Source organism: Struthio camelus, chromosome 6, assembly GCF_040807025.1.
Source record: "Struthio camelus isolate bStrCam1 chromosome 6, bStrCam1.hap1, whole genome shotgun sequence".
Classification (NCBI taxonomy): domain Eukaryota; kingdom Metazoa; phylum Chordata; class Aves; order Struthioniformes; family Struthionidae; genus Struthio; species Struthio camelus.
The window spans coordinates 11476653-12630085 of NC_090947.1; the positions used below are offsets into that span (position 1 = coordinate 11476653).

At 40.1% G+C, this 1153433-nt stretch overlaps 17 protein-coding genes and 3 long non-coding RNA genes across 63 annotated transcripts; 12 read left to right on the forward strand and 8 right to left on the reverse strand.

Moving 5' to 3' along the window:
- Positions 1–413: 413 nt before the first annotated feature.
- Positions 414–207699, reverse strand: PLCL1 (phospholipase C like 1 (inactive)). Of its 4 annotated transcripts, none has more exons than XM_068948227.1 (6): positions 207607–207699; positions 42603–45074; positions 39868–40071; positions 29608–29683; positions 25761–25870; positions 414–2347 (listed from the first exon to the last, which is right to left on the reverse strand). In XM_068948227.1, exons 2-6 carry the CDS (start codon positions 45021–45023, stop codon positions 2165–2167), a joined length of 2994 nt encoding a protein of 997 aa, XP_068804328.1. In that variant the 5' UTR covers positions 45024–45074; positions 207607–207699; the 3' UTR covers positions 414–2164. The 4 variants fall into 4 exon arrangements, with proteins under 4 accessions (XP_068804328.1, XP_068804330.1, XP_068804327.1 ...); XM_068948229.1 differs by lacking the exon at positions 207607–207699 and adding an exon at positions 206356–206470; XM_068948226.1 differs by lacking the exon at positions 207607–207699 and adding an exon at positions 205282–205410.
- Positions 207700–220515: 12816 nt separating this feature from the next.
- Positions 220516–258579, forward strand: BOLL (boule homolog, RNA binding protein). 3 transcript variants are annotated; one of them, XR_011141848.1, is made up of 12 exons: positions 220516–220645; positions 226443–226583; positions 230582–230673; positions 233074–233128; positions 236175–236250; positions 240560–240687; positions 242696–242767; positions 243412–243459; positions 244897–245025; positions 246478–246576; positions 251789–251925; positions 254260–254336. XR_011141848.1 is itself a non-coding variant. In XM_068948230.1 (11 exons), the coding sequence occupies exons 1-11, from the start codon at positions 220628–220630 to the stop codon at positions 254416–254418; spliced, it is 1017 nt and encodes a 338-aa protein (XP_068804331.1). In that variant the 5' UTR covers positions 220516–220627; the 3' UTR covers positions 254419–258579. The 3 variants fall into 3 exon arrangements, 2 of the variants coding, with proteins under 2 accessions (XP_068804331.1, XP_068804332.1); XM_068948230.1 differs by lacking the exon at positions 251789–251925 and having other exon boundaries at positions 254260–258579; XM_068948231.1 differs by lacking the exons at positions 220516–220645; positions 251789–251925 and adding an exon at positions 221092–221449 and having other exon boundaries at positions 226440–226583; positions 254260–258579.
- A 4287-nt stretch (positions 258580–262866) lies between these two features.
- On the forward strand, positions 262867–303948 carry RFTN2 (raftlin family member 2). 5 transcript variants are annotated; one of them, XM_068948232.1, is made up of 11 exons: positions 262867–262993; positions 263465–263611; positions 268486–268669; positions 270881–270992; positions 273147–273459; positions 276807–277007; positions 282473–282594; positions 284062–284165; positions 291903–291981; positions 298013–298286; positions 299796–303948. In XM_068948232.1, the coding sequence occupies exons 2-10, from the start codon at positions 263473–263475 to the stop codon at positions 298280–298282; spliced, it is 1524 nt and encodes a 507-aa protein (XP_068804333.1). In that variant the 5' UTR covers positions 262867–262993; positions 263465–263472; the 3' UTR covers positions 298283–298286; positions 299796–303948. The 5 variants fall into 5 exon arrangements, with proteins under 5 accessions (XP_068804333.1, XP_009679726.1, XP_009679720.1 ...); XM_009681431.2 differs by having other exon boundaries at positions 303699–303948; XM_009681425.2 differs by lacking the exon at positions 299796–303948 and adding an exon at positions 299386–299513.
- On the reverse strand, positions 303923–315227 carry MOB4 (MOB family member 4, phocein). The gene is made up of 8 exons (XM_068948233.1): positions 315024–315227; positions 312781–312843; positions 312112–312212; positions 310479–310521; positions 310127–310213; positions 308317–308396; positions 307333–307444; positions 303923–306353 (listed from the first exon to the last, which is right to left on the reverse strand). Exons 1-8 carry the CDS (start codon positions 315081–315083, stop codon positions 306222–306224), a joined length of 678 nt encoding a protein of 225 aa, XP_068804334.1. The 5' UTR covers positions 315084–315227; the 3' UTR covers positions 303923–306221.
- Positions 315228–315290: 63 nt separating this feature from the next.
- LOC138067622 (uncharacterized) lies at positions 315291–318477 on the forward strand. Its single transcript, XR_011141849.1, has 3 exons — positions 315291–315422; positions 318064–318131; positions 318343–318477. It is a non-coding gene; the product is annotated as an uncharacterized lncRNA (long non-coding RNA).
- A 1223-nt stretch (positions 318478–319700) lies between these two features.
- Positions 319701–324335, reverse strand: HSPE1 (heat shock protein family E (Hsp10) member 1). The gene is made up of 4 exons (XM_068948234.1): positions 324105–324335; positions 322126–322290; positions 320615–320704; positions 319701–320061 (listed from the first exon to the last, which is right to left on the reverse strand). Exons 1-4 carry the CDS (start codon positions 324105–324107, stop codon positions 320011–320013), a joined length of 309 nt encoding a protein of 102 aa, XP_068804335.1. The 5' UTR covers positions 324108–324335; the 3' UTR covers positions 319701–320010.
- A 168-nt stretch (positions 324336–324503) lies between these two features.
- HSPD1 (heat shock protein family D (Hsp60) member 1) lies at positions 324504–336324 on the forward strand. The gene is made up of 12 exons (XM_068948235.1): positions 324504–324734; positions 325772–325947; positions 329368–329620; positions 330185–330267; positions 331007–331102; positions 331426–331519; positions 331915–332083; positions 332437–332536; positions 333467–333712; positions 334388–334562; positions 335205–335383; positions 335479–336324. The coding sequence occupies exons 2-12, from the start codon at positions 325774–325776 to the stop codon at positions 335629–335631; spliced, it is 1722 nt and encodes a 573-aa protein (XP_068804336.1). The 5' UTR covers positions 324504–324734; positions 325772–325773; the 3' UTR covers positions 335632–336324.
- On the reverse strand, positions 334624–350532 carry COQ10B (coenzyme Q10B). 6 transcript variants are annotated; one of them, XM_068948237.1, is made up of 6 exons: positions 346594–346832; positions 345206–345352; positions 343989–344181; positions 341219–341320; positions 338088–338288; positions 334624–334758 (listed from the first exon to the last, which is right to left on the reverse strand). In XM_068948237.1, the coding sequence occupies exons 1-5, from the start codon at positions 346710–346712 to the stop codon at positions 338121–338123; spliced, it is 729 nt and encodes a 242-aa protein (XP_068804338.1). In that variant the 5' UTR covers positions 346713–346832; the 3' UTR covers positions 334624–334758; positions 338088–338120. The 6 variants fall into 6 exon arrangements, 5 of the variants coding, with proteins under 5 accessions (XP_068804338.1, XP_068804340.1, XP_068804339.1 ...); XR_011141850.1 differs by lacking the exon at positions 334624–334758 and adding an exon at positions 339877–339982 and having other exon boundaries at positions 335935–338288; positions 346594–346838; XM_068948239.1 differs by lacking the exons at positions 334624–334758; positions 346594–346832 and adding an exon at positions 350425–350532 and having other exon boundaries at positions 338056–338288.
- A 4909-nt stretch (positions 350533–355441) lies between these two features.
- On the forward strand, positions 355442–379089 carry SF3B1 (splicing factor 3b subunit 1). Of its 3 annotated transcripts, XM_068948241.1 has the most exons (25): positions 355442–355578; positions 361600–361766; positions 363019–363120; positions 363840–363954; positions 365812–365891; positions 367134–367301; positions 367463–367697; positions 368531–368743; positions 369084–369205; positions 369895–370092; positions 370184–370285; positions 371013–371192; positions 371644–371730; positions 371858–372128; positions 372384–372529; positions 372625–372771; positions 372935–373060; positions 373672–373893; positions 374144–374326; positions 374419–374530; positions 374618–374738; positions 375138–375269; positions 376209–376481; positions 377055–377271; positions 378609–379089. In XM_068948241.1, exons 1-25 carry the CDS (start codon positions 355551–355553, stop codon positions 378765–378767), a joined length of 3906 nt encoding a protein of 1301 aa, XP_068804342.1. In that variant the 5' UTR covers positions 355442–355550; the 3' UTR covers positions 378768–379089. The 3 variants fall into 3 exon arrangements, with proteins under 3 accessions (XP_068804342.1, XP_068804344.1, XP_068804343.1); XM_068948243.1 differs by lacking the exons at positions 355442–355578; positions 361600–361766; positions 363019–363120 and adding an exon at positions 365439–365494 and having other exon boundaries at positions 363936–363954; XM_068948242.1 differs by lacking the exons at positions 355442–355578; positions 361600–361766; positions 363019–363120; positions 363840–363954 and adding an exon at positions 364711–365494.
- A 2423-nt stretch (positions 379090–381512) lies between these two features.
- Positions 381513–398652, forward strand: LOC104148329 (uncharacterized). Its single transcript, XR_011141851.1, has 4 exons — positions 381513–381639; positions 381887–382082; positions 382265–382954; positions 385353–398652. It is a non-coding gene; the product is annotated as an uncharacterized lncRNA (long non-coding RNA).
- A 309-nt stretch (positions 398653–398961) lies between these two features.
- On the forward strand, positions 398962–541491 carry ANKRD44 (ankyrin repeat domain 44). Of its 9 annotated transcripts, XM_068948256.1 has the most exons (29): positions 399726–399919; positions 461616–461699; positions 471366–471444; positions 477592–477662; positions 481171–481371; positions 482990–483077; positions 485155–485297; positions 487435–487647; positions 488589–488667; positions 492151–492265; positions 496085–496167; positions 497450–497567; positions 499973–500041; positions 503110–503250; positions 506045–506128; positions 507143–507254; positions 522657–522728; positions 524609–524810; positions 528678–528756; positions 529810–529927; positions 530973–531189; positions 531930–532017; positions 533850–533933; positions 534723–534868; positions 535763–535845; positions 537040–537122; positions 537557–537648; positions 537964–538034; positions 539834–539913. In XM_068948256.1, the coding sequence occupies exons 1-28, from the start codon at positions 399821–399823 to the stop codon at positions 537999–538001; spliced, it is 3081 nt and encodes a 1026-aa protein (XP_068804357.1). In that variant the 5' UTR covers positions 399726–399820; the 3' UTR covers positions 538002–538034; positions 539834–539913. The 9 variants fall into 9 exon arrangements, with proteins under 9 accessions (XP_068804359.1, XP_068804352.1, XP_068804353.1 ...); XM_068948258.1 differs by lacking the exons at positions 399726–399919; positions 537964–538034; positions 539834–539913 and adding exons at positions 398962–399065; positions 541237–541491 and having other exon boundaries at positions 497504–497567; XM_068948251.1 differs by lacking the exons at positions 399726–399919; positions 537964–538034 and adding an exon at positions 398963–399065 and having other exon boundaries at positions 539834–541491.
- Positions 541492–545316: 3825 nt separating this feature from the next.
- Positions 545317–581083, forward strand: PGAP1 (post-GPI attachment to proteins inositol deacylase 1). Of its 6 annotated transcripts, none has more exons than XM_068948270.1 (27): positions 545317–545518; positions 550295–550448; positions 553846–554021; positions 554497–554668; positions 555683–555843; positions 557388–557440; positions 557627–557693; positions 558997–559102; positions 560527–560582; positions 560656–560739; positions 562555–562604; positions 563872–563923; positions 564141–564218; positions 565697–565772; positions 566045–566118; positions 566215–566266; positions 567125–567191; positions 568634–568742; positions 569132–569170; positions 570260–570353; positions 571001–571091; positions 571352–571549; positions 573323–573458; positions 574653–574703; positions 575951–576174; positions 576569–576673; positions 577568–581083. In XM_068948270.1, the coding sequence occupies exons 1-27, from the start codon at positions 545366–545368 to the stop codon at positions 577704–577706; spliced, it is 2817 nt and encodes a 938-aa protein (XP_068804371.1). In that variant the 5' UTR covers positions 545317–545365; the 3' UTR covers positions 577707–581083. The 6 variants fall into 6 exon arrangements, with proteins under 6 accessions (XP_068804371.1, XP_068804368.1, XP_068804367.1 ...); XM_068948269.1 differs by lacking the exon at positions 545317–545518 and adding an exon at positions 545674–546167 and having other exon boundaries at positions 577568–578890; XM_009681567.2 differs by lacking the exon at positions 545317–545518 and adding an exon at positions 545698–545820 and having other exon boundaries at positions 577568–578890.
- A 13940-nt stretch (positions 581084–595023) lies between these two features.
- Positions 595024–623342, forward strand: GTF3C3 (general transcription factor IIIC subunit 3). 2 transcript variants are annotated; one of them, XM_068948265.1, is made up of 19 exons: positions 595024–595554; positions 597127–597229; positions 599560–599777; positions 600204–600327; positions 600850–601041; positions 601530–601695; positions 602767–602914; positions 604722–604794; positions 605842–605928; positions 607028–607131; positions 607827–607998; positions 608468–608670; positions 609277–609378; positions 610297–610432; positions 611069–611306; positions 611680–611870; positions 613056–613180; positions 614994–615146; positions 623288–623342. In XM_068948265.1, the coding sequence occupies exons 1-19, from the start codon at positions 595456–595458 to the stop codon at positions 623306–623308; spliced, it is 2655 nt and encodes an 884-aa protein (XP_068804366.1). In that variant the 5' UTR covers positions 595024–595455; the 3' UTR covers positions 623309–623342. The 2 variants fall into 2 exon arrangements, with proteins under 2 accessions (XP_068804366.1, XP_068804364.1); XM_068948263.1 differs by lacking the exon at positions 623288–623342 and adding an exon at positions 616066–616630.
- Positions 622546–643567, reverse strand: CCDC150 (coiled-coil domain containing 150). 4 transcript variants are annotated; one of them, XM_068948260.1, is made up of 22 exons: positions 643190–643567; positions 642689–642906; positions 642410–642588; positions 641343–641459; positions 638904–639033; positions 637204–637247; positions 636186–636278; positions 635326–635433; positions 634604–634728; positions 634231–634408; positions 633159–633218; positions 632543–632626; positions 629267–629436; positions 628761–628854; positions 627874–628043; positions 627050–627176; positions 626283–626477; positions 625627–625695; positions 625383–625544; positions 624942–625028; positions 623763–623882; positions 622546–623173 (listed from the first exon to the last, which is right to left on the reverse strand). In XM_068948260.1, exons 1-22 carry the CDS (start codon positions 643333–643335, stop codon positions 623054–623056), a joined length of 2796 nt encoding a protein of 931 aa, XP_068804361.1. In that variant the 5' UTR covers positions 643336–643567; the 3' UTR covers positions 622546–623053. The 4 variants fall into 4 exon arrangements, with proteins under 4 accessions (XP_068804361.1, XP_068804360.1, XP_068804363.1 ...); XM_068948259.1 differs by having other exon boundaries at positions 633159–633251; XM_068948262.1 differs by having other exon boundaries at positions 643463–643546.
- HECW2 (HECT, C2 and WW domain containing E3 ubiquitin protein ligase 2) lies at positions 623288–845469 on the forward strand. Of its 4 annotated transcripts, none has more exons than XM_068948246.1 (30): positions 623288–623352; positions 644610–644804; positions 723408–723748; positions 759518–759625; positions 772087–772181; positions 776328–776403; positions 778884–779053; positions 781518–781660; positions 785228–785328; positions 786414–787739; positions 789505–789600; positions 794329–794479; positions 794869–794972; positions 798655–798779; positions 800732–800917; positions 805651–805785; positions 808639–808741; positions 811132–811228; positions 815398–815481; positions 818615–818724; positions 822791–822911; positions 824941–825054; positions 829485–829637; positions 831545–831643; positions 832939–833068; positions 833633–833779; positions 834477–834591; positions 835430–835515; positions 836885–836997; positions 842783–845469. In XM_068948246.1, the coding sequence occupies exons 3-30, from the start codon at positions 723457–723459 to the stop codon at positions 842892–842894; spliced, it is 4692 nt and encodes a 1563-aa protein (XP_068804347.1). In that variant the 5' UTR covers positions 623288–623352; positions 644610–644804; positions 723408–723456; the 3' UTR covers positions 842895–845469. The 4 variants fall into 4 exon arrangements, with proteins under 4 accessions (XP_068804347.1, XP_068804346.1, XP_068804348.1 ...); XM_068948245.1 differs by lacking the exon at positions 623288–623352 and adding an exon at positions 643695–643807 and having other exon boundaries at positions 644610–644730; XM_068948247.1 differs by lacking the exons at positions 623288–623352; positions 644610–644804 and adding an exon at positions 665620–665701.
- Positions 845470–855882: 10413 nt separating this feature from the next.
- STK17B (serine/threonine kinase 17b) lies at positions 855883–876217 on the forward strand. Its single transcript, XM_068948271.1, has 8 exons — positions 855883–856028; positions 858195–858350; positions 862729–862941; positions 868025–868169; positions 868532–868658; positions 869611–869659; positions 871121–871300; positions 873391–876217. Exons 2-8 carry the CDS (start codon positions 858229–858231, stop codon positions 873671–873673), a joined length of 1119 nt encoding a protein of 372 aa, XP_068804372.1. The 5' UTR covers positions 855883–856028; positions 858195–858228; the 3' UTR covers positions 873674–876217.
- A 4073-nt stretch (positions 876218–880290) lies between these two features.
- LOC138067706 (uncharacterized) lies at positions 880291–882099 on the reverse strand. Its single transcript, XR_011142085.1, has 3 exons — positions 881834–882099; positions 881589–881738; positions 880291–880513 (listed from the first exon to the last, which is right to left on the reverse strand). It is a non-coding gene; the product is annotated as an uncharacterized lncRNA (long non-coding RNA).
- A 164-nt stretch (positions 882100–882263) lies between these two features.
- Positions 882264–1003903, forward strand: DNAH7 (dynein axonemal heavy chain 7). Of its 2 annotated transcripts, XM_068948272.1 has the most exons (64): positions 882264–882423; positions 886595–886660; positions 887200–887293; positions 887405–887558; positions 887896–887989; positions 888855–889035; positions 889416–889491; positions 893126–893251; positions 894845–894964; positions 896690–896873; positions 898490–898669; positions 899944–900219; positions 901095–901222; positions 901408–901486; positions 903751–903975; positions 905423–905569; positions 906181–906866; positions 909591–909777; positions 914813–915006; positions 916057–916255; positions 919018–919158; positions 923913–924125; positions 925018–925127; positions 925611–925779; positions 927138–927240; positions 927342–927469; positions 929025–929237; positions 930292–930390; positions 933871–934119; positions 938563–938712; positions 939793–939975; positions 940824–941000; positions 941335–941466; positions 942132–942356; positions 944133–944330; positions 945309–945464; positions 948027–948195; positions 950847–950973; positions 951901–952120; positions 953402–954274; positions 955152–955381; positions 956397–956727; positions 960563–960909; positions 962175–962355; positions 963731–963916; positions 966033–966196; positions 971280–971434; positions 972366–972556; positions 975713–975846; positions 976583–976918; positions 980864–980990; positions 981979–982173; positions 984723–984812; positions 990136–990312; positions 991334–991495; positions 992275–992475; positions 993490–993651; positions 995679–995864; positions 996582–996719; positions 997717–997947; positions 998951–999103; positions 1001030–1001207; positions 1003212–1003315; positions 1003697–1003903. In XM_068948272.1, the coding sequence occupies exons 1-64, from the start codon at positions 882409–882411 to the stop codon at positions 1003901–1003903; spliced, it is 12012 nt and encodes a 4003-aa protein (XP_068804373.1). In that variant the 5' UTR covers positions 882264–882408. The 2 variants fall into 2 exon arrangements, with proteins under 2 accessions (XP_068804373.1, XP_068804374.1); XM_068948273.1 differs by lacking the exons at positions 882264–882423; positions 886595–886660; positions 887200–887293; ... (10 more) ...; positions 901408–901486; positions 903751–903975 and having other exon boundaries at positions 905441–905514.
- LOC138067689 (baculoviral IAP repeat-containing protein 5.1-like) lies at positions 985719–989333 on the reverse strand. Its single transcript, XM_068949548.1, has 4 exons — positions 989196–989333; positions 987974–988083; positions 987388–987502; positions 985719–985916 (listed from the first exon to the last, which is right to left on the reverse strand). Exons 1-4 carry the CDS (start codon positions 989331–989333, stop codon positions 985719–985721), a joined length of 561 nt encoding a protein of 186 aa, XP_068805649.1.
- On the reverse strand, positions 1003901–1059559 carry SLC39A10 (solute carrier family 39 member 10). Of its 7 annotated transcripts, none has more exons than XM_068948276.1 (10): positions 1059443–1059559; positions 1029712–1030797; positions 1028495–1028696; positions 1021621–1021790; positions 1020395–1020613; positions 1018888–1019008; positions 1016560–1016928; positions 1014685–1014765; positions 1012629–1012819; positions 1003901–1007273 (listed from the first exon to the last, which is right to left on the reverse strand). In XM_068948276.1, the coding sequence occupies exons 2-10, from the start codon at positions 1030786–1030788 to the stop codon at positions 1007115–1007117; spliced, it is 2589 nt and encodes an 862-aa protein (XP_068804377.1). In that variant the 5' UTR covers positions 1030789–1030797; positions 1059443–1059559; the 3' UTR covers positions 1003901–1007114. The 7 variants fall into 7 exon arrangements, with proteins under 7 accessions (XP_068804377.1, XP_068804378.1, XP_068804380.1 ...); XM_068948277.1 differs by having other exon boundaries at positions 1059508–1059536; XM_068948279.1 differs by lacking the exon at positions 1059443–1059559 and adding an exon at positions 1048992–1049221 and having other exon boundaries at positions 1021621–1021673.
- Positions 1059560–1153433: the final 93874 nt, after the last annotated feature.

Here is a 1153433-nt window from a genome sequence, read left to right on the forward strand (position 1 = left end):
CTGACAGGCACTCTGCCTAGCAGTTTCTGGGCAGACATAAGGATAACCTTTTAAAATGAGTAAAATCAAGCTATTTCTATGCTTAAATGCAACTGTAAGAGGCAAGCCACTCACCCTTTCTGATGCAACCTCTCCCTTCCGAGAGGGACGGTTTCTGAAGGCTGTGTGATTCACAGCTGGTGGTGTTAGGTTAACAATTTCCATCCTCACTAGCTGTTTTCATTTAAACATAACCCATGATGAACTAAAGAAGGTAACCTAGGAGGGCAAAATGTGACCATGCACACTCAAAACATCGCTCTGGGCTTTACGTCTTGCCTGTAACACAAAGGTCACTCTCCTCCACCTCAACAAAGAATAAATATGCACCGATAACCTAACGGAGAGATAAACAGAGGATTTAGGACCGGATCTTAACAAGTATGGCAAGTTTACTGAAATTGCATTTAAGGCATCTGACCTTTTCAATAATACAGTTCCTTTTAGAGCAGAACCTTCTCACAAGCAACTTACCGAAACTCTAACACACTTTTGCCCAAGTCTCACTGGTTATCTTTTGGGTTAAATCACTTTAAAAACATGGCTCAAATTTGTTTCATAGCTTTACTCTCTCAGTAATGTGCAACACGAACATAATAGTGTTATTAAGAAATCAAAAATAACTTAACACAGCAGCTATATAAGATTCTCCAATGGTCAAACTTTCAGCAATTACTTTTTGTTAAGTTCAGAAAATTAGCATATTTGTTAATCAAATTAATTTAAAAAGTAGCTTTTCAAAATAAAAGCAATGCTTTAAATAAATATAGTCTTTTTATAACCATAAAACACTCAGTCCTGTTAAAGGTAACACAAATACTACACTCGAGCACAGTACTTAAAAGATTGAAATGAACACTGTGAGCACACATGAGCCGGACGCTGGGATGGACAAGGATGCATTGCTTTGAGACGTTCTCAGTCTCCTTCCTTCAGCAGCACAAAAAAGGCATCCAATTCTCAAAATTACCCTAAACATTTGATGTATGTCAAGACAATTATAACTGCTGCATGAAAATGCTGGTACCCTGTTTTTTTTCCAAACTATTTCTCTACGCTACACCTTTAGCAGTTCTGCAGCCTTGCTTTGAATTTCTAGCCCAGCACGGTTCTCAGCTACAACAAAAGGTGGCCAGATCCTGCTTGCTTTATCCAATTGACTTCACCAGGATCACTAATTTGTGCAAGGCAAGCAAAATCTGAGCTCTCGCCAACCTTCCCGCTTTGTGAAATCTATGAAAACTTCCTTCAAATACCGGCACCGCTGGGTGTTCCAGGTCCACCTGAAGCTCATCCTCTGAGCTGATGATCACTGAAGAACATTCACAACTCTCATCATAGCTAAAGGGCTGACTAGCTACGCTCATTACTACACAAGTTAAACGCATATCAGCAAAGACTGTAGCTGTCCTGCAGATCTACAATGTAGCAATGATTTTCTGGAATGAAATAAATTAGCTAGTTCTTAGATTAGTATATATTATCTGGATGTATTCCAAAGAGTAGTTTGCTAAAATTCAGTGAAATGTACATCTGAAATCTAGTCACAACCTATCCAAAAATTCTGACCACTTAATATCTCATTTACTTAGTTTTAATTGTTCATTAAAAATCATGCTCAGGATCTGCAGCAAACCACTGTTTTTGCCCTCATAAAAACAGTCATTGGTGACATTTGTTGTTAGATTTTGTTTTTTTTTTGTTTAAACAGCATAACAGTAACGTAACCTATAAGTTAAATGATAAAAGCTGGAGAGTAAAATAAAGCACAAAACTGATACAAGTACTCTCTATTTGTTTTGATCTTCAGAATGAACAGGCCTCTTCAAAGATGACAAAGGAATAAATTAGCAAATAGCTAATGTAATGCATGAAAGGGCTTCTACGGGATCTGCACGTGCGTACACACACACGCACTCACATACAGACAGCTTGGCTTCATTAGAAATCTCACTAACAGAGAGTTTAACTTAGATAAATTAACTGAATTAAAATACTGACATTGTGAGGATTTTAATACTACCAACACCCTGCAGAGGGCATTCCTGTGTGAATTTTTAAATGCTTTAAAAAAATAGTTTAGAGTTATTGAAATCTATGACAAATATGACAGCTCTGTCTTCTCTCACAGCCTCCCGTTCTCATCCCCAGTGTCCTTCTCCTGTATCGCCTCCAGGCTCCGCTTTGCCTTTGCATCCACGTGCCCGCTTCCAGCTCGGCTGAGTCCACATGACAAGCACGCCAGCTGAATCTGCTTCATGTTCTCCAGAGCCTCGTTCTTGGCGTTCTTCAAGAGGTCTCCTTGTCCCTGCAAACACAAAGACAGGAGGAGAAAGTTAGGGCTCATACACACCGCCCCAGACCACAGGTAAGACCACTGCTCTCGTGGCCCTTCTGCACGGTGGGAGAAGACCTGCAGCCAGCCCGCAGGGAGGCGATGCAGGGAGCCTGAGGGAGCCCACAGCCAGGGGAAGGCCAGGCTACCAGCCACGGGGGCCTCAGGGCATGACTGCAGGCTGCAAGCTGCCTGTAGGAGAAAGGCCTTCCTGCAGGTAGCCTGGAGCATCTCAGTCAGGGCTAAGGTGAGGTGACTAAGAGGACATCAGTGCAATTTGTAACTATCAGGAAAAATGTCTTACGCAAAATTTGTATTAATGAGTTCAGAAATGCCAAAATGAATATTTATGGAATATTGATATCTCAAATGCTGTAAAGGAAACAGACTGTGACAAATAAATAAAAGCCAGGAGATGCTTCTCATTATTAAAATTCAGTGCTGCTAAGAACTTGAGCTGTTTGTCTCCTCGTGCCACCTGAAGTACAGCTTCAAGTACATCACTGTGTACAGCTGTTTATATGCATATTCAGAAGGAATAGCTATGCTGACTGAAAATGTCACATCCGCATCCATGCAACCTACTGCAACCTCCTGCCTACCACAGAGGCTTTGCAAGGTCTCAGAGGAGGCCACAGATGTTACGGCAAGACCCCAGGCACACCGAAAGGGTGACAGATCACAGACGCTCCTGCCATTTACAGAACGAACTAGCTCTGCTGGGGGAGTCAGCACGGCACCTTCCGGCAATGGGAGCATCTCTCAGTTCTGCCATTCTCCAAAGATAAGAGGAAGGATTTATCCCACACTGATGACCACAACTCCCTTTTTGCCAGTGCCTGGCACCGGACTTAGCACACAGCACTGCCGGAGTCCCTGTAAACAATGTTCTCAATGAAGAAACAATGGCAGCTTGCAAGTCCCTCAGCACTGATAAACACCACGTGGGGAACAAGGGCAGCCAGAGATAGCATCCGCGCCCGAGAACGTGATTGCATCATCTCCTAATGACATGAGTTTGTCCCTGCTGAACAATGTACATCACCACAGATGCGAGGAATGCAAGTTAATGCTAGAATAACAAAAAGCATTGGGAGTCAGCGTGGAGCTGTGCTATTTGGTATGAAGCACTTTCGAAGAGATTTGTATCTCAACAGCATGACAGTTATGGGAATACATAAATAGCTTGGAATCCAGGGAGCAGACATGGTTTAGAAAAACAAAATAAGAATAAAATTTATGCAGCACATATTTCACATAGCTGTGATTTTGCTTTTAGGACAAAGGTTGAGTTTATGGTTAAAGGAATAGGCTGGAATCAAGAGCTCCATCTTTGTTTGCGGCACCCCAGACGCCTTGTCTGTAGATTGCATGGGAAGCATGCCAGTACTGGAGCAGCAGGGACAATACACCCCAGCATAGCTAAAGAGACTAAACAGCAGTATCATTAATGACACAGTCACATTATCAGAGAAGGTGGTAGCTTCTTCATCACGCTGGGCTGGTTGTTCTTTCCTCGCCCACACAGGACTGGAGACATCAAAGGCTGCACCAACAAGCACACAAAATCAGTGTGATGATGCTTTACAGCCTTAACTTCTCGGAGTCAAAAACTGGCACTATGTAATCACACACAAGAAAGGAAAAATCCCCTTAGCACAAGTAACTCAAAATAGATGTTCCTCCAGCACTAGGAACAACTAAGCCCAAAAGCTGGTAGAGCTAGTGCAATAAAGATGAAATGCTGCTGCTGACTGTGAGGATGAGGGCCGAGTCCCCAGAAGTACCTGGCTTCCCCTTAGCTGGGGTGTCTATAGAAACACATCATGCTGCTCGTGTGTGGCACACGGAGGAGCATTCCCTGTCATGCAGCAGCAGCAGCAGATGGATACTGCTTCGTAGTTGACACAAGAAAAGCCTCAGTTGAGTCTATGTCACCTTCCTCATTTCTTCTCAGGTGAGGGCAAAGCATGGGAATCTTTCTCACGGTGGCCCATAAACTGGAGGGTCTCTCCAAGGGATTTGATACACCCCCATTTGGAGGATGAAAGGCTGAGTACGCCCTGCCAAGACTTGTACCCAAGAAGCCGAGGTACTTCACACCTACTGTGACAGTGCCGAGCCATCAGCTCATTCCCTTATGCATATTCTAATTTCACATTCAAATAACCAAGCAATTCAAGCAGCTCATAGGGAGCAGGTTTAGTCTGTGGCAATGCATGACACGTCTTCCGATTCCAAGAGCAAAAACACACTTCCTTAGCATACTTCCAGTATTTTGAAGACATTCTTATTTTACAGTGATTCTAAAAATGGAAATGGACTTACCAAAATAGAGTGTAATTCCATTCATGTGCAGACCAATTGATCTATGTCTTAGTTCCCTTGTATTTTTTTATTTTTAAACAGCTGGTTCATTTGAGCAAGCTGAAGGAGCAAAAATGATTTTGAATCATCTGTCACAAGAAAATTAATGACAAATCGACCCTCAGTGACAGAGCTGTCATAACTCTAGAGACACCATAAAAAATATCTGTGGGCATGCTCTGTTTGAAAAGCCATCTGTTTGCTTTGAAAAACTGGCTGCGAGCATAATCCACTTCAGAAAAATGTCAGCAAAATTGTGTCAACACCTTAGCAAACTAAATACTGGATAGAATCTGGAGTAAATTTTAGAAGTATGATTACACCAAAGCAATAAATCAGTCACTGTGAAAATCACCATGCAGAGAACAATTCGCTTGCTCTCAAAAGCAAAGCATCTCTTTCAGACAAAGAGCCGTCACATCGGTCCATTCCGACACCTGTCCATCTATCTTCCTTCTACTATAGATATTATTAGCCTTTTTGAAAGTAAGTACTTGTGAAAAAGTTTAAACTCAACATTTGGCAGGAAACTAAATTAAGCCAAGAGATTAATCAAGTGTTGTACTTGAAAAACTAATCAAGACGCATATTTAAAGTTAGGGAATATTAAATGTCAGGTTTCATACACCCGACTACTACTAACCATGCAACTTCCACATGAATTAACATTACTGTACAAATAATACAGCTTGTCAAGTAAGGATAAGATTATGATTTAAACCTTTACCTTGACAGGCTAATACTACTTAGAATACAGGAATTATTTGACACGGCTTTAAATATTGCTCAGTTTCAGTGACATTCCACGAAGGTTTTAAGAAGGATAAGAATAGTTCTAGATAGACATTGGCAATGACCACAGATGGGAAGAATTCTGTATGTTGTTTTTTATTATTTACAATTTTTGCAAAATCAAACCAGAACTTACGAGTTAAATCCAGAGCTCATTATTATCCAATAACCCAGACCCTGAGGTCATGGAAATAAGAGATGGTTGGTTTGGGTAAGCAGCTCCATTTTGTGCTGGTTTCCACTATACATTTTTATATATGGTGCACATATATTTCTACATAAATATATAGGTAAGTGTATGTATATTAATAATCACTATTTCTATTCCTGTGTTTTCTAGGAAATAACCCTTGACATTTATTTAATGATGCTTTGCTTTTTCTGAGCACCCACCACTACTGGTGACTCAGGCCATCACCAGTGGAGCTACAAAGCCCCAGACTCAGCAGCTGCCTCCATCAGCGTTAGGCAGACGGCAGCAGGATCTTCAACGCCCACAGCTCAGCCTGTTCAGGCTTGAACTGCACTGAAAGGCAATAAAATTGCCCAATACAAAAGCCCTCCTTTGCTACCAGTGAAGGGAATAATCCCTTGTTGAGCAATAGGGTCTTTCCCTATTGCACAGGTAAAACAACAGCATGGATAATCAGTGCTGAACGACTCTGGAAAGCAAAATGCTGGGGAAACATTGTGATATTCAGATAATCTCCGTGGAAACTGCATTTACAGCAAAGGGTGTATTTTCAAAGTGTCATAGTGGGAATTTAATTCTATTTAAGATTAATAGGGGAGGCACACAATTAAACGGTCACACATTGCTTTGAAAACGTAATCCTCAGGAGGAAATCATTAATAAAGTGATACAACTGCTATGTTAAATTTATCACAAAAAGCAGACACTTTTCTATGCCTTCTTCAAAGTTAAATGTGACAAAGATTTGAAATGAGTTTGATTATGATGTATACAAGTCTCAGAACAAAGTACTCCAAAAACATACCAAGTGTTCCTTTATCAATGCAGACTTTAAAAAATCCTTTCATTATTACTGTATATCATCCGTCAAGAGATTTACTTTATTCTCTGTGAAACAGACCATAACGCACATTAGCGCAAAAAAATTACTACAAACAAAAACTATACCCAAAGTATATGATCACTTTGCACACAGTAAAAAATAAGGGAGTGTGAAAATGAGTTACTCCACAGCAGAAAGAGGGGGCGAACGCTACTTGCCAAGTTTGTTATAGCTGTATAGGAGAAAATCACTTCCTGGCAAAAGAAACAAAAGAAAGGACACAAACATGAAAGATTGCTTTTAAAGGACACTTGTTATATCATTTAAGGTCTGGGGTTTTGCGGGTATTTTCCCCCAATACGCAATTATGATCCAAACGCAATAGCTTGTTTCTACCTTGCTGAAACCAGCAAGAGTTTCACTGATGAGTAATTTAGGAGATCCAAGCGAATCCTCGCTTGGGCTTGAGTCACCATGGTTGCTCACTATGTGCTTATAATTTCAGACATCAAACTGAGCACCTCATTTTGACACCAGTGTGTTACTGACAGCTAGAGACCATCTCTCTCACCTCCCAAAGGGGGGCCTGGCAAACATTTGCAAAAGAAAATGGAGCTGAGAAACAATTAAATCGCACAAAAGAACGGATTTGAAACATATGAAAAAGAAAACATCCATCCAGTGAAAGGCCGCTCCCGTTATACAAAGCGTTACATCTCTGTAAGCAAGAACAGGAAAGGGAGACTTTTATGAGATTGCTTTGCGCAGTTTTGTTTGACACAAGGTTAGATTATAAAAATAAGGTGAACACAGGTTTTCAGATGAGCTTTAAAGTTGAAAGAAAGGTCATTTCAAGCAATGAGGTGAACCGCTCTAGAGCTGGTCTGCTGAAACCATACAGCCAGCAGCTAGGACACCCAGGACAGTGAAAGCAATTTAAAAAAGCTGCTGGGGCCTCTCCTACCCCTGGAGAAACGTGACAGCAGAGAGCAGCAGATGAAGCCACAACTTCAGCCTTGTCACACTGCTGTCGCATCCCCAGAGGTGGCTCTTTACGCCAACACGATGGAGCATCACAGGATGTCTTCCAGTAGAGAGTGGGGGATAGCGAGGGGGGCAAATTATGGTGATTAGAATAGAGACAGGGTTTTAATAGCTCATGCTTTATCTGGAACAGTTGGTTTGAGGAATTTCTGGGAGTTATAAAAAACGCTCCCATGGTGGATATAGATGCCAGAGAGAAAAAAGGGCAGGAGAAAGAAGAGCTGACAGTGGTAATTTCAGGTAACTACACAGGCTAGTTGTAGATAAGAGTGCATGCTACAGGATTATTTAATATCTTTTAATTATGCATGCAAATAGCACCAGCATTCCCTTGAATGAGGGATTAGTAATTAGCTGCTTTCTGAAAGGCACCACAGTGTAACTGGATCTTGAGATGGCTCTGATGGCAACCTGGCAGAAGGAAGCTCTGGCAAAAGGCAGATTTACACTTCAGGAGTGAGAGTGAGAACAGTCACAGCAAAGAGAGGTGTCTCCTCGCTCCCAGTGACAAGACATCAAGCTGAGGCCCCGTTTTCCCATTTGATGATTATTTACATGCATGCTTGCTCGTAGGACAGAGGTGATGCTCGAGATTCCAGGACAATGCTTCTCTTGGGAGAATGTCTGTACCTAAAGCAGATTATTCCTCACTTCATCTTTTCACTGTTTATTTCATGAACCTGCAGGATGGATGTTAATCCATGCTTTCTTATCGGTCTCCCAGCACACAGGGGCTGAGGGGGTCAGAGAGTGAAAACAAACCCAAGCTCGTTTCCCCAGGAAAAACACCCAGATCACGGCACTAGCCTTAGCTGCGCTGTATTTCCCAACTGTTTCACTACTTACACAGGGGAAAAAAAGTCCTATTCACACATGCTATTCACACATGAGTCTTTGAAACGAAACCACGCTTGCAAGCAACACTAGCGCTCTCACGGGCACTAATTTGCCAGGAAGCACAGCAGTGAGACTGACATGTCTCAATCAGCATCCTTCTACCAACAAGCACTTAACCTAGGGACAAATCCTAGGTGAAGAGCTAAACAAGTAACTATCTTTGACAACACTCTGTTTACAAAGCAGTCTCTTTTCTAGTGCATTCAGCTGTAAGAACCAGAGAACAACCCCAGCACTATTCCACGTGGTCGGTAAAACTCACATGGAAACTCCCGAGCAACCTGAATGGGAGTTCCCTGTTCAAAATCAGAAAAGACTCTCAACGGTTTAAGGGAAACCAAGCAGGAATCTGGATGATGACCCCTCCGCAGAGCCCATTCAGGCCCCGGCTCAACCCATGCACTCAGCAGGTTCCAGTGTCAAGTCAAGTCCGCTTCAGGCTGGGATGGATTTCTGCAATCATAGTAGGTTTTCAGTTACCACAGCAAGGTGCACAGGAGATGTCATAAAAATAAAGTAAAAAAATAAACAAATAATAGAATAAAGGCATGAATATTGGGTTGAACATTGGGACAGGTTGCCTAGAGAGTGTCCATTCTTGGACAGAGTCTCCATTCTTGGAGATACTCAAAACCCCATGGGACATGGTCCTGGGCAACCTGCTCTAGGTGAACTTGCTTCAGCAGCGGGGGTTGGACCAAATGATTTCCAGAGGTCCCTTCCAACCCAAACTACTCTGGGATTCTGTGAATAAACAGATCAACAAATACATAAATAATGAATAAAAATGGCCCCTTTCTTGTAACACAGATTAAATCTAGACCTTATTCACAGCTCTAGTCTGATGTCTGATCATGGCCACAAGCTGGACTATTATGTTAACACACAAAACTGTTCCGTGAACGTGGACTCATACTCTGACCCAGGGATGGAGCCTGATGCTAAAATTGCAAATGTGCAAGTATTAACAACAAGATACAACCTGAAAATCAGTTTTGTCTAGTTTTAACTACTTACATTTCATCTCCCAAATTAGACCCCTTTGCCAGTTATTGGGCAGTTCTCATGTGAACCCCAAAGTTTTAACTGATTCCGTTTGCAATTACAGTCTCACTCTAAAGGTCTAGATTGGAGATAATGATTAAAGATTACTAAAGCATTCGGAATTATGGCCGTTCATTGTACAGCTAACTAGTCATCCCAGAGCACATGGCAGCAAAGTGAGCAGTTGAAAAGAGAGAACGCCAGCTGTCCATGCTTGTGTGGGACTCTCTGAAATCACCCATGGCAATTTTTGCCTCCTTTTCCAGCTGTTGGGAAGGTGCAATTAAAATATAACCTGTGCTGGATACTGAGACACATGGTTTACTCCAAATCTGTCGACCCCCCCGTTTATATCTTCCAGAACCACGTGACACAGCCAAAAACAGACTTTGAAGGTGTCCTGAGAAGTGGAAATTGGCAGAACATCTCTGTGATATAAGGAGAACTTCAAAAATAGTCATGCAATTAGCAAAAGAGCAAACGCTAGGAAAACTCTGATTCCGGCTGCTGGCCTTCCCAGGGTGAGTATATCACTACCTTGTGCAGCCATGGCAACTTAGGAAAGACTGTCCGTATTTGCAATTCCCTTATATGACTTGCCTAATGAAATAAAGGAGAAGGACATATGGGGCCAGATCTCTCTGTGGAACAGTCAAGTGCCCTCCCAAACCCTACTGGCCCTGGACCAATGTTTGAGAAGAAATTAAGATCAAGCATTTCCTGAGAATAACTAAGTGGTAAAAGCAATCATGCTGTAGCATTCCCTATTGATCTTTAAACAGAGCTCTCTACTGAAATCTATGGGCTCTTACAAATCAATGGCACTACACAGTTACTAATCTATTCCCTCAAGCAGGCACTTTACGGATAAAAAGAGTGGGTTTTTATTTTCATTTTTTAAAATGCCTCTTGTTTCTCTCTCATCTGGGCATTTAAGTGAAATTACCTTATATCAGGCTGTCAAGAGCAATGAAAGTGAACACTGACTGTCTGTAACTGTGCTGCAGTAGGAATTTGCTTTCAGAAATAATGGTATTAATTTGATGCTAGCAATGTGCTGAGCAGTTCAGCTCTTTGTGCGTCTCGGAGGCATTGCATCTAGCAAATAGTTTGCAAGCACAGACACAAATGTATGGACTCTCACTGCCAACCCCTCTATGCCAGGAGGCTGCCTCTTTTCTGGTGATAAGTTTGAGATCAAAGGGTTGGCTAGGAGCCCAGAAGTGCATCAGTCAATACTAAGAGAACCCCATATTGTTGAAGAAATTGTGCCATTTTTTATTTTCAGTACACAGCCATGGGATGGAAATCAAAGCTGTGCGCGCAGGGATTTGTTAGTCCTTCTCTGGTCAAAAACCCAGTTCTCCCATATAAACCAGCACCAGCTGGTAACTCCAGTAAAGGCTGGAGAGTCCCAGGAAAAACAAAACAAGGGGAAGAAAATGAGACAGAAAGAGCAGACTTTTCTTGCATTTCTTTTTTCTGAGCAGAAGGATCAGCTGCAGGAAAAGGTATGCCTTGCAGCTCGCAAAACACCCATGTAAAGCGACCCCTGAGCAAAGGAACTGGCCGGGGATGGCCAGCACTTTCCCACTCCCTGCTCCCCTCCACACCAACACGTTGGTTCTCCGTTTACAGCCCCTCAGGCTGTGCACCACACAGCTAACAGTAAAAACTCTGTCTTTAATCACAAATGTTGACAGCAACACGTCTACCAAGTTCATCAGAAACTGAGAAAACTTTACTGACCGTCAGACCTTTTTTTTTTTTTTCCAGTAGCACAAACACTCACTAGGGAAAAAGTGGGTGCTCCAAGTAGCAACAGAGTGCTGTGCAATTAAAGCCAGGAAGTGGTGGATGCGTTGAAGAGATTATGCAAAGCACAGAGCACACTCATAAAGTGGTGGTTCCTATAGAAAACTCCAAAATCTCTGATTGTCTCCGAGTATCTGCTTGGCACAAACACTAATTTCTTAGCAATTATATAGTATGCAAATCCTCATACTGTGGTGGCTGGCACTCATCACCAGCTAACTGGAGTGGCAGGAATTTGCAGAACCCGTCTGAGTTGCACATTTCTACATAGTGGACATGTCAATCCCTCTAGTTTGGTTGCTCTCCTCGCTCCATCTCAGTTACTTTGGGCAGTCACTTTCTAACCTGTTTGCAAGCAACAGAGACCAGAAACAGCTATACGCCAAAAGAGAAAGCTTTAAGATGAGATTAAAATTGCCAAATCATGTGAAAGGAGAGTGAAAAGAAGAAAAAGTTGTCAAACTGTTCAGAGGGAAGAGGTTTTTAAAAGATATCTAAGTAAATGCCCTGATCCACCTCATCTGTGTCAGCAAAAATTCTGGTCCTGCTGAAGGCAAAGGCAGGTTTGCCAGGGACCGTGGTGAAAGCGGAACTGAGCCATTTTCTCTGCTCATGTTCCCTCAACCAGAGGTCAAAAAGGATCTTGTCTGCACAACAACCGCGAGACCTGTGTGCTAACAGGCTTGTTTCCCTTGGGAGGATCCCAGCTTCTCCCTCCCCATGCAGATGTGAAATCAAATACAAACAAGAATGGATAAGGTTATTTTTATCAGAAGCATGCTGACCCAGGAGGGCAGAGAGCTACTGAAATGAGGCAACTGTGAAAGAGAAGAACGAGGAGGGGTCAGAAATAAGCATAATTGAATGTGAGAACTTTCCATGAAACAAAAATGGAGAGACAAAGCAAATCAAGTGAACTAAGCACAAAAATAAATAGTCAGGGAGCAGCACCATAGTATTCATTTACATATTCATTCCCCCCAAAACATCAGTGCAGAAAAATGAACAAGCATAATTTCCAACTTGCTACAGTGCCATGCCACAGACATTGAGAAGCTTTTTAGCAAAATTCAGCTCAGTTTTTAATCCTGGTAATCCTAATAGTGTCTCCACTTCTCTCTCAACTTGTGAGGGTTGGAGAGAAGGTTATACTGGGGGAACTATACACTACCCAACTTCAGACCAGAGTCACCTTTTGAAGTAAAGGGTCCCTCTCCTGATACTACTGGGAGCCTCTGGACACAAGCCGTGTATCTCTGCCTGCTCAGTTGAGCCCCTCAGGCTGAGCTGTGCAACTCCCACCACCTTTTTCACCATCCTAAAAATGCAAACCCAGGCTGGTGGACATGAATTAATGGCCCCAAGGACACATTATTCAAGCATCTCTTATCCAAATTTTATTTGATAAAGTAAAGCATATGATTATAGACTATGGACCTTTGTTGAATACTACACTGCACTTATTATTGCAGGTTCCTAAACGGAAGCGCACGGCCTCTATCTAATAAATGAAGGTAACAAGGGCATCCAGGGTATGTTCAGGCAGCTAGCTTTGGGAATGCTCTTTGGAGTCACCTACCTCCCTGAGCTACCCATTAAGACAGCCTGGAGAAGACAGAATCAAGACAAAGTTCAGGTGCCTGAAGTCAGGGATCTGAATCCAACTTCCAGTTTGCTTTAGATAAAACACTGCAAAATTTAGAGAACCTTCTCCTCCTCTATTTAAATAATTCTGTAAGGACTCCTTAGTGATCTAGCTCTTGTATGGTCAGTCAGAGGAGCTTTTCTGGATTTACACTAATGTGCCTTCCAGGTGAAGAGATCCCCAGGCTGCAGGGCCTCCAAAACATCCCAAAGGAGACTGCAGAAATATATGCATTTTTCATATGCTTTTCATTGCTTTCATCCAGCTCATCTCCTCTCCATTGCTCTCATTGCTAAAGAGCAGGTGACACCAAGTGAGAACGCGCAGAGCACTTAACTGTAATTATTGTCACTCCCTGTTCCGTCAAACTGGAGCACATCACAGCATTTCAGTAAGGTTCTGCCTGTCGATATGGGATCTGTTTCAGACCTGTAACACGGAGAATCCTGGAGGAAAAACTTCTATACAAGCCTTTTTAATTTACTCCTGTAAGTACATTTAAAGCTACGTCTTTTAAATCTGTTCTCTCTCACATACACAGCATATCTGATGTAAGCAATACCATCTTTTATTTTTCATGATCTAAACAGAAGCTGCCACAGCAACAGAATCTCCTTTTCTGTCTCAGCTTCTTTTCTCCCTAAACAGATCCAAGCTATACCCAGGGGAAGTGACCCATAAGGAGGAGGAATCACCTTTTGTTCCTATAGGGTTCATCATCTTGCACCTTATTTCATGTGACCCAGTTAGAAGACAATTGTAGTTATCAAGGATATGACACACAAGATTGCAATTTCCTGTTCAGTTGTTTATACAGTAAAGCTGAGTTCAGACTGCGAGCACTTCATCCTTTGATGCCTCCAGCTACTGTCCCACAGCTCCCGTGCAAATTCCTGTGAACACCTGCCACAGATAGGGCTTATGGGATCCACCAGGGTAGCTGGGGAAGCTCAACTGCAAAGCAAATGCTTGGCCTTGCTGTCCTGTTTAATGCAGTTTGTGGCTTTCAACTAACTGCCCAAGTCATCCCTGGAGATCCATTCTGCCAATAATCATATACGTTAACACAGAAGTCTTTACTTGGCAGATTGCTATAGCTGGTGACTCCAGACTACAGAAATGAATCAGTATCACCACTGAACTAAAACAAATTTCATTTCTTTAACCACAGACCTCAGAATGTGTTAGGAGTGTGGATGAACATTTTCTCATTTCTGTGTGAAGAGGCAGGAAATGAAAGTTTGGCTGGTACAATGAAATGGGAAAATCACAGCCTGCTGGATTCTGAATTCTCCTCTCCTGACTCCTATATTCACACAGATGTAGAAAAAGTCAGAAAGGTTCTTGGTAGCAATTGTATTTTACACATCCCTATCAAGGCAGAGGGAATTTTTCTGTATGACTAGGGGGAGGGGAAGGAAGGGCAGGACTTGTCACTCATAAAGTGATGTCAGACAGGCTAAGAGTTTCATTTGAACAGAAACAGACATCACTTTTGGGGCGGTGAAGCAGATCCACAGGTTACAACTTAACAGTAGTTACATTTGTCAGCAATCACCCAGAGACCCCCACAGGCACATCACAGTGATAAATAAGAATGGGATTGAGAACACAAGCCCGGGTCCTCCAGGAGACACAGGAGGGAGGCAGAAGGTCTCCTCTGAAGGACACACCGATGGGGCCATCTGGACAGGGGAGAACAAAGAGAAGATGGTCACAGAAGCTTAAGGAGGACAAGATGAAAAGGAGTAACATGGTAGTAAGGTTGACTGTGTCCAAAGTGACAAACAGGGTCACAGAGAATACGGGTATAGAGAGATGCTAGCTTCTAGTTTCACTAAAATACAAGAGCCACATATTACTTGGCTATAAAGCACATTATCAGATTTGACTGAGACCACTGACAACGCTTGGGAAAACCCAACCATCATCACAGCAGTGAGACAACAGTAAGTTTCCATGGAGCAAACGTCAGCTTTCATCACCTCCCGAGCTGCAGGGCTCACTCCCACATGGAATTAACTTCAGTTAGACACTGGTCCCCCCCTCAGGGAGCAGGCTTTTGTAACGTTGGCACAGAAATCGCATAACTACAGGAGCAGTCCACTTCACATCACTTATAAGCACTCACAGACTGCAACTGAGCTGCTGACAGTAGCTGTAATGAGCCCAAGATATACCACAGAGGTAATTTTTAAAAGACGTTAAACCTCTTGGCAAACGTTTACATTCAAATATAACACTTTCAGAGTTGCAACAGTTTAAAGCTGCTTTAAAGCTTTCCTTTTTCCTATAAGCAAACACAGGAGAAAAAACGAAGTATGAGTCATCCTCTCCCAAGGGCCTTCCTCCTGAACAGAGCCGTACCCCAGCCCCTCGATGATACTTAACAGCACTACGCAATTCCAGAAAACATGTGTGGGCAGAGGGTTGCTGCAGTAACTCCCGTTACCTCTGCCTGCGATGACCCACCTCGAAGCGCAGCCTCTCTCTCGGACACCTGCTCCCCTGCAGGACGGCCACGCACAGCGGCTGCGGACAGGAGCAGTTCCCCCAGGACGCAAAGGCTAGCGTCTAAAGGAACCAGTGAATTTAACGGTTGAGGAACACAATACGTAGTGTAAAAATCCTCGCCGAGCCTTGCAGGTTGCCCTCCCTCAGGCAGGGCACCGAACTGACACACTATGACACTAGCTCCGGTTTGAGAGGAAAACGGCGGGAATTTTCCCTACCTGCATTTCATTAGGTCTGAAGCAGTCACAGCTCCACCAGATCTTTATCGAGAGACACAGGATGCTGATTCACAATGACATCTAGCAACTTAAAACATAAGGAATCCAAAATCCCCTGGCAGGCACCGTTAGCTTCATCTCCAGGCAGGCCAGAGGAAAGCAACAATTTGTGTTAGAAGGGGAGGGATGAGATCAGCACAGCAGAGGCAACTCAGTCATGAAGCAGATTTGCTAAATAATGGAGATTAAAATACAACTGAAAGCGTTTAAAAATGTAACATGTCTTTTCAATAATAAATTACCATGCAACTGAATCCCTCTTCTCATATATTATTTAAGGGACATTAGGAATCCTCCAAGTTGTATAGAGATAACTGGAGTTTTCTGAACAATAGTCAGGCCTCGAGTTGATACAGACAAATCTAACCAACAAGCGCGTCCAAGAAAACACACCCATGTTAATGTGTCTCAGTACATGAAAAACGCCACGCGCTTAACTGACAACCCAAAACAAAATCGAGTTCCTCGGTGCCGTGACCGGTAAGCCAGGCGAGGTACGAGGGCACCTGCAGCCGGGGAAGGAAAGCATCTCTCGAGGCGCCTGGCAGGGGCAGGAGCGCGGCCGGGCCGGGCGCCCCGGGAAGGCTGCCTTCCCTCCAGCGCGCGCGCCTCGCCGCAGGAGCGCCGGGGACGGCTCGGCAGGGTTCCTAGTGCAATCTTCAGTACTTCATAAAGGCAGCTAGCTGCTCACTTTCTTTGTGTTAACGCATGTATTGACAGATAAAAGCAAGAAACGTGTGAATTTCTGCTGAAACTTATACTTTCATTACAGCCCTTTTAATTCATCTGAATGAGGTCATGTTGTCAGTTTGGCACAAGTAAAATTCCTGACTTCCACCTCTTCCAGGTTCTGTTAATTAACTCCAGCGCCGGGTGCGGCAGGCTTTGATATCTGCGTCTCAGGCAAAAACGTCCCCGTTCCAGGGAAGGGGACTGCGGCAGAAGTTGCTGAAGCTCCTGCGACACTCTCAGTTCCTGCATTCATCACCTCCTCCTTCTTCAAGGCATGGGAGAAGATACTGACCCAGTTTCTACAGCGTGTGAAATCCTCCTTCAGTGGGGAACCAGCTACACACGTTATTCCATTCAGTCTTTTTTTTTTTTTTTTTTTCCTTCTCCTTACTACTACCCATTTTTTGAGCTCAGTTCTACTCAGGCACACGTATGTGCAGAAATAGCTCCTTTTCCTCAAAAGATCAGTTCCCTCAAGGAACTTGTAGTCATATCTGCTAATTTTTCGAATGACTTCTTCACAGGTGATAATCTTGTTACTGCTCAGAGCAGCACGTGGAGAATAAACTCTCTTGGCCTTCACATACCCTCACCTGAACTTTGCTAATTATGTTACGGTTGAACAGCCTTTGTGGACATGACAATCCAGAGACCTGGTAGAAGTTAGCCTTCACACCCAGGTGCTAAGAAGAAACACGGCAGGTTGGTACAAAACCCAGATCACACTCGCAGCAGCCCGGGCTCCAGCTGTGACAGGGTCCAGGGCACCCACTGGCATATAGCAGTGCCAAAGCCCACACGCCGTTACCCCGGGGTAAAGTCAGCATAAACGTGCAGTAATAAACAGAAGTCATCTGGATCACAGATAACGAGAGCTCCTGCCCTGAGAAGTTAGGTCTGGACAGAAGACAGGAGAAAATCTGAACCACAGGTAAAATGAACAGCGTGATAGTGAGCAACATCTTGTGTATTCTTTTTTTTTTTTATATACATTTATACACATATGAATATATTTTAAATGGCATTCTTTTATTGTTTTATTATAGTTTAGATTTTCCACATGACTTCACTGACCAGGACTGCAGTAAACAGAGTAGAAATGAAGGAAGTCGCTGCATGAAAAACAGCAGGGGACAGGCTTGGAGTTGCACAGGGGGAAGAGGGGATTTGGGAGTTAGGGAAAAGAGACAGGGAAGATGGAGAGGACCATGAGGCCTAAGCGGGGGGTAGCTGAGGCAGAACAGCCAGCAAAGCAGAGGTTTCAGTCAACAGCTAGCTACACAAGAAGAGACTTAGATATCAGTTTTGGCAGATTGGTGCTCTTCAAAAATCTCAGCAAGCCTCCATTTGTGCAGTGACACTATGATTGGTGTCTACACCCAGCACCTTCACATGCCAAGCTTCGGCGTGCAGAGCCCACGGGGCTCCCAGGGTGGCCTGGGCACCCTTGTCCCGGCTGTGTCTCCTCACCACCGCTGTAGTACGAGGCACCTCACGCAGGGCACGCAGCCAACAGCTCCGCATTAGATCCACAGCTTTCGCAATGTCGTATCACTCAAAATAACAGGCACAATACAGGATTGCTTGTCATCTCTGGCATACTTTACTCAAACACAAGAAAAATGGGCCAAGATAAGGTATCACTGAAGGCACTTCATATCATCTTTCACTTTGCTAACATTGGTTCTTTTTCTCCCAAAGTACTGTTGTTCAATATATATTTGATGCCTTCGTCTTTCACCTCCTATACACATGCATGTTTGTGCATTCGCACAGATACACACAAACATACATCTCATTTGAATTGTAGGAATAGAATTTATATAAAAAATATACAAACTTGGATTTGAGTCCAAGCAAGTACTTTACATCAAGGGAAGGTGGATCACAGCACTTGTTTCCTGTATGAACTTTGGCGACCCTCCATTCCTGATCTGTCCTATGCTGAACATGAAGGCATCTCGTCCCCAAGCCCACTGCCATGCATCACCCCCAGAGCAGAGCTCTGGCACTGAAGGAGGAGGAAGGAAGTGGGAGGAAGGGCAGGGGCCCGGTGTCTCTGCTCAGATGACCCTGGCCATCACCTGCTTCCCCAGGGCCGAGCAACTCCAGCTCCCCCAGGTGTTGGCTGTTGACGTGAAGGATGCTGCAGCCTGACGCGGAGTACCTTTTCATGCCTAGTATTTGAGCATGGGACAAATAAATATTCAATTTGATTGTGCTCTGAGGTAGGAGGAACCACACAGCCTCTCTAGGCACCTTCCAGCCCTATTTCCTATGTATCTGAGACAGTTCTCAAAGATTGGAGAAAAGTGGGAAAATGGTACACACCACCTGAATGAAACTATTATTTGGGTTTGGTCCTGCAGTCCCTAGCTGGGACGTGAGAGCCAGCAGCAGCCACCCAGGCTGCACGCGGAGGAGTGACCTCGAACAGAGATTCTTGTGCCTGGACACTTACACACTGACTCGCACTCCATTTCACACACATGTCCGTACAATCGCTTCTTGCCAGTCAACGAGACAGACTCCTTCTACACCAGTATCAGACAAAACCACCGGAATTATGGACTAAGGCAGGATGAAGTCTCTCCTCTAGCCGCTCTGGGGGCCTGTGCCCTAACACGTGCACTGGGAAACTCGGAGCACCGGGCTGCAGCTGCAAGCGCCGGCAGTGGCTGCTCTCCCTGCCCCAGCAGCAGCTGCTTTGCCGGCCCTGGCTACTCGCAGACTTCACGTCGCCTGGGAGGCCTTCATGCGTACTTCAAACAGATGTGAATATTTAATTTGCTTTAAACTTGATTCATGTCTTGAAATTTTCCTTGGCCAAGAAAACAGAGAGCTTGTCAGAAGCACTGGTAGGGCTTCAAATGCTCGCAGGGAGCAGGGTACCGGCGAGACGACACAGCACTGCTCGAGGCTGCCGGCTGCACCCTCCCTGGAGCAGCGCTCCGGCAGCGTGGCAGGCGGCCAAGAGGCACAGGATATTCCTGCTGATTAACCGGTACCTCCGAGAGACTGGGAGGTCGCTGCACCCTGATATACATTGTTCAAGTGACTTGAGGACTTTCCATCACCAGATACAACTGCCTCAAGCCCACCAAGACTAAGTGTCTCTGAACGAGACACCTACCTTTAGGCTTGGGCAACAAATGCAACACTCAGTGCTGTGAGCAGTATAAAAGAGAGAGCTCACGGAGACACTCACCAACCTAACCGGCAGGGAAGAGCACACTTTGCTAAACACAGGAAGTATCTGCCTGCTTAATAACTACAGGGTTTGGTGCCTCTGGTTCACAAAACACGCTCATCCAAGCTGCTCTGCATGTGGATTACACGTTTCCACTTCCCTACTCTATCTGGCAAACTCAGTTCTGCCAAACTCATCACAGTCCCAACAAAAAACAACCCACCCTGTTACTTTTGAATAAACTGAACCAAACTAAGCAGGTGAGTATTCACAAGAACAACCGGACGTTCACTTTGCTGGACCTTTTCACCTTCTCTTTAGCACTCACTTGGAAAGCCCTTTTTTGTGTTATTTTTACTTTTTTGTCCTTTAGTTAACGTGTAAGAGATCGACCTGAAGGAGGTGAATCACCAGAATAGCTCTGCATCTCCTCACAGGTTTCTGAAATCTGTCACCCCACAGAACCATTAGCTGAGCCAATCTCAGCCATAGCGGAGCCAATCTCAGAGTAAAGCACCAGATACTCCCAAGTAGCCAAGTCACAAAGTATAGCAAGCTTCAGAGGCTAGAAGCAATCCCCTGAACTACATCGACAAATGAAAGGCAAAGAGCATGGGGACTAGAGAGCAAAAAAGGCACTGAACTCTGGGAAAAGGCATTTTCTCTGGGAAAAAAATCCTTCAAGGTAACAACATTCAAAATACATTTGTCTAGAGAGACCTGGAGACAAGTACCCACGGAATAACTACAATAAGCCCTGCAGTTAAAGGCAAACGTGAACTCTCCAAGCTGCGCAAACCGTTTTTGCCTGCTGCTTTTGCTGGACTATCCAGCCACTGTCACAAGATGACAGCAAATCACAAGAATTTGTTGCTAGGCCACTACAGTCTGTTTTTCGTCTCTTTTGCAGTTTCAAAGATGGAATGCCTATATACTCAGGTTCACAGAGATATGCTGTGAAAAGGAGGGACATAAGGTACAAGGATACTTTCAGGAGGAAAGAACAACCTAATTGCCATGCATAAGGACTGAAATACGCAGTACAACACAACGCAGCGGCTTTATGGGTGCTCATGAATTCACTGTATTCTTATTTAAGACCTACGTAGTGTATAGTGTAAAGTGCCATGTAAATCCTTTGGCAGCAATGATATGACATGGAGTAGCACACGTTGTTAGTTGTGCTGCATTACATAAAATGACCCCGATAATGCCAGGCTGCTCTGTGTCCACTCTGCGCACGCCAAGCGGCAAAGCCACAGTCCTCACCTAACAGCAGGAAAAAGGATTGATGTGAGAATCTTACTTTTAAGTGTTAATCTTACTTTTAAGATGATTTCATGGTACTGCAGAGTATCCATGAAAAACACTCCCATCACAGTATAGTATTATAGCCCTTAAATTAAGGCTGTGAATGGACCTAGTTCTCACAAGGATCAGCAGCATCTCTCTGTGCGATACCACTGTTCACAAGGATGCTTTTGAATTATTTACTAATCATTAGTCAGATGTGCTGCTTTTCTTCCTAAAGAAAAATTACACCTTGTAGCAATGCTAGATTCAGCTCCGTTTAAGTGACATCAGATAAGTATAGGGCTGGCTGGCTGCGTACATCTTTCAGAAACCCGGCTTTTATCTCTCCCAGTAGCCTCCTTGAGGCATGCATTTGGGGCTCTGCTACCCAGGTTAAGATGCCGCAGGTCTCCCCAGCGACAGAAGGGTGGTTATACCACTGCCACAAATGACTGTGATGAAGAAACAGGTCATTTGCGGACATTATCCTCCAGAATTGCTATTTGTGCACAGTTTCATTGCATAAAAACACTTCTACCAGAGCTAATATCGATCATAACCACATCCTAAAAGCTTCCTCCTTCACCCCTTAGCCACCAACAAAAGATACTCACATCGCAGAAATGCAAGTCAAATTAAAAATGAAGGAAGCAAGGAAGGCTTCAGCTCGCATGTCTGCATGCACAGCTGAAGAGATGGCATTGTCGATTACTCTCTCACAGAGGGAATTGCATTAGCAATTCAATAATTGCATCCTTCCTGCATTCAGCAACCTCTCTCCGTATACAGCTAATCAGCATTAACTTAAGTGTAGGATAATTAGTGGATGCACTGATGGACAGGTGATGAAATGATCCCTGAAAATTTAACCACTCAATGTCTTGTGGCCTGGTGGTGCGAAGAAGAGCAGCACACACCAGTATTGGGAACCGCGGTGAGACAAAACACCCTTTTGGCAGCAGCAGTGAAATCTTATCACGAGCGGCAGCATAGGCTTAAAAATACATAAATACATTTTAGTGCAGAGACCCGATTCCAACGTTTGGGTCTTTTTCCTTCTTGAGTAGGAGACCAAAACAGTAAGTGCCTCTTTATCTTTGTCCTCCCATGTTTTGTCTATAACCTACGTCAGTATGTAGGTACAGTAACTATTTAAACATTAACCATCAATATGCAGGCAAGTATTTGGTAGTATTGTTCCTAGATTGTGGATGTGCCGAGCCACCAAAGCACAGAGAGCCTAGGGAAACCCATTCACTGCAGACAGACAAAGCATCTCCACGTGAAAGCAGTAAATATGAATCACAGCCAAAAAACGCAAGCTTTGCTTGGCTTACTAGGTTTGTGGCACATTGGCTCATCCTAACTTCTTTGCCCAAGTAGACATCTCCTGGCAGTCCACGGGAGTTTTACCTCAGCCAGGAGAGCGGTTTTGTATGCTACAATTTTTTATTTTTTTTTTAAATTCCCAAACATTTTCATAAATTCACATAGCAGCCAGGGTCAGACCCTGCCAGGGACCAGCTCCTCAAGGAGCACCAGGACCAGGGCCTGCCACTGCCCGTAGCCCCAGGCATCTTCATGAGATTTTAAACACAGAATCTCTTGCTGCCTTTGCACTTTACTGGCCCTCGAATAAATACCGAAAGGGAAACAGAGCCACAGAGACTGTGGTGCAAGGAATCAAATGTGAAAGTGAGATTAACATTTAGGATTATAACCATTCCTCAACTTGTGCAGTGAGAACATTCCTCTGTCTATTGTAGTTACATTGTGCATCTCAATATTGCTGACTGTGTGCCTGACATTATTTTGCATGATATAGGGCCAAATAAGATGATGTGACATTTTAATAACATGCCTCAATGTCAAAGTCAACTTGTTAGACTGTGGCTGAGTTATAAAGCCCTTGGTTTTACTAACATTTTTATGTTCTGGCAAATAGTTTGTTCTTCTCCTGGGTATTACTAATATGTAATTAATTTTATATACAGTAAGGAAAAATATAACATTATTTTGATTCATTCCCATTAAGTACCTCATAGAAGTACCCCAGGGCATTTTTAAACATGAAGAATGCCCCCAGCTATAATTTTTATAAAATATACTTTAATCTTCAGCTCTATAACTATTTAATGATTTTGCTAGGAGCAATTTCTTATTGTAGCCCCTCTTTGTATTCAAAACTTTACCTACTGCAATGAATATTTATACATAAATAATTAATTAAATATGCCTTTGCTTCATGAGCCTAGGAAAAGACTATTAATCATCTGACAAGCACAAGCCCAAGCCCAAAATAATACTTGCTATTGCTCGTGGGCACCTTGCACAAAATTGCCAACAAAGCTGCCTATTGCAGCAGGATGCAATTGCTTCCCCCAGCCCCAAGCACGCCAAGCCGCACTCTCCTGTAGGTGTTTTGCCATTCTCTCTCTCTCACCTCACCTAGTTTAAAGCAGCTGATGTATTTGCTGGACGTTACAGGCTATTTTTTCTATTCTTACACCAGCCTATCAACATGTAGTGAAATATGTTTGTAGGGACCCTCCAGCCGGGCACACAGAGGACACCAGAAGCTGGAGCAGAGGAGTGTCGCTGGTCTCCCCTTCTCATCAGAGCCTGCCACAAGAGCAGAGAGGTAGGGTCCGTGCCAAGCACAAGAGGCATCTGTAACCAGCAAACCAGTTTATTATTTCCAGCATCACTGAAATACAGTCTTCTTTAAGAAAAAAAAAAAAAAGGGGGGAAGTTAAAAGATAAGAACAACAACGGACCATCCCATATCAGACATCTGATGCACAACCATGTTCCCCGTTGCCTAATGTCATAGCTGAACTGGACTCAAGTCAGAATGAAATGGTGTTTTACGTGCATTTGTACCAATGGGTAGTCACCACAGGCACTGTTAGTATTTTAACATGTTTCCGATCTATCCTCCTTGTTGACAGAAGAAAAAAGGAATTGTGGCTTAATAACGAAACATGTCAGTTATTCCCTGACCTGGATTAAATGTTGATAACATTCTTTAAAATTTATAGTATGTGCTAGGCAGCAATTATGTTTCATGGGAAATGTTTCTGATAGCCTACTCGTATCTTCAGTAATCACAGGTCACCCTCGGAAGACTGAACTTTTCATTTGACAAGGATCTAAATATTTACAAGATTAGAGCAACTGTGGCCACATTTAGAGTGACTCTGAGCATGAGGCAATTATTTTGCCTAACACAAATAAAGCTATTCACATTAAGGTACATAACCGCCTCGTGCATTTTTTTGTCCTCTTTAGCTACTCATCTCAATTATGCAGCGTGGAAAAGGTCACTTCCTTCCATCATGTTTGAATCAGCTGCCTTTTCTTTTCATTAGGGGTGCTGTTAACTGAGCCTGTGCCGACTCTATTGCTCACTCTCCCTCTCTTTCACAGCAGATCAAGGCACACAACAACCCACACATCTTCCCCAGGCCTCCTCTAGCCCTTCCCCAGGCCTCCTCTAGCCCTTCCCCAGTGCTCACGGCCTCTCACACCCCTTTTCACGCCACAGACCACCCTCTCCCACCTCCTTTTTGCCTCCCCTGCTCAGAGGTGTTCGTGCTCTTTCCATCTCCACGAGCCTGAAGTGTGCCCTCTCCTGCTATTTTTGTTACCACTGTCGAGCTCTATGTTTATGCATATATTTGATGAGGAATCTCATAAAAATTAACCTCTCCTCAGCTGGCTTGCTCAGGAACGACGAGAAGGGAAAGGCTCAGGAGGGTCACAGAGACACGGTCAGACGGGGCAGCCTATTCAAGCAGGGTAGAGGGAGGGAGCAGCAGTGCAAGAGCGAGGGGAAAGCAGGGAGCAGAGTGTGATCTGTCAGAGCAGGATGGGAAATGATACGCTGTGAAACCAGGCGTGAGCTGAATGCCAACAACCTGAACGCTTGGCTTCAGGGCAGGAAAATGCAGGTCCCCTCCTTCCTGCCTGCCATGGCAGCACCAGGCTTTCTCCTCTGTGCATCTTCTGCTGCCCCTGGGCAACTTCGCCAGGCGCAGACATCCAGCCACCGCAGCAATCTGTGCCTTGTCAGGGCAGAACTGCTAGCTAAAGCCTTGCAGGTGATGGGCTTATCCACAGTCTGAGCAGCCTGGCCACAGGGACTTTCATCCCTCTCTCTTTTAGTTTTTTAGATAGCGTTCAGCTTTTGAAACTTACCCCTGATATTTCAACAGCATCTACAATCTCTTGTGTTTTTTCTGACAGCCCACCTGCTCTCAGAGATGCTGTGTCCTCATTTTGCAAACGGGGAACGGTAAACACTGAGTCACTCTCAGACGGCCTCCGTTTCTCCTACATCAACATTTCTATTTGGTAGGCTCCTTCGAAGGCCCAGAGCCAGCCAAAAGCAACTACTTGGCACTGGACGTGTAGAATTTAAGTCACTTCAATCTGAGACTTTGTGACTTGGGACAGGTCCCATTCAGGGTGCGTGGGGCAGAGCAGCTGACCAAAATCAGGTCTCAGTGCATACAAACCAATGAACTGTCTTCACTCTCATGTTCAGGCCTGGGTAAGTTCCCCTCCATAGCTTCCAAACCAGAGATGTCAGTTAGAAAGATCTGATAAATCTCAGTAACTGGGAGTAATTTATAGGTCCAATTAAAACAAAATGTTGCTGCAATATTAGTAAGACAGTACCAACAAAGGAACTAAAAGAGCAAAAGTTTGCTTATGAAGTTAATAGGAGACATGAGATGGTGCTTTCTCTGCTTACCTTCAGCACTGTGATATTCCATGCAAAACTTTCAATCGCTTTGCTTAATTTTCTTCCTTTCAAGCCTTCCTTTGTCCCGAGGTTATGAAGCTCTTCGTGGAACTCCATTCCTAAAGAAACAGATCAGTGCATCACGCAGTGCATGAGCGATTTCCCCTGTAACACGTTCACTGAACACTTCCAGCCTCGCAGCTGGTACTTCCCACAGCACCCCTTTGCGCTCCCTCCATCCTTCCCGGCACCACCCTGCCCTGGAGAGCAGCTTTAGGCTACAAGGGCAAAGCGCAACCTCAGGACTGTTACTCCCCTTCACATTTAACTCTCCTCTGCACTGCTGGGGCCCCACACAGACACGCACCCAATCCCAGAGCAAACAACGCTCCTCCAAAAGTCTGCATCGCCGGCGACGTGCAAGAAAAGGCACTTGTTTGTCGCTCCCCTTCAACAGTGGCTTTTGTGCCTTGGAAGCCAGTCTGACAGACATGAGAGAGATCTGCTCGGCACTGCAAATACAGACTCAGGGGTACTGCTCATCATTAATCTTCATCCCAGTCATACAGAAAAACCCTTGCGCTTCACAATGATGAATTATTTCATAAACGTATACTGCTAATCACAGGACTGCTATTGCTGCAGTTTGCTGAAGTGGGATTGCTAACCAGAGCCCTGGCAATCGCTACATTTCATTGCTAGGTTCAGCGGCAAATGTCTGCAAATCCTTTGCTGGATATGTGAATCTAGAAAATCTGGGATCAAATAAAAACCTGAATGCGTCCCATTAGCTCACCAATTCTGGAAGACTTGCACAGCGCATGCAAACGTTTCCGAGAGGCTGGTGTGGACAAAGAGAGGGCTGCTTACGTTCTCTTCCTTTGTGCTTTACAACGGCCAAATTGGCACCAAATTGCTCCGAAGCGTCTGAAGCCCATCCAGGTCAAACAAGCCAAGGTCAAGCCCCAGTTGTTTCGTAGCTCTCCCTCTTCACAGGGAGGGCTTAAAGCTCCCTCTCCCTTAAAGCTAATTCTTTAAGGCAAACGTCCCTCACAGATCTGAGCTCCATGGAAACGCCATCAGAGAGACCCCGGCGAGGACTGACGCAGAGCGCCCGCACCGGGCGCGTGGGGGCTGCTGAAGCGGCAAGTCCTCTGGCGTCCCAGGAAAGGCTTGAACCAGCTAAAGCTTGCAGGACGCTGTCCGGGAAGACCAGCACGAGGCTTCCCACCTCGCGGGGATCCCCCAGAGCCCTCGGGCCCAGCCTGGGACACACTGAGGCACTGCAACCCCACACAAGGCAAGACTTGCTACTTGCTCACTTGCAAGTTTTGCATATCTAAGGCAACAGGGCTCCCACAGCATTTCCTTTGGAGAAGGGTCTAAATAATTTCACTTCAATCAAGCTGTCCCTGCTAGCACGCTTCATGCCTCTAGACTTACAAATCATTGCACTTGAGCAAGTGGGGAAAAAAAAAAAACACCCTTCAAATGCCTTGTTTTGTCCTCCGAAAAAATATGAAGGCTGATGGTCCTGAGCATCTCTTCAGTTCCTGCCTTTATGTAGCACATGTGTATTTTTCCCTCCGGATCTTCCTTTCCCCCCTGTAAATTGCAGAAAAAACACCACACCGGGGAGAGGGAGTCGCTCCCGCCTGCAAAGCGCCCCAAGACCACGGCAAGAGACACCAACAAAAACACCAAAGAGGCCGGGCTCACTCAGCACACTGCAAAACAAGCAGCAGCGAGAGAAAACCAAAGCGCGACGAGCTGCTGCGGGGAGCAGGAGCGCAGCAGGCCGGGGCTCGCGCAGGAGGCCCGCGGGAACGTGCGGGCAGCGGGACCAGGGCGAGGCGAATGACATTTCACAGGCAACACTACCTCTGACATTTCTTAACTTTTAAGTCCTGGGTTTTGCTACACTGAAAATATCATTTGAACAATTTGCCTGAGTAACATGTGTAATGAACTAATGAGCAACGAGGCATGGGGAGGGATCCTCTCTCCCTCACTCCTTTCCTCCTTCTTTGTCTTTATCCTCCTCCTCAATCAGAAAGGATATTATAAGGATAACAAAGCAAAAGAAAAAAAATACAAGCAGACACAGCAGCTAAAAAGAGAACAAACTTGAGAAGTTAATCTTTTTGGCGGGGGGAAGGGAGGAGAGGGGACTTTTTGACATCGGTATGGCGATGGGAGCCCTGTGCCATGTTCCCTGCAGGTACTGGCAACACTCTGCTTGCAAATACCCCGGCACTCGGGGACGTGGCAGGGTTTATTCTGCCTACACGCAGAGCGGGGCCTGCAGCTGGGGTGGGCATAAAGCTGCCCGACATTGCCCAGGTCTGCATAGCTCTCTGCCAACTCCTCTGCGCCCGACAGAGGCTCGGGCCGAGGCCGTGCTCGCGGCTCGTGCAGGCCTGCGGGAGCAGCGTGGGCAGAAGGACGAGGCTCAGGAGCCGCAGCCAGACGCACCCGCTGCCCCCGCGAGCGCAGCCCAGGGCTGCCTCCAGAGAGCCGAGCCTAGGGCCCACCCTGCTCCCATACCACTTTAAAACACAATTAAATGCTATTGCTGAAATAGTTTTCAAATTTTCTCTACTAAGATGAAATAAAGGCTCTACTACCAAGCATCAGTTTCATTCATTATTTACATTTAATAGAAGCAAACTGGTGTGGCCTGTGTCGCTTGCCAAATCTGAAAATGCTTATGAGAAATAGTAGTATTTATGATTGTTGTGGTCTCACAAGAGCATGCCCACAAACGAGCATTACATGCAGGAGCAGGTGTTTGCATTACGGATCTTCATGGCTTGCTGCAGGTTATGGAAAGTGCAGCTGCACAAGTGTATCAATTAAAAATAGATTTAATTCAGCAGTGCAAGCCCCTAATAGAAATACACTGCATGCATTTATTCAATATGGCTTCTGATACACAAAAGCTACTGGATTTAGCTATAGAGGTTTAATATCCTACCATCTCCAAATGGGGAGCCCTCCTCTAACAGCGCTCATCCCCCTGTATCAGAGGAAACTCTAGACCACATGTCCCAGTTCAGAGTCTGGTTTCCTGCCCTAAGCAGCTGGCGAAGATGGGTTTGCAAGAACAAGCTCAAGAGTGAATCGCAGATGCTTACATGATTTCTGCCATCCTGAGAAAGGAGTGGGAATCGCCAGCGGAGGGACAGAGCAGACAGCACCAGGGAGGCCACTTCCCAAACCACTTCCTCCCTTTCTACCGGCACATGCAAGTCAGAGCCCTAATTCACGCAGAGACATCAAGGATAACTACCAGCACCACACAATCTACTTCAAGCATACTTACATTAGTTTGGGCCCACCTAAGTGACATACATAATGCATACCCACATAGATTTACTGAGATGCAACGGAATTACCTAGGCATCCGTTTCCAAAGTCTAAAACAAACCTCAACAGTGAAGTAAGCAAAGGCAAAGGGAAAGAAGGCAGTCTTGGGGGTTTCAGGGCCTTTGCTTGTTTTGTATTTGAGGGAACGATGGTGGTAGCAAATGGAGCTCAGTAAAGGCAGCATATCTTCTCACTCCCTCTTTTTAATTAATTGACTTTCTAGTCCATTTGATTAATTTAAACATTGTTATGCATTTTGGGGCTGGTAGAGCAGATGGAAAAATAGTTTTCGAAGTGGATTTGAGGTTTCTTCCATAATCCTGAGCTTCTTTTGCTACTTGAGGAGGGTGGAGTTTGCCAGGGCAAGACCAGGATGCTCACACTCAAACACTCGGCGGAAGACGCTGCTGCACCAGTCACAAACCGCGAGAAAATTCCCGCACGTTTCCCCCCTTCCGCCAAGAACAGCACAGTATAGACGGGTTACCTGCTTTCTGACACTGAACAATCTTGTCGTGAGTGATGTCTGCTGTTTCAATAAGAAACCTGCTCTCTTGGATCATCTGTCAGAAAATAAATGGAAAACAAGGGCATTACTAGGATTTCCTGCAACATGGAGTCCACAGAAAAGCACGACAAATGTAAAGCTTAAGAAGAGCTCTGCAAGCAGCACGGCAAAGCCCAGATCTTTCTTCCGTATCAGATCTCCCAGGTCTGTATGAAGTGAAGTGACAGTTGCTCAGGAAATGTTTTGCTTCAGAAGTCGCAGAACAGCTGTTTTACACCAGCGAGACACTGCTGTAAATAACACGAAGGAAATAGAAGTGGTTTCAGGAGAAAATAGAGTTAGCAAACAAAATTTAAAAAAAATCATTCTCTATGAAACCAAACCCTTTCTAATTAGTCCTTTTCTTCAAATGAAATGAGTCCTGATAACCACATAAGTGGTTATCAAAAGCGCTACCAAGTCATGAATAGCACTGATTTCAAGAAGCACCTAAGCCTATGCTTAACTTTAAGCGTTACAGTGGTTAAAACAGCTATAATATTTCTTGAGTTTCTCTCTGGAGAAATTCAGACCCAAATCCAATAGCTCGGAGCAACATTTTCACTGCAGTAAACTTAAAAAAGGCATCTAATTTCAATAAGACTACTCACAAGTTTCAAGTGATATCCATATTTATGCATCTTCCTAGATTAGGCCATTAAGAGGGAACCAGATGAACTGCTGCCCATTATGCAGCAAGTTTCCTGCACCGCTCTTCTTGCTGCTGCTTTTCAGCTTTGATGTGAACAACTCTCCCCAAACCCTTGAGAAGCCCAGGCAATTGTCTCAATGTCATGTTCTGCAAAATTGCAAAAGGTGGCACATACATCTGTTGCAGGCAGGGAGAACATGCTGTTTAATAAACTGTGCCCAAGCGTAAGCTCACTCTCCAGGGACTCACACCACAAAAAACCCAATCAAACTCAAGCAGCATAAAAGCAGTGCCAATTGAAAGTGAAACAAACTGAACACTTCCTAACGTTATGTCCTGAAATTGCAGAAGCCACCACTTGAAAGCTTTGCCAAAACGCTATGACTGGTAAAAGCAGGCCTGCTTTCAAAAGCACCAAACACGAGAGCAGGGGCAGGAGGAGCCGAGCCCGCAGCCCGAGCAGCGCGGAGGAGGCACCTTGGCCCAGGCAGCACCATCACGGCAGCATCACCTTCGGGAGGGCAACAGGCGTTAATTCACACTACCCAACGTGCCCTGGGGCCCCGCACAAATACGTGGCGTGACAAAATCTCCCAAGTGGGTACAGTGATCAGCAGGGAGGGCTGAGGAAAGGAGACGAAAAGCAGGAGCACGGATACGTGTTACCACGATCACACACATCGGGCACAGCAGGATTTTGCCAGGAGGCAGGGCTGAGCCAATCCCAATTCGCTTCCTTGAGTGTCAGGATAACGTCGCGCCCTCTCTCCCCCCTTGGGTTAAAACATAATGCACATGATTTTAGTGGAAGACGGTAGAAAAGCACCAAGCTAATACTGGTAAATTAGCACATATTATTATTTTAATTAGATACAGTGGAGGAGAGATGCTTCCACGTGTCACACCCAAATCTCCAAATTTTGGAGAAATTCAGATCCAAACTTTACTGCTCATATCATCTCCATTTATAATTATAGTTTTTAAAACAAGCTTCATTTAATAAAAATACCTTTGCCTCGACTTTGACATAAACAAGAGCATAATAGAAACTAAATCCATTATCAGCTCCCCATGCAGAAAGAAAAAGGCTCGATACACCTACAGAGTGCAAAATTATTTTTTAAGAAAACATGCCCAGTGGATCAGTCCAAGATCAAAATTAGTTTAGACAGTGCCCGTTGCATTTCATTCACTATTACTGGCTTGTTCGTGCATCATGTTGATTTCTTCTCTTTGATATTTTCTCTCTTTTCATCTAGGAAGAAATTACAATTCCCACCCACCTGCTGGCTCTTCTGAACCACTGCACATCGTCATTTTGTATTGAAGGAGCCTTTCTGCTGCCAGCCACAAATGCCACCATTGGTCTGACCAGTGAAGAGAGTAAGAATCCCCCCAAAACCACAGGTGACTCCCAACACGGCGAGGCGAAGGAGCTCGGGCGCCCCGCGCCTGCTGGCACGGCTGCACCCGCACCGCCAACCCGGCACGCGGCCTCGTCCTACTGCCCCGGAGCAGGAGAGACTGCCTACTGCCTTTGGTAGCTCGAAGGGGCAAAGGAGAGACAAAAAGGCTGCGTGTTTTGCCCAACAAGGCCAACGTAGCTAAGTTAGGACAAGAAGTCCAAAGTACCTGACTCTCACGTGCCCACATCTCTAGACTACAACTTAGGAAAGTTGCAATTTTCAGTAAGTATAAAACTGTGTTATCGGCAGGTTCTCTGGAAAACCTTGGCAATCATGAGTTTTCACCTCCAATCTGGTAAACTGAGTTTGACCACATCTTCCTCCAACTACTGGACCCCTTGCTAGGAGCCTCTGGTATGGCTGTGTTAGGACTTCCAAACATGAAGGTTTCTAACCCCAATTATAACCATTATTAAGAGAAACGTGGCAATAGGATGTCAATTTTGCTTTGCTGCAGAGGAAGTAGAGCAGCCCTCCACCCCTTTGATGCTGACTTCAAAGTCTCATTGCTCTCACCTCTGCAAAAACAAAACAATTAAAAACAGATCATACAGCAGAATTTAACCTGTTACTGTCTTCTCACACAGCAGTAAAATAATATGCAGTCTTTGTCCCAGGCCAAGTCCTGAGAGGTAATTCAGAGTTCCTCAACTAGGTGACTGAAATGAGAAGATCCCTTTGGTACCCCAAGGGATATTCCCGCTCAAAGGCTCCTCTAGGGAATAATGCATTAGGTAGAGGTAATACACCCTAGGCCGACCACGACATACGATTTCAGCAGGCCTAAGAAAATAGGCCACCTGTGAAAATACTGCGCATAGGACCTGGTATCTCTACTTTATAAGCCACGCTCTGGTCTCAACGTGAATTTTAGCTACAGTTTCAGCTGGCAGAAGATGAGCCTTCCTAAACGTGCAGGTAAAATCTAGGTAACGGCAGGCTAGTGTATGGATGAAGCATGGCCAGTCGCTTCAAAGAACCAGGGAAGGATTCATACAGATGTGACAGGCAAGTCACTGCTATCCAGGGATAAAACATGGGGTTTAGTCTGTTTGTTTTAGTAAAGCATGTCATAACGCATGCTCAAATCACTCTGGGCAAAGCCTGGCAGTAGAAGGGACACAGTCCCCAAAACATAATCAGACAGCAATCTGAAAAGCCACTTTTTCTTTTCCTGCTCTCATGATTTTCCCACTTGCGTACAAGGCAGCACTTTGAGGGTATTTCGTAAGTAACCTTTGTGAGGGTCACCTAAAATGCTAAATTACTAGTAACTGCTAACAGGAATTAGCGCTAAAGATGTCTCATGTGTGACTAAAAGGAGGGCGAGCAGGCACCGAGGCGCCCCGCAGAGCCCACACAACGGTGCAGGTTCCCTGGGCGCCGGGGCGCCCTGCTCAGCCCCGGGAAGGCCCACTGCGGGCGGCTCGACCCACACGCCAACCCTCCAGCTCACCGCCCTGCCTTACGAGCCTACATGCACCCTTTGGGGGTTTTTGGCACTGTTTCTGAAGCAAGGCCACCACCGGCCAGCCTGCACGCTCCCCTGCTTTTCCAGGCGGCGCCAAGCACAAGGTGCTGCTTGCGGAGGTAACCTACGGCTGCTCGCAGGCTGCCGCGGCCAGAGCCCAAAGCTTAAACGCAACGTGGAGGGCTGCGAGATTTCCTGCTGGAAATAAATCGCATCACGCGCTAAGACTCTCTAGCCCAACTTTGCCAGTCTCAACTTGAGACTTTACAGCATGCACTTCCATACACCTTTACTCTGCTCAGACTCTGGGACCCAGCAATCTGCTGGGGACTAATCAGGCTGTTAATTAACAGCAGCTCCGTTTGGTGAGCGCCTCTCGGGAAGTGAGAGGCCTCCCCGGCACTGAGGAAAACCATGAGCGCAGCGTTACCTTCCAGACACTGAGCTGTGAGGGGTTAATCTCACAGAAACAGATACTAAAAAGCAACCTTCAGTGGACAGATGCTGATATCGCCGGACCTCAGCGAGGAAACTTTCATCAGCTGCTGAAGCTGCCCGGCCTGCCCAGGGCTGCTCGCGTTTCCCATGTCAGAACGATGAACGTTAGCCAGCCATAGGCGTTGACTCGAACTACAGGAAGCAAACAGATAAGAGTAGCAGTGAAACCAAAAAAAAAAAAAAAAAAAAAAAAAAACCTGACTCCATTGTAGAGACTTTAAAAGCTACTTTGCCGATCGACAGCACACACCTATTAAAGAAAGCAGAAGGGAAGGGGAGCGAGCGGGAGACACCACCTTCAGCAGAGCTTGTAAAACAGACACAAAAGGAAAAGAGGGAGAGGAAGAAGCATTAGCTTTATCAAAAGTTACTCCACAAAAGCATCAGAAGAGAATTTAGGGAGACTACTCTACTGAATGTTGTGTCCGTGTTGCAGCAAAACTTTGGAACTAAGTTACAAGTCTTGGGTGCCTATCTATCATGCCCGCCTACCCGGACAGCTCAATGCCACGTGGAGCGGAGGAACGGCCCCCGCTATTCCCACCGGAGTCAGAGTCGCCCTGCCGTGTTTCTACAGCAACCGGCCTACAAGGAGTTTTTTAAGTCTGGGAGGCGCTAACCTCCTGGTGGAGGGTACGGCGCAGGAAAGGCTCCCACTAGAAGAGCTGACCAAGAGGTTGTTCAGACTGCCGAAGGAGTCGCGTGGCTCGAGCCCCGGAAGCCGATGACGAGGAACGCAAGGCTTCATCTGCATACGTTAATTCTTCCCCCAAAACAGCTCACTTGATCTAAATATTCCTATGAAATGCTGAAAAGAAGAAGCCCAAACTTAGTTCATCTTATCCACCTGAAGCAGCCCATTAAAATCACTTGGGCGTCTCACAAAAGCCTGGCCAGGAAGGGCTGGCCCAAACCCAGCGGCGCTCTGCTCGGCGCTAACCGAGACCGCCAAGCGCAGCCCACCGGCGGCTGGCAGTAACACTGACCTGTCTTATTCAAGGGCTAAACTTAGCAGGCAATATCAACTGTAAAATCGCATCGCTTTGCAGAAAGCATGGTGTTAAGCTTTTTCACTTCTTTTAAGTGTCAGTTACAAAGATAAATAAATTTGACTGAAATAGAAAATACCTTAACACAAAATACCTTAATACCTTAACTTAACACTCTATGTTTTTACTCCCAAGAAATTAACAGGCTTGTTTCTTGCACATACGAAATGTCGTTTGGTCACAGATTCAGTACAAAATGACCAAAAAATGTTATTTCTTTTTACTTTAGTGAACTCCTGTGCGAGAAACCAATTTCCTTCTTTTATTACAAACTACGCTGCAAACTGAAAAGGGGAGAAGGAATTAACACAGCAGTCTCTCACCAAAAAAGACAAAAAAGGCAGGAAAAACTCCTGGTGGCAAATTAAAGCACAGCTCCTGCTGGGAAGATAAATGATACAGAAGGGATAGTTCAAAGAGTCTGCTCATAAATATTCCAGGGTTTAGAACAGGAACTGACTGAGCAGCAAATTAAAAAAAAAAAAAAACCTTGCTCTCAGGTGTCTGCCCGTTGCCGCTGTGCCTGCACCTCCTGTGCCCTCCCCAGGCAGCCAAGAGCTTTGCCTGGGTCAGGAGCACAGTACTGTGCCTCTTGCTACAGAAACAGCGCCAACTGGAAAAGCATCTGAAGTGCAAATTGAGCTCATGAAAATTTAAATAGGAGTCCCTCTTTAGCATCAAGCGTTTCTTGCAGACATTTGGGATGTGGAACAGCCAAGCAATTAATCATGTGCCAGTACGTCTTGTGAAAAGCAGGGCTGTGCACAGGCTGGCAGGGCTAGGGAAGGACTGCTGGTCAGGTACGCTACCTTGTATTTTCTCCCAAAATACTCCAGGTTAGGTTTCTGTATGTGAGCATTTTCCTGGGACAGCCCCGTAGGAGGAATAGTTATCAAGAATGGTAACATCATTTGGAAACCTTTGAAATACCTTACCTACACAAACTGCAGAAGAAAATGAATAAAATTAACCTTAAATTTTCAATTTGTATTTTTGCATACAAGTATTTCTGGGGAAACATGGTGCCAAAACCTTATGAGATATGATCAGGTACATGAAGAGCAGCCCTCTAAATCTACAGAAACACGACAGGTACTGGGGAAGGGTCAGCTTTGAACACGCTTACACTCAAACGCACAAACTCAGGCAGCCAACTAGATTTTCATTCTGTTAAGAAAAATTCTGATCTAATCTTTTTTAGGTCCTATTTTAGGAGGGACTAATGGATGTGGAAACAAAAGAGAAAGCAATTGGAGGAGTGGTGATTAAAGACAGAGAGAATTACAAGAAGGAGAGAAAGAAAATGAAAAATTGCTTTCCCAGTCTATGTCCAATTTTGGATGCAAAACTCTTGAAAACAGATATTAATTCAACGTGAACGTCCATGCACTGGACTGCGTTTGACGTCAGCATATTATAACACTTGCTTGGCAGCGAATATCACGCTTTGCAATACCCCTTGTCTTCAGTTACTCAGAGCACGGTGAAAAATGTTCCTCTGGGGATGACACTGTCCCAGCTGAAATATGAATTTCACTGGAAAAGTTTACCAAAATCTGTTCAGTTATTTTGCATATACGTAAAATGGGAAAATGAACTTTCTCCTTGGGAATAAGTCGCTGTCCTGCCTGCATGAAGACATGGAAACCCAAAAGGACTGAGCGTGAAGGTCGGCGGCAGGCAGAGTGGCACAGTGCCTCTCCGAAACCTCCGCGCACCTCTGCTCACCCACCTCCACCAGCCTCTGTGCCAGCAACGGCTCTCCCAAACGCACTAAAAAACTTCTCTGTCCAGTCTTTTTGCACTTTTCATTACTGGAGATTCAAAAACCATATAAAGAGTTAGACAGATACTTGTGGAGCTTCTTTTATTTTTATAGGAATATTTCTGCATGCACAAGAGCCAGGAGATTTGGGCAGAAACGAAAAAGTTTATCATCAGTTGTTCATTGCTTTTGATTTTCAAATGATTCAGTCATCCAGTCTTGGAGGAAAAATAATGATGAACCAATAACCGAAAAGCAAAGTGCACAAGCACCACTAAGCTAACATGTGCTTGCATCAGCAAATTATATACCGTGCAGAGAGAGAAACCACAATTTGTTTCTGAGCAATTTGCGACCAAAAAACTCTAACTTTACAGTATAACTGTTTGCAATGAATAAGTCAGCCATCTGTCGTTTCCAGCTGGGCCTCATCCCTTTTGTTCTTACCCAACGTCTCCTCTCCTAGGGGTGGTCAGCGAACGCTGATGTCCATCTGACGGGTTACAAAGCAAGCCACGCGCGCTGCCCACCTGAGCGAGCGGCTCCTGGCGGCCGGCCGGCCGGCACAGCCCGAGGGGAGCCGCCGGGGAGGGGGACAGGGACAGCCCTTCCCTGCCGGAAAGCAAAGCCAGGAGGAACAGCCTGTAGAAGGCGTGCTGCACCACCCAAGGAAGTACGTGCATCAGTTCTCCAAATCTATTCATCATACGCTACATACAATAATCAAAACTATATGCAAGTTGAAAGAAACAGTTCTAAAGCATGTTTCTGATAGTTCATATATTTTTCAAAAACATTTTTACTGTACCACCAGCGTTGCACCCTATTTTCTTGTTTTCTAACACAATCCTGTTCCCTTTTTGACTTTGCAGGAACTTCCATACAACCCAGTATCTTCCTTAAAGCCTCTTCCTCCACAAGGCACAGCAGCTTTTGTGAGCTCCACAAAGCCGCCGCAACGCAATCATTTAAATAAAAAAAAAAAAAAAAGTCCTGGAAAATCATTACGGCTCCTTAAACAAAGCACATTAAATTTTATTCTGATATGGCCTCTCTCAAAAAAAAAAAAAGGCAAAGCACAATGGTAAAATTAATTGCCCAAGACAAAACAAACAAACTGCACAAAATGGTCTTTGTCTCGCATGGCTACTGGCAAAGGCTGAGCGCAGGAGAGCAGACACTTAATTGTTTTCAAGATCATGGTGACAGGTCTCGGAGCATTTGCACCTCCGTTTGCCTGGACTGTCAGCGCTCTCCACGCCCCATTAAACACACTGGCAGAGTTTACACTTTTCTTGAGAGAAAGAGATGTTCCAATGACAATTTCCAGTAGTGGGGAAAAATCCAACACATTCTGGCTGTTTTTATCAGAGATTTTCAAAGTATGCTTTTTAAAAACTGTGAAACATATGCTGTTTCCCCAGGCAGATGGGAACGGCTTGCCTAGCGCTCGAGCTACCTGCGCTTTGCACCTCAGATGACAAGGCAGACCCACACTTGGCCATTCTCCACTATGAGATTTAGCACCAAACTTTTTTCACTTCTGCTGTAGAAGGAATAAAGAAATACAGCCATTACTACAAGAGAGAGGCTCAATGAGGTGCTTTAATAAATAACTCAAAGCAAAAAAAAATCCAACAGTTCTATTTTTAAAATTGCTTGCAGGCCTGCTCACCCAAAAAGTGCTTTAAGGTGAAGAGATATTTCTGGGAAATTAAAGACTTGCAGCAAGTACGTCAATCCAGTTCCTTCAAGTCATATTTATCAACAACTTAACAGGCTGAACCGCGGCATATCGTATCTTTAAAAAACATACCCAAAACATTTTATATTGCAGTCCACCAGCATCTGCATTGCTATCAAGCCTCTCTTCCCAGACAATAAAAGCACAAAAAAATCATCCCGTTCTGTTGAACTTGCTTCTCTTTCTATCCCCACATGCTCTTGCAGGCTCTCTAAAGTCCAGCTCGTGCTCCCAGAGCCAGCTGAGCTGCACACGGGCTGCCGGCTTTAACCTGTCACACACGCTAACGGGGAGAAAGCCCAGTACACAGAATCGTTTCCTTATTAAAAAGGACTAGGCCCTGGATCACTACAAACACCACAGCAAAAAGAGTCCTTTCTCAAAGCGAAAACAGCAAGCCCCTCCGCTCGGCACAAACGTTATATTCTCACATGTCAAGTTGATAAAGACGATTCATTTTTTTAATAGAGAAAAGACAAAATAGATTTCAATAACTGGCTACTAACATTGCCTAAAACTGTAACTATCCAAAATAAAGCAAAAACTTTGTTAAATCTCATTTCTGTTTTTTCAGGACCAAATAAAAGTTTTAGCAATGTAAGATGCAGCCCCAAGCCCAACCGGTAAGGGTACTTTAAAGTAACATGTTCCCATTCATCGGAATCGCAGCTCAATCAACGCTAACCCAGGTACAAAAGAATTCCCTCCTCTCCCTAACCGCTCCATTTCTAAACCTTCGTGCTGTCTCTTGGCATCAGAGCTACATCTTCCTCCATTCGAGACAAATATGAGCATAAACATTACTTTAAAACAGTTATACAAATGTTCTTGTGCGCATCTGAAACAGGCCTTTCACCTATTTAAATCGAAAGACTATTTCCAAAGCACAAGAAGGCCTTGAAATGTCCCATGTGTACTCCTCAGTATGTAATTACAAAGATAACTGGGGACACGTTCATTTCGGTACATCTACATAAGTAGGCATCCGAAGACAAAAGGTTTCTTATGTGGTATCTGCTCCTTCAGACAAACATAACGCCATGTAACAAACCTAAAACATGGCACACAATGGCATTTCCCAATCCTCATCCTTATATTGTCACAGCTTTTTTTTTTTTTTTTTAAAAACAAAACTTAATTACCTTCCAGCAGTATGGAACTACCTTAGAAGAAACCCTCAGGTTATTCTGGAGTATTTTTAGTGTTTTTAATCTTAAAATCCTACCAGTGCCTCCCCATTCCCCTCACCTGATTTTCTCCTGGAAAGTGCATTATAACAGCAGAAAACGACATGGAAAGGAGGAGAGCATTTGGCAGACTGAACAGTTAGTCAAGAATTTGATCATCCTTCCCCGTGCTTTAAGGTCTCTGGAAGCAATCTGATGCCCCCAAAGTTATTCCCCATTTTATTCATTATAAACATAAGCTACTGCAATAATTGTAGTACACTGTATGTGCATATTGAGACCTATGTAATGTTCAGGTGTTTGACAGCTAGCCAGCAACCGGTGCAGGACGGCAGGGCAAGGCGCAGGGCACAGCAAGGGGCACCTACCAGCTCATACGCCGCCAGGACCTTTTTCTGTACGTCGGGCACGGCACCCAGAGGCTCCAGGTAGGGAAAAGCATCCTTCATGCAGAGGGTTACCGAGGGTGAGTTGTCGGCATTCACGAGCCGCGAGGACAGGGTAAGGATGCACTGCTTCAGGCTGGCGATGGGAGGGAGCCCACACAGCTCCTTCACTGACACCATTGCGTTCTGCGGGAAGGAAGAGAAACACTTCAGCACGTCCCCCTCACGTCCCCATCTGCCACAAAGTCACTCGTGCCTCCCTGCCTCTCCTCTCCACCACCCGCTTACACACGCAAGCGCAGGCTGGCTTTTAAGTTGGAAGGGTCTCGTTTGCATTTAGGGGATTTTAAGAGTAAGTTTTGCTTTTTGTGTTCAAGACATTCATAATATTGCATTGCTGGGCATAAGAAATTAAGGTGTGACCTGCAAGAAGCAAAGGAGAGAAAATGGGACTGTTTTGCTTCCTTACGATTGACAAAGGAGGTCTGAACAATGTGATTTCTATCTTTCTTTCAATGTAAGAAAAATGAACTCTTCCTGATTTTGGCTTTACTAAAGGACTGGTCCTTGAGCAAGCGGCCCAAAGTGTTTCTTTTCCAGAGAGATGTTCAGCTTGGATCTGCAGAGGTTTCTGAGGAAGGAGGAGCCAGCCCTTAACACCAGGCTGCAGGAGGGCTACTGGCAGCCCCCGTGCGCCCCAGGGGCAGGCACACATTGCAGCGCACGGTCCTGTTCTCCAGTCCCATTCTCCTTCCCCAGCCTCCTGCCACCTGGGTCTTCCCCTTGGACACAGGTGTCCCAACCACTGGCTTCACAGTCACTCTGCATCATAAACCCAGCCCCAACAGGGACAAGGTCTAATCTCCAGCATATTAAACAATCTGCCTAAAATGCTGTTTCTCTAGTGTTCATATCCCAATTGCTTTTGAAGCAATAATCACCTAGTTTGCCAGCCATTATCATCCTCCAGCAAGAATGAGTTTGACAGACTTCGTATTTCCCATGGGAAAGACAAGCAGGAAAAAACACCGTTTCCAGCCTTGCATTACCACGTCATACAGCAACACAAATGCTCTTTCCCCTTCAGAGGTCACATGTAAGAAAATCAATACTGGATACACAGGTCAAACCAAACTAACATGCCAGAATTTACTTATTTATTACCCACATCAGTGGACTCGTGGCTGACTTTCCCTTGTAATTTAGCTTCTCGAGTCATACAATGACCAAGATGCACAAAATACAGGCAAGAGAATATTGTAACAACCCCTAGCTTGTAAATACTGCCCCACAACTTCTTCCTGAAAAAGCCGTTCTCAACAAATGAATAGAGGCTTTCCCCATTAATCAAATACGTTAGTATGCAGTTAAACCTAATGACTGTGTCTTCTACAAAGCATTCCCAAGAACAACATCATGTACTGAAGTTTAGCTTAGGAGACACATGAATGTGATTTTTGAGTCCAATTCAATGAGTACTTTCTTTTATATAGCTCTTGTATCTAACCCTGACCTAGACAGAAGGTGGAGTCAGAGGTCCAGACTAGTTACTTCCAAGGCCTGTGGGGAAGGAAAGGCTGGGAAGAGTTTCCCATTCTTAAAAATATGCTAAGGATATTCCTTTGGGAGTCATTTAAAACTTATGTCATTTTGTAAACTTTTCCAGCTGCCAGCATTTAATTTGCTTTAGACTCTGTCCAGAAGAGTGGGGTCAGTGAAGTTTTACGCGTTTTTCTCCTATTTTCAAGGAAAAAAAAAAAAAGAGCATTGTTTCTGAAGTTTTACTGGAGACAGCTATGGTTGATTTCAGCTATTTATTAAGGAAAATTCATTGTTTAATGCTGCTTAGTTTTGTTTCTAGGCAGCCCTCTAAATTGAATTGACCATTACTGAACCTGCCAAATCACTGCCAGCAGCCACAGACGGGAGCTCAAGGCGGACGGGTCGATGCCAGGCCGCGGTGCGGCGTAACCTCCGCACGGCTCCCAGCGTGCCCTGGCGCTCCCTAGGCAGCGCCCCAGGACCAAGGCAGCGCCAGCAGACCCTCTGGACCAAGACATGATACCGGTGGCTGTGCTGGCCCTCCACTGGCTGGGACCACACAGCTGCTTAGTGGAGAGGAAATCATAATCTGAGCGGTGTCCAGGGCCTATGTTACACATTTGCAGCCCTTTTGTGCGTAGTGGCAACATGAGTGCAGTAAAACGTGCTATTCTTAGCAGAGTGCATTTCTCTGGTGTAGACAAGACCTTAATAACGCATCCACTAACTGCTTCTTATACTCACCCAGGCAAAGCAAATTAATAGCATAATTTTCACTGAGTTAGCAGAACAAAAGCTAGCTGACGTTTTTCAGGACCGACGAGGAAGTGAAGGTTATAAGGCCAGAGGCCTGGGGACACAAACGTACCCTCAGCTCTGCTCTCTCAAACAAATACAAGCAGTAAAGCGCTGTGTTCAGAGATGGAGGGTACACTGATTTTTCAAACATTTCTGCCTAACCTCCCATCTGCTTGTTAGTTAACAGCCGTAAGCATCAGCCTTCTGATGCCCAGTATGTTTAAAGGTTTCCACAGGTGCTTGTGCTCCACAGGCTTCCACAGGTGGGTGTGAAGCACATCCACCAGCTGCAGCAAGTTGGCCCTACCAGCAGCTCTCATCAGGATCTCCCCTCCCGCTCTCAGTGCACAGCAATGCAAGGGACAGGAGTGTCGTACCTGCATGTTTTCTCTCATGTCAGTGGCCTCTCGTAGCGGATGCACTGCCAGCTTGAAGATGTCGTCAATGGTCTTGAGGCCGGTGTTCCTCAGCATAGTGTACTCCCTTGCTTTCTTTCCTATCCTCACCGAAAGGCTGCGCTTTTGGGCCTTCCCTCCGCCACTTCGATTGGTTATTGCAATGTGAACAAACAGGGTAACGTGCTCCATGATATCTCCAACAAAAGACCGCAGCGGTATATGCCTGTATCCAGGCTGTAAGCACTCCAGCGGGATGGTATACTGGCCTATGAACTCATCCCCAATGTAGTCATCATCCAAAACAACAAAACGGATCATGGCTAGCTCCGGTAGGTTGATCTGGAACTCAAAGCTTTCATCAAAAATGGGGTTATCACTGTTTTGCTGAACAGTTTTAGTTCTTTGTTCTGTGCAATCAGCGGGAATCCCATGTATTTCTATGCAAACGTAGGGGTCTATAACATCCCCTTTTGCACATGCACCCTTGGGCTTTGGGAAGTTCTGCCCGCTAATTATTTTGACATGCAGGACTTGTGGGGAGACGCCCGGGACGATGCCCTTCGTATTGGCGCTGAAGTAGGAGACTTCCTCACGCATCACGGAAGGCCTCAGGACATACCCACATCCCCCGTTCTGCAGAAACCAGCCAGTGTGCAGGTCCATCATGGGCCCAGGGGTCTGATAGTTCATTGCCACTATCTGGCAACCGCAATTCCAAAAATCTTGAGGATTTAAGTTACTGGAGTCTATTCTCATAGCGCTTGGGTACACCCTGGACAAAAATTTTTTGTTGTAGTTGACAAAATCTTCAGGGTATTCGTTTGCAATCCGGTTGGCTTCCGCCTCACTGAAGGAACAGATTTCCCAGTAATTTTGACTTTTCATAGATGTCTCAAAGTCTTTGTACTGGACAGATTTGCATAGGGACACCAAGTCAGACAATTCTCTGCAGAGCCAGATCAGCTTCGGCTCCCTTGAAAAGTCCTCCGATAGTCTCCGGGATATTTCAGCCTCTTCATCTTCATCTGTGACTTCTCCTTCTAATATATCCTGATCACAGGGTAGCTTCTTCCCCTTCACAATGATCTTCATTTTCAGTTTCTCGGGTGATGGGAGGTAGGCTTCCGATGGTAACGGTGCTTCTGTGTAAAGTTTGTTTCCAAAGATCCTCCTCATGTGTTGAGCCATTACTTTCTGCTGTTGTACCGAGCAGTGGTTCCCCAGGCAGAGAATAAGGGGGTATTCTGAAGCAAAGAAGGCTAATTTGTTTATTACCTCAATAACATTTCGAAAGGCAAGTGGGGACGTCATGTTGTTACGGTTACAAATAACGGGCTCGTTATCTGGGCCATCACAGACATCTAGTTCAATACTCCGGCAGTTCATCTTTAAAGCTCTGACATAACCATTGATATCAGCTGGTCCTCTGAGCTGGTCTTCTATTAGATATGTATTGTGGGATGCATTGATGTAGTAATGAGATAAAGGCTGTGTCATGTCTTGGACAATTTTTTTGTGTTCTGGGTCGAAAATATCACATTCTGGGGACAACAAATACTGAGTAAATCCATCAATTGCAAGAAATCCTTTCAACCGCCCTTCTTGAGAAAGCTCATACCTGCGTATAATATCTAGGCACATTTCTTCTGTTATATGGGTCACTCCTTGCTCAGCCTCCAAAAACAGCATGAGGTCATTGGCATCTAGATATTCTTTGTTTTTAGATATCTGCACAAGTAAGAAATAAACTTCAGGTCTTGTGCAAAGTTCGCTGAATGCTTCACAAAATTCCTCTTTTGTTACTCGTGTTGTCAGTTTCTCTTTGCTCTTCTGAATTTCCTTAAATTTTAATCTAATCTTTGATTCTTTTAGGGTGGGGTTAAGCTTTTTTATTAGTTCCACAGACGTATCTTCTAACATTATGCCATTACCGTCAACATCTGCTGCTTCAAATACAGTTTTTAGCCATGCGAACCGCGGGGTATTATGGCTGCCTTCCATCAAATCCAGAGGCTGTTTGCTACGAGAAACCAAGTACCTTAATCCCGATACCCAAATATTGGCCACATCAGCTGAATTGGCAACCAGATCAAGGGACTCGTAGTTCTCACCATGAATTACCGAGAGTGCGCAGTCCTCAGAAATCTGATCCGCAAGCCCATTATTCCTGAATGTTTCTGTGTTCTTCCCTAGTCTGATTTCTTTTATAGCAGAAATATCAAGCTTAGCTTTGTCAAGGTCCTTCTTGGAAGGCTCCCAGCGAAGAGCCTGCAGGTCAGGATCCAGAGTGAAAAAACGGTTGTAAATCCGGGAATTTGGACGAACTTTCTTCAGTTCACACCCAGCCTGCATAAAGCTGATACAGTCACTAGCACTGCTTATTTTCTTCTCTGATGGCATGCTGCTGAAGGACACTGTTTTCTTTCTTCCACATTTTTGGTTTGAAGGATCCTGTGGAATAAATACATGAAAAAAGAAAAAAGAAGAAAAAGAATTAGTAAGTTTTCTTTGGCCATTCCACAAGTACATAAATAACAGAGAAGATATGTTTATGTAAAATAATTCATGTTTTTCTGAACCGCAAAACACAACGTGCTATCCCTTTCCACAATTCAGTTCTCTTCTGAGCTATAAAATACAACTATACAGTGACTTGGCTGATGGCAGCATTACAAACACCAGGCCTTCATGAGTGGCATTTGTACTGGTTAAAGTCCCTTCCAGATCTCCCTTCAGCAATTAGCTACAGGCATGAGGAGGTGGTATCTGGTTATATCATTTATATCTTCGAGGCGAATGTGGGAAGAGAGGTTTTGTGGAAAGCTCCAGTACCCAGTTAAGTCTTGCTTAACCTAAGTTTGTCCTGCTTTTACTCTGCCTATTTTCCGCAATTTGGACACCTCGAGCAAAATTAAAACAAAACCAAACGGTAGTCATGAGTCAGACCCCTGAGATGCGCACCCAGGGTTTCTTATTTGTATTTTTTAATGTCCTCTGCCACAGACCATTCTCACTAGGCTGAGAAGCCCACCTTTGCTGCACACGCAATGGCGTTGCTCTCACGTAGCTCCCACGGCTGCTGTCGTGAGGACCTTACCTCCTGCTCAGCCCGAACCTACTTCATACTCTCTTGTCTCTCCATCTGCTTCGCCAAGTACCTATTTTGGCACTTTCTGTGTACCAGGATGACGAAATGCAGTGGGAAAACGTACGACGACCCATCAAGAAACCCAAAGCCCTTGTCTTTGCGCCATATTTTCCAACTCTTTCGGAGAAAATACTTAGCCATCCCCATGCGACTCTTTCCAACATCAACTGCCCAGCTTGCTGCTGGATATAAACCCAGCTGCCTACAAAGCTTTTGGTAATTTCAGTGCAGCAACGTTTAAATCTTTCCCCACGTATTATCATTTCAAAACATTTCACAACGATTGTAAATCATTCTTATTGCTCTGCATGATTTCCTTCCACTCCATTAGTATATAAATTATCGAACAACTAAAAAAATATATTTTTTTAAAACACCATTCAAGGCTGTAATTAATAGTGAAACACTTCTTAAAATTGCTTTCTCTCCTATTTCCCTGGCCACCAGCAACGTTGCCCTGGTTCTCTGTCTCCCTCACCTCCTGCTTGAAGGGACTTTTCCTGCCTGCCTGCATTTCGGGTAGGAGACGTTGCAGGGTGAAGCAATTTTGATGCTAGGTGTAGGCACAGAGTCTTCGCCAGTCTCTGCCCTCAGCCGCAGCTGCAAAAGGTGCACCAGGACCAGCTTCCCGAAGGCCCCAAGGGACCTGCTCAGAGACACCGAAACCAGCCTACCCCAATTCATATTCCCCTGCAAATGCTAGATACCACCTGCGCTCTCGCAGTGCCCTCCACCACGCCGCCGCTGCATTTCTGCTGCTCCTTAGCATCCGTGCCCTGGCGGAGCCCCGTCCAGCTCACCAAGCCACTGAGCCCTGCGCCTCGCAGGAACGGCTTCACTCCTTTGCGTTTTTGTAGAGAGACTTTCAGCAATTAGTCAATACAAATATTTCTATTTTCTAAGTACCTGAGCAATTGCTATTGTCACTCACTCAATCCATACAATAACATCTGAAATACTTCCAAAACCCCAGCCCCTCAACACAAGATTTGAAGGCATAGGATCTGCTGGGAACAAACTACAAACCTCTATACTCCTTATGTTAAGATTTCTCGTTAAACTGACACAGCAACTTCTACTGACAAGAGGAATTACTTTAGCCATTTATCGTAGTACTTATTGTGAGAATTAGAGCTGGGAAAAAAAAGGGGGGGAGAAAGTCAATGAAGCCAGTGGCTTGGGTCAGCTAATTTTTTAATTACAATTTTCTGCTAAAACATTCTGTTCCTGCATTAGCATACTGCATTTTAATACAGCCATGGCCATGAAAATCTTCAGGCAATAGATACTAATGAATACAAATGAATGCAGCTGATTACCCTGTGGGCTCTACAAGGGCCTTCTCTTTCTCGTTTCTTTAGGTTTAAGGAAATGATTTTTAAAACAATGTGTGTGTATTTTCATGGTGATTTCCACTTGAAATACCATACTTAGACTACTGCAGAGCACCTGAAGCTCAAAAAAAACAGAGACTCTGAATTCACCCTACTGACAGCTAGAGCATCCAGAGCCTTTGGTATTATGGCAGTACTGTTATTTTTGGTGTCTGTCTCCAGAGTCCCACCTGACTGAATCAAGAGGTTCTACAGAAAGCTAGGTTTTCAATTTATCCCTCACACTATGAAAAAATCCTGGAAAACACTGGATGCATGCTGCAGGAATATAATACAATTTTTGTTTTGCATCTCAACTTTTAAGAGAGTCTCCTATCCTTTAAGAGGTGAGACACAAAATTTACATTCTTAGGGTTATTGGTACTGATTACAGTAATTTCAGATGTCCTGTACAAATGTTTCTCATATAGAAAAGTGTCATATAGAATGGTCTTTGAATCCACAGTGGTTCATTCCTTGGAGTAGTTCCTCAGGGCTAGATCTGGAAAAATCATCATAGCATCGCAGCTGATTTAGCTCCAGGTCTGCCATTTTGTCTTTGCTAGAGAGGCAAGATTTGTTATATGACTCACTGATTTGTTTCTGTAGAAAAAATAAAAGCCATTTATTTTTAGTTCCGAGATGGCTGTACTTTTTGATGAAAATAAGCCATGGAATCAATCAGCTATTTTTCAGATAGTAAGGTGATAAAAATAATTGGCCTTGTAGGGAATCACCAAAAGTTTAATATTCACTCTTAACCTCTCAGGGATTTGGAGGAAATTAGATTATCCCCTGCGTTCTCCTTTCTTGATTTTATCTTTGATGGGTACTTCTAGTTTTGTACTTGGTGCTAGATAAGGAACATCGTAATTCTACAACTGCAGTTCTTCCTCTCTGGGTAGGACTTCCCCATATCTTTTTTATCAGTTGAATAAAATTCAAGTCTAATCTACAGGACTAATCACCTTAAATGAACAAGATTTCAGTGCTACCAATAAGATTATTTTTCGTTAACAAAAAAAAAATCTCCAATCTACTATATAACGTACACAAGGCCTACAAAATTGCAACGGCTAACTGAGCTTATTACTGCATCAGGCATTTCCCTCTTAGTCTCTACAGTGTAGGAACATTGCAAGTCTTTCACAATGAGAACTGCTAAATTTGCACATGATACAGATTTAATGAGACAGTTTTCATTCACAGTTACCAAAAAAAGAATTTATTCTAGTTTTGCAACCACTCAAAATGTCTGCAGTCTTTTTTCAACTACTACTTTATTAAATCTAAATCAGAGGACCTCCTTCACTCACACGCATCAACACCTCATTATGGAACTAACTGCAGCCACAGCCTCCACCGCCATCGCTCCACAAAAAGGCTCCAGTGACCCCCCCCCCCCCCCCAGCTCTCCTCTTCCATTATCCACTTATTCCCAGATAGTGAGCAAGGTTTCTCAGTGCATCAGCTTGCTACCATCCTTAAGCAAGCATCACATTCAAAGGTGATTTTCAAAATTAGATTCTTCCCTTCCCTGCAGCTGATTAGGGGCCATTTAAACTAAAATTTAAAGCAAGCTCAAACACTGTCCTTCTCAGCCTGCGAAGCCAGACACCTCCCTCTGCTCTGTCACCTTCCCGCTGCTTGAACGAGCATCTCCAGCTCCTGGTGAGCCTGGCCATGCAGCTCTGGCTCCAAGGGATCACCATCAGAGCAGAGCAGACAAGGGCTTTCTGTAAAACGTGCCCTCTGCCCGTTGGCTCCATTCAAACCAGGGCCCGGAGAAGGCAATTTAAATGTTCTTTGCTGCCGCTCTGATTTTATGCTGAACTTAGTTTCACTAAGCCTACAGACTTAGGCTCCTAATACTAGCTTAATTATTTTCTTTAAGTCTCTACTTAATCCAATTTCTACATACTGCTCTTCTAAGAAAATCATTCAACTAAAAATATTGCTGTGCTGCAGCGCATCTAGTGGCTAAATGCCTGCCCCATATCACCTTTCACTGGAAACTAGTAATGTGAGTGATTGCAGTCATCCAGCAAACTAAAAGCTGCCAAGATCTTATGTGAATAAATAGCAAACCTACTTTCTGGTGTACTAACTGCCAAAACACATTCACACCGCAATTATCAAAAACCTCGCTACGGCATTTACCCACACCAGAGCAACTGATCCCCTTCATTAATCCAAAGCACATACACAATTAGAAAGCATGAGACATCCCCCTGAACCTTGGAGGTAACAAGTGTACCTTTCTCCAAGAGCTCAGTACAACAAAATTGATAGTACCACACAGTACCACCTGGTGTAGGACTGCTATTCATTATTTTTTATTACGGTAGCTTGAGGTAGTTAGGCTTCAAAACTGACACCAACAAGGAAACCTACTTCCATTCAAATACTCCTCCCAGTTATCATTTCACAGGCTTTTCATTCCTCAGTTCTGGGGTCTCCTTAATATCTCCATGGCGAGTTGGATTCCCGGAAACATGTGCGAGGTTCACAGCTTTCCCTGAGCACAGAAAAGCAACTGCAGTGACAGATTTCCCCTCACTCAGTCCTGCTGCAAGGGGCGGGGGGGGGAGGGGGGGTGTCAGTGCTGCCGAAGCCCGAAACAGACAGCAGAGCTGCTCTGGCACCCCACAGCACCCAGCACGCGCAGGGAGGTACCGCCGAGCAGACATCAAAGGGCCAGAACAAGAGCCATACAGGAAGACCGGGTGTCCGCTCCTGCTCACACAGCCTCGGTAGCTCAGATTTTCCTATCGACCTCTCTGTGGTCCCACGCACATAGGGTGCCCCCCTGCCCTTTCCCTAACTGTATCCCAGAGCTACAGGGGACTGAGGAGCATCTCTTCTGCCTCCTCTGCACTCTCCTGGCTCTCCTCCCTGCGTGCTTCCCCAGACCTCAGACGTGTGTTTTGGGAAGGGCAAACACGCACCTCCCTCTGAGGCATCCCACACTGGCTACTGACAGAGCAAAAACATGGGATCTGATGATAAGAAGGACGGTCAGCTCTTAGAGTACCATCCCCAAACAATGTATCCTCCATACAGCCCTGTGAGAAATGTTGAATTATGCTCAAATGAATTAGTTCCTTCTTAATATGATGCTGCTCTTTTTTTTGTGTCTTAATAGCAGAGTGGTCTCCATAGCACTTCCAAGCTTCACTTTGGCTCTACAGGGCACCCTCTCCAGGAACATATTTAGAATAGTTGCCAAGGATCCCAAAAGCAATTAAATTCAGTAATACCAACTGTTTTTGACTGTATGTCTACAAAATAGGCCCAGACATTAGGTGCACGGTCTTAGGCATCTTCTTCTTTCCTGGTACATTTTGGAAAGAAAAAGAATAAAAGGGGAAAAAAAGAAAAAAGGGAAAAAAAAAGGAAAAGATTTCAAAAATTCTTCCTATTTAAAACACAGAGGCTTAGTTAAATTGACCAAGAACACAAAACATCAGCCGTAAAATGGTATTTAAGAGTAGCTGATTGCCTGTGGTTAAAAATATATAAATAAAACTCTGTTGTCAACATACTTATATCAACAAAACTAGTTTAGCTTCAGGTTACACTTTTCAAAAAGAAGCAACAGAGATTTCCCACCTTAAAGATCTTCTCCACGAGATAACATAACTCTGTATAAAACACTGTTATTGGAAAAACTACAAGAGATAACTAGTTTGCATGCAGTGTACACATACAAAGAAATTCTACTTGTATAGGAAACCTTATGTTTTGAAAGAAGACACCTCTTTCAGAAGTTACTCAGACGCTGAGGTTTCCTTTGATTCTTAGGTCACCTTATAGAGGGTATCCCACCCATCACCACTGCATCCTTTCCCCTGCTCCTGAGCCTGCATGACGCCCATTAAGCCGAAAAACCCCAAGAGCTTGCCCAGAGGAACACTTCGCATGTGCTCAGCTTTCAGGGTGTGCACAGCTGCACTGGACTCGGCAGGCATCAAGGACAGAGCAGAGTGCTGGCCTGACAGCATCCTAACATTGCAGACAACTTACTTTTCCAAAGAAAAGGCCCTATTCACAACTCCAGTCTAAGCACAATCTCAAAATAGCAGAAGCTTTCCCACTGAACACGCCGCCCCCGTCAGAAGGGCTGGATATGTAAACAGTGGGATCAGTCAGCCACCAGCAGTTGTGGGAAAACTCCTCCCTGTCCACCATAACCTTCAACCACTCAATCTTCTGCTGTTTAAATCAAAGGGCTAGCAGAAATAAACATGCAAGATTAAAAAATATATATATGAATAAACACGGTCTCCACCTCATTCTGCCCCCTTTACCAAAACTTACAGGACACAAATCATTGAGAATAAAATAAAAAAACAGAGCAGCAGTAACAGCCGTACAGCAACCGTGAACACAGGAGTCAAGCTCAGGCATTATGTAGCCTGAAATTAGATTACCTGAAGGGCCTCTAAAACACCAGCAGCATTGCGGGATTCTGCACAGAGCAAGAGCAGAAAGCACCACTAACCGAAGGCACCAAAAGCCCTTAAAGAGCTGCAGAGTTCGGTGAAAGGAGGTGAAATTCATTATCAATGCTGAGAACTAAACTTGTTAAGTATAATTAATATCCATTTCCCCAAAAACGATTTACATTTTCATCTCTGAGTATCACTGTTGCTAAAAGAGAAGCCTTATTCTGATCTTTGCTGCCATTTTTCATGAACCTAGCATTGAAAGAAAATCATTCATCAGCAGCTCAGTCTGTCCTCACAAATGGGTTGTGATAAATGTTGCATCCAAAAAGTTATCTGTTCCAGAAACACCAGATGATCTACTTAATTGGCCAACTGATTACACCTTTTTTTCCCCCCAGGGGAGTCTAATTAGCTCTGCAAGTTTTAAAGCAAAGTAGTGCCACAAGATAAGGACACTCATTTTTGATCTTTTGGGACACTTGGAGATACTTCAGTGATGCACAGAGAGAATCCCAGTCCCTGAAACTCTGGAAGGTTTACAGTATTTGTGGTGATGGGAAAATGTTCCTTCAACCATTAAATAAATAAAATTGTGTCACTAATGGCATGCAAAGCACATCGTAACAGGTTGACAAACGATGATGTAATTTTTCTATAATAAGCTAAATCAGAACAGGGAAGGTTTATATAAGCCATCCAAGAAAACACAAAAAGTCAGTGTTGAGGCCAGGGTTGCCATCACATCTCATGCACGTGTGATGTTTGGCCCATCTGATCACAGATGGGACTAAAAGCCTAAACCTACCCTATTGGGACATTGTTACTAGAGGTAGCAATGATCACTAGAAACTGACATTCAGCACACAAAGATTTCTTCTTTGAATCTCAACCATTTGGTTTAACAACGCACAACGTTCACCCGTTCTGGCCAGCCTCCGAGAACATCCCAAAATAGTCCATGTTATCAATTTTACTGATTCTCATTACAGACTCCATTATCACAATAAGTTAATGACAAGACCTCCCTATAACCTTTCTTGGCAAGGCCTGTAGGGTGTAAGTATCAGATGTTCACTATGACAACTCATAGGTCAACAAAAAAAAGGCTACAGACTCAGAATTCATCCATGCTGCTAACTCATGGCACCAAACAGCTACCTTTGCATACAGTAGCCTCCTCCCTCAGGCAGCCTTGGGGATGCTGCCCATCACACTGGGGCTGACGGCACAACTCAACAGATTGTGAGAGCAGATGTTAATGACGAGGGACCAACCCAGGTGGCCTTTTCAAGGCAAAATTTCTGCTTATTCAAGGGTGTGAGTACATGCAGAATAAAGACCACATCCAAAGTTTAACACATCTGCTCTTAAACACTGAAGCACACGCTTATTGGAATGAACAGAAAATTTAAGGCAGATCAAAAGTATGACACAAATACATGAGAAATAGCTTCACCATATAGCTTTGACACCACAGTATCAAACAATTTTTCAAGTACCAACAAAGTCACACAGGCATATCTGAAAATTCAGCTAGTTGTCATTAATAAGCAATTTAGCCTGAGCTCAGGCTCCACACAGGGGAGCTGAAGCCCAATTGTCATTCATGAGAAAGTAATGACTAAGGGATCTCAGACACAAGAGAAAGAAAAGTATCACTGGGAACAGTAATATCAGCATTTACAGTGGGCTTTTCTGAAGTCCCCAGGATCATCCAGACACAGGCAGGAAAGACTCATCAGGTCATATAATAACGACTTTACAGCGACCATCTCATCAAATGAGGGAGGAAATGTCACCCCTCAAAATGGGCACCCTGAGGGAACAGGAAAACACAGCCACAACAAAGACAATAGCTTAACGTTTCTGAGATGCTGAATGGTCCCCTCTGGAGAAGTTCAACAGGAGGTAGTATTATAATGGCTGTCTGCTTTCCTCTTTCCCTCCACTACTAAAAAGCTCTTTCAAGTACAGGAACATAGGCTGGAGAAAGATGATTTGAAGAGAGAGAGAGAGAATGGTTGGAGATCTTTGAGAAATCTATATGAACTAAAATGATTTGCTCTTGAAGAAATGCCTGGGTTTTTTTGTTTTTTTGTTTTTTTTTTTTTTAGTCACTAGCATTGCCAAACTTGCTCAATTTTACCTTGAAGAAAATTCGGCCTTGCTATATAAATGACAAACGAGAGCAAAGGAAAAAAGCAGCAGCGCGTAAAGATTCCATCTGGAAACACTTCCTGACAATGAAGTCTGCGTAATGCAAGAACAGTTTACTTTCTAGCATACAATGCTGAAGTTTCTCTTTCAACTTAGTTTTATAATTAGGGCCCTGAAGCCAAAGTCAAGAAGCTTCAAAGAGCACCCATGCCATGCCTGTAACAGCCCTACTGCTCCACAGCTCCTTTTGCCATCATTGCTCCTGATGTTTTTTCTTTACGCTTCTTATCCCAACTGATCTCCACAACAGCATCCCTTAAGGGATAGATTCTTGTACCTTCATTTATTTATTAAGCAACCCAGCAATCTACAGAGAGAAATAAATTCTTGTATGATACTCCAATACCTACATGCACATAGCACTTCTGTATAAGCCTACGTAAGATCCTATCTGATGCAGATGATCTGTCATGGATCCTCGTTGTTCTCTCTGTGGAATAAACACTTATGCCAGATCTACTCCTCATTGTGTTCAACCACGTGGCTTTTAGTTTGGAAAGGGTTCAACAGAGCCCACTGGACATATCATCTCTGGTCACTGCCCCTCCTAACATTTTTGTTATTTTTCAGTACTCTCGTTGCTCCCATGCTGTTCCAGGGCACCTTGGACATGGATTGAATTTATCCCCATGCTCTAACAGAATATAAACCTGAGAAAGACAGAAGGACACTTTCTGTCTTCACAAAAGCAGCTACAGCAAACCCTGGGAAAATGAGATTTCAGCTGCAGCATTCCCAGGAGATCTCCACAGCATAAAGCCTCTAATTGCATTCAGAAGAGAATCTGTAAAAGAGAGGCAAACATTAAAAGTGGTACCTGCTTAAAGCAGCTAACCCCGCAGCAGTCACAGATCTGCTCTACCGAACTCCCTCCAGGCAAAGGAAACCAAAGCTCCCACGAACTCCCTAGCCACTTTACAACCAAGCTATACCAAACAGCGCGCACCACAGTCCACCAGACCAGTGAGGAGACAAAACTGAGGGTGCTTATTAAGTACCCAGGTCAGGTATTTGAGATGATCACCACTCTCACTATATAGCATAGCAAAACAGAGTCCCTCAAGCCGGAAGGTCCCAAATTATTCAGATTTAAAAGATCAAATTAGTGCCTTAAATCCAGCCTGTAGACAAGCCAGCACCAATAATAACTGGTGGAGTTCAGGCAATATGAGGTCCCCCCCTCAAACCTATTTAGATTTCTGCATTAATTTAAGGTTTACAGAGGTGGCCGCAATGATGGGGACTTGTACTGGCAAAAGCATAGACTGTGGTAGAAGGATCTACATCTGAATAAAACGGCCAGACCTTCCACAGAAGGCACAGATAGAAAACCCTATTCCTGGCCACTGCTGCCATAACATCAGCTAACAACACGCATTGAAGAGGGAGCCCTCATCTGAGGTGTGCTTGTAAAGCTGAGTAAGGAAATATTCCCCAAAGCTTAGTGACCTTAATTCTGGTGCTAGATTTGCAGGGCAGCAATGCAAGGAACACAACTTCAATTCATTAATGTACCAAGTTCACCAGTGTAATCTAAATGAGCAGCTGGGTCTTCCTTCCTCCGGCCATAATAAACAGTGCCTGCTTTGAAATGCACAGCCCCTTTATTGAAAAAAAACATATGCATATCTATTGTTCACAGAGACAAGAAACAGAGGCATTACAAGTGCACAGGGCGTGTAACCAGCCTGAACCTGCAGCAGATAAAAAACGGTGAGGATCCAAGATCAGAGCTAGGAATCACAGAAGGACCGATGCCTCAGCACCTGCCTGAGAGCACAGAGCACCACGACCAGGAGGATCGCTAGCAAACGCTGTGCACGCACGCTTAAGAGTTACAGTATGACCCTGACGTACAGGCTACACTGAGCCTGGGGAATAGGAAACGAGCACTGCAGTATCTGCACATTTCAGCATAGCATTAACGTTTATCTGCTTTGCTAGTCAAAGACTGAACGTTTCCACAGTGAGTGCAAAGGACACAACCACAACGTCCTTTCAAAACACAGAGACTGGAGCAACTCACTAGCTGAAAAAAGATCCAGAAGTAGTTCAGCACGTTCACATGGGGGTAAAGGCAGTCACAGCTACGCCTGCGAGCTGACATGGAGATCCCCGGCCCGGCTTCAGAGCCCTCACCCACAGCCCTGCGAGCCAAGGAGCCAGAGAGCGGGGCAAGCGCTGCCTCCCCAGGCGCTCCCCGGCCTCGCGGCAGCTCGCCTGCACTCAGCTCTGCCGGGGCTACACCGGCAGCGTCCAAGCCTGGGGGGCAACTGCACTGCCAGCGGGTTGGAGAACAAGCCATGGCAATAACCCCAGCGACTCATATGACTGAGAGGACTAGCATCAAAACTCAAAAGACATTAGAGGGCTCGAGTCCTTCAATGCTCTCCCATGTGCCCCACATCCCACAACACAAAAACCTAAATGCGAACAGCACACATTATGCACACATCTTCCCACAGACTTCTACCTGCAATAATTTTGTTTCTTTCTGCAACTCTTTGAAACAGTACGTCAGTTAAGTGTTCTGAGAAAATCAGTTACGCAGGCATGGACATTAAATCAGAGCAAGATCTTCTCCGCATCCGCTGCTCAGAAGAAAACCAAAACTAAAAAGATTCTTACTCAGAGAGAACTGCAAGAATCTGACCTAGCTGAACTTGGAAGATTTTTTTATTTTAAAGAGACCTCCACTGCATCTGTAGGAAGGCCTCCTTAAAATCTAACAGAAAAGGATGACTGAAAGAATGTAGCTAAATCATCTAAACCTTCTCTGATCTCCAATCCATCCATCAAAAATACTACCCGAGCCAGAGAGGCCAGAAAGAAGGTTATGATGGGTAAAAACAGTTTCTTACATGGGAAAGAAAATCAGCTATTAGAAAGCAAAACATTACAAACTTAAAATAAGAGAAGTTGTTGGTGAGGGTTATAAAGTGAGGAAGAGGAGGCAATTAGTAAAGGAAGATAAGAAACAAGGAGAAACAGCAACAAGAAGAGTTGACGCAAGTAGGAGAAGGGTTGCTGCCAGCTGGTAATTATAATGGAGAGGGCCCGGGGGTTCAGTTTTGACCATATTAGAAACAAGCAGAATCCCACCAGTGGTCCATCAGTGAGTAGCAGCACTGGAATTATTAACAGTGCAAATGAGCATTCATTCACTAAAGGACAATAGTGATATTCCAATAGCAGGACAGGCAAATGTTACATATAATTAAACCAAAAAGCCAAACAAGTTTACAGACACCTGGCTAATGACCAACTTGTACCGTTGCTACTCATCTTCATTGCATCTCTGAATGCTGGAGCTGCAGCAGATCTGTGGGTGGATATGTTTCACAGTCAAAATAAGAGAATAGCTGAAAAAAGATTTGATTAATAAAGAATAAAAAGATGATTAGCATTAACTATTTCCAACATTATGGAAAATAGAGTTTGTCAGACTAACTTGATATCCCTTCCTTTATAAGATTACATATTTAGCTGATAAATGAAATAAAACTGTTGTAATAGATTCTGTAAGACATTATGGTTTCTGTAACATATTTGACTTGGTACTGAATGACATTTTGATTAAGAAGACATAGCAATACAAAATCAGCTCAGAAGACATTAAACAGATCAAACACTGGATAAACGCTGTGTCCCAAATGCAACAGTAAATGTGAAACCCTCATCAGGTAGAAACGCTTCAAGCAGGGTCCTGCAGGGACCAGTTCCTGGCTTGATGATCTTTAACATTTTTAGAGTGACCTGGAAGAAAGCATAAAATCAATATACACTGAGCCTGGATAGGATACAAAGCCAAGATTTGGACAGCAGTGAATAACAAAGAGCACGGGCAAGTAATAAAAAGTCATCTACACTGCTTGACAAGCAACACAAAAACAAAAAATGCAAAATGTGAAGTCATAAATGTAGATACATGAAGGGCAGGCCAGGCCATATTTACAGGACTCTGATCCAGGGAACAATAATTTGGAAAAATACTTGGTCAGAGCAGATAATCAGCAAAGAATGTAACAAAAGATCGTAATGGGATACTTGGTTGTAAAAAAATAATACCTACTAGGAACAGGGAAGCTATGATACCTTTGTATTTGTCCATGATGTGATATCCTCAGTTTAGGGATTACGTTGAAATTTGGAGAGAGTTCAGAGAAGAACCACAAGAATCAGGAAGACTTTGGAAAACGCATGTAAGGGAGAGATTCCAGGTTTAGTGCAATACATACATTGTGTAATCCTGGGCAACTGCAGAAGCCTAAACTAATTTATGAGATGACTTTAAAGGACACCTCTTATGCCAAAATAAAGCCATATGTAGGCACTCTTATTCAGGATGCAACAGTTGTAACTATGACAAGGTCATAGTTTATAGATGATCATATAAAGATCAGTACTGTCATCTGATACATCTTTTCCATACATAGCTCAAAGCTGACACATCCAGAGTAAAACTAAGACTTTAGAGTAAAATTAAGACAAACAAACAAACAAACAAACAAAAAACCCAGTGAAGATAGATGACCCTGGGCAGCCTTCCAAGGACGGTGGCAGATTGTCAATCACTAAAAGTCATTCGCCAGCACCAGACTCCTCCCAATATGCTGCTCCAGGGGAGCAAATGTGATTTCATTTACGTCCTATATAATAAGAGCAGACCAGATTTCAGTAGTGTCTTCTAGACTGATTATTTAGGAATTAGCTCAAAAATTCAGTGTAGTATTCCCCCCCTTCCCCAAAAAGGAAAAAAGAAGAAAAAAGAAAAGAAAGCCATTGTTGAATATAACTATGCCTTGTGGTCTGGTATTATAGCATAGTACGTTACTAGCACTGAAGCCCAAAATAGGATGACCAATTGAAATTTATTCTGAATCTTACAACAATCCTCCAGAAATAAATGTGTAATCTAATAAGCCATTCAAATCTCCACAGTTTAATCACATTATTTTAAGCCCTTTTTAATCAACTTACATTTTTTTTTATTAATCACATTTCTGCCGATTTAGATCATCCCCAATCTTAAATTTAGCAAAGAAGTTCCACAAATCCACAGAATAAGGCAATCAAAATACTGTAATGGAAATATTTTCCTAATTCTGATGCCATAAGTGAATTATTAAATAGGTTAAGATAGCATATATAAAGCCAAATATGAACAATTTCTGCAAGCTAACAGTGTTGTTTTAGCTGGTCTGTAATGTACTTGGGGTCAAACTGTGCCCCAAACATGATGTTTAACAGTCCCACCATGAGAGAGCAATAAAAATTAGCTACCCCAAGAAAGCTTTGTGCGTTCAGTGGCTGCAGGAGCTGCAGCCAGGCACAGCCGCCCCACGGCCCCAGCATCAGCTCCCCAGGCCAGGTATCTCCACACCTCTGACTGTGTGCATACGCTGCATACACACATTCAGGTATTTCCAAGTATTTTACTTCCATTCAGGTATTTCCAAGTATTTTACTTCCATATACAGTTTTTTGTCCTTTCCAATTCTGCGGCATTCAGGGCATACGGTCTGTTCACCTTGCTCATCCCAAGGCTGCAAAGCCAGGCTGCGGATACAAATTGCACCTGCTGTTATAGTCACCATCCAAGGAGCTGCCTGTGTCAAGCCAGGAGACGGTCTGCTGAGACATACTGACTTCTCCGACAGAGAAATCAGGAGCTGACAGGGCTAAAAAACCAACAGACAAGTGAAACAACGATTGCAGTGGTTTGCCTAGTGACAGTGTAATGCATTGTGTCTCCCTTAAAGGCAAACATGGAATTCCCTGATAATACTTGGCAGATGAGTACTCAAGACACAGTTGTGGTATCCTCATTAAATCATAGTATGGGAATCTAGGAAGTAAACATATACCAAACTTTTACCAATATAGTTTCTGAAGGACTCTGTATTACTCATCAAAATCAGGAGTGAATGAGGCAGGTAAATGAGTGCTTTGATAAGCTTTGACAGAAAACTGCAGCATCATAACCACTCTATTTATTTAAATAACAACTAATTTGCTTGCGTAAGGTATTACATTTTTTATCACATTTCTTTTTAACCATCTACCTCGAAGACTGGAGCTCTCCTAGCTTCATGTATTTTAGTAAGTGATTATCATTCCTTTTTTCTCACAAGTAAATTAGCTACATGCCTGAATATTACAGTCCCTTGGCTTTCACGTAACACATGCATTTTTACAGCCTAGGTACATCAGCTACCTGGCGTACTTGCTTCCACCCAGCTGATATTTGAACGTTACGAATTAGCGACAGTAGGGGTATTAAAAAACATAACCACCGTACAGTTATGCTGTAATTACAACAGGGTGCTTAGTATTTGATGAAAAAAATAACTCCTAAAATGACCCCAAGATGTTTTGTACACTGGAAAAGTTCAGAAGAAAGTTAAGAAAGAAAAAAATATCGGGCCTCCTATCAGAAAGCTGGGAATTGCTCTAGCCCCTGGCTCTGCCTTCCTGCCCCAGCAGGACACCTAGCAAACGCCATGGGCTCCCGGCTGCAGCACGGCAGCGCCGGCGCTTGCTCCCGGCGCCCCGGGCACCATGCGCACGGGCCCACCCGCCGCCAGCGCTACCAAACGCAATGAGAACCGTACCAGAAAGACATCTGTTAAGCACTAGCAATGCTTAATTTCGCAAGCGTGCACAAATGCTGGCTGGAGCACGGTGTAAGTGAACTGCACCTCAAAAACAGGGATAAAATGAGTGACTGATAATTATACTGCAGAGAATTAAGCAAAAGCCATGCATGCCAGGCAAATATTACACTTTCTGTGTTACTGCACCGTCATGACAAGGATGGAAGCTATTTACAGGAAGCGTGAAGAACTGAAGGAAAGGTGTTCTCAGGAAATTGCCATTAAACATTATAAACCACTTTTTCATGAACAAAAACCAACTCAAATGTCCAAGTCCATTCAATAGGTCCTTTAAAACAGATTATGATTTGCAGCAACTGTATAATCTGGCAATTGCTCACTTTAAGCTTTAATCTTGCAAACTCTTAGGCACGCAAGAGTGCCCCATGGCCACGCAGCTCACTTGTTAACATCCCTTGCGGCATAAACCATGCGTGTCCGTGCACGTGTTCATCCCACAAGTCCTCCAATCCTTCTCAAACGTCAACGCTCTGGCTTTTCAAGACTTCTGGAGCCTCCCCCAGAGGAACTGTTCAGAAACTCTGAGTTTGTCATTGTGGTTTTTATATAAACAGATACGGTAAAAAGATAAATTTTATGGAAAAGCCTTTTTCTTGCTCTAAAAGAATTAGCTCCCTCTTTTCTTCTTGTTTGTTATGTTGTGATGGCTCTGCCTGCCTCATAAGTTATGCTATCTTTAAATAATTTAGGCAAAGTAGTATTTTGCCCTTAGCACAGTCTTGTGATCAAGCTGCAGAAAGCAGTGCACACGGAAGTGCCGGGAGCAGCCCGCCATGTCCCTGCCGTAGCTGTACATGACTAGCTGCATGCATGAACAGAGACGGACGGGCACGTGCAACTCTCTACCCAACCGTACACACGCACTGAAGGACAGAACCACCACGTCAGGGGGGTTTTCTCTCCTGCCAGTCACCAGTGTCTTTATACACTTCTAACTGCTCTGCCATTTGGCACTCTGTCAGTAAACCCCTGGCTTTCTCCCACACCGGGGTGAGCGAATACTAAGACATCCCCTCTCCACGGACACAGCGACCCTCCAGACAGGCATACTAGGAATGAACGCCTGTATCAGCCTTGGCTGTAACTCAACACATTGTTCCATGGTATGCAAAGGGTTAAAAAAAACTAAAAACCAAAAAACAAAACCTGTACTTAACTGCAGGGGTTCGTCAACTCTTTGGCAAATGAGACCAGAGGTACCAAGGAAGCGCCGTGGCGGGGCGCCAGGCAGCCGAGAGGGGCCCCCATCCAGGGGGAGCGGGGACACTCGGGCGTTCGCAGCCTGGACTGTCCCGAAGCCAGGGAACACACTCAGCACACTTGGGGAAAAAAGTTCACTTTTCAGCTCCATTCTCCCAGATGATGATAGGTTTTTTTCTAGCTGGTAGCCACAGGAAAATCTGTAAGTACGTCATTTGGCTATATTTTGTTGATGTCTTTTTTTAATGGAAGACGAAAAAAAGACGATAATTAAAATCAGTAATTTTCAGAAAATTATAGCATTGCTTTGCAGGGCAGCTTTCAGTTTCAAAACGCTTCATGGCGTTTCCAGTCTTAACCCTAAACGACAGCTTTGTGCAATTAAGGGCAGATGTGTTTTATATCTGTTTAACTGTAATAACGAAGACTTTGGTAATGCATTTAAAAGAACTACAGTATAATCGGGCCTGTATCAAGAAAACTGCTTTGTCGCACCCAAGAGAATTTGTCTGTCTTAATTAAGCCTCCTCTCTGAAATGCAACACTTATCTGAACTCCCTTATATAAAAGCACGACAGCTCTGCTTATTGCATATGGCACAGATTATTTTTCAGTGCAGTTTTTGAAACTTTCATCATGCTTCTTAAAGCAGAAACAAAGAAAACATCTAAGGCCGGCAAACCGAATTGGGACAACGTGTTAGTATACACGGGATGGCGTCCATGCGCCACAGTCCGGTAGTTCAGCAAGTGAACTAACAGTAAATGTAAATGTCCTAATGCTTTTATTAGTCTAAATCAGAATAAATTGTTAGTTCACACAAAATGATTGTTCTTTCCTTACCTGAATGTTAATGAAAGCAGAATGTAGCCTGCAGGAGCAACGTATGAGTTTCATGAAAATTATGCTGTACTGTCTGAAGAATCAGAGTCAGAAGAATAGTACAAAACACTGCGGTAAAACCAGGTAACTTACGGCTAGAGGGAAAAAAATATATTAGAACTATCCGAGAGAGTAAACTCCATAGCTCATTAATTGGAGAGGGTTTTATCTCTGCTGTTCTCCAATTTTGAATCAATATTGAGACTTATGGAAAATATTTTCCGTATTACCTCTTGCCTATACGTCGACAGAATGACTTAAATCTCTTTTCTGACAATGTATTCACAGCTAGGATTGATCACAGCTGATCATATTGATCAAGGGAAGGAAAATCATCAAATGACTCAAACTGTATTTGCATACAGTTAAGAGGCAAATAGTTTTAAAATATGTACTTTGGAAAATAATACATTTAAACTCATTTTTCCAAAGCCAATTAAATTATCTGCCAACGAGTCTTTTTTAGCTACTAGGTAAATCAAGGCATGTCAGATACTCCATAATTGCTGAATATGTTCTGTTGATCAAAGCACACTGTTTTATCTCAGCAAATTTAAATAGCATTATCGCCCTAATGAAAAATGAATACTTCATCCAGCAACCATTTAAAGTTTTTTCAACATGCCTGTATCCTAAAATGCAAACGCTAGTGTAAGGGTTTAAAGCCAATGGTGGCCGCTCAGCGAGCGCTGTACATCCCCCCACAGACCTTGAGAGATTTCAGCTGAGCTGTCTCTGCATTAACAGGTGGGCACAACACAACCTCAACCACCTGCTCCTTCCCAAGCCCTGATAGAAAACATAATTTTCTCCTATCGATAATCGCATGCCACAGAATAAACCTGCAGGCCACACAGAAAACCCTATGAATCTACGATCACACCATCCAGAAATTTACTACAGTGCTAATGGACGAAGGATAAATTTGGATGCGGTCAAAGTATACCCTCTGATTTCAGGGCCAATGTGGATATCTCTAAGTGGCAGAAGAAAAACAGCTAAAACTTTGTAGGGCTGAAGAGTGGAGCCTTTATCAGAGTGTTACCTTAACTGGCTCTTATTTTCCAGGGCTTACAGTGTTCTTTTGGTGGCATACTCATGCTGGATACCTTAATGCTAAACTCTTGCTCTGCCTTGAAACACAGGGTTTGAAATGTCCTTTTGAAGTCCAAATAGCAAACCACACAGGACAGGGCAGGAATCACACTTCCCTTGCATCCCCTTTCAGAACAGTGCAAGGGTGGATGCCATATACCTCCGTGGATAAGGTAGAGGTACCTGCATATTAACCTTGAGGCAGCAGATGTGACTCCAGAGTTAATATTCAGTCAAGGGGGCATTAGCTTCTTTGCTTTGTGCGGATTATAAGGCACAGAATGCTTCCCCAGCACTTGCTGAGTCAATGAAGTGTTTGAACACGGCTTTACTGTACGCAGAGAGACTTAAAAGCTACTTGAGCGTTTCGCTGAATTCTAAGCGACTTATCCAGGCACACAGGAAGCGCAGGGCAGCGCAGCTGACACACTATACTAAACCACAAAACCACCCTTCTGTTTTCATAATTTGCTCTAACTCTGTACCAAGCCTACATGTTTGGTGAATAAAATCTTAACAGTAGGATTATATCAGCATGCAGTAAAAATAAGCCAGACAGCTGAGTCTTAGTAAAGCTAGGTGTTTCTTTGCAAGTGCAGAAATGACACTTGGTCAACCAGACTGCTTGAGGTATCCTCAGGAAAACAGACTACACAGCCGAAGATTACAGAAGTTTTCATTTTAGATCGTAAACATGATTTGAGGGTAGGGAGGAGGAACTGACTCAAGACTTGTTAGCCTAAATTGTATCTTTCGACCCTGAGCGCCACAGAGTAATTAAGCAGGGTATAAAAATGGTTCCGCATGGACAATATTGCATGTTGGTTTCAAACCTGAAGTTTCAGTGTAATTGGTTTCTCATTTGCTTTTTAGTCTCCTTGTTCACGCAGTACCAGAAAAGATACCCATTCAAGTGCCCAGTTACCTCTGCCATATCCTTTGTACATGCTTCAACAGTGATGATATGAAAAATGTTTATTGCAGCAGAGTTTTCTGCAGGCCTGGCACAACACAAAACATAAAATCAGTTTCCCAAGCAGCCTGTATGCACAGACTCGCTAAGAAAATTACATACTGCCCATAACATGCCCAGAATTTCCACAGACAGAAAACGTCTCGTAGTCTACAAGAAACATGTGTTTATGCTACAGTGAAGAATGGGACTAAATGGCCTGGAAAATCTGTCCACTTGTCTTCCTAGTTAAACCTGTGCACTGTTTCCTAACCAGGGAGACAGACAATGTCTGGCAAATAAATGTATTTTAAATACACATCCTGGAGATGTTTACACCCCATTTGTGAATAATACAGGGAATAGAGAATAAAGCTAAGTCCTGTGATTTGAAGCAGAAGATGAAGGTATCAGCATACAGACGCAAGCACGTGCACGCAGCTGCGCACATGTGTCGCACACCAACTCACACTGAAGACGGAGCCTTTAAGGGACTCGGCCGTCTCCTTCCCAAGTGCATTTTGTAAAACCATAAAAGACTTAGCACGTTCTTGGACATCCCAGGAGCAAGTGTTTTCTTCTACACAGGCGTCCTCTTGAAGCCCAGAGAGCAGTCACACCTTGCAGGGGTGACTGAGCAGCACCCAGACGAGGAAAGAGAGATAGAGGAAGAGAAGAAGATTTCCAGTGGAGAGAAACGGGGCAAATCAGCACAGAGCTTCTCCCCTTGCAGCTACCTCGGTTGGACCATTCTTGGCAGAACTCTACAAAAGGAGCCACCGGGAGGAGTCCCTTCCAAAATACACCACTACTGGTTGGATTAATCAGACAGAGCTCTTCTGGCAGCTGATACATACACTGACATTAGGTCAATCTGCATATGCAATTTCAATTCACATTTTTCCCACCAAATGATGTCAGATTTTAATTAAAATCTTTAGCTGAAAATTAAAATGTCAATAGTGATGCACAGATGCTGCTAAACAGATTTATCTTGTCTCTAACGTAAATAAAAAAGGGGAGGGGGAGGGAATCTAAGAGCAAAAGCTTCAAGTGACGCCCTACTCTGTCAGGATCAGGGGACTGGCCACCTCTCGTTCAAGTCCTAGCGTTACATGTTCTTTCTAAGCGTACCTCTTGCTCTCAGTTACATGCCTACAGGATCGGGGTCTACCCAGCTAAACTATCATTCAAAGAGTAAGGGAACGTAAAAAGAGAACAGCTCCCAATTAGTACCGTGCCATGTCTAACGTATGACTTAGGATACTCCAAATAGCTTTTTCACTCATCTGCCAAAAGCTGCCCTGTTAGCAAGACCAAGGCCTTGAACTCCTTTGTTTTGACACACTGACCTAGGTCTCCCTCTTAGGACGAGAGGTCTTCAGCAGCACCGTGTACCCTGTTCTCACTGAATCTTGCCAGGATCCTGAAACGGATGAAACGCTAAGGCAGTCCCCCAGGTTCCTGAAATCAGAGCTCATGGTGTGAATGATATTTTGTCACCTTTTTGCAGCAGAATGTTTTCCTTTCCCTCTCGGAGGGAGAGAAGTGAAGAGAGGGCTGCCCAAAAGCTAGCACTAACTATTATTTGACCTTTCCCTGTGTGTCTGGGTTACTGAGATCATTTTCCAGGACTGACCCCACAGGGACTTTTAAGTTTTACTTAAACGTCCAGATATGCCCATTATTAAAATATGAAAGTTCATATCTTCTGGAAAGTTTCTCTGTGGGCTCAGGAAGTTATACGTTAAAGATAAAGGGTTAGGTATCTCCATGCCATCGTTATGCCGCCACCCACGTGGGTTACTGCACAGCCGCTCTGGTTCTCCTGTGTCCTCAGAGCCCATCAGTGACATTGCCCTGTGCATGCTCAAACCGGCGCACGCTTCTCTGCCTCCGCTCCCTTTCTGCTAAGGCAGCGCTGCTCTGCATTTGCGAGGGAATCCCATGATAATTAAATTTAACCTCTCCAAAAATACTCCTCAGCAAGTGTCATTGCAAGAAGTGATAAGAGAAGAACTATGTAGTGGGATGTGCGTTTCCCAGAGGCTAGCACCTGCCCGACACCAAAACCTACCTGCACATCTTCCACTTGCAAAGTGCTCTAAATGGCCAAGAAGTCCTGAAGCACTGGAACCTGTTTATTTATCAACAGCTTTCAAGGGACATTCCCCAAGATCAATTTTGGCCTTGCCACGGTCATCAAACTCGCAATTATTTTACTCAACAGAGGTGCAGAGCATCTATGTATCCAAGGTCAGCAGGGTCCCCAGCATGATGTGAGACCTGCAGCTCTTTGCCCTCCAGCTGTTGCCTCTGGCGCTTCCAGGGGCTCTTCTGCTCGGCTCAAAGGTGTCTGAACTATAATCTCTGTTCACTTGCCCCAAACTACCCAGCAGTTTCAGCCTGAATTTTTAAGTTCAGGCATGGTTTGGTAGGGTCCATCATCACATACAGGCAGGCCTGATCTGTGTTGCTGGCAATTTGAGAAAATGCCTTTTCTGATTCCACAAATAAAGCCATGGAATGGGCTTTACTTGGTTTTTCAGCTACAAATTAAATAAACGAGATAATAACATGTCATATTTTGCAATGCACTCTTACTGTGAAGTGGGAGCTCTTGAGCAGAGAGGACTAACTAACAAAAATTAAGCCATGAGTCATAGAGTATAAGCCAAAGAGAAAAGGGAAAAGAACATTGATACTTGAAGGAGCTAATGGAATTATAAACACAAAGGAAAAGTCATTAAAATAAGGACTGTGCAGAAGTGGTTCTCAGCAACAGGCATCACACTTCAGAAGTGGACAAGCTGAAGGGTTTTTGACACACTGTTCATTTGAACTTTTCCTCATCATTAAGACAGTACCTGAAAAAGGAAACAACCATTCTCCAGGGCGCACATTTATTTCTTGACAAATGGTACTGAGAACTGCGCTATTACAGTCGATGAAAGGAGGGCAGCTAGTTTGGGGTTGCTTACTGACTTGATGAGGACCTGCTGCTCAAGTCGTTAATGGCTGGAGCCCAAATTCCTGCCATTTGTTTCAGCGTTCTCTGTGACTATATTTATCACCTTCTCCTTATTCCCCAGGTAGCTAACGTTACTGTACCTCTCAGGTGCTGGGATCAGAAATGTTTTCTCTGCAGTATTAAGAAAGCTGGGCAGGGGGAGACAGACAGACAGACAGGTAGACAGAGAAAATATGAACGTTACTAATAGGCAGCTCTGGTGCTGCTGTTCCTGCAGGATACGGCAATTCCACAGAGCTGAATGCATTATAAATGGCACACAGCAGTTTGCTCTCTACAGGAAACACTCTTCCTCCTTAACTGAGTCTTGCTGTTAAAACAGATCAGCTGGGAAAAAAAAGGAGTGGGGGGGGGAGGGGGAAGAAAAAGAAAAAAAGAAACCACCTTATCCTAACCTTTTGAGCTGCCTGCAGAGCGCAGGCCTGTCTCCGGGGGCCCGTTTCAGGGGGTGCCCTGCACAGCAAACGCTGCGAAAGCAGACAGCGACTGGCACCACCTCATCGCTGGGCACCACCGGCAGTGGCAGAGGAGCGCGGCCAGGGCTGGGAACAGGGCCGACACCAGCACTGCTGGACAGTGCAGGCAGCCGGTGTGCCAGCGCTGCGCCACGCCGGCTCTGCCCCACGAGGTGCAGACGCCGGGTTGGCCACGCGAGCTTGTGTTTGCTTGTGGCTGTCTGCCGGAGTCGGCTCTTGTAGCGCCAGTCCTCGACAGCCCCGACGCAGGCACGCGGCGGGCGGGAGCATCTGCCGCGAGGGCCGGGGAGCGGGCACCGCCGCGGGCCAGCGCAGGAGGGGGCACGGCTGACACATCCCTTACAGCATCCAAACGCCACTCTGCACTCGGGCATATGCAGTGATTCACAACAGCTACTGCGGCTGCCAAAACTCTTTAATAAACCGCTAGCAGACTCGAGGCTTGAAATTTCACAGGGATGTTTAGACTGAGAGCTCACACAGTGACAAACTTCTGGCTTTGAGAAAGACTGTTAAAACCTGTCTTTGGTCGTTTTCACTTCCTCCCTGTCAGTGTGAGACCCGCCATCTGCCTGCTGTAATTTGCCAGTTTGCCTGCCGCACCACCAGCCACGATGCTGCTGTTGCAATCCTACTAGAAAACACAAAAAACCCCCTCCTTGGGGTGTTCAGCCGCGTGCTGCTTTGGGACCATGTCTGTGGCGAAGCAAAGGGCCTCAGGGTCAGCGGCGGGGGAAAGGAGGCCTCGCGCATTTTCGCTCCAGGCATCGCCATGCACGTAAGCTCTCCCTGTCCGGCGGCAGCAGCGAGGAGCCCAAACACACCTCAAAGGCCAAGCGGAGAGCCCTGGAGAGCCACCAGCCCTTCTCGCCCACGCCAGCACTGCCTGCCGGAACGACGGCACCGCAACAGCCCCTCCGTCACACAGCAGCACCTACCCTGCTTCTCCTCTGTCCTGCTAAGGCACCAGCCAAGGCCCCTGAGGTTTGATAAACCCGCCAGCCTCTCACGGACTCCCCATCTGACCTGAGACTCCGTCGGATGATCCTTCCTTGCATCCGTTCTCCTTCTGCAAGACGGAAAGCGTGGTCCGCTCTCCCTCAGCAGCGGAGGGATGAGTTCAGCTCCAGCACGAAAGGATGATGTTCAGAAAGACCAACGCATTTCAGAGGTGCTGAGCTCTTTACAGTGACTTTGTTGTAATTTGGGGTTTTCAGCAGCTTTTAACACTCAGCCCCCGTGGTGTGTGCATATTAACCCTCCTGCCCAAGGGAGTCCGCCTGGGGCCAGGGCCGTGGGGCGGCTCGTTTGGTTTCCACCGCTGCTCTCCCGCTCCTGGCCGCTGAGCCGCGGGAACGGCACACCACATGCAAGCGCCCGCGCATTCAAACAGGGTGCTAACCCACCTCGCATGTAAGTTAACGTCTCTTGTTCCTTCTTCACCTGCCTCAGTCCAAACACATACAGCAGATTCAGGTTAAAAACACAGGTAATTTGAAACAAACAGTAGCCCTAACACATTTCAGGATCATCCCTGAAAACAGAAGCATTTGGGTTAAGTTTACTCAAAAGCCTCTGCACAAACACCCAGCTCTGCTGTCCCCCCACTGTTCTTGCCTCACTTCAGTAATTCAGATCCCATGGTGGGGTACTTTATCTCATTCTCCTTGTAACATAAAGGCTGTTTCTCCAGTCAAATTGTATGTTATAGATGCTTTTTTTGTGCACAGATGAACTTGAAAAAGATGGGAGAGAACTGATCCTGCTCAGGCAAGGGATCTCTCTTCTAAGCTGCTTACAAAGGCCTGATTCCACTGCCCCGCGATTATGCTGCCGAGGCTATCCTGCTTCACTGGAGTGAGGGACAGAGACAGGAAATTGGCCCAGTGCTGCTGTACTAATGCACGCTCCTCTCCAGAAGTGCATCTAAATATGAAAATGTTAAAGCCATGTTTTTGATAAGCATGACAAATCATGTAAAATCATTACAATTTTATTAGAGGAAACATTTTCAAATGCATTGATTAAATTAGGAATAATGACTCGGACCAAAAGATATCAATCTCTAATCTCATCATCACTAATGACCTCCTGAAATAGAAAGGCGGAAGTCAGCATCTTCAGGGACAAGACAAAGAGCGCATAGCGCGTGGCACAGCCTGTTTTACTGGCTGTGCTGCAACAGGTAAGACCGATCAAGGAAGCAGAAAGATTACAGCAAACCAAATGATGGGCCACACTGAAAACTACTTCAACTATCTGTGATTTTAACCACTGCTTCGTGACTGAGTTTCTGAGCTTCTATAAACGTTCAGACAATAATTTTTAATCAAAAAGCATCCTATACTAAACCATCAACTGATACTCTGTGCAGTGACACATATGGAAAGTTGAAGGTATTCGACCTGCAATTGTCTCCCCAATGCAAGCTGCCTCCAGTGCGCACCCTCCAATTCATAAGTTGCATACAAACATCCCACAAACCAAACTCCTGACATACAACTGAAGAGCACACAACAAGGGATTGCAACAGGTTGCATTCAGCACCCCACACTGCCGTTACAGCAACACTCTTCTCTCACAAAAGCCTCAGCTCCTCCCTGATACAGGCGCTGTTCTCCCTTCAAAGGCTCCTGAGAGGAGCAAGTAAAGGAAGGTGCAGACCTTTCATCGCAGCTAGAGCTCGAGGATCTGATCTCTGCTTACGCCCGTGATGCTGACTGCCCAAGAGAAAACATCAACGCTCCAACAGGCCTAACCTATAACCTGTATTTCGAGATGCCATTGTCATGAATAGGGAGACCTAAGCTTGGTAAAAAGCAAGGAAAGGAGCAAAGATGACTGTACATCTTCGATGTTCTCCTGGGTCCTGGAGGTGGCCAGGGATTGCTGTGGGCCCTGGCACAGTCAAGACACTCAGGGGCACTGGCAACCTAAACTCTGCTCCAGAAGCCTGTGCACGCTCAGCAGAATAGCTGGAAGGCAGAGTATGCTCATCGCGTCCTGCATCCCACAAGGCCCAGAGCACTGACCCTGGGTCACCTTGCAGGGATGGCCCTGCAAAACCAGAGAGGCCTCCTCACACTGCAGGTACTTGCTACTGGAAGCAATCACTAAATCAGTTGTGCAACAGCACGTACCTAATAAGGGCCTTTTATATTGTACCCATAGGGTGACACCAGCTGCAGGCACTGAAAAGCAGGGGGGCTGGCAATAGCCAGCGGAGGGAGAGGCAACAGTTTTCCCTAGAGCTCCCCCCAGAGCCGAGAGAGGTTCACACCCCCAGACTGGCATGGCTGAGATTCACCCAGCGCTTGTTTTGTCTGTCATCATCACTCCACTTTCAGAGCACTATTTTTAAAGACGATCCTGATCCTCTTCAAAAGCAAATATTACAAGTGGTGTTTTTTATCATTCTTCTTTTTCCATGTTTATCCCTTCTCTCTTGCTCTGTGAAAATCCCAAACAAGGAGGAAAGGTGAAATGAACGTATGCTACGTCTGTCAAAACACAGAAACTAAACTGGGGGAAAAGTAAATAGTTTTTTCCTCTAAACTCCACAATCACCATCATATTAGATATTTTCTGAAACATCAGTTGATATAAAAAAAATCTGCTGATGGAAGAGGCATTCCTTTTTCTTTAACCAGGGTTGTACCTTTAAATTAAGTATTACTACGGAAAAATACAGTAACAAATAGCACATCAGCACGGAGAAACAGCAGAACCATCTTTCTGAGTGCTTTCCCCCATCTTTCTGAGTGCTTTCCCCCAGCCTCCTCCTTTTATGCAGCTTGCAGATCTAGGTACTTCCCTTTCTCGCAAGGGCTGCATCACAAGGTAGTGGATCGTTCATTCGTTAAAACTTTGCCATGTAGCTTCATCTGTCAGGTAAATGGGAAACCCCTACTGACAGGGCAATGCTGTGCATTAACCCTATTTCCGCCTGCCTCGCAGTGACAGAGCTGAAATCCAAGAAACAAGCCCCACTTCATAGTGCAGTATGCAGCTTAGCCCCCTCTCAAGGTCCAAAACTCTTGCAACACCCTTGGCCCCACATCAGAGTACCTGGTTTGCTGAAAACCTGAGGTTGAGCGCTTCACCCCTGAGCCCCTGGGAAGGCGGCCTGCCCCTCGCCTTCCCCACCCGGCCTGCAGGCACAGGCACCCCCAGGGCTCCAGGAGCAGCTCCCAGCCACCCCATGGCGAGGGTGTCAGCCCCAGAGGCTGCAAAACAACTCCTCCACCAACTCCTCCTTCCCCACCCGCCTTGCCCAGGCCTCATCAGCGACCGGACACCTCGCGTCCCTGCCAGGGGGATTGCCGACGGTTCCCACTTTGCTTCGCATCTACTAACAGTTATCCCCCCCACCGCCCCATAACATACTCAAAGCACCCACTAGAAGTGAAAAAGTGGTCTGTTTTCAAAGCTAGCCTTCAACAGAGAGACCAAAAAAGTCTCCAACAATGAGCAAGCAACTCACTGCTCATTGCCGTTACACTGCATGGAAATTTGCTGCGGGCCAGAGAAAGCAGGAACTTGCTGACTGCCCGTGTGCCAGCTGGAGCTGCAAGCATGCTGCCCCCCAAACATCCCCATACCTTCCAGGAATGCAGTACAGAAATAATCTCATGCATGTATCCAGGAACAAGAGAGAACAATTCACCTTATACATCTTACATAAATGTATCTAAAAGTCCAGACAACTAATTACTTGAAGTGGATCGCTCTTGTGAGAGTTTTTCCTAAACTGGTATTCCAGCTCCAATGTGCAATTTTGTTTGCTTTTTCTTCCCTTTCCTTTAAGCTAGGAATAAACTTTCTATTATTAGCCTGTATCTGTCATTAAATTTGCAAACACTGGTGTGTGTTTTCTTGCTATTTTGTTGTAGCAACTACCAATTACAACTTATAAATATATTGCATTATACAGATGAAATACTTGGAACAAACAAAAAAATTGCTAGTTACAAACATACACTAAAAATCTGATAGTAAAGTGAAGATAATAGATGTGGTAGTGCAGCTGCAGAGCATTATGATAATCCAGTCTGACCTCCACCTCTCAGGCCACTGAGTTTCAGGCATTTTCAGAATTCTTCAGTTATCTTTTTTTTTCCCCATTGTAAATAAAGGGATTTCATTTCCAAGCTCTTCCTATCTTTATTTTTCCCTAGAACTCACCTCTGAGTGACTTAATGAGGACAGAAAATTGATAAGCAAATGTATTTTATGCTTCATTTGAAAGCACATAATGTTTCTCACAATCCTATTTGTAGGGAAGATGCTTCCAGCAAGCCCTTTTCTTCTGTAAAGATATTAGAAAGAAACAATATGGAAAAGACAGACATGGCAGCCCAGGACTTGGGCACCGGCTCATGCCGTTCAACTGTGTGACCTTCCTAGAAAGATGTAGTCCAAGTCTAGCGGGGTAACGGGACAGACGAGCTGCCGTGACATTGCTGCTTCAGTGCCACTGCCAGAAAGTGTGCCCAAACTGCCATCCTCTGCAATCACAGTCAAAGACAAATCCCATTTTATGCTCCTGTGGTTTGTTGGGGGCAAAGGGTATTCAGTTTGTAATGAGTCATTGGCTCCTACAAAAGGTAGGAGAAACAAAAGTTAACTACTAAATCTTCAGCTGATTTCAATGTCAGAATTAATCACAAGGCAACTCTGTAAGTAGAGAGCGGAGGGGGGTCAGGGAAGAGACTGGATTTGCACCTAGCGCACACTCCTGCGTCTGCGTGCTCACCTGCAGGAAAAGCACCACCACCACCAGCCTGTGGCGCGGTGCAAAACCTGCCACAGCGGTACTCGCCATGGACATCCCACCCAACACCCCACCACCACGCTGCCTGTCAAGCCGTTCAAATGGCACAATGCAACACAATGGCTAACGCAGATCCGCTGGCCAGATGCCTAGACCATGTCTCCGCAGGCAGGCACAGCCTGTCTTCTGCAGCAGCAGTCAGACGGGGTTTAAGACTGATCTCAGATTTGCTCACTCAGCTCCTGACCCTGCAGCAAGAGCCCCATGCCACCAACTTGTGCAGAAGCATGGCTCCCTTGGGGAAGTGTGAGGCTCAGCACTGGACTGTTTTTAGCAAATTAGAAACAAAAACAAGTAAGACTGCAAAGAAATAGAGCTCTGGCTAGTGAACGCCAACCCTGGTCCTCACCGTGCCTACTCAACTCTTCCAAATTCAGTGTCGCAGAATCACAGAATGGTTTAGGTTGGAAGGGACCTCTGGAGATCATCGAGTCCAACCCCTCTGCTCTAGCAGGGTTATCTAGAACACATTGCCCAGGATTGTGTCCAGACGGGTTTTGAATATCTCCAGGGAAGGAGACTCCACCACCTCTCTGGGCAACCTGTTCCAATGCTCAGTCACCCTCACAGTGAAGAAGTTTTTTCTCAGGTTCAGATGGAACTTCCTGTGGTTCAGCTTCTGCCTCTTGTCCTGTCACTGGGCACCACGGAGAAGAGACTGGCCCCATCCTCTCAACACCCTCCCTTCGGATACTTGTACACACTGATGAGATTCCCCCCTCAGTCTTCTCTTCTCCAGACTGAACAGGCCCAGCTCTTGCAGCCTTTCTTCATAGGAGAGATGCTCCAGTACCCTAATCATCTTTGTAGCCCTTTGCTGGACTCTCTCCAGGAGTGCCATGTCTCTCTTGTACTGGGGAGCCCAGAATTGGACACAGTACTCCAGGTGAGTCATTGCACAGGATTTGGCCTCATAGGGCTAATATACACTTTGCATCTCAGCCTCCTTTTGCAGCTCCTGGATCGCATGTCTGGCTGGGGCTAGGGGCTCCGTATCTGTGCTTCCCCCAAGAATGGTCAATGCCCAGACCCATATCTTCATCCCTTTATGGGCCACTATTTATATATTTTTGTCTCATAGAGCTATCCAATTCAAAACAAATTCATAGCCCTTTCTTCACAAAAATAACATAAGCCACCAAGTAACAGAGACCAGCCTGAGAGAAACGCGCACGCTCTGCGCGTCAAGATTTTGCAGATGCTAGGCATCAATTCTAGAGCTAACCTGCCTGCACAGGAGGAGCAGGAAACTACAGAAATTTAGCTTGTCCCCTTTTCCCCTCAAAGAATATTTTTAGCATTTGGAAAATTAATTTATACATAGTCTACCAAATGTAACACCAGCTAAGCACGACCACCGCAACTGATCAGTGTAGAGCGCAGTTGATGGCAGAACCTATAGATATATAAAAAAAAGTCTATATTATCTCTCCCACCTAATGTTGTTCTTAGCAACCTGTGCTGCAAATGCACATGAAATCCTGGAGAAGGATATTTGTCAAGGCAGCTGCCATCACGTGAAGGCAGGCAGGCTAGCAGCATTTGCTGTTAATCCTGCAAACAGATTCCAGCCGAACTGGATCCCCCAGATTGGGGAAAGCCCACCCAGAAAGAAGGTAGTCAGTTGAATTCATAGCATTTAGCTGGCATTTAGGTACCTAGGCAAACTTATTATTTGCTGGTTGCATGAAACAACTAGTTACCCTAACAAATACAACAATGCTCTTAAAACATTTCTTTTCCATTGTTTACTACTATAAGTAGTGGTTAGCAAACATGTGTGTGATGGCAGAGCCTGGATGGGGACAACGGACAGCACTGGGCGGGTGCTGCATAGCAAAAGGAGGCAACAGTTTCTCAAAATATCTTACTCAGAAGAAATGTTTAAGGGCACTTAGAGTATACATTTGTTCATCAGTTACTCTACTATGCTGGACGTAATAACTGTCCAGCTAAATATAAAGTACTCAGAGCAGGAACATTAAACGATATAGTTTGATATAAGCCTAAAAATAGCAGTGGTTTTCTCATTCCTACTACTAAAGGGATTGTTTGTTGAATGGGAGGTTGGGGGTGGGGGGCGTTTTAAGACATTTCCTGTCTTAGCCAGGAGTCATTTCTAAATTGAACTGTAAAAGAGTTTGTGAAAAACGAAGGTATATCTAACTGCAAAATGGAGTCAAGATATGCACTAAATCGACTAATCTTATCAGACTCCATTCACCCATAATTCGCACTAGGAACAAAAATGGAAAGCGGGAGGGAAACTGTTTAAAGTGCCTTTAAACCTCCCACTCCTGTACTCTAAACAAAAGGTTCAGCATTTCCGTGGGAAGAGTAACAAAGCCATCAGGACTCCAGAAAGGGGAGATCGGCCCGAACTCTCCCATGGACCTCCCTGCGCTCCTGTGACCACAGCTGCGGGAGGGAGATGTCCTGCCTCACCGCCACCACGCCTCGGTGGGGATGTGCCCACGAGACTGTCTCGCTGCAAGCTGCTAATTCGAGTAGGAGGGTGTTTAACATTACCATTCGCAGCAGTCTCTCTACACAGTGCAGCGTTTGTGCTAAATTTAACATCGGTAGTAGCAGATTCAAGACCTCCTTGTCAACTGATTGCTACGTGCAACTTTTTATATCAATTTGCAAGATACAAAAAATGAGAATAAAAAAAAAACTGAAGGAACTTGGCTGTGATCATTAACCTATAATTGATTTTCCATGGTGTCATTCTAATCCTTTTAATTTAATACCAGGTGTGTTTTAGACAGCTTCTTCAGCAAGCCTAGCGTGCACACAGCACAGCCCGGCTCTGAGCAGCACAGATACCCCTCACCCAGGCACACGTCTCCCCAGCTGAGCTCGCCCTCCCCGCACCGCCACTCCTCGCAGGAGGAGCACACTCCACCCAGCAGCCGTTGCCAGACAGAGATACATACACTGCAATGCAAATGTAAACGAGCAGTTACCCAAAAACAAGCCCTGTATTTCGTTTTCATACAGCTACATAGTCATTTCTGTGGAGTTTAGAGAGCCCACCTAGCCTGACTGTAGAGGTCCATCAGAAAGAGTTTCTCTGCTCCTTGCAGACATGGCTGTGGCTGAAGAGAGAGCAGGGGATGAGCATTAGTCACGGGCCTCGTTAAACCTTGTCAGGAACGCAGCAAGGAGACCAGATGAGGCAACTGAGATGTGAGAACAGCAGGTGGAGATGCTACCAAGATAACACTGCTTTGCTCTGAGGAAAGCCACGACCTCCCCAAGCACAGAGGACAGCCATCTGTCAACATCAGTGTTCCCACCCTTGCACACAAGGGTAGGCAACCTCCCAAGGCTCAGTATCCCTTAAACCTCTCCAGTAGAAGGGCTGAAAGAGAAAAAAGAAATGATAAAGCAACACCGTATATCAGCCAAGCAATTACTGACTGTACATGGAGTCCGTATTGGCTGTTCTCCCCTAAAATTTCAGAGCATCTCTCTCAGCATCAATAGAAAGCATTTGGCCACCTTGCAAAGGGAGTCCATTGACCATTTCTCAAGTATGTAGCCATGTAAACACTTTGAGCCGCATTTTGGAGATGGATGTCTGCTAAGGAATATATATATCTGTTCTCACATCCATGTGCCTAACATCTGTGTTGCTCTTTGTACCAGGTAATTACAGCAAGAGAGAGATACCAATATCGCAGTTATCCAGCTACTCCATGAATCAAGATTTTGCAGATGCTAGGCATCAATTCTAGAGAAATGCACGTTTATCATGAAAAAGCGTGCGTTAGTGGATTCTTTTCAAAAGCATCTAGTTTGCTTTCCAAGCCTAACAACTAACAGGTTGATACCACCAATGCGCTGAAAGCATTTGTTGTTCAGTCCCAACAAAGAATGAGTCAGACTCCCATCAGCACAATCTGAGGTTTCTGTCACTGCCCCAACAGTCTCACGAGATCAGCAAGACAGAGCTCCTATATTCTCCTTTTTAAAACATCTCTATTACAACTGCTGTTTCCTTGCAAGGAGCCTCACAATATTTATACCTGGTTTTGCATTTACTGTGAATTCTTTACAGATCATAATTCTCAACTTTCTTTCCTGTAGAGAAACTTTCATCTTTTAATCTGATTCTAGCTTCTACCACCTGACAGTTAAATAAAACATCTGAGCCCTGAGGTCAGATTATTAAAATGTATTTCCAGCTCCTGCATAACAGAAAGAACCAGCTCACAGCAGGAACCCATGAGAACAATTAACACTACACAACAGAGGAGTCTTTCTCTGTTGTCAAACGGCCCTTCACATCTTATTTACTCAGGTAAGCATACTGCTGCTGGTTTTCCACTTGAAATGAAGATAAACACAGTTTGCCGATGAACGTATTTTTACAGGGTTTACATAAAGTAACTTCGGTTGAACCGCACAGCTGTGACACAATAGATTTTGGCTCGCTAAGGTTTAAACTGTAGAAAGGCCCTACAATAATAAAGTGCCGTTTTATACTAAACTCTACTAACACTGTCAACTTCTGCCAAGTACTTTACCTTCAACTGCCCCTCCTGGGAGGAGCTATAGTATTAGTAATTGCTTCTAAAGGTGGTCAGATCCGCTGAAAGCATCCAGGTGCTTTCTCAGGTTTTGAACAGCCATAGCAAGTCCTGCATCAGGTGTCTTCCAGTGCTCAGTTCCTACACGAGGCAAATGCAGATACCTTCCCTGAAGCTGCCCCTGCCCATGCTGATCCAGAGCTGCTGCTCCCACAGGCCGGAGAATAACCAGGGTGCAAGAGAGGCCGCTTTAACCCTTGCTTAGCGGACAATGCTGTGCCAGCTTTAGAAATGGAGAAGCTTTCCTCTCTTCCTATTTTCTGTTTCAGAGCCTGTCCCCAAGTCTCTAATTATTTCTATTTACACCTCCACACGGGATTCAACAGGAGTGAAAACAGACTGGTCATCTGCAGGCAACAGACTGTGCTTCTCTAAAATGTGGAATGTCTTTAGGGAAAACGTCACTAGGAAAAGGAATTCCAGGTGATTTTAGAATATTTTACTTGACCACTGAAAATCTTTGTACACCTTGAAATGAAAGGTTCCTTTACATTAAAAAAGCATCTATAATTTTAAAAGCGTTTCCATTAAAAATATATTGAGAAAACACACTGACTCTGTTTTTGAGCTGGTGCAAATCTACATAGCTCTGCTGATGTCAACAAAACAACATATAACAAAATACTCCTAAGAGAAAAAAGACTTTTAAAGATATTTCTTAAGATGCTTTGTTTCAAAGTTTGGGGGAGAATTACTCAGCTCACACCTAGCTCTCACAAGTTTCTCGTTTTTAATATAACAACCAAGATGCAGGGGCAGCAGCAGCACACCCACACCAGCAGAAACTCTGCTGAATTACTTGTTTTTGCTTCTAGTAAAATAAAATTCACCACTTGCACTTTCTAAGAATTAATTCTTGTCAGGTGTACACTAATATTTTTTAAGCTTTGTAAGAACGTAAGTGTCTCTACATGAAAAAATATAAAGGAAGGGGCACTGAATAAATATTGCAACCAACTACACGGCCGTTTCTTAACGCTGCTAGAGGCAATTCGTACCGGTTGCAGCAATCTGAAGCCCACTCCTTGAACACTCTCCCAGTCAGCTGTTTCTTGCACCTCTGAACCGTACACAGCAGGAACAGGAAAATCTTCAGGATCATCAAACAAAACAGGAAGAGATTTCTCTACCGCAGACTACTTTCTGACACTGACTGTTTAAAAAGAAAAAGCTATGAACTAGGACTTCACTGAGGGATTTCACTAAAAGAAGAGGAAAACCAAGAAGAGTTAAAAACCACGGGCATGCTAAACCAAACACCACCCTGTGCGCCAGGGAGGGGATGGGTGAGGCACCCTGTGAAGCTCAGGGTGCAGCCGGAGTCCTGGGACAGCCCGTTTCTCAGAGCGCTGTCTGCAGTGCTCACCAGCACACAGAGTGGCACTGGTGCCGTCACATGTCACCCTGTGATTGTCCATGGACCAGTCCCCTCCCTGCAAATAGGTCCCCCTTGGTTAGTAGCCCCAAGGCAGCCCCCCCAGGAGCCTCCTCTCCTCCTTCTCGGTGTACAGCTAAGAACCGTAGGTCCAGGCCACCTGCACATGGGCTAACAGGGGGATGCAAGACTGACATCTGCCCCCACCACTTAAATGTTTGGACACTCATGTTTGAGGCTTGAACCTTGCAAGTAGCAGGATTATTTTTGTGATAGTAGGTTCTGGAGGTCCATCTTCCTTCAGAAACCCTTCTGAAAAGAACATACTTAGCACAAACTGAAAAACAACAACTACTGCTACCACCACTAGGCTACTCAAGTGACTACGAGTTATAGATGGCCTCATCCTGAAGTGTGCAAGCCAAAACACATTTCCAGTGCTTTTAGGTTATTCAGACAAGGTGGCCTGCCGTTCTGTAAACACAGCTTACCTTCAGTGACGGTCTGAAGTCATGAAGTGAGCTGGAATACGCATCTCCTAATGGTAAATCCCTTAGTAATCTCAAAAACAGGAAACAAAACAAAAGCACACAAATAAATTGCATCTCAGTCACTGGTCGAAACACTGGACACCATCTTCCCAGAACCTCTGGCCTCTACTCAAAACCTCAGGGGAGAGGAGGAAAAAAAAAAAAAAAAAAAAAAAGACTTGAGGGATTTCTGCTTAGGATCATGTTTTCCTTTCCTCTCCAATGCATAGCTCCAACCCCCATGTCAAAGAAACCAGTTGCTCTGAACCAGTTTACAGAATTATTATTTCATTTTAGTTTAAGTATCATTTGATTTTCAACGTACGCAAAAAAAATTTTCTAGTTGCAACATGAACCTGACATTTCTGAAATGCCAAAGGACTGGTTTCTACTTTTTGCCTGAGGAAAAGTTGCCAATACTTCTTTGCTTCTTTCAGCATCCCTCAACTTTCCCTGTCACCATTCTGAAATAGTGGGAGTCATCCTTCACAGCACAGCAACTCCAAAACCTCGGGGATACCACAGCTGATTGCTATGTAGCAGAAGCCACAAAAGTTATTTCAGTCTGTTAGGTCAAAAGCAGAGAGCATGGATATCTTAAAATATCTACATATCAAAATCTAGAGAGATTTAGAAGTGTTTTGAGGCTCTAGGAAAACACATGAACCAAATCTTTGAGCAAACCAGGACACATTTACTCTACTTCAGTTATGTTAAGTATATAAACGACTTAAAAATTGAACTAAACCTAGAAATCGACTGAAAATGAATGGCTGCTCTGGGAGTGGGCTGCTCGTCGTTGCATTCATTCACAGAGAGCAGCAGCAATATCCCGCGATGCAAACGCCGGTGCAGGGAGCGCGGGGAGAGGGTCAGTGTGCAGGGACAAGCCACGCTGACCCCTCTTGCTCCCTACGTGCTCTTCTCCTAGTTCACTGCAAGGTTTGAACTCATCATGTAACATCTCTATTCCTTCACATACCACCCACCTTTTCATACCTGACAGAGGCTTTCTCTATAGGAGTTTCGATACCTTTGGCTAAAAAAGTGAAAAGGAAATAGGGGAAAAGAAGGGGTTTGAGTTTGGGGTGTGGTTTTTTTTCCCCCCCAAACATCCTTCACCAGTTACACACATCTCTTGCTCTTGCTCTCTGTTTTCTCTCTTTTTGCCTCCGTGGGAGTCTTTCAAACCATTCTTCACTGCCCAACCACACACCTGCCTACAACCCAGGGCACAACCTCACCCGCTATTATAATGTAACGAGGCTTTTTCTGGTATCACTGTCACAGCAGCAACCTGCAAGGCCAACTCTTACTTGCGTGGCATGAAGATAACTGAAATTTTCAGTCCTTACCAGCCACCAAACCTGAGCATCCTACCTCCTGCTAGGGCTCCTGCTCAAAGACCACAAAAGCCAGTGTCAATAGAGGGGAGTGATTAAAAATATGTTTGCTTTTTATAGCAATGCACTCTACAGCACTTGGTAAACAAAAACGTGCCCTTAAATAGCTACCACTAAGTCATTTGACAATTGATAGATAACTGATTCTTCCTCTGGCCTCCAAGACGACTTTCACTACGTCAACAAGGTGACTAAGCTGGAAACATAATAATTACCTGAATCTATAGAGCTCAGGGGTGCCCCAGTCACTCTCTGCAACCGCAGCAAAGGCAGAAAGGGTGACAGAAAGCAAAGGCTGGACGTTAGGTGTTCAAAGATGACTCATGAATCACAAGCCTGATTATCTGAGAAATTTCCATTAGCATCGAGGTAAAACTCTGACCTTACTGAAATCAGTGGAAGGTTGACGATGGATTTCAGCGTGCCCGAGATGCCTCTCTTCAACAAGGACTGCGAGGCAGAAGTGGTGACACTAATTTTATTCCTATTGTGGCCCTCTGAACAGGTGAAACATCTGTTTCTCTTCTAAAAGCCTGTTTTCACTTACTGAGTACCACTGAAGCCTTTATTGCCAGGGGTATAATGAGGCTCTTATTCACTACCGATCCCCCCCCAAAGAAATACAAAAATAGATAACAAACAACGTTTGTACAAGGCTGCAAGGCCCATTACGCTGTCAGGAGCCAGAGCAATCACAGCTAAATGAGCCTCTGGCTGCAGCGAGTGAGTGACGACGGGAGGGACAGCCACACTTTGTCACACTGCTCAGTTCTCTGTGCCTCAAAATTCAGTGGCAGACCTTTTCAAAATATATTTAAAAAACGTATCCAGTTAAAACCAACATGGAATCAATATACATTACTAATTCTGTTTGTGCTGTACTACCTTGAAATTGCTACAGGAAAACGCTTATAGACGTGAGAGTGCCAAGGTTGCATCAGAGGTGTGAGCGCTGCGTCTAGCAGCCAGCGCCAGCAGTGTCCCTGCAAAGCTTCAGCAGGGCTAGGGCTGTGCAGCCTCCTGTCCTCCACCGCCCTGCAGCCCTGCACGCGTGCGTCCTGGGAAATACCAGTAAAGCCACTGTTGTCTTCTTTGCTGGTCCATCTCCCCTCATTGTTGGCAACGCTAATTTTCACTGAAATGCATCTATATATGAAAATCAGAGATGTCAAGCACAGAAGGGGCCAAAACTCTGCCCTCTGCAACCCGCAACCCCTGGGCCTCCGCGGCTCTGTGCCGCAAGCAAGCCCTGCCAGGCACAGAAACAGCGCTGTTTCAGCGACCGTCATCTAGGTTCAAACCTCACTGTAACCAAACTGCTGCTGAGTGGGGTTTCGGCTGCGAGGCACGCACAGGGACAAACCCACTCCCAGCCCGTGCCACCAGGCGCCTGCACGCGACCCTGCAACGGAGCAGGGGAGCCGTCGCCAGCAAGTTGCGCAGGCAGCAGGGACCGCACCTCTGCTCTCACTGCTGTTCCTGGAGCACGTGACGGTTAAACACCTCGGCAGAGGCAACACAGTTTGCAGTCATGTTCTCTGCGACGCAGAAGTCCCCTTCCTGAGGGTGGAGGGGGACGGAGACAGCCCTCACACCTGCAGAGGGCAGGACTGCAGGGACAGCAGCCCCGCGGGGCCGGGGATGAGCCGGGCACCGTGGACGCAGACAGAACAAACTCACGCACAACCTCGCAAACCGGGGCAACTGCGACGCAGCACCGACAGGCAGGGGCCGCCTCGGAGGAGCACGGCTATCCAGGCAACCTGCTCTTTGCAGCTTGCCCAGCTGGAAAACAGTGAGGGGAATCTCTTCATCTCCTGTGGAGATTAAGTGAAACTGCTGTGTTCAAAAGCATTTGAGTCGGATTAGGAGTTACAAAATGAAGCTTGCTGATTAAGAGCGAATTGCACTAGGCGCTGAGGTGTTTAAAAGATTAAGAAAGAGCATGTGCTTTTTTAGTCAGGAGAACCAAAATGATTAAACATTACTCGTCTCATGGTATAGTGCAGCCCAGAACCACAATACTGCAACGTCAGGCCACAGACGGAGACAGCGCTAAGATTAACGTATACAAAACACTGCAGAGTTACTTTCTCTGATCAGCACAATGTAGCTTAGCTTTTCCTGGAAAAAAAAAAAAAACAAAAAAAACACACAACTAATTCAGGCCACTCATTAATGCGGCCTGAATTCAAAACTAAAATCTGCTTTAGAAGCCGTTTCCTGAATATTTAGGAGCCGTGTTCACCAAGAGAATGCGGAGGATAAGAATAAATTTAAACCTATTTGTGTTTATTAAAACACCTAATAAGAAAATTGCTGCCTAGAGCAGTAAATGGTAACTTGTTATTGCTGATAAAGACAGCAGAGCTCATTCGTAAATACAATATAACTGCTATTTCAGCAACTCTGGCCCTGATTCAAAGAACCAGCATGTTGGTCATTCACAAGGAACAGTGATGGGATATATAGGGTCTGCAAATGCATAAATGCTGTGTTTATCCCACTTGCAGAAATGCGAAGCTGTAGAGAACAGAGTCCTCTTCTCACTGAGGTCAGGGCAGCTTTTGAGTGAAATGGAAGCAAATTAAGCTCAGCTACCTCGTAGCTGGTGGTCCAGCCAATTAGACCTTCAGGAGCACAAACAAAGCAACCTGGATTGAAAAAATACAAGTGAAGCACTACATTGTATAATAGCTGCATGTCTCTTCAAAAAGGAGACATGTGCAACCGTGTTTGGAAAATGCAGCTACTCACAGTCAGTCAGGCTTACACCTGGGCACCAGTTCATTCCTCTCAACTACTGAAGCCAACCAAGCCTCAGAGAGGCCCTGAAAGTCACGCAGATTCCAACCATGGTTATCTCTGGAACTGCCAAAAATGGAAAAAAAAATATCCTCTCCCCCATGTTCTTAATCAGTTTAGAAAGATAACATGGAAGCGTTTTCTCACTCTGTAGCATCACTGGACACATAGTAACGTTTTCATCCTGCAATAAAGAATGCTACAGGAAACTATTCAGTCACCAAGGTAATGGATGGAAACTATCACCAAGCTGCTCATTAGTCTATTAATAAAGTGCTGCACCTTCATGTTTGGCTTCCACCACACCAATGCCCCAGGCACAGACAGAGCGGACTCTACACCAGTGCCCATTATAAGACAAACCATTCGTTATTACATGCTATCTTCTGTAATTTCTGGGTGCTGATATATCTATTGCCATCCTTGCCATTCAGAGCAAGGGCACTACAGACAGCAGCTAGAGGCAGCAAGCCCTAACCAGGGCTTTGACCTTCCGTTCTTCTTCAAGAGAAGCACTTCTGCAGCAAAATTCATTATAACCACTCCGGTACAAACTGACAAATGACAGCAGAGAGAGCTCTGAGTTACATTAATATGAATCTGAACCAGAATTGAGGCAAACTCTTTTATTTCACCACGCCGAGTTTAACATGTTGCCTTTCACCTATTAGATTAAGCAAGGGCAAGGCACTTTCCCATGCTCATAGGAATGGTATTAAATTATGCATTCTGAACTACTTATCTGATATGCTGCTTAAACCCTGTCATTATACATGTCAAATAAGGAAAATGCAAAATGTAGCTCCCAGGCAAACAAGATAGACAGAGGGTGAGCATGAAACAGAAACTCCTCCTAAAAGGCTACAATGCTGGAGACACCAGTCATCCCCCTGCAACATCTGGACAAACTCCAGCATACAGCCAAGATGGCAAATTCGGAGCATTTTGGGCTCAGCCAGGGTCACAGCCGGGGGCAGATGCAGATGCGGGCTGTTCCCTCTCGTGCCAGGCTGTCTCTCAATACGAGCATGACTGATGAACCACCTTGCACAGCTATTTTCCCTCCTGTTTTTTCTCCTTATGCACAGTGTTCATTTTCTGTAATACAGAGGAACTGGGATGTTTTGAAAGCAGGAAGACCAGGCAGCACCCCTCGAACTTGCTAAGGAGCTTACTGAGGCAGGTACCAGGAATGAACCATGACCTCAATTTCGCTCCCAGCCTCTCTCCCTCGGGGAACGGCGAGGGCTGCGGAAGCCTGCAGGACTCGGCAGCAGCCTCCAGCCAGCGGCTGCGCGGGAGCACGCTGATGGCCTGCCAACAGGTGCACATCTCATTTTCCACAAAACACTGGCAGAGCTGCACACAGCTTTGCTGGAGGGAGCAGGCAAGGAGGAAAAACGTTAGCTCCTAGCACAAGTACAGCTGTTTCCACAGGCCCACGCCTGCAAAACCGCTGCTTTTGTTCGACGCAGGAGCTCCAAATCGTATTGGTCCTCTACATCCTGTCACTGCTTTTCATAATCAAGGTCAGAAATCTTGAGAAAAGAGCGATTCTTTTATAACCTGGAAAAGCCTTTCAAGAGAAACAATAGTGAAAGCAGGCTTCGTCTGTATACAGCAGTCACAACTGGCAAGGGCTAAATGAAAACAAAGCAGCACAGGAAGGCTGCGGCGGCCAGCGGGGAGGTGGGAGCGTGTGACCACCCGGCTGCGACTGCGGGGAATTCCCGCTCCCCAGAAGGCCACGTTTCTGCCCGATGACGTCACCGCAGCTCCCGCGACGGCTAGTCCCATACAGCTTCTGAGCACTGCTGGCCCCAAGCCTTCCCCCACGGCTGCTGCTCCCCGCGCTGCTCCTGCCCCGCCTAAAGCACACCGGCACCGGCCTGGCTACGCACCAAGTCTATATGCTCTTGACAGCCCAGTCAAGCTCTCAGGCCAGCGCAATCCCCTGGGCATCTTCTCCCTGCACCCAGGCGCACCCTTGCCCGCAGCTAAAGCGCTGCCCAGCGCTCCAGGCTCGTATGCCCGGTGGTGGCCTTCCTCCAAAGGCTTCCCTTCAAGTTCATGACATTCAACTATAGCCATCGCAGTTTCCTTTATTTCCACAAACATCTGGGACTGACACCAAGCTAAAAACACAGACACGTTTCAGGACAGAAATAAATAAGGGGTGTCCCTCAGGAGGATGAAGTTGAACTCCAAAGCTCATTTCACCCAAGGTAATATGGTAATGATTAATAATAGTCTTAGAGGGTGTTGCACATCCAAGAAGGTGCCTTTTTAAGTCATAAACAAATGAAAAAGGCTATTTCTTTGTCACAACGAATATGCACTTGATTAGTAAGCTGACCAAATAGTGGGACACCAGAATTGTTCGTTCTGTCCTCAATTTCTGTTGTGGATCCAAATGGCTACAGACAGTACGACTGTAGCCAGCCTACACAATAAGAGGCATAGCGCAGAGGTAAAACTGCCAAGCAGCTCAAGGAGCCAAGTCCCATTAATCACTGACAAAGTATCCTGATGCTAAATGCTTCACATTCATCTTTTTCTGGGCTTTTTACTTTGCAGTTTATTATAATCAGAGCTTGGCTCCAGAATCTCAATAAACCCCCATACACAGCTGCATTTTTCAAACTGCCATCCTTACTAGTCCTGGGCTCTCCTCCTCATCCACAAACCTTCCTCCATAGTTACAGTACGTATGTTAAAAACATTTCAAAATATTCTTCCAGCCCAGCAAAACGAGCTCACAAGGATTTGGACACTGTCCTTGCATATCTGCGCAGCAGGCAAGATGCTACTGCGACTTTACGTGCTAAGTAGAAGAGGGAGCTATTTTTATTTTTCGCATTACGAGTGGCAAAGCTTTTCAGAGCAAGGATCACAGAATCACAGAATGGTTTAGGTTGGAAGGGACCTCTGGAGATCATCTAGTCCAACCTCCCTGCTCAAGCAGGGTCACCTAGAGCATATTGCCCAGGATCGCATCCAGACGGGTTTTGAATATCTCCAGCGAAGGAGACTCCACCACCTCTCTGGGCAACCTGTTCCAATGCTCTGTCACCCTCACAGTGAAGAAGTTTTTCCTCAGGTTGAGGTGGAACTTCCTGTGGTTCAGTTTCTGCCCATTGCCTCTTGTCCTGTTGCTGGGCACCACGGAGAAGAGGCTGGCCTCATCCTCTTGACACTCCCCCTTCAGATACTTGTACACGTTGATGAGATCCCCTCTCAATCTTCTCTTCTCCAGGCTGAACAGGCCCAGCTCTTGCAGTCTTGAGGAGTCGCTCAAAAACTTTTTGCTCCTCGCTTTTTGCTGCCACCTGCTCCGTGGGGGACGGCATTGCCTCTGGCTGCATCCCGGAGCCCACCTGCAAAGGGTAGTGTGAAAGGACAGGCCCCTTCCAGCAGGCCTCTGTCCCATAGCACACCTCGCAAGCCAGTAAGATCATTCGTTTCAGTGTATTGGAGAAGCAGTATCTCTAAGGGATGGCAGGATCCTTTGCTTATATCAAAATGTTAGTTATCCTGTGGATCAGCTGCAATTATCTGATGACTCACCTTCCAGTGGCAATATGAATTTTGAACAATTGCATATTTTAACCAGAAGACAAGAAACCTTTGGTTTGCTGCAGAGCACTCCCATCTCAACAAAGACTTGCGAGGTTTTTATTGCATCTTCCCTTGCTTCCCCATCACATTGTTTGTACCGCCCTTTCCTTTAGATCTTACACACGTTAGGAAGTACTCTCCAGCAAGCTCTTAATTCTCTTTGTTCCTCTATTCACCTCACTCGATACTCCTCTGCCTTTCCCACATTCGCTGGCCCACAGTTACACAGCTAGGCTCTCCCAGGTTTCCAGGAAAGCAACTCTAACTTCATATAGCCCATTCTCCTTCTCTATTTGAGCTTTTCATGTCTGCAAAGAAACGTCGGCAATCGCCTATGTGCAAAAGCAAGGCACAGGAAAGCATTTCACAGAGTTTTAGTCAGCCTGGACTGTGAGGAGGCAGCTGGGAAGACCAGGAGGTGGAGCAGAAACCCCTCGCAGGCACCTGGATCCTTGGGGCAGTCATAGCAGGATACATTCAGCAGCCGCTCCTTGTGACGGAGGCAACCCAACTGCTTTACACAACAAGACAGTGCAACTACAGCACTGATCTACCAGCTGAGCCAAGCGATGACCAGAAACAACTCGTCAGAATTTCACCTCCCACCACCATCCCATCTGCCAAGCCCCACATACAAGATTTTCTGTATTATTGTTATTGATTAAATGTGGATATAGATGTGGTGGAGCCCAACAGCAGCCCAAGACAGAAAATATTTGAGTCCTGAGGTAAACGTGAAACTGCACCCCAGATCTGCTTCTATTCACTGGAGGTGCCTGCACCGTTCATGACAAATACCCAAGGCAGAAATGATCCCTGACAGGAAAAGCTCCCTATTGATATTAGATATATTAGACAAAATTCTTCCTCAGGGTAACTCAGATCTGCAAAATAAAAACAAACTAAGATAGGTTTACTGTTATCATCATTTTTAGCTAGACTGTTGCTCATCCTCTGCCTCCTGGGACTTACGCTTGCTGATGGAGGTGAACGCCATGGGAGTGGGGGAACGCGAAGTGATCTATGGCATATCTGTTTAAGTTTTCCTCATGAGAAAGGCTTACATGGTGGTAGTAACATCACAGAAAGTAATAGAGACTTAAGATAGTGCAGTTCAAAAGAAAAAAAATATTTCTGTGCTGGTGTTCGGAGGCTGATAAACTGATTTTTGCCATTCAAATGCAAGCCGCTACTATGTAAAATCAAAATCAGCAGACTGCAACAGCTGTGGATAAGAGAACTAATGCACCTCAGTTTCCACATCACAGCTATTTAAGCCCTAACCCAATAAAGGACTTGTGCACTCAAGTATCTCTTGATTCAGTGTGCTGCTTGCTCTCATAAAGGCTAGTGCTTCCCCAGAAACAGCCTCCAACTTTAGGAGCAAAGAGTGGGAGCAGATCTTCTGTTTGCTCAGCTCCATCCAGAGACCTAAAACTTACTGGTTTTGCCAGAGGAAGATTCTCCAATAAAGATATTAAAACAGACAATGAAGAACCTCCCTCTTGAAGACTTCTCATCCCCTGGTGCAGAAGACACAACTCTGGCAGAACAGCTCACTGCAATGCATGCACAGGTCCACAGGCACAAAAGCCTCTTAAAATAAGCACTGTATCTCGATCAATCTTCTCTCAGGCTAAAATCCAATACAAGGCCTTTTAATTGCTCCCTGAACAAACACCGTGGAGCATAGTCCAAGAGGTCTCTGCTAAAACTCCAGCTGCAGACCATGGGCAATCTGCATTAGTGACAACTGAATCATTTTGTTGGCCTCTAAAGGGATACTTCATGTACTAAACACCTACAAAGATCAATCTGTGCATTCAAGATGCTAAATATTTATCAAGGCTCGAACTTCAACACATGTAGTAACAAGCTGTAAAAACATGTCAGCAAAATTTGAGCTGAAGTTGCCAAGTGTCAAAATAGGACAGTATTTAAATATTTGCAAATCTTGCTTATGATACAGCAGCACAAGGCAAATGTACTACCATTAGCATTTCAAAAATAGGTTCTGAATGAAAGGGAGCTTTAAAAATAACTTTGTTTTCTCCTGGCATCCCTATGCTAATAGATTCTGCTTTTAATTAAAAAAGAGCCTTGCATGCAGGCACATGGCATCACCCTCTCCTTATATAATTTAAGCTCTTCCTGAAAAGCAGACCAGACCATGGTCCATCCCTCACTTCTCCCCCTAACAAAGCTGAGAGGTTTTGTGCACAGGTAGGTGTCTTGCACTACTCCAGATGTGCACAATCAGAACTGGAGCTACTCACAGGTGACAGTAAGCTCCTCGTGATCCTTCTGAGAGAGCTTTTTTGAGTAAACTGCATCACATCACTGAGAAATATGATTTAACTACTGTTACAGACAAACCAATTGAACCAGAAAAAAATGAAGCTGCGTATCCAAAATCACCAGGAATTTCACTAGTACCATCAAATTACTGCCTGTCCTATCATTACTACTATAACAGACACTAAAGTACTAAAGTGACAGACGTCAACATAAAACTATAAGGTAAGAAAAGAAAAAGCAAGATGCCTACTGAAAAAGAGTGCAATTACATAATGGACCATAGTACCATAACGTATAACTACAAAGAAGGTGACTTCTAATTACATAGGCCCTTCTTATCTGTAGAATGCTTAGTCATGTGACCTCAACATTTTTCTATATCATTTTATATATTTGTGGCACAAGTGTACTGAACAGTTCAACCTATCTTTCATCATATGATTTTTTTTTCTTTTCCTCTCATTATCTTTTCAGGTATCCAGCCCAGGTCTGTGGTTTGTAAACACTGCCAACTAATTCAAGATCTGCCAGAAAATCTCATTAGCTAAGATAGAGAAAGCATTGCTAAAACAGATAAAGATGATTCATTTTATTTCTGTTAGCCAGAGCAATGCAACAAACAGTTGTGGAGATCTAAAATTACAGGCTTAATACGAAGTAACACTAAATCGGAATACAGCACCGAAACATAAAGCTTGGACGAGCAAGAATTCAACAAGTAAAGCCCTCTGGAAAGCAAGTTTCTGACTTTAATCTGCTTAGTCCAGCTTCAGTGGTGTATACACTGCATCACTATTTTCATTTAGGATTTCTATAGACCTCATCACTCAAATTCCCTAGCATCTCCTTAATATCATTTAAAAGAGTCCTCCTTCTTAAATAGCCTTTCACATCTCAACTTTAAAAAAAAAAAAAAGAAAAAGAAAAAGGGGGGGGTGTGGAAGAGAAAGAGAAAGAGAGCTATAAGCACTAAGCATTGACAGGGAAGACACTGCAAAGGATCAGAGTATTTTGAGGATGGTGATTTTACAGGATTTCTATGCAAGAGAGGCCATTCAGCACGGTGCTGCTAAAAACAGTGCCACAGGGAACCAGTTAAAAGACCTTCACTATTTCTACCCTTGTTCAAATCTTAACAAGCCAAGTGCTCTAAGAGCGCTGAGCACCTCCATGGCACTCTGCAAGCTCAGAGCAGCTCCATGACCTAATTCAAGGCCAAAGGAGACATACCCTGGCTTGATCTCAAGTCTGTTAGACTATGGCCTCAGATGGCAGAAGGAAGGATTTTCCCCCTCCATCTAAGGACAATAGAGTGACCAGTGGAAAAGGAAGATGACCCTGCTGTAAAGCCAGAATTAAGACGTGCCCAGATGACAAGCCACCCCCCTTCCATGTTAACGTTCACCAATTAGCACTATAAAATATTGGACCTAGTTTTAGCTTTAAGGTTTCTCATGACAATGGATTTATGCACATGCTTATACATTTTCAGAAGCAGGGCCAAATCAATATAAACTGCTTAATTTGCTTAACTTCAAAAGCAAAGGGCAAGTTTGGGCTTTTTATTTTAAGACACCTATGCTGACACACCCTGGAGGGGCCTGACTTTCATGCGGTACTGCTCATCCTCTCTCCAGAGGTTGCCTTCCTGTGCTGTGTCTCAAAATAGCCAGCCAGAATTACAGGTCATGCTGGAGAGTGCTGGCTATGCGATGCCAAGAGTCACACATCCAGCGCTCATTTTCAAATCTCAATTGACTCATTTCCTTCTCTGTTGGGTGTATCCAACAACAGAACTTGGCTCACTGTACAAAACAAGCCTACCTTGTGCTCTACGGTGTGATCCCCCTCTTTTTGCTGGAACACATGTTAGATCGCCAGAGCAGACAGCAGAGGAGAGTCGGTCTCCAGGCTGCAGCTGTCTGCGAGAGGCGCTGGGTAAGAAAACCGTGCTTCAACACACAGCACTTCCAGGCATCAGAGCCCAGGGGCACTCTTGCCATGCCAAGAGTTGAGCTGTAATTCTCACCAGTGTTGAAAGAATTAGCTATGTGGATTTGAACCTCAGAGGGAAAAAAAGAGAAATGCAAGGAGGAAGATATGAATTTCAGTCAAGTCACCTTGGCAGAACGGCACAAACACAGACAAATTGGGAAAACTTATGCTTTGTCTACACTAGGAAAAATACCACTGCGCAGGGCTACCATTAGAGCAGTGCCTGCTGCAGACATGGTATACATCTGCAAACAAGGGCACTGTTTACTATAGCTTACATTGGTTCAGGCAATGAAACAAGTTCTGCCAGGAACAAGATAACTTCTTTTTTCTTTGAAATTTTAACTCCATTCACACCAGGCTTTTTACCAGTCCAAAAACATCAAAAGATAACAACCATATATCCAAACAACAGTGGAAGAGTTCAATACACCAATAGTTTGTACATCTTCATCTGACATAACTGGATTTATATAGTCAAAAACTTGCAAGAAATCCAGCAACATATACTACCAGTGTTCTATTTCAGTCATAACCAAATAGATTTGGCAATTAATTTCAGAGGCCTGCAGTGCTCTCAGTTACAGAGCTTCCCCACGTTTCCAAGGCACTGAAGCGTTTGACAAAAGAATTTATTCTCCTCCAGCTCTTAAAACTTGGTGATACCCTACAGGTGGGGTCACCCTGTAAAGGCAAAGGTGCAACTCTATGAGTAGTTCACATTGGATCTAAGTCCGAACTCCTCCTGAACAGGCCATTCCCAAGCTCTTGTCTCCCCAACTTCAAATTAACCGTTTCCACACTCTCTTGTGCCAGCAACTGCAGTCCAACAGCCACATGGTAAATCAGGGAACTGATCCAGGTGAAAGCTCATCATCTTTGTTAATGTGCACTAAAATATATGCAATTATTAATGGTGTGAACCCGTACGCAAGTGTCAGTGACACCACTGAAGTTAATGAAGGAATACCAGGCAATGCCCTACCCAGTAGATCTTGCTTCAGAATTTCAAAAACTGTCCGTCCACATTAAATTTATCTTTTTATTTATTACTTATAAAACATGACAGATGTATATTAATAGGGGACAGGGCCTTTCCCCATCACATCACCACAGCCTCTGCCCTGAGCGGCTGCCTCGCACCGCTCTGTGCGGCGAAGGCCCCTCTGCGAAGGCACGCAGACTGTGGCGCAGCAGAGAGCGCGATGCGCCGACCTAAGCCTTGCCATGCAGCACCGGAGATGCAGCCTGAGCGTGACCTGTTGCTTTCACGTCTGGCCTTTCCAGGCAACCAGACAGTGCCCATACCAGTTCTGAACTGAGCCTCATAAATGTAACCACTGAACGCCTTTATAGGCATAATTCCCAGGGTCTTTGCAAACAATGCCTTCTGTCAAAACAGCATCTGAGCGAAACAGTCTCTTCAGCCACCCCACAAAGCTCTGTTTGATGTGCCACATTCCAGGAAGCACAGCTCAGTATGATTTTTATCTGTGCATTGTCAGGCCCCTTATGCCTTTTGTTAAAAAACTAATATAGCTCCACAACAGGGGAGAAAATATTCCTCCCTAATAAAGTATGCAGCCAGAAAAAAAGTCAGTAGTCAAAAAAGAACCGTCATACCAGCTTTCTCTGGTGTCAGGCTTTCTGCTTTCCTCCTTCACCGATCTACATAAAACAAGGTTTCTGTTCATCCCCTCAAGTTACAGTCCTTTTTCAGGCCACCTGTAGACATCAAAACATCTGTACTAATCCAGCTGGGAAAGCAAAAAACAGAACATGTTTTGTTCTAATGTGTCCTCTCCAACCTCCAATATCTGTGCATTGCCTAGTTTGCTTTTAAGCCGTTAGTCTTGATGATCATCTCACTGAAGTCAGTGGGACCCTTCACAAGGGAGAAGGGCACTTCCTTTCTCCTGTGGGCAGGATGCTTAAGCCTAAGGTTAAGTTTCATTTTTCTTGTCTGTGTAGGCCCACACAAACAAACAGAAGGGAACATTCTTCTCTAATAACAGTACACATCCAGAAAGGAAAATAAATATTAAAGAAAAGTGGTACCAAGCCTCTCAGGTGCTCAGAAACCTCTATGCGATACAAACATAACGGCCAAAGTCAGTCAAACAAAAGGTCCATCTACCTGCTGTTCTCTCCCTGACAGTGGCCAACACAGGAGACTTAAGGTAGAATACGAGGCAGCGGCCAGTGACAATTTCTTAGCATGGTATCTCTGGATAGCTTCTAGATATCTCTGACCGAGGGACTAGCTGGGCCAGTGATGGTATTACGTTTAATAGCTCCTGATTGATTTTTATTTCATGATCTCATTGGTTTGGAACCAGCTCTGCTTTGGGCATCCTTATCAAAACATATTCAACAATCTGTTTCACAGCTTAATCACTTCTTGTATGAAAAAATGCACATCCTTTGGTTCTGAACCTACCTACCACCTGGTACTTTCATTTGATGTACCTTAGTTTTATTATGAGCCAAAATGGACAGTTGGTTCCAATTCACTTCATTCATGGTTCTGTAGAGCTCTGCATCTCCTTTCAGTCATCTTTTCCCAGGATGAAGAGTCTTCGCTTTGGAAATCTGTACTTGTTTAGAAATCTTCCCGTACCTGAGACCGTTCTGGTAACCCCACGCTGTGCCTTCTCAGTACTACTAAGACTAGTCCACCCTCTCTGAGACAGATGGCCTGCTATGGTCACAAGAATGAGCCACTGCTTAAGGAAGGTGTTAAAGGATGGAGGCTTTTCTCCTTTCCGGCCCAAAAAAAGACCACCACAAAACAACCAAGTCTTACAAATATTAAATAATACAAGGAAAAAAGTCTTTTTTGCAAAACAAGCTATTTTACTTGAACTCAAAATCATTCATGTTTTCTGTTTAAAGATACATTCCCAACCAGGCTGTCCATCTCCACCTTTAGTCTCAAGACCTGTGCAGTCATGTGCAATTTTCCGAGGCAACAACAACAAAAAAAGTCTTTGCATCTTACTAGGAAAGCTTTTAAGTACTTCAGCAATTTGTTTCTCTAAGACGTTAACAGATTTAGGATTGAGGAGGTCTCATGTTTCAAGATTTGTAGCTGGCCTTGAAAAAAAATGAGTCAAGGCTTATATCTGTTGTTAATATAATGACTACATCATTCCTTTTGAGATTTCTCAACAACTAGCAGTTTCTGAATTAAATCTATCACCTACTCAAAGCAATCCACTAGAATTCTTCATTAGTCTCCTAATCCCAGAGGACAGCGAGAGCCAACAATTCACTTCACATCCTGCAAAGCAACATCTATCAAATGCCTTGTAGCCATTGCTAATAGCTGGAGGCAATTCGCTTCCACCAACATCCGAGGGCTACGTTCATCCTCAATGTAAAGTTTCAGCTCAATTAATAAAGTGACATCAGGGACAACTTGACTTGTCCTGTTTAATGATTTCTTAGAAGAGTACTGACTAAACCTTTATTCCTGCAGAAAAAGTGGAGAATCACAGCATTTGCATGTCTCTGATCAGTACTTTGGTGCCCAACATGGCTGTCATAACTAGGTAGAATTGCCACGTTTTTCTTGTCATTTTTTTCTTTTGATGTCAACACTGAATCCAGCGATGAAAGATTTCATTTGTCAGCCCAGCACCTGCTGAGCTGTGACTGCGCTCAGGGCTCCCCCACCAGCGCACTCAGCTCTCCACTCCATTACACTCGTTTCATGCTACTAAACCCCATTGCTGTCAATGGCATTACACAGCCATAAAACCAGGCACACGCCATGGCAAAAGCAGGCCCAGCATCTCCCCACTTCCCAGTCAACTGGCACACATAGTAGTACTGGAGCTGATGCCAGCATACGCTCGTCACACTTGTCTCCAGTCAGCAAGGCCAGCAGATTTACAAAAGTAACAAGAAAATTGTGACCATTTTGTTCCAGGGCAGCAGGCTGGCATTCCCTAACTCGAGAAGTGAGAGAGGAGATGGAGAGAGGGGGGAAGCATTTAATTAAAGCTGGCACAAAAGATGCTGCCTTTCAAAAAAAGTGAGTACTGCTTGCAGGGGCTCAGAAGCAGTCATTTAAATGCCAAACTATTTTCTAAACACCTTCCCCAGAGTTTGGGTGCACAGAGGTGTCTCAATCCATGGAAGCTGAGTCTGTTGAGCTAAATAATGTGGTTTTTTGCGCTCCCTTGCAGCTACTTTATTCATAGAGCACTCAAGAGTTCATCAGCATGTCTTCGGAGCCGCAGTGGGGAGGTAAAGCAACATTTACCTAGTCAACCACTCTTGCACTGCCAACTGCCGTTAGCTCGTACACATGGGGAGCTCCGGCCAGCAGCACTGCTGTGACCCTTGCAATTCAGTTGCTAATCTAAGGGGGAGTAAAATTCAATCACCTTGCACATTAGGAAGAGGCCTTTCCCTCTCAGGGCACCGTGCATGGTGCGCACGTTTCTCTGTACTCCCGTACTCCTGTTACACATGTGATTCCTCTTCCAGCTCAGCACCTCTCTCCTTGCGTTTCAGCTTGCACTTCTGGCTTCTCTTGCCGAATTGCTTGGATCAGACTTTTTTTTTTAGTAGCTCAAGCTAGAACTAAAACCTGTTTGATGAATATTAACGTATAACAATTACAGTACTATTTTACCTTATATATGTAAACGATGCTCTTAGTTCCTTGATGTATTACCTTACTTTTGGCTGAATGAAAGCTAAAGAGATTTAGATCATTCTGTAACCTGACTTGCTCATTACTTACCGCACTGCAGTATGCAAACACTACCAACAAAACCTTGTGCTGGGTCAACAACAGATATAGGAAGACAGAAATGGATCTCATTGTTCATATGCACATGTTAAAGAATACATTTCATCTGCTTGTAATCCACTCTGAAGCTTAATTAATATGATGCAAGTTTTCTGGATTTTGTTTTTAATCAAAAGAACACACGTCACTAGTTCAAGCGTTTTAGAGGAATCCAAGTGTATTATATAATCACTGTTGCTTTAATCATGACGGCACATAGCCTTAGCAAAAACAAGTTGACAAATCTATCAGCAGTTAAATCAGTGGTAAGTAGCATTGTATTTTTAGCCTTTAATAGTTTGTTGAGAGAGCCCCAAATAAACTGTTCTTTCTTTTTTAACCTGCAACCAGCATCAGATCAACCTGACCTCTTAACTATGGTCACTCCTTTTGGCCCGTTTTCAATAGGGAACCAAAGTAAGAGTTCCCCAGGACTTAGGGATGTGCCCAGTTTTCCACGATGTGTTAAAAACTGACACGACTGTTTCAAGGGGGCCTGCAGTTAACCTCCAGAGGGCTCCTGGGTATTAGCTCCCAGCACCTGTGGATTTCCAAGTATTTTACCGACGCTGCCCCACAACCTCTTCTGTTGCAGAAGATAACCTTTCTGTTCCACGCATCTCATCAAAGGAAGGGAGGCCTCATGCCATTTGGCTTGGGTACTGAAAAGAAATAACCCCTGAACATCTCTGCTTCTTCTACATCATTATTTACAATTATACTATGCACCTAACTGACTAGCATACAGCAGGCCTAGAGTTTCACATGAATCTTCGCCTTTTAAATGACTTTACTTAAAAATCAGCAGTCAGGGGAATTAAAAACAGTTGCTTCTAAAACTACTTCTTCACCTCCAATTTTAACTGAAGAAGCGTTGTTAGTAACTGCACGAGAAGCCCAGCAAAATGTCTGTCCAATCAGGTATTTCTCCCCTCCACGTTAAATAGCCCTCTAAAGAGCCCTGCAGCCTTCCCTCCCGAGACCGAGCGGCCTGTAACAAACGGCCATCTCCATCTTGTGTTTACTTACATATACACAACAGGCAAAATTGTTTTTCCTACAAAATATTTATGAATAATACTTCACAGATACAGCTACTTGTGCACAGGCACATAATCTTCTTGCATGAGCACATAACTCTGTAAGTATATATACATTCCTGGGCAAACATGAACAGGCAATTATGGCTCCTCACATACAGATATGGAAGACAGACAAGTTGAATACTTGTTAAACAAACAACTGCTCTGAAGTACTTCATAAACACACTTAGCATAATGCACTTTGCATCCTGACTGGGATTTCCAGAAACTACCAGAAGATAAACAAACAGTGAAGACAGTGTTTCTAGAAACAAATGTAAGACTGTTACCTTCTATTTTACACAGCATCAGTATTTTAATTCCATGACCTGTCATTTAATTTTTCTAAAACGTGACATTTGATTAGCATGATTTCCATGCATCACTTCCTCATGCCACCACATCAGAAAGCAGCTTTCTGTAGAGGATAGCTTTAATCTCCAAGGGGAGGGAGCATATGAGTGTGAGTACCAGCACCCTACAGAATAATTTGCACACGTTACCAGGTAACTTCAAAACAGACCGAATCACTGTACTGCACCGTGTTCACTACAATGACTGTACCTTTGCCAGGTCTATTTTTCAGACCAAATATTGTGTTTGTTGCTTAATAGCGACCAATTCCTAGCCAAGTTATCCAAACAGAAAAAAGCTCCTTAAACAGTATGGAGAAGCAATAGGTTGTCAGCAGCACAACTGCCAGAGGATCTATAAAACAGCGAGAAATAATCTTTCTAAGGGATCAGATGCCTTGATAGTGCAGCTTCCAGCGTATGCCATGAGCTATGCTCTTAGAAAGCACAGCACCAGATTCAGTGACCTTAAAGAGCTCTCTAGTTTGAAGGCAAAATTCATTAAACTTGTGCATGTCTCGGATCAAACTGGACTAGATAGAGGAACTAAGCTTTGCCCCAAGGGGAGGGCAAGCCAGGCCAGGTCAGGCTGGCGGGTTGGTGCGGACACGAGTCTGGCAGCCAACCCCAGCAATGGGTGCTCATGGGCGCAGGGCTGGGCAGCACGAGTGCTCAGCACCGCACGCACCCCAGGGCGCACCCCTGGCCTTGCCAAGCTTCACTGAGCACAGCTGGACCCGTGGACGGGCGACAGCCTTCCCCAGGGGCACAGGCCAGGCTTTGCTTGCACTACCTCAGGCTCAAACAAGGGAGTAAGAGGAAAGAAAGGGTGAAACCCGGCCCCGAATGAGCTGCCCGGCCAGCGGGGCCCAGCTCTTGCAGCCCACCCCGCGGGGAAGGTAGACTGCCTTGTAGGTGCTACCATGAGTCGGCTGCGTCTCCTCCCCTGGGGTAAGGCTGCACCAGCAATTGCTATATGCTGTCACAAATGCTGCTGCCTGTTTCCTCTACGGTCATCTGTGGTTTTAATAATTTTTAAAGGCAGCTAGAAGGGGCGACAGACTCCTTTGCAAAGGAGCCTGTGACATGCTGGAGTACAGCTGAAAAAAAACTACTAAATGAGCCAAGTCATACCCATTTTATTCATTTAGGCAATCTCTCTGAACTCACTAATCAGATTTGTAATAGTGCTCTTTGTCTGTACTAGCCAGATGCTACAGAAAAAGCCCTTATAAATAATAGATATTTCAGGAAAAAAATACACTTTGGGAGCTATTCTGTTCCTAGAGATCTTTCCCCTGTTTCTCTTCTCTTTCCTTTATTGCTAAGGACATTTGCAGACAAGAGGATCATTGCTTCTTCAGTGAACCTCTGCTATTAAAAGTCGTCTCCCAACTGAGCCAAATCTTGCTTGCCTCAGTCGCGCAGATAGTTTTATTGACTTCAATAGAAGTATTTGTGCAAAGCACACAGGACTCGACCTCTGCTGATCATTTTGAGTGCCATATCCCTGTAGGCTGCTTTTGATACTCCTGTGATCCCACGCGCTGATGTTTAAACGCAGTCGTCATTTAAACAGACAAACACTAAAGAAACTAGGTTCCTGCCTTTATATGCAACTCCAGAGAAACCAGGAATAGGGAACAGTAACAGAAGATAAAGGGTAAGACCTTTTCCTTGCCATAACGTTTGTATCGGATTTCAGTCCTGTTTTGCATTAAGTTTCTGCCAATATTGTTTTTCTTCCCAATGCATAAAATAGGCATAGTTGTATCTCAGCAGGAGAATGCTCAAAACGCGACTCCCTTGCTCGGTGTTCCCACCTCCAGCTCAGCGCTAGCGGGCAGCACCCACTGCTCTGCCGCGGTGCCGAGCTGGCCCATTTGAGGGACACGCAGCAGCAAGTTTCAGCAAAAGCGGCCAGGTGGCAAATCTGCAGTCTCTTAAGGGACGTTATAAAGAAGAGGTTTTACACTGAAGCCTAATGCCATTACGTTGGAACTGTCTCAGAGATGCGTGACTTCACATGTAAAAGTAAAACCTGACAGTTTTTCAAATAGCTGAGTTCAAAATGCTGCCTATATGCAATATCTGCTGTCTACTGCTAGCTCAGACTGCAGTAATGGACATGCTTGGGTAAGATCCGGAACCGCTTCCATTGTATTTGTACAACTCACACATGATAGATCACGTGCTTACAAACAAAGAAGCTAACCACACAAAATCAGTGCCGGACTCCTCTCCTTAGCCATAAGTCAGTGCAGTTTCACACTTTCAGCTCCGTTGTAACACTGCATCCTGTCTGAGCTGGACTCTCCACCTATGCAAAACTTCAGTCCGGGCCTACTTTTTCTTTTAAGCAAATACTGGAAACCAGTCCATTGCTGCACAGATGGGTACATGCAACACGGGGTGCACTCCAGCTCATATAGCACTACCCCGGCACGGCTGATTCATTCAGAAATGCTCTGAAGAGCCCAATGTTTTCCTGTCGCAACTACAGCTGGCTAATTCCTCCAAAAATGACAGCAAATCCACTAAGCAGTGCAGTCTCCCCGCTCAGTCTTTCCGGGAAGAAGTGAATTTGCTGCAAATCCTTTTAATGCTGTCCACTACACGTTGGCTCAGTAAGTACCAGTGCCATTGCAATGGAAAACATTGCCATTGTCAAAATATTCACTGCTTTACTTCTGATAATAGTTGTTTTCATGCACAGGACACACAAAACACTTTAATCTAGCTAGGCTTTAAAACAGTTTGAGGTTTTATTTTGACTGCAGAATTTAACATTTACTCTAGAGGCTTTTTATGGTAGTAAAAACACTTGCCATTTTAATCATCTTAATTTATGAATTATGCCAGATACAGCTATTTAGGACACACACTTTATCTTAGAGCCTTCACTCTGCTGCACTTGGAGGACTACTGCACCGGCCCAGCCTAGATGAAACCCCAGCATGGATTTTACCTGCTCCCATATGTTTACAGCAATTTGCCCATGATCACTCCTGGAGCACGGATGGTTCCTGCATCCCAAGGAGCAGATCCCATAGGTCTAAAAAACATGCAGACAGGGCTTTAGTGGGCTGCCCAGTAGCACCCGCCACCATTCCCGGGCTCGGCAGGGTGGAAGCGAGCTCCTGGGGAGGGGGCAGCCGCAGCACCCAGCTCTCAGCAGAGAGGGTGCCCTGGGCTGAGCCAGGGGCTGATGGGGGCCCGAAGGCCGGGGCAACGACAGAGGCATCTAATGAGGGAAGGATAACGAGGCCGGGAACAGGAGACTGGCTCAGAGACTGAGACAATGTGTATTTGCTGGAGTCCCAGTTATCTCATATGGTGTTGACTGTATTTCTTTGAGCATTCTACAGCCTAACTGGTACCAAAACCAGACAATGAAATGGAAACCGCTGGAAAACGAGGTATGATGTTACTAATGGGAAATTACCAACTCCCTGATGTGAATTCCCTACGCATCTTTAAGAAAATCACTGATATTTCTTCTGAAGTCTGCAAGAACTGACAGACATTCCTGCTTAAAAACATACACACTTGCTTGGAAAAAACATATTTATCACTTTCTCATTATCCATCCACCTCCTCTTTTCCATGTTAATAACACAGGGAGAAAACAAGCTCCCTGAGAATTCATTTGCTCGTGTTTATTGATTTCCCGAACGAAGCCATGTTCCCCAGACCGTGATGTCATTTGTTTCCATAGCAACTGTATCACATCAGAGGACTATACCTAAGGAGGTGGAGGAAAGCCTTTGGGGAACCAGCCCATCTTGTGTTCCTCTAAGTCTCTCCACACCAGAAAAGAGCTTTCAGAAGTCTGAAAGCTGGCTCTGAACAGGTTTGTAAAAGACGGCGCTGTGACAGCATTTATAATCGTTTTTCATAGGCAGCGGTCAAATCATGAATTCAGACGTCCTCTCGGCAGGAGCACTCTGCGAAGCCCTCTTGGCGCAGCCCGCTCAGAGAGGGGCAACATTTCAGCCAGTCCCCTCCAGCCGCTGCGGGAAGTTGTCTTCCCGCTCTCCCCCCCCCACAGAAAGTGGTGCACACCAACGTCCCGCCGACTCCAGGGGAGGCGAGGGTGACAGCCAGCTTTGCAGAAGCACCCAGACTTTACCCTTCCAGATCAGCAGTTGAAACCTGAAGCCACCCTGTCCGTGCCACCACCCCTAGCTGGGGCAGGACACAATCCACTGAAACTCCACTTCCACCACACTAGCCTATTCTTAATTTGTGCTGGTTAAATATTCCAGGCTGATTGTTGCTTTGCATAAAAAGAGAAAAGCTGAAGTAACCTACTTTACATGACAAATAAAAGAAAAAGTAAAAACAATTATTGTTGCTTCTTTTTTCTTCTGTGAACAGGTTCAAAAGATAAACACCGTCAATGAGGTTCACCTAATGAATCTCTCATACAACAAAAGCACAAGATGATGAACAGCTTCCTATTTAGCAGGTTGCTAAATCTCTATTGCCATCAATTCCTGCTCTAGCTCTAGTCCATATTAGCAAGGCATATACTGGGGCTTTTGCTTAGCAAAGCTTCAAATTCCTACAAGAAACTGGATAACTCTTTTCCTGTTAGCAGAGTATATAAACCAAAAAGAGATGCTTCGGGTAAATTAAGGACTTCAATTATTCATTAGCCTAATTAATCTGCAGTTCAGTATAAGTAATATTATTTTCTTCTTTAAAATAGCCTCAGAACTCATGCAGATATACACCAAAAATTGATGGTGCAAATATTTTTTCCTATTACTGCATTAGGCTGTGCATAAAACTTTCTTTTGACATGTAAGTACTTTCCCATTGAGGTAACACAGTATGAGTTCAGCTCATCTTTGCCAATAAACAATATTTTCCATTTTTATGATCTCTGTAGCCTTCAGAGACTTCTCTCTGCTTCTCTCTGCTTTTCCATTGTCTAACCATTCGCAGTTCTCGTCAGCGTCTGCAACCTGTTGTCAACCATGATTTGATTTACTTTGCTACTAATGCCACTTCTTGTGCCCTTCAGTCTACGCTTAAACATAAACTATATTGACAGGTAAAGGGACTTGACTGACAGCTCCCCATGTCTCCTTTGCTGAGTTCAGCCTGTAAACATTGAGTACAGTCTGAGGAAGACACACAGCCAACATCACTAAAGATGTCTCAGTGACAGGCAGCCTCCCTGAAATACTCTACATACGTATTCTCAAACCTCCAGATGCTCCCCAAAGACAACATGAATTGTTTCGCCAGTGGTCCCTATCCAAAGCACTGGAGAACACACAACAAATTTAAATTATAGCACATAACTAGATATACCATAAAACCTTGTTCTTCCTGAAGGAGAATACATAACTCTCCAGCTAACCCCCTAGATCTGTTTAGTGCATACACTAATTTCTACAGCATTCAGCCTGTGCTGTGCTGCCTTATTGCTGTTACGATGTAAGCTGCAGGAATTAAACATGCTGCCCTTATAGGAGCCGGGCAGCGGGGGCCGGAAGGTCGCTCCATCCCCGCCTGGGAAAAACACAAGGGGTGCGAATGTGGGGCAGCGACACAGAGACGCGGCCCATCGCAGGGCCACACTTGCAAAAGGCCTTGGCCTGGCCCGGGGGTAGGAAACCCTCCATGATGGACACCTCTGCAGGAGGGTCACTGACAGTTTCTCCAATAATGATACTCTGATGCACCGAAGCCTATGATTTTGCAAAAGAGAAACCCAGAGCTAGACATGGAGTTATTTATCTTGCCAGATTTTCAGATTCAGTTCCCATTAGCCCTTATTGACTTGAAGCTTAATCATGCAAAATCCTCGCTCTGGCTGCCACCCAGCAATGGATCTGACCTATGGGCTTAAATACTTAAAATTACTCCCCGATCGCAGCAGAACTCTGCTTGTGCCTGCCTAATGCAAGCCCAAGTGTCCTGCTGAACTGGTGTTAGTTACTGAGACCCTGTGAGGGGAAAAAAAAAAAATCTTGTTCCACATTAACAAATCATTACTTAACAAGCTATTCCATGTGAAAAATGAGAAGTTAACTTCAACTAATTCTTACTTGTAATTTAAATTTAATTACATTTGGAATTTAAGAATGTGTTACCTTTTCCTAGCTGTTTACCCTTTCTTTTAATCACGTATACGTTAAAAAAAATCTCAATTCGAACCCAAAGTGACGTTGGTATGTACCTCTATTACCTCTACCACTGTAAGACAGTTTGTCCAGATGTTCCAAGAACGCCATGAAATTCGCAGTCTATAAGATACTGCAGATATTACCTAGAATAGGAAAGTGGAGAGTTCCAAAAGTATGCTCAATTCTCCACTTAAATTTGACATGTGGAAAATTATTTTCGTTTTGTGTAATTAGCTACAACCCGAGGAATATTTTCCTACTGTGTTCACCAGGCAACAGCGAGAGCTGAGCCAATACAGCAGCAGAAACAAAGCAAGCTGAAACAAACCTATTTATGTCTAGTTCTGCTCCTTTGTCTTTTGATGGAAGGATCGCATATGATGGACAGCTACCAGCCTCTTGAAATCAAATCAGCTTCTTTCAAAAAACATTTGTATTTTGTAAACCAATTAAATTGCATGAATAGTACAGGCATGAATAGGCCTTTGTTTTATTCAAATTAAGATATTTTGGATTTGGGAAGATGCAAATAGATATAACAAAAAAGGTAACAAGGGTACAATGGAAAATTATGGAGTCGGCAGGAATTTAATTGCACGCCTATTTGACAAAGTTTGAGGTCTTTTTTTATATTGCTCTCAATTCAAAAATTTACGCATCTCTTGCTTCCCAAATATGTTCTGGCAAATAAGTTGGCTGAATTGGTCCTCACATAGCTTTTAATTGCAGTTGCAGGCTATTTGGATTCTTTTATTTTTAAGGAAATGCAAGAACAGTTACACATAACCATTCATGAACTAACAGGTTTTAACCAAGACTGAATCCATAATCCGCAGTCTTCCTGCAACAGAAAAATCCTGCAGAATTTAACAGTGCACCATAACCCTTGTAAAAAATGTTTAAAGAAAGTCTAAGCTGGCCAGCGGAGTTCTACAACACTGCACTCAATGGCTGAAAAAGTAGAGCTCTCCATCACATTCTTTAACGTTTTTAAAGTACATTTTCAGTACTCTACTTCATTCCCATAAGCCAAATCCTTCCATTAGTTTTAAAACAGAACCTACTACTGACAACAAGCAAGGGATGCTGCTGATAGCACCGTGGCAGGCTGGCGCTGGGGAGCCTCCCGCCCTCACCCTTATCCTTCATCCTCCCCACGGCCATGCCCAGGCTTCGTTCCCCACCACCAATCCTCACTCTCTTTAACGCAATCAAGTTCATTGGGATTTTGGCTGAAATTAAAGATAAGAGAGATACTCAGAGGCCAACTTGCAAAAATGCATGCATGTTAACAGCCTTTCTAAGTTCAGAAATCACATTAATTAATGAATCTGTTCACATGAGGCGAGCGCTCCAGATATGTAGAGTTTTGCTTTATGAGCCTTGAACAGGGCCCTCAGTCTGCTGCGCCTCATCTGATTCCCACGGAAATCAGGAGGAGTCTGCCAGTGCCAGTGTTTACCGGGAGCTGCCAGATGTGTATGATCTGCTGTGGTGACAAGACACCTGTTAATAAGGCATCTTTAATCATCATCTAGGTGGGAACTCACTAAAATGAAACGAATACAGTCAGAGTGGAGCCTTACAGGAGAACAAAGAGTAAGAACATGAATCAAAGTAATAACCTAGTGTGACAAAAAACAGAAAACTGCCCCTTTCTCTCAGCAAAGAAAACCATAAAGGACCTTAGATACCAAGCATGCCTAATGATTTTCACTCTGCCATCCTTTTGAATGCAACCCACAGGCCCTGGGCTCTCAGCTGCTTACCTAAACGGACCCTCTAGCCCTGCACATCAACAGCCAAAAGAGGCAGTGCTCATACCGTCTGCGCTGTGCAAAAGGTAAAGAAACGTGGGTCCCCTCCAGCTGGGGTCCCCTGTTCCTGCAGCTCTGGGAGGCGCCAAGTCTCTCTTGGGAATTAACTCCCCGTGCTGGCAAATCCTCAGCTCTCAGTAACGCGTCCTAAACGGGGACGCAGCAGCACAGACTGCTGTCTCCAGAAGGACAAAAGCATAGGATAACCACGTAGGTCTTTACGCACGTTTTTCCCTTCACAGAGCACAGAAAGAAACTGCCTGCACAAACAAGGGCTTATGGCAAAAATAGAGATCCAGTCACAAAAATCATGCCAACTGTAGCAACAGGAATTTGAAGCGTAGTTCACGTCACTCGTCAGACCTGCTCCATGGCCTTGTCTGCTTGTGGCCTGATGAGCAGTGTAGGGCTGAAGTGCTCGGGGAGTGAGCTGAAAGCTGCCCCTCAGGGCGCAAAAAAAACCCCACAAACACAAACAAACAAACAATTCCCATTGGTCCGATTTACAGACTTCTGCAGAGGATGCAGGTCACCTGTTTGTAAACTAAATGTATTTGAATCCGGCTGGCACTGAAGACAACCACCCTGCTACAGCACCTTGTCATTTCTGCAGAGCAAGTTCCCAGGGAAGAACCACACTTGACAAACTCAGCCGGAGCAAAAGCGAGAGCACCGGGAAACTATCGAGCCAGTTGGCCTCCATAATGCAGTAGCTTTATGATAGCTCTTGCAGGGTAATAAACATGCTGCAATTAATACCTATGAACCTTGGAGTACATTAAAGCGCATTTGGAGTAAATTAAAGCTGGCAGCACCCGCACACAAGGAAAGGTTGTGGTTTTAGATAGCCTTCTTTAATATTTAAACAGCAGCTGAGGATTTGGCCTAGTAAGTTTACAGAAAGCTCAACTGACTCCATCGTCATGGGCTTCACAGATGTTTGTGGGATGGAGCAATTGCAATTTAGAATTTTCCTTTTAAACTTCCACTGGATAAAACAGATTTAACTATTACAATGGGATAAATTCAAGCTTATGAGGTGTTACACCAGAAAAACCGCAGCTGGCTGAGGAAACTATTCAGAAACTGTTCAGCCCACAGCTCTCCATTGCAGGGCCTGGGATGGAAGCTCACTCTGCATGCTCTACATTTAAGCATGAGATACCAACAGTTCTTGAATCAGCTCCTCGTATCCCCCAATCCAGCTGAGCTAGATCTGTGTTACTCCTACATCTGCCAGCAGAAAACATCCACGTGGGAATGTGAAGGGAATGGGGCTACCAAGAATATGCCAATTCTTGGATCTGCAGTAAAAATCCTCAGCCTAGTTACACCCCACAGGGCACTGACATATAAAAATAGCCATTTAAAATACAAAATTAAGTCATCCCCTCCATAGCAAAGAAGAACCATTCAAAAACGTAGGTTTCTCTAATTTTTTTCATTAATCATTGCTTTTAAAGAAAAATATGCACCAGAAAGACAGGTCACTGCTTAACAGGTTCACACACTGTGAATACAACCTTGTCACCAGTCTATTTCCCTTTTTCTATCAAGACTGCGCAAGCCTACTACCCATCTCTCACAATAAGGTTTTCCTATTCAAATTAAAGATTTGGAGTGGCTTAAAAAGCAGTTTGTTACATGTCAGTCACCTGGTGGCATGCCAACACTGCAGAGCCCTAGATACTTGGAGTACATGCACCACCAATTCAGGCAATTATGGAAGCAGCTGCCCTTCCTGCTTGCACAGATTAAGGCAAAATCGCATTTAAGAATAGCAGAGGGGCAACTTATAATTGTGTCTTAGAAGGAGTAATGCTAACATATTATTTGCCCTGCCTTCGTTCAACTCCAGCGTTGGTGGGCTTCAAACTATTACAAGTCTGACAACCAGTTTCAGGGAGGTGCTGGGCTCGCGAGGGAGCAGCTGGGGAAACTCCGTATCCCTTTGTACGCATGCTCTGCAAACCTCAGCGGATGACTAAGTAACTAAGAAAAGCAAACTCTTTGTAGGAACCTTGCAATCATTATCCGCATCGGCCTGTCCACTGGAAAACTGTTACAGGTCTGCGAATGAAAAAGGACTGAAAACCCCTTTCATCTTTTACTGTGTCTGCATGAAGTCACATCCAGAGCCGCAGCAGCATGATATTGTCAACCACAGAGGTACTGACAGTACCTAGGGAAAGGTAGGTCCTGCAGCTTTGGAAGAGACAGCAGTAAGAAAACCCCTCCATTACAGTTACATCTATTAGTAATACAGGCTTTCTGCACAGAGCAAAAGTAGGGATTATGATCTTTCATGCAGGACAACTCCCTATTTCCAAGCACAGCTCCTTCCTTCCTTCCTTCCCTCCTACGTTTCCCCACAGCCAGCTTCCAGGTCCTGCTCCAACAACCCTAAGGCAAAACCACAGCTCCACTGACATCAGTGGGAAATCTGCCATTGACTCTGCTGGGATCAGTATTTCTTCCTGTTTTGGGAGGGAGTTTTGCCCAAGTACTACAGCACTTGGTCCAGAAAGAGCTAGCTTCTTTTGTCAACTGCAGAACTCTTCCCTTTGCCCAATTTCCATAATAATTTGGAGACAGTAAGATTTTTTTTTTTTTGCTATCAACTTTAGCCACAATAGATGTTCTGTGGAAGTTGAACTTTATAGCTGCAAAAAGGTCTCTGGAATAACTTCAGAATTCAACAGCCCTATGTTTTCCAAACGGCCTGGACATAGAGGTGGCACTGCCTGCCCAGAATGTGACAATATTTCCTTTAAGTCACTAGTATTGTACTTCTGTGGATATGAATTCCAGCTCTCCTCACTCTTCCCAATTAAAACTTTCTCTTTGGATAAGGGAGTAGATTACCAGAAAGGGCAGTTCTAGTCAGTCATATTAATAACGGCAACATTAATAACACGGTCACTCACCTCAGGTTTCCACCTCTGACTTCACACATATTCACTCATTAAACCATCTTATACCTGGCTGGTCAGCTAGATATGAATCATGCCCCCTACTTCACTTTGTGTTTTGTAAGCTAGGAAGCACCAGTGAAATTAAGGGACTTGCTTGCAACAAAGCAGAGTCCAGAACTCAAGTTTTCCAAACTTCAAATCAGTGTTTTACCTTCCAAATTTGCTTCCTCCAATTCTCCCCTCCCCTCCCCTTTTTTTTTTTTTTTTGGGCTCAGGCCCTACTCCAACAGTAATCACACAAATGCCTTCCTTGTTAAGGTCCATTGTTGAGGGGCAGAGGGGCTACAATTTAGGTTAAAAATATTTTATGAACACCTACAATAAGATTTTTCATCAACACTGATACTAGCTGAATGGATTTTATGAAGCATTGGCAGACTAATATTTGCAACACTGTAAGGGAACTCCAGTCCTTCAGATGGTGTACTTACTTATGCTTTATCTGCTAAATTTATGAGAAAAATGTTAATCACTGTTGGTCATCAAATTCAAACGGACAATTGATGTCAGATCTTCTACAGCAGTTCTCACAGACAGCCCAAACTTACCATTTGCACGGAAGGATGGAAACTTAAATTATTACAACAAAGACCTTTCCCAGCCAAACATAAGTCATTGGGATACCTCTGGTATTTTATAGCCGTTCCCATTTTTAAGCAGATGCGACTGTCTTTTTACAGCCTCCAATATGCTTCTCTTGTAAGCAGCTAGATGTAATAGCCAGATACTCCAATACCCTTACCTCTGCTAAACAGAAATGACTCTGGCACCATAAATTTCAAAACACACAAGCCTCATTAAAAATGAAAACCAAATATGCAAACACAGTAGGAGAGCTGAACGTCTCCAGGAGGACGTCACGCTCTACAAGCTTTAGAAGACATTTGTCACAAGTGTAACGTTTTAGCCACACCACGGGGACTCACAATAGAGACCTAATATACAGAGAGAAGCGTCAACTCACACACTGGATTTCAAAATGATCCCAAAATCCCAGGCCGGTTTAATAGGACAATAAAAGCTATTGCATGCTTCCTAGAACAAAAGCACCTTCCAGAGCTTCCTTTTCAAAAGCACTTTCTGCAAATTACTGCTTTGGAGAAAACAAAAAAAAACAAACAAACAAACAAACAAACCTGTTTCTGCTTTTCTGGAATTAGGCAGGTTTTGCTGAAGGTGTTTCAGAAGCTGTGAGCAACGCATGCACAGAAGCCTCTCTGAGAAAGCTTCTGCTTATAACCATCTCCACTCCTACTCGCTCACACCAACAGGCTGAGCGAATGGCACATTTACAATGGCCATCAATATGTCAGTACGTCGCAGAGACGTGTGAAGGGTCCTAGCACAGCTCATTCTGTCAGGCAGAATTTTAAACAGTGAAATTCAGCATCACCTTGGAGGAGAACAGCCCATCTTCTGCCTCACATGGGATCAGAGCAAGCATTCTTTCATTCATCTCCCACAAGACAAAACTTCAGAGCTGTTGACCAAAATACCAGGAAAGAGAATTTGCATTCAGGAGAAATAAATTCAATTGCTTCCATGGTGGAAGAGACAAAAGCAATCTTTCTTCTCTTCAGTCATGAGACAACTTACTTTACCAACACACAGGCACACAGCCTCCCTCCTCTGCTCTTGTTCCACCAACCCAAACTGGAAACACCAAAGAGCCCTCGCGCCCAGACACATACCCTCACAGGGATCGCTTTTGTGCGTTTTGCAATAGGTTCAACCACAAAATCTAAGACTTCACACATTTGGTGTGGAACATGAATTGTGATGATTTTTCTGCATTTTCAGCCAGCACTTGCATGTCCTGAACAATACAGGTGCCAAAAGGCTTGGCTCAAAGCCAGAGGAAAACTGCTATCATCTTTAGCAGTTTTAAGGTTCAGCCCATAGCGCTACTGCATTCCAAAATAAGAGCCAAGGGGTCTATTAAGATAAAGTCTCTCTTCTTGCATACCGTGCTGTATATCATGCTGTAAGACAGGAACGCTGAAAGGCAAACATTTTACGTGTTTACATCATAGGGCAAACCAAGGTCTCGAATCCTTCAAAATCGTGTTGTTTGAGAAAACAAAAACTTTCTAGCAACCTCAGGGTGCTCGTATGTTATCCCTCCTCGCAGAACGACAGGAGAGTTCAGAGGAATGCGCAGGCAGAGCTCATTACAGCTCAGCTCAACTTTGGTTGCTGATCATCAGTGGGTTCAGGAACACTTTATTGAGCAACCTGAGGAAGAGCGCTTGTTGCAGCACTGATTAACCCTGGAGCAGAGACTTCCCCAAAACTGGAGTAGAAGACCAGAGCTCCAGCTCATCAGGCTGATAAGGAATTTGCAAAACACTTGCCAGAAGTTTATGTATTTCTGCACAGTACTTTAAGGTTAGTCCATGAGTAGCAAATCAACTCAAAAGTTTTGGAAAAAACTGGAAAGGAAGACTAGTGGAACTCAAGGAGGGTTTCTTAGGTCTGTAAAAGCATCGAGGAAAAACCTGCTTTTTCTCCTGCTGAAACCCTCCAGTACAAGGGGGATTTTCTCTAATTAAAACGTTTTCATTGCAAATGTAATACAAAGTCAGGGCCTTCAAGCTAGATGCCGTTCACATGTTACCTGCTGGAAATGACATACTGCATACACATACACATATCATAAGTATATAAAAACACAACTGTGCAATAATGCTGCAAAAATCTGTTACATTGAAGAACTGAGATCAATAATACTTTCAGTACTGGGCTAAAAGCAGTCCGCAGTATTTCTCTTCAACACATTCATTAAAGGTACAAGCTTATTTTATGTTTTTATAAAAGTAAAATTAACAGATACCGATGGAACTCTTTACAATAATAATTTAAAAGTCTTGTAAGACACAAAAGCGAGCAGCACTGACGCTGGAAAATGGCAAAGCATCAGGCTTCCTATTATACTCAATTAAATTGCTAATCATGTCATGTACTCAGTATTTAATCTTTTTAAACCAACATTCTAGTATAAGTAATAAATTCACTTTTATGAGAAAGCTTCTCATGTCTCCTTGGCTGGCAGGAATGAAAACTGTGTTCACAAAAAAGTAATTTACAGCATAAGTTCATATGAAGCATAGAGCTTCATGGATATCAAGCCATATGAACAACAACACAGGACAGACAGACAGACACATAAATATGCTAAAATTTAATATGAATTCCCCATATTTCTGGGTCTTTTACTCTATAGTTCATAAAAATTAAATTTATAGTTCAGTTTCTACTGTTTCACCATAGTTTATATCTTTTCAATTTTTACAGGATTGGCAGAATCCTGTCCATGAAGTGCAACGAACACTGCATTGCAGCTGGTATGTTTTAAAGTTCAGGACTTCGCTACAGAAGCTGCTGCCTTTGACAACAAAACGAGTTTGTCTTAGTCCTGCAGCCCAACACGAGTCAGGAGGAACACAAGCTCTTGTCTCTCCTCCTAGACTTAATCCCCACCCCAGTGATACCTGCACCAGACCTAACCTTAATTTCTTCGCCTTCTCTGGGCAACTCATGCCCAGCACTAACCCTGAGCACAGGCAGTTCACCCCTCCCAAACCTAGCCCTGCAGACCATGAAAGTTTCAGGGGGAGGAGGGGAGCTTCATCTCCCTTCTTTTATGACACCTGTTCTCTTAGTAGAGCGTGAATCCTGCTTCTAACTATATCTGAGTCACCAGTACCTTCGCAAAACGATACATAAGGCATTCGCCCTTGACTTCACCAGTCCCTACAGGATCCAAAATTATATTGAGTGCAGTGCAGTCCCTACAGGATCCAAAATTATATTGAGTTGCTTATCCCTTTTATACCCCACAAACCCTCATCATCCCAACCACAACTCTAAATTTAGACTGGAATAAGAAAATAAATGTAAACCATTCATATATAAATGTGACGTTCATGGCTGCCAACCATCTCTTCACCCACCCTAGCATACGCTATAAGATTCAAACAGAAATCAAACAGTTTACAGTTCTCTTTCCCAAAAAATAATTCTAATATTAAACACAATCAAGTGATTATTACTTGCAGCAAAATGAAAAAAGCTCATTCACACATGCCAAAGCCAGCCCACACCACAGCTCCAGGACCCAGCTATTTTTATAATTGTTCATTGTCTTTTAGCAAGTCCTAACCCTAACAATAATGCTACCTCAATAAATGCCCAGATCGCTGCTAACACCACTAATGAAATTTAACACAATTCTCCCTCTGAATTCAGTCCTTATCCTAAAACCTGAGGACCATGAAAGATGTAGCAAGAAAGCTTCACCCTTGTGTTTTCAAAACTTAATGATACCAAACCCTAACTCCAACCTTAGAAGTACCCAGATCACCAGCACCTACGTTAAAAATAAGTATGACATATTTACACAGCACTAGCTCTCATCCCAGCTTGGTGCTTCCTTTAAAACATAGGAAGGAAGAAGACTCCAGCCTTTTCTTGCCCTTACCTCACTAGCGCTGCCTCAAAGCCAGCACCCACAGGAAAACTCAACACCCCAAAGCCCCCCTGCCAAAACCAGCTCTCATTCCCCCCAGCTGCCTGGGAAGGATTCAGCAATAAACTGCTTTTCCTCCGCTCAAGAAAGAGAAAAGTTGGCAGCTGTGAAACCAGCCTACAAGGAAAAAGGGGGCCAGAGAAAGAAAACACAGGAACTTTGATGAATTTGTCATTATTTCAGACCTGAAGCACAGAACAAATGTCAGAGCCTGCCGTGCTGACTGTTTTGAAGCTATGGTAATCTCTGTGCATATCCACATGCGCTAGGCCCTAGGCAGTGTGATTAATAGCCCATTCTTGCATCTGTATATGAATGGGAAGATAATGACAGTGACAGATCGCTGTGGCTGAGACTCTCTCAGTTGCCGCTGGGCTCCAAAAGGTTATAAACGCTGTGATTTCTTTAACCCACAGGTGAGGTGCGTCAGCATCCCAGGAAGAATCCACAATTACAGCTTCATGCAAGAATCCCTCTGCTGAGCAGAGAATCCGTAACAGTCTGCTAAAGTCCTGAATGGGTGAGAAAGCTAAAGGAAGGTTAATCACCAACTAAATTTTTTTTTTTTTTGTTTTGAACTCACAGGGTGTTTCAGACAGATCTGCACGTTCGGAAAAAGACTAAGAGCCTGTCACCTTCTTCCTGGTGCATCCCCTCCTGATCCTGAAAAGCTCTGCACTCTGTTAAATTTAAAATCCTAGAGGCATCCTGATAACTGATAAAGGCAAGACATTCATATACTGAGGAAAATCAAGGCTTGCTTTCAGATATCTTCCCTACTCTGAAATCCTTGGAAATTCAATCTGCATGCCTAATTAGTACATCTGCCCTCACGCTGTGCAGTTTACAAGCAGCAGTCCTCATTATACCATTATGCATTTGTATTTCCTCCACTTCTAAGTGCACAGTGTTCATTTAGATTCTTGAAAAGGCCAGAATCTGTTTCGCTTGGTGGTTTGGGGTAGGAGACAGGCATATCACAGCACTCTGAAGAGCCAGCCTACCACCTTCATACCCTTTTTGCCTAATTGTGTTCAGGATCCCATTCTTTAAACCCTTCTCCATAACACTTTTCTGAAATACCTGAAATGTGCTATAGCTTCAACCGTGCAACTCTGAAAAGCCATTTGATCTTAGAAGTAGAAATAACCTTGGAAGCTGAGGGAAACTTGAAAGACAGCAGGGGTGGGGGGCCTGAAATTGAGCACTGTATCAAAAGAATGATTTTTAATGAGCATTTTTACCTGTTTTCTACTGGTTCTTTGGGTGCAGATTTATAGTTGTGCTTCATCTCTGAAGATGCAGCCCAGAGAGCTGGCCACAGATAGCGGGGTGGCAGAACAGCCCGCCCCATGTGCTCCTCCTCCCGCCAGCACCACTCAGCCTCCAGCCCCTTCTCTCGCTCCTGCACGCATCACCGAAGGGCAACATTGGGGGGGGGGGGGGGGGGGGGGGAAACAAACGAGCAATTCGGTCCCCGCTACAGCACTGCAAGAACTGGAGACATCATGCAAGTAATGCAACAATGTACTGCAAGAGACAATTACCATTAATGTATTCTCCCAGGTATATATTACTTGGTTATTTGTGTCAGCAATGGATCAGCACAGTTGTTTGGGAAACAAGTCCCAGCACCATCTGCGAGTAGCTCAGATGCTGTGCAATGCTGCTGATAAAACAGCACTGGAAAAGCCTCTATGACAAAGTCACCTGAGCAGACTGTCAAACTAAGAAGTAATCCGGTCCCTTAAATATTGAAAGCTTCATACCTAACAAGCTGATTTGCCTGTCCTCCACTTGCTTACTCCTTGTATCTTCCTCAAATGACAGATACTTGACTTGGACACGTCAGTATGCCCGTTTAGGAATTCCACATATATCTAGGTAACTGAGAAACACACTTCTGCAGAGGCTGCAAACACTCCCAGGCATTTTCCTCAGAGCTCTGCTCATAAGCCAACAAGTCATGGAGCAGGTTCAATACACAGGACATGCGCTGAGCAGTATGTCACCATGGAAAGAGCGATGCTGCTCAGAGGAAGTTTTCCCAGTGTTTTCCTCGAGCAGGAGGGGCACAAACCCCCATGGGACTGTTCTGACTACGTGCTATAGCCCAAGCGCAAAGGATCAGGTCAGACCCAACACGCACCTCACCCAGTCTCCTGGTGGCCAGTAGCACACAGTTAGGGAAGGGTTTAACAGCCGAGGTCAGAGAGAACCTTCCTCTGGTATACACACTTGGTTTTTAGAAATCCAGGGTTACAGGTTCCCATGCAGATGGGGGGAAAAAGGTGGCTTTGCAGAGATAATTGCGCGTGCAGTCTTATTATTTATGCTCTTGTTGCTCCAGCACTCAACAAAACATGATCTTCAGATAGAGAAGTACTTTCTAGACAGGTAAAAGGCATACCCCCTGCCCCAAGCAGTTTAAAGTAGAAAGGGAAAACATGGTAAGAGGCAGGGAATTGGAACAAGAGAGCTGACGTGGCATAATGCCTGCTGTTTAAAAGGCTGGCACGAGCTCTCAGGACCGTGCCTATCCTGTTATCGCTAATGTGCGAGTTGGGTGAGCCCAGCTCTCACATGAATGATTTCCTTCTCTAAATCCCTTTTCCTTCTTTTGCAAAGCTATTGTTTTAGTAAGGTCTCATAACATATCAATAACTATTCATTCCAACTCCAGATAGGAAATACCAGCTATATAGGGCTGACAGAATGAGTTTTTATTTACAGCCTTAACATTTCACTCATGCTTCCAATTTCACCATGGTTTTAGAAGCAAAGAGGAAAGAAAGAGCGTGGCACTCAGCCATACTAACAATCTACTTGACTTATTCCAGGACTACAGTCTAATTCGCGTGTGCTTAGATTAACCAAGAGTTTGACTCTTTGCTTGTCACCTCATCACTCTGCCAGCTACGTTTTTCAGCCAGGTATCCTTTCGTTTCTTTTTGTTTGGTTGGTTTTTTGGGTCTTTTGGTTTTTGTTTTTAAAGGCAGGAGAATTCTTTACAAGTGCAGTGGGCTTTATCATGATGCAGCCTTCTGCAATTAACAGTCATGAAGCTCAAATGAGGATACAGATAAACATATTAACCGCCATGTGAGAATGCTAATCCATTTATAGTCTTTACATTGAAACTTAACTTGGCACCTCTCAGTAAAACATAACGCCCACATACACTATAGCCATACAGCCCTGTTGGCTTTAGCTGCATATAGCAAAGATGAATATACAGCACTAATTCTACACAGTGTCTTATTCTTTCTTCCTCTTTCCCTGTTACCATCCTGCATCATGACCCTGGTAGTCACTCAGTGAAAACAAACAATATTCAGACTTCAAACTCTCTTGCCAGGGCCTATCCTTTATTAACAGGTTGACCAGCCCCCAAAACTGGAGGTGACTATAAAGAACGAGGCCCTCCTCATAACTAGTTAAGCACAAAAGGGAAGCTAATGAGGCATTACTACTATTAACAGTAATGTAAAAATGACTTAATAGTCTGGTGTCCTTAGCAAAAGCAGCGACCTACAGAACCCTCTTTTGTGCCCACCCTGTCAGGATCAACTGAACCATTGCTCAGCTTGCACTCAGGCCCTGTATCGAATATTATCGATCTGCATTTTGCTGCGTTGTGCACATTCTCTTCAGAAGGATTTGTCCCCTGAATTTGCTTCAAATCCTCATTGTGAACAAGCAGCTCTCCCATTTTTCTGATGCTTTGTCCTCTGCCCATTCCTCCACTGGCCCCATGTCCAAAGCCAGCAAGGTGCGTCGCTGAGGACCCACAGCGCTCCCCAAGCCCCATCCTCTCCCTTCAGCATACAGGGAGCTGCCTGGGAGAACTCCTGCTGGGCTGCTGGTCACTGCACTCGGCCCAAATCACACGTGAAACAGTTTTGTGTGTCCATGTTGTCAAATTTCTCTTTCCAATAACATTTTTTCATTACCATGCAAAAGTATGTTTGTGCAAAAACAAACATCCTTCTCCCTGTCACAATAGAAACATGGCAATTTAGTGACTCCAGTCTCTGAGCACGTTTCCTATTTGATAATACAAAAGCTAATTACTAGCCAAGGTTTGAGCATATTTATACCTTAGCTATGCAAAATGACAGTTGTGAATTGAGATGATGTATGAAAACAACCAACCTTTTCAAACTTGGAAAAAAAGTAGTTACTGGGCCATAAGGGTTATTTATGTAGCGAGTCACATGTTCAAAAATTTTAAAAATATGTGGCTGTGATTTTAAACACCATAAGGCAAACATGTGAACAGACCATACTTCTCAGCATGTAAGATGCATGCATATGCAAACACACATACGTAAAAGACTCAGTCACAAATGAAAATATTTCCATTGGTATTTGTATTTTCATTAGCATTTCTTAAAATTAAAGCTTTTAAAGCTTGAAGAAAATGTACTTTCTTGCATATATTTGTAAGACAAGATTAGCACTTCCTTTACAACTGTTTGTTTACCAACCTACAGTGCTCTGTAGTCTTTATGAAGGTGACCACAAAAGTCATCCTCTTTCTCACAGCCACAGACTCTACTAAATTCCTCTTTTCCAGAGCTGCCGTTGTTCGTTCACTCCTTACCCGCTCCACTTTCAGGTTCCCCGGGTGTACTCTTCATGCCACATTTCTTACATGACTGAACAACTTCTCATTTGACTTGATTCTCAAAGGTTTTGATCTGCTCACACACTTGTGGGACAATTCCTTTCTGTCTGGGACTTATCAGACAATATAAAACTTCCCCTCCTGTGTTCAAAGCACTTCACTAGCTTCCCACACACAGCATACTAGCTGTGCAGCTGATTTTTCAGGAAGTCTTTTCATCCCTCCCACTAAGACTGATTTTCTGCAGCCCGAAGGCCAAAATCTCTCTCTACTGTTTTGTTTCTCAGTTTCCTCTGTGTATACCACTTTCTTTAAGCTAAAATCCTCTGTAAAAGAATACCAGAGAATACTGTAGACACTGCACAGGAACAGAGTTGCCTACGTGCTCACACACGTGTAGAACAACTTGACAATAACCAAACATCTTTCAAGAAGATAGCAGCACTTGAAGTTCCAAAGGAATTATTTTCTATATTTAGACACCACTAAATCATGCTCTTTCATGCTTCTGTTCATGAAGATGCCCAGAATGACAAGACTGCAATGTCTTCTTCAAGTTATTGACACATGATTTCAATGACAGTAACTTTCATTGTCTAGCATCAGTTTGTAATTAAGCTGTAAGTGCATCTCACACTGAAGAATACAGAAAGCGGGCTGCAAAGAAGGGACATGTGTTCAAGAAAGCTCCCCTTGAACACAGGCATTCCTTAAGCATGAAAAAAAACACTTTCTCAATTAACTATGCCTCGTATGCTTCCTTTAGTCAAGCCTTTTTTTTTTTTTTGGGGGGGGGGGGCTATTTCTGCAGAAATTTAAACGCGCTCTACAAAAATATGAATTAATAATCTTGGGGGGAGGGGGTACAAGACAGGCAATTCCTAAATGTTAATTAAGGCTGGGATACTTCCAGAGATTGCAGGTATCTCTGGTACCTCTAGTACTGCATGTTACCGTGTCAATAGAAGAAAACTAAGATGGTTATAATTTAGATCCTGCAGGCTCCAGCAACACTGTGGGGGGGGGAGTACCTCAATTTCAACCCGCGGCTTGTGAGAACGCTGAGCAGCAGGTAAGGGCAGACACAGGAAACACTGCAAAAGAGAAGGAGGAAAAGCAGGAAGAGCAACACCTTTTGCCAAAATCTAAGGCTGTAAACCAACTCTCATTTAAGTTGGCGCTACTGCCATGAAGGGTCAAGAAAAAGGACCTCTGCCTTGTCCCCAGCCCTCTAGCAACATATTCTTACCCCACGCATTCCTCCAGCACAAGCATTTGGGTATCTGTGCAATGAGCTAGGAATAATCCAAGTACACAAAGAACAATGCCAAAGACTTCAAGGTTAATGAATGAGAGAAGAAAAACGGGGATGATTTACTACTTCTTTCCAACAGCTGAAGGAAGAAGTTAAAACGCCCAAATTATAACACTAGGCAGGCCACACTTTCCAGATGCATGCCATTCCTTACTGTAGTCGCAACTACACAGCATCTCAGCCACGATCACTAACTAATGGAGGTAATTTATCTACTGTAAGAGTGCCAAAAACATTGATCAGTCCTTTATATTTAAAGGGTTCAGAGCATATCTGCAGTGTTTATCACACAAGCATACTGTTTTCCGTTTTAAGGCACAAGATCTTTGCATTAGCAAGTAGGTAAGTAGTGACCATATCTCCAGTGTTTATCACACAAGCATACTGTTTTCCGTTTTAAGGCACAAGATCTTTGCATTAGCAAGTAGGTAAGTAGTGACCGCATTTTAAAAACAGCTGTAACTGAAGATGAAGATACTCCTCTCTCTATGCAGTAGCTGAGCAGCTGCCATCAACGTAGACAAAAAAAGAGGTGAAAAAAAAATCAAAGCGTAATAGCCTCTGCTGATAGCTCTCTAACCTCTGACCAGCCCATTCTTCTTATCATGTATTGGACAGCCAAAGCTTACAACGGAGAATTAGTAGAAAACCACTTTTCAGCAGGTATTGAACACCAGGGCTCTAGGACATCGACTTTTACCGTTTGCTCACAAGAAAGGGACAGGCAGGTTCAACAGCCAACAGTACTCCATATTGTCCATTCAAACACTTGTCTGTCATGGGTATCCACTATTCTGAAGAGCAGCTTTTTTTTCCGTTTTTTAATATTACTTCCTACTCCTTTTAATATTACTTCCTTCTCAATCATCATTTGCTATTTTCCCCTCAGTATATTATGCTTTTCAGAAACTCAAGTTCAGTCATTTGCAAGTTTCTACTAAAAAAATCCAAGCATACTCCTAGGCAGAAAATCAGAAAGAGCACTTTTTATTGAGTTACCTGGGTTTGGGTGACAGTTCAAATATGAAGGGAGGATATTTTACAACTTGCAAAGCATTTGTAAATATCACTTTCTAGTAAAAAGCTAAGGAGCAAAGACTAATGATATTAGCTATAAAAGCCCAAATTTTGGAGAAAGCTTGTTTCAAGCTTGAACAATGCGTATCCAGTCTTCTGTATGTTCATGACAACTTAAAAAACTTGAAGCTATTTAGTACTTGGGTCCACTGGGACTTGCACACGAATAAAACCATCAGAGACCATCATTCTAATTTACCTTCTTCCTTATGCTAGGCCATCTGTGCAACCCACTGCACAGCTAGAAAAAAACAGAAAGGAGATGGACCAACACTGAAGGAAAATAGCTGTTTGGGAGAGGAGAAGAGCAGTTGCATTTTAATGGGGGTAGCATATTCAACAGATAACACTTCTGAACTGGAGGAGACAGCAAGTCTCATTTCAAGGGAGATGTGTCTCTTTCAATGTACTGATAGTAATCTCCAGCATCCAGTCATATCTCCAAAACGTTTCCACCATATTCAGCTTGTAACCAGATTAACAGATTTTCAGACAAGTACACGGTACAGAGAGGTTACAGCATGGCCTTGCATGTTCCTCAGAACAGACGGTAAAATCTTAGCATCAGTCTCATCTTTGTTTTTCCCAATTGTTATCCTACTATCAGGGGAAAAATAGACTGTTTTTTAATTAAGGCCTTTAATTTGTTTCATGGTTTTAGTAGCAAAACTTAGGCACCTACTGTTCACTTAAAACATGTGCAAAAAAAAATTTCATTCCTATTCCAAATGCAAGTTTTTGAATCTGAAATTTAGCCAAATGCTGAATGCCTTCTTGAATGCTGGCTAGGTTGTGCAATGAGGGCAGGTATCCCCAGTCCCCACGTACCCAATGTAAGCAGCAGCAACTAGAGAGAAATCCAACCTCAGCACTAGTAAGATTGCCACATTTGGAAAGATGTATTTGTTCTAATCAAAGACTGAAATAGTAAGGTTTTATTCAGCCCGGTTAAGTCGGCTATACCTTTTGTGCCATCTGTACTGCAAGACTGATGAATTTATTTGCACTGTTAATTTATTACTCTTTCTTCCACCTTACAACTTTTCATTTCTCTTACTTGAAAGACATATCACTTTACCAAAATGCCAGCATGCTTAAGATATGTTTTCCTAGTTGACCCCCCAATCTTACTGAATTACGCATTGAGGAAGCTTATTTCTCCATAGGAGATTGACAAAGGTTTAAATGATTAAATTTTTCCACTATAATATGATTTTCTACCAAAACAATGTTTACTATAGCTCAAAGGATTTTTTTCCCCCCTAAAAGAGTATTTTAAATCATTATTTTAATCAGCCATTTATTCCTCCATTTTCACTAGTTTCATTTGATACAACAGTTCATTTTTAGCATACATATAAGTTGCCCTGAGGACAGTGTCAGAGCAGGGACAAACACAGCAGACCTCCCCCCCCCCCCACTTACAAGTGCTCCCTCAAAGAGGCACTAGTCACCTAGTGCCTTCTCTGGGCACAGAGGGTTTTCACTTAGCACAAGATTTCTCTGCACAACTCACCAACGTAAATCAGCTCCCCTTTCCTCCTTTGTCTCATCTGGAAACAAAGTAAGTTAGAGACCATCCCTTCTCTCTCCATAAATACTAAATCCAGTCAGTAAGAGATGGCACAGAGCTTTAGGCTTTAAAATGTTTAGTGGGTCATTTCCAGAAAGGCAGTTTGGGTCTCTCTTCCTTAGACAGTTTTTTCTGGATAATTCTATTCTAAATGGAAAACAATATCCTTTAAAGTTTTAGTGAATGCAATATGGGAGATAGTAAGGTTGTACCATCTCAGCAACAATGCAAAGCAGACTTTTGCTCCTAGATCCACATCTGCTCCCTTCAGGGGTGCTGGTGTTGCTCTGTCCCTCGCCCTTTCTGGAGTAAGGGAACCAGCTGTCAGGACCCTTCTCCCTTCTCCTCCCCAGCCCAGCGGCGGCAGGCAAGGGAGAGGCACGCAAGAAGCCCAGCTTGCTTCGAGATCTGCCTGTTTTCCAGGGAAGGACAGGGCAGAGGAAGAGCAAGGCCAGTTTCCCCGATGCCTCCAGTCTCTACTGACAAAGGCACTCCAAAGACACAACTGCCCTGCCCGGGCCCCCGCAAAACACTGACCCACCAAAATGCTCACCTTTACTTGCTTATCCTCTGTAACAAGCATGAGGAATATACGGAAACACAGTAAATACCATGGAAGCCGTATATGAACACTGGTAAGCTCTTACAGGACAATGAGTGTCTTGGCTCACACCTGGGGACAGGTAGCTCTCAGCAAGGGGAGACTGAGGCAGGTTTCCCCACCCCAGGGAGCGAGACCAGTGCCAGGAGCTGCAACCATGCACATCCTTGGTCAGTGAGGGCTCCCAGCAGCAGAGATAAGCAGAGCCTCAAAGTTTCCAGCAGTTCATTATCCCAGGGCAGCCGCCTCAGATCTACAGTGATCACAGCACTGTGAAACACAATCTCAACCAGTCTAGTATTTCAGCATCCCACAGATTAACCTCAAAATATACCAGCCACATAAATCATCAAGATAAGAAATCTGCATGTATTCCCACGAGGAGATGGCCATCCCAACAAAAATGCAACTCCCACAGGTCTCAATTCAGAAAGGTTCTTAACACACACGCCTATTTTCCAGTGCACAGAGATATTCTTGAAGTTGGATCTGTACTTACATACTATGCTGAGACCAGGCAAGCATCCCAGGACATCACGTACCACCGCTTCCCACCAACATCAATTCCCATTGGTAGACCCAGGCTCTAGGGAAAAAACTTTGCAATTTAATTTAAAAACATTCAAATAAAATGAAAATCATGGCAAGAAGTAGGCAACTATACAAAAGCTATTAAGATAAAGACTGATCATTTTGCCAGCAAGATGAGTGGCAGCGTTCCCATGGCTTGCTGGGGTGAGGAGGAGCCACCCAAGCACAGGTGCTGCTCTCCTTGCCTCCTGGAAACCCCTCGCCTACAGTGATGGCACTTCATCAGGACCCAATACCCTACCAGCTTCACTCAAATTCTGCAACGTTAATCAAGGTAGGTCAAGAAAACTAACACTGAGAAGGGCAGAGCCAAAGGAGTAAAGCCAAGAACATCCTTTAAAGACATACAGAAGCACTGCCAAGCACTGCACTGCCCACCCAGGCATTGCTCCGCAGCTTCCCAGGCCGCTCCTCCACCGGTCCCTCTGAGCTCTGTCCAACAGATCAGGGCTGTGCCCCCTCTACGCTAACCTGCCCAAATGTACCCTGGAGGGAAACTGAGCTCTCTGGTTTCACTTGGGTGGACCAGTACACCCGGGGGGGGGGGGGGGGGGGGGGGGGGACACACAACACGGCTTTGGGTTTGTTTTAGGGGGTTTATTTTATTTTTACTTTAGATTAACTCAAACAAGCCTGTTACCAAATGATAAATGCAACCTCAACAACAAGAAGATGAGCCATTATGCTCTGAATTCCTAATGAAGTACTTTTAAGATCTGCATTGTGTCTAGATCACCACATGTGGTATTACAAATGAATTACATATAAGAGTAATACAAAGAACACGCTCCAGCAGTTTACTCCACTGCTTCCACTTGCAAACAAAACAGAGAATTCTCATAGACACACCAGGTTTGTAGGAACATAAAGTGCCACTGCCGAAACAGTGAGTATTTTTTCCACATAAAAGAAACCAACCTACCGTAGGCATAAAATATTCCAAGTTTCCACATTATGTCACATTTGTGAAAACTTCCACTAAATAATCTTCACTTCAGTATTTGAAGCCACAAAATATTTTGAATTTATTTTACATTGTTCAAAAACAGAAAAGGGTTGGTGGCGGTTTTTTTTTTTTTTTTAAACTCTGATTAATACAGAATTGTTTTCCATTACTGTCATCAGATTAAGCTGAAGGTTTTATTGGGGTTGGGTTCTACCTTTTGGGCATATTAAATAGAGATTTAATTTCCCTATTGCCCAATCTAACAGAACTTGGATCTTGTCCTACCACTGGGGAGGCGAGTGGATGGGTGAGCTAAAGCATGTAAGAAACAAGACATAAGATGACTAAAAACCTGCTCGTTTATCTTTCTAACAATTTCATTATGATTATAAGATCACTGCTCTTTCAGTAGCGTCTCTTTTTTCACAGAAGACTCCTACAGTAGGAGATATACAGCACAAAAATCTAAACTCCCACAAATTCTTCACCCCCTGCTGTGGATCCAACCCAATTCGCATGCAGCCCAACAGGGGAGTCACCTACACAGATCTGCAGGACTGTGCCTGGTGACTCTTTTCCACCTTCACTTGCGACTGCTTTGTTTTCACCCTCATAGTTCTTTATCTCAGAAAAGCCACCTTGAGTTTCACATCACATGCAGATTATGAGCAATTACTACGGCACCTGTAATCCAGGAACATTTGGTATGGCTTGCACTATCTGCAGTGAGATGAATGTCTAAAGCATCCTACAAGGTGACCTGAATCCAAACCTCCCACTAATGTGATAAACGAATCCTGTAAACGAAGGTCAGAATGGCACAAGCTTTGCCTACAGGAAGCTCTAGCACTGCTCTATTCTTCCCACCTCCTTTATCTTTAGGGATAACTGAAAACAAAGACAAAACACTGCTTTGAAGGGGTACGTGCCATGTTGCAGTACGAACATGCCAGATCCCTCACACCTACAGCAAACAGCAAAACTAAGCTGCTGGTGCGTTCAGACCCTTATTCTGTGTGACGCTGTGCCCAGGGCGCAGCCCTCAATGTGGCCTCCCCAGGCCAGCAGAGCTCGCATCCCAGGGCCAGCAGCTCCTCGGAGGCTGCTGCCGCCCCCTCAGCTGAGCGGTCTTCTCCCCGGGACGCATACCACGCGCATCCTGCAAGCCACACACGGTGCTCCACGCTCAGGCTTACACATCATTGGGAGTCAACTCTGCCTACTGTTTATCTACTGCTGAGTAGCAAATTTCAAAAAAATCTGACAGCGAACATTTTTTGTTGATCTCTTGTTTGGAAGAATTGCCTAGGTTTTCACAGAAAAATATTTTCAGTCCTTGATGCAGAACAGTGAACATACTTGTTCTGAGGGTTACTGAAAGTTTAATATTCAAATCTTCATCTCTCATAAACCAACTTTTTTTTCTTAATGTGCCCTTTATTTGGCACAGATGTGAGCTTTCTCTCAAGAATGTCTATTTAGGGAAAAGTTATTATTCTTCCAAAGAAGTTCACCCAAAAACACCAACCACCTCTCCTGCTGTGCCCCAGAGAGCTTTGGAGCACCTCAGTTTCAAATTATTATGCTTCACTGAGCCACAACCAGCTGTCTGTTGAGTTTTAAAAGCTTATTAGAAAGTTTTGTTTGTTTTTTCATCCTGATTTTCTGTAGTTTCATTATGTTCCATCTAATTTTTTCTCTTTTACCATGCTCTACTATCCCAGACTATTTCAATAAATATCCACCTGCCAGTTCTACCAGGACTTCATGTGGGAGGACTTTTAACACTGACTACCCCATAGTCATTCTCTACAAGTTGAATTAGTTGAACCTTAATGTAGGTTCACCAGATACCATCAACCTTCTCTACAGAGATAGCTTGCTTCCAATACTTCTCAGTACCACTCAAAAGATAGAAGAAAATTGCAACTCTCTCTCTTCCTTCATACTTTTGGTTCCAAATAAAAATTAAGTCATTCTGAAAACAAGCAACCTACCCCTTCCTCTGTATAATCAGAGAGGGAAAAAGAGCAATAAACACTACACTATGGCCTATATTATTTCCAAATTGCTTTTCTAAACAAGTCAACCATATGGATATAATTTATAGAAGTCTAAGTCATACTGTAATATGCTATTCATCATCACCTACCATTACAAATGAAAATCATTTTTAAACTATTGTGAACTAGCATAAACTAATACTATTGTTTAAACTATTATGAACTATGAACTAATTGCAAGCCAATTATGAAGCTGTTTAAATACATATCTAAATGCTACAATACCAGTAAATAGTAATAAAATACATCTGAATATACAAAATACATAGGTCATGCAATTATTTCAGTAATTGCAGACTAAATACTGAACAAGTGTCTGCACTTCCACATAGTCTGTCAACCCAAGAGGACCCAGAAGTTTAAATAGGGCTAAAGAATATCAACCTTGGAATCTGAAAATATGAGTTTAAAACAGCTTCATAAGAACCCAACTGAAGCTTGACTTTCAAGAATGCCGTTCTTTCCCTGAGTTAGCCCTACAATCTTTTCCTTGGTCTGTGCAAATACCTCAGCTAGATGCTCAAGAGAGGCTGCAATCCCATTTTCGTAAAATAACTGCCTGCAAATCCACCACAGCTGCTCCCCAACAGCAGTCCTGCATCCCCCAGCCACTATCCTACAAATAACCAATTCAAAATTTCAGTAGTTTAAAAGCAGAGCAACTAACCAGGAGGAAACCATCAGTGGGATTAACACACAGCTAAAATGTTTATAACAATTAACCAGCTTCTGCAACCCTTCAGTAGAATTTTATTGTGTATGCTTTAGTACACTAATATCACATTATTCTGTCTGAACACTTATTTTCACATAATTCTAGTGGTGAGCCTGACACATAGCGACTAGGAGGAAGAGGTTCATGTCAAACCCCACACAAAATGGGTCTCAAATACCTGCTAATGGAAAATGAGCCCCCCACGCCCTCTCATTCACTGTACAACTAGCTAGAATATCTCAGTCCTGAGGTATTTGGAAGGTAAAAATACAGAGTGAAATTCTCTCCCTTTATATTAATACTATCAGTTGAATAAGATCCAAGAGATTGACATACAGCACTAAAACATTAGCTTTTATCAGGAGATACCTGATGCACTGCAGTATTTTTGTACACTATGAGCAAAATAATTACGATATCCAAGACTCTGCAGTGTACTCTCTGCTAACATGGGAAACGTGGCCTTTGCAAAAAGTATGAGGTTATTCAGACCATTTTACTACTAGTACTGGATTGTCCTAGACAATATTTTTTTTTTTTTTTTGAGAACTTTATCCAATTTAGTTTTAGATGACCCTCGACGGAATGTGATTATTTTGCTTGGGAGATAATCCCCAAAGTGAAGGGTTCTCAGTGTCCAAGAAATTAAGTTTCATGAAACCTAAGAGAAATTCAACCTGCTTTCTGCTTTTTTTTTTTTTTTAATTTCACCTAATCTTAGTCAGAGCTCCTCATAAGTATAAACTGATTGCAACCGATGCTTTTGTGATAAACCTTGTAATCTATTAGAAAGTCATCTGTGACCACCAAACTCAATTTATGTCTGACCTTTGAAGTCATCCGATCAAAATTATTCTGAGTCATTTTGCTTAATGTCAGGTCTGACCTGCAGACTAAGAAAGCTCATTAAGTGACATGCTTAGCTGTACATGTTGATGTTTCTCCCAGTGAGTATACTCTCTGAGGTTCCTCCTCCATTCCCACATGAATCGGGCATTATGGCATACACTTCACCTGCAGCTGTCATCTCCTCCAGGATCACAGCATCAGAAGCAACAGTCAAGGATATAACCATGGCTGCATTAAAACATTCCCCCAAGTCAATTTGGGGGGGGGGGGTGGGAGGGAGAAAGAAAATCTAACTCTTCTGTGATAACTAATACTTTGAAGCTTACTGTGAGGAATGAGAAAATAACTAAGGGCAGGGTACTGCAAAACAAGCGCAGCATTCAAACACAAAAGAATTCACTGGACTAGTTTATTGCCATCATTGTAAAAATCACACTATCATACTTTATTTACAAAACTTCATATTTACATCAAACATAGATGGATCAGTTATCCAACAATGTTTTTAAATTAATCTTCCTGAAAGACTTAACTGATTTTCTAACAATCTAAAAGCTATGGCTTACAGCACACTTCCTTTCACTGTCTTTTTTTCCTCAGATAAGAGCCCAAAGCAAGCTGCCTGTGTTCAGCCCAGTTACATAACTGGCTAAAATGTCATCAGCAAGCTATGTGATTATAGGGACCACAGGATTCGTAATGCAAAAAGGATGTGCTCTGAGAGTTGGTCACCATAAAGCCAGGAAAGAAAGCTGAGTTGTTGTCCTTCTGCTTCATTTGTTAGGAACTACTCATCTGCTTAGCTAAGCCCTACACAGACTCAATTAAATCATCTGGGCAGTACCTTATCTCATCCAGTTACGTCCAAGGGACTTCATAATTCCCCAAAGCAAAGCAAATGCAGCCAATTATCTGTTGTCGGGGGTCACAGAAACATCTTCCCAACCAAAGTAGGGATTATGAGATCCTGGAGGGAAGGTTTCACATCTGAAGAAACCTCACAGCTGGGTTTGGAGCACAGAAAGGAGCCGAGACTGCCCCCAATGCAGGCTGTTTTCTATATGCACAATGCCAAGATGGAAGTAAAGAATGAAAATCTCCCCCAGGAAGCCCTGTAACTTGCTGCAAGGAGATGAGAACCTGTGGACCTAACCCAAATAGACAGTAAATAAGGTAAACAGGTAAATAAGATATTGCATGTAGTTTTTAATTTCTGTTTATCCTTATCTTTGTAGCAATGTAAACTTTTTTAAACTTCATAAATAAGTATTTGTATCTCTTTCTAACTGCTTTTGGGTATGGGCAATTTCTACTTAACACCAAAGCCTTCTAGGCAAAGCAGCCATTAAAATGTGGACTACAAGAGTCTTACAGCACCCCAAATTGCTATGCTTTTCCTCCAAGGCATTGCATGCCCCCCTCACACACACCCACACTAATCTGTCCATGCCAGCAGGGGACAGAGCAATCAATACCTGGTCTGTACTCAGAACACCTCAGGTGAGCTGTGGTAGCTGGGCAAGCTCTTTGGCAACAGCACAGAAGCAAGGAGAGCGCTTGAACTCCGAGTACCCAGGCAGTTTGTAACACGCAAACAGCTATAGGATATCAGTCACCTAGATGAGGAACTTCCAACCAGTAAAGCAAGAGCACACAAAAGGAAAAGCCTAGACTAAACACTATGTAAAAACACACAGCAGGAGAGCTTGACACAGCTTGAATAAAATACTGCAATCGCACAGCTGCTAATAAAGTGCATTTGACAGTTAAGAACATTGCAGAGTAATAGCAAAATACAAAGCCAATAGGCTGGCATGGCGTTTGCATGCTCCGGTTAAACATAAAGGAATTTGCATCATATTCACAGTTTTCAAAGAACTGAGAGTGTTAATACACAACAGAGCACTGGTAAACAACAGCATCTTAAATGCAGACTATACACGTCATCCAGAGATAGAAATATAGCGGGGGAAAGCCTGTCCCAATAGGGACAGGTTGGGTGTCAACTCAGGCAAAAGCAGAAGAGGATGTTTGTGAGGCTCCCCTCATGTCTGTGGCACCCCCCTTCCAGCAGCCCTGCCATAACAGGCTTCCTGCTGTTTGTAATTACCTCTGCCTACTTTCAGGCTCCCAGGCTGGTCAAAGCACTGGCTTAAAACACGTCTCCCTGTTGTTCCCTTTCTCAGGTCCCTTTGTCCTCACCTTCCACATCCAAGGATGACTTTCCTGTGCTGCATGAGGGAGGCTGAGGACATGAAGAGGAGATATCCAGGCCCACTGCCTTCGCTGGGCACAGCACGCTACCAGCATTGGGCAGCTCGGCCTTCACAGCCTTAACAGCTTCTGTGCTCCATCCGTCCATCACGCATTGCTCTACGCAGCGATTCCCACCTCCTCTAGCCGCTCTAGAAGACGCATGCGTGACCCTGCCTCGAAAGCCAGAGCCAGCCCCCGAGCTCCCCACAGAACCACCTTGGAACACAGCTGTCAGCAGCCCAAGCAGCAAGGAAGGGCACTTACTTCCCTGTGTTCCCGGGCAGCTGAGGCCATGTGTTAGGAAAGAAAAGCCAGAAAGAAACTGGTATTTCTAGGAGAGTACCACTACACTGGCTGCAGATTAGCAATGCCTCAAACAACCTAATAGACCCATATGAAGTGAAAACAGTAAGAGAGGAGTATGAGGGACATGTGCCCTAGAAGGGCAGCAGATAAGGGGCACATCTCCTTAACTGCTGAAACAGGCAGAAAAGCAGGGCTATGGGAAGTCTAATATTAGCCTTCTGAAGTGGGAATGATCTCTCCCCAGCCTGTCCGGGAAGCACCTCCTGTCACTATTGCCGTCAAAGTACTCGTGTCTTCCCGCTAACTACACTGGCAGGTCCCTACTGCTGATCGCGCTCCCATGCAGGCGAACAAAAGCGACGACCAGCTCTGGCGGGAGCTGGGGCAGAGAGGCATGGCCGAAAGGATTTTCAGGCTGCACCGCTGAAAATCCCTCAAAGAGCCTAATGCTGAGGGAGAGACAGAGATGCCCGGGGAGCAAGGAAGGAGGCGCATCCAAGAGACTGAAGTAACAGGAGAGCGCCCAAAGAAAGCCAACAAGGAGAAAGTGCAACAGCTATGGGTCCATCTGAGACTATATTCTAACTTTCCCCGCTCTGTTAGGAGGGTGCTGTTGAAGGTGAGGAAAAGCAACTGCTGCCTTTTTGCCTACCAGATGCAGGCAGAGTGACTGGCAGGGTAAATTCAGGCACGACAGAGTCTGAAGTTGTCAGAAATCCGGTATGCTAAATGGGAGCTATATCCTGTTTCTGGATGCAAACATAGGACATAGTGATCCAATTAGAGGTGTCTCTAGCCCATAAAATACCTTATGTATGACATTTCTGGTTTATCAGTTTTAATGCGGCCAGTTTAAAAAAGCTTCACAACGCATGAGATGCTCTGTGAATTATCCATCTCTGATACTGCAGGAAAAAAAAAGAAAGACGCACTCAGATCCACACAGTCAAAACAAAAGAAAATCATTTTTCAAATTTTTCTAAAGAGAACTAGAAAAATGTAAACATTTAAACCTCTTTCAAGCAATATAGCAAGGACTCCATAATTTTGCTGAAAATGCACATTAGCAAATGTATTAATGTCATCTACCTCACAGGGAAAGCAAAGCCCTCTAACAAATAAATGACTAGGAAAAGCTATTATGGACCCTGCCAAAAAGGCACAGATGGTAAATTCAGTTCCAACGAGTCCAATAAAATGCTACAAAGAGTCAATAGATGGAATTATTCTTTTTCCATTTCATGTCATTTAGACCTTCAACCCCAGATGACAGATGTAAAACATTTGCCTCAAAAGACAATCTCTCGTAATACACGTCAGTAGAAGAACACAGATGGAGGTTTTAGGATTAAAGAGAAGTATGGGATTTTCTCCTTTTTCTTTTTATTAGGCCTACAAACCATTATAACCTGAGGTTTTTCCTGCGTATTTTTAAAGGCTCCTACAGGCCTCGCCTTAGCAGGAGTTTAATTTGAGTCATTCAATTACCTTGGTAGGATTATTCCCACGCTTACTACAGCATGGGAATCAAAGCTTTACTCCATGTGGCCTATAGAGCAGAACAATTATTTTACCCGTATTTTACTAGCCTTCCCCCCTTCCCCTTTTTTGACATCAACATACCTGACGAGAAAATTATCCATTTAATTTAGTGTTCACTTTTAATATTAACCCGAGAAATCAATACTTCCACAGAAAGACCATCAATCCCCATCTCATTATTACAAACATTTTTCAGGTAGCACTTACTAAATCCATCATCACTAATTTCTTTGCACAAGAGCTTTGCAATACTAAGCATGAGCACCAGTACCAATCTGTACTGATCCTCTTCTTCTAGTCATATAAATGCAGTGGCACCAGGGTCCACTGACTGCAGCACGGTGAAGCTTTTAGCACCCAGACACCAGAGATCTTCATTACGTGTGTATAAAATAGGAGGAGCTGCAGGGCTCTAACAATACTGAAACAAAGCCTGCAAAAACTGCATGGACCAAACACACAGAAAATACCAAAGGAGAGCACTGAACGCTGGGTATTGTGATTTTCAAATACCCTTTTCCATAATAACGTTTTGGACAGTTAGCAAATACACTGTAGAAGCACATGCACTGGGCTTACACTCCTGTCCCATAAACATGTGTCCATGACTTTACTACTGCGAGTAAAGTAGCACTATATTTCCAGCATCAGCACACCAGCCAGCAAAACAACCCTTCATCAACAGTTTAAGGTAACTTCCAGAACTCTTCTCAGCAATAAATACAAAGCAAAAACAGCTGAAAAGCCTCCTTCAGAGCTCAGCAACCCCAGCCTGCTATATCACAGAGTTGCTGTTTTACTTTAAGATGGCAGGTCACATGGTCATACTGACATTATTAGACTTTCCTGTCCTGTCTCCTCAAGTCATATATACCCAAAACACTTCTGTTTATTGCCTTTTCTAAAAATCTAGCTTGAAGATGTTTTCCATCTTGAGTGTTTGCATAATATTCTTCTAAAAATGCTCTCAAACCTCATGCACGCTCATAAAAGCTGTTGGAACACGATAAAAACGTCCTAGGTGACAATCTGAAAAATGCAGAGATTATGCTGCTCGAGTTGAATTACTTAATTTCCAAAAGCAGACCACTGGCAGGAGACCAATTCTTTCCTGTGAGACAGCAACAGGAAAAAGGCAAACAAAGGTGTGGATTATCTACCTCTCGCTATACCCAAATGACCGTGCTTGACAAGAGATATCTCTGCACATCCTATTTACCTGATTTGCACTTGCAGGACCTCCATGCTGCTGGCACAAAGAACAGCAGGTGCACGTACTTGGCTTTGGGAGGCTGAACAGGAGCCCTTATAAACAGTAACTTCAAACTTGAAGCAATCAAACAAGTAGATTGAAGAGGAAATGCATTACAATGTGAATCCCCCCAAATGCTATATCAAAATTATGAATGAAGTACAGATGTTTGCTGTTTTCATATGATAGCATGACCAGATTCACAAACTTAAACCAAGTTTGGAGGACCGGTGTAGCGCAATGCTTTGTTTTTGTCCCAGTGGAACTTGGAGAAGGTCTGCACCACCCTCTTCATCCTGCTACGGGTGCCTAATCAGGGAAACGCACATGTACTGGTTGCTTTACTCTCAGTAGTAAAATTACTCCCATACACAAGAGGGCTGGGGTCACCTCAAAAACCCTTCAGTGAATGGTGAGTGCATTCGCTGGTTCTCAATTGCAACAGTTGTGACTGATGAATGTAAGCCGCATTGCAATTACAGCTGGATTGCAGCCATGCCCTTTGGATATATTCTTCTCTGTGAAGGACAAGTCTACTAATTAGAATTGCTACAGCTCTAAAATAACAAAAGTCTTTCAAGTAGAAGCTTCTGATGTTTTTAACTATTTCATGCTTTTATTTTAATAGTCATTTCACAATAACTACATTGTACCTAATTTGGATGCAAACACGCTACTATTTGCTTTGTTTGTTGTATTTAATGCAGCTGAGAACCTTTCCCCAAGGACAGGCATACACTCTAGACCAGACATTTCTCCAAAACAAATATGACCTATTATAGAAAATAAGAAGTGCTGAACTTCGAAAGTATTCTTTTCTATTTAATTTGCACACGGATCAGTATCAGGATGTGAACTTTAAAGACCTTACCCATGAAAAGACCTAACCCTCAGACATGCTGACTTACTTACGCATATTAAGGTTTTGACTTGCATACACCAACCACGGTGCTAAAGGGTTGCCTTAAGACCTATATATTTTCAGTTACCTCACCCACTTAGCTTTAGTGCAAGAGCTGACACTTCTACTTCTGAAGTTTTGATTCTGCAACCTAGGAAGTGTCACTTTTTTTTTTCCTTACAGTTCTTTTAAGAGAGTTGTTTAAAATTTTTCTAATCACACACTTACCCATCAAAAAAGATGATGGAAAGACTTCCCTTCTTGGAAAAATGCAAAATCACATAAGAATTTTCTCTTGTTTTCAGGAGTTTATCACTTTTTAATTAAAAAAAAGAATGGCATCTCAAGAACCGTCTCAAAAGTATCTGTAACTTAAAACAGCACAAAACAAAGAAATGGCTTTCCTTCCCAACCCTATCAAGCTTTTTTTTTTTTTTTTTTTTTGCTAATTCACAGTTATCCCTAGTATTATCTCTAGTATTTAAATGCAACACATTTAAGCGCAAGAGGAATGTATATCAACCAAAGACAATGCTTGAAGTCAGGTGTGTTGTTACATACGTTGCTGCAGCAAAGCCTAGAACATTTTCTCTGGCATTAACCCAAAGTTTTCCCTGCTTTAGTTTCACATTATTCACATTAGGCTATTTCCCCCCTGCTCTTAGCTTTTGGTGCCATCGCCGCAGCTACCCGACATCCCTTAGCCCGCAGCCCCTCAGCTGACACTGGGGTGGGCAGCTCTTTACAGCTGTGCTACGGCCGGGGCACAGCCGCCACCAGGACAAAACCTCGGCATTGGCCCCATATGTTGAGGCAGTCATTTCAGTTACTACCTTCAGGTCCTCAGCCTGTTTTGGAGTAGTCCTAGGAGACTCATCATACTCGTGCACAGGAAGGGCAGGTATTGCTGGCTGGTCCACCTAATTGTAGGATCATCCTTCCTTGCTAATCTGGGCGAAAGTAGCTGGCTCACAGCAGGCTTGCCCAGACTCCTGTAGATGTTTGGCCCGCTCTGCTGGCTTGTCCTTCCTGTCACTTGCATTAATTTGCTATCTGTGACCAACTTGAGGTCCTTTCCAGCACTACTGCTTTTCAAGATCTTCCCCTCTCATGGAATATCTGTTTTGAATCGTTTCCCAGCAGATGTGCCAGCCTGTGTTTTTCCACTTTGAATCTCATTTTATTTCCTGAGTACATTTCTAAGCTCTCTAGAAACTCTCTCCCATTTATACTATTTCTCTGACTTCAACTAGTGTCAGCAAGTTAGTTCCACTGCTGAATTTAACCAGCTCTGCAGTTCACCTCTATTTTATGAAATAGCTGTAAGTCCAGGTGAAGACTTTGTACGCAACACAGGCTATTCAGTTTGGGAAGGACCCTGAGGCTAAGGGTGCTATAGCCTCAGTTAATAAATAAATAAATAAATAAAAATCAGTTTTTGTTTTCCTCAACTGAGCCCTTGTGCAAGCCCTGATCCCCCCAGCACTTCACAGGATCCTTCTCCCAGGTGTACACATTGCTCTTCCCTGCTTCAGCTGCTCAGTTCTGTCTGTCCCACGGCTCGGGGATTACACACACCCCAGCCAACCTGAAGGCTACTGCAAGGAAATTCTGCAGGATATCCCTTTACTACAATGCAGCTTCATTCTTTCCTAGTGCAGACGCTTCATCCTCTACCTTTGTAATTTGATCTAAATGTGATCAAATCTGCCTGGCACAGTTTGTCCCTTATAAACTGATGCTGTTTATTGCTCCTTGATCTTCTCCAGACTTCCTCTCTCCCAAGCTCTGTGCCAAGAAAATGCCTTACCACTGCAGAGGTGCAAGTACTGCACAATCCTGAGGCTCATGGAATTTTTCCATGCTCCTCCCTTCTGGGCACCTCCTCTTTCTTTTCTTGGTGTATTGTATACAGTTTAATGCATGTTTCTGAGAAGCAGCTGCATACAGTGATTTTTGGACAATGGGGTTCTCCAGTCTGTCAGGATTACTGGGTTACAGATCATTCACAGACCTGTTTAGAGCAAACATGAAGCGCTTACATTTTGAAGGACAAAGCTGCCCCTCGGCCAGTGTGAAGGAGCGAGCAAATACAGGTTACCCCCAAGTCTTCTCATTGGAGCTAACTCAAGCCCCTGCAGAGCAGCACCGTTCCCAGGGCCCTGCAACCCCACGCATGGCTGCAGGAGACAGACACCCATTCCCTGCATTCAACTATTTTTCTATGGATAGGACAAATCCTAGTACAGCTGCCACTGAAGTAGCCCCAAGTCTTCCTCCCAAAGAGTTTGCTTCGTTTAACAACTGGTCTATATAACATTGGCAGAAGCCATTTTTCACCAGGGGATTTTCTGGCACAGCAAGACTGAGATCGCTTCATAGTATAGCTACATTCTAGTAGTTAGTATAGACAGTCATGATAGTTTTCACTCATTTTCATTGCATTTTTTTAAGTTGGATAAAAGGTACTTTTTTGGGGGGGAAGAGCTCAAAAATGTAAACTTCTAAGCCATACAAAGTGCACATAAATCCTTTTGATGACAATGGTGTTATTCTTCATGTATTTAAAGGGAAAATGGCCTTACTTAGAGAGTTAAAAGTGCTCTTTTAAAAAAAAGTAAACTACACTATTAGAGAAATTACAAACCCTGCAAAGGACAATTGCAGCAGTAATGTCAGCATGTACACAGACAGACTTCAGTACTAATTAAGTGTCTTTCTGCCCAAGTCTCAGGTTATAGTATGATATTTATGTCAGGTTTTTATTTTTCCTGATTCATGGGGTCATGAAAGACCGACTGTTCAATGCCAACAATGGTTTGTGTTAACCACAGGGAGCCCCACTCGATTCTTCTCTTCATGGTCACGGCTCTGCTAAAAAACAAGAACCAGAATGTGTCTTCGTGCCAAGACTCATTTATCAGTTTAAGCAAATGATAATGTAATTTCAAACAAAATACTTTTTCAAACTAGTAGCTGGACTATTTCAATTAATAGCCAGACTATTTTCCATGATAATCTGGCAGCACCTTTTGAGAACAAAACTAGTACAGAATAAGTATATTCTCCGCCAAATAGAAACAGAATAGTTATAGCTGCTTGAGCACAACTAACAGGATTACTGGCCAAATGCTCAAGTGCAGGAAATTGGCATATCTCCAGTGAAAACCAATGGAGCTATGCAGATTTACCCCAGCTAAAATTCTCTCACATGTAACTTATAACTGTGCTCTATATTTTAATGTTTAGCGTGTACTTTTTGCATTAATCACACCAAAACAGGATGAAGAAATGTTATCGCTGTTGAAAAGACTCACATGTTCTATACATACTCCTCAGTGTTCTCGCTCTCACACAGTTCTATTTATTATATAGCTTTCTCAGTGTTAACTCCCAACATCTGTTACGGTCATTTTCTTCTAAAAGCAAATGAAAACTACTACATTTGTTGGCATGCACTATACAGTGGAGTGGATCACATGAAATGTTGTAATTTCCATAAAAATACAGTCATTTTATCTTTCCCTGGAAGTAATATTAGCTTCTCATCCACCCTTATCTGAATCATAAGACTCAATCCACTAATTTATGCCTTCTCGTAGCTGTTATTTGGAAGGAAATTATTTCAGCAAAGCCAGCATAATTACTAATGATCTTATGACTAGTTATTCTCCTCAGATACTCAGTACACCTGCCAAATATTCATTCCACCTACTATCTGTTTATCTTGCCAGGTAAACTTGCTGAGAGGGAATAGGAACAGCTTAGAAAGGAAGAGACCAAACCCAGACTCTGCACCTTTGCTGCTGAGCTACGGAGGCAAGCCACAAAACTTTTTGAATTCAACAGCGTTAAGCACCAACGTTATTTATGATATATGCCAGCGTTAAACATCAGTCCAAATAAACGTGCAAGCTACATGCAACGTCCAGATACAAAGTAGTGTAATCAGAAGTCAGTGGCTTATTTCCCCCTCAATTTTTTGCCAGTGTGACTCCCTCTCCCCACTCTTCCGCGTCTGAGCATCCCCTTGCTCTAGGGGCACCTGCTCTTCCCTGACCCATTGAAACACTTTGCAAACTCCTTTAAACTTTCTCACAGCTGTGCGTTGTGGGGATTCACCCGCTGTGACAAATACAGGCCTGAGGCAGTACCAGCAGATGCAGCCTCAGAAAGCAAGCCGAAACACATAGTGCTGTAAGGCAGCAGGGCAAGACCCACTCTTCTCCAGCTCTTACTTTGTGCTTCCTTAAAACTTCTGCCCTTTGCTGCTACAAAAGCACTCACTGCCCAGTGCTTTTCCAAACACAGCCTGACTTACAATCTAAATCCATCTTCATGGAAAGACCAGGGCTCTGGTAGGAAACAGAAGCTCTAACAAATTATGTGCTCTGTTTTCAATTGAGTTCATTGAAGATGAGGAAGATGCAATCTGTTTGGCACCTCAAAGCCCATCACATTTGTTTATAAGAACAGTGGAGCTACAATTACCGCTTTCCCAGTTAGACTGTATTCCTGCAGGTTGCTTGAGCTTCACAATTATAAGAGCCCCCTGAAGTCTTATAATTGTTTGGATTCCAGGGGTTTTTTATTATTATTTCTTCTTTAATGATTCAAAGGCAAGTTTTTATTTATTTATTTTTAAGAAAAACAACCAGTGTCTCTTGCTCCAAGAGTTAGTCACAATGGACTGCTCATTTCTGGCATGGTTTCCGCATGTCTTACAGCACATTCTCAATGGCATTATGCAATGCTTTCATTAGTCTCAACTGTTTCACTTGGCAGCAAGATGCATTATGAAGCGATGTCAGCTCTTGGAAAAAACCACGAAAGCAGGACGAAGTGAGAGTTTCAAGGGTACCTAAACCCTAAAATTACAGCCATTTGGAGTTCAGAAATCTCCATCTGGATACCTGTTACCTCTGTTTCTCATCAACATGCCACATCATAATGCCACAGTTACCAAACATGTGCATAGCTGCTCCCCACTCCCAAAAAAATAGAGAAATCGAGGTTCTATAAAGAACCTCCTGGACTTGCAAAGGCAAGTTCACATCCAACGTAGCTGCGGACAACACAACACAAAGCAACGACATACGGCATGCCCCCCAGGGCTTTTCACCATTGCAGCACGATGTGGTGTCACATGAGACACCACAAGGTAACAAAGGATAATTTGTCATTACCTTGCCACCTGACAACTCTTCTAAACATTTTTCACTCTAGAAATAAAAAACTTTGATTTTTACAGACACCTGAGAACAAGCAGTCTTTTGCAAAGGGCACACATGGTGCTCTTGACTTAAGTCTCCCAGTGGCTCCTACAAAGCTAAATGTCTTGGTATCAAACACTAGCAGTATGGATTTCTTGCAGACAGGAAGAGAGCCATTATTTGAGAAAGGGCCTCCTTCTCCTCACCTCCTACCACACTGTATGCCAGCTGGAATCCTTTCTTCAGGGGCTGAGAAGTGGCAAACCTTTTCAGTTATGACATTTGGAGTTCTCGTTTCCCAGACTGCCTGTGCCATCCTGGTAAGCCTCCCTTCTAAGAGGTCCGTAGCCAAAACGGCCAGGACACGGAGCTGTAGCTTACGAGGAAACTCAGCTTCTCACTCTGGCTACAGTTTCAGTACGGCCTCAAAAAAGTCAGGGATCCGTACTCAGCTTAACTTCCCTTCTCTGTAAAACACACAGCGACATCCACAACCGTGAAGTGCTTTGAAGGAAGTCACAGAGATAATGTTTCTTAATAAAGGCAGCAGGATACAGACTGAACCATGCACTCAAATAATAAATAGCCAGTCAATATGTTGACAATATGCAAATCAAACCAAATTCTGCCAATAAGTAATTACAGTAGAAGACAGTTACGTGTAATGTTCCTCTGTTTCTCAACCAAGGGAGTCACTTGCCTGTCAGCCTGTGAAAAGAAATTATACAAACCAGAATCCAACTCGTACGACTCTTTAGGAAAATTTAGTTTATGCAAACAATCTCAATGAACACAGTCCCACATTCCTCAGCTAATTCTTGGGTAACTTTTGATTAAGTTATCAACCCCTCACCACAGTCATCTTCCACATATAAGCACTGCATGTCAGCACACAAGCCCGACGTCCTCTAACTTTGGATGCTGCTGTTTCATGCCTTCAGATGCGAGCTCCATGTGTATATAGGCAGGATTAGAGAGCAAGAATCTGAATCCTACAGAAGGCTGCATTTTGAACACACAAACTGTAGTTCTAGGGTGCCCAGAATCATAATCTCAAATGGGGAAATTGTTAATTTTACCATGTCTGGTGATTCTAAAACCACCTGGCACATTTGAGCAACTACTGCCACGGAAGGGAAATAATGAGAATCAAAGCACTGGGCCTCTTATCTCTGGACATCTAAAGCAAAATCATTAATAAAGCAGAGCCTCCATCACACGCAGACATTTGAAATGATCCCATCCTACTGCTGCTGTTGCAAAACAGGCTGCTGTGAGCAATTGGATCTTCTCCCACTAAAAGCAGCTGGCACTGCTGGCTGGGGATCACATTTCCTCTGTCCACACCAGAGCTTGTCATTAGCTGTTAACACCCCAGAGGGGCTCACATAATCTTCATGGGAGGCAAGGAGAAAAGAAAGGGCCACATGGTGGGGGTAAACCTCTCACCCCTCAGCTCAGCCTTTTTTGACCCAGTCTGACAGATTATGGCAAAAAGAGGATGAGAAAAAAATCCTACTGCCAGGAAAAGAGCCACAAACCAACAGACTCCAGAAATGCATCATGCTTTCTGACACAACAGAACATGCAATTTTCTGTGCAATGAGCAATTAGAAGCAGAACAACCCATAATTGCAGAGAATTGCTGACTAAAGGTATTTCACCTATATATGATAATATTTTCCTCTACTGACAAATATCTAGAGAAGTCTCCTGAAATCCCTTTGTCAGAATGAAATACGCCATAAACAAGAATTCACTTTTTTAAACAATGTCACTGAAATGAAATACATGCATCAAGTGGATGAATAATTATTCAGGGAGATCGCAAATAAAATTTGCAGGGTAAAAGCAAAACAACCAAAATCAATGCCTCATTTTTGTGGACAGAAGGAACTATAGTTCTTTTCTCAATGGCTGGCATTCCATTTTTAACATGTTAGATTTGAAAGAGCTTTGAAAATAAAACTGAGCTAATATTTGTACCCTTCCTTGAAGCCAAGCTTTGCAAGCACTAATGTTAGTCTTTAATTGCAGTTTATGCATAAATCATCAAAATTACTGGGAATACACAGGGAAGAGTTCAACAAGCAAGTATCTGCAGGACTGGAAATCAGAAAGTAACAAAATGTGAATAGTTAGGCTTAGTTTCAAATCTGCCTTTAAATATTGTCAATATGAACATAAAATATGACATACATATAAAGCCAAGAGAAAATGTGGAAGTTACAAATGCTTTCTTTTTTTTTTTTTAATACAGAAAAATTTTGAATGACAGGTCTAACTTATGACTGCTTATAGCGCAGGTCTACTGCGCCATACAGGCCACTGCCAAAATTGCTAGAGCAATGCATTCGGTGTACATATGCTGGCTTGGATTTTCCTCTCCAGTTTTTTTTCTTTATCATTTTACCTTCAGGATATCTCAGCTCAAACATTGTTCAGAAAAGCAATGCTCAGGTAAGCATCTTTTCCTTGTGTTTTATATAAAGAAATGCTTAAAGGAAAGCAAAGTAAGACCTTGAGAAGGAGCAGCCAAGTACTTACTTTTAAGAGCTTGGGGAACCTCAGCAAGAATCATCACTTCTTGCTGATGGGAAGAATTCCTCTGATCTCCATTGCATTAAGCCAAGTTTTGCTAGTCCAGAGGCACAGATGGAGTACGTCTGCAGGGAACACAGCTGCCTCTCCCAAACTAAGAGAGATTCAAGTCAGAAAGTCCACATGGTGCAGTGCTAAATTCATGCTACCACTTTAGGCTGGTTATCCTGGTACCCAGGTCTCTGTGCTGCACGTCCCAGAAAGGCGCTGGAGTGCTGGAAGAGCCCTGTCTCTGGGGGAGGAGGAAGAGGAAGAAGAGGCAAGTATCAGAAATGGGAGAGCGGGAGATGATTTGGTATGAAGCAGGAACGGGGGAAGCAGAAGGCCCAAAGATACTTCTCAGAGACCTCGCTCTCCATGGCTTCCTGCTCTAGAATTGATCCAGATAGAGCTGGCAGACACTTCCCTGCACCCCTAGTTGAGATACACCCTCACAGTCTGGTGGTTTCAATAGTGCAGAGAAACAAGAGCAAGCTTTGCCTTTATTACAGCACTACACAGTATGTCACAAATAACTACTTAGGAAAAATAGTTATATAAACGCTTCAAACTGTATTTATCAAATAAACTGGGTAGAGTACATTATGTGTTCTCATCAGCCTTGCTGTTATATTTATTAATTTGCTTTTTAACCCAGCAAGTAGCTCTGACAGCAGGTCTCAGTCATTAACAAACTCTGATTGCTCTTTTTACTCCTCATCCTCCCAGAGAGTAAAAAGGAAAGAACAAGGCATTTAAGGGCGAAAGGCTTGCTCAGCCTACACCAAAACCAGAGGAGTACAAGACACTGAGTGCCACTGGGAGGGGAAGGTCCCCTGAGCGCTCGGCAACTCCTCCCTCCGCTGTCTCCACAAGGCAACGCTGGTGGGCCACGGGGGACGCGCCACACAGCCCTCCTCAGCCGCGGGGACGGTGACCAGCGGGGAGGGCTTGAATCTGCACAGAATTGAAGCTCTGGGCAGGATTCAGAATGTAATAACAGCAACAGCTTAGCTTTTAAGAATTTCCAGTAACATGAATACTTAGATACAGTTTGTTCAGCTGTTTAAGATTCTCTGAAAATACACAGAAAAACACTTCAATAATTAGAAAGTGCACGTAGCTTGGAGCTTACGGGGAGGAATCCCAAGAATAAGACAGTTTATGTATTTATATATTTCTTTGTAAATGCAGCTAAAGCTTTCTTAAGCTGAATGAGCCACTTGCACTACAAGCAGCACCGCATTAACTCTGCACTTCTGCATGAAGTTCACCCCATGGTTTTAAATATTCTTTAACTTTCTGAAAACCACATTTATGAATTACATTCTTCTAGAACAAGCTCAGGTAATCTAAAATTAAGCACACAAAGACTTCTAGATAGTGGTTGTATGTATTATACTACCTCTGCAGAGCTGCCCTGTTGTTTTGAATAAGGTTATCTCCTACAATCTGATCCAGGAACCTCCCTTTCAAAGGGCTCTCTGAAGCAACACACCCCGGGAAGCGTGAAGGCCAATTATTAGTAAGACAACGTTGCAACTTTTGCCCAAATGGCCTAGCAACTTTCTCCTTTCCAAAGCAGAAACATTAACCTAGTTCACTCGTTACCAGGTATTTCTGAGATACTACCTTGGACAGATAAGTTCATGGAAGAAGAACCTAATTGGACACGATGGGGCAGACAATGTTTAGCTTAAAGCTGAACAAAAAGCTGCACAGAAAACAGGAGCTTGTTCTAGCTTATGCTTTTTAACCGACAGCAGTTGTTCAGGAGCCACCAGAGACAGGACACCAGTGGAGGTGGGCCGCAGTCCAGCCCGGTGCAGCTGTTCTTAAGCAACAACTCAAGCTGCAAGTTGTCGCTCCTCCCCACTTGATTTTCCCATAACCCCAGAAGTCCTCTGGATAGCTCAAGCTTTTGTTTTCACATTGGCTGAGCTGTCATGTAGGAGAACTGTGCCATCAGCAAAATATCCATCTTCTAATAGCATTCGTAAGCTATGTGACAACTGCACCATGCCTGTCTAGGGTTTTCCACAACAGAGTCAAAGATAGTACCTCAGAAACGTAGGGTAATAGGTGAATTGGGTCCATACAGGAAGGTGAAAGGAGGCATCTTTTTCTGACACCAGTGTTTATGTTAAAATAAACACAGATTTGAGTGAGTGATTTAAATGTGGAAGTTGCAACCTGATTTAAGCCTCAGTGTTGTCAGTGATTTTTATTGGCATACCCTAACACTTTGAAATGTGTGAGAGCAAATGCAATGGAAGCTGTCAAATGCTTTCTCAAACCTGTACAGATGAAAAAAATGGTTTCCTTGCCATGCTTTACTCACTGTGATGCTAATTTTGGGGGTGGAAAAACTGGCTAACACGTTACCTTCTAGGCTGAAACCAAATCAGACCCTCCCTCAGCTTTGCCTCAGCTGCTTTTTCTCTGCCTAAGATGGTACTGCAAAACACCTCTTCTCACACAGAGAAAAGCAACACTGTACTAGCTTCTGTAAATCCTTGCCACCTTTGTTTAATATTTTAACAACACTACCACCTTTTCTTAGCCTCACTACCCTTCTTTGCTCTCTGTCCTCTCCAAAAATTCTGTTTGTGCTCTTCAAGCATCAGTTTGGGAATTTTGCATTCAGCTTTCCCAAGTTTTTACTGCTTCATTTTACTGACCATGATACTTGCTATCTACATTGCTGATAAGCTGATCCATAGACACATCCTTAGTACAGGAAAGGGTCTCTCTCTAAGGAGGACATTATTAAAGGTCCCATCCCCTAGTTATTTTCCATCCTACCACGTTTCATACACATGAAGCTTAGATCCCCTCAAACAAAGCAGCCAACACTTCCAAAAGTTGCTGTTTCAGAGAGCCTGATTTTTTTTAGCCTGTTTATTTGCTGCAACAGGAAGAACACGGATTCCTGTACTACCACATGGGACTGGATATTACCTCCCGACTCCAGCGATCGTTCCCTCGGCCAGCAGGGCAGGCTAGGGCACTGGAGAAGGCATGCTGAGCAGCAGTGCCAGCCTGCTCAGCGCTCCTCGGGCGCAGTGCCATAGGTCCTCCAGACTGCACAGCTTCACCACGAAGCAGCAGCTCTCATGGGTTCAGCAGGACCTTTCTGCTTTGAAGCACTTACCCCATGGCCGTGTGATCTCAATGAGCTTGGAGCTGCATGCTAGGCCACCAAATCTGTTACTAGAAAAACTATTATGCCTCTTGCTACAAAGGTGAGATTTCTCCAAGACGGATTAATTTTAGCACTAGCAGAATAACATCTACTCAGAGCATTGCCTCAGATGAGGAGAGACTTTGTTTGCAGAGTGCTATTCAGCTCAGGGTTGTGGCTGCAATCCTGAGCAAAGACACCTATTGCATACAGTGGCACCAGTGCTATTTTCAGTAAGCGCCACATGTCTCTGGTAAGGAGACACTGGCTGTAGGAGGCACGTGTGTACCCATCAGTGTGCCAGCACTGTGGCTAGCCAGCCAGGTTAGGCTATTAACGATAACTAGTTACTCATTTCCTCTTAGCGTCAATCCTGTACAGAGATTAAGTCGTTCACATTTCATTTTGAAACAATTTTGTAGTTCAGACCAATCCTACGGAAGGAGCTGCCTTACCACGCTCTACCCCTCAATGCTTGGAGCTGCTCCACTCCCTGCTCATCGCACAGCCTTTCCAAAGGCTCAACCAGAGCAGCCTGGCATGGTAAACCATCCGAGACATGCATTTCAGACACTCAGATCTTTTTAAAGGCTCACATAGTAACGAACAACTTTATTACGTTTTCCTACAGTAAGTGAATGAAGCAATGAATTGCAGTTAACCAATCAGACGTTCACCAAGAAAAGTAACATTTAGCTTCTTTTCATAATGCATCATTGTGCGTTTCCCAGCAGACTGATAACAATAACTTGAATATTGCGTAAAAATAACATGCACCTGTAAGGGGAAGACTGCCTCTATAACATACCATAACAACTTCCCTCTTTTAAAACTACTCAAAGGAATCATACGCACTCCAATAAATTCTTACAAAAACTAGAAAATTGGAGGGGGGAAGGGGTGGAATCACTTGCAGTTAAAGAGCTATGACTTCTGCTTGACGTTTTTCAAACAATAACAAATAAACGAGGTAACCGTTCCTGCCTTCAAGGCTCCTGCGCTCTGACCTGCTACTGCTAATTAAAACAAATCTAGCTCATAAGAAACATCAACAAGCGAATGTAGTGTAATTATTCAAATTCAAAACGTGAACAAATTCCATTTAATAAATAATAATGGCTAACAAATTATCTTTTCCAGCCTCACGCTGCAAGCAAGAGATTTGTTGTGGTTTTTAATGCTGCTAGCCTAAGCTAAAGGAAGGCAAGGATTCAAGCAAGCCTGGAGATGTCCTAGTTGCCTCCAGGAGCTCTAGTGCTTAGCAGCTGCAGCTCCAGCCACAGGGAACAGCCCTGATACTGCAATAAGCTTTACTGGCACAACGTTGGCTTAGATCCAGCAAGTGCCAGGGCAAACTTGCTCCTATTAGAGACTCTTGTTCTTCAGACTTTTGGGGGAGTTGTACCCCTCATATGAAAGGATTTGGATTGTGGCTCTGCCTATACAAGGGCAGAGCGTGGTCTGGGCTGAACACCATGCAGCCTCATGAAAAACTCCGTGTGTTTGCACGAGTCCTCAATCTAGCAGATTCCTTCAGCATACCAACTTTTAAAACACTCCACAACTGTTTTCAAACTATGTAAATACTTAGTTTTTTTGGATCAGGATACAAAACTGCTATGCATATGCCTCTACATAGACCAAATACTTTTAGTGGGACTTGCTTTGAGCAAAATTCCTAAGCTTTTACATTGAAATTACTTTTTTTTTTTTTTTTTTTAAAAACGCTCAGTTACCTTGCACATCCATAACAGGATCGAACACAGCCTGTTCCAAAAGGCAAAAGCTTTTCTCGTGGCAAGTATTCGTTCAGGCAGCCAATCCAGATTCAGTACCATTCTGATGTGATACAGTCCTGTTCACTTCTGGTCTCTGCCAACACTATCTTCCTTTGATATTTCATTTCCACAGAAGAAAGTATTTAAATAGAAAAGCACACTAATCATCTTCGGCTCTGAAATACACAAATCTGTTACACGTTCCTAACCTTTCCAGAATACGCGCTCTCCAAATTCACATTTCACACTCAACATCCTTAGATTTCTCCTTGGCAAAACACATAAAACCAAGTTAAACAAAACTGATCCAAACATGGGAAGTTACAGTAAGCAAATAAAAACGTTCAAGATCTTGAATTCATTTTCAGTGGTTTCATCAGTTTGAACTTTTTACACCCACTAAACAAGTTGCAGCTTGCCAAACAGCAACATATATTTGGAAGTCTCAGCAAAGTCTTCCAGGGTGAAGCGCAACATCCTGAGGTCACATAACAGTTTCAGTTGTTCATATATTTTCTTCACATGCCTCAAAAACCAGCAGGAGTACCTCACGTATAGCATATATGTGCTACTTCTCTAAGAAAGAAAGGCGAGAAAAAAAAATAGGAAAAGCCAATAGTAACTAGCAACTTGCGACTTAACCCTAACTGTTAACGATAGCTCATTTATCAATGTAAGCAGCATGCAGTTCTGCAAGGTCCCTGTTGCTGAATCTATGTACATAATCATTACGGTGATTGTTATTTCAAAACAGACAAAACTGAAGAAGCGTTAGCTCTGGAGATGAGAAAAGCTAAAAACTTTCAGAAAAGTCAACTGAATATTCCATATTATATAAAGGAAAAACAGTACTCCAGGGAAGTTTGTGGACTGATGGATCCTCATGTTATAGCTGAGAGTTACGTTGGTTTATATCCTATGAGGACCTGACCCGATCTAACTTAGAACTATTGCCTTGTGAATCACCAGATGGCAATGGCAAATACCCCACTCTTAAGATTTTACAAATCTTTACACAAATACCCTAAGGTGAGATTACCTTAGGGTAAACTTGAGATTTACTGCAGCCACTTCCCAACATCCTCAAGTTGTCCTTCTCCTCACTCTCCCCTGTCGCTTGCTGTACTCGTCATGTAACAAACAGATGAGGAAGAAATTCATGGGTTACCTAGAGGTGGGATCCTCATCGCACTTAACCGTCCCCAGTGGCTGATGGCATTTTAATCAGTGCAGCACTCCCAGGGCAGCCTCATTTTTACGCTCTGAAGAGGAGGCATTTGGGGTTTTCATGTTCACTGGGGAAGCCTTTCAAGAAGAGTGGTTGGTGAGTGACCATCAGTTTTAAAGAACCCGCTCATACTGTGTACAGGGACATATTTTCAGTGGAAACACTACTTGCATATACCATGGTAACAGCACTTGTATATACGTTGTCTATCCAGTGGTAAGAGTACTTGTTTGTTTAGGTTCGGTGTCCACAAGACTAGAATAACCAGAACCTCTTTCCTGGCCTCAGCAAAAGGACAGCTGATTGACCAGAGTCAGTAACTTAGCTCCTTCCTCCTCCCACACCTGAGCACCCAGGAAAGACAGGTAATGGTGGATTGCCTAACTTTTATTTGAATTGGTAAATAGATTAGTCTTACTTCTGGATACATCTGACAGCAGATAGGTACAGAATCTGATGCTCTGCAGCTTGTGCTAAATGTGGGTGTTTAGATTCATACAGTGCTTCTCCCTGTTTTTCCAAAATGCTTGTTTTTCTTCTGTTTCCCTTTATTCTTTATTGATGCCAACAGTGCAGGGGCTGCAGCAGACAGATGGGTGTTGCAGCTTGCTCTAGAACTGCTTTGACTCAGTCTTATCTCTTATGGTAGCCCACTCTAGGGTCAATGCCTGTGGTAGGGGAAAAAAACACTTCAAGCCCTGTTTTCACCAGCTCCGTTCTAGCCTTGGAGAGCAGCTATCCCAAAAGTTGTTTTTCGAGCTGTGCAATGCTTTGGCCTTGACTGGAGACAACAAACTAATTCTCTAAGGTTAACATTCCCTTTTGGGTTATGATCTGTATGCAGAGGGATCATAGGAGCCTACAGGTGAAGCAGCATTGCTCAAGACCTATACAGTATTACTAGACCAGATTATCGCACTGGTTTTGCTTCTCTTTTCAATCAGATGATAAATAAAGGCAGGGTGGCATTAACTGCACCTACAGTAAAACAACCCAGGTTATACGATGATCATGAAGAAAGCTTGCCCTTTTTCCCAGTGAAGCCATGGGTGCCTCTGCCGTGGAGGCACAACATTTGAGATGATGGCAGGCACTGCTGTGCTTGACACAAAGAAGGGCACCAAGCAGCACTGCCCAGGGGGTTGAAAGGCAGGCACCCGTGGCCTGGCTGCAACTCTCAGGAGGTCGCAGGCAGCAGCCTGCTCGCTTTCCCACATGCACAGCAGGGAGCCACTGACACATATCAAGGGTGAAGCCAACACAAGCTGTATACAGTGCTGGAGCTGGCAGAAAAGGTTGTTTGCTCTGGTGTTGGGGAGTTTTCTTTGTTTTGTTAGGAAAGAAGCAAAAAACCTTACTAGAGGCAAACTTTACACAAAACAGAGCAAACCTCTTGGACAGCCTCAAGTCTTCCAGTCTCCACAGCAGAGCAGAGTTTTAACATCAAGATGCCTTACACTGCTGATTTTAGTCAAGATTCACTGCAAAGTAATAGTTTTAAAAAAGCAAATTTAAATCACCAGGCTCTTTTATCAAGCCAGCTTCTTTCCTAATTACTTTCCTCAAGAAAAGCCCATTCACACTCCGTGGGAGCACAGCTCACTTCAGTAATGAAACTGCAGTGCCATACATTCAATCTAGTCTTCTCCATTTTCCAGTTTGGGGGGAAGAGAAGGAAAGGAGTATCTCTGATACTACCAGGTGCCATGTTTACAAATGGCTCCATGCAGAAGAATAAAAAGGGTGGAGTGCATCTCCCCTACTTCCCGGCTGCTAATGGGCCTTTTACCCTGCTCTCCCCCTCCATATGATTCTTCTCAATATCTGGTATTTTACCATGCCTCCTCTAAGCTAATTCATTTTTGAACAAAGAATTAGTGCCACTTCACTCTCGAGCAGCGGTTCTTCCCCTGAGCTTTGCATCTTGTTAGCCTTTATAGTGGTCTGTGCTGCTGCTTTGAGGAAAGCCTGCTCCCACAGCCCATCCTGTTCAGGCAGACCTCTGCAGACCCAGGCCCACACTGCTTCATTGCACTGAATGGCCAGAAGAATCAGCTTACACATACCCAGTGCAATGCTGCACTCCCTCCCTTTTCCTCGCTATTACTCTCCCCAAGGGATGCAGATTTATATCTTTCCATAGTCCACACTTAGCCAAACTTAATCTGTATTTGCTTCTTTCTTCAGCATTCCCCTCTGGCATTTTATTTATTTATTGCTGTTTTATCTAAACTCCTTCCAGTTAGTCTACATCTTTCTCATACTGAAAGAACACAGGAATAAAACAGCATTTTAAGTGCAGGCACCACAGCTTTATAAACCAGGGCTATAATCTACAGGCAGACTGCTGTTTAATTTTCACCTGTCTCCTTTGCCATTATTGCTTGCCAAGTGTCTTTCCCAATTAAATGTCTGCTTTGGTTTACTACTCCCTGATATGTTTGTTTGCCTACCACGAGGCTGAATTTCATTTGTTTCCTATTCATGTTTCTCATGTTTTAAGCTGCCGTATTTTGCTGTTTCTCCATCTTTAGATGTATTTGCAATTCCTGTCAGTATGCTACAGTCTACAAGTCTGCTTCCTTCTGATGCACAAGCCTGGAAGACGGGCCTCCACACTTGCTTGAGACTTTCTGGGAACTTGAGATTTTTCTGGGAGCAGTCCTCACCCTCAGTCAGCCAGACTGAGGACCCAGCAAAAGCACACCACAGCATCTTCCCAGTTCAGGTGTCGGAATTTCCTTCCGACAGAGACCAAGCAGGAGGCTGGGAGTCGCTCTCAACCTAAAACACTGCCCTGGCTGTCCCCACTGGCAGGTCACCTCCATTCCAGAGTGGGCAGCTTCTGCCAAAGTGCTGTGCAGCAATTACTCCCATGACAATGATGTCTGTATGATATAACCCAATAGAGTGTAATATTCAAGCATTTATATTTTCCCTCCTCCTCCCCCCAGGGTGCTTGTATTACTAGCATTTCTTTTTGGGAACAGAGCAATTACTTACCAATACAGGATGCAAAGCATGGATGCTTTAATAATAACAGTTTCTTATGTTTTGGCTACATTTTATGTATTCATTTTTTGCTTACCTCCTTAACTTACTTTCTTAATAACATTAATAGCAATACCATGATTTTAATTTCAACTGGAATATATACAAGCCACTAAGTCTTCTCTGGAGACCTACTGATTTATGGTTGTCTTTTAATAACTATTAGTTTTATTAAAGCACTTCTGGGTGCTATTGCAGCGCAGCAATTTGCAGTTGAGCAATGAGCTAGATTATTTCCTAAGGGGGGGGGGGGGGGAGGAATCCAGAGGGCCATGAAAAATGTACAAAAGAAACACCTTCGCTTACATGACTACCTGCAATTCAGTGAAATGCCAAATTGCTACATGCTGTGTTTAAACTAGACTATAACAGCTCTTAAGGAGAAATGCGTTTCTTTAATTGCTTCCATAGACAAATCTGGGCAACCCTGCGTCAAAGATGCATTATTCAGAAGACATTACAATATAGGAATATTTTAAGCCCTTAAGATATTTTTGATCAAAAAAGGCTTAATACAGCCTTTGAAATGAAATTAGCAATGCCAAGAAAAGCAGCAGGCCTCTAAAAACCAAGGGTTAGCACACAAGCTAAAGAGACGGTTTCTACTGAGCATGCATAGAACGTACAGCAAGCGCTGGCCACACCGTATTTACAACTTCCTTGGCAACAAGTCATATGAGGCCATTAAACAGCCCTCTGTCAAAATTAGTTCCTTCCCATCCTACCCTCTTCTGTCAAACCACAGAGAGAAAATAAAGGAAAGAGGAAAATAAACCTAGAAAAATAAGGGAATAAAAACCACACCATGGATTGATTAGGCCTATTGCGTACTTCAGGGCTTTTGGTTTTGCCTCCTTTGTCATGATTAATTCCCTCTGCAGACACTCAGTTGCATATTATAGTACAATGGGGATTTTAGAATGAAAGAGAAATTGTTGTTATAACCAAGAAAAAGTGGAATGGGATCATTCTAGTTTATTGTAATTTGAAACTGCAAGCTAAGGCAATGAAAGATTAAGCAGGCATGAAGATGAGGAGGCTAGACAAATAGGTAGTGAGTAAAAGCCTCAAGCTGTACTATAGAGTAACCATAGAAATTAGTTTTGCTCTTTTTTGTGCTTCTCTTGAAAAAAAGGACAACACTGCTGATGACTTACAGATGCCTTTGACTCTCCTGATACAATGCAGAAAAGGTACAGAAGAAAATGCGACATCAGCCCAGGATTCAGCAAAATTTAAGTCAAAGGGAGGGTATTTCAAAAATCTAAGGTAGGATCCCAGACAACTAACCTGTTTCTCAGGAATACTGCACACTTAAGAGCTCCCCAGTGATTTTGACTTGCCAACTCAAGGAGCTGGGCACCACCTCTGGTGTGAGGAGCTGAGCCAGAATCCGACTCCAGAAGATCATGGCGGAGCTCAACACAGCCACATTTTGATTTTAGTCTACCTGCTGCTTCCCACTGTGAATAAAAGGTAGCCTACAAATAATTATGATTTCTGGGAAAACTGGAATTTCAAAGACACAGAATGTGATGGGGGGGGGGGGAATCTATCAGGAATTAGAGTTCAGGTGTCTTAGCATTTGAATAACATGCATTTTGCAGGGAAGCAAAAATACAGCACATGCCAGCAACCACAGCCACGGGTACAATTCTGTCATTTGTAGTCTGTGGAGCAAGTTAGTGTTTTGACATAGGTGTTCAAAAACATTTTAAATGCTAAATTAAGTAGCACAGAATTTAATCCTAAGTATTAGCTATCACGCTCCTCAGAGCATAAACCAAATGTCTTGGGCGGAGGGAATGGAGAAAGCAAGTACACCATTAAAAACCAAAGTGCTGAGTCAGATTGATCTTTCATTCCAGTGAAGCAAAAACTGATTGCATCTTGGCATCTGCCACACTCAGCCCCTTGGCAAGAGGAATAGATTTATTCCGACGATAAGTAGCAGCGAGCACATAAAAACGGAATATCCACTCCTCTCCTCCACAGAGGCATGGCTCATTGAAGCACACAAAGGGAACTTTCTGGATGCAGATAGGAAAAAGTACCAGGGAAAACAGCCTTGTATAAGCAGCAGTGATTTTCAAACTTATTTCCTCTTCTAGACATTTTCCTGTGGCAGTGCAAATAGCTCTGCATTGAATTTAAGTCTTCTGATTTGCTTTCCCTTTCACAGATTCCTTGGACTGTAGCCTGTGCTCCACAGGCTACCCTGGTTGAAATCTGGTCTTCAGATGCATAGTTTAGAAAGATCAGAAATGACTGCTATTATCTCAATCCTAAGCTCTAAAACACAGGTTGTAAGACCTGTGCCAAGAGCATGGACCTTCTCTGAAGGGATTCCTCTTGGGGCCACTAAAGAGACACTCCTCTGAAACACAAGCAAATGCTCTGCAACTGGGACAGTGCAGAGCCAAAGCTGCAGAAGCACCAAGAGCTGCAAATCACAGCTCCGATTCTGCTGGCCTGTCCTATTTGGCAGTGTCTTCAAAGCCATAACAGGTAGAGCGGCCCGTGCACACCTCTGAAGGGCGTGGTGAAGGGAAGCACACGTTTGCTCCCAGCATGAGTGACCAGTGGAAACAGAAGAGAGGCACAGAGGAGCTCCATGCACCAGATTTGGCCCTTGCAATAGCCTGAACCAGCCTCAAGCCCTCAAGTGCTATGGAGGGGTGAAGGGGCAGGCAGGAGCTGACCAAGGCAGTGGGGTGGCCCAGGTGACAACTGCTGGCCGCAGGCTCAGGTGCACTGAAATAGCTTCTCCCCTTCCCCAAAGGCCATGGGGCAGCACCACCAACACAAGAGCTGTGCCTCCAAGGGCAGAGACTGCCTCTGCAAGCATCATCTTGCCCTGTGAGAAAGGAGGGGAAGGAGGCTGATCACCCTCAATCTGAGCAACAGTAGCACAGTAAGATGCTCTGAGTTTTTCTTTATTTGAATAAGTTTGAGGTTTTCAAATGGTAATGAGCTGAACAAGGACTTATTCCCCCCCAGCAGTTTCCTTTCTCCCCAGCTCTAGCCCTTCCTGCCACAACCAGCTCCCCATTGCCAGCCTGTGCGGCGCTACCTGCCACAGCACACAAAACCCGCCAGTGGAAGACCGTGAAGTGTAAACACTCCAGCTGCTGGTCTTAGCAGGGTGTTAATGCTAAAGTTTATCTACAACCACTTACAGTGTTGAGTGAGGTGCCAAAACTGCTTGCTTTGGGCAGCTAGGTATACCTGGGAAATTCAGTGGTCCTTCCTCTGACTGAAGCCAAAGTCCCCCAAAATGCAAAATCTGGGGCCATTTTAAGTCTTACCCTGACAGTCTTTGCTTAGAGGGAAATACAATATCAGAGCTCGGTAATAAAAAGCAAAGTTTGAAAGGCCCATTTCCATCTCCACATAATTAACAGGTACTCCACTTGCACTGGGATGCCATTTAGTGACTTGTACTATATAGCTTTTGTGAGTTACATAGTACCGGGAGCACTGTATCACAGACTTCACCCGTTTGAACTCCTCAGATCCTCCTGCATCTCAACATTCAAGACAAATGCTGACAGTAATACTCCATTTTCTTATTTAAGGAAACAAATTGCAGAGCGTTACATAAGAGACTGATTGTTTTTATGAGAGCCATAAGATTGAAAAGGCTTTATATAACTGTTACCTACTAGGCTCCCTAATCTTCAATTACCATTTCATACAAGACTGACTGTTTCATGGTTACTGGCAGGGGTGGAAGGAGGAGGGATAGGAACAGGGAGTAACTCAAAAAAAAAAAAATCACACTGGAAAAAGGGATGCACATCCCAATTCCACAGCTCTTTCATGAGTTCTTTCCTAGCAGCATCATAATAGCACTTAAACAGCTGCAGAGTTTCCCTTGCAGGGAGGGCAAACAATTTGGTAAGTTTACATGAAAATAAAGCCAGAGAAACTAATAAGATTGTTAACTTCAGAAACCCTTTTAAGGAGGAGGCCAGTTGTGTTTCCTTCTCAAGTTCACTGCTCTGAACTAAAGCCTGAGGAAGCCAAGGGCAGCCTTCCTTGAATGCAGATCAGATCAAACACACTTCCTTTCTTGCAGATCAAGGGATATTAACACTATATACTCATTTAGTGCTAGACATAGTCTTCATCATACACAGGAGGATGGGTGTGTGAGGAGCTCCACAGGAGTATGATTTATATATAGGACTCCCTTTCTATCTTATCATAGGCAGTATTTCTTAGAAGTCAAACTGCTGGCTGGTCACTGTCACAAAAGTCACCCAGCATCACATCAGGACACTCGCTAGGCCTCAGGTCCATTTCTGTTGCAGATGCATACATACAAGATGTGGTTTTTGTATCAACATCTATTTCATGTTCCAGTATAAACTAAATGATAAATATTTAAGTGATCATACAAGTATTTTATAGACAACAAAATTTTATTACCTGCAAATGTTTAGAAGATCACATAATCCAAGCAGAAGTCATGTGTTCAGTGATAATACTTAGAATACATAATGTTCATCTGACATTACCATCAAGTCTGTGCAGCATCACATAATCCTACCGATCATTTCCTAGCTGGAAAAAAAATGTTTTGCAATACAACACTAAACATCTCATTAACTCTTCAGCTTGTGATGTTGGGAGTACATAAAACCCTAGAGAGAAGAAGGTACAACAAGAGAATAACAGGAGAAAGTATAGTCTTTAGCACAAAGTCACTTTAAAACATACTTGGAAAACACATACTTTGGGGGCTTTTTTCCTGCTCTCAGGTAGTCCAGGTTCCGCTTACAATAAGAAGCTATATTTAGGGGCCATATTCTTCTGTCTAGTAAGAGTATTTTACCTTTAGATGCATGAGTTTGCACGTGCACTTTTTTAAACAAGATAATTGACTCAACCCTAACTAAAAAGATGCAGTGTAATCTGGATACACAAGATGTCCACAAGATGGAAAGCCTGTGCAAGATGTGTAAATTCCTTCTCCTTTCAACTAGATGGATACTAGGTTAAGGTTCAACATTTATAATCAAGTCCTTCACACATACCCCACAACCTGACAAATACTCAAGATATATAGGACTCCAAAGCCTGAGCATGATTCCAATTACAAAAGAGGAAATTACATCCTCATGCCTCGATTTATGACCAACAAGAGTTAAGTCTCCCTTACTTTACCTAATTTTATACCGAGTCTAAGTAGCAACTTCTCTAATTAACATTTGTTTAATGAAATACAAAAGCTGTGTTCACTTCAAAGTATTCCACTGCATGCCTATTTGTTTTCATAACATTATCTTAATTTTATGAGCTAACTGACATTTCTAAAATACAGGTATAGCAGCAATGCTCCAGCAGGGTGTTCCAGAAAACAGACATTTTCTCTATTGCTTATACAAGCAGAGCCCAAACAGGCCCTGGTACCCAGTGGGAAATCTGGTCTGACAAGCAGGGATAAGTATAAAAATCATGCAGTGCCTGAGGTTATAAACTGTGTACAACTGCTGCACACCCAGCTTCAGATACACTGACAATGACCATTATCACTGCACTTTCCATTTTCCCCATACGCCATCTGCAAGGCAAGATAAAATAGTACCAAGCAAAAGAAGGTGCAGTGTCTTCAAGGACAGGTTAAAAAAAAATCAAATAGTGCCATGAAAACACTGGTTCTCACAAATGTCTTTTTGGTGTAATCCCAAGGATATAATTTTATCTTGCTCCTACACAGTGCCTTCTTATCAACTCCTGCAGTCTGTACCATAATTCAGGGCAAACAGCCTCAACTGCTACATTCTGCTGTCTCAAAGAAAAGCCAGTGCTAGTTACTGGCTTTTAAGTGCACAAAGTGAACCATATTGCTCAAAAAATTGTTACTCAAAACATTCATAGAACAGACAGAACTTTGAAGAATTAAAAACTGAGTGCAGGAAGGACCAAATCTAAGCACGGCTTGTAAAGGAATGCTATGACTTCTTAAAAAAAAAAAAAAAGACACATCCACACTCAGTTTTTAGTTACAAAAATGATGTAGCCCTCAAACTGGCAAATTCAAAAGCATGACCCAGAGGTACTCACTACAGCAGAGTTTGCTAGAGCCTGCAGACAGTGCAAACCAATTCCAAGCAGAGCGAAGAGCACTACCTATTTGTAAGTGCCATTAATTCTCAGATGCAGCAGTCTGGGTGATGGCGGCAGAGTCTTGCCAACACTAAGCCTCTCGAGAATTTTACTGAGTCGGATGGCAACTCAGTTTCCTTCTCTCAGAGGACACACTATGTTTGGATTGAAACAATAATTAGATTTCACTTTGGTGGTCTAGTTTCTAAAAGTGTTTATAAAATTGGGTCTTGGTGCTAAACTGTTTGTACAGATCCTTTCACATCGCAAATATGTAAGAATTATGCTGTAACTGTGGCCTGTGGCAGATCCAGAAAACAAGGCACTTTAACGGGGAGCACGTTAACAATTTTTTTTTTTTTTTTTAAACAATACATAGTGATCAGATATTTCCACAGCTCTCCCCTCTTACTGTGCAAGAGGAAACAGGCTGTGGAAAGCCCCCATTCATGGTCAACATATATTACAGTACCTAATTTCAAAATGTTTCAATTTATGATTGTAGCATTGAAGTCTTGGAGAAGGAACAGGATGTTAGCAGAGAACTCATTGCTGCAAAGAGTAGCCACAGGACCACAGTTCTCTAGGAAAACTAACGCTCATTATCTTATACCCAAGTAAGTTCTGTTGCTCCAGAGTGAACTGATGGTATCACACCATTTTTATTGCTAATTACAACTAAAACAGCGTCCCCCCCTCCTTAAAGCATTAAAATATAAAAGCAATTAATTGTTGCATGCATGGGAATAAGAAATGACCAGTACATCTGGAGATCAAAGAAAAAGAGAACCAGCAACATAACTTCAAAGTGTTTTCTAAATGCTCAAGTGTTCAAGGACATTTCCTTTCTCTTCCTATCCCTGATTAAACATGTGCCAAATGGTTTGGCAGAAGCTCTATGACCAAATGGGGGAGGGGGGGAAATCATTTGCTGTAAATCTCTGCATCAACAAGTGCGTGCACACATAATTTGGAGAAATTTCTCAGTTTCATCTTATCCCAGAGCCACCAGGGTTAGTCCCACATGTTTACAAATACTGCACAGTAGTAGGATTACTTGAAACATTTCTGTCTAATGTCTAAAGTATTCTAGATATGGTTTTTACCAGCTTCAAAGGGCTGAGACCATGTTAGGATGCCAGGCATCTTCACCAAGACAGGTAGCAGGTGCGACTAGACTGCTATAGCTGCAGAAATAAGTCTGTCATGCTGCAAAGTAGGCTCAACGGTCCCAGTCTCCACTTATTTCCTTTCAAATGGATAAAGAGAATCTTAGAAACGATACCCTCCTAAAATTATTTTTGCTAAAAAAGGACTTTAAGGGATGCTAATGATTTGTTATCTTCCGACACTTAAAAAAAAAGTATTAGTAAAGAAATCATGAGTACTGAGAAACGCAAAAATATTAAAAGTAAAGGCCTCCAACAGCTTGCTAACCTTGGAACAGTTCTCTTTCTTCACAACACAGCTGGCTCCTACCTTGAGTGCTCAAGTCTCAAGAAGGCCAACGCAGTGCCCTCGTCTTCTCCAGCACATACGTACAACTCTGCAAAGCTGGCACTCCCAGCTTCCTTCCACAGCCCATGCATTTTGGTTAGAACAAAACACCAGAGCCTTTGCTGAGCCCGGAGTTTCACCAACAGCCGGGGTCCTGCCTCAGAGTTAATCACCCTTCCTGGAGCTCTCCATATATTTCTACAACCTAGACTCGCTGCTATTTTTCGACTAATCAGAATTGTTATCAGTCTGCATGGGGTTGCTGACTGAGGGCACAACTTCCAGGCACTGGACAGCTCCAGCAGGCCGTGCACTCCGAGATATGCCCCTTCAGCTCATCAGTGTAACGAGGAATTAAAAAGCAGACAAACACTTATGTGGTATCTGTGAAAAGTCAATAAACCTTCCACTGTGAAACCAAAAGAAGTTGGGTTTTTGTTTGTTTTGTGTGTGTGTGTGTGTGTGTGTGTGTGTGTTTTTTGTTTTTGTTTTTTTTTTTTTTAAACCCTCAACACCACCGTTTTTCTTCGGCTCTAGAATAAAAAACACCATAGAGCTTTTCTACTTAGCAGGTCTTTTGATCTGTGTAAATCCATACCTTCGTTTTCTCAGTTATTTTAACAGGTACCTACAACTTTGGGTCAGTCAAGCCTACAAATCACATGGCTCAAGCCTCTTTTTTTGCTTTTAATTTTAATTGTTTCTAATCAGATTTGTAAAACAGAACAATGTCAAGACTAGCTTTTTCATTCCATGTTCAAGATGTGGATCATCTTATATGCATTCCCAGCTGCCGCCTTCTACTGTGGTCTCCCCCTCCACAAACAGCAGGAGTCTCCAGAGTCTTGAAAATGAGTAGGTTTTGTCTGCAAATATTCTAGTCGTTCTTGTTTACTTTCAACATATAGTTACAATACATTTGCTTCATTTTTTAAAAAATATATTCTTGATTTTTGGTTTTAGTCTTCAATGGAGTATCCTTCTAACATTGCAAACTCCTCAAGCATACTTTTTTTTCAATATGTAGAATGATGTGAAATCATTAATATATATATAGCACCACATGCATAAAGAACTTATGAATGAAAACCAGTGTGCACTGTACTGACTATAAAACCCAAAGAAGTGAATTAATCCTATTTCAGGCTGATTAGTGAAATGGCACAAGATATTATTTGACCAACACCCCAGCATTATTTTAACTAAAGGCTTTGTTTTGAATGAGCTAAATTTGTAACCAAAAGGAAGAGAAGTGAGGGGAGGGATTTGCGATTACCTAAGACTAATCACAAGTTTTTTACAGCTTTCTTAGTTTTTAATCTCTACGTGTTCATTTAACAGATACTGAATCATTCTGAGTAATAAGAAAGCCCTTCCCTCATGAGTGGTTAAGGTCTGAATGCTGTAGCCTTCTGTATTGTTTGATACTACTGAAAGTTTTACCTAGCTATAACTGGAAGAGAAAAAAATTTTATTTCAGTTGAGTTTAAAGAGCTCTCCTTGTTATTTTAATTATTCAGCAGAAGCTGAATATTGAACATCAGCCTTCTCCCACCCCTCTATATACTCTTTCCCTCCACAAACATAAACCTAAAACAGTTGAAATAATAAAAATACAAATTGCAACCACCACACACACACACAGAGAAAGAAAAAGAAAAAAAAAAGAAGCCTTGGGGGAGGGGAGGGGAAGGGGATAAAAAGTACCACCTTTGACTCTGTACTTAAGGATCTCCCTCTTCAGAAAAGTCAGCTTAAAGAAAGTTTAACATTCAGAATTCCCTTTAAAAATACTTAGTTATAGTTAACATACCATTTCGCCACTTTGCCAAAACAAAGATTAGGTGAACATGATTACAGTGGAGCATGTTGCTCTCCTCCAGCTCCTAGACTCTATGATTGGCCTGATAACAAGACATACTGCTACAACAGTGGGAGTTGTTCAGAATACTGCCCCGTTCATTTCCAAGGAAATATATCTAAGGAAAAAAAAAAAAAAAACCAGCAGACAGATTGACAAAGTGTTCAGGGCCCAAACTATCTTCAACTCTCTCATGGATTGTGTGGGAACCCTGCTGAAAGTCTAAGCATTAGCAGTTTGACAGCATTAACTATCCAGTTTACCATATGTTAAAACAGCCTTCCAAACTGGGTTGGATTTGAACTTTCAGTCTAGAGACAAAAGGCCCACCTCCAATCCACAGTTTCCCTAGGGTTTCTCTCTTGTAAATAATTTAGTCATGCTCATCCTAAGTGGATCGTGAAGAGGACAATAAATAAGTGTCATTTAACAGTGAATTTAAATCAGAAAAAAAAAGTCATGGATATTTTTTATATCTTGCTAAGTAATCTCAAAAAAGGAATTATGCACCTGTTGCCACTTCTTGTGGATGACCAGGTAGAATGAAATAAAGCTATCAATTACATTTATTGCTTTTAGAAAATCTGACAGGGATATGAATATTCTTTCTCTCACTCAAATTCATAATAGTACATTAACATTTGAATTGTGATGTTATAAAAAGACTAACTAGTTGACAATTTACTTTCAAAGGCATATGATCAAACTTAACACTACAGTTTATCCACATTTACCTCTAAATAGCTTCTACTTCTATTTTCAAACTAAGATGATGTTCCCAGAAGTAGTAGTTACCTAAAGTCAAATACATCTGAACCAAGACGGCGGGGCGGGGGGGAAGGGATGGTGTTCCCAAAAAAACCCCAGTGTGCTGAAAACAAAATATACTTGTGTGGCTCATGCATTCAAAGTACATTGGTAAAGACCCAGTGGTCAATGCTGGCTCCAGTATTGTTCAACGTATTCATCAGTGACCTAGATGAAGGGACAGAGCGCACCCTCAGCAAGTTTGCTGATGACACAAAACTGAGAGGAGGGGCTGATACACCAGAGGGCTCTGCTGCCATTCAGAGGGACCTGGACAGGCTGGAGAGATGGGCAGAGAAGAACCTCATGACATTCAAAGGCAAGTGCAGGGTCCTGCCACCTGGGGAGGGATAACCCCATGCACCAGGACAGGTTGGGGATTGACCTGCTGAAAAGCAGCTCTGCAGAAAGGGACCTGGGAGTCCTGGGGGACAAGCTGACCGTGAGTCAGCAACATGCCCTTGCGGCCAAGAAGGCCAAAGGTATCCTGGGGTGCATTAGGCAGAGTGTTGCCAGCAGGTCGAGGGAGGTGATCCTGCCCCTCTACTCAGCCCTGGTGAGGCCTCACCTGGAGTAGTGTCCAGTGCTACAAGAGAGACATGGCACCACTGGAGAGAGTCCAGCAAAGGGCTATGAGGATGATGAGGGGACTGGAGCATCTCTCCTATGAAGAAAGGCTGCGAGAGCTGGGCCTAGTCAGCCTGGAGAAGAGAAGACTGGGGGGGGAATCCAATCAACATGTACAAACATCTGAAGGGAGAGTGTCAAGAGGATGCAGCCAGACTCTTCTCCATGGTGCCCAGCAACAGGACAAGAGGCAACGGGCACAAACTGAACCACAGGAAGTTCCATCTGAATCCGAGGGAAAAAATTCTTTCCTGGGAGGATGACAGAGCCCTGGACCAGGTTGCCCAGAGAGGTTGTGGAGTCTCCTTCCCTGGAGATATTCAAAACCCACCTGGACACAATCCTGGGCAATGTGTTCTAGATAACCCTGCTAGAGCAGGGGGGTTGGACTCGATGATCTCCAGAGGTCCCTTCCAACCTAAACCATTCTGTGATTCTGAAACTGGGCAAACAGGCATTCTCAAGTCTGGCCTGTTTACATTCCTACAAAGCTTCCTTTTCATAAAGGTTAGTTAAAAGACCAAACTATGCATCACAGATTTCTGATCCTGCAGTAAGTGTCACTCTACACTGTTTTCAAAAGTAATCAGCACTAACAATTAAGATAAGCACACAGTACCAGCCTACCACATTGCACAACTGGAAGGAGTGTGTGTGAGACTCGTTATTTTTCTCAAAATGCAACCTGGCTGTTTCTAGAACTCTTTTTTCCCAAATGAAAAAAGATATTAGACCTAGCAATGAAATGGAAGGTGTGCAACCCCTTTTCTCACATTAGTGAACTAGATATTTTCCATAGGGGAGGGGAGAGACACCAAATACACCAACTGGGGCTCACTGGTTCAATGCTTTCAGGGAGAAGCCATTGCAAAGACCTGGGTATTGCAGTACAGAACTCCCTGGCTCCACAACAGAAAAGGAGCTGACCACTGTTCTCTACTGACAGCAGAGATGTTTTCCTGTAAGGAGACATTTGTGGAGTCAAGGCACATTAGTTTTACTTCCAGGTAAACTCAGTAAGGAGAGCAAGCGTACAGGTCCAACTCTCTAGCCACCTTGAAAGACAGTATAAGCGGCTTGCCTGGAAATGCAAATTCACAGCAAGGTTCCTATCAGTACATTTCTTACCTCATTAGAGGAGCCTTCCTGTCCAAGGAAATTCAACCAGTAGATTTTCAGGCAACCTTATCTCCTCGGAGAGTCACCATTGCCTGCTTTGTACAGTGAACAGTCTACTCACATAAAAATAATTATTTTAAGCCACTGCATCTGTAACAATGGGACCTTTGCACTAATAGGAAGTTATGCTTACAGGCCAATACTGGCAGTTTGCAGTGTCTGCATTTAGTTAACATCCGTGCACACACACCCTTCACCACCTCAGAAGCAGACTGTATATGCCATTTTGGTAAGCTGGCCTCTCTCTGAAACCACCCTCACGTTCTCCAGGACCCTCAGAGAGGGCGAGAAAAGAAAGGGAAAAAAAAAAAAAACCACACACACACACTACCAACACACAAAAACAAATTAAAAAAACAGGCTTCTAGTTGTCAGAGCCCCAAAAAACTTCAGGAGCGCAAGCCAGGGGTTAGCCCCATGGCAAACGGCGCTCCCAGCACTACAGCCAGGGGCATGATGGGCTCCTGGGGAGCTCAGAGGCACCTATATTCACAATCCGACTGCCACTGCTTTCTCCCGCGAGTCGCATGGGAATCTCCACTGCACCGTGACCAGCTCCTCCTCTACCCCAGCAACATTCAAAAGGCAAATCTACAGACGGACTTTCTTTGCTGTTAGAAAACAGCTAACCTAAGGCTGCAGGGATGAATAACAGTACATGCCCTCCCTTCCTTCTCAATTCCCGATCCATCCGTTTGCTTCAAACATCACCTGGTCTTTTCTCTTTGACTGTGAGCTCTTGGGAGTACAGACAACTCCGTTGTATGTACGTACCAGTGACAGCTTGAAAATGATGTTGAGGCCTTTGGGCTACAGTTAAAACAAAATAGTTACCAAGGAACATCTCCAGAACACTTATTTGGTGAGGTTTCCCCCCCCCCGTTTGTTTTAAGGAAATGTAGTATCACTATGTCCCTTAAAATGGGGGCATGGCTTTAGAATAGACCACTTCAAACAGCAGTTCTAAAAAGTCTTAATCTTGACTAATCTAAAACTTGATTAAAGACTCCACATGAAGATAAGAGTCTGTCTTTGTTAGGAGACCTTCCGTCTGTAGAAGTTTCCTGCCAAAAAGATCTACATATGATACTGCATATCAACAACTCGATCTTTTTCTCTGTTCCTGCTGTCAAAAAATTAAATGATTTTATTACTTTAGGAAGATTAGAATCATCACTATGACAACAAGCCTATGACCTGCAGAGTACAATAAAATAATGTGGCAAGAAAAAGCAACACCAGGAAACAAAGAGCAATTCTAGAAGTATTCTTATCCCTTGGAATATTCCTTTTCCAGGACTCACTTTAGGAAGCCAGTACATAACAAGGAACCAAAAGATGAAATGTCGACTTTAAAGTTTATAGAGAGACTCCAAACAGGGAGCCAGATTTCACCCCAGACTAGGTTTGCACTTCTCAACAGTGAAAACAAATCACTCAAAGGGCATCTCTGATTCTGCTAGAACAGAGAAATCTTTTCAGGGTTGGAAGCTATATATGCAAATACACCTCCAAATGAAGCTCCTAATAGCAACAGATAGTGTCAGTAAATAGTACTGTACCTAAAGAATTTGCCCAATACAGCTTGTCTTGCAAAGAGACATTAAAAAAAAAAATCCAACCCATGAAGAGTGGTGGCACATTATAGGACTATTATGAGACAACGTACTTGGGGCAACAACAGCTTCTAACCAGCAGCAAGAGGAGAAAAAGGAAGAAATTAGGGTTTGCTGTTGCTTCAGCCACTGCCGAACTGCCACGTGCTCTCAGGGCATAGCCACAGGGAGAAAGTGATCCACCACCTCCTCCGCTGCTCTCCAGGGCCAGGAAGCATGAGGCCAATATAAGCCAAGATCACAATGAAACAGGAAAGCTCATATTCAGTTGGACCTTCTAGGCACTGACATCACACATCAGTGTGTCCCCTGGGAAATGTCATCCCATGCTCAACTGAAGGCATGATGCTATCAACACAAGGCTTTTAGTGGTGCCGAGCACTGACCAACATGTGACAAAAATCTTTCTTTGAAGAATCCATTCCAACTGAATAGATATTTCCAATAGGAACTACATCGCCCCTCGAAGGAGAGGGAGAGCTGTGGGAGGCATCCCACAGAGCAACAACAGTTGCTACCACTGCAAGACAAACTCTACTAATCAGAGACAGGAGACTTGATGAAGGCCATCAGGAATGTCACCAATCCTCAGTAACGTACTCATAGTGCTCTGTGATAGGAACTTTAGTCCGAGAGAATTATCAAAAGTAGAGAGGAAGCAACAGTGCAGTTCTACTACAGTCAAGAGCAGAAAGATAACTGCAGCACAAGGTGACTAGGAAAATTATATTTAAAGCCAGACTTTAGAAGCTGACAACAGCAGATGAGCTTCCGATGAAGGCACATAGAAGGCCATGCCAGTTTCAGAAGGGAAAGAGTTTAGCAAGCCAACAGCTGAACGTAGCATCTCCCACTGTCATCTATCCTTTCAAGCAGGAAAGTCAGCACAAGCTGTACATGATACTCTATTCTTTAGAAAGTTTCTTTTTTGTGCAGTTCATTTCCCACAAGAATATTCATTAGCTAACATGGAAATATTTTCCTCCCCCCCCCCCGCCCCTCTTTTTATTTTCCTGCCCTACAAGGGAGTCCTCTCCAAGTGTATGAGTTTGGAAAGGACACCAAAGGCAGCTGCCTATTACTGTTTTTGTTGTTCAGATCCAGGCAACAAGAAGGCAGGACAGAACAGCAGTCAGCAACTCCCGAGATCTTTGGAGAAGTCAGTCCATGCCTCAGCTAAAATATTGCTCTCCGTTTTGGAAGAACGTTTTCCTATTTCCCTGCAAGATTAATGTTCCTGGAATGCTCTGAGTATAGAAAACACAGTAAGAACATTAAATACTACTACTCCTCCTCTGCCTTTAATGTTCTTTCTTGTTTTGATCCTTTCCTAGGGTCTCCTAAGGCATTCATGTTTACACAATTCAGATATAGGGATTATTTTGCACAACAGAGCGATTAAAGACACAGTAGTAGTTCAAATGAACGTTGCCTTAATACTTAGTACCTCTTTCAGCTGCCTATTACTGCTAGCAATCATCTGATTTGTCCTCCAGTAGACAACAACATAGTATCATTTACCATATAACCTGCCATATTATGAGAAATGTTAACAGCAACACAAAGCAGTTTTGCCTGTGTACTATGAAATCCAGCACAGCCCAAAAGAAACAGGTTAAAAAATAACTCACCTTTAAACCAGTTAAGGAATCCAAAGGTCACCTCTCAGTCATGCTGGTCCTTCAGTTAAGACATTTGTAATACAACGTGCGTTACAGTAAAACAAAGCCTGCACTTTGCATGCTGGCATTTTCAAACTTGGGGGAACAATACCTTGAAGGCACCAAATAAAACAGTACACAGATTTAGAAAGGATTCAAGCTGCATTCCTGTTTCATCTAGAACAGGCATCAACCCCATTTATGTAAATGTAGAAGAATTTGGCCTTACTTTATATATTCTAACTTGCAGTTAACTTCATGTTCAACCCTTTTTTACTTTTCATGTTTTTTAAACCTTTTCTTACCTTTTCTTTCATACTTTTTTAAAAAGCTGCTCACAGAAGTACTTCCTAAAGTTATCCATGTGTAATCAGGCCAATACAAGGAGGAGAACTACTTCATGTATGAAACATGTATGTCAACTTAGTTACCTCCCTGCAAAATATTCATTTCCAATCTAAATAAAGCTCTGATTTGCAAGCAGATGTAAACAAGCTCCACCCACCTTTGAAAGACGGTAACTAAAACCTGCCATTGAGCTACATAATTCGAAATCTTTTACAACACCAGTATCAAAAAAAACACACACCCACACCTGAGGCCACCAAATACCATGAAACCATTACACAGGCCAAAGCAGCTCATCTCTGTCAAATACACCATAGATTAAGTGCATCTCAAAATGTTTTCCTCCAACTCCCTTTCAAATCTGAGTTTTCACACACACCACTCATTCATCCCATCACTAAACTCAAAGAAGGTGGCCCAACATGACTTCGGAACCAGCAGCCACTGAAACCAGCGGGAAGGTTTCAAGTATCATTTATTAACCTGTATTGCTCTGGTGCCTAACCATCCAACACATCAGCCAGGAGTTTGTGTTCAGCAGATTGCAAACACTCAAAAAAATGACTGTCCCTGCCCTGACAAGGTCGCAAGCAAAGAATAAGATGACAAATCAGTTGGGATGCAAGAAGGGCACAAAACTGACTTCGGACAGTCACTCTGCTGCTGTCAGACCAGCCTCCCAACAGGCTTATGGTAGCCCTGCTACAAGGAAGAGTTACACTCAGGAGTTTGGAGAAGAAACTTCACAAATGTATCAGAAAGGAAAGAAGTTTGGGAAAACAAAAAACCCAGCGGCATTTGTTTGGACATCTAGTGTGTAGGAGATGGAGTCTGGGAGCAGAAGATGCGGGACGTGGGACTTGATTTCCTGTAATTTTTAACCTGTCAAACTCTCGGGAAGATGACTCAAAACTAAGCAAAAGTCTTTCTCAAGCCACGAAACTTGATTTCAAAGCAAAAACATCCATAAGCTATTAGCACTGAGATTCACATTATAATCTTTACTTCAGATAACTGATTTAAAACATCATAAATGTCATTCCCACCCCATACTTCTAATTCTTCAGTCTCAAACACTTTATGAATGCTAATCAATTCACTATGTTGCTGTTCAATGACTACTGAACCACGTTTACTACAATCAAGGAAGTGAAGAAAAGTATTTTATACTATTGAAGTTATACATTAATAAGTAGTCTTACTTTTAACATATGTATCCACTGAATTAATTTATATCTGGCAGTAGAAAAGGTTGCTAGGCATTTATCTATGAGACAAGAACTAGACTTGAGATTTTTCAGATTTTGTTTTTGCCAATTCATTTTGTCGGGACTGGTACTTCAGGGTGACCAAAACAGTAGTTGTATTCTGAATTTTTTCCCAACACTGGCTGCAACAAAAGAGATAAAGTGTTTTCAGACTGTCAGACTCATTCGTTTCAGGTTCAGCAAAACAATTAAAAAAAAGTCTAACAGCTTATTCTGACATTTCTACATTATATTTTCAAACTCTTGCAATAACCTTCCTCCCTCCCCTCACCCAGTCCCAAATTAACGCTAGATTTACAAACCACTGTCCCTCTTTTACTCAACGACTCGAAGCCCCTGCCTGGCTGTAGAAGACCTACATGACCCTGATTTTAACCCTTGCTCCAAACCAGACAAAGAATGGAGCACATTTCGGGCACCCATTTCTCAAGCACATACCCTACCTTAACTGTTAAAACTAAAAGGCTGCCCCTGCCTAAAGAAAGAGTAAGGCCACCAATACTTCCAGGGCACCAGCAGGACATAACCCCTCCAGTCTCGTGCTCGTGGGACATGCTTTTGGGTGCTAAGGGGAACAAGGCAGTCTAAACAAGTGCGTGATCTGCACTGTGCCAGAAACAGTCTGTGAGGACCAGGTCCAGCTGAAGGGCGCCTGCCCGTGGCCTGCCCTTTGCGCACGGGGAGCTGCATTCACAGCCCGTGACAGGGACTCGCCTTGGCTCCCTCATGTTGGGCAACTTGGCCCTCAGAGGGGAGCTTGGTTTCTGGTCCCATTTTGTAAACCTCACTTTCCCTGTCTAAGTCCTCAGAGCCAAAACATTTCGCAAGTGTCAGCACAAACAGCTTTGAAAACATCAGAAAAAACTGTTTTGACATTTTGGAAACTCTGTACTTGACCCAAAAATGACAGACCTCAGTCTTGCTTCATTTCAGTGAGAAAACATTTTTAAATACTATTCAGGTCAGCCCACTCCTATTTTTTTCCTCCCCAGTTTAACAACTGGAAGAATTAGGTATGTGCACAAAGCGGATGCTTTCTTATCCGAGAGAAACAGAAAAGCCTAAAGAGAGAAGGGCTAGATATTAAAAAAGTGACATGGAAAATGAGGAAAAAACCACTAGCCTGTTTCATGGCTGATGTTCTATAACAAAAGAGAAAAACCTTTATCATTTGTGTTAAGATAATACTTTGGTGAGCAATCCAAGATGAGCTTTCCACTGTGCTCAGTAGAAGATACCATTCCAACTAAACAAACAATACAGAAAGAGAGCAGGAGAGGAAACAAAGGCATGAAAACATTCAGCAACTTACCCAAGGTCACATATGAGCTCATCAGAAGAGCCTGAGATAAAGCCTGTATGTCCTGACTCCCATCAACCAGCCCATGCTAAACCTAAACGCCTTCCCTGAGCAGCGGTTCAGTAGGAAATAAGCAGAAGACTACCTTTGAGAAATTAAGGGAGAACAAGTCAGCAGTCGCATTCCACCAGCATGCTCCCATGCCACCCACAGCCCCGTGTCAGGGCAGCCATGCAGAGAAGCGGTGGCTGGCTGCCCTACAAAGCGCATAGGAATAATTCCAAGCGACTAAGGGCAGCCACTGTACCAAAGACAGCTTTCAGCCTCAAACCCAATATAACACTCGAGCCCTAGAGATTGCTAAATTTTGGTTAAGCCCTTGAAAATAACAAAGAGGTGATCTATACTTCTAATTTTCGGAGTGCCTGTAATATGAACCCTGTCCTTCCCAAGCTAAACTGAACAGACATGTCTGGAGACATTACTTTTGTCTGGTATAAGAGTACATACCAAATAGCCAAAGAAATATGCAAACAGTATCATCTTCATCATGGTGCCTCCTTCTCTTGCATAGCGCTTTGCTTCTTAGGTACTTTAAATTAAATAAAATTCTAGGTTCCTTGAACAGCAATCCAGTTTTGACTACAGAAAAGACTGCTTTGGAAATTTGGTTCAAAATATGTACAATTTCATTCGGTGTTGCACAATCAAAATCTTGTCCTGTGTAAAATAAGAGGTATTTTTTCATGTAGATAAAGTAAAGAACCTGAAAACTGTAGCCTGAAATATTTGCAGCACTTTGAATAATCAGTGTGCAAGAAAATATGACGTGTGATCACATGGGCAAAGAAAACACAGATCAGAGTGTTTGTCTTTCCTCATTACAGATGAGCAAAGCACTTGGGAGTGTTTTGACTGTTCAGAATAAACATTTCCTCTTACTGAGCTTCTTAATGCTCATTTTCATAAAGATCTTATATGGACGAAAAACACATTAATACAAAAGTGAAAATTCACTTCTGGGATTTAAGAAAAACAATAAAAATTTCAGGTTCTCTTTCAGCTCTGTTTATCCAGCTTTAATTTTGCAGAATACATTTATGGCAGTTTCTCAAAGTTATGTTGATTTTACAAGTAAACAATGCTGCCTACTTACAAATACAGCTCTGACAAAAGCAGTATTAACTTGATATTTCCCAGGAAGGAACCAATTTTCTCCACAGCCAGTAAGTTGTTCTACAGCCATTAACTTTTTATAAATATACACTGATGTTGCTATTAATCATTAAATACAGGTTCTAACACAATCAAACATTAATCACTAATGACATTAATTGCCAGTTTGTCACAGTCTTAGCAGTCTCTTAAGTGAGCAAAAGCCTCATTTGTTGTAGTCTGTAGGCACCGATTCCCTGGATGATGAATACATAATTTTCTTGTTACATAGTGAGAACATTATCAAGCGCTTCATTGATAACTGTCTTCTCTGTAGATTATATACCAAATGCATCTAATTTTTCTGCCTCAAAAGAAAATTGTTTAGCAAGTGTGATGTGCATTCATTCATGCTTTCTCTTAAGAGGAAAACTTGCCTCTGCAAGGCAAGGCCTCTCGCCTTTTGTGAGGTTTGTAGAACTTAAAAGGGGCAGTAAGATTTGAAGCAAAAATTAGTGAATCAGTAAATCAACGTTTTTGTAGTGTCTTCTTTCTTCCCTCATATATCAAATCTCTAAGAGCCCTCACTCCTGCAGATCTCCCTTGTTAGCGCCATCTCCCCTGGCCATCCTCACATCTTTCCACATGTCATGTTAATGTCTCTCAAAGAAGAGACTAACAGGTGACATTGCTTTTCTAGGATATTTATCTTCCTCTTACTACTCAGATCTCTCTTGAGTATTGAAATGCTTTCCTTAACTGAGCCTGTGATAGAACTGCAAACCCTGGAGTTGTGTGGGGGAAGAGGGCTTTAAGAAAAAGCAGAAATTACTCTTAAGATCAGTGGCTACAGAAATGTGTTTTGTTCCATTTTGGTACCTGTATTTGTGATTTATATATTTTCATGATAACCAAGAGGAGACACATGCATGCGGCTGACTGGTTTTACTAAGTGAAGAGGTCCCCTCCTGCCTGCTCAGGGACAACGCACTGTGCGGTGAAACAGCAGCAAGCAGCATCTTGAAAGGCACAAAACTGGCTCTCCCACATACTTCCCAGCAAGATACCTATGACTTCAGAAAAACTACTCCTACCAGAGGTTCAGCATCCTTAAAAGAAAAAAAAAAAAAATGAAAGAAAGCAAATTAGTGATTCAGTGAAACGTCCCAAGCGCAAAGGCAGAGAAGCGCTTCAACTTCTCAGGCATTTCCTAAGCAGCAACTCAGCCAGCAGTACTAGTGGTGGAGCCTCTCATAGCATCCTCAAAGGCCAGGGAAACACAGCTCCAGCTCCCACATCACCATATGCCACAGTCAGACTCAGGACAGAGGCAACTAAACAGACCTAGCTCTTTGTCTTCTCAGATTCTGTTTTCTAGTACTCTCAATAATATTTTCTTAAACTATCCAATCAGTCTCTTCCATTCTTAAACTGTAGTGCACAAAACCAGAAGACAGTTCTCTAGCGATGTTTCATCAGTGCAAACCATAGAGTAACACTTAAGCCTTACATACAGAACTCCTGTAAATACCCCAGGACAAGTTTTCTTTTTTTAGGCCCCACCGACACTGCACTTCTGACTCACACGTGACTTAAAAACCCCAGACCATGTTATTCAATATCCCTGGCAGGCTAGAAGGTCTCCACTTTGCATTCATACATTTTGTTTTTCTTTCCTTGGTTTTCATTGTCAAAGTCAACGTGGCTTTTACAACACAGAATGGAAATGACAAAGCACAAAACGCTTAGGAGTCACGAGACAAAGTCATACTTTATACACCCATATCTCACCCCATCACAGCACTTTAACAAAGAAAGTTATTTCCAAATCATCATGTGTTTGCACCAAAAGTGTTGATGTTTCACTGACTTAAAAATATACAGGCAGGCAATTCACAGCTTCCCTGCTTTCTGTCATGTCAAATAGTTATTGACAGCACCCCAGTCTTTAGCATCCTCTATTCTAAGCTGCTGCAAAGGTACCTATGGAGGAAGGAGCACAATGACAGAACAACAAATCTAAATTCACAGCGTCAGAAGAGTATCTAATTGAAATACATTCTCTGACAGGTTAAATAGTAAATTGAACATCTGATTAGCCGGCTGAAAGACCATTTAAATTGTTTTGGAAAAAACATTTAAAAAGCACCTGACAGAAGCCTTATTCCAATCTTACATGAGACTGACTGCAAAGTCATGAGCTGGTCTAGTTGGTACTAGAATGGCAAAGTCTGTTCTCAGCCACAGCAGTGAGAGCTACTTCATGGCCACTTCTCACCCTACAGGCCCAGACAGTACTGGCTGATGCAGAAACGCCCTACTGTCTGAGCAACACTAAGCTAGCATAGAAGGAGAACCAAAGGAAACCCATGAGATAGTCAATAATCCTACCTTCATCACTTCAACAGCATCAGTGAATAAATCTTGGGTCACACACGGAGCAACGACAAGAAAACAAAACGCTGAAGAGCTGATTGTCAGCTAAACAGAGTCTCCTCCCGTGGGCTACATAAATCAGGACTCCAACAGAATACACTGGATATGACCATGAAACAGAAGAGTATTAAGATATGCACATACTCAGTAAGCCATAACACGGCTGTTTGGACAATCCTAAACCCATTGTTTTGTCCCTTCTGAGAGCAAGCTTCACCACTTCAGTGTTACTGTAACGTAGGGAGAGCTGTACATGTAACGTGACTGCGATAAAAGATACCTTCCTCAATTCCTTAAGAGAGTTTTAAAGTAAAGGGAAGACTTTTTACTTTAAAAGGAAGAACACAGCAAAGCACCCCAAATCTGAGTCCACCAGAGGGCTGAGAACTGCCTCCCAAAACAAACGGGAATGACGCTCTGCAGCCACAGGCCACCCCAGCGTGCCCTGGCTTTTGCTGAGCAGCCAGAAAATAGATGGAACCAGTAAAGGGAGAAGCATTCAGCACACTTCCAACTCAAGAGGGAGAAGAGGCAGAGAGTGTGCACAGGGTGAGGAAGGGTAAAGATGGCTGCAAAACAGCTCTACACAGGCCTCCAGCACTGCGTGACAGTGCTCCCAGCACAGCTTGAGGTAAATATAAAAATGCCTTGATACTGTGATATGATATTGGGGCACAGCACCAACCAGTTCCACTGCATACTTCAAATACTACCTTTCTATAATTAGTGCAGCAGAAGTGATAGAACATAATCAACAACCCAAACCTGTTCTGTAAGATGTAATTGTGTACAACACAAAACAGAGCAATTTTTTAGTGGATTAACCCTCACCTCTAAAGACAGGTCAGACACAACACAGGCAATAAATGCAATTAATCTGAGCAACTGGTAGTCCCGACCAGGCAAATCCTCTTGCCTGGTCAGGCTAGAAGGTCTCCACTTTGCATTCATACATTTTGTTTTTCTTTCCTTGGTTTTCATTGTCAAAGTCAACGTATTGCTGCCCTAAGCAGCAATACTAACTTTACTTATAGCTTTCCCAAAACATTATTTTTAATCTTTCCTTTTAAAAGCTTCAAAGAAAATGATTTCAAATGAGTCTAAATACCAAGAAAATAATCTATATTTACTTGTTGCTTCCTGAAGGTCAAGTTTACTTAATTATAACTTCCCATAGTTTATATTAATCAGTGGTTAAGATACCTATCTGAGTTTGATTTGCCTCAGCCATAAAAAACCACTATACAAACATGTTTGTGAAATACCTGAGGAAAGCTGATCCACACCTTATAATAGAAATTTAAACAACAGTACCCTGGAAGAAGGGATTCAAAGTCTGACCTAAATTAATTACAATAGGATTCTACTAATTTACTTAAATGGACTTTGGATCCAGTTTTGACTGGCTGTGTTCTGAGAAACCAGGAGAGAATATCAAACAACAAATGCATATTAGTTTACAGTGCTCTTGTTTTCAGTGTGCTGTTCAGCTCCACTGCACTGTGACCCCATGGGTAATTACAACCAATTTTACCCTTGAACTTGCCAACAATCAGTGCTTTCCTGCCCACAGAATTTCAAACCAGTGTCTTTTGGCAAGTTAAATATTTTAAGTCATAGAGGGGGGGAAAAAAAATAGATATATATATATATATGTTAAAAAGCAAGAGTCATTAGGAAGCATGCCGTATTCCAACCACCTCTCCAATCTCAAGCAACTGCTGGTAAAGCCAGCCCAGAGAGTTTAAGTCTCACATTCATTCTCCTCACCACGAAGAGCTGTCCAGCTCAGCTCCTGTTGACAGCCTCCACAGTAATTCACAAAGCGCTACAGGTTTGAATGTTGCCCTCTGTCTGTATGGGAGAAAGACAAGGATTTGCAGAGGCGACAGTGCCATGCTATTTCTTTCTTATCAGGGGCTTGTAATGGAACAGAAATGTTTACAAACACTATTGCCTTCACTCAAGACAAAAAACAAGCTAAAAGCTTTTTCTCTTTCACAATCCAAGTTAAACTGGAGAAAGAAACAGATCCTGGTAAGGTATAGCAATTACTCTGTGCCTTAGGACTACATGCGCGTGATAGCAGCGGAGACTTCTTCTAAAGAAGAGAATTTATCTCATGAGTTTCTTTAAAAGATATTTTCAGTAAACAATTTGACTGTGACCATCTAGGTTTGCATAGTAGATATTTCAGCATCATGCCTTGCATCTTCATTTGGCAGTGCTTCAGCACATCTGAATGCCTTCATATTTTCACTGACAGCCCAGATAGGCACAAAAAAAACCTTTGAATGGAATTTGCCTGTAAGTGGCCTCATATATGTTGCCAGTCAGGTAAGCAGAAGCAAAAAAGAAAGTGGTATCTCAAATGTCTAGCTTGGTGTGGTGGCTGTGGTGGATCTAGGGTACTTCCAAAAATATTAACCATTTGGTCAATGCTTGCTTCCTGCCAAATGAGCTAAGGAAGAAAAGAGAGAAGTCTCAGGGAAGGACCATTCATCGCTCGCTCACTTTTGTTATGGCTGTTGCCCTGAACAAAGGGAGAAAAAATGGGAACTGAACAGGAGCAAAATTGATTTGACAGATGGAGAGCTGGAAGTGCTTTCTATGGCCCTTTGATTGGGTGTGGCCACAGTCATACCTCAAATATTTTAGAGAGCCACAAAAAAAAAAAAGAGTAATGACAGTTATTTCACTTAAGTTTGGAGCCAGTCCTAAACCATCATGTCTTAATACACATGCTTCATCTGGAAGGCAGCAAATGAGCTAAACACCAACACTTCAGTCCCTGCAGCAGGAAGTGTCCAAAATAAAACCACAGCAGGCACGCTGCTCCACTAGGAGGTTCCTGCCTGGTCCAGAAAGCCAGCAGAGGTGGTGTCCAGCAGAGGAACACACTCGCACAGAGCTCTGGTAGTCAGGCTGCAGCTCTGTGCGGCTGCAAGGAGGCAGCAAAGGTCCCTCCCTTCAGCAGGATTAACAATTCTCTTGCACTCTGGAAAGAGAAAACACCAAGATATTTCTTCCCTGAAGTCTGACTGTGTAACATTTCAGATCCTTGGTCTACGTCCAACCTCCTGAACACAGCTGAACCCTTAGTGAGGCAGGGGAACACTTCCTAGAGCACAGATTGTAAGTTGGGTAGCAAAACACTCCACTGTTCGCATTAGCAAATAGCCCCACTTCACAACTAAATTCTCCCAGGCCACACTGCATCCTATCAGCTTCATGAATAGCCAAGGCAGGGGCAGTAAGAAAAATAAGCAATAGGACATTAGAGCATTGTCTCCTGGTAGTGCCATACTATCAGGTTCAAACTCATGCTGCTTTTGGTAAAGCTCTGATTTCTATTATCGCAAGCTTTCTTCCAAGATGACTGCCAAAGCAAAATTAAACAGGTGGAAATCTTAAACTTTCAGTTTGTTTACATTCTGCATTTAACAACAGTTTGTTTATAGCCAGAACTATTTCCCTGAGGAGCACTAATCAATTTCCTTTGCTGTTTACAGATTTTTCACACAGCTTTCAGGCAGAAACAGTATTTTAAAATGAGATAATGCAATTAAAAAAAAAAAAAAAACCACACAAAAATCAAGGAGAAAGGCTTAAATGTTTTACTGCTTTTTGCCTAGTATGAGAAGAAATAAACCCCCTACAACACATTTCTATTTACCAATTTTCATCTATCAAAGCACTTCTAAAGGATAAGCTATTAGTGAGAAAAGCTAGTAAGAGTTAACAGGATTCTTAACGGCTGCTCTTCCATCATAGATATTCAGAAAGAACTTGACCAAAACTGCTTTCTTGCCCTGTGTCTACAATACAAATAACTTAGCAGAATTAATGTTACCAAAAACAGGCTTTATGCCATGCTAGCACTTAATCCACTATAATAAATTTTGCAATAATAAATCATGATGCATTTCAGACCTATTGAAAATAGGTCATATATCAGCCAATATCTGCTCTAAAGCAATTGGCTATCTTTCCCACAAACAAGAAAAATCAGATTTTCTTCACTGAGATTTTTTCGGACAGCTTTGCCCATTTCTTCACGACACAACTGTTTGTTCCTGCTTTGACAGCTGCATTCAAGGAACATGCAGGAATTAGAGTTCCCTGCTATTGAGAATGTATTCTTTATACCCATGTGAACCTCCCCTGCAGGCTAGCCAGTCCTTATCCAAGGAGCACTTCCAAGAAGTGAGGGGCATGGGAATATAACTGTTTTTTAAAAAGAGCAAGCAGCAGAAGCTTGGTGGGAGGGAGGTACATAGGCAAGGCAATAGGGTCAGTACCCTACCAATTGCTCAAATTCAGGCCTTAGTGACTGCCCAGGATACAGGGAGTAAGTCCCAAACCAGAAAATATCAACATTTGATCATCCTTTCCCTCCCGGCCTTAAATAAGTACCAGCGCTCTCTGCATTCAGATTTGTAGGTGTTGCTTTCTTTCAAAGCTCTACAGTGCAACAACCATATCATGCACTGAAGTCCCCAAGCCCCCCTCAACTTCGTGTGCATGACCTGTCTCGTATCTCCTAAAGCAATATTGCACTGCAGGATAGTTCTGCCCTCTACATTAGCAGTCAAACAACAACCTAATTAGTTGCATTAAGACAGAGAGCAAGTCTATAATAACAGTTTTTAAACAGAACTCTGCATAACTCTGGCTCATTAATAAAACTTTTACATAACTAAAGAAGAAATAGCTGCACTACTCTTAAATGATTAAATTTGAAAAAGTGATCCATTCAGCAACACTGGTGGGATTTCCTCCAACTCCCAGCCCACCCCACAGCATGAGCCAAAGCCCGCTGCAGGGGAACAGTCAGGAGGCTTGCTTCAATAGTGCACCCTTACTCTGAAACAAAATGCTAAGACAGATGCACGCTCAGAAAGCTGTTAACAATTCTCTCCTTAAAGAGCAACAAGCTAGACGTTATGTTCACCTCTTCCCTAATGGAAATATTGACCATTACCAAATCATTAAGACTTCAAGAAGGGGAAAAATGAATGCCACACACTATCTGAGGAGACACACCATGCCATGTTCAAATTTATCTTTGTACTGGATGCTGAAAATTCTGTAAGAATTCTCAAATTCTATCCTATGTTACCTAAGTGATGCACACTTATGAAAATACATTAGCCTTAGAGGAGCGTGCACAGAATAGGTGGTGAGGTAGCGTTGTGGAACAGAAGCCTTATTTTCACTGCCACCCCCTTAAAGAAGAAACAGCCCTAGCTCTAAGAGAAAAATGGCTCAATTTATAAGGTAGAATTCTTCAGTGTGAACAATGAACTAAGCTGTGCCTATGTATCATCTTAATTCTTTTAAGTCCTCAATATACTGCTGTCAGAGCCACCCAGCTTACCTTGGCAACGTTAGCTTTGATAAACCGCATTCGTATAACCCACTAAAACTACTGCTCAATGGTGACAGAGCCACGGCCAGAGACAAGGTCTGGAAGTGAAAGAAGCTTGACAAGCTCAACAGTAAATACTCTTTGCATTCTTCACGCTGAACAATTTTGTCCAGTTTGCTGCCTGCAGAACAGTGAGCAAACAGCAGTGTCATATGTTCATGTGAGCAAAGTTACTGCCTTGTTCATCCCTAAATCTTCAGCAACAGACAGAATTTTTCAAAGATAATAGGATCAAGCAGAGCCACAAATACCCTCCTAATGCTGAGATGACAGTGGCCCTTTACAGTTGGGTTTAGATGCCTTTTATCTCATATTCTTTTCATCATGTAAAAGCTTTATAATGTCAATGCAAATACACTACTCATGAAAGCGAGAATCCAAGGGTATCAGCCTGACCTACACAGGCTGTGAGCAAACTGAAAGAGAAAACAAACAGATGCATATTTTCTGGAGACTGTCATCAACATTTTGGGTTTTTTCCTCAATGTATTGGACTGCTGATAGGTAAACACTGACTAGTTTTAGAGTGTTAAGGAAATCTTTTTAGCTCTTTTTGAAATATATGTTTAGAAGTCGTGAACGTTAAAGGCCAAGCTGGTGAAACTCTCTGTTGCTACTTTTACTCGTTAGCAAGATCTTGCCTTTTTTTCAGTTGCTTTTACACTTGCCAGCTTTCAAGTCATTGAGCCGAAAATTTTCTACATCAGGTGCCTGCTTTTAAAGCAAAAAGTTGTTTTGCCAATGCTAAAACATCGATCGCCCTGACCTCTCTTTAAGAGGCATATATTGCACCTACATTTTGAGTGCTTGACTTCGCAGCCTTAACCAAGACCATCTGAAAGAGCTGTGTGTGTAATATTAAGCATACAGTCACGTACCACTTAAGCTAATCGCAACTTGTAGTTTAGGTAACAACATGTAAGAACAGCCATCAGGAGCAATCACTTACAAAAGCTTAAAATTATCAGGCCCTAGAGCATTTGCCTTTTCTTTCTGGAATTTCTTTCCATAGAAAAAAAATTACATATATTGTCAAGAGGTAAAGAACCTCTTGCTTATTCAAGCTGCACAGCTGACGCCTGCCCATAGGCAGAAAATCCAAAGCAGAGGGCCCATCTCTGATGCCCTTCTGTCCATGCAGACTTGCACAACCAGAGGAGAGAAGCAGTACTTTGCCAAGTGTGAACAGCAACACAAGGGACAAGGCAGCAAAGAATCACCTCCCTAATCTTTGTACTCGAGCAATCCCAGCAGAAGCCGAGTGTGTCGAGAAACAGAATGAGTAAGCAGTAAGTGGGTGGTTCAATATGTTCATTTTCCTCCACTATTTCCATTTCAAGTGTCAGCTTCCCAAAGTGTATTTAATTTGTACTATAAATTTTGATTCCAAAACTCTTGCCATGCTGTTCAACAAAACAGTCTGCACATACACACATACGCAGAAATACTGTGCAAAACCCTAATGAAAGCAAGGGCCCTTGTATGAAATCTGTTACATCCACATTTACTTCCAAACCTGAAATAAAATTATAAAGTTTTTGTCTGGCTGGGTCTAATGACAAATGAGGAGCAATCCCACTACCATTTAACCTCCACTACCCAGTCCATGCCAAGCTTTCATCCAGCACAATGCTGACAGCGTTATCAAAAAGGTTTCTGTGGGCTCTTAGTCACTATTATAAAAATATTATAAAGTTTATTATAAAAATAATCCTTTATTATAAAAATAATCCCAACTCCTCATTAAAACCCAGTGTTACATCAGAATAACCCCATTCTGCCACTCCTTTTATCTATCTTTGATCTCTCCTGTAAATACCAGAGAATTAATGAAAATATTTTTCTGGAGTCAGCCTTTGTTGTAACATGCAGAACTCAGAGGGGCTCCTCGTTATGAATGTCAGATAGAAACTATCCCCCACAACCACAAGGGATGAGACAACCTGCGAAAGCTTTCTCCTCTGCCACTGCCTTGGGAGCGCCTCACCAGCCCCACTGTTGGTGACACGGACAAGGAGCTAGTTCGACCAAGGAAAGAGGGGTCAAGCATGGGCAAGGCTCTGCACCCAGGTGCAGAGGTGCATAAAGGCAAGGAGGAGGGTGTACTGCATCCAGGAAAAAAACAGAGCAGGAGACTTTGCCAACCAGTGCCCCGCACACGTTGTGCCTAAGACAGCACACTTCCCACCAGGCCAGACAGCACCACACTCAGTCCCTCTGCAGTCACAGGTACCTGCTACAAGCTGGTCCTAGATGTACAAACCACAAACGCCTACACCCACCGCAATAGGCTCTCAGTAAAAAACCCAGTATGTTAGCATTTTCTTCAACCAAAGCTTCAAAAGGTTCAGGCTGGTGTGTTAGTTACCAAGCTCTTCCCTTCATTCTGGGGTGTTAGGAAACAAATGTATTTATCTTTTAAAACTTAGATGAAGCATTGTGCACATTCCCCATGGCTTTACACAACCTGCACTGACCCAGAAGAGCAAAGTGCCTATCAAAGGCTAAGAATTCGAACCAGTCGCTATGCGCATGATACTGAAGAGTAGCATCTCTAAAAACCAGACAAGAAAGCTTTTCAATAGCAAATTCACAACAACACACAAAAGGGCTAAGACTGCTGGAATTAATGCGATGAAGACCTGGGTCATCAATAATAACTAACATTAAAATAAACTTTAATGAAAGGCAGGAAAACTTACCAATCCAGGCTCAGAATGTGCCTCTACCGTGATAATAAAGAAAAATTGAAAAATCTCTTATGATATATTACCCCCTCATCTGAGGCCATTACTCACTCCAGTTGAGTGGGAGAGCAGAATTTTGCAAGCTTGTTACAGAGCAGGATTTACTGCAGTAGTTCTAATTCTAATCACTCTGCTCTAAAAAATGTGATAAAAATGGCAAATAAATATTAAATAATTGATTGTAGACTTAAATGTGTTATAGTTACAAGAACTGTTAAACATCTATGTGCTTTTAACAGCATAAAAAAAATACAAGTCTCTGAGCCCACCCAAACACTGAAGCAAAGTTACTTGAAAATTGTCTTTATTCAGAGAACATGTGCACAGAGCAGATAAATAGCAATTCCAGGCTTTACTCTGTGTATTACTAATACTGTGGTCACTCCTTCAGGCCTTATTCAAGAGCAGGTATACATTGCGCTCAAAGCTGTGCAAGCCAAAGCCCCTGCACGTTACAAGAGCTGCAGGCTTGCTGCCTGAACAGGGAAGCCAGGCAGAAGGGGAGGGAAGAGCTCAGTCCAGCAGGCCTCATGCAGGCTTTTCTCAGCTGATTCAGAGACAGCTCTGTTTGAGCAGGTCTTCACCTCCCTTACCTTCTCTCTTTGGAGCATTACAGACCAAGCGGGAGGACAACAGGAAGTAAAGCCACCAGTTTTCCTACAGAGGACACGACAGTATGTTCTCCTCACTGCCTGTCAGAAGATGAGAATTTGTCTCAGCTGACAATGCAGAAACATGGCTTGAGGAACAGAAACTATTAGGATTAACTATGTTCCATATGTTTTTATGGCACACCCCCCCGCCTTCAGTTTTGTAACATACATAAAACCTTGAGATCTCCTGAGAGGTACTGAAGATTTCCAATAAGATCTTCCCTGCTAGCCTTACAGTAAATTTTCTGCTGAGCTATTCGAGTCTTGCATAAGAACCAGTTTTTTTTACAATGCCCACAAGAGGGGAAAAGCCTAGAAATCCTGTTTGGTGGCAGCTGCTGCTAAACTCTAGTCAGTAATTAATGATTAGAAGTATAGCAAGGGGATAATGTTGGTGAAAATTATTTTCTCCAGATATTTACAGCAACAGATGCATTGCTAGTAAGGAGAACATGGGTTACAGTTTGACATTTGTAGTAGTGAGTGACCTCAAGACTTCTGAGGATCAGGTTTCACCTAAAGCAGGTACTCGCATTCACCTTGCTCAGATGAGCCCCCTGATTTCAGAAGGAAAAATTACTTTGTAAGAAGATTAGCATCTGTTCAGTACTCCATTTCCTGATGGGCCCCAAAACAGCTCCTCTTGAAGCACTCTGCCCTCTTTATCCCGTTTGTATGAAAACTTGGAGAAAGATGGGTATAAGACATAACAGCAATTGGTAAGGAGATGAGACAAATAATTTAAAGTCCTCAAATAGATTTTGCTTTAATTTTAGCATTTAGCAAAGGGAAGATTACTTATTCTTTCCAATTTACTTGACCATTCCTAGTAAAGATGTTACTTCTTCACAGAATCAAGTTGTTGCCCACATAGCCATAAAAATAATACTCCTTAACCAAGGCTAACCCTGAATTCTTCCAAATGCAATACTAAGTTGTGAGCTTAAAAGCTCTCTGCAAGTGCCAAAACGCACAATGAGTCAGATCTCCCCCCAACCAAAGAAACCAAAAACACACCACACACACAACAGGTTTTTGATAAACCTGCATTTCCTTTCCAAACTAAGAAGAACCAACATGCAATAAAAAAAAAAATAACTAAAATGGATGTAAGCATTCAAATTTGTTATGCATAGCAAAAAAAGAAAAAAAAAAGTCTTTCATCCAGTTTAAAGACTCCTGGAACATTTAAGGATAATATACTCCCTGACAGAGGTCCCATACTAAGTGTCTCATGTTTTCATTCAGTGGAAGAGTGAGAGGACCAAGCACATCTTAGAAGTAGGGCCACAGTTACTTATACAGTCCACATGTCCATATACACATTAGTTTCCGTAGCGCTGATCAAATTACACTCTTCATGTTCATTTGATTTGTTTACCGTCTCACACTGAACTATTTAACTTAATCTGCTAAACACAGGCTCCAAGTAAAGTTCAGGCCCAACTGATGTCAAAGTCACCTTTCTGTTGTACAAGATTTCACATTTCTATTTTCAGTTAAATTACTTGTTGTATTGATACTAGAGAAGGGCGAAACAAGTGCAGCTGCCTGTTTTTAGATCTAAATACACAAACATAAAAACTTAAAAACCAAAGTACGTCAGATCTTCTTACATCCTTTCTTCATTTACTGCACAGCTCAGTCATCTCCACACATACAGAACACCTTCACTAGCTACATATAGCACATATTCAGTAAATCCACACAGTGGTTGCCCCCCGCCCCCCAAAAGCATTAACTCATTCAAATCAAACTAGTTTGACTGGAGCATATAATGTACTTTTTACTTCCAGAGGAACAAATTCCTTGACAAATATATGCATTCTACCTTGAACTTTTTTCTTTTTAGAAAAATCAAGATTATAAAGTTGTATGCAAGAGTGTATATCTTCATACTTTAAATGACAGAAAAATATTTTTATTTTATTTCTCCACACACTCTAAGAAAAGTGCAAAAGTACTTTCTGGACCAATCAAGGAAGATGCCAGCTGAGAAAGTGAGAGTTTGATAAAGGTAGATCTAAATGATATTAGAATTATAATATAAACATTTCTGCAATATTTATGTAGATATTTTATAAAACCATCGTTCCCACTACAATAAATAGGAAAGGAGCTATCCCATCTCCGTTATTGCCCCTTTCTGAAAGAAAAGGCATGCAAGTATCAAGTAAAAGGTCCTACCCTGTTGCATATACACAAAGACTTTAGGTCACAGGCAACCTTCTTATGGGTCACCAATACAATCAACTTCACTGAATCTACACAGTATTTGCTGCTGACGGCCTACATCAGAGCTGACATCACTTAGCACAGAGCAGTGGTAGATGACAAGAGATTCTAAAAAGGTGACATACCTAAAATGTGAACTTTGTACACATTGTCATAAAAATACACAAGGCTACAAGGCCACAAGGCTAGGTTCTGCATTCCAACAATGCTGAACATGCAGACTGTGAACCAAAGAAATATCTGGTTTTCTCTTTTAAGATTCAGCAAGGAACAGAGAAGAATCTATTCTAGTGATATAAACCATCACTGAATTAGAGGCACAGGCTTACCAAGTTACCCTAACATTAGAACTGGGCAGATTTTGGCTCAGTTAACTGTCTAAAGATTAAGATTTAGGCAATCTAGAAGTGGCATTAAGTGTCAGTGAGGACAAATTGTTTCAAGGTCCTGTCTCACTCTCACTTGAACTGCCTTTGTTAACGCTGAAGCAGCCCCATAAGTCTGCACTGAATAAGTGAGGGCAGTAGCTGGTTCAGTTGATCTAATTATGTTTCGATTTACATTATAAATTCAGTGGGAGGTTGTCTGGTTGACACTGAGGGCAAAGAAGAGACCCACGGGCACAGTGGTGCTTTAAGAGTCCATTCCCATGATTAGAATGAATAATCCGAGAGAAAAGCTTTTCATTTCCTCAGAGTGCTCTAGTCCACCTTGCATCACTGTAACAGAACATACTAAGCTTCTGTTTACATTACATAAATTGTCTGGCTAGGAACAAAAAGCAGCATTAAAAAAATGTTCAAGAGCTATTTTTGTGTTGTATTTACAGAAAGCATCTCTCAATTTCAATAAAAAGTTTTTTTTTTTAAATATATCCCTGATACCCAGCCATGACAAACTCTGAATCTATACAGTACCAACTTTTTTCAACAGGAAAGCTTCATTTAAGAGAAATGTACCGTGGTTTTTTTTGGTTTTTTTTGGTTTTTTTTGTTTTTTTTTATAATGAAGCTGCCCTCCCCCCAAAAAAGCTTTTGTAGGCCAAATTCAGAGGATAAGTTTTGCCTTTCATACAAATTCATACAACAGCCACCACCTGATTTAATATCACAGGCTTAGCTTTCTCCCCAAAGCTAGACATTGCTACTAGAGTAGGGCCTATGGTCATCTTCCAACACAGCTGGGCCTTCATGTTAGGCACAATTTGAATCCCACAGTACAAAACTGTACTCTGCCAGAAGAGCAAGGCAGCCAAGCCGTCTTAGCCAAGAAGCAGGCCATGAGAAGTCCCAGTCAGCCACATACCAAACAGATGGCAGTGGGAATCACTGTAGAAGCTGTGTCCACAGCTGTGGGTCCTATAAACACCCACAGCCACCCTTTCGCCTACCCTATCTCAGCACCCACAGCCACCAACACCCTCTCCTGCATCAGGTCCTCACATCTGCTCACAAGCCTCTAGTGCTTCCCCTGTCTTTCAAGCTCACTCCTCTACCCCAGTCTTTCTATCAGGTTTGGGCAGGTTCCCCAATGCAACCAACTGATGCTGGTGACAAAGACATGCAGAAACATACACTGCATGACTGCACAGGTCTGTCTTACTGCAGTAACCAAGTTAAATCCAACACCACTGTTTGGCACTTCCATACAAGCAAACATCTCCAGTACAAAGCTGGCTCCAGCACTTATGTAATAAGTTTTTCAGCTTTTCAACCAAAAGTGATGTTGGCAACTTCACCACCTTCTTCCACTTTTTAAAAAAAAAAAAAAAAAAAAAACTTTTAGCGTTATTACTATTGAGCAAGCAATGAGAAAGAAACTAAAAGTCAACCCAGAGCTTATTACAGTGAGTGGATCCAGCAGTTTCTCCTGTAGTTAGTTATCTGGAGGTTGCTTTGGTACAGCAACAGTTATTCTTCACTGATGCCAAAAAACCTAATCCTTTGGTTTTAAAGGTTTTAAATCTAATCTCTATAGTTCATCTTCATCAAAATATATAAACATGATGTTAAAGCACTCTCAGAAGGCCTAGCTAATCACTTAAACACCTTTCTTAGGTTAACTACCCCAAAAGCAAGATCTTGCTAAATTTACTTCAGTATAAACAACATCCACAAAAAGCCTGAAGGACTTAGTTTATAATCAAGCCTGCAGTTACCTCTGCTTCCTACTTGCATGACAAAATTGACAATGTGAAGACAGGGAAAGGAAGCAACTCATTCATCAGCTTTGAGAAGCCTCTAGCCCTCAAGAGAATCATTGGGACAGTGTTTCAAGAAAGGTCACCACTCAGTACAATGAAAGCTAGGCTGTGCAATCCCTTAAAAATAGACCTAAACCCAAACAATCAGTTTCTGTGGATGTTTACAAGATAAGATGAGAAAAACACTAAAATATTTTGTTTCAGTTTTCAGTTGGTTAATTTATATTAAAAATGGTCACAAATCCAATGCACTAAACCAATGTTTTATCCAAAGTGTATCTGTATACACAAAATGCATGTGTGTCTAGGCTGAATTTGACCCAGTAGTTTCTAGCAGACAGGAGAGGAATCATCACTAAACTAACCCAAGAGTGAGCAGTTGTTCTGAACCATCATACATTATCAGATTAATGTTAAGGCTAATCAGAAAAGCTGTATATTTGTTTATAATCAGAAGCAATATTTACAATAGAAAGTACATTTTACAACCAAAATCTATTGCTGCCAGAAAAAAAGGGAGAAATTTTTAACCTTCTTTATTGGGAATCAGAAGGCTATCATAAGAGTTCTGCAGTAACACATTGCCTAGCAAAAAATACAATAAAAATATTTACAGATTCAACTATAACAAGCCTAGGATAGCAGAAAACGCATATCATAAAGCATCTGGAGGGACAGCAAGTAAAAGGATACTTTTGTATATAAACTGCAGAGAAGCCTGATATAGCAGCTCTGTAGTGGAGGGTCATTACAAACCAGTGACAATAAATTAGCATGAGAAAGAAAATAAATGACATCTGAAAAAACACTCTCTGGAAATTAGAGGCAAAAGTCACACAAGTTGTTTTAGAGAACAAGTAGTTTTGAGGATTGAACACAACTGAAGGTTCCTATATCTTGCCCCATCTCCCTACTCCATACTGCCTAGAATCACTCCTCAAATGTATAACTCTGATATGCATATCATCTCACACAGCTCTCCTTCATATGATCCAAGCACGTTAACTAGAAGTGAGAAAACAGAGTTTCAAAAAGCTAAGCCTCCAGAAAATACGCACCCTTGATTACCTGGATGGTTCTAATGGCCATTCCAAAAGTCAACTGTTAACTAGGAACTGCAGATAGGACTTTAGAATTTATTCTTAGACTTACAGAATGTGCTGTTCTTGGGCAAAAATGAGTAACAGGAAGTTATGAATAACTCATCTTCATAAGAATTGCCACAGGTATGCCTCTGTCACTCAGAAATTAAGTAAAATACACAATTTTAACTGCTACTTTATGTTCTATGCTGGTAACAGTTATTTGTTTACTCAAAAAAATGGATACACCTACTTTTATTAATACTAGTTATATGTGATCATTGGAATAGACTTGAGGAGGTGGGGTTTTTTTGTTTTTTTTTTGGGGGGGGGGGAAAGGGGTGTATTGCCAGATACTTCTTCACATTTTAAGATGGAAGCAAGAGAGCTCTTACCTACAAGAACACTCTAAGGGAAGGGGGAAGTGTTATAAGGGAATTAAACCAGGCTAAATTGCAGACTTTTCATTTTTCACTACTACGTTGAACTGTAACTTCCAGGCCTTGGTTTTGATATGTTACAGAAAAGAACTCAGGTGTTACACGTGGTTTAAATGTCTCTGCCTGCTGGCATACTGTTTATGTACAGAGGATGGCTTGCTACTAAAGGCAATCTATATCTGAGATAAACCTGCAAAGTAATGAGGTGAATACGGGAAGTTAACTTATTACAGTCAAGTGTTTCAGTGGTTGGTTTTACCAGCCCTGAACAACACTTCTGTCAAGCTCTGCTCCAGACAAGTTGAGGTGAGAAAATAAAACGAGAGCATTACATGCGTCTCTTCAATCCCCCTTCCATGTGTCCCAGCAGCTGCAGAGAAACCAGACTAAATGCTTCTTCCTGTCCTGTGGGAAGAGATGATATAAGGAAAAAGATTATTGCAGTTCTACTGGAAGAGCCTCCTCTGGCTAGGAGGCTCAAGCAGAATCTGGCACGCAGCAATGTTTGACTGCAGTCCTGCAATTAACTAACTACACATGTGCTTAGCTTCATCATTACTGAGGGTCTTCCTGGGACATGGCAGAAAAACTTTGCTTTTGTATGATCAGAGCATTACGTGTCTGAAGTTAACTATAATCATCATCTTCCACAGTTTTAAGTTATTTTGTTTAATCAAACGGTTCATGGAATCAAAGTGTCACTCCAACACTTACCCACGCCCCACTGGGACCTGGACTGTGCTCATTCAGGGTCCCTCCAGTGCTTTTCACACACCCTTTAATTACAGCTTTTAATGAGATTATTTTTCAATGAAATCTTATTTAGATGTGACAGCCCAGTAAAATAAAGGCTTTTGAGGATATCAGACGCTCATATAGACGAAAGAATCTTTGAACAGTAAAGTCAGTTACCAATCCAGACGCAGACAAATCTGACTATACCCAGCAAGCTGATGGCTGTTTGGTGGCCTATACCAAGCATATTTGTCTTGGTGGTCTCTCCTGCAGGAGCAGGAGGAAGTTTCACCATCCTGAAAGTCCCAGAAGAGTTTCACGGGACTGGAAAGTAATCCACCTTTTCTATAAAAACACATATGTCAGAGTATTTTGCAAAGGCAGCAGGAAAAGCCATTTCATAGACAGATTTCCGTTCCCAGGACTATAACTGTATAAAGACAATATATATATGAAAAATAAAACAGAATTACAAAGCTCTTGAGTAATAATTTTCAGAATTTTGGTAACAGTAGCCACTAAGAAATATTTTTGTTTGGCTGCAGACCTGATCAGGCCAAAATCCCTTTCAATTTGTATCCAAAGTAAGCCTCTTTGGAAAGTTTATTTCCCCCATAAAAATTGCAGGTTGAGATTTTTCATCACTTCTCAAATACATTACTCAAATAACTCATTACATCATTCAATCACTGCATCTCTTGCCATTGGTTATCACATTACTCTCATCTTTCAGCTAGTTTCCTTATTTAAGTAGGGCTAATAAAATTCTGAAAACACGTTTGGCTTGACTAAGCAGGAGTAGTATTTTTCCTTATAGTAGGAAATCATAATTCATAGGGCCCATAAAATGTAACCTGATTTGGAGACTTCTCTCCAAAATAAGTGAAATATTAGCAGTGCTGGCAAATCCAAAAGGCAATGCAGGAAGACAACTAAATTCACCCTCAACACAACTGTACAGGGCACGGCAGGAAAGAATGAAACTATAAGCAATTCTGATTCACCACACAGCAGCAGGAGCTCTTGATTTCAGGAGCTGACATCAAGAGCATACCTATGAAATCTTTCCCTCCCCTTGCCCAAGTGCCATCCTTTCCTTGGGCGGTTTTCAACATCTCTGCAGAAGCCCTCTTCCTCACGGAAGGGGGGTGGGGGGGTGGTTATAAGCAACAAACTGAGCAGTTAAGGATAGAGAAACAGAATCAGAAGAGGCTCAGTTCTCTGAATGGAGTGTTCCTCAAAGACCAAGAAATTAAATTTCTAGCAAGGCCTTTGTCAGCGGCTTTTTATGACCTGTCTGGATTGTCACGCTGCCCAACTGCAATATAGCAACCCCAGAAGGGGAGCAGAGTCCAAAGGGAACATATCCAACCCGGGAAGAACATACAGATTCCAGCAAAGCTGATCAAATCCCAAGGTAAAATTGTTTCAGCCTTGCCAGTGCAAAAGTTATTTCCAGTAACTAACTTCAGTGAAACTGTAGAGAACAATGAAGCTAGGAAATGTTTTTCCATTGAAAAAGGAAAATCTAGGGAGAAAGTTTCCATCAACCTGGAAAAATAAGAAACCTAAATAGCTTCAGGACACAGTCCAGTAAAATGTGAATACTGCATACTAACCAGGATCAGCATCCAAGACTCTTTAGCTTTCTGTATTAGTTAAGAGTAATGTATACATAATCTCCATCCTGACATACAAAAAGGAAGAACCATTTAGAGAAAAATAACAAGACCGATACGTACAAAGATTTAAAGTCAGCTGTTGCTATAAAACTAACCTAGTAGTTTGTCACACAAGCAATATTTGTCAGTTATGACTAATGTGGTAACATTACATTTGTTTCAGGAAATGCAATTCCAGAGGGAGAGATACTTCCCGCCCCTGTCATGCAGGCAGGATAGCCATGGCCAGCTGAGACACACTTATCCCAGCTGAGGAGCCAACACAGCAGACTTTGGGTGCTCTTTTACCTCACTGTGAGCAGACAAGAGAAAACCTGACATCCTCAAAGCTGGAGAGAGAAGGAAAGAACTATTTCCTTTCTAACACACTAGTTTAAAAGCCTTGTCCTTCTGTAGAGTCTGGTGTTCTGTTCAACTCAAAGACTCCTTTCTCATTCAGTAAAATAAAATCCCTTTGGTGTATTTTCTGTGCCTTCTCATTTCTTCCTCCAACCTTCTATTTTTAATCAGTGTTGCAACTATACAGCCTTTTGGAAAACAGCTTGTACAAAAGACACTGAACTTTCATTGTGTTGCACAGTGTCCTTGTAAGTGTTATAATTAAAGTGTTTGCCTGCCTTCCTATCTTACTATCAATCTCAAAGTTAAATGCGCGCCAAGTCCTATCTTCTGTGTCCAACCCCTTGTATTTCTTTCCCCAAAAGGGCAAGGGTTCACTTATCTCTGAAGTTATTGTTATACACAAACTAAAATCTCAAAATTCCGTTGTTATGACAACAAAAATACAGTAGCTTTAAACAATAATATGGGGGTAAATCATAAATACAATAACTCCTATATAATCTAGTCGGTTTTCATGCAAAAACTAATCACTCCACGTTTTGATTTCTTGGGACACTGGCACAGTCTGTTAGGGAAATAGTCCTCACAGCTCTCTACTGTTTTAAACTTGTATTATATTTGACAAACCGTAATTCAAGGATAACTTTAATATTTCAAAAACAAAGCCTGCTGTCAAAATGGTATTGTCACTCTTACTAGCTCAGCGACAAAGTAGGGAAGTCTGGAGCATACACCTTCATGCCACAGTAGATTGCTCCCGTGTGTTTGCAAACCCCAATACTGCAACTGTGGCACAAGGTAGCCTTGGGCCTTGCACCAAGGCAATCTCACAACCTTGGCAGCACTGAAATAATCGATGTGTAACCTAGCCCTGGTCTATACAGGGATAGCACAGAAATAAGACTTATCAGCTAAATTCAAACTGGACTTCATGACATGCTCCCTCCTTTGCCATTCCTCCAGCCTAAGGGAAGGGTTTTGTAGGTCCATAAAAACATTTAGAGTCTATCTTAACAGATATTTCAATATCAAAAAAGGCTCCATCTGCCTCAGGATTTCCATCAAGCACCTTCCACTCTACCACCACAGCTGTTTGTCATGAAGGTAAAACAAACTTCCCCAGAGAATTACACTACCACCCAGTAACTCCCTGTATACTTTGGCAATATCATGTTCAAGAACTTCCCACTTTAGCTCCAAGTGGATGCTACAGTAATTAATACAAGAAGCATCTTCTCCAGCAGAATATTTACACAGTATTATGCGGGGAAGGTCCTTAGAGTTAACAACTTAACCTGTTTTCTCTTCTGGCCAATTTGTCCTTCCCCTGCAATCATTTTGGTTACATATAAGCAGTTTTAAAAAGCAGGAGATGGGATGGGAATGATGCCACAGGCTCTTCTCCTCCAACCCCGGATGCTTCTAGGTAAAGTCCTTTGGCAGTTAAATTTTTCTTACTTTTCACACCTGCCAGCATAAGTACAGCCGTGTTTGGGGAGAAAAAGGCACCCAGACAGGTCTATAAAACTAAATATGAATCCATCATCATAACTAGTCATTTAGCTAAGCACTACTACATGGCTGGAAATGGCCTGCTGGGAGAGACAGTGGTAAACTTCTTACATAGTCCACAGCACAAACCCTGAAACAGAAGAAAGCTTACTGTAGAGCAGTCAACAGCAACAGAAGCATTAATCATTATCATCACTGGAAACATCATGAAGCTTATCTTTAAGGTTAAACAACCACTTGAAAAGAGCAACAATCCTCCCTAATGCATTTTCTGGATTATTTTACTGCTACTGATCACTAAATCATCACACAAAGAGAGCAAGGCTTGGCATTCTTCCTTTGTTACTGGCTCATCTGACATCATCAGAACCCTATTTAGAAGCTCTGTAATGTCTCCAGCCATCTCAGGTCATTTCAGAAGGATGTTTAATACATTCCCAATGTCAGGAGTCTTAAACGCTAGTGACATTAGTTTCTGCAGCCTTTTCTAAAAGAGGAAAAAAAATAATAATTGCAGTGGAGGCAAATTAGATTGAGAACTGCCACTATGAGTATAACTGCCTGCGACAGATTCCCTGAGTACTCTCCCTACATAATAAAGCCTTAGACAGCAACCAACATGCAATGGCAAAATACTAAAAGCAAACAATATTCTCACAAGCTTGGAAGGAGGGGGAAATCATTAACTTTGCTATAATCCAGAAACAGAGTAAAACCTGGTATACAGAAAAATTGACGTGAGCGGCCAAGATTTCTGACTAAATGAGAAGCAATTGGCAATATCACACTGTGGTGATATCACACAAGGCATTTACATCTTTTCTATGATATTATCTTCTCGTATCATTTATCCCCATATTTGCATTCACCCATTAATTACTTTACTGAAGCATAACAAACCCAAAGGGTATGCAATGTTACATCTGGACATAACCCACATGTTCAGATTTTACAACCTGCAACTGCAAATAAAGTTCCTGAAGATAAAAATGCACTATGAACAGCTACTAAAAATACAGATAGGCACTACAAACAACCACAGAAAAAAATACAGATTCATGTAATGTTGTATTAACTCAGTAGTACAGCTGACATTTTACACATAGCCAGGAAAATTGAACAAAAATGTTCACTGTCCAAACTGCAGATAAGTAGTATTTTCTATACAGGGCATTCATCAGTCCTATCCTGAAAAGTGTCATTAATTTACAATTGCCAGTGAAGGAACTGCAAGTACTCAGCATTGATGAAGATAAACATTTGTTTCAGATACTAAGAATTTTGTCAAAGGCTCTTAAGTAGTCTTTCCTGCCTAAATAAAGTATGGATCAAATCTTACTCTGATGCAACAGGCCTAAGTAGTGACAAACAGATCTAGGCCTGCAGCATCTCCACGCAAGCATCCCTACTGGCCTGGAGAGGGCTCTGTACTGCACTTTGCCACAGGAGCACAATGCAGCCTGCACCTTTCTTACCCCTCTGGGGGCAAGCCAAGTGCATGGGAGCTTTTTGCTAGAACTACCAATTCAGATCAACGGTAAAACACACCTATTTTCCAGCAAACTCGCTGCCCTACAGATGTAGGGCGAAGATGCCCTTCGCTCTTTTTTGCATTCTCTGGACATTCTTTCTGACCTTCTCTTTTTCAGCACAGGCACTTCCCCACAAAAAACTGGAGACCAGAGAAGGGCTCTAGATGTCTCCAGTCCTCTTGGGCTTCGTCCATACACAAACACGTTTTAATTTAACCTAAAACAAATCACTCTATAGACAGCCTAGTACCAGCTTTAACTTTAGCTTGCTCCTGATGAGTAAAACCTTTTTTTAAAAAAAGGCTTTTAAATAAGCCATTGTAACTTGTATTTAAAGTAGGCAGAAAAGAGTAGGAGATACATCCAAAAAGTACTTGCAACACAGGCAACATATCTGGCAGTGAAAACCATGTTTTGCCTTTCTATTCACACATACTATCTCTGTTGCAATGCTGAATTAAATGCTGAGGGTTTTTTTTTTTTTGGGGGGGGGGGTGAAGCGGGGGGAAGAGTTGTACTTGCAATAGTTATTCTCTTGGGTACACTAAAGGAAACAACATTACCAGGCCACAGCCTTACAACTGTGTAATACTGCAACATTGGGCCTAAAAAGTCAATTTAACATGTTGCAGGAATTTCTAGAGGCATGCAAAGTATGTGAGATTAGGTTATGTAGATAGATGGGAAGATAATCATCTGAGCAAATGAAATCATGTTCTTTAGAACATATAGGCAGTCAGATACATAAACACTTATCTGTTTTCCTTGAATGATATTTGGAGGACTGTACAACATGTGTTCCTGGCTGCAATATGCCACAACACAAGTTAGAGACATTCTATAATCCCCGAGTAGGTGTACAGATAAGTAAACAAAGTAAAAGGCACTTCAAATGAAAAAAATCTGGATTGTACTACATCTAAACCACATAAGTGGTGCATCTCAGTCGGGTCATGTCTTTTGCCTCACAATTACTCCAGCAACAGAGTAAATGCTGCAACCATTTCACACTAGAAAAACAGATCTTTCTTCTCCCGTTCCGGCAAACAGAACGCTGTGCCCACACTGTTCCTTTCAAATTCTCAAATTTCTAAGAACGATGCCAAATGCATTTGCAGTAGGAGTATCTTTGGAGAAGTCAGAAGCTGGTCTGAAGGAAGTAGACCGTTCCTCCTTTATGGAGAGGGACACGTGGAAGCCAGACATCAACTACATGCAAAGTTTCATATGAAAGCTGAGAAAGACGTATGGTATCTTCATAATCCTTTTCTATTCGGAAGGAGAGCTACTGCTACAGGGTCAGAGGATATCCTGCCCTCTTAAAGCTAGTTTCTTTTTCACTCCATAGAACACAAAAAAAAGTCCCCTTTCCTTGAAAAGCTGCAGCCAAGTGGCTCCTTTCTCTGGACGCCTTAGGCATTGCCCACAGTGCTGCCACCAAGGTGCAGCTCTCCAGCACTTCATTTCCTTTGTGCTGCTCTGCAGCCTCACTGCTTACTGCACCGGCCTTGCTTCCTCCTTCAGGCTCTTCTTGCTAAGCAGGGCTGATCATCCAGCATCAAATCACATCCAAACGCGAGTCTGGGCACTAGCCCTCAGAAAGATGAGCTCTTCAGGAAAAGGAACAATCCTTTCAATCAACTTCCAACTGTGGTAAGATTTCATCCACAAGTGCTTGTACATCAGCATTTCACAACATATAGGACATTGTTACAGTGAAAGACAGTAAATGAAGGTATTAACCCGATTTTATTAATTTTTTCCCTATCACTTAAGTTCACCCACCACCATCCTTCCAGCAAGGCTGCCAATCCCAGGCAAAACATCATACTTGCACAGGTGTATTTCTTCTCTTTCCAAGCAGACAACTCGCAGTTATCCTCATCCTCTATTTGCATCCACTGCTGCAAATTAGTTCCTCTTACAGAAAGGCAACACAGTCCAAGGGCTGGTCTACACAATCTATGCTCAGGACCAGAATCTAGTATAATTTAAATAACATAACAGCAAAAAGTAAGCCTTCAAAGTAAATACAAATTCCTGTAGTGAACACTCCTCCTTGGCAACCAAGGATACTGGGATTACCTTCTGAAGTCAATGAACAGCCTCCAAATTGATCTCAAGATCTGGACCAGTCCCTTGCAATGAATTACTTCTAGGCATAAACAAGTACAATAGACAAGAATAATCTCACCACTGGGTGTGAGAGTGCCTCTCCCACCCATAAATAAAGTTAGTAAAAAGCAACTGTATTGAAACGTTAACAAAACTGTTAATAGGCATTCTGCACACACACCCAACAGCAGCACTGCCAAGCAAATAACACACAGCGAGTACATTTATTAAAAGATGCTGTTTATTACATTGTCTCTTTTTTCTCAGCTCTAACTTATTCTGTTTGTGCTTCTAATAGCAAGAACTGCTAACTGAAAACAATCCCCCAAAATTTATTCATCAGTAATGTTGTTTAGGTTTAAATAAATAGAATTTTGCCAAACAGACCTCATCTAGCTCAAAGTAGGATTGGCAAAGAAAAAGTAATTACATTAAAAAAAAAAAATTAAGGAGCCTGAAGAAGAAAGTTTCAAAGTAAAATATTTGGGTTTGGTGATTGGATATTTGTGTTGCAAAATATGAATCCAGTCTCCCATCCAGTGATGACTATGGGAAAATTGCCACTGTTTTCAGAGAGCGCATAAGCTGGGTTTATACTCTATCTGCATTGCTTCAGGGAACAACTGCCACTGCAAATCATAATACCTATAAAAATTTCACATGCTGTATATACTATGACTTTCATTTTCCAGTCACACTTCTCAAAGTACAAACAACTTTATATAACATTAGAGGATAGGACTTTCTTCAGGAAGTATTCATAAGTATTTCTCAAAACAAATCTAGATTTACCTACATTTACAAGAGTTACCTATGCCATATTTTAGAACTGCGTTAAGAGAAAACCTAACGCTAGGTATTGCAAAACATTATGCGCCTTACATGCAAACAGTGGCAGCAGGCTAAAACTGCCAGAATCCAGCAAGAACGTTCTCTTTTCTCAAAAAGAGATACTGACACAGAAAAACCAAACTAAGCTGTCCCTGTCCTGCCTGTGCACTGCCTGCTGCCTCCTGCCTTCTCTACCCAACTCCTAGCCAGGCTCTCCAATTTTTCCTTCAGTTGAATCTGCTTCATGTGACAGCCTCCCCTTCCGGCAGGGCTTGTATTACAAATATTCCAATTTTCTACCCTCACTTCAGCTTCTAAATATGCTCTCAGCCCGAACTTCAGCCTGCTGTGCCCCATGGCTTTCCTGTTACCTCACCACTATTATCCAAGTCCTGTTTGAGCAGTTCTCCTTCCCAGCCCAGTCCTATTGTTTTCTGGCACAGCCACATGTGTTGTAGCCAAGACCCTCAGGCAGTCACCACAGCACACACGCACAACAAGTATTGACTTTGCAGTAGGATCCAGTGTTATAGAGTTTCTTGAATTCACGGGGTCTTTTTTTCACCGAGACTCTCAGTAGAATTTTTTTTTTTTAAATAGATGCACTAAGAGATGCATCAATACAAATACAAAGAAGGGTACAGAGTGCACAGAAATAAAATGTGAATCCTCATGTCTACATAAGCAGCAGGGCTCTCAAACCATAAATGGGTCCCACATTCCACGTAAGCAATTCCCTTTGTTTTTTCTCCCTCTTCCCTGCAAAAATAGAAGAAAAAACCCACAAACTATCTGAAAGAGCTGTTTAAAGACTGTTTGTAACTTTCAATCAAAACAGCTTAGTAATCTATCAGAACTGCCTAAGGAATTGAGAACATGCTATGCCTATCTAAAAATATACGAGACAGATAATTAAATCCAAATTATGCTGGAAGAATCACTGCTCAACATGGCTTGACAGACTTCAGGCCCATAAATCATGACTACTTTATCCAATTCATGAGGTGGTTGAAAGGTATGTAATTAAGTAGGCAGCCTTGCACTGAACAGGTATCAGACTGCTATTCTTACTTCCCATTCAGAAGTTGCACGCAAGTTACCAAAACAAACTTCCAGTTAAGAAAAAGGAGTTTGAAGTCCTAATTATCCACTGCCCTGCATCTTCTGCAGAGGCATTTACACCCATGCAAATCAGTATGTAAGAACTTTGCACTACTCTAGAACTAGTTTTCACTTTGTATGAAACCTTTAACAAGGTCCTGGGCAGCAAAGATTTGCTCCCACTGCCCCCAGAAGCAGTGCTGAAGTAGCATGACATAGGTCAATCAGGGGAGATAAGACATCAGCAGGATGGAGCCTCCTGGGAATAAGCAATATGAATATAATGAATTTTTTCCAAGTGACAAATTCAGGATCCTCTATATTTTCTCTGTCTGTAGCTGTTTTTGCCAGGATTATCACAGACACGGAATAAGTATTAGAAGTAGTCCCCTAAGCACGCAACTCTGAGGAGAATCAAACCTTCACAGTGCACATTTACAGCTAAAATAGTTGTTTTTGGTTTTTTGTTTTTTTTTTTTTTTTAAACTCTCAACACCGTGACAGTGTGCTCTTCCTCCCCCAGCCTGACCTCTTCATAAACAGCATCTGGACAGAGGCTAACTAAGCATGCACCAACTAAAATCTGCCTAGTAGGCAAATACAACTGAGTCAATCGCCTTATCCCATAAATAGGGGCAGCCCAGAGCCCATTGAGCTCTCCTGCACAGCCGTGGGCTGCACAGGAGAACCTCCTCTTAAGCAGGGACACCTCTCAAGGTTACTCGAGGTCGAGAGATTCCTTACCTGCAACAGATCCTTGGTAAGTGACACTGACAGCATGTTAAAACTTGGTTAACTTTGTCAAGTTACCTCTCTGACTGATTGCGCACATAACCCTTAGACATTAAAACCATTGACCAAGTCTGGGACTAGGACTGAATCCAGCCAGAGGGTCCATTCTGAACCTTATGACTCAACAGGAAGGTCTCCCTGACACTTTCATCTGACCTTGTCCTCCACGTAGTAAATAACCAGTGAACCTTACCATTTGACCCTTGTTAAATCATTGTCTTATTTACAATTGTACTCTGTGTAAATCTGTATGTAAATCTGTGTAAATCTATATGTAAACCTCAATAAAACATATTGCTGCTTCTCTTTGACGAGTGAAGCGCATCACTCATCCGTGACAAGTACACTTTCCTAGCTGGTGTCAGTTGCCTTTTAGACTTTGAGGCACCCTTAAATAGCAATAACGTTACCTGATGCATATTGCTGAAAGTAATCCAAAGACCAACTTTGCAGGTCTACACAACCTCTATAACTGGAATATTCTAGTTCAATTTACCTCCAGTTAATTTTTTAAATTACAGCCTGTACACAGCCCTCAGGATCAGAAACTTTCACCTTAATAAATCCAAAGGTTAACAGTGGACCAGGACTAAGTAAAGTCATTACAGTAATCTCAGTAATTTAAACACATTTCAGGAAGAAGATCGGTAACTGGCAAAACTGCAAGCTCCTGACTTGCAGTCAGAAAGTTACCCAAGAGATACCATTCTACATAGACTTCAACAACAAGAAAATGTTTGCAATATAGAAAGATGTGAGAACAAGGCTTTGACTGTAAATCCTCTTGCATAGGTACACACAAAGGAATCAGATAATCTTCAGAGTTTTTTAGTATTTAGTAGAAGTACTCAGCCTTTTGCAGAACCTTATCTCAACTTTTTAATCAAGTCTGAGTAGTTCCTAAACTGCAATTCATGTCAAAACTTCTAGGTTACATTGGCTAAGAGAAAAAATAAACTAGAACATATGTGTAGTAAATATTCATATTAATCATTCTCTACTTCTTAGCAAAGCCATCGAGGCATTGCCAAAAACTACACCTACCAGGTGCATCCTAGAAATAAAAGTTATGCTAATTAATTTTGCAAATACGATCAGCTAAGTATTTTACCACTAAGGAGGTATGATTGGGTCTACAGTAATTGCCTGCATCATTTTCATATTTGCAAAGGACAAAACATATAGAGATACATACATACACACATACCATTAACTCAAATAAAACATTTTTGCTGCAGATGGAGCTGATCTTCGTGGAACTACAAAATGAATAAGATATTATAGGAAATAGTCTTAAGAATCTGCAATCTCTGCACAGATATGAGAATTTACAATTTTATTAACTGCTGCTTAACATATCTGCTAAACGGTAGAAAGCATTCCTCTGCTGCTGCCCTACACACCAGTGCCAATACTTCAACAGAACATTGTTTTCGCAGTTACTTACGCACTCTGCAGAACAGTTTTTGCGCACATAAGATACTTTTAAAAACAAATCGGCCAACCTCATCTCCTAGTCCTGGCAATAACGGCTGCTATCTCTTACCTGGAAAACTACTAAAAGATTTGTTGAAAAGACCTACCAGAACTTGTGCACGCAGATAAATCAGACTGGCAGAGTTACAGTTGCTGCTATCCTGCAGAAAGGACACTGTCCCACCAGTTTGAAGAAGGTCACCTCTTTAGGGAATTTCATTGGAAGACATTCAAATAATACTGAATATTATGATACTGTATGGAAAAATACTACAAAGAATAGCACTATTCTTCATTCCTATCCACATGACATGTTTAATGAGACCACCAATCAAGGATTACATTATGAACTACATGGAACCAACAAACAGGACAACTACTCCATTTAGCAATCAATATAATATAGAAATATCCAGTATAAATTTTGATACAAGTAGTTTGTCCTAGATGTTTTTCTTGAGTCCTGAAGTCCACTCAAGTCAGTAGAAAGGATCCCTTGACTTTCAAAGATTTAACCAGGCCCCAAGTCCTCCCAAGTTAAGGAGGAATTTAGGGTATGGCCCAGTGAACAGAACTTAGTTTAGAGGATGTATTACTTCAATTTCCAGCCATCTCTGCACTGAATTCTTATATCTTATAGCAAATCTAGGTATCAGAAACAAAACATCTAAATGAAACATGAGAAAAATCCCAAGAAAGAGACCCTCACAATCACTCATGCAGAAAAACCTTCACCTATTAACCACAGGTTGACTCAGGCATGAGGCACATATATCAGTGTGCTACCAGAGGTGCACGAGGAGCTAGGTGAGCCTTCATGACAGTTCTCTGGGACTCCCATGCCTAAATCCTGCCCAAATCCCATTTTATACACTTGGGTTTTGTGGATCAGGGCTTGCATTCCTACAGAAAATCATCATCAGTAAACAGTTTGACAAAAAAAATTCCACAGGATCTAAAATCCTTCATACTACAACGTATCATCTTAGACATAACAATGCTATATCTACCAATATCACCTAGCTGGGGACAGGGATCAGCCCTGGTCTGAAATGCCTACTGTCCTACACGAGGAAATATCATCAGGCACTAAACGTAATAGCATTCCATAGAAAAACTGTCCATCTCCAGAGATTATAGTTATTGGATATAGTTCAACAAACAATTTGACAAAAGCAAGTCTCTAGCCAATATGGGTCCTATTCAGGTCTGCCATAAGCAGATAGTTATGAAAAACACACCTGTATTTCATACAGCACTGTAATATTATGAAAAATTTAAAGAGACTATTAACAGCTACCCCGAGCAATCCAAATACAATCTCCCAAAGGCTTCTCTTTCATAAAGCTGACAAAAATATAAATAATCCTGAACTACCAACTAATAGAGAAGACTCTTTTCATTCTAAGAAATTATTACATTAGCAACATCAGAAAACTGTCTCAAGTCTCTTAACAGCATATTCAACTTTCTGTTATCAAATCGATATGAGGTTAGACAAAGGTCAATTCGGGCTGGTATTCCAGCTGCAGGAGAATGTGCATGGGGAGATATAAGAACAAAAAAGAAAAGTATAACGTGATCAATCCTTTGCTGTAGCGTCCCAGTATTCAACAGCTTATAGGTTAGGGACTTTCTCAGCCAGATGCTTTTGGCGCACTCCGAAGCTCTTCTCCATCAATTTGTTATTTTGAACCTGTTTGAAAACATTTACATTGCTGACTGCCATAGCCTTCCATGGCAGTTAAGTGCATGATTTAATTACATGTTGTGTCAGAGAGTACTTTGGTTTCTTTTAAACCTGCTGCTACACAACTGTTACTAGGTTTCCTCTACTTTGCCTTCTGTAGAATCTACAATGTTTGGAAATTCACATACGTCTAAAACATCAGCCATCAGCTGCCTTTTTCCAGACTAATCTGCTCAACTTCATTTTGTGGGAGCCTTTCCATGGCTAGGCACATCATCCCTGCCCTTCTCTGAACCTCTTAACCTCTGCTGTATTCTTTATGAAATGGGGTTGCCAGATTGAACGTGGAAGATTTTTGTAACAATTTTATTCAGTTTTATTCTCAACTCTTCAACCAAGACTTCCTAACAAAGTATTTTCCTTTCAGTTACTGTTAAATACTGAGCTAGTATTTTCACAGAAATATCTGCAATTACTACAAGCTCTTCTTCAGTAGAAAAAGATTAAGGTAGAGCCAAACATGCACACTAAGAATAGATTTGTGTTTTGCAGCGTGCATCATTTTGCTCTTTTGTCACTCTGTATCACGAAATCCTGCTGCAGCTCTTCAGGAGCAGACTGAAGCTTTGCTTACTCTTAATTTTTTAAACATCTGCAAATTTTGTCATCTCACTATTTTCCTCTTTTTTCCAGGGCATTTATGAATAAGCTGAAGAACACACCTGTGGTAAGAAAAAAATCACCTATCAAATAATTAATCAATTTACAATTAAACTTATATAATCAGTTTTAATTATTAAGCAGATAGCATCTAAATGTATGCTTAGAGATTAAAAAAATCCTAGAATAAGAGTTGCTACAGAATCATTACTGTCCTGAAAAATTCCACTGTCTTTTGAAAAGAATTCCTATGTAGTCATCATGTTGCACAGGCAGATGTATCATGTACTTGAAATATGTAAATTGTGTCACTATGCTTCAGAACACAAGCTGAAAGAAACTAAGCCTCGCATTCTTTTTTAATCATTTTTTAAAGCTAAAAGTGTCACTAGGATAAATACAGTTTCCTGAAACAAAACACATAACTGTAAGATTATTAACCAGCCACTTCAGCTTGCTGGAACTCAAAAAACATGCCATTAGAACAGATTTCCTTGATATACTTACACTGTTTAAATAGCAAAATCCCAATCCCGGGATATCCAAGTACATGAGGTGCAAGGACAACAAAACTGGCTTTTAAAGAAAAATTTGTATGTGAAACATATGAAAACTTTTGAAATGAATTCATTAGAGATAAAAGATCTTATAGTTCTACTCTGAATAAAAAAATTTTGATTCTACTGTTCCTACTTAACCCTACCTCACAGGCATAGTCGGCTGCTACTAGCAGCATACAGTATGCTGTGTTATCTGCTGCAGTATCCATAGACAAAGATCCAAGAAGAAATAAGTGGTCCCAAAAGCGTGTATTGCAAAACATATGCAAACAAACCATAGAGAGAAGTCTGATAAGCACTGACCAAGGAGTACCTTGGTAAAAAAAAGTTACAAAACACTTCAGTAGTCCTTACATAACAAATTAGTCTCTTCCTACCCATCTATTAACACGCTTGAACATCACAATGTCAATAGAAGGAAAATAACAGCAATAAACTTTTAGAACCCCATCACAGGAAGGCTTGCAAAGCATTACATTCTAAGAAAGAAGAAAATCTATTCTCTTGAATATATGCATGCATAGCAATAGGGGTGAGTGGGTGGGTAAGTAAAAAAAAAAAAAGCAAAGCTTATTTAACTAAGACAACTAATGCACATCTTGTATGGAAATTTTCCAAAGAACAGGTATGACTATTTCTCATTAATGCTATTTCAAATTTCCCTCAATCCACAAAGCTGTGAATGTCAGCAAAGCAAAACTTTTTTCTTTATACAAAGCATTTTTCTGTATATAAATTAGTTATCTTGTTTCTGTGGCCGAACAGAGCACTTGAACACACTGAAGATTACCTGGAAGGGTTCATATTTTACTTACAGCATATGCTAAATGTAACTTGCTGCAGGAAAAGTTTTTAAAGTAAATCTCTGTTCAGTCCTTTATACTTTCACCGTCATCCAGCAGAGGCCAAAACACCCCACCAATGTAAACAACTCTCGGGCCTCCACAGGAGTTGCGCTCTCGGATGCTAACCCCAAAACTCAGAGAGTTCTAAAACACAATTGGTTTAAAAAAAAAAAAGAAAAGAAAAGAAAACTCTCCAAACAACAAAAAACATACACTGCAAGAAGTAAACTATGGAAGTAAATCTATGGAAGTCAAACTCTTCATTTACTTCAGTGAGACTGTTCACATGCTTAAAGTCTATTTTTAAGTGATAGAGAGAGAAATATGGGAGAACAGAGTAAAACTGCTCAGCTCTTGCAAAATAAGAGCTTGCCCTTACTGCACAACTTCCTTTGCTTTCTCAATTCCCCTTCTCACCTGATAAGATCACTATTCTGACTGAATTTTATGAACATCTAGGCTTACTTAATTAAAATAAGTTTTATTTAAATAATTCAGTGTAGCATTCATTCTGTCACATGATGTACAATGTTTAAACAGAACTGCTGCATATTAGAGTACTTTAGCAGAAAACCCTGAAAAGGTAAAATATGAAAAGTACTCCCCTAGATAGTCACCGGTATAACGTCAAAGGGAAAGTGCACTTCTAAACACTTTTACACACTACTGAGACAACCTTGAGGGAAAATAAACTTCATGCTGCATATGTGGTCCCAACAGGATAATGCCCTGGAGACGCACAGGCTGCAAATTCTCAGGTTCCAATCCTTGCTATCAGAGACAACAATGTCATTTAATTTAATTCATCAGCTTACCTCAGTTAGTCTTGAAAGCCAATTATGACTGTTTGCTCTTACTATTCCTATGATAAGACCCTTCCCAGACTCTCTGCGACGACCAGAAATCATTTTGCAGTTTCACCTTAACAGCCCATCCTAGCTGCCCTCCTTTGCACCTTTTCCAGTTTGAATGCACAATCCCCAAACACAGGGGACAGATTTTACCCAGTATTTCTGATGAGGCCTTACCAGTTCCTTGTATATCAGTATTACTACTTGATCTCTGTCAGAAATATCTCTGCTGATTGATACCACCAAGATGTATCTCAAGAAATTCCTTCCAGCTGCAAGACAGATCGCTATCATTCTCAGCAATACTGTAAAATATCATCCTATAGTTAAAGTGACACACAATTATTTAAAACACATCTATCAAGTGTTCTTTGCTTCATGCCTTCAGCAAGAGTTTTGCCCAGTGCTTTCACACATTTTTAAAAGTGAAGTCTCATTTCCCAGCATCCCCACAGATGCCTTCCCAAGTGGTGATTAACACTTACAAGAGGATCAGGTGTGACCATATGCTAAATGAAGTTCACCCAGAAGACTGAACTCACCATCTCCCTAGGAATTAGGGATTAACTTACATGCTTGCAAGGAGATATGATTTCACCTCAGACTAAAAGCTTATTCTTAAAAAGCTAAAGTGAAGAGGAAAAACAAAATCCCCCACACATATAAAGCAGAGGAGCATAATCAGAAAGCCATTTTCCTTACCAGGTTAGAACAAAGACAAAGGCTTCAGGCCAGCGCTTGACCTGTTAGCTTCACACTAAGGGTGTAAAGCACATGGTGCTGCACAACCTGCACTGCACTCGCTTTCCAAGCGAGCCGTCTGTTAATTCACGGCACGGCATGTGTTTTCTATTCAGAAGTGAAGAGAGCCACCGCAGAGAGAAGCTGCTGGCTCTGCCTCCAAGCACCCCGTGCAGGCTGAGCGCGGGCAGGCGCAAGCGCCGACATAGAAACTTTACAGCCGCCTCGGGAGCCGCCCGGGGCGGCGTGGCGCAGCCCGGCCCGGCCCGCCGAGCCGAGCGGGCTGCCGCCCCTTACCTTGATGATGCTGCTCCTGCGCGGGGCGGCGCGGGCAGCCTCCAGGAGACCGGCCTCGGCGTCGGCCGCTGCCCCCGGGCCGCCGCCGGGAAAGCGCTCGGCGGCTCCGACGGCCGCGACGCCGCTGCGGCGCTCCCGCCGCCTGCCCGCCGCCGCGGGGGCTTCCAGCGACGTCGCCTCGGGCTCCTCGTCGCCGCGGCCGCCGTCTGCCATCGCCTCGCCGGGCGCGTCAACTTCTGCCAGGGCAGGGGGAGCCGGGGCGCGCCTGGTGGCTGCCCCCTCACCGCACCGCGGCACCGGCGCCAACTTTCTCGGCAGGAGCCATCCCCGACCGCCGCGCAGCACTCCACGCCCCGGGCGGCGCCAGAGGCTCGGGCAGGTGGTGCGAGGGCGGGAGCGGCTCCACGGGGCGCGGGCGCTGCGCGGGCAGCACCGTGCGAGCGGCGCGCGCAGGAAGTGCCGCCGCAACACCGCTCCGTTGTGCCCGAGCCGGGCTTGTTTTGACAGGCGGCGCTGACGGACAGGGCGCTGGGCCACTGAGCGCCGCAGCGGCTGCCCGCGGGCCCCGCGGCGGCCAATAGGCGTCGCGGGGGGGCGTGTCCCCGGGCCGCCTGGAAGGCGTTGTCGGCGGCGCGCGGCAGGTAGGGCGCGCGGGGCGTTTGGGGTGTGAGGAAACCTGCACGCACCGCACCGGGCCAGCCGACACCGCCCCCCGGGAGCCCGCAGCGTTTCTCTCGAAGGGAAGCGTGCGGCTGTGCTGTATCAGCCGCGTTACATACTTCCCGGCGTGTATTTTAGGAAGCTGCGTTTGTGTCAGAGTAAAAATAGAGCGTGTGAAGAAAGAGGTTTTAGGTTAACTCCCCTCCAAACTAGCAATCCATGTAATTGCAGCGTTTATGTCGGAGGCGTTTGTGTCGGGACCGTGGCCGTGGAAACGAAAATGGTTAGAGGCAGAGATACTTCAGGGATGCCTTTAAGTCAGGCGACGTGCGGTAGAAATGCGAGAGCAAGGGCACGTGAGAGCGTGTTGCCGTGTCAAACGGGAGCACTGTTATTTTAACGGGGAACACCGCATTTCAGTGCCTGTAACTGTGGACGGGCGATCCAAGGGGGTGCCCGACGTGAAAGCGCGCTCTCCCAAGACCGAACAGGACAGCGCTGCCTTGGAGACCCTCCGCCGCCTTTAGACGAGCCCCCAAGGCACAAAACGATACGCGGCGGCAGCTCGGCCGGCCCTTCCCCTCAACTCACCTGAGAAGCGCTCGCGGAGAGCCGAGCAGACCGCTCCGGCCCCACAGGCTGCTCCCGGCGCCGCTCCCCGCGTGTCGCCGCTGCGCCGCGGGGCCACACGGCCGGGCCCCCGCCCGCCGCCGCCGCCGCCCCCCTCACAGCGGCGCCCCTCGCAGCGGCGGCGGCGGCCGCCGGCCCGGAGCGGAGCCGCCGAGCCCGCTGTTGCGGGCCGACGCCGCCCCCTGGCGGCGCAGCGAGGCGCGCGGCGGCGGTTACTGAGGGGCGACCGTTACTGGGGGGCGACCGTTACTGGGGGGAGGGGCGGCCGTTAGCGGTGGCGCCGACGCCCCGCTCCTTCCCGCCGGGTCCCTTCGGCGTGTGGCCGCGGCGCCCCGCCCCAGAAACCGGCATTTGTTTAGAAAGAGAGCGGAGACTAGAAGTTAGGCAGACAAAGAGGAGCAGCTCGGGAAAAGCTCGTCGGCAGCTGAGCGTTGTTACGTGCTGCTGCTGTCTTCCGTAACTGTTCAGATGGTGTTTAGTTATAATGAGGTTATCCACATGGCAACGTCAGGAAAGGGGAGTGCAGCAAGGATAAAAGACAGCATAGGAAAGGTGACATCGTGTGCAAGGCAGACCGAGAAAGGATCTGGTGAAGAGTCTGTGTAGAAAGAATAAAATTGAGGGGGGGATTTGGACAAGCTGCCAATCACTAGAGATGTAAAACTATCCAGAGTTAAAGTTACAGCCATAACCTTACAGGCAGTAAGACCCAACAGAAAACTTCATTCCTCTCTGATTTTCTAAAGTAGCATCATAATTAATGTGCTGGGCACCTGTTGGCAGTTAAGGATGAAGCAGGAAAGGGTAAGAGGCAACCTCCTGCAGCAGCCAGTCATTAGCTACTAATAAATGCCTACTCATAGGACGAAATTGCCACTTAAAGGATGTGAGTTTCCATATAGCTAGACAGACGTATATAAAATATGTAGGAGTGTGTGTATAGATATACATACCTATGTGCCCCTTAAAGCACAGCTTTCACCAAGCTTACCAACGCAGTAACCTGTTTTCTAAGGACACCAAGTCATTGCAATAAAGAGAAAAAAACAGAACTAACAAAAGTTTGTGGTTATACATCCAGATACTGTCACATAGCGTCACCCAAGATGACTAGAAGACAATTAAAAAGTAACCATATCCCATACATTACCAGAGGGAATTATTACTTCAAATAGAAGTATGTTGCACCTTTTTTGTATATTCTATGAAACTGTATGAGGTTTAATCACCAGTGTAATTATTTGTGACCAGCAAAGTACTGTCATGGCTGGCACGCGCTGCATCCAGCAGAACTGTCTGCAGCACGACGCACACAAAGACCGGTACTTTATCCTTTCTAGGATATTTCTTATACATTTCAAATGAGATAGTTCTTCTCAAATCCATTTGTCTTCTGGGATCACAAGTGTAAAGTCATTCAACTTTCATTTTAAAATTTAACCTTTTACATCTGTAGCCTTTAATTAAAAACGGTCTGCGGGGAATCTAAAGGTTTTAAGGTTCGTGTACATCAGGCCTACTGGGAACACAAAGCAAATTGTATCTGTTTTGTCCACAGGGTGCAGAGGTTTTATAATTACGTATGAAACAGCTAAGATCTACAGCTTTCATTGCGGACTACATGAATATAGTATATTTTATTCATTTGTATGATTTCAAATAACAATTAACTGTATTAATATTCAATAATTTGTCCAAAGATAAATGTGTGAAGTGTTGAGACTACCAAGTCCAGGATCCTGCTGTCGCAGGAGCTATGTTACATGAGCTTCTGCATCCCCTTGGCCTTCCTGGGCCTGCTGGTGTCCCCCATGCCGTCACTGGCCGCGGAGCAGGAACGTCCCCTGGACTGCAGAGCCTCGCTGCTGTCGGCAGGTCACCCGTAACGGGCCAGACAAGTGATTGCTTCACTCATTTTTTAACAGGAGATCACAATTAGTTAGAAATTGGAAGCCACTTTAGGCAAGCAATCTGTGATCTGGCATGTGAGTACTAAAAGGAGTAAAAAGAAGATAAATTTGAGATATTTGGAGATGGCTCAATGTGACAGAGTCTAGATAAACCTTTCCGCAGAAGAGAATGGTGAATATTTTTAATACTGTAGCATCTCTGAGTAAGCATCTCCGGACACTCTTGAATTATCTCTCTCTATCTGCTTCTGTCCGTAAATATGGAGAACCATGAACCATGAAGGAAAAGAGCAGCCGGTATTTATACTTTTAATACCTAGTCAAAAAGCGAGTTAACAAAAGGAAGCTTTAGGCTGAAAGCCTTGTATAGAAAGCTAACAAGAAAAAAAAAGCTTACTTTGTGCAAAATGTATTTAATAAGTAAGTATCTATATTTGGTTTAAAAACGGTCCGTTGCCCCCCGCTGTACATACCCCCAGACTCCGTCCACAGTCTGTTGCACTGAAAGGCAGCCAGCGGGCCGGCTGCTCCCTGAGGAGGGGAGCGGGGGGCACCACCGCGGGGATGGGGACAGGCCCGGGGGGGGTAACCGGGGCCAGACGAGGCCCAGCAGTGGCCCAGCCGGGACGTGGGGACAGGCCAAGATGGCGGGTGGGGGTCCGTCACCGCTGCGGCATCGCAGGGCAGGGAGTGACGGCCCCGGGCTGGGCTGAAACGGGGGCCTGGGCGGAGGGGGGAGACCTGTTCGTGCCCCGGGGCCCCGGCAAGATGGAGGATCAGACTTCACCTGAAAGAGCAGGTTGACGGTACCGTTACAGGAATACTTTCTGTAGTCGTGCTTAGAAGTGCTGGAGTTCTTGTCTGATATATTATATTTTATTCTTTTTTATGTTGAGTCTTTCTGTATGTGGGCCTAATTATTCAGGGTAACATTTTGAAGGCTCACTTTTTTTGCAGAGCAACGGAAATGACAAAACAGAGACATCTTCTCTTTGCCGTTGTGTTGGACACCCAGGAATGCTTGCTTTCCGTTGTAGGTAAGTAGTTTAAGTAATGGAAGTAGGGAAGAGCTTAATGTGGACACTTCCACAGCATTTCCTGTAGCCTGCATGGAACTAATTGCGCTGCTGCAGACATTGTGTTTCTGCTATCAAAGCAGCTCATCTAAATCTAGCTCTCTGTATCTCTGGACTGCATGAAATCTGCAGCACAGATATATCCTAAAATAAGTAGAAAGGAGGAGACAGGGACACATTTTCAAAAACAGTCCAGGAATGCACTCAAGCTAAGAAAGGCTGGATGATAGATTAAAAATCTATTTGTGCTTATCTGAACACAACATGAGTTAGCAAGTGCCTGCAGTGTTTCTAATACTTTTTTTATACACTCAACTTATTTCATCCTAGAGGAACACAATTGTTCCTTAGTGGGCGTATTTTCTGTCATAAAACAGCTGAAAATACAGTCTTTTTAGAGCTTTGCTGGAATATAGCTTACATAAGCCACTAGTTTTGACCTAGATAGTGCTTTTTGGGAAGCTCATAAAGTTAAGTATTCTTTTAGGAGCATGAAAGTGGTGCTCCTGTACCAATTGACCATGACTGATGAAGGGTGAAAACTGCCATCTTTTCCTGTGACAGGAACATCTAATTTGCAAGGCCGGGAAAAAGCAATAGGGAACAAGTTGTAATTTCTTCAAGTATGTATTCACAATGATAGCAAATCATACTTCACTTTAGAATTAATTAGACTTACGCAAAACTATTGATGAGAAAACGTATTGCTAGATAATTCTTAAAGTGGTGGTTTCTTAAGTCTCAGTAGTTACTGTGTGTGTTTGTCTGTGTTGCTGTATCTTGCACATCTTAATTATGAAATTATTAAATAAAAACACACATTAGTGACATAACTTATTTATATAAACATGTACTTGTTAGTAAACTTCACTCATTTGTTTGGCAAGGCATCCCCACGTCATATTTTGTTAGAAAATATAATTTTCTAAACTGGAAAAAAGCCAACTTGAGTCAGTATAAATATAGACAAAATGTCATAACGTTTAATACGTTTAAATAGTGTATATACGTTCAGTTTTTATTATATTTAAAAATAAAATATTTACACTATTTGATTCAATGCCTCTTAAGCTATTTGGTGATTCTTGTTTTGTCTTGCCTCCTACTTTGTAGAAAAAGCACAATTATTAGGCATTTTCTTATTTTCTAGGTAGCATAAATGTTGGGTCTTCTCTAACTTAGCAATAAGTTATTTTGTGATATGCCTCCGTCTTAATGATTTTCTTGTTCCAGCTGAAGTCACTGCTGAATTCTTTTTACTATCTGACAGTTCCTTCAGGCTCTCCTAATCCAGCAATTAGAATACTTCAGCTATGGATGATGCCTGGCAATTCTTAACTCCTAAGAGTAATCCTTTATTGGAGTGGTGTTATTTGCCCGGGTGGATCCTCCAGTTACGTATGAGAAAGGGTAAAATCAGGACCTCAGCTAGGTGCTGTTTAATCCTATCTTACAGTCACTGCTTGCTATCTAGTGACATCGTCACATTTTTTGCCCAAGCGATTGAACTTCAGCAAGTTAACAAGCATTTGAAAGCAAGGTCTTTGAATAGACAGCATCTGATAACCCCAGAAACAGTGCTACAAGCTTGGCAAAACATCTCTATACATACATAGACTCGACTCATTAGTGTAATTAGTGAATCTCTCTCAGGTTCCCTATGTTTAGTTGCTAGTTGCTTAAGCTTGGGGGAGGGAAGGAATGTTGTAGAGTTTATAACAGAAATTTCCTTGAAAATTTAGAGAGGCCTTAAAGCTCAGTTCAGATTTAAGCCTAACAATACTTAATAATAATGGCTCTTGTTTAAGGTAGGTGGTAATTCCACTTAATGAGAACGCTTACCAGTGACTGTCTTTTTCACAGAGCTTTTTTTGACTCCTCTGATCACTCCTTTTAGTATTTCTTTGGCTGAGGCACATGCATAGAAATCTAATCGTAGTTGCTGCTACCTTTCAGGCTGTGTGTTGCTTGTTAACTAGTATGAATAATATGCTCCAATAGATGTGTGCCATTTCCCCTTTTGTTTGGTAGATACCTACCAACAGGGATAATTTCATGCCAACATACGCTGTCACAGCCTTTCACATCCTTCCCAACTCAATGAGTATTTTCAGCGTTAGGAACATACGTGGCAGCATGGTTCCCGTCTGCTTACATGCAATTTTTTGGAGCATTTGGATTATTATGAACTGTGCAGCTGCTGGGGAAGCAGCATTAGTATTAAATGATACCTGTTAGCTAGGAATTCTTCTTACTGAGGATAGAAAGTCTTTTGGTTATACCCAATTAAAAGGCTACCATCATGGTCCTTTAGTCTGTAATCTTGCCACTTCAGAAAAAAATTGCCAGCAATGTTAGCAATAGCCACATTCACATTTACTTTGCAGTTAAAGACTTCGGAGGCAATTTGATGAGTGTACCAATCATGGAATCTAAGCTGTCCTTCTGCTTGTTTATTAGAAGCACAACCTTCCTCTTAATGAGGAAAAATTGTGCATTGCCTAGCTAGGTTTGGTCACAAGCAAGTTGATCATGTGCAGCCTGGACCACTATGGGAATATGCAGTAGCCCAAACCCAAGGAAGAAAGACTCATCTGGAATTCTTTCTGGGAGCTCTTGAGGATGATGTGAGGAAAAGTAACTAATACTATGAGTGGATCTGTACAGAGAAAACATTGGTGCTAAGGACCGGATATCCATATCATAGGCATTTTGGGAGGAGGTTAGTTGGGAAGAGCTCTGGTGCAGCCCCATGGATGGAATACCTGCACACTGGAGCGCAGCAGCTGCGCTCCTGGGGCACGACCTCTGCTTTAGGTTAACTGAGTTGCACGCTTTGAAACTGCTCTGTGATGAGATCCAAGTAGGTGAGTTAGGATATTTAGGAGATTTGCTTCTAAATCACACTCTTGAGCCAAAAGAAAATACTAATGTAGATGCACCCAAAGTACATCAGTGTTAGAAGTACTTGCTATATTTAGAAGAGCGCAGCACACGCTCTCTCCCACGCATGACTGGTTACCCAGAGTGTTAAGGGCTACCCCCTCATTTGCCGCCTTTTAAAGATAGCTGGTTTCCTAAGAAAAGAAGGCCAGGCAGTGTTTCCAAGCCATATTTGTAACAGCTTCTACACTGGCTTAAAAGGGTGGTAGATGCGAGGGGAGACAGAAACAAGAACCCTGTAAAGTCTGTCCTTTCTATACTGGAACGGAAGTTAAGCAGGCTTTGGCCCAGTCCTTCATACCATGTTGCTAGATAGATGGGCTTTGAAGACTTGTTAAAAGCATTTATGTCCGGTTATTCTTCATGCATGCAAATTTAGCCCATCTCTCTTAATTCATCAGAGGAAGGCATCTCAAAGAGAGAATAAAAGATTTGTTATATAATTGTGATCAAAATATAATCCCCAAAATAACTTAAATTCCCCTGGTGTTCATTGAACAGGATTTTAAGAAGATTTAAAATACTTTCCATCAGGGATGAAGTATATTTAATCTTTTATTGCAAAATCTCTTGTTACTTAATGGCAGGTTAGGAGATATTCTAAGGATAGGGAGAAGAAAGGCTAATGACTAATCTATGTAAGCTTATTTTCTTGAAATCTGCCACTGTGGGAGAGTTGGCATATAAAAGCCAAAAGTATTGTTAACCATTGTTTATCTTTTCTGAGTGAGGTTAAATGGGCTGGTAGTTAAAATCCTAATAGTCTGCTAACTCCCACTAGAGTTTTCAGCAGGATTATCAAAAGTGAAGCATTTGGTAAACAAAAGGCTAGGAGAGTTTTACTATCCAATGTAGAATTTTACAGCCAAATCCACAGTTCAGGTGAAACTTACACCTGTCTTGAGGAAACTTCATTTAAGATACCTGTTTAGGTTGTGGCAAGGAAGATTCCTTTAATTACCACAGTCTACTCTAATGCTACCCACTTATCCTGTCTTCTAAACTCACCTAATCTTGGATGTACATTCAGACTCAAAGGCAAGATTTAGACAGATTAAAAAGGTAAAGACTATTGACTCTTCAGGCTATGCCGCTGTCAGTTCAAAAGCCAGCAAGACTTTTCCCATAAATATTCTGCAAGCTTGATGCCCAGAGATGCCAAGAAATGTTTTTAAGAGCAGATATTATACACAACGAGGGTCAGTGAACCATATTTGAACAGAGCACTTTTCAAAAGTTTGTGATTTGGTGGAGAAGAAGAAAGGGGAAAGGAACAAATGGTGGCTCTTGTCTTTTAAACCCCCAGGTCCATAACGTGGGCCAAAGTTTACACTGGATTATTTCCTGTCAGCCACTACAGAAAAGTCAAATTCAATTTAAATTCCAAGTATTTTGAAGGCCCTGATTTGAGTGGAAGGCAAAAGGGAAAACTATTAGAGAGCTCTCAGAAGCCAGAGTAAGAGAGAGTTTTCGACAAAAGGCAGAAAAAGAGTGAAGATTGAGCTGAATTACAAAGGTAGCAAAAAACATTTTAAAGAGGAAGGAAAAATATTCCCTAATCACTCACACAGGCACCATAAGTGATCTTATAAAGCTTGATGCTAAATGAAACATTAATATGGAAAAATCTTTTTGTGTTACAAAAAACAACTCAAATTTACTGTTAAGTCAAGTGGGAAAAGATAAGTGATCCTTTTTACAGATCAATGCTTTGAGTTCTTGTCCTTCTTACTTATCTAATAACAATTAAGAAATAATCAGAAACGGACCTCTGTAGAGTTATTTGAGATCGAATAAAGTATTCTAGGTAATTGTAGAATGAGATTATGATCAAGTATTGCCCATAAAAGTTTGCTGGGCTTATTTCTCTAAAATTGAATAATAATGATGAGAAACCAAGTATCTAAAATAGGACATCAAAGTCTCAGGTTGCAAAATGTACTATTCTGCTCTCTGTAATTGGTACTTTGTATTTGCAATTCTCATTTTCACCATTAAATTCCATATTAATTTCCATCAGCTAACATGGAAAGTAATTTAAATCATAATGTACATAAAAGGACCAAGCACACTCTTTTCTGCTTTATACCCAGCTACCTTCATCTTGTTTCAGTTCTCTTTTGACTCCTATCAGGTACTTAACTCATTTAAATAAGGATAAGACTGGAAATGACACTTGTTTCTTGATGTGTTTGATCAAACTATCCTGAATTGTTTCAAGCTGGGACTGCAACTACAGAAGCTCTTCATTCACAGGACAAAGGTAGAGAGTGGGATGGTATACGTCCCATCATATTGAGTGTATACAATATATATTCCATATACAGTTCTATACAGTATCGAACTTCTTGCGGGAAAGACAAAAGACAAGAGGAAGTAAAGGGCATTTATTGTACTTCTGCGTTCAACTATTCCGAATAGCGTTTCCAAACCATAGCAATTATGTTATGTTATGCTTTTCACTTTTACATGCAGAAATTTTGAGTAGCAGATAGTAGAACAAAAGCAGCAGAAGTATGCAGTAATTCAGGCAAGAATTCCCCCATAAATGTAATATACCTGCTAAAAGAGAAGCAGCTTTCTTATCCAAGTGTGGGAAAAATGCATATCAGGAGTAAACTACCAATTGCACAAAAAAGGAAAAAAAAAAAGAAAATATATAATGGACAACCATAAAGCGGTTTGGCTCTTTTAATATATTCATGTGTGGCATTTTACTTCAAATCATTGAAGTCAGTAGAGAGGAAAGCTCCTGACCTTTTGAAAGACTGGACCCAAAACACAATAAAGCAAATTACAACATGACCCTTAAAAATTTTCCCTGTACGTGGAAACGTGCTGTACGTGGAACATACAGCAACATCCTATTTACAGTGAGATCATTTTTTACTTCATTTTCTTCATCTGGCATTGTGTAAGTACCTGGAAATATAATGACATTCAGAGAATCACATTGTAAAACCTGGAATCAAAGCCATTTTGTCTGATGACCATCAGATGATTTAGGAAATGAAGTAACTCTTTACCTTGTAAGAAGAGCTCTGTAATATGATGGCAGCATAAGCTGATATTAAGTCACGCTTATATCCATTTACCTTTACACTTCCAAAGCAATCAAGGTCTGATTTATACTTTTTTTCTTGCAAGTAATTTTTTTCCCCACTTTTGTTTCATAGTACATATCAATTGTTTACAGTCTTTTCTACTCATTTATTTGTCTGCAGAATTTTACATTCAGTTCAATGAACTATGTAAAATATAATACTATGACAACTGCAAAAGAATATTGAAAAAATATAATTTATCAACGTCAAGTTCAGCATTGATTTTTTGTTTGAATAAAGGAAACATAGTAGAGCAAAACGAGAGGAAAAACCAATCAAGTCTGTCACACTAAGTTAATGTAAATCAGGAGTCTGATGATTTTCTCTTCACCCACCTAATTGGAGACCTATTAAAATTTCCGTGTGACACGCGTCTATGGTGTCTTGTTGAAGGACTATGCTTGTATAATACATAAAGGAATCAGATTTCTCAGTAGACCTATTTAGGTGTTCATATTAATAATCTCATTATCAGATTAAACAAAGGACTCCGTAGTTCAAGAGCAGGAGTATCTGTTGCTACTCAGATAAGAGATGTATCAACATGTACAAACCTGCACTAATTATTTGTAGTATAATTCTTCCATTTGCTAGGGACATTTAGGAAAGGATTGATAATCTTTACAATTTGACTCCTAACAGGCAAATACAGATGCCACCACACTTGGAAGTACTTTTCTGGTTTTGGCTCTTTTAGCAATACCATGTTTTAGCTGTGACAAGAAGTTTGATCAGCAATAGAACTTGTAAGCAGCAGTTTCAAGTAAGTTTCTTCCTCCTTGAGGACATGTAAAATAAAACACATACAGACTCCTTTACAAGTAAAGCATATATTCTGAGCTCTGAAGTGAGACAGAAGGATGCCAGTCTTAAGTACTGCCTCCAATAACCTATGTCATGCTGAGCATTACTTTTGGAAAATAAAACATTTTTAAACGAAGGTATAACATCTAAATAAGTCTTAAAATTTCAAAGAAATCTGGAGATGTCCTGATACATTTTGAGCTAGAAACAATCTATGATGGTGTTAATGTTAATGAATGAGGATGCTTGGGTTACGCAGTCACAATCTACCACCTTGGGGAAACAGTAGGGGGAGAGTAGTCCAGCCTACTGATCGCCAAGTCTTCCGCTCCTCTGAGTCATCCATCACTGAGGGTGGGGAAAATGTGAGACGTGACAGAAATGAGGAAATCAATTCTCAGCAGAGCAGCTGGTCAGTTTGACAGAGCCTTAGGAAACAGGCTGAAGCAGAGCTCGACAGAGATGGCTGCAGAGGCTTTAATAAAGGGGTGGAAAACATCAGTGAAGCAGTCGGATGAGGAAAGGGGGGCACAGACAAGAGGATGAAGGCGAGAGTTTTATTAGGGGATTCAGGCACAAAGTGGGAGGCACAGACAAAGCGCAGAGAGAATGGTAAAAACTGAGGCGAGGACAGAAGGAGTTACTGCTCCTTTAGAAGGGAGATGTGCAGAACTAGAGTGAGAATGGGGATGGTGTGGGAAAAGAGCCTCTAGGATGAGAAAGTCCTATCCGAGAAATACACACACACCCATTTGAATGAATAGAAAACTTCCCGGAAATGAGTCATTTCCTTCAGCATTTTTCACATGGCACTGCCCACAACTTTTTTGTTCAATTGTGCTATCTAGATGACCACCGTAATAGGCTTCTAAAGACTATAGCTACTCTCTTAGAAGGTTTCCTCAACCTCCTTGAGCATCTAGAGCTCTCCTTTTTTTGGTTGTTCTGGATAAGGCTCACAGTGTAGAGAATCTATTCACAAGCTTGTAAGAGAAATTGCTGCATACATCTTTATAAATTACAGATTTTTTTCATACAATTGTATCCTATGCAACAGAGACAAAAGTCAATCTTTTAGTAACATCCTATGAGACGTTTTTATGAAATTGAGAGCAGGAAGGAACTAATCTTTCATCAGGTGCAGCCTGGCTCCCCCTGTCTAATAAAAATGTATTAATGCTCATATTCCCATGAAAGGATGTTAAGATGCTGGTAAGTAAGCTAGCATTATTATCTGCATTTTACGGATAAGCAATAGAAGCAAAGGAGGTGGCGTGTCTTCTCCAAGGTCAAGCCATCCATCAGTGAAACAGTAGTCTGTTACCAGGCCCATGTATTACTCATAAAATCATCCTTGACTTTTTGTGCTTTTTCCTCCTTTCCCCTCCCAAATCGTTTCCCCCCCCTCTTTTGCTCTCTCCTTTATCTTTCCATGCTTAACCTCCGACTTTCTCTCGTCTCTCTGATCCTATAAAGAAAGGACAAAAGGTGAGAGCCTACAGGAACCAGCACAGCGGGACTCTTGTCTTTGTCCAGCGCTGGCTTTTAATTTGTGGGAGAGAGCCAGGGGGAGAGAGCACTTCATGCTGCTTGTGTTGCTGACATGCAGAGTCAGGAAAAGCTGGCACACGCCTATCTGCCTTTGAGAATGGCTTCCTAAGTCGGGACGCTCGGCCCTTAACCAGGCAGCCGCGTCGCGCCACAGCAGCCTCGCCACTTTTGTGGTCATATTTCAGTCCCGTGTGCGTGGCAACATATTTTGCCAGCTCTGCTTGTAATATTATTAAATTTGTGGATTTTCGGGTTTTCAGATTTAAAAGTATCAGAATAAAAAATAGATCAATCATCTTCCTCATTTACTTGCGAAACTCCTATTTTTGTCACAATTGCCTCATTTTAAATGCAAGATGTCCAAGATTTAGGCTTTTAACCCGAGGAGGAGGTGTAAGGTGGAAGCTCCAGCAATTAAAACCGTGCAAAAGACACTTTCATGCCTCCGAATGTTTCTGTGTTCTTTCAGCTGTTCTGACTTTGAATTCCCCAACTCCCAATATGAAGCACATGAAAGACGTGGCCCGTTCTGCCACGCAGATCATTAAAACGTGGTGCTGTTCTTCGGATAAGCTTTGCTGCTGTGTGATGCATGTTCATGAAAGTAGGTCAGTGAATACAACTCAGCAGAACTCTGTATTTTAAAAACAACCATTATTTCTTTCTAAGAACCTCACCAGCTGGGCTGAAGTTGCCTTTATTTTTATATGGGTTTCTCAGAGAGCTAAAAAGATCACTACTAAGAGTTAAGCGGTAACCTGTTACCGACGCAGATTTAGTAGTTTTTAAGTAATTCGCCGTGATAACGATAACGCTGCGGGAAGCGGCAGAAGCCGCAGCAGCACCAGAGAGGCAAGACACCGCGCAGGACCGCAGCAGCACCGACCGCCCGGCAGCTCTTTAAGCTCAAGAGGGAGGTCCCTGCTGTAAAGCTACCCGGGAAGCACTGCCAGTCTTAGGCTGATGCGGAGCTGCTCCGGCCCAAGGGCGGTTTAGCAGCGGAGCTATTTTCAGGGCACCTGGCATGTGCGAGCGGGACGAAGCGCGCAGGCGGCAGTTGGGGACGCGGCGGCAGGGGCACCGCGGCCCCCCCGGCCCCGGGAGGCGCCGAGGCGGCCGCCCGGCCGCTGACTGACAGCGCCAGCAGGTGCCGGCCATGGCGGGGGGCGCCCGGCCGCGGCGGGGCAGCGGCTGCCCGGTCGCCGCGATAGGGCCGGGGCGCGGGGGCGGGGGGGGGCGCGGGGCGGTGCCGGGCGCGGGGCCCGGCGGGGGCAGCCGGCGGCTGCGGCGGGGCGGGGAGGGGGGGAACCCCGCGGGGGCGGCTGGGTCCCTCCCGGGTCACTTTGCGCCGGGCTTCGTCCCTCAACCCTGGTATCAACGCGCGCCTGGGCCCGCTCGCCCCTCAGGGCCGCCCCCTAGTAGCCGGGGCGCCGGCGGTTGGGCTGCTCGCTGGCCCCCGCCCCCCGCCCGCTTCCCGGGCCCGCCCGATCGCCTCCCGCCGCCCTTCCCCCGCGCTGCGCCGCCGCCGCCCGCCGAGGAGCGAGACGCGTGCCGGCAACGTGCGGCGGGGCCGCGGGGCCGCGCCCGGACGCAGATGGAGCCCGACGGCACGGTGACGAGCGGGCCGAGGCGGGCGCGGGGTAGCGAGGGCGGCCGGGCCGGGCCGGGGGGAGCCGCTCCTGCGGGAGGGGAGGGGAGCGCGGCGCGGCGCGGCGGGGCTGGGCAGGGCGGCGCCGCGGCCCGTCCCTCGCCCTGAGGGGCCGGGGCGAGGGCGGCCCTGGGCACGGCCCGGCCGGGCACGGCTTTCCCGCCAAAAGCGCGCGCGGGGGGAGGGGCAGCGCGCGCCGCCCCCGCGCCTGAGGGCGGTTGGTGCCGCCTCAGAGGAGCCGGGCGCGGGCGGCCTCGGCCCCCCTCGGGGCTGCCCGTCCGCCCGCCCGTCCGCCCCCCCGTGCCCTAAACGTGCGCCCGACGGCGGCTGTGCTGCGGTGGCGCCCGGCACAGCCCTTGGGAAGGCCGTTTTGTGGGAGAGGGCGGCGGCTGTCGCCTGTAACGGCTTGGGGAGCGCAGCCGGCCTGTGCCGCAGGGAGCTGAGCGCTCCCGCGCGTTTCCTGCAGCCCGAGAGCCGCCGCCGCCGGCGCCTCGCGTTGAGATGCGGCTAGCTGGGGTGTCCCAGCGGAGCCGCTGTCCTTTCGGCACGTACATAGCTGCAGGAGCAACACAGTAAATACCTGGGAGACGCCGATGACTTAACTTTCGACGTTGTAAGACGGAGGCGGTAAAGAGAAGGAGGAGTTTTATCGGAAGGTGGAAGCAGTCCCCTGGTTTTGCGTGGTTTCGTGTAGCGGCTTTCTGACCGTGGATGTATTCAGCATGAAAATAAAAACTTGTCAGTGCTGGCAAAGAACAGTTGCCAAACGTACTAAGTCAGGCATAGCAGATCTGTTGGATTTGTGTATATACAGTGTTTTAAAAGTCAGATGATGAAAACTTAAGTGAATTTTAAAAAAAGCATAAATGCACGAATGATTAGGCAAGTGATAGGACCTTAGCATAAAGATCTCTTTTATCCTGTTTTCTTACTGCTACAATGGCATTAAGGCAAGGAAACACCGCTTAAGCGAATTGTCAAAATGCAAGTTTCAGTGTTTTTTAAAAAGTCTTTCTTATACTGTATAAGAGAGTTCATAATTGATGTGTTTAATTACTCATTTCTTTTTTTTTTATGTGAGGCACTTAAAATTCTTAAGACTTGTGTAGGAAAGTGAAATGGGAGATCTTTGAGATAAGGAACACGTTTTTTGTTGTGGTGTCAAGTATTACTTTCGTAGTTAGATTTTAATAATGTATTTCTAAGCACAGTCTCCAGATAATTACAGAAATAAAATGGTGTGTCCATTTTAACAGATGAAGAAAGTAACCTGCTTCATCGTCCTTCTAAGGTTGCTCTCTACAGAAGACTTTCTTTCTTCTAAAGCTTTCAGGACTGTGGGTCTAAGATTGTGTCACATGCATGTGCCAAGAGCATCCAGTGCAGCCAAAACAAGGTCCAGAAAGGGCTGAGGAGAGCTCTCCCTGTTTCTCATTACTAAAGCAGTTTATGAACAGAGAGAGTTGGTGGCAAGCAGAGGCCAGGACGCTGTATTTTCCACATTACCACTATCTACTTGAGACTGGTGAATGTAATATTAGTATATAACAGATGACAACTTCAATTTCGATAATTTTTTTGGGTTTTCTTTCCTTTCTGAACTTTGCAGGAGATGGAAAAGTCATAGGAAAGACTAATCTCAGTACGGATAGTGTGAGGCACACAGTGCTCCCATAACAAGGGGCTGAGGATAATAATAGTGAAGTTGTGTCTGCACACCACAGGTGATGGAAATGACTTTCTGAGGAGTATTGCCCTTTTGATACGAGTAGACCGCCAGGATTTCAGTTCAAGAGAGGAAGTTCATGCAGCTTTAAAGTATTTATAATTTTATGTTATGATGACGGTTATCTTACTGAATTTGGACCTGGTTGTACGAGATCCCTCTCTTGCAAGGTACCGTTGTGACGACCAAGATTACGTGTAGAAAGGAATAGTCTACATTAAAATGTAAAATGCTTTTTTCTTCGGGTTAGACGCTTACTACTGACGTTACTGAGTTTTGTTCATACTAGTGCAAAAAATGCAAAATCACTTGACCCTCAGTGAACGGTACATGTTTATCACGTAAGTAATACGTGATAATTGCTAATAATTGTGAGTTATTTACACAGATGTACCAGAGCCACAGGCACTTGGAAGTTGGAAGAATACTTCAGAGGGAGGTATTCTGTGTGTGCCCTGTTCTTCTTTTTTTCTGTAGCCATTTCATTTTTCACAAGTGTCAAAATCCAGTGGACTGCGTGGGCATGGGGCTTTGGTTTGACCCAGTATGGTTGCTCTAATGTAGGATTTACGTTATCTGGAAGGATTATGTTTAAAAGGATTATGTTACGTCCCTTATTATGGGATTCAGATTGAATGTAATTTTTGCGCAGAGAAAGATGATCACTCCTGAACAGAACACTGTGTGCTGTTTAACATGTTAAACAGATTTCAGAACGTAAGCCAAATTTTGTTTAAAAATATTAGAATTTTTGGATGAGGCCTTTCAGTTATCCTTTCTTGAATCTGTAGATGCTGGGAATAATTTACAGTAGTAGGTCAGCTTTGCCTAGTTTGTGTCAGGTTATTTTGTGAATGATTGGCCCTACCTGTGAAGATTGATAAGCTGTAGTATCAGAGCCTTTGCTGGTACGCAGCAACAGATTTGGAGCCGCTGTAGTCCACGGTTCGTGGTATCTCCTTCTATCTAGGTGTATATATATATTGCTGTTTACGTTATTTCTTCTTAACGCTCGTTAACTGCTGAATATCCATCAAATTTAGTCGTACCACAGTGTATTTAATTAGCTGAGTGTTGGGACAAGATTTGTGTCATCTAAAAACATCACAGCTAGTCACAGATGGGAGAGGGAATAGTATAAGTCATTATCGTTGCCTAAGAATCCAAAGAGCAGTGCAATTTAGGGAAGTACAAGATTTTTAAATCCTTGGATAGATGAAATAGGCCTTCAAAATACAACACCCACCAGTTCGAAGCTGCTTACTACATCAGCTGTGTTTTTCACATTGAATCGGTCATCTTGTCACCAGAGCCTCAGCTAGACTGGTAGAAGAGGCTAAAACATTTGTTGTATTAGCATATTGGTATACTTTAGCCTCTGTACGTGTTGCAGACTCCTTTATTTAAATGAGTATTAAACCAGAGGGTAGATGAGAAGCACCCTTCTGCATCCTCTCAAAAAGCAATTTAGAGTTATCAGAGGAGTTTTCTCCGTTCTTGGTTATTTAGAGGGATATATTTAAGTTGTGGTTACCTGTAGGTTTAACTGTTAAATTGAGAACCAGCCAGCTGTTATTCAAAACCCAGGCACGGCAGAAAGACTAGATTGCTAGGGTGCCTGAGAATCGGGGGTTCAGATGTTGTATTGATGTCAACTCCCCAAGAACTTTACCAAAACAATGAAGTTTAATTTTAGAAAGAATTAGTGAGCTCACTCAAGTAAGTGTTCCTTCAGCACAAGGGCCTAGCTATTCTTTTCTTGTTGTGGTTAATAACCGTTCCTCTAGATGGCGAAGCTGAGCATTTCATGTCGTAGCAGGTACAGGACCAGCCTGCTGCTAGCTTAGAGGATTTAGTTATTTATAAAATAATTATCTGTTTATGTTGAAGCGTGGTGTTTCTTTTACGTTAAGAAGTTTAATATTCTTGGCTTTATGCTTTCAATCGCTCTGGGATAATATTCCCTGCAGGAGGAAGACATACTTTATATTGAATAGGTCGGGTTAAAGATTTGGATTTTTCCTCTGCCACAAATGTATATGTTATAGTAAATTTGGAAAGGGTTTTATCTTCCCCAAAACTAAACTGGCATGGAGTAAGCTAGATTTATTGTCTTTTAGGTATCCGAAACAATGACATTAAAAATTAGCCATAGTTAATAACACTAATTCTCAGGTAGCTATGGAAATATCAAATAATTCTAGAGGGCTTGCAAGGCAAACAAAATACAACTTTTTTCCTAACATTCCTTCTCATAATTGATCTTTCCCTTTCTCCCTTCACTATAACTGTCTGCCTTAAGCCTTCATTTTTATGTGTGTTCTCCCAAAGACAAGGGATTTGGTTTTGTGCAGGAATGCTTAAAAGCAGAGATCAGAAAGTGCTGCTCACAAGGGCAAGGTGCTATCTTGTGAATAGATGAGACCAATAAAATTGGGAAGTAGAATAGTGTAAATGAATGGGAGATTCTGTGAGAAGACCCATTTAAGAGGACTTCAATTTCTGCTCTAGTTTCCTGTGGAAACTAGAAGATAGGATACTGCATGAAGTGGAAAGAAGTTTGTATTAGATGCAGTAGCTTTCTAATTTTAAAAAGTGCTTTCCTGTCTCTTGTCTTTTGCTTCGCAGCTACAAATTTTAGCAGTAGTGCTATGATAGGAAAAAATATGGAATCCTTTCAAATGCAGTAAAGGAGCCCAAGAGCCCCAGATTCTTAATTCTGGTTTTTACTATTCTGCTTACTATTATATCATACTATTACTCATATCTGTACCTTATGCCAGCTTGTTGTGGTTCACTTTGAGCTCCTTCTTTAGTTGTACTGTCTGGGGTGCTACTGTCCAGATTTGGTGTGGGGAGGGGAAGGAGGAGAAGGGATTGGCAGGTTTCATACACATGGTGGAAAGTATATTTTTATTTTTCATGGAAAATATTATTTCAGGTCATCAAGCAGATAGCAGAGTTTTGCAGAGTAAAATCACAGCTGAGAATAAATTGATTCTTTCTCTTCCAGTACAGAACACAAGTAAACTTACAAGTTTACTTGAATGCAGCAAAAATAGTTTTGAAGCCTCTACTGCAATTCTTGTTAGAGAAGTTAGTGTTCAGTGCTAGGTGGCTGCTTTGCAGCTGTCATCTCAAAGTTAGGTTTGACTGCCTAAGGGCAGCTTAAGTAATGTGTCCTGAAAAGATTTTTCCAATGACATGAAAGTCTGTATTGTTTCACTATTCATAGATGTAAGCATGATGAAAGTTAAAACGTCAAGCAGACTTCACTAACGATGGTTTCACGAAGTTCCAAACATGCTGCGTTCCTCTCCCCTACTGGGGCAAGAGCATTTGGTTCCTCTTTTGCAGAGAGAATTTCCTTTAGGGTCACTTTGCGCTGTGTGTATGGACCAAGTGAGTCTACTGAACTGGAGTCCTCAACTGCCTTTCTGGTCAGACGTAAGGAGCGCCTGCCCCCATGTTGGTTTTACGTGATGGGATTATGGGTGCTCAGTGTGCAGAAAATCAAGCCCTAGCTATTGCAGCAAACAACTTTATAGATCTATGTTTGGAGATGCACGTTGGAATTATGTGAACTGCCTGATGGTGTCTGACTTAGAGCCTTTCCATATAGGCTTAAAGTAAGTGGCCTGTAATAGCTATAAATTAATCTGAAACAGAAATCATAATTTAGGTTTCATACAGCTGGGTGCTGTGCAAGCATAAGAAAAAAAGAAGAATTAGGGTTTAGTCTCTATGTAATTCAGAATGATATTAAAAAATAAGTCAAATTTCAGCTGTGCAAACAGTGAGTATTTTTATTCAAAAAGTTACTGAAATGTTTAAAACTAAGCTTATACATTTAAAGGTTTTGCTGAAGTGGATACTGAATAAAAATAAATGTGGTTAATGTTCACCGCTATACAGCATTCGCTTGGTCCCCCAAAAACTCCAAATGTGTCTTCTGTTTAAAATTTTTTGATTTAAGGGCTTATATAATATAAGGTATTGAAAATTTCTTTGAAAATATTTTCTTTCAATCAGCAGACCACAAATCAGATGCAAACAGAATCTCTATCTCCGTCTCCCAACGCTGTGTCCCCAGTGCTTTTGAATAATTCAACCAGTGCCCCGAGGTTTGGAACAGTTATTCCTAATCGCATCTTTGTTGGAGGAATTGATTTTAAGGTATTTTTTTTTTGTTCTTTTGTTTTTTTTTACTAACTTTGCTTCTAACTGATATTTTATAACTCTATAAAATTCAGTAGGAAAAATGTGAGAGAGAAGTGATCATATGTGTGTGTGTTCAGGTGGTAAGAGGCTTTCACTGTAATGTTTCAATTGATAATAGAGACTGAAGCTTTAAATCTTGACTTGCCTAATGTTGTCGCTAAGTTGACTATTTGTACCCTGAGCTGCTATAAATTACTGATATGCTGGTTCTTCAGAAATGTTTATTCTTTTCAAAGAAGTCCTTTGTAATAAGCAGGTCTAGTAGAAATGTATGTAGAATTTCTTTATTGCATATAGCATTGAGTGTAATTTAATACACCATAAACACACTATTATAGATTGCAAACATAAAAAATATCAATAGCTTCAGTTTGTCCAGCCCTTTTTCTTTCAGTTCATACAAAGAAGAAACTAAAAAGTGTGTATTCTTCATTTTTCATAGTCATTTTCTTAAAGTAAATGTTTGTTTTAAATATTAAAGTTCCTTTGGGCAATTTGCTAGTACTGATCTTAACTCTTAGACTGCATGTGCCTTTGCATATGCTCTAAAAGCTTTAGATGTCAGCAAAAAGTGGGCCATTCTTATATTCTTCAGTCATTTTGAGCATTTGTGGTGGGATATGCACCGGACCTTTACACCAGCTGCGCTCGCTTTTCTTTCTTCCAGCTTTAGATAACGAGTTTAAAGTCACTGACTTTTGCAAAACATTCTTGGTCTGCTTAGCTGTTCCTTTGTGCCCACCAACAATATCTTCTCTGCCTTAATCCTCCTAGGCTGAGGACCTTTCGAGCACTGACTCAGATGAAGAGGAGAAAGGATGACAGTTTACTCAGACTATCTTGCATAATAAATACAAGAACTTCCAGGATCTTCTGGCTCATTTGGCTGAGGCAATTCAAATGGAGGTTTTCGTAGTTCAAGAGATGTTCTACAAGGTCTTCAGTGTATTTGGGCTTTAGTAAAGATGCACAGTATCTCTTTGTGTTGATAGTAAGCAAGTTCCTAGTGCTATAAAAAGACCTGTCTCACTGTTTTGTCTTCACTGAAGTTTAAAAGGTTGAAACGTTATTTTGTGCAACGTATTAGTATTCTTATTAATCGTTATATTTACTGTGCATTCTGAGGGATCTCTTAACTTTCTGGTTCAGTTGCTGAAAGGTCAAAATCCATTTAAGAGTCTTCAACATGTTTTCAGAGACACAGGTATAAAGCATGTGTGCTTGTATCTGTAAACGTTAACAAGATAGATTTCGTTGGGAAAGGAAGTGGAAGGGATGAAACCTCTGTAGTCATTTTAGCAACCTTTCCATTTATTACAACTCAGATGCCTTAAGTTTTTGTTGAAATGCAGGATATGTATCTGTCGGTCTTGGATTGTTTTTTTATCAGAAATCTGATGGCCAAAGAGCATTGTTGGGTTTTTCCTTTATTTTTCTTCAAAGGCTCCTGTTCAAGTTAGCTGAAAAAGATTCAAAACTAGATGACAATTTGTGTGTGAGTGTGTTTGAAAAATGGACGCTTCTTCCCAAAAAGCGATCTGGTTTTCAGTCTTTTATCTCTTACCATTTTGCCAGACACTTCGATTTGGTTCAGCACCTTTAGCAATGATTCCTATTTGTGAGAGAAAGCATCTCGCGTCTTATTTCAGTGAGAGAAATGGACTGTTAAAGCTGTAGGAAAAACTTAAATTTACAGTTGGGTAACTTTTCACATAGATCTGAAGCAATCTTTCTTTAGTGTTGGATGCTGTGCATCTTTGACCTGAATGAAGGCTCAACATTAGCCTTTCTTAAGAATCTAGTAAGCGCCTTTGTGTCCTGTCATGAGAAGGAAAGGTCTCAAATCCTGAATTTTTTTCTGGCAAATCTCTAGATACCACGCTTGTGGACGTGCCTATGAATCTTTGATAACAGTGTTTTCTTCTTATTTTCCTTCAGCAATATACTGTTCTGCAGATAAACCTTTGAGTTCTGAAGTTTATGGTCTTGTGTATATACATTCTCCACATCCTGTAGGTGTTGAATGGAACTTTCTGCATTGATCACAGACTTCAGGGCTCTTTGGCTGTGCCTCCGAGTATTGTAGGTTTTAACAATTTTTATCATAGATTCTTTTTCTCATCCTGGTGAAGCTGCACGTAATATTTGCAGCTTACAAGATTGTGGTTGAAATAATCTCCCAGAAATGAGGAATCTTGCCTATAGGGCTTTCATTTCTAAGCAGATAAGTTCCGGTATTTAAAGGAGAAAATGTTAAGGGAAGGATAAGTCTTACTCTGAGTCTTTTGTACGCTATAAATGCTTTTAATTGCTCAATGATGTGAGAGTGCTTTACCTTATATAAAACAGTTTTACAGTGTATGCTATCAATTGTTTGGCTGAATTTGTGTTCCTATATATACAGACCTTTATGCTTCTGTTCAGGTGTCAAGTGTGATCATCCATCCAGGAGAGTGGTTCTGGACTCCTTTCACTTTTTTTATTTTATTTTATTTGTTTTTTAACTTTTCCATGGTTGATAGTTGCTTGGGGATTGGTGCAGGAAGTTTTCAAGGAGAAGAGATGATTACTGAGGTTTAATGAAACATTGAGGTGCATTTTGCCTGTTCAGATCAGCTCAGGTTTGTCATTACTCCCCATACTTTAAGAGCGGGTGTGTATTTTCTAATGGTATCATGAAAACTTGAATCAGTGAGGGAGATTACGCAGTCTTCTACCATCAGTGCTTTCTTCTGGACTTAGAGCTTTAGCAAGCCTTTTTTACTTTTTTTTGTAAAAATGTCTTGAGAGTAGAGTTATTCAGAAAATGTGTTAACATAATGCTCTTTCCAGTTATAAAAGTTACTTTAACTTGAGGGAGGGAGGGTTATTTGTTTTATTTTTTTGTTGTTGGTGAGATTTTTTTTTTTTTTTTAACCCTTCTCCCTGCCTCCCGAAGTCAGATAAGGCTGATAAGCTTTGGATGTGCAAGAGAAGATTTTGCTAAATTGTATGTATACATTTAAAACCAATAAGAAATGAGCTACTTAAAAGTACAATAGTACTTCTGGTATACTTCCTTAAAATAAGGAAATATGTAGATGAATATAGAAGTTGCTTGAGGTGTATAGAGATCCATACACTTCAGCACACTTCCTTCCAGCACTAGGTATAGTATTAACAAAGGACGATCCAGAACAAAACACTAAAATCCATAGTGTGGATTTCAAGAATACAGTGCCCTAAACACCACACTAAGCATTGTTAAGGAAAACTAATTCACGGAGGGCAGAGAAAAGTATTCACGTAGTCCAACTGTGCATTTTCTTCAGGTGCTTACATCAGGAACAGTTTCCTCCAAAAGTATTCAGCTCGTTCTCCATTAAAAGCACCTTTTCTTGCCTGATTTGTGATGGGGAGTTCCATATGGGGGGGTCTCGTTCTGTGTGTCCAGGGTCTTATATTTAATATACTTTAGAAAGAAGGATCACAGTGTTTTTACAGACTTGATCATTAAGTCTTTGTGACTTAATGATGGTTTCTTTTGTGTGACCTGTGCGTGTTCTTCGTAGAAGCCTACGTAACTCTGATGTTTTGAAGCTCGAGAACATCACAATGATGTGTTTCATATTGTAAACTGTTCTAATACATAATTTATATAAACCAAAATTCAGATGTAGTTAACTTGCTTCACTAATCTTACCTATAAAGGAATAGTTGTTATCTAAATCCACTAGCATACAAATGTTATTATTTTAGTGGGTTTCTAGCATTACTGCTGAATATGAAAATGGAGGAATTAAAAGATGAGGCTGTTCTCTTGCTCTCTTACTGTAACATGTGTACGCGCTCGTTCTTTTCTTCCCCACAAATTGCATCAAGGATTATAATCCGTTTGTGGTTAACTTTATTCAAAGGATATTCATTGATTGTCTTTGCAAACCAATTTTTCTTCTCTTGATTTACTTTACTAGACTAATGAAAATGACCTAAGGAAGTTTTTTGCCCAGTATGGCTGTGTGAAGGAGGTGAAGATAGTAAATGACAGAGCTGGAGTTTCAAAGGGGTTGGTATAGTAGAGTAAGCATATTGTAGAAGTTGCAAATGTAACAGAAAATGGACCGTAGTAAACTTGATTCTGACTTTCATAGCTCAGAATATTATTATGTCATTGATAGTCCCAATTATTCTGTACCTGCAAAAATCTGCTCTTAAACATCTACATAGAAATGCCTTCTTAATTTGCCTAACTGTAAAACTGTGTAGTTATATCATTATTATGTAAGATAAAGCAGTGTATAATTAGGAAAAAATGTTAATAGTCCTTCCTGATTTTTTTTTTTTTTAATAGCGATACTAGTTTAAATAGATAATCCTAGAAGGGTAATTTGAATACTTAAACTATATATTTCTTCTTCTGAGAGCCAGTGAGGAAGGATGTCTGAAAATGAAGGAAGAGGTGAGAGACATCCGATTATGCTGCTACTTTGTGTGAAGATTCTGGGGACAAGAACACAGGGGACAAATCTGGGAATAAATCATGACTGCAGAGAGGGGACTAAGACTGTAAATAAATGATGAGAAGAGCGAAAAGCCAAAGAGTAAATTTGGAGAAAGATTAAGGCTCGTTGGGGAGTAAGGTCACTGTTAGAACCCAGAAAATGCTGAAGGCAAGCGAGTAATACAGGGAACAGTACTGCGACAGAAATCTAATGGAAAGAGAATTGAAACAGAAGGGAATGTGCATGAGCCTTTTCACGTATAAGGTACATTCTCTTAGTTCAGAAGAGCTCTTGAGAGCAGAAGGCCCATGATGTCTGTATCTCATAATTTTAGTACCGTCAGTCGTTAATGTATGTCAGTAAATTGCACCCTGAGCTGCAGGTCTTAACTGCATAGAGTATTCCTACATGGCATGTTGGGCTTGGTCCTGGTCCCAGTTGTGTGCCCATGCCTCCTACTCTTCTGCTAAATTCAAAACAGTATTTGAGACTTACAGTATACACGTCCATATAATAAAATAATCCAAGAATATCCAGTTATTACACAGTTACAATTACTGACATACACTTTGCAATAAAGATATCAGAAAAGAACTGCTTTCAGTGATTTTTTTTTTTTTTTTAACTGAAATCCAAGCACAAGCCTGATAGGAATGAGTTTTGTCACTTGTCCAACATAACCTAAATTTCTGTATAATTAAGTCTATTAGTTTATTGTCCAGATAGCATATAGAATGGAAAGTCTTTGTAGGTAAGATCCCAAGTCAGGAAACTAACTTCTGTGGTCTTTGGATGTGGAAACGTTTCCAGACTTGGTTAGAGAAGGGAATATAGCAAAGGCCCAGAGATTTAGTGGTATAGCTGGTCCGAGTGTTACTGAACCTGTATACTAAAATGGGCATGAAAATGCTCACAAGGAGTGATGATATATGTATTGCGAAATCTGATCTGCAGGCTGGAATGACAGAGGACTTTTTGGTAGCTCCTGTAGTCTGACCCTAAGAAATGAGCACACAGACCTAAGAAATTACGCACACAAAATCATTAAAAGGCTTCATGAAAGATTTATTGAAATTTCAAGAAGTTAAAGCCCATTTTGAAGACATTTCAAATTTTTCTGTATGTATGTGTTAACAGCACACACTCTTAGTGGAATAATGAGATACTTATTAAAAATATAATTTTTCAATTTACTACCGCATTCATTGGCCTAGATTTCTCCAGGGATGATTTGAGGGGTTTGGGTATAGCAGAAGTTCAATGTAGAAATAGCCTGTTGAATTTGTTGCAGCAGTTAGAAGGGGTATGGTAAAAGAGGAGTACTGTGTCATAAAATATGAGACTGTTTTGTCCTTGAGTGCGCCATAGTACTCAAGTGATACAGTACACAGTTTAATGCTAGTCATGTCCTATAAAAGAATAATTCACAGATGAGCACTGTCTCAGCACTGCTACTTTTTCCGAGAACCCAATTTAATATTCTGGGTAGTACTTGTAGAACTGTAGAGCAGTCACAGGTGTCACTGACGTGGATGGGAGCTATGCTGTGAAGATACGAAGTGCAGTATAATAAAAAAAAATCGTATTCCAAGTGTCTCATCTTGGACACCCATAACTAATGAGAGCCTCTGATCAAAATCTATCTGATAGAAATGAAGGAATTAAAGACATATAGACATACACTGAGTAATGAAGATAATACAGAACGTTTTGAGTAGCTGTTTAACTGAGCTACTCGTTCACTGCATGGAAACAATAGCATACGATCATGTATTTAAACTTATCAGAAGGCAGATTATAACAGGGATTGCCGTTGTTTCTACAGTCGTTATTTCTAAATAACTGATTTTGTTCCATCAGTTTACTTTTTTAATGTCATTTGTACTATATATATAAGCATTAATAGGCAATATAAATATGAAAATACGAAGTCCAGAGACTTAGCTCCTATGATTTTTATTTAGGTATGGCTTCATCACTTTTGAAACCCAAGAAGATGCACAAAAGATTTTACAAGAGGTAAGCAATATTCCCCATTATGATTATCTCTTAAATGAAATACTTAATTTCACAGTAGTCACCCCATTATGGTTATCTCTTAAATAAAATATTTCATTTCACGTAAGTCACTCAGTAACTTGGTCCTGTATTTGCCAGGTAGGTTTGGTCAGGTTTGCCAGGTAAGGTTGGTCATTATGCCTTTTTCATCCCACATAGTTAAGACAATGGCTCAGACAGATCAAAGGGAGGATTTATGCTGCGATCTTCTGGAACTGGAGAAGGGACTTGTCACCTCATAGTTGAGCTCTAGACTTTGACAAACATTCTTTACTTTCTCATCCTTTACGTACTCCATAAAGTAGTAGTTCTGGTGCATGCTAATTACTCGTTATCCTTCACAATTGCTTTAATATGCTTCAGTAGAAAATTTGTCATTGCGAAGATTTTGTGGGGAGTTGGGAAGGATAACTGCTGTCTTTTATTCTGACATGCTCGATTGTGAGAGCTGACATCACTCTTCTTAGGAATAATTAGATTCACTTGAGAAATCTTGAAGCTCATTTTATGTCACGTAATTGTTGCTTCTGCACTTAGCTAGGTTACCATTTTAATGTTCTTAACAGAACCTTTCTTGAGATAGGGGTCATAGTTTGGCTCCTCACGTCTTAATGTTTGAAAATTTATGTTCCATGGTCTGATTGGAATTGGTTGGATAGGTCTATCAGTCAGGACCTGTTTATATACATGAAGGTATCTGAAAGAAAGAAGACCAGAAAATAGTACCCGAGGCTTGTAAATTGTCCTTTCCAAGTGTAAAGCTGTTGAAAATGTTGAGAAACTGAACGGGTGTTGAAATTTTGCATATGAAAATTAAAAATAACGGGACATTTTAAATGAAATCCTCATGAGTGCTTTTAAAAAATATAGGTGTGTGGAGCTTAGAAGAACAGAGAGAGGAAAATAGGAAGGAACTTCCCAAGTCACCTATTTTTCTTTACCAGTTTTTGTTGTCTGTGTCCTCTATAAACTATGAGAGTACCAATGATTCTGAGGACCATTTTGAAAAAGGTTTAGCGCTTTTCCTCTGTTGTGACCGGAAGGCTGTTGACTGTAAAGCCTTCCTGGTGCCTCATTCAATGATAGTAATGCTTTTTTTTTGTCTACTGAAAATATCTTGACTTGGACATCCTACCATTGTATCACCTTTTTCACCAATGCGCATCATACTGCTGTCTCATATTCATTCTACAGTCAATTAGTATCTAGGTCTTTCTTTCTCAGATGCTTTCAGTTGATGAGTTCCCAAGCTTTAATAACTTATTTTGCTTTAAATGAATGATGTTTCATTTTGTACTATTGAATTTTATCTCATTTACATTACTGGTGTCTTCAGGGTCATCCTGTACTTTTTGTATGATATTCTGATCATCATCAGCGTTGATTTTTGCCTCCTACTTTTGTATCATCAGTAACTTCTTCAGCTTTTTTTTTTTTTTAATGTTCTAATCTATGATGAAAGTGTTAAATTGGATAAATCTCAAGAACAGACCTTGAGGAGTTTCACCAGCATCTTCTTTCCAGCCAGATACTATCACTTCTAACGCTACCTCTTCCCGGCACAGCTTTTCATATTCATCCCTGTTTTCGCTAGAATCACTTGTAATTTCTCATGCAGTGCTGTATTAAATGTTTCAAAGAAGTGCATAGACATTAGATATTTTTCTTAACTGAGAGTCATATCTATATATATATGTATGTATATATATGAAAGCAATCTAAATTCTGATGGATCGTATCAGTGAAAAAGATTGTGTTGGGAAGGATCTTCTTCTTATAGCCTGTGTTGGGAAGCAGTTTGACCGAAATGTTCATCTGTTTTTCAGGGGTTGCTCTATGTTTATTAGGTAGGTATGTTTGCCCTCGTTAATACTTTTTTTTATGAAGACCCAAATTCAACACAATAGTTTAGCCTCTTCCTAGTTTTTGATTCCAAGGGTGGGACTTTGTTTTACATACAGGTGTTCAACCATTTTGCTAAACTGGGCCCAGATGAAGAAAGTATTTTGATTATCTAACTATTGTCCTTTTGTTGGATGAGATTTCTAACTATATTTCTGTCTATATTCCTCTTTAAGTTAAGTCATAAATTGTCTACCTACTACAGAAATTACAGCTCTAACAGTGAAAACTTAACTGTAATATGGTAGTGTTTTGCATACATACTCTTATGTAACTATTCATGGTAGCAGACCTTCTTATTCTTTTAGGTTTGACAAAGCAGTATTAAAGAGAGTCTGATAGCTTAAAAAAAAAAAAACTGGTTATTTGCCCTCTTTGTTCTCATTATATTAACAGTACTGTGCTTATTTTGAGTTCCAAAGAAAGGCAAAATTTTTGTTTTATTTACATGGCGTATATGACATCTACTTTCTATTATATGCAAAAGAATTAGAAGACAGTGTAGTTCTACTCTTCTGTAGCTAGCGCTTTTTGAGTTCTTCTGCTACAGTTCAACTTTACTGGTATATTTGTTCTAGCCTGCTTTTATATTTTGTTAGCCTGGATGCAAGTAAGCTTTAAGGCAGTCCTAAGTGAATATGAGAACTTCTGTATTCAGTCCTTATAATCTGGTCCTTTCCATATAATTATTTGTTGCTGTCATCTTTTACAAAATATGTCGCAATCATGAGAAATGAAATTTCATCTTTATACTTGAAATTGTCTGTTTTTGTACACATATGCTTTTATAAAAGCACTAAATGCATGACTGCATGAGGACAAACGTAAAACTAAAAACTAACAATGATAGTTATCCATTGTTAGTCAGGAGGCTCCGTTTGGAGTAAAGAATATTTGAAATTACTTTTGATTACATGAAGTCTAAGGTTAGGATAGAAGAGGAGCTATTACGGTTTTGTGGTTTTGAGGTACACTGCAAGTAAAAGGCAGGGGAGGGGTGGAACGTACTATGTGGCTTGTCTACTTTTGATTTTAATTTCTTGGATGCCTAGATATATGTAGAAAATACAAATACTGAATGCCGTTTTTTTTTTTTTTTTTCTAGGCTGAAAAACTTAATTATAAGGATAAGAAATTGAATATTGGTCCAGCAATAAGAAAACAGCAAATAGGGATTCCTCGTATGTATTTTCACTTATGTTTGTATGTTATGTATGTAAGTGTGATTATGAATATAAATTTTTAACCAGAATGTGCCTAGTCTTGCACTGCTTTAATGCTGTGCATGGCATACACGTAGAATAGTCAGTAGGGGAGGTAAATACATACCAGTGGAAGTGTTCTAAGAAATAGATAGATGATCTTTGGTTCTTTTATCTCTTTTAATGTGTTCTTTATATCATTTCTTGGAAAAAATTATATATCTAGGGTACAAGCTGAATGGAAATTTCTCTCTTGAATGATGGTATGCCACTTACAGTTGCCAGGCAGAGCCTCAAATCTAAACGCTTAGGTAGACTGTCCTCACAGATTCTACAAGATAGAGAGGGTTTTGCTGATTGGTTGATTGGGTTGATACTGATTTTGGATGAGCAAAATCTCTCAGGACTGTTGCACCTTTCTTTCTATAGTAAAAACTGTAAGGAGTGGATGGTTGTAGTCACTGCTTAGTTCTTACAAGTCTTTGTTGTAAGGTAATGGCTCTGGGTTCCTTCTCTAGCAAAGTACTTAGGCTGAACGTTTATATTAGAGGAGTATTGAAAGTTTTCTTTGCCGCATGGCTGTTCTTTATTTTGGGTAAGTATAGTGGCAAGATGTTCTTCTGGGGGAGACCTTTGTATTATACAGATTTGCTTCTAGAGAAGATACCCTCCCCATCTGCCAGGGGCTATTTTATTTCTGTAATACACTGCTGAAAATTCAGAACGTAGATCACCGCTTGCTAAGATCTAGCAATTTTTTGACTGAGCTGTGCATGCTGTTTTGTTATTCTTCAGTAAGGGCTGTATATCCGAGACGTAACTTGTACTTGCCTTCAGTATTAGTTTTTGGTATAGCTTGGAAGAGTTGAAACAAACCTTTGCTCATCTTCCAATTGAGGACTATACTGAAGAATTTTAGTTGAATTTTTAAATTTTCTTTAGCTGTTGATACTCTCACTTTATTGATGAGAAACAGTCCATGTGTACGTTAACGGTGTTGCTGTAGATGCATTTTTCACTCAAGACAGAACATATTTCCCACTCCTTTCTCCTCCTCATATGTATGGGTACGTCCTTCTCCCTTCTAAGCCAATGAGGTAGCATTTGCCCAGGGGAAACGGAGCGCTTGGTTCCAGCTGTACAGTTTCTTTCCTTTAGAAATTATTCAGCATGATCTCTGCTCTGTCATCATCAAGGAGCTGTGCATGTCTTCTGCTGTGCTTTGTTTCCCTGTCCATCTCTGACTTGGACTTTCCCATTGCATTGCCAGATTTTTAGTGGTGTTTCCTTCCTCTGACTCATGCTGAACATGTGTATTGATTAGAAGAGGGGGGCATATCACTGACTGTGCATTTTAAGTCTGGGACCTAAGGAAATGGGGGGGGGGGGGAAAACCTTCAAAACCATATTCTGAAGGCAGCTACTCAGTCCTTTTGAGATATCTGTTCTTGTAGTCAGTACCAACTGGTCCTGTTTGACTCTGCCACCTCCAGTTCAAGCCTACGGTAGATCTGTGGTACGTGATGAGACTGACGTGTAGGAGTATATCCCAGGATCTGATTTCAGTATATTTGTTCTCATGCTCAGCCTACTAATGTAATCACTAGGATGAGTAACACTGTCTTATTGCAGCTCCTTTTGAGACTTGTGAAGCCAGAAAACCTAGACTCGCAAGTACCACTGTAGGGCTTGTGCTCTGTTGTATTTAGTAGAGTTGAAGGAATAGTCCCCTTAGTCTCATTTATTGCTGTCTTCTCCAGTGCAGCTGAAATCTAGCACCTTTCTTCCTCTAAGTTTTACAATTTTCAGCTCTGCTGTCATCATACTACCTTTTGTGCTAAGATTTGAGCATGTTGGGAGGATCACTATTTTCACAATTAACACCGTGCAAGTCTGACATACGAATAGAGTACGCTATGCCCAGTGGAGTGTTTTTTTTTTTATCAGCTCACTCACCAGCAGTTACCTAGATTCATTGTGAGGAGCTCCTATCCTTTGCTGACTCTGTGAGTGTATGAGTTTTTCCTTTTCTTGTATTGTCCGGGGTGGTCACAAATGCAGGTGTCAGAATCAAGACAGTGACAGATTGTTTATCCAGGCTGTGACTGGTAGGGGCAGGCAATGTTTCTGTGTTACGTATCTCAGTGGGAGCAAGCAGCTGCCCTAAGGTTGTGATCAGATATCCTAAGCTTCAGTTTAGGGGAGCAGAAATAAAGAAAAAAAAAAATCTTCAGCCTTAGGTATCTAATATCCCATGTCTTTTCCAGAAGTGGGTTGAAAATCAACGTTCAGGTACTGCTGTTCCTCACAGGCTTTTGAATAGGGCCTTTTTAAACAGTTCAACCATGTTCAGTCCATGAGTTTTAAGGGTTCCAAGACTACTACCCAGCCCTTTGGGAAATTCTCCCCATTGTGGAAAAGAGGTCTCCAGTCAGCACACCTGTGGTGGTTGTGCTGTTTCAGGTTGCCCAGGTAAGAGAAGACAGCAACTGAGAAGGAGAGGTTTTATGCTACTCTTCCTGTTCGGTGCAAGTAGGGGCAAAAATAATGAAAGTCTGTCTTGACTTGGAAAAAACAAACTTTTTCACCCACAAATTAAGGTTGAAACTTTTGGCTCATACCATGGCACCCAGAGTTGAAGAGAAAGCCATAAGAGCATCTGCTTTTCCCTTACTATGGGCCAGGAGCATCATCAGGGAGATTCTGCTTGCTTTTCTCCAGCACCAAGGACTATGAAAATGAACATTCTGAAAACTGCGAAGCACAAATCAAACTTGAACAACTGGAAGAAGAATAACTAGTTGTTGTGAGCTGGGAGAATTTTAGATAGCTCTACCTCTCCCAGATTGTTTTGTTTTTCTGTCGTGGTGGGCTTGTTGGGTTTGATGGAGCATGTTGCCTTTCCATTTGCCAGGGAGATCTTCAACAGAAGCAGAACATTCTGTGCAACGTACTTGGCATAGTGGACTGGATTTTTGGCCAGGGTATCCTGTTGGCGTCTCCTCATTTCAAATGCCAGTAACTACTATTCTAGTTTTCTTGCTGGAACTGAAGTATTCCAATTATTCTCAGGTCCATTTTAAAGTTAACCTGACACGGGCCATTTTGGCCTATGACCTTCCATTGTATAGTGCTTTTGCTTTATTGTATTCAGGAGTCCTCAAACTTTTGTAGGAGTCGGCCAGGCTGTTACCATCCATAAACAGCCTTCTTGGTCATTCACTTAGCATTCTAGTCATCTCTTCAGTCTTGGGCCAGTACATAAAATGGCATTTCCGGGTGGCAGTTACCTTTGGAAGGAAGATGAGAAAACTAAAGCCTGTTCAGTGATCTTTACATTGTGTTCTTGCTGTTTGAATTTTTCCATGGTATGTTACTTTTTAATGTGATTTCAAGATTCCTGTTTCAGTGAGAGATTTGAATTTATTTTTACTGTTGATTTTTTTTTTTTTTCCAAGAAGTCTCATATATTTGAAACTGAAACCTGTCCTCATGTTTGATATGAAGCTTCTAGAGAAACATGACAGTTGTTGGGGGGGGAGGGGGAGGTGAATTCTTGTTTTTTAATCCAGACAGAAATGAAATCTAGGTGATCCCCAAGGCAATATCTGAGAAAGTTAAATGACCTCTGCATTGGGATGGAAATCCTTTTATTTGAATAATGATTACTGTCAGTATCTGTTGGAGGGCTGTGGAGACGGAACTCTGCTTTGGGATCAAACCACACTCGGTTATAGCCCATGCAGAGATGGCTCCATGGCTGAAAGGTGTCCCTCTTGCTGATATCTGAATATTATTTCTTATTTCTACCAGACAGTGTGCCATCACAGAAACACACAATCTTTGTGCATTGAGAAACCAGGCTGCATTTTTGTAATGAAATCCTTCTGTTGTTTCTAGTGTTTGGATCCTGTTTCAGCTAAATATTCATATATGGAGGTTACCAATGAAAAATCTCCCACAATTTGAAGGTACCTGTGGACATTTGAAGATTCAAAAAAAACATATATTTGCTGGTAATTGGAGTTGTCTGTGTTTAGTAGCTGACATGCATGTCATCTTCTGCACTCCTTCCCATCTACCTGTGTTATCCTGTGACCATCTGCTTTCAAGATTCTGTGTTTGAGAGGGAACTGAGATAGCACTAGGCACACTCTGCCCCATGCTCTTTCCTTTGAGTGTCAGTTTCGGTTCTCTGAAGATTAGATTTCTTTTTTAATGTGATTTACATATTTAAAAAATAATATTTTATTGGTAAGCAAACCATTTTAAAAAAATTTAATTTCAGGATCTAGCGTAATGCCAGCAGCTGGAACAATGTACTTAACTACTTCAACTGGATATCCTTATACTTATCACAATGGAGTGGCTTATTTTCATACTCCTGAAGTTGCTTCTGTTACACAGCCGTGGCCTGTAAGTAATTTATTTTTGTATATTTGCTTTTCTGTGGACCAGGATCAGTCCAAGATATACAAGTCTCCCCTGTTTGGGGTTTGTCTAGCTATGCCCTTTTTCTTGATGGTTAAATGACTGCCTTCTCTCAGTCCATTCTTTTTTGTGTGTTTTTTGAAGTTGCTTAAGTTTGTTGTTCTTCTGCAGGGGCCTTTGCTTTGATGCCATTTTCTGAATAGAAACCACTTCAGAATCAATTGAGTCCCTACTCCAGAAGATTTTTTTTTTTTTTTTAACTAATACAGAGGAGTTGATCCTTGTGACCTTTAATTGACTCCATTATTATTCCTTTCTGAGTATGGAATTCTTGGCTGCAGTAACTGTTATGTTGAGGATGGGAGGAAAATTAAATGGTAGATCAACAAAGCAAAAGTGAAATTGAGGCATCTTACATGTACTCTTCAAGAGTACTCTTATTTTAGGAGGAAGATAATGCCATAGATGAACTATATCGTGTAACTGGGCTTGGGGAAATCGGACAGAATTATTTGTCAGGTACAGGAAGGTTGTCAGTGACTTTAGTTTTTTGAGAGAGGGAGGGATTAAAACACTGCATAATATACAGGACCAATGCAGAATATGCATCCCTATTAATTTCTGTAAAAGCAGCATTTGCTGAGGCTGTATGTATGAATGCAAAATCTCTTCACGTATTAGGAAAAATTCAATGGAATCTATTACTGCCCTCATCTCTCTTTTGGGAAAGTTTTTTTTTTTTTTATTTATTAGTCCATACTTGTTCCAGTAATGGTAGGTGTTTATTTTGGCACTGTAGAATCTTGTTCTCAGGATTTATTAACCTCTGTTTTAATCACTTCTATTGTAATTTTTAAGCTGTTTGCTCTTCCCAGGGGGAATGACATTTGTGATTGACAACCTCATAGTGCCCCGTCAGCTTTAGAGGAAAGGCATGAATACCTGTTTGTGTTTTAGAAAGCCTTTTTGTTAATGCTCAGTAGTTTTAGAGAACTTCCTCAAATCCTGCCTGTTGGAAAAGGCCACGAATATTTTTACTGTGTTCTTGTACTGAACTTTGGCACGGATGCCTTGGCCCAGGTCCATTACATTTCAAACATATACTGCTCGATGTTTCCAATTACAAATGGTACTGCCTATTTTGGTCTCAGTTCTTTACATACTCTTCACTTTCATTGTTAGGAAAGTATCTATATCAAGAATTTAAAAAACAGCGGCATTGAGGTTTTAGAAAGTGTGATCTATACTGAAGGTATTAATACCTTTTTGATTGTAGTTTTGAAATGGGTAACTTTTTAATGGTCTGAAATGAATCTTTTTTTTTTTTCCGTGTTGCATCCTGTGTTTTCATATGATGGAATGAATTAGAGTAGCATTGAGGCTGTTCTTTCTTAAATATTTGCAAGAATGAGGGAGTTTCGTGACATGGGGAATTACACAAAGTAGCTTTAACTGATCAAAACTAGAGGTCCATGGTCCTGTGTTGTCGTCTACCCCGGCCGTTTGTTTCTGCCCCTTTTCTTTCAGTGGTGTTTTCTGACCCTAAACTGGCCCCCCCCAAAAAACAGGTAAGTTTTGAGCTGGTTTAGCTCTCTAAACTGGCTTATTGCCAGATCAGATGAATGTTGGGGCTGGTGAGAAGAAGGGAATGGGAAAGGGAACATAAGGCTGGGGCTGCAGAGAGGGTGAGAACACACCAGTGACAATTTAAATTGCCCTGAGTTGTAAAATGTACCTATGGTCAGGACATGTGAACGGTTTTAGAGAGAGGTGCTTTTTGGAAAGGAGTAAGTACACGTGCTAAAAGACTTTTGCTTCATCAATAACGAACCCTTGGAAGCAGTGGTCTTGAAGAATCAGCGCAAGTAAATCCCCTGGCAGAAGGGAGGGGACTATTCAGCATGTAGTACTTCAGGTCTGTTGCTAATAAGAGAGACAGTTTATGAAATTGCTACATTAAGGCTTATAACTTACTGTTTTGTTTTGTTTTAAGTCACGCTCTGTTTCCAGTTCGCCAGTGATGGTAGCTCAACCGGTTTATCAGCCTCCTACGTATCATTATCAGGTATCTGTTTGAGATGGGTTTCAGGACTCCTTCCAACCATGCAATTTTATTTGCAGCACTGTCTCGGTGCTGTTTATTCTTAACAAATAGAAAATCCAAAATAGAGCCACATAAAGCAAATTTTAATTTCATTGAAGGTTTTCTTTTCACTAGAATTGAATTTCTTCCTGCCTAACTAACTACCTGGAAACTGAATAAATTTAAACTTCATTTTGTGTTGCTGGACAGCTGGCTTAGTACCACCCTTAATTTTTGTAATCTGTCATCATTTTATTATCTAATCCAGCTTCCTGCTCAAAGCAGGGCCGTTAGATCAGGTTGCTCAGGAACTTGTACCGTTGAATTTTAAGTATCTCCAGCAGTGGAGATTCCACAGCCCTTCTGGACAGCCACTTCCACTATTTGAACATTTCTTAAGTGTTTCATTACTTCAGTAGCTAAGAAATGCCCAAGGCAGAGGCTTGAGTGGAAATTGACAAGATAGCTGTTCCTAAATCTTTTGAGGCTTATGAAAATTAATTTTTGATCTTTTAAATTAAGATTTGAATAAAGATTTGGGGGGGTTGACTGCAGTATATTGGAAAGGTGTATGAATGCGTATATTCTTAATTATATAAGTAATAATTTTTTTTGTTTCAATGTAGGCACCAACACAGTGTCTTCCAAGTCAGTGGCAGTGGAGTGTTCCACAGGTAAAATACAGTTCACAGCTGCAGCATTTTACCGTTAGTTTGCATTTAGTTTAAAGGTACAGTGTGTTCTTCCAGTTTTTGTTATAGTTTGTCTTCAAATCAAATGATAAAATTAAATTTCCCACTAGTTACAACACTGTTGAAATAAATACTAGTTGCCGTATTTTAACCACGCACTTGCAACACTTAAATATAGTAGAGGGCGTAAGATAGCATTTACTGACGTATCAAATCTAAATTCTTTACAAAGAAAGGCTCTTTCTCCCTGTCCTCACTGAAATATCTGGGTACAGAAGAGCAAACATTAGTTCTGAGAAGCCAGGTTAAACTGCCACTTTTTGCCTGATAGGAGAAATGAGTGTTAACTAGCTTCCTGATACCCCCGTGATGTATTTCCGCTAATACTCTGAAAACCAGACACGCAAGTATGGTGAAATTAGACTCAGACCCTTGCAATAGGAGGAAGACCATGAAATTGCTGACGTCCTAACTTTTTGTGGGTTTGGTTGGTTTCGTGATCCTTATAGCAAAGGAGCTAATATGGAAATCTTGCCATTCAAGGGATTTGAAGAGTTTGAAGTTAGAAGGAGCATTAAGGCCCTTAACCTTGAAGTGTTATGATATGTCCTCATTACCTTAGTAGCAGGCGGCCAGGTCCTATTTGGGTCAGTTCCACTCTGTTAATCAGTCTGTTACTTTGAAAACTGGGTGCTGAAATGTGTTAGGTGTGTTGTACGTAGGCAATGACATAATAGTCTTCTAAACTTTGGATGCCTTGTTCATAGCTCCTGCTGCAGGGTACGTTTTTTTTAAGAGCAGGACTACAGGGTCCTGCTGTTCAACTTCTGTCTTAGCCCTTCCAGTGAAACAAACTGATCTTCTTCCAGGGAACTCTTACCTCTGGGTATAAGGAGAAAAAACACAAGATCTGTTCAGGTAGCTCGTTGGCTAAACCAAAAATGCCTTGAAAAGTAGATCTGTAATTTAATATTTTTAATACATGAACAAGTAGAGATGTATGGGTAAGCCTAAGCATTACAAAAGATACTGTGTTTTTTTTTCTTTAAACAAAATGCTCTATTATTTGTAATGTAACTTTTTTACGAGAGAAAAAAACTTTACTGTTTCTGCAGTTTTCAGAGTAAATGTCAGTTTTATAAAGTTTTAGGATTTCTTTCACAATTTTCTTTAAAAGGTAAATATTAAAAAAAAAACATGTTTTTAATTGATCAGAGGACATTTTTATGTTTTGTCTTGCTGTCTGACTTTTTCTGCCCACTTCCCCCTCAGTTAGTTTCTTTAGGTTATCAGAGTTGAATTTGACACTTTCTTTAAGGCTTTACCTTCACTTATATGTAGCAAGAAGACTGTAAAATAAGCTTTGCTGACTTATAGCATGTAAATCATAATTTATAGAAGTGATGTGTTTTATTTCAGTCTCCTGCCTCTTCACCTTCATTCTTCTATCTGCATCCATCTGAAGTCATTTATCAGCCAATAGAGATTACCCAGGAAGGCGGATGTATACCTGCTCCTCTCTCTGTAGTGGAAGCTGCAGTTCCTGAGGTATTTTTATGACAAATTTTACTTGCAATTCAAATGTTTATCTGCTAGTGAAAAACATAGACTTTTAGTTTAAGCGCAAGTAGTTCAGAGCACTTATGTCAACTGTTCCCTCTACTTTTTCCCCCCACATCCATACTGCTGCTGTTAAGTAATTTCAGTTGTCTTGAAGCTAGAGCATCTCTTCCACAGTTTCCTAGGAGGATGCTTTGGTTCTGATATATTTTAGAAAGTCTAATAATGTATGACAGACAGCAATATGAAGACTAGTCAAAGTATTTCATTTATAAGAAACAAGTTTAAACAAAGTGGGGCTTAAACAGAACTGAGTGTTCCGAGTTCCGAATTAATCTAGCCAAACCACATCAGCTTCTTGAAAGGCTTTTTCTTTGTGTGTAGAAACTAGTTTGTAAATATTCTGAAGGTGAGAATGAATTAAGAATAGTTGGATGACTAAATCAATTCTACTCTTCTTTGCCTATTAGTTTTTTGTTTCTCCATCAACAGCAGTTCTGATCTTTAAGAGATTATAACGTACAATAAGGCTGATTACAAAATTGAAAATATATTACGATTAATTGATACTTTGCTGAAGTCATTCTTCATTAAAAGAAATTTTTTTTACAAAAATTAAATACTTTATTGCCACAAGAGTAAAGTTCCAAAACTGGTTTTCCAAGCTTCTTTGATGAAAAATGCTGACACACCTAAACAATTTAGTTTCCCTACCAAGTTGTTCTTGCTGCTCTTCAGTAATAAAAGACTTTGGTTGGTGGATTTTTTTTTTCTTTTTGAAAATGTGTAAACATCAGTGTTTATTTTGCAACCATAGATTCTATTGTCCATTTTACTGTTTTAACTCTTGTATTTCATAAATCAAATATTGATCAGCTTATATACAGAGACATTTGAAACGTGTGAACGATAAGAAAACCCATGAAATTAGTTAAGGCAAATATTTGGATGTATCATGCTCTCAGTTCACAGGTACATATTTTGCTGATGTTAAAGGAAGCTGTATGTGGAAATTCAGAAGACTGTAAAATTCAAAGAAAGGCACTTGCAATATATTTACATAGAAATAATACAAGTGTGATAAATGCTGGGTATGATGTTTCAATATGCTAATCTACTCATTTAAACACTGTGCTATTGTAGCTGAGTGAGATGGATTTGTGATACAGAAGTGTGCTGCTTCTGTCAAGGAAAGTGCTTTGTGGCACTGATTTAAATAAATTATGTATACACCAAAACTGTGGTACAGATTTCAATTTTGAAATCTCAATTTTTAAAGTCATTGATTAACCAGTCAGTAGTTTAGACTAATTTAGCCCACAATTTGAAATTTTCAGGAGTCTAAATGTATCTGAAAGGCTTGCGAAACCGTAACAATGTGAAACAAGCTTTGCTGCTCTTCTTGTAAATAAATAAAATTCTTGTTTGCTTTTATACCAGCCATATTCTGATCATGGAGTTCAAGCAACTTATCACCAGCTTTATGCCCAGAGTGCCATAGCCATGCCAGCACCTGTGATTCAAACTGAGCCAGTTAAAGTAAGCACTGTAGTCTTACTGTCTTCTTTTTTGAAGGGGGACAGGAAGAGAAGAGGGGCAAGGATGAAAAAACCTTTTATTATGAATTAGTAAATCAGGAAAACAGAAATGTTGCAAACAAACCAGTTTTTTCTTTACTTGAGGCTTTGTTACAGAGGACAGAGGGATTCCTTGTTCTGGAACTGTTTTCCACCTTGTGGAAAATTAAAAAAAAAAGAAAGAAAAAAGAAAAAAAAAGAAAAAAAAAGACTAGTTACTTTAAAACTTGTGAGATAAGTAAACTGCAAATGAAAAATGTATTTTGAGAGAAAACAGTGAACCTTGTTCATTTCTTTGATACGATAGTTATAAGTTCTTGTCTTTACGTCTCTGGATCTTGAGCGGTTTAGTTCATTGCTTGCAGCCTTAGGCAAGCAACTCATTCTATGGCAAGGTGGAGGTTTTGGACAGCGAGCATGAAAATTGTCCCTGTTGGCCACCTTCAAGTATTTTTCTGCGCGCTTCTGATTTTGAATGGCCATTCTAAAATATCTGGTTCTTCCAAACCGAGGCAAGCTTTTTAGAGTCCCAGTTTGAGGTCCTGTGGCCTAAATTACTAAAACATTGTTTTAACAGGATGTGTAAACATCCTAAATTAGATTTACTCTCTGGTGCCTGTTACCACATGATAACAAAGGGCTGAAGGTATTCAGTAGTTTTACTTGATATTTTAGTGCTTGTTCTGTGAAGAGAAGATGCTTACTCAACTACAAATGACAGAATAAATATGAATGAATCGAAGCTATGTTATAGGCTGTGTCTGTCTTTTATAACTTTTTATTTTATTTTACATTTCTTTTAAGAGAGAAGAATTTTTTTTCCTAGAGTACTTACGTAACAATGTCTACTAGGTATTTCCAGTAGAGGGTGCTGTAACATTATGTTGTCTTGTATTAAACTGCAAATAGTCCAATAAAAGAAGAAAATAGAAGCTGAACATGAACTTCAGAAGAATACTCATCCTGAGTGATTCATACACTCAAGATATACCTGAAAGGGGTTTGGTAGAGTGCAGTGATCATTCTCAGTTTACATTCCACTTTCAGTGGTGTGTGAAAACACTGAAAACATTGGCAATTGTAGTCTCAGAATCAAAAATAAGTGCATGCTTATTGTATCAGAAAGAAGCATAACTTTTTCCTCATACTCAGCATGTATATTCAAGAAAGTTCTATAAACTTCAGAATAAATTTCATCTGGATTAAGTTCTCAATAAAAGGAATGTTAATCGTATAGGCATATACACCTATGAAGAAAACCAACGACTAGTGTGGTCAGACATCATTTGTGGGCTTCATTTTGTTTTTTCTTCTGCTAACGGTGAAACTTTTTTAGTGTATGTAGCATGTACTCCTTTCACAGAAAGCAAGTTTTTGTACCTTGAAACTTGACTTGTATCTTTCCTAGGACCAAGGCTATATGAACAAGATAGTGTCAAGTAAGTTACAAGATAGATTTAGAGCATGATAGCTCTTCCTCTTCCACAGTAATTGTCGCAGTACCATGCCTTTTCTCATAGCAAAGGCAAAGTAGTTTACTCCAGGATAAATGATACAGGCTGTGTTGATTTACAGTAGAATAAGGACATGCGTGTTAAGGCCATATTTGAATGGTTACTGTGGCATAGGAAGTGAGCTGCAAATCCATACTCTTACTTATCTCATTACATTATGTCTTTTATGTTTATTCCTAGCTTTAGAAGTAGTTTCACACACAGCCAAAGCTGGCATAAACCATTTCCATTTTCCACGCTGCCCGTTTCCTGTGTTAACGCAGGTTTTCATGCAACTATATGGCAAGGCAGGTCAGGGAACTGATGGCGTTTAAGATGGAGCCTCATTGCCACCCGCACCACCTAAAAGAGCTAACTTAAACTTGAATCGGTTCCCCAGACCAGTTTATCAAGCAGCTGCACACGGCCTCGTACTTGAACAAGGTTTGGAATAGGATAGAGGAAGGAAGGCTCGTGTTTGCGGTGCAGGTCTAAGCCTGATTAAACTAAGCACAGAACTGCTAACCCTGTTCATTCCTGCATTGTGTTTGTGGCTCCTTCTTTCTTGTCTTCTCAAAAGTCTTCTAATTGGAGTCCGTCACGGGAAATTATGGACTTGAAAGTTATGAAAGCTCTGATCAGTTCTCCAGTAGATTCATAAATATGGTTAAACCCTTATAAAGACTTGGAGAATTCTGATAAATTTATTCATTGCAAGATAACGATGGCTACTAGTTTTGATATTTTTTAGCAGTTTAGTAGTAGTTAGTAGGTCTGAAATATAATTCTCCATCTACCTTTTTCACCTAATCCTAACGAATTTGGATATATTTCATGCATAATGAATTTGATCAGCTCATATTGTGTCTGTCACTATGGCTGGACATTCAGCAACGATTGAAAAAGGAGCAAGTGTTGAGAGCAGACTGGTGTGCATTGAGCAAGCGGTCACATCCTTACCACCTGCTCCTCAGCTGTGTAAAGACACTACCTGCTGGCGACAGTCTTAAAATATCCCAGCAAATGTATCTTTGCTGCTTGAGAAATGCCAAATAGTGGCCGTGTAAGAGAGAACGCATTCTAAAATAAGGACCTTACCTTGAAGGTAATTTGTTAATTGTCTCCTGTACAGACTTGCATTAGGAATAAACTTTATAGATACCTTATAGTAGGATATATAAGTCATATGGCAAGAGTAGTATGGGTCTAGCCAATATCCAGATATTTTTGGCTTGTGTGGACTTTCACAGCTTTCAAATGTAGCTCAAAACAGAGTATGCGTTGCAGTTATATTGTGATAAAGTCACAAAGGTGAACAAGAAAAAGGGTCAAAATGTTCATTAAAGAAGAAACTCTCACGTTTCTGAGCCAGCGTTTCCAATGCTGGTGCGGATACGTAAAAAGGGAGCTCAGTTCATCGCTCTTGTGAACCATTCAGCAGATAACAAAAGAAGCTTCAGTTCTGGCATTTTTATGCCATTCATTTTTCATTTTCTCTGTTTTACCACTTAAATAGTTTTGTGTTGCTAGTCTTTAAGATGAAAATTAGAAGAAAATGCTCTGTAATTTCTGACTGTATTTCATTTTTTAGATCCAAATTTGGTTTTTAAAATAAGGCTTGAATCCAGAATGCTAAATCCTTTGCACTTTATGCACGTATTTGTTAACGATACATTGTGTTTGCAGAAGTTGGAGGATTATAGCAGATTTTGTTCATGAGTATGTGGAAGTGGTTCCATCTTAAGCACACCTATGCAAATTGTTGACGTTTACTCATACAGTTGACATTCTCAACGACTGCGTGGATTGCTAGGTAGCGTTTGGGTTTTTTAGGAAACTTGAATTCTTTGCCATCTCCACCAGATCTTGTGCAGTGTTTTGGATCTAAAATTGTACTCTGATATGGGGATTGATGTTTTGAGTGCTTCTAGAGGAGAGTTATGAGACTGTGTTTGATAGTAAGATCTGTGTAGTCCACAGTTACAGCAGCCACTTGAGGGGAGATTGTAATTCACGTTTTCTGGCTCCAGATCTGGGAGAAATACTTTTGATTTAAATTTTATTTTGGTGGATGGTTATGTTGGGTTCTGAACTATTGGCCTGCTAAATGTTTGTTGGATACTGTGTACGTATGAGGGGGACTTTGTGAGGCCTGGGGAACTGAGCACCATAGCTGCAGTTTACCAAACCCGAGCAAAGGTGTGACAAGTATCCATCCCGCCCATGGAGGTGGATAGGTGGGTGGTTTGGGGGTTATTATTTGCTTGGCTTCAGGCTTTTGTGCCTCTTCTCAGTCATCTTTTCTGACTGCAGAGTACTTGTTAGGGGTGGCATGCTTCTAGTCTCAAAGAGCTTTTGCTGTTCCTACAGTCTGTATCCAACTGAATGGTGTGGCCAACATTAACAGTATGGGATCTTATGGTGTTGTCTTTGCCTGTTGGAAACTTTTCAGGTCTGCGGGGGGAAATATCCTCTCTTCTTTTAGCTTGGTCATTTAGCTTTAGGGAAACAAATCAACCTTACTTTGTCCAAGTTCTTCACCCCTGTCCTCACAATAGACTAGTTTTAGATGACAAAGTCTGGCGATTTTCCTTAATCCAGTTCTTGAACGTGAACTGTGAGTGCTATATACTAATTTGGAGTACAGAGCTATGGTACTTCTTTTAAGCTTAGCATTTTCTTCTGAAGATGTTCAGGAAAAGCACAGAGAGTGCAAGGGTAGTGAGCAGGCGTATGGTCTTTCTGAAAACCTTGTTGACTAACTTCTCAAAACACAGGCACCTGTCAATAATAGAAATGTATCTTTCTTAGATTGTTTTGGTCACCACTTCAGGGTCTGCTCCCCACAATCTTTTCAATAGCTTTAAAATTGATTTTTCTACTTCCTAGGATACTCCTGTGTCAGAACAGAATTTAGAGGAGTCAATTTGTAATATCAGCGTTCGTGTATATGTGCGTTCTGTGTGCTGATGCCTGAGGCTAGTACCTTGGTGTTTTGGTAGTGAATGTTCTTTAAGTCTGACTGAATTCAGAGCTCTCCAGTCTCCTCTGCCGTTAAGACTAATAAGCTAAAATTTGTGCTCTGTGTGTGTGTATGTGTACATAATACATGTAAATGCATATATGTGTGTATGTACACGTGCATGGCTATATACACAACTTTCTGTGATATTTTAAAGGGAAGTCTTGCTGTAATTATTTTTGAAAAGCATAGAAATTGTATACTAGTACAGTACTATTTGATGGCATTCTATTTGCAACAAACAATTAAAACTTTCAACATTTTTATATAGGTAAGTATTTTTTTCGTTTATACAGGGAATGAAATTAAGATGGAGACAGCACATGTTTTGCTTAAAGTTACCTAAGTCTCAGAAACATAAATACAAAACTTCTAGTTGTCCTCAAATGTGATTACTAAGAGGCTTGCCACCATCTCTAATGTGAATTAGTGCCTGTAAAAGGGGTATTTTAAACTCTGATAAATACATATTCATTAACTTTATATTAACACAGAAAGGTGCAGATGGCATGCCTTTTCTCACATTGTTTCCTTCTATGTTCTCTTTACCAGCTCCTCTTTTTCTGTTCTAAAGTTTGTTCTCATTCCAGTTTAGTCTTTTTTTTTTTTTTTCCCCTTTGCTTTCTCTGATCTGTATGTTCTCTCTCTTTACTTGACAGACATTGTGGAGCATTCACTATTAAGCCATTTGGGCAGCCCTAGTCTACCTGTACTGATTTTCTTGTCCAGTCCTTCCCATGTGGCCGAGATTCATCATCAACATACCAGCTAGCAGCTGCCTGTTGTGAAACTTAGGGTCAGTTGTTTCATTGCAATGCTTGCTATTTACAAATTGGTAAATGATAAAACATGCTAAAATAAAATTCAGCATAGTCTGCAATATTATGTACTTGCTGCATGTTTGTAAATTTCCTCATATTCTCTTAATGTAAAACAAATTTTGTAATTCATGTCATTCATTCCTGAGATAGTCATGTATGTATTCATTCCATCATTATTTTCTTTCTAGTTTGACTTCCCAAGTTCTGTGAGCCTTTGATTTATTTTTCCCTCGATTATGAGGGGAATTTTCAGCACTTTAATGTATGATTTTTTTGTTTCTGAAACTGTTTTAGCTTCCTTTATTAACAACTCACTTTCTCCCCTTTTCTCCCTATTTTGTATGATTTACAATGATTTGGGTTCATGGAGTTATATTGTGCGGTGAGTGCTCACCCCTGATTTTTATTATGCAAAAGAAGGTGCTGCTTTTAGTTTCTTGTTTACTTTTAAAATCTAGTATCTTAATAAGATGAAGTTGGGGAAGAATACATGCTTTGTACATGTTAGAATGTATGTCCCCTTCTTATTGGAAAACCTTTTAACAACCCTGTGATTTGTAGCAGAGGCTTGTTATTTGATCAGATTGTGATCTCTGTGTCATTTATCCCCAAATTTGGATTTTGCAAAATATTAAAAGTTTTCCTGTTGTCCCTTAGAGACGTTGGTAAGATTTCTGAGATTCTGTTTGCGCTTTCAGCATCAGGTTTATTGCAGGTTGTTCCGTGTCTGGGTTCTGTCAGTTACACTAAGAGCAGTTTTTACCCTCCTGTTGGAACTAGGCCGTAGAGAGGGAAAAAATATGGGTTTGTAGGAGTCAAAACTAAAGAAAGGGTAAGAGAAACAGATTGGGACTGAAGTCGTGTAAGGTTGATATAATGGAAACTAAAGTGGGCAGGGAGACTGGCACTAGATGGCTTTGGAAGCTGAGAGGTGGGAAAGGAAATGCACAAGATTTGGAGCTAGTAGATGATGGAAAGAGGCTAAAATCTTGAGATTAAGATGGGCTGAAAATCCTGAGAGGGATGTAGGAACTACAGCTAGTAATATTAGGAAACTTCTTGCAGAGCTGAAAGGGAGGGGAAAAGATGTACTGAGTAAGTTTGGAGGGGAAAAAAAAAAAAACACACAGGCAAACTGGAAGTGCCTGGCTAAGAATATAGGATTAGAAAATAGAAATGTTATTTTGAGGCAGCTCTGTGCCGTACTAAGAAGTGGAAAGGGATGAAGGAACTCGCGTTGGTTAAGTAAACAAAATGAAACAGATTGGTGTTCCACAAATGGGATATAGAGCAACTGAGATAAAAGGGGAAAGCATAAGAGAAAGGGGAGAGAACTTGATCGTAGGAAGAAGGAACGGAATAATACAAACTTTCTAGAGACAGGTCTTGCCGGCACCTAAAAAGTTGCCCATGTTTTCTGAATCGTACCATCCTTTTGTTGTCAGCAGCTACTGGCATCCACTGGCAAGTTACCTAATCACAGTCTGTCGCCTGTTTGTTAGTTTACAGGTAGGACAGCTGTCAGTTACCCAACTGAAGTGTTATAAATCTATGAATTTTACCTACTGAAGGATAGCGTAGGCCTCATTATAAATTCTCATAGAAATTTACTAACTCTGTTCATTTTGTTATTAAAATTACTGGAAACTGTGTACGTATTAAAAGAAGTTTAAGGCAGCAAAATCATAGCTTAAGTTAGAATTAAAGTGGTTTGTACAGTGTGGAGATACCTATGGTCTCAAAGCTATCTTGGATACTCTTCCAACTTCATGGAAATGGTCGGGTAGCAATGATATACTTAGGAATTGCACGAAATAAACTAAACAGTTCTTGGAAATGCTTGATGCTAAGCTGAGCTTGAGATTTATTTAATGTATTGCTCTAATCTACGTTACAGGGAATATAAAAATGGGAAAGAAAAGGTTTGGTTACATAATTTTGCACTGTAACATATAAAAATAATTTTCCCCGCTCCTTCTGAAAGAGGGTAACAGTTGCTTTACTGATTTGGCACACTTTAGAAAAGCTGCATGAACAGTGAACAAAACTTTTTTTTTTTCTCTAAATAAACTAAATCTGAACCCATTTTAAAATTTCATACTTGCAAACAAATTAAGATGTTTCCTACCACTGTCACCTTCATGTATATGTATGTATAATGGAAATATGATTTTCCTTTTTGAACCAACTCTGTCTAGGTGACACAGCATCAAAATGGACTGTAACACTCCGCTAAAGCATTGTTAATGTAGTAAATGTGATGCAGCTCTAAGTAGAGGAAACAAAACTGCATTTTTTCCTCTCTTTAGGAACCAAGGTTGCATTCTGTGAGAAGAAATTTTTCTCATCCTTCATCTGTGAGTCTGAAACCTCGAAATACACGAAGTCCCCATTTTCATCCTAGGAAAGATTATAGAGTGGAAGATAAAATTCTTACACCACCTTCTTCTACAGATTCAGTAAAATAGATTTTTAGCTATCTGCCTTGCTAACGTATTTGTCACACGGAGGGTATGCAGTTCTTCAGCTTCTAACATTTGCCTGGATGTACCTAAACTGAAACGTTACCTAGAGGAATGAAGTGAAATCTTGCAGTTTGGATGGGCAAACACATGAAATGCAGGATAAAATCATGGTTTCCTTTCTTAATAAAAATACCTTTACAGGACAGAATTGTAGTTTGTGATATACAGACCACTGTATATACCTTACTTGCTAACATGGACTGAAAAACAGCATACTTTTATTAAAGGGAAAACTTAACATTTCACTTCTGGACGACATAAATTAAAAGATACATTAGTTGCAAAGTAAAAGCCACTTTCCCGCATATGGTCAGCGTTTACTTGTTGTGGATTCAAATCTGCTTATATAAATCTATGTGCGTTGTGTTTCAATTCCAGTATAGTTTGTATACTTTTAATTTTGCTGCAATCAGAATTTTCTGCTTTTGTAGGATGTTTTTCTTATGTGTCATTTTAGCATTTAGGAATAATAATTTTTTGAAATAAAATTTGGGCCACTAGATTAATAATTACATGTCTTCATAGGAGGCTGACATTTTTCTTAAATATGGCAAACAATACATTTTTGTTTATGGTGTGTTTTTAGCTATAGAGAAAGGCAAGAGTTGACTTATATATTATAAGACCACTGGAAACTTCACCTTGCTTCTTTGAATTTCTGTTGTCTATGCAAAACTGAAGAACTCCTTGACAGTATCATGTCTTGAGATGGAATACTACTTTCTCCTCAACTACAGGAAGATACTTTTCCTCTTCTTTCCTTGCCTCCTTCCCTTCCCCCTGAAATCCTGCTATATTTCGTAAAAGTGAATCCTAAAAGGTTAAAACTCAGCCTCTGTAGTTAATAGGAGTACAACCTGTGGCTTATTGCTTATGTAGCACTGAGGTCTTTATTTTATGTATGTAAAATACCCTTGAGCTTTTAATTTTTCATCTGCTCTGTAGTAATTTCCTAACTGCATTCTGAGGTTTTCGTTTTTTGTCACATGGGATCTTGCAGAGTGGGCATTATAGTCAGTATTTAATCCATGAGTGATATGTAAATATCGTATTTAAAGATGATTCTAGCAGTCAATGGCATTCTTTCTTATTGTGCTGGGGAAGAGGTGGCGTCCGCTTCTGCTCCTGCACCGGTGATTGACAGTGTTGTCAGGGGAGACTCCCTATAGCACGTTACTTTATTTACAGTCTTGGTTGCAGGTTTGCTCAGATGGATTTATTTGCCCCTTTGGCTGGGCAGAAAAAGAAATCTACACAAACGTGACTTAAACCTTTTTTGCTTTTAAAAAGGTGTTGCCCTAACAGTTGTGGGAATTGTTTTAACAATAAGTATCAAAAAGAGATGCAGTTTGTTTGATTCATGGGAATCTCAACCCACTCTTGGGGGCGGGGGGGGAAGCTGTTGTAGATTGTCATCTCTCTGGGCCGGTCTGCACAACCAAGAACCCTTGTCCAGCTGTTCTTCTGTTTGATTTAGATTTTAGAATTCATCAATATAAATATTTTAAAGAAGCCCTGGCACATCCTAACAATAATTCATCTCCATGGGAGTATTTTTAAATAGTAAATGTTTCTGTAAGCTATATGCTGTCTTTAAAGCTAGCAGGGAAAGGTTATGTGTTCTGTTAGAGTCTTATTTCTCATATCATGAAATACTTGTGTGACACAGGCTTCGTCAGATTAGACCTAAGTCCTTATTTTTGGGATTTGGAGTTTTGGTTTACCAAACGTGACTTCCCAGTTTTTAAAACACTCTCAAGGTCCAAGAAGTTAATTTTATACTGAGTACTATATTAAAAAATGTGTTTACAGGGAAGTCTTTGGAACTAATCGCTTGAAAGCGTACAAATACGGTGCAGTCATTTGCGTGTCTGTCAGATTAAGTGGCATTTAATCTAAATACTCACAAATGGTGATTTATTTCCATTTATCAGGGCGGATGTTAGATTGTTGATACTCACTTGATCCTGCGGCCTTTGCTTCAGAGGGGGTTTACTTTGTTTTGGCTTACATACGAACTTGATCGTTTGGAAGGATATGCAGTGTTGGGCACGGAAGGATACCTGTAACGTTCTGCTGTGGGGACTGTGACTTCGGTCTCGAGGGCGCTTGTGGTTGGGATTCTGTCGTCAGGGCTTTACTCGCAGTGCTTTGTTTTGATCTGAGAGGCCTGGAAAAGACCAAGATGAAGCACTGACTGTTGGCTTTCCTCTAAGAACCACAGATCACTGGTCAAGTATTGAGGGGTCCCCACTGATATTTGTGTATGTCGTAGGTTTATCTTTCTTTAAAATGTTTGCCAAGAATGATGACATTGTATGAATTAGTACTAACCTAACCTTTAAGCTTCCAGTAGTTGGATCCTTCATAAGAAGCAATAGAAGCACAATAAATGACTTCTGTAATTATATTAGTAGTGTGTTCCTGTAATGTGTAATGAGAAAGAACTGCATCGTTTCCTCTTGAGTGGTGCCTGAAATTGCATTATCTTGATGTTTTAGTGTTCATGGATTTGTTTTTTTTTTTTTTTCTCATTTCTTATACTACACTGTATTACTTTTCTGCCCTTTAAAATTTTCATAATATGGCGATTTCTGTGCTTTTATACAGATGTCACCTAGTTGACATCCCTCACTTTGATTTTCGGGATTTGGAGGAGGTGAATGTTCTTTTGGGGCCTGTGCAGTTTCCCATTGATAGCTGTAAGGCTTTACGTATGTGTGCTAGGAGGGATCAGATCGCGTTTGGGGCTGTGGCCTGTGGACATGCAGTTAGCCAACAGAAGAGGCCATGTGGCAAATAATTCCCTTTTCTTCTTATGTACTGTTTGTCACATATTAGTGAACCAAATTAATTTTCTGATTTCCCTGCTGGTATTTTGGTTTTCTGCTTAGCTAGCTGTTGCAGTACTTCCAATTGATATTTATTTAATGTTATCTTTATATGGCAAAATGCTGCTTTTAACATTCTCCGTTAGGTAACGCTGGATGTAAACCTATAGATTTAGACAGACAGAAAAGTTATGGAAGTTATCACTCTCCTATAGTTTTACATATTTGATCAAGGAATATTTTCTTGCAATAAACAGAATTATCTTGTTCACTAATGCCTCTGGTACATGCTACTTCCGATCCTGAGCACCAGCAACATATTCATCATCCCTGTAGGGTAGCTTACATTTTTCATATTAATTGGGTATTTTTATGTATTCTGAAATTCATTTTCCAAAATACTTAACATTAAGTCAATGATTGTCTATTTCAACTGCATTCCAGTAGTAACTGAGGAAAAAGTAACAGAACACATGGCTTTTTCAAAATGTTTTTTCTCTGTTTTAACATAGTTCTAGAGTGTGAGAAGTTGTAGGGTGCACTGTTGTACTAAAATACGTTAGTAGCTTTGTAATGTTGAAGTACTGCGGTAGTTTCAGTTCACCTGGAATAAAACTTTCTTCATTTCTGTTTCCTATTTTAGTAAAAAAAAAAAAACAAAAACAAAAACAAAACAAAAAAAATGTAAATCATTTTTTTAAAGATCCAAAATATAATGCCAACATATTGATACACTTGCATGATCTTGCAAGCAGTAGGCAAATCCTTATAACCTGTTATGCAGAAAATCCAAATAGAAATACAGAGAGCAGAACTGCAATATGTAACCCTTATTTTAACAATGCTTAATGGTGAGAATATTGTTCATGTTTCTAATTGTTTTCTAATTTGATAGTTGAACTAGAGCATCCAATTTTATTCCAGAACACATGATTTTGGTTGATCAGATGGCTGTTTTATTTGATACTGTATTCCAGGTGCATATAATCTAGTTACTGTAGCCTTGTTAGATGAGGTACTGTGGATGTGCATAGAGGAAAGAATAATAAATTGTAGATCTCATTTTAGTGAGCTGTTTGTCGTTTTATAGATCAAAAGCTCTTTGTATTGAAACTACTTGTAGAATACAGTAATAGAAAACAAGTTTCTGTAGTTTGTAACTTCTAGTAACACTCTGGTTTTGTAACTAAAAGTTCAATTCAAATAAATTGGTCCCTCTCTACTGTTTGAGTTGTAACTTGTTTATTTAATGGTGGCATAGATAAGTAGGATAACTTTGCACTAGAAAAATAAGGAAAATTGAATTGGTAAACTTTCATCATTAAACTACCCTTCTACAAAACAAACTGATGTTTTGTCATCTTTATGGTAATTATACTTTTTAAAATGCTTAGTAGTATTGCAGGAAAGGTGGCTCTTCCACTCAAGTTAACATGCTTAACAACATTTTGTTTCTGTTACGTTCCTGTAGTTACTCCTTCAAAGGAAGAAAGAAGAATTTGGGCCAAATTTTAAAAAAGAAAAAAAAAAAGTCAAACTGAGGGGCTTTCAGAATGGAATATTGAGCAGAATACTGTTGGTTATAAAAGACTTTAAACCCTATTTTTAAATAATGGATGAAACGGCTTTCATTAAATCATACTACAGAAAAATAAAGAAATGTCAGTGTTTTGTTTTAGTTAAGGTAATAAGGATGGGGATGTGAGAAGTTTCTGACTATTGAATCTCAGAATTTTTGAGAAATTATTTTTTACTTTGTCTCTCGCGGACCTATCCCAAGCAAAAACTTATCCTTTTCCTTGAGTCAGGAACAAAGGAAGTCAGCCACCTAAAAAGGAATACAGAGAGGAACTGTGAAGTGCAAAAGTGTTGCAATTTGAGATGATTAATATTCTAGGTTTTTTGAGTTTTTTAATGCGTTGTTGTTAAGGCCTGTAACTGCTCGGTTGGCCTCAGTTTCTGAAGAAATCTGACTAATTTAGCTCTTGCTTGTAAATTGTTCTCTGGATTATTACTAATGTGTCTGTCTGCTGTTAAAATGTTGAGTGTCAGTTGTCATTAATATATATCAAATAATAATGCTGATTTTTTTTTTTTTAACTGTTGCTATTATATGCCTTTTTAAGCTGCGATTATGGATGTTACGACCACAACTGGAAAAAATCTTTAGTCAAAAAATTATTTTACGTTTTGATTTTTCTTTCAGGCGTACTACAAATTACCCCTTTTTTTTTCCTGTTAGTTGAGTCAGTTCTGGTCGTAGTGACATTTTTATAAATAGCAGTGATTTCCTTTTCAAGTAATTGATACAGTTTTAAGTGTATTTTTGATGCTTGCTACTCTTTAACCTCAGATAGAAATATATCTTCAAAGGCTATTCAACTTGTAGTAATGAATTTATTCCAGGTAAGCTCATTAACTGGTTAAAATATCTGAGTGACTAGTTGTCACACGGAGACACAGACTGTGGTGTGTTTGTCCCAGTGCTGGTCTGAACAGGATGGAAAGTTTGAGATGTTCTCCTCTCAGAAGCTTCAACCAGTTCTGCATCAGAGGGTTGAGTCGTTTATCATGACCGTGATAACTGCCTAAAGCAGTTTGTAGGCCATCTTATGTAATCCTTGATATACGTTTTAAATTTTAAAATAAATAAAATACAGTTTGTTTTGAAGCGCTTTGCACTTGCATAGCATTAAAGCAGTATTATTTCTTTTGCTTTGAACGTTTAATTAGAAAAAGAAAGAGGTCTTTAAAGAAACGTTTCGTGTATGGATCCTGCTGGAGTTGTATGACGCGCACGCAGGTACAAGATTGTAGTGTTTCCTGAGAAAGTGTCATGAAGGACCGTGCAGTGTATTTTTTATTTCTATGTAAAGATATTAATGAGGGAGTCGCTTTTGCGGTCTCAGATTCCTCTTACTGACTCTCTGAATTGTAAATTCAATAGTGTATGATCTTTCTTGAGTGTCAGTATGCGTTCAAAATTGGATGTTCATAAACCAATCCATCTGAATTGGTCTTTATTATTTTTAGCTTTTTATTGGGACATTGCACATACACAGACAGACAAGGAAAACCTTCTGTGTACTTGCACCGTTTAAAGCATTTTCCTTATGTCTTGGGTTCATGTTTTTAATCAACAGGAAGCTCAGATGACTTGAAAAAAAGAATATACAACTATCAGTAATTAATCCCCCATATCTTGGTCTTTTAAGAAACTGGAAGAGGCAAAGTTTAAACCGGATGATTTTATTAAATGGTTTATGCAGGTCATGGTTGGTTTTGGAGAGAAGGCATTCTTGTGTGTAGGCTTTGGATTCAAGTCAATTTATAACAGTTTTTCCCAGAAGCGAAGTGCTGCATTCTTATTTCCAGCAGGAGAGAAATCCTCCAAAAGACCTCTTGTATTTGGTACCAGGGCTTTGGACAAGGGCTGCCTTGGTTTCAGTGCCTTTGACGTTGATTGCATTAGTAGTGAGCAGAGCGGCATGGAGTCAAGAACAGAGGGACGTATATTTCAAGACCTCAGTTTCAAGCGTCAGGTGATGTTCTTGCCTTCAGCAAGTGTAACAAGGTAATAAAGACAAAAAGCACTTTCCACAAAAACGTTCTCAAATTCTCCATTACACGGAGAGCAGGGAGCAAAGTACTTCATGAACAATGTACAGGACCAATCTGGAGGCCTGGGTAGACGATGAGGCTTGTCAAAAGCCCTCTCTAGTCAAAACTCTGCTGGTGCAAAACTGCTGCCGCCTCTCATGCTGCGCTGCTGAAAGAGGATCGATAGTCCAGTCCAGCAGCAGACGTGTGCCTCTGTTGGCGTACTTCTCTGTGCCATCTCTGTCACTTTTCCGCTTGATCAGAATGAAATTTTTGGGGGGTCGTGCAAGCCTTCTGCAGAAGCATGGTTTCAGTGGATTAATTGGTCCGTTGGTCAGGTTGCGGCCTTTCAAAAGTCTAAAAACTGTAAGCTTCCAGGTGAGAGTTGTGCTCTTTCCGTGGGAGTTGCTGTGGCTACCGCACCCCGTGAATCACAGCGCGGTGCAGGGATCTGTTCTTCTCAAGCCATTGCATTGGAAATGGGCAGTTCTGTTGTTGATATTCAGGCACCTTTTGAATCCAGAAATCTTAGATCTCATTTCTCTTCTCACTTGTTTAAATGCCTTGATCCAGTTGTGAGCTCCTGTGAAGATGCTGCTAATCTTTCCTTCCTTCAATCTGAATTTTGGGGTCTTTGGTTTCACTGATTCAGTTTCATTTTTGACTCAAGTCTTTAAATGGTAACCGTTCATTGCCGAACTTCCAGCTTAGGAGCTTATACTTGCTTCCCTACCCTGGGGTTCTCCAAACTAGGGATCATCATGTCTACCCATGGCGGTGTTTCTGGTGTTGGTGCCAAGAGAGTTTATGCTATGAGCAATTCTGTCTTGGAGGTGAAAGCCTTGTTAGAGCTCAGAATGCACCCTTCCGGCCTCGTTTAAAACAAAGCTCGTTCAGTTAAATAAAAACACAAAAGCAACCAGCTGGCAAGTTGACTGATGCTGCAAAAAGTTGTTTTATTTGCCGCTGTTGTAGCCATTGCCGTGGCTTTATACAAGAGGTTGCAGGGGATCTGAAGATCCTTGTGGAGTGGAGCAGGGGGATGCTCGGGGTCGAGCGGGCGGTTACACGTGTAACCAGGGAGGCCCTTCACTGCAAAATGGGCTTTGGGAGTCAGCTGTGGGTAAGCAGCCTTGCAGGGAGCTGAGGGACTGCTCATTTGGTATGTTTGCCTAGGTCGAGAAGACAACACTGAGGTATACCCTCTTGGTTAAGGCACCTGAATTTATTTTCAAGAATATAAGATTGAACCTACAATTATTGCATAGGTTCTGCACTGACTGATTTTTAAATTGTTCTGAAGTTAAATAACTTTATAATGTGGATTCAAAGGCAGTGCAGTCTGCAGGTGCATCTTTCCTGGTAAGCTGCTTAAATGAAAGTGAGATTACTTTGCCCCCTCCGTGCATTATCCTGATCTGCATCAGGTGTAATGCAGTTACAAATGACTTGCAGTAGTTCATGAGAATTATGAGTTTGTGAGTAATGAGAGCTTTTATAAAATATAATCAGAAAAATATAATCAGGAAAAAAGCGCTGAATGCCTGTGGCTGTCCTACCTGAAGTCAGCCTGGTAGAAGAGGAGAGGGCTCCAGCTGCTCAGCACCCATGGAGAATGAGGGAGAAAATCTTGGGACTGTATTCATGTTAGCTTGAAAGAGAAGTCTTTCCTACTTAAAATGAGGGCTCATTCAGTATAACTGTCTAGGGTTTATCAACAACGATTTTAAGTTGGTTTTATTAATGTAGATTTTTATTGTAATCATATATAATTTTCTTGACAAACTTTACTACAATATTTTTACATTATTACAAAACAAAACACTATGCTTTTTTTCTTCTGGAAGAAAGTTCCTGTGGAAAGGAAATAGGACTAAACTGTGAAAGCTGAAATAGAGACTAAACTGCTTTTCATTTACTTTTCTACCCTTTGAGATGCCAGAAGCAATTTCCTCTCGAAGCTGACTTCCTTTCTGGAAATGATTTTCGTCTCCAACCATGCTGAGGCTCTTTGCTCATTCTTTCATTCTGACTAACTTGCTTTTTTTCCTCTGACTTGTTACTGCATTTGAGTGGATCTGCTGGAGGTAAGTAATTGCATACGAGTTTCTCTCTTAACTTGCAGTTGCAGTTCCCCCCCCCCCAAAGCCGGTCAGTCCAGAAGGACAAACAAAGCGCTGTTGGTGTCCTCTGCAAGAGAGCACTGATAGGGGGCTGGCTGTGAATTGACGTGGCGTGGAAAATCTCTGCTAGTTTGTAGCAGCTCTGACATTGCTGGGAAATCAGGCTGATTTTTGCCGAGTTTGTCGCTTGGAGTCATTACGGGCTTAGTGTTTGTATATAGAAATGAATAGAAAGTACCTTCACTTTTTAACTTGGGAACCAGATTTTTTCTGTGTTTGGATTTATGGCTAATAGAGAACAAAATCAGAAGTTTTTTTGTGTGTTTGTTTGGGGCTGTTTGGTTTGGTTTGGGTTTTTTGGTGAGAGCAACAGAGCCTGCTGCTGCCCCCCCCCCCCACCCCCCCATCCTTTTCCTGCAACTTAATCATTTGCAGATCTTACCATGGGGTGCGGACTGCGAAAGCTGGAAGACCCAGATGATAGCAGCCCTGGAAAAATTTTTTCTACGCTGAAGAGACCACAAGTTGAAACAAAGACGGATTCTGCTTATGAATATGTGTTGCTGGATTTTACTTTAGAAGGTATTTTTTTTCTGTTTTATCTGTAATACCTTGAGAAAAGAAGGGGTAGTATTTCACTTAGTTCTGTCTTGTTTGACTTACAGTAAAACTTGGATACTTTTCCCAAAGCTAGCAAAACGTAAGACTTTTATTTTGAAATACAAATCTTGACAAAGGTCTTCAGTTAGATAAAACTACAATGGAAACTGCTGGAGTATTTTTAACAACAGAACTCTCCAAATCGCACAACTGTCCCTGTTAAGGAAGCTGGCTAAAAAGTGCTTGAGAGTTTTTCCTGTGAGTCAGATACTGCCATCCTTACTCGCTTTGAATAATGGTTGTCTGAATTGAGTGTGACTGTTCACAAAATTTGCTGTGCCTGGGCAAGGGTAGCAAAATGCCGTAACTGGGTAACTGTTTTTTAAAATGTGTTCAACTTCTGAAAACAGGCTGCCATTGTCCTTGTTAGTTTATGCAGAAATAAGTCTATGTCTTGGTTGTGTACCAGGAACAGTTTCCCCTCTTGCCCCTACCACAGCCCTTTGATAGATGTTTCAGTAAGAGTCTTCTAGTTTCGTCTTAGGGTATTTCCCAAATGCTTTATTTGTAATTGTTGAAGAGTCTTTTGAAACTGTGAGCGAAGTGCGATACAATTTGTATGCGTAGCTGGAGGCAGACGGTGCTCTGTGGGATACTTCCTTGCAGAGGGTGTCCCGTCTGGTCTCTAGCAGAGCTGCTCCCTGTTCCAGAAAGTTGAAAGCATAAACAAGCCCAGATGGCTGCCCTCCCAGCACAGAGAGCTCAGCTTCGCAGTCACTTTGTAGTAACTCACGTTTTATAACAAACAAATCTCCTGGGAATTCTTAAGAGCAAGGATTTGAAGTAAATGCAACAGCTGGAAGAAGGATTTGATAAAGGGAGAAAGTGCCAGTGTATGTGGTGTTACTTATTCAGGAACTTTTTCGAAAATAAAACTTGACCTCTGTTTAGTTTTCGTTTTGAATTACAGGACTAGTAATATTTTTACTTTACGTATAGCAGTCTGTTTATTGAAAAACTGCAAGAGTATTAATAGAAGGAAAACATGCTAGTAAGTTACAGTACTTGACATCCCACCGTATTTGTAGCTCTGTTTATTTGCACGTATGAAGATGAGTTGCTCATTTGTTTCTACAAACAGAACAGATCAAACTTTCTTTGTGTTGAGTAGTAGCAGTAACATACTGGAAGTAAAGCTGGGCTGCCTCGCCCATGCATTAAATACCTACTAATGTATTGATAACAAAACTTAATTTTCTTGAAGCTGAAGTGCATTTAATGTTCTTAGATGGTCTGTGTTCCAGACAGTTTTGCTTTATTTTAAAGTAACAAGATTCTGGAAGTATCATGAAAAGGGTTTGTTATAAAGAAGATTGTCACTTTTAAGCAAAGTGCACATCAAACAAGTGCAAATAAAGATGCATCACTGCATTGTTTTAATAACATAGCATATTACTGCAATAAAAAAAGGTTAACTCTTTTTTGTGTTCAGTCTCAGATTCCAAAGTGCTCAGCTTCAGTGACGTACTATGGAATTTTGAATGCTAAATAACATTGACAGAGTGTTCAGCTTTAGATAGTAGCCTAATTTTTTAGGTTTGTAATTGTAGGGAATTAGGTTTGTAAACATAGGTATCTCTCTGTAGAATAGTTGTAGCTGTGTATATATATATATATATTTATTTATTTATTTATTTATTTCACTTTACAATATTTTTTTTTCCTTTGAAGTCTCTACTTTTTAGAGCTCAGACTGTGAACACAGACATAATGGTGCGCGCTGTCTTTCTGGAGGCATTTCTGAATTTTATTTGCGTCTGAAAAGTGAGGTTTGGCTTAAGTACTGTAGGGAAAATAGTCGACTGTTTTTCCCATTCCCATCTCTTAACCCATTCAAGTCATATCCCACATATTTGTTGCCGCTCCTGTATCCTTGGGCTAAATGAAGTTTTTTATCGCTTTGGAACAAAGTTAATTTTTGCTCTGCTGGGAGGTTGTGTTAGGTCTTCGGGCCAGTCTTTGCTGGTTTCTAGAGCAAAATCTTCCCTAACGTCTGGGATTCCTGTTTGTCAGAGTGACTTGTTACCCCTAAATCTTGGGTTTGGTGCTGAGTAAAACATAGAAAACCCTAACTTAGTATCCTCTATATACCCTACATTAAGATAGAAGTACAGCAAGCATAAATGCCTTATGTTTTAATTTAATATGCCTTACTCTCGCTTCATGAGACTTTTGCTATGTGAAGCCAAAAAAAGGGGCTGTTGGGGAGACTTTCAGGAGTCCACGGTCATCTTCCAAGCCATGATACAGATTAGGTCAACCATGCTGTAATCTAAACCTGCTGGCTGGAGTCCTTGAGCAACTTTACTAGTTATCAGCAGTGTATTGTTGTACTTTGGCTTCTCCCCTCCTTGTCCCCAAAACACTCCCAGGTTTGAGTCCTGTGGAGGTTCCTCTGCACCAGGAGAACGCCCAAGAAGAAAAGCACAGCCAGTCTTTCAGTTTGCAGGAGTTGAATGGTACAAAGGAAATGGAGCAGAGGAATCTCCAAAGTGTGATTGTAAGCGCTTGTCAAAGACTAAGTTCTACAGTCTGAATGGTGAGGTGTATCTCAGTTACACAAGCAGCTGCTATTTTTGAAGCTCAATTTAACACAAAGTAGGAATAGCTAAAATTTTCCTACTCAATCAGGATGCTTCTCTCTTTTCCAGATTCTCCTGCTAGGGAAAAGAAGGAATATCGATGCGAGCGTGTTTCATTTTAGCCCACTAAAATGACGTGCTGTGAAGCTCTTGTTAATCTGACTAAGCATATGAATATGCATTAAAATACCTGTTCTATCGTCTTGTTCAATGTTATGCCTCTAAATTTAGCTATACAACTGACTTGTTAGTTGTATAGCTATAGTTCTGTTGGTTGTAGTCCTATTTCAGTTACCTGTTGCAAGGATGGAAATTAATACTGTTTTATACTCTTGCAAAGTCAGTGAAGTGATGATCATGTTGCACACACACCTACTTTTTTGGCTTCTATGTTATTGAGTGGTTATCTCTTCAATATATATTTGAATATTTCAATATATATTTAGTGTCTTTTGGATTTACTATGAGAGGACTTATAGGATAGAGGCATTATTACCTAGGACAAATACCATCAATCGCTCTGTGAACGGGAGGTCCGTAATGTCCTTTCCCCTATAAAAGTATGCGTAAGTGTTTATTTTGCAGTACAATTCCAAAAGTGACTGGTAAGGTAGTGCAAGAAAGTGGAGCAGCCCAGTCCTGTGTCTGAGAACGGCAGAGTTTACATTAATTGGATGAGTTTGCTAGTTACCAGCAGTAAACCTTTTTATAGTGGGGAAAGAGTCTCGAGAGACTGAAGCTGTACAGAACATGATTCATCAACCAGCAGAATTTTGCTCAGTTCGGTTTATTAGATTAAAAAAATTTGACAAAGAAAATAGATAATAGATTTATGATATTTTAAACCATAAGGAGGCTAGATCTGTGACTTGGACTTGCCGTGTCTTTGATCAACTCCTTAAAGGCCTTGCTAGTGCACATCACTTTTCTAAACATTAGTGGGCAGGTAGGTAAAAGAGGAAATTGGAACATGGAATGAACTCAAAATCAACGCTTTTTTTATTGTAAAATCAAGGGAGAGCAAACGTATTTACTCTTTTAGGATTTGTTGTTTGGTTTGAAAGAGAATGTTTAAAGTAGCGTGTTAAAGGGTTTGCATCTCCTAAAACAAGCAGTGTGGGTCAAGAACTTAGTTCCAGTTCAGGCATCCTTTAATGCAGTTTGAACATCAGTAATGTCTTTCCTTATCTTAATGCACTGAAAGCCTTCTAAAGTGTGGGAACTGTCAGAATACAGAAAAGTACTACATCACTTATAGCAAGGGTCACCGACAGAGACCACCATATTCCAAGCCAAGCTTTCTTGGCGCAGGAGTCCACATCTGTGATGGATGGAAAAGTCGATGTCGGCAGATGGCAACACGCTGGCAAAACTAATCTTCAGTTACTGTCCGTGTGTAAGTGTTGGTCGTGTGTTTTGCAGAGGTTCTGAGAGCATCTAAAATTCCAGTTGGAGTTGAGGGGAACAGGAAATACTGAGTCAGATTTACTGTGGTACGGTATAAACTATTAGCAGTTCAGAATCTTTTTTTCTCTGTGCAGAAGCTCTGGATTCAAAAAGGATCCTCTAAAAAGCTGTAGTACCTAGCTGGTATCTGTTGATCAGAAATCCTTGCTGATACTCGGGGGGATTCTCTTTAGAAGTTAGTAACACAACGTAGCTTATTGCAAAATGTGCTTAGATCTACTCTAAAAAGGAATTAGGACTATATTAAAACTAAGTTTTTCAACATAGGAGCCACAGACCACTTTTAAGGGTTCCCAAAAAAGTATTTAAGAAAAACAAACCAGTTGTTTCTCGGCTTAACTTTGTTCTGAAGGCGTTTACATCTCAACTAGGAAAAGGGTAAAAAATGCTGCTTCAGTATGTCTAAGGCTTTGGCTAGACAAAAATGTTGCTCTGTTAAATTGAAAGCTGTTTTGTGTTTAGATGTTAATACGGTTCTTATATTAGCTTGGCAAAGCTTTATCCAGCAAGAAAGTATTGCCAAATGAATTACAAGTTAATATGATCTCTCTGTTTGTAAAAACATGTACTTCAACTAGTTGAATACTTACCTGTGAATCTGCTCTCCTGTGTACGAAGAGGACTGTAGCTTTTCAGTAAATGCCTTGGGATAGATTTTGTGTGCTCGTATAAAAGGAACTCACTGAAAGGTGTGTGTACCTCCATAACGCCTAATGTGCATCTCTTCTGTGCTTTCAATGCTTTTAGCTTCCTCAAATCCAGAAGTTATCAAGATCAGTTCTGTGTTGGATATAGCATCAAAGGTGGAAGACTATTACAACATAGGCTATGTCGTAGGAGCCGTTCATCCTATTATGCTACCGATTGGACGTAGAAGGCATTTCCCTGCAAGTCATATGTATCGAGTGGTGCTTTCACGATTAAAATTAAGGTAACAGAAAAATAATGTAAATGCATTAGTTCACTACTTCTTGAAGCCATTTCTAAGTCTATTGCGCACATGCATAATTTTATTAACTTGAAATAAGCACCTCAAAGAATCAATTAAGTAACTGTTCCTTGTCTAGAATGGTGAGCAACTCGGGAGCATTATTTATGTTATTAACCCTGAACATTTAATAGGGTAACGCTTACTTTGCCTTAGTAAATGTCCAAACAAATACAAAGTCATCATACTTGCTATAGAATTTTAAAACATGTTTGTGGGAAGACAAATTGTTACAATTTACCTTTTCATTTTTTATAAATTTTTATAATAAAGTATCATGTGTCTTAGAACCTCCAGCAAACATAAGACTAAACAAAAAACCTGAAGAGTAATAAGCTTCTTTTAATTTCCTCACGCCTATTCTCTTGTTCTTTGTTTTCAAAACTTTTGTCTTTTCCAAACTTTTCCCATAAGAGGATCACTGCCTGAAAATCACCTAAAAAGTGTGAAGTACTTTCAGCTTGACTGAGATAAAGTTTCTGCATCACTCTTATCAAGAAACAAATAATCATTCTGTGATTTTGGAGGAGAGTGTGTATATATATATATTGGATAGATAGATAGATAAAATTGTTATCGCTGAGGGAAAGCCAGGAGCTTTTATGTTCGCGCTCCAAAATCTTGTTTATGCCGCTGCTGTCACAGCGTTAAAATCGCCATGTGATCATACAGAAAAACTACAAAGAAAAGTTACTATTAGTTCCTTTGAACGCGGAGAAAAGAACCTTTTGTTCTTAATAGGAACAGCTAGAAATGTGGATTTCTTACTTTATTCCGATCTCTGATACTTCCCCTTCCTTTCTCGGCCCTTGTGCCATACACAAAGGGCTCTTGCAGTTTCTTTTGGAAGACTGGAAGGACATGAATCCAGTGGCGCCCCGTGCAGCTCTGCTAATACTTCTATAAAACATGAGAGAGTTTCTCAATCAGATGCCTTGCTTAAACAGGCATTGTCCATAGCATTTGATATCATTTGTTCATGCGGGCTCATACAACTCACTTTCATAAAATTCATCTGCAGACCAGGTGAATGGTGTCCATGTGGGCAGATGCTCGAAGGAGCAAGGCAGAATGTTGCTTTCTAGAGCTGAAGCTGTTGAGCTGACGTTGCAACACACAACTTCCACAGCTCAGTTTATTCCCGTAGCTGTGGTATCCTTACGAAGTTGTGGTTTGAACTTTTCAGCCCTTGAGTAAGTGAAGGACAAGAACCTGCAGCCTGCAAATGAACCTGCTGGGTACGAGGTCCCAGTTTCCTGGGCAGGTGCCATATGTGCCTATCTTGGTTTTACTGTAGGCAAAGGTACCTCGGAGTTCTCCAGCTGCTACCAGAAAGTAACCTTTAACATCTTTCACTCACGTTTCCTTCTGAGGCAACAGCTTGTGTGAAAAAACACTGAAGAAAATACCATTCTATTGTAGATGCGCACCAAATGGTGATGTCCAGGTAACAATGTTACTGGTTTTAGTTTAAAAAAGATTCATAATGTTCTCCAATGCTAACTGGGAGTTAAAGCTGTTAGGATTTTGAAACCTATGAGTGATTGCAACATTACCTCACCAAAAGTGATTGTTATCGTGTTGTTATTTCTAGTATTTGCCTACACTGTTATTTCATGCGATAGCTGTGACTCTGTTCAAATTTCACAACTAAACAGCAGCCTTTTAACACTTGTGAAAGCACCATTTCTTTTCTTAGTGTTTTTTCCTACAAGATTGGTTCTATGTTTTGGGCTTGCTGCGTTTATAGTTCACATCTCTATTTTTTTCCATTATTAGAGATAGGCTTTTTGGGCTTATTTGCTATGAAAGCAGGGTTCTTTTTTTAAACAGTTTTTGTTGTTGTTGGCTTTTTTCCAGTTAAGTTCAGTTTCCAGAACATGGCCATAAGCAGCCTTCAAGTGAAATTTCTGTTAAACGTTTATATTCTTACCCTAGCACTGTAAGACACAACACTGCTACTTTGTGTAAGAAGTGAAACAAAACAAAACATCAAAAAATGCTCACTGAGTTATAAGCAGAAGTATGAAAAAGCGTTGCCTGATTTCGTTCATAATCTTTATTCCAAAAGAAAAGAAAAGAATTCCGTGTGCAAGCATTTGCACAAGTTAGCAGCAAACTACTCACAAAGACTGCTTTCTTTCTGTGTTCTAGCCAGAAGCATGCAGCACCCAGAGGACAAAGGCACCCCAGGCTGGTGATTGAGGAATGTCCTTTAATGTATGAAACACTGACAAATGAGGCAGTGAAAGAACTGTTAGAAAAGGTATTGGAGGTGGTTTGTTTGGTTTTTTTTTTTCCCCAAACTTCTTGCAGGATTTTTATTTCTAACATAGATGTAATTTATATTTAATGGTTGGGGGGGCTTGATCGGGGGTGGGGTTTTTTTTCCAGTTTTGAGTTTTAACCTTGTTTTTGCTTTATATGATCTAGGAAGTCTTTTGTTAATGTAAAAAGAGTTTTTTTTTTTCCTTTAGTTGCTTTTCCTAATTTAGGACTTAGTCCCGAGCGCTGTAAAGTTTTAGCGAGACTGGCCATTTATGCTACCGGAAGTAGAATCAGGCCTAAACTTTGAATCAGTCTTCAAAAAAATACTTGTACAATAGCTTTTTCTGGAATTAGTTTTTTTATAAAAAATCTGAAGTTTTATGTTGTTCTGTGTTAAGCAAGGTATTCATAATGAATATAATTTCCAAGAAAGCAGGGTTTCTTCATCTTTTAAATTGTAACAAAAATGCAAAACACAGTTATTGTAGTACTTTGCACTGCTTTTGAAAATATTGTATAACCCAAGAAAAGTAAACCTACACTACAATGCAAGCCGTAGTTCTGGTTCTTTTTGTGTTTCACTTCCTCTGCAAAATTGAAGACTTGCTGAAACAGGAAATTATTGTTGTTACAAGAGTTAGTGATAACTTTTACATTAGTTACTAAGGAAAGAAGGTGAGGAAAAAGTTTATTGGAAATAAGTAATGATCTTTGGAAATATCAAAGAGATGCTTAAAGTTTTTAAATGGCTTGTTTTGAAATTATTCAGGTGTTTCAGGTGTTTCAAATTTAAAATTGGACTCCAATACACATTTATACCATATGTGTACTGCCAGGTTGTCTATATAGTGGGACCGGACAAACTTAAAGGAAAAATGTGGTGGAAATTAGCAGTGATTTGGTCTTCCAAGGAAATCTGGAGTGTAAGAACCACATGAAAATAATTTGAGTTTAAAATGTTCCCAATGTTTTACAAAGACTGAGACGGTAATCCAGTGTAAACTTACATTTTTCGAAAGGCCTCCTGAGCCCACAAGATTTTGAGGCACTTGGAAAAAAAAAAAAATCATCCTATTGCCTCTTTTTCTACATGTTGCTTGTCACATTTAAAATCTTCTTGGTTGTCCTAGAAAAACAGCTGCTCTGCATAATCACAATGGTGGCTGAATTTTGGCCAGTTGTAAAATCGTTCCTGTGCCTAGCTAATGGTGATAAACAATAAGGCTTCAGTCGTTCATGATACTCAGAAAGCATAATAGTACCGTCAGTTACTTGAGCGTTATCAAATCTGTCAACTAAGTAGTTGCTAGGGGTTAAGAGGAGTAGAGATCCTTCCCTCTCTCCCCTGGCTAATTCAATACTTCTCTTTTCTGGGTTGAGATTTCTGTATCTTGCTGAGAAGACTTCCTTGCTCAGTGGATGTGGTAGCGCAAGATGTCAGTGGGGGTCACCTTCCTAGGTTACAGCGCTCCTTATTCCAGCAAAAGAAACCCTCCCTGCAAGAACAACCGTATCCCACAGCTGGCACATGCTCTGCAGTTGCATTTCAACCCTTCAGCGGGGAGGCAGAGAAACGCTATTGGCTGGAAAAGAGTAAAGGAGATTTTAATCTGCTTCTAGCTCGCTCCTTTCCTCACGCGCCTTACAGTGGCAGGGAGCAGCAGGCCGTTAGACAGCACTGGTGAAGCCGAGTAGCCCCTGAGGGAACCCAGGAGATGATAAATCTTAACGCAAGACAAACCAACAGCTATTTCTGTAGTATTAGTAATTTTAGTACAATTATCATCACATACGTTTAGAGGAACAATACTATTTATTGCATCAGTATATAGCTTATCACTGAGACAGAGCAAGTAAAATACTTTGATTTTGTTCTAAATGAAGGAGTTTGTGTACACCTAAGTCAGTATCAGTATTTGTGGCCTGCCTTGGCCTGAGCGCGAAGATACTCCAGAAGGCTTCTCTTTGCTTTAAAACATGGGCAGCCTACAAAGACAAACTATCTTACTCTAGCACAAAATACTGCATCCTTATGTGTCCTTGAAAGTCAGCGAATTAATTAAACAAAACATGTATATAGATGTTAAAAAAAAAAAAAAATTATCCACTATCTTAAAATCATTTTCCAGTTAACTTTCTGTTGTAAATGCAGGTTAATGAAGCTGCTAAAAGAGGAAAGAAGTTTGTGGGATTTGTAACACAACATTTTCCTCAGCCTAAAGCCTGTAATGGAACAAACAAAGATGGAAATGCAGAGCTGGACTCAACGCTAGGCAGAAGAAGCAGGGAACACAGAAGAAAAAATTCTGATGAGAACTATAAAAACTGGAACGAGGGGACACTGAGTGGTCAGTCTTCTGAGAGTGGGATAGAGGAGGAAACGCAAGCAGAAAGCGGACTGTCACAGGATGCAGATTTCCAGTTTGGAAAAGAAGGCAGCCCTGTTAAACCACGAAAAGGAGATGGTAATAAATGCTATTTATTTATTGCAGAAATAGGGTATTTTATTGAGTGATCTTTTTTTTGTTTAAAAAAAGATATTGGGAAAAATAATAGACTAGCGTATTTTATCTTATCAACTATTGGCTTTGGAAGACGCTACTTATTCTTAAAAACATTTCCAGCAAGGAGCCAGAAGAAATATTTACATTCTGCAGTATGCATATCTGCACTGTGGTAATAAGTAAAAATGATATTTCAGTTTTCATACAGACTTTTAAGGGTACTGTTAAAATTGTAGCTTGCGTGTTAAAAAAAAATAATTTTGATTTTAAATACGGTGTAAACAGGAAGCTTTTTTGCTTGGTATGTGAACGACAGATATGTGGCAGGAAAAAGGTTTCATCGTGGAAGGATGTGATTGTTTTAAAACTTCTTTCCCGTATATGTTAGTTCTCACCTACTCTTAGTATATAACCATAAACTTGTAATGGCTTTCCAAGATTATGCAGTAATAATTGCAGTTCTCTTGCCTATTCTAAAACTCACAAGAGGTGGATCCCCTTAGGTTTAGAGCTGCTTCATGCTTCTCCCCAACTCATATAAGGTTCAGCAAACAAACCTGTTGGTAGTGGCTTCCTTCTGGAAAAGGTGCCCTCAAGAAGTGTCCTGAAAGAGATCACTTAAACTCATGTGTTGATCGTGGAACATTAAGCATTAAAAAGTTGTGTAAGAAGGAAAAATGTCTTTTAAAAATGTTAGTTTGCTGGTAGAAAACTTGTAGTAGAAGAATCTATAAACTGCATAGTGTAATCAGGACAAGGTGTTGCCTGAAACAATGACTTGTGACGCTAAAGCGCTAAGGCCTTCCCTTTTGCTAGGAAAAAAGCTGAAAACTTCAGTAATCTAATGCATGAGAACTAATGCAAAATAGCATTGTATTGAAAACGAGGCAGCATGAAATTTCCACAGAAGCGGAGGAAAAGATTAGGGGAAGGACTAGAGTTTTACCTTGATCTCATAACTCACATTAAATCAACAAACTGTCTGGTCTGTACTAGGATTTTACTCCCATGTTTGTTAGGGTTCCCTCATGAAGATAAGCCCTTTCCTGGGAAAGAGAGCAAGCCCTTGGATTATTTTATTTAAATCTTAAATTTCCTCTTTGCTTTCTCCCCCCCCCCCCCCCAGCTGATTGTCCTCCCTGATTGTGGGGGGGGGAGGGTGGGGAGAGGGGGGGGAGATTACATTTTTGACAAGATAGGTTCTGCCCTGATTTGCCATGCGTGTTTCAATTGCTCTCAACAGCAACCTTTTCACTTTCCTGTTAAGAGTTAAGCCCCCTCTCCAGTTTGTAGACTGCAGGGTAATGACTCTGAGCACTGAGATAATCAATGTCCCTCTTATTTTTAACACTTGAATTAAAGCACTTCCCCTACAACCTGCTGAGCCTTTATAGCATGCTCTGTTAAAGCTTAACCCTTTCCTTACAGCCTGAGCTAGCAGGTTTGCTATATACACCAGAATATAAATCTTGCAGTGTAAAAGCAGAAAACTTTTAATTCTGTTACAGAGCTTTCTTCAGGCATATTGGTGTAACCAGGTAGATTAGCAAGGAGTGTGTTTCCTAAGTGCAGAGAAATTCTTGAAAATTTTTGGCAGGAATACGCCTGTCTTCTCTGCTACTAGTCAAGTACTTAGTAAAGTAACTGGAGTTTATAAGACAGCTTCTGAAAATTTACCCTCTTTGCTTTGTAAACGTTTTATGCAACCGTCATTTGAAAAAACGCTGGTGTGAATTTTTGAACAGTGTCATATGCACGCAGATACGTACTGCCACTTCAGTACGCCGTATTTGCCTCAGTCTGCACTCAAGAGATAGGAAAATGGTGTGTCTCAGTGCCAGGTCTTAGCGGTGACAATGTGTGAGTTTTGATTATTTAGTTATACATTTAAAAAAAAAAAAAAAATACTGCTAGTGCAGGCAAATTTCTGATAAATACGACCAATCGCATAGTTATACTGAGAAGCTTAAAACATTTTCTGAAGAGGAAACGTAAAAATATTATCTGAGAACATAGCAGTGTTTGCACAGGTGATGCTGGCCTTTTCTACAAACTTAGTGATGGTGCCGCTTTCGCTGTACTCGCGGTGGGGTGCTGGGGTTGGATCTTCTCACCGCTTTGGAAACATGCTTCTGGAAACAGGCTCCCTTTAGTATATGGGGAGGGAAATCAAGTGTATCAGGATAAAGACGTTTAGGCTAGCATAACCGTCCGTGGAGGTGACACAATAAAACTGTATCAAGAAAGGAGAGGCGTCTCTTGCTGATAGAGCTCACAATTTTGTCCTGAATTTCATCTGCCTCGTTCCAGGCACCTGATGTCACTTGCAGAAGTGCCGTCGCCCTAGGCCAGTGGGAACAAGTAGAGGTACTTCAGAGATGAGTTCAGACGCCTTCCGATCCAAATCACCCTTTGGAAATCTCCTAGCCTCCCAACCAGGGACATCTAAACCCAGTTCCTCTATTTTGGCCATGTGAAATACTTCTGCTTTGTAGAGCTTTGTTTGTGCTGATTTAGGCTGCTCAGAACTGAAATGTTAAGACGTAATCTCAGGGCCTTTTTATTATCCTACTTCCCCGCAACAGCAACATACATATATATGAGTGTATTTGTATAATGTTCTTCTGTTTTAGAACACACATATTTAGCTAAAACTTTATAACTAATCAGGATTTTCCTAAAATACTGTGAATTTGTGAAATTTAATTCTTTTGATGAAAGTTTGTTTCTGACTCTGTTTTCATAACAGAACGGTATTAATCCCCACGCGCGTACACGCTCATCAGCTCCTGCGTGGAAAACCCCGGTAGGCAACTAGTTATACTGGTAGTTAGGGCATCTTCAGAAGAAGATGGGTAAAAATTACTGCTATACAAAGTATTCCTAGTGCTTAAAAAATTCAGAAAATTGTCTTTAAAATCTTCAGTTACAGTTTTGTATGTTTGTAGTCAGAAGTTCCATAAGTAGCAGAACTGAAGTCTGTTTTCCCTAGGTTTTCTCTCACATCTGCTGTACTTCCACTACACAAACCCCACCTCCCTAAAGGTCCAGTGACAGCCCAACAGCCGTACGTCGTACGTTCAAAGTGTTCTTACACCCCAAGCATGCCCCCTCTTCCTGAGTGGGTTAAGGACTCAAACTAACAGTAAAGTTATATCAGGAAATAATTCTTGCAACTGTTACTTAGAATTAGGACACGAGGTTGAAGTAGAGAATAATAAAAAGACAACGTATTTTCATTTTTGAGCACTGTCTTCTGGAGCTTCTTTTTTTTTTTCTTGACTTTTTTTTTTCTTTTTTTCTCTTAGATAAGCTATATACAGTCTTCAATGTTTTTGATGATGATTCGACCTGCTGGACCTATCATGAGGGTGTTTTGTCTATGAAAGTAACGAGAAAGGGGCCAGTCGTCAGTACGCTGGAGGCAGACTGGCTAGAACTAACCACGTTTTATTATAAACAAGGATTGTCCTTAATTGAATCTTTTGTACACTGGGAAGCTTCTAAAGGTAAGTATTATTCCCGATTATCTTGAGGCTTTTACCTATTTATATAGATCTACTTATTTTGCAGTAGTAGGTTATGTTTTGCTTCTTACCATGAAGAGCAAAATGTAAATGTGTTCAGGTAGTCATTGTAAATTTGCTGAATCTTATATCTGATAAGGAAATAAAGTGTTTTCTGGACAGCTATAGCTCTGAATAATTGAAATTTCTGCTGCGTTCTATCAAATTCAGGATTTCTGAAACAGAAAAGCAGCATAGCATTATAATGCAGTAAACTGCATTATTTATTAAATTGGCCAAGAAGGCCAATGGTATCCTGGGGTGCATTAGGCAGAGTGTTGCCAGCAGGTCGAGGGAGGTGATCCTGCCCCTCTCCTCAGCCCTGGTGAGGCCTCACCTGGAGTAGTGTGTCCAGTTCTGGGCTCCCCAGTACAAGAGAGACATGGCACTCCTGGAGAGAGTCCAGCGGAGGGCTACCAAGATGATTAGAGGGCTGGAGCACCTCTCCTAGGAAGAAAGACTGCAAGAGCTGGGCCTGTTCAGCCTGGAGAAGAGAAGATTGAGAGGGGATCTCATCAACGTGTACAAGTATCTGAAGGGGGAGTGTCAAGAGGATGAGGCCAGTCTCTTCTCCGTGGTGCCCAGCAACAGGACAAGAGGCAACGGGCAGAAACTGAAACACAGCACGTTCCATCTGAACCTGAGGAAAAAAGCTTCTTCACTGTGAGGGTGACCGAGCACTGGAACAGGTTGCCCAGAGAGGTGGTGGAGTCTCCTTCGCTGGAGATATTCAAAAGCCGTCTGGATGTGATCCTGGGCAATGTGCTCTAGGTGACCCTGCTTGAACAGGGAGGTTGGACTAGATGATCTCCAGAGGTCCCTTCCAACCTAAACGATTCTGTGATTCTGTGAAAGCTTTTGCCCTGGTGGTCTTCTGCTTTTTTCCTTATTTAAAAGGAAAAGATACTGGAACAAAAATGGTTAGGTACACGTTTCCCTGATGTTTGTATTATGCTGCCACTCATTCAAGAGACAGCCCTGCACTTCACTGAATATTTTCTAATGAGACAAAGCACCTTCGGATCTTGGTGTGCTTTCTTAAGTCGAGTAAGCCTTTCCACGCTTCCTACTTTCTTCAGCTCTTTGTTGGGCTTAAGAGTTCTTTCCAAAACCCCAAATGGCTTCAAAAATCTACTAATGATCCTAAAGTTTCGGATCCAGCATCCTTCTATAGGTCATTCTGGCCAGATTTGAACATGTATGTTGAGTAGAGAAATCGGCTTCTGTTCTTGCCCTCAACTGCAGGTAGATCCTCCAAGATCTTTTCGCGTAGCTGGGAGAAAGATCTCCCCCGCTCCCTCCTGTTTCTTGGGCTCTTCTGCAGGAATCTACCTGCTCTTTTAACGCTTGCTCGAATTGCTATGATGACAGAGCTTCAGGCCACAGGATTTTCTTTGGGCTTTTCGGGTTTCCTAGTGCGTTCTGACAACGTCAACTCGGTCTCTCTTTTCCTTTGGAGAGACTCTGCTTGCTCTGTCACCGTTGCTAACCTTCACCATCCTGATGAACAGACGTAAGCCCCGCGTCCGTACTGCCGTTGCTGTCCCAAAGCCATCCCTGCGCGCCCTGCTGAGTGCAAAATCCGGTGCTTTGGGCAGAGCTGCCAGGCGCTGCTGTACTAGGTATTCAGCATGTTCTCTGACAGGAGACACTGTTCATCAGCTGCAGCATTTTGGACTCTAAAATACCGTTGTTGCTAAAAATCTATAACTAAGAAACGTATCTACGTTTGAACTGAATTTGTCTGAAAGGCAGAAATTAGAAGGGTTGCAGAAAACGGTTGTCCAATGATTTGCAACTAATGAAAATACTGTGAAGTTAGGTGAACAGACTTAAGAGAGTCTGACATAATCTTTCTGGAATTTACAATTACTATAATAAATGTTTCCTACCAAATTTAGAATTTATATTTTACTATGTGAAATGTCGTATTTTATCTTTGGCTAAATTTGTTTTTGCTCGCCCGCACTAGGTTCGCGGTCGTTGATGTTCCTTTAGAACTGTTTACAGCAGGTCATTGTAAGTGAATAAAACGTAGGGGTGCAGTGGAAACCAGTCTTGTTGAAAGTTTGTTGCGGAAGTTTCACAGCCCTTAGCAAACAATTGATGTAAGACTCGGACTGATTAACAAGTACGTTCATTTACTTAATAAAAATGTGTTGAAGTGGCTCTCACGAGTCATTTTACATCTGCTTGCTGTTGTGGTGGTGTTATAACATGAATTATACAATGAAGCTACAAATAGTGTTGTTTGGTTTTTTTGCATATTTTTATATTTACTAACAAAATGTATTTAGTTACTGAACGTAGCTTGCCTCGCAGTTTACGCGCAAGAGAAAGGCAAAGGACTCTTGTGGTGCTTTTGCAGTATGTCTCCCTTTGTGATCCTAGTCGGTTCAGGACAGACTCTTCCAGTAGATGCATGTGCTTGAGGGAGAGCTGTGGCTTTCTGATTTGGAAACAGAAGGATGCTAGAGTTACTAGTGAATCTGACACGCTGCTTTAAAAGTAGTAAAAACCAGTATTTGTGATGTACTTTAGACAGCATAATTGTGACGGCTCCTTTCCTTCTTTGTAGAGTGTTATCTTTATGCGCTGCATTCCTTTATATACGTTAATCAACTTCCAATTAAGATGAGCTTTATTTAATATGGTTTTTCTTCCATATTCTGATTAAAAATAATAATTTGTATTTTGTATGCTTTTTGAAAGGCTTAGCTTAATGAAGGATTTACATTTGAAAGAAGTTTTAAACACAACTATTTGAAAGTCAGATATTATGGCTTCTCTAAAAATCGGATCTGAAAAATAATGAGAGCTCTTGAGGTTTTATTATTTTCAGTAATTTAGCTTTGAGTGTGAATCGTTACATTTCTGTAACTCTAGAGCAAAGTAGATGTAGTAACTGTCAGAATCCGTGGAGGAACTCCTAAGTGCATCAGCATCGCTATTTACATCAGACTGAAGTTGTCAGCTGTTTCCTCTGAAACTGCACATTTTGTGCATGTGAACAAGCTAATGGCACAGTTAGTGTTGGCCATCTCTTCTGCTCTTAAATTTTAACTCCTATCTATTAGAGTCAGTAGGAGAAGAGAGATTCCTTTGGGGGAGGCGAGGTGAGAAATCGGGCCCTTAGTTTTCAATACGTTTTTTTTTAGAGCTAGAAAATAACTCTCTGGAGATAGGTTACAACTCACTGAGGAGTGTTTTCAGCAGCTGTTGAAATTCATCTCTGCAGCTGTTGTCCAGCGACAGTCTCGCAGTCTTCCCGTTCCCTGGGGCTGTCTGGTCTGTTCTGTATGAAGAACTGGCTCATCTCTAATACCCAGGGTATGACTTATTAGGGGGTTTGTGCTGCCTTCTTCCAGCAGTTGGTGCTTCTGGTTCTGCCCCGCTTGACTGGCATATGTTTCTGTCGGAGCCAGGGGTGTGACGTTGCTGAATTAAAATAGGCGCATTTGAAGGCGCAGCCCCGGATGCGGACGGCGTTCTGCAGCTGATCAAGTCGGCAGTGCATTTAGCTACCGAGTTCCTCGGCTAGCGTTTGTTCATGGAGATCAGCGTCGAAGAGTTTCGCGGCCAGCTAAAGATTTGGCATCCAACAGAGGGAAACGCTTTTTGGGGAGAGAGAGCGTTTAAAGCTTTGCGGTCATCACCTTAATTCTGCTTCTGCTGTGGGTGCATGCGTTCGCAGTCGTCACCTCCGTTTTGCTCGTTTCCTTTTACACTGTGAACTGTGAACTATAGCAGTAATTGTCCTTCTGTACATTTTAGTGAAACCAGCAAGTTCTAGCCATTGCTTTAATGTAAATAAAGATAATACATTCAGGTCAAGCAGCTGCAGAAGTGCATCACGATTGTCTTAGTTATTAACAAGGGTAAAGCATTGTCCGCAACAGAATGGGCAGGTGAAGAAGTTAATTCCACATGTAATTACAGTGATTTTTTTTTCAAGAGAAGTGATTTTGATGTGATATACTTTACGAACAATTTTTCTCAAAATACCACTGAGTGGCCCCATTTCAATAACTGTTTAAAATTTAGAGTTATTCAGTTATGTTTGAATGGTAGAAAATAAATATTCTAACATTTTGTAGGTTGACTGCCCATTTTAAGCGTGTGCCTGCACACTGAAGAAAGCTTGAGGTCCATGAATTTGGAACATTAAGTAGTCGTGAACTTTTAGGGAGTGTGTACAGATGTTCATGTGTTTGTACCTGAAGCAGTATATTCAGCTCCATATACAAATAGGTTATATTTGTGTATGAATAAAATAACATGTGCAATATCTCTATAAATATGCAGAAGAGGCATATACACATGTAAGTGAATAATCATAACTCAAAGCACATACATTTGCTGTATGTAATGTAGTAAAAATAATATGAATATGAAAACCGAATAAATGCTCGGTATTTCATGTTAGCAAACAGATGTTCAGCAAAGTGGAACTCCTGGTTTGTTTGGGGAACTTCTCTGCCCGTCTGGTCAATTCTTACAGCAGGCCGGTGGTGCTCCAGAGGTGTGGGGCGCGTTTGTTTGTTTGTTTTTTAACTTCATCCGCTTCACCGGAAGCTGTGGCAAAAACCGTCTTCTCTTTACATTTATGGCACGTTGGAAAGGGTTTAAATCTGATATTCTGAGGATTACTTAGTTTTTCCAATTGAATTTAGTTTAATTTTTTCTTTTTAGTTGTTAAGATAGTCAGTTATTGAGGTACAACGGCACAAAAGGCTTCCAGATGGCACGTAGGAGACGCAAAAGCAGAAAAGGAAGCAGCATGCGATGGGCAGCTTTAGTTTGGGCCAACTGGATGTTGTCAAACTTTCACAAGAAGTCAGTCGGGGAGGTGTGCTCTGAAGCTTCCTTCCCATCAGGAGTCGTCCTACAATTACTTCTGTTTCAGGCTCTTCCTGTTGTCATTTAGGTATTTATTTAAGTAACTGCAGCTTGGCTTTGCACTTCATTTGTCTTTCAGGTGTCTCCTACCACGCTAAAAGCCACATTTATCGTCAGGTGTATGACACTGAAGCTGAGTAAAGAGTTGTTGCGTGTGTGCTGCAGGGCACGTGTTTGCTGAGTATAGGAAACCTAAATGCAGACCCAAGCGTGGAAGCGGCGAATACTTTTGAGAAAATGAAACCTGTGTTGGGCTCATAGCTCAAATCCTGTAGAGGGGGGGGAAAAAGGGGGGGAGGGGATTTTGAATAATAAACTGACCTACACAGCTCATGAAGTTGTAACTAGGTGCAGAAATAAAGGCACTATGAATTTGAGTGATTTGATGCCTCAGGTCATTTTAGTTTAGAGGACTTTTTAAGGAGAAAGTGTAAGTCCCTGCATGCATCCCTGTAAGACAGAGACCTAAAACTTTATATTTCAGCTTACGTTCATCCTTATTTTCACAGGGGACTACCTGCCCAAATCTTTGGAAGGATTATTTATCTACGAAGAAGAAGGTTCTGGAGTTCCAGGTTCCAACAGGAAAGGAAATGATGCAATAGTTGTTGAACAATGGACAGTCATTGAGGTAAATTGGTGATTATTTAGCAGTGTAATTTCCGACTTCTAGTTTTCTTTGGGCTTTTCTGTTAGGATATCTGTACGAGTGCTGATAAACATTAAGGATGGTTTCTTGAAGCCACCTGGATAAGCTGAACTAGTGCGGAAGTGTTTTTAAATAGAAGGAGGAAGAAAATAGCAACAACTGGAAGTTAAACAAGTAGAAATTGATAGTGAATGAATTACATAGAGTTTTCAGATGTGTATTGTTAGTAACGTTTCAGTGTGAAATAGACAATTTTTATTCTGATGAAGTTACACTGTGCAACATAGTGCCATAATATACAATTATTTTAATGTTATTTAATATTTTAATTCTAAAAGATTGTTGGTGTGAGTGAGTGACATGTACAAGTAATCACTGTTGGAGTATATGAAGGGCTTTTTAAAGAAATATATTCAATGATGAATACTTTTACTATGGGAATAGAAACTGCACAAAACTTAGACGTGCCATAAAAAGGTAAACTCCACTTAGGTCAATGGATTTGCTTTGCTAAAGCACAGATCTAAATTTAACTAAAAATATACAGTCTTTAAAAATATTTTCTTTGAGGTCATTGTTGATAATGTGCGTTAAGGACTGGTTCTGTCTAAAGTCATCTCGTTTTCTTGATCTATTGTTGTACAGAATTTGATCTTGAACAATTGAGGTAGGATGTGGTTGCACGTTACTGGTGTACAATTTTAGAGAAATACACACAGAGAAAAATGTCATCCCCTTCCTTTTAGTCTTCGTAATTTAAAGATCTTTGTTGCCTGTCTCGAAAGCCATTTGTCTGCCTTCAGGGCTTGTGCGTGTATGATAATGCCTACATCTGGGAAAAGTAGGAATTATGTGAGAAAACGGATCATGAAGAACTGAAGTTTTTATGCATTGGTGTTTTTGTTTTTAATCTGTTGTGGCTTTTCAGATTGTAAGAATTCCTAAATAATATATTTTTAGATGCATGTATACTTGCTCATTTTTTTGATTTTATATTCCTTCAGAACAAAGTTTTGAGATTTCAGTCAGTAGCTAGGTGAGATGTTTGTTGTTCAGTTGTGAAGTTAAAAAAACACCAAAAACTAAATGCACAGTTAAGAAATCTGTTCTGCAATTAAATTGAAACAATTTTGTTTTAGGCGTTAATTCAGCAACATGACCAAAGTCAAGAGAGATATGTGCTCTGAAAGTCTTGCTCTATCAAGGCTCATATCTGAAGTTAACGTGCCCTATCTGTTTCCCTAATCTTCTATAATCTTGAACTCTTCAATCTGAAAACAGTTTGAACTAGGACCTCTATACCAACAACACAATGGGACATATTCTCAAAGGATTGTTATATTGTTTGTAAAGAAGAAATAAGAAGAGTGATTGTAATTTGTTATGTGTAGAAATGTAAGTAAAGCCTATACAGAGTGTCTTTACTACTTTTTATAATTATTAATGTAGGGATGTGAAATTAAAACAGATTATGGACCTTTATTGCACACGCTGGCTGAGTTTGGATGGCTTCTGACCTGTGTCCTGCCTACACCTATCGTACGACATGACAGGTACCCAAACAGCGGAATACAGCATTTTTGTGTATGCTCCAAGTTATACATCTCGGAGAATTACCAAGTGATTATTTTTGTACCGAAATGTAAAAGGAAAAATGTTAATGTTAACTGCGTGTAAAACTTGAGATGTAAGTAGCATTATGCTGGAGGGTTTTTTTTTTTTTAACACGTTGATTTAGGACAATTGACCTCACTGAGTTCCAAGTTAGACCAGTAATCCTCAATTTAAAATACATTGTTTATATGCAAACACAACAATTATTTTATTTAGGAAACTTTTTATCACGTTTACGGTCCCCAGTAATGGGCCAGCAATGGGATTACTCATATGCTTCAAGTTCAAGCAAGTGTTGAAATGTTTCACTAAAGTAGGACCTTGGTGAATGACTGTTTTGGACTATGGGAGAAGAAGTAATTTTGTCACAAGACAGTCATGCACTACTTACTGCAAACGAGGGAGGGGAATGTGCTAATCCAGCAAGTTATTGAGCTGTTTCTCTTCTTCTTTAATGTAGACGTTATGTTTCATCTTAACTATAGTAGCAAACTACTGAATTTCAGTTCTGTTATTTTCTCGTTGTGATATTTCTGGAGAGGTCTGTGGGAGATCCATGTTATATATAGGAAGAGCTAATTTTAATAGGCCTAAATCCCATGTAGTGTTCCAAACTTTCACTTTATTTACTGAAAGAGAGAAAAAGTACTGTGCTTTTCTTTATAGTGCCAATCTAAGGAAGCGCAAATGCATCACTGGATTAAGCTTACACAGGTTTTCAAGTTCTGCTCCCATCAGATTAAGATTGCCCAGGTTTAAAAGCAAACAAGTGCGTGGAGGCATGACTTGGGTCTCATTAAAGCTAATGAGAAGACACTGAGTGACTTTAGTAGTCTTTGGATCCAGACCTCACTGTGTTAAATCAAGATAGCATAAAAAGGATGTGAATGGAGGGTTCCCAGAGAACTGCTCCAGGAAAATGGAATTTTGTTCAAGTGAGTTGGCATGATTAAATCAACTCATCCGTGCGAGAAAGAGGTATTTCTGGTCAGGAAATAGACTTCAGGGTTTGATTCTGTTGGGTTTTTTTTGGGGGGGTGGGGTGGGAGGGAATGTTATAGTTGATTTTAACCAGTTGGTTAAAAAAGAGAGGAGAAATTGTGATAAAGCATATGGCATATTCTGCTGTTTGAAGGGTCTCTGTATGTTTTGATCTGAAATTTATAAAATTCTGAACTTACACTTGTAAAGCTCCCACTCCGGAGAAGCAATTTTTACAACGTGAAACAAAGCATTTATCCTTTAATGCATTTCTTCAAGCAAAATGTCTTTAGCTAAGTGTGCTAGCTTTGACATGGTGACTTGTAAGGCGGTGTGAACTGGTGAGCCTAGCAGTTTCCATAAACTGAGTTTTTTGGACAAACGCTAGAGCTTGAGAACAGGTCTTCAGGATCCAGATCTGCTTCTTGGGAGGATGTGAGGGGGCAGTGGGAGAAAAAGCTTTTAGTAGTCTGCATGCGCCGCAGGTCACAGGATGGGGGAGAGGTGTTGACCCCGAAACTCTTCCGTGCCCGTAAACAGTGTAGCGGTATCCATCCCCGTAGGGTTTGGCGAGCCGGGGTGAGGTTGTCCTGAGCAGCTGCTGGGCAGCCCCTTTGGGAGTGTCAGGCTCTGCATGCAACAGGCAGTCTCCTGCTCTCTGGTACCTCACAGACTGGCAGGGCAAAAGCAGGGCCATTTAGGAGTGAAGTGCTGTAGTAGGGAATTAAAAAAGAAAAAAAAAAAAAAAGGTGTGGGGGGAAAGAAGTGCTGTAGGAAGTGCAAACAATAATTCGTTAGACAGGACCTGTTCCTTGAGCCACTGAGAAGGCTTAAGGCATGACTTAAGTTGCACTTGCTGCCTGAGGTAGAGTTGCTTCCAAAACAGAACGTGAAACAAGCAACCCGTTACTAGCTGTGGTCGTGTAAAAGGGGGGGGGATTGTATCCCAGCCAGATCTGAAGCTGGATTCATTTTGTAGCAATGCTAGAATAATTCAGATGAGTATAAAGCATTTGTTTTCTGGCCTAAGTGTTTGTGTGCATTGTCTAATACCTGTTATCTTAGAATGGCGTACAAGATACCTTTAGAAGAAACACTATAAATCACACTTTGTGTATGTGTCTGGGGTATATCTAACATATATATCTAATCAGATTTGTTTAAAAAAAAGAAAAAAGTCCATGAACAAGGGAATATTAAGAAGTGCTAAAAGACTTGGAAGAAGAACAGCTTGCTTCTATACTGGCAGCCTGAGTAATGATTGAGAAATACTATTTTAGGCATTGATGTTGGTATTTAAAGAGGAGAAGAAATTCTTGGATGGTTACTCTGTGTCTGATATGACGGATACTATTACTGTGGCCGTAGATGATGCTAAGAATGCAAGTTAAATGTCTGAATAAAGGAGGGCATTTTATGCTGCCTAACAGCTGTTCTTTCCTAGACTTTGAACTGTGACCTCAAAACCCAGACTGAATATTAACAGGCTTCAGAAACACTACCCAATAGACCATGCTACCAAAATCACTCACAATTAACATTTTCTTCTGTCAGGAGCAAACAGCATTTTGGGAAGTTCTGGCAAATTCTTTTTTTTTTGTATTTATTAAAAAAATTAGTACTATATAGAGAGACAAATATAATGAAAATTCTGTTTAAGAACAAGAGAAATTTTAGCAGGACAGCCTGCTTGCCTTTTCTATTCTCTTTTATATTTTCTCCTTTTTTCTCTCTTACTGTTCTCCTAATCTATTGCAAACTTTCCCTAGTCTGAAATTTTCTAGGATCTGTTCTTAGCCATTATGCTCACTGCTTGTCTGCAGACAAAAAATGTGCCTCTCAAATGTCATTACGGTTATTTAAACCATCGTATGACCTGGAGTAGCAAACAGGTTCTGGAGTGTGACAGAATTGCTATGCATTCTGTGTTCCTTTTTTGGTTTTGTTTTATTTGAGGTTTTTTACATGGTTAGAATTTGAAACAGAGTTGAAAACCACTATGCTGTAAAGCCTGTTCCTGTATGGTTTTGTTGTTGCTGTTTAAAGTTTTTCTTCTTTTTTGCAGCTGTTCATCTCCACAGAATAAAATGTCCTGTTGCATGCAGTGTCATGCCACAAGATAGCTGAGTATCGTAGAGCGGTGACTGATTTCAGGTATAGGCAGCAGTCTCTAGGCCTGTTTGTCCTTTAACTCCTATCTTACAGACTAAATCAGGTTGGATACAGGAACAGTTCCTTAAGAAGTCTTATCTTTGCTGTTACAAATAGAGCAGTTGTGGATATCATACCCTTCAAACATTCAGAGTTGCTTTTTTGTGCAATCGTGTTTGAAAAATAAGTATCTGTGGATTTTTGTTTTTTTGGTAAGCGCATTGCAAAACCCACTTAAGTTCCCTTCACTTAACTTCCTTGTCTTCTTCTGTCAGTGACTGTATTTTTCCAAGGGTACAAAAAACAGAGCATTGAAAAATGTGCATGTGGATGCAACAAGTTTGTGCTGTATCCATCCATATCTTGGATACTTAAATCTTGTCAACAGTCATTGAAGAATCTATTTTAAGAGCATTTGAGACCAAAAAAGAATGCAAGACTGACCCACCATAGTTTTGAATATGTAGTAAATGACCTAGGGAGCCTCATGCATTATATACAGCTCTTACTAGGTAAATGTTTTCAAGGCAAGAATTTATTTGACAGACGTATCTGACAAGGATTAGGCCGAGTTCAGAAGGTGTATAGCTAGGATAACAGTGATGGTCATTGTAGGAGTTAAACCTGGTAATGGAAAAATAGCACATTAGGAAATACTGTGCTAGTAAGTTAGTGCCCCTGTAGTTACTGACATGACTGTATCATAAGCTCCTAGAGTTTAAGACACGTTTGTGGTTTAAAATTAGAATTCTTCCTAAGTTTTAATTTTTCATGGAGCAGATGACTTACTATCCAAAGCTCGTTACTGACAGTCTAAATACTGTGCAGTTGCAAAGCACTGCAAAACGCTATTCTGAGAAACACAAACTGAGCTGGTTAAAAGAATTTGCTATCGTATTCCTTTTCTTCATTTTTCAGGAATCTTTGCCTGACCTTGATTTTTAAGTGCTTCAAATGCAAAATGTTTGTGCATAAAAATCAGGCCTATAAAAATCAGAGCCATTGGCAGCCCTAGTTAGCTGAAGCTGGATGACTGTTTTTAAGGACGTACTTAACGTGCACAAACAATAAGGGGAGGACTTTAATCCCCATATATGTAAGCAGACAAACAAGTCGCTGGTGCTTTTAACAAAAGAATCTCTGTTGCCCTTCATCCGTCTTAAAAGAAGAGACAGGAAAAAGGCTTCAGCGGCCTTACTTTGCAGTGACCTTTATTTCCCCTCACTGGTCGCTGTAGTCACTGAAAGCGGGCAGGACAGGGCTGTCCGTAAGCACCGGAAAGCAAACAAATACCATGCAAAAATACTGGCTTTGTGGTTATTAGTTTATCGTCACAAACTACTTAATCTGAGTTTTGAAAATGCCCTGAACTCAAGAGGCCGAGAGTGAACGTGGAAACACGAGGGAAGCTACCGAGTGGCTTGTTCTAAGCGTTTTTCTAACTTACCTTCTGTGGGAAATCCCACTGTCATTCAGCTCTTTGTGAATTAAGCTCATAGCAGTTTTGTCGTGTGCAGCATTTTAATAAGGTCAGACTCGGAAAATTGTTAATTTACTTATTGTCTACTCGCCACCGAGTCCTTTCTCTGTTCTGGAGGAATTGGTACAAGCTGAAGCTTACTGTTTGTTTTTTTCCTTCTCTCTGGTGGGACGCAGCCTCCGTTACAAAGCAAGGCGAAGGCCTTTCCCCCTGCCGGAGACTCTGCTCAGCCCTCTGGCTCGAAAGAGAGGTTTCTCAACTGATATTGTGGTGTGAGTGGAGGGTGGTGGTGGACTAGGGCTTAACCAAGAGGAATAAATTTGCAAGGCTGCTGATTTCCTTGTCATACAATAAATTTGTAACCCATTTATTTTCTTTTAATGAATGGAGGGAGCCATAGCCAAATGACTTCATTCCCCTGCCTCCCTGTGTTTCCTGCAGACTGCAGTTTGAGATGGTTCTCTCTCCTTGTCCGAGGAAGATGTGCAGCCCTGACCCGAGCTCAACTGGAGTGAAAGGGAGATTGTGAGGGGCCAAACACCATCACAGAATGGTTATGAGTTGCTGTTGATCCGATACAGCTGAGTACACTGGGAATAGTGCCACTTTGTGTGTTTTCTCAGAGAGCTTGCTCGCAGGCGCTGCAGTGGGGCAGGCCGTCAACGCCTTCTTCCCAGTCTCGTAGGAGCAGTTTGGATCCCTGGTTTTTCTTGGAGCAAGTTCCTACCATTTAGTTTAAACTCATTCCGTCAGTCCTGACCCTAGCATGAAATATGAATTAGTTACCTCAGCTTTATATGCGTGGTTGTTAAGACTGCCATACCCCTACTAAAGGGCAATCATTTTGGTAATTCTTTCTGTAATGTTAATAATACTGGCTTATCACTGGTACCTATGTGGAATCATAGATACTTGAAATGAGCTCACACATACTAATCTTTACAAATTTAAGTAGCTGTAAGTGTTGTGTTTCTGTTTTGCTGCTTTTCTTTAGCTTATTCTTAAATCTATAATCATTTTCCTGCCCAAGTATTTCAGTGTCTTTTCTTTACGTGCATAAAGATCTCATTGAATAGTGCCCAGAAATAGACTGGGGGGAGCAGAAGAGTTTATCAGAACTCACAGTCTGATATTTAGAAGAACAGAGGAATTTTTTATATCCTCACCTCCTAGGGCTCTGGTTTTGCATTCCTGCGCTCATTTAAATGGCACGGTCTTGCTTTGTAGTACGTATGCGGTCAGTGTGCTGACCTCTATTCCTGATGGAAAGTTGATGATAATGGAGACATAAAATCTTCAGGTGGATCCACCACCAGCAGTACAAGAGTGTAACGCTTTTGAGACATCATAGCAGTAACACTTTGTTTGTTTTTGAGGAACTTTTCCACCTTTTCACATTTATGTTTTAGAGGAGTATTTCCTTTTGAACAAAGTAAATGTTGTTTCTTAACGTCATTTCTACCACAGTAGCATCAATATTGCTGAAAGTTCCAGGACTGAAAACTGAAGTTCCTCATTTTTCTTCTCCTTTATTTGTCTTTTTCTTTCTTCTTTTCTTTTGTCCTTAACTATGCGTGTACTTCCCATGTATAAAGCAGTCAGTGTCATATATCTCATTGTGGATGTGGAGCTTATAAAAACTGAGCTGAGGCCTTGTATTCACAGGGGGTGATTCAGCAAGCGTATGACATTGTCTCAGTTAGCTGTCTTGTTACAACCAGAAAACACGTTTTAGTTAGCAGTGAAGAATGTTGTTTCCCAAGTTGCATGTCACAAAGAGTTGAGATATTTGAAGCTGCGGGTCTGTTGAGATTGGGTCTACTTGTTGTGTGGTACCAATAGCTAGTTATATGTTGCTCTCTGTTTGTCAGGGAGGATTAGATGAAGGAAAGACTCCTTGAGGTTTAATTTCAGACTTTGTAAAAGTGTGAACTTGGACTAAAAGTAGGAGCTTAAAGTTTCAAGAGCGGTCATGTTAATTAGCTCCAATCGCAGTCGTAAAAATTCTTGTTGTGTACCTGTTTTCATGTGCAACACCTTCATCTAGCTCTTCGCTTCTGCTTTCTTCAAAGTGATTATAGAGCTATTTAGGAATGAACGTACCAGTAAATGATTGGTTTCTGTACTAGACCGTTTTCTTTATTTTTAGACAGTGGCTATGATGGAGTGCAAAAATTTGTGTTAAGAGAATCTTGAGGCTGCCTAGTCAGGAACGCAAAAGTTAGGAAAAAACCTGAATTCAGCTGCCTGTTGGTGTCAATACCTTCCGTTCCTTTTTCCTCCTGTGAGGAACGGAGATTATCAGACCCCTGGTCTCTTCTCCACGGCTTAGCCTGCGGAGGTGGTGAGCTGGGTGATACATGACACTGGATCACAGAGCTGTTAGCTGGGCAGCCGCCAGGTAGGACGCTGTGGTCAGCTCCAGGGCCTGGGAGCGCGGCTCAGTGGTTTAGGGACCCTCCAGCTAACAGGACTTCTGTCTCTTTCCAAACTGCTGTGGCTCTTTAATGTGCTCCCTTCGCCTGGCCGTTTCTTCAGGGCAGGTGGTTTTAGCCTTGTCTGAGTCCACAGTGGGAGTGTTAAAAGTACAGGTATCCCCGTATCGTCAGCTCCTGTGCCACAGGGATTGCCACCAGCAGAGCAGAGGAATTGCACGGGAAGTCCAGCTTCTCTCTTGCAGCCTGGCTCAGGGGCATGGCCGGTCCTTTTGTGGAAATAAAACGAGATCTTTGTAATGACTTTGGTCACACGGGTCCAAAACTTTCTCTGAGAGAGCCCTAGCATTAAAAGTGTCGAATCTTGCAAAGTAAATGTTAAACCCAAGTCTTGTTAAAATTGGCACTGTTAAAAGTTACTGTAAGAAAAGCCTAGGGTGAAAAGGGTTAGTTAACCTTAGCTGCAGTACTGCGGAAATAGACAGTGCTGGTGGTAATCTGTACTCGTCTGACATACAGTGTATGTCTACTTATGGACACACAATTTACTATTGACTGTGAAAGGTATAAACGTGTTACAGTGAATGCTACTGCTTTTCAGATATTCAGAAATATTCTTTAAATTGCAGTGAAGGAAATCTGGCCACAAAGCAAGTTGTTTTTCTTCAGAGACCTGTAATGTGGAATTCAGCTATCCAGACACCAGAGGTGAGTAATGTGTTGATGGTATCAGTATAAGCACATAAATACTGCACCTGATGGATACATACAGAAACAAAATAGGCTTCAAAATTAATGGAAAAAGGTCAGTAAAAGGTTTCACTTGCGAAAAATCAAGTCAAGTTTGTGGTGGGTTTTTGCAGTTGAACTCAAGTTTCTTTTCTTGACAGATTTGCAACTTTTCTTAATTTTTTTTCTCAGCTGGATAGCTTTTAAGTGAAGCCATACTTACTTGAGAGCAAAAGCACAAGCTTGATAAAGCCTATTAGTAAAAGTATTTTGTTCTAAGAAATGACTGGTTCCCTAGTGGATGTGATTGGTTATGCTGTAAGTATTTCTTTATAAGTCTTCAGTAAGTCTTAAATGTATTGATTTAAATCCGGCATCTGTTTCCCTGTGGAAAAGAAAACACTTTATTTTGACCTCCAAAATGTTTATTTTCATCTTTATACTAGAATAAAAGTTCAAGCTGCACCAGTAATACTGTGGAGTAATACTCCAGTAATCTGGAGGTTAGCAGGTGAATAAATGTTAGTTGTTGCTACATGGAAACGTGCATGACCAAAATACAGAACTTAAAATAATACCTGCAGCTGTTGGACCTCAACAGCTCCTTGTTCCTTTTGAGTAAATCTCCCATAATAGTGTTTGTGTAAAGGTACTTTGAGGATTAAGCAACTGTTAATCACCACATCCTGCCCAGAGTCAAGGTCACAGTAGCACCTGTGTACGTGCTACGGTAAATAGCTTGGCTGCTGTGACCAGAGGAGGATGGTGGGCTTTTCTTCACCAAAGTCTTTCCACATCCCATGATGGTTTTTCCCTTTTATTATTCCTGTTTTTCAGTGGCAGTTCAACCTCTCTCTGATCAAGATTCTTCTTCTGTGATAGTCTTTTAAGAAGCTATGAAAACCATGGACGCTTTCACTCATGTCCAGCACCAGATTAATAGCTTCACAAATTGTGTCATTCGTGACATTATAATGTTATAAAGCAATGATCCTTCTTCTCTTCCCTTTCTCTAGCTGTATAAATAGTTCCATTAGTCTCTAAATCTCTTAAAAGTAGTATTTGATCTTTCTCTCTCCTTTTCTCCCCTTGTCCAGACTGTTACCGTTATCTGTATTTTCCTGTGCTTAGCGTTCTTGAAATGTAGTCTCCGTTTTTTTGTTCTTGCTCTATGCATTTGCTCATCTCCAGCCTAGCTTCCTTCTCGCTGACTCGCCTGATGGTTACTTCTTCCATGCCTGGCCATTTGACGTGCACGATTAAAATTCTGCTGTATGTCCTATCTCTACTGCAATCTCAGTTCCCTGCTAGTGTTTGTACACTGTGTATAATTTCTCATTTCCTCTTTTACAAAGTTTGAGCTCCTTGTTTTTTCTCTTCAGGGCTCTGTGCAGTCTTCCTTGCCGGTGTCTCAATCTTCTCTTCCATATTTACCCTCTTAAAAGTTCTGCCAGTTCCTCATTTAATTTTTCCTTCAGTTTCCCCTTTATGTACCAAGCATCTTCAGCTTTTAGCTTTCAAAGAAAGCTGCTGACCCCTGCTTTCGTGCCTGGCTGTGTTGTCTGCACGATTTTTTCCTAATATATTTCCGAAAGTATGTTTTGGAACGTTGTTTTGGTATCAGTGCTGTAAGTATATAAAACCATATGGTTTTGTGTCAGTCATTATCAAGTAGCCTCATCCTTTTCCAGATGTTTCCCCACTTTTTTAGTATTATGTATAATAAGGGCATGGACTCCACTATAAACACTCTTTTCTTGGGAGCTGTAAGGCATGTTATTTCTAATTATAAGCATCTCTTAAAAAGCGGCATAACTGCATGATCCAAAACATAGGGAGAGTTAAGACTGGACTCTGCCAAGAGAGGTTGCTATACACACCACAATTTTGCAAAAACGGTCAGTCTGAGGAGCTGATAAATCTTTGAGAAGCGCTTTAAGTTAAAAATAGGAAACATTATGCTGTTTAAATTCTTTTGCCTGATCCTGAGGTGCTCAACAGATGGGTGACGTTTACATTATTTGAGTTGCGGAAACATAAGGGAAAGTGCGTTTTGTGGTCGTTCTTTTCCTTTGTTGTACTGGGAAACCCTTGACTTAAGCGTTGCTATACTGGAAGTCTGTAAACAAGAAATAGCTACTTTGAAGCTGCTTGCATCAGAATTACTGTGTTTAAAATCTGAACAAACTTGGTATATAAATGTGCCCCTTCAAGTACCAGTGAATGTTTTACTTCTCTAGCAGGAAATCTTAGTGCACTGAGGTCATTTTATCATGGGATAAATGAGTAGTTCAGGCTGGAGCTGAAACGTTTACAGAGTAACGTTTTCCTTCTGTTTTTCCAATTATGTCAGTTTTTCCCTAAATTTTAATCTTTTTACTTCATTGCTTTTTTAACAAGATTAAATTAATCTCTGAATTGGCAAACAGCATATGCCTTCCTTAAAATTTAAATTCATAGATTTCTTAATAATAGCTAAGTGGTATAGCATGTCATGCTGTAGAATAGCTAGATTTCATAGAAGAGCTAGATTTCAGGTATAAAATAAGCTACTGGATTCCGAAAGCATTCTCTATTACTAAGTTTTGCCCTAGGAATGTTAATAAACCAGTTTATTTAAAGTGATCCCTGGGCAGTCCGACAACAGAGCTGTGCAATTTTAACAAACCGTTACAAGCATTTTCTTTTAGAAAAAACATTTAATTCTTATGATTCTATAGTGTGGAGCCTGACATTTAATTTATACTGCATTTCTTGTAATTGAAGCTTAAATTACGTTAACGCTGCTCAAGAAATCTTCATGTCCACAATTTTCTCTGTTTCAGGAACGTCCTAATACTTAAATATCTGAAATATTCCAAATGAAATAAAACTTCCAAATAAAAAACTGCATCCCATTTTATGTCTTTTTAAGCATATCCTTAGCATGTTTGCAACTCAGATATCTCAAGAAGAGTGATACCTGCAAAAGAGAGTCAGAGACGAAACCAACGTGGCTCTTTCAGTAAGGTGAATCTTACCGAGTAAACAAACAGCCGCATGTAGTCATCCTCAGACTTAACTATCAAACCCTCTGAGCCTGTTACTGACCCTCAAAAACAACTTTTTGTATTTTGGGAATCTCTCAAGCATTGTCAAGCATATTTTGAATCTTTTAACCAAAACATTAAGAAACGCATTTTTACTTCTTTTTAGAAAAGCAGCCAAGATTATGAGGTAACAACAAAATTTAATAGCATGTGCTAGAAAATAATGAGAAATAGTAACTTTGCAGTCTATGTTGAAATATATTAGATTTCAAATATTTTAAAATTAACAAAATGCGAAACCGGAAGCACAGAGAAGATTGGCGTTTCAAAACGTGTGCTATTTACTTTTGTCTCCTCTTGTGAGGAAACCGGAACGTGGAGACTCGGTTCCAGATCTGCCAGGGGGCTTATGGAGCTGTAGCCTTCTCGTAACTGCCGCCTGGTGAAGTTCAGGGCATGAAACACCTGGTGGTACCGGCCCCAGCGGCAGGCTGCCTTCGCTCTCCAGCCCCAGCCGCGGGACAGCTGGCTCTGGCCCTGGCAGCAGCTTTTGCCCTGCAGGTGCTTCCAGCGGTTGGACCGCTGTGATTTCTGTTCTGAAAAATGGCAATAGTAGATACTGGCTGCTTTGTGTCATGGGGGTGTGCGCGCCGCGGGGAGAGGGGGGTTCTGCTTCCTACGTGGAATTACACTTCCCGGTTCTTAAGGGACTTTTGCTTCAGTGAGGATCAAGGGAAATGCCCTGTTATTTGTTCTCTTGTTTCCCCCAGGATCTGTTTTCTGAGGAGAGCCTATTTTATGCCCTCACAGCTCTTCCCTGCCTTCCTGTGTTTCCATGGGACGGTACGCTGTCGTCTGGCCTAGGGTTATGTATTGGTTCAAAGGCCTCTTGGATTAGATAGAAGGGCTACGTTGTCTTAGTGGGTTTTCCGTCTGTCACGTTTGTACCATTTGCTTTCCTAAGAAGGGAGGATGGAGTTCCGAGACTGAGCCACGCACGTGCTTGAGGTTTTTTCCATTATATTTTATTTTAATTATTTCCTTTCCTTTGAGCAGGCTTTTCTGTCCTCTTACTGTGGCATCCAGGCAGAGCTTGTTTCCTTCTGTTTCTCCTGAGGCAACGCTATTTCCCCTTAGTCCCATTTCCCAATGTCTCTTGTAACAGCTTCCCTTAAACCCATTTCCTTTAGCGAAAAGGGCCATTGTTTTTACCGCTTCAGAAGGGCTTGGGAAAAACCTTGCAGAGGCGTAGAAAGGAGGCAGATCTTGCCAAAGCATGGTACAAAGGGTTGCGGTGGTTTTTGTTAGTTTGTTTTTTCTTTTAAGTGTTTGCCTGTGCACAAATCCTTCTTGGGCAGGGGCACGTCTTTAGCCCCCTCCAAGCGCAGCTCTGCTTTGAGGCTGGATTCCTCGTTAGGTAGACGAGCCCGCTCCGTGGAGAGGGTCGCGCCTGCTGGCCTTTCCCCTGGCGTTGCAGGGCTGTGCTGACAGCGCGCTGAGCCCCTAGCCCGGGCGCTTCTGCGTTCCCCATCCGAGTACCTCGAGTAACTCGCGATGCTGGCATCAACCGAACGACGCGCTCAGCGATAGCAGGGAGAGCTCCACCAGACAGAGCTGTTTGGCTTGGTGTATATGATGAGGTCTCTCTTGTCCACCCCGCCTCCATCAGGCTCAGCTCTAGCTGTGCCGGCCCGCTCCGCTGGCGCCCCTCACCGTTCCCGCAGTTGGGGACGTACCTGCAAAAGGCCCGCCAGCCTTCGTTATCCAGCAGCACTGGGGTTCCTCAGGGGCTCCCACTGAGGTCAGGTGCCTCAGAGGAGCCTTAGCCTAGTCTGATAGGTCTGTTGTTTGCGCACATCACAACCTGCTCGCCTGGCTCTTCGGCCTCCGGTAGCCGTCGCTTCAGCCAGAAGCGTGTCAGGCGGTCCCAGCGCTAACATCAGGTTGTCTTTATGCCGAGTTCTTCCTGCGCAAGGTCTCTTTAGACCCCTCTAAAATCTCTGCACAGGAGAGGCACTGACTTCCAGCTGCACAGATCCAGCACGTGGATGGGTCTTCCCGACATTCGCATTTCTGAAGAAACTTGCAGGTCGTCTGCAGCACTCTCTAAATACAGAGAGCGTGTTACCAGAGGCTGCCTCTGAAGGCCTTTCTGGCCACAGTTGGAAAGATGTGAGAGCGTAGCTGTCTCACCATGAGACAGATGACTGGGAAATCAGCAGACCTCTGAAGCGGCCAGATGACACCCTTACCAGAGCTCAGGCAATGTCAATTTTATTCGTTTTATTCGTGGGATTTAATTCATGTCTTAATCAAACCTCGCACTCCTGCTGAAGCTCCTAGGCAGGACTGTGTTTGGGGAGGTGATTCGCATCCGCTGATCGTTTAGACTTTCGCAGCAGGTTGCAGAAGAGCGAGGCGCGTCATGTCTTGTGGCACGCACATGTGATAGCGCCTCGGAGGAGAGGGAGCGTACGCGTACAGTCGTAGCTGGAGGTGGGGGGGCTGCATCGCCCACGCGCGCACCCCCGGGGGCACGAGGGGCCTCTGCTGCGGAGAGGAAGCCAACCGCAGGAGCTGTGCCGCCGTATGGCAGAGAGGGTTGGAATCGGGGTGTGTTAGACACGTTTACTCCACAGAAATAAGGCTTTCTTCAAACAGCTGATTTAGCATAGTTTAATACTTGTAAATCATTCTGGATCTGCCAAGTTAATATACAAGTATCAAGTGTTGCTGAAGTAATGACATTTTCTTAGCATTTATTTGTGCTTTCTGGAATTTTGACTACGTCTCGTATCTTTCTTGTCGCTCTCTAAATTTATTTATAGAGAACAAAGGTGTAGCTGTTGGGTTTTTTTTTTCTCCAGAGGAGTTCATAGCTTAAACTAGAGAGTGAAGTGCTGCTTTATGTTAAAACGCAGCTCACCTTTGACTTTTTTTGTCTAAGTAAGCTAACAGTTAAACATTCTCTTGTATTTCAGAAGAAATCCTTAAGGCACGTTATCGGGGAGGAAAAAGGCAAAATCTCTAGCAGAAGTGTTGGATTAGACACAGCTACTTCTCACCCTGTGGAACTTGGTCCACCACCTGATGAGTTTCATCTTTCTCCTTCGAAACAATGTTGGCTCAAGGAGGGATCGTCCCAGTATGGGGGCTTTCCGGGATTCAGCAGCAGTGATGGAGTGTTAAGGGAACTAGATGATGGACAATTTGACCAGGAAGATGGAGTCACTCAGGTCACATGTATGTGATAAAGTAAGTAACTGAATCAGATGGACCTGTACATAATTCATACGAGTGTTTAAAAAAAAAAAAAAAAAAAGTTTATCATATTACTTTAATGCAGTGATATAATCCCTATGATTTTTCCCAGACTCATTTTATATTTGTTTTCTTTGTTGTGTTAATCCTGTTATAGTAATAATACTACTGCAAAATACTTTGGTTTTCTAAAGTCTCTCTTTAATAGAATAATTACATGACTGGGTGCTCTGCTAACTTCTTTGTTAATGCTTTGGACGAGCGAGGAAGCAAATGCTGCAGATCAGTGACAGGTTGTATTCTGTAAGAGAGAATGGAAATGGGCGTGTTGAGTATTTTCCACAAGTTGGAGGAGTGGTATTTTTTTTTTTTTTAAGAGTGTTGTAAATATTGCTGAAAAAAATACAAATGAACTATCTGGCTGTCCTTAAGTTTTAATGTAACTTTTAATGTACTTGCCCTGTCTAAGTTCAAAAGCCTGGGGAAAAGAAATGTCAGTCTTGTGCTAGAAAGTTAATAATTTATGTTTGGACTTGGTACATACAGAAAAACCTCTGGGAGGCTGTGGGCAGACACATCTCCTGTAATTTAATTTCACCGTGCAGGATGTTTCTTGTACACCTAAGCCAGAAGCTATTCCAGCATATAGCTTGTATAATGATGTATTCATAATGTACTCATGAGTGGAAATTAAGAACCACTCACCTTCTGAAAGATAACTTGCATTCCACGACAAAAGACATTTGAGAAGCTGCGTAAGAAGCACTGACAGCAAGGTGCGCAATACATGTGTGGGGAAGAAGTAGGCAAAACTTAATGGAATCATATACACGTATGCTGATGTATAGATAAAAATTGTATCTTAGCTGAACGTATATCACACTGGATAAAGTGTGTTCAACTGCATTCAATTCTAGAAAGAACGTCTAGAGGAAATGATGAAACTACTGTGCATCAGTCATCAGCAGGGAGGAGCTGTTTGCGTTAAGGGAGGTTAACGCTGACGCAGGTCTATGGGGAGAGGCATGAATAGGAATTATTTTTATGCTGCTGTCTTGAAATTACGTTTTGCAATAACTGAATTTCTGTCTAGGCTGATCTGCTACTGTAGCTGGGGAAAAAAGCAGAAGCCATAGAGAAAGAAATTCCACCTTATCTTTCAGATCAGTGTTGGCGTCTTCACACAAAGTACTGTAACTTAGTTACTGACTGTAAGAAGTTGCTATTAACTAATGAAAATTTCAAATTTTAATAAAAAAAAAAGTCAAAGGAAGAAGAAGTTGAAGACAAACGCGTGTGCAGAAGATAAAGGTGATTACAAATGAAAGTTGTATTTTTCAAGACGCGTTAGAAGCACAGGCTACAGATGGGCCACTGTCAGTCACTAATCATGTTAATTAAATGCTTATCACTGTCAAGCTAATTGAATTTAAGTTGGTCAAAATAAGAACGCAGGAAAGAACTGAACGAATGTGTTCACAGCATTTCTCTCTACGTTTGCAGTAGCGGGTGCACATCAGACAGGTATCAAAACGCCCCTCCCCTGGGGTGATAGTCCACCGACTGCTGTGGGAGTCTCTCTGCCGCCGTGGAGAGATGCTGGCCGTAAACGCAGTGGGCACATTAAGGCAGTGACAGGAGTAGCAATAACAAACTCCGAAAGAGCACCCTTGCGCGGTGAGCAGGAAGGCAGAATTCAGCGTGCGACGGCAGTGACGGGAAGAACGTGCGAGAATAACTCTGGCAGAAGCTGCTTATTAGAGTAAGCAAAAGTTCTTTGCTATAGTAAGCAAACACAAGTAGTACACAGCTGCAGTACTATTTCAGTTCACTTTTGGAGGGAAAAAAAAGAAACCCTTTCCATTTGCTTGAAATCGGTTGTTACAGTGGGAGCCTGAAGTAAATTCAGTTTTGGGGTTGCTTCCCAATTTCATTATAAAACTCTTGTAGGTTTGCGGTTTGTTTTTCACTGTGGAAGAGCACCTTTAACCCCTCTGTTTGTAGCAGGCCTTTTTCCAAAATTGCAAAGGTGGCCCTGGAGCTGGAGACATCCGCTCAGCTTCTCCTGTTCACCTCGTCCACCTCTGGCTGCTTTACACAAGGCTGCAAAGCGCGGCTTCCCATTGCTCACTTGAACGGAGGAAAAACTGCTGGCGGCCTGTGCCAGCCTCTGTAGGTGACTGCTGCAGGAGCCACAGAGGTGCCACGGGGCAGCAGGAGCCGCCGTGCGGGGGCTGAGGGTGATGGGGGCGGCTGGCGGAGCCGCAGCAGCGGGCGCGTTGTGAGTAGGACGTGGTCTGTCTCTGGCAGAAAACCAAGTACCTCTGGCATATTTGACATGAGGTAACAGCTGCTCTTGCTGTGCAAGCTGCAATGTGTTGCTCCACTTCCAAAAGTATTTTCCCCGAGTTACCAGAAAGCTATTGTCACGTTTTGTGTGTACGCGCATGCGTGTGTGTAGGGGCTTCAGTATTGGTTTCTGCTTTCACAAGTTTTTACTTGTATGAAAAAATATATTGGTCAAAAAACTAGGAACTCTGAATGTTCAAAGTTAGAGCTTTTGAAGTATATCAGAAATATGACTGACCTTTTATAAAAAGATGCAGTATCCCTGCTTAACGTAGTGAGCACTAGTGAATCCTAAAATAAAAAATACAACCAAAGTTCAGCTATATATATATAACAGGTTATAATGCCGTGTTCTAAGTTAAGTGCAGTTAATCTTTCTAGAATACATGTATTGCATGACAAGAATCATTTAACTGCTAACAGATTTATTTTTTTGGCAACACAACAGCTGGTGAGAATGCAGAAAATTCAAGTAAAATAGTATCCACGTGCTTTTAAAAAGGGCTTTTTCCCATACATTTAATGGGATGTCCACAACGGAGATTCCCTTTTGGGACAACAGACTGTTTAGAAATCGAGTATGCTACGAATGTCCATCGGTACCTTTTAGGATATCTCCATCTTTAAAGACAGGCTTTCCTTCTTAAACTGAAATAAAGCCAAATTCCGTTTCAGTATACAGAGGTTTAATGGTACTTCAGGCCTTGCCTCTTGACTCTCGTGATAATAAGGCTTTGAATGGAACTGCTGTGAATTTTTTTCCAATCTTACTCGGTCTACAAATGCTAAATTGCATCCTCTAAACCCAGTCAGCAGTTCCTCTGTAGTTAAGGGTATCCGACTTTTTAATGCCGTTTATCTTACATGCAGTACATAAAGTTATCCCTGCTGTAGAAACGTTAATCCAGATTTTTCTCCTAGCTGTCTATTGTCTTTCACCTTACAGAGCTACTACATTTAGGCTCTGTATGGGCAACAAATGAAATACAGGTCTCCCACCCAGAAAAAATGGCAACCTGACAGGTGATAAGCATGAGAGAGAGTAGCAACAGAATAAATTCTTCAGCATGGTTTTGATATAACTCAAGGGAATGGTGACAGTGGTGAATAGCAGGCTTAAAAGATACTTCTGTATCCAGCTGACTGTGGAGCTCATTGCCGCAGGACACCGTGTATAAAACGACGTGGATTTAAAAAGTGACCAAATTCCTGAAAGGAAAAAAATCCATCTTATTCCCTCTGCAAGTCACTGAATTAGAACCTGTTGGAGGCTGCAAAAGTTGGTATGAGTGACTGCATATTTATCCTATTCTTTTTGCTTCTTGTAAGCACCGGTTCTTTGGCGCTAGGTTGACTGGCTTGAGCATAACCACTGTGAGTTTACAGCTGAGAGAGAGTATTTTCCTGCTGCAGAGCTCTTTCTTTCAAAAATCAAAGGGAAGCCCCTCCTGCAAAAATCAGGGAAACAAAGTCACTTGCTCACATCTCCTAGTGTGTACTGCACGTGAATTATCTGACGTCATGCAGTAATTTAAGAACACAGAATAAACCCCATTTTCTTAGGGCAGAGATGTTAAAACAGAAAAAAAATGAAAAAGCTTGTGAGTTAAATGATGGATAATCTTCTCTTCCTTCCTGTGTAGTTAAAGTTCTGAAAATCAACTATATCTTTCCAAAAGTGAAAAGGGGAGGGTGTATGTTGAGTACAGGGGATTCTAATTTAATCTACTTGTTCTAATTTGTGTAAGAACAGTAAATGAAATGTTAAGGTATGCCTTCATTTGTACTGTGATCAGCACCTTCTATTAATGAAGTTTGTAAAGCAGAACAGCTCTCAATTAGGGAGAGTAACCCTTTTGGCAAGTTATTGTTATTTCATATGTTTCTATTGTATATATTGTTCTTACTCAGTTTTCATTTAAGCAGCATGTATTTCACATACTCAGTTATCCTGTGTCTTTTTATACAATTACTGGAAGAAATAATTGCAAGTCAAACCTAAAGCATGGATGCATTCTCTGACAAAAAATGTAAATAAACTAATTTATTGAATAACAGCTTCAGCTAGGAACCTGTGTGTCTGAACTGTAATAGGAGAGTCCCTTACCTGTATGTGACACCGGAAATGCCCTAGAACTGTTACAAACAGTAGAGATGGGCGGCAGTTAAGCCTGTTCCTGAACCTCTGCCTAAGACTGTTTCTCTACTTCCTGGTTCTTAAATTGATTGGGCAGAAAATACTTTAATAAGATTTACAGGCAGGGAGCAATTATCCAGTGTAAAAATTCTTTTTGTGCCTAGTTCGTAGTTGTCGCAGCAGTTTATTACATACCTGAGCAACTACAATAAAGGCCCTTAATTTCTGATAAGAAACTTTGGATCATCAGACAAAATCTCATTTCGCAATCTCAATTTCCCACTGATCAAACGAGCCATCGCTTTCTTCATTATATTCATCTCAAACACTAAACTGGTTAGATCTCAACGAACACCTTTCCTCAGGCTAGAATTGTATTTTCTAAGCCTTGTTTGTATGTGTGACACACTAGGCAAAGCTTATTAGATTTATAACCATCTATTAAAAGCGCATCAGGTTTTAAAACTTTAAGTCATTGTCTCAACAATTTGCTATGGCTTAATTTACAGGACGAAAGTGTTGGGAGTTAGGTTTTCAGAAACCAGAGTTTAGACAATTAGTATCGATTAAACAAGTAAGTGAACACCCTTAACTACAGGTAAGCATAACTTGAAAGAGAAGTTTAGAGAAACTGGTCCGATGACATATTCTCGTCTGTTTAAACAGATGAAGAAAGTCTGACAACAACCAAGAGAATTAAAATTTTGGAAGTAGCAAAATTACTGTGGCTAACCGCTGCAAGGTATGGCAAGCCAAGCATCAGGAAAAGCAGTGATAGCTAAGGGAAAAGTGCCTTGAAAGTTATCCTTTTCTTACAATAGGCGCTTGCATACATGACATACTGACAATAATGTGCTTAATTGGGGTATTGGAATGTTCCTTTTCTGGATCTCACTAACTAACGAACTTTTAAATTCTAGAAGCAGCATTTTCTGAATCCTGAGCAAAGTACAAATTTGAGGTCTGGCTTGAAATTTCAAGATGCTGAGTATGATATTTCTCTACTTTTGAAAGAAAAAAAACGAAGTCTACATGCCTCATACCAAAGATGGGAGAGCACGAAATTTTCTCTCAGAAGTATTCAGTTGCCTGCATTCTTTGGTGAGATGATGAAAAATGAGAATCACTTATGAAAATATACTGGTATGGATAAAGAAAGTTTAATTTTAACCTCATTTTGTCTTTCTTACAATATCATTCAAAGACAGCCTCCGTTTCCCTATTATGCAGAGTGTAAATTCAACCTGTTAACGTAGTTACTAGACAAATCAATGGTTTACTTAGGCTAACTGAAGTTTCATGGTACCATTCAGGCACATGTGTGTACGCAGTACTCGTGTAAACAACAGCAAGGGAAAATACAAGCAGTGTTTCACTTAGGCCTTATATATTCAGCTTAGACAGTATAGTAAGTCATTTTTACAATACACATCTGAACAAGAACGAACAGGATTAAAAGTTCCAGGGTTTTGTTTTGAAGTGAAATTCTTAAAGCATGAGAAGAAGAGGTTTAAAGTTTCAATGCAGTCCTGAGCACCACATCCTTTTCTTCAGTTTCTTAGAGTAGTTAGTTAGCAATACCAGTTACACCTTTTTGCCTGTTTTGGTCACCGTGGCCAATATAAGCGTGCAGAGTGACTGTACAAACAAATGACGCCATGGATGGTCCTACAGTAGACTGTAACAGAACTGAATATATTTTACTTCCTCCAAAAATACAGTCTTCCTACCTGCAATACAAACTTCAAAATATATATGAAAATCAAGTAACCTGGTCTCTACAAGGCAAATTATAACTAAGGGTATAGACAATAACTAAAGCTACTTTCACTCAGACAACATCTCATGCAATTATCTTGTTGACAATTATATACAATGATAAATATGAGACAAAAAGAGCTGCTGAAGAGTACAGCTGTTTAAGTACTTTGTAAGCCTCGTCTCTCTATTTTCTCATTGTTTAGATTCCCTTTACATCCAGGTGGTACAGTTGCTTGAGGTGTGCTTGATTTGTTTTAAAAAAAAAAAAAAATTAAGGCATGTTCAGTATAGTATGAAAAAAGACTTCTTAAAAATAGGTGGATTCCCTTGTTTCCACATAAGCATAAGACAAAGTGTAAATTACAGAAACTTGCTTAGTTAGGCAATTTTGACCTGCTCAAACAAATAAAAGAGGGCCCCTGGCAACCTCTAAGAGGAGGACTCAGCTAAATTTAAAACTTTCTAAACAGCTAAGCAAACTTCATCTAACATAAGAACACTGCTAGTGCTTTTAGACCCTGCATTCATGTACACTTAGCAGTATGTCCGCTATATTCATCTTTAAAACATTTAATTTTATCATTTTAGACATGACATAGTTAAGCAGCACTCATGGAAATTTTCAGTTATTGCAAATCTGCAAACACAACTTGAAATAAACATCTGAAGGGGAACAGAAGTGTGAATCCAACTGTTTTTCGTATCTCACAGAGTATAATTCAGGTGAGTGGATGAAAGCAAAGTAACATAGGTTGAAAATATGATTAACTATTGCAAAGAGTCAGGTTCAATTTTTCAAGTATTTGGAATGCTTTTGCTAGGAATACAAGCAAAGACTACGCTAGTGTGTTATGTAGTGTAATGTGATTTTTTTATTTGAGGTATAATCTGTAAGCAGTTGCCATACATATGCACAGGTATAAGCCATTGTCTTTTCTGCCACAGTTACTCTTTTAGAGAAGTTGTGGACAGGAGAACAACAGAATTCTGGCATAACAGGACAGAAACCGTCCCCTTTCTGATGTACACAAACCTCTACTGTTAAAACAAAGTCCAGAAAGTATGTCAGACATATATCCATATATGTTCAATAGCATAGTGAAGTTATCCTTTTGGTATTACTAATACTATAGTTCCTATTAGTGTTTAAGATATACATATACAGGAATATGTACATCCAAAAGTAAGTCTTCAAAATAAAAGCACTCTTTTTAAAAAATAAAAGCTAAAGTAGGAATAAGCTACATTGTAAGGAGCTTCCTGCAGAATTATATATGTTGATAAACTCTGAACTAAGGCTAATACAGCTACTGCATTAGGAAATGGCTTGCTGTGAAATCTTAATCTCACTTTTCCCCCACCCAATCAGACACATCTTCAGGATTGTGATTCAATGATTGTTTAGCAGCAATTTTAGAGAACTGTAAATTCTTTTATTAACAGGCTTTATAAACAGATACTACTACTTTTATTTAAAAACCATGAGTGCCACATTGATGAATATACAGCTCATGAATAACTTAAAAGTATTTCCCGTATTAAAAGGCAATGCACACAGCATACAAAAAAGTATACTAAACAAAGCTAGGAGGATACGTGATTGAAGTGTCTAAAATGATATATACAGTACATAATTAATGTGTTGCATGTGTTCAGTACAGGCTTCTGTGCCACCATTCCCATCATGCCTCGCTCTCTCCTGCCACCGAATTTTGCACTTCCTCTTCCAAAATTGGTACAATCAAGTTATCCTTGGACATCAAATTATACTTCATCACAAATTTTGTGAACCGGTGACACAAGAAGGTTTCGTTCTGGAGATGAAAAAAAAGGGGGGGCGGGGGGGAGACACAATACACACAGAAGGAGTATTTTAAACAACGGAGAACACACTAAAAAACAACTGCTCTTATGTAAATTGCCTTATTACAAGTCTTAGAAAGAAGTAGCAATACTTAAATGGTAAAGTCATGTTACTTTACATGTTCCCCTTTACTGCTTGCTTGTATTTACTGCAATAAGCAAAAAAATCCTACTGAAGTTAAAGCATACAGCTTAAGTCACAGCTCAATTCAACAGTGCTTAGACAAGAATATATTCAAGTATCAATGCAGTGCTGATTCCCTATCCAAAAGAGGAGTTTAAATTATAAAAGAACTCTTTCCATATCTGTTCCAACAGTCTAAACTGAATATGCCAAGGGGTTTCCTTTTACTTCCAACTATACCCCTAATCTTCTATCTATGGATTTCTATTTTTCAGTCAAAAAAGTTGGAAGTTACTAGAGGTGCACAGGGTGCCATTAGTTTCTCTGTTGCTTCATGGTTTTAAAAGTACAGTGTTTATATACTTTTTTTAATATATGTATGTGTATGTATGTGTGTGTGCGTATGTGTGTATATGTGTATACACACACACACACACAAATATATATATACACTGTTGTGTAACGTGTATACAAACAGGAAACACATAAGCAGTACAAACTATACCAACTGCTGAATGCATCCAGGAATCTTTAGAACAAGATGAATTCGAGTTGCTTGTATAAAAACTCGTAAATTCTGCCCTTTTATTCAAACGAGAGAAACCATAAGCAACTGAGTGATGTAAATAAACTATAATACATATTTAAAAAAAATCTTAAATTTGAAGGCCAAAGTAATTTACGCCATGGAATTTTTGTTCTTATAAAAATGTAATTTATGATAATCAGTACCTCATTTGGTGGCAGATATTTTGGTAACATTAAAAGAAAATACACGTTGCTTGAGAAGTAAAAAGGAAACTTACTTCATATTCATCAAATATCTGCCGATGATGAAAATAAGCATGTGAAAATATTCTATAAATCCTTCGGCACACTGATCCTAGTTTGGCTACAGAGGATTCCTTTATGCTAACCCTGTAAGCATCAGAAGAAAGGTTACAAAACATTCAGTTTTATAGATCTAGTTAAATTCATGTCAGTATGTATTTCAGTAGTCATTGCAATTCTGGTTATTAAGCTATACTATGTAATTTCACATAAAATTTAGATTTAAGTGGTGGAGGTATCTGTGTCTGCAATTGCTGATTGTTGCAATAGTAAAAATGTTGGTGCATCCTGCACATTTAAAAATTGTATTCTGACTACAAAAAGGCTTTGCCTCTAGTTGAGAAACATCATCAGTTACTCACGTTATCGCTGGATTTCTGGTTTCCAGCAACGATGGGCAAAGGGAAAAAGATTTCCAGTTGTACCTCCTTGCCAAGGCAGGATTCCCAGAGAAGCACAATTCTGACATTTCCAGTTATGTTTCCATGGTCTGACATGCGGGCTACCCACTGAATGCACTCTGTCTTCTGTGGTCACTAGTGCCCCACGTTAGATCAACACTGGCTTCTGGAGGCTTTTCAGTGGAGTAATGTGTAAGTTCTTTGAGTCACTGCATCTCTCTAAAGGCTTTCCTGTTATTTAGACTGGTGCGCCACCAGTGGAAACCCCTTAGTAACACTGATGTTAGAAAAACAAGCAAACAAACCAACCCTGTTTCCACCTAAAAAACATCCTTGTCTGCTCCAGTAAATAGCAAACTAATTCAACAGGCAGAAATTCTTCCTAGGCTTAAAAATGACGGCAGCTGTAGAAACAACAGTGACGCGTACTGCAGGATTTTAGCAGGATTCTATGGAAAACGTGTTATGCATTTCTTTGTATTTTTTGTAAGTGTTTAGGTGACACCAATTCCCTCTCTTCCCTCCCTCCCTCCCTCCCTCCGAAAAAGTATTTTTTACCTGCTGGGGAAGTATTTATTGCTATTCAGAAGACATGCAGCTCCATCAAGTGTGTGTCTAGTGTAGTCTATAGCAGGACACTACGAAAGTAGAGAGAGTGAACACACACGAGTGCATGCATGACATAGTCATATAGCTTGTTTAAAGAAAAACAGTTTGAGTTATGTTCCCTGATGCACAAAGACTGCAAAGGAGAATCCTTTTAACTTCCCTACCCATTTTTATGCCCAGAAGTTTCACATAGCTTCCCATGAAGGTCTGACTACGTTTCCCTGCAAGTGAGCCATTTCTCCTCTCTGTTTTATAAGCCACGTCAGTTATTTCAGAAAAAAACGTTACTATGGAAATGCGATCAGGCACACAAGTAGTGCCTTTCACGCATCTCCTTAGTAAAGCCACATAGTAAGAATACTGTACTGGAAGTATATTGGAAATCCTTACTTTACAGTTCATTTGTTTTCCACACAGTCAAGCTGCTAAACTGTTTCTTGAATAGCCTAAATTAACACCCGATCAAAAAAGATTACTTAAAAAAATTCTTGCCTCTAAATACATCAATGTTTTCTACCTTAACAAAGACAAATTAAAACATTAACCTGACTAAGGATATAATAAGCCAACCCCTGGCTCTGAAATCGGGTACGCAGAGGAGGAAAAAAAAAAAAAAAAAAAAGTAAAGATGAACTGGGACTGGCAGAGAGAGCAGGAACATCTGTATATTTTGTCATTCCCCAGCTTAAAGAAGACTTAATAGTTGCATATTTTCAGCAGCAGTCGCTCAAGGGTGCATAATACACTATCTGACCATCAGTTGATGGCCATTACCAAAATGCAAAACAGCAAATTAATGATACGTGTTCAGGGATAAGCAGCATTACCTCCTCTTCTCTCCGGATGGGAACACTGTGCAGGTAGAATGTGGTCAATCTATTTGCTTATAGCTCTAAGATATAAAGCCACTGACTAGAACACAGAAAAGCAGCCTCAAGGTTTCCAATCTGCCGAAGTAAAATGCACGCATTGCATGCCAATATATTTGGGGAAAGGAGGGTTGAAGTATGGATTGGAAAGGAAGTTGGCCTTCAGAGCTAAATGAAGGCATCTTAGCAAATCCTTTAAGGGAAAGGTTACAGAACAATAGGAAGTTTAAGGAGGACTGATACCTTATTCTGGAAGGTGAAGTACAAAAGATACGATAGACTGCACTATCACCATAATCAGCAGCAACAGAGGAAAAAAGCCCTTCTGAAGGCAAGGAAAATGATTATCAAGTAGTTCGAATAGGAGATCTGAGCAAAGTTTAAGGTCACTGGACACTCCGGTAAACTACTGTTGCCATGCTTGATAACCCGCTTGAGAAAAGCATTTTTATGAGTACGCTACCTTTTAGGACTAATTTCCCTACGAATGTGCACGTGCAGTCACTTTCAGAGTGAGGCTTCTGTGCCTAGTGCTATGGATCAAGGGCAATGGTTGAAGAGGACAGCATATTCTCAGCATGTATGCCTTCTCCCAGTAAAGCAAAGACCTTCCATCGAGTTTCAGGCTGTCTCAGCACCAATTAAGAGAGGAGAAAGGATGTGCAAAGTCTCTTTGATACTGCTGTAAAAAGCAGCTCCTTCCCACTTCATCCTCCTCTTCTGTAAACCAACTACAGAATGGGAAAGAAGGAAGCCTGAAGTGATGTTCTTAAGCCACGTTAAGTTCTGTTTGACGGAAAGGCTGTCCATAATGTTCTCCCTGTGAAATACCAAGCTGTACAAGAAAATTCTATCACTCGTGAGGTCAATTTTACAAAATACATCCATACCTCTTTGGGAGTTTTATGAGCTGCGCAAAGAAAAATCCATTGTTCAGTTGCTGTCATCTGAGTACATGTGTCTGGGTGACATTCGCTCTGTTAAAAAAACAATTGTTCAGTTAAGAAAATCACCCAACAGCAAAAAGCAAGCTGATCTTCTCAAATCACCTTCTTGCTCCCTTCCCCCATCAAAAAAGATTATTTGCCAGAAGTCTTCTAAAACTCTAAAAAACTCTTTTCTGAAACCACTGCTAAGTCTTGTTCTTAGAACAAGAAAGCTCTGCAAACTGATACTGCATCTTACAATACAGGGACAGTCCCTTCTCTGATACCAATATAAAAATATCAAGAAAAGAATTACCTGAAGCTTGACAGCTAGTCCATTGAGCTCAAGGCAGAATTGCCTAAAGAAACGTGAACACAGCAGCATCAAAATCAAGCAATTTGTTTCCCCACAGGAAATACTTAATACAAAACAAGATTACCCATTCCAATCCTCTTCACAGATCTCTAACATTTTCAGAAACAATTTTTGTAAAGAGGAAAAAATACATCAGAATAAGAAAAAATATATATTTAAAGGACACCATCAACATAATTTCACTTGATGTGACGCGTGAAGAGACATACATGCAATATGCTAGGAATTAACACAATATAAAAACTACAAATTGACAGAAATAGAAGTTGCATCAGCATTTTTTTTAATCATTTAGTGGGAGTGCTTAATAGAAACTTTCTTAAGGAAGAAAGCGTTTTTTGTAATAAATATGAATAAAAAACATTTATAAAACATGTAAAGAACACTTCAAGAAAATTAGTTTCTTAAAAACGGAATCCTGCAATCATTCCATCCTTTTAAAATATATCCCCCACATCAATTAAGCAGCTGAAGTCCCACCACCAAATCATCAACAGATTGGGTCTTCTAGAGATACCATTCTTTAATCAAGTTGGAACTGAGATAAAATGTAATGAAGACAATAGGACAATGCTGCTGACTTTCATTAGAATGTACCTGAAAGTGCATTCTTTAACTTAGACAACTCGCCCCTCCATCCTCCAAGGAAAATCTGAATACATTTTCTAAAAGTGACAAATACTTAGTGAGAAGTCTATGAATCTAGGATGATTTCCAGTGGGTGAAAAGGACAGAGGAAGTTCTTAAAACATACTTCTGTTGCAATTTTATAAACGTTTTTGTTCCTCTTTTGAGGAGACCCAGTATCTATTGGAACTATTCTAGACCAGAGGAGAGAAAAACACAGCAGAATGCAAATTCGGGATGTATAAATCTAGGAGCAAGTTAAAACTCTTCTTTATCCTATATACTTTCAAGAATAAGTTAAAAGACAAGCTCCGAAGAAGAAAGATGAGGACACAAGGATAGTAAAGTAACGCCAGGAAAATAAGGATTAAAACAGAAACGTAGGGGTGAATTAACCGGCTATAAACCTTTCAGGCACAGTCTACCCCTAGACTGGACCCATTTATTATACTGCATAAAACAAACTGAGAGAAGAAGAAAAGGTTCCGCGTTTCCTTACAATGAGAAAAAGAACTGTAAGACATAGCTACGCTAGCTTTCCCAGCTAAAAGCTATTTTCTTGTAAGTTACAGAAAGATCACCAGGGAGCACCGGGAGGGAGGGAACTGACATTCCCAGTAGCAGAGGTGAAGAACTGATGAAATTAGGAGAAAATGCTATGGAAATTCATGGCTGTCTTTTCATGCCCAAAACATGCTAGTACAATTTTTGAAGTACAAATATTTTCAAAAAAAACCCAAGAACACTAGATCAGAGGGCATCATAAACCTTTAGAAGATCCAGGGACTTCAGAAAATAATCTAATACAAAATTCTAAAATCTTGAATAGTGGAAAATATTGAATTATGTTTAAGTTTTAATCTGTCATTTCAAAAAGATTCATAATCACTATCAATTAACAAAACTTAGAACCAGTAAACTATGTTGACAGAAGATGAATTTTTACCTTAAATGTTCATACTTCCATACACCTTCATCCTGGCCTTCAGGAGGTTCAAGGATCTTATCAATGTTGGAACAGTCTGCCCTTATATTTTGCTGGATATACTAAGAGGAGGAAAAAAAATAAAATAGAAACACATTTTCTAGATCCGTTTGTAATTATAGTAAGAAAATATACCTAGGACATTACATTTTTCAGAATTACTTTCCCAAAGATGAAAGAAGTAATTTTTCTTTACTTTAGAGAAGGAGAGATTGATGTACTTAAAAAGAGGCAGAGTAAGAAATACTGGATATTGTAAAGAACACTGGATCTGAAAAATGCCTTTCCTGAATTAGAAAAGGTAAAAAAAAAAAAAAAAAAAAAAAAAGTAAGTTTTATAGCTTTTTTGTAAATATTCCTCTCACAACGAAAAAGTCAGACAATCCCTTTTCCTTAAATCTGATTGGCTGAAACCAGACATGGGAATTCCAGTTATTTCTACATATAAAATTAAAAATTATGTTGTTGTTTTTTTGTTTCTAATTTATCGATATAGGGCATTTAGGAAATTCCTTCTTGTGCAGCTATATTGCAAGAAGGAAAACAGCACACCCTGCTTCCTGTATTTTACCAACACACAAAACTCGGGAGACTATACTTATAAACAACATTTCTTATAAATACAGATACCTGCTGAACAGCTAGTGTGCTATCCATTTCTTCAAAGGATTCATCAGGCCAATTGTAAAAATCCTGTTAAAAAGAGTTTAAACCAATTTAACAAAGAGAAGGCAGGGAGGAGTGAGCACGCTGCTTAGAATAAGCTTACAAGCGCAGGAAAATAGATGCAGATGTAGTTTTTACAATTCCAGGAAACTACATCTTAACCAAAGAAGCACATAAACTTGGCAATAGCAGGCTGAAATGGCACTTGCACTCCTAATGTCATAGCATTATCTTGAAATGAAAGTTAAAGTTCTATTTGACTTGGCGTACTATAAATATCACCGTTCCCACGCATCTTCCTATATCGCCAATGTAACCTGCATTTTTAAAATTAAATATTTGCATACAGTGCCCGTTTTACATGTTACACCATTGTAAGACTGGAAAAGACAAAAGGTTTGCAGAGACTGGGATCACAGAAATGGTATTAAACTACAAAAACCTCACTATATTCCAGTAGTACACCACTGAAGACACCTTCTCTAAACTGAGATAAAATAATGGAACGTTGGCCTAGCGCGGTGCTACACTCTTTGGTATGGTCGGTATCCTGCTTAACTGCACGGTTATCAGCTCTGCTAACCCACAGTGTTTACTGTAGTTAATGATAAAAACCTCACCAGGTTTCGCCTCAAAGCCAGCTCTACTTCAGTAGGCCACAGCAATTCCCATGGGGGAAAAAAAGGCTATTCCTAGGCATGTGCGTTTTCTTACTTTGCGTTTTACACATCTAAAATTTAGTGCTACTCCCTCTTAGTGTCCAGAGACATGGTACATCAGCTTCCCACAGCCATCCCAGCAGACACAATGAATAATTCAATAAAAATCTTCCAACTCTGAAGCCTGGCAATCTGTTCTGGAGAGAATACACGCATCTCTCTAGGAAGGAGTGGATATCTAGTATTTAAGTATGCTTAATTGTACTTACATACGGAATAGCTGTACTACAGTATCTTGAATATAGACACAGAAAGTAGTACTTCATCAGTATATACAAAATTCTTCAACCTACAGGAGCTTCATAACATATACATAATTTTACCAACTCCAGTTTTATGTGCAACTTACTCTATTTTTCAGAATACCCAAAATTTATCAAGCAGAAGGCATACATTATTCCATTTCCTTCATAAATTAATCACGTATAGAGCAAACTTATTTACAACGTAGTTTTGCCTCTGTACAGCGTGACAAAAATTAACGGAGAAAAGACTTGTTATGATGGCATTTTTCTGCAACATTCACATGCTCCTCTGTTTCTGACCAGGATCTCTCCACACAAAAGTAAAGTAAGTAAATCTTGTATAAAAGTCTCACAGATAATTTCATATCTGAAATGATCTGCAAAACGTATCTTACACATCTGAGATGTACCATTACAAGATGACCTTGAAAACCCAGGCATAAAGTGATTCCACTTTGATTAAGAGAAGCAATTTGAAAACAGTCCAGATTCACTTTTGTGAAACGCGCCAAAGTTACGTAAGAGAAGGGTGACTTATATCTCCAGAAGAACAGGCCAAGTTGTATTTTGGAGAAGACGATACAGAGCTTCTACCAAAGCCTAGCGGTACGATCACACAGTGGTCCCACAGACGCCGATCATGCATTTCGTATTTTAATATCAAAAGCAGTAAACCCAGCTGCATGTATTAAAAAAAAAAACAACAACAACAACAACCCCGTGCGTTAAGAAAGCCTAAGACCTAGAAGAGCACGCTTTGCCTCAGTTAATAGCACGTTATTTGCGCCCGTGCTCCACAGTGTCACCGACGCTACAGGCATTGGGGCCGCGCAGCAGATGACAGTGACCGCACGAGAGGCTACGGCTCTCTGGCAGAAGCCAACTGCAAGCGACGCGACTTGCAGGGCCCTGCAAACCCCGGGCCAGCCAGACGCTTACCCCGCCGCCAACCGCCCCACAGGCCCCGAAACGCTCTTCGGGCCCGGGGAACAGCGGCGCGGGGCAAGGCCGGCCGCGGGGGCGGCGGGAACAAAGCCGCCCTGCGGAGCGGGGCCGCCGCCGCCGCCCCCCCGCCACGGGCCCCGCACGGAGCCGCCCGCCGACGGGGCGCCCGGCCCGACCCGGCCCGACCCGACCCGACCCGGCCCCAACGGCCACCCGGGCCGCGCGCCTCCCGCCTCGGCGCTGCCCTGGCCCCGGCCCCGCGCGCGGGGCGGTCGGCCGGGCGGCAGCGGCGCCTCACCTGGGCCTTGGTGCCCGGCCTGTTCCGCCTCAGCACTGCCGTCCCCTCCGCCATGACCATAGTGACAGCGGCGCCAGGACCCGGATGCGGCAGCGCCGGGCGGGGCGGCGGGCGAGGGGGAGGAACGGGCGCGGCGGCGGCGGCGGCGGCGGCGGCTGCAGCAGCCGGCGGGCGGGGGAGGGGGCGGGGCCACAACGGGCGGGCAACGGCTGCGGCGCGCGGCGGGGAGCGGCCGTTGGGCGGGGGCGAGTCTCGCGAGAGCGGCGGCGCTGAGGCGGCCGGCCGCTCCCTGCGCGCCGCCCTGGGCCCGGCGCTGCCCGCTGCCGTCGCCTGGCCTCCCCGGGGGGCTGTTAAGCTTATCGTAGGCTGAAAATAGGTCCCTGCTACCAGCAGAGAGAGGTTTTGTAAGGCTGGGGTGGCCTGCGGGGGTAAGGGGTGGGGGGGGGGTGGGCTCTGTCTGCGGGGAAGGGAAGGCGGGAGGGAGAGGTGGGCGAGGGTGCCCTGCTTCTGGCGGGGAGCGGGGAGAGCGGAGCAGCAGGGGGCAGCAGGCCAGCCTGCCTGCCCCTGAGAAAAATCAGTATATACGTGGCCTCTGCTGCAGGCTGCGTCCTGAAAAAGGGAGAATACCGGTACCTGTCTCTGTCCTTAGTTCCACGACATGACAGAGTGAATGCTAGGGGGTTTTGGGTTTTGTTTGTTTTTTTCCCTTGCAGCAAATCTGTTCTAAATAACGTGTTTCGCCATCGTAATTCCTTTTCCTTCTACCCTGTGAGAGTGATAGTATGTGAAACTCTTCTGGGTTGAAAAATCTCTGGTTGTGATTTCCCATGGGAAAGCGAAGTGCATTTTGAGTACTCTCTTTGCTTGATCCACTGGGAAGCCTGCCTTGTTCTGGAGGCCAGATTACAGCTGAAAACTGGGATTGTGTTACCTCCTGCCTGGATGCAGGCACGGGCTAACCAGGGGAACGGGCTAACCAGGGTGTTTATATTGACAGGAGCAGCCATTCCATTCATGTTACACAGTAACACAGAGGTGGTGGTTTTAACTTCCAGCATGTGAATTCAGTTTGCGTTGGTTACTGTTTTATTCCCAAACTACAGGTCAGCATTTCTGCCCAAGAGATGTTAGTTATTTGAGTCACATGGTGACAACTCAGCACTTTCGAGCAGTGTGTGTAAGACACCATGAAAAGGTTAACAGCATGAGGAGAAATTGGTGCGTTAGGATGAAGGGTACAAATGTCATACTACCTCATTAGATCAGCTGTAATCCAGTATTAATTTCTGAAGCGATTGATGCTATAATTAGCCAGTCACAAAACCAAAGCGCTGCTAGCTGGTTAAGTCCCCTACAATTCAGCGTTGTTCTTTTTTTTTCTTTCTGTTAATGTTTCCAAGGTTTAGCTGATATCTAAAGCACAGGAAAATGGGGGAGTTGATATTTCCATTTGTCCCTGACTTTTAATTCATGGACACTGGGGCTTCAAAAATGCAGATAAATCTGGCTAAGAACAAACACCTGTCAGTGAGGAATAGACTTCAGTTGGTTCAGTCTGGAACTGGCCCATGGTTTTGCAGAAAAGAAATCTGTAGTATTTCTTAATAAAGGTTTTCAGGTCTGTAAGTCTCTCCAGTTGCCCTTATTACTGGAAGCTGCTCTCTCTTTTTTTTTTTTTTTCGATTGCAAGTTGTTTATAACAAAACTAAATCAATAATAATTTCACTTTTTTTTTTTTAACTTGGCCCCCCTTGTTCATGAATGAAAAGTGGAATGTTTGCCCAAGGTGTTATTGAATATTTGTGTGCAGTGAGGCACCTTGCCTTCTTTTCTTCTCCCTCTACTAGGACGTAACAGTTTCATCCTCTTCTTATTATGGCAGGGTAACATAGGCAAGATGATAAAAGATTTTCTGAAAACAGTACAGCTACTTCTAGTGGAAGACCTTCTGAAATGTTAGGAAAGGGAATTAGGAAAAGTAGGTGCAGTCCACTTTGTTTCCTCCAAAATCAGACTGCCTGAGGAAAGGCTGGGAAGAATTGCATCACCCCAAAGAATCATGTGGGGCAGGTCTGCATAACATTTTTGACCTGAATTAAAGCTTTGGAATAGTCTAGAAAACAATGGAAGAAAGGATTCTAAACTCCTACAGGAATGAACAGCCAAGAAGGAACATTTGTGGCTGATACTGCCCTCCCCTGTAAAAGCTGGAGGATATAGAAGTTGGCAGGCAGCCATGGACTAAAAAACAGTAATGGCAGATGGATCACCTTGGCTGTGTAATAGTTATCTTGTCCTTGCTTACAGCGATAGCCTTACAGTGCAAGAATAAAATGTTCTCTATGTCTGTTGATTCAGTAGACACTTAAGCTTATGTCCTCCATTTGATTAGGCCTAGGAGTGCATTTTCTTTTACATCCCCAAATTTCTCATTCCCAAGAAGTTCTCATGAAAATGTGACTTCTTCTTTTGTCAGTTATGTAAAGGCTAGCAGGTACACCCATGCAAAATATTTTATTAAAGAAGCCCGATTTGAAGGTGCTGAAAACGTCCAAGGCCTGAAAGCGCAGGCTGGAGGTAGGATCGGCGGAAGAGAGAGAGAGAGAGAGACGTAACTGTGGCGTGTGAGTTTGGCAGCGCTGCAGTGCCGTTTCGGTGCAGTCCTGCTGGGGAACAGGTTAGTACAGCAGTGCAGCCTTGGTTGAAGAGTGAAAAAAGTACTTACAGATAAAAGTAGGTAGTGCAAGTAGTAAGTGGGATATGCACTACCGCTGTTCCTCTGTGTCTCCTGGCCCCAGTGCACCCCCGTGGATCACCATGTCTCCTAATGCACAAAAACCTCATGAAATTATCTGCCCTGAAAAGGGATCCTATGTAAGTTGTCTCTCTAGAGGACGTAATTAAAAGAAATTCTGAAGTGTTAGGCCTAAACATTTACCTGTTGAGAGTTGCTTCATACTGCATCTTTTTCTCATTGAAAGGCTATTTGGTTTCCATAAGGTAAGTAGGTGGTAAACGTTAAATACTTTCCCATCTCCAGCAGCCCGCTATGTGACTACTCCAAAATACCTATGTTATCATGGAGGATAAAGGAACACTTGCTTCTCAGTAAGTTTGGATGTCATTGCACAATAACTTGCCTTTTAAGATTCCTGTAGTGTGATAATCTTACATTTCAAACATAAAGTACAGTACCTCACTGGGATTATTACTGTAAAACTGCCGTAGGGCAGTTTTGCATTTATTTAGACTCTTCCTGTTGGCATGCATTCTAATTCAGTAAGAATTTAACTACTTGAACGCTGCAAGTTTTGTCCAGTTTGCCTACAGCTCCGGAATAGGTGGTAGCCAGCTGGAAAGCAGCACGCTACAAAACCAGAGGTGGAAGGGGGCAAAAGACATTACAGCCAAGATCATCCAGTGTTAACTCCTCTTCTGAGGGAGCTGCTAGGTGGTAAGTGACATCTCTGTATGTAAAAGTGGTTCCAGCTCACCTGTATGCTGACATTTATCTGAGGGAGGTACCCTGAACCACCATGTCAGAAAATACATCATTTTACAGAGCGTGTCAAAGCTTAAGTCCTCCACACTGCAAATACTGAAGCTAAAAAAAACCTCTGTCATTACAGTCCTTATTGTTTTCTTCAGAAGAAAACAGTAAGACTTACGGTTTATCTAGTAATGTTGATTTCATAACAGCTTGAACATGAGAGCACTACCCTTTAAATACTACTACTAAAGTTTCAATAGCACCACTCTCATACTGATTTATTTCAGGTAAGAAAGACTACATCAAACCCTTTTACTTAAGGTAGTAGTATCGTCCCAGACTGCACTAGATCAGATAGACGCGTACTAACTATGAGGGTACCTTTAGGAACATCCTGTGTAAAGTACATATTTCACAGTCACACTTGAACAACCCTGAAGCATTTTCCAAGGCAAGATAGGGGTCACAGGGTGGCTAAAAAATTTGCAAAGTTGACTGCTTTAGCATTACTTGAGTAAAAATTAAGTTAGGCCCATACAATGTTTCACCAATTCAGAATGCTACATTTAAGGATAAAGTATAATTACTTTGCCAAATACTGTAGGTGAAGAAAGATCAGCCCTCTACTAAGTCACAAAAAAGCTGGAAAGATCTGGCCTGGGGTAAAGCAAGTTTGTTTATTACTACATTAAGGTCTGCAAAAGCTCCAGTTCTGCCTGATTAATGTCTACTGTAAGTTATTTGTTACCTATTAGCAAACTTTAGTAAGAGACATGTAAGAGAAGCATTACAACTCTACTTTGTATCTGTAAACATCCAGTTTACAGATCTAGCAAACAGTATAATAAACTGTTTTAGCACCAGTTATTAGTATCGAGCTTCATGCCAACTGCTGAATGGCAGGCTGGTTGTGGTAGGGTGTGCACAGTAGCAGTTACACTATCTCGGTGGTTTGTGTACATTAATCTTCCAGTGTACCAAGCAGCTTGTAATCAACTTATAGCTACTGCAAAAAGTGAAGGACACAAATTGAAGGCATCTGTCACTTAAGATTTAAACTGATCTCCCACTTACTGAACATGTAATACTACAGCTGAACTGTGTTTTCCAGAGAGATTAATTGAAGGCACCACACAGTTGAGGCTCAGTTTCACTGAGCAGTAGCAGAAACCGAGACAGAAGCAGAAGAGTTTTAGAAGTTTATTGTACAGGCCTTTACAATCTCAGTACAAGAGATAAGAATATAAAAATGATGTTGCCTGGAATAATTAAGGCTGGTTGGTGGTCATCTGAATTTCACTGTTCAGTGGAACTCAAACAAGAGCAACTGATTTTTTACTGTACATACTTTTATTTGTTCCATCATTACAGTGGGATCACAAGTTGTTTCAGAGACTCAATGCCTGTTTATTACAAAATAACGGACATTATTTACATGATGAACAGAAAGATTTCAGCATTTGAGTGGAATGGATGACTGATACTGCAACAAGAAGTTTAGTCCAGGTATTTTCCAAGAATGTCACCATCTCTAAACAAGTAGTAGTCCTGCAAAGAAAGAAACACATTAGTAGCTATCCTATCGATTATTTTGCAGGTACTGCATGTTTCTAAAGTAAGGGCTGCCCATAGTCCTCAAGTACAAAGCTAGAAGTGAGCTAACCAAAACTTGCTCGGCCTGTTGACCTTTAGGAAAGATTTTTCCTTTTTAAGATACTCTTTGGGAAGATACCAGATTACTGGTTTTAGGGGCAAGAACAGCAAAACAGTTAAAAGGCAATTCTGTAAACTTTTCTTGTCAAAAATAAGGATACTCCCAGTAACTTCAAAGCCCTTTAGTTTTCTTTAACTGCATGGTTGGCATACAGAGCCACTTCTTCCACCCATCAAAGATCAGGCCAGACATTTCTTTAAGCAGGAATGGAAATAGCAAGTAGTAGAGATACCAGAAGCTAGCTTGATTCAGCTGCTCCCACTTGAATACCAACAGTTGCATTTTTTGAATGCTGCGAACCCCATGAAAAAATTGCAGTGTTTATCACTGACAGTGCCACCTTTTGGGAACCAGCTTAGTTTCCATTCACAAAGTCAGGAAACCTACCTTATCATCTAGTACAATCTTAGTACCACCGTATTCTGGCAGCAAGACCTTTTCACCAACTTTTACACTTACTGGCTGAATCTCACCATTCTGAAAGAAAAGAAGAAAAACTTTTTTTTTTTAAAAAACAGGTAAACAGGTTGATTTAATGGCAAGAATTCCTTCAAACCATAGTGATCCTCCCCCACATAAAACACTCAAGCAATCACAGTAACTACATTTTAGTTACGCAGTGAAAACTAGAATGCGCAAGTTACCTAGGAATAAAAGCACCCCAGTCAATTCTCAAGCATCAGAACCCTGCAATATTTCAACAGCAGAACTGCAGTGGATTTTCCTGAATGCAAAGTACTTCCGTTAGTTTGAGTGTAAACGCAAACTGAACTCTTCACTTGGCATTTTGAGGATGACTTCGCTTTAAGAAGTCTGAAAAGTTAAGTGACAGACCATGAAATCCCCCTCTAAAGCAATCAGGAAAGTCCATTTCCCTATTCTGTGACCAAGGCTAATTTCTTGAAGTGACAGTTAAGAGCGCCTTCTCATCTTTGTTACTTTGATTAACTTGTCAGTATTGCTGGCAGATCTATTAAACTCTACCACAGATTTCCAAGCATAAGTCTATACTTATGTTTTCGTATTATAAATTATTAGCTAGTTAGTCAATTATTAGCACCATTTCACAATATAAAGCTTTGAGATATCATGCTTTTTGTCTCAGTATCTATGGAAGGACTCAAGGTAAAGAAAGAGTCTGAGTCAACATGCACAAGTTAAATTTTAAACACATTTCGCACTATTACTACTAAATGGATACTTTCTTTGGTGGGGAAAAAAACTTGAAACGTTGAAGCCCACAGGCCGATTAAGACTATGAAACGAAGTCAAGACTGTCACTATCCTTTTTATGATCCTAGACCTGTTTTTTTAACACGTAAAATTCAAGAAAACTGACCTAACAGTTATTTTTGATTCCCAATTTTCTTTTTGTCCAGTAAGCCTAACTGATGCTTACGGGCAACGATATTTTGCACCGCGTTAAGACACAGAATACCACATTCTGGGATTCCACCCTGCTCACAAATTACAGGAATTCAGGCATGCGATCAGCAGCAGTTGAAGAAATAAAGCTGCCAATCCCATACGTTTCACCTGAAAGGTGATCAGACAAGGCATCCCAGAAAATCATAGTTTAAGTATTCAAAACTGAAAAAGCCTCCCACTGTTTAATGCTGCTTGTAAATATCAATAAATAACATTCATTTTTGAAAAGCCATTATTTCCCATTTTAGAAGCAAGAGGAAGGCTGGAATTCAAGGTCAGAGCCAATGAGGAAAGGGTGGACACTTGAGTGAAGTTTGAAGTGCAGACTCAAGAGAGGCGGTAGGAATCTCATCATCCTCATTTGTTGTCATGAAGTGTAACCAAATTTATACAGCAACCGATCCCTTTATGTTAAGCTTCCAGCTACCACCACACCATTACCAACTCTACCCAAAGTTGGATCCATTTACCTTTCCTTTGGCTCCCGATCCAACTGCCACTACTGTTGCTTGTAGCACTTTCCCTTGAGCTTTTTCTGGAATCATGATGCCTCCTTTGGTTACAGTCTCAGCTGCACATCGTTCAACCAGAACACGATCAAAGAGGGGAAGAAATTTCCTAAATGCCTTTCCTGCCTGTGAAAGGAATTGTATATTGTAACAGGAAGATCACTACAAAAAAAAAATGGCAATAAAAAAGTTCAAACCCTCACAGTGGTTTATCTTCCAAGAGAAGTCAAGAATTTAAGAAAGATGCTGGGTAGTTGTTCTTAATAGTGGCAAGTATATGCAACCTTTAATGGCAGCAAAAAAAAAAAAGTTAAAGAAACAAGCAAAGTTGAACCGCAGGTGTTCTGTATCTCAAGCCTAGAAACAATTCTCTCTTGAGCAGAATTAACAGGCACACCCTGGGCAGTCCTAAGATTTCAGCCATACAAAGATGTACTCCAGCTAACATCATAAATCACCACCAGATGGAGCTGCCTTCTCATTTGGCTGGAAAATTCCATCAGCTTTTAAGCTGCTCGATTCTAAACCGTTAGTGCTCCTGTAATTTAGTTAGCATCACTATTGATGAGTATATGAAATGTATTTATTGAGTCACAACCAGATTTAATGAAGGACCTCTCGGGCTAGTTTTCTGGGGGCATTTTTATCGGCTGTACTGGAACGTTTAATAGTAAAAAAGCAAAATCTAGCATGTACTGTGTGTATTTTTCAGGTATTTTCAAAGCTTAGCATTTCATATAACAATTTACAGCTTCTAAAGTTTGAAGTCTGAAGTGAGAGTGTAGTTTTTTTCTACTGAGTTCTACAAATAGACTACAACTTTGCAAAAAAGTGAAGGTTTTTGTAAACCCCCAAGAATAAGCAGCTAGGCACATTTGTGTGTTGGCTGCTTTTCCTTCATGTAGGAAACTAGTCAACAGCTACCTCTGCTTAAGAGTTAACTTTTTTGCTACTACCTACTGCTGCTACTGGCTGCATTTCAGCAACAGTAGCTGCATTCTCACAGACTAAATGCAAGTGCAGAGTCAGGGATAAGGAACATGCTTTGATGAAGAGCAAAGGTCTGGAGACTTGCCAAGTCACGTGGAGATAGCGCTCCACTAGACAGGTATCCAGAGCCCACTCAGAGAAGGTTCTAGCATCCAAGGTCCCTTCCCCGAGACCCATCGTTATACACTCTCATGCTTTAAAAAAAATCAGGAATGCCTCAAAAGTTACAGGCAGGACAAACACAAAGCCCAGTAAACAAAAGATGCTGTCCCCATTTCCCCCCTCCCCCCAAAAAAACTTGCTACTACTACAACGTGGAAGAAAAAAAAACCCGCACAAATGGAAAAGGCTGCCAGTTATGAAAACAACAGCTCTGAGCTTCATTTATTTTTCAAGTGACCTGTGCTTAAGGGAAATAAGCAATTAGACTTATGAACACGGATATTTTACACCGAATTAGAAAATGCGAACACAGGAAAAAAATTCCAGCTCCACGGTAAGGGCGCCCCTGCCCCTGCCCCGCTGCTCTTCGCGGCGAGCTCCACCCGCACAAGCTCGCCAAGCACAGGCGCTGAACCCCCAAGCGCCTTTCTGGCTTCTGTGCCACCAGGCTCGGGGGCCAGGCCGCCGCGCCGCACCCCGCCCGCCCGCCCGCCCGCGGGGCTCCCGAGCGGCCCGTCTCGCCCCAAGGGCGCGCTGCCCTTGCCGCGCTCCCAACGGGCTCCCAAAACGGCCCCGCGCCCGCCGAGCCGAGCCGCCGCGCCGCGCACCCCCCCCGCCGCCGCCGCCGCCGCCGGCCCGGGGAGGCGCCCGCAGCAGTGGCGGGCGCTGCAGGGCCCCCGGGCGGCGCAGAGCCGCGGCCCCCCGCCCGCTGCTAGGCAGCGGCGGCAGCAGCACAGGCCCCTCGCAGCCCCCGCGGCGGGCGGGCGGCCGGGCGGGCACTCACTCACCATGGCGGCCGCCGCGCTCCCCGCCACCGAGTGACCCGGGCCTGCGCCGCGCACACGTGAAAAAGGTCACCACCTGCGCATGCGCGCGGCAACCCTCCCCCCCACCCCGCGCGGCCCGCCCCGAGGCGGAGCCCTTCCGCCCCCCCGAGCCGCGATTCCGCCGTTTATTTTTCCCCGCCGGGCCCGCGGCCCCCGCGCAGGGCGGCCGCCGCTGCAACGGCACCGCGCCCCGCGCCGCACGGGGCCCGCCGGGCCCCGGGGCCCCGCGCCGGCCCGGAAGTGAGGTCACGTCACCTTTGACCCGCGGCGAGCATGAGCGTTCCAGAAGGTTCTGGAACTGGCGGGCCCCGGAACCTGAGTGGCTCATGCCGGGCCGCCAGGGCGCATGCGCGGAGGGCGGGCGGCGCCGCAGCGCTGCGGCCGTGCGCCCGCGCCAGGGGCGGGGCCGCGGCGGCTATGCTGGTTCCCGGGCTGGGCCGCGCGGAGCCCCACATGGGTGGCTGCCTGGCCGGGGGAGGGGCCGAGCTAGTGAGTGCTGAGCGCCTTCCCGGGCTCGCGCGCAGATCTGCCCGCTCCGCTTCGAGTCCGGACGGCGGAGCCGCCTGCCGCTCTCCCCCGCCTTGCACAGAGGTGAGCGTGTGGGGCTGCCCCTGCTCGGGGCCCGGCCGGGCTCGGCCTGGCGCGGAGCGGCCTTGCCCGGGGACGGGGGGGATGCCAGTGGGTCGGGTGCGCAGCCCCCTCGCCCCTTGCCCTCTGCCTTTTGGGCGTTGCGGCGGTTGCGGCCGTTAGGGGCGCGCGCCGCCTGCAACGGCTCTCGCGATTCGAACGCGGGGCGCTGCGGCCGCCTTCAGAGCGGCGCGCGCTGCGGACGGGGGCCGCGCGCCTGCGCCCAGCGCGTGCGCGCGCCCAGCCCGGGGCCCTGCGGCGGCTCGTGCGCTTCCCCCCGCGGCGGCGGGGGGGGGGGGCGGGGGGAGGGGCGCTCCGCGCCCGTGCTCGTGCTCGGCCGGGGGTCGCGGCGGACCAGGCGGCCCCGCGGCGCTGCAGCGCGGCCCGCCCGGCGGCAGGGGGCGAGCGGCTGTTGACCTTGCTGCGCGTGTCCTGATGGAAGGAGACACGTGGCCGGCGGCCCTCTCCTGCCCGCCGCGGCCGCGCCCGGCTGCTTCTCCTCCTCTCGCCCCGGAGCAAGGGCTGCCCGTGGGAGGCAGGGTCGGGCGCTGGGGCCTCGCCGGGCCGCGCCGTCAGGGCGCTACCCTGAAGCGCCCCGCTCGCCCGGGTGCGCGCGGCCGCCCCCGTTTGCCGGTGAAGTGGTGCTGCCTGAGGGGATGGATCCGTCTGGCAAACGGAACGGCTTGTGTGCTACAGCGCCCTGGCCATCTCCCGCCCGACAGCCGGGAGAAGCGAGGCGGGAGGAGCTCAGAGGTGCTGGAGGCTGCTCCATGAGGAGCTGCTGGAGCTGAGGTCTCCTCTTGAGGAGCTGGGCGCCCGAGCTCTCTTACCCTCAGGTAATTGTATGTCTGCGTTCGAAACAATCGGAAAATGAAAGGTCATGGTCACTTGCTTTACTACCTCAATTTTGGGAGGTTTTTTTTTCCCCTTTTTATTCTAAAAGTCGCCGTGCAAAGGACACGGTATTCATATCTTTCTGTGGTGGTGTTTTAATCTTTTAGACATGCTTCGTTTATCTACACTACTCCGTCGGACAAGGCCAGTGTCCAGAGCACTGGCCCCCCATCTAACGCGAGCATATGCAAAAGATGTTAAGTTTGGAGCAGATGCCCGAGCTCTTATGCTTCAAGGAGTAGATCTTCTAGCAGATGCTGTAGCTGTCACCATGGGGCCAAAGGTAATGGAAGGTTTTGCATTTGTACTATGTTAACGCTTTGATGTGGACGAAAATATAACAGTGGAAAACAGTTGTCACTTTTCCTAGATAGAGTTGCATGTTTTCCATCTCCATATCTGCAAGACAAGGATAGGAGAAGGAGTGTGGACAGACCACTGCAAGCAGCCATATTCTCATCTTGTCAGCTGAGCCATGATAATAGTGGACGTGTCCTTCATAGTCGTGAAGGAAAGTACGTTTGACTCCTATGAAAAGTGCAGCATAGTTGCTTAAACAGTATAAAGCAAAACAGAATAAGAGCGCGTGCGCAGTTGATTACTATAGCTGAGTTGGTAGCCTATGACAGTACCCTTGATAATTTGACTGCTTATAATTTTCTTTGCATCCTGAGGTAGTTTAGCTAATATGTGATTTTTTTTTCTTTTGAAAGAAATTATTTTCTGTTATCGTCGCATCGTGTAGTAGTATTAACAAGGTGAGAGAAACATTAAAAGCATAACAGCAAGTTTTTCATTGCAGGTAAATGTTACCAGTTTTTAAAAGGTATTGAAACATCCATGTCAGTGGCATTAATTTGTACCATGTATAGAAAAGATTTGTAGTGTATGATCCCCCTTTCAAGTTCAGGTTTTTGGAAAAGTAGCTGCTGTGTTCTGCATAGTCATACAACATGCCGTAGGTCTTGAAATGAAACTGCTCTGAAAGGAGGAGATGCAGATTTTCTTCAGGCTCTCAGGAATATCTGTTTCAAGTTAGCTCTCAGTAAGGATTTCTTAGGGATTTCTGACTTGTCATGAGGTAGCATTGATCAGGTGTTAGTGGTGTATGTGGAACAATGGTGAAAGTGGTTGCAAACTGCAGTTCTTCAGTTACTTCGCCTTACTGAGTAGCTACAGTGAATTATTTTAGCTCCCTGGTAGGAGTAAATTATATAGTTACAGTTTTGCCTCACTTTTAAAGTGAACACGTTCTGTCATTCACTGCTTGTGAATGTTTTTAATACAGGCAGTTTGCTTGTTTTTTAGTTTTTACTAAAGTTACTTAGTTTTTTTTTTTTTACTTAGTTGTTAAGTACAACTTTCACGTGGAAAGACCTTTTTATTGTTATTATTATACACAGTAGTTAATAAAATCCACGTTCAAAGTAGATAGGTCAAAGCATATCCTAACAGTATATGCATGGTAGTTCTTCTCAAGGCTGCTTGGCCCCTGTGAGATTACTTAACTTTTTACTTACACATTTCTGCACCTTTTTTTAGCTTTATTCAAAGGCAAAAATGCAATGAACTGAGCAGGTGAAGATAAAGGAACAGTGAACTCAGCAAGCTGTGGCTGTTTTCCCTAGGTACAGTTCTCCTAAAAGGAACACGTTTTCAGTGGCTCAGTTGATGAAACTGTTGTTTTGCATCAGCTGACGTTACAACTGTTTAAGGGTGGTTTTAATGCACTGGTTAAAGGACAGTTTCTGATGCAACCTATTGTAACCTTGTGGGTTTTTATATTCCAGTGCTTTCACTTTGATTTATGTGTTATTCTCCATATGTTCATAGAGCAGTTAGGGTTTATACTGTTAATGCCTATTTCAGTTTTCGGCATTTTTAAGAAATATTAAACTGCTGAGAAAACTTCCCTTTTGTCCTATTCTGTGCTTAAAGAATTGTAATTTGCGATCTTGCACAATGCTGCTGCTGCTGCTTCCTTTTTTTTTTTTTTTTTAAATCATTGCCAACAGATCGATTACTTTGTCAGAGCAGATCTATCTATGTAAGTGCTCGAGTTCTTGATATGCAGAATCACTCACAGTACTGGTATGTTTACTGCCACTGTTCTTTTATCCAAGAATACTTGCAGATAAAGGAGGGCCTGTTCAGCTCGTTTACTGTGGTTGGATATAAAAATTTCATTCTGCTGCTCTCCTCATGGCTACCAAACAAACGTTTTGAGTAAGAGCAGGTGGAAATAGAGAATGAAGCTAAGGAAGATAAGGAAGTACTACATGAAGAGTTGTATCAGTAGCAGGATCCTCCGGAAGTAGTTTTCTAGGTTTCGAACCACTTTTGGATTTAACAGTAGTGCAGGTTGAATGAAGTAGCAGGAAGAAATTGCATTAAGCTTTGCTTTGCTGTGATTCTTTCATAACACAGACTTACAAATATGTAAGCTCTCTCGTAAATTCAAAGCTATTAACTGAAGCTTAACGTTTCCTTTGCTGCTTCTAGGGTTAGTTGTACTTCAGAAGCAGTACCGCCTCTTGCAGAGCGGGCATCCAAAATTAGTTAAGTCATTGAGTAAGATGGGGATAGGCCGCGTGCAAGTGCGACGTTCCTCTAACTGAGGAGCAACGCAGTGCGCTGCAGCGCTAACGTACCGTATCAAGTCCTTAGCCCGTTTGGCTTGAGATGGAAGCTCTGCTGGAGCTGACGCCACACTGGCACGTGATCAGCTACCGCGGTGCTCGGCAGCAGCCAGCGTGGTCAGCTCTAGGTTGGAACCAATGGGCCAGAAGAGGGGACTTCCACGGAGCAGCAGTGGTGAGGAGGGGCCTCTGCTTTCCCTTCTGTTCTCTGCACTGCTCCAGCTGTCAGAATAGCTGAGGGGTTTTCAGTCAGCCCCATGCCAAAGCTAGTTCCCTACTGCCTTCAGCTAACACTCTGGAACATGATTGACTGGGCAGGTATTCAGGCTGTTGAATTCATATGGAGACAAGCAACCGTCTTGCGGAGGTGTATCTGCTCTACGTTCCCCTGTACAATCCACAGTTCTACTGTTAACTGTGTCTATATATTGTTTAGGAGAGTTGGGCTTAATTGAAAGGAAACGGAGGCTAGGAGAAGGAAGGCTTGTTAACTTGTAATTCTTGAAAAGTTAAAATTGACGCAACACATTAACGCTCAGATTTGTTACTTATTTTCAGTTGTTTGCTAACTATTAATGAGGTTTGCAAGTGCTCTGCTTTTGACTTCTTCAGAGAATATGAGGAATCAACTTTTGTGATATTATTGCTTCTCAATCAAATACACTTGTATTGTGCTTTTATGGAAACTTTATAAAGTCTGTTCAGTGTGTTGCTGCTTAATTTTTTGTTAGTTTTAGGGGAAAATATCAGTGTTAGAGGGTATGTCTTTAAATATTTTTCTTTGTAAGGCCAGTCTTACTTTCGTTGCAGACTTTTGAGTTGGCGGTATTAAGCGTCATGGCTTGGGAATTATTTTTAAAGCCTTTTTCTGGTAAAATATAAAAAGCCCAGAACTTTGGAAACGTATATGCTTGAAAAAAGTCCCAGCTGAAAGCTGAGCTCGGGGTGATGTTTCTGTTCAGCTATGGCTGTTTAAGAGAGTTTTCATCTCGCATGGAACTTCTGCGGTAGCATGCTGTTGGGTCTCGTGGCTTTGATTTAATATTTGTTCTTGGTCGCTCTAGGGAAGAACCGTTATTATTGAACAAAGTTGGGGAAGCCCCAAAGTGACAAAAGATGGTGTGACAGTAGCCAAGGCAATTGACTTGAAAGACAAATACAAAAATATCGGAGCCAAGTTAGTTCAAGATGTTGCCAACAACACAAATGAAGAAGCAGGAGATGGTACCACTACTGCAACGGTACTTGCACGCGCTATTGCCAGGGAAGGTTTTGAGAAGATCAGCAAAGGAGCTAATCCCGTGGAAATCAGGAGGGGTAAAATTTGTCCTGTGTTCATAACGTTTCATTGCTAGTTTTTTGCTTTTTATTCCCCAAATTTGACTGGCTTAAGTTACCCTCTTGTTGAAGAGCCACGTGAAACTTTGTGAGCCACGCGAAGGAGCAATGCATAAGAAGAATACACTTTTTTACTGTCAAGTGGGTAGATTTGTGCAATCCTGAACAATTCTTCCCCCCCTCCCCCTTAATCTTTTTACTATATTGGATGTAGCTGAATTGTCTGATGCGGCATAGTCGGTCTGCATTTAGGTGCGTTTCTGCACTTTGTATTTTTAAAAGTATATCTATTTACTGATGCCAAATAAACAAACTTACCATAAATTCAAATCCTGACTGAAGGTTATGTCCCATCAACTCCAAAAAATAATTACTAGGTATTCAAGTGACAATGTAGAATTAGAAGTGCCAGTCATTTGTGGTTTTGAGCTTGCAAGTAATGCATTCTTGTGACATGGGCTTCTTTTGGTTTTGCAACTTTTCTTTTCTTTGTGTGCTGTATGCGTTATTTTTTTGACTTGCGCGTGTTCCATATATTCATAGGTGTGATGCTTGCAGTTGATGCTGTCATAACTGAACTGAAGAAGCTCTCTAAACCTGTCACAACTCCAGAAGAAATTGCACAGGTGAGGTTTGTTTATTTAGTGTTCCACTCGTCCCCTCCCCTGACTTTTACTTAGCTACACTTCAGAAAGGGTTTTGTGAAGTGAGACTTAGTGGAGCTAAGTTGTGGGTATAGGGTACTGGAGTATCTCTCTTGTTACATAAGGATTTGTAATGTGTCTCATTGCACGTTCTTCACGGCAGCACCTTTGTTTTCTCGAATTATTTAAAATTTTCCGGTATTCTATTTTCAGTTGTACTGGTAGCTATTAATTCAAAGGTAGACAGTTCTTGTGATCTTCCAGTTTGATTCCAAAATGTGCTCTTAAAACATACAGTGTGCGTACCTCAGAAGAACTGAAGAGAGGGAAGATATAGTGGAAGTTCAGGGCTGAGAGGTGATGGCAGGCTTCCAGGGATCGTGGGGATCCACTGTGGGTTAGGGCTGAAGTGGGGGCGTAGCTGGGTCTCGGGCACCGGACGCGTCCTTCCTGGCTGATTTCCGCTCGTGCCTGCGGATTCGGGTGGCCTAGCTGTACGGCATGAGCCTGGGGCAAGGGATGAAACCCTATGCTTGGGCTGCCTAAGAGTCAAAAGCTATTCTAAGTAGTTTTTGGTCCTGATGTGAATGTGCTGCAATCAGCTGCCCTGTCTCCTCGAGAAATGTTAGAATTGAGTAAGTCTCTCTTGATTGTCTTTGTTCATAGTAAGGAAATAAATCATTTGCATTGTGAAATGAGTTTAAACGGTCTACTGTTTCAGGTAGCCACGATATCAGCAAATGGAGATCAGGAAATTGGCAATATAATTTCTGATGCAATGAAAAAAGTTGGACGAAAGGGTGTAATCACTGTCAAGGTGAGAGTTAGCCGGCATATGGAGTAAGTGCAAAGTGACTGTTTGTTTCCCAGTTAGTGCTGGCTTTTGTGGCGTGTGATGTTGCTGCTGCTGCTGCTGCTCACGTACAGTACCTTCCATAATTTCTCCCTCCCCTGTTCCTTTAGATCAGAGGTTCATAACTGTTATTTCTCATAATCCTTTTCCATTGTGAGGAACCACGTAAAACATACGTATGTGGTACAGAGGCTTTCATTTTCTTGTGCACAGTCTGCTAAAAATATCCTTGGGCTTTAGGTAGCAAATAAGGAGTTTCTAACGTGGACTTGCTTGCATTCAAACAGGATGGAAAAACTCTAAATGATGAATTGGAAATCATTGAAGGTATGAAATTTGACAGAGGCTACATCTCTCCGTATTTTATTAATACAGCCAAAGGTGAGTTAACAGAAATGAACGTCAGGTACCTTATCATGGCTCTTGTAGGCTAGAAATAACAGTACCTATCATAAAGATTTTTGCAATTTGTTACACCGCTTAACCAGGGCAATAGGACAGTGGGGTCCGAGCCCACTGTAACTTTACAACCCTTGGTTAAATCTTGGAGCTTCATTTTTCCCTTTGCTTAGTGCGCGCATCGCCCACGCTAACATCAAGCGGGCCCTGCAGCGCTTTAGTACAATGTAGAATTGCTAGTAAGTGGTGGAGAAGATATCTTGTATCTTTTTTAATGCAGTTGTAACAGTCACTCCAAAGTAGCTCTTGAAGGTTTAAAGAATACTTTATATGTTTTTATAAATAGATGGTTCAAATGACACCTCCTGTTTCTGCAGGACAGAAATGTGAATTCCAGGATGCTTATGTTTTAATCAGCGAGAAGAAAATCTCTAGTGTGCAGTCCATAGTTCCAGCTCTTGAAATTGCCAATGCTCACCGCAAACCTTTGGTTATTATTGCTGAAGATGTGGATGGAGAAGCCCTCAGCACTCTAGTCTTGAACAGGTGAGGTTTGAAATTTAGACTTTTTTAGTCTTTAAAAGCAAATACTGCTTTCTTTTGCATTTTCATCCTTTAAAGTAGTACATTCAAAAGCACGTGTCAGAATTTGAGTGTAGTCTTGCTTTTAATAGTAAGAGAACAGGAAGAGGAAACTAACTATTGCAGATACTGTGTTTCATCTCGGGACAGAATTTTAGTGGTTTTATAACTAACCTTTTGATCAAAAGTAGCAGCCTGGGTCACGAAGGTTTGTTTGGTTTTTTTGTTAGAGCTATGTTAAAATAATTGGTTTTAGTGAACGGATTTTTTTTCTCTGAACACGTCTGGAATGTTGCGGTTTGAATTCTTATCCTCAGGCTGAAGGTGGGTCTTCAGGTTGTTGCTGTAAAAGCACCAGGTTTTGGTGACAACAGGAAGAACCAGCTTAAGGATATGGCAATCGCTACTGGTGGTGCTGTAAGTAACGCTGTTCCAACTTGCTTTTTCTCTAAGAAATGCTAAGGGTGTTGAAGGAGGTAAATAACTTCACGTTTTAGGTATTTATTGCTCTGCAGGCTGTTTCTTGTTCTTTCAAAGGTAATGTTTGAAGTTCCTCTTTGTTTGTTTTTTTTTTTTTTAAGGATGTCGATAATTACTGTATGACACATTTCTGACCAGCCACGAGCAACACGTGTCCTTTCGATAGACTTAAGTTACACATGGAATTTCTTTGTAGTATTTGGGTTAGTAAGGGGCGGGGACATGAAAGAAATTCCTTAGACTGAAATAGCAAAGGTTATTTGCCTTCTTATAAAGCTGATTTTTCTCTGATAGTTGCCCTAATGATAAATGCAATTCTTTGTGTGGAATATACTGGATAATTTCCTTCATGCTTGATGCAAAGGTTTCATAGTTGTAACTCGATTTTGGCTTATGCTAGTGTAGTTAAAGTGCTCTTTAGTGTCCCTCTCTACTGTTTTGTACACACTTGAAAATCACAGCGTTATACTGGGATCCAAAACTGGTTACTGAAATAGATCTTACCGCTTAAGCGAAGTGAAGCACAAAGTAATAAAAACAGTAAACTCTAAAGTCAGTTTATTGCCAACATATGTAACTCGAAATACAAGAACGATCCTGTTAAACAACTTTTTCTTTTCAGGCACGTTAAATCAGTAACTTACAGTAGTCAGTCATGGATTAAAAGCTTGCAGTTCCCTATTCAGTAAGGGCCATTTTGTGAGGCACCTGTGTGCCTAGACTGTGTTAGGGGAAGAGGAGAGTTTCTGTCAAGGTAGCTGCAATGGTATGATTCTTTTTCTGTGTTAGCCTGTCACGTATCTATAAATAAAAATATACGTATGTGGGGAAGCTCTGTAGTCTAACCTGTCATGTAATTTGTTTCAGGTGTTTGGAGAAGAGGGTTTGACCCTAAACGTAGAAGATATTCAGCCTCACGACTTTGGTAAAGTTGGAGAGGTCATTGTGACAAAAGATGACACCATGCTTCTAAAGGGAAAAGGTGAAAAGGCTCAAATTGAAAAGCGCATTCAAGAAATTATTGAACAGCTGGAAGTTACTACCAGTGACTACGAAAAAGAGAAACTGAATGAACGATTGGCCAAACTCTCTGATGGAGTAGCAGTATTGAAGGTGAGAAATTCAGAGTAAAACGTTAATACCAATACCAATAAATAATTGAAATTCCGTCTTTCACTAATACCTTCTTTAGTCGCTCAGACTTTTCCATTACAGGAAGTGGCTCGTAGGTGATAGTGGTCTTTCTTTTAGAACAAGCAGTGTGTATATTGAAGCTGTACCTTCTCTGACTTTTGCTCTATCAGTAATCAGGAAAGTAGTCTGTTTCTCCTTTAGATTTGAGGGTAAATGGGAGGAAAAACCTGCTTTGCCATGTGCTTAGGAAGTGGATATGTGCCCAATACCCCAAGAAGGCAGTTTGCCCCTGGACTACTGTTAGAGTCAGCTATGAAAAGGGTGATTATCAGTCCTTTATTGTTTATCTCAGCTACTACTATTTGCCTCTCTCATAATCTTACCAGTTGATTTGGATAAGGAACTTGGCTGCTTACAGTGCTATGTTTAAGCAGTAAGAGCTTGGTGAAATAATTAACTGAAACTAATGTGTAGGCTTCTCGAGCGCCGAGGTGCAAAAGATCATTTTCAGCATGGAAAAGTACCAGTTTGCCTTGGCAAATAATTTCATGACTCAGCTTTCCTATTTAATTTTGCTGCAGCAGTTTTGTAGTCTACACTGCTCTTCTACACAGGCCCACACGTGCATCCTGAGATGTGGCTTGCTTACTCTAGGTTGGTGGCACAAGTGATGTTGAAGTGAACGAGAAGAAAGACAGAGTTACTGATGCCCTGAACGCTACCCGTGCTGCTGTAGAGGAGGGCATAGTTCCAGGCGGTGGTTGTGCGTTGCTTCGCTGCATTCCGGCATTAGATGCTTTAACTCCAGCCAATGAAGATCAGAAAATTGGTAAGTAAATTACCTGAACGTTTGTGTTGAAGAACGTCAGGGATCGACTTCCTTCTGTCGTGAGGCTTTAAGGCTAAGTACAGATCGCTTCCAATGAGTTCTTAGTTATGTGATGTTAACAAAATCTCTCATCCCTTTGATATGGCAATCTCCGCCTTTCTGTGGGAAGGAGCTTTCATTGTGGCCTTAGCTTGGACTGGAAAGAACCGATAAAAAATAAAGCAGCAGTAGCTTTACGGGGAGAGAAAAAAAAAAAAAAAAAGCAAACTTTTGAAGGAAAGAACTGAGTTACTAATAGAAACTTTGCAGACAGACCTATCTTTGCAGACAGAATCTTTTAAGAGATTGCATAGCAAAGCAAATGGAAAAGGCTTTGTGCCATGCTCCAAACAACCTGTCGCAATAACGTTCCTTATTATCACTTGCTAAAGTAAAACTAAAACATGGCATCTTTCAGCAATTTGATTTGTTGACAAACGTGACATAGTCACAAACTTTTTCTTTTTTCTGGAGCTATTAAAAAAAGTTCATGTTCTCGCTTAGGTGACTCTTCCTGTATTAATCTCTAGCCCGTGAATGCATGCCTTGGCAATAGAAAAAAATGTATGTAACACACAATTCTGAACGTACTCTTTCTTATAGGCATAGAAATAATTAGGAGAACACTGAAAATTCCTGCAGTGACTATCGCAAAGAATGCAGGAGTTGAAGGATCATTAATAGTTGAAAAAATCATGCAGAGTCCGTCAGAAGTTGGCTATGATGCAATGCTTGGGGACTTTGTGAATATGGTGGAAAAAGGAATCATAGACCCAACAAAGGTAACTTAAAGCAGTCTTAATTCTTTCTTTTCCCTCTTCCCACCTCACGTGATGGGAAATAAGTATTAAGGGTTTTCTTTATTTCCCATTTTTAGGTTGTGAGAACTGCTCTCATGGATGCTGCAGGCGTTGCTTCTCTCTTATCGACAGCAGAAGCAGTAGTGACTGAAGTTCCTAAAGAGGAAAAGGAGCCGGCAATGGGAGGGATGGGTGGGATGGGTGGAGGAATGGGAGGTGGCATGTTCTAATTCCTGGGATCTTGATGCATCATGAACTGTGCTGGTTAAGACTGACAGTTCTGATTTAAAAACTTCAGATGTCAGTGCAGGAGGATGGATAGTGACTGAAGTAAGGCTGGTGTTTAAAAGAATCACTGTAACCATCAGTTACTGGATTTCATTTAACACACGTGTAATTGTTTACAGTCATTGTCCATGCCTACAGATAATTTATTTTGTATTTTTGAATAAAGACATTTGTACATTCCTGATAACTGGGTGCAAGATCCATCTACCAAGGTTCTGATTGAAACTTAATTAAGGCACTTGACATTCTGTTTCAGAATTTATTGGTGCTTGCCATCGCTAGGAAGATCTTGGAAGCCACTGTGCGTGAGACTAGACAATTGTGTACAAAGTAGACAAATATACAATTATGTGACCTTTATGTAATAAAACAAACTGCTCAAAAGTTATGAAATGTATCACCTTATTCATCTGTACACAAAGCCATAGTTACGGGAGAGACCTGATAGAATACTCTGAAGATGTGCTAGAAATCTGCCGTTTGTGCTTGGAAAGTATGGGGCATTTCTCTCCAGGAAACATTCCTTGGTCTAGAATGTTTCTCCAAAATGGAAATGATTTTAATTTTGGTAAGAAATATCTAAGCTAAGCTGACACCACACTTCTTTGAAATATTAAACAATGCTATCAAAATAAGGCATGTGCACTGACTTTATTTTGCCCTTTCCATGCCGCTTGTTTGAAATGCTAAAACAGGCTGGGTGAATCCCTTACAGAGGTGTGGGAGGGGAAAGTGCCTTGACGGTGTGAAAGAAGGTAAGTGTTCTTCAGTTTATTAAAAAGGGGGGGGAAGGGCCCCCCCCCCCCCATACCCAGTCTTTCTTTTGCTCAGTTGTGTAGAATGTAGTTACCTCCTTGCCTGGAGACTTCAGTCTTCCAATTTTCTGGTAATAGACGCTAGGTTGAGAGGGATTTTGTACAATTTGTTTTGCACTAGGTGTCGCTTAGCCCTCAAAAATGAGGTTTGTATGCTCTCTGCTGTTTTCTTTGACCTGACCTCTTAATCCAGCTGTCACTTTCCCCCAATTTCCTACCTATAATAAGAACTGTCCTTCAGAGATAACACGTCTGAAATTTTACTCGCTCTTTCTGGAAAACAGTCTAAACTGTCTTAAGACTGTTTCAGGGCCGTCTTTGTCCTGAAACCTACCCTCCTCTGTTACTTAACACAGTAAATGAACTTTACCAGGTACTCTGCAGTAACCATGCAGATCACAGACGCCCTAGAGAGAAGGAACAACTTTAACCATGAAACATACCTGACTTCAAAACTCACCACCTTCCAGTAAAGAAGTTGGGTAACTCAAGGCAGCGTATAGAAAGGATTTTACCATCGAGTGAAATCTATTCACTTAGCCCACTACTTTAAGTAACGTAAGGAATAAACTACTGAAAATCCATTCAATCAAGACAGCTGGCACCATCTCAATGCACTGACAATGAAACTACGTTTAGATCCACGCTGTAGCAAGCTACTTAAGGGTAACTGCCCTTGGCTTTACTGCAGACTAAGTAAGAGCAGCATAGCTTGTTCTTTCCTTCACAGGAGGCAGAGAGGATAGCAATTTGGTACAGACTATTGTGTATCCATGACCTAGTTTTCACTGAAGTAACATATTTGTTAATTGAGTTTAAAGTTATGTTTAACTAGAACTGGGAACTGTGATATTAGAGAACATCTAGCATACCCAAATTACTATGTGCAACAGTGAAACAACGCCAGTAGGCGAGTTCGTCTTGCCAAACACTATGAATTCAAGTGCCTGGTGCCCAGGCAGATAAGAACAACTGGATATAGCTGAAGTGCTGCTCTCAAAAGTTATATCCCTATATTTAACTTAGGCCTTAGGCTGCCTCTTTTTTTTTTTCCCCCCTCCCTATAGCAATTACTGATGAGAATTCAAGAGCACGTGGAGACTTCTGAACTGACCTCTGTCACCTCTCGTTCATTTGGATCAAAAACATCTGCTACTTGGTTCTTTAACAAAGTGTTTAGCGCTCCAGAGCTAGAATGTCAGAATTTCCCCTAACTTGGCCCAAATGGCTAAGTTGGTGCTGGTAAGTTACATTCAAACTACTAATAACTTAAACTTGAGTTAATATATTACAAACACTGTAAAAATACAAGCTTAGATAAGGCAGAACATCTGATGTGATTACACAAACTGTTGGGCAGGTTAATAAACAGCAGTTTGCGTTATCTTGTGTTACAGTAGCTGTCAATCAGTCTGTTACTGCTAACACTTTAAATTGCACTTGATAGTAACTTGAATATTCCTCTATGTACAATCTGGCTGAATATGTGCGTGTTTTGTACAGTAGTAAATTACAAAGTTCAGATACCAAAGCGATGCCCCAAAAGGAGCATTGTACCTCTTATATAAATAAAGTGTACATACAAATTCATAGTAGAGGCTGTTAGAATTTCCCTTTTATGTGTGATGAACTTCATGAAGCATTAGCTCCCGCGGTACGCTAGTTTCTGGGCCATGGAGTTTGGATGCTCTTCGTTCAAAGGCAGCTACCATCTGCTTTACCACTTCATCAAAAAATAGCGTAGCAAGTTTCGAGTGCAGGAGTGAACGAAACTCAAAAGAAATCTGTTCAAGAAAATTGAGAAGAAATGTTTTTCATGTGTCTACTGTGGTAGCAAAATGCTGTTACAAACCGACAACTTCATTAAGGAATCTCCACTTAAGTCTGCAAGTAAGCTGTGGGAGAACAGATAGCTATATACTCATCTATAGTTCAGTTTTATGTGAAGAAAAGCCTCAAAGGTCAGAGGAACGCCTCTCAGCTTTTCACTTAAAAGAATGGGTTTACTCAGTCCTCTGAAGTAATCCGGCCCATTTATCTAAACGAAATATATTTTATTTCATAAATGATGTATCGTAAGACCTAAGTACAAAAGTTTGGGATGTTTAAAGCTACTGGTCAGTGATGATAATTTAGATATTTTGCTCACAGAATTCACTTAGAGACAGAAATTGTTCAGAGATGACCTTGCGTGGATAAAACAGCAGACGAATGAAGACTTACAGGTAAGCTGAACCTAGCCCAAAAGGCATTTAATTTAAAAGCAGCCCTGACTAAAGTCTAAAATACAGCGTGACCTATTAGATACCAACATTAGCATTCACGTTATTTTGGTATGTTCCAACAAGAGCAATTACAAATTAGGGATGAAGGTTACTACTCTTCCATCTTTTTAATAACTAAAGGTAAAAGTTTGTTGCAGGCTTGCGTGCGTCACATCTACCTGAACGCCTCCCGCTCGCTCCTCACCGTCCCAGGGACGGGCGGTTTTGGAGTACAGATGTACCCGTAAGCCCTCTGTAGTAAGCCTGTGCGCCTCCTACTGCTGTGCTCAGACTTTACTTCCACGTTTTCTTCTAGCTACTGAACCTTGGGATTAAACTGAAGCTACTGTTGTGGTCAAAAGTTATGGCAGGGGAGCAGAAGGGAGTTTGCTTTCTCCCTCCGCCCACAAAAGAAAGTATGATGACAGCAGCGAGGTCACTTTTGTATCAAACAGCCTTTCGTTATACTTTGTGCTTTGCCGGCCTTTGGTCTAGTTACAGAACATTCCCCTAGAGCTATGGTATTGAAAGGGGCTTTGCCATACATAGCTTCCAGAAATCATTACAAAATTGCCAGCAAAGAAAATACAGGTGGTTGTTCTGCAGTTTTAACATACCTGCTACAGCATGTGTTTTGGATGGCGATTTAAACGTTTTGCCATTCTTGAAAATTCAGCACATCAAATGCTAAAGGAAGCAAATACGGTTTCTCTTGAATTGTTCAGGCAAGTAATGTATATTGACTACTGAAGTGATTTAACTGCTTGGATGTGCGCCTGTCTGTCTGTCTGTCGTGTCTGTCTCTTGGCATCAGGCTGGCAAAATAGCAATACAGTAGCCTGTGGGACCCCATGTAACCCAAAACTTAAATAACATTTTCTAAAGGAAACTAGTGTTCCTGAAATGAAAGTTGTCGCCTGTATGAGTATTAATAACTGTATAATACGTTTTCAAGAAGTGTGTTGTGAAATGCTGATCATCTCTGTCTGCAGAGACCAAGAAGCCATGTAATAACAGCAAGTCAGTAACTGAGCAAGGGTTAGCATCCTTAAGTACCTGCCTTTGCGAGGCAACCCCCTGCTCAGCTGGCCATATTTGCTTCTGTTACCTCAAAATGGGGTGAGCAGTAAGAAGTATTGACAGTGTTTCCCCAAGAAGGTGCAAATGTCCATTTTTAAGTCCATTTTTGACTGCCTTTAACTGAAGTTCTCAACCTGAAATGTCAAAAGGTGGCTTCGGTAAAATAAATTTTAAAAATGTTTTCCCCCCAAACTCAGTATTTAGGTTACAGGGTTTAAACAGTTGCCTAATTCTGTTTTCCTCGGCTGATTTACGGTTTAGGTTAAAAGTTATGTTACATACTAGTCAGTAGCAGGAACTTGCCTGGGAAAATTTAACTGCTATGAGTAAATAACATCCAAACATAGCTGGCAAATCCCATGAGAAAAATGCATTCTCAAGTATGTATCAATTTGTTTTTATTGTTGAAGTGTATGAAGTGTGATACAGCAATAAGTTGAAAAATACTAACCCAAGGAGGACAATATCCTGGCTTACAAAGTACTCCAAAAGCTGTTTTTCCTATTTACAGGAGATAATCTTTTAAAGCAGAGTATCCCAGTAGATGGCAGCAGGATCAACCCGTTTCTGTGTACTTTTTTGTCTAGGCTGTTCTGAACCCCAGCTTAGATACGTGCGGAATGCAACATCCGTTCTCAAAGTTACAAAAGGTAAGAAAAGGTATGTGACGGAAGACTAACTAAAGAAAATAGAAAAGCAGTAACTTCAGTGGAAAACAACTGTTGTAGGAGTAACAGACAGTAAATCAGGTACTGGATTAAAAAAGGAGTAGTTTTGAGCTACAGTGAGATCACGCTAAATCTCTAAAAGTCATTTATACCTATGTATAAAGTACATAGGTAAAATACTTCCTTGGCAGGAAGTAGGAGAACTATAGCGATACATGAAACAGTAAAATTAGAAGTCAGGTAATTAAGCTGGCAAAACTGCAGACCAAACGGGTTAAGGGGGAAAGATGGGAGAACACCTATTTTCTGACAGCAAGATCACTTAGGTTGTAAAGTTGTTACAGGAAACAGCAAAGCCCACAAGTATGTTTAGTATTTCTCCTTCTAGATGTGCTTATCTAAGAACTTTGGCATGGAATTGCACTGGGGAGATACCAGTCCCTGGAACGTTTCATTATATGTGGATACCTCGTAGAAGACTGCTGTCTCTGAAAGATTCTGTAGCAGTTTTCACATGGTCAAGTATATGAAGATTATGTCGGATATTAGTGGCTAAAATGTAATTTGTTTCAGAGAGTATATGCTTAGGACAAAATTCATTAGGACCAGGCACGAAAAACAAACGCAAAATGCTATAGTTGAAGGTACTCTTTCTACGCCCTTTCTATAGCATGTGGTGGTTTAGTTATATATAATACTTACTGAAAAATCCAATGTGCACGTCCTTGGATAACCGGGGATGCCGGGGCTGAAACGCCACACTGTTTCCAAGTGATTAAATAGCCTTCCATCTGTGCAGGATGCCTACAAAAGTTTAAAAAGCCAAGCTACAATTAGGCTCCTATAGAAGTGACAAACTGGTACTACTAAAGTTTGCCTTCACATTTTGTTGGACAGTGAAGGTCATGGCATAATTAAAAATTACCCTTATAGTGCAGCCAGCCTGAGATCCACTTTATACAGTGTCATTTAAGGTGAAGTAACTGAATCCCTTTTAAGGGAGAGAGAGGGAAGACTGTGCTGAGAATCATAAAGCGGATCTCAAGCCTGACGCATACAACACCAAAATTATGTTAGTGCTACACTCAGCAGAATTTTGAACAGCCCTGTTTTTAACAAAGCATGTGGATATTTACTGCTTTTGTAAATGGTTCTCATTCCATGTATAGAGTGTTTTATATCCTGATATATAGACTGGTAGTATTGAGCTGTAGAAGTGTTTAGTATCAAAACAAACCTGACTGAGGTCAAACTCTAGACATCTTTTGTCACAAGACACTAATGTCATCAAGAGCTACCATGAAGTAAGAAAAACTACGTATTAAAGTTCAGCATCAACTTGCACCTTGGCTTTAGTAACTAGCAAGCTGTATTTAATTAGTGTTTCAGAGCGTTTGGGCACAGTCCTAGCTTAACAAGTTAGAGTGTACACAGTAACTGGCTTCATAGTTTTCATTCATTACAGGGTCCTTATTTTCACTCATTTTTACTTTTGGCATATATAACTATTTTTGTGCGGCTATATTTTTAAACAGGAAAAGACTGGAAAACATACTTTTCAAGAGTCAAATACTACATCTCAATTGACATGGTGGTTGTAAAGAGAAGTGGCCTTCTTACAAAACCAAAAAACAAAAAAAAAACAACCAGCTCTCCTCTTATCAAGACTACCCACAATGAACAGGTGTTGCTTGTGGTTTGAACACAGTGATAAGCCGAGCCATCTCAAAGACTAAATATAGCAGCACCAAAATAATAATTTTTTTTCTGCCCAGGAATGACAATGCAGTGCCTAGCTATTTCTACAACAGGAAAGCGGAGCAATAGAGGGAAGGGCAGACCAAGCCTGAGGTGCTGGGCTTGCTTCCATCGCTGCTGCCAGAGGAGCGGGGCGAAAGGGAACGATGCCACTGTGTCCCCGCAGGTAGCGGTACTCACGCCGCACTTGAGGATCCTCAGCAGCAACAGCTGCTGCTACCAGTCTGACTTTCCAGGGCGCTAGCACTGGTGCTGTAAGCAACAAATCCATGCCCGATTTGTAGCCACCAGTAGCCTGCTACCCTGGCCCACCTGCAATCTGCTTATGCCCAGAGTAATTCCTGAGGGCAGTGAAACAGCCCAAGCGCGCAGTCCCTTCTCTATGCTCATGTTTGTACAGTTATGTGACTATAATGTGAACAGCAGGAAACTTGTATGGAAGATAACCCCACCAGAGAAAAAGCTAGTAGGTCTAGGAGGCAGACATTTAAAGAAAAATAGTTCCCCTCACCATTTTTTGGTCTTTTTTGAGAGCAGAACTCCCCTGTTGAGTTAATTAGAGAGAAAAGAATTGGAAAGCCAATCTGATGGCTACGTGAAGGAAAAAAAAAAAGAAGCCAGTCTTGTCACAGGGAAAAGTAGAAAGGGAAAGCAGTCAGCATGTGAAAGGCAGATTTTCCACTGCAACTGTTCAACTTAATTAAGAAAGGAAGAAAATTTCTTTTTCCTTCCAGAAAGGATAAGTACCTTGAGTAAAAGCACTTTGCAAATTCCCTTTCCAATTCATGTCTCCCCTGTACTTAAGAGAACCATTTTCTGTTTTGTGCTGTGTCTCCTAAGAGGAAGCCTAGAAAACAACAGTGAAATCGGATATCTAAGCAATTATCTTGAATAGAAATTAGTTGTTGTAGTTTGACTTGATGCGCGCAAAAAATAGTCAAGATCTGCCAGAAGGAGGGAGAGGCAGTTCTGATAGGAACAGCTCAGAATGGATTCCTCACTGAAACAGTTTTAAACCTATAAAGCAAACAAGTAATTGAAGTTCCAGACCTCGTTTAAAATTTCGCCCTTGAATTTTTTAATTATTGCCCCGGTAAGGCTGAAAGAAGATGAAGTACAACTGCTTCTCTTTTGAACAAATTAATTCTAAAAAACGGACTTTCAATCTACCGTTCTATATTCTCATCAATCTACTGATGAAGAGGTTCCTTAGCAGATACTCCGCTGAAGACTTCTTGTACAGAGCAGTTCGAAATGTCCAAAGAAACGTAATGACAGATTATCATCAATTTTACTAAAGCATCTGAAGCTACAGTATTCCAAAGAGGCTTGGATAAAATACATTGAGAAGTAAATCTTGTAACTAAAGTATAACTTCATTGTAAAAGTAAAACTTGTAACTAAGTATATCTTTATTAATAGCTGCTTGCTTCTCCAGCAAAAGCAAATTAAGAAGGAAATTCTTCCACCTATTTAGCGGCCCATGTTTTAAAAGCATGTTCAGTCTCTCCCCAGTTAACCTGCAGTCTTTAAACAAAAGCTACACAAGTTTTGAGCCACACAAAGCAATTTCAGAATCAATCTTGTTTTGAAGTGACAGTGTCCTGTAGTCGTCTACATTTCTACAGAACACTACAAAAATGTAGTATTCTACAATTTCTACAAACAGAAGTTATGGAAAGTTACAGCTACGAAAATGAAAAAAATAAGTTACCTTAACTAAATGTGGCCTCACTAGGGTAACAACCGATGTATACCTCTCTACTACAGGAGGGAATCCTATTTCTAACTGTGCTTTGCAGTATCCAGAACGCTTCGATAATATATCTGACTTTTTACACCAAGGAACAAATAGTTTGTAATTCTCCACGACAGCAACAACTTCATACATTTCCTGCATAGAATATCTGGAAACAGAAACATGGACATTACAGTTACAAGATGTTTTAACTTTAAGCTTAAAAAACAAAAAAAGTTGAAAGATGGTATAAATTCTATAGGCAACATCAATTTTGAGGCTGAATATACAGTCACCTGAAAAGACTGCCAATATTTTTGGAAGTTAAAAATGTAGATCTGCTAATTAACAGGAAAAAAAAAATAAACTAGTAAAAGCTTCTGCACAAAAAAAGCAAAACACTGGACAACATCCAGCAGTGACATTAGCAAACAGTGAACCCGATGTCTCCTCCTTTCTTCCGTATCAGGTAGGTATGTGTAGATTTCAAATGGAAAAAAATAGTTCTTCTCCCAGTACAGCTGCGTCTTCATTTAGGTAGATCTTAGACATTCCACAAAAGCAAATAATCCACGCTTCATGGGTACCAGTAAAAGGTGTATCAAAACTAAAGGACTGCATTTTCTAAGATTTAAATAGAGCAATAGTACTTTGGTTATTTTAACCCAAATAAAAACCTTAATACAAAAATAGAGTAAATGGAAAAGTGGTGAATGCTATTGGATAAAGGCTCCTTTTAAGTGACCATGCAAGATTTGTTGTACTTCAGGGAGGGACTACCATATAAAGCATTGTTACGTATGTCAAAAAACACTGTGTCTAATGAACAAACACTACTGTGGACCAGAGACATGCGGGAGATTCTGGTCTCATTAATTTAATCAGAACTTTTTCACTGGCTGTAAGGCAAACAGGATTTCAACATGTTTTCCTGTGGGCACATGTTTTTTCATCACAGAAATAATTCTTCTTTTTTTAAAAAATAAATTTTTGCTGCTCAATTTCAGACTTTAAAAAAGCCTGATCTCTACAATTTCTGAAATTCACACTCCTTTTAAGTCTCCACTTGGGGGCACAGTCACGGGGGCCCGTGTCTTCAGAGATGCCTAATCTTTGAACTGCTGTTGTTTCTCATCACAGCAAACATGAAACCCAAAAGCATATCAAGTCTCTTTCCGCGCGTCTATACAAACCCTATAATTCTTCTTTCAGAATATTCTTTTCTTTTGTTTACTAGTGGTGCAGTAATGTTGAAGAAAGTTCTTGAAAAGGTATGGTTCATTTCAGGTACTTGCAGTGGAGAAATTCTGGTCATCAGAATACCACAGGAAGCCAAGTGCCTGCAACAGTGAAAATGCTTTTAGATGTGTTTCGTATCAGCCAAAATAAAAGACAAAGCATTCAGGTGAGACACACATCAGTTTTAGAGCAATCCAGAAAATGTCACATTTAGAGTGATAAACAACAGCTCAGTAAGGGCTTACCAACTGTTCAAAACGCAAGGAAGGTTTTGTTTTTTGGGGAGGAGTTTTGCCTTAGGACAAGCTAAGAATAGCTCCTAGTCACCAGAAAAGTAACTAGCAGAGAAAAGTACAAAGGCCTCCCATTAAATGTTAGCTTCATGGCAGCTCGATATCATGTATGACACATATGCATTTAATCTGCAGAACAGGGTTTCTTACTAGTAAAACCAGGCATGGTCTACAACGCATCACCCTTTCAGAACACGCAAACAGGAAGAGAGGGTTCCCCTTTGAGACACACAGTTGAACTTTACTATAATCCCCCTGGCTACCTTCCATCTCTTAAAAGACAGTTTCATTTTGAAAGTCCTTTCAGAAACTGCATTGCTTCTCCAGCTTTTGACATTTGCTTCTCCTGAAAATATCTTCATACAAAACCTTGTACACAGCGTATTCATAACTAAAGCTTCTTAAGTTACCTTTAAGAAATGCTTGTAATTCTAAGAGTCCATCTCAATTTCCTCTAACTACAAACACCTATACTAAAAATTGAACACATATGCTTTGGGGTTAATAGATCTGTTCTGCTAAATTACTGGTTTTGCCTAGATTAAGTCAGGTAAGATGTAAAATACAAACGCAATGTCAAAAGTTCTGATTGGTGGCATCAGGAAGTTAAAAATGCCACTATTTGCTATCAGTAGTTCTATGTATATAAGTTAAATAGCAACCTGGGTCATCTTCTGTCATCTCTCTAATTTAACAATCAGGAACATGCTTCTAGACACAAACAGTCAAGAATGAGGGGCTAAGAATGGAACCTTCCCCAGTTAGCATCAAGTTCTTGTATTGTAATATAGCAAACAGATCCATTTTTTCCTAACCACCGAAGCAGTCTAGCAAATTGCAGTCGCTACCAACTTTAAACCCTCAAAATTATCAACGTGTAATCTTTTAAATTAACAAAACTTTCGATTCTAAGGAATTGCAATAATAATCCTTGACCGACCAAGTTAGCTTGTGCGGTCACTATATTAGGAGACAGGCAATTAATAAATTGCCGTTGAGTTTAGAGGAAAATAAGTATCACCAGCTGATTAGAGATAAGCTATACTGACCTTGATAAGAAATAAACTGTCAGGCACAAAGCAAGATGACTGACAATACAGAGTCTAAACTGTAATCGCTGCAGTGGAAAAGGAATTCCTAAGATGGAAAACAAGTATAGTATTGACATTAAGAAATAATAAGTCTACTTGAAAAATATTTTGACCACAAGCCCTGTGAGCTTTTGCAATTGGGGATGTGGTCATAGTCTGTTTTTTCCATGTAGATGGGAACAAACCTGTTAACAGAAAAGCATTGCTTTGAGGGAAACACTGGAAGCCTGCCGTAGTTACATTGTACCTGCCTTGAGCAGATTCACAGGCAGTTTTCAAAAGTTCGGAACAGAGTCCATTCTGGAGAGCTATCTTCTCCATCTGAGACCACATATAGTACACGGCCCGAGTTAGTTGTCCGGTTTCTTTTGTTTTGTGTTTGTTTGTTGCCGTATGCAAGTATCCTGTTTCATACAACTGTATCCATATTTCAAGGAAAGCTATTTTATCTAGACTTGTTAGTATAGATATAATTTTATCTACGCTTGTTTCAGCTACAAGGCTGAAAAAACCACCTCTGTTTAACTGCTGAAAGACACTGTCCATTTCACAGTTATACTGCCATTCAAGGAAGACAAGGTTAAGAGAGGTTATAATGTTAGCAAATCTGGTGAGACTTCTATTTTATCTGAAGAAAAACAGATGCAACAAGAATGTGCTGGGCTTGGTCCCAGTTCAGGAAAGCCTACCTCTTCAAGAAATCACTGAAGCATGCACTTCAATAAACTGTCACACGCGCTTCTGTGCACCTGATCAAAGCCCCAGGAGAAAAGCCAAGCCCATACCAGAATTCAAACACACCTAGCACTCCTGTGTTTATCCTCTGACAGTAATGCAAATATTTCTACTCATACTGCACTTACTGGTATCATTCAATTCCTGTCACTTGCTGCTTTATCTCTAAACAGTTGGGCACTGATCACAGTATCATCTGGCTTCCATGAACCGAAAAGGAAGCATTTACTGTAGTATGGTATATATACATAAGTGATAGATATCCAGTGATTATTTTTAATTGCAACAAAGTTTTCTAAGATTAAAGGTTCAAGTATTTTGAAACAATCAGTCTCCAACTTCTGACTATAAAACGTCAGAGATCAGTAGTGAGAGTGTGCCAGTATAAGCGTGTTCACTGTTATCTCACATGTCACTTTCGTAAAGTCAGTGTCATGTGATGGCCATTTTATGGTCTACAAGACTTGAGTTGATCTCATTGACATTGTTTGTGGACAGCTGCTCGCGTCCCCAAAAAATTACCATTGCCAACCAGTGTCCTTATTATCACCTCAGCCTGAAAAAGCACAAGAGACTAAACTAACCCCCTAAGCCCTGACACTAAGCCTAGTAAGGAGTCCACTGAGTTGACAACACGTACACGAGCGACAACTGCAAGGTAGGGGAGCGTACCCAGCTTCAAGCCTATCAATAACGCAGTAGCATTTTTAATGGAAGCGGCACACGGTTAAAAACCAGCAGCCAGAATTCTTTCGGATTACACTAGAAACATTTTCAACCAGTTCAGGTTTCAACTTCCAGCATCAGGAAGGTTCTTCATCCTGGACATGCTTCCCAATAACTGATTTTTACCTTCAGTGAAGGACTGTATCAGATCTAATACATTAAAATAGCTATTTTATTCAGCATGGTTGAACTACTTTAATATTACAAATACATCTTAAAGGTTTAATTACAAAGATGAATGAGATACAATAAGAAAGGCAGGCCACATAAGATGACAGATCACACTGCTGCACAGTAACAATTGTGTCAAAAAGCCTGTTTGAACTTTGACACCATGAACCACCTTCTATTCCACTTTTCCACTGGCTAGACGAGGACGACAGCAAGACCTCGAGTTTAACAAAGAGCCACAGCAACACTGACACGCTCACAGGGCTCTCTCCTCTGGGGCTTTCAAGCGGCATGCCCTGCCGGCCTGCTCTTCCCGAGCCCCAGCAGGAGCGCCGCTCCTCCCGAGGCGCGCTGCGCCCCCCGCGTTGATGCGGGCAGCCCGCGTCCAAGCGGGGCGCGGGGAGCTCGCTGCCGCGGTGGACGGGCGCCGGGCTCAGCTCTGCCCTGCCCTCGCCGTCGCTCAGGCGAGGCGGAGGCGCGTCTGGGAGCGGCACGCCTTCTGCTCCTCCATGCCGCGCCGAGGGGCCCGAGCGGCCACCCGTCCCCTCCGGGCGGCGGCGGGGCGGGTCCGGGCGGGGGCTCGCCCCAGCCGCCCCGGGCTCCTGCTGTGCCGCCCGCTCGCTCGGCCCCGTTCACCCTGGAGCCTACTGAGGGCCGCTCGGCAGGCGGAGGGCGGCGCGGCTGCGGGGCCCCGCGGCGGCTCCTCCCACCGCTGGCAGTCACCCCGCGGGCCCCGCGTACCTGGCAGCGCCCGGGCGCGGCGGCGGCGGCGAGGCGGCGAGCCCGCCGGCCAGCGCCTTGCCAAGCGCCCGGCCGCTCCGCGCCATCTCCGGCCCCGCTCCCTCGCCGGCTAGCCCCGCCGCCCCCGGGCGCAGCCTAACGGCAGCCTAACGGCCGCCCGCGCCCAGCCGCGCCCCCGCCCCACCAAAGCCCAATCACCGCGCGGCCCCCTGGCGCTCCCCACCTATCAGCGTGCCGGGGGCGCGGGCGTCACGGCCGCGCGGCCCGCCCCCTCCCCGCCCCCCGGCCGCATGACTGCCTTGGCAGCGCGAGGGGCCGCGCGCAGTCACGAGACAGCTGCGGTTCGCGGCGGGGCGGGGGCGAGGCCCTGCGCCTGATTGGCCCGGCCGGGCGCGCGAGGGCTATAATAGGGCTTGTGCGCGCCGGGCCCCCCCGCGCGCCGGGCCGCGTGACTCGGGAGCGTGGGGGAGGGGGAGAGGGCGTAACCGAGGGGGCGGCAACGGCCGCCAACGGCGTCCGCTGCGCGCAGCGGCTGCTGTCCCGTCCCGTCCCGTCCCCCTCTCGCAACTCGCCTTTCGGCTGCAGCCGCTGTATCCAGGCTTTTACAGCCGTCCTGCGAGTACCTAAATAGCTGTCCTTTCAATACCCTTTGTCTCATCGTGCTTTTCGTATCGTGTGTAAATAATCACGTATGACAGGGAGACTATTTAAAAGTAAGCCTGCCAAATCTATTTCCATAATTATTTATTTAATGCCTGTTCGGCTATTCAGCTCTTGGCTGGGAGTCTCGAGCTGAGACATAATATTTAGACATCGTATTTATCCTTGGCTGGAACATGTCATGACTGTGTTACAGCAGCAGGTAAACAGCTTGAATATGTCCACCCCAGAGTTGAAGAGACTTTGAGGACAACGCGTTCAGACCGCTCACCTTCTGAGTAGCTGAAGAGATGCCCCCGCGTTGTAATTTAAATAGTACCAGAATTTTACATTCCATGTAATATAACTCAACGTTTATGTTAGTTAAAGCGGCTGAGTGTCGAATGCGTGGGCATGAAAAAACCGTTCCAGACAGAACAAAAGTTCAGCCACTTAAGTCAGGATGTCCTCTTCAGCAAAGTCCCCGTCATCATCACTACAGTCCTCCTGAAGCGTCTTTGCCACTAGATAAAACATTCTTTACTGCACAAGAACACGACCCGTTTGGGTAACTGAAACCAACTGGAGCAGATCTTACTTTAGCACACCCGGCTATGGTGTTTTTCAGGTGGGCTGTCCTCTAGCATGTTGTTTATAATTAACTTTATGAAAGAGAGGAACATGCAAAAACGTGTGCTCCAGGGCACGGGAGATAAACGGCAAGGGCAGAAAGGCAAAGGAAACAAACCTTAGCCCAACCAAACCCTTGTTACTAACCTCATCTGCATGTCTTCCACCTTCCACAGGGGCTGCTCAAATTTGCTGTCTTCTCTGTTTGCCATGGGAGCGTGCTCTGACACCCGTTGTTGCTGTTTCAGCTTGCTTCTGTTGAGCAGAGATCACCTGTTTGAGAGTTTGGTATCTTTTAGGGTTTAGAATAGCTGAAGGATAAAGTGTCGAGAGGTTCATTATGATGGATGTCTGAGGGCAGGCAGAGGTTTTTTGTCTTGGCAGGCTCAGAAATGCAGTCCTTATACCTTGCTTGATATCAGCCGTTTGTGAAGAGAGATTTGCATTTATTAACTTTCACAGGAACACTGGCCCAAATTAATACCGGTGAGATAGAAGACATATCCGGTAACTGAAAGGGCCATGATTTATGACCCATACTAGGAAGAAATTTCATGATTCTGGTTGATTTTCTTTAGTGCTTGGTGTTTTTTGTAAAATCAGCAGTATATATGACCAGTCATTTACATATAGATAGATATAGCTAGAGATATAAAATATAGAGCATACATTTGCATTAGAAAAGAAATGGTTCCGTTTAAACTCAGATTATAAACTTTAAACGATTTGTAAAACATTTCATTGTTAGGATCTCATCTCGAGGATGACCATTTAAAAAATAGACAGAGAGACAGAGTCGATCCTAAATGAGGCAAATAGATCTGAATTATCATTGTTAAAAAAACGTGCTATTTTTAACTTGCTACGTTCAGCTCTGCTTCTACAGATGTGTGAGCAAGGCAACTAGTTTAATGTGTCCCTTTGGCAGCCAAAGATATGCAGGGTGAAGCAATAATAAAACCATTGTCTTCTTACTTACAAAAAGATTTTGAATAGTATCTGCAATTGAAGTATCTCAAAATACCCTATAAACTTCTGTAAAGTCTCACAACCACATCATTAGGCAGAGAAAGACGAACTACAAGCAGGAGAAATGGGTAAATTACTGGTTACATGATCTGCAAACAACAGAAGTTGATGCCACAGCTAAGAATTAAGGGCAGATTTACTATTTCACACTCTGGTACATTATCAGGAGCCATAATATAAAATTAGGAGAGCTTTCTTGTATTTCATATATCACAAGTGAACTAGTTTCTGGCATAGCAAGAATTAGGCATACCCTCAATCTACAAAAGGATCCTCAGACGCCCACTTAATCCTACCAGCTATCACAGAGAGCTCTGTGTCTTTATACTGGATAGCCTGAATCCTGTTATGGGGCTGGTGAATCTCTGCCCAGCTTTCCTGAATTCCTGGTGTGCCCAGTTCATGCCCCGAGATGTTTTGCTGCAGAGCAGTGCGTGGATTATGGCTCCTCACCCCTTTTAGGGATGCCCGTTTACTCTCTGCCTTGGTTTTCCACATGTGCAAAGGGAGAAAAATAGCAGTAGTCCCATTGCCAAGCGGGATCAACGACATTTATAACTGAGCTGTTTGGGTGCAGCAATACTGGAAAAGGCACAAATAGATAAAGCAGGTAGAAGGTGACATGCCCTCCCAGGGCCTGACAGCCCAGGGCCACCCGCACCCCTGGCCTGACCCTGCTGTAAGGACACTGCCACTGCTGCCAAGCCCCGGCACCCAGGTCCAAATTTTCCGGCCAACAGCTGAGAGGACTGACCTCAGGTCAGAAGGGGGCTCTGGCCCAGCCTCAACCCCCCCCCCCCCCCCCGGCACTGCAGTTGCTATTTGCATAGTGTTAGCTTGTGGTGCATTATTTTATACCATTAGGTGTGCGGAAAAATTGAATATAAATAAAAAGTTATTTTGGGGTAAATCAACAGGAGAGTGTAGCCAGGAGCATGGCTTCATTAAGTGAATCAGTGCCAGAAACTTCTGCTGGCCCCTCGGAAGGGGTAAATCAAGGACAGGCTAATGTGGCTGGATACTTCTTTCAGCCACAGTGCCAGCTAATGATGGCTTCAGCTGGCCAAAGAAACTGGACCTGAATCTATTCCATAAAGCAAGACATGGCAGGTCTGTAATTTAGGTCTGATTTACTCTAAATCTGCGAAGCTTTGGGGTTCTTAAATCCAGTCTATTCCCAATCCATAGAGGAGTCTCCCTGCAGTGTATGTGCATGTGCGTGCAGGGGAAGGGAACTTTGATAGGCAAAACAGGACTGGTAAACCACTAAGTACCATCCTGTCCATACCCTGTGGAAGCTGCGTGTTAGGGATGTTGTTCAGGAGGCAAGAAATTTGTGTATGCCTATCGAAGCCCTGAATCCTGACACAAATTAAAGAGCCTCGACAGCGTACAGAATTTGTGAGAAAAGATAAAAGACACAAAGAAGCAGAAAGCAGTTTTGTCACTGCACTTCACAGTATATCCTGCTTCAGCACAACACAATTCCTGTCGGCTCTCACAGCACCTTGAGAGAACTCCATCTTTTGTGGGGGAAATAGCATATCCTCAAATTACTACGTAAAAGAGTTCCTTGGGTTGACCACTGCTGAGCTTAGTGATGCATAACAGCAGAAGGAGCACAGCATTGCTGTCCATAACCGTTCAGCCTCACAGGAGCTGGAAGTCAGGCTGAGGAAACAAGAGAAAGTTACTGCAAATTGATATTCATAGTGAACCCGAGCATGTGACGCAGTTACTTAAAATAGTTACATGCATTAAATTCCTGCAGTAGGGAATTACTGTCTGCCTCAATCTTACCCTCATCTATCTCTAGGCAGTTCAGTACATATCTCCTTTTGTGGCCGCTAAGTATGTGCAAGTACATCTTTCTAGAAATGCAGAATGTGAGCTTAATAATACTAAGAGAAGAGAGAGAAGACTCTCAGTATCTTCAAATGACAGTCTCGTTCACTTAAGAACATTTGAATACATTTAATTATGTGAAAAAATAAAAGCAAGGAACTGTTCAGCAAACTTACGTGAGCTAAGCAACACAAAGCAAAAAGAGGTAGATGACAGATGGACAGATCAAACACAGATATTCCCACAAACATACAACCTTGGCTTTATCTTCTTTAAGACTATCCTCCAGGAGTCCTAATGTGAACAATCAGCCTTCATAATGGGAATGATTTATAGGCAGAGAGTGTGATGGTTTTGCCATCATGTACTTATCTCCCTTTTTGCAAATAATTTCTACATTTTACCTTATCAGAAATTCGTTCAACTCACTCAACAGAAATTGTTTCACATTGCTTGTTGCAAAGGCTTGACTATCTTAGTAATTTAGCAGTTGTACAATAAAACCATAAATACAAGTAAATATACTACATAAGATTACATATTACACTGAGTGCTATGAAACGTCATTAATGTGTTGCAAGATTAAGCAATCCTGTATCTGAACTTTGAACTTAGGTTGTGTGGTTAGCCTTGCTGTTTTGCTTAGATTTTTGCCTACTACTGCTAAAAAATAAGACAATGACGAGTTAGCTCATTTGCAACACTTGATATAAGGGAGAGTTCCAAGGGCTTTGGATGTGGACAGAATCAATCCTATTCAGATATGAAGTGCAGTAGCGATAGTATTGAAATATGGATATATCACATTAAAAGAAAAACTGCTAGAAAAGGTAAGAGTTTCCAAAATGAAATGCTGAAGCTGCACAAGAGCAGTTATTGCAGAACAGCCAAACAATTAGTTTCTGTCACCATTCCTACCCAGGGCACGTTTCATAACCCTCTGATCATTCCTCTGCCCTGGTCTGGACTATGTCCAGCTTGTCCACGTCTTTGTTAAATTGCAGAGTCCTAGAATGAACTGCACCACGATGTACTCCATCAGTGGCTTTGACTGTGCCAAGTGAAGTGAAATGATTGCTTTCCAGGTTTTATATACAATACCACTGTTACTCTATCCCAGAATTGGATTTTCTTCTGCAGCAGCATGATGTTGCTGATACATATTTAGCTTTGATTTGCTATCCACATCAGATCATTTTCTCATTATTTTGGCTATTTTGAAAGTGTATACTTGTTTTCAACTTCCAATATGTACTACGTTATGCTCGTCTTCATTAAAGTCCACCTTCTTGATCTCAAATGATTTCTTTTAGGGATCAAGATAATTTTGAATCTCATCTTGCAGCTACTAGTAACTTTGGCCAGTTTGGTGTCATCTGCCAATTCTAGAAACGTATCTTCAATTCCCTTTTCAAAGGTCTTACTAAAATATTCAGTAGAATTGATCTGCCTAGAGTGCTTTTGTCCCCATTAGACAGAGAAAAACATCGGTAACTATTCTAAGGGCGATTTTTCACCCGTCTTGTGGCAAATATACAAATTTATGCCCTGTTTTTGTATCTGTTGCTTTGTCCTTTGTTATCGGCCCAGTTTGCCTGGTAAGAGCAAAGAAAGGTCACGCAATTTGGCAAAACGTAGCAAAGTTGCCAATCTCCACACCAGAACCAACCCTCAGCAGGGAGCAGCATCAGTGAGAAGCGATTTTTCAGGAAGCAGAGACTTATTTGATTGTATTTTGACTATCCGTGCAGTGCAGTGGAAGCGTCATCGTCTTTCGGTGTCTCAAACGAGAAGAAGGCATCTCGCAGGCAGATACTGAAAGAGCGCCACTCATTTGTCTTTGGCTGAAGACAAACGAGAAACACTGGAGCCCTTGTACTTCAGGATAACACAGCAGCTACTTACTGCCGTGCCAAGGCCAGCAGAAGACACTGTCCCCTATCAACTGGCCTGGAAAGCACCGCTCCCTGCCCTCGCCCTGCGTTTGGGCCCTGCCCGCAGCCCTGCTGCGCCACACGCCTCAGCCCGCCTCAGCGCCCCCCTCCGCGCGCGCCCCTCCCAACGGCCGCCCCCGCGCGCGCCCCTCCCAACGGTCTCCTCCACGGCGCGCCCCTCCCAACGGCCGCCTCCGCACCGCTCAGCCGCCCTGCCATTCGCTGACCGCGCCGTCCATCACGGCGTGGGCGGGGCTCCGGCGCTGGCTCGCGGGGCTGCCCGGCCGGCAGAATGGCACCGCCTCTCGGCCTTCACTGCGCTTGCGCGGGGCCCCGCGCCGCGCTCAACCCGTGCCCCGCCCCCCAGCTGGCGCTTGCGCGTTGAGGCCCCGCTCCCCCTCCCCTCTGTAGCGGAAGTGGCTGGGCCGAGCCAGTTCCGCCTCGGCGTTGTTCGCTCTGGACAAAATGGCGAAGATCGCCAAGACCCACGAAGGTAAAAAGCCCCTATAGAGCCGCGGCGGCGCTGCTGGTACCCGCGTGTCCTGCCCCGGCCCTCCGATTCCGCTTCTCCCCGACTCCTGGGCCGCGTCAGGCCCGGCTGCGCGGCCGGGGGCCGGGGCCGGGCGGGCTCGCCCCGGGCGGGCTGGGCCTTGTGTAATGGCGTCTCCGGCGGTGTCACCGCCATGCCCGGGCCGCCGGCTGGCGCGGGGCCGGGGCGCCGCTCAGTTCCGGCTTTGTTGACCCCGAGAGGCCGCCGCGGCGCGGCGGCGACGTGAGCGCGGCCCCGGTCGCCCGTGGGCCGCGCCGGGCCCGGCCCTGGCCCCGCTCCGCCGCCGCGGCCTTGCCCCCTGCGTGGCGCCCGCTCGGAATGGCGCTTTCCGCCCGCCTCGGTTTGACGTGACGCGCGTCAATAACGCACGCTTATTTTGTTTAAGTGAGCCCTTGGGCCTGTGTCCGCTAGAAAGCGGAGGCCGCGGGCGCAGGGTGAGCTGTGATGCTGATGGCCTGAGTTGTTGCTAGGCGTCGTGTCGGCACGGCGCTGTTGAGAAAAATGCCCCGAAGGAGGGGAAAAAGCAGCGTGAGGTCTCAGGCTTTTAAAATGCCGTTTCAGCACGGAGGCTTCCTGTCGACTGGGGGTTTACATGGGAAAACTGATCTCTGAGCAGTTTGTGAGTGAGGGTCTTTACAGGCAGTATGTTGTTGCTCTCTGAGGTGTTACATGGCTCTGTACAGCATGAATAAAAGCTATCTCTTTTGTCAATGTCAGGGGTTTGTTTAGCTCTTAAGTATCTTAAAGCAAATGGTGTTGTTTTTAGAATTGTACTGCTTAATGCTTTCCTGCAAATGTTTTCTGTTTTTGTGTTTTTACTCATGTTTCTGCGTGTGATAGATGAACTGCTGTGCTTTGTATTAATTTACATACTGGATTCACTAATCAAAAAGTACTTCTGGACAATGGTTGTACCAAGTGAGGTAGGCAGGCTGTCTCTCAGGGAAGTAAGTTTTGCACTGAAAAAAATTCCTAATTTAGAGGCAGCTCCAGGTTGACGTGGACTGCAGGATCTGGTCTGAGCTTATGTAAGAAGGGGAAGCTTAAATAATTTTCTTCACTTCTCCCCCCCCCCCCCCCAAATAATTTGAGATTATATTTTAGCATTCTATAATGTTTTTTATAGAGTTACTGAATTTATTTATCTTCTGGTTATATGCTATGGCATGTATAAGGTTTGTATTGGATATTACCCAATTGGGTGTTACACATCACAGTGCTCTGTCTCTCTCACTAGTCAAAGATATTTTAATAATAAAATAGCAATATGATGTTTTTTCTTATTTTTCTTATACACTAAAGCAAGTCATGGTCCATTGAATTTAACGGAAGTGTTGTCATGCTTCCAGTTATGAGTATTAACAGATTAGCTTTGAAGCAGGCTTTAAAGGGTTTTTTGGTATGTAAATAAATTGTTATGTACAATTGGCAGTCATCATGTAATGTTATCTTGCCCTACATAGACATACTGGCTGAATGACTTGATTTTTTTTTTCTTTTGAGTTGTATGTTTTTTTTTTTTTTTTATTCCTGACTTATCTCCTAAATTGAATGAGTTATCTGTTACTAAATTCTCTTAAGATGTTTCACATCTTTGTACTGCTTTTAAATACTTGCTGATTTGATGTGTTCAAGACACAACTTGGAAAAGATCTCACACAGTTTGGGATTATTTCACTTGCATGATCTACAGGGAAATACTCAGTTAAATTAAAGTTTCAAAGTTATAAAAAGGTTATAAAATAGGAACTTATAAAGTATCTTAAGTGCTTGAGTTTTGAAATGCTACTGAAAATAGGTTTTTAATTGACAGTGCCTTGTTAAATAAGAAAAAAGGTTAAAAGAAGCAAACCTCCAAACATAATAAAGATTTAGTCCTAACACGGAGGAGAATCCTAAAGTGATTAGGATTGCACAGGGCAAGCTAAGAATGCAAAAATATAATTAGTAAATTGGAAAACATAGAAACTACTTCCACTCTAAAATACTTAAAATACTACTTCAATACAGGGAATGATTCTTCTTTCTTTTTTTAATGACGAGTAACGTTTTCCTTTCCAAACGTTGTAGATGGAACTAATCTTATAATAGTGGAGTATGTATTTTGAGAAGGGCTATCATGATCTGACTGTGAACTAGGTTTTCAGTGACTTTCAATTCATATGTGTTCACTTTCATGTTATGTATTCACTGTATTTTCCAAATCAATTGTGCATGTTAAAAGTACTCTTTCAAAAATACCAAAATATGTTAAAGTTACTGAATGGGGTAAAATACAGAAAGGGGATGATCAGTGGGATGTTGTGCTGTGTTTTGTGGTCTCTACTGCTGTTTGATCGAAGTAACTTTCTGTGTTTAGGCCCTGGTTCAGTAAATCATCAGACAAGTACTTCGCTTTACAAAATCACATTCCTAAGCTATCGAGATTACTCTCATTCTTCATCTGTTTTATGTTTAAATGCTTTCTTAAATAGAGTGTTAGATTTTTCTAGAAAATGCTGGCTAGATCAAGGAAGGTAAACATCTCTTTAATCTCAAACTAAAGTCTTTTCCTGCCAAGTATGTGGTACTTTGGAAACTTGCAATCGAGTTGTGTCTGGCTGCAGACCTTTTAAACCTGCTGGTTAAGGGAGGGTGCAGCTCATCAAATGGATGTTCTCTTTAAGAAGTGCTTCATTTAGACTGTAAGTCTAGCACTTACGGACTTCATTGCCTTGGTTGAAAATGATCATGGCCATAAGTGGGGGTTTGCTAACCCTACTGATTCCATGCCGACTCTTTTTGTGGTTTAGAATAAGCTGGCAGGTTTTGCTCTGAGGAAGATGAGAATGCTGTTTTATCTGCAAACAGTTGTACTCATTGTAATTTAAAGGAGAAGGCCTATGACAAACAATTGACACCTGCACCCTATTCAGTAGATATAGCTATTTACAGAATAAAATAAGAGCACAAGGGCTTAGTCTGTGAGGTGTTGCTAAGAACTATTAATAGGGGAAGGTTTTTCCTTTAAGGCCTTTTGCTGCAGAACTCCCACAATTGCTTTAACAAACTCAGCTTTGTTGATAGTAATAGTGGTGGGAGCCCAAGCATAGGCAAAGCTCTTTGACACGTTCTGCACAACACGGTACTTGCTGGTACTTTAGCTGGTTGAGCTGTGTGGTCTAGTTGATTCAGTGGACAAATGATGGAAAGCTTTCTGCATCCTAGGAGAGAACTGTAAGCTTTTTAGTGCTGAACTCATACAGCAATTAGGGCTTTATATACAGCTAAAGAGGCAGCATCTAGTCCTAGTTACTGCTTTTTAGAAATGAGAAACAGCGTGAAAGCACTGCGGAAGCCCGCGGTGCTAGTGTTGTCCTTGGCAGCAATGCTAGCGTCAGGTATTCCCTTTCGCCCCAGTGCTGCAGTGCACCAGGCTGTAAATGGAGTCAGGAAATTGATCTGTTCTTTGAAAAATAAAACAAAAAAACTCCATCAAAACCAGAAAAAAGTAATAAGCCTGTGAGAAAAGTACCTCTGAGTTATCACTTCAGCAATCCTGTAGGATAACTTCACAAAACCGGAATGCCTGAAGACGACATCAGTTAATGGGATACCATATGCTAACATGCCTCTGAAGACGGGAGACGATTGTGGGCAAGACAGAGCTACTTAATTCAGCAGCAGTAGGTTTCGTTACTTAACGTCTTGTCTACGTCTGAGCAACTGGCCTGAAGTTTTCACCTTACTGGAATTGCCCGTGAGGGATTTTAGGGGGAGCTGGCTGTTCCTAGAGGCAGGATTCAGCAGATGATCATGGCCAGCCTTTGTTAAGACTTCTCATGGATTCAGGGCTGGGCAGATGCTACAGAGGTGACTGTCCAACTGAGCTGCTTCTTGAGATCTGCGAAGGTTTAAGGGAAGCCCTTCTTTGGCACAGAGCAAGATAATTCTTGTCAGCCAGTCTGATACATCTCTGTGCATTTAACTCTAGATAGTTTAGAAACATACCCCTGCTATTTCTTTTGTTACCTGTCAGAAGCACTGCAGGAGTTCTCTGTCAGCTCTCCTGTGCTTATAGCAAAGTTGGTGTTTCTAGCTGCCAGTCCTGCGGGCTGCATATGAACATGTAACCCTTGTATTCTCCCTCATAGCTGTACACCACAAAGATTTGTCAGGGAAAACTGTGCGTTCAGTTAAATCTACGCAAAACGTGCCTTTGTGCTGGAGGCGTAATATGGTATATAGTGGGTTTTTTTGTATTTTTAGTGGCAGTATGTGAGAAGAAAATAACGCCGTCTTGACATTTACAGAAGTATCAATTTACTTCTTAACTAAGCAATTTTAATTTACAGTCTTGCAACCACAAAATAAATCCCTCAAAATCATGTTTAGTGGTCTCAAGTCCAATAGTCTTGATTAGTAATAGTCTTAAAACATTTAAGATACATATATTCTAATTTAAATCTTTGCCAGATTTGTGAGCACATGCTGTAGTATGGTGCCTTTTGCAAGATACCTGGGTGGGAAAGCCTTGTGAAATCCATCCATTCATTCTGAAAAAGAGAAATGAGCAACAGAAGTAAATAACTCAAATAGTGAGAAGGAGTCAAGATAGATAGGATTATTTTTTAGAAGTACTTCTCTGCAATTTTTGTGAATTGGCAAGTTTCCTTGAAGGAAACACAGCAATCAGTACTACTTCAGATGGGGAAAGCTAAAAACCTGGTCTGCTGTATTCCTTCAACCATAAAGTGCAATTCTTTTCAGACAAGAAAATAATTGCTTGGTCTGTTGAAATTCAGATTGTATGGATAATTGTCTTTACATATCTACTGAATCAAATAAAATACAAAAAGAAACAGTTAACAGTTTTTATGGGCATAGCTGTGCCTTAGTATACCCAATTGCATTTGTTAACAACCATTGAATTATTGTGACTTCCTTTCTTACCTGTTACAAAACAGTAGGAGGACAGTGTAGTTTTACTTGGTTCCTTGTTTTCTGGATTAACCAGTTAATGTTCTTTCTAAAAGTGCCAAATTTCCAGGGCCAAAGATGGCTACTAGAGTGGGTAAGAGTCAGATCTGACACGTTTAAGAGTGACAAAGCTCCCATTTTTTCCTGTTTAGATAGGGTTGCATTAGTAGGGAGTAGGGTAAGTGTTTTGTCATCCAGAATAACAGCAGAACCTTCAAAGGTGGTGGTGAAGGCAGGATTACTCGTGAGTAAATTATATTTTAGCTTCCAAAGTGAAGAGAAACTGATGCTAATTAATTTTCTAACTTGGCATACAGCAACAGATTTGTTTGATTTGTTCAAAGATGATACAGTTTTGATATTTTAGGTATTTTGTCCTTGAATAAAGTTCAATTTTATTCAATGTCTTCAGATTTTATTGTAAGACAACTCCTACAGTAACTACTTACAAAATCTATTTTAAACAGACTGTGTTAATTTAGTAAAATTAGTTGATTAATTAGTAATAACTTCTTAAAAGGCCTTTTAATGAGCGAATTACATTGATTGAGAAATAGTGTTATGTTGGTGTGGTGTTGAAAAACAGTATTGTGGAGCGAATATAAATAACGTTGTAAAATGATTATAGAAAATATCTTCCCTTCTATCTCAAAATGAAAGGTGAGATGTATTAATATTAGTGGGTTTGAATGGCTTGCTTTAGGCCCTGCAGTTGAACTAGTCTGTGCTGTATACTATCCCAGCTTAAGGAAAAACTGCTTTTATACATTGTGATTTTATAATTTTATATGTGATAGCTCATGCCTAGGGAAGCTCTTTGAAACTGGATGAAAAACTCAAGTTTGCTGAACACAGTAGTATGAATATTACATTGTAACATAATTTGAAGATGATCAAGAGTTGTTACTGATCTCAAAGCGAGATTTATTTTTATATATGTATTTATAAATGTGTGTGTATGAGTATATGTAAAAAGACCTGAGTTTGTTCGTGTCTTTTTCCTAGATATCGAAGCACAAATTCGAGAAATTCAAGGAAAAAAGCCTGCTCTTGATGAAGCACAAGGAGTAGGCCTTGATTCCACAGGATATTATGATCAAGAAATTTATGGTGGCAGCGATAGCAGATTTGCTGGATATGTAACTTCTATTGCAGCAACTGAATTAGAAGATGTAAGTGGTTTCATTTATTCATTCATTCAGGGAAAGCATTCTAAGCATTTCAGCTTTAGTTTTGAGTAGATTTGAACGGCAGTTACTGAAGTAAAAGCAGTTTATTTTAGTTAAAGCTGTACTGGATGAAACATGTCTTATCCTGGAAGCTCCTCAGTTCTAAGTCTGGCTTGTACTTCCTGAAATGTGCTTTGAAAGTCATGTAGCCGTAGGCAGAAGCCAAAAAGTTGTGGTTTGGTATTTAAGTCGTGTTAGCCTCGATTAAAATAATTATTAACTTTATTCCGTCATTGCTGCCGAGATGAAAAATGATGATGAAAAAGTCTAATAAAACATGGGGAAGAATAATTTGAGTGAATATTTTAAGATTTCTGTTTCTACTTCATTTCAAGTTTTAGAGCAAATGTTTTGAGAATTGTCTCAATTGAGAATTGATTATGTTCTCTTTATGTGTCCTGATTATAAGATTAGTTTATGTTAATTTCTAATGTTAAACATTTGACCACATTTTCATTTGCAGAACCAATCATGAAACTACAGTTCTGATCATGAGTAGGCATAGACAGCTATGTGTTATACTAAGTGAATAATATTTTTGAGAAGAAGAAAGAACGCTATTTACAATTTAGTATTAAACTGGTTCATAGTTTTAAGAGCATTTTGGGGGGTTCTCGTAATTATTATACTAAAGCTGGCTACTAATATGAGGAAATACATAGCAAAAGCATCACAGAGCATTCTAAATGCTTGTTAGTACTGTTGTGACTGAGTACATGTAGCTAAATAAACAGTACTTTAATATACCTCTGAAACGTCTTTTATTTTAAAAGTGTGTTTTAGGATTATTTCCTGAAATGTTGTTTTACAACCAGCAGGTTTTTTAAATAAATTCAAATAACTTTTTTTATGTGCACTTCTTTTTATTATGTATAATGATCTCCTATATCAATTTCGGAAAATGTCGGATAGCAGTAGGATGAAATACAGACTTACATAATTAGTATAAATAGCATGCTTGATGAAGTGCAATGTATTGCAGAATATTGAGCCTTGTAGAGAAAAAGACGTTAAGTGACGTGGGTATGTTTATCTGATTCAGCAGGTGATTTTTGGTAGTAATAAAACAAGATATATGAAAAAGTTTGCTAAAATTTGGAATAGCCATTCTAGTCATTCTAGGCTATCGTATGTTAATTTTGCATCATTTTATGCACTATCCCTTGATAAATTTGCCTTGTCTTTTTATTGGCAGGATGATGATGACTATTCTTCTACAAGTTTGCTTGGCCAGAAGAAGCCAGGGTACCATGCTCCAGTGGCATTGCTTAATGACATACCACAGTCAACTGAACAGGTACATCTTAATTTAAAACATGCTGAAATACTATTGTAGGTATTCGGAGGAAGAAGGCTTAACGTTTTCCAAGACCGGGAAACTATAAGATATTTCCAAAGGGTAACAGCGTTTTAATTTAGCTTCTTGCTGCTTTATTTTAGCATTGCACAGAGTGCTTAAAATTGGCATTTCCCCATGTTAAGTGATGTGTGCATATACAGTAAGCTATTTTAAAATATTTTTTTATAGATAGGGTACTTAAAAATAACAGGAACAGCTTAATGTCTTTTATGCTTATATTTTTGTAAAGAAATTTTAATTGTGTAGGTTCTATATTCCTAAAGTACTTTTCTGTGAAACTTAAAAGCATATAAAATAGGTCCTAAGTCTCCTGTAAAAAGCAGGAAAAGGCTAACAGCATGAAATGCTTTAGAAGAGAATAAATAAACTTCTTAACTTTTGACAAAAATTGATTTTTTTTTTTAAATTTGGTCAGAAATTCTGCGTTGAAAAAAAAATCATTTTCCTGTTACAGAAGTGAGATTTCTCTTATCATAGTGTTTTGACTTTCCTACTTGGATGCCATTTAAAAAAAAAAAAAAAAAAGCTTTTTAGTGATACTGAAAGTAAATACGGTCACCAGTCGTTTTTCAAATAATTGTTCAAAATAGTCACTTGACATTTTTTCATACCGTTCTTTTTACATCTGTGGCTAACAGGCATTTTTCTGTTTTTAGTATGATCCCTTTGCAGAACACCGTCCTCAGAAGATTGCAGATCGGGAAGATGAATACAAAAAGCACAGGCGGATGATGATAATTTCCCCTGAGCGTCTTGATCCTTTTGCAGATGGTAATTTATTTTGACTTTTCTATACCCGTTATGAAGTTTGTTGTCTTAAATTGTCTTTAGCCCTTTGATTTCTGTTGGCATGCTTATAAACTTAGTTTCATTTTAAACATCCCCCTTTTATATAGATTTGGTTGAAATCCTAGATGCCATATTCTTCATCTTTATAATACAAGTTTTCTTTCCAGGTAGAAGGACAAGAAAATAATGAGCCATTGCCATAGAAACACAAAGGGTTAAAGGTTTCTCTTTTCATTTTGTTTTGGGTTGTGTATTATACTTTGAACAACTTGTGTATTGAGTGCTCAAATTCTTTCAGTACCTTGAAAGTTTTCATTCCAAGTAGTAGAGTTAAAGCATTACTGCTTTTGAAATGCTAGTTCTCAAAATAGAGCACCTAATTCTTACCACCTTATGTAAACTTAGGTGGTATAGCTAAAAGAAACAAAAGCATATATAAGACTTTGATACTTTTAATAGTTCAAGTCTGTTCTGATAATTTTAGAATGCAAGTCAGGAAAATGGGTGTAGTGGGTCTGATAGAAACTTTCTTCAGGTGAGTTGAGTTTCACGTGTGGAAATAAGGTGCCTGTTGGCTTAAAATTAGCAGCTGTTTTGCAGGTTTTATGAATTAGAATTTCAGCCTGCATGAATTAATAGGGATAGTAATTATTTTACTTGCTTAATTGTAATTGATATAAACATGTATTGTCAGAATTCACAGGCCCATACTAACTGTCCTTAATTTCTTTCCTACAGCAGTACTGCTATATGCCAGTCCTGTCTGCATTCTTAAGGGTGCAGTTCAACACATCCTGTGTAGATTATGGTGAAAAAGTATTCCAAAGGAAAGTCCTATCAAAGCTAGTGTCAGAATGACACAGCCAATTGGGCAATGATCTTCAGCATAGAAATGTTTAAGAATTTACTTAATTTATTTTTTCCTAAATTGTTATGCTATACCACTTGCATAGCAAATCTGCACATTTTTCTTAAAGAATAGTGCTTTTCTTGACAAGTCTCATTTTTATAAAGTTGGGCTTCTTGTAAAGTATTTAAAGGTTAAACTCACTCAAGATACACAGCATAAAACAGCATATGGTATACAAAACCCATTACCTGTGAGTATCGTTGTGGTGGTATATGTACTGTAATGCATTCAGATCCCAATTGCAATTGTACCTTGAGAAGAAAAGAGGGGGAAAGAGTCATCAAACAGTATTTTGGGTTGCTTTTTTGTTTTTTTGTTTTTTGTATTTTGAATGAAGCCCTTTTACAATATGACACTCAAAGATATGGGAGATTTGTCCAGATTTGTCAAACATATAAATAGATCTTTATGATAAAGCATTTTAAATCATTACTCACGTATGCAATAGTTATTTATAGTCAGATAACAACTAGGATTTAGCAGCTTACACAAGGTAATGTTTTGAATATAAATATCTTTCCAAAGTGTTACTAATGGTAAAGAGATAATTTTCTAGGCTTCTATTCTGCTGCTTGAAGTCAGAACTGCTGATGGAGACAAAGGCACGAAAGTGTACGTATTCCGGATTAGCAACCCAGGAACCCATCACTACTGGAGACTCTTAACTGTGTTGTCATTTTATCATTTATATCTGCTTTAAAATATTTGTTTGAAACTGCAGTAGCTATGTTTGTGTTCAAACAGGTTAAATTGATCAGCAAACTGAATAAACGTAAGATACATGTAATTTTTAAAATTTTCAATCAAAAAGTAAAATTTAAATGATCATGGAATAGTATAATATTAGAGCAGGACAATAGAAGAAGTCAGTACATTCTGCTTATCCTGTACTCATTGTGCTCCATTCCTGTTGCTGTTCTCTTCTGCAGGAGGGAAGACACCAGATCCTAAAATGAATGCCAGAACATATATGGATGTTATGCGTGAACAGCATTTAACAAAAGAAGAGGTGTGTGTGTGTTGGGGGGGGGAGGGGTCATTTGAACATAATTTCATTGTTCAGCTTTTGAAAGCGCGATAAGTAAAGTGGGAGCTGAAGTTCTGTTCAATTTTTTCCTCACTTGAGCGTCTATCTTTGGAAAATCCTGTTGTTCATATGTTGAAAGTCAGTAGAATTTAAAGATCAAAGTTTCTGAAACATCTGTTCTGTATAATACCTAAACAATGGAAGGAGAAGCAATCTTTGAATATATTTTAATTAAGACTTTTTATAGCACCTCAGAAATTTTGTTGTTTACTATCTTTCAGAGAATGACAGACAAAAAAACTAGCAATCGCTGAGGGGGACTCAGTGTCAGAAATGTTTGTTTTTGCAAGCTCTATTAAAGGAGCATCCAGGAAAATTTTAAAAGGCTTTTATTGCGGGATTTAACACAGATGTTGCAGTACCATGAATAGGTGTAAGGTTAACATATGGTTTTAAAAGAAGATTAAAAAGAAGATTAAAAAATACGTACTTTATTCGTGGGTATTAAATATTCCTTTTAATAGTTAAAAAGGTGATGGTAATATAATCAAATATCTTGTGTAATACCTACAGTGCCAGATTGTTAGTTGGATCAAGATCTTGTAGTTCGAGTGAGCTCTATAATTTTATGTTAATTTATACTTATTGATTTAACCTTTATTGAGGAATTAATTAAATTTTTGATAATCTACTATTTATAGACCCACTGATAAAGAGAAAATCTTTGTTAGTGTGATATGCTTTACAATTTCATCTTGGAGAATTAATTATTAAATGAGAGTTTCTTTTTTTTTGCCATGGGAGGCAACTCATACGTATTTTCAACATACTTTTTTTAAACTCATCCTTTCTTTTTAAATAATTTACCTAAAGAAAACCATTATGAAACAGATGTGTAATGATTTTTTTTTTAAAGCCCACGTATAGGTAAAAGAAACTGGTATCACTCCAAAAAATGCATTTGCGTTTCTGCTGTAATATGAGCTTTTATAAGAGACCAGTTTAAAGGCAGTGCCCTCCAAACACATAGCTGCTCTGTGGGTATAAAAGGGTTTGAAAAGATAATGAACTGGAATGGCCAATTTCATGTTACTTGAGCTAAACCTCAAAAAATAGCTCAAAAACGTGTAATATAATGGCAGAATTTTTTTCTTAATGTATGTTCTGAGTAGACTGTCTTAAGAATGTGTTTCTTCTGTCTGTCTTTTTTGTGCCCTTGAATAGAGGGAAATTAGGCAACAGCTAGCAGAAAAAGCTAAAGCTGGAGAGCTTAAAGTCGTCAATGGAGCCTCATCTCAGCCACCTTCAAAACGCAAGCGGCGTTGGGATCAGACAGCTGATCAGACTCCTGGTGCTACACCTAAAAAACTATCCAGTTGGGATCAAGCAGAGGTAATAATCCCTGTGTTCATCAGTGTATATGCAAAGACGTTTTTAATGCTAATCCTCCTGAATTCCAGAAGTTTCTTACCTATTTACTTAACAAAGATAAGGAACCGTCTTTCACCGTATAATATGAGAGATATTGATACTTTTGCTTTTGTCTTATATAGACTCCTGGGCATACTCCATCTCTGCGATGGGATGAAACTCCAGGCCGTGCCAAGGGCAGTGAAACTCCTGGTGCCACCCCAGGCTCAAAAATATGGGATCCTACTCCCAGTCATACACCAGCAGGAGCTGCAACACCTGGACGGGACACACCTGGTCATGCCACACCAGGCCATGGAGGTGCCACATCCAGTGCTCGCAAAAATCGATGGGATGAAACACCTAAAACAGAAAGAGGTATGTATTTATGGCGAACTGCAGAGTGCTAGCAAGTCAGGAATGGCTAATGGCATAGGAATTTTCCCCCTTATGTAAACAGCAGGAGCGAAAGCGAGACAAGAAATAATTACATTCTGACATCTAGTGGCTGATATGAAGTGAAGTTTTAGCCTGAGTTTGTAGCATTGAATTCCACCTGTTAGCCTAACACATATCCATAAAAGAAACTCAGAGCAGAAATCAAATCATAATTTTGTAGTATGTCTAGTGACTGCTGCAGATTGAGACTCTAATGTGCATTTAGGACATCATAAATGAGCTTACATTGAGTTGCCTTTTGTGATATGTTTGTGTGGGTGTTGTTTTTGAACTCCTGAATCTTTTTGACAAGGTTAGCGTTAAAACAAGTTTTGAAAGAGTTTTCTCACGTGCCTGATTTGAATGAAGTTCACATAGCAGAGAACAGGAACACCTTTATTCTTTAAAATAATGCTTTTATCAAGGGAGTGCATGGAGTATTTTGTCCAGTGCAGAGACTATTTGAGTTCTTTCTCATTGTTTATAATTTTATCCAGTTATGCCAAGGTTCAAAAAGATGGTAACATGCTTTTTCATAAAATGAAATTCTCCATTAAATGTTTTTAGTGTAATGACTGTTTTAAAAAAAAATCACAGAAGTAGTCTTTGCTTCTTGTTCAACATATTTGCTTTCTCTATCTGTATTGCTATGTAATACTAGATGATTGGCATCGACGTGAGGGTGAAATACTGTAAAGGGGACTAGATATTCATGCTGTCGTTGGAGTAGATGCTGTTCAGCTTTTTGCAAAAGTTGTATTGTTTTTCTTCAGATACTCCGGGACATGGCAGCGGATGGGCTGAGACTCCTCGTACAGATCGTGGTGGTGATTCAATTGGTGAGACACCAACCCCAGGAGCAAGTAAAAGAAAGTCACGATGGGATGAAACGCCTGCAAGCCAGATGGGTGGCAGCACTCCTGTTCTGACACCTGGGAAAACACCCATTGGTACCCCGGCTATGAACATGGCAACTCCTACGCCAGGTAAGTTCTAAGAGTTCGCTTTTTTTTTTTTTTGTTCAAATGAAACGTTTATCTTTACGCTGTATTCTGAAATGAACTTCTACATGACATGTTCTCCTGCCTGTATGAAAGCTATCTGTATATGCACAGTATACTATTTTGAACGTCCACAGAGACTCAGTTCTGGCAGGGAACCTAGACTAAGGTTATAGCTCTGGGTTTTCAAACTAGTTGCCAAAAATAAATGAAAGCTCTCTAAGAATCTGATAACATTAGCTGTAGATTTCAAGTACTGTGTCGACTTTGTCTCCTTTTGCATAGAGAAGATTTTTCTTTAATCCTTTTTTTAATTTGAATGTAGGTCATATAATGAGCATGACTCCTGAACAGCTGCAGGCTTGGCGTTGGGAGAGGGAAATAGATGAGAGAAACAGACCACTTTCTGATGAAGAATTGGATGCCATGTTCCCAGAAGGATATAAGGTAATTAATCTGAATTCAAATGCAGCAGGCTTAGGACTATGATGCTTTTTTCCACCTGGGGATATTGACCTTTTTAACCAAGTTGTCCAAGAAGTAGAACATTTCATACTAGTTAAGTATTGAGTAATTCATGTTGACCTTTGTTTGGTTCAGTTACTGATTTATTGCAAAGGTGATTTTGAAGACTAGTTTTTATTCTGCTTCTCAAGGTGGGAAAGCCTGGAATGGACTAATTGAAACATTAAGCCCTGCTATTTAAAAAAAAAAAAAAGAAAAAAGAAAAAAAAGAAAAAAGGTAAAATGGAGTCACAAATTCTGAGAAAGAACACTACACTGCCACAAATATTGAAGTATGTGTTCTTTAAAACTTAGTAAGGAGACTTTTAAAGTTTATTATCTATCCAAGCTCCCAGCAATGGAAGTGAACTTTCTTTTGAAGTATTGTCAGGACAGGCTAAGCACAGATCAAACTGTCATACTGAATTTGTTTGTGTCAGAGTAAGCATGAGATGTAATGTATGCAGTAACACTGGCGCAGGCCCATGGGAGATGCAGATTTAGTCACGTTTTTTACTTAATAACGTTTTATGTCTGTTGTCGTGAGGTAAGTTTTCTGGCTCGCAGGGTGCGGAAGTTCTCTTTAAGTTAGGAGTCAAGTGTTTTTACCATTTTTGTTTGTTTTTCTGTAGGTTCTTCCCCCACCAGCTGGTTATGTACCTATTCGCACTCCAGCTCGCAAACTTACAGCAACTCCAACACCTTTGGGTGGCATGACTGGATTCCACATGCAGACAGAAGACAGGACTATGAAGAGTGTCAATGATCAGCCCTCTGGAAACCTTCCATTCCTAAAACCAGATGACATCCAGTATTTTGATAAACTGCTGGTAAATGAGATTTCACTCATGCTAACTAATGTTTCCTGCTTTCTTTTGAAAATGTAGCAATGCCCATTGATATGTCTGGAATTATTTACAGGTTGATGTTGATGAATCAACGCTGAGTCCCGAAGAACAGAAGGAGAGAAAAATAATGAAGTTACTTTTGAAAATAAAGAATGGCACACCTCCCATGAGAAAGGTAAGATACTTCTTCTGGTGTATTTAGATCGCTTTAATTTTCAAAAATCTGCATTTGTTTTCAGGTTTAGTTCCAAACTAACCTTGTTTCTTCTGCACCTGTCCATGGTGGTGTTCTGAGATGATCTTGATATCTGTTCAGGGCTTGGTTTGTCTTTCAGTATAGTTTATTCTTGTTGCGTTTTATGCAGTATTATCAGTCACTAAATACAATATAGTTTATAAAATATTTTTAACTGTTACGAAAAACTGGAGTTAAAGCACTTCGTGCTTACAGTGCTTCATAATTTTCTAGATTTTGCTTTTTGAATTGGCAGTGTAGCTCTTACTCAAATTCCTGTCATGTGCATGGTGCAATGGATTAGCAGTCATCTTTGCAGTTTTTCTGTAAGCTGACCTAAGCACCAAACTGTCTGGATGCAAGTAAGTGCTGTATAAACTACTGTTCAGATGGAGCCATTCTTACTTCATGTTAGACCAGGAGCTTGCTTTTCTTGAAAACTGAATAAGTGGGAGCTAGCATCAGGGTGTTTCTCATGCTACATTCATTTTTAAACAAACGCAGCATGAGATTGTGATCACAGACCTCAAAATACTTGTTCCTACTACTGCAGAATTTTATTTCGAACAATGAATTACATTTTTTGACTTGATTTACATCTGCTCATTCTGTATTTGTTAAGTATCGTTACCTTAGTTTAACTCACAGGATGTTTGTTTTTGTTTAGGCTGCGTTGCGACAAATTACCGATAAAGCTCGGGAATTTGGAGCAGGGCCATTGTTTAATCAGATTCTACCTCTGCTGATGTCACCGACGCTTGAAGATCAAGAACGTCACTTGCTTGTCAAAGTCATTGACAGAATTCTCTACAAATTGGATGACTTGGTCCGACCATATGTACACAAGGTCTGCACTTTACTATTTAATCTTTGATTTGCTTTTTCTGATCATTCCCAAGAGCAGCGTACAGTTGCATATTGGAAGAGAGTGGGTTTCTTTCACTTTTTATTTATTTTATTTAAAGATAATTGACTTTCAGATTTCTTCTTAGACAAACTTTAAATTCTCCTGGTGTGACCAGACTGTGGGCTTTATAGTATTAAAGCGTGATGTAAAAATGATATACGCACGCTTGGGAGAGGGAGGAGGGCTTACCTGATCTAGAGAGTATCTCTAGCCCAGATTCTTCAAAGACAAAAAGCCATGACAAGAGCAAAAAGTGTTTCTGGTGATCAGAGAGCTTTAATTGTGGGTCCGTGGAATCGTCACGTATTTATGGAATCTTGATTGTCGTCTTATGGCCACAAATAATACTAACAGTATTCATGAATAGAAATGTTAATTTGTTCTCCTTCAGATCCTCGTCGTCATTGAACCACTGCTGATTGATGAAGACTACTATGCCAGAGTGGAAGGCAGAGAAATTATTTCAAACTTGGCAAAGGTAATAAAGTTACGTTCTTCCTTAAGGCACTAAGTGAGCTTATATATAGCAGTATGTTTTTAGACATGGCAGAATAACTAAGTACGATGTTTGTAAATGTAACTTGGGTGTGTTCCACGTCTTTCAGGCTGCTGGTTTGGCAACAATGATCTCCACGATGCGACCTGATATTGATAATATGGATGAATATGTCCGAAATACCACAGCTCGAGCCTTTGCTGTTGTTGCCTCTGCTTTGGGCATTCCTTCTCTGTTACCCTTCTTGAAAGCTGTCTGTAAAAGCAAAAAATCCTGGCAGGCTAGGCATACCGGCATCAAGATTGTACAGCAAATTGCTATTCTTATGGGTTGTGCTATCTTGCCTCATCTCAGGAGCCTGGTTGAGATTATTGAACATGGTAAGTCCTGCCTTCCTCAGCTAAGGTGTTTTGTTTTTGTTTTGGTTTGGTGTTTTTTCAAATCTGCAAGGAGGTAAAGTGTGATTGCAAGGTCCTTATTTTGTGTGTCCTTTTGACACTGAGAAATAATTCAGCTTCCTCTTAAAGAAATATTTTTTTTCCACTTCGAGTCAATTCCTTTTATACTATCCCTACATTTTTGCTATTTTGAGCCTGAGACACAAGAAGCGGTACTAAACAGTATTCTCTTTGCAGGTCTGGTGGATGAGCAGCAGAAAGTTCGTACCATCAGTGCTTTGGCTATTGCTGCTTTGGCTGAAGCAGCTACACCCTATGGTATTGAGTCATTTGATTCTGTTCTAAAGCCTTTATGGAAGGGTATACGTCAACACAGAGGAAAGGTATATATAAGTATAAAATACTTCCTTTTATTTTGAAGTGATGTGAATGTATAACTTCTGGAACTCATTAGAGATGTATTTTTGCATTTAAATAGGGTTTGGCTGCCTTTTTGAAGGCTATTGGTTATCTGATTCCATTGATGGATGCTGAGTATGCAAACTATTACACCAGAGAAGTCATGCTAATCCTTATCAGAGAGTTCCAGTCTCCTGATGAAGAGATGAAAAAAATTGTATTGAAGGTATGTCGGAATTATTTATTTGAACATTGACAGTGTAATATATTAAAGCAGACCGATTAACTGTTGTTCTGCGTTTATGTTGAAACATCTGTGAATATGACTGTTTGCACTTCAAAAAAAAAAAGGACACAATTGTAATTGTTGGGTTTTTATTTCCCACTAGGTGGTAAAGCAGTGTTGTGGTACAGATGGTGTTGAAGCAAACTACATTAAAACAGAGATCTTGCCACCGTTTTTCAAACACTTTTGGCAGCACAGAATGGCATTGGACAGAAGAAACTACAGACAGGTATTTTTTGTTTGTTTTTTTGGAGGAAAATTATTTACAAGAAAACAAGATTCACGTTAGAACGTTTCATTCAAGCTAAATCCTTTATTTTCATATTTTGTCTGTCCTGAAACTGAATTCTGTTTGGAATAGTGGCTTAGAAGCTGTATAACTAGAAGGTTCACAAGCTCATGTGAGGATACCAGACATTTTTAATTCCTGTGTGAATGAATCTTCACTGATGATGACATAGTTTGCCTCTGATATGTGGCATTTAAAACATTGGATGATTTCATAATGTAAAAATAGTTCATAGTTGACTCAAAATGCCATCAGTGTTGCAGAGAACTTAAATGTAATCTTTATTCGTTAATGGTAGTGTGGCTACAGTGGCTATCCTGTTGCCTCTTTTTCTGCGATAGCAGGACATTTTTACTGTTTTCCTAGTTAGAATCTATTCTGAAATGACCATTGGTAACCTGTTTTTCCCCCTTGCAAAAACATTTCCACTGACGTGAAATGGGAAACCAGCATGATGCCGTTTCTCCTCTTCGGACTAGGGAATCGTGTTTTCAATACTTACAGTAGATTTTACCTATGTTTGCTGACGACTTAATATTTCTGTATTTCAGTTGGTTGATACAACGGTGGAGCTGGCAAATAAAGTTGGAGCAGCAGAAATTATTTCTAGAATTGTGGATGATCTGAAGGATGAGGCTGAGCAGTACAGAAAAATGGTCATGGAAACAATTGAGAAGATAATGGGAAATCTGGGGGCAGCAGACATTGATCATAAACTGGAAGAACAGCTTATTGATGGTATCTTGTATGCCTTCCAGGAACAGACCACAGAGGTATGACCAGAGGGTGTTTAGTATCTGATGGACTTAACTAATAGTAAGCTAGATTACAGTTATGGAGCAATTTACACTTGTAAGTTAAATTTTTATAACCCTTGTGTAGATTGTAATGCTCTAGTCATTGAAATCCAGAAACTAATTCCAGAACGTTAGCATTTTAATAATGATTTTAGATGACCCCAGGATTAACAAACCATGTGGTGTTGCTTTTGCTGTAATTTTTCTTTGTTGTTTTCACACTCAGGATTCTGTGATGCTGAATGGCTTTGGCACAGTGGTCAATGCTCTAGGCAAAAGAGTTAAACCCTATTTGCCACAAATCTGTGGTACAGTTCTGTGGCGTTTGAACAACAAGTCAGCTAAAGTTAGGCAGCAGGCCGCTGACCTGATCTCCCGTACTGCCGTTGTCATGAAGACTTGTCAAGAGGTATTGACTTCTCCCACCAAATTTTCTGTAGCCTGTCGTAGTAACGAGAGGCAAGAAAATGTTGAAGTCTAAATCTTTTTACTTGGTTGTAGGAAAAACTGATGGGACACTTGGGTGTTGTGTTGTATGAGTACCTGGGTGAAGAATATCCTGAAGTACTGGGCAGCATACTTGGAGCACTTAAGGCTATTGTGAACGTGATAGGTACGTCTGTGTGGCTGACTACATACTTGCTCAAGAGCCAAATGAAGAGCCAGTATAAAACTTAATATGCCTTTTTGAATTCCATAGGTATGCACAAGATGACACCACCAATCAAAGACCTGCTGCCACGGCTTACACCTATTTTGAAGAACAGACATGAGAAAGTACAGGAGAATTGTATTGATCTTGTTGGGCGTATTGCCGACAGGTGAGCTGACTAATAACATCTTTGACTGCCTGTATAAGCAAGTATTGTAGCAATGTTGTTAAATTTTCTTGCAATTGGAAATTACACATAACGCTTAAAATGGCATATTTAGCAGATGGTCTATTGAATGTATTCTAATGATATTATTTACAAACGTTTTTGTAAGTAGTACACTGTCCATTTATGCAGTCTTAAAACGTGTTGTACTATCTGCATACAAAAACCTATGTGAATTGATAACCAGTGCAGGTCTAATGTTAACGAGATGCCTGATTAACTAAATTGCTTAAAACAGGCAGTGTCCCTGCGTTGATAGCAAATAAGTAGGTTCTGCAATTTGTACGTTTTTATTTTAAAAGTTCTGTCACTGAAGAAGTGACTCATTCGCGTCTCTTTCAGGGGTGCAGAATATGTTTCTGCTAGAGAATGGATGAGGATCTGCTTTGAACTGCTTGAATTATTAAAAGCTCATAAGAAAGCTATCCGAAGAGCCACAGTAAACACTTTTGGTTATATTGCAAAAGCTATTGGGTAAGTTGGCCTGATGTTTATCCGCTCTTACGCTCAGTTACTTAATGTAGTGATGACTGTAGGTTTTACTAGTGAGACATCTTTGAACTTCCATACATTTAAAACATGGTTAAAGGTGTGCACTTGATTTTTATTTGCCCTGCGGGAGGAGAACATAGTCAACTGTTCTTCACTGGCGAAGGGTGCTGCACTTGTGAGCTAGATTTGTAGGCTAGCAAGTGACAGTATGATTTGGTAGAAGGAACTGTTTGTCTCCTCCGGTTTTGAGAATGCAATACGTATTCACATCCTTTCTGTATTATTTCATAAATTCTCCTTTAAGTACTAACTCTCCTCTGTTTTCACTAAATTAATACTTGTATTCATATGCAAATGATTCCTTGCTATTAAGACAACAGCACAACTCAGCAAACTGTAGAGTGAAGTGTTAATTTCTGTTCTTGTGCCTATTCTTAAGTGGCCAAGTACTGAGTCAAAACAGACAGAGCAAGCTACTGAGGAATGCCATAATTGGACTTCTCTGTACAGGATATTGCCTGTGTCTGTCAAAGTCTTAACAGGATTCATGTGTTTAATTTTTCTTAATAGGATTAATGTATTTAATTTCATACTGGTATATAATTACCTGTGGGATCAGAGTTATAGTTGGGGGGTGGGGGGGTACTGTTCCTGTCCGCCAGAACTTGTAAGCTAACTAGAGGCAGAGCAAAAATCAAGTCTAGAGAAAGGAAGAAATGGTGGTTGTAAAAGAAATACAATGGTACAGTTACTGAAGCTGTTATACAGCTTCACTGGTTTATGTTGTTTCGTGGTTATCTTAACTTTTTTAAGGGCTAAGCTACGCCCTCCTGCGCCACCACTTGCTTTTTCAAACTCAGACTAATATATCCGCATCCTCGTTGAAGCTATTGACATGGACGTGTGTGTTATCTCTTCCAGACCTCATGATGTGCTGGCTACACTGCTAAATAACTTGAAAGTACAGGAAAGACAGAACAGAGTATGTACTACAGTGGCAATTGCTATTGTAGCTGAAACATGCTCACCTTTCACAGTGCTGCCTGCACTCATGAATGAATACAGAGTTCCAGAGCTGAATGTCCAGAATGGTGTGTTAAAATCTCTTTCTTTCTTGTTTGAATACATTGGAGAGATGGGAAAAGATTACATTTATGCTGTTACACCATTGCTTGAGGATGCTTTAATGGACAGGTGAGTGCACTTCTTTTTATCTGTGGTATGATTAGAGTGTGTATATATATATATATGTGTGTGTGTGTGTGTATATAATATATATTATATATATATATATATATATAATGGTATGGTACATATACCATTGGGTCTCAACAGCAGCAAATGTGCATATTGTCCATGTTTTTTAAAATATTGAGTGACCAGCATAATTTAGAAGCCATTTTCTGTTTGTAAATAATTCAGATTATATGTTCCTATATTACAAGTACTTTTAAAGATTAAAAGATCACCAGATGATACATGCATCTTGAGCAAATCAGGACTTAGTATATTCAGACCACTTTTGATACTTTCTTTTGTTAGTACTTCTGCTGCTGAGTTAGAGCACAATAATTTGTCAGAAAACCCGCTCTTTTTAAAGTTTATTAACTGATTTTAGTTGGTCTGCCCCTTACTGTCAATAAATAGGGTTAAAAAGGTATATTAGCGCTCTTGGAAAAAAGCAAAGAAATAATATTCTTGTTAAGTCATGTTAAATCACGTTGCTTCTAAGTATCATTTATTAACTGCCCGTTATTTTCTTTGCAGAGATCTTGTACACAGACAAACAGCAAGTGCTGTGGTGCAGCATATGTCTCTTGGTGTTTATGGATTTGGCTGTGAAGATTCTCTTAATCACTTGTTAAATTATGTATGGCCTAACGTGTTTGAAACCTCTCCTCACGTCATTCAGGCAGTTATGGGGGCTCTGGAGGGCCTCCGAGTTGCTATCGGTCCCTGCAGAATGTTGCAGTATTGTTTACAGGTATGTCCTAATGTATGCTGGGACAGCAGAGAGAGCAATTATCAAACCAGGGGGTTCTCTACAGGAGACAAGAAACCAGCTGAAGGAGGTTACCAGCAAAGGAACACAGTCTGGCTTTTTGTCTCTCTCAAGTATACTTTAAATATGGTGTTCTATTTCAGGCATTTGGTAATGGAAATATGCAATGAACACAGAGATTTTGGTGTAGTGAAATAATTGATTACATTGAGGATCTTGCATAGCAATGGTAGGCAACTTAAAATAAAAATTGGCTAAAATTGCCTGGCACTCTGATGTGTAAAATGGAAGTACCGAACAAATCTGAGAACGCTAAATAAGGATTGGAGAATAAATTCATAGCACAAGGAGATAAGCGAACAAGTAACAAACCAAATTAATAGAGAGAGTTTAGGCTTTAATAATCAACATTATCTGTTTGTTAGCCAAGGAAATCGGTAAGACATCTAAAACTGGCGCAGAGCACAAAGGAACAGTGGTAGAAGATCAGAGTTTACATCACTGCATCAACACTAGTCAGTTCAGCTTCTGTAAACATGTATGTAGTAGTATAGTCTAAAGGCTCCTGCTCTATATAATTGTGCGTAATAAGTTCTTGCTGTGTTGAATATAGAAGCTAAACACACAAAACAGGTGGGAAGCAAGGATGAACATAATGCAGATCAATGTAGAGAAGACTTGACTGTGTTTTACTAGTTACGTGCAGGTATGGAATTTGCGTGTATGTATTTTAAGTGGGGGGCCTCAGCACAAAAATGTTGGTAGTTAGAAGTAGGAAGGTGAAAGGTATATAAGCAATCTCGTGCACAGTGCATTTTTTGCAGTTTTTATTTGCGTTTTTTAAATTAAAAGAGTGAATAAAACTGTGTTCTTCTAGAGCTTTCCTATTCTGTTGGTGGTTTTTTTTTTTTTTTTTAGGTATAATCATTCATCCCCTGTATTTCTATCTAGTGCTCGCTACAGAATTAAATCAGAATTAGCAGAGTCAAAGATAGGACTCATTCCCTACCAAATATACTGCATCAGGTTTCAAATTTTATTTTAAAAAGACAGTACAGAACTAGAAGTATATTCAGTGGAATTTCACCCAGCAGAAAAAATAAGGAAATTGTCTTTAAACAACAATTTGTTATTACTTGCTAGTTTAGATGGTCACAAAATTGGGAATGACCCATTCAGCGTATCTTCTTTGTTAACAGTGATGCTAATTTTTGTAATTACTTTTTTCTTTAATGTGTGTTGTGCAAAACTAGGTTAAACTCTATAACAGGCATTTGGAACTTAAGTTTTTAATAAAATTGTTTTGTTTTGTTTTCTAGGGTTTGTTTCACCCTGCCCGCAAAGTCAGAGATGTTTATTGGAAGATTTATAATTCAATCTATATTGGCTCCCAGGACGCTCTGATAGCACATTATCCGAGAATCTATAATGATGAAAAGAACACCTACATTCGTTACGAACTTGACTACATCTTATAATCTTCTCGTTCAGTTGTTTGTGTTTAATGCACAGCTGTTCTACAATTAAACTTGCTTCAGATTTGATGTAAAATTTTAAAGTATTGGAGAATGGTATAGAGCTGGGCAGAGGCAGCGCTAGAAATCCAGTAGCATGATTTTTTAAATATGTCCTTGTTTTTTGATGTTAAACAGTTAAAGCCAGTAGTGACCAAGAACACAGTGATTACAATGTACTGGAGGGATTTCATTTTGGATTCATCTTTATGAAGATTTAGATTTCATTCCTTGTGTTTAAAGGGGCTGTTTATTTGAGAAATAAACATTTGTGTATAAAAACTAATTTGAGTGTGGTTTTTGGACAGGGGGACTTGTAAAATGAGTCTCTTTCATAGATTAAGTATTTGTTCATGTAAAAAAAAAAAATAGGTGGCATAAAACATTTTAACCCTTTTTTGTCATCCCCTAGCTTTTGAATAAATAAGAAAAACATACAAACTGTAGTTAATGTGTGCATCTTTGTCATGCTATAATGCAGCAGTACTCTGCCTGATAGGTGCAGTAGTGGTAGTTTATTTGTGTGGAAAGTAGTCTTAAGTTGCTTGTTGTTACTGTTGCTTCGTCTGCGCTATCCTGGTTGTGGGGATGGATTAGCTTTCAACAACTTTCACAAATTAAGCTATTTGTTTTAATTGTTGTGTGTAGAGTCACTTGTGCAAATTATGCATATTGATGGCATTTATTTCATAAGTCTTTTAGTATGTATAGCTGTATAAGGTGCCTAGTAACATTTATAGGCTATGCTTTAATTCCCTTAAAGAGTTAGCAGAGTAATGTCCCCGGCATCTGAGGTGAGGCCGTTTCTATGTGTGTAACATAGGAAATGCTGATCTTTTTTATCTTGAGATACATAAGGTTAAGAAGAAAAGCACTGTATTTCCTTATTTGTTTTTTCCCTTCTCCCCCATGTGTATATGCGGAGAAAAAGATGAAAGGGGCATTTTGATATCAGAATAAATGACATGAGTAAACCAGATAAAACAATGTTAAAAGATTCTGGTAGTACTGTACAGTAGCACAGGCTTATAAGGTAACAAAACAAACGGTAGGGTTTGTGTATCATTTGTGTTTACAAGCCCTTGGTGTAAACTGAGTGATTAGGTTCCCTTATCGCTCACCACGTTTCACTGCGGCGCTCTTAGCTGACTTTGTTCTGCTCTTTTTGGTGAATGTGGAATTCTTCAGCCGTGTAGCATGTAAGAAAGTTTCACCTTGTACTGTTTTGTTGGGAACTGAAAGAAGTGACTTCCTCCTCCCCCCCTCCAGCGGTGGGCTTCATTAGTAGTTATAAATTGTGTGTGAAAACAGCTGAGACTTTTTGAAGGCTTTGTAGTTGAACTCTTCCCTTAGCGAGTAAGTAACATAATGTGTACCTTCCCTTCCCGTCTGTTTTTACTGCTTTCACGTTTAATATTGTTTGTATTGTAGGTGGCCGGTCCTAGTTTCTTCAGTAGTTCTGCAAGACACCACCAGGCAAGCGCCCGCAGGGAGGGCGGAGGGCTGAAGCGAAAAGCTGGTTTTGAGAGACTAGCCTGCAGAGAGCTCTCTTACAGGTGGGAATAGAAGATGACTCATGACTTCCAGTTGTGTCTCAGCAAGCAGCTATTTTCTAAACAAGTCCAGTTATAAAAGTTTTCTAGTAGGATGGAGGGGGGAGCAGCCTCAGCCTATTCTCACTTTTGTATCTTGCAAGCTTTTCACTTGAGCCCTGAAAAAATGCTTTCATAAACCTTAAACTCCTGAGGAAGGTACAGACTGTTATTCTCCTCTCCTCCTGGAGGAGGAGGAAGAGAGATCAGGGAAAGGAAATCTATTTGAAAACAGAATTGTACACATTTACTCCTTGTTCAATGTGACTTTTTAGGAGCCTACAGCAGCTCTTAAAGAATTTCACCTATATTCTTTAGCAGCTATAGCCAGTTTTACTTAGCGCAGGCAGGTGAAGGGAACAGAATCTAAGAATACTGACTTCCAATTTTGTTCTGCTGCCCTGGGGCAAAAAATCTGAGGGAAGGAAATAAACTACCCGGAACAGAACTGGATATGACTATCAAAAAATAACCAACCTTTTGCTCTGGAAATCTGCTTATAAAATAAAAGGCTTACAGTGATCAATGTTACTTAAAATGTAGGTGTATTAACATAAATTAAAAACCTTCACAACCTAAATACACATGAATTTCAGCTTATGGTAAATATATATTCACTTGTAGTGCCACTCTAATGTCTAAGATTGTACAAACGCAAATAACTGATTTCTTTTGGTTGACGCTCTCTTAAAATGAAAGTTGAATGTCATTGTGGCAGAGTAAAAAGATCATAGCTTTGGTGTTGTGAGAAAACTGGGTCAATGGAGGTACAATTTAACCAGAAACCATCGTTGTGAAGCCATGCTAGCATTGCTCTTTTGCGGGTGCTTTTCCAAGCCCTGGGAAAATGATTTTGGTGTGAATGTCAGATTCTGTGTATTTCTTGCATAGTTTTACCTTGGTTATCTAAATATCATGAAAGCCTCTGAGTAACCAAGTATTAGATGAAGTGGGAAATTTTCAACATAATACTGACTTGGATTATCACAGCCTTTTTAGGTAGCAGTGAGTTAAGGATACCGGGGCTTAGGTAACTTTAGGTGGATTGTGTATACTTGCATGGTATCCATCCATCCATCCATCTATGGACGAATACTTTTTTTTTTTCCCAGTACAAATCAAAATCAGTTAAGATAAACGTGAGAAGGAAAACATTACTCTGAAATGATGGCTGCTGTTGGTCTGCAGATTCCTAACTCTGGACAACAAAGAGCAAAGTCTGCTGAAGAGAATGGAAAGATTAGGTCAGTGCTATTTAAATTCCATTGATGAATAATTAGTTATACCATTAATATAGAAAAAATAGATTTGGCTAAGTGAACAAAAGATGCACTTCTCCTGCATTGCTGCTCATTCATAAAGTGGGAAACATACCATGATTTGGCAACTGAAAAGTTGACCTTGCTACAGAGTTACTGTGTGGTGTCTGGGAAGTGGAGCTGCAGGCATAAAATCTCAATGTCCCGAGTGTCTCTCGTATTCCTTATTTAGATTTCTTCAAAAAGGGAACCGAGTTTCACCACCACCACCACTCCTTTAGCTTCTGGATTTACCTACAACTCCTAACTTTCTCAGTGAATTGCACAAGAAATTCTGTGGACAAGAGCCCTGCTGACAACAATCCCTCTTCTAAGCAGGTCCTTCCCGTATGCTGAATGAGGCAGAGGGGCCTATAGGAAAAAAACTGGTTTGTAATTTCTGTATTTATTTTTTTGAAATCGATTACAATCATGCATTTGCTAAGGGACAGTGATTTAAGGGTGCATAAGCAATACTACCTTGGGCTTTTCCTAATTTAAAATAATTGATTTTTACAGTATAAAGTAGTTCTTGCAACTTTGTTTTTTTTGTCTTTTTGTTTTAATGGAGGAAAAAAAAAAGGATGCAAGTCTTTGGTACCTATATTTGCATGATCTTTAAGTCTGAACTTCTGCATCAAAACATAAACCTGAGCTGACGGGGCTAAAATGAGCTGTAGCTGGCAATTATCCTTAAGGTATGGTAGTCTTAAAGATTGGGAACAGTTATGCCATGCTGTTGTATCCGAGCTATTTTCTTAGAGCAGCAAAAGATGAGCTAATGTCTCCCAGATGTTATGTTCCCTTATAGTGAGATTTTGTTGCCTCTGCACCTCTGTCTCTCCTGCTATATTTCACACACACATTTCACTTCCCCGCAGTCCTGCTCTTCTGATCCCTTTGAACCCACCTTGTGCCTCGTGGCGTCGACCTCGCCTGCCTTGGCCCTCTCTCCCCTGTGCTCACATACCTCCTCCTGGTTTCTATCAGGCCTCTTGGGTGGTTTTTCACATTCAGTTTCTTGATCCTATAGCAGAGTCATTGCTGGAGTTGGGGGGGGCCTAAGCTTGCTTTTCCAGGTCAGATGAGCTGCTGAGGTGTTCCTGGCAAGACAAGGAAACGGCATGCCAGAAAGTTACTGAAATGCCAGTAGGAGATTTCTTGTGGCGCTGTTATGTGGGTACCCTCAGGAAGCAACGCTGGAAAGCTCACCCTGAAGCACAGCAGATCTTCCTGCTCGAGAGCAAGTTGCCAATTTTAGGTTAGTAGCTAAAGGTTTGCAAATACCAATGAAATGCATTGGCAACTGTCATTACAGGCATACAGTAATTTCCAATTTACCTTTTTTTTTTTTTTTCCTGAGGCCCTGCAATTGCCAAAGCAGGGGCAGTTTTTGCACAAGAACAGAAGCTTGGTGCCCAGCATAAATGTTTTGAAAAATCTGAAGCATTTACAGCAAAATGTAGATGTGATCGTTTTTAAGTAAAATTGCATATGAGACTCTTTAAAAGTTGGCAAAAAGTTGGCTTCTGCTGTTTCGTTCTTATCTGTGAAGAGAGTTCTACTCTCTAAAACAATAGTTCAGTAAGAGGTAGCTTCGAACATGTCAAGAAAGGTTAGAGCTTGATATGGTCATAATGAACTGAAACTGGTCTTGACAATAAATGCTAGGTAACCTTAGCAGGGTTTACTGTTATCACTGTTGCATATATTCTGTTTAGTAGCTTGCCAGACAAACCGAAGTAAAGTATTTTCTCTATCAATTTTACATCCATGTGACTCCCAGAAATTACATGGTGAAACTTAGTTCTTGGTTACCTTTCACAAGTTTGTCTTTTAAGGCCACGCTCTTAAATCTTTTGGTGCGATGACTATTGCGAAGTCAAATTTCAGACGTCACGGTCCAGTTATTCTCTTAAACGTTTTTCTCCCAAGCTAGGCAGCCCCAGCTCTCCCTGCTGAAGCTGCTGTGATGAATACCCGCTCTGCTAAAAGCTGGTGTGGGAGGGGGAGCAGCTTTCAAACGTGTGGCTCTTGGCTGAATGTGGGACGTGTCGATGCGCGAGTGAAGTGATTGCTGTTATTTAATGTACATCTGTGAGCCAACTGTGGAATCTCGCTCTTTGCCATTAGATTAAAGAAGGGTAAAGGTGAACGCAACGCTCCCTGCGATCCAAAGCATAAACGTGTGCGCTGATGTACTACTGCGTGCTGGAAGGCCTTTGGCCTCGCCGGCAGCTGCCGGAAGAGGTTTCAGCTGCTGCTGGGGCCAGCCCTCCCCGGCCCAGGCAGTTTGCGCTGCAGCCTGCCCCGGTCCCCTCTGGCTGCACCCTGCAGCTGGAGCGGGCCGTCCCCGCGGGTTCGGGTGCCCGGGACCCTGGGGAAGGGACTCGGCGCACCCTCGAGTGAGGAGCGCCTTGTCCCGGGGCACCTACGCTTTGGTCGCTCTTAGCTCAAGCCCCAGGCTGAATGTTCTGGCAGGCATAAGTGATTTTTATTTTTATTTTTAATTCAAGGAGCACAGCAACAAATGTTTTATAGAAGGCAGCAAATAAATGGGAGAATCAACAAACGAAATGACACTGGATCTCCTTATGCTAAGATTGGATCAGACAGGTGTCTCAAGTCAGTTACTGCGTCCCCTCTTGACAGCGATCACGAGGGTTTCGGGCTTTCTGGAAGCTTGCTTTCTTGATGGAAAGAAACACCCCCCCCCCCCCCAAAATCTTCCTGGGAGTCTACATCCATTTGTTCACTTGCTCTGAATCTCTTTTCATTTTTCAAATAGGAGACGGTTCGATCACCCTCATATTCAGGTGTTTCCTTTCCATGGATGCATTAATATATCTCTCTGTTATACTAGCAGTCATCCTGTGCACTTAACTGGCTAATAAACTTTGATTCAATGAGCTGTACAAGTTCCCCTCCATTTCCTCTGGCTTCTTGCATTTCTCCCTGAAGAATGCCTTCTCTCACTGGTCTTAATGCTCTCTATTTTTTTTTTTTTTTTGTGTGTGTGTGTGAAAACCATACATGATACAAACCTCTGAATAGGCTGATTGTAGCTGATTACTGGTTTTTGATTGAGACCAGATGTGATGGCAGTTAACTGCTGAAGGGTGAGAAGGTAGCTTATTTCCAACATCTTCTTAAGTAACCTTAAAAATAGTGACCTTCAATCCACGCCTGTCATCCAAAACAGTAGAACAGAACTGTTTTCAAATACTGTGATTGTGATTTGAAAGTCTTACATTTTTGTCTCTGTCAAAGTCTAAATCTCCAAGGACCCGTGGATCTTGAGCCCAGCCGATGAAAGCAGTGGAACTGACCGTTTATTATTTTAGCTAATAAAAGAGGATATTGTATATTAGCTTTTTCACATTCCAAGGCACTAGCAACAGAATGAAGGTTAAAGGCGTCTGATATTCACAATTAAAGAATAGAGTCTTTGTTTTTAGCACAGTGTGCAGCTGAGACAGAAGGGATTGGCCAGGAAATGAAAACCAGGTGGCTTGAGTTTGAATTTAAGACCAAAGGAATGACCTTCCAAAAAGGCTACTTCCTCCTTTAATACAAATAAGTACATACAAAATAATTAAATTATTCCCGACATTTGTTTGCAGATGTTTCTGTGAATGTATCTGTTCATGTTTCCACAGAACGAACATGGTGATGAACACATTTGTCTTTAAAACCCTGCTGAAACACAGCCAGAAATTTCTGTAACGCTCTACCCTTGGTTAATTTTGACAAGATTGTAAGGTACGTAATACCCAGTGAGAGCAGGCAGAAACTTTTGTAGTGTACGCTGTAGTATGTATTAGGCATTCAGCCGCATACAAATATTACTGTTAAATGTTGCAATACTATTCTTACATGATACTTGCATGATAGTAACAATCTTGTGTCAGTATCTTTAAAAAAACTTATAGTCATGATAAACTTAAGGCATCTGTAGAATAAAATGACAAAATAAATTACCATTTAACACAATTACCATTTTTCAGATACAGCTTTCATTTAAAGCTTAGAAAACTCGAGATAAAACACTTTGCAAATAAGCTAATTTTTGTTCCTTTCTTCAAAGCGGTAAACACATCTTTGCAGTGACAAGCTATAGTGATGTTTTGTTACTAAGTTGGCAATACGACCAAAATTGCTGTTAAAGCTCTGCAAAGCTCTCTGTTGTACCCGCTGCCTCCTGCAGTGACGGGACCCATGGCCAGCGTGGCTGTCGGCCCTGGAGACGAGGCTCCCCGGCGCGCGCTGCCCCAGCGTGGGGCTGGTGCTGGCAGCCGGGCCCCGCGTCTCCCCTGCTGTTCACAGCCGCGACTGGAGAAGCGCTTTCGGGCGGCAGCTGAGGAGCTTCTTGACGGACTCCGCAGCATCCTCCAAGTAACCGCCCTTCCTGCTTCGTATCTAAATTAAAGCTAAAGGCGCTTGTTGATCCCTTTTGCCTGTGCAGGCTAACACACTCTTAAACGCATGTTCCAAAACTTGTTGGAATTAAGGCAAAATGTACTTTTTCTCAGCGACTTGATTCAAAGCGTAGTTAATCTTAAGTAGTGTATTTCCAAGAAAAGTTTCCCTTGTCTGCACATATACTGTGCTGCAGTATGTATGGTTGGGAATCGGCTACCAGCCGCACGGGTGTTGTACGATAGCCCTGGGGCAGCAGCTGGCAAAGAGTCCCACAAGAAACGCAGCCTTATTTTTGCTCAGCTTTTGGTTGACTATACTTGGGTATTCTGCGGAAGGTGCCAGTGAGCTGAGAAACAAGTCTATCTTTGACCAAAATGCTTCTTTGCTAGTCATTACCATCCTGTGTCTGTTTGGATTTTGTTGTTTTGTAAGATTTCAGTGAAATGTTCCTGCAAAGTTCACCCACAAGAGTGTATTATATGCATAGGACAGCATTTGGAAATAATTTACACAATATTTATAGGAATAGTTAGAATTAGTAATCGCATAAGCCTTCGTAAAGATCTTTCCCTGAACCACTGTCTGAAGGTGGGAGAATAGCTCCTCAACGTGAATACTTCCTTAGTTGCCCATGTGCAATTCAGAAACACGTGTACGCTCCTGAGGTACAGCTTGCTTTTTCTCCTACTGCCAGTTTTTCTTTCTGTCTTTTGCTAATTCTTTGTGTTGAGGTAGCTCTTGGGTGTTACAGCCACCGGGGATGGGCCCACAGTACAAACTTGTTGGAGCTGTTATGTTTTAGCAGGTCGGTTATTCTGCTGGTGTTAATTAACGTTTCAAGTCTGCTGCTCCTGACGGACGGCTTGTCAGCTGCCAGCTCTGCATCCTTCACGATGGTGCACTGCCATTGTGTAACACAGTCCTCTGCCCTTCAAAATCTTATTTTGGATGTGCGTTTCTTTCCCAGTCCTGGGATTCTTAATCTTCATTCTTCGCCCAGCGTAGCAAAACCAGCTGAACTGCTCCTATACAGTGGGTCTCCGTAGTCACAGTAGTAGTCTGGGACGTGCACTCTACTGCAGCGGAAAAAATTCTCTTCCATTTTAGCTCTTATCGCTAGTTGTTTGGGTTGTGCCCGTTTTGACTGGATTATTCTTAATCACTGTCTCGGCAAGAGGTGTAAGGCTTTCTTCTCTTGCGTCGGAGACCTCCAGCAAGGGGCTGTGCGGGATGCTGCTGCGATACAGACACCTGCCCTCTGGCAGTCGTGGTGAGGCTTCCTGCGCAGCTCAGCTGTCAGAGAACTTCCTGACACATCTGTTAAAGGTTTTTTACCTCTTTTCTTGCTTCCTTCGGATTTTTTGGGGCTTCCCTGCTTCCGAGTTTTGCCATTACAGATTGTATTTTTTCCCCCATAGGAATTAACATGCATCTGACTGTAATGCCTCTGCTACCATTGTTTGTCGCTTGCAAATCATCTTACTGTAAACACAGGTGTTTTTTATTTATTTCCCCTATTTCAGGACCATGTGCTCTTTTGATAACCAAAAGTTCTGGCACCGGACACCTCTCCCTTTCTCTCTTAACACCCCAGTAGATGAGCAGTTAGTTTTAACTTTTTATTTCACACATTTTTTTTAATCTGTTCAATTCTTACATTGTTTTACTCATACAGCTTTTCCTTTTTTCTGGGTCTATACTATAAACCTGGATCACTTTTTTTAATCATCTCCCATCTGATTTATATGGCTTAAAAACAAAACAAACTCACTCGTGGACAAAACAAGGTAGTAATCCTGGACTTTGCTTGAAGTACCAGCTTATCAGTATGCTTACCTTAGGTGCTTTCTCGTTTATCCTAGAATATATTTCCTTTTGCAGTTGATACTTTCCTTCCATCATTTTACATCACGCACCTTGAGTGTTGCCCTGTCAAAAGCTGTTTGATATACCCTCTTGAAATCGGGGAAAGTCTAGGTGCAAATAGAAGGAGCGACGCATAATGATTAAAGCACGGTAGTGGATACTGAGACTTCTGGTTGTGCCACGGGGTTTGAGCAGTGACTCTGTTGCTAGACTTTCCAGTACAACAGAAATTGTGATGTTCAGTATCAGTTCACTGAAACCAGTCTGAGGGGAGTTAAAGCAACCTTGCAGTGAATTACAGGACGGTAGTTACCTTCGTCCAAGGGCGGCTGCTGTGAGTAGGAGAGGCAGGGAGGGGATAAAGCACTGATCTCCAAAAGAGGAGAGGAGGGAAAAGGATTTGGCATGCAAATTATTATTTTTATCTGCTATTCTCTTGTGCTTTATCCGTGCATGCACTGCATGCAGTTACTTTGTGAAGTTCTCTGTTCTGTTTCAACCACCAGGCCTCTCTGCGGGGTGGCACTTTCAATGCAAGGACAGGGCTGTGGGAAGACGCTAGTGTTTGCCGCTGAAGCGCGCCGTTTCCCCAACGCGGTGTTAGGGCTGCAGGATGGCTGCTGGGGAGCGACTTCCTGCATGCTGCACTTGGCAGCCCCAGTGGTGCCCCAGGGCCTGGGACGGTGTCTGAGCCCCGCTTGGCCCCTGGCCTGCTGAGGGCTGCTCTGGGCAAAGAAAGGTACTTCCTGTGCCTTGGTTTTCTCACTGGCAAAACAAGAGGTTGTAATGCTCGTCCCGCTCGCAAAACTCCTTAGGATCTCTGATGCGAGGCGCTGCAGAGGAATATTCCTGCCAATGTCACAAATCTTGCTGATTTCGGGAAAGTCTGTGGTAAGATTTTGGCATGCTGGGGATTAAGCCACCTTTGTGGGTGGCACAAGCACCTTGTTTTAGGATGCTACTGTTGCTAATTTAATGATTGATACTACCAAACAACGGTAACTTGACTGGCCTGTGGTGCTGGGGTGAAAGGGAACTTGTTTTTTTTTTTTCTGGTGATCCTGCTTTTACCATTGTATTCCTTACTTGCAACCCCCTCCTTTTCCTTCTCCCCTTGACATTGAAGCCGATCAGTCTGTTTTATTCTCCCTAATATTCAAGTAGTCTAAGAACAAATATTTCCATCTAATAGCTGTTGAAAACGTAAACATCTATTTGCATCTAGCGTAAATTATTGCCAGGCCCATTTAGGCTGTGGATTACTCCCAGCAGTCTGCCCACAGGAAGACATCTGAGAGCCCAGCTGGTGCTGTTTACTACGGCCGAACAACGCTTTCCAAACACGAGGCTGTCGCGAGCAGACAGGTCTCCTTCCCTTCCCAATGCTCTGCTGGATCTTGTTGGCCGCGTTAAGAACATTTCTTAGTGTTTCTTTTCCGTATCAGCTGAGCAGAGTTGCTGGAGTGAGCTGGGGCCATCTGTTCTGAGGCTGAAAAGGAAGAGCACAGCCTGCTGTCAGCTCTCTTACGCCCTTCGCAAATCGGCAGTGTGACATGGAGGACTTAGCAAGGAGTCTCACGCTGAACTGCAGTCTGTCATGATTAAACCCGGTCTGCCCTACTTGGCATACTGGTTCAAGATGTTGCCGTTTAGTGGAGAGCGCTCTAGTAATATGAGCTCAGCTTTTCCTGCCTCTCTGACCACGTCCTTCTCCTCGTTTTCAGGCAAGTCTGTCTGGATCCATAACATACTGGTTGGAAAATTAAGTTTCCTACGTAGCCAACACAGAGAAAGTCATGGAATCTCTGAACTGCTATCCTGACTACGGGGACTGCAAAACCTGCCAGGAAGTGTTGTGCGATAGTGGCTTTACTCGTAACAGGTTGTTTGTTGTAAGTATTAATTACCGCTACCTTGGCTGGACGTCACGGTTAAGAGGTAAACGCACTATTAAATCGTCAGCGGTAGGATACAAGCACAAATATGTTTTTAATGTGAAGTGAACAAGCAGATATGTTGTTTCCTGCTAAATTGGCACAGCTGCGTTCCAGGGGTAACTAAATGAGCGCTTTACTTTGCAGTTCTCCAAAGGTGTAGGTTTGACATTTCTGATCTCTGTTGTTCAGCCCCTGTGCTGAACACCGGCTGCTTCATGGCACTGCTTTCCCACCTGCAGGGTGTCCCCGCGTCCTCATCCTGTTCTGGGAGTCGCAGAGTTAGAGAGGAGAGAGGCAGCTCTATCATCCACTTCAAAGCCAGAGTATTTCTGACCCGCTCAATCCTCGTAGCTGTATCTGTGCCTGTGGCTGGACGTGCTAATAGAGACGTTATCTGGAGCGCAGCCATTGACCCAATCTTCTGATCTTGCAAGAGGACCAGGGAAATCAGCTGCGCTCATGCAGAATCTTACTAGTGTCCTTGAAGCCTCATGCAAGTGCAGGGCCCATCCGTATGGGCTGAATCCATAGATTGTTATCTTGGAACAAAGCATGCGTGCTGTGTGTTATTTAATCCAGCCATTGCTGAGTCAAAATATTGTGCAAAAAGCATGCTTAACAGTATACAACGCTGAAAGAACTTTAACTGTTGTTCTGCGTCCTTAAAGGATACTTAACCTTATTTTTTCAAACACAGAGCTGATATTCACGTTGTATGGACTCTAAAAGGATTCTGTAGTGAAAGACAAATCCAGTTAAAATGGATTTGAATGGGGCGGAGGGGAAGCATTACCTTCCTTTTTCCCCATACACATAAATGGAGAGCAAGCTTCTTATTTCTTAAAAAGGAAAGCAGGGTTTAGTTGGAAACACTTCCAGTTTCAGTCAGTTGGATCTTTTTCATTTGCTTGTTGAAGACTCTCGGCAGTTCTTACCCACGAGGGCTGGGTTTTGGTAAAGAACATAAAGGCGAACCGATGTTGATGCTGTTTGTAAGACAGGCCAGGGTCATGCACTATTCAAAAAGCTATTATAAATAAAATTGGTTAACCATGGGCTCTTCCCATGCAGGGTGTTTTCTTCGTGGGCTTTTGCCACTGTTGGTGCCTGCTGGGCCCTCTCCTAGGACGCGTTGTGCAGGCAGTCTGCCCACCAGGCAGGTCGTTGTATTTTCACCAACACCACTGCGGTTAAGGAGAGATTCTTACCCCATTTCTCTTCACTCTGTATGTGGTTTTAAGAGAGACTCCTGATCTAGAGAAATTCATTTTTCCCCTACCAGGAACATAAGAAGCCGCTGTCAAAACAATCAGTTGTGTATTCCAGATGAACTTATGTAATTATCAAAAGCAGAACAACTGTTCAGACAAATGTAGCTCGCATTAAAATCTTATACAATTCTCCCTCCATTACCTTGTTTAGAAATGAAAAGGGGTTAGGGTAGAGAATGCTTTGTTTTCTTTTTCTTTTGAAACATCCTTATTTGGCATCTGTAAAGCATTTACATTCCCTAGTTCTGGATCAAAGTCCTTTCATGGCTCATGTTACTTATTTCCTTCTTTAACTGAAGCACAGAAAGAAAAATGGATTTTTTTCCTCCCTCAGGCTTACAGTACGAACCATTGTAAAAAAGTAAACCTGAGTTTTAGCCAGGAAGTAGCAAGAATGAGGAATAAACCCATTTCAGTGTATAATTTGAAGCACTGTATACAGACACACACACACACACACACACACACACACACACACGTGTGCACACACTTCCAGAATGAATGCTGCCCATAAATTAAAGCATCTATATATTAAATTAAAGCATCTATATAAATTAAAGCATCTATATATAAAAGCAGTTGTGAAATATATAAAACAAAACTTTGTCAAGCTAAACTTAGATACCGTGCTGCTGGATTTAATTTGTTCTTCATGTTCCAAAAGTGTCTTCTTCCGAGTGGGAACTTTGTCCTGTGCAGCTCACACCATTAGCCAAGGACTGGGATACAAACTGCGGTTGGACCAGGCTAGCAGTATTAGAAGCAAAATGTTGTTTTCTCTTACTGAGTGGCAAGATGAAACCTGGGTTTGGCAGAATGCTTTCTTGATAGAAGAAGAAACTCCTGTGAGTCTGATACAACACATGATCTTTTTAAAAATTATATACTTGTTTCTGAATGCAGAACAAACTGTTTCCAGGTCTGCTCCTCCCACTGCTCAGCATATTCAGATACTTTAATTGATTTACTTCACAGTCCTCCTTTCTGCAAGGTCCTAGTGTATCATTCCCTTTCTATAAGGGGATATATAGTGCAGCGTGTGTTTTTATATTTAACCACAAAGCAACATGGACTACAGTCTGTTAGGCTGATTTATGTGTTTGCATTAGCTTTCATCCAGCAGATCTGAATTTAATCCAGACTTCCAGCATTCCTCCAAAAATAACGTTACTGACATCCGTTGTCATATTGTTCTCCCCACAAAGCTCTTGGCCACATAACTTCTGACAGAAGGGAGAAAGAAACCCCTCCCTTTGGATTATGAGTTAAACCCTAACATCAAAGAGGAAACTACTGCAGTGCTGTTCTCTCCTTGGTGTCGACTTCATGTCACTATATGCTTCCCCACCCCTTTTAGTGAAATGCAACTTTAGGGATAGCATTTCTTGTTTTTGTGTGACTTGAAGCATGAAATCTGGAGCTGGCTTTTGGACAGTTCTGGAGTGGAGTTTTGCTAGTAGAACAGATCCAGATATAACCTGGTTCTTAGAGCTGGGATTAGACTTGCTAGGTCCTGGCAGAGGCTCAGCAACGGGCCCTCTCTTCCTCTCCGCCCATTGAGGATGGACTGATGTGGAGTCTTACCGAACTTAGCTTGTGGGTTGCTCTTTGCTTCCATGACTGGTGTTAGACAACTGACCTGGCTGTTTCTTCCTAGAATTAATTCTGTTTTGGCTGATAGTTTTTACATTACTGGAATGCATCCATTGGCGTCCCACTGGCTGTATCTAGTACTGGGCAGAAAGGAATACTGCACATGCTGAGAAGCGAAAAGACCAATTGTCTTACCTTTAAAATAATAATAATGTTCTGACGTGACTGTGATTAGAAGTTCAGATTTTAAGTTTAATGCAAGACTTCAGTGGATTTGGTCTTCAGGACAGAAGTAAGAAACAGACCCCGAAGCTAGGGATTACAAATAACTAATTGCTGTAGGACATGTTATTTAGGTGAAATGAAGGGTGGCTGGTGTGGTGTTTCTAATTGCCCAGGAGTGTCCATTTGAAGTCTATCAATGACATCCTTCTGTGAGTGTGAATTATTAGATACATTAACTTGCACAATTACCTGATATTGCACTCAGAGGGGTACACGGGATCCTTCAGTGTAACAGGAAGGACTCCTGCGGAGTCCATTTGCTAAGTTCTTGAAAGGTCAGACATACTTTAAAATGTAAGTCAGTGAACAATATGGATTTAAATTAAAAAAAAAATACTTCAAAGATAGTGGATCGCTTCCAACCATAATTACTGGAAGATGCTGCTTTTAAAGTCCAAACACTGCTGCCCTCCCTGAGTTGCAAGGAGAAAAAAAAGAGGGATTTGAGCACTTTATATTCATATATACTTATACTATGCATGCGGAAGCCCTACAAGTACTTCTCTCTTGTTTTTATCTCCTCTTCATGTTTTCCCTAGAAGATTCCACTAGTGATTAATGACACAGGAGATTTAAGACCTTGCATATACCCATAAATGGAAAGGGGCTGAGAAGAGAAAATTAAATATTGAGCTTTCCCTTCCCTGACTTGTTTTTGCTCACTCTTTTTTAACTCCAGTACCTTAGAAACAGTTGGTATAGAGTCTCTGTTTCAGTACAGAGAGCAGACTCCACAGCCAGGCCAGCAGCTGTATGAGAGTGGGAGGAAGTGTCCAGTGTTCTTGTTCTTAAGGGAAACTTCGAGCAGAACCAGAAGACTTGGTATTTCACAGGAGGAAAGCACAAGAGAGAAAATAAAACCCTGAAACAGGAAAAGAACCCAAATCTTTCTAGCTGCCTTCATGAAATACAAGCAGCAAAAAAAATAAATCATAGGCTTTTTTTCACTTGTTCTGTCCTCTTTGCTTCGTGTGCAACCTTGTCCAAAGCCTGTGAAAATCAACGTTTTTCTGCTGACATATTTGATTTATAAATCAAGCATGGGACTGTGTGACAAACGGCTGAAAATTTTGTTGCAGTCTCTTGTGTGGGATCTGTGGTTCGCCTGGGCCACTGACACATTACTCCAAGAACAGATGGGGTAGTTCTGTTGCCACTGCTGTCAGTGAAATCCTCATTTTTTAGATAAGAGAAGATTCTGCTGTGCCCTGCTCTTTTCTCCTCTGTGTCCTTATCTGTGGATTGATTCATTTTGTTTCCACTTCTTTTTTGCATGTAAATATTAAACAAGTAGATCTAGGGAAAAAAATTTAACTTTATGAGGTAGTAGGAAGAAAGCTCCCTTAGGAAAAAATAATAAAATAAATACCGCCTTGTGAAAATAAAGCATACCAAAACAAAAGGGAGAAGGCTTCAAGAGGGTAATGACAGCCAGCTTGCAGTATCTTGAGGGGCTCCACCGCTGCCCCCACGCTCTGCAGCAGTGCAGAGGGGGAGATGGTGACAGCAGTAATTACTTACTGTCCCTGCTGTTCTGCTTGCCCACTCTTCTACTGTGGCTCTTTTTTCTTTTTGGTTTTTTTTTTTTTTTGTTTTTTAAATGCTGAACAGAAGTGTTTGCCCTCCTATTTCAAATGCACGCAGCCCTGGATGATTTTGCTTGTTTCTACCGGTGCAGTCTCATAATGATGCTTATGCATCACTCTTCTTTAATATGACTCCCACTGAGTCTGTAAGGGCGAAGAAAGCACAGTAGGTTGTATCTGTGCTGCTACTAATGGGTAGGCAACAGCTAGAGGCCAGGAAGGCACTCTTGACTTTTGAAGCCATCAGAAAGGGTTAGAGATGACAGATGTCTCTTCTGCCATCAGGCCTGTCTTTCATCCACGCTCAACAGTGGCGAATAAACATGTGCCGAGTGTATTTACTTTAGCTTTTTCTTCACAAGACAGGAGCCAAACATACATCTAGGAGCAATTGCACCCTCCATCTGTGAGTGATCACCCTGCTTAGGTACAGCAGCAGGCCTGACTTTGGAGAGTGAAAAGGAGCAGAGCTCTGTCCTGCCTCTGCTCCCTGTGCAGCAAAGCAGGGTGGTGGTGCAGACCTGCACCATCTGGCTCTGACTGCCTTAAAGCGACCACATCCTGCTGAACTGCGGAAACATCAGCCTACCATAGCGATCTGCCTGTCTAAGATGTAGAAGCGCATGTGGGGATCCAGGAGATGATTTGCAGACGAATGTGCGTTGCTGCAGGAGGCACGGTCACGTAGAGGGAACTGACTGTGTTCCTGGGCTTGTTCTCTTCACCTGTTTCCCACCGGTGTCCCGTTTGGCTGTGGCATTTAAGAACAGTGCAAACAGTTATTACAGCGAGGTTGCTTTCTTTTCCTCTGGTACAGCTCCCAGATGTCGTATTCCTGGTTCTGCCCAGAAATAACAATGCTGAGTCTGTGACAGCAGTGATTGATGCTCATAGCTACAGTCAGTGACCTTTACCTGAGGTCCTTCACCCAGCAGTGTCCGAGTGTCTCACCTGGCAAGGTAGGAGAGATCCCTCTTACAAACGGGAAGCTGAGAAACAGGTAAGGTCACTCACCTGGGATCACATAAGAACATGGTGGCAAAAAAAAAGAACTGAGGCTGAGTCTCCTAAGTCAGTGCCCAAACCAAGACTTGCACTACTACGCCAGGTGCAAGTGGTATGTGAGATCTTAATAAAGGACAGATCATTTAAGATGATGCTCAAATTCTGTTGAAGTCACATGCTTAAATCTAAGCGTTCCTAAGAGTTTTACTGAGTACAAGTGGCGATAAGTACATTAAGTGCTTTCCTGAAACAAAATCAGAACGAGGAAGTGGCTAGCTGCGCGCACATGACTGCTGATAGCAAATGGCCTTCATGCAATTTCCAAAGGAACTGGAGGAACTGTCTTTCTAATTAAAAACAAAGAAACAAACAAACAGAGGCCGCTGAGAGCAGGCCAGTATCCTATACCGACCTATTTTACTGTGGCCAGAAGATCAAGAAGTCTCAGTATGGGCAACTGCAAAATAATTAGGGTAATTTATTTCCTACTTACTGTTGGTCAGAAACTGCCTAAATGCTAAAGTTCAAGGCTTCATATTCCTATTTGACTTGTTAAAATTTATAATGGAGGGGGTGTTTGTGTCTCAGAGCAGTCTGACTGGATTCACAGTATCCTATTAGGACTGAGCACAGCTTGGCAAGGAGCAAAAGCACCATCCATCCCGACTGGGTTTCTTTCAGCTCCCCTGTCAGGGGCCCAGTGTGGCCTGGGGGCTTTCTCCTCTGCCAAATGCAGTTTTAATCCAAGATCACAGTATCTGACAAGCTCCAGCATATTCCCATTAAGGTTGCTGCACACCTGTTTTGATGACACTTGTTAAGTGAGTGAGTACAGAAAAGCAACGTAATGCTATAGGTTTAAGAGTGGCAGAGATGACCGTTCCTTGAAAAATTAGCCCTGGATTGTAATGCCCTTTTGCCCAACCCTTTCTTCACAGAAAAAGCAGATGAGCACTTTTTAGCATGCTGCATCATTTCACACATACGAAATTACTGTTATCTACCGGTCACGACTAAGAGGTAGGCCAGTAAAACACCTCAGGAGGGAGGAAAAAAGAGCTGATTCTGCGTGACAGGTCATTTAGTTGCTTATGATATTTTGTGAACAGGAGAGGAGGAGATCACCTGGACATCGTTTCCAGTTTGTACTTTCAGAGGAATCTTAGAAACTTTTACTGTAAGGAATTAAGTTTTGTAAACACGAGTTCGTTACCCCTCTATGCGTAGACATGAGCGTCATCCTTGTGTTTTTCTGTTTTTGGTCCTCTTCCTGTCCAATGGCTAGAAAACTACTGGGATTCTTAACAAGATCCAGTGACATCTCTAACTTCTGTGCGTTGAAAGCATCCACACATTTACTCTCAGAAACAGCTCAAAACCTCAAAGGCTTGCTACACTCTGCACTACAGCCTTCTAGTCCTCCTGTTACAGTACTGAATAACAACACGGTTTCCTGCCTGTGGGTTGTCCTGATGTCTCCGTTGCAGATCTTATCACAACTAGTCGCATTTTTGATGCCTTTGAACGGCATGGCCTGGGACTAAGTTTGAAGTTTGCTCAGAAACTACTGCTGATGCGGAGGAGAGCTCCTGGATGAGGCCAGCCACTGACGGCGGCCCCTCTCCAGGCTACCTGCTGTGCTGACTTCGAAGGGATTAGCATTGACTAGGGCTTAACTACCAGGTTGTCGAGACTTCTTTGGCTCCAGCAAACCACCTGGAGCAAAATCTGTCCCAAGTGTGGAGCTGGTGTTCTCAAAACGCTAATTCTAGTCTCTTCTCATTCCCAGTATGTTGTAAGACACATCCGTTTGTCTTGGCTTTTTATGAACTCTGATGATCCGGGTCAACACCGGATTCTGTGACGTTTAGCCCGATGGCTGTGCTTTCTTGTCTTTCGGTCTTGAACGATGTTGGTGCTGCCGAGAGGACTGAAACGGGGATGTGGCTTGGGTATATATTGTTCTATCTTCCTAGTCAATGTAGCCATCAAACGTGTGTCCAGACGTGTCTTTGTGAGTAACAGTTGTAGCGCTGTAACTAATCTTTGCAGTTCATGCAAACAGCATTTTAAATGGATGGTGTAAATATAAATATAAGGCCTTTAAAGTGAATGCTGCCCTGTCAGTATGGTACGCCAGCACTTTCCGCTGCACCGCGTGCCTGAGAGGGACCTTTCCAAGAGCTGACATCTTACACAGATGCCATCTTACTACAGCAGACCTAGCTTAGGAAAGAGGGGCTGGTACTAGACTGCGCTGGTTGGGAGCAGAAAACTTGGGAAAAGTGTTTTAAAACTATCGTGCATCTAGCCCAATTACCTAGCTCCGAATAACCGGGCTCTTCCCGTCAGCTGATTTCTATTCAGGTGGCATACATCAGCTTAACCTCCCCCCGGATGGGACGGTTGTTCGTTAAGAGACTGATGCACGTTAACCAAGTCTGCCTGTGGAGCCCCTTTCGAAATAGACGTAGTCAAGAGGGGTGCTTGCAAGGCGCGCGCTATTTTTAACCCCCGTTTGTAATAACGCCTCAGAAGCCTGAAACTAACATCTGTCTCCTGCTCGCCTTGGTTTTCTGCTAGAGGGGCCGCCTGCCTTGTTTGAACTGGGAAGGGTTACCCCCGTCCGTGAGCCAGGGTCAAAGCGGCGTGGGCTGGCGTGGGGCCAACCTGAAACCCTCTTCCCTGCGGCCAGGCAGAAGGGGGCCGCGGCCGCCATCGCCACCGCCGGGGCGCCCCGGCTCTGGCCGCTCTGCCCTGTGGCCGCGGTGCTCAGCAGGGAGCTTGCGGCAGAAATTCAGCTGGTCACCTGCGAGGGGCAGGAAGGAATTTACTTCTTAAGGGAGGGATTTGGAGGGTGTTTTGTGTTTTTTGGGTTTTTTTTTTTTTTTTTTTTAGGCGCTTGGCGGTACAGCTGTGCTCGGCGTCGCCCCGTGAGGATTCTCGCTAGTTCGGGGATAAATTAATTGAAATAAACAGGCAAGGCCGTGGCTTGCTTGTCGGCGGGTGGGAGGGGGAGGGCCGCGGGGCTGCGCCGCCATGACCGGCCGGTAACGGCCGCCGCGGAGAAGGGCTGCGGGGGGAGGGGCGGCGCCGTCCCCACACGGCCATGGCGCTGCGGGGGGGGGGGGGGTTGCGCTCCGCTCCGCTCCGCTCCGCTCCGCAGGGAACAAAGGCGGCGGCAGGCGGCGGCAGCAGCGCGGTTCGTGTGAGGCGGCCGGCGCCACCCCCGCTTCCTGGGGCGGGCCGGGGCGGGCTCGGCGGGGCCGGGGCGGGCTGGGCTGGGCGGCTCCGCCCCGCTCCGCCGGCGCGGAGCCGCCGCCGCCGCCGCAGCGCCGGTCGCGGGGCGCGCTCGCCGGCCGCCTGCGGAGCCGCGCAGCATGGCGGTGCTCAAGCTGGCCGACCAGGTGGGCGCCGGGGCCGGGGCGGCGGCGGGGGAGAGACCCTCTGGCGCTGCCGGGACACGCGCGGCCGGGGCCGGGGCCTCCTCCTCCTTCTCCTCCGCCCGCGCCGCCTCTCCCCCCCGAAAATTGCGTTCCCCCCCCCCCCCGTCACCTAAAAACGCAGCGCTGCCCTCGCGGGGCCGCCGTGGGACGCTCGGCCTCGCCGCCCACGTTGTCATCCCCCCTCCTCCCCACCTTCCCCGGGGCGCAGCGCTGTCGGCTCGCTTGGCCGGGCCCGTGGGCGCCGCCGCGGCCCACGCGTGACCCTTCCCCCCGCCGCCTCCTGGGCCCCGGCGGCCGCTCGCCGCGGCCTTAAACGCCGGGGGTGGGCGGGCGGCTGCGGTCGGCGTTGGCGCGTCCCTCACCCCCGGGAAGGGGGGGATCCCCTCCAAAACCTGTGCTAAATGGGTGACACCAGCGCTCGCACGCTTCGAGCCGCGGTTTTCAACTTGCCGTGGACCGCCGGTGACCTGCGCCGCCCGTCGCCGGCCCTCGCTCGGGCGCCGCGCCGCGAGCCCCCCACTCGCTGGCTTCGCCCGCCGCGCAGGAAAACCTGCCACGCACAGCGTTTCGCTGTGGAAAAAGGGGTTTAGAAGAAAACCGCATGGCGCGCGTGGCCTGCCGCAGGCTGGAACGTGTTTTTTCCGTAGCGGCCAGCCGGCCGGCAGCGCTCGTAGCCTCTGCCTCCTCGCGCGTCCCTCGCGCAGCCTCCCCTCGGGATGCGGCGCTCCCGGGCGGCGAGGAAAGCGTTTCCCGCGACGAGGCTTCGCTTCGCCCTGCCGTGCGCGGAGGGGAGTCCTGTGAAGCAGAAGATTCAGGTGGGAGCTGTATATTGAAAACCGAAACTGCAGGCGTTATTATTAAAACTACTGTGTGCTGTGGCAGGCCGAAATTGTCGCCTTTCAGTGCTTTTCACGTGTGTAACGAAGTCTTTGAGTTTACAGGTTTCACGATTTTAAAACTTTAGTAAAATTTGGCAGCGAGGATTTTGCTTCAGCAGCAGCGGTGAAAGGCAGTACAGGTTTAAGCCAAGCGCGTCCCCTCTTGATGAAATCTGTATTGCCATAGAAAACAATGAAAAGCTGCGACTTTACTTAGTGTTCTCCCTTTTCTGCTCTTGTGGTGCTCCCCAAAGCTGAGGGATGGGGCTCCTCAGAAAGCTGTCACGACTTTGTGGCATGCCTCCTCCTGGGCTGCTTGCGATGGTGGCGGCGGCTCAGGTGTTCCTGTTCTGGCTGTGGGTCGAGGTGCGGGGTGACAGGCTGACGGGTTCCCCTTCATGGGTACGCGTCTCCTGTCACTTACCAAAGGATTTACTGGTCCGCCTGTACTCTTCCTGCTGGATCTCTTGTGCTTTTCCCCAGTTTCTTCACCAGATCTTCCTCTCTCACTTTTGAGAGACTGGAGGAGTGGAAAGGTATGGTTGAAGTTGATGGTGGGGCTTCCTCTGAGAGAGCACCCAGGAGCTCGTTGCGTGTGATTGTCTTGGCAAGTTGGCTGTTGGCTCAGGTCTCAGTTGTGATGCTCCAGGGAGGCTGACTCTCAAAATGACTGTAATCGTGACTTCTGTGGTACAAGCTTTCCTCTGGATCCATGATTTTTCTTGGCTGGTGAGGAGAAGATCATATAGAAGAAGACTAGAGAGCCCAGACTGAAAGTGTAAACATGCGTTTCTCTGAGTAAGCTTTTTCCTCATTGTCTTCGTTTTTGGCTTCTCTCAGTGACAGCATTTAACAGCACACAGAGCATTCAAACAGACAATAAACTATTCCATTTCTCTATGCCATTAAACTATGCCATTTCTCATACAGGCTCTGAAGAAGGAAATACTTTATTATTGCTTCTTTTTTGAGATGGCTGAAGGTGCAAAGGGATATTGCCATGCTTCTGCCTTCAAAGAGGCTATCAGCGCTGTCTGTTTGGCTGTGTTCCCTTCAGGTACTTTTTAGGTAGCAGAGCTCAGTTTAAGACTTTAACGTTCCTGATTTTGTTCGTGTAGGTTGCTTGAATTTGTTTCCAAGTGATGGTAATTGCTACCTCATCGGTTGTGCCACAAGAAGCCTTTAAATCATGTAACCACAGGAAGTGCGTTTCTACCATCATTCGTTTCTGCGTGAATTTTGTCCTTGCCTTCCTTTCTTTAGTAACCCTCAAATATCCATTTTTGAATGAAGAAATGTTAAAGCTAAGAACAACCTAAAATAAAATCAAAAAAATTAAACTTAGGATTGTAACCTTTGTGTGTAGTTATGTGTCAGTACAGTTGTAAACCTCTTAATAGTCTAAATAATCCAGTCGTCATTATAAAAGTATTACAAAATATATTCTGCGTCTTAATACTTTTATCCGTTTGTTCTTGCCAGCATCTGAGTAGCGAAGGTTGATTATGGCAGGCATGCAAATTGCTTTGAGCTCTAAGGGTTGTCTTTTTTGTTGTGTTTTTTTTTTTCTTTTTTTCCTTCGAGTTCCAGGAGTTATTGCTGTGTTGTTGATTTTTTTTTTTCCCCCCATGTTGACAATTTTTAGTGTCTAATGTGAGAGTGTAATTATACGTGATAAAAGCTTACGCATATAAACTAGAGTTCAGAATGAGCAGAGATGATGTTTTAACAAGTGGGAGGCATCAGTCTTTCGGGTGTGCATTTGGTTCAGGCAGCTCAAGGCTGGCTGTGTGCTTATGGGGCATGAAAAGAGGTTTCTGTGCCCCTTGCAGATTCTGCTTGAGGAAACCTGCTTGCTTCAGTTCTTCATTTGCGCCTCTGTTTTGGTTGCCGTTTCCTTCTTCTCGTGAGTCTCCTTTCCCCTCTGCCAAAACTGTCTAAGGGGAACGATGCATCAGTCAGCTGTCTGTCTGATGGGGCTGCTTTTTAAGCAGTAGTCCTGGTGCAGATTAGGCTGTGCTGTAGGTTTGTAAAGATGCAGTTTTGTTTTCCAGACCTGCCTCTCCTCTGTCCCCTGAGGAGCCGGAGGACGGAGGGTGCTTCCCACCGGCTGCCCGCGGTTCTTTGTGCGGCATATTGTTAATCGCTCGCCCTTGCCCTGGGTTTGTGTGTTTGCCTTTTGCTAACTTCTTAAGGGAAAGGTTATTAGTCAAAGTTGCAGAGAACATGCTTTAAATCTCCCGGGTCTCTGTTGATGCTTCTGGACAGCAGAAGCACAGACAATTGTTCCTGTCAGCGCGCTAGGAAGAGGATAAAGTCTCATAGAATATTTCTCTAACTCATGGGAGTTTACCTGGCTTTTGGAAAATTATTTTGAAAGAAACTAAATTTCTGTTGCTGCTACATCTCATTTCCACGCTTGCCTTACTGGTGGGGCCTTTCTCGCAGGACTCTCAGCTGTGCCCGTGGACCTGCAGACGCAGATGGTCTCGGTAGTTACTAACTTCCTTTTCTGTTTAAAGCTGGAGAAGTCCCTTGGTGCGTTGTTACGTTTGATCGTCCTGCTGTGTCGGGGGGCAGAGAGGCAGCGGGACTCGTGCTCCCTACGCCGGCCGGGTGGGCGTCTGCCGGGCCCAGCTGGCGCCACAGAGACATCCTGTTTGCTGGTGCCTTTCAGTGGCTGATGCAAGCTCTCCTGTACCTAACTGCTGATCATAGTTGCATGCGTTTACATGGGAAGTGCATCATTCTGTCTTTGAAAGGCGCTGAGAAAGTTTTCTGTAAACAAAAACAGTATAAGAAGTTACATAAAGGTAAAGCCTTACATAGCTGCGCGTTAGGAGATGCAGCACTGAGTGCCTTTGCGCCCGCGTCGCTGAAGTCAGTGGAAAGCTTGCTGTACGGCTGAGGCAGGTAGAGGCTCCGTGTAGTCTTGACCCAGTGTAAAATTTACTGCGACTTCAGTGTCACCAACTCCGGTCCTGTTTGAGCAAAACAGCAGCGTTATTTCTAGATTACCCGTATAAACATGCATATGCATGCACAGAGGTAACGAAGCCTAGATAAATTGTTAGTGTGTGCACCTAGGCTGCTATTAACTCCAAAACTTCATCCTGTCCCCTGGTATTTTGCTTGTTGTCAGTGACTGCTAAGAGTAATGCAGTGTGACTGGAAATGAAAGGACCGTTTCTTTCTCTCCCTCCCTCTTCCCAATATTTCCTCTGTTTGACAGTTCTCCACTGACCATCAGTTTCATTTTTATTAGGGTCACAGAGAAGCAGTGTTAAACAGATGTTTAAAATCATTTTAAACAGATGTTTAAAATCATAAAAACTGGCAGGGCAAGGGCTGGACTTGCAACTGAATGTACTTAAACACAAGAAAACAAAACACAACAGTAACAAACAAATCACCTCCTAACAAAACGGATTAAATTTCCAGATGATGGTGCGTCTTTAACTTATTTCAGAATCATTCGATTGACAAGACTAGCTTTTTGCGTAATCTTTCTCAGGCAGGTGAAATCACCTGCGATGTGGTCCCTGAACTTGCAGAAAATAGGGGTAATGAACCTGTGTCTTATGGCCACATGCTGCCTGCGAGTTAATTTTGCATGGCATGAAGTCCCATGATTGCTCCCCTCCTCGTATTGTTGCTAGATGATACTAAGGTGTATATGAATGTGCAACCTGCCGACTGTCTGTGAAAGGGCTGTTCGACCCACAGCAAGGGTGCAAAATAGTCAGATAGCCAGAAGGTGAAGCTGACTCTGGAGAAGGATGAGTTTACCCACAAGTGTGTCTGTCTTCTCATCCTTGTGAAATAAAAAAATGACTGGACCAAAATAACTGTGCCGTGGCAGCCATTGCTTCTTAGAGCCGTGATGAGCCTAGGCCGCAAGGTGAGGCTCCGTGTGTTTTTAAAGGAAATAAAAACGTAAAGGGGGAAGAAAAAAAAAAAAAGGAATGTACTACCATTCCTCCTCTTGTTCACAGCTGCTGGAGCGATGGTTGGAGTTACCTAGTGTAGATGGCAGCTGGGAGTTGTCACATTTCATCATCTGGTCCTGTTCAGGGAAGGAAAAAATAGGTTAGAGTGGTCAAAGTGAGTGAGATGCAGATTTCAAAAGGAAGCTGCTTGCTTTTCTGGTCGTGGTTTTGGCAGCAAGTATCATTTTTTGGATAGTCTTGGCAGCGCGTTTCAAGGTAAGCAAGATGCACTTCAATCTGGAGATTTTTTTCCAGAGTCCTTTAGTGTGCTCATGTCTATGCTAAATTTTTTTTAGGTGTGAAATCCTCCCAAAGTTTACTGTTTGGTAATACTGTAAGGGTTTTGTAGCGGGGACACTGAGGTGCCTGGAGTATTTTGAAGGTATGCATGTGTGTGTGCGCGTCACGTTAAGATGCTCCTTTTGCTTGAATTGCAGGTGGCATCCGGCAAAACGTGACCTCTGTACGTGCTTGAGGTGCGGTATTTTATCCTGGCATGAGGATAAAATGGCGTGGTGCCTCACGACCTCTTCCTGCCCTTCTCTTAAATGAAGATGGCTGTCATTAGTAGAGAAACCCAGCTCGGGCCCTTGTCCTTGCGCAACAGCTTGGTTCAGGCGAGGCGGTGTTTTTATTGGGGTGCTTATTGGGACGGGGCGCCTGCTCCCCGGGGCAGGGACCAGCCCCTCGGCTGCAGCTCGGGGCCGGTCTTTGGGGCAAATCCCTGAAAGTAAGCACAGGATGCTTCTTGGGTCGTTTCTAGAAGCCCTGTTTCTAGGGGGCTGGAAATGCCGCTAATGTCATCAGGTGCCTGTAGGAGCCAGATTTTGTAGGTATAGGCCTGTAGGGCTAATGCTTCAAGATATATATATATAACATAGGCTGTATCTGCTATTTGTGATTCCTGTTTTGCTTCAATTCACTGCTTCACATGTTGCTGCCTATATATGTGTACGCTGCAAAATACGCAGGTGAGCTGAAGTTGCTGGCAGAGGTAGTTTTTAAAAATTATTTTATTTTTATTTTTCTCATACATCTTTTAACCCTTTAGCTTAAATGTTTTAATAACACAAATTTTGCATTTCGAGCTGTTCATGTTTTTAAATTAACTTTTTTTTGTGAGTATGTTTCTGACACTTGTCACTTTTTTTTTTTGTTTTGTTAGCTGGGAAGCATGGCCTTAAAAGTTCCCACAGCTGTCGTCTATGGCTTCTGCTCTAACTGCTGTACTTGAAACATGTAGTAACTTGTTGTTGGAGCCCTTCAGCCTGGAAGGGTGGGAATCAAAGCATTACAAAATTACACTTAAACGTGGGGGGAAACTATTTTACAGTCTTATCCAAGGATTTGAGGTCACTATTGAAGTCTGTAAGGAACTGGTCGACAAATTGCAGCATTTAGTTGCGGCTAGGTAATTGTGACATTCTAAAAAAAAAAAACTTGCTTTTTGATGACAGACGTGTGCACGTGTTTTGTTTTTTGTGAAAATAAGTCTTTCCTGGCTGCAGGTGTACAGCTAAAAGTGGAGGCTGTTGGAAAAAGTTTCTGCCGTGCAATACTGATAGTCCTCGCCCAGCGTAAGCTTGTCTGGCTGATGTTTGTACTTTGTATTATGAGCTGAGTTTATGTGCAGACATGCATTTTTGTGCTGGAATTATTTGTAATAGCCTGGTTTCTAATTTTAAAAAGAGTACTTGGGGAGGATGCCCTTGCAAAGCCTCCACTTCCTCTCCACAGCTGCATGCTACTGCATCTTTATGAGGAAGTCAGAAAAACCGTAATGGTTGACTTCTGCGCAGTCTTGACAGCTGTACCTGACTGAATCTGTTTACTGAGCTAAGGCTTTAGTTTTCTTGCGTAAGGAGCTGTGCAATGTTTTCTCATGAAAAACACTTGTACTAGTCCATCGCGTCTGTGCAAGAGAGCCCCAGGAACCACATCTCGATATCTTTAATGGCACGGAAAGTCTATAGATAATCACTAATGGCAAACAACTTGGAATTGAAGCATTGCCATTTCTGTTCTGGCATCTTCTGTGATCTTACTGTATGACCTGGCTTTTCTTCCATGTTGCAGCCTTTGTAATTTGGCAGACCTATTGCTTGATCGAATGTCTTTTGTCCATGCAAAGACTTCTAGTGAAATAATCATTTGGTACAGAGTTGCCTATCTGTAACTGATGTCTCTGTAAACAAAGTATAACCAGCGGTAGCGAGCATGTGGTTTGAAGAAATCTAACAGTAAAAAAGTAAAATCAAGTATTGCTCTCCTTGTGAGCAACCTTTCTTGCTTGGGCAATTTATCAGGTAAAGAGACAACAGAAGTCTACTGCTCTGTTAGAAACATAAGCTTTCACGTTTTAAAAAGGATCAAATCTTTTCTGGGACAGGAAACTGATAAGAACATTAATTAGCTTCTGTATACATTTCTTTGCTAATAATACAGGCAGTATCATTCTGACAGAGATCATAACCCATGTTATCATAACATCATTTAAACATTATAGGCTCCCATTTTAACATTATAGTCCCCTTACGTTTGAAATGAATTTGGATTACTTTCTGAAATCTCATCCTTATCCTGGCATTGAATCTAAATGTACTTTGCAGGAATATATTGGCCCTGCTTTGCACGTATAGTAACATGCTGGTAGCAGCACCTGTATTTCTGTGGTTCCCTGTATAAAGCTGCTGTTTCTCTTCCCCACTTTCAGTAGACGAGGGCGAGCGGCGTGCTTGCCGGCAGTAAGAGGCTGTGTCCACACAGGGCGCTCAGGGCTGTACGGTGAACTTCTCGCTGCTCTCTCCGCCCCGGCCGGCCTTGGTGTCGGGTGAGGTCATGCCAGTGGCGAAACGTGGGATTTAAGAAGCTAGAAGCCTGGTAAAACAGGGATTTGCTCAGTGCTTTCTTTAGTCATTTAACATGCCACGGGCAATAAACGAGACAACAAAGGCCTAAAATACCCCATATTGTCTTTGTGTTTCCAGCTGCTTTAATGTGCTTGCCAGTCTGACATGCAGCATTTATCTCCGATTTAAAATCAGGAGAGGGACTTATTTAGTCATTGACTCTAGGAAAATTTCCCAAATGCTCTACCAACAAAGCAAGTACTGTATGCCGGATTCAGTAACCATTGCTTCTGCTCGAGCAGAGTACGCTTACGTGAGTGATCCTGCTGCATCCCAGCCAGTGTGTATTGAGCCCAAAATGAGGAAATTTCTTTAATTTAATGTAGATAAGCCCTCATTCCTTTGCGCGTCTTCATGATCCTGCTTGTCTGTTAAGAGACTTAGCCCCTGTTTCTGGAGGGTTTTTCTTCCGGTGAAGCCTGTGGCTCAGAGTACCCTTGGCTGAAGGCAAGTCTATGGCTTCAAGAAGCTGGCAAGGTGGTTTTGGAGGGACAGGTTTGAAAGAGGAGGAATGCTAAGCAGAGCTAAGGCAAAGACCGTGAGGGATTTTGGGCGAAGGCTGAGGAAGAGGCCGGCAGCGTACCTGCGAACTGTGTAGCCGGAGGTGCCGTGGCGCTGCCTGCCTGACAGGCTGCAAGCACGTCGAGGGAAGGCTGTTACTCCGTTTTGCAGGTGCAGAGCTGAGGCGGGACCGAGAACAGGCGGAGAGGGGAACGGGTGATGGAGGCAAGAACTGACTCCTGGTTTACTGCTTTCGGTGTCTGAATGGCAGCAGTGCGCTCCCTCCCCGCATGTTGTTTTAATGCTGTTTGCTCTGTGGGCTGATGCCAGTCTTATGACGGTGCAAGATGAGAAATCAACAGTGGCAAGTATTTTCGTAGCGCAGTGTTAAATTCCACAAACATAATTTCTTTGGATATTTGTTCTATAATGTGTAAAATCAATGTTGGTGCCACTTAAGAGAAAGTGCTCTGTTAGGAAATGGTTTCTAGGTGCCTGGTAGGCAAAGGTTTATTCTGGATGGCGGCAGTGGGTGGCTATCCTTGGTCGCTAATACCATGTCACGGGCTTACGTTGTATTTTGGCAGTTTGAATGGTAGGTGAGATGAGCCTGTTGTGTATTAATGCCACTCGTTTAGACTGAATATTCGAATAATCCGGGACAGCGTGACGCTTTGGGCTGCGTAGCGCGCATCAAAGTGGAGAACTTGCTGTCAGTGGATCAGAGGGGGAACTCAGTGGCCAGACCCGAGTCCCTGAGAACGGATGCGCTGCTGGTGGGGAGATCCGTACAGCCCGCAAATGCCCACAAACCCCTGCTTCACAGATACCGTTTTTGGGGATATAGGTGGTTCCAGTAAGCCTCGTTATTGTCCTCTTCCTTGAGGCAAAGGCATAGAGCCCGCATTAATCAAGTTCGTATTTAGGTTTTTCTGGTTCTTGTTCCTGCGTAAAGTTTGCATATTTTTAATGGCTTTTAATGACTGCATCATGCCCTGTAGGGCAGGTATGTGATTTACCAGGGAGCCGCCTGGGAAGGGAGACACAAATGATGGCAAACCGCAGAACAGACACGTGATCTTCAGCGTTTTCTGTTCCTACTGTGTTCCTACTGTTCCTACTGTGCCAGCTGAGGACTTCTCCAGACAACTGTCTCCAAATCTTTGTATGACTCTCTGTAGATTAGTCTTTGCAGACACACGGTCTCCAGTGCTTTGAAAGAGGTCTTTAAAGACTTGCAGCCTTTGAGACAGTTTTCTGGAGAATTCTTCAGTTGCAGGACTCTGTTGCAGGAAAAAAAATCTGAAGGCGCTGGGCAAGCAGGCGTGGTTCAGGGCCTTAATCTTTGCTTCTATATATTCTGCTTCCAAAAAGCTCTGACCTGGAGCAGGCTTTCACCTAGAGCGTGTTTGCGGCTGCCTCACCAATACGCAGCAAGGGGAGTGCTAAGGCTTTGAACCAAAAAGCAGCAGAATTGCTTCGTTTATAATCTGGCCCTGCGAGCTTACTGTGCTGTTTGGAGTTCGCTGGATTGAGTTGCGCTGCTGCTTGCTGGGATACTGGAGCATCAAAAATAAGCACTGTGTAAACCACTGTGCTCCAGCTCTGTGGACGCGATCCCAGGAATAAGGCTGCCTTTCAGAAAGGATGATTGTTTCGTTCCTGACGCTGCTTCTACTGGTATATTTTGCTTGCTTTGAAACAGTAGGCTTGGAGAGGAAGCAGACCAGATTTGTGGCTATTTTTGACAAAGCGTTCAGATAATAAGTGAATTTTGAACACGTGCAGTTAAAATTTTAAGTCAGTAGATGTTTTGCTAATAAGGTAATTCTCTCTGTACAGGGGTGAATGGTTTGCTTAGCCAGAGGAGGGCAGGGGTGGCTCCGGCGACGGCCTCCGGCCTTGCTGCAGGGAAGGATGATGTCCATGGAAAGCAGTTTCTTTCCCAGCCCTTCGGGACTGCGAGATTAGGGGAGCACATCGCAACCTTGTTGGTATTTCTGTCTTTTGCAGTTGGGATTCACTTTGTTATGCTGCAATCCCTTTTCATAAACGGGGGGCTACCCTGGATTTAAGGATCTCGGAGGGGGCGAAGGAGTTCAAGTGTCTTTTTGATCTTAGTTGCCACCCTGAGGCGAAGAAAGATGTCTGCTGTGAACGGATCTCAGCTGTGGTTGGAAATTTATGGAAACAGCTGTTCCAAAATAATTATTTTGGATGGATATTTTGATGTGGGCACTCATACTCTTGCGTAAGAATGTCTTTTACTAGTCTGCCTTAATGCACTTTGGAAGTAGAATAACTACTGAGTAATTATTCTACAATAGCTATTTTGGTAAATGTCTGAGTGCAGAAAAGCCCTGATACAAAGAACAAAGGCAAACTTTTTTCCCCTCCAATTCAAAAGAGGATGTTCGTTCTAAGGCATTAAAAATAGTTCTGTTCACTCACGTGTGTTTAGAAAAGAACATACCAGTGGTAAGTTTTATGGTGCATGACTTAAAATATTCCATATTCATTAGCAAACAAGTACCAATTAATTTTACATTAAGATGCTTAGGGAATAGACTGCAAGGAATGGTATTTAGCTGTGGCTGTTTGGCAATTATGACGTTGTCTGTAATAACAGACTGGATAAATTCTTGATGTGAGAGAGCACCGTTAATCAGCACAGAGTTAATTAACTGTGATGCTTAGGCAGGAAGCAGTGCACAGAAGTATGTGGACTTCTGTAATGCTATAGGCTGAAAATATTTGATGCAAGGAAGGAGCCTTGTTCACGTTCCCACAGAATTTCCCTCAAAACGGACGCTGAGGAGGGAGTAACCCCCTCCCTGCAGGGGAGTCGCACCGATCACTTCCATCTGCGGCACCAACCCTTGGACAGACCTTTGCGGTGTCACTTAGACTTGTTTTTGACCACTTTTTTTTCTGGTTTGTTTTATTGTTCACTTACCGTGAATATTTATAGCAGGGGTGGATTGCTAACCTGGGGTTGTGATTTTTTTTAATCATCGGCTTATCTGCTTTTTGCTGTCTTTTAGAGCCACGTTCATAGTTGTGGGCGCTGAAGAACATATCACGAAAGGACTCAAAAGTCTGAGTCACAGGAGGGCTTTAAGCTTTGCAACAAGAGTGCCTAGTAACAGCCGCTTCCGAGGGCTTGAGCGGCTCCAGTAACGCAATGAGAGAGCACAACGGGGTCTTGTTTTCTTAGTGCTAATGTCAGCAGTTTCCTAAGTCAGAAGACTTCAAATGCCCTGTTCTTCTTGAGGTTAATTTGACCTAGAGGTATAATATTGTTTTCTTCCCCTCCCCTCTCCAATAAGTGCTGTTAAGGGTAACCCTTCCTCTCTCCCCTGCGCTGGACTCTTAATATTAGTTATAGTATGCATGTATAGAGGGTCCCACCTAGCAAATCACTAACACAAGATCGGCTTCGTGCATTGCCACAAGAAATGTTGACCAAACAGAGCCTGAAAGAGATAAGCAAAAATGTATAGTCTGAATCTTATGCTTGCTTCTACCTTGCAGTGGCTGAAAATGAACTGCTTATTAATGCTTGGCTTTATTGGTAAAATATTTCTAGGGCTAGAAGACTTCAAAGACTTAATCCGTTCTTTTTTTTTTTTTTTTTTTTTCCTTTTTTATATAATGATGAAGAAAGTGTTTTATTTACCTCCTCCATTGACCAGGACAAGTGGTTTTCCCGTATTCGCCCTCGTTTATGAAGCAGGCTGGGAGGCCCTTAGTGTTTCTGCAACAACGAGCTCGTTATGGGTGCCGGGAGTGGGCACGGGCGGGAGAGGAAAGCAAGAGGTTCTCATTTTAGATCTCGAGGCAGAAAATGATGATTCAGCTAATCTCTGCTCTCCTGCCTAAATGAGCTCTTTCTGCCTCAGCTGTACAGCTTCTGTATTTGATACAAAGAGAGGCAGTAGTTCTTGAATAATGGAAAAACAACTTTCTTCTCCTCAATCTGGGAAACAGCAGTCAACCAACACCCCTCCTATTAACCCCAAAATGCAGTTAGAGGTTACGGCCTGGCATTCTTACTTTTCCACTCCCCCATCCAGCTGCCTCTCTGCCTCTTCAGCAGGCTAGCATGACTCTCACACTGACTCTGCCGTTCGTCCTGCGCTCCAGCTACCGCCCAGACAGGGTGTTCAGAAACGCTGCTTCTGCCGGGTACGTAATGCTTTCTCAAATGTTGCCTGTTGTGCCTAGTTTGTCATGGGTCACAAGGGATTAAATCCGGCGCTCTGGGAGCAGAAGTCCCATTGATGGACAAGAGTGTGTTATGCTAATATTAATGACAACTATTCTGTTTTAGTGCCATGACGGACTGTCCAACGTACATATGTTTAAACATATGCACTACATAGTGCACATATTGACCCTTAGTATATAATTCTTAGATTTCTGAATTGCCTCAGCCATAATTTTCTTTGAAGCCATGTTTATTCCCTGTGTTGAGGAGCCCTTCTCTCTTGCCCATGTGCCAGTGTGACTTGTCCTTCCTTGCACCTCTTGCGTTCTCCAAGCCTGGTAGGAGATGGTCTACCCTATCCCAAGCTTGTGTCACAGGACTTTTAAACATCGGGCTTTACTCCTCATTTTTTTCCCCTCTATATGGTTAGTGCCGTCTCTCTTTTCCTTTCTTGACACTGCTGTGAGATCTACAGTGCTGTGGAGTTAGAGGGAAGGTAGTGGTTATAGCTTCCTTTGCAGTAGTCCTTCCCCTAGGTTTCTCGGTAGAAATCCTTTAGAGTGCCATTTAAGTTTTATCATCCCCTTCATTCTTAGCTTTGGAAGAACTTGGGTCATTTTCTCCTGGGAAGAGCTAAAGACTGGAGCTGGTGGCAGTCGGAGCAGGTTCTCAGATGGTTTTAAGTATCGTATGTCATTTGTGGTTCATCATTTCATACATTTCTGAGCATCCTGAATAGACCCTCTTAGAATAGATTATTTTTGGCCTTACAAACCCCCCATGCCTCTTATCTTTGTTTTAAACAAGATGGAAATGATTTTCTAAATATATTAGAAGTAAGCTGATCTTAAAGATCCTTTAATAGTGTGGAAGATGCGCAAATAATGGATAAAATCAGAAAAGGCTGACAAATTAAAATAGCCATGGCAATGTGAAATTTTAAGCATTATTTTTTGAGAGTCTTTGAAGGATGGGGGAAATAACAGGCCTGGAGGCAGGCAGACAGACATCATGCCTGTTTTTTTTTTGTTTTTTGAAAGGAGGAAAATGAGCCAAGGGGTTACTCAATTTAATGCCAGCATTCATTGAAGTATACAAAACAAATTGTTGAACAGCGCATTTATAAGCATCTAGGGAATGTTAAGGTAATTAAAAAACAAAACCATATACAAGCGTGGAAACAAATGTTCATCCTAATGGAAGGAAGCACATATCTCTACTTTTTTCTTGCAGAGATTCAGAGTGACTGAAAGACTGTCTTTATTTCAGATTTTGAAACTGTAATGCCATTGCTTATAGTCAGTTCATGTTTTGAAGCATTAAGTACAGTCAGCCACATCCTAGTCACCCCCCCCCCCCAGTTTCAACAGCGCTTTAACTTCCCTGCGTTTAATGGTATGCAGCCTTTTTGATAGTATAAGAAAAGATGTTTTGCTCTTCACCAGTCTGATGCCAGCCTGTGGTTCTACCTGGAGACCTGCCCGTATTCTTGCACTGATGCCTACCGTGGGGCGAAGCCTTGGTTTCAGACGTAGTCAGTCGTCTTGAAAGTTGGTAGCTGTTTCAGGAATGACCTTCACCTGGGTGAAGGAGAAGTCGAGGCTCTTTGTGTGAGCGGAGAAGGGAGCAGGCGGTGAGGCCCTCGGGCAAGGTATGGGGAGCTCGGCTGCGCGGGCTGGAAGGCTTTCCTGGCGCGGGCTGGCGTTTGGGGAAGGGTTTGCAGGTGCGGGGTGTAAGAGGAGGGAGGCCTGGAGGAGGTGTGGGTGTGACGTTGAAGGCTATAAACCTCTTGTTCCCGGAAGTCTCTGGGATGGCAGGAGTAAGGACTTTGCAGATGCAAAGTGTCTGCTGTTGATTTTTCCACTCCATTCAGGGAAATGGGACTTTGTGCCCTCTTTTTGAAGCTAACGCTGTGTTTATAACACCAGCAGAAACAGCCCTGTAAAGGCCTTGGGCTTCTGCTAACCACTGTAGCCTTGCGGGGAATAATAAGGAACAGTAAGTGCTAGGCTTGTTCCTCACGTAAATGTGATGAGATAGGCTGGCTGGCACCTGGGCAATTTTCTGCACTTTCTAGACTGGGAAGATGATAAAAGAACCCTCTTTCCCGTCACCACTCGCTTTCCATGACTGTTTTCTTTGCAGAGTCTCGGAAGGGAGCTCTTCACTTTCTGAGGGTGAACCAGCTTTCTCATCCAGCTCTCTTACCAGAGCTGCAACAACCGCACGCAGTGATACATGTAAAAAGAAGCTTTTGGTATGAATGGAAGTGACAGGATTTTGTTGCCAAGGCAAGCAGTTCCAGTTTCAGCGTGCAAAGGGGAAAAATAAACCATTGTCTAATTTCATGAAAGCTGTAAAACAAGGGGGAAAATAAATGCGCTGCAGAAGTATCCTTGTAACTATGTAAGGAGTTTAGCTGTGTCTGAATCTACGCAGCATTATAAGGTAGTAATGGCTGTAAGATACTGACTCTTCTACCCAGAAGCATTTTTAATCCTTAAATGGTGCACTGTAGTTGCTTTCTTGCATGCCAGTACAAATATTTCCAGTGTGTTACAGGATAGATGAATGAATGGAAGGGAGAGAGAGAAACTAGAGTGATCCGATCACTAGATTTTTTTTTTGCTTAATAGGTCTAGAAAAGATGTCTGTTGAGAACATTTTGGTTGTACTGGGGTAGCAGAAGGATGAGTGAATAGCATTTTTAATGTCAGGAGGTGATAAGGGTCTGCTAGCCTCAGTTGTCTTGCTTGAAAAAGGCCCTTTTTGCCTAATGGCTTGCACAAGTTAACATCTTCTTGATAGTAATTAAGTATTCACAATTTTGAGTACTTTACTCTTTTGGCTGCAACTGGTCACAGCAGTGTTTCTCCTGCTTGTATGAATTTGAAAGTGTTTTTTGGTATCTTTTGCTTCTTTTTACCTTTATAAACCATTATTCCTTTCAGCTGGAATTTATTAAGAGAGATTGTATCTGCACTTAAGTTCTTACTATATGCAGCGGATCTGTGAATACATTTAACTGTTTCTCATGATTAAAGAACCTGCACTCTAATTGCTTGAGAGGTCTTGAAGGTGAAATGAATCAAGTCTGATCCTGAAAATAAATGGACAAATTGGATGTTACAAGAGTAACAGCAGGGAATGTGATTTCCGCGTACCTGAAATACCTGGGGCAGGTTGTATTCTGATACGCAAATCCTGTATGATAAGGCAAGTGTTCTCTGTGGTTGATGCCAGTTCTTTCTTTGAAGTCTATGCTCTCAAACCGCATTGTAAACATTACTTTTAACGTAGCAGGTTGGCTAGGTCTCGCAGCTGTTTTAATGTGTTCTTGGAAACATTTAAGCTTGTTGATCCCTTTTTCATCCTAGTAAATTTTGAATGAAACCTTTACAGGGGCTTGTTCCAAATGCAGGGAGCCTTCTGGGAGAAGGTGCATCACAGAATCATAGAATACAGTAGTATACAAACGATGCATTGCTGTGCTTTCCTTGGAAAGCACCAAATATGGATATACCATGCTTACAGCTTTTCCTCTTGCAAATGGCAAGAATTGTCTTGTGAGGAGGATGATGCTGCCCCAACATGGAGGCATCCGAATTCCTCCTCCTCCTCCTCCTCCTCCTGGACGTGGAAGGAAATTCCTGTCTGGTTTTGTAAAGGAAGAGATGGGTCTGCACCTAACCCCACTTTCCCCATTTTTCCCTTTTGCCATCTCTCTTGTTATCAGAATAGCTGAGACCCTTTGGCTGTGCCTGTCCTCCCCTTGCTGGACTTTCTATCTGGCTTCCTTTTTAACCCACCCAAAGTCCATCTCTGAAATTGGCTCATAGTTATTTTCATGTCTTCACCCTTTCTGAATTTTTCTGCTGCCTTTTGAAATTTCAACATGCTGCTTGTTCTGCCAGCTGTGATTTGGCTTGACTCATGCTTTGAGCAGCACTGCTGCCTGCCGTGTTTCCTGCAAGGGGGGGAGTCCTCCGCAGCCGGCCTGGGGCGAGCTGCTGTGGCCAAGGGGAAGGGCTGAACAATGTGTCTTTAAAACTAGTGCCCGGATGGGAGGCCCGGCAAAACAAAACCAGGTATTCCTCGTTAACTAAAGAGTGCTTCTTTGTACGCATGTTTGTGCCAGTAGTGATTTTAACACCAAAGTAGCCTATGAACATTGAACCTTCTTGGTTGATTTCGCCTAGGAAACATGGGAAACTTTTCAGTCAAAAATTCCTTTTTGAAAGTCGTTCTCTCATATGTGATCGTAAAATGCTACTCCTCTTATTTTATATCCTCTCTGATTTTGAATTATCTGTTGCTAAAATATGTGTGTGAAGCATTCTTTCATGGTACGAGAAGGCATCTATGTTTACAGCTGCAGTTGGGTTTCAAAAAACATTGACTTTTGATTAAAAATAATTTCTGGTGTATGGCTCCATAAAGCTCATGCTTACAACAGCAATAAAACCACAACCAGACTCTAAAAGGTAAGAAGTGTTATTGAATGTTTAGGAATGTGTTCAATATACAGATGCAGGTATAAATTAAAAATCCAATCCCCAAGTACAGTAATAAAAATTAGGACAATAATTTTGCTGAAATAATTAGGACAAATGTGATTGTGCAGTCTTTATGCTATTAAGAAATTATTTTTAAACTCATTCTTTATTCTGCATGTGTCTCCTATTGTGGGACTGCGTGGGGACTATACATCAAAATTTTTTTGGAATGCTAAAACGGTGATAAACTTGTGGTTTATATTGCCTCATGGCAGCACTTTATGTGAACAGGGCATAAAAGGTCTGAATTCTCTGAAACTCGTTGCCTGAAAACTACCAGGGCCCCCCCTCCACCCCCTTATCCCCACAAATTGGGCCGTCAGTCCCTCTTACGGGGAAAAAGCAGAGACTAGGAAAGGAGCACACAAAACTGAGTGCTCCAGTATAGCCGAGGAAGTGAAATAAAGTTTCTTATACCAAAATAAGAACAGTAGGTTGTAACCTATCCTTGCAAAATCTTCCTTTTTCTTTTCTTTTTTCTTTTTTTTTTTTTTTTTTTTAATAAACACAGTATCTAGCCATCCTTTTTATGACATTTTGTGGGTGACTTTTGTTTTGAAGGCTCACTAGAGCAAGGATTTGGCAGTATATCATAGTGTTACACCTAGTCACCCATAGTTTTCTCTCCCGAATACTTCAGCTGCTTCAACAGGATGCCTTATGACCTTATGATTTTGCCTGTCTTCATCCTATCTGCTTTATTTCTGAAGCATCTCTTTCCTCTCCTTTAAATCATAACCTGTACGTGTCTAGGAGTTTTAAGATTTATTTCTCCCCTAAAGATTCTGTAAAACCGGGGATAGTATGTTACTTTGTAGTATCTCTGGCAGCCTTTCAGCACTTGTACCTAAAATATAAGCTCAGCTGTGACCTAGTGATAAGTAAAGGAAATGTGAATCGGGAAGCGACGTCGGTGGGTTCCCACTAGCCGGTCTCCGTAGGCTTTGCCGCTGGGAAGGGGCAGGCGGCTCCGAGGGGTGGCTGGTGGCGCCAGGGTGGTGAAGCGAGGGTCCTCGAAGCAAGGCACGTGGAGATTGCGTGGCCTTGTGGTGTTGTGGCTTTCTAGCTGTGCCACAGCCCTGCCTGAATAACATGGTCAGTATCCCTGTGAAGTGACTCTTTTTTTAATCTGTCTACTACAGCTGCTTCTCCAGATCACAGAAGTCAGCCCAATCCAACATCAGTATATGAGCAAGTGATGTTTTAACGGGCATCTTTCTTGGAGTAGTACAATATATCCTGGATTGTCTTGCAATCAGGTAGATAAAGTGTTTAAAAGAGCACTGTAGCATATTGCCGATATGCTTTTGGCGTGTTATACCGTCTGCTGATGGAGATTGAGCTTGTGCTGATGGAAAGGAAGCAAAATTCAGGAGCAGACAGAGCGATACCGATTTTGGTATCAGCCCTGGTTCTTGTTGAGCTTGAGTGCTGCTGGGCTCTGCCACTTGTGAGCGTCCAGGCCTGAGTTACTCTGTTGTGTGCCTTCAAGTGTACGGCTCTGGTGCGGACCGGACTTAATTTTTAAGGCCAGCAGGCCTGGCACGTCACCAGAACAAGCAGAGGGTCCTTTGTCTGAAGGAACAAAGTATGAGGAATATTGATTTTGTTATGAAAGCATTCGTTACGGTTTTCCTTTCCTGCACTAAGGTAAAGCTGATACGGTAGGCCAAAGAGACTGTCTGGAGGACTGCGTGTGGCTTGTGGGACCATCTGCTTTGCAGGCCTGGCATAAACTCCCTACATATGCATTGTTACTCTGCAGTATGCTTACATAGTATGTGCGGGTTCAGACCAACGTAAGAAATGCACTTATCTTCTACTGGCAAAGACGCATAGTGCCCTGTAGCAGTGACATAAAATGTATTTGTTTGTTCTGTGGGATGAATAGGAATCTCTCTTCTGTGATTGTTTTTCTGAATGTCACTTACTTTTTACAATTAACCTTTTCTACAATACCCAGTACAAAGCACAGCTTCCTTTCTTTGGGTTAGCGGTCTATAACAATAACGATAATTGATATTGCCGTTCAGGAACTACCTTTTGGATGCGTAGACACAAAAGCTTGGCTCCACCAGAATTTATGGGCATGTTGCCCTTAACTTCTGTGGGACTGAAATTTCACCCTTGAATGTTGGATCGCAGGCCTGGGAGTGCTCTGGAGACATCCTTGTTTGCATTTCTTTCTTCTAAGCTGGCTCAAACTCCATAGGCTGGAGTTGCATTTTGCTTACAGAGCACCCTGCTGAAGCTTTCATAATAAAGTATTAAATGAGACAAATAATTGGGGCCACTGTAATAGGAATTCCCAAGTTATATTTTGAAGTCTGGAAGATCATCCATAACTTCCAGCTTTTGTCCTTAATTTAGGCATTATATTGTTGGAGTTACTGAGATCAAAGCTTCCTATTATTGTAGATTTAAATGTACCTGCTGTTCACTACTGATTTATTTCAGTGTTCCTAGAAATAGCTCTTTAGGCCTTAAGTCTAAATGATAACAGCAGAGACAGGTTTGCTTTCAACGTACACCTCATAATTTGCTTAGATTAACAAAATATACTGGATGGAGCATGCTGATCCTAGCAGCCGCTGATGTGCGGTGTGCGTTGGAGGGAGCCGCGGGAGCTCTGATGAAGGGTGGCTGCTCTAAATTTCACCCCCTGAAAAGACCAGGGTATCTTTTGGGTCAAATCTCAGCAAAAACTTTTGCTTGGTAAATAACACGTGAACTTTGAAAACAGTAAGGTACATAAACAAGTTGGGTGCTGTGTCCGTCTTTGCTCGCCACCCAGCCGCCTCGGCATTGCGGGACCTTCGGGAGATTCGCCCGTTCTCCACGGCATCTGGCACCTGCCGTGCGGCTCCTGGCCAGAGGGAGGTTGTGGTGCGACGCTTGCGGATGCTGCTGCTCTGCGTTTCCTGGCGCTTGCATGCGGATCAGGTAACTCTCCTTCTCCAGCCACAGGCATTTTGCTGCCTGTGCGCTGCTGATTTTCACCGTGGTGCCGTGGCTGTAATTGAGGTGTCCTACATCTCCGTGCCAAGCACCTACTGCTGGGCCATTGCACTGGCATTTTCCCTTGCTAGAAGGAGAAAATCAAAGTCTGAACATGATCTTTCATTTGTGGTTTGGTCTATCTGCCTTGTGGCTGCTGAAACCCAGGCTGCAACCGGAGCGTGTTTCGGGGTGTTGCTGGAAGGAATGCAATGGAGATTTGTGCCGGTGTGTCGCGTGGCTGGGCACGAGGATTCTCCCCCTGACCTCCCTTGGCTTAAAGTAACGAGCTTGGCGTGTTTATCCTCCTCCTGGGACTTAATGCTTTGGGTGATGGAGCACTGGGGAGGACCCTAGTGAAGGACATTATATTGGTAATCATAATGTGTATGAAATATTTTTAATATTTTTGTCTAATGACTTCCTGGGACGACAGAGTCGTTTGTTTCTGAATAATTTGATTCTTGGCATGACGTTTCTTGCTTTCTGTCCTAACCTCTTTTGTGCTGTTTTGCACTGTTAACACAATTGTCTTTTTGCACCCAGCCACGTCTATATCTAGACCTGTTACTTTAAAATCCTTGTGAATAATTTTACTCTGGTACCAGTATATCTGTCAGTGGTCACAAATAAGTGCTAATTACTTCTGCAGTTAAAGACGACAGGAGCAGAACAGACTATCCTTGTCCTTTTGTACCCCTGGTTAAAAGCTAGGAATTGTGTGATAATAACTTTTAGTTTAACTTGTTGGTATGACTAAGCTGAGATATCTTTTTTTCCCCCTCTACCAGGCTTGTAACGTCAAGACCTTGCCTCAGTTATTTGAGGATGAATTTATTTATCTATTACCATTATAGAAAAGGTGGAGAACTTGATGCAGCTGCCAAGTAATTATTTATTACCATACTATATTAGACACTAAAGAATTTTTGGCTGACTTTTTTTTAGTAAAATATAGTTTCTGGATGTCTCATTGCTTATGATACTAAATGAAAAGTTAAGTGAATCTCTGCTGTCTTCTGTTGCATGTAAAATATATAGCAATTTGCTGCAGTTAAGGCAACAAAACCTCTAATGGCAGTATTCTGCGTTGTGACAGACAATGTTGTACGCATAGGTTCTTCCACCGTCATTTCTAGCGTTCAAGGATCAGCAGTCCATGAAAACGGATCTGGGTGAATATTCCTGTTATATTAGCTTTACCTGATTTTCTGTGACAAACGTTGGTAATGCAATATGCTGGAGGTATTTAGTTGCCTTCATTCAGCTTGCAATGATGTCAATTCTGTGTTGACTTGAAACGCTGTCTGACAGTGTGACCTAGTTGCCTGGCTATATAAATAAACCTGCTTGATGAAGTGACAGTCGCTTGCTGTTCTAGATGGACAGGTACTGACTAATTCATTCTCAGGAGATCTAGAGAAGACGGAATAAAATTACCTGTGAGGAAACAGGCTGAATCATACAATCTATTTCTTGGCCCACCAGCTTCCTTTTTGTATAGGCTTTGCAATATTACCATATGGATAAATATGCTTGTGCTGGTGTATTTGTGATTTGGTTAACTGAACTGGGATTCATAAACTCTTGTATACACGAGCTTTGATAATGCAATGCCGGATGAAGACAGGAACAGGAATGCAAGGAAAAAGTCTTGACGTTCTCGGATGCAATCGTTTTTTGCAACCCTCTGCAAGTCTCTGTTTCACTTCTTGTGGTTGCAACAGACATGCAACTAATGTAAAGGAGTTCTGGAGTCGGGAGATGTAAGAGAAGCTGCTGGGCAGACGCACGCAGCCCCATGGTAGAGGTGGGCTGGGAGATCTGGGAACCTCCCAAAGTTTTTAGTGGTTGGAGCAGTGGTGTTTTAGGCCCATCTCTACAGCTCACTGGGTGTTTGATGTTGCAATTCTGCTGTAAATTCATGGAGTCTTTAGAAAAGTGTGACTTTTTTCTTTCGTTTTCTTTCTTTAATTTGGAGGGCCCACCTGACATTCCTATTTAATAAATACGTAGCTGCCTTTAAAATAAAAGTAGATTGCTTTTTAAAAGAAAAACAATGATCATATGCAGTTAAACATATTTTAAAGATATTTGTCTCATTCAGATGCTGTTCAGGTGATACCTCTGTGTGCATGGAGGGACTTTTACTGTGTGATGCTGATACCCTGTGTTGAAGAAAGCAGCTCAGGGTTTAGCAGGAGCAGTGAAAATTCATCTTAACTCATTTCCGCATTATAGAAATAAAAATATATGTATATTGAGAGCATGTCAGTATCTAAAAGATACTGAAGGCTTTGTGCTGCCAGTTACATTTCGGTAAGTTGCTTGTGGAGAGTGCCTTGAATGCCGAAAGAAGGCATCTGGCATTTAAGGAACAGAAACGTAGTGGGTTTGTGTATATGCTAACCAGATATAATTTACTCTTAGTAGGACTCCGTGCAAAGTTATGATGTAGTACATTAACAAGTACCAGTAACTGATGTAATGAGTAATGTTATCTTCAAGACTGAAGAGTATCCTGAGCAGCACGTGCATGTGCATGGCACACTGCTAAGCTGGCAGTGAACTTCTTCCAAGCAGATGTAGTTTGCGTGAGGAACAGAAACGTAATGTTGCCTTATGCACGTATTGGGAATGGAAAGCTTTTGAAACTGTTCTGAAAACGCAGCATTTAATGTCACAGAATCACAGAATGGTTTAGGTTGGAAGGGACCTCTGGAGATCATCTAGTCCAACCTCCCTGCTCAAGCAGGGTCACCTAGAGCATATTGCCCAGGATCACATCCAGACGGCTTTTGAATATCTCCAGCGAAGGAGACTCCACCACCTCTCTGGGCAACCTGTGCCAGTGCTCGGTCACCCTCACAGTGAAGAAGTTTTTTCTCAGGTTGAGGTGGAAGTTCCTGTGGTTCAGTTTCTGCCCATTGCCTCTTGTCCTGCTGCTGGGCACCACGGAGAAGAGGCTGGCCTCATCCTCTTGACACTCCCCCTTCAGATACTTGTACACGTTGATGAGATCCCCTCTGAGTCTTCTCTTCTCCAGGCTGAACAGGCCCAGCTCTTGCAGTCTTTCTTCCTAGGAGAGGTGCTCCAGCCCTCTAATCATCTTGGTAGCCCTCCGCTGGACTCTCTCCAGGAGTGCCATGTCTCTCTTGTACTGGGGAGCCCAGAACTGGACATATGTCATGCTAAACCATATGTGAAAACACAGCTGGAGCAATGCCAGGACTAATGCAACGGTAAACAGGACAGGAGGAGAGGCTGGCAGTTTTCTACAGCAAGCTCTACTGTCAGCAGGTTCTCACATATCCAAGTATGTACAGAAGCTTCAGCTTGCCTTCTTTCGAGGGTTGTGTTGTACTTCCGAATTGGAAGACAATGTTACGACGTCTTAAATCAACTCTTATCTAATGTGGCTCACTAAGTGTTGTAGTTTCTGTGCGTATTGATGTAACCTTTCAACCTTTCTGTTCCTTCCCTAACGGGAAGGTTATGCCTGCTTTCTTCGCATCCTGACAAAGTTGAGTGGAAAGTCTTACAGTGACTTGGTGGAACAAGCTCGTCAGTAAGCGGTGGATCAGGAGCAGGTCGGGGTCCCTGCTGCCCTACGCAGTGCCATCAATTCTTCTCGCTGTTGTCGAGACACGTGCCACTGCTTGTAGTCAGTGAGATGTTCTCTCCATCAATCAAAAAACTCAGTGATGGTACTGACCTTGCTGGGCACGAGCTGAAATAACCAAGCATGGCAAAAGGAGTTGCAAAAGCTCTTTCTCAGATATACCACTACTGCAAAATAAACTCTCAGTGTTTAAAAGGTGGGAAGAGGCTGTACTTGCGGCATGGGGCTGACTTCTGCGCTTTGTTGTGAAATAGCTTCCTTGGATAGACTTTTCCAAGTTTGCTTTCCGAAGGCAGGCAAACCATGTGCACAGCCGTCAGGACGTCCCGCCCCAAAGGTGAGGCAATGTAACCGAGTTGCGTTAAAACACTGATTACCCCGCCAGCAAGCTCACACTGAGAGGTGCGTTTTCCATATCTCATACTTTAAAACTTATGTTAGTCAGATGTAGGTCTAGTGCTGCCATGATCTGTTTTGCTGAGCCTCGTTAATAGTGAAAGAACTGAATAATATATTGTGGGCTGGACTTGATACATAATTACTAAAAGTGAGCTAGATGCTGTAGCTTTTTTTCATTCTTAATCTCGCTGAATTGAAAACTAGTTCTACCGTCTTCTGCTGCTTCCTTTTATTATCAGTCAGATGGGATTCTTAAACTAAGCTGCATGAGTTACATTTTGTATCTGAAAAATACTTAGTGATTTAGAGAAATTTTCTTTTGAATGCCTGGAGTTCAAGTGTAAAGCTTTTTTGTCATGTCCTCTCTCTCTTCCCTGTTTTAAAGTATTGTGAGATTCCCATCTTTGATCTGAGTGATTTCTAATAGCGGGTTTCATGTTTCCAGGTGGGAATTGACCCCCACCTTCTGGATATGCCTGAGTTCATTTTTTGACAGTAGTGACAAAGAATGGAGGTCAGATCTAGGTTTAAGGCAGCTTTAAAGCATTATGGTGATGTATCATAGTTTTAAAAACCCTTCTGTTTTCTGCTGAGATATATTCTTCTTTAAACTATTTCTAAAGTCCATAACAAACATTTCAGATGTATTCAGACTGTGCATTTTCTCTCATGAAACGTCTCAGCTCTGTCTTTTCCCTTGTTCCCAGCGTGTTTGGAGGATGCTTACAAAAGGGTGTTTGGGAAATGGGTGATCATTTTTCTCTAGGTGGAGACAGTTCAGCCATAGGTGTCCTGCTCCTTGATTCTGCATTTGCTGTATGAACCTTCAGTTCCTTTGAATTATTCGAGGGTTGCAAAGTGATTAGGTCTGTAAGCTCAGGTAGAATAAACTGGATATTGTGAACACCCTGCTTTCCTCCTTCCATGCCTTAGTGATGATATAATTCTCTTATGCAGGAAATTTAGGATCATTTTAAACAGGAAACATTATCAAAACAAATTAGCTGGACCCACCCTTAGAGCTTCAATTACATTTCAAGAACTTGCTTGAACAAAATAGACTATGCTGCACAAGCACAGAGCTCTGATTACATCACTAAAAAAGGGATTGTAATAACATGGGAGAAAATGACAAGTTTCACATGAAAAACTGGAAGAGATCCAGTTCTCAACTTGGCAGGGTTAGCTACATAATTGCAGGTCTGGGAGGTCAGTCTGTTCCCTGCTATGGTCTAACTTAGTTTATATAATTAAAGCTGCTTCCTTTCCTTCCCCCCAAATAAATCTGGCAAAATGCTGTTCTCCCTCCAGTATGCGGAATATTGGAAGTTATTGACTGTGACTATGAATTACTTGGTGAGCTCTGCATAAGTAAGGGAGATACCATTTCTGTAAGTCCCTTATACCCATTTATTAAGGCTCATTAAATAACAATAATAATGCCCAGCTGTTATTTACAGTGAAGCATGCTTGTGCGTTTGTTTCCAGGAGGCACAGAGATAAGATATAAAACCTCTGGTAGCTTTTTAAAAGATAAATTTAGCCTAAGTTATAACTACAAATGTATTTTAATCTTGTATGGCAGTTTGCATGACTGCAGATCGCTCTTACCTGGGGGATTGTGCCTCCAGCTGGCTCCTTCGAAGGTAGTCCTTCAGGACCTGGGTGGTTTGCACGACTGCCTGTTCACCTTGCTTCACTGAGGCCAGCAGTTTTATGATTGCAGTCATCGTACCTTATTATTCCTTTTTTATTTTGTGCCTGTGCAACAGGTCATCAGGAAAAGCTGTTGTTGTTCTTAGCAGTTTTTAAATCTGTTTTATGTGATACTTCATCCATGCACTTGTGCACATATCTACCTGCCATCTAATCTTAATAGAGAAATAGTCCAAACATCTTATAATGGAAAGCCAAGTTAATTCACGAGACTCGCGGTACCCCTCACACAGAGGGAGCAAGGTAAGATACTCTGCTAGTGTGCAGTGATCTCTTGTTCTGCAAACCTGCCAAAAAGCCTTTGCAGAAAGAAGCGACTCTTCTGTAACTTTTTAAGTGGGATTGTGCTGTGTAGAGTGCCAACCACAGAAGATTATGTCAACCAAACAAAGGTATTTTCAGTTGTTTCTTCCTGCCCAACAAACTCGGACTTGCTTCAGAGAGCTTGTTGTGTGGCCGTGAACGTGGCTTACCGTGTAACTCGCCCATCTCCTGCTTGTGCTTTTTAGGCACCTAACAGGGTGCTGAGCCTCTGGGCGTGCTGGCGGTGATGCCTTTTTGCAAGCTGGGCATGTGCTTTGCGGGTTTGTGGGGGGAGGGAATCTGCCTTTAAAGGTGGCTGCAGAGCAGCCCCTATCAGGCAGGACAGACTTTACCCCAAAATTGGGTTGGTTTGTTTTTCATGAGCTGTCACAAGCGGAAGAAGTCAGATTTTTTTTTTTTCCCCTCTGCTTGCTGGAAGCCCAGGGCCTTCAGGTTGTGCCCTAAATAGCCCCATTGCAACCCCTAGGTCTTTTGCAAGTGTAGTTGATGGAAATTGGGGAAAGAGCTCCACTCATGCATCAAAGAGAAGAAACGGTTTGAGTGTGTTTGGTTGTCTTCCAAATGTAGCAGAAAGTCCTTTTTGGGCTAAACAAGAGTACAGTTAGTGCACGGACAGTTTTTTCAGTTATGGTGAGCTGTGTGCTTCCCTGAGCAGGGTCCAGCATGTGCAGTTAGACGTGATGGTGCAGAAAATAAATGTTGAGCCCTGACGGGGAAAGGTGGAGGCTTGCTCACCAAAAGCATAGCCAGGGACTGCTGAGGGTGTCAAAGCCGCCCTGTTTACTTGATTTTTACATTGGTCGTTTGGAGTTTGCTCCTGTTAAGCTGCCTGGCTGTTGTGGCTGGAAGCTCTGCTGCTTGGTATGTTGAAGGATGAACAAATAAACCCCAGGTCTCAAAGAGATGATCTTGTTTTGCCTCCCTTCCTAATGAGCTTTATTTTCTTTTACTTGAACCTGTGCTGAAGTGACTTTTTGGGTTGCTTGAGGGAAGGCTGAGGAGCGGGCTTGATCTGGTGCAGGTAGCTAATGCAGAGCGTAGCTCTCGGCCGCCGGCGTGGTGTCTGCAGCCGTGCCAGCAGGCGCCTGGTCAGGCAGCGCAGCCCTCGCCGCCTGCGTTTGTCTCCTCAGCTGTAATTACAGTGGGAAACATCTCTGTGGCGGAAGTCGTTTGTAACCTAACTACCACGTGTCAGGGCTGTTTGGTCTTTACTAAGCCAGATTGCTGCTAGACATCCAGTAAAACAGGGAGCTCAGGAAGCCCCAGGGTCAAGTGCCCTGCAAAGCAGGCAGGCTGCCAAACCAGGCGTTTTACAGGTCTGATGTTTCTTTTCCGACTGAGTTATGCTGATATGGTTATTAAAGATATCAAAGACAAAATACTGCTGTTCCCCTTTCTGTCCTGCATTCTTACGCAGCCATCCCAACCTCTCAGCTCTTTATGCATGCACAAGCAAGCCCAAACTTGCTGTTGAAGTTCAGCAGGTGCAGAGATGTTAATAAAAGCTTTGCGTCTTCTGTAATTCTCTTGATGCAGTGGTTGGGCCTTTACCAATAGCCCTAGGTTTAAGCTGCACAGCATATATGGATATAAAAAGAATTATTTGAAAATACTTGTGAAAACTGCGCATGGGTTTCTGGGGAGGAGTGCTGGCAGACGTGTTTCGGTGGCAGTCTGGCGTGCCTGGGTTCAGCAGTGTCTCGGAAGCCATCCCCTTCTCGAGGGAAACCCCTTTGTGGGGGACTGAGGGAGACTCGGTGGATTTTGCTAGTGTTTGGACTCCCCCCATCAGCCTTGGCGAGGCTGGCTGTGGCCGTCTGCGGCAGGAATACAGGGCAAGAGCTTTCATGTTTTTAAAGAGACATACAGAAATTGAGTCAGGCTTTAAGGGAGGTAGCAAGTAGTCTGGGCAGCCCTTGGGACCGGCCTGTGCCTCTTGCTCTGTAAGCCCCCGAGAGCCGGGAGCACGGGGTGCGTACCTGGCTGCCCACTGCTGCCGAGGGGGTGCCTGGGGGAGCCTGGGGCTGGTGCCCCACAGCACCTCTGGTTCCCAGCGCTGGCAGGCTCTGCAGTGACCCTGCCTAGCGCTACTGGCCTCCGTGCGATACACCGGCCCAGGTTTGCCGTGAAACTACTGCAGAATTTCCCCTTGAATACTAGACGCCATGCTTTGTGTGCTCTGCTCTCCTGTCTTTGCTCCGTTGTGAAGTGGTAGCCACGCAGAATGGTGGGATCCTTATATCCCCGGCAAGGTGTTTTGGCAAAGGGCAATCCAACTCGTATTTTGGGCACTTATTGTAGAACAGTACTATATTTACATAGAAAAGAGTGGCTTGATTGTGTTTTACGGCAAGGTATTTATTAAGAATAGCTGACTTCATCTTTCTTTTCCAAGCAGTTTAAGTCTCGGAGGGGTACAGCACTCAGCTGAAATGTGTCTTAGGTATTGACTAGTCAAATTTAGATACTGGAAAGCTTTTATGCAAGAGGGATTTTGTGAAAATGGCACTTATATAGTAAACATAGCGGTTTGCTTTCTGGTTCGCTGGCCCTGATCTGAAACTGCAGAAGAAGTTGCAAGGATACTTGCAGAACACAGATACAGGATAATCTTCCACGTCCATGAAGGTTTTCTCATATTCCTCAATTGTTGGAGCTTGGATTGATGCTGGAAATCCAGCCTTGTAGATCTTTTCTAAAATATATTTGCACTATATGTAATAGCTACACACACACACACACACACACACACACACACACACACACTTATCATGTTGTATATGTTTCTTGTAAAGTTTTGAGCTGTAGAGGCAACAAATTACTTGACCTAAGGAAGCACAGTGGAAGGATCTCAGTAATTACTGGCAATTTCCAAAGCTGTCTGCCTCTATCCATGTTAACTGAGAAGGTGAGTTGTCCATCTCGGCAGAAAGTCATAGGGTAAATTCTACTTGGTGTGGCTTCCCAGTGACTGAGAAACTCGTAATTGGCTCCACGTGGGCAGAGGATCTGTCTGTGGTGAGCTGAGACCCGAACAGCAGACGCCGCAAGTCTGTCGGAGGGAATAGGTAAAACATAGCACTTGCACTGCTGTGTTTTCCAGTGTCTTAGTCATTGCTCGTTAGAAGCCCAGCCCAGTTTGGGGAGGTGGGTAATTTTTATCCTTGTCTGAAGAGGCGGAGTGTCGTACCATGGATGTTAAAGGCTAACCTCTTTTTCCTGAGATACACTATTGTTTCTTTCCTATATAAACTCAATCGGGAATGAACCCTAGCAATGTCCGGCAGCTTTGGCTAGTGTCAAATTCTGCCGTTAGATCTCGTCAGCAGTGATTGCCTGATGTTACCATTCTTGAGGATATTTTGTTAATTACTACTTTGGTACCAGTTTGCTTGGATATCTTAAGTTTCGATGCCGCCCTCCTACCACCAGCATTACAGCTACTTAGCCTAAATATGAGAAACTGGCAGCCGAGTTCTGCCTGTGCCTGTTTAAACGCCAGATGGTAACTCCATTAATGCCGCTCCAGAGCTGCGTGCTTTTAGTGAGCGCGTGTTTTAGGAAGCCTAGCATGGGACAGCTTAGGTGAGCATTTATTCATATTTTCAATAATAGTCATCTTTTTCTGTTACAAAAGGCAGGAGGCAGGACTTCTAGAAGAAAAGTTGACGACTTTGTGCGTGTTTGTTTCCCTTTGCCTCTGGAAACTTGCTTCTCGTGTCTCTCTGGAGCGGCGTTAGGTGAAAAGGCGGCGGGGGTGTGTCGCTGGCTGCGCTGCCAGCGCCGGCGAGGGACAGATGAGGCTGTTGCTGGGAGCCGGCGCTGCGTCCCGTGGTCTCTCCTCGGCCGCCGCCGTGGCGCGGTGTCTGGAGCGCTGCCGGTGCGAGCCGTGGGATGGGGGAAGGATGCTCTCGGTGAGCGTGCTGCAGCCTGCGTGGAAACCAGCCCAAACGCAGGGCGGCTGTCAAGCCTCGGTTCCAGGCGGTAATGAAAACCAGTTCAACCGGCAAGGTATTAGATATGTAATTCATTTGATAAATAATTCTGTCTTCAGCTTAGCAGGTGAGGGCTTATTAGTTAAGAACATTACTGATGGCCCAGGGAGCAGCCTCAGTGAGCAGAGGTTAAGGTGGTGAGTGAAGCTGAGTTCCCAGCGAGTAGCTGTGTGAAGCTGCCTAGGACCGGGAGGTGAAGGCGGAGGGGCTGCACTGCTTAGGTAGGCAACGGAGGCACTTGATTCAGTAAGCAAAAAAACCCCCCAAGTTGAACAAAAAACCAGCCTCCCCCACAAGACAAACACAAACAAACCAAAGCCTGTACCAACAGGTTGTCTCTCTTTGTGTCCTGCCTGCCTCCGGCTCCCCAGGGAGGTGGGGAGGGGCTTTCTGGTCTTGGCTTTGCTCTGTTTTTGGGCATCAGCTGGGAGAGCCGAGCCACCGCCGCTGGATGGCCGCACGCCGAGAGCGGCCACGTGCCAGGGCCTGGCAGCCGGCCCACCTTCGCTCAGGTCGTTGCGTCGCTCCTCGTGTGGGACGCGTCCCGGGAGGGAAGCGACGCTGCGCGCAGATGTGTAACGCGCTTCCCTCAGCCTGCGTCACCCGCAGGGAAGGGGGGAGGAAGTGAGGGAAGAACGGCCCAGCAGCACGTTTGCAATCCATGCTCCGAAATAATCGGTCACGTTGGATAACGCTGCGTTACTGGCAGGGGAATTGCGTGCTGTCTCTTCTTGCTGTGACGCCTCAGGGAGACGCGGCGCTGTTCGTGGCCTTGCCGGATGACGGCTGACGATCCGGCGGTTCGGCTCCTCGCGGCCCGGCTTGGGGCGGGCGGTTATCCTGCAGGTTGCTCGGTTTCCCTGCTGGGCAGTACGGATAGGAGCGAGTGCGTGTTACGAGTCATTTAGACAGCTTGTGGATGGTATTCAAAATAGAAAGTGGTGGAAACTTTCCATAGCGTGAGGTTTTGTTATGGCAAGGCTCAAACTCTGAGAGAGTTTTTAATGAACTTAGTTGTACCTTGACACACAGTTTGTTCTGAGGGTAGCAATTCCACTTCGTTTTTAGAAGATGCTGCAGCACAACTGAAATGCTGTTTTAAAGGTTTGTGTTGAACCCGGGGGCTGTAAAGCTCTCAAGTGCATTGGGGGGAAAAAAGGAACCAAAAAAGCCCCCAAGCACGTTCATCTGCAAAGCTGCATTTTCCTAAAATGTGTTCCTCCAGCTTTGACTTGGAAAAGTGATTAATGCTTATTATTTACACAGGAATTCAAGCACTTGCAAACTTTAAAAAGTAATGATTTTTTTTTTTTTGGTTCAGATTTTATCTTAAAAATGTGAAACACAGAGGTCAGTTATGTGAACAATTCATAGAAGACGAGTTTATAGCTTTGGGATTTGCTTTAAAAAAAATCAGTCACTCTTTCTCCAGGCAACTTCATACAGTTAAATGGTATCTCCCTGTAGTATCAGAGTGCTTTATTTTGGCCTCCTTGATGACCTCCAAAGAGAAGAAAAAGAAGAACATTAACCTTTTTATAGGTACATATTTGAAATTATAAATTTAAAAACCCATGAATGGGCTTCTGTAAGAGTCTCTTCCCAGCTGTGTGCCCGTAGTCCAGTTCATTTCAGGGCTGTCTTTCGGCAGCGGAAAAACACTCGCTATTTATGATGCGTTTTTTGGCTAATTGCCATTGCTTGCTGTTTATCAGCATGTCTAATGTTTTTGGTGCAGGAAATACCCTTTCTTGCCACATATAATCAAGTTAAGTACAGCTTCATTTACTGTTCTTTTGGTGTTTGGGGACCTGCAGACGTCTGTTTGGCCTGCCAACTCTATTGAGAGATTTTTGCGAGCATTTCTTTTTATTCCTTGCCTGCTGTCTCCTGGGCTGGAATTTACCCTAGCATTACTCAATATAATATTAAAACTTAACAGCAACTCTTTTGTTCTGTGTGCGTACAAGCTGAAAGAGAGGCAAAGACAAATTTTACTTTTATTTCAGTTGCTAAAGAATAGCAAATGAAAAAGAGACAAAGCAAAGACACGGGAGAAAGTGGTATAGCAGTATGGCTCAATTCATTTTAAAAAACTGGCCCTGCAGGAATAGGAACAGCCTCCCAAACAGTGATTTTTTAACTTCTTTAAAAACTGATTTTACCTGGCAAGATAAATTGATAGTTTTTCACGTCTCAAGTGGAGATTTGAGGGCAGAGATTCAGACAGCGAATGTTGGCCACTGTACAGAAAATTGTATGACTTTCTTTTCTCTTTTTAGTCTCTTGGTGAATGGAGCAGTGTCTCCCATCCTTAAATATTTTATGCTGGACTAGGTCTTGAGTCAAATCGTGTGTTTATTCTAGGCCTCCTTAGAGTTGTGAATTTTTTAATAGAGCATCAATCAGCTCCAAAATTTTTGGAGGAAACTCCCTGATCCTGCTGATCCTGTTTTCTGGTCCCCTTCTGTAATTGGGACTGAAATTAAGTACTAACAACGTGCGAAAATCTTTGCTAGAGACTCTTCCAGTGTTTGAAGAATGCTATGGTCCAAACTTCTCTTCAAGCTGCACTGAAATACAAGGGTCGCTTGTCAGGATTGTAGGAGCTGAACTTCTTTAAAGTTGATAGAGTGTTTGTGTAGGCTTTGGATGTGAGCTGCTCAAAAATAATGCAAATGTTACTCTTGTAATTTGGCACACAGAAATGATGATCTTTCCTCATGTACTAGTATAGCCTCACTTTCCAAGATTGGACTCTTTTGGGGTGGGACTGTCTAACATGTTTGTAATGGAAATTCTTCTCTTGCCACCCCCTTGATGATTCGTCACCTTCTCCTTCCTCCACCCAAGATGTTTTGAAGAAGCTAATGTTTTGAGGCAAATGGGTAATTGCAAGTAAATGCTACTACATTGCAGCATATCCTTCCTTTTATGTCAGCAAAGCTGCACTGGCAGGAAGCAATGTTAAGACTTTAGAAGAAAATCTAAGCCTGTTGCTGTAGTGTATCTAATTCTGTTCTGGGTCTGAGGTTGATAGCTCTGAAAAGTGATTCTGTGCTGTCAAATAAGAAGTAATGGTAAAGCATTTCTAAATGAATGCTTTCCTTTCCAACTCCTGCCTTCAGGCATAATGAAGTGATGGAGCTGTTCATGAACCTGACTTTGAAATTTGGCATGTTTGTTCATCTTGAACGTTTTCTTCACGCAGCTGAAGCTTACTGAGCAACCGAACTTCTGGAGACCCATGTTCTCCTGGAGACTTGTTGCTTGAATTCTTACCTGACGCTAACATATTACTCTTCCCTGTGCTTTAGTGCCTTTTCACAAAAGACTTCCATTTTCCTTCAAGCTCCCCCTCTCTTATCCCCTCAAAATCAACAAGGACTTATCTTACACTTCTGATTTATTTAAAAGGAAATACATGAAACAACTCTCTAACAGGGGTCTATCTCGATTTTGTTTTTCTTTTCGAATAATATCCTAGTTAGCTTTTCTGCGCAGAAGTCCTTGTAAATGTACAATTGTTGCCCATTTATTCATATTATTTGTGGAGAAAAATAGTAGATTTTTTTTAAGACACTGTCCATATTTATTTCTGTTTTATTATGTCCCCTGTGGAGCCCTCATCATGAATCAGGATGTTATCATGCCAGCTGATGTTCAAATACAAAGCAGCCCACGAGCTTCTCCCACAAGACCTCACCATTCATGTTTGCTCCAGTAAAAGTAATTAATGAGAGTGAGGGTTGATTTTAGGGCAGTGTTAAACTCTTTAAAAAAAAAAAAAAAAAAAGTGGAAGTGGAAAGGTGCAATAAATACACATTTGCCCTTGTGGTTCTATATTTAAGAAACTTGCTTGTGGGTATTTGGGCATTTCAGTAGCTTCCTACCAGGATTTGCTTGTGTCTTTCTGCGGAGAAGGGCCGGTCTCTGCAAGGAGCAGCCTCTGGAATGGGAACCATTTTTCCTTTTTCCCTTTTTGTATGCAGAAAACTATCATTCGTTCCTGTGCTCATATCCATGTCTTGAAACGTTACTTGAAATGGCTGCAGGTTACCCAGGCAATGCTGCCAGTGGGTCTGGCCGCAAATAGTGCGCTCTGCTTTTTGTTCTGCCAGGGCCTGGGCTGGTGTGCCCTTGCTCACGCCTCGGTTGCCTGGCCTGTAAAATGGGCATAAAGCACTCGGGCCCTCAGAGTTTGGCAGCTCTGATCTGGGTGATATCGCTGCAGGGATTGCCGCTTCCTGTCTTCCCATCCGTTGTTTACTCTGTGTATTGGATAAGATTAATATCTTTTGTTTTTCCTGTAGATGATAATAACAGCCTGTCTCTACCAGTACAGGATTAAGGTGGTCTTTCAGGAAGATGTGGGAGGAAGAAAAAAAAAAAAAGTGTTTTTTGTAAAGTATGCCTGATAGTAAAGGTTGAGGGCAGGAAAACAGGAGCCTGCGCACCAGACTGGAAGGCAAAGTGGCTTTCTGTGAGTGCTGGTGCTCTTGGAGAACCTCTTTTTACCTGGGCCTTGTCGGCAGTGTCTTGCTCATTAGCAGCCAGCAAGATCTCCTGAATGTCAGCGTTTACCCGTCATGAAAATAGTCTTGCTGCTTAACAACGGAAAGCAGTTGAGTCATGTTGCTGATACGCTGTGAAGGATAACAGAAATATAGGAGTTGCCATATGGGTTTGTGTCACCGGACTGGCCCATTTTTGGCATCCTGTCACCTTTCTTTTCAAAATAAGCGTTGTCCCTTCGTGCCTGTTCAGATTTTTGTGCCTCCGTCGATACGAACGGCCTTTCCGCTTGTTAGAGTAGCGGTCTGTGTTCAGCTCGGGGTCTGAAAGCCAGAAGCTCCACTGATAGCTTGTTGACCAAAACTGAAGAGGCAAAAGCTTTCTTTTTTGGCGCGTTATTTATGGGAACTATAGATTCCCTGGTTGCTATGCCTATTTTCATGTGAATGTAAAAACTCCTGTTAGTTTTAGATATTTGTGGGAATGCGGGTGGGTAGATTTACAGATCAACACCTGAAAAGAATTTGAAATCTGCAGAACTGCCACGTGTTAATTGGGCTGTAGTTGGGACAGAGCCTTGCCGTCCTTTTTCCCCCCTCTCTGCACGGCAGCGTAACTGCTGTAAAGTAACTGGGAGGTGTGAATGGAGTGGAAACTCGCTAGAGGATACTCAGACTTTCCTGTATTAATTTTACTGTTCCAGGGGGATCTGAGCTTCTCCCCGCTGCCCCACCTCCCCCGCCCAGTTCTTTGGTTCACTAACGCTAGGTAAATCAGTCTTACAGACATAATTTTGTCAGGCTGTATAATTGGACCCTTTGCTGTTGACCTGCTCGCTAGCGTAATGCATCTTCGTTATTTTATGGCGTTACTGTAATGACGTGTGCGTGCATCAGTTCCTTTTTGCCTCAACCTAACTGTATCCAGAACATTTGGAAGCAAGAACAACGTTTCCCGGGGCCTCCTTTATCTCCTGTTATCCCGCCTCCTGGAGAATTCATGCTTTTCTGTATTTGTTTATGTTTTGGCCATCTTCTCCCATGAAATGTGCTGGCATTTTGCTGTAACCCGCAGTTACTCATATGATTTACTCCCTCCTTGCATTCAGAGTTTATTCTTGCATTAAATGGGACTTATTTAGATGGTGGCCTTTTACACTTCTACTGCCTGCCCCCCCCCCCAAAAAAAAAAAAAAAAAAAACAACCCTGAGGGAAGACACGCCATGATTTCTTGTTAGAAACATTAGGCTGCCGTTTCAACAGGTGTCATTCGTTCATTATATTTTGGAGAACTATCGCACTTAAGCTGAGTCACTTCTTTCCAGCAATGTCATTAACTTAGATTAGAAACCTGGACAGAAGTAAGTTGCCAGATCTTGTGCTTACCCATCAAAATGTGACTTGGGAGGAAAGTGGATGGGCTGCAACTTATTTAGTACTAGTTTTGGTGTTTTGAAATGGTTCTGTGCTTTCATTTTTTGTTTTGGCCTACAGTCTGTGATGCTTAACCTTCAAGAAGTCATCTTTTGCCGTTCATCTTACTGCTCTGGAAGAAGTGCTAATCTGAGCTAGTGGACGCATTTTTGTTAACTTGCTGCGAATGGTTATGGGAAACTTTGGGCTGGCGTTGTGTGGCACAGCACAGGCTGCTCGTGGCAGCAGGTGGAGCTTAGAGCGGGCACTTTCTGTTGACGAGGTGTCAACATCAAGGTACTAATGTCACTGTCGTCAGAGAGGGGCACCTATGCGACTGGGTGAATCCTGACCATGTGGCAATAAAAACGAAACTCTTGATGATTTTGAGACACGTTTTCTGTTTTTCAGGAATCAGAGTATCTTTCTTTATAACAGATTCATGGCGCGTAGATCATGTGCCACGCTTACAGGCTGAGGTTTGCCCTGCTGTTTCTTCAGAGGCTGCATTTTAATAACTTCTTTGCTCTACGTTTGGAAGAATAACAAATTGTCTCTTAATCCCTAAAGATTACATGGCAGTTTAGTATCCTGTGTGCCTTTATGCTTTGCCCTTCTGCTTGCATGTCTTAGTTTTTACCGTCCCAGAGTCTTTGCAGAGCTCGTTTGTATGTACAATGCCAAAACATCAAGGCACCAAGCATGCCAAAGCAGTAGAAGATACTTGTCAAGCATGCAACTTGGAGATACGTTTATCCTTTTGATCTGTAAAGTCTAGGCCCATCGTATCGCTGGGCACCTTTGGCAACTCTTACGTAGACGTGAAGTTTTGCAGGCTGTCCGTAGGGGTTGATGTTTTGGTCCTGACTTTAGAAACACGCTTGCCCTAGTCATGCTTTTGTCGTGACTGAAACGTTATCTGATGGGCTGTAACAGGTCTCCGATAACACAGCCTGCAATAATGCAGTATCACGTGTTCTCCTTGCGGTGTGGTACATCCTCTGAGGCTCTGTGCTCTCATCTGTGTTTGAGAGGGAGGGGGGAAAAATCCTCTTGGGACCTTTCTCTTAGGTAATGCTAAAGAAAAGGTGCAGGAGATGTCAGAGTTTTAAGAACTGGATCGTGCTGCCCAGAAGTTGCCTATATCTTTAAGAAAACACTAAGTATTTATGTCTGATGTGTATCTGAAATCGTGTTTACTCTGCAGTGTTTATTAAACCTGAGTTAATTTCCCTTCTCCCTTTCTGCGGCTCCGGGAGCTTTGCCAGCAGCGCGTTATGCCGCGGGTGGCGTAAGGCGGCGCGGGCCGCGGGCCAGCTTTCCCTTCTGGCCGTGTCCCTGGCTCGACGGCGACGCCTGGGTCGCGGCACCGGCCGCGCGCCACCTCCCCAGCCGTGCCGGGCCCCTCCGCGCGAGGGGCTCAGCCTCGCAGCGGCACGCTCTCTTGTTCCAAATATTAATTATAAAGCCTTAATTACTCTCTCTCCCTCTCTCTGTCCATTACTCTGAAGAGTTCTTGAAATAAAGTAATTAATATCACACTGCCGCATGGCGGTCTCGCGCTGTTTTAAGAGGAGAAAATCCCTCTATCCGTTACCTTGTTTTGCAAGATGACCGAGAATTACTGGTTCTTTTTAGTCTCGTGATCTTTTCCCTAGGGCTGTATTGGCTGAGGTGAGTGGTGGTGTGAGTCATGCAGTCCTGCCGGTGCTGGATTTTCATCTTTTCCTCCTCAATAACAAATGTTTTTAACCTGAAGCTCAGGGAGCTGGCGGAGCTTACTGCCGTGATGCTTTCAAGGACAGAATTTGCTGTTGATTCAGGTCTGAAACCTTGCTCGGCCTTGGGTATTTGCAAATTTAATTTTCCGAGGAACTTCTGTGTCTGACAAATTATTTCTTTGGGAAGTTTGGAAAAAGTATTTGCTGTCTGAGCTGCCCAAAGACTAGGATTACCAGAACGAGACTCGAGGAGACGTAGGCTTAACTTACCCATCACACGTGAAGTGGGGAAAGATGCTCTGCGTGCGTGTGTGTGTCTGAAGGACCGAGATACGTGTATGCATGTAGTTTTTGTTGTGCATCTTTCCGTCTCCCTTGCGTTTTGCCGTCGTTAACGGGCCCAGCTCCTTTGTCACGGTTGCTCTTTCGCCTGGTTGTCCCAGTGAAGTCTCCTCACTCTCTCCTAGCTCTGCAGAGCGCTGAAATAAGATGCTAAAGACCTTGGAGCCTGAGGGATGGGAGAGTCAATCTTGGCCCAGCAGCACATCTCACCAGTTATGAAGCACTAAGCTTATGAGGAGAAATGCTGTGTTCCTGGAAAAGTAGAAGTGAAGATTTGTCTAGTAATTAATATTTAGTCTGATCAGCTGTCTGTGGCATGGGGCAAGCAATGCATATATCTGCATAAGCATATATCCACATCTGCAGTATAGCACTTATGTAATACTCTGATTAAAGTCATTCTTATATTAGAAACTTTCATTAACACGTCAGGGCCAACGAAGGGCATGTGTTCGTGCTTGTGGGGTTTTTTTCCCCTCTTTCTACTATAGACAGAGTCGTACCAGTTATACCGGTATTTAGTGCTGCTGTGTTTTAGTTCATTCAATGAACCAGTATTTAGTGCTGCTGTGTTTTAGTCTATTCAAAGAACCACATAGGCTAAAATAAAAAATAAAACCTCTCAAAAAAACACTCTTGGAAAAACCCGAGAGAATTGTACTAGTGTGTAGCAGTAACTGTGACCTCTTGAAAAAAAGGTTAATTCTTACAAGCAATACCTTGAGATATAAAGTGAGCTAAGCATTAGGTGCTTGCTTCTCGTCAAGAGACAGGATGTGCAATGGCCATGGGCAAGCAGGAATAGCACTGCTGTCATATTTCGTTTTCCACATTTTGCTTTTCTAATGAGTTAAGCTCTGTTCTGGGTTGAGTTTGTTGTGAAGTGATAGTCTTTTCAGTGACACGGGTGCTGCTCCAGATCACTGGGTAACCCTGGTGCGAGCGGTTTGTCTGTCCCTGATGTGGGCTGGGTGCAAGCTGGTATTGGGGAAGGGAAAGGCTCAGCGTCCCGTTTGGCATCTCCTGTGCCTTCCTAGTTACTTTGCTGAGATGAATTTCCTCCGCTTAGGCAAATGCATTTTATGTGGTTGCTTTTTGTCTAAAATCTGTGTCTGTATGAAGGAGAAAACAGAAATTAGCACTCAGGATTGTCTGCTGTTTGCCTCTTCCCTTGATTGCCTTTCATGCAAAATACTTTAGGCATTTTCCCTTTTGGGATGAAACTTTGAAGCCCCTTGAAGGTATCAGTTAGAGGACTGGGGCTTTTCCTTTCACAAATTTAAGCACAGCGGCATGTCATTTGCTGCTATTTGCTGTTGCAAGGTGGTCTCTTTTTCTTTTGTTTGCATAGTTATCTCTCCCATCCTCTTTTCCTTGGACCCTTTCAAAGATTTTGAGTGAAGTTTAGGGAGACACTGACCTTTAAGAAAATGTGATAACCACAAAAAAAGGCTGATGGCCCAAAGTGCAAACAGCTCTAAGCTGGATTAGCAGTCACCCTTAAGGCTTCTACTCTTCAGGGCGCTTGAGGAAATCTTTACAAGAAATCTGTGCATCATTTGCATCCATATATGGCTTTTTTAAAGCAGTCAAAGGAACAAAATGTTGTTATTAAAGGATATGTTATGAAAGCAGAGGTCTTAAACCTGCTTTCTGTTGGACCTCAGTCCTTGAAAATATTTTAGGTTCCTGGCCAAAGTGTATGTTTCCCCTTTAAAAGAGCCAAGCTCTGAATGCAGAGTTGAGTCACTTCATCTTTGTGTTGATTTTGAAAGCACTTGCGACAATCCGACGTGTAGTGTATAAAGCGCTCTAGGTTCTCTGCTTTGTCTCGTACGCCAATTTTTACTGGGTTGAACCCTGGCAAGAGAGGGATTTTTTTGTCCCATATAAGGGCTCAGATGGACAAGTCGTAGCAGAGTTAATTGCTCCCTAAGGAATTCCTGCCTCTTTGCTGAAGGTTCGCGTGTTACAGTCACCTCAAGCATCTCCCTGATGGTTTTTGGCCCAAGATCAATATGGAAAAAATGTGCTGTGTCTGTGCCTTTGTTGCTCTAGTCCATAGTCTGCATGCTAATCTAAGCTCATCGTCCTGCCTGGCTGGCGCAGCCTCCCCAAGCCGCCGGCGAGGTTTCCCGTCCCCGGGACCCTGCTGCTCGCTGCCGTGCCGTTGGCCAGGCTCTTCGCCGCGCCGCTGAGACACTCAGACCCATGGGCGTTAAGGTGGCGGCACTTTCGGAACAACCCCAGGAGTGTGTTTCGTTGTCACCTGAAGTTGCCCAAATTAGGATGGTGGTAGACATGCTCGCTGCTTTAAAATCTGTGATGCGCAGAAGATGGATAGAAAAAAGGAATGTAAACCATACATTCTTCAGGCTCCTCAAAGGATGATATTGATAGATAAGAAAAACTTTGTAGAGTTTCATGTTAAAAAAAAAAAAAAAAGAGGAGAGAGGAAAAAAAAAGCAAAAGGGGGGGGGGGGAAGCTAGCCTAAAGCTCCAATAAGTGTTGTCTATTTTCAGAAGATTTATCTGACTGCATCAAGTTTAAATGTCAAATTGCTTGACAGTGAATAGTAAATACTGGTTTTGTTCATATTAAAAATGTTAAAAATGGTGGAAAATCCGAATAATAATTCATGCTTTATGAAGCCAGCCAGCTACCTCCTGCCTAGTTTAGAAAAGAACTTCCTCCGTTGATAGGGTTTGATTAACAACTTGTCTCCTCTAAATGTTCCTTTCTTCTAAATCGTATAGTTTAGTCTACCCACAAGAAGCAAAGATAGTAACAGAAGACTGATGATGCCAATTAAAAATGAATAATTTCTCCAGGAAAAAATGGCCTCATCAGTGACTGCAACGAAGACAAAGAGATGCAGGAAAGTCAGGACTGCAAAACTGGCCATGCCAAGGGAGAGAACGTGGGTATGAGTGAGGCATATGCGTTTCCTCCTCAGCGTTGTGCTTCTTGCCTAACTGTGTTCATCTTTCTGCGCCAGGTTCTAGAGCAAGTTTGCAAGTTTCCTACTGGAAAATGCAATGTAAATGAAACATTTAGTGCATTTAGTGCAAGTTTTATTTTGAGTAATCATGGAGAAACAGAGGAAAAAGTGATTCACTGTGGATAAGAATGACTGTAGTAGTACCGGGACTTATCGCTTACATAGTCCTAATAAACATCAGCCCTCCTTGCAGCCTTGTGAGATAGGAGGGTGTGGGGTCGTGAGGAGTTTGTATCGGGACATATATCTGTTACTGGAATCACAAAGACCACAATTCTCGTCCCCAGCCCCGTGCTCAAGCGACAGACCGGAGAGTGACTCTAATTATGTAATGATGTGAACTGCTGACTCTGCTTTCCTAACTGGGCACGTTATTTGGCTAAAATCTGGGCTATGTTTTTTGGCAGTGGAATTACTTTCACCAACGTCCTGTGGATGAGATTGGGATGCACTGACCTCAAACGTATATTTTGCTTTTGTTGTATCTTTTTGAAGCATGAATGAGTCCCTGATACTTTCTAAATGGTCTGATGGCTTCATATCCTGGTTGTTAATTTTTACCACTACTTAACTCATTTTCTCCTTGAAGGCTTCTTAGTGGCTTTTCATTTGGTGACATCGTTGGCTTTTTAAAATCAGCCTTCTGGAGTTTAACATATGACACTGCATATGAGAACGTTATTACTTCCTTTTCACTCTAGTAATTTTTATATTACAGTGAACACCCTGATTAACCATTTACTGGAAAAGGCCATGGTGAAAAGAAAATATAATTAAATATGTGAACTAAATATTGAACTCCTGACTTGAGGCTGAGCTGATGAATGCAACTAAATTTAGCCAGAAAAAACGTATTGTAAAACTCATCCGGTATTGCATTTCAATATTTTCTTCAACTAGATCTACAAGCAAATTGCATGTCGCAACTACAGGGATTGATTATTTCTTAAGGTCTTATTTGGAGTCCACTGGTTATAACTTAGTTATGAGAGGGTTGTTTGCTCTTTAAAGAGGAGTCTGCTTTTGGGATTGAAGCTGGTGCAGGAGAGCTGAGTATGGCTTAGTTCGGGTTTCCCAGTCAGATTAAAAACAGAACAAAACAAAATTGTAGGACTTGTAGGAAAAGAGGAGTTAACCGCAAAGAGGCGTTTTTGATGCCTCCAACATTGGAGGAAGCCTGCAAAGAGCATCGCTTGTCGCTTGGGACAGGTTTTGAGACCGTAGAGCTGGGTGATGGCTCTCTTGACCGGGGTGTCGCGTGGCGCGGATGCCTGGGTGACCCCCCGGATGTGCAGCGCAGCGCTTCCCAAATCGCGCCCGTGAGCCTGGAATGGCGCTGCATCAGTGGCTGGCAGCTGGGGGGCTTTCGGTACCACGCCACCGATGCGGTCAGGGACGTCGGTGGGATTTTTGGTGTGATGTGGGACAGCAGTGCGCTGGAAAGCGAACAATTACTGATTCGATATCTAAAGTGATTCATCTGTACGTCTCTTCAGCGCCCAGATCTTTTCTCCTTGGCGTTCGATTAGCTCTGATCAATACAGCAGCCGTTCAACCCCGGTTAGTTTGACGTAATCAAGGTGCTATGAGCCGGCGGAGGGTGAGGGCTGAGCAGCGTCGTCCTCCGTGGGCTTTTCTTGTCTGTTTGCTGCGCTGTGTCTATCCTGTGCAAGCTGTGAAATTCCTGCGAGCTGTATTCTCTTTCGTGGACGTGGTTTTCAGTCACTTAACATGTTTTCCCTCTGGCTTTCGAGCCTAAATCTTTGTGCCCAGGTGATGATCCGATAAAAACACCTCTGTGGTTTTTATCATATTCAGAACTAGATGATATTTTAAATATAACCCTGACTTGGATTTTGTGGCACTTGAGCTAGGCACGTACCTTGGAGAGGAACTGGGATCGACATTCACAGCCTCAGTCCTTCCTTCCGCAGGAGGAGCCAAGCAGCTGGCAGGGAGGATAAATAGTTGGCTTACAGAGTAAGCGCTAGGTAGGATTTTTAAATTTGGCTTTTTGAATTAATGCTGGGTATGCAGATGTAAATCCCAGCACTGTGATGCCATAGACACTTACTAATAGACTTTTTTTAATGCCTGGTTCTCTATTCACATAAATTCCTTTTTATGAGTGAAACAGAGGATAGTGGGGGAAAGCGCAATCCGGTTTTTCTAGCTTTGTGTAATTTCATTTTTTGTCTGATGCCTGGAAGTTCTTTTACAGATTTTTATCACCATTTCTACTATAAATGCCAATGTATTTATGAAACGCAATAATGCTGTTACTCCAACAGAAGGTGCTGGAGAAGTATTTAAGTGCTTTGCAAATGTTGAATGGGTAAAACCTGAAAATACATGGAAGGGGAATCAGTTGTATAACAATTTTGTGTGCTGCTTCACTGTACTTGTTTCCCAGTCTATAAAGTTGGGACCTGCCCTTATAAAGTGCTTTGAGATGGCTGGATGCTCCTCTGGAGATGTTGAACTAGTAAAAGCCTGAGACAGGTATTCAAACCTATAGATTTCGCTAGTGCGGGCCACCAGCTGCTGTACCGAATGAGTCTGGGGAGGCCCAGGAGGAAACCGGTCCTGGGTCATGCTCAACACTGGGACGTGAGTTTGGGGCACCTGCGAATGTGAAAGAGTTAGTAGACGTATTGTTTGCTGCGTTCGGTTCTGATAGTCTCTCTGCTCCCTGTCTGATTTTGGTCACAAAATGAAATGAGAGCATTATTGAGTCTGAGGGCAAACGCGCACACGTTTACCAGGCATCGATCTGGCTTTTGGTCCTTGTCAAAATGAACAATGGAAAAAGTTAAAGCAATATATATTGGTGCTCTCCCTTAACGTGCCAAGCTCCGGGGGATGGACAGCTCAGGATGAAGTATTTCCTGGCTCTCTCCTGCTCAACCGTTGCAGCACATACGGCGCGTGAAACACTGCCGATGCAGCGACCTCTGCCATGGCTTTGGCAGAACAAAATGGCAGAAAGATTGAACTATTAATTTCTTGTGAGTTATTGATTTCACTGGGGCTGTCAGTGTTGTTTCAGTGGAGATTTGTAAATTCAGTATTTCATATCAGAATTGTGTTACCTAAAATTGTCAGGTATTTGTTACAGACCAGTGGAGTTACCGTCTTACAGGCTTCAGGAACCTCCAGCTTGTTCAGTCTTTTGTCTGTCTGTCTGTTTAGTTTTTTACCCCATCGTGCCAACAGACTTGTCATTTGTCTAGACCATCTTAACGTATGTTTTGCATGCATGCTAGAGGATGATTTTGGGGAAGCAGGGTTTGTGGAGGGAGAAAATGTGTAAGAATCTTAAAAAAGAATCTATCTATTGGCTCAGTCCTTTATTTGAAATTAGAATTGGATTGTGGTGTTGATCCTGGTAGACTGATGGATGGATTAAGCAAATATACTAATTCTAAAGCTTTATCAGCTTTACTGAGCAAAGATTTGAAGCTGCAGGAGAAATAAATGTGAGAAGAGAAGTGGTTTTATGACCATGAGAATAACACTTCTTATCACCTTCTTTTAAACATAACACGTGTTTGAGGCTCAAAAATAAACTCCTGCATAGATGTGCAAAGACATCATTGTCATGGGGCAAGATTAAGGCACAATTCAGGATATAATTCTAGGCTTTTTAGAAACATAGACCATGATTTTTTGAAATAGTGCACTCTACAGTGGTTTCAACTGGGTGCTGGATAACATTAATAGATTTCCTAAATCCATCCTGCGCTGCTTTAAAGTTTACTCTTCTTTTAAAGCTATGATCCTTAATATATATGCTTGTTAATCTCCTTTTCATTACATCATTTCTAAATTTCCAGTTGATGCTTGTGGCATTGTGCTGTGAAAAGCCTCATCCTAGGCAAACCGCTGTCACCTTCATGGCAGGTCATTGTCACGTTACTTTTTTTTTTTTTTTAAGCTGAGATTGGTGACAGTTCTGCATGAAAACTGAGTGGCATTTCATGGAAACAGCGAGAGAGCATCTCTTACGGTCTGCCCTAAGTCACAGCCTGCTGACACCGCTGGACAGATTTAATGACAGTTATCCAGGCTGAATTTGGTTGGCAAGACAAATCTAAGCTTGGTCTGTACACACGCTAAAGTTTCCTCATGCTCTGCGTTTTAAGACTTGATTTTCAGTGGTTTATGACTCTGACGAATTTTAAATGTTTCGACTGAAATTCTCCACGTTTAGGGCTAACCTCAGGCCAAATATTTTTGAAGTATGTGTTCACAAAAGTAATCGCTTGTTTCTTGCGATCGGGAGGGAAAAATCTGTGTTTCTTGTTCACGTTAAAGAGTTCTCATGGCAGTTTCTTTGAGAAGCCGTGGCGCCTGCATGCGCTGCAGTAGATGCTTTGTCTTTAGTGAGCAGGTTGTACTGGTGTCAGCAACTCGGAAAGGCACAACTTGATGAAAATCTACCCAGACGCAGGCAAGTTATGAGTCACGAAAATCTCTTTTCACCTTTATCCAGCAAAATGGAGATTACTGGCACTCTCTTTCTGTAGAACCACTTACTGGCTAAAAGACAGGCTGCAGCTGCATAACGAAATGCCACTTTTTGTGTTTGCGAGGTAAGCTGTGCTTTGGGAGTCCCACTAGTAAAATTTCACAGCAGAATTTGCTAGAGATGTCACCTGAATGTACCGTTCTGGTACTGTGAAATTCCCTTGCAGTTGCGCCTCCTTCTGCCCACCATTTCTCTGGATACACAGACAAGGAGAAGGGAGACTCCGGCAAGTGCAAGCGCTCCCCTTTTTGCACCCCAACACAAAGAGGGGAAGCAGGAGAGGGAAAGAGTAAAAGAAGGATGTCATAAGGGACAGCCTCAAATTTGGCTCTTCTCTTTTTCTTTTTCTTTATGTCGTTCTTCATGTGTAATTCAGAAAGGTAGTATGCTACAGTGGGCAGGTGCTCCACCTTGTATTTCTCCAATTACTTCTGTTGTATGATACCCGAAGGAGGAATCTCGTCCAGAGTGGAACATTGCTCTGGGAAAGTGAAGTCCAAATCTTAGCGAAGGGGGCAGGAGGGAAGCTGCAGAAGACATAGGTGGTGCTTCACCGACTGCTTGTCTGTTTGAATAGCTGGGAGAGTTAAACTGCATTTGCATGGTCGTAGCAAATGAGGGAGAAGGGAATATTTTCTCCTTTTCACTCTCCGGTATTTGACGCTGCTTTGCCATCAGCAATCATGGTTCTCCACAAAGCGATAGCTCCCCTGGGCCCCTTCCTCTCCCATGCTATCCCTACCTTCAGGAAGCTTTGCAGGAAGGATCAGTTTGACATTAATTGTCAGGAGAGAAGGCGAGAGGAGCTGAACTTGGTCGGTAAGACCGAACTGGTTGTGAAGGTGGAATGGAGAAGAATTCGCACAGCAAAGATTATGTTGACTTGGGAGTGAATATAAGTGTGTATGTCCAGGCTGAGTCAAGTGCAGCTGGAGGCTGACTAGTGACATAGAAATGTGGTTTACTTCCCCCCTTATCTCTATTAAACACTGCTGAGCAAACGCAGAGTGTGTCGCAGCCAGCTCTGGCCCTTTCAATGCAACAAGCTGAATGAAAACTGGAGTTGGAGAGCTCTCTCCAGTGAAAAATTGCAGAAGGACTGGCGCATTATCGCTTGCTACTTCCTACAAGAGCAAGCTGTGTTGTGTGGTGCTTTTATCAGAAACAGACTGGGCTTGTGGAGTTGGGTGCAGTCATTTAGAAAAGTGATTTTTATTTTTTTTTTCCTTCTTCACAGAAACCTGCCGAAAGTATTTCCTGAGGCTTTTCTCGGAAACTGTCAGAGAGGCAAGTTAGCTAGTGGCAGCTCCCTCTCTGAGAGTAGAAATTTAGTGCAGTGCTACTCTTGCATCCTTATAAGCTTACCCACATTGGAAATGTCTTGCTCTTGGTTTGCAGAAATCTGCTCAAATATTTAAGATGACTTTGTGTAATTTTTTTCCATAGAGGCAGAGAGAAATAAAATTCAGGTGAGAAATATTTGCAATTTGTCTAGGACCCAAATAGTTTTGGGGAAGAGGGGAAGTGGAGTTAGAATATGTCAGAAACATGTGGTCACCCCCCCCCCCCATGGTTTTCATGCCCTTACAGCACAGAAAGGGCTGAGAGACTTCACTCTGCTGCTTATGATTGTGTGGATTTGATCCTTTAATTTTTACAAGATGTCCAGCTCAAGAATCTGACAGCATTAAAACAGCATGAAATCCCCTGTACAGATAATTAAACAGCACCTTCTCCCACATTTCATTGAGATGGAAAAGGGAAGAACTATATTTTTTGCTAACATCACCATATTCCCATGTCTTAAAGCACACTCAGTCTCAGCCCACCGTCATTTTAGCTGAGTGCACGGAGACTGAATTCCCCTTGGGCAAGTCCCGTTTGCAGTCTGGTTTCAGCTTGATGGCGAGACATTGCAGATTAGTGTAGAGACACTGATGTCCTACGCACCTTGCCCGGAGGAATAGGGAATTGGAGGCAGCTTAATGCAAGCAGAAGAGTCCCGGGCTTCCCTAAGCAGAACTACTCTTAATTGAAAGCAGTTTGGCAGACTTTTTTTGAATAAGCTGCTTCCTTTTCTGCTTGAAATTATGGTGAATGAAGGAGGTAAGATGGTAAAACCTTTACCATCCCTCCAAAAGTTCATACAGCTTCATGCATTATGGGTGGGGGTTTTTAAAGCATCAAGCATTGTTCTCATGCTCTTGCGTAGTTTGAAGATTTTTTACTGTTGACACAAATGCAAACAGGTTCACGTGGATCTTGAATGCATTTTGTTAGTCCTGTCCTGAAAGTCGAAGGTATATAATACAAGACTATGGTTTCCTACGTATTCCTCTCAAGTGCTGCACAGTCAGTGGGTGGTGGGCTGTCACACACCAGTATAAGTAACAAGGTACTGGTGAACATGACATATGGGTCCTGAATTATGATCATCACCATATAAAGCAGGTGAGATGTTCACAAGAACGAAGAGGAGGAGGACTGAGAGGGACAGAGCTTGGTCTGCTACCTGTTAACTGATCCAAGCAAAAGCTGTTCCCCCCAAAAAGAAGAAGAGGTAAGTAAGGCTGAGCCTAGCTTTTGTGCTTTCACTTCTCATTAGCTTCTGCTGCTTTACTTGTGTCTCTTTAAAGAAACATAGAAGTTAATGAAGCTGGTCTATAGTTTAGCTCCACAGACTCTGGTCTGGGCTTTGGTATTTAAAAGGGTGGCTGTAAGGCCACCTCTTGTTTGCTGCTGAGTTCCCGTGGAGGTTCGCATCCCAGGCATGTTCCTCATGCTCTTCCTCAAACGGGCTGTTCTCTGGTGGGCAGAACCACTTGAAAAGCCCCTTGTTTGAAAGGAAATGCTGAAATACCACAGGCATCCACTATGGTGTGGCCAGACTGGGTAGCCCAGGAATCATAAAAGAACAGTGAAGTCAGATTGGATTGGGAAATCCTCCTGGTGGTTTTGTTTTTATCATTCAGCCAGTTACTGTAATTCAGCTTTCCTGATTGCGTTACTGAATTGATTAAGCTGTCACCAGCTCTTTCTGTTGCTATCATTAGAGAGAGATGCAGAATAACGCTCAATGAATAGTACAGACAAAAATAATATAAGGCACACTGCCGCTTTCTTGACAATAAGCAGTTAACTAAGTTAACTGATTAAGTGCCGGTGGGTTGACTTTTGTTTTATATTAGTGTCGCATATTTTGTGAGATAATTTTGACAAGACTAATGCAGGAGTATTTACAACAGAGCTGGAGAGCTGATCATGATTTGCACTGTCTTAAAATGTTAAGAGTGAAAGTATAGCTTCTTTTTTCATATAAAACCTCAAAGGTAAAAAACATTTTTTTCCTCCCAAACTTTATTCCTTTCTACAAGCATTTTTCTGCAGCAGACTTGTGATATGTGAAAGTGCAAGACAGAATAGTAAATACTTCACTTTTGAGGTGAGATAGTTTACAAAAAATGAATGAGAGATTAAAGCGTTAATCTACAAAAAACTTATTAAACTTTCTTTCAGCTTTAATAAGCTATGGGCTCTCTAGCAAAGTCAAAAATGGGTTTTGGATTACAAATGGCACTTGCAGTTTGGGTTTAAAAAGGCTTTTGTGAAGACTGACTTTTTTTTTTCTTCTTTCTTTCTGGCTTGCCTGGGCACTTAAAGTATTGCAGAGACGTGTCCCGAGTGGACTGCACTCTTTTCCTCTTTTGTGTTCACCTTTGCTTCTGATTCCTTGTCCTTTATTGCAAGGAGGCTTTTATACACCACTTGTGTGTGGGGATGAGCGGGGCTTGTCTTGACCCTGCCTGGAAGATCACTCCATGGCCGGGCACCCCCAACCCCTCAGAAAGAGAAAGCTCTGTCTTGGGACCTGTTGGCTGCCTTACCCCAGGACAGAAGGAATCAGCCTGTCTAGCTATGTTATGGACAGAGAGATGATCTCTAACGTAGCTGAGCTCTAACTATCTGCAAACCTGAACAGTTGACTCATATGCCGGGAACTGGAAGTGATAGTGAAGAGAGCTGTGTGTACAAGAGAAGTTAACTGTGTTCCCTCTTTGGGAGTCAGCCTGTTGAGTCCCAGGCCCGGCTACCTGCTTTTGCCGACAGCTGACCCTGACTTCATCAGGAAAGCTTGAAATTTTCTCCTGTCAGCTTCAGTTGTTTACTTGATGGTGAGTACAAGGGAGTTATCAGGATATGTTCAGTCAAGCTACCTTCACTAATCTGTTCCAGATTCAAAATAGAGGTAAAACATCGGCTTCAGTTGTTGAGCTGAGCTCCATGCCAACTTTAGCAATCCAAATGCAAAGAAAGAGATGAGATGTCTTTATGGACTAATCTGCATGTTCACATATGATTATGCTGTTATTAACTGGAATACCACTGTGATCAGCCTCAGTAGTTAAACATTTTTGATCTGAATTTTATACTAGCTATGCAGAAGGCAAATGCGAGAGATTAAAATCCACAAAGAGGTGACTACTTCTGTGAAAGCAGGAATAACTGACCATGGTTGTTCTCACAAGCGCTCTGAGCTTCAGTGACCCTCGAAAGAAACTTCTACATTAGTGTTTAATTTCTTTAAGGTATATTTGATACCTGTTATGTATGAGAAAGCTAGTTGGGAAGTTTCTTAACTTTACTGGATTGAATATTTGTTAGCAGCGTGACAGCTAATAGGGTGGCACTCCTCCTCGAGAGGCATTAGCTGTGTTGCAGTGGGGAGGCTGTGTGCTCTGTGCGAACTCAGGAGGAAGCTCCTTGAACCTGAGCAACATTTATCTCTGATACAATGGTAAGACCTAGAAAGTCAGATATTTCAGACTTTGCTCCAGTCCCTAAAATGTCTTGTGCCGCCTTTACGTCACTTTTATGGCTGCAGAGGTTTTGTCACTGTCTGGGGCCTGCTTTGGACATCCATGGTAGCAGGGCCTTGGAAGTGTTGCTAATCAGTGCAGTGCTGAGAAAAAGTTGAGATTCAGGAACGTGTGAGCTCATGCCTGCAAAATTTATCTGTCTTTAACAGAAATTGAGCATGTGAGCTCAAGTGAAGGAAACCACAGCTCCAGTTACCTTCTGCAGAATGAAAGGAGCAGAGCTTGCGAGTTCTGTTGTGGTTGTACCACATGTTAGTGTTTGTCTCCCAAGGCAGTAAACTCCCCTTAAACTTTTTGGGATACATTTTCTATTGATTTTAGTAGAAATTTCTCCAGCATCATGTGCCACGCTATTGAGATAATTGCCCCCTTTTATGAATTAATACCCAGGTGAAGTGCTGAAAATACATGCTCTTCACTTTTTGCTGGAACGCAGTCTGTACTGTAGCTTCTCCTTTTTGTCTGAAGCTTTGTGTTTGTTTAAGTGTGGTGTAAACTTGGGATAGGCCTTTTTTGGGCTCTTCCCCCCCCCTCCCCCCCCAACATGGTCAATCCCTTGGCTAGTGAGGCCTTTGAAAAAGAACCCCTTTGATTTTCAGTGATCCTTGGATGAGATTTAGTTTTGAAATGATGGGCTTCTGCAGGTCAGTTTGTAACCTTGCCATGTTGGTAACCAGTGTCCTAATTTGCACTGACTTTAAGGAAGCAGAAATGAGCCCTCCTTGCGTGCAGTAGTTCAAGTTCTGTGTGTCTTGGATGTGGAAAATAGATAACTTCTCTCCATAACAGCCTTCCATGTGTACTGCAGACTGCTCTCGTGTCCCCTTTACATTTTCTTCTCTTTAAGCTGCATAGTCCCAGTTTGTTCAAACTTTCCCTATAAATCATCTTTTAGAGCTCTGTTTTAGTTCTCACGTTCCTTGAAATGGGTGCCCCAACCCAAACGTCTCACACCGGTTACAGCCTGAGCAGCACTGAGCAGGGTGGGAGGACTACTTTGTGCGTCTTGCAAGCGAAATTCTTGTTTTAAGGTCTCTTCCTCTTCCATAACATTGTTCACTTATGTACAATTTGTAAACTGCAGTCCCAAATTCTTTCTTACACAAACTGCTATATAACTGCTCTGGATTTATTGCTAACAGGCATGCTGTGTTCTCTTCCATACTGAATAGTATCTTCTTCTCCTTCCAGCCTACTTATTTTCACAATTCGTTGAGATGGCGCTAAACTCTGATCCTGCTCCCCGACATCCTTGTACTCCCTCGTAGTAGCCTACAAGTACCTGCAAATTTGTTAAGGTCATCTTTCATAACCGCCGCCTTTGTGCGTGCGTTGTGTAAGACGGATGCAGTTAGCCCGTGAAAGCCCTAATCTTACAGAATAAGCTCTTGCAGATCTCACAGAATCAGCTATCGCTTTAGGTAGCAGCTAAATCAGGATTCATTTCGTAAAAACGAAAGGATTTATATGAGAGTGTATGATGAGTATCAATGTGTGCTGTGTATATCGGATATGTCACTTAATTACAGTATGGATGGGGAATTACTGGAATACTTCTCTGTACCATTTAGTGCCCAGGAAGGGAGATGAAAGGCAGGTCCGACTGTGCCGGTGCATTGAGGCAAGAAAGTGGAAAGGCTGCTGATCCTGGCTGTAGCATACAGAGAGGGCCTCGCTCGTGCCTAGCTCAACAAGGAAGAGAGTCCCAGTTTCATAGGTAATAAACTGAAGGGAGATAAGCTTGCAACATTTCCGTTTCTCTTTCTTTTCCGTTTTTTGTGGGTTTTTTTGTTTTGGGTTTTTTTTTGGTTGCTGGTTGCCAGTGCTACTGTTACAGTAAATAGTGGGTGAAGGCAGGATGTCAGTGGTCGCCAGAGGATACGAGGCCCCTGTGAACTCAAGAGATGTTTAGGAGGACGGTTGCAGCCGGGACGAATCTACCTGTTCCCCGGAGCATTTTGCTCTGCACACACAGGTTTTTCTTCAAGAATTCTTGACCTGTGCAATTGGTCACCAAAAAAAAGTGTTGAATGAAACGGGTTTGAATCACTGTAGGAAAAGCAAGCAGGAAATGAAGCCTTTGGTGTGGTTGATGTTTTTCAAGCGAGCTTCTCTGCCTAGATGCTTTATTTTTAAATCTCTTGTGAGAAGCAGACCCACCTCCAGGGTTCCTGTTGCTCTGCCCTGCTGCTGATGGTGTGTGTATCATTTTTTTTTTTCTTGTAGTTTGTTTTTTGCAAGGGGGGGGGGGGGGGTTACCTTCTTACCCTCACGTTCCCCAACAGCCTGTAAGTATTGCTTCTGGCTGGGAGGAAACGGAGAGCTCCTCTGAAGGCTGGTGGCCTCTTCATGGGGCACCAGAGCACGTGACTAGGCGGTGCAATGTGGCACAGCACTTCTTACTTAGGAGCAGGTTTAAACTGATTTACGCCAAGTGAGAGTCTGGCTGAGGGGGTGTTTTATTGGCTATACGTATGGATGGGCAGCCTGGGGTGCATTTAGGGGCAAGTAGGGTGACTCTTACGGACGCTGACATAACCTCAATGGCCCTAGCGGGAGTCGCAGCCTGGGGGCTGCTCCGCTCATGTCCAGCGTTCCCCATCGTTTGCCGACTGAGGAAGTTATTTCAGCGCTTGTAGTCTATCTGCGCCGTGAGTTGAGATTCGTGCCATAACATACAGTCTCTGGAGGCCTTCGCTTTGCCCAGAAATCCTACCTTGATGCCAGGCCTTTTTCAGGGAGATTGCTGTGTCTTCCCTGGTCCTTCCTAGATCACAAATGGATCATGGAAGGGAAAAATAAAATAAAATTAAAAGCTCTGGGAGGCAAAGTGTCAGTGTGGCAAGAAGTACTCAAATGGATTCGTAATGGAGCACTTGCCGCAGGAAATGTATAAAAAGAATTAGATGCATCTTTGGGTAGTGCTTCTTATAGCGCGGTGCCTGGTGTTAGCGGTGTCCGTGGTACGCCCAGTGTGAGATACTGCGCAGTAGGCACTTCATTTCAAAGACAAAATCCCAAGAACCTTTGAAGAGACGCAAATTCAAAAGGACTAGAAGAGTTTAGGAAACCTGTTAGACTGATCATGCTCAATCTTTGTAGATAGTCTAAAAAACCTTTTCTTGCTGTCTGTAACAGATTCTTTGCCACTAAAGTGAGTAACAAGCAAACGCTGGTGAATATAACAAAAGTTACGCTACTATTTTTGTTTTTGTCTCCTCTGAAAATGCTTTGTTATTTTAACTAGTCTGCAGCATGCTGGGTCTTTGTCTCCAGTTGATTAACGCGACTTCAAGACAATGTTTATTAACTAATTGTCAGATATGATCTGAAGGCACTTATTAAAAAAAGAGAGAAAAAAACGCACACACAAACAAGAAGACCCCCCCCCACTCAGATTAAGACGAGCGGACAGTCTCTAGAAACGAGAATGAAGGAGAGGACACTGGGCAAATTGAATTACACTTAGCTCTTTTCCTTTTTACTAGTGATCTAAATTTAACCGCTCATGAGTTATTTCAGTGCCTTAACTGATAAGTTTAACAAAGCATAGGTCACTCATAGCATATTTTGTGTGCAGAAGAATTTCAGGATTCCAGGAACGGCAGGATGTAGCCTTTAGTTCACCTGGAAACATAAGCAACTCTGAGGGCAGCTGAGAGGCTTCCTAATGAAACGTGGGCGGCAGCCAGGATCTAGAGCCAGACTAAGAGCCAGGAATAGCTCTGCGCAGAGACTTGTTTTGCACTGTCCGGCGTGGCAGAGCAGAAATTGTGCGAACAGAAATACTGGGCTTGATCTTGCATTGCACATGCAGAATCAATCTTGACTATTTTCCTTTTTAAGTATCGTGAAAGCTTGACTAAACAAACACTGTGTTAAAGTTTCAGCTCTCTCAGTATATAGTAATGCTCTTTCCCCTGATAACTTTCGCTTTGCTTGTGGTTTTTGTTGTTTCTCCCTTGCCTGAAATGCCTTTTGAGTAGTGTATTGTCATAAGTAAAGGTGTTCAAATGTGTGTCGTGCTACATACTCCAGCTCCCCTGCCCCAGTGGCCCAGGAATGGGGCAGCAGATAGAGGCAGAGGTTTGCATTGCTTGGAGGAGGAGAGTGGTGGGGAAAGGCCAGCGAAGGAGAGAGCCCAAGTGGGGTGGTGCTGCAGGCCGGGGGGGCCGCTGTCGGGGGCTTGCCTCCCTCTGATTCAGTCATTACTTGTGTTTTTGTCAGGAAGATGACATGTTTGCTGGGGTTATTCTTGGTGCATTAAGTTAGATTTGCTTGCTTGAAGGGGCAAAATGACTTAAGATGTTTTTATTCATCCCTTTGCTAGCAGTGCGCTTATGGGAAAGTGAACTGAAGTTTGGTCTGGCTTGCACGCCACTTACTAAATGATTAATCATGATTATATTTAATTATCAAATCGGAATCTGTCATCTTCTCAGTCTCGCTGGAGACGCTGAGTTTTGCAGGGGTGCAAGCGAAAGCCTTCTGGATCTGCTGCTGGGAAGCAGAGCTGCGGAAGCCAGGAAGAACACAGTCTGTTTTCCACATCCCCAGCCCTGCCTGCAATTGCAGAGGCCCAGCTAGTATGGCATGGCAATCACTTAAAAGCAGCTGACAGAGAATGTGTGCTGACAGCCCTGCTCCCTTTTCTGGACAGAGCCACGCTGTAACTAGCTGGGTTGTCCTTTTCCAGCCATAGCGTAAGCAGTGCTCTAAGCTAAGGCCTTCGTTCCTTTGTGGAGGATGTTTTTCAGCTTGGCACCTGATAGCCTCATTTCAAGCACCTTTACTGCCACTGCTCCAAGCCTTTGCCAGCAGTTATACCTCCCTCCCCCCCACCTTAATGATGTACAAGAGCTGTAATGTAAGAGAATCTGGAACTTCTTGTTTTGGAAAAATACTTACTCATGTAAAGCTAATGTGTTTTTTGTTTTTTGTTTTTTTCCATTTTTTCCGTCCTCATGATGCAGAATGATGTTTTGTTGGGTGCCAACTTGAAGCCTCTAAGTTTGATGGGTACGAGATACACGGGACCTGGCTGCGTCTGGCCTGGTGAGTGGAAGTGCTCCCAGGACGCAGGTCCTCGCTGGGGCCCAGCTCCCTGGAGAGGCTGCGTGCCGAACTGGCTGGCCCATCCTCCGGCAAGGGCAGTATCGAAATGCCCAGAATTGGCGCAGCTGTATGCCTGTAACTTTTTGGTAGCTTGTGATTAATCACCATCCACCTTACAGTATTTATGGATGGTTAAACTTGGGTTCTGTAATGCTATCAACAATGGCCGTACCTGAAGATCGTTTTAAAATGACTGTATTCCAACCATTTCTGCACTGAACGTTTCCAAAAATAGGCAAGTCTCCATTTGTGAGGCTGCTATGGGAAAGGCTCAGTGCACGCACAGGTAGCAAGTACCTACAAACTATGTTAGCATAATATGAATTATTCAGGCATTTGTGAACAGTTAACTAACATCTAGAAGCATTTATGCGTTACTAAACATTTTTTAAAAAATGATCAGGAGAGGGGAGGAAGGACTGAATACACAACTAGCATAGTTTGTAGCACACCGAACATCTTTGCAGGTGTTCTCCGCTGATGCTGTTCCTGCCGTTCGCTACCCTTCCTGGGTTAGACCAGACCTGTGAGCATGGATGTGTGCTGTAGTATTTTCACCTTTCGCCACTGAGCATTTCTTTACGTTTATGATGAAGTTGCTGTTCGCCATTTGAATCAAGAGATCGAAGGGATGGACTCTCTGGTGCCGAGTCACCTTCCCTGCCTTCTCTTTCAGCGTCTTCTCGCCCTGAGCATCCAGCTTCCAAATGGCTCAGCCGATGCTGGGTATCCCCTGAGAAACTGTTCTGGGGAGAGGGAGGTTGTGCGCAAGGGTGTAAGCCTGGGCACATGAGCTGGGCTGGCCTCCTCCTTTGCTCTGGGAAGAGAAAAATCTTCCTCAAGAGGAAGATTTGGGGCCCCGGCAGCAGAGCCCTGCTCTGAATTTGACTCTGGCAGAGGCCACCTCTCGCCTGGCTGTAGGGATTCGTGATTGCCGTGTTATGTAGGCAAACAGCCTTCCCCCTCTGGCGGCTGCTCTTTTAAGTTTAGGTATGAAATTGCTCTTGGCGCTAAACATTAAACATCTGGTTAGAGTTTATAACTTCATTTCAGGGAAGCGTGACAGCAAATCAAACAGCGATAGATTCGCCACTCTTTAGATGCGTGTCCTGCTGTGTCCTGTGCCCCGGGTGCTGGAGACCTTGTTGTGGTCTGACAGAGGTTTTGGAGAAGCTGAATTAAGAGCAAGGCCAAACGGAGAGAACCAGAGAGCCATCACGGGACAAACTAACCGTAAGTGCGCAGCCACGTCTCTCTGAGCATCTCTGCGGGTGGCATGGCTGTGCCGTGGCGGAGGGACAAGAGCAGCGTTCTTCCAAGGGAAGTGCCAGGACACTGCTCTCTTGCGCCCTTTAAACGGTAGCTGGAAAAAAATACAAAGCTCTTTTGAAGCTTGGACGTGCCCTCCATCCAGAAATTTTCTTTTTCTTTGGGAACGTTAATTTGATTTGAATACCTCTAAGTGTCACATCGGTTTGTCGGTCTCTGAACATACAAACGCAGTGGAAGAAATTGAAATAAGTAACAATCTGTAGGCCTGTACTCTATCCTTTCTGCAATGGATTATGTGTAATCCTTACAAATAATTGAGTTGTTTTCAAAAAATACAAGGAATACACACAAGAAGTTACCCAAATTCTTTATTCCTGTCATATTAGAAGTGTGGCAGTTTATAGGGGATTTATTGGTCTGCTCAGTGTACAACTCCTACGCAAGTACGTGTGATCATTTGACAGTGCTGTCATTTTGCCACAATACTTCCAGAGTGCCAGTGCATCATATTTACAGATTTGAGTCTCTTCACTGATCTTTCAGTGATTGAATAAATTATTCCTTAGGAGTCACTCAGTAAAAATCTGGAAATCCTCTGGAACGCCCCTCAGCAATCAGCCAAGGACATTCTTCTCCAAATACCAGCTCTGTGAAAGTACTTTCACGTCAGAAACCAGTGTATAGAAATCCCAGTAATAGAAACAATTTAAAAAATAATAACAAATGAAGACTAGAGTTCTATTTGTTCTTACCATTGATTAATTTCCCAAAACGCACTGGAAGGCTAACTGCTGATGCAAGTGAAAATCGTTAAGTGTTGGAGACCATTTCTGTTGCCACGGCCGTGGGACTCTGCACAGAAGAGTGTTTCTGTAAGATGTGTAAATACTAACACCAGGGAGATGTACTCCATATTAAGAGAAGGAGACAGTTTAAACCTGTATGAGCGAGCAGTCATATAAGCTAAAACATTATTTAAAACAATCATGTGATGAACAGCCAGAGGGAGAAAGTCCTAAATTAAAACTAGGAAGAGCACTAACCTCTGTACTGTGACCAGTGGAAATACTTGTACTTAATGTGGCATTGAAGACAGCCTTGTAATCCTGATTAATGGGAGTATCTGCAGAAGAAAGAGCTGTATGGCAAACCATTGACAAAATCAGCACCTGTGGGAACCGCTGTGACTCGCTTTGTTGTCTTCCCAGTGAAAGGAAACGAGTACGTGGACGCGTCCAAGTCTTTACTTCAGTAATTTGATGTAACACAGGTAGAACGGGTAAAGGATCAACATATAACTTACTATTTTCTCTCACAAGACCAATTAATACTTTACTATATTAAATGAGCATGGGAATTAATCATCCTCTATCCATCTGCCTCCATCTCCCGTCAAAGTGAAAATCCGGCATAAATAACCGGGAAGCCCCTGTGAGTGAGTCAGGCTATCTAAGATCAAGACCAAATATTTAATATATGTCGGAGTTGCTGGACAAAGTACTGCCTGGTTTAATGAGAGCTTCAGCACCAACTTCTGCCACAGTAACTAAACGATCCTTGAGACAGTTCACTTCAGTGTGTTATCTCGTCGGGGGTTCAGAGACCGGTGACCGCACAGCGGTACCATCCTGCGGCCAGGCGTCTCCCTCCCTGCGACTTCTCAGCTCCGTGGACATCGGCAGAGCCACCCGAACGTCTGCCACGTGCGATTCAGCGCTTTGCTGCTGCAGAAAAATCACCGTGCCTTCAATTCAGCAAGATAATTTTACCTGCTTGAGGGAAGTCAAGCTTCTGATTTTGCCCCATATGAAGTTAGGAATGTAATTGTAAATCCTTCACTAGGAGAAGGTAAGCACGCATAAGAAAAAGAGAGGAGCTTGTGAGTTTTTTTGACTTGTCTATGAAGGAAGTTAACATGAAGCAGTCAGCGTGCTTCAGTTTTACGTCCTGTGTTCTTTGTGCGGTTGGGCTGTGAGTTGGTAGCGTGTTACAGTTTTCCCGCAGTAGGACTAGCCAACCAGGAGGAGAAGCGGTTCTCCGATTTTGGACGGCAGAGCGTTAGTGTTGGAGAATGCTTTTCATTCTGGTGTTCTTTTGAGGAAATAATGCGCCTGATGTTAGAAGATGTCTGCAGATAAAATTTAAAATTATTTTTACGTTCTCCTGTAACAAATGGTAGAGTAACAGCCACTTTAATAAACTTACTGCTAAGTTTCACGGTAAGGAATATAGTAGTAACTCTGTAGGAAAAAATAGTGTGGAAAGGCTTTGGTTAGCTGCTGGTTTGTATTTTCAGCAAAAAATGTGAACGCTCCCAACTGAACCTCTCTCTCAGAATTTGAAAGCTCTGGAGACCTGAGCTGATCAAACAGTTGTTCATCATTCCCAAATCTATACCTTCATTTAATTGTAATAACAGTTAGAGATAAGCGTCTCTGCTTTCATTCTATTTTTCCTCATCCTGGATGTTTAACAACTTTTGAATTTGAAGAATTTTCAATCAAAATATTTCTGCTAACAAAAAAATCCATCTACGATGCTGTCACAGGTTTTAGTAATTATTTCCAAAAATACGTTGTCTCTCCTTTGGCAACTAGGAAACGTCGTTATCTGCTCTCCAGGAAGGAGAAAAAGTTTCTTGAAGTTAAGGCCGTTCACTTACAAACAGGGTTATCCCTGAAGATAAGAAAGTAATCTGTTCAGGTGCTCGGACTTCTATTGCCCGCAGGTAGGGAGCTGCACAGGCGCCGTTTGCTCGCTGTCAGCTGCTGAGGGGGCAGCGCTTTCTCCCTCCCGCGGACGAGCAGATGCACGTTCTCAGCTCTGACCTCGCGTTTCAGCAGCAGCGCCGCCCCAACACGCTTGTGACATGTTTTCTCCTAAAAAGGTCTTTTCTCCGTCAGTGTATATGACTCTGCATCTTACACACACACGCACACGTTTTTTAACGCACTTTACAATAAACGTTTCTTAACAGTGATGTGCTGCTCACTTCACACCTAATCCCTTTTAAAAAGAAAAGTCATGAAATAAAGAATAAATTAAGCAGAACAATCTGAGAAAGTTGCGCAGCGGTGACTCAAGGTGGATATTAATCTATAATGTTTTTATCTATTATTTCTGAGTTCCAGGCTCTCTCCTTTTTTCCCTGTTATCCCTCCCTGTCTCTTGCTATTAAAATTAGCAGTAATAGATTTTATTATAATTCATTTGTGAAGAGTGAATCCCATGAAAAAAGGGCTGAAGGATCTTTGCAAATGGGTATGTGGCAGCTATTTGTTGTCTGCAAGGGCTATATGTTTTGGCACTGCGAGGCTGTCTGTTATAGCCTGCTTCAGAGGCAGAATAAATGCTGGGTTTTGGCTCTAACGAGGGGCATGCAGATACGCCTGGGGAATGCTGGGTGAGAGCGGAGACGAGCTTCTTGCATGCATCAGGCCTAAAGAGCGCCGTGCTATTGCGACGCTGCCTTCCACGGTAAAGCAGCTGGTGCTAATTACAAAGGTCAAATATTTCCTGTAAAAGCAAGTGTCTGATTCGGATTCCTGGCGGGTGGAAGAAGGGTCAAACTGTCATATGGTAAACTTTTGTTTTTTAATGCTACCTCTGTGCTTCTAAAAATCCAGTAGATTTTAAGTGATACTGAATTTTTGTCTTGGTGATAGTATCTCCCTCTTAAGTCTCATCTTACATGTGGCTAATAACTTCCCCTGGGTGTCAGGTGTACCTGGAAGCGAGCTCGGTGGCTCGTCCAAGATGCTGGGGGCGTTCGTTGCTGGGCCGCGAGGTTGCGTTGCCGTTCAGCTCAAAATTGAAGCGTTCTATGCTGTTTTGTTCACTTTGGTGTTTAAACGTTAAGGGAAAACGGGCATGGAAAGGGAGTACTTTGTTGTGGGCATTCTTATTTCATAGGTATTCACTGGTTTTTCATAGCTGTTAGTGCTAGGTTTACGCTAAGTCAGAAAAATATAATTTCTGTTATTTCTGTTAGCGTGAGAATGGGCATAAATCAGAGAATCATTTGAAACTATTTATTTCGGTAGGAAAAAATGCAGAAATGAAAGCATGGCACTCTTTGTGAAGTTCTCATTTGCGTGAGCTCGCTGGATGAGGGAGAATGAAATGTACTTTGCTTTGTTTTGCATCCTTCTGTGGGGAATGCTCTCTGGCTGTGCTGACATGGGCTGAGCAGCAGGCGTGATGATAAAAATAGGTGTTTAAATAAAAGAAGTGAAGTGCACCTGATCTTTTTTTCAAACATCCACTGCAATACGTGAGACTACAGCGTGATGAACTACTACATCAAGCAGTTGTGATGAAAGATGCTGCTTTAGTCCTTTCTGTATCAGAAAAGCAGCAAGAGTGAACTTCCAAGCGTGAATCTTTCTCAGGGACATAAGGTATTGCTGTGTCTTAAAATGGACGCTTTCAATTTGGAATGCATTTTTCAGATTTAAATAGGATGAATATCGTGGTAAAAAGGCTGGGAATGAGAGTATTTCCTCTTTTTCTCCAGTCTGTGAGTTTTTCAATAACCTGTGTATAACATAGTTAAATTCTGCAATCTTAAGAATGGTTGCAGCTTTACGTGCTTAAGTAGTCCTGCGTACTTTTGCAGGGTTGCTTCAAATTCTGGTGATTGCACAGCAGCATAAACTGTTTTCCTGGTAGGACTGTGCGGCAGCCTGGGGATGGGCAGTGAGCCCCCTGGCCGGCTGGGAGCTGTTTCGGAGGAGCGCTGCCTTCTTGAGAAACACTTGCGTTTCAGATATGCGCAAGCCTTCACAGAATAGCTGTCTTGGTAATTTTCTTTTTCTGAGTTTCTTGCAGCAAGGAGAGAGGTTTTTTGGTTTTCAATTGAGCAGGTTGTGCTCTGCCAGCTCGGTTACCGGCTCGGACGCTTTGCTGCTGGCGTTCGGTACAGACCTGGGCACGGGGGCCGCTGGAGCGGCCAGCGCTGCACGTGTGACGGAGCAGTTCAGCGCGTGCGCGCTCCTTCCCATTGCCGGGCAATGATCCCAGCACCGCCAAAGTCGTGAGCGTGGCGTAGTCTTTCTCTCGTATGCCTGATTATTTATTTATGCGTTCTAATCCATAATAGTGTAAACAGAGTTGAAACAATAATTATTGTGCTTTGTGGGTGGTTAAAATTAACTGTGCTCATTGCATATTTACTCAGTAAAAGATACAAGATGTTTAGTAAAATAGAAATTCATTATCTGCATAATGTTCTGTTTTTAAATGTGTATTGCATGGCCATTAATCTGTGCCAAAAGCAAGCAAGCACACAGCAATATCTGATGTAATTAGCTTTTCCCTTACATGCCAAAGGGAACATCTGGGCTAACTGCGTTTTTGACAAAAGTTGCCATTCTAATGGGGTTTGCTGTTTGTGCACGCATACGCTCATTATATGGACAAAAACACGCTCATTATATATACAAACACACTCATGCTTTCAGATCGTCCCTACGCAGACGGGTAGCTCCTGTTGGTTTGTTACTGGGGTCACGCTTGCAGTGTCTGTGGGCAGCATTAGTAAATGTCAGCAGAAATAATATGCTCTCCTTTTAAACCAAAAACCAAACCAACCTGTAACGTTGCTTTTTCTGCTTTGTTTTACCAGCCACCACTGGTCCAAGCGATTTTCAGTGGCGATCCAGAAGAGATACGGATGTTGATCTACAAAACGGAGGATGTCAACGCCTTGGTACGTGGCTTGGCGTATGGACGTGCCTGTGATACACGAGCGCCATGCTTATGAACTATTGCAATGGCGATATTAATCTTGTCTTTAGTAATTAACAAGTAACAAAATGGAAATTATTTGGAAATTAGAGATTCATGGCTTGAATGGAATCCTAATTAGTTGTCTGAATTATAATTGCCTCCAGCAGGTGACATTAAGTTCCCTAAATGTGTGATAATTATTCCAAATATACAGGTCAGTCCGGGACATTAAATTTTCTCTCTTACTGAGGATATGAATGAAAACAGCTGTAAGCTGCATATTTTGACTCTCTGTAGAGTTTACTTTTATGAAGAGTCTTTACAGATCAGGAGCTTTTGTTCAGCGTTTGACTGTACTTAAAATAAAACTTCACTATAGGTCTCAGCAGTGAGAGTTAAGCAGCTGTATCTTGGCTGTGATTTGCCCACAGAGGAATTAGTGTACTTCAAATTGGCTTACTTCTAGCCAGAACAATGGTAAGCAGCTCTAAACAAGTGGTAGTTAAGCATTTTAACAGTGAAAAAATTCTGCTTGAACTTACTCTTTTTGCAGAAGTCCCCCCCCCCCTCCATTTACTTGTACTTTGTTTTGTACTCTTTTTATGCTATTAGAAGTGAACCCTGCTAGTCTTTCGGCTACGTTTTGTGGCCTCTGAAAGTGATGGGAATACCAAGAAGAAACAGAATGGTGATTTTCCAGGTGATCCTGGATTTCTGGATCAACCTTCCTTTTCTTCATGCCTTTCTCTGACATAGAGCCATTAGTTTGTTCATAGGTAATTCCAGCAGCTCACCTGGTGTAGTCTTGGCATTGCAGCTTTTGCAGGCGGTGTGGTCCACACATGTGGTTCAGAGAGGCAGAAAGGAGCTGGAGAGGTGATCCTGTAGATCTGGTTACCTGGGGCTCCGCTCCATTCCTGGCCAAGTGCAAGAAAAGACTTGCTATTGGTTTAAATGGGGAATCTGATCAGAGAGGGAAGACTTTGACGTTAGGCTTATTAGATTTCCCGGTGATTCCTGGATGTTTTCTTGGCACAAGATCCTAAAAGTGCTTGCTTAAAGCATCATCTCCCTTGAATTTCCTCGATACTTGTTTTCCTTTCGATGGTCTTATTAAAAATAACTAGAACATGATGGTCCTAAAGATTCCTCTGTATTTCACGTTGGTTCTTCAAAACAGCATTTCCTGTGCAAGGTGGTTGTAGGCATCGCATTGATATCCTTTGGCTGCAAGCGTGGGTGCAGTATTAGGGGGATAGCATGTATTGTATATGCGAGTACCATAGTACTTAATAGAAAATGTCATTGGATTTGAATGTTTTTGCCCAGAATCCTGTAAAAGTTCATCCAAGAATTCTTTACCTGAACAGCTATTTTATCAGGAGCAAAAAAGCAAAACTTTTTTTTGGAGAAATTAGAAAAATGTCTGTCAACACAAATTCTGAAGGTTGTGTTTTTGAATACACAAGCAAGTGTCAAACGCTCAAAACGCCACTAGTGAAAGATCAAAAGATAGTATGTTCCCCCTGTGCTGTGAGCTGGCAATTTGCACTGCATGCTTGCGCTTCTATTTTAAGGATATTTTTAATTACTTCCATGTTAGTGTTTCTCTAGTGCTTGGCTGCTCACGTGAGAGGAAATTCTGACACTGGCAATGATTTGTCCTTTGTTGATCGTTTTGGTTAGTTTATGGTAATACCGAAATAGTTCGAATGTAAGTAGGGTAGGGAAATAAAATACAACTCTGTTGTAAGCAGAGTTGTAAGCAGCAAGCTTCTGGGGCATTTCTGAAGTTTTATAGATCATATTTTGGAACCTGCAATGACAGAGGTGTTAGGAAGGCGGAAGAAAAAGGCACATGGAGAAACCAAGCAAAATTAGTAAAATATATACATACTGCCTAAGAGAAAATGAATCTCAGAGAAAAGAGTTTAGAGCAAATCAGAAGTTTAGAGGGTTACTTTTTTTGGTCTGGTAAAATAATTAAGATCTTCCTAAGCCCGGAAGTGTATGTTTATAAACATGACTATATTCTAGATGCTGCTATAATTGTAACTTCTATTTTGCAACGAAGTGGAAGTTCTGAGGCTTTGGCTTAGCACTGTGTGTTTTTAGTTGAGGCTGCCAAGAGAGTGGTCACTTTGACCTCTCCAGTTTGCAGCTGTGCTTAGGGGGAACTTGAGGCTACTTTTGCATCTGGAAGGCAAGGACACCGCTATATTTGGCTGGTGGTAAGTGATTCCCTGTAACTAAGTGCTGACTACTTCCATTTCCATGGTCTGCCGGCAGGCAGTGCTCAGCAGCCCAACGCCCCGGGTGCGAGGCATGTGGGGCAGGGGCAGGATCGGTGGCTCTGGCTGTCCAGCCCGCTGGGTTAGTCTCAGACGGGCTGCCTCAACCCGCACCATTCGCTGCATTTAGAAATGTCAGTGTGATTGTGGTATGTTTGGGAAGACTTTTTTTTTTTTTTTTTTTGGACTGTTTTTCTTTGGCGGGAGTATGAATGGAGGACTGAGCTCTGGGTTCATCTCGTGATGCTTCTCGATCCACTGGTTACCTGGGATTTGTAGCACATGCAGCTGTTTCGCACCCTAAGTGTGTAGGGTTCCAGTTCTTATGTAAAATGTCATTATTTTCTGCTAAAGCAAAAGTCCTCCTGTAAAATGTTCCTTTTCATCTCACTCTTCTAGTTTTCATTTCAAAAAACAAGAAGTCAAACAAAAAAAGCAAAAGACCCTCCAGCGTTCCTCCCCGCGGCTGATGTAACGTTTGCAAGCCAAGCCAGCCTCTTTTTTCTGCCACTTCCCTCTTCTTGCTTTTTCTCTTGAATAAACCCTAAAAAATAAAATTTCTGCAAAAATCTGATTTCCCTAAGATACCTTCTACTGCATTCATACTTTGGGGGAAGTAAATAATTCCCCTCTCCCACTGTCAGTGGTGTGGTCCAAGGCCACACCTGCTTTCCCCGGACGTAGCTGCCCGGTTTGTGGCGTTGAGATGCTGGTGCTGACCCACGTGGCCTCCTCACTCAGAGCGGTGCCAGCCCCAGTGGTGGCTCGGGCCAGGGGAAGGTGTGCGGCCCCCTGGCCCTGCCTGTCTATTTTGGGCTGTGCTGTTTTCGGAGAGGGGCTGGCGAGATAGCAGAGCCCTATGAGGAGGAGCATGTGTTTGGGGGTGGTTTATTGCTACAGGTAAAGGGCTAAGGAAGTCCAGAGGAAAGCCCTTATAGAGAGATATGGATGTATGCTGTTTGTCACATTTTTTTCTCCTTCTCATAACTGGTAAGGCAGCTCCCTAGTTTTGCAGTGCATGTGTTTCCGGAGCATTGCTAAGAGTGCTTTTTGCGACGGCACGATTGCTCGAGGGGGCACATGTTCACACACTTCAGTCTCTGCCCCCAAAAGACTTCACCTACTTGGGGTGATGACTGTGCAAACCGGCCTGGCCTTCCATCTGGCGGGATGCGTTTGGCCTGGGATTAAGCGAGAGAGGTGTGGCGTTGCAGTGACCTTGGGAGGCAGGCCCTGGTCTCTGCTCCCTTCCAAGGAACAATGATTTTGCTCTTGGCACTGTGGAGACTTGCAGGAGAATAGAGCTACGCTGGAGGACGTGATCCGTCTCCTAGAGGTAGTCCTGCCACCTTGGAGAGCCGTCTCCACAAACGCCCTTAAGGCCTTTGGAAGGCTTCTGCTTTGACACAATATTGTGCTTCGGCACTAGCCAAAAGTTGTGTTTTCAGTACGTATTTAGCCTCTGTTAGTGGTGTTTGACTAATTTGAGCTAGTGGGGAGTCCTGGAGTGTGGGTGTTTGGTTGGGTTTTTTTGTTTGTTTTTTTTTTTTTGTTTTGTTTTTTTTTGAAATTATGAACCATTTGGTTGGGATTTTCAGGAATTTAAGGAAATTAAATACTGAAATCGCGTTTATGTTTTTAATGTAAAATAACCAGCATGATTTTCATTTAGAAAAAATATTTTTCCTTTAGAAAATAATAGAATTTGTCTTATTTTACAAATAAACTATTTGAACTGGGATGCAGTGTCTGCTGCAGTTTGCTGGGAGTCTGAAATAGGAGTTGCTTGCCGTTGTATGCTAGTACAGGAATGGATGCTGAGTTCTGTGTCTGTGCTGGTTACTCTTATTATTGTTGTCCTCAAAATGTTTGAAACACTTGAGGATGTACAGGCTCCTGAAAGCTGTTGGCAGGGTTTGGCTGTAGTTCTTCCATTTTCTCCAGAGGGAGCAATGTTTGAATTTTCTAAATCAGGCCCTCTGCTTTCTCCATCAGCTCATGAGTGATGTGTTTCTCCCATGCCACCAAAGCCTCCAAAAGTCAATACTGCATTTACAAAATTTGAGTTGTTATTGGACCCTAGGTTTTGAGCTGTACGTTGCAGACTCATGGCTATAAGTGTTAAAAGATTTCCATTAATTAGGACAATAGTTGCTACAGTTTCAATCTAGGATTAATGGTTAATTTTAAGAATTACATTTATTTAGCATGAAATTCGGTGCATGAAATTATTGCAGAAGAAAAATAGTAGTCAGTTCTTTTCCTTGATATAGCAGGCTGAAAGACCACCTAGAATGAAAGAGATACCAGAGAGCTACCTGGTGCCCATAGCTTTTCCTCTAAAGAATAATTTGGGTATAGTATATCCACAAACCTGGTGAGAACCAATATATAAGGGCAAACATATTTCAGAAATAATTCTCAATATTTTAACAACTAGTTGAAGACTTTTGTGTTCTGTTTTTAGTATTCAAAAAATCAGTAATCACAGATGTGATTTGGCGGGGCAAAAAGCTTTTTCATTTGGCCCTAGAAGGAACAACGGTAGCAGACAGTGAGGTGGTGATACAGGGCTGAATCCCTTAGAAGAATGTTCTTCGGAGAAGGTCAGGTCTCTTTCTCAAACCCCATTTTATCGAATCCAGTTTGAAAGAAATTGCAAAGCACGCTTCTCATAACTGCTCTAAAATAAGCACAAGCACTAACAGGTGCTGCTGATTTAGGCAAGTAACCGTATTGTTAAGGTAAGCATCTTAACTTTTCACTGAAAGTCCCCATTTTATTAAAGTGTAGTCTTTTTATTATTCTTTGACAAATGCAAAACAGATCTGGAAAATTTTAATAAAGCAACATTGCTGCACTTGTGAGTGAAGATGATATGAGAAAATTTAAGTGTAGCTGGAATACCTTGTGCAAACATAGAGTTTGACACGGGTAGAAGTCCCCATGCGTGTGGTGTGGCGTGGTCATCAAATGCTATCTCCTGCTGTGCAAGTGCTTTTCCTTTGTGCTTTCTCAGTGGTTCATCAACCTTTCCTACCAACTGTGTGTGTGCCTCAGTTTCCTCATCTGTGATCAGTGGATAATTTTACACAAATAACTAATAAAATACTTTGAACCTCATGAAAGGAAAACGTTATAAGAAGAAAATGTGGGTTTTTTTCCTGTCTCTAGATGATCAAAATATTTATCTATTCTACCTCATGGGCACTTGGCAAGTAAAGACTCAGCCCAGAAAATCTTTGTTTCTGAGGCTGAATTGAAGGCTTTAGGGGTGATGGTTGCTAGAATCAGGCTCTACGTTTTGAGACCGGAACGGCCAGGGTTGGTCAATGGCAGATGGAAAAGCACCAAGTGCAAATAACACCGCTTGGCTTTCATCTCCTGGCTCGTGCTCACGGTTAAGCATTTGGATTTGTTTTGAAAATTACATGCTTTGATAAAAGAATTTCCGAAGGGGAGGAAATCTTGAAGAGGCAGAGACGGTCTTTTAACAGCGTCAACTTTTGGCTCCAGCCGGTTGTAAACAGCCCACGAGCTACTTGGTCAGCTGCTTTTAGCCTCTCCAGCGGTCCCTGACCACTTCCTAATATTGAATTCTTCTGGAGTCAAGTTGTAGCTGACATTTCTGTCGATGGTACCAGCTCCTCTGCGCTATTTAAACACCGCGCGCTCGGATCTAGCGACGGTAAAGGGAGTGAATAAGCCGGAGCTTCTTTTCCTGTTACCGTGTTAGTTACGCTTGAATTAGTTTAAGTTGTGGTCATTCACGTGCATCTAATGCAAGTTAATTTACTCTGCCCCCCAAGCAGATCCCTGGTCATCTGGAGGGGGTGGCAGCCCCAACGCCTCTTCCTTCTGCTCCGTCTAGCGTAGCTGCGTTGGCTTGATTTCCGTGGCTCGTCCCCCGCGCCGGGCCGCTCCTCCTGCAGCGTACGGGGACTTGTTTTCTGTGGCAGCTGCACTTATGCTTTAACAGTAAATAATTCTGTCACAAACCTCTTCTACTCTGAACAGCTACGGCTGATATAAGAGTTCACATCCGTTATCTACTTGGAGATATAGGCTGCGTGGAGGAGAAACTGCTGGCCTTTGTCTTAACGTGTCCAAATATTTTTCGTGCGCTGCTGGGATCCTTTGGAGCCGCTGTTCTGCTAATCCCCGTGGGCCCTGGGGCGCCGAGCCAGTCGAGCACTTAAGGACTCGTCTAACTTGAAGCCTGTGAAGGGCCTTATCAGTGTCAGCGGGGTGGTTTGAGTGCTTCAAGCAAGCGTTGAGTGCTTTCCTTGTTGAGGCCCTGTGTTTTTGATTGCCCGTTTGTTAAATGCCTGATTTCCTTTATTTGTACTTTCCGAATAGAAATATGTGTGCAGATAAGGTCAGCCTGCTGCCTCACCTTTTCTCTGGACTAATACAAGCGCCCAACACAGCTTGGGGGGGGGGGGGCGGGGATGTTTATCTTATCTCGGAATAACTTCTTGTAGCCATTGTTTAGCTTATCTGTTGTCTTTTACTGACCTTTTGTTCCTTTAAAAACTGCACTTGAAGCAGGTCTGGTTATTTGTCTTAATGCTATTTGTAACCTCGTTATCATTCCTTTTTTTTTTCCCCCCCTCCTTTCGTTTCCTTTTCTTAAAATATATGCTCAGATTTGAGGTACTGTCAGACCTTTCCGCGAGATGACAAATTCTCTTTTTATTCGTCTTTCTCCATTCGCAGCCTTCAGGCTTTAGACCATTACGGGTGACTTATTTGTTCATATTAGCTCTTGGTGCTCTGCCACGGTGTCAGAATGGCCTCTGCGGCCAGACTTGGTGCGGCGCGGTGCGGTGCGGTGCGGTGCGTGGGCCGGGCTCGGAGGCAGGCAGCTGCAGCCGTGCTTGGCCTTGCCGAGGCCGCCAGGAGCGCCGTTCGATAGCTGGGCTGTTCTGTTGCTGGTTACGGTAAAGAGTTGGGATAAATGGAGAGATCTCAGTGTGGTTTCTCTTGGGAAGTGCAGAAGTTAAGAACTATTGCATGGCTAAACCCCCTCTTTCTGTGAGGCCTTGATTCTCATTTAATTTGATAGGATTTTTCCTTGTCCTCAGAGTGAAAGCTGCGAATACTTACTTGGCTAATACAGGCATTGATCCCTTTGTTGTTTCTTTACCATGTCTCTCTGACCCATTAGCAGCCCCTTAGGTTCAAAATGTTGCATCAAAGCGGAGCAGAAGCATAAGAGTTCCACGTTTCTGTTTCATGTCCTTTCCTCTCTGGATTATCAAGTTTCCATCAAATTTAGAATTTAGTATAAAATATTGCTTATACTCAATAAAGCACTGAATGGCCTTGATCCCCTGGTGTGGAAAACTGCTCCTTCCTGTGTTGCTAGCGTTCGGCTTCACGCCGCTCTGTTCTGTGCCAAGCTTGTCTGTCTTGCAAGACGCTGCTACAAAATTTATCACTGACAGGTACGTAGCTATTGCAAACATTACACTATTCAGGCATGCAAATGAGCATGTTAAAAATGGATAAAACCAATTCTGTTCTTGTACAAATGTTTCATCGGTCTCTCTATATTTTATGTACCGGCTAGCCTTAGGACAGGTAAGACGAAACAATTCTTGCAGAAGTTAACATAACACTGTCTCATACCGTGCGCTTACTGGGCCAGCGAAAGCTCGTCTGTGGTGGATTGTGTCGAGGCGAAGGTCAGCGAGTGAGTTACGCAGAGTCAGATTTTTTCAAGGTGAAGCTCTAGCTCTTGTTGCCAGGTACTGAAGATATAAGAAAATCCGGTTTGTTGTTTCGGTTTCTGAGTGGACGCTTCTGGACGTGGATCTCTTTTGAGAATTTAGCCCCATAAAGCACAGAGAGTTTCCGATGCTGGAAGAGAAAATGGAGACTTTCCGAATAGTGTTATAATTGAAGGCTAAGACACCCCCCCCCGCCCAAGCTACGCCGAGCAGGGTGTCCTCGTACTCTATCTTTTGAGTGTTTTATGTGCATCCTTAAAGTGCAAGAGCAAAACCCACTACCAAAGAGTTTGTGGACACCGTATATCATGGGTATTTGAAAAACTCACAAATGTACCATTAAATATAACTCATTCTGGTCACCAGTGGCTCTCTGCCGTGCAGTGCTGGAAAAGATTTTTCAGTATTTGCCTTCACATGACAGATGACTCTGCAGCGCTGATTTGCCCACATTTGCAGCTTGCTTTGAAGATGGTGTGAAATAGACTGCGTTTGCGTGTTGAAAGATATCTTACTTGGTGGGCTCAGGGATGCGGTTCGGGGAGGGAGTGCAAATGTCAATAGGGCTTCTCTGTTGCTGTGGCTTGCTGGGGGAGCGAACTGGTTACCAGTTTACAGTATTTAATGCAGGTAGGTTATCTTACTCTTGTAGATTTAGCAGAGATGTAAGTCTCTTAGAACTTCCATGTATTAGTGGTTCAAAAATTGAAATGAAAAAAATTTAGGACCGGGAATGATGGTAAAATAATGCAGTTAACAGTATTGGCAATTCTTGTGATTTTGTTGCCCCTGCAAACTGTTTACAGTTTCTTTTAAAGGCCAATGTTCTGAATTCATCTGAATAAAGGAGCAAAAGGATGTTCTTGTAAAACTGCATTTATAAAGAAAATCTTGAAAATGTGACTCCCTAAGCCTGGAAAAGCCAGAAATCAAATAAAAATAACTGTATATCTGAAGTTTATTGATGATTGGCAGTATGTACGAGAGTAGAGGACCAAGACTTGACTGGTAATATTTGTTTGTGTGCGTTTAAGGGCAGGCGTAGGCTGTACGAGCCCCTTTTGGGCTGTTATTGACAACTAGGCTAAATGGTGTAGAGTAACCTTTGTAGACTAACTTGTCCTCCTGTGTGGTGCCAACCTGTTCTCCAAAAATGCCCTTCTTAGAGTGTGATGCTGTAGTGTTGATAACGAGCTGCGTTGCAAAGTCTGAGGCCCAGAAGGGTCTGAGTTATGTCGTTGTAATGCTTAGGGCAGCTAAAGCTTCCAAAAGACGTGGAAGGATGGTTTCTTTCCTCTGCACAACTGTCTTCAGCCTTTGCAGAAGGGGGACCACTGTGATGTGAGGGAGATTTGATTTGGTTTTGATTGGATTTTTATCTGCCTGTAAAAAGGTTATCTGCAAGGTCTGGTAGAGCTGCGCAATAAGAAAGTTGAGGGCTACTGAGAGAAGGAATTGTTTTTCAGACCTTGAATTTTGTTCTTTTGCTGACTGAGAATGCATTTCTAATTATAAGCAGAAATATATGTAGAAAATTAAACCCTGCATAAGAATGCATTGCTCTCTAACGCTTACAGTTACTGGCCGTGTTTTATAGCTGGATAAGCTGTTGTTTTGCAGGATGCTGAGAAACGAACTCCTCTTCACGTCGCATCATTCCTGGGGGATGCGGACATCATTGAGCTTCTCATTTTGTCAGGTAAGAGTGTCTCTCACAGGTATTCACTGGTAAATCAGCCAATTTCAAAGCTACAGGGAATACCCAGTAGAGCGTATGTGACTGGACTTTGGGCATGGCTCCATATCCGAGGTTCATAGTGCTGTCCTCAGTTTTTTACAAGCTAAGAAAATATAACTCTATCACCAAATTTAAATATAAAACATGCATTGTGACTGAGGGGAATTAATAAACAAAACAACTCTGAAAAATTTATAAAGCGTTCAAACTGATAATATTTGTGGATTCAGAAATATGCTGAAGTCCATATTTGAAATGTGGGCTCAAGTCCTGGAGTTCCAACCCAGAATTCCCATTAAGCAGAAATTATTATGGAATAGTAGCAAAATGAATGCGTTTGAATGAATTGTAAGCGTTGTTTACATTAGAAACATGATTCTAAGAGTCAGGAAATTGATTTGGAGAATAGAAACCTGCAGTATGATGTATTTAAGTGAACGAAACAGCTCGCAAATCAGTTATGGAAGAACTGTCATTTTGGCGAACTGACTGATAATAACAAATATATATTAGAAAGTCATGACCTATTTGTGGGCAGTCCATAAACAAAAGAAAAAAATTGACAGATAAATTGTTTATCTAAGCCCAATAGTACACTTACCAGAGAATATTAGTTATATGTGCTGAAGGTAGAGAGGTGGCAAGTGTATGTATATACCCATGCACAATATATTTTTTTATTTGTACATTATTTTATGATGAATTAGTCAAAACCAAAGTATATTAAATGTTATTTGTAAATGTTCACATTCTCACTTAAAAAGCATCAATGTCTTTGGATATTAGCTTAAACACTTTGTTGGGGGATTGTCACAAAAGCTCATCCTGTGTGATGTTGTCTGATGTCTTGGAATGAGGAAATCACGAGCAAAAGCAACAGTTGATATGTATATGCATGGAGTCTGGTAGCGATTAGTCCATGGGTGTTCAGAATACCTCTAATGATTTTTTTGTGATGCAAAGGCTGAAGTGCAGTCTTTCGCATTAGACTAAGAGGCAAGAACTTAAGCTAGGTATATTCATGGCCACTTAAGACCCCATATTTCACATGCCCCTATCATATATTGGCTTTAGTAGCTCCTTTTTGTTTTTTTGAGGTCAGCAAAGGGCAATATGCCTAAATTGGTTGGAAAAAATAAACAATGTTGTAATGGGAAGTAGATTTGTCAGCGTTCTTTGAGTGATAGGAATTAATTCGTTAATTTGTCTCATCTTCATACTGCTCAGCTTTTATGGCATTAAAACTGCAATGTGTAATATATCCCATATGTACTCCAGGTGGTAACATATGATCACCTATTTATCGTCATGTAGACAGCATTACAGAAAGTAATTCCTTTACCACTGATTTGTTTTGTCTAGTGGCAGGCACACTTCCACGGTTTTGAATTTCAGTTGTGCCTTTAAATCAGTCTGTGTACTTATTTTGAACTTGCCTAGTCAGGAACTTGAATTTTAAATCTTCCAAGAGCAAGCCCTCCGCAAAACGCCCAGACTTTGCTTCCCAGTGGGAGGGCAAGCTTCTCCGAACCGCCCAGTTGTGCGAGGGCTCTCTGTTTGTGCTTGTGATGAAGCATTGAATGGGACGAGCTAACAAAAGGTTGGAAGTTGTGATAGGAGAAAGAATGGGAAAGGGATAGTGAAATTTGCTCCAATGTAAAGGTACAGATTTTTTTTTTCCTGGTTTCATGCAAAAGTCCAGGTTGGTTTATTTTTTGTCTGAAAGCAGTATGACAGGTGATACTTTTTTTTTTTTTTTAAAAACTCCCTTCCGCCTGAACAGAATATGGTAGTATGACCTCATTTCACTGTCAGTGATGCGAGTCCAGTACTGGCTGCTGCATCTTCCTTGAAATGTTAAAACTGTTTTCAGTTTCCTGTAATGAATGAGATGTTAGTTTTGTGACGGATGAATGACTTGGCCAGAGCAAAGTCTGTAACATTAAATTACACCTTAATCAAGTGTCAGTGTATTAGTTGTGAGTGATATTTCATGGAATAAGCCTAACTGTAAGGATGTTTAGTCTCATTTACAGCATCTGCTCAAAGTCTTGTTTGTCAGCAGTCTCTGCTGCTGAGCTCTGTTTGCCCCTTGTGTTCTCCTCCTCCCACAGGAGCTTGTGCTCTTGGGGATGTTATCATGCCATTACTATTTCAAAAGGCTCTGAGCTGCTTGGCAAGAAGTTTACGCGCTGGGGATGCGCATGCAATATTGACATCAGTCCTTTACAAATTGCGGAACAGGTGAGGAATAGGACAAATACGAGCTCGCTTTGGAGGGATGTCCTAGTAAGCTCTGGTGTGGAGGTTTGGAAGAGAGACTGCCACATGCATGGTGGGTCCTGGGACACCCCCGGGCAGGCAGGCAGCAGGGGAAGGTGCTGCGTAACCTGAACTCACGTCCGGGATTCTCTCTCTTATGGCAGGCTAAAGAGGAGGAGGCTTGGAGAAGCGAGTGACTAATGAGAGAAGGAGATGTTTTATAGCCAGGAAATAGAGCTCCTCTCTCTGCCTGTCCCAAGGCTTTAAGACTGACCTCCTTGGGATTAGCACTGTGCCCTTTGGTTGAAAGACTGGAGGATATCCCAGAACCATCTCTTCTCTCTTCTATGAGTGACCCAGCACCTGTGTGCTTTTAGCTGCCTTCCTCCTCCTCCCTTCCTGTGATTGCAGTGGGATCCCCAGGCTGTTAGGATCACTAGGCCATTTCACACCCTTCCAAGTGACTCAGAATGATTTCTGAGGAAAATCCTGCCTGGTCTCCCGTTTCTTTTGTGTGATGTTCCCAGGCTCTCTGGTTCATTTGTTCCCGTCCAGCACTGCGTTGTTTTGTTCTCGTGCTAGTCCCACTTCCATCTCTCTCAACGGGGCTGTAGCCCCGTTACGTTGCCATCCTGCTAGTCTTTGCTTTATATTGTGATTGTATATTTGTTCTGGGGAAATGTCCTTTTATTTTTGTGTTTCTATTGATGCCTCCCATATTAGGAGAGGGAAAGGTGCAAGCTAATAGCATCATCAGTAGATTAAAGAGTGGAGTCTCCTTCATCTCTTGACCACCCCTAATTTCAGAGATGTAGACTTCAGAGTCCAGATTTATCTGGGATTTATGGATTTGGCAGATATGGTGGTATGGAAAAGAGTACTTTGGTTAGGATAAGGACATGTTAACTTTGTTCCTGAAAGCTAACAGCAGTTTGTTTATTTCAGATCTCAAAAGAACAGAGGCAAATTCTTCCTCTTTTGGCAGAAAAATATGAGAGTGAAATAGCACAAAGATTTGAAATGATCTTATTAAAGAAGGGTGGATTACAGCAAGTTTGCCCTCTGCTGATTTTATCTTTGATTATATGCCTTATATTGTGTAACTTCACAGAACAGATCTAGCAGCCAAACCATTCCTTCAGACCCACCTGTGCAGCTCCCCCAAAGGCCGAGTGCTTGTGATGTGTCTGAGAAAAGGTTCTTGTCTGAGGATGTTTATTTTGAAGTGGCTGTTTTGTGGGCGGTGATGTGGCTACCTGGAAAGATATTAAGAAATGCCTTCAAGGAAAAGAGCACCTTATCTTTTCCAGAAAGACTGGGACTACAGAGAACACCATATACACCTATTTGAGAGTGTTGATCACCTCTAGCCCTCTGGTACAGATAAACACACAAATTAGACTGTTTAGCTTAATGTCGCAGAGTACTGCAGGAAGTGCACCGAAACATGGTTACGGTACTTGGTCAAGAGTTAAGAGAGGGCACTGAATGGGTGCCTCTCCTTTCTTTCCTTTAAAATGGCAGATATTTTATTCCCCCTAAGGAGTGTGTTGGTGCTGGTGAAGTTCTTTGATTGTCACTAACCGTTGCCTGCAAGGAACGGCTGGATAGCTGAATTCGGGTGAAGCAAATGGACCATATGGACAGAAACATTTCTGAAGCATCTCTTTAGAAAATATGTGCCTTGGTAAATGGACAACAGTAGCTTCTGCCTGTGGATGAACAGACAACAGCTGAATTGTGCAGCTCTTTAGAAACATAAATCACAAATATATATTATATTCAGCTGATACACCGAATGAGATATGCAAGAGCAATTTCACTTTGTCACATAAAAAGTACAGTAAAAAAAAAAAGAGAGGAAAAGAAATGTGGAAAACAGCTGAGGAAGACAAGGTTGATAACATGCTGTGTATTATTTTATTGTTGCTGGTATTGTTTTGCTTTAATTATTTTCTTTAGCTGTTTTCTTGGCAGCTCTTTCAGCTTCTTGAAGGCTGAGTGAATCAATGAAAGGCTTGAAGAGATTCTTTCCTAGGTTTTCTCATCGTCTTATTCGACCACTGTGGTGACTGAATACTAAGGAATGATACGATGTTTGTCACACGCTGCTACTTCAACGCATAAGCCTTTCTGATTTGCTACCATCTGCTTGGGGGAGTTTTCAAATGGGTAGAAATAAACTGGAAGAAACCTTAGTTAAGAAAGTAAAAACAAAAAACCCAAAGAGAATACAGAATAAATCTCTAAACCGAAAAAGAGGTATTTGGTGTCAATCATTAGCATTTTATCTGGGCAGTTTGCATTTGAACATCCCTCTACAGCCAAATCAGTATAACGTAAGGTACGTGCGAGTGGTGGTCTGTAAGCTTCCTCTTGGCAGCGTTATCGTACTTTGCGGCCCTAGGACGCGAAGGGCAGTGTAAGTGAGGGATTGTGTACTAAATCAGACAAGCATAATGACTTTCTCATAGAGGAGAATACAGGTGACACCTTTTCTAGTTTATATAGATGCCTTAGCAAACACTTTATGATGGTCACACAGCTTTACTAAGTGCATATCCTAGAGTACTGAACGTCCCACTATGTACAGCGTTGTCTCTAAACGCTACAGTCCAGGAACATGGCTTTCTGTTTCTGGGAGCCAAAAATTTCTGTGCCAACTCTTGGAAATCTGAAAGAACTGGATTTGACTCTCATTATCTAGCAGAATTCCTAGTAGTGACTGCGATTCACAGGCCAACACCTTGATGCTATTGAGAAATAGCTTTTGGGAAAGTACTTTTGATTCAGGGAGTGTGATTTATTAATTACAGGATTTTATGTGCACTTAAGCTATGGTGAAAAATGAAGCTTAAGAATGCCTTTGTTCATGAACTTCGGAGGCTCATCCAGGATAAGTGTGCAATGCTTGTGCTTTTCTAAATTTTTTTCTAAATGTGCTAGTCTTTTCAAACTAGTGTTGCTGCTTTTGCAGACCGGAGAGGTATAGCATTCTTAGGTTATGTCTCTTTCAAAATTATTTTCTCCAGCCCCTTTCATTAGGTGTCCTTTTTTGGGTTATCACTTCAGTGGATAGTTTGAATATTTCTTTGAAATAAATCTGTCTTGCCACACAAATGTACAAGCTCCTTTTCTTGTCTGCAGTCAGCCAGCACTTCTGTAGTTGCTGAATGCTCTTCTGGCACCCTTGATTTCAGCAAGTGACTGACCCCCAAAACCATCCTGTTGCTTCTCTAGGAGCGTGCATTAGCACCTAACTGTGTGCAAGGCAAAAGGATCCATAGATGCATCTTGTAAGTTCCCCTCAAGCTGCAGTCTCCCCATTAGGTTTTCTTGGCCACAGCGAGATTGCTAAGCTGGGAAGCAGAGTTTGTCACAGAGGTTGTATCTTCCAGCGCACTGGCCAATAGAGCTGGAAGCGCGAGCTGGTCGTTCAGGCTCGCTCGCTCGCTGCTCGGGGTCTGCAGGCAGCAGCAGTGTTCCACTCGGGGCTGCTCTTCTTTCAACTGTATCAGTTGATCTAAAGAAAATTGCACAGACACACACACAGACAGCAGATACATGCTCTTCTACAGATCTTGCTTCCATTGTGTCCCGTGAACGTGGCTATTCCTGCTACTATCCAAATCTATCCAGTTCTTTTCTTCCTGTATCCTACTTCCTGTCCTATTTGCTTGGGATACGGCAGTGCAATTCCAAGGTTAAGGGAGTGCCAGGAGAGTTGTGGGGAGTGGTGCGAGTACTAAACATGGCTCGGCTCTTGGTACTGGGAAACCAGTTGGGCAACGCTTTTGTTAACGCTGCAGCCAAGGCATGGATGTAACGTGTGCTGTTTGCTTGCAGGCGCTCGCGTCAATGCCAAGGACAACATGTGGCTGACTCCTCTCCATCGAGCAGTTGCTTCAAGGAGTGAAGTGAGTAAGATTCGATTACCCTGCTGTTGCACGTGAACGACGTGCTGGGGAAAAACCCAAACCGTGTAAAGCCGTAGGAGATTGCATGGTGACACAAAGAGGGGAAGAGTTTTGTGGGAGCGGGGACCTTTGGCATTTCGGCAAGTCGAGAAGGGCTGGCTTTTACAAGTCAGGCGCAGCGCTTGACTGCAGCGTGTGCGTTCACCACTTAACGTGGCTGACTTCTGCCTGTGGAACGCTTTTTGGCTGTGCGGCAAGTCGCGCTGAGCAGCCGTCGAGAGCGAGTGACCTCGACTGAAGTGGAACGGTCTGTAATGGGCTGGCCACATCATCCTCAAGTGGTAAAACAGGGAGGAGTAAATGCAAAGGGATGTGGCGTGCCAGGAGGTAGCGGATGTGTGTGTGATGCAGCACATATGCTACATAGTTTGTTTTGGTTAATTGCATTTCACTAGGTTTCCTATTAATTCTTTTGATTCATGCATAAATAGGGTTAGCCTGTATTTTTTCTACCTGACAGCTAGAAATCTCCTTGCATCATGTTGTGGTTTCTCCACGGCTGTATCATGGAGGAGCAGCTATCAGGAACGTAGCTCAGGCATGACTGAAATCACTGCACCGTTATTTATTGGCTTTACGTTTTGGACCTCCTTATATTTTTTTTTACCTTCCTAACATGCAGTTGACTCAGTGAACCTAACTGCAGACCGAGCTGGCCGCTGGGGGTGGGTGGACGCATAAGAGACAGAGGGTGGCCGTCGTCCAGGCTGATGGCGTCACCTCCGCAGCAGCGCTGGTGTGGAGCCGGGAGGCAGGAGCCCTGGGCGCGTTTTCTGAGCCCGGGCATTGTTTTCCTGCTGGCTGGGCTTCCCAGCTGCTGGCATCCACCAAAGCCCTCAGAAAGGGACAGCTGAGAGAATATGAATGCTGCTGTGAAATAAAATACAAAAAGCCATGTTGGAAAATGAAGGTCAGGCCTAAACCTTTTTAAAAAAAAAAAAAAAAAAGCTGCAATCCTGACACAGGAATTGTAACATATTTGGATTCTTTTTTGTATGTGTCGAAGTACGTGATTTTTATTTTCAGTGACGGCCCTAACTGAAAGTGCATGTCTTTTTGTGGGTTTGTGTCCGATCTTTTAACTCTTGTGCTGCTGAAACCCAGTTTCACAATGAGAAACTGTCTCCCATTGTGCTGGCAGTGCTGGTACCTCAAAGTAAGCGACATAACAGGTACGGTATTGAAGCAGCAAGGAAAGAGAGCAGTCTTTGATGCTATTTCATGGTGTATATTTTATAAATATATATAGCTTCCTTCTCCTGTTCATTTTTCTTACTTATTTGATAATTGCTAGTTTGCTAATCATTTTGAAGAAGATTGAGCATTTTGAGTTTCTGGTTTTCAGTGCTACTTTTCTTCTATTGTATAGGCTGTCTAACAAATTTACAGCTTCAGTATAATAGGACCAAACTGGTAGTAGATCAATTCATGGTCCGGAAGGACTCATTGTATTTTTTTTGAAGTTCCTTTGGGCTTAGTTGCTTTTAGAATGATCACCTACAAATTTTATTACCAATCTTTTATTATGAAGCTTTCACAGGATTCATTCATGTCTCTGTACGACCTTCTATAGACTGATTAAAAACATGAGCACGTTTTAACTTACATTTTAATGACTTTTCTAGTGGACTTCAAGGATTTAAATGGTTATTTAAAAACCAGCAACCCTCAGATGTGTCTGTGCAGGATTGTTGATGGACGTATCTGCTGCCAGCTCTGTACAGTTTGAAAGAGTGAAGAGATTTCACTCGGATAACTTGGGATAACTAGAAACACTGAACCTATGAATAGAGAGTCCCACACAGTACCAGTGGACTGCATGCAGATGTTGAAATTATGTTAATAAAAGGGTCTATCTTATGTCCTCCAAAGCCATAAAATTAAAACTTCTTCCTAAAGGCAATAACATTTCAGTCCCAAGCCTGGTAGAGCAACAGGTTTGCAGATGTAAACCAAAATGTGTAAATGCTTTTAAAAAATATTTAAAAATTATCAGCTTAGACTTTTCAATTCTTACTATTTGCTCTTAAAAATAGTCCTTATAACTTTTTCCTTTCTTCCCTAAGAGTCAAAATACATGAATTTTCCTCCTGACTTCATGTAGGATTATGGTTCTGATTGGGCAGGTCCCCAGGGAATTATCTTTAAATGACTTTTAAAATAGTAGGCCTGTGATTTAACAAAAAAAAAATCCTCTCGAAACATCGACAATGATATATCGTTATAGGTACTTTTAAGACAAGCAGTCTCGCTAACGGAACAAATCTGTTAGCCATCCCACAGACTGTTGTCTACAGAAAATGACACTGCTGAAATGGGTTGAGGACAAAGAACTAGAACCCTTAGTAATGGATGTATCCTTGATGTGATGGAGCCTGCAGGCGCTCTCCCAGGCCTTTCCAGATACAAAAGTGCTATTTATACACACATGAAGCTTTTGTTATTCATTGATAAAACTTTGGTTGGACTTACTAGAAAACTTTTCAGATTATGGAAAAAGAATAAGGTGTAGTATGTAGGACTAGAGCTCTCTCCCACTTACCAGCTGAGAGATGGAATTAGCTACAGAAGAGGCTACTTGCATGCCACTGTGCCCCAGTAGTTCCTTTGTTCTGTGCGTTTGTGAAGAAAGCAAAATCCAGTTTTGTGAGAGACTTTTTATCTGACTTGCTTAATGGCATATGCATGAGTAGGAACAGAGAAGTGCTGACTGTAAATTCTCTAGCGAGGCAGTCTCAAGAGAGAGCAGGATGTTTTCTCACTGGGAAATATCCAGTTCTAAACAAGAAAATTAATCTTAAAAGATGTCATCTGGTCTCACGCTGACAGAATGGATGTTGCAGGGGAGACCCTTGGCCTGCGCTCAGCCCTGGGGAGGGAAGGAACGCCCACGGGAACAAGGGACACCAGCGGCAACCCTTGCCTGTGATTCTCATGTTTTTGCAAGCCTAAATTTTGGTGCTCACATATTTTGTTTTGTTTTTTTCCTTTCTCCTGTTTATAAATAAAACTTATAGCAATTCACTGTGCCTTCCCTATACGAACTAACATGCTGTTCATTTTGTAAATAATTTTTATAACAGTGAGCTTGAATAAATACATTAATTTCTTCAAGAAAAGCATAGTTATAATGACTGTGGTACTGAAGTTTAACCAGCAGAACAGGTTGGGCTCTCTCTGCGTGGGTGGCTTTGCATATCCTAAAATCAACTTAGGAAGTTTTGTTTGTGAGGACACTGCTCTAAATGACAGCAAAGGCGATGTGTCTTCAGGCATTTGAGTCACCAATGCCATTTCACTAACCTGGGAGGTTGTTTAGATAAATGACCTCCTCCTTCCTTTCTCCTGGCTGTGTCTGATACAGAGGTAGTAATAATGCTGTCAAGAAGGTGGGCCCTGTATTTACTCTCAGTGCTTGTTTATAGGTATAACTCTGTTGCCATTGCAGGAAGCAGTGCAAGTATTGATTAAGCATTCAGCGGATGTCAACGCCCGGGACAAGAACTGGCAGACACCGCTACACGTGGCGGCTGCAAACAAGGCAGTGAAGTGTGCAGAAGTAATCATTCCTATGCTGAGCAGCGTCAATGTCTCCGACCGAGGCGGGCGGACAGCCTTGCACCATGCAGCTCTGAATGGCCACATCGAGGTAAGCTATTTTATAGCACAAATTTTTTTGTTTGTTTGTTTTTTCCCCGCCCTGTTCAAACAGCCAGCCTGCTGTGACTGGGAATAGACTGAGCCCTGTGTCGCCGATAGGAGCATTCGTATTGCTCGGCACCTTTCCAAGCTGTGCGCCTGGGTTCCCTGCCTGGGGGAATGAGTGTGTGGCTGGCACGCACCGGCACAGCACCGGCACGCCAGCGAGGTGTGCGTGGGAGCTCAGACAGCTGCCTGCACCACCAGCCCCCGTTCAAGGGTGTCCTTGGCTACTTTGATCTTACCTGCCTGTGAAAATAAAGAGGCAGAATGGATAGGGACAACTGAAAGATGAATTTCATACTGAAGAGATGTACAACTGTGTGAGACCCAGTCGGTCTGCTTTTCTAATTAATTTTCTTGAAAATGTGCTTCTGGTTTTAAGATTGTACATGCTGCTTCTGGTTACCTAATGGAAGCGAAACCTTCTAGTCTGATTACTGTTTCTGTATAAAAACCACAATTCTGTGAATAAAGCCTCTACATAAAAGCTTCTGTTACTGTCATTAGATGTGGGTGAAAGGATCCCTGTTTGCCCATTCTTGAAGGTCTAGGCATAGAATAAAAAAATGGACTTGCACAGTAGGATTCTGTCAACAAAGAGGTGTCAGAAAAAAGAGACTGGTTGTACTGTAATCAGGAGGAGGAAGAAGAAAGGTAGTTGCTGTAAAAGGATGATGGTGTTTGGCCTTTAAAATACTATGTTTTAGGGAAAAGATGGTAATACTTGAATCTAACCATTGTAAATTAAAGCTCCTGAGCTTTTGGATAGAGTGTATCAGAAATGACTGTATGCTGTTATTAGCTGATCCTTTTCTGTGGCAAAGCAGTGTATTAGAGGAAGGCAATTATGCAGCTCTAACTTATGATTTTAGAATGTTTTGCAGGAAAAGAAAGTTGTTGAATGTGTTTTTCCATTCTTTTCCTTTCCCCACCATATTTAATATTGGATAGCTGGCAAAAGGGAAAGCAGCTTTCCATCTTTTAACCATGCTGTCTAAAATTCCAGTTCAAAATTCCATATATGAAGCAGCCTGGTTTCTGTCCTCATGCTCATGGACAAATGGGAACTGAGTGGCCTGGCCACCCGTCAGCAGAGTGTGGCAGGAAGTAGGCACTCCTTGTCGAAAGATCAAGCAGAGTTGAGGGTTTGTTACCTCCAGGTCTGGAGGAATCTTGTGCCAGTCTACAAGAAAACATCTTAAATGTGGTTTTAACTATAAAAACTAGGAGCAGTGTTTCTCTTCTAGGCCTGTTTTACCTCTAGGTTGTTATTAGCCAAGCTGAATTTGTAGTACGCTGGAGTCGCAGCTGATGGGAGCAGCACCCTGCACGCTGTCAACCTGCTCTGCAGGTGCCGAACTTCTCCTGGTTTCTTGCAACCATCGCTATTCCTTCTCACTAATGCACACAGTTTAGAACAGTAATTTTATAATTTGCAAATGTATCATTCATAAGTAAGATATTGTAATCCCAACTTTATTGCTAGAATGCTGCTAGAATGATTTGTAATAAACTGTTGAGCGTCTGACCTTCAGGGTTTATTTACTTGATGTTGTTTCTTTTAGATGGTAAACTTACTCTTAGCCAAAGGGGCAAACATCAATGCTTTTGACAAAAAGGACAGAAGAGCTCTTCACTGGGCAGCGTACATGGGTAAGCCTCGGGTGGTTCCTTGTTTTTAGTTTGCTGTTGACGAGCTGACCACGTGTTTTACAATGGGTAAGATGCAGACCTTGCCCTGGAAAGGGAACGTGGTGTTTATCCTGAACAGGGTAAGGCATCAGCTGGTCTAAGCAGATGGTGTCCATTTACGGTTTTGCAACTGGTGAGAACTTGGCTGTGTTATCCTTTTAATGCAACTTGTGGGCTTTTTATGTTGATTTCTTTCCTTGTGAACTTTTTGTCCTGACTCTAATGCCAGCCTGAAGTATATTTGGACTTGAGAAAATATAGGTTATTTTTGAATTAGTTCTCGCTAAGAACTACATTATGTAAGATGCAGATAAATGTGACCATGGTTTTTACTCTTTACCTTTGTTTAAAGTAGCTAAGCTATGATATTGTTAGAAAGTGCCTCGTGGCCTTTCCTTCTGTCAGGTGCAAGCTGTCATCTTTTATTCCAGATTGGGCAAGAGCAACAGATTCAGCCTATCAGTGGTGTTATCAAATACTGCTTAAAAAAATCAATTGACCTTATTGTTTCATTCAGTTTAAAGACCAAATTTGTTGTAGTGGAGCATTATAATTTAAAAATGCTAGAATGAGACTGCTGGTGAAATTGGTCAGATGGAAAGACTCTTGCAACAGTTGTGATTTGGCTTTTGCGCTAATGTGCTTTGAACTCTGCTCAGGAGAGGTGAGAGGCTTTTACATTGTGCTGTGCAATTCCACATCTCTTTTGCTCTTAACTCTTTTCACAAACTCATGTTATACTTTTCAGGATATTTAGCTAAGGTTTAAGGCCTAAACTCACAAAGCGATTTAGGAGTCTGTAGTGGAATGTGGACAGAATTTAGATAATGCAGTTGAAGCATATCATCCTGTAAGCCCTCATTTAGTTTCTGGGATACTTTAAAATCTTTGGGCACTTGGGACTTTGTCAATCAAGTGTCCTGGGTCCTGTACGTGACCAGAACTGCCTCTGCTGGGAAGGTGCTGGAAAAGTTCAAATGGTACCCAACTTCATATAGTATTTGTGCTCTTTCAGTCTGCTTGACCTAATAAATTGTTAATTGTTCTAAGAAAAATAACTCTTCTTCAGCAGGAAACATATGGGACTATGCCTCAGTTAGCCTTGTTTAATTTTGATGGTTTTGATAGGCTCTCTGGGAAGGTATGATACCTTCAGGGGGAAGAGGAAACTAAGGAGATAGGTTGTAAGTTGCATTTTGAGATGCTCAGCTCTACACTCCCCCCTTATATAGGGAGATCCTAATTCATGGGTAGGCGTTTTATCCCTGAAGACTGATGTTCTGTAAGTCGGGCAATCAACTCTGACTGCTGAAATTACTGTGATTGTTTTACTCTGCAGATTAAATATATGTTTATATATACACACAACAAGTTCATATTAAAACATTTTTAGACCCTATTTTCATCATTTTTGCAGAATTTAGTGTTAATAACACGGTTTTGGAGAGTCACACATCTGATCCAAAAATCTGTGGGTTCAGTAGAAAATCGATTGTTGATTTTGGTAGGCTTTGGATCAAATTCTTCATTCACTTGAAGTTCATTTTTTCTCTGTCCTCAATGCTGGTGGAAAACCTTTAATTTGTCATTTATTAAATATATTATGTATTGTCAAGAAAAAACTGAGTGTTAGCGGTTGGGTCTGCAGATGACATCAACAGAGTACTGTTTTGGGAGATTTATGTTGTCATGTTCCTGTGCTCACTGTTCTTTCTGCGAAAGGGAGAATAAAATACGAACTTCAGAGAAGTAACATGGGAAAGAGGTGTAGTTTTATTTCCTTTTATTGACTGGAAATCTAATACAGTACGGGCAGATTTGACAGATGTGGTGAAGATAAATATATATTGCATGGATTTCTTGACAAGGCCTGGAGCTTGGATTAAAAACGTTTATGAGAATGCTCTTTTTCTTGCAGACTCAGAGCATTGTGAAACAGCAGCAAAAAGGGCAGAGCATTAGCACGAAAGCAGTAATTTTGGGGAAGTGATGCAGTGGAATGGTACACTCATCGATTACTATCTCTCATCTTTTGAAGGTCACCTGGAAGTTGTTGCCTTACTGATTAACCATGGCGCAGAGGTGACTTGTAAGGACAAGAAGGGTTACACTCCACTTCATGCAGCTGCATCCAATGGGCAGATTAATGTAGTAAAACATCTCCTTAATCTGGGTGTAGAGGTATGTGGTAGTTTGCTGTTCCTGTGGCTTCCATGTTTCTCCATACTTGAAGATATTCCTCTTTTCTTTCCTTATGGATGCAGCTACAGACATTGGCAGAGTTCATAAAATAGTTCCCATTTTCTGGACTATGAAAAGCATCTCATGCTTCATGTAGTTTATTGGTGCAAGTGCCAGGAGACATTCTGGAATAAGTGTCTGATATGGACAGTAAATTCCAGGCAATCTTGCTGAAATGAAGAAGTCGGGGTATATGTGCTGTTTCTATAAAGGAAGATGGGATGATGAAAACTCCCTCTCCTCAGTATTCCCTTTGATACCATGAGAGGTTGTTCACAGTACGTACGCTAAGTACTTCACTAAACTGCAGTTCAGGCAGTTTAAGTTTAGGAACCTGTATTTCCTCTATAATAGAAGGAGGGAAGGAGAAAGATTATTTTCACCATGGAAAAGATCTTTTTTTCAGGGCACAGGCTTCTCTTAGTCTAATATTGTCAACCCAACGGTCCAAAGCAGTGAGATGACCGGAAGAGTCTGCAGCGGTTCATCAGAGATGTCAAACAAAGGCATTGCATTTGCAGTGATACTTCACATATTCTGCCAGCTTTGTAACCAGCAGACTTGACCTGCCAAGAGAAAGTAAAAAGTCTATATTCACAGGCTGTTGACTACAAAGTAGAAGATGAATAGGTGTTTCCTTTCATTAGCTGTACCATGGTAATAATTACTTTTAACTTCCACATGCTCCCCTACTGGGGATATGATCTTTTATATGCCTAGATTTTGTGGAAGAGTATTCAAATCATCGTTGAGTCTTTTTGTGCAACCTGTCTCACCTTATTTTACAGAATAGTAGATGAATTCTAAGCCATCAAGAAGTACCATCTTCTTAATTGTATCTTCATGATACAGAGCTACTGAAAGTGGTTTCTTGTTGAAGTGTAAATGGCTGTGTAATTTCTCCTTCCCGTCCCTCAGAGACTTTCACTCTCTTCCCAAAAGAAATCTGTGCAAAGAGGTCTTAAGCCTGATTCTGTTCACAAAAATGCAATAGAAGTAATTGTAAAAGATTCTGAGATTATTATTATTTCACCTGGGGAGGAATAACCTCATGCACCAGGACAGGCTGGGGGCTGACCTGCTGGAAGGCAGTTCTGCGGAGAATGACCTGGGAATCCTGGTGGACAACAAGTTAAACATGAGCCAGCAGTGTGCCCTTGTGGCCAAGAAGGCCAATGGGATCCTGGGGTGCATTAGGCAGAGTGTTGCCAGCAGGTCGAGGGAGGTGATCCTGCCCCTCTCCTCAGCCCTGGTGAGGCCTCACCTGGAGTAGTGTGTCCAGTTCTGGGCTCCCCAGTACAAGAGAGAGAGTCCAGCGGAGGGCTACAAAGACGATGAGGGGACTGAGACATCTCTCCTCTGAGGAAAGGCTGAGGGAGCTGGGCCTGTTGAGCCTGGAGAAGAGAAGGCTGAGGGGGGATCTCATCAACGTGTACAAGTTTCTAAAGGGAGGATGTCAAGAGGACAGGGCCAGACCCTTTGCTGTGGTGCCCAGTAACAGATGAGAGGCAACAGATACAAACTGAACCACAGGCAGTTCCATCTGAACCTGAGGAAAAACTTCTTTCCTGGGAGGGTGACCGAGCCCTGGACCAGGTTGCCCAGAGAGGTTGTGGAGTCTCCTTCCCTGGACATACTCAAAACCCACCTGGACGCAATCCTGGGCAATGTGCTTTAGGTGACAGGGTGGGCAGGGGGTTGGATTAGATGATCTCCAGAGGTCCCTTCCAACCTCAACCATTTTGTGATTATTTATCCTACTTTCCACCTTAAATGTAAAAGCTTTCCAGCTTATTAGGACTTTCATTTTCATCATTAGATAGTCCTGCTATCAATTTTAAGCTTCAAATTGACTTTTGAGAATTGCCGCTGGGGTAAAAAGTTAATAATAGTAATTGTAAAGTATTCCGAATTAAGCGCTCTGGGAGTATATTTTTGTCAATGAAATTTGCTGCTGAACAGTATGCGCTCTGACAGTTTAAGCCTCCAGCTATTTCTCTTTGCAGTATGTGATGCGTTATGTAAAGCAATAAGCTGATGTCTGTATTTTTAACTGTGTCTTCTTGTCTCATTTTAGATTGATGAAATGAACATCTATGGAAATACTGCACTTCACATTGCCTGTTACAACGGTCAGGATTCTGTTGTTAATGAGCTGATTGACTATGGTGCTAATGTAAATCAGCCTAATAATAATGGATTCACTCCCTTGCATTTTGCTGCTGCCTCCACTCATGGAGCGCTGTGTCTTGAACTGCTAGTGAATAATGGGGCAGATGTAAACATTCAGGTAAAACTTACATTTCAGCTCTTCAGTTTTATTTGATCCTGTTTTGCATATGTCAAGAGTCTGGAAACTGTAGTAATGAAGTCCAGCATGGCTTCAAGCCCTTCTTTGGGGAACTGATTGAAGAGTGATGCTGAGAAAGTTGATTGTTAAACTGTTTGGGTGAGATTAATTTACAAGAGAGAAGTTGTCAGTGCCTTGATAGGTATAACAGCCTTAAAGTCTAGGCCAGCCACTTTCCTGAAGGCATGAACCACTGTTAAAATATGGTCTGGAAGCTCTGTCAAAATCATACCTTGGGGAGCTGTGGTAAGTCAAGGAACTTTTCCTTTTTGGTGTTTTCCTTCCCCCTGCAATATACTTTTAATTAAAACTTGATTCTAACAAGTTCCTCTTGACTTTCCTGAGGAAGTAAGAACTCAGTTTTTTTAAATTTACTTATTCTAGTCTTTGCCTGACTTGATGAAGCTTGATGCTGTTAGGATATCTGAATGCTCTTGAGATACGATTGATACATATTGATGAAGCTGGAAGGGAGTTGATTTTATCCAGCAGAGCGGGTACTGGCATAGGTATCAGGAGACCTAGGATCTCTGAGTTTATATAGGATCTTGGCTCCTCTACTGTAAACTCTGCGTGTTTGAGTTTCCCATCCATAAAGCTGGTCTCCTAGCATTTAACACCTATGGTAGGACCCTTGAGATCAGTGAATAGCTAGTACTCTATTTAAACTCAGAATTATTAAAATGAGCTGGGGAATCGTGCTTGCCAATGAATGTGAAGCTCCATTCCAATAAACATGAGGTGACTTATATTTTTATATTTTAAATTGTATATATTTATATATATTAATATTGATATATATGTTAATATTTATATATTTAAATTTTGTATGTTTATATTTTTATCTTTTATAATATATTTTTATATTTTGTTTCTGTTAGAGTAAGGACGGGAAGAGTCCACTGCACATGACAGCTGTCCACGGGAGGTTCACGCGGTCGCAGACCCTCATTCAGAACGGTGAGTCTTGCTGCTGAGTCGATGATGGTCCGAAAGATCGGTCATTGACAAAACTAGAATTTGTAGTTATTCTGACCCAGAGCGCTGAAGTGGTACTCTGTTTAGCTCTCTGTCACGTTCTGCCTTTGAGCTGCACTGGCAGCTCTCATTCCACAATGTTGTCACAAGTGAAGTTTTTGGTTGCTAACAAAATCCTGTGTTCCTCCAGCTGACGGTGGTCCACGTAATCTTCTGTGATTCTTAACCTCACAACAACACTTAAAAGCTGTGTTCAGGTCTTTTATCAGCTTAGAAGAAGGCACAGCTTTCTCACATAATTAAAAAATGAAAAGAAGAGCTTCTGATTGTCCTCTCTTGTGAGTCTTGGTGCTCTCAGAGCTCAACCATTTTGTCTACCCCTCCACGCAGCGGCTGTGCTTCTCTTGCCTCCCAAAGCTTCACAACCTTCCCATAGCAAACCCTCTTCACTAAGTGTTGAATAAATACTCTGGAGGGTGAACCAGTGCCACCTTGTTTGTTCTGGGGTAGGAGACCTCAGAAAAGTAAGGAAATTAAAAAAAAAATAAATAGAAAAACAGGAAAAAAAAACCCTAGAGTAGCCAGGAATAGAATCTCGGATTCCTAATTATCAGTCATATTAGTTAAATATTTATTTTGTCAAGAATACTACAGAATACAATAAATGTTAGAGCTGGAGATCTGGCAGAGACTTTGTAGGTCACTATTTCTGTTTGTTTAACTACAAACCCAAACTTGGACCTTAACTTAATTGCAGTGTTGCTTGAGACAGCTACTCTGTGTGAGATGTTGAAGAGGGCTGAACAGATGCGCTATAATGATGAAGATAGTGTTTTAAATGGCAATCTCCAGTAGATCATGCTTCCTTCAGGTTATCATGCAAATTGCTGTCATATCACCCCTTGAATAAATAAAATATTAATAATAAAAGGAGCAAGCTAAAAGAAATATGTGCTTTAATGCAGTTTTGAGTTGTTTGCTCAGATGTGCTCTCTGACTTATGGCTGTTGTTTGCTCTGCGTGATCTGTGTTTGAAAGGGTTGGCAGTTCTTCCTCTGTTCCTTCAACCTTCTCTGCTTTTCCTCAAGTTACTTGTGATTCTTTCTTTCTTCGTTTCCTGCCCCTATAATTTTAATGTTGTGCACAGATTTAATTGCAAATGATTTTATGCCTCATTGCCATGGGATATTGTGGAGGAGAAAAGAGTGAATGGTTTATAGAAATGAAGTTTCACCCTACACTACTTAATGAGTTGGCTAATGATGTCTCCAGATTTTTGGCTATTATCTCTGAGGACTAGTGGAGGAAGAACAGGGTACCTTAAAACTGGAAAACTGCAAATGTGGTGTCCATCTTTAAAAGATGGGAAAAGGAATAGCTGGAGAATGAGAAATGCACCAGCCAAAAATTCTGAAACGTGGGAACGAACAAACTGTAAACACACAGAAGATAGGGGGCCAGTCTGGCATGGATTTCTCAAGAATGAAACATACTGAAATGTTTCAGTTTTCTTCTCCATCGGAGTAATGGTCTTTGTGAATAGAGCGCAATCCTCTGGCTTTTCTGTGGGCAGGTCATGTTCATGGAGTCTTCCATGGCTGGAGACTCCACAGCACCCCATGCAGTCTGTCCCAGCATTTCACTGAACTTTATTTACCATTAGAAAACCTTGTGTAGACCTTTTACATGTTCTCGTCAGGTATTCTCACTGCAAAGTAGTGGAGTATGGTCTGGATGAAAATATTGTAGTGTGAGTGCCTAACTGGTTGAAAAACTACGCTCAGAGGTTAGTGATGAATGGAGTGTTGTTGGAATGGAAGATGTAGCCAGGGGGTTTTCAGGTTCTTTCCTGCATCTGGTCCTGTCCAGTATTTTCATCAGTAACTTGGATGGTGGAATAGGTAGTATGCTTTTAACATTTGGAGAAAACATGAACTTGAGAGCCACTGTTAGCTGGGCAGAAATTGGTGTCAGAACTGAAAATGATTCTGTTAAGGCTGGAGAAGTAAGTTAGAGTGCAAGCAAACGAAAGGAAAGGTACACACACACAAACGTACACACACACACACACACACGGGAATTACCGGCTGCACAGACACAGAAGGGCAACAGCCGGGTGGGTGGCAGTGCCTCAGTAGGATCTGGGGTTTACAGTGGATCACAAGCTGAACATGAGTCAACAACGTCATACTGTTTAAAAAAGAAAAAGAAAAGAGGGGGGCAGCCATCCTACAGGAATGTATAGATAGGAGCAGAGCCAGGAGGCATGAAGTAATCCTTTTGCTCAGCTCGGCATTGGTGGATGTCAGCTGTAGCACTGTTTCTGGCTTTTGGCATTTTACTTCCAGAAGAGTGTGGGCCACCTGGAGAGGCCAAAAACAGCTGGAGTGTAGCAAACCTGGCTTACGAGGAGAGATCTGAAAGAATTAGGGTTGCCTGAGCCAAAAAGAAAACAAGGACTTGATAACAGTCTTTACATGGGTAAAAGGCTGCAGTACAGAAGAAAGGAATAATCTGCTCTTCCTGCTTGTGAGAATAAAACATGAGGTGACAGGCTGAAATTGCAGCAGGAAGTTCTAGTTAAGCACAGTATAGGATTTTCCGATCTGAATAAAAGACAGATGCTAGAACAGATTGCCTTGGGTGTGGTGGAGTCCCCATCTGTGGAGATCTCAGCCGGTTAGACATGTCGGTCAGCAAGATCATGAAGAATAAACTGAATCATTGACTAAACCTTTTGAGGTCCCTTTTTACCCATTGTCTAAAATATGGAGGAATCAACAGGTTCTTAACACAGTGGTGCAAACGCAGCCTCCCGTCCAGGACCGTGCTCAGCTTGGCAGAGCTGAGAGGATGTGCCAAAACAAGAGCAACTCGGTGTTGCTCCCAGCAGCTGCTCGTGGCTGCTGTCAAACACAGGAACTGGGCCTGTAGTTGGTCTGTTCTGGTCGTTCTTGCATAGGATACAAAAAAGGCAACGCACAACGCTTGCCGTTTGCAGTGCGGGCCTTCTGGATGAACTCCCTTTAACATCATTGCGGAGTAGGTAAGGTTGAGTAGCAGCAACTTAAAGAATGATGGCACTGTTTCAGCAATTTATTTTTGTGGTTTAATTCGAGGCAGCCATTTGTACCTTTAGTTGAGCAGCAAACCTGAATCATTTTGTTTACCATTGTATGTCATTCTGTTCAGTGCTGGGGAAAAGTGATGTCAAATATACAGGTGAAATGGGAAAGAATTGGAGAGAGAGGTGAAAATGCTCCTGCCAGATGACATTTGGTGCCTATGGCTGACAGCTGGCAGCTTGCAGAGTGCTGGTTCTCCGTCTCTGCGCTCGAGTGTGTCTGTGGCTGGACTGGTTACTCTGTGTTCCTTGAGAGAGAGAGAGAGAGAAAGGGAACATTTGTGGTCACTAGTTCACGCTTAATCTGACTATGTTAAAGAGAATGAAAACGTCTTTTGCAGGAGGTGAGATTGACTGTGTTGATAAGGATGGTAACACCCCTCTGCATGTGGCTGCAAGATACGGACATGAGCTTCTGATTAACACCCTCATAACCAGCGGAGCTGATACTGCCAAGTAGGTTGCTGAAGCAGAGCTGATTCTAATTATCCAGCGTTATGTCCAGGGCTGGGAAACGCAGTTTCTCCTCAGGTTCTGAAGTGTGAAGGCTAAAATGGATACGCGTAATTATGCTCCACTTGAGTGGGTGACGTGGGACTGAAGTATGAATGCTTGGGACGACAGAAGGGAAGGAAGCCCTACCAAGCTGCTATTGTGCTCAGTTGTGGGGTTGCCGGTAGTACCGGTGCTATTTCTTTTTCCTGAAGTGCTTGATCACTATTGTTGCAGAAACTCTGTAGCAAACACTTTGTATAGGAAACATAAGTGAAAAAATTTTGAAAGCCAACCAAGGGAATTGTGTATGTATTCCTTAGTATCTAATTAGACTAATTTTCAGTGGCATACCATACTCGGTGACTATCCCTTGTGTTATTTTGATATTGCACAGGATAATCAATAGAAACACAGTAGCGCAAAGCAGATGTTGCTAAGTACTTCTGAGCTCACTCTAACTGTAGAGCCTGCCTTGACGTTGCATGGTTTCTGATCTTCAGTTGGCTGAAATAATAAGATTGCTTTACCGGATTAGTGGATTTGGGGGATGTTTCACGAACAGAGGAACGACGAGTGGAAATCATTTCCAAATGCCATTAGTGCCTTCTGCTTCAGTTCAGGTAGATTTTTTTTGTATCTCTCTCACACGTATATCAGGACTATAGCCACGATAGACAGATATTGTGGACTCAAACATTAGGAGGTACTTGGTTTTGAAGAATAGTTGAGTATTCATTACTTACGTTCTGACTGTAGTTCAGCAAGGTAATGGAGTGCTATATATTCAAAGCAGACAGCAGCAAGTTAAAAACCTGATTTGGGAAAGACGAAAATGGTCAGTCAAAATAAAAAAGTAAACCGGAAGGTAAACGTACAGGTATAAGACCAAAATTGTGCCATGCCATGAAAGATACCTGTACCAGCGGTTTAATAGCAGCTGAATATGAGTTTTCTGCAGTTGAGTGCACATGTCTTCAAAGTACAATTTAAAGGAGTCTTCTACCTGCAACCTACCATGGAAATCAGGGACTACTGTTGACTTACCTGGTTAGGAAAACCTGCTTCCAAATATTTTGCTTTTGGCTGATTTTGGTTTGGAAGATACTTGCAGCTCTCAATGTTTTGTTTGTTTGAGGATGTTTAAGAAAGTGACGCGTTTGCCTGTATTCCTGTATCGACTGTAATGACTGTCACCGAGCAAACTCAAAAGGCAGAACAGATCTTCAGTTGGCATAGATAATGTGCCAATATCCAGTGATGTTAGCTGAGGCCTGCGGAATTTCATTAACAGAGCCAGCATGAAGATTTTGGTGTCTAAATAGATGAATATTTTTATTAGCTCTTTTTCCAGTACAGTAAGTCTCATTCTGTCTCGTTTCTTGAGGTTCACAGGGAAAATGAGCAGCAGTGGGATAACCCGCTCTTGGAATCAAGGTTATCCAGTTAGAAATTTCTGTTTCACACTTGGGTGACTGCAATATTGTTCAAAAAAAGTCCACTTCTTCCAGCAGCAGTGAGAAGACAGCTCTGAGATACCAGGCAGATCCAAGTGATGCTACTGTCCTAAACAAGGAGGATTGGAATAACAGGAATGAGCTTTCGTATGTGTCCCCTAAACTGGCTTTGTAAGAGAAAACTGTATAGCTTTGTTAGCAGCAGCTGCCAACTGCTCAGTCAATCTCTGAGGCAATTGCATTTCAAGGAGAAAGTGTGTAGGCAATGGGAGGAACCAGTGTGAACAGCGCTACAGAAGTGTGACACTAGTTAGCAGATGTGCAGATAGTACATTTTGATGGAAACCAGCCAAAACATATGTTGGATGGAAATCTTGGCTAACAGAAGAAAAATACTGCTCAAGATAACTAGGTGGAGGAGGAGAAGGCAGGAAATGGCATGGCAATATAGAATATCCAATGGTAGCTTAAATGAATCCATAGCTAAAAAAATGCAACCTGGTTAGACAGCTGCAGCAGCTTGGTGGAGTTTATGCTGTTTCCTTTCAAAGAATAGACTGTCAGATCATCTTTCAGTAGATTTACTCCAAGGAAGACGCAAATGCCAACACTGGCAAAATTAAAATTCATACAGTACCACAGGTCACTCCTTAGTGTAGTGAAGCAGCAAGAATGACAAATTTAATATGAAGGCAAAGGAAGGATGGGACTGCGAATTCTAGAAAGAATGAGTTTTCTTAAAAAAAAAACAAACCAAAATTGGTCAAATATATATGCATATAATATAAAATGCATACAATATTGCAGAGAGCAATATATCCTTATAAGCATCCACACATTTTTTTTTGGCTAAAGCTCCATAAGTCATTACGATTCATGAAGAACCTTTCATAAAAACGAGTTCTTACATCTTTGGATCTATATCTGAAATTCTCTTCCACGAGGTGATTGTGCTCTTCCATCCCTAAGTTGCCTTGCAGACAAGAATCCATCTGCTGGTTGTTCAAGAGTTAGTCATTTTTTAAAAAATACATTTGCTGAAGCAAGCAGTAGATGATAATCTTGTGGAGAAAGCTGGTTTTAGAGGCTTCATGTTTACGTGCACTTGGAGGACTGCCTGTAGAATAATATTTCTAGAATAACAAGACTCTTTTTACAAAACAATGCCAAATGACAGAGGCCGAGATGGCCAAACCCAGAAGTCTTCTAAGAGTGCAAACAGTGGCATGCTTGTTGACTGAACTGGGTTGATTTACTGATTTAGTAAAAGCTGCTGAGCGCCCAGCTTGTCTGAAAACTCTGTGGTTGCCCGATACAGGTATAGCCTAATGGTAGGTGCCTTTTTTCTTTTTTTTTTTTCTCCCAATGTGTCTGCTCTGAGTAGTTTTTAGTATAACTGAAAAGAGTGTCATGTGTTAACAGGAGGGAAAAGGCATGGTGAAAGTGAGCGTGTGAGGAGACTAGCTGGAGCAAATTAAAAAAAAAAAAAAAGTTTAGTTCTTAGGATGTGGAAGAAACTGCAAGTGTTATTGCAGCCTAAAGGAAGATGAGAAAAAGAGTAACCAGTAACAAAGACTCGTCAGAGGAGCAAGAGGTCAGATATTGTGAAAACAGTGCATGAGAGCAAAGTTTTCAATTTCTGTACAAATAAATGTGTGTGTATATATGATATACAGTGTGCATATATGTTTATGCATTACATAGCTTAAGTACGTTTTACACTTAGTATAAAATCACCTGTATTTTAACTAGAACTGGATGCGGAAAGGACGGGCTAATTGTACGATGTGCAAATGTGGGTACAAGACAGAAAGCGTTTAAATTCCTTGGTGGCAGTGCATGAGAGTGAGAGACCCCGGAGCCCCAGTGGAGAGGGAAGAAGTGGAGGTTGTGAAAACCCAAGTGAGAGTTATCTAATCTATGTTAACTGCAATAAAAGTAGATTGCAGAAATAACACTGGGAAGGCTTCAGCATTTACTTTTGCCTCAGCATGGCAGTTGCAGCATGTGGAGCTGCTGCAGGAATTTGGGCACTCCAGGCTGGGAACTGGCTCCAAGCGACGTGCGCGCTCTTACCGCCTCCCTTACCGTAGGTTTCGTCTGAGTTCTTAGAAATCTTCCTGCCACGTTCTGTTCATAGTGCCATGCCAAGATTTTGCTGTATCTGAGTATTTTTAACTCCTGAGCTGGTTGGTTAGGAAACGCAGATAAAATTAACACGGCAAGAAGAAGCTGCCGTTATAGCAGGAGCTTTTTGTGCGCTGTGTTTGTACGTAACCTGGATTTTTAACGTGACTCTGTGTAATGAGACCGTTGTGCCTTTCAGGTGTGGGATCCACAACATGTTCCCTTTACACTTAGCAGCGCTAAACGCTCACTCAGACTGCTGCAGGAAATTGTTGTCATCGGGTAAGTAAATCCAGCAGCGTCCGTGCAGCTCGAGTAACCTGTGTCTGTGCTGCTTACGCCCCTTTTATATTCGTTGTTGTGAATCGTTCAAATGAAAGACTTCCTGTGCTGCTGTGTTGGGCTGCGTGGTGCCGTGTCCGGAGCGTGCGAGCCTTTCCTAGCGGCACGCGGGTAGTTCCTCGCGTCCTGGAGCGATCGTGCCTGCGGCCCTTCTCTCCTGGCACTCTCAGAGGGTTTGCATTAGTTCACCAGGAAGAGGAGGAAATCGAGAACCCTTGTCCATATTGTAGGAGTGTCGGGCACTGTTTTGTTCCGTTTTCCCTAAGGTAATAATTCAGGAAATTATCTCCTTGAGGCCTGCGCTGGAGCAGGTATTTACATCTCGCTGAAGACAATAGGTTTTAGATCCGTGCTGAAGTGTGTTTCTGAATCAGAGCCAGAGTAAAGAAAATAGGTTGGTCAAAGCTCTGTGGGCACGCAAAATGAAATTGGTTAAAGTGTCGTATCCTAAGAGGAGTCTCTGCGTCCAAAGCAGAAGAAGCAGGAGTTTGCTGACGCGAATGTTTTAAGAGGCAGCGGTCAGGTGCCAAATCCTGAATTCTTTTTTTCCAGGCAAGATTTCCCGTGAGTGACAAAACAAGGCAGATCGTGTCTTTTCTAGAAAACTGTTTCGTTACTTAGCATTTAAAATCTCCTACAACTACTTTTCTTCCACCACCTTGAGTCTTGTAGGGTATTAAAAAGTGTGGAAAATGTTAATTACATACCCCACTGCAGTGAACGTTGGTGTGCTCTGGCCTTGCCCACTAGATCGGGGAGGAAGAGAAAGAGCTGTGGGTGAGGAGAAGGAATGCCGTCAGGCTTGGCTCTTTGGCCTTGCGCGTCTTGACGAATATCCTTGCACGTTCCTGGAAGCCTCGTTGCAAAATCTGAAAACCTGAAACCCACACGCGATAAAAACGGCCCCGTTTCATGTTTAGGCTAGCTCTGTGGATTTTCTCCTTTCTTCACGTTTTCTGTCCTCGTGTCCCGCTGTCACAGTTCTCTCGGTAAGGGTCTTTCTCACAGACGCCTGCCGCGTGATTGCGGCAGGGATGCGGCGCAGAGCTCGATGTGGCAGCAGCTTCTTGGCGCCTTCGCAGCTCGCTCTCTAGAGCTGCCAAGCTGGAGCAGCCGCTTGCCGTTTCCATGACAACCTCTTTCTGACTGTAGTTGCTTGCGTTCTGTTTTTCCTAACTAACTGATTTTTCTGTCTCTGCAATGTTTCTTGTGGTTTAACTAGGACAAAAGTATAGCATAGTGTCCTTGTTTAGTAATGAGCACGTGCTGTCTGCAGGCTTTGAAATAGACACCCCCGACAGCTTTGGAAGAACGTGCCTCCACGCTGCCGCTGCAGGAGGGTGAGTACTCCTAACCGTAGCTGTTTGGCGTTATTCCGTGATTTCATTGCAGATCTGCTGCAAGTCAGCTGGGCTGTGCTGTCCACGAAGGAATTTATTGTGGCGAAAGGGAAGCAGAACAATTTGCCATAAATCCTGGTCGCTTGAGGCGGTCTTTTGCCGTGGCCCTCACGTAGGGGTTGCGTACAGGGTAAAGGGGATGGGCTGACCCTTTCTACTGCGGAGAGCTGGGCTGTGGTTTGAAACATGGCTTTGCAGGTCAAACTCTTCCTTTCCATGCCCCTGTAAAGACTGCTGGCCCTTTGGGTGGGGATGCTGCATACTCGCACAGGGCTTTTTAGTGGCTCGTCTCGCAGCTGAGGGCTAGCGGTCAGCTGGAAACGGTCAGGTCCTAGGAGCAAAGCGGAGGGAGGAGAAGGAGCTGTGGCTCCTGGGTGCTGCTGGCCCCATGCAGTTATTCCCTGCCCCCTCCTGTGGGCTGTATTCTTGCCTCAAAGTTGCAACCATGCAACCGTCCACATGCCCTCCTGGAGTATAAGTGCAGCTCACCTCCCTCTTCTTTCCCATTTCTCAGATGCAAGTTTAAAAACTTCTAAAAGAAGTTCACCAAATTAGAAAGGTGGTTGTCCTCTTAGGACAACGCAGTACTGATGAGTGATGGGAGCCCAGAAGTGGAAACAGATGAAAACCGAAATAAATCAGTTTAATTCATAAACTGTAGCAGTCAGGTAGCTTAAGTAGTTCCCAGTAGTTGTCAGGGGGGTTCTGCAAAGTTAACCTTCGCAGAAGGAGAAAACGTTTGGCAAGGACTGAGTTTCAGCTCTTCTGTTGAGGACTTGATGCTCAGAAGACAGATAAAGATGGAGCCTTGTCTGGAATCCAACTTAGCTTCTCCACGGTTATAGCAAGCAGAAGTGGTCATCCAAAGTGGCTATTTGGCAGTCTTTTAGAAGTTGTTTTCACTCCTTGGGGGACCAAAGTGAAGATCACAAAATGTTCACTATTACAAGCATCTAATGAAATTGTTCCAAGTGCTGTTTTTATTATTTTTGTGGTACTCTTCTTATTGATACTTCTCTCATGCTATTAATAGAGAAGGTATGACTATTGTTTGCGTTGACATCATTGTAGTGTACTCTCCAAATACTACCTCTTCCATAAGGCCAGGCTCCAAAGGATTAATTAAAAAAAAAATGGAAGCCCAAAAGAGGGAGGAGAGGCTTCATAAGAAGCAGAAGTGGCTCATGAAAATAAGCTGTATTTTTTCAGTGGTTTACTGCAGTTGTCATCACTAACAAGTCTTTTTATTTTTAGTACACTGTGGTGAGTGTTTTGTAGATATTTTATGCAATAGCAATTTAGAGCAAGAGTGAACATACGCCAACATATTGCATCCAGTCGTCTTTTTTTTCCTGGAGCTGGAGCTACAGAAAAGCCTTTTTTTCTTTCCCCCCTCTCCCCCTTTTTTTTTTTTAATGACACATGCCTGTAACTCCCATTACATTAATGGGAGTTTTATGGGTATGAGGAAAAGAACATACTTTAAGGGCCTGCTCTTGTGATTCAGAACAGAAATGATTCATTGCCCTTGCGAATGACAAAGGAGTCTTGAAAAGTGCTATGTATCATTTTCTGCTTTACTCTTATACGTTTATTTTGCTTGAATTGCAAAGATGTGAGAATTCAGCTGTTTTCTTTTCCGTTAAGAATCACCTAAGTTTAAACAAGATGAGGAAGTTACAATGTGGTGAATTCTTTCAACGGATATAAAGCAACGGAGCCCAACTCACCCACTGATATAAAGGCAATATTGATATAACAGCAGTTTTAAATATCTATGCCCCTTATTCAGCAAAGCAAAGCACCAAATACATGCTTGAATCTATCAATATTCAACAATTCACGTGAGCCTAAATGTAAAAGTAACTGTTGTGATTGAATCTCACTGAAATAAACAAGATTTGAGCAAAGTGCTTCTTGTTAAATGCCTTGCTGAATGGGGGTGGACTCAGTTAAATGTCACCTCTTCATTATTAGACTGGCATTTTATAAGCTAGCAACAATTTTCTTTTAAAGTTCTCTTACAAAATAGCAGTTCAGTGAGGGAAGCATTAGAGTACAGCACCCTTTGGAAATCCCTAAGCCCCTGAATTCAGATCATGTTTACTGCTCTCTGTTGAAGTAATTGCTTAATTTTTACTTCAGTGGAAGAGAATTCTGATTTTTCCTAGAAATAAAGGAGTATGTTCATAAAGCTTCATTTTCAGTTTGCTGCAGTTGTAGTTTGCTGTACCCTATATCTGCACGGCAAATAGTGGAACAACTTTTTTCTTTGCAAGTGGGGAAGGACAGCCAAGATTTAAGCTTCTGTTTTGTTCATGCTTTTTCTTTACTTCTCTTTTCAGTAACGTTGAATGTATAAAACTCTTGCAGAGCAGTGGAGCAGATTTTAATAAGAAGGACAAATGTGGGAGGTACGTAAATTATGAAGCTCATTTGAGGAAAAAAAAAAAAAAAAAAAGTAGCAGGCAAGCAAGAAAGACAACCCCAGTCTGGGAGTCATATATTCCATGAAAATCGCTAAACAGTGAAATAGATGGGCCTTCCCTACAGAACTCTGCTGCGGCAGTTAAGTGCCAAACAGACAGGTGCAGACTTCATTAAATACGTAAAAACCAAGCTCACCCTCTTGAGTTTTCTGTTTTAAAAATATCACTGGCTTATTTTTTTCCTTATTGCTTTCTTTTACTGCCTAGATTCTTGTGCTTATGCACCCAAGACAGCGCCTGGGTAATGATGGAAAGGACTGCTGCTATTTGATGTACTTCCTAGGGTTTTTTTTTCCCCCATATGAAGTGTTGCCATGAGTGTTGCTATGCCTGGAAAGGATGCAGAGATTTCACTCCCTGATTGCTCCAGACTATCTGTTCAGCATTTTGCCATGTGTTTTTAAACAAAGCCAAAGTTTCCTGAAGAAGGAACCTAGTCGTTCTCCAAAACCTGGGGGTGAACTTAGAAGGTGGGAAGAACTGTAGCCTACAATAGCATCACCTTGACTTAGCGCACTGTGTCTCAGGCGGTAGCAGATTGTAGCATCATGCAATTATCCATCACCACCGTTATGGCCGTACCACCCCAGAATGGGTGCAGGTGCAGTGTGCTTAACCTCCCATACTGCTAGCCAGGCTGTGGCTTCAAAGGCTATTCACGGCGTGCAAGCCTGGGGGGCGTACAAGAGTTTTGCCAGCGCTTGGGCAGGATGGTAAGAGATGCTGGCTTGTCTTGCCATCTTGAAATTCAGGTGAATAAGTTACTCTTCTGCCTACCCTCCCAAGTACTGAAAAAAGATACCCGTCTTTAAGCGTTAAGTTGTCTAGGGTCTATCTGAAAATATTTCCCAATTGCAGCTGTTTGAGAGAACCCAGCCTAAAACTCCCATTCCAGCAAACAGTTTCCCTTGCCCGTGTTACGTATGAGAATGAAAAAATGAGCATTACAGTGAGCTTGCACAAATCCAAGTAGTAAGCAGTGTTTTTTAAAGCTGTGGGATTGCCCTGTCTAGCAGTCAGGCCTTTCCATTTTGTCTGGGATCGCTCTTTTATCTTCCACCCTCGCTCGTACCAGTGAGGTACGAGAGCACTGCAAGGTGTTCCGGTTTCTTCCTCTGAGCTCCTGCAAACCTCGGTGGGTGCGTGTACTTCTGCAGGTTGCTGTAGATGGGTGAGGAAGGTGTATTCCAGTTAAACCGCTGATGACAGTAGCTGCGTTGGAACGGCATACGCTGCGGAGGTCCTCCTTAAGTGCTCTTGGTGCTACTTATTTCAGAGAGAACGTGGTTGGTGTCCTGAGAGGTTAAATGTGCTGGTGAATTCTTTTTTTCAGATGATTTTTGCTTTTGTGATTATACTAATACAAATGAATTACAGCTGAAAGGTTCTGGCCTGGCTTGGGCGTTTTGTTTCCTTCCTTGGTGGAGGGGACAGCAGTGGGTTATTACTCATATCCTCTAATATATACAGTGGAAGTGTGTCAAATACTTCAATAAAAATGAAGGCGCTCTTCTGTCCCATTTAAATGAATCGGGTTCACAAGTGAACTATCCTTTGGCTGATTTTTATCTTGCAACTTTCCTCCAATTAAAAGTATATTATGTTAGGGGACAAATTAATTTGGATTGGTTGAGGACTTTGGCATAGCAGAGGGAGCCTCTGCAAATGTCAGACCCTTTGGAAGTTGTGCTGACAACGTGAGCTCTGCCTGCACGGCATTCAGGCTTTGAGCGGCACGTGCCAAGTGTGCGGCGTGCTGAACTTGCCTGCACAATGGATCTTTTCTTGGATTGTGGAATTCACCAGAGTGACAGGCTCACCCCACGTCTCTGTCACCGTCCACCTCCGGTATTGCTGAGGCTGTCTAAGCCGCAACGGCTTTGGAGTTAAATCCTGACTCGGGTTTCACTGTCTGATGGGGGCTGCCTCCGTGGGCTAACGCTGGGCAGCTGAAGCTCTTCAAACCAAGCAACTGCCGTTGAGCCTTAGGCAGAGGCAGGTTTAGCTGTTAAGACACGCTTCCTCAGTTATGCTGAATAGCACTGCATAGCAGGTGGATTATCAGACTGCAGCTAGCTCAAATTTAATTCTGTGCTATGGGCAAAGAAGCTTTTAAAGCCTCAATTATGTGTGCGTAATAAAAAATAAAAGCGTAATAGTACTATGAAAATTCTGCCTAGACAGAGGAGTTGATATGTGTGAGTGTGTGTAAAAAAGCAACTGTAAGGGAGGGGATAATAAAGCCTAGCTCAGCTGCTCTGTTCAGCTCAGCTGCTTGTGGAAAAATGTGTGGCAGTCAGCTCTAGGTCTCATGCATAACGTGTACGTTTGAACAACCTTGGGTTAGAAGGAGCTTAATTTGCTTCCATTTGGGAATATTTCTGAGGCAAGAGAAAGGCTTCGTGTGTCTCCAGGACATAGGTTTTGTTGCTTTCTTTTTTTGAGAGTGGTAGGAGAGGGATTTCCTCTGGAGTTATCTTTGAATTTCTTTTAAGGTTTGTTCAACCTTGGAACTTCAGCAGCCTGAGGAGTAGGTGTAGCCAGCGCAATGGTTGTGTGAGGAGTGTGAAATGTCTGCAAAGTGAAGTTGTTAGAAATACAGCTTTCCTATGCTCCTCATGGGCAGCCATTCCAGCTGAATAATGTGCTGTGAGGGACACCGTGCTTTGCTCTGCTTCCTAACTGGAAGAAAGTCACGCGTGCACAGAGCAACAGCAGAGGCTTTCGTTGGGAATAAGTTGTTTGCAAGCCATGGGTTGAGAATCCCTATGCTATTATGCTTGGTAGGAGCAGTTTTCCTCTTGTAGGAGCCCCAAAACCTCATATTAACACAATTTTTCGTTAAATTTGCATACCTTTGAATTTCAGTGTAAGAACATAAAGACCTGGTGTGGTCACTTGGAAATCTGTACGAGTGCTACAGTTAAGGTTTATTGTTATTATCCATGCTGCGTATTAAAATCTGAGATAACAAATTGCCGCTTACGTTTCAGGACACCTCTGCACTACGCAGCTGCAAATTGTCATTTCCACTGTATTGAGACACTGGTGACAACAGGAGCCAACATTAATGAAACAGATGACTGGGGACGCACCCCTTTGCACTATGCTGCTGCTTCTGACATGGACCGAAAGTAAGAAAGCCTATTTGTAGTCCTTGTTTACAGCGTTTTGCTAGATCAGTGTCGTGCTACTTATCTTCCTGCTGCAGTATCATTTGAACCAAAAAACAATCCCACTAGTGAGGGGATTCCCCTCAGATGTACGCGTAGCCCCATTACTGAATTGCTCTGACTGTAAACCAGGTCCCCGGACGGGGTGGTATTTCAGCCATACAGCTTACCTTTGAGGTGACGCACAGTTTTGCAGAGTGTTGCCACCTTGTCCTACTGAACTGATTTCCCAACGGTTTTGTCGTCTGTTTTCCTCTGTGTGGTTTCCTCACAAGAGGAAGATGAGAGAGTTTTCTGCATGTGCTCCACCGTCCCTTTGGAAGGGAGGGAGCGAGAGACAACAGAAGAGAGGTTTTTCCAGATGGACTGTAGTGACAGACAGACATCTGGCCATTCTGACAGATGTGCTGGCAGAAATGGGATAGATCTGTCCATCGACCTCTCTACTGTCAGAGCTCATAAAAAAAAAACATTCGCCATCTCCAAAGTAGGTTGCTTTTTAGAGGTTTTAGAGACAGAGCGGACTGGGGAATAGCCTTTGGCAGAATGCAGCGCTGCTCTTGCGGGAAAGGGCTGGAAGGGGGGAACAGCTGCAGAGCTTGCAAGTCCTGTGGCTGGTTACTGCAATGTCTAATTCCCAGTCTGTTGCGTATTTTGGCACTTACTTCCTTATACTGTATCAAACAGATTCAGTTATTCTGTTAGTTCTCTCTTGAAACTGTTAGCCACTTGTATTTATTTTAGATCTTCCCAAGCTTCTCGTACTTCCCTGCCTCTTCCCTTCAGACTCCAAGGGATTATTTTCTTTGGTTTCTTGTATAGTGAGGTCTGGTAAAATATGTTTGGCTTATGGTTCGTTCCCAGTATAATACTACCTCAAAGCCTCTCCAGGAAGTCTTCTGCATAACCTCGTGGTAGAAGTTTGGATATCATAGCCAAACATCGTTAGCTTCTTAATCATTTGCTGCAATAATACCAATATCAGAAGCTTTTTCCCTGTCACCCTCAAACCTGAACAGTGCTGAGTAGAAAGCAGCAGGATTTTCAAAGGACTGTGCTTGCTGCTATTAGAGAACGACTTTCATGGACAGTGTGAAGTAGGCTGGTGTGAAGGTTTTTGCCACTGGGTGTTGCTAATTCTGTCCTGCCACAGAGAGTTGTTACTCTCGGTGCTGAGAACTGCAATTCAGCGTTGTTTTTTAGCCTTTGGCTCTCCGTAGATGGGGTTCCTGCATGTAAAAAAGCCTGATTTTGTAGGTCAGCTTTTTTTTTTTTTTTTTTTTTTTTTTGTGCTGAATGGGGGAAAAACTCCCAAGGTACTCAGGCAGTTTCAGTCCAAAGAGTATTCAAAATGTCTTATTTTGGATGTGCGCAATGTAAGTGCAGGGAGAAGTCTTGATGTAACAAGAATTGAGAGGCTGTTGTTGACTGTCGCTGTTGTTGCTTATGGTCTTCAGAATGAATGTACCCCTTTCTGCAGTGGAGAGCAGAGAGGCAGTTTCATTAAGTAGATGATTGGAGTTTCTGAGTATCTATTGTTTCTGCAGATCACCACTTATTCTGTTCAGACACACTTATTTTGGGATTTCACTGATTCATAGTTAATTGAAAGCAGTATAGGTATGACTTTCAGCTGTTACAGGAGATGTTTAAAATCCTGGTCAACCCCCAGGTATCTCCTGTTATTGTTAGAGCTTTGAACAGCTGTGCTGATAGAGCATAGCACACGAGCACCTTCTGTGAGCTCACAAAATTAATATTCAGGGGGGTTTAGATTTTAATAAATGAGTTTTCTTTATGAGGCAGCAGACATTAGACAGACCCTGGGTTTGCAGAACAATCTATACTGCTGCTTACCCACGTGAAGAATGTCAAATGTTGATAGGAGAAATGGGAAAGTGAACATTAAAGAAGGCATGTACTGTTCTGCATTGTGCAGGATCCAGTCTGGAATATGTATGTTGTATAGGGATTCATATTAGCGAACTGTACTTCTACAAACCTTTTAAGTCACAAATGTGTGGTGATTCACAGTAGTCTGCAAGTATGTGTTCTGTGGTAGCCTTGGTGGCCAAGTAATGTCTGTGTAAAGATCATAATCCTCTGTCTGCTGTCCATCTGGCTGGGATGCACGGCTGCTAAAAATGATCTGGGCGTGCGGGAATACTAAGATATACTCAGCTCTTTGAAGAACGTTAAGAATCCAACTGGGATATCCTTGCAGTGTTGCCAAGTATTTCACAGAAAGTGAGAAGAGCCAGCAACACAGCTAATGCAGGTTCAAGATAGACTAGGTTAGTACCTGTGGCTGAAGTCTCCCAGAACTCCAAATCTCAAATATTAGAGAAGAGCAGCAGGTTCCTGAAGGAAGAAGCAAGCTGTGGTAACCTTGGTTGCTCTCTGCAAAGGAAGCAAAAGACGAGATGTGGGAGAAACAGAAAGATTAAAGACAGTGATGATCAAACTGTTTTTGGTAGAAATCAGAACTTTACAGTGGTGGGTGTTTTTTTATTTTTGTTTTGTTTTGTTTTTTTTGATTTGCCAGATGATAAACTGCCATGTTGTAGGTGTCTCCCTTGTTTGGAAAACTTACTAGCTGCAGGCCCATGTAGTGCACATATTTACCTTTGTAATTTTTGCTGTTGCCTGGAGGAGGTCTACTGGAGGCAAGATTGGGGATGGGTGGCAGACTGCGTCAAAATCACTGATGTGATATTTTGAAAATAAGTTGCATTTTTCTGTCCTGTATGTTAAGAAGAAAGAATATTTTGGGTAGCTCCCATGAAAATGCTGAAGAACTTGAAAGAGCGAGTGAGATGAAGGAAAAAGAAGCTGCACTGTAAGTTTGGTGTCAATACAGCAGTTAGACTGCATTTTTGGAGAATGTCCCTGCTTTGGGCTGCAGTTTACGCTCCCTGTTTTGCTTGTTCATTGCTCTGCTAAAGACAACGCTTAACATTAACGAGGGCTAACCTAAAGGAAAAAGCTTTCTGCTCTTCTCTGTGACCATGTTCCTTAGTCTTTCTGTTTCTGTGCTTGTTGCTCTTTCTTAACTGAAAATGTGTTGCTTTATTAATTTAATAATTCTTTTAGCATCATGCACTGATTTTGGTGTTTTGCGCTGGATTTGTTTGTTGCAAAGAGAAGTTGACCAATGGTTTCCACAATGTCTTTGCTCAGATTGACATTTTCCTCTAGCTGCTTATTATTTCTTTGCTGTAAAATTTCCTTTTTTAAAATATGACTTAATATTTACATTCACTATGAATTTTTAGTGAGGGTAGTAACAAAGTTATGATTGCTTGAAGGTGTAAAAACAAACAAACAAAAAAGTTGCAGGAGCTATTAAGAGCAGAAAGAATCCTTTGAAAAATATGTAGTTTCAAAGAAATTTCCAACAGAGAAGTAAATATATTTTGCATACATGTTAGGAAATTGACTAAGATAAGTCCTTATTTTTCAGCTTACCACAGTACCTGCTTGGGGACCAGTGGTTTGATCAATGAGTTTTTAGATATAACAGGAACAATTCCAAGTAGGGTGCTTATATAGGGTGCTTTTCTTTCTGGCTTTGTAATAGAAAGTCATTTTACAATCTAGAGTGACAGCAAAGGCTGATCTGAAGACTGTTTTTATAAAGAAGATCTTCAAAGATGAGCAGTGATTTTCTGTATAAAAATTTGGCGAGTGTATAGAGGAACGACGAGTGAAAAGCTAGCAAACCCATACATGATTTAAGGTACTGTTAGAATGCAGAATTAACTGTCCATCTCCAGTGTCACTCATAGTAGCAGTGGGGAATGAGTCTGGTAAATATTATGAGCTGTCCTTTAAACTCTCAAATTGTTCCCAGGTGTCTAGAGTTCCTGCTTCAAAACGATGCTAATCCATCCATCCAAGACAAAGAGGGGTACAACACGGTGCACTACGCTGCTGCATACGGGCACCGACAGTGCTTGGAACTGGTGAGTGTGCTCAAGATGTATACACTGGTACGGTGAACTCCCTTGAATAGTTATTGTCCAGGTTCTTTGGATAGCCACAAAACTGTAGGTACCTGCCGTATGATGTAAAGTGTGTAAAGTCAAACATGTGCAAACAGGCGTAGCTTAACTACACGATCATCTCGATAATCCAGTCTTTGTTTAACAAGCTTCTGCTTAAATGTGGTGTTTGAATGGAGCTTCGTATGCTTAAAATGGCTCAAATTATTTTTTTAACTGTGATCAAAATATTCCCTGTGGACGTGCCAGTCATAGGGGATAGCTTCCAGCACATGGGCCTTTTGTAGATGGCATGTTAGCTAGCTTGCACGCTGAGAGAGTAAATAGCTTTCGAATGATGTGTGTTGTCAGCTGCATACCTGCAGTGCCTTTTTGCCTCCGGTGCAGCAGTAGCAGCATCGATATTTTTACCACTATCAACGTTAACCTTGCATGCAACATAATTTTCACTTTTTTTTAATCCTGCATCTGAGTAATTAGAAATTGCATCTGACAGAAAGCAAACATTTCTTGCCAAAAGTCAGATTTGCAGGATGGGTAGAATGGATTCAAAGAAGTTTGTGAGTTAATGAAGTGTCGTGAAGATGGAGGTTAACTGAACTGCTTGATACACACTCAGAGTGTGATACCACATTATTGTGTCACATGTAAGTAGGCACTAATTGCTTAAAAAAAATTATAATTAGAAAATTGTACAGCTATTCAGACTTTAGTAAGAGCAGAACTGTGTGCTGCCTTAGAGTTTTATGTTTGGTTCCTTCTTTGTTTAACGGTTCAGATTACTTAATTATTAAAAAAGGATTTCTGCATAACACACACTGCTTTCATACCACGCTTATCAGCGATGGCAGTTACTGCCACCAAAGGAGAAATACTGCTGTTGGCCTACACGAAGGTCACGCGAGCTGGGAGATGTTGACCTGTAAACAGACCAGGGCAGCCCTGGGTCAGAATTTCAGGTGAGGCGTTAAGCCTTTTTAGCTCCCACCTGCAAGCACATATATTTAGGATGCTTAAAATATCACTGCTCCTTTGTTGCTTGTGGCAGCTGCTTGGCCTTTCTGTGTTCAGAGCCTTCTCCTGGAGTTGTTCTCACGCAATCCTGCCCGCGGGGATGGAGGGACCCGCTGTTGAGCCTGGCGTGGGTTTGGAGCAAAAGCAACTGTTCCTGGCATTTGAAGGGCATGCTTATATAGAGCAGCCTCCTTTGCGCTGCCTACAAGCCTCTGCGTGTATGGCCGCAGCAGTGCGTATCACTGTCATACCCGCCTCTTATCCCCAGGTTCTTGCAGGACCTGCACGCGAGGAGCTCTCCAAAGGAATGTCGTCTTTGGGAATTTTCTTTCAGCCGTCGTATCGTAGTCCCCATGTGCCACTGGGTACAGAGAGGGTGCAGAACAAGGTCCCCTCTCTTCCTTGTTGCTGGGCACGTTTTCTGGCAATACATCAATTACGGACAGTAATCTGCAATTGAGGCTTGGTGTTACTTAGGCACGCTAGAAAAAAGGAAGAACTGTGAATGCAGTGTGTGTCAGAGGCGCACAGTTTTTCTTTATTTCAGAAGGCTGAAATGCAAACTGTGGGCCAGAGACAGCCATGCAGCAAGTGTTCTGTGTCTGGACAGAGAAATTCAATGTTTTCACATGCTAATCCTTCCACGTTTGTGACTATTGCTGCATTATAGAAACCAAAGGCTTGTATCATTTGCAGAGTTACAATCATGCATCTCTTCTGTGTACAGCTGTGAAGGAAAACTGCCATGAATTTTAGCCGCTTGCATGCAAAGGACTGCTATCATGTATTAAGCTGTCTCCCTGAAAGTTTTATGGGGACTAGGATTTTGCTATTGGTGTTAAGAGGCTGACAGGCGTTTCACTTTATCTCTGGAATACAAAAATTACATATAACAGAAACCATTTGTGCTTGATCGACAGTAGCACCGGAACCCGTCGTCTTTACAGCCCCCATCAGAAGCAGCTGATTTCACATTGTCCACGTGAGAGTTCCCCCTGAGTTACTGAGTCTTGACTTTAATAACTAGTTATATTTAATAACAGTGACTGATTAATTGATCCACCTTAACGCTGGGATTTTTTGCATTACTTGTATTCAGGATGGCAAAAGAGCTGGGACCAAAGTCTTGAGCAGCTAAAAGGTAATTGTGCAGTGGGTATGAAATGGAAATAATCTTTGTGCCTGCATTTATTCACTTATTCCAAGATGAGACTCTCTGGTGCTGAGAGTATTTCACAACAATTGTCGATGCTGATGCCTCATCTGATAAAGCAGCGTCATCTGTAGACGTTGCTATCTCGTAACGTCATCCGACATTTTTTGATGGAGTTGTGGTTATTCACGTACCTGGTGGTTTGGCTGCAGTTTGTTGTGCTCTCTGTGGCAGACCTGAGGTGAGGATTTCGTCGTGAACCATGATCTTTACTTCTGGTAGCTATTAGCCGCAGTATGTTGACTGCTCTAGTTATTCATAGTTAAATGAAGCAGCCGCTACGTTTTTCTTGCTTCCAGGCGTGACTTTTATCTATAAGCCCCTTCTTTTCCACGTGAGCAGAGAGAACAGTAAGTCATCAAATGCCATCTTATTCCGCAAGCCTTCTGTTTGTTTTTGCAGCTAAACTAACGGAGATGAGGAAAACTGACAACACCCCTTTGCGTCTTTTCTCTCTCCGGAGTAGCACTGGGCTCTCCTCATCGACGCGCGGGCGCTGCCGAGTCCAGGCGGGGGTCCGGGCGGGCTCTGAGCGTTGCCGCCCAGCGGAGGGGCTCCACGGCCGCTGCCTGCCTCCAGGGAGCCCAGGGCTGGGTGTACTGCTGCGTCTTGGAAATGCTTTCCGTTTTTGTTTTTCTTCTCTTCAGTGCTAATTAAACAGAAGATAAGATTCGCGATATTTCTAGCTGCTCTTACTGAAGCATTTACCTCTGCACCCATTTTACAGTAGCAGTAGGAGCCCAGCAGCCTTAATGTCAATATAAATATGTCTGTACATAGGAAAGGAAGTTTTTTGTTTGAGCTTCGCAATAACGCTTTTTTTTTTTCCTGGCACTTAAATCAGTCTGATGAAGTGAATTATAAAAAGACAAATGAATTTAGGAGTCTTAAATAAAAATACTAACTTTGAACCACTAATAAGATATATCCCAGGAACTCTGACACACAGAACGCTTTTTCTGAAGTATTTCCAGTCTCTCCCATCGTGAAGAAGAGATTTTCAGGCAGGATGATGGAAATAAAAAACATTAATGTTCAGTGCCAAGTTAACTGTTACTTTACTGTTTTATCTTTTTAGTAAATATTTGCATTTTACTACTAACTGGTCATAAATGAGAGTGTCTAGGAATTATTCTCCCTAGAACAAGATGGTTTATTATAGGCATAAAAATGTTGGAGGAAAAAGTTCATATAAAATATAAAGCTCTGATTCTGGTTGAAACTAAAGCAAAGTGGGTGTAAAATTGAGGCTGATTTTACAAGTCAGATAATTAATATTTCCCTCATGCATATTGCCAAACAGTAGGAAAAAGCTGGGAAGAAGATACCGTGTGGGATTTGATTCCTTCCGTTGTTTCAGTGTCTGCCAAATGAACTTTTCACATATGAAAAATTTCAGTTGGACTCTTTGTGTGTGTAAAGTTAAGCAGGGACCAATGTTAGTAGTAAATGCTTGTAGGACAGAGGCCTTAATCAAGAAAGGAACCTTTTTCCAGTGTTCCAGAATACATGGAAACTTATCAAGGATCTTGTAAGATGAGTTATTTTCGAGTCCCTTATGACTCGTATTTAAAATACCCTACTTTAAATAAATGATTACCTTAAAAAGGCATAAAGAATAATAAAGAATGCAATATCAAATGGAGTTCCTGCAGCTGAGGGATCTGGTCTGTGCTCTAAGCACGATAGCCTCTCAGCTTTACAAAATATTTATGGATTTGAGTACAGTTTGGGAAAGGCTGGTTCATCTATGAACTAATATTTTGACTTTTTGGCTTTTATGTTCAATACAAGTCCAATACCTTCGGAAGGGCGTAACTAAATCTCTAAGTGGAAAGAGGAGCGATATTAGGAGAAATAAAAGATTGAGTGGAAAGGTCAGTATCCTCTGACACAAACAAACAAAGTCTGTGTTTGTGTGTTCAACCACAGTTTTCTCCTTGAGGACCCTTAGGTTGTCTGGGATAGCAGTGGGGTAGTTGTCCTGCAAGAATGATGTGATGTTGCTAAAAAGAGGAGAGTGAAAGCAGATTCTTGAATTCTTTCTCCGTCTGTAATGAGTCATTCGTGAAGGGCTGAATGGTGGCGCGTGCGCTTACAAGCAAGTGAAACTCAATCTCTTCCATCTGCTTTTGTACTTCTAAAAATACCCTCATGTTTGTTTAGATTGGGACCGACTTCTTTAGTGGTCGGTAGTCAAGGTTATCGGGCAAGATCATTAGCTGATGTTTTAGAGTTGGTAGCATCACTGAACTATAGCAGTTCAAAAAAAATCTGTGTGTTTCATTCAAATGATGTCTTATTATGAAATCTTAATTGATTTGGAAAGAGTGAAATTAAAATTCTAGTGTCACATTAAAATGCTATCTGGAAGGCCATTTAAGTGCTTTGGGCTGCTTTAAAATAAAAAATATCTTTTCTGTGCAGTGTCCGGGCAAGTAAATTAAATGTCTGTCTTCTGGAGTGAAATCTTTTGCCTGACTATAAGAATTGATGTTTCGTCTGTCTTTTAATGTGCTCTTCTCTTTATTTTATCAGCAAATTAAATTTACCTTTTGGCTAATGGGAATTGAATTGGCATAGGGGTTAATTCGTTTGAGGAAGGGAGGAGAACATGGTTGAACTGAAAATCACGTCCATCAGAGAAGGCCAGTCTCAGCCTGTCCCTCTGCCTTGACCGAGGTAGTCTGCATAGCTGTGGGTGTGGAGAGCTGGGAAAGAGGGACGTTTCCTGCCAGCAGGAGCCAGGACAGCAGAGCTACAGGCTAGGTCTGAAGGGAAAGAAAACAACTTTTCTTAGACCAGCTCTAACAGCTAGGAAGAAGTAAGCCAAGCGTTCAAACGCCGAGTTCCTTAACCTGTGAAGAAGCTGAAATCACTAACCCCCTCCGTCTTTCCTGTGGCTGCTCCTAATTTTATGCATCTCTTATCAACAAGAGCCTGTCCGTTATCCGCCTTGGAGTAAGACACTAATAAATAGTGAGGAGCGCATCTCAGGTGTGGTTGGGATAAGCATGACCAAGTCCCCTGCTGCGCAGGGTTGGGACCTGGCTGCGCGCCCAGCTGCAGCCGCAGGGCTCCTCCGGGCCCCAGTCTCTTTCTTCGGGGGATGCAGCTCTGCCTTTTCTCCGTCCTGACTTCCCTTCAATCTCTGCCCTCGGCACCGTCTTCCTTAAGGAGAACTTTTGTGCCTGAAACGAGAGGGGACGGTGTTTTGTGGAGTGAATGACTTCATACCTGTGTGCGTGAAAGCTTTTCCCGCGTGCAAGCTCCTGATGTCTGAGCAGTTATTTCGTGTGTAGTGCAGAATTTTTTTTTTTTTTTAGCTTATCTCTCAAATTAGTTGGTGCGGTTAGGAATTCAGATGCTTATTTTCATACGAAAATGGCAATAATATGTAAAAGGAGCTTTCAAATAAATAGACTGTCCAGGCACAGAGTTCAAGGAATGTGATGTGAAGTGAAACTTTTGGTAATGCTGAAAAATATCGGCATATATTTAAATGCTTTGTAAGAAAAGGGCCTTTATCAATGCTTGTGGGGACTGACTCGAGCCGCTTGCTCCTGTGGCTCAGTGTTTGCGAGTGTGCAGCTGTCTGTGAATGGTACTGAGAAACCCTTTCTATCCAGCCCAACCGCTCTATAGCCCCTTTTTGTCATTTTTTTTGCAGAGGAAGCTTGAAGTCATTTACTCTACTGGTACCAAAAGAGAAAACACAACAGGAAAATAATTTTGGAACTTAATTGTTGGAAGGTTTGTTAGGGTTGTTATTATTTTCTCTGTCAGTGCTAGGATCCCCCAAATAGTGGTAGATTGATTTTACTTGCTTAAGGTTGGTGTCAGCATGAGTTCAAAATGCCTCCACCGGTTAAACTACCAGTAGGAGCTACGTGCCTATATATGCTGTTAGTTTATAGCAGTACGTTTTGGCTTTGATGTTATGTTTTGGAAACTAGATGACTTTGATTGTAAAAGCATTGTCTAGAAGGCCGGAACGGCTTGCTAACGCTGGGCAAACGCAGGACCCTGGGCTTGCCTTTGCTGCGGCACCCTGCCGGCACCCTGGCTCTTAGGGAAGCGGTATTGCCTGTGGTCTCTGAGGGTTTTTTTCTGTCTCTCTGACAGATTTTGTCTGGTTTTAGTTTTTTAGTTTTATTTTTCCCAGATGGCGGAGCAGGCCGCTAGCATCTACTTTGTGACAGACAGTGACGAGGCTGTTCTCGTTCAGGAGGAAGGTTTGCTTTAGTTTGGGAAGGAGGTAAGGACTTCTGCTGCTGCCTTAAATACTTGTGTGTGTGTGTGTGTGTGTGTGTGTGTGGCATTTAGACACAAATGTATGAAGAGCATCTGACTCTTTCTAACCTGCTGAATCCAACGAGAAGAGCGTTAGATCGGGGCATATGGCATTGCGTTAGATCGTGTAGCTCAGGAAACAGCTGTGTGGGCTGGGACTCTGCGGGTGTCATCAGTGGTATTTATGCAAGGGAAGATGTTTGCCTACATGGGCAGGCTTTCAAAAAGGAACCGTCACTAGCTTATTGGTATTTGTAGGCTTAAAAGGCAATCTAATTTTATTTGTTGGGTAAAGACTCCCGCAGTGTGTGTAGATCAGTAATTTGAAGCCTGCGGAGCGGTTTGTGTTTAGAGGCAGATGAAGCACGGCGTTATGTTTAAACCTGTGTTTATACCTTGCGGCCAAGAAAATCAGCCGTTTGTGACCCGTGACCTTTCTGAATGGCTTTACTAGCTGCAGGGAAAATTCTTAAGAAAAAGCTGATTAGTTTCAGTCTCCCTAACTTCCCCAAGCTGCCGGTAAATCAAAAGAGTAAGTATCCATCTTCTCAGCCTCTAAAAGTGTTCCCACACAGGAGTAGGACCCTGTTGACATACCTTGGGCATTTGACTTGCAACAGAGAAGCTGGACACTTCTGCAGCTCCTACTTTTACCCTACATAGTCACTGGAGAGAGGGAGATGCCTTTGAAGACCCACGTTAAGGAGAGAAGCTCCCCTGGTGGCCTTCTAAAGGGCCCCTCTCTGTTCCCTAGGTAAGAGCTAAGTGCTTGCTTCTCAGGACTGCCTAGCAAAATACCAAAAATGCTGCTACAAGGCAGGTAGCTCAATTATGCACAGCAGAGCCTAGCCTTAAAATCTCCAGCCTTTTAATAGGGTCAGCTAGGCTGCCATGGTCGCAGCTCGTGGCAGACTGCAGCGTTAGTGACTTTCCATGTAAATCCATGACTGTTCCCTGATGGCGTGGAGTAACTTCCCATCATGGGAGATTTGGGACTAATGGGGCCGACTGTATAATAAAGGAAGATCTAGGTTTTTAATCTTTACCTGGCAGTGCTAGGGAGACAAAATTGTACTATGACTTACTTTATACAAAATTTACAGGTTAGAATCAAAATATAGCCTAAATAACTGTTCGTACAAGTTAATTTACCACAGTGATTGGTTGCTCAGTATTTGGGCTTTCCTTCTGATCACCATATAGATCAGTTTGTTTATTTTGTCTTCTAGTGAAGGTAACGCGCTTGGGATGGTGCATTACTTGGGTGCTCCATAGATCAAATCTGGGAGCCAGATTCATCCTGCATGCAGTATCACTTTGGGAACTGGTATTGTGTGAGGGATGAATGTGACTCTATCGAAATTACGTACTAGAGACAAAAAGTGCATCTTAAGAAGAAGTTTCCTTCATCTCCACTTGTCTTGTTATTTCAAGGTATTTTAAAAGGGAGGATCTCCATGTCTGTTCCCAGGAATAACGTTGGAGACAGCAGTGAATTGCAGAAGTAAGATTAAAACAGGCTCTTCCCAGAAACCTGATTACTTATTATCCAGAACTGCACCAATAATTCAAACCCGTTCACATGAGAATTAGAAGCAGCAGCATTTATTTGGTGCGATGAGGCTCTCAAAACACCCCTTTCCTATGGCAGCGATGTCTTCCTGCCCGCGTGTCTCTGCGTCCGGAGTGGTGCCTGACCCGTTTGTCCTGCTGCTGGTTTCGGAGGCCTTGACCAGCACATCTCCTGCTGACAGCCCGTGTTGCTGGGAACGTCGCTCCCTCTCCCATTTACCTCTTTGTTCTTCATACTTGCACCTTAAATTAAATGAATGCCTTGCTATTTGTTGCAGAGCAGCACTGACAATTTCCCAATGGCAGCAACTAGCTGTAGTGTTAAGAAAATAAACATAAACAAGCTGTCCAGTATGAACAGGACACAGAAATTGTGGAAGACTGTAAAGTCCAGAGCACTGTTATTTTGCCATTTCCTTAAGATACAGAGAGAAGCACATTGGGAAAATAATTATTTTTGTCAACATAGCCCTTGGAGAGGCAAAGTCATCCCTGTTGGGTTCTAGCAAAGTCCTTACAGGAACTTTTATGGTCAGAGGTATTCGGGAGTTTTGTCATTGTAATAGAAGTATAGAGTATCTTGTCAGTCCCTGTATTGCTATAAGTTCAATTGTAGTTGATAGTCTTTTTCTGGCATAGGAAAATATTCTGTATCAAATAGGTTGGTCTTAAACGTCCTTGTTGGAAATTATTTCGGTTTTTCCCCTCCTCCCCCGTGAAGTAGTGTCGCTGGTGTATGTTCACAGGGGCTGCCTGACAGTGAGCTGTAGTCTTGTTGCTTCAGGAGTATTTCATCTGGGGGTGGACAGTGTGGAGATGGGCGCAGGATCGGGTCTTGATTCGTGATTCTGTTCACGAAGTGCTTGCAATGCAGTTTATTCTACAGCAAAGAACAAAAAAAAACTCTTGCAGGTTGCCATCATACCTTAATATTTATGTCTTTAATTATACTAAATGATATTTTTAATTAGATGGGAAGCAAAACTCCACTGGATATAGTAAGTAAATGAAAAACCATTGCATGTTGTGTATTTTGGTTTTTATTTAAGCTTACTATTTTGCAATTCTTTGCATTCCCTCTGATAAGGCCCGGACAAGAAGAATCATGGCTCTTAGCCAGCATGCCATGTACTTCAAGCAACTGCACGTGTGCCGCTTTCGTTTAAATCAGCTTTCCAGATTGCTGTTGCCTGTAGACGCTCGAGCTTTGCTAGAAATCCTGTTCTTTTTCCTCGGGCCGTCTGAGGAGCTGTGGGGTCGAGTGCACGTACCTCACTGGCATGATGCTTTCCTGGATATTAAAGTAACTTTGCGTTGGGTAATGTGAAACAGAACCAGCCTTGTCTGTTTGCTGGAAGAACATGGCCAATTTCAAAGTGGTTCAGAGAAGAAATATAAACTACACATTTTCAAGCGGGTCCGAATCTAAAGAGCGCTTGTGTTTTCTCACAGTAGAGACAAATGAGAGGAGAGTAGCAAAACCGCGTTTGAAGTACACATTTTTAAAGCTGACTGTCACTGTATTTCAGCTGAAATTTTCCCACTAAAGAGGGAGTTTTTTGTGGATAATGATTTGTCTAAACAAAAGCCTTCCTGTAAACCTTACAGAAACGTCTGAGTTCTTGCAAATCCTTCGCTCAGACCAGCGCGTTAGGGCTTCATAGAAGCTCTGAGGCAGAATTTCTGGTCAGCAAGAAGCATGCGCTACATGGTGGGAATGCAAAAGATCCAGCCTCAAATCTCTGCTCTTTGCGATTGACAAAGAAATTGAACTTTTACTTCTTGGCAAATGACACGTGTTTCATGTTGGCTGGTACTAGACAGGATCTCTTGCTGGGAGCTGTTCTGCTTTGTATGAATACTCACTGAGGTGAGACTCTCCTGCATTAACCTATCGGTTATGGCACTCATATGGCTTAATAAGAAATAGTTTTGTATAAAGTGGAAGAGCCCCAACAGGAGACGGTGTCTCATGGAAGATCAGCATCTCATGTTAGAACAGCTAACAGCCTGGGGGTCTGCTTGAGGTTCAGGTATGTTCAAGGACCTGAGCGTTTTTCCCTTATATCCCAGGTAAGTGTCCTGTGTGCCTGGCAGTGGTTGTTCTGGTGGGGTAGTGGGTATTTAAGCTTTGTACTAGAAGAGTTGCGTGGAATGACTTCAAAATCAGTCTACTTCAAGCTTTCGCAAAACTTAATTGTACTGCCTTATGTTATTTTAACTTCACCCATAATTTACTGACACGAGCTAAGTTGCTGTAAACGCTGGTTAAACTGATTTTAAAGCCTGATTTCAAGAAAACGTATCAGGCTGGTTTTAGGAGATGCATCAGTTCTGATTTAATCGGGTTAAACTAGTTTAACTATTTGTATTTACAGATATGGACTGAGCTTATAGGATTACTTATCCCTTATATAATTTTTAACACTTTGAGTTATTCAGTCAATAATTCTGAGACTATAAACGTCCTTCCTTTATATAGAAGTAGTACAGAGGTTAATTTTATCACTCTGTTGTCTGAAACAGCTGATGAGAGTCTTGAATTTTGTGCTTGCTCCTTACTGGAAAAACCTTTTTTAAACGAAGCTGCTACTGGTATCTTTTCCCAGAGTAGCAATAATTATCTTTTGCAATTGATCAGGAAAGATGACATTCAGGATGACGTCCTAGATAATATATTTTTGTTCAGTGCTGAAAGTGGCACTAAAGATTGTCAATAATTGCCACTTCTGAATGACCTTATGAATAATAAGCTAGATTGCCGTATAATTATTGCAAAAGAACAATGTTCAACTATTTTTTTTTTAAATAGCCTTTTGATTAGCTCTTCACATGTATGAAAATTTCCGTAGGCTATTTGCTTAATACCATTTCAGAGTGAAGGCCAGTGATAGGTTATACCCCTTTAATATAATGTTTTGCCACTTTATGGTTAGTATTTATTGCGACAAACTTAAGAAGATTGACAGCAACAGTAATTAACAGTTACTTTAATTAATTAAAGTAATTAATGATGCTAGAAGTATCCATATTGGAACTCAGAAGTTGCTTTACTCACTAAAATAGTAAAACCCTCAATGAAAAAAAAAAATCACGTTACCCTCAATGGTAGTTAGTTAGATCAAACCTTTGACATAACTAACAGTAGTACGCGTAAATTGGTGTTTCTGAAGTTGTAAGGGCATGATGTCTGGTACAGAATCATGTGTTTTGTTCTATTTTAGGATTTGAGATAGCACTCGTTATTACAGTATCTCTAGTTCGAAGCTGCTTCTAGCATCTTCCCTTTAGAAGAGTAGTTTAAACCCTTTATGCATAGTGAAATTATTATCTGCTTTTCTGCCTAATGGTAATTTAAGTTACAGAGGTGCTCTGTGAAGCTGTAATTTTTAACTAGAGCTGAATTTTAGAGCATGTTATAGTCTATAAGGACGATCATATAAAATAACCAGAGTCATTAAAAGGCACATCTGAGTCAGAAAAACGGAGGAAAAAAAGCACAACCTTGTTGTTTTTTTCGGTTAGAGTAGGGGGATCCTTGCCTTTTTCCAGGTTATAGCTCAACAAGCGAGTCCGGTGCCCACCACTTTCACTCACTCTCTCCCTGCACGAGCCTGACAGTGTTGGTGTCCGCCTAAAATCTGCAGACGATCAACGTCTAGAAACGTAACGAGCAAAAAGATGCAATCTTAATGGCACAACAAATTAGAAATGAGATATATTGCGACTTGCTGCAGTCAGCCAGCGGTAACCACAAACTCTTGGTAACTCACGGTTGTCTGTCTGTCTTGAGTGAAACGCGTTGGCCAACTTCTGGTAGGCAGGTAAGGCACCACAAAAGGGAGAGAACGGGTGTTCACCGGGGTCTGTGGATTTAAGCTCCCGTGACTGTCAGGACAAGTGGTTTTGAGCAATACATTCACCCTCTTTTAGAGACAGATGTAACTATGGGCAGCTTCTCACAAGCGTACTCTGAGATGGAAGCTTTACGGAGTTAGAGCCCCAAGGGCACCCCTTTTTTATGTGTTCTTATAACAAGTACATGTAAATTTACTCTGAATGCATTTTTAGAACCACAGGAAACACTAATGAAACTCTGGAGAACTTGCCTGGTAACTTGGACCTGGTACCTTTTTGTCTCGTTGAGTTTTATCTGATAACTTAGTTTTCATTGTTATAAAGAGCTGTACTTGAAAAGACATACGAGAAGAATTTTAATGCCATATTTTTAACCTTCCTGAGCTTGTTCTACTTTATAATTCCTCTTCTTGCACTGCCTGGCTGTGTATCTGGGAGCTACCAGGTTTACCATCAAATTCCTGTTTATACTCGACTTTGACAGAGCCATTCAGCGTTGTGAGTAATAAGCTCATTAAGCCTCGTCTGCCTCAGTCTAAGCAGCTTTAACTCTAAGCCACTGAGATACCTTTTGTGAGAGGCTTTCCAATCCCACAATTTGTTCCTCTAGAGCCTTAATTCTGTCTATTTTCAATATATTTTTTTGATCTGCTCAAAAAGCAATTACCTGCCTTTTTCCAGAAGATTTTCGGAGCCTTCTGACAGGTTAAGAGAACTATTTCTCTGTTAAGATTTTGATCTTGAAATGTCAACAAATGATGTAATTAAAAGCAATTAAACTTGGCTTCGGTGCTAGCCGTATAGCTTTGGAGTAGGACGGGCCAGCGTTAGACTGCCAGGGGAACAGGCTTAGTGCTTGGGTTTGTTTGGCGGGGTGTTTTTAGTTTGTTTACTCACTAGAGAAAATGAGAATTAAAATAATCATCTGCTCAAAACATGCTTTGGGTAACTTAAAATTCACGTGCATGTATTCGCAGTTGGCTGTTGCATCACCCGGTTTATGTTATATGTTGCTTTTTTGTTGGGAAATGTCTCTGAAGATGATGGGTTCATCCAACAGATGGTTTAACAATAATCCTAGATGCCATCAAACACTGGTTGTTTCATTTTCATTAAATGAGGATATTTTAACGATACTAAATAATACTTTAAAGAGAACAACAATATTCTAAATTAGAGATGGCCCCACATGGTAAGACCAGACGCGTTTCCTAAACCTGCCCCAAACATGCTGAACACTTGGTGTGGGACTTGATTTTTGTCCCTTAGTTGCAGAGATGAATTAACGGTCGTATTACCTGCTAATATATGCACAGCTGCTTATTTGAGTGGTATTTGCGTTAGCACACATTTCTTTCCCAGTCCTGACATTTTACTATTCCCCAAATATACAAAATTACTGCTTAATCTCCTAGTTTTTCCATATGATTTACATTAATGCCCTTGTTTAGTAAGAGATCTGTGACACCTTATGCACTGTTAACACTAGCTGGTATTCTGGCTTGATTTTGGATAAGTTTATCCTTGATGAAGGTCTATTAAAGACTAGTTTGTTACGGTAAAAGCTGAGGCGTACAGCAGAGTTTAGGGCATGGCAGCTTCGTGCTGCGTGGGCAGGCACTTTCTGTGCCGGCTGTAAGCTCGCACCCCTCTCTCCGGGGATTCCTCCCTGGTGTCGTGCCCTCGAATTGTCCAGATTGTCACAAACTCTTCCTTTCCATTTTTTCAGTCCTTCAGTTAACTCCTTACTCTCTTAAAAACACAAAAAACAAAAAAAAACCTAAAACAAACACCAAAAAACTGTGAAGAACTGACTCGTCACCTTAGCAGCCTTACAAGTCAGATGTAGTTACTTATTGTGCTTTTCTTTCCTTTTACCATCTCCTATTATTAATGTTTTGTACAGTGCTATTTTCCAGTCATAAAGGTTTTTGGAGACTAACCCTTTGAGTAGCTATTAAGTCAAATGCCACGCACGCCAGTGGTGCTACTCACAAATGTTGAATTTTCAGTATTGTTGTCAATACCGTATAGAGATTTTCTTTGCAGCCTGAATTGGGTAAGTTGCCAGGGTCCATTTGCTGCCATGGAGGGTTTTTGGTCTCAGTAGATCTATGTGTCCTCCTGCTGAGTGGATGGAACTGCCCCATCTGTTAAGCCTTAAAATGCTTTGGTATCCTTTGAAATGAAAAGGATAATATAAAAACATGATACATTTTATTAAACGTGTTAGCCGTTTCATGATTGTAAGCGTTCAAGGATGTGTTGTGTTTTGAAAGACTGTCATTATAGCAGTAGGTTCTACTTTGATAAATTCATAACGACGACTATGAATGACTCACAGCTCTGTTATAATTATTCCCCGTCCTAATTACATGTCAGAATGATCTGAAACGCTGTATCAGATGTGGCTTGTGCACGCGATATCTGTGTATTCATGAAACAGCACTTTTTCTAACGTGAATTTAGCAGAGTGCTCTACTCCACAAACCCTTCTTTTTTCTGAGTATTTCTTTCCTCACCCAAGCAGTCCCTGTGATTTCAGCAGGACTAATTATCAGGATAAGGATGTTCGTGACAAGCTTTTAAACAAGTGTTATGCCTTTACTCTGTGGAAAAAACTTGAAAATATTTTACAGGAAAGGTTATGAAGTATTTATTCCTCAGTATCCTTCAATATTCACTGCAGGTATCTGAGAAACTATATCTTTGCCTGCTGACTTATAGTCCGTCAGAACTTACCTGTCACAGTCCAAGCAAAAGTCAAGCTTGAACAGGAATTCAGCTAGTTCAAGAGATTGTTTCCAGGAAGCTTAGTAGATAAGATTGTTGAAATCTGCTAACCTATGCTAACCTATGGCTTTCCAATTTTATTATTCATCATATGAGTGAATGATATTGTATGAGTGGATCGTATTATGGCTTATAAAAAAACAAAAACAAAGCCCAGAAAATGTTTAATCTTTGTATATTCAAACGAAATTGAGGAGCAGATAAGGACTCCTTACTTCTGAAGTCATGGAGATCTTGACTGTTTTCAGTAGGAACCAGATTGACTTTCAGTCTACAATCTCTTTTACCCAGAGGTCATTATGAAAAATAGGCTCTATTTCATGTACCATAGAGCATTCCATGCACAAGATCCTGAAAGCTGCTTTTATTAATTTGTGTCCAAGCATTTTAATTTTATGCTTAGAATTAGAGTATTGTTTACTATTCAAAATTATTTGCTATTTTTAATACTTAATTTGATAAAATATAATTGTAGAGTGACAAACTCTACTCTCTCTCTCCTTCCCACCAACGTGAAGTACGCTGTAAGTTGACCATTTTGTTTAACTTACGTTATCACAACATTAGAATTTGTGCTTTGCAAAGGTGCTTTAAGACTGTCTTTTTTTTTTCATTTTCAGCTTCTGGAAAAAACCAACAATATGTTTGAGGAATCCGATTCTGCAGCTACGAAAAGTCCTTTGCATTTAGCTGTAAGTATGAGACATGTATGGTGTTTGATCGTTATCTCCTAGAATAATTCCTTAATCTCTGTCTTTGAAGTAGATCTAATCACAGACCTGTTCTGAAACAGCGAGGAAGGAGGGTAGGCCTCGATGTAACAAAAAACTGGTTTGGGACTGTAACTGTTAATTAAGTTTTGTTGAAGTCGCTGGCTCTTACTGACTGTAGCACCACTTGGTTAAGAGGAAGACCTGGACACCAAAGTGAAATTAAGTGGCAAATTCCTTTCACAGAATAGCCCTTCACTGAATATTCAACCTCACCGTTAGCTGCCTCCTCTCGAAAGGAAAGGAACTTCCTTCCTGGAAAAGAGAGGCAGGTTCTTGAGTGATCAAAAGTGATCAGATCTCTGCTGCCCAGTCAGTCGAAACAGCTGTGACCTGGCTTTTGAATTTTCCACACACAATCTGAGGGAACAGAGCCAAACTAGTTGGGTTAAAGGACTGAATTTGTCACTGAACTCTTCTCTCCATCTTTTTCTCTGTGATTCAGAGACTGCTGAAAAGAGCATCTCTCCCAGGCTCAAATGGGAGTTACAACCTACTCTATCACCTGTGCAAATCCCTTTGCTGGGAAGGGATTTGACCGGCAGCCAGCTAGACAGCAAACTCATTTCCTCTCTGGTCCCCATTGGACAAAATCCTTGTTAAGTACACTGCCAGTGGCTCTCCCTGTTACATTTTCCTGCTGGTAACAGTACTTCATTCACCTGAGATACCCCAAAACCAGAGTTTAAAAAAAAAAAAAATTAAGTCTACGTAAAACATCATTATTTCTCACACTTAACTGCAAACACCCATAAATATCTCTTGACATTTGTTTCAAAACCTCCCTGCCTGTAGCCATGCTCCCCAGTTCTAGCGGTGTCCATGCGAAAGCATCCACACAAACGGGTCCACACATGGGTCCAGAAAGCCAGCAACCTATACCAAGACACAAAACTGTTACATGGCTGATATGGATATGTATTTCTTTGCTATTTTCAAATTGCTTCAACTCTGATAGTAGTAATTGTACATGTGTGCATAAATCGAAAGCATGTTCTCTAAGTCTGAGGTTAAGAAGAGGAGGACAGTCTCCACAAAGCTGAATGAACTGCATCCCGTTTCTGTGGCTGTCCATTAGGTTTCTGCAGTCAGCCTGATTTGTGCAGGGGGTCCAAACATGGGTGTAGGCCTGGAGGTGTATTTACTTGTCTGCTGTAATTGTTCTACCAAATGATTCGGCTGGCTGGGATATGCTTATGAAAGCATCAGCTGTAAACAACAGTTAAAGTTTGTGATCACAAAGATGTGCACAAAAATCTGTCTTGAGAATTGCTTTCATTCAGCTGGAGACCTGTAGTATGCCATACTAAATTGCTAGCTAACCAAAACAGTTAGACGAGTTGAATTTAGCACCCAGTTAAGTGCTAATCCACGTGACTTCTGACCATCAGTGTGTCTAGTTTTTTGAAGCAACCGTTTTCCTGAAAGATGCAATAGAATGTGAAAAATTATTTGTTCGTTTGCCTGTGCTGAGCTGATGAATTATTGTCTGCAGTTTCTCCCCCGGCTTGTATTAGAAGATCAGAGCAAGTCAAAGACTGTAATTTCTGTCGATAACTCTTAAGAGTTTTGGGCTGTCTTGGCTACTTGTATCATCCACAGTGTAATGTGGATAAAGTCCATGTAACCTTGGGAGTATTGGACAGAGTCATAAGGCATCAAAAAACCTGTCATTTCTACGATGTTTCAGAGACAGTGTCAATGGCAGATTGCATTTTTGTGACAGTCTTTGAAAAACAAAAATTGTGACTCTTATGATCTGCTTTGCTTTGTTCCTTACATGATTCATTTCATATTTCTAGGCCTATAATGGTCATCACCAAGCCTTGGAAGTTCTTCTCCAGTCACTGGTAGATCTGGACATTAAGGATGAGAAGGGACGCACTGCTTTGGACCTGGCCGCATATAAAGGACACGCGGAGTGTGTGGAAGCTCTCATCAGCCAGGGTGCTTCTGTCACTGTAAAAGACAACGTCACCAAAAGGACTCCCCTCCACGCTTCTGGTGAGCGTATGCTTATTTGTTCTTGCAGTATAAAGCCTACAACACAGAAGGAGATAGCAGTTGTCTTAACCTACCTACCAACGCTAGTCAACATAGTTCTTCTAAACAGAGGAAGGAGATTTTGACATGTATTGGGGACAGCTTGCTTGCTGAGGTTGTGGAGTTAACTCTCACCTCTCAGTTCCTTGGTCTTCTCTCTGTCTGCACAGTTCAGTCCTCTCTCGCACAGAATCCCCTGTTTTTCCACACCACTATCGCTCTGCCCTTACTTGCTTGCCTCTACTTTACCTTACCTCTCTATTACCACCTCCTCATTATGATGTGTGGTGATTCCCCTACCTCCTCTTCGTGGTTCCTGGGCCAAAAGATCAGGGGAAGAGTGAACGTTTGCCTCAGTGGTTCTCCTAACGAAGAAAGGCTGGAAACGAAGGTAGGCTTTCACTGGTGATCAAATTGTCCGTGTTCAAAACCTTTGACCTTTCGCAGTGGCAGCACTACAGAAATTCACCCCCTTTCAGGCATTATCCTCTTCCTGAGCTAGCTTATGAATTTGCTGTGGTTGGGAGTCTGTTGCATTCCTCATGTGCTGAATTCTGCATGTTCCATGATTAACTGGAAAATGTCGAATTTTCCATTTATTTAAAGGTTATTATTCAGTAGGTACCTGTCTGATAAATATAGGGAGGTGACAAAGAAAACAGTGTTTCAACTTCCTGCTCCTTTGGCTGTTCAAGGGACTCAGTGCAGCATAGCAGTGACCTCTAGCGGGAAGTAAAGTCAGTACTTTATTTGACAACATTTATTTCCAGGGTCAGATTTGTCTTCCTGTGCATCTCTTCTTACTTAGAATAAAATGCACACTCTCTAAAGGTATCACGTTCTTAAGCGTGATCATATACGTGCAACCTGGAAGCACAAGGCCAAATACACTGTATGAATTCTGTGTGCAGTACTAAAGAAAACCTGTGCAGTAGATCTTAACAGCATACTGAAAAATGCTTTCTGACTGCTTAAATTTTGCATCCGAACGGAATACATCATTAATTCATTGTGAGTAGTAATGTACAGGGTGTGCAGTCTGAGAGTACAAATCGGCAATTTGAGACCAGAATTCAGTGAGGTTTCTAGTTGTTTTTGATGAAAACACGTAATTTGAAATCCAGCTGATCCTTGCCCTGTTAGAAGTATTGGTTTAGTCAATTTAAATCAAAACTGCGATTGTGTTGATCAAGAGCTTTTCTATAGCCACTTCAAATGCAACTTGGGGTCTGATGGACAAGGTGTTGACTTTGTCTGGTACCTCATCACTGGTGGCAATGGCTTTGCATTTATTTAAAAGAATTGGCTAGAGTGACATGTTTCGTATTGTCACAGCTGCACTGCAAGGATTCTGCAGTACTGAGAAAAGTAAATAGTAAAAAAGCCATATTTTTGTTAGCAGTTCTGGCTCAAAATATGATCTGGGAGTAGATTTGCTGAACAGAAAGCGTTATTTTTGGTAGTCATATTTCTTACTTCCATACAAATTCTTATTATGTTCTTTTTCTACCTTTTGGCTTCTCAGATTAAAAAAAAATCTTGCAGGAGTACAAGCAAAATGTTCTTTAAAACTACAATGAAACAAAATATGCGTATTTAAAAAAAGAACACCAACAAGAAATAAAAAACCCTACCCCTAGGACATGATAGAGTAAAGAAATGGAGAACATGTACATTAAACAGAAAGGAAAATGTTGGACAGGCAGTTCGAACATTTGAACTCCCCCTAAAGGAAAAAGTTGTTTCCATTGCCATGAATTTAGAGGATTTTCAACGTGAGATAAATGCACGTATAACCTGGCACTGGAAAAGCATCTGCAGCGTGTTACCGCAGGGTAGACTGGCAGGATCACCACTCCGGGAGCTGTGGAAACCTAACCCAGGTTATCCTGCGGTAAAACGGAAGAGCTTTCTGTTCCCTCTGTTTTACAGTGGGATAGGTGAGTGTGAAGGAAAATTGCACCTCTCCATCGTAGAAGATGTTGCCTTGGTTTTTGGGGTTTTTTGCCCCAAAACATTTATAACTAATTCAGGAGAACATGTCCATTTGGAACGTTGCAGTCAGGCTATGGAGCGTTTTATGGAGACTGGCTGGGACGTAAAGGTTCTGCTTCCAACTGTTCTAGAAAGCCCATTGCAATCTCATGATTTTTATTATGCTGTTTCATAACAATACGTTTTGTTTAGGAGTGTTTTAGCAAGGACTGATGCCACCTATTGGAAACTGTGGGGTGCCACTGCAGTACTCGACTTCTTTTCTTTTTTTTTTTTTTTTTTTCAATCTGCAATGCAAGTGTTAGAGCTGAATTGGAGTATTTTGAAAAATCTAGCAGAATTCTTGCTGAATTAATGCCCTGAGTGACAGGATGGCTATGCACACGCAAAAGGGAATACACGCATATAGGCACCGTGCCCTGGAGAGAAGCAAGAGGAAACGTGTGTGCCCATCCCCATGAACGCACTTGCCTTCGTTCCTCCCAGTTACTCAGGCAGGGCCGCTGAACGCGACGCTCGCAGAGACGTGAGCGGCTGCTTTGGGTTACAGGATTCTGCAGAGCTCTGCTCAGTAAAAGCTTTTGTAACTTTACTGGAGAAATAATTCACCTAATAAAGTATTTTTGCTTTCTCTGTCTGTTACCCTCAGGGAATAGACTTCCTTTTGAACCTATAATACGGAGAATTTCCTTAGCCTAAATTATATGTTCCCTGTATAATTTTATTGCCCCCAGTCTTTCCTCTGTCTAGCTTGGGGAATCTATTGCAAATGTTTCCCTACTGCTAGCATTGTAGTTTTGCTGGCAAAACTACTGTTCCCTGCAGGGTCTCTAATGCTTAGCCATCGCTGGGTCAACTCCTAAGAGTTTCTGGGATTATCTGTTCTCAAATTTATTTACCAAAATCCTTTTCAGATGCTGGTGTGAACAGTTATGATTTCTTTTCTTCCTGCTGGGGGAAAGAACAGTTATTTATTCCAGAAGCCAGTGACTCATCAGCCCTGCGGAACTGCTTACATGTTATGTATAGGGTATTGCTTTGTGGTAAATAACTAAAAATGTCCTCTATTCTTCTGGGTAGTGCAACCAAGGTTATTTTTGGATGAGTGATTTAAGTGTTGTGAAGATGGGTACCCATTTATCTGCCAGAATGATGTGACATAGGTTGCGACCCCGGTTTTTGCCTCAGCCCACAGGGTGTAGGCAGCGTGAATGCACGACTCTCGTACTAAAAACACAATCTGTATCTACTGAGTACCGAAATTACTGTTTTTAAAGAAGAAAATACCGTTCTGTTCATCCCATGAGTTGTATAAATTTGAAGGCTGTAAGGCAGCTGAAACACGAATGGGTTTCCAGTGTCTGACCCTGCAAAATCTCGTAGCTCGGGGCTGTTTTCCAGCAGCAAAGGGTAAAAACACTGAAGGACAAATTTAATGAGCCTTGCCCAGTTACTTCCAAAACTGATTAAAGAAAACTTGGTCTTCCCACTCTGAGGGATTTTGAAATGTTATCTAGTTTAGTAGAAATCTTCTCAGTAGTGAGAATCTCAGTTCTGTTTTACTCATTTGTGATTTTTGTATAAGAAAAATAATCCTTGTAGTACTGTGGTCCAGAAAAAAAAGCTCACAAGTTCATTGGTACAAGTTAATTGAAAATTGTAGGAACAATAATTTCTTATATTGTGGAATATTTCCCTTGTTTACAAAGAAATTTCTTATCCATAAACATTCAATTGGAAGAATATCTGAAATTAAGTTTTCGCATTGGTCACACAAGTAAGTATTTGTTTTGGTGTAAGACAGCTTCTTAAAAATGTTGTGTTTCTTTCTAGTCATCAATGGTCACACACCATGTCTACGGTTGTTGCTAGAAGTGGCAGACAATCCTGATGTGACAGATGCCAAAGGACAGTAAGTTTTCGTTGTGACGCTTTTCTTTCAGCTCTGTGACTCAAATAGCATCTCAGATTGCTCACAAAAAAGCATTTAGTTGAAGTACTGTATTTCCTGTATTTCTCCTTATAGAATTTGGCAGAGACTACAAAGTGCATGTTCAGTTGATCTAAGCCATGTGTAAAGGAATATTCATTAATCTTAGTTCCTGCCTCAAACTTTAAACAGTTCTTCTTAGATGCTTAGGGCCAGATTCAGTAAAAACTAACAAGCTCCTGGGATGTTTCTGCAGAGAGTTTTTTTTGCTTTCCAAAAAATTGATATGTCAGGTTTTACTTAGTGTATTAGGCTTGCAAGGTGGCACAGAATATTCATTCATTGTGACACCTAAATCTGAGCTGATCCTACCACAGTGTTACTTCTCATTAAAGAATATGTAAAGTGTAAATATAAAGTATTTTTTTAAAGTGAAAATATGAATGTTTGAACTCACTTTGGATACCTGCAACATATCCCACTGTGCATGTATTTTAAATTGCATTAGTCTTATCTAAAAATAGAAGGAGACTAGATCCCCTTCAGGAAAAAATGGAAGATACGTTACTCCAAAATTTGGCTTTAATATAGTTTCCTCATGTCCCTTCCTGCCCTTTAAACAATTACACAGCATTTTCAAAACAAATGTCTTAGTTATACCAAGCTGATAACAAACTAGCAGGGGCATTTATTCAGGACACTTGGGTATCGGGAAGCTTATGCGTTGCTGGAGGTGACAATAATTGTATGTTATTAAGAGAACAGATTGTCTTGAATGATGCTGCTCTGTAAACTACTTTAAAATGAGTTTGCTTCTATTTCAGTCCTGGTGGCTGGCTGTTAAACTTCTTACGAATAATTTCATATGAAACATCTTTGCTTGGGTTTTATATAGATGAGTGCAGAGTATGCTGAAAGGAATAGGGTTGCGCGTAGGAATGGAGAGAAACGCAGGGCTTCCTGCTGTCTCTATTCCTGTAAGTTAAGAGGCAAGTAGTATGCCATTTTATAGCTGTGACTGCTTTTGTTTTCCAGAACCCCCCTAATGCTTGCCGTGGCGTATGGGCACATTGATGCCGTTTCCTTGTTACTTGAAAAAGAAGCATCTGTAGATGCAGCTGATCTCCTGGGATGCACAGCTTTACATCGAGGGGTGACTTAATTTTTATGATCCTTAATTATTTCTTATACTGTCATTACATTTCATTTATAAATACAGGGATACTGAATGCAGGGAATAGTGTAAATGATTGTAAATATCAACAAGCACCATCAACAAGGTGAAAATTGGGACAGATCTGTTCTCAGTAACGCTCTGCTTTTGACTTTATTTCACATTCAATTTAATGAATTAGATCAAATACTGATTAGCCTAGTTTATCTCGTCTCTGGAGACTTTACTGTAGCGCTCTTATTCTTATAATTGAGTACATTATAAATTCTGAAAATAATTAAAGGAACTGTCAAGCAGTTATTTTCATATTTCTTGGGGGGGGGGGTGGTTCAAATAAGCCTTATGTTTTAATCTGGAGGCAGTGAAACTCAGGGTTAGTTCTCATCTTTTCTAGGAGTCAGCTTCTTAGCCAGTGTGAAGTTGTTGCAAGAGATACCGTATTTATACAGAACTCTCTGGTAGCTGTAGGAAGCAGTTCAACTTAGGAGTCCAACACCTGTCTGTAATGAAAGCTATGGCATACAATTTCTGTTCTGTATTGATACCAATAGATGAACGTGGCCACGATACCAAAGATAATCTGTGTATGATACAGAGGTCACGGATAGCAGCTGGCCAGCTGTTAAAACAGCTTTTCCTATTTCTGATGTTCTCGTACCGTTTTTCCCAGTTCTTCCCTCACATTTGGGCATGGTTTTAAAGAGGAGGACTCAGGCAGGTTTTCTGGATCTCAGAACCATTTGTTCCTCTGTTTTCTCTTTCTCAAACTCCTGCTAGCTTTTGTGCCTTACTTCAGTGGAGAGTCCCTTCCACAGACTAGTAATCTGTGCCTTTGAAACACTGTACCACATGTATTTCAGTGCATCAGGTTATCGTAGATACTTATGGGAGCAAGGGAGCTTTCCTCTTTGCTTTCTGAATCCCAGCTAGGCTGTTTCATGTTCGCAGGCATCAGTCATATGCCCTGTTTCCTGGGCACGGACCTGTATTATGTCAACTTCTTTACTTATTTATTTGTTACCAGATTATGACTGGGCATGAAGAGTGTGTTCAGATGCTGTTAGAGAAAGAAGTGTCTATTTTGTGTAAAGACTCCAGAGGCAGAACACCTCTGCACTTTGCAGCAGCTCGGGGTCACGCCACCTGGCTGAGTGAGTTACTGCAGATGGCACTTTCGGAGGAAGACTGCAGTTTGAAAGATAATCAAGGTTATACCCCATTGCACTGGGCTTGTTACAATGGTAAGTCTCTCCATGTGGATTTTTGCCAAGTCCCAATGTGGCCTCTGTTTTAGGGAAATGTGATAACAAAGTAGCCTATGTTTCAAGAAGCTTGAAATGGAGGAATCAAATTATTTCCCATCTACTTGCTCTCTGTAGTTCACATTGGGCTACTTTTACCCTTCACATCAGAAGCCAGGGAAATTCCAGCAATACATACCAATCGCTCTGCATTTCTTAGAGGAATATTGCAATCGTTGTGCTCATTTGCTCCCATCTGGTTTTACTGAAGTCAGTGATAAAATTCGCATTGATTTCTGCGGGGCCAGGAATTCCCCCCCCCTTATTCTGTTGATGCAAGAGACCATCTGCGCATAGATGGTCTGAACTGAAGGGGTTATTCTGAAATGGATAATCTGAACTTGCTGCTTAGTATAAGGATAAAGCTTCTTAGTACCGTTATTTAAGACCATCTTTGGAGGTGTATGAAGCCACATACGTAAGCTCACGGGGGAAAAAAAGAGACTTTTTTTTCCCTTTCCTGTTTTTCACTAAGTGCCAGTATTAGCCTGAATCTATTCTGGCTGCCATAAAAAAAAAAAAATTTCTATTTGTTAGAATTTTATCACATGAGAGCTTACATATACATTGTGTTTAACTTTGAATTTCAAGTGTTAAACTCTAACTTATATAAGCCTACTGTGAATTACATGAATTCCTTGCTTTGTGCAAAATGCTATGAAATGTCTGATCTCTTATAGGTCATGAAAACTGCATAGAGGTACTATTGGAACAAAAATTTTTCCGCAAATTCTATGGTAATAGCTTCTCTCCATTGCACTGTGCCGTGTAAGTAGAAATTTCCAGTAACAAATGCAAATATGTTGCGCTAGCGTATGTCTGGAAAAGTTAGCAGTACAAGAAGAAGAAAGCTATTTTTATTTCAGATAATAGTTTGAGCAAATAATTTTAAACCTGATGATAAAATCGTGTTTATCCTTCTGCTGAAAAAAGTAGTAAAATAAAAGGTATTTTTGCATAAATTTAATATAGTTAAGCTACTTGATGAAATACTGACTTGTAATTAAAGAACTGCATTTCTGCTCCCTTTCTAGTTTATCTCTTCCCTCGCTTACGACTACAAACCTGTGTCTTTTCCTGACACGGGGTAGAATTACATAGTTCTTATGCCATGACCTGGGCTATGGTGCCCTAGGTGTCTGGTCTGCGTAAGTTTGAGTTTTTGAGATCCTTCTGAAATTGTTTTTCAGTGGCTGAAAATGAAAAAACTTGTCCCAATCATGATTATCCTTTTTTAGTAATGGGAACAAAACATAAATGAGAAAAGGACTTTGAAACAACCATCTATATACCGTGTTAGAGTGGCATTCTGTGCAGGCCCTATTTTGTTCAGGACGTCCTCCGTTGTTTTTTCTCCAGTCTGATTTCCCTGCAAGGTCTCTTTTTCTTCTGAGAAAGTTCTGGCATTACTTATGAACAACAAAAAGAGGTGGCTATTATGAATCATTCGTCTGCTTCCATGCATGTACTTTAGACAAATTCTTTATTCAGTTACAACATCCTAACTTTGCACAACATAACGAATGCAAATGCATTTTCCAAGTAATGGAAGATTACTTCAGTGTGTAGGACCTGGCATGCTAATTAGAACATCTAAACCATCAGAAGAGTAAAGAATTAAGCACTGTAGAACCAAATATAAACCTTCCTACCTCCTGCCAACAATCAGAATGACTGAATTATGCACTCTTTGTTCTATTAGAAGAACGAATGTTATCTTCCAGCAATAATGATAGGGCTTATAATTGTGCAATCAACCCTTCTACGGTCCAGTGCCGTTAGAAAATAGAACAGTAATTTACTGGGCATCAAACCTTAGAATTACCATTAATAAAAAATTAGAGAAATAAAAACATTAGAAAAGCACTGTTTTTACTCTGCTTAAAGTAAAATCTTTTGTGGCTGAAACACAGTGTATGAAATCTGAATTTCCAGTGGTTATTTAAAAAAAAAAAAAAATCCAGTATTTGTCTTTTTTCAAACTAGCATGCAATTCGCAAACCCGTTTAAAAACACATGCAAGTTAAATGCAAAAGAACTGCTGCTAAACCAGCTTGGTGTGTGTTTGTTAACTAATGTCCTGCACTGTTACCAAATACTACTCATTTTCATAATAAGACAAATTACTAATAACCAGAGGGAGTATCGGTTGAGTACCTCCCTCATGTAAAAGTATTAATGGTATGAGTTGGAAGAGATGTAGGCTTTGATACCTTAAACACTAAAATAAAGCCTTTTATATGTAGTTAAGTATGACTTGGCTTTCCAGATTCAGGTGTGTGTGACATTTAGACTGTTGTAAAAGGTTTTAAGGTATTAAGGGTTTAATCTGAAGGTTTGTGCTGCACTCTCGTTTGACTTTGTGCACAGTGAATTATAGGATCAACTTGGCTGTAGAGACTCAAATTCTTAGTAGGAGATGCAGTTTGGTTAAATGGAGAGATGGTGAATGATCAGAAAAGCATTAAGGCAAAGGTATGTTAGGACAAATTAGAAATAATCAGTAAGAAATATTAATGGAAAATTATCTAAATTAATATGGGATAGTGGGGAAAGATGTGGACTTTTTAGCTTTTTAAAAAATACCTTTTCTTTTGCAGAATTAATGATCATGAAAACTGTGCATCACTGCTTATTGGAGCCATAGATGCCAGCATTGTCAATTGCAAAGATGACAAAGGAAGGTAAGAGTTTCTTAAATTGCATTTCATCTTCTTGACTCCATCTAGTGTTCATAATTGTTTCCTAATCTCTGGGACTAATCCTTATCTGATATTGTTGAGCTAAGACTTGCTAGCTCTTCAGACTGCAGCTTAAACTGCAAGGAAGTTAAACGGTGGCTCACTTGTAGGAATTTTGCTGTCAAAGGAAAGAGCATTTCTTTTTTGTTTAAAGCCTCTATGGCTACAGGCTATTTCCTTGACCCTGTTTACTTCGTCTTTAACATTTAAACACATTTACCTTTGCTAAATGGAGTGATACTGTGTACACATAAAAAAGCATTTCATTGAGAGCATCAATGTTCACGAGGCAAATAATTGAAAATGTCTGTGCAGCAAAATAAAGTGACTCAGACTGATACAGCGAGAGATGCCTATCTCTTCATCAAATCCTTAAGTTATTTGTCACATTGATAATTTCCTCACTGTATATACATATTTAATTAATGTTGTTGAAGTTCTAAAAATTGAATACTCCTTGTTTCCTCTTAATTACAACGAGCTCAAGACCACTGGCAATACAGATTAAATCCTTTACCCTTAGTGATAAGGAAAAGCTGAAGTAACACCATCAGCTGGGTTGGATACTAAATGTCCTTAATCGCTGTTGTCCATACTTCAGTCACAAAATGCCATAGGGAGGCAAGGAACAACTTCTGGAGTTCTACAGCCTTCTAGAAAGGGATAACCGTCAAAGCGGGTAGAAGTCCTCTTGTGCACTCAGTAATGTGGTGATGTTGCTGTCTCTGGCAGGACTCCCCTCCATGCAGCAGCCTTTGCTGACCACGTGGAGTGCCTGCAGCTTCTCCTCAGTCACAGCGCACAGGTGAACGCCGCCGATCATTCAGGGAAAACGCCTCTCATGATGGCAGCTCACAACGGGCACGTAGGTGCTGTAGGTACGTACATCCTTATCTTACTTCTCTGGAAGCATGAACGCTACTGCAGTTGCTAGTCCCTCGTTGTTAGTCATTTTTCTTGTGAAAACTAAGGTAGAGAAATAAAACGTGTACGTCCATAAGAAGCTACCTTCACATCATTAAAAGTTTCTTCTTCTCAGTCATTCCTTCTAAGCAATCTTTGAACATTGGTATCAACAAACTCAAGTCGATTTGCTTTAGGAGTGCATTGTAAAGAGCATGCTGGGAGTAGTAACCTTTTTCTCTGTTTACTCTCTTCATTTTATGGGGCAGTAAAACGACATGTTAGGAAAAGATTAGGTGTAACCTGTTTTTTTCTGTCAAAAGAAGTCCTGTTCTTGAAACGGCAATATAGGATTTATAATGGCAGCTCTAAGTGGCTGCTTTTTCCAGGCTAGTCTACCGAATGTAGAGGTATATAGGCTAGGCTTGTATTTGCTTATCAGTACTCCCTTTTCTCTATCTTTGACAGCACAGACTGCACCCTAAATTCATACTCCCAGATTCTTTATATCCACTTAGACTCTCAATGCATGATCCACAGTTGTTCCCAGGATAAGGTGATTCGGGCAGACTCTGCTGGTCTGCAGATGGGAAGTTCACAGATAAATGAAGATGAGCATGTGTTTGGCAATTCCGAGTAAAATGAATGAGGTATTAGCTCTGCCTTTGATTGCTGATTCACTGCACAAGGGTAGTCCGTTCTCGTTCATTATTTTCACTTCATGTTCCTGAAGCTTACATCACATAAAGGTGTAATTGATTAGTGGGTATGCACAAATATATTGAAATAGGACTATATTTTCTCCTTTGTTTCTACATGTTAATCTGCCCCATTGGGTTTATTCAATGATTTTTGTTTCTGTACTTCAGACTTTTTGGTGAACATCGCCAAGGCTGACCTGACATTAAAAGATAAGGACTTGAACACACCTTTGCACTTGGCTAGCAGTAAAGTAAGTTGGGCACCTCTGTATGCTTCATATATTCCTCACAGTCTGTCTCTGCTTGTGTGTGCTCCTAGAAAAATTTTCAGCAATGAATAAACGATAGTCAGACTTGTGGCAGGGGAGTGAACGCTATATATACTGAGCTCTTTCTCAAGTCTGTCTGCAAGGTTTAGTAAATTGAGAAATATACTGCCTCTTATGACTTCTGAAATACAACACTAAGAGAAATGATGGAAAATCCTTTCAGATTTTACCAAACAGTTGCTGTAAAGTTGCTTAACATAAGTTCAGTAGGAAAAAAGAAGAAGTATTCTTTATTCTTATTCTCCAGTTCCTGTGGAAGCAACCCCAAATTTGCCCTTAAGGTCTCTTAGTAGTAAAAACAGTGACATTGATTAGATTTGGTGCTGGTGTCTTTTCCCACCCTTTCTTCCTGTTAACTTCTTCCTGTTAAATCCAGTTGTTGCTACTGTTTCCTGTTTTTGCAACAAGAAAGTCCATGGAATTCCCTCTCCCGGAACCTTTTATTTTCCTGCTATTCACAGATTTGATTCCAGCTATGACTGTGTTACTCCAAATTCTTAGATACCTGAGTTTAACTCAGTTCTCAAGGTCCTCCAGGCAGCCCTTCAACTTCAGGGCTGCAGAGCTGGCCGTCTGCACCTTGCTGTACTGAAACAGTATCAGAAATGAGGCCCCAATCTGTATTATTTCCAAAGCTCTGTATTATTTCCAAAGTTTTGTTGTTCCAGAGCTCTCACACTGAAGGGCCTTTGTAGTAGTTTAATAACACAGGAAAAAAAAGCATTTAAAGGCTCAAGAAGTACAGTACTACTTGAGATTAAACCTTCTCTTTCTGTGTTGCTAACTAGTTCTAATAAGTAATCAGTTGAATGCTTTCTTACAAGAAACACCAGTCTTTGAAAGCTGAGAAGGTGAATTTCTATATAATGAGTGGAGGGTTGAAAAACAGGTAATTGGTAAATGCCTAAATCGTGCAGAAGGCTCCTAGGAAAGGCAATTTGTAAATGGAGTTTTAAGGCTTTTACAATTCACCTAGTACACATGCTTATAAACTAAGAAGCATGTTTTGTATCTTAAATTAACTTACTACATTTCACTTTTATATAAAACATTTCATTTGTCTCAGTTTTAAATTCCTTAGCAAATGAATACTTTTTTTTTTTTTTTTAAATACAGGGTCATGAAAAATGTGCCTTGTTAATACTTGACAAGATACAAGAACAGAGCCTTATTAATGCAAAAAATAATGCATTGCAGACGTAAGTATAGCCCGATTCTCTAAAGTTCTATTGATTTACCGGAAGATTCTGGATTTAGAATTTGAAATTCATGTCTTGGATTTTTTCATAGAACAAAAAATATAGATTTCAGAATTTTTCAAGTGCTTGCCCTTGAAAGGACCTAATTTATGTTGCCTTTTCCCTTTATTCTGACTCCTTGGATGCCAATCCTATGTATGGCCTGGTAGAAAAATAATATGAGGTCATTTATGTGGAGGCTACATCAAAATACACATTCACGTGATTTAATGGACAGGCACATATGTTTTATAATTGTAATGATCAAAAGAAGGAAAACATTCTCCTTCTGATGCTGGACGTGCTTTAAGCATTGCCTACCTGTTTCTAGAAGGTCTGTTTTAAACTAAACTTGAATGGAGCTTTTATAGACCTCTCCATATTTTGCTTTGTAGACCTCTCCATATTGCTGCGCGAAATGGGTTAAAGATGGTGGTTGAAGAGTTGCTAGCCAAAGGAGCATGTGTCCTAGCAGTAGATGAAAATGGTAAGTAAAATAATGCACTTTGACAATCTTCAGTAGTACCTAACAGGTAATTTTTCAAATGACTGAAGCAATAGACCTAAAAACTGGTTAGACAACGCTGATGCTTATATGCTTTCAAGAACAGACAATGAGCTGTGTGAGTACCTTGGGGGAAAAAAAAAAACAACAAAACCCAACAGATTATTTTTTATTTTATATAAAAGTGTGTTGTAAACATCACAGTGGTCCCTTTTACTGTTCATTTTGCATGTACTGTCAACAGCTAGTCTTTTTTAATGCTTGAGTGCAGTAACTTGAATTTCCTAAACATGCAAGTGGCACCGGATAATTCTGACGCCTTGCAGAAGAATTAAGGATTATGCATTCAATCAGCGCATGTTTAATGGGTAGGAAGAAAACCATCAACATATATTTGACTGTATCCCACCAGTTCATTCTGAGATCAAAGCCTGCGTTTTCCAATTGTCTGATCAAATCCAAGATGCAAGTAAAAACTACTGTCTAATAAAATACATGATTAGTTAATTAATCTGATAATTTTGTTTCAGACGTCAGTGAAGTCCTTCCCTAAACACATTATAAAGCCCATAAAGGGGCTCCATACTGTTCTTCTGTAATTATTGTTTTCAGAAATGTCTTCCTGAAATAAGTTGGTCTCTCTTACAATACTGACTTAAAGGCATTAATGTAACCATTTGGTACCTCCATCTTCCCATATCTGTACAGTAATAATAATACTACTTACCCATTATTGCAAGATATTTGAGCTGTATGGATGAAAAGAACTAAGTGGTGAGTATTTACTGTCAACCAAATGCAACTCGGCATACTTGCATGATTGAGTTCTACTGAAAGCATCTGGCAATAACCTCTTGTCAGAGTTACTGGACAGAAAAAAGCGAACCAGACTAGCTTCCAGCCAAAGTTTTACCTTTCAAAATGTTACATTCAGACCTAACTAATTTGCATATATGTAATGAGCAATGATTACATTTCAGCTTGATACACATCTTAATTTTTCTTTTCAACTGTATAAGCAGTGTAAAAGATAGAGAAATTTAAGTACAATCTTACCTAAAAAATATTCACACTTGTAGCTCCATGGAAGAAAAGAGTCTGTTGAGTGTATGCTGTCACTGCAATTAGCGCTTAAATGGGTAGTGGGCAGTTTGCTACAAAACTGTGCTCAAGTTTGTCTGCTAAACTCACTTAGACTGCAGGTGTTTTCAACTTACCTGAGGCAGTAGGATATCAGTAGTGGTCACTGCCTCGGATTACTACTGCTGGAGCATTTGAGATGTAGTGATCTGTGAAAGAATTTGTTTGCTTTTAGTATAAAGGAGAATTTGTTGGACAGTGCTGGAGTACTAGGTAGCAGCCCGCAAAATGGACAGGTAGCAAGTATAGTCAACAAGCTAGTTTCAAAAATTTGTCACTTTGAACAGGAACCAAGTTAAACTGCAATGAAGATGAACTCTAATAGCTCCCCCAGGTCTTTGTTTTACTTGATATCTTTATTATATTCACTTTATATTTAAAATGTATGCTGTCCTTCCTGAATACAGTCATTATTCTTTTAGCATAACATAAATTTTGGATAACTAACTGTCCATATAATCATACCTGCTTTACATGTACCACATGCTCTGGTCTAATTCTTTTTTCTTATAATTTAATTCCTAAATAAACTGCTTTCCGAGCTGAGTAGATACTCAGCTGATCAGTCTCTGAGATTGTTTGTTAATTACTTCAAAATGTTTTTAAACTAATACCTTTTATGTTCTAATGAAAGTCATTGTTCTCAGAATGAGACTCGTTCATATCTATAGAAACTGACGCCAGTTTCTGTCCCTGTTGCTGTATACTTTATGTTCTGTATTTATCATATGGTTTGTGCTGTAGACCTGTGTTTAGCAAGTGCTTTTATTCATATCGTGAAGTCTGTTTGCTGCCTGTTTTTATAAAATAGTGCTTGTGGTCACAGTGATTTAAATGCTCCATGAAGTGTATATTTTCCCAGCATGTCTAATTTAAAATAAGTAACACACCTCTGCTGCCTGGCATGATTGTAACTGAACATACATCTCCCGCTTATGAAGTCATCTAGAGATGTATATGAGGAATGCTCAGTGCCATTCTCAATACTCTTAGTACTAACCGTTGCCTTGTCTGCATTTGTGCCCAGGTCATACGCCAGCCCTGGCTTGCGCTCCTAACAAAGACGTGGCTGACTGCCTGGCACTCATTTTGGCTACCATGATGCCTTTTTCTCCTTCCAGTTCAATGACGACTTTCAACTTCGTTTGTTTTAAAAAAGACAATTTGGGCAGGACGCATCACTGCGATGGCTCCAGCATGGGTAGCATTAACTCTTATAGTAAGCCCTTGAGTAATAACATAGGAACAGAGGATGGGTACAATGAAAATGATTCTGATTCTGAAACATTTTGACTTTTGACATTCAAAATTTTTTATTATTATTTAATTTTACCTTTTTTGTCTTTTTAAAAAGCTTAAATCCCACTGCTATATTCTTCATTATTATTCTTGACAGATAGGTATTGGAAGACTTGCAGCATTGGTAAGATTTGCTGGAACGCATTCCCGTTTAACGTTCTGCAGCTTTTCGGCTTCCTCATGTTTTCTTTAGGCCCTAAGTGCCCCTGTGGAAAGTCTCTACCTCTTATTTTAAGCAGAAAAGGAGAAAATGCCTTTTTCTTTTTGACAGCACAAGTAAACAGGGAATTGTCTGTAAAAAGTACTTATATGTTTTAGCTGTACCTTTAGTACACAAATGTATTTCCAATGTAGTTTTTCATAGATTTCGACCATCAATGCTTTCCTCTGTCTGTTTCCTAGTTCCAGGGGCTCTGTTAATTAGATAAATTTGTTACACAAACCAAAGGTAAAGTTGTAATCTTAAAACTGCCTGTATTGCTTTTCTACAGGAAATGAAATATTTTACATTCTGCATGTATTAAGCACTTAAACATACACAAGGCACTTTTTACAGTTCTTAGTTGCAGCTCACAGTTAGAAAAATATACTTATAAATTCTGAAGGCCAAATGCTACTCATCTCAACATATTTTCCCACAGACATTAGTGGAATCACTTGTGTAAAATGAAAATGACTTGGCCCTTTTTTTTTTTTTTTCCCCCTCTCAATTCAGCACAAACGTGTATGGTTTATTTGCACTACAGAATTAGGGTCATTAGAAGTTTCTGTCACCTGAGCCATTAACCATGAATCAGAAAAAGAAAAATCAGGTGTAGACGGAGGTATATCTAAATGTTTATGATGACTTGCCAACTTAAATGGATTTTTTTTTCTTTCTCTACACTTAAATTATTTATTCTTACTGTAAACAGTATCAAATTTTAAAATACTTTTGCCAGAGTTTGGATTAACAGAACAGAGCAAAGGTAAAACCGTGAAAGTGTAATACCAAAAGTTGAAAGACCAAACAGCAGAAAATATAAAAATATACCATGCAAGGGACTGGAGATACAGGCTAAAAAAGCCTATTGTCACCAGCTTTTTAAAGCAATGTCAACATTGTGAATATGTCTACTCCTTCTGCCAAAGTTTCTAGGTCAAATGGACCCCGATCCTCGTCTGCAACAGATGTACAAAAGGAAGAATGAGACTTTAAAAACAAAAACAAACAAACAAACAAAAAAAACAAACAAAAACCTATCATGAACTAACCAGCTGTACCAAGAGGACCAAAATGCTTCAGTAACTAAAAGACTTTGCTACTTTTCTTTTTTCTTCAAATGTGAGTGACAGAATGAAGTAGTTTTTCTAAACCATAAAAATATAAACTTTTCAGATAATGAATAGTCTTGAGTGTGTTTTACCTTTTATGACACAGGTTTCAAGTTGACAGTTTGACGTTTGTAACTGATGATGTGTTGACCACAAGTTTTTTTTTCCCAGACTAAAGAAAATGTTCATATGCTTTTAATGTAAATGTGTTTATATTTATTTGAAATGAAACAACTGCCCAGGAAAAATAACCATGGCTTGTTCTCCGTGTTAGTTTTTGTGCATCTTGTTTGGCATAATGCAAAATGAAATGTGACTCTAGGCAAGACTGATGGCCTGAGTGGAAAAGGAAGGGCTGATGCACTTCAGAAGTTTGCCAATCTTGTTGAATGTAACTCAGAGATAAAGTCCACAGGCTACGTTGGTCAAAAGCAGAGAGCAAAACAGCTTTCATCACTGAAGAGCATAAGAAAGAGATCCAATACTTGCTAGACATGAGAGAGAGAACACCGTGCAGCTACTTTAAAGAGGGGGGAAAAGATTATAGCATGGAGTAAAGGTGTGAAAGTTCTCGTGATTCACATGCTGGCTGTCTGCAGGCCTCAATCTGTGCTGGGAGGATGAGAAAGCATCCTCAGTACATATTTTTGCCAGGGTAAATGAAAGTATGGATTTTTATTGTACTTTCAGTTTTTGGCTGTGTTCCACTGAATTGCTAAAAGTCTGTTGGCAGATTCCAGTTCTTTAATTAGAAAAAAAAAAAAATTAACTATATATGAAGTTTATTTTGCTTTGCTAAAATTAAACATTGTTTCCTTGAACTTTTAACAAATTTCTGAAGTTTAAATCAAAAACATCACAAGGGATATAGTGTCTCTTAAGGTGAACGTTTCTTTTCCCTCAACCCTACATTTTCTGCAGTGGAATAACATTTCAAAAAGATCTCAAAAGCTCTAAACCCTAGTTTTCTCCTTGAAATTAGTACAGAATAATATTTGTATGATTGACTTCTCTCTAAGTGTTTTGCTTTTAAAATTGCAGAATAGCAATAACCACCTTTCTTAAAGCACTGAAAATATGAGATCAGTTTTTGAAGAGTGGTGTTTTCAGTGGTGTCTGTTTAGAAGTGAATGGAAATCCCAAATTTTGCATTTGTTTCTGTGTAGAATGATGGCATTTAAAACAAATACATGGGAAATGGCTGTCACCTATCTAGCAGCAGGATCAGTGTTTTAATCTTCTTTTAACCACAGATGCAGGTGGACTGCTTTGCAGAATTAGTTAGAAGTCTCACCCTTCTCTACATCCTTCTAGCAGACATGAAATTGCTTCATTAGGAGAAAAGCAGTCATATTTACAAAGAGGAGGATGCATTATTTCTAGCAGCCATTTAAAAACCTTCAGTATTTTTACTTACTCCCATGCAGAGTTACTGAAAATATTTCTGTATATTTGCAGTACCAAGTAACTCTGGTAATTGCGTAGTACAACAATTGCTGCCTCTTAATGAGGTGTATAACATTATAGAAGCACAGGTGATTACTGAATTACTATGATTCTTCTAGAAACCAAATCTAAACTTCTACTATCGGTGAAACTTTTCTGTAAACTAACAAAGATTTAAGTATGCAGTATTCCAGAAATGATAGAATATAATTTGCTTTGTTAGTACCTTAAAGGCATTGGGAAAGTCATGTTTTGAGTATGGTGCATATAGGAGGAAAACTGTCACGAGTAGGATGCTTGGAAGTACTCAGCATGGGCCTATCCCAGAGCTCACGTGAGCTACCAGAATCCCTGCACTTGTTACGGTAGTACGTTAATCTGTAATATAATTTATCACTTGTAGAAATAAATTTGTAATTTAGGACAGGTATTTAAGCACGGGAATAATTTTACTCTTGTAAGTACTCACTCACCTTGCCTTTCTGTGGACTTTTTACAAGAGTAGAGTTCTTCATACCTAATTGTTGCACTTAACCCTGGATCCTGCAATTTACAGTATGTGGACTACTTCTGTATCTGCACCAAGCAAAGGGTATTTTGGGAGGGGCAGCAGTCTGCCCACCCCAGTTCTACTAGCAGCATAGTTTTACCTTGAATTTTAACCACAGTTGCAGATGGAATCCATAGCAGGATTGGGTCCCAGATCTCTCTCATAAATACTGAGTTACAACCTCCGGACTGCCTGAAATTGCTGTGAAATAGCTCAGGGGATTTCTGTTCATCGCTACTAAAAGGGCACCATAATGTGTTTGGTACTTTTACGCAGTAAACAACTGCCAGATTATTAAATTAGAACAAACACATAAAATGAATTGTTTATCCATTGTACTGTTGAGAAACTTGGTTATGTATCTTGAGGATGATTTTAAAAATTTTGTGATTTTTATTCTTAGTCATGTAAGAAATATTAGAGTGCCTTTTATATTTGTGTATTCTGAAACTGTTTTGTGAAACTTGTCTTTTTTTCATTTGAGTGTTATAAAAGCAATATATTACCAGTAAATTTTCATTTCAAACCTTCTTTGAATGTATAAAGTGTTTCTTCTTTTCATATGTTCTACCTGCATTGAAATGAAAATTAATATGCTAAATTTCTATAGGGATAATGTATAATTTTGCAGTGCTGAAAATGCTTTCTTATTACACAAAAAGTAAACCTTAGATCAGTGTTATAGGAAGGGGCGTTTTAAACTAGTGACAATCTGAGTGTGTGTATAAAATGTAATTTTATGCGTTTCTTATGCAGTGATCTACATATTAAAGCCAATATCTCATGTTTTGTAGGTTTTGTCTTATATTTTATGCTTTAGCATGTGCAATATATCTTTACAAACCATGGTGATATGAATCTGGTGCCAGTGTTATATTTTGCATAACATATTTGTAATAAACAATATAAAATATTGTTTGATGGTTTCGGTGGGGTTTTGTCGGTATTGTTTGCTTTTGTAAATCAAAGTTTAAGGACTTCAGTAAATGTTATGTACAAAATGAGGAAGAAGACTTATTTCGGTGAATAATGGCTTGGAAATCCAACCTGAATCTTCTCAAGCACAGTTTATTAACTTTTTTCAACTACTGAATGCTGTATTAATGTAATGAAGAACCCTAACTGTAAGCTACTATTGAAATGCATTCAGATGGTTATTTTTACAAATAAAAATGGTACAAATACTGTTGGAAAACTGAGTAATTTGTTTATTTTAAAGGAAGAGGAGAATCCTTAAGCGTTGAGCGTCGTGAAGAAAGATGTAAATGCAACTCTTACGTACTTCTACTTTGTACTTTATCTTGTGTAGCTACCTTTTGTCGCAGTAAGCGGGTATTAGTTTTTCAGCTATGTGGGAAGCTGAAGCAGTAAGAGAGAACACTTTCGCTTGTTTCCCAATATATGAAATGCTTTACTGTTAGTTTTCACTGATTGGCAGCACCTCCACGTCCAAAGCTTCGGTGCCCCATGCCTGGGGGGGGGGGGGGCAGGGCTGTCCTATAGCGACCGAAATCCAGTAAGTTGCTAAAAGTGCTTAATTAAAAAGGAAAAAAAAGTGTTTTAAAGTGCTTAGTGTTTAAAGCTTTAGGGCTATTTTGATTATAAATACTAATACTTGACAGGAAGCTGAGACGCTACTGAGCGCTGTCCTGGCCACGTTTTTACTGTCAGTCAGGAGCCGGGGCCCGGTAACCCGCCGCATCCCACAACATGGCGGCCAGGGAGGTCCCTGACCTCCCCGTAATGGCGGCCGGGCTTACCTCGGCCTTCCGCCCAGCTGGTGACCTCCCCAAGATGGCAGCAGCTCCCGTGGGCGGCCGGGTTGTGGCGCCAGCCGAGCCCGCCCCCCCGGGGCGGCGGCGGCAGCAGCGGCAGCGCCGCGCCCCGCCCCGCCCCGCCGTGCCTGTGCGCGCCCAGAGCCCTGCGGGCGGAGCCGGGCTCCGGGCCGCGATGGGGCGGGCGGGTCGCCGGCTGCCCGCCGTGGCCGCGCTCTTCTACGCGGCGCTGGCGGCGCTGGTGCTGTTAGGGGTGCGGGACGTGCTGTTCCTCTACGAGGAGAACCGCTGCAGCATGACCTACATGTACGAGTACCCCGAGTACCTGGTGAGTGCGGCGGCGGCAGCCTCGCCCGGCGAGGAGGAGGAGGAGGAGGGGCAGGGGCGGCTGAGGCGGGGCCCCGCGGGGCGCTGTAACAGGTGGGCGCCCGCCGGCCGCCGCGGCACCGGGGCCGTTGGGCGGGGCGCGGCCTCGCGCCGACCGGCGGCCGTTGGGGCGCGGCCGTTAGGCGGGAGCGCGGGGCCGCCGGGCTGAGAGGCGGCCCTCGCTCTCCTCTTCCCTGCCGCCGCCGTCGTGCACCTCCAGCGGTTTCTGTTCGGTAATGGGGAAGCTGTAAGATGCCCTTGACGGTGAGCGCCGTCGCGCCTGCAAAAGAAAACAAACAAAGTTTGCGTTATCTTCAGACCTGTAGTTGCCCAGCGCCTTGCTGGCAGCTGTGGCAAAGCCTGACAACAGCTCATCCGAGCTTTTGCTCTGTGTAGCGTGACGCAGCTAACGTTACGAAAAAGTGAGTCACCGAGATTGCAGTGGGAGCGTGCTGCTCGCGTTAGCAGCGCCGAGCCTTGTTTAGATGGCGTGGTGCTGCAGCGTGTGGAGGAGCTGCTGCCGCTGTGCGGAGCGTCTGTCGCTGCCCCCGCCAGGCCTTTGAAAGTATCTGTTGGGACCTCTTCGAAAACCTTGAATCCGATCGAGAGAGGTGACTGCTGATCAGGCTGCTGTTTTCTGAACTCAGTGTTGTGACTTCGTTGGGGGAGGGGTAGGCAGTGGGTTTGTGTAGGTTCGCTGCTAATAACTGCTTTCGGTTGTTACAAACAGGGTTGTTTTTTTTTTTTTAATACTGCTTCTTACTACTGGATTTTCTGTCCTGTTAAAAGCATCCCCAAGGGTAATTTGTCAGCTTCTAAACATTCGTTCAACGTTATCTAGGCTATAATGTATATTGAAAAAATATCGAGTGTTCCAAATAATAGCATGTTCTCAGGTAGGTTGCAAGCTAGCCCGTGTAGTAGAGAAAAAGCAAACTTTAGAACCGACATCGGTACTGAGGCTGTAAGTGAATTTTTGGATCTGTTAACCTTCATTTGCTAGCCTTGACACAGTCACGTTAGCATACAGAAGAGAACTTTGTACAGTTGTGAGGATTGTTTTATCAGTGCTTTAAAACAAAATTGTTTGAACAACTATAAATACCTAAATGTTATGCAGGAAGTTTTCAGATCTCCTGGTGGCCAGAAGCCTGGTGGCTTCAGGATCAATCTGAAGCCACCCAACTGAGAGTTCCCAGCAAAATCTGTTGGATTTTTATTGGAGGTTGCTTGAAATTATCATCTGACAGCAAACATCTTTACTGAGTGTGTCAGTGCAAAACGTTGTAAGCGTTTTTAGGCAAGTTTTGTGCTGGTAAGACATGCAAGGCTTAACGAATAGCGTAGGGATAGGGCAGACAGCAGTAGCTCCATGCAGGAGATGCGAACAAATAGCAAGTTGGATTGGATCTGGTTGGATCTCCTCTTAAAATTTCTAATCCCTAAATATTCATTTTTGTTGTGTGAAAAGCAGGACTTTGGCGAGGGGAGGGGAGGGGTGGAGGGAGAAGTGATGTGTGGAAAGTAGTGCTTTTAGGGGGAGGGAAATGATGAATTTGTGTGGGCTTGTTAAGGCATTAAACTTTTTAACTACCTTTTTGTTGGGGAAGGGAGGGATTGTTTGCTTTGTTGTTAATGAATGCTTTTTTTAAATGCTGGCACTGGTACAAAACTGCTAGGTAGGAACTTTCCGGGAAAGCCACCAGCCCTACCTTCAGGGCTGCCTGTCTCATTACAAAACAGGTGGTTCTTTGGGCAGTGAAGCAGAAGTTGTTTAATTTCCTGGGATTCGTTCTTTTGTTTCTAGTAGTGTGGTTTAGCTCACAGTAGAACTAATACTAAGTAATGGTATCAATTTGAATCTTTTTCTAGTTAACGACCTTTTTTTTGGTGAAAGTTGTGGAATTACAGTATTTGACTTTAACCAACCTTGTCCAGTTTAGCTAAATTTGGTAAGAGATTCAGAAGTTAGTAGTGAGAGCTTATTCATATAAGCTTCATTTCTTTAGAAAGTAAGATTAAAATTGAAGCCAAAATCTCGATGCTGAAAAAAGTTACTGTAGCTCATTACCACAAATTACATAACCAGTGTCTTGGGAATTCAGATTTAAGAACGTCATTGTGGAATATGAAAGTTTGTTTGCCTTTAGAGTTCTACACTGACATTTTTTTTTAATATCTGAGTACTAGAATTTGGAGGGAAAAAAGCAATGTTTTAGGAATATGGTTCTCATGGATTTTGTAGTTTTTGGCTTTGGATGTTGACATGAAAAAGATTAACTTTTAATTTTATGTTCAATAAAAGTGTATGAAAAGACAATAAACCAGAAAGGCATCGAGGAGGGACAGTTGCATAGGATTATTTGACTCTTCAGGAAGTCATAAAAACGTATCTTGATGACGCTCTTAGTTTACTAATGAAAACTGATTAATTGAAGGGTTTTTTGTGACAGGATTTTGAAAGCCTCTGAAAAAGAAGCAGTTAAATAAGAAAAGGACAGCAAGGTTAATGAAACTGATAAGGCAAGAGGGCAAAAAAGGGAGGAAAAAAATTAAAAGAATGATCTGAAGATGTAAGTCTTGAATAAAGCTTTTTTTTTTTCAGAGTGAAAAAATGCAGTTGTAAAGATTGAAGATCATAAAAGAACAGGTTACAAATAATCAATGTGGCAAACAATTTGAGCATTAAGAGAGAAAGTAAATTGTCTTTAGCTGGGGAGGGAGAGAGAGAAGAAGAGGAAGAGTGTGAGGGGGAAGAGTTAAATCTGAATCACGCACTTTGCAGTTATGAGGGAGAGAATCAACTGTAGTATAATCTGAAATAAAGATGTTTCTATTTAGAGAAGGCACTCTTGATAGTCTTTAGAGAAGATCTGATGCAAACTGGAGTTTAATCTCGACTGTTCTGCAGAATAAAAAGTAAAACCCTTACATATATTAAAATGTGTATTTTTTTATTTTAAGGAGACGTTTTCATTCATCTCCTAGTTGTCATGAAAATATAGGTAGTCAAATCCTTTAACTAGTGCATTTGTGCTCATTGAAAGGTTAAAAATCTGTGTCTTAAAAGCTCAGAATTATAAACCAACCAACTTCTTTACAGGTTTTAATTAGATATTTTTTCAATTATTTCTTATTTGATCTGAAACAGTATCACTGGGTTCTAGGAGTCATGACTTACAGGTATAAGCTTGGATCATCATCTAACCTCAGGTTAAAATGGGTCTTGTTTTTTGGGGGAAATTCATTCATAATTCCATGAATAAATTATGTGGTTATTAGATTAGATTAAATTACTAAATTATTAGGTTAGTTTTTCTTTTAATCAAAGAAATATGACCAGACATAAAAAGAAATATAACCAAACCAAAGAAATACGACCAGGCAAATACCTTTTTAGATTGGCTCTTGAGTTGTTACAAAACCAGGTTGTTTGTCACTAGCCCAAACAGCGGACTGTGAACACAGACACACATACGCGCATGCGTGCGTGTACACACACAGACACACACACACACACACACACACAGCCCCCCAAATACAATGGGTTTATTTTTGCTGGTCATACTTATGTGGCTACCACTGTTGTGTAAATTTCCATTGCAGATTATAATTCCCATTACAGTTTGTAATTATATTTCTGTAAAAATAATTTAATAGAATTCATACTGTATATGTAATTTAAGAGAAATTGCACTGCATATGTAATTTACCTAACATGCTAATTGTTATCCCACAGTATCAGCTGACAGTTATTTAAATAATCACATTAGAGATTTAGCTTTTGTAGCAAATGAAGCGCCATATCCTTTTTATGAGTTATGTGATTTTTGGAAACAGTTGCAGAATCATTCAACTACATTAGGAAAAGTTAGGGTCACTCAAACGTCCCAGTTTCTGCTCTGAAATTCTCATGTCCCGAGAGAAGTCTCTAGTTTTTAAACACACTTTTTTTCCTGTAGTATCATGCTAGGTCTGCTTTAAGAACTTTAAGAGATACATAATTGCAATTTATTTGCAGTTTGTTTCAAAGCTTGTTGCAGTTAATAGGTGTTTCAAGTAAGTAGCCGCAGCTACTGGTGCATAGTAATACCTACCTACAAAATATTTGATACTTTTTTTAAAATCTTTTTTTAAAGCAAAACCCATTGCAGTCTCTCATTCTGTATACCTCAGACTTAAATTTAAAACCATATATAAAACATAAGATGAATGATTTAAATGACTGGATGGCCAGTGTATTTTCTTGTATGCAACAGTGTAAACAATGCATTTGGTTTCTTAAGGCTTGCAGCAGCACTCAGAAACAAATAGGACTTAGTTTTCCAGGCGCTTCTCCCTCAAGGGAACAGTTGCCTATACTTGCTCAGAAAATCCAATTCCCGAATTGACTGAGGTTGGAATTAAATTTCAAAAAATATTGTGGAGAGTAGAACGTTAGCTAAATAAGCCCCAACTATTCAGTGCTAAAACATGTTGCACTCTGTTTTTTGTAATACTTTATAGTATTCATGTCTGCCATGAGAACTATATGCTATGTTTCCATCCTTAAAACTTTTTAAGGAAAAGGACGATATTCAAAACTGTATCTGCTACCTTTTCACTCAGCTTTTTAGTAAGGATAAATCTTCCCATCTTCCTTGTAGTTGCCTATTTGCATTTTAAGTCATTATATGTGTTTTTAGGTGATAGAATATACTGTTTTGACTCTGTGCTGCGTTTTTAAATTTCACAACAGAAAATAAAATTACCGAAGAAAACAGTCAGACGTTACCCAGCATATGAGCTCTATCTCTATGGAGAAGGAAATTACGCTGAAGCAAACAAAAATCTCATATTGACAGGAATTCCAGTTCTCTTTCTTCCTGGAAATGCTGGAAGTTACAAACAAGGTAAGCATTCCGCTAGGTTATGGTTATGTTACAAACAGCACTCGTATTTATGCATTAATTGCTGACAAGAAATTTTCTGTTTGAAATAATGTTAACAAGAGTCATAATGGTAAGCCATATTATGGAGAAGATATCCTTATTGGTCTGTGGTCAATGTCAAGGAGTTACAAGACTTGATTTTTATTTGAAATCAGTTAAGCAGTTGAGCTATAATATTTTTTCTGGAGTGAGACTTTGCAGCTTTTGAAAGCTGAAAGCCCATTAATTTTTTTCTCTTTTTCATTTGGCAAATTAGAATGAATTATTAAATATATTTAAAGTCTATAGAATTAATTCTAAGTTTCCACAGTTTCAGCTTAATATAGCTTGATTGAAGTTGATCTGATTTTAGTTTAAAATAAGTACGATTATGGTGAATAGTATTTGTTTGTCTTTCTAGTGACATTTACGTGAAAGTTTTTACTTATTCTACATGCCAAAGGGTAGTCCTCTTACATTTGAATTATTTAACTATATCTTCACATTTATTTCACAGGACTGTAATAGTGTTTATCTTATACCACAAGAAGGCGGGTAAACAGCTTTCTTTGAGGGTAAGGCCAGATCTGTCCGTAAGCCTCATTTGTGCTGGCAAATATAGAGCTATTAAGTAACTAGAGTTTTCTAGCAGAAAGGCAATGTAAGGAGTTTCTGGACAAATAAAGGCACACAAGAGGGAAAATTTTCTCACTTGCTGTTAAATTGGTACCTCCTTTATTTCTTCGATAGTAGGCATCGCTAGTGAGTTAAGCCTGTTTCAGTGTTGTGAACAAGTTCAGGAGGCGTTTCTACTTCTTTTAGGAATCATTCTGTAATTCCTCTTTATTACTGACCTGGGAATTGACCTGGCCGTTGTTTACATTGTACTATGGCAGCACTGCACCCTTGCTGTACTTTTGATTGCAAGCTTCCGGTTGGTTTTGATTTGAGCAATGTTTAGAGCAGTTATGCCAAGTAAAACAAGAACTGAATATCATTAGAGGAAGCTGAACAAGCTACCATTTGTGATGTGAAACTGTATTAGTTACATACCATAGAAATAAGCCTTACCCTGCGTCTTCCTTTGTAGCTTCAATATTTCCCACTTCTTTCTTAATGTAGCGACAGTTTTTCCTTAGCATCGTCTTCCTACTTTATATGTAGCCTGCTCTTGTTCTGTGGGTTATTCCCTGTAACGCTTCTAGCCTCCAAATGAAATGAAGCAATAGTTTTAAAACATTTTAAATTTTCACCGTAAATACAAAGTTTAGTAGTTTGAAGAACTTAAAGTATTGTGCGAATGTTTAGTAGAGTATCCAGTATTCCTTCCAGGCTGGGTTTATTAGGCCATTATTCTCGTTCTCTAAAAGGTGCTTTGAAACAGAATTAGCGATGCTCTTAAGATGTTAGCAAAATTTACGTGTGTGTATGGGGAGACACCTCAATCCAAAACCTAGCTTGTTAGTTTCACAGTTTTTTTTCTCATTTACATGTGACTTGATGACTAAATTATATGATTTTAGTAAACCTTTACAAGTTCACTTTCTCTGAGAGCATGTATGTTTACTTTATAGCTTATAACACAGTAAAATATTGTACCAACTCTTACATTTAGAAAACCTAAACAGACTTGCAAGGACAATTGTATCCAAATAAGGTTACAAGCAATCATGAGAGATACTATATGGACGTTTGTAATTGTGCCTGAAGTACTGCAAATCTTCTCTGAATTAGTACTGTCTCTGAAAACATGGTAGTAGATCCGCTTGCAGGAAATAGAATGATACTTTTTTGATGTATGTTAGGAATCAAAGGGAAATATTTAGAGAAAAGCTTAAATGAAGTGAGTGGAAGCACTAAGTGCTGTGGATATAATGTACTACTTAAGATCAGGAAAGTTAAATATTTATTCTTTGTTTTGAGAAATTGTTAGACCGTGGCAATAGGTCGTTTTTCAAAACCTTTGTTAAAATAAATCTGTTCCACCTTAGTCAGAAGTTCAGAATAGGTTTGTTTTATTATAGACTTTAGCATTAAAATTTGTATTTCATTCAGAATGTGTTGTGCGCTATTGCATTTTAAGGCTGATATCTAGATGAGCAGAGGAAGGGTTACTATTTTTATTTTCATGCTTTTTTAAAAACACGTTCAGGTTGGCCAAGCAATGAAGAGTGCCTTTGCTGGGTTTGTTATTTTGATGTATTACAGACGCTTTTGGATCATGTTAACTCGTCATCTTTCATGGGTACAAAAATTAACTTTCTAAAATGTACAGAATTTAGACTTTGAGTAAGAGGTGATTCCAGTTTGATTGTTGGGAATGATCTCAAGATTGGGAGAACTGAGATCCTGAGTTCTAATTATGAATCTGTCACCGACTTGCCTTGTGGTCTTTGCCAAAGCTCTTGTCCTTTGTACCACGACTTCCAAGGTATAAAGTCGTGGAGGCATTCTTCCTGCTTGTTAATTGTAGGTAAAACTGGCAAAATGATTGAGAACAGAATAAAGTAATAATTCACATCATACTGATAATATCTGTTAGTAATTTGAACATATAAAGTAGCTCATAAATATGATTTATCCATTTCAAGCACTTTGTTGATGTTTATTTGATATGTTAGTTCCTGTAGGTTTTCCCAGAATGAAGATTCTGCAGACTCTAGCTCTCTGGAACTCTAGAAGACTCTAGCTTCTAGGTGCCAGATTTGGGCAGACCTTTCTGGCAATCATTAGTTTATTTTGCAGAAGTATGCACTTCCTTTTGGGACTTTCTCTTTTTGCAGTCACTACTGTTCCCACCCTGCCATGTCTCCATGGAAACTCAGTGACAATTCTGCACTGAGAAGTCTATATTAAATAACAGCCAGGGTTAGACAGAGAAGACGGCTCAGGAACAACACCTTATAAATGGAGTATTTTTCTCCTTCAAGACTTTAGGTGGAAAGTGATTTTTGTTCTCTTCCGCATTCTACTGTAAATTTTGTTGTGATAGGTTTATTATTATTTTTTGTATCGTAAAGTTTTATAAAAATGTGAAATAATTCTTACATTTCTCATTTACGTTTTCGTTTTATCAGTGGCAGGCTGATACTTTTGTTGCAGTTATTTATATCTTCAAATCTGTTTTCATAAAACAAGTTCAGCTGAATTTTAGAGAAGAACAGTAAATAGACCATTTGCTTTTGGATGTCTTTTTCATCCTTTTTTACTCTTATAAGTGACTTGAGAGTGAACAATGGATTTAGGGTAATGTTTAAGGTAATGTAAGGTAAGGTAATTTAAGATATGTTTCTTAATAGGGTATATATTTGTGTTTGTCTACTAATGAAGGTGTAAGAACAGTCTAATCGCTCCTTAATTATGTAATTTCTTTTCATAGTGCGTTCTCTTGGCTCTATTGCGCTTAGAAAAGCAGAAGATGTTGACTTCAAGTACCATTTTAATTTCTTCAGTGTCAACTTTAACGAAGAATTGGTTGCATTGTATGGTGGTAGTCTGCAGAGACAGACCAAATTTGTGCACGAGTGCATAAAAGTAATTCTTGAGTTGTACAGGGTAAGTAGTGAATAATGTGTTTTGCATTTTGGGGATTTCTGGACTGCCTTTTCTGCTGGAAAACTGAAGTAGTGATGAATAAGGGAGGGAAACTTTTATTTATAATACGTATGGTAGTAGCACAAGAGAGAAGTGCTGCTCTTTAATAGATTTTTAACTCTTGTGACAATCACTGAGCCTTCGATAGGTTAAAGAAAAGTTCTTTGCTGGCCCCTGTCCAGAAGAGTGTCATTAACTACAATAAGCCAGTTTCTGATGATTGCATGGGCTATGTAATCTTTCCTTTTGAGCTGCAAATTTCATGGTAAGCCTGGTTTTTGAGGTAGCAACTAAACTTGCTATCCTTGAGCAGGCTAAGTTAATTTTAGAGTTGGAAAAAAAAAAAAAAAGTACAGCTGTTAACCAAATGAGACATAGTTCAATCTCAATTCTGTTTTTGGTATGTTATCTAATTGCTCTTTGTTCTTTGCTTAAGGATCGAGAATTTGCACCCACCAGTGTTGCAATAATAGGTCATTCCATGGGTGGTCTTGTTGCAAGAGCATTGCTTACTTTGAAGAATTTTAGGCCTGAACTTATAAACCTCCTCATTACACAAGCCACACCTCATGTTGCACCAGTAATGCCTTTAGACAAATACCTTACCGGTAAGTTTTGCAGTTTACCTGACTGCATTGCATTTCTTTATTGATCCTCTCAAGCATATAGGGGAGATTCTGCCAAATTAGTGTGACCTTAGAGCAGTTTTGGTATGTAAAACATGCTCTAGCTCTATAACTGTACTTAATCCATTTCTTTGTTACTGAGGTGGGTGTTTGAGAAGCACTAAAATACTAGAAGAACATAAAATGTCACATAAAGTGGACTGTGTATTAGGGGCTTGAGCATCTGTGAAGGGGCTGGGAGTTTAAATAACTTGCAGTAACTCCTCAGTAAGTTGCAGAGCATATTACTAATTTTCTAACTTCTCCAGTGGATTTTTTTTTAACTTGACCTTTCTTTATCAGATTAATTACCTAAATAGTTATTTCTGTGAAAGGTGCTGAATTCGGAATTTGTCACTCCCAAAGGTAGAGGGATAAGAGTACTGAATATAGATAAAATTTTATTCTTTTATATATATGTGTATATATACACACAGACACATATACACATATACATTTGTATACATTTGTGTATATATAAAAATAAATACATCATATTTTCTGATCACCTAAATAACTGTGGCATAAAAAGAAAAGTGTAATTATTAAGTATGTACTATATACACTTACAAAGATAGATTTTACTAAAATATACTCATGAAATATGTGCTCAGTGGTAATTATGCTATTCCATGTAGCTATTGAAGGAATTGGTAAAGGGAAATGATAGATGTTTATTTTCTTTATTCTTTCTGGCACTCATCACTCTATGAGACTAACATTTGGAAGTATGTGCTCAACTGATATAAAAAGCATAAGTGTATCTACCTTTCCCAATTGCTACTTCATTGGTGTTAAAACAATCATTTTGCTTCCTTATATGAATCAAAACTGGTAATGGGATTTGAATGCCTCCAGGATGGCTTCCAGAAACTTTTAATTAAATGTTTTTGTGGCTTTTTTGTATAGTAAATATACTCATGGGGAAATAGTGATTGATTTTAATGTATTTTATAGATTTTTATACAGCTGTAAACAATCATTGGATTCTAAAGGCCCAAGATCTCAGAAATTTAACTACCCTTTCTGTGGCGGGAGGATTCAGAGATTACCAAGTTCGTTCAGGACTGACTTTTCTGCCAAGATTGAGTCAACATGACAGTGCCTTATCAGTTGTGGTAAAAACAAAAAAACAAAAAAGCCTTTTTTGATTTTGCATGGAATTATGTTAGATAGCCACCTGTATAATGCATATTATCAGTGTCTGATTATAGTCTGTATCTGCAGCATAGTATAATTAAGTGTCAAAATATTACACCTGAAAATACAAAGTAGATTGTTATAAAACCGTAAATACTTGATCCAGTAGGAATGAACGTCCACTAGAAGCACACGTTAGGGTGGATGTGAATCATGTTCTGTTTGGTACTGTTTCTTCTCACCTTCTTGCATCTTTTCAGTTCCAAAACTCAGGTTTTATTTTCCTGGGCTTTTGCAGGATATGTGTATGTGGAGACTGACAGATGTGCAGTATAGGAGTAGAGCTCTTGTTTATTTAGAAGAAGACAGTCCTGGTTTTGAGGCTTGTTTTTGTATTTACTGTCTTTGAAGAAGTTAGAAAGGATCTACTGGTTTGTCAAGTCCAGTCCCCTGCTTTGCAAGGATCTAGCTCCTTTAATTCCTTTCAAAATTAATCAAGTAACATCACAGGAGTAGTTAAATTTGTCATTCCATCCTCCTTGCCACCAACCTGTTTCCTTCATGAAGGAGCTGGAAAACACTCCCCAGTATTCCAAATTTGATTTAAAAATAAAAAATAAAAAATTTGTGATTTCCTGCACCTCTCTTTACCACACAAGGCAATTTGTAGATGAATTTGTTCAGGCAGCATCATAACTCATGATCCGAAATAGTTTTGTTTCTCTTCTTGCTGTTTACTGTACGCCCTCTGATTCTACTAGGCTAAGATGATTAACTCTGCATTCCCTTTTTTCTAGTAACCCTCCTCTGCCTCTGTTTTAGTGTGATTTCTCTTGAGTGTAGGTGAGACAACTTTGTACGAGGTGACATGTATAGTAGTACCAATTCTTTCTCATCTTCTGTCATCTGGATATGACAGATCATATGGTTCTGTCATAAGATGATGTATGTTTGTTTGTTTGTTTTTCCTGGCTGTGATGCATTAATATTTCATAGCTTGCTTGAATCAAGTTGTAGAGTTAGGTGATGAGCTCCATTTATGGAAGATGTTTTTGATATTGGTAGTCTCTAAAATGCAATACACACACTTTTACAAATAAATAGCTACAGAACGTCCAGTTCTTTCTGCATGATATTCTGATGTTTCTTTCTGCTGAGGATGCCCTTAATTTTTCAGCAGCAGCAGTTTTCGTCAGCATCCTCCTTTTTTTTTTGTGCCAGGATCACTTCTTAAAATCGCAAAATTAGTCATAGAAACAAACTTTTAAAAAGTTTAAGTTCCCACCATACCAAGGAGTTGGCCCTTTCAACATTAATCCCTGCAAAATCCCAGTCCTTGTTGAAGTGAGCAAGATTTTTGGCTGTAAAAGTCATTTTATTGTTGTCTTCTTCCTTGAGACGTATAAGATAAACTCTGTTCTTGTCAATAATTACCCAAGTATGTTTATATCGGGGAAAAATTGTTTATCATTTTTAAATGTGGAATACTAACAAACTCTAACATTTCTCCTTCCCTGAACAGAGCTCAGCAGTGCCTAGAGCTTGGGCCTCAACAGACCACCTCTCTATAGTATGGTAAGCTGGTGAAAAGGAAGTCAATTGACTGAGCAGACATGCCTCTCTCCTCTGCTGTTATTACATCACACAATAATTTAACTTCAGCATAATACTGATGGTCTTTTCTGGCCATTCTCCCCCCCCCCCCCCCAAAAAAAGCCTTATTTCCTTGCTAAATGTAATTTTCCTTATTCTTTCTTTTAGGTGCAAAGAATTGATCCTGGCTATGATTAGAGCTTTTTTTGACCTCATAGATGAAAACACAAGGCAGGTTTGTATATGAGATCTCCTCCATATTACCGGTCATGCTTTCTGTTTCTATCCCAGAATGCTTAGTTCATACTTAATTATTCAGGACATATATCACTCTATTATGCAGAAAACTGCTTGTTGATTATTCTGAGCCATGCTGAGAAAATTGTTGCCTTTTTGGGACCAGTCACTGAGAAATCGTGTGTCTTTGGGTTATTTGAACAACGTGTCAGAAATAATTAGGTGTTAACTCAGTTTTTATTGTTGACTACTTGATGTTTTATAGCTGGGGTGTGAACTGAACTTTTGTTCCATGATGGAGCAGGCTTAATTGACCTTGCCCTGTAATAAATGAATACATTTTGCCGCCTGTGTAGCTCTGAATGTAACCTCTTACTGAGTGTGTTTGAGTCGCTATCTAAAACCAATTTACAGAGGGTGAAGTGTTATCGCATAACTCGGACACAGTACTTCTGGAACTTTCTGATTATATTCCTCATGTGGTGGTGTGATGATGGCCAGAATGTATTTGTGGTATTCTTTTGTAAATAACACTAACTAAAATAGAATATAAATACAATAATAGCATAGGAAAAAGCTATGAAAAAGCTAATTAGTTTACCCTCAGTTCCCATCATCTGTTGCTTTTCTAAATAATATCCGTCATTTTACATTTTGGAAATGGTATGCCCATTGTACTCTGTTCTCTTTCTGATGCCTTATGCAGCAAGAAACATGGAGAGTTAGGATTAAGGTCCAGAGGTTGGAAATATGCAAGAACAGAGCCCCATACATAGAAGAGGAAGGCTTCCAGGTGTGCTTTTTAAGTCTGGTTGGGGCAGACTTTGCTGATTTCTCAAGAGTGCACACATTAATTTATTATTTCTAGAGATTAAAAAAAAGGGACTGCTGCTGTTCTGAAGTTGACTGGCAATGTGCTGTAGGGTAAAACTTTTCAGAAATCAATCGTAACGGACGCAAATGTAATATTGGAAAGTTGAAGAAACAAAAATGAGTCTTGGAAATCTGATTTTGAAAAACAAAACAACAACAACGTGTAGATCTACAGCTGCTTGGATGTTATAAAGTATGTGTAAACTTTCTCTCCATATTGCAGTAATTGACCATTGATAGCATTTGATTTGTTCAGATGATTGAATTTAGAATAGAGGGCAATGTACCATGTCTTCTGATAGTTCTCCTTCCTCTCTTTCACAAAACTCTATTGCTGGCTATGATCTCATATTAATTGTAAACTAAAAAAATTGTCAGCTTTTTTTTTTTTTTTTAAACTCAATCTGGTATTTTTTTTTTTTTTTTAGATAACTGAGGATCCAAAGAAGAGAATGTCAGTATTGAATCACCACTTTGTGAGACATCCTGCAAAAATGTTTGAGGAAAGTCCTGACGCTTTTACAGAACTCACAGGTGTGCAGTAGTTTTCTTTTGAACAGGATTCAGTGATGCTCCTTGCTTAACAGTTAATCTTCTGACTAATGAACTTCAGAAATACATTCTGTCATTCTTTTGGCATTGCTAGGATGATATTTGGGTTATAGAACTACAATATCAATTTTTGCATGTTTTCAGCATTTAGTGGGATCTACAGGATAGGAGCAAAAATGTGCATGTCATTTTCATGTTCTTTAGATTCTGAGGGACAAGCAGGAGTCACACTTACATCAAGGTGTCCAGTAAACAATCTCAGAAATTGAGACTAGCTGGATGTTAGAAGTACTGTCTAATCTATGTTTACATCCTGTGTTTAGTAGAGGGATTTTATGGGTATTGTAGAGCCATTATGTTAGTTTTGTGCTACTTGTTGAAATCCTGATTATTTAGATCTGTTTCATCAGTGACTGCCTTTTTTTGACATGACAGGATAAAAAGGACTACACATTAATGGTTTCCTTGCAACTGCTAGGGCTGAGTAAAGATGAGAAATGTTGACTGCATGAAGTCTTGGGAACTAAAGAGAATTTTGTACGGCAGAACTGTTGTTTCTTAATTTTGCTGAAGTGGACTAAACTGAGGAAAACTATTTTATTTCAGGATTTTTTCTTAATGTTAAAATATTACAGAGGCACTAAGAGAGCTTGAATTTTTGTCTCCAGTTTTGTCTGCCCCAGTATAAGAAGGCATTGTCTACTGGAATGAGTCCAGCGGAGGATTACCAAAATGGTTAGCATCTAGGGTACCGGAGAGAGGAATATATTTAAATAGGATTTCATATTTGTCTTCCTATTTCTGGCACCCTCGTGACACTTAGCTGAATTTATCTGTGATGAACTTTTTACTCTGGTTACGTAGAAGAAAATTATTAACCTTCTTGCAAAAGAATTTACTTTGTTTGTATCTCTAATCTGTTGGTTATTCTGCCTTATTCTTTCTCTTCTGACATATCTTTAAACTCCTACTATCTTCCTGTACCTGGTATTCCGCTCATCTTTGACTTGCTTCTATACAAATTTATGTATTAGTTTTCTTGAAAGGGTGACAGGAACAAAATTAGGGGTGTTTCTAATGTTGCCTTAGCTTTCAGCAGCCACTTACCCTCTAATTACATTAGTATTATTCATATTCTTATTTGTTTTGCTTCCTTGAGGCATTTGTTTCAAGATTGATGGGGTTTTCCTTTTACAGTTAACATGCAGTATTTGGATGCTGGGGTTTTACTACTTCTTGTGTACTGATGATGACTATTGAATGTAATTCGAAGAAGTAGCAATCCTGAGTGTTGATTAAAGCTTAGAAAGTTTAGGATCATTTTGGAAATAAGAAAAAGATAAGATTTTGGAAATAAGGAAAAATAGTTCCTGCAGTGTGGCATATAAAAACATATTTATTTTTAGGAGCTTTCACGTGGATTAAAGTCAAAACATCAAAATGGACCTATTCAGTTTACAATGTAAGTAACAGTTTTTCCTAATTGCATTTTTATGTTTCTTTTCTTTACTAATGAACTTTTTTTTTCTTTTAAGGATTCTAATGGAAAGTATTTCACATTTCCCCTTGCAAGCCACAGAAAATCCTATAGTCACATTTACTGTCAAAACAGTATGTTGGTGAGAAAATACTTTTTTTTTTTTTTTAATATTTTGAGTTTGTTTATAAAGCTGTATTGTTTCAATGTAGATTCTCTGCAGTCTTAAGTCAATTTACTGAATAATAGTTTAAATTACTGGCATCCCTTTACATTCACAGCCTAATAAATTGTGTTAGATTTGCTTCCTTTTTTAGCATGTTACTTTTAGTGTTCAGGGTCTGAAACCTTCAATGCCACTTGACTCTAAAATGCCTTATTTTTGTCTCTCTTATGGTTAGCCCCAGATACTATTGATTCCTTTCTCCTTTAATTTAGTGCAGTTGTATTGATGGTTTTGAATGGAAAAGTTATTTCTAGTATTGCTAGGATTCAACCACTGTTCTAATTCAGGAAGGCTGTTTATGAGCCCTTCCTGGTAGACTTGCTTTTCCACAACAAGATTCAAGCAAGTCTGAAAAGGTACACAGGTCTTCAGCTAAGCAGTGGAAATGAATGTGAACCAACATAGAAGGCAGCACCCTCTCAGCTGTCTGCTCTATTTAGAAAAGAGATGATAACGTGCATTTCTTATGCTTTCAGCTCCAGACATATCTGTTCATTTCGGCCAAGATTTACTGAAATCTATTTTGGAATTTTTTTTTTTTTTTTTTTTAAGGAAGGAATGTAATTTCCTGGCAAACTGGAGATGGATAAACGAGCTTTTCATCATTATATGAGGACCTTAGATTAGTGGCAAGAACACTGAGATGCTTTTCACTTTCCATCCTTCCTGTCTCTTCCTTCCCCTCTCCCCCAAAGAAAAGGTACATACTGCCATTATGAGAAGAGAGTACATATACTCAGTGCTTTTTCAGTTGTCCTTCCCCGTAGCAGCATTTCAGACCTTACACATCTGTTGTGATCTCAGTTGCCTTTGGCTAGGACAACTTTTGTCTAATGACAGGACTAGTACTGTTTGAGGAGGAGGAGGTGGTACAGAGACGTCTGAGATGCACAACTCATGGTGGAATTGCTTTAAAATACTCAAATTCTGTAATATGAAAAACAAAAATAAAAGCCCCAGTGGACCAGTAAAAAAAGTGGACCAGTAAAAATCTGAAGTGTTCTTTGACTATTTAGAATAGGATCTTGAGACATTTCTTTTGGTTAGAAAAGATTTAATCTCTAATGAAATTGAATTTTACATCGTTCATAGGACATATTTTTTTATGGAAGAGAAATGATGCAAGTTTGTTTGCCGCACCTTGTATTCATTTTTAGAAGAGATGAAAAACAGAAGTTATTTAGAACAGTTATTTAAAAAAAAAAAAAAAAAGTTGCTCTCATGTTTCATCTTTTCATCCTCGTAATTGTAATTCCAAGATTATGACGACAGACTTCTAATGGAGGATATCACACACTGTTAATAAGGAGTTTGACTTTAGTGTGGAATGAAGAGAGAAAGGGGTGGATATCTTTAATTATAAATAATTGGGGAAATCTAAGAGAGACTATGTTGTGTCATCATCTATACTTTTAGACCTCGGTATTTAAGATCCTTAAGAGAGGCTGGTCACTATAGTAATAGCTGCTGTAGACATGCTTAATAGAAAATGAGTAAAGCGAAGATGGAAGTGTGTTTTCCCGTTTAGTAAGTTAAATGCAGCAGGTTCTGCTATCAGAGGATTTTAGAACAATAGCTGACATCTTGTGTACTAAAACAGTTACATGTATGCAAGTTTTGAAGTAGATCATGAGCATTAACTCTTAAGCTGCTTGGAGTAAAAAATTATTTTTATGTATCTATAAATACATTCACACATCAGTAACTTTCTTATGACGCTGATTTCTATAGGACACGAGTAGCTGGATTTATGGCTGTATAAACAGTAATTCATCTATGTGGTGAGTATAAATGGTTCCTGTTTTTATTTAACTAGATCTTGTAAGGCTATGGTTGGGTGTCCAAGCATGTAAAGTATACCAGCTTATGAAGGAGGAGATTGGCAAGAAAAGTAAAGTTATTGCTATGAACAACTCGTTTATTTTCTCTGTCGTCAAGAAAACAGGACAGAATAGGCTTTCTCAAAATCTCTTTAGAATCCTGCGACAGAAGACATACCAAGTGTCATTCAAAGCCTTCAGAAGAGTGGATTGAATCTCTGTCTCTCCTTTTTTTAATATTCCAAAACTGCTGTTGTCATATGAAAATAATTAGAAATGTAGGTGATAATTTGAATCAGATCATTACAAAAAAGAATTTAAAATTTCTATTTTTCGCACTAGCTTAGCTTACCTTTTTGAACTCTGCTCAAAGTAAATTCAATCTACTCTTTAAATCAAGAAAGTTTCCAGGTGGAACTGAGCCAGTGTATATTTGTCTGTTTTGGGATCTGTGCTGAGGCATATAGCCACAGAGTCCTGCATCCAGCTGGTAGCCAGATGTCACAATTACTTTTTCTCTGGTCCAAGGGGAAGTTGCCTGTTACTCCTTTTGTATACCCTTTGATCAGCATCAAGTCCAGGTTAGCCTAGTTCAGAACTGCTACCTAAAACCTAATCTAATAATAGTGTTTTTGCTGTGGACTACCTGAGATCAGGTAACGCTACTTAGAAAAACAAAGGTATCCTGATATTCTAAAAATCATATCTTAGGATGGCTGAATGAATGTCTTGCTGTTCAGTGTGTTAACTTAATCTAAGTGCACACAATTTTAGAACTGCTGCAAGGTTTGCAGCAGCTGGCAAAATTTGATTCAAATGGTGTATTGTGGATGTTCCCATAGGAAAAAAGGATACTTTTGTTTGTTTTTTTTTTTTAAGATGCTAATAAAACTATATCTTAATTTAATATCTGTGCTGTCTTAATGTCTGTGCTATCTTGACTTATTAAGAGTTTTCACTATTTGTCAGTGGCTAATAACTGCTGAATGTTGTGTTATGTCTGACAAAGTTACAGCTTTGCCCATGTTGTTTTTGCAAAAACAAGATTTGCAGTATCTGAAATGATTGGAGTTTGGTAAGTTACTATGTTAGCTGACTGTAGTAGACACTCTTGTTCTTAATTTGTAATCATGGGAGTCTGTGTAGAGCTGATGTGTTAATCCACTATCATAAACTAGTGCTTGCAAAATTAATATGTTCATCCTTTAAAATGCTTGAATTTTTGCAGCCTGGAAGCCACTGATTTATCCTGGAGAGCTGAGCTACTTCCAACTGTCAAGGTATGTACTGTACGTATTTTGTAGCTGGAGAGGTGTTTAGTGGGGAAGTTGGGGATCATGGGAAAAGGATCAAAATTCTGTTCACAGCTTTGGGACATGCAGTTGTGTCCCAGAGGGAAGGGGCAGAAGAGGTGGACTTCATCTGGGAAGTAGGCAAGGGGAAAACTAAGGGATATGATCAGTAAACAACTCTTTTTTTTTTTTTTTTTTTTTAAAGGTTGTAATACTGAAACTTCAGGATTATCCTTCCTTGTCCCACGTTGTCATTTATGTACAACCCGCAGTTGGCAATAAGGTAAAAAAAAAACAACAAAAAAAAAACCCGACAACAGCAACAAGATGAAACATAACATTTACTTGTTCAGAGTATTATTCCTAGCTTTCAGATGCTGTAATGAAAAGAAAAGGAAGTGTATTAAGTATATGCTAAATTACTTTGACAAACTGTAGCCCTACCCTGCAGTATGGTTTGAAGGTAACTTTGTTAATTTCTTTAAGCTTAAAAACACCTTCAGTTGATAAATTACAAACAGAAGGCATAAATACTGCTTAAAGATACAGAGCAACAGTTCTAAAACCAGTTCAGGGTTTTTGCTGGAGGTTCTGTTTTTAATTCCTTTTTTTCTTAATGTTGTGATTGCATTCCTGAATATTTAGCTTTTTGAACCATCAGTTCTCTCATCCAGCATAGCAGAGAACACTGTAGGCAATTGAAGACATCAAATATACTTTCTGGAGAGCATGCTACAGGCAGCTCAGCAAGGTCTGACACAGCAAATAGCGTGGCAGACTGAGCTGTGCAGAGTATGCTCGTACTGAGTCTACCAGACTAGTTGAGTATCTTCGTGCCAAGCCTCTCGGAAACCCAGTCACGCTCGCAGTGAATCTAAGCAGGCTTTGCATTTACTGCAAGTCTAGCGGGCCTTGCTAGTTGGCCCTGAAAATGGCAGAGCGCTGAACTTGAATTAAAAAGTCGAAGTGTATCTGACAGGCCTTTCTACAACACAAATGCAGTGTTTCTGCATCTGTGGTATAATAATCCACAATCCAAGAAACTGCTCATTGCAACTGAATGGATTTTAGTATTTTTTTTTACATGAATGCTATACTTCAGGTAGTTGTGACAAAGATGCCTTGCAGTTGAATTAGTAATATACAGTGTTCTGGATAATCATGAAAAAGAAGAGATATCCTTTGTGAAACTTTTACCTGCTGAGTTGCATTTCAGCGTGAAATCCTGGAAACTGCTTTTACAAAGTAAACAAATGCTGAATTTATAATGGGAGAGGAAATAATTTTCCAGGGAACTAAATACGTATTAGAGATGGTGCAGCTCTATCTGTTGAATAGTTTACTTTGCCCTGCTTTTGCATAATAAAACTTCAGGAGATAAACTAAGGAGATCTTGCTTGGAAAACTATATTCAGGATTTGGGCAAATCACACTCCTGCAACACCCGAAAAAGAGGTGTGCCTGCAAAGGAGGGAGGAGAATCAGATTTTGATCATTCTCAGCTTTTGAATAGCCTTTAAAAGGCTGTTGCAAATGGGAGAAAGCCAAAGTAACCTGGAAGTTATGTTTAAGCTATTCAAACTTGCACTGCGGTGTGCAGGAACCAATTACCAGCCTTCCTTATTAGTTGAATGGGGAGAGATGACTTTTCAGTATTTGCATGTTGCCTTCTGCCCTGAGCCTGTGAAGAGAACTCGGCTAGAGCAAAGGCTGTCTTCTCGTGCTCAGTTTAGATATGTATTTGTTACTTCTGAATTGCAGTTTACTTTGGACTGTGAATTCTTCAAAGAGGATTCCAGAACAGTATGGCTTCCTGTAACGCCTCTTTTTTCTTTTGGTAAGTGCAGCATATTACTCTTGGAAAACTGGGAAACTGCTAGTACTAACATTTTGGATAATAAACTTGCCTCACAATTCCAATGGTAGAGGTTTTTATTTTACTGAAGTTAATACCGTTCCTCTTAACGGGGGGAGGGGGGAGGAGGGAAGAAGAATTTTTTTTGTCTAACAGATATAGAAGCATATAAATCTTTAGGAAAAAACAGTCTGAAGATATAGTGAGTTCTCAAAGCATTTTATCTAACATATGAAAATAACACATTCTTACAGGGCTTTCCTCAAGGAAAATTCTACTAAATTCAACAGGCTTACTTTACAATGTACAGCTCCAGCACTTTGACCACGTAAGACTACTACTTAATGTTCTAAGTTAATGTAACCACTGTTTAGACAATATAAGCAAATACATATATAAATATATATTTTCGTTCTTGTTTTAGATATATCAAGCTTTCAAAATATATATAGAGAGCCATTGCCACTTACTCAAAGGTAAATATAGTTGTTCTCTAAATGTATAAATTTATTTAAAAAGGCATCTTGAAAATTCTCAAGATTGAAACTTGTAGAGGCAAACATCCTATCATGCAATGAGGTTTAGGCAGTACTGTTATAATCTACTCAGCTATCTCTGCCAATATCTTTCACCTTTCACTTCTTGTTAAGAAGGATAATCAAAAGCAAACAAGGAAATATTCTACTTTGCTTCCCAGCAAGGGAAGTGACACTTTCAGCAAGATTCTTTTTATGTTGAAAGTGTTTGTCGAGAATAGGATGTTGGCTAGGATTTTTTTTTTTTTTTTTTGCTAATCTGAATGTTGAGCTACATGAACTCAGATAGAGTCGGATGTTAAAGGAGTTCATTTCAAAAAAAAAAAAAAAAAGGTGGATTTATTAGCTTGATGTTACAGCTGTATATTGAAAAACAAAATTTTTTTCATGTCTGTCCTGCCTTGAAATATTAGTATCTCACTGCCTTGCTCAGTAACAGCGTGTGTTTAAAAAACAAACAAACAAACAAAAAAACCCTCATTTTTGGTCAATGTCAAAGTAACTGCAAGCTCAGTGATTTTGTATAATGATCTGTATGCCACTTTTGTTTCCCTTGCATCTTTAAATTCTTATGGTGAAGTTTTACCAGGCCAAACTTTATGGATAGAAGTATAAAAAGTAACACTATTAGTGTAGAGCTACACATGTGTGGTTGGGTGTGATTTTAAGGAAATGGCACATAGCAAAGGTTTTGTCTACATACAGAAGGATGACTATTAAATTTGCTTCATTTAGTTTTTGCAGATGCTTGCCATATCTTGTTCTTAATGATAAAATTTGAATTCTCTCCCTTTTCAGAAAGAAAACCTAGTGTTTACAGACTTCATATACCCTGGTCACATGAAGACTCAGTAACTGTAGCTAAGTAAGGACTTTAATAATTCTAATTTATTTTTTCATATCTTTTGGAAGAAAGTTTACCTCCTTTTGTGACAGTATTTGTGATGAAATTTGTTCACCAGTCTTAAGTGTTTGGCTTCTGCGTCTTTCCCTCATTTACCTTTCTGCCCTTGTTGACAAAGAAGCTCTTTTGACTTTTCCTCAAAATAAGTGCACCTACTAATAGATCTGCTAATTGCTTGTTTAATAGTCCTTACTATTTTCTGAAAATGGAAGTCAGATCTGATCTGAAATTTTCAGCACAATCTTTGAGGTCCTTTTGGTACATAACAGTAGGTTACATATCATTATCTAACTCTTGATGATTTGTTACTCTTCAGTCATGTTTTAAAAACCTCTGCAGCTGAAGTTTTAATATCAGACAGCGTTTCAGGTAGGTATGTAGTGTGAATACCTAGGCTTTTCTGCTCCGACTTCATTATCAGTGTGTGATTACTCTGCCTTGAGGAAATACTGTTTGCGTAAAATAAGTTTGTATTCTTTGTTTAACATGTACTAAAAATTAAACAGTGATACTTGATAAGCTTTTGGACAGCTAAATATTTATGATCCTGTGCAGCCCTTTTTCAAAAATCCTTCCAAAAAATCTCCTTACCAATATAGAAAGCTTAACCAATTTTGAAGTTATGATGCAAAATTGGTTTGTAATTGTATTGATTTAGATAGATTAACTACCCTGTTTTAATTTGCAATCTGATTGTACAAACTGTATACCAACGTTTTTACATGTTGTCAACTACCTGATATAAACGTTGGACCTCAGAGGGCCAAGGGAGAGTGAGGAAGGAGTAGCGTGTGGAGACCCACCTCATGAGTAGGGAAGAGAGGTTGATCTGGTTACTGGCTTCTTCCCCTAGCATTGGGTCTGGATCACCTGGGAGCACTAAGCTGCTTCACCAGCATAGTCCTGGCAACAGAGCAAATTGTATGGCTTGAAACATGTGCTATTCATGAATCACAGTTGAATAACTCCATTTAACATCAGATAGTTGGAAAACTGTCTTCCTCTTTTTATTTTAGAGGCCTTAAGGATACCTCTCTACGTTTTTCCTATGTTTCCTACTCTAACGACTTAATATTTGCAGGAAACGGAATGGTATTCTGGAGTCTGTCCTACTTATTTTCTTTACGCAGCTAGCTCATTTACAAGTTTTATGAGGCAGTGTGTACACTGAAACTGAATTTGCTGTCTCTTTTCATTAGTATCATGGCCCTTGCTAGTTCAGAGGACACTGAACTGAGAATGTAATGTAGTTCTTTGTGATAGACTAGACAGGTTCAAAATATCATTAGCTGTTGTGGCACTTGATAAATGAGTTCTGTTTTACGCGTTCTTGGTGAAGACTAGCATGCGTTTGACTTTTTTGATTATGAGTAAAAGAATTACCAGTTAAGTTGCTATTTCAGAGTTCCATCTTTTACTGAGATTTCTGCAAAACTGCATGTTGCACAGCCTGGAAATGACAGCAGCGTTCCAGTGTTAAATATTTACTCTTCCTCAGACTGTCAGTATGAAGTGAGTAATACAAATTTATTTTATAGCTAGTTTGTATTTCTGTGTGATTTTTGGCTTTACTTCAGTCTTTCAAATTGTGTAGGTAATTCAGCAAAGCAAATACTAATCACATGTGAAGGTGGGATGTTTGCCCTTTTTTGAACGTAGCGCGTGTTAAAAGTATTTTGCAAAAACTGGGGCACTATTGAACGTTTGGCTCATTTTTAAGGAAAACTTTAATATAGCTTGCTTTTTAATGAGATCACTAGTCAGCTGTTGTACATCTAAATTATGGGATTGCTGTATTCTAATACTGTAGTTGACTTTTGAAAATAAGTTTTGTTATGTATGCTTACCTTTGTACAAAATAATACTTAACAAAATATTTGTTGTTTTTTTTGTTCATCAAGATAATTCTGAAGACATCACTTTTACAGATTCTTGGGCAAGTAAGAAAATATTCTAATACTAGATTTTATTTTTCTATCAGTAGTATCTATACAGTTTTTCCTTCTTCTCTTCTCCCCCTCCCCTGCTACGGCACCTTAAATTCCTTCTTGGTGCCAAGAGGAATGATATGTTGAAGATGCTGTTTAACGATCAGTTAAAAACCTTATCACTTAACAAGGCGTCCTATTTAGATAAATGTTAAGCCTCAGCTTTTAGAGAAGTAGAAAAGCACTCTAGTTAGAGAGAGCTAATATAAATGATTGTTCAGCATTTAGTTAACCTAGTATCTGTAAAGGGATGATACTGTAGGTCATCTTTAATTTGCCTGATGAGTCAGTCATGTGTGAAGGCTTGAAATTATATTTGGCATGGAACAACAACTAAAGAAAAGGTCTAAGCAGAACCATATATTCCTTTTTTTGGCAAATTTTCTTTGTTCATACATGAAGAATACGTTTGCACTTTGCTCTCAGTAAAAATAGACTAGCCATCTGCAGTCTTCTGATTCTAAAAACCTAAGTGTAGTGCTGAGTATTACTGACCAGAATCTTTAAATATATGCATTAATATCAAATATTCTTAATTATGTTGACCTTTCAGAAGAGTTCGTATGCTATCTATATATATAATCAGATATCACTTCATGCCTTGGGGGCAGTGGGGAATACAAGTAAAACACATGAAATGACGACTCTGAAAATTCTTTCCCCCCGAGCATGTGTAGCTGTATGCACGTATTGCTTGGAAAGTGGCTTTTTGCTTTGGATGTTTTTATTTTACTAAAACGCAATTAACATGCTGCTATATTCTTTTCACATTTGTCTTGACTGGAAAAAAAAGGTATTCTGTTTACAAATTGGTCCTTGAACAAAACACACGTGGGTAGACATGAGAGATCTGAATATTTTCTGTATATAACTTGGTTATCGAACATGGTTATCAAATAGTCGTGCATCAAAATGGGAAATAGCTTGCATCCTTCAAAAAAGATTTTTCCAGTCACATTATGATAGTTACTTCATGATTATTGTATGCGTGTGTGTATACATATGCGCATATATAAAAATCCTTATATCCTTGTCTTCCAGATAATAAGGTTCCATGGCTGCTCTCTTCCTGTCTATGTTGTTGCTAATATTCTTCTTACCTATGGAGGCCAATTAAGCACATTGATATCAACAGGTAACTTTCTAGACTTTTTTTGGTCACAAATGTTTTCCAACAGTAAATTGGATAAGTAATTTCTGTAAAGACTAGTTGTTGTGGTCATTTTTAATGTTAAATATCACTGCGCTTGTACAAACACTTGCCTCTATCACTTCAACTTCAATTTTTGTTTGTTGGTAGTTCTCCAAGGTTGGTTTCTAGCAGTGTTAGACTTACTGTTTTTCTCTGCTGTCCCTTCCTTGTAAGTGATTGGTGTGTTGCGCAGTATTGTAATATTAATAGAAGTTTGCATAAAAGTACATGTAAAAGTATAAATATATTGTTAATATGCACAAAATACCTTAATCTTGCATGAAGATGAGATTTGCAGACTGGCTTTTTCAGACGCATCTTGTGACAAAATGGCATTTTTATTAAAAGTCAGGTGGTTATTTGTCACAAACTCAGTAATCTCACTAAAAGTTATTGTGCCACGTTACTTGAGTGTGAGTGATCCGGTGAATAAGGGCATTGATGATATAACATTAGTGTTATAAGACGCGGTTATCTTGTTTTAAAGTCAACTTTTAAAGTTTGTCTTAATTTACTCTCTGTTGTTGAGCTTCTGTGTTAAAGTTTATGACAAAGTATTAATTATTAATGCTTTCTGTTCTTGATTCTAGGCCAGTGTTCAGAATTTTCCCTTGAACTGGTTAGGTCAGCTAAACCGTACAAAGTAGACCCTGTTATAAGCATTGTTGTGTTTCTGCTGGGGTAAGTTTGATTTGGTTTTGGGGTATTTTTTCTTTTTGTTTGCTTGCTTGTTTGTTTGTTTTTAAGCAGCTTCCAAAACAGAAGTTTCAGGAAAAATATTGCTGGGGAGGAAGAACACTTTATTTGTACTCAGTGTGGTCTTTTGATACCTGACTCTGATTTTGTTTGAAAGGCTGTATTGTAGGAAGACTAGTTCATATATATCTTATTGTAATGGCAACTGGAGGTGATAAGTAATACTGCTTTCATGTTTTTGGCAGGTTTAACTGGTTTAGAGAGATATGGGATTCACTGTCACTACCAGAGGTGGATGCTGCTGTACTGAGTAGTCAGGATGCATGGTTCCCCCTTGTGTCCCTGATTCTATTTCTTTTTGGGGCAGGCATTGCATACTGGAGTGGTGTATTTTTCTCTTCGTCTCTGAGACTCTTCTCTTCCTTATGGTTAACTCTAATAAGGTAAAACAACATTATAATGATGCTCTTTTAGATGATTGAAACACTGTCAAATTTTTCTGTTTGTTCCAATGTGAATACTTGGGCAGATCAAATTCAGCAATGCAATTTGTACCTGGTTTTAGCCATCTGGATTTGTCAACGTTAAGCACTAATGAAATATGTGGATTGCATCATATTCCTTATTGCACATCTTCAAAAGGGAATGTAAATTGCTTTCTTGTTTCCTTCACCAACTGTTGGAAGATTTGCAGTTTGTTTTTGAAGAAACCTTGTTGGGGAAAAGAAAGCAACTGAACTATTTCATGTTAGGCCTCTCAAAGAATAAATATATATATATTTAGAAAAGGGATTACAAGCATTGCGATGTAGTAGTCATTGTTCGGTATCGGACGATCTACATTATGGAATGCGAACAGATTTGTACAACAAAAATTTCTTGGGCATTAATTTCAGTCTTCAAGAATGGTAAATTTTACAGATGATGTCTAAGAACACTGGAATTTTATGTGTTTACAGGTTAGTACTCAAATATGAAAGGAGGTTAAAAAATAGGAAAGAAAAATGATAAGTGTTTTGAAAGAAGAGTAAATTAGTAAATTGGATAATGTGCTTAGCTGTTTTAATTGTTTGACTGTTCTCACACTGACACAGTCCTCAGCTAGTTTTGAGCCAACAGAAACTTTCTTTCTCTGGAAAGTTAGTGGGGTTACTCTACTCAGAAAATACACATTATATAAACTCTTTTCTGTTTTCATCACTAGCTCTTATGTTGTTATTCTGCCGAATAATGCGTGTGGTGTAAGCCATTTCTTCTCAGCCCTCTTGTTTATAAAATTACAGTGAGGTAGGAAACTTCAGTAATGATTTTAAGTGGTGAAGTGGTTCCCTTCTAGTTTTGAGTTTACTCTTAATACATTTTTGAGGATTTTTTTTGTTAGCTCAGTTATTCTCTTTTCATTAAAGCTTTTGATTACTAGCAAATCCTAAGAATGTCTTGGACAGAGGCAGGAAAATAGTATTTTTGTGCAGCCTGCCTGTAAGTCAACTAGTTCATTTTGGAATTCCGCTATCTTAGCACAGGTTCTGATCTAGTCCTGAATTTCTTGAAAAAACATTTCTTTTCTATAAGTCATTCTAAAGTAGACAATGTTTACTTGGATTTTGATCAAAATTCTGAATTGAACTGATAAGGCCAGGAGCATGTTTGTCACAAAGTTAATCTCTTGTAGGCTTAGCATGTTGCTGTGCTGTCATTGAGCACTGCGGTGTATTAACATTTGCAGCGGGAGTCACTTGCATGATTTAACTCTGCAGTAATAATAATAATAATAATAATAAGACAAGCACTGCGGTGTATTAACATTTGCAGCGGGAGTCACTTCCATGATTTAACTCTGCAGTAATAATAATAAGACATTGGTTCTCTTGGAGCGAACTTAATGACTGGTGCAGATCTAGAGTTAGCATTCTCTAAAGGTTTATGTTCACCAAACTATGTTCCCCAAATTAAGTGGCGCATTACAGACCTACCTTCTCAGAGCTGTAACATTGTTTTGTTAGTTTGTCTGATAAGCAAGTTGTATTACAAAGTAGCTTACCTAGCAGTTGGTATATATGTTACAGTTCAGCTAACTTTATTTTTCCAGTGGTTGATCAATATTTAGGAATGATTAATTGTTTGCAGCCATTCCTGAAACAGAATTATTCTTTAATCTTTGGAAATTGGATTTTACTACAAGAGTATAACATCAGTTTTGTCTCTCTCTCTTTTAGACCTTCTGTACTTCAAAAGGATAACGAGCTGATTACACCCAGAAGAGTGTGTGTGGTGGTGTCTCTTGCTTTGGTTAGCTGGACCACTTGTGGTGCATTTACTATATTCATTATTTATCTTCGATATGTGTTTAAGGTACTGAAAGGCTAAATGTTTGGACTGATACGTGAATATAAAATGTTGTTTGCTTTGAATTAACCCAGTGTTAAAAGCAAAGAAACAAGTTACCCTTTTTCATATTTAAAATAAATGTTGTTATTCACAGACCTGAAATTTTTTTGGTACTTATCAAAGACTTTCACACTTACGTGATTTTCAGAATTATTTTGTTCTTCTGAGAATTCTTCCAAAAAAACTATATGGCCCCATATGCCCACTATAATAAGTCATATAAATATACTTTTTAACTTATGGGTATGTAATATTATAAAATCAAAGACTAGTAACTCTCTTGAACAGAAATTTTAGTGGAGGGGGCTTGGGATGTTCTGTAGGATACCTATTTTTAAAGAGTCTTTATACAAATCCTTATGGAGTAAAGAAAGAAGGGTGGGTATGTAGATATATTGTAGAATTTGGGTAGTCTTATTGTATGCCTGATTTGATCCTTTGGCTAGTACCATGGGGACTTGCGTTTAGTCCCCCACCGTCTATTTTCCATGGTCTCCGTGGCATCAGAGCAACTAACTTATCAGATTCGCCCTATGGTTATACAGCTACTACACTTGGCTACAAGGGAAGCACTGGGGGCATGGAGCTGGCAGTAGGGCACAAAGCAGAGCACCCTGCTTGGGAGCAGCCTGCAGCGTGACTGAAATACGTAGGTGACAGCTGAAACCACAGCCTGAGGAGCAGTGCTGTTTCTAAATATCTTGAACTCCCTAATGATGTAAGGTTACCCTGCGAAGGACACTTCCCTGCTGACACTCCTCCTACTTCTGCAGCAAATTCTCTGACATTGGACTACTTTTATGTGGCCTGTTTATGGGTTTCTGTGGAAGGAGAAGCAGAACTGAGTTAGTAGAAGGGAGGAGGAGGCAGTGAGGAATATGCAGATTCTCTCCTGTGCACTATCAAGCGCAATGGAACAGGAGAAAGTAGAGCAGCCCAATTTCTTTCTCTGTGCGTGGTAACTCTGACTTAAGGGAGAACTTGGGATGCTGCTATTATAAAAGTGGGGGGAGCTGCTCTTGCACTGCAACTCCACTGGGGCCCTGGAACCAGCTAGCTATGAAATGAGACAAAAAGCTAGCCCAAGAATTTTTTTCTTGTATGCTACAGCTTTCATATGAATAAACTATTAATAAAGTCAAAATGTCTGTCTTGCAGGTTATTAAACTACATGTAAGTGTAAGAGCAGAACAAAACACGCTTAATGGGGTAGGTTCATTTCCTGCTTGTGTTCAGATAAATGATCACAAATTATGTGGCAAACCTATACATTAGGAATTGGTAGTATCTTGCCTTGGTAGCATAAGATTGGAAAGAAAACTAAAAGCTGCTGTGATGACTGGATGGCTGTAGAATTACTTGCTGTGTGTATGGTGTGAAAGAAAAGCCAAGGCATGAGTAGTTTGTTCCATCACATGTGACTATTTGCATTCACTGTTTCACTGCCCTGTGAACTTAAGTGAGTTTAGGAAGAAAATTTAGTCTCTGAACACATATAGAACAGTAAGTTTTTCTGTCTAAATTTTGGTATTTGATTGTGCACCTGTGTATATCTAAAGAAATAAATTCCAGATAATAATTACACTACAGGTACATATTTTTTCCAGATAGGAAGTTTGTAGGGGTTTATTTTTCTTTTTTTAATCAGGAAAAGACAAATATTATTTATTAGATGGATATGGACTGAAACGGCAGTAAACTGTTGAAAAGGAGTGAAGAAACAATGTATCATTGGGTTTTATACTTTTTGAATTCTGTCTCTTTTTTCAGTTACTTTAACTTATAGGATCTAAAATAAATGCATACGCGGATACATGTATGTAATAACTACCTGTCCTTTTTCCCAAACTTAAAATCGAAAAAGCTGTCTGCCAGCAAAAGTTGTTGAAAGTTTTCTTTGTTTTTCTTTTGGGGCGGGGGGAGGGTTAAATCCTCTCGCTTTCTTTTTTCATCTCCATATCATGGTTTCTTTTACTTTTTTTTTTTTCTTTCTTCTGTCATTAGAAGTTAACATCTGCTTTCCCCTCATTAGTCTATTTTTGTTATGCCTACAACTTACATCTTACTGCCACTTGCATTACCTTCTCAGTTATTTTCATGAATTATCATCTGTGATTTTCACCTGTATGCTTTATTATTCTTTTCATTCTGTTCTTCCTCCTTCCAAGAACTCCCTTTCTCATCACTACAATTGTGTCAGGGTATCTCCACTCTCCATTCTTTTTTTTCCAAAGATATATAAACTATTAATGTAAGGGAAGTTGCTGGTTGAGCTTAGATGCTTTAAAATTGAACTACTGAGCTTTCCTTTTGATGGCTTTTTGAGGGGTAAATTGCAAATCTTCCTAAATAAGAGCTGGTATGATACTGTTAGGATAGTGTTTCCCGCCTCCTCCTCCAACATGGGCTCTTATAAGCCAGCGCATGTTTTCATGATTTGTGTCTTTTATTTTCAGGATTCAGAGCACTCAAAAGAAACTTCACAGAATGCCATTAAACACACAGTCAAAAAACAAAGTTCAGTAGATGGTACATCAGAAGCAACGCAGTTTCTCTGCAACAATAGAACAATTGCTGAAGATGTCAGCACTCTTAGGATGCATGTTACAATGCTCAATTTATTCACGTGGATTGTGCTGCTCAACTTGCCATCTTTAATTTATTGGTTAAAAAATCTCAGGTAACATATTTAACTGCGATTAACGGCAAAAAGAAAGAATATGAACTTTTCTAACAAGAAGGGAGTCAAAATTACAAATATTTGACTCTTCGTTTTATTATTTACCTTACTGTAGCATCTGTCTTCAGTTAACTTATAACAATAGGTTTTCTGTGTAATCTGGCTTGTGTAATGGTATAAGTAGGTCTTAAGTGAATCAATGATGTGTTTAAGAAGGTGATGATTCATAAACAATTTAAAATCAGGCTGTGATGCCATATACCTTTCATATGTTGTTTGAATTATTAGCATATGCTTGTTCCCAATCTGGATTTCATTTAATAGCGTAATTTCTGTAGTAGGATGCAGTCATTTAAAAATAACATACTTTTTAAACCAGTTCACTTTTTTGCAGGTACAATATTAGACTTGATCCTGATCCATGTAGATCTACAGCTATTATCCTTGTATCAATTTTAGAAATTCTCATGAATTCAAGCACTTCTGAAGTGAAATTAAGGTAGTGTAGCCTAATCCCCAGTTTTTTTCCTGCTTCTTTCTCCTACTTTAGTTTCTGTGTTAAAAATGTTTGTACTGTGCAGACTTGTACAGTCCTCATAGAGATTCATAAACTCATATGGTTACATCTTAGAAAGAAGAGCTGAGTAAAATGCATGCAAGTTACCTGTAGTTCAGTTAAATGGAGAAAATGACCTGTATTTACTACATGGACTAGATGAAGTACTTCCTATCTAAACAATCAGTTGCATAAGGAATTCTTGACTACTGAATTTTTCATGTACTATTCAATTAATCCTTCCAAATGTTACAGAATCCTAATGTATCTTAGTAGTTACCATTGGAAAGTGGCAATGAAAAGTGGAATTTAAACCATTATAGTTATGTTCTTGTAACTCCCCCTTGTGGGCACACTTGCAGAAGGGTAACCTGTGCTTTCTACTGAATTAAGTTTTGAGCGCTTGGTTTTGCGGACAGACATTTCTTGTTCAGATAGAAAATTTGTCAGTGTCCGTGAAAAATTGTGAATAATAAACAATGTAGTTTATCCTTTTGCAGTATCCTGTTGCAGTTCCTGCAACTCCTGTTGAGTTTAGAACTCAAAGGCTCTAAAATACTGACTCTTTCGTTGTTACAGGGAATTTTTTTCTAAATTAATGTAAGAATATTTTTAAAGGGAATTTTAAATATGTTTAAATATGTTTTTCTGTAATTACTCTTGCTATACAAGAATTGTTTTTGCCCATTTAATCTCTTTGTTCTGTTTTAAAAAATGGTAAAACCCTTGAAATCTATACTTCATTTTTTAAAAGAAAGTGAAATACGGTATTTGCATATCTTATGCTGCAGGTGGGGCTACAGAAATGGTTACTTTTTTTTTCTTATCTTCTTACAGTAAACTCTTGAGGATGGCAGCCAAAGTTCCACTCCCTTTGTCTGTTGCAATGTTGGCCTTTGGGCGAACGCATTTATACAAAGTACCGCACTTCGTAACTTTTTCTCTTCTTCTCCATGTACTGTGTTGTATTGTGTAATGTGTATTTTACATATGAAGAATGGTGCAGCCTAGAAACTAACACTGGAGACGGGGCAAGTTTCAACAAAGAAAAGCTTAGATTTATATAATCAATAAATAACATGATTTGGGAAAGATGACAGAACTGTGAATACTTTATGAAAAGCTTATGTTCTTTTCATAATGCTTAGAAAGCTTCTCATGGTATTTATTTCCTGATTGGAAAAATTAAAGTGAATTATGTGCATCTAACATATCAATATTCTATTTGCCTTGCAGACACTTTTTATATTTCACTTTGTTGAAACAGACTTTTTTTACTCAGTATGCTGGTACAGTGTGTATGTTCAGAACTTGCTTCTTTTGCAGTTCTAAAGTATGCTGGTTAAAACGTAAAACAAGTTTAAGCACACTGTGACTACCACAAAAACTACACCGCCAAGTATACTTTTAACCCATTTTATGCTACATTTATAAGCTGCCACAGTTGTATCTAGGTAAACTAGAACTGTACTGCTTCTACAGAACTGTTATTTCTAGCAAATTATTTGTTCAATCAGTGTTAGTTGAACATTTGTGAGATAATTGAAAGTCTTACACGTTTTACTTTTTGTGAGAGTGATAATAATGCTCTGTGTAGCTTTCTATTCAGGAAAGTTACCAGCAGATTCATAAACAATTTGCTATAATGTTGTTTTAAAACATTGCCAGTTTTCTCTAGAATGTTGTCAATTCTGAAATTAATTCTTGGGGCTTATCCGTATGTAGAAGCTAGCAAATGCTGAGGCATGGTGCAAGTTTACAGTGCAGTTGCTATGCTGTGCTTTGTTTCCAAGTAGACACGGCAGGGTTTCTTCCTGAGCAGGGTAAATGGAGAAGCAACTGTCTTACAGCAAACGTCCACACAAGGAATTAATGTGGAATAGCTGCATTATTGTAAATTCATGTCCTGCCTGTGCTAAATTCCTTGTGTGGACAAACCCTTACTAATAGTGAGAAATATTGACTGTAATTATTGGGTCTGTATAAAGTATTATCTTAGTGCCTAGATGCTACAGTGACTGCCTTTTATATTAATGGTCAAAATAGCTGTCTGTAAGGAAGTCTGTCCCCTGGATATGCATTTGCTAACAAAAGAAATTCCACTGACCATTAGGTTAAAATGATCTGTAACTATTAAAAATGATGTGTTGATTCTGTGTAGATATGAGCTTCTGTGTTACTTCCTTCCGTGTTAGCTGTCTCCACCATATCTGAGGCACCTGTCGTCTTAGTACGGAAATACTAGACCAGCTTAATCATCCTACAATATGGATAGTAACAGGAAATCTGCTGCTCACAATCAATTTATAGTATGTTCTTCATATACTAGTAGGGCTTGACCCATTTATTTTATTGTATCTCATCATTCTTGCCTGAAGTGCCTCAGTTCTAGCTTGTTTTTAGGGTCGACTCATTTGAGCTGGTTGGGAAGACTTAACCAGTTCCTGCAGTGACCTTCCAAAATGAAGGACAAATGTGAAATAAGCACTTATTTTGTCACCTCATAAGCAAGCCAGCAGTTCAAGCTATCAGTAAGTCATTAAAACTGCTTTAACTGAATAAGATTATTGGTAGTTAAACCAATGTCACTGTTATCCGTTATCTATGTGCAGGTCTTCTAGTCTTAACATTTTATATAAAAGGCTAGATTGTGCATAGTGTTTGTAATCAGAAAAGCTGTCTGAATAGATTATATCTTGATACCTTCCTTCTAACTAAATGTATGCTACAGTATACGTATATGGGATAACTTATGTGTGTATATATTTGTAGCTAAAATCGAACAGTCCATTTAACCTAAAAATTACTATTCCAACATAGAAGAATAGAGTAGATTTTCTACTATGCAGTGGCTGTTGGTGAAAGATCATGACAAAACTGCATAGGGGCTGTGGTAAAAGGCCTTCTGTGAAATGTGCAAGATCTGATTTCTGTAGAAGGTCATTTCCTTGGCCTATATGGGTCCTTTTTGCTTACTGCTGTATTGTTCTTCTAATTTTGGTTTGCCATCTTAATTAGCTCTTTGTTCTATGCGCGCAACCCCATTTGTCTTAGTGATTTTGTTGGAGCTGCAGGTGGAATAAAATAATAGAATAAGAAAAGTTAACAGTCTAAGCATATAGTAACTTTGACAGCTTTGAGAAAGACTTCCAAAATTTGCCCCACTATGAAACATACTAAATTGTAGCAGCATAGAAGAACACCACATTTTTCATCTATCAATATTTTTCTGAAGCCAGGGATTGTGTTAATACTTGTTAGCATTCTTCCTTGAAACAGGTTATAGAATTTTGTGTAGTGATTCCTACATGACTTTCAAATCTGAGGTAGGAATAGAACATACATTTTCGGAAATCCTGAGTCCAAAATCCCAAATGACAGGCTTTATCACATCTCCCTTGATGCTCCTTTTTCCAGAGGTTACTTACCTTCATTTGGCAGGGTGGGGGGTGGGGGGAAGTCTTATTGCTAGTTTGAATTTTCTATGCTTCCTCTGTCATTTACTAGATGAAAACCTTGTTCTCAGAGAGGTGTGTCTGGATTTTGTAGATAGTGGTTGTGGACTGTCTGTCTTCAGTTGCTTGAGAGTTAGGCATCTCCTCCCAACTAGACCCATCGGTGCATCTACTCTCAACTAGTGGGGGAGGGAGTGAAGAATACAAGTCCAGAGAACAATTCATTCCACCCTAAGAGATGATGAATGATACGACCTGCCATTCTGAAAAAGACTGGATTTTATAAATGTCTAAAATTGTCTTTCAGGTAAATACAAGGATTGTTTTTCTTCTTTTTGGAGAAGTTCCTGTCCTGCAAATTTCTAGTTCTGCCCCCGTTCGCTATTATAATCTCAGTAGAAATGTAGGTTAACCCACTATAAGAGCTTTTAATTCACTGTATGAGGAAGTTTAAACATTAATGAGGTATCCTTTATTATGAGCAGACTGGATTTATAAAAAAGTTCTTTGGCAACTGGAATGTCTCTTAATATCTTTAACTAAATTAAATTTGTAGTTTATTCTTCTAATTTTAGGCTATCTAGACTATATGGGAGAAGAGGAGCAAGATGCAAATGAACTTGTGATGGATTAGAGGAACTGTGCTCTATAAGGGAAGATTTCTGTTAACATGCATTCCCCAATTCCATTGTTCTCTCCTTTTTCAGAAGTTGAGGTATTAATTTTGCCAAACTGCTGCTCTTCATCCATGTGGATGTTCACCACAGTTAGATGGAGGGTATGCTGTCAAAACAAACGTTTTGTGGCTTGTACTTGCAAATCCATTCAATGTAAGAATTATTTGTGTGGCTCTTTTCTACTATTTTATAAGCTTTCAGAAAGAGAATAAAAAGCAGGATAAGAACCTAGAGTACCAAATATTACTAGTTTTAAGTACAGCATATATGTACAGCAAAATCAGTGCTTTCTTAGTGGGTTTTACTGAGAACCTTTCAGTGACATCTCCATTGGTTGAATTGCTCTTGATCTCTATAATCGTTTCTGGTTGGTGTGATTAACCATGCAGGTTTTTTCCTGTGGTCTTATCACACTGCAATAGCACTAGCTACACATATAGTTATCAGTTCATAATGAGTCTGTTTGGTAAAGGAAAAAGTGTTTCCTCTTGACCGAATGTACCAAATGTACCTTGAAACTGAATGAATATTGTCCAAAGGTAGTATTTTCGGTTCCCATTTAAACGGGGGTTTCAGTTTGTCATGTGTCAGCATCATCTTAAACGGGGATTTTGTTTTTTGTTTTTCCAAGAAAATTGCAGTAACAGGCTTTTCAGTTACTATTATTTTTAATATTTAGAGTTCTGCTCTGATTTTTGAGTGAACTGATACATGTAACAATTCATTCTGAAATATTCATTTGCAAAGTTAAAACAAAAGAAAACAAAGCCCAACTGAAGAGAGTAATTGTAATACATAGCAGAAGAAGCGGAGACTTCCTGTATGTTTCTGCTTGAAACAAAACAATGTTAAGTGAAGTTCTCATCTATAAACTAACTGGGTTACCTTTAAAGTCAGTGTTTAACAAAAAAAGTGTATTCATGCTTTTTTAAAAAAAAGCATTATTACATAGGTTGATATTTAGTTTTCCATCTGTTTGCCTGTAACAAGCTTATAAGCTTGTCACTCAGCCTTTTTCTGAAACCTGATACATCTGCTCTCTGAGCCCTGACAGGACAGAATAAAGTTAAATATGTGCTTGTGAACAAATGTAAACGTTTCAGAAGACTTTATTTGATCAAGCTTAGTTCAGTACAGTGATGACAGAGTTCAGACAGACAGAGTTCAGTCTTACTTACACTGAAAAAAGAGAGCAGCCATTTTATAGACCTTCAATACTCTAATTTACTGGAAACGTTTTGTGGGGGGAAGGTTACAGTGTTTGTACAATAATTGTGCTGCTGTTTTAAGTCACTAAGCTACTAGAAAAAAGCCTAAATTCTATAAATTTACTAGCCTAAGTTCTTAAAGTTTCTTCTACGTTTCACAATGAATTTTAGACATTTAGTTTTCGTGTTTGGCTCTTTACGTTCCCTTGTGGAAAATAGTTGAGGTAGCTTTTTATAAACAGCACTGTACTAGAAATGGTTTTAAAACTTTCATCCCTGTTCCATTAGGGGGAGATATACTTCTGTCACCAAAGCTACATGCTACTCTTCTATACCTCTGGATATGTTTGTTAATTGTCATTCATTGGCAAACAGATTGGTTTTTATGTTAAAGTTAAATGGTTTTTCTACTTTTTTTTAGAGTTAGAACGTTAAGCTAGTATTCATAATAAAGTATTTAAAACCTCTGAAAGTTTATTTGAAAACCTTTTACAAATATTTGTCTGACACATTTTTGTTTATGAAAGAATGTAGTGAAGGCTTTTAATCAGCTCATTTATCTTAAAAACTTAAATAAAATGTATACATTTTTATCTGGTTAATAGACATTACTGCTTTTGTTTAATAAATTTGTAAGTGGTAGGGAAGAAAATTCTATAGCTTTTACTTAAGGAAATCTGTCCAGGGCTTCAGCTCCTCAGGTATCTAAGTGTGTACTTGCCTCAAGTATGTGCTTACTGCATTGTAACATGGAAGCCTGAGTCAAAGCTGTGATGTTTGGACCTTAACTTAGTTTAAGATTTCCGGTTTCGTTCTGCAATCTTGTATGCATACAGGTCTTGCAACTAATCCTATTACAAACAGGTCTTGTAAGTATGGCTTCTCTGCAGTTACTGACTGACTGTGGTCTAGATTCTGTAAGAATCGGGACTAATTATGTGTCTATAAAAGCCAACGGCACACAAAAAACAGTTCTTTTGTGAATTATTTTTCATAATACTAGTCTTCTGGCACATCATTCCAGCTCCTCCCTCTGTACAAAGTTATCCTTGGTTTGCAGTGCCCTTCCCCTGTAAGACAAACATAATGCTCACAGTAATAACCACTGTGACTGATGCTGTGAAGATGCACAGCCACTGTCCTGTAGACTGTTGTTCTATTGAAGTTTTGCATCTTTGAAATACCAGCAAAGACTTTTTTCCTCCAACTTCTTAAGTAATTTCAAGATTTGTATTAAGCATCAAGCTGAAACTGCAAGTGTCTTGTTTTTTTTTTTTTTAATGTTAAATCGATTATTTTGGGATTAATTGGGCGTCAGTATTTTCCATTTATGTCACTTAAGGAGGAGAAACAGTGTTTGAGACTTCAGTACCTGACAACTGAAATTTTTTACAGATGTTTATGAGAAGTAGACATGACAAGCATAATTAGAGCACCAGACCAAAATCAAAATGTGATATTATTTCCTCACTGTGATTTTAAACTTGTAGCTTTCTAGGGCAAAAAAAAAAAAAAATCTGTGCCTTACACCAGTAAATTAATACACTGTAACTGTAGCCTATGGACTTCAGTGGCCTTATATTTCACTTTGAAAGTCCATTTGAGAATGACCAAAAATATTGTTGTGGATCATACTGAAACTTGATTTGGGGAAAATATTTAAAAAAAAAAAAAAAAAAAGACCCTCTTTACCAACAGTAGTATTTACAGAAATTAAGCATTTACAGAATGAAGATTTCTGAGAAGTACAGTACATTTTCAGGTTGGAATCACACCAACCAAAGTCAGAAAGCTTTAGTTGACCTTAATTTTTCAAGTCTTTGTATTGTGACAAAAAGAAAAATATGAAGTCTCAGATATGTCTCACCTTTTAATGTCTGTCAAAATCTCATTTATTTTATTCTTCAGTTTCTTCAGAATTAAAAAAAAAAAAATCCTCTAATTGTAGCTCAAGTGAAATATTGTTGAGCAGCGGTATCTAGGCCTTGATGAAAGAAAAAAGCCAGGATGTTTTTTTGGTTGGTTGGTTTGGTTTAGTTTGCGAGAGAGTTTTAAGCTCCAGAAGTTTTGAATAGTGAATTTCACTTTTTAAGAAAAATAGTTTCATAAAAAAAATGAAACTTTTTAAAAATAGATGTATGCACTTTTTTCTTCTCTCTTCTTTAGAGAAAATCAGAAATAGTGAAGATCCTGAAATCTTGCCTTGTTATAGTAAAAGATTTCCGTATGTATAATTTTTAATACGAAGAGTTTAGGGAAAGCCACCTCTGGCTTAAATGATGTCTCCCTGTAGGATTCTTTATATGTCTTGAACAAAAACCCAGAAATTCTGACTTTATTTTTTCAGTGTAAGTAGTAACATTGGATCTTGAATAAAGATGTCATGTCTTAAAGCTTATCGTTGGACCCTGGATGTTTAGACATGCACATGAAATGACTGCATGTCAGCAGATCCCAGCAGTTGTTTAAAGCAACGCAAATCAAAGTTACTAATCTTCTTTTATTGAGAATTAAGTTGAATCTGACTGCCACAACTCTGCTGATGCCATCGCACAGCAGATAACATGCAACTTGTTTAAGTCTTCCCTGCTACTTCCTTCTTTATGTTAATTTCGGGCTTAAAACTCTTGGTCACCTAACTTTTACTCTTCTTGGTTTTGTGATTATGTTATTTCAGAAATCCTAGTTATTGTTGACTTCCTGGCTAGACAATACTAGTATTAAAATCAGTGAGAGTGCAGAACCGCCTTTATATATCCTGATGAATCTAGAAAAAATGTGCAGGCCTAGTAACTTCATTCCTTAGTTACTTTTTAATTGTTTTTCCCAGCACCAAAGCAGTATAATGTTGGGCAAAATACCTATTTAAAATGTATGAGGGCGGATGTTTGCTTTTTTGTGGGAGATAAGAGGAATTGGGTTTTTTGCTTTGTTTGTTTTATAATATGAAGAGGGCTTAAAACTTTGAAGAACGCATACGTAACCTTTGGAAAATCTATCACTTAATGAGCAACTCATCTGACTTTTTAACTCTTCCTGCTTTGAGTTCTGGTATAGCTAGTGTAAGTCTGGTGTGTTAGGTGGAGCTAACTCTAACAGTTACAGGTCTATAGAGATATTGACAGGGTCTTATCTATTAAATGTTTGAATGCTGCTGTAATAAATTAGCATGCTTATTAAAACTTCTATAAGTGAATTCTCAGATACAGTTCATGCAATGTATGATAAGCTTCAGCAAAGTCCTGGTTTTGTGAGATGCTGAGAAAACCTTGGAGAATGGTTATCTTTGACTACTGTTTGCATTACTGAAAGCTGAATTCTCAGAATTCAAAACTGTGCTCTTAAGTATTGATTTTTTGTTGTTGTTGTTGAAGATGAGGGCAACTTAATTGGGGGCCAGACTGGGACTTTCTTTTTTTTTTTGTTTGATGGTTTCCCTGTCTGCAATGTATACGTCACTTTTTTTTTTATATAAATGCACGTGACTTGTACGCTGTATAGCATATGCTGTGCTAAATAAACACTTGTGTATGTTTCTGTATGTTGTCATAAAATGGTTGCATTAGTACAAACGGTTGTAATTCAAAAAAAAGTGCCACTTACCAGTCATACTCTGCAGTGTGTTGTGAATGTTATCTGCACTTCTGTTGTACAAATATGCTAATGACTGTAGTGGTGAACATTTGCCTTTAGTCTTTGCTCAGGTACTCATGTGGAGCAGTTTGGTGCTTTTCCTTCTAACTTGTAGAAAATAAAAACAGTGAACAAAAACGTTTGGGTTAGAGCTTTAATTTACATAATGAACACTTCTTTTTTTTTTTTTTCCTCTCATCATCTTGAATAGAATACAGTAAAGTCATATCTGATGAAGCCTGCTTGTTTCAGTATCTTAATCCATTCAACATAGACTTTTACACCTGCCTTTTTTATCATAATTAAAATTGCACTAAAATGAAAAATTTGTTCAGTAGCATAGTTCATATGTAGCATCATGTGCATAAAACTTGTTCTATAACTAAGCTAAATAATTAGTTATAAATATGCCTCTTACTGTAGAACAAGATTTTTACCTTGTTGAATTAACTTGCATGTAACTAAGCATGTAAATTATGTTTATGACTGTTTTCAGCTTCAGTGGAATTTAATTCAGATATGTATGAGAATTACCTGTTATGACATATTAACTATATAATTAGTATATTCACTTTCAAAATATTTGATTTGGAAAGGATGTGTTTCTGTATATGTAGTTTGCTGAGAAAAACCTAAAGCTTAAATTTAAACACATTCAAAATGTGGCACACTGACATCTGGCTTGGTAAGCTTTTGCTAAACTAGCTGCTATCCTCAGAGGAAAATGTAATTCTGTCTAATGAGTGTAACTGCATTAATAGTATTTTAATATGAATGTGTACCATTTATGTTTGACTTTCACTGAAAGAATATAGTGCAATTATCTTCAAAAAACTATTTGGCAAAAAACCCATTAAAATCAGTACTAAAACACATTTAAATCATTCTGGGTATGCTTTTAGCTCAGAAAATAACAATAAAAAGTTTATAGTTTTTTTTTTAAAGACAACATACAGAAAATAGTATGCTAATTGAATATCTTGCATATCCATATACTTCATCAGTCATCTAAACTGTCTAAATTCTGTTAGGGGATTCACAGAGGTGCTACAGCAATAATGCATGTTTCAAATTTACAGATAATTTGGGTGTGTTTTACTAGCTGAATATACTGCAATATATTCCTAAGATTTTCTTTTTGAAAAAAACGAATTACAAAAATGAGGAGAAAATAAAGAAACGGATGGAAGAAAACTGTTCTGGCTTGCTTGCCTTTCCTTTCCTTTTTTTTTTTTTTTTTTTTTTTTCCCCCTAAAGTAGGGAACTAAAATTTATGTGCAAACTATACCTCAGCTCCTGCTTTTTCCTCTTCCCTTATTTCTTCAAAAGGAAAGTATTCCTACTTCCGGTTGATTTAGAGAATAAATTATATAGATGTTAAAAAGAGTGACTTTGCATACACCTCTGGAGAGGAAAAGGAGAACTTAAAGGAAAGGTAGTCATCTTGCCTTCATTGAGGTAGGACAGGTTTGAGCAAAAAGAAGTAATGAATCTCTTTTACACCTGTTCTGATTTGGACACTTAGACCCCCAAATGGTAAGGACTTCCAATCCTAGAGGCAGGAGATTAATATTTATAATGGAAGCAGTGTAGAAATCCTTACAAGGAAAACTTGGATAAAAACAGTATGTTACTAAACCAATAAATTAGTTATGCCAAATGTTCAGACTCCGTAAATGACTAGTGGAAAAAAAAAAAAAGAAGTAGCTGAAGCAGTATGAACTGTAGAGAAGAAACACGTCTAAGGTGAATAAAGGACCAAGCACTTGTTGGGGGAGGGTTCAGATTAGAAGTTCTGTTATTTAGGCAACAGAATTGAATTATCCTTTTGTTTGTTTGTTTGTTTGTTTAAAAAAAAAAAAAACACGGCTGTGTGCTAACAGCCAGCCCCCAGAAGTGCTTGTGTGCTGTGACTAATGAAGAGGTGGACTTGGACATGCATTCACCAAGGGGACAGGAGCAAAGCAGAAGCTCTGTGTGTGTGTAGACTTGAGCTCATTTCACGGTGAGCAAATGGAAAATTGAGCTGATTGGAGACCTGTTGACATTAACAGAGAGTAATATCAAAGATTTAAGCAGAAAATGTCTTGCCTTTGGCTTTAACTACATTTAGCTAATTTTTCAATTAGTTATATGCTACTTATCTTTAAAAAAAAAAAAAAAAAAAAAAAGCCAGAACAGCTCCAGGCATAGGAAGGGATGTACATACCAAAAAATTAAGGATATTGATTGTATGTGTACATAGGGCATAAAAATGTATTAGTGAAATGGTTATACACAGACTGTAAGAGGAACTGGGGCTAAACATTTTCTGATTGAAGTTAGCAGACAACTATAGTGAATTGTGTTATCAGCTGATGATTCAACATACCTCAGATCTTTGTTTATTCAGGCAGTACCAGAAACAAAATTCTGAATGGAGTTTCTGACTACAAAGACCAGGGTCTCTGGCCAGGGAAAGCAAAGACTGAAATAAATTAATCAGAAGTCATGTATATTACAAAAAAAAAAAAAACTTCCTCAACAAAAGCAAGTTGTGGACAGAAAATCATTGCTATTTCTGTCAGGGAGTAAGAAAACCAAAGAAGCTCTTTTAATCTCTGTTGACTGTAAGCATATTCAGGTATTCTGCCTTAAGATACCCCTGCTACCTGACGTAGTTGCTGTAAACTGGCTGCTGAATAATTAAATGATGTGTTGAAATTAAGAAATTTCCATGTATGTTTTAAACTGCTTATTAAAACATCTAAAATTACCCATATTTATCACTCTAATGAAATCTAGCACTCCATTTTCCGTTCATAATTAAATTTTACATTTGTTCTACCACTAACAACAACTAATAACAAGGGACTAATTCTATCCTTGGGTCTGATGATGAAATTTTGCTATGATTTTTAATAGCATAAATGTAGCTCTTTGTTTCAGAATTGGAGAAGTAGCTTGTTTGGAAGGTTGCTGAGGACTGGTTTTGGAGGCAGGCGGACTGGGAAATGAAGGTATTGTTTTGTTTTTTAAACCTGTAACTTCTACTAGGTGTTTTGCATTGAGTCTGCAGAAGAAAGACAAGTACTTAGTCTGGAAACCCCAAATACAGGGTGAATGAAATATTGCATTATTCAAAAGAAATGAGCTAGGTTTAAATAACCATAGCAACAGCTTTATTCCTTCTTCTAGGTGAAGATATAAGGAAATCATCAAGTGACTGCTCTGGGGCATAAATTCAAATTCTCATCTACCCGCAATCTGGCTATCTACTGAGAAGGATGAAACCTACCTAGAGACCTTATCTTTGGAAGCAGGGGAATCCCTGTTTGATAGACAGGGAATAGAGATGCAGAGGATCCTGACATGTCCATGGTCACATATGTTGGCTCTGGTAAGCCAGAAATTACCTAAGAACAGTTATAACAGGCAAAGCTTATGTTTTTCAAGCAAACTAGTATGTTATGCTTCTCTACCCCAATTCTCCCCCAGAAACATTAAAATTAAAGATGTTCTGATACTGGAAAATTAGGTAAGCTGCTAATCTTACTTTTCTAATGCTGTTGTTCGTTTTCAGCTTGAAATTTTGAAACTTTAGATCTGTGCAAATACGAAGATATCTGCAGCATAGTTTAACATGACAAAGATTGATGCTTATTTTACAACAAACAATGAGAAGTCAAAGAGTGAGTGTGTGTGTGTGTGTGTGTGTTGCAGAGGGAATCATGAAGGTAGAAATACTTTCAGTTATTACTCTTGCAGTCCTGAAAGTCAAGTAGAAAAACTACACACATCCCATGTTACCAAGATGATGAAAACTCATGCTTTGTCAAACACAAAATTAAACAGAAAATGAATAACGATACCTTAAAAAAATAAAAAAGTAACCTAGTTGCCTTAGATTGGGTCTGCCTTTGTGTAAGTTCCTTTGCTGTTACTGCCGTTTCTGGTACTTGATGAGTCTTTGCTGAGCTTTTGTTTGCAAAATTTAAACCAAAGGAAGATGTAAAGCTTTGTGTCAGAAATAAATACTTATAATCAGGAGTACAATAATGGCCAAGTGCCTGTAGTCTTTAAAGTGTCTATTTAGAGATACAGTTTAAATAATACTAACTAAAACATCATGTAAATAGTTGAGTGAAGAGTATAATGAAATTACAGACAAAAAGTTAGAGCAGCTTTGAGATGCAGGATGCTATGAAATAAGAGCAAGGTAAATTAGAATTAGTCTCCTTGCAGGCTTTGTCTCCGTTTCTAGCTTGACAGGAGGATATTGACTGCTGATAAAATCAGGAAAAAAGAGCAATGCTTTCATTAAAATGTTATGGTTTGGGATCTTGAAACAGACTTTACCATTCTCTCTCCAGCATCAAGAAAATGATCCATATCTGATCTTGCGTGAAAACCATTCAATGAGTTGTAATTTATCTGTTAGTCACCATTGTGGAGATACTGTGTACAAATTTTTAATTAAAAATAGTATTTTGATACAGCCCTGTTATCTCTGTTGGGAATTGTTTTAAACTTCTTATATACACCAACCACCAATTTTCTGCAATATGGCTCAGGGAGGAGGAATTTGCACTGCACTGTTCGATAGCAACAGGTCTTAAAGGAGTATTAAGGATGAAATTCTCAAGGGTCTTTATGTCATGGATGGAAATGGAATCATTACTGTATTTTTGAACTCCTGCTAACGTCATTGACACCCACCTACAGTCCACTAGAAATATAAGTGGAGAGATCAGTTTGCTCACAGATTACAAGCAGACTAACCAAGAAGGGGCAAGCCAGAGCCAATTTACTGGTAAGCTTTATTTTAAAGAGAGCGAAAAGGAGAATCTGATACTTTTTTCTTGAATCAAGCTGTGAAATGCATCTTTGGTGCATTATACCAAATTGTATTAATACTGTAGTTATTAATATGTGCAGTACATTTCTATTTCATGCAGTTTTAAAACTTGAGCTGTCTGGGTCTCAAGCCATATTTTTGCATTTTCCTTGGAGCACACAAAGCTGTAACCGATCAGCCAATGTAAAGGGCTGTACTGTCTTTACAAATGAAAAATTTGCAAATGTAAATGTTGCATATGTTAAGTGTCAAACTTGGAAAGCGAATTCAGTGTCTAGAAATAGCTTTGGTATGGGAAACACTTTTTAAAAATAATTTGTTTTTCCCAGTACATTAGGATAAAACCAGAAAAAAAAGTTGATAGCACCCACTTGGATGTAGCCTCTGGCAGGCGGATTCTCCTTGCCACCCATAAATTATTTTCAGCAGTCCACTGGATTGTCGTGCTTGCTTCATTTGGTAGCAGTGACAGTTCTGTAGGACTTAAAGCACCTGGTTCTTCATCCTTCTTACAGATATCCTGTTCATCTCTTCACCATGTGGAAGGTGGTGCTCCTAGTTTTATACGCAGTATTGGCTGTAAGAGGATTGGCAAAGGGTGCTCCTTTCCAACCAGAGGAAAAATGGAAACCTTTAGATAACCCTAGAAACCGAGATCTGGTAAGGAAATGCTGCAAGAAAGATAACCTAAGCTTTACATGGGGGTTTTTTGTTGTGTTTTCCATCATAAGAATGTTTATCTACTGAAGTTAAATGTAAGCAGGGCCCATTGAACATAGACTAGAAACTCTGTACTTTGTATAGACAACAGCAGCAACTGGGTGACCGTTCTTCAGTCTATATGTTCCTTTTAAATGAAGAGACAGTCTCAGTGTAAAGTAGTACATGTAACTTTCTTATATCTCCGTCCAGCAGTTTTAGTTTAAAAAAATGTGTTTTGATCTATAAAACAGCTTCTGTTTTATGAAACAGAAGAGGAATGATTATTATGTTTCTCTCAAATGTGTACTGTTAATTAGACGTTGTTTAATCTTCTAGAAATACAAATTTGCATCTGATGCATCGTGAATAGTGTCTGAAGATCTGAAAGTTAGTTACAGCTAAGAAAGTAACATAATGGAAAATCTGCAAGATCTTATGAGAAATTTGTGAAGGAAGAAAAATTAGTTTCATACAGTTTTTATATTTGTTGTAAAGAAAGATTGTTTTCGGAAACATTACTGAAAACTTTCTACTTTAAGCAATCTAATTCAAATCAATTGCCCACCGTTGCTAACTCCTAGAGAAATGTTTAGCAGCATTGTACTGTTTGCCCTTAGGAATGGTTTTGCTGTGCCCTTTTTATAAGGGATACGTTTTGAATGCTGCTTGAATCCTCTGGTTCAGAGGGGAGCAGGTGGTTGGTGGCCTTTGGACACTTTGCAAGATGGACAAGCTGTGGACAGAGTGGAGAAGTCTGAGTTCTATTGCCTACTTTGTACTAGTTTATGATACAGAAAAACGCCTGTGATATGAAAATAGAGGATTTCACCCCACGTAGGAGCAAGCATTATGTTTACTTTGTTTCAGTAGAAATAATTCATCTGAGGTGTACGTGCTGTATTTTTAAATGTGAAATATCTTCAGTTTTTCAGAACGCTCCAGGCTTATTTTTCAGGCAGAGGTCTTGATCTCAGAAAGTTCCCGGCTACTTTCACTATGAACAATGAAGCACCAAGGCCTGTCATGTTCTACTCAGATCCTATTGCTTCTGCATTTGCAGATTATGAAGAAAGGAAAAATTCTTTTCCAAATTATTTCAAAGGCTGAGAGATAATGCTGACCAAGGTAAAAGAGGGTGTCTTTTCCTGTAATGTAATCAAGTGAAAGGTTTGGTTCAAGTGACTCTCATTTCTGTATGAAACATAAAAGCAGCTTGTTCTTGAGAAGAAATTAATAATGGGCACCCTAACTCTTCCCTGAAACTGCTTTACTATCATTGAAGTGGAGATTTATGAGGAATTTACTACTTCTATGAAATAACACAGGGTGATTGTGCAGTAAGTAGTAATATGAAGTCAGACCTATATAGACTATGCTTTTCACCTGGAAATGATTGCTGAAAATGTACAGATAACAGAGAACGTAGAAGATTTTACTTAAGTAATTGATATTAGTAAAATTACAGATTGAGACTATTGGTTTCTCATGATATACAGATATTAAGAAAATTAACTTAGACTTAAAATATTGCACTAACAAAGCATACTTTAGCTGTTACATATTTGTACATGCATGCTGTTTACCGTATTCCTAACACTAAAATTGAAGGTTGAATAAAATTATTTTAAACTGACTCACATCTCTTCATAAATATGAAATCAATTCAGATGGATCACGCTTGCATTATTCATAAATCCAGGCTGAATCTATAGCAGGTTCTTGTCAGTTATTTTATTATTTTATCTATACATAAACACACTCTGTAATAAATTCTTTCGTAGCTCATTCTGAGGGTAAGTGAATACCGGTAATTCTGAGGACAGGTAAATAATTGTTTTCTCTCATTTTACGAATAGATGAAGATTTCAGTAAGACTGGAATATGAGCAGTTAGGTGATTTGTTTAACAACTTAAAGAGATTATTTTGTAATCAATATTCAGCTTGGGATTTTTAGCTCTGTCTTGCTCTCTGCCTACTTAACTACATCTCCTTTTGTAGTCAAAAGCTACAGGACAATTCAGGACAATTGTGGTAGTCTCTTCTGCCTTCACAACTGTTTTCTAGATTTGCAGATTTTAAATTTAGCTCAACCAGTTTTCTAGAGTTCTTTGTAGAAATGACCTAAAAATACTGTGCAAGCGAAAAAGTTCTATCTTTCTGTATTTTTCAGACTGGTTATTCTTTAAAATCCCCAAAGACTGTTTGCTTAGAATATACATATTTGATAAGAACTGTGAAACTGCTGAACTTCTGAGAGTTTGTATTATGCCACATTCAACACACAGGACAGTTCAAGGCCTGGTGTACAACTAAAACAAATTAATAAAGGGCAAGAGAGGAAGCTAGTTAAGTTGTTCTTTATTTGTGACTTATCCAATCACTGAGTGATATTAAATGAAATTCTCTGGCCCAGAAATGGTAAGAGTCTCTAATCAGCCTCAGAGGAATGTAAGCGGGGAGCAGAAGGACGAACACAGGCACTTGCAGCCCATAAAATCTCCCCTTTCACTTAATGAAAGGGGGGCAAAAGCTGAACTTGGCATTAGCAGCTATATAGCCAGTGACTGGTGGCATGGGAGGTGAGCGCCCACTAACGCTTGCGGCCAGTAGCTTCAGTGACGCTCCAGGGCTCTCTGAAAAGGCAGAAGTCCGTTCCTTACCCCCAGCTCCAACTGAGAGGACGTCCCTCACTAACAAGAGGAAAAGGTCTCCACCAATAAATTGTTACTAACTTGGAAAGCAGGGAGCAGCTGCAGGCAACTGGAGTATTTCAGTCAGTGTTACCAGGGCTTGGGTCGTGCACTAGGTGTATATAAATATTTGTCTAATATCTTCTTTTTTTTTCCTCTTTCAGGTGTTAACTTTTGAACTTCATGTGAAGCGGCAACTTTCATAGCAAAATGTTACTGCTTTGACTTGTAAACGGTTATCTGACGATTTAAAATTTTCTTCACTGTCAAAGTTTTTACCTTTATCTGAGGTATTGCTGTAACTAGCACATTTGCTGTGTATTAACAAACGTGCGACGTTTGGCTACAGTGGTTTGCCTAGCAGACTTGTGTTTGTTTAAACGTGAATAAAGGAAGAGTTCATTTCAACAGAGTGTTTTTACTGTCAGCTGTCTGTTCGAAATAAATACATGTTACCTTTAAATGTATAACAATTACATGTCATGACATCTTTAAAGGGTTTTTTTTTTTTGAGATTCTTTCATCAGAGGTCTTTGTTTTGGGGACTTTTACCAGACTTTAACAAAATAATCACCCCTTACAGAAACCTCCCCAAACCTGTCTAGGCGTTCTGGGTTTCTACGTTAGCCACCTCCAGAAACTTAGGTCCTAACACAGATTTCTAGGTATTATTACAATCACAATAAACATACGACTGTCCTAACAAGACAGCGGTTCAGGCAATTAAAAGCCCGTTGCTAACTGCACAGCCGTCAGTCTCTGCGGCTCCCCGTCCTCTCGGGAATGCGCCGCTTCTGCCCCCTAGCCCCCAACGACCCGCTCCTAACGGCCGCTCCCGCCTCACGCGCCCCCCCGCGGCCCGCCCCTGACGGCCGCTCCCGCCTCACGCGCCCCCCCCAACGGCCCGCTCCTAACGGCCGCTCCCGCCTCACGCGCCCCCCATCCCCGGCCTGCCCCTGACGGCCGCTCCCGCCTCACGCGCCTCCCCCAACGGCCCGCTCCTAACGGCCGCTCCCGCCTCACGCGCCCCCCATCCCCGGCCCGCCCCTGACGGCCGCTCCCGCCTCACGCGCCCCCCCCCCAACGGCCCGCTCCTAACGGCCGCTCCCGTAAGGCTCGGCCGCGGGTTTGAGCGCAAGTAAACGCGGAGCTGACGTGTTTTGCCTCCCTAAGGCAGCAAATACAGGGGGGGCGTTTAGCGATGTGGCTCCCCGATGCCCCCGTCCCGGGCGGTCGCTGCGTTCAGAAACCCGCCGGTTCAAGCCAAAACGCTTTGGCTGTCGAAGGCGTGGCGTTTTATACCGCAGGGCAGGCGCGTCAGCCCGGGCCCCTCGGCGAGGGGCTGGGCCCCTCGGCGGCGTGGGAGCGTTAGGAGGCGGCCGCGGGGAGCAGCTCCGCCGGGCGGAACTGCTGTGTGAGGGCGCGGGGCGGGCCGGGGCGCGATTACCGGCGGGACTCGGGTCCTTCATCAAACAAGTCTCGCTTCCGTTTGCTGCGGCCGTCGGTGGGCCGTGCCGGCGCGATGTCGGGCTTCAGCCCGGAGCTGATCGACTACCTGGAGGGCAAGATCTCCTTCGAGGAGTTCGAGCGGCGGCGGGAGGAGCGCAAGAGCCAGGAGAAGGTGTGTCTGCCCCGTCCTGTCCCCGCCCGGCGGGAGGCGGGTGCCGGCCCGCTCGCTCGGCGGCCGGGGCCGCCGGGGAGGGCTGCTAGTCACCGCTGCCGGGAGCTCCCGGGGGGCTCCGGCCTCCTGACGGCGGCCGGGCAGCAGGGAGCGCCTCGTCGGTGGGTCGGGCGCGCTCTGTGGCGCGGGGCCGCCTGGGCCTCTCACCTACGCCCTTCATCGCGGCTGTGCCCGTCCTTTCCTAGGCCTGCGGCTGGCAGGAGGCCGGGTCTCTTGGGGTCCAGCCCGGGGGGAGGGGGTCCAGGCTGTGCAGCCGCGGCACGGCCGGCAGCAGTGCGGGGTAACGAGCTAGTGCAGCCGCTTTGCGGGAAAAGCTGGCAGGTGACACGGGAACGACTTGTGTGTCCTGGGGTATCCACGTCTTCGGTGCTGTGCTAGAAAAGGAAGGGGAAGATGAGGGAGAGGAGAGGAGGCGGATGCTCAGGAGAGAACAAGGGAGAAGTAGTTTTGCCTCTGTTCTTAAGCTCCAGGTTATAACTACTGTGGATGAAACTGTCAGCCCTTTAGGATAGCGATATGTCAGTGAATCCTCTGTCTTTTCAGTTTTATACTACAAATGAGTCGGGCTGCAGCTCTTTTTAATGTTTCCCCCTACATCAAAGCATTTGGCAAGATGCTGACCACTTAAGGAATTGCGTGGCCTACTCTCTTTTAGTTATGCGGGTTTTTGTGAAATGCTGCTGTGTTTAGTTTTTAATTATGTATGTCTACATAATTATTAATTTCTGTTTAAAAAATATAAGAAACTAATTTTAAAAAGTCATTAGGTACTAGTAGAACATGTTATTCTGGGGAATTCAAACCTTTGAAAAGTGGAGAATACAGCATTTTGGTTTGTGCTAGTGTAGCTTACCTTCCCGGAGCTGGCTAGTAAGAGTTACCACCAGACATCCTTATTACATTCTTCTGGGTTAGGCTGGAGGAATGAACTGAAGCAGGTTTTGGTATAAACTCATCTGATGCGTATTCACTACTGCTTCCCCACCGTCTTGTGTGTATGATCAAAGGAAGAGATCCAATCTGACTCCTTTTAGCAGTCATTGTGGTTCCTTGGCAGGAGTAAATAGAGGGAGACGTGGCTTTGTGTTTAAAAGGAAGCTGCTGAAACTACAGTGCTAAGAGAAATTCTGTTTGCTTGACTGAAGGGAGCGTAGGTGTTAACTTTGTCCTCGTCGCGTCAGAACGCAACTTAATTTTTGTGTCTCTTCTCTCTCAAAGAGAGAGTTCAGCAGAACTTGGCTGTCATGAAGGGACAAGTGATTTCTCAGGGCAACCTTCTTACTACCTTAAGAAGTGTTATTTTGATATTTCACTTTGTATTTAAAAAGGCAGGCTTCTAAAAGTATTTATAACTGTCTTAAATATTTTTTTTTTAAATAGTGGTTTTTTCCATCTATTTCACTAGCAGTGCAAAACCTGGAAACCCATTGTCTAAATGCCAATTGTAAAGATCAGGGAAATGGGAAGAAGAGATACTGCAAAACCTGTAACTAACGTTGTTGGTGTGCGTAGGATGGAGAAAATGCCTCTGCTGAGGAAAATGCAGAAGACGTAGATGGTCCATCTTCATCTGGAAAAGGATCTGGGAAATCCCAAAGTCAGGAAGAAACAGATGGTAAATGTTAACATGATAACTTTAATGCAAAATACTTGTAAAAGATCATTGAAAGCACCTGCTCTTTGATACCTGACTCTGCATAAATACCTGGCTGCTGTTTTGAACTTATGGGTATTGAAGCACCTTACTAGAACGTCCATCTTTGTAGAACGTTCCGGTTCATATCCAGGCTTTAATTTTGTTCAGTGCTTTTAAAGGACTAGGTTTAGACAGTCGTAGTCATCTTTTTCTAGGAAACTCTTCGTTTGTTTCCCTCCTGACACCTTAGCCATGTGGTCTCTGTTCTTGGCCATCTCTAAAGTTACAAATACGTTTTAAGGTTTTAAAGTTGTCTCAGAAAGTCTTCTAGCAGTGTTTTGTTTTGTTTTTTGCTCTTCCTCTGTTTACTGGTCTTCCTGACTGAGATTTCAGGATTTTCAGAATATTTGATTCTACTATATGAGCGTTGCCTTCTTCTCCTGTCATCTAAAGTGAAAGAAAATACATATAATCAGCTGCCTGCTGCCCTCACCTTTCCTTTGACCTGTTTAGAGGGTTTAGGGTAATTCCTCTCCTTTCTCTCCCTGGCTGGTTTTCTTTATGCAGTTCTTGCGGTGGTAATATCTCCTTCAAATCCCTTGCCAGAATAACCTTAAGTTCTTTTCTGTACTTGCAGAAAGTGGTAAGAAAAGCACTTCTTTGTTTATCTAGTTTTTACTAGGGTTTCTTGATCCCACGCCTCAGGTTCTGCAGTTGAGCTTGGAACTTAGAGCACTACAGCCTGTTTCAAACATCTTTTTAAAAGCTGTGCACTGGTCAGGGCATATTCTCATGGGATTGCCAATACTGAGAAACAGCAAAGTGCAATTTTGGATCTCTTAGTGTTGGTTCTTGGACTCCTCTTGCTAATTTTACTGCAGGTTCTCATCTTTCTTTTAAATATCAAAAAACCCCCCAAAACTTGAATTGCCTCGCATAAAATGTGTCTCACTGGTACCTCTGTTCCGAAAGTGTGGCCAGACCTCATCCTAGAAACACAGAAAATGAACACTAGCAATCTTGTTGAAGCTAGATCTCTGTGGTTCCATACTGACCCCTTCTTTTTGCTAATACCTCTGAAATACTTCCTGTCTTCTGCTCTGTATTCCAGCTGTTCCATTATACCTTTTTTCATGCACGCAATCTTTATCTAAGAAAAAAAACCCCATATCCTAATACACTTGTGCAATAGCGTTATTTCTGAACTAATTACAGAGAGCACAAAAACGTCAAGAGGAGCCTGTAGAACCAAGGAAGCTTGGATTAGGTTTATTGTTATTTAAAGAGTTACCATTAGAACCAGACTTTTGTTTTTTCCTGTAGATACTTAATGCCTAAGCCAGAATGAAAACAACCAAATACATTCTGAAGGCTTTCAAACGCGTAAACTGATGTAGTAGCGAAACCCTCTGGTTCAGGCATATGCTGCTGTAAACAATACCTGATAGACAGATCTGCTTCTCAGCCCAAACTTTATGTTGTGGGTCCACCTCTATCAAAACTTCAGATGCCCAGTCCCCCAACTGAAACCTTTCAACGCTGCGTACTTTGATGTCTAGCAGATGAAGCAGTACCTTTTGAAAATGATGACTTTTAGTCCTTTTTGCCTGAAAGTACACTTGCGGACAGTTATAACTCTGGCTTAAGTCATGTAATGAAAAGTTGTAAATAAAAAAGTTGAAATTGTTAAAATTTTTAATGTTTTAAGCATATTTACTTTGAGCAGATAGCGTCATATTCTTAAATATTTATTAACACGAAATTGTTACTTTTTTCTGGAGAAATGTTAATAATGTGGATTTTGCGTTTACGGGAGTTAAAAGGTACTCATTGTCTTGGATAGAGTGGTTACAAGATCTCGTTTTAAATTACTTCTAAAAATTGGTTGCTGCTTTATTGTTCAGTATAATTATCTGCTCACTTAGCCTCTTCAGCTGAAAAGCTTTATTCCAGCCAGCCAGCTAGCTTGGTGGCTGAAAATTGCTTGATACACTTCTTGTATGGATTGAGGGAAAGATGTTGAATAAACTGTTGCTTCATTCAATGTGTTCCTCCAAGCTCTCATTTCAAATATCCAGAAAATGCTAGAATCTGGGAGATACTAAGTATTGGTGATGAATAGCACAGAGTTTTAAAGCCAGAGAGATTGTTAAAAGCTCTTCTGCATTTCTGCAGGCCTTTTTCTTAAAGAATAGCTGTTTCAAGTGGACTACTAATTCTGAAGAACTCATTTTCTCAGGACTTGTCCTGATAAAATAGTGTGTACTCCTGATTATATTGCAAACGTTTTCCGCTTCTTTTTCAACCAGGAGAAACTTCAGATGGCGTCAGTAAATCAGTCCATCGTGTCTTTGCATCCATGCTTGGGGAAAATGAGGAGGAGGAGGACGAGGACGAGGAGGAGGAGGAAGAAGAAGAGGAGGAGGAGGAAGAAGAAGAAGAAGAAGAAACTCCTGAGCAACCCACGGCTGGAGATGTTTTTGTGTTGGAGATGGTACTTAATCGAGAGACCAAGAAAATGATGAAAGCAAGTATTTAAACTTACAGAACTTTCATGAAACTTCTTTGTACGTACTGAAGCATAGTAAGTAAATGCCAGTTTGCATAGTTTTAGCTATTTGCAGAGAAACTTGCCTAAAAATAATTGTGTACAATATTTTCACCGATGTGGGTGTCCCATGTCTTTATTTTTTAGAAAATTACTGCAAATCACTGTTTGAAAATTGTTCGTGTTAAGAGTACATAGCTTAAATAACAAAGTGAGTTTTTCAGTGTCTCGATTTTTATTTATCCTAGATATCGGTGTTACTCTGTTAGTTATGAGAATTAGCAAATATTTCCATTATTTTAATAATCACTAGTACTGAAATAACTTGTTATTAGACCATGTAAAAACAAGCATGACTGATATTTTCTGAAATACCAATAGAAATACCATGCCCTTTCCATTTAGGAGAAAAGACCTCGCAGCAAACTCCCTCGTGCCTTGAGGGGTCTAATGGGAGAAGCCAATATCAGGTTCGCTCGAGGGGAGCGTGAGGAGGCTATTCTAATGTGCATGGAAATCATTCGACAAGGTATTTTAGAATGCTAAGAATCTTTTGTTTTAAGAATTAGATGAAATTGCTGTGTACGTCAGGAAGTTCAGTATAACTTCACTGATGATGAAAATCTTCAGTACAAAGAATGTCATCATATACGTAGGGTGGAATTGACAATAAGTTAGTGCGTTCCCTTTTTAGTTTTGCATATAAAAAAAGAAACTGGCTCCCTAATTCTGCAAAGGTCTGGGCCCTTGCTTAGCTTCCCACAGTTTTTCTATTGTCTTTGTAGAACTAAGATATAAACGGCTATCAACTTAACTTCTAATGCAGATAAAACGCTACAAATGTCTGCAGTTAGGTTTGGTCAGCTCATTTATTTGTGTATAAAAATACACACTGGAACTGGAAGCTTGACTGGAAGTTTTTTCTGAATGTTAACAATATTTTAACAGAGTAATGTTGATGTTTCATATAATTTTAATGAAAGACAAGTGATTTGCTTTCAAGTTGATTTTAAAATAATAATTCTTAATCATTATTTTTATTTTTTAATAGCTCCTCTTGCTCATGAGCCATTTTCCACGCTTGCCATGATCTACGAAGACCAGGGTGATATGGAGAAGTCGTTACAGTTTGAACTGATTGCAGCTCACTTAAATCCTAGTGACACTGAAGAATGGGTTAGACTAGCAGAAATGTCACTAGAACAGGATAATATTAAACAAGCTATTTTTTGCTACACAAAAGGTAATGTAGCAACTATTTTAAAATTCATGTTAGGTGCTAATGTCTTAATGGCAGTCACTTCCTTTTTTTTTTTATTTTCTAATTTAGTTTGCTGCAGCTTGCCAAGATCTTAGTACCTCTTGTCCAGATTTTGGTATCTCAGTAATGAATCTTTAATATAAGATGTTCTTCTGTAGTGAAAAGCTTGTGGTGTAATAACATGTCCGTTAATATTCTGTCGTGAGCAAGTTATATGTGTCCTATGTTTTTGATGAAGAAGAGCAGCTTAGCTGAATGTATTTCACCAGTAGCATATGTATGTTACACAGTCTGGGTTGCTGCTCTCAGGATGTAAATGCTGCTTTTTCCTGTTAGCTCTTATGTCTCCTCAGAAAATGCTAATGTTTGTTAGGGCTTTGGTGGTTGGGTAGTTCAGGCAGGTGGATACAGAATCCGTTGTTGGCTTGATCTAAACTAGCCTACTATCATGCTTTTCCTTGTTGCTACAGCTCTGAAGTATGACGCAACCAATGTGCGGTATCTGTGGGAGAGATCGAGCTTGTATGAACAGTTGGGGGAGCATAAGATGGCTATGGATGGCTACAGGCGTATCTTGAATCTCCTGTCTCCCTCTGACGGAGAGCGCTTCATGCAGTTGGCTAGAGACATGGCGAAGTAAGTTGGACTTAAGAATAGTGTGATTCCCAGAGTTTCCCAGAGTTCTCAAAAACTGATCCTTATAAGCCTTGCAGCTGATTCAGGCCAGATATGTAGCTGAAACCAAGGACTGCAGACTTTGTGCAGGGGATGACCCACACAGATGCATAGGCATGCACCCCTGACTATGGTGAATCTTCCAAAGCCTTGTGGGAATTATCCGGGATCGATGCATTGTCTTGTATTCTCTTATTCTAAGAGAACAAAATTTGAATACTGATTACTGAAAAAATACCCATAATGTAAAATTGTACACGACTGTAATACATTTATAGTTCTGTATAATACCACTGAAGACCTGGAATCTTTTTGCCAACAGATCTGTTCTTCACTTGTTTGCAGAGCCATCTCGGTTTGCTTTGTGGAAAAGCTAGGTGTTTAACATGCTTGTATAATACCGCAGTTAAGCCACTTAATTTTTTGTTCAGCAAACAGCTTGTATTTCAGATTGTGATTTGTTCATGGAGGAAGTACAAATCTGCCCCCTCCCCATTTCTACTGGTAAAAGCAGATCAAGTCATAGAATCTTGCCTCAGACAGAGAAGGCTTATGCTCAAAGTGCGCAACTCTCTTATTGTAGTTTTTACTATCTCATGCATAACTTGCAGAAAGCTGTTTCCAGGCCAGTTGTTAAGTCTGTTGGTGTTCTTGGTTATGAGAAGCTGCAAACAGTGCAAAGAAGTGTATTTTAACAATACTGTTGTTAGAGCTTTTTCTGAAACCAGGTTAATCCAATACGCTATTGAAACTTGGGGTGGAGAAGATGGTGGATGTTGTAATGAAAACTTGGTGATGTGCCCACACGTAGGGGAAGAATAATGGTGGTAGTTTGAAATGTATACAAATTGTCAAAAGTTGTATTTTAAAAAAAAAAAAAGGGGGGGGAGGGAACCTGTTTCTTGCTGTCTCTGTAATTTGTTGTTTCAAATAAAAACTTTGGTAATAATATGAAAATCCTTTTATTAACTGAAAATTCATGCTTTGAATGCTATCTCAAATACTAAGTATCTCCTATCTACATTTTTGTAGGAGTTATTATGAAGCCAATGATGTCACCTCTGCTATTGAGATAATAGAAGAAGCCTTTACTAAGCACCAGAGCCTCGTCTCCATGGAAGATGTTAATATAGCGGCTGAACTATTTATTTCTTCCAAACAGTATGACAAAGCACTGGCGGTAGGAGAACTAAATGCATTTGTGTGTGGTTTTCAGCACCTCTTTGCCCATTGAGATGAACAGTTTATGTTCCTGTAGTGCTTGAATAGTCATGTTTCTATAGCAACAGAGCTGATGAGATACAGATTATCTTCTACTAGTTTTGTAGTGATTAGCATTGAAATTAAAAGTTTGATTTAATAAACTGGGGATGTGTGCTGTCCTAGGTGGAAAGTTTTGGGGTCCTTTCTCTCCTCCTCTACCATTGCCATGATCTGAATAGCCAGAGGAGACCTACAAGTTGGATCTGTTTGTCTGTTGTACCACCAGCAAAGGGCATTTTCGGAGGTGAACGTTAAAAGGATGAGACTGAATGGTCTAATTGTTCAAAAACAGATCCTTATGGCTTACCTGGCATACTTTTATTAAGACTAATAATTTAGGCTTTAAACATCAAGTATACCTTCCAAAAAGACAGTATATCCTGAATCTAAGGTATCAGGAATTGGAGACGATTGCTTGTCTGTTCCCAGTTTCTTCCAATGGTTAATTGCCCTCACTTTTGAGGCAAGTTTCCAGTTGTTTTGGTCTACCTTTGAGAGGACTATATTTAGCATCTAATCGGTATTATAACTTTCCCAGATAGATTAGAGAGACACTAATAGCAGGGACTTTCTCCTTGTGAGGGTTCTTATTTGCTGATGCTTTACTTCCCCCCTCCCCCCGCCCCCCGCTTCTTAAGATTGCATTTAGATCTGATTCTGTCAGTGTAAAGTACCTTTAGCCTGCAAACAATTCCTATAACTCTTCTCTGCACCTTTTCCTTTCTAAAAATCCAACAGCCAGTTCTGTATGCACAGTGCTCAAGTACCAGGTTTACCCATGCAGTACTCGGAGGTAAAACTGTCCCCACCATTTCTTCTTGATGATTCTCCTCAGATCTATTCCTGTGATGGGATTTCTTGTTCCTAGAGAGCTGAGTCTCTGAGCTGGTAAACAGAGCCGTTAATTACCTTATTTCAGTCATGTAGTTTGTTCTTCTGAGTGTCAGTTACTCTGTGTTGATTTATCACTCTGCTTTGGCAATAGTAATGATTTAAATACTTACTTTCTAATTCACGGACAAAAATATCAATCAGCATTGAGTCTGTGAACAACAGTCCTTTACAGTGGTCTTTTACAGGAGTCCCCCTCGCCTGCCTGGCAAATGTTTTTTGAGTTGTCTCTTTTTGTTTTTTGTAAATTGATTTTGTATTAATTGCTCTATTGAATAGTGCTAGCTTTAATGAGGTCATGATATATGACTAAGGCAGCTATAGAATATCTACGTGTATGTAGCTCTTTCTAACTGAAATAAACCATACAGCTTCCCTGCAAAACTGTATTAGCCTAAGCAATTTACTGGAGCCATTGAACGCTTTGGAGAGATCTGTGGAGAACATAGCTGTTTACTGGTACTTTGCTTGCCTTTTCCACCCGCTAAAAGGCGTTCTAAGAAGCTAGAAAGTTTAAATACTTTCTCCAATTATGCTGAAAATAACTGTTTTATTAGCTAAAGGGATTCTTGTTTGATCATCTAAGTAGTCCCAAAAAGTGGACAACGACACGAGGTGATCAAACTCTGGGGTAATATTTGTCAGCTAACCCCATGGGAAACAAATTTGTTTTTTTATTTTTCTAATGTTTCTTGTGAAACCCTGCCCAAAACAACTGCCATATGAGCTGGTTCCCCTGTATATCCTTTTAAATCTTCAAAACAATCTAGGTTACTCTTCTGAGAGTATATGTGTTGTTTGTTTGTTTTTTTTTTCCTCTCTCCCCTTTTAAGGTTATCACAGACTTTGCAGGAATTGTACTTGAAAAGAAAGTATCAGAGAAAAGTCCTACTGAGGAGAAAAAAGGTAAATAGTTAACAAGTGGTTAGGAGGACCCTGCTGTTCATATAAGACGTAATATTCCTTTCGTTACCTTTTTGACTCTTGGGTGTTTTGATGCATGTTGATAGGCTTTTCTGTTTTTTTTTTCTCCTCAATGTTTTAATGAGTTATGTGGCATGACATCAGCTTTCTCTAAGATGTTATATGATGTCCACTTAGCCCTGGTGACTCATTAGGGACAAGGACTGCTCTCTAGACAGTTGGAGGCCTTTTAAAGTTCTAAGCATTCCACTGAGTATTCACATCAGGCCAGTTATTTCTTCCAGCTAAATAGCTTCTGAAAAAAAAGTCATATAAGCTTAGTGGCATGTATAGTTAAGGATATCAACCTCTGACCTGAGGCTGGTGTTTTTCGTAAGTCCTACTTCTCTTACTGCAAATGTGAATGTTTTGGTGTATGCAAGCCTAGGGATGTTAGCCTGTATGTGACTTGCACAAAATGGGCCTTCTTAGAGAAATTTGCTTCGTGAAAGTCGTTGATCGAGTCTGAAAATGTTTGTTTGGCCTGTAGAATGATCACAGCATGCCAGTTTCTTAAACAGGCGGTCTGTTCTATGATTAAACCAGTCAGTTGTTTCAGCCAGTTTCAAGTCCAAAGCCCATGCAGGTATAAGACAACTCTGTTGACTCTTTGCTTTAATGGAGCAGGTAAACCATAAATGAACAGTGAACGTGATGCAAAAAGCTGTCCTGATAGAGATTTTAAAGAGATTATTTGCAAGGAGTAGAACTATTATGAACCTAGGAATTAAAGCACATAATGTTGCCAAGTTACCTGCGTGCGGTCTGTCATTTATTAAGACAAGCTTCTCGTAGTACCCAGAAACTTGTTTTTCCCCCTACCCACCGCTGCTTTATAATTTTAAACGCTTCCTGTTCTGCTGTCCTTCAAAAGAATGTCCACTTTTCAGTTTTGTACAATTGTAAGCTGCTAATCAAGTATGAACTCAAAATCAAATAACTCCTGGCTAAGCTGTCATGACTGAGAGTAACCCTTTTCTGTTTGAAAAGATACAGAAGCAGTGGCAGAAGCTCAGGAAAAGCAGAAGGCAGTAGTTGACTGCCAAGATCATTCAACTACTGAATCCAATGCTACAGGTAAGGTATTAACTTCTAAAATTGAAGTCTGTGAATGGACCGTATGCTCAGGAGTTAGGTTGCAATCATATAAAAATCAGGAACGTTTTTTAAGAGCAGAGAAATTGAGAATGATCCAGAAAAGGTTCCTTGTGCGCAGCCTGCCTTACTCAGAACTTACTACTTCTAACCTAGGCCACCACTGAAGTCAGAAGCATCCTCCAAGCACTTAACTGCTCTGCAATGAAAATTTTTCATTTTTCTTATGGTTTGTAAAAACTTATCAGCCGTTGAATGGTTGCAATCATGCTTGGCATTAAGATGCTCAGAGAATGAGGAATTAATTTGCATCTTGTGATCTACGGTAACTGCATGTCGATTTGGAAGGTAATAGTGAAGCTTTATGGTAGAAATCAAAGGATAGTTGTTATAACCTGAAAAACTTGTGAACATCTGATGGAAGAATTAAGGTCGAGCAAAACTTTAACAGGGTATTTATGGGGGTTTAGTGATTGAATATGCAGGAAATATGATAATAAAGTTTTGTTGTGTGACCTTTAATTTGGCAACATTGTCTTGGGTAGCTACTTTGTCTCATATAGTATGGTTGTGTTAACACTTAGAAGGAATGCAGTCAGGTGAGAGGTTATGTTCTGTAGTTATATGCGTTTCACAATGTATAGAGCCAGATCCCAGATACATAGGACTTAGTTTAATGAGGACAAATAGCTTAGTACAGGATATCTCCTTGAGAAAGTAAGGAGAAGAGGGTATAGGTGCATGAACTGCTAAAGGAAAGCTTTGTAAAACAAGCACCTCTTAAGACAGAGGAGGAGGGCTCTGAGCACAGCCTGCAGGATCCTGCAGTTGAAAACAATGCAAACTGACAGTGCTCGATATTTTGGGTGAGATGATTAGGATCACAGAAAGTAGTAAGTTGCTTCAACTATCAGAGAAGAAGTAGCACAAGGGGAGAGGGAGTGCCTACGCCAGCATTTGCAGGAGTTGATGAGAATGGGCTAACTTCAGTGGGGCCAATATGGCCTGGAGAGGATGTGGAGCTCCATGAAGTCCTTGTTAAAGCCTGTGAGTTCAGAAAGAATTTTTTTTTATCTCACAGCTGTGGAGAAAGTTAGCTGCTGCATACCTGAAGGGGTTCCAATAGACATTACGGTCAAGCTGATGGTGTGCTTGGTTCACTTGAACATCCTAGAGCCGCTCAGTGTAAGTAGAGACCGACACAGAAGTTGAGGGAAGTTCTAATTAGTAAGTAAGTTACGTTTTCCTGTCGTCAGCTGACTGAAGGTCTGACTGAGGTCTTTGGGAAAGCTGGAGAAAGCTTCCTCCCCTCTCCCAAACAGAGATAGAGTGAACCTCTGTTGTTAGCGTTTATTTCACAGTCACGATGGAGAGTGGTTGGCTGTGGAATTTCCACTAGTGGAAATACTATTCCTTATAAATAATACCTAATTGGCTAGATAATCTGCCAGTGGACGTACTAGCACAGTAAATCATAGTCTATGTGCTGTCGCAGGCCCAGGACCACACTGCAAATATCTGTTGTTCTTGAACACTGAAGAACACACCTTCTTTGCTTTTAAGCCCTAACGTTACTAACTCTTAAAAACTGCTCTTTAAACATTTATTTCTTGCAGTCCTCACTGTGCACTTTCACCCATTAGACATGAAATGGATGGATGGAAAGGATGTGAAATGGGACTAACATAGCTTTTCCAGGAATTCCGAAATTCGGATCTCCCTTTTTCACTTTTAAAGTAATATTTTAAATGAAGGATGTGTAGTTCATAATGCAAGTAGAATAAAAATCATAACTTCCAAAAACCAGATCTTAAAGAAATGTTAGTACTCTATTTGTGTGTGCATGGCCAGTTTTTTTTTTTTTTTTTTTTTTTTTAAAGCCTCTTTTGACCACTCTGGTGGAACAAAATCCAGAGGAGATGGGCGACTTGTATCTGGATGTTGCAGAGGCGTTTCTGGATGTTGGAGAATACAACTCAGCACTGCCTCTCTTGAGTGCCCTTGTCTGTTCCGAACGATACAACTTGGCTGTTGTCTGGCTTCGGCACGCAGGTGAGAAGGGTCGGGACTGCTGAACGCTCGGCCTGAGAGATGATAACACGGTGCCAAGCATTCTCAGCTCCTGTTAGTTAAGATCACTGGAATGTTTAATGTGCATGTCAAGTGACAATTAGTATTTGCCAAACTACACTTGGGAGCGTGTAATGACAACCCTGTCATGGAGGGTTTTGTTGTCTTTCGTGCGGATTGAAACTTACTTCAGCTAAAAATACTTGATTTTCATGTAAGTGAACAGCACTTATTCTGCAGTCCATTCTATGTCAACTGATGATGCTTTGTTTAAGTGACACGGTAGATGCATCAGTGCATATATCTGAATACTGTGAATTGGTTAATTCATGTTTTGGGTGGCTTTTACTAGAAGACCATCTGAAACATTTATAGCGTGAACTATTTTGATAGCTTTTTAATCTCCTGTTTCTGCCATTTAAGTGTATTGTGCTGTGCATGGCATTTCTAGAGTGCTTGAAGGCGTTGGGACACATGGAGCGTGCTGCAGAGAGCTATGCCAAAGTTGTTGATCTGGCTCCACTGCATTTGGATGCAAGAATCTCACTTTCAACACTTCAGCAACAGTTGGGCCGGCCTGAAAAAGCTCTGGAGGCTCTAGAACCAATGTATGATCCAGATACACTGGCTCAGGATGCTAACGCTGCCCAGCAGGTGGGTAAGATGTTCTGCGCTTCCAATTTAGGATGTATTGTTCTGCCAAGCTGTGATGGTGGTAAAAGATGCCAACCATATAGGACCATGGACTGAGACTGTAGCTTGGTGAGTCATAGGAGTGCAGTGAAAGATTCGTTACTGAGTGCCAGAGATGGTTCCTCATGGCTCTTTCTCCAACCTCCAATCAGTATTTCCGCTGTCCTACCTGATTACTTGGTGTGTTGTGCAACCTCTTGGCTGCTGAGAACTGGTCTTTGCACTAGTCACCTTGCATCACATCGATGGACAATTGCTACGTACCAGCTACATGGTTTGGCCTCTACTGATTGTAACTGATAGCATCGGAAAGGCTCCATTATCCTCTTTCTGGAAGTGCCTTCACTGTAGGTAGGAGCTATGCAGGGTCTCTGGGAAATTCAAGAGTATAAAACAAAAACTACTGCAGGGAGGTTTCTGACAATCTCATATGCCGCTGCTAAGATTGTTACAACTTCCTAGAAATTTTTACAGCCCTATTTGTACTGTATTGAGTCGAAATTGTGTTTATTTTATAAGCTTGCTCTTTGTGCGGGTAGTTAAATAACCATGTTTAATATCGCCTAGGAATTAAAGTTACTGCTCCACCGTTCAACGCTGTTGTATTCCCAAGGTAAAATGTATGGTTACGTGGATACCTTACTTACGATGCTGGCAATGCTGCTGAAGGTAAGCTAATCTTTACAGCTATGCTTTAACATGTTGGACAGCTATGAGTTGGTTTAAGATAAAGAAGAACCTTGTCATTTTTCATAATTTTATTAGACAATAAACATGCAGTGAGCTTATTAATTCTGGGGGCCTATAATGCTGGTATGTATGCCTGTGGTGTTCAAAACTAAGCATTATTCCTGAGTATAATTTTTCAACTCATTTTTTCCTGTTTCTTAATATGCGTACAGATTACTAAGCTGCTTCTCTACGTTTTTAGTAGTCAGCACAGTGCTTTCTTAAAACTTACTTTTATGTAAATAATGTTGCATTTCAACAAATCTCTTTATTTAAATAAAGATTTATTAATTTAAAAGCTGCTAGTTTTAGCTTTTCTTGTTATAAGACAAGCAAAGAACCATTAGCTGCTTCAGCCGGTAAATTCAGTGGTGGTGGTGGTGGTGGTGGTTGTTCTGTGTTAATTGGTTTGTGCTCTTTTTGTGGGGAGGGGAGTATTTAGATCTCCAGTTTATCCATCTGGTTACAGGTCAAGACAGCCTCTGTTGCACTGGTGGGGTGGCTGACTGTCCACATATTTCTAAAACTAATACTGGCACGAAGGCATCGTTCTTGTTATGTGTATATGCGCATAGTTTTGTTTTGACAAGGAAGTTCCAACCCCAGGAAAAATCTTTAAGTTATTTAGAGAGTTTAGATCTTCCTTTTGCATAGGCCAGTTTGCACTGGAGCGTGAAACAATGGAGAGAGAATACCCTTGTGGGAAGGTTCTCTCTCACGTTTTTGCCTTATTGTAGCGTTTCCAAGTTGCAGACTGCTCTGGAATGCAACAGGAGCCAGATGGATTGGCTAGGAAGCTGTCTATGTTGTAGGATCTATTTGTGTAATCTGAAATGCTGCCCTTAAATCTGTTTCTAGGTAGCAATGAGCAGAGCTCAGGTGTGCTTGATATCTAGTTCCAAATCTGGAGAGAGACACCTCTATCTCATTAAGGTGTCAAGGGATAAAATTTCTGACAATGACGACCAAGAGACAGCAAATTGTGATGCCAAAGGTAACAAATGTTTATTAAAAATGAAGCAACAAGCTTAACTCCTTTAGTGCTGAAAAAACGCAAACATTGCTATTTTGCATACTAAATCTATGCAGTTTATGTTAACATTGCTTTACTTACGGGGCAGGCAAGGCAGCAAAAATGAAGAAAATGTAACCCAAGGGAAATATCCCTGTTCAGGGAAAAAACAAACAAAATTACAGGAAAAACTTAAGTTGAAAAGGACCTCGGGAGATCATCTGGTCCAATATTCCCCTCAGAGCAAACATTGTATATCTAACTCTATGAAATAGTAGAAATACATGTTAAAAGTGTTGTGACTTTGACTGGTCCCAATTTGTTTGGAGCAGGTTGCAGTTCGTAAACGCTATTTGGTGTATTAGGAGTATTTGTAGTACGTTTACAACTTGATCTGTGTGTGTATCTTGCCACTTCTTCCCAAGTTTTGATTGTTTTTTTGCTGCATTTTTACAAACTGCACTTAAACTGTTTTTTTTTAACAAACTTTTATCTTACCTGTTAATAATGTTAATAATAATGTTTTTGAAGAGATCAGCTTGACATGTGCTTTTTTTTTTTTTTGAGTTTAGCTCTTTTGTTTTTAACTTTCTCAGCTAACTGTCTTTTTTTTTCCAGCAATTTTTGCTGTTCTCACAAGTGTTCTGACAAAAGATGATTGGTGGAACCTCCTCCTGAAGGCTATATATTCCTTGTGTGACCTCTCCCGGTACAAGGAGGCAGAGCTGCTCGTGGATTCCTCACTGGAATATTATTCATTTTATGATGATAGGCAAAAACGCAAGGAGCTGGAGTACTTCGGGCTCTCTGCTGCAATTCTGGACAAGAACTTCAGAAAAGCTTACAATTATATCAGGTGGGGAATGGAGAAAGTAGAACAACTTGTTGTGTAATTACTTCCACTGAGGCTGTAGTTCAACCGCTGAAAATGTTTCTAAACAAGCCAGACTGATGCTTTCCAGCTTTCCCTAAAACAAATAAGCCTGTTGAAACTGAAAGGGTTTTGTGGTAGCCTTTGATTCCAAAAAAATGTTTAATGTAGTGGGTTGTTTCATTTGGCCAGAATCGTTTGTTCTGTCTTTCATTCTAAACTTTGCCTCAGTCACTGATCTGCCGTTGGCATTTTGAATGTCTCTTCGTTTTAAGTTTCTCCAGACTGAAGTTTTATCACAGATGCAGTGTTTACTTTGTAGTGCTTACTCATTTCTTGTATGTTTTCCACTCTGTAGAATAATGGTAATGGAAAATGTCAATAAACCTCAGCTCTGGAACATCTTCAATCAAGTCACTATGCAGTCTCAGGATGTCCGTCACCATCGCTTTTGTCTCCGATTAATGCTGAAAAATCCTGATAATCATGCATTGTGTGTCCTAAATGGGCATAATGCATTTGTATCTGGCAGTTTCAAGCATGCTCTTGGTAATGTCATTCATGTTATTATACTAACAAATACAACATTTGAGAATGCTAAGTCTGTTAGCATTTCTGTACTCCTTTGACATCAACTTTCTTATGCTCTTAATTATCCTTAGAGTGTGGTTTCTCCTTCCCCTCCCCCCGGAGAAAAAACAGTTTTAATAACATATCTTTTTTCATATGTCAGAAAATGATAGGTAGCTTCACAGTGTTAATTTAGTGCTTTAAATGCTTAGTACCCAAATCAAAGCACTGCTAAATAGTTTTGCTAATTAAAATGAGGCAGACGTGTTTTAACACACCTTTCTTGTAGTTTAAGTTTTCTAACACACTTTTAAAGATAATTAAAGGCTAACGGTAATAAAGAATAAGAAGGAAAGAAACAGATCGACTTAATGAGCAAATGCAGTCCATTGGGCATTTTAAGCAGGCCTTTGAAATAAACCTCCTGCTTTTTAAAGTCCAGCCCTCCTAATGTCACAGCTGAGATGTGCTGGAGGCAGTTGTGCTGTGAGGAGTCTATGTTGTTGCCTTCCATACCATCTCTGAACCATGGTAACTATAGAAGAAAGGCTTAATTTCATGCATAGTAGTTATCTTGAATATTGCCATCCTCAAGGGCTGAGCTGGATAGTATTTAAAGGGGGTCTAATTTCAGAGAGCCGAGTTCTCTTGAACTCGGCAAAAACACCCTTTTTTTTGGGTGCTCTAAACCTGTGCACCCAAAATGGCTGGTCCCTTTTGGAAGTCAAGAGTGACTGTTCGCTTCTAAAGAAGCGAGAATTTGTTATTGACTTCAGGGGGAATCCTCTTATCCTCACTGGGATGGCTGATCACTTGACATTTTAATAGAAAAGGTTCATTTTGTAATGTCAAGCCTATACAAATGCGTGTGCTGCTAGAACTAATTCTACTTTTTTTTTTTTTTTAAATAAAAAGCCAATAAGATGTTTTCTCTTCAAGCAGTCTGGATGTGCTTTTTCAGAAGCAGTGACCGTGATTCAAATACTGTTTGTAATTTTGAGAGGTTCAGAGCCCCGTGATGATCGTACTAAAGAGCTTAAGCTTTTTCTTTTCTTAGTTCATACTTCCCAATCTGAATAACTGTTGCCCCCCCTCCCCCTCCCCCCCAAGTTCTCAAGAACTGTTTTTTAAAACAAACATCCTGATTCAACTATTTGCTTTTAGGACAGTATGTGCAAGCCTTCCGTGCAAACCCAGATGAACCCCTGTACAGTCTTTGTATTGGCTTAACTTTCATCCACATGGCTTCTCAGAAGTATGTGTTGAAAAGACATGCACTTCTCGTACAGGTAAGTTAATGTGGTTATTTTTACCTATGGTGTGCCCTGACTTTTGAGATTTGTATCTTGCATGGACAGTTAAGTCTAAAACATTCTTAAACAGTTTGAATAACTTGTAGTAAGTAATATGGCATTTCAAAAGAGGGAACTGAGTGAACATGAATACAAATGAGTATAATTTTGAATGGTATTCACATGCATCAGAATCTCCTTTATATTAAAAGGAGCTTGTTCTGCTATGTTTGTAGAGTGACACATTAACAGCTACTAGCTGTTTGTGAAAATATTAGTAATTCCAGTCTTGATGGCTGTAGCCTGGCTTCCCCCTGCCTTCCCCTCCCCCCTCAATGCTGTGTTACACTTGCTATTTTCTTTCTAGAAAGTCTTGTAGAGTAGAAACTGCTGTGTGTCCTAAGTGGCCATATCCCACAAACAGCATAGTTTACTTAAACTTCAGATTTCAAAGGCTCTTTTTTTGTTGTTTTTAATTGTCTTCCTTTTTTCTTTCCCCTTTTTTGGGTGCCTATGTATAGCTCTCACTGCAAAGACTTTGTAAACTCCTGTTCAAGCTACCCTCAGTTTTCAGCTTTCTTATACTGTCTTCCCACCTTTGTGTTTTTTTTTTTTTTTTTTTTCCCCCTCCTCCTTTTAAATCTGCCAGTTCCAGCTACAAACCACAGGCTGATCATTCCCCAACAGGATTCTTGAAGTCGTTTCCTCTACTCTTTATCAGTATCTTTCATTAACTTGAAATCTGTTTTAATTCCTGTGGCTGCTGAGCTCACAGTTGGCAGAATATGGTGGGGATTCTGAGCTCTAATGATTTCTGAAAATTGCTGAAAAAGTGGAGCTTTCACTGATTTTTGACAGAAGAGCTGTACACCCTCAGCCACTCTAAAACAAGAAGAATTATGTCAGTATACAACTTGAAAGCATTTTGAGCTGGCAAAATTTAGCCTAATTGTAGTATTTCTAGCCGCTTCTTTCTCTAATAAGTTTGCCTTTCTTATCTGGGCTGTTATGGTCTCCTTTTATAACGTACTTGAAACATGTCCTATTTATGTCACCCTCTGGTGAGATGGTTCCTTGCTTTCTCTCTCCTCATTGTTCTCTACAGTAGGTATTTTTGCATCCTCTCCTGCTCCTGTTCTGGTTGCTTGATAGTTTAGCCACAATGACGTAGTAAATTATGATGATTAGCTGCCTGTGCCTGAACTAATCCCTCATGTTGAAGGAGCTATCTTCTCTAATTACCAGCGTTGCTTCTGGAAAGGAAGGCCTCTATTTACAACAGAATCAGCACATTCCACAGAGATAGCAAAATGAAATGTAAATTATTGCACAGGAGAAGGGGAAAAAGCGTGCTCAAGTTTTTCCTTCTGAATTAGTCCCTTCTTCTAAGGGGAGGGGATGATCTAAGGTTGTGGGTTTTTTCTTTTTCGTTTAGAAAATCTTGCTCTAGACTTTGCATTGGCTGTATGTTCTTTATTAAAACGGTCAGCTCTTCTGAACACGAGCCAGTCTTATGTTTGTGTGTGTGTGTGTGTGTGTGTGTACACACACACACACACAAAATGTCATCAATGGTATGAGACTGCCAGAGCAGGTTTTTTCATGGTTTCAACAATCAAATGTGCCATGTGGTGTGTGGTTTTTTTTTTTTTTTTTTTGCCTTAACTTGCATGTGGTTTTGTGGGAAAGCAAGGACCAACAGTTTTAATAAGAGTAATAATAATTAAAAAAAATTAGCACCATTTTGCCAATATATTTTACTGCCATCCTTTTAGAGGGAAAACTCACAATTTGCATAATGTGTCTATAGGGATTCTCCTTCCTTCACCGGTATTTGGACCTGCGTGGACCATGTCAAGAATCTTTCTATAACCTTGGCCGTGGCCTTCACCAGCTGGGATTATTGCACCTGGCAATCCATTATTACCAGAAAGTACTTGAACTTCCTCCTCTCAGCTTAGAGGTACTGTATCTTTATAAGTTATGTACAGAGACTAAAGTCAGGTCAGTGTTAGTGATTTTTCAACCACAGATAAAATGAATACATAAAATCTATGTAGTTTAGATTTCCTTTAATTCATACAGAAATTCTCTGTGATTAAAAGCCCAAATCTGATTGTCACAGATTTTCATTTATGCATGTGGGAATTTCAAAGGATCATCTATTTTGAAGGATTTACTATACAGCTGAAACAAAACAAAACAAAAAAAAGGTTGCAAGACAACTTCACCTGTATAAATGTATGAATTTAATATAGACTGTTTAATATAGACTACATGCCATAAACTGTAACAGTCAGTTTTTAAGTTGCTATAAAACAGCATGCTGGAGCATTACGAACCAATAGTAGATCAAGAATTTGACTAAAGGTATCTGTTTTGCTCTAATAGAGTTGTATCAGGTGAGCCTAATTGCTATGTAATACACTCAAGTCTCGCATGAGAGCAAATTTTTAGCATGGATGGATAGAAAAAAAATTACAAACGTATTTAGAAAATGGGAGGAGTTAGTAAAGTTAGAAAATGGCATTTAGTCATTAACATGTAATTGGGCGTTCAGAGCAGCAACCTTTTTGCCGTGTAAAAGATGTATGCAGTAGTCACATTCTGACTATAGAAACAAACACATCGCATACAAATTCAGATGTTTGTTTTATGAATTGGCTACCAAATTCACAGCTAATGTTTTGGGTATGTAACTATATAATTTTTGATGACACAAAAGGTAGAAGGTCATTGCAGAGGGAGGGCACAAGGAATACTGCTTATTTTTTCTATAAAACTCAAAGCCTATACATGATTCCACTTGAAATCAGTACTCGGCTTTTGGTCTTGTACTGTCTTTGCACATAGATAACTTTTTTTAATTATTATTCTTACAGGGAATAGAAACTGATCAGACAGACTTGCGAAGAGATACTGCCTTTAACTTGTCACTTATTTATCAGAGCAGTGGAAATATAAGAATGGCTCAAAAGATGTTGTATACTTATGCAGTTGTATGATGAGGTTTGTGGCAGGTGGAAAATGATAGTTTTAGTACTGACTCTCTTGTGCAGAGACTGCCTTGTGCAGTGCTAAGGAGACTGGTGTTATGTAAAGTGTTTTTTCTGTAAGTGGTCAGAGACACGACTTGTTCTGGTCATAGTTGTATGGACTTTTTTTCTACTTCTGACACTTGAACTGTATCGCACATGGATGGAAGCAGGCTGTTCTGAGAACAACGCTGACATGTTTGAAATGAGTGGGTGCCTATTATTAGGTCTTCCTTTCTCCTGTGATGCGTTGCTTTGTAAGCTAATACTCAGTCTTGTATATAGACTGAAACAGTGAAAACTGAAGCCCAGTGTTTTTAGGAAAGATTTTTTCCAAGTGCAATATTACCATTAGATACCAGTGAGGTTGTTCAAGAAGCCATAAACACTGGTGTTGAACCCCCCCCCCCCCCCCCCCCAAAAAAAAAAAAAATCATATGAAGTATACAATTATTGCTATAACAGAGAAGAAAGAAGTGGGCTCATACTGATCTCTGAGGGGAGGGATCATGCAGCGTTTCAAGATCTTTAAAGTATTTATTATTTTCCTAGCAGCTGTTCTGTTTCAGGAAGGTTGACTGAGGTACATATTTTCCCCATTTCAGTGAAATCGGTGACCTTAACTGCTTAATAAAAATTCTGAGGTTAACAGTAATGTTTGTTTACTCGTTCTTGACAAACAAGTCCCCTACTGAATAGCTTATAGCAAAAATTATTATTAATAATGATACTACCATATAGCTTATTGTTAAACATAACATTGCAAACGGTCTCAGTTTTTAACTATTTCTGACAGTTGAACTGTAACATACAGTGATAGAAGCAGGCCGCTTCCCACCCAGCAGGAAAAGCCAGATGCGATGCTTCATCGCAGAGAGAAAGATAATTGAGCTAGATGGATATACAGAAAAGCCTTCTGTGCTACATAGCATTTGTCAGCACTATGCTGAATAGAAACCATGATGTTACTTCCCAAGCCTTGCTTTTACTTACACTATCACAAATAACTATTGCTACTTTTTTAATACTTTTTTCCCCTTGTGTATTATAATCATTTCACACAACTACAGTCAATGATTAAGAAATTAGTCTTGTAGACTGATCTAGACTACTTCCAAAGTTATGAGAATTTTATCTCAAAACAGACATCATGTAACAATGTTAAAGATTCAGCATGTCCACTCCACTTTGCAAAGTGCTAGGCCACAGTGAGACTGCAAAGGTAAGAGACAAATAGGAAGTTTTGTTAACTCCTGAAATGTACAGCATGTTTGCTATGAAACAGTCAACACTGCCCCAATACAACTCCGATAGCAAGCTTGCAGAACTGTACATTAAATAGCTGCTTTAGCTTGGAGCATTTGTATCTGCAGAAGGGTGAGAATGCCTCCATCACCTTGGTTTCATTCCTCATTATCATCTGCTGCACCTCATAATCCTTTGACTTGATAGCAAATTGTTTGTTGTGAGAACTGGAGCTGGCTCATGACACATGTTACCAGTGTATACTGTTGCATCATCTTGGGATTAAAAATTGTTGTGTTCAGCCTTTCCTCACTCACTTTTGTGGGGCCTTTTCACATCTTGTAACCTCTTTGGTTTCCCTTCTTGAAGGATAAGCCTCCTGTTCCTGCCCATTAAGCCCTCTAAGAATTGTGCTGCTGAGCCTTGTCCAAGCTCTTCAGTAGCTCTGTGCTGCAAAGCAGCGCGCGGTGCAGTCTACATTTCTGATACTCACTGCCAATGGGGGATAGTCTGGGAGGAAAGGGTAAGGGAGAGCCTGGCCAGAGCTACTTGAAAGGTGTGAGTGGGGGTTGTGTGTGTGTGTGTTTTTTTTTTTTTTTTTTTAAAACTGGTTCCTGTTACACCAACTGAAGCAAATTAAAGCTATTTAGAAGCCAGAGACCCAATATACAGATTCCCTTTGCAGTGTTCTCTTTCTGGAACTGGCTTTTAGAAATAGAGGTGACTTAGAGAAAGGGTCAGGGTTAGAGTTAAGAATTATCTTAAAACTTGGCCAAAAGTAAGGCTATAACATTACCATTCATTACTTTAGAATTCTAGCAGTTTCAAGGATCAGAGATGTAGTTTTTGTTGTTGCTTTTTAAACTTTTTTTTAAACCTAGGAGGTAGGAGTCTTTAACATTTATGCCAAAAAAAAAAAAAAAAGTGTGTGTGGGGGGGGCATTCAGTTTTTTTTAATTGCTTTCTAAATTGTTTTTTAAACACCAAATACTGCAAATTTGTATTTAATTAAAACTAAGTATGGACTGGAAAATTCATACTGCTAACAAATACTGTTCTGAATGGCTGTTCTGAACAATTTTGAGCATCTGGAATTATGGTACTGCTCACCTCAAAAGATGTCTCAATGAAAACTACCTTAAGCTAGCAAATTATCTGACATTTCCTCAGTGCTTATTGGGTGGGTGGGGGGAACTAGAAACAAAGATAAAAGTTATGTTTTCCTTTTAGCTATATCCAGCCTGCATTTAAGGTTATAAGATAATCAGTCTTCGTTCGATTGCACATTTATGCAATATTACGAGTATGTCATATTGCAATGGTACAGGAGCAACAGACTAAACAGACAAGACTGCAGCCAAAAAAAAAAAAAAAGACACTGTAGGAGTGTGATCTTCCCCAAGAAAAAGAAAGAAATTTAAAAAGGCACGCCCTATGTGTATGACTTACCTAAGGAACAGCAGCGCACAGGACATGAGATGTATATAGAAAATTCCTATGCATAGCGAGGCTTTAAATGCATACCCACAGCTATACTGAACTTTACTGCCCAATACAGAATCTGGTAAGTTTAAAAAAAAAAAAAAAAAAAAAAACTTACTTGCAATACTACTACAGAATTTATCCATACCTTTAATTTGGAATGCTTTTTCAAACAAGTTATAGCCTAAAACTTTGTCATCATGCAATGCCCATTTCATTGTTTTACTTCATGCAGAGGCTGGAGGATACACAGGACAGAGTTCACAGTACAAATGTTTCTTGGGTCATGTGCCTCTGTGTGCGATTTATTATGGCATGCTCTGTATTCACAGTCAAGCTTACCTGGTTGTAGCTTGTTTAATGATGCTCGTGGGAATGTAACGGGGGGGGGGGGAGGGAGAGAGAAGAGTGAACGCAGCACCTTTCTCAAGCCTCTGTCTCAGAAACCAGAGTTGAGTTGTAACCAACCGCACATGGGAACAGATAGCAGGGCAGGAAAGGCTTGAAATCTAATTCTGGCAGAGCTTTCACAAACCACCGAGAGTAAAATGGGAATACTTAAATTGATGCCACCCTTACCTATCATCTAATCTCGTAGCAATAGGAGACTATATTAATGGAATTAATAACATTGTCAGCCAGCTACTATGTGTATATTGTCAAATTACTTTTTGAATCATGATAATTTTATTAGCTATTTATAGCCAAGGAAATATTTTTACATTAAAGCATATCAAAGAGTGCTCACAAAAGTATATTAGTTGTCTTAAAACCGGAATCATGGATTTTTAATTGTGCTTACCTGATACCAGCATTGACAACTGTAGAAAGTTGGTCTCCACCCACGTGCACTGAAGGCAACAGACTGACATTAACCAAACAAAATCATACTGCATAGAAAGTTTGCTTTTTTTAATACACTAAATGTTACTATAATAGAACGTGTGCCTAACAAGAGGCGTTGCAACTACTAAGGATTTGCTGGGGAACCACTAGCAGTGTAGATGAGTCTCAACCATTGATCCTGCAGATGGCAGCAAAGTGATAAACCAGTGCAACCTTTTTCAAATTACAATGTTTAAAGAATAACATGAGCTTGTCTATTTGTGTTGTACTTTTGATCTTTTGAATGAGTTTTATACAGTGTTCCCTCACCCTCAAAGTTTTTGGAAAGAAAGGGCTTGCTTTGGGGCTTTCAAACGAATATGGGCTTCTAATTCATACTGTTCCACACAAGTCCTAGTCCTAATCAGTATAATTCTATAATTGGGCTAGTTATGGTCATCTTCGTACAAAGATAACTCAAAAGTTTTTCTTCTTACTGCAAGGTCAGAGTTGAAGACCACTGAGTGACGCCCTCCCTCCCCCCAGCTGTCACTCCTGTAATTTGACGGTACCCATAAGTAAGTGGGCTATAATCAAGTTTTGTGAGAGTCTACCGAGCAAATGTATTTTTCTGTAGGCGGTGACGGTCTTCCTTTAGAACTGGGCATCCCCCAATAGAAACACTAAATCCTGGAGCTTCCAGACTCCTTTGTTACCGTGTAGTATAATTTACTGCAACAGGACAGACTATAGCGGAAGCACCTACCGTAGTATTTTAGCTGATATCAGACATGCATTTCTGAAGTTTCCAGCCTGCTGCCACTCACCCTGCTGTGGCTCACGTTACAGAGCAGGCTCTGAGCACACAAACTAGTTTCCTTTCAGACGAAACCAAACTGGAAGACAGCTTCCAGAAGTGCTATGGTCGCTAGTGAGCATTCAGTAGGCAAGCTGAGATTAGTGTATATCCGAAGTAAAAACCAATCCAAAACATGTAGCACAGGTGGACCAGCTGTTTCAGTCTACACGTGACTCAGTGTGCTGCATTACTTGCTGATGCAGACATAGCCAAAAGCTTAGTGCAGCGCTAAAACGAGGAGGTACTGTCATGCAGTAATAGGTTACAATTAATTACGCTGTATCTTTTCCCACCCTAAACCCCAAACAAATACGTTTAAAAAAAGAAGCAACAGGATATATTGCATGTGGAGGAGAATGTCTCTACCTACGCAAATATAAAAACAAGGTTAACCACAGACACATAATCAGACTTTGTATTTAAATATACAAAGTACCTGTAGCTACGCTGCCCTTCCACCAGCATTCATCATTCTAGACCAAGGGAGGAGTCAAGACCCATCCCAATATATCTACGTACACACACACACACACACACACACATATATATATATATATATACACACACATACATGTATGTGGTATGCTGGTAACAGCTCCTGCCAAGGGAAGCCAGAGAGAGGGGTGGCTGGTGCTGGCTCCCTGGCAACGTGCAGTTCAGACAAGTATCATTGCAGTGTCTTGTCCTCCTGCGTAGGCAACCATCGTAGTGGTTTGTCCTACTAGGCAACCTACTTAAGCATTCAATAAATATTAATTCATGAGATTCATTCATTTAAAAAAAAAAAAAGTGTTAACGCTTCTATTCTAGAAGAGTTTTTTCCAGCTGTGGCTGACTGCTCTGCAGTCTGAGTTAATACACGCAAAGCTAGATTACAGTTTGGACTGCTCGTTGCCTGAGGGCACTATGGAGTTAAAGATGCACAGATTAAGTTAAGCCAAATCAGATTTAAGGAGCAGTTGCTGCACACAGGCCGGTTTATCTCTGAAGGAGCTGGCTCCACTAGGACTAACCTACAGTCACATTACATCAGCCTGTTTTTTAAGCAGCAACAACAATTCAATGATGAGCAGGTAAATGAAAGATGTGTGTTAGCCTTAAGTCTGTTTAGTAGGCCCTTGTTCATTAGCATGTCCGTTTCCTTCAAGAAGGAGAGGGTCACGTCTCTAAAAGTTAGTCCAGACTACTGTCATACAGTTTAGGACCACATTTCTGGAGGACTGGAATGACTTAATTCAGTGCGTTTCAGGCTCCAGAGCTAAGCGAGCCTTCCCTCCCCACTACACAAACATTCTAAACAACATATATAGTTTCCCCAGCAATAAATGGTATCATGGCTCACAGAGGAGTCGGCAAATAGCACTGTAAAACAAACCAGAATGCAATGCAGCAACACCTGTACTGAAGCAAAGTTGTTTTGGAAGCTCCAGAAGGAAAAGCAAGCCATGAAGACGCTGAGCTGATTGGTAGTAGAACAAGAATGAAAACTGTTTGTGTTATAATCAATCATCACCTTCAACTTACTATGACCTAAGCCATCTGCTGCAATGACGCCTTCCCCAGAGTTATATTCCACAGTGGGATAAACTGAATAAATTCCACTAATTCTTATGAGTCTTATGTAGATAACAGGATGTGTGGTACAGTGTCACAAACCTAATGAATTCCTTATATGCTCCTAAAATTAGCCTGAGGCCTGTGTTTTCTCATGACCCAGACATCAGCTATCATTAGAAGCAGCCAGTCCTGCCAGGTCTTCCCTGTCCTGATCACGTCAGCATCCAGCCACAGGCGTATGACTCTGCCTTCAGTAATTCACCTGAATCCTCTGCAAACCAGTCCGAGATCTGTTTTGATAGCACCTGCCAAGGCTCATTCTAAAGCTGCTAAAAGAAAAGTGATGAACACAAAGACTTAGCAGTCAGCAGCGTATAGTCTATAGGAATGATACATACAGAAGAATAATTTCTTTGCTATAAATAGTGGCTTTGTTAATATCAGCTTCATGATACAAAGTATGCTAGTTGCAAAAGACAATCCTATTAGAAAGCTTATCTCACACACACAGAGATCCCTGCAATGTCGGACAGGTGAGAGGGAAGAATTAATTCAAATCAGAGCACACAATATAAATCAGCATTGCTAGGTCCCCTACACACAGTGTCCTGTCAGCCAGCTGGTCACTACACCTTTTATTTGCAAGGTCTTCTTAGTGATAGAGATCTATCACAGTTTGAGTAAGGCCCCTGTTTCATACCCCGTTAAAAAGTCTTCTCCATCAGCATGCAGCTCCCTGTGGCTGAGGACACTCCCAACACCTGGGTGCTAGCAGGGAGTCTCTGGCAGTAGGTGATGCTCTCCCTGTGCTGCTGCTGCTGCTGCTGCTGTGGCACCCCCAGGTAGCCCTGGGCCAGGAATCACCTGTCAGGTGAGCTCACTTCCTGCCCAGGTCACCCGGGCCTTCCTGGCGGTGAGCTGGAGGGGCTGGGTCCTTGCCTGGCCACCCAGGAAGGGTTGGGCAGGGAGCTCTGGTTGCTTTTTCTCCTGTGAAAAGATACAGTATTTCATGGAGTTGATCTACTGCTTGGAGAATCTTTGTGACTATCAAAGAAGAGATTAAAGTTTTAGCAGCTTAATATATACATCTCTCTCTGAAAGGCTGATCAGAAAGCTACGTGAGAACTGCCAGTTATGGGAAAGGCTGTGGAATCTACGCAAACAAGGTAAGCATAGCTTTTAAAAGAATACCTGTAAGAGTTTGGAGGAGGGGGAGGATAAACACTGAAACAGAGGAGGTGAATGCAGGGAAGAAAACAGGCCAGCTATTAGCTTTCATACCAGTATTTGGGTTATGACTTTCAGCAAAACATGAAATGTGCAATAGAACTTAGCTAAGTATAGAAACAGTCCCTTGAAGCTATCTTGTACCCATAGTGTTCTTTGCTGGTTAAATAAGTACCTTGGCAAAAGATGAGAAAACAAATTAAACTGAAAAAGGAACAGGGGTCCCTCTTTCCCACTGTGTAAGGAGTTGTGAAAGAAGTTTAACAAGCTGAATTCCTGACTTCCCAGTGCTTGCCCCAGCTTATTTGTTTTTCTCCCCTTTTAAAGAGGATGTGCTTGCTTTCTTTACCTCCCTTCTAGAGCCACTCTCTTCCGTGTCCTTTGCCTGGTGGTTTTTTATAAGTTCTGGCTGCAGGCTGTCAAACTTAGACTTGAACCAGCGGTGAGCTTCCTCCAGGTTAACTGTGATCTAGGGAAGGCAGTGGTAATTAGAGCTGCAGAGCAAGTGGTTAATGTGGGCCGAGTTCCAGCTTTTGGGCCCTGTGCTGGAAGGGGGAAAAAAAAAAGAGTACGCCAAAGTCTCCTCGAATTCTCTCCTGTACGTGGGGGCAGGAACTCAAGAGTTCTCTCCCTCTGCATTGCTGTGGAGAGGTGGTAACAGCTGGGCACATGCTACAAAATTGTTTCTTATGAAAATATTATTGGCAGTAGTCCACAGAGTTCTCTCTCGACACAGCCCAAAACACAGAGGCATTGGGGAGTAGAGGGAAAAATGGAGGCTGAATACCACAAACTCCTAAGAAAGATGTGGGAAGACTAATAACTTTGCTTGAAGACTGACATGCTGTAGAAATACGTATATGTTACTTTCTTGCTATTAAGGTCTTTTTCTAATAAATGATCAAGTACTTGAACGGATAAGTAGCAATGTAAGACCTCAAGCTGGGGCACCTCTGTTATTTATTTCTTTACTTTATGCTGGTTAACACCCTATTAAAAATATCTCAAAAAGTAGATTCTCATACCAGACTACTATAGTGATACATGTCAATTACGTTTATTTGGATATTACTGTACAATAGTGCAAGGATGAGGTGCAGCATGGACAAATGTGACCTCTCGGGGCAGGGGGGGTGGGAAATGTGGTTTGGATCGATGTCGAATAAAGAGCAATGTAATAGCGGTTTGGGGGGAAATTACTTGGCCACAACTAAGTGGGGTGTGTGTTTTTTTTTTTTTTTTTCTGTTAAGATAGAAATCTATTGATCCTGACAAAAACAGTAAGCTGTGGGGAGAAAAGCTTTCTTACAAACTCCAATAAGTTAAAATATCTCATGCAAGAGATTGAAATTTAACTGAAAAAAATGAAGAATGCTAAAAACCAGTTTGTTACTTTTGAGCTGAAAAGATCAAGGATGCACCTCACTCTTCACCAGAGAATGAGATTCAAAGGTTCACACAATGCATACCTTGAAATGGTATTTTGTTACTGCCAATGAATTATAATTCTCAGGCTAAATAGTCTCACCTGTTCTGATTCTATCCTGGCTTCCTTCAGTTTCTGTTCTGTTTCTTCTTTACACTTCTTCAGCTGTTTGACTGTTTCTTCCAATCTCTAGGCAGAAAAAGAATAGTCATTTCTCAATTTTTTTTTTCATGGCACAAAGACAAAAATTGGCAATATTAACAGAATGACTCTTCCATTTTTAACTGTAAAATGCTTAAGAGTTTTATTGACAAAGACTGTAGAAGTAATTTTTCATATGTCAGATATATAGTGTTAATCCATACTGAACGCAAGATAAGTTGCTCCTTGGGCTTTCTGGGGCAGATACAGTAAGATTTGTAGGAGTATCTTTTGACATGAGATTCATGAAGTCTTTGTACCATCCCTTCTAGAACCCTACAGATGTTGTATAAAATGGTTCCACTGGTTTCTCACCACGCTTTCATAGTGTGATCATCTTACCTGACACTTGTTTTCCAGCTGCTGCCCTTGCCTTCTCTCCACTTCCAGCTGGGTCTCTAGCTGCCTGTTCTGTGTTTGTACTTCATGTTGGTTTTTCAACAACTCTTGCATCTCAGTCTGCAAACTTGTTAACTCTTTCACAAATTTCTGGATATTCTGTGACTGGTAACAACACAAGAATGAAATTTCAACAACCTGTTTTCATCAGATCAGCCTTTTTAGGAAGCTAGTCAAGAGAACACACCTGTTCATAATTCTTCTTCTGATACTGCTCTTTTATTGCTTCCATTTCCCTCAATTCAGATTCAATCTCCTGGAAAATTTTGAAAGAAAAACAAAACTTCAGGAATTTCTCAGGCTCCTCTGCAGTAATAGGTGCCATGTAACAGGCAGCGTTCGCCCACTGTCTCCTTATTTCCTATCCTGCAAGACTGAAGTTAGGAGAAGCCAGGCCCCAGTGGGGAAAAGGGAACAAGCAGGCAGCAGAGTTGCAAAGGACCCTGGATTCCCATTTGGGATCGGGTACCAGTGCTACCATATGGTCCATCGGTATGAAGGATGGAAAGGGACTAACCGCTGCACAAAGTAACCTTTGGCACCGATCACTGCTTTATCATTTTGTGGATACAGTCTGCTTAAGTGGACAAAAGGCTAATAGGAAAATACAGGGAGGAGATGGGACTCTGGCATCCTATTTAATGTAGGAAGAAAACGCAGGAAAGGCCATGCAATAGCAGCTATAGCTGCTATTGGTCTTCTGTTAGGCATCTGAGTTCAGAGTTAGTTTTGTTTATTGTCCAGCCTAGCTCTGCTACAAAGGGACAACAGTAGTCCTACTTAGTAGGAGGAAAAGGAGTTCTCAGGTAGGATGTCTGTCTCCACTGAAAAACATGCACGCACCTTTATCCTCTCTGTGTTCTGAGCGTTGCTAGCTTTAGAGGCCAGGCAATGTCTGACTTGAGCTCTCTGGCTTTTCAGCTTTTCCTTGTAGCTAGCCAAAGACTTCTCCAGCTCTGTTACTCTCTGCCGTAGCTCCCTGTTAGCACGTGAAACTTCACCCAGTTTGGAGGATGCTTCTTCAAGGGCCTTTTTGAGCTAGGGGACAGAGAAAAAGTGAGTTCACATCAATTGTGAAGATCAGTTCATTTCCTACAACCATTAATAGGGAGAATGCCCCAACGATTCCCTGTGTCTGGAGTATGCTATAGCACCTGGTGATCCAATTTTTTAAAATATCTTTGTAATAAAGGAATGAAAGGTGAATGCTGGGTCTGAGTAATGTTAAGGTCAAGCTGAGCTTTATGCTCCAGCCCCCAAAAAGCAAAGACTATTTCTGCCCTTTCACAACAGTATTTCCTCCCTGGAGGTTTCCATATAATGTCAGATTTTCCTTTTGAATTCATTGGAATGACTGATATCAATGCCTAAGTCTTATGTATGATGGGGTATACAGTGGTACTTGCAATGTACAGTCACCAAAACCTGTCTACCACAAAACAAAATTCTATTTGGTGCAAACAGGTGATGGACAACTCCATGATGATGGGAAAAGAGACAACTATTTGTCATGAATTGCTTTTTTGCAGTTTGAAAACTTGACATTGTAAAGCGGAGCTCTTTCTCTGGAAACCACTCACTGAAATCTTTTAATTCTATCCTTTTTTCACCTCAGCAGATTCCCGCTGGGCAGCTTTTCTAGAAGCCTGTTGCTCAATGTGAAACTGCTTCTTCAAAGCCTCTAAGCGTTCGGCATACATCTTTTCCTCAGTCTGGGCTTCTTCCATTAGCTGTTTCCTTTTAAGGGAAGAAGCAAAATTGGTCATTCACATATACATTTAATATGCTTTATTTTTTGAACAGAAAATTCCATTATAAATATTTCTTTTGTCTTGGGTATACTCTTAGCAACACTAATGCTTAAGGATTTGATTTTGTAAATGTATATATACTTCATCTCTGCTCTGTTTGCAAGGAGGTTCCAAACAACTGTACAAGGAAAAAAAGATGGGTTTTTTTTTTTTTTGAACTTTAGGTCTACTTACTTTCCTTCAGAGAAGTAGGTGGCCAAGCCTCTTTAGACCAAGGATATTGAGGTGATTCACAGTGCACCAACACTTACTGTTAACTACTTTTAAATCTTATTTATTGGGGTTTAGTTTGGGGTGGAGGATTTAAACAGCTGTCCTCTGTGTGGGTCGCTTGTAGGTCACTTCAAAGTGCAAGTGATACCTGCTATGTCTGCTGAAAAAGTGCTATAATGACCCTAGGCAAGCAGTTCCTCAGAGGAGGAAGGCAGAGGAGGCTGAAGAAGCCATTATACGAATGGGCAAATCAGCTCATTCATGTAGCTCTGCGTAAGTCTATCTTTACCATGCTGCTGGTTCAGCATGTGGTCAGTGCTGATACTGATAGATGACAAAAGGCATAAAGCTCTGATGTTAGTGAAAAGTTATGTTTCTCCTCAGCTTTAATATCTTGGATCTGTTCTTACCTGCAGACTACCAGCTGTTGATGCTCAGCTTCTTTGCTTTTCAGGTCATACTGACTCTGAATCAGCTTGTTCTGCAAGGTATTGTTGGCCTGCAGAGCTTGTTCCAAACGAAGAGCAAGTTTCTTGTTGTCTGTTCTAGTAACTTCTAGTGCTTTACAAAGTGGTTCCACCTGGGCAGTAACAAGAGATCAGATTTAGGCTTACTCAAACGAAAAAGCATAAACAGGAACATTGTTCCCTTCCCAGTTGGTGTCAGCTTACTGGGAGTATGAGTCTGTTCACCCACTGCCTGATGACAAACATCCTTTCAAGCACAGGCATCTAGATGTGATTCCCTACAAAGCCAATCCACAGACTGGCTTAGTCAGGAGGATCAGAATGAAAAACATGACTGTCTTGGAAAAAATGCCCCTTGCCAATAGTGAGTGTGTTTAGGTTGTGAGACATTGATTTTTAAACTATGTATTTTAAAGGAGGGAGGAAGAAAGCAACTCTCTGGCCCTTTCCCCCACCCTCCTTTTCCCCCCCTCTCTCTTTCTCTCTCTTTTTTTTTTTTTTTTTTTAATTTTTAAAGCTACATACATTTCAGAAATCTCTGTCCCTATCCAGCTGCAGACAGTAAAACCTTTATCTGTGCCAAGGAGTCTTACTTTAGAAAGATTTGTACTTGTTCTTTATCTTGATCTTTAATTACTTCCTTCAAAACCTGGAAAATGGTTTTCCTGCTCCGCAGCCTAAAGCTGATAGAATATTTTGCCTCCATTCACGTGAATGTATCACACCACACTGTTTCCCCCCCCTTCCCCCCCAAAAAGTGGGGGGAGGGCAATTGACTCAACCCTGAAGACGCAGTCCTGCCTATTTCTATGGCAAATCATGGCCTCTACCTGGCTGCTGTGCTGGCTTCCCATGGCAACCGCTCTGGCTTGGCAATGTTCCAATTCTGTTTCTAACCTCTGTATTTTCTGTTGACTCTGGCTCCTGAAAATGGAAATAGGGCAAACAAACAATGTATCGTCTCTGTGCACCTCTCCTCTGACGTGGTGGCAATCTCAGTTAGGTTCTCTGCTTTCACCATGTTAAGTTTTGCCTGTCACTGGCATTAAAATTAAGTTTATTCTCACCTGCTTCCCGCAAGATGCATGAGACCTGACCAAGCAGAATAGTTACAAGCACAGTTTTTCGCAGAGCTAGCCATGAGCATTTGGTACGCTTGGTTCACTGGTACTAAATATGTTTCAATGTTGCAGGAAAGGATATAGGAATTTTTCAAACAACCTTGTCCTAAAGAGTTTACTGGACAGCGCTGTGGAAGAGATGCCACTTCTCAACTGTATCTGCCTGTCTTCATCACACTAATTATACCACAGAAAGAATTATCAGCTTTACTTACCTGTCTTTTCTGAGACTGCTGATTTCGGTGTCCTTGTGTCCCAGCTCTGTTTGTACCACCTCCAGAGCTGCCTGCATCTTGCTATGAGAAGCTAACACTTGCTCCAGCATGGCTGTCACCTTACTGTTGTCATTCTTTGCTGCCTCCAGCTGGTGCTGCAAGTTTGCCATCTGAAGTACAAGAAACCAGGCAAAGGAGCAGGCAAATCAGTTATCTATTAGTTTGATCACAGGATTCTTTTAAAAGTAATTAACCTGCATGCTTGCAGCAGTGCCAAGAGTATGTGATGGTTCTGAACACAGAAATCGTTTCCTCCAAGTACACAGTCTTTATCCTACCCCTATTTTAAGCCCGACCTGAGTTTTGTTAATAACTTCAAGTGTTTATGAACTCTTGGCACCCAGGCTTCAGGAAGCACCACAGATGCATAAAGTTGAATTTTTAGTCAAAAAACAGTTGTCAGCACAACTTTTCATCTGCATCTCTTTCATACAAGAAATACTCAAAAGGTTTTGATCCTTGTTAATTTTCAGCTGTTTCTTCACTGTCAGCAATTTAATTGAACTATGTAATTGAAATGAACCATCTTTCTAACTTGCACTGCATGTTCTTCACTCACCACATTGAAGTCTCCTTTGTTAAGGCCAGCAGACCATACAGTTTTCAACAATCTTGGAGTCAGAATGTCTATTTTATTCTCCAGCCTTTCTTCCATGTTCTTAATAGCGTTTAACAGAATCCTCAGGCTGACCCTAGGATAATCTCCACGTTCAGAAGCAGACTTTCTTGAATGTTCATCTGGTTCAAAATGAACCCGTTGTAAAGGAGAGCGGAGAGCACAAGCACGTAAATCAAATTTCACAGTTTCTTCTTGTGAACCTGCAGCTAACCTAGTATTATGATCAGCAGACTTCTGCTGCCAGGGCCTTGCTGGGGATTTTTTTCTTTTTGGTGCCATTCCCACTACAAAACTAGTCTGTCCTTGGAAACAGTGAAGATGTGAGTACAAAAAAGAGAGAAATTAACAAAATACATTCCAAAATATCTATTAACCAGAGCAGAAGTAAAAGCCACAATAGCAGATGCTACGTCTTATTCCTAAGTCTGCATTACATTAAGATCTCTTGCCCCAAGTAAAACATCTTAAGAGATCCTTTACAACGTATGGTTTTAGGCTCTCTTCCATGATATTCTCCACAGCAGCGCAATTTCTCTCTGTATTCCTTAACAGTGAGACACTATGCTGACCAGCTCTTCCATTAGAAGTCTGCAATGCCCTCACTGTGATGTCAGCTGGCATCACAGCTCTGTGGCACCAGCACAGCCCCCGGGTTCTGTGTGCCACTCTTGTTTCCGCTGCAAGAACTTTCTCTAGCTGCTCTTTACATCTGCGGAGTAGTGGTACTGAGTACTGCATAGTACTATAACTTTCCCCAAACTGAACGCTCTCAGGTCATGGACTCTAGCTGTCAATGCAATACTCATTTTCCTTTGATTATCTAATGGGTCAGCCTCTATGATGGAGAATTAAGGTACAAGAGAAACTTTAATTTTGCTTATTGGAAACAGATGGCAGAAACGGGACCTCCTGTTTTCCGGACAAGTGCCCTAAACCCAGTTACGTTCTCTATCTAATTTCTACAGCACAGCACGCAGATTCAGCCTTTTTAGAAATTCTCCAACTCAGCAAGTATATTACAAGACTGCTATTCTAAACTGTAAATTCAAGCAACTGTACCAAGACTTCCATTCACAAGCAAGAATAAACTCTCAATAGTATATGCTCTTCACAAACTTCCGCTCCTTCTCGGATACCAAAGCAACTTCATGACAGAGCAGAGTCCGTTTCACCATATAAAACCTACAAGCTTGGTTTCACTGCCCGGGATAATACAACTCCTGTGTGCGCTCCTATCCATTAGGACTGAGTGAACTGACTGAATTAGAATAACTATCTGCCTCCAAGCAATATAGCTAGTTGAGCTAAAAATATTATATGTGACTGTTTGTTCTTACTGGGAACTAACAGTAAATCATGAGGACTATCCTTATCTCAAAAACTCTGTTTTCCAGCCTGAATACATGCAGTTAACTTGCATGAAAACAGGTCTGATACCTGTTTTAGTTGAGCTTCCATCCTTCTCATGTCATGCTGGAATCAAATTCTTTATTCACCTGTAAACTAGGATGCTACAGCTAATATTAAATATGTGCTTTGTTCTTCAAGAAAGTGAGCTAAATCTGATGACTATTTAAACATTAATTATAGTCTGAACCTAATCCTGAGAGTAGGAAGTCCACAAAGTCCTGTTGTACCTGAGTATATTTGGTCTCTAGCACTGCATTGCGCACTTGTGAAGCTGGCTATTATCTAAATGTGCATCTGTAAGAGACTGCTGCTCTTCCTCCAGCTGCAGCGCTTTGGTCTTAAGGAAAGCAAAGATGGATGCAGCAGAACAGCAGACTTCTTTCAATGAAGAAGTGGAAAAACGTTAGCTTGACTGGTACGCGGAAGCAGAGGGATGCAACAGTTTATCTTTGACCAGAGCAAATGTTCTATTTTTGTCAAGTCCCCTAATAGCAGGAGCAGCAAGAGAACCATTTCTAACTTATCCTTGCATAGAAATGATTGTACATTAGAATTAGTCACCTACCATCAGATATAGAGACATTACATAAACACGTAGCTTTCTCACTTTTTTAATAACCACTATACCCTCTATGCTGCTTTTTGAAAGAACCTCAGAAATCTTTGCATCACTGCCCCAAATTCTATGACATACATCACATCGAAGTGAAAGCTTCACTTTTAGCACTTCATCTACTGTCCAGCTAACTTACGCTTAAGAAAGCTTACATACGCTTTCTAGTTATGCTTACCACCATGACTTGCCTCCCTCCTTATCAATTCCTGTCTTCTATAAAGCTTTCCATGTTTCCATTCTTTCAACCAAGTTTCCACTCATGTGTTTGTTTTAATCTCTCGTGGTCCTTCTTAGCCATTAAACAACTTCTCAGAAATTTTAGCGATGTTATGTCAGTAGCATCATGGCCTGATCTGTCACCCAAACATAGTAAGCAGTATGGGCAGGATCAAACATGATTTTGATATAAAACTGTATGTATGTGTTAATGTATGTGTTTAACAACGCACAAATAAACAAGAACTTCCCTCCAAATTAAATAGTGAAGAGCTAAGGTTAAACAATCTTATATTAGATGAACATAAAAGAGGAGTTCTCCCCTTAATCTTATAAACAAGATGCTGTGAGGTACCTGAAGTTTTCCTTTGTCATAGGCCAGTCTATTCTTGCTGTTAGTCAGCTCTGCTTGCACCTGCTGCACCTGCTGCTGGGCATGCTGAGGAAACAAGAGCAGAAGTCACTATTTCCTAGGAAAGTAAGGCAAAAAGCAACAAAAAAGGAGTTCAGTGCTCTGTTTCTCCCTGAAGCTTCCCCCTGCTATGTTATAGCACCTTCCATAAGTTCTGATTTTTTTGCTTCAGGTGGAAAATCTCAGTTAAGTGAAACACTAAAAGGGCAGGGTATGCAAGACCAAAAAAACCGGAAAAGGTAAAATACTCCCAGGCTGACTTAGTCTCTAGGAAGAACCATTCAAATTAGTACCAATGGACAGCCATTGGATGGCCACTGTTTTAGAAGCACAGACAACAGAAATGGAGAGATGAAAGATAAATCTTTGACAAGAGGAACATGGTAGCAAAAAGAACTAAGAGAAGAATGAGAAAGCATTGACAAAAGCAAAATAAAATAATTTAGAGTGACAGGAGTTAAGGAATACCAAAAAATTAAAAACTAGGCAACTCTTCTAAGGTTCTGTACTTGGTACAGATACTTACTAGTTAGGTTATTTTTATTAGAAAGCAGCTTACCTGCTGGTGTTCCAGTGCAGCCAAGCGATCCAATAGCCTCTTGTTTTCTTCTACTAGTGTCTGCAAAGAGGATTTCATTGAAGCCATTTCTAGCTATAAACAGAAAAATACAACTCTCATCATACCACTTCAACATTTCCAGAGTCACTAGACAAAACTGCAGTACTACATATGGACTAGCTACGGCCTCTACTCTTTCAGAGAGCCTTTCCTCAATGGGAAAAGAAACTCCACAAATCAATCAATCAATCAGTCATGTTGACTTAAGTTACCATGCTAAGGAGTCCTTCATTTATACCACAAATGCCATCCTTCATTTTCCAGGCTATGCAAGGGAGCTACACAGGTAAAACAGCTGAAAGCAGCTGAAAATTATTTATCAAGCTTGCCATAATAGCAAGACAAACTTATTAATACAAACAGGGCCTTGTGTAGGTAAGCAGTAGGGTTCCTGTCCCAAAGGACATAAATTATATATATATATATATATATATGTATAAAAGTAGCAAACAGCAAAGTGAATATTATGACTATGATAATTATAACACTATTTAGAACTAATTTAATTAGAAGAGAATAAGGAAAATGAAACAAAAACTTTTAGGAAGAGAGAATACTGAGTTTAAAAAAGTCACATATATTGCAAGATACCTTGTTCTCTTTTTTTTTTTTTTTTTTTTTCCTACTTCCAGTTTGCTCCTTTCCTGTGTTGTCTTTATCTGCGACCAGGAATTTTAAATACTTTTAAAGTCATCTGAAAAACTTCTAGATTCACAGGAGTTCTACACATCTATAAAACTATTGATCAGAAGGTCACAAGTCAACTCTGAAATTCAGAAATAATATCTGCAGAGCTGTCCTGTCCTCTTTCCCTTTTAATGCTCCAGAAGGGAGACATTACAGGTCAAAATACAGAAGCAGTAGGAAACAAGAGTGTGTGTGTCACTTTTTGTCATAGCAATAACAACAAATCATCTTTCCAAAGACAAAACTGGTATGAAAATACGGATTTTAGCAAAGTGGATCCTAAAGCTGTCCTCAAGAATATACCTTTAGAATAACTTTTATGTACCTCCTGTTTAAGATCTTCCTTTTCTGCTAGCAGAGATCCTCTCTCTTGCAAAGCTGTTTCCAGTTCACTTTGCAGTCTAGCAACAGTACACTGCAGAAGCTTTCTCTGGGTGGTGGCTGCTCCCTCTTTGAGGCTTGCTTTCTGTCTGCATTTGCCATGCTCTGTATGCAAGGCCTCCCTAAAGACAGACACAAAATAGCCAAGCTGGAGCTCTAGCTCCATACAGGACATGGAGAACAGAAGATGGCCTCCATATTAAATACCAAACTTTCTATGTTAATAAGTAACAAGTGTTAGAAAAGCAGAATACAAGGGGGCAGGCATACAAGAAAGGATGGAGAAGACAGAGGCTGCAGATGAGAAAACTCCTCACAGCTCTTTCTGAAGCTGAGCCCTCTCATGCTGCACGTTCTGCAGCTCCCCGAGAATGTCAGCACAGGCAGCATCCAGAAGTGAGTCTTGCTCCTGCAGCTGCCGAGTCATCTTTTCTTGTTCTGCCTAAAGGGGAAAAATTACTCAGGCAATTAACACCAACATCAAAACAATAGAGACAAGAGTATTTAATTGACAAAACTGTTAATTTATTATCAGGCTCTGTGTCGTTTCCCTATAGTTCTGCGTGCTGCTTCTTGAATCGGGTGTCAAAAAGCAGAGTTACCTTACCTAGACAGAGCTTTCTATAGATATATTTTTTTAATCTCAGTTAGGTCTTTGTGGCTTCCACTTAGCTTCTTCATTTACAGTCAGCACAATGCCCATTAACTTTTACTCGTCTCTTTCTTAGTGGTTCTTACAGGATATTTTTACAAAGTGTGTATCACATCTAGAGTTTCCCCTCCTCCTCCATAACATAGGCTTTTATTTGCAGTATTGAAATAATAGTATTTGAACCACATAAAGTCTTATTTTTCTTTTTAGAGAACTTTCTAGAACTGATAACTTAGCAAGTTTCAGAACTTACAGCTTTAGAACTTCTTAGAACTCAGGCTTTTTAGAACTTATATGTTCCCATAGGTTATCGGTGCTGTCTTGTCATCTATCTTATATCCAAGTCGCAGAAAACTTTCTTGGACCATTTAACAGTCAGCTACATACCTTAAGGGTGGCCTGATGATCTGAAATAAGTTTAACATTCTCCATGGCAACACTTTGAAGCGCGGTGCTGAGGTCTGAGCATTGCTGGCTTAAGTGGTCATTAAGGACCTGGTTAGATAGAGAAAGCAGGAAGATGACAAGCATTTTCAGACTTTTTAGCATAGCATGGCATCAAGTATTTTCCACAATCTCTTGCAGATCTTGTTTTGCTCAAACATAGCACAGGCCAAAGAAAACGTGTTCAACTCTGTGGTAAGATATGGAGGAAAAAAAGGCAAAATTTAAACTACAAATCAAGAATAATCACTTATTGATTCTGAAGTCCAGATAAAGGACAAGTAATGTTTCTAAATGAAGGCAAAAATGAGAAAAGAATCCCTGATAACTCCATGTTGACGTCAACGACGTCAACCTTTTGCCCCAAAAGGCAGAAGAGATTTTAGCTAAGCAGCTACTCTAGATTTATCTCATGAATAGAAATGTTGATGTAGAATCTAAGGGTGCAAAGGAATACAGAGGCACTACTTTTAAGGATACATAGAGGCAGGAGCAGCAGTAGTTCTTCACATCCTGGCAGTCGAATAAGACACCTGTAACAAAGCTGATTTAAATTAACTACTGTGAAGAAAACTTTCCAGCCTTAAGGTGAGGAAATCATGAACAGTTACCTAGGCTACTGACTGAATTTCCTTTGCTCAAGTTGTTAATTAGCCCATATTACCTAAGGGCACTGAATTTTGTCTCCTGAGCTGTATTTGAGGCTTCCCAGTGAATGCGTGATCGCTTTTCATTATAATCACTTGGCTTGCTATATGTTACTTCCATTTTAAAAGCACACGAAGAGGAACTGTTCTCATTACCTGTACTTTCTCTGCTGTTTCTTGCAGGGCAATTATTTTAGACTGAAGCTGCAGGTTCTCTTTTTGTTGTCTGTTAAAGGACAGCTGTGCGTTCTAAGGGGCAAAAAAAAAAAAAAAAAAAAAAACTTCCACTGAGAAAAATGTAAAATATCTCGTCATTCAGCCAGGAACTTCACACATGTCAAGTCTTTGTCTCACATCCACCTATTTTCTTTAAGCTACTGCCACGTGGCTCGGTGCTCTTGCAAGCAAAAGACATGGATCCTGTAGTACAAGCCTCTTTCCAAAATATACCTTGAAAGCAATAACCAAAGTACTTGGTTATTATTGGTACTTAGTACCATTGCTTGTTTTGCAGCTACTTCAACTTTGCTTTGAAAGTTTTGAGAAACTTCCTATCTCTTCTCAGCTCAAACTTATTTGCCTCCATTATAATTAACCTTGACCTTTTTGAAGCTAAAAGGTCTCCTTGCCAGAAGCGCTAGAATTTCCAATTCAAGGAATCCTTTCCCAGATTGCAAGACTGCACATCTAAGTTGAGCTTTTACTTCATTTTCACTGAAACGTATTCTTTCAAGGACAACTTCTGGCAGCGTACACAGTCCCTACAAAGGCTGTAAAAGCACACCTCTTTGCCCATTTAGTGCCCAGCTGCATGAGGTCCTGATTTTCTATAGTATTAATTTACTAATCCATCTATTTGTCTCCTCTCTATGTGATAACTGTGTTACTGCAACAGTGTTTTGTGGACAGCTCTAGACTTTCCAAAGAATGCATTCAGAACACTGTTTTGATATTTCAATAGAGTGTAAGGGTTAATTTTTCCAAAAACAAGTAGGGCAACCTTAGATTGGTAAAATAACTAACAAAACAAGTTTTCTGGTTATCGCCCTCGGTGGCATTTGTCCACATAAAAATTCTGCCTCTTAAATATGGTACATTTGAAAGACCCCAAATAGGCTGCCGTTTCTCACATCTGTATAGCCATTTTCCTCACCAATAATTGTTTACAACTTACTCTTGCTTCTTCACCAAGCTGGGAAATGATACAGTTCCTGGAGTCTAAAAGCAGAAAAGAGTATTAGGACGTACTGTTATCTGTTTGGTAATTTTAAAAGGTGACATTTTGATTCAATAACTTAGCTAAGCTAAAACATTAAATATGCCACAAGCAGATAAGATTTCAACAAATGTGCTGTTCTTTAATGCTTTTATTGATGTCTTTAACTGTACAGGCATCATAAAGTTACTGTACAGCTGTCACTTACTCTGGAAATGAAGCGCAACTTATTTTTCCTCAGTTTTACAGTTAAGCACGCAATGGTGCCCGTCTCCTACAGGCACCCCTTCTGTGATTGCTTGGGCAAATTAGATAACCCAAAGAGTGGAAGTTTCTTGTTCAGCTGTTTCTTTACTGTGGAAACTACTGATTTGTCCTGACTGTACCCATAGCCTACATTTCACTTTGCAAGTTTTCGTGCACTGACAAATTATAATAGTCAGATCCCTGCTTAAAACATCAGATCTAAAAGTAGAAGTATTTTTGCTGTATTCTCAATCAACCTGTCTATAATAGCTGCCCTTATTCTGCTCTGCTGGATGAGATACTGAAAAAGTGGAAGACAATGAGAGATAATTCAGCATACTCAGGGTGGGGAGGGAAGTCTAGCTAAAATATTGTAACATCCAATGTATCATCTATGAAGATTGGTCAAAAGTTCTTTCAATTAGCAAATGCAAAAATCCTTGATCAGTAGGATTATTTCATACAGAATTAAAGAGTTTTTATGTCTCATTTAAACTTGTCACTTGCACATGGATTTGTTTTGAAGAATTTTTCTGCCCTCGAAGAATCTCTCCTGTTCATCCAACTCTGCCATAACATGACAAGATTCTCTCCTCTTGCTATGGCTTATTCAGAAATGCTGAATGCCATTTAACTGCAGGTTAATTACTGTTGGCATATCAGGGCACTTGTGGTTCATAGAAAAACAAACATAAAATATGGGAAACGGGAGCAGTGCTCTAACAGGAGGAACTAGAAATCTGAAGTAGGTCCTGAGGGAAGGATCACAGGAAGAATAATTATGCCAGGATTTAAGGCAGGGTTACTGTGAATTATCCTTTGGGAATAAGCAACAGACTTGAAGGTAGGAATGTTTACCTGCAATTTTTGCAAACACAGCTTTTCCCCAAGTGTGGTAAATGTCATTTAATTCCCTTATAAACAGCTCCTTTCACATCAAAAGACTGAGAATCTAAATCAGATCAGCCAGAAGCTTATCCAAAACACTTGTTCCTATATATGATGTTTACTACAGCGTGCTTTTTTAATCACTTCAAAAGACTCAACAGCAATGAGCACTCTACTTCCACATCAGTTCAGGAATCGTGTGTTATAGTTGCTTGCTAGATTTGCCTCCTCTGAAAACAATCTATGCTGATGAAATCTATTAACATTACTGTTGTGTATTTGTTACCTAACTATTACTGTGGCAAATTTCCTCTAAGTAAGAAGTCTTTAGAAACTTCACAGGCAACCTAAGAGAAGTCTTTAAAATTTCAGCACCTCTCAAGCTGCACTCCATTCCTGTTAACGGATACACCTACCGTAGGTCTGGAGGACCCCAGTAATTCTAGTGATGTGCTTGCTTCCACCTACTGCTGGAAGCAGTGAAAGCAGGGCTACAAAGATATGACAAGAACCCACTGTCATACCCAGCTCAGCTTTCAGTTGTGTGCACTGCTGCTCCAGCTGCGCGGTTCTCTCCTCCTCCTCTTGCAGACTCTCTCGGGCTAGCTGGACATCTTTACGCAACTCCTGGCAGTCCTGCTGCAATATCTGCACCTTCAATGTATATCACAGATTATTCTTCAAGGTGCAGAATGCAGTGAAGCAAACCTAAGCAAATTACAGCCTGAAACATTGATCTGACTGGAAAAAAACAGACTGATGAGCTTCTCTTCCCTTTCACCTTGCCCCAAGTAAATTTTATGCAGAAAATAATTCGTGGCAAATAATTAATTTTCTGTATGTTATGCACTGTGCATGTTCTCTTCATCACCTTTACAGGATAGGTGGAATCAAACAAGTTTGTGTTATTAAACATTACAGAAAAGATCAAGCTATAAAAGAATGAAGTTCAATGTAACATGCAAGGCCACTCTACGAGTCTCGCTCATGCTCTGTTTTCGGAGGGACTTTTTTGTTTTGTTTTTACACTAATTAATCATAAATATATCTTTGGGTGAGGTATAGCCATCAGAAAGTGACAGATGGATTAAACTGAGTCTTTGCTTCTCATAAATTCAGTAATGCATCTCTAATTTTTTTCCACTTCTGCTGTAAAAGAACAGGAAAAGGATGAAATGGATGTAGGGGAGAAAAATTTAGTAACGTCTAATACAACTTTGCTGTAAATTTCTAAAACGGACACAAATCGTCATCAAAAATATGGAAGAAAATGAACTATTCAAGTTTTGATACTTTGCTATTTGCTTTATTATTTATCCTCACTATCGTTATTGTTGCTACAATTTCAGAAGTGATAGAGTGGCTGTCTGTGGCTTGTGTGTGTGCATGCAGAGAGGAGGATTGTTTTTACATTTATTTGAAGTACGTATTTCTGCCATATTTCTTCCCTCCCTCCCACCCCCCCAAGATAGCTACATAACACAAATGCAGCTGAAAGCCAAAAATCTAACTTTGCCATTATGGCAGTTAATGGAGAAAACATCGTTAATCCCAGGACATTTAAGAACTCTAGAGAATATTTTCAGAAATCTTGTTTTCTAACAGAAGGTTTTATCAGTACCTTCGTTATAAAGAGAATTTAACATTAGACAAGCAGATGTAGCATCATTTGCGATTACTCATGAGATACCAAAAGTATTAAGGTAGCAAAATTATGTTAAACTCTGTATTATTTGTATCTTTTAGATAAGATTCATTTCTTCTGCTACTAGAAGAGTGAGTCAACCTACAAAAATACAAAGATAAACAGGCATTATCTTTCATCTTACTATTAAAACTAATATCCATAAAACCACAGATACATACATAATCTTCCTGTTTTCATACCCCTCTGCAAACTGTTCATATTTCCTCACTCTGTCAGTTATTTTCAGAACTTTAAACCTACTTTATTTATGAAGAGACAGCACACATCCTCACCACACTTGCCAAGGATAAGTGGCTGACACACTGAACAGCAGAGCTTTATTTCAGAAAGGCCTTGATATACTTGACCAATGGGCCAACAGAAACCTCGTGAAGTTCAGTAGGGGGATTTGTAAGCCTCTGCACGAGGGGTACAATGACCCCATGCATCAGTACAGCCTGGGAACAGACAGAGCGAGCAGCAGCAAGACCTGGGGTGCCAGGCAGAATAGGAGCCAGCAGGTGCTCTCATCGCAAATAAGGCAAACCACCTAACAGGCTACGTTAGCAGGAGTGTGGCCAACTTTACAGAAGTTATTTTTCCCCTCCGTTTGATGCTGGTGAGGATGCACCTGGAACACTATACCCAGTTTTAGGGCCCCCAGTTCAAGATGAAGAAAACGGAGAGGGGACAACAGAGGGCTACGGAGATAGTTGGGGTCTAGAAAAAGTGACTTGTGAGAAGAGACTGAGGTTGTTTAGTCTAGCGAAGAAGAGGTTAAGGCAGGATCTAATTGCAGCAGGGTAGCTCCAAAGATAATGAAATCAAACTCTTCTCAATACCATAAACTCAATAACATAACAAGGGGCAATGGCCCCAAATTTAAGCTTGGGAGGTTCAGGTTGGGCACTAGGAAAAACCTTTTCAACTGGAACAATACTGTGGCACTGGAAAAAATTGCCTACAGAGCCTGTGGAATCTCAGTCCTTGGACTCTGCTAGAGAAATCCACCACTGACTTGATCTATTATTGATGATACTTCCTTCAAGCAGGAAGTTGGACTAGATGATCTTTTCTAACTGGTGTTTGTATGATTCAGTTTAAGGAGTTTTTTTTTTGTTTGTTTGTTTGTTTTTTAAGATATAAGTTGCATCACACTTGAGCACTTGTGAAATATTTTAACTGTTCTCTAGGCAGGACATACAAGCTCTTCCTTTTCTTCCCAGATGATAACAGGAAAAAAGATATAAAAGAAGAGTGAAAAAGTTTCTCAAACCTGCTTCCGTTCTGCTTCTACTGTTGTTTCCATGTTCTGTACATGACACATCATGGTTGCTTGGGATTCCTCCAAAGATTCCCGCAGGCCCATCTCCTGGGACAGCTGCTCTGTTAGCTGGGGGGAGGAAAAAAAAAAGTCTCCTGATCCAGGTCTAATTAAGTAGATTGAACAAACACTTTGAGATCATATACGGATGATGTTCTGCCTGGAATATTTAGTTATAAGCACAGCTGGCTGCCTCCTTTGGGTTATGCACATTCCAAACTTGCACCTGGACTATTATTTAAGGATATTCTTCAAAGCTTTAAATAACACTTGGCAAATTCAGCCTCTTGCTAAGTTTTTTGCTCTTGTGCAAGCAGTCTTGTACTCCTGCAGTCTACAGTTCATTTTCAGTTTTGTGTTCCTCAGCTGCAATTGCTACATCCATCTAAAGATGTTGAAGGGAACAAATATTTGTATCTTGTCCTATTGTGTTCATAACTATCTCAAAAGGAATAGGTATTATAAAATGCAACACCCATGCTAAAACTTACCTAGAATTTGACTTCTGTTTCCAGTCTGATGTTCTCTGTTCTGAAGCACTGACTAGAACAGTGCAAGCACTAAGAAGTAATCAATTCTTTAACACAGTAGAGGAGACTGTGCCATGTTGCACTGAGCTTTGTTTTTGTTTTAAGAGCGATAATAGTCGAGGTGTAAGACTGAAATATCAGAGAAATTTAGGTTCCTAGAAAAATGGAAAAGTTATTGAGAACTCCACATATGAAAGCTAGGATGAACTTTAATCCTGAAGAAGGGAGAATTACAAATTTCAATTATTTCTCTTCTTGAGTTGTTGTGCAATTATTTCTTTAATGGTGGAACCAGAGAACTTCATTGTCAAAATAAGTTTTCTCTTACAATCGGCGATAAGCAGTAATGCTTGTAAATGCTTGTTTCCAAAGGAGCATATCTTTCATTTAACTATATCTGAGACAGTAGTACTTAAAGTACTACAGATAAACCTGTTAAACCTAAAAACACAATAAGATCGTAATCTCTCAACATGCCGACTTTTGTACCTTGGTTGCAGTTCTAATCTCCAGAGCAGCACTCAGTCTTTGAACTTCTTCTTTTGCCTTTTCTTCAGCCTCTTTCATATCACTTAGCTGCTGGCGTAATTTCACTGCCTCTTGCTGTACAATCTTCATTTCCTGCAAATGCTCTTCCTGCATTGCATTCAGCTGCTGCTCCAACTGGGCTGCCAGACAGAAAAGGAAAAAAAACATCGTCAACAGAAGAAGTGTATGAAGGCACAATCAACAATGAAGAGGTAAAAAAAAAAAAAAATATTTCATTACCTGCATGCCTTGGATTCGGCTCTTTTTCTGTCTGTAGACGGAAGATGTTTAACTTTAGTGTCTGTACAACGCTCTCTAACCGACACATTCGATTCACCAGCGTTTCACAGTTTTTCCACAGTGTATTTTCTCCCACAAATGCTACCCGGGCCTGCATAGGACTTATAGCTGGGTAGCGAGCAGATGTCTCCAAGGTCTCTGAGTGGAAAAGATCAAGGCTGAAAAGGAGAGAAGACTGACTTACTACATTTATGCACATATCCCATTGTATGTATGCCTTACAGATGTGGCTAGATCAGAAACCACATTTCATACGGCTGGAAGGTTTCCTGCCATTCCCTGTCACTGCAGCTCATTCCTGCTGCCTCTGTCAGTACCAGCTCCCTCAGGGAGAGAAGACCAAAGCGCGGCAAACGGGTGCAAAGCAGGCCCAGAGGAGGAAAAGTAAGGAAAGCCAGAATCCCTCCAGGAAAGAAGGGCTTTGCCCCTGCTCTCCCCCACCTCTGCCCGTTGACGCCGAGCGCCTCCAGCTCTCGCACCAGCGCGCTGGTCTGCTCTTCCGCCACCCTCATCCTCTGGCGCAGCACGACGAAGGCCTCGGGAGGCGTCGCCTTGACGCTCGTGGGGGAGACGGTTGGCCTGGCCATTGCGGCTCCCGCCCTGCGGGGCCCGCACCAGCGCTGCCTGAGGCACCCCTCGCACGGCAGCGGCGCCTCGCCCGCGTGCCCGTGCCCGTGCCCGTGCCCGTGCCCGTGCCCGTGCCCGTATCCTCACGGCGCCGCGAGGCCGCGGGCGGCACAGCCCGCCGTCATGGCGCTCCTTCCCCGCTTCAAAACCGCCCGCGCCCCTCGCGCTGCCGCCCCGCGCATGCGCGCCGCCCCGCGGCGGGATGTCCGGAGGCGACAGTCCAGAACCTGGGACAACGCACCCCGCGGGCGCATGCGCAGCAGGCTGGGGGGCGGGGCGTGTCAGGGCATGCTGGGAGTTGTAGTTCCGCCCCCCCCCTAGCCGAGGAACGGCGGTTTCGGCGAAGCGGCGTGAGGTGCCGGTGCCCGCCGCGGGCGCCTCGGCTGCCCTGCCCGGCCCCGCGGGGCCTGGGTGCTGCGTGGGTCGCTGTCGGTGAGCGGGGTCCTGGGAGTCACATAGGGGACTGCTTTTCTTCTCTCCTTCTCGCGTCGCACCTCCCTCGCTCCCCCGGGGAGTGGCGCTGCTTTGGCAGCCTCCTTCACACCTTCCCCTCACAAAATGGCGGCTGCAGCCTGCGCCGGGGTGGTGTGACGCAGCTGGCGCTTGCCCTTGTCGCGGGCCGCCAGGAACGGCGTTGCGCCTTGGCTGCCACTTAAACGCCTGTGAAGGGCTTCAGCGGAGCTGTGTGCATTGCGTATTGCTTTCTTCTGATACTGAATTTAGACAGTGCTCAAAACGGGAAAAAAAAAATTGAAGGGTTTTAGAGTCAATTTGCAGGATACATAGACTCAAAACTCCATGGGGAGGATGCTCTGCAGGAGCAGCCAAACCTGTAGGCTGATAGCTATTTCTACACGTGATCAGACTACTGCATATCAAATGAACCGTTATTATTGGCCACATGTTCACTTTGGGCTGTGAGCAAGCACAGTGTTTTAACTTAATGTGTATACAATCCAGTACTACAGGTCAGCCATTTTACTGAGCTGTGTTGTCTGCACTTGCATCTGAGGTGTCAGTCTGAAAAAATATGTCACTTCCATTTTTATGCGGAGAGGGAATCTAGTCTAACGGCTACAACACATAGCTGTGGAATTGGTAATGTGGCGTCTGAAACATGCATCAAAGAGCAATGCTGCAAACATCAAATATTAGATGTTCTGGGGATTCAAACAAAGATATTTAAGAAATCCGTACTAGAAATTTAAAATTTTCTCATTTTTACTTTTGGCAGCTCGTCTGGCTCCTGAGGGGCGTTTTTGAATGACTGAACTCTTCCCATGCATTGAACAGGGAATACGCGCGCCTAATTCTCAGCTGAGGATTCTACGTAGGCTGCAAACACCTAGGATCAGGTATCACATTCAGTGTGGCAACACCTAAGTACCTTCTCGTGCTCATCTTTGTCTGAAGTTTCTAATATGCTGAGGTAATCTTACGTGTAATGCTTTTTGAGGTAAAAGGATTTGTGGGGCATTTTGAGATTCTGTTATGAAATATATAACTGGAAGTGAAAAGTAGATTTTTTTTTTAATTTGAAGCCTCACTAGATGGCAGCAGGAGCAACTATTTATTGCAATAGTTTAAACATGGTGGCTACGTATTTTATAATTTGTGCAGCTGTAGCTGGTGGCTATGCATTGATACTGGAAAGATTGTACGATTAAAAAAACTACTGGGGTGCCACATATATAGGATGCACATATATGAAGACTTCAATCCACATGTTCACATGCAAAGTGATTATGAATTTGGAATCTAAATCTTTAAAAGATTTCTGCAGAATATTTAATGAGCTTTATTACAGGGACAAGTAGAACACATGATTTTTGCTGTGCTTATCATAATATAAAAGCAAGTATAGAGTGAAGAAACCTTTATTTTACACGTTACTATTTTTGGTACTGTTACCATGATCGCATTCTTTCCTTTCAAAATTTGTAGGCTAGAGCACAGAAAAGTCCTAGAGATTGATCAACATGTTTTTGCTTTTTCATAAATAAGGTGCTATAGATAGAGACTGGCAAACCTTTTTATTGATTTAATACTGACATTTAAGTCTTCTGAAAAAGAGAATAGTACACATGGACTTCTTATTCTATACTGATTTCAGAATTTCAGTGTGGGACTTGTAGCAGCTTTTGTAAAGCATGAGCCAAGAAAAAGCGACATGCGTACTCTGATAAAGTGAAAGAAAACCCAAAGAAGTCATCACTTTCCTCAGTAGTTCTTAAATATGCTGGGTTTGGGTTAGATTCTCTTCCACTGAAATCAGCAGAGTTTATCCAGTGTAATCTATATTACAGTTCATCTTTACAAGTCTGAGACAAGAAACAGTTAACTTACTTCATGACTCTCCATTCAGCAGTGAACGTTGAGGAAATGTACCTGGATTGAAATATGTAAGAGGGAGTTAGATCTGGTTAAACAGACCTCACAAATGCTTTCTGCAATGTGAGGCCTCTTTATATTCTATTTCTGGTTGGATACTATCTTTTCACTCAAACAGCTACTGTTTTTTTTCAAGATGTCGTTTGACTAATAGGATGCTGAATGGAGACAGATGCTAAATACTAACCTTCCATATATTTTTCTATTAAAGGGGATTATGAAGAAAAAAATATAGTCATTAACTCATTCAGTTATTGTAATGGACGTTTTATTTATATGAGTTGGAAACGTGGAATGATGTAGTGTAGGCTTTGTAAAATACTCAGTTGGCCAAGGCACACTGTCCTGAAAGTCAATTTAAAGAGAAATTCTGATTGACTTCAGCGGGAACAGAGACAGTTCAGAGCTCAAAGCTTTTGTAAAATCTCACTGTCATGGCTACAAAGGAAACCTGGCATATTAGTCCATGAATACAGACCAGCTCCAAACTGGGCCAATACAGTGGTGGGACAAGACAGCGACCTTCACTTTTGGAGGCGTGTATCTCTGTGATACTCATAAAAAGCATGGGCGAACGTAATCTAGGCTATAGTTGTACAGTAACAATAGAACGTTTTGCTCCTACTTGCCTGATACCTCCTGCTGAGTTTAAAGAGCGGCAGAAACTTATACCTGTAAACAAGAAGAGCTGATGAGCTATCAAAACTTACTCAAGTTTTCCATTCTGTTGCGTTCTGTAGATGAATATAATTTATCTGATTTAAGGATCTTTTGGCATTAGTGATTTACTTTGAGGGAAGAGTTGCGGTGCTTCTGAGCAAAAAGAACCAAAGTGGGACTAGAGTAACACTGGATAGGGACCAACACTGCATTTGGTCAGCAATGTGTGTGTAAGAAGCAGATTCTCAGTTCTCATTGCTCCACTTGAGAATCTGCTCCAGGAGGCCCTTGCCTATCTTTCCAGGAGGGTTATGAAGTAATGTGGACGTGAAGAAACCTAAAGATCCTTAGAGGATAAAGGGATTAAAAATGATAAACTAGGTCACTCTTAAGCACCTCATCTAAGAAGGAGATACCTGAATAACACTGAATATTGATAGTAATACTGTTTTTATTGTAGAGTATCTAAGTAACAGCTGGCTGTGTGCTTAGGCTGTTCGTTAATCAGAAGATAATGATGAAACGGCAATGCAGGGGTGCTTTTAGCTGGGGCTTTATTCAGGAGAATAACGTATAGTAAGTGAGAACATAAAAAGAGCAGCTGATATGTAGGTCAAATGGAAGCTATATTTTGGAGTTGCTTCAGCTTATATAGGGTAACAGTATTTGACAGGAAGATACTTAATTCTGAAGGCACTCTATAAATTTTGTAACAAACATAGTCAGATCAAACACTTCTTAATTTAGTTTGCACTAAAATAAAGGATTGATCTGAGCTTATTATTCACATTCTTTATCTTTGTCTCAGAAGTTGCTGTGTAGTTCATCAAGAGTAACTTCATATGAAAAATGTAGGAGTAAAAAGTATACATCAGGCTGTCTGTAGCATATTTTTTGTGGTAAAATTTTCAGAAGAAAGCTGTGATCAAAGACCTGAAAGCTGAAATTAAACAACTGGATATACTTTTCTATCTCAAATAATCCTGCCCAACAGAGTTTCATGATAGCCTTCAAAATAACCTAAAATTGTATTTTCTTTTATTTTTAATATCATTTATATGACAAGAGGAGATGGGTCAGCCAAATGCATTATGATGACAGACCACCTACTTTTTTTCTCCAAAGCAGTATCATCTTCTGCACAGTTTGCCACCTACATATACATCTGGTGGGCTAGTCGTTGCTGAGCAAAGTTGCAAGCTAAAATGGGACAGAAGCATGTTTTAACTTGGGCCTAAAAACAGGTGTACTTTCTGTCTCTGACAGAGACATCAGTTCACAGATCTCAGGAAAACTTTTATGTAAATTATACAAAAATATCTCACAATTCATGTAATGTTTTCGTTGTTACAGCAGTTTTATGGCTCCAATCTTATTTTTGTATATTGTCTCCAATTGACTTTTCAGTCTATTTTAAACCTTTTCAGGGAATGGGACTTTCCCTGGGAAGCTGTTTAATATTCCAGTAGGTTTCACTGCCTAAAGGTGGTGTTACGTTTTCCTTCCCTGTAATGACATTTCTGGTTATTGTTTTTTTAGTGTTCTGATAGTTCCTTTTTGTTTTACTTAGATTTGGCATATATTTGTAGGTAATTACATGCTACACCTATCATTATTTAACAAAGTTTTATTCTAGCGTATGTAAAATGCTTTCGCTTTCCATGGTTCTGTTGATCTTTTTGAATTCCTTCTGCTGTTTGCAATATGAGGGATCCTCGGACTGGAGTTTTTGTTCAAGGTGGAGTCTTAGCTGCCAACACTCTCCAGTGCTTGTCTTTAGATTTCTTTTCTTTTCAGCACACTCAGTCGCTTGCCTATCCAGAACTTTTGGTATGAATTCACATCAGAGAGCAAATATTAATACCAAAGCCTCTATTTGCTATCAGAGAATGCTGCAGCAGTAGATGGAACTTGCGGTTTTGAACTGATAAGTGCAACAGATCAAATCTGCTAAATTGGACCAGTCTGTGTGTTCAGGTTAGCATTCTACAAAGGAAGATACTTTGGACAAACAAGAGCCTCAACTCTTAAGAGTATACTCTGTCAGTTGCATCAGTTACAAGCGGTAGGACGTACTAGTTGAAAGTTTCCTTCATGATTTGTTTTCAGCCTGTCTAGTTGCTTTATCATTAATAAGGTACTGATTCCAGAGGTTTCCTATTTCTTGCACACACATAGAAGGCAATCAACATAAATATGCTGAAAGCACTGTCCTTCAGTCCCTTGTTAAACCTCTCCTGCCCTGTTATGCCTGCAGAACTTCGAATTCAGGTGATCAGTATGTTTCTACCACTGTGATGATTTACTGCTAATACCTCTGTACTTCTTTGTACTGTCCAATCTCTGTGCATCCATCGGTTGTTGGTAGTAAACTGTCAGCTCTTTAGGAAAGGAGGAGACCAGTTTCTTGGCAGAGAATCATGAAAAAAATCGTCCCTGGCTTAGTGTTACTAGCTGCTATAGAGTCTTACAGTATGTGATTAGAGATATTTTGTAATGTAACATTCTAAGTATGCTACATGAGGTACGTTTCCCCTCATCATGCTGCTGGCATTGATTATCCTTACTTTGTATACCAGATAAAGAACAATATTCTGTTTTTATCTTTCTACACTTACTTGCTTCTGATCTGCTGTCCCTTTCCCCTCTTCCTCCAATGCAGGTAGACAATAGCAGAATTCTCAGATATCCAATTCAAGTGTTAAATCAGCACTGCTGACAGAAATTCATCTTTGCGAGAATGGTATAAGGATGTTTGTGCAAACCAGTAAATATAGCATTAATATTTCTTTGACGATGCTATTGTTTTAATGTAGTGATCAGCAAAAGATCCTATTTTTTCACTATGCTGTTTATCTTGTTATTTTTACAGCCATGCAACGTGAGCGCATAAGGCTAATGCTCTGATTTATTTCATATAGTGTAGAGCAAAAGGGAGCGTGGATTAGGTTCTCAGGGAGCAACCCAGCTGTCTAATCATAAAAGTCTGGTGCCAGTTTAGATGCTGCAGGCTATCCAAGACATTCTAACAGGGCTAACAGATGTCACGCAAAACCTGAAGGGGTCCCATGACCATCTGGAATGGCAAAGGGAAGCCAGCTGGGATACTTGAGGACATCTACAGTGGCACTAGACACCTCTCTGTAAGCGTCCAAATCCCGTTCTTGATGTCCCAATAGTTAATTTGCATGAGCCATGAGGAAAATGAAGATGTCAAGTGATTTCTTCTATTTCGTTTCTTTTCCTTGGTAGCTGGATCATTTTCTTGCTATTAAGATAAATTGTATGAAAGAAGAATTCAGATTGGTATGGTTAATTTTAATTTCTTCTGTTTACTTTCCTGTCTGAAGGTAGTCTGTAGTACCGTTAACATATTTAGAATGACTGATGATGATGTTACGGGGAGGACTGAGTTCGTGAGGACATAGGCACTGGGGCCAAATAAACTGAAAACATCAGACTTTATATGAAGACAGATGTCTTTAATAAGAAACATACAAGGGGATGATTCTGTATGTATGTAGAAAATACAGTAATACGTCTGTATCTAAATTGTTATTTAGCTTACTCTTCCCACTATTTTGATAGAAGGTTGCGCTGAGATACTAGACACTTCTGTTTTCTGTCCTGTTGTTTTCTCCCAGAACACTTTTCTTTTTTGTGCTATTGAGCCCAAACTGAAAGCTTTAAATCAAAAAAAAGTCTTCAACTTTGGATGTGTACTGATACCTGAATGCAGATCTGATTCTGATTTTCACATGTACTTTTATCTTTACAGTAAACCCTGGAACCCCTAGATGAGAACACTGTCAGAGACATTTGAAGTATAAATACAATTCTGCAGCAGTATTCTGTCTTTACTTTGTAGGCACAGAAGAAATTGCCAGTTAGGATGTTGCAAAAATGGGGCTTTCATATTTCCCCTGTTTTGATTTTCCTTTCAATGTCTTTCAATATCAGTTCTTAACAAATGGACGTGTTGGATAGGTCATGTATAGTGTTCTGGCTGCGAAAGTTCGTAGTAGTCTTGAAAAAGGGTAGGATGCAGAGCTAGTTGTCAGCCTTTTTCCTCACTACTTTGTGGCAGAATAGATAACATTCTTCTCAAACCTCATCCTAATAAGTATTCCAGTAGTGAGTATTAGCATTTCTAACGTGCAAATGTATGTGTAAGAAGTGTGGAGCTTCTTTTCCTTCTAAAAGAATTGACATTTTATCTGTATTCTATTAATTAACTTGAAGAGAGCCAATAAAATGGCAATTTAAGTGCTATATTGATTTCAAGTCAGAGCTCCCGCTTTTGGATATCAGGCAGCAGACTATAGTGCACTAGACCATGGGACAGTCAATATCTGGAAAATATGTCAATTGGCTGCCCATCTCCTCTCTGAGAAGTCTGCAAAATATGGGGTGACATCTGCTCCTTTAGGAATAAGTGAAAAATCCCATTATTTTAAATAAAGAATGTTTTTATGACATTCAGATTTACTTCTGCAAGTAATAATTAGACAAAGTGTAATGTCTTAATATTTTTAACTTCTGTGTACAGTACTAAGAAATTTAGAAGGCCAGGAAATATGACGACACATCTTATTCTTTTTTCACTCTGTGATACAGGACAGCAGAATCAACTGCTCTCTTAGTTAGTGCATGTCAGCTTGTCAGCCCCGTATCTTCAGGGACCTAGCGTGTAAAACCTAATATGGCACTAGAAGTTCTTTCCTTTTTACCCTCCAGAGATAAATACCCCTTTTTCAGGCACTGAAGTAAAAGACTACAGAATTTAGGTGAAATCGAAGTGTCATTGTACAGGACAAGTTAATGCCCTGGAATATGTAGACATAAATTTGAGCAGATTTAAAGATAACACAAGTCCATCTAAAAGACTCAAACGTGATAGTTGTGCAATGACAGAAACGTTTGCCATTATTTGAATTGTCACTCTTTGTCCCTCTTTCCCTGAAATCTAATGAAATAATGCCAGAACGTTTGGTACATTTAGGTTATAGAACAATGCTGTATGCTTTTTCTGAGAAGCAATATTGCATTGCAAGGTACAGTGAATTCTGCTAGGGGTTTGAATCCATTTTAAACAGCTTGTTAGCAGTGCTCTTACAAACGGTAGCATTCCATGTTCCAGTCCGTACATCTGCATGACTCTCAAAAAGGTGTGAAACAATTGTATAACTTCTGTGAAGATGAAAAAAAAAGTCTAATCTTTACAGAGTTCTGTCTTTTCTCATGCTTTAGGAGCAGGCAGTGGAAAAGTTTGATTTTTTAATCTAAGGAAAACATTATATGAATATAAAAATATTTATAAAGTTTTTATTCTTTTCCGTATTATGACTTTATGTATATTCAGGAAGGAAAGTGGCCTCTGGCCACCTGGCTGAAAATATCTAATCCTAGTATGTCATGTCACAAGTTTCAGTTGTTAAATTAATGTTGACGCACTTAGTATTTTTTTTTCTTTTTTTAGGTTTAAATTTAAAAGTTGAAAACACATAAATCCTATTTATAAAGTAGAATAAAATTCCGAATAAAGGTTTACCTCTTGCCTTAATGCCTTATGTGAAACATAAGCTTACCATACCTTTTGGCCCATTTCTAGAGTGCATGAGACTCTGAGGGTAATATACTGACATGATAGAGGAGGAAAATGGCTAATACCACCTTCGTACTGTTTTCAGTGTGGTACTGAAAGAAGGAAGAATGACTTCTCCTTCAGAACAATAAACAACAGTACAGGAGAACCCCATGAGATAGTCCATAGTAAGATAACTAGCCTGAGATTTAAACCTGAGATACACGGACAACAAAGGCGGCGTACTTTCCGTGAGGGATACGTTACATTTTGATTATCGTTTTATGTTTGAGTTCAGGAATTGTTTATGCAGTCCTTACAGAGAACATTTTCTTCTGGAACATAATTGAAAGCACATATTTTCGTAAGGGATTTTGTCTTACATTGTTATAACCCTGCATTGTGCATTCTTTGTTTTTTGAGCGCTTGCTATTTTTGTGTGAATAACCAGACTGCTGCGTAGCTTTGGAGAGACTGGCCCAAATCCTGGGAGCTGCAGACTGACACACACTGTAAACCAGACTGCATGCGCAAAAGAATATAGCTCGCCTTTTTCACTTGAAATTTCTTGTGTCTGCTATGTACAACATTTGTTCACCAGTGGCAGGAACAATTATATGATGAAAGTTGTGGTTGTTTGGTGGGGCCCAAACCCCAGGACTGGGGTACTGAGCCTGGATTTATGCCAGCAGCAGGAAAAAAGGGAGAGGAACATGACCTCCTACACCGTTAGCATCCCTCTTGCACTGGGATTCTGGTGTGACTAGTGGAGTACACTGCAGTGCAGTGCAGAACAGCTGTTCCAAACCAGAGAATCCGGTCCATTATCTCTTAAAACAATTTGCATCAGTAGCAGATTTTAATGCAGCTAACATGTTCAGTTATCTGGAGTAGCAGAGTTTAATTTATATTGAAAGCCTAATACATTCAGCAGAACATACCGTACTGCTTTTATGTTTTGAACCTCCTGGGTTTAATCTGTTTAAAGATTATTCTAACATTAATTGTTTTATTTTTCTGTAGTGGCTGTCAGTTTTGTTTGAAGTGTTTTTAAAAAGGTGTTGGTCTGTTTAAAAGGCTTAACTGCGTTTGTGAACAATACAGGGTTTCCTTTATTTCCAGTAGTGCCTTAAGTACTGCTTTTGAAAATGCTCTTTCTCCCTTCAAACCTTAAGTGCTGACAGAATCTTTTCTTGATTCCTTGTATCAAACCATGGTTTATATCAAAGGATCATAGTTCCTGCTCAGAAAACGTATCGATGACTAAATACTATTTATTTAAAGACAACGTTAAAGTTCTGCTAATGTTCACCTTTGACAGCATGCTCACACCATAAGGAATTTAATGTTTTTCTCCTGATTCTTTGCCAGCATGTTTAGGCCCCTTAGCGCTGGAGACTTTGGAAGTGGCTGTTCTTGTACTTGGTAGCCCAGTCAGCTGGGCAAATGCATGTCTGTTATTTCTGCAAATCTTAATCCTCATCCATACTGTTTGAGAGCTTTCACAACAGTGTTAGGAATAGCCTCTGCCGTCTTTTGGATGTTGCTGTTCCTCTTACTTTCCCTTTATGCTTCCTTTTTTGCAAAGCTTATTTGAAGTACTACTTGTTTACAGGGAATTTGTGAGTTAACGAGGGGAAACTCTTTGGGAACATACTCCCAAAAGTGTTAGTTCTCTTCCGTTCTTATTACTAAAATGAGTAGATTTTTGGTGGATGGAAGGGACTAGAAAGCATCTTCTGTAGGAATCAGAGCACAGTTTTTATGAATAAAAGCAAGATCCATATACAGGATGTGTGAGTTAGCACCTATGCGTCGTTGTCTTTTGGCAGGGAAAGTCAGGAATTAGGTCACATTATTGCCGCTTTTCTAACGAGTATTTTAAAATAAAACGGCACGTATGGTAACATGTTAATGTAGTAGATTTTTTTTTTTTGCCTAAATGCTAAATATTTATTACTTGCCTCCCCACAAAAAAGAATACAACATGTTCTGTAGATTTTTTTTCCCCAAAACTCTATCTTGCCCTTGCATTTTTAAGAATACACAATGCAAATAGACTGTAGAAAGAATGTAGCTTGGTGCTCTAGAACAAAAACTAGAAATTGGTGGCCAGATGCTCATATGTTGTCAAATATTTCATGCCAGTCTGTGTTAGTTGAGAATCTCGTCTCGGAATTCTTGGGTTCCAGCTAAGGAGCAGTTTTGTTAATAACTCCAGATAAATCACTTAATATCTCAATTTGTCTTTTATTATACACCTGTGCCTTATCAAAATGTAGTAAGGCTATGTTTTTGTGGAAGTGATTGGAGATTCTTTATTAAACTATGCTATGTGTGTAAAATAATAATGATAAAAACAGTTAACACCAGAGCAGTCAGTTTTTTGTTGAGCTCCTCTGTTAATGAATTTTTCATTAGTCTGTCAAGTCGGGAAATATCATCTCCCGTGATCAAAGGGTTTAATGGAGCACGTGCAGAAAGATCATGGAAGCAGAATAGCCATCCTTTGCAGTGCACCAGTATTATTCCATAAACTGTGTGAACACCTAAATGCTGTAAATCTAATTTGAGGTATAGTGCAGCTAGTAAATTTAGGTTGAAGTTGTCTTTAAGTATCGTTCCTCATTCCCACATTACACTTGTTAAAAGATGCTCACTATTCCACGATATTTCACCAAACTGAGGACATGGAGAAGTAGGATTAAAGAAATGGTTTATGGTTTTATGACAGTAGAAGAAGCTATATCACAAGGTTTATGAAAATATGAATTGCAGTGCTGAGATGAAACCTATGAAAATGAAAAGCAAACAAAAAGCTCACAACCCCCTGATCAAACACTTGAATTACAGTATTTTTTCCAGAAAACAAAATCGGCATAGATGAATCCTTGTCTAGTAATACTGACAGTGAAATCTGTTGTTACATTGAAATGGTGATGGCAAAGGAATTAAGCCTCATGGATTAAAATACTGCAAATAATGTTTACACTTTTTTCAGGGAACTGAATAGATGCACTTAACTACCTTTGTAATAAGCAAACAAGTGAAAAAAACCCTACTATTTGTCTACAAAATCAGTTTGACCATAGATTCTTAATTGGAATTTAAAATTGAGCTTTTACAATTTCACATAAAGGCTTTATTTTTGACTAAATTCATTGTCGTCAAATTTTATTTTAGGATTTTCACTGTGAACAACTTTCCTGTGACATTTCTATCACCTCAAATATTCTGAAGGGAAAAAAGAGATCACGAGCCACTTCAGGCTAGTATTGTACCTGTGTTTGGGTCCAATGTCAATTAAATGAAATTTATAATCATACAATTTTGAATGAAAAAATTACATCCTTTCCTATGCAGTGACAAACTTTGTGTTCCAAATCTTGATATCATCTCCAGTTCCTACAGGGTTCATTCTGAAATTCTTATTTCTTATTCCAGTCTTAGCACTCTTGGACTTGAAGTCATACATGTGTTTGTTGTTTGTGAATTTAGTGCTTCACTTGGGTGTGATGTGAATGAACTTGCAAAGCATACAGCTCAAAGCAGAAGTAGTGTCCAGTGAGTAGAAAACAGTTAATGTTTTAGATTACAGCTTAGTCAAAGTAACAGTGAGGAAGAGGTCTCATTCCCCTTCTCCCTTGCCTTTTCTTTGCCATCGTGTGACCACCTGTCCCCTTTATCAGATCTTGTGCCAGTCTGATTGCGTGGTGAGCCTATACAACTTGCTATCTCAGCAATAAAATACTCACTTTTACCAGGTTGGTCTTCTGGTGTTTTAGTGAACTGAATAGGTTTACCGTGCGACTAGGTGATTGCCAGAACAGATGCAAAGTAAATGATGGGACTGCTTCAGCAGCAGTATTGGTAGAGATCAGGACTGGACCTTTTTCCTGGTGGTGAGATGTTGATTTGGCTAAACCTGTAACGTGGAACTACCTTTTGTGGCTTTTACATCACTGGTATATTTTCATTCTCAAATCTAGAAAAACATAGCCCCCAAAATTATATATTCAACTCTCCTCATTTGTTTCAAAAATTAGAAAGTATACGGTGTGTTGAGTGAGCCTAGAAAATTGTATGTTCAGTTCTAGTCCTAGGTTCAAAGATTTGAGAAAATAGTGAGTCCTGGACACATTCCAGTCAGGGACTGGTAAGTCTTTGCTTAATTGAGCCTCAACCATATGGTGCAGTTCAAAGGTCTAAGCAAAAATGTGCTGCCACCTCATTTATGAGGCTTACATTAATGTGCTTACAGTAGGAGAAACAATATTTCTTTTGCTGCCACTTTCTGTTCAGGTGTCGACCTAGCACTTCTCAGTAACAAATAGGCCTAATAATGGCAATAAATACCAGCTTCAGAAAGCTCCTCCAAATCACGTGCAATTTTAGGCAAATTAAGAGATTTCACAAATATATGCTAATGATATTGTCTAAAATACAGCAAGTTGTAATTATAATGATTTTCAAGAAGTTATATTACCTGGAATATTTTGTTTTTCTCGGAATTTACATCTGCCATTATATTTAATGTCACATGAGAACCTACCTGCCTTTGTAGAAGTAATATTATAACTTAGTATGAAAGTGGTAGCTTGATGCTCAAGTGGCATTCATTATTCATTGGACTGTTATGTGGAGATGATGTTTTCTGTGATAATATATTGCAGGATTTTACTGAAATTATTCAGACATCTTTGATAATAGGGTAGTAAAATACCATAAATTAACCATCGAGGCCAAACTAAGTAACATTTATTCGCTCTCTTCCTGCTGCATTCAGCTTTTTCACTAGGAAATTAATTCCACTCATCTTTAATAAGATGCATTAGCTTAGAATAAAATTTGCTATACAAATCTGATCTTAACAGACTTTTCAGAACTTAGTTCTTTTTCTATTCACTGATAAAATCCAGCTACAAATATTCACCTTGCAGAATACTCACCTTGCAGTAATCTGGTCACATAAAAACCAGACTGCTTACATAGCTGAAGTCACACGATGAAAAACCTCCAATATGTGTTGTTGAGTAATGACATCTCTGGCCACTGAGCTGGAGTCCTTGAAAGTGAGATACATTTTTGCCTGTATAGACTGCACTTTGTCAGTGCAGGATTGTTCTTTATAGAATAAGGATAGCACTGTGTGTAGTTGTAGTCTTACTTTAAAAAAGTCTAGTGATGAGCTATCCAACATGTTCAGGCTTACTTCTTCACTAGAAAATAGCATTTCATACATAGTTCTAGGCAGTGGAGAATTAGTCCCACAGGTTCCAAGTGTATGACCCCATCAGTCCCCCCATCAGGCAAAACCTTGCTGTGGAAATCTGGGTAGATGCCACAGTAGAGCACGTAGGCTGTTTGTTATGTCTGTGCTTTTAGTTTGTCATCATGTAGATCCAAGTTTCATCGTATACTGTTTGGTACTTGGTTTCAGCGTTAAGAAAGTGCTTTTTTATTTCAAGCAAACGTTGGAGAAATGGAGTGCGAGTAAAGTCTCAGAAAGGTGCCTTATGAGACAGCTGTTGTAAAAACACAAAGCTAAGGTTTGAATTCACTGACCAAAAAAAAAAGGAAACAAAAAAAAATGAGGGGTGTTGATCTGGCAAGAATGATATATCCTGTGAATTGTACTGCAAAACAAAGAAGACAAAAGGCATTTTAGTTTTATTGTAAAGCGAAATGGCCAACGCAAAACTCAGACATAGAATACTGTGCTGCCTACCTCAACTCAGTAATGTTACTATAAAAACAAAATAACATTTGTCAGTGAAAAAACACTTTTGTTAGGTTTCAGATACAGCTAGATTTTTTTGCCATATGGTAACTCTGTATTCCTGCTCTGCAGTCATACCCCTGCCCAAAATCTTGCATGGGATTTAAATGGTTCCCTAATTCAGTGATGTGAGCTCAGTGGAAGCCTGACAGGTATTCCTGCTCCAACTCTGCCAGTATAAGACCGACTTTGATCTGTTCAAGCTGCGCTCCAAATATCCTTGCAATGATGTCATCTGCGTTTCAGAGTATGTACAGCTGTAAATGCTTGTAGCGATCTATTTTCACCATTATCCTTCCCCCTGTGTTGGAGTTTTTAGAGAGTATGTGCAGATTTTTGCAGAACTGGACTTATTCTGAATGTTTTTTCTTATCTTTGAGTTTTAAATGTTTGTCTCAAGGACTGTTCTTCTTGGCTCTGCTCTTCCAAAGCACCTGCAGGGCCTTAGCAGTGGACTGCAACATAAATTCTTAGGCAGATTACACAAACATGAGTTACTACATATTCAGCAGTATACCCCATCACTCTTCCACAGACGACACAGGCAGGTCATGATTTGGGTTCTTATAAGGCTCAGCAGGTAGGTGTACTGTTGATCGCTCTCAAACTCTTATTTGGGTCTTATTTTCTATGTTCTGTGCTGTATTTTTATTTACCTTGTAAACCCAAGTATTTTTTGTTGTTCTTTGTTAGCGTGAAGATTTTTAATATTGTTGCTTCACCTAATGTTCTTTACTGCCATTTTTTCTTCCTTGTATATGATCATTCTGTTCTCCAAGCAGTATTAAAATTTCCAATGGGATTGTTTTTCACAGATATATTGCCATGTTTTTGGCTTTTGCTTAACTTGAAGCCTATGCTTAAATTCATCCCTGTTCAGCTAAGCAGTTATGTTTGTGTTTGAATTTAAGTGCATGCTTAATGTACAAGTGCTTTTCTGAATGTTAATATGCCTTATTGTGGCTTTAGTTTGGAGCACTTATTTTTATGCGTTTGACCGAGGTCCCCATTCTCGGTCGTACTAGTCACTACATCACTGTATCACCTGATCTAAGTATTCAAAATTTACAAGCCTCAAAAATCCTTTTTGTTTTGTAATACACGAAACAAATGTTGGAAACCTGTGTAAGAATTCTGAGTTTTGTTTTCTAAAACATTGTTATCACATGGCAGAAGAACGTATGCGAAAGTTATTTGTAGAACACTTTATGTAGATTTTGTAGGAATGAAACCCACCTACAGGTCTTTATCTATTCTTCTGGCTATTTTTCGAGCATTTGATATATGAACAAAGTATTGGTACACAAAAGTATTGGTTCATGCGCTAGAGCTGCATAGCGAACTCTTATTAAATGAGTATGTATTAGGAATAGATAGGTTGCAACATTTTGATATGCTTAGGTACCATAGACTATATCTAAAATATGTTAGGTTTTATATTCTCAGGGCACGTATGCTGCCCTAGTTATGAACTCAAAGCTTGCCATTGCTATATTTCTGCATAATGGCAAGGAAATAATGTTGGGTGAAAATTAAATTTGAAATCCTGTAACACCTTGCAGTAACAAGGTAAAAATTTCAAAACGCAAGCGCTTCCGTTTGCTTTGAGCCTAAATAGTGGGTGAGATTGTACTGATGACTGTTAGGGTTTTGCGGCTATCTTTGTAACGTTGCTGGATATGGTTATGGTGACGCTGCCCCGCAGAGAAATAATTGAACGCTGACGACTTTAAGATTGCCATCATTTGTATAGTATGCAGTCAGTGAGGGAAAGTCTTCTCTCTAAGGAGTTGGCGTAAGAGTTGGGGAAGGTGAAGCTCTAGTAATTTTCATCATTCTAAATTAGCCAAAATAACGGTCTTAAGTGTTTGTACTTTGGACGACTCTGTGGATTCTTAAATACCAATTTACAGTTCTTTTATAAATGGTAGAGGATATAGTGGGTAAGGAAGCTATTCTGGATGAAAATCATTTAAAGTGCCGTTCAAAATGTACTTGAGGAAGGTTTAGCTGGATTAGGCATAGGGCAAATGCTGCTTTGTTGATTCTTCAGGCTTTCAGAGTGGCTTTATTTTTCTGGCATTAATATTTTTTTGTCCTGTGCAGGATAAGTAAGTGTTTGACACTTCTCTCTCACAGTTTATGTTTAATGTTGAGTTTCCATTGCTGATCATGCCTGAAATGTATTTGCATGTTACCCTGTTTGACAAGAGCAGTGAAGCACAAGCACCTCCTTAAGAGAAGCTCCCACTTACAGAGAGAAATACTATATTTTTGTCTCAGATGCAGGATCATTTTCCAGCTCTGCTAATTGCACATTCAATCTCATGTAAGATATAAAAGGAATTAATGTCACTAGGGTAACCCGCTTTAATGTCACTAGGGTAACCCGCTTGCCTGGATGCCAAATAAATTACTATTTTCTTTAAATAATTTAAGGAAAACTCATTGGTAGCGTAGCCTGCCTACTTAATGTCTGCTGTTTCTTTGGTTTCTAAATGCATCTTTGCGGTAATTGTTGCAGTTGTTGGGAAGGGGTAAGACTCCTAAAGAGATCATTTGAGAATTTTACTCAAATTTTTGGCCAAGTGTATAATTTCAATAATGATTGTTGTTGTCTAGTGAGGTGTAAACTAATGTAAGAGGGGCACAAGATAAATACTCTAGGATTTGATTCCTCATGGTGTTAGTGATGTGGCATTTCTGTGCCACCTGCTTGAGCCTGTTCTGCTCTCACTTCACTGGGGATAAGTCAAGAGTAGTTCCACTGGTGTCAGGGCAATCTCCAGGATTCTGATACAGACCTGTGATCCTCCTTTCAGCCTCACTAATGTCTTGATACCTTCATAATCTTCTATCATTTGTCTTCTCAGCCTGACATTGGACTGTTTCCCCACAGACTCCTCCTACTTGCTTCAGCAAGAATATTCCAAAAGAACAAAGTGTTCATTTTCTTCAGTTCTAGAAGCTTCCTGATTTTACAAAAGCATGATCCATTGATACTGTAACATACTGCCTCAACACAGGTGGCATATACTGGGTATTAAAATGGTTTTCTTTGCAGATTTGATTGATGCATTTATATGTCAAATAGCAAGATTGTGAAAGTGTGTTTTATAGTGACATTTAAGTATGACTTTGGATGCAGTGTGTAAGGATCTAATTCTATATTACTTGCCTAAGGGTACAGTTCTAAAATTAAATTTCTGCAATTGCCAATAGAAACTGACAATTGCTTTTATCATCATACCTTTAACCACAGTTCAGTGATCTTTATGTATAATTCAGCACATATCTGGAAACATTAGGAACTGTAGCAGATTTAATTTCTGTACACAAGAACTATTTAAATAATTTCACAAAATGTTCTTGAAGATTGCTTTATTAAATTAATTAAAATATATTTTTTTATCAGCAGTTTAAATTTTTCTAAATGATTAAACACATCTGGTTGTGTGTTTATTTCCTTTATATATTAATATTCCTCTAGATCCGATCCCAGAAGGCCAAGTCGGGTAAATGTTCAGAGATAGCCACTGGAGTTTTGCCAGATTAAGGTCTGCAGATTTGAGCTCTAACCAGATTAGCCCAGATGGCTCAGTGCACTGACTTTCTATTGTATTCATCAGAAGGGTGGAGAGCTGCTGTGAAGCCCCTTGACTCTTTGGCTGAATACGTGCCTGCCCTGGCACCAGATAATACCAGATGGTGACAGTTCCCCAGGGCCCATAGCAAGCTGCAGGCAGCTGGAGCAGCGAACTGCAGGCTCGCCTCCCCTTGCTGTGCCCTCCCCTCTCTCTGCTCAGATTGCAGGGGTGCGTGGCTTCCAGTGGCTGGGGAACTCCACAGCCACTTAGGGACTCCTTTATATCACAAAAATCTCCAGCTGCGAAACCGCAGATGGTTTCCACTCTCATTATGCTTTTTGTGCAGCACAAAGGAAGCAGGACAGGCCACAGAACATGCCCTGCAGATTTTGGCACCCAGAGTGATTCTTTTAGTTTATACTTTCACCTGCTGCACAGTAATCTGTCCAAAAGTCTTGTGAAACATTACATTTCCATCCCATGCGAATGTTCTTCTGATTGATCCTTTTAGCCCTTTTTTTTTGGGTGGCTTTTTAATGGTCATGACAAGAAAATTCTTATTTTTGTTTTTCAGCTTGGTTCATTGTCTTGCAGGTAATTAAACTGCTGGGAAAATGTGAAATCTTCATATTATATAGAATTGCATTTATTTCTTTTAGCAATTAAAACTATTGTATAGGCAACTTACCGTGTCACAGGGCATTGTTCTTCGTGCACCCTGCTGCTCAGCACGCAATGCTAGATGATGACCTTAAGTAATGATTCTCAGCTCATTCTCTGTGTACTGTGAATGATAACCTAAAGGAAGAGAAAGGAGATGGGAAGTACTGGAATATTGTTTTATTTTATTTGTTTAACGTTTGCTGCTTGTTGTATTTCACTTTTTCAGTAGTTATTTCTAAAAATAAGTATTTGTGTGGGAATAAGCAAATACTGCTGGGTAACAGGCATGTTGCTTGTGAATATTAATGTCTAATGAATTATTTTAATTACATGTCCCCTTCTAATATGTCATCAAGGTTAGAACAGCTGAACATCCTTTTTCAAGGGGGTACATTCTTATGCCACTATGTCATAGGTTTTCCTCATATATGGCAGGTACTGTAAGGATCACAATTAGAAATTTTAGATTAGTTTATTGTTATGGTAAAAGATTTTTATAGTTCACAACGTTTTGCAGTTATTTTTTGTTTTCTTACTAAATCATTTTGGGTGATGACTGAAAATTGCTTTTTCTCCAGTGAAATCTTTTACCAAGAATAAGTAACAAAAGCATTATTTGAAAGTTTTAGTATTCTAGTTCTACGGTACCTATTTTTTAGATGCTAATCTCAAGGTAAGAGTAGTATCGTTTCTGTAACTTTCATCCATTAATACCTTCGCCACAGATGCCTTGTAACTTTAGCTGTAACTTAACTGTAAGATATGCAAAAAGATATTTCTCAGCGCAGAAATATGCCAGCACGCGTTGTGCCTTGCATGTCTCTGTTACAGAATGTTATCAGAGCCCTAGCAGAAGACGTTAGGACTACCTGCTTGGGCAAAGTTGATTTTGAATGAGTGACTGTTGAGTTGATTTCTTTCATACTAACTTCCCAGAAAAGGAGAGGTGAGATTTATCCAGGTAGGGGAAAAAGAAAACAAAAGCAGTGGAGTGGAGTGGGAAAGAGGAGAAAGGACAGCTGTTCGCTCCAGAAAGGCAGGCCGTTTTTCTCCATCTTTGTGTCTGTTGAAAGTTCACTAACCATATCCTCAGGACCTGACTCAAAAAAGTAAGCCTACTCCTTACTAGCATGGTGCCCACAACTGGTAAAGCACCCTACTACATTGAGCATGAAGGTAGGAGAAACAGCAATTCCTCTATGAAGCGTCTTCATAGGGAGGTCATACAGCCAACTCCGTTCAGTTACAGGCACAGGTTATACCTGAGGAAATTAGAAAACAATCCTAAACCATAGCAGAGACGTAGGAGGTCTGTAGACTCAACATATGTCATCACATATCACGTGACTGTATCAGAAATATAGACTATAGAAACTGGCAGGTATGTAATTACCAAAAAGCAGTAGTGCTGAATTTCTGCAAACTTTTTTTATTGTACTGTTGTTGTGATTGCCATTGCCACCTTTTATGTTTGTGAGAAGTGAAGGGGCCTTTAAAGATTCATATGAACTGAAGTTTACTTTTAGCAAGCTCAGTGGAAGTAGGATTTTTCTAGCATGGGTGCAATAACATTCTGAAACTCCATTTTGAGGGAGAGAAACATGAAAATCCAATGTATGATTTATGTATTTTTTTTTAATTTGACAGCTGAAAAGTGTTAACTTAGAGACAGTCAGCACTCATGTCACACAGTCAAAGGGCTTTTCCAGTTTGCAAATCCACTGAGAATAATTCATTAGCTAACGGTTTTCATCTTCTCAGTTTCTGATTTTGTGATTATAAACATGTCATGATAACCAAAACCAAAGCACAAATAATTAATTATAAATGTGATGAAACTCTTGGCACTGCACATCTTTTTTTCAGTCCTCAGCTTGTTTCAGGAAGTAAAATAGGCATGATATTATCAATGCCAAGTGAAGGTACAGCTGAAGAGAGAGATGTATCTAAAAATGCCCAAATCACCACTAACCTAAATCATCCAAATCTGAGCCTTAATGTAAATCTAAACCGAGTTGTTGCAGTGATACATCAGAGTAGCGTTATTTGAAGAACAAAGAGTACAAGGAACGTTTGTTTAAGACTAATCATTTGCACACTAAGCGTGTTCCAGCTGCATTGCAAGTGCCAATGCTTGTGCAGTTCATAAAAAATGTAACTGACAAAGTTTTTAAACTTCAGATAGATGGAAGAATTTTAATGACTTTCAGAGTGTGACCTACTTTGGGATACAGCCATATACGCTCATATTTGGAGCAGTTTGTCTAGTGTCATACAGGAGACCTGAATAACAAATTCCCTGATTTTATTGAAGCCCATGACAAAACTGCCATGGGCCTCAACAGAGAAAGGATTCAAGCCCAGGGCTTGGAGAATATACTATAAGCTATACAAAATTTACTTTGTATTTTGAAATACATTAATGTAGTATGGTTGCCAACTGGTCATTCTAAAGAAACAGCTTCTAAATAAACCTATTGATTTGCCTATACATTGGTAGATATATATGATACAGAAATAGATACACAATACAGAATAGTTAGGACTGATGTGCTCTTTGCTTTTAGGAATATTTTGACTTTCTAAGACTCAGGAAAAAAACAAAAAAAAACCCAAAGTTTGAAGTGTTATCTCATAATACCCAGGACCTGAATCATGTATCATCAGCGGCAACTGAGTGTTAGGTGTCCCATTTTTCTGTCACTGGCATTACTGTGGTGTTTGTAAACAGCTGTCGGGCAGTAGTTCTGCAGTATGTTTCACATCACTGGTCCTTTATGTGCATTTGGCATATTAATTTTCACTTACACTTTCATAATCGCATTTTCCTATACAATACACTCTTGTAGGCGTTGTGATGGAGAAAAAAACAGGTAAAATCGACTAAGAGGCAGGCAATATGGAACGGATTGTACCAAACTGCTTCCAGACAGACAGGATAATGGAAGTTAAGGAAATGATAGCGATTGCCTCTTATTCACAATGATGGCACTGGTGTTAGTGCTCGTAACTGTGGGTGAACTGGAAAGAAATAGAAATCGGCGTTTTAGAGCGGCGCTTTCTCTGAAATTACTGTTGAAAGGCAGTAACTTGACCACCTCCCCGCAGCCCTGCAGGGCGCGGTTTGTCACCGCGCTGGCGGGATTTATGCGCCCGCGGCGGCGCCGGGCCGGGGGGCAGCGCCGCCCGCTCCCGGGGGAGCCGGGGGGCCGAGGCGGGCGGGGGCTACCCACAATCCCCCACAGCCCCCCGCCGCCGGCGGGGCGGGAGCAGCCCCCCGCTCGGCCCGGCCCGGCCCTCCGCCGGCGCCGCGCCGGGCAGCGGGAGGCGCCGCCTTTGTCCGCGGCCGCCGGCAGCCCGCCTCCCGGCGCCCCCGCCGGCGCCCCGCCGTGCCGGCCCTGTGACTGGGAGATGCGGCCGCCGCCGCTGCGGAGGGGGCGGGGGGTCCAGCCCCGCCGCTGAGGCGGCGCGGGGGCGGGGGGCGGCGCGGCGCCCCCGCGCGGGGAGGCGCTCGCCCCGCCGTGGGCGCCCAGGGGCCGCCGCCGGCGGGAGCCGCCTGCCGCAAGGACGGGGTGACTGCGGCCGCCGCCCGGCTCCGCAGCGGCGCGGCGCGGCAGCCGCTGCCGGAGCGGGCGCGGAGCCGCAGTGTGCGCCTCGGCGAGGTGAGTGGGCTCCGCCGCGCCGCGGCAGGTGGGCGGCGGGGCGAGCGCCGGGGCCGGGGCCGGGGCCGGGGCCGGGGCGCGGGGCTGCCGCTGCCGGCGCAGGTGCCCTCGGGCCGGGGCCGGCGGGCACACCTGCGGCGGGGCGCGTCCCCTTCGCCCCGGCGCCTCTCCGCCCGCCCGCCCGCCCGCCCGCCCCGGGCCAAGGCTCGCTCGGCTGGCGGGCGCGTAGCCTCCGCAGGGTTTGGTTGGGTTGGCGTTGATTTTAATCCCTTTTTGGCCGTTTAATTACAGCTAATTTTCTATTGACTGTAACTAACATTCTGCCCTGAGAATGCTATTCGGGCACTCTGTGCACTGCATTTATTTCCTCCACTTTTTCCCTCACCATTTGGTATACTTATTTATTTATAAAGATATTCTCCAAATTTCTTATCGTAGCGTCTGTGATGGGGGGAGAGGGGAAGATCATTACATGTCCTTTTCAAAACGGTGAATTTCAATGTTCATTTATATTTTTGTGTACAGAAATACAGAACAATGGCGGGGGGGAGGCTTATATTTGTATTCTGACCGTTCTGTGCATTGTTTGCTAATGTATTGTGGAGGTATTTTTTATTTTCTTAGTACGCTTGCTTTTCTCTAACCTTTTCTGTATACATGTTAATACAAATGATAAGACTATTTAAAAAAAGAAAGTCTTTTTTTTAATCTGCATGGTGCCAAAAATAGGGGGAGTTTATTTTACCTATACAGTTACATAATTTAGTGTCTTTTAGTTTCTGGATAGATATCAGCAGCATATAATTCTAAAGAAAACGCAAATGTCCTTTTGTCTTTTCTGGAATGCTTTGTGGAGAAGTCTTTATGTTACGTTGCGTTACACTGGAATGTTTATAAGAGATTCAGTCTTCAGTTCTTCATGTATCTGAAATCTCTGCGCTGGGCCTTACCTTGCTTCACTTCAGCAATGTACAGAGCTGCTTTTTGTATGCTCTGAAACTTCTTTTGTATTTTTTTTTTAGCAGCAATTGTATTATAAAAAAGTTAAACCAGTGTTAAGTATTTCAGTAAAAATTATTCACAGTGTTAAGGAACAGAAAGAAATCTATGTCACAGATGGATGAAAAAAAACTTTGTCCTACATGCAGCTGACCATTTTCCCCAGTTCCTTGATTCCTTTGGAAAGATCTCCCTTAAGGAGCAATAGTGTGTGAGTGCTGCATCTGACCATAAGGTATGATGTCCTTATTAGCATATGAAAGGAACAAACCTCATGCTTCCTTTCCATCACTACTGTTGTTCAGGCTCTAAAATTCCAAAAATATAGATGCTTTCCTATCAGCTGTAGATACCACAATGGATGTTAGATGCTATTTTATGTGTGTACGTGTATCTATCTATCAGTATCTTACACTGGAATTTAAATACATCACCTTTAAAGTGGACTCTGAGATTGCATGAAATTTCTATGGTTGGCTGGAAACTGTTTTTAAAGTTATACTTAATAATAGTTCAGCTTTTTCTAAATCGAAACGCCTTCAGTTCATCTTCCTTTCTAAACAGCATTCTCATGATGCCAAGGCAAACTTGTGGCATATCTTTCAGGCTTGCTGGCACTATGGAGTTTGTTTTGGCTTGAAGCACTTGACTGTCTCTGCAAAGACCTTCCTTAAAAACATACTTTACTATTTTGCTCTTTATTTTTAAAATTGATTTAGCCAAAAGGCATTTTTACTTGTTTTATATTTCTGGTGCTTTTTCAAACCTGTTAAATTCACAATGTTGTACCTTTAAGAAGCCCTGTGACGTTCCAGTGGCTGCCAGCCAGAACAACATACTGTTTTGTCAGATTTCCTGAGAAGAAATGGAATAAATTTTGTTTTGCCCATTTTGTAAAAATAAATGGTAATATCTAATTGAAAAAACTAACCTTTTTTTTTGTTTCCTCATGTGCCAATATTTTTTACACAGCAACTAAAGCTCTATTATGCTGCAAAATAAGAGGGCTTTCTGAGTGTTGGACTGCAGAATACTTTCTTGAATAATTAAATATTATTCCTTTTCTTATCCAACTCAGGTTTTTTTTTTCCCCAAAAACTTATGTCAGACCGAAATGGGATGTTTAGCTTATTTCACATATTAGCCAATGGAGTAAATGTAATGTACTGGCATTACTGACATAAGGGAGGTAAAGTATCAAAATAGCTATCTGTGTAACGTTACTTAATCATTGGAAATGAGATGTGCTTAAGCATGCGCTTAAAATATATAACATATTGAAGCAACTTGTTCAAGAGTATAAGCAGTGCTGCCTTTTGTAGTATTGGATGCTCAGAGTAGCAAAGCCTAATTTTCTTGATGATCCTGTCGTTGTGCAAGGCATGCTCATAGTCTTTGTCTTCACATTGTCCTTTGCTGATCTTTTGATAATACTGTAAAGGGGGAGAAAGCTGAAGTTCTTCACTTACCAGCAGGAAGAATATTAATTTCATTGCCCAACAGATGGAACTAATAGTAAATAAAACCCAATGAATTGTCATATGATATTTCAGTATCTTAAAAAAAAAAAAAAAAAAAAGGCCATTCTACCAGTGAGTCGAATATTTTATGTAGAAGTCCTCCTTCAACTTACAAGGAAAACAAACTCACTCTTGCAAACTTTGGAGACTGTTATTTCATGGCTCTTCTCAGCTAATGTCACACATGAGGTGTTTATTCAATCATACTAGGGCCTTTGCAGGGTGAGAAGAGTGTGATTAACTATTTTTGTTATAAGCTATTTTCATATTCCAGTTTAGTATCTCAGAAATTTGCCTTGAAATTGAAGTAAACTGTGTACAAACCAAGTATAATACAGGTAGTAATACTGGGCTCCTGTGATGTTTGTGATCTGTTTGACTATTGCTGATGTCGAGGAAAAGACCGAGTCCCTGTGCCTGTTTCTCTGAGTCTGTCGATAAGAGTGACAGTGGTAACAAAGCTTTGTGTGGCGTGGACACGTTGCAAGGGTACCACTTCATGCGGTGACGTTACTGAGCGCTCTTCTCATAGGTTGTCTACCGCTATCAGGTGATGATAGCTTTTTGACATCTAGAGCATGCAGTGTAGCTGAATATGATCTAAGCTTGGAGACTGAAAGGTAGGTAGGCTATTAATTTTCATTGTATAGAAACTGTATTTTACATGGAGTTAGGCCATACCTTCTTGTATTTATGTAAGGCAAGTAGGAGTCTATGATCCTAAAATACTGTAGTACTTGTAAGAAAAGTTCAGCTAACATTTGCAACGTATACGTGTTAGAAACATGACTGATATTATGTAAAAAGAAAAAAAAAGTAGGCATCAGTGCTTGAAACCTGTATCTCGTCTTAAAAATGACGGCATACTTGGTGAAAGTAGCACTGTAGATGTATATTCTTTTCTGAGCATCTTGACAAAACTTCTGAATGGTTGTGTTAAGACGACTGCGGTCACATTGTGAATTCTAATCAGAAACCCTGGACTGTTAAATCGAGATGTCACCATTCATGTTATAAGTTTAAATGTTTCAGTCATGCTTTCCAAGACCTAGGAATCCCATTATTTGTTTTGATGATGTTGATGTTAGGCTTCCAAGTTCTGCTGACAGGATATGTGAATTTAGATTTCAAGGCAAATAACAAGTTATGACCTTCATATTTTCGTCTTATTTGTGGAAAGCTGTTGATTCTTTTTATGATGTTCTCCCTGTTGTACTGAGGAGACTATTGAAGTGACTAAGTCTAATTTCGAATTGGATTTAGACAGTGCAATCAATGACGGCTATCCTGATTCTTTGTGCTAGTATCTTGTGTCATGTTACATTTGCACAGTTTTGTGTCACGACTGTGTTTTTCATGATTGGAGGGGAATGGTATGCTAATACAATTGTTGTTTAACAGACAGTGATTCTTGTAATTTGTTTAGTAAATATCTCCCGAAATGTGCAGTTTAGAAAAAGTAGAAAGTAATTACTTTCAAATGGTGATTCTGAGAGATTGAAACATCATTTTGAAAGAGGTTCTTTTCTTAGAAGTATAGAGGTTTAATCCATTCTACCTGGCACAGCTGCAGCATGTGGGTGTTCCAGAGAAGCAATAATAATAATTGAAATGAATTTGAAATTGAGATGTTAATCCAGCATTATTTATTGAAAAGACTCAATTAGTATAGTCAAGCTGAAGCTGATAGTTGAAATAGTGCACTATTTGTCCATTAGATTGTTAAGGGAGTACCAAAAAGCAGATGATTGATGGGTAGTCTTTGCTGCTTATGTTCAGGGGGTGGGGTAGGAGGAGTCATTATGGCATAATTAATAGTTTATTTCTTTGCTCTTTATATTACCATTGGAAATTATCTGAAGAAATCGTTGAAAATAAAGACCAGTATGCTGAAATACAAAAAGGAAAAAAAAAGATAAACTGTACTGTTGAGCTGGTGTTTCATGGTGCCAGAGTACAAGAAATTATGTGATAAGTAGACAAACTGGGGAGTTACGCAGACATCCTAGCATATTTGGTTCAGATTTCTTAAGGTGCGCATGTCTCTATAAGTGTGTATACAGCTTCTCAAAGGAACAATTGCACTTGTGGCATTTCAGCTATAAAACCTCTAATAACATTGTCAATATGCCTATAGCGTTTAAATTCGGTCGCTTGTATTGGCCGTCAGAGAAAGATATTAGGTAAGAACAATTAATATTTAGATGATAAGCCCACCGAAATATTGCACGAAGGGCAGTCAAGTGTGTGTTTTGTTAAGTGCTATGGTGGCCCGGATCCATTGGCTAGGATCCACTTGAAAATCAGATTAAAAGTTTCTGTGCTTAACAAATATAATATTATTAGTCTAAAAATTCCCTGAAGGCTAGTATTGTAATTAGATGAGGCCAAAGCATGCAGCAGTAAAATTCATTTTCCTCCAGGAATAACCAACAGCATCTTAAAAAAGAATAATTGACTGATCCTTGTCCAATGAGGTAACCATGGGAAGAAAGACAAGTTTGCCAGGAATGAGTGTGACAGTCACAGCTTCTTACAGTCAGTGGGATGGGTCAGCCGCAGCCTGGTGGGAAGCAGTGAGATCTATGAGAATCGTGCTAAAAGAATGCTCAGAAGTGACTATTCATTAGATGCCCCACATGAAGGGCTTTTGCTAAATTGGATCTTGCAGATGGTAAGTATTGGTAACAGTTGTGAACAATAAAAAATTTTAAAACCAGCAGTTCTATTTGGATTGTGATTGGGATGAAAAGGGATGTTCCCATCTTTGAATCATTTTTTAACCTTAGCTCTTTCAAGAGAGTTTGAGCTTCACGGTTTTAAACTACAGTGCTCCAACTTCAAAAGCTACGCTTGTTATGGTATCTATTTTCTTTCTTTAAGGTGCATCTTAAAACAAACTAGTCAGCTAGCTTGATGATGCTATTCTTCTGCTAGGTTGCTGATTTGAATCTGTTTCAAGCTGGTAGTTTGAGGAAAAATAGTTATTCCTCTCACAAGAAATGATGAGTTTACTTCTTAAAATCCCTATTCTTTCTAATTTCTTTAAAAAGGTAACCACAACTGAACAAAGAACACTAATTCATACTTCTTAATTGATTACAGTAATGGAACTATTGTTAGCAAGGGAATAATTTCCCAAAAACTTGGATTAAATTTCTTAATTAGGTATAATATTAAAAATAGGAAAATTGAGATTATAATTCTAGTAAGCTCTCTGAGGCTTGCAAAAATTTCATTGCGTAAGTAAGGCTATGCCAGTACCTGCTCACTGAGCAGGGTCAGGGCATGGACTCGAACGTTGTCCCGTGGTTGTGGCGCTGTCCCGTTGTTAGCGGGCTCCCTAGCATGCTTTTGGCCAGTGCCAGCAGGCCAAACCAGACAATTGCCCGGGTGCAGCTCAAGGAACACCAGGGACCAGGGGCTTTCGCAAGAGGAAGTATCAATGGGACAACCCAGTTTTGTGTGGAAAGAACATTTAGCACGTGCCTTGTACTGTGTAGCTTCAGAATCTGTTTCCTGGCCTGCTGTGTGTACTGATACAGATGTAGCCATGAAGACAATGCTGCATATTTTTGGATAAGAAAAAGCTCCTAGCATGCTGTGTAACTAAAGAAAAACAAGAAACTGCTGTCCTCTTGATGAGAAAGCAGTGTTTTAAGTGTGCTGCATATTATTTTTTCACATACGTATATATGAACTAGTTTCATATGTTTTGAATAATGTCGTGTTGAGTAATGTCCAGATCGTCCCAAAATGCCATTAAGATCTTGTAAGCATATGTGGCAAAGTATCAAAGCTAGAATAAACGCCAAAACTCTCATTTGTTTTGTGCTGTGCTTTTGTCCCAAATGTTCATCTAATAATCTCAGAGTGTATAGATATGACACCATTTCTGTTTCACTTCTTAAAAGGTGCTTTTACTTCCTTAGAATGAAATATCTTCTTGTACAACGTAACTTAAACCTAGTCCAACATTTAAATGCGTTCTATTAACTGGAATAAGAGTGTGTTCTGAACTTGTTCTGAACTTGAGTAAGTATGTGTTGTGTTGGGCTGTTAGGCGTGGCAAGTTCATATTTCTCGTTATAAAACCACTGGTTAATGTAGAGAACCACTGTAAACACCACAGTGCTGTTTCTCAGCAGGTATAAATTGTTGTGCTGCTTAGAATTATGATAATTTATAATTTAGGCCTTCATTTGTGTCACTAGTTTAGTTTTGCTGAACAGTTACATTTGTTTTTGTTTCTGCTACCAAAGATGTAGGCTTTTTTCTTTTGCCTCCCCCTTTTTCTTTTGCCTCCCCCTTTTTCTTTTGCCTCCCCCTTTTTCTTTTGCCTCCCCCTTTTTCTTTTGCCTCCCCCTTTTTCTTTTGCCTCCCCCTTTTTTCTCTCTTTTTTCTTTAGTATTGTGTTAAACATACTGCGTATTGCAAATGATGGAAGGCTGGTTTTCTAGAGTTGATTTTATCCAGGACTTCATAATAAATATGTAAATAAGGTCAACTTGTCAGATTCAGCATTCTAACAGTTGGACTAATTTAAATAATTAGCCTTATTTTCTGTATTTTAGTGTATTCAGCTAGGTCTTGCATTAATTTCTTCTTGCGTTTTTGAAAATACTCTTTTCCAATGAGATCCTCTGTCTTAGAAACTGACTTACCATTTTGGAAGAAATTTTTCCTTTTATGTTTAGCTATTTCATTTACTTTATAGTAATAATGACTGTATGAAGAGGCATAAACTTAAGTACTGAATTTCTACCTAAGGTAAGTTTAATAATTAGGCAAAAGGATTTGGCTTAGATATACTACAGTACAGTGTTTTTTTTTTTTTTTTTTTTTTTTGATTTATTGATATTCAACTTCTGATATGTTTGCTTCATCATGAGAAGATGAATCACCAGCTAAAACAATTAACTGCCAAGGCTGTATGAACATGAAGTCAGGAAAGCTGTATCTATTTTACAGCTTGCTCATGCTTATCTCAGTTTACAATGAGTGTGAGGTACTGTAGATACAACAAGTTATGTTCAGCACCTCTTGGCATAAGGTTCCTAAGTCTTTATTCAGTTAGCCGTAAGATGACAACCATCACTTTATTAAAACCAAACAAACAACTCCCTCCAGCTAACTAGCTTTGTTTTTTGCTTTATAAAAGTCTAATTTCTTTTACGTTTGTTGATTATAAATGTAAGTGGTAAATAAAATCAGTGAAAGGACAACTACTTGTATTTAATTTTCCTCTTGATTTTAATGGGAGAAGTACTATGAGTTGGCGAGGAAGAATCCTTCATTTTAATCTTACAGCTTTTTTTCTACCTGTGAATGGATCCTTCCTACACTACTGTTTTTTAACAAGGGATACTATCCATTTTTAGTCTGTTCTTAGAAGAAAGTGTAAGCCTCAGGTCTTGTGCCTGTCACTGTATCTCCTTGCCAGGGTTTGTGTTATTGTTGTAAGTCCTTTTCTTTCCAGTGCCTTGATAAAAATCCCCCCAAACAAAAAGGGAGACTGCTGGGATGTTAAGGAGAACAAAATACAGATATTGTCAAATTCTCAAATGCTCAGGCTGGAAAAACAGAAATACTTTTCCTCAAATCTCTTTCTGCTGTGTAACTTTAGCTTTTATATGAGGCTCTTATCTATGGAAATATTTCTGACGGATGACTGTGATTTTTAAATTGATGACATCCCTTCGTTACTGCATGAGACAGTGTTTTGGGTATGTGTATCTGAATATTAAAGCCTTTGTAAACTAACCAGATACGATTAACCACACGTGAGACTTTTTTTAACAGAACAGATTGTTAATTTTCGTAACTGTGGATGCTGAAAAGTTCTGTCTCCCAAATACCTCTGAAACATGAGCAACCTGAGACAAGTGGTATATCTTAACTTCATTTTCAAGGGAAAAAAGCGTTGACCTAGTGTGTAGCTGATTGTGTGTGCTTTCGAAAGCAAAAAGCAATATTCAAGGAGTAAAGGATTTAGCTTTCCACTGAGTGTGCTTCATGACTTGTGATGTAGGCTATAACTCAGCTGCAGCAAGTCTTATTTGTCAAATAATTATTTTGGTCTGAGTCCACAACCCTAACATAAATCGATTAATGTTTACTCGTGTAAGTAGTCCTACAAAAAAGTCAATATCGTAATAATTCCTTGTTAGTAGAGAAGCCATTGTGAAGTCACTTCTGGCCCTGCACAGTCTTGGTGGCGGGGGGACGAAAGGTTTAGGTCCTTATCTTTTTACAGCAGATTCTGACTGTGTATCTTCTTGCTGTAAGGGGTGGCTTATTTCCTTTTTTCATCCACTATCCAAAATATGTTTTAAATGTAAAACTCATCCATTATATATCTTGGGAAACAGGTTTAGGTTGACTTTAGACTTTTAGATTGGCAATCTAAGTCCAGTACAGGTTGTTGAAACCTATAAATTGTTATTTCTAAGGGAAGCTCTGCATCCTGTGTAAAAGAAATGAGTCTTCTCAACTGAGTTCTGTACCTGATGATTTGGAATGGGGGAAGGTGGTATTGTATGTAACACTGTCTTGAATGTAACACATTTCTTGAATGTATTTCTGCACCTACTGTGGTTTGCTGAAAAAGGAAACGGTAAACCTGATTGCAGGTAACGTAAGTGGGCATAACTCTTTTAATTGAGCTACTCTGATTTACACTTACTAAACCAGGCCAAGTACAGTTTAAATTAAGTGGATTAACAGAATGTAATGTGCTTTGATTAGTGTATCTGTTCAATTTTTCCTTCAGTTGTTTTGTTTCATTTTTAAAGACCCTGCAGTGGATTAAGGATCTGCTCTAAAAATTCTGTGAAGTGTGACTTACTACAGAAAAATGGCAAAAATATTACAGGAAATGTGAATATATGATGTATTCAAGGAAAAAGCTTTCTAGTACGACAATGCAGCTTTTCAGTTTTCTATGAAATACTTCCATCCCTGGGAAGTTTTATTATTGCATGCACTCTCATCTTTGCAAAATTCTGGTGAGTTCAGTTTAACTGGACTCAATTGAAGGCATTTTATCTCATTGAAACATAAATGTATGTAATCATACTTTGCGTTTTTGTAGCTCTTCATTTAAAAGTTCGGAAACATCATTCTGCAGCACATCTGTCTGTGATTCTTCTTGACGTTAGTTATCTGGAATTAAAAATAGCCCAGCTGTGATCTCTATAGAGTATGAATATTCTCAGCTGCAGTTAGCTACTATAGTTCCCTGGCCAAATTTCACTTACAGGTAATAATTTACTTACCTATGGTTTATATTAAATAGCAGGCCTAGAAATTTTATTGAGGTGAACAGAATATCACCTAATTTACATTCAGTAGGAGTGGAATGCATAAGAGTATAAAGTGTCTACAGGTCTTTTTGTACAGAAATAGAGTAGGTCTAAGTATTTATCCGCTATTCATATGCGTGGAGGACCCAAGGAATAAAGAGTCAGACGCTTTTACAGCACTTTTCCTTCTAGACCATGCAGGAAATGTCTTGTATAGGCATTTGCAGTAGGAAGAATGAGTGGGACCGTGAACTCTATCGTAAGTGCACCTTTCTAGCACAATGCAGTTGGCAAAGTCCAGGATTAAGACTGCAAGAACTGGGGATAAAATGTTTTGATTTTAAGGATTCAGCTATTGAACAGTCTTCCAAAGCAGATCAGTGAAATCTGAAGTCTTACAAAAGCTTCCAAACTTCCATTTCTGAGAAAGTCTTTCACAACAAGTGATGTCTCAGTCTGCAGTGCTTCCTTCTGCTGCTCAGGCCTCTCTAAAGAAAAGCACGTATTAAAAAAAAAAATGCAACCCTAAACAGTGTTTTTGATCCTTAAATAGGACAACCTCCACTAAATCTACTAGAGACTTCTCTGTTGCTTTTTATCTACAGAGAAGATACTCTAATACTGGTCTTGGCAATATAAAACCCAAAGACTAAAATATACTTTCGCATCCCAAATTTCAACAGGAAGTGCAAGGAGGATGTAACACATCCCCAAACACTGTTAAGCTTCACAGGTATCTTTCCTTCATAGAAATAATGTCCAGTAAAGACTTATAGCTAGGGTGATAGTTCAACCATTGCAGAGTTGACTGTTTTCATTTCAACTTACTTCTTTTAAGAACCGAAGTGATTTTATGTAATATCAGATAGTGAAATTTTTTCCCTTGATTATCATTAGTGTGCATTTAATGTGACTATTTAATTACAGAACCACAGAACTGTAATCAATTTAACCATAGAGCAAGAACGATTTGAGTTTTAAGAATATATATTATGAAATGTGATGTATTCATTATCTTTAAATTATTCCTTTGATTCCTTTCCTTGAAGGTTTCCTATTTTATCCTCCTGTATATCCCAAAGCACTCTCTTCTGATTTTCTTCCTTCATGGATTCTCTTTCTCTTACACTTTTAATTTTTTTGTCTTCAGGCATTTCTGCAGTTCTGTCATTATTCTAATTCCTCCTCAAACCTTGAATATTTTTGACAGCTTTGGACTTCTGCAGCTCTCTGCACACAGCCTCACTTTCAGTCATGGTTGTTCTTTTTTTTCCTTTTGTCTGGTTTAGTGAGGATGGGAGGCTGGAGTGCTAAGTGAAATGTGAATATTCTTGGGTAAGGAAATATATGAATTTGTTTTCTTGAAAAGACATTTTCTAGATCCTGGGAACAGCTCTGGGAACAGCTGTGCTGTCCAACTATGGGCCTGGCAGAAAGTGAATTGAATGAGGGGGTTGTAGCCAGAAAGTGGAGGACATGGTTAGGATTCAGCCCCCCCTCTCCTTCTGCTTGATCAGCAGCAGGTGACTTAGTTTACTTTTTTTTTTTTTTAATCTGTAACTGAACCGTGCTTATGCGCAAACTTTTCTGAAAGGTATCGTATCTGAGAGACAGAAAGTCCTTGTCATCAGATAATCTCCCATGCGTCAGGAAAGGGTGGCACATACTGGCTTTTGCTTTTACCATCGTCTCCTCCAGTAAATTAACAATAGGGAGGAAAATTCTCTTAGCTTCTTCCTTCCTTCCTTCCTGGAAGAGAGGCATGCTGTCTTCCAAATTATGCAACAAGGCAAATGGAGCAGGGAGTGATTGGGATTGATTTTAAAAATCACTTGATAGATTGCTGCAAGTGCATATATTTTTGTCAGTTGGAGGGAATGTTATTGTTTTTTCATAGAATTTAGCCATAAAAGACTAAGGTTAGTGCATGGATTATTTTTAATCTCTTCAAAAAATATTCATCAACTTAAAAATACAGTAGCATGCTCACACACAGAATAGTAATTTTAGGTTAAGATTTAGTTAGCAAAATCGTTAATTTATTAGAGCCATTTCTGAGCTGAGAACAAATCTGTAAAATTTTAATATTTTCTGCAAGTAGTCATTTCAACCCTAAGTCTGAAAGTAATTGATCGATGATATTTTATTAATTTTAGAAAAGTAATTTTATCAGAAGCAAGGACTGTGAGTAATAAGTAAACAAGTAATAAGACTTTTACCCATCTAAGTGATGCATAAATATTTGCTGCATGTTAGTGGTGCTTCCAAGACTCCTAAGTAATGAAATATGAATAATGAAAACCATTTTCTATTTCTATTAGAACAGCGGTACTTTCATTATATGTGCTCTTGGAACTCTGTGCCACAGGCTGTTATATTTGCTTGGGTTGTTTTCTAGTTGTATCGCCCCTCTGTGCAGAAATCTTTTGTACCCTGTTTTGTTTTGTAGCTTTGAATATTATGATTAGTATCAACTTTTATCAACCCTACATTGTCTAACTTAACTGTCAGTAGCTGCACATAATATATTCGTGCCTACGATTCCAAATTTTGTTTGAAATCAAAGCCTTCTGGCTTTCATATCCAATGGTCTTGTGGGGTCAGTTACTAACAGAAGAGAATTTAAAACGCAGCTTTGTGAGGATTTCCAGTCCCTAGCTTTTATTAGTGTCCTCCATTCTTTCACTCTGTCTGAATTTGTGTTGCACTTTGCCGTATTTGTCTCATTGGAGGCACGGATTTGTAGGTCATCCTCATGCAGAATTGCTATTGAACTTAGTGAGGATTTAGAATTGAGCTGCACTTATGTTTTACACTGTAAAATAATATATTGCGTATATAAGTCCAAAAAAAGACAGTAAAACTAGAATAGCCTCTTCTTGGAAATTATGAAGGCTAACAAGCAGTTTCATGGGAGATGGACCAGTTTTGCAAAACTATAATGAAAGGCCCAAGTCACAGTTTCATTGTAAATATTTGATCCAGCTCTGTATTTAACACCGTGGTACTCTACAGTTATAGCCAGTAGCCAATGAATAGAGCTTATTTTCACTGATACTAGGACATTCAGAAGAAAGCTCGGTTCTATGGAAAAAGGAAGAGAAAAAGTGTGCATGTCAAAACTGCAATTAAGTGTTTAGCCATAATTATTTTGCCTGGAAGAGCTTCTGGCAGTTACGTTAAGCTCTGTTGGATTTGTCTCGATCACTGGTTGCTTAAAACAGCAGTATGTAACTTGGTCCCACCTATTCTACAATAACGTACTATGGTGGGTAGGCAAATTAACCTATACAAATGCAATGCATTAGAGCATACAATGCAAGACACACAAAGTAAAAGAAAGATTAAATAAAAAAGAAAATATTAGAACACTGGCATAGGTGCAGATACTGGATTAATTTCCTGGTACCATTTATCATGGATTGTATTTGTTCCATTTCAGTTTGTTGTCCTACTGTCATCAAAATAGGTGCCAAATATCAAATTAACAGTTGTGTTAAACCTGCCTGACTACTGTTTCTGAGACAGTAGCAGCTACTATTTTCTTTCTACTTTTTTTCTTCTCCACTGTAGATCTGTGAGCAAGAAATGGCTCTGCATCATCTTTGCTGTTAAAATTTGTTCATACGATTGCAAGCAGTCAATTTAACGTTTTTAAAGAAATTGGTGATCCATGTCTGGAAGTGACTGCCCATTACCTGAGATGCAGTAGTTGCCCGTGTGCATGAGGATGTTTCAAAATGGACTTGCTCTGGTTCAATTGAGTTACACGTTATAAGGTGAATTTTCTCCTTTTCATCCTTGCTTTGCAGGCAAGCGTCCTGCTGAGGGTGGAGGTCTTGAGGGATTACAGATAGATCTCGAAGGTAGCTTTCTCCTACTGCAGTAGTGGTCATAAAGAATAGGAAGAAGGCTTTGAAGTCATGCAGTATAGGGAGCCAGCTGTATGACTCAACTTTGCTGCTGGTGGTGGTGGTGGAAGAGAGGGCTGGTGGGATGAGGGTGTGTTTGCGTTAGAAATACTATATATGGGGCCTAGAAAACATAAAAATTAAATAAAATGAATCTGAGGAAGGGAGTTTTTAAAATAAAGTTCTACGAAATGGATTGGATCATGAAAGATTAAAGGATATCAAATGAAAACATCAAGCTTGCTGAAAAGAGGTAACCATTTAAGCAAGATTGTTGCAGGCCTTAATAATCTATACATCTTAATTTGGTTTTAATTAAAGTCTTGGAGTGCAAGCTAACTCTTCTTTTTTATATATATATAGTATTTTTTTTTTATTGCTTAACTTGTTATGAAATGGATGCTGTCATTATTTGGGTAAATGGATGGAACATTTGAATGCTTTTGTGATTCAGGAAGAGCCTTTGAGTTAGTACTGTCTGCAAATGTTTAACAGTACCACCCCCTAAATCACACTCTTACCCTCTTCTTCCTTTATTTATTAAACAGGAGGGTAGCTAGTTTTGTTCTTTCTTTAGCAGCTGAAGAACATAATCATCAGAAAAATAGAGAGCTTGTTATTCTAGTACTAGGAAGTTTTGCATTTTATGTATCGGGCTATTTATATATTTCTGGTATGTGAGTGTGTGTATATATGTTTGTGTATATGTATATAAGTGTATGTTATTTCTGGTTTTGTATTTTAGGTATAGGGTTAAAATCGCAGTAGTATTTCTTGTGAAGCAAGGTACTATCTAAATCTGTAGGAATATCACAACATTTGAAGAAAAGTACAGCAGAACTGAAGATGCTCAGAAATATGGAATTGCTTATATGAATAGAAACTAGACAGAGCGGAACTTTTTATCTAGTAAAAAGGCCAAAGAGAAGGCTATGCTATATTTATAAAATCATGAAAGATACAGAGAGACTGCACAGAAATCTTTTTAATTGTCTCATATAATGTAAAAGCTAGGGAGCAGCTAGGAAAACCGTAGTGGAACAAGCTTAAAACAGTGCATGATTAGATAGTGGAACTCCTCGTCACAAAATATTCTGAGAGCCAGCAGTGTATAAATTCTGTGATAGTAGTACCCAGGAATGGCTCAAAACAGTGCACAAGTGTAGCAAGATTTGTAGGGGGGGGAAGATCAAGGTTTGACTGGATGAACTGATATGATTGGAAGAAAAATAAACATGCTCTTGGACATACAGGTCTTTTTTCAGACTTCATATAGAAGTACTAATCTTTAAAAGTAAATACACATCAGAAATAACAGCTCTGAGTTTAACTAGTAAGATCAACTTACTACTAGTAAGCTGATCAGGTGAACTATTTGAGTTTTTTGGGAAGGAATATTCTCAGAGACAATAGAATCCATTAAAGATATCTTTGATTTTCTTTACTTGCTTGCAGATTGAGTTGACCTACATATTTGTTGTTAAATGGAAAGAGATGAACAGAATCCTGCTGGTAGCATATTTTAGTTCCCTCCTTTTGTGTCTTTAGTTGCTTTCCGTTTATTCATATTTTATAAGACTCTGATACTACATCATTCAAAATGGATGTTTTTTTGCTGTTGCCTCTTCACAGGCAGATAACAGGACAGACAATTCTTGTTTTTTACTGATTCCAGAATACAGGGGTAGCTGTGCAGTTCTGGAGTTGATTGATACTGCTGTCAAGGTATGAACATTGCAGGATGCAGGAAATTCTTGCAATATTTTATAACTACTGTATCTGCATTTGTACCACTGTGTTGTATTCTGTGCAATTTCAAGAGGTTTAATTCAACAGCCTGATGTTTTGAAAGTACCAAGGAAGATGGGTAAGAGTTTGTACATGCTAGACACCCGTGACTTACCTTGTTTTGAAAGAAATGCCAGGCTTGTTGAAATGCCTCTGAATTCGTTAAAAGAAGTCTTTAAAATACTTCATGTAATTCACTATGTTTAATTATTTTAGGAGGTGTTTCAGAATAAGAAAAATTGTGAGAAAAACTATGTGGGGTTAACTGTGGCTGAGAGCAAAAAATAGTAAATAGATAATATACTTGAAAGAAGGTAAGAAGGGATAATTTAGCAGTTTAGCACTTAAATTCATGAAGACTGCTCATTTGTAGTACTGTTACGATTTATGCAAAAATGTTGCTGCAGGCATGTGAATGAGGATTTTTGTTGTAATATAAATTCTCTTGACCAAAAATCTTGCTTCCTTTTTTCTTTTTTAGTTTTATAAGCAAACAAATGGTTCTAGTTTGTTTTGTTTTATGGGTTGCAATTTCTGTGGATGTACAAATTAGTAGCTTGCAGATGTAGATTAGTAGATGGACTCCTTAGCTTAGCCCATACCATTAAGAATAGGTGTGAGGACAATGAGGAAATTGGATGTTGCCAACTGGGGACTGAAAGAATAAAGGAAGGAGGCATAAAGGGAGCTTAATGACTGTTAAAATAATTTATTTGCCGTGCCACACAGAATCACAGAATGGTTTAGGTTGGAAGGGACCTCTGGAGATCATCTAGTCCAACCTCCCTGCTCAAGCAGGGACCTCTGGAGCATATTGCCCAGGATCACATCCAGACGGGTTTTGAATATCTCCAGGGAAGGAGACTCCACTACCTCTCTGGGCAACCTGTGCCAGTGCTCGGTCACCCTCACAGTGAAGAAGTTTTTTCTCAGGTTTAGGTGGAAGTTCCTGTGGTTCAGTTTCTGCCCATTGCCTCTTGTCCTGCTGCTGGGCACCACGGAGAAGAGGCTGGCCTCATCCTCTTGACACTCCCCCTTCAGATACTTGTACACGTTGATGAGATCCCCTCTGAGTCTTCTCTTCTCCAGGCTGAACAGGCCCAGCTCTTGCAGTCTTTCTTCCTAGGAGAGGTGCTCCAGCCCTCTAATCATCTTGGTAGCCCTCCGCTGGACTCTCTCCAGGAGTGCCATGTCTCTCTTGTACTGGGGAGCCCAGAACTGGACACAGTACTCCAGGTGAGGCCTCACCAGGGCTGAGTAGAGGGGCAGGATCACCTCCCTCGACCTGCTGGCAACACTCTGCCTAATGCACCCCAGGAGACCATTGGCCTTCTTGGTCCAAAGGGCGCATTGCTGGCTCATGCTTAACTGATTGTCCACCAGCACTCCCAGGTCCTTCTCTGCAGAGCTGCTTTCCAGTAGGTCAACCTCCAGCCTGTCCTGCTGCATGGTGCATTTTTCCCTCCCCAGGGGCAGGACTCTGCACTTGCCTTTGTTGAATGCCATGAGGTTCCTCTCTGCCCATCTCTCCAGCCTGTCCAGGTCCCTCTGAATGGCAGCACAGCCCTCTGGTGTATCAGCCCCTCCTCTTAGTTTTGTATCATCAGCAAACTTGCTGAGGATGCGCTGTGTCCCTTCATTCAGGTCACTGATGAAAGTGTTGAACAAGACTGGACCCAGTAGTGACCCCTGGGGGGCACTGCTAGCTACAGGCCTCCAACTTGACTCTGCGCCATTCACCACAACCCTCTGAGCTCGGCCATCCAGCCAGTTCTCAATCCACCTCACCGTCCACTCGTCTAGCCCGCACTTCCTGAGTTTACCTACAAGGATGTGATGGGAGACAGTTTCAAAAGCCTTGCTGAAGTCCAGGGAGACAACATCCACTGCTCTGCCCTCATCTACCCAGCCAGTTGTCCCATCCTAGAAGGCTATCAGATTGGTTAAGCGTGACTTCCCTTTGGTGAATCCATGCTGACTACTCCTGATCACCTTCTTGTCCTCCACATGCTTAGAGATAGCCTCCAGGATGAGCTGTCAAGCTGCCATTTAGTCTGTAGAAGGCTTCCTATCTTTCCCATCTATTACTGGCCCATCTATTATTTTTAGTAAACTAAAAATAATTAAACAGTGCAGTTTATTATTATTACAAGTTCTAGTTTTATGTTTCTTCCTTTCAACTGATGGATTTTGGGATGGGCAATATTGCGCAGTTGCTATTGCTTTTTCTTTTAAAAACAAAAAAAAAAAAGGATCCCATTTAAATAGGCACAATCTATTGGTCATATAAGGTTTTGTCTTCAAACACTGATACAGTAGGGGAAATCACTGTCTTTTCTTGCGTGATTCTCAGACTGTCACTGTTGGACAATACAGTATTTTATGTTGTCAAAGAAACAGTCATATCAAGGCCATTATATAACACTTGATCTCTTAAGTCTTTCTGCAGCTCACTTCATAGCTGTGTTACTCTGACAATATTTGTTAGTGTTCACATTTTAAATAACTTGATGTATATGTTTAGCTTTTCTGTATGGTGAATCTAGTATACAGTATTTAAAACTGTATTTTCCATCTTTAGTGCGTCCGCTTAGGCAAAAGCCTATTGTAATAATTCTTTTCTGGTTCTGTAGATATGTTATCAAATTTCTTTGACGCTAATGTAGAAATGTTCAGTCTGTGGTGAAGTTCACATGACTGGCTGTGGCTGAAAGAGGAACATCTGGACTTTCCTAAATTTTCTGGTTGACTTCAAAGGCATTTAGTTTTACTAGGGATATGGAAAAGAAACGCTGGACTTCATTCAGAATGTGATCATGAAAGGCACGTTTTGTTTTGTATAGTGTGCACGATATAATTTATGTTCATTTTTGAAAAATTAATTTCTTTTTTAGCTTCTCAGAATCAGTTACTGTGGAGCCTAAGCTAACGTGATGAAGGCAGTGGTCTTGCGCCCTCCCCCGCTCCCCCATCATCATTCTCTCTTTTTACTGAAGACTTGACTGTACTGGACTTGTGTTTAATTTTACATGTGTGAGTAGCTGTTTGGATATTAAGTATGTAGGTTTCTCACTCTCAGATATATGCTTATATTTAACATCTTTATCAAACTTTTATATTCATAATAGCTTTCTGAACTTGAAATTGTGAGAGGGGATTTATGTAAAATAATACTCCTTTAAAAAATGTAAAATAGAATAGTTTAATAAACACCGTAGGCATTAAGTCTCTAACTCTGATGCACTTTCCAGTGGAAATTTGGTTTAATTTAGGTACTTTGCTTTTCTAGGTTATGTATTTGAACTTCTATTTGCTAGAAAGAAAGCAATCTTAAACAATTGTAAAATATAGTTCTGATATAATTGATCTCTGGGCATAAGTGAGGAACTGCAAAACAAAAGTTAAATTTGATGTATGATTTTAATAGAAAGGTAGCGGACACTGAATAGACATTGAACACTTAATTTTGAACCTTATCAGTCAGACCTATTCCCTTCGTTATCTTATAGACCTTACAGCTAGAAGCTTAGTGCAGAGTTGGGGTTTTATATAAGGTTTTATAATCAAAAACGTGTCATGTACTTCACCAACCTCTGAAATGTCACTTCTGTAGTAGAAATGTGAGACTAAAAATTGATGGCATTACGGCGGGTTCTACCCAGAAGGAAAGAAGATACTGTCCTTGTCCTGAAAAAAATTGTCCGAGAGTGGTGCGTCAGGTTTGAATACTAGACAGGAAATCTGTTTTACAGTGGGGTATTAAGAATTGAAGTATTTTGGAGTGGAATCCCAATTCACCCAAGCCTTGAAGGGTGTTTTTCCGTCTAGTTTGGCAGAATACTGAAGTGCCTGTTTAACTTCTGTAGTTGCTTAGTCAGATGGCCGGAAGAGATGTGCAGTTGCAGGTCTTAAAATTTTAAGTCAAACCTATTCCTCTTTTGAAAATCATCTCTGTTTTTATGAAATAGAATCCCTGCATTATCTTTTAAAAGTAGGTTCCTATTGGGATTTTTCTCTCTAGAGAAAAGGTTTTAGATCCAGCAAAGATGGAAACATTTTTCCTTTGGGGATGGAGAAATCAGAGTCATAGATGGAATAGAATTTACAGCTTTCCCCATCTTTGAAATTCTTTTTGAAGATAAACTCAGATAAGTTTTGTTTGTTATTATTCAGAATATTGTTCTTCTACCTGTTACTTTCTCATTGTTTGTTGTAGATCACGGTTTATGCCAACGTTAAGTTTATGTGCCTGTATTTTGTCTGAGTTAAGCTTTATTCATATTACGAGCCAAATGAAAGTCTCACATGAATCTTACATGTACATGTCTGAAGAAAAATGGCAGAAGAGATGACACAGTCAAACACAAATGAAGGTTCTTTTTTGTGATTTTTGTAGCATTCCAAGTCTAATGGGATTACTAGAGCGTCTAATCTGATCTCCTGCAAATCAATGGCTGTTATGTTTCAGGCAGTGGCCTCAGTGACAGTAGACTGAACTGCTGTGTGACCTGGAAACTAGGAGAAACTGAGTGGTCAGTAATGCTCAGGACCTCTCCCAGTTAAGTGTGATATGCTCAAATGAACTTTGTAGCAGAGAAAAGCAAAATAATCCTTTATTCAACTCCCTACTCCATAGCCAGAACACACTCTCAGAAGGCGGCAAAACAAAGATCTAACAGTCTGACTGGATGAAATAATCTTTTCTCACGTCAGATCTGGCGGTGAGCTTTACTTCAGTCAAGTGATCCTTGTTTGTTTATGTGTTTATTTAAATCATTCTCCATGTCATCTAGGAACATTTGTTTAAGGACCGTGGTTTGGGTAATAAAAGGTACCTTGTTCTTCCAGTGACTTGCAAAGAACCAGGAAAGGGGAATATTTGTAGATCTGGATATTCAAAGACCAGAAAGAAATGCTTATTGCAACCTTTATATGATTTCTTCTGGAGGTATATTAAAAGCTTCTCATTATAAAGATGCCTTATAATAAAGATTTGGCTTGATTTGCCTCGAGTTTTTGCCGTCTGTCTTTCCCAGTAAACTGTTTCAAGGTTCAGCTACAGTTGCTGCTAGGAAATTTCAGAATGCTTCAAGGTTAAATTGCTCTAGCTTTTATTGTTAGCCACTGGGTCCTGTTCTGTTATTATCAGCAAAGCTGAAAAGTTCTTGCTACTGTATCTCCTTTTCAGTGAGTAAGTGCTTATGTCTGGTAATCAAATAACCTCTCAATCTTTTCTTCCTTAAGCTTATAGACAGGACTCTTGAGGCTTTAAAAATGGGAAAAGTAGATGGGAGAGTAAAGTAAACAGAGAACGGTAAGGACAGTTTAGGAGGTAAAGAGAATAAGATGACATTTAAAAATTTATTAGGAACAAATATAAAAGAAACCTTAGGCCAAGTAATATCTATTGTTAGACGGTAAAATTGGAAGCAGGCAGGCAGAAGAATGCAAGGTTTTATGCCTGCTGTTGAGGTAGACCCTTCAGAACCATTAAGTCTTTCCACGGTTGGTACCCCGGGTTTCCAGCACATCCAAATCACATCTCCTTACACCTACCTCGTATGTAAGCTAAGCATCCTATTTTCCACTCCCACTTCAGGGACAGGAAAGCTTCCTGAGAAAAGCCGAGTAGACCTTTAGCTTGTTTTCTAGGTCCTTGAATTCCTTCAAGATACGTAAAAAGGTGTCTGGCATGGTCAGTGATGCCAACGCAGATCTCAGTCAAACACTGCATTGCAATTTTCAGTGACTGCCTTTAAAAGTAATTCCCATGAAACAGGAAAGATGTTAGTACAAACTTAGAGCTTTACTAAGAGGCTGGGCGTGATGTGTCTGTTCTTGGAATTAGTATATAGGATGTTAATATAATTGAAGCCTCATGTTTCTATGTCATTAAAAAATAGAAGAAATACCACATCTGGTGTAAGAAAATGTTTAAATGCGTTTTCCCCTCCAGCATTACTGAGCTTCCATTCATGTTTGTATCCAGTGTTGATTTAAGCTCCAGTTTTGGGACCACTTCCACTTGTGTGAATTTCCGTTGCATGTATTATGCATATGCAGAGTCTGCGTGCACAAAAAGAGCTGCAAGGCTTACTATCTTGTTAGTTAAAGGCCTTGTAAGATAGGAGGGGAAGGGCTAAGGATGTCTCTAGGAAAATGGTGATTGAGGGTTGCCAGAGCCATTCGTCCAACCTGCCCTCTGTGCTCCACAGCTGTGCCAGAGAATCTGCTGCATTGGTATCTAGACTGGTGTGGTCTAGTCCCTCTTTCTTGGTTCAGCATCAAAGCACATCAGGGTGCATGTATATGCATCCTGTCTGGTAGAATACCCTTTTCAAAGGGTATACGTATACCCAGTACTCTGTATGTACAGACTTTAATGCGTGGCTACCATGGTCACAGGTCAGCGAGAAGGTGAAGTATTTGGTCTTCCACTGGCACTGAAAGAATCTCAGAGGTCTTGCCTGGCCAGGAAGACTGGATATACTGTATTCTCCTGCAGAGTACATGTCAAAATCTTTTCTGGTCTGTTTGGATGACTTAATGCACAGCTTCTGGAGAGGTGAAATGCAGGACTTGATGGGTAAATTCTCCAGCTTGTGTCATATGGGAAGACAGATGTAGGTGGACCTAATCCTTTCCTCAAAAATTTGATTCTGTGGCAAGCATTTAGTCTTTTATGATCAGGACCCATATTTGGCCTTTGTACAGTTTTCAAGTATTGCCATTTGTCTTTTTCACATATTTTTCAAATTCATTTACTGACTTTCCTTATTTTCCCATTCATTCCTTCTACTAGCTTTCTCTTGGTGTTCTTTTAGCTTTGCAGGTTAGTATTAGCTCTGATGCTGTTGATGTAACTTTCTTTTTCATTTGAAAAAATGGAACTTGGCTGATGATACCTGGGAGTAAGCCAGTAACAGCTAAAGAACCACTGGAAACACAGGGTATCAAAGTCAGTCTCTCTCTCTCTCTCTCTCTCTCTCTCTCTCAATACTTTTTTAGTTTTTTGTGTGTGTTTTTGGTGTGTTTTAGTTATTTTATTGTAGCTGGATTTTGACCGTAGAGTGGTATTGGCAGTGATGTCCACACAACCACAAGCCTCTCATAGCTGTTTTCCCTTGGGTTATTTGATTAATAGTGCTCTAGGTAATGCTGTTACCCTTTGACTAGAGCCCCAGTGTTTAAAGAAATCAACATTGTCTTCAGTCGCGTTAGGTCTCTTACGTTCGTGGTGTGTCACCCTAGAGAAATGGCAATAACATGACAGTGAAGTGAAGAAAAAGCCTTTTTATTTTTTCTGTGTGGCTTTATTGTGCAAATAGTTTGGCTGTGGAGCGCTGTTGAAATTTGAGTTCTTTGCTATTTAGTGAAGTACACTCTAAGCTCACCTCAGTTCATTTCACCAAGTTTGCAATGTTTGATCTAGAGCTGGTTAATGAGCAGAAAGTGAGTGTGTTAGGAATATAGGCCATGGTTGTTGGCAAGCTTTTCCTTGCTCTAAGGTGTGCTGTATAACAGAGTGGAGGCAGGCTGTCTGTTGGATGTATCTCCCTCAGAGCCAGTAAGGGAGCATCTGAGACAAACAGCGTTGATAGTATTATTTAGCTTTGTATTTTATCCTGGTACATATATTTGCGTATACTCTGCAAGATGAGAAACTTCATATTTTTAGGGAAACCCAAAGATGTCAAAAAATTAAATGCACATGTAGCTCAAGGAAGCTTTGGCTAGCGGAAAGCAGTAGATGTTTTTGTTGGATGAAAGGCATCTTCCTTGGAGTTAGGGTTTTACAAGAAGCTGATCCTCATAACTTTTATATTTTGTAATCTGCATCTGGAGGATTAAATTTGAGAAAACAGTCTGAACTTTAGTTCATAAGTCTTGGGAATTTAATATTTTTTTATTAATTGAACATTGATAAGGGGGAATGCGCATCCTTCAGGATGCTACACTAGCTAATTCAGTGCAGAGAAAGTCCTCTTTGTCTATTTGTTCTCAGTGAAGCGCAAATTGGCTTTCAGGTTGAAAGAGAATACCATAACATAAAATAATTAGAATAAATGTGATAAAGAATAGGGGTTATTAAATAAATATTATTGTATTATTAAATGCATGTTATTAAATAGAATTAAAACTGAGGAGGAATTTTGAATCATAGTTCAGAAAAGCAATCGAATGCAGATGAATGTGAGGTTTAATTCAGGGTTAACCTTTCGTCAACATTTAATTAGACTTAAAAATTCATTGATTTTAAAGATTCAATGAAATTTGTGTAGTTTGAGCTCAATGAGCTGTATAATCAACATTTTAGAATTCCCTGTACTTCCTTCTTCTGGCATCATTCCTCTGATTTGTCATGTTTCTTATGTGGAGAGATTCAGGACCTGTGTCTGAGGATTAACAGAAGTTTTGGATAATGCGTTCCTCTGATAAAAAGGGAATGCTGCAGGGATTGGCAACAATGGTATCTTTGCTTAACAACCTTAGTTTGATTCTTTTTGAAATTACTGTGCTGGAGCATTCATTCAGTGTAATGAATACAAATGGCATCACTGTAAATATAAAATAAAATTGTAATTAGCTTTGAAGTCTTTTCATGCAAGTTGGGTTCAGTATAGTCTCTCATGCAAAAGGGGAGATGACTAATCTTCTCTTTAAAAACTCCTACTAAAACTGTATTCTGCTCCATAGTTGTCCAGTTGGAGAAGTCTGGATCCTGGATTAAAGATCTCCATGATGGTTTACTTGGCTTTACTAAGTACTGGGGTATTGGATTTGTTCTGGGAGGAGTCTGAAACCTGCAGAAAAGACCTGTACGTTTTTTCATATTTTTTTCCAGGTGAAGACTCATGTTTAACTGTGTGCTCCTGATTGTACTCTACAGTAAATTCATGAGAATGTCTGAGTAATGTCACCAGACAGTGAATCGATCAAAGATGCTCGTGTTCTGAGTTTGGCTTTTGCTGCTGCTAGGGATGTGGCTTCTTATCCTTCAGAAATGAGATGGTCTCTGCTTCTTTTATCACCAAGATACCAGATAATCATTTCTGTCAGAATCTCTCTTCATTTCCTCTCTGCTTCTTTTCACTGCGTTACAATCTGTATTATCATTCACTGCATGTCATGTTATTTTTTATTTGATGTTGATTTTTGGGTTTTGTAGATGTTTGCATTTCCATGGCCTTGTTCTGATTTCTCAGCTATTTCAGAATTTGTTAACGCTAATGGATAACAGTAGTTTTGCAAGCACGGTTTCAGAGTCTATAATGTACACTGAGTTAGAGCGCGACCTGAATCGGTACCCTTCATTCCTGAGGAGAGCACCTAAATGTTTGTTTACAGAGCTAAGAATACTGTGTTCTGTAACTAATTTGCTGCCTGACCTTAATCTATCATTTTACACCTTTCTTCAAATCCAAATTTCAATTTTAACAGTATTCATCTTTATTCTGGAACCCACTGGTTGCTGACCTGTCCGTCTGTCTTCTCTTCCCTCCTCCCCGTACATGGATGCTTCCTGGATCATTTCCCGTGAAACTCTTGTTCCCCATTCCAAGCAGTCAAATTTTTCAAGTCCTGTTGAAAACTCTTCTATTCCCTTCTGGAAGTCTGCACCTTCTCTCATTGCAGGCATAAACCTTTCTCTATGCTGCACAGATCCTGCACCACTGAGAACTGTGGGACGCACCTCTAGTCAGCATCAACCATTCCATTTATTTATTTATCTAGGATAAAAGGCATTTATGTTGAGGTGTACTGGTTGTGTAATGCTTATAGTAGTACGGGTGCTTATTGGTGAAAGAGTGTATTTTTTTGCAATGCAGGTAAACTTTTAAGAATTAATAAAGAAGGAGCTGCAGGATTAAAATTTATGGAAAATGTAACTTAATCTCTTTCATGGGAATGAGTTTCACTGCACTTAACTAGGCAAGAATTGCTTCCTGAGGTCCCTTTCAACCTGAATTACTCTTTCTTGCACATGCAGAAAAATAAGCCTTCAGGGGGTGGGGGGGGAAGGCAACAGAGGCAACTCGCTGTTGGCTTATGCAATATGTATGACTAGCCAGAGCACTTCCATCTCCAGGGTGTCATTACTTGTGAATCTTCACACGTCCTCTTTTATATAAACAGGCTTGCCAAACTAGCTTTTAGCATTGCATAACTGATGTACTAAACAAGGAGACAATATTTTAGGATCTCATATGTAATTTCTTTTAATAGGGAGAACATGCAAGAAAAAATGGCAGGTGCTCAATTTAGAAAGGTATAATTAACACCAAATCCTTTGTGTTTGGATGTGTGGGAAGAAAACAGGATTTCAACAAGTCACACCTGTAAAGATTTTTACAAAAAATAAACATATATTCCAGGCTTGTAAGATGCTGTTGACCTTCTGTAAGCTTACAGAACACGAGGAAGCTGCTGGGCAGCTGAGGACTAAAAAAGTGCTCCTATGGTTAGCCCTCTGAGTTTCCATAGCAGTAACAGATAAGGTTGGTCTTTCTGCTGCATTTTTAACTGAACACTGTCGGTTCTTATCAAGTACCACTTTTCAGGCCTGAGAGGCAGTGCAAGGATAGTTTGAGCCATTCTTCTGGCATACAGGTAGCGCTGTGCACTGGCAGACTTTCAGAGCAAGGATGTATGAAGTTCTGCCATAGGTTGACATACGCGAGTTCGCACAGATTCCTGGAGAGTCCAGTGTGCATTCCAAAAGACAGGCTCTGGCAAGCCTCATGTCGTTCTGAGAGATCCCTTTGCTGCTCCTCTGCTCTCTGACCCACCTTTTGATACTCTCTTTCTCTCTTTAATTCTCTTTTGTTTACGTTCTTCCAGACGAGAATTGTTTCCCACCCTGTCTAGGTAGAGCAGCTAGCATGAGAGGAGCTTGGTCCCTGCTTGGGGACCTTGCTTGTTATTCTGACATGTGAAAACTCTCCAAACAGTTGCTTAGAAGGATACCTGGAACTTCACTATTTATTCCTGAAATGTCAAAATGATTTTTTCAAGTCTGTTAAAGCTTGATAGGCTGATCTAACTTGAGTGTAATCTTCCATGAGGAAATTCAAATAGGAGACTCCCCAGAGTTGACCTTACGGAGGTTCCAGTCTGTAATCCTCATGTTTTTTCCTGGTTTATCTGGCTCCATGCTGAGTGAAGGCTTGTGTGCAACCCTACAGTTCTCTGATGACTGTGCCATTTTGAGAATGTATGTGGGCTAACAACTTTTGTGATAGCTTTGCAGTCAGAATGTAGCCTGAAACATGAACGTTGGTTTGTTTCATTTCCTACGTTTTTACCATAGCTACAGAGAATGAAGCTTGAGACAAACAAGGCACAAATTCCATCCTGCCAGGCCAATGTAAACAAGTAAGTTTACCTTTAAAAATAGGCCAATGTAAACAAGTAAGTTTACCTTTAAAAACATGGAAAAATAAACAGATTATGCTTTAAAAGACAGACATTTGAAAGTTTGAATTTAACCAGAACTGAAGGAGTCTTAATTCATTTGTGTCATAGATGCACAGCTTGAAAAAAAAATCTGAACAGTTTAGGACAACACAAGTAAAGCTCTCATATCATCAGTTTTAGAGTGCAGGTTTATTGTGGTAAGGACAACAGAGAGCAGAAATAATTTTTCAAACCAAACCTGACAGTTTCTTCGTGACTACCGTTGTTACTTTTGTGAACTTCATGCTGAACAGCCATAATCCTGCATTCTGACCTAGACTGAACTGGCTTATCCACACTTGAGAAAACACATAATTCTCACAGAGTTAAAAAGTAAAGTATCAGGTTCTTATCAAGTATAAACTGGCATAGCTTCATGGAAATAAGTCAAGTAAACCTTGGTTTATGCCAATCTGCATATTCTTAGAATAGGTCTAAGAACTGTTCTTAGAAGTCATGTATATAAAATACATTTTGAAGGTAAATGAGAAAGTTATTGTATATTATATATATTTAATCTACTTATATCAATCCTTAGGAGTTCAGTTTTTCTCCTTTAAGAGTCCATCAGTAATGCTGAAAGTCACACAAGTAACACCTATTTATTAGATTTCAGGGTATGATGCTATTGCATACTGTGGTTTTGGAAAATTCAGGGCTCCTCAAAATCCATTATTCAAGATTATGAATGTAATTTTAAATTCTGGTTTTATTATGTTGATATATATGATATTGGCGAGTATGATATTTTATCTTGTCTTGGTTTGGACTATTTTATGTATGAAGGAAAACAAGAAACTGACAATATAAAACTGTATTCATAATTTATAAGTCCCTAATGTTTCATCTTGTTAGAGGACTTGGAAAAAGTACTAGCAAAAGACATGGAGAAAAAGAAATGAATGGGGAGTTAAACTGTAAAACATAATGCATTGAGTAAAATAATATCATATAGGGATTGTTATTATACAGAGATGGTACTAGTCTGTAGTTAGTAGTTTCTCTTTCTTGTCAACAGAGCTGATGTTCAAAATATTCAGAAGTGTTTTTGAATGAAATCAGTTTCATTCAGACATCTTTTCCACGTCTTTTCATAACTTACATGGAAACAGATTATTTTTGTATTGTATCGTATTTTGCTCCTATACTACGTATTGAAGGGATGCCTTCAATTTCAAGGAACTTCTCTTTCTTCCATAGTGACAATCTGTCCGTGTTAGCCAACTGTCTGTCCTCTTGTGGGGTTTGTGTGCGTTCTGAATTCTTGTTACAAATACTGATAAATGCAGGTATTGCGGTGACTCACTGGTGGTAAACATCTAATGTATAGGTGTCACCAAAATATTACACTTTTGAAGGCTGCATAAATACGTGGATCAGATACCTGTTGCAAAATCTTCTTATGGAGGTTTCCCACAAAATTATTAGTATGTGGTAGAAGTTCAAGTGCATGTTTTACAGAAGTGAGAAATGGTAGGGAATGTTTTAACATAATTTTGATGATGCCAGTAATATTTTTTTACAAATTAATGTTAGAAGAGTGCAGTAGCACCTACCAGAAATACTTATGTGTTAGAATCGTTATCTGAAAATGATATCCCATTGACTCCTGAGAAGACGTACCTCAAATATGATAAATGTATGGGTAGTTTAGGGTGAAGGAATTTCCCTCTTACCAAGGAGCAAATAGGAGTCTGTACCTATTTCCCATGCATTTGTTTTATCTGAGTGAGTGCTGCATAAGGGTTGCATAGTTTAGCATCATAAATATATTATCAAATATGATTTCTTGTCATTTTGGTGATAAGCTTAACTGGAGCAAGGGTCTGTGCCTGCAAATCTTTCTGAAGAATCAGGGTCATGATGAGAAAATACAATACTTCTATAGTGACTTGGAATCCCTGGAAGGCAGATTTTAGATAAGAAAAGCTTATGTTGAGATGTTTCAGCTCTGTGTACGGTTCTATTACGTTTTAACTTCTGAATTAGTTAAAGAATTTAAAAGCTTATACCTATCTTGTAATTTTCATTTGTATATCTATGTAAGTATATACATATATATGCATGTATACATGTATACACAAACATTATAGATATATAGGGGTGTGTGTGTGTATATATGTGTAGGTGTCTACACAGTACATGCATCCCTTCTATTTTACGACAAGAAACCTGAAAATCCAGAACTGAAATATCGTAGAATTCAGCTGCTTAGCAACTCAGATTGCCTTGGCTACAGGGCCTTAATTTTTTTGGACTATTCACTAAATGTATATTATTTAAATCAAAACATATAAGAATATTTTCTTCCCAGTTTGGCTTACACACTGTCATGGTATCTCAGGGCACATTGCATCTAATAATTTGTTTCCAGTTCAATAATATTAAACATATGAATGATTTACTGTCCACAGGAGGAAAAGGTGCGTAATTTAAGAGTGATGTTGAGTAAGGATGGCTTTCTGCTCGTTGCGGTAGACCCCCGTGCATAAAACAGCTTTGAGGTTACACTGATTCTTTTTTTCTGTGGTGAGGAAATACATTCTAGGAGTATGACTATACATAGCAGCGAGTAGAGGATGTCGAGGGTGAGGCGTTCCACCCTGAGCGCGTCTGTGCCGGTGAGCTCGGCAGCCGAGGTTAGTGCTGGCCAGGGCTCAGGGGGCCTCCGTGGGTCCCAGGCGCTGGTGCCACAGGAGGGAGGAGGTGGCAGAGCTGACGCAGTCAGGCGGAGGCCTTTGAAAGAGGCTGGAAAAACATTCTATGAAGAAAGTCCCTTGGAAGGGAATTGGAATATATAATTTTTATGTGTTTAAACACAACTGGCTTTTACTATACGTGTCACGTCCTGTCTGAAACCTGATGAAATCTGCAGCTTTGTGAGAAAAACTTAAATGTTATGTTTTTTTGATTTGCTTGCTGTTGTTCTGTGACTCATTGATGTCTTTGTGCTGCAAATTTGTATTAATTTTTCAAAAATGCAATCGAACTTCATTTTATGATCTATTCTAGTAAGCTTTTGTGAAAACAAATTTCATCATTTCTTATTGTCTTTGTGTCTCAATGTGACCTGAGATACGTTCCTATCTGAAAGTCATTCTTATGACAGAGTACTTCCATCCTTTGCTATCTAGTATGATTTTACGGGCCAGTGTGTGCATAACCAGCATTTACTGAACTGCAGAAATAGTGTTTTAGTCTAGATTTGACAGCCTACTTAGGATGTCACTCAGAATTGTGATCTTAGCTGTATAACGACATAATAAAATTTAGTAATTGAGTTTAGGTTGTTGGAAGGTAGATTTTCAGGCAACTGTAACCAGAAGCATTACAAGTGCCACGTTAGTATAAGTGCAACGGATGCAGAGAATGTAGTGTACAATAAGCAACATACTATAATCTTCACTTTTAAAAAAGTTTTGAAAAGTTTGTTGGAAAATTACTCATGAAGGTATTACCATACTAGTCAGCTCCTGATACGAAATGAAGAAGCACGGAGATTCATTATTGTAGTGTCTTGGAACAACATTACAGTGAAAAACTGAAGCTTTTTATCTCTTGCTCGTGTCCTTAGGATCACTCTAGTATTGTAACGGTTTCACTACGTGAAATGACTAACATTTGTTAGGCAGAAGTGCTGGAAAGGGATGTCTGATGAGATCTTTACTAACAAGTTGTGAAAAGCCTAGCTTGTGGACTCTGTTGTTTGCATCAGCTTCCGATTAACTGGTTGTCCTCTGATTTTTGAAGATCATGTATATAGTGGTCTGTACCCCATGTTTAAAACTTTACAGACGTCCAGTCTTCATAGACCTGTTGCAATCTCACCTTTATGAAGTTCAAATATGTGAGATATCATGCACCAGATGTCCAGATGGGAGACTGATGTAGTTCAGACGTCTTTGGGTTAGGTATTGGCATGGATAGAGGAAAGGAGTGGGAGGTCCACCTGAAAGCTGGCAGGAACATGTTTTTTAACATGTGTACTTGAGCTCCTTCAGTTAGACCTAACTTTTATTGTATCTAACAGCAGACTCTTAGCGCTGCACTGTCCATGGGTTGGGTCTTGGATAGCTGACGAGCAAAACAGAGGAAAATATCCCCTAAGACTACTTATAAGCTTCTGCAAGGCTTCAAATGGAGCAGGACTGAAATGGAATAGAATACGATTTCCTTCTCTCTGAGACAGATACCCTCACAAAATGGTTTTCTGGAAGTCTTTTTAAGAAATAATAGGGAGCACAACATTATACTACAAGGTTTTCCCTTGCATTAATTAACTGGAAAGTTGATTTCCTCAGAATTGTTCCTGTGGTAGCTGTTACAGATTGATACTTATGGTTGTGAAGCCATGTGAAAGCTGATTTTGTTTCCCCTTCACATCCAAAACAGAACAGTTACGCTGAAGGGAAGAAGAAGGAGGAATAGGTGGCATTTAGATTGGACTTGGTCCAACTATGCTGAATGGAGTTTGAAGAAAAGCTTTTTAGTTTTCAATAACCTAGTTTCTCTTGTGCTTTAAAATGGAAATTCTCCTGGTGATAAGCATACTGCATAGATGAGGTTTTCTTGTTTCCTTGTTTAGAAACAATTGTTTTCCTTAAGTACAACTCCCACATGGAATACTATAGCAAAAAGAAAAATACCTGGAATGCTGGCATCTTTCTGAAATTTGATGTATATTTTTGTAGCCCAGTGTTGGTCAGGGAAGTTGGTCATTATCTTGGTGCAGTTAGAAGAAACTTTCAGGTTTTCAATATCCAAAGGTTAAATATCTTTCTGAATAGATAGGCTTGTTTTATGATTACAGCTTCCAATAGAACCTGGGGTAGAGAGCCTGCACTTTGATCCTTTATAAGCTAAAGAATTTGTTCTTCATAAAGTTTGTGTAGGTGGGAATAAGATATTCTAATACCTCAATGAAAGGAATCTGCATTCACTTAACTGTGGAGCTGGCCCTTAATTTTCGATTACAATAAGAGATTGTAAAAAGACACTGCTGTGTTCTTGATGTGACGTTTATGATAGGTAAAGCATAATCCCAATCCCATTAAGAGTTGCTTGCAAAATCCATGTTGACTTCAGTGCAGTAGGTTTACACCTAGTCTTTTAAATAGAGAATGTAAAGAAGCTCAGGTGTATGTTGAACTTGAGGCGCCCAAGAGTTTTCATTTCTAGTCACCAGTTTGATGCATACACTTTTAAGGGAAAACGTACCTCTGTTCCCTTAGACTAGAAGCTCTTGCTCTCTCTTTTTGTTGATATGTCCTTTGCCACTTTCCCACGAATTGAGGGAACGCTAATTACGAATTGTATCAGTGGAGAGTTTGGGAGGAGGGAAAGCCTCATGTGGAAGTGCTTTGGTTTTAATTCTGAAAGGAAGAAGATGGCTGGGAAATAACCACTAATAAAAAAACAGCAGCAGTAAAAATCATTGGAGCTGGCTGTATACATTTAACCACAATCTTTCTTTGCAATCTTAGTTTCAGCGTGGAAGAAAACAGCAAAGTTTTTAAATCTTCCCTCTGATGGCGATGAGCTGTGGTGATGTGCATTATGTGTGGTTAAAATCCATACTCTAGATTCTGCTCCTTCATGTTACTCTAAAATTACATTGAAAGAGTATAATTTGCCTTTTTTAAGCTTTTTCACAAACATAAAACCTCAGAAGTTCAGAGGTCTATACATTAATCAGTAGTACTTCAAGGTATTACATTTAATTTGAGCCTTGGCTTGTATTGTACAGGTTTTTTTTTTTAACAACTATATTTTGAGGTACTGGTTTTGCTTTGCCTGTTCTTAGTACTAGTAGGCCACATTGTGTAGTGTTAGCAAGACAAATTGGAAGAACCATAGAAATGTATTTCAGTTTTTCTGAGTGAAAGCAGTAGATGAAGTTGACAGAGATAGGACGTACTGTAAAGAAAAGTGGCAAACATAAAAGAAAAAGTTTAGATCATAAGGATGCTGAAGCTTCGTTGAAACCAGTACTGTTTAAAACTGTTATACCCAGATGGCAAAATGTAATGTTAAAGTGCCATTGGCACTTAGAAGCAAACCAAAACGGTAGCCACTTGAAGCCACCTGCAATTGAGCTGTGGAACAGGAGAGCTTCTCTCTCCTGTCTGCTGCGGTAGAAGCTGTGCAAGTCCCGGTCCGGAGGTGGCAGTGCGAGGTCCTGTGCAGGGCTTTGGGCCTGCTTCTTTGAAAAGTGACGGTTGGGTGACTCTGACTGGGTCTGGTGGAGGGGCGAAGAAAGAGCAGAAACATGTCCTAGCTCTCCTCTCCAGAGAAGTGCGGCGCTGGCTGTAAGTAGGTGTCACGGTGCCAAAAAAGCAGTGCCAAGAAAGATGCCCTATATAGTGTCCATGTTGACTGATTTGAAAAAAACCAGCATGTTTGTTTGAGAAAATTGTTAAAATATTTTGAGACAAAAATACAGAATATCAGCCATTTATTGTGGAGAGTTGGACGATCTTACCAAATTAGGCAGTTTGGATTAGATTTCTATTATTTTTGGCTTACTTTCCTGGCACTGAACTGGTTCATCAGAAACATCAGGAATGAATTATCAAAATGAATGCTTTGGAAGAAACAAGTTTGATGCATTTCACTTTTTTGGATGTGGAAAGATCATATAAGTACGTGACAGACCAAAGAGATATCACATCTTCCTCTTGCTTGCCTCACTGCTGTGAGATGTGGTATCTTTGACTGGTGCTGAAAGAGTTGTGTGGTTAGCCTTAAGCTTGCACAGTCTCTTTTCATGGCATCAAAGGCCTTTACGTTTCACCACTGCAATAACTTCTGGTGATTATAGGCATGGAAAACATGGACAAATATTATTTCTATAAAGAGCATGAAAACAGTTGAGATTCTTTTCTTTAGAAAAGAAGCAAATAAAGGGAATGCCAAGAGCATACCAATTTGTGAGTGCATTTCATGACAGTGGTTATGTAATTGAAAGTCATAAATATGATGTGAGAATAAGAGTTTGGCAGAAATATTGATGGTTTCAGGCTAGAACCTCGTCCTTGTCAAATAAAGGCTAGAACACCAGCACCTTATTTTAGTTCACGCTTTGCTCAGCTCCAGCCTTTTTTAGGTTGGAGAAAGTTGTTGATGAGAAACTGTTCTAAAAAGAGTGGGTTTCCCTTAGTAAATAAACCAATTTCCATCAAAAGAGCCAAAATACTGGAGCACAGTGAATTCAGATATTTAATTTAAAGATAAATTTGGCTTTGTTGTAACCCTTGAGAGTCATTGGTGAAATACACTCCACACTCTATTCAAACGCTCGGTTTCAAACTATTGCGCTTTCACATACTGCAAGGCACAGATTAAATTTTCCTTTATGCTAGGCAAAAGAAATTATTGAAAACAAGTGTGGACTCCCAGATTTCTTCTTCTTTCAAAGGCATATCTTGACAATCATAACAGGGATGTTTTCTTCTGTTACTGTTTCTGGTCTGCAGACATGGGACCAGTTTGGGGGTGGACTCTGCAAAGATGTACAAGGACAAAAATTTCTCAAAAATGTAAAATATGGTAGGAAGAAGCTTTGTGAAACAATTAAAAAAAAAAGAGATCTCTCTAGTTGTCACATGTAACAGAACTTCCCCCTCTTGGTTTTTAGGACAGGACTTATTTTCTGACACAGGTGTTTTTGACGTTGGCCATGTTTTCTTGGTTGACACGTTCGCTTCTGTTAGTTAGTTTTGTCCCCATAGAAAACGCGTCATCCTGTTGTGTTTAATAACTGCATTAAATTGCTTGTGCCTATGGCTTTAAAAGGTCATGCTTGGAGCCTGTTGAGTTTTTTGTTCCTTGGCATGCTTCCTCTGTTAGACAGTGAGTCACAAGCTGTCTAATCCTATTAATAGCTTGTTAACTTTCAATTTTTAATTTCAAAGTCTACTTTTGTAAATGTACTGTATTTAGTGAATCATTAGGGGTACTCTGCTTCTTTAAATATCTGATTATGAATTTCAAGGTGGGTTTACCAGTTTGATTCACTGACTGCATACAAAATTTAAAAATTAACCAGCAGCTTCCTAATAATTCTCTGTTTATGGGAGGATGACAGTTTTTCTCTTGAAACATGGATCTGGATAACAGTATTTCTGGCACAGTGGCTTGTGTGTAATTTTTTGTCATTGAATTTTAAAAGTCTAGTGTTCTACTGATATGTATTAAGAATGACAAATCATTGGTAACAAGATCAAGAATATGAGCTCTGTCAATACTCTTGAGTCTTTTTTCATATTTATTTTGAAAGTCATTTTAAATATTCACATAGTTACAGGCAACAAAATGCTAACACCTATCACGTACCCATTAGAAACTACGATGATGGGTGCTGTGGGGGAGCAGTTAGAAAAGGCTTATATATAGCAATTCCCAGTTAAATGTGTTGAGGCGGGGGAGTTGTAGATTCTTTTCTTAGTGTATCATACTTTGAAAGATTTTTCAGGGATAGTTAAGATTTTGTGGGCACATTCTGATAGGGAGTCTTGAAGTCAATAGAGGAAGTCATGAAACATCTATTTTAAAAGTAACAGTCACTTCTGTGGTTTTTGTGTTTATTTAACACAATAATCAGTCTAGAGATGTATCCTTGGGACTCTCGTTACTTCAGAAATTTTATTATGTGCATATAAATTTCTCCCTCTGGCCAGTTCCTACCTCATTACCACTCCATTTTGCTCCTCTTCCTCCTCCCTAGTACAGATCATAAAATCTGTCTCATAAGAATTTGCATTCTCTTAGAAAAAGACATCTATTGTTCTTGTGTGGGGTTGATGTTAGATATAAAATTAATTGGTATTTCCAGTATATTTCCTGCTTCTGTTTTTATCTTGAACAAAAATAATTGTCTGTTGTGAAATATAGGGTGTCTACACCATTGTGTTGACTAATTGGAAATGGTAATGCTTTAAAAAAAACAAACACAGAGAAACGGTTGAATGCCCATGAGATAGTTGTTAGATAGATAGTACATCTATTAGATAGATAGCACATCTGATAGATAGTACATCTATTAACAATAGAAGAGTTTAGTCATATCTGAAACATGCCTATGGATTAATAATAGGATTGTTATGAATTACAGGTAAAGGAGAAATGACTGCCTGAGCTGTGGGTGTTATCCTTGTCGTGAGGGTATGCTTACTGTTGTTTATAGGATATGATATGTTCAAAATGAAAATCAGAGAGATACCTAAAGAGAGTAAAATATTTGCTCTGCAAAATGCAGTTTTGCGTTTGTTTTGATCTATGATTAAGAAAAACAATGAGCTCTGTATTTTATTAGATCTTTTTGTTGTGAGAATGCTGTTTTATCATTTGAAAGCCTTAAGACACATTGCAGTTTAGGTTTTACCCCAATGCTGAATCACCCTTTCTATGTGATCCTGATCCCAAGCCCTCTGATACGACATAGAGGCTCCCATTAATTTCAGCAGCGCTTGAGCCAGCCTTTGTGTAGTCAGCATATATTTATTTGTGTATCTGAGCTCACCCGTTTAATGTTGGGAGTAAATGTCCTTTGGCTCCAGTTGAGGCTGCAGCAACGTTATTTAATCATCCATAATATTGCGCAGTAACGCTAAACCTGTGTATTGCTATGTGACCCACCAAATACGGCTGCAAGAATTGTTCATCCCTTAACACAGAAAAGGTTCCTCAGTCTGCATGTAGGTTGTAAGATGGCTATAAAAGCTCATGTTACGTTTGGATCTGTTTAGCTGATTATTGACCACGAAACATAGACTGCATCCATAGTCTGCATAATGCTAGAAAGCATATTTGTCAGGATTTTTTTTCCACTCTCATATGATTAAATTACTTTATCTGGGCTGTAGACCCCTTATGACACCATCTGTGGCATTCTGTAATCTGCAGGAATTTCATTGCCTGTTATTTCATGCATTTCCTAGTAATACCATTCCAGTAGTCCGTAGGTAGCAGAATGTACTATCCTAAGGACTTTAAAAAGCTCTTGCAGTAGTTTTACCTGATTTAAAAAAAACAACAACAACAACAACAAAAAAACCCTCCTTATATTTCTTAGTATGTTCATAGCTGAATGCTGGTTAAAATGTGCGATCGTCAGGTGCGTGTAACATTTTACTAGGGCTATGTAGTCCCTGAGTCTTTTGTAAGCTTTTCTGAGTGTAGTATTACAGCAAGATGCTCTTGTGTCTTTCTGCCACAGGGACCAGGAGACCCTCTTAAGTTCTCTGATATATGCAAGAGAACAAGTGGAAAAACTATTTGGAAAGTGAAATAAAAGAATTGCAGACTCTGGTTAAAGAGAAGTTGTGTGATGGATCTATGGCAGTAGCTTCTGATCTCTTAATTACCATGCCTTTCCCTCTGCCAAACGCTCTATCCGACCACTAAGTGTGCTATTAACACATTCTAACAGTTTATCGATTTGTTTTTGTGTAACCTATGCTCCCTGTGCATCTGCGGGTTGGAGCTGAACTCGAGCAGATAAGCACCCATTCCGTGGCGTGGAGTCCACAGCGCTCCGAGCTGTAAGGATGATTCCAGACTGCGCACGGCTCATTTGTGTCACGTATGCGCAAATGCAGCCTCTGGCTGCTTCTCGATGTAGTTCAGGACCAGAGGGGTTAGCTACATCCCAGAAATACCACTGCGATTCATAACAAAGATGGTGAATTTTAATACTACATGTTTTGTGGTCGTGTGAAACTTTGATTTTGAAATTCCGTGTCCATATTTGTGCAAACCCCTTGTCCTTATCTATTACAAAGTAAGTATTTGTCAGTTTTCTTTGAAGGCTGGCATACTATGTTAGGGTTATCTCCCTTGCAGCGGAAAAATCAGCTGCCTATCTTAACACACAAATACTGCAAGTATGCTGTTGCACTCTAAGGGTACCTTTGCTAGGTCTTTTATCATCATCTATCTGCTTCAGCAAGTGTAACTCTTAAGATGAGATATTAAAGATAATAAGACACAATTACAGTGATGAGCCAAATGGCTCATCGTGGCCAGTCCATTGCAGTACAGACTGATTTTGCTAACGCACCACTTTTGATGCTGCTTCTCTAGCAAATGCCAAGAAGCTAAGTAAAACTTTACAGACAGTTATTTTTTTGTGAATGTAAGTTAGCATGTGTGTGTGTCATGTATATATGAGCTCAGAGTTGATCATGACTTTTTTAATATCACTTCTGGTCAACTGCAGAAAGTAACTGCTTTTATTTCAGTGCTATGTTACATGTATTTATAAAGCTATGTCTTTCTTTTTTTTCCTGACAGAGAGAAATATTAGAAAATATTTAAGTGTCTTTGAGAATAGCGTGTTTTGTAATTGAAGTTCCATTTTTGTTCTGTGCAAGATAAAGCCTCTGATGGAGGTCAGCTAAGCTGATATCTATGTTCCTATGTGCTCAAAGAGGAACAGGATTTAAAATAAATACTTGTGTTGGTAACTTTATGAAATACTCTCCTCTCGGTTTCCTACAATCAGTACTAGCGGGAACCTCTATTTCCAGGAAATTTCTACTGCTGATTACAAAGTAGTGGCCCACTGTTGCGACACTTGGATTCAAAGTATGTTAGTCATGTCCAATAGGCATATTTATCAAAATTAACTAATGCAATCTCTGTTATGTCAGTATTGGAGATTGGCTGAACCATTTTTAGCAGTCTTTTTAAAATCTAGACGGCAGTTGGCATCATGGATGTGTATTGGTGTCTTGCAGACTGTTAAAGAAAGGCTTTATAAGTGAAGCTTTTTGAATGAATGAGTGATCTAATTCCTCAGGATATGTGATGATGCTGTACTTCAGCGGCAGACCTGTGTTGTTACGGGACATGATTGTGATGGTAAGAGTGAAAATAGCTAATTGCTACTTTGGTTGGTGTTTGTGGCTTTCTTGAAAGTCTTCCTGGTTAGTACAGATGTGTGTTAAATATATCATGAAAAAAAGGAAAAATTTCACTGAGGTTAACGTGTAGTCCTCTAGCAGGACTATATTTAGCCACTTTAAAATGTTGAACTGAACAGAACTGGCTTTTGTAACACATGCTCAGCTTCTAGATTCTAGAGTGATTATTTTATGACATGTATTTTTCCTGAATATTACTGCTTTGTCTAATAATTGGTATTCTTTTGCAGTTCCAGCCTCCTTCCTGAGTGTTTGATGTTGGCAGCTGCAGATTTGTTTGTATTTCAGTTTGAGGTTTGTGTATATGTTACAGTGTGGGGCAGGATTGTTAGCAAAACGTGACAACATCCTCCACTTGATTGGGCTGTTACTATTTAGGAAGCACATCTTCAACTTATTACTGTGGAACCTGTTGGAAGGATGTTTGCCTAAATCTGCCATTCTTTGTTGTTAAATTACTGTAATTACATCATAGGGACAGAATAATTTAGTAGCAATGATTTAGTAGTTTAATAATATGGTCACCTTGATTATTAGATAAAGGATTAAAAAAACAACAACAACAAAGCAGTCTGAAACTGGGTAGAAAGCAGCTGGCTGAGTAGTTCGTTCATATGGTTTAAAATAATAGCATTGTAGTTCTAGCAAACTGTGAAGTCCAGTCTGTATGCTTGGTTTTAGTGATTTCTCTTTGGTTTTGCTTAGTAATAATCTGCGGCAGAAGTTGAATGTGACGACGAATTTGGCACAGGTGGTAGCCTGACACAAGCAACAGAATTATCTAACCAGAAAACTGCATTGCACCTTACTTTTGGGGAAGGTCATCCTGGGAAGTGAACTTTGAAATATAGGGCAATGCAGGGACACTTAACGTTAACAGGAAAAAAAAACAACTGATATGGTTCTGTATTCTTACTTAAATAATGTAATTTTGATCAAATTGTACATATCTATTTCCAGTTAGGCTTTTTAGTTCTAGAGTAAACCAAAAGATTTCATGCGCTGCTTGGGATATTAAGAGACAGGAAGAGATTTGCGCCAGTAAATAGGCATAAACTGCCCCCTCCTGCCGTGCAGTCCCGATGCGAGTTCGGCATCTGGTTGCCAGCTTTTCTTTTTGGAAACTCTTTCTCCAAATTCCTGGTCGTGCTAAAAAATAATTAAAAGCGTAATGCTTAGATGAATCTGATTCTACTGTTCTCTGGAGCCAGGTTCTGTGAGCAGAGATCTGCAAAATGGTATCCATGGAGGGAGGTGCTTCTCCTTTTGTCATAGTGCTATAGTTGTTGTTATAATTACACAAATTACCAACTAAAGTCAGTGTCTGTGTCCCGATTAGAGATCATTTTCATGAGTATATGTAGCTGAATCTCCTTCAGCTCATTTTTATGAGGTAAGAAAGTATGAAATACTCCAATATTTTTCAGACAAGTCCAGCAATACTAGTATTACTTTATTATGCTGTTCTCTGTTGCCAGTGGGGACGGACAGAGCAGAAAACTTGTGGTGGTACCACTGAGAGCATTAAGGCTTTACTTGTTAATACCGATGTGGTGGATGCTTCTGTCTTACGTGAAATGTTTGTAGGACTGGGCAGCCTCATGTTTAAATCAGGAGCGAATATAACTGTATACAGCTACTTTGCCAATTTTATAGCAGTTGGATGCATTTAAGAGGCCTTTGGGTCAGGGGTCGAGTATGTTCCAACCATGTCCTTCTTGTGCCCGGATGAGTACTTGACTCTGCACCTAGTTTTTGTGCTCTTTAAATTACTACTTTTCTTAGTAAAGCCATTGCATGTCTTTTAATGCGAAGTAATGTACTTGCAAGCTAGTAGCATTTTGAAGTGCACCCAACCACGAGTTTTTGAATAGTTAGACCATTTCTGTTTTGACTAGGTTAGTTACATCAGCTTCGTCATCCCTGAATGCTTACTGGAAAGTTGGATGCTTCCTTGAAGTAGCAAAAAGGAGAACGTGCTGATTGAGAAGTTATGCGTAATGTAGCTATAACAATTTGGGGAGTCTAGGTATAGATTTTGCTCTCTTTTCAGAATTAGCAGCCTTTTGGTAATGGATGTCAGACAACGAACTTTATGTTGAATGTATGGTTGATTGCCTTTCCTGCTTTCTTGGCCTTCGCCGTGAGCTGATGTCCAGTAGGTAGTGATACAGAAATGCTTGTGCTTTGACGTAAGGTTAGTGCCGTATTGTTAAAACTTGATGAATAATATTTAGATGGTGTATAGAGACAAAAAGGTGGCTACTCTAGGACAAACTGGATTTTTTAAGTCCGAACTTTGGCGGAAGCAATAGGGTGACAGTGAAATGTGCTGCTCCCTAGGCTACTTCCCTTCAAGAAGGGAACTCCAAGGGCTTACAGGTGGTAGGAGGGTTGTGAAAGAATCTCTCATTGCCATTGTAGAGATATCAGGAGAGCTGAGAGTCAACGTATTCTGGATGAGGGGAAAGAAAAATCAGGAAAAAGTATCTGTGTTTGTTTGTTTGTTTTCCTAGTTCTGTGTATTTCTAGTGCTGAAGTAAAAGACTGATTATTTTTGAAACATCTGGGAAAAAAATCTGTGTATCTGATCATTCCAACTATAATTGTGCTGTCCGAAAAACAAACGAATCTTGAGTTTTTACTTGGATGAAACTCTAGGGGAAAAGCGTGCTCTACCCTTAATACTCTAAGCTTCTAGTAAGTGGTAAGAAATTTAGTCTGAATTAAGTGTTAAGTAGTTGTATCTCCATGAAAAACTCAAATTCTAAATCGTTTTCACGAAGAGTAAGCCGGGGACTTTCCGGTGAGAATCAGTGTCACGTTACCACAGTTTTTGTACTGCATGCCTGAAAAAAGATGCAAATGGTAATAGATGATATAAATACATTGTGTGTTCTGATAAACTGTGATTTAAAATGGCATGTAAAGCTAAAAGTTAACTCTACTATAAGATTTTTTTTTCTGTTACTAGCACTATATCTGTGGATTAAATTACATTTTTGCTGTAATACATATATAATAACGGAAATCAAACTCAAATCAAAATTATTTTTTAAAATATATAATTCAGAGTATTTTGAGTGCTATTAGGATGTAGTGTGCTGTGAGTTCTTTGTTTTTGTTTCCTTTTGTCACATAGCCATAGCAACTGCCTGTTGAAGAGGTATGTTTTGATCTAAATACACTAAGGCCATTTTTAAAATTTAAGGACATAAAACAAATTGTCTTGAAAAATCCCCAGCATAGAGAAGAAAGTAGTAAATTTAGGCCTCTAGTTGAGATTGTCTTAACTTCTGTTTATGTTTTTGGTGGTATGTGCGCTACAGTTTCTTGGCTATATTTATAAACACTGATTTCAATCATCTTCCGTTTCCTGGTACTGTAGCACCTACGCCCTGGAGTGCATTTCTATAGAATTTCGCTACATTCCAGAATATACTCATGCTGAGCCAGAATTAGCACACTATTTATTAAAATCTTTTGTTCATTTATATCTGTAGTATGACTTGATTTTATAAATGAATACCAAAAAACAAACAGCATATTTGGATTTGTTAGGTTTGGTTTACCTTTTTTGGTTTACCTACTTCTTTCCTTGGTGGGATGATGAAGGAATGCAGGGAATGTATGCGGTGTTTTTAATGCCGTACTAAGGAAAAAAGTGAAGATTTAAATAGTTCATGAAGTTTAATTTAAATTAGGTGTTTAAATCTTCTGCTGTTTGTTATCTAATACAGGAATCGTCTTCCAAAAAAGATTTAGGAAAGATTAAGGTCTTTCTAAAGATATAAATTGGGAATGTGGACTAGGCTACTGAGAGACGTGTGTGGCCGTCAGGTAGATGTTTGAGTGAATTATGAAGACAGGCACAGTTTGCCGCAGATTCCTTCAAAAACTGTGACTGAGAGCGGAGAGAGTGGAGTCTTATGTCCAGATCCCAGCGGATTTTGTGCATTGATGAATTTAGAGCCAATGATGAATTTAGAGCCAACAATGGCAACATAAAAATGTACAGTGAGGGTCCTTTAAGCTATGGCCTGTTTGTTTGCATGAGGAAGATGAATGAAAATTGTAGAGCATGGAGAAATCCGGTGATGCATGTCTCTGCTTTTAGCTCTACTTATTAATAGCTCATGCATATTTAATAGCCAAAAGCACTAATTCGTGACGGACCTCATCTTCGTATAGCCCACTTTGTGTTGTTGTCTTTTTGTTCATTAATTGTTCATTTAGGTTCTGAAGGAATCTAAGGGCTCTCCAACTATCTAAGGGCTCTTAACTCTCTCTTCTGTAGGGTGTGATTATGGACTGTAAGCTGTGCGTAAGTAAATTTTTAAATAGAGAAAGCCTTTTCCATCCCTATCTCTTTTTCCCTTAGAGTTGATTCTTGTCTACTTGAAAGTTACAAGACAGAGTGTGTGTGTGTGTGTGTGTATGCGTGTGTGTGTTTGTGTGTGTGTGTGCGTACGCGTGTGCGTATGCCTGTCTGGGCTTTTAGCCTGCTCCTTGAAGGAGCTCTGCACAGCTCCAGGTTTCCTTAGAGCTGTGCCTGCACCTCTGACGGCATCAGCCATTGCACTACAGCTGTTTAGTAGTAGGCAAAATAGAGAGACTTTGCATTGCGTAACGTGTGGCTATCTAAACGTCCTACTGGTGTTCATGCTACCTCATAATAAATGTAGGCATCTTTAATGACCTTTTTGTTACAGATTCATTCCCCTGACTCATGCAATTGTGGAAGAGTGTTTGTCCAATAGAGACTAACTAGTCCTATCTGATTTCTTTTTGCTGAAATTATGAAGTACTCTGTTTCTTGAGTTACCCAGCTAAAGTGTTTGCTTAATGTTATTTAACTAGTGTTTTCAATAAAATGATAAAGCAGTTGGTGCACAAGACTCCTGTCGAAATATTCAAGGAGCCATGAAATTCTGAGCTAAAAGTTAATTCTGAGGAAAAACTGAGGTAGTGTATAAAATCGCTGCAGTGTCTATTTCTTCAAAGGGATTTGTTAGACTTGGAAATGCTTGCATGTCATTATTACTATGTAAATTGTAAAATACAACCTGGAAATTGTACTCTTTTTTTTTTTTTTTTTTTTAATTTATTAATAGGCCAGGTAAGTTTTAGAGCCTGAAGTGTGTTTTAGGTATTAAAGCGGCATGCATCCTGTAAGTACAGAGGGGAGGAGCATCAGCACCTCAGTATAACCCTGCTGACTTTCTACTTTGATTTATTGAGGCTGAAGATCAGCGTCAGTTTATAATGCAGACAAACAGTACAAACATAATATAGGCAGATACCTATTTCTCAGAATAGGAGTTTAGAGTTTTTATGAGATTGATGGGTTGATATTTCATTCGTTTTCATAATTTCTGGAGTTAGTCACTTGCAGGTATTTTGGTATGGAGGGATAACTGGGCTGCTTAGGTCTATGTGTTTTCTTGGAAAAATAGATGCTCGTCTTTTGTGTCTTTCAGCAAGAGGAAAATGGCAAACGGAACACACAATCAAATGTGAACAGCATTAAAAGTTTGGCCTCATTCTTCCTTGTTCCAAGCTCTCTTTGGCGTGTCATGAGGAAACACTAAAATTAAAGAGTGTAGAGCTGGTATGTTTTATAGGAGAATTTGAGGAGAAAGCCTGTAGGGCTTTTCATCTCTTTAAGTTTCTGCAAAGATTACATTCATAGCTATTTGGTGGCTGGTTCCCTGCAGTGTTTGTAACTTAATACACTGAATATTCAGCATTGTGTTTTAGCAGTGTATTAGTTATTGTGCTGATGCTGTATGCTCTTCTCTAAAGAGTGTATGTGTATATGTGGTTTAATTTTCACGTTTCAGCTACAAGTTGTGATATATTTTTGAAGTGTTAGGAGGAGAGAGAATCAAAGAAAAGCTAATTAAAAGAAAATTGTAGTGAATCTGGGAATACTGCTACGCAAAATATAATAGTACTGAAATGTTTTCAGGAATGGAACCTCACCCTTGAGGACATGACACTGCACAGTCAGCAAGCAAAAGGCGTCGTCTTTGAACTGAGTTGATTAACAATTCTATTACTTCTGCTAATTTCAGGAATATCTTTGGTAGTTGATTACTTACTGTATTTTCAGGCAAAAAGTTTCATTAAACTGTAGGCAAGCAGAAGTGCTCTGACACTTTATTTCAGCCTAAGAATCTTCTCACATCTTTAAAGAAATGTAGGTTTTTTCGGGGGAGAGTAAAACTGGGAAAAAGTTTCTAATTGAAATACCTGAAGGGTAAGAGGGGCAGGAGAAGAGAAATTTGAATGTATACTTACGGACAGTTTAAATTCACTCTGGCCACAATTGTCAAATTATTTTAATAATTTTCTTTTTTTTCATTCTCAGTCTGATCTACTGATTGTAACTATAGTGTGTGTGTAAGAGACAGTTACAAAAAGGTTTAGTTTGTTTTTCATTTTACTATGTTACTGAAGGGGACCGACTGAACTTTGAAAAGGAGAGCGCGTTCCTGCATTTCCTGAAAACATGGGGATCTCTAATCATCAGAAATCTGCCTGTTCTGTTGTTATTTGGTATCATTTCAGTGAGTGAAATTAAATTTACATTGCAGAAAACTGAGCTTATATAGACTTGATAATGGGAATGATTGTAGTGGATTTGGATGGTGGAACAAACAAGGTTTATTAATAGTTGTGTATTTCAGGGACTCTCATCAATATAGAATAGATTTCTAGTTTACAACTGGATAAAAATAAATCTATGTAATTGCTTTTGGCGTAGTATCTATACTGCTTTTTAATAACTACCAGATAAATATTTAATTCAGACTTTCTTAAATATCACTGAAATACAGCTGTCATTCATGGATGTGACGCTCACGGAGTAGTATCTACATTGGTACAGGCTCTTTCAAAAACAACACTTTCTTTGCTGTTTACTAAGCTTTTTGCCCTCAAGCTCTTTCTTCTGTCATGTATTTATTTTCTTTCCTGGACAAAGATAAATCCTGAACTGTTCTTTTCTGTAAAAGTTCTATATTTTGGTCTTTACCATCCCTTGTTGTGGAAAAAGCCTTGGGAGAAGAAAGTTGTCTGGGGATCTCTGAGCTGGTACTGCAGAGGTTCCACAAGTCCTAAAGACAAGAGGGAATTAGAAGAGGTATACATGCTGCCCGTTTTAGTACATACCGTAGCTTACACATACCGTACACAGCTCACACCGTACCGTAGTGTGAGCATTTTTACGTTTTACTCATAGAATAATCAGATTCCTGTTTTTCCATATAGTGGCAGAATAGCTTCTCACAGCGATTATATTCTGTTTTTCCTTTCCTCCATAGCCTTTTGAAAGGGGCTATATTTGAGATGGATTGTGTGACCTGGCATCAAAAGGCTAAACTGAGAGCAACTGCCTCAGTACTTGATGGGAAATTCTTCAGGACAACCAATCAACAGCAACTAGAAATGGGTATATCAGTGTCATGAACACTGAAGATCAAATTTCTGGCAGTGGGGATTCTGATTTTTAAAGTGTATATGGAGTAAATATTGCAGAGTGAATTATCCAAGTCTGTAGTTTCACAATACGCTGGATTTAGTAGCTGCATGTCTGCACCTCTGGTCTCTGCCTCATTTCTGAGCTTCAGCTCTTTGAGGGGTTGTGCTACAGATGTGATCATTGTCATAAATGAACTCGATTAAAAGAGTTTTCACCTCCCCACCCCTACTCTTTTCAGAGGGGGAAGGAATTCATCAAATTGGCTTCACCTATAGGTTATGAAGTCCTTTTGTACAAAGGTGATCACAGTGGCCAGTGCGCTAGGGATAAATCGGAAACTTAATGGTCAACACAGCAGAGACTAAATGCGTGATAGACACAAGACTGAGCCAAAGCCAGCTGAGAACTGTGATGTTTCCTGTCTGTCAGGGGAAAGATGAGAGTCTGTGCAATACATATGGGGATAGCCTCTGGGTGATGCAACTGTAGTAAAATTTCCAGTCCTGTGTGTGTGTGTGTGTGTGTAGATATATATATATATATATTTTTTTTTTAAATGGAAATAGTCTAGGTGATAGAGTATACCTGGTACATGTTTCAGTTAAATTTGTTCTGTGTGGCTTCTTTTGTTGCTACTATGTGAAAGAGACAGGGATGAGTTTTAGGCCATTGATATCCTCTTACATACCTAGCTGTGCAAGACAGATAAATCTGCAGACCAGCTGGATGTCACAGCTCTGCAGCCACAGTAGAAAGGATTGTGTGAACTCTCCATAATCTCTTTGGTGCAAATTTAGGCCGGTAGTCCCAGCTCTCTGTGTTGAGCCTGTTAGCCAGGCTCAGTTAGCTTGAAATGAGTTAGTTACTCTGTCTTAGCAGTGCAAGGACGTGGGACACGGGAGTTACAAATATCTTCACTCATAGTAGCTGCTTTCCAAGAGAACATTTATCTATGCTGGCATACAGTATATCAGTAAGTGCACCCCAATACCGATGCAGGCATGTCAAGTTAGCTAAAGGTACAGCTTTTTGCTCAGATAAAGTCTTTATTTGAAAAACTGTTGGGGGGAAAAATATTCCTTTTTGAAAATGAATATGTTAGAGCTGTGGCATCACTGTCATGACAAACATGGTAGCACTCCTCTGACAATAAAATTCAAATCTTGCCTTGGAGCTCTTCTATAATGTACTGCATTTGCTTGAATAAGGGCCAGGCTTGAGTACTGGTCACAGCTCTAAATTTAGCCCTCAGATATAGGGTATTACCAAAGTACTCACTCAGCTCTATCAGTTTTGAATCCTAGACTCTGGATGTGTGTTTATGACACTTTCCTGATGTACCTTTGTTGGCTCTACCAGTGCTCAGATCATCTGCATACCGGCCACCTCCATACTGAAGTTTCTGTGTGAGAACCGATGTAGTAAGTTGTTCTGAAAGCACAGCAGTGCCTGACGGGCTACTTGGCATGGAGCGGAGACCTGTCAGAAATATTCAGAACCCACCAAATTGCTGCTTCTGTATAACATGCTCGAGTAACAGCTCATTCCTGATATAAGGAAGTCACAGTTGGTGGGATGGAAGATGTAACCCTTAGTCAAGCAACAAAGGTAATGGGGTGACATTTGTTTCCGTCTAGATACGGAAGTGTGTAGGACAAATGAACATGTATATTACAAATGAACTGTACAAAAATGTACTGAAAAGGTCTGAAATAGATGTTCTGTTACACTCTGAATTAACTGAACTATTCACTGACCAAATAAAGTTTCACATAGACTTCTTAAAAAAATATGTGTATTTATGCTGAACTATGTGCTTTTTCCCTTAGGGGAGTTTTTCAGCCAGTTTAAATTATATGGTGGTTTTATAATCTGAGCTGATGTTGAACATCTGAGCTGAGTCACCAAATTTGAGGCCAAAGAAGACAAGAGCGTGCATGTGCAATGTGCCTTTTTTTTTTTTTCCCTCCCTCTCTCTTCTGTATGGAAATTTGACTGTGGAATTTCAGCACAGTAATTTTTAGCTTTATCTTAAAATATCTGAATACAGTTTCCAGAAGTAAATTCCTGTGCTATTCCTAATTTACTAGCAGTGAGCTTAGAGGATGAGTTAGCAGATTGAAGGTAGGGTGTTCTCAGCATGGTTTGCTTTTTTTGTTGTTAATGAAGAAGTTGGAAAATTTTGTTTAGAAGATTTAAAAAATGCTGTGTCTTTCAAGATGCTTCAGTTTATGGGAAATATTCTTGATTAAAAAGAGAATCTGGTGAAAAGATTCTGCTCCTGCAGTTTCTTTTCTGGAAACGAATAGGTTTATTCAGTTCTTCCATCCTCATTGCTTTGTGCGAGGCTGCTTTTAAAAAATACTTCAGTAATTGTCTTGTCCTGTCATGAAGGTCTGTGGGCTTTGTTAGAGAAGAAACAAAGCAGATCACTAGAAAAATATAATGTTTCTGAATTTAACTTGTCTCTTTGCTCTTTTGAATAGAAAAAATTATATTTTAAGACAGTTATTATCCGATTACCAATTACATTGAAATTTACTTCATGTAGAAAAAATTAAAGGTCACTCAAATACTTAAATTGTATCTGAGTTCTATGTCAGTTTTTATGGTTTAAGAAGATAGTTTCTTACCGTTTTGAATATCTTTCTTTTATTCTGTTGTTCCATAAAAGAACACCAGAACTGAAAGAACTATCCCGAACTGGATATTCAGGGAAAACAGTGAACACAAATTTACAGTCAAACGTGCAAATTAGAACTGAGGGAGAGAGAGAGATCTTTTAATCTCTCTGGGATGTCTTCAGTGTCCTTGTAATGAAAAAGGATAAATGGTGTCAGAACTGTAATGATGTGATTTTCAAGTTCAACATATCTCTTCTGCTTTTAGTTTAATCCCAGACTCTCTAGGTTTAAGCTATTTTTTTTCTTCCAAGAAATCAATCGCTAGACTTGTTGATATCACTTACTTGGATAATTTGTTGTTTAAAACAGGCAGCTTGGTATTGGGAATCTATATAGTAATAAAAGTATGTGTGTCAGTAGTTCAGAGTCAGTGATCTTTTGACATTTTAGAGTAGTTGGCCATTTAGTTGGAGTTAAATCTCCAGTAGTTGGAGATTTAAACTGTGTAACAGCTTCAAGTATGTGAAACACCTTTTGTTTCAAATGCAAATCTAATGAGCGTTCGGGCATTATCAGTAGCAATATTGAACAGTTAGCTGAAGAGTCTCAGCACTTTTCTGCCTGATGTCAATGCCCAGAACTTTGCAGTTATGCAATATAAATGTTACATTTTTTGAAATACTGAATTTCATAATCTACTGGAAAAATATCAAATAAATTCTGGCTACATGATGCAGGTTGATCAATTTGTATGCTAAATCATTCTAAAGATGTAAGATATACCCATAGTGATGGATATCAAGAGGCAGTATTATCCTGTGCTTGGTTAATAGTGTGCGTGGAGGGGGAATGGAGAGTACAACTAGCTGATCTTAGCAGTTGAATACTGTGAATGTCTTTTACGTTAATCTTTGGTTTTCATTTGGGCAGCTGAATGGGAGGCATCCAAACGTTTCTTTGCCTAACTTGAATGTGATAAAATGCTAGCTAACAGAGAAAAATCCTAATAATCAGACAGTGAAGTAACTTCTCAGAGAAAACAGTGGCAGTTCAGGATCACAGGAAACTTGATGAGTAGGAATTCTTGGAAATGTTCCACAGGGAATGAAGAAGTGATACTCTACTGCAAGAAGAGGGCTTCTGTGCAGAAAGATGTGAACGTCGTCCTTTTTCTTTCTATATAGAAAAGGATGCTTCATGTCAACTTTTTTTCTTTACAGACTGAATCTATGTCTCTAAATAGTCATAGAAATACTAGAAAACAGTTCTGGAAAGAACTTGAAAGAGTTAACAAGTCCATCTCTTTGCTTCAGGCAAGATCAGGTAGTAATGGTTTTGCTGAGTAAACAGCTGGTGAATTTTATGGGGAAGGGTGCCTCTGTCCTGCTGTCAGAGGTATGATGGCAGCTCTAAAGGAGCTTTAAAGTACTTGAGTACTGAGAACAGGGTAAGTGCAGACTGGTTAACCACATGAGTTAACCGTATGGTTAACTGTAAGCTAGCTTTCTAGGCCGGTTTTGCAGCTGATAGTGAATGCTAACTATTCTGCTTTTGGCAGAGACTTTAGCCAGTTTGAAGACAGCACCCAGATAGGCGCAAATGGCCTATAGTCATATATATCCCAGTGTTGGTAGGCCTAGGCATTGAAATACCTCGTGACGGTTATGTGCTAGTCTTGAGACTTCTATGAAGTGGGAGTTACCAACTGGTGAAGATCTTGTATTAGAAAATATTTGCAAGCACATACAACTGTACACCATATTCTGTTACTGCAAATAGAATTACTCCAGCAGTGGTGACAGCAGAGGTACGGGAACATAGGTTTAACAAAATGCCTTAAAAGGGAAAGAAGAGGAAGGGGAACTGTCTGCCATGTTAAAAATCACAAAAAAGTATTTTCTGAGAGGAGTTTGTTGTAATATCTGGATATAAAGGGAAACTAAGTGCACTTAGTAAATGACAAGTTAGCACTAGAGAGAGGAAGCTCAGCAGTTGCACCTCATCTGCTACTCAGAAGAAAGAAGGCCTCTGGTCCTTGTTTTGAAGATGGGTTTGAAAACATAAAGGAGTTTCTTTTGTTATCAGACATATCACTAGTTGCTAAATAAAATAAGATGTTTAGTTTAAAAAAATATGTTTTATACATTAGCACCTAATATATTTTAAAAGCTTTTATGCAAAAAGTTTTACATGGGTCTTTCTCTGACATGAGGCTTTTTGCAAAAATCTGAACTAGAATATTTTAATTTTTCGAAAGAGGCTTCAAGTGTTCTATGCAGGATTTTTTCTTTTAATCAGACCCAGTATCATAATGAAAGTTTTCCATAAATGTGTTAGGAATCTTTAAGGAGTATTTCAAATGCAGATACCAGCTGGAGGAAAGAGCTACAGAAGAACAAAAAAGAAGGGCTATTTTTTGAGCTCTTTGAGGGGAACCCCCAAATTGTGAATTTACTCAACAGACTTCCCCCCCACCCCAGCCACTTACAGCTTAAAGTTGGCTTGTGCCTTTTACTTTAAATTTCTGTTGTTGCATTTATCAATTTTTGTGTGCTGAACAAAACAACGTCATATAGTATATAGTTGGGAAACTAACAGATGTTTTGTTCTTCATATTCTTAATGTGTTCTTCTGCCGGTCTTTGTAGTTACGTAGATTGCTTGTCATCTCTGCATGTGAGTGGCATTTAAGAGAGATACCAGCTTGGTTGTGGGCCAAAAAAAAAAATATTCAAACCACATTTGGGTGTGGGCAAAATGTCGGGCCCGTAGGGTGGGCCAGTTCTCCCTGCCCATCTGATGTACTACTGCAGAGATGCTCGTATGTAGAGCAGGTCTTGAGCGCTTTCCTTGCTGTCTTAGCTTGGAGGCTGCCACATCACCTGCCTCCTCTCCCCTCTTGCTGGTGACGTATGGGATGTTGTAGTGATGTGACTCAAAGTTGTTCCCAAAATGAGAAGTGCTAATTGCTGCATCCCCAGCAGCACCCCCGTTACCAGCTTAGGGCACCTGTTGCCCCGTCATTGCCTTGTACAGCAGTGGAGAGATGCCAATTGCACGCTCAGGGTCAGCCTGAAACAGGCTGTTTACAGTAAACGCTGTGGGAAGAGGCTGCTAACAAGACCCGTAAGCCACGTAAAACATTCCTGCATAAACAAGAAATGATTCATTGTTATGACTTAAGATAAACAGGGCACCATGTGAACTCTATTTTTTTTGCATGTTTGTTTTTCTTTTCTGGTGTAATTCCTGTGCTGGTGTTTCCTTTTCAGTCATACCTTCATTTGGAGTTCCCAGCCTTTCATTCATGTGTTTTTTTCTAAACTACTGAATATTTCACTGTATGTCAGAAATGCATTGAAATTACTTTTGAATTTCCTGTAGCTAAGAAGGCTTGACAAAGGGATTTTTCATCTCTCTTTTGTGTATCAAATGGAGCTTTCCAAATTCTTTATTTTTCCCAGGTCTCTTCCCTTTATGATTAGTAATTAAGAGGTATATATAGGTATAAATAATCCTGAATTTGTACTACTTAGAGATTAAGAGGAAATCAATCCAACTTTTCTCAAAGCTTCTTGTGACGTGTTGAAGAAAACACTGTGATACAGATAAGCAGTTTTGATACACAGACTCACAGAATGGTTTAGGTTGGAAGGGACCTCTGGAGATCATCTAGTCCAACCTCCCTGCTCAAGCAGGGTCCTCTAGAGCATATTGCCCAGGATCACATCCAGACGGGTTTTGAATATCTCCAGGGAAGGAGACTCCACTACCTCTCTGGGCAACCTGTGCCAGTGCTCGGTCACCCTCACAGTGAAGAAGTTTTTTCTCAGGTTTAGGTGGAAGTTCCTGTGGTTCAGTTTCTGCCCATTGCCTCTTGTCCTGCTGCTGGGCACCACGGAGAAGAGGCTGGCCTCATCCTCTTGACACTCCCCCTTCAGATACTTGTACACGTTGATGAGATCCCCTCTGAGTCTTCTCTTCTCCAGGCTGAACAGGCCCAGCTCTTGCAGTCTTTCTTCCTAGGAGAGGTGCTCCAGCCCTCTAATCATCTTGGTAGCCCTCCGCTGGACTCTCTCCAGGAGTGCCATGTCTCTCTTGTAGTGGGGAAACAGGTTTCACTTTTCAACTGAAACACTTGACTAAAGTAAATTTCTCAAAAGTCCATGTTTTCCTATGCTTTTGATTCGATTTCCACATTTTAGCTTGACTTCAGTAAACAATGATTTGGTTACCTTGGTTATCTAAACCTAATGTCGAGGCAATGGCACATAGCTTTATGTATATTATCTTTACAGAGTGGTCTGGGTGCGAATGCCATTTGAGTGATACCTAGCTGGAAGTAAAGGTGGCAGGATAATTTTTGTTACTGGTAACACAGATCTGAGGTGGTTAATCAAATGTCAGATAAGCAATTCATTTTGTAGGAAGAAAATCACTGTGTACGGCTTCCATCCCATTTCAGACTGAATTTTCAGACTTCAGATAATTAGTGACTGTCTTTTCCTTTCCATCACTCCTTATATTTTGGGTTTTAGGACAATCATCATTTCTCTTTTACAATGTGAATGTTGTATTTATCTCTCTCCGAATGTCCTTAATCCACTTCTCAGCCTAGCGTGAGACTCTCTAAGTTGTGGAGTTCTGACACTAGGCACTAGGCTCTCCTTTACAGCCTCCTTCCCCAGAGTTTAAAAATGCTCTAGAAGCTTAAGTCTCCTGAGTTTTTGGAGGTATTTTTTTCATAATAGGAGCTCATTTACCTGTGAGTTTAATTTGTTCCTTGCTAATTGATTTTGATTGCTTTGAGTTACAGTATTTGTTGGAATTGTTGCTTAGGTCATAACTTTAAGACACCTGAATTTATGAATAGAGTCAGAGCAACTGGTCAGTGTTTGTGGTATGCTTTCCTTTCAAAAATTGTAATTATGTACATGATTCACCAAAATGATAACAGTTAGGACTTAAGAAGACTGGATGTTGTAAAGGAGATAAAATTTTTGCTGGGCTGTCATTATCTATCAAACTATGGTATCATAGCAAAATTTACGTATGGCAGATGGACAAACTGATATGATACTAGCATAGCTAGTGCACAGTAACGTTCACGTGTCCTTAACATGGATCAGTTTGTCCATCTGCCATATGTAAATTTTCAGTATGTTTCAACAAATGCCAGTGTTGCCATGGGTAGAACATACTGCTCTGTAGCAGAAATTTTTTTTATCATCCCCTCCTATTAAAACTTTAACTTGTAATCCTCCTATATTAGACTTGTTTTGCAGAAATTTTACTGTTGTAAAACTGCTGTATACTGTAGTTCAAAATGAGTTGAGTCTGAGTATAAACCTCTGGTATGGAACAGAAGAAAATGAACTCCATGGTGTGCTGGTGTAGTCAGTTTATTAATCTCTTATGATCTCTTACTGCCAGACTTTGTAATGACGGCGGTACCAAGGCATTTGTATGTGCTCATTGTGGTGGGTAAATTCAGGTGCAAATCCAAGCTCTTCCTGTTTAGGGGGATATGAAATTTGAAATGTAGTTGTTAGTGTGCTGTTGCCCAGATGCTGGGAAAAACGAAAGAGAAGATCGTATAACCAAATAGAACAAAGGTGGTGTGGTGCGCTGGGACCTCCCTCACCGCAGAGCTTGTAAAAGGTTGTGACTGGCTGATCTGTATTAGGTAGGTTGCAGTGGCTTGTAATGAAGTTGGTGAATTGTTCTTATTTATTCTTCTGTTCTCAAAGTCACCGTTATTTTCAGATCTAGAGAATAATATGCCTTGCAGCAAATCAAGATGTTACCTTTCCATATTTTCATTTAAGAAGACTATGCAGCATTACCATTTCATTGTTGACATCGACTGGTGTCAGAGGCAGAGCACACATGAACTTTACAGTGAATGAGTCAGTGAACCCTGTTGATGCCTGGCACCAAAAATAAAATATTTTCTGTACACAGCCAAAACTTCATTCATATCCAGGAGAGACTGTGCTACTTTTTTTTTTTTTTTAATGAAGTAAATTTGATAATCTCCATTTCATTTCTGTAGATTTGAAAAATTACTTTGTAATTTGTAAATTCTTATTTCTTTCCTTTTGTTTTTTTATTTTTTATTTTTTAGTTTTTGATGGCAAACATAATAAAATGAATTGCACTCGCAACTGGATGGGTGTAACTTTTTTGGTCTTTGTTACTCTTTAATATTTCAAAACATCTCTGACTTAAAAAAAGTTTAGAATAGCAAAATAAAATCTGTGATATGCTGTAAAAGTGTATACACTGAAATATTATATAAAAAAAAGGAGTAACGGGAAAACAAAAGTTGGGGGAAAACAGTTTTTGGAGATTCATGAAGTACATCGTATGGGGAAAGAAGAGTGACCAGAAAAAGGGATGAATTCCTGCTTTTAATATCAACTGAAAATAAAAAATCTATCATATCTGTGGTATTTAAATTTGGGGGAGGGGGAAACTGTCCACAGACTGGGGCAGGGAATTGATTTTCGAACATGAAATTTGAACAGACTCCTAACCCTAATTCTGATTTCAGTCTGGGTGCCTTCCAGAGGTACTCTCTCAACTTCACTGTCCTGAAAATTATCAGATATTCTTCTACACTGTTGAATTCCTTTGTGTCTCTGGCAGTTGTATATCCAAGTGCAGGGACAAAAGTGAAGTTTGTTAATAATTTCTTTGTGATCTTGTGTTTTTGAGACATCCTGCAAATATCTAAAGTACTAGTTCTGTTGTTAAAAATAGTGATCTATTTTTCTTCTCTTAGTCACAGTCTTAGGACCTTTGTAAAACAGCTGAGCGCTCTGATTGTTTGTTTTTTTTTCCTTTCAATAATTAAATGTCTTTTGACCTTTAGAGGTAGTGATTTCTGCCTAATAAACTAGCTGTCAGACATTTGATTGATAGAAGTAGCAAACTGTAGATCTAATTACAATTCTAATACTGTGGAAGTGGCCAACCAATCATAATTCCTTTCTAGTGGGTTCTGCCTAATTTTAAATTAGAAACTTACTTACTTGAAACAAGGAACGTTATAGCAGCTGACATTCAGCACTGTCTGACAATGCTTGGGTTATTTTAAGAGAACAAATATATCTGTGTATGATAGCTGAAGGGTATGACACCAAGAAGAAAGCCTGAGAATACTGCACAGGTACCTTCTATTTTCTTTTTTGTATGTGTGCATACACATCTATTTATGCATATGTACATGTATATATGTATATTATATATATAAAGGAGATTTGTCCTTCAGTGTACATCCTTTACAGAAGACACTACAGTGATATAACTGATAGTGTCACTATTTGCAATCTGATCAGAAATGTTGAAATAGTATTTTCAAATTATATGAAGAATGCAAGGAACACACGAGACAACTCTGTCCTGCTGAATTCTGTAGTTACTGGGCAAGAAGACTGTTTTGGGTTGGTTTTGTTTTTGGAGGAAATACGCTGTTGTGGCAGATCATTTTCACTAGTTTCACTGGAAAACAGAATAACAGAATATTCTCAATTTCTCCTAGAAGTAGCCGATTCTACCAACGGAAGGCTTTTATTTCCTCTGTAAAATGAAGAAATAATGAGTTGATGTAAACTTTAGCTTTTGAAAAGAGGCAGACAGCAGAATGTTAGGTCAAAGTCACATAACTTAGTTAAGGAAGTTTTCATATTTCCCTCTACGTAAAGAGACTGCCTGTCTCTGAATCTGTCCTGCTGAAAGCTTTTCCCTCTGTTTTAATAGTTCTGCTCCTCTCTTTCATTTCTGATTGTTTAGGTCTGCTTGTGGCTAATGTGAGGCTTATTTTCAGATAGTGGTAATTCCAGGAGCTGCAGATTATGAGATGCGAACTATGCATGTGAAGTATGGTATGGTGATAATAGCGTGACCAGTCCAGTGAAGACCTCAGGGTTAGAGGAAAGCTGTTGAATTTAAGGCCTGTGTTCTCTGATGTGTGGAAAAGAAGAACAAAACCAAACATAATAGATAATCTGTTGTGGGCCACTTGAGCCTATGTCCGTATTCTAAAGTACTTCATTCAATGATCTGGCATGTTTTCGTATGACTCAGAGAAGCAGAGATCCTGTATTTTGTATCGTAAAAAGTAAAATTCTCACAAAATAGTTTTATAGTAGTACAGTTCTGTGATACCGTATTTCTACTGAAACGCTATGGTACTTTCCAATGGTATATATCCTTAACGCATCTCTGATTCTGCATATACACTGTGTAAATAATATTATTTGAAACTAATACATAAAAGAGAAGGTATGTGGTATACTGTTGTGATTTCTTAGGTGGAAGCGGAGTTCACTGTCTCTCTGCTGCTCTTTAGGTCGCTACCAGATTTAATTCAGTTAGTTACTGTGGCTACTAATGTTTAATAGGTCTCAAATGTTTTCTTTTTGTTGCTTTGTAGCTTATAAACATCATTTCATCCTTAACTTTGAATTTTGTTGCAGGTGATTCATGCACTTTGTTCTGATGTTTGGAATAGTAAGGTGGCTGCAGTGGTATATTAAGGAAGTAGAAGATTTACTTGGTCTGTTTTAGGCTATTAAAGGGACGATCCTAAATTAAGTGGAGAGACTGTGGTTCAGAAATGTTTTGATGTTTGATGGAGTAACCTGCTGTTTCACTTTAACACCTCCTTTCTTTTCTTCTTCATGACAGATCTTTAAACGACAACTTTTTCACGTAAATTGACAAAAGTGAAGAAGAGATGGCCAGTTCAGCTCGAGAACATCTGCTTTTTGTGCGACGTCGCAACCCACAGTTACGATATACTCTCAGCCCAGAGAATCTACAGAGTTTGGCATCTCAGGGTACCATGGCTGAGAACATGAACTTACAGCGTGCCAACAGTGATACTGATTTAGTCACCTCAGATAGCAGATCTAGTTTGACAGCAAGTATGTATGAATACACCTTGGGACAATCTCAGAACCTTATCATCTTCTGGGATATTAAAGAGGAAGTAGACCCAACTGACTGGATAGGACTTTATCATATAGGTAAGTCAGAACTGTGTTGTAATTTTTCAGAGTGTTGCTCGTTTGCCACTTCATCTTTCCTTCTCTGATATGCATTTTGGTACACCACATCATTAATCTGAAGATAATAGTGAGATAACACAGTAGAGAATTAGCCTGAATTTCTCTTTACTTTTCTTAGTGCGGTTAACCATGTGAAAACATGATTCTAATTAACATAGATCCAGTTCCATTGTGACCTGCTAGACAATGAAATGCATTCTTCTTAAAGAACATAAGTTGCAAATGTTCACAAGTTTCCGGTTTTCATCTTTACTGGTGATTGGCTTGCAGACTGGAAAATGCAGAGTACTGTATTCATCATGTGACTTGACGTTCTTACTGTCTAATGTTTATAAAATTTTTTGGACAAGAAAATTGTTAATATTAGGTGTTTTGTATAATTCTTTGTTTTTTTTTTTTTTTGTATAGCTGAGATTGTATCAGTTCCAAATGACAGAGCATTTCTATTTATGAAGTATTCTTGCAGAAGGAAATCCTCAAAACAGATTCTTTTTTTCCTCCTTTTTTGTGCTTTTAAGGTTATCTAATTGATGAGAGCTGGAAAGAATTCTGGATTGTGGCTTGCAGGAGGCTGTGGGCTGTATGTATGCGCATTAGCAAGTAATGTGGCATAAAAGGAGTAGATCAGTAGATCAAAGCAGTTGGTGCTGAGACCCACACTATGTCTGATTTGGGATTTTACATTATGTTAGGTTTAATCACATTCCTGGGTCCAGACATCTCTGCTCTGTATGTGGTTTGAAGTTGTCCAAAGGACAATACTTATGTCGCCATTAGGAATTAGAGCGTATTTGGTGGGTAGCTGTGGTGGCATGTGGGGTTTTGTTTCCTTCTAAAGGAATTCGGTTCACCTGTACTAAAACTGCTCTCTGAATTGAACCAGTGCTCAGTAAGTGGGGCTGATCAAGGGGGTTTTGGTTTGTTTGTTTTTTTTTTTTTCCAAAATTGCACTGCTTCTCCGAATTAAATTGCTAATTTGGAAAAAAATCAGTCTGTTTAACCTGCCAAAAGCAGATACAATAGAAAGTGGTGGAAATAAGTCTGACCAGTGGAACTTTGTCCATGCTAGGACTAAGCTTTATGCAATGAAATCAGTCTCAGTAGGATTTTGGAGAGAGTTGCTGTGCCAGCGTTTCCAAAGATGTTTTGTCTCTCATCACTTAATGTTGCGTGCTGTGAAGATGCTGTTTCCAGATCTCATTCTTTTCCCTTTGCCATCTTCTCCCAACATGAGTGCAGCTCCACAGGCTGAAAAATATTGACCTGTGCTATCCCAGTGTTTACCTGGTTATAAAAGCTTATCTGGAGCTGCGTGAACTGCGGAGTCTCCTCTGGAACAAACTGTGGAATATGTGCAAGCACTTAAGAGACTTAAATGAGGGTCCTCCCTAATAAAGAGAGCTGAATCTTCCCAGCAGTATAAGCAACACAAAGTGTGTTCTGTGCTGTAAAATGCACGGACTCCTAAATGAAGCTCAAATATTCTAATTTAAATACAATGAGAGGTTCATCTGAATAAAGCTTTGACCTTGCCTTTTTTTTTTCTTCTTTTTTTCAGGTTAATATATTTCATAGCATTCAGGATTAGTATTCAAGACTCTAAAGTACAGCACGTTTCTATAAAATTCTCCTTTTGGCTCCTGTTGGAGATTATAAGTGATTTTTTTTTTATACTGTTTCCATGATGAAAAATGTTTCTACTTTCAGTGCCTCAAACGCCTTGAAATGCAAAACAAAGTTATTAATTTACTGCAGGATAAGGGTCCCATAAGAAACAGCCAAATTTAGGCCTTCTTGGGCCTAAAATGCCCAGCATGCTACTGTGTAATATCAGAGCATGAGAGATTCATATCCAGTCACTCATGTACCTCTAGTTTTCTTTTCATATAACACTTGAAATTCTTGAGCACTGGTGAGAGTTTTGTCACTGATTTAAAATGGAAGCAACATCTGAGCAAAATCTTCAAGACTTGTGATTTCATCATTTTGAATGACGGAATTTCAGATGTTGCACAACAGAGGAGTAAGGGTATGTTTAGCCCAATAGAGGTGTCTTTGTGATTTGGGTTTTTGATAAATCCTTTAAAGGATATAGCGTCGTTATTTAAAAAAAAAAATTCGTAAGGTGGTGCTCTAAAAAGCTTTAATCTGCATAATTTTTGTAGACTTAAGAAAGATACGGTGCAATGGACTATTTTTCCTAAGTTAGTGTGGATATATTAGGAATTGCTAAGGCTTTGGCTCTGAGAGCCACAGGGCTTGCAATGCTTTTGCATTGATTTTGGTGGGAACTGAATTGAGGCAAAATCACTATGAGTACCTGTTGTTGTAGATGTCATGTCATTTTCTTATCACAACTGTTAATAGAAGTTGTTCTTTCAAAAGCCTTTGGTAGAAGAGACCGAAGGAGCTGAGCCACCAAGAATCAATGAAAGTAGCACATCTATTAAGCACCTTAAAATAGCGTGTAGAATTTTGTAACGATGAAAGCTGGTAGTTCTAAATCAAGGCTACGATGAGTTATTTGAAAATTTGTTAACCTGGCCTTCAAAGACAGCTGTAAGAACGACCTTTCATCACTGCTTAGCTCTGGCTATACTGCCTGAATCAGATCAGGGCAAGGCAAAGAGATGGGGCGTTGGCATAATCCCAGGATCTTCAAACCTTTGTACTGTTGTAATATTTGTAATCTTAGCTGCAGTTCCCATTTACTGCTTTGGAAGTTAAGGACACTCGCTGCTTACCTGCCCAGAAGTAACATGTCTGTGGGTGAATTTATTAAAAAAAATTAAAGCTCTATTCTCAAACACATTGTTAAGATTTAGAATACTTAATTGAGATTATCCATCCTGTTCTCTTTAAAACGTAAACCATTTGACTTACAAAGTCATTCTCCTCTGGCACTGCCTTCTGCAAGTTCTGTTTTTTCTTCTCTTGTACATTGGTTGTGCAGTTAACGGTCACAGCCAAAGCTGGTTGACTGCTTTGGACAGGGGGAAGTGCTTGTTAATTCTGTAAGTGAAGAGAAGAAGTCGTTCTCAAAATGAACATCGCTCTGGACACAGGCTCTAATACAAAGAGATCTGTCAAAGAGCTGTAACAATCCAGGTGAATTTTCACTTAATATAAATTTCATAGAATGCATCTTTTGTAGCAGGAATTTAAAATGACGTACAGAGACACTGTCTTCCCTCTTCATTCACGAATTTATTCAGTTATTCAGTTTATTCAATTAACTCTCTTATTAGCTTTCCGTCACAAGAAAGCAGTTATTTCTGTGCTTTTAGGTGTGGTTTTAGAACATGGTTAAAACTGCAGCGGCTCACTAGGAATCCCATCAAACTTTAGTACATCCCTTTCTTTTTAAGAGACTGACTGTAAAGCACTCTACAAATTCTCCCTTTCAGATGCATCAGTCGGTACAATTGATCATCTGATTGTCAGTGGTCAGAGTGACTTTACTGCTGTGTGGCATGTAGAGGTATATAGATAATAGACTTAAACAAGGGAATAGTAGATGGAGCTTCTTCTAAGTACAGTACAACTTCACTGAAATGTTTTTCCTGTTAATTGTTTGAACGTCAATGTTTCCTTTTAAAAAGAGAAAAGCCTGTGGGGGGAAAAAGACAGAATAATGTTATTTCAAAGGACTGATTCTTCCAGTGCATGTGGATTTTTTCATACTTCTGTTAAGAGCTCATAGATGGATCAAATATTTTGCCAAAAAGATTGTGTATTTTATTAGGCGTTAACTCACGATAATGTCCTCAGGATATTCCTCTGCTGTAACTTTTGATCTTCAGGTTTTAAATGCAAGAAGTTGAACTTAAATATGAAAAATGCTACATAGCTGAATGCACATGCTCAATTTTTCTTAAATCTTGTGTTTTAAGGAATGTTTTTGGATACGTGTGCAAGTTGGCTGCTTTCTGTTTTAGTACCATATGTGTGTCTTTATTTCATATTCATCTTGGACAACTTAGATGTGACCTGTTTCCTTGTGGAGGGACTGCTTTGTACAGAGATTCTTTTTCTTTCCTGGTGTGTTCCTCAGGAATACTAAAAGAAAAGTGTATGTAAAGGACACTGTGTATTCTTTGAAGGAAAGCATTCTTTTTTTTTCCCCGAGTGTTTCTGTTTTGTACTGTCTGGATTCTTTAAAATAAGTCATGCAGTGTCAGTAGCACTTCTTATCTATGAGCAGCCTTCTCCCTGAAGTTTTGTTACAGCAGCTTTCTAGCTTCACAGGCGAGATCTGTGGGGAACATAGATAATAATACATCTATAAAAGAATAGAAAGATTTTCCATGAAACTATGTGAAATGAAGAAATGTAATTTCAGAGCATTAGCTGTTTTTCAGGCAAACCAAGTGGTGTTGCATGATAATTTTTGAGTCTGAAAAGTGAGTTGTACCATTTTGAATTGAGCTTTAAGTTTTGCCTAGAGTGGGCTTCTCATTCCATCTTCAGGGATGAATACAAGGATTGTCACTTCAAAGTGACGAGGCTTGATGAAATTGAGAGAAGGGAGCCTTTTAGTAGAGGTACCATATCTGTGCTTCATCTGAAGAGTAAAGGTGAATTTCTACTTTTTCTGTTCTAGGGAAAAGGAAGGGAGAAGTCAATTCTGTTTTTAAGGAACGTATTTTTTAAGGAATGCTGTTTTTAAGGATTTAGAATGAATGCTTTTCATCTTCTGAGCTGATGGAAGATTATACTATATAACAATCTCGTTTTGTAAAGATCTTCTTGGACCTGTGACATGTGTTTCCCTTAGCCAGCACTGACCCAGCTTTTACTTGGTACGTGTGCTTGTTGAAAATCAACCTTTGTTCAAAACCGTTTTTAACCTGTTGAAGGTTTGTAGACATTTTTTCACTAACTAAAAGGAATCTGAATCTTTCTGTGGCAAGAGTGGTCAACCTGTGGCTCTGGAGCTATAAGCGGTTCAAATGTAGCGCTGAGACTGATTGCTTTCATTTCTGCCATCTGAGGCATGAAGTTGGATTTGCTGGAAAATGTTTTGTTGTTTCTGGCATTCCTGTTAACACGGTTGGGATCTAGCAAGAGAGATTGCTCTAACCCTCTATTTTACTTGCTCTGCTGATATGTGGGTTTACCAGTTGCTGTCTCTGAGGAAGAGAGACGCACTAGAATATGAGAAAAGATACTGGAGAGGATTATGGTCCAGTGTAAGACACTGTGCCATTTTCTCATGAAATATCAGTCTTCTAGTCAGGAGGGCTGTGCAAAGTATCGGTCTCAGATGGACGCAAAAAAGGCAGAGCGTTACTCAAAAGGATTATGAGAAGTATCAGTTTTCTGCCATTGTATGCTATTGTAGCAGAACTTGCTTGGGAAGCAAGAGCTATTAAAGAAAAGCAACTACAATGAAACTTACCTGGATCTACAGCCCAGATAGGGATCAGGGTGGACTGTCCACTCCTCGCAGGATGCTGAGTTGAGGCCAGTCCAGGATCCTGAGGAGTTTTGTGGGTTGCTGAGAAGTCTGATGTTTAAAGGAAACAGAAATTACTGAATAACGAAGGAAAAGTCAACCAAATGGCCCAGGATGGCCTATTTTTGTCCTTATTTACAAAGTCCCAGTTATGAGATGTATGACCTTATTCTAGAGGTCCTTAAGAGGTCCTTAGCACATTTAGAATGCTGGCTATCAAGGGTCATTACATTTATTTCCATCAGCTGCTTCCCCCCCCCCCCCCCCCATAAATATAGCATGGATCCACAGTAGCATTAAAAAATCCCCAAACTGATGCAGCACTATATAGGGCAATTTAGATAGGATCTAGATTTATACTAAGCCTCCTGGGGTAGTGGAGTTTGGAGCCTTTCTGTTTCAGGTCAGACAAGATTAAAAAGAAAAAAGCTTTCACGTAAGCTGCCTTTAATACACTTAAATTAGTGGCTTAGACTGGACTGAGAGATTATAAAATTTTATGATACCACATCCTATCCTGAAAAGATTTCTCTGGTTTCGATTATCAAAACCATATAAAGTAATAACTTTATTATCTTCTAGAAAAGCCTGATTATTCCCTTGAATTTTCCTTGCTATTTTTAATGGTATGAGTGCCTCTCTGTATTTTAAAGTCTGAGCAGTACTATTGATTTCTATTGGCTTATTATTAGGAATAGCAGCATTACTTTGTGATGACTCCCTGTTTTGGCTGCTGCTAAGTTCTCTGAAACAAGGGCTTGACTTTCTATATAAAAGAATCAATCCTTACCCAGCTTGCTCCTTGGAAGTCAGTAGAGTCTTTGACGTAGGCTTTCAGGAGACCGGCATTGGGCCTTTAGTTGCTAAACTAGCGAGTATTTCTGGGTTTTTGTATTGTATCATTTGAACATCAAAGCACTGTGCTGGTTTTGTTCTCTTAGAAACAAAAAGCAGGGAAAAAAAAATCCAGTGGAGGTGTATGCTTAAATGCTACGTATAACAAAGCAAAATTATATAGTCAACACTATGTAGGAATACAGGAGAGAACTTGCAGTAAATGTTTTGTGTCTGCTTGATGGTGGTATTTGTGATAAGCAAAAGTGCATGAAGACAGCTGCTGTGAAGTACATCTTTTTGCGGATGATTTAGCAATATTTACAGAAGAGTATGGTGCCTTCCAAGCCAGCTCTTGAGTGCATTAGTGCAAAGTAAAGGCAGCCCAGTGTAGGAATTGTGTCCTAAAATCATATGCAGTGAGGCTTTTAGTGAAAATAAAAAACTATAACAAACCTAGAACAAATCTTCACAAGTTCGCTTTCCCTCCAGTTACCACATTTTAATCTTATTATTTTATTTTCTCATAGAGCCTGACCAACGTGCAAAGCTGCCTTTTCTTCAAAACAGAATTTGGGGCTTTCTTCTCCTTACTTGTGAGCTAGTAAATAGTTTTCAAAGGTATTTATACCTGGAAGAAGTTCAAGCTGTGACAGAGAAAGTGTTGCCCGAACATCCAAACTTTTCAATTAATTATGTTTTTAAGTTTTTTGAGATATCCCTGACCTCAAAACCAGACGATTGTAGCTTCAGGGGGGACACTTTCAGCTGTGTTGTCAGTATCTTTCCACTGCAGAAGGCTTTGGCATGACAACGTTTATAATCCTTTGGATAGAAAGCAGCGTTCTTCCCACCCTGCCTTTGTGATGCAAGTGGCTGTTCCAGCAGTTGGGGAGATGGTAAAAATAAACATTTGATAGTATAAAACAAAGCAATGTACACTTGTGAATTCATAATATTCTCTTTTAACATAACATTCCCTTATATCAGCTTGCTTTTTTTTTTTTTTGAGTGGTTTGGCTTTCATTTTAATTTTCAAATATACATTTACTGTGCTGTTTTCTTCTGCTTTCTATCAAGAAATCAACATGCCATGCAGTTTTTAAAAAATAATTTATAAAAAAATTATTTAGTCAAAATCCTGGACAACTGTTTTGAAAAATCAGGTGCATTAATTCATCTGTTGATTTGTTTCATGTAAGTAGTAGATTATGGATTGCTTTTGCATTACGCACAGTGTTAGAATTCTTCCTGTAAATCCTTTATGAAGTTCTTGGCTCCTTCATCTGCACACCAGTCCATCAATGACTAAGAATCCAAATTGGCTGCTTAGTGAATATAGTTTGTTAAGGACATGAGTGCTCTAATTAAAACTGTCACTTAAAAGGATGAGAAACGTGCCAAACGTGCCTCGTAGGACACTGAAACTAACAATATGTTATGCGTTTATTGCTGCATATGGTTAATATAACCTCTCAATATATGCTGGTATTGGATATGCAAGGTCTTAAATTATAAATGAAGGCAGTTTCTGAAGGTGCCAATGTTGGTCTTGATAGGACTGCTTTGCTACTAGCAATGCTCATCAAGACTGTCTTGCTTAGAAATTTTTTTTTGGGGGGGGGGGGGGGGGCGGGGCGGGGAAGATTCAGAAATGGCTAGACCTGACTGTCTGAGAATTTTTTTGGTAGGGAAAAGTTCTCAGCTGGGTCAGAGCTGTACCCAACCCCTGTATCGTTTGCCAACTTGGTGTAAGAGAAATATAGGTGTGGGACAAAGATGCTAAAAGAATGCAGTTAACTGTGACTATGCTTAGCTGGCATTTGATCTTTTGGAAAAATAAAGCTCATAAATGTCTGCATTGGCAGCCTTTTTTGTCTCTTTGCCCAGCAGCATCCAGGACTCCATCACTCTCACTCCAGTTGGCAGGCAATTCTCAGACTAGCAAATCCCATGCTTCAGAGCTTTGTTTCAAGATCGGCTCAGACTCTCTTCACGAGATCTGCCTCCTTTGTCTAGCAGTCATTCAAAGTTAATGTCAAATTGTTTAGTCTTCTGTGGTGTTTCGAAGATAACACCAGTAATACGTCAACAATACTTCATAGTTCATAAAAACTAGTAGGTTCACTGCCTTTATCATTCCTGCCCCCTCCTTGGGAGGAAATTAATCCTTTAAATCCCAATATGCGAGAATACAAAAAGAACATAAAAATAATGCATTCACTTAGTCATTTGAATACAGTCCAAGGGCTAGAGGAAACGATACAGCAGAAATTCACTATCTTGCCTGGAAGAAGCAAGGTGAGTATTATAAATGGTAAAGTGAATATAAAGGAGCTTATTTTGAAAATTGAGTGCATTTAGAATAACTGCATAAAGTGTCAACAGAGATACATAAGTAGTATTGGGGATATTTAGTCAGATTGTAAGGGAAATGGACAAAGGATATTTATTCTTAAAAGGCATATTTAGGAATTTAGGACTTTCTGTTATATGACCAGATGGGAATCTGAGCCTGATCTGTTGCTGCATGTCACTGTGAGCATCAAGTCCTCTTTAACCATACATCCATTTTAAACCTTCTCACAGAAAGTGTGATTTGAAACTTAGTTTATTTCTTTCCTGACAGTAGTTCTCTACTGATTTCTATTCAGTTACTGTTAGAAGTCTTCATTATGAGATATGGTATGAACTCTTAAGATTCTACGTGTCCTTTCTTCTTTGAGAATTTAAACTTTATATGATGGTCATAGAGACGGTTCACATGAGCAAAGTCACACATCAGGATAATCTTAGATAACTTGAACTGAAAGCTTGGACCTACCAGGTGCCATCTATCAAAATGACTGAGAATTGAAGGCATTCAGTGCCTTGCAAGATCAAGACTTTAACAAGTATTTTATCTTTGTCTTAAAATGTGGAAATTTTTTTTTGCATACAGAGCCACTTCAGACCAAATGAATTTGGCTTTACAAGATGAAATACACATAATAGCATGACCTAGCACAATAGCAGGCACGTACTGTTGTCAATGAGACAAATATGCAATAATGACCCTGTTTAAAAAAAAAAAAAGAAGAAGAAGAAGGAATATTTTTCTATTGTGGTTTAGTTTGTACATAGTGTTTCATGCATGACATAATTTGGCAGATGGTAGCCTGCAGGGAGAGGGAAAATTTAGTGGACAAATTTTTCAGCATAGGTGCGTCTCTTCGAATTTTAGTAGGCTTAAAGACAGGCAGTTGTTTTTCAAGATACTGCATAGAGATGCAAGCATCTATCAAATTCAGTAACGGATAAGACTTTATGAGCTATTAATTATTGATGAGATGGTACTTAATGTAAGGGCAATAACGCTATTTCCCTGATGTATTCTTTAACATGTAAATTATTTGAGCAGTAAGACTACAAGTACATTTTCCAGTTTCCTTAAAAAAGTGTTCTGTGTTTTCTGCAAGTAAAACAAACACAACCCCCCTGACATGAGTGGAATTTCACCAAATTATGCAAATAGCTTTACAACTTTTGTTATATGTTCTACTAGATATTCTGTATCATTAGCACATAAGATTCGAGATTTTAAAAAGCCGTCTTGATTACAGCACACTTAATTGAGTACACTCCTGCTCTCCTGCAGTTGAACAAAATTAGTTAAATAAAATAGTTAAATAAAATTACCGCCTTTCAGATTAGTGTAACTCATGGCCTTCTCTGCTGCTATTTCCTGGCCATCCCCTGTGAGAGGAGGAAAGAGCGTGCATTGCAATACAAAGTAAAGGCTTTGAGGGGAAAGAAGAAAAACATAGATTTACATAAAAGTAATATAAATGTGGCTTACAATAATCCATTTTAGTGTTCATGAAATAATCAGGGAACATGTGCTTCATCAGCAAAGATGACTGAGAATGCATTTTCACCGCATGGTGATCTTGTACTCCTTTTCCGTTGTCTTGCAGCCTCGTACTTCTGCTGCCTTCCTTGGGGGGGGTGCTGCTCTAGCCCTCAGTAGTGCTGAAAGCTGAATTGGCAGAGAATTCACCCTGCAGAGAAGGCAAACAGCTCGGTGCTGATTCAGCTTCTCAGATGGATGAGGGAGAGCAGGGAGAGCACTGGAGGTAGCTCAAGGGTACCTGCAGGAATGTGTGACTAGGGGACTCTCTCTTTGGACAGTAATTTGCCATTAGGCCTGCTAGGCTGCGATGCGAAACAGTGACTCCAGCAGAGAGGGTGCGATGGGGTGTGCTTTGGAGGCTGTTAAATAATAATAGTTGTGCTTTTTTGTAATTGCTTATTTATGACCTTGGTTTACTTGTGGGAGTAGCTGAGTTAGTGGGCCTTTGTTTCTAGTTGCATGTTTTATTCTAGGTTCTGTTGTTTGCTTGCAGAGTCCCATGGGGAGTTACTGTTTTTTAAAAATAGTCAGTTAGGAATTTAAAAGGAATCATGGAAATGTTGTTATCTCTAGGTGCTTTTAAGCTGTTTAGAGAAATTAATAAAACTTCTTTGCTGTCATTAGCCTACACAATCCTGTGGTCCTTTTTTGCTGTTGCATGTTAACACTGTGAAGGGAGGAAGCTTTTAACTTCTGTGATTTCATACTAACAAGTTAACTAAGACAGACATCCTTTTTTTTTCCTGCTAGTGATGGTTTTAATATAATTGGCTTTGATTTTCAGCATGTAATAATGCAGCTTCTAAAGAATTGCAACATGACCTTGCTCTTTCCTTCAGCTTTGGTCTCATCCAGATTAATCTGTACATCCATTTAGCGCTCATTGTAAGTAGAATTTGGCTCCAGCTGCTCTCATCTTCATGATACGAGCTTACAGATTTGAGACTAGTAAGAGCTAATTGGCATCCTTTTTGCTCAAGAGGTAAATCTTAACCCTAGAAAATAGTCCATGCTGTTACAAATCTACTAAACGTGATATGTGCGAAGAAAAAGATCTTGGGCACGTATGAAACCAAATGTCATTCCTACTACTCTGAAAATGACATGATGGTGCTGAAGACATGGTAGGAATTTTTCTGATTGTCATTATCAGAAAATCCTGTACCCAGTGTATTGTCGGTGTATTACTGTAGATGTAATTTACCTCGGAAATTCTAAATTCTCTTGAGCTAAAGCAGATTGAAAAGATCCTGGGCAATCTCCCGAGCTCCTTTTACAATCTTCTGCATCTGCTGCCCAAGAGACAACGAAAGGTTATTAAAACACTGCTGCTTTGGTAATGTCTTTTTACTTAGGACTGCTGTGCAATTAGGCATAGTTAATCCAGACCTCCCCATAAAACATCATTTTAATTCCCAATAGAAAACAACCTGCTGTTTAGCCAGGGAATGAATTAACAATTACACTGACGTAGCTTATTTGTTACTCAAAGCTAGTTACTAATGCTATGGTAATCTTGTAGATAGGTACTGACAAGAAAATTCTAGATACAAAGTAAAGATATATTTGTGCAAGTGGATATGAAATGTATGAATCTAAAAAGTATATTTGCCTGAAAATAGAGCATAGTGTGATTCTTCAAAAATGCAAGAGCCTGTTAAAGTGGCCGATTTTCTGTATTTGTTTTCAAAATAGTGAAGTGTAAAGAAGGACAAATTTACTCTAAGGAGTTTCCACTTTCTCACTATTCAAAGATCTGAATTACCGCTTCAAATTACTCCAGTTTGCTTTTTGGTCAGACAAACGTTGAGAAATTTAATTCTGAAAATGAACTTTCTAGTAATAAGTTAAATACCATGGCGAGGACAGCACTGGATTTTTGACCATTGCTGGTGCTTGAAAGAAGGCTGGAATCTTCCCTGTCAAATCTTCCAGATGCATAGAGATTTTGAGGGGAGTTTTTTTTTTTTTTTAAGGATACCTTGACTTGCATTAAGTTTGATTTGCTTCTCACATCCCACTTCTGCTGCTTCCACCCAGTTTCTTTTCCTGGAAAGTTCTGTGGACTTCTGGCAAATTTTAGGTTTATGACATCATGGGTACTTAAAAATAATAAACAACATCATTTCCTACTTCAAATTGTTATTGCAACTCTACGCTCTTTTTTTTCCTGCTTTGGTTCATTTGGGGAGTCCATATGTACACCCTCTCATCTTGTCTTTATTTCTGCCTTTGTATTTCTGCTTGTAATTTTACATCGTATTTTGTATGTTAAGGTGAGGGGGAGTGATGTTAAATGTCATGTGAAGGGGGAAAATCATGAAGACTATCAACAACTTGAATGGGCCTTGCTCTAGAGAGAACTAACATCCCCTCCAAAAAAAAAAACAAAAAAACCAAAAACCCACACCATTGTTTCATAATGCAGTTTTATGTTGCATCTAGTTTAGTTATAGTTTTCCTTTGGAAACTTGCTGATCTGACTTACTGTGCAGCTAAATGACTGTTTTGTCTGATAGAGAATGGCAGGAGGCATAGACTATTCATATAAAGACTGTTCATATAAAGGCAGTCTGCGGATACATTAGCTGTAATTATTAGCTGTAATATGAAACTATGTCATTAGACAAGCAGTTCTACCTCGGTTTGCCCGTATGAGATAAAAAGTTTGAAACAGTAGATTTCCGTACGTTGGGACTGATGTTTTAAGAGCTTATATGGTAAAGGAGTTAGTGGATTACAAAGAGGCATGCTAAGGTGTGGAAACCTTTTTGTTTGCCAGACCAAACAAAACAGAGGAGAGCTACTTAGAGGGATCAAGGGACATGCAGATACAGAGAAGTCATTAGATAGAAAAATGAAGTTCAAGACAGTCAGTTGGAAGGACTGAACAGACACTGATCCAAGGTGTAATGAAAGTCAAAAGTATTAGGGAAAATGAGATGGAGAGACAGATAGATACTTTATTGTCTTGAGTTGATCTGTCTAAAGAGTAACTTTTATGTTTTCCAAAGCCAGAGTGCAGTTTGCCTCCATTATGCTAGCCCCAGTTAAATCATTTCCCCAGAAGTGAGGCAGTGGCGGTGAGATTGCCTCTGGGACTTGGCTGGTGTTTTGGGGCTTTGCTGCTACTGCACTGTGTGGCTAACATTTTTGGAGATATTCAGTATCGCATCTGGACCACACTACGTTTTCAAGGGCTGTATGTACATACAGAGTGAACCTACCAAGTGAAGAAAGTACTCAGCACCTTTCCTGGCCAAGCACATGGGTCCACTTTGTCATGTGATAAATGTCAAGTCAAATGTAGCTATTCAGGGTTGTCATGCTGCTAAATTCATGTCTAACAAAGAATGGCACAAAAAAATTTTAATTAAAAATTGCTTTGTTCAGGTAGTGACTGAGAATACTCAGCACCCTTAGCTAATGTTCCTTGTACTTAACTTCCAGCTAAACTAGAGAGACCAAGTTTAGCATCGCAAATTCTAGTATTTCATAGACTGATCATGTAAACATCCTCCCTCTTCCCCCTTCCTTCCTGCCCCTTCCCTGTTCCCTGCAACAACAACCACAACAACAGAGACCATTAGAAATATTTCAGATCTTTTTCATAAAATAGTAAAATAGTAGAATGCACATAATAAAATTCCTCTTCTTCCTACTTCTTTGGAAAACTTCTGTCTCTGCTGCTGCCATGAGCATAAAGAATTTACGAAAGAGTTAACAGCATTAAACTGGATTGAGCACCTCCAGTCCGTCTGGATGTTATCATGGAATAGGGTTCTCTAAACCTGGTCTGCATACGCTACTAAGAGTGTACAGGGGGACTAAAGTCTACTTTCATGGAACAGTTGAGGCACACCCTTCATGCTTCACAAGTATATGAGAATCCAGAGAAGGGCAAAGGCAATTTATAATAACTACTAGTTCATGAAAGGTTTGTTGTTTGGGAAATAGATTTTAAATTTATTCCTGTTAAGATATCAGATATTCAAAGACGTGAAACCCTGGGGATAGTTTTGGTTCTTGGAAAGGCTGTAAAAAAGGTTTCTGGTTCTTTGTTTTTGTTTTCAAAGAGTTGAGCGTTTCCAAGACAGTATACTTAGTTACATTGTTGGAGAGCCTTCAAGGTAAGGATGTTTCATTTCCTTGCACCGCTGGGCAGCCACCACCAGATAGCTGGCGTCCCCAGCACTCCCTGTGATGAGGAAGCTCTGTGGTGCATTACGTATCTCGCTGAAGAGGTTTCATCTTGGGAAATGTAGTTTGGCCATGGACCCTATAGCACAGAGGGTAAGCATCAAGGATGTGAAAGTCCTCATGGGACATAATAGCAAAGTGTTTTAATTTACATGTTGAGGAGGGTTGACTGAACTATTTCAGGTTTTTTTGTCTCGTACGTTTTCTCCCCCAAAACGCTTTATCTCCCATCACAGTAACTCTCTTTGTGCCCGCTTTAAAAGCCATGCATTATGGGTAATCAGGAAGGTGAACAGTGCTGTTTTGCACAAATTATTTACAGTTCCTTTTTGCGTTTCCTCCTGCTCACTTCTTCATAAGTTTAAAACTAACTGATCTTATTGTGTGTGTATTGGATGAATTTCTTCCAGGATGTGTTGGGTCATTTCCTTCAGTACTTCTAAATTTTCTGAATTTTTTTCAGTCATAACAGACAGCTCAAAAAGCTTTAAGGAAATGAGTCAACCTCCTGAGATAAATTGCTTGCTCAATAGAGGATACTGTGTTCAAAATCATGTATAGAACCTTGAAGGTTCTATGGATATGAATTTATAGATATTCTCTGAAAATATACTCTATATATTCCATGTTCCAAAAGGATTTGGGAGAAAAATATCCTAAAAGAGCATTTGAGCTTTCCTGTTAGAAATGTAGTGCATGTTTTCAGACTCCCAGACATCAGTGCCTGAGAGAGACAGATTGGGAAGTGACAAGAACAGTCTCTAATACAAAATTAAGGACATCACTGACCTTCAGTACAATTAAAGAGGTGTAATGTAAAGATGCTGAGCTGAGTAACACCAAGCTTTCTTAAAATAGCACCCTAATTTCTGAATGCTGCAAAAGCAATGTATGTCTATAGCTTTTTCATCACTCATTAAAAGCTTATGTTGTGGCTTGTGGGAACCCTTGCTGATGACGTGCTGGGTACGTGCAGCGATGTAAGGTAGGTGTTATGTGACAGGCAGTGCACAGCTTGCTTGGCCTTCCAGCTGTGGCGCCAGAGTCCAAGGAAAGGTTTTCTCTGAGTGTTGCTGTGCTGAGTCATTGTGCTGGCAACTCACTAGAATCCAAAATAGTGAATTTAAAAATAAATAAGACGAAACCTTTCTAGTAATGTGCATATCTTATACAGCAGGTAGGCAAGGCTTTGGGGATTTTCTTTGCTTCCTAAGAGTTGCTGGCCGATTTAGCGACGGAAATAAGGAAGCTAGCGTCGTATTTGGGATTCTCTCTCTAATGACCTCAACTGTAAAATTAAATGCAAATGATCCTGAACTTTTAAGATATTTGACATCTGGATCCAAATCTGAACTTTGAACTTGGATCCACCACTAATTAGCCAGCTTGCTCTGCTTTAGTGTATTACACAGAAAGCCTCTGCAAGGAATAAATAGCACATCTTCAAACAGATGACATACGCTGCCAGCTTTTAGGCGCTGGAAAAATCTGAACTGATCCAGACCAGAATAAAGAGAAGAAAGTGCAGAATAACTGCATGGCAGTCAGCTCTCCCTAGAGGTCATATTTGGTTTCAAATGTTGTTTTCACTGCAGTTAAAGCTTTATGTCTTTTATTGTAGAGTGGTGGAACAGTAAGAGAGGATTGCCAAGCAGCCAGCGTTTTTCTTTACAGGGGGTTTGGAACAGTGGGAGGAGAAAAGGTTATTCACGTAACCTTTGCTGCGGCTACATATTTGCATAATGTGGTGGCTAACAGTGTTAAATGAGTGGAATGAACAATAAATGACATATGCATAGCAGTATGTAGTTTATTTCTTTACAAGCAAATCAAAAAGGAGGAGATAGTAAGTTAATGAATGCATGTTCATGTTTAGATACTGCCGTAGCCATGCAGGAGAAACGGAAAGGGCTTTTATGCATTGCTTAGCCAGCCATACAAAGTAGATCAGTGATTTTATGTGTTATTTTCTGTGGTGGTAGGCATGTTTTGCATGTTTCAGGTGCTGTACTCTGAGGGAGTGGAAGGGAATTTTCCTTGAAAGTGAATTAGTTGGAAGATAATGTACACTGCCACCTCCAGTTTTCTGGTTGTCGTCAGTGTTTGTCTATGACTTGTGATCATGAACAACAGATTCACTCCAGTCTTGTTGTTGGAGTGCAAGTGTCAGCCAACGTAGTTTGAAACTTCGGTATATAAACTTTCTAGTATGACCTTTAGGAGGGAAATAGCACTATGTGTTAGGAATTGTAGCTGTAAATTCCATAGCAGTTTTGTCCTGGTGTTTAAGGCAGTTGAAATAGTTGTGGTGGAGGTGCTTAGGTATTTATTAATTATTCTGAGGAAGGTGAATTGAAAAAAAAGCAAAGGTCATGTACCGTTGTAAAGCAGTCCCATGTTTGAGTATTCAGGATTAGGATAGCGATAGCTTTTTACATTACATTTCTGGATTATTTGAAAAATGTATCTTGTGGTATATGTATGTAGTTTATCTCTAAGTCCTTTTAAAGATTTGGAACCCTCTATGCTTTTGTGGGGTAAGACAGGACTACTTTATTTTGCAGTTGATTTTGCAGTTTCCTCAGCTGTGTTGGCAAGTTCTGCTATGTCAGCAAACTAACACCAGTACCAAAAACAGGGCTAATCAAAAGGGCTAGTCTGTGTTCATGCTGCCTGTTGCTGCTATCTGCCTCTAGGTTTTCCACATGGTTACTTATCAGCTATTGGAATAACTGTGTGTATGTATGTATATTTATATGTATGTATATATATTTATTTATATAGAAACTATATCTATATTTTAAAAAAAGCAGGACATTACTTAAGGAAGAGGTTATTAGGTTTGTAAAAAGATGAGGAGAAATTACTTTTGCTGAGGTGTCCACCATAGCATATTTAATGGGTTCACTCTTTAATAAAGGCAGTGGAGGGAAGCAAGTGGTGCCTATTTCTAATGTGTGTGTTCTGGGGTTGTTTCCTCCTTTTCTTAGTGGGTTTTACATTTACTTTGTTGTAGATTACTGAAAAGTTGAAATATGACAAAAGCATATTATTTAAATATATTTTTCTATATTCCAAACAAAAAGCTGTTCTGGCTTTCTAGTAAATTCCCTAAGAAACCTATTACTTTCAGAAGAAAACAGTAAAGTAGTTTACGCTCTTTCTTAAGCAGCTAATAATACTGAAGATAAATTTGAAGTGTAACAACCTCTAAGAGAATATTAAATCTCACAAGATCCTTGAGAGAGATGTGCTACAGAGACCTATTTTCTTGATGACTTCTAGGAGGATTTGTAGAAGGCAATGACTGAGAACTGGCAAGGAAAAACAATTTAAGAAATGGTTATTAGACATGGGAGTGGCCTTGAACACTAAGAATGAAGTGCCAGCTAATACTGTGACTGTCAGAAGGCTGGAGGTGATCAATAAGAGTATTGATAGGACAACCCAGGAAACAGCAGGCAATGATCAAGTGCAATCAGAAGCAAAGCTGAGGAAGCAGGAGGTGGTCGTCTTCCTTTCCTTTCAGTCATGAACCACTTGTCTCTGCAACCATCAACCATTTGAAAAAGCAAAAAACAACCTAAGTCTTGGATCCATAAGTGTCACTAGGTGGATGTGGGACAGCACTTTTCTTTTTCCATACGTTTTATCTCTTGTGTGGGCACACCATGTCTAGGGCTTCTTGTTTTAGCCTTTCTTCCTAGCAGTAAATAAAAATTTCACAGAAGAGTAACAACAAGGCTAAACAAACACCATGTGAAACAAAGACTGAAAATGCAGTAGTGATTAGAAGGTTAAATTAATCTCAACAGGGCCCTTGGAGCGTGTCTGGCACTGTCTTTCCTTCTTGCTGGTTCACTCCAGAAAAGAAAATTGGGTGTTGGGAAAGCCAGGGGGGAGTTGTTATCAAAAACAAAACAAAAACCTCCTCCAAAGCTGCTGATGGAGCTCAAGTGCAAAGCTGGGGTCAGCTCTTGGGATGATGCTGGCTCTGTAGCTCAGAATGTCTTGTGCTCTCCTTTTTACATCCTTGCTAATGAAGAATTCATCTTAAAAAAAAAAAAAAAAGTCATTGGAGAATTTTGGTGATTCTGGTTGAAACTTCCTCCTGCACAAAAAGCCACTTGTCATAACTTGGGGGAGGAGAGGCAGTGGAAAACAGCTAAGTGTTCATGGTTACACTCGTTCTCCTCTTTGGCCATCAGCAGAATACAGCATCTGGCAAGCAGCCTCTTTTCCATTACACACCTGAGAGCTCCCCACAAGCCAGATTTCGCCTCATTAGGATACTTTGTGCCATTGTGGGAATGTAAAAAACACATACCTTTTATCTCGTATACTTTCTTCTTACCTGTTATTTGCTCAGTTCTAGCAAAGAAATATGTTTATTGAGCATAGCCTTTTTGTTTGTTTGCAGTTTATATTTGTACAGTTAAAGATTTTTTCAGGATTCATTCCTAACTATTTATTACATACATTTAATGAATATGTTTGGGCCTGCGGCTCTTTCATTGAAAGCTGCGACATGAATTGAGGGTTAGAAATGCAAACTCTTGCTGAATGACTTGACTTGGACATGGCTCTTGTGCTGTTGGGTTCCTTGATTTTGGTGAGTGACGATCCTGCAGTTACATTTCAGGTGTAGCTGCTTGTGGTTGATTGGCGTTTGTGTGCATCTCAGGAGTGCCTGGAAGGCTATATTGCTCAAGACACTGCACACACCGTATGTGACAGTTCCTGACCTGAAGTGTTTTGAGTTCATCCTTTTGTGCTATATGAATATTCCCTAACACTTGCTTGAAAAAAATAGAAAATGTAAATATTTCTACCAGTAATATATCTGTTAGAGTATTTATGGAAAAACAAGCATATCAGTAGGTAATGCAGCAGTGAATTCAGGTCAGGTTTTTTAGAAGATAATTGCAGAAGTTTTTGAGGAATTTGTAACACTTAGAATGGGAATTTTCAAGTTATTGTTAATTACAATTGTCAATAACTAGTTCCTGCTTTCTAGCAATTTGAGGGTCTTCAGGCAAGCATGTTTTTTCACTTGATAAATTCATTAACCAGCAAACTTTTTTGTAAGTTTCCTACATGACATCATAGTCTCAGTTTTAGGAGCAGAGGATGAAAAATGGAATGAGCACCATACTTGTTTAAAAATTCACCTCAATTTTGCAGATGTTTTTTGAAGTATTCTCATGTCTTTATTAAGTTGTAGTGCATGAGAACTGGGATGACTCCTGTTAATTAGAGCAGAAAAATTTGTAGTTTGTTATACAGGTAGTAACAGACTTCATACTTGCCTTTCTTATGACGGCCATCTTATTAATGACAGGGTTTCTGGTAATAATGTACCAGTTCTATTGTAGACCCCATATAAAGTGGGGTAGTTGCTTTTATGGTATGAGCAGCTAGAGAAGAAAGGAGATGGAAGTGGAAGGATGGATCAGAAGGAAATAAGACTCAAAAATGTTCTGTGCAAACCTACAGATCAAGAATAGCAAATATACCGGCAATACTTTATCCTACCTTGTGGGTAGCCAACAGGAGGCACACTGCAAAATGTAATCTGAAAGAAAGCTTAGTGCTCAAGCCTAATGCTTTAGTAAATTTTGATGGAGAATTGCCAAATAATTCTGTTTGCTGGTATCTGATTTTAAAATGTCATAAATATAACAATAAAAGGAATTCACAACAGTATCAAAATATAGATTCAAAAGAACATGCTTTAGTTAAAGATCTCTTCCAGCCCATTGTACTTTTTACATGTGTGTTTCAGTAACCTGTATGGCCTTTAAAGGGCAGATGCAAAGTTTCACAGTGATGCAAAATGGTGTTTTATTTTTAGAGGTTTGCAAACAAAAAATGTAAAAATAGCACACAGTCTTCTTGACTTTATTTTAAGGTCTCTCGATCCTGGCAGTCATCTTTGCTGACTATTCCACAAGGAAAAACCTATGTGAAGGGAAAGTTTGTTGCAGGAGAGTTACATGTAGAGCAGAGTATACTTAAGGTTAACTTATGAGCTACTAGTGGCTCTCACATGAGAGCATTAATTTTACTGAAATTAAACCCTCGGGCCATTACATCATCCAGTCTGATTTTGTATATATCGCAGGCCATTCAGTGCTGTTCAAATCTGAACCAAACTGCATATTCCAGTCCTCACAAAATTAAAATCTGAACCACTGTCAGAGAACAACAACAACCTGGGTAGTATTATTAACACTTGAAATTACTCTGAATGGCTGGGATTTGCTTAGATGGCCTGGATTACACCCAAAGATGATGCTTGCTCAGTTTTGTAGAGAAAGATGGAAGACCCCCCAAGGATGCTCTTAATCTGATCCAAAAAGAAATCCTTTCCTAGTGCAAGATCTGGTGGCCAGCTTGATTCTGGGCATAAGAACGAGCCCGACCATAGAGAAATCTCACAGGTTTTGTGTATCAGCTCAGAGCATTGATCACCCCGTTGAGGACCCTGTGATCAGCCACAGCTAAGGTTTGATTCTTCACAGAAGACGGCTCAGGCCCTGGGAAACCACATCACGCACATGGGGGAGGTGAGAGGGGCAGAGGAGTGAAATTTCTTTCAGGATCCCTACCAGTAACTGCCTGAGGGATGGAAACAGGAGATAATTGTAATAATTATCTTACTGCAGAGCAGCAGTTGTGCTGAGTGCACAGAGGGGCTGTGAAGGAGGGGAAAAAAGGGGGGGCTTGCCGACCCCCGGGTTTCAAGACTTGAAAGGACTGCTACAACTATCTGGCCTTTCTCAAAAGGGTTTCCACTGTTTCCACTTCAGAAATGTATGACTGAGAACCAAACTAAAACCAAACTAGAAAAACAGTTTCTCTGGTACTCTTTTGCATTGAGTGTCCACATACGTGAGCAGATGCTGCAGGCCCATAAAAAACAGTGTGGGGCCCTGAAGTAAAGGAGCCCTGGGTGTGAGGGAACCGGCGAGGTGGCCCCAGAGAGCCACGCCACAGAAAACCCTCTCTTTAAGTGCAGCTGTACTGGGAAAATCGTGCTTTTGTTGGCAATGTTTATTTATCAACAGAATTTATCTGGGGGCTGGATAGGCTATGTTGACAAAAGCACAGCTTTGCTGGTATAATGTCTTCCACGCTAGGAATGCTTTGTTATATTTTATAGTATTTCTGTCAAGGACTTCTGAGGAGAGTGCAGTCCCAGGAAGACGCGCGTGCCCTTTATCCTTGAGAAGCTGCAGTCCTCTTCTGCGTGCGGCTCAAGCAAGCTCAGCAGCTCCCACGCTGTCAGCAAACAAGTGCTTATCTAGCACCATATGAGGTTGCAGTCAAGAGGGAAAATGATGAAAAACGTTCCACAGTAAACTTAGACTGGCAGATTAAATATGGCCCAGAAAAGCTTAGATACGGTTTAGAGGTACAGAGATATCTTAGATACAGACCTCTTGCATTTAATTAGGAAAAAGGACTTGTGTTTCTAGATACCTATATCTCAGGATGCAGGTCTTTAGGATTTTGGCACATGCTCCTTCCCCCCCGCCCCGACCTTTACTTTGCATGTTCTATCCTAATTCATTTTGCCTCAGCATCGGATAATTTGAGTAGTAAAACAGAGAAAACAGTTTTTACTAAGGACCTGAGTTTTTACATCTAGGATTAGAAAGAAAAGCTTGCCTACAGAGCACGCTTTAAGCAATTTATGTGCACTTAATGTATATATTTTTATACATATAAAGCAATCATATGTGTTACTTCTTATGAGGCTACAAGGTCGTAGCCTAATATTGGGATGTGTTTGGCGATATGGTGGGAAACTGTGGGTATTGCGCAGAGGAGCATATTGGGAAGGAGTTACGGTTATTGTGAAGATGGGTTTACTGAGGATATAAGACCTAAATCTGCCGGAGACCAGGATTCATTACTTCCGTTGCTCATGGAATAATACAGTTATGTACCTGATCCTCACTCTACTGACAGCACATTCTTTCCGGAAATTCATCCCCTCTTTTTAAGTGTTAATTTTTAATTCCAGTTTTCTTACTATTGCATGTTCCTTCAGGCTTTAGCTAGTTTATATTTCTGGTTTCTTTCTCAAAAAAAATTTTTTTTTTACACTTATGTTCATTCTTGCTTCTACTGTCCTGCTAGGCCTTCTTCCCTGCATTTCTTCTTCTTCTCTAGATACAGCTCTGTCATTTTAATACTTGCACAGAACAACCTCTTGTCAGGGAAGCTGACGTACGTTAATAACTCTGAACACTGGAGTGAGGAGATTTAGAGAAGAACAGAGAATTTCCTTCATCTGCATGGAGGAGGAGGAGGGAGCTGTTGGCAGGTATAGGGGAAAGGAGAAGTTGTGCCGGTGGTGGGGAGGAGGAGGGTGCGGGAGGTGGCGGTGCAGCGCGCAGCGGGAAGCCACGTGGAGGGCAGAGAAGCACCGCTCTGCCAGTGGCGGAAAGCAAGGACAAGGAGGAGGGCAGAGGGCCAGGAACTGTTGTAAGAGAAAGGGCAATCCCCAGAAAGCAAGCTCAGTTAAATAAGAGCATTAAGCTGTAGAGAAATTAAGAAAGATATATAAAAGAATGTGTGTGTCTGTGGTGTGTGTGTTTTTTTTTTTTTTTAAACTGTCTTTCTGAAAAATGGATAATAGATAGTCCTGGCTGAATGTTTCTGCCACCAAACGTGTGTTTTTCCCACACTCAAAGAATACTGATTTTTTTGTTTTTAGCATGGCTTTTTTATTTTTAGGGTCAACTTTTGATCTTTCCTGGAAGTTTGCCATAGTGAGAATAAAAATAAAAATTCTATTGTGGCCACTGGATTTATCCCCTTTCTTTTCCTAGCTGGCAAAATTAAAAACAAAGAAACAAACAAACCAGCAGATAGCAGGCAGCTTCTTTTAAACGATGTTTACTTTGATACTCGATGCTGGAAATTCAGATCCCTGTAATCAGTAGTGCTGCCTGTTCCTCCGTCCTCTGCTGAGTGTTGCTCCGGGCCGGGAGGGAAGAGGGGAGAAGGGCTGGAGTTCTCTTTGCTTGTTCCATTCCAGCTGTGTGAACCCAACTTTGCAGGGAGTGTATAGGAGTTGTAACAAAGCGTGAAACACAGTAAAGTATTTAAAATAATTAAAAAAAATAGGTTTCTGAAAGTGGTCGAGGATAGTCCTACAGGCTTCCCTTTTCGTCACTGTATTGCTTACATCTTTGCTGTTGTGTTTTTCTCTCGTATTTCCTATTAATAATATGATGATACGATAGTCTACTGAGTCTAATATGTTGGACTGTCAGACTAGTCCAACTTCAGTAGCTGTTGGTGGCCTAAGCATGAGTTTGAGAACTCTTCCCTGCCTGGTGGCCCCTCCTATTGTCTTTCCCTCTGAGAAGAACAGGCTGTTTCTGTCTCCTGCAAATGACTGCCCCCAAACCAGCAGCAGCAGAGACAACTGAGTGGTCATGAGAGGTGGTGCACCTCTTACTTCAGCTGTGAGATGTTTCCTTCAGGAGAGGATGGGAGCGTTCCCCAAGCTATATTTACAGCCACATACCGTGAGCTGGACCTCAGTGAGCTAAATGGTAGGTGAAATATTAACATTTTTGCAAAATTGTAGGGATTTTTCTTGAGTGAGACCAAATATCTAATGGTGTTTATAGCTGAGGGTATGCTGCACCAGAGGTCAAAATTTATTCACTGGTGTTCCCTAGCTTAATTTTGTTTTAAATAAAAATCCTTTTTTTTTTTATTTTTTTATTTTTAAATTCAACATTATGCCTCCCTTTTAGAATCTGGTGTTTTGTGATTCTGTTGAATTCCAGAAACACCCAAATGTTGTGCAAGTGTGATGTGGAGATTTTGGCTCTCGGGTGAGTCTGATCAGCTAGTTGTTAACCCACAGTGTACAGAGTACTTGTGCCATGGGGCTTGAGCACATATAAAAATGATGCACAAGGTGTAGATGAGTATGAAACACACATCATTGTATGGAGGGGGATTAGTAAGATCTTCAGGAAAAAGGTTAATCCTGAGGTCATTTCCTTCCTATTATTACACTCTTGAATTTTTGCCAGAGAGATGGGTGAAAGGATTTATTTTTATCTTGAACGCTTTGAATTTAATTGATGTCTTTAACTGCTTTGAATACTGAGGAGTAGAATTCCACTTTATTCCTGCCATTGTTATTCTGTGACATGTCTGGAAAAATTGCTTGCTCCGGTCCGTGAGTTGAAGTGTTAGTGTACGCATAGAAGAAAACAAAGTGTAGTATAATTTGGGAAGGGAGAGGGAGAGAGATATTCTGACACAAGCCATAAGATAAAATAAAGGCTGCGTATGAAAATGAGAGCAAGGTTCCTTGCTTACTGCTCTATTAATTTAAACCTTAATTACAAAAAATATTTGAAGTTTAGCGTTTGGAGGGGGTTTAACGGGAGGCTTGTCGTTTTTGCTAAAGTAGGAATGAAGTGTTAGAGAAATACAGCTTATTCCTGAACGCCCTATCAATCGTAGATAGAAAAGCGAATAATTATTCTTGCTGTGTAAACTAATACAGTGCAATAAATGTCAGCAACGTGATATGTTTGGTGTCGAGGAGGTGTGGTGGACACTAAAAGAAAACGCAAGTGGAATCTTTCCTCTTTTTGCCCACCTAGAAAAGGCACTAAGTGGTTGTGTGTGGATCTAACTTGTGGTTGTGCAGAAGAACAAATTGCTGTTGTACAGTGAGGAAAACATGTAGCTCCCAACTTTTTTGATTCTGGGTAATAATACTGGCTATCTGAATATAGACAACATATCTTTCAGTACTCACATAGAGGGACTGCGTTACCAGAATGTCAGTGTTTGCGTATACGTCAGAGTTCAGAATGCCACCCTACAAGTTTCTGCCAATACTTTCTTTTAAATGTCTTTCTTCTCATGGGCTGAGGCCGGATCTAGCAGCACACTCCAGTCTGTTCCTGTGGAAATACCTTCTTTTGGAAACAGAACCCAAACAGCTGCTTCTCTTTTATGCTAGCCTGCAAGATTCAAGGGAATCTGTTTTATCTTCCACTGTCCCTCACTTTTCTCAACTGAAGATTTATGTCCTGTATTTTCATTCCTGTCCAAGTTTGCAAAAGCTTTACAGGTGGTATAGACATCTGTAATGGCATGTAGTAGTATCTAGTAGCTGTATAGGCAGCCTTTTAAGACTGTCCAAGAGTTTTGTTCTTTAAACTTGCTGGGGGTTACTCTGGCCCTCCAGGGAGATAGGGGGATAGAGTATGCACCAGTGTTTCAAATTTCGCTTGTGGTAGCCTACTTCTGGTGTTTTTTCTCCTCTTGTCCTTTGAAAATATAGTTCCTACAGGTGCTCATGGCAACATAAAATAATACAGTAACTTCCAGTTTTTTGTTAGCAAAAAATCCATCTTAATTTCTTTGACAGGAAGCATTTTTCAGAAAGTCCTTAAGCTGAGTATGAATAAATATTCCCACAAGAGTTATTTTCCTTGCTGCTTTTTGTTGTTGTCTAATTTTTTACTGGGAAAAAATAAAATTTGCTTTGGTAGCTCTAACATGGTGCTCCACAAACACAATTGGATGAAATGTCGTGTGCCGTGAAAGACGTGATCTGCAGACTGTGGACAGATCTGAGGCTCTGGGGCAATGCTTGAACCGCACTATGTGCAATATAAGAAGAGGGGCAGATAGCAAAACTGCCTGTAAGTACTCTTTTTGTTCTTCTGATACTGAGGCCACTTTGGTATGGTTTAGGTCCTTGCTGTAAATAGAGGGAATCTTAAGTCAACTGCCAGCGCCCACCGGGAAGCATTTGAGCAGTTCAGGGCGTGTGGCAAAAAGGCGACTTAGGCTCAGAGCTGAGGTGGCTTGCCACCCCAAAAGAGGGGAAGCAGTAACAGCAGCTCTCTGCCTCCTGCTTATCCTTCTACTCAGAAGAGCCCGGCGGATAATTATCCTAGCTTAAGGGCAACTTTGTCCCAGCTAAATAACACAAAGTAGTCTGTTCTTCTCCCAAGTCAATGGATGTGTAGGGAAGTCGTGCAGGAGAATGAAATACTGAGTAAACAAAAGGCAATATTTCCAGGGAGTTACTGCTGTGTTCCTTGCTGGGCTGCCTTGCTGTCATTTCTAGGATTTAAAAATCCTCCTGTTTACACCAGCCTGCTTCACGTTCCAGGGGCTGGAGCTTGTTCTGTGGAATTCTCCCATGGAAAAGTCGAGGAAGGAAGTGGAGGGAGGATGGGGCTATTGCATCCTGTACCCTTTGGAGGGGAGTGGCCGCAAATAGCTTAGTTTGAAGGACGTAATACTTTATATATATTTTAACATACGGTGCTTGAACCTAGATAAACCCTTGATTAAAGGAGCAGAGGCAGGCAGTTGTGTGCAACTGATAGAACTGCGTAAGAGTTTGAGAACATCCTTCTAAAATCCCTTCCCTTAGAATGACAAGAGGAAGAGACAACACAGAAGCTCCTCTTGAAGCGGTGATTGTGCAACGGTGTTAATATAGAGCTAGAGCCTGAAAACTTGAGCTGCACAGCAGGGTTCCAGGAGGCAACTTCTGTAGAAAATACTCTCTGTCACTGGGAACAGGAGTACTATTTTCAGGATCTCTCCTGTAAAGCAACTAATTTTTCTTATTCTCCAGTTGCTTAATTGGGCTGAAATGGAGGAATGCAGTTTAGGATCCACAGATACCCTTTGGAGTAGCCAGGTAAGGCTAGAATGCACAGCAGTGTTGAGCTTTAAATGCACAGCAGTGTTGAGCTTTAATTTCAGCATTGTATTACATATTACTAGTGCTATGTTCTGTGAAAAATGTTTTGGTTCCACTAAAAGGCTTGTAAACTGTTCACAGACTACTGAAAAGGGGGATTATTTGAATGTCACAGACTATAACTAACCCATAGTTATTATTTGGTGCTAGGATGAAGTTGAAAGAAGGGGCTACCTGATATGTAGTGTATTTCAAATGGGCTGCTTTAAAGTGATGTAATGTCATAATTGCTTGCAGTGGACGCTCTGCCTTACAAGTGTTAATTTACTTACTAGCTTTCCAGTAAAGAAGTGAGGCCTTAGCTGATAAGATTTGTTTTCTCCTTTATATTGTCTTGATGCAGTTCTTTAATTGCTTTTAAGCATATTGTGGCTATAAGGCAGAAACTGAATTAGTTCATTAGTTCAGTAATGAACTATCAGTTTCCTTAGTGATTGCGCACAGATTTTTTTGTAGTATTTGTAGAATTAAAATGATTGCAGGTTACCAAAGTGAAAATATTGTGCAAGCTTTACTGTTATAAACTTGTGTGCGGTTAGTTGCTCAAAATCCATCATTAGTACTCTTTGTCATGTTCCTATTAATTTTACAATTTGGTGACAGTCTGTTTTACTACTTGAAATCCTTTGCTCACAATAAAAAGTGGAGTGCACTTACTGGCAGCAGGACTGAGGTTTTGGAAGTGATGCAGTAAAATTAATGTAAGTTAGATATCTGATTGAAAATGCCATCCTGGAGAGCTCTCCTTATGGTTGTTCAGAAATATCTTCCAATGCAGATAACTATAACTATATTACTTTTAAAGAGTGAGTAAAAATATTTAACATGGAGTAAAATAGAGGATCATCATTCTCAGTAGTATGCTTATGAGAGAAACTCATGTCAGACCAATGAACCTCACCCTGGGACAAAACTGTACTTATTAAACAAAAATAATCTTGCTGCCTGCCAGCCTTCCAGCTCTTCTGGCGCGTACTCTAAGAGAACACCTGACAAGAGAAATAACACGTTTGGAAGGATGCTTTGTAAACTTCCCCAGGCAGCGCATAATAAACGCCCCTCTTGGTAATTAGATGTGTCACACATCACCTTCAGCACCCAGGAATTCATTAAAATTAACTTAAAATGCTAAAGGGGTCAATATTTTGACAAATTAAACTCAATTTAATTTTTTTTTCTAGTTAAGACTAAAGAACACAAACACTTAAAAAGATTTTGCACAAAACACCTTCCAGAAAGGAATGAAAAAGCAGCGATTAGGAGGTAAATCCCAAATGAGGGTAGCAGAATTATGCAAGGATGCAGTGTTGCTAGCAATACTGTTGATCTTTTCTGAGCTAAGCTACATGGATTTTTGAAGAGCTGTAAATTAGAAAACCCGTATATGGTAGTGAAAGATGAAGATAACTTTATACAATTAAAACCATTCAGTGACTGAATCTGTTTAGAATCACTTTCTAAGCTCTGCGTACAAGCTTCTTTATAAATACATTACAGAGAAGAGAGCAACGTAGAAAGATTTTAAGCTATTAGATTGCTGTAGTGAACTTTTAAATCTTTTTCCTATGCAATAAATGAACCCTGAAGTTTCCACACTAAGAATTCATGGGGCTTATAATTCTCTTTATTTGAAGGAGGTATTTTTCTTGTTAGACAAAACTAGGCCATGCTATGAGTTGTAGTACGTTAGGTCTGTAGTGCTTTTCTCTGTGTTTCGTTATCTGTAAAGTTAAGGACTAGAAACTGGGAATAGTGCTGTCTTTATGAATGATAACCAAGCAACAATGCAAACATTATGTCCCTTATACTGATTCAGATACCAGAATATCACGTGCCCTTAATGATTCACATTGCAGTAAACAGACCTTGTTGCCTGAGAACCAACACCTTACCTTATGCATAAAAAGTGAGCTAGGTAATAAGTATTTCAAGAAAAATGCTTTTCTGGTGATGAAAAATGGTTGCCTGGGAAGAGTTATAAAGGATTTGCTGGGTATTCGGTTCTTGGAGTAAGTGTAAGACCAAACAAATCTCCCACATGGAGCGCACAATGGATGTGAGATGAGGAGACTCTTCCTTGATTGTTGTGTGATGACCTGGGGCACCCTGAGGCTAGGCCAGGAAAGGGACTGCGTGGAACGACTGTGCTTCCACTGCATGGTCTAGGAGGCAATAGTGAGAAGGATGCATCTGCATGGATCAAGTAATTTTGCTGTATAAACAGTTGATCTCAGAGACTCTACAGTGTGTTCAGAAACATTTTTACCAATAAGGACTGTATGGGATGCCCATCTGAGCATATCAGTGCGCTCTCTTACATTTCAGACTGCATTTTGCTTGAACAGCGCAAATCCCTTCTCCGTGCAAACTTTGGGTAGCCTGTATTTTAGGGGCTGCTGAATCTGGTAGTCCAGTAGAGGCAAGGCTACTGTAGCTCCCTGTTCCCAGGTCCAGCCAATAACGAGACTGAGCACGTATTCCCAGTAGGCACTCACAAGTGTGTATTATATGTACATGGCTGGCCACACAGATCAACAGCGACAGGAACGCTCAGTACTCATGCAAACGCAAACAGCACCAGTGGCCTCATCGTGTTCCCCTCTCTGACTGGTCAGGATGAAGGTCTGTTAGTGGGAAATATTTACGTGTATATACAAAATATGCATCTCTCCAGAAGCTGGCTTTAGAGGCTCAGTCTATCCAGTACTTACCTCCCTGGATCTTCGATCTCCTCAGTTGCTGGCATCTGGACTTAGGAGCCCCTGAGGCCTGCAGCCCCACTCCAGTTGCGGGCACACAGACCTCCTTGCACCCACCGACACGTGTACTCACATGCGCGGTGGATCCCTCCAATAACTGCCCTTCGACATCTTACCCTTAGACACTCAGTCTGCCCCGACCCCAGGGCCTTGGACTCTCTCGTCTCCGGTTGCCTCCCGCACAGAGACACGCACATGTGCAAACAGGTCTCACAGTTGACCCAGACCTTATGGTCACTCTGACAATTGCCTGGGCCTCTGGATCCCTCCAGTAGCCAGCTCCTCTGGTTATCTCACACATATATTCCTGTCTCCAAAGCTGCTTATCCTACCTGCCGTCTAGTCTGGCTTGATATTTACTAGTGATCACACACTCACGTGTGTACCCTCGCTCACTCTGGTCACTGCTTCTACCCGTGCCCAGGCCGCTGTGATGACCCGTTGTCCCCTCTCCAGTTTCTGGCACTTAGACCCCCATGCACAGACATGCATACAGAATAGGGAGTCCTCCCTCACCCAGCAAAATAGTTAGAAATGGAGCTTAATAAGAAGTCAGGACAGACTGCAGTGATCAGGCACACAGTATGGCCAGACCAGTGTGCTGACCTGCAGCCTGTTTACGTGCAACTGCCCCCTTTTTATCCCCCATCCCTCTCTTTTCCCATGCTTTTTTCCCTCCCACTTTTGGTTCCTCCTTTAGACAGCCTGTAAGTAGTTTTCTGCAATCTCCAAATACCAAAATTCCCAGTGTCCCATAATAAGCCCCATACCCCCATAGGCGGTAACGCCCCTCCATCTGAAAGGTGCTTGGGAGAGCCTCTCCCCTGACTCACCGTGACGAGTATCACCCTAGCCCATGGGGCTGATGGCTCTCTTGCGACAGGGAAATGCATGGTCCTATGCCTGGGGAGGAATAACACCACACGCCAGTACGTGCTGGGGCCAACCATTTGGAAAGCAGCTTTGGAGAAAAAGTCCTGGTGGGCAAGAAGTTGAATGTGAACCAGTAATGTGGCCTTCCAGCAGAGAAGGCCACCAGCATCCTGAGCTGCATTAGGCAGAGCATTGGCAGCAGGGTGAGGGAGGTGATTATTCCCCTCTGTTGAGCCCAGGTGAGACCTTGTCTGGAGTGCTGTGTTCAGCTGTGGGCTCTCCAGCACAGGAAAGACATGGACAAGCAGAGCAAGTCCAGTGAAGGGTCGTGAAGAAGGTTAAGAGATTAGATCTGTTATACAAGAACTATCTAGTTTGAAGTTCTCTATAAATCTAGCTTTAGGATTTCCTGCCCAAAGAGGAGTATAGATTCACTGTATTCTTGCAAACACAAAGAGTTGGTGCAAGCTTGGAGGCTGCTGTGCTGCTGCAGGCGGGATGGGCTGGAGCGTCCTGCAGATGGAAGTTCTGTGTGGGCTCTCTGGCAGCTGCTCCACGGCAGTGTGCAGAATCGGAAAGTCTCTGCTATCATGGGTTCCACTTATTTATTTTTTTATTTAGGTTAAGAGTGCTTTACACGTTCTCTCTAAAACTTTTTGATAGGACCATTTTCCTTCTTTCAGAGCCATTCAGTGTAGATCTGTAATGCTACCTAATCAGCCAGAGAGACCGCAACAGAGCATTAGTCTTGCTTCTAATTGTCCATTTAGCAAGAGGGTGCACAACGGGTTGCAGTTAATTCTGCGAATTTACTCAGGTAATGGCTGAGCATTTTTCTAGTGTTAAAATAGAGTCATTTTGACTAGCTGAGAAAAAAATATGTCTGTGACTGCTGCTTGTGGGATCAGATTAAAGAGAGGTTATTAAGCATTTGAAATAACTATTGAAGTTATCCAAACAAGCTTCTTATGGCTCTTACACTTGTAAGAGTGTAATTTTACTGTGTAAACCAATTTTGTAGAAGTGGTACCTTTTTCTTTCATTGAACTGTTTATACATGTATCCAGTAATTACTTTTGTATTGCGTTTTGCTTAAGATAGCCTTACAGAACTGACATATGCCAGAGAGAGCTGCAGTGCGTTCATAGCTGCATCAGGGCAAAACTGCGGACGCTAGTGGAGAGCTGCACTGGAGGAACTGACGTGGAGCTTGTGGGTATTAGGTTACACAGATGCCTTTGCTATCTAATCTGTCTTAAACGAATTGGTAATGATGGTGAAGCCTGCAAGTAAAAAACAAACAAACAAACAAACAAACCTGAGTTCAGTTCTTAGTACCAGGTCCAGAGGTTATTTAGCAGTTACAGAAAACGGTATTACTCACAGCATGTTTGCTTTACAGTGATTTCAAGGAGCGCTAGTCAAAGCTCCACACAGTGATATTCATTACTCCCCATTCTTCAGTGCAGAACAGCATATGTTTCTGCATTCGTTGATTTGTGCAAGAGTTACAGCACTGTAAGATGCAAGTTACTATCTGTAACGTTTTGTGTCTAACAGAATTATTGAAGATAGAAATCTGACACTGTGGATCTTGCACTGTATTCTTTCTTTCAGAAGCGTAGATTGAGTTGACAAGATACTAATACATTAAGAGAGTATTTTGTTGCATGTTTTATGTTCTGGGAACTGCTGTTTATATATACTCTTTGGCCCAGGTTCTAGAACAGCAGCCAGTTTCACAAACAGCAGCAGTAATTGACTAAAAAGGCGCTAGAACTTCTTAGAACTGAAGTTCCCTAGGGAATATATATGTTTTTTTGGAGAGGAGGCAGTGGTAATCCTGACGCACTGCCTTTTGTGCTCTCAAACGTTTTTTACGCAGATTATTATTGCTAAGACTATGACAGCTTAACTGTTTTTTATTGCAGTGTTGATAGGTGAATTTCTGTAATATTGTGTACTTAAATGTTTTCATGTTGTTTGATTTCTTTTTTGAAACGATGAACTGAGCTTTGAAGTCATTTTTCCATATACACTGATAATTTTTTTTCTATGTGGATAACTTCATATAAGTAGAAAAATTCAGCTGTTTCAGAAGAAAATCAAAGCTGTTCCCCCCCCCCCCCCCCAAATTCTGTAATTTGAGTAGATGGCTGTCAGGCAGTGGTCTGTCAGCATACTTCATCCCTCTGTCTCCACCACCTTTTGTTGCAATGGCAAGATGCCTGTGACCAGAGTGTCAATAATTTAGTCTCCTTTACTGGAGACTTGATGAAAAGGATGAAGATCTAGGCACTTCCTTAAATGTTGAGTTTTATTAATTAAGGTATAAGAAAAGGTGCTTCTTGTAATCGCCAGCTCAGAATGTCAGCCTTACCTTGCATCTCGTTCATGTAGGACATTTTCTGAAGTTCACTGATGTTTCTGTAAAGGTTCCTATTGACTTGACTTGGTGATTGATTTCAAAACAGAAAGAACAACTGCTTGTACCTTAATTATTGGAAATTTCACTCTTAAAGGCATATTTCATTGTATAAAAGTTTATTGATGTGTTGAATTAGACAATATTCAGAATTATCTTGTTTATGGTTATAATGTACCAAATATTTGTCCCTCTGTTTGGAATTAGGAACAGACTGTTTTCTAGCTGATTAAATGCAGAAATTCAGAAAAGGGAGAGCTGGTTAGAGAAGCTGGCTTTGTCGTAGAATACATCCTTACTTACCTAGACATAATGAGGACATAATAATTTAAAACTGTTAGTGTTTCAGATAACTGGGATTTTTCAAAGGTCTGCTGCTCTCTTTTGGTAGCAATGGTTTGGATAGCCAAGTTTGTATGATGGACCAAAATACGCACCAACACAGGTATATTAGAAGTTAAACTATATCTTACCGTTTTCCAGCGTTCTGTCCGTGGAATGTAACTTAACAGTGGGGGCTTCAATTAGGAGTGGAGAAAGCATATTTAAAAGTTCATCAGCCTTATATGGCTTCACTTTGAGTCTCACTGCAAGCTGCATTCAGAGATTGTTGAGGCCTTTGGGATGCTTTACGGGCTGTACGTTAAGAACTCCTCTTTGTAGTTTTGAAGAAGCTTTTACCATCTGTGTGCCTGACTTTGATACATGTGGTTTATGTACTATTGTGTTGAGTGCACATGGAAAATTAAGTCTGAGGGTATTCTGTATATCCTCCAGGATCACAGACTTCAGGAGATGATTAGGAAAGTATTTTGGAGTCGTCATAATGTTGAGGTATTCAGACTACATCTTACTACAAATTCTCCAAGTTGCCCACGCCTTGAGGCACAAAAATCTCAATAAAGATTTCCTTGGCTTCTTTTTGACTCTCCAAAGATCCTTCGGGTTGTGGACAGGATGCATAATTTGCTCTTGAACAATCAGGGAAGAAGTCCAGTGTGTGTCTGGTAATGCTTTGCATGTCAATTTAGTCAAATGTAAATGTGTAGACTGCACCAATCATAATTGAGGAGAATATTGCGTATATGCTGAGATAACAATGAACTGGAGGAAGAAAAGTTTCAGTGCAAGTATATGTATTTTAAGGTAAACGTAATAAATCTGCATTGCTTGTTATTCTTTCATAAAAAGTATATGGATTTCGGCAACGTAGGTAAAAATTCTGCAGTTTTATTTATGCAGGAGTTCCTACCAAAGTACAAAGAAAGCCTGCTTGAATAGGTTAGTTTCATGAAAAAAGCCGCAGTAGACTTGGTTTTGGTGAAGTCTTGTAGAATGCATTCAAGTGTATAGAATAAAAGAGATTTTGTTTGTTTATTTTTTAAACAGTAAGTGATATTAAGCATCACTGGGAAGACTTTGGTATTTGGTGATATTTGAGGCAGCAGTTATATAAGTCCACTTAAGAGTCAGCTGCCTAAATGCATATGTAAAATATTTTCGTGCATACTTCCAAAGATCTTTTGGAATAAGTTAACTTGGATTTTTGTCAGCTTCTTGTGGGTCGTTGTAGCTAATCTTTGTTTCCCTTTGAACAGCTTCTCGCTTTGTTTTTGTTTCGCTCAAAAGCGTTTTGGGTGTCTGAATGCAGGCTGGGGGGAAAAAAAAAACCAAACCTCAAGACCTGTTTTCGTTACTGTTGGGAGTGAAGAGTTAATTACAAGAGGAAAACATTGATATTGCTAAGCTGATATTCAAATATTTACTGTTTGCTTCTTAATTCTGCTCTTTTGAATGAATTTCACTGAATTGCTCTGTTGTCTCTGCCTTATTCTGCCCTTTGGTGAACCTGTAACTCAGGTTTACTGATGGGTGATAATACTGTACAGGTCAGGAAATTGAAAGCGTCAAATTTTTCTGGTGTGGGCATAAAAATAGTCTCTCTAGTTTCTAGAAGGTTGAAATATTTTAAAACCTAAAAGAAGTCCTGATACCTATAGTTGCGTTTCCATGTTTCATACCTAGGGAATGAATGCTTTATTTTCTTGTCACGGAGCAAAACAGCTGTAAATAAATGGTGTGGCAACCCCGTGATGAAAACTGTTGTGTTGTTTTAAATTGCAGTCACTATACATTCCCAGTAGCCTGTCTATTGAGTTTGTCAAGTTTTGGAATTTGATACTTTACTTTGGTAGGCCAGCTCTTACAGGAAACGGTATGTTTACTTTAGCTGTATGCATGTCTGCTCACTGTATATAAATTGATCTAGCTATAACCATATAGGAAAAGCCATTTATCTTTTGCCAGTTAGTCTATGATTTTTTGATTTTTGATCTTTTGTTTTTGTTTTTTTGTTTTAACAGAAGTCCTTATTTGTGTCCAGGCTTCTTGAACTGAACACCCCCCCCCCCCCCCCCCAAAAAAAAAAAAAAAAAAAAAAACCCAACCCCTTACTATTATGAATACTACTTTACAAAATAAGATTTGTTTTCTTTCCTCTTTCAGATGAGAACTCTCCAGCTAATTTCTGGGATTCCAAGAATCGGGGAGTGACTGGCACGCAGAAAGGACAAATTGTATGGCGAATTGAACCTGGCCCATATTTTATGGAATGTGAGTATATATTTATGCAATGTAAGGCAAGTATGTGATTGTGTGAAGGCATGCCAACAGGATGGCACTTAATATCCAGACTCTCTTAAAAAGCAAAGGAATTGATATTTCTCTAGGGGACATCCTTTTTTTAATGTCCTTGCCAGACATCACAAAAAATGGAGTTGAGCTTAGGTGTGCATCTGTAATCTAGGGATGTTCTTAAACAGCATACTTCAGCTGAAGGGAGGAAGAAATTGCCTTGTGCAATGTCGCATAGTATACATGCATTGAAATAAGTTTAAAATTTTAACTGGACAAAACATTAATGACACATGCACACAAAGGAAAAGATAATAAGCTGGTAGTGCTAGTGTTTGTTAATTTTGAGGTTAGATTTGTCTTTAGAAAGCCGCCTGTCCAACCACTTGAGGATTTTTCAGCTGAAATTTTGGTACACTGGAAAATCGACCAGGCAGCTGTGAAGCATTGAAAGACTCAGTCAGACCGGAAGGAACAGACTTCAGATGAGCTCCGTAAGAAGTATTGGTAGTGAAGCTTCAAATTTGAGTGGTATGCCACCCCTTTGATTTATAGGAAGCTAAGCCACTCTGCTGTGTGATTTTTTTTTTTATTTTTTTTTGCTGTTCTTTGCTTTTCGATGAAAAGGCGTTACCTTACCGTCTAAAATATTTGGTTTCCTGAAGAAGTTGACGTTGAAATCCTAAAATGGTGGATGTGAGCTTGTTGAGAACTGATGTGCCTAGCGTCAAAGTGGCAATCTGTCCCAAATGAGCTGTGAGCTGTTCTGCCGCCTGTTTAGCTTCACAATCATGAATCTTGCTTGATAAGTTAGAAAAATATATATACTCCCACTCCATTATTACTTCACTGCACCTTGCGATGCTGCTAACTGTAGCTCTTGGCACAAATTCTTTTTCTAATTAACTGATATAACAGCAATATGTCTATTTCAAGAGGTGTTGTGTACCCTTTACTATAAATAATTATTAAAACTTCATGTTTCTAAAGCTCTTCATTGGATCTTGCCAAGTTACCCTATGCATTACACAGCAGATTTTTTTTTTACAAATGCAATACAGCAATATTCCACTGGAGTGGAAAAAAGCTTTAATAGGATAAAATCAAAATCAATTTCAGGAGTTCATTACAAGAAAAAATGGTTGAACTGAAGATAAAGATCAAGAAAATAATGAACGTGAAGAAGATAATTAAGCTCCTGGTGCCAAAGACAGTGATATATTAAAGCAGATTCAGAGGTATGTTAGAAGAGTTCCTTGCCTCTTCCTTCTTGTAGATGCAGACTATATCCATGGTGTTGCCAATACTGGCAGTTTGACCACAAGGGTGTTTGTTTATATCTTTCAGCTGGCTTGGTGTTGCTCCATAATCTATTGTCATGAGGCTCTTGGACAATATGTTTAGTTCATGTGAATGACCTAGGCTGGTACTTCAAGAATTAGCAGTTTTAACTTAAAATGAGCTGCAACTGACTTTGCACTTCATAACCAACTGCACTTTGCAACCGGCCATTACCAAGAGTGCAGCGTATGTGTTCCTCGATCATGGGCAGTGTTACCAGTTCTGCTACCTTATTAGGAACAAGAGACAAGCAATTATGCAGCAGTTGAGAACTGTAAAAAGGGATGTTGATGAGCACATGTTGCTGTAGCACATAGTGTGGCAGATAAATATGTCACCTGTGAAATTTGTGTTTCTAGTGAGAGGCCAAAAATTGCACTGAGAAGGCTTAACTGAATTTCTGATCCGCCTGTGTAAAGTGGAAGCCTGCGCAGATCTGTGGCAATGTTTGCTCAGCAAGGCTTCTATTTTTAGCTAATATGGGGAGATGTAATGTTGCTGTGACTGCACACGGCTGGATTCCCCCACCCCCCTCCTCACATCACTAAATCCCAGCTCTGGCAAACGCAGTGAGTGGCTGTGCAGTTCAGATATGACCGCAGCTGGGGGGGCTATGCCATGCAGCACCAGGCTGCGTGTGGGGAGCGCTACGCCCTGTGTCTCCCAGCTCATCTTCTCCCTGCGTTTTGCAGACGGGGACGCTGTCCCAGCCTACGCCAGCTGTGGTGAAAAATGGAGCCCCCCCCCGTTAGCCTCTTTCTCCTGCCATGGCACTGATACAGTTTGTGCTTTCAGTGCCGCACATTGCGTGGCGCTGCTGTCATGGCAAGGGAGCAAGAGAGAGAGGCATATGGAGAGGCTGATGCCCCCAGTAAGCATGGGCTGGTTGTTACAGTTAAGGTCTCTCTGATGCCTTAATCTGCTGTTGTTTTCCAAACATTAGAACAAACTCTACAAGTGTAGATTTCTTACGTTTGGAAATATCATTATCAAGAGTCAGAAGATATCATACCCAGGTCATGGTATTAGGGGTTTGTCGTGTTTACTCCTCGCAGTAATGACATACAGCAGAGCATTAGCAACTCTGCAGTGCTTCTCTAGGAATGGAGGGAACACTTAGGGAACAATTCCAGGCTCGGCAGCAACGTCCCCAATTTTTTAAGCAACTGATGAGCAGGGTTGCTCCACCCTTGGTGCAGAGACTAGCAGGTGGAACCTGCAGAGTTTCTCTTGACCTTGTCCTCTGGTCGTTGCTCATGCTCTTGACATGTGTGAGCTCCAGAGGGCTGCTGCTAAGCTAAATATGTAACTGAGGTAGAGCTGGGCTTATGTGACTATAGGGTTTGTAGCTCAGAGATGTTCTGTGTTCGTCTGCTTGGAGCGCAGGCAGCACTTGATTGCACTACCTGTATGCTTGCTGCTCTACCTGTATGACTGGCAGGCTCCCTCCTACCTATACATGAGGAGAGGAGGGGGTATTAGCCACAGGCTTGAGAAACCTTGAGCCAGCTCTGGCAATGAGAACTCATACACGCCCATAAACAGAGTTACGTTAAGTAAGTATGATAATTGTTTAGGAATTACAGTCAAAAGATAAATGAAACTGGCCTGAAGTTGTTTGTCTCTTTGGCAAGAAAAGCAACTGCAGAATTTACTAATGTAGAATAATGAGTTGAGATCCGTCAACATGCAGATTGCCCCAAAGAGTTTGATTGTATTTTTTTCCCTAGCATTGTCAAAGCTTTGGGAGACTGCACATCTTTTCACCAGGAAGGCTATAACAGGCTATAACATCTCTGTAGGGCAAAGTGCGGAGGACGATAGCATAGCTAACAAGCCATGTGCAAATGAATTTCATGCAGAAGGAATATTTCTATTTTAATTACATTGATATTAGCTCAGTAGGAGTCTGCTGGATTAGGATATCAGACTCCTGCAGTCCTCAGGTTTGTATCTTTTAAGAAAAGCCTCTTAGGCCTTTATTCAGGACCTCATGCTGTTATTCCATTGTCAACATATTAATGGTTTGATTAAAGTCTGTGAAATTTTTGCTTAATGTTAGACCTTGGTTAAGCATTTTTCTGAATTTGGCATTACTGTGTATCTGTGGTCTCGTAATACAATTTTCGAGGCATTCAGTTTGTTCTTCTTAAAACCCCTCCTCGTAGATTTAGCGTCTCCTATTTCCCGAGCAACTAACACGTAAAGGCGTGGTTTGCCATCTCCTCCCTTCAGATCAGGCAATCCACAGAAAGAGGAGGAGGGAGATGCTCATCACGTTTGTAGTAAAGAGACATCAATCCTCCCCTTCCTCCCCCACAAAGCACCAAAAACTAGCAAAACAAATATGATCAAAAAAACCTCTCACTAGCTTTTGACAAAAGCCAACACAAAAAATTTCCATGGACTGTGCCCTGAGAAGGGGGAATCACAAGAATCAGCAATGAAATAATGAGAAACAAACTTAATGTGTTCCAGAAATAGAAGCAACCTCAGAGGGGAGTAGCTGAGGGGAGAGAAAAAGTGTGCCGAGAGGAAATAACGTACTTGCAAAGTACAATCTCCAGCTCACCATCACCAGCAGCTGGTGCCCTTAAGCTGTCACCGCTAGATGAAGTGGCTGGCTTTATGTTGCAGAGCCAGCCGCTACAGAGGCAGGTGCTCCGCTTTTCTTTCCCTGGGGAAAGACCAAAAGTGCGTGTAAGCATGAAAAGGAGTTCTGTCATTTTAGAGATTCAACAAAGTGAATATGAGCATCAATATCCCTTTCATTACTTACATAATAGGGGTGGTTTAAAAACTTTCTGGTTTGAGGCTTGCTAAAATGTGTGGGAAGGAAAAGTGACTCGCTAGAGTTGTTGGTTGCATAAACTTCGGAAGGGTTGTTTGTTGTTCACAGCTCCACAGAGTTTTCTTCCTTCTGTAAAACAAAGGGACAAGTTTGAGGAGCGTTACTCTGAATAGGTGGCAACAGTGTGATGGTGCAACACAGCTTAATGCTTTCATGGATTGTGAGTGTTTGGTGTGGTTATCTAGCAGTTGGCCTGACATCAGCCTTTTCCTTAAGTACAGCAGGTCCTTCAGCCCCTGACGCAACAGAGGCTGCAAGTGCCCTAGAAGTGATTTAACATGGCAGGGAGTTTCCCTGGGTGTGCCAGTCTGTGCACTTGGGATGGTGATGGCTCCCTTTGGAGTGTCCTGCTGGAACAGACATGACAGTATTCCTCACGGAGAATAGAGGTAGCAGAAAGATGCATTGAAATGGTTGGTGGAGAGGGTAGCAAAAGAAAAAGAATATGAAAGGAACCTTGAGTCTTGTGAAGGTTAGTTCATAAAAACAGTAGCCCATTTAGAAGCTGCAGCTTCTAAATTTGCATGGTGACAGTTAAGCGGTATAGGTGGTCACAGGCCTGTACCTGAGTCCATGCTATGGCCTTATTTAGTTTATTAGTGTAGGCACAGAGGCCAAGGGCCTCCTTCGAGATGGGTTTCCTGGACTGGACCATAAGGTCATATTGATTTGTATTTGTCAGCTTTATTCTTGGTCCTATGAATATTAATTTCAGTATCCTCAAGAAAGACCTTCCTCTGCTTTACTCATAGTGAAATATTTTGGCTAGTATTTATAGTATTCTATATCATAGTCATAATTATAAGCAGAATATAAATATGTTTATTTGCATATATTTGCTTTTCTGATACTGTGGGTTTACGCCTTGAACAGTAATCCATAGTGGCAGCTGTTGGCATTGATCCAGAGACTGCCAGTCCTGTCATATCAACCTTTTCCAAGCCACCCTTGGGATGTTTGTGGTAAGATTATTTCTGGTACCGCAGAGCAATACTCAGATATAGTGATTTTGTACTTAAAATCTCAGTTTTGTGACTTGAATAAACTGAGATATGTTTAGAAAATGTGTTAATACATGCGTTTGGATTATGCTGCTATAATGTTACAATTGTATATAGAGTTCTTTATCTTCACTCTGTATTTCCATAAAATTGTAACTTGGCAAAAACAGTCTATTAATAGAGATTGAAACTTGCCATACTTTGTACTCAGTGGAGCAGATTCCCAGCCTAGCTTTTTTGTTTCATTTTTGTTTAAAAATAATATGATTTAAAAAAAAAAAAAGAGCTTCATAATTGAATTTGATGTTCTTGGCTTTTAAGGGCTGCTTGAGCGAAGAGTTCTTTTATCTGTTAGAGTACAAGCACAGTTCAGCATTTTTAGTGGTTTGGACCAAAATGGTCAACGTTAATGAATGTTCTGTCAACATGATTCATTGCTTGTGTCTGGTCTTTGTATGCTTTGATCTTCCTTTAATTTTAGGTTTCATTTAAGTGAAATTCTGAAGTTCATATCTTAACTTATGTTGAATTGTACTGTACCTTCTGAGCCTAGGTAACACTGTGTAACTAGTGCCCTATGATTATTCTGACTGGGGACTACCTTGCAATTATTGTCCGTCCGTAAGCTATTTATGAACACATTCACTGAGTTACAAATATTGTTGTTACACTTCTGCTTTTTCTTCCTGTTGTGTCTCAGTAGCTATTTTTGAGTATCACAAATAACTGATACGGAATCACGTTGCTTTTCATTTTTACAATTTGTGGCAAGCCTTACTGACTTTCTTAAGTGCATATCATCCCCAGTATTTTGTCTTAAAAGTTAGATTATAGTTAGATGCTTTGCCAAACTGGAATATAATAGGCAATGCTTATGACTGTGAGTAAAAATAAGAACGTCTCGGAGTGATAGCAAGGTGAGTATTGGTGGCAGGGATAGGTGGACTCTATTATTGGATGAACAACTGTTTGAGTAATTTCCTTTGAAGCAGGCTGGGTGAAAAGAGACTGCTGGGACTTAAATTGTCTATTATTGATACTAGTTCATCTAAGAAGCTCTCTGTAAGTCTTCTTAAGCTGCTTTTGAGTTTTTATTATGCCTCCTGTAAAATAAATCCTTCGCTATACCTGCTGAGGGAGATGGCAGCTACTTGGAGGCCACCTACTTCGGCACTTGCGTTCTGCTGTTCTGTTGTTTGCTGTGCTGTGCTGATACAAGTAGGACATAATCACAAAGATACTTGATTAACGTGATATAAAGAAAAGAATGCTAAATATCTGAATAAATAGCTTGTGTTCACTGAACTCTTACGATAAGGAAAACATTCAATTGAAAGAGTGTGCGAGCACTTTTAAAGCAGTATAGTCGTCTAGTAAGTGTTTGTGTTCAGCTGAGATAAATGAGGGTTTAACGTGGGGCCTTCTCCCTGGATCACATCTCCCTTTTAGGTTTATAAAGCCTGAGCAAGAGTAACTTAATTTTTTCTAGGGAGACCTTAAATAAGGTTTGCGAAACATGCTCTCCTATTATTTTTAGATGGGTCACTCTGTTGTCAACGTTTTCTCACTGAATGTTTGAGAGTATGTGTTTATATCTGCAGAGAACCATGGATTTGGCCCAAGTAACTTCGTGTCCATCTGACGTGTCCAAGGATATTAGCTGCTGTGCAGTTTCTGTGCAGTTAATAGGGAGTATTGTTCATCTCCAGAGACTGAGATCTGGCTTGTCCTCTGGAGGTAGCTCTGCCCGTTGCTTATAAATGGAGTGTAGGGGGACTCCACCTCCTAATTTAGATGCTTTGTTAACTAGGATATATCTGGAGCAAACTGTTCTTAAAGGGGAAAAAAATTGTTGAACTGAATTATCTGTCTCCTGGAAAAGAACGTGTTATTCTATAAATATGTTGGTGGTTATGTGTTCCAAGTATATTTCTATACAAAACAATTTTTTGATGGACAAAGATAAAATATGAAAGGCAGGAAACAGATGAAGTGGGGGACTTGGGGGAATTATTCATGTTTTAAAAGCAAGCTATTACTTGGAATAAGCTGATGAGATGAGAGTGCATATAGTCCCTAGAGATAAATGCAACACTATAATCTCATGCAGGAATTCTTTTGAAATTCAAATGTCAGAGTCCCAGAAACCCTTCGTTAATTCCAACATTTTTATATAATGGACCTGAGCTATAAGTCTATGGCTATAATGTGGTAACAGCCGTTGACTTTAGAAAGAGGGGATTATGGTGTTATGGAGTGTTCAGATTTAATTAATTAACGTAGCCTTTTTTATATGGCTCTGTGTGTTAAGTTTTAAAGAACCATAGGTACCCAAATTTCATTTTGTCCTATTTTTAAATGAAGAGAAAATGTCTGGTGGCTCTAAGATCTTCTTGCAGACTATATGATGTCTGGAGGAATGTCACTGACCATGGAATGGATGTGGTATCACGAGCACAGAGCTGGGTACAATCATATTTGTTCCTATGAGTGAAGATACTTTTTATTCTGCGATGTCATTTTTTTTTTGAATCAAACAGACACCCAATAGTCTTGTGGTTAGGTACAGATTTCTTTGCCTTTCTATGTTTACTACTGTTAACCTTTCCAGCACAGATCACATTAAAAAAACAAGCTGATTAGCTTTTCTGGGGGAAGAAGTAGAAAAGAAAAAGAAGCACAAATTCTCCCTTAAAGGATGCACATGAAAAACAATGTGGCAGAAAGAATGAAAGAAACTAAGAAAGCTTTTTAGGTGACATACTATTAGGGAGTTTATACTGTAGAATAAGAGGAAGCCTATATATTAATATGATATTAAATTCAGCTCTGTAAATAGCAAACTCCTGTTTGCAGGTGATTGAACTGTTTCTGAAGAGCACTCTCTGCGTTTATGGGGCCTTATAGGTAGCAATTGAGTTTTTTTTTTTAGGAACAGCCATCTCTTTTTAATAATCTGGAGCACAGGAATCCATCAGATATCAAGCACGAATATTCTAATCACAGTTTCTCTGATAATAGAAGTCAAGAAATGCCAAAGAGCCAGATCTTTGGCTATTGTGAATTGACAGTGGGTTCCACTGAGATTGCTTTCATTGTCAAGTATTAATTGTAGTTTCTACCATTGTTAGTTAAGAAAAAAATTTACAGTAGCTGGTTTTGGTCCTATGAAGGAATTGTATTCTTGCTGTATGCAAGGTCCAGTCTTGTCAACCTGTATTCACTTTGGCCACGCCTGCATGCATGTGCCACGTTGCCCACTTTTCGTCTTCATGCTGAAGATTTCAAGTCCTGCTGCTTTTGTGTTAATGCCATCAACACGATGCAAACCACAGTTCTGCAGTCCAGGCGTATAGGGCTGTACAAAGCCCAAGCCGAATCAATACTGCTTCTGTTGGGAAGCAGGGGAAAAGGTCTCCATATGTCATATTTCTAAGTGCTCAGTTGGCTTTTTCTAACCATTTCAAGCAGTTAATCCTGAAGAGTTCTGTTCTTTGTGTGTGCATGTGTGTTTGGTTTTGTTTTTATTCAGTTTATATGAAAGGTGTCTTTCAATTTATTTCTTGCATTAAACATTGTGTTCTTTTATTACTAGCTACACACAGGTATTAGAGATTACTATGTGCTTGTAGAATTCTTAATGAGAAGGACAACTGCTCCTAGTTTTGCATTTCAGCCTTTAGGGGAGCATACGTGCCACTGTAGTGAGAATGTATAAAGAAAACTGCTGTCCATCATCAAAGCCATTATGGTAGTCCATAGGTGGAAGACTTTAGAAGCAGATAACCTTTCCATTGAAGAGATAAATAGGGAGAAATTAGCCATTATCAACAGACTGAAAAACAGCAGCTCCAGAAATCCTCTGCAAACAAAGACTGGGTCATTTGTAAAGCTGAGCAGCACAGCTGGAAAGAAGGCGGCTTGGTGGAATAGTTTGTCATCTTACTATGCCCTCGCATAGTCGTAATATGTTCACAATATGATTAAGGCTCAAGACTTGAGTCCTGGTTACTTGATATATTCATTTTACACAATATGAAGAGCTAAGCACTTGTGAAAGTTGGCGGGACTTACCCCAAGCTCTGGAACTCCAATTTATGTGAGCTAGAAATTCTTATGTGCCTGTTTGGATGTGCACATTGTTGAGAAGTCAACAGAATTTCTCAACGTAGGAAGAACTTGCAGGTTCTTACTCAAAATTGTTAAACACATCTAATAAACCTTTATAGCTCATTAGAAATCCTGTTTGTGTTTTGAATTTTACTTTAAAACTTGTGGTAAATAGAGCAGGCTAGATGAGTCATATTTTGACGATATACACAAACGCAGCAGTAAGTAGGAAGAAGTGGGATCAGCAGCTCCTCCAGTGCCTAAGTCCCTGGTGGCACCATGAGCCAGATGCTTCCCGTTTGAAGGACAGTTCTGAGATGCTTTCTCTTTGTTCCTGGAGGAGGGTAGTAAATGAATATTAACTTATAACTGCAGTACATTTAAAAAACTCTTTTTGGCTGAGCAGGACTGCAGAATAGATTTTTGATCCTCTCTGAATAGGGATAAGCGGACATTTCATCTTACAGCAATGAAATACCTCAGCCTTCAAGGAATCGTGCTTGCTGCATGTCTCAGAACGTCATTTGGTACATAGTAGTTTTGTATTTTAGGACTCCTGGCATACTGTTGAACCATGTTGGAAGAACTGAACCGCACAGACTTTCATGCACATCTTCTGGTCTGTCTGAACTGGATGCTATACTTTGTCCCTGCCTATGGCCATTTCTGTACCCAGAGGTAAACAGTCACGAAACTCTCACAGAAGAGTTATCCCAGCAGAGAAGAGGGAAAGCAGAAAGATTGTTCTAGATAGGGCAAACACTAGAGGATCAAGGTCAGCCATAATTATAGCTGTGTAGCCCTGGTGGAAGAACACAGGGAAACAGCAGCAGTGGTCGGGATTTAGTTAAATGTAATACTCTTTTGTTTGCAGTAAATGCAAGCAGCAAATTAAGCTCTGTTCAGGGGGACCAGAAACAGAGTGAAATGTTCCCCTTTCCTGTGTTCCAACATTAAGCGTTTCAGGCTTCCTTCACGAATGTATCCTGCAACTTGATCCAAAGTGTGACATGAATCCTTGCAGCAAATATCTTGGTAAGGCTTTTCCAGAAGCAATTATAAGGAAGCAGTAGGAGAAATATTAGCTGGAAAATTAGGTAAGTTACTTTTTGTTAAGCAATAGAAGGTCTCAGCACCGGAAAAGGAGGTAATCAACTGCTTTATGCTTAATTTACTGTTAAGGTATTTCTAGAGACACATCACTGAATGATGGATCCCACTCATATCGAATGAGCTTTCCAAAGTTTATGGCTTTGCAACATAATCAGTCATGCTTGGATCTCAACTCCTACCAGAACGTCAGAATATCTATAGGGCTAACGTGGAATCCCAACTTTGAGAACTTGAGTTTTGTAATCTTTTATCTCATCCTCAAGATATGTCTGTTACCACTGTGAAGGATATTTTTGGATTGGCATACTAAACGATAGTAGAAGGTTTGTCAGGTCACACAAAAAGGGGAGATCTGAAAAGCGGGGCTCTTCAGGAGGTGGCTGATACAAGATGCGGTGCTTTGAAATGTTTTCCTCAATGATTTGAAAATAAATCGAAGGTTCCTACTGATTTTATCTGCGGGTTGTATGAGAACTAGGGAAATGGATAAAAACAATAAAAGATCCATTTAGAATGGTCTAGCAAGATGAGCACAGCCAAATAAAATAAATTTTGATTGAGCTGACTTCAGGATGATAGTCATGAAGGCCATGACTGCAGAGTGGGTGAGTGTATCCTGCATCTACACGTCAGCTTGCTGTGTAAACTGTGACTGAGACCTCTAGTGCATTTCTTGGGTATGTAAGTAGAGTAGTGTCTGACAGGACTGAGGGAATGATTTTTTTCTTTCCTCGTTCAGCTTTGTTGAGACTGCTGCTGGAGTACTGTGTATAATTCCGGAGTCCATATTTCAACACTCATTTCATAAAGTGGAGAAGGGGCAACAAAGAGCACAGTAATGATCATAATAGATGATCTAATGATTTATTTTCTCCTCAGTCTCCTAAGAATCAAGTCAGAGGAAGAAGCACATTTGTCTTGCAATAAATATGTTTGTATTGTAGTCCAGGTAAACATATGCTGAATCTCTGCCCTTATTCCTTGCAGTCCTGCGTTTAACTGTGCGTGAAGGGACGGATGTTTGGAGCCATTCTGTTCTCTGTGCCGTTGTCTAAGGCTAGGGAAGAAATGCGAGACAGGTAGCCTCAGTCACCACTGCGACTCAGGAGCTCACTGCACATACTCACCAGTGCAGGGCTCCCTTTATCCTGTCTTGGTGAATCACAATTACTATAGGGAAAAGTATTTTATTCGAGAATTACCGCTTTTGATATGAAAGAAACCTGTTCAGACTGCGTAAACAGGATGCCGCTCTTTACGTCATCATGGCAGCATGATATATGTTAATGCATTCATCTAAACATGCTACACAGCACTTTCCGTTTGAGAAGCACATCAGTTGCTTTGAGTATTTCATAAAGTATCAAGATACAACATCTCTTTAATTCCACCTTTGTTTATAAAGCTGTAGAGAGAGGCCTCACTTTCCATCTGATTAAATAATTTAAGAATAAAACAGATGCATACCTTTTTTTTGATTTCCAACTTGCAGGTCTGCTGAAAAAATAGTAATTCACATTCACCCTCTTATGTTGAAATGGACTTGTCTTTGCAGCTCAATATTAATCTCATTTCCTTCCCCCGGATCCATTCAAAAATTAAAAAGCGGGTTAATACGAACCATGGTTTGTAAATATTTAGACTTTTCTTACTCGATAGTGACAGTGGCCATCTCAACTGCAAGAACTGGAAAAAATGCACTGGTTTTTTTTACTGACTGAGTAGAAATCTAGTTAAAATAAAAAAACGCAGAGGTTACCCGCATTTTAACTGAAAAAATTATTCAGAATTTTTTGAGACAGGCTTCCAATTTTATACAGGTTGAGAGAAAATATGTTTCAGTGACAGTTATTGTGTGCTTTTATAGTGAAGGTGTTTCGGTAAACTGTGCTGGTGAAATAGCCCACGCTCATTTGAACAGAAGTGACCTATGACTCCTTATATGCATGTATTCCCTTTTTTGTCTTTCTCTTGCCCAGTGTCAATCATGAAGGATTTCATGTGATTAATGTTTTGTTTTCTAGCCGAAATAAAGATCTGTTTTAAATACTACCATGGTGTTAGTGGAGCCCTCCGAGCAACTACTCCATGTATCACTGTGAAAAATCCAGCTGTGATGGTAAGTTTAGCCCATTTCGCTGTTCATTTTATTTGTGTAAGAAGGTAATACTAAATATCAGCTAAACCTGTAGATACAAGTCTCCTAGTTTTACCATCAGCTGAAATTTTTACAAAAAATGAGATAGCCTGACCAAATCATCAAAATCAGGAAATGTTTTTATAAGTCTTGTATTTTTAATGATAAAAAAAGACATGAAAAATGGCTGAGTTTAGTTGAAATAGTTCTGCTAAAAATTTGACTTTACTTGCATTCAATTTTGAGGCTGCAGATTTAGTGTAATTTAACACTCTAGGAAAACATTTTTCAATGGTTATCTAACTCAAACGGAATCCTTATCAAAGTCTCCATTTCTTTTTACTGTTTGTTAATATTTGAAGTTAAGCTGTTGATGAGATAGCAATTATCACGTACTGACTTGACAACCCTCCTCTTGCAGAGATAAGTGAATTCTTTGAGTGTTCATAGAGCATTGAAATTTAGATAATTCTCTGTCGAGAGTTTTTGTTTCCTTATTACAGTTTCATTGTGGCATTTGTGCTTTTGAAATAGAGGATATTTTAAAGGAATTTTTTAATTGTTTAAAATAAATGCATATATTTTTTAACTGAACACATGCTGTTTTTCTAAGAGTCTTCCGAACTTGCATCCAGGTGCTTCTGATGAAAGTAATTTATTAACTAGGCTAGTAATTTATTAACTTAGATATTCAGCTTATGTAATGTTCCACAGTGCATTTGATTCATTGATGTTAGCTGCCAAATACGTAATACTACATCTGTCAGAACAGTGTCTTGACAACTACAGAGCGTTGAAGACACTGCGGAGCACAAGTTACTCAAGCTGATGTGCTTTTATTCAGATCTTTCCCTTCTACTTTCTCAGCATTGCGTGCTACATACAAGTGAATGTTATGGCTACATTATATTGTGTATGTTGTACTAGATGTTATATCTCAGTCTACCAAATGTTTGGTTCTTTCTGTTAGAACTGCTGTTCTAGTACTGTTATTTAATTGCCAGATCTCTGTCAGCTGACTATAAACAATGTGGGTCCGCAGCAGGCAAATGGACTTTGATATTTTGCATCAGACATTGTGCTACAATTATTGAGCTCGACAAGCACTACTTTTAATATTAATTTTTAAATTGCAACCTGGAAGGTAGCTATGTTTTGGAGGGCTCAAAGTGACCCTTACAGTGCGCTACTACTTGCTGCTGTATATTGTTACTGAGAAGCAGAATGAGTGCACTGGAATGGAGAAACCATTAAAACTCTTACGTTTTCTTGACATTGTTGTACTAGTCACCGATATTCTGGAAGTTCACTGCACAAAAGGACATCTAAACTTTTATCTTTCAATATGCATGGATATATTTGGGAGTTTCCTGAAGACCTGTCTTTCAGAGTCATTGCTCAGTGTTGTGTAGTTGACCGTGGATCACCTTTGGAATTTCTGTTTCCTTTGAAAGGCAGCAGAGTCGTGAGTGTTCTGCAGACTTGACGTAACCCTGAGGCTCCTGACAGAAGATGCAACGTTATGTAAACGTGCTTGTGCTAACAGTACGAAGCTCTAACGTTAATAGTGAGCTGTTAGTTTCCCTGATGAGAATGTCATATGAGAGCTCAGATGAGACTTCCTAAAAATTTTATGTTGGGTTAGTTATACACAAGTATGCCTATTATTAAATGTTAATATTGAACACCATTTTCCTATTTTCAGGGTTAAACTTCAAGTACTGTCTAATGGAAGATACTATATTCTCTTGGTATTGATCATGTCTGTTATTACAGAAACGTTGGTTGTGGTAAAAGAGTCAAGGCACGCCCGTGCTTTTCTTAATCTGTAATAAGTTACCTGCTTACTTGGATCTTTCTGAATTTTGGTATTACTTGGTTAGACGTTTGGTGAGAGCCAAATCACACCAACTATTTCAGTCCATCCTATGTTTTGGATAAGCAATTAACGTTTTAGCGTGTTCATTTGAACACTGTTCTGGTGGAAAAACGAGGTCTGATCTAGCAGTCAGGAACGCTACGTTTTCCCAGGTGAGCTAGCCTTTGTAGTTCAAAATTGTAAATATTTATGGTCAAATATAGGATCAAATTTTGAAACAGGAACAGAAAAATTGAAATTGCTGCTTGGATCATAATGAAACTGGAAAGGAGTATATTAGTGAATGGTGACACTGATATCTCTGAAGCAATGCCTGCTTTATGGGAGACTCCACTTCTGTGACATGGCTAGCGAATGGACTTATAATTTATTTTATTATAACTGAATCATAGGCAGTTATATTTTCTGTAAAATATAAAAAGTAATGATTAGCTATGTAAACAGTATTATTCATACAGTAACCTAATATAAACTGAGTCAGTGACTTAGCAGAAAAACATACATAGAACGAGGAGGGCCTTATTGTTGTGTATAATATTTTTAACAAGAAATCAGTACATGTTAAAATAAGCCAAAAAAGAGGGTACACTGAAATATGCATGGGTCCTATGACCCTGCACCTGCAGCCTGAGCCTCCCAGAGGGATTAGCCCCTTGTTGCTTCCCGGGAGTCTGAGCTTAGAATAGAGGAATGTGAGCTGGAATTAACCTGTTGTGGTTTTGAGGCCCTCCTGGTTTCCTCACCAACTGCTACTGCTTGGGTCTCCGTACAAGGTCATTCGAATAACGTTTTCATGCTCAGTGGGAAAGTGATAGAATTTGGAGCATTGTGGTGAGAAATGCTTTACCTTGAAAATGATGGTGAATCATGGATCGAGCAATGCGAAAGGGAAATAGGCTGGAACGTGAACAGTGTCACTTCCTGTCACAGTGCGTTCCCTCAGCAGCGTGCCCAGCCCCGGTGGGACGCCAAGCATCAGCGTCATCGCTCTTCCTTTAGCACTTGATTTGTTTGCCTGCCTGTTACACTAAACGCGAGAATTTTGCAGAGGAAGAAATTCTGCAGTATCAGTTGTTGATTATGCCCCAGTATTTATACCGATGTTGGTTCTGTTCTTTCAGTATGCTTGCTAATCATGGGAAGTATTTGAAAGTTAATGATATTGAATTGCTTAAAGCAATATAAAAGGGTATGGTTGCACTTTCAATTAATGCAGAGCAGCTTTCCTAACGATTTCCACATTCTAGTCTGGCTACCAAGTCTCCCCAAATAACTTCTAGTTCATCTTTTCAACAGCTGTCCAGATGCTAAATGTTACTTTACATACTTTATCAACATACGTAGGTGTACACATTTTTATTCGACTTAACGGATGAGATGACTTTCTATTTTATTCCTAGTATATATGTCCCCAGTGCGGTGTTTGGATGAAGCTTTGTCAGTAGACTCTAATCTCTTCTGTCTGGGAGTGAGTGCAGTGCCTGCGTGGAGAACCATTTTGCTTTTAATATAGTTCCATCAATGTTTTTATGTTAGATTTCTTAGCTGGATGCACATCTTCCTCTTGAAAAAGCAAATGCTTCTGTTAGTCATAAGAACTCTTGCTGTATATGTAGTGATAGGACATATTAATACATGAGAAACCTTTTTGGGGGAGGGAGAGGGAAGTAATACAGAAACCCTTCGTTAGGGAAAGCAGAAAAAAACAAACCTGAAAATCTTTGAAGCATGAGCGTAGCTTTTAGATTACATTCATGGTTAGATAATTGAAATGCTTTTCTTTCTTTAAAAAAAAAATGTTTGTTAGTCTGTCTATGATCTCTTTGCTGAATCTTTTTTGTTGCAAAGTAAACTGTCTGTTTGTGAAAATTAGCAAAAGTTACACATGCTGTCACTGGCTAGATCATACTTTGGTATATATTACCAATTCGTACTGTTGATTAAGTTCAGAAAACCAAAACGCATAAGAAAATACACTTTCTTTTTTTGATTAAAATAAGTCTCTTCCCATATAATAGCCTATGTATACTCTGTTCTGTTGATTCCAAGGATTGGTATGTTAACACCACATGGCATGAATAGTAGCTGTTTTCCTAGAAACAGAGGCTGTAACTTTTCCTATGGGTAATAGACAGCAGTTGGTCGGATTCTTCCCCTGCGTACTACTTTACAATTGCGTAATCGTTGTCAAACACGTATAAAAACAGAAGGAAACTGCTGGGATACACTTTACTTTTTCTCCTCTTTAGATGGGAGTAGAAGGCATGGATGAAGGTGCTTCTGGAACCCAGCACTCTCGGAAGTTAGTCAGCTTTACCCTGTCAGGTAAAAAGACAATTCTAATCTAGTTGTTGCAAATTACTTTCACAAAAAGAGAGAAAACTGTGTTAAAACGCTCAAAGACAGAATGCCTTTCTTTATTAGCCTCTCCAGGAATTCACTCTAGTGGCTTGAAGGATGTCATTTTAGGGGGGAACTTCTATTTGTTGAAAAAAATCCAGAATCAGGAATCTCCAGGGATTAAAGAAATAGCATCTTGGCGTGAGAAACGTGCAGAAATTTTTTCAGTCTGCCTAAGGGATAATTCCTCTCAGCGGCTAAATTTTCCACTCTTCAACCTAACTAAATTGCAAGTTTGTCATCCCTTTGAAGAAAGCAGTAAAAAAAGCAACGGCTGCAAGTGGTGGTTTAAAAAAATATATTTACTTGTAACAGAGAGAGCTAAGCTGTTGCTACTGCAAAATAGCTGAGGGCTACAGTTTAGCAGCCTCACTTGTTTTAATTAGCACTAGACCCACTAATGTTCAAAAAACAAGGGTAGAACTAATGGCTTTCAAAATATTTTCTTCGGAGAAGACCTGTAAGAGGAGATAAGGAAGCACTGATGCAGACAGGCAGAAGGTATACGAAAGAAGATACACGGAGGGCTTTGCAGAACACGGGCAGGATTTGATAGTTTTCTGTCACTGAACGAGGCTTCTAGACCCAAGGAGCTACGGTGACAGTGTCCTCATTCCCCTGTTGCTGTAGTTATGGTATGTAGGTAGTTATGCATTTCCTTTAAATTTCTCATTCCTTGGTCTTCTGTCCTGTAACTGCAGAACAGAACCTGGAAGGAAAAAAAAGTTGTGAACAAGGCAAGTGAAATAATTTCTCTGATTTTCCTGCCTGTGGTATAATTTGAAAAGGTTATTTGAAATGTGTCCTTCAAGTCTTTGTTTAAATCACTTTAAGAAAATGTATTCGGATGAGCACGCTTGAAATTGTTGAGGATCAAATGATGGCAAACGATGATTGCTTCATAGCAGTCTCTAAAATGAATGAGGAAAACTTAAGTGAGCTGGTTGACTGAATGTTCCTGACTGGGTGCCGTTTATAAATCATGACAGTATATGTCATACATTATTAGTTACATTGTACAGTATATTACCGTATTAGCAAATCAGTGTGAAATAAGATTGTTGATGGAATCGAAAAATCATCTGCTTCACGCTTGGAGACCTTTCATAATCTGTGCTTGTGCAGATTGATACAAAATTAAATCAGGTAGATTCTTTTCACTGCTAGTGAGTCTTAGTTTCTTCGTGCTTGTCTCGCCTTTCATAGCTCTTGGACTGCCATGGGCCGTTTGACACAGAGGTCTGCCTTTGTCGGAAGTATCTCTGTGCTCTCACCTGGCAAAGGAGTTTCTGAATGGCTTTAGTTCAAAAATTATGATACAAAGCTCTGTGTGTGTTTGCGGTCATTGCACATACACAGTTGATGTTTTTAATGGGCGTTACTTTCTATTTCATTGTATTTCTACTACGCAGCTTAATTCTGAATATTAGGTAGTGGAGTTTTTTCTTTTGTTCTTTTTTGTTTAATAGTTTCTTTTACTGAATCCATAGGTGTGACATTTCATTTTAGTGCACTGAATTTTGCCTTCATATATAAATGGCTCGTCCAAGTGTATATGTTCCAATTGCAGCAGGGTCACGAAGACTGCTTGCTACCTGCTAGATTACCTAATGGAGAAAGGCATAAAAATCTTTTGCTTCAGCAAGCCTAAACAGAGAAATGTTTTACAGTTAGGTTTAAAGTCTAATATTTTATCAAAAATGCCCTCTTTCTTTTTGCTCTTGCTGAAGTTTGTGCTCTCATTAATGTCCTTAGGCATCCAACAAAGTCATTCCTTACTACTGCAAGTTGCAAGCGGTCACAGTACTATGTTTTCCATAGATGGAAAGAAGCATTTCCAGAAGACCTTGGCTCTTTTTGTGCAGGATAGTTTGTCTTCCTCAAAGCTGGGAGAGTGTGCGTCATAGTCCAGAGCAGTCTTGATAATGAATATTTGAAATTGTGTTTCTCAAAGTCTGAACTTTGAGACTTTGAGAAAGCATGATTTCACTGCATTACCTCCCATACATTTGTTTATCTTGGTCACTTTCTGTCATCCAGAAACAGAGCAAGTAGTGTGGTTTTTTTTAAGGCACGCTACTGTAGTACTGTAGTACTGAGAAAAACGTTTGTATGTAAGTTAAAAGTTCATGCTATATTTTCTGTTACAAATGACTGGAGGCCAGAATGTAAATGAGGATGTTAATACCTTTCCTTTCTGTAGTCTCTTGGAAAAACACTTGACTTCCTGCTTTAGCTGTCTTCTGTGCACTAGTTACCAGTTACTGTACGACTAATGTTAAGTTGCTTTATTTAGTGGTTTATGGTAAATTGGTTTCCTGGGTAATATTTTGGCAATATGCCACTTCTTCAGCTATTTTTAATTGCTCTGTTCTTTTTTTCTTCCTCCTTTTCTTGCTTTAAAGATATTAGAGCGGTTGGACTTAAAAAAGGCATGTTCTTCAACCCCGATCCTTACCTAAAGATGTCCATTCAGCCAAGCAAGAAAAGTACATTTCCTACATTTGCTCATCATGGTCAGGAAAGAAGGTCGACTATCATCAGTAACACAACTAATCCTATTTGGCACAGAGAGGTAACGTATGCCTTTTAAGAGCTGTCTGCCAGCTGATACAGTGTATGAGGCTTATATTTTCTCTTTATGCATTGGTCCTCATGGCTGCGAGTGTATTTTGTAGTAATTTAAAGTGACACAGAAATTAGAGTAATTCTAGGAATCCTGTTGTTGGACACAAACAGCTATCCATCTGCGTGTTTAAGCTCTGTGTTTAAGCTACACTGCTGTGAGGTTTTCATTCCCTTCTCTGCTAAACAAGAGTTGGAAGAATAAATTAATTAAAATGGATTATATGCTGTGAGAAGACTCTTTAAGAAAAGGTGCAATAAGTGAGCGTTCATACTCTGTGATCGCAACCACCGTTCATTCAGAAATGATGCTCTCATTGCGTAGCAGTTGGCAAGGTTTCTGTTTTGTCAGGCAGGGGATGCTCTTTGGTGTACTGCCTGCGCTGCTGTAGAAAGGAAAGCCCAGGAAGGAATTACAGCACCACCTAGCAAGAAGAAAAAAAAGGCAGCTTGGCAGAAGGCACTTTTTGAGATTTGTCTGTAAGCTGAGCAGGTTGCAGAGAGGGAACTGGAACAATGCAGTCCCACAACTGTCTTCAACACATGAGCAAAGCTGCGTCTTTGAAGAGAAATGGTTATGTGGGAAATGGTGTTAAAATAAACCCCTCCTTAATGACAGAAGTCCATAACATTTGAGGGCTGGTGAGTGGGCTTGGAGAATGTTTCCACAAATTATAATCAAGTCAAGCAAGCACTAAAGCAGAACAGGGCAGGGCCAGCATTAGCACTGCTTCTTGAGTGCTTGGTTGTGAGAAAGACTATAGATTTGTGAAAGACTTCAAAATTTGAGAATTTTAATTTCTAAATTGATTCTTCCTCTTTCTGTCTGTTTCTCTATCCGTCCCTCCTAGTAGACAGTAGGAAAAAAAATCTACTCGTATTTTCCCCCATTCTTCTCCCCCACTCCCTTGGTTTTGCAGCTTTATTACAACAATGATAATGTTCACTGGAGCATACATTATATCATCTTGCTTTAACTGCTAAATCTTCCCTGTAGCAATGCTCTGACAGTACCAGCTTATGATCCTGTTACACGTGCTGGAGTAGTGATGTAGAATTGATCCTTTTTTACATCTGTTCCTTTCTGCAAAATGATATGCAATTTTATAGCAAACAGAGTGCTAAATTTTAAGTTCTGTTTATCACGAGAACCCAACCCTGCCAGTTTCGCTGCATGAGAAAGTGGTGTTATTCCTGACCCAAATTAATTACTGGTTTTGAATATGTTTAGTTGATGTGTATAGTGGAGCTGAAGGGTTATTTCTTGTTTTGTACCCTGTTCAATACATCTTTGGCTGTCCAGCTAGATGTGTATTGGCCGCTATACTGAAGCTGTGATTTGCTCTGAGATCTTAAAAACGCAGGATAGCATAGGCTTTTTTGAGTAGATTTTACCCATACTTTTTAGTTTGTTTGAAACATCTCATCCAGAGGGGGAAAAAAAAAATCTTTGGTTTCTAAACCTGCGTTCCTAAGGGAGTTTGTCAGCGTGCTCTCTCTGTATGTGTATGTGTGTGTGCACATGTGCGTGTGCACTCATATACCTGCTTTTGTACCACTTTTGAATCTTCTGGCTGCCTTCAGTCAAGTTTGACAGAGCAACACACATCTCAAGGATGAAGTATTCATAAATTTTGTGAAAACGGATGTTAGGTTGAAGGTAGCGACTGTTAATAGTGTTCCCTCTGAAGGAAAGGTGGGAGAGTGACTTCATTCGACATCAGGAGATCATTTATAAAGTAGCACTGTTTGGTATAAATGCCTCAAGTGCAGGAGAAACTTTGACTGAAGCTGAATGCCTTTCATGGTTCACTGAGAACGTTTGTGAACTTTAGATCAAAAATCTACATAAAATTCTGCTCCTTTAGTTCCAGTGTTCACAAAAATACTGTGTTTCATTATTATCCTACAGTGTGTGTCTGACTTTGTCTTGTACACAAAAAGTTAACTCGGCAGCAGTGTGGTGATAGAAGGGAAGTTCTTGAAGCGCAGCCTGGGAAGAGACGCTTTCCTTCTTCCCCCTGCACTGACACTGCTACTTTTCTATTCCTTGGTGAGAGTACAGTGAGGATTGCTTCTGCTTTTACTTTCTGTCTAAACTGAAGCAAGCATTAGGATACGTTGGTTTCTCCTTTCTGGCATGGACCAAAGTGCTTTCCTGCAATGCAGTTTTTTCCTGAGCACTTATTTTTGAGGAGCAGTAAAGGCAAGGGCTTTCTGAGAGGCTGATTATATGTGCAGAAGTTCTTACAGTTCTTACTAAATGATGTTGACGTTGTTCTGCGGAATGGAAACTGCTGTGCTCATCAATTGTTGCTTTTGGAGTTCACTGCAAACTGGTAGTAATTATGTTCATACTTTCCGAATAAAGAAAGCTATATTGATATGGTGTCAAATATGTTCTTTCCTTCCAGAAATATTCTTTTGTTGCACTTCTAACAGATGTCCTGGAAATTGAGGTTAAAGACAAATTTGCCAAGAGTCGTCCAATCATCAAGCGCTTTCTTGGGAAGTTAACCATACCAGTTCAGAGACTACTGGAGAGACATGCAATTGGGTAAATTACACTTCCATTGCTAACTTTCACTGATCAATGAGACTCAACATCTGGGGTACTGGCACAGAGCAGCCTTTCCCAGCTAATTCTTTACACACCTATTGAATCTGCAGTAGGAAATTTAATAAATAACTTTACAAAGAATATGTGACCTTATTGCCTGATTGGAAAACATGTTTCTTGGCCTGCTCTGAGTGTATCCGTGTTTGTATATACATGTGTGTGCAGTTTTTTTCTAACTTAGTTTCTTTACACAAAAAAATTTCATCTGTGGCTAACTAACCCAGAAGCAAGGCACTGTTTATCACAGTTCTATACAATTGTGTGCAAATTTTTTAGAACAAGCAGAGTTTGTTGTCTCACTTCTTTTACACTTAAAGCATTTTTAATTGTCAATTTAATAATCAGAATTTTAATATCTATTCAGCTAAGTGGGCAGAACTACAAGGCAGTGGCTGGTTATTTTTCAAAATGTTGGTGATACTACACCACTAAAATTGCCTTAGCAACTGTGAACAGAGCGCTGATGGACCTCGAAATTAGTCTGTTGTGCTGTTTTAAGAAGTTTCTGGTGGTTGTTGTTGGCGGCGGCTATCCGTAGTATTTCAAAGAAACAAATTTTTGAGATTTTGAAAGGGTGTTTTTAGGGTGTGTTCTGTTTTTATTTTTTTTACTTCATGGTGGTCACTGGAAGGGATCACAATACAGTCAAATGTATGATCAAATTGGGCTACAATGTGTACTGAAAAGAGCCCGAGACTTCATAGTTAGGCACTGTGCTGTATTGGTATGAAGCAAGTGGCTGGAGGAGCAGAGATGTGTGCAGAAGTACAATTTTATGTTTAAGAAAAAGCAATATTAGGCAGTGTATTATTTTGCCAGAACCTTTTGACCTTTATATGCTATATTTGACAAATTAGGTAGAAAAAATAATTCCTCGACAACGGGAGGAACTGAATTGTTCAAATATGTTTTGTGTAGGCCTAACTCAAAGTCCACCAAAGTTAATGCGTCTCCATTAACTTTAATTGGCCACAGGATGAGGCCAACAAGGAACAATGGAGAAATGCTTTCTTCCTTGAAAGTTTAAGGGCATGGCAGTAGCATCACGTTTTTGTACAAAAAGCAGGATATAAACAACTGGCCTCCTTTTTCACAGATATTCCCATCAAAATAACAAGTTGCATAAATGGAGAAAAGCAAACTCAATTTGAAAACAGTTTTCAGCTTTAAGTTTCCAAAGTGGTGGTTACACTGGTAAGTAAAATAAGAATGAAATTGTAAGAGTAGCTTAAAATTCTGATGGTGTCTTCTAATAACAGAATTTGTTTAAAAAATAAAAAAGCCTGCCCATGTGCTTTCTAATGGTATCCAAGTGTTCAGGTGTACATACAATCTAACTTTACTAAGAAATGTTTCATCTCTGAATTTCAACAAATTGTTACAAGTTGGAGCATGGAGCTTTTTCTAATAAATTTGCACACTGCTAGATACTCAGGAACAGCGTGGTGATCGAGATTTGTTTCAAAATCTAGTTCAGGGTGTTCATTTCCATGCTAAATCCCCAAATGTCTTTCTGTCCTGGGATTCCTTGTGGTGTGAAGTCTGGGGTTTACCTACCATGTGCTCAGTTCTTTTCTATGTCCCCTCTCCCCTCGTCCCCCCAACAAAAATTCTGGAAGACGTTTTGTGCTCTCTTCTCCATACTTCAGTTATGTATATTTGATAGATCCGATCTCCAAAAAAAAAAGGGGGGGGTGTATAATAAATATGTAGGAAGAACATGGGTAAGTATTTGGTTTGCTTTTGTCATACTGCTGTTAGAGGAGACTTTATGCAAGTCTTGCAGATATTTTTGCTTTTCTCTGTAATTTATGCCTTTTTACATTTTTTGTGTGCCAAGCAGTTTATTAGCGTTCCATTTTCCTAGGTATCCTAAAGACAGACAGTACTTTAGCCAGAAACCTTGTAAAGGAAAAGAGTGGGTAATACAGACATGAAGTAGAAATGAACCACATAGGCAATCAGTTGCCATCATTCTTTTATTTTATTTTTGGTCAAGCAGGTAAAACAATTTTGCTGTCTTCCTTTTCACTGTGGTGACGTTAAGGACAACTGAAACCCTCTGCTGGGACAGGCTAAAGCGTAAACTTGAAAAGATTGCATGAATGAAATCCGAAAATTAGTATACCATGCACTTAAATTGCCCCTCCTTGTATTAATGATTAGTATTAATGAAAAGGTGAAGTCTGGAACCAGCCATTCTTCAGATAGATTGCGCTAGAATTCAGGCGTAAATTTAGCTGTCAGAAGAGCTCACAAGTTTGCATAGTGAAATGGCCAAGCGGCTTTGAATTTTATAGTTCATTCTCATGCTTGTGCATGATATTTTCTAGTATTGATTCACTAAACCCAGAGTAGGCATTATTCATTTCATGGCCTGCTCTAATCTCGATAGGCCTAGAGTAATGTAAAGCTTATACAGACCTGTGGAAATCTCAGATGGCAATCTTCTGAGGACACCCCACGTCTAGCTGAAGAATTGTAACTGGAGTACGGAGCGATGAGTCTATGACACAGATACCGCAAACAGTACTGCAGTAATTTGCACTGTGGTCTCTAGAGCATCCTGAGGAGCCTGCTTTGTCTTAGGTTGTCTACTCAGGACTTTTTTCACTAAAAGCTAATGTTTGGATGCAAACTGCTGCCGCTTGTTCGCATAATTACCTTGCACAACTTTGCTTACAATGAATCATTTTCATTTATGTCATTCATATTGCAGTAAGAATGGTCCCAGTAGAGAAGAAATGTTTATTCCAGTATAAATGTATTTGCATAAGTAGTGATAATTTCCCGGGAAGGTTTTCAAGAAGACTCTCCCTTCCCCTCAGCTGTCTCAGCTGAGCTGGAGGGAAGCGTGGGCTCTGGATTCTGGCTGTGCCTAATAAGAATGTATAGCCTAGGATCGTATCCTAAGTCCCAAGCTGATACAAGTGCGTAATCAAGTCTGAGTCCCACTGAATTCAATAAAATATAAGCACATATTGGAAGTTAAATCCAAGCTTTAAAAGCTTTGCTACACAGGAATGTGTTTAGGCAGAGGGGTGGTGAGTGCTTTACTGAAAGTGGAAAAAAAAATAGCTAGGAATTTTGTATACAGTAAAAGCCACAAGGGGGCACAATGTTTTCAAAAATGAAAAGCTTTTGTTAATTACAAAATATAAATGTTTTCATTTAAGGGAGGGAGGAGGTAGGGGAAAAGGGTTCCTTTACAGCTTTGTTTCTTTTGGAATTAAGAACAAGTCTGGGGATGTATGAGAATTTCTGTGGCACAGTCTATATTTGGAAATGATAAAAAGTAGTGCGTCAGGCTATTTTATCTGTTAATTAATGGTATTTTAGGGCATTGCTGGTTTTCATCCTTCTCCATACAAGCCAGAATATGAGGCTAATTTTAAGAGTGCAAGAGTAGTGCATGCTGACTCTATCTGATAAGAATATCTGATATAAAATATTGGAAAAATGAAACGGTTAAAATTATAAAGACCAATATCTTTGTTTTTGCAGAGACCAGATTCTCAGCTATAATCTTGGTAGAAGGCTTCCAGCTGATCATGTAAGTGGATATCTCCAGTTCAAAGTGGAAATCACATCTTCTGTTCATGAAGGTGAGAATTTGTCAGTGATCTGGGTCTTTAGATAGGTGTATAGAGATAATTTTGATGGTATTTCTCTTTCTAGGATTTTCTATGGTAAGTAATTCTCATTTGTGTACAGTGCCTCTGTTACAGACTTTTCTAGCAGGAATCAAATTTCAGGTATTCCAAATGCTGTGTTGGAGATGCTGTTGCTAAAATACCTGTACTTATCCTTTTGTTCTTCTCTTTTATTAGTTATATTTTAAATGAATGTGCTTATTATTCTCATTTCATGAGGTCGATTACATAATCTGATTCATTATTTCTGATCGCTCTGTGACACATGCAGTGGCTACCTTCAGCTGAGATAAAAAGTTGCAAGTGAGATTTCACCCTTGCTCCCTTCCTCTGCTACCATGCATGCAGATCAAGCTGTCGCTTCCCCCTTTTACAGGACTCTGTCCTGCTCAGAACTGAGAATATCTGCTATGGTTAGGAGAATACAAATTTCCATTAGGCAGATCTTTTATTTCCCCTTTTTTCCTGTCCTGAAGGCAAGAAGCAGAACATTGCTACTATAGTTGCACGTCAATGACATACTGTATGTCTTTTTAGGTCTTCATGTACTTACATTCTACTTCATTGGACGTGTTAAAATCTTTCTAGTAGTGATATATTGCCCTATCTTTTAACTTTATGCAGCTTTCCTTGCCTTGTTTGTAGCCATGTGATCCTGTATCTCATTAATTTTTGCTCTGTCACCAATAAAAAACACTCTTGTATTAAAGCATGTTGGTTGCCAGCCATTCTGGTTTGCTGATTTCATTTCTAAATTTCTTGCACAGATGTACAGACACTTACAGCTGGATTATTCAACTCTGTGTCTTTAAACCCCATGTGGGGAATTATTCCCTCTCTCAAATGAGATGGCTTACTTTCATTTCCCTTTTATATTTATTGCTATGACATACTTAGTACAGAATGATCTTTCTTAGGTGAATTCCCATTCTTTACGGTGAAAATGTCCTGTAAACTAACTTACAACAGTTGTGGATAGAGTTTGTATCTGCATGCAATTTGTAATTCCTCATGTCATTCCTCATGTTTTTCTGCAGATGCTTCACCAGAAACCGTGGGCACTTTGCTGGGAGTGAACTCTGTCAATGGAGACTTGGGGAGCCCCTCTGATGACGAGGATGTGCCAGCAGGACATCACGATACGTCTACGGTGTGTTCCAACGGGCCAGTCCTCGAGGAATCTTCTGGAGAAGCAATCCCCAGACACCCTTTAAGGACTAGTACAACTCTGGAAACAGACCAGGATGAGTTAACCTCCACTGCTTCAAGATCATCCCCTACCAGGGGTCGCCAGGACTCACTGAATGACTATCTGGATGCAATAGAACACAGTAATCATCCCAGATCTGGTACATCTGCCTGTGGTGAGCGTCCCCTTGGAGCATCCCCGAAACTGAGGAGCAGCTTCCCTACTGACACAAGACTTAATGCTATGCTTCACATTGACTCGGATGAAGAAGAGCATGAGCTACATCAAGAGCTGGGTTTTCCGTCTTCCTTGGAAGATGATGGTGGTTTAGTAATGCTTAATGGTGCTACAAGAAGTGTTGAAAGAAATGGTTCAAGTTACTCATCAGATCAGGTAATGCAAGGGCCTGCAGAGAATGAAAACGCTTCAGCCTCTGAAGCTCCTTTGCAATCGACTGATGACCAGCAAGAGACTCTCCAAGATTTTCAACCATCACGTGAAAGCCCACAAGGCTCTCAAAGTGAAACGCCAGCAGAACAGCCTGGCAGTGAGTTGTGTGCTGCTCAAGAGGCAGAGCAACCTCCTAGCAGTGCGGACTCAGGAGCTCCTGATGCTGCTGCTGGGAGCAGAAGAGGTGCTAGTGAAACAGAATCCATTGATCAAGGGTCTGAGCCTTCCCAGGTGTCATCAGAAACTGAGCAGAGTGATCCTGCTCGCACAGAAAGTGTCAGTGAGGCTAGTACCAGGCCAGAAGGGGAGAGCGATGCGGAAGGGGCAGACAGTTCTTGCAATGAAAGCGTGACTGTGCGACGTTCCTCAGTTGAAATGCGATGTTCTTTTGAAAGTGCCAGGTTTCCTGAGACTCCAGCCTTTTCTTCTCAGGAAGAGGAAGAGGCAGCTTGTGCCACTGATGTGGCTAGAATTGAGGCTGCTGCTGACACACAGGACTCTACAAGTACTTCTGGCTCTTTGCCTGCAGTCCAGGTACCTCAGGAGGAGGTACAGGAGGCTGATGCAGGTATATTGCAAGACCAAGAGGAAGCAGAAGAAATTTGGCAAAGAAGAAGTGGCCTGCAGGCGGCAGCTGCCAATAGCCAGTCTCAGGATGAAGAAAATGAAGGAGCCCAAGCAGCTTGCGAGGGTGCCACAGCAGAAGTTGAAGGAGCTACTGGAGGTAACATCTGCAGGAGGCGCTTTCTGAAGTGGCCTGCCCTTTCTGCAGCCGTTGAAAATTATTTAAAAAATGAAAGACTGCAAATAAAAACCTTAGTCTCTCAATTGTCATTATCTTTCGAGATTTTTTGGTTCCCTTGAGGTTTATTTCTTTGTTCAGGAGACTCTGGGGGATTTTAAAGAGAGAAGAGAAAATTCTTTTTCAAAACCAACATATCTAAGATGTGTTTATTTTGAAATTGGAAAAATTTAATTTTTGAGAGAGTAGTGAGAATGGTGAAGAATTCTGCAGTATTACCCTTTTGGTTAATCAAAAAGGTAATGAGGGGAAAAACAAAATCTAGAAACTGTAAAATACAAAAAAGAATTTATATTTGACTTTTCTTTGGATTGTTTGTGGGGTGAAGAAAATACATATATGTTTTAGCAAAAAAAAGGGAAAAAGAATCAGTTGTTGGTTGCACTTCAGGCCGATTAGCCTATCTTTTCCAGTTCCTCATCTATATAGACGCATCCTAGCACAGCTGGAGCCATGAGAGGAGAGGAATGAATTACTTGTGTTAGCCATATAAAAATTTTCACTAGTTGTACAATTATTTTATAAGTTGAGAATTTTGTGTCACTAAGTTCACTGAAAATAGAAATGTGTCCACAATAGATCATTCCAAGCACGTGTCACAATGGAGTCCATCGTTCCCTTTCTTCAGGGATTGAACTGGATGTTGTCAAGTGGGTGCAATCAAGTAGGATTGTGGGATGCACCTTGTTGATAATGTTTCTGAAGTTTGGGATCATTTCTCTGTCCTTGAAGTTCATTCTGTTCCGGATACATTTATAGTAAATAATCTCTGCCATAAAAGTTTATTGAAAATAAACAAATAATCCTGAAGAGCAAATTATTTTTTCAATTTTGAGAGTGCCAAATTGCACCAGAAATCTCAGGGAACAATAGTCTATAGTCTGTTTAAAAAAAAAAAAAAAGAAAAGAAAAATCTGTTCCTGCTTAAATCATGGAAATATGGGGCAGATCTTATTGTCTGTTGTTTTATCCAAAGGGACTGGGGGTACAGCGTATCTATACTTTCAGCCTACTGGGTGTGTACTTTATGAAGCAAAGTGCAAATTTTTGTAGAGAAATTACTTACTGACTTAGTTTGAGGAATGCTGTTTACTTCTGTATTGGTTGTAGTCATAAGCTTTTGTCTGGGAGGGGGGGGAAATTAAGTCTTTTTATTTGTTTCCTTCATAAACAGCTCTTTGATTTAGAAAGCATAATTCTGATATTCCTTATTAAAATCCTGTCAATAAATTCCTTTACATGATTTTTCTAGACATTAAGGGACCTTTTTAGTAGGTGTCACATTGCATCACGTTTTGCAGATCAGCGTAGCTGCAGCAAGGAAGGTCATTGGAATTTCACCTTTGCCTCTTGCAGCGGGTTTCTGCAGTGATCACCCAGAGCTTTGTCCCTTGCTAGGCCGTGGTTCAGGCACACGCTGCTGTTTCTGTGCCTCAGGTTCTCTTGGTCGTAGAAGGTTGCAGCGTGTCCCAAAAGGTGACGGTTTCAGGATTAAGAGTGGAGAGTATTAGCCTTTGCCTAAACCATAGACTTAACTTGTTTTGCCTGAAAAGCCAGATGAGTATTAGGAGTATCCTAAAATGTGGTAGTTGTACAGAAGATTTAACACCTCTTACTCACTTTAGAGAGAACTCCTGGGGCTTCCCCACGCTGATTGAAAAGTAATTCATGGGCGTTTTGATTCTAGGTGCTCAAGCCAACGGCCATCAGCCCTTGAGGTCGCTGCCTTCAGTACGTCAGGATGTTAGCCGGTACCAGAGAGTGGATGAGGCTCTACCACCAAGTGAGTTTCTTCATACTTTAATTGGGGTATGGGCTGCTTAGATCTCAGTACTGAGATCTCATTACGTTTGTTTGTTTGTTTGTTTGTTTGTTTATGAGAACGGAAAATGGACAACTGAGAAGCTCTCCGTAAGGAATGATGATGAAGTCTAGGGTTGTTTTGTAAAAAGCATTGTGCAGTATCTGCAAACTATCAGCATGTGTTAATGAAATTTATACCTGATGTATACAGACTTTATAAGTGAAATTTGCAGAGAAATAGGGAGGAACGATGCTGCCTCTTCGGCATGCACTGCACATGAGTAGGGAGGTGAGGAGGAGGCTGCATGAGGCACTCTGAGGGAAACACATCAAGCGCTCTGAAAGCTATGAATACTTCACGTATGGTGGTGATTTACAAAGAGATATATATTGTCTTTCTGTCTCCTTTCCGCAGATTACATGAAAGATGTCTGTGTTTATCTGCCTTTTTTTTTCCTGAGACAGAGTCAAGACTTTGAGTATAAAATAAACCTGAGTATAAGCAATTGTTGGATGCTCCTCAATTGGCTGAAAATAGTCATTTTCTGTTTTGCTAATACATATAGAAAATATATCGTTCCCAGTTGTTGGACAGATGCCCTAGGCTAAACCTGAAGCAGTGATACTCTAACCAGTATTAGATATGTAAAGAAAGGACCAAAAAAAAAAAAAAAGTTGCACAGCTAATAGAGAAACATTATGTTTAAAAAATTCCTAGGCGGGCCCATTATTAGCTTCCGTTAGTCTAGCCTATACCGCTCCTAATTTAGTGTACCTTACTGCTTTAGGAACAAATAACGGTTTTGAAGGCTGTGATCATTAGCAGAAGGGAATGCAGTGAGTGAAATTCAGACCCACTGAAGTCAGTGGCAAAGCTGTATTATTTTAAAGGAGTCAGGAGTTCAGATATTTAATGTAAAATGAATAGATTCCAGTTTTGCTGTGTGGAATGTGATTGTGTTTAATTTGTAATTAAAGAAGGAAATTGAAGGGACCCTGGTGTCAGAACACAGATATAACTATCTATTGAAATGCCAGGGTGATGGGAAGACTTTACTTCCTGCTGTTTTGGTAATAAGCAGTTTGTATAACAGCTTAGATCTGTTCACAGATCCCAAAGTTCACTAACTACCGCCTCAGAAAACTAGTATTGCTTTTTACAAATTATGCCTGGGAGAAATATGCTTCATTTTTATTTTTTATCACTTTTCTTACTGAAAAAGACAGAATGTTATGGGAAATACTCAGAGATCAGGTGTAATAAATTAAAAACCCGTAAGGTGTAATAAGTTAAAAATGCATACAGATGGCTTTTAGAGGACAACGGTTTATACATGGGTTTCAGGAGCCTTTTGGGTTTCAGAAGCAAACTATGCCCTATAATAGCTACTTGGAAGAAGTCACAGAAGTCTTGGAATGTTAGTCAAAAAGGTTTGGCTGTGTGGCCTTCCAACATCTCTGTGACTTACTGGGATTTGAGAGAGTCACACACAGGCATAAAATCAAAGCCTAACGCCATGTTTATGGCCTAATGCCAATGCCATTTGTCTGCTAATGTGAATAAAATCTTAAATACTAATTCTTACCTAGATTTAGTTTTTCTCTGTGAAACTCTTACTTTGGATATGTAACCATTTTTATAGTGTAACATCAGAAAAAACATTTAGAATTTGATTTTGAGTTATAGATTGTAATTTCTGCATAATCTGGATTGTATTCTGTTCCTTGTTTCATCAGACTCTGAGACAGAGAAAGAAAAGTAGGCTTATTTCTTTCAGTTTTGTGTAGGTTAAGTTAAAGAACATGAGGGAGAACTGAAATATTCATCTAGTATGTCTGCCTACAGCATGCAACTTCACAACATGCAGTTTATGCTCTGCTCTAATTGCTGTGTTCCTAGGGGAAAGTCAACAGATCAGAACAGCTTGACTGAACAACCTCAGTTAATTACAATTTTGCAATTCATCACTTTCAAGTTTTTGAAAATGAGGTTCTTTGTAACACATTTGACCAGGATGAGTAGCAGAAGATAATCCTTCTCTGTGACAACAGTGATGCAGGTGCTTGCAACTTTAGAAGTCACCGCTCAAGTGTTTAAACTTGCGTGTTTAGCATTGATTGAAGACGAAAATGCTTCTCTGAGTCAAGATCACATAGCAGAAATGGTGACTATGTGTCAGAATTTGAAAAATCTCAATAAACATACGATGTCTAAGGGTTTGACATCAACAAAGTAACGAACTCACAAATTTAAACTATTTTTCTTTTTTTTTATTTAAAAAAGACATTCCGTGTATTTTTACAATGGACAATTCTATACTTGCCCAGAATACTTCTGGTTTATTACAAGCTCTGATTAAATGTTTTGAGTGAGAATTTTTGGTTCACCAGAAGATAGTACGTTTTGGATTTCAGCAGAAGTTGCTGCTTTTTTGGAAACGGGAGTTTTGCACAGGAGCATCTATTTCAATCTTTTTTTTCTTTAGGAAAAAAATTGGAAACCATTTTCAGAGGATGTTGAAACATTGAAACGTTTGTTTTTTAGCGATAACAATTGCATGTTTTTTGGTTAGAATAACTTTGAAATGTGCTATATTTTGAATAGCAAATACAGTAATCAAACCATAACTTTTGCATTGATAAAACTGTGTTTGTTTTGAATTTTTATTTTTAATTGACAATATATTTCAAAATTTTGGATTTTTGTCCAGATTTGGAAGACATCAAAATACTCTTTTCCTCAAGGGATATTGGAATTTGTTCCTTTAATCAGCTCTCTTTGTTGCTGTTGTGAGTTGTGTTGCTTTTTATTTTTTTCCTCTGGGTTTATTTACTGCATAGCCCTTGTGCACACTAATAATGCTGTAGACACTAGTAAACGGTTTTAATTGTGCAGCATAAAGATGGAAGAGTGATTTGTATTATGGCCAGCTAAAACATACAGCTGTCTTGCGGGGATGACACATTCAGTTTATTTCAAAACCTTCCTTTCTGCCCTCTTTGTGACTCAACCCAGCCCCTACAGCGTAATGTGGTGAGCCACTTGGCTGCCTCCAAGAGTCGACAGAAGTCATAATGCACACAGTAACAAAGCCTGAGGTTTTAAGGCTGTCAGTATTAAATGCTTCACAGCAGAATTATTTAGTTCTGTTTCGCTGCTGTCAAGATATTTTTATGTTCTCTTTTCTTGAGGAGCTGCAGTCATTTAGAGTTGGTTGCTAGCCAGTGGTCTTTTAAATTGTAATAGAGGGACTGATGTTTCCATCTAGACATGAACATAGAGGTGTCTTGTAGAAAACTTTTGGGTTCTGAGAGGTAGTTTTTCAGCTGGCATCGTAAATGATTTGCATGTTTTCTTCAGTTGCTCATGCCCAAGAAATCAGATCCTGTCTGATCAGGTTCTTTTGTAGAAAATACCCTTTTTAGCCCCCAGCCATGATCACTGCCCTGGTATCTTGCTCATTATGTAGCTGACTCGGAAGGCAGTGCTGCTGGCCCAAATTGCTTACCAACTAATGCTTTGTTGTGCTGCGTGTACCTAGTTCCACTGAGCACTGAAAAGTGGTTGGGAAAGCGGTGCCAGCGCCTTGGTTTGTGCTCAATGGTTGCCCCTGCCGCAGTGCCAGTAACTGCTGTCTCCACAGGACCGCCTTGTTGCTCGGGAGGCTATTGTGCAACACAGTCTGTAAAGTATAAAATGGTGGCTGTGAAAAGTCAAGGGCGAGTGGTGTGTAATGGTCAGCTTTACTGACTTCTGCAACAATTCCCTAACGTTCAGGAACTACCGGCCAGGGCAGAAGGGCAGCTTTTATTCTGCACTGTGAGAAGGGGCCAGAGAACCTGTGTGATATGGACAGAGAAAGATTATTGTACTCAGATGATCTCATGCTGCTGTCTTTTCTTTCTACTTGGCCGTACATAGGGTACTATCAATAAACACAGTGGTATTTTGTAGCAGATTATGGTACCAAGATGTCACGTTCTGGTCTGTCTTAAGACACTGTAGTTGTAGGAGATCAAAAGATGTTACGGTTAATGCTAGACTTCTAATGCTAGCTGCACTTTGTTTTTCAAAACTAGTGGACACCATTATAGCTCCTACTTGCAATTTGAATTTGAAAAGGTTGAATTTGCTATGATATTTGCAGAATCTGCCATTCTAAGTGTATGATCACTAAAATTGTCTATCATCTTTAACAGATCTGCTTACCTTTAACGTAGGTACATGCAGCATCTAAGGGGAGTGTTGGGAAGTGTTTTATTATTGTTACTATTAGCTGAGAAAAACAATGGGAAGCGTAAAGCTTTGTAGGTTTTTTAGTATGTAGCCATTGGCCTTTTGCACTGGGATAAGCCTCAGAGATTGTCTTGGCATAATTTAGGCCAAGAGAATAAAACTTAAGTGTCCTGAATTGTTTTTTCTGGACGGTCAGTGCTTAATGGGGGATCATTTCTATTTATTTCTATAGTCTATTAGATGTGAATTCCATAGAAACTGCCTATGATGGGGGATTTGATTTATGGGATAAAATCAGGGAAAAACAGTGTTTTTCAGCCCATCAGTGAGAAAGTTCTGTGCTGAAATCATCCTGTAGAGGAGAAATAGAAACCCGAAACAATAGATTCAGTTACAAAAGCAACAAAGCCAAAAACATAAATGTATAAGCCCCAACCCCTCCATAGTTCACAGTATTTTATTGCTATTCAGATTGGGAGGCTCGAATTGACAGCCACGGACGGATTTTTTATGTGGACCATGTGAACAGGACAACAACGTGGCAGCGACCCACAGCCCCCCCAGCCCCGCAGATTCTCCAGAGGTCAAATTCCATCCAGCAAATGGAACAGCTGAATCGCCGGTAAGATTTTCTATTGTTGCTTGTGAATTGTGTGGTTGTAAAACTATGTTCCCCATGGTGCAGTTGAGTATGAAGACTGGGTCCCAGTTGCTACTGCAGCTGGCCATATGTATTTTTGTGTCTGCCCCTTTTAGGTTGTGTGTTGGCTTCTAAAGTGTTCGTATTCCACCTGTGTTCAACAGCTACGTGACTAACAAAAACTGATAATGGTTGTCAGAAATTCAGACCACAAAAGGCTATTAATGCAGAAATTAGGGAGATTAATGTATATTAACCTATATGGGAAAAAAGATAGGCAAGCCTAACTTCATTATTAGAATCCCTTGGAGCCAGAACTGGATCATAAGTACTATGTACTAGATGTATAAAGTCCAGTCTTCTAACCCTAGGTACCAGAGCATCCGAAGAACAATGACTAACGACAGGCCTGAAGAGCACACAAATGCCATGGATGGAGCTGGAGAGGAAACGGACTTTCACCATGCTAATGCAGGTAAAAATAAAAATAAAAAAAGTCCCACTCTAAAAGGAGCACTCAGCTTGTGGATGATTTAATGAGAGGGATGTAAGGCAGAACCTACTTTCAGTCCCTGAAAATCCATATCACCGTTTATTTTCATTGCTGTCTAGCTTTTGGAGATTATGGCTGAGCCTGTTGGTCATGCTGAAGAGGTAAATGTGAGATTTGGAGCCTTTTTCTGTCAGAGTCTGATTTAGTAAAATATAGGCAGGACGGTTGCAGAGAGGGAGTATAAAAATTGCGTGGTCTGGGATACAAATGGTTTGACTCTACTGTTGCATTTCAGAATTGTAGAATATAGGACGAGAAGGGACTTTGGGCAGTCATCTGTTTTGTCTCCTTACTGAATGCGTGGTTCAGGTATAGCTCATCTTGGCAAATGTTGTCTAACCTGTCCTTAAATAGAAATCTTCTCTTATTTCTTTGTGCATCCAAGTGATTTTGCATTCTGTAACCCCACTAGGCAATCTGCTGTCCTTTTTCTTAAAAAGTATTCTTAAATCTATTACTTCCTGGTCTTTCCTCGTGCACTGTGTTTTTAGACCTCTGCTTTTTTGTTGATCTACCCGGGACTGTCTTCAATTAGTCCGAAAGCTCCTGAAAGATGTTTTGGAAAATTAAATAAAGCTACAACTGTATTGCATTGAGGAGACTGGAAATTTTACTTCGTATGTCTTATGTACAACACTCGTTCTTACACATTCGTATATAGTTATTACTTTTTTTCCTGATAGTTTGACACTAACCACAAGCGTTCAATCTTTGATCCAATGAAATCAGGCCCAGATCTTTTTTGTACAGATCTTCACCTTAGTTGTTTGTTTTTGATCTTGTGTTTATACAGTTGATTATCCCTACCTGCAGGCAGGTCTTTGCGCTTTTCTAATTTGTCACTATGGTTTTCAATGTTAATCCTACCCTCCAAGTGCTGCAGCTTCTTCTAGTTCGTACCGTCTGCACATTTTTTCTTCTTTATCCAGTGATTGATGAGAATACAGAAATCAGACCAGACCTAGACAGATCTCAGGGGAACATCATTTGATATGAGTTATTTCTGTTAAATAAAAAGGGTGTAACTACTCTTCAGTACAGTTTCACAAACTGCTGCATACCTCTCTCCAGGTAGTTTCATCTGTTTTCTCCTCCAGCATGATTATGAGAATATCAGGGAAAACAGCGTTAAGGGCCCTATTAATTCCAAAATGTATGGCCTTCTGATCACTCCCCACAGTAGAAGAGAATTATGTTAGTTTGCTATGATTTATTCATCATAAAACCCAAATATTTTTGTTTTTTGACCTTTCTGTCTTCTAAGTGCATTAAAGAGTTTGATGATTTGTTCATGTGTCTGTGTGGGAGTAGAAGATATGCTGACTTGTCTTTAGTTTCCTTCATCTTTTTTTTAACCTATTCTTAAAGATAGATGTAGTATTTATCTTGTTTCTGGTCTTCTGAGAGCTCCGTCAGATTTCAGAAGTAACCACTGATTTCTCTGAGATTGCTTTGCCTAGTTTCGTAAGTATTCTAGAGTATACTTCATCAGGCCCAAAGGGTTTGAAAATCTCTCATTTACACAACAATCTTTAACTTGCTCTTTACTTGTTCTAGGCCTGAGTTCTTCTCTTTCTCCTGCTGTTATTTAGTTGTTCTGGTTGTCTGATCAGTGTTAACCTTTTGAATGAAGATTGAAGGGTAAAAAAAAAAAAAAACCTTCTTTTTTCTTTTTTATTAAATGAGTTCAGCCTCATTACTACTTTTCTCTCTCACTAAGCAGTTCTTTCGTTGGTCATCTTCCTACTACTAACTTACTAATACATTTATAAAGGAAATTTGTTACCCATCCAGTTCTTTGCATAGTTGTCTCTTTCTGCACTTTGACTTTGTCTCCAGGTTCTCTTGATATTCTCTTATAATCCTCTTTCCTAAGTTAACCTCATACCCATGCGATGCCGCTCTTTCTTGAGCTTCGAGTCATTGAAGGACTTGCGATTTAGCTAAGTGTCCCTTTTATACTTCCTTTCTACCTTAGCCGCCGCCTTTTTGTGTGTGTGTACTTGTCTGGGCCTGTGCAGAAGCCGCTGGATGGCTGGTTGTGCTCTTAAATCAGTTTAAAGCAAATTCAAACTAAACCCTAATCAGCAATTTCAGCTGAATAAGGCTTTCGTAAATTTAATTCAGAAGCCTCTAAGCTGCCGGACAAACCCATCTGAAGACATCCTCTGGTTTCCAGGTTACCCAGACACTGACAGTAGACCGTATCTGCAGCATGCCACAGCTTCTTTCCAAAGCAGGGCGTGAGAAGTGAGCGATATACACCCTAGTCTTTTACCAATATAGAGTCGGAATGCAGCTGCAACGCATGCCTGGTCCTGGGAGCTGCAAGACACTCCCGGCCCGAGAATTCAGGCATAGCTTCAGGGCTCTTTATGCTACATTGCTGTCACTCCAGAGACATGCCGCCTATGGGAGATTTTGGGCCTGTATCGTATGAGAAGTGACTCTAAAAATCCTCTTTTTCAATTACTGTTCCTCTTCTTATTACTGTTCCATTTTCTGGTTTCATTTAATGCTTAGAATGTCATTCATCTCAAATAGCATACTTATTTCCCTCACCCCTCTTTTTTTCTATAAACTTTACCAATCTGTATTTAACATTTCACTCTTCTTTCTGTGTTTTCCTCCTCTTCTTTTTTTTTTTTTCTTTTTGATTCTCTCTTTTTCCGTCAGGTTAGAGATTAATTCAGTCTCTTTCCTTCCTCTTTCTCTGCCTGTGGATTATTGTTTTGTTGTGTCCGTAGTAGCTGTGTTCTGCATGGTTAATGCTCATTTGAGATTAATTAGTAGACTCTTCTATGTTGATGGAGAAGCATGCAAATACTGTGATATGTAAAAGGCAGAACCTATGAAATGTAGAAGATGGTGTGCATTTTAGAGTAAAATCACTGCAGACCTAGTCTGAATTTACAAATTTTCATTTACTTTAAAAGATGCATCCAAATATCCTGTATGTTTTCATAGTTCCATATATTATGCTTAATATCTTTCGATTCCTGATTCTATTGAAAAATCAATGCCCTTCAATAGTTGCTAAGAGAGGACCCAAATACTTACTGAAAGTTGAAACAGAGCAGTACTCCTTGGCAACCCTTTTCTTACTTGTGTAAGCTGCTTAAATACTGTATCAGGATCAGGGCTGTGTTGCTAGCAGTGATTTGCCTTTCTTAAGAGGAGGAATGAAACATTTTAAAATGTGCGGTGACTTCTACGTGCATTGGTCAGCATTTAAAAAAAAATACTATTGTCTGTGTACAGCTACAGTACAGCAAGTACAGAGTTGCCACAGGGGCCTTCTGACATTCTGTACACGGGCATGTGCTTGGTATCCCAAGTAATTAGGAATTAATTTATTTTTAGTGATGGAAGACCAAAAGCAATGAATAAATGTTGTTATACTCATGAATCCTGATATTTCCAGGAACTTCAGTGCGGTGCTAGAAGAATTTCCAATACACTTCTGGAGAATACTTAATAAGCCTGATATAAATGTCTACCCAGGGGTTTTCTTGCTTGTATGATTGAAATCAATATAGTTGTTTGCAGTGATGTTTTGTTAATGCTTATTACTAGACGTCTTTGTCATTCACTTTGCTGTTAGATTTTCGAAGAGAGAATGTGCTGCCTCACTCTACCTCCAGGTCCAGACTTACTTTATTGCTCCAGTCTCCCCCCGTGAAATTCCTTATCAGCCCAGAGTTCTTTACAGTGCTGCATTCTAACCCTGTGAGTACAGTGCGCACAGATGAGAGGCTTTCTCAAATATATACGTGTATGTGTATATATATATAGAGAGAGAGAGAGGTGTGTGTGAATCTGAGTGTATTTATAAATATGGATGTCTTATATACGAAGATGTTTCTCTGTGTTTTGTACTAAGATATTTGGTGGTACCTAGGGAGGCTGGATGAATTCAAATGCTCATCAGCATTCCTTACAGTTGATGGACCATCAGAGATATCCTGGTTGATGTTACAGCTTCCTACAGTTTTTATTCTTGACTCAGCTCTTCATCTTTCTTACGATACTGCACTCATCTGTTTCTTGAAGGAATGGGTTTCTTAACTGTCTGCTGCAGAGGGTCAGGGACGATTCTGAAAATGAAGATGATGGCTATTTTTTAAGGTCACTTTGCTGCTCATGCAATGATTTGTACCCCCAAATTTGCCTGTTTTATATCTAAGTGCATTAGAGAGATCGTTGAATAAAAAGATACCTTAATATTTATTTTCCTTTTCTGTTTTCCCTGTTCTTTAGTCTTCCTTCCTACATAGTTATTTGTTTCAATGTCTATTTTCCTCTGCATAGCAGGGTTTACAGTGTAAAAAGTAGTAGTGAAATGAATAATATGTTGTCTGCAAGCACACTTGTTAATAATTCACTGTTCTTCAAACTACTGGTCACTGGCAGTTTAGTTTTGAGATATATGTATATGCTTGTGTGTTTCTGAATAATTCTACTTGGCCTGTACAGCTTTATCTTTAATACCTGAAATAATGCAGAAGTAGATAAGACCTCTAGGAGGAGAGGTGAGGGCACAGAGAGAATGTTTTAAATAGCAGCACAGTGCAATCGGTGGGCCCATGTCTTCATTCCTGTCAAGACTCTATTACTGATCCTGAGACAAAGACCTGGGTTTTGGTTGGCTGTGTGTGTGGGTTTTTTTTGAGGAGATTAGTTTCCCTTTCTATTTAAAGTTTTCCCTATTCCTCTGTGCTCTCCTTTTACTCTCTTATTGTAATTTTATTAGATAAGTTACAAGTGGACATGCAGTGATAATTTTTTTGAGAAATCAATGGGTGGAAACAATATTTATGCAGATATTTTGATGAGTTTGATAAGCACATATATGTGCGAGGAAAAAACACTTAGCAGCTTTTTTTGCTGTGTTCCATGACTCGTTATTCCAGTAACTAGAAAATAGCTGTGAAATCTCTATGTTTTAAGCAATTTTAATGCTATAAGGTGCTTCACAGGTCCAGTGACAAGAGCCTGGTAAATAGAATCTGGAACGATATGTTGCAAACTTTGTTGAAGTGATTCAGTAATGGGAGTATATCTCAAGCCAAAAAAAAAAAAAAAAAAAGCACTCATCTCAAAACCTCTGCTTGAGGCCACTATTTTTCATACTGCTGTGGTTTCGCTGAAAGTTATTTTTAAGGTTTTATAGCTAATTAGGTCATTTTTTAACGTTGCAAAGATTGCCTTTTGTAGTAACAAGAATGGAAGATTCCTTTTAATGCAAAATAGGTCTGAAAGCATAAAGTATAATGGGAGGAATTTATTCAGAAAGTGCTTGTTTTCTCATTATTCACCTAACTCTCTATTTATCTACTTATCAGTGCCCCAGATCAGGATATCAGTAAAACACGTGCATCATTTTAAAATGTGGGCTGCCCTATTGACTTCAGCACAACTATTTCTGGCTAAAATTCAGCACCTTCCAAATTCAGTGGGTATCTTTTTGTTGCTGTGGTCATACTGATCACTCCCAGTTTCCTGTTTTACTGCTTTCCTTGAATGGGACTTAAATTATTATCTGTTTATCAGAACATGTGGAAATTATTATCTATTCACCAGAATGCGTTCCATCACATAGATGGAACTGCTGGGCTGATAGCTTTTTTATGTCGTAATGTATCTTGTAAAATTATTTACTTTTATTATGGATTTTTCAGAGTGCCTACCGCATGTTTACAAATAACACGTGTTTGAAGCACATGATCACCAAAGTCCGGCGGGACACCCACCATTTTGAACGCTACCAGCATAATCGTGATTTGGTGGGCTTCCTCAACATGTTTGCTAACAAGCAGCTGGAGCTGCCAAGAGGCTGGGAAATGAAACATGACCATCAGGGCAAGGTAACTGGAATAGAGGTGCAGCTCTTACTTCAGTATCTGATCTTGAATATTGCAATGTCAGAACTGAGTTGGTTGCTGTCAGCAAGAGCATAAGTGCATGTAGTTCTCCAAACGCGAAAGGTAACACATCCTGTTCTCCTTCCTTTGTCCAGTGAAGAATGGGATTTCTCATCTGTGCCAATGGGGCGTTACCTGAAAGAGGAAGTGGACTTACATATTAAACATTACAAGGGAAATTGCCAGAAAATCTGTACCCTTTTTACTGTGAAATAAAGCACAGTGCCGTGTCCTTGGAAGAGGACACACGCATACTGTGTCCGTGTGCTTGGAAGAGAATTTAGATGTAAAGTTACTGAAGTCTTTACTATAGAATTTTGTTTAGATGTTGTTGAGCACTTTGCTTCCTGTTTAACTATTGAGCTTTTCCTTAGAGCCTTTTTTTTTTTTTTCTTTTCCTTTTTCAACCTCTTGAGTGGAATTTATTAGCATGGCTTTGCTTTTTTTTTTTTTTTTCTTTAATAGCTAACAGTTTTCCCAGGTGAGTCCTCCTCTGAATGTTAAGTACTTTATCAGCTTCTGAGATAAAATGGGTGCACTCAGATTGAGATAGCTCTAGGGATGGCGGCTTTGCTTATGTACTGGTTAACAGGAAAGAAATTGTGTGTAGCAAGTGTCATTCAATAGTAAGGATCTTGAATAGCTGCAAGCCCTATTGTCTTTCAGAACAGATACTTATAGATCACTTTACAAGTTTTAGGAAAATATTTTAAAATAAAATGGCATTAACTGACAAATTAAGTTTTACTTTGGGAATGTAATTTTAATGCAACTTTAAACTAATGTAATTTGCTATCATCTGGACTATGATTTTCTTTGCAGAAAATAGGAAGGTTAAAAATAGACTGTGATTAGCATGTGAGGAAGAGCTAAGGCTATCAGTTTGTGTGAGAAGTCCTAATTAAGACTTTAGGCACATTAAGCTTATCAGTTCTTATGTTTATCAGTCCTGACACACATAGCTGTGAATGTTTGTATAAATAATGATCTTGATGCCTGAGAAGATTATGGACAGATTCTAAACTGAAGGCTAGAAAACGTGCTTGAGGGTTGTTTTCTTGGTGGATTTATTAACTTTGGAAAGCATAGTGTTTTTTCATTGTAAACAAGATCAGGGGTATGCAATTATAGTAACCTTGTTATTTGCCTCCCTCACTCCTTTCTATTCTAAATTGTCCTTTTCTCTTGCATTCTGCCGGGCCTGGTTTTCTCCTGAAGAATACAGTGATTTCAATTGACTTTTAATAGGTGCTCCATAGGGAGAATTAGACCTCTAGATTTCTGGTGTGCTGTTTGGTAACAGTTATGTTACAACCAAAAGGAAGCGCTGACCAAATCCCCTTGGGATTTCTTCACTTTCAGTTAGGCGCAGTATTGTTCATTCTCATTATGTTGAATTGTCTTTCTCAAAAACAGCACTTGTGACCGGTAGAAAAGCTTATTCAACACACAGGAGAGAGAGTGGCCAGTAAACGATGAGGCCAGTGCTTGATGAGACCAAACCAAAAGTGAACCTGCCGTTATCAAAGCGTAGGCTAAAAAGAGGCAAGTAAAAATGAGCTGTGCCACAATATAATTGTATCTCCTGTCCTGCACTACTGAGGCAAGGTTGTCAGTTACTTTTCTGAGTTTATTGTAGTAGGATATCCTTGCTCTTGCTCACAGGGAACAGTGATTGTCCTGACCCTTATGCAGTACTGAGAAGCAGTCAAGTCTATGAGTTTTCATCTGCCTTTTTCTTTAAATACTAGCTACAGTAACTATTAAAAGCAGCACATCTCTTCTCTATGTGGTTTACTATAAACTATACTTCAATTATTGAATTTTTTTTTGGTAGAAATGGAAATTCCTGGCTCTGAATCAAGGGTGAGGAATTTTTTGCTTGGGATACATACTTTTATGCCTCTTCCTTATCAAACTATTAAATGTACATCTTATCAAAAGATATATGAACTAATTATGTGTCAGTCGCATCTTATCATGTGATGTTTTGATCACTTAGTGGTATGAGTTTTTTTCTGAAGCCACGGAATGCTTTAAGTATCTGGTTCCTGAACGTGATCCTCCCCAGTGTCCAGACCGTTCTGGTAGCTTGTCCTCTTTGCAGGCTGTTTTCCCTGCTCAGCTGGGGACTGCCTACCTCTGAACACCCTTCAAAGCTGCATAGCAAAGGCCAGTTGCTCGCTGTTCTTTGTAGGAATTATGAGAAGAATTTTTTTGAAAGCAGGCTGAGGTACACTGTATTTCCAGCTGTGTCTCAGTGTCCGGATTAGCCCAAAGCCTTGAAGCTCCAATCATTATCTTCAGTGAAGTTTCAAAACAGTAATCTATGCTTTATTTTAAAGTATTCTGCTACCGGCTGGCCTTCAGGCATTCATGTTTAATAAGACAGGGTTGTCTTTAACTTAATTTTTAAGCTTAGTTGTTTGTTTAACTGTAAAGCCAAAGAGCACTACATGCAGTATTAAACTGGTGCACTGACTCAAAGAACTGCGTAATGCAACTCTTAAGTATTCCCTTTTCTCTGTTGAATCATTCTTTTTATTTATTGATAATTTTTTCCTGAATAATTTATCTATATAATGGTGACTTAATGAAATCAACCTTTCTTTTGATGAAAGTTCTTCACTTCTTGTAAACATAGGTAGACCAGACTAGATCAAGTAGATATAGGAACTTAGAAAACATGCTGACTACTTGCTCACGAGTGAAATAAACCTATTAAACAGGAGCAAAAATTTCAGCAAGCCTGGATCCATTCTAGCAGCTTCTTCCAGCCATTGGCAAGGTCCCAAATTGAAATTTCAAAACGACTTTCATTCTGCTTTCCCATTCTCTAACATGTATACTTGTGCTGCAGGTGGCATCATTACTTGTCAAGGTGATCATGTCCTGCATCAGGCTCAAACATTGCAATTAAAATTGCAGTTATTGAATGCACTTTATGGTTTATGAACTGTGAAACATTCCCCTTCACTTACATATCTAGTATTTCAGCAGAACCTAACACAGAGTTCCTCCTTTTCAGGTCAGGTAACGTGGGCCTCGACTGTACGCGCATGTTACGGTGGACAGCTCTTAGTGCTGCTTAGTGCTACAGGAGGCTCACTGCCCTCCCTGTCCTCGAGTTTTCCTAAGGCTTTGCAGCTTTGGTATCCCTTCTGCCTCCCCGCCAGGCACCTGCCACAGTTTGCAGCTCCATATGCTTCTCCTTCTTTGGGAGATGGAAATGTTAACGTTTTCTCCCACCACAATCGATAATGATGTTTAGTTGCTTTGTAGGGTGACACACTGGTCTGTCTCCCTACCTTCACAGCGGTCAGCAGAGTTCCATTGTCTCTGATCGCGTGGTCCAGCTCTAGCAAGCCGTCTGAAACAATGGTTTCATGCGTGCTATAAGCTGGCACCGCTGCTAGGAGAGCCGGTTCTGCTCTTCTCTTGTCCCTGATGGGCTGCCTGAGGTCGGAGGAACAAAAAAGGAAACAGACAAAAAAAAGAGTAATTTTAGCCTGGACCGGTTCCCCCGCTGAGTTCCCTGCATGGCTGCACAAACGCTTGTGCCAGTGCAAGACAGGAAAGGGGGGGCACAAGGGATGAAACAAGTGGTCAGGCTCGGGGGAGATGAGGTTATTTCTTTTGCTGACACTACAGGACTAAGTTGTTTATGAAACTGTGGTCCAAGTACCTCAGTAGTATCAAAACATAGAAATGACTCCAGAGTCCCCAACAACCTCTCTGCTGGTCCAGCTTCTTCCGATTCCTCAAACCAGATGTTGCTTTCCCGTAACTTTCCTACTCAAAACCTGGAACTTTTTTGCCTCTTCCAATGTTTCCAGCATTGTGACTGAAAAAACGAAGGTGTGTTAAAATAGAAAGGAACTGGTTTCCAAGTACAACGCTAGCACTGAAGCAAATTTAAATCTCAGAGCTTAGAATGTTTTTTGGTTCAAATTGGACTGAAATGTATGAGGTTTTCAATTTTCAGGATGTATTGTCCCATGACCTTGCTTTCAGCAAATGGCTGACCAGCCAGTATGTGACAGATCTCACCGAAGAACCCAATTGTCTGCTTTAAATGTTTTTGTTGCCATCTTCTTTGTGTCCCAAATGGGCTGTTTTTTAGGTTAATGAACTTGAGTTGTTATCAGGAGGATGATTAAAATGCCTTTCAGCCTGTAATTGTGGTATGTCACAGAATGCAATCGTATACTTGGCATACACACCCAATTGTGTTCATAGTTATACAGTAAGTACTTTACAGAGGGGAATGTTTTTGCCACTAAGAGAGATCTTTTTAGATATTTTTCAGGAAATGCACAGGACAAAACACCAGGATGACTGTTATTAAACGTTAAAGTCTTCTCCTCTTGACAGTCGTAATAGAACGTCCTACTTCTGCTGCTTGTCATCTAAGAATTTCAAAGTGCTTTGTAGACGTGAATGAAGTGAGGCGTTAAAGACGTTGTCCCTCCAGTGAGATGGAAAAATGTTTTCCCTATTCTGCCAAAGGGAAATGTGAGCCATGGTAATGTGAAAAGATTCCCAAAATCTCACATCAGTGACTGAAACCTGGATTCTGAATATACGTAAAGCTCAGACACATGCTCTAGGGTGGTTCAGTAGTTTTGTGTCATCAAGTATTGACTACGAATTCTCTCTTCATTCTCTTTCTCTAGGCTTTCTTTGTTGACCACAATTCCCGCACCACCACATTCATTGACCCCCGGCTTCCCTTGCAGAGCAGCAGGCCCACTAGCGCATTAGTCCATCGGCAGCACTTAACTAGACAACGCAGCCACAGTGCTGGTGAGGTAAGTTTGATCTGCCCCTTTGCTGCTGGAACCACCTGGTTTGTACAATTATCCTGTTTCACGTTATTCCATTCCATTATTCCCATTTTGTTATGTTGTGAGGAGTATGATCGTTCTGTAAGTGTATGGTACTCACACATGAATATTCATGCTTTATTATTTGCTAGCTAGCCAGGAACCTTACTGCTTTTTTTGAAAGATATGATTTGAGGAAAAAAAGATACTGGGCAGGAATTTCTCCTACTGTTAATTTGCAGTAGCCCCATTTAACCACAGGAGAGCATCTGATTACAGATTACAACCGTCTGTATCCTGTTTTCCAGTGTCAAAATACTTATTATTGACTAGCATGATGTCTGCCAAGTATGTTGATAGAATTCTGCAAACAAGAGTGTGTGCATATATGCATCTAGATGTGTAACTTTCTGAAAAAATATTAAAAAAGTTACCACATATAACAAATACTCACACTGTTGTATGTATGTACATATGTACATACTTACATCTGTATTTTCTGAATGGACATACATGGAAAACACTCTTTCTTTGATATACCACTGTGGACCTCTAATGATATAGCCTGCAACTGTAGACCATTTTCACCTACAATCTTCGTATTCTTGTAACTTCCTTTTGCTCCTGGGCAAGTGCATGTACAATGACTCAAATTTCAGTTGTACTTCATTTAATCTCCACACTGTTGGCTATAAGTTGTTGTTTCAGTCTTTCAGGGGAGGGCTATCCTGTGACAGAAATGGCACATAATACAGGTTAGAACAGCTAGAAAGATGCTCTAATTTATGCTCTCTATAGCTCAATGCCATGGCAGATGGATTTTGCCAGAGGTCTGTTTCAGAGCAAGCATGAATCTTCCTTGCCACTTGTCTAACAGGACTTCCGCTGAGCTGCAGCAAGTGTCATAACGCCAGTTGCACATCTTGTCATATCCTGTATGACTACAGCTTAGTTGCCCTGGTTACTTCCCCTCCCCCCAGGTATTTCTCACAAAGTATTTTAAATAGCATATTTTAGCAATTTGGTTTTGCGGTGAAGACATTGATATCCTGCAACAAGCAAGACAGCTAAGTGTCTTTATATAGCTATTTAGCTCTTCCACAGCATAAAACAAATGTTTCTGTTGTGATTGATTCATAAGAGAGCAGAAATAAATTGTTTTTCTTGACTTTACCAAATACATACTGAGATTGTCTTTCTGTAAATAGTGTGCAAAAGCTCTGCCCTCGTGACAGAGATAGTCGTGTGAGTCGTGCTGCTGAAGCTGTCAATACGGCAACATAAGTATAGTTTATCCTACAGGCAGTTGTCACATACGCTGCATATACGCAGTGCTGATTATCTGTCTAAATTTCCCACTCCATCTAGATACATGGAATTCTTTAAACCATGTTCTGGCATGGTAATTTGAAAATAGTTCTTTGATATTGTTTCAGTTGTAACACGATTTTGAATAAAAGTGTAATTCCAGATAGGAATCTCGAACATAGCAATTCAATACAGTATTCCCATTCTAGGATTAATGACGTAAATGGTCATTTATATGGATATGTATGAATCTGAGCATCACTTTTTCGTCTGCCTTTATGATTTAAACATTGCCTGTTTGCAGCTATTTTTTCTGTTTTTAAACTTGCATTAAGGCACTGTTATTGTAGAAAGATGAATATGCCATGAAAATAAATTCTCAGAGTACTTGATTGGGATTTGTGTAGCCACAGACTTTAATGTGTTGAAGCCAGTGACCCAGTTTTTACAGGGGGGTGCTCTAAAGCAAACGTTAGCCAGGGTAAGGCATGCCTTTTTAGCTGAAGCTGAACTGCGGTGTGAAGCTGGAGCTGATAACGATGATGTTCCTTTTCCAGCACAGTGCCTACAGGAAATAGTTTTTCATTTTTTCACGGGAGTATTATCAGAGAGCACAAAGATCTTGTGAGGTATCTCAGGACTTTGGCTTCTTTATGGGTTCAGAGACTGGATTTAACACAACCTTTATATTATTTGATCTTTTGGAGTTAGGTTTTGGAAGTGTAGTTCAAGTGCTAACCAAGGGATTGAGAAGTAAACCTAAAGGTCCCACAAGACGAAAAAGAGGTTGAACAAAACGCTTTATATAGTTAAAATACAAAATACCAACCATGTAGAAAGGACTGAAGCCTCAACGTACAGAAAATTTTGGCAGTTGCCCTGACATCACGAGTACTACTGATCTACTCCATTGTGATTCTACTATAAACAAAAATGTTCATGTGTAACATTTTTTTACTCCCAAAAGGAGAACTCAAAAAAAAATTATATCTGTTCTCCTGAATGATGGTAAGGAACACATTTTTCCAGTTTTGGACTGAATGTGAACTGACTACTTTATCCTCCTGCTTCAACCACAGAATTGTTTCCGGTTTAAAACTGGGGAAATTCCATTCATGTACAGAGGTAATAGAAGTTGTGGTGCTAATAAAGGAAGCAGAATTTGTTCCTGAAAACCTTTGATATGGATAAAGATGTACATGAAGCATAAAAATACCCTCTGAAACCCAGTTTGAACTTTCAGAGAATTAGTTATTTGTCAGAAAGGGACTGTTATTTAGAAATAGCAATAAGCTTGGAATGAGCCTGTTTTAATTCTTTATTTTAATAGGCCCGGTATACTAGATAATATTTCACTGATAACTCTCACAGAATACAGGTGATCCCTGCTGCTATGGTTATTTGGAGTAGTGCTTCAGCAAAACATTGTATGTGCATGCTTAAGTTTAAGCTATATGAGTTCTCACTGATACGTACTTAAGTGATTTGCTGACACGGAGACATTCATTGTAGTTACGTGTACCTTTCCAGGTTGGAGAGGACTCCCGTCATTCAGGCCCACCAGTTTTACCAAGACCGTCTAGCACATTTAATACAGTCAGCAGAGCTCAATACCAGGACATGGTTCCAGTGGGTACGTCAGCCTTTGAGCTCTTTTCAGAGAAGTACTCGGTGACTGAATTTGTCATGTCAGTGTGCATTGTTGGATGTTTTGGTTGCTTGGGGTGGGTGGGAGTTATCATTTATTATAGGTAGCTCTGTGCATCAGCATTTCCCGGTTTTACAGTTGCAACCTGCAGGAAAAATTTTGAAAAGCTTCTATGCAGAATCGAATAACCGAGGTAAAAATTCTCCCTGTACTGAGCTCCCTAATTTATATACTCTAAGAAAGTAATGAAGAGTTGAAGCCATTCACTCAAGTTCTGTCCTAATTGGGCTCCATATATTCCCAGTTATTCTGTGCAACTTCTGGGTATCTGTTTTGGCAAGATCGCAGAAAGTGTTAATCAGCTTGAAATTAGTCATTAGCTTAAATTCTGTTCTCAGTTACACGCACAGAAACTTACTGACTTCTGTGCCACCGAGAACAGAATTCAGCTTCCTGAATCTAGCAGCTGTCACGTTGTGCAAGATCAAAATAATTAATCTGACTGACTGTAACTGCTTCTCTGTGCTGTGGCGTGTTTACTTGAAAATGTCTGCTAATTTAAATCCTTCCCTTTGCCGTGGTCATGGTGTGCATGCACTGCAGGCTCCGTAATTGGTGAGAATTTGAATAGGAGAGTTTCCAGTGACTGCTTACTGGTTAACGGTGGACTGGACACCAATGCTGAGCGAGTCCTGGAATCACTTTAGCAAAATGAATATACAGATGAGAAAATGTGTTTGAAAATGTGACAAGAGGTAAAAAAAAAAAAATAGGACACTTCTTGCGTGTGATATATTAATAATTTTTTTTTTACTAGTTCTGACGGTAGCATTAATCACATATTGTTTGAAGCTTTATGAATGGCTTCAGCCTCCTTCCTTATGGTACCTGCTGGCTGCTGATACCTCAGACACATTTCAAAATATCAGTTGGCTGTCTATCAACAGTAGAAATGCTTGTATCATCAGAAGTATGTTCAGCTCTCTGAACGGTGTTTGTTAAATAAATGCCTTAGATGAGGACAGTCATATGTTGTGTTTTCTAGTGACATTAAAATTCTTAGAAGGAGAGTATAAATGTAATTGAACAGGGGAGCTATGTTACACTCTAGTAGCAGAAACGTGTTTTCTCCCTATGCAATATAATTTGACAGTGAATTTTAACGGCGAACCATGGATTCTTTAATCATTTCGTTCCCATCTTTTTGCAAAGTTACAAAGGAGTAACATTAAGTTTTGAATATTTCTTAAACTCATAAATAAAGTGAACTTTACCGCTAACATGACATAGCTGGCCCTGTCAAAGTCTCAGAAAGCCACATCCTCCCTAGCAGCTGAATTTACAGTAAACAGACAAGCCTGTATGATTTAAAAGTGGAGCCTGGATGTACAGCCATGCATTTGAATGCATTGCCTTTTTGAAGCTTAATCAGGCCCTTAATAAGAATAAAATCAAAAGGTCATCACTTCTCAGAGAAGGAGATGAAAAACATTCACCTATATACCCTATATATGTGAGGGGTATATATGTGATATTCATATCACACATGTGAGGGTATATATGTGAATACCACATATATACCCTATATATGTTCGTACAGCATGTAAGAACTTTATAACGTCTAAGTGTATAGTCATCTTGTAGTCTTGTCTAGCTCTGTAAGTCTAAAATATCACACAAATGATGAGGTGAATGACACAAATTATGAATCTATAAGTTAGGTAGATAACCTAATCTGGTTTCCCACCAGTGCAGTCAGACAGACACCTCCAGAGGACAGTTCCTCCATTTTGCACTAATTGCTCATCAGGGTGGATTCTTCCCTCTAGTAGGGTTTATGGAGATTACAGTGAGACTAAACGGGCTGGAAAGGGATGCTAAAGGTAGGTGAGAAAGAACCTTGTCCAACACATCACTGTAGAGCGAGGTATTGGATTCTCCATTGCTCTCACTGGTGTTGTGATTTAGGATAGTTCCGAGTTTCACATGCTTTGTATCATTTTGCATTGACGTTACATGACTGAACATGGTGCAGTGCAGTGGAAATGAAAGGTCCTCACAGTTTTATTCAAGGAATTAATGCCCTAGTTTGCCTTAGAGTATGAGTGATAAAATATAATCTAAATTCCTACCAAAACTGGCACTGTTAACGGTGGGAAAGGTGTATCATAATCAATTTGGTTCCTAATCACAAAGCACGACCCCCAAATGATAGTAGTATCCGTATCTTTAGATGAAAAATGTATTAACGCGGTACTGCTAAACTAATAAATGTGAAGATGAGGTTTGTTATCGTTATTGTTCAAAGTTCAGAAGAAATGCAATCCTGTCTTGTACCTCCTTGTTTCAGAAGATATTCTTGTTGATATTTTCAGCTTACAATGACAAGATTGTTGCATTTTTGCGGCAGCCCAATATCTTTGAAATTCTACAAGAGCGTCAACCAGACCTTACCAGGAATCATTCGCTCAGGTAATAAAATTAGCGGAGTCAGTTATTCCCACTTCAGTACAAAATGCTAATTAGAGGTAGTTTCGTCTGTTAAAGTTAGGAGTAGAACGTAACAGAGAGCTACGTAGAATTTTGGCCCGTGAGAAACAAACTTATTCATAAAGTTGTGTGATACAGTTCTTTACTATATTTCTGTATAACTCCCTGAAATAAGATTTGGGAGAGCAGAAGTAATGTCTTATTACAAAATGAAGGTACCTACAAGAAAAAGTTTGCAACAACAGACGTAAGAGGCTTGCGGATGTCTTCAGAATGCGCCAAGGCAGCTGGATGGCAAGGCCAATGTACCCAAATGTGAGTGTGTCCAGTTGGGAGTGTGAGGCAATCGGAGCCAGAATGGTACTTGATTTTGTAATTTTCCTTGGAATGCATATTTACAGGAGGGCCATCCTGACCTAATGACCTTGGAGGTAGGCTTAATTAGCATAGTCTATCAGCATTTTTAATGTTGCCCCCAAATTTTAAAAAGTTGCATAATTTGCACAGTCCCGTGACATCTGAGGGTGAGAGCTGATGAAGGATGATCTCTGCTTGCCATACAATGGTTATAATTCACCAGCGTGGGTAGACTAAAAATGAAAAAAAGTGAAATTCAGAAAGCAGCAAGGACCCTCCTAAAATGTATCCCACAAAAAGACACCTTATTTCATGCCCTTGGGTGTAAGATGGAATAACCGTCAGCTCAGAGATTAGAGATCAGCTGTCAAATGAACATATCCATACCTTCCTTGGATGCTAAAGTTGAAACGTGTTGGTTTGCTGGTTGCATAATCATACTAATTATGTGGATTTTGATATGTCCTGTGCACAGAGTTGCCAGTGCAGTCCTCTGTGTTTGAGGTGCATATCTATACCAGCTGGTTATGAACCCTGTTCATAGCAGTACTTATCCTTTTCCTGCCACATCCTGCAAATTCCCAAAACTGAACAAGCTGTCCCCTTCTGCGGTTTTTCAAAGCATTATTTTTTAACACGTTGTGTTTGAGATTTGGTTTATCCTTTAAATAAATCCTGGCTGACAGCCTTGAAATGAATTGCTAGCAGAATTCATGCTCTCTAGAAAATAGAGGAAAGCAGGAAAATAAAAATCCTGCAGTTCTCAGCCTGTTAAAGCAGTTCCTATGTTGTACCCATATCACTTCAAGCAAGTTCGTCCTACTGAACGTGGTTTGAAATATGAGCAAACTAATCTATCGGGAAAAGTATACAAGCAATTTCTGATTAATAGTAGTTTTATTATTCTTTTCTCCTTTCCCCAGGGTACTTGGCTCCCTTTAACGTTCTGATTGCTATCAGAGTATTTTCTTCGCGTGTTTTGTGTTGGTTCTGTCAATTCAGAGTTCAGGTCGTTCTAAAGACTTGTTGATATTACCAGATTCTGCTTCTTGCAGAGCCTTGCTTCCTGATTACAGAATTGTAACTCTCTGCAAGCTGATCCCTTTTCAAGAAAAGATGGTTTGCAAATTTAAAATGATGGTCAAAAATAAAAAGATACTGGTTTCTGTAGCTCTTAAGTTACAGAAGACGATATATCTTTCTGTATGTTTGTTTTGTAAATAGCTCGAGGACATACGAAGACTTACCTTACCTGCTTTAGCAGAATGATTGAGGATTTTAGTGAACACAATTTTACTTTACGTTAAGTGGGATTAGTCAGAGGAGCCGTTCTGTTAAGCTGGATGGCTCCATTCTAGTCTTAGTCTTTGGAGTTAGTATATTTAATTAAGGAAAAATATCTTCCACTGTATCTCTCCCATACTCTTCTAAAACTGGTGCTTCTGCAATATCACTTGTAATTTTGTAAAAAAAAATGACAATTTCTTTTTTTCTACCAAGTCTTTTAAGACCATTCTTTACCAAGATATTGGAACTCATGTCCATTTGACACACTGTGAGACTAATTCCAGTTACGTTACTTAATAAATTAAGACCGAAGTGAAATTGCATGTTATAAATTCTGTGTGTCTTTTTTCGGTTTAGCGATCAGTACAACTGGTCATAATTTATTCCTTTGAGGGCCTCAGTGCTGCTGAGGTAGAATGATGATATTAAATTTTTTTAATATTATTATTATTACTAATACATAGGTGAGGAGGAAAATCAATATTTGTCAGACGGAAGAGGACAAATATTATTTGAAAAGATCTCTTACATTTCCCATCTAAAACAATTTATTATTTCTAAAAAGAATGAATAGACATGATAAGACGTTGGAGGTCTATTAAAAACGTATAATGAAAGGATGTTGCAGGTAGGAAATGTGTTGTACAGAGGTTTTATGATGGAATGAGAACATTGTACCTAACATACCATTAATCGTGTGGCCAAGATTGAATCTCATTGCAAACCACCGTAGATAACCTGAGAGGCTGTTAAATAACATAAAAGGCCTCAGGCAGAGGCAGCTATTATACATTAAACATATTTTATACCTTAAGAGAAGGTAAAAGGTGTGTATTAAAAACTGTCATTGAAACCAGAGCTCTCACTGATAACCCGGAGAAGTTATGTAGTTAACCCAGAAAACATGCTTCTAGGTTCCCAGTAGTGCTGGGAACGAAATGCTAAGCCGTATTTTGAAACCCACCTTTGTATCTCCTCAGACCTTGCTGTTTGGCTTCCGGTGTAAATCGGAGCCGGCTCTGGAACTGCCCCCAGCTCCCGGCCCTGGGCGCCACAGGGCCAGGCTAGTGGGAGGTCAATGCACGTTAGCTTTGGCTCAGCATTTGGCATGCTAACGAAACTGTGTAAGGCTTCCAGACTGAATTTGGGTCTTGTCCTGGTGGGGCCAGAGGGTTCATGAAGTGAATACTTGACTTTCAATACCTGTCTTCATAGAGAAGTGCTGAATTACACACTCCTGCTACAGGCACAACTGCCACTCCAGCAAGCAGCGTCTGAGGGGCCCTAGGGACGGCCTCGCCCATGCCCCTTTTCTCCCTCAAGCATGCTGTATAGGTCGTGCAAGTCCCCAGGGAATTTACGTTAGCCCTATTGCTGGAGAGGGCCCTTATGTGCAATGTTCGTCTGTTCTGCTTTTAATGCGAGGTGGCAAGAAATTTATTTTGATCCTTTTGATGAAACTGCTGTGCGTGAAGTGATGTATTCGAGAAGCTCACATTGCAGCTTCGGTGGTGCGCTGGTGGCAGTGCTTTTGTCTTCACCTTGATTAAAGTGCTGATTGCTTGGATTGTTTCCTCCTTCTTGTCAGTGCTGGTTGTAGGACAGTAGGACAGATGGACCTCTGAGCTGAGCCAGTGCTGCTGTTCTTACGTAGAGTTCTTTACTTTTCTGTTTGTTTAGGGGGAGCTTCCTTTAGAATTGGGACACTTTTTGCTACACAGGTTTCTTTTATTTATTTTTTATTCCTCCTTAAGCTTAAGGTCATATTAGAAATTATCTTTAGCATACCATTATATAACTTGTACTGAGAGAATAAAAGGAGTGTACTTTCAATTTCAAAAAAGCGGGAAAGATCTCTACAGAGAAAAAGAACAAGGGTCATCCAGAGGAGATCAGCACAGATCCTAAAAATCCAGAGCCGCTTACAGGCAGAGTGTTTAGGTTGCATAGATTCCGCAATAGTGGCCGCCTTAGGTTTGGGAGGAGGGCTGTGAGCGTTGCGTGTGTCGCTGGCTGTGAGAGAAAGAGAAATAGTACAAGGGTTTCTGAGATATCTACTTCTAAAGCACAAGTGAGCATCGTAATAAATGACTTGAATTTGTCCAAAGGTTCAAAAGAGACATTACTTCTATAAAACAGTTCCCTTTCAGAATAGTAATGTCCTCCCTCAGGGTTCAGCCTCCTGCTTTGAATTCAGAGCCACGGCTAACATTAACCTGAAGGATTGATTTTTATTGGTGGGATGGCTGTGCTACCTGAAGCAGCCTGAGTGGCAGAGAGATAAGGGCAACAGGAGAGTCACTCTTCAGAACAAATTAGGTTTTTTGGTTGTAATAGTTTGTTGCATACATCAGCATGGTGTGTTAGGAAAAGAAAATGGTTTCTGAAATACAGAAGCATTACCCAGAGGTTTATATGATATACCCTCTGATTTTTCTTGCTGCAGTGGTGTACATTGGTGCATTATTTGCAAAAGATATTTCGGAACGCTTTTTTTGCTTACACAGGGAGAAGATCCAGTTCATCCGGACAGAGGGAACACCTGGGCTGGTGCGTTTATCCAGCGACGCAGACCTCGTCATGTTACTCAGGTAGGCACTGCTGCTTCCCATGACTCCATGGAATATGCTGAATATGCTGTGGCAGCTGCTGAGGAGCCTTTCACTGAATGGTTTGTAGTGACTCGGTGACCCAATCCTTTCCCCTTCAGTACTTGGACTTGCGGCTGGGGGAGCTACAGCTGAAGGTTCAGATTTTTGATTTTCGTAATGTTGAGTTTCTAGATGGCAGTTGCTAGCATGGAGGTCACATTTTTTCATAGCAGTGACGGACGGTTTCCGCTCTGTTTGTGGAAAGGAGAGGGTAAGAGCACTATGCTTCTGATTCATAGGCATTTGCCCTGACCACCTTTTATTGTCCTGTTGCATCCACCTCTGACGTTTAGATAGATAGTACAGTTTAGACCTCTTTGCAAGAGCGTGCTCTTTCACTGCTTCGAGAATGCATCTGTTTAGTTCTGTGATTTGGGAAGTCTGTATCTGTGAACTTTCCTACCTGAGATATGTTTTTGTTACTTAATGTCTTGCTGCCTCTTCACTGGGCTGTCAAGTGTTATGCTCTTTAATAAAGGTAATACTGTTACGGAGTTTAAGAAATGGGAAGCTGCCTCTTTAAATTTCATTTAAGCAATTAACTCAAAAAATCAGGCGGATTTTTTGCTAGAATTAAATCTTTGTATCTTCAGGTTATGTTCTCATTTATTGTAAAACTACATCAGGAAATTCATAACTATATTTAATAATAAAACTAGTGTAATAGGATTGGCATTAGTAGTATTTAGAAGTCAGGTTGCATAATCACAATCCTTTCTGGCCCTTAAGTCTCTGAATTAAAGATATAAAATCTCATTTTAAAGCTGTGCTGAAGCTATTTTTAAATGAGAATATAGATTTTTAAAAAAACTGTAAAGATTTTGATTTTCTTAACGCATGAAGATGACACAGGTTTTGCACACAGAAATCTGGCTTCAGCTGTTTGTTTTAAAATGAGGCTTGCATTGATGATTTTGTCGTTGCTGTTTGGCTGGATTCTAGTCTGTTTACTGTTCTGATAACAGCAAAGGCTGCTTATATTGGAAATACTGCAAATTCAAATTTTTAATTATAATCTTTCATTTGTAGAAAACCAATGATCAGTATAACTAATTTTTGAAAGAGAAAAGCAGGGTACCCAATACCTCCCCAAAATAACTTTGTTGTATTTTTCAAATCTTGTTTCTCTTGTTCTACTGATCTTTTTTTTAAATCTCAAAATGTCTAATTGAAAAGCTTTTTTTTCCCCTAGGATTTTCCCCTCTTCTTTAGTAACAGCTAAGTTGTTTCTAACCCCTAAGTACAACCAAAGTACCATGGTCCCCAAAGATATATTATTGATATGTTACTATGTATCTATTAGTTTCTTAAAATGTTAGATATTGTACCTCAGAACTGGACTAAGTTACTGTGAGTTTATTGTAAGAGAGAGTAAATACTTGTGTAAAAGCAAAGTAGAGCTAAGTTAAAATAGCAGTTTACTGAGGTATGCTGGAATTTCTCTTCTTACCATTGATAGCTTAAATGTTTATTTGGGGGGGGGGGGAGAGTTGTTTGGTTTTTTATCAATATCTTCTAGAGGAGTGACATCGTGACACTTTCTATGAAACCCTGACAAAGCTGCGCTCAAATCACGATGAGCCAGTCTTACTGGGACTCAGGACACGGGGGTTTTGTCTCTAGCTTAGCTGGTTGGATGACCTTGGGCAAGACACTACCCCTTTCTAGGCCTCTGCTTCTTCATTTGCAGGGGAAAAAAAGAGGGTGGGGGGGATATAATTATTCTGTAAAGCTCTCTGAGATCTAGTAAATCACTGGGTGGAACCACAATTTCTGATACTTTTGCTGCTTGGGAACACTGTACATTTTTTTCACATGCTTCAGTAAGTATTAAGTTGCAGCTAAGTAAAAAACCCTATGTTTTCAAGGACTGAAGCATCACATATTTCTTATAATACCTTTCTTAGAGTATTTTAATATGTTCAGGTGTTCTGAAAAAAGAATTTTTTTTTGTTTGCTCTTCTGAATATGCTATCTGGGATACAACACAAATCATCTTAAATCCTGATTTAATCCAAGACTGAAGTAGTTGTTTACATTTTACCACATTTTCGGCATCAAAATATAGCTGTGTGAGGAAAACAGCACATGGTAATGAATGTTAACAGTATTGCCAGAAAATATCCATTCAAAAAAAATTCATGCAAAAAATTGCTCTAGATAATTGTTTAGTGAGCAAAGTTAGTAAGAAACTTATTTTATTTGAACTTCACTTTCATTGATAAAGCTCTATAATTAAAGATTGGCTTGTGATTCTTTTGGTAGCTCGACTCTTGGAAATAAATTTTATATATGATCTGAAGAGTTTATTTTTATCTGTGATGTGTTTAATATCCAATTATGCTTTGATATCATATCCATTGTGATATTACATATTTTGTTTCCTTTTGGTTTTGCTTATATCAGTTTTGGGAAGAGACTGAAATTTTAATATATACCGATTCTCCATACACAGACGTAACATTAGGCTGCAAAAGATCTATTAATTTTCTCTTAAAAGCTGTGTAACTCAGGGGGCAATAATACATGAGGCATGAAATAACCTGAGCAGACTATATGCAATACCAGTTTCAATAACAGCATTAGCAATGAAGATAAATAAGGAAATAACTTGTTATGCCAACAAGCTTACTGTTCAGCACACTCAACAAGTTCAGATGTGATTCTTCCTCCTAGAGGGTTAGAATATTTGTTACAGTTCCTGATCTTTGTGCAGTGTTACAGATCTCTTTACAGGAAAGCGTAACAAAAATTATTGACCCCTTTGTAATGAGAACGCAAGTAAAAAAAAAAAAAAAAGTAATTTTAAAAAGCTAGTTAACCCTATTTTAATCTTGAAAACGTACACTGCGCTATGTGAAGTGATGTCACACAGAAGTAGTAATAATTACTATCTAGTGACTTTCAAGATCTGATTGAGGGAACGGTGATAAAATATTTTCTAGCACTCTACGTGTATACGGTGGAAATAGGTGAGTGACTGCTAAAGAAACCGGGTTAGTTTTGAGGCTGTTACCAGATATCTATTCCATTCGTTCAAATAAACATAGTATTTGTTCTCTTACTACACTAGCTTGTTTGAAGAGGAGATAATGTCATATGTCCCGCCACATGCCTTACTTCATCCCAGTTATTGCCAGTCCCCGAGAGGCTCACCGGTGTCTTCGCCTCAGAACTCTCCAGGTAGGTTGCTTAGGCACAGCTTCGGCAGCAGCTATAGGAAACCCTTTCTCATACTCAGTGAGGACCAGTTCCCAAGTCAGTGAAGTCACTAATGCACTCCTACTGCTGTCCCAGAGGTCAGAAAACAAAGACAGTAGAAGAATTTGGCTGTAATTCTTTGTTTACTTTCTGAACTGAAATTTATGGCAGCCTAGATCTGAGAGCCTACCATCTTGGAAGCGATAAGCTATTTTCCTTTGCAGTTCCCAACTTTTAGATGGCTAAAGATGAGCTGAGCCACCTTCTGAGTGGTCAGTGAGCTAGTCATCGCTGTCATTCTCCACTGCACTACTTTCACTATGATAATATCTCTAAAACATTGCAGTAGTGCAAGTCCCTTAATTTAGTTTACATTATGCTGCATGTAATCACTTCCCACCTTTCTGAAGATCCAAGTTATGTTGCTGCAGCAGCAAGAAAGATCTGGTTCTATTTTTGAGCAAAGCCAACCAGTGTGTTTGAATTTGACTGCCAAATCTGAATCTTTGCCTTGGGCTGACAAAGTGTTCTGCCAGTAGAAAGATAAATGTATTCCAGCATCCGAGTTTATGATTTTGTTCTGACTTGTAAAACATGCAAACTTGTTTTTCACTGATGCTGAACAATTGAGTGTTCTTGCAAGCATCCTGATGCCTAGAGAATTAAAAATATGAGATCTAATACATTAAGCTGTACGTTAAGCTATGTTGTGGGACAAAGAGTCAAAACAATTTTACGTAGAGCCAGATTGTTGTCACTTAACATAAGCTCAGAACATATAAATTTAAGAAAAGTTTAAGTAAGATATAAGTAAGAAAAGCATATTGCGGCTGTCTGACTGTACATGTCAGAATGGAATGAGGTGGTTGTGCAAAACATTGTAGACCACCTTCAAATATTAACTAACTACGTTGCTGATCAAAACCAAATTATGTCAAATGTGACAAGTTCCATTTGACCTCTGAAGGCCAAGTAAAGCAATTTGAAGTTTATAGTTGGCACTATTCTTAGTTTGCTCAAGAAGGTAATAGTAGGTATGTAAAATTAAATCACTATAGTAAATCAGAAGTTGCTTAAGTTGCTTTAAGTTCCGCAAATTAGAGAACAGAAATATAGGTAAGTAAAGAACCTTTGGGATGTAACCAACCCTGGAAATTTGCAGAAAATAAGGAGGCTTTATCAGAGGTATTGTGATTTTTATGGGCTGTTTCCCAGTCCAAAACACACACAAACGTGTCCTAAATGGTAGCTTGTCCTCCTCCTGGACTTAGGACTTCTATAGGACCTATTCAGAGAAACCATCCTAAGATCTTAATGATCTTATACAGCATCCTGCAAAGCAGCAGAATATATTCACCTGTTGTTATATTGGTATTTTGGATATGTTTATGGTCCGTATATAATTATTTTCCCTACAACAAAAGGAAGGATGAACATCTGCATGTGTGCATCTTATTTCCAACTGCAAACCCGGCAGTCTTTTATGAGTAAAAACAGTTTTGTCTTTCAGAGTTGTCATTTCATTATTAGTGCATGCACCCTGGTTGGCAGGGCTTCCGTCTAACAAATTAATCTAAAAATGTCTTTGATTTTTAGCATGCGATATTCTCATCTATTCTTCAAAGTAGCAGCACATATTAAAGGATGAACTGTGATGGCTTTAGTCCTGTTTTCCTTAAAATTGTAATCTCTATTCTATCGCATAGAGAAATATGTAGAGACCATTCAGTTGGCCTGTTTGTGAGTCTGCATGCTTGGGTTGGTATACAAATGAAGTCCTATAACATTTTCATCAGAAATTATAAACTGCCCGTGATTTCTGTGGATGCTCTGTGTGTTTTTATCTGCTAAACTGGCTGTGCTGCGCTGCCGGAGGTTGCGTAGTAAAGATCCATTGTTTAGATCAGTCACAGTCAGTTGTGCTTTTTCTTTTGGAAAAGATGAATTGTCATGAAGTTACTCTCTGTGTGTGTTTTAGAATATACTCTGTTTGAAATCAAATATGGTTATCACATTACTTTTTAGCCCTTCCACTAATATCTTTTGTTCCCAAGGCGGAAATAATCACTATAATTGCCCAGGAATTTCTTGGCAGATATATCTGATTTGCAATGAGAACTTGTCATGTGCTGACAGAGTATTATACTGGTAATTTTTGAACCATGAAGTAATGTGTTACCAGATCAATTTTCTATGGTATCTCTTAGCAAAAAAATTGCTTCAGGGGTTGAGATGAAAGTATGCCTTTGTTGCATTCTTTGGTGACTACATTTTTGTGCCTCTTTTGACCCAAAGCAGAATAAACAAAATAGGGAGAAAAGACCAATAATTAAAAGGCTGTTTACAGTTTCAAATTGCTGTGCGTTTTCTAGAGCATTCGGCAGAGTGTACAATTGGAAGCCCTTGAGGCTCTCAGTAAAATACGGTAACCACAATGGGTTAATCAATGACTGTGATTTGTTCTTCCAGAAGGGTTCTGCACATTCCTGTTGGAGCTGTGAGGATTTCCTGACGCTTTCTGTTCCTCCCACACACCAGTCTGTAGGCCAAAAACAAGCAGCAACTCTCTTTTCTGGTCAGGCAGGTCTTTTAGAGACCTGTGAATGGGATTCAGTGTTAATTCTGATCTCATTCTTCCTCTCTCTCCGGTCTCTGCAACTTCTATCGACAGCCACTTGCTGCAGGATGTACTCATTGCCTCTTCTGTCAGACCCACATACTTTGTGGCTAAGCAAGCTGCTTTCTCTTCTGCTGTTCTTTTTCTGCAGGCTGTATGGGTACACTCTCCATCTCTTTTATAACCTGAAATATTACCCTCTCTTGCCCTCACGCCTAGTAGTAACAAATGTTTCTGTATTGGCTTAGTTTTATACAGGGAGCCAAAAGAAAACTGATGTAAGGAACTGATTGTCATTTAAAAGACGGAAGTCTACCTGTGTGTGCTTGTAAACTGTTGATTTGTATTTCCTGTGCATTATGGGCCTGTTAGATGATCCCTATTTGCAGAGGAGGAGTTAGCAACCTATGTGTATTGCAGGGTGTGAGAAATGTTAACATCGTCTGGGTTTTTATGGGAAGTCTGCACACCCAGCACAAGGGAGGAATTATTTAATGTTATAAAAAAGTAGGGGTGAGAAGGTGAAAGTAGAAGGGCTAGGGTAAACTGCCTCTCTGGCACACTTTCTTGCAATTGAATCAATTGAAGTAATTTCTCCAGGGAGACTATGGAAATTCTAGTGTTTGTGATATTCAAAATAAATCAGACTGAAACACCCGCTTTGCATATACTAGACTTGTACACACAGAAGTAGGGCTACGTGTGTTTTTTGGCATACAAACCTATCCCCGCTTTTAACAAATTGGCCCTCAAAAACAATTTCTCAAAAATAAATTCACTTTGATCATCGTGTATGTTCCTGCAGCCGCATGTGAAAAGTTCCACAAACTTAAATTTGGCCCTCCAGTGTTCTTCCAATATTATTCTTCCTTGTACTTCCCCAAGTAAAAATTTCCATTAGGGAGCTTTCCATTTGGGGACAAAAGTTTTCCTTCTAGCTTTCTACTTTCTTTCTTTGCAGCTTCCCAAATCATGCTCATAGAGGGGCATATTACAGAGCAGAGGACAGTGTGTTTATATTTCACGCCTGAGCTCTTGTTTTTCCTCATAATATTTTTAATATAACAGAACGGAGCAGAGCATTTATTTAATGAGCATGAGCTTAAAGTTTAGACATACAGTACACTCAACAAACATTCACTTTTTCCAGTTGATCTCACTGTTACTTTTTAATCAATCTTTTGCATCCATCTGGATTTGCTCTTTTAAGACTTACTTTAGAAACATGATACCATTTAAAATCAGCAACCCAAAAGTCTTGGATGCAGAGTAGGTTTGAAGGTGTGCAGCTTTTACTAGTTTGTAAAGATATCTTTCAGTGAAACTAAACATATCCCGTGCTGTTTGCTATTAAAGAGTCTTTTCAGTAGAAGACGGGACATTATCAGTTCATGTCACTCTAGCTCATTCTTTGCTTATTGCTTCCTGCAGGTACTCAGCGTGCCAATGCCCGGGCTCCAGCTCCTTACAAAAGAGATTTTGAAGCCAAGTTGAGGAACTTTTATAGGAAGCTGGAAACTAAAGGATATGGACAAGGCCCAGGGAAACTGAAGTATGTTGACCAATCTCATGAAACTGGATTTCTTTCTCCAGCAGCCTGTCTTGCCTTGCACATCTACAAGCTTCTTTCCATTAGAAGGAATGCAGATGTCATGGTTACCCTCGCACTTCCGAAATTAAGTATTAACCCTATCATAAAAGACTTAGCACCAGCATGTGATTCATAGCAGAGGACACAGCAAGTTTTGTGCACTGCTTTTCCATAGTACTTCCAAATATCTGTATTTTTGTACAAACAGTATTGCTAATGCAGTGACAAAAAGAGCTCTGGGAAAAGGCATGTTTGCAGAACCTCTTGTTTGCAGAACAAGAGGCATTTGAACTCTTCCAGTACAGGAATCACTATGAGATAAATATATTTTCTTTTATCTTTTCGCGTTCAAAAGATTAGATGTGCTTTTTTTTTTTTGATACATTTTTGCCGGTATTAAGATCGTAGTTCTCCTCAGTAAAGAGGTCTCTCATAAAATTAAATTCCAAGGAACGCCTTTAAAAACTGCTAATATTTTAAAGTTCAGCAGTCCGAATGCTGGAGTGCTTAAAGTGAAGTCTTCATGAGTCCCAGTAAGTGTGCCTCCTTCATTTATTCTTTAATCTTGTAATGATGTACTGTTATGCTGAGTATCTTCATCATAAAATACTTCCTAATTTTGTAAATTACCGAGTCTTGTGCCAGGTATCAAACTCTCATAGTTTAGGCAAATCAAAATCAATTGTAATGAGAAAGCACGCTTTCTCCTAAGCAACTCATAGCAATCGTCTTCCTTAGCCATGGAACACGAGAACTTTTTCTTTTTTTCTTTTTTTCCTTTTTTTTTTTTTTTTTTTTTAACTATTTCTTCATTTAGATTAGGGGGTATTTTTTTCACCAATCAGTCACTTCTGCTGACAGTTTAAATTGCTGTCCTTAGTTGCCTTTAGTTGCAATTGTTTAATTGACAGAAAGAATTGCTTTGTGCAGAGCTCAGATATTTATGTCGCTTTGTTAAAATTTTTCCACAACTGAAATGAGGCTAAAACCGTATTGTTTAGACAGCCTTAAGAGGAAGGCGTTGGACATTCTCTAACTATAATGTAACTAAACCATAAGCATTTAAAGTGTAATCTATTAAAAAGTTGTCATGAATACTTGGGAAGTAGCTGGTAGAAGAGGATGGTATTAGCTAACCGTACAGCTACATTTCTGGCACCTTTTTTTTTCTTAAGAATATTTCTGACCTATTTGCTGTCACGCTTTTTAAAGCAGGAAAACAGTCTTGACTTTGAATAGAAGTTTATTTCTAGGTTCTCCTCCCAGGCAGGATTTGAATATAAGGCAAGCTAAGTTTCAGGAAACTTGGTCCATGATGATTAATTAAACACAGGTTTTTGGCAGTAGATGAAATGTTTAAGTAAGTAGGATTCTTTCACCTATTATTTCAGACCTCCTTGATGCTTTCTCACTTTTACTATTTTTTCTAGTAAAAGGTACATTATATTTTCACAGGTGATGCTTTGGTCTATTTTTGGAGGAATAATTGCCATTATTACTAGGCTTACTGTCCAGTCACACCTACCCTGGGGGTAAATGTAGGGATGTTTGATTCTGGAGTTGTCTTTCAGCAGCTTTCACACAGTTTCGTCATTTGGCTTATAAGAGATTGATTGCCAGATAAAAGGCTAAGTTCTTGCTTAGAATGAGACTGATATAGAAGCCCAGTCTTGCAAAAGGGTTTTAAACTAAACAAAAATGTCCACTTCAGGACCTTTCCCATTGTGGCCTTCGTGTAGGCAAGAACTGGCCTTGAAAAAATAAACCAGCACTACTTTGTGCGAGAGACGTTTTTCTGAAGTCTGAAATAGATCTGTGAAGGGGAGAAGGAGAACAGAACAGAAGCTACCTGATCTGGGTCAAATCATCCAGCAAAAATATGTATCAGTGCTCTAGTAACAGTTACCCTGTTACCTTGCTGTGAAAACAGATGTTTCCAACTGTGGTTCGCGTTCATGAATTGCTCTTTCAAAATTATTTTAATCTTCAGATTAATCATCAGAAGAGACCACTTGCTGGAAGATGCCTTTAACCAGATTATGGGTTACTCAAGAAAAGACCTGCAGAGAAATAAACTCTATGTCACATTTGTTGGGGAAGAAGGGTGAGTAGAACAGGGAAGTAGATGTGAACTCAAAACTCAGCGTGTCTTGCAGCTGTGCTGTTTCACCAAATTTTTTGTGGTCTAGGGTGAGAAGAGGAAGGATTGTGGTCAGGAAATGCCGCATACATAAGCCTAGAACATACAGCTGTTCAAGATGATTTTTTAGGCCTTGTGAAATGTAACGTATCCTGCCTTTGCAGAAGCTATATGTGTGTTTATGTGAATTTTCACCGTAGTTGCTGTGTGATTCAGAACGTTGCTGGGAAAGCAAAGAAAAAGCAAACAAAACTTTTTTGTGTTATTCATGTTTTTTTTCTGTCAGTGCTGACATTGTATTTCTAGGGCTTGTAACAAGACATCTGCCACTTGGTGATGGGAGGTGCTTCAAGAATGGGCTAAAGGCTTGATCCTTCATTCAGTTCCTATCTAAGGCAATAGGACCTGAAAGCCCTCCCCGTGCTACAGGAGATGCTCATTGTCTCTCCAAGCCAGGGCCTGTGGCACAAATAAAAGCAGCTAAGCTGTTGCTGGTTGTCAGACAAACACAAATATTCCTGACATTTCAGCGCCGTTTCAGAGAACGCTCAGCCAGTGCCTGATGCGAGTCTGCCGTGATATAGATTGTGTGATTTGTGTTACAAGGCAAGATGTGGTTAGATTTCTCTTTGTGAGCGAAACTGGAACAAGTACTATCTGCCTCTTTCAGCTTTTCTGTTTTGTATCTGCTTTACCAGCTCTTGAAGCTTATTGTATTAGGCACAAAGCTTTTTATGGGTATACGTGCATGTGTTTGTAAATACATTCGAAGTTTTATTCTTTGGTATTTAAGGAAACTGCAGCACACAGTTCTTGCAGTGCTGTAGCATGCGTTAGTACCATGCGATGTGTGAGTCTTTAAAATAGCTAAGTTGTAATAGAAGCATCTCGTACAAGATTAGATAGGATTAATCCGTCTCTGAAAAATCCCCAAGTACTCTTGTTTGTTTAAAAGTCTCCCTGAAATCCTTAGAATTAACAAGAATTCACGGAAGGTTTAAAATGAAAAATGTTGACAGCTGAGAACCAAGTGTGAACTTGTTCATCCAAATAATATCACCACACTGTCTGGGGGGAAATTCAGAACTGGAATGACAAGGCTGGTGCAGTGGGAGGTTACACTGTATTGACAGAGCAGGGTGGGGATGCAGCAACAAGACCTGTCCCACACAGGGCCCCTGCCTTTACTTTCATAGCGTCAAGCTCCATTCGGCTTTAAAAATGAAAGGGAAAAATTGAAAATGAAGCATGAGAGAGAGAGAGGTCTAGATAGACAGTCTCCTTTTGTTGGACTTTAGGCTTTTCCATTTCATCACGCACAACAGCAAGATGAAGAGTGATCTGGAAATGGGGGTGACACATACTGTTCCCATTATAGCCAGCTTTACACAGGACTTTTTTCTTAATGGCAAAGAATTAGTTAATTATAAGTAAATTCAAACCAAAATGGCATCAACTGTCTATTTACTAATTATTTTTTGGATAAAAAAGGATATGTGCAAACAATTTTGTTTCATCAGAAATGAATATATCTAAGGAGATATATATCATGCTTCAAACTTCATTTAGCTAGGTGTAGGAAGACAGGTCAGGGTGAGGGAGAGGAGCAGGAGAAACATTGAAAGTGAATTGTTCCCTATTTGCTCCTGCTTTTCCTTTTTGAAGACAGCTGGTCAGGAGTTTGCTGTTAAATTTCTTTTCCTCTTGGTAAAGAGGTAGAAGTCTTAAAGTAATGGGTAATGAAACCCTCTCAGATTAAAACATTTTGAGTAACTTCAGATCTATTAGGATATGTTAGTAAGGAGGGTAACTTAAATATACTTATTGCCCTTCATATCATTTCTATCGTTTCTATATTTCTATAGTTTCTACAGTCATGTGACTGTGATACTATTTTAATGGTTTTTTTACATTCGTACTACATGTGGAGAAAAAGAAAAAAAATTTGATTCAAAGAATATGATTCCTTAAGTTATATTCCGAGTTGTATTAATTTTAAGCGCGGGTTTAAAAAACTGGCCTGTAAGGTTTTTTTTCTTAACTAGTGGAGATGGTGGGAAAGGATATTTTCTGGATTGGATTGACTTTGAATGGTAAAACTAATCTATCTGCCTTTCCTGTTTTTAAATATTCCTATTAGGTGTGTAGTATGTAATTCTCTTAATTTTTGATTGTCTGCATGTGAAAACTCTTGTTTCCTAGCCTACTAGGCCTGCTCAGATGCCATGATCTCTAATGTACGAATGTTTCACGATGTCTAAAAACGCTGGCTGAAATTTTCACCTCTGTTGCAGTAACCACCTCGTAAAAGGGTTGGAGAGATGTAAAGGAGCCCTAAAATCCAGACAGAGTTCCCCACTGTAGGCAAGGGCAGCTGTACATGCAGTCACCTCTTGCAGATCCTTTCACAAGTCCGTACCTACAGGAGCTGCTAGGGACATGTCTGCAGCCTCCCGCACTGTGGGTGTTCAAGAGAAAAGCATAGTCTGCATGCCAGACCTGGGAGCCAGTCTTAACTTTGGTTCCAGTGGCCGCTCCAATCGTTACGCCAGCCCAGGGGGGCATAAAAATGACTTAAATCATTTTAGGGCTCCTTGTTTCCCTGACAGATGTAGTTCAAATTATCACCGGTGTTTTAAATCTTAAAGGTATATATTTCGTAAAGAAGTAAGTGATTTCTTCCGTAGGACTGTCTCACACTTTAGTATGAATGCCCTATTTCCTCTTAAGGTGGTCTGGAAAAATAACAGACTTCACCACAAGAGTCTTCTGCAATCTGCTTTTCATGGCAGAAAAGGCCTCACCTTTAAGAGTGGCAAATCTGAAGTATTAATGGTGATTCCTAGGAGACATGAATCACGTTGCCAACAACATATTACTCCACTCCTGAATACCCAGATGCCCCACAGTTGCAGCTGCTGTGTGGTTGCATACTTCTTGTATGAAGTTTTCTCACCCTGGTGCCAAGCCTTTAACTGTGGGATAAATCTGACTGCCAGTGCAGGACTCCCATGGTTGGTTTATTTAACGTGACTCACGGTAATGCCGTGTACAAAGGGAGCTGTGTGAAGCGGCAGGTAGGCCAGTTTCTGTTCTGTCTTAACGTTCCGTAGTGATTCTGACTATGCCAGGAGTTTGCACGAATCTTCTAGGGGACCCTTTTCTTGATCTGGTATTTGTGCCAAATTAAGATCTAACAGTTGCCCATGATATCACACTGTTATTTCCTTCTGCAATTTGAGGATGGAATTTGCCCTTCTTGCCAGGGTGAGAATCTGTTTCAGGACTTCACTTCTGAAGCTTAACAGAAGCTAAGTGCTTTCAACTGACTGAAGGGAAAAGGTTTTTCCTTCAGCAGAAGAGAGAGGCTCTGTCCTCAATTTGGTAAAGGTACCTCACCCTTACTTTTCTGATAACTTCATCTTCACAAACCACTCTCATCGGTGGCTAATAAGCTTTTACAGAAGACGGACAAAACATTAGTAATAGCAGTCCTATGTGGAAGCTGACTTTCTGTGCAGTACTTCTGTCTGTGTGCATTGTCTTAGTACTAAAGTAAGACCTTCTTAAAAGTCAAGCACGAATTCTTCCAGCTACAGAAGATGCTTTATATCTGTTACGATTATAATAATTTCTGTACGGGAAGATGCCTAGTTTTCTGTTTTCCGCCTCTACCAGACCGTTAACTTCATTGAAGTGTAAACTTGTTTCGCTTGTGACCCACAGCATAATGTCAAAATTCAGTCTAGTGCTTTGTCAGCAATGAGTTTGTTTATAATTCAGGAAGAAGGGATTATTTAGATTCCTTGCCCGTTAGTACTGGAATCTTGAAATAGCAAAAACCAAAGGAAACGCACTCTCCAGAAGACATTTCATTGCACTGAATTTTGGAAGACAGATAAGTGAATTTAGACCAAGCGAGATTAATCATGGGAGTAGTTTCAGATGATACTGTTAGGGAAAAGAGAAATATTACCTTTCAAGCTGTCCTATTCTTACAAGTCTGCAAGGACAGACTATGACTGTTGGTCATTTTCATCTTTAATTTGTCAGATGCAGATAGGTCTAATATTGGCTCTTTTCACGTTTCCTTTGCCCTGGCAGAATGATTTAATTAGATTCCCCATGGCAAAAGGGACCATTATAGATGGAGCCAAAGTCTTTGAGGAAGGCTGTCTGTATAGCATTTTATTCCAGTCCTCCAAGCCACTCCATTTCAGAAATGCTCCATGAGGACTTCACATCCCTTAGCGTTAAGCAGTCTGCAGGATCAGGGTTCTGGTTAAAATCTTAAGAAAATGTAACCTGAAAAGTAGTGTAAGGAATGTAGATTCATAAAAACCTTTACTTGCATGCAAGAAACACTTGATAGTAATAGACCTTTCTCTTTAAAGGTTGGACTACAGTGGACCTTCAAGAGAGTTTTTTTTCCTGGTGTCTAGAGAGCTCTTCAATCCGTACTATGGTTTGTTTGAATATTCAGCCAACGATACCTACACAGTACAAATAAGTCCCATGTCTGCTTTTGTAGACAATCACCACGAGTGGTAAGAATTATTTTTCTTTCTTTATTTTTCAGATGTCTTTTCTGTTGTTCCCGCTTGTGGAGAACAGCTCATATTTGCTCAGACATGTCACACACAATTTGATCTTTTTAACCAGCAGCAAAATAATTGCATTTCTTTAGACTTTCCTCATTTTGTTTTCTCTAGTGGTGGTTTTAAATGATCTTATTTCTCACAAGGTCAGCAAAACTGTGATTTGGAACATGTGTCATGGGATTATCTCACAACACCACTCTCTGCATTTCTTGTACGTTAGCAGACAGTCATTTCGTGAAAGCAATGTTAACTCCTTGTGCATCTTAAAAAAGAAAAAGAGCATGAAGCATTGGCTTTCTGTCAACTTAGGAGATGAAGGGAGATTTTAAAGAAGTGTTACTGCGTATCTTTTGTTTCATGGTACTTCCTAAAGAGTGCAGAGGTCTCCACAGGGGAAAAAGCCCACATCTACTGGATGGGAATCTATGGAGCTATCTTAATTGTGAGTGGAAAAAAAGACTGCTGATAGCGTAGCTCTTAACCAAATCTGTGCATATACACACACTTTTTAAAAAGCTGGCAAGAATTCACAATGAAAACAGAAAAACAGTTAATTTTAAGTGCTTTTCATGTTTTTACGTAATCTCATTTTCACAATTATGAGCCTGTTTAAATCCAGTTGCCTCCAGATGCCTGTTGCATCCAGTTCAATTAGTGGAAGCAACTTACCTGTTCAGCTCCAATACTGCAACAATATATGACACATACTATATTGGAAAAGCAGGACAGTCTGGCAAAAAGGGGAGGGAAAAAAACTTAGGTGCTGCACAGCTTCTGCCAACAGCGCACTCATCTCTGAGTTCAGCAGTGCAGGACCGGAGACCTTGTCTGCGGGCAAGGGAGGCATGACCCCTCTCTTTTGGGAGAGCCGCGTCCAGTAACAGCCTCAGGGAGAATTGAGAGAATGCAGCTGTGACCAGCAGCTTTGCATGGAAGGAGATGGCTGGGTGTGTCACATCCTCATCTTGCAAACCCTGTATACAGGCAGGCATACATAATAAAGCCCTAATCTTCCCCAGTAAAGCATTGCTGAGGATGCATCCAAACAGAAAGTTTAAGAAACATTGTTTTCTTTGAAAAAGGACACTAGACTTAAATCTAGTTCCGGAGATGTGGAGGGTTTTTCACCATGGATCTTTATTGTCATGGGAATACTTGCAAAGATCCTCCTATTACTAGGTTATCATCTGAGCCATCTGATCTCAACCCTGTCAAACTCTACCCCAGGCCTCTCTGTACATCCAGCAAAATGAAGATAATAGGGGAAGAAAGAGAGAGGAGAGAAGGAGATCATTTAGATCATGTCGACATAGGGCTGGAGAGGAGTGAGATACGTAAGAAAGCTTCCAGCCGCTGTTCATGGAAATATATGTGGAACTCCATAATCACCAGTCAGAAGAGGGAGCAAGAAGTGTCCCGAAGCAGCAAAGGAGCACAGCAACACCTGCCAGGCTGGGAAAGAGTAGAAAGAGCTTCAGCCTCTCAGTGGCATGAAATCTAGTCCAGTATATAGGCAGTGTACGGAAAATAGGCAGACAGTAGCTGTTGTTTTGGAAGCTATGCTTTTATAAAGAGCCTAGTCTGGCAGGGGTAGAATGGGTTAATATGGATTCGATATTCCCGAAAAGTAGCAACTCAGATAACTGAGGGATTTTACACACCCTGCAGATCTACATTTTTTTTCTGTGCCTTAGTAAGAATGTAAAAGAAGCATAAGAAAAAACAAAATACCACAATTTGACATAGCTATCTGATTTTAAAATGCTATTTGGAAATATGTGTAAGTTTTGATGACAGCGTAGTGTACAAACCACCAAGTTTCGGTATAGTGATTGTAACTCTTTCTCCTCTAGGTTCAGGTTTAGTGGTCGAATCCTTGGTCTTGCTCTGATACATCAGTATTTACTCGATGCCTTCTTTACGCGGCCCTTTTATAAAGCTCTCCTCCGAATGTGAGTAGAAGTGTTCTGTCTCCTTCCTCCCACCCTCTGTGGAAGATGTCATTTTGAGTAGGGATAAATTATGAAGTTGTTCTCCTCAGGACGACAGGCCATTACAAAATAGTTTTATCGTTTCATTTTAATCCAGGACTTTTTTACTAGCCTACTTGTTTCTGCTTATGGTATTAGCCAGGTACCTAATAAGGCAGAACATGTTGTTTCTGATCAGTATCAAAACCTCATGATTTGTTTTAGCCATGATATCGTCTTTCTTCTATAAAATCTTTTATTTCAAGTTGTACGATGAAATGCTGTGGTTTTATTCCAGATATTAATAGAGTTCTTATTCATATGTCTTCTAATGACTCATAGGCTAGGATATGAATCACTTCTTAACTTAGACTGCAAGACCCATGTTCTCAGAGGTATACTGATTTTTGACAGTCTCCATTTTGAGGTGCTTTACTTTGAGGTCCTTTAGACCTGATTTTCAGAACAACTACTACTGTTCCGGTTGAGACAATGAGAACTGCACTTACACGGCATGTCTGGACGTGCGATGTAATGAATTGAGAATGCTTCACTTTGTGACAGTGCGCTATTTCACATAACAAGATGTTATACAGAGTTAACAAGAATAGCAGAGATTGCCCCTGCAGTATTAAATGTTACTGACAGCTCACATGTTTAAAGCTTGGAGTAGTAAGTATTCAAGATGGCGAGGGCCAGTTGGCTCACGGGATAGCTTTGTAAAAGGACAAATGAAGGGAAGTATCACAAAAGATAAAAAGGTGTTTCCATGATAAGGAGGCTGTCTGAATTGACTTCTTTGCACAGCAAAGAAACAAGAGAGGTGGCAGTGTAGGAATATAAGCAGAAAGGATAGTAGTTGCTTGTTATTAAAACTTGCCATTTTGTTTATGAGTTGAAATTTCTCTCTCTTAGATATTAAATACGTATTATGCATTTTCATAATTTGTGATCAAATAAAGAAACACTGTTCACATAAAATATGGGACAGACCTAGAATAAGAAACAGCATACGCTTGAAAAGCAGTGTATCTTTAAATTAGCAAATTTTGGAGTTATGTACAGTAACAAAACAACAGTTTGAGTTATGCAAGTAACTGCTATTTTTAGTAGGCAAGCACACAGAGGTTTGGAAAAGGGTCTTTGTTCTATTGATTTTTCTCTTAGCTGTCTTTATTCTCAGTCTGTTTTGCAGGACTGTACTGTCTGAGCTCTGCTGTTGAATGCACACTGCTGCTGTCATTTATATCAGTGTGTTTTCTTCTTGCCTGTGTTAGACTCTGTGACCTGAGTGACCTGGAATACCTTGATGAGGAGTTTCACCAGAGTTTGCAATGGATGAAAGACAACGATATACATGATATCCTAGATCTCACATTTACTGTGAATGAAGAAGTTTTTGGGCAGGTGTGTAAGATTCCTGCTTTCATTTCCATTCCTCTTTACGTTCCACTTCTAGATAGCCATTTCTTTTGACAGAAGAATGATTGTCACTCCGTGATGATTTGAACTTGTTTTTTATAAAATTCTCGTTGATGAAAACAATGTGGAAATCTTGGGAGGAATTATTGTCTGTAACCGGTTAAACATGTCTTTCTGGTTAAGAAGATTTTCTGGAGAGTATTCAAAATACCAAAATTTTGGATCGCTTTGCTGATGGTAGTTCACCTAAATTTAATTACAGTGGAGTTAACATTCAAACATTATTACAACACCTAGGTTAAGGTATTACTGGGGAGAGTTCACTACTTTAATCTCTATAAAGATTGTTTCTTCTTTCCAGCTTATTCTTCATATTTTGTGCTAAATATGATCTTGTGGAAAAAAAAAATTGCTCTCATTTCACATATTCCAATTTGTTACAGTCAGCCTTGGTTAGTGCTATGGAGGAATTACTTCAACTTAAACGTTTTAATTATTATAATATACTCCTTTTGTTGTTATAATAATTTGTTATCATTTTCTTCTAAGATCACTGAACGGGAGTTAAAGCCAGGAGGTGCCAACATCCCAGTCACTGAGAAGAACAAGAAAGAATATATAGAAAGAATGGTGAAATGGAGAATTGAGAGAGGAGTTGTACAACAAACAGAAAGTCTAGTTCGTGGTTTCTATGAGGTAAAAAACCAAAAAAAAACCCAAAAAAAAACCCAAACTGAAATTTACTATACTTCTTTATCCCTTCAAAATATCTTTCTCCTCATAGACATTTCCCAAATATACTGTCCCCAAAAGCAGATACATATGCAATCAGAAGTGCCCCTATAGATGTCGATATGTTTGTAAATTTCGTTGTTAATCACTGACTTGAATACTGTGGTTATATTTTTGAAAACCTGGAAAATACTGTTGATCATTATTTGTATGACTAGCAGTGAATGCTTGCAAAAGCGAGCAGTCTGTCGCTTCTTTGGGCCTTTGAGATGATCGTGTCTGAGTACGTGCCATCCTGGGCATAACACAGTAGACTATATTTCAAGGTATTTGTCTCTTATGTGTTTTACTTTGGACAATGAAATGGAACGTACTGAACTCAATTTGCCCTGGAATAACTGAGTATTATTTGCTAATAAACTGTTCTCCCGAACTCTGTGATCCTCTAATGAAACTGAATGGACCTGCACCTTAAAAAATAGTTGGAGAATTATTCATTTATTTGCCTTTGGATAAATAAATAAATAAATAAATTCTTCTCATTCATGAGGCAAACCAGTACATTACCTAATGAATGTGTTTGTAACAGACAAGCCTGTTTACAGGACTCGAAAAACAATAAATGAAGAAATGTTACTGTGCATTTGATTTCCTTTTACAGGTGGTTGATGCCAGGCTTGTGTCTGTATTTGATGCAAGAGAACTGGAACTGGTTATAGCTGGAACGGCAGAAATAGACCTGAGTGACTGGAGAAATAACACAGAGTATAGAGGAGGTAATATTAATTTTTAATGGTTAACTGGCAGCATAGGGGAATCTGGAATTATTCAGATTCTGAGACACTAATACATTATTATCCTGTGAGATACATCTTTAGTAATTGATTCTGAAGTACTCTGGCGACGTTTGCGTTAGAAGCAGCTATTTTAGATCACTTTAGTCTGCTTCATTGCTTTCCCCTTACTTTTCTTGTCTGGACAACATAACAAATGGAAAGAGTCATCTTCGCAGAGGGTACTGTACTCGCTAGCACCCTGGTAGTGTACCACTCAGACACTGGAGCCAAACGGAAGCAGTAACTATGTTTTGTGCGATCTACTTCTTTTCCTCTCTCAAAAGAAGGGAAATTATGTGACTGCAGGCTGGCAGTTGAGAAGTGTTGAGAACAATGGGAGATGGAAACTGTTTTGAGAGAGGTGGTTGCAGCACCATTTGCAGCTTTAAATATTCTGAATATTTAAATATATATAAAATTCCAAATATTTAAATATTAATATATGAATATTCCAAGCTTGTTTTTTTTTATATATATATATATATATATTTTTTTTTTCCCCCCCCCCCAAGAATTGGCATTCCTGTTAGTGACTGATTAATGGAAGAAATGCTTCAAAAAGAAATTACGCTTGTTTTTGTCATAGTAAATTAATTCCCTGCCTTTAATTTGTTATCTTTTCCGGAGCAGTTTTCTCTCACTTCTTGTCTTTTGCTTCAGTTGGGTAAGAAATACAGCATTAATACTGTAGCCAGGGCTGAGCTAGGAAAACTTGCTAGTGCTCTCTGAACCACCTTTGTTGCGCTTAGAGATATAAAGCCTATTGTTGTTTTAACAGGTTATCATGACAATCACATTGTAATTCGGTGGTTCTGGGCTGCTGTGGAAAGATTCAACAATGAACAACGACTAAGACTTTTACAGGTAAGCAGTCAACTATCTGTGTAGAAATATTCTGTGTCATTAAAGTTAGATACTAAACTAGTTCTGTCTAGGTTTATGACATGCAAAAATAATGTCGAAACTGGCTAATGGGAATAGCTTGACAACCTTCAGAGGTAATATTACTGTAATAATTTTAAGTGACTAAAGCTCACAGCATGTATTTTTATTACCTTATAACTTAAAAAATACACTTAGGAAAAAGTACTTGATTGATTAAAAATACATTAAGGCTTGTAATGAGCTAGAAAACAACAACTGTTACTGGTTTTACCATTGAATAGAGATTGTAATAATATTTATATCACCTAGAAAGGAGAAAGCTTAGATGGAAGCTGGATAAGGTACCCAAAATTAGAAAATGATAGTGAAAACCTGAAAATCAGTCCAGTTTCATTTTCACAAAGGATTCCTTTTGCTCAATATCAACAACATCAGCATCAACAAAACGTCAACAGAGGAATTTTGTGCGGGTTGGTGGGGTTTACTGTTGAGTTAAATTTCATAAAATTCAGGTACCTCTGTTATATCTATAAAGAAACAACCACCCACCCACCCCGAAACCTTCTAGCTCTATTATCAAATCCACTATTTTTAACAATTCAGAATTTGCATTACGTTGAGTTAGCCGTATGTATATGATGAAGCATTTTTTTATCTGAGTAGTTAAACAAAAATCCCTGAGAAGCATTGCAGGACATCTCATTTGATAAGGAGCTGGAGATGTTTGTTCATACTTTCCTGTCACATCTGTTAGTCAAAAGTTTTTTTTCATATTGCAGATTTTTAAAAATTAAGTAGCCTTTGATTTGTCAAAAGACATTTGTGATTTGTTCATGGCAAGTTCTAAACTAAATCTGCTCAACAGGCAGTGTGGGCATTCTACCCAGCTATCAGAATTTGGACCTTTGCTTATATTATTTAATACAGTTTATAAAGATACTGAAATCCACATGGCCAAAAGGCTTAACCTAAAGCCCACTGTCATACATTATTACTTTTTCTATTAATTCCTCCTAACACAGAATAAAGACAGAAGGGAAAAACTCACTTAGGTCTAAGCTTAAGTAACTTGACATTAGTAATGTTTTATTCTTACGCAGCATAATTGCTCTTATACTGGCTTTCAAGGAGAAGCTTTTAGAGGAAATGAATTTAGGAAGCTCTCTCTCCTAGAGTCCTATCAGGAAGTAGGGCCTGTTTTTCCTTATCCTGCATTTAAAGCAGCATTTATTACTTTTGGCTCACAAATTACCTTATTTTGCAAAAGCCATTACATAAGCAGTTGGGCTACAGTGAGTATGCTGATATAAATAAATATCCATCCATGACGTTTTGTTTGTGTTGGCAGTTTGTTACAGGCACGTCCAGCATACCTTATGAAGGATTTGCCTCTCTAAGGGGGAGCAATGGTCCAAGGAGGTTCTGCGTAGAGAAGTGGGGGAAGATCACTGCTCTTCCAAGGTATGAATGTGTGTGTGAACTGTGTTAGTGATGTTAATGCTAGGGATGCCTTAGAATATTAGCTATTGGGATAATGGATAAGCTCTCTGAAAAGCGTAAACAAGTTGTAATTGAATATGTGGATATACTGTGCCTTACAAGATGATTTACTTCCCTGTTGTTGCAGTGTGTGATATATCCATGTTTCCTTGAACTCAAATTTTTTCAAATTTTCGGGCAAGGCAGCGAAATTGTGGCTGACGTTTCTATTTTAATGTTTTTATGTATATTATATTAGAATTATAACCGCTTCTAACATTGATTTTTTTTTTCAAGGATATTTTGATTATATGTGCAAGTATTTAATTCTTAAATGTGCAGTTCATCATTTAGGAGCAAAGATTAATACAAGTTAAAATCAAACACCACCTGTGACTTGCTCTAAGTGAAAGCTAGTATCAGACTTTTTGGATTAGCAACCTAAAGCTGTTACAATATAGTTTAGTCATGTAATTTTCATCCTTTGTCTGACATCGAGAGTGTGTAGAAATCTGGAAGAGACAAATTATGAACTGCAGAAAAATTGTATTTTGAGGAGAGGGTCATTTGACTTGAAAGGCAGCATAGTGACAAGAAAAGATGAAGATGTTAAAGAAAGCAAGTAGAGTCAATGGAAATAAGTGAAAAGGGTAGAGGAAGAAAATGAGAGTCCAAGATGGAAGCAGGAGTTGAGTTGTGCAAGGCCTTGAAGACAAGAGGAGGCATTTAAACTGAGTGGAGACGTATTTAGAGGAGTGGGATGAAAAGGATAAAACCAAAAGTTGCTTTTCTATTTTCTCCATTTTGTAAAGACAAGAAAGAGTTGTGTGAAAAGATCAGTGGTAGCAATTCTAGGACTAGACCAATGTTGTATGAGTGATATAAGAAGCATCTAGCGTGACACTTCATTGACAAAAACTTATGGAGTTCTGACCTTTTCTGTATTTTGAGGTTGATGGGCTTCTGGACAGTTTCCTTTCATCCAGGTCTGTAATTCTCTCACCTGTAGAACAGGTTATGTTAGTTAGAAATACAGATTAGTGTGCAGAGTGTAGGTGAATCAGCTCCGCAAAACCAGATCTCAGCTTCAGGATGCTTCTTATAGCCTGCGGTGGTAGCTTTGGGCTGGGCTGATCCGTGCAGAGGAGGAAACTTACCTCCAATCTCAGCACTTGCCTCAGGAATCACCTGCATTCAGAGTCCCTTTTTAGACATGAGGCTGCTGTCCAACACACCGAGAGGTTCTCTGACCAACAACCCTTAGCTGTTTCCTTCAGCTTAAGGGTGGCAACTAGGCAGAAGCATCTCTCGGATTGGCTTTTGCCTGCAGGCTGCCATTTGGACCACACGGAGAAAGTCAAAGAAACAGAAACTGCGCTATGTAGCTGAAAGCCACAGACACAGCGGGTAGCTTTTAAACAACACCATCTTGCCAGATTATGGTACAAGTTGGGGAGCCAGGCAACTGAGGATCAAAGATAAGTTGCGCAAATTCTGGAAATGAGTATTTCAAAACAAATGCACTAATATCTTTTGGGTGCCTAATAATGCCTTGTGTTTCAGCCAGGTAAGTCTACTTTATAGTTTGATTATGACTGACATATGGGCTAGCTTTGACTTGATTTAAGAAGAAAAAGCGCTTTTTAAAAGTTATTTACAACATCAAAATTTCAGTTCTCATTTATTGTAACTGTAAGTAACAAAAGAGATTGTAGGAGTCTTTCTGTATATTCTCTAATACTGAACTTTCTGGTGCTGCCAGGTACAGCTTGCAGTGTGGAAAAGGTCAGTTCATGCCCAAAAATGATGCTCGGAATTTCCTCTGGAAAGGTTGTGTAGAGCCCTGGCTATAAGATAAAACTGCTTCCTGTGGAGCACAGTGGAGAAATGAGTTGAGAACCTTTACAACCGTAGGGTGCTCAGCAGGTGCCAGGGAAATGCCAGCTCTTCACCTTTACGCCTAGGGGAATGTACCAGGCCTTTAAAGTTTAAGTGATGATTCCCTTGTTTAGGAAACATTAGATTTTGTTTCTGTAGATAGTTTTTGATGTATTTTTATAAATGTGAGAGTTAAAGTAAACGACCATCTACAACAAACACATATGGGGTTGTCACGAGTTGGCAATTCCTGGCATTCATACATGGAGCCATGAACTCATAGAAGATAAATGATCTGCTTTGTTCATGCTTAAATGGACTAAGCTCTAAGCAGAAAGCAGTATTAGTGTTTTTTAATATCTTAATTCCTGTGCGCAGTCCAGCTGCAGCCTGAGTCTTGCCAGCTTCAAAGACGTTACTGTGCGAACACCAGGTAGTACTGGCTTGAAGCTTAGACACTGTTAACGAAGGCCCCGAGTAGTAAACTTCCAAGAGGGTTCCAGGCGAGCCCTGCATTGTAAAAGCGTTGTTGGATCCACTGAGAATGCTGCTCTAGGGCTCTCTAACTTACTGATTCTCAGATAACTAAAGCATTTTGTGTTAAGGCACCCTCACTCACCCACACTGTTATGCTTTGCAAATTGCCCTTTTGATTCCAGTGGGAGTGCCTGTGAAATCTGATAATATTTGATGTAAGGGTGGCAAAAGCTAGGACTCAAATAACAAGTCAGTGAATGTTGTTGCGTTTTTTCCTCTGTTTCTAAAATAACTACTGCACAGCTGAAAACATAAAAAACAAAAAAAAACAAAAAAAAACCCTTCCCCATCTCTTCTTCCTGATTTTGAGATGCTGAAGGCAGCTAATATAGTTACTTAGCTATGTGACTGTGATTTCACCAGCTGTGAATATAAACATAAAATATTCATTAGATGTTTACCTAGCTTCCAAATTTCTGACTACTGTGCAATCTGTTCTACTGTACCAGAATACTGAGATTTGTCAGATGCGTGTCAAGTCGCTTAGCTTTTATCAGTCTTTTACGGTAGAAAGTCAGCAGCATGTAAAAGGTGCTAAAAAGATCCCTTATTATGAGGTTAGCTTAAGTACTGCTGTCCCTGATGCCACTTTTACTTCCCTTTTTTCTCATCTTGTTGTGCATTACACTAAATCAATAGGCAGACTGTAACTCTTTCAATTCATTTACATGCTGAGAAGTTTGCTGTGTTCCAGGTGGCTTTCATTGCTGTATATTATATAGGGACTAGTTTAAATGCGTATGATCATTCACATGCAAATAATATTTTTGTCTTACTGCTGGGCTTTAACCCAAAGGCACTCTATTTCACTACTGTAATGCTGTTCAACTTACAATGGGATGGAGGTTAATTGGAATTCTGGACGTCGGGAACCAATATATTTTTTCATGTTGTCATAAAGTGTGAGTCCGGAAAGATGAATAGCTAGCGTCCACGTGATTTGAAATGTTGGAACGGGGAAATACTTTGCAGAAAAAAATCTTTCCTACTGAAGACTGACTCAGCTGCTGGCTAGGGTGAGAAGAGCATGTATTTCCTCAGCAGACAGAGATCTTAATGTTTTTGTCTTATTTTAATGATTTGGTTTTCCGAAGTAGAGGATTGCATTTTCAAATTTGCCCTCAAAATTAAGATAAAAGTCAATTCTCATTTCCATAATAAAGGTAAACGAGGTACCAGATTGGTATTAAACTAGTTTGTAATGAATCCCTTGCTAATTATATACTCTGTCTTTTAAAATTTGTGGTTTTACAGCCCACACAGCATGACTCATAGTTCTAATGAGCGGTTGTCAGTCCCATGCAGCAGAAGTATGTGGTGAGGCTGTTAATTGCCTAAGACTCTTCCACAATCTGCGCTGAACTCGAGGGATGACTGAGGTCTTCGAGCCACCTTGACAGCATTGCTCCAATTGCCCATTTGCTGCATTTTAAAATGGCCTCTTCCTTCTAAAGGGGAATTTCTAGAAAAGCAGCACTCTGCAGGAAATGCAACAATGATTTAATCCGTATCACAGACACCACCACTTTGTAAGGTTTTTGGAAAGGGAAAAAAGGAGCAGGGAGAAAGCTGGCTCTCCAGATCTCTCCAGGAGGCTTGGAGGGATGGTGGGGTGGAGAAATTGTATCAGGCCTCTGGGATATAGGGTGAGGAAACACTCTCTCTGCTACAAAGAGCAGTATTCTGTTAAATCTACCGTATTTGGAGGGGAGGAATACAGTACTTTCTTCTTTTTTTTCCACCACCTTTTTTTTTTTTTTTTAAAGGGATTTCATTCTTGATGTTGAGACTATGTTTCTAATGATAGTGTGACCTTCTGTGTATGCATTTCTCAAGCCTAATATTTTTTTGACACCGTAAGGCTCTTACCTAAGTGAATGTTTCGCCTGCAGGGAGGGTTTGCAATGAACTCTATGTTTTTAACAAACCACTTTGTGTTCCATCCCAGTAGTTAGGGTCTGAGAGGCGCTTAGAACAGCAAGCAAGAAATTTGCTCCCATGGAAGGCGGCACTTTCTGGCTTTGAGAAAGCTCCTTGCAGGTCTGTTGTAGACACTCGCGTTTCTGGGAGCGGTTAGTGTAAATGAAGAGTTGTGTTTGCTGTTAAGGAGGGAGCTTGTTCCGTCCTTCCATTGACATTAGAGTTAATATGGGTCATGATGTGAAGGGCAGGTCACTGCAGCAAAAGTTTCTGTTTATCTAGTGAAGTGTGTTTAAATAAAATGTGTTTAAATAACTGTGGTCTGTTTTATTGCAAAAGAGTGAAGTGTTTTGTAAACAGAGACCTACCAAAATACAAAAAGGTTTCATCCTCTGAAATCAAAGTCTAAAGTGAGACTTCAGTAAAGAGCTTCCAAGGGGAAAAGATACCTCCTCTAGCTTTTTTCCCAGCATTTCCTACTCAAGAACCTATCACATTAACAGTTATGCTATCTATTTCACTAGGACAGGCTCATCCACAATAGTGTTTTAGGAATAATTGTCCTTAGCCTGCACTGAGGTCAGGCAATGGTGTCCTTTATTCTACGAAGAGAGGAAACGTTTATAATCTCCCTTTTATTTGTTCGTAAAGGTTTCAAGAGTCAGTTCAGAGTGTATCAGAAGACTGAGGTAGGCAGGCTCTGGAAACCGAGAAATAAAACATATGTTTATCCTCTTAAGAACGCATGAAGGTACCTTAGAGGTCCATGCATAGTTTCGTGTAATTACAGAAGGCATTCTTCTAAAGGTCATTGACTTGCAGGGCCACATCTATAGAAGTGTAAATCAGAACAAGAAGTTACTTCCCAGGACCACAGTCCACGTGCTAGCTGAGGAAATGTACAGTGAAAAGGATCTGGTTTGTCTGTCCTATATTAATCTAGAATCGTTTCCTTCACATTTCATGTATTTTTAATACTTCATCAAATCCAATAACTTACGCATAGTCATCTTACTGAAATGGCCTGTTTATGATTACAAATATAATAATCGAATATCATCAGTACAGAGAAAAATGTTACTTCTCGTAAGATATATTTAAAACCAGGGTTTCAGAACAGACTGTTCAAACTGTACTGTGTTATATCATTCTTTTCTCGTGCACGTTTAATGGATAAAATTTACACTGTCCCTTTTGAGCCATTGCTGTGGTTCTAAAGACCTTGACAAACGCTTCTTGCTGAATTATTTTAATTAGAAAAAGTAGATTAAACCTCACTACTTGTTCAGCTGGAAAATGCCATGTTCTTCTGAAAGAAGACTATTTGGCCATCTCTGCACAAGCATGTATCAGTTTGTGTATTTTGTTTTAAACTTTTTGAATAATGTACTAACTGACCTCTTTTTTTTTTTTTAACCCCCCCCCCCCCAAGGGCTCACACTTGTTTCAATCGTCTGGACCTTCCCCCTTATCCGTCATTCTCTATGTTATATGAAAAACTGTTGACAGCAGTTGAAGAGACAAGTACTTTTGGACTTGAGTGATATACTAACCACAGTGCCCAGCTCTTTGGACTTTGTGGATCTGTCTACTCAAAGAATGAATGAACGTTTGTACTGGATTTCCTAGAGGAAAATTGTTTCACAATGCCATTCCCATAATGAGATTCCATGAAGGAGCTTATGAAGCAATTAAAAGCAATGTGATAGTGGCAGAATCCTCTACAGTGACACTAGAGCGTGCCTGATGTGCAGGGAAAGCCAAGTCTTGCAATCCAGTTTTTCAGGACTGCCAAACTTTTTATGTTTGTGTTCTGAGACAACAAGAAATGTGATCCTGTGTTGTGATCAACACGGCTACTGCAAAACTGACATGTACCTGGAAAGTGGATTTCACCAAAGTTTTGAATATAAAATTCAAGTCAAAATGTGAAATCATTCAGCCCCTCCCTCCCCCACAGTAACTTAGCGAAAAGTCACACGATAGACTTTTTTTGGAAGATTCGTAAAGGTACATTATTTTATGCCATATGTTATAACAGAATATCCAGTACTTGTTACACCTAAGACTACCAGTGCCTGCATGGTGTGCACCATAGATTTCAGCTTCCTGGGCAGAAGTGAATTGGAAGGAAAGTCTGCAGCAAAGGATGTCACAGCAATGGCTTGCATTGAGGAGGTTTGTGGAAATGTATATGCAAGTGGTGTGTATAGCAAAAAAAGAGCTGTTATAAAATGAACTTAACAACTTAATAAGACTGATTTTATGCTTTATACTGCATGGAAATTATTTTAAGAAGAAACTAGCAGTTTATCACAGCATATCAGGAAAAAATCCTTACACAGTGACTTCTGTTTATTTTTATAGGTTCATTATATTAGGTTTCTTAGAGCGTAAACAGGAAACAAGCAAACTAAAATGCTAATTCTTTTCTTGTCACTTTCCATGCTTAGACAGCCATTGTGCTAGTGTTTATTCTTTAAGCACTCTCAAGGGAAAAAAAATGCCTTTTATTTTTATAAGGGTAAAAAAACTCCCAAAATATTTTGCACTGAATGTACCAAAGTTGAAGGGACATTATGATCTGACTGACAGCAAACTGCATCACTATCAAGTATCTATAAAATGCTTAGGAATCAGGCTTTCTTCATGGTGCCATGTCTATAGATATCAGGACTGTGCACATAAGTAATAATTTTATAATACTTACTCTATGTGATATTGTAATATGCATTTATTTTAAATGCATCTGGGTCATTTTTCATGCATTGGAAAACTTAATGCAATGGAGTTTAATACAGATATTTCATATGTTCCCCGCAACTTTTTATTCATACAGCACCATAAAACACTAGCTCCTCTGGAAATCCATGCATAACCTACTTTAAGGTGAACTGCTCATCATAGTGCCACTGCCCCATGTCAGTAAACACCTACAAGATGAAACTGTTCACAGTCTCTTTAAGCTTGCATTTTCACTTATCAAATGAAATAACTTATCAAATGTTATTTGAATGAGTTCTTTTTTTTATGGCATATCAAATGCTGCATGGACATCAATTTATTTATGCTTAATTTCGCCAAAATGCACAAGGCTTGCTGGCATCCATTTTTGGTACTTTCCTCCAGATGGTGTTGTGGAACACTTAACACAGCTGCGCACGGTTTCTTGTACAGTTGCTGAGATACAGTGCATCCAGCACATTTTAAAAATTCGGAAAGTTGCACTTGGATACTGGATGACAAGAACATGAAGCGGGGCCTCCTGAGAGTGCTGAGGCACAGCAAGCCCTGTTTTGTGGGCGAAGTACGTTTTGAAGTAAACTTAACGTTCTCACTTTGGAGACTCTGCAAACGGCACCTCAGCGAGGTATCCTGCTTGTTTCTGTGGGAGTATTTTCCTACGGAGGTGAACGTCGATGAAGATGTCATCGGCGGAGGCTGCCGTTCCACCCTCCAAATCAGAAGGCAGGTGCAATTGTGGTGGCAGCAAGACTGAGGAAACGCGTCGGGCTTACTGAGTAAATGTTACCTGTGCAAAGGAAAACGCACTTGGAAAATCAGAGTGAAAGCATCCTTTGCTTTCAGGAATAACTCAGCTTTTGCATGACATCTGGGACTCACTCAAGTAACGCAAGATTTCTTACACTACTTCTGGCTGGGATGACGTAGCAAAGAAAAATCCAAACATGTCATCCTACGTTCACACGTACGCTTACCAGCCTTTGCTAAGATTGCATGTCGCAGGTGTTAGCGCACATCTTTTGTCAGAACACTGAGGAGCAGTAGGCACATTCACTTCTCATCAGGTCCCTCCAGCATGGCTTGTTTCATATGGTCAATTCATTGAGTGGCTGAAACTTTGGCACTCAGAGCAGAATGCAACTTTTGCTTGGTTGAGGGACAGCAGAATTTTGATTTTACAGTACTGTGTTATCTGTGGTCTGAAAAGGAGATTTCCCAGGTGGAAACTACATCTACAGGTTTTGAACCAGAAACTCTTTGGAATGAAAAGTTTAAATACTTGCCACAAAACGAGTTTATACGAGTCTGCCTTTAAGTTATGCTTTTGTACAAATCAAAAATAATAAATGCATCTGACAATTTTTATTTAAATCTATCTACCACACACATTTGTTCTGTATTTATGCATATATAAATAAGTGAGGTTAGTTGTCATAATCCAGGATTCTGTGAAGATTTGACAGGATCACCAGTGCCGCAGGTGAAAGTTTAAAAACAAAAAAAATGTAGAATTCATGTAGCATTAGGACTGAGAAAGACTAAGGAAAAGCTGCTACTTCCTCCTTTGCTGCCAACATCGTGTGTGGGATGCCGGAAAAACGCTATATGAACGCGATGAGGAGTCGGCTGCCCAGAAACGGCTACCGAGGTTGCCTCGGGTGCTTGGCTAGCGCCGTGTGATAATAGGAGCAGTGCTGGCGCTCTGAAGAGATGAGTAGCTGGGGAGCACAGGAAATGAAGCCTGGCCTTTCCCAAATACCCACATCTCCCGGCTACTGAATGGAATAGTCTCCCTTCCGCATGGGAAGCCGTTCCCATTAAATGCCTCTCCAAGTGAAAGCCAGCTTTTGTGTCCTGCAGATGAGTGCAGCAAGCGATCACAGGGCTTTAGCTTATGACGTGCAGTGAACAGGCGTAAGGATCTCAAATAGAGAAGCCTTCCTGAAACGCTCTCTCCTCAGAGCTTTTCCAACTGGTGCTAAGGAGTTTCATGTCTAGGGAGGAAGCGAACCAGGCTACGTGTGGAGCAGGCAGTAGCTTCCCTTCAGCCCCAGCGCGGTGCCAGCTGGCGTTCACATAACCTGCAGCGTTTCCGTCAGACAGAGCGTCTGGCTGGGGAGTGCCTCCGGGAGTTCAGGGGAGGTGCCTGCGTTTCCCACTCTGCCAGAAGTGGCACTGCTGGTCTAAAAGTGCCAGCAAGCCTGGGCAGCCTGCGCAGCCGGGCTGTCCGCACGGGGCCAGCCGGCGCCTCCATCCCCAGCACCCGGCGGGACCTGGCCTACCTCCTGGGTGCGCAGCGTCCCCGGGCAAGCAGAGGTGCATTCACACACTGCGCGCTACTAGTGATCAATTCAACCGTAACTGCTAAATACACTGGAAAAGCTGGTAATCAGTGAATTTATGCGATGCATCACCTCCTATAGCAAGCAGTCGCCCCTTCAAAGTCTGCAAGGCAGAAGGAGTCACTTAGCAGTATTTGCACCCAGCGCAGTTAGGAGATGACTGTCTGTTACTTGTGCAGCGCCGCCAGCTGCACGTTGCAGATTAACGTGTGAAAGGATTCTCTTAATCCAAAATAAATTCCAATTTAATATGTAAAATAGTTCTGCTGACTGGCACCCCCCCCCCAACGCACACACGCGCCATCAGGTGTTCCTTGGTATTCTTCAAACACTTCCCTTTTTGTTTCCAAACATGATTTTCATTATTCATGCCGTGAACCTACCATAACAAGGTGTTAACATTGCTTGGAGAGTATCTAGGGTGAAATCCATCTGAGTACACAGGCCTGCTGGGCACCACCTAAACTCCACAGTAAAGCTGTTAACCTCAGGTCATTCAGTATATGGTAAATACGTGTAATCTTGAGGAAAACTGCAAATCTAGGCAGCAGCATGCTGACAGGACATCAGACAGACTTTCTGGCGTGAGGTAAACTGGCAAAGCACTGGACTGGTAGTTTGTTTGTTTTTAATTATAAGAGAGAGAACAGTTTAGTGGTTTCCTATGTGTTTTTAATCCTCCTAAAGCCCAAAAAGCCCTTGCCTCTGAAGCATTAGGAACGGTATTATCTGGCTGCTCTAGGTGATCTCAGTATTAATTGCAGGGGTTTGCGGAGTCCCTCGAGTTAACTGCTGAGGTTCTTGGAGATGCTTACAAGCGCCTTGCCTAGGACAGAGGGGGTTCTTGTTCGCAAAACGGAAATCTGTGCTAGCTATGTTGGAGTAGCCTCTATAAAATGCATTTGCTGTAATACAAAGGTAGTTAATCCTTTTCAGCAGTTGAAGCTTATTTGTATTAAATTATACTAGTAATTATGTTTATCTTGCCACTGATTTTATGTGGAAGGGTAATTTATTCCTATTAACACTAATGGGAATTAAGCAATAAGTATTGTTTCCAGTCATAAGGTTACAGACTTTTGCCTTAATGTGAACCTTATAATACTAATACTCAACACCCACTGCTGTTTCCCTTTCTCATCCATTGCTCGCCACCTGCAAAAGGTAAGCCAATTCTACTTCAAGCAAAATTTCAGAATAATTGCTCAAACCTGGTTTCTTAAACTGTCTGCATTTTGGCTGTACTGCGCAGGCCAAAACAGAACTGCAAAAATATTAAGGGTTGACTAGCTGACATACTGCAAGTTAAAAACCTTTACAGCGTTATTAGCGCCACCGCAGTGGCTGCTGTAGTCGAACCTTTTGCCTAAATATTTTAACATAAGAAAGAGTTTAGGGGGGTAGTAAATTTGAAATTGCTTATCTGCTGGAAAGATAAATACACATTGAACAAATATTAAACAGTAACTGTTGAAAAGACAGCAAGTTTAAAAGCCTTTTTACAAGCCTTTTTTGTTACTAGTAAGATGAGAATCATTAAGCTGAACACATAAAAGTAGAATACCGTTTCCGTAGCATGTGTTGTTTTTTAAAGAAAGGTATTGTTCAGGTCAAAACTTCATAGGATGCTATTTTGTCAGCTTTACTCAGTGTCGTGTTATGTCATAGACGTTTTTAGGTAAACTCACAACTAATTTGAGAGTTCTGTTTAAAATCAGTGATGTTATAACGACTCTTTTGTCCCTGCTCCGTAAGACTCCTGACTGTAGGTAAAAAGATGACAGTCAGGGATTCCTCTGGAACGGCTACAGTCCAGTGTAATGTTTGTATCTATTCAAAGTGCCACTGACATATCCCCTGAGGGCTATTTGAAAAAGTTACTGTGCTCATTAATTAGCCCTCTTCTGAATCAGTAATCAGCATTCTGAACTTTTTTCCATTATGCACCAAGTGGAGTTAGACTATGTCACAGAATAATAATAAAAAAAAATGCAGCTACAGATATATTCTAACAAATCTCTTAAAGTCATGGTGAATGCAACATGGAGCCAGGCTATGTTTGTTTGAATCCTTCATCCTTTTAAACCACTTATAACAGAAATTATATTTTGTTTTTGAGTACACAGTTATTTTATTCTTAGTACATTCGGAAACTTACCAGTCAGCCCCTACTAGAAAAAGCTCCATATACTAAGAGTGGGATTTCTAACCGCCCGGGGCACGCTGTTCCGCTAATTTAACCCAGTTTTGTGCTACTCTCAAGGTAAGCAGCTTTTAATTGTGTAGACCTACAATACTCCACAAGAGTCTGGCGTCCCTTATTCTGAGCTGCCTTCCAAGGCCGTCCTCTCCCTTCTAATTGCGCATAATCCTGCAAGCACCCCGAGAGAAACACTGGCCAACTGCACTGACTGTAACTGTAGGAGCAGAGTAAGATTGTGCTCTTTTTTCCTATCGAGAATTAAGCTGGTCTCCTTTGCAACAAGAGTAACTCCCATCAGTGCAAAGAGTCAGGAGCCTAAGAGTTACTCTGAAATCTAGATCTTGTGCGTGGTTTAAGAAAAAACATCTCTTCATCCAATAGTCATAAAAGTTACTTGGAAAACAAATATTGGATTATGTATCCAGTGGTCGAATATCCTTTGACTTTGGTTTTGTGAAGTTAATCAAGAGGCAGGGGATTTTTTTCTTACAAAGCTTTCTATCGCCAGAGTTTTGCCCGCTTGCTGCTAGCAGGCTTTTGGCTGCCGGCGTGAGTAGCCCTCGCAGTGCCGCGGGTCAGCGCTGATCCAGCCGTCGCTGAGGCGAAGGAGCTGCGGCTTCGGTGAGGACCAGGCCCTCCACAGGTGGAGGCTTTAGTCACGCAACCCTTGATAGGGGTTTCTCCCAAAAGGTAGTTCAGGTCTCCATTTCCTGTTAATAGCAACATGGGCAGCTCGTGACATAGTCTATTGACTTACCTGTTCAGCACCTCTCATTTTAAATCAAGAAAATTATGATTTTTATAGTTGGAAATATTGACTCCATTGTCTTATCTAAGAGTTTTGAATCTAGCTGATAAAGATTTTGCTCAGAAATTATAATCGATTGCAGTGCTGACTGCAGTCAGGCATTGGAGCTGAGTAATTTTAAAATAGATTCCTGTATGAATAAACAAATAAAACTCTGAAGCCTCCTAATTTATGCTAAAGCAGGTATGCAATTGTAGGCATTGTAATGATAAGAGATGGTAGTTCCACATAAAGGTACAGCATATAACATACGGCCAGGGAAGAGTGCTGGAGTGAAAACAAGACTGACAGAGTAGGGACGGAAATAGGATTAGCTTTTGGAAATAGGGTGTAGGACAGTGAGCAGTGCTGAGCACCAAATATACAGCATGGGATACTTTTTGTTTGAAAATTAAGGTACTATACCCCAGAAAAGTTACCATTAATCCTGAATTACAGTAATGTTGCCACTCCACTGCAGGATACATTTTAGCTAGTTTTTAAGTTTTTAGAATCTGAACTAGAAGATCAGAAAAATGATTTCTCTTTTGGTTGTTTTTATCTTTTTGGTTTTGTTTTTTTAATTGGACTACTCTCAAGAAAATGAAGGCTTCTAAATAAAACAAGGGTGGTGTCTGGGAGTTTTATTTATTTTTGTTTTTACAATTATTGTGTTTATTGCTAGCTGTATTGGCAAGCTAAACAATATCTGATAAAAAGTTAAATCATCACTACTAACTGTAACTTTCATTTTAAATGTAATGGGCCAAATCCTAACTACCTAAAATTCAGATATGTGAAAATGCACATGTTTTAGCTGGTGGGGTTTTGTGTTACAGTTGCATAAGAGCCCTGAATTTCCACCAAGAGTTTTTTTTGTCATTCAGGAATAGTTGTGAAGTTTCTAAAGTGTATTCTAGGTGATAGTGCAATGGCCTAGTTGGCTTTGGCCAAGATGGTGCGAGTCCTGACTCCTCTCTGGCTCTAGTGACAGCATCAAAAAAAAAAAAAAAATTGAGACGGTAAGAAGAATGTCAGCATCTGAACAAGACAATCTAAAAAAACAAGACAATTGGATGAAGTTGGGTATAAAAGTCAAAAGAAGAATTCTTTGCAAGTTTCTTTTTCAACATGGTAACTGAGGTGGTAGAACTTTCCTATAAACTTTAAGTCCCAAACTAGAAGATGACTAGTATGTTGGACCCTAATGCTTCAATAGTTCCATATAGCAGGACATTTTTCTGCAATGAGTTTACAACACTCAGGAGACTGCTGTTAATTATCAGCATTGCAGGGAGGAAGATTTTTAATGATATTAAGTACATAAATCATCTTAGGAGGATGCTTTTTCTTTGTAATCTGTTTTTCCTTGGAATGGCATCACCTTGAGGGTGTCCGTGAATCTGGATCAGCAAGGTTGCCTTTTGTATAAGCAACTGAACATTTATACTTGTAAGGGCTGGTATAGTATGGAAGGGGAAGACTTTGGAGAAAAGGAAGTCACCAAATTGAACGTTTGGTGCGGAAAGCTGGTGCCCGCAGGTCATTCAGTATTCTTGTCCTTGCGAGGCTACAGTTCTGGTTTTCAGTATGTTTGAAAGTGCATGTAGTTTTCTGAGTTTTTGTAGTGGGGATGCGGGCATCCAGAATCTAACAGGTATATAGGTGCATCTCCCTCATTTTTGACAATTACTTGATCTAGTTTTATACCAAGTTCTTTGTTTTTAAAGAATTTCAGGCACTGAGAATATAGAGTGCATATTTATTTCTAAGCTTTAAGTAGAACACATGTGGTGTATTTTTTAATCCTTTCCATAGTTTTCAGTTTGGTATCCACAAGACTGTATATCAAATACAATGCCAAGTTTTTCTATCTTTCTACAAGACAATTTAAGTTTCATCTGAATTTGGTATATGTCTTTCACAAAATACTAAATGGGGAAAATGTGCTTCAAGCATTAAGATGGTGTGTGTCTTTTTCTCCATTTACATTGCATCACATTTCTTTTTTTTTTTTTCTTTGAGGCAGAGAGCAGATATGAAATGTGCTGAGTGTGTTACAGGGGCATTTCATTGTGCCTGGCTTCAAGGAATGTACTGTAATGTTTGACTGCTCATAGATTTGCATAATTATCTAATCAGTTGAACACAGGACTGTTGTGTTGTATTTCCTGTTATTCAAAACCATTTGGGGAAAAGATTTTTCTGTGTATAATTTTATTTTCATACTGATATCTATTTTGTTTAAGACCATGTTTCATCCTGAAATCACTTAATTCAAAATAAATCTTCTTACAAAATCCACTTTGGAAATTTACTCTTTTATTGTGCCTCTGAATGTACTGTAACATCATTTTTAAAATGAGTACCCCTTTTCTGTAGGTCTTTCTACATCATATGCAGCAGGTTAAAACATTTAGAGAATCCAAATGATACCCTTTCTTACATCCCCTTTTCTGAATAAACGACTTCTGCTGGCCTGTGGAGTTTGGCATGTGGCAAATCATCATTTTTGAAGCAGAGAAAATAAGGGTTCTGCAACAATATGCATCATAATTTGGACAAGAACTACATTTGAAACGCAGGCTATCAGAAATTAAATGAACAAGGCACCAGATGCTACAATCAACATGCTGGAAAGACCCAGGCTTCTCTACCTCTCAATGGACTGTCAGTTATATTTTTTAAATCCCTGTAACCGTAGCTGACTTTTGACACAGAAGTTGTTGAGCAGCATTTGAACAATTAGCCTCCCAATAAAAGTCAGTGGCCCCCGCCAAAGAATTCCTTCTATTTTGTAACAGATTATGCTGGTTCCAGTAAGAGATATTGGTCTTTATGTAGTATTAATTTGAGGGTTCTTCCCACTGAGACATAGTCGAGTGAGACCTTTGTTCTAGAAGGGTTAGATGACAAGTTGCTGCTTCCCCTATATTACGTTCTTCATAAATGCTCTTTTTAGAATCTGATGTTAAAGCAGTATCTCTCCTATTTTTAAACTGCATTTCTAGAAAGAAATTTTGCACTACCTGCTAGCAGAAATGTGATGCAAGCTACCCGAAATCATTACAGGGAAGGTGATTTGGGAACAGAAGCGGCTTTGGGACTACCTTTCAGACTCGGTTCTCCGTTGTAGTTCCGGATTTCAGACTCCGAAGACCTTTTCAGTCAGATCATTGATAACTGACACCACAATTGCCCACTTTCCCACCACTGTCCAGATTGGAGTTTGCATAAAGCTCACACAAGGTCACACTGAGGCCATTCTACTAAGCAGTAACGGGGTGAGACAGGATCTGCAGAGTCAGTATTTGTCCATTGCATGGAGGAGAGGTGCCTGCTCTTTGTTACTCGTTTTCTGTGTGTGACTGCGGTGGGATTCTTATAGAGATTCTGGCACTGACAAACCCAGTCTTTTTAAAATACCTGTATTAAATTAAAATATGGTATTACCTTGGGGGAGGGGGAACAGACTCCATGACTAGGTCGTTTCCAGAACTATTGCAGCTAGGGCAGAAGATGGCACGCTGGCTGGGAGGGGGCTGTTGCATTTAGAGTATTTACTAAATGTTGTTATTTATACTGCTTAGAGTATTTTGTGTTTTAATTTGGGAATTTGGGAGGTTTCTTCAGCTAACAGTGCTGTCATAGGTACGTGTGGGACATGGGTAATCTCTATGGGTTTGGGGTTTTTTCCTTGCTTATTTTATCCCCGCAGAACGAGAGAGAAAACATTCAGCCTCAATATAGGAATACCACCCCTAAGGCAGTTTTATGCTATAATCTGAGATGCACTGAATCAGCAGAGTTTTCTGCCAGCCTGCCGTGTGGTGTCTGGCAGGCCAACGCCATGCTTTTCCAGCAAGCAAACAACTGCGGGTACTTTGCACGACAACGATCACCCACATTGCAGGCAGATTTGCTGTTGCTGCTTGAAGGCTGCGTTAGCAGAGGCAACGTGTGGAAGATGTGGATCTCGTCCCATGACTTTTGAACTGCAGGACACTGAAGATGCTCAGGTAAGGGTTTGTTTTGCATGCGATTTCACGTGAGTTAAGCACATAGCGACTGCTTCTGGCTGTGCCACATGAAGATAGACTAACAGCTTGGTGGAATTACCCTTTGGCCTCATGTTTTGGAGGCCTTTTTTGGTGCTACAGATTAAGATCTTGCCTTGCCAATGCCTTGTCAAAGCAGTTATTACAAACGAGTCAGGGAAGACGTCTCGGAGAGTCTCCACTTCCATTTCTGTGGCTCTTTGACTGGTGTTGTCCGCTGGTCCTTCACTGCAGCAGCCGAGTTACCTGCTGAAAAGGGTAGGTTGCTGTCTGTATGGTCCAAACTATATGAGCCCGGTGATAGGTCTGAGTTGAAATCAGCCACACTTGAGGAAATTCCGCTTCTTCTAAAAGGCTAGCTTCCCAGAAGACCTATGGCTCCAAACAAAATGAGCTGTACGTGATATCTTTGCCAAATGATAACTGATCAAGATAAAATGGTTCCTTCTGTGAATGCCCTTAAAGACAGCAAAACACCAGTGTTGTACTAGATAATTAAGGAAAGCAAGAGAAAGTTAGCGTTAAGAATAGGAATTCTGAGGCTAACACATTCGGGTAATTACAAAATGTCAGTTAATGACCTTCACCCTAAATGCTAGTAGAACCAATTTTTAAAAACAAACTAGTCAGATGAATGCATGATAATAAACATAGTTCGTGATCCTGCACTGCTGTAACCTTCACCCTACCGTTCCCCCTTCCCCACCCTTTGTTTGTCATTCTCTGTTGTACCTAATTAAAATTCCAAAGTCCTCAGGGTGGAGTCCTGCCAATTATACCCTTCTGCAAAGTGCCATACGTGCTTCCACGCTACGATATAAACAGATAACAAAGACTACAGTAATACTCCCATGTCGTGAAATGTTTTCAGTAATTTTTTGGCTTTCAGGACTTGAAGGGGGAAGAGTACAGCAAATCCTGGCCCTGCAAGGATCTGTAAGGAGATACAGACAGCTAAGGAGACAAACATAAGCGCTGGCATTTATTTTTTGGCACCATGTGCTATAATAACCTAAAGCATCTTAATTGCAGTCATCTTTTAAGTTTACCCCTGTGGATCATTTGGTATGTCTGGAATGCTGCTTGCTTTACTGTGCAAAGAACCTCAACAAAACGAGTCTTTTCCACGGATCGTACATTTTTATTTTATTTGGCAAAGCTATGTGAAATCATGGTATAACGAAGAAAGGGTCGAGGCTGGAACTTTGTGCAGAGATGGAAGAGCTCTGTGAGAGGGACGGAAGATTCGACAGTCAAAAACATCCACTGCTCAAAACGCTAAAATTATAGATGGAAGGTCAGGCGAGTGGGAGTTACTTTTCAAAAGCAGCTCCTGTTCTTAGCAGGTGTTATCTTATTGTGCCAAATGCGCGGTATAACATATTCTCAAGTCTTATGCTTTCAGTTTTATGGAACTGTGCCTGTTATCTCCTTTATGGTAGATGACTTTAGTTTTAGTCACGTGAAGCATAACATAGGCTGTGCTCTCCAAGCACGCAAATAGCCATTTCGCTGGCAGTGCCATGGCACAAACGGTATTAGCCCAGTACCTCTACAGGTGCACAGCTGAAAAGAAATTTAGATCTCTTAAGCTCTCACTCAATTGGTGGTGTTGCCTGTTAGGAAATGAATGTCTGCAGCCTTGCAGCTCGGGTCGCTGCACCGCCTCGCTGAGGGAGCTCCAGGGGCCGAACAAGCCAGGAGCAGCTCTTTCAGAACTCCTTTCACCTCAGCGGAGCTGTAGAGAGCACTTAAGGCTATTATATATCCCCAGAAAGGGTCTCTGAAACCAAAGTTTTAAATCCTCTGAAATTTTTTCTCTCGTCTCCTCCAGCTCTGGAGCCCTACGCTCCCACTTCGTTGCACGACAAGGGCAGGCTCGTCATGAGGTGTACGCTTCCAGGAGGGCGACGAAGCGCAGCCGCTCTGCTCCCGCTCGGCACAGACGCCGCCAAGCGCCACCCGAGGCCGCCGGAGCCGCTAACGGAGGCGCTTCGAACCGCCGCTGCGGCGGGAAGGTGCCGGCGGGGGCGGGCAGCGCCTCAGCCTCTGGCCCGCTACTCCCGCGGGCACAGCCACCCCCGCCGCCGGCGGACAAAATGGCTGCCGCAGAGCTGCGCCGCGGGCGACCGCTCGCCCAGCGGCCTCGGAAGCCCCGCCCCGCCCCGCCCCGCCCCGCGGGCCGCTCGCTGGGGCCGGCCGCGGCGCGCCGCACCTGCCGCCCCCGCCCCGCCCCGCCCCGCCGGGCGCGGCCTCACCCCACTCCAGCTGCCTTCGAGGCGTGAGGGGAGCCGGGCGGCGGCGCGCCCCATTGGGCCAGCGCCTGACCAACCAGCGGGGCAGACGGCTCGCCCAGCTAGGCGTGGATTGGCTCTCGGCTGCCGGAGTGGGCGGGCCGCGCTGAGTGCCGCCGGGGCAGCCACATCTGCCGGGCTGCGCTTTTCAAACGGCGGCGGCGGCGGGGTGCGCGCGCGAGGGCGGCGGTTAGGGAGCGGCGGCAGCGGCGGCGCGTGCGGGGCTCGCCGGGGCCTCGTCTGAGAGGGGTGAGTGCCCGGGCGCGGCGCGGCGCGGCGCCGGCTGCCCTCGCGGCCGGTTCCCGCGCGCTCAGGCGGCGGCCGCGGTTGCCGGGGCGCGGGGGAGGCCGCGGCCCGGGCAGCGCGGAGCGCGGTGGCGGGTCGCGCCCCGCTGCCCTCCGCCGTCGGCCTCCGCGGCAGCGGCGCCTCCCCGCAGCCCCCAGCGCTGCCTTGGCTTTAAATTCTTTTTCGACTCGATTAAACGAAGTGATTTCTCTCCCCCCACCGCCACCCCCGGCAAAAGCTGGGCAGTTTTCTTTTGCTGATTTCTGCAAGAGCCGTACTTCTGACGCCTTCTGCTCCAAGTGCAACGTGTAACACCGGCGTTGCCTTCAACTTTGAAAACAGTTAACCTGTTTGAATTTGGACATTTCCTTTTTAGCTAGTAGGATTTGGAAAATGCTGACTGTTGTTCTCCTGAATAGCTTGTGTCGCCTGTTTGCGGGTTTGTGACCGGGCACGGTTCTGTTTTTCCGTGTCCTTGGTGTTCCCAACCTAACGAGAGGAGATAGCAGGCAAAGTTAATCTAGAAGACGAAAGTGCTAACAAACCGTAACTCTAAGAATGACGATATAAAGTGAGAGCTTACATGGTGAATTTAATAAAAACAGCTCTTAACAAGTCAAGTAATTTTTCTGTAACATAAAGGCATCTCTCTGTGAAGTGCTGCGGTAATGAGGTAACTTTAACTGTTCGAACTGTATCAGGAGAATCCAACTTAAAGCGTCAAAACACCTGCAACGCTCTCTTGAATGAGGCGTTATCGTGATCGAGGATAAAGGAAGACACTTTTGCAAAAAACACAAACAAAAACAACCTTCTAAAGTTGTTTCAAAGGCTTACGCATTACTGTCTTGTGACCCCTTGATAATTTTTTAAAAAGATATTTCATGCTTGTCAAATGCTTATTAGAAGATATTGTTTGAAAAGTATATAGATTTTTTTATCCTGCTAAGACATGAATCTTTATTTAAATCCAAGCTAGGTCCAATATGAGTACACCCATTTCAAAAACTGATATTATGTTCAGTGTTTGACTGGTGTTGGATGGTATTTGAGTCATAACTAGTTCAAGTGCTCCCCCAGAAGTTTTGACAGTATGCTGCTGCTGTTTGAATATTGAAGGAGTGTTCTTATAAGGTTGTTAACTGTATCTGGACTGTAAATTGCTGTGCAATTTTTTTCACTAGTACGGGTAATCCTGCTCTTTAACTTATAACAAACCATCACTTAAGATTGCTCCTATCCTTAAATAGCATTGTTCTGTCCTGCTTTTGTGTCACGCCTGAAGAGATGCTTCAGATTTAGCCAGGCCTATATACGTGAATGCCATAAAACAATATGTTTAGTTTATAATGAGCTTATTTTTTGGCAACCATTAGAAATAATGTGGGTGGGAATATCTTCATAATGTGCGCTTCTGCTGGTTTATTCATGTAACTTAATCCGGGTGTTACTGGTTCATCAGTTGGTTCTAAGTGAGCTGAACTTGCAAAAAGGATACTGTTCATTCATGCTGGTTTCTGACAAATTTGTCTTGCATTACAGAAATACTTAGGTGAGCTACAAGTAAGTTTAATTAAAAATGAAGCTTTCTACTTCAAAAAAATATTTTTTTTTTCTGTGCTTAGCTATGCCTGCTTTGTTGCAGTCAGCAAGAGGAAGGAATCTTGTTTCAGTCAGGCAAGAGCAATTAAAAGCATAGAGTAAACTTCAGGGTATTGCCTGAACTTCTCCACGTTCTGTACAATAGCTAAAGCTTGTTTTCGTGAAACTTTAAAAAAAAAAAAAAAAAAACTATAATACTTAAAATAGTTATTAGCCTTTTTACTAGAACTGAAGCTGATCTCTAATATTTTATGGATATGCTTCAGGAAGAAAAATTCTTATCTCAAGTGTTAAGATGATTTAACAAAAAATAGTTGTTTGAAATGATTTCCCTAACATCACTTGATTCTGTTGGTTAGTATTCCTTTACAGTTTTATATGTAAGGTGATTAAATATGTTGTTTTGATAACTTTTAAGCAAACTTAAGGCTATTCTATTTTGATAGACTTAAGTCCTAATAATTTGCATACCTTTCCTGCTCGGTAGCTGTGAGATTTCCAAAACTCTTGTATATATTGCTTTAACAGGTGCCTGGTAGAAGAGAGAGACCTGTTCCGAACAATGTCCAGGAGAAAGCCGGAGAGTAAAAGCCTTTCAGGCTTGTTAGCTACATCTCTGCAAACACAAATCAAGACAGACAGTTTTCACAATTTCTACATGCTTGAATCTAAAGAGCTAGGACGGTAAGACTGTTTATTTTATTTTATTTTAGTAAGAGGGATTTCTGCTGCAGGTGAATCCTCTGTGCAGCAACAGACTTTCTTTCTGGAAAACTCTTAGGGCAGTAGGTGGGAAAGTAAGTTTGCTTCTTCCCCCTGCTTTCTTTGCAGTATCCAACAGGTTCTCTAGGAATGGGGAAAAAGATACAGTGAGACATAAGATGTCGGCCTTTTCCATGATACTGTTACAGACATCTGAGTTGCTGTTTGTTTAAAAATCTTCGGGTTACTTTGTACCTTGAAAACATTTGAGGAATTAGGTATAAAGCCATGCAGACGTAATAGCAGCAATTCCCTGGTCTTATTTTCAAGGTTCTTAAGGTCTTCAGCCATGGAAGTGACACAGGTCAGTTCTGCAGTTGGTGTGTCTTGCTGTGCTACAGAGCGATCCGTTGCACCCAGAACTTTTTCTGTCAGCTGAGATGCTCTTCTGCATGTGACTTTGTATTATTTGAACTCTTCAGCATTTCCTGTTCTCTTGATTATTCTAGCATGCTTGCTTTATGTGGTACTCTTTAATTTAAAAAAAAAAAAGTGTTCCTTACAGCCCATAACTTCCCTCTCTCTTCTTACCCACTTTGTCAGCACTGGTTCTGGAATCCAAGCTCTACAGAAGCAGTTTACCCACCGTCCTCTAGAACTCCAGCATTCTGAAAACTCTGTATTTTCAGATTATATATATCTGAGAGATGATGTCTGAAGCAAACATATGTATAGATTTTGCAGGGATTCCAAAATGCTGTCCTTAATATACTTTCTATACTTGCAAAAATTGACTTAACAAAGTTAATGCCAGAATGTAAAGAAACTAGCTTTTCCAAACGTTTTGTTAGACTTTCCTTGACCTAAGTGTCCGCGTCTGTGGGTTTTTTTTTTTTAATATTTTTTGAAAATACTTATACCTCTTCCGACATGGTGTAAAATCTACCTTTATATGTAGACCTTTTCTAAAACGTGTAGATTACTTTTGTTTTCATTTGTTGTTTTCTTCTTCCTTTTCAGTTTATTTAGTAAATGGTTCTTTTGTTCCTCTTCTGGGCTCAAGCTTCCTGAACCCCGGTTCTTCCTCCGCACCATTTTATCTTGTAGGTCCTTTTGGTATTTAAGACAGTGACTCATAAGTGAGGCAGGTCTTGTTTGGTGGGTTAAAGTAGTTCTGTCCCCATCATGTGAATGGTTTGTCTTCTTCCAGAGTAGTTGAATTTCTGTGGTTTACAACTTCGGATGTGAAAATAGCTTGAAATCGTTTTTACCTTATAAAATGGGGCTGTAAACTGCAGTGGTTCAGCAGCTGCTTTGCAGGCAACAAGGAGTGGGAACCACTGTGCTTGCTTCAGTGCAAGGCTTGAGATTTGACTCTTTTTTTCCTGTTTCTGGGGAATGCTTCAAAACAATTTGCCGAGGACAACTTGGCCAGACTTGTTTCTTCAAGCTACAGCTCTCCTGTTACACTGAAGTGCTGCTTCATATGTAAGAACTGTCAGATTTTAGTGATGCTTTTTATTGCTGGTTTGGGAGATAGCTATTAGCTGTCAGGACTGTATTACCTAAGTCAGCACATCTTGAGACAGTCAGTAATATGACAACTTCGTAACTTCAACCAGAATTTTAAACTAGTTTACAGACGCATAGATCCCATAAATTCTTATACAAGCACAAATACAATTTTGCTGGTGTGTGCGTATGTTAGCTTGTCTGCAGGTGCTTTTGTAAGTGTAGTCTTTTTTTTTTTTTCCTAGATCCTCATTTTAAAAAATGTAACTCAGTATCTTCATCTTTTACTAGCTTTTCTTTAAAAGCCTATTTATCTGCATGCTGAGCAAATGCTGCTATAGGGATTTGAATTAGTTTTATATACACCTATATATCCTACCTTTAAATGAGTTTATTCCGTTTGCTGGGGCATGGTAGCATGGCCATGTGAAGGCAGGAGTAAAAGAGGGATGGAAAAAGATGCATAGTGAAAATTGTTTGAGGTGAAAGACGTGGAGTCAATGTTGAAACACTAAAGTCTGTACAGATTGAAGCAGAGAGAGCAAAGGCAGAAGCTAGACAAAGGAACTATAGCATCCGTTCACATGGCGAAGGTTAACAGTGGATAGAAAATAAAATTATGTTGAAGAGGGAGGGAGTTCTATGCCGAAGTTTCTATTTGCATGGCAAATGCAGTATGTTTATGAAATGCATTTTTGTATGACAGTGGTGCATACTAATAGTATTTGCCAGAGTCTAGCTGTTTGTTTTTTAAGATGCTTATCTTTTTGTTGACTCCTTCGAAGATGTGTATTGATTTGTAGTCTCATTCTAAATATTAATAATCAACACGCTACAAATACAGTATAAATAGAGAAAATTTCATACATTATCAGTCCTTTCTGGAGATATCTCTGACCCTTCACAGCTGTTGTATCTGCAGCTATTGTATGGAAGATGTTCAAAAACTCTCAGGGAAGATCTTGCTGTTCTCATGAAACTTGAACAGTTCCCTTTTTTTTAGTTTTGGAGAAACTTTGTGGTTGACAGGATGATGTGAAATGTAAAAATAGAATATAAACTGTGTGCGACTATCTTCAAACTTAAGTGTATTGCAAAATTCAGCTTAGTAATTTCAAATACTCTGCGATAGCAATTGCTTTAACAATTAGGAAAATGCTCAGCCATTTCAGACTTGCAGATAGTTTCTAAATTAAGTGTGCATATATCAGTTTTTAAATGATCTTTCAGCTCTTAAATTGATTGCTTTTGATTGCTTTTTTTTGTGTTTTGTACTCCTACCTTTCTGAACTTAATGCATAAAAAAGAACAAAAAAACCCCAAAATCCATAGCTAACTGATACTGAAAAATGATGCTAGAGAGGCTGTTCTGTTTAATTTATTTCTAAAGTGATAGAAGTAAAAAAAAAAAAAAATCAACTCTTCATATTTTATAATTTACTCAGACTTGTACAAACTGTATTTAACAGCTATGACTCTTCACAAATGGAAGTCTGATTTATGATGAGAGACACTTGCACCTTTTCTTGGTAAAACACCGAAATCTAGATTTTTTTTTGTTTTTGAAAGATGCCTCAAACATGCCTTTCACTTTAGATAAGTTTCTGTTAACGTTGTCTTTTGTATGAGAGGAAGGGCAGGGCTTGCAGGAAGCTAATATTTCCTACAAAAGAAGTTAATATAGTTGAAAAAGCAGGTCAGGTAGCTAGTACTCGGCCCTTCATTGGGTTTGTCCTTTGTGTGCTGTGGTGACAAAAACACACGTGGAAAGGCATTGTTTCTTCAAAGATGTAAGTGTAGGTCTTGTTCTTTGTACATAGTTTTATAACTGTTTCTGAAGTTTACATAATTTGTTTTAGCTGTTCAGTTTTTTGAAGAGAATGCTTCTTGTGTGATTTGAAAACATAAGTATGCAACTAGGCATTTCTGGGAATGCCTAACTTGTGATTATAAAACTTTGTTTTTTCAGGAGTTTATAACTTGGCCTAAAAACAGCATTTTTCCCCTAATTTTTTTTTAAAGGTCAGCTTGGTGTTCTAACTGCAGTATGTGGTTTTCTTTTTAGAAACATTTTGTTGCCAAAATACATTTTTGTTTCCATACTTAAACGGTTGGCTAGGAAATTAAACAGCAGACTTTGCCTAACTGTCATTGAGAAAGGCAATATGAAGTAGCGTGTTGTTGTTGTTGTTTTTTAAATAAAACATAGAGAACTGAATTTTTAGCAGTACCACTTGGTTTGTGGAGGGCACTTCTTTTTATATCTCTAAAATTTTCTGTATAGAGCTCTTCCCCCCCCCCCCCCCCGCCCCGAAGGTGTACAAATAGACTTCATATTCTGTGTTCATTTTCTACTCTTAACAGATGTTTGCTGTATCCTGTAAGTGCTATAATTTGGTTGAGTTTGATTTTTCTTTTGTAATATGATATTACCAGACTGAACAAAAAGCCCGAAAAGCCTGGTCAGGCCTCATAGCTGACCCTGCTTTGAGCAGGATGTTTGGCTAGAGCTCTCCAGAGATCGCTTCCAACCCGAATTATCCTGTGATTTTTGTGAGCCTTCAGTGAGAATGCCCATATAGGTAGATACTCTGATATAATGTCTAGTTACTCTATGTATGTAAAAGGAATTGTACTCTGTCACACTGAAGTTCTAGCTAGCTTAGTGCCCCATTTCTAACAGTGGCCAAAACGGAATATCCAGGGAACGGTGTAAGAACAGGCTGAACGTGACATTCCCCTGACAATTTTCCTAGTTTCCAGTTACTTGCCGTGCCTTTTTACTTCAAATGGAAATTTATTTATTTTTTATATCTTAGGTTTTAATGTTTTCCCTTTTACTTTGCAGAGGAAGATGTGCTGTGGTTAGAAAATGTATAGCTAAATCCACAGGCCAAGAATATGCAGCTAAATTTTTAAAGAAAAGAAGACGAGGGCAAGACTGCAAAGCAGAGATTCTTCATGAAATTGCTGTACTTGAATTAATGAAATCTAATCCGCGCATAGTCAATCTCCATGAAGTCTATGAAACAGCAAATGAAATAATCTTAGTGTTGGAATAGTAAGTATGCTTTCATCAGATGTTCCCCGTTTTTTAGTTAGAAATCTGTCAATATATTCATTTTTAGCATAAGTACCCTGTACAACAGTACCCTGTGTGTATTGTGCTGGCGTTTCCTTATGATATATTTTAGTAAACTCTTGGGGCCTTTTTCTGTTTGATTTATTTCCATGTGAATTTAAGTGCTGAATCCTTTGCTGTTAGTTTCAAATGTTTGTAGTGAATCTTGCACGTGTATTTTGTTACATCCATAGCTAGAGAGTTATGTCAAACAATATGGAGTAGAGTCTTAAAACAAAATAGACCAAAACTTGTCCCAGTTTTGTACTCAAAGTTTGAAGAGTACTCCTTCATTCTGTTATATGAATGTGTGTGTTAAAACAACAGAAAACTGGGAAATATAGGGTGCAGCTGTGCTTTACATCCTTAGGACGTACATGCCAGAACAGTGACATTAAGCATCGCATTTCATACAGGAAAAGTAAGCAAATAGATCTGGTTGAAGTGAAACTCCAATATTCTCACTCTTACTTTTTCCTGTTGCATGCCTTTTTTTTTTTTTTTTTTTTTTTTTTCATACATTCTTATGTCTGCTGGTATCTTTGCATGTGTGGTTTACATTCTTCAAAATCAAATTTTTAGCAAGATCATTGTGACAAATTTAAAGGTAAGACAGAATTAGAAAGACCGAACACGAAAGGAATTGACTACTAAATGTTGCTGGTAATATATGTACAAGCCTGAGACCGTACATGATGAAGTGGATGGACTGATAGAGATTTTTTTTTTGACAAACCTTTGATACCAACAGCTAAAAAATAAAAAGAGGAAATAGAGGAAATTTTTTTTTTTTTCTCCTCACTGAGTAACTCATAGTTGCACAGACAATTGGTTTCACCCTTGATGTAAACTTAAATTTTTTTTGTTTGTGCATTTAAATACTGTTTAACTCAGGGGTAATTTTGATTAAAACTTGTGTGTTTAACTCGAACAGATTATTTCTTCTGCTAGTTGAGTTTTGTAAGAAGCTCTGTGGTGAATTTTTAAGCAGGTTAACCTAATACAAAAGCTGAATGCAAATAAGAGGATGCAATTTTTTTTTTCTTAAAAGAATTTCTCACGTCAAGCTGTCCAGAGAGAACATCCTTGGCTCCCATAGAAGGTTTATAGCACTTTACATATTAAATAATTCAAAAAAAAAAAAAAAGTAGCCACTGATTTTGAGTACACAAATTGGCCCTGCCTTTTCAGAGGAGCTGCACACATGCACACTCTGTCAGCTTCAGTCACTGCTTGACACTTTTTGGTCATCTAACACTTGCAATTCTTTTGCAGATTCTGAGCTTTTAAGTTAGTATTCTACCTGTTCTAAAACTGTTTGGCTTTTCAAAATGCTTCCTCCAAAATTCCCCCCCCACTTTTTTTTTTTTTTTTTAGATGCCCTTGTCGCTGTTCATCAGCTTTGAAAACAAGTCTCTTTATTTGGGGATCTATTTTGAATTATCCATCATGTTTGTTGTATATGTAAATATTTGTTTGGAATGTAAGGAACAAAAATGTGAATTGTGAAATGAATTCAACAAGGTTTCTTCTGAATAAGATTTAGGCTTTGTGTCTAAACAATTAGATATTAATGGTAGTCTATACCCATTATGATAGATTAATTTGAATTTACCAAGTAATGTCCCTATGTGTTAAAAACAAAACAAAAAAGGCAATGCTTCTTGTATGGAACTACGCTATGCTTCTTGTATGTTATTCCTAACGCATTATTTGTTCTTCTGGAAAGATTAATGTAATAATCTAGAAGTAAAGGCAAATTCCAGGTGACAAGTTTTGAACCTCTTATTAAGAGTAAGTGGAAGTTCACGTAAGAGCTATACTGATTTTTGTACTTCCGTTTCAACTCAGCTAACTTTGCCTTGTTTATTGCAGCTCTCTAATGACACAACTTCCTGGTAAAATGATGTTAATCTTAATGGTCTACTTTGTAGCAATGTTCAGAAGTCTTGTAGTAAACTTTCCTAATGTTGGGATGAGTGGAGGGCTGATTACACTTCTGAATTATTTACTTGTGTAGCAGAAGATGCAGGGCTTTTTAGTGTTTCTCGTCATTATCTTAAGCAGTACTGTCAAAGAATTGTAAGAAATGATTCTCTCTCACTCTTAAATGTATAAGTGTTTCCCATTTCACCATATTTTTCCTGCTATATAGATGGTCCTCACTACTGTTGGAATCTATCAGCGGGGTTCTTTGGAAGATGTAATAGTAAGAATTAGAGTTTGTTTAAGCTCACATCCTCTAAATAAAGCAGAGGAATAGATGCCAATTCTTAATAATCTTTGCAGAGAGAATTACTGAAGACTTGAAGGTTGTTACTTTTCTAATCTGTGGTTCAAAGGTAACTGGAGAAATCTGTTATCCAGAGAAAGAAATCTGGCAGCTGTACTAATTCATTTTACAGCTGTGCCTGGAAGCTGTAGTAATTAATTTTCACATCCATCTAATTTTGTTTATTGCAGGACTATGAAAGGCCATACAGACTCAGGTCAATGGTCCATCTAACCCACGGTGATTTCTAGGAATGGCTGTAGGAGAGGCTGTTTTCCTTAGGAAGAGCTGAGGAACAAATGAGCCTGTCCACTTTCTGCTGTCCGTTCTCCTTGTGCTCTCCCAGCAACCGAAAGTATATTGTATTAAGGATAGTAGAGGATACATCTCTGCCTGTTCCTTTTAATATCCATTTATGGACCTGTAGTCTGTGAATCTGTTTAGTCCTTTTTTTAACCTGCAGGTACTGACTCTATACCTTCTGGGGTAACAAATTCCAGATGTTCTTTGCCTGCTGTGTGAAGAAATACTTTATCTGTTTTAAACTCATCTACTAGTTTAATCAGGTGCCTCCTAGTTTTCCTGTTATGGGATTTGGTGAATAACAGTTCTTTGTTCATTTCTGAACCAGCCTTAGTAGTTTTTTAAGCCTCGTTCTTGCACTCTCCTACAGCATTCTCCTCTTTAAATGGAAAAGTCAGACTCTTCTGTTTCTTCTTGTAAAGCAACTGTTCTGTTTTCTTATTTGTCCTTTGCGTTTTCACTAATCTTATTATAACCTTCCTGAAGGTACAGGGACCAGAACTGAGTGCAGTAGTCAAAGCACTCTAAGGTTTTACATAGAGCATCATTTTATGGCTTTGTTTTCTTCTCAGCAGCCTTCTGATGATGCCCAATGTTTGTTGGCTTTCTTTGGCTGCTGCTGTGCATCAGTCCAGTTATTTCAAGAGAATTGTCAACAATTGTTCTGAGATATTTCCTGAGTTGTGACTGCCAGTTCTGACTTTAATGTTCTGTAAGCTTGTATTAGATTATTTTTCTCATGATATCTTGCATTTATCTATGCTACAGCTCATCTGGTACTCTCACCCACTTCCTCATTTGGTGGCTCCCTGCTGAACTCTCTCCAGTTTGCTAATGTCTTGAATTGGGGAGTCAAAAGCTGGGTGTGATATTCTAGATGTGGTCTAATAAGTGCTGAGTTGAGTCACTTGCTTTAATCTACTGCCTGCGCTCCTGTTATTACAGCCCAGTGTGCTGTTGGCCTCTTCTGCTGCATTCAGCTTGCTCTCTGCCAGGATTCCCAAGTCCTTTTCAGCAGAGCTGTTCAGCTTTTTATCCATCCAGTTGTCCATCCATTCAGCCTATAAGGTCCTAACATAGATATAATACTACTGTGGTAGAACATCATTAGAAGCCTTGCTGAGGTTGAAGTAAATGATCTCCACTGCTCTCCCTTCATCCACGTTTTGTCACAGAAAGCAATCTGATCAGGCATTATTGATGTCTTGCAGAGCTCCAGCAGGTTAGTGACTATGTTTGTCCATGCTGTCCATTATCTTAACTTTTTAAAATAGATTTTATCATTTTACTAAGGATGGCATGCAGGCTTACTGATCTGTAGTTCTGAGGAACTCCTTTATGCTAAAGAGAGAGAAATTTCAGGCAGTTAAAGCAGGCTGAGTAATGATTTCAAGCCCAGCATGAAAGGAAACATTTTGTACTGCCACAGTGTCAATAATAACCAAGAAACCACATGCAACACAATGACGCAAGATTATTTTCCTGTTTCCTTTATGCTCTACTAACGGTAGGGTTTTCTATAGGGAGAAGAGCTTTATTCTGAGGGAGCCATTTTGAGTGGCTTTGTGAAAACCTGAAGCTTGTCATTCGCATCTTTGTTATTAGTCTGGAAATGGCAGATTTCAAAGTGACAAAATTGAGGCCTCATGTTTCTGAATATTCTGTATCTGCTGGAGTTCTGGAAGATACTGCTCATAGTCTGACTAACCTGTGTATTACAACATCATCAGAGTGCTAGATTTTCTTCCTGGTACCTCTCTGACAGAAGTATGTGATTGCTAGCCTTGCATCAGAATGGCAGGACCTATAATAGTAATTGTGCAGTTTCTTCCCACCTAGAAATACTCTTGAGCAACTCTAGCTATTCGTTGCATTGTTGTTTTGTGCCTTTGAAATAAATTTGTATCAAAAAAGCCAACCACAGGAATACTGTTGGGCCTTCTTCCCTCAAATTGTTTATGGAACTGGCCTAACTGAAGGTTTGGACATGTTCCAGAAATTTTAGGTTCCTTTTCAAGAGATAGGCTTCTTCTATTTGAGAATGATGATAGTACTCGTCTTCCTGAAGGCTTGTTCAGGCCCAGTTGCAAGAAGGCAAGGGTGAGGTTTCCAGAGCATTGTGAGGAATTCAACCAAAAAATTCTTTCACTGTCTCAACCCCTATTGCCTGCTTATGAGGGGGAAAAAAAACATGATTAGATTCCACCCACCCACTCCCCCCCCGCCCCCCTTTCCTAAGTGCTTGCATGTTATGTCTTGGCATGCGTGTTTAAAAAATAACTTTCTTAGCAGCTGCTAGGATGAATATTCAGTAAATAAGTATTGATAAATATATATGTATGCACGCATATAGTATCTATTTATATAGATTTTTATATATGTACAGTTTTTCTCACTTAAGCTTGATGTTTCAAGTTTAATACACCAGTGTTCTTGAATGTGTTTCAGTGCTGCTGGAGGAGAAATCTTTAACTTATGCATCCCAGACCTGGATGACAGAATTGGTGAAAGTGATATTATAAAACTTATAAGACAAATACTGGAAGGACTTTGCTGCTTGCATGAAAACAATATTGTGCATCTTGATTTAAAGGTGAGGCAACATCGGACTTCTTTCCTTTAGTACTTTACCTTCAATTTAATATTGTGAGCATCAAAATCATTTGTAAAACATAAAGATGAGCAGAAGAGGCAATATATTAGAGATTAAATAAAAACTTAGAATACAGAAGACGGAGTACAGATCATGTCTCTGTTCTGTCTAGCAACTGCAGGTTTCTGTGGTCAAAAAAGTATGAGATAAGCACTGCAAGTATGAGCTTGTCTTTAAACTCAATTTTTAAATAAAATTTAGCAACAAGTATTGCATAGTATAAACTGGCATGTCATTTGGTGTATTGTTTTTTGTGCAGCTTGTAGTTTATGAATTAGAGAATTAAATCTCTTCTCTTCTAGCCTCAAAACATCTTGCTGAGCAGCGTCAATCCTCTTGGTGATGTAAAGATTGTGGATTTTGGTATGTCTCGGAAGATTGAGAATTCTAGTGAACTGCGGCAAATCATGGGAACAACAGAATATTTAGGTATGGAAGAGTTCCTTTAAAATTTCTGATGTGCAGTTTCCTGGAAACAGAACAGTTCATACATTGTGCTTATGAACTTATGAGCCATTACTGGAGAAAGAAGAAGAGGACAAAACCTAACTTTGTTTCGGGCTGTTCTCTTTCTTTAGAGAAGTTAACAAATGTTTGCACAAACCTCCCAAACTACATCAAGAAGGGCACCTCTAATTCGATGCTTTCGTTCTTGCTGTGATGCGTTCTTTACAACTGAGTAGCTTTATGGGTTAAATTAATAAGAATTTGTTACTCGCTAAAATTTTGCGATTAGCACCCAAATACAGCATTAGCATGCATACGAAAAACCATGTTATTTGAATTAGGTTTGGAGTTCAGTATGATGCTTATTGAGATCAAAATATTCTTGAGAAAGATTTATGTCATTATGACTTGATCTTCTCTGTGAAGCAGGTTTCCTTAAAGATCTGTCTGTCTGTGTTGTTTTCTTTTTGTTTTATTTTTTAAGAGCACTTGAACCTGTGGTGCATAGCATGCTATCCAGTGTCTGCTTAAAGCAGCTGATCTTAAAAATGGCCTAGTCACCTGACTTTACAGAGTTACTGTGCTGAAGGCTTTGTGTATTCTTCTTAAAGCTATATACTGGAAACCCACTGAGAAAATCTTAATCTGTGCATATATCTGAATTTAAAATATTTTGGGACTTAGAGTCGATTTCGTGCCATGTAATACCATTTCAGTCTGAACCAATTAAGCATCAATGTGTCTGATCAAACTGAAGTAACGTCTTTCAGCCTGTGGCTTGAAATAGTAAACTTGATTGCTCAAACGGCATGCTTAGTCTTATAACTGGTTGGCAAAAAAAACTTTGCCAAAAAAATCAGATTATGTTTCAAAGGATGCTTGAATACATAGCACCTATTACAGTCTTTTTTTCTTCTCTCCTCTCTTTCTCTAGCTCCAGAAATCTTAAACTACGATCCTATTACCACAGCTACAGATATGTGGTAGGTGGTATACTTTCATTAATTTTGACGAGATAGGCATGACTAATGAGCAGTCTAGGGGCTAGATGCAGTTTTTGATACAATTTTATCCAGCTTCCAAAAATACTTTTCTCTTGGTGGGCCAAACAAAAGAGGGGAGGAGAAAGACAGCGCTCAGTATATATTACTGGTGCTGGCAGGAATTACTGCATATGGATGTGTATTGTTCCCTGCCTAGTAGGGAATGCAAGTGGCTTCTGAGCATACACAGCACTGACGTTTGTTCTAAGGGAATAATAATAATAATTGGATAAGATGCTTTGGGTATTAGTTACTCCTGGATAACATTGGTGAACATACTTCAGGTATTGGAATAATTGGATAACATACTTCAGGTATTAGCTACTCTTGGACACGCGCCCCCCCCCCCCAGCCCCCCATATTTGTATGTTTACATTATCTTATTATGTAAATGTTAAGAATGCAACTTTCCACTTCTTGTTTTTAGCGCATTATCAGTTTCTGCCGAATGACTCTTAACAAAAATGAAACAAGTATCTTAGGCTACTTAAAGCTATACTTTCTGATTGTGGATTCATATATTAACATAATGAGCCACGTTAGTGTAAAGGCTAACTTGGGGATGGACTTTCCAAAAAAGAAAAAAAGCATGCAGTGTGTTCTTGCTGTGCGAGGAATACAAAACTTAGTTTTAAAAGTTGCTGTGATCTAATTACTCCTTGGAAATTCTTAACCCATAAGAGTTGTTAAATCTGTTCATGAACTTTTTAAAAACATCTTATTATTTGTCTGCTATCATGGGAAGAGATAAAAGCAAACAAACAATTGGCTGTATGCTCAGAATACGCGCACACAGCAGCTACATGTTTCTGCACTGTGATCGCTACTAAGGTTTGCTTTTCTATGCATTAAGAAACCATCTCAGATTTGTAATAAATCACACGATGTGGTATTTGTTTTCATGTTCTTTATGAATAAAGATCTCAGCAAGAGGATACTGTGGCACAAATCAGATTCTAATTCAACCAGCAGGTTGACTAAATCTCAGCCTTCAATACTTCATCCAGAATTGTCGTGAAATATCCAAGATAAGTGTTTTTTATTTACATGGAGATTAGAAAGTCTTTTTTGCAATTCTGACTTCCAGAATTGCCATCCCTCCAAGGATCGGCTATGTCAAACTTGTATATTTGCTTCTCCTAACAGTCTCAGTGGGAGGAAAAGGGTGTCCGTGAGAGTAAGCAATTTTCAGAAATCCCTTCATTGTGAGATACGGATAGATTTCCACCTGTGTGTACACGCACACAGCCATATCGCATAAAAGTGAGAGATCACATGCTGTTTCTAATTCTCCGAGTATGGCATACATCAAAAAGTTCTGATTTGCAGCACAACAAATGGGGGACGCAGGACTTTGTTTAGGTACCCTATGTAGGATTACTTGTTGTGTTCTTATCTCAGGAACATAGGTGTAATTTCATACATGCTCTTGACACAAGAATCTCCATTTGTGGGAGCTGATAATCAAGAAACTTTCCTTAATATATCTCAAGTTAACGTGGATTATTCAGAAGAAATATTTTCATCCATTTCACAGCCTGCCAGAGACTTCATTCAAAAGCTTCTCATCAAAAATCCAGAGTAAGTAACAAATTCTTCAGGGCAAGAATCCTATGCGTCATGTTTATGGAGCACCTAGAAAAAATGAATGTTAATATGGAAGCTTAGTATCACTGATAATGATCAGTTACACATTTCAAAATGCATTGATATGATCAGCTGGGTATTATCAGCTGGATATTTTAAAATGCAAGCTTCTGCTTTTCCATAATGTAAGAAAAAGATCTTGAATTCACTCTCTGGCTGTTACTGTTTTCAGGCTGGTGCTCTGAGTTTGCTCGCTCTCAGTATTTTGACTTTCTTTATACCTCCATTCAGAAGACAGGTTATTAACAAATCTTAAGAAATACATTCTAGAAAGATGAGATTCTTGTCTTACACCTTAACCTTTTATTATTCCATGTGTAGAGACAAAATACAGTATTTTTGATACAGTGCTTTGATGTTTCATGCCTTATACTTAATGCAGCTTTCTATTTTAATACAGTTTATATGTAAAACTTGACAGTTTTGTGATTGAACATTCTTCAGGAATAAACAGCGTTTTGCTATGTTCAATCTTGTTAAAAGCATTCTCAATCAAAAACACAAACTTCTTCGTACTCCTAACTTACATTTCCATAACTTCACATTCCTTGTGAGTTCAGAGGCCTTTCAGAGCAGCTGGACTGTGAGGTGATAGCTGTTGAGAGTGGGAGAATTGTACACAAAGTCTGTGTATGCCCTTGCTATATAGTGTCAAATATGGAATTTTTAACTGTCACACAAGCAAACACAGGAAAAAATTTTTAAAGAGCAATTGGAGAATGACTCTCAATCCTTGTAATAGTACCTGAGTTCTGTAAAGTCAGCTGGTCATAGTCTACTAGGCATGGTCAAGTACTATCAGTGCTAGTGCTGCGTGTTGTCACTTGTGGCTATTCAGTAATCGCTATCTTCTCCAGAGAGGCTCCACAAAGCAGGAGTGAGTTTGAGGAGGAGGCTCTTTGATAGGAGAGGTTGACTGTGGCAGCTGACATCTGTGAAGTGCCTACTTTGAGGAAATGGAGACTCCATGTTACCTCATGTCTAACCAGGACAAGATCAAGGATGAAAAGTCCTTTCTATTTTATAATCTCACATGGAGGGTTTGTCAGCAGCTGAAAGAGCTCAGTGGAACCATAGTATCATGAGGGAAGCAATGATGTAGAGCGCGCTTCAGTAAACGTTAGTGTGGACCCTGTGGTATGTTTGACGTTCTGCTACAGCTACTACTACTACTTGCTGTCTTGCCTCTGGGCATCCCAGAGTCTTCGTTATAGGCTCAGCAACTGCTTTTCCTTTTCCACTTCTTGATGACTGTACCCTCTTGAATGTTAGAGGAAAAGTCTGTCTGAGATTATCTCCATAAAGTTAGAGGTCTCTGACCAAAACGTATGCGTTCCTGCATAGTTGAGAGCAGGTAGTGGGCTCCATTGCATTTCCAGTGAGTTTTGTGGAACGTGCCAATGCAAAACATGATGAAGACTATAGTAGCACTGCACTAGGTTATCCAAAGGAACTATCTGATACTTCCAAACAGACTTGAGAGTTAACTTAACTTTGGAAGAGTTGACACCACTCTACGGTGATTCCAACAGTAAGCTGAAAACAAATTCCCCTCGTTTGGTCCTCCCTGAAAACTGAATGACTGAATATTCATTAGATTAGATTCCTTGCTTAAAATAGTCTAGGTAAAATGCAGGATTTCAAAAGCATAAGCGTGTGCATATATATAACGATAAAAACATTCTAAAGAACTATGAATGCTGCCTAAGAAGCATCTGTTCCTTGTTCTGATTAAAAGTTTACCAGTTTTGACACTTAGCAATAGGGAAAATGGTCAACTAAAATCTAGATGCGCGTTGCCAACCTTGAACCCTGAACTACAGTAAGTTCTAATGTACCTTTTAGTAGCTTTGGTGGTGGGTGGAAAAGCAGCAATGTTAACTGTGTAATGTTGTTCCCTCTGTAATGCCAACTGTGGTTAAGGTTTATTCTCAGCATATTTCAGAGCTACTTTAATTATATTTTTAGTGTTTCTGCAATTAACTTAAGCAACTTACCTCTTGATATTTTTTTTTCTTTCAAAGGGAAAGACCCACAGCAGAGGCCTGCCTCTCTCATTTGTGGTTGCAGCAAGGGGAATTCATACTCTTGTGTGGCCCTGAAGAAACTTGCTGCTCTTCTCTGATGCCAGGATACGCAACAAAATGCTCAGAAGAGCGGAATATAAAATCCAGTTGTAATGGTACCTGTAGCAAAAAGGAAGACAAAGAAAACATTCCAGAGGACAGCAGTACAGTCTCCAAACGTTTCCGGTTTGATGATTCATTGCAGCATCCACAAGACTTTATGACAGACTTTGTTTGTTAATGTGTTTTTATAGACTTTTTTGAAATGAATTTAGCATAATCTATTCCAGTGGTGAATACGTTATGGCTTGCCAATGCATGCAGCATTGATGTACTGGAAATGCACTTTTGGTCCTTTTATGCTGGGTGCTGCTTTTTCTATCCATTGCTGGCAATGGATTTAACTCCTGAGGAATTGGAGTTATAGCACCAATAAAATGATTTTTTTTGAAGAAGAAGAAGAAGAAGCTATAATTAAATATATTTGCACTTTTCAAGTTTTAGTCCAAATATGATGCCAGAGTGAACAAATAAAAACCTGAAAATGAGTTTAATTAAACTCATGCTTTGCCAAGCAGTGGTTGAATAACATACACTTTTATGATTAAACCTTGACAATAAACTGATCTAAGCAAGGAAACTGAATTGAGCTCTCTTACTGGGCTTATTTGTAACCGTTCTCAATGAAAGTCAATGAAAGTTAAAACTGGTGTGCTTTGGGAATATGATACATCTGTTGGGACCATTTGGACAACTGCTTGCTTTCTAGGATCATTAATAGTTAAGGAAATGTTTCTGCCTTATTGGTCTGGTCTGCTTAAGGATTATAATGCATATTGTGCGTGTTTTTCCTGTGTTGGATCTCTGCAGTGCTTGAATAGAATACGGGTAGATTGAATAGACTATAGGTAGATTGTCATTCCTAGTGCTTGTGGTTCTTTGCTTCTTATGAGTAAGTTATATTAAAAGAGGATGAGGGTCCCATGCTGATGGGTATATTTGACACACCTGATGGTTTCCTTTCATACAATCTCTAAAATAGTGTTGTCTACCTATAATGATCTATTCCTCATTTTGAGAAAGAAAAAGCTGCAGAGATTAAACTAATAGAGTATGATGATTTTTGCCAGTGAAGCTGCAATTAAGAGATTTTTATTATGCCCTTTTAATGCAGATGCTCAGTTCATCTTTTCTGTTAGTCATCGTTAACCACCATACCTAGCTTTTATACCTAGCTCTGAGAAATGGACTACAGCGTGTTAGTAGTTAAACTATCCAGAAACTGTTTTAAGCCCTTAAACTTGCCTTGTTTTCTAAGTTTGTCATTTTCTAAGGCATGTCCCTTCTGCTGCTTGTTTCTAGGATCTGTGAAATAATGCATGCATCAGATTTTGGCTTGGAGGAAAAGTCAATCGTGTCTTAGCAGCCTGAAACTAATAGTTTACCCTTGAAATACTGACAAGATATAATCCTGATCATAACAACACTGAGTTTAAAAGCCTTTCTGTGTAGGCAGTGTATTAAAACTCTTGGAAACGTTCTGAAAGTAAAGGGCACTTAAAAACACTTTTGCAATTTTCCATTCCTCATTGCATAGACTTATCATCTTTTGGTTTGGATTTAGCTTGTTTTGTATAATAGTATAATAAAATATCACAGTCCTGACTGATACATTTTTTTCAAGTGAGCCTGTGGACCTGTCAGTAGTTAGGCAAATTGAGGTTTTGGAACATCATGTGAGAAGTAAGTAAACATAATAATCAGTAAAAGGTTGTATTTTATCCTTTTTTTTTTTCCATAAAAGGAATAGACAATTTTTTTTACAGATAAGTTTCAGAGTAAGGTTTTGACATAATGGATGGGGGAATTCAGGACTGGTGTCTTTATTGTGGGTGATAGTCATCTTGCCAAGTGAAAAGTCACTTGCAGTAAAGCCTGTGAGCCTGATTTTTTTTTTTTTTTGTTTGCTTGTCAGAAGTAAGTTTCCCAATACTTAAACTCATGTCAAATGAAATCACAAATAAATTCAGCATGGATGAAGTTCAGATGCCTATGTATAGATGAACCGTCCTGACTCTTCTCTGCACATTAATTCTTATGTAACATTTTTTCTGTGAGGCTGATAATAGAAATTATAAAATGGCTTTACTGGAGGCAGTTGTTGGATTGTGTTCAGCTACTTTATACCATTAATTCTCAAAGTTCTTGACTTTGCCCAGTTGGTCTTATTATAAAAAATGTTTTCCCTACCAGCGTGGAGTCTAATTTAAACCAAGCAAATTAAAAATACAAACTATTTTATAAATACACACTCACAATTTAAAATTCACTTAAGATGAAGGAAGAAAATATCAAAAAAAAAAAAAATAAAGGTGGAACAAATGGTTTACAAAATTAATTGCGTTTTAAATTTCTCCAAAAAATATTACTAAACTGAGATTACAACTGGGAAGCTTGTGTCTTTGTATACTAGTGTTCTGTTTTTAACATCTGAAAAATAAAGCTGAAAGCGTATGCCAGCACTTTATCTTAAATATTCCTTAAAGTTTTTATCATGGTAACCGATGTTTACATTTCTTATTACTTTTGGATCTAACTTATCTTTAAATTTGAATAAATGAAATTTTGTCCTTTCCAAGGATAAGGATTAAAGACTTTATTTGTGCTTTATGTAAATTCAAAATATACCTTGAATCTGATTTTGTTTGGATCATTGTTTATTTAAAAAAAACTGTGCATGCATAACGTCAACTGAATGTAAATATATACATTATAGACAATGCTAGCCCATCTTGCTTCCTGTATATTACTGGGGATTACTAAGTGTAAATGGGTGATGAGTAACATCTTAAGATTACTGAAGTTGTGTTTCTATGCAGTTCTTGACCTTTTTATATAAAATAATAAAGTTTTCTTTTTTTTTTTTTTCCCAATGTTTCTGGGTGTTTTTTTGGTTTTTGTTTGTTTTAATCTTGTGCTTACCAACTAGCTTCCTGGGACTTTTATGTATCTGTATTATACTCTCAAAAAGTATATGATCCTATATATGCAGTGGTTTAATTATGTCTTGCAGTATTTATTGAGGTGATATTTTTGTTAAATTCTAATGGCTTTTGCATAATGACCATGTAAGGAAACTGGAATAAGTACTACACAAATAGTAGGCTCTTAGGGCACTAATACTACATTTGTTTTGTTTTCAAGTAGATGACCGAATTAAAAATTTTATTTAGAAAAGGAATTATCCTCAAAAGAGGTGGTAACTCATTCTTTTGACCTGGACGCTACATATCCTACAAAGGTATGTTTCACTAATGACATGAAAACTTTCTCATTGCTAGAAATGCATGAATGAGCTTTCATAGCAATAAAAAAAATAGTGTATCCATGTATTTGCTTCACTGTTGCTTGCAGCATTACATCCAGAAATGATCTGTGTATTTACATTTCATGTATTAGCATTCTTATCATTTTGTGATAAGAAAACAAATCTAGACATCTAGAAAACAAATTATATTCTGTATAACACCAGTAGCAATTTGAGACAGCTTAAAATTGCGATCTTTTCTAAGGTTTTTCTAAGAAACTGCTCTAACTGCTCTGACTGTTTTAATGGGACAGTTGTACTTCTGCTAAGTAAGATAAGTTATGCTTGGAACTGCATATTGCAAAATCAGGGCAAGATAAAAATATGCAATTAATAAATGTTTGACCTCAAAAAACAACCATCCAGTGCCTTAAGAACTTGCCAGCTGTCAGACTGGGAAGTACTGCTAGGCGAACTCAGCATTTAAAAAAAATGAACAAGATACAGCATGAGTCAGCTGATAAGAAGTTTATCAAATTAATGGTGATGTGACACAGCGGAATTTCCAGGCCACCTACCAGTGTAGAAGAGTATAAGGAAATTCCTGATTCAAACATACATACAGGAGTTACAGCATAAAAAGAATTTTTTTTTAATCTGGTCCATCTTTGCATCATTAGCCCTGAAGTAACCCTTGGATAAAAGGTGTATTCAAATAATCAATTCTTTTCCAACAAAATAGGAAGAGCAGGGATGATTTATGACCCAGTAACATCCTTAACAAAACTGTTGCCTTACAGTGAAGTGAAGACTCCACCTTTGAGGAAAAGTGTGAACAGAAACTTTCTGGGTCAAACGCATTTGCAGCCAGAGCCAGTAAGGCAGCATACCTACAACTGACCACAAAATATTCTTATTTATCTTAGCCTAGATTGTAAATAATGAAATAAATGTTTTGGGTTTTTTTTTTCTAATAGGCATAGATGTTCCAGCTGACACAAACCCACATCATCTTGTTTTTTTTTAGTCTCGTTGCAATGACTGTAGGATTCTGTGGTACATCTATGCTGTAGCTCTTTATTTCAGATTCTCAAAGCCATCATTTCTTGATGGTCAGTAGTTTCTTTGTGATATGAGCAAAAGACTAGTCTGACTAAACATATGCTTCTTAGTGTTCCTCGCTCAGCATGTTCCTGAGAAGGATTTTACAAACAGCATGTATATATTTCTCACCCCCCTTTTAGGGGAAGGAAATACTATTATAGTCCTGTCTTCAATTTGATTTTCCTGCATTAATTATTCCATATTCAAGAGCCTGCAGGATGTGCCTAACAAGACTTGACTTAATTAAGATCATAAAAGCAAAAGAAAATTCTTTCTGAAAAAGTTGCGGGGGGAGTTTTCTACTATTACAGAATTGCATAGAAAATAAAATTACAAACATTATTTAGATTCATGGTTCTGCTTTATTAGTTTAGGTATGGTCTAACTATGGTGCACAAGGAATAGTTACCTATTTTTGTTCTTTAAAAAAATTCTTGAGCTGAAACAATTTTTTTTCCTCTGAAATTTTACCTAAGTGTAACATCTCACCATTCATGGTGAGTCAAAGTATTAAATGTATTATCTTTTTGAAATAATTAGATGCAGTAATTGCATTTTAATTGCTATCCAAAGTTCAAGTCCTGCTTAAGAGCACATGAGAGCTTAAGTATCAACTTTTGATTTAAATCGCTTAAACTTGAATGCCAGCGACTAAAACTTTTCCTTTACAAAAATCATTGTTAGTGACGCTGTTCTTTTGCTCTGCAGGTCTGGTTCTAGTAAGATGTGTACAGGCAGCCAGAGATACGATCAGCTGAGTAAATGAATGTTCTGCCTACTGGTGGCATAAAATTCATAAGGTAAAAAATGTGTGGGAGATGATATACCTAAAATAAAGCTTGAAGAAATACTTTTTGCTATGTTAGCTTGCATTCAACTAGACTTCATCTGAAGAACTTAATTTCTCCTCTTTCCCTTCAGGGAATTCTATCTTGGCGTTCTCACTCCCACATTTATAAAAATAAAAAAAGGGTGAATGGTGTTTTAAAAAGAATGCCAATGAATAATCTGGCCATGTAAAAGCTCTGTGGAAAATACATTTGAACATAGTATGGAAGTCACTTTTAAAAAGAAATGAATTAGAAATAAATATTGAGAACAACACTTCCTAAATGGTTGCACTTGTATTTTGACTTTTCCCCCCACCGTTAGAAGTCTCTCTGAAAAAGTTCTGCTTGCTTCATTGAAGGTCTTTTCACTGTGAGATCAATTACTTGTATTATATACAGCTATGGTGAGTCCATGCAGGGAAAATGTGAGAAAACTTAAGAAATATATTTATATATGTATAGAGAAATAGCCAAAAGAGATTTTAGACCAAGTGGAGTACAGGAAAAGGAAACATAATGGGAGTAAATTCCAGTATGTAATCTTAGAGTTCATTTGTGATTAGTGAAATTGCCTGAGTGATTTAGGAATACAACTTGGAAGGACAAGTCATAGACGTTTAAGAAGATACAAGTACACTGTGTTAAAGCATACTGTTCCATACTCATGCTAGCTAATGGTCTTCAGACTGTTATATGAAACCTCTGGGGAAGGAGAAACCCTTCCCAAAATTATTTTTAAAGCAAGATTCAAATCTGGAAATTTTGAACTTTTGTATATATGGGAGTTAGTACCTTTGTTACTGTATTTTCAAACATTATTCATTTGCTCTAGTCAAAACACAGCATGCCAGTAATTACTTTGGTTAAAAATTGAAGGGTTTTTTTTTTTTCCACATTAAAGACAAAACATCTGGACAGTGAAGTATTTCACTGTGCACAGTATTTTGGCTTAAGTTTTGTTAATTCTAAAGAATAAGCCGTATTACTGTACCGTTCAATACTTTTGCCTCTGTTCGTTGGGGGAAGGAAAGTATTCTTGATTACTGGCACTTCAGAATTTTACTGAGGTACCAAGGTGAAATAAAAACTGTATGTCATTGAATCTTTAAGATAATGAAAACTTACTCAGTTCTAAAAATGTTACTTTTTTTATCCCTATGTTTAATTTTACTGCTTCACTGATCCCATTTTGTTATCTAATTTCCTCTAATCTTTACTAATCTTATTTGATAATATATGAACTATATGATACTGAATGCCTATGTTCTGTAGACTCTGTCTGGTAAGAATAGACTTTTTTTTTTTTTTTTTTTTAAAAAGTGCTCTGTTTTTGTAGTAAAGTTTTAACGAACAGATGCTTTGGAGTATTCATTTTATTATTCTGTGTACTCCCTTCTTTTCATTCTTTCACTGGTTTATCCTTTTGATCTCATTTTTACTGGTGAAAAGGAGATTTAGACTTGGGCTGTTAGATATGACTGATGGGATTTCGTATGAAAGTGAGATTTGATCCAAATACATACAATAGAGAGAGCTCTACGCCATTTTTTTTCCACTGTATCCTCCTGTGGCCTTGGACAAACCAATTGAAATCAACTGTTTTTATGTTCCTGTAAATAAACTGTGTTTAATTGGTCACTTCAGAAAAAGAGTCAATTGTGGGGAAAAAAGGGGAAAAGAACAACAACGTAGAACATCTTAGTTCCCTGTAAAGTTCTATTGACAGTGAAAAATACCGCATACAGAAAACTTGTTTCCTCTATAACATTCCTAAGTTTAGCAACTCAGCTGTGTCTTTCCTTCTCTGAATAGTAAAAGCAGGTGTGGTATTTCCAATTTCCTAAACAAATAATGAAAAAAATAAAGTGTCACATTCTACCAGTAGGAATCATAACGCCCAGAAGAATTTTCAGATACGTCAGCGTGCACTGAACATGCTACTACCTTTTGTACTTAGAGTTTCTAATAGTTGGATCATTCACTGCAAAGAGAAATAGCAAGATTTCCCTTTCCATGATTTCTAGCTAGATTGTTACATGTTACAGCTAGCATAGCATACAGTTTGTTTGAACCTTCCTGGGATATGTTTGAGTAGGGTATTTCTCATTTCAAAATCAAAACCAAGCTTTGTTGCTGTTTTAGCAATACATGGGGAATTCCAAGTAATTTTGAGTTTCATACAACTGCATAAAGCCAAAATAGCCTAATGGCTCTTTGCCTGTGGTATTTTAACAAAGGGGCTTTTCTGTTTAACATGTGATGAGTTTTAAACTTAACAGACCTTTATAATGCTGTTTGTCTAGTTCACAGGGTTGGTAAGAGGCCTGAATCAGATCTCATTTATAGGGATTTTCCAGGAGGTTAACTCCCCTGTAAACTGTGGCATGATTGCTCTTCATGCGTTACTCATGTGAACACCATCAAAACCTCTCCTTTAGTATTCACACAAACTACCCATCTGAAATCCAAGGTTGATCACAGCAGAAATCATACCACACACATATTTGTACTGAGATTGATTGAGGCATCAAATTCATAAGTCAGGCAACACCTTGCATTTTCACTAGCAGTGAGAGCGATTTACATTTTCCTGTGTTCTTTGGTTTAGCTACTTGTGTTGGGGGGCAGGGGAGGAGAAAGTTGTTTAAACATTAAGTGTATAAGTGCATGCCATAGGCTGACTTCTAATTGCATGACAGAGCACCTGAAACATCTCAGGTCATTGTTGTCATTTAAACAATACCCACCATAGTCAGGCCATTAGAGGGTATTAAGAACGTTTTCGAAAGTGCAGCCAAGTTCTTGTTTATGTTTAGTTGGAACATACACTTCTCACTGCTTGGCCTGAAAACAGGCAGCAGAATCCACTCATTCAAACCCCTCAGTTAGTTTGAAAGATCAGAAGGAATACTTACTTCCAACAGGTGTGAATTGTACATGCTATCTGAAGCAACTTAACTATCCTTATTGTCCTGAAATCAGGAGTCCAGTGACTTTCTGCAGGAAGACAATTTCATTCTCACAGTGAAGTAACAACAGCAAAGTTGAAATTCAACCTGCAGTAGCTGAAAATACATTGCAGTAGGTTAAAAAAAAAAAAAAAGAGTTACATGAAACTTCATTATACCAAGCTAAGAACGATCTCTTTTGAGCTTGTAACCTTTTCGTTAATTTCAGCACATTAAGGGGACGTTCCTCCTCAAACAACGAAGGCTGTCACAAAGCAGCAACTCGCATTTCCGCAGCTGTAACTCACAAAACATAGCAAGCGCCATTAGACACAGGTGAATTACACACGGGGGGGGGGGGAAATACCGCTTCTGCTACTGAAGCACTGAAACGCGTGATCGCACGTCCTTCAGAGAGAGAGAGCGAGCGCGCTCCGTGAGGCATTAAGCCAGCCCGAGGACTCAGCCCGGCCCGCCGCAGCCGCGCCCGCAGAGAGGCGCCTCCTCTCCCCGCTCGCTTTTACGCTCACGACCGGGGGGGGGAGGGGGGGCGTTCGGCCCCGCCCACTCTGCCCCCCAGGGCCAATCAGCTTCCCGCGCCGCTCGCACCTGTGCGCTGGGGATTCGCTTTGGCGCGCGGGGAGGGTGGTAGTCGTTAACGGTCGCGCTCGCGCGGAACCGCTGCTAGGCAACGGCGTCGCCCCAACACAGCTGCGTTCCCTCCTGCCCTCGCTCGCTCGCTCGCGCGCCCGCCCGCCCGCCTTCCCCTCGGCCGCAGCCGGCAGACATGGGCACCGAGCAGGTACTGGAGGCTGCAGGTGGCATAGCCAGGAGTCTCTCCTCCTCCTTGCTTCCCCTTCCCCTCCTTCAGCCCCGAGGCGGCAGCGTCCGACCGGCTCCGGCAGGCCGGGGCGGGGAGCGGGGGGGGGTCCCGTCACCGCCCCGCCTTGGCCAGGGTCGTGCCGGCCGGGAGGCGGCTGAAGGCAAGTGCTTCGCCTGTCGGGTGCACCTGGCCCCAGAGGAGGTTTAGTAGCGATTTAAAAAGTGTTTTTCCTTAAAACTGGCTTTTAACTTTGGTTTAAATAACCGGCTTGAATTACATTTCTGAAACTGCATTTTTCTCCCTGACATTTAATTAAACGTTCGTGCTCTATAAGCCGGAGAGCTGGCGGGGCGCAACCGAATTTGTTGAGAAAGGTATTAGCACGTTGCCTCCTTAGTTGCGGGCTGCTTGCGGAGTGGTACCCTGCAGGGAAATGGAAGTGCAGCGTCTGGTGCTCTCAGCTCTTTGACTCAGGTTTCTAGAAGGAACACAGTCTGCCTTGCAGCTGCTCAGATTTGTTTTAATTAGTTTAGCAGTGCAAGTTTAAGCAGATAAGCAGACTTTATTTTTTAGACTGCTGTTCCTGAACAGTGTTTTCAGAAAGAGTAGCTTTCTCCTATAGGTATCCCATTATAAAGTGCAGAAACAAATTCAGTCTTTAATTTGATATAAAACGTTATGTTGCAATCACTTTTTTTTTTTAAGCCCATGAATGGATTGTTATTAATTCAGTTTATTTCCAGACTTGGAGGAAGCTTAAATGCTGAACATAAATTCTGATAGCAACTTTAACTATGAACATGGTTTTAACTCACTGGGCATTAACTGATACTAATTTGCGTTCTCTAGTGGCCTGACTGGATTGTAGTTAGTTAATGTAATTACAAGGAAGAATTTGCCCTCTTAAATCATGCTGTTCTCCTGTTGCTTTAAGTCAATCCTGTACCCTTATTCTCATTTGTTTCTGATATCCTCATTCAGATATGTTTAATGAAATTTCTGAGATATTTGAAGTGAAATATTCAGTAACTTCAGCGGATTAGAAGTTGACCAATTTTTCTTATTTCTGGTGTGTTTTTCTTCTTGAGGTGCATATTCAAAGGGTAGCTGGATACTCATAGCTATCTGAGGCTGTCCTCGCTGTCCAGGGCTCTCATTTTAGTACATTTTATTGCCAATAGTAAGTTTACAGTATAACCTTTGAGAATCTTGGTGCTGTCTTCAGTGCAGCTAGTTTTAACACAGTATTTATCAGTAGCAGCTGCTCAGAGGTATGAATTGTAGCACTGCATCCTCTGTCTTCCACCAACAGAAAATCCAAAAAAAGCTATATAATGCTGTATACAAAGAAAAGGTCAATCTTCTGCTCCTGTTGCTTGTACAAATACCCATGTTTCTGTTATGTGTTCCTGGATGGTCTAAGGATTAAGACTATGGCCCTTGTCATGAAGGGGAGTGGATAGTACTCTTTTGGGACTTCAAAAGCATTTTCTCCTATGCAGTTTTCTTTTTCTGTCCATCCCTTCAGAGGGTAGTAGATTATATTCACCGTTTTGCCTTAGGATCTGGGCCTAATGAAAAAGTAAGTTTTAGATTTCAGTCTCATTGTGTGAGATGGGGAGAACAAAGAGAATGCCTGTACTCAAGGTTTAGAACCACCTAAGCTGACTTCACATGAGCCAGCTTAGGTGCAGCAGCTGGATAGCTGTATTTTCAGAGAGAATCCAGCACCAGAGTCCAGAGCAGATCACCACTGAGGTGGTTAGGGGGCTGGAGAAGAAGAGGCAGTGGAGGAATCTAATTACTGTCTTCCTCTGCCTGAAGTTATTATAAAGAAGGTGGAGCCAGATTCTTGTCAGTGCTGCACAACAGAAGGCCAAGAGGCAGTGCTCACAAGTTGCAGCAAGGGAAATTCTGACTTGGTATAAGGACAAAGTTATTCACAATGAGATGGTTAAGCAGTGGAATAGATTGCTCGATGGGGCAGTACCTTTAGAGATTTTTCAAAATTCAACTGGACGAGGCCTTGAGCAATCTGATCTAACTTTTTAGTTAGTACCACTTTGAGCAGGAGGCTGGATTACAAGAGGTCCTTTTCAGTGTAATTTTTCCTGTGATTGAATGATTGCTGTGTTTGTGCAGCACTGCATCCAAGCTAAAAAACTCTGTCTGCAGGCTACATAGGCTCTATAGGCTAACTGGCTTGGCAAGCATTAGTGTTATGATGCAGCACAGATGCACTAATTAGGAGATGTACTCATGCTTGTATTACAAAAGAATGTAGCTATTATGTAGTTTGTAGTGTGGACCGTTTTGCAGTTGAATATACTACATTACAGAAAAATAAATGATTTCATATTTTCCCAGTAGAGGTGCAACTGCTTCAATTACCAGACAAAAAGCAGATTTGCCATGCAAATCTTTCTGTATTGCTGATCATATTGCTATTATTACTTGATTATGATGAAATAAGTTCAGCTTTTTTGCCATTCTGGACTGCAAGACTTGTATGAGTATTAGAATTTCAGAGATTTATAGTATGTAAAAAGTCTTGCACATGGGCTGTGCCTAACTGGAAGACAGAATGTCAAGAGAATTAAATGAAGGCTTGAAAGAGATATGTGATTATTGCAGCAAAGTCCTTAGTCACCTTTTTTGTGATAGCCAAAAAGATAGATTAAAAATATCAGGACCTGCCCGCTTGGTGCTTTGCCAGGCATTTTAATCTCTTCTATTCAAGGTGGCCAAAGAATGTATTGAATGATAGCATTAATATCTGTTCCCCTAATAAAAGGAGCCAGAGCATGTTTGGAGAGGGAAAGGGGAGGATGGATCTTTTGTTCATTAAAAGTAGTTCTGTCAACTTTAAAAAAAAGGTACCTAAAACATTTTGTTGTATGACTTCTGCCTCACGCAGCCTGTGGTACTCGAGGAGTTTCTCCCCGTCTTGTTCAAGAGAATAATTTCCTAGAGCTGGAATGAATTTGCTCCCCTTTCATAAGTTGGACCACCTAGTTGCATAACATCAATTTCTGAAGAGATTGTTATGTGTGTGTGTGTATACATGTTTTGTCATTCTACCAAATTCCTGTAGTTTGAAGGAGATTGTCTTTGGGGCTTGGTTTGATTTTTGATTAGCTTTGGTACTGCCGGAGTGTATTCTTGACTGTAAAATTTATGTAAACATCTAAGTGCCTAGAGCTTCCGAGAGTTTCATGCCATAGCAACTAGCAAATGGCATCCGACCTGACTTATTTAAGGATAGCTCAGATATGTCTGCAAAAATTTCCTGTACTTTGAGTCCTTCCTCCCTTCTGTAGCCTTTACATAAGAACCAAAGCAGGACGAGGTCAGTTCTGGCATAGATAAGCAGTACTATCGCAAGTGCGACAGCATGAAAAGAGGTGGTATGGGCAGTGGCAGGAGCATTGGTGTTGGTGTGAAATGGAGGAGGAAAGGAAGAAGCACTAAAAGCACTCCTGTTAGAGACAATTTAAAAAAATTCTACAACTAAACTGTCTTATTTGTTTGTAGGGTGCTGTACCTTGCTAAAACACGCTATCCAGAATTCTGGGTATGGTCAGAAGATGCTCTTGGGAGATGGTTTTGATGTCTGATGATGAGGGGTCAGTGCTGGACTGAAGTGGTAGTTCATCCACAGGTTTAGGCGCTGATGTCACTGCTGATGCCTTTACTGTGTCAATTTTCCCTAAACAGTTAGTAAATCCAACTTCCTTTAGAAATGCCTGTCCTGTCATGTTCCATTTTCTTTCCTGCCCTGCCCTAGAAGGGAGGGAACAAATGAGGATATGATAACATTGTATGCAACAGAAGCAATGTATTATGAAGAATATCAGTTACTGAATGGTCAGTAATTCCTCTTCCCTTTTTTGCCTCCAATCTGAAAAAACAAATTTCAGCAGTTGAATTTTCTTTTTTTTTTTTCCTTTTCCTTTTTTTCTTCCTCCCTTCTGTTTTGTCATGAAGCACAATTAAGGTAATGATGTCTAGGAGTATTTCGTGGTATTTTTAGAAAAAAAAGTTACTGTATTTTATTTTGCTACTCTGTAACTTCTGAAAACTTTTCTATCTTCCCAGAAATTCACTAGTAATTTAAATGTTTATTTGTGATTTTCCTTCTATTTTCAAGACCAGACCAAATGACAAAGGGAAATCGGCAAAGAGAGCAGTGAAGTTTCTACCACAGTTGCCTCAGGTAGTTCTGCTGGCTTTTTTGGAAGCTTTCATTTTCAAATATGCATCAGAGCATGGTTGGCTAAAGACTGTTCTCATTTAAATTTATGGTGAAGTGTAATAATGTGTATATTCCCTCTCTTTGTACTCTATATATGTGTGTGTGTGTGTGTTTATATTTATATACCCTATGTATGTAATCTGTATTTGGAACACTATCTCTCAATATTTGGAAATATATTTCATTATTTGGAAAATATCGAAAGTAGAGTATGTGAACAAGTTTGAACATATTTAAGTAACATAAAACTAGAGAGTAAATAAATGCTTGCATATAAACTTAATATGCTTCTCTCTCAAGCTCTGGATATTTTGAATGTGAGGGCAGCACATAAATGATAGCTTATGCTGCGATTTTTATGCTGTCTTGTTACAGCTATATATTAGGTTATAGTTTCTTTGGTTTACTATATTTAAGATGTTTTAAGGTGTGTGTTAGTCTACACACACCTACAGGACCTACAGCGAGTATACAACTAAAATATAAAATACTTATTCTAGGCAAGGCAGCAGGCTTGTCCTTCATTCCGTCTGAGGAAAGAACAAAAAGATGATGAATCAGATGATTTTCCTGTAAAAAAAAAATATTTACCTGGTAAGGTTAACATTTAGTATGACTTAAAATCGCTCAGAAACTTAAGTATATGCACAACATGTTTGAACTCTGGGTTCATAGAACTTAATTTCAAAATATATTTTCTGCAAGGAGAATATTTGGAGTTTTGGAGATGGGAGAGACACGCGATTCAGGATTTTAGAGATAATGAAGCAGTTGCTGGACCGTCAAGTTCTAAATTGCGGAAAAGCAGTCATCTGAAAAAAAAAGAACATTTCAGAAGTGCTCTTGTTAACATTCTATTGTGAGTTTTCTTATCTTTAAATAATGTATTTTTCCTTTTTGGTAGAAGAATCCAATTTAAAAATCAGATTAGTAAAAAAAAAAAAAAATTTGAAGAATACATTTGTATACGTACCTTTGATTTGTAAACTGTATCACCAGCTTTAAATGCTGAACCTTAGCAGGTAAAAATACAAACTTAGTCACCTGCTTCAGTGTTCTTTTTGCATCAGAATGTCTTAAACTCATGTAAAATGGTGCCAGTTATCTTTTTTGTTTTGTCTGTGTGCAGCTGACATGTAGGTTGGTTATGTATCTGAAGAACATGATGCATGTGCTGGTTTTTTTTTTTTTGTTAGGCAGCAAGATCCTACTGAGGAGCAGCTTCCATCCCTTGATGGAACCCAGCCTCCAAGAGCAAGTTCTTCTACACCAGCAGAGAAAGACATTTTGGTAGTCAAAGATGCTTTTCTAGAATATGAAATGAAATACAAAGGCAGATATTTATTGTAAATACAGACAAGATGATTGATGCCATGACAGATGATTGACAGTAACATTTTCTTCCACTATTAGCTTCACTTCAATATATTATTTCTAATTTTTTTTTGATAATGTAGATTAATTTTTAATGCTTGCTAACAGATTTTCTACATCAATTTAAATTGTATGTATTTTACATACCTATTTAAATGCTGGCATACAGCCAAATGTACTTCATTTGTGATTATACATTCATATTGCTCCATATATTTCTGAGCAATGCAATAGCCATACATTTTATATCCATATGAAGCTCTGTAGGCTGCGTGGATTTCTTTTAGAGTATGTGGTCCAGACCTAGATCTCTGGGATAACAATGACAGGACTGGAATGCTACGATAGATGAGTATATATTGAAAGTTTAATTTAAGGAAGGGATTGATACTGAAACAGTGCTGTAGCAAAGGAAAGGTGGCTCACCATAATTGTTTTGTTTGTTTGTTTATTTTAAATCTGATTTCAATAAGTTATATCTGTTCTTTACTGAAATTTTTAGTACTTAGCTCTCCTCAGAGAACTGTAATAAAGCATATGTCTCTGTACCTTGTTTTTCCATCTCAACTGTTTATCCTTATTTTGCCTGGAAGCTTTTGACAGGCTGATTAAGGTTTCTAAATTAGATTTACTAAGTACATACAATTTATTATGTAAGCCAGTCCTTAGTACTAATTAAATTTACTTTTAGTAAGTGAGCTCATATATCTATCTAAACCTGCAGTAGCATTGACTGTCTAGTACCAGACTTAACCAGAGATCTTATTCTTTTGTCCCGCAGAATTACTGCCATTACATTCAGCATGGAATTGATACAGAAAATGTGGCCCCAATGGATGAATCATGGCTAGACCATATCTTAGCTTTAATTCCACAGCATCTGAAAGTATTTGAGGAAAGTATACATCTACTGTCTGAGGAAATAAAAGAAGACTATCTTTTGAGTGTAAAAAAGGCTACAGGTAAATGTCTGGTATTTTACTCTTGAATTTCAGAAATATTCGTTGAGTACTCTTCACTGTTGACAGCGACCATTGTTGAAGCATTACATAAGTACCTTCCTGTGTTGATGCACATTTTAATAGAAGGAATAGTCACATTTTCTTATCCTTATAATGCTGAAAGCTAATATTACTCAGTATTTATGATCTCTCAAGATTTGTTTTAAACATTTTTTTTTATACGTTCCTCTTTTATAGTATAGCTTTCTATCAAATCCCTTTTCATATATATCCAGGTAAAACTGCTCATCTAAATGAGTTGAGCATTTAGCCCCTTTGGTTGTCTTTATTCTTTTCCTAAGTTTATTTATGTTTTGGCTTATTTTTTACACTTTTTCTAGTTGACTTTGTTTTCAGAGACGCCAGGGAAAAAGATGAAGAGAAGAGGAAAGATTTTCTTCTACCTCATCGTGCAGAGTAAGAAAATGTATTTATTCGAAAACACTGACTAGAGAGCAATGGAATAGAATAGTATGTGTAAGGAACAGGCTTAAGCAGAGGCAATCAATGTCAGCTGGAGCCCTGAAGAAAATAGTAAAAGTAATTAAGAGTTATTAGTTACATAAATTCAAATAATGATTGTGCAACATCTTTGGAGGAAACTCTGGAAAATATGTGTCTACCTTCAATAATTGCTGGTAATTAGTTTTCCTTTGCAGTGTTTAACTGATTATAAGTCTCAGATTTAATGCCACAGCATTTGAAAATGGGATATAGCTGGCTGACTCCTTGTGTGTAAATTGCATTGTACTCAACGGAACAATGACATGATCTGCACTGATTTCAGTGAAACTCTGTCTTATTTGCAGATGGTGTCAGTTTGGCTTAAGGTTTAAGAACATAGTACAATACAGCAACACAAATCAGACTATTTTGTTCCTCAGAACAATTCAGCAATATGTAGTAAAAACATTAATAGATGCCTACCTTTTCTGTATGGGTTTTCCAGTATGCACTAACATCCAAAGTGTAATGGATAAATGTGGCCTTTGTTTAGGGGAAAGGACTGTTTACATTCCTTTCACGTTTGTCTTAAAAAATCTGCTATATACTGATAGCTTTTTATGAGGAGACAATTGGCTTGGTAGATAAGGGGAGAGCAGTGGATGTCGTCCACCTCGACTGCGGTAAGACTTTTGACGCTGTCCCCCATAACATTCTCATGGCTAAGCTGATGAACTATGGGCTAGATGAGCAGACAGCGAGGAGGATTGAAAACTGGCTGAAAGGCCGAGTTTAGAGGTTTGTGTTCAGTGACTATGAAGTCTAGTTGGAGGCGAGTAATTAGCAGCGTACCCCAGGGGTTGATACTGAGTGCAGTACTGTTCAGCTTCATCTTTAATGATCTGGATGATGGGGCAGTTTGCTGATGATACAAAACTGGGAGGAATAGCTGATACACTGGAGGGTTGTGCTGCCATTCAGAGGGGCCTGACAGGCTGGAGAAGTGGGCAAACAGGAAGGTCATGAAGTTCAGCAAAGGGAAATGCAAAGTCCTGCATGTGGAGAGGAATAACCCCACGCACCGTTACTTGCTGGTGGCTGGCTGGCTTGAAGGCAGCTTTGCAGAAAAGGACGTGAGGGTCCTGGTGGGCAACAAGCTAGACGTGAGCTAGCAAGATGCCCTTGGGAAGGCCCAAAGTATCCTGGGCTGCTATTAGGCAGAGCATTGCCAGCATGGTGATTCTTCCCCTCTGCTCAGCAGTGGTGAGGCCACATGTAGAGTACTGTGTCCAGTTATGGGCTATCCAGTACAAGAGAGACATGGAGCTACTGCAGCAAGTGCAGCTACAAAGATGATGACTGGAATATCTGAAAGGCTGAGAGTTGAGACTGTTTAGCTGAGAGAATAGACAGCTCGGGGGGATCTTATCAATGTGTCTAAATGTCTGAAGGGAAGGTATAAAGAACACGGAGCCAGACTCTTCTGAGTGGTGCCCAGTGACAGGACAAGAGGCAACGGACACAAACTGAAACACAGGAAGTTCCATCTGAACATAAGAATAAACTTTTTCTGTGCAGGTGGCTGAACACTGGAACAGGTTGCCCAGAGAGGTGGTGAAGTCTCCATCCTTGGAGATATTGAGAAGCCATTTGGACATGGTCCTGGGCAATCTGCTCTAGGTGACTCTGCTTTGAGTCGGGAGGTTGGACTGGATGATCTCCAGAGGTCACTTTCAGCCTCAACCGTTCTATGATTCTGTGAAATCCAAAAGTAGAAAATTATCATAATGGAATAGTAATCATTTGGTAAAACAGTTTTATTCCTTTAACAGTACTTGAAGTATGAAACTTTCTTCTAAATAAATAGGTAAGATAGATGTAGAAAAATTTCAAATTTTTTACCTTAACTTCCTATAGGCACTTTTTCTACCTCCTATAGAATACAGATTCACTTAGAAATGGATAAAGGTTTTATTTTATATCAGAAATTTTTTGTAATAGTAGTTAATTATGAAGATGGGAGCAAAAGTTTTACAAATACATGAGTTATTTCTCAAGAACATTTTTGCTTTTCCCTTAGAAATATGCTCTTCTGTTGGAAACAAAAAGTGGTTCTGTTTTGTAAACTGAGGTTACGTTTGTCCATATATGGAAGAGCAGTCATTTTTCTTCTACCATCTATTACTGTTGTTTTTTTTCTCCACAATATTTCACTTTTAAACCATCTTAAATAATTTCACTCTAGGAAAGCAAAATCTTAGAGGAGAGACAAAATGTTTGTGTCTGAATAATTTCTAATTAGTTATTTGTCATTGTAAAATAATAGGAAAGATTATCATTTCTGTTTGAGTAGCCTCATGGTATTATTTCTCATGAACTTACTGACTGTGCAGTTTTGCTGATGGATTCTTTCAGTGGGAATACCTTTTGGAGCATTCTCATAACTGCCATGCCCTACTGCAGTAATGTTTGGATTTTTTTTGAATGAAAATGGCTGCCTATATGCAGTAAGCACATTGTCAACACACCAGTTGAATGAGGCTTGTCAATAAACTCCAATAGGGAAATACCTAAGTTGTTAACTAGATATTGCCTCAGTTTGAGGTGGTCAGCAATTCTTGCTGCCAAGAAAGTCTGCAGTAGCAGAATGTTAAGTGCCTGAGTTACTGTACTGGCCAAAATTTACGGTGTTAAAGGCTCCCAGGTGTCTAAATGGCTAGCTGAATGCTTTTTGGTAGCTTGTCTGAAATCTCTTAAGTGTTTACTGAGTTGTGCTTTGGATAGCTTAATCTCTTTTTGTTCCTTACTTGTTCACTTAACAGCCTTTCACATGCAGATTGGCAAAACTCTTCTCATTAGATTCAGTGTCCAAGTTTGATACTCAGTACCACAGCGCAGTCGTTTAGGCTCTAATTAGGACTTCATTCCCACCTTCTGTTCAGGATAGTACCATTTGGAAGGTTATTTCATGGTGTGACTATGCAGAGACCACTTAAAGAAGAAATGAAAGTTGCTCATCTGGAACCAGAGTTTTTTAAAGTGAAGTCTTACATAATCACATCTCTACATAACCTTTTCCTCACCTTTGAAACCTAGTATCAGTCTGAGATTTGATGAGAGGCAGAAGGATCTGAGGGAGGTTAGAGTATCATGCTTCATTTCATGGTTCTAGGAACATTCAGGAAGACATGGAGAAAGTTACAAGTGGAGAGGGGTGTAAGGTGATGTGTTATGTATACAAAAAAATGTTCTCTCGTTGGTTCCTAAGCGTGGCTGTGCAATCGTTACTGAAGAACTATAGTTAGAAGTTCATAATCGTAGTCTGTGTTACAACAAAAATAGTTGAAGTGTATGTTTCTTAAATTGTAATACTTAGTATTTTAACAGTAAAATCACCTGCCATAGAAAATGACAGCCAGCTATGATTAACAATTTTTAAAGCAAAAGGGACAGTATTTTTAATATCTAAATAAAGAAGCAGAAGACTAGATTTAGCTCTTCAGTTTTAAGCTTTCCGGGATGCAAAGCGATTATCTTAAAGCAGATGTACAAATGTTTTGGTTCTTAGGACAGCTACATTTATCCTGCTGTGGTTCTTGTTTTGTAGAATTGAAGTAGTGCCAAAACCGTGGAACAAGTCTTTCTTGTCAGCGTGCAGTTACATAAAAGAAGATTTGCATGCAATAAATCCTATAATACTAGCTGTTCTACATTTATGGGAAACTTCGTTTAAGTAAGTGCTATTTATATCTCTTAGATTTTCAGCTCTCATGGTTGATGTTTATTGGCAAGATTGTATTTGCTCTAACAATGCTCAGTAATTTTGGAATCCATGTAGGGAAAAAATGGTTGAACGCTTCTTAAGATTTCTAAGTCACCATATTGAATTTGGGACTGCTTCACTATATGCATCTGGACATTGATCATGGATATGACTCCTTTGTTCAAAAACCATTATCACCACTATATTATAGTTGTCTATGTGCCCTCCAACTTTATGCTTTATGCTTTGAGGAGCTTCTGCCAGCTTTTCCTCTATAGAGGTCAAGCTTTCTTATCTGTACTTCTCCAGAACTGACTTTTTGAAAACTGATGTCACATTTGCCGTCATCTTTTCCTCTGATATCTAGGCAGTTTTAACCAAGAAGCTTAACCTTAAAGTTAATAGTTCAGCTATTTCACACTTGGCATTTCACCCAAGCTCTAAAGAAAATCATCTGAACCTGGCAATATGTTGCTTTTTGTCATTTTTTTTCTGCAGCCTATTCCACTGACACTTCAATTTGAAACAGCACGTTCCTTGTGCAGCAAAGTTCCAGAACAGAGCTGCTATGATCTTATCTTCTCTAAGCCCTCCTTTTTTATTATTTTTTATTTCAACCCTCTTTTTTAATCCTGCAGACTCTGGCAAGACTCCTGCTCCTGATATGTTTTTAAAATAATTTATTTTGGATGTAACTTCTGTTTTTGAAATAGTCTTTCTTGCTTTCATTACAGTCCCTTAGTCTCTGTTTAACTTTGAGGCTTTTTTGTGGTTTTTCTTAGGTTAGAATTTTCAAAACAGTCTGTCTTCCTTGCTCCCAGGAAAAGAAGGGTTGATATCTTGCTTAGCAGGGCTCTCATTTTTTCTCCTCTTAACTGATTAACAAGGAGAAAAGACATTAGGTGGCCTATTGTTTTCTGCTTTCCAGGGTAGACCAAACTGCTTGCTGATTTCTTGACTGGTGATTAGAAAGAGAATTTCATCCATCCAGGCCGGGGGGGGGGGGGGGGGGGGGGGGGGCAATTGCTCTAACAATTTGCAGGGAGTGTTTTTTGTTTTTTTGTTTGTTGCATCTGCTATGTAGTAGACCAAGCTCAGTTAGTTGTCTTTAAAATATAAATATTGAAAAAGATTTTGAAGCTAAGTTTGAATGCTTATATTTTAATTTTACGTTGTTTTATATATTTATAAAATCTGTTGAGTACTAGAAAGGAATGCTATTTACAGCATTCAGCAGTTTTTAGTTATAACCCTTGATATAATGAGTACCATTTACAGAAACTCTAATTCTGGAATACTTATTCGTATGCTCAAATGTAGTAATTATGCCTTCAGTTTAAGATCACGCATACAAACAGTACTGCAGTGCTTACACGTGGTTGTTCTGAAATAATAAAAGGTAATTTCTGAACATAACTTTATCTTTGAAAGTGTTTTAAAAGTAAAGTTATTTTAAATGGGTTTTGAATAAGGAATATGAAAAAGGTTCTATGGAAACAGGAGAATGAATAACAAAGTACTGCAAATGTGATTCTAAACTATTTATGTCATATTCTGTTTCAGAGATTTACGCCTTCTTGATACAGAAATATTTCGCAATAAACAGGAAGCTGTGGAAGTGTCATCTTTCCAGATTGAAGTCATAGGGGAAATTGGAAATTCCAAAGCGATTCTATCTAGGAAGTATGATCCAGTGTATCCATATTATTTAAGTTACAGGGATGTCTTCAACTTCTCCATGTTACATTTTTGAAAGTCTGAATTTTGCAGAGGGAGAAGGCATGACCCATTTTAATTGTGCACATTTAAGAAAGAGATGCCATGTTGTAAAATACTATGAGGCCTACAGACAAACAGAGCTGTGTAAATATTTAGCATGTTATAATGATCTGTGCAAAGGCAGTTTTTTTGTTCTGAATTTTGGAGTGATATACTGTGCTCACTTCTTAAAGAGACACTAAGAGTATATGTTTTTAGTGTATTATGACAAAAACTTTTATTTTGAGGACACGTTTGTGCTCTAATAACTATTCTTGGAAGGATGTTTTGGAAGTATTTTAGCTTAAGGGAGGTCTACTTCTTAAAACTTCCCTAATTTTGATTTCCAGTTTAAAATTTGTCAGCCTACTGAAACCAGCTAAAATATTGAATGCTGAAGAGAGAAATGAAGGAAGGAAAAAAATACAGTATTTTCACTATAAATAATATATGACAATTTAAAATATAAACTGTGATAGAACTTTTTATATAGAAAGACTTGCTGCATCCCTGCTGCATACAAAGAAAGTGTCTCTTGTTAGAGAGACACTTCAGATGAACATAATATCGCATAGCCAGTACCGTACTAGTATCTGTAGAACATCTAATGCTGAGTTTGCTATTTCAGTTTGTATCTACTCAGTTTTGTAGCTCTCTCTGAGAGGAGAGTCATCTGAACAGTGTCATATTTCTAAGATCCATTGACATTGCAGATTAAGTTTAAGATTTTTAAAAACAAAGTCTTGGGGTGTAGGTTTATGTATCCAGTCTGAGATACTGGAAGAAGCTAATAAAACAGTTTTTCTAGCAGTGCACTCAGTATGCTGCAGGATTTCAAATAAAGCATCAAAATTTTTAATTTTATTTTCCCCCCAGATATTGGTAGCCGGACTGTACTGATTGTGTGCATCTGATGTTTATTTAGTCAATAATGCTTCCTTGCTTCCTGCAGTTACTTATTACTACTTTTCTGCCATTTCAGATTTGTATCGAACAAAACAACTGTAGACACTGCTATATTCCCAAGTACTTATATTTTTCATGCTATGAACTTAAAAGGTTTTTACTTCAGCCTTTGTCTATGATTTTATTGCATATTGTCTTTACTACTTTCAGATGTATTTCTCCTGACCCAGATGATGCTTTTGTACTGTTAGCTGAAGGCTACACACTTCAAGTGATTTCTTCCTCCCTATTTCTGAGACCCCATACCAGAGCTAATTTCATTTTGGCAAAGGGCAGCTGGGCAGAATTTCCTCTGGACTGCTTTCACTGTTCAGTCTTAGCATCTCCTGAAGTTACAAGGATGTGTAAGGAGCTATGTTACCTCTGGGACTTGAGTGTGATGCCTTTGAAGCCTTTCTGTCCTCTGTTGACCTGAGAAATAGGAGAAAAAAGCAAGATAGCAAGTTTATCCATCATAATATCTTATATCTTAAATGTGATTCCATAATAGTGGGTAACATTTGCAGAGAAATGCTTCCTTAAAATCTAAAGATACTACCACATGAGCTACTCATGTAAAGCTATAGTTTCCCAAGTGTATCTTTTGACTGCTTGTAGTATATGCATATATAGTAATTAACTTAAAAACCTGGATTTATTCATGCCAATCGCTTTAAAAACTTTAAAATACTGTCTTCTTCTAAGGTGGTTTCCAAAAGTGCAGAATATATTTTACCAAGGTATTAGAAAAAAGCAAGTACCCAGCAATGCCAACAGCCCTGGAGTAGCGTCTTTCTTCAGTTGTGCTGCCACTTTAATGACTCATCAACTGGAAAGCTTACTTCTGCATTCAATTCAGGACTTTACAGATTTAATTGTTCAACCTGCAGTAAGTAGTCCTTTATACCCATGCTAGCAACATTGCTGGTCCATGTGCATACAATTTCTTTCCTTTTCATTCTACTTCTTCTGAAAAGTTTAATATTAAAGAGAGCATGGACTACGGTGACAGGTACCTTCTTAGGGGAAAGAAAAAAGGGAAGACTATTTTAGGGGTGCATTATTTATTAAATGGAGTTAAAATATCACAAAGCCCCTTTTCTTTGTCATGTAAAAAGGGAAATATCAACATATTTTACATTTGGTAACCTCAAGAACACACTGCAGTCAGTAAGACTTGCAGTAGAAGTTCATTAATGTATAGGCCACGTGTATCTTGCATTATTCTAGGGCTACCTGTCCATAATCCCCACCTGTCCATAATCCCCACCTGTGGAGAATGCAGGCATCTCCTGTCTGCTCTTTGTAGGTGTTTATTACATGATTTGGTAGCATAGTTCTCAGGCAAAAAAAGTAAGTAAAGAAAGAACAGTTTCCCTTTTGCGCTCACACAATGTCTACCATGGAGATAAATATTTCTCCTTGATGTTTGATGTCTTGGAACACAGCTGGATTTTTGTTAAGCTTTCTCTTAACACCCTCAAATATCCACAGAGCTCCAACTCCAGATAGCGTTGATGGAAAAACAGGCAGGGAATCTAAGGCAGTAAGGAATCGTGCTATGGCGATAGAGTATATGTTTTTCAGTCCTTCGTAATTAGTAACTAGTCTGACCTACTGTCCCCAAAGTGCTATATATACTTCTGAATTAAGTAGGCTTTGATGTCTGCAGTACTATTTTATATGATCATTAGTGATATGTGCTTATTTTTTAAATTTTATGCTTTCTAATAGTAATCTTATGCTACCTAATGGTGATAAAATTCTTCCTTATACTTCCTAATTATATTTAAAAATGGTTAGAATATGTTGGCAGATACAGGGAAGTTGAGAAAAGTCTGATCCAAATTAAAGATATGATGAAAAATCCAATTATGCCACCAAGGGCTAGGGCATATGAAAATTCTTATACTGGGATACATCAGAATCCATGCTACAAAAGAGACTACTCTCTGTAGCACAAATATAATTGTCATAATACTTCTCAGATTAATTTTTGTGGATCAGATTCTTGTGTAGCAAGTAAAATTGGAAGCAGCTCTTTTAAAGTAAGTAGGTTTGTAGCGGCTACTGCAGAGGATGAATACATGTGTTACACTATAGTACAGCATAGTAATATAGTAATTCCTGTATTACTACAATTGTGAGGGCTAACACTATAAAGCTATTCTGCCTCAGTCTGTGACAATAACCTTATAAAAGTTTTGGCTAGTGTGTAGAAGATGCCTCTTGTGCCTACTAAAAAATTACATATTACATTTGATATTAATGGTTGTCAATTTTATGTAAACTTTATCAGGCATACTTGCTATTTGCACAAATAATTTTATTATGATTATGGCATGTCTTTTGCAATAAATATCCCAACAATTTAAAATGCACGTACAGGAGTAATTCTTAATGATCCTTTGACTTTTCTTGCATGAGTTCAGTTAGCTAATAACTCTCCTGCTCTCCCATTCTCCCTCTCTCCCTCTTCCCCCCCCCCTTTTTTTTTTTCTTAAGAAATCAGTCCGTGCCTATGAACACCCAGGTTTCATCCTGAGGCTAATGCTTGAGAATGACTGCGTTAAATTTGAACCTGACTTTAATGAGTGGGAGGATATATTACTGAATGTTTATACTCTTATGATTAAAGCTCTCAGTGATATACCAAGAGTTGAGACCAACTTATTTTCTAAATGGGTAAGAAATTACAACCTTCATGTTTTTGTTTTCTCGTTGTATTGTTGCAGCATTTAGTTCCTAGGTATTTTTGAGGAATAGTCCTCCTGTCAGAACTCACACAATTATATGATAACATGCTTTTAGTACATTTGAAATCATCTTAAGTTTATTAGTAAAAGGCAAAATCACTGTTCTCTAAGCAAATAGAAAGCTAAGAAAAAAATTTTCTTCCATATGTTGTTATCTTCAGTTACTCCTAGAAAGATATTGCATGCTAAAACCAAAACTGATACATTTAAATTTTAAACACAGTTCTGCAGTGTTCTGGAAAATGCCTTCTATTTTGATACTGGAAAGGATATTCTCATCTTAAACATGGAATTTTGTGAGTAGAATAGCCTTTAAAAAATCCGAAACCATCATTTTTAAGCAATTTAAATATAAATTTTTATATGCATTTAACTAAATCAAAATGTTAGGTCAAACAGGAAATTATCCAAGTTAAGTAAGAAAAATACTTTTCACCTGTTTGATTTGGAATTGCGTGTTGCTTTCAATATTAGTTTTTACTATGAAGTGAGTCAATGGAACGTCCCGTAGTGACTCTTGATCATTTCCTAGTGAGCAAATGTTTCTTTTTTCCTGAGGAACTACCATTTGGAGATCCTATTGCTCTTTCTGTTTAGCACCAGCTTGAATTTTAAAAAAAGATATCGACCCTCAACATTTTTGTCAATATGCTTAAAGTTAAACACGTAACATTACTACCTAAGTTTCTGCTTGGATGTGTTTTATAAGAGAGCTAATCAATAACCTGCAAGAAGACAAATGAAAATAAGTATCTCAAGCATGTGTAAATGCATGAAAACCAGACCTTCAGAGCTTCTGACACTTGCAGGAAGTTTCTAATGTTTCCATGTTTCTAATGTTACATATTCATCAGTTGATGGCAAAACTGAAGTTGTGTGGGCTCTCCAGCAAAGATAAAATCAATGTAGATTATATTTAAAATTTTTGATATATATTTTTTTAATGTGGATTAGTATGTGGACTTCTGAATTTCTGAATGAAGCAGCTTTGTTTTCTTATTTGTTGGACACAGATATGTATAATCTAGGATACAAAAAATTTGGAAATAGAGTGTAAATAGCTGTATATAAAAAAAATTAGATTTAAAACCAAACTTTAATTAGAAAATTTAATATTTAATTAAATTTTATACACTGTTTGTCTTCCGTGAGATAAATGAGCCATGTACATAGCTGAAATTTGAAAATGTGTTTTTTTCAAAGCCTAAAGATGAGTCTGCATCAGATTTTTTGAAGCCTGTTATCCTGGAAGAGGTCTTGGAGGAACATAGGAAAAGGATCCGAGAAGAAATTATCAAAGAAAGTGCTGCACCTGTGGAACATCTCAAGCTGTATGATAAGTACAGCTTCTTGATAAACAAACAAGCTGAACAAGATGCTGATAAGTTCCTGGCAGAGGAACATACCTTTGAAGAAATAACAGGAGAAATTATTAAATACCAGAAACTCAGTAAGGACATACGATATACTTTCAGGAAGGTAAATTGTAATGATTTTCATAAAGAGATATTGACATCACTTCAATGTTGATTTTATATTAAGAATGTTGTCAGTCAAAGGTGATAATGATTAGTTTTGAAATAATGGAAGTGAAGTAAAAAAAATTTTTTTTTTCCAGAAAAAGAGCTAGTTCTTCAGGAGTAACCATTTCTGGGGTGTTTTTGCCCAGTTTGTGTGAGACTTGGTTCTTTTTACTAGATATATCTTTTTGGGACTTGTGAAGGTATTCAGGGTATGCTCCTCCTAGATGTCAAGGCCTAAAAGGAAGCATGAGTCCAGCCACCTCCCATTTCCTTCCGAGGATCTTTGTGATCCTTTTTAGCATTCAATGTGAACCTGAGTTCTAGAGAAGCTAGTTTGCACAGGCCTGTCCTTCCTGAGTGCTTCTGTGTATGGAAGTCAAGCTCACTTGCCCACGAGTCAAACATTGGATTCTGAGGCTGACAGAGCAACAAAGTCCCCCTTTAATAATGAGGCATGTTTCATCCTTGAGCCTTTATCAAAATAAAATTAAAGCATTTTAGATCTATCTCAAGCTCTGTAATTTCACCAGGCAACGTTCACTGCTGCCTCCTTACAGAGAGTACATGCCGTTCCTGTAATGAGGCAGGAGCAATATTTATCAAGATAGAAAGCGATAGAAGGAAGTGTGTTACAAAGATCAGCTTCCAGACACAGAATAACAGTTGTTCCTAACTGCAGTTTTTTTCTTTGCCTTCTTCACTGGAAAGTTTTAAGAATATTTTTTGAGTTGACTGAGTTCTCAGGTGAGGTCCCTGACATTCCACTGAGGGTTGTAAAAGAGAAAAGGTAAAGCTGTGAGATGTTCTGTAACTGTTAAATTTGTATTGCAGTGCCTCCGTCTAGGAATGTTTGAGTTGCATTGTGATGAATTGGTAAGTGCTTTGGCAAAGAGAGCAGATACTATTTGTGGAAAAATGACTGCCAAAATGTTCAAAGATCATCAAGATACAAGCCTGAGGTAACTCTTAAACTGAGAATGTTATGTAAATGTACTTAATTTTGTTTCCACTGTTGAATTTTGTAATCCTTAAAGCATATGTTTAATTGCATTTTTGCTGTTATGTTTAATCTCATTTTTGCTGTTGTAAATGTTTGTTATTTGTTCAAGGATGATTAAAACAAATTATTTTACATATTTTTCAGACTATGTGATGAGTTTGAGAGAATATCAGAAAAAGCCCTTACTACTCCATCAAACACACAGGAACTAATGGAATTGAAGGTACTCTCTTCCTTTTCACGAGTCCAAGCAAGAAGTAGCTACCAATAGCACTGTTCTGTCCTTAAGCAGTAGTGCATCCAAGTTGTCTCCTTTTATGGATATGATTCTGGCTCTCTTAAAGTCACTGGTGCTATATCTGTATTACAAAATAAAAAGGGGCAGGTCGTCTTTGACCAAGAGGCCAGATGTCACAGCCTAGCTCTTATACATATGTGTAAACTCTTTTTCCCATCAAAACATCATGGTAGGAACCAGACTGCCTATGTGGCAGAGTTCCTGAAACCTGCTGTTACTTGAACAGTACCTTGGCATTGTTGGAGAGAATGCTGGTTGGCATGGACCAAAACTATGCAGGGGTGCACGCTAACAAGCAGTATGGATTACTGCAACAGCGGTTGAGCCCATGACCTAATCCTGTTTTAGTTAGCAGTACAGGCATTACCTGGAAGCTTTGCCACTGCTTTTCGTGAAATATCTATTTCACGCATAACGGCTTGGAATAAGTGCACAGTTTTATTTATCTCCATCTAGTTAGCATAAGAAGATAACAAGAATTTATGTAATATGGGCAACATGCCATTAGAACCTAATTTAGAGTATGTTCTCCAGGCTGCTGTGCAGGTAGTATAGTTAAACAGTAAATATTTATTGGCTCTCCTGAATTAAATTCAAAAACTTGAATTAGATGTTAAGGACTAAATATACATTCCCAGCATCCTAAGCTAGTTAAAGACCTGAAACCTGAGATGCAGGGAACTTAGAGGTGTTTTGTCCTTCACAAGAAAACTTTAAAAAGCACTCACTGGGAACGTTTGTGAATTTTGCCTTTACATCCTGTGTTGAATTATCTTCTTAAATTTAGCAGATGTAGAGTTTCTGATTTGATAACTAAAATCCTTGCTTACAGTTACCACTTCAGCAATCAAAATCCTGCTGTTGATTTGATATACTCCAGCAAAGCACTTACATACACGCTTAAAGTATATCACGTGTCTAAGTCTCCTGCTGTTCAGCAAAGTTCTGTTCTGTGTTCTCGATATTTGGAACCTAGATGCGTGTTTAAAATGAAGTGGGCACTCGAGTGGTAGACTGAATTTGGGCCTAAGTGCTTTGAATCTTTGCTGCGGTCAAGTTGAACGCAGCATATAACTGGAGTAATTTTTTTCAAATGAAAAATAAAATATTAAGTAGTAGTTGAAATATATGCTGGAATACGTTCCCTTTAAAATACTGAACGTTTAATGCTGTGGTTTTATGTTGCACACAAAACAAATTAGATGTTCTCATGTATAGCATACAACAGTATGCTAGTATTGAACCCCTTCTCATATTCTTCCATCTCATTGCTGGAAAGATGCGTGAATCTTCATTTCAGATATTTTTTTAAAAGGCCAGCTTTCTCTAGATCCAGAACAATGAGTGTATTCTGCTGCATAGAAACTACTGTTAAAAGAGCAGAAGCATAGGTTTACTGGACAGTTTGTCCCCACCTAAAAACTTTGATACCACATTGTGTGGTCATGTTTTTTTTTTTTTTCTGTAGCTTCAGGTTATTGATATAAAGTAGTTTTTACATTGGTATGCTATTGACCTGTCCAACTGGCCAACATTTTTACTAATACAGCTCTTTCCTCATTAGGAGTCTCTCAGAATACTTAATTTCGGAATGTCTTGTAAACTGGGCTGTCTTGCTGCTCTGTTAAGAGGATCGTACAGAACACTGCATGTATCATCCCAGTTTACTGCCAACTCCATGATTTGAAAGAACAACATAATTGTTAATTTTATCACAATGGGTGCAATACCTGTGTTCTTTATATTCTTACCTCTAGGGAAGACCTAATTTTATGTTGGGCCATCCAGTGCTTCTCTTTCTGAAACGTCTTTGTCTTTTCTCTTGTACTTATTTGACTAGTTTTTCCTTGGTAGCAACATGCTTTTCTTCCAAAACTTGTAACACTTAAGAAGGGCTGACTGGATTGGTTAAAATTAGTCCAAAGCTTTGTGTCTTTGTACATACAGCATAAGACATTGTTTTGAGTTTTATTCAATAGCATATACGGTAAGGCAATCTGCTTAAGACATCATGTGCCCTGTCACAATAGCTAATACCGTTCCAGATAAAACCCTTTTCAGATCACGTATTTCTGAATTTATTCTTCCTAGTAAAAATAAGCTTTTAAAGTTAAATGGTAACTATTTCAGGCGTTATCTTGACATGAAATTGCATAAAGTATGTCTTCCTTTTAATTTCTATTCCCCAGAGCTATATACAGAAAGTAGAAACATGTGACATGCCTGAGTTGGAACAGAGATTAGTGGATTCTGTACATTGTCTTGCTTTCTTGATCGAATATGTCCACTTTTCAGCAGCAGATATTCGACTCAATAATAATGTTTTTCAATGGTATGCGCGAATGCCAGATATTTTTGAAGAGCACAAAAAGATAATTGAAGAAAAAACAGAACAATTTCAAGAGGGTCTTAAGGTTTGTAGTCACAGCATTTTGAAAGCTTTTGAGTTACTAATTTTAAATGACATACATGACATAAAATCATATCAAATGGAATATTATCTATTAATTTATTTTCCCATTTATTTTAAAAAGAAGTTCAAAGTAGAAGTACAAGTTGTTATATTATTCCTTATATTAACTAATTTTTGTCTATTTTCTACTCATTCACTGTTCGCATGTCCGTGAATTCTCCAATATAAGCCACGTTTCACATTTTGCACTTGATCTGGAAGCCCTGTGCTACAGAAGTTCCAGTGCTGTTGACAAAAGTTTTTTTGTATGTGAAATCTTAAAATTCATATCCTTTAAACACTAGTGAATGGCTTCATATATGCACATGAGCAGTCCCTTTGGTATCAGCAGCAGTATACTGAGGGCAATGAAAGTTCTACAACAACTCCCAAATGAAAATTATCTACATTCATTTATAAGTGATATTGCTATTAGGATAATGTCAGCCAATGCAGTTTTATAACATAAATTTATGTTTGTTTTATTTGCATTTTTTTAATTTGTTACACTTTACATGTGTTTTATCTCTCTCAGAATTTTTCATTGCATTTACTGGGCTTTTACAGTAAATTTTATAAATTATCTAAGTGCTGTGGTCTCTCCACAAAAATTGATAATTACTAGGCTGCTGATACACTACGGTTACTGTCTGAACCGTAGCTGTCTGGTTTGGATTTTTTTGTGCTTCCTAGTCTCATCATCATTTTGTCTGAGATCGTACATTTTGAGAAAGGGAGTTTCTATGTTTGTTCAGTGTGTACCAAAAAGGAACTGTTAAGTGTTACTGTAATGCAAATAAATAATAAAATTAGTATTTAGTTGGAGTGCAGCCTAGACTATGTTTTTCTTGAGACACGTTATTGCTTTGTACGGTTTGTTCCTGTTTCAGACATTGACCACTACTGATGATCAATGGGAAATGGATTTTGCGGAATGCCATACGTGAGGAAAAAGTCACCCTTGAACTGTTTTGCTTTAAAACAAGAGAAACAATTACCTTTCTCTTGTGAAACTTTAGCTTCAACTGTCCTTTGATTAATCTTTTTATTCTAATTTAATTTGTGCTACACTTGGCATTTCAATTTAGCTTTCTATTATTAGCCTACTAACTATGTCCATCACAGAAAGCAGAAATTTCTATGTCCAGCCATATCCCTTGACATAGCAAAGAAGAAACCAAAGTCACATCTGTCAGTTAGCCCAGTAAGTCACTGCATGTAGCAGTGGGATTCAGGGCAAATTCTGTAATTTGGATGGAACAGAAACTAAAAATTTCATGTGCAAAGATACTGGAAGTTTTGAATTTTCTGTAAGTGTTAAGTGTCCTTCAGTGGCAAATCAGGGTAATTATTACTTCTTTTTACAGAAAATTTCATTTATTATTTCTTTTTCATGATATGCTTATTAGGTACGTTGTCAGCGATTTGTTGAGGAGTTGGAAAGTTGCTCCAAACAAGTTAAAGAACTGTACACATTTGGAGACATTCAGGAAGTCAAAAGGTACTTGAAGAAAGCTCAAGCATTAAATACAAAGTTGGATCTTGCTGCTGATAAGGTATAGATTATAGTCTAAACTAGTCCAGTCATATAAATAGTAAATCTTAATATCTGTGTTATCAGAATTATAAAAAATTAACAAACTACTTTAGTAATACAGTTCCTGATATGTGGCAAAATAATTCCCAATTCAACTGTGTAGTGATTTTACCTGATTGGCCATATCAACAGTAAATTTATTGAGCACAATAAATACAGGTTACACTTGTTTTGAGTTAAGACAGCAGCCCTTTGCATAGGAGAAGAGTGGATGAAGCTTATGTAGGTTTTCACGGAAGTTTTACTTTGATGTTTTTGGAAGTACATTCCCTAATATTTTTTTTTTAGGCTCCTGTTTGTTATAGGCTACGAAGTATTGCAAATTATAGAGGAATGTCCAGGTGTCATTGAAACTTCTAGCTGTGCCCCTCTATTGACTAACATGAATGCTGAGCGTTAAGGGTTGCTCCCATTGCCCTCTGTGGCAGCAGTTACTTAATGGACAGGTTCAGTTGCTTAAAACTTAATTTGAAGCCTGTTGAAGTCACTGGAAAGCCTCCCTAATCCCTGTGGCAAGGACTTCATATCATGGACCGCTTTGTATTTCACACCTCACCTATGTCTCAACAGATTGATCAGTTTAATGCAGAAGAAGAGGCCTTTGGATGGCCAGTATCTCACTACCCTCAGCGTAAAAAGATCCAGGATACTCTTGCTCCGTATCTTCGTCTCTATGATATGACTGTTGAATTCAACAGAAAACACAAAAACTGGACAGAAGGAGTATTTACGAAAGTGAATCCAGACGAAGTAGAGACAGATGTAGGAAACTACTGGCGTGGGCTGTATAAACTAGAAAAAGTCTTCCATAATTCTCCAAATGCATTATCAATAGCAACAAAGATTAAAACAAAAGTAGAAGAATTCAAAAACCACATTCCTCTAATCCAGGTGATTTGCAATCCTGGTTTGCAAGAAAGGCACTGGGAAGAGATGTCCAAAATTGCTGGTTTCCCGCTCGCTCCTTCTGAAGACTCAAATGTCTTGTCATATATTAATTTGCATCTTGAACCATTCTTAGAAAAGTTTGAGACCATCAGTGAAACAGCCAGCAAGGAACATTCACTTGAAAAAGCTTTAATGAAAATGATTTCTGAATGGGATCAAATAGAATTCTCCGTTCTTGCCTATAGAGAAACAGGAACCCATATTTTATCATCTGTAGATGATATTCAGATGATGTTGGATGACCACATTGTCAAAACTCAGACTATGAGAGGATCTCCATTCATTAAGCATCATGAAAAGAGAATAAGGTAATTTCTCTTCCTCATAAGTCACCAGTGACGTTACTAAATAAGGAATGAATTTTTCTGCTTACTCTAAGATGTAGAGCCTTCAAATGGTTTGCTTAAGCAGTGAATTAATTTCATTTTAAAGGTTTCAGGCTTTTGTCTATGTCAGATAAGCACTACTTAATTCTGAAAATCTGTTTTTTATCTTTAATTAAAGATAGAGGAAGTACTAATGCTCTTGAGAGGTTGGTAAACGTTTTTAAAATGTGCCCTGCAACTGAAGGTACCACGAGCATCATAACATTACCTTTGTTTTGGTGTATATTTGAGGTATTGAAGGAAAGATTGTGAACTAACAGCATAGAGATTAAATTTTCTACCTAAATTATAAAGCTACAGCATTTTTTTTAGCTCTTCAATGCTTAGAAATATTAGGCTTTTTATAAGGGAGGTGAAGAAAATGAAAACAAGACAAATTCCAGGGAAGTGAGGAAAGATTTTTTTTTTTTTTCTGATGCAGAAAATTAGGTTCCAAAACCTAGCGTTAACATGTTAAAAATTGTATACTTTCATCTTTGAGCATAGGTGTTAATTTGATTTTGTCGTTTCCTCAATAAATAGGTTACTTGCTTCTTAAATCCTCTAAATATAGTCATATTGGGGAAGAACATGAAAATCTTTCAGCTAAACTTTGGATATAGTTATCTAGCTACACTGAGTACATCAAAACTGCTATTGACATGAAAAAATATAATCTCCCATTTCAGCCACGTATTCAATAAATAGCAGTGCATACTTGCATATATATATGCACATATATACCATAATCTCTAATTACTGCTGTATTATTAAATGATATTCCCTTCCTTATTAAAGTAAAAAGGTAGTTTTGGCCTGTTAAATTTTAATTATACCTATAAAAGAGTAAACTGTACTATTATTACAAATGCTATTAGTCACCAGAAGGCTCGGACGAAATTATCACCATATATCTTTGTACAAGATAGGCTTTAGATTCTTGAGATCTAGGTGATTACACTATGTTTGCTTTGTCAATAACCCAGCGAAGCATGCTCTCAGAAATAATTCCAAATTCATTGTTTCCTTTTTTGTGTATTTTTTGTATAAGCAAATTAACTCATTCAGCTAACTTTCCCTTTGGAAAACTGCATTTTTTCTCTACCTCTTGGTAGAAGCAAAATCACCAGAGGCTGTGTACCTCTATCACCTAAAAGATGAAAGAAGGACCTCAGGTAGAGGAGAGGGTACACCCAAGCAAAGTTGTTTGTTGCTTAGAATCTGTGCCAGATAAATAATGGAAGAAGGTAGGTATGTTTTCACACGTCACTTGACAGAACAGAGTGCAGCCCGTGTTTGGATGTCTTTTTAAGAAAATTATTGCTGTAATTCTTTTATGCAATCTATATTTTAGCAGCATGTACTTTTTATAGTATTTCCATCTTCACTACCCTGTGATATGAGAGTTGCGGAACATGATACTGAGTGTTTTTATACATGGAGGAAAATTGTATATAACTGTTACAGGACTGCAAATAGCATTATATTTTTATATTAATTTTTTGCAAATTGCTTATGTTGGCGAATTAGGAATACTACGGAAATCAGAGAACTGATAATATATCTGTCTGTGGTGTTGGTGAGATAGTGAAATGTTGTATCAAATGATGGTGTTAATACTTTTAAAAGGATGCTGAAAAATTGAGGACATTCAGAAAAAGTATTAAACTAAAGGATGTTGAATTTTTGGCGATCCAAAGGAATAGCTGAGTAGGCATTGAATCATAATATTGTGAATTCGCACTGGTGTACAATAATATTGAAGGACTCTCTAAACTATCAGATGAGTGTGTGCAACAACCACATTTGCAATTTGAAGTCAAAAATAAGATGTGACGCTTTAAAAAGTGATTGACATTAACCATGGGACTATACTAAGGAATATGGCAAATGTTCTGTTACCTGAAGTCTTTCAATTAAGACTGAACGTCTTCTGGGGGGAATGTCTACATGTTTTTGGCTTGATAGTTGAGGCTACTTTCCTGGTAGTTACTTTGGTCTCTCGACCTTTCTTACTGAGCAAACAACTAGATATTGTAACCTGGGCTTTAGTGTATGCTAGTCAACAGAAGTAAATCTGTGCACAGATATTACGACATGCTAAAGTGTGTGCTACTTGTATTCACTGATACTGTTAGTCTGTTTATTAGATTAACCCAGCCTATGAGATCCTGCAGTCAATTTGCAAAAAATGTAGTTCAAACACAAACTGACGATCTAGTTATAGAAATGACTGTGGACTTTGTTATTAAGGAAATCAGATTAGATGAATATGATATTATGCTGAATATGAATTCTGCTTAAAACTTATACCTGTTGCTCTTTCAGGCCAGTAGTGAAGGCGTTTTAGTAGTCAACGTACTTTAGATGAAAACACTTGTCAGTTAGTCTAGACTGGTCATTATTTCCCTTGGATTTTGATTAATCTGCTCCCTGTTGTTTGGGATGATACATCTATGGGTCCTATGCTCTAGAGGACCCTGCTTGAGCAGGGAGGTTGGACTAGATGATCTCCAGAGGTCCCTTCCAACCTAAACCATTCTGTGATCTCTGTGATCTCTGCTCTTGCTGTTGGAGATGTAGCTTTCCAAAAAGAACTCAGCAGTCTGAGAGAAATGTTTTACTGGAAGCATCAAGTCATGCGTTTGAACTAATGCTATTTTATAGGGAATGGGAAGGAAAGCTGATGTTGGTACAGGAGATCCTGGATGAATGGCTGAAAGTTCAGGCTACTTGGCTTTATTTGGAGCCAATTTTCAGTTCTCCTGACATCATGGCTCAGATGCCTGAGGAACGTAGACGATTCACTACTGTGGATAAAACATGGAAAGACTTAATGAAATCAGTTTTGCAGGTAAGTACCACTGTCTTAAGCACATGGAAAGGATTTGTAGTAGGTACCAGAAATTTGTTTCTGACAACATAGTTATGTTTTATGTTTTGTCATGGCTCTCTTTCTTAGATTCTTTAAAAAGTACTTTGCAGAACTGTTTCACATAGAATTGTAGGAGTGTTGGAGGGAGGGAGCTAGGAGGGAGCTCTGGAGTTCAGATAGTCCAATTTCCTGCTCAAAGCAGAACTATTGCCAACACTAGATTAGGTCAACGAGGGCTTTGTTTAGCCAATTTTTGAAAACCTCCAAGGACAGAAATTCCTTGGAGGTTACCTCCAGAGACTTCACTGGACTTCACTGCTCCAGGGCTTCACTGGATTCCTGATGTCCAAGCTGAACCTCCTAAGCAAAGGCTGGTGCCTCTTGCCCCTCTGTCACTAATGAGAAAACACTTATTGTTATTTTTGTAACTGCCCTTCAAGTAGTTGCTGGCTGCAGTTAGATTCTACCGTTAACTTCCTCTGCACCAAGCTAAACAAGCCAAGCTCTTTCAGTCTCTTCTCATAGTCCATGTGCGGTGCTGGTGTGTAAAATTAAGCAGCATGCAAACCAAAGTAACATAGCGAAGGTGATTCTGGCACTATGGGTCAACTTGCATGGGATTCATAGATGAATGAAAGAAATTTTACGTTAGTTGTTCCTTTTTTGAAAAAAGCTATTTATTTACATATTCAATGGTAGAGGTAACTGTAACTTTAAACTGTAGATCTTTAACGTGCTTCATGAACGCTATTCTGATCTACTATAGATCAGTACATAAAGCAGCTGTTGGACACAATCACGTCTGGCAGTTCAAGATCTTACTGTCTCACAGGTCTGCTTGGTATTTGATTCTCTCTGGAACTTACCACTTAGGATCGATTGATGAGACTGTGATGAGATTGTGAGACTCTTTGCTTCAGTATTTAGACTTTTTCTAGTCTTGGTTAGATTGATTGCATTTGCCAGCCTTCCTGGATGAAGAACACCCATACAATCTGTTCTGCTGAGTTAGCTGAGAAGGCAGCGGCTTCTAGCAAAGAGGTGGTACTACTTGGGGAAGACGTAACATCTGAAACTGGCACGGCCGTCACTTCAGCAGTCATCTGATCGATGGGCTGAATGAATATTCTGCACACCCTGTTCCTCAGGGACAGAGCCAGTTACCTAGTAACTCTCTTAATCCCTTTAGGTAATTCCAGTAATGATTAGAGAGAACTGCATTCATTCTGAGTAATTTCCCTAATGTCAAGGACTTTCCTAGCAGGCCGTTTTGTTTTGTTTTGTTTTTTAACTGGGCTTACTAAACTATTCCCTAGACTCATGAAGATTCGTGAGGTCCACTGTATTCTATATGGGGACATAAGGTCGTTGTTTGAAGGAGAAAATGGGAAGTGTTGTTTTCATCTGTCTCATGTCTTTACAGAACTTTGAGATCCATTATGTCGTTAGGAGAAATGCTGACATAGTCACTCAGTCGAAAGCTTTTGATCTGAGCTCTTTTTAGGTTGCAGATATGTTCTTAATATGAGTTCAAAAGATGTTTAATATATAAAAGGAAGCATTTACTTCATTCCCAAGCAGTTCTGTTTCATCTCTTAAAAATAATTTTATTTTTATTTATTTAGAAGAAAATCAGAAATGTATCCCATTAAGCTAATGTGAGATTAATGGTAGTCTCCTTGTGGAAGGACCAGGTAAAAAAGAACGGACAAGAACTTGAGAATTTTTTTGAATATTATATTTCTGAAAACTATATCTGCTCAGTGATCTGTTTTAATTAAATCTTCTAATTCAGATTTTTGGTCTAATCAAATAGGAATTATTCTTGAATGTGGTATATCTAATCACCTGCAGAAAACAGAGCCATCTTTTGGCGGTACAGGAAAGTGTAAATACCAGAACAGTATAGAATACTACAATCTAAAATTTATTTTGGCTAAATGACTACGATTTATTTTCCAGAAGGTGGCACTCTTCTTTTATAAACTCAGTGTCTGAATTTTATGGTTTACAAGAATGTTTTTCCCCAATCAATATGAACGGTCTTTCTGAAATCGCAATACTAACTTGAATCTGTTCATGCTTTTCTGCGTTTATATGCCATTGTATTACAGAATTGCTGTAGGAGGAATCAAAATGCTTCCTCTGTTTGCTTTGCTTTTTACCACAAATTTGAATAATCATATATTATTTATTTTAAATATCTAATTTAAGCAATGCACATTAATGAGGATTAAATTACTTTGTGATTTAATTTCTACTTTTAATTTAAAAAAAATCTAGAATGCACTTATATTTCTGTGGGGAAGAAAGTAAAGATTAAATCCAGGAAAAAATCCAAAACTGCAGCCTGTGAGATGTTAAAAATGATATATGGAAACTAGAATTAATGATGATCTTCTGACAGGTTATTCTACGTTTTTGTCATACACTTGATTCGCACTATTTTCCTGATACAGTTTTTTTCTCTAATGGGTAAAATAAGTGACACTGATGTTTCGAAGGACTAAAAATGGTGGCTTACCCTTTTAGTCCATGTCTTGGCAGAGCTATAAATAGGAAATCTGTGCTGAAATAGAAAATCTTATTTTTTCTTGCTTAGCTCTTTCTCGTATGAAAGAAAAAACATAAGCCAGAAACATTTATAAAATTGCCAACACAGTTTTGAATTGCTCCATCAGTTGCACTTAGGCTCTTTGTTGATGATCAGCATGCTAAGAAAGGGAGCAAAAACTCTTGACAGTGTATAGTTAGGTGCTTGTTTGTGTATTAGAAACTGTTTTATAAAACCAGTTGCTAACTATATTTGCATGTTGACAGCTTAATTATCTCTATAGAGATGAAAAATGTAAGCAGTTATTTAAGTCAATTTGTTCTGGTTTGGTATGATTCAAGAGGCAAGTAACAGAAGGTAAATGTACTTTATCTACAAAAGAACACTATAATTATAGTGTTAGGTGTGCCCCAGTGAAGATCAATTAGATAAGCATACACTTCTGTATGTTATGAGCAGGGAACTGAACCAAAGCTGAACGCACGTTGTAAATCATTTCAGTGTGTTATGAGTTTTTGAACTGAACCTGCATTTGGAATTTAATACTGAATTCTCTGAACTAGAGCTGAACAGAGGTCAGGTCACTGGGTCAGACCTACGTGGTCGTCCTGTGAGGGGTCTGTTTCTCACAGATGCCCTTTGCATCTTTTGGGCTCTGCACAGCAGTTTAACCTCTCTCTCTTGCAGAGACATCTGTCTCTTGCAGCATGAGTCATCAGTGCTTCTGCCCTGTGATACTATGCTGTGCTGTTCTGCAAACCCTGTCTGGGACTTTTCAGAGTGGGACTTTCTGCTCTGACATTGCTGGAGAATTCTTTGTTGTTGCTGTCAACTGTTACAAGGCCTCAGTAGACAGACTAGTCTGAAATTCTCCCCAGCAATCTCTTTGGTGTTTCTCATCGTTGAGACATACGCTTACCTGTGTCTTTTTTCTTTAATGCTGGATATGTGTTATGTCTGCTTGCACTGTGTGTTTACAGGTGTAGACTCACTGGGCAGGGCAGAGGGGCTGTAAGGGATGAGTAGCTTTTCCAGTGAGCGCCTGTTTCCGTCTCTTGTCACTGTTCTGGCCCCACTCAAATTCCTGGCCAATGCAGTTTGGTCTGATTTAGGTGCTGAAAGAGAAGCTGTGGCAGCATGTTCTGGAGAATGGGGTTAGTCACTGCCCACTGCCCTGCCAGGTCTTTATCGTTTGAGGACGTTATGTATTCCAGCCTCAGGGAATTTGAACCAGTTCAGAGTTAACAACTCAGTTAATATACTGGCATGGGTCTGAACTAGAACTAAACTACAGTAAACTCAGTCACAGATGAACCCAAGCCCACACTGGAACTGAATAAAAACATTTGCTTGGTTTGATGTCCTCAGTAATAAATCTGCAGAATTTCCTACTTTTCAACGTATCTCTCATTTTACTCTCAAAAACCCGTACTTGGTGAGCAAGATTAAAAAAGGTAATGATGATTATGGTATAAATTGGTCATAAGGCCTATTAAATGCTAGAACTTGATGTGCAGACAACTGTGTATTTCTTTCAAGAAGCTTGGCAACTTTTAGCTCTTTTGCCGAACCTCTCTTTGTAATTGTATTAATTCAGATGCCTTTCTTTTAATGCAGTAGCTTTTCTAAACATTTACATTCGTTTCATTTAAGAGGTTAATTTGTAAATAAATAATAATAAAATAGATATTTTGTCATCTACACAGTGTATAAATAAAATAAACCTAAGTTTATCCACTAGTATATCTTGACGGGTGTTATTCAGGTGCTGTTGTAAAAAGAAATAAAAATATAGTTTGTTTTGCTTTGATATCAAGTCTAACTTTTCATGTTTTGCTAGCAAAATTTTTTAAATATGTATTTAGTTATTAAACATTAGGATCAGATGAATGCCCCTTTTTAGGTCACATGACTAGTCAAGTTTAGTATTGAAGTTTTATAGACGGTATCAGTGTTGCCTATATGCAACTTTCCTGTCTCAGAACTCCTAATCTTGTGTATATATTTACATATTTTTTATAGAAGGAAAGATCATTTTTATACATTGATCTCTGACAATTGATTACCACTTAAAATGGGTGTCTTGTTGTCATAATTATACACTTTTTAAAATCCATAAAATGGTTTTGATTGTGCATTTTGAGTAATTATATAGTTCAATTGCATAGCCAGTATTAATTGATATTGCTCCAACAGAATGATAGGAGTTATGTCACTTGATGAATTGATCCTGTGTTTGAAAATTATTTTCAAAAATAATAGTAGATGTTTGAAAAATTTCCACTTTTCCAGTGAAGGCAGGCAATGAAGAAGATTTGTAAGTTGTACCCTGGAAATGCTTTGAGTAAAGCAGAATTTGAAATAAAAATTAATTTGGCTCAAGCGTTCTCCTGCAGTGCCTTGTGGTGAATTGCTTAGGAAGGCTTTAACATTTTTTATCTAAAATAATTTATTTTTCAGGACAAACACGTGCTGACAGTAGTAACAATAGACAAGATGTTGGAAAAACTGAGGAAGTGCAATGAATTTCTGGAGCTAATTCTCAAGGGACTTAATGAATACCTAGAGAAGAAGCGCCTGTTTTTCCCCAGATTCTTTTTTTTATCTAATGATGAACTCCTTGAGATTCTTTCGGAGACCAAAGATCCTACTCGGTACAGTAATATTTGATAGATGTATTTCTGGCTCATGGTGCATGCAAACAGGCTTGTCACACTGCTTCTCTAAGCCCAGAACTCTCTTTTTACTCACAGACAGTGATGGTATAAAGTATGTACCAGATTAGATTTTATGAAAGGTGAATGCAGAGTAGTTTTTAATATGGGTAATTAAATTTAGCTTAGTTTTCTAAACTAGTAAACCCCTAGGATCTGTATACTGTTGACTGGAGTTGTGTTTGTTTTTTGTTTGTTTTTGTTTTTGTTTTGTTTTGTCTTTAGGTGCAGTCATAGTAAAAGTATTTCAGATTTTTTTTTCGGTGTTTTAACTTTTTCTGGAATTCTGCCTATCAGCCTCATTCAAGGTTAGGCTACAAATGTTTTTCTTCCAATGAGCAGAATTAACTCTGTGAAGATTTCTGCAGAAGCAGGCTTGTTAAGCAGGATAGCCCTTTACCATGAGCAGAAGAATTGGGGTTTGGTATGCAGATCTGAGTGTGTGCAGTTAATGCAGTGCAGGGTCATGCAAGAATAAGACTGAAAATGAATAATAAAATGGCTGTCTCAGTCACAGAGAAATGTTCATACAGTGCAATGAATAGGGCAAGAGATCTTGTGAGGAAAAAAACCTCAAAGGTTTTTTTTTTTTTATTTTCAAGAAATGTTGTTAAGGTTATACTTGGATGCTTTACTCAAATTCCTTAAAGTTTACTATGGTTTGTTGGGAAGGCATAAATAGGGGAATTTAATATACTGTGGGTAGATTAGCAGTTGAACAAAGGATGTTTAAACTTTACTAGTTTATACATTACAGAGACCGTAAGTAATATTTTACATGTTTAAATTGGTCTTCAAAAAATAAAGTGGTAGGCATCTTGCAGGAGTAGTACACAAGAATTATTGCTGAGGTTAATTTTTTTTTTTTTTAAACGAACTAAAAATAATCTTTTAAATAAGTTCTTCAGAAGTAAATTAAAATAAAAACGTTTAGATCTTCCTTTGTAGTATTGGCAAGAAAACCTTGTCAGATGCTGTTTTGTTTTCTAGAGTACAACCTCACCTGAAAAAGTGTTTTGAAGGAATTGCAAGAGTGGAGTTTACTGATGTATTAGATATTACACACATTAAAAGTAGTGAAGGAGAGGTTGTGGAACTCACAGAGACAATCTCAACATCTAAAGCTAGAGGTCAAGTTGAAAAATGGCTGGTTGAACTGGAGGCAGCTATGCTGAATTCTATCCACAAGGTAATATGGTCTAATCTCTTATTTTGCTGTTTGCACTGAAGCATGACAAAAACAATCAGTAGATGATTGATGTATAGATGTTAAAGAAACAAAATACTTCACTGCAGAGATTGCGTTGTCTGTTATATCCAACATAAAACCAACTATTTTTGGTCCTGACGTGGGAAGACTTAACATTTTAAGCCTGTGAAAACCTATGCTTAAAGTTAAGCAAGTATTAAAAAGTCTGTTGAACTGAAGCATTTATGCATAACATGGAGGCAGAAAATTCCCTAAAAAAACATTTTGGTTTGGCTTTGATCAGTGATTATACCTAGCACTCTAAAGTGTCAATAGATTAGATATTTTGTATTTGATATCTCTTATCCCCAATTCTAAGTGGGGATATGTATTCCTTTCCTAAGCAAATGTCATTCAGTGTTGTTTCCTTTAGTATGCTTTCACATATACCGGATTTACTTTTTATTCTTTGCACATAGCATGAAACATTAAAATGATGGATTTATAAAGGTTAGACCTTTATTTCAATTCTGATGTCAATTACTTGAATACAGTACCTTTAAAATTCTGTGAAACTAAATAGTAGGGTCAAAAACACTTGTGCCAAGGATTCTTTTGCCAGAGATTTTTCTATACTTGATATGTAGGAAAGACTATAGAAAAAAGTAGAGCAGAGCACTTGAAGCTTTTTCATCAGTCAGACACTGCTGTTATTGTATATATTTGCATTAGTTATTGGGTGTATGAGTGCCTAAATTAGGGCTTTATACTGCCTTTGTAGTCAATGGAGAGCAGAATCTTTCTCCATGGAATGAGTCCAAGACGGACTGATGCACTGATGTTTTAGACAGAAACCTTCTCAGTTCTCAAGAGTTTTCATTTTCTCTAATTTATTTGTATCTTTTTAAAAGGCAAAAAGATACAATCCACACTGGATGAAGCTATTTCATATTAGTTTAAGGTTTTTATGTTTCTCAGTTGTGCTTAATACTTACATGCTTGAGCCTAGTTAGTGAATATGACTTTTTCTTACTGTTGAAAGTGTGATGAGAATTATTATTGAGAGACATGCAAAAATTTAAAATTGTATCAATCATATTCAAATTTTGATTAAATAGTGCCATTCTGTTGTCTTTGTCTCTCGCGTAATAAAGAGGCAGGATGGAATATCTTGTAAGTAAGGAACTGGACCAGCAGTCAAGATATCTAAACAGATTAATGTTTCTATGTTACTGAACAAATGGACCTCTGAATGAGTTTTTCATTTATAAGGTGATGGTGATTTTGATCTTATGAGAATATAGTTCCAGGTGGTCTAGAGAAAATCAGAGAACTGTTCTTTGGAATGGAAGCATTGAATCATTGTGCTATTGTGAGTGGTTTTCAATATTCATGGCATTTGATATATGTCCTTAAGTTCTGAAATACAGTTCTTATGATTTTTTTGGTTGCTTACACTTTTACTGATGCATTTGTTCAGTGAATTATGCAACTTATTTTATATAGTTATGTATCTGGTTGCTATGTGTGCTGCTTGTCTTTCCCTGTGCTAACTGGTATCTGTATGAAGAGGAATTTCCTTCATTAATTCTAAAAACACCAGTTCTTACCTTCATTGGTTCTCCTGTGATTCTTTTATTAACGGACAAGATTAAATTGAAAGAATTTCCAGGTTTTTAATGTCCCTCTTGAGTATGACTGATTTGATCAAGACTCTTAATTCTTTTTTCAGATTGCATTGTTCTAGGTTTCAGTCTGTCATCTATTTAACCATTTCTACTATTATTTTCTAGTCCTTTTCAATGCCAGGTGAGGTAATTAAAGGTGCACATACTTTCCCTACTAAAGGCTTAGAGTGCAACAGTATAATTGCGATAATGGCACAGCAGTACATGAGAAATTTAATAACCTTATCTATTTGGTGCATATAAGACAAGGGCAAATGGTGCTGCATAAATAAGAAATGAGTAAGCACTGTTTGTTTGCATTTACCCTTGACTGCAGTACTGTTATAAAGCTCTGAAACAAATAAAATTTTCGTAGCTTTAATGTTGATACAGTCCGATTTTTAGTCATGGATGTATCTTTTTTATTGATGCCATTATGTGTATAGATTTTCTTAATTACAGAGAGGCTTGGAACTGCAAAACAAATGGCAGATTTTCATTCACGTAATTTACATTAGCTATCTGAGGAAGCATATAAATTTATTAAAGAATTGATAATAAATTCTGTTTGTGTGGAAAGGTTGTAATGGTGTAAACTGCGTTGCAGGTTTTTATTTCATTGGGGTTACCCTTGAGTCCAGGTTCATCATTCCATTATTAGCAAATAAGGTTAGATACAAGTGTAAATAATATCTGCAAAGTTAAAAGCTCTGAGATTTTGATAGAATGAGTAGATGAAAAAAAGTCCTATGAATTTTGGATATTACTTCCAACTAAATGTGTACTTGTTTTTTAATTTCATTTTAGTTGAGGCTAGAAAATTTGAAATTTCTGATGGCAAGAATCGTATTAGAATATGCTGCGAAATTAGTTTTCAGAATTTTTTTGTAATCAGTCAGTTCACATTATGACTTTTTATTTTGAGCTTTGAGACATTTGCTTGTAAGATTTCAGTACTACAGAACTAAATTTGAGTGTGAATTTTGACTCTGATCAGTCTTTGATTCCCAGGACTGAAGCCTAACCTAAATTAATTCTAGAGATGAACGTTATCTGTTTTCATGTGTAATTATAGTATGCTTTTCTCCTGTCTAGGTCATTGGGGATGCAATTGAAGCTTATCCCAAAACTCCACGTGTTAGTTGGGTAAGAGAGTGGCCTGGACAAACAGTTCTTTGTGTATCCCAAACTTTCTGGACAATGCAGGTACAGATGTCTATTAAAAGTGGCCAAACGGTAAGAACATTCTGAAAAGCATAATAATAATTTAAACTATGTAAAATTGGTATCATGTAATGGTATGTCAGGCCTTTGGTTATTTCCCTTTTGGATAGCTGTTCAATGTAATAGATAATCTTTTGAGTATCTGACTATCTGCTTCCTGAGGACTTTGAAGTTAATACTTCCTTTTAGCTGTAGGCAATCATGCTTCAGCGCTATGTCAGAGTAGCTGAATGTGGATAGTAGGTGTTTCTGTGTAAGCAGCCCAGTGGCATAATCAGGTAGTGTGAATTGGCATTGCTTGTCTGTCTCTGATTCAGAAGTCCAACTTACCTTCATTAATCTTTAGTGCTTTTTATAAAGATGGGCTAGGACTAGTGCAGAAGATAGTGCCATCCTGATGCTTGTCATATAACGAATATACATGCAGAATGGGTACAGGACTTACGATCTACTAGCTCTACTAGTGGGAAGAAAGGCACTTAATACATTGAATTTAAGGTTTAGGGTATGTGTTTTGTAAAACTTTTCTTGTATCGCTAAGGCTTAATGTTTCTTGCATGCTTGTTGTTTTTGGAGGTGTTCCAAAATTTTACTGGATGTGCATCATCAGATAAGGCAACTAGATGTTTGGACAGAAAGAGTCATCAAGTTTTTTGCAGTTTTACATAAAGTTATGTCTTTATGATACTTCATGTTACTTTATCTTCTTTTGGTTCCAATTTTTTGCAATGAGATGGTATCCACTGGAAGAACTTCTACAGCATTGTGTTTTTGAATTCTCCCTGTTCAGATATAGCTGAGACAAAGTTAAACCTAATCTGTGATCCATGTATGGAATAGGCATTATAACAGTTGCTACCCATTCACAGGTAGCTTACAGGAGCAATAACTCCTAGTAATAATGGGTGTTTTGAGCAGCTGCACTTCTGACATACGTAGAAAAGAAGCTTCTGAGTGTCTTCGAAGAGAGAGCTAAAGAAAAAAAAGGATAGTATCTGGCTGGTACGAGGAGTAAATCTTGCAACAGGCTGAAAGAGTTGAAAAAGATTTGAAAACATTTTTTTCCCCTGCCCAGTAATAAGGGCAATCCCCTGTTCCCTAAGGAAAGAAATATGCTTTCACATATTCCACGTATTGTCCTCAGTTGTCCAAGAAAATGAAAGGCACCATTGTTTTAATGAGGCTGCAGTTAATGTTGTTAGTGAATAAATGGAGAAAATTAAGTAAGAGTTAAACTCTTTGGCTTTGGGGAAATGTTTGTTACAGAATTTTAAGCCTAGATAACAGCTCTCAGACTAGTCTGCACCAAACCTTCTCTGCAGCTGGGAAAGTGTTTTTCCTGTGAGGCTTTTACTCAAATTCTGTTGCAGTGGGAATTTTGCCTGTGTGGCTTCAGTTCAAGGATCTTCATTCTGCTGTGTAAAAGGGCTTATATTTAGTGAAGCAATGGAAGGGGATTTTCATCTTCTGCTGATGTGCCTCAAACCCTCATTAGGAAGAAGAACACCCAGGCTGACAAGCTTCAAATATCTCTCTAGCATTCCTCTCTTTCATATTAAAACATAAGAAACATTGCAGACAATCAGTGACCACATCAGAGCCCACAAGGACTGCATTCTCCATGAAGTAACAGCTTTATCTTGGACAAGATAAACACCATCTTACCATCTTAACAGCAAAGGCAGTACGCTCAGTGCACACTAACAAAAGTCATTAAAAACACAAACAAACAAACAAACAAGCAAGCAAACAACTCTTCAAGATTTTCCAGGACAAGATGCCAATATTGTTTAAGTAACTCATCAAATATGTGTTCACACATACATGCACTTGTATACACACGCATGCTCCTTGGCAAACATTTTGAGTTCATTTTTTTCCAACAGATAACTGTTGTTCGTAAATAAAAGGTCCACATTTCTCATTAAAACCTAATAATAAATTAAGATATTGTATAAAAACAAAGGCATTTCATAAATTTTGAGAACTTTGTCTTGTGGACCAAGTACACTCTCAGTGAAATAGTCATATGGTCAGAAGAATACTACCAAAGAATATTATTGATATAGGAACTGAGGGCATTCTCTGTGCCTCCACTGAGATCTCAGGTCCTTACATGTTTACTAAGGATGAGCAAGTGGTTTTTTAATTCTGACTGGAGTGAGGTATTTAGGATTTTGGTTTTTGATGCAACACTGTAGCAGCTGACTTGCTTTTAAACTCTGCATTTCCTTTATTATACTCATAAATAAAAATAGGTCATTCTGAACAGATGGTTATCCAAACTTAATGGCTGGGAAATAACTAGCTGAGAGGAGAGAGGGCTTCAAGAAATGCAAATCATAATAATCCTGTGAAGGTTACCAATGCCAGAATATCTGAGGTCAGAGAGAAAAAACTAAAACCGGCTTAGACAAGTTTTTCTGCAAACAAATCAAATCCTTTCCTCTTTAGAAACATGCTTTGGTGTGAACGTACTACTAAGTTAATACCCACGTAATTATTTACTTCCTTTCTTTTCTGTCTTATTCTAATATAATTTGAATTCCTCTATATGCTGTTCTGTATTTCCCTGTTTGTGACTTGCCAATAGATATGAAGAAGAGAAGCTGTGTGATTGAGACCTTTCTTACCTGATAATACAATTTCGTACAGGAGTTACTCTCCTATTTTAACTTATCCCTGGAAGTCTACTGAATTGATTTTTTTTCTCTTAGATGTGTAATTGTCTTAACATTAAATGAATGCATTTGGTTACCTTCATGCTAACAATTGATGTATTTCTGCTACTTTCTACTACTGTACTGGTGACCTGGCCGATCTTATTTCTTAAATCTTCAGCAATAAAATGTGAATCCCAAAGGGGATAGAAAGGAAGTTCCATGCATTAATGATGACTCAGGAAATAAACTGTCAACAAAAAATTGATAGTTCCGAATTCTGTGCACTGAGCAAGTCATGAGGAGTTAAATTTGTGTTCCTCGCACAATTTGTGTTCCTTCTGTTCAAAAACAGAATGCTGTCTGGGATATGAGTAGGAATGTCAGTCAGTTAAAAGAGAGAACTTTTGTCTTCCATGTATTTGCAGAATTTACTCATGTTTAATATTCTTTTCTACTAATTAAGAAGCATGACTTCCCTTTTCTCTCTGTTTTCATGGTCCCTCTCATGATTTCATGTAATTTCTGTCATCTTCATCCGTTGCAATCAAATTGGCAAAGGAGAGTTGCTGAAGAAATTCACAATTTCCTGACAGACCTAATTAGTTTTTCCTTCCTATTTAAACTTCTTTCAAACATATAAGAGAGTATCTTTTCTAAAGTCATTATGGATTTCTACCTAAAATAATTCACCAATTGTATTCTCTTAAGCATTCTTCTAAGAAGAGCGGGGAGCTATGTGATGTTTCATGTATGTTTATATTCTGTGGTAGTCTTTGATTTACAAAGCACTGAGCATTTCAGAGTTTTTCCAGAGTGATTCATGATGTTTCCAGAGAGAAAGACAGGGCTGCCATTTTAAGCCTAAAGGCTATCTAAACAGGTATTAAATTGTTGCATGACTTGGGATGCTTGTTAGGATTCCCAGCTCACATCAGCATTTATTCTGTCAAGTGACAGGGAATCTGGGCAAGGTTACTTACTATAAACACTTGGAGCACTTCTTCAAAGCACAGGTTCGTTTAAGGAATCCCAAAACTGAATACTTCTTTTTGGCAGAATTGTGTTGTTACCTCTATTTTCTTAGACCCTAAGTTCCTGCCTCCTTAAGTCAGATCAGTTACCTGCGCTAGAGTGCAGGTGGGCAGGCTCTTGAAGGACGTACTCCCATGTACTAGAGTCCTAGTACTTTTGTACTGGTGTAACTAAAATCCTTCATGTGTTTTCATGCATACATTGTGTAGTTTATCCTGTTTCACCTCAGCATTTAATTTTTGGGTTCTGCAGAAGAGCAGTAACAGAATAGTGTTTGAACCAGTTATACCTTTTTTTTGTAGATGTTGAGAACATTCAGGCTTAGTGTGGACTTCTAGTAGATACTGCTTCCTAAAAGAGTCTTCTTTTGAGCACAAAAGACACATTTATAGCCAGAAAACTCCGGAAAGTGTTTTTCTATGTCTTCTTTTTTTATTGCAGTTCAGTAAGGCACTTCATCACATCTAAATATTGTCATGATCCAAGTGCTTTTCTTAACTGGATCTTTTCTGTTTACCAGTGACTTATTAGTATAAAAGAAACTATCAGTTACCACACGGGAGAAACAATTAAACTAACTGAACACAAACTATTACCAAAAGTTAACCAGCTGAAAAATTGCAAGAAAATACATTTCCTTGTTAACTTCTTTGACTTACAAACGTGTTACTTTTTATAACTGTAGTCGGACATAAAGGTTTTTTTTGGCATGATAGTGTCCTGTATACGTGTAAGTAGATCTTTAAAATACTTAACGGTGTTTTCATTTTCTTTATGTGAAATATATAAAAAGATAAGGACTATTTCCTGTATTCTCAAAAGCAAATAGTGTATGCTCTTTTGTTTCCAGGTATGTATCATATGTATCAGAGGTGTTTAAATAGGGTTCTGTTAAAGTAGAAGAAAACAAAAAAAGCCTTTTGAAGTATGCCAGTGAGTGAAGGACACTGTATTATTGTTACAATGAGAAGGAACACTTTAATACACAGAAATGATGGTAATATTAAAAAGTATGTACATTAGTGCCTTAGATTAGAAATGCAACTTTCTAACTTCTTGACATTTTCCCAGGCACTAGAGCATTTTCTGGAGCAGAATAATAGACAGATTGAGGACATTGTCACCTTGGTGCGAGGAAAGCTGTCTAAGCAGAATCGAGTGACTCTAGGAGCACTTGTTGTGCTTGATGTTCATGCTAGGGATGTTCTTGCATCTCTAGTAAGCAAGAAAGTCAAAGATGAAAGTGACTTTGAATGGTTAAGTCAGCTTAGGTACTACTGGGAGGTAAGTGATACCTCTCAATCCTATTAGAAGGTAATTTCTGTTCACAGCTTTTCAATTTGTGCTTACTTGCTGACACAGAATAGTTACACTAATATGAGAATTTTTGCTCATAACAGAGAATACATCTAACCAGTCATTCTATGGATTGCAAACTAGAATGGCCAATAACCATAAATAAGCAATTTTTAATTAAAATTACTTTTTCCATTACTGCTGACTTTCACTGCGTTTGCTGAATCTGTAGGAGGTTTATGGATAAAATTTGTTTATTCAAAGCTTTGCTTTTCTGATTCTACAGCATAGAGAATGCTGTAGTGATGATAAGTTTTAGTTAAAGGTTTTAATCTGATTTTTTTTTGAGAATATTATTTTATTTGTGTGTTATACTTCTTGGCAAAATGACGTTTCTACAGGATAGTGGTAAAATACCATATATTTACATTAATCAGGAGAAAATTTCCTGTAATAAAGAAGATGTTGCACCTGTAATTAAAAAAATATATATATATATATCGCAATCATGTATTACCATTATTAGAGTCACCAAATTAACCATGACTGCAGTTGTTGGTCATGATTACTTCTGTTGTTTACCTTTCAGAAAGCCCCTTACTTTCTGAGGAGCTAAACAATAAAGTTTTACTCTGCAGTATGGTTGGTAGGATCTTTTTTGAGATAACAGTTAATGGAAAAAAAGTCTGATCTTATTGTTGTGTAGATACTTGAGTAATCATTAAATGGCAATATTTTTTGTTTACTTGGGTCACATTGAAACTGGTGTTTCAGAGCAATTAGTGGTCTGCCACTAAATTTAGGAATTTGAGGAGTAGTTATTGAGTTGTTTTTTTATTCCTATTTATTTAATCTATAAAATCAATGCCTGATTCCCTAGGAAGGGCATCTACAAACAAAGATGATCAATGCTGGATTGAAGTATGGATATGAATATCTTGGCAATACCCCTAGACTGGTTATTACTCCACTTACAGACAGATGTTACAGGTAAAACCACAAATTACTAAATGTGCTATATTAGCATTAATTTATTTAGTTGAGGTATTATATTAGTTCTGAGAGTAGGTCACTCGTAAAATTCTGATTTTGTTGTTCTAATAAGCGTAATTAGAATAGGATACTTTTTTTTGGTAGGTTAGAATTGGACCTGCATCAGTATCTTAATTTAAAATTGTGATAAAATAGATCTTTTGAGACACTCTAATTGGTGATGTAAATTACAAGTGGAACGAAATTTAGGAAGTGGACGGCGAGCTACGATCTATTTTGCGCTTCTAGGAAGCTTTATATGTTGGTATAAATTTTTAGACAGTTGGCAGGAGTAAGTAAACGGTACTGTTAGAGGAAAATGCAGACATAAAACAGCAATTTTTAGAAATTTTTAGTAAAAGCTAGAGTGGCTGGAAAAATGGCACAAGAAATGGTACAATTTGATTTTTCTTTTTTTTCCCCCTATTCTTTTATTTTCAGAACCCTATTTGGTGCGCTTCACCTACATCTTGGAGGTGCCCCTGAAGGTCCTGCGGGAACTGGAAAAACAGAAACTACTAAAGATTTAGCAAAGGCTGTAGCTAAGCAGTGTGTGGTTTTCAATTGTTCTGATGGATTGGATTACATTGCATTAGGAAAATTTTTTAAGGTTTGAATAAATCTTGAGGGCCATATTCTCTATTATAGTAAAGCTCTGTAATTAAGTGATCTTAAGGTATAGTAAATGTAGCTTTGCCTACTTCCAGGCCACTGCATAATGCTAGTATTGTGCAGACAGCTCTCGATGTAATTAAGAATGCAGCCCAGATATCAAAATTGTTTTTCTGTGCTTTAAAAATGGAATATACCATAATTTTATTTGTTTCAAATAGACAACATAGATGCTGTCTAAATGAATACTTTTTATCAAGTGATTGGAAATTTAGGGGAGTTGAGGTTTAATCTAAACTAAATAAGCTAGTAAGAGTAGCTATGTTATGCAAATCTAGCATATTCATTTTAATATCAGCCTGAAAATCTAAGCATTGCACAAAGTTTAAGCTCCTAGCTTAGGCAGCTCTGTATTATGAACACCTATTCTGAATGACTGTATATTTCTTACAGTCTAGTGTCCTGTTTTGGACTGGAATGATAACAAAAATAGAGCAGGTACGCTTTCCTTGCTGGCAATACCCTTCCCTTCTGAGTCGGAGGTGGCATTGGAATCATGTGCTATGCCTTCAAAATTCAACATGACAAAAGTTAACCAACATAAACTAAATTGAGTGTTTATTTAAAATGACAAAAGCAAAACTCTGTGACTTAAATGTGAATTTTGGAATTAAATGTTAACAAAGCAGAAAGTACTGTCTGAAGACTACCTGTGCTGCAGAGACAGTACAGTAGCATTTGCAGTGCATACCTCAGAAAAGATCTAAAAATTAACTAGAATTGTAGGAAAAGAGAAAGCAGTCTTCAGTTATAGTCGAGTATCAAACATGCTATAATACCTTCTAAAAAAACCAGTCATTTTTATTCATATCATAAATCTAAATGGTTAATTTTAGACCTGCAGTATTCCTTGCATTGCCTTCTGTCATTGTGTCACTGTCTGTCAGTACAGAGGCAAAAGAAGATTTTTTTTTTTTGCAGTCATATTTAGAGGTGAAATCTTCTACCTTGTCCAGTTGTAAAATACTAACTGTAAGGGTAAAACATGCAAAATGTGTGTATTAGATAGACAGTTTGCATATGACAGAAGAAATAGTATTTTGGATAAATCTGTACAGGTTTCTTGTCCTGATTTTTTTTTTTTTCTTTTGGACAAGCAAAATTTAAAAATTCTATAATACTTTTTGGGAGTATTTCTGTCTAGAGTTTGATTAGAAGTTAGTGCCCTTGATCATGATTATAAGTCCTCTGCTTGTACGTGAAATCTTTTTCTCATTACAGAGTTGTTTCATTCAGCATTGGTTTGTCCAAAGTAAGTAGTCATCTATAAACTAGTCATATGTTTGTCTCTTCTAGGGCTTGTTGTCTTGTGGGGCATGGGCTTGCTTTGACGAATTCAACAGGATTGATTTGGAAGTACTCTCTGTGGTTGCTCAGCAGATTCTTACTATCCAAAGAGGTAACCTGCTATTTTAATCTTGTCTTTCTCTTAAATATGGAAAAGAATAAAGACACAACAAAAAATCCCCAAGAATGACTTTAGTTTTTATTCATCCCTAGGCATTAATTCAGGTTCTGACTTAATAGTGTTTGAAGGAACTGAACTGAAACTGAACCCCACATGTGCTGTCTTCATTACCATGAATCCTGGTTATGCTGGGCGTTCAGAGCTTCCTGATAATCTTAAGGTATTATAACACTTGTCATTTTATTACCTTCAGTAGCTAATACAGAGAGTTAAAAAAGAAATTACTTTCTTGTCAAATATAGAAGTTAGTAAGAATGTTTAGTACCATTAACCGTCAATTTCTCAAAACAGTTTTTGGTGACACCTCTCACAACAAGAAATTAAAAAGAATAATTAAGCTAAAAAATAGGGATAAGCTAATAAATTTTTAAAAAAATCAACGTCAAGAAGTGGTTGTTCGATTAAAGATTTAATAATCTGTCAGGAAAGGAGAAGAAAACATTAAAAAAGCTTTATGTATTTCTTGGTCAGCCTCTTGAAAGTTCAAAAATTAAAATATACTTTTGTAGAATTCAAGCTGTGAACAATATCTTAACATTTGATAAAAATTCTAGTTTTTTGATTAACGTCTGTGTCTTTCTGAAAAATTTGGTTTGATCTGAAGGGAGCAAACAAAGTGTAGGAGATTTCTGTCCTGTTTAAGTCTACTATTGAGTAGCAGAATTTTTTGTGCTGTTCATTATTTTTGAATAAGTTTGATTCCAATGCATAAAAAGCATTCTCTTCCTTTGCATATAAGCAGTCATCCACTGACGATGGGAACCAAGTGAGAAATTCTGATCACACTAATGTCAGAGCAAGTTTTGCTATTGACATTGATTGAGCATTACTCCTTTTTTTGGTATTAACTAGAAAATAGAGTTGTTTTAGTGGATGACACATAATTTTCCTTTTGCTTAAGGTTTCACAAATAAGATTATTGCAGCATGAGGACAGTTGTTATGGAAACAGAGCAATGTGTCAGTATTCATCTCATCTCCTAGACCACTTCTACCTTGCTTTTTAGCTCCCAGTGAGACTGTTACAAAAGTGTATCCTACATCCATTTTTACCTCTTAAATACGTTCCTCCTATGCCCATAGCAAGATAAGGAAATCGGAGCAAATGTATTAATAAATTAATAAAAGCATGTAGATAATACACAGTCTTTCTCAAAACTGTTCGTGAAGTTCACTCACTGGCACAGAGTGTGAATGCAATATACAAAAATAATCCATGTATAGAGGAAAGAATAATGAGAAGAACTTCCTGGAAGAATTTTAAAAGCAGCAAAAGTTTTGTCTGTTTGAAAAGTTTTGACTGCCAATTTGGTAGAACAATGGTAAGTTTGTTGGTAAAAATGGAAATATAGGCTGCAGTTAAACAACTGTAATAGGAGGAGTCTGACAGCAGCTGCTGCAAAACTGATTTATGGTAGTTTTATGGGACTCCTCTATTCATTCTAAAGTTTGTGGTGTTTTATGTGTTTTTGTTCTTAATCTTGAATAAATAAGACCTACTACCATGAATAGTCACTAAGAAAAATTAAATATTTTTAAATTTTTATGGAAAACTGTAAAATACGTTGTAGTATAATCATGGTCATAATGATAGTTCAGTTTAATTGGTCATCCCAGTATTAATGAAATAATGAAAAATTTTAGTCTTTTATGTAATTGTAGAAAAATGTGCTAGAATTTTTTGCTAATGTGGTTTTTCATATATGTGTCTAATAGGCTCTCTTTAGAACTGTGGCTATGATGGTTCCTGATTATGCCATGATTGCAGAGATAGTTTTGTATTCTTGTGGTTTTGTTACTGCTCGACCTCTCTCTGTAAAAATTGTCGCTACGTATCGTCTATGTTCAGAGCAGTTGTCCTCTCAGCACCATTATGATTATGGAATGAGAGCTGTGAAGTCAGTACTTACCGCAGCTGGTAACCTAAAGGTAAATGATTTCTTGAATTTTCTTTGCCATCCAGTAACTTTCTCAGTAACACATCTCTCTCACAATAGAAGGAACACTGTTCTACATAATGCCAAGCAGATGTTTAAAATGTCACCTTTATGAGTTCCATTGATCTGCATCAGGTAAGCAGAGCAGACCTAGGAAACTCTGAAAATGAGAAGGGTATGTTCTGAGGCATGAGCTGAGGAAAACCCAAGAAGAAATGAAGCTATTAGGTCATTCCCCACACTGCTTGTCTCTGAATGGCTGGCCAGTTATGTGTCTACCAAAAATTCTATTTAAACGCACATTCTTGTTGGTTGTGTTTGACATGTTGACCACTTCTTTGCTATCTTTTTCTTAACGGTTTCAGATGTCTTTGCCCTCTTAGTGTGTAAACACATTCTAATAACACTTTATCTAATATCTGCCATATGTGCCTCTGATCTCTATTTTATCTTTAAGGAAGACTGCCTAGAATGTAGTGTTTTGTTCTGCTTTGTGTAGTGGATGAGTGAGTACATTTTATTAGGATAATTAAGCTGTCTGTTTTTATTAACTTTTTTACTTAGGTAGACTATTAAAATTGATAATTCTCTTCTGTTCCAATCTTTTTACCTACAACCCTAGAAGCAAAACAATAAATAAGCTAAGTGCTGTGGCAAAAAGATATATTTCTTTTAATTTTTTTGTTACATGGGAGAGCTATCTGTACATAATCTTTTAGAATTTCCGCTTTACCGAAGGCTGAAACTGTACCTCAAAGTAGGGAAAATTATCCTCCTTTAGAAGAAAAGCAACATATCACAGCAAGAATTCAACAGTTCAGGGGAAATGTCGTATCAGGTTTATAGCAGCAACTATCATTAAGCATAAAGTGAATATATGAATATGTAAACATACATCCAGAACATATGTTATTTTCAGTGGACTTGAACCTGCCAAAAAAACTACACAGGTGCACAGTAGGAACTGTTCTGGAGAATAGGCAAATTTAACATTTGTTTTCTGAAACTTTAAAAAATAACGAACGCTATTTTGTGTCTTTTTTTAGCTGAAATATCCATTGGAAGATGAAGAAATTTTGCTACTTAGATCCATTATAGATGTCAACCTGCCTAAATTCTTGTCTCATGATTTGCCACTTTTTGAGGTAGGAAATACAAGGATTTTTTGTAGTGTAAAAAGACGATTATAAATACTAATTGATGCAACTATTATACAACAGATTTATCAGAAAAATGCTCCAAAAGAATTTTTAAAATTTAGCCTGTAGTTATTTTAAAAGCTGGTGTTAACTGTTCCTTCCTAGCAGATACATCTAGCATTTGGGTTGTGATAGTGTGGATCAGTTAAAGTTTCTGACAAGTCTTACGCTTGAAATGATAACATACTATTTTTAAGTATCCTGTATTCAGGATTTCAGAGTGCCTTATTAATATTCCTGTGAAATCAGTTCCAGGAGTCTTCCTTTTTATAAGAGAAAACTTGGATTTTCATTTACAGCATGTGCAAAACAGTAACTAGACTAAGTTGCTCTCATTCATTTTTGTCCTGAGTTGATCTCAGTACAGGACTGAGCTGGAGATCATCGTCTGTAGCTTGCTCCCATGATTTACTAACCACAGTCAATCTATGTCCTAATTTATGCAATTTGGATTGAACTTCAAATCTGATACAAGAATATAGGTATGTTTAATATACCTCTGATTGAACCAGACATGCCCAACACAAAGGTGAGCTGTCAACTTTATTAGGAAAAGTTTGAAATCTTGTTGGTAGCTCTGAGCTTTCTGTGCCCTGATTTAAAAAAAAAAAAGAAAAAAAAGGGTCTAGGCTAGTGTATATAGATGTTTGGAAATTGAAAGCATTGCCCTTCATGTGCATTTTCTCTCAGCTTTAGTGGAAAGATCTTATATGGAAAAAAAATGTTCTTCGTATAAAGCCATGGGAATTCATGTGCATACTCACAGCATGGAAAAAAATGCATTTTGGATAGTAAAAGTACGCTCTTGTAGTCATATTAGTTGCAGTTATATTTTCAGTGCACAATACTTATTTTTGTGTAATTTTATAATGAAATAAAATGAGGGAATTTCTAAAAGAGAACAATCATGAAGGCCTGAAAGTTATATAAAACCTCTTTTCATTAGGAATTTTAAGAAAAAGCATTAGAAATCTGAAGCACAGAAAAGGTAATTGGCTCATCCAAAGGAATATGAAAAAGTAATGATTTAGGAACCAAACATATGTCTCTGGACAGTGTTACCCTAATCTAACTAAAGCTATGCCTAAATTACAAATCTTTTCCTGAAATGACTCATGACTGTGAAGGGACATTTCATATTTTCATAAGCTCTGAAGTAATACAAATAAACTTGTAGAAGCTGTCTGAGCAAATTGAAGCATCTTTGCTTTTTCCCCTAAATTTCAGTCTTTAAGAGTGAGAAAAACAATGTATATAATTTAGTTAGCACATAAAAATTAACTCAGGAGATCAATACACTTAATTAAATTAAGTGTATTTATGAAATAATACCTGTACGTTTTTCACTTGCATAGAGTGACACATGTATGTCATTTTACGTATGAAATAGCCTTGCACATACTAATACATTTTGCTTGTTGGCCTATCCCTAAAATAGCAAAAATTTTAGAAACTGAAGATATGAAGCATCACACTGATGACTTGTAAACAAAAAAAGAAGTCTAAGGGGTGTAAGGCTCATAAACAGAATGAAAATAGATGATAATGTTGATACAGAAGGAATGTGTATTACAAGGAAAAAACCCTAACAGATGAGCATGACATCACAGTGTCACTGTAATTAGTTATTTATTGTATAGTTTTTAAGGATCAGCAATAAGTTTGGCCAAGAGTTTATAGGAATTATAATAGCCTAAACTGTTAGTTCTGAAATAAAGTAGCTTTGTTTGAAGTTCTTATCAAATACAGAAAGAATTCTAATAAGCCTTAGATTCAGCAGTAGTCATGCAATTTTAAATTTTAAATATGATTCTAAGAATTATTTTCATCCTTATTGTGAGAAATATTTCAAACAAATATTCATTTACTTCCTCAGTTTTTATATTAGGCTTGGGAGAGATGATGAAAACACAGACTTCCTCACTCATTCCTTTTTATTTTGTTTTTTTTTCCCCTCTGTTGTTCAGGTTGTCAATGTACTCATGTATTTGTACCTGACTTGAGATGCACAGTAAATCTTAAGCGTTTCTGTTGGAGCATGCAAATTATACATGCTTAATCTGTCCTGTTTTATTCAAAGCTGTGAAGCCTCACTTTGTTTAAAATTATTTAAAGGTAGTCCAGATTTTTGTCTTGCTTTTTTACACTTAAAAAATATTTTGCTTTAATACTAACAGCCTCCAGTAGTATATTGCATTGGACCTTTTATAAAGTTGTTGTGCTCCATTAATAGATCTGTTTATAACATTGATCCTACTCTGTTGTGGAGAAAAAGAAAGTTTTACCCTGAGGGACAATTGTTTGTACTGTGATACTAACTGGTTTTTTTTTTAATATGATATTCACCCATAATACTCATAATACAAATAATGAAAAAAGAAATAGCATTTTATGCCACCCATTTTTTAAGTAGGAAATCATAAATATATATTTTTTTGCCCTCATTATCTTTGTTATAAAACCTAGTATGCACAGAAAGGCCATACTCAAGCACAAGAGTATAATTCTTTAACTGGAGGGTGTGGAGGAAAAGTGCTGAAGATGAATGACAAATGGATATTTGCATCAAATGTACTTCAGAGAAGAGCTGCTCACCTTGAAGGCAGCTTGATATTTCTGCTTGGAAAATGCAATTGTTTACATTGGAAAGCCATGATTTAGTCATGCTCAGCTGGAAAACATGCCCCTGCTAGCACAGAATGTTATTCATATACATTATTTAAAAGGCCAGGATGTGATATGCTCATTGACTGGAAAGAGTAGTAAAAGGAAACTAAAGTATGTGGTAACAGGAAATATGTCAAAATAATGCCTGATAAGTGGCTGATATCAGAATAGTTCTAAGTTCACCGATATTTGCTGTCATTGTCATTTCTAAATAATATGTTTTATTTTGAGTGTTCTTTCACTAAGATTTACTTTCAGAGTTGATACTGCAGGTCTATCTTAATGAAATGATAGTCCAGAGATTCTTTTTTTTGATTGTTCACATCCTCAATTTGTTCTGTATCTTTCTTATTTTCTTGTAAGCAAAAATTTTACTTTTAAATTTAGATTTCCTGTAATAATTTTCAGTTATTGAAGGGGAAGGGTAGAGCTTTTCTTGATTTTCAAATTGTAAGTTTTATAAATTAGTATGATAAAAGCTAACGTTTATCAGGAAAACATATGCTTAGATAGCAAATTCCTTTTCTAGGTGCATGGGTAAAATGATTAAAATACATGAAATAAATACCAGTAATAAATTACAAAGTCAGAACTTTGGCTCAGACAAGGATGACTTCTGAAATTCGTAAATACTTTATTTAAATCAAAATATATATTAGTCTACCTAGTGTTAAAGGACAAAGATTTGGCTGCATGAGTTTCAAACCAAATGCCTCTGAAAATGTTAAGTATTCTTTCTAATTCATTCTTTGGATATAGGGTATTACCTCTGATTTATTTCCTGGTGTGAAGCTACCAAAACCAGACTACAGTGACTTATTGGAAGCCATCAAAACAAACTGTGATGCTATGAATCTGCAAATGACTGACGTATTCGCTATGAAGATCCTACAGATATATGAGATGATGATTGTACGTCATGGCTTTATGATAGTTGGAGAGCCATTTGGGGGAAAAACATGTGCGTATCGAGTTCTAGCAGGAGCACTGGGGGACATATGTGAGAAGGTAACTAAATATTTTTATAAATTTTTCTGATCAAATCTATTTTCAAAAAAAAGATACATTCTAATAATATTTTAGTATTTATACAGAACGCAATCTGCTCTAAAGGGCTTAGAAATTTAAGGAGAAACCATAAAGAGTTTGATTGAGAAGCTGTACTTCCAAACTTATATATGACAAGATGACCCGATTTTAAAGATACACAGAACATTGTATGAGTTTCTGTACATGCAGTTTTCTGTAAACTCTTTCATAGGATTGGACAAGGAGTGAATTAGCTACTTAAAATTTTAGAGTAAAGCTTTATACTGATTTTCTGCAATAATTTCCTTATTCAAATGAGAGCTACTGAACTCTCTTTTAACAGAGATTATTCAGTTTAGAAGAATTACACAAAACAATAGATCTGCTTTATAAGTTAACACAAAGCTTTGAAGGTATTCCTGATAGAAATATAATAACGTTTTGACTAAACCCATGTAAACCCAGAAACAAAATAGTCTCAGATTTTGACTATGCTTGAAACCAGGGTATCAATAAGTATTTCAGTTTTTCTGGTAGTTTTTGGATAGGGAAGGAAATCCAAAATCTGTTCTGTGAAATAGCTTCTCGCATCATATATGGCAAATGGGTAATACCTGTTACCTGTGGAACATTTAAGTTGTCCAGTAATGTAGCTATGCTAAATCCTTCCCAAATTCAGTCCATCAAAGTGGGGCACTGTAGGTGTTTCTGAGATGAGGTGTTTGGGATCTGAGACTTCTGAGATGACTAGCTACTAGTCAGTGATGGGCAACACGGATGTCTCTTTTGTGCTGGCAAGAGGCACATCCAAAGTGTACGGGAACACAGATATAAATCTTACTTCTCAATTATTAAAGCAAGACAAAAGCTTTCTCTGCACATTACTTCATAAAAATCTCTTCAGTATGTCTATCGACAGTTGTGGTTTCAAGGCCTCTGAGTCAGATGTTGACCTTAAAGGGCAGAAGTTTCTCATGCCAACTTTCAATAACCTTTCATGCTTCTGAAGCTTGTATCTCAATACTCTTCACTGTTTGAACTCTTATACCAATGAGCTCTTTGGCTGAAGTTGAAACACTCTGAGTCAAAAGGGAATAAATGTTTGGTCCTCCTTTTGAGAAAATTCATTCTTTTTCTTTCTCTCCTTTTATTATAAACATTCCTATTGGTTGACACTGGACATACAGTCTAGGTAACATTTACTCCTGGGGATACACAGTTATGTATTGATTCCTTTTAGTCCTCCTCTCTTGTTAAATACCCCTTCTTAGCAAAAAATCTCTCTTAGCCACCACCAGCAGAGCATGATAAGGAAGAAAAAAAATCCAGAAAACTGAACAGTGGAGCCTAGCAGCAGTATTTCCTTTTAATTCAATGAGGTAGTTATTCTGTTTGCTTCTAGACATTTTAATAATGTCATAAATTTTCATTGTCTTTTACATAACCTCGGGGTTGAGTAAGAGTGAAGCAAAAAAATTCTGAAGTGCAAGCTTTCCAAAGGGGGTGACAGGCAAGAAGAATCTTAAAATATAAAGCTTTATGTGGATGAAAGATTTCCTCTTCAGCTAACTATTCTCACCTGTGTTTCAAATGACCAATTACTTCTGTCAGTAACCAAAGTGGGATTAAATGCCATAGTTAACTTCTCATGTGGCAATTTCTGAATTAAGATTCGTGATTTCTCAGAGTAAGTTAATGATCTAAACATCACTGCAGGTTGCTTATTCTTCGTTTGATTCCTTGTGTTACATTCGCACTGAAATGAAAATTAGTATTAAGCAACCAGTGACTTTCAGATCTTTCGCTTCCTTTCTCAAGGAAATAGCAATGTGGATCATCGTTTTCTATAATTGTCAAAAAATATTTTCAAAGATTTTCAAGATTGTCCAAACTACTGAGAAAGAAAACAAAAGCTGTGTCTAAGCTGCTGAGTAAACTAGGACTACTGAGTGACGTAATCACTGGACTGCTGAACATTCATAATCTCATTTTATTGCGTTTTCCTTCTTTGCAGAGCATATATCTACTGCCTAGCAACAAATATGTTGTCTTCAAGGCTTATTGTAAGCTATATCTTTACCCGTTTCTTTCTTTTTTGGCAAATAACTTTTTATTTTCAGGAGGTCTGGAACAAAATACTTTCCAACAAGCAAATCATGGAAACAGGGTAACCTACCTAATAGTCTGGATGTTAGAGGGGAGATGTAAGTCAGTGGGCCTCTGTTGACCTCATGAATGTATTCTATTATCCAGGAAGAATTAAATTAGGATTATTATTATTATTTTTTTTTTTTTACTAAACTGATCAAATTTAATTTATTTATTAGGGTTTTCCAAACGCTCTCTGCGTTAAAGTCTATCCCTTGGTATGCACAATGCTGTCACCTCCAGACCAATATAGTATTAACCATGAAGCGTAAATGTTCTTCAGGACACTGAGTTTCTGCTGACTGGCTGGCTGGAAACATACAACCAAACACCTTAGAAAAATTGTTTAATTTCCTTAGTGCCTTAGGCAGGCACATGTATTTTCATGCAGATTAGATCGTTAAGACTTTCTAATTGGTATTGCCATGAAACAGAACTCTATTTTTATGATCCTTTATAAAAAGCTGTTATTTGTTTACTTCCTATATGATAGATAAATTACGAAGTTTTTGCTTGGGGTGTGTAGGAAAAATTATGCTCCTGCCTGTCACTCTACTGTAGTAATAATAACAATAATAACAACAACAATATTTCTGCTTTTCCTTTTAATTCTGTGAATCACTGCCTACTCCATCCCACTTCTGTTTGTTAAGGGAAGAAGTTATGTGGTAGAGTGACAAATTTTTACCTGATAATTTTCTTCCTGTTAGCTCTTCTCCTCAGTTAACTGTAATGATTAATTAAATGGCCGACATACCTGTTGGCGTGTTTTGGTTTGTTTGTTTGCTTTTTCTTAAAAGAGCTGGGGTAGGACTAGTCAACACAATTTCATTTTCTTTATGAGAACAGTTAGTTCTTGGAGGATTTCTACCTTCTTGAAAAAATCTTCTCATTGATCTGAACTGATGATCAGTGTTTAGTTGTGGGAACTCCAGCAGCCGTACTGCTACTATATTTGAATGTTATAAGTAAGGGACTTTTGTGATGAATAAAATGAGAAGAAAAGATTTGTGATGAATGAGGTTAGAAGCTGCTAACAGAAACAACATGGAAGAAAATTGTAATGTACTTCCAAATCTTGAAGACTGTTAATCTATATTTTTGTCGTTTTAGCAGTTTAATTTTGTAACTAGGCAACCATGTCAAAACTGCTTTATTGAAAAAAATTTTTTAACTACGTTTTTGTCCTTTTGTGAACATTTTACTGTTCACATAGGTGATAATTATTTCAAAGGAGTTACTTTCTGTTTTCCCATTGCTTTAAATATCACATTTCCTTTCTGAATATTCACTTTGGTGAAATAAAAAAGTATGTTAGAAGGAACTATACCTCAATACAATCTGGGAGAAAAAGGAGTAGTAATCACGAATTTTTATGTAAATAATTGTTTCTCCTTTGAAATAGCATAATAAAAAATCTTGAATTTTATATTTCACAGAGGAAATGTAATCAAAGAAGATACATATATCTGTGGGAGGAAGTCAGTTAAAACAGGCATGTGTGATGCTGAACTCCTAATTCCACACTTCTTGTTTGTAAACAATAGGGCTGCTTTAGGAAAGAGAGAGATTTTTTTTTTCCCATAAATCAGGAACCTTTCTTTTATTATGAGGCTATAGTAAGTTGATATTCAAATGAGTGTATGGAATTTGTCTGTTTTCTTTGTAATTCATTCCTGTAGAACAGTGGTTTTCACCCACCTCATCTCTATTGTGTGCAATGTTAAATGTGTTTTGGTCACGAGAGAAGAAAAGAATCAGTTTATGTTAATCAAAAAGTAAAATTAGATATCTTTCTGTGGTTGAAGTAATAAAAATCTTTTTTGCTAATGTAATGTTTTGGTGTCAACCTCAAAAATTTACCGTGACAGTCATATTTATTCCCGTGCGTTAAGCACGGGAAAAATAGGTTGAAGATACAAAGGGTTTTGCCTCTTGTCGTCCCTGTAAGTGTGGGCATAGAACTTGGGGCTCTTGACAGGCCTAATGTCCTGTTCACAAACATTTAAAAAAAAAAAATTTTTTTTTCATTTTTCAAGCCACTATTCAGTATTAAAATTAGACTTCCAGTTACCTATGATAAAGATGGGATAATTTTCTTTAGACATTTTTCAACTATCTTTACAGTATAATATGTGATGTCTTTCAAGCTCTCACCTAATGAAATTTTTTTGAAGATTTAATGATCTAGAGCTGTAAAATTCAAAGTAAAACACATGGCATAATAAATTGCATATTCAGTATTAACAGATTACATCACTTCTGTGTTCTTAGGGGCTGATGGAAGAAAACAAGGTTCAGATCACTGTTTTAAATCCCAAATCTATAACAATGGGTCAGCTGTATGGACAGTTTGATCCAGTCTCACATGAATGGTCAGATGGCATCCTAGCAGTGAGCTTCAGAGAATTTGCCTCTTCTCCAGTGAGTACCAACAGGATTAGAGCATTTTGAGAACTGACTTTTCAATGCCTACATTTAAGAGTTCAACGGCATGTTGTATGCACAGCAATTGTAAGATTTGTAGGACTAATCATTTGAATGCAGAGACTGCAATTTGGCTTTGTTCTCTCATGCTCCTTCGTAATGTACTTCTTGGATGCTGGTGAATTATTATTTGTGTTTCATAAGCCCTTATGCAAGAAAAAATATGATTTTATTTGCGTATGTTATAAATAAATATTTAATCCTTCTACCATATACTTCTTCCTTATTTCCTCTGATTTTTGGCCCAAATCTGCACTGTTTATGCATATAGCAATTTTGCCATTTATTTTAGAAGAAACTGCTGTCTGACTGTAGCTTGTGGTTGAACTTCTGTTAAAGTCCACCGAAACTTTTTCACTGTATATGATGAAAGTTGCATCTATCCCACAGATACCTCAGTTTTTGCTGGTGATTGCAGTATCAAATTCTGATCCCCCTATAAACTTAAACATGCTAATAACATGATACTGTTATGAACTGATCAGTGTAAAGTTCATGATCACTAATAGCATTTGCAGGACTGCACAACTGCTTTGTATTTTCCTATAAGAAATATGAGGAATACCTGTAATTCTTTGCTTATGTTGTAGAATACCAAACTCATTCTGTATATAGTTTTAGTAATACCGTATTCCTGAAATTAGTCCTATTGACTTCCATGGTAAGTATCCAGTAAGTACTAATCATGAGTAGCAATTTGTTGTATTAAGAGTCCAGTTTGTCTAAGTCAGAATATTTAAATTTAAAACTTAACTTGCAGTTTGACTGATGTACCGCTCTACAAATATAAGGGAAAGACTCTAGTCAAAGATATTATTAACCTTTTGAAGTTAACTACAGTATATGCTTTAAAGTAGTAAAACTAGATTGTGAATATAGATTGTGGTCGTTTTCAGAAACTGCTGCTGAGTACAACTCTGTACTTAAAATATTTTCAGTTATTGTTTGTGGAAAATAATTTTAGATCCAAAATAGTAAAATATAAATGTCTGTTTAAAAATATTTTCTGCAAACCAGACCCCAGACAGGAAATGGCTGATTTTTGATGGACCAGTGGACGCAGTATGGATTGAGAATATGAATACCGTGCTTGATGATAACAAAAAGTTGTGCCTTATGAGTGGAGAGATCATCCAGATGTCACAGCAAATGAGCCTTATTTTTGAACCAATGGATTTAGAAGTTGCTTCTCCTGCTACTGTAAGTACCTGTCTTTGAAAGACCAATTACAAATCTAATTTGTTATTCAGATATACTGTGAAGATTTGCTCTTCTAGTGTTTTAAAAATATACTTAAGTAGGAATATTAAGTATAAGCTTGTGTTTCTTTGATATATTTTTAAAATAACATTGTATATTGTTTTTTTGTTTGTAAGATTATGAAAAATCCCAGCAATATGTTGTGAGAAATTGCATATATTCCCCAGAAAACCCTTTTACTGTTACTTTCTGAAAAGGGAGTCAGGTCCTTATAAGTGTCCAACAGGAAAAACAAAACCATTCCTGTGTGAATCTTTAATCTCCCAGACAAATTCTGCTAAAATCAGCAGTTGCTGGATTTCTGGCCCTGGCTATCTCTTATCACACCTATTTTTTCTGATGGTACTTTATGAAATGCAGAAGATGAGTAGAGCTTCTGATAATAGTATAAACAGGACAAAATATGAGGAAGGAATTTTGACTTAGAACTGGAATAATAATTAAAAGTTAAGTGTGGTAGCCAATTTATTATTTGTGATGCTGTTAAAGTTGGGAACTAATTCTAGTTGGGGTCTTCTATTCAAGAAGAAAATCTTCCGTCTTTGTCATTAGTTCTCCTGTTGGCTCAAAAATAAAGCTAGGTTTGAATTTTATGTGTCTCAGGGCTCACAGAACCACACTCTGACAAATGCATTTTTATATCCAGTTTGGTACAATTTACGCCAGCTTCTAATAGTCCCAGAAGCTGTATGTTATAACACTGAATGTTATTTTAGTTTCTTTTAAACAGGGAAAAAAATTGGGGCTTGTATAAGGTAATGCACACCTGTTTTTTGTTTTATTTTTAGGTTTCAAGGTGTGGTATGGTCTATATGGAACCCCACATGTTAGGCTGGAGACCGTTAATGATGTCTTGGCTGAATATAATGCATCCAGGAGTCAACTCTGCGCATAAAGAATTTATAATAGGCCTGTTTGACAGAATGGCTCCGCTTTCTCTCGAGTTTGTTAGGAAATGCACAAAGGTAGGATAAGGAGAGCTTTTCTGACAGCCATAAATTATTTTCATTCCCACATGCCAAAGGAACAAATCTTTTTAATGGGACCATAATAATTTATATTTTTTATTTTTATGCACAGCTGTTTAGATGAAGGCTATGAGCAAGCTTTCTGTTTGTATAATTGACTTACATTTAGAAGCACATTAAAACTTATCTCAGGCATGTTTATCCTACAAGTTTTTTGTTATCTTCATAATTAGTAAATAAACAAAAACAAAACAAACACCCACTATGCAGCAACTTCTTTTCAGTGAATAAAATTGCCCTGCATTTGAGAAAATTCCTTCTTTCTTTTCAGGAATTATCTCCTACTTCAGATACAAACTTAGTTCGATCACTAATGAATCTGATGGACTGCATGATGGATGAATTTGCTGATGAAGCCAAAATTAAAGCTATGAGTGACTATGACATTTACTCTTGGCTTGAGGTAGGCAGTATGTTTAACATACAGAACAGAGAGTTCCAAATCGGCTTTACTGGAATAGAATTCACGAGAAAGTAAACCTATATTTGGTCGTTAGGACAAATGTTTTGTAATGACCATTGAGAAAAATCCATTACCTACCAAAGAGCTACTTTTGATTGATACATAGTTGAGTCTTTTGTGCTTGAGTTCTTCGTACAGGCTTAATGAATTTTATACAACCGCCTAAAGAAAATTTTAAACGATTCTCCAGTTTCTGGTATCTCAGTTCATTCCTACTTAATTCAATGCTACATAAAGATTAGAATCCAAGGAAAGCCTGCCCTGTTAATGAACACATCCAGCACTGCGTGGGGTAGGCCTTTGCATAACAAATAGATAAGTGTTTTGGAATAAACAGCAGACTATGCTTGAGCCTTCTCAAAATAAGGGTTCCGCATGGAGCAAGTCAAGCATTTTACTGCACACCAAAGATGAAAAGATGCTGGCAATTAATGTAAATGCTGTTTTCTATTACCATCAAGGTGGTGCCATGGTTTATATATAAGAACAAGTTGGTCCAGTGTAGTTCATTTCTAATTGGTAGCAGAGATTTCTTTGACTTCAGTGAATAAGAACTTTGTAGTATACAGCTGCTAAAGATACGTTTCTTTTTTCTGCAACTCTAGGGTATTTTCATATTTTCACTGATATGGTCTATTGGAGCTAGCTGTAAGGAGGATGATAGACTGAAATTTGACAAAGTTCTGCGAGAAATGCTTAGTGGACCGATTAGTGAGGAGACAAGAGAAAGATATAAATTGTTGAGCAGTACTGATCAACAACCTTCAAAGGCTTTCACAGTCCCTTTTCCAACAGAAGGAACAATTTATGATTATCGGTTTGTCAAAAAGGTGAGGATTGCAAAATAAGATGTGGATCCCTATTTTGAAGTAATCTTTTATGAATGGTACAGGATGTATATTGCTATTGTAGATTTATTTCTGCTGCTGGCTTCTTTTATCAGTAAATAGACAGTATATCCCTCCTTGCCAGCTAGTGATGGTCTAGTGTTCTGGCTGTGAATTGTAGTAAGAAGGCCTGTTTTTTTGGCCACCAGAATATTTGCTTGTTGTGATAGAACAAGTGGGCAGAAAATCTTAACCAGTTATTTTGTTCTATTTTTTTTCTTGTTTTCTTGCAAGATTATTTTATTCTCGTTTCAATTATTTTCTTGGGTTGAGGAAGCACTTAATATGTTTCAGACCATGCCCCTTTCATTACTTCTGTGCTTCTTCTCCTCCGCTCCTTTTCCCTGGGATGAATGTGACATACAACTCCCCCAATGAAGAAGAAAACTTCACACAATGAGTCTAGTATGCTCCAGAGACTCCAAGATAAAATAAACACCCTTTTTTTGATGCTGTTTATGAGCAAGCAAAAATTGAGAATGCAAAAACCTTCATCCTATCCTGAAACTGTTGGGCAATTTTACATTGTGCTCCTACTTAAATCTGCAGCAGATCTGGGCAGTCTGAATTTATTATGAACCTGAGAAAAAACTTCTTCTTATGAACCTGAACCTGAGAAAAAACTTCTTCACTGTGAGGGTGACAGAGCATTGGAACAGGTTGCCCAGAGAGGTGGTGGAGTCTCCTTCGCTGGAGATATTCAAAAGCCGTCTGGATGTGATCCTGGGCAATATGCTCTAGGTGACCCTGCTTGAGCAGGGAGGTTGGACTAGATGATCTCCAGAGGTCCCTTCCAACCTAAACGATTCTGTGATTCTGTGATTATTCCTGTAAAGTCCTGTTGCGGTACAATGGGAATTACATTTGTCTAGATTTTGGCTCATGCGTGATTCATGCATCTTGCCAAGGAAAGTGGCTGAGATTTCAATCATCAGTAAAGCCTTTATGTCTTCTAATCGTAATCCATACAACCATGTTCTGCCAGCAGAAAGGATTTTCTGCTCAGAGCTGGGAAGATGGCCCCTCTAAGACAGCCTTGAGGAGGGAGCAGTCCCTAGAAATTTTATGGCTTCTATGTCAAGGCATAAGTTTTTGGGATAGGATGGGACATACAGTTGTTTTAAGGCTATTAACTTTTTTTTTCCTCCTTATGCTAATAATCAATTGCTAGAGAGTTTCTGCATCTTCTAAAAACTCCTCTAATAGGTTGAACTAGAAGAGAAAGCTTTGCTATGGAGCTGCAGTGCTAAAATTGATCTGTCTCCACATTCCATAGTTTGGAGGTATTATGAATGAGGAGAGTCTGTGACAAGGACAGTAGTGCTTTTTTTAGTGATAAATTTATACAGCAACTTCCTATTTTATTTATGTATTCATATGGTACAGGTATACTTATATGTGTTTTCCTGCTATGTACGTTCTATGTGTATGGACGTAAAAGATTAAGCAAACTTCTTGCCTTTCAGTCATTGCACACTTGGGGCACAGGCACTATGTTCCTTATCCTTTGAATTTAAAATACTGCTTTGCATAAAGTTAAATATATTTCAGTTTATATTTCTGAACCAGATCTATGAGATTTAGTTTTTAATACTTTTAAAAATTGGTTGATAAACACCATCTATTATGTCACAGAACTTCATTTTTGCTGTTTGCATTGATTCTGCATTGGTTTTACTATTTATTGTAAATATTTGACTTTCATATAAATTAAAATAGGGAGCAGGAATTTGGGAACCCTGGGTGGAAACACTAAAGTCAGCTCCTCCTATACCACGAGATACGGTGTTTAATGAAATAATTGTACCAACTTTGGATACTGTTCGATACATGGCATTGATGGAATTGTTGACAGTGCATCAAAAGCCTTCTATATTTGTGGGGCCAACAGGAACTGGAAAGAGCACCTATATTACTGTAGGTACTTTTAATACTAATGTTGTAGCTTGTTAAAAGTGTAAGATGAGGAATAATCTGATAAAATTGTTTATAAAAGCAAAATGAGATATTGATTGTTGGATATTATGAAGTAAATTTATGGGTCACATTAGTTTTTAGTTGCTATGCAACTGAAAAATGCAGTTGAATAGCAAAAGGTCAAGGTTTGGTTTTGGTTTTGCTGTATACTTCCAAACTCACTTCTTAAAGAGAACCTACTATAACTGACACAGGACTCTTCAGTCTCGTTCCTGTATTGATTTACTTTATATTGTGATTATACACAATGTATACTTGGGATCGTTTACAGAGAAACCAATACACAAGGGATTAAACCATTTAATAAGGCATCCAATCAGAATTGCTCAAAACAGGAAAATGCATACATTCTCTAGAGTTAGAAGCAGCAGAAATGTGAGCTGCTACTACTGCTGAAAAATTCAGAAAGGGATAATAGCGTTTTGTAGTCAGATGCTACTGTAGCAATTGCATGTATCAGTAAACAGGAAAGAACAAGAATTTTGTCAGGATTGTTTATAGGATATGACTATAGTGGTGAGGGAAATGGGCTAGACAAGATCTTTTCAGGCAGTTTTCTTCAGATAACCAGTTAGCTCTGTCTGGTCATTACAATGAAAAACAACAACTGCTAAATTTATATAATATACTGGGCAGATTTTTTTGAGAAAATGTGACCATATCTATATTGGGAGGTAGAAATTTTTCTCTGACAAATTAAGATTATTATGTTTTGACTTATCCAAGAGAATTGGTTTATCTGATGAAATATCATTATTAAAGAATTCTGTTAGAGATAAATTTCATCTAAAATGATAAAATAGTAATAACAATGATGGCAATCAACCTAAACAGATATTTTTACGTTTCCTGCAGTGTTATAGAATTTGTGTTATCTACAGATGTACTTCAACTATCTTCTTTTCCCAATCCTTCCAGAATTTTCTTTTAAATAATTTGAATAAAGAAGTCTACAAGCCACTACTCATTAACTTTTCAGCACAAACTACAGCAGCTCAGACACAGAATATTATCATGTCAAAGCTGGATAAAAGGAGAAAAAGAGTTTTTGGACCTCCTCTTGGGAAAAGAATGGTAACTCATATATGTATATTTATGTACATAAATAAGTGTGTGAATGCAAATAAGTATGTATTATTTTCTCAACTGTGATCACAAGTGATATTAAGGAAGGATATTTACTTTGAAATAAACAGTTGAAGATTTAATTCTCCTAATTTAGAGCCTCATGTTTCCCTTCTTCCCCCTTCCCTTAGTAATATTCCTTATTTTAGTCAACAGAAGAAAATGAGATGAATAACTGTGAACAGTATTACCATACTTCCCCCTCCAAATTTGGTGATCTTATCCTTGAGTCTCCTGTATGGGCAAGCAGGTTGCTGCCAGCATAGCTTTTTGCAGTATTTTGGTTTCCGAGTTTTATAGAAATTTGGAAGTGAAATCATGGAAAGTTTGTCGCTGTTGGAGGCCTGGATCTAGTATATTGTGGAGAGACTACTGAAGCTTGTTCAGCCCTCATACTATTACCCCTTGTTGCCCATCTACGTGGGCACCAGTGAACTGTGAAGGGAGACCTTGCATAAACCGAGAAGGACTACAGAGCTCTGAGGGCAAAGGTGAAGGACATCGGAGCTCAGGTGGCATTCTCCTTGATTCTTCGGATGAAGGGAAAGAATAAGGTAGGAGTGGATGCAGCCTGCATCCAAGCCACCACCAAGTTAACTAGGTGTGGTGAGCCCGCCAGCTACCAATAAGGTGAGTTCATGGTGTGAGTTTGTTACGGACCACCTGGTCAGGGTGAGGAAGTGGACAAAACCTTCCACAATCAACTCATGGAAGTCTCCACATCACAGATGTGTTACTTCACTGACATCTGCTGGAAGGGCAACGCAGCCATACACAAGCAGTCTAGGTCATTTTTGTGGGGCATTGAGCACAGCTTCTTAAGAGCTGTTAAATGGGCCAAAAAGGCTTGATGGTCTCCTAGATATGCTGCTCGTGTGCAAAGAAGAACTTGCTCAGGGATGTAAGGGCAGTGGCAGCCTTATGAAGCAAGTCTGTAGCAATCATGAAATAACAAGAGTTCAAGATCCTGAGGGGAGCGAGGAAGGCAAGTAGCAGAGCAGAAACCTTGGACTTCAGGAAAGTAGACTTTGGCTTATTCCGGGAACTGGTAGACAAGATCCTGTGGGAGGCACTTCTGAAGGGCAAAGGAGTTCAGGAGAGCTGGCAGATCCTTACTGACCACCTCCTCCGAGCACAGGAACAGTCCATCTTGACACTCAAGAAAACAAGTAGATGTATCAGGAGACTGGCTTAGCTGAAAAAGGAACTGTTAATCCAGTTCAAAAAGGACACATACAGGAGGGGAAGGTGAGGACAGGCTATAAGAGAGAAGTACAGAAACTTTGGCTAGGCATGCATGGATGCTGTTAGGAAATCCAAAGCTCAGTTGTTCAAGGAAAGAGATCGTTTCTTTTTACTCAGTGCTTGTTAGAGTGGAATACTGCATTCAGTTTTGGACCCGACAGGACAGGAAGGATGTTGATAGTTCAAGCAGGTTCAGCAGAGGGCCACCAAGACGGTCAGGGAACAGGAGCACAAGCTTTGCGAAACCTGGAGAAAAGAAGGCTTTAGGAGGACCTAATAGCAGCCTTCCAGTACTGACAAGAAGACAAAGCCAAGTTCCTCACTGGTTTGCCCAACAGGAAAATGAGAGCAAATAAACATAAATGCAAACAAGGGAAGTTCTGACTGAATATAAGAAAAAAAAGTCGCTGTGAGGGTAAATAAGCAAAGAGGAGACCAGAGAGGCTGTGGAATCTCTGTCTGTGGAGGTTTTCAAGATCTGACAGATAAAGTCCTGTGCAACCTGATCTGATATCAGTGTTGAGAGCTCAACTTTGAGCAGGAGATTAAATTGTTATGTTTAAATTGCTGTGGAAGGTGTGTTCATTTTAAAAATGCTACTTTTAGGATTGCCGTAGACTTTTATTTTTTGAACAGTGATTTACAGTAGCACTTTCAAAAGCACTGTTAAAATTGTCTGCTGCTGTATTTGCTGACTATGTAATATGACCTCAGTATGTTTGTGTTTTCTTATTTTCAGTATTTCCTAGCTATTATTTAATAATTGCTCATTATGAAGAGCAAAATACATTTTTATTAGAAGTTCCAGACAGAAGTACCACTTAAAGATGGTGTTTTGAGGTTATTCCTCTCAAAGAGCCATTATTTTAAGATTCTTCTTAAGACTATTCTTAAAAAAAGTGAAGATACTCCTGAAATGGATTTTTGTCTTAATCTATGTTGACCAATAACCCTCTTCAAAGCCATCTCAGTATGTTGCCCAACTTAACAGGCTAAATAGGTTACGAGGCCCACCATATAACCCATTTTCATTTTGACCAAATTTCTGCTCTGTATCATTTAGAGAGTGAGAAGAAAGGAGATAAAATAAATGTGTTTAGTTATTATTAAACTCAGCAGTAGGACCACTTTTCAAAAACATGTACTTATGTATGTTACTTGCAGTCATTTCAGTGGGAGTGAACTGATGTGCAGTGTTTTTGGAATCAAGCCAAATTATGACATATATTCAGTTAAATAAATAATCCTTTATGTTTTCCTTTTCAGGTTATATTTGTAGATGATGTTAATATGCCTGCACGAGAGGTCTATGGTGCTCAACCCCCTGTTGAATTACTACGTCAGTGGTTAGATCACTGGAATTGGTATGACCTTAAAGACTCCTCAGTGATTAAACTTGTGGATATTCAGATCATATGTGCCATGGGACCCCCAGGTAAAAGATGTGTATTACATGCTTTTTCCTGTTTCTTTGGTTTCCAAACCTGAATGCTTATTGATGCATAATTTTATAGCGTGAGTGTTTGTAGGAAGGGATAGGATTCAAGGAACCCATTGCTTGTAGGAAACATGAACAGGAGGAAAGGCAGAGTGATTGAGGGGCAGCAAAGAAGCTACCCAAGACTGTCAGTAAGTGAGGCTGCCTTGTAGGAAGGCAAGAATTTGTTTACACAGTATTTTTGAAATTCTTTTCATCTAATGAGACCCTCTGTTGGTCTTCAGTCAGTTTTATTCTTCTTTTAAGCTTTTCTTAAATGGTGCCAAGTGGAGTTTTTAAGCAGATAAACCTTGCCTTTATTTGACAAAAAAATGAAGTAAACTATATGACATAAAGAGGTAATTATATTTCTGATAGGCTATGTATATCCTGATAATATATAGATAGAGATAAGTATTGATTTACTCTATTGCTACCATTTTTGAGCTGCATATTTACTTAAGAGTTGAGTTTTTTACATTTTTAACAGTTAAAAGGAGGAATTAGTGTTTCTTTGATATGCTGTTTGTTTTTAAGGAATTTATACATTCAATTGCCTTCACTGCAGCAAGACTCGTGTAGCAGGATTTCTTTCAACAGAATTGTTCAAAGCCCTGTCTCTGACAAACCACTTAACAAGTTTGTCAAAGCTGTTCTGAGCATAAGATTTACAGTGTTTAATCAGGCTGACTGGTGTTTTCCTTCCATTTTACCCTTGAGCTTCCCTGTCTTTTCTCCATTTCTTTTATAGAAATGTTTTTAAACTGCCTCTGCCGCACAGCCACACACACCCCCACACGTGCTGTTGCCAGTGACTGTCCTCTGCTGATACGTACCTTTGTGTTTTTAGCAGTGATGCATAACAGTGTTTAGGATAGGGGCCCATCATTTATCCACCTGTGTGGCTTCCTAAAGAAGCAAAATTGCTTCTTACAATCATTTTAAATTAAAGGCAGCGTTCATATGCAATTCGAAGCACTATATCTAAGTCTGTGGAATAACTGAGCGGAAGGAAACTGTGATAATCTTTAAGCCATCCTTACTTTTCCTAAAGCTGAGGTAAAGTCATGAAGTGTACTAGCTTCTGGTGTAACTTAATTGCACAGGTCTTTTATATGCTGGAATTGGCCAAATCTTGGAGGCACTTTTGCTATAAAGCCTACCTTCATGCTACATTCCTCTCTCAGGATGATAATGTAGAACTGACTGTATTACTTTGAAAATGGGTAGAATTTTCTTTCTCTGGAGAAATCTGTAGCCAGGTTTGTTCCAGTACTCTTTTGGTTGAATGATATAAAAAGGACTAATCAAATGAACAGGTTAGTGTTCCTAACTGTTTGTGTCAAAAATTACAATTCAGCTTCAGGCTGAAGAATTTATTTTAGTAGCTTTATACAGGAAGCTGCTTCTGGAACTCACAGAATTATATCCTCCTGTCCAGCCTGTGTTTAGTTAAATTCTTCTCTGAATACAGAAATGAAAATCTGAAGCCTTCTGCTTCATGTATATAATGCTACTGAAGCAGTATTTATTCTTTTAAAGCTATTTTGTTAAAGTTACGTTTAAAATTTCTATTTGAAAAGCCTTATCTTTTGGGTAGAATACATATTTTTATCCTAATAGCTTGTGTAATTTTGCCATCAGTGCATGTGTAAACTTCAAAATGCGTTGTGAAGTACTGCGTCCAAGAGACGATTTTAGTTGGGGTAGGAGGAAGTAAGATAAATAACTGTCCCGTGGTCTATTTAGCATGAAATATTGAGACTCCTCAGCAGATTCTAGCAATGTATGCATAGTTAAGTTTAGAGAATCACTAGTTTTGCTTGCGATCTTAACTGACTGAATGTGAGACAGCTCCAGGAAACTAAGTCCCAGTTGCATTAGTGCAGGCTCCTGAGTCATGTGTCTTAGAAGGGCTTATTTATTTCAGCCTAGCTTGCCAAGTTTTATGCTGGTGGATCTGTCTCCTGTGGATTTGCCTTTAACTGTGCTCCCAATGTCAGGAATGGAAGCTTGCCCACTTCTCAGCTACTTCTTGCCAATTTGCTCCTATAAGAAAGTTGAATGTGCTGTGTAGCAGCTTATCCCTGGATTCCCAAAACAAGGAGCTAGTATTCAGTAAATTTATACAGTTTTCTTCCCCTTATTTCCATACATAGATTCATTGTCCAAATCACAATCTAGTCATAAAAACTGCTACTTTAGAACTGAGATTTAAATTTAAATTAAATTGAATAAAGTACGCAGCATTAGTTGTATAGACTTCTTTCATGGGATGCTTTGAAAATTAAGAACATAGGTTTAGAGTTTATGATAAAAAATTTTCTTCTATGCCAAAAGCATAGTTAAAATAGTGTCAACTGTCTCTATATATGTAATCTTGACCGTTTCAATCTGTATGTTACAGACTGCTGTTGTTTACAGGTGAACAGATTCACGCTGAGTACTGAATTTTTTTTTCTGTCTCATTGCATTCATTAGGGCTATGATTAGCGTACGTGAGCCTGATGGCTGTATTAGAGATGAATAGTGGAAAAAAATTGCTAGGCTTTAGTGTTTTATTCTAAATTTTTCTATTATTTGCAGTATTTATGCTTTCTCATTTTTAGGTGGTGGTCGAAACCCAGTAACGCCACGATTCTTGCGACACTTCAATACAGTTACTATTAATGAGTTTGACGATGAATCCATGTACACAATCTTTTCTAGAATCTTAGACTGGCATCTGACTACATGGTAAGTGACTTTTATATATTTGGAAAAATCAAAGTCAGCATTTTAATTATGCTGGTAGGAAGTCTCCAAGACACATTTGTAGGTCCCTGCTGAGAAGAAATGAACATCTGTGGTATCTTATGCCTTTTGAGGTGTTCATTACTTCATAAAACCAGGGCCCGTTTTCAAAAAAAAAAAAAAAAAAAAAAAAACCCTCCCATGGAGAAGTTTTTGTTCTGAAGTTTCTAACAAAGCCTTAGATTAGTTAAGGCTACTTCAATTAGTTGAGATATTTCTGTAACAGCATTCTTTGATGTATAATAAATAAAAGTACAATTTCATTAGTCATTATTCTAAGAATACAATTGGAAAGTGCTTTTAGGTTTCCTGTGGTTTGAGAAGGCTGTAGGAACTGATTTCTTGTTTTGGCCTTTCACCACTGCATACGTTTTAATTCTGTTATTAGGAATTTTTAGTTTTGTTGCTTCAGATTCCCTTATTCTATCCATTCTGACTGGTAAGTCCCAAAAGATTGTCATATTCTGTTTCTAGACCAGGTTTTCACTTTGACCGTTTCTTAAACTTTGAGGGAGAGATATCGCAGAAGAGAGCAAGGGCTGTTTGTCCTGTCTCCCCCATTGTTGTTGTTAGTAATAAAAATGAAGAAAAAGGGGAAAAAAAATGGTAGAATCAGTTATCTTACTCTGGCAAACTTGTCAGCAAGTCTCACAGTTACTAGGCTTGCTGCACAGACTGAGTTAATCTGTTAATCCAGTAAGAGAACTAAGAATTGTAAAACTGTCTATGAGGAAGTATAATCACAGAACTTAAAAACTGGCATGGGCTCAGAAGTAACTCAATGTTCTTGTATATTATTTGTTTGTTCACATATTAATATGATGAAATTGAGAGAATCATTCTGTTCTTACCACTTTTTAAACTTACCAGTTATAGCTTTCCATCAGAATATGTAGAACTGACGCCACAATTGATTAATGGAACTATGTCTATGTATAAAGAAGCCATGAAGAATCTGCTTCCTACCCCAGCCAAATCTCACTATTTGTTCAACCTCCGCGATTTTTCGCATGTTATTCAAGGTGTTTGCCTGTCAAGGCCTGAAACAACTGAATCTGTAGGAATGATAAAGCGTCTCTGGGTTCATGAGGTAAATCAACTAAAACCAAGAAATTATATTCTTTTTATAAATAAGAAGGTGGTCCAGATTTTTTCTCAGGGCTGTTGTATGAGTATTTTTGCACTATAATTTTCTATTAGCTAATAACTATGAATTTGTATCACATTCGTGAGAAAGGATTTTGTTTTATGAAGTAAGATTTTAATTATGGATAGTGTGCAGGTAGAGAAAATCAGACTTTTTCAAGGTATGAATCATATCTTAGAGAAACTGATTGTCACTTCCTTCATTTTTACGTAATTATTTAGTCTCTGCTGCTCTGAATGACTGCACAGTCCTTTCTGTTTCTTCTCTTCCTCCTCCTAAGCAACAAATCAATGGTGAGAAGAGTAGCAAGTAGTCCATGGTCACTGGAAATAAAAGACATCTAAATTTTGGTCCCCACTTTCTTTTTTCTTTCTGGATCCCCTTTAGAAGAAACTCTTGAGTTTTCTGTCTTCAGCAAATACTGTCTTTCAGACATAATAAAATAGACAAACAAGGTGAGTGCAATTGAATGATCCCTTTTGGAAATAAGAAGAAAAAAGCACAAAATCCGCCCAAATTAAAAGAAAGCAAAGTCAGTGACAACTGTTGCTTTTTAAAATATTTAGTTGTAGTTTATAAAGCAGGAATGCAGGTCACAGAATCAAATCAACATAAAGTCCCCATAGAAGGGATCATTAGTGATGATGCCGTCCATCCTCCTTTCCCAAAGCAGGATCACCTAAAGAAAGGAACAAAAGTAACTCCTGAAGATGTCTTTCTAAGATTCTTATGGTTCTATAAAGATGAAGGCTGTTCAGCCTTCCCAAGCACTCTGTTCCTGTTCTTCTCTTTTTCATACAACAGATTGTCTAATATCCAACTTCGGTCTTTCCTGAAATATAAATTCCTAACTGGTCTTATCTGGTCATGGCAGAAAGAACAAAATATTCCTTTCCTCTTTGCAGCAGTCTCTTATACATTTATGCAGAGTGTTTATAAATATATAAAATGTGTGCCTATGTGTGTGTGCATGCGTGCACACACACATGCATGTGTGTATTTCTGTGTGGATTTTCACTTCAACTCAGAAATAATATTACTGGCATCAAAAATTGTTCAAATTGGTTCCAAACAATTATTTTGTTTTTTTTCAATGTAGTGAAGTTTAAGATAATTTATACGTTGAAACCTTTTTCAGATTTATATTTCTGTGATCTTAATTAAACTAGGTGTAAATTAAAGAGCAGAAGCAACTATTGAAAGGATTACATTTTCATTATACAGGTTCTTAGAGTGTATTATGATCGTTTGGTGGATGGTCCTGATCGGGCCTGGCTTGTTGGATTTATCCAAGAAGTAGTGAAAAATGACTTACATGAAGACTTCCATGAACTTTTCCAGAATCTGGACTTCAATAATGATGGAAGAGTGGAAGAAGATGATTTACGTAGCCTAATGTTTTGTGATTTTCATGACCCTAAGAGAGATGACACTAACTATAGGGAGATTAATAATGTGGATCAATTGCGATTGATTGTAGAAAGCCACCTTGAAGAGTTTAATAACATGAGCAAAAAACCAATGCAGCTTGTCTTGTTCCGATTTGCTATAGAACATATCTGTAGAATTTCACGTATTCTGAAACAGCCTCGAAGCCATGCACTCCTTGTTGGTGTTGGAGGTAGTGGTCGACAATCTCTTACTCGATTAGCAGCCCATATGGCTGATTACACACTTTTCCAGGTTGAAATAAGTAAAAGCTATGGTACCAATGAGTGGCATGAAGACTTAAAACTCATACTAAAAAAATCTACTGAAGGAGAAATGCAGGGAGTCTTCTTGTTCACAGATACACAGATAAAAAAGGAGTCATTCTTAGAAGACATTAACAACTTACTAAATGCAGGTGAAGTGCCAAACCTCTTTGCAGTAGATGAGAAGCAAGAAATTTGTGAACGAATGCGTCAAATAGACCGCCAGCGAGACAGGACAAAACAGACTGATGGCAGTCCTCTAGCTCTTTTTAACATGTTCACTGATCGTTGCCGAGATCAGCTTCACGTAGTATTGGCAGTGAGTCCCATCGGAGATGCTTTCCGTAATCGTCTTCGAAAATTTCCAGCTCTTGTCAACTGCTGCACACTAGACTGGTTTCAGGTAAAAACAAAGAGTTAATTGTGCTTGTTATTCTAATGGAAGTGCTTTAGAAACATGACTTCAACCCTTTTTGTACCAAGTAATTCTCTTTGGTCAAATTAGCAGTGAAAATCATCTTGCATTTTCTTACTGTTGTGGTCTAACTTACTTACCCTGTTAGAACCATCCTGACTGTAGTGAAGGCCAGTACAGGCAGAATGTAAAATCACCAGGAAAATAACTATCTGATTCTAGTAAAAGAATATAACTGACTGAACACAGTACTGTAGACATAACAGAAGTAAGTACATAGTGATATCTTCTGTTGCCGTGGCTATCAGAATATAGGTTGCCAAAGAGTTTGAAAGTGAAGTACTATCAAAAAACCGGACATGTTTGGATGCAGAAAACCAGACTTTTCTTCCAACTACTCTGCAATAAGGCTGAATTCCATCTTAATGTTATATGCAAAAGACCTTACACATAATATTAAAGATGTTCTACATCTTTAATCATACAAAAAATTTGAGGAACTCAAAGTTCATGAAGTTTTAAAATGTACTGCTGTATCTGTAAACATTACTTTGAGGAGGGAAAGCAAAGAGATAGTTATAGACCCTTATGGACATATTGAGAATGCAAAATTTTCCTTTTAATAACGGTATTTCTACTAGATGAAATAAAACAGTGGGCTTGAACTGAATAGCCAGATAACTGGGTTCCTTTCCAGTTCTGTTATTGTCTTCTCTGGGGATCTTGGATCAAGCCACTTCTCTGTGCCTCAGTGTCTTTATCTATGAAATAGGGTAAAGATACTTCTTTTGTAAAGTGTTTGGAGGTTTATAAATATGAAATACTGACTATGAGAGAAGTATTTATCTGTATTTATTTGTTTTAGACATGGCCAGAAGATGCATTAGAAGCTGTTGCCTCTCGCTTCTTGGAAGATATTGAAATGTCAGAGGAAACTCGGAGCGGCTGTATTGATATGTGTAAAAGCTTTCATACATCTACCATTGTTTTATCTAACTTATACCATGCAGAGCTTCAAAGACACAACTATGTTACACCTACCTCATACTTGGAACTGATCTCCACTTTCAAAATTCTACTGGAGAAGAAGCGCACGTGAGAATTTATAATGTGGACTTTTCTAGGGGAACTAAAAATATTATCATCTATCTGTTGTAGCTAATCTGAACAAAATAGATGTTCAGATGTTCTTAGTTAATTTAAACTGACAGAATGATAGATAGATTAAATGTATTCCTCAGACACATGCTTGCTTATTGGACTGAAGATCTGACTTGCACTTTTAAAATCTTCTTGCATTAGACCGCTTCTAACATCCATAGTCATGTTGCTGTATCTTGATTATATCTATTATGCTGCAAGAGTAATTAATGCACCTACTACCTGTGTGGTTCCAGCTATGTGGTAGCACACTACTTATGTGGTACTAACTTCCGGAGTTGCTAGGTGCTGTTGGCTTCCTAGTGTGGTACAGCTGTGCCTGTGCGGAAAAGACCTCTGTATGCATGTGTGAGTCTTTTCTACTCTCAGGGTAAGGGAGGGAAAGTTCCTTTTCTTCAGTCCTCTCCTGCCCTTTGATGGGACGGTGCCATGACAGTTAAGACAAATGCTTACCAATTTAACCAATGGACTGTGTGAATTATTGAGTGCATCAATAAACTCAAAAGGTGGTAGGGTGTATTAGTCAAGAAGTAAAGAAAGAAAATCTTGAAACTAGTGACCCAATGCCTTTGGAATTTCTTGATATACACAGTTGGCTGTCAGGAGAGCTATTCACATGCTTCTGCTAAAATGATTTTCCAATAATATAGATCTTATTCCAACCTCAGCTTAACTAATCCTCTTCATCCCTGTCTCCTCCCTCTGCTTTTCTTGTCTGTAATATATTGTGTCATCTCGATTTTTGTAGCTTCTGCCAACCAAGCTCTTCCTGACACTTGTTTATCTATTTCCCACTCTGTGAGGATTCTTGATAGAGTGGTTAAACATTATGGGTAAAGTAATCCCTGCTGTGTTTGCATTGTTGAGCAAATAAATCAAGTTTTGCACTACGTTTGAATATTGACAGTAGCAGCAAATATCTTTATGATTAAATGCTCTTTATTTTCAGTGAGGTGATGAAAATGAAACGACGATATGAAGTTGGCTTGGAGAAACTGGACTCTGCTGCATCTCAAGTAGCCTTGATGCAGTCTGAGCTGGGAGTCCTACATCCTCAGTTGCAGGAAGCTAGCAAGCAGGTTGATGACATGATGATGGTTATTGAAAAAGAATCCTTGGAAGTAGCCAAAACGGAAAAAATTGTTAAAGCTGATGAAAGAGTGGCAAATGAACAAGCTATGGCTGCAAAAGCCATCAAAGACGAATGTGATGCTGACTTAGCACAAGCCCTGCCTTGTTTAGAAAGTGCTCTGGCTGCCCTTGACATTCTCACTGTGCAGGTATGCCTAAGGATACGTATTTACATACTGGAGAGGTATTCAGACAAACAAAAGCATGGAACGTCTGCCTTTCCAGATTTCTCATTAGGCTGATACAAAGGCTTAAAATTTAGTAACTTCTTGAAGTCTTTCAGTTTTAAAAAGCAAAATCTTATTCTGTCTTTATTTTCTAATGAAAAAGCCATAATTAAAATTTTATGGACTAAAAGATCAAATATTTATTATTCTAGACATTTCAAAATTCATAGTTATAAAATGGTTTGAATTAACAATTGAGAAATTAGAAAAAGTGTGCTTTTTACTTTCTTATTCAGAAACTGCAAGGCTGTTAACTAATATTTTTACATACAGTCTTTCAGAGTCTAGAAATTGAGGTTGAAATTCTGCAGTCCTCCCCCCTTTAAGGGACCATTCTTCATAAGAGTATGACAGTGTTGGCTACCACCTCTGGTTTTATAGAAATGCAGATTTTCCATGCCTGGACAATGATTTGCCTATGGTGGGATGAAAGGAAGTCTCCTATATTGTAATAGTGAAGGTGGACTGTGTGCTTCCCCTATTGCTACTGAAAGGAAGGATTTGCAAATATATTAAGGAAAGCCTCTTGGATAGAAAACAAGGGGTTTGTTATTTATGAGTATGGTTGTTTGGTATCAGAGATTTTAGGTTCTCTCATATTCAGATCATTGGCATGATTTGTGACATGAATGGTTTCTTCGTCACTTCAAGGCAATTGCATTATACCTGTGAATAACAAGAAATTGCTTAGTTGAGACAAGAAAGACACTGTGATAGCTACTGAAGCAATGCTTCAGCTGCTGTCAGTGCCTAACCTAGCTAAGAAGGTAGTGTTATAATACAAGAGAAAGAAAACGGGAGTAGGAACTTCCAAGAGGTTTAAAAAAAAAAAAAAAAAAAGAGTTTTTCCTCAAAATCTAGTGAAGTGCATTATGAGCACCAAAACCCTGTGTGTGGGAGAGCTTACAGTTCCAGTACAGGACTCTTGATTGTGATTCACCCAGGCCAGTGTTAATGGTAAGTAGAACAGGACACGGGCTGCGAATTGTGCACATAAACTTGTGTATAGAAATATGCAGAAAAGTGCCTTGTCTGTTAAAACAGAACTATGCATAATTCAGGACTACTGAAATAAGTTTTTACACTCAAAAGGAACTTGGGAGCCTAGTGTAGCCCACAATTCACCAAGGATTAGAAAAAGTGTAATTTCAGGTGTTATTTTGTTGTTGACATCTAAGTTTTGTAGCAATATGCATATAAAGTCACTAAAACAGAACTGGAAAGGACCTCAGGAAGTTATCCAGTGCATCACTATCTCAAGGCAGGGTCAGCTGTACCTGTGGTATTCCTGACAGACATTTGTCTGATGTTCTTAATAACTTCCAATTTCTGTGTCCTCCACTTCACAAAGAAGTGAAACAGATTACACTTTTATCATTAGGGAGATTTTCCTTGTGGTTACCATTATTCTTCCTCGTTATAATTTAACCTTTTTTCCTGTCTTCCTCCCTGTGGACATGGACAACAGATAATTCTTTTCTTCTTTGTCTTTTATGCAGTTAAAGATGGTATCACCCGTCTCACCACCTTCAGTATTCTGCTCTTTAAGCTAAGTAATCCCTATTCTTTTAATCTTTTCTCATAAATCAAACCAGCTTTTCTGGTTATTCTTTCCTGACTTTCTCCATGTACTCACTTCTGGTGCATTGCCCAAAGTTGAATGCAGTATTTCAGCTGAGGTACAGCTAAATACTGTGAAGAGTAGAGCAGTATTATTTCATTTCTAATTTGAGGTTTATCTATTTCTTAATAGTGTTGACACATGTAATTTGTGATACAGGCTAACACCATATCAGTTCCTGAAGACCTCTATTACATAATCATTGCTTTTCATTTCTTTGTTTTTTCTTTCATTCTTTGTTGTTTGTACTAGTGCCAGTATACTTTTCCTCTTTTTTCAGAGCATTTCTACCCTTTGTCAAGATCATGTTGAATTCCTGTCCTCTCCTCCAATATATTTGTGTTTACTCCCAACTTTCTCTTGGTTGGGAATTTAATGACCATATTCTGTATTCCATCTTTCATATCATTAATGAAAATACTGCATAGTTCTGGACCTGGGATAGACACTTGTTCAAATCCTTGCTCGGTTTTGACAGTATTATCAATTGTACTAGTCACCTACTCACAGCTCATCTTTTAGAGGCATCAGATGCAAAGAGCACTAACATTTTAACTCTGTGTATGTCATTTGCTGATGTCTCTCCCTATCCGCTGAGTACTTAACCAACATTTCCCATGTTTTTTTCTTATAATGACTGTAGTTACAGAATTTTTCTTGTTACATTCAATATTGCTTGTTAACTGCAGCTCAGTTTGTGTTTAGCATTTATGATAGCCTCTTACTCTGCTTACAACCCTTGTCCACATTGGGTTAATTGCTTCCTGGAGCAGCTAATTTTCTTTGATTGTTCTTTCTCTTAGACCTCGTTCCCTGGAGATACGGTCAGTCAGTTTTCTGACTGCCTCATTGAAATTTACTGGTCTTATTAACCTGCTCTCCCTCTTTCCCTTGCTTGAACGTTTTGCTGGGCTGCTGTTGTTATTTTTAAAAAAAGGTTGTAGCTCTAGCAGCATTGTTTCACAGCTCCATGGAAATGATTCACTTTTTATTTTATCCAGTCAAGACTGTTTCTCTGCATTTTTAAGGCATAAATGAACATTCCTAGAACTCAAAAGACACCTCTTTTCATCCAAAGTGCCAAGGCCCTTGATCTCAAAGAAACCATGGGCAAGCTGTCAAAATCTAACACCAACTGGCAACATAAACATGAGAATCTAGAAATCCTTAAATATATTGGAGAAAAAGTGTGTGAGCATTCTCTGAGAAAGACTTTTAGAATATTTTAGCTTCTACGCAGAAGTATTCTTTGGAAAGAATGATTTTACATAAATCTTTAGTTTACAAACCTCTTGCTTAATATAGTTGTGCACATGTGTCTACAGCTGTTTCATTCTTTGATATTATTATTCTATAATAGCAGTTAAAACTTTGCTTACTCATTTCCTCCTGTTTCTTATACTATCAGTACTTGTTATTACTAATGAATGAAGAGAGAAGCTGTGTAATAGGAAGAAAAATTTCTTACCAAATAATTTTCTTTCTTCAGCTGCTTCTTCCCTCATTCAGCTCACTTTGAGAGTTTAGTAACAGACCAGAACACTAATCGATTTATTTTTCTACCGAGGGGCTTAAATGCACAGTTTTATTCAGACCAGTTTTTATCTTATATTACCTTAAATCTACTGATTCACTGCTGAAGTGATCCTGTTAGCTTGGAAGTACTGTGTTAGAATTTGAACTGAAGGGGCAGCGTATAACACTGGAGCATCTAAATTTCACAGTTGAGGTGCAATGCCCACGACTGATTAAGGAACAGAAAAAGTCCTACTAAAAAATTACAGATAAGAATTTTTTTCTTCTCTAAACGGATTGTTGACTAGACTTCAAGGTTTTTGTGTAGATGTCAATGTTAGTTTAACATGCGTAGCACCTTAAGAAAGGTCTAGAAAGAATGGAAAAATTGAAATATAAGTATTTTAAAAAGAAAATGAGGTATGTATGGACTAGGCGGGCTTTTGCTCTGATTCAGAGATGGTAGTGTACTTAAATATATCAAGAATGGGAATAGTAAATGTGCTTGGAAAAATAGTACCTTGACATAAAAAGAAGGATTTTTTTTCTATTATAATAGAAAAGTTAATCCGGAACTATACTCAGTGTTCTAAGGGTATTTTTGTTTTTTTTGTTTTTAAGGATATTACAGTGGTTAAGTCCATGAAGAGTCCTCCTGCTGGTGTCAAGCTTGTAATGGAAGCTATATGCATCCTTAAAGGCATCAAGGCAGATAAAATTCCAGATCCAACAGGTTCTGGAAAAAAAATTGAGGATTTCTGGGGTCCAGCTAAGAGACTTCTGGGTGACATAAGGTTTCTTCAGTCTCTTCATGAATATGACAAAGATAACATTCCCCCAGCCTACATGGCTATCATAAGAAAACAATATCTTACAAATCCTGAGTTTGTACCAGAGAAGATTCGAAATGCTTCCACGGCAGCAGAGGGTCTGTGCAAATGGGTCATAGCCATGGAGTTTTATGATACGTAAGTGTTGTATTTAAAAAAAAAAGTTAAAATAAATTTGAATAAAGAGATTGGTTTATTGTGATAACAAAAGCGATTTAAAAGTACTTCTTACTAGTCTGAAATATGTGCAGTCATAAAGATTCCTATAGGATAGCTAATGTTAAGGTATAGAGCCTGATTTTCAGTTCTGGATTTTTCTGAGAAGGTATGGGAGCAAAAATCTGTTCAATAAGCAAAAAAAGCGACAGAGGCATTACTGAAATGTCTTTGGAAGTTTCTGACAATCACATCAAACCTCAAGGATATTTTTTGTCATGCATGGTATTTGACTCGTGGAAAAAACTGTGCTTATTTTTGATGAAGTTTCCTAATTTTAAATGTCTGGAACACACATTTAACCACAAATGGGTGCTGGGTGCCTAAGATCAACCTGCATTTTGAAATTTGAGTCATGGTAAGAGGACATACCTTAATTTGAGAGTTATTTTCTTAGTTGACTAAAAATATTAGTAAATGCATGCTTGGTAGAGTTTTGAATTTAAGAGCAACTTTAAACATTAAAAATACCTATTTTCAGAGAGAAATTTAACTAAAAAAGATGGACTTAAAAAGGAGTATGCAACTTATACCAGTAAGGGGTGGAGGAGTGTTCATTAATTATGAAGCTAATACATGTGAAATACTGCTTTAGTTGAGTATAGGGACATTCTACCGTGTTTTCTTGCCTGTTTTTTAAGAAAGATAAATGGAAAATGTTTTCAATTAAATGTTACTTCAGATTTTCTGATCACAAAAAAATACCTGTGTAAGATACTGAAATCCTCAAAACTAGAAAATGGATCACTGAGTGTGAAGCTATTTTTAATTTAATAAATATACAGAGTTGCCTGTTTGCATGTGTACAGTTACTATGAGTATGATTTAATAACTTTTTTGTATTTTTAAAGGTGCAAATCCATAATGAATTTTAAATAGTGATCAAATGGGGGACACAGTTTGGAAGCATAATGACACAAACTTATGCAATAACCCTTTTCACTTTTAATCGTTACCTATTATTACAGAAAATATTGCAGAAACTGCAAGTCAGTCTCAGCATATAAACAAGTAATGAAATAAATACCATTTGTCTTCAGATATTATCAGATTATGGAACAAAATGTTGCATGATCTATGAGTTGGTGAAGTTTCCCTTTACCTTTCCTGTGTTAACTTTTTTGATAGTAACTCTGCACTGAGGGTGTATCTTTCAGATATTTAATTTATTCTTTGGGTTTATTTAGAGTGACAAAAAATGTTGCACCCAAAAAGCTAAAGTTGAATCAAGCTGAAGGAAAATTAAAGATCGCTATGGACGGTCTAAGAGGGAAACAAGCAGCGCTGAAGGAGGTTCAGGACAAATTGGCTCTTCTCCAGCAGACACTGGAATCCAAGAAACAGGAGAAGGCTGACTTGGAAAATCAGGTATATGGTATAAAAGATTAGTATTGTTGATTTTCAGAAAAAGTTATTTAAAATCTACTTTTTTGTCAAATGGTGTTTTTCACTTTGACTTTCAGTATGGCCAGTTGTTGAACAAGTCCCGCTTTTGGATTGCAACTTTTTTATTTCACTGCAGTGGTCTTGAAGTTATGAATGGGCGAAGCATAGTGAATAAATGCTTTAAAGTAATAAAAAAGTAGATGCTATGATTTTTTTTCCCCTTGTGATACCACTCTTTTGTATTCCCATCTATATCTGCTTTGTTGTGAGGTGATAGATTTTCAATGAGTGGACTAACATTTTGATTCATCATTAACTTGCAGGTGAATATATTTAAGATTTTCAAAGTTTATGTAATCCTTCTGAGGCCTTGGTGTTGCCAATGCACTTGTGAGAATGTTTTTGGTAAACTTTGTTCCTGACTGCTAAATAGCTGTTACGTGTACAGAAAGAGGCAACGTTTAGAAGATAGTGCCTCTTTTCTTTTAAGATTTGCAGTATTTCTTGAGGGTTTTTTTACAAAAAGAGTAGACTTTAAAATGAGGCCTTAATTCCTGCCTGTAGTTAAACTCAGCTCTTTGTGTGTTCCTTCTGCATCCTATTTTGAAGAAGACAGGAGGAGGAATGAAGTACATGAGCAGTTTATCACTACTGTGCTGTACATATAGCTGCTGTGGTTTTCTACCCCGTATATCCCAAGAAGTAGAGAGGACTCTAAAAGCAACAACAGTTGGCATAGTTTTAGTTGGCATAGTTTTTCTCCTATCCCTTGGCTGAAATCTGTCTACTAGATAGTACGGAATTCCAACAGAGCTGGATTATATTGCTGTTAAATCTCCTCCCTCCCCCCTCCCCCCCAAAATATGAACATATTTGAAGGACCACTTAATTTAAAAAAAAACTACCACAACAACAGAAATGGAGACTCTGTATTCACAGGGATGTTTTTGCAGGAAAAAACGTACTTATTTTCATGAAACAGTGACCTCTCTAAGGAGTTTTTAGTCTTTACCTTATGACCTGTAGGTCATTTCCTTGGCTATTAATGTTTTCCATATCATGCACTGAGCTATTATGAATTGCATGTTTTATATTGATCTTTTTACTTTGTTTGGATCAAAACATAACTCTGAAATTTCATGGGCTTTACTGTGCTGTACTGAGACACTTTGTCACATAGATTGTTTTCCTTCTTCAGACATTTCCACTGGATTCAAAAGATGTTTTCTTTCTATTTGATGAATTTATGTAACAAAACAGCAGCACAGGCAAATAATTTTTGAATGCTTTGAATGCCTTGTAAAATGTCTTAAAAGTGATCACATGATTTAGTCAGCAGTATTTTTTTTTTCCTGAGGTTGACTTATGCAGCAAAAAACTACAGCGAGCAGAACAATTGATTGGAGGCCTTGGGGGTGAGAAAACTCGCTGGAATGAGACTGCTTTGGAGCTGGGAAGGCAGTACATCAATTTGACTGGAGATATACTTATTTCATCAGGAATTGTAGCCTACCTAGGAGCCTTTACATCCAACTATAGACAAGTAATATGTAGAGTAATTTTGTCCCCATGTTTTGTAATGATCTAAATGTTATTTGTTTTTCGTCTGTTATAAAGTTTATATTTTTAAAATTATGTTTTAACAGAATTCACAAATGTAACTGAAACTATACTTTAGGATTTTGAGTTTTGTTTGTAAGAATCCTGGGGGAAATTTTTCCTTCATATTACTGTAAAGTACTTATTATTATGTAAAGCAGAGACTCCTTTGGTTGCTTTTCTTGTCTCTGAAGTAATTGCCAGTAACTTTATACCTCATGGCTTTGCTTGACCCGATTCTATTCAATGGCTAAAATCTCCTTAAGTTCAAATACAGTGGAATTAGCGTCTATTTCTGCAGCAGCACAATTAAGCAAGTTTTGAAAGTGCAGTAATTCTGTATAAAAAGAGACAAAAGATACAGCAGCCCAATATCATAGCAGGTTTGTGCTTGTAGCTCTCAGTGAAATAAGTGGAAATTCTGTATAGAAAAGAATTTTAAATTGGCAACTGATTTTAGATATCTCAATTTTGGGATGTCAAAATCAGCTTCACTTTTAAAGCTTTTCGAACAGCAAATATTCCCACTGAATTCGGCTGGATAAATGAATGTCCATCTCTTTTGTAAAACAGATCCAGCTTGTCATAAATTGCTGAAAATTAAGACGGATAAAATCTGTATCTTATTTGAACATAAAATTTGATTTTAATCCTTCTTTCAGCTTTTTATTAAATGTGCTTCCTTTGTGCATTTTTCTTCAGGAGATTCTGTACTGTTCTTTCAAACTGATATTTTATTCATAATGTCCATATTTTGATGTTAATATTTTAAAGCTTTATAATGTGAGCGTTACCCTTACGTCAGCAGCTGTTGCGATTCCCAGTTACATAGTTTTGAGAGTGTTCACTTTCATACGTGTAACTTACAGTTTAACTCCTGCATTGTGTCTGGGTACTTCTTTTGGTGAAACATATTAAACAATGCTGAACTGTATTCCTGGCAAGTATAGATGCAGATGCAGATAATATTTGTAGGAGACTGAGACATTTGCATACTGATTCATTAAAACAGTCTACAATTTTGTTTCATCTGAAAAGTTTAGTATAAGGTTTTCATTCTCTCTGATTGCGTAGTTCCTTTCTCTGTTTAACTGTAGCTGTGGATTACTGGATGCTAATTCTTATTCTCATGGTTGTGGTAACACATACTAGCTAGGTACTTCTTTTAGGAATTGTTGGATGGCATAATTGCTTTTGTGAACTTCTTCATTTCTCATGCTCTAATATTTATTTTCCTTTTTTTTTTCCTTTTTCCTTGAAAAAAAGAAAAGTTATCTTTGGGCTATTAACCTTGTTTTATGCAAATTGGTGAATCCTGTCTATGAATGTCTTCAGCCCTAAGGCCGTTTCCTTTAATGCTACGTTTCTGATTTTTGATGTTGGAGCCTTTATAACTAGTTTTTAGAATAGAAATACTACAACATACTTCTTCTACCTTATGCATAGTTTTCATAGAAGCTTGAGCCTTTCATGGGAACAGGCTATTTGTATACATTTTTCTTCTTTCTAAAGATTCTTCTTAGTGGAATATGCTATTTGGATTACATATTTAAAGGTGTTTGTTTTCATTTTAGTATTATGCACCTTGCACATATGTATAGATGAAGTAGTTTACACAACTACTACCGGAGTAGTAGCTAAACACAGAGAATAGTGAAGAGCAACCCTAAGACTGTTGAGCTGTTATATTTGGCTAAGTCCTGACAGGTGTTTTGTGTGACTTGAAAGTTGAATATGATGATGATCTTTTTTTATTTTTTTTGTTAGCATGTGTATTCTGCACTCATGGTATAGAAGAATACTAATGAAAAGGTTATAAACTCATACTAACGCCCTGAACAAATAAACTGGTATCATATGTAGAGATCATATACAAAGATACGTTTAGAGACATTTTTAGACTCTTTGTACATAAGCAGGAGTTTATTTGCATCTGAACATATAATGAACTTACATGTAGCAATTGGTATAGGAGGAAGTTTAAAAATAGATTTTTGATAGTTCTGGAAATTTTGTGTTCAGACAGAACTTTAGTCAATATTTATCATCTTCTTACCTAGATGCAAACTAAAGAGTGGGCATTACTGTGTAAAACAAAAGACATTCCTTGTTCTGATGACTTTTCCTTAACAAATACCTTGGGGGAACCGGTGAAAATCAGAGCTTGGAATATTGCTGGATTACCCTCTGACACGTTTTCTATTGATAATGGCATCATTACTTCGTAAGTAAAAATTTTTTCACGATGAATAATTTTTGTTGAATATCTTCTTACAACATGCTCTTCAGTTATTACTTTTATAGACGGAGTTGTCTACTTTATAGCCAGTTTAACAGCTAGAGTTATAAAATGGGAAAGGACGGTTGTTTTTCAATTTCTAAGAAATAATAACTCCTTTTAACTTTAGAGTGTGAAGTTTTTAGATATGTGAATTCACTCCTTTTTTACTCCTATGAATTGCTATAATGATACCACTTTTTTCTGACCTTTATTAATTAACCTTGAGGCAAATATATATATCATATATGTGTAAAGTCTTTAGGTTGTATTGAGTAACAATAGGGAAGCTATTCATAGGATAAATATGAAGTGATGAATTTTGCATTTTGCAGTTTGGCTTTATCACTGTTTTAAAGTCATGAGCAGTGAAAGAAGTGGGGGAATAGAATTTTGACTACTATTCTGGTAGTATAATCAGTACGTATGGAAGTAATCCTTCTTTGAAAAGCTAAAGCTCTGTAATTTTTAAAGAATTATGCTGGAATGAGTCACTACCAAGAGGTGTTCATGCAAAGCTACTGAAGGTTATTTTGCTAATCTTTCTATGAGGGTCATATATTTTCTCTAAGGTGCCACTGGAGATAGTATAGATAATGTCTTGGTCACTTGTTTATAAATAGTTTCCCAGATGCTTATTTTGGTAACCGGTACAATGTTTTAACATCCAGGTTTGCAACCACATCTTTAGCATTTAAAGCCCTGACAGCTTTGAAAGTATTGATTTGTACACTGATGAGCTGCATCTTTGTGCTGCAGCACAATACAAAAAAAAAAAAAAAAAAAAAAGGCCCATATTTATCTTTCACAGAAGGCAGTAAGGGAGGTATAAAAACAGAGGGAATTTGTGGGCCAGAAGAAGGATGATAATAACTTCGTATAAAATATTTGAAAAGATTATTGACTATAGGGACTGAGATTCTGGTCTCTTTCTTACAGATGATGATCCTAACAACCCTGTCCGCTGGTTTCTTCCTCTCTTCTCTTCCTTTTTTTCTGTGCAGTGCTAAACAGCTTCAACAGGAAAGGGTGAGAGAGGCCTTTCCTTCAATGACCTCTGGCTTACAGCACTCTCCTAGTTTTGGAAGGATGTGCGTTCAGATCACTTCAGACATGCTTGGGATTTAGATATGGGTCTTCCACATCCATATGTCAGCTTTTGATATTGGATGAAGGGTGAATAGGTATATCTCTAATGACAACTTGGAGTCTATTTTCTTCAAGGTCCTGTCCCCGTAGTTGTCAGTACCTTATGCAGACTGGTTATTCCCAGGATCCCTTCTGGAGCAGAACAGCCTGGCATCTTCCTAGACAAAAGCCAAGAGAGCTTTGGTATTTGAGTTAGTGGAGGGACCCCTTTAATAGGCAATATGAATGGTCCTGCACAAAGTCATCGTCTTGTTCCACAGCCCAGTCCTTAAAGAACTTAAAGCTAAAATGTCTCAGGCCCAAATAAGGATCATATGATTTCAGGAAAAGAATTGGGCTCCACAAATATGCTGTGGTAAGAGCCATGATAAGGATCTTCATGAGCACTTGTTCACATGCAAAACAGACAAATATTGTGTATAGCATGTGTAGTTTGCTAGGGAAGAGTATGGATAAGTAGATACAAAGACCTGGGGGACAGGTGCTGTGCCAGTAATGCTTCAAGTGTTCGGTGCTGTGGTGTGATCAAACTGTTCTACATGAGGCTGGCCATGAGGCACTCCGTTGTGTGCGGGGTTGTTTGTGGGATTAGTTGAATCCCTTAGTGCAGTGGGAAATGACTGGATTAGATGCTTACCTCTGCAAGCAAGCTGATAGCTCTGAATTCCACATACAGACAAAACTAATGCTCCTTTAGGAAGTAGGTGTAATTATTACCAGCTCCTCCTTTTCTGGATAGGTATTGTATCTTCTAGATCATATCCTGCAATGTAAATGAGTGATCTTCTGTTTTGTGAATTATCTCAGATTTGAGATTGGACTTGGTTTTGCTATGACTGTAAACAAAGAACATCTCTCTTCTGTCCAGTATACTTGCCAATACATTGTTATTATGTATTTTATTATGTATGTATCTTTTCTAAAGTATGTTACTGCGGAAACCTGCTAACATAAATCTTTAATTTTTGCTACTGTTTACACGAAAAGTCTTCTCACTGCTTGAGGAGTCTAATATTGTATAGCAGTGGTGAATGAACTATTAGTAACTTAGCCTAAAGGGCATCTGTATTATTCTTTCTTTCACAGGAGGGCGAATGGTGGATTTTCATACATAACAACTGAAACTGTATTTTATAGGACTAACCTTTGGAAACATGGAGGTGGGGATAATACTCAGCTTTAGTAACTACACAGATGCCAGAAGTGTTCTCTATACTCACCTAAACTTTTTTCTTTCAGGGTCAACTTTATCCACTTCAATTGGAATAATTTACTGTCCTCAACTCTAACATTCAGATTTCAAATCCTCTTTGCTTTCCTAGACCTGCTACGTTGTCACCAGGTTGTTAGTCATCTGTAGTTATCAAACCAGTCAAAATATTTATAACTTTCACAAAGCCCACACTTCAACAGCCCAATGTCTGCCTTAGATCTAGTGCTATCCTGAATTACAGATGCATTTCCTGAATCTCTCAATGCCTTTTAACCATGAAAGCTTCCTTCTCTCATGCATAGGATAGAGAGGGTCCCTTTCAGATGACCCATTCTCCTAAATCATTCTGTATGTGGGAAGAAAACCATTCTTCCTTCAGCTGGTGGGTGGTCATTCCCAAGTCCAAGTTGTGATCCTTCATACGGAAAAAACCTCTGTAGCATCCCATGTATAATCACAGGTTACGACTCTATAGGAACCTATAGGAACCTCTTCCAAAACGTAAACCCCTAAACTTCTGCTATCTTGCTTTCACAATCTCCGTTATTAGTCCAAAGGACCTTGGGTGCCTGTGTTCCCTATCTCTGTTTGTACTGCTTCTTCTAAGGAATCGCATTTATCTGGGCACCTTTTATTGTGCAAAGATTCTGCAAACAGGATTATACATAGTTTCAGAGTACAAAAGAATTACTCCTTGATTAATATACATAGGTGGTAGGTAGGTAGCACTACCACACTACTAAGCTGAACATCAGTGTGCTCGCAACTGAACATCATTATGTTCATAGCTATATCCTGAGCACTTGATGAGTTCATGCTAGCCAGAAGGCTGGTACTGAGGTGGGGACATGTTGGCCTCCATTGCATCTGGGAAAGGACTTGTTCTTGATCTTTCTGAGTAGCTGTATCAGTTGCAAACAAAACCACTGTCTACTTTTTTATTTAAGAGTTCCATAAGTTTTCATTCTGTCTGTTTTGTGTTCAGTTTGATATTTTTCTCTTGAGTTACTATTCCCAACTTAACAACTTCCCTTTCATTTTTGTTTTTTACTCTTTATATATTACATACTTTTAGCTTACCTAGTCTCTCTCACAGTTCAGAAAAGATGATTGTTTTTCAGTAAAGAGAATCCAGAGTCATACAGCTGTGCTTGACAGAACTGGGCCTAGGTCACAGGTGGCTGGACCTTTTGGATTAGGAGTTACATGCACATTATTGTGTATTATGATATTTACATGTGTATAAATAGGCCGTACAACTACAATTAGACTTTAGTAATAGGTTTGTAGGGTAGAGATTGTAATAGAGATTATAAAGGACTTTTCTGTCTCTTCTTAAACTGTGCTTTACGTATTCTAAAATTACTCTTTTGAAAGAAGATCCACGTTTATAGTACGTTATGGTACACAGTTTTGCCTGCCAGTATTAAGTCTGTAAGAACCTAGATTGCATTGGAATTGGTTTGTTTAAGTATTATCTTTTCTAAGTTATACTGTAAGTACTGGCGATGTGTCTTCTTTTTATTCAAGGCTCATCACTTTCTACTGACAATTTATGGAAACTTTTCATGAAACATCTTTCTAAGAAAAGTCTATCTGAAAATTGGTGAAAAATGAGATGGTCTTTTCCTTAATTGCAAAAACATTTGATCTTAGTATTTCTAAGTGAAAGAAGAATAGAGATGCAGACACGTTTACGCTGCAAGTTTTATTTGTGAACGTATAAATAAAAAAATGCGAATTTTTTTTGAGAGATGTGTTCATTTTGTTTAAATTTACTGATGGTAAATATTTTACCAGTGTTGTCATGCATAAACTGACTTGCAATAAGATAAAGAGTAGTAGGAGTAGATAGGAGTAGTCTGAAATAATACTTTTTATGCTGCATCTGAAAAAAAAAAAAGTATTGTTTTTCTTCAAATAGTAGATTACATTTGCTCTCTTAAACAAACACTTGGGATCTGATTGTTCTCTTGATCCAAAACTAAATTTATTTTAGAATTCTCACATCTGCCTGCTTAGAAGGTTTGTTTTTTATATGATTATGTTGTAATTGATACATTAAAATGTGTGACTAGTCTTAGATATCTTGATAATGTAACTACATATGGGAGAAAATACCACAGAAAGTCTGAGAAGGAGTTGTTAAGTTTGATGAAAATAAAATTCAGAAGTTCTGTGTGTCTGTTGCTGCTTAAAAGCAGGGATTAAAAGATAGATGCCTCTGAATCTGCTTAACTATTTTCCTTCTACAAAATGTAAAATCTGTCTTTAGTAGAAAATTCCATTAATTTGCTAGAAAATGCAAGCTATGTATATTATGACTGTATTAAAGCTGCTCAAAATTTCAAAATTTAAAGAATGATCTTTTATTTTGAAATTGTAAAATTAAATGAGATTAAACTTGCTAGGAAGTAGAAGTATTATTCTGAGTACTTTCTTTGAAAAAGGAATGTCATTTTTTGTAAACAACCTTAAGATTCATGTATCCCCTGGTAAATTCATCAAGTGTTTTACCCCAGGATATGTCTACTAGGGTATTGTATTTACTTGTCTTTGTTTTAATGGCAAAAGGAAAAATCACTTTAAATGCTACTTTAAAGTATACATTTGAAGAACGAACTTACATTTCAGTTTTGAAAGTTTATAATCCTTTTTTCCCTACAGTAATGCAAGAAGATGGCCTCTGATGATAGATCCTCAGGGTCAGGCAAATAAGTGGATAAAGAATATGGAAAAAGCCAATAGTCTGCATATAGTCAAACTCAGTGACCCTGAATTTGTAAGAACCCTGGAACATTGCATTCAGTTTGGCACTCCTGGTAAGTTATTCAATAACAGAAGCGTAAATTACAGAAGAACCTGGAGAGGGCGTAATTAACTAAAAAATGATGGAGCTTCTGTGGATGTCAAATGTTCTCATAATTGAGGAAAACAGAGGATTTCTTTCTTTCTTTCCAGTCACATTAGGAGTATAGTTGAAGTCTGCACTCCAGGTTATAAAATACTTCATAGCACAGTCTAATTTTAATCTTCAATTTAACTTGTATCTTTTAATTGCTGTTTGAGATGTGCCATTTCTTTGCCATTTCTTTGTTTTTATGTTGCAGTTATTTCTAAAAAGTACTGTTATTTTTATTTGGCTTTTCAAGGTGTGTATAAATTACGACACTGCTAGGCTGTGATTATGTAATGATTCCTGTATTCAGTACAGTAGTCTTCTGGCAAGTCTTGTAGTACTGACAAATATAAATAAGCTAATGAAGTATATAGTTACAATTGCAGTTATTTTTCAATGGATAACTGGACTTCAAGTAAATAAATGGATTGTTTATCCTCCATTATTTCTCTCATAATTTTGAGAATCTCATAGGCTTACGTTGAAAATAAAAGTAGTCTTAGGTACTCGAGAGGATTTCTGTGGCATATGGCATTTAATTTGCTGTTAGGTCCCTTTTAAAAAAATGGTAGCTTAAAACTGCTGTTCTAAATCCATATTAATATTGGCAGCATTTTAGTTGCTTGGTTGCATCTGTATATAATATTAGAAAAAGGATTTAAAGGTACATTTCTCTGATTCCTTTTTCAAAGGACTAAATAAGAAACATAAACCTTATTTCTAGATAGTTGTAGATTAGTATTTATATTGTTTGCACGCTGTAAGTACACATTATACATACATGTTGTAAGTAACTGTGATTAAGCAATATAAATGCAAAGAAAATCATACTGAATCTTATTGTTATATTGAAGTGCTGCTGGAGAATGTTGGAGAAGAATTGGATCCCATCCTGGAGCCACTTCTGCTCAAACAGACATTTAAGCAGTCAGGTAGTATATGCATTCGCCTTGGAGACTCCACAGTTGAGTATGCTGCTGACTTCCGCTTTTATGTTACAACTAAGCTAAGAAATCCACATTATCTTCCCGAAACATCTGTTAAGGTGAGAATTCTGAAAATGAATGAGCAACTCTAATTTTAAAATGATCCCTTCTCTTAGCCAGGGAGGCGTTTCTGGCATTTCCCTGCCAAATGTTGTTCTCTTTTTGACACAGCTGTGATACTGGTGTCATCTAGAAGTGCTGCCATTTTCAAGTCAAATATTTCACCTTGCAGTGCTGTCATTCATTCGTCCTGTGTGAAATTTAAAACTTATTTTTTAATTTTAATGCCCTTCCCAGTCTGTATCTCCTAATGCTATTCTGTCAATTTAAGAATAAAAATATTTATAAAGAAGTAATAATATAATAGTTACCTCACATGCAAACTCTGCATTAGGCTTTTAGATTCAAGATTTTCACCTGTGATATAGTTAGGGACAGGAATTTGAGCAAATCCTGACATTGTGCCTTATTTATTACAGACAGAATACAGATTTCCAGATTTGTATATCTGATAGCTATAACCATTCTTATATTTCTATATTAGGAACAATAAAAGGTGTTTCCTGCTTTAAAGAATAAAACTGATGTTTTATTCTCCTTGCACAGGAGATCTATTTAACTTTCTATTCATTATTGCTTTTAAAGGATTGTTTATAGAAAAATATTGCAAATTTACACTTTAGTTAAAAGTAGCCTATGCTGAAACGCGAAATCTTGAAATCTAAAATTTGTCTGCAAATACAAATATCAGAGTAATATGATATTCAGCAAAATGGAGCAGTAAGTTTAGTTTCAACTGTTAAGGTGCAGTGATGCAGGAAAAATGGACAAAGTTATTGAAAGGTAATAACTTTTATTTACTTCAGTATCTTCTATTCGCTTCATATCACCATTGATAGACATTGATCTTTATCAAAGAAGTTAACTAGCTGCATGTTCAGAAAAAAAGATGAAATATGAAAAGCAGAGAATATCCAGAAGATTTACTCTTAGAATACATATACATTTAAGAGCTAAATTAAAGTTATTTCTTAAGAAAAGATTTTTATTTAACAGACAATTGAAATCTCCTAGTTGCCAATCAACAGTCAGTACAGTCTTTTTTCCCAGAATGTGAAGTTTCTAAAGATGCATCTTCTCTAGGTGGGTTCCATGCAGTCAGACATAAGTTGTTAAATGCTCTAATGAGGATTGGTTGCTCTGTGCCCTTACTGGGTGTACTGCTAGCTACACCACATATTGCTGAGCTAGCTCAGCAAAGGTAGCTCAGGTACTGGGAGCAGTAGGCAGAAAAGTAATATTTAAATATCATGGTCTGAAGCCAATAGCAGCAACCTTTGGTGAATTGCCTTGAAGATTATTCAAGAGGTAGCTAATGAAATGAGTCCAGGCAGAATGATTGTTGATACGGTTATCATATTTCACAGGAAAAGATTGTATTCCTATGTGACTTACGTAGTGAAGTCCAGGAAGAGACACAGATTATGTGTTTACAGTTATGAGCCATTTGGAGTAGCTTTTCTCCGTTTCTAGAAATACCATGAATCAGAATGGTATTTCCATCAGAAATACCATGAGGATAAAACCAATAAAAAATCGGACAATCTTCACTGCTGAGGGAAAGTTGACTTACTCACGTCCATTAAAAAAAATCATTCTGTCCATCAAGGACTAAAGAAAAACATAGACAGACTGTAACAGCAGTTTGCACTTAGACCTCAGAGGTTCAAATGTCTGAACCAGCCAACTTTTCAGATCATGGCAGCTTTGATTGAAAGTTAACTAATGAAGCTATTTGTAGCTAGCCTTGTACCTTGAGGAATAGAAACAGAACCCCTGAAAATCCCTTATATAGTTTTGAAACATTAGGTCCCTTTTATATTTCCTGTTAGACTACCGGGACTAAAGTTGCTAAAGAAGATGGGGAGGAATTAGGCCGTGATGGTTATGAAGATCTTACTGATTCTTAGTCTCACATATAAATGGAGTTCCTCTCAGAATCCCTGAGTGGAAGAACAGTGTGATGAGCTATTCTGCAGCAAAATCCTATGCTCCTAAAATTCTTTCAGAAGAGGCTAACTATGATTAAATAACTATCAGTGGTATAGTCTAACAACGTTAGAATACTCCTCCTCCTACTTAGCCAAGCAAAACTCATTAAGAAATTCTACAACACTTGGACAACTTTCAGATATTAATAGTGGAAGAAGCAGATCAAGACAATTTCAGTTTGCAGATATTCTGTGTTCTAGGCTCAAGGTGAATTTCATTTGAAAAGCAAGTCACTGGTCATCTGTACACGCCCCCCCTTCCCCCCCCCCCAAAATCTCTAGTCACTATTACTTAGTCAATTTGTTAAAACCAATACTTTTCCAGTTATGAACTACGTTCATCAGACTGCTTTCTAGCCTTCTGCGGGCAATGTCTTCCTCCTTTATGAATGTGAAATACTGTGTATTTTTGCAGGTTGCTCAGCTAGACCTTGCGGCTTTTTTCTGGATCAGTTATGCATATTATTGCATGGCATGGCAATTACTTCAAACATTGAAGTCTTCTTTTCAGTCGCTATTATTTTCTTATGAAAAAAGAGAACATGATGCAACATAAATTGCATGTGAACAAGGCTGTTAAAAAGACAAAATTTATGTGGCAGATGTAATAATGGCTTGAAGTATTACTTCAGCGTGTATATTACCACTTATTTTATGAGAAGAGCAAAAGTTGTATAGGTGAAAAGTTTCTAAAAAATCATAAAATGTGTTCTACCTGATCTGTATCTGTATTATTCCAAAATACTGTGACAGCATCCCATTTTCAGTAGATGCAACAATTCTGGAAAGCAAACAATACCAAATTTATTTACAAATTCTGTACATTATGTTGAATCTTTCTTTAATAAAATGTTTTGCTGTTCTCACTGTGAAGGCTATGTGATGCCTACAGATATCAAATGGGAAGGCCCATCTTAGATTTAAAATGATTCCTTCACGTTTTATGGACTAATCACTCAAAGCATTGATACTACATTTAGACTTTTAAAGTAATTTTGAGGAACAGAGTGAAATTCTGTCCATTCCTGTCACAGCTGTGTTTCAAAGGGTTTTTTTTTTTTAACATTGTATAGTCAACCTTTTCCCCATCTCGGAAATGAAGAAACATTTTAATTTAATCTTGTCATAACTGTGCTATCTTTCAAAATATATTTCTTCTGATAGGTAACATTACTGAATTTCATGATAACTTCAGAAGGAATGCAGGATCAGCTTCTTGGAATTGTAGTTGCAAGAGAAAGGCCAGATCTTGAAGAAGAAAAACAAGCCCTCATTTTTCAAGGGGCTGAGAATAAAAGGTACCAAAATAACTCCCCTTGCTAGGGACAGAAGTAGAATGCGGAGACCTTTTCTATTTTTTGTGGGAAATATAATATATATCGCACTTAAAAGGAAGTTCAAGACTGTTATTTTTGAGAGCCCAAGCTTAGGCATCTGTTCAGGCTGATAAAGGCTGATTTTTTGGATGCATGCTCCTACTCGTAGTCTTACAGTTTGTAGCTTTTTTCCCCTCTGACCTGGTTTCTTATTTCTGGGACTATTAGAAAGCGCTAAGGAGCTGAATTTTGGGCTTGTGTAATTGCAAAATGTAACTCTTGATCCTGTCCTCTGCTCTTATGCATCCCTTTCGTAACATTGTTGTCATATGACTTGCTGTCTTCACAAGTTTTGATTAGAGACTAATGGATGTGTTTTAAAAAGTCTTCATTTCGTGCCAGATTTGCACTGATTCTATATGCAAAGGGCATCTTTCCCTTCAGAGCAAAGCATGAAATGTGTGGTATTAGAAGTGTTTTGGCACTTTCTCCCTTTGCATTTAGATAAACACTGTCCATCTTCAGCATAATGCCTGAAATTCGCTGACTTGTTCAGAAATTTTTAAATGAATGTCTAATAAGGAGAAAAAAATGTCTTATTACGGAGGTTTCTTACCATGAATAGAATTTACACATGTTCTGTATTGTGTTCATTTATAGACCCTAACAGAAAACATCTGTAATTTTCATATGTGAAAAATCTTGTATATTCCTTTAGGCAGCTAAAAGAAATAGAAGACAAGATTTTAGAAGTTCTTTCAGCTTCAGAAGGAAATATTTTGGAGGATGAAACTGCTATTAAGATATTGTCTTCCTCCAAAGCTCTGGCTAATGAGATTTCTGAAAAGCAAGCTGTAGCTGAAGAGACAGAAAAGAAGATTGATGCTACTCGTATGGGCTATCGTCCTATTGCTGTCCATTCATCAATCTTGTTCTTTTCTATTGCTGATCTAGCCAACATCGAGCCTATGTACCAGTATTCACTCATGTGGTTTATTAACCTTTTTGTAATGTCTATAGATAATTCAGAGAAATCCGAAGTTTTACAAACAAGGTAAGAATGATAATTCTCCATTTGCATTTAATGATGTTTATTGTTACTGACATGCGTCCAAAGTGTATTGTCCCAGGCTATTCTTTCTGTATGTGTATCTGTCAGATATTTTACAGGAAGGTTATTTATTCATAGAAACAAAATGATACAATATATTACACGTGCAATATATTCCACTATTTCTATTTAGCTATTGCTAGCTCAAGTCCTGTGTGACATTACAAAATAGCACATGGATAAAAATGGTCCATTCCCTTTGATTTTATATTGCATTTCATCTAGTGACTTTGTATGTCTTCAAGAAGCAGGCAAGATGCTTTCTCTCACAGCTGATGCCATTTCAGGTGTGACAGTAGGAAGTCTTGTGACAAGGTCTCTTGACTGTACTTAGAAATGGCAAGGCAGTAATTTTTATCCAAACATTTTTTTGGATTCGGTTTGATTACTGTTTTCTAATTAGGGTGTCTCGCCCTCCTCCAGCTTCTTCATGAGAACAGGGGGAACTGTGCAATCGTTAATGGTCTTGTTTGCTCAATTAATAGTAAAAGCAAGCCCCAAATTAGTTTTACATGTGATAGACCTCACTGTTGTTATCATATTAGGATTATTCAAAACATACCCTGGAAGTGAATTACCTACAAAAAGATTGTTTAAAGAGAATGTTTCAGTGTTCAATCACATCAGCGAATAAACTCTACTTTAGTGGCTTATTTGATCTTCGCATCTGTGGCTCAAATAACAGAGCTTTGCCTTAGAATGAGAGCTCATGGGTAAGCAAGCATCGGAGAACAGACCAACCTGGGTGATGACGTGGTAGGTGACTGCTAGAATCTGCCTGCTCAAGGAGACACCGTAGATGAAACCGCCTTTAGGCAGCTGAAGGGGGCCTAATGGTTGCAGGTCCTTGTACGCAGAGGGAATTTTAACCATTGAGTATCTGCCATAATTTTCTGCAGTAGGGCTGGGCATAAACAGCCGAGGAAATTTTTGGAGTGTGTTACTGACAATTTCTTGACACAGGTGATCAATGAGTTGACTAGGGGAGGCATTCTGCTGGACTTGTTACTCACGAGGGAGTTGGACTCCCTTGATACTCGTCTGTCTACAGTCAAAAAATTCTCAGCCTCTGTTCAAATCTACCCTGCGGTGCTAGAGCTGACATTTAATGCTATGTTTTGTGCAGTTATTTGTAAAATTACTGTGAAGGCTAAGTAAGTAGAGTTCTTACTCCTTGTCCAGAATTACCTCGTGGTAGCAAGTATATAGAGAAGACAGACTCCTTTCAAAGGTGCATAGCTGTAAGATAAGAAGCAAAAAATACAAGTTGAAACACAGGAGATTAGATATAAGGAAAGCTTTTTAACCATAAAGGTGATGAAATACTAGAATAGGTCACCCAGAGGGGTTGTAGATCTCCATCCCTGGTGATATTCAAAACTTGTCATGGCCCTGAGCAACCTGATCTAATCTGACCTGCAGGAAGTTGGACTAGATTAGCTCCAGAAATCCCTTCCAGCCTAAGTTATTCTGTGATTTCATGATTCATGTAAGTGTCAATTATTCAGAAATTAGTTGAAGACTAAACAACAGACAGACAAACTGTTAGAATTGGAAAGGCCAGCTTGACTAGTTTCTGTATCCTCAATTAAATGAGTTCAGTGTTTAGTTTTACTTCACTGGAAACTCATTTTAAAATACTTTGTTGCCCAAGTTGAGTTCAGTGTCAACTTTCACGTGAGATTCACTTACACCCTGGGAATACTGAAATGGCTTTATTGTCAAGTTCCCTTCCTCTCTGAAGAAGGATTTATTTTATGCTTTTTACTAGCCAACAAGAAGCAGTCATAATGTAAGAGTATCTTATGGTGTTAATTGATTTTAGGTTCACTACCTTGTTTTAAGGGGCTCAATCTATTTTGCAAGGAACTGCAAAAATCTGTTTGGTTTGGGTATTTTTCTCCACTCTTGCAAGCTAATGATGTTATTGCTGAATTAGCAGCAAAAAATCAAGTATTTTTGATCACGTTTTCCTCTCAGTGGTTAAACCTGGTAGTTTGCCACCACTTTGCTGAATGGTGTGATTCAGCAAAGTACTTAAATATTTGCTTATGTAAAAATTAATTTTGCTGAGGTTACTCATCCAAATAATGTTAAACATATGAACCTGCAAATGTTTAACTACTTGCATGTTCACTCAGTGAACAGAAGATGGGAGAGAAATTTCCTTCCTCATTTTTATATAGAAAATGTATCCAGTTACTATTGCAAACAGCGACTGTTGAATTATCTGTTACTATTCATGTTTTATTTAAGTACAAGTAAGTCGTAGTACATAGGAAGGTTGCACTTAGTGTATGTTTCATGACAAACTGATTGTGAAGGCTGTTTTTTCATTAGAATTCAGTCAAGGTCTTTGCAATCTAAGTCTAGCATAATTATTTTATCAAAGATATTACTGCTAAGCATGTATGTGAGAGTTTAATATTTTGGTATTACTACAGGGTTATAAATTCAAGTCAATCTTTTACCAATAAGATAATGTATTCTATAAACCTCGCTCTTTGACTTTAAATCTTTTTATTTAATATTGCTAAAAAACCCTGCACAGCTGTATGCCTAAATCAAAATAACTTGTAAATAAAAAAATTGATTTTTATCTCATTTTGAAATTACAACTTTTCTGTCAGCAGCTATGTAAAGATGCAGGAGCTTAATCCCAGCTGAAAATATGCATTGCCAGGGAATGATTGGTATAAGCCTGTTTTGATAATTTTGTCCATTGAAAGCAGAGGAACACAAACCCACCAAAGCACAGAAAATTCCCCATGAATTAATGATTCACCTAAGACTGTGAATTGTCCCGGGCTATTTCCACTAATCAGTAATTTTTTATTAAATGTTCTGTGCTGAAAATGTTACTTTTTTAAATCATTGTTTTCTAGTGCAAGCCATGTTACCTCTCTAACATTTGAAAAAGTTTTAATTTTTTCAATTGGCCACCTTAGTGTCCTATTTTGTGCATAAAATGTACGTATGTATGTATAACTGGTGATGAATCAGTAATTTTGAGAGGACTTAAAAATACTAAAAAAAAACCCAAGAGTATTTATTTAATGCCTTAATGCTATTGAAAATGGCCTGTTTCTTGTTAGCTGAATGGAAGAAAGCAAAAATAGATGGAAACAGAAGATTGGAAAGGAACCAGAGGTAGTTCCACATAGTTCTTTTTCAATCTCGATCTTCTGTCAAAATCCTTTCTCATTTGAATTGAAGTAGATCATATTTAGATTTCTGAATTATCACTGTGTCTGACCTGGAAGACTGCCCTCAGAGTAAGCTCCCTGCCAGGGGATAGGTGACCTAGGTAGTTGGAAAAAAGCTGTTGGACCCCTCCACATCTTTGTTATTACCTTGAAAGAAGCATTTGAAGTAATGCTGCCAATTCAGACACTGCATATCTAGCGCTCTGGATTTTTCAATATTTTGTCTGGAGAGAAATATTTAGATTTAAACCTTACTCTATAAGACAAAACTTTCTTAGTTTGTTCTTAATGGAAATCATGTTTTTATTATATTTGTATTATACTATATTAAGCAAAATACTCTGTAGAACAGGAAATGTATTTCAGGTAACCATTAAAGATGGGCTGTTTTGGTCTTATTATTTATATTCTTAATGAATTTTAAGATTATTGGATCACTGATCTTTTCAGTCCCTTCCCAAAGTGGAAATGTAGACCTCCCCATTTCCTCTAAAAATCATGTGTTACTAAAATGTGATTTTACTTAAGTGGTAAAAGTGGTACATGCATTTAATGATTGTGTTGAGGTAATTGACCAGAACATTTGTTAGAAGAAGGGAGATCTAAATGATTTATACTAGATTTCCTGAGTGTGCAAACTTTAGAGTGGTATTAATACAAGTTTGTTTTTTGACACTTGTAGGTTGAAGATTCTCAAGGATCATTTTACTTACTCACTTTATGTCAATGTCTGTCGCTCACTCTTTGAAAAGGACAAGCTGCTCTTCTCTTTTTGTCTAACTGTGAATCTCCTGAAATATGAAAGATTGGTCAGTAATAAAAAATAATTTGCAGTTTGGTATGATATACATTAGATGGCATATACAAGCTATCAGTAATAATGCATAGGAGAAGAAAAACCCTTATATTTATATTATACGTTAAGCCATAATTCTGTGGTGTTTAATGCTCATTTTAATAAGCAGTTATAAGCAATGAAAGATTCTCTAGAATAAAATAAATATAAATATAGAATAAACAAACAGGACTGGCAAAACTGAACTAGGTGATGATGATAGTTTTTCTAAACATTGCTTAAACCAAAACTCAGCCTATGTTATTCTTACACTTAGCATTTGGCAAATTTTACTGTAATATATTCCAAGATCTAAGAGCATGTCAAAGTGAAATATAACTATTGATTTAAGAAGAAACTACTCATCTTTTTCACTTACAGTGGTTAAACATTTATTTTTGCATAGAATTTCTCAAAATCAAACACTTCAGTACCAACTGACTTCTAGTAATTCCTTACTAGGATTTGTTTTAACTGATAATGAAATATACCCATTTTAACCATATCTGTTGTCTGCAGAACAGTATTTCTAGTTGTAGTAGGATTGCTTCTCTCGGCTTTAACATATATTAGCACACTTGAAATTTTTGTATTGAGGAGTAGATAGAAATGAATACTTTCAAGAGCTGCCAGTAATAGTCATTGGACACTTTAATCCCCCATTTCCAGGGACTTGGATTTACAAATTCAAGCCATCGAAGAAATTTTGAGATAAAGGAGCACTGAGAAGCATGTAATAGGCAGATATTTGTTTTTCATATCTAGACCTGAATTATGGGAAAAGTTCCATAAATTCAGGCTTAACTGAAAACCAGATGCTAAATATTTTGGAATTTAGTATTTGTATAGAAGGTTTTTCAACAAGTGTAAGACTTTAGATGAATGTATTGATTTCCTACAAAATGTACTAAAACCATTAGATTTTGTTTATTTAATCCTGAGAGTGGTGTCTTTAATTGTAGATTGATGAGAGTGAGTGGAAATTTCTATTGACTGGTGGGATTGGTTTGGACAATCCCTTCCCCAATCCATGCACCTGGCTTCCTCCAAAATCATGGGATGAAATTTGCCGACTAGAGGATTTGCCATGCTTCAAAAACGTTCGTAAAGATTTTATGCAACTGAAGGATGGATGGAAAGTGGTATATGACAGCTTGGTATGTTAACGTTCCTGATTGCTTGCATTCATAAGTTAATTAATGCATTCCAAATCTTTATTCAGAGAAAGAGAAGGTGCTGTCATTTCCCATGATATGTTCCTGCAAATTTGAAGGTACGTATTTAAGCAAGTGGTGTGTAGGGGTACTTTATTGCCTATTTGTCAGGTGGCTTCTGAATAGCAAGTCACGACTTGAATTGAATTCTCATGGAGGAAAAAAAAAACACAAGGTGATAGTGGAAATTTGCTAAACTTACGGCAACCTCTGTGCCTTGTCAGTCTATACATTTGTTCACCATACTTTGAGAATGCATTTTCACGCTATTACGTAGCCTGCTGCTGTCCTGGATAAGTTTGTGTTTTTAAGAACAAGTCTTGTAGAAGAACCAGAATGGGATTCGGGAGATCTGTGTTCTATTTGTGACTCTGACAGTGACCTGATGCAGGCTTGCTATTGCATAAATGACTTTCTCTATCTAACTTTATCACTGTTTGTTTAAAATCTAAGCTCCTTAGATGAGTTTTACTTTGCATTTGTGCAGTTGTCTAATCTTACTATTAACTGATTTGTTTAAATCACGCTCTCCCCTTCTGCTTCCTGATATGTAAAGTTACGTATGTTTATCGTGCACTTGCTTCCTGAACAACAAATGCTTAAAAAATGTTATCCTGCTTTGCCGCCTGTACCATATCTGACCATAATTACTTCCAGCATTCTGATAATACTGTGGTCCATTTATGCCAGTCAGCTGGATTATTTCTCTCACTGCTACTTTAATGATGAAAAATTATCACCAATATTCAAAGAACCCAGGACCTCTTACACACATTTCAAAAGGTTTCATTATGTGTTTTATTCATTAGACATATCAAGGATTTAGACATTAGCTTCTACTTTAACAGATGAACTTAAATGATCTAGAGAGGAAAGAAGTGGATTTTTGGTTGATGATGCTCCTAAATGTACAATGAGAAAAACTGAAGAAACGATGAATCAGTCCTGCAGCTCCTTCAGTTGCCCAGATTGCAAGTAACAGGCAAAGAGCAGAGAGAAAGCTTTCCTTAGGCATTTGCTAAAAAGGTGTTACACAATAGCAAGTCACGGGGCTCTCGTTCCTCTTTGGGAAGTAGTCACTTGGAAAAAGAACAGAAAAATGATGGCCTTCAATCTCTACTTAGAGATTGAAGAAGCTACTTCATTAAGCGCTCTCAGATTATAGCTTTTTAAAGCAATGCCTAATATAATAAAAGGTGCTGACTTTCAGAAGTAAAGGCTCTAGATCTGTGCGTTAGTTATGTGTGCAAACAGCCAAACTGAAAGAAATAGAAGTTCCTTAATTTAAGGCCTATAAAATCAGGTCATCAGTTAAAAAATACAGAATCTAATAACCAATAATGCTGGAGAGAGTAGTATTCAGTTACTGAACTTTGAGTGCTAGATCAACGAATAACATTGTCACTGTCCTGATATGGGAGACTTGCTATGCTTTTTATTCATGGTATGTGAAAACATTTTCATTACATACTTAGCTTTAATACTAGTACTTTTAGTACGTCTATGTGAATGCAGTGGAATGTTCCAAAATGCTATTAATGGGTCTTGGGGAGGATTCCTTTCACAGGTGCTGTTTTTTCACCTGTATAGTATATCCCCCATGAATACATAACCTGAAGTTTTTCTTGTTCTGCTAGTGATACACAAATCTAACTAAAGGGCAATTTGGTAGGTAGGGGTGAGGGTGGGTGTGTGAGAAAGAGAGGGCACAAAATATTCCCTGTTGCTCGAGTCACTTTGTCATGAGAAACCATAAACTGAAGATAGGTTTCTGAATGTTTCTCATATGAGAGTTTGAGATGCATTTTTCTCCTCGCACTGTAGTAGCTCAGGTTGCACCCAAAAGAAGGGGAGACCTCAGTTCAGCTTCCTAATTCAAAGATCCCCTGCATTTTATCTAAAGTTGCATCACGTGACTTGCAGAAGGAAATCCAACTCAGTTCTCCCCCAGCTAGCTGACTTAATCTCAAAGCTACTGATCTCTCTTCTTTACAAGCTAAGTTTCCTGGTGCGTTTTTTGACTTAACTTTCCAATTCTTGTTTTCCTGCACTCGTTTGTCTCTAAGAGTCTTATGTGATCATACCATTTCAGATGCATCCTAACTCATTATCATGTCTTGTAATATTAAAGAAAGACTGCCATCATAATTCAACTCTAATACAAAGAGGGAGGTAAAGTACGTTTTCAGGTTTCCTGCATCCCATCCTTCTTCCACTTTCTTCCTAAAGAAAAAAGTTTGGCTTTGTGGGTTTTGTTTTTAAACACACCTAAAAATGACTTCAGCTTCTCCTTTGCTTCCTAGTTAAAGATGCATTTAAAGTTAGGGGTTGGGGGGGGGGGAGGGGAAGGGAAGAGGCTGAGCATGTAAACCCATTTCCTGCAGACTGAGGGAAAATAATACATATGGACTGATGTGTCCAGTTAAACGATATTTTACCCTCAGAAATTTACAAATGCTTTAAAGCAAGCTAAAATACATATATGCTTTCAGGATCCCCAGCATGAGGATTTTCCCGCAGAGTGGCAAAAGCTGGGGGAATTCCAAAGGATGCTTATCATTCGCTGCCTGAGACCTGACAAAGTACGTACAAATCTTTCATATTGCCCCAAATGTCTTTGCCTGTCTTAAGCCTGTGTTGCATGCATTTGTCCATGCATGTCTGAAATGTGCCTGCATTTCACCTGTGTTTTCTATAGCCATTTTACGATAGTCTGTATGTTACTGAAAAAAGGAATTTATTAAAAAACGTTAAGTTTGAAAGTGTTATGAACACACTTACAAACACAACCAGAAAAGAATATTGCACATTTTAAAGAAGATTTTAAAGGACTTTTTTACTATGATTACTTTGGAATTTTTATTTTTTAAAAGGGAAGGATAGGCCTTTAGCTTTTATCAGGTTTCAGTGTACACACAAAAATCCCCAGAGCACTTCCTCTTCAAGACTGTTTTACAATCCTTGCAACTTTCCTTTTTCAGTACAGCTGCTATTTGTTTAATTTTTCATGGATGTTACTATCGATGGTAAATTGTGACTGATCCAGGAAGATAATTTCATCATAAACAAGAGTGTAGATAATATAGGTAGCTCCAGTAACAACCAAACTCTTCTATTGAAAGTATTTTTAAGCAGACCTGTCCCGATTTGAGCCTATCTAGCTCTGAGGCTTAACACAGCCAAGATCACAATAGGTGCTTACAGTTATGACACTTTATTCAGAAAAAAATCACCATACTAAAAACTAGAAATATTTTGTGTAGACAGTTTCATATATTCATAGTTTAGTGGGACTACTATTAGTCCACACTAGGCATAATGACAAAGCACAAAGGTAGGAGTCAGTATATACAGTTATGCCCTCTATTGCAGAGGGTCTATAAAATTATTTACTGAGGAACTCCTCAGACAACTTTTTAGCTTCATATTAGTACTCAGATAAAAATATGAACACTTGTACCATACAAAGAAAAGATAAGCTTTTAGAGTCAGACTTCACACTTCTCCTGGATTTTTTTGGACTGGTAGTTAGAACTTTCAGAAGATTGGGCAGGTGGATCAACATGGAGAGCTATTGGCATCTGTGATGTATACTGATGTTTGGAGACAAAGTTATCCACAAGACGCTTCCTAGTTGCGGCAACTTCTTCTTCAAAAGAGTTGATTATGCTTCTGCCAGTTTTGCACTTAAAGCAAAGCAAAAGATTGAGACTGTCAGTTGAGCAATTTAACTGTAGTTTTAATACGTGCAAAACTTAGATCCTCAAAAACCCTTTGATCTGCCTTTAATCCTGGTTTAAGAGGTCTGCTTCTGGCTATGGCCAGCAATACCGCAGTCTGAGTGATGCAGAGCAGTTTGGCTATCATATGCAAATTCAGAAAGTCTTCTACCTACCTTGCCTGTAGGGTTCTGTTCAATGACCGTTTTGGGGGATGCCTAATATACTTTTTCTTTTAAAATAAATTGTGAAACCATTCTGTATCTGTATTTTAAATCCAATCAAGGAAGGAGCCTTTGGTTTGATTTCTTTCTCTGTGAAGATACTTGATCTCACTTCTCATGAAAATGCATTAGGATATGAGTACTCCAAGATAGCAGCATGTTCTGGATCAGTCCTGGTCCTAGCCCTCTAAGCTATTCTTGGCTCAGAAAAGGGGAAGCTGCCATTTCAAGTTCTCTTAATTCTGTACTTAAAAGTAAAGGAATATTTTTAGCCCAAATCCCTTTTATATATTGGAACAAATCCCTTTTATATATTGCTCTAAATCACTCACTGATCAGATATCGTGACTAGACATCATCACTTTTCACTCTTCGGGTCACTTTTTGAGATATTATACTGCTCCCCCTATGGTATGTGGTTCCATTTTTAGATGCTTAACAGGAGTCTGTTGTAGAGGGAACTTAGATAGTTAACCTTGACCTCCACCCAGGAGGAGAATTTCTACCTGAATGTTATCAACAAAGTAAAGACCTGATTTGTGCAAAGCCACCCAGGAGGTAAGATGCAGAACCTTTATTGGTCCAAGCCCCATTGGGGAACTCGGTTCACCCGATTCTCACTACTACTATTACTAGAAGTCAGATATCACAGATCATTAATTGAAGCAGCTCAAATGTGGGCTTTTGCATATCTCAGCAGGATACATCATGCATGAAATCCCAGAAGTAGAGAGGAGTACAACTGGAGAAGTGTTAAACGTTTGAAATGGGCTTACGAGTTTGACTGCTTAATTAGACAGTGATTTACATATAAGGCTGCGGACACATGAAGCAACAAAAGATGGACTAAATTTAGTCTGGTCTAATTTTGTCTTTTCACGTGTTGTTGGCCCCTTCAGAGAAAGTTAGGGGCTGTTAATTGCAGAGCTTCCAGAATTGATCACCACACCCAAGATAATTTTTCTGCTGTAATGAGTCAGTGAACAAACATTTCTAAAGGAATTAGGTTTTCTTTCAGAAGCTAGACAATAGACTAGATTTTCATAAGTGTTTAGGTGCAGATTTCTTAGCCAGTAATGCACGTGAGTCATGAATTCAGAATAAAGTCTTGTTCTAGTCTTCACCATCACTCCTTGCATGGTAATCAAAGGAGGAAGTTCTTGCTTATATTCTAGCCTTGCATCGTATATTAATTGTATTTGATCAACACTTACAAGGAAGGTTCTTAGCCGTGTCATCTCCAGCATGTAGAACTCCTCCATTGTCAAGTCATCAAAGTGCTTAGACAGGGATAAAAACCCACAGCTGTGACGTTTGGAGTGTTCCACCCTGCAGCATTAACCCAGATTAAGACCAGATATTAAAACCATGACATGCATGTGTCAAGAGATGAAGAAAACTGGACAGGACTGGTCAGTACTCCTACTATCTATCATTAGATAAGTTATTATGCAGAAAACACATGAAATAGATTCTAATGGATATTTCAGATAGGAACTAGTTGTATTAGTTGTGATCTAGGAAGAGTACAAGGGAAGATGTAGACTGAATTTATAATGTTGAGAGAAACTATTTTCTGATCTGTTGAAGCCTCTGTAGAGGCAAAGTCAAAGAACCAAGAAGAACTGTATGAGTTATAATTAACAAAGTATGATGTATTTCAAGGTTACTGGGTAAGATAAACTTTCTGTAGACATGTTTTGTAAACTGTTGTGGAGAAATTGGTTATTTTATAATCAGTAAGGGATGTAGTCAGATAAATTTGGAGGAATACTTCAGTGTTGTTATATCTGTGCTTACCATGGGTCATCATTTGGTTCCCAGCCCTCCAGTTCTATCAAGCAAAAGAAACACTTCACCACATCAGGTTCATTTGCATTTGGACAGTGGACAAAGCCCGCCTTTGCCATCTGCAGGTGACAATTCAGAAGTTTAGGGCCTCATGTAACACACTGCTCATGTCTGCATAAGCAAACTGTTTCTTTCAGAGAGCTTGCAATAATGCCTTTCCCCACAGTGTCTATCAGCACAGGTCAGGCTTACAAATGGATTTTAAGTGTGAGGACTGCAGTACCTAAGCAGCTAGTAAAGGAACAAGAAAGGGGCTCTAAGTAGTGAGCAGACTTTTGCATAGTTGCTCTGTCTGCAGGCTGCCAGAGTTGCTTTGTTCTAGCAGGTAAAAAAATCTTTCAATTGTTCACCAAATGGCAGTTACACAAGCCTTCCTCATTAGTATACTAGATCTGCAATAGCCAGGGCTTTGAGGATTGTTTCCAGGGGGGGGAAAAAAAAAAAAAAAAAACAGAAAACCGTGGTCCTAGAGAACCTTTCAATATAAAATATGCAAGTAGAATACTAACTACATTTTCCTGTCACTTTTATTAATTTCTAAAAATGGCCTGAGAGAATCACATGTGGTTAGAACCCTACAAAATAAAAAATATGTTTCAGTTATCTAAACTCACACCTTCTCAGATACCTCTTGCAGCACAGTTTATCTGAGATCTAGCCTGAAAGTTTGATGTATGTGCTAAAATGAGACGCAAGTGTTAATTATAGTGTGCTGAGTCAAAGCCTACAGGGACATAAACATTCACTTCTCTAAAATTTAAGTAATGTTTACTTCTCAATTTTAAGTAACGATCATTCTGGCACTTTAACCTTTCTGTTTGATTAGTACTCATTTCCTCTATTGTAGACTGATTTCTGAACCAGAAGTTGCAAGCAGGAAGACTGCATAATGTAGGAAATTAACTTTTAAGTGACAAGAAAAGAAAAACAGGAAAAGTAACTATATTCAGTGCTGTAGCTAGACTAGTGAACTGAACATACAGAAATCACTCATTCTATTGCAGTATCTCAAAGCAGAGAGTAAAGGAGAGTTGGAACATTCAACTTTTTATCTTCTTCAGGCTTTGCTGAAGCTCACAGCTGTTCTTGAACATGAACATGCTTTAACAGCATACAAACACAGTAGATGAAAAAACTAGGTGTAGTCAAAATTATCTATGTTCAGACTTACATTTGCTGGAGTGCATTTGCAGTTCTCCATAAAAGGCCAGTTTGTGAAGGTTTTTATGCGGTTCTCATATTCATACATGTCTTTAAATTCAGTCAAAAGCTTAGAAGCCAAAACAAGTTCTTCCAAGAGCAGCTCCATCTATAAAGTCTGCAATCACTATAGCCTAGCCCTTGCCTCAGGCTTTCAGATTTAAAGGACCGTACTAATTAGTGACACATTCCACCTGTAAAGCTGAGCCCGCTTTAAATGGATAAAAGACCCAGGTGAGCCTATGAGCAGGAAAATCAAGAGAAAGGAAAGTACTTGGTTTTTTGGGGGTTTGCGTGAGTGTATGTGGGAGAGAGAGATTTGGTGTACTCAGACACAGTATATGCTTATTAACTGAAAGAACCTATGTTAATGCAGAATGAAAAGTACAGATTTTATAATTCCAATATTAAAAATTCAAGCTAAGCATCTAGTATGAATCTAGCAATTTTCTGTACATTGTACACTTCAAAATATTATAAAAATATTACACTGATTGTGATCAAAGTGACTGAATTAACATTGTTGTTTGAATGCCTCATTATTTCTTGGAAAAATTTCTTGAGCTTTATTTTTGGGCATGAGATCTTAATAACACAGATGGATCATGTGCAGGAAAAATTCCAGCTGCTTAAACCAACCCATCAGTCTGTCCAGATGTGTTGACAGAAATGACATTAAGGGTCACTTGACTAGAACGTCTTATTTCAACCTTTTTATAGCGTTTCCACCTTAGAGCCTATTGTTGCCTAGACTTACACATGCTAAATCGTTGACTACTCTGGGACTGTGCTTGTTCCTAATTTTATATGCAGGAGTAGTATTATTGGCATTTACATATGCATGTTCAGAGTAATATGTGCTATTGCTATTGTATAAATGGGACGTTTTAATTCTATTTTTCCTTTTTTAGATAATACCAACGGTGCAGGAATTTATCATTCACAACCTGGGTCGTCCATTTATTGAGCCACCTCCATTTGACTTGTCAAAAGCATTTGCTGATAGCCACTCTTGTGCACCCCTGATTTTTGTACTTTCTCCTGGTGCAGACCCCATGGCTGCCCTTCTTAAGTTCGCTGATGATCAGGTATTTTAACATCTTCAAGGCTTTTTAAGATGGATAATGTTTGTGTGTGTGTGCGTGCATCTGTGTGAAGCAAGGAACTGTCTTTTAACTGAAAGCTGAAATGCCAAAGTAAGCTCAAAACCCCATTTTTACATGTCTAAAAATATGTTAAAACTGATCTCATGGCTCTCTAACACAAAGCACTAATTAATGCCAGTGGATTGTTCGTAGGAATGAATAGTTTGTCATCGTTTGTAAGACATGTTACGTTAAATATATTTGGCATATTTTATAATGTTAGGATGTCACAATCTGTTTAACTAATTAGTTTGTGTGTTCTCAAATGGAAAAATGGAACAAAAACATGGCGGTTTAGACTTTCACGGCAAGAAATCGTATATGAAAAGTTTTTTTTTTCTATGAGCATTATATGTAATACATGACTTAATTACAAAACAATGTAGTAATACATAGAACTTAGGATCTTGGATGGCATTTACACCTCAGAATTCAGCTGTGGCTCTTTTGTTGGCTTTGACTGTCATTATTAAGGCATTTAAAACAAAAAAATATCCCAGCAACCTTAATCAGTTCTTGTGTAAAAAGAGTATTGTGTCAGTAATAGAAAGTTACTTTTTTCTGGTAAGATACGTTTCTTGCATTCGTCGCCTCTTCTGTCGGAGTTCTGTGCAGTTGAGAATGACAGACATACTTGAAGTCTCCAGTCACCGTGTTGTAAATGTAGTCTGCATTTTATAGTAAGAAGTCTACATCCTTAAAGAGCATAGTATTTTGAGGAGTCTTTTGAAATAGTCAGAATTCTACAGTTCAGAATTAAATGGATATGGAATTGGAATTTTTCCCTGGCAGAGAAGAGGTTTTACTCAACTGGAATGACATGAAAGAGAGATTTGATCTGTATTTTAAAGTATGCTGTACATTAAATATTTGAACCATACACACTGAGGTGAACTCTCATACCAGAAAGTTTGATCTATTTATGCAATATCGGTCTTGCTTATAATATGCTTTATATATGCAGGGATATGGTGGTTCGAAGCTTAACTCTCTGTCACTTGGTCAAGGCCAAGGCCCAATAGCCCTGAAAATGATAGAGAAGGCAGTAAAGGAAGGAACATGGATAGTTCTGCAAAATTGCCATCTGGCAACATCATGGATGCCAATACTGGAAAGAGTCTGTGAGGTAAAAATAAGTATTATCTTCTTATAAACCCTTCTGAAGGCGTGTCTGAGCCATTAAGGCAGCTGAAAAACCAGCTTAACATACTTCATGATGATTCCCATTATAAAAGGGGAATCATCATATACTGCTTCTGTCTTATTCCTTCTGTCTCCTGGAGTGAAAAGTGCTCATGAACAATGTGGGTCTTGCCCAGTCCTTGAATGGTAATTCCCAGCTGCTACTACAACAGTCCCTACAACAGGCCAAGAGCTTTCCTCATGTGTCTACTGTTGCAGAAACTGGTACTCTAAGGAATTTTACACTTGTACAACTAGTTTCCAAAGGGGTACGAGGGTACGTCTTCCCCCTCCCCCCCCCCCCCCAAAAAAAAAAAAAAACTTAGTAGGGTATGCACGTTGTTACTTCAGTCCTTTCCAGAACAGCTGCATGACTGTAAAAGGGAGAAGTCTACATCCCATTGTTCTTGTGGTACAAAGCCTGCCCTGGTTTTTGTTCATATATTCCATAAGCATGCAGAGAGATGCCAAATTTTATCTCAAAATACTGAAGTTTGGAATAAAAATGCACGAACTGTAGAGTGGAAGTTGTCATACCTACCTGGGACTCTCACTATGGTCACATACAAGCTTAAAAGTCCACTTAAGTCTACTTAAACTTTGAACTGGTATATTTTCCCACTTTAAAAAGGTCTGCTTTAAGATGAAAAGTTGACGTGTAGATTCATTTATCATGTCTTCCAATTGCCTTTTTTTTTCTTTTTCTTTTTTTTTTAATTTTAGGAGCTAAACCCTGATACAACACATCCAGATTTCCGAATTTGGCTCACCAGTTACCCATCTCCAAATTTTCCAGTGTCTGTACTTCAGAATGGAGTGAAAATGACTAATGAAGCACCAAAAGGTTTACGGGCTAATATAATTCGTTCATACCTGATGGATCCAATCTCTGATCCTGACTTTTTCAACAGCTGCAAAAAGCCTGTTAGTAATGTTGTTTTGGCATTGTTACTTTAGTCTTGTAAAACAGCTGGAGTAGACTCTGGTGGTGGTGTATGCATGCTCTGGGCAAAAACTACCAAATTACATAGTTGTCTTCCACTGCAATGAGACTGCTCTTTGTTACTGACAGCAGCAAAGCAAATTTTATTAATATTTTAGCTTTATTTTCCTACTTGTCTCATACTTCTTCAACTGAGATTTTGTGGTATGACATTAATGACAGTGCTTTCTAATGAGAATAAAAAAGTAAAAAGCAAGTCATTTCCCACGACAAACCTGCAAGGCTGGAGACTCTTGTGGAATATTCACGGAGCTGAATGCTGTTCTGGCATGCCTTTAATCTGTAACACAAAAGTATTTCCATCGTAGAATTGAGAAGGGCAAGTGATTGCGCAATGTGATTTACAGGCCTTAAAGTCAATGCCGTTTCCCTCCCCCTCCCCCCACACTTTGCAATAACACTCGGAAAGCACCAGCTGTTTTCATAATTAGATTTCTGTGTGCAGTCATATTTGATTGAAAAAATGATTTTACATTATTTTTCTGTAATTAAATAGTATAATTGCTTTTAACTGAGGTCATATACTTTGCTAAATTTTCTCAGTTAAAAACAAAGCGGACTTATGGTGTGAACAATGTTTTGTAATAGAACGGTGTAAAAAAATTCGTGGAGATATGGTCTCTTATACACGTGGTTGCATGTGACTGTCACGTGTATCACATACACACGGATATATAGCTTAAAAAAATTATTTTGAGGGTTCACACTGGTTTAAGAGAATTCAAAATTAATGTTGGTGAAAATTGGCTTCCTGCTGGAGGCTTTTGTATGTCAGGAAAAGCTACACAGGGATCATAAACAGTATGTTATCAGTGGCAAGAGATACTGAGTTTTGAGAGACTTTGACACAGGACTGCTATGCAGGACGTGACATGACAAAACAAAACTGTTTAAAACATAAATGCATTATTAATATTGTTGTATTTGGTTTTAAGGCTGAGTTCAAGACATTGCTCTACGGTCTCTGCTTCTTCCATGCACTGGTGCAAGAAAGGCGGAAATTCGGGCCCCTCGGGTGGAACATTGCGTACGAATTCAACGAGACCGATCTGCGCATCAGCGTGCAGCAGCTGCAGCTGTTCCTCAACCAGTACGAGGTACTGTGCCGTCCGCAGCCCCGGCCGGCCTCGCCTCTGCCGGCCTGGGCTGCTCGGGACATACCAGTGCAGGCTGAGTGTTGCCACTTCAGCGAAGAGTTTCATAAGGGGGTAGCGAATTAGAAACAAAGGTCTGCTTGTAATAGTGCTCCTGTAGTTCATTTCGATTGGTTAGTGTGCCATGATCAGTATATAATTAATTTGGGAAACTTTCAAACCACAATTTAAAAATTCTGCCCTGCAAAATAGAGCACAAATTTGCTCCGTGCAATTGCCTTATTCCCTGGAATTGTATCCTGTCTCTAGAGTGCCGATTACAGCGCTTGGAGATGCTATTGTTAAGCTGTAAAATATACTAAACTCTTAATATATTTGCATAACTAACTGTGATTTACTCAGTGATAGGGATAATGCTACACCCTGGGCTCTTGCAGATCAATAATGAGCTTGATTTAGTTGTGTAAATTTAGCAGATGACTTTCCTTCCTTGTTTGTTTGCAGAGCAATGCAGTGTTTCATAGCAGAATCTCTGGAACTATATAAGTTTCAGCTTCTTAAACTGCGAAATAGAAATAATGATACCCTCGTCAAAAATTCTGAAAAAAAGGAATTACTGCTGGTATTGCTGTGAAATTTGTTTACATTGCACTTTACGGGTACATGGTGCATTTACAAACTAGCTTTGTACACAGTCCAGCTTTTATTTATTTATTTATTTAAATATTTTCATTTCCTTCTGTATGATAACTGCGTGGAAGGGCTCAGGGCTCTGAATTAATCTCTGGAAAACAAACAAACAAACAAACAAAAAAAAAACGTTCCAGAGCCAAATTGCTTTGCCTGCCCAGTTCTTCTGTATGCTGTACAGGCTGCTCTGAGGTACAGTTGTGAGTAGCACATGATTATCTTGGAAAGTCACAAAACATGATGTTACAAGGGATATTTTCTTAATTAGCTGATGGCGTTGACAAGTGCTAGGGAATCAATAGGAAGGGCAAAACACAGAAGAGGCTTGTGACAGGGAGAGGAAACTAACGTTTTCAAGCACTGGTGCCTTTGCTTTGCACCTGCCAGCTGTCTAAAATACAGGTGTTATCTTCAAACCACTGTCAGCCTAAAGTATTTTTGGTTAGCTGTGGTAATTGGCAAACTGTGATACACCATGAAAAAGCAAATTCATGGTTAGGTATTTCTCTTGGGGGGGGGCGGGGGTTGGGGGGGAGTAATCATCCTGCTCTATGACCAAAGGTTATGAGTAAAGGCTTTAAATTTGCCTAATAGGTAGGGAAGCATTTTTCTTCCTGAGAGATTAATGATTTTGTACATGGCGGACGGAGTTATCAGTACTTTTTTTTTGGCTAATTATTTGCTTTATCCAGTGTACAGAACCATTTATTAACCAGTCCTCAACATATCACCCACTCTTCCCTGACCTCCTGTAGAGAATTTATCTCTTAACATCCATAATTTGTTCTGTTCATGCTTCTAAGATGAGTCTAGCTTCTCCCAAACTCAAGACTCCAATCAAGTTTTTTTTTTTTTTTAATTTTTCCACCAAAAAAAAGTGTCTGTAACTCGGCATTAGCCCAGGAGGCTTGCTGGAAAGTACATGCCATTGTTGTTTGTTGAGTGCAGACGTGAAGACTATGAGCATAGATATGGTCCTCTGAGAGCACGGTTATTTAAAAAGTGTGTATAGCCAAACAAGTTCAGATAATTTTGGAAAAGTTTTTCATAAACTAATGCTCGAGGGCTGGGGCGGGGTGGGGAGAGTTCATCTGCATTACTATGGAAATTTTTGGTGGTGTTAATTATTCAAAAGAAACAATGCTGGCTGACAATGTCTTATAGTATTGGGTGATCAGGAGATAGGTGGTACAGACATAAACAGTCAGAGGTAAAATAATAGTTTTTAAAGTTTCCAGTGAGAATTTTGGATGAAGTTCAAAGAAATCACAATGATGCTACTATAGCTGTGCTGAGAAGTGCTAGGCAGCACTTCAGCTCATTGCCTTGCTTTTTTTCAGGAACTGCCATACGATGCCCTTCGCTATATGACTGGAGAATGTAATTATGGCGGCAGAGTTACCGATGACTGGGATCGGCGTACGCTCCGAAGTATTCTAAACAAGTTCTACTCCTCAGAAATCATTACAAATGTAGATTATAAATTTGACCAAAGTGGCCTTTATTTTGTTCCTCCTGAAGGAGACGTAAGTATCTGAGAATCACAGAAACCTAAATGGCTTATTTAAAAACAAATCGATCATACTTTGCTCCACATTGATATGTGCTTTGGTGCTTACTGCTGTCACTGCTCACTTTTGTGGCTTAATCCCACAGTCTATTAGTACTTGTTTCGGTGATAAATGGAAATGACGTTTAAAAAAAACAAAACCAAAACCAAATGCCTACTGCTAACTAAACTGACTTTGCTCTGTGTGAGTCAGCACCATGAGAGGGCAATAAGAGAGAAACCCAGCCTGCTAAAGTTACAAACGTTATAAAACAGACATAAGAGACAATAATCTGTTTATATCTGCTGGAGACAGAAAGGACATGATTGGGAATTTAAATTATCACTCAGCAGAGTTATGTTAAACATCAGGAAAACGTCTTCCCTGACAGCTCAGCAAGCAGCGTGCCCAGAAAGGCACTAGGTATCTTATTTTGTAAGAGAATTTCCAACAGCTATTTAAGGAAAGCTAATCCTGTCGTTAAGGTAAGACGATGGACTGGAGGAATTCACAGGGTGCATGCAGTCCCTGTATTTCCTTATATAGTTTGCTTTATAGTTTGTATTGACTATAGTAGGAACATTCGTAGTGTTTTCTTTGAGATACAGCTTGAGGCCTGCCTTGTGCTGTTTGTCCATTTCTGCATCTCATCGCAACTCTAGAGCCTTTCTTCCCCTTTTGCTACTTTTTCAGTACCAAAGCTATATTGAATATACAAAGACGCTTCCACTGAATCCCTCCCCAGAGATATTTGGAATGAATGCAAATGCTGAAATTACAAAGGATCAGTCAGAAACACAACTGTTATTTGATAACATTCTTCTTACGCAGGTATGTTAAAGACTAAAGATCTTGCCATAACCTTCTACTCAGTCTATACGCTACACGCTACTAAGTTCATATTTTTTTTCCAGTTTTGCTGTACCTTAACTTGTTTTGCATCTCCATTCTGGTGAAATTACTATTCCACCTAAGAAATGTTTAAGGCTTAGCTGTTGTTGTATTTTTCCTGCCCTTCTTCCTGAACAAACACAGCTTCCAGTTTGAAAGCCATGCAACAGTCTAGATAATATCGTTCCTGTAAGTTTCGTGAGAAAAACGAACAGCTGGGTACAGGGAGCAAGAGAACAGACTGAGATAAAGGGAGACAGCACTTGGCACCACTTTGTGTCATTTGACAGCAGCTGGCCAGCCAATGGCTGAGGTGTTTTGGAGCGCTCTGTGGTTGTGAAAGGCCTGGTGGTCTCTGGCTGCAGGGGCAGGCAACCAAACTTCTTCCTGAAGGAGCAGCAGCACATGGAAGTTGTCGGGGTTGGGACTACAGCCAAACAGACTTCATCATTAGAGCACGGCTGGAGGAAGACAAGTCAGCCAACCTCCATGGGGCTGCTAGGGTAATTTGACCCTACTTTCAGCAGGCGGTTGGACTAGCCTGCGGTCTGGAGTGACGCTGCTTATGTGAGGCTACCGGTTGCTAACCAGGAATTACATTGTCAGGTTAGCTAACAGAACTGTGGAATCTTCCAGACATGGTGAAAAACTGATAACACAGCCATCAATGAATGAGGCCATGCGCAGTTCGGAAACCGATTTCTATAGCTGTCACACATTTCACTTAGGAGGACCTTAGTACTTTTGGGGTAAACTGATTCTAGGACAGTGACCAGAGCGGGTGGCTAGAGGAGTGGAAGAGGGTGGGAACAGTAATAATCTTTTAAACAGTGCCTTTAAAACAACTGTATTTTTCTGTATTTTAACTGCTCACTTGAGATCTCAAGTCCCCTTTCTTTTCTTTCCAAAATAAATCCAAATTTTTGGCTGGCTTCAGTCTCAGGCATCTGGTGCTGGTGCAAAATCCACCGATGATGTTGTTTATGAGGTCGCAGGGGACATCCTGAGCAAACTTCCTTCAAACTTTGACACTGAAGCAGCAATGAGAAGCTATCCAACCACTTATACTCAAAGCATGAACACGGTGCTTGTCCAAGAGATGGGCCGCTTTAACAAGTTACTGCAGACAATACGTGACTCCTGTGCTAACATCCAGAAAGCAATAAAGGTAAATTGAAAATAACCCTTACGGGCACATAACTGGAACCTGGCCTCAATCTCTGAGCTGTCAACACAGGTACCTTAGAGCACGCACCTAAAGTGTAATGGAGGTCAGTCAGTCAGCCACCTTTAAGAATCTAAACTTCAAACTGATATAGTCACCTGCAGCTTAAAATTGACAGGCGTACAATGGAACATAAAAGTGTTATTGCGCCTACTGCAGAGAAACCAGAACAGAAGGTTCTTTTAGCTACATGCGTTTGCTAGCAAATAAGACAAGCAGTAACTAGGTTCACATGTGGTTTTTTTAACCTTACGGACCTGAAAGACTGAAGCACCTCACACAACTTCTTACAGATAAAAGCAGCTCTCAACCTCAAATAACTGGAATCCTCGGAGACAGTAATCTTTCTTTTAAGAATACCGCATTCCAAAGTCATTGCTTGTTCTAAGTTTGAGCAATTTATTTATTTATCCTATTTAACCTTAAGGCTGATAAGGTTTAGCTGACCCTCCCCCAACATCCATACACAAAAAGCAACAATCCAACCCTGTTGAGCCAAAACACAAACTGAAAACTCTGCCAATTCAGACTAATAAAAGAATCACTTGCAGACTCGCTATGTTGCAGTTTTGGGGAAAGAGCTAACTAACTAAATAAGCATTTCCAATTAGTAAAACTCAGAAGTGCTCTGGGAAGGACATGTTTCTGAGGGTGAATTCTCCCTTTCTGAGGGAGCATTTTTCAGTATTTCTTTCTAAAAGGGTCTGTGGGGCTACTTTTTTTTTTTTTTTTTTAACCCATATGATAACTGACTACTGTATCAGACTGTTAACTTTTTACTATTGCCATTCTTTTCAGGGTGGCTCCCATCTGACTTAGCTAAAAGCAGGTGATGTGTTGGACAAAGAGTTAGGTTTATTTTTAATTCTTAAAGTGAGGCTTTAACAATTTATTGTTATAAGCAAAAAAAAATATTTAGACATTTTCTATTCCAAATTTCTTTTAGGGACTAGTAGTGATGTCTGCTGAACTGGAGGAAGTGGTAAACAGCATTTTGAAAGGCAAAATTCCAGGATTATGGATGAGTAAGTCTTATCCAAGTCTCAAGCCCCTTGGCAGCTATGTGAATGACTTCCTTAGTAGACTGAAGTTCTTACAGGTGAGAACACCCTGTTTATACAAATTTGTTCAATGCTGCTTGTTGTTTTTGTCTCGTGAACTCAGATGACATCTCCACACGTGCACACGCGCGCGCACACACACGCGCGCACACACACACACACATGTGTACTTACTCTGAATAACTGACATGTAGAGCTCAGTTCCTTGGTGCATCTCTTTGTACAGCAGCGTGCTCAACAGAGCATCTAATGAAGCGCTATGTTTTGCCATGTACCCTACATCTCATAACGGAGGGTGCAATACATCAATACTACAGTACAACAGATGCCAGAATTGGCCTTCCAAAGTGAATTTACTAAGGGCTTCTTAAATTGCATACAGATGTGTGTGGTGGTAGTGTAGGTAAATAACATATACCTTAAGAAGATACTGTTGAGCGACTTTTCCAATGAGCAAGTTTAAACTAGGAAAGCATTTTAACACTGCATCTTTTACGTTAATTAAGGTCAAATATCAAGCTTTCTGGAGAGTGCTGTAGAAGAAAACTGAATGAGTTAGGGAGACTAACAGGGTCCATCACCTGTATGACTGCAGATTCACCAAACTGACTTTAACTGAGCAATATATGGTCTCACGGTCTGTGGCTTAGTGACCTTACGTGGTAAACCTTGCTCTTGAATTGACTAAAAGATCAGCATGAAAGCATGAAGGCTGATCTAGGCCTTTGACACTGAAGATGGAACTGATTTAGACAGTTCAAACCCGAAAGATGAAATACGTAAGTAATTCCTACCAGGTAGCCTCCTCTGTACCTGCTGTAGGAATAGCCGTTAAGATGGACAAAAACGCCAGGACCAAAACTTAGGTAAATTAAAAAAAGAAAAGAAAGAAAAAAGAAAAAAAGAAACATCTGGCTTCAGGTATAGAAAGATACTTGCAAATTCTGCATTTGCAGTTACTCAGAGAACACCAGCTTTGTGTTTTTGAACACACATCACCCTGTCAACATACCTCAGTAGCTTCCCCCTTAAGCTATAATAAGCCTGACAGCAGTATGTAAAAGCAACAGAAATGCTATTGCCTGTGAGAAGGATTATTTTTCTTTTTGGGAGGAGAACTACTTGATAAGAAGACAACTGGTTTAGCAACGAATTTTCTGTGGCAGATGATAATGGTAACGCAATTTGAGTTTTTCTGAAATTGTTCATCTCAAAAACCAACATGTGCAACAATCAGAAAAATGTCTTCTTGCATGCAGTAATTATTCACAGTTGCTATAGACCTCACACACCACACATTACAACCAAAAACCAATGAATTTTGGCATTATTTTTAGCGTTTTTTTTATACAGAAGCTTTCGTGATGTAAGCTAGGAGAAGAACTTTTGTTCTTCTCAAATCACTGCAGGTTTAATTAGGTCATGTTTCGTCATCATGAGGAAATCATCCCTCCTCATCTTCACCTTGCTGTGCATACTTCAGAGATGTGACTTTAGGTCTGGAAGGGAAATGTGACCGTTTCAAAAACGGCCTGCAAGAAATTAGTTGGGGCTCTACCATCTGCACAGAGAAACAAAGGTGAACGCTGAACAGCCTCCGATACTGGAGGAGAACGAAATAATCATTTGTTGATATTCCATAAGTAAGTAAATAAGTAAGTGCTGCATGTTTACCAGCCTAATACAGTCACAGAAGCTAAATATTTCCAGGCAACAGAGTGGTTTTCTTTTTTTTTTCCCTCACAAGTTTGTTACATTTTTAAACAAACAACTTTGTTAAAAAGGCATGACAGCCATCCAAAATACTGCTGCTTTCTGAAAAGAAAAGGCAACCCTGGACTCACAAAGACAAAAATTACTTTCAATGTTACTCTGTTATTATTTGTTTTCCTGAATACTATAATAAATAAATAAAATCCAACTTACTTGCTGCTTTTCTCCTCCGTCCGCTTTTGCTGCTGCAGCAGTGGTATGAAAATGGGACTCCGCCAGTCTTCTGGATTTCAGGATTCTTCTTCACACAAGCGTTCTTAACAGGTGCTCAGCAGAACTATGCCAGAAAATACACTATTCCAATAGACTTACTAGAATTTGACTATGAAGTGCTGGACGATAAGGAATACAATAATGCTCCTGAAGACGGTAAGTAAATGTGTGACGCAATTACCTGCCTATGCTGATATATTCAGAGGTTCACATAAATTTGCAATCAATCAGAATTATGCAATTAATTTAATGAATTTAGTTGGAAACCGTATAGCACTGTACTGGTAACATCCCCAGGAGATGCACAAAAAGTGATGCAGCAAAATACTATTTAAATAAGCAATTACTGCTGACATTAGTGAACTTGGAATGGCCTACAGGTATAAAATAACAGCAGAAGTCTCTCCTTAGCCCAAACTTTTCCACAACAGATCAAACTTCAAGTGCTATTTAGCCTGCATTTTCTTTTCCTTTATTTCATGCCACAATGTATGTATGTGCCCAAAGATACACAGTATTTTCCTAGCCCAATGAAAGCAAGAAAGATAGTTAGTAGAGGATTTGGATATGCTAATTTCGTTATCCCTAGAAGAAACACAGTCTTGCTAATGAGATCATAAGGTGCAGTAGTGGACTGCTTTAAGGGGGAAAAATAAAGTATTTTCCGAATCACTCTAGGATATGTTGCCTACCTTAAGTTCCAGTTGCAGCTAGTTTGCTGAACCTGCCTTTCCTCAGAACAAGGAGAGATAAGAACTGACCAGTTCTTAATATTCTTTTTAATATTTTTCTGAGGGCCAGTTTGACTGGAAGTTGTGTAAAGAAGGGGTTGGCAGGCTGCCTGGGAGATGTACATCTAGTCGCTTTCAACTCGTTCTGTTGGAGCAGGTTTATTTCTTGTTTTAGACGTTCCAGTTTTCAGTATACGCAGCATGAAGGTGCAAGTCTGATGAAAAACAGGTGTTGGTCTATTATTGTCTTCTTGAGTTAGAGTAGATGGAATGACAACAGTAATAAGATAGTTGCGGTTTGTATTTTTAAACATTTAACTCCTTTAATGAACTGTTTCAGAAAGGCATGAAAATGGTAATTTGAAACAAGCAGTGAAACAATATGAAGGCTGTTAATATGCTCAAACCAAGTTTTGAAACTTCCAAGCTTACAATATTTAGTGAGTGAGTGTGTGTGTGTGTGTGTGTGTGTGTGTGTGTGTGTACGTGTGCATGCGTGTCTGTGAGCTGTTTCAGTGTATGTGCGTGCATGTATTTGTGCATCTCTGTGTGTTTCTGTGCATGTGTATATGCATATTTAAGTAAGTAGAGTGTGTGTGTGTGTGTATTTGTGTGCAAGTGCACGTTTTTTGTGTGCAGATTTCTGTTTACGTGGGTGTATTTGTATTTATGTGTGTATGTTTGTGTGTGCATTTATGTGTGTGTATATGCCTTTGGGGGTGTGTGTGTGTGTATGTGTGCATGTATGTGGATGTGTGTGCACACGTGTATTTGTGTGTGTGTGTTAGAGTGTGTATTTGGGTGGGTGTTTGTGTATGCACAGACATGTATACACATACAGATGTACACACACTCCTACAGAGACACCTTTGTTTGTGCACACAGATGCACGCATGTGCACACACACGAACATATACATACACACCTGCATACATATATACACATACCCATACATGTTGTATACACATACATATAAACATGCCTTCACACACATGCACACGCATATGTGCACACACACACACACACATATACCAATATACATACACACAGATACACGTGCGCGCGCACGCACACACACACACACACACACAGAGCACTTTCTAATAATGACAACTGTAAAATTGTTACACAGGTGTCTTGTATTTTGGAATAGCTTTGCGCCTCACCCAACATGCAGAAAAGGCAGGACAGACTAGGGAACTGTTGGCTCTTGTAACTTTTTATAACTCTAATCATAATAAATTGCAATACAGCATAAGAGTGTTACACATTCAAAAAGTTAGGTCATCAACCTTTCAACACAAAGAATTAACAAAGGCCCACAAACACTACAGTCTCTTAGCAAAGTGTGTCACACACGAGGTGCTGCCCTCTGCTGGAAGACATTTTCAGTTTTTGTGTAATACAGTGTCTTTTACAACTGATTCAGGGGTCTACGTTTGGGGATTGTTCTTGGATGGAGCCTGCTGGAACAGACAGACTAAGAAGCTAGGAGAATCTTATCCGAAAATCCTCTATGACACGGTACCTGTGGTCAGTATCTTTCATTTGGTGACATGTTCTACCAATAAATATGGTGGGATCCATACCCTGAGTTCTAGTCTCAAAGGAAGTAATAAGGTAATTCTTAAAACTCTTTAAAGTAAGTTGAGGACATTTTGTGCCGAATTAGAAATTAAGTTTCTGATAGGAGCAGAGAATCCTTTGCAAATCATGATGGCAACAGGAGAGTTGGGGGTTGCTTATTTTGGGAGAGGGATCAAGCTGCTAAGAAAGAAAACAGGAAACAAGTTTTTCAGGGCTAGCTGTATAAAAGCAAACAAAACCAAAAAGGAACACTTTGGACAAAGCCAAGAGAGTTTCTTGATTTTTTTTTTTTAAAGCTGAAAAGGATTATTTTATTCTCTACTGCAGATATGGCTAAAGCCCTGCAAGAAAACAGAGATTCCACAGCGACCAAGTTACCTGGCCCCAGTGTACAAGACCAGTGAGAGAAGAGGGATCCTGTCAACTACAGGCCATTCCACCAACTTTGTCATCGCAATGATTCTCCCTTCAGATAAACCCGAAGAACACTGGATCAGACGAGGCGTGGCATTATTATGCCAGCTTAACTCATGATTTTACCACAATTTATTGAGGCTCACTTTCCAGTTCACTTATAAGGGATGCATGTCAATGCTTAAATATCACTTAAAAAAGAGAATCAACATATAAAAGGAGTTTGTTTACAATGCTGCATTTGTGCCTTTCATGAGATTTGAAAGAATACACTAAAACATAACGGTGTACAATAAAACCTTATAAAAGCCAACCAGAATATCTGCTCCTTGAATAATTTTATTTTCTGAAGGCTCCTTATAAATAAGGAACATACATAAAATGAACACAACACTGTTGACAATGAACAAAACAGCATTTGATCATTTCCAGCTTTATAAAATTTTTAAAAATGATTTAGTTATAACAAAAAGACTCATAGCTCAGCAAGTATCTTATAGGACCATAATCACATTTTAAAACCATAGACTCAATTGTTATTGGGGTGGGGTGGGGTGGGGGGGGGAAAATCACACTGCATCTACTACAATATTTTCTAAGCATAATCACAGCTGATTGAGTGCAATGTGATCTACATCAAAAATTCATATGGGATGTCACACAGTGACAGCATTGTAATATACAAGTAACATTTATGCCCTCCAACAAATACGTATCAGTTAAATGAGACTCTGGATTCAAGCAGAACGGAATGTTGAAGCCACCTAGAAATGCAGTGGAATTCAGATTGTCTGTAACGTGACCTAAAATTGTACGTTAAAATGACTTGGAACTCAATACTGGTGGAAACCTATAGAAGCCACAGCTGTTACACTGCTCTCCATAGCTTGTAATAAATACTAGAAAAATAAAAAGGGAAAAAACCTCATATTTAATATGAGAAATGCAGTACCTACCTTCACTGACCATGTTTTTCCCTTGTCTGAAGATGATCTTGGGAGGAGGTTAACTATTTTCCTATAGAGGCAGTGTATTAAGCTATAACTGCATTTCAACTAATACAAAAGTAAATATACTGCCTGAAATAGTGAGATCTTCATTTGAAAAGAATTAAAAGAAATAACAAAAAAATGATTTGACAAAATATCAATTCAGCCGCATAACGACCCCCCCTTATACTTGACAGAATTCACAACATTAAAGTTAAAGGTCACTCTAACACATAAGCAACCTAGGTTGTTTCAGCTCAGATCCTCAGAAGGTATCCAGTTACTTAAGTCTCTGAAAATTGCACCTGGGGACCTAACTTGGGCTCTATGAAAAAAAACGTCACCCAGGATCTTTGCACTGCAGAAATTCATCTGAAACAACCAACAGTGTATTTGCTAATTAGGGTCCAATAGTACACCCGTTTAAAAAACAAAAAACAAACCCCTCCCTCCCCCCCACTAAGTTCAGAGCATCAAATGACTGCATAACTGGACCCTGGGCTTTTGGCTTCTTCACTGAAGAAACTGCACCCTTCTTTGAAATGGACCTTTAATACTGTTTCTTGATACTGCGTTAGGAAGAAATAAATACTGGCAAGAACCAATTGATACCTTTAAAATGTATGAGCTGCTCTTAGTACAAACTAAATTAAATTATCACCTGAAGCTTCAAAAAGCAAAAAGGGCCACAGGAAACACACACAAACTTGAAATGGAATGAAGATACCAACTGGCTCTTGTTAAAGGCGTTAGGATCGGTATGTTTTTTAGCAGCTACACTGGCGCCAAGCAGACTGAAACAAAACGGCACATCGTCAAAATACAGCTTACCTGGCATACACATAAAGGACGACAAACTGTATGTTTTAAAAAAGGCTACTCCCATGCTCAGGACTGGTACTAGAGAGTCAACTTGCACTCCTCACAAACTCACAATTTTTTAAGGGAGATGGGTACAAGATGGCAATACAAGCATCTCAGCACATTCCAATCCAGGACAGCTGATCCCAGCAAGTTAAGGCCCAAATTTTCCATCTGTCCTTCCAAATTACACGCACCATGGATCTATTACATCTGCTTTTTAATAATCTAATTTAAATACCAAAATTGTAAAAAAATATTGTAGAAATGAACTGCTTTATGCTGGAAGTAGAAATCTTCCTACATACTGTCTACTGCCAGAAATGGCCAGTGCTACAATGGCAAATACCAAGGCATTGCAGAAACTGATTTTTGATCTGATAGTACAGTATTGTAAATAACCCACCAGAACTACATACACAAGAGCATAATTTAACCTTCGTGCCCAGGTTCAGTAACTAGAGCATCTTGCACTTTAGAGTGTTTTAACATAAAAGGAAAGAAACATCCCAAAATAACTGTTAAAAATGGAGAAATTCCCATATGGACTCTCTGTTAAAAGAGAGTTTGCACAAATTCACAGCCACAAATTCCTCAGTAGTTTAGGTTGCAAGTGGCATACAATACATGTTTAGCATCTGTAAAAAAGAACCAGAAATACCTCAATAACTCGGACAACAGGGATTTCTCCAAGCTAACACTAATTCTACTGCGTTTTGCATTTTCCTACTAATATCAAGGAACAAACATCAAATAAATCTTAGTCAAGAAAACATTGTCAAACTGATCCTCGACAGAACACAGCTCTTCGCAGTGTACATTGCAACAGCCTGCCTTCTTACACATGAAGTTTACAATGAGGGAGTGCAGCTTAATGTGTAGTTAAACAATTTAAATGGTGTTTAGGATTTTATTTGTAATTTAAACCAGCACAATGGTTTCCAGTCATGTGGTGTTGTAAGATTTAATACTTGTCACTACTATGCAGAGGAATCAGCACAGAATATATATATATATATATATATATAAAAATATATATATGCACTACCTTAAGCCTTATGCGGCATTAAAAGCTTACTCCGGTTCTTTGCAAGAGGTATGAATTTTAGCTCTAAGATTTTCTGGGTTCTGTTCAAATGTAGTATGAAAGGATAGTATCCCAAAAGAGTAGATACTTCACTGTACTTTTTCTTTTCTTTTCTCAAGCAAGCAGTGCTTCCTGTATAGCACACTGAACCCATTTCTCACATTCAGTATTTCCTAATTGTCTGTCACTTGACTTTAGAGGATGCTTTGGGTCATCATATCCAATTTTAATTAGAAAAAAAGCCGAAGGTAATCTACACAGAAATGAATATACTGTACTTGTGTAAGTAGTGCAAGCTGCTGCTTTTCCTCTGAGCAATGTGCATACAGTGAAACAGTGCAGACTCAAAGCCATACAGTAACATCATTGTAACCACAGTGATTACCAGAGATGGTCAAAACTGGATGTCGAGCACAATTTTATCTTCGTAGAGGGCAATCACCAGCATGATGGCAAATCCAAGAAGCAGGCCTAGATTCTGAAGAATGAACTGCCCCACAGGACAATAACCATGCTCTTCATTATCTCCATCTCCATGAAGCATTTCTGGAAGCTAAAATGAAAAACAATTCAGAGAGAGTCATTTCACTTCTATTCCATTTATATACTGACAAGTTTACAAGACAGTACTAACCAAGAAAAACATTCCAGCCTTCAGTTATAAAAACAGTCCATTAAGAAATAGTTAAAACTCTAACTAGTCATTACATTTGAGAAAAACGTGGTCTCAAACACATTACATGTTTACAAAACAAAGTGAACTATGCCACAGCCTTTCCTTTGGGCATTTTTTAAAAGCTTTTATTGGACCGCATATTTATTTGAACTTCAAGTTCCTCAGGATAAGGACCAGCCCAGCTTTCTTTGAGCTCTGCTCTTTCACGTTCTTTTACTCAATTAAAACCAAGTCACGCTCAAATAAACATAAGAAGCAGCTTTGATTATTGCTACACTAATTGCATTGCTATAAATATATCCTTATATTGAAGCGTTTATAATGACTGGTCTAATTAACTTAGCCATTCATGTGCTGTTATAAGCTAACACGTATTCATATATATTTCCCTTATAAATAAGGGAGTAACAGGGAACAACCTGTATGTCACAAGCAGTTAAAGAGAAACTCTATGTAAATCCATTAAAAATTCTGACAGTGCTGGATATTCATAAGACTTCCCCACCTACGAAGAAAAGTCAAACGGCACTGACGACAGCACCAAATAGCAGCGGACTTAAAAGATATGAAGTGTTTAACAAAACCACCCATATGAAACAAGAATACTTTAAAATGCTGCACAAGTAACTGAGATTCAAAAATGCACGAGCTAAGGCACGCTCAGTATAGAAAAATACCATACGGAACAAAGACGCCTCTCTTTTCGTATGATCCAAACAGAGACTTCAGGCAGTATACAGCACGAGTCTCTAGAACTACCTACTGTTCCTTCATTAGGGAGGCTATAACAGTTTTGTTATTCCGAGTACCTGAATGCTGTACAACAGACAATGACAAGTTATCAGATCATCAAATCTGCCAAAAGGACAAGTAAAAGGACCCACCCGGTCTTATATTACTGTATTTCAAAAGATACAAAAAGCTGCCAATTAATTTGATTTGCTGGGAATTTAAATCTCTATTAAAAATATACTCAGCTAGAAAAGGTTTACCCTTTGTAGAACAGACCAGACAGCCTAACTGCAAACACTATAGCAAATTACAAAGTACCATAAGTCATTAAGGATAAATGAAGTAATCACAGACTTTACACTACTGAAGATTGCCATACAGGTCCTCATGTCGGCAGGCAAGATTTGCTGAAGAAATGAATTAGTATCTTTGGAAATCTGAGTTGTATTCACCAAATACTACAAAACCTAACCAGAGAATTGTGCTAGAATTGTTGCTGCCAATTTTGGAAGCTGGAAGAAGTACACACGATTCAAGCTTCATAATCAAGATCTACAGAGACATAATATTGATATTCCAAAATCTGCAGATAAACTTAAGGATAACCAAAGAACATTTGGGCATCTGTTTTAAAACCCAGGCAGACCAGGGTGCTCTATCTCCAAAACTTGCAAAGTTTCCCGTCATGGGCATCAAAAGGGAAAGCACGATTAGTAGAAGCGGAAGTCTTCGCTACAGATAGTCACAGCTCTGTCACGTATCCCCAAAGCTATGGAACTGAACAGCAAGTAAAATACCCCTTTAAGATAGGAACAGAAGTTATTTACCTGTAACCAGTATTATGGGCACACACATCCCATAGCTCTATTCCAGGTATTTATTTATATAGTTACTGCATCTGCAGAGGCATGCTCATGCTCCTCTTTCTTGTACTCCGAGCATGAACATGCACGGCAGAGGAGGTCAGTGCCACTTCAGCTCTCACTCAGCTACAGATTCCCAGAAGGAATCTTGGAAAAACTCCAGGGAGGGAGAAGAAGGGTGGAAGGAGGCTGTGTGCCCAAAGACCTTGTTACTGGCTTTTTGCCGGTAAAAAAAAAATCCCCTCCTTCAGTCCGAGATGTAGTCCACCCATATGAGCACTGGAGGAACCTCTCGCATATTCACATTTACCTGAAGGCAAATCTCCCTCAAGTCCCTCATTCAAATAGGAACTGCATAACTGATCTGCCCAGTATTGCTTGAACTCTAGATGTCTCTGCAACGGCACAGTAGTTCAGGGAGATATAAAGAGAGCTCCCGACAGCAGCTTGACAGAGACCAGGAAGAAATTTTTCAGAGATGCCAGATGTTGTTTGAGATCTGTTGGAATGTACTCTGATGACGGAGAAAAGACTTCACCTTAGCATAATTATAATGGGCTTTCACATTGCCAGTTATCCAGTTTGAGAGTATATCTGTGTTAAGGTTACTAAACTTTTTGCTTTATTAGCTTCTATCTATCTATCTATCTATCTATCTACATATGACAGATACATTTATTTCCCATAAGATGACATTGTCAAGTTGCACTGAGAAGGAATTTAGGAGAATCCAGTGTAACAACTGAAGGGAAGGCAGGAGGATCTTCTTGATTATTCTTCTGATAGTTATCACCGCATGGAACGACACTAGAAGCCACAGAAAGCATAAAGGGTTAAAAAAGTCATGACTTTAGATTGTACTGCACAAGAGTATTGTTTACCATTGGAAAGGATGTAATTAGATACATTTCAGGACAATCGGATGCAAGAACACCAAAAGGTCTATTTCTCAATGAGCTGGGGTAAAGAACAGATAGAAAACTGCAGCTAAGTGGATCTCTGTCAGGCTAGGGAAGAATGGAACTCTTTGTTCCGACTAAATATCAGATGACAAAAATGTAAGGTCTTTGAGAGGGAAACAGATTATGGAAATATCAAGACAAAAATCTGATCCGGTTTTCAAGCGTGTCTTGCAAGGTACTTCTTGCTCTTGTTTAGAGTCAGACCATTGGGCCTTAACTACTTGGATGCTGCTGTGATGACCAAGGAAGAGGACAAGGAATACAAGAATGAAAACACTGCTTCTCTTTACCCCTGAGTCTTCAGACAAAATGAGGTCAGGAAATAAATGTCAGCCACAAGACTTACAGGGAAGTGGTATTTCAGTAATTACAGGCTACTGCAGAACATCTAAAAGATGCACGCATGATCATTCTTGAACATCCAACCCCTCTTTTAGCAAGGCCTGAAAAGGATCCATTTACCTTGAAATAGAGACTTCGTCACTAGAGTATATTAACAGAAGTAGCCAAATAACTTTGCAAGGCTCTCCATCGTGAACTATTCCATTTTTTACTAACTGCAGACAGAAATAAATGCAATGATGAACAAAGCTTTGCTTTACTTTCGTGATTCCTGGTTCTAGGAGACCTAACGGTCCCTGTTAGTCCCAAACAGGACTAACACAAGACCTTCAGAACCAAAGCTGAGATTAATTGAAAGCTCTCAAATCAGAGGTGGAAGACACCACCTAGAAGCAAGCGGGCAACTCCAATGACATTAATTTTCTTGAGCACCAATGTGGTAGTAATGCTGAATACAGAAATAACGGCAGAGGTAAAATTGTCAGTGGGCAGAGTAGCCAAGACAGCTTCTGCTGACACCAGGAAATTCAGAGGACACTTAACCCTTGCTTTCAGCAATGCCAAAAGGGCACGAGGCTAAGAAACCAGACTCATTGTTCACTGCTAGGAACTGGGAACTGCAAGGCCACAGCGGCAAAGGCAGAGGGGTCTTCATAGGGCCAGCTGCCTTAGTTGGCCCCAGGGAAACAATACAGTCAGCCCATACCGGGGCAGACACCTGACAGCCTCATAAACAGTGACTGATAAAAAGTGATAAGTTGTTTCAATAAGAATATCTGAAACTTGAAGTCTGTGTGTGTCTGTGGCTGAAAGCAACTCACAGATGGTACACAAGCATGCCTGCTTTGGTAACTCAGCCAATGAGAGTCACACATGACACTTTTCAATCCTGCACTAAGTAACTTCCGGGGAGCTGCTAAAAAACCTGGTTTGAAAATAGGGCAGTCAGCACAAACGTACGCAGGCTAGCAGTGCAGGCCAAGAGAGCTAGCAGATACGGCAACTGAATCTCTAAAGAGATTTGGGAGTGAAGCAAAGGCACCGTTTACAAGACTTCAGAACAGCAAAATATGCCATTTTACCCACGGTTGAGAACTGAAACCGACTGGTCCTCATACATCAAGTATGCCTGAATCTTTTACAGATGCTATGAAGTTGAGAAAAAGTCTCCAGTGGATCATCGTGCAAAGCTTGAACTCCAGTTACATGCGAGTATTTTTGTATAAACAGTATGTAACCGCACCTGGTGACCCCAGCAGTAATCTAATAATCCTACTTAAGTCTTTTTGAGTAGAGAAATAACAGCTGTCATAAAGCTTGCCTTTGGCTTTAGATGTAGGTACTAGGAAAGAAGAGTTTGCAAATGAAGAGATGGACATCCAGGGAAGCACTCCGCAAACTGCAGAACGGAGATACCCCTAAGAGAAGCACCAAGAGCTACCTGAATACCTGTGAATTAAAGCTTTAAGTAGAAGTTAAACTTGAAGTTTCTGGTTCAACTAGTTGATAATTTAATACAATAGGAGATCCGTCTTTACAATACAGGGAAGTGGCTTGCTTTATCCTTTTCTTTATATTTAAGCAAGAAGAGTATTACAAAATATCCAAAAAATGAAAACTGATCTCACCATCATCATATTGGGGCTTAGGAAAGAAAAAAAGCAAGCAAACCGGCTTATTTAAATGTAGCTCTGAGGCTCTTTGGGAGAGGAATCAGGATTAAGCATGGACTGATAACATGCGCAGAAGCGTATTACTGCCTGAAGGATCTGGATGGATGGTGTGCACTAACTAAATATAACATACGTATAAGGTAACTCCTTGAAACAGCAGCATGTACTCCACCAAATGATTTTTTGAAATCTTTTCACCATCAAAGCAATGTTTTAACCAACTGCTCTTTTTAAAGGTTAGAACTAAGCTTTCCAGGACCGAGTGTATGAAAATTAAGTTTTTCTGGAGAACAATTCTAAGGAGTAGACGGAACTCCAGCGTCTAATGTCCCATCCACAAAACAGACAATCACCTTATGTTTATTAGTGGGAAACGTGAGTGTCTTTCCCAGCCCCACTATAGTTTTTGCATTTCAATAGAAGTTAAGGGCAGACTTCCGCAGCAGAAACCCAAACAGGCAAGCAACTATAAAAAACTTTGCTACATCTCTCAAAGTATTCGCAACCGTTTAAAAAGGCACAGAACAGAATCAGCCATCTACTGTCTATAGATATTTGATTTTGTGTCATAACAAAAAAAAATTCCATGGTAGGTGCAATTTCAAGTCCCAGGCTTTAGGCACGAAATGCAAAAACGACATAAAATCATAACACTCTTACCATATCAACCAATGCCACATAGAGGAACATGCCTGCAGTGATTGCAAAGATCCACAAGGTGATGTTATTAGCATACTGTCCCACAGCTGTGCCTATCAGCATCCCTATGTAAGCCATCATGGCAGACAGGAGGTTGTACACAATGGCTTGCTTGACTGTCATACCTGCTTTAAGAAGCACAGCAAAATCACCTAAAATGGGGACAAAACACAGGGGTGCTGTGTTATCAATGCTCCTTAAGAGAACAAGTAGATACGTTCATAGATACATTTACTGTCTCACCAATCTATGGCATTGCCAAAGTACACTGTGCTACAGAGGCTATAAGGGAGAATGGGCAACAAGATATGACAACTCTTCAGTTTTCTAACTGTATTTATGTGCAGCATGACCATGATCAAAATATGATTTAAAGGTGCCCGTTCATCATGCTGATGGACAGAAAGGTGACAGTGGTTAATCGGTAAAGATAAATGGAGGAGTCTAGATGCAGTCTTTCCAGACTGCATGCAGACTTGTATGACTTCCAGGCATACAGACTTGCCTTGACTTCACAGAAGTTGTTCATGGCACTTAAAAATTCAGGTTTAGCCTTGGTCAATACCTGTGAATGTGCCTCTTATCTACATACACCTCATTTGACTAATTCAAGCCGAATATAAGGGAGGCATTAGTGCCCAGAGAAAGCGCAAATGAATTTGAGAAATATAGCACTAGGAAAAGGAACAGTTACATTCAGAAGGAGTGACTTCACACCCATGCTGAGTAACAGTTGGTTGGTTTGAGACGTGACAAGTTAACCTATATTATTTTGAATTCAGGCCACCTCTACTAAAACTGCTGATAGAGGCAGACATTCTGTAAAGACCTAAACTTTCATCTTGTTAACCAACTCCAGTAGTTCCACTCCCCTCAGATAGAACTCTTGTGAAAAATGACATAAAGCCACGAGGGTAACGAATATAGTAGTCTCACGTCAGATAATACTAGAAGTTAATTGCTCAACCTGCAATCAAAATCGGAAGGATGTACAGTGAGCTCCTACTCACTTCTTATACAAGGTTAATTTGATCAAGTTAACCTAGAAAACCATCAGCACAGCATGACACACATTGCATTACATACTCTAGCAGTTTCACTTATCTCTAACTACTGTACAGTACCACTGTCCAACCATGAACGTTTCCTCTACTATGTCCCGTTTGTACCCATTACTTACTTACCTTGTACTTAGTATCCGCCTATATAAAATGCTTTTCACCCATTACCTCTAAGGGTTTTTGAAGTACTTGTTTTACCTCACTTTTGAACATTCAGGGACAGCAACTCAGCACGTAAGCAAACTGTGACTACACAGACTACATACAGTTTAATCTAGCGCAATTCCAGTTGCTGGTAAAAGGAAGACTCCTCCTCCTCTTTCTAGCTGTTCTCTCATTAGTTCCATAGTGCCCTAATATTTCACGTGATGTGCCTTATGGCCCACAGAATGACAACAGTTTTCACCACAGTTAGCGAACCCCCAAGAAGAAATGTTTCAAAACAGGGGGAGGAATGAATGGCACCAGCAACAATGCCTAGAGACGTTATCTAAACAGTCATTCATACCTCCTGCATTTAGTGACTGTGTGGTACAAAGCAGCTTCCGAAGAACTCCAGAAAACTTTTTGCTTATTCATTTAACTTTCTGTAGTGTGCCACAGGACGTGCAACATTTTTAAAGACAATGCCACACGGACTAGTGAGAAACTCTGTATATGAAATGCAGAGCCATAAGATTAAACTGTAAATGTATGTTCCTAAGGACATTTGAAAGACATGCCTGGAAAGCTTCACGAAACTGATACAGCTAGATTCTTGCTCAAATAATCCTGTATTAATATTCTCATTATAAACACTGAAAAACAATTTTGTTCCGTTATTCTCTAAAGTTCTGGTCAGCCCAGTAGGATCTGCATTGTATCATGCTTATCATGATAAACACCACAATAGCTGTTAGATGCATATTTCATACAGATAAAGAGATTGAACAGATTAACTTTATGTAATTAGTTACCTAATTCATGGGGAAGCTCATGACAAAATACTGCTATAGATGTACTAATTCCTCCTGTCAGTCCAGCACTAAAAGCTGCTCCTAGAAAAATAAGATTCAGATTGCATTTTACTATTTTCAAGTCAGCAAATTTAATCAACAAACTTCCTGAGATTACACCTTTTTGTTAGAATGCATGCTCTAATATTGTTTCATTACGTCTATGTTCTGTCCATATATAAACTGAAAATACTGGAAATCTCCTGGATGTGCATTGCTACTGCATACTTCATTAGTCAGTTCATCTGTAAGGCAAATTGTGAGAAAGGACATCACAGCTGAGAGGAAAACACAGATATGCAGGCAACAAGCTAGTGCTATCTAATAAACAGCGCCATTTTTACATCTGGAGGAACTCAAGTACATGAGCCCAGTAAGCGTGCACAAGCGCAACAGTCCAGTTCTCGTCCTCCCATACTGGAAATCCAAACTAACACTTAGCCCATAAGCCCTCTATTGCTTTGATGCTTATTTCTAGAGCGTGTACCAGCAACGTTAATAAAACTAACTTTGAAAAGAACAAGGAGAAAAACATTGACATAATCCTCCCTCAGTTACTTTTGTGTAAGCTAACTGAATTCAATCACTTTTAAGTTCATACCTTAAATAACTCCACCAATAACTGATATTAGGTGGAAAAAAGGCACAGTCTTAAGATAGAGAGGATATTCAACTTTTCTTCAGAAAAGCATGCATTCCTCAACATGATATATTCAAGTGACGAATATATGCTCTTCTAAAATCTATATTTCACCAAAGCACCAGCTGTTTGGGCTCAAGATATGAATATTTAGAAATGGAGTTTTCATACAGTGAAGCTCTCAGCAGATGGCGTAGTGGTCCTTTTGGCCTCATAAGCCACTGTTTAAATGTCTTACCTGTTCAACAGCAAAAACGAAGCAAAAGGTTAAATTTTTAGGGAATTTAGATTTTTAGGAAATTAACTGGAGAAAGCAGAGGTACTGTAGTCAGTTCCCCTGGTTAACTCAAGGCCCTAGCAAGTAGCTTATCCCCCACCCTTCAAAATAGGTAAGTATGTTCCTTCTGCTAGTAGCTCATGGCCCTGTACGCTCTACTAGCGGCTACCTTGGTAAAAACGTCAAATATATGTACTTCAGTACTTTCACTATCATTTTTACTCCCGTGACATCTATTCAAATTAATGTGCTTTACAGTCCAAATGACATATAGAGGTTTGTGCGAATCTGAACTGATGATACATTAATCTAATCAAATATGTAATGGTTCCAATTTCTCCGGTAGTTTAATTCCCTCTGCCTCCGGTTAGAAATCAATCTAAAGTGACAGAAAAACAAAATAACACTTTGCTTAAACACGAATTGAGTTATCTTCAGTACTCTTTTTTAAATTTTGAAAACCTGACTCCTAGTACATTTATTATTTATAAATTATTGCAATTATAAATATTATTACTAATATAAATGATATTATCATAAATATTGTTATAAATAAGGGAAAAAGGAACTTACAGTTTATTATTCAAAAGCAAACACTGAGACCCAGACAACAAATGTGTATTGCAGGTACTCCATAAATCCTGAGCAGTCTTGTCTGCACCTGTATGTATTTGGCAAAAATTGCTACTATTGCTAATATACAATAATCTTGGCGGAAATAGCCACAGCATATTAACAAAGGGAAGACTACTACAGTCGATTGTTTTCTAATTCCTGTTCTGAAGAAGGTTAAAGAATGCCAGGAACCACAGGAGCGAACTTGAGGTCTTACCTGTGATCGCTGATAAGTAAAGCATTACCAAAATTATGCAAGGTAAAAAGAAGCTCTTGATATTGATACCTCTTGTTTTTTTCTTACCTATTGCTAAGCCATCACTGAAGTTGTGAATGCCATCTCCCATAATTACCATCCAAGCGATATTAGCTATCCCGGTATCTTTCAGGTCTTTTCCCGAATGACAATGGCCATGGGAATGATGGGAATGTTTGTGATGCCAGTGGTGACTGTATTTTCTAGCTGTCATTTTATCTTCACCATGGCTGTCGTATTCTGAATCATGGGGATCATGCTCTTGAGCAGTGTGTGAAACATCATTGTGAGAACGGTGCATATTGTTGTCCTCTTCTACAGACAAGAAGTTTTTGGGAGGAGATTCCAGCTGGCCATCTAAATCAGTTAGTTCAGTTTCATTAAGTCGATCTTCAGATAAAACTGAGTCGTCTGCTCCTACGTTGAAGCCAGTCGAGAGAGACTGCATTAATTCTTCTTTAAAATAACGCCAGCAACTACTGTATCATTGAGCTAAGATTTTAGCTGCTTTTCAAAAGCAAAAATGTAAACTATTTTAGCACAACCCATTCTAAAAACTGTGGTCAACATTCAGTCAAAAAAGATCTCTCTCACTGCATTATTTCTCAGTGATTTGCATATAGAGCATTTAGAAATCTCCATCACAAGACAACAGCTCTGTATTCACAGCGCACACGGCCAGTTTGGCCTGACCTAGGCTGTTACTCTGGTGCCGAAAAAAATTTATCGTTCAACAACTGGAAAAACAACGTTGCCAGAACTATAACAACACGTCTCATAGGCTGCAGACGGAATCCAAACTGCTAAGCAAACCTTAACTAGTTATGCTGTAGGCATGCACATACAAGTCACTACTTAAAACTTCACTGGAGCACACCAGGATCTGCAGCTGAGTATGACAGATCTTTAAAGTTGTACATGCACATGCACTGCATGCATCTCTGTGTTATACACTTGTACCATTCAATGAAATTCTCTAATGTAGCTCATTACTCTGCTAGTGTATCAAGGCCCTTTTTGCAAAGAAATACAGAATGTAAACAATGCAGAAAGCAAATGGGCATAAATTTTAAGTCTTCCAATATTAATAAAGTATTAATAAATAAATAAAATTGGCATTCTATGCTCCAAGAAACAAAGAGTTGTGGAAAAAAAGCTGTTCTGGACAATGAAGTTATTAGATCAAAATAATTAAGCATAAATATTCCAGAGTAAAAAATATGCAAATACTAAGTGGAATTTAAAAAAAAAAAAAAAAACAACAGGCACAGAATATCTATTCAGCAGACAGACAGTTTCTAGATAAACAGGCTTTCTAACAACATTTAGAGGCTGTTTAACGAGAAATGCAATGGCCATTCAGACGAGTGGCAGTGGCACTGCAGTTCAAAATTTGTATTCAGCACAGGCTTCCACAGCCTTTAATATGAATTATTTACTATTTGGCAGAGGGCATTTTCAGAGGAACAGTGTTATAGAACTAGTTACGTAAGAAGAGTACTCTATGCCATTAGAAGCAAAATTTCTCTCATCACACATTAAAAGAAAATGAAAACTTTTAAAAGACATGTACGTATCACCATACTCACAGCTGAAAGCGTTTCTTTGTTCTACGTCAATGCCCATTGTTTCACGTGAAACCCCATTTTAAGTTGTCTGAACGGAGGAGACTACAGTTCTAACTCTCCCTTCCACAAACCACTCAAATAAACAAAATTGCCCTTGTATGAATATTGCCCACAGATTCCTCATCAACACATTCAGCAGCCATGCAGGCAACAGAAAGGGCAGTTTACGGAGCAAAGCCCCTTTCCCTTCTCTCACCCTTCAAGAGAGGGATATGCCATCTCCCCTGGGTTCAGATTTCATGAGCATTCAGATAATAATGGAGGAATAGTATTCGAAAGCTGTTTTGGCTACTTGAGAAGCAGTTGTGCTTATGAGAAGAAATCAGTTTTTTTTTTTTTTTTTTAACCTTCTCAGCCAAATAAGAATACATCAGAGGCTGGAATCTTCAAAGCGTAACAGATTTTCCTCTTTCAGCTGTGTGTGTTAATTTTTTAATGTAGTTTTTGCCAGGGCTTAGCTAGTCACGAACAGTTTAACAAATTACCCCTCCCCCAAAACCACGAACCACAACCACCCAAAACCCTAACCGCTTCAGAAATCTGAGAACTATTTGTATGGCATATTAGGAAGTGCTCAAAGTGCTCTCACATCTAAGGGAAACAAAATAAATAGCCCAGAGAAAGCCTAGTAAGTCTTATTAACAATGATTTGCGTAACAGCAGCACAACCGTGCAAGAGGTTACATGCTACATGCCACGATTACTTTGAATCTCATGAGTTCAGAGAATTCTGAAAGTAATTGTTTACCTGCAAGTGGTTTGAGCTGAAGCCAGTCGGCATCTGGTCTATTATTTAATTTGTGATCTGAAAGTTTCCTTCCAATTGGTGATTCTTCAGTCGGTTTTTTCTTGCACCATTTCTGCTTATTCTACAACAGGAAGCAGAGTTAACATCTAGTTTGTAAGATAACACTGACAGAAATAAAAGATAAACTGAAATGCTGTCACAAATCTCTCTTAAAAACAGAGCAAGTTACTCTCTCTTAATGTGTTCAGCAGAAGTACATGCCAGCCTTCGTAAGGCTCATCGGTAACATCTATCTCACTGGAAATTCTTAGGTACCTACCACAGAAATACACATGCGCGCGCGCGCGCGCACACACACACACACAAAAAATAATTTCATTAACAGAGTACATTACGACAAGGATTGCACATGTATACAGAACTATTGTATTTGCCTATTTTAAGGAAGCAAATATGCAGCAAGAACAGCTCTTCTGTTTGTTCATTTTTAGTAAGTTTCATACTCCTATAATTTCCTCACATTTTCCTTCAGAGAAAAGCTTGCTACTTTCTTGTCCGCAGCCCGTATAATAGATATGACAGATACGCCAAAGCAGTCTAGGGGATTTAATTCATTCATTAATCTTGAACAAGGTATGTCCAATGTAAGAGCTTTCATCTTTTATCAGAAGACCTAAGCGTGTCCTCCAACACGGAAAATCTTTAGCTACTGTCCAGCTGAAATCGGCAAGCCTGGTGTGAAACCAGAGAACCCGAAATCTTTCCAGAATAGTTTTGTCAAAATCATTTTCTCCTCAAAATCAAGCAATGGAGACAAACAAGTGCTACACATTTATTTAGAATGACTGCTTCATGACTAGGGATATTCAGTAGCTCGAATCCCCATCTACTATCTATACCCCCTCTCCGGTACTCTCCTTTTGTACCACTGACATCAATACAGCATGCCCCCATTCCAAAAAATCCAATCTTTTTCAGGGAAACAAGCAACAATTTGACTGGAAATCTGTAGAAAGTGGGAGTTCTGCATGTCTTGGCATTTTCCCATGGGGAAAAACCGAGTTCTTCTGTTACGCTGGTAATGCTAGCTTACAGTATACAGTTAAGTTTTTGTAAATTGTCTGACAATTGTCTGGCTCCTATTACTAGCTGTTTCTTATATGACCTGTCATATTTTTGCAGAAAAGTGCACTGCATTCCGGTGAAAGAGCTATAACCTTATTTACTTAAGTCTACCTCCGAATATGCCTGACTAAAGTGGTCTGACTTTCCCCCATCAGATTTCAACTTTGTCTTCACAAACTACCTTGTTAGCTGGTATGACCTCCCATTTTAGCAAAGGGCTTCCTCATGTGAAATCAAACACAACTCAGGTTAGCAGCACTTGTTAATGCTTACAGAATAACAAATCATCATACAGAAGACTTCTTAACATTTAGAAGATAAGTTCAGGTATCATGTTTTTTTTTTTTTTTTCCTTTTAATAGCATGCAGTTTTACTGCGTACCTTTTGTTTATTGTAATGCTTGTACATTCTTATACAATGTTCAATGATGAACAAAACATAAATGCCTCCAAGAGCAACAAGACCTTTCAACACCGGATCATTTTCTTCTAGAAAGCCTTCAGTCCCTATTCCATGTCCATGGGCATGTCGATGAGAATGCTTGTGCTCATGAATGTGACCTTGGCCATGATGGTGACTGTGGTTGTGGCCTCCATGTGACTATTAGGAGAGAAAATAATAACACAATGTGCGACCTGATGCTTTCAGTAGACTGAAATGGCTCCAGGCTCAGATGACAAAAATCATAACCTTGCCAGAATACTACTGCAAAAAACATTTAAGAAGATTCTTTTTATACAAACGTATTTTACCAGAGAAACTTTTCATTAGCCTATAATCAATACAAAATATTTTACCGGGTAAATCTTAGTGCAGGAAGGAAGGGAGGGGGGGAAAAAAAAAAAAAAAAATCAAGCTTCAGCCTCTTTCTCATTATCTTTTATAGCTAGAAATAGACAGACTCAGAAACGTCACACAGAATTACTGCTCCTACACTCCCACTGGCAATCAAATTCATGATCTCTTAACTATTACAATCAATTACAGCCTGAACTCTGATCCGAAATACAAGTGTTCCAACTCCACCCCCCTGAATTTATATTAGAATTTACACAGAGAAAATACTTCTCCTTGTTCTTCTCCTGCAAGAATTCTTCCCTGCGAGAATTTCAGTATACTGACAAAAATTAAAAAATGCTTACCTTCCCAGGAACTTAGACAATTTCTTGATTAAATATATGAGAAGCTAATTTCTCCAAACATGTACAGTCAAACAAAATAAAAGGAATAGTTTACAAACAAAACAGAACACGGTTCTAGCTCAAAAAAGCTAGTAATCAGGAAGCTGAACTCCCCTAAAATACTTCTAGGTATTAGTAGAAAGGGATAGTAATACCTGCTAAATTTAAAAAGGTCTGGTGGGTCTCCTCAGGTGATTTAACCTTTCTCAAATTATTTTAAGTAACTATGAATATACAATCATATTTCTTTAGGAAAGCACACTTACTTCCTTTGTTATTAACAGAAAGTCTCAAAAACTGTTTCAGAATGTCCCTCACAGTCAAGTCAATCTTCATCTGCATCAGTGAACTTTTCTCGACATTTGTCCAACAGCTTTTTGTAAGTTCTATACACTTAAATTAGAGTAAAAGGTAAGGAGTACTTACGTGTGGCAACAGATGGAGTAGTGCGTCTCCACTCATTGTTCCTACAGCCAGAGCTACCAAGAAAGTTAGAAGAAATTTGAAGCACCATTGGTTAATGATGGGAATCAAGATCACACCTAGCAAGGAAAGCAGGCTAATGACGGTGATAGAGATGATACCACAAAACCAGGCTGTGGGAAGAAATGAATACAAAAAGGTTATCAGAACAATACTTGGAAAACCCATAAGACCGGGTAATGACATTCTATTATCTCTTAAGATGACGACTTTTCTTTAACCTAAGTTGTGCATTTATTCATTCAAAAGATGCTGAAAAATAAGAAGCTAGTACCCAAGTACAGGGCAAAACATAACACAGGCTCGTTCACAGTGCAAATATACCGAAAGACATTAGAAGACAATCAGCTAGGACAACAACACAGCCTAGCAATTCTCCCGCATTCTAAGTTCAGGCTTACCTCTGCAGCCCGTTAATGAAACGTAAAAAGCAAAGATTACATGTTGGAGCAAAATTATCTTTCCTACTTTTCTCAACTTACAAGGGCTGTAAAGGCACTACTTTTTATTTAACATTTGCTTTTAAATGAGACTCTGATACAAAACGTAATTATGATAAATAAATATTTCTCCCCCTTACTTAGGAATAGCACGTACAGTTAGGCAATACTCTTCACCTGGTGTTTTGAAATATACATTTTCAGTTTTGAGAAATAAATAAGGTTCAGACTTTGACAGAGGAACCTTAAAAATTAAACACTAAAATAAGAACTAAAGAGCTGAAAGCAACTTGGTAGCAATAAAAAACAGCGTATATTTTTCTGAGGACCTCTGCATTGTTGTCATTAGAAGAGAAAGCGATAATGGAATAAGATACCCTCGACGGAATGCTGTGAATTAGCAAAGATGTCCAAACTTCTATATGACACAGAAAGGAGGAATTACACACACACAAAAAAAAGATCGTATGAGCAAAGAAATAAGCCTCTTGCAACCAGTATCTCACCCTAATAATCTCTTTTTTCCTTTCTATTTTTTTAAATCATCACTAAGACTCAGACTTAAAATCTGGTGGTTTTTCTGGCTTTCTCTCTCCCTGCTTCTCCGGTGCTTCTGTTATTTCTTCCCATCACAGAAACTTCAAAGAACAGTAAGCAAAAACTGTGTAATTCCAACAGAACAGTTCATACGATTCACAGTCCCAAAGATGGGAACGGTTAGTGGCTACAAATTTTAAGATTTGACTCTTCTCAACAGTATCACAGCAATACACTGAAAGATATAAGCATATTTATGACACAATTATAGATTTACACAGAGAATTGTTAAATTAAGTAAGATTCATGCACAGTACTATCCATAAAGCTAGTTAAACCTTAAACTATCAGTGCCACTGTGGAAAGCAATACGTTATAGAGAGCGAGCGAACATGCAGACATACACATATATACATATACATACAGAGAGAGGGCAAACTGTTACCGCTATCCAGCAATTTTCATTACAGAGTCCTGTTTTACAAACATTAACTATCTGGGTTTTCAAGCGCATGATTTCCTCAAGCTGGACTTTTTTTTTTTTTTTTTTTTTTTTTAAGGTTTTAGCCCAGATGTTTCAGGCATTTCCGTTTTTTTTTTTCCTAGCTTCATTCTTAATCAAAAATACACATTTCGCCAACTTAAAAAAAGCTAGCAACTTTTTAGTTTAAAATCATTAGCGTCTTGACACTTTGTTGTAGGATCCAACTTTTGTTACGCCTGTGAAAGTCCGCTCGTTTTTGATCGAGTGCAAGAGGGGAGGAGAGTGAAAAATAAGGGGGAAAGATTGTAACGTGCTCAGTGAATTCTACACTGTAGCAGTCAAACGTCCCAAGAAATCTATCTGTACTGAAACTGTACTACAGATCAGATTTGACGAGATTTTCTTTGCCACTAGAACTGTGGCTGCTGCAGGCCAGGTCAGGGTCAACACCGCAACTTACGACATCTGCTGCTTTATACGGAAAATTCATTCCTATGAAGGCTGTCTGTCTCACTCTACAGCACTGCAGGAAAGGAAACAATCTAAAGCAAATGCAAAGGGTACAAAGGCACGTCCTCCAAGAGGAACTGACTGGAAAAAACTTCAGGAAGTACGCAGAATAGACTGGAATGGATATTGATACCACAAGGAAAACGGGGAGTAGGTAGCGAGACAAAAAGAATCAGATGAGGAACCAAGTAGAAACTGAAAAATAGGAATACTAAAAGAGGTCTAGATTGGAAGCAGGACCCTGCAGACCAAAAGACCGTCACTATATAACTTTGATTCATCCCCAGAGCAGTTCAATCATGTGCACTGGATGAACAGGCCCTCCTGAAAGAAACAGTATACATGGACATGTAATTCAATATTGTACCACAATGCATATGCAGAAGTAGCTCAAATTAAAGTTGCAGAGCCATGTGGCAGGACATTAGATCTTCACTCTAGACACAGATGTTATGACCTTAAGTTCCAGGTTAAATGACCAACAGCCTTACATGGAGATCAGGAAGGGAAAGGATATTATATAAATTGGCTGAAGTTTCATATGTCATAGCACAGATTTGGCAAATGCATCTCTGAAGGGCTCACGCACTCTTACAAATGATACAACATCTAAAGATGGAACCATGATTAAGATGAGGCATGTTACAATTACAGCGAGTAAGCTACGGAGTTCTCTCTCAAGCTATGGCCTCCAGCTTCTGTCTGTATCTGTTCAAACTCTTAATAACGGTATGGAACCAGAATTACTTTAGAATGGTATGGAACCGGAATTACCAGCAAAAGGCCACTGTCGAGTCTAAATCTATTATATGTAAAAACACAAACACTCAGATTGTGATAAAGCTGCTCCCTCGTAAAAAAGGACTGCTAAGGAAGACTTCTGACAACACTGCAACATAAAATGTTATTGAAGGATTTCATACAACTGTAATGTCTAAAACTCTAAAATATGGAAGTAGAACAAACATGCAGTATTATGAACACTGGAAGACCTCTTAAGTAATAAAAGATGTTGACGTGCAGCAGTCCTAGGAATGCTGCGTGAGGCTTGGTCAATGAGGTGAAGTTATTGTGTACTGGGTTATAAAATATTCTATGGAAAAAGCAAGAGGCAAGTGACCCAACAGTCTCCTCAGTAAGGGACCTCTGTTCAAACAGTGGGTAGCACACACTAAATTTGCACAGCTATTTGTCAGTCAAAACACACTAAAAGGATAATAATGTGGATTTGCTGGGAGGCTAAAAAAGGTTAGCTACCTGGAAGCTTTATGAAGAAAAAGCAAGCTAATAGGTTGCGATGAATCAAAGCCTTCCTCAAGTTAGGGAACGGTAAGCTCCAGGGAAAGCTGGCATCTGCACAGGCAGATTTACTGATTTACAAGATATATCTGATCTGAAATGCTTTTAAGCAGCAGCTCTAAACGGTCCTCGGCTTGAAAAAATGACTTGTCCTTTACTTGTACTACTTCTCAATGCTGCTGCTTTCGCGAGAGGCTAGAATCTCAAGGTAGGTATACATTACAGTATTTTGTAGGCAAGTAGATGAAATTGTATTCTCAAAACCCTTGCACTTTTACTAGGATAACGTGTTTCTTTGAGAGGCATACATGGTTTTTTATTCTACAGGTACATAACACAAACCATACGTACATTACACCAAGAGACTAAAAGACTTTTGCCAACACGGTACATTATAGTATTCATATGAACAGTGAACTGCTACAAATTTAGGCCCCGCTTCAGAAGAACTAAATTAAGCAATCAGGGTAGCATGAGTCTGTTCACAATTAACCAGCTGTAGAGCTTAGGATACAAGTGAACTGAACTTGAAAGAAAAAAAAAAAAAAACACACACACACACAAGTGGCAGACTGTCCAGTAACTATAAACAACATAAACTCTCTAATAATTAGAAACTGTAGAAAAAACATTGTGATTCTCAAATATGGAAAATTTATTCTGTTGCCCAGTCTGAAGAGTGTTCCTACTTACTGATTCTAGATCATTCAAATTCAAAAACTAAAGTTTACATGAAAAGCTTTACTTGGTATACCATACCCAGGACCTACTTTTCTGAACAGGTGACAGCCCTATGTCACCAGCTAGACAGCCCAGCTAGACTCTTGGTGACCACTTAGCAGAGGGAGAAGCCGAGGCTGTGATGGGAAGTGGGGGGGGAAGAATCACCTATATCACACAACCCTCTGCCTGCTCCTCTGTTAAGTAGCTGAAAGTCCAGTAACCATCAAGAGATCAGCTTGACTCACAGCAGGGTTTATATTTCCTTTTAAGTTGCTTAAGAGCTGCCAATGATAACAATGTCACCTCTTTTAACAGGTGCCCTGTGATAACTCAATTGAACAGAAAAAAATATTGAGAGAGAAACAGAATCCTTGAAAATCCTCCAATAGAAGGTGCTACAGAACTATCTGCAATTATGAGAACAAACCTGGTGGTTTCATAAGTTTTTGGTCATCACTTAATTAAATTACTTGGCTTTAGAAACCTGAAGTATCAGACCTAATGAAAACCTTAAAAGCTATTAAGTGGGAACAGAAGAGCACTGGTCTATAAAGGCTTTTGAAAGCTTGTAATTCAAACTAAAGAAAAACACAGAAATCATGTGTTTAAAAACCTCTCTGCATCCTCCCGACTTTGACAAAGATTTCTATCTACGAACGCTTACACTAGCTCGGCTAAGCGTACTTTCATTTTACTAGAGTCGCACAGCAGCTTAGCTCCAGGTTAAGTTACTCAAAGACTGACATTAGTCCTACACCTCCTGCAATCCCTGAATACCAGTTAAGATTTGTTATTTTGTGATTCACTTCTTAATAAAGGAAGAGCTTTATTACATCAACTGAAGTTTCGTTCTAGTGGATATCACAGTATACATGAAACTGTTATGAAGAATAACTTACTATCTAATCAAGCTGATCTGTTTTTACAGTTTGTTTTCAGAGCACAATTAACAAAACTTGAATTTTTACAATTAACTGGCAAATGTGTTATTTATCCTCAAGACAGCAGATGCCATAAAACATGTTAATTGTGCCAAAATAAGCTTCACTGATTTTGCAAATTAGGTCTCTTAAAACGTTAAACGTCTTCAAGCTTAGTAATTCATCAACTTCCTTACTCGTGACAGAGAAAGCAAATGCATTCTTCTAGAAGGAAGCGCTCAGCTGTAGAAACTTCCCAATTAAACCGGTTCAAAGCATGTGCAGTGACAGTTTTCTACACAGTTTCAACCTTTTAATTGCCAGAAAATGCTTAGGGCCATTCTATAAATCTTCTTGGTAATAAAGGAAGGGTCAACTCTGACTAAAATGAGCCTACTCCACAAGACAAACGATTTGCTACCGTACACAGGATATTGAGTTTAACAGCAACCTTTGAACAGTCAATGAGACAGTAGCTGTGTCACTATGAAAAATTTATATGCAACAAGTTAATCTTTCTTAATGATACCGCAGTCACTAAAAATAACTACCAGGAATGCATTCCTTCCAAGAGGTATTAACATCCATCAGCATGTAATTACTTGAAGCTTGATTTCTAACGATGCTAATAAGCACGTACACACTAATCAATACTCACAATTATAAATATTTTTGTTTTCAGAACAAGGACATTTTCCAAGATTTTTTTAGATTTTAGTAGTTTCACATCATAGACACATCCCAGTAAAACGTCTGTCAACAGTTCAAGTATAGTTTACGGATGATGGCAGCAGCAAACAAATTTAAAAAGTACAATCAGCTATGAAATCAAAACAATGGATGCTGCCTTTAAAGTGTCTGCTTTAAAAGCAGTAAAAATATTTTTAGCTTAAAATTATAGCAAGAAGAATAAAGTCTACTTTTACTCAAGACTCAAAAAACTTTAAAAAAAAAAAAAAACCCACAAAGCCAATGAGGGATTTTGATTGAATACTTCCAATACGCTCAAGAGTGAAGGAGGAATGAAATAAAATATTTTGATATTCCAAGTCAGAAAAGTGAATTATTGTTTCAAGAAATAGTTGTTTAAAGGTTCTTGTATTTAAATGCTCCTCTGAGTCCTTATTTTTCCTAAATTTCCTAAAATTTTGGATGCCAATTCTACAAAGTTGCATCACTGCTAGAACATCAAAGTGATAAAACCTAAAATTCTATTTTCCAGGGAACAAACTGCAATGCAGGTACTGTCCTCTTTTTCTAAATGAATACATTCAGGTCAAATTTATCATGAAAATTTGTGTCAAAGTCAGTCTACAATTTTCCAACCTGTGGACAAATGCCTGTACTACCTTAGTCACACCAAGAGAAAAAGACGGTATTTTAAGTGATGGCAACAATACAAAGGGTAAGTGGACTCGCTCACCTCCTAGAGGTGCCTCTATTTCCAAAGATGGAGACAAACAGGGAAACAAAGTATGTTGCCTACGCTCCTACTACAAGGAAGTCCAACGTCTAAAGTTAGGTGGAGTGAATCTAGGCCAAAACGGCTGGGGCACAACCGTCAGATCTCACTGACAGAAAATAGAAATAAAAGTAAGCAAACATAAAAATAAAATAAAAATAGAAGCGAAAATAACAAGGAAAGCTGGAAAGGTATAAGAAAGAAAGGTATGCCTTCCTGAGCCAGAGTCAGGTAGGAGAAGCTATCATACCATCAAACAACGGAACGCTACTTCTGCTGGCCTAAAGGATCACACTGTCTCATATTTCTTCTAATGAATATGCTAAGTGTCAAGTTTCCTTCACTCTACAGTCAACGCTAAGCTGTATGGCATTTCAAACTCTGAAGAATTTATATTTATAATGCAAAATAATTTCAAAGGCCTTGGATATTACACACTTACCTGAGGCACCTGTTTTATCTTTATTCTCAACTGATACATTTTTATTTTTCATAAAATCTTCAAGCTCATCATAGTGTACAATACAAAGCCTTCTCTCAATCTGGTATAGCAGAGCAGGACACATGTATATAAACAGTTCAGGAGATATTGGAGAGCTGGTTTCCAGACCATAGTACCGTAGCAGCTGGGTAACATTTAAGCACTGCAAGCAAATTGTACAAACAAATTAAACATGAAAGCCATTATTTGATTAAAAACTAGTTATGCAAAATTTAGTGTATGATTTGAGAACATGTAGAGAAGGAGAGACACTCTGATGCACAACATTCCATCATTGCTGAAACATGTCTAAGCTGATCTAAGAGGTTTTCGAGGGGGAAAAAAAATAAGGGGGAAAATATCTGTGCTATGCAACTCGGCCTCCAAACACCTACACAGTTTTTGATGAATGCCAATGAAAACAAGAGTTCCATATTCTTCACCACTACACAGTTTTTTAAATACTTCTCTCCACTCATTCCACCTTGCGTGTTTTGAGTTTCATTTTTAAATTTAGTCTAAAAATTCAAACTCGGCACCCACTCAATATTGTACTATTCCGATCGCTACTTTAAAATCAAGACATCACACCATCCTGCTTGTAGATTTAACTGTGAGGGGGAAAGGAAAATAAATTAAGAGTTCTGGCAGAAGTAATGAATGCTGAAGGGAGAAATCGAAGAGCAGACCTACACTGAGCACACAGCACTACAGAAGCTACATCCACCTTCCTTCACAATTGTTTTACGATCAAGAAATTAGAGGCATGGTGAGAAGATGCATGTGTTTCTTTGAGGAATGAGTCCAGCAGTTTCCAAAACTGTTATAACCTTAGGTTCAGGAAAAAGTCCAAAACTACAGGGAAAAACGGTATTTGTGAATTTTAGGATGGAAAAAAAAATCCCTGTAAGCAGGATTATCTTAGAAAACTTGAAGTATCTCCTTTATACAGAGATAAACAGGCAAGATATTCCCAGAAAAGACGGATGATATAGGTAGACAGGAATGAAAGTCCATAAAGTAAATTCAGAACTGCGGCCTCCTAGTGTATTCACTCTTCTACCTTTATTATGCAATCATTGCAAACACTTGCTACTGTTTCATTTGGGAGTGCGCATCTTCCATTACTACGTAACAATAAGAGAAGCGTACTTACCAGTTGTCCTGTTCACACTCACCTCTTCACGATCACGTTCATCTTCATTATGATCCTTGTGACTACGCGTTGAAAAAATTGCATGTTTTCTTACGCTAATCTGCTTGTGCGGTGCTTCTCGCTTGCTGGTGTGATGATGGCCATCCTCATTGCCTAGACTGGAATCTTGACGTCCATGACTAGGAGAATGATCGTTACCGTGTTCATGAAGGTGTACATGCAAGTGAGATGTATCGTGTACATGATCATGTTTATGAACATGATTGTGCTCATACTGATCACCTGAATCATGATCTGGAGCATAATCTTGTGCAGTATCTACTGAAGTCCCACTGATTTTCTTTCCTTTTCGTCTCTTCTTCTGTTTGCGTTGTTTTCTTTCAGGCTGATCCTGTGTTGTATTTGTTTCTGTTGAAGGTTCGTGGTTCTGTTCTCCATGTTCACTATGACTAACTGAATCATTGTGAGAATGATGCGTACCGTTACGGTCAAGATGATGATGTAGATGAGGATAATGATGATGGTGATGGCGACTCTGGTCGCGAACATGTTTACCATCAGATTTTACCGATGACACTGTTGTGTCTCTCTCAAGGTCACATTTACGATTTCTCTTTGCAGCCATACCAATCATGGTTTGGTTTTCAGAATCTGGGTGGCTATGAAAATGAGGATGGTTACGAGAGTGAGCATGCTTTCCTTCCTGTACTTCTAAAGCATATAAGTGGGAAACATGATCATGGCCAATATCATCATGATTTATCACCACTACTTTTACCTCTCCTAAACCAAGGCTTATTAAGAGTTTTTCCAGACCAAAAAAAGATAATCTTCCATTTTCACCATAACGATCAAAAATCTTTTCAATGTAGTATTTTTGTTCATTTTCAGCTTCCAACGCTGAAAATTTACTCGGCATAGATTCTGTTCCTCCATTCTGGAAATAGGATGCCTGTGAGATCTGATAGTCATTATGGTAGTGTACATGTTCCTCTTCAGGACCATGGTTGTGTCCCTCCTCATGGCAGTGATTGCACTGATGAAAGATAAATGTCAGCAAACAAATGATGCAAAATTTTGTGTGCATGTGTACCTTCATCTCTGTTTCCTACAAGAGACACAAGGGGAAGCACTTCAGTGTAAAAGCTTTCTTAACATTCTTACTGTACCCATTCCCGGAACATATCTGCATCAACTCAATGACCTACGGTTTATTTATTCTTCCAGTACTAGCATTAACAGAATAATTTTTTTTTTTTTTAAGCACAGAAATTCTACTAATATACTTCTCTATCCAACAGTAAGATGGGCTCTGAGTATTTTAGAGAGAGATGCATTCGTACATGCCATACTTACAGGAGGGGGTTACAAAAAATAAACAAACAAACAAAAAACCCCAGCATTTATAGTCTCTCATAACAATATTCGTTCATGTATATTTTCAGAGACACCTATGCTTATAACAAGTTACAATATTGAAAAATCTTGTTAAAAAACAAGTTACAAAGGAATAAAAAATCTGTTTCACAAATAATACTGCAGTATTTTCTTATTTATGGGGATGAGTGGCAGATAATAGAGTTGAAAATCCAAACATCACTTGTTCTCCCATTTGCTGCTAAGCACACATGCTGTCCAATTCCCAATTTTAAATGGAAAGCAGAATAGCTATTTAACAATAAGTTGTTAATAGCATCTTCAATGTATCGCTTAAACAGATTTTGCCCCCATTTTTAATACTTAATACTTCTTACTTGCATGGGTGTACTGATCCCAAAGATCCATACAGATGTTCATTTAAAAGTAAGGTTACATAGAAAACATCTCTTTTTTATGCAACTCAAGAAACACTGTTACACTGGCAGGCTCTAAGTCATACTCTTTTGTAATGATGTTCAAAAATTATATCAGCTAGATAACACGGTTTTCAATTCAGTATTGGCTATAAGAAACTTACTATTCATCTTTAAGATACTGATGAAGACACTGCGTAAGTCTACCATGTATTCAGAGTTGTAAACAACTGACTATTTTAGAAAATATGACTTTATTTTGTTTACATTTGCTAGCAAAATATAGATACAAAAACCTGTTACAAAAGAAACTTCAAGGAAAAAAAAAAATCTACGTTTATATAAAAAACATGCCAAACTAAAAAGCTAAAAATAAGTCAAGAATTGCATTTTATAAGTTCTGTTTTCTACAGACTTATTTTGGGTAGAGGATATTCTCTAAAACACACGTAAAAATTCACGCAAACGCTGCCAGGGCTTTCTAGCAACATTTAATTTGTTCCCTTTGGTACCAGGCAAAATAAAACGTGTAATGTTTACACCAGTTCTGCCAGATATATGCGGCAGACAACCAAGCCCTCCTATCAAAACAAAGCTCTCAAGCTCTCACAGCCTTCTTCTGCCGTCCAGATTAAAAGTCATATTGGCACTTCTTTCCCAAATAACCAAAGGAAGGCAGGCACGAAGCTTCCTGGTTGATTTCAGCAGTTTGTGAGTCGAATAGAAAAAGACAAAGGAAATGAGTACAAAAGGAGAGCTTTTACACATAACTGGTAAAATTTAGAATATGACGGAGGAGGAAATAAGAGCCGAGAGGAAGGATAACCACAGAGCTCCATCTACCTGTATTCTGTACCTTCACATGCCACCAAAGCACTGTAGCAAACGTGAGGATGCAAGTTATAGGATAACGGGTCACAATTCTTTGATCTTTTTCGACACTGAAAGCATTTTTAGTTCCATATGTACACCTCTACTAGAACCCTGTGACTGACCTTACGCTCACAAAGACGCGTTCTCTTCCCCATCCCAGTTGCTAACTGAAATGTGTTACACGAAGCTGATGAGGAAATTGCTTTACAACAAAGCACAAATATTTTAAACTTATCCATTTTTACTTCTTAAAATAGTAACTTGATATTCCGTGCTTATGTGCTTGCAATCACCTAGCTGTACTTAAAAAAAAAAAAAAAAAAAATCTATTAGAAGCTCCTGTACTTCCAACAGGTAGACAGAGAAAAAGAATCATACCACTTGACTTTTCCATTTCCTGGCTGCATAGCTTAATGACAAAATGGACATCATAAATTTGGAAAAAGGGGAAGGTCATCTTTTTTATACAGCAAATAAATGAGTTAGCACAGAAGACTGGGGGAAAAATTTTCTCCTATTAACCTCTGCAAACATGAAGAATAAAAATTCACCTTTCACTGAAGCTTCAACTGTTTACAAGATTAAAAAAGCAGAAATCTTTTCCAATACTGACCTAGTTACAGATGTAAGATCGGAAGAAAAATCTGTCAAATGGAGGCATCCATGTGAAAATTGATTCCAGGAATATCAGATAGGTGAATGGGTAACCATTGTACGCTACTGTTTCATTTTTATGAATAACTGCTCCATCATCTGTCTGAAATGACTGCAGCCTGTCATTAGTTCAAGCATCCATATATTTCAGGCATCAATTTAGGGGCTGTGACAGACCTTTTCAAGAAATTTAGTATGATACATTCACCCCCAATATTTACTGAGAGATGGTTTTCAGCCTTTTTTTTTTTACTCACAGAGTCTTTTTCAGGCATCTTTAATGTTCTTATAAATATATCACTGGGATTAATACATGAACATTAAAAGGGTCTCAGAGCACCTTCCAGAAGCTTCTTCCATTCTCCTTCGAGGAAACAGAAACGTACAGAGTTGTTAGCCGCGGAGCAGAGCAGGTTGCAAAGCTTTATCCATGAGTCTTTGGACTGAATCAACCCTCAGGCTGTACGATTGCCTGTGAACTCATTCCATAACCTTCAAATAAGGGACATACACTCTTTTCCACACAGGCTCAAAACCTAGGCTCTCTAACTTGCATCATCCCATGAAGTGCTGACGCTCTGGCGGTGAGTAAAGATACTGGATCAGGTGTATAGGTGTTGGCAGACTAACTCCAGATTCCTACAGGAATATGCTGATTTACATCAACTGAGGATTTACAATGGTGAACGTTACTTAATATGAAGATCACGTTCAAGATCTGGAATAAGCAGTTATGGATGTTCTTGTCATACAAGACAAATGAAAGCACTGGGAGAAGGACAAATGTACACGTGCTTGCGTAGAAGATGGCAGCAGCAGGTAAGTACATTTAGTATGTTGTAACACTTCAGCAACTTGTTCAATACCTTTTTATCTTCGGCTTCCCAATATTGAAAACAGCATCTCAAGTTTAAGTAAAGTTCAGTTACTCAAAGGATACTACTTTTGTAGGTAGGACACCCTTTTCCCCCCCTTTGTGATATACCGGGAAGGTAACCAGAACTAGCAAAATCCAACTATTCTGCTTTTCAAAAGCATAATCAAGACTAAAATATCTCTACCAGGAAATTCATGACTAAAGCATGATCATAATCCGTTTCACAACCTCACGATCTTTTTCATGTGACTGTCTCATACAATACTGCTAATACATTACCTTGAAATTTCAGTCATGCATCTCTAATTTTGGTGTTTAGCATTGAATGGTACCTTTGCTCCATCCCCTAATGGTTAAAATAGTTTTGTAACCTATGATCATGATTCATTGCTTACATTCAAGCATTACCACAGACTTATTTAAAAGTCAATTCCTATACATCTCACTATTCTCAGTAAAACTAACAACAACCCTAGCACAACATTTATAGTATTCTATTATATAATCTTCTACATTTTCTATTACTGTTACCGTGCTTTGGGAAAAAGATGCTTGCAAAGCAAAGGTACCTGTCCTCAAGAGTCTCAAACAGAACAACTATTTACAGGGTATTTATTTTTACACAGGCATCATGTTATCTAGGCAAGTCCAAATTCTATAAATTTCAGTAACACAGAATTGTATATAGCTTATCTCGATATATGAACATTAGGAATCCCAAATCTTTCCAAAAGGATATGGACGGGCAGCCTGAGGACAAGGCCACATCAAAGTTAAAAAAAAAGACTCCAGGCATTATTGCTGCCAGCCTTTGCCTTGGTTATGCTATTCATTCACTCGATCCACTTCTGCCTCCCCTCCTTCCCTCAGTAGCTCAACGATGGCTGGGCACCCAACAGCGGGAGACAGAGGGTAAAAGTCTCATAGCTATGCGTTGGGTAAGAAATATTACAGCACCAAGAACCCATAGCCCAGAGCCGGAACATTCGGCACCAGGTACGTTTTGTCAAACGGCGTGTTAGACCAAGAGCACTCCCTGAGGACGCAGGCAGGCGGTGGGATGGCCCTGCCCGTCAGGCAGGCGTCAAAGCCAGAATAAGCATGTAAATTTACACTGGCTGAGATAAATAGGTCTGCCACGCCAACTGGCATTTCAAGAAGCGCAAACAGTGCTGCCAAATGAATCCTTTCCTTTTTCATCAACGCAAGCAGATCATCATACTAAATGCAGTGCTGACTGCATATCCATATATAAGGTCTTTAAATCAGAGAACGAGGTGCAAGTACCAAGCACGGCACTATCTAGAAGCTAAGTCACAATTTTAATTCACACAGTATTCCGAAATGCATATATATGTGCATATGTGTGTTACACATCTATGTCCTGTCATTTTCCGGATACACATAACGATACCATGAGCGGCACACCAGCATCAAAGAGTTATCTTTTCTGTATGGAAATTTCACAGCATCTTTGTGATAAACCACTGCCTGCCTATGGCATTTCATCTATTAAGCTAAATGTACCTGCTGATCAAAGTTGATATTTTTTTTCCAGCCATTTTCATTCAATTTCCTCTGGATTCCTGACATTTCTCCACAGTGCATACCATTTCAACCATTCTTCCATTTTATACATAAAAATCCAACGATATTCTCTCCGACTGTATTTAAACCCTGGAAACATGAGCACGATTTGGGATTTGGAGGGACTTTTCATTTATTTATCATCAGCTGCTTAAATGAAACTGAAAACCAGCTCAATAGTCACACTTTCGAACAACCACCTTTGATTCCAGCAACGTGGTCACATAAAATTCAAACTCCACTGAAAATTAAGTCTATCATTTTAGTGCTTGCAATCCACATATTACAGCACTTCTGTTAGCGTACAATACCACCTAGTCTATTTCAAAAGCCCAACTTCCCACCCCCTTCTCCTCTCCACTCCCAACAATTTTAACAATCTTAAATATTTGTAACGTACGTGCACTAGATTTCTCCCCTCTCCATGCTCCTCCCCAGGGATTTAAACTTGACTTTCCTTTTTAGTTTCTCTCCCTTCTTGTACCACTTTCTTCCTTTCTTTCCTTCCTTTCTCTGAACAACGTTCTGCCCTTTGTTTATTCTATCTGCAGAATGATTTCTGAAAAATAGCTTACACCGTTCAAGTAGTTACTCAGCCTGAATGCCACAATGACTGAAGTACCTTAGCAAGACTCTTGGACAACCACAAGTTTCACACCGCGCAAAAATACCAAAAACGTAGTTCAGCTAAGATACGAGGGAGGTACGAAAGACAAAAGGTGTTAAAAATAAAGACAAAGCAACGCTCTTACCAAACTAAGTTGTTCTCTCTGTTCAGCACTGGGAAGTTAAGCATTTGTCATTTGTTCCTATAAGAACTGTTCACAGTAATGCCACTATGAGAATTGGCAATTTTTTTTAAAGACTAGAGATAGATATTTCTTGAAATAAAGCTACTAACTACATACATGCAGATATCCTTACATCTCCTGAAATTTAAAATCCCTCCTTGTATTGCAAATATTTACTCCAGTGTACTTGCAAGAAAAATATGCCTGCAGTCCACCACCAGTTCCCTTCCAAGAAGCGTGCAATGCAACATTCCATACTCAGTGCAAGAAAAGGCTGGAATCTGAAAATCCAGCAAACCTACTCCTTACTTCCTAAACACCAAGTTTTTAACAAATGCCAGAACATCAATTCCTCTTAATCCAGTACTCATTCTGAAGATGCGTGATTTTAAAAGATCATTAATGTGAAAATACATTACCATTGCTGAAAGACACTTCAGGAAAGCATTTAAAACAGTTGGTCTTACTTTTGTCTCATCGGTTTTTAGCTGACATTTAGCTCCTGGATATACAGACAGGAAAACATTCTATGGACCTAAAAAGTTATAATTAACAATCTCTAACTTTAGTTCTCACCCATCTCCTGTATTTCCTTCCCTCTTCAATTTCAGTGAAACAGGTTTGTGGATTTAAGTAAAACTCATTCATTCGAAACGCTACAGCCCAGTAGGAGGGGCACTTTGTAAGAACAGACTATTAACTGATTGATACGAGGCATATTTGCTAAGTTAATACCAGATAAGACTTACAGTACAGAGAGCATTTATGCATACCTCAACACATCATGAACACTTTTTAAAAAAGTCTGAAAGGTGAAGTATCTGAACCGCCAGCTACTCAAGCATACTAGGAAATGATCCTAAACTAATACGGTAGCAATCTACTAGCTTAGTTGTCCGAGAGCGGCATTCATTTTATTTTGAAGGGAAAGGAGCTGGACAGCCTTCCTCAAAAGGACAATTATTCGTAATTAGTTGTTGAATACAGGATCCTTTTCAGAGCTCAAAATAATACAAAAACATCAAAACACCTGAAGTTCTTAAAGTATTAGTTCTGCTTACTGAGAATTAATTTCCAGTCTTAAATCTTTTTAAGTTGTATGTAGTCCAAAAAGCATCCACTAACGATACTTCTAGCCAGCATAAAATTTATAACGGAACTGATTTGATTTTGTGACAACATTCTATTGTTCCATTAGGTTCTATCAAAATACCAGTGCTCTTAAGAATCCTATGCTTGAAAAGATGACCTGCAGTTACATCTGCATTTTAATATCATTTTATTTTTCCACCGGAAATAAGTAAATGCTTTTGTGAGAGCTAAGACTGAAGTTCAATAAATATTTTAAGATGGTGTTGCCCCTAAACCTAAACCAGCAGTCCTGCCTTCCCCTACCGCCTCATTCATTCCCATTTCCACAACACCGTTTTTGTATACCAGCACATTTGTTTGCTGATCTGTTCATTGTGCAGCTGTACAACTAGATTCTGTGAAAAATAACCCAGAAAAAGAAAAAAAGATTATTTCAAAATCAGATTACTTTTCCTATCTGGTTTACTGTGCAGCTGCACAAACACCACAGTCCACACACACACACAAAAAAAAAACAACCCTGCTTCTGAGGGCAATACAGCTTATGGAGTTGATTGATCTGCAGCTTGACAGAGTATTTTGGATATAGGACAAATACAACAACTGGCTACTTTAAAACGTGCCCAAACAACCTTGAGGAAACAACAGTGGGCAACTTTCCTACTGAAAACCATTTGAGAAAAGCTTCTCCAACTCACCACTCAATGCAGTGTTGGCAGCAACATGTTAAAAGTAGTGGTTGCATTTTTATTCTTAACGTAAACTACTCTACCTATCTCATCCTTGTATTATGTTAATATACTTGCAGTATGTTAAAACACATAAAGGTGCATCTTTGATACGCATTTAATTCCTACATTACTACAATCGAAAAACCTCTATCAAGGCTACGATCCAAAAAAGGAGTTTACTCTACGCCAACTACTACGCTAATGACTTCTCTCATGTTTTCCTAATAAATAATATTTTACAAAAGCTACGGCCTACAAAAGTCCTTGAAAAACGCGACTGAGGCACGTTTATTTCACAAGTGTTCTGCTGGATTAACGGCCGGAGATCGCGATGCTTAATGCACATTTCTAGAATGCAAAGGTTGCAAATTATTCACGTGACAAGAGATAAAATTGATTCAAAGATGTATTTTTAAATAGATTTAAATAATGAACCACCTCTGCAGACTTCTGTAAGGCCTGTCTGACATTCAAATTCTCATTAGTATGTTCACTCTCTCAGAGTACCAAGCAAGGGTATTACTGCTACCTCCTCTTAGGCACGAACTCGTCCAACTATTCTTTGCCTAAGGGTGTGAAGGGAATTTGTGGCACAACAAGCAACTACTGGAACCACTCAAGTCTCAAGTTACTTGGCTACCACAGCCATCTTTGCTCTAGAACCTGTACAATGGCTGTACGTGTTCAGTGTTGGTTATGTATGCGTAACCAGCCTGATTTCTTCACCAAGATCCTCCAAGTGAACGCCCAGCTGAGCCAGAACTTGTCATTCCCACTCCAGTCTAAGTTAAGACCTCACCAAAGGTCATGACATTACCTGGCTCTCTCTTATTTCAGCAAAGATTACTGTTAAAGAGCTAGACAGGTACCCATTATAGGACCGTGTAATGATTGAGACAACTGTTTAACCTGATACAAATACTAATCAGCTCCAAAAATCACTCCTCAAAGTTAGAGCGAGTGTGACCAAAAGAAATTACTCACTTTTCTTAACATGGCATTAAAACAACTTCAAAGGGACACATTTTTGAAGCTGCTGAATGAAAATGCAGTTCTTAACACCTATTTATTTATTTATTTGCTTTTGGGGCTTTCTTCAGTTTACATGATTACACTCCTTCTCAAGGCTCCATGTAATTCCTAAACTCCATTCCTGCAAAGGAAGACCACTTTTTATCAGGACTCCACTACTTCGGTAAATTCTCCCAGTCATCTGACACCGGACAATTTTAATTAATAATGACAGATAAAAAAACAAGTGCACACACTTCTCATGATTTTGCCAGTATTAAATATTTAAAAAAAATCAAGGATTATACCTTATTATCACTATAGAAATGGTAAGAAACAGTTAGAAAAAGAGCTACTTACTGTCTCTTTAACACAGGCGATTAGGAAGTGTATCTCAAAACAAATCAAGCACTTTGGGAAAAGATCATTTTGACTAATCAGGAGGGATATTCCACAAAGGGTGGCTTAAAAAAAAAAAAATCTTTTGATTTTTCTCCGTGTGAAGAACAGAAATGCTTTGGCAGCCTACCACTGATAAGCACGGCTTATCAAATTTCTCCAAGAAAGATGTTTTATTATGCTCTTTGCCACTGATTAGCTGAAAATGAATCAAAATTGGACTCTGCCTCTGAATTCTAAGGGTCATGGGTAGGTTGCGACCTTTATTCCACAGGTTCAACTTGAAAAATATTTAAGGTTCTCAGAAAAGAAACATGAGTTTTTGTAACAAACATTTTATTGTTCTGTGGATAGCGGAGTCAACATTTTTTCCTGTTACACATATCCTCCCTCCCTCTCCTTCTGCTACCCTGACACTGCATCGGCCTCTTCCAGTCTGCTGAGCACAGTATAGACATAACATACTTGACTTTGATCATAACGTATCTATCTAAGGTAAACAAGACGTGAACAAAGTTGAACATCTTTTCTGCAAAATCAAGACAATTAAACTACTGTATTCAGACTACGTACTTAACTAATTAACAGACGACAAAATGAATTTGTGGGAAAAGTCAGTTTAAATCACGGGGTAAACTGACTGAAATCTAGCAAACTGATAAACATCAACAAAACTAAAACCTGCTGGGAAGAGCTGGTCAAGAATCAATATGGTTACAATCCATCTATACCTCCAAATGTATTTTATTTTTATTGAATAACAAGCACCTAAAATAGTTTAAAGTATCTTTAAACAAAAGCAATCTGAGAGTTTAATCCTGAAAACAGACAAACCTTTGATTTTACAGTTAACAGCAGCTGAAGATCCTTAAAAACTTAGAGAAATGGCTATGGTAAGATACCTAGTCCCCAAAACTAAATGCTGCCTCCTAGAAGGCTACCTCATTGCTAGGTTAAGAAGTCAAACTACTTCAATGCATAGGTTATCTATCTGGTACCAAAACCTACATTTGGCATTCACATCCAGCTACTGCTGTACCACAGCCGTTGATCAGGCAAGCCTCCAATATGTGGGAAACTTTCACAGCCTGAGATCCTGAATAATTAAAGTTGAATTACTATTTTTAGTGCTTTGATAAGGTGAGCAATGTATCTTATCTTGAGGCAACATAACTGTATCCTCAGCGCAAAGAACAACAAATAAGCAAAAATACTTAACATTCTTTTCCTGTCTGATAAGCTGAATTCACTATGTAGACATTTCCCATCAAACTACCTGCTTTTTCTGGTGTTCAGCCTAAACTTTGATAATGTAAATTTCAGGCTTAAAAAGTATACTGCTGGTGATAGTACGGTGAGGCAGAATTGCCACATTTTGCTTACTGTCAATAACATTTTAAAAATAAAAACAAAACCATAACTGTATGTGCAGACTAGAAAATAGAACACATGAGACATCATTTCAGTATTTCACAACTATTCAATCACTGCTTGAAGCTACTGTAGGACTCACTTGACAAGATACAGACCGTAATCGAGCAAAAAAGTAACATTTTTTCACAGTTTAAATATATTCCTTTTATTTGAAGAACAATGCATTCCTCTCAGCTTTTCCTTTTGAGAATATCCTGGTTAGGAAATGTCTCAGGAGCTAATTTCACGTTCATATTCTGAATTTGTAGTTAGTAATCAAGCAACAGTGACACAGCCAATCCCGGAACATGAATTTCTTTCTTAGAAAGTCAAAGATTTCCCTAGAGAAGTGACAATTTGTATTTTTCAATTTTATTACTACTTCAAGAACCCTACAGTGGCACATTCTCTTACTCCAAAACACAAATTTGATTTGTCTACAGTCCAATTAACAGAAAGCCGTCAAAAAAAATATTAAACTAGTACCTTTTTAAAAAAGGGTTCCTAGCTTAAGTTGTAAAGCTATATTATAGCTAAAGTTATAGCTAAAGCTATATAAAGCTAAAGTTACATTTTGAAATGTGTTCTTCAGCATCAAAGATTAAAAGGTACCATAATAAATAATATGCTTTCATTAGAAGCATATGAGCACTGAGCACTGACAAACTAGTAAATTCTATGTGGAATGCAAGGAGACAAACTGCATTCTTCAAAGACACTGAAAGTGTTTTTATAATGCTTAGCTACAGCTGTTTACTGCCAGTCTGCTGCAACTAATTTGAACCACAAGGTCCGATACAAACAAAATACTAATAGTAATTTGCTCTAGTTGCTGCATTCTTACTAAAGCACCTCACCCTAACACATCCTTCTAAGAGTCAGCATAAAACCACCTTCGGATGCTTCTGCCTACTATTGAACATACAAGATTAGCAAAAACCAGCATGAGAAATTTTGCCCAAAGCCATTGAAAATGAAGGTCTGCTGGGACCCTGTATTTTACTCTTTAAGATACAGATGCATAAATCTGGACTACATACACACTTTACATGACTCAATCTTTTACCTGCAGTACAAAGACAATAACTTTGTGTAAAAAGCAACCCGAATTATTTTCACAGCAAGAAGTTTTAGTATGAAAGGCAATGTAGGCAGTTTGGTAACATGCAAATAAAACCCAAGTCTAGACTGTTATCGCAAACATCAAGAAATTAGCTATGGGCATATTATAATAAAAAGCTAAATTCTGTGTACAGGTCATACTGTTATTACTATTTAGTGCAGTTAATGGAAGTAGATGGTACACGAGTGCTGAGAACAACTGGACAATCAAAGCCCTGGTAATGCAATATAATGTCTCTGCCAGATAACTGCCTCACACGCCCTCCAAAACAGTAACGACTGGAAGTCTATACTGTTTAGGTATTGTAACAGACATTAAATAAATGGAAATAATTTTATTTTTAGCATACAAATGTAGCAATGCAAAGCTATCACATTACTGGGACCGCAGCCAAATAGCATATTTCTTAAGTTTTAACATAAGCTAGCATTCACAACTGTACTTTTAGGCAGAGGTATTGTCTTCTACAGAGAGACTTTGAGGTCAGCATTAAACACAATGCTTCTATACTCTGCAAATAATATTTGATAAATAGGGCCAAAATCATATGGTTTTCTTTTCATGGATTAGGAGCACTTATCAAGGTAGTGGAATCCTGATAAAAAGTGGTCTTTCTTTACAAGAACGGATTACAAAGTTATGTAGAGCACTGAGAAATGAAATAATCAGCAGTTCAAATCTAGAGGACAACGCTTCACTTGATTATTTAAGGGGGCTCCTCGGACTGCTCTGTATACAGTACGAATCAATCAGTGCCTATACTACACAAGTGAGATTCAGTCCAACTTAAAGGCGTAACTGCTTGCCACTCCCCCTTACAGGAAACACCTGGTTGTGCAAGTGTTACAGTTATTTTGCAAGGTGAGTTAAATCCAACATTCAGTTGCAGATATGACATATGGTTGCTATTGTGAACATCCTTTGAACTAGTCATTCTGGAATACATGGTGCTACTTAGTCTCATTTAAAATGCACATTAGTATTAACCAAGATACAGAAGAACTACTCCCCCTTCCAAAAAAAACTCATGTGAAGAATCACATTGAGTAAAAGCCATTGAAGAATACTTTAAAGAAGATTACACACACTTTTCCTTTGTTTTGCTTTAGCTTTGACTGTCCAACTCAGACATGGCCGTACACTACAAATAGTAATTAGCCTGGTTAAAAGAAAGACTATGTATAGATACGCAGTGATCAGCTGTCAATCAGTTATAATTTCCAGCTACCCTTCAGAATTCAAAGCACTATTTCAATCCCTTTAATAACCATCACACTGCAGTGCAATAAAAAGTCCAGCTGTAATAAAAACGCACAAAGATCAGTTTATGAATGTGGCACAAATCAGGCAACATTTACATATACATCTTCACACATATATCGTATGACAGCACCTATCTGGACTTCCATGTTTTATTATAGCTGCTTGTACCAGTGACTGTGACTGGAAACTATTTCTGAAACGTTTATAACACATACGCAGAAACAGTGAATGAAAATTTGGTGCACAAGGTCTCTCCTGAGACGTACCTTTCCAAAACGTTATAAAAATCCAACAACCTTCCATAAAAACTCCTTCTTACATGCTTAATCTGAAGTGCTTTTTATCTTACAAAGGCATTTTATCTTAAGAAAAATCTAACCATATGAATACTTTTACAGGACTTAACTTGATTAATGAATGTTAGGAAGGACCATAGTCATTCATTAACTTCTAGTATTATGCATACTTTGTCTCAATTCTAGATGAATTGATTCAGCTACATTAAATCAGTGACTACTACAGTCTCTATGCCACTTAAGGACTGCACTGAATGCTTAAGGAATAAATCTTTATTTTAACAGTTAAGAAACTATACAACTTTATTATTAGTCTCCCGTTAACATTCCACATTCTGTACATAATTGGTATTTTACTTAATACTGAGAAGATGTGATTGCCAACACAGAAAAAAAAATTGGGGGAAGTTTTCTATAGTAAACTTCATCATAAGATTACAGATATATTCCTCATAAACGAAAACAAGATTTCTCTTAGGACTGCTCTTCAAAGCCCTGCAGGCTCATTTTATTACTTATTTTTTACAACAGTCAAAAATTTCTAATGAACAGAAGCAAGCTGGTCCACAGCTTGAGAGCTTCACTTTGCTGATGCTCAAGATATACTCGGAAATATTTTTCACTCTTTTCCCGTTGTTCACGCAGCAGTGGTAATATACAAGTACATCTACATTCAGGCTTTCCAACAGATAACACAGTATGAATTATCTACTAGGTTCATCAATTGTAGTAGCAGTGTAATTTCATATTAGTAAACCTAAGAGATTCTCATCACTCTCATCTTACACTGCTCTGGAAAGTAACAAGCTATAGAAAAGGTAAAACAGTTATAGCCAGAGAAGAACGAAGCTCTTGTAGGTTATCAGGCAGCTGAGAGAGAAAAGACAACAGCTGAGTCATTCCTCCTCTGCAGCGAGGGATAAAAAGGTCAGAAAATGGAAAGATGAAGGATGAAGCAGCACAATGCAACACCTAGCAGATAAAAACAACTCCAATATAATGAACCCTCTTCCCCAGCATGGGTAGAACACCCTTCATATAATAATTTCAACATTCCTTCCTCTCACAAGCTTTTGAGACAGACAAGGAAATCACCATCTTCCCAGCCCTTCATGCTGGCCTCCAGCTTTTGAGTACTAAAATCTGCATGGGGTTTGGATTATCACAAGAGGTAACCAAACGCAAGTGACCTGGAACAGTTATTCTCTTTCCCCTTCACTCCGGGCTTATATTGCACGAAAAACCCTAGAGAAATAGTACTGATGCAGTAGCACACAGAACATTCTGAGTAAGGGGACTGACAAAGGGTTTATCTTTTTTTCCTTTAGAAGGATAATGCCTGGCCTACATTGTGTTTTCAGCATTCTGATCAGTTTCTGATACTAAAAAAAAAAAAAAAAAGTGGTTTTTTTGTAGCTTCACTTTATCACTTAATTGGCACACATTTCCTCATTAGACTTTATTCAATATATTTTAAATAACATCTCAGCTGCAACTGAAGAATGGCCTAGCTATGAAATTTATAAAGACAACCTGAATTCTTTCCACACCAGGTGTTACTTCAGGCCTCTATCAGCAAGCTAAAAATACTAGTTCTTACTTAAGATAACTTCAGCAGCCCACTCCCAATGATGAATACTCTTCATATACTAAAATTGTATTTTAAATGTTTGCTCTCTAAATTAAATTGGAAAAAAATCACACTGATTTTCTTTACAACAGGAGCAGAGAACAGAAGTTACTCCCAATAAGGCACGAATTCCTAGAACTCACAGAACTCACTCTTGTCCTTAAAGCTCAATTCTGTGAAAAGCATGCCTATACAAAGAAAACGTCAGTACTGCAATTTATCTGAGCTTCTTTCAAACTATCTCCTGAGATTAAACAAAAAAGGCAGGATGCAGTCATTTGACAATAACCAAATTTTAAGCAACCTGTATAATATGAATAAGTATGCAATTCCAATTGATAGGAAAAAAAAAAAAAAAAAAGTGAACTGCTTCCGAATCCTGACTGATTTCTCTTAAGCACCCATTAGACCGTTAAAAAAACTTTAATTTCTGCAAAACTGTAATAGATTTGCTCCTAGCCGTATCAGCTATACATTAAGAATAGAAGTATCTAAATTACAGTTTTTCGACTTGTTCAGTAAAGATCACAGAAGAAATCTATGCCAATCTGGATATATTCGTCTTTACTTCCCCAAGGGGGTATACTTATCTTAATTCATGTAAGTCAAACTATACAAAAGTGTATGTAAATACCTTTAGCATGGCTTCACAGTAAAAATTCAAAAGGAAGGGTTTATTAATATATAAGACCTAACTACCCTAAGTACTCAATAATTTTCTCTTGCTGAGAGAATTTTCAAGATCTAATTCTAGAAGACAAATATTGTGTTGTTCCAGGAGATGCGTGTGTATTGTACGTATGTCAGTTAAATCTTGGTTCAAGACTACCAGTTAAAAACGAGCACTTCCCAGCATAATAGTAGATCAATGTTATTATCAGGATCCATGCTTTTTTAACTGAAAGTAAGCTTTCTGGAACATTCCTAAATTATCAAGATGATTTATTTTCACTACGTATTTTTTATTGCAATGGGAGAAACAAATAAAAGATAGCTAAGGCTGTGATTGCATTTGCACCACTTTCTAAACTGTAACTTTTTTCTATTTGCACATTTTATGATTGTGTGGATACTTACTCCAAACTACGTATCTGATTTTGTCTTTTTTTTAAGCCAACCTCGAAAGTTCAGAAAGACTCACATGAAAACAAACAGTATTAACAAACCTCATTTTTTCAGAGAAAGTTTTCCGATGGGGAGAAATGCAGCGTTTCACTGTCCATTTTTCATGCACCATGTACCTTTAGATAACTTTTAACAGTGATTGTCAAACACATCTGGTAACAACCTGCTTCCTTCTTTTTTTTTCTTTTTTTTTTTTTTTTTTTAAAAGGAGAGCCATGATATTTTGAGTTTCTGATAATGTTTCTATGCTCGACAAACAACAGTCGTCGGTAAACATGGCCGAATCGATAACAGTTTCATTTTATGGATTTATTTATATTCCAGGTAGGTGACTGTGTACAATCCTTCTACACTTATTTTCTGTGAACACTAAGGCACGTTCCCCTACAGAATTCCCCACAATTAATCCTTGTAAAATATATACTATTCCTAGTCTACATACACGCTTTAGCCTCTTTTCCAAATAGAGTACCTAGCTGCAGCATTTTTTCCTCAAATCATATGAAAGTGATGAAAGCAGTTTAAAAAGAATCACTGCAGAAAACACTAAAATGAGCAGCTTTATTAATAACATTTATTTTAGAATAAAAGAAATAGTTAGAATAAGTGTAAATCACATTGGTTTTGACAATTCTCAGAAACCCCAAAGCTTTCCACAGAATTTTCTTATTCTCATACTGTGCAGAATATCAACCTAAGAAGTAATCATTAAGTGAAAGTGTTGTTTTGAGATTGGAGCCATATGCCTCAACAGTCCAAACTGAGTACCTGCTCCTTAATTCATCTAAGGGAAAGGAAAGCACATGTTTCAGTTAAAAAAGTGCGTTCTCCTTAAAACAGAACTTAATAAACTTCCTTTGTAAAGTCTAATGCAATACTTTTTTTTGAATAAAAAAAGTACAAAACAGCTGTACAAAAATTTTTTCCTATTTGAATGTTAGTCATTGCAACACTTACTATCCAAAGAAGCACCAGAAGGTATGAGTTGGAACTTTCCTTAACTAGACAGCCATCACTTCCAGGCTTCTGAAAACTGACCAGGCCTTCCAATGTGTATTTCTCAATGCTGTGTAAGGTTTCAGGTATCTCAGGTTCCCTCTGTATTAGGGTACGACATGCTGTCTTAACGGAAAACTGATGGTTGTTACTTACACACAAAGTACTTACAGAGACAGAAGTGATAATTATTTCTAACTCAGAAACTACTTAGGATACATCACAGAGGCAGGAGTTTAAGAAATAGCAGACATAACATTTTCTACAGAAGCCTTCCAACCCCCAATAAAAAAAGACAAAGATAACTGAAAACTTTAAAGAATAATTTTATTCTAAACAGTTTCAACACATGTATGCAATGGTTCCAAGAGACTCATCTTAAGCATTAAAAATAGGTGAGAAAAGCAAATCAGCTGTTCTTTTTGCTCCTTTTCTTCCTCAAGTAATTTTCTAGCTTTCCGTACCCTTTACCACTTCTTGTGACCAGAGGATATCTGTGTACGGTATACTACATCCCACGACCAAAGTCTCTCGACCTAGATCTCTTACCTTTGCTTATTTTGGATTACGAGCACGTTATGGTCTGAGTGCAATTTCTACAGTTGTAACGCTAACTAGGAACATCAAGCCAAGCAGGATGTAATGGTGGGGCTTGCTCATCAGCTGCAACCGCCGTATTGCCCCAAATACGGCCTAAACACTAAGACAGTCATTCAACATCCCCCTCCCGCGCACCATTTGTGCGCAGCTCTTTGAAGCACCCTCTGCGAAACGGAAGGGATGGCACCTCGTACCTTAACTCGGGGCCCCCACGTGGCCACAAAGAGACGGCACAATGATGGGGCATTGCCGGATTGAAGTGAGGAACACAGGAAGGGTGGAAGAGGGAAATGAAAGACCAAACACTAAGGAGCACTACGTGCAAAGACGCTCTGAGGCGACAAAAGCCTCCCAGGGACACCCCCGCCCCCCGCCCCGACAAAGCCAAGCCGGCGAGGGGCTCTGCCGCCCTACGCAGGGGCCTTGCTCGCTCGCCGGTCGCAGCGGGAGCCCGGCGGCGCCCCCCGCCCCCAACCAACCGCCGCATCCCGCCGCTTTCCCCCCCTCCCGCCTTCTCTCTCCGCCCAAAGCGGCGAGGGCAGTTACAGCCCCGCAGCCACCGCCACGTCCTAGTCCCCTCGTTACGGGGCAGGGGGGCGGGGAGGATTTTACCTGCCGCATGGTCGACTCAAGAGGAGGAGGAGGAGGAGGAGGAGGAGGAGGAGGAGGAAGAAAGGGGGATGCGCCAGGGCCGCGGCGGCGCCTCGTGCTCCGCTGCCTCGGAGCGGGACCGGGCACAGCCGCCCCCCCCTCCCCCGCAACGGCCGCCCCCAACGGCCCCCCGCGCCCGCGAGCGCAGCCCCCGGCCCCGCGGTGGGTCTCGCGGCCGCCACGTGACGAGGCGGCCGCGCCGCTGTGTCCCCCACACGCCGCTCCGCATCCCGCAGGAGGAGGTGTCCGTTACTACCGGCCGCCACCGGCTCCTTCTCCTCTTCAGCAACCCCTCCCCCCCGCCCCCCGCCGCCAGCCCGGGGCCGGCCGCCACCCTCACCGCAGCGCCGGCCGGTTGTGGGGGAGGGAATGTAAACAAATGGGGTTTTATAGCTACCTCACTCGAGTGCCGTGTGCATCTCCCTCTCCGCTCGGTACCAAACCGCCACGGCGCCTCCTCCTCCTCCTGCAGCTCCTGCCGCCGCCGATACGCTATTCACCAACCACGCTTACGCCAAACCCTGGAGCGCGCTCCACGCTCGCCCCCTACGCACCGTACGGATCAGGCTACACGGGCGCCCCCGCAGCCCGCTTCACCCAATGCGGAGCCATTTCCTCCCCTCCCCCCGCCTCCCCGGCTCCACCAGGGCCTACGAAAATGGCGTAGCACCCCCCCCAACCCCCCCCCCCCCCCGCAGCCGCTTGCGCTCATCACTCAAGCGATCGGGGCGGCGGCAGGCGGCGTGGCCGGGCCGGCGGGCCCGCACGGGGCGGGCGGCAAGGGGGGCGCAGGCCCGGGCCCCCGCTTTGGGCAGCCGCGGTGCCTGCGCCATCTGCGTGGAGGGAAGACGGTGCGGCAGGGTGGCCAACGGGGCCGGGGAGGCTCGGGCGGGGGGCGGCGGGACCCGCGGGCGGGGGGGGCGCGGTGCCGTTGGCGTAGCTATGGCGGCGACGAGAGGCATCAGGGTGCCTCTGCCCGAGAGCGGGGCAGTTTAACCCGGGGGCGGCGTGGTCCCGGCTGCAATTTTTTAAAGACTATACATTAATTTTTTTTTTCTGAACACCTGAGAACAGAGAGAAAGGTGTTTCGCGGATATAGTTTGGGTTTTCTAATACTCACTGATGCACCTGAGAGTGAGGTACGTATTATGCCTGAGAGAACTCCAGAGCGGCCTGTCAGGTTTACTCATGAAATAAAAGTACAACTTGTTTATCTAGGTGCTCAGTATAACTCCTCTTTGAGATGGAATCCTTAATCACAATATATTTGAGTACTAGATGAAGTGTTAACAGCTGTAGGACTCAAAAAAGGGAAAAATTAACACTTTATGTAAGAAACTGTAAGTTCACTAGAACAACGCTGAGGATTGATAGACGTTTTGGTTTATAACGTCAGGCCTACAATATTACAGGAATTCTTCACATCAAACACATTTAAAATACACTAGCTTGGTTTGTAATGGCTCTTTCTAGAAAGTATGCTCAACAATTGAAAGGTAATTCTTCACATTTCACAGGAAAAAAGTTATAAAATCTATGAGAAGTCTGCATGCAATTTTCATCATAGCTTCTCCAAAAAAATACCCAGTTTCCATACCAGACCTCAGGCTATAAGCAAACAAGCCCTTCCCCCTCCTTTTTTTTAAAAGGAAGTATGCATATTTTCTTTTAGAACCTCAAATGACTTAACAAACGTAATCCTCTCTAAACTTGCCCCTCTGTTAAACCATGGCTCACACCTGCACCACCCCACGCCCAGCCTGGCGGAGCCAGAGCCCAGTTTTATTCATGGTCCCATTTGAATGCAAACCTTATTCCACCATTATTCTACCCCTAACAGCCTCCCAAAATAATTAGGTGAATTTCTGCTTAGTGACATATCCCTAAAATACAGTAAGAGTTTAAAATACTAAAAACGTAGAGGATTAATAGTGTTAATTTAGAAACCAAAAGAATGTTGATATCCATAAAAAAAATATAAGCAGAAAACTGAAGTCACAGTGCAGAAGAAAACCAGAGTGCATTTTCCCAAATAAAATAACGTGCCTGTAAATATTTGTTATAATGCAAGTAATACCACAGATTCAGGCAGAGAAAGACACACAGAGCTATCACAATCAGTTCTCGATCTAAGACTCCATCAGCTTCGTGCCTTACACTACACCATTCTTTTGGTATGCAATGCTGAGTCTTCACTAAGCTTTTCCAGTTACTTCCCTTTTGGCCATCGGTTTCGTGTCTGACAGACCTTCCTAGCGACAGACTTTCTAATTTCAACATAACACCTTTTTCATTCCTTAGTATTTAGAAGAGGGAAAAAAAGTTATCATTTACCCCCTCAATTTTTCCAAGTATCTTCCCATATTAAACACTAGACTACAAATCATACTGGTCCAAAAATTTAACCACCACTGCTCAGTCCGAGTTTTAGGCATTCCTAAAACGATTATGAGGTGCTGTACGAGAAAGCTGCGCCGAAATCACACGCGTGTTGATTTGAATGATTTCTGGCTGAAAGCAAGTCCTTTATCTATCAGAACTTTTGTACAGCAAACACAATACAGATCTGATTCTGACGCGGTTCGCGGGACACCTATCACAATACCGACTGTTTATCACTAGGCTTGATTTGATTTCTGTTGTTGCTTGCTTTAGAAAGAAATCCACTGAACGCAAAGAATGTAAAATACATTTGTGTATCTTTTCCCTACATACATTAGAATTTATTATTAGAGTGCACAGTACATAACAGTAAAACACAGCTTAATGGGTTTGGTAGCGCTTCTTGTTAAAATGTAGATAAAGCAAAAATTACATAAAAAGCAAAATTAAGCACTCCAGTAAGAAAGAACATTTTAACTCATGAATTGAAATCAACACATTCAGTACCAAAAGGTCTATTAAAGTTTCAAGATTGATTTAGCACTCATTTTGTACCAGTTTTACTGCCTTTAGAGGACTTAAAGAAACATTTAGGGAAGTAGGTAAGGAAGCCTGTGTGAAGGCAATTTTGCCTTACTGTGAAGGTGGTGATATCACATAGCTACTTCCAGAGTTTCACCTGAAGAAGGTGTACCAATAAAGTATCTTTGTACTAGTGGCTTCTCTATGCTGGAGAGGTACTCCTCTTCAGCTGTCATATACTAACTCCAACATTATGTATTTTAAAGCCAGAAGGGACTATTGGTACAACTGATCTTGATTCCCATTTGTCACAGGACATTTCATTTCACTGTACTTGTACCGCGTCAGTAACTCGTGGAACCTTACCTTCCAAGAAGGTGGCGTTCATATACTACATGGTGGGGAATCCAAAACTTCTATCTCCTTACTTGTTAAGGAACAGGAGTTTCATTTGTATTTTGAGTTTGTCTGGCAATAGCTTTTTTGATTAAAGTGCTTGTTACAGCCTTTTATTGATATGTGCAAAAGCCTGCCTCAATCTAGAATCTTTTCCCTGTAGTTCTACGATGTCATATCTTGCAGTCAAGGTCACTGCTACGTAGTTTCAACCGTATATTTTAGTATAAGAACTGCCTGTACGTCAACACTTTAAAAAAAAAAAAAAAAAAAGAGTACGTTTACCCCATGTTTACAAACTAAGAACAAAAGCTATTAAATCAGGCATTACAATTACCAAAGCATGCAATTGAAAAGCATGCTTCCCTGCAAAGCACGTAAAACAACCTTCCATGTCCCGGGAAAACCTGTAGCCAGAAAACTTGTAGCCAGCCCTGACAGAGCGCTGGTATCTTGAGGCAACACAAACGGGTGTAACCGATCCAGATTAAGCTTTCAGCATTCAAGCATCAACTAGAATGACATGTTACTATGCTTTTAGAACAGAACTCTCTTTTTTCTCCTTTCATCTCACAAGGCTGTACTTGTTGAGTAGCACTGCCTGCAAGGTACGCTCATACACTGAGTCACAGGACGGCTATATATCCTAACAGGTAATGTGGAAGAGTTTGCAGTAAAATGCTGCAAAAGCAGAAGGCGGCCTCTACCCGGGTTCCTTCCTGGGATGGGGTGCTGTCTAGAGGCACATCTCCAGCTACAGTGCAGTGCGATGACCTTTTTCCCTTTCCAGTACCCGTGGACCTGATGCATTTGGTTAGCAGACTACAGTGTAAGTCCGCCAGCTGTGTCTGGCACAGAAGGTGATAAAGGAAAAGACAGGACACAGCGTTGTGCTACAAAGGTTTCTCCCTTTGTAACAATCTCGTGGCAGGTGAGGGATACAAGGTTGAGATACACACATGCTATTTTTATATATATATGTGTGTGTGTGAATTATACATATGTACATATGTATATACACATGCACAACCAGCTTACTGAGAAGCAAGTTTTTACTCCCTATCAAATTTAAAAAAGTAAAATTTAGACTTTGCTTCCTCTTACATCCAGTTATTAATTCTTTTCATTGGGGTTTATTTATATCCCGATACTGCATCTGACTGTAAGCAGAAGGAAGAATCTTGTGACTTCTTTGGGGAATTAGGAACAATAAGGTTGAAAAAGATTTTACCCAAGAGAAATTTACTTAGGAAGCTAGTAGTTGAAGGTGTTGACCCAGCTTCTGCTAAATAGCTGGGAGCAAAATGTTATAATTCGCTGCCAAATATCAAATTTTGTACCCCTAAAAGTACAAGTCTCTGGCAAATAGAACTTCTTTGGCTGAAGTGCCCAACTTCTTTTTCTTACTTTTGAAATACTGATGGTTCAAGAAAAAGCCAAGATGATAGCCCCCAAATGAACTTCCTTCTCTATTCAGAATCATTAGAACCCCTAAGTTTTGCCCCAGAGATTTCATCAGAAATGAGAGTGGTTCAATTGCCAGCTGACCTAGTTTTGTGTTTTTCACCTGTCACGTATGTTCTTCTAGCTTCTGTAGTAGCCTTTCATTCCTTCTGAGAAGCACAGTCAAAGTCAGATCTATTATTTCTTATTTAACAATGATCTGTAAGTATTAATCGACGTGCTAAAGAATTTCATGGGGATAACAAACGGCAGAATTAACCTTGGGGAGATGGAGCAACATGGCTACCTAGGCACAGTTCTTGTCAACACTCACCTGCCAAGCACCAAGATTTTAGCAATTTCCCCAGGAGTGAGCCAGCTTTACCACAAGAGGTTTCACTCAGAAATACGGCAACGAGAATACTTCACTGCTGAAGTGAAATATCAGGGAACCGTACAGAAGCCATCTTCCTTCCTCATTACATAATTTCCTAATCTGGATCTCAAAATATGCCCCATTGACCACCTCTCTCTCCGTCTTTGAGCTTACTGATGATGTACAATAGAAGCATATGCGGTTAATTTTACTGTACATATTTACTTCTACTTTCGATATCAAGTATAGTAGTTTGATATGTATTCATCCTCTCTGTGTCCTCTTATAAAACCAGAGGGTATCGAAGCCAGAAATCTGTGGTCCTGGCAGGGTCCTAAGTGAGAGTGCTTATGCATCAGGGTGATTTTAAGCATCACTACAAGCAAATAATGATTCTGCAATTAAAACTCCTGCTTAGAAAGAGACAGTGATTTGTTCTCAGGCATTGCACTGCCTCAGAACTATTTGGCTTGTTTGCAGTGACTGTAAAGGTCAGATTTAGTTACTCCAAGGAACTATATAAAAACAACACTTTCAGGAGAGGCTATACATGCTTTTCACACACTCCTGTTAAACTGGGTGATCTTGTTCTAGCCTTTCCTTAGCAAATTTGTTTACTAAGTTCTAATTGGTTTCAGCTGTATAAATTCCAATGATAATTCAAAGTAGATTTGGTTGGCTTTGCACCAATAAAAAGTATTGGTTGAAAGCTTTTTACTCATAAGATAGGACAAAAAACGAAAATGCATCCTTTTTTTTTTTTTTTTTTTTAAAAAAAACGAACAGTTCTTACCTCTCCTCTCCTACAAAAACATACACATACACCCCTGTAAAAATATACATGCATGGAGGCCTTGAAGCAAAATTACTGATGTCAATCCCACTTCATAATTTTAAATACGGTACTAGTTTAAATATTAACAGGAAATGAATTTAAATAGAAGTCAGGGTTTTTTTGATTATACCAAAAGACGACACATATTTTAAAGACCTTTCTTTCAGAAGTTTTTGAGTTAGAATCTTTGAGAGAAAAGGTTAGCTTTTTTTTTTTTTTTTTTTTAAAACACAAGCTGACATTTTCAGTGGAAAAACCTGAAATCTTTTTCATTAGCTCTAAACTTAACATTACATAAACATCAAAGGGCAGAAGCAAAAGGATGTAATGCTGCAGCAAGAGCTGATGTATTTGTCCCACACAAAGCTTTTTTTCTGCATTATGGAAAGAAGCCAACATGAATTGTAGACTTTTAGTTAATTTTGGAAAGCTAGCAATTACTAGTACAGATTATCCCCAGGAAAATCCTTTCTGGGCTAACCTTATTTTATGAAATGACTCTGTTGGATTTGTTATTCTTTATTTTAAATAAAATTTGCCAGTCCTACTGTCTAACGAAGCCAAAGTTCCTTTCAGTGAACCTGAGACACACAACATTTGCTGGTAGCAGGGCTGCGACAAGATTCAAAACGGAAGATACGAGAAAGTAAGGACAGTGTGTCAGAGCCTGCTTCCTCTCCTGTGGGTTTGGCTTTGTTTATTTGTTTTCTCCCCTCCTTCCTGCCTGTTGAAAATGCCTGTTTATTTGTGGTATCTTTCTGTATGCAAAAACACCAGTTATAGCAAATATCTCTGTACCAAAGGATATGACCTAGACTACATTCTGTATTGTTAAGATCTGTTACGTGTGCAGTTTATCCCGCTCTGCCACGCCATTTCCTCTTGAGCCTTTCACTGTTGTAACAAGAAGTAAGCAGCACTTACGTTTTGGATTAATTAACAAATCTTACAGGTTTATGAGATTTTGGGGAGACAACATAGTAAAAAGGGCATAACGGGAGGGAAGGGCCAGACAGCTGCTTGCTTCAGCACATGGCTGAGCACAAAGAACCTACGGTCACATCCGCAGAAGAGCTCTGTATCAATAAATAGAGGGTATTATCTGCTGAAGCCATACAGGGTTCAAAACATTAAACAAAGCTGTGTTAGCTGGCTGGGTGGGGTAAACCGAAAATTACACTAAAGGCTTACACTTATGAAAACAAACTGGACTGATTCCAAAATTGACCCACCTTGCTGAAGAGGAAATATTGACTTTAATGTAATCTCTTTACATGCTCAGGAACTTGTTTTACACCCTCTTCTCAAAGAGAATGGAAAATTTTAATGATAGTCCCTTACATTTAACATTTTCCTGCCAAATGATCTGAAAGAATCAATGGGCAGAATAAAGTAAGAAAATGAAGGTCAGTATCTTTAATGTCAGTCCCTGCAAAATTTTAACCACTAATTTGATGATATGCAGTCTTAATATATAACCTAGACCTAAGCTGAGTAATAGACACACAGCTCTTCTAAAGCTGGATTCTACTAGGCAGCTGGGGTTAACTTCTCCATTTCTTCTACCTCTGTTATACATGGAAGTGGAAATGACAAACTCATGCAGTTCCTCTGTTAGCGGTTGGCGGCCTCAGGACGCCAAGGTGACCTTAAGCTACTGGCTACCTGTTTTGAATACCTCAGTAGGGACTGACTGTCTGTAACATTTTAACAGTGGAAAGGGGAGTCAGTATCAGTTATTGTGGACTTGCTTCAGTAACTTACGCTTGAATCAATGGGAGAGGATGATTGCACAGCCTCATCCCTTCTTTACCACATATCCCGAAAGCCTCAAAGGGACTTCTGCAAAGAACAGAAGACAAGAACATGCTCTGACAGGGATAGCAAACACCATAGATATTGTTTGCAGAAATAAAAAAAATAAAGCAAAGTATTAAAAGGTATTTTTGGTTGTTTGGTTTTTGTTTTGTTGTTGTTTATTTTTTTTTTTAAAGTGAACTGTACCAGTCGCAAAATCTGAAACCAACAGAAAGACTCTCAAACTCAACATCACTGATAACTGGCCGACAGCTTAGGGAGTTCAGGATTCATCCCCTGAGGGAATTAGTTTTAAGCTTAGCTATGTTTATCCTTCCATGGCTGATAATTATATAGATTTTTCAGATTTTATTTTCTCCTGAGAGTTTTACATGTGAGGAAGAACACATTTTTTGCATGGGACGGTGGGATGGATCAAAATGACTGTATCTTCTTTTCTTTCTCTCTCTTTTTTTTTTTTGTGAACACCATTTGTATTGCACGGCAAAACAGCACAGAAAGAGCATTCATCTCAAAAGTCAGTGGTTCTCCTGAGGGCAAAAGACAGAGTCAGACTTCCATGCTGACATAACCTGATCGGCAGTTGTTCAGAGCGCCGAGCGCGATGGAAGTAATAAGTCTTTAAGAACTTGGCAGAGGCAAATGAAATTGCCCCAAGCCATCTTTGCCTGCTCATCTCATCCAAAGCAGTGCTGAACCACAGAACTCTCAGCCCTGGTATCCCACAGCTTTCTGTCTTGCTACATCATGTGTTTAGAGCTTTGGCTGAAACCACCAAGGAGCTCGCAAGCAAGTATGGGATATAGTGCCATCTAAATGAAGACAACACGTAACTCATCGCGCTCTCTCCCCCTTCCTTGGAAAATCTGCTTTCCCAAAGTCTGACAGATATATTGAAAATAACCTGGCCACGGAAATCATTTAGCGATGACCGACTCTGTGTAAAGTAGTAGTCGGCATTTTCAAGACTCTCAGCAGCAGAAGCCCATCTTCTTGTAGCCAGAAGGACCGAAATCTACGGTCTCGTTTGTGCAGAGACACCAAAGAGCAATAGCCAGGCATGCCAGTCTCCACTCGTAGGAGACTAGTTCAGCGTTTCTGTTCTTACTGGGGGCGGCTTTGCCAAATCCATTTCTGACTGTACTTGAGGTAAGATTACAGCGTATACTTCAACAGGGTCTAACCTGTGAGGCTGCTGGAAAACATGTGCCAATGTAAATAGTAACTTTTCCACTCTATAGCCAGAGCATATTACATCTATGTTTGATAACCTGTGTTGGGGTGGGGCATGTGGGTGGATGAAATTGGATTTTTTTTTTTTTTAAATGGTCTATTACACCATAGTTATCTTAGTGCAATAGAAGAGTAGAAGCGATTGACAGCAGTCTCCAGGGTCGTGTGTGTGGGTTTAGTTTTGCTTTTCCAAAAAAACGGTCTAACTATGCCTGAAGAAAAATATGCACTGGTTGTCTGTGCCAGTGGCAAGATAACGCAAGACAGGGACAGTCACGTTCTCAACAGACCACTGCCTTGGAAGCTAGAGGTCCAAACACAGCCAGTCTGGGTGATGCTCTAAAGCAGATTTCCCCCTCTAGAGTAGTTGCCCCTCCAGTTCCTCCCATTGCTATTATCAGTGCAGCTGTAGAAAAGTCTTGTAATTATTAGGATTTTATCACATGGTCATTTAAGCTTTTTTGAGAAGAAACAGTTCTTAAAACACTTAAAACTGCTGCTGATGGTTTCTCTGCAACAGCATTTGCCAAGGTGGAATTTTAACTGAACAGCGACAGAACAGAAGAATCAGTAAGAAAAACAAATCTGTTGCTAATAAGGGCTCAAATGTAAAAACACTGTTATCCATCTATCTTCACTACCCACTCACTGCTTTCACTGTACGTCTTTGAAGTTAGGGATGTCGGTATGACTGACTGTCACTACGTATCGTCTCAGAAAACCATGCCCCGGTGACGTAGAGGACACAGCATATATATGCAAACATATATACACACATATATACATATACACATACATACACACACATATATATAATCTGTCTCTGGGATACTGATGAAGAATAATCTTCCCAGAATTAAGTTTTAAAACGGTTCTCCTTCAGGACCATACAGGAAGAGGCAACTTCCGTACTGTTTTTCGTAGTTTTCGTATTCGATGCTTATATAGGGACACACGCTGTAATTGTCTCTTACTGTGTCACTGAAGTTAATGCCTAATAAAAATAGCTTCTCCTTCATGGACTTCATTTGTTTTAAGCCCGACATTATTTTCAGGGGGTTAAAGCTTAGCAATAATATTTATATAGTCTTAAAACTCTCTTCTGTTTTTGGACAAAAGGAAGCTAACAACACAAGTTCAGAGAGGAGACAAAAATGTTTTCCTTTAGTCTTTGTCATAGTCTAGCAGAACAAAAAAAGACATCAGAAACTTCCACAAAAAAAAAAAAAAGCTGACTGCTAGAGCTTTTTTAGAGAAGTTATTTCTATATTGGCTTACGCCTTTAAAAGAGAGCAGAAAAAATACTGACAACAGAAGCAACATTTCCAAGTGGTACACCATTTTGAGATACTTACAGCAACACTACTTTACTGAGATGTGTTAGCTAAGGCTTAACACAATTCAATTTGAATTTGCTACAAAGCATCCACAAGCTACAAGGGTGGGAATGATTACTGAAGTACTTAAAAACCAATCAAGTGCTACATAAGTGAGCCGATCATCTTTTTTACTGAAACACTCAAAACATATATATTGGCTTTGATACAAAGAAGCTTTTTATCTGACAACTGTCTAAGCTGTTAGAAAAATTTAAGCTGATGTTCAACAGGGAACACTAAGTCCTGTTCAGACAATGGGATAGGAGGCTTTCCTCCCTCCACCCCTCATTGTGCTTGTGGTTGATAAAGTTCCAAGAGAACGTGGAAAAATGATTATTTGGTTTCCACTATCCTAAAGCAGTCATTTCCAGTAAGCACCTAGTAAACCTAAAAGAAGCCCGCTTGGTTTAGTTTTTCCCTGAAAATGACAACAAAACAAATTTATAAACATGTACGGTACTTACCTCTCATCAGGTTCCAATTCAAGTGTTTAAAACATATTCCTAGCTTTAGACAGGCAAGTATTTACCTTAACTCGGATGCTTAGTAGCCCCTTTCAAATCAATGGGAATGCAAATGTGCTAAGAGTGAGGCACATGCTTCAGGATCTTGCTGAATCATGTCCTTTGCATGTCACAATCATTACTGAAAAATGCGGTCGTGACCATATGCCAAATTAGGAGAAGAGCATTCATTATGGAAGGTACAGCTTGGCAGGCTGTGCAATGTGCAAGGGATGTTTTCTGCCCTGAGAGTACCAAACTCTTAGATCTTTTTCCACATTCTGCCATTTCTGGAGAAGCCCCACGGGCTAAAATAAAAGCCAGATGTTCTGAAAGCCAGGTCATTTACTTTAGACACACTGCATACACAGTTTTCTTTTCTTTTCTTTTTTTTTTTTGGGGGGGGGGAAGGGAGGGGTTCATTTTGGTCAAGTATGCAATACCATAACAACATAATAAATTTGCCTTTTTTTTTAAAATGAAGTTCTTCATACATATTGAATTCAGTATGAACCAAGAGGACACTGATTCCTTCACTGTTATTTCCATTTGATAGTAACATCTAGGCCTCTCCAATACCCAGAGAGGTATACGTATGTATACGGCCCAGTAAGAAAAGCAAGACACCAAATGGCCGATATAAAAATCTACTAAAAATTAATATACTTGCTTCAATAGCCTTTGGATTAAACGTCAAAATTGTTTCTCAAGTTTCACAATTCAATAGAGATATTTTAACGGCAATAGAACAGAAATAATACAAAAAGTTAAGAACAATATCATCAACCATCAAGCAGTAATAGGTATCTATCATTAAGGGGCACGGTTTGTTCCCCCCCCCCCCCCAGAGATCTTTGCAAGAAAAGGCTCCTTGCCCTCCCACCTCTTCAAGAAAGTCATTTTAGCTTTTAATTTCTTTGAGCTAACAGAGAAAATTTCTGTGAGTATATTTCAGCGTAAGTGACTAGGCGTTTCATTGCTTTCAGAAGTCACAATTTGTTGCAGAAAGGTACACAGCACAGATACTCCAGAAACCACAGACTGCCTTAAAAAAAAAAGACTTCTTTGCTTCACGTTCATTTGCTCACATTCAAATTAATAGCCTATAATTACTCTTAAGTCCCGTTTACTCATAATGACAACTTTATGTGAAGGAAAAGGCTTCCATTTTTGTGGAGGATTTAATTAAAACGTTAGATTTAAGAGCAAGTTGTTCTTGTTATACAACTTTGCAGAAATTTTCACCTTGCTGTTTTAGGGCCTACTCCTGTAGATGATTTACAGACACAATCAGCTGTACAAATAACGTTACGGGAGTGAGCAAGACTGCCAGGTGAACGAAGCTGCTGCTGTACTTACTGTCAGGAAAGTAAGAGTCAGTAAGCTGAGGCTCTAGCCAAACTGAGTCCCATGTACTACGCTATTCTGTACAAATATATTAAGGACAGGCCCCTGGCCAGAAAAGTTCAAAGTAAAAGGAACAAACAAGCTGCTGCTACAAGTAAAAGGATACATGAAAGAGACTAATATCAAATACAGAAAGACGCGTCCAAAGTGATGCGTCCAAAAGCACGTGTACTCGTATTTTTTCCAAAAGTTCAGATAAGTCTTTTCATCGCTCTATGTTTATGTAAACAACTTGCTAAATTTCAAATCCACCAACATCTCTCCGATTCTAGATTTGTAGGAAATAAAACTTACATTTAAAGCTGCTCACTAGCATCATGTGAACATGTATCGAAATCGTTATTTACAATACACGTAATTTCAGCTCCAGCCCTGGAATTGGGGTAATGCCTATTGCCAGAAGACACTCTTTTACAAACAAAACATTACTTACAAGCTCAAATGCAATACTTCCCCCCCCCCCACACTAAAACACAGAGAACTTGCTGATAGTTCAGATTTTTATGAGATTTCATAAGAGAGCGCTGCAAGGGATGGCAGCACTATGTTCATCTTTGCAGTATAAAGACAACATTGTTTAGCCAGTTCTTTTGGCCACCTTCCAGTCCTAAATTTTAACGTTAAAAATACCAGATGACTATTTAGTTTTTCAGTTTTCTTGCTTGAGGCAGGAGTTTAGCACACCAAACAAACCACTGCTGTCGGTTTCGTAGAATACCTGAGACCTGACAGCAGACATGCAGTTGCACTGCTGCAGAATATCTGAAACTGCCTCATGTTTGACTGACCATGCCATTGTAGTCTGACCTTTGGAATTTTTTATGGCAATCTTTAAAGTGCATTTTACAATTAAGTTGTGCAACCCAAAAAGTGACATCATGACCTTTTACAGAAGATTTATGATTAGACCAAAATACCTAGATAATGATATCCAAGGACTCTGCTGACCCCGAGAATCTTAAGACCGATGCCATTTTTCTATGGTTTCTCCATAAACGTACAGCAGGTAAAGACCCCAAATTTGACACTCCCTCCCTCGAACTTGGGGAAAAATGGAACTGGATCCAACTACTGTAATTCTATACCTAATGTCCTCAGAGCAGTGTATCGTAATTCTGATTCTGACAGGGAGAACCATGAGTTTGGATAAACACCTTCTCCATATCTAAGTCATCACCACTCCATCAATATCTGAAGACTTACAAGAATGTCGTTTTAGCATTAGCTTACAAACTAGTAGAACTCCTTTCAAGGATCTGCAGTCTCTCCTATCACTTACAGTCAAAACGGATTCTATTTCTGTTTCACTGATGGGTAACACCCCCACCCCCAAATTTAAAAACATTTAATTCAGAGAGGGAAGCTGGGTAGATGGTCTTGCAGGAGAAAAATAGAGCAAGCATCTTTTAAAAAGATTTCTAAATTTTAAATATAATTAATAAAATATTTCTAAATATATTATTTTTTATATATTTAAATATTAAATACTAAAAATATTTTTAATAAAATATGAAAATAAACTATTTTAACCTAGGCCTCTGAACTCATTAAGAGGGCACAGCAGAAGTAGAAAACCAGCTGAGGATGCCTTTCAAGCTGAAGCACAAAGTCATGCACAGAAAGTCATGCTTGGAGCGCAGTTAGCTCAGCCACAAGTACAGAGCGTTCAGCTCATTATAGAGTCTATATCCTTTGATTGACACTTTCTTATACGATCAGGTTTTGTATTAAAAGTTTTTGGGCTTTACCAACCGGCTTAAATGATGAGTAAGTTGTGGGGCTATTATTTATTTTCAAGTCACCTGGAATAAATCTGAAGAATATATGCATTTTGATCTGTACTGACAGCCATAAGTAACCACGCTCTTTCAGAGTGGGACATCCATTGTGCAATTGGTCGATGTGATTTAGGATTACTTTCAACTGTTGCACATTAACTAAAATTAATGATGGTCTTTCCTACCATCTTGTGTACCTGTTATTCAGAACGTTTATTCATACATTCACTTTAAGTTACAAACCAAACAGACTTTGCAAATTTAAGATCGCCATGTTCTATTAGAGAAAAAAAACAAACACCTAAAACCTTTTAAGTCTTAAAATAATTTAGAAGCATAGAAGAACATCTGTCTTGGGGGGCGGGGGGAGGGAGGTGCTGTCTACAGCACCCCCTCCCCCCCCCCAAGACACATGTTACTTACAATAATAATTATTATTATTGCTTTATTTCTGATCCAGTGTCCTGTGAACAGGAACTGTTCACAGTGAACATTAACACAGTGTCCAGTGTCCCAAACCATTGGGATGGTTTACACCGAAAACATTAAATCATTGTTCCCCAGAAGTCAAACATAGCGATTTTCATTAGTAACGATTTAGCTAACACTTTGCCTTGTTCACGTACAAAAATACATAATAAGGGGATTAGCACTGAAAAGGAAGCACAAAACGTGCTTTTATGGTGATCACAACAGGCTATTAGAGGTCTGAATTTTTCGGGTTGGATTTTTGGACACGGAGTGGAACACAAAGAGGAAAAAAAACCCTTCTTCTGGGCAGTGAAGCTGGGTTTTTATTCCAGCAGTGATTTGTCTCTGTGGGAGAGACAATGCCGGATGCTGTATTTTAAGACTAGCTTAATTCCACTATATCAGTGAGGTTTCTTCTTGCAGTAACAGGAGTAATGCTTTACTGGAGAGGACTGACACCCTACCTAAGCAAATCTAGATGCTTTATTCTTTTGTATGAGAAACAAAGGTCTCAGGTTAAGCCAATAATTATACCGAAGACATGAAAAGATATGGCTTGAGTAACATTAGGTTTGACATTCCCCTCCAGTAAGACAAGCAGACAGGAAACAGAGCCTCTGTGCTGAGAATACCTGCAATGTAATTCATCTGGAGCGTCACTCCTATTCGCCCCTCTTGAGCTACAAGTTTTACTTTCTATTCTTCCTTTTGGCTATTAAAGACTTTCATTTAGGTGCAGATTTACTGAAGGAGGGGATGTGAAAGTGAGCTAATTTAACTCTCCCACTAGTCCCTGCCTCTTGCTGCTTTGCTCCAGAGCTAGCAGACAGCGATGAGAAACTGGAGAAGGAGACAAAGATTAAGACCCAAAGAGGAGGAAAAAAAGCTGCAGCTTCTGACAGAAGAACAGATCTAATGGCCAACAAGTAGGGCCAGAGATCAAGACTCTGATTATGTTCTTAGTCCTGGCTTAAAACATAGTGAAAACATTCTACTTTTGCTTGCTTCTTTTGCACAACCATAAAGATAATAGTGAACAAGTTGTTGAGGAGGTGAGCATCCTTTAAAATCCGAGTGGAATTATTATAATGATTATTCTTGGCCAAGACAAGACAGATACAGTCCGAAAAGGCCATGAGTTTTGAAATTCTGCCACTCCGTCTGCTCTTGTAAGCCTAATTTGGTACACATTTGAAAATCATAATTAAAATAGAAGAAATGCACAAAATGAAAATGCACTGCCTTTCCCTCACTCCTTTCCTGACAGGATGAAGTGGGTAACAACCTACTGGCTATTCCACGTTTGAAGCCGATTTGGGTTCTTATTAATTGGAAATACTACTCCATAAAAAGACTTTCTGGGAGTTTACTTAACTACAAAGCTCTGTTTCAGAATGCAGTTCAAGCATAAATACCTGAAGACTGGAAGGCAGGAATCCTCAATTTCAAATATACCGTTAAGCCGTGAAGCTTGGGCTTGTTTCACAGAAGGTTTTTGAATGTAGTTCGAGGCTGTCTCCAGGTAATTAAATACAAAGGGTCAGAATCAGTTTCAGACAAAAGTAAAGAGATGGAAAATACACATGATGTTATGTTAACCGCTTTAACAGAAGAAAAGAAAAGGCATGTCCTGCAAAGAGGCAAAATGGAAACCAACCTAGAACAGCCAAGTATCACTTATGTCAGGTGTCTGAAGGCACTGACAGTGTGTAAAAGCTTTCTGCTCCTGCTTTGCAAAGGTGGGTGGCAGCTATGTTGAAGCAGTATTTCAGGGAAGATTTAGAGACTACTACTGAGCTGGTAGAATGCCAGAAAAAAAAGCTTCTGAGAACATGATACAAAGTAGCTCATTCGACATATTTAAGTGATTATGGAAGTGACACAAGTTATGAGAGATGCTTTTTCTCTCCAGCTTTGACAATTAGCATACTGTACAATAATGTCTCTCAAGCGCTTGAAAAAGCAGCTCTAGCTATGTATCATTCATACGTCCTTCTTCCCAACATTCAGGCCCTGAATACATTAATATTCCTACATGCAGAATTTTCTCACTGCTGTATCTTTGGGAAACATGTAAGAAGTTGCTTGAGCAACTGAGAATTACCTCGGCAATAGCAAACTTGCTAACACCAATATCAATCAATCCACGTACACGGAGATCAAATGGAAGATCTGCTACGTGCTTGAGAGGATCAGGCCTACAATACTCTAATGCTTTCCAGAAGCGTCTTCTGTTTTCGGATGGAACCTTGCTTGAGGGAATGAGGAACTTCTGCATATCAGCCCTGTGCTCAGGGAGAGACTCTAGTGCCCCTTCTCACACGCAGTCATTGCAAATACGTGCCATAGCACGAGATCTTTCACCCACAATTGCCTTTCGTCTGGAAACCTCATGCCTCCATTGAGCTTGCAGCCTGCTGCAACTTACATGCAGGAAGTCTGATATTCCCCACACGAGTCACATTTATTGCGTGACACAGTGAAGAGTGCCCTTGCAACGCAGCCCTCAGAGACAGCCTGTACAGGCAGGCAATAACCCTGAAGTATGACAGAGTTTTCATATAGGCCATTCCTCCCCAGACAGGAAGAGGAAGGTGCAATGATTCTGACCTTTTGCTTAAAGCCAGCTTTTGGCAGGCAGTCCCTTGGAACGGCATAAAACCTCAAAGGTGTCAGGCACCTTTTTACTGCCTTCTGAATGGAAAACTGAGGCTTCATTAAGAGGAGCATACAGGATAATTATTTCCTAGAAGACTCTTCCAACGCTATCTAGTTGATTTTGTTTTGGACAATGAACGTCCACTTGACATTTACACTTATTATTAACTCCATTATGAGTGTCTGATGGAATAAAAAGTGAGCTGCACATTGTCATTTCTGATGCCACTGCACCCCTGTGCAGAAGCAGTAAGAGTGACTTAAAACCAGTGATGACAAAGGAGAAGCAAGAACTAGAAGCAATTTAATGCATCTGCCTTTTCAAAAAAGAATTTACTGTCTTTGAATTTCCTAACTGTTTTCCTGTACAGGCTTAAAAGTGCACTAACTCCAAAGTTAGACATACCGAATTAGGATCATCTTTACCAGTGATCTGAGGAACAAGACTTGTAAGAGGCGGCAAATAATTAAAGTTTTCAAGAAAGGATCCAGACAAGCATTGTAATACTGGGTTTACAGGTGGAAATTAGAAGCACTATAAAATCCTAAGAAGCTACATAACAAGACAGATTGTCAGAAATTCTGCTTTTTCCAGTTGTGCAATCAGACCCCGTCTGTCTCCTAGCCAGTAAGTCCTGCTTTTATTCAAGAGAAAGAATTTCAATTCTTGCCAGCCTATTACTTTAAAAAAATTTAATGGCTAGTCCTTCTTCAACACAGCTGCACCTGGAACGGCATGTTAGTGTCTAAATGGAAGCTTAATAGGAAGAGTTAAAGTGAACAATGAAGAAAATAAAAACAGACGATAGTGGTGGTAGCGGTGGAACAGAACGAAGATGATAATCAGAAGACTACAAAAAGAAATGTCTGTAGAGTCAAGTCAGAAATGATAAAGGAAACATGTATCCTGGAATAAAAACGAAGGTGTAAATTGGATGACTAGGAATAGATTTAAAAATGCAAATATGAGATAAAACGAAAAAGGGAACTGAGAAAGAGATAACAAAAGTGAACAGGGAAAAAGTCACGGGGAAATTTCGTTGGCTGAACAAAAAGTGCAGTGACCTTAAAAGAACAAGTTTGAGAGAGTGAAAATACTAGGAAGCACTTGAAACCTTGAGGAGACATTTTAACAGACCAAGACGCTCTTTAAAATTTACCAAAATAAATTCTGATTACAATGTATTTGTGTTTGTACAGCTCCTGCTACAGCTCTGTACAAGAAAAAGAAACAAACCAACCAACCCTCTTTGGTTATAATTTTGTTCTTAAATCCCCTGTAATTACCTGAAAGAGGCCAAAAGACATATTTTTAAAAGAGGCTACTGGTGGTTAGTTTTTACCTCGGATAATGTAGGTCGAATTACAGTTTTGTACATTCATCATGTAGGAGTAAATGCATTAAAGGATTTACATGGGCACAATCTAAGCAAGGTGTCAACACTTTTGAAAGCCTTTAGGACTAGACTTTCAAAAGGGATATACACGATGAACATTCCAACAGCTAAAATCTACGTATCCACTCCCTAAAAGGCAATCCACGTTCCTTTATGTTGTAGAATAAGGTTGACAATAACTAGCACATTGAGCAGAGAGCTGCCAAAGTTCAGCAACAGGAAACACTATCTCAAGTATCACCAGACCCCACTGTCTTACTGCATGCCAAGGGGCTTCTTGGCTAACGTTGCCAAGCCAAAGATGTTCTTTGACACAGCTCTGAGTTTTCATCTTTTCCAGTAGCCCATGCACCTTAATGGAGGTGCACACCGTTACCCTTCAGATACCTTAAAGGGATATGGGGGACAGGGGAGGGAGAAAGGGGAGGAAGTGCATTGCGAAAACGGTCAGGCATCCCGGCTTGAAGTTCACCATGCCTGTAAAGGATGGAATACTTTGATAATAGCCAGTTGTCTTGAAGTCACTCAACTCCAGCTAAATCAAGAGCAAAACGAATAGAGGTATTTTCTATACAAAATCCAAAACAGATAACTGAACTAGATGCAAAACACATACAGAGACAAGACAGGAGCGAGAGGGAGCCATGCAAAACCTACTTATCCAAAACCAAAAGTGTCTTCTCCTTCCGCTCTCTTCTATCCAGCCAACATTGCGTTAGATTCTTAACGGACATTTAGAGATTTGGTCCTTAGGCACAGATTACCTCCTAAGAGAAATAGGGAGCTTAGCTTTGGGAATCCTTCCTTTCTGGTAAAGCCAACACCTTTCTCTGGGAGCAATTAAGACTCAAGATGTCTTCCCCACTCTGCTCTACTGAGAGGGATTTCTGTATGTTCATTTCAAAATTCCTCTCTTTGCCACTGAGTGCCCCTTCATGCTTTGGAAATGTTAATTAGCCTCAGGCTATCTAGAAGCCTGCCTAGAAAATCATCTGCCTAGAAAATAAACAGATTATGCTAATGGATGCTCCAGTATTTGGTTAAACCTTAAGCAAAGTTTTAACCTGCTGTAATGCAAAATACCCTTTCAAATCCCAGGCTGAAGGTTTTTCACAGTGTCAGGCAACCTGATACTTAGGTGCATATGTAGCCTGACAGTCATATTTGATATAATCGCTTAACTCAGTTTGCCTGCAGTTCATCCAAGATTAGATCTTGTTTGAAATCGGACACTAGAGCTATCTGTCACCAACGGGTTTGGGGAGGCAACTGTTTCTCCCCCTCCTCCTCCCAAACTGTTTTTCAGGGACACCTTGATATTGCCAGTTTTAGGTTAGATATCTAACTTCAGGTGGCACCCCAACCCTTGCTTGGCTTTAGCTACTGAAATTCTATTAAGTTTAGACATAAAATGAATTTTGGTCAATTAAAATGTCAATTATAACACACTTACTCTGAAAACTTTTTTGTTAAGTCTAAAAAAAAAGCACTTTAAAACACACAATAAAATTCACTGCCTGAGAAGAGTCCAGTAAATTTACACTAACTCTTTTTAAACGTAGGCATTCGGTATTTGGTGACTCCATCTGGACATCTGACTTACCTCCTGCTCCACCAGTTTTTCATTACTACTTGCCTGCTTAACGTGTAAAAACAATTCTAAAGAGCTGTTCAAGAGGAAGTGATGTAGTTCTGCTTCATTCTGAGCTTCCTCTGAGTATATGCCTTTAATGCTTTTTATATGAACTGTGTGAGAACAGTTATGACGTGCCATTAATGATGGATCACGCCAACAGCATGTTTCTCTCATTCGTTACCATTTAACACGTCTCACTGGTTCAGCTCTATTCTTCACTTCTTCAGTATGTTTCTGCTTTTTCTTCTGATCATCCAGCAGGTCTTTACTATCTCCACCACGTTTAATGCTTTAATGCCCAACTCTCACATGCAAAGAAGTTGCAAAACTTGCAGCACTTCTGAGCTAGCAATAGCAATGGTTTCAAGTGTCATCATTACATCTGATACCATGGCTCCCACTTGTGAACAGATTTCCTGGGAGAGTATTTTATGTCCACAACAAATTTTAACCTAAAAATATCCTAAGTTTCCAAGTTTATTGCTTCTGTTCACAAGCTAAAAACAAATACTTCTCTTTCTCTTTGCACCCCTTGTGCCCCCTGAAGTTTCATAAACAACCTGTGGGGCAGGAAGAGCTAACCGATTTTCTGCGACTCCTGAATTATTAAAGTAACCCAGTTCTGTCCTCAGGTTTACGCTTCCAGACTTAAAAAGAGATCACAACAGTCTCAAATTCTACCCCTGCAACCTTCTTAACAATTCTGCAGACGTTTGTTCTACCAGCTGCTGTATTTCACCATTTCATTGATAACGTATTCTTGGCTCAGCTAAAACAGCACCAAGAATGTAATATCCTGCTGTACTTACTGGCTATGCTGGAGATGACTGGACTCTGTCTTCATAGGGGGAGAAACGGTAGTGCAAAATCTCTAGTCTATGTCAAGTACTCCCAAAGCCTCTCATTCACAGCAGCGCCACAGGCTCCTGGGGTAACATTCTATGGACGAGAAGGTCCAAAACACACGGAGGATGTTTATCATTGAGATTATTACCAGGAATTGACCATGAAAGTGGGCACTCTCGGGAAAAGACGTGTCATCAAAACTATGTAAAATTCCTGTTCTATGATTGCCAGAAGCTGTTTCGTGCATTCCCTTGAGATGATTTACAAAGAGTGTAAAGGATATGGTTACGCAATGATGAAGCAATTCCTGCACTACAGAAATAAAATGATGGTAGTATTAAATGATTTTCCCTTTTTTTTTTTTTTTTTTTTGCATTAGACAACAGTACATCAAGTAATCACAGAATTAAGAGAGGTAATTTTTTTCCTGTTGCTTTTACTTCAGGTTTGACAGGAAGTAGTTATAGGTAATTAGTTAAGACACAAATACTAACATTGTTTGTGTTTCTGTGGAAAAAAATGTGCATTTAACTGAAGTTTATTATACTGATTCTATTTAGTTATCAGCTGTACATATCTAGGATACCCAATATATGCCAAACTTTTATTTGTCTTAATAAGTGGCTTTAATATTCCAAGCTAAGTATAGACACATAGGTGTTTTATTGCTTTAAAGAGGCATATTCTTCAAAATAGAGGCAAGTGATTTGTAGATCAGAATTATGTGTACAAGTTAAGTTACGCTTACTTGCAAAGTGATGTGGTTGGAAACTAAAGTCTGGCTATTCTGTTACACATTTTAAAGTCTGTTTTCAGATGTTCCTAATCTGGTTTTCAGTTGTTTCCACCAACAAATTTGCTCTTTCACAAAAAAAACATTAACAATCAAGGGAGAAGCACTTTCCTCATATCAAGAATAACCCCCTACATCTGTCAAAGAAGTAGCTGCAGTTCATGGAAAGCGATGCAGCCGCTAGGCAGGGTGGCACCTTGGAAGAACACGAGCCGCCGTTGACAAAAGGAGACATACTGTTGGGCAGGAAAGAGCCATGAATTAAAAAAAAAAAAAAAGAAATAAAATAAAATAAAGAAAAAGGATGTTCCTCCATGCAGGAAAGCCTCAATACTATGCAGGAGAGACTTTCCTACCCAAGTCCTTCTAGCAGCATCAGGGTCTCTGGATCTGTATAAACATATGACTGTATAATCATATAATAGTAGCATTCTGTTCTCCTAGTTGGAAAAAATACAAAGACAGGACGCAACTGGTTTGGGAAGGTTTATTACTTACCTACCAGGCAAAGATCCAGATCAGCATTAATTCTCAACAATAATTTAGATGTGCAAACATGAAAGGTAAATTTGATTAATGTTCTCTCTCTTCCTATAGTTTAACTGTTTTTCCATGAATATCTGAAGTTATTATGAGAGATGATGCTGTGTATGGTAACGTTTTAAGATCATATGAAAAAATAATGTAAACATACATACAGAATATACTACTACTCTTAAGAAGTAAAGACAGGTTATGATTTCAAAATAATGCAACTACTAAGCAGTTAACAGGACCGCTCACAGCTTTTCTCTCAAGAAGATTCCTGGAAGAGGAAACAAGCAAACAGCTCACCAGAAGCTCCCATTTAAATACAAACTGCCCTCTATATGTTGGACTTTTACTCCAGGAGTAAGCTTGAGCTCCAGGAGCTCAGCCTTGCAAACCTGTGCATTTTCTACCCAAATGACTCTCAATACTTTTTTTTTTTTTTTTTTTAAAAAGGATCAGAAAATTTCTTTCTGAAGCAAAAAACCCCGAGATTTCCATTTCTAGGTCCAAGTTTAGAAACATTAGTTCTAGTTAGTATAGAAAGTTCAGTTCTAGTTAGTAGAAAGTTTAGATCTGATTGCAATTATTCTGTCAAACCCATAAGACTTCCACACAAGCTAACTGTAAAAACTGACTGATTGAACTAAGAAATAGCTAAGGGATAGAAATTCAAGTATCTGATATAAAAGGAAATAATTTCATTTCTAGGTGACATAATAATCAGAAAGAACAATACTGCTAGAGGCAGGAGACTTTAATTTATGTACAACCCCTGGGGTAATGAGTGACACGTTCTAATGCAGATAAACGTAAAACAAGAAGACAGGACCAACGAATAAATACTTGTTGCTAAGAAAGATAACAAAATAAATGTGTCTAGGGGAAATAAAAAACAAACAAGTCTTCTGTTCACTATGCACCTAAAACAGCCAAGTGATTAGAGAGAACACCACTACTAGGGAGAACAATAACAGGATGAATTACACCAAAGAAAATTCTGAGTTGCCTCTCTCATACAATAAACAGCAGCAGCAGACTGATTTTATACTCTTTAGATGTCACCTGAGTACAACCCTTCTCCCCCCAAATACAATACAAAATAAGTTTAAGATGCAAACGTATTTCAAAATATTTAGGAAGAAAAATGGCAGATTTTCAAGATTTCAAGATTTCCAAGAAATCTTTTGCATCAGAATCAATACTATTATTTAAGGGCTGAATTCTGAAGGCAGATAGTACCTGCGCTTGACTTTACTGTAATCTCGTCCATTTCAATGCCTCGATTTGTTTCTGTTGAATCTTTCTCTTCCTTTTTGTCACTCAGTCAGTTGCCCTGCTCATTCACCTTGCAACTGACAGCTTCCAGGAGCTTCGTAGAAGCCGTGAAACAACAACAAAAATCACACCATCTAAAACTACAGCCCTGGAAGCTGTTAGCTTTCTGATGGATGGCCAAAGATTCTCCAGTCTTACCATTTTTCTCTAGTGTGAAATAAAAAGAGGATCCATTTTGCTTTCATGAAGGTCAGACTTAGAACATTTAGAATTTGACACAGAATGTGTAACCAAACCAACAACACCATCACCACCACCCCAAACAGCTATCCACTAGCTTTTTTTTTTTTTTAATTTGAAAGCAAACTGTAGCACAATCAATTCAGAATTGCTCAGGTAGTGAAGAGAGTGATGGCTGAGAGAGACCTGCAACTAATCACTCAAGGTGTGTCCCATCAGTGATGAGAGGACACATGCTACTCTGTTTTCCCAGGCAAAAGGAATGAATCAGCAGGAACACAGCCCGTACCTTGTACGATAGATAGGAAAGGCCGTACAACCAAAGCAAAGAAGGATCAAGAAATTAACACACAAAAGCGTTATCAATTTGCCTTAGTTTTAGAATGGGAAACTACTGGGGGATCAGAGCCCCTACAGTTTGATCTTGCATTCTTGTCGGAAAGACTTAAAAGACATGAAATACACAGAAAAGAGACAGTATATTTCACTATACAAAACACCATATATTTCCGTGCAAGCAAAAAATGCCGAGTGGCTATTCTATGCAGGTTGCTGTTTAGATTGCCAGAAGTACTTGGTTAGTCATACGATCTAGGACAAGATTTTGAATATACCTAAGACAACATTTAAACTTTCACTCTTCAATATGCCCCATTTGAGCCATTCAACCTTCATTAACTTGAACAGAATCAAACGTATGATCATTAAAATGGTAATACCTGCATTTTCCAGCAATTCCCATGAATGCTCTACTTGCTCCAGTGATAGCTTAGCTAGTGATAGCTACCCATACTTCTAAAGGTGAAGTTTTCCTACTTTCCTCATCCTTCCCTCTTCTCCTCTAAACTTTTTATTTTGAAAAGAGGCAAGGGTCATTTTACATTCATTCCCTTTTTGTCTTTCACCAACACTTCTGGCTAGAGGTACTTGAACTAGGTAGTGTATTTAATTCAGTCTAGCTGTCATCCATGACTCTACTTTTCAAGTATAGGCAGCAGTAAGCCTGACAGAGGTACTGTGCATGTACAACTGATCCGCCCACTGCAAACGTGTTGGACTATGTCCTAGATGCACACACACACGGCACAGCACATTTATAGCACGCTGCTGTACAACTGATCTGTCTCACTACGATGGGTGATGTAAGGTTGCTCTAGCACCAAGTTCTCCTTCATCTGGAAGATGCAGGAATCCAGCAGTTTGAACTTCTGGGCATCCAGGAGGGCACTGGTGAAAGGCAGTAGAGTTAAAAGGACTGAGCTGACACCCATTGATGTGACCATGAACCTCATGGCTAACCTGCTTGAATCCTACAGCGCTCAGGCTGGGCTGGCAGGACCTGCTTCTAACATTTTACAGAGCATGGGGCGGGGGGGGGGGGGTGTATTTACCTGAAGATGCTGATCACACAGGCTCTAATAAGGAAATAGAAGAGTAACAGATTGCCTTAGATTGTGAGCTGTGAACACGTACAAAACCACCCTGCCAGCTCTTCTATTGTTAGCAGCTCACATGGGAACAGAGGGTTGTCTGCCCAGGTTCCCTTCTAGATCATGATCTCTACTGTCCAGAAGAATCTGGACCTCTCTTCTCCTTCCCTCCATCCCCTTGCTCTGCCCTCTGTGTTCCTCACCAGCCTTCTCCTCAGGGAAATTATAGCTTGGGCACAAGCAGTTTTTCTTCCTGGAGATTGTGCAAATTGTTGCAAGGGACCTTTGTTTCCAACCCCCACCCCACTCAGTGTCAGGTACAAGAGCTGTGTGTTCATAGCAGTAAATTTTTGGATTTCATTGGGTTTCATGTTCTGCAGCTTCTTACATACGGTTTCATTTTTTAGATGTGACTTCTGCAAGGTACACACAAGTACTTTTAAGCTTCCTACTCACCTAAAAAGAATGGCCTCATATTTATCATTTGCTGATCTCACACTCACAGGAGGAATTCTGGGACCCATGTTTGACAGCCATGACTTAAAGAGAGTCAGTATCTAAACTAGGCTGAGAACAAAGGCTCAGTCTTGTTTAACCAACATTGTCTCTTACTACCACTGAAACTCCTTTCTTGATGGTCAAAGGGCCATCAGTTGTTTTGCGCCATGCATCAAAAAAAAAAAAAAACATAAGGGTTTTCGGTTATAAATGTATGCCTCTTAGATTTCATAGATTAAGCAGGTATAAGCTAAGTAAAATGGGAGAACGTGCAGCAGACAGCATCCTTAAGCTCAGTCCCTATCATTACTAAACCAATGCCCACACCTGCTTTTGAGAAATCAGTTAACTCTTTGAGGTGCCTTTTTTGGGAATCAAGATCAAAGTTCGGATTATATATGACCATTAACAAGTTACGGTTTTTTTTTTTTTAATTGTTATTTTTGGTGGTGCGGGACATGTTCCTTGTTGTTCCTGCCAAAATCCAGTTTGGGCTGTTGAGCGCTCCTATCCATTTCACTCTACTTTTTTACTGCTTGTTTTATTGGAAAGAACATCATGACGCAGGGTGTGCATCTGATAGCTAATATACCTATTATCAAGTGCACCTGTTGTAATACCTCTGCATTTCACAGCCAGGAAGCCAAATGCTGAAGGATCCCAGAATCCCAGAAGTTTTTTCCCTGGGACACCTACTAGCAGAACTAGCAAGGTTCAGTAATATCCCACGCTGTTAGAGCTGTCTCCCTTCTAGCTAACCAACCATGGCCCATATTCATCTCCTAAATGAAATAACAACGTTAGGAACACAGTTGCCTTACGTTACCTATGTAGCGTGCTTAAATCTGGACTATTTTCTGTGGACAAAATCACCTCTGCAGAGCCTGAACCTGGAACTGCTTTACTTGGCAGAGCGTTGCCTCTGGGTTTGGTAGTTAGCGCTCAATGAAGTGTAATTCATGACGTATAGTGCACCACTGTAGAACTGCGGTGACCAGCAATGGCAACAGAAACATACTGCAATCCAGGCCTTTATCAGAAACTCACGGAAAGGAGGATGCCAGATCCACCCTCCTTTTGGATCCAGCAGCTCCCTGGCTTCAGCTGATCAACAGTCCACAGCTGTCCCTGTAAAGGTTTATATTTTTGGTAGAGAAAGGTACTAGCATGCAAGTTATTGATGGTTTTGAGGAAATAAAGTTTCTTCCCAGAGCAGACAAGTATTTCCCCACACTACTGCAAAGCCTAGCTCACCGCCTTGCAAAAGCAGCGATATAAGCATCAAAAGATCATTGGCAACAGCACATTTGAAACTTAGCCTTAGCAAGGAAACAGCTCAGATGAACAGGGAAGTGTTTGTTTTCCTGTTTGGCATTCCCCTGCAAGCACTCCAGACATTTACATCTTTTACCCATGAGCTCTAGCTCTGCAGCTAAGGGGTAACTGCTGGTAAGGAACATTTGGTCCCCAAGGTTGCATCTTTCTACTTTATTCAGAACTGGCAGGGCATTTTAGAGGCATTCAGCATCTCCCAGTTCCTCATGAGTCTGGAGCTCAACAGGAACCTCTGGGCTAAGCTTAGCCTCTCTTTTGGCAAGCAAACTACTGTCCTGCACCCCTCTGAAAGGCTGCTGAGCCCTACAAGCAGACATAAGGTAAGCTGGTTTGAAACCCGGTTATGAAGTTCTTCATGTGCTCTCACAAACAACTAGCTACTTTGCTGCAACAACATTGATCAGACAAGGCCTAAAGTAAACAACATGAGACGCAAGATAAAAGACAGTTACTCTGCTAGGGGTTAAATGCCCAATTCAGCAATGCTTGGGATACAATTACCAGTTAGGGTCTCAGGTATTAAAGAATTCTGAAAAATGATTAGTGTGAAAGTCATCCATTCTTCTGCACTTGAACTAAAATCTCTGGTGAAGTATTAGTCATTCACAGAAAAATTAAACAACAAGAGAGCAGACTGTGTCATGCCAAGAGATCATAATATGGGTATGCCAGGCCTGAGGCCAAAGGGAAAGCACAATTTGTGAAGCCCAGTTAAAAAGCTTATATAAATTTAGAACCTTCTAGGCACTCTTCCATTCTTAAAATTATTTGACCTTTTTTTTTTTTTTTTTTAAAAAAGAGCATTACACGTTTGTTTACCGGCTCTTTATTTAGCTGATTTAAAAAGTGAGCACTGCAAACTGCATACGTTAATAAGAAATTTACTGAGACCAACAGACTGTATTTTGCCAACTCCCTTTTGGAAGGGATATATCATTGACAACATCCCTAAGAGCACGTCAATTGCTGAGAGAGGAAAAGGGTCTCTTCTGTCTATGAAAGATAGATTAGGGACATCAATATCCTTCTGCAAAGCAAAGGGCAAACCTAAATCAGAAAGCAGCTCTCGTTTAAGCTGAGGCAACGTGACAATCTGAGAACACATCTACGTTATGTGATGAAACGTAGCGCAAAGATCCCAAGGCTAGTACCAAAACTTAAGGCAGGGTACCTGGGCAAACGTGGCTCTGTAGCACTGTAATTAGTAGTTGCTATTCACTGCTTTTGTTTGTTACTGGATGTGGGAGACAGAAGGGATGATTGCAGACAGTGCATTTTAGTTGTGGGTACTCTGGTTAGTGATTAGAAATAGACAGATGATTCCTGAAAAAAAATTGAAAATATCTTCCAGTATAGAAGATCTACCCGTCCTCCATTTAGAAGTCTATTTTACCGCTCATTCCACAAGTTTATGACTATCATCTTTATGCTAGGGAAAACTGCCTTTCTTACATTAAGTCTGAATGCTTGCCGACAGGAAGGTTCTGCGTGTTGTGCTACTAAGAGAGAGCTAGAGCGAAAAAGGTGTCCTGGCCCCCGAGAGAGTCATTTTCCAAGGAAGCGTTAAGAGCCCCAGTCAAAACGCAAGATGTTTTTGCTAACAGTACCACCGAGATGTCACAGCTTTACCTTATCATTCTCCTTCCAGTATGCCCAAAATAGAAAGAGGATAGAAACAGCACACGTGCTGACCGAGCTCTAGCAAATTTGAGAGGAGTATGTCTGCAGTTTCCAAAGTTAGACTGTGCTTTAGGGAAAGGCAGTTTTGGGAAAAAGCTTCAAAGAAAGAGAATCTAACAGGCTTTCAAACCATTGATCAATTTATACTTTTTAGACCATCTCCACTAACAAGGGACTACAAGCGTTTTTGACAAAAGCAAGACCAGTCCAACAGCTGGGTTCCTGATCACAGGGCTTTGCTGTGCTTTTCAGCTCCTAAGGTGAAAAGGTACAGGCACTGCCCCCTGGGCCTCAGAGGCCCCAGGTACCCAGGCCTCTGGAACTCAGTGGATCCAAAAGGATAGATATGGGATGACAAGTTAGAAACCAAGAATGAACGAAAACTGGGCAGTCACCAATCCAGGAAAAAAGTGAAAGTTTTAACTTTGCCTCCCTCCTGACAACTGATTAAAGACTAACATTGCAGTTTGGCTGGAAAGACTGCTTCCCTCCCAAGCCCCAAGCTAAGTAAGTAAGTAAGTGCTTTGGGGGTGTGGCAGCAGAAGAAAGGCAGAAAACTGCTATTAGCATGGATTTAATTTGAGACGGGTCCAAAACAAAATCTAACCAACCCTTCAGCTTTGAGGCATCCTAGCTATAGTCAGAGTTCTGTAGTTAAGGACCAGGTAACTGAGAATTTTATGTAATAAAATTTTCATATATAAACATTTATATAATATAGCGTGCGTGTGCGTTTGTCCTCTCACAAACAAGCAAGCAATAGCCACACACAAACATGTGCACACATTCATTCGGTTTCTTTTGATAAAGGCAGCTTTGCCAATCAAAACATTTACCTTGAATGACAGGTTAACAAAGACAAAAACGCTCTACACAGAGCTGGGCACCATTTACCATATAGAGCGGCATTTATGAGCAGGATATAAGCTACAGTTCTGAAGACACCTCTGTTTATTCGCTGTCTACCTTAATGACTACTGACCTTTATTACAAATGGTAACGATCCCATCCATTGAGAACACATGTGAGAGCAGTCAAGAGGTCACAACGCTGTAAGGCATTACTGGTGAAGGAGGTGTGGACAACGAAGCCAATTCTTGTCCTCTCCCTTCCTCAAGGATGCTGCCATAACATTTTGGTTGTGTTTTAATTAGAAGACCACCAGAATTCATCTCCCTGGCGCTTCTGATGCTCTAAGACTCTCTGCTTTCTTTAGATTTTTATACTGAAGAGGCACCAAGATGATCTGTTGTCTGTTCAGCTTCCTTGTTATTACCAGTGTTTCTACACTGAAGTGGATTGCCTCCAAAGGCAAAGTATACTCTCTCATGGAAGTTCAGTCTAAGCTGCATTACCTCACGATGGGGACAAACTAAGAACGCCCACGCAAACTGCCACAGTGGCTTATCTGGCAGGCACCAATTTGTAAAATACCGTAATTTGATTGTATGCTGAAACCACAGTTCATTCAGTCTGTGAATAAAGAGACTTGCTTTCACTTACTTCATATTTGCAACCAACAGATTTGCAAAGGATCCTCCCCAAAGGACTGCCATTTAAGGGTTGGTTATTCTTAATCCTAGTATTGCAAAGGTTTTACAGTTTTGCTTCGTGTAGGGCACAGTATTTACAGTAATAGGGCTCTGATCTCAGCTGGCTTGACTAGATGCTAATGATATAAAAGGCACCAGAGCAGAGAAGCTAGTTCTACCGTCAGTCCTACTGAGATTAAATCTAAAGCGAATAGAACGCACTCGTCTTCCGATTAGGCTGCTATCGAGTGCAGAATATCATTCTGATTTGCTTTGGGTAACAGAACTAACGTTAAGACAGGATAGTTTGCACGTGCATAGTTTTGTTTTTTCATTTTTTTTTTTAAAACATGTCTGAGATCACACCATGTTAGCATTTCTCAGTCATGAGATTAAAAGCCGCAAGAGAACTGATACTAAGGAAACCTGACTAATCATTTGTGACTACAGAGGAATTTCACTGGGAGGGAGAACAAGCAAAACCAGCACAAAAGCAGCCTGCTGGAGGAGGGTGAAAAATGGGTATTGAAGAATTCCCATATACCAACACTTCTCTTCTTCTGACTGCTCCATTTCTTGTGCTTTGTAGTTGTTTCAGGCTCTGATTAAAGCTTTTGCTTCCTCAGCGGGGCACCGGCAAGTTGTCTTTCACTGTTGCGTTGGCTCGTTTAGATTCTCTGATGTCTAATAACGGTCAACCTATGTGCTGCCTTTTCCGTCACCAGGATGTTTATAAATATGCTCTCCCCCTTATCTGTCCTGTTTTCTGCTCTCCCCTTTACTTGGCCATCAACTTCCATCACTTTTAAGAACTTACTTGTCCTTCTGTTACTGCGCTGTGTTTCTCTCCGAACTACCGCATCTTCTACAAGTTGCAAGTTACTACCTCTTCCGCAAGCTTCCTGTCACTAGATCACCACTAGACAACAAGGTTCCAGAGGTTCCACCTCTAGGTCAAGGAGATTAATTTCTTCTCCCATGTCCATTTACATTACTTCTCTGGAGCGCAGAGAGCTCTGTAAGGTAACTTCCTTCTCTGCATGAGATTCCTGGAGTGTGGCTTCCTTGCTGAGATTTCTATACTCTCTTTTGTACTGGCCTAATTTCGTCTTCATTTTCTCCTATCTCCTTCTTCGTTTTCCTAAAATTTGTAAATTGAAAGCTTTTTGAATCCAACCCAAGGCTTCCTTATACTGTTTTTAAACCAAACATTTGTGCCTCAGTTGTAATTCTAATAAATACATGAATACAACACATAGGGATAGTGTACTTCTGTAAATTAAAAAACGTAGCTACATTCAGTTCCTGCAGTAAGCACCTCCTCTACATCTCATTCTCTCTCCACTGCATCTGATATGGTATATAACTATTTGAAGGTACGCCTTCCTGCAGGGAAACTGGCAAGAGAAAGGGGAACTGCTCCATCTACGAAGCTTCCCTCTAGCCCGAAGTCGTGTACAGTCCCACAGAGGATCTTTAATGTAAGCGCTTTTTGTGCCGCAGAATGCGTGCTAATTTACATTCTGTTTTCATTTCTACAGATGAAATGTTACTTCCTAAACAATAAAGTTTAGACTTTTTATAATCTCTTGATTAGAAAGGTTATATAAGGAGTCATGTTCTTTTCAGAATACAAATCGTAATTGGAGGCTTGAAATCTACACAAAGCACATCTTGTGTTTTACTGTTATTAGGCACAAGGATTACCTTTGGAGAGTTTATCAGGAAAAAATATCATTTATCCAGTTGTTCCTTGACCTACCTACAGAGAGAAACACAGCCAGTACGTTACTTCCCCGTCTTTGCCTCTGTGCTATCACCTCTGAAGCGTTAACTAATAATGTTTACAAACATTAACCTTCAAAATAAGTAAATGGAGTCCTCAAAAATGTCAGCGTTACGAGAAAGTGCTGAATCGTTTTCTATAGATGGAAAGTCATCAAGAGAACACACATTACCAATACCTAATTGTTCATCACCTCCACTGCCACTGAACCATGTGGTATAGACATCTCCATCAACATCAATATCAACGCTACATTTCAGAGTATTCCATCTCACTTTCTCTCACCAGAATTAACTCATACTTTTAATGGACTCTGTATCTTGGTAGATTATTAGCTTCCCTATTAATGCAAGAACTTTGCTTCTTCTATCTTGCCAGCTCTATAGCTCCAGCCAGGAACATACTGAAGACTTGGCTATTTCTTGTTCTTCATTAGAAAAAGGAGGGTGGGAAGACAACTGCTTATTTTCAGTCAGCAGCAACTCTGTAAGGTTATACAATTGTCAATGAAGGCCTAATTTGACCCATAGAAGTTTTATTACGTAAGATTTATTACGGTAGCATGGGATGCAGAACAGACTTTTCCAAAGCCCTAGGAGACAGAGAAGGGAAGCACCTGCCAGGCACTCTCCATCTGAGGAACGCCATTAGCAGAAGATGCAACTGCTCTGAACAGTTTCAGTACTGATGCTCTCTTGCATCAGATGGTTGCTGCTCCCATTTCTGCAGCTATGTAGTACGGTAACAATTCTGTTGACAGCTCTTCTAGGTCTGGAAAATACCTTGCAGGCAGAGGATGCACGGTGTGAGGAAATTCCAAATGCTTTCAGTTATAGCCCTTCCAAACCCATACCTTACCTTGCCAAACAGATCTATTTACCCACTCCCGGTGTGTGGTTGACCGAGTTGTCCTGCACCTCCTGCTGGCCAGCCCAATTACCCAGGACAAGAGTGTCCCATGAGTTAGCTGTAATCTCAAAGGCCTCAAATGTCTCCTCGACTACAGGAGATTTAGGCCCATACCTGCAGTCTGGAATACAATATACAGTCCCTACTACGTGATTCTCTTCCCCTTCCATCTCCTAGCAGCAATGCTTCAAAATTTCCTTCCAGTATGTTATTAGATGCCCAAGGAAGGCTACTTTCAGGTACGTGCTGGGCTCACTGTCCACCACTCAGGCCTCGCTGCAGGCAACGTTACAGCCTCTAGAGCAGAAGCACAAGGCAGCAGGCTTCACACAGGCAGAGATGGAGGGAGAACAAAAGGAGAACATATTACGTAACACATAACTACATACAACTACAACTACGTACAACTGCATAAAAACGTAGTGCGTGTCAGAGTTGAAAGCTTTTAGACGAGTCATCAAGCCACAGTACAAATGGCAAAGATTACGGAGAGTGTTTCTCTGGAGAGTGTTCCTCTGCAGAGCTGAAATTAATGTCGCTCAGAGCACAAGCTAGAATTTACAAGGCTTTTTTGGTCCAGTGACTGAAGGTATTGCCCGTGGATAGCTATTCTGCATGTTGAGATATAACATTCCCCCTACTTGGCAACAGTCCTGAGTGCTCAGAGCTTCCGAAAGGTTAATTTGGGCAGCTACAGCACTGACAGCATACACATCAGTGAGCTTTTATGAAAAGCTGGTTCTAAACGGCTTCCTTAGCAGAACACAACAATTCTGCTGGAAATAGGGTTTTGTCACTACTGATCAATCAGTTTAGGGCGGGAGTGAACAGTGTCCCCACCGGGGAGCATAAGCCTTTCTTCTCCTGCCACCAACTGACTTGGGTGTACTGAAACTGCATCTGAAAAAGCTTAAGTTTGTTCTGTTAGCAAGCTGCCTGCAGCTACATTTCACACACATACTCTAACACTTCTGGTTTTCTTAATCCTCAGTGTAAACACGACCACGTCTTTAGAAACAGTGCAAGTTTCAAAATAAAAGTAAAACTAAACTAAATTGTTTATTCTGCTACCCAAAAGAGTCCAGACTCCTACAGGCGTAAGGCCATTCCTTCAAATTCCTTCCCTTCCCAGGGCCGTACCCTTACCTTCTCCTGCTTTACATCCCCATGTTTCTTATGCCACCCCATGTTTGTCAAGAGAAGACTCTTGCAGCTTGTCCTGAAAGCTATGCCAGAATCAGCATGGGCAGCACCTAACGACTCAACGGCCAATTTCCGCAGCAATAGCTATAGTACAATGCTGGGCTCATCCCTACTCATACACTGACTCTCATAAAACTTTGGTGAACTTAGTTACCTTTAAAAACTCTACTCCTCCGAAAATTTAGTCAGAAGTGGCCAACCGCTCAAAAGCGGTCAGGGGAAAAGGAGACAATACAATTATACAAACCTTGGTTACTTTAACTTTGCATTCTAACGAAATCTCATAAAAGTTGCAGCAGGTTATGTTCCTTCCGCACACCTGTCAGAAATACTGAAAGTACCTGGCAAATGGTCACGTTTCCTCTCTCACTCTCTTTGATTTCGCTATACAAGAACTTGAAAGCATGTCTCCCTCAATACAGGAAATCCAAAAATATTTGCTACTTTCTCCGCAAAAGCCATTTTTACCTGGCTTCCTTTTACACTTCTGCTAAAACTTTGCTAAGCTTTCTCTGAAGTATCGTTATTGAGAAACTCTCCAGTAATAGCACTGCCTTGGTCAAAGGTTTTTCCTCAACTCCCAATCATTCTCCGTTAAAAAACAAAGTTAAAAAATAACTGTTCCAACCACACAAGAAGTCAGAATATATCTCTAGATGGATTGGAAAGAGAAATATTAGGGCTGATTTGTATTTGTGTTGATGACGCAGCTGTATTTTTAAAGCAACTCGTATCCTCAAAGAACTTTGCTTGTTTCAAATCATTTGGTGGTTTAAACACCCTTTTTTTTCTATGCATTGCTACACACACACATGCAACTCATACTGTCTCTCTACAAAGAATGACACTAAGCAGAGAGAAGTGCTCCTCCACCCCAGAGCTGTTGCCTGGCCACCCAACCTTGGCATTTTGCACTGCTTATGGCCATAAGCAGTCTATCTGTGAACCATCCTGATCCATTACAAAACCTCATTCAAAGCTAATGCACTTTTGGAATAAGAATTTGCAGCATTTGCACCGCACGCTTCAGTACGGTCTCAGGCAGAGTTCTGGGGTTTTACCATACCAAAAGAAGGAGAGCGAGCCTAAACGCAACCAAAATGGATGAAGGTTGAAAAGACTTATTTCAGCAGCATACATGGAAGAGAAAAGGTTGCTTCTTGGCTACTGCAGAGCTGTCTGACTGCTGACCACCAGAACAGGACCCACGCAGCTGGCCCATATCAAAACAATTCATAGCTGAGGCTGAAACCTGACTGCACATGAGGGATCCTTATCCCTTGGCTTACGGGTCTCAGGTGAGAGAGCAGTCTCCCACGTGCTGGGCAGAGAGGGGGAATTCGTGTATGGCCAGGCTCCAGTCCCAGCAGAGAGCAGTTGAAAGGCTGTCAGAAACAATACTGTAAAAAGCTTTTCACTTATTCCTCAGCATGCATGCTTACACACTTGCGCACTCAGTATCAGAGCTCAGCATGGCGCACAGTATGCCAGGGAACCTGGGAGGTACTGAGACACGCGCTTTAGTTTCGTTTTAACAAGCTAGGCAAGGCACGCTGCAGCGTTGGAAAGCTCACGCTCGGCCCAGATATGCAAGCAGATACAATCCTATGTCATCTAACAGCACTTTGAACGTGGTTCTGTAGCTAGCTTTATTCTGGGCTTACATAATTAAGAAGTACCCAACAGATAAGACCAGGCAGAGTAAGAATAAACACAAAATTCCTGCGGTGGTCCATCTCTGTTGTCTTCTAGTGATTTCTTCTGCAGAATAACATGGGAAAAAACACCAAGACAGAGCTTAAGCCACGCACCGTGACATGGCTCGAGTGTTCCCAGCATTCCAGGGGCTTTGTGGCCATCTAGAGCCACAAAAGGAAATCTCCCTTTGATCAAGTGAGGATAGCCATATGCTGCATATGCACTGTGCATTCAATATTTGCTGTAGGCTATTGAATTAATCTGTACAAGAGCTGACAATAATTTCGAGGACAGCTTTCCACCTGTGGCATGTCTAGCAAACCACCTGAAATGAAGAAAAATATTTTAGAAGGAAAACAAAAAGTACCATGTAGCTTTCAGGAAGATGTTAGAAAAATGCATACGTAAGAATTGTAGACAGCTCATTCAAGAACTTTAGTTTGACGTTCCATATGGACAAACTGTCGGTATACTTGGGAAACAGGTAAAAATCTCACAGATACTAAGTTTAGTCTCTGCTTATAGAAGCATTTTGTCACGTAGTTACTCCTTATACCTGTTACTCCATTCTTTCTTTCATCTTCCTTAATGCTACTGAAAATTTTCCTCAAACTGACAATAAACCACATCTGAGAAGTTGTTTTGCTCTACCGTGCTTTAGGCCTTGATATTAATTGCTTGATGCTTTGTATTGGCAAAAGCAAGCCACATAAGCCTGACAGTAGCATTTGAGTCACTAACGCTGTTTTTAAAGCTATGCACTTCATTCAAAGAGCCCTAAAATTAGCAGAGGTTAAAAAGAAATCATAAATTAAAGCAAACGCTTAGGGAAATACACTGATGTTTCTGTTCGCATAACGGATCAAAACCGGACCGTCTCTGGCTGAACTTTCTTGAAGCTTACTGTGAATAAGGAATGTTCTTCAGTGACAGTGTCCATGGAAGACAAACTCTGGCAGTGGGAAGAGCTTGTCAGAGCTACTAGCATGCTGCAGCTCTCTTCCTGTGGAACACACAAGCTACCTCAAGCACGTGGAAGTTTCTGGTTTAGCTGAAAGGGAAAGTAAGTGAAGCCGTTCTCTAGGAATAAAGTTTGCAAGCTTAGGCTTTTACGTGGATCAAGAGAGGGACTTTTAACAGCTCTATACGTGAAGTACTTAAGTACGGGGAAGAACCCACGGCTTTTATCAAAACTCAAATAGTCAAACTCCACGTTCCTGTATCCCTGAGAGATATCTGATAAGGTACCACAGAAAAATCCAACACCGCTCACAACATACCTCAAATATCTAAGGAGAATGACATCTGGTCCATCTGTCCACAGTGCTCTGTGCTTGTTCATAGTGATTAACAAGGCCACTACCTTAACTAGTATAAGTTGTACACGTTACTTTAGAGACAGAATACGTCTGATAAAAGAGCGTTAAATTGCTCTAAAGCACTGCTCCCTGTTCCTCCTTTCAAACAAAGGAAAATACCTATCTCAGATCTAATCTACAGTATCTTGAGGAACGGGGAGAGGAAAGCTTCCAAACTGAATTTGGCAATATTTTTCCTCTTCCTTTCACTATTGCAAACGCTCATCTTACTACTTGCAGCAAAGCTAAACACTCACAATGACAAGAAAGTAGCAAAGCAAATGAAGCGTGAGCCACAGTGGATGAAGTTAATCACTAGTCCCATACAGTTTTATCTATGTGTCACTACCTCCTGCACTCGCTACATACCCTGTGCAACCCTGAAGGTTGTGAAGATGCAGTTTGTATAAAGTTATGCTATTATTTAACAACTGGATGAACAACCCTATCAACAATACACAGGACACTTCAAGCATTAATTTTTATGAAAAGCTACTGTAACTTTACTAGATGCTTAGCTCCTACAAGAGAAGCCTGACCTTGATATTGCTTACAAAACAAACCCACTGCATCAAACATACAACAGAGAGCAGTGCAGATACCATGGAAGTCATTGGCCTGAACTAGTCAGGCATTTACTCTTCTGCTGGATTTCTGGAAGAAATTACGGTACTTGTGCACACCTACTGAAAGGATAATGATGCTGAAGAAACTAAACGACCTACATATGATGCCTCTGGCTGTGGTACAGTCTTCTTACAATATGCTTTAAAAGCCCCCACCTACAGAGTCCACTTTTTATCCAGATGCAGGGAAAACGCATTCCTATGAGACTGTGCCAATCTAAGCTGCAGAGTTAATCACAGACCACAATGACTTAAAATTTTCAAGAATTCCAAGATGAAAACACGTGAGCTCATGTTCAGGCTGGAATTATAGCCCTGTTTATTTTAAGTGAAAGGATAACCTACAGTCTGACTCAGTTCTTGCATTCTGCTGTAAAACGTTTCAAAGTGTAGAAGTGAATCTCCGTCTTGATCATTAAGTGAGAAGCACTTCTTGCTACAGACTTATGAGGCGTAACTGGGCAGTGCAAGAGAGTTACCCCAAATTAGAGTGCTTAGTGAGAGCAGCTTTGCATCAAGTAAAGCTTCTTTTACATAAAGTGCCCCCTTCTGCTGCAACTGACAAGCTGCGCTTGAAATGTATTTCTCCAGCCCTCTCTCTGCAGCAGTCAGCACCTAATCTGACAGAAAACATAAAACAGAATCACTTCAAAGATTTTTTTTTGTTTCTTTTTTCAAATCAAGACACCAACCTCTGCTGCTGTTTTAACAGTAACCACCAGGAACCAAAACCTAGAAGGTTTTTTCCGTTTTGTTCTTGAAGGAGATATTCAGTAATGAGTCTCTGTGGCAGCTGAAGTTTGCAAAGATTAAGATGACCCATTTCCCTTATCTAACGAATTCAGGCAGCGTTGCAAACTTTCTAAAGCTTTTAACTGACACACAACAAGAGAGTCAACATGAAACTGGAAGACAGCTCATGCTTCAAACTCAGTGACTGTTCAAGTCGGTTCAGGGAACTATCCAAATTTTACCCCTGCCAAGTTACTGAACTATAGAACAGCATCTCTGAAGCGTAGTTATTTCAAATCTCTCAGCCTTTGGTGGGGACTACAGAGTAGTGGGTTCGTGGAGACTTCTTTACTGAAGTAGATGCTGCTTGGACCTTATAGAAACTCCCAGACAAAACAGAACAGCACAGAGCTAGCATACCTAAGTAATCGCCTTTACAACTGCCTCTTGCAGTGAAGTTAGTGCCTACACAACTGTACACCAGCAATTCAGGCAGCTGCTGGGCTGGGCAAAGATACAGTTCATGATCCTGGCAGAATCTGTAAGGTTTGAGATTTTAAACAGCAAAATTCTACTCAGCCAAGAGGCTGAGGATCATTGCAGCGATTTTTTGCTACAGATTGACTGCAATAAGATCACGGAGGGGCAGAAAAGGAAATGGTGGTACAGGAAACATGAATTTGAGGGAAAATCTTTAGTTAAGTGAGGTTTTTTTTTTTTTTTTGGGCAGAACACATATTTAAATAACTGTTGACCCAATATAAGACAAGAAAAAAAAAAAAAAAAGAAGTGCTAGAATGCAGATCCTAAGCAGTAGGTTGAAATTAGTGGAATTGTGCTTATTTACATTGTCTGAAGACTGGTTCCTTACAATGAACTAATATATTTTGGTGGAAGTTTCAGAAGTTCCTGTAGGTTTTCAGATCTATACACGCCAGCAATCTTGATATCTCACTGTTTTAAAGAATAGTTGATCTAACCTTAGGTGAGACAGACCTCCAGGAGTGTTATCCAAAGCTTGTTAGGAGACCTTCACGGCTGCTGCGAGGTCGGGTCATTTGCCTGAGCCTTGTTCCAAGCAAGGTGGCATATACTTTTCTGGGACAGTCCTGACGTGACTGGAAAGCTCGGACCCCTATGACAAGTTGACCACCGCTACACACAACAGCAGCAGCTGGTGAAGTGGCTTTTACTAAGACATCCTAACTAAGCTCTGTCAAAATTAAAACGCCACCTTTATTCATGGTAGCAGGAATAAGGAGCCACTTCCTACTTTAATAGCCTAAGTTTCCTCCAGCTTTCACAGGGCTCCAGTATACCTGCCTGCACTTCTCTTGCAAACTCAACCCAGAACAGATCATTCCTACATTTGCTAAATAAAGATGGACTAGAAAAACGGCTTTGGGAGGCCCCAAGTTCAACATATATTTTAGAATTCACATCTGCTACTAAAGCATGTAATCCCACTAACGCATCTAAACTTATCCATTAGTAGTACCGTTCTCATTTGTCTGCAGGGATAGCACAGTAAGTTCTTGACTTTCCAGTGTCAAGACAGGGAGGATGGAAGTGACGGGGGAAATGGAAAGAGGAATGGCATGATACTTATTAAAGAGGTAGAAATAACCCAGTAAGTTAGCCTCTTTTCAATAAACGTAGCTACAAGCGTGGGATACACCTAAACATTAACAGCCCATCAGTATACCGTGACACTGTGCTTGCTTACACTGCCTGAGAATCGGCTCCGTTAGTTTGCTTCATCAGATGTACAAGTTGGAATACCATGAATAAGTAAAGTGCTGAGTAAAGCCCAGGTTTAATTACTTCAGAATAGATGTGCACACCTCCTAAAGCGAGCACTGGGGAAAAAAATTTTACTTCGTACCTTATAGTGTCTGTTGCGCCACATGTTTCACGTGATTACCTAAAAAAGCTAGGCCAGAATTAAATCTCCAGAATGGAACGCCCCAGCACAATCAACATGCCAGTAGCACCTAACATCAAAAAAGATCTCTCAAAATTATGCTGCTGTGCAGACAAAACCACGGTTTTTAACTATACACACACTTTTGAACAACGAAAAACTTCAAAGGTTGCACTGTACCGTAAACCTCATTTGCAGCAGAGGCAAGAGAAGGAACAAAAACTACTGGAAAGAAACGTAACAACAACAAACCCCGAAACGTTCAAGGCACTCCCTTTTCTGTAACTATTACAGTCAAAATGACTGTATTACAGTTTTGACTCTATTACAGTTTTCTTTTTAAAAAAACCTGAAGTTTCTGTTTCTCTCTCAGAAACCGGATGATCCTGGGGCATATTTGTTCTTTCTAGAGGTGGATCAACAGGACATTGCCCTGTTTCTGTTTCTAGTTGTTCTCACCTACCTTCCAGGATTTGCTGAAAACCACATGCAGCTGCACTAAGAGCTGATTATTAAGTCTCCCAAAGCCCCTCAAAACCTGCTGGAAAGAAAAGTTTACTATGCTGCGTTTTGTTCTAGGCAGTCATTTTGAGTTTATTACAAACCATCTTTTCAAAGAAAAGGAAAATACGACCACAGTAATAACACAGTAAACAAATAAAAGGATTCTTTATATGCTCCTTATACCTGTAATGCACGTCCAGTAACAATCCTGCCTGTATCTGATAGCTTTCTGCTTGACTCAAGGAAGAGTCCTTAAATAACTCCTGCTTGCGTGTAAGAACATAAAACTTCTTCAAAACACAGGCAAAGCAAGGGCCCAAAACCATCATTACAGCTGAGCACAGCTTCTGTTACTATGGGTAGCCCCACGACACCACTGGTGAGGTTTGGCCCAACTGGGCCTTCCAAAACCAAGGCGGTCAATGAATCAGGCAGTCTAGAAAAGAACCTCTCGAACAGACTGAAGACTTTTACAGCAAAAAACAAATCAGCATCTTGAAAGTGCACTTCCTATAGTAACGCAACACACAGGCCACACTCCTCTCTAGCACGCTGCAGAAGAGCTCAGCATAATTCCTTCCTCAGCCATTGCTTAAAAAAGAGAAAGGGGAGCGCAAATATACTTACCTGATATCCGTGGGCTAAACAGGCATTAGCTGGATCCCCTTTGTACGGCCTGTCTTCCAGTGCTCCCTTTTCCCAACGCTTAAGAAAAACTGTTTACGCTACTGCACTCAAAACAGAGATAAAAATCACCTCAAGAGAGGCCCAGAGCTGCCCTCATAGCTCATAAATTATAACTTTACCCTGTTTGGCATGGGCTTGAACCCGGTTATAATTTAGGTTAAAAGACAGCACAAAGCCTCTGCCTTTTCAGAACCCTTTGGCAGTTTTGCTGCTGAACCACAGGGTCTGGTCAGGCCTCTACAGGTGTTCTTAATTAGGGGAGAACCCATGATAGGTACTAGCCTTAAAGATACATGTCTTTAGAGCACAAGCCTTCGAAACTCGGCCATATCACACCGTCGTCTTCACTGAGGTATACCTACAAAGAGCACAGACAAAATACCGTGCTTAATTAGAAGTGCCGCTTCTCTTTGCAAGCAAAAGATCAGGAAACGGCTATGCAGGAGTACAAAAGCACTGAATTATCCCCACCTAATTTGAGTGCCTAGTCAATCCACCTTCCTGCCTTTGACTTGCTTTAACATTTAGATTTTAAAAGTGCTTCTGTGCTCAGAGGCAAGGGTGGTGTATAAAAAATAGCACAGATATTTCTTGTAGAATTCAATTATCTTTGGGAACAAATCAGCTGGCCTCCTATTCACACCTTCAAGAGAAGACTGAATGGTTTTAGAAATAAAGACTTCAGAAGGACAGTGTGAACTCATGCACAGAAATAAATATACAGCTGAGGTGTAAGATGATCATTAATGGCATGTAACCCATGAAGACATATGGAAATAACAGTCTGTGTCTTGAAAGACTCAAAGGAAAAAAAGACATGAACAATTACACCATGCAATGCCACGAAACACAGCAGACCCTTGCCTAACGTTGGATAAAACGAGACAGGCTTAAAAAGCGTTGTCATTGACATACTCCAAAGGGTTCTTCAGGACAAGATCCCTGTCTTTCCAAGGACTAAACCTCCAGCGCAAGTAGCAGCAAGGAGTCTGCCACATAAAGTAACTAGCAGAACTGACACCGTAGAGATTTGCCTCGTCAAAGGTTATCAAATGCTGTCAGGAGGGTGTTTTCCTATTCCCCAAATTATGAACAGCAGAGTTCAGTGTCTTCTGTGGCTGAGCTGGATGGACCTTCCCTTTTGTTTGTCCAGTGAGTGAGGTTTATTTATGATCAGCCTAGGGAAGCTCCAGAGCGGACACTTTTTAGATGAGATTGTCCTCTGGAACTTCCTGCCCTGCGCTACTCTGAAATCACGGTGCTCTCTTTCTTTCTAGATTTTAGGACTCTAGATCCCTAACTCCCAGAACATAAACTTTAGAAAGATTCTAGGATAGGCTATCTGCAAGGGGCCGGGGCAGAATTCCACACGTGCAAAAGCAGTGTAAGGTTGCTATAAATGGCTCCAAGCCTAGGCTAATTTATTCTGAGAGCCAGTTCAGTACCTAGAGCAGCCTAGAGTCCTGAAAGTGGAGGATAATATAATGCAGCCTTTGTCCTCTCTAGGTACAGGGCTGTGCCATCTACATTATAATTTTGGGATGCAGAGAGAAGAGGGGATATTCATGCTGCTCAGTTTGAGCCTAATTCAGATGTTCTTACGCTGAAGCATCCCCTAGAAGAGCTTCCTCCCTCCATCAGCGTTTACAGAGAGCGTAAGAACATTAGCCTCCTAGCTTGGGCTTCACAGTAAGATATCTGAAGTATGTGAAGAACTTTTAGAAGCAGCACCGGGGCTATGAGGAAATTTGGACTACCTGATATAGCCCCCAAATACATTTATAATAAGTCCTGTAGCATATATCAACAGACCTGCACATGAAACGCAATCATCAAGTCTTCCCAGACAAAACCTGGATGGGGGTTGGGTTTTGATCTCTGATCTTATGCTAGTGGAGGTTAATTTTCAGATTAATTTAAGAAGGACGGTTTTAAAGTCTCAGTATTCCCACACATAACTTTGCTACTCTCAGAACTACCCATGCTACGTTTTCGTTGATTACAGCGACAAAATAGGAGTCTGTATATCCCTGATACTTGACGTACAGTAGCTGTCTTTCATGACCTGCAATTCTGCACTGATGTAACAGCAGCCTCAACTTACATCGCCCACAAGTTTCATCTGCCCTACAGCACGTGACGCCAAGTTCTTCTCTAGGCTCTAGGAAGGGATGTTCTGTGTTCCTGATATTGGCCAACAGATGTTGTAAAAGAGAATATACAGAATATGTGATGAGCAGCAGCCCATCAAACTATGCTGCAACGGGTGGAATTTTAGCAGCACGGACCCAAGCTTTTCTACGGGACGCGTTTAACTATGAGTATCCAGACAAAACGTGGGTTCAAGTCAGGTTTGCGTTTGAGTGAAGTGGGACATAGCCTCGGTGGTGTCTCATACAGGGCAGTACAACAGCAAAATAATATTGTGATTCAGCAAGTGTTGTTTCTGAGAGCTTCTAAGTAGTTGGTGAACTTTCCAAGCATCCTCACTGTCTTCTATTTCAGAAGCCTTCAGTGTTCTCAGCCTCCAGCTTATCCTAACAGAACCCAACAGTGTGTACACTGCTTTTTAACGTTTGTAAGGAAATACTACGGGAAAAGTATTGTCAGGAAACACTGGGATTTTTAACTTCACGTTGCCTATGCTGTTTCCTCCTAACTTGATATAAACAATAATCAAATTCTGACTTCAGTTTTCTTTCTATCAACCCCTGGCTTTATAATGATGCAGCTGAGGACAGAACTGGGTTCAAGACATGGCCATACAAAATAAAATCAGCAGTCAGATTTATTACTTCAATTGCTTCAACTTGTATGTTGGCTTGTCCGTTGGCCGGTTTCATCCAGAGGAAAACAAATAAGACACTTGATACAACCTTTGTGGATATTTCTCGGTGGAGCAGATCTGGGGGGGGGGGGTTCATGAGAGGAGAGGGCTAAATAGGTGCAGTGAATCTAGCGCTGTAGCCCACTTGACAGCTATTCTGAGCCTTGCACAGCACTGAGAACATTACCTTCCAAATCTACAATGTCTTTTTATCACCAGCTTTCCAGATCTGTAATTACTTTCACGGCAGTTGTACAACTCTCCTCTGCCTCATACCAAATATGAACAGATCATTTTTCCATCTTACACGAAGCAAATAACAGGTTAACTTCTTCTAAACAAAGTGACTATACTCATCACTGAATTCTGACCGTTCAGAGTTTGGAGTAGGAAAAAAGGCAGCGTCGAATACAATAGTTATGGACACGCAAAAATCGCTACTTCTTACCTTACTTGAACTTAAACTGATCTCTCTTCTGAAAAATCTGAAAAGTTCTGAAAAGGAGAATCTACCCTAATGAGCAGCACACAAATTATCATATCAGAGAGAAAGATCTAAATTATGTTCTTCCAGAGGACAAAAGTGAACAGGTGCCTTTCTATCTCCACTGAGTTCAAAGGTGCCTTACATGAACTTGCTGTCTTACTGCTGGCCACTGTTACCAGCTGAATTAGGAACATACATTCCGTGCTGGGACTACGTCCCACTGTCTCTTTTAGAAGTATATTTTTAGTTTTGGATACCTAAAGAGTCCTCAGCATCACCCCCGAAACTACTGTCAAACCGCCATTCATTTCCAAAAAGTTCTAATATGAGAAGCAATTATGAAAAGTAAGATTCCTAGCCACGAGAAACTGATGTTATCCTTCAAAAAAAAAAAAAAAAAAAAGATATAGCAAAGCAACAATGGCAATAATAGGAAAAGTAAATAAGCACAGGAGATAATATAAAGATGCCGGGTCAGGCAGGAAATTATTTCTAATATGACTGAGTCTCTCAGTTTTTTTAATACTCATTCCACCAAAATAGATGCATTTAAATTGCTGATTAGACTCATTGCTGTTTACAGCATGTTAGTTTATAGGCAGAGTTCATTTAACTATGGCTAGGTCAGTAACCGTGCTAATGAACAAGGCATGCCCTCAACCATTTGCTTTAAGACAAATAAATGCTCACTTACAAGATAAAATGGCTCTTTGTAATTTCATAGAGGCATATAAAGAAGAGCACTGATCCTGTGCAGGCTCAAGTCAAAAGTTAGATGCCACGGAAGTTTAAACTAAACACAGGACAGTATCTCATGCACTACAATATCTATGATTGCCATGAAACAAGACCTTCCTTAATATCCATGCGCTTTAATTCTTTTCAGTAGTAAAAGTTACAGAAGAAGCAAATTTATTCTTAATTGTTAAACTAGCTAATTATGTTGTTATAAATAATTTAGAGCGTTCTCCCCACTGGTAAATTCCTGATCTAGAAAAATTACTTTAGCCCCAATTATGAATAAATAATTTTGATTAGACCCTTCTTCATATTTTCAGTGATTGTTTTTGTTTTGAACTGCTGTACAATGAGTTATCATGAATTATGACTTTAATACTGTAGTGAGGATGTCACATCTATAAACAATTAATTAATACGACACAAAATAAATAGGAAAGCTGGCTAGGAATGCAACATCTTCAATTTACAGGGCAGTTTTGCAAAATGGTTGTCCTGCTGTTTTGGTTTTGTTCTTTTAAACTAAGGATTTCTAGCACGTTTTGTAACACAACCCAAACTTAAAAGAATTCTTTTTTAAATCTGCTAGCTCATAATACAACACAATGCAGTTTCATCCATTCTCGCAGGAGGTGATCCAAACCTTCGAAACTAACGCCAATCAACTTCTTAACTGATTTCATGACAAATCGCAGTGTGACGAGCGACTTCTGTAAGACCCAGCGAGCTACGGATCTTCCGTAGAGAGTGCGCTAGAAGCTTGCTGTACATCTAATTTGGGGCCTGGCACGACAAGCTAACGCACAGGACAAAACCACAGAACTGAAACTTAACTGATGTATGGAAAAGGTGGGAATGGATATAGAGCTCCTGTACTTTTGTACAAGAACTTCCATCTAATGGCAACGGTGCCAATGTGCTTATTGAGTAACTTGAAGCCTGAGAAAGTATACAGCATAAATAATCGTCTCTTGAGGACAGCAGACGGGGAATGAGAAGGACCTTCCAAAACTATCTGGTAAGACGTCTCACTGATCAAACGGCATGGATATCTCTGAAAGAGTATGCTACATTTGTAATTATAATAAAGGCTCTTTCAGCTTCATATAAGAGAAGAAAAATATTCTTTAAGTTAGGGCTTTGCTCAGTGATTTTGAAGACCTTTTTGTTCTGCTTTCAGCTGTGACATAGACTTTAAGGGTGCACTAGCAAACTATCAAATCACTGATTACCTATGTCAATCTCCCAACTGTAAACTATGACGAGTAATGCAGGCAAAGCAGAAAAATTAACGTGCTAATGTCGCATTATCAGTACTTCCTTTATGATAAAGATGGAAGGAAAAGGGAAGATTAAATAAAGTGGAAGATACAACATGTGCAATAGGAAGATAAGTGACATGCAAGTAAAAACTGAAAGAAAGTAAGTAGCTGGGGACACTGGGGTGAAAAAGGACAAGCAATTGAAGAAAAGGATAAAAAGGAAGAGAAAATACAAAGCACAAAGGAAGGAAGACGATGCAGATGGGAACAACCTCGGAAAAAAGAATCTGATACGGACAGAAACACACAATAAAAGTATGAAGTCTCAGGAAACACTTAACTATAATGTAAAGATATACTCTCACAAAACTTATTTTGGCCAGACGCCTACGGTATTGAGTCTCGTAAAACTTGGTCAGAGCCTATCTACGTTTTAAGGTCAGAAAGGTTCACCCAATCTGACTTCTGTTGCATATGCAGTGCATTTCAGCCAGGTCTCCCTTCGTTCAGCTCAGTAACTCTACAGAATGAAATACCTGACGTTATTTTAAAATCTACATTTCCCCCGTATTTTCCACACCCTCTTGGAGAATCCAAACCTTCAATTTACTGAAGGCAGTTAAGTATAGGCTTTTCTTTCATGTGGGCAGAGATCATTCAACGTGCTCTAAAAAGTTGCCAAGAACAAAAGTATCTTTGAGAATGGCTTGCTATCGTTCTCTTTTTAAACGCAAAACCTTTGTAGATGCTACACGTGCATTAAGTGATAACCTATGAATCCAATTACAGTGTATTACTCAGAGGTTTTCATTTTTGTTCATTTCTCTACAACCAACCAAAATGTTCCCTTAAGAATGTGAAATACTTCTAAAATTACAAATTCATTTGAGGAGATGCCATCGGTCCACTTATTCTGCTTGTGTTAAATTAGTACCTTTCAATTCATAGACCTCACCAATAAGCCTCAAGGACTTTTTTCTTTCCCTGAACCTAATAGGATTTCCTCCCTTCCTTTTTGTCTTAAATAGAAAAGTGAAGTCATCCTCAGTGTTTAGGCTTTAGGCCATTTTTGGCCCCAAATTTTTTCTCACAGATCTTTTTCCCTGCTGTTGAAAATGCAGTGATTATGCCTGTGATCTGATGACATGTTGCTGCCTGCGCGTGTTAAGAACCGCCGGTTGTCAATGAGGCTCTGCCTGAGCGCTAAGTACAGGAGCGTTGATTACAGTACGAGTTGAGATCTAAGTAAATACCACAGAGCTGTATTTTTTCCCTTGTACAACAACCTGAAACTGAAGCTGTCTCATCATCTATGGGATTTTATTGTCATTTAATCCTTAAATTTCTTAAAAGTCTAAAGGAGAGAATGCAACAGTGGCTAACAGTACTGTGTCCTCAGTCTACTTTGGTACATATAGCCAAGTCGGGAGGTTCGAAAATGAGCTTTCTTCCCTCAAGTTTGCTTTCTGTTTGGTAACTGTTGCTTTTACTCCTTTTTGCTACTTAGGCAGCAGAAGCCTGAGCAGGTTTTTTTTTGTTGTTTTTTTTAATAGACCGCTTGGAAAAATCTTATGAAATTGCCCCCCACCAAATTAATTTATTTTGGTTAAAATTATGCACGATGAATTATTTTTACCAGACATTCAAGTTTTGACACGTCTGCATTTAGACCAGTGTTTCTGATATTCTGATTTATTGTACTGTAGACCAGTTCCAGTTAGGAATGTGCTTTATTAGTTAAATCCTACTCCAGTTCGGTGGATCATAATAAAAAGGAAAATCCTTTGGGGTATTTGGAAGTACAAATACTTAACTATTTCCGCATGTTTTCTACCGAGGAGGTTGAAGGACATTCTGAACTAGACAGACAGATCAAGTATGTCAGCAAAAATGATGCAATGTGACCAGATTTTTATTACTGAAACCTTACAAGGTAAGAGCGGATCCAAACGCTCCACTGACTTCCACAGGGCATGCATTAAGTCCTTAAAGGATATGCTGTTCAGAACGTTTTCCTATCTAAAAATGACTCTTGCATTTGTCAGTTTTTTCAACTATTATGTGAATCTTCGTCATCTGCAGTGTCTAGTGCTTGAAATCTATGTCGGGACTTGCATTCATTTTCACACCCAAAATGATGTAATGCGAAAACCTCTAACGCGTTCAGTCCATTAAGGAACTAACGTGAAAAGTCTTGGAGCACTTACTACTGTAATTAGCGTGTTTGCTGACAAAAGCTATTGGTGTGTCGAAGGCAAGCAGTATCCTTATTCTATTTTATACATAGATGAGAGTGCATCAAGTATCTTTGGAGCTAAAACATGTTTGACACTGAGCGGCTTACCTATCCCTCTGGAGAGTGCCTGAAGTTCATCACTGAGAAGAAACTGCTTGGGTATAAACACCAACCTTCAAGGTTAAACCTCAAATACAAGGATAATTTATGCTGCCTTTTACATTGTAGAGATCATGTTGCGTGTGTTACTGCTTCTATTGCAGGGAAATGCGATGGAGCACAAAGCGGTTGCTGAAGCTGAATCTCCTGTTAAGTGTCTACTGTATCCATTAGGCTCTGAAAATTGCAGATAGCTGACTACATGAATTACTCTGCAAGAGCTTAGCACGTGTGTGGAGTTTTAGCTATCAAATAGCTCTGGCTTTTCCACACTAGAAAGTAATTTTCCATATGGCTTACTGGGAATTTAGGCACATAAACAGACACTCAGCAGTGATATTTACTGTAGCTTATTGAACAGGTTTGCAGATCGGGGACATAATTTTCAAAGCTTTGTCAGTTTCTGTCCGAACACACTGATTACGTGCCTGGGACTTTGACTTTTCCCCTTGTATTTTATATTCCTTTGTTCTCCATTTTGATGACAGAAGTTAAATGCAAAGGTGGGATTCTGCTGATGCAGTGGACACAGAGCAGTAGCTGAACACAACAAGAACCTGCTCCATAACCAGGTCTAGTGGGTGCCCTAATGGTGCAAACAAATAGAAACATACAGGATACGGATTCATTTGTACTCCGGTCACAACAATTTTGAAATATCTTTCTTTCAATAGGAGGAAAACATCAAACATAGCAAATATAAAAAATGAAAGTGGGCAAATCAATCACAACCAAAGAATAAACAGCCATGGTCTCCTCCAGCTCCCTGAAAAATTAAAGTGAAGGCTGCAGCTAGATTTAGCTGTAGTTAAAGGCCTTCAGAGGGCTCCCTGAGGAGGCTGTATCATTTGGTCTAGATTCACATCTGAAAGCAGCAGGATATGTTGCACTAATATGAATTGAACCAGAGGCACTGGAAAGCATTTCTCCACCTAGGCATGGCAGCCCCTCTCTCTAGTCTTCCCTTCTTTATATTCCACTCATCTAGCTGTTAAGATTCCCTGGAAATTCATCACCTCTTCTGCATCTCTATTTCCAGCTTCCTAACCAACCGCACTTCTGTCTCATCCTGCAATCTCTTGCCTTTGGATGTGGGATTAATTCGGAAGTGGACATGCGTAGGATGAGAGGATAAAGTCATTTAACGGGTAAGCACTACAGTGGCAAAGGCTAGTGTTCCTACCTTCCTCCTTCGCCTCGGCTGCAGCGGAGATCTCTGTGCCTTCCCCCAAAAGAGAGGGAGAATGCCCTGCTTTGCATTTGCAGTCAGGTACATACCTCCTGCTTCAAAGTCCTCAAGGAAGTGCAGTTTGTCAGCGCAGAGTACACTGGGGACTTTTATCCTGCAGTAAAAGGGACACCTTGGCACACACTTAACAACAGCTCTGCTTGGTGTTCCCTCTTTCAGCTTTTCCCAAAACTCCTGCTGAGCTTCTGCCTGTCTTTTCCCCTTGCAACTTCCATGCTTTCCACTTCAGGCCTCGCAAATTTGTGGACCTTATTATGAACCAGCCATTTACAACACCAAGAGGCAGGCTGACAGGTAGGCTCCCTGCCAGTCTGGCCTACTTCTAGCCCCCTCCACACTTGTGTCCCTGTGCAGAGCACCACTGGGTGGGGCCTGCCAATTTTCAGGATGCGTGCAAGGAGTCAGGAAGAGTTCTGCCTCTCCTTCTCCCATTCCCTTTTTCTAAACTTCCGATCCTTTGTCATCCACTACATACCCCTATTTTCATTTCTTTCCCCTTGTGCTCCTTGCTTTTCCCTAGTCCGCGTGCCTCACTTCCAGAGCAGGCCTTCAGAATTTTGGGATGGGCTTCAGCCATCCCCATTCCCACTGGGGAAACCACCGGGTGGCAACGGCTGACAGAGGCAGAAGGGCCAGTCCTGTGCCTTTTCCCTTTTCTATATGCAGAGACTGCAGGAGACTGCTGCTTCTGCGTCTGCTCTGCTCTGCTCCTGCTCTCTCCCCTTCTGCTGGAAGGAGACAAAGGGCAGGTTCTCTACAGATCGCTTTCATCGCTCCTGTTATCAATTACCACTATTAGCAGTGTCACTGTAACTAATATAACCAGTATCCGCAGCACCTTTACTACCCAAGTGATACCTTTCTCCAGCAGGAAAAAGGTCCTTCCTTGCAGTAAGCAGGGACTCTGTAGATCACAGCTGTGCCTAATGTTATACTGTACCAATATTCCTATTCACCATATAGAGGAACAGCTGTGCTGCCCGTGGACTCGCCATTTTACCAATGTGCCTCTCAAAAAGGTTCCTCAATGGGCGCCTTGTCAACCCCCCTTATTGCCACAGACCTGTTGTAAGAGAATATAGATTGTTTCATCTCTGAGATCTACATCTGCACGTCAAAAGGTTTCGGACCAATTCCACAAGAACGAACATTTCTGGTCTACTTGTCAGTTCCTGACCTCAGGGCTCAGCGAAGAAGGTCATCCAACAAACAAGGCACAACGATATTGCTGGTGTAATGATCTCCGAGAAACAGCCCATCATGTCACATCTGGTGCACTCCGTGGTTGCAGCCTGGGCTTTTGTCTCGTTTGTGGCATTCAGAATTTGGCCTTCAATAATCAGCCAACTCTGCATTTGGAAATTTTTCCCCCTCCAAAAGCAGATTTCCTCTCTCTCCTTTTCCTGAATCTGTTTTCTTCTGTTTTTTTTTTTTTTTTGTGGTTTTAAGTAAAATTTGACACTTGAAGTTCATCTTTTTTAATAATTGATGATATTTCTCTGGTTAATGAAGGTCATGGCTAAGGTTCTAGGATTAGGTATTGTTTAAGGCCGCTACATCAAGTTCCTTATAAATCATTCCCATAAATCACCCAGCAGATTCCCCTTCTGGTGTCTGTCATGCTAAAACATGATTTCAGGAAGAAAGGTGAATGTTATTAGGACTGAAGCAAATGCAGGACTGAAGCAAATTATTGAAGGACTGAAGGATTATTAGAATGAAGCAAATGCAGGAAAGGATCATTTAACACAATGCAGATAAAACTGGCAGTAGGTTACACAACATTTCTTGTCTAATGCAAATGTCTTAAGTTTTTTGCATTTATGGTATTTCCTCTTGAATTATACATTTTGGGGTGCTAATTTTATGACTAAACAGATTTTTGGCGGGGTTTCCAGCTTACTGCAAGCTTACTCAAAAGAGAAATAACTTTTAAGGTGTAAATTTCACAGACTCATCATGAACGAATAGTATTTTCACATACTTCACTTAAGAACAGAGAGATAATTTCTGACGAGATCTGATCATTACAGACAAAATATGCCACAATAACCGAATGTTAGTGTGGCAATTTGAAAAGCCTAATATAAGCACATACTAATAATGAGGTCTTCGTCTTAACATTCATAACAGGGGCAGAGAGTCTGGTAACACAGCATCTTCATTTCAGTGGCTAATCTCATGCAAATCATCTCATCCAGTCTTGTCAGGGAGCTGTTTCACTCAAAAGAGGTCTGTTCTTCAGCGTCAGTGAACACCAGATCAGACTAGGAACACCAGAAATGCCTATGATAAAAGCCCGAGGTTCCTTTTTAATTTTTATAATGACTACCTCAATGACCAACACTATGAATTCCTTTTATTGTTTTCTTTTCCAGGGGTAAGGAGTAATGGATTAAAGTATAACTAGCTAAGGGAAAAGGATTTCTATCCTGTGAAACATTTCAAGGTTTCTACATCCCTTTTGGATGTGAACTGGTATGAAAAGATAAAATACAGACTTTTTGTGTCTGAAATGCCATTCTGAAAACGTACTCGGCTCATTTAAAAAACTGTAATGCTTTCTTTACATTGACTCTGTTTTAATGGAAAGTATATTCCAAATTTGGATTTTACTCTAATGAATCCTAGAAATTGGTTTAAATCAAGAGAAACGTAAGCATACACTTGGAATAGTCATTTTTCATATGGTAAATCTAGCTTTATCAGTAGCATCTCGTGCTGTCACGTTCTACTTACGCTGCTGATATAAAGAAACATAAAGCCACTCCTCACAACAGCGATAAGTTCTTTTGGTGTTTCAGATGGACCCCACCCTGAATAAAATATTTTAAGAGAAGCCACAGACGACTTCACACTGCTCCTTCCCCTCATCTGGCATGACACCAAATATCCCATGAAACACCTGAAGAGGGGTACGTGTATGGTGGTGCAGGAAGCACATGGACTTCTGCTGACAAAGCTCACTGAAATACCTTTGAAAAAGAAGAGCTGGAAAAACAAGGCCTATGGACAAATTCTTGAGTTCCTCCCAGGGACACAGTGACCCTCACTGATAATCTGTTCATTCCTCCAGCGGCAGGGAAAAGCATACGTTTGCCTCAGAAGTATTTCTTTCTCCCAGCTTCACATGTTCTCTTCATGCTCTGACTCTTAGGTGAGACCATTCTCTGTTAAACAGGCACAAATGCCCCACCTTTCCCACAGTCTGAGGATTTCAACTGTGCATCCTAGGACTGTGGCAAAAATATATTAAATACGGTACGAAGGGGTTCTGGTAATCAAAATATACCGATGCTCAACTTCAATGAATTTTCAAGTTGTTCTTCCCCCCCCCCCCCTGCTTTCACATCATCCTTTTTAATTATCCTTCTGATTGCCTACAAAAATTCAGATTCAAAGTATGTACTTCAGTCTCATTCAGCCTTAGCTCCCCTTACAATATCTATGCAAGTTATTAATTATTAAATTGAGCTCTTAAACATTTTTTAGGGATTTCATTCAGAGTACACTGTCACTCATCAAAAGCAATGAAAAAAACATCTCGGGATACCTGCATCTTTTTTCTCCTCAGCCCCTAAGCAACACACTAAAGCTCTCCTCTTTTACTTCCTCCTCTTGTCACTTCTCTACGGAGCTGTCAGACCGAGGATCCTCTGCAGTCCTCTGGGATTAAGGAAAGTAGAGTGAGGAATATCCTGACAGCAACATATGTGCACCCAGAGGGGTGAGGGGAGCCTGATTCGGGAACAGAAGAATTAATTGCTGGATAGTGTGGGTAAGTGTGTAAGAAATTAGGTCACCCTAATTTTTCAGACTATTTTAAGACTGGATAACTGATCACAAACCAGTACTGCAATAAGGCCAGAGAGCTCTGCCTGGGCTTTTGGAAAAGTTATAGACAACCGGACTAGTGGCAGGGCTCAAAGGACATGCAGCTGGAGGAGCCTGACAAAGTGTTTCCTGGATATCTTGCCACATAAGCACTGCACTTGGTGGATTTTCTGATTAATCATAAAACCTCACTCAGATGTTGAATTCTAAAGCAGGCAGAGTCAGCCAGTATCCTACGCTTCTTAACCCGAAATGGAAATGCGGTCCGCTGTAAATCTTGCCAAGGTGTTAGCAGGGTGACTGGCTGGGCTTTTAGTATTTATATCAACCTGGCCTGCTCCTTATAATGAAAATTGCTCTGGTCACGCAGAACCACTGGTCTTGGTTTTTGTCATAAATTTGTAGAAACATAACCACCGTTGTATCTTACTGGAACGTGTTCTCCTCCTGCTCGTAGCACTTAACGCTCTCTTTACAGCCAGCCAATTTCCTTTACCTCGCTCCTAAAATTCCACTCAAAAGGGTAGGAGCACATGAGAAAACTCCAGGGATAGCGAAGGAAAGGTATTTTCAATGTGATGGAGACACAAAAAATAATTAGCTTGCATCATCTGAGATTCATGAGTGTCCTTAGCTTTGAGGCAGACTGACGTCTGCTTCACGCGAGACAGACACTTCAAAACACAGAGACGTTCTACTGCACTTCAAGGAAATTCCCCATTGGCAGATACTGCTGTGGGAGAAATGCTCAAACTCCCAACACAGCACTGCAGAAAATCCAGGTGGGAGGTTTAACAAGCCTTCCATATTTATGGACTAAGGGAATTATATTAAGAGTGTGGACTACCTAACACAATCATTACTGGTCTGAGAGAAACAGAACTTGCTCTGTAAATTTGCAATTGTTCAAATTAACAACTTTTAATCACTTTCTGCAGTACCGTAGCAATTCACTGTGTTCTTCTATCTCAATTACTTTCTGTATATGTCTTATATTTCCCTATTAAACTCCAGTAATTGTAACACTGGCAATAAAGTTGACATACTGAGCAGCATATGATGGGCTATTTTACAATATAAATAAGATGGTCAAAAAAATGTAACTATTAGTGTCTATATAAACATGATTCACTAAACTATTAAGGTTTCCAGACAACTCCCACAGCTTTTTTTCTTTTACGCTGGAGTTTACCTTGCACTCGTATTGGGTTTACCTTCACTCTTAATGCTAACATTTGCAGAATAAAGGCCCTCTACGTTAGCTCCACATTAACGATATTTAATCTATCGTCCTATCGTGGATTCCATTAAGGCGACAAAGCAAATGTAAAGTACCAAAGTTATATTTTCTCAGCTGATCTGCCCTTTTGTTCAAGAGTACTTCCGAAGTACCTGTCTCACTCATTCCTGCAGAAGACAGGATCAAAACATGATTTTTTTGAGGTTCAGCAGTTTGTACTCTGAAATCCCAAGCAGATTTTACGTGTGACATTAGCCCTGCATTTGGGTAATGCCTTCTGAATGGCACAGTTGCTCAAGCCTTTCTGTAGCTGCAAAGTTGAGTGAGTTGATGTCTCGTTCACTCCCTACCCTATCTGCCCTGTGAGGACCCTGACCTGCAATCGGATCTACCACAATGTGAAAGTCATTTAAAACTGCAGTAATTGCAGATGAGACGTAATATCCAGAAAAAGGCACTACTGATAACAGTCTGGTCTTGTTCAGGTCTTTCGCACATGGTGGCATTTTAACAGATCCTTCAAACTACATCTACCACACGACCGGCTTGTAACAATAACAAATACACATAGTGGATCTCATCGTAATACAAAGATTGAGTGGAGTAACTTAAAATACTTATTTCAAAAAAAACGAGTGACTAGGGAACTTAAAATTAAGAACTTATTCTATTTATAGAGTTACCTCTGCGCGCCCTGTTTTAAGACAATTCAGTTATCAGCTAGCCGTTTCCCTGGAGGAGAACAAGAGCTCTCTCTCTGGTTAAGTTCATTTGTTTACAACTACTTCGCTTCCTATACAACTCTTGATACAAGGGATTTTGCTCCATCCCTTGGTATTTCTGAGCAATTATTGATACTTGGAATGTGTACAGCACCGTGCTGCAGGATAATAGCACGCTGTGTTTTGTGTTGACCCCTTGTTCTTGGGATATATTGATTTTGTTTCTCCTAAGGCAAGTTTTACACTCTGGCTGGGTTGAACATTAAGGATATTTTCTTCAAGCTCCTTACTCACACGTTTATAGTCAAGTCCTACTGATGCTATATGACAAATCACAGAACAAGATTATTTTTCAGAAGAACTGCAATGTCAAGTTGAGGCTCCAAAGCGTAGTAAAAAACGCACTTTAAAAGTTGTTCGAGTCTAACCTAGTTTTCAGCGTCTGACTTGCATTTCAGATACTGATTCAGCTGCTGGAACCATCTTAAGCAGTGATACAACCATCTGGTGGGTAACGCTTCTGTAAAACATGAGAACATATGCGAGAATAGAAAGATAAATAGGATGTTGGACTGCGCAGCGTTAAGTACAGAGGAGAATCTACACCCATCAGAGGCCTGTGTTACATTTTTGCGGTTTTGTGGGTGGCGCGGTTTTGTTAATAGCGGTCCAAATCTGTTCTCGCTGTCAATGCAATACAAATGCAACTTCTTATTGCTTCTTCAAACGGCAGGTGAGTTTGAAGTCAAAGTCATGGCTTGATTTCTCTTAGTAGCGTGAAAACATCCTTTCCTCTCCCTGGACCAAGTCCGTTGACTTTTATCTTCTAAAGTTGTTTTGAATTATTTCTCTCCTTTTCTCTCTGAATTCTCTTTCTCCTTTTCTCCTGGATTAAACGTGCCCCAAAGTGGACTATTAATTCTACCCTGCAGCTTCATGAGACACACAGAAATTCAGAGCGCTAATGACTGCTGGGGTAGAGCCCATAGAGGAGTTCACCTTTGTGTGGATAGCAGCTGTTAACCGTAACTTTATCAGAGCTTATACCCTTGTATAGTAATTTCTAGATGTGCAGTCTCATTATTAATGCAAGCAGTTCTAAAAGTAAACGCTAACAGCATTTGGCAGCAAGGAAAATTGCTAATAAGCAATTCATTTCGCAGACCAGGGAATAATTGTGGTATACTCAGTTCATTGCTCTGTCTCTCTGTTTCTTTTCTGCTCACAGAACATCAATGCAGTGTTCTGAGTACCTTCGCAGTAGGAAGAAAGGGGATGAAGCAAGAATTTAGTCAAAGAGGAGGCATGTGGAATGGTGATACAGATTTGGACACTCATTTTATTCTAGGCTTAAGTAATTTGCATTTTTACTGCAAAGTAGATGGGAGAGATGATGGATAAAGGACTAAAGTCTAGGCTAAATCCAAAGTAATACAGATTCTCTTTTTCAGACTTGGGTTCAAGAATTTGTGTTCGACACCTAGACTACACAGGAAACAAATGGGAAACAACACAGCTCTTCGGGGTCAAGACTGTCACAGAACTCAAAGCTAAATCCTAGAAGAGAACCAGGATTTGGCTCCTTTTCTTAATGGCCCAAAGAGCCACTAGGTCCTGCTGTCATCTCTCTAAAAATTAGTAACAGAAGAATCCTTAAAGATTTGGAGATAAGGAATTTAAAGCTCGGTACCCACAGAGTTGGTCAAATGGGACAGGATATTCATCAGGTTTCCAATGCCGCTTGCTACCATCTGGCCAGAAAATAGGAAAGATTCTGATAGAGAGGCTATTTATTCCTGGGTCTGCTGGTACTTAAAAAGAAGCTATGGATTACTCAGTAGCTGAACTCAAGGCTCCTTCTAATTTTCCCAGCAGAATCAAACACAGCAGAATAAATGTCTTCCTCTTGGGACTGAAGAGATTTGGTGCGCTATATAAACTGTCCTGAAGCTCTCAGTAGAGAATAAATAAGCCAAACTTGGTAGAATTGTTTATGTTCCTCTAGGATCTAATTTCCCACATTTATGAGCTGTGAGACTTTCCATCATTGCAAAAGTACAACTACTCTCCCAGTTCCACAGTGCTATCTAGTTGCTGTGCAATACGCAGTCCACTCATGAGTAAATATCAGACTCTTGCACCTAAAACTGCCATTTCTCGTGTACTAAAAGCTGCTGCTTTCATAGCTTCTTCGTTATTGCCTATCCTGAGCCATGAATCAAGGAAGGTGCTCGTTCCAGATCCTCATGAGCTCAGATACGAAAAATCACTTTTACTTCTTGAAAGATAAAACTATTGGAGTGGAAGATTAATGAACAACTGCAGTTGCTTTACAGTAGCAGAGTTTCAATGATGGATCCCAAACCAGACAAAAGCCTTGTACTGCATCACTAAGCTGGGATTCTACGCAGAGAGAAAGGGGAAACAATACACAATTTGGGCATGTCACAAAATTGCCACACAGTTCAGTATATCTAGCAAGTTTACTCAGGAGGGGCCCAGAACCAGAAACAACACGTGTCTATGAACTGGAGGATAAAAGCAGAAATGCTTGTCCAGGGCAAGGATCTTTACTTTCCCCCCCCTCCTTACTCTTCCACAAGCACTAAACCAAGCCCTAATACCACAGTGCCCACATTTAGATATGAGAATTAAGCAGATTTTGTGACTGTATCTGATAATTACTTTGCAATGGTCTGGAGCATTTTTCTGTGAAGATAAGCTGTAATTATCCGCATAATTTAAAATACATTGTTATTCTCATTCTGTTGCACACATTTTTGCAGTGCTGAGATTGCCTTTCTGGATACAGTGATCTTTCAGGACTCCATGTGAAGAAATATTTTAAATAAAATAAATATATGTAAAATAATACATTTAAATAAACATTTTAAATACTATTGGATTGTCAGCTTCCATTTAAGAAAGCAAACTAAAATTTGCCTGTCAGAGCAATGCAATTAGGTAACCCTGTCTGAAATGGTTCCCATCCCACATTCCACTGTTTCAGAGCAACAACTATCGCACTCAGGTATGGCTTGCAAATGGAGCCTCGGCAAGCCACAGCTCGGGGGGAGGGGGGAAGAGGATATCCTTTAATTTGCTCTTGAAATAAGCCTCAGCTCTCATTAGCCAAGTGCTACTTTGACTTGTATTTGCTTGAGACTGAAGTACAGTATTCAAATCTGAAACCTAACTTCCCCACAATCTAGAACATCGGTTCTCATGACTTTTGTGTATTTGCTACATCAACCAGCTGTTCTTTGAAGGTTCCTCCTGTCAGAATCATAACATGAAGATGATTCCCCTCTTTTACCTTCCTGTGGCCTCACAGGCAAAATCTGTTGCATCATCTTGAAATACTAGCATCTGGTACAGGATGCACTGAAACACTCGATTTGCATAAGAGAATATGTCCGAGAACTCTGTTCTCACCCAAAAAAGGAGGCTACAGTTTGTCTACTTATAGACATGTCGTAACTGGGAATAAACTTCATTCAGGCTCCTACGAAAAACAGGCTGATTCTGGTTATTTCTGTATATTGGGCCAATTTTCCTCTTAGTATTAAAAAATCTCTATAGGCTATTGCTAATATTTCCTGCTACTATACTGGTTCTACCAGTATTACCTTGCTTTCTCATCTTTTTGCTCGCACAAGGGAGACTATATTGTGAACGCTGGAGTAGGTGCGAGAAAGCACAGGTCAACACCTTTCAGCTAATAACGTTGAGTGACCGCGTGGGTTGGACAATCCATGGATCGGACAAGCCATCTCTGGCCTCCTATAGATGCTAAGCATGTCCCTGTATGCTTGACATTCAATTAACCAGAAACTATTTCTTTGCTTGAATGGCTGTAAGCAGCAATGTATTTGAAATCCCAGTGGGCTATATGGTTTCAAAACAAGGAAGAACTGGGGAAACAATCTAGAGAAGTTCTCTTTCTATTCCTGCGTTTGGTGTTGGATCCAAGTAATTTTAGGGTACAGCTCTTTAACCTCACTGATGCTTTGCTGAAGTTACTATTTTAGGAATTAATTCTGTGTTGAAGGTTGGTTGTTACATATTATCACTGATTATATATATCAACAAAAAATTTTCATCAATTACATGAGAAAGTGTCATTACCCATCTCCAGTTGAATAACACAAATTGACTCTCTATATAAAATGCCTAGCTTTACATTCAATATTCTAAATTCAGAGTTATTACTGGAGCAGAACTAGCATGCATGAGCAACGAACTGATGACAGGCTTTTAGGCTGCTGTCTCACGTGAAACTTCTGAGGCTAGCTTTCTTCCTGTTGGCACACAGTTACCACCCCTGGCAACTATTTCTGTCAAGACATTATATGATAATGCGCGCCATGAAACAATTATATTATGCACACTATGTATAGCAATGGTATAGAACAGTGACACAGACTTAGAGAACTGAGAAGTTAAAACATGAGAGAAAATAGAAAAAAAGATTATTTTAAAATAGTTTAGGAAGATAATCAAATATTCATTCAGGTAACTTCTGCCTTCACTGTGAAGCTTGAATTTGACACGAAAACATGCTTCGACCTGATTCTAGAACAGAGGGGAATATATTTTAGTAGATGTTAAGTTAACCTGATCTTCAGATAATAAGCGTGTGATGCCGAACAGCAGGACACATATCCAACGTCAGCAGAGCTCACTGAAGGTGTTGCAGTCATAGCTGTATACACCATATTATGCTGAACGTGAGCAAGCTGAGCATTTTTCAGTATTGCTTTCAATACCGTGGTAATTAAGAACAGGTGCATATACATTAAAGAGTGGCCCTCTAATTGCTACTAATGAACTCCTTTATAGTAAGGACTTTACATAATGAAATGCGTAATTCAACATTAACGACCAAGATCATTACTGGGAATTTTATTCCACTTATAGATGATTTTCGCCTAAGGTGAAGCCTAATGTTTTAGTCAAGCTGTCATTCATGCTGCTACTCCTTTGCTTGCTTTGCAACTGCATCATAGTCTAGCCTTGAAAAGTCTTCTGAGATATTGATTTTTAATATGGATTTAAAGGAACACTGTTTACAGCTTCAATCCCGCTTCTGGCACTAATAACACAGAGAGTCACCTAATAAGATTACACCAGACGTTATAATAAACAAAGAAATCTTGTAGCCCAGTATTTCTACAAAGCATTTAGCAGGATCTCCAGTCAATCATGGAAGTAGGCACGTTCTAACTTCTTAAAATGCACTCGGATTTTCTCTAGCTATCTTTACAGTCACGCTTACATTTTTTCAGCTTTCCTCTGAAGCGGAGATTGTTACTCCTGTCAGCACTGCACGCTTTTTGCCTTTCAGTGTCAGTCTCTGAGGAAGGCAGTGATGAAACAGCTGTTTTTCTGTGACTTCAGTCTTATCCCTTGAGGTCAAGCTTTGCCTGCGCTTTGGTCATTACAGCTCCAGTATAGGTTACTTTGGGAATAAGCTGCACCTCTTAGTCAGGAGGCTGCCCTACGGTTTGCCCAGCTACTCAATGAAATTGGGCTAAACAGCAGAAAAGACCTGTAACTTTGGTGTACTACAACAGCTGTCCAATCAAAAGAGAAAAATAATTGAACTCACTTTTCTCTTGAGCATCTGTAGTCATACTTAGGTAGCTGAGGATGTTGGTGTCACAGCAACATTACTACTTGGTCACTGATTCAAAATCCTCGCTCCCAAGAAATGCCAATCACACAGTGAAAAGCAGGCAATATTCCTAGAACTACGTTTGTCCAGCCTTGTGATAGGAATTTACCTTTAATGGCCACATTTCCAAAGATTTATTACAGTACTTACCGTGCACTACCTGCACGAATTCCAATATCGTTAAAAACAGATTCCGTTGTTTGTGCTTTACTTGTTCCCTGTAACTATTTAGGATATTATAAAGTTGGGTTTTGAAATATTAAAGCTCATTTCCTCTATAACCTATCTGAAAATTCGCAACAGAGGAAACTCCAATGATTCGGAGATAGACAGTGTAAACCTCAGTGCCTAGAGAGTGGGTAAAATGGGTCAGGACATTCACCAGATGTCCAGTACTTCTTCCGATCCTCTGGTCAGTATAGAGCCAGATTCTTACTTATGTATTTCTGCCATTACTTAAAGAGAAGCTTATCCAGATACAGTGGAGCAAACCTACTCCACAGTAATTTGTTACGCTGTATAAACTGTGTTCTCCAGCTTAGAATTAATCAATCAAAATTGCTGAATTTTCTGTAGTCCTGCACGATCTCCAATTACCTCTCAATAGGCAAATATAGCCCCTCCCCCTTTTTTCCATTGCACGGCACTTCTACTATGGATTTTTTTCATCTTCAGAGCCCATAAAATACTTATTATCTCTTCTGGGACCGACAATTTGCAAAAACAGAGCGAGGGCTGCAAAAGAAACAAGACTGAGTGACCAGGCAAATAAAATGGCAAATGAAATTCAATACAAATAAATGTAAACTGATGCACGGCAATCACGTGTAAAGCGTTGAGTTCCAAGCTAAAAATTATGATCTCAGTGTTATGACAATTCCGTAAGAAAGTCTGCTCAGTGCTTGGTAACGGTCAAAAAGGCAAACTGAACGAAGGCACTTCTTGTCCCAACATCTCAAAAAAGATACGTCAGAAGTGGAAAACGTGTGCCAAAACCACACTCAACTCAGAATATCCCAGGACTGCAAATGATCGCAGGCTGGGAAATACTAGGTGTACACATTACACAGTACATAGTCCTACATTCTTCTCTTGGCATCACAGAAGAGAAAGCACTCTTGGCATGACCCAGTACTGCCATGCTTACATTCCTATTGCCCCCAACACACACACACGTATGTATATGCATGAAACATTCTACAAATGTAGGTGGAATATAAAGATTAGTGATATAACTAAAGACTGTTTTTTTTTTTCCGTAATTATTAATGCAAGGGGCTAATTTGAGCTTTGCTGTACCTGTAAACAGTGCCTACCTTAATTCTGCTCTGGCTTCACTGGCCTGTGGGAACTGAAAGCAGCATTTTGTCAGTGTGTAGCCAGGATCAATATACCGTCTCTGCCACTTCGTATGGGGGAATGTGAAAGTTGTCAGAAAGCCTCAATTTCTTAAGACAGATAACATACATAAGACTGCAGAATGAAGAAGGCAAACTGAAGTTCTGATCTCTGTTTGGCCTGCTGTGGACCAGGTGATGCTTCCACTAACAGTTCAGAAACATATAAAACAAAAGCCAGGCAAAGTCCATTAAACACCGAAAATATGGACAATCCCTTCAGGAAGTTCCTAAGGAAAAGACTGCAGAGAGTGGGGGAGGAATATCAAGGAAATTGTCCTTGTGCTTGCTTACCCAGTATTATCACTCTTTACTTAGACATATACCACTAGCTGTTATCAGAGACTTTTGGTGCATCTCTAGACGGATCGCTGGTCTGCCGGAGTACAACCTTACGAGCCTCTGAACAGAGGATCAGGATTTGTACAGCAATATTAACAAGCAGCAGTTGCTCAGTCTTTTATGAACCCTGATAAACTAAGATTCTATTTATAGACAAAATAATTCACATACAATACTCATTCAGAAGAGAACTACAAATGCCTCTCTCTGTTCAGCTTCTTAATTAACTACATATTTTTTTTGGAGGAAGAAAAAAGAAATTGTGATCCTGCTAATTCTGCGTGCATGCAAAACATCCTCATTTCAGTGGGCAGTTTGAGTACGCCAGGAACGCAGGAGCTGGCTTAGAAAAAAGGAAGGGAGAGCCCACCTGGAGGGGAACGATCAGTGCGGTCTTCAGGCTCATTCAGTGCTTGACAGCTGCGGCCAATATTGCAGTAATCAAGAACAGAAGTTGTGTGTGTGCGCATCACTGTTGCCAAATCAGAGTCTACTAGGAAAGGACAGTCTTCTGCTGACCTGCAGAAAGAACATTTTAGCAGCCGCTATTTCTTGGATATTGCAGCAAAAGTGTTCAGAAAGACCTCAAGACAGCACATTTCTTAATGAACAGAGGTCAGGTACCTCTGATATAACGTTACAGACGTATAATGTACTTGTCCTAGGGGCTTATTTGTGTTTATCTTAATTTTTCTACACCAGTCTCTTCCTCTGTTCAAATTCAGTCAAATTCTTCAATGGGGTTCTAATAACTTTCAGTTTGCAAACGGCGTTTTTAGGCGACACCCTTTCCTTGTGCTTTGGTGTTGTCCCTGTATTGCTGCTCTTTATAGAGTACCATTGCCAAAGACAGCTGCACAGAGATGAATTAGAGACAGGGAAAGAACTGAACCTCTCCGGACTTCCGTGAAAATCAGATTAAGCAGAACAGCTGGCTTTGCCAACGTTTTCTACTCAAAGAAGAAAGATTAGAGCTGTCTATGTTTTTTGCTGACCCAAGAAAACCTGAGAACAGCTAACTATCTGCTAGTGAATAGCGTTAAATATCGGATTCAGCAAAATAAGAATGATACTACACTTGTTATCAATGGAAAACTCAGTCAAAAAACAACGTTAACTTTTGGTGTGTTTTAAAAGTCTATATACGTGGAGAACAAAGTTACAGGAACATCACTTTGATGTGGCTGTATTATGCAATACGAGAAGTATGTGCCTCAATAGGGTGCCTCTTCTCTTGTACAGAAAATTCTAAAACTTTAATTTTATTCTGGAAAAAAATCAAAAATCAAAGAATTTTTCATAGAGATCCCACTTTAGAGCTTCTAGCAGATGTAGATTAAAGTTTTATCCAAAAGGAAGTTAAAACAAAAAGCAATTGTCTCAGCAATTTCGCCTCAGAGAAGAAAAGCAGACACATGTTTTAAACAAAAATGTATATACCACGGGGAATTTACTAAGGAAAAATGCATTAGATGCTTAATGAAGAAAAAGTGACTTCAAAAATGGCATATATTTCAGAGGGTATGTATCTCTTCCAAGTCAAATCTGCTTAATCTCCTAATAAAATCAAGATTTTTGATATTATCAGCGACAATAAAGGCATTGTATTCTAAATCACACTCTATCCACCAGAAAAGTATCAGCTCCGATGGAATTTTTATTGTTGATCCTTACATAAGAAAAATATATCTACATTTTCCGTTTGCTGGGGTTGTGTAACACAAAAATTCTTGTACAAACTTTTAGTCTACGCAAATTTTTTTGCAACTGTCAAGGTCACAGTCTCTCTAATCCTCTGAAGTCACTGATATTCAGTACTTCTCGTTCATCAGAGCTTAATGATCACACTTGAGTGCTCCCCGATGCCTAAACTGTTCAGTTGCATATAATAAAAGTAAGCAATACTCTCGTTAACAAACTTTTACTTTTTCATGCTTTTCTGTGCGTCTGAATGCTTCTTCCAGTTATGCTGGGATAATCTCATTTAATTGTCTAAAAGAAACGTCCAATAGTTCTGAGCTGAGACACCGTTCTACTAAAATGAACTGCAGTGAGTTATTGTTAGCTAGTCTCTGATTCAAAAGCAGTGCTTTCACGTTCTGAACCTGAAGAAATATTTTAGATGTGCTGACCTTTACTTAAGAAGTCATGTACTCCGTTGAGAAGGGCGCCATGTGTATCAGTGTTATTAATTACAGTCACAGGCATAAGCAGATTCAGAAATGTTCACTGTCTGCAGCAATTATGCTGCGTAATTTGCGGGATTTTTGCATTTGTAACTGTGTCTTGCCCAAAAGAGCCACGTGGAAATAAAATAGGAAGCTCAATGATATTCTGGTGAAAGCGCTGAAGCGTGACTTGCTACCTTTCTTGGTTTGTGAGACAAGCTGCTGCCATTAGCACTGAGAAAGACAAGAGTTATTGGAAAGGGCAGAAGATTTTATGTTATACCATAACTCAGTGGTAACACTTCTAAAGTCAGTTATGACATGCTATAACACTAATTTCAGAGAAGCTAAAGAAAGCACTGGCGAAAAACAACTTTATCTTATGGCATTGCTATTGTGATTCAGGAAAGAGATAAGAAAAGTTGATTTAAACACTTTTTTTTTTTTTTAAAAAACAATTTCGCCACGCAAGCAAAGGATATAAACACCTGCTGGAAATTAATGCGGTGGGATTGCTGCCGAAGAGAACAGAATTTGGGCCTGTACTGCAACAAGTGAACCTACCCCAGGAGGAGGGCTTCCTCATTCATAAGCAAGAGGGTCAAACACTTTATCTGCTCACCACAGATAAAATACTCCGTCAAATGTGCTAGTACTAAAATCCGAATTACTCCTCCATTCAGATACAACGTTACGGTGTCAGCATCAGCGATATATGGCCACTTCCAGCACCGCTCATCCTCCCTCCTCAGCATTATTGGAACACGTGGTAGCAGCATCAAAATGCCAGAGATCAGCTTGCTTCTTTATCATGCACGTATTTTCTAGGAAGTGTATGCCTGCTCCTGCATCTGCTAGGCTTTATTTTTACACTTTCAGCTGAGGCGGAGAAGTGATTTAACCCAGACAGTACCAATCTGAAATGACAATTCCGGCAAATTGAACTCTCTCTCCACCTTGAAGAACGCTGCCTTTCATAGTGACAGTTAAATACAACTGTAGGAGTGCTGTCTTATGCAAGGGAGATGGAAATTGGATCATCAACTCCTTTCTTTCATTCTGTGTATCAGATCAAATCCTCGCTTTTAATTTGGCACCTTCTGAATCATCACCTAAAGGTTTTCTGCACTACAGGGTCTTTGTCTGTTCTGGGCTATGCTGTTGACGGTGCACTGGCTATCTGCATCTGAAAGATGACTCACGTCATGTCTCGCTTTCACTCTGGCTTTTTCTTACATATTCCTTCTAGTGGCCACTTTTGGAACTCCCTCCCTGTGGGATGCAGCCCTCCCTTCCTTCCAAAGGCGCACTAAGCATGGCAATCACTGTTAGACAGTGTTGGACTGTAGGCTGAGTTACTTCACCTCTCCTCTTTGAAAGGAGAGAAAAGGGGTGGCAGGCCTCCTCACCCGCTGTGCTCCTTAGCACTGGCTGTGACTACATCATCAACCTCTGTATCTCTTGTACCTGTTACAAAGTACTTGTTACTTGATTTAGAGCCATGTCTAAATCGTGCTAATTCTTTCCTCTAAGATGTACCTGTATGCTCCCTCTTACTTTCAATATTGTTTGGAAGCGCGTTGAGACAGGAACTGCCTTTTTGATCTTTTTCATAAACCTGTCTCAATGGCAAAACCATCATTTCTATTTCTGTTTCCAAATTCTACACTGGGTTCAAAGGGTATTTGGCTTCCTTTGATTTGCTTACACAATTTCCCTGAATGGAACTGAAATGGAAGAGCAGCTCCAAATCCTGTCGGATTCCGGGTAGACTGATTTAGGCAAACAACCTCCTTTGTGTAAAAAAAAAAAAAAAAAAAAAAAAAAAAAGTGTAGTAGTACAATAAGCAGGACAGTTTGTGTTGCTGAATACCAAACTGACAGAATTTACAGACTGTCCAACCTTTCAGAACATCATATAAACCTGTAAATTATTTTAGAGATAGAAGGTATTTTAGACAGAGAATGAAGAAAAACTGTTGAGCTGAGAGACAGACAGCAAGATTCTGCCAGATATTACGGCTGCTTGCACGGCTAGCTGCATAGAGAACTAGAAAAACGAGGCTGTCAGTTTTGTTACTGACAACTGCATAATTCACTTCCTAAATAAACTCAATTAGAGGCATAGCTATGGATGGGAAAAGGCCTAAAGCATAAAAGAATTAGAGGCTGATAATTGTATAACGGAGAGTAAGCAGCTACTTGTGTCATCTTAGGAGAAGCAAGAAGAGGGGCTTGGAAAAGCAGTTATTCAATGTTAATCAAGGACTACTTTTGTGACAGAGCATAGCTCTCCATGATTTATCCAACCAGAGCACAAATACTGCTAAATGAATGCCAAGAGTTTAAGAAATATATGCAACTTGTCATTTTGTTTAATTTGATTCCAGGCTCTGCTCTATAGCTGGAATAATCTTCTGTATCTTACTGCTCTTTTCACAGCCTGCTTTTATAGAGAACCGGTATTTCTTTTCATAGCTCTCTGGCAGAATTCTGTAGTGAGTTACGTTACAAGAAGGTCGAGGAGCTGTATCTCCTGCATGGCTCCATCTTTTGTGCTACAGTAAAATTCAGAACTGGCCCTGGAATTCTGCTGGGACACCTGCTCATTTACAGCAGTGGCAAAGGGAAAATGACAACTTGCCTTTTTTCTGTGGGTGAGTTGGCCCAGGTGCTGAAGGGCAGTAACCTGCACAATCACATACTTCATAAACAAATAATGATGATTTTACTTCAGTAGTAATTAAGAGCACATGAGCTACGATGACAGAGCTTGCAGGGAGATGTGAAATGTCCAGGAATCTGAGAAAATGTTAAGACAGAAATGAAAAAAATCTGTAGCGGAACAGAGAGATCAGCTCTCAAGGTCCTACAGAAGGCACAGAGAAGTTAGTCAAGAACTTGGGTGAAAGGCTGAACAAAAGAAAGATTCGAGCCAAGATCAGGAACTGAGAGGGTAGCCACACAAGGAAGGCAGAAGCGGGCTTGAAACAGGGACTGAGCAATGAGCTTCCAGCTACTGAGACTTTTCAGTTTTCCATTGCCTTGAACTGAACCTGGGCTCTAGGTTTCTCTTACGGGTAAACACGGAGAGAAAACTACACTTTTGTTGTTACCACTTCTTTTCCGCAAGTCACTTATGTTATTTATGAACAGATCACTATTCTTTTGAGGTGTAGTTCTCTGAAAACACACCAAGAGCAAGCCACCCACTAAGCTAACATATGCAAGATTAGGGGAAATTCCATATGTGGAGGAATAGTTTTTACAGCGTTTTAATTGTTTGGTGTTTGAGATTGCTCAGGGGCTTAACACATTAGATTAAAATTTGAAGAAATACAGCTGCAGAAGGAGAACAGTAAAAGTTTCTGTTACAAGCAAACGCATCATACATCTCTGCTCTGTTTCACGAGATATTATTTCTGTGCGTTTGTGTGTGTGTGTGTGTGTGTGTGTACGTGTGGAGCAGCTATATGAACTATGTAACATAGTAAAAACAATTCTAAAAATGTTCTGGTAACTTGAACTGAGCACTGCACCTCTTGTTTTTATAATGAGGGACGTATGGTGGGACATTAGGGTTTCATATGGTGGAAGTAAGTTCCTTCTTAGAGGAAAGAACTCAAACTATTCTGGCACACTAGAAAATATAAATATTTCTCCTTTCAACTGCAAAGAACAAAGAGAAGTCGTTTCAAAAACAAGTCTAACAATCCCAGCTGGCTTGGATTTATGGCAGGTACCGAGATTTATAGACTTTTTAAAAATATTTTAATATATTTTTTATACAGATTTTTAATAGAATTTTTTGAAAAAAATATTTCTGAAAGCCACAAACTGTAAGAGCTAAATGCAACAGATTAATTATAGCTCATAATGACAGAGCTCAGTTAAAGCAGCCATTTGATTTGATCACAGGACAGAATTTTAACATTTCACATCTTATTCCCATTTAAAGAAAGGCTTTCAGAATAAACAGCTCTGGACAATATTAGAAACCTATGATTAATAGTTATTTTAGAATAGCATCCATGTTTTTTGCATAGTTAAGATTGATCCACTAAGCACAGGAGCCATTAAGAAAAGGACAGATAGGTCTCAGCTGTGAAATTCAGATCTGTTCTCAACTGAGATTACACGTATTTCAACCTGAATTTTGATACAGTTTTTTTACAGAAATAACATTTAGTTGAGAAGATGTGAGCTGGATCCACCAGATTCTGACGACTACGCATTAGACCCCTTATCTGACCGCTATCTAAACACAGCATATAAACTGAAGCGTTATGTCTCCCTCTGCCACTCCCAATGGAAAGAAAGAAACTGAGCTGGCAGTATGAGCGAGTTAGTAGTATTTCTCCTGATACTGAACCATATCAGCACAACCTTCTGCCAGTCTCCTAGTCTTAACATCCTCTATAATGATTTAAAAAAAAAAAATCACAATGTAAAGTTATGTTAAAATACTGCTGTTAACACACTAACTATATCTCCATAGTATGGACAGAAACAAGTAACAGAACTTGTAAAAAGAACAAGTAATTAAAAAACGTTAATATTAAGAACTGAAAATTCTGGCTGAAGTAGTTAATTCTGAATTACAAGGAACAGAGATCACAGAAAGGTTTAGGTTGTAAGGGACCTCTGGAGATCATCTAGTCCAACCTCCCTGCTCAAGCAGGGTCCTCTAGAGCCTAGGACCCATAGATGTATCATCCCAAACAACAGGGAGCAGATTAATCAAAATCCAAGGGAAATAATGACCAGTCTAGACTAACTGACAAGTGTTTTCATCTAAAGTACGTTGACTACTAAAACGCCTTCACTACTGGCCTGAAATGACCCTATCTTTAATTGTATTTTAAAGAGATATTAGGGCTACTGTTTCTAGGTAGGTTTGGCAAAAACACGTAAGGGTCTCTCTGTCCCTATACATCAAGCGCAACATGCTTTAACGCGTGGTTTAAATATACACAAAGTGTCCACAATAACAGAACTGCTTATGAGTCTAACTGTAATAAAACAATTGCCTTTCTAGGTCAGATAACGTATACTGTGTTGTGTTGAAATTCAATTAAAATGGTAGCTTCAGAACATTTTTTCTATTCTGAAAACTTTTCCATTGCTTTTCATTTTCAAAGAACATCATTGTGCAAATCTTCCCCTTATATTAAAAATACTAGTCCAATGTCTATACGATGGGTTTAATCTATTGCTTTTAAATGAATGCATACTCTCCAGGATCCATCTGGAAAAAGCAAGATCGATAATATTAATTTCAGCTGCATATAAATTTTCTTCTTCATGTTGTTGGAAACCATTATGCATATTGCTATGCATCGTTTTGTGTATTTTGCACTCCATCTAAGAGAAGATGCATTTCCATGATGGTTTAAGAGATTCCTGTGAGAATACATTCCTTAGCTCTCGCTCCTGGATTCTGCGCAGCGTACCTAACTTTTAAGATCCTCCACTAAAAAAATCATCAAATAAAACATATTACAGTCCACAGCTGTTAATGGATAACGCGAGCTGACTGTAAAGTTATCTGAGAAAAAATTCTATCAGAAGAGAAAAAAAACAACATACACCATCTTTGCTTCAATGGAATACATGTATGGATAGTGGCACATGACAAAAGTCTAAGTTACATTTTATTGGGTGTATTTGTGCATTGGTATTTACCAGGGAGCAACTAACTGTTCCAAGTTCATGCTGCAGTTTACCCTATGGTATTCTGCTCTTATGCCCCAGCACAAGATACATTTAAAACACAGGTGATGCTGAAAATACTGAGAAAAATCTACACGTGTGGGCACAGGATAGACGTAGATTGGTTCCCTTACTTTACCGCACCTTGATTTCCAGGATATTTGTACATACGAGTTCAAAGCTTACACCTCATCAAACTGCAGAATGTTTATCTGACTATATACAGGGCATGGTTGTTCTGAATAAGACATGTGCCACATGAGTAGCACATAAACCAAGAACTGATCTTAGGGGAAACTATATGAAAGAGCAGTACTGCCGGTAGGGGACAGTTTAAAGTATTCATAAGGCTACTGAAGAAGGCTAAGAGAAAATTTCATGATGATGAAGGAAAGTGTTCATTGGAGAAACAATCCATTACTATTAAGCAAGCTGGTAGAGGGGATAATACACTCGCTGCTCCCAGTAAAGACCAGGCTTTATATATGTTGCTTCAAGGGAGTTTTGTAAGATCCATAAAGGATCTTTGCCTCTGCGTGCGCATGTAAGTGAAATCTGCATATGACTTGGCAGATTCTGCGTGCAAGACAAACGCAAAGCTGGAAGAGGAGACTGCTGCAGGTCATGGAAAACCCTGCAACACCAATTTGCTCAGATTACTCTCAAATCTCTACAACAACAATATCCACTTGAGGGGAAAAAAAATAAAAGGAATAACTAAGATAGCGTTTACTTGCAAGTGCAGATTTGGACTAGGCGTGCCTCTGTTTTCAGCAGCAATGATAGCAAGGAGTATCTTTTTGAACATGTAGAGTGGGAACGGGGCTTTCGAAGAGGGCTTTCCAGTAGCAGGTGGAAGAAGTAGCAGTGATGGGGTTGTTAAGGGTATCAAAGAGTAACCAAAAACACCCAGTGCGGGTAGCATGAGACAGCATGAGCCCAATGACAGTAGAACCTGGGAAGAGAACAGTGGGTAATGATGGCCTTAGAGCTGGAGAGGTATTTGGAAAAAAGTAGCACAAGTTATGTGCATGCAGCCAAGTCCATCAGAAATGACTAGCTGCTGGTGAGGAACTTCAGCTACTTCTCGTTAGCTGATACAAGGTTAGGACCTGTGCTGGCCACCAAAAAAAGGTAAACTGCAGCTGTGCAGAGGCTAGAAAGACACAGAGCTGTACACATGAATCAGGAAGAGAACAAAGAGCAGAGCTGCGAAATCAGTAAGGGGTGTTTGCTCCTCCACGGTTTTCACATCTGTTCTGAGCCTTAGAGAATGTCTTTGCAAATTGACACAGAGCGCAGGCAGCTTTCTCCAGCTCTTCAGGCTCTCAGCATTTCCTATCCTGAAAGATGCTGGCTATTAAAAAGCTTTTAAATTCCAATTTTAGAGGTGCTCAGCCCTTGAAACTCCAGTCAGTCTCAAAGGGAATTTCAAATACCCCTAAAAATTGTATTTATATGAAAAAAGTTCAGTTACCTTTCAACTGAAAAACTGAGATTGCCTGTTTTTCACTGCACGCTGACAGATCTTCTTTCATTTTATACTATTAAGAATTTAATCAAAATAATGTTGTTTTACCTTTGGATTAGGAAAAAAAAGGGCACGAAATAATAGACAAAAACTACTTCCTTTCCTCCTCCTTCACGCTTCTTGGAAATCATTTATTTATTTACTTCTCTTTGCTTTCTTTTCATCTTTATGATTTCAAAGCTTGAAGGATATAACAAGAAATCCCAGTCTTGCAGTTCCTTGCAGACAAGTGAATTTATCTTGACACGTACACTATCAGAAGGTTTAAATCACTGCCTTCAAAGCTGTGAATTCTGTGAGCAAACTCCTATTCACATTTGAATTAATGGGGCTTGGTGCAGATATAGGGCCTACCTCTTAGGAGCAATTTGAAGAGTAGGGGAAATATTGCTAATTTGGGGAAAACCTGAAGACTGGAACCACAGTAATAAAAAGATTAATCAAGGAGCCTAAATAGAACAAGGTATTTTAATTTAGACACTCAATCAAGTTTAATTTCGTTTTCACGTGCTGGAAATTATAAGTATCTGTTGGAAGGTTTTGCCTTATGGAGGACATAATCTCCAGAGACCAGAATCAGAAGATCTAGACTGCAGGATTCCAACTCTATTTCCCTTGCTGACACAACCTATTCTAGCTCTTCAGATCAAAAACGTTGCACAGCAGGAAAATGCTATTTGTAAAAACCATTAGAATTAGAAATAAGAAATCACATTAATAGTTTCCCCTCTGCCAAGAGGGACGGAAACCTTAACAAAAGTCAGAAGAATGGTTAACTGCCACTTTGCTACTAAATGAAGTCTAAATTTAAAGGCTGTATCTCTGAGCAAACTCACAATCAGATGTCCAAATGTACGCCCGCTTTAACGCAGAGTTCTCAGTGTGTGTAAAAGGTCCTTCTTAGTCTAAAAGGTCCTTCTTAGTCTCTCTGCAGGCATTCTCTTTAGCATTAAAAGAGTAAATGCAAGCAACGTAGCCTTAAAAAAGCTGCGTGAACTAGAGTCACCTCTGCATCCCAGAAGACCAAAATCCTCACAAAGCTGGTGATTAAAACAGTGGTCTTCTGGTATTTGAAACAACATACATATTTGTCAGGTCACTGGGTATGCAACAGAATTCACCTGATCGTGCCAAACAGCCCCACGCCTACAAAGTGTATTATTCTGCTTTCTGCATTGAAACATTCCTTTGGCACAAAAGACTCCAGATACTGTGGTGGCAGAAAGTTCAGAGTGATCGTCCAATTAGTACTGATACTTTTCACACAGCTATCGTACCCTGAACAAGGGTAGAGTACAAATGGAAGAGGACAAAGGAAGAAAATGTGAAACTGTAACAATAATTTCAAATAAAAACAGGTATTTTTGCAAGATCCCAGATCATGTTTCTTCTCCAATTATTATTAACTAGTACTAGAGAAAATGGCTATGAAATGCCAGGTCTGAAGGAAAAAAAAAAAAAAGAGGAGAGAATGGGTAATGGCTTCCCATTTTTCGTTTGAAAATATATTGATTATTCATGTTTTTAGCTTCTAAGAATGTTCTTGTAGTGGTTTCTAGATTATTGAATGGAAAACAGGTCAATAATCTTTGGTTTGAGGTAAACCAAGAGGACTGTCTGCTTTTTCCCTCCTCTCCTCCAACCGCCTCTCCCACCCTTGCCTTAAATACATACTTATTATTTACCTCCTACAAATTCAGAAAAAAAAAGATATATAAAAAAAGTGTCTGTCATGCACTGAGGCATGGTCTACAAAGAAGGGGCATTTACTTCTTAGCATCACTTACTCTCTTGCAAGATCAGCCTTTTCCAATCCATATCAGCCCAGGAGATCTTAAGCCCCCAAGTGAGGCAGAAAAGCTCCCCAAGAAACGTACAGAACTAACAAATACGAGGCAACCCTGTAACACAACGATGGGGACTGAGTAAGACTCCACACTGGCTTCCTGCTAGCCCAGGACAATTAAGGGCCAGGGGCACTCCTCTGAAAATCACTCTGCTGATCATGCTTTAAGACGCAAAGAAAAAGGAACAACAACTCAGCCCAACAAACAAACAAAAACACCATCTCAAAGCCAAATCAACAACAAAACAAAACAAAACAAAAACGCCTTAAACCCCCCAATCCATGCTCTTCTTCTGACAGGAAACAATGACATCGTCAGCCAAAGAGGAATAATTCGCCCCCTCCTACTACAACCGGGCCTCTTTGAACTGCTCCACAATTCAAGGCACAATTTTAATTTACCACTTTCTTTGCTGATACCTTGCTTGTATTTGTTGACCAGGAATCCAGCGCCTGCGCTGGCTCTTGTGCGTTGGTCCATCACAGAATGGTCTAGGTGATCTGCTAGGCTCTTAGGGGGTTCATCCATCCATCCATCCAACAGAGCTGGCATGACAGTCTCCTTAGAAATCACTGGAGAGATCTGAAGTCAAACGCAAATGGGTGATGGCATAGCACAAGTGAGGGTGTAACGGGAGTCCCAAATTTTTAGCAGAGTACAAAAATTTGCTGAAGAATCCTGCTCCGCAAAACACTTTTAATTAGCGTTCTGACCTATGGTCTGACACGCAACATACTTCTGTAGGGTTTTCTTATTTCCTGGTTCTAAGGAAGAGCCACTTAGCTCCGGGGAAAGCAGATGGACAAACACCAAGAGAACTACTGGTTGTTATTAATCCCTCTAGGGTATATGGTCGAGCTGCAGGTCAACAGGAAGCTGCTTCATCTTCTTAGCTTTCAGGATCCAAAAACATGGTTCTTCCAGAAAGGAAAAAGACCAAAGATCCAGTCAGTTCAATGAGAATGAGAATATAAAATACTGAGATTGAAATGTCAGTACAAGCACTTGGTCTTAACTACAGGGTCCTAATCACTGGAACTGATGGAGAAGAGGAGAACCATTTCACATCTGACAGAGCAAAACGTAATTATTAAAACAGTGGTGATAGGGCAGGTAAATAACTTGCCCCTAAAATTAAAAAGTCAAACCTAGTTAATTATATCTTAGCTAATAAAAACAGCAGTGATAAGACTGTTACAGACTGACGAAAAATTAATGAAGTCTTTAACGAACTTCACAGTGAATTACATAAATCAGAGGCAACTTAATAAAAACCAAGAATTTTAGCAGAGATGAGATTTTCCAACAGCTGAAAGATTAAAAAAAAAAAAAAAAAAACCTCTACTAAAATTCTATCTTCTCTCCTGGAAGATTTTGAAAGATGTTAAAGTTGTGGAAACAGATGATGCCAGTGAATGACAGGTTCATCAGTGAGATCATTAAATAAGTTTTAGAGTTTTATTTTTAAATGGTCATTCCCAGAGCTGACCAGAGAGCACTCTGAAAGCACCGCACAACCGAAAGAGTCAACATTTTTGGTGATGAATGTAAGGAAAGATCTGTGCATTCTGTGTAAACACACACACACATAAAACAACACATTCCACACAGTAAAGTTTTTGCTAGAATTGTAGTAAGTGATAAGCAGACTTTGCTTGTAAAAAATGTTTTAGTATTTAAAAAAGTCTAAAACCCCCCAAAAAGAAAAAAGGCAAACTAATTTTCAACAGAGAAAAGTCAGATTCCATGCACTTCAGCAAGATCAGGGTTCCTCATAGTACTACTGTGATATAAGTTTGCATTAAATGTCCAAGTGCTTGGACATGGATGTGTTTGGAAATAAGCAAAAACAAAACTGCGCCAAGAAGCCCTGAGTCAAATTAGTCACGTGTGAATCACGGGCAAAGTCACTAAAAAAAATTGATTTGTGAATTTATCAAACTGGTGAAAAGAAATAATCCACCTGCATTTTCACAGTTGCGTAGCTGCATTACAATATTCTAAACAATCACTGTCTTTGAGTCTATGCAAATAGAAGAAATCATTACATGATATGTGGATATCATGAAAGAAAGAGTGTTCTCCAACCTGGTGGAGAACAAGTTTCACGGCTTACTTGGATAGCAGCTACTTCAAGCAAAGATGGCTGTGAAGAAGGGCTACAAGGTCATAAGATAGACCGTAAATGCAATGACGGTCTATGTTTTTTTTTAAATATGTTCTTTTTTTCCAAGTACATTTAACCACTCTATACCTTATCTCCACAGCACCTGCAGTCAAACCACAGAGTCAGAGATTCCTAAGGTTTCTACACTTCCAATAGAACTGCAGCAAACATGTGCTTCCGGCAAACTGCCTAAAGAGCCAGTATGTAGGCACAAGAAAAACTCACTGACTGACTTCATTTCTTGTGGTTTCCTAACAGCTGAATTCATCAGGCAATAGTAAAATAAAACAATTTCCCAGAAACCAGTTAGTGAAAAGCAATGCACAAGAGTTGCCAGTTTAATACTTTCTAACCTTACGATAGCCTGCCTTTTTCCTTTTTTTTTTTTTTTTTTGGCTTGGCTTCATTTTGTCCTTTGAATCTCCTCCTGTTTCAGCTCTAAATTATAGCATGAAGCCTACACGTACGAACTAATCCTCAGTGCTTTAACATGACCTTATAGATAGAAAAAACTTGTCTAGACGCTGTCAACCATGAAGACTATGTTTAAAAGAAACCGATAGATGGGTGTTCAGATGTTGAGTTCTGTCTTAAAGGTTGACAAATCATCCGCTAACCACACTGACAAGCAAGAAGATCTCTTGAACACCAGCCATTAAGTGATACAAGGGGACAAGATTATCCAGTAGCTATCATTTTGTTCACTAATTGTAGCAAACTCCGATTCAGTCAACCAGAACAATAAAATGTAGCAGAATCCCAATAAAATTGTTCTGAGAAAACTACCTCAGTGGGCTAACTGTCCACTCAGGGAATGTCTATCATTAGACAAGGCAGCGTTTGGAACTACTCTCAGGCACAGCCACAGGAAGGGAGAACAGAGCAAGGGTTCTGCTGTTCATGATCCACCCAGCGGAATACGACAGTAGAAAGCAGAAAGACTTGCAGATTTGGAGTGCAAAGCTGACTGAACAGAAGCCAGCAAGGTCTTCCTCCTGAAAAGCATTGTAGAAAAGTGCTTCCTATCCCAGACCATGAAAAAAGAACTTTCTAAGCAACAGTTCTGCCTCTTGCCTGCAGGGCTGACCTCTCCGCTGTTGTCCAGGGAGGTTGTGCAGTCGCCATCCTTTGAGGTGTTCAAGACCCACCTGGACAAAGCTCAAAGCAACCTGGTCTGATCTCAGAGAAGGCCCTGCTTTGAGTAGGGGGCCAGATTAGAGATCTCCTGAGGTCCCCTCCAACCTGAACTATCCTATGATCTGGTGCGTTGCCAGACCATCACTATGCCCAGGCACAAATACAGAATTCTCCTTTAAGACTATCCATGTTGCTCTCATTTCAAAAAGTTGTTGGAAAAAAGTGTGTTTCAACTATTCATATGTGTGTGAAACAACTTATGATGGAAGCGTGCTCCATGCGGAATTGTACTGTAACTATGGCAACTGCCTTTGAAAGAGACATTCACTGCAAATCTATATGGACTCCATTTAGAAGCGATTTAGTTGTACCAGTACCAATTTATGAATATTCCAATCACGTAAAAAACACTCCGGCTTCTTATAGAATTGTTTTAAAATAGTGCAGCTGCATGAATAAGAATGTTATCACCATCATTTAAGTTAAGCAGTTTCTAAACTTTGAGATTTTTTTGCAACTTAGATATTTTGGAAGCTAAACTGGCACCCTTTTGGTTTAGAAGCTACAAAATCTTTGTAGTTTTACTTAGTCTGGCTGCTAGCATTCTGCTCTTCTGTGTCTTACTGTATCTTTAAATAAAGACAACTAGTAAATGTAATTTTATTTACATTTGAAACCAGCTTTTCATGGAAGGACAAATTCAGAAATAAATTAAGGTTTCCCCCTCTTAGGACTTTGGCTGTGACTGCTCCTCAAAACCATTAGCTATCTGTGGCTTTTGACCTAGGACAAAATGCTGAGTCCATGTTTCAGCATGGCTTCTCTGTATCTTACCTCCTTTCCCAGTGGAATACTGGACTCCATTTCTCATTAAACAACAGCATGTTCTCAGATGACAGACCCATTTCTAAGTTATTAAACTCTGTGTTGACGTTTCGGGTAATTATTTTGTGTCTTGGTGACACGTTGATCTACACTACTTGTCATAGTGTACAACTGAGGGGAGACTGAAATATGTCCTTGGAGGAGAGGAGAGACTCTAAACAAACTTCCAGAAAAGTCAAATTTGCAGGGGACACTGAGGTTGCAGGGTTTTTTTTTTTTCCCCCCAATTGTTGAGCTACTAGTAACGTCAAATACAGAAAGGGAACGAGTCATGAATCACCTGAGCTCTGTCTGCTTTTTTTTTTTTTTTTTTTAAAAAAACACTAGAGCAGAACAAATCCCATTCAAGTCATACTTCTTTGTATGGGAATGTATCATGCAGGCATCAATAAATTCAATATATTCCAAATCTCATTTTAGAAATTCAGAGTAACCTCCTCAAAAGAGCACAGCACGTAGGAACATGGCTCTGGGGACAAAACAGCACTGACGCACGCATGTAGCACAACTAAGTACACTAGTAACGAACGGGAATTGTCCGTATTATTTTCTTTTGCTCCTTGACGCCATTCTAATCTCTATCACTAAGGCACCAGAAACAGCACCGAGAGAAGCCCGAGTATAATTCAGTATAGAGGCAGCCTTGGGAGAGCCTTCTAACAAACTCTGCTCAACGCTTAACTGTGCAAGAGTATATGAGAGGCTTTTGGGAGCCTCAGATTACATGGACTTAGTCTTTTATAGACTATCTGTTTTCTGTACTGACAATAGAGTTTCTGTAGATTTTAGACAGCAGTAATATATTTTTTCTGAGAAAAAGGGATAATCCTCTGAAATGGTTTGGGAAAAAGTCAGTAAGTCTATTATGAAAACCCATCCGAAATGACCAGAGGCAGGCCTGGCCTTCAAATAGATGTGTCCTAATATACCAAGTTTAATGTATTGGAGAGGGAATTCAAAGGTGAAGAACTCCCACTACTCTTCTGTTAAATTTGTCTAATGGACGAATACTTAACCCTTTAGAGATGTTAATTTTGCATGACCTTTTATGAACAATATTAAGCAAATTAAAGTACTCACCCATTTCTACACTTTCCTTCTCGACAAGAAAAAAAGAAATGCTGTTTGCACAGCTGGAATACTTAATCCAAACTCCCTTTTCTTTTACTCCAGCCCTGATAAACCTAAGGATTTATTCACCTCTCAAGCCCTTTTCTATCTCTTTACAAATCAGATCAGGCTTAAAGAAGTTTCACTTTATCAGCAGCACTGCCCCGCATCCTGCTGCTCAGATAACCCAGCGCCTATGTTAACACTGCCTATACGTTTGCTCTCTAGGTAACAGATACCTTCACTGAAAAGGTAGAAACCTCCTAAGTTTTGGAGGCGGCTATTTCCCTCAGCTTGGCAGAGGGTTAAAAACAATTGGCTGCATCTCATCAGAATCCCAGTCTTCTGGAGAGCCTACAGCTGTCCTATTTTCTCATTTATCTTCCATTTAGTACAGTGGTTTCAGGACTGTGCTGCAGCATTTGGGATTTGACCTACACCTCATTTTTAAACCAAAAACAGTTCTCCCCCTCTGTGATCCCACTTTTTTAAATAGGTCACTCTTTTATTTTTGGAAGGTAGCAGTACGAATCTTTGGACGTAATTTTTTTTTTTTTTTCAACTGTACACAGAAAAGGGAAGATCAATATTTTAAATGTATAGCAGACACCGTGTGCGCTAAGCCCAAAGAAAAAGTACATCCAAACGTACTTGTGGCACTGGCTTCAGTCAGGGTCTCATGGAAGTTTAGAGAAGCAAATTTTCAGAAGTGTTCTCTCATTCTAGCTCTTTCCATTTTGGTAACCACAGTTAGCCACTTTAGGGGATTATTATTCACAAACTCAGAGCACTTCCCACAGCACTTCCCACTTACCTAGAGAATCGCTGCTACTCAGGACTCAAACTCGGGCTGGAATTATTCACTGCCACAAACGCAGCTGAACTAAGGAAAAACACAGAAGTAGACTGAAGCATGGTGGGATGGGTGCATCCATTTTAAGGCACAAATTAGAGTCTGCGTATTTTTAGATAATGCCTTTGGAGCTTTCACCCTACTAATTAGTTCACATTTTTAAGTATTCCTCTAATAAAGGAAGATACACATGCATATGTGTATACATATATATATATATATATATATATATATTACTGTATCTCATTTCTTCCTTCTTTAATGGAAATAGAAGAGCAGAAGGTGCACATAGTTTTTGGGATGAACGGGAAAAGAGAGCTGTCATTTAAATATAGTTATTGTAGCACACAGTAGTTATGAACTGGGATTTCTTTGTTTTCCATGTACTCACATTTGAAATTCTAAGAGCTGCCTATTTTTTGCATAGACAGGAACCATTTTGTTCTGAGTGTGGTTATACACAATAAAGTATTCACACACATGCAGTGCCTCCTCATGGGAGCTTCTACTGTTGTTTCTTCCACGGTGTTAATAAAAGCAAGATCAAAAAATATGCGGTTGCCCTTTGTTATGGAAAACACAACAGTGAACGCTATTAAAAATATCAGTAAGACCTGACTAGATCGCAGGTGGTTAACTAAGCTGCTCAGCTTAGTTGATTTCTGGCTCAGGGCCAGAAATAAAGAGAGAAATATTCTTTGCTCTGCATAAACCTAGAAGTGAAGAGGGATGTATTTTTCCTCCGTTGTTACAGTTGTGAAACTCATGAGATTAGGCTTTCTTTGAAAGATTCCCTATGCTTTCCTTCTGTCAGCTGCCAAGCCAAAGTAGTACAAAACTATGTGGGGAAAAAAAAAATACGGAGCTGTACTTTTTTAAACTTTCCCCAGACTAGACCCATCCCTTTTTTGCTTGAATTCCACTTCCAGTCTCTCTGAATGAATGAATATTCAGATATTTGTATCAGCTTTGACAGACAGCACTGAACAGTTCACTGCTATTTAACTGCTGTATCTCATAAGGCTAGGCAGGGGGAGGTGCTGATGTGACTTCCCATAAATTTCATGTGGCTGCTCAGGTGTAAAATAGAAGTGCAACCGTCTGATACAGTTACAAAATATTTAATTAGATAATTATCTTAGTTATTGTCTGAGCCAGACTAAGGGATAAGTAGAATAAACTGAAGCCTTCCAAGCCAGCACCTACAGTAACATGATTACAGCAGAATCTCAGGTTTGTTAAGAGGGAAAACGGACAATATTTCCAGGCCTTAATTACAGAAAAAAGCCAAAAAGCCTGAAGGAATCTCTATCAGGTACTAAATACACTAGAAAGCCCCAGGCTGATTTAATTCAGAGCTGGGAGTCATGCCCATCTTCACTACCGAATTAATTGCAAAAGATGAGCTTGATGGAAGTGCAATTATCTGTCCTTCCTGCTAGGTCTTAAGGTATTCAGCAAAGAGGCAAAAAAATTTTGTTTGCTGAGCAGGAAATTTGGCATACGTTACAATTTCAGGAGACTAAAACTATTTGCAAATTTGGCGAATAATTTCAGTCAAGAAAGTAATTTTTTGTATGTTTCAACATTTTCTGAAGAAATGCTTCAAATTTGAATATAGCTTTGCTCAAAAAAGCATTTTCCATTTTAAATGTGGCATTTTTAGAAAACACAAAACGTTTAGAACACAATAATTTTTCAAATAAAATACGTGATTTGGTCCATAATACCCTTTTTTTTTTTGTTTTAGCAAAAATCCTGAAACATTTTACCTCTTTGCAACTACAATTCATTCTTCTGCCAACACTTTTCAGTTAGGCTGCAAAATTCACATTGCCATTATCCTAACAGAGCGTTGCTTGCTCTTGACACATGAGTGAGCTATATATTCAAATACAAAATCAAAGGCAGTCTCTCCCAAAATTCAAAAATGTTCAAATCTAATTTTGTTTAGAACCTCTTCCATGGCAAATATTTTTCAGTTTCCATCTAAAGACTGTTAAAACTAGCAAAAACCTAATGTTTTCAGTATTACCGATTTTTGCTTTGTCAAGCTCGTTTTGAGTTCACCCAGCAAAGATGCTGCTGCAGCTGGCAGCTGATGGAGTCCTTGCAGAGGAACGTTACCTTTAATAGAAGGGTATTGTTCTGTGCGCTGCTCAGGGCATACAGGCTTTTAGAAATCAGCTGCTGCTACCTCCGTGTTAAACCTCTCAGAGTTAGTGCTGACCTCAATCAGAAGAGCAACAAACTCTACGTTTGCTGAAAGTAGCTTCAGTATATAGAGATGGATTTACTTTCTTGGAAGAAACGCGTATAATGCAGTAGGCGTTATAGAAAATAACGTGTAAGGTACAAAATGCGTAATTAGTCATTTTGGCCCCAGAATTTATGAATTTTGCGAAAGGGTTTATTTTAAATACAAAACCTGCACAGGAAAAAACGCCAGTAAATGTTTATGTAGGCAATGTTGGCTTTGGTTGGATTGGAACTGTTCTGAAACTAAAAAACAGTGATGTTATATTGATACAGAAAAACTAATGGGGCAGGAATCTCAGGAGTTCATCCACATGAGGAAACTACTCCTGAGCAGTTCTCCCTCGTTAACTCTTATTCTAGACCTTAAAATGCCTTGTTCTGAACTGGATTAAAAAGTACTCTTATTCCATTTAAAGAAATCTGCAAAAAAAATTAATAAGAAATAGCTATTTCACTTTAAATTCACATGCTGTTTTTATACAACACAGTTACTTTGCTTAGAAAAATTCTAACTGTGCAGTCTAAGCCTAAGCTCCTCCTAAGAACCCGCGAACTGCAAGACGACAGGGGATCATCTGCCCTCATTCACAAATTAGAAAAAAAGAGTTAGGTCTTTGCACCAAGACCCTATGTTCAGGCTCAAGGAGGTTGTGCTAGCAAGTAGGTGGGACAACGCAAAGAGAACGCTCGCTATACAGCCGGTGTTTCTCTAGTGTGAAATGGTACATCAAAATATGAACGTGTACACATCGCAAAAAGAATTTAATAACCCAGAGGGAAATTAGGGAAAAAACCAAAGTGCAAGCCTGTTACTTTGATCCTGAAAGCATTTACATCATTCTACAAAAAAAAAAAAAAAAAAAAGCTTCATAAAATTAAATCGAAGGATTACTATGGATATGCTGAAAATACTTTTTACCTCATTTTATCCAAAAGAGTAAATGCAAATGGTAAAACAGAAGTTATATTTACTTAAATACTAACAATTTCAATAATATATACACTCCCAGCAAGCAAAAACCATCTATTTTGTAAGGTTTCCTTTTCTTTCCCCAGCAAAATGGAAGAAGTAGTAAAAAGGAAAGTGGAAGCACTAATATTTCAGAGAAAAAAAGAATAGTTCTTTTTGAAAACTCAAAACACACATACAAACTATCCCCATTCCTCACTGCCATTCTTGTCCGGGTCTCCCCAAATGATTCATTTTCTCTTACTGCATCACATCTCTGATTTGCTTTTCTACGACCACTAGAGTGGCTTACTTATGTCTAACTCTGCCCATGCCTCAGTGCCTGAAAGTCTATAATCTTCCAATACGTTTATGATAAAATCTATACTCATCTGTAGCTGGTGAGGAAAAATTTCTTCTTCTTCTTCTTTTTTTTTTTTTTTTTTTTGAGTTACAGTTGCCTTAGGATGCACTGTGTGCCTCTTATTCCAAAGGGACGCTGTAACGGCGAAGTTTTCAGGCAACAGCACTTTGACTGTTCAGATCTCATCACCACTTTAGTAGAATAGCAAGAAAAATGGGAGCCATACAAGAAAAGGTTGAAAATGTATTGAACATCAGTATTTTTTTAGGCCTTAAAAATCCCAAAGCTTGGGGTATTTTTGTCACTCATACATGCTGAGAAGGTCCTGCTGACCTTTTTGTGCTGTGCTATGGACATTCACATTTTCCACACTTGGAAATATTTCTTTAGTTGATGTGACTAGAGATACTGAGTGCAATATAAGTGAATATAACCATAACCAGTATTTCGCTATGGAAATATTTTTTTCCTTTCCCTCCGTGTCCTAAAGCTCTCACGAACTGCGAGATCTCTTTGAGAACAGACCTTTGCTCCAGAGATTTGAACAGGCTGCTGCAGGATATCACACAGCTGTTTAATTTGCCTAGGAAGCATTCTTCATATGCCAGATAACAGTAAACAACTATGCAGAATGAAAGAACCTCCTGAGCTAAATAGATCCAAATATTTCTCATGTGTAGGAAATGAGACAAAATGAAAGCATTTTTTTGTCTTAATTCTGATATCTGAAAGCAGCACTGATTTCATAATGCTGCCTCTAATCTCTCTCCAAAGCAGCTTCCCTGAATTGGCCACGTCTTCTGGTCTTTGACTGAATACAAAGAAAACTCACTAGTACAAGGACAAGGATGTAAACAATTTTAGACGACAGTGTTGCAATGTACATTCATTCACAGTTTCCAGACACGGTTGCAAATGCTGAAGGAAAATGTACCCTAATAAAGCAATTACAGAATGTCACAGAAAATCTAAATTGACCTCCGAGGTTTATGAAGTATTCATTAAAATACATCAAAATGTTTTTCAACTGCAAAGACAAGCCTGCATTACTACGGACTTCACTAAAAATTTTCAGTGAAGACACTTAGTCATGTAGAAGTCAATATAAAAGGATAAATCTTCCATAGGCATTTTGGCATTTAAAAGAAATCTGAGAGATTTATTTTCTGAAATAACAAAAGCAAGAAGAAAGAATAACTTACAGTACAATGTACCGAACCATGAAATTTGACCAATTTCTATATAGTTACATTTAGTTCCTTAAAAAGTGTACAGCACTGTTCCAAAATTGAAGAAAACGCTCCTCACTAGTTCAAGATTTTCCAAAGTATTTCCACTCGTATTTCCACTGAGACGATCGGAGGAGTTCTCAGCACACTAAACAATCATCTGCCTTGGTGCAGCACAACCATGGAAAAGTTTGGGGTTGCTGAATGCACATTAAGACTGACTCTTCTATTCTGTGACGCAGGAGTTGATTCAAATGGCTATTCTCTCTATTTTCTTTTTCTGCCTATGTCAGTCATCCAGTTGGTCTTTTTTTTTTTTTTTAAATGAAAAATGCGAAGGACACCCTCCAGTATCATGATAATTAAAGAGGGAAACAAATGGAGTCAAATCACTTGTTCGGTGTATGTGAAAAGTGGGAAAACACCATACTGCTGAAATAAAGGCGCTCACGAACTCCACCTACGTATGTTTACTCTTTCATACATCAGTGAGCTGATTGTATTTGAAATTTCCATTTTAGCATCTCTTTAAAAATTGCATTTACAGAAATGAAATCATTTTTCCTCTAAAAGTATGAATAAAAGTGGCTCATGCAGAGAGAGATCATTCATTTTCAGGCCTTAAACTCAGTTCAGCTGAGTTCAGCTGAGAAGCAAAAGAAAACACGCAGTATCCACTTGCAAAGGTGTCAGTACTGTGTTGATTAGATAGTACTTCATAGTGTCCTGAAGTAGTAGAAAAACTTGAGAAAAAATTTGGCTTCGATTCCCCTGCTCACCTTCAACATTTGCAGGCATATCGTGAAACTCTGAATGAATGTACATTGCAACACCAGCAACAAGGCAACTGAGGTAGAGAAAGAGGGTAAAATTTTTAGTTTTCAGTGCTTCTTTAATGACTCTTTCTTGTCCTCTCTCCGCCTCGTGAGTAGGGTACAGCCCTAACGTTAACGCAGCACAGCATGATGATTTCATTAGCTGATTCGCTAAGGCCTCATACATAATTACCTCATCAAAAAATAATGAATAGTCATTTAGGTCTTGTCAATTAGTAAAGCATAACAATAAGGGCTGAATCTTGTTTTAACCCTTATACCACAACTGAGGTAGCAAATGCAACTTGCTGGGAGCATGCTTTGGAAAAACCAGCTAGAGTACCAACGACATACTTAGAAGAGGTACTTCTGGCTATTACACAGAACTACATGTGAATCCCTAAATTGAGAATTTAGCCTGTGTCATGTATCAACTGTATATTATTGAGAGAGAGAGAGATTTGGGGTTAATTTTAATTACTGATAACTGCTTGCAGGCTTCTATCTGCTAAGCTGCTTCCTTAAAACGTTTTCCTTATAGGTCCTCTAACTTGGTAGAAACAGAATTTCTGGGAAAATCATAAGAGCTTGCTTATCCTGTGAGAGATGATAATATTGTTTTTGTACAGGAAGGATAAACTGCTTTTTCTTTGTATTGTATAATTCTCTGATAGGATTATGGCAATGAGTCCTTAACTGATACAATCTGTAAACATCTCTGAAAACTTCAACAAATATTTTAAAATAAAGAGAAGAAAGAGTAAAGACAAATGGGGGCTTCTTGAAGCTGAGGTTTAGTGTCTCTGATGATGTCTGCCTTAAGATAGAACTGGTACGCACAAGAAAGATGAGACTTGTCTTCACTACGCAAAAGGTTATTTTCTTGACAATCAAAAAGGATAACTATCTTGCAAAATCCCAAGATGGGAAGCGGTGATTTAGCTTGATCCAGCTAGTTAACCCGAAGAGTAGCTCTTAACTCCAGCTACAGAGTGAGCGACCACTTGATATTGCTACTTGCCTACGTCAGGGTTTAAGGAAGACCCTCTCTCAGTTTAGTAAGGGCATACTTGAGGACATACCCAGAGTTCCAGAAAATAGTTGTAGTAATACTACACAAACAGGCCCTACAGAAATCCCTTCAAAATGTAAGAGCCAAGAATTCACATAACTTACCTTTAACTACCGTTCTGAAGACGTTCTCCCACTCTAAACAAAAAAAAAAAGTAAACAAAAATAAACAAAGTAGAACTCTTAAAAAAAAAAAAAAAAAGGAAAGTACAGAGTCACATTAACAAAACCTTTGTTCTGTACTCTATATAAAACTACGTGCCTTCAAGTCACCAAATATTTTCTGCAAATAATATTGCACTGACCATATTGACTTGTAATTCTTGTTGGAAAAATTGGTCCTGCCCATGGCTTTTGAAAGCACAAACAGTAAAATCGCCGAGATTTTCTTAAAGGCCTGGTACACTGTCACTGCAGTATGAGGCACATGAGTTACTGGAACGTTCATGCCTCATATCCACCCTGCTAGGGTCAAAGGAGAGCTTATCAGAAATACACACGTTTGATTGGGCTTCTTTACATATCAGACATTAAAAAAAAAAATCATGTGACAATTCTAAAGTGTGCCTGATAGGACTACAAAATTTCACGGTCAGCTTGTTACAGCTGATTTGACTGGCACCTCAACGGAAGCAAGTTAGTATTAAACAGCTCAGCCTTTTCTCGGTGGGTAGGAGAGATTCAAAAATGTTTTCAATGGATTCAGAGACTGTTTCATATGGTATTCCATGAGCTTCTGCAGACTGCATGAAAACAATTCAAAAATATCTCTTAGATAAAACAGCTTCAGCAAGAGCTAAGGTGAGTCCCACGGTTCAGCAATAAGCCATATGGTACCTCATACGTCATAAAACCTGCCTACATCCTGAGAAAGAAGGTGATTTTTTTTCCTATAGGAAAAACATTAAAATGAATGAAACACAATGCGAGTATGCTGTCCTTCCTGTTTCTCCATTTTAGAAAATGCTATCTTTATATTGCTTTTTGCTTTTAACACTGAAAGAATTTCAACACTTATCCTCCAATGACTACTGCTTGGGCTCTCAGAACTCTCTTGGTATTTGCAGGCACGAACCACTAAAGAATATGGCTTATGAGTAATTAAATACACAAAAATCTACTCCTTTTGCCTGAACCAAGATAAATCGCATCCTCTCAAAACACTTTCTGATGTACTTTCCTAGGCTGGCCTCAGGTCTAAGTGAAAGTTTGGCGATCAGTCCTAGTTTGCCACTGATAGACAGCAACCACTTTTTCTGGCATTTACAGTTCATTCTCTGTGCTATCTCTAATGCCCTTTTTGCAGAGGAAGATGGTAGGACAGCTCTTGACTTGCTAAAGCATGAGTGAGGAATAGCATAAGATGTTTAATGGGGGAAACGTGAAGCCATATGGAAGTCTTTTTCTGGTATAAGCAGCTCTTTTCACAGCCTTTCTTCAAAGATTTTTTATTAAGTAGCTTTCAGCATTCACAACGAGAGGACTCCAAGTCTTTATGGAAATCAGGCAACTCAGGAACTAAAACAACTGCTCTTTCTCTAGATGATGAGCATCGAAAAGTTTGGCCAGAAACGACCGTGTACGTCATTACCAATACCTGATACTCAGAACACCTCTTCTCAGGCAGCCAGATGCTCCAAACTACGCGATTACACCATGGTACTTCGTGCAAAGTCACAGCTGAATAGAACATGTTCATGTAGTCATCTGTCGCAGATGGGAAGAGAGCTGACATAGGCCATCACTACAGGCAACCAATGCCTTACGTGAGGAATTTTTACTCCTCGTGTACAACTCAAAAGGGTAAACCCCTCATGGGATGAACCCATGTACATAAACAGTTCTACTTATAGCACAAAGCAAAAGATCAACGAAGCGACTACTACCAACAAATTTTATTTTATGTCTTATAAAATTGTACTGACATCAACATCACACAAAGATAAGGGTTGCTGAACCTTCTCCGGGTAAACGGAATACATAAAGAACAAGCTGGCAAAGCAACTCCAGGCAACAGGCACGCATGGAACATTAATGAAGATCTTCGCTCTTTCTGTACAAAACACACATTTGCACTGAGCACATACTAATTTTTTTACTTGAGAAATTGAAGAACTCATTATTAGCAGCTCCTGACTTGCCAGACACATATCAAAATATAACAGCAATGCCCAAATACAGTATATACTGAAATTCAAAACTTTAACATCAGGAATTTTTTTTTGTAATCAACTGCAACATCAAGATATTCATATAAAATGGTTGTAGTCCTTCTATAACGACACCGCTCTTACGTTTCCATAAAACGTCACGTGGAACCCTTGCAGTTATTCTCAATCCATCGTGACGCATCCACTGCCTCTGCAGTAGCAGCTGAATTACTTGAATTTTTACAACTCTATTGGCATCAAGCTGCATTTTGCTCTACTAGTTTGCTACACTGGCAAGCGAAGTGATAAAGAGAAAGATCACAAGGGCACCATCTAAAAACATCATCACCTTCCAGCTCAGTGGCACAAACATACTTGTCCTACATGAATGGCAGAGAGCTTGCGATCTACGCCAAAATTCACTTAGGGAAACACCTTAATGTTTTCAAGTTACAATAGTTGTCATTTTTTGGGAAATACTACCCGAGTATGATGCTGTCAAAAAGCATAACGGAATGACCTATTTAACTCATCCACCTTTGGTATTATTTTTAACGCAAGCAATTACATGATTAGGATGTCCTGTGGGTAACAGGACTGGCCATTAATTCAGAGCCTCTCCAATGACTCCTGTTCAAAATAACATTTGTTCTGTAATCTCCACCGTTCTCCCTAAGTTCTCAATTTGTTAGGCTTGTCTCCTGAATAGGCATATGTATTTTTCTGTCTGTCATTTGTCTGCGTGTTCATTAACGCTATCTCCCTTCTCTGGTTTTAACTTCTAGAGACGATATACTTTGGCTACGATAATTAGGATACCTGGTAAGAAAGTCCACTTAGACTTAGTCCTCCTACTTGCCACAGAAAGCAGTATCTCATGCTAACAGATCTCTTCTTTCTAAGGAACAATAATTACCTAAATTGGGAGACATGGCTGTTAATAAAGCTACCAAGAATCACTTACCGATAACGGAGGGGACAACTATCATCAGAGCTGTTACTTTACTGATTATACGAATGAAACCATCATGTCAAGAGCTTTCTGGCAGCAGGCTCTAATTCAACAGCTATTGCAATTTTGGTTTTCTCAGAAGGGTTGTAAGTGGGCTACTTCACATCTGTCCTTCACAGAGCTTCTGATGAGAGAAAAAAGGGGGAGGGGGTTAGCTTTTCACTAGATATCTGCCATTTGAAAAGAAGTGTAGGAGAAATAACTTTGCATTATTCTATCACGATTAGATTTTCTCTGCCCTAAGATTTCTAACCCCAAAACATATTGTCTACCGATTCTTACCGTTCTACAAATAATTTTAGTGCAGTCGTTGCTTTCCTGTTTCACCTTGAGAAGAGGTGCCACATCTTTCTCAACCCATACCTCATTAAAACCCAGCAACTGCGTTATTCTGGAGAAAAGAAATCTTACACAAATAGCATTATATGGACATGAAGAATCACAGTGTCAACATGAGGACAATGCTTGTACAAAAAGTGAGAGTTCGTGCATGAGTGTGTGTATATATATATTTAAAGACAAGATTATTCAGTGCCGTGATCAGGGTTGCTTAAAACAGAAAACAAGAATAACGTAAGTGAGAGTTCAAATCAAAGATGAAACAGAAAAAATATGTACAAAAAACTGCGTAAGAAGTTGTTTAACCACTTGGTGTCGCTCTTAACTCATATTTGTGTCAACTAAGAACTTTCTACAACAGCAGAAAATATATATCTGTAATAAAGAAAACTGAGACTGGCGAGGATTTCACTAGCTGTGTTTTGGAAACAAAACTCAGATGTTCAGAGATTCAAACAGACTGACCTAACCATTCTCTAGAGGATGCAGGGTGGAGACATGTTTTGTGAAGACCTGCTGCCTCTGAGATAGAGGACTACCATTTATAATCTCTGTGGCTTGCAAAACATGATCTAGTAAGCAATTGTTGACTTGTTACCTTCTCTTCTCCAGTCTTAGCACGTTATCATAATTGGAAGAACCCCAGAGTAGCTAACTTGATGCTTTGGTATCAACAGAAATTCACTTGTTTGAGAGAAGTGTTAAACAAAATCTGTCTTGGCCAGTTTGACTAGTGAATAACTACCTGCAACTTCTCCTAAGTCACTGATTTAAAACAATTTTTAAGAAAGTGTCTTTAACAGCTAAAGTGGTAGCTGACTTCTACAGTCTTGTAGGCCACATTGCTAAAATAATCTGAGCAGATCATATTAATGCTGACAAGCGTGAACAGCAAAGCTCAGCTCTAGGCCAACAAGCATCAGGCAAAACAATCACAACTACCCCAGTCATCTTGTGCAGCCTTTACACAGAGATATTACGTTGCAATGCAGTGGTGAATTCACTAAAGTACTCCTGCCATGAGTACATTTTTCCACTTTTATAAAAGCAAGAACATTTGGCTTTCATCAGCATCGCTGGGAGTCTTGCTGGGAGTCTTACTGGGAGCAAAGCAATTTCATTTCTCAGCAGAAACTTCACAGACAACATACCTGTCACTAGGCTTTGCCAACGGGATGAGGAGAGAGCAAGGGGTGGGAAGAAAGGAGCAATGCTGACTCGCTCACGCGCTGCTTGAAAAAAGGCAGCTAAACAGACACCACTATTAAATAGCAGCGTCTTAATTCTGTTGGTTACCATGGAACTGACTATCCTATTTATCACCCCTACGGAGAGGATTTAGAATAGTAGTGTTTATAAAACAGCATACTCATTTCTAGCGTGGCTAATTAATAAGAATTTCAGGAACAATGTCTCGGATTTCCAGCACTTGAGATCTGAGAAGAAAAATCTGGAAGGAAAAAGTTATAGGTGTCCAGTGCTGCTTTCAGGTCTATTGGCAGGGCTCCTGCTGTTGGATATTGGGAAAGCATATCAGAACATCCTGAGATGAAGAGAGAAGAAAATGGAGACCTTGAGCAACTGCGTAACACTTCTCTTTGTTTTTCATAACAAGCTTATATATCCCTGCCGTTTTCAATAAGTTTCTTTTATCAAGACTAACTTCCTAGAATTGGTCCTTGAAGAAAATACCAACACTTTTGGAATTTCTTGGCACATAGAACTTCCACTGACCATTGGAGAAGTTCTACTGTCTGCAGGGCAGTAGGGCGGGGTCTGGAATCTGCTCACTCTTAGCTGCTGAATCCTCCTTTTTTAGCTCATCAGCTTCTCACTCAGCATAGTTTGCAGCATGGTTTTGAAGATCAACAGCTCTCCGGCATTCACAAAGCACCTTGTTGCTAGATTGCACTATGCTTAAGATGGCAACAATATCCGGTTTCACGCTCAAACCTTACATCTGTCTGTATTGCCGTGTATTGTTACAGAAAGTTAGTCTGCAGCATGATGACATCAGCTTCCAGAACGCAGGGCATCCTTGGAAAAAAGGGAAAGGTCCTGTCACCGCACAGTTATCGGTAGCTGTGCCAACCAACTGTGGACAAATGACTCAGCAGAACAGTTATGTATGTGGCCAGAAATGATGTTTCACAGCAAGGGCCTCACCTAAATAAACTTCCTAACACAGAACAACAGCATTTTCAGCTCCCTGAAAAGCCAACCATCACATTGACGCATCAAGTCAATTCACGCACTCGGAAAACATCTGAATTAAAACAACGCTAGCAAACATAGATAAATCAATTAAATCAGGCACAGAAACACAGGAAATAACTTCAAGAGGGCTCCTTAGAGTCCAGTCAGAGTCACTGCTTGATTGCTTACACCTGACTGCTTTCTCATGAATACAGTTTGCCCTCTCTTCCCAAAGCACAAGATAAGCCCCTCCACTGAGACCTACAAAACATTACTGTCTTCCAGAGCTTGTTCTTTCCATCACAAATAAAGACTTTCAGTCTTCATCGTCAGCTGCACGCAGTCTAAAAAACTTCTAGTTTAGGACTCACGTTCCTGAGGGAGGCTGTCTTTCCTCAGAAAGCCTTGTAGTGATACCCAGTGATACTCTCCCCTCACTGCAAGAATGGTTCGGCTACTGGTTCACAGGTCCTGGAAAAGCAACATCAGTATTAGCCCACCTTAACATGCTGACGTTTCATTAGCAGCTAAGCTGATCTTGCAGCAAAGATGGGAATGTCTTGAAAGGGCAAGATTAGATTTTCTAGCTAGATTCTAGATTCTATTTTGCTGTAGATTGCTGTAGTTCAGACAGCTAGATCTGCATTTCTCTTATCTCAGACCTTTTAAGTTTTTCATTCCTTGATCACCACACTCCGTTTTCATCTACTGACCCGTAAAATCACTGGTCCCTAGTTTTCTGCAACTCTCCCCCCACTTTTTTCAAAAGGTGCCTACCCCTTCTCTCAGAGGGGAATTTGCATCTAGTCAATACTGGCTGATTCAACTGGATTTCATTAAGAAGAAAGCCCCAAAAAGCAAATATGATATAATATAAGCATCAAGGAGAGCTCTACCACACACATTCACGGATTCAGGGTGGACTGCTTAAAAGCTTAGCATGCTCTGCTTCGTCGCTTCAGGTCATCATCCTCTAAGCTGAGGCTTCTCAGATGCTCCATTCACATAGCACAGCATTTTAGCGTGATGTGAAATACAATGATTTAAGTCAATCTACCAGGATGCCAAATAAAAACCGCTTGTTCTGTTGTCTCATCTACAGAAGAAACTTCCATTACACAAAGGGGCTGAGGGTAGCAAGTAAGGGGACACAAGCATTAAATTCTGCAGTCTCCTGAAGTAAACCCTAAACATCCAACTTTAATGTTAATATTTAGGGTTTGGCTTTAATCTTGAAGCATGAAGAATTTTTTCCTTTTACAGGGTGTTTTAAGAGTTACTCATTCATAAGACCTTGGATATACTTTTTAAGAAGTCCATAAATATCCTTTCTTTTTTGGAATTTAAATTATTTGGCAGGTGGCAGTAAGTTGCAATGTCACATTAAATGTTCAGTTAAAAGTGTTCATCAGATATTCTTCAGATGTGGATTTTTTTTTCAACAGTTTTTAATGAAGAAGTTGTTTAATGTTTAATATTTGATACATTTCACATGTAGTCAGAGTTGTGAGGTAAAGCAAAATCTTACAATTCCTCTTGCTAGATGCTGTCTTAAAAGCCCATATGCGAGGAGAGAGCACATGGCTGATACAACACTGCTCCAGATTAAGATCCATAAAAGCCTCGTGAACCACGGAAACTCTGAAGAGCCTTCCCTACATCTTTCTTTTTTCCAGTAAGATCGTAACCATTAACTGCTGATCTCTGCTAAGATCCACAAAATTCAGAGGGGAGAATTTTGTATTCTTCTCTTTGGTTATGTAGTCCCAGTCATAACCTGACCTTTGTGTATTTCAACTCAATTGCAAAGCATGACTCCAATTCTGATACTTTCAGGTGCTCAAGCAACATCCTACCATTACTTTTAAATATTATTTTGTGATAGAGTACTTAACATCACTGAGAGCTTTCAGTGTAAGTTCTTCGATTATATGGGAAAACAATTTAATACAGAGGTTCATTAAGGAAACAGGAAGCTGAAGGATATTACCGAAGTATGTACTTCAAGGAAAGGTACACAGTCAACAGGAACATATTAATTGGTGCACATCACACAGTAATGATTCTTTGGCCAATAGGTTAATGTTTTACCAACCATTTTCTTTTGACTTATGTGCGAGGGCATTAATATTCAGTCAGGTGAACTACGGTACTCTGACCCTATACAGTCTTTGTGCAACTGCCTGGTCCTGGGATATCAACTGAGCAGGAGCTGTTTATTACTCTGCATGCTCCCGCCAGCCAAGTGTTGCTTAAGTAACTTTAAAACAAGGTAAGATAGTAAGATTTATCCTGAGTTTAAAGCATAAAGAGAGAGAGAGAACATACATATTAGATATTGTCTACTTCACAAAGGAAAGATGGATTGATAAAAGCTATTAAAAACTTGAATTAATGCATATTTTATAGACTCTACAACATTAAGGGGAAGATTAAACCTAAAGGTGGCCTTTCAGGCTTCAGGCAGCACTTTATAATTTTATTTTCAACCCTTGGAAGCAATGTGGGTGTAATGCCAGCAGATCAATTATGTTACCAGAATGATGCAAACATCTGCAGCAGCGTTGTTTAAGACGTAAAACTGCAGAGGCACCTTCTCACTAGAATTCACTGTTTTGACATCATACATTGAAAAAAAAAAAAATCTGTATTTTATACTAGATATCCCTTTTTCCTTAGAAGTTTGGTATTGCTGTAAATTTTAAGAGATATATTACAAATTTGCTAGGAAAATAAGAAGAGTAACGAGAGAATAACAGCATTAGTTATTATAATTTAACTGACTGAATATGAAATACTTGGAACATGATACAAAATCTACTGGAGCTAAAGAAAGGAGATCCACTAGCTGAAAAAAAATAGCTTTAATGCGTAAAAAGCACTCAGATTCACAGAATTAATGCCTGCTCCCATATTTCTTAAGTTTTTGGAGCCTACGCATTCTATGCTTGAAAGTAGAATCTATATTGGCAAGTCAAGTATGTACTTAGAAACTAGAACGTAAACAGTATGGGAAAGCAAGAGGCGTGGAAAGGCAGAAAGCCCAAGCCAGTCCGAGATACCTGTTCTAATGGCACTCAGATGCCTCTTCTCATGGCAGAGCCAAAGACATAGAGAAAAAGACCAAACCAAAGAAGAAAATGGGTAAGATTTAATATAAAAAAATCCCATTTAGGCAAGGCACACAAAAATAGAGCCACTCAGTAACAAAAACTATAAACTATTCTCATTCAATATCCTTGTAGGATCACACACACACACAAAAAAAAGCCAAGAGATCTGCTACAGTAGTTTTCAGCTTCCTAAGCGGAGCGACATAAAAATGAGTAAGTTTAATAAAGAAGGAATACTTCCTTTCATTACAGAAACTCAATTAAAAGGTGCAGTCAAAAGGGCAAAATGGTTTTAGGAGTACAAAGACTGTTTACCACGTTAAGGACTCGGAGAAAACGCAAACTAGTTATTAAAAGGTTTCAGAAAGAATAATATGTTGGTATAATTAAAAGCAAGGTAAATGACACTAGAATTTTTTATTTTTAATAGCTTAAAAGTTTAAATTGTATCCCAACACAGAAAATTGAAAGATCAAACTTTGGCAAAAGAGATATTAAAAAAAAAATAATAAGATGACTAAAAACGCCAAGGAACTCGTCAACAAGCATAGAAACTAAAATGAGTCTGCTTTCAAACACATCAGAAGCAAGCAGGCTGCCTGAGATTCTGCAGAGCCAGTACACGTTTACATTAAGGAAGAAGTGCTCGAAGGCGGCAAGGGCTACAGCAGGAAACCTAAATGAATTCTTTCTCCTATACTCACTGAAGATGGATTTGGTTAAGTTATACTGCAAACTTTATGATGGACATGTCAGACACTCCATCTCAAATTTAAGTACCAGCAGAAGAGAATTAGGAACAAATTGGTAAAATGAATAAGTAACAAATCCAAGACACTTAGCTATTCACTAAGACATTCCAAAGGCACTCAGGTATGAAATCACTCTAACGTTGTAACGTGTAACCTTTTGCTTAAAACTACCTCGGTGCCTGAAAAACAGAGGTAGCTAACGCGGCACCAAGATTCTGAAAAAGTTCTTAGGGCATTTGAAGAGCAACACGCTAGTAAGCCAACTACGAAGAGCTGCAGAACCACCTCATGACACTGAAGGATAAAGCAATAAAGCGCCAGATAAAATTTGATGTACCTAAATCTAAAATGATACATGTGGTAAAACAACTATAACTTTGAACTTGCTCTGCTTCTTTCACGCATATTTTTGTGAACGTTTTGGAAAGTTCTCATTTCTTCTGATGCAAGCCACGTTTTTTTTACATCTCTTTTTTCCTAGAAACAAACCTCCAGGTTTTCCAGCAATCTCTGATCATCAGGGCTGCATAAGAATCCCAATTCAGAACAAAAACTAAAGATGATAAGTTGGCCAAAATAGGCATGCAAAATGAGAGTTTTTCCATTGCAATATTTATTTACCTTCCAATCCATTTCAGCCAACTGAAAAAGTTAATCATTGAATCTTTATGTATTTGACTGATCAAGTTTTATCCCTTGTAATTCAGAAGCCACTTCTAACTTATTGCCTTTATTAAGCAAGTGACTGGTTTTCTTCATTTGCAGTCTTTTAATCTTTTTAATACTATACTCTGAACAAACCAAGCCTGCAAAATTAATTTTCCTACCTGGATACAACTTAGATGCCAAGGCTGACTTAACTCTTCAGATTCTTTATCAATGAGCTAATCTTTCTTTGGCCTAATAAGAGGGCACTGCTCTAGCTGCTAAGTATGCCAGTATGTCAGCTCCCTTAAAGCAAACTTTCTTGGTAAGTTCTAGGAATGATAGGTGTGAACTACGTAAGTTGGTGAGAACGCTCAGTGCTCAGAAAATTTCCTTACTCTAGCGTTCCATAGGTAAGTAAATGAATATTTTCTGGGCGTAAGGAGTGCAGAAGACTTAACTGTCTAATAAAGAGAGACCCTTGTGTGTTTCAAAGATGCTTTATATTTGTAAAAACTAAGTAGCAGAGATAAATGAGTAGACATAGATTTTTATGAAGATGAGCTTATACACTCATGAATGTGTATGAATGTAGGAAGTTGCATGATTTTTGCTTATTTACAGAGGAATTACACCATGGTATTCTTAAATATACACCAAAGAAGAAAAAGAAAGGCAGCTTGGTCCAGTGAGCTGTATTCACTGCACTGGGGCACCCTCCTAACCCATCACTGGTGAGTAGGCCACTTCACTTTCCCATGTTTATCTGACTGCAGCTCAGTGGGTTCCAACTGTGCACTGCAGCTGTGTCCACTGAGGAACCAATTCTCAACGGGTGCACCTATACGTCCATAAAACTTTTCTTGGCACTGACAAAAAAATAATAGCATTGCCATAGTACCGACCATAATAACAGCACTTGCATAACCATAATAAATAATGAGAAAGGAAGAAAACAAATTGTAGTACAACAAAGAAAAAGGACCACAGTCACAGGAAAATGTGGTTTAACATGTGCTCTTCTTTCTTTCTTTTTTTTTTTTTTTTAAAATTGCATCTTCCTCTACATGATTATGGAAGGAGCGTTTCTTTTTTAGGAAGGATATGAAGACAGAAGGATCTCCTTACCCACAAACAAAACGTCTTCCTCTCTGAAGCAGAGAGTAATACGTGATTAACCAGCAGTAGTAACACAACACAGCACTTCAGGGCGGGAAATGAGGAACATAATCAGTAAATAATGCAAATTACTGCTAATCAAATAAATTAATTCCTCTCCCATGATTAGTAAAGAGTTCAGTTCCATCTGCAAAGTGCTATCTGTAGCAAATTCAGGCCAAGAATATGCAGCTTGATCAGTAAAGTTTGCAAATAACTTTACAGCTGAAGTATGCCATTCAACTAGTGAAGACGTAGCTCAGTTGCCAGAGTACTTTAAGAATTCCACAGCTGAGATACGCAGCAGCTTAGCTAGAGAAACAGGTGCCCGGATCTGTGACAAATTAAAATAAATCAAGAAAGTATTCATCTTCACTAGCAGTACATGCGAAGAAGAATCATAAATAATATCTCAATTGTAAAACTGTGCAACTCAATTAGCAAAATATACAACCATATGACTAGAAAAGTGTGCTGTTAAATTCATGAATGCATCTCAGCCAAGAAATGGAGGGAGTCTGGTCATTAAATTATCCCCCAGATGGCCGTGGTATTTGGAAAGTTACTAGAAAAGGTTACAGCTGAACTAGGAAAAGAAGCAACCGCAGTGAATTTTCCGTCTCACAGTATCCTGCATTATTAACAGCAAGCACAGGGTCCTCTGCAGTACTGAGGCATGCTCTACACGCATCATGAGACTGCCATGTGACCTTTTAGGATAGCTATTTTCCTTGGGAGACAAAAGCTGGGATTGAAACGTCAGTTGCTGAGATGTGTTCGTAGCTGTGCTACTGCCTGACAAGGTTCATATCTTCGGATGTCACCTACAAAAACTGTGACGACAGCAGGTGTTGTTTCTGTCACATTCCACTCTTGAGTCAGAGGTGCTTCTACAGCTGTAGGCTGTGCTCTTGTATTCAACAGCAGAGCTGCTAAAACTGCCGTAAGCAGACCCAAACCTGGCTGAACTGTCTAAACCCACCTCCGGCTGCTGGCTCCTTCCTTTGATCTAACACCTCCATTTCGCTGTCAGAGCTGTCAGTCTATAGCAAAGCCGTGAGTCAAACTGGAAACCAATCTGGCTGAAGAATAAGATACCTCCCTTCCAAATGTTATTATTCAACAAAACTAGAGTCCTGCTCCAGTTTACTAATCAGCAACTTTAACAGCTATGGGAAGAGGCAGTGGAGGAAGAGGAATATGTAACAGAGTTTGGGGCACTGAATTTTCGTGCTGGCACTTTCTGCAAGAAACGCATGAGGAACAACAGCCCTACCAGATTTTGAAGCTTAAGGCAGACAAAAATTCCACTTTGGATTCTGTACAGACCTGCTCAGAATAGCTATGACCATTATGACGTTTAAAGCCAACTAAGGACTTTGAACTAGGGCTCTGCCTATAGATTAATCAGATAGCAATCATGTCAACAATAACGTCGGTTTGCAAGACCCTTGTAAAGCACAAAGCCTCTACTGGTATCTATTACAAAGTAAAGGGTCTAGAACAAGACACAGAATCTTGAAATGGATGCTGTACAGTTTTAACACTAAATTCCCACATTTTGTTTTGAATTCTACCCCCTAAAAAGTAACAGAACTGTAGAAAACTGTTTCCAGGCTACAAGTTTGCTCTCTGTGATCCTATTTTAACTTTTACTTCATGTCAAAAATACAGAAAGCTAGATCAAAAATATTTTCAGTAGTCCCTAAATACAGATGTTTAAACACACCTGAAAATATGTTATGCCAGAAACTGACCAGAAATTATAATGCATATGCACTTTACATTGTGCATAAATACTACCTGCTTGGATAAGTAGCCCCAAACTTTCTGCAGCTGAACAAACAATGACTACAGAACATGCTTAAAGTTATTTTTCTATTGGCTCACTTACACAGTCTACTTAATGTCTGCAATTAAAGTGAAATTTTGCTCTATACGGTGTTCTTAATAGAAGTGCTCCATTCTGTCTTCTTTCTTAATAATTTTCATACCAAATATGCATTTTACAAATAAAAGTATTAGTGTGGAAAACACATCCTAAAGTATGGGAATTAAGTCCTTCTTGCACAAACTCTACTGAAGATTTTTAACAAATCTGTTCAGAAATTCGTATGTCTCTTTCTCCAGTTTTTTTACTTCATGGGTCTAGTGATTTTTAGGGACTAACAGCATGCTATTATCTTCAGCAGAAACCAAAAATAAACATTTTGTAAATTCTAACTCAAAACCAGTAGAATTTATTAATCTCATAACTTTGCAGGAAAATATATTTTCTGTAATTGACCAAATATGTGAATTGCATAGCCCAAAGTGTTTTTGGAGAGTGACAGTTAAAAGCAATTTAATGCATAGATATCCCCCTTAATCCTGGACTGAATGATTAGATGACCACCGCCTTCACTGGGTCACAGAAGAAAGCAGACGAGAAACACACACAGCTGTTGACATAAAGTTGGGGTAAGCAGACTAGAGACTCAATGTCCAATATTCCCTTAGGAAGGAGTGGCCTTAGAATTTACTGGCCGTTGACTTGATACACAGGCATAGAACAGCAGGAATATATTCTGCAGTGAATAATTTATTTGCGACTTTCTGAGTCAAGCACGCATTCTTGGGAGTCTGCTCTAGAGGAAGTACAGCTATGTCATGACCCATACTCAATGCACACCGTAAAGTTATGTCTTGCCATGTACATTTTCATATGATGCTTTCTAGTGGAACATATATTTTGTGCTGCATCTGTTCTAAACAGTAGAAATGCTGAACCTAACCCATCTTTCCTGTGTGCACTCAGCTCTGCTCTCCAAGCACTTTCTACGGGCATTATTTCCTTTGTGCTTAATAAAGCATGAAAGCCATACCAAAGGTTCCTTCTATGTGTTGTTCTTCCTTTTGAATTCTGGGCTGCCAAGTTGTTTCTCTGGAAAAACAAACATGTCTCAGAACTTTTCAAAGAGGAGGTGTGCTGAACATATTTCGCTTTTTTAAATCTTCACCTAACTCTAAAATGACTCTCCCTTGCAGTTCAGGGAAACAAAAACCACCTCATCAAATCAAATCAACCTCAGTCCTTCCCCCATAAGTAAGCAGAGTAACTCCAAACTAACCCCCCTCCCCCCCCTTTTTAGGGAGCAGAGCTAATCAATTTTAGCCATTGTGAAAAATATACTCGGAGAAAATCACTGCATTTTTATTAATCACCCTTATTTTGAGAGCATGGTGGAATAAGACTCCTCACACTCATTCAGTACAACAACAAAAACTTGTATGCAAAGAGGTTACCCAGAAAAGGTGCAAAGAAAGGGCTCTGGACAGATGGAAAGCTTTTTGTAGCCTGGATTCTGGGATGAACTACATGTTCAACAATCAAAACTCTTTTGTGCCTTAACTCTGGTATTCTCTACTACTGAACGTATAATCAAAAGTTCAGTTTGAGGAGTGATTTTAACAGGCTTTGACAGAGGACATTATGCAACACGAGGTTTTATATCCGGGTATAAATATTATAGAGAACAGCTGTGCATTCACTAAATAACTGTATCAAACTGTTCATATAATATTTACCACAATACAGAACCTGCAAAAATAAAATGCAAGAGATCTAGACACTGAAAAGAAATCTGTTATCATCTCTATTTACAACTGTGTAGAACTGTTTGACTTGAAACAGCTGGGACTGTCTATGTAATTGATTCAAATATGCATTCAACTTGTATAGATCATTGAGCTGATTATGTAAATTAACTTTCTATGGAAGACGATGAGTGTGGTTTTTTTCCCCCTGGGTTGTAGTGTGGCACAATGATGATAAAACTAGTGTTACCAGCAAAGTAGCAGCGGTGGTTAAAACAACTGTTTGCCTTTGACCACAAAACATTAGCTAAGCAAAAGCCTGCATTCCCCAGAAAGCTATTAGTTGGTTTGATTTAAATGGAATAAAAAGCTTTTTGAAGATTTGCAGGTCTATGTAGTGTGGTCATAAAAAAACAAAGAAGAAATGTTTTCGATACAGGTAAATTAAGTTTCTGTAGACTCTCAACTAAAAAAAAAACCTGCATTATTTATTATACCAATTTCTTAAACCACACTGGATGATCTACAAATCTACAATGCTTTGGGCTAAGGGTGCATCACGGGATCCTGATGGAGTATGAACCGGTCTGCACTTCCATTGATTTCAATGGTAGTTTATGGCCATGGAGTTTAGAAGTCTTGCAAGTACTACAAAGAAGCTTTAGAAACGTGTTGCATATCACTCACTTGACAGCTTTCCTAAAGAATAATTTCACCATTAATTTGTTAGTTTTCTAGAACCGAGTCTCCTGAATTGGATATCGCCAAAAAACCTAAAGAATCACTTCCAAATGCATAAATTGGGATTTCTAGGCAAAACTCTTTTTTGGATAATATACTGCTAAGCATGTTTGGTGCTTCTAGCCTTTGGACTGTGAAGTCCCAAGTTTTAATCCTGTTATTAGACTAACAATAAATAGATTCTGAATAGATTAACATATAAAATCAAAGTGACATTCATCTAAAAATTAAAAGGAGAAAGGAAAATACATACTGAAAGGAGATTATTTTGGAAGTCTCCATCATTTTGATTTGTAGTAATTATAAAAAAAGAGCACATGATCCATAAGTACATGCTTGCGAGTTTTATTAATCTTTATATTTGAATAATTAGAAGGTAAATAATTTTTCTGGAAATCTGAGTACTTCTGTATTTTTTGATTTACAGTTGTTTCAAGTGGCTGGCTTCCAATTCTCATTTCCAACCTTCTTTTTTTTTTTTTTTAATTACTTCAGTGCTCAAAGTAGGTTAAAACAATTACACATCATTTCAGTAATAGGTATTTTTAACTTCAAATTACATTTTAAAATTAAGAACTGGCACTATGTCAATTATCAATTTTTGCATTTAAGTAATTTATGAAACAGAATATTAGCCCTACTTAAATATTGGCTTATTGATGTACCTGACAAGACTGTACTTCTAGAACAGTATGTTGCAATTAGCATAGTGATCTGTAATATGGCAACGACAGTGGAAATTAAAAGAATGAACGTATTAGACTCAGCCAGACAACTCCAGCCCATCTCCACTGACTTCGCTTTTGTGCATTTAAACCAGAAAAGAATTTAATTCACCTTTCAAATGACAATTCAATGTTTTCATCACACTAGTTTTACTGCTGAATCCCAGTCACCTGATATTTCAAGATGTAATAGCAGCAGGTAGGCAATGTAAAAGAGCATGGCTCCAGAATCAGTACAATAATTTCTTCCCTGGAAAAATCTCTGGTTTCAGAATAGTGCAACAGTGTATCTATTATTTACAGTATAATAGAACCTACCCTTGGGAACTAAAGAGCTAACACAT

Bases quoted from the DNA above. Each gene is read 5' to 3' on its own strand.
- PLCL1 (XM_068948226.1), bottom strand. From the start codon at position 205,374: ATGATTTCTGGTCGTCGCAGAGAGTCTGGGAAGGGTCTTATCATAGGA. The intron at 45,075-205,281 runs GTAAGCTGATGA...TTTATTCCACAG, and splicing joins GGCTTTCAAGACTAACTGAG to GATCCTTCAAACCAAAAATG. The intron at 29,684-39,867 runs GTAGGTGCCCCT...ATTTTCTGACAG, and splicing joins TCCTGGCGGCGTATGAGCTG to ATGATCCAAGAGAGCAGGTT.
- BOLL (XM_068948230.1), top strand. The intron at 240,688-242,695 runs GTAAGTAATTTA...TTTTGTTTTAAG, and splicing joins CTGTTACACAGCCGTGGCCT to TCACGCTCTGTTTCCAGTTC. The intron at 242,768-243,411 runs GTATCTGTTTGA...GTTTCAATGTAG, and splicing joins CTCCTACGTATCATTATCAG to GCACCAACACAGTGTCTTCC.
- RFTN2 (XM_068948232.1), top strand. From the start codon at position 263,473: ATGGGGTGCGGACTGCGAAAGCTGGAAGACCCAGATGATAGCAGCCCT. The intron at 277,008-282,472 runs GTAAGTATTATT...TTATTTTCACAG, and splicing joins ACACTGGGAAGCTTCTAAAG to GGGACTACCTGCCCAAATCT. The intron at 291,982-298,012 runs GTGAGTAATGTG...CTTGTATTTCAG, and splicing joins CAGCTATCCAGACACCAGAG to AAGAAATCCTTAAGGCACGT.
- MOB4 (XM_068948233.1), bottom strand. From the start codon at position 315,083: ATGGTCATGGCGGAGGGGACGGCAGTGCTGAGGCGGAACAGGCCGGGC. The intron at 310,214-310,478 runs GTAATTCTTTTC...TTTTTTTAACAG, and splicing joins GACTAGCTGTCAAGCTTCAG to AGCGAATGTCACCCAGACAC. The intron at 308,397-310,126 runs GTATGGATGTAT...CTACTTTCGTAG, and splicing joins CTCATAAAACTCCCAAAGAG to TGTCCTGCTATAGACTACAC.
- HSPE1 (XM_068948234.1), bottom strand. The intron at 320,705-322,125 runs GTAAATGGATCC...CTTTTCTTTCAG, and splicing joins GATCGGGAGCCAAAGGAAAG to AATGGTGAGATTCAGCCAGT. The intron at 320,062-320,614 runs GTAGGTTTCCTG...CTTTCTTTGCAG, and splicing joins AGATTGTACTAGATGATAAG to GACTACTACTTGTTTAGAGA.
- HSPD1 (XM_068948235.1), top strand. From the start codon at position 325,774: ATGCTTCGTTTATCTACACTACTCCGTCGGACAAGGCCAGTGTCCAGA. The intron at 331,520-331,914 runs GTGAGTTAACAG...CTGTTTCTGCAG, and splicing joins TTTTATTAATACAGCCAAAG to GACAGAAATGTGAATTCCAG. The intron at 335,384-335,478 runs GTAACTTAAAGC...TCCCATTTTTAG, and splicing joins GAATCATAGACCCAACAAAG to GTTGTGAGAACTGCTCTCAT.
- COQ10B (XM_068948237.1), bottom strand. From the start codon at position 346,712: ATGTCAATACTATACTTGTTTTCCATCTTAGGAATTCCTTTTCCACTG. The intron at 341,321-343,988 runs GTAACTTATTTT...AAACTTTTGTAG, and splicing joins TGAGGCCACATTTAGTTAAG to GCATCCTGCACAGATGGAAG. The intron at 338,289-341,218 runs GTAAGTATTATA...TTTCTTGAACAG, and splicing joins CGTGCACATTGGATTTTTCA to ATTTCTTTTGAGTTTCGTTC.
- SF3B1 (XM_068948241.1), top strand. From the start codon at position 355,551: ATGGCGAAGATCGCCAAGACCCACGAAG. The intron at 367,302-367,462 runs GTAATAATCCCT...TGTCTTATATAG, and splicing joins CCAGTTGGGATCAAGCAGAG to ACTCCTGGGCATACTCCATC. The intron at 374,739-375,137 runs GTGAGCTGACTA...CGTCTCTTTCAG, and splicing joins GTTGGGCGTATTGCCGACAG to GGGTGCAGAATATGTTTCTG.
- ANKRD44 (XM_068948249.1), top strand. From the start codon at position 399,821: ATGCGGCGCTCCCGGGCGGCGAGGAAAGCGTTTCCCGCGACGAGGCTT. The intron at 503,251-506,044 runs GTAAGAAAGCCT...CTGTATGTTAAG, and splicing joins GCTTCTGACATGGACCGAAA to AAGAAAGAATATTTTGGGTA. The intron at 507,255-522,656 runs GTGAGTGTGCTC...TTTCATTTTCAG, and splicing joins ACCGACAGTGCTTGGAACTG to CTTCTGGAAAAAACCAACAA.
- PGAP1 (XM_068948270.1), top strand. From the start codon at position 545,366: ATGGGGCGGGCGGGTCGCCGGCTGCCCGCCGTGGCCGCGCTCTTCTAC. The intron at 560,583-560,655 runs GTAAGTAACAGT...TTTTCTTTTAAG, and splicing joins GGACCTATTCAGTTTACAAT to GATTCTAATGGAAAGTATTT. The intron at 562,605-563,871 runs GTGAGTATAAAT...GAATTTTTGCAG, and splicing joins AACAGTAATTCATCTATGTG to CCTGGAAGCCACTGATTTAT.
- GTF3C3 (XM_068948263.1), top strand. From the start codon at position 595,456: ATGTCGGGCTTCAGCCCGGAGCTGATCGACTACCTGGAGGGCAAGATC. The intron at 602,915-604,721 runs GTAGGAGAACTA...TCCCCTTTTAAG, and splicing joins AGTATGACAAAGCACTGGCG to GTTATCACAGACTTTGCAGG. The intron at 610,433-611,068 runs GTAACAAATGTT...TTTTTTTTCCAG, and splicing joins AGCAAATTGTGATGCCAAAG to CAATTTTTGCTGTTCTCACA.
- CCDC150 (XM_068948259.1), bottom strand. From the start codon at position 643,335: ATGGCCAGGCCAACCGTCTCCCCCACGAGCGTCAAGGCGACGCCTCCC. The intron at 636,279-637,203 runs GTAAGTTGTAAA...TTTGCCCCTTAG, and splicing joins AGCTTGGTGAAGAAGCAAGA to AACGCACAGCTGTCCTTTAA. The intron at 635,434-636,185 runs GTAATGAGAACA...CTATCTAACCAG, and splicing joins AAACAGCAGAGAAAGTACAG to GTCCTTAATGACCACTTAAG.
- HECW2 (XM_068948246.1), top strand. From the start codon at position 723,457: ATGGCCAGTTCAGCTCGAGAACATCTGCTTTTTGTGCGACGTCGCAAC. The intron at 794,480-794,868 runs GTAAGATTTTCT...TTCTAACCCTAG, and splicing joins ATGGAACAGCTGAATCGCCG to GTACCAGAGCATCCGAAGAA. The intron at 815,482-818,614 runs GTAGGCACTGCT...TTACTACACTAG, and splicing joins GACCTCGTCATGTTACTCAG to CTTGTTTGAAGAGGAGATAA.
- STK17B (XM_068948271.1), top strand. From the start codon at position 858,229: ATGTCCAGGAGAAAGCCGGAGAGTAAAAGCCTTTCAGGCTTGTTAGCT. The intron at 858,351-862,728 runs GTAAGACTGTTT...TTTACTTTGCAG, and splicing joins GAATCTAAAGAGCTAGGACG to AGGAAGATGTGCTGTGGTTA. The intron at 868,170-868,531 runs GTGAGGCAACAT...CTTCTCTTCTAG, and splicing joins TTGTGCATCTTGATTTAAAG to CCTCAAAACATCTTGCTGAG.
- DNAH7 (XM_068948272.1), top strand. The intron at 905,570-906,180 runs GTATAGATTATA...ATGTCTCAACAG, and splicing joins TGGATCTTGCTGCTGATAAG to ATTGATCAGTTTAATGCAGA. The intron at 945,465-948,026 runs GTAACTCATATA...TTTCCTTTTCAG, and splicing joins CTCCTCTTGGGAAAAGAATG to GTTATATTTGTAGATGATGT.
- LOC138067689 (XM_068949548.1), bottom strand. From the start codon at position 989,333: ATGGAGCTGCTCTTGGAAGAACTTGTTTTGGCTTCTAAGCTTTTGACT. The intron at 988,084-989,195 runs GTAAGTCTGAAC...TGTCACCTGCAG, and splicing joins GCAAATGCACTCCAGCAAAT to ATGGCAAAGGCGGGCTTTGT. The intron at 987,503-987,973 runs GTAAGCACAGAT...TTAATGCTGCAG, and splicing joins GAACCAAATGATGACCCATG to GGTGGAACACTCCAAACGTC.
- SLC39A10 (XM_068948274.1), bottom strand. The intron at 1,021,791-1,028,494 runs GTAAGTGTGTAA...TTCTTCCCACAG, and splicing joins AGATAAAACAGGTGCCTCAG to CCTGGTTTTGTGGTATCATC. The intron at 1,014,766-1,016,559 runs GTAAGAAAAAAA...TTATTTTTCTAG, and splicing joins CAGTGATGGCTTAGCAATAG to GAGCAGCTTTTAGTGCTGGA.